Source organism: Phyllostomus hastatus, unplaced genomic scaffold, assembly GCF_019186645.2.
Source record: "Phyllostomus hastatus isolate PE091 unplaced genomic scaffold, TTU_PhHast_1.1 phas_contig_29, whole genome shotgun sequence".
Classification (NCBI taxonomy): Eukaryota; Metazoa; Chordata; class Mammalia; order Chiroptera; family Phyllostomidae; genus Phyllostomus; species Phyllostomus hastatus.
The window spans coordinates 40,252,381-41,405,813 of record NW_025333835.1 but is presented as its reverse complement, the minus strand read 5'-3'; the positions used below and the strand labels follow the sequence as shown (position 1 = coordinate 41,405,813).

Below are 1,153,433 nucleotides of genomic sequence, written 5' to 3'. Positions count from 1 at the left end.
ACAGCTGGTGAGAAAGTAGACGCTTTAGTCTCACAGCAATAAGGAGATGAATTCTGTCAGCAGCTCAAGTGAACTTGCAAGCAAATTCTTCCTTATCTGAGCCCCCTGATGAGATCACAGCCTCTGGTATGGCCGTGTGAGATCCTGAGCAGAGATCTCGGCCAAGCTGCACAAGGACCTCTGACTTACAGAAATGGTAAGACGTGCATCGTCTTAGGCCGCTAAGTTTGTGGTGATTTCTTATGCAGCAATAGATACAGCCTTCACCTTCCTGTCTCCCCACGGGAAGCCCAGTGGGGCTGTGGTTCTACATGGGGAGCCAGAGACCCTTCCGACACAAGCTGAACCGAAGGAGCACGGTATAAAGTTAGAGTGAGCTCGCAGTCTCACGAAGCCCACAGACTGCCACTAGCTGGCTGTGTAGAATGACTTGGTCAAGTCATTTTCATTTGCCAGTTCTCTCATCTTTAATTGGATGGAGTTAGGTGAGAGAGTCTTGAGGTGTTCTTCCAACATTAATAGATTCTTATTTGCAAAATTGACAGACGAGTGAATTTAATGTTTGTTGAGCATCTATGGATATGGCAGGCTAAACACTTCAGCGCATTTAGATTCCAAAAAAATGTGTCCCAGGTATTATTAGGGTCACTTGCAAAGATTAGTAAACCCCAATTCAGAGAAGTTTAATAATGTGCACAAGACCACAGGGCTTGACGGTGGTGGAACCAGACTCATGATCTGATTGCCCTGGATAACGCTGGGCCAGACTCACAGTCTTTTCTCTGGATTATGCTGGGCCAGAGCCCAGAAGAAAAGTCTGTTCAACTATTTGACCAGAAGCCACTGGGAAAACAGAAGAGCCAAGGAACCTTAGGAAGGAACTTGGAGTTGTAACAATTAATCGAAGGCCACGCAAGTGGTAATTCAGTCTGACAGCTAAGACTGGATTCCAAATGATGACTTTGAAAAACTTAAATCATTGGAAAAGTTCACCAGAGGTCATCCTAGGGTGGAGAGAAGGGAGAAATCAGGAATTTAGAGGAACAGCCTCCAATGTACTCTAAACACTGATGGCTCTAAATCCCTTTTTTGTGGCCCACTTATCTCCCCGCAGCTCCAGTCTTATCTCTGCAGCCCTGCTGCATTGGTGGTCCCAGTTTCCAACTCAACACGACCCAGTGCAGTCATTCTGTAGCCAAAGTTCCCTTAATTCTGGCTCCTCTCCTCTGGTTAAATGGTCTAGGATTCACCCATGTGGCTTTCGTCCCCAGCAACAACTTTTACCTGTCCCTTACTTGTTAACAGTCACCTAGACCCATAGAATTTACCTTCCCAATGTCTTGAATCATTGTTCTCCTTACCACCTGAACTGAAATTTTCATCACTTTTCTGCTGGGCTGTTTCAATAGCCTTCTAAATGGTCTCCCTGTTCTCTAAGCCACCTCTCTAACCTTTCTCTACACAAATCCATCTCCCACATCACCTTCAAGGTGAACTTTCCAATATAGAAGTCACTGACATTGACTGCCTTTTCAAGACCCCTCAGCACTGATTGAATCCATTTCAACTTCCTTGTATGGCAGGTAAGACACTTCCTTTCTGGCTTCTGCCTCCTTTTACAACCTCGTTTTCTGCCACCCCTCCCCTTGCCTGCTGAACTCTAGCCTTACCATACCCGCATTGCGCCCCTCTCTCTGCCTGGGTCATTCCCTGCAATGTCCTTCCATGTTTGGTCCACCTCCTCATCATTTCAAGGCTCCAGTCAAGTGTCTCATTCCCTAAGAAGCCTTTTTGTGACTCCTCCCGCAACAGCCATGTCACACATCTCCTGGGTGTCACTCGTGTTGGACCTCGCGGGCTGCCATTCACAAAACAAATCTTGTACATGATCCCTGGAGGTGTGCAAGAGGGTAGAACCCCACGCCATTCTATGTGGTCTCAATCACTCTCCTACTGTGGGTAGGCTGGTACCATTTGCTTCCTCTCTGGACTTCAAGGTGAGCTCTTTGAATGTGAGAGCTGTGCCTTTCTCATGTTTAAATTCCTGATGCCCAACACAGTGCCCATCTATTGTAAGCCCTCAGCCTTTGCTGAATAGCTGACTGAGTAAACAGTCCAATGAAACCTCCCAGTGCCAGCCCAGGAGAAAGGGAAAGGACGAGAACTTAAACTATATATTCACCTTTAGAGTCCAGAAGAAAGAACAGGTTTCTTAGGACAGCTTAAGTTGGGCCCTTCTGGTGATTTGCACTCCAAACAGCAATACCAACTAATTGACTGGCATACCAGTAGCCTGATGGTATTGGTGCAGAAAAAATATGGCAACTTCTTTTCAACGGTTTTTGATATTGTGAAAAACCAGTTTCTCTTCATGAGAAATCTCAGTGGGCCTGATTCCAGCCACATGAAATGCATTTTTTTTTGTCAACTTAGGAGAAACTTGGACATTTCCACACAATCTAAAAACATATCTAAAAAAAGTATGGTGAGAAGTAAATCCGTGTCTGAGTAGCTTTCCAGGGAAACACAGGTAAACAGTTGTAGCTAAAATATCAAAGGCTAAGACTGTAAGGAAACTTCATCTCACTTATGTGTTAAGAAATTAGGGTTCCCATCGCTCTCAGTTTCTTCCACCTGGAGAGCCGAGTGCATGGTTTTATATCGCAATAAAGTCTGAGACTCCCCAGGGTGTCCAGGGAATAGTAAATGCTACTGCCGTGTGCTCTGGTTTAGAGCAGACCTACTGTTTGGGAAGAGATTTATAATTGCACAATATATATATATATAGCCTCTCAGTTTCAGAACCCGAGACTAGACTTCCTTAAGGTCTCAGTTGCCAAAACAGAAACAACTCACTGAACAACTTGCCTCTGGGACATGAAGAATAAAAAGACAATTAAGACATAGCCTTTGTTCTCAAGAAGCTTACCTTAAAAATTGTTCAACTCTTTCCCCCACTATGTTCTGACATAGCTCCACAGCCTCCACCTCTCCAGGAGAGAGCTGGAATCTTTAGCGGTAGGTGTAGTGGGCCAGTCCCAGCCTCACAGGTCACGGTCCATCTGAGAAGTGCACACTGGGATGAGGGTCCTGGAGCCCAGAGTTTATAGGTCCGAAGTATCTCCATGAGGGAAAATATGACATTACGTACTGGGCATAGCCACTGCCCAGTGATTCACAAGTCAGGATTAATTCTCAGAAATCTCCAAGTCCCCTTATATCTCCGTGTCAAAGCTGACAAGGCCAATCCAAACAGTTGACAGATCCCAGTGACATGGCCACTTAATCTAATGTGTTTGGGTCTTCTGGGAGAGATCACACTAATTATGTGATTAAATACAAGCTCAGCTAATGTACAGAGAAGGCCAGTGGCTTGGGCTATGTGGTAGAGAGCACTGTATGTTAAAACAAACATTGTTTCAGCTTTTGAGACCCATCAGACTGCTAATTGGACAAAATTAAACCTGGTGGATAATATTACCTAAGGTGATATTGACAGTTTGGGGTCATACAGCCTGTGGAATGCAAGGGGACTCCAAAGTGGATAGAGGGACAATAGTTCAGAGAGGCGCCATAATCTCCCAATGAAGCGATGATGCCCACACGTTCCATGGGTATAGTGGTGAACGCCAACTATTATCCAGGTCCAATACATGGAAAAGTGTTTAGGACTGGAAGATGAAAAGAGCAGGGTTTTAACTTGGTCCTGGCACTAATTAGCTACAGGAGTTGGAGCAAGTCATTTCAGTTCCCTGGGCCTCAGTTTTTCTTATCCACGGACAAAAGCTTTTGTGCGGATGACCTTCCAGACCTGCCCCAGCTTTCCCTCTGCACTCTTTATTCCTTATCTTTACATCAATAGAGACAAACCGAAAGCCTGGATCTTATTGTTCCAGGCCCATGCAAAGCAGCATGGAAAGGTTAACAGCTTACTGGTATTTAAGGTAAGCCCCGTGAGGGTAAGGCCCATATCTTCGTCATCTTTTTATTCCACATGCGCAGTGCAGTGTGCCAAACCTTCTAGAAGTCTGCAAAAGTCAGCGCCTGGAAGGACAGTCTCTGGTCAGAATGGTGACTGGGAAGTGGCCGCACAGGCTGGGAGGACTACACCTCCCAGGCTCTCTTGCGTCTGGGTGGGGCCCTAGGACAGCTTTTCCCCAACTGAATATGACCTCTAATGATGCACGTCCCTCCCAAGGCAAGCAGGTGTACCTCCTTCACTCTCCCTTAGAAACCTTGTGCTGAAGATGACAGAGTTCCTGGGTTCCTGAATGTCCATGGGCCAGAGCATCCCATTCCTAGCTTGCATCAAATTGCCCCAAAAGTGAGAAACAAACTTCTGTCACGTTAAGCCATTGAAGGTTAGGAGTTGATTTGTTATGACAGCTGTATTTACTTTAATGACTACACAAAGGGTAATAACTGCTTGGAGGCCAAAGCGTGTTAGATTTGCAGGAGATAGGTGAGGGGAGGAGGGAGGGAGGGAGGCAGGGAGGAAGGCAAGGAGGACAGGAGGAAGGGAGGAGAGGGAGGAAGGAGTGGAGGGGAAAGGGAAAGAAAAAGAAAGAGCTGATTTTGCTTTGAAAAGATTTTTGTTTGGAAGACTGAAAGGTCAAGCTTGTATGACTCAGACCATAGAATTTTTGCAATAAGTCTAGAACAATGAAGTACTCAGGACATTATATAAGCACAATATAAGCAGTTTCCTCTGCATTGAAATGACTGGGGTCTGAACCAAGAGAAGTGCTGCATGGGAGAGCCTTAGAATTGGGCTAATGTCCCTGAGTAGCTTGGATGCGGCCCAACTCCACAGTCAAAACTGTGTTGGGGGAAGGGCAAATGGGAGGCCAGAAACACCGCACAGGCTAAGAGGAAATCCATGACTCTCAGGGCTTACGCCTGCCTTCTGAGTGGACGGCTGGAAGACTGGGAACACCTTGTGTTATGCCCTGTGCCAACATGGTGGCCTACCTATTGAGGTGAAGAGGGCCCAGATATACTCCATGACACTTCTCCATCAAGTGTAAGGAAAGACAGTGGAGACAGGGGGAGGGGCATTGGGCTTCAGAAGTCTGGGGTCAGCCTAGGAAGGGACACGTGGACCCTGTGCGTGGGGCTGCAGCAGGTCTGTGGACATGAGCAGCAAACACAGGTGCAGGGCACCAAGGACCAGCCACGCCCAATAGACGTGGCCACCTTCACACAAAGCCCCAGCTGTACGCATGGGCCACTCCAGGATGAGCCGGAATGGGGGGCTCTGAGGGGACGTCCCTTCGGAGGCCCCTGACCTCCCGGGTGAGCAGAAGCTCAGAGCACTAGAGGGCGGTCTTCCGTACAGTAAATTCAAACGAAGACTTCACCTGTAAAAAGTCTAGTCTTCCGTTGAACAGTTCTCGAGAGGCAAGATTTTCTCCTCCATCGAGCAAAGGAAGGCTCATGAAGAGATTTAATTTAGTTATAGAAAAACAAATTTATATCCCTACATGTCCTAATTGCAGGGCATATATTTTATGCCCACTAAATATAGGTAATATCCTTTTAGAAATAACACAGACCTAGTCACAAAGATGAAGTTGCTGCTTTAGTCTAAGTCTGGGAGGAGTGAATTGGAATTTGATTACCTTTTCATAAGGAAAACACTGTACAGAGTTTGAAGGTTGAGAGTCAGTGTGCCCAGGAGGCCGAGGCTGACAGAGGCTCAATAACGTGCCCCAGAAGCAGAATGAACAGGTGGCGTGACCATTATTGGAACCCAGTCGGGCTCCAAGGGCCCTGTTGTCCTCCCTCCCCACCCTGCTGCCCCGCCCAGTGATGCCTGGCTTCCATCTTACTGCAATATAATAGAATTAGAAGCCTTCGCCTGTGGGGCCATAGCCTCCCTCAGCACAGGGGTCTCTCAACACCTGTCCATGGCTCCATATGGAGGGGGGACCTGTCCCCTCCCCAGGGCCACAGCAGACCTCTCCATGGACCCCGGAGCTGTCAGGACCCGTGCTGATATCCACACACTCATTACCTAAGGCCAGAAAAGCCAGACCTGTTAGGGTGACCAGTTGTCCCAAGTTTGCCTGGGACTGAGTAGGGGGTGGGTTGGGGGAGAGACCCTGGAACACAGGACTTTCCATCAAAACCAGAAAACTCCCAGGCAAACACAGTCACATCGGTCACTCTCCCTTTTTCCCACTGAAAAGCCAGGCCGGGGGGAGAGAAGAGCAGAGTCCCTTCTGCCGGGTGGAGCACGGAGGGGCCTTTTCCGTAGACCAGCGCCTCAGAGCTCTTGTGAGTGTAGAGTGTTACATAATACGGAGAAGCTGGGTATGATTCAGCATCGCCACAAGGGGAGGAACATACACATACCTAAATATAATTTACAAGTGGCTCCTCTTGATGGTATGGCACAACCAAATTAGCTCCTCAAAAAAAAAAAAACAAACCAAAAAAAAACCCCACCCACTTTAAAGCACAGCAGATGATCTGTACTTCTGCTCCAAAACACAGCAGTTTGCACTGGTGGCAGAAATGGCTGGGACCAGGAGGACAGAATCGGGATTTAGGTCTGACAGAACTGTACCTGTTACTGTACATTGTCCTGTGTCCCGGGCAGCTTCCAAGAGCCGAGTCCTGGTCCTGCGACCAGGGGCCAACGCTTGGCCTTCACGTGAGAGCACGTGCTCAGGCACACAAGCGCACCTAACGCCCTCCCCCGCCAGGCGAAGATTGAGGATGACTAACACAGGAGGGGGAGTGTGCACGGTTCGTGAAAGAGAGCTTGCATCTGGAGTGGCAGAAGTCTTGACTGCATTGCAGAATGATTGATTCCTCCCGGGGGAAGCAGGCTCACAGAGGGAGGATTGTAACAGTCCACCGTGCTGAGGTTTCAGACACCTAGAGCTGGCAGGGCCGTGGGGCGGGGCGGGGAGCAGGGGGGCAGGCCTCACACGGTGGGTCCACGAAGGCTGCTGTGCTGAGTTTATTTTGGAAGTCTGTTTTGAATTTCCAGCCCTGCCTCTTCAGGACGGTATTTTAAGACACTCCGCCAGTCCGCAAGAGCTCCAAGTAGCTTTTGTTTCTGTACTCACACAGATTGAGAGAGTGACCCAAATTTGGGAGTGTCACAGAGTATCACAAGTGGCCTGAATTCTTGCACCCTCCGTGTGTGTCTGCATTCAGGCCCATTTGGAAGTCCCTCTTGGAACCCTCACAAACGCTTCCTCACCCGCATATCATCAGTAAATACATTATCAGTTCCCGCTCCTGCGGGGTAATTTCCCAAGGTCCCGGGAAGAAGTATTTCAAGGGCCAAAGTCTTCCAGAGGCTTTTGTAGATATGAACACGGCTTAGTGAAAACAATGGTTGTTTTCTTTCTTTGTTCGACGACGGCACAGAGCAGCTTGTGCTCGGATATCTTCCTGTAATTGAAGTCACTCGGGCGTCCTAGCATTGATCTGCCCAAGGCTGTAAGGATAGGAGATCTGCCTTGTAACCTTGGAATGTTTTCATTTTTACTCCTTCGAGTATAGTTTTCTAGCCAAGAACACTTCAAATCATCGTCAGAATTCACTGAAGAAAAGAAGAGGGGAAAAAGTCCTCCCACCCGTTTGTCTTCATCCCCTCGATAAACACACTCGGAGGAAAAGGAGGAGGCATTTCAGGTTATGGGCAGGAACGCAGGTCGTACCAAGGGGGCTGTAAGAGGCTCTTCATTTCAAATGGGCATTTTCTCCTCTCAGTTTCTGCCTCTTTCTCCCTCTCCTTATTCCCAGCTTTCAACCTCCTTAATGATTAATAGATACACCAGAAAGCTTCTTATTCTCTCTTTGGGAATTTTGCTTATAACAAAGAGTAATTTGTGCAAAAAAAAGCAAGTTGCTGAGTGAGGGCAGGCCAGCTCAGGCGCACGTAAAGAAGACGAGCAAAAGGCGTGTGTGTGGTCTGCCAAGCGCAGCAGTTGGTAGGGACAGAAGGCTGCGGGCGGACACCTCCAGGCCCGGGCTGCTGAAACATGCTCACCTGCACCGCATCGGGCTTTGGACTGCCAAGCAAGAGTTTGTCTGGAGTCCCATCTCCACGGTGACTCACCTGCTGACCAAACCCAAACCCAAAGTTCCTCACCCAGACCCTCCATGTGTTCTTTGGGGCACAAGCCCAGAGGGGTTTGGGAATGGAATGTGATTATATAGCACTGGGGGCAGAGAAAGAGAAGCTCAATCAACTGCTGAAGAGAAGCTTGGAGAGAAAAGTAAGAAGAAAAAAATATTGAACCTTCTAGAAACTTCCTCATCAAAGTGTGGTTCATCGACCAGCAGCACGCCCATCTGCTGGGAGCTTATTAGAAATGCATTACCTCAAGCCTCCACCCAGAGCCACTACAAAGGGATCTGTATCTTGCTGAGACTCCTAGTGATTCATATGCACAAGAAAGTTCCAGAAGCGCTTACCTAGGGTAGAACCTGGGAGCTTTCAAAAATCACCAACAGCTATTGCCATTCTCAGTGCTCTGGTGCAGCTGGTGCAGGCTGAAGCACAGCTCTGGTGTTTTGTTTTGTCTTTTAACCCTCCGATGATCTGAATGGGCATCCAGAGCTGAGAACCAATGGTATACAACAGAGCAATGGTTCTCCAGCTGTGGTCTCCCAGGGTGGTCTCCTGCATCACCAGGGGGCTTGTTAGGAATGTAGATTCTGGGGTCCCATCCAGATGTACTGAACCAGAAACTGGGGACATGGGGGCCAGCCATCATTGTTTTAATATGCTCTCCAAGTGTTTGCCCAGAAGCACTGCTACAGAAGGACCCAAAAACTGGAACGAGAGCTGCAAACCCACTCAATTCTACCCAAAATCTCCAGAGACCTCCGTTACCTGTGGTAGGACGTGCAGACTTTGTAAATGACAGGTTCTCCGTGCACTGATGCAACATGCCTTTCTAAACATACCTCCTGGAAATCCTCTTAACACATGCTGCTAAAATAAGTGGATTGGATTCTAGGATCCTTTCTGGCTACAAAATTCAGTCACTCTATGCTTCCAAAGCTATAACTTTAGCCAAGTTCACTGTCTCCTTAACGATGACTACTTAGCTGCTCAACCTTCTTTGTCTACACAGGTGTCTCTTCCCATCTCGCGAGGCCTGCTCACCCTTTAAGGTCCTGTATACATGCTACCGCATCCACTAATTGGTTCCCCTGCTACAATGCACCTCTCTCCCCACATTTCTCCTATCATTTGCTCATTGCATTCACTTCATTGCTTTCTATTAGTCATTTGCCTGATGCGTTGGCTCTAAGCCATATTTACTATTCCTTGAAACGGAGCAGTGTTTTATTCACCCTTAACTACTCCCAGCTTCTAGCGTTGCCCTCTGCACATGGAAAGTAGCACATAAACACTGATTGCACTGAAACAAATGGGTTGAGGGCTCTCAAGAGGATTTGAACTATAAGATGAATCATGACTGGTTTCTCAAATACAGTAGGCAAGCGTAGAATCCCAAAGCAGCCAACAAGAGCACAGCTATCATGAGTCTAATAAAGCTGACTCTGTTCCAAAGATTTACTTTGAAAATAAGTCGAAGGCACATCCTCAATGAAATAGATAAAAAGAAGTTATATAAAATTTTACACTGTTTGGCACATATCATTTAGTAATTACTCTATTGGATGATTGTTTGGATGAATGTTGACAGAAAATTTTCTAGACAAAAGCTCTAGAAAATGAAAAATGTATTCAATTCTACCTCCTCCCTATATATATTAAAGACACCCTTTATTAAAATTTAATTTGGTTTAAGCATCTGCCAGACACAGTACAAACTCTATCTCATAATCTTCACAACATTAAGAGGGAGGTATTTTTAGTTCCCCTCCTCTGGGCAAAGCTCAGGCTCCATGAGGTTAGATGATTTACTCAAGGGCGCCTGGCTAGCTAAGAGGCAGGATGAGGATCACACTCAGACCTCACAGAGTCCAGAACTGTTCTCTCCAGTATATAAAGATGCTTGATGTTTCAAAGATTTCAAAAGACGCGTTCGACCTATGTGACTTGGTGGACTGTGCGCCTAGTTCTCCTTTTATGTTTGTCATCAACCATTTACACCTGCATGGTAAGGTGGCCAACAGAACCTCATTACAGATGGAACATAATGAGCTCTTTTTATGACGAGATCAAGATGGAGAGGAATAAGGAGGATGAGGGTGAGGAAGGGGCAGAGTCGGTGCTCTAAGCCGAGTGTCCTATAGCTGCATCTCGGTGTCTGCCAGTCCTCTAAGAGCAGAGAACGAGGACTTCAATCACGTCTGATGCAACACCTCACCCCACATAGGCATCGGCAACCTACCACCCCCTGCCAAGGGCACAGGGCGGAATGCTTCGCAGTGGTCAGGGGCAGGTGCTGCCATGGGTATGCTAAAGAAGTCTGCAAAACATGTGATGTTGCCCTCTTACCTCCCATTACTCACGGCAACCGCACATCATGCAAAGTGCTCTCGCATGTCCTCGGGCTCCGGAATCTCAGTTTTGGAACATCCCCCTACAGAGTGATCTCCCTTCTTGCCTCTCAGGAGTCTTCACTTCAGAGTGATGCCCCTTCTCCTCGATCTCTCACATCTGGACAGGACGGCCAATTTGTCACTGACTGATAAGGTCATTTTATACTAAGGAGTGAGTGACAGATAGACAATCCCTATTAGGGAAAGGCACCTAGAAAACAACAACAACAAAAAAGACTTATGATCTTTTATGAGTTTTCAAGTGGTTAAACGTGCAGAATTACTTTGAAAGGTGACTTTGCCTATGTTCTGTTTTGTGGGGAGAGGAGGAAAGAATGGAGTTCTCTAGATTCTTTCTTATCTGATCATTGTTCCCCAGGGCGGGACACTATTGGCCGCCATTCTACGAGGCAGGAGACTCTGGATCTGACCTAGTTCTCTGCGATGGGGTAGATGTAAGACTAGGACTTTGATTCTGACTCTCTCGGGCTTATCTGAGAACACAGCTCACCCAGATGTACATTGAGCTCGGAGAGACTGAGGTCCAAGTCAAGCACAGTGTGAGAATGGAGAGGAACCAGGGCGGTTTCGGAAAGAAGAGCTCAGTGTCACGAAGGAGAGATGGAATGGGAGTGCCGGAGTCAACACCGCCACAAACCGAAGTTGTCATGGAAACCCCCGTTAGGAAGCAGGCAGTTGGATTTGGGAAAGTGGATGAAGCCAGACTTGATGGCAGGAAAGAAGGGAAAGGCTGCAGCCCCGGAATGAAATCAGCCGCTGAAGAAGAATGGAGTCATCATTCCACCACTGTGCCTATGAAAGGACACATCACCGCTACAGGATGGAGCATGCCAATCTGCAAGGCCGGTCTGCCCAGCCAGGGGGTCTATGAGCCAACGTGTTAGCATCTTCCTTCTGTGGCACTGCAGTGCTCATGACTCATCCTGCAGAGCAACGTGACAGGTGGGTGGAATCTCTTAAAAGATTTCCAAGAAGATTAAGCAGTGTGTCCATATCTAATATTAAGCAGAGATCCATTCTCTAATATTAAGAGTAGACGCAGCTAAAACTATTGCTTCCATGACTTTTTGCACTAACTATTCCCTTTTGAATATGGATATGAGGGTTTTGCAGGCACACCAAGGATTGATTTCCCCATGTTCTGGCTGAAACAAATTCTGCAATTGTATGATTACATGGACTTATTACATTGGCATTCATAAGGCACATGGATTGGTTTTCCATAAATTACCTCTTAAAGAAGAGCCTGTAGTACTAAATGTACACATGTGGTTACAAAAATTTTCCAGAGAGGAAAAGCAGAGAGCATGCCAGAGAAAAGAAAGAACTCTTTCAGCAACACATAGCAACTACAGAAGGCCGATTCAAAAGCAGAGTACATGTGTCTGTTCTGATACCTGCATCTGGAATAAGAGATTCGCCAGCAGAGCAAATAGCATGCGTGAGAAGAAAGGAAAGCAAATTGCCATGCTGTAACATGTAGGGAAAAAAGGGCAGGTGGCTTCAGAATTTTGAAGGTCTGTTATGAGGACTTCTGACCAGACTAATTGGTCTATGCTTCTATGTCAAATAATACAGTGTCTGCTCATTCTCGCCCTAGCAACTTCCTTTGTCTTTGTGAGTCATACCCTGACTTAAATTTGGTACAGCACAAGCTTGAAGGAAAATGAGGAGGAGAGAAAAGCGCTATACTTCTAGGCAATTGGTATGTTATTAGCTTGAAACTATAACCACGACAGGCTCAACTAAGGGTCATTCTGGGACTTCAAGAGCAGACTGGCAGTAGAAGGGACAAAATCAAAGACAGAATGGGGATGAGGTAGGACCCAGGCCACGGGAACAAACTTGGCTGTATGATTTGTCACCTGGAAATGGGGTAAGAGTTTAATGAGGAACCACCATTGACTGGAGCCTGAAAGCAGATTGGAGCCCAATTGGAGCAGATTGGGCAAATGAGGATGAGGGCAGACGTTTGCAGGCAATGACGAATACCAAAATTGAGTGGTGATGGCCCTTTAGTTCCAGATAGAGTGCCTACCTTGGAGCACAAGTTCAAGAGGTAGAGTAATAAGGGCGCAGACTTCAGTTCCCTTTTGTGATCAGCCGGTAAAGGTCAGGGGAGTACCAGAGTCTTAGCCAAGCGGGATGGGATATACCACAAAGCTGTAATGCTCACAGATGATTCAGCCTGTGCTCCAGGAACTGAAGCAGCTGTGGAATGCTATAGATTCACGCAACCGCAGAGAGGACAGGAAGATGGTATTTTGGTGCGCTCAGAGTTGAGGTTTGGCTCAAACTCACTCGCAAATCCTTGGTTACCTGATCTATGCTAGTCAAGCTTTGATCAGGAAAATAGAAACTACTCCAGATATTTCCAGAAGAAAAGACTTAATGCAGGGAGTCAGAGGCTTAACACAACCTTTGGGAGGCTAGGGAACAAAAACAGTGAAAGCACTATTAGAACGTAGGAAATAGGGAAGTGCAGGCATTGCCAGAAACATTAACCGATGACCTCAGGTGCCTGAGGCAGCGCTAGAGGTGTTCCGCGGAAGGACTCCTGGGGGCCACGGTCAATGTCTCACCTAGGTCCTCAGTGTGAAAGCCACAAACCCACCTATTGTAGCTACAGGAACAGTGTTGAGGCCAACTTCTCTTCTACCTTTCGGTTACACTGGAGATTTTCTGTTTGGCAGCATGGAAATGGGAAACCTTTGGCAAGGCTTCTGGGAAATGTAGTTTCCAGACTTTGCAGCTGATGTGATTCAGGAGGAACATACCACAGAGGCGGGGGTGGGGGTGGGGGGCAGGGGCAGAGATGCTCAGGCACAAGGCCTAAGTGAGAAACACCAGTAATATCCTGCTTGCTCATGGGGATGTGATCCTAAAACGATTCCTTGCAATGGGTCAGATTGATCTGGGCTCTTGGGACAGTTGTGTCTGGGAGGGATTAATGCTGGAAAGCCACGTCCAGAAGACTCTGCAGAGACAGTCAAGTGCCATGAAAGAGCTTAAAGGATGGCTTCATGTGTGCATGGGACCAGGCGGGGAAAGGCAAGCCAAGGAAGAGAAACGTGGCAAGTACAGTGTCATGAGCTGCAGGAGAGACGCGCCCCACACAACGTGTTAGAACTTTCACTGGAATGTGAAGTAGAAATGGGAATGAGAAATTACGATTGACTGAGGGCAGGCGAGTTTGGAGAAAGCTTCTATAGCAACTCAGGTATTCAACTTACAGTCATTGACAGTGTTTGATGAATAAAACATTATCCCAGACAGGGGCAAGAAAATGAAATAACCTGAATTAGGACAATGGTGTTGAAACGGGAAGGTAGAAATCCGAGACCTTGGAAAAGAAGTTGCTAAGACTTGACAAGTCCGTGGAGAGAAGCAGAGGAAAGGGGCCATCCAGGACTGCCTGGGTCATGTCTGGGTGACCTTGTGAGTGGTTCTTCCAACTGAGATACGGAGCACAGACGAAAACTGGGTTTGAGTAGTTCTTTTTTGGGCCTGTTCTGCTGGGTGTCCAGCAACTCATTGAGATGGGGTTAGAGGCCAGATTGGTCTCCCCCACCCCTGGTGGACCAAGAATGTAGGCCTTGCATGCAGATGGAAGTAATAATAACCTGCATATATGGTTTGGGATGTTCTTGGTCCTATTCCCCAACCCAGTTAGATGTCTGCAATGCAAACATTCGCACTTCATGCCTTTGACTTAAAATGAATGCCCTGTAAATGAATGCTTGTGCACCTGTGCGTCTCCAGCAGCACGGGAGCTGGGATTGCAGGTCCATCGCCATGAGCCTGAGATAGGTCTGAGCATTTAAACGTCCCCGTGACCACTGCCCTCAGTCTAAGAGTATGGCCACGGAGGATCAGAAATAGAATAACCTTTCAGTCTTATCCAAGGCAGTGAGAGTCAGAAGTGTAGAGCTCAAAGACAGACCATCCCTGCAATTTCTCCTCTGTCTTTCTAGGTTCCTTCCCTGCTTTAGAATTTTTATTTCTGCCCTGGCTGGCGTAGCTTAGTGGATTGAGCTCGGCTGCGAACCAAAGTGTTGCAGGTTCGATTCCCAGTCAGAGTACATGCCTGGGTTGCAGGCCATGACCCCCAGCAACTGCATATTGATGTTTCTCTCTCTCTCTTTCTCCCTCCCTTCCCTCTCTAAAAATAAATAAATTAAAAAAAGAATTTTTATTTCTTTATTAATAACTCGATTGTTGAAGCCTCAGGAAATTCCAAGCTTATTTGCCCCATCAAAATGAAAGGAACTCATTAGATGGAATCCTGAGTCCATTAAGATGGAATGGTACATCTTCATTAAACTGTGATTTACATTGTAAAACAGAGAAATAAACATGGAAGCACTCTGCTGGAAGGGACACAGATAAAAGAACCTTTTAGGATTATCTGAAGCACAGAGAAGAACAGCGTGAGAACGCCCAGAGAGTGAACAAGCAGGAGAGGGAGAAAGGGACTGACTGAGAAGAAAGCAGGGCTGTGCCCCTGCAGGCCGGTTAAGTGGCGTGACTCAGTTTTCGGTAGACGGCCGAGAACATCCAGTGCTGCGGACAAACGCTGAATTCGGGCAGCGTGGTAGAGCGAGGGCTCCCACTGCGCTGGCCTGACCTGCAGCTCCTGTGAGGTCAGTGTGGGGGTGCTGATTCATGGAGCCCCTGAGGGCCCGTCCTGGCTGGAAGCAACGGGTTCCACAGAGGGTTCCAAGTGAACCGAAACAAGGCTCATGTCCATCCGTTCCAAAAAGTGCAAGAAAACAATCATCTGTCAGGAACCATGTCATACTTTCCATCTAGTTCTGCCCGTTTAAAATCACCATAAAGTGGGGAAAACTGAAAGTAGTGGATCCTTAGTGTTCCTCACAGTTCGAGGGTAGTGTGGGGCCAACAGTCTCGCCCAGTCTCTCAACCAGGCTGGATTTTATGTAGTTTATTTACTTCTATAAACACAAAGAAGGGCCGAGAAAGAGTTTGAAATCACTGGCCTAAAGAAATGGTCTGTCGGAAGGATTAGATGTTGGGTAGAAGCAGCACACCGAAAGGGGCATGAAAAAAGATCAATGGTCATATCCCCCCAAGGAGGGGGTTCTCAGTAATGTGCTCGAGTCAGCACATTCGGACCAGCTCACGAGACGCCGCTGTTCCCGTCTCTTCCCCAGTCTGCACTCAGTGACTTCGTGTTAGTGGCTTGAAATGGGCCATGGTAGGGGTATTTGCACCATATAAATTGGAAAATGCACAAATCGGGGTCTTGTCTTTCTTTTCTTTTTGCCGGAGAGCCAGATAAAATATTTGTCAGCACACTAGTGGGACTTAATCCAAAGATAATTGAGCCGGCACAACAGCCAAAGGCCTGCGAGGCTCTGACCACTGGCCTTCTGGGCACGGTGAAGTTAGGGACCACGTGGAAGTTTACAGAGTCTGGAAGGAGTGCTCTTCTTGAAAAGCACCCCTTTGTCACGTGGTCACAGACGTGGCCGTGGCGAGGGATCTGAGAGTCGCTGTGGGAAGGGTCCTGGCGGAGGCCCTGCTCAGACGTGGAGAACCTCTCTCATTTCACCGAGGACGCCGGATGCAGAAGCGAGTTGAAAGATTCAGAACTCTGGGACTCCAGAGGACCAGTTCCTAGGACATCCCAACAGCTAACCCCTGCTTCTGCTGGACTCCAAACAAAGGAACATAAGCTTTGACCACACATTCCGTAGGCATCAGAGAGAACTTTTCTAGAGCAAGAATCAAGAGGCCCTGGCTCGGAGGGGTGAATGACGTGGCAGAAACTCTTTCTGAGAGGCGCTGGACGGACTCCATCTGTCTGAAATGCCTTCAGCGTCTGCCTGGCTAAAGCAAAATCTGGGAAATCTCTTCTGCCCCCTTCCTGGGCCCTCAGACTTCTCCGGAGAGACGTGCTATGGGCCCTGAACTGGCTCCCAGTCGGGGGAGGAAGAGTAACAGCTGTCCCACACGGCAGAGGCCCTGGGAGAGCAACAGGAGGCCGTTTCATTCCACGCTGAGGAAGAAGCCGATTTGTTTGAATGGGTCTGGGACGAGCCTGCCTGTGTGTGTGTTTAAGACACAGGGGTCAGCCCAGGCGGCCGACACAGCCGGTACTGGGGGGCCCTGGACCGTGCTTCCTATGGGAACCAGTTGCCCGGCAATGGGGTGCCGTTGTCGTCGGGCCACCAAGCACGAGAGTGCAGGCAACAGCGTTTGCCCCTCTTCGGTCCTACGACCCAAGTTCACGGGCATTGTCGTCCCCAGGAAGACTGGGCGCAGGCACATTTTCTCCTGGAAGGCGGCACACTTCCATAATGGCTTACTCTGGAAGGTTCAACTCTGCCTCCTCCAGAAAACACCAACTTAATTATCGAGGAAAGCGCTTGGAGTACGCAAAGGCGGCTGCGGGAGCGGACTCTCAAACTATTTCACCAGTGTGCTGCGGCCATGGACCCATCAGCACAGCTACGGGCCCCGCTGCTGGAATCTCTGGGAAGAGACCCCTTTTCTACCAGCCTTAACCACTTTGATGCTGAGTTGTGGGCAGGACTAGAGAGTCTTGGAACTGAAGTGTGGGTGACGAGGCAGCAGGAGAGCCTCCTGGGAGATCAGGGAAAGGCCAGCCGCCATGGAAATACCGCAATGCACGAACCGCGAGTCAGGCTGCACCTGTGCGTCCTGGTTTGGGAGAGCTGGCCATCCAGGGTCACCTGGGCCAAGGCGGGAAAGCCACTTCTGGTTGTGTTTCCATTTATGTTGTTGGTGAGCAAGGGCCTGGTCTTGTGAGCTTTGAGTGGAAGAATAGGAGTCTAGGATTTATATTTCTGAAACACACGTTAGAGTTCAAGAAGGTTCTTTATTTTTAGATCTGTCTTAACCTATGCCATTTTTAAGGGCACCGTGATGTCACTTCGATGACGTTTATCTGTGTTCCCCAAACTTGCTACGACAGGAGTACCTTTAGTCACAATACGGATTCACGCTCGACGTTCTATGTTTAGCGACTATCTGGGAAGGATCCGAGTCTGCATTTAGCCCTAAGTAACTACAAGTGGGGGGGCGGGGGGAGCAGCAGCAGCCCTTAGGAAGTCTCTGTGGCATGTGGCACTGTGGAGCCGGGGACGCTGAGACATCGGGAAGCTCCAGGTGCGCAGAGCCGCTCTCTGAGCGAGCTGGAAATCCAGAGAGCAGCTGATCAGAGAAACGGAGTTGTGTACTCCAGAGCACTCTCGCCTTCTCCGGGATGGTTTGTCAGGAAACATCCCGGTGTATTTATCTGTCTGCCCAGCCCCATTGAGTGAAAAATGATTGCTCTTTGCTTCTTGTTACCATGCTCGGATGGTACTATGGCAACCAGGCTGCATAAAAGGAAAGGGGGGGGAGGTGGCCGCTGCTTAGCAACTTGAAGATGTTTAAAAGGCAAGTACTCATTTTAACAGCAACAGTTTTAAAAATGTCAGTTTTCAGGAGAGAACAGAGAAGAGCATTGGAGGAGGCAAATGAAATGCCACAGTTAGAGGAATGAGAAAGAGGGAGAGAGAGAGAGAGAGAAACATCTGTGTGACACGTTTTCACAGCTCTTTCATGTATATCCTCACGGAAACCGTGGGAGGTTGGCAGGGTCTCTGTTCACTGATGGGGAAACTGAGGCTCATGGGGGTCAGTGGCATCCGCAGGGTCAGCCAGCCAGTCAGGGGCGAGGCTGGCCCCGATTCCAAGTTCCACATTCTTTATGGCGCCGTGCTTAAAAACAAAATAATCAGAAAATCGGGGGCGGGGCGGAGGGGCAGGGAGGGCAGGGGAGGGGAGGGGAGGGGAGACGGGCGGCCTTGCTCTGACTCAGGAAGGAACTGTCCGAGTGGGAAACGCGGGCCCCAAAATAGATGATCGTGTCGTTTTGACCAGAACATGTAAGCCAAGATGGCTCAAGCCCCTAGCCCCTTCCTCATAAACAAACAGCACATTCCCCAGCTCCCCAGCTCCCCCGGCCATCCACCCCTGGAAGGAAACAAAGTGCCAGACGGCTTAAAAACCAGAGGTCAGACGTGGAGTGGTGGTGGTGGTCAGCCTCATCCAGCGCCTCATTGTCCAGTGGCGGACAATGAGCAGGCGTCGGATGTCAGGCTAGCCAGCACTCTCCGAGGCAGAGCGGGTGTCTGTATGTTGCGCCCTTGCCTTCCCTACCCCAGTAGTGACGTGTCTGAGAGATGTCACTCAAGCCGGATTGAAGGCCCAAGTGAGCACTCACCCATTCGAAGCTAGGGGCAGTTCTGGCTTTGTTTTGGGTGCTCTGTGGGGTGTGTGGCAGAAGTGATGGCTGCTTCCTGACCTTCATTCTTTCACTCATCCATTGCACCAGCATTTATGCAGCGCCTGCTGTGCCCAGGGCACGCTGCACAGGCGCTGTGCTCTTGCGCCCTCTGCTACCTGCAAGGGGAAGGCCCACAATGCCCAGCGCCTCATGCTTCCTGGGCTTGCCCGCCGCCTGGAGGAGGCCACCGTTTCCTTCCCGCTTCATTACCGAGCGCTGGCAAGACCAGTGCAGCTTTGGGTCCCATCGGTCACGACCGAGTCGCGTGCTCACTCTTCCCCACAGTGTCCCCACTTGCTCCTAAGTGCCTGGACACAGGGGCAGCAAGGAACAGCAAACAGACTGCTTTCCCCTGCACCCACAGGTGTTAGTTAACTAACTCCGGGGTTCTAGGTTGTTGGTGTGGCTCCTAACCAGTCAGATGCCTCCTGGCGTTAGTGCTCAAGAGCCACGAGTTTGAAGGGCAGGGGAATTGGGGGGTGGGGGGTGGGGGGTGGGGGGCTGGCCTTACTCAGGAAGCAGTGAACACGAAATGAGTAAACTTTGGGTTCTAGTCCTCATTTTGCCATTGGCTCCCCCAGCCGGCCTTTCACCACCCCTGTCCCCGCTTATACCCCGTGCTCCAGCCACTGAGGGTTTCTCGAGGCCCCAAATGCAGCCCTTCACACTGTCCCCCAATTCACAAAGAGGCGCTCACTTCATGGGGCAGTTCTTCCATCGTGGCCCGCCCGAGGGATAGTTCTGACTGACACCTGTACGGTGTTTTCGAACGTACAAACCACTTTTTTTAAAAAAAAAGTTATTGTACTTTTTTCGTTACCGTTTAGTCCCCTCATACCTCCTCCCTCCCCCACCATCAACCCACGGTTGTCCACAAATCATTTTCAAGGATCCCACTGAATTAAAAACAGAGTAGGTTTAGTTGTTCCGATAGCGGCATCCTCGTTTTATTGATCACGAGCACCAGGAGAAGTAGTTTAGCTCAGGAGAGCTCCTTCAGCTCCTGCCACCCGGTGACTAGCAGGGAGCTAGTCAGGTTTGGGATAAGGTCCAGCTCCAAATCCCCCCTTCTTTAAGGATTTGGAACCCTCCTTCCCCTGCGCCTTACAATAATTAAACCTAAATCTGGCTTTTAAAGCAAAGCAAAACAAATACACGCTCCCTTTCAAACCACTGGCCTTCCAAATATTTGCAGGCAGCCACTGGCCACCCTCCAGGACTTCGCTTCTCATACTCCCAAGTGCACAGAGTCTGCCTGGGGGGTTCGTGAAGGGGCAGCTTCCCGCCCAGCAGTTCTGGGTGGGGGCCTGGGATCCCAGCTCCTAACAAGCCTCGCCTCCCCCCAACTCAGTTGCTCAGAGGAGAAGAAAAAAACTAAGACGATCACTTTCAAAAATCAAGATCAAGACTTGCCATATTCTTTTTTTTTGTTTCCTGATCCCCTGCATTTATAAAAGTGCCTGAGTTAATATCATGCATTTACTAAATGTATTTGGGCAGGGGGACTTCATCCCAGGCCCATCCGTGGTTTAGAAAGAGCCTTCGCTTCTTACACGTTCCTAAACTTACATGAATTACAGTCTTTGCCTGCAAACTGGGAGTGACTGGTATACTGCGTATTAGGTGCCCAGTGCGGAGTCTGGTGCGGGGGAGGTAGCGCGGGAGGTAGATGTTTCATTAATGTACTGATGACTCCCTCCAACCAAACCGAACCAAAGAAAGGAAAAACTAAAAAAGAAAGTCTGGATACAATCTGTTGCGCAAAGACTATTTGCACACTGAAATGAGACAGGAAAGTGCTTCCACTGAACAGACCACGCGGCCTGGAGCAGCTTAAACCCTCCCTGCAAGGGGACCCGAAGGGCTCGCTGTTAGGAACCGCGCTGCGGAGGAGCCCGTGCTTTGCTGCCCCCTGCTGGACGGAACGCCCACCCCGCGCCAGCGTGTCTGGCCACTGGGCTACAGCTCCCAGGGGACCCGTGTCCTCGCCTAGCAGGTTATGCAACACCAGGCTGCAACCGGAGCTCGTTTGAGAAAAGGAAATCACTGAACTGACTTCATGGCGGTTCGGTGAAACCTGTGCTGAGGGCAGGAAAGGAGTGAAAATGGCTTCCCGGCGTAGAAGGCACAGAACGAAGTACATGAACCCTACACAGCTGAGGGGGTCATTCCTGTTTTGTAGACCAGGAGCTGAAGCTCAGGGGAGGTTAGGAGAAGGGAACGTAAGTAGGGAGAGACGCAGCCAGGACTTGAACTGGGGCTTTTCTGACTTCAAGATCCCAGGTTTTCACACCTAGCTCTGCCACCGTGAAGGAGCTTGGGAGCTGGACCAAAGAGTCGTGTTGGGTGTTGATGCTCTTTACTTTCTTTTTAAAAAAAGATTTTATGGCGGTGGTGGTGGGGGCGGGGATAGAGACAACTGTACTTGAACAATTAAAAAACTAAAAATTAAAAAAAATTTTAAGTTGTTTTTTTTGTTTTTGTTTTTGTTTTTAGGGAGGGGAAGGCAGGGAAAGCAGGAGAGAAACACTGATGTGAGAGACACGTTGCCTCTCGAACCCTCAACCCAGGCATGTGTCCTGACCAGGAATCACACCAGCGACCTTTTGCTTTGTGGGAAGACACCCAACCAACTGAGCCACACTGGCCAGGGTGGCGGTGTTTTCAGGATGAGGGGTTGGCTGAGGTGAGCTTGGAGTTCCTTTTCTGCGCCCACATCGAATATAAGTCTTTGTTACTAATTTGCTCTTGTCGCAAAGCAATGGACGGTGGGGTCGTCTCCCGCTGGGGGACCCTGGAGCAAAGCTGCTGGGAGAACACCGCACACCCACACTGCAGTGCCCAGCACGCCAGCCCCGCCCTAGTCTGCCAAGGCCGTGATGGTCTCTAAGCCAGCCTTTGAGCTTTTAAAACCTATGGATGAAATGTACCGAAAAGCCAGCCGTGCCCACCCAAGGAACACAGTTTATGTGGCAGAGAAAGGAATATTACAGACTGAGCAGGTCCATCCCAAGCCCCTAAGAGCCCAGAGGAGAAGAACATTTTTGTATTCCGCGGGGAGAGTTTGGGCGGTCCCACCGAAATGAGACAGGAACAGTGCTTTATTGACATATGATCAACATACAAAATGCTGCCCATGTTTAATGTCCACAACTCGATGTCTTTGGAGGTAAGTGTATACCTGTGAAGCCACCGTCCCAGTCAATGCCGTAAACTTATCCATCACCTCCAAAGATTTCCTCCCGTCCTGTATTTTTGTTTGTTTTGTTTTGTTTTACCATTTACTATTCGTCATTTCCTTCAGGCTCCTTTGCTGTCTGTCTGACTCCATCCTCAGGCGGCTTTAGTCTGGTTCTTTGCTGGTGCGAGGTGGGGTGGACGTTTCCGTCTTGTCTAGTTCAGGTATTGACTTGGAACATTCTTCTAGTTCATTGCAGGCCTCGGCTCATAAAACATGTTACAGGATCTCTTGTTCCACATGGGTTTATGAAGCATCTCTGCCTCGCAGGCAGGATGGTGGGAATTTTCAAAATCCCCAAACACACAAACAGGAAGACACCTGAGAGAGTCTATGATCCCATTATTTCATTTTATGGATGACAATCTGAGCTGTTTGTCCAGATGAGCGCAGTCCCCTGGACGCACTAAAAAGAGATGGACCCAGTAGTGTCTTTTCTGAGACTCGGGATGGTATCTTTCATGCATTTGCAGGAAGGCACTAGCGACGCTGAGTCAACACAGAATGAGGGCAGCCGCTGGAAAGTTAACATTCAACTTGATTACGACATTCACCAGCTAAGAAAGTCAGGTTCAGTGTCAAAAAGTAGTTCAGGGCCTTTTCCAGAGCTCTCCCTCTGAACTTGGAGCCTGGAGGGCTACTGAGGTCTCATGAAGGCCTTAAACCTCACATTATCTCAGAAGGTCCACCTCTGAACTGCTGGCAAAATGCCAATCGGACACCGATCCAACCTCCTTGGTCACAGGCAGCCAAGCTGCAGTCCGAGACAGTATCTGGCAGCGTCTCCGGACTGAGAGCACATGCCAAGCATAACTGAACGTGAGTGTGATAAACAGCGATGGGCCAGTGACAGGCGGCGAGGCTGTCAGGACAAGGTTCCCAGCCGTTCAGGAGTCCTGGGGAGATCCTGGGAGGTCTGGCTGCATGTCCTGAATGCTGCTATCCCAGCCTGGAGAAAACTCTTACTCCTGGTCTCTGAAAAAGCAAAAAAAAATTCATCATTTCATGTTAGCTGGTTGTGTGTTGGTTGGGTGTATTTTTTCGTTCCACCCACTAATTTCCTTATTAACATGGCACTGGTGGGGTTTGTCTTTTATTTCATGCATCCTGAGCTCTAAAGAAACTACATAGCCCTGGCTAGCGTAGCTCAGTGGATTGAGCGCGGGCTGCGAACCAAAGTGTTGTAGGTTCGATTCCCAGTCAGGGTACATGCCTGGGCTGCAGGTCATGACCCCTAGCAACCACACATTGATGTTTCTCTCTCTCTCTCTCTTTCTCCCTCCATTCCCTCTCTAAAAATAAATAAAAATAAAATCTTAAAAAAAAAGAAACCACATAGAAGTTCGCCTGCATGTTGGGAAGTGAGGGGGTGGGGCAGGGGATTCTGGGAGCCCCAGGATGCACTCGGTCCAAATTCCGGGAACATATATATGACTTGCAGTTTTTATTTTCGAGGGGTGGACGGAGTGGGGGAAGAAGAGGAGGAAGGTCTGATACTGACATGTAATGGAGTAGTAAGTAAACGTGTGGATCTTTAAAATAAAGCCTAAGATTTTTAAGGAAATTCCTTGTTTGCAGGTGATTGCTTCCAGCCCTTGACCGCTGACCCCTGGGGGGGCCACATATGAAAAGTGTAAGATTAGACATTTCATTTCGTCTAAAATTTTTTCCTTTGAAATGACTACTCCTACTGCTGCCACTGTTGTCCCTATTCCCGCTATTTACTGCAATTACAGTCCCTGCCACTTTCACTATGACCACTGCTAATAACATTAATAATAGGCACCCCCCTCTTTCTTTCCTTATGATTTTTTTTAACTTGGAGACACCCCAGGACCCTAGGGAGCTAGGACTGCTGCTAAGCTCTGCAGAGCTTTGAAAGTAGGGTGCTTCCTTTGACTTTTCATCTCAAAACTCATCTGGGTCAGAGTGAATAATGGCTAGAAATCACTAATAACACAGGCCGACCGGCCAACACAGTGGCCATCAGCAGGTCCCAGGCTGATGTTCCTGGGACACACTGACGCGGCTGCTGGTGGCCAGCGGCGTGGACAGGGCTCTGCTGCCCCCCGCCTGCTCACGCCGGACCGACGGGAAGGCCGCCACACCTGGAACCCATCTGGGACGCACCGCAGTGAGAGCGACTCAGGGCAGCCAGCAATTGTAGCAGTTTTTCAGTTACAAAAATGAAAGGCTTCTCTCTGGGCTGATGACTCGCAGATGCGGAAGGGCCTTTCCTGCTAGGTGGTGATCACACGCAAGGAGGTCTGTCGTTTTCTCCTCTGGGCTCTGAGATGCCACTGACATCTCAGGAGGAGCTCTTCAGCACGACACCGCAGAATGAAGGAACTTTCGGAAAGTTCAGCTCTTGCTGGTTTTTCCAAAAGGTCTGAGGCTCCGTCTGCTCTTAACTGGAAAAGAATGTTATTCATTCACTCACTCACTCACTCACTTACTCATTCATTCAACGAATATTTACCCCTTGCTGCACACTCTGCCCAGCACTGAGCATACAGTGGTGAACACCCGCACGCATGTCCCCTTAACCCTGGCCATGGCACTTTCCATCTGGACAGGGACACGGACACGCAAGCAGTATGACAAAAGGAATGGAGAGTGACACACGGCACATGAAAGCAGGTTCTGGGCCTGACTTTGGGAGTTGGAAAAGGCTCCCACCAAGTGCAGTATCCACGCCACGAGCTGATGGAAGGAGACAAGCCAGGGGTGGTGGAAGAGGGGAGGCTGCAGGCCACGGCGGCAGGAACAGGAGACCGACCACCGGGAGATGCCGGAGGGTGGAAGATTAGGAAGACGGCCGCAGGGCACGAGACTGAAGTTCTGGTTCAGGGCTGGGTCTGAAATCTGTCATCACTGACACCCCAGCCCAGGAGAGCAAGGCCACCCCCACGCTGGGGTCCATCCTCCTCATCGTTTTCAGCTGGATATATTGGGCCTCCTCTCCAATATCGCTTAACTGAGTTTGGGACTCTCCCGCAGATGCACTGTCAGCTGCTGGGATGGGAGATGGCGTGTGAACAGACGGGAGGCTGGTGGGGCCGGACTCCTGTGGCCACTCTGGGCCCTGCCGTGGTGCGGCCTCGGCCTGGGGGGTCCTCATCCAGGCCAGACCGAGGCGGGGTGCGGGGTGGGGGGACGCTAGCGAGCCCCACTCAGGAAAAGCAGAGCGCCTGAACAGGGCTGCGCAGCTCCCTCTTTGGCTTCCTCAAGTGCACCTCTAGGTCTTTGTCATCTCGGACACTCTTATCACAGTGTGTGCAGGCCGGACGCCGAAACAAGTCAACTATCCAGAAGTTCTTTAAAATGTTATCCAAGGCTTCCCTCCCAAAACAGTTTGGGCCTAAATATTTTTAGGTAAATTCTCAAATCCTTAGTGAGGCAATTCCTATTTTTCATAGACTTTTCTTGGAGAAAGAAAATACTACCCAGTTCATTTTATGAAGCCAGAATTATCTTTTTTTTTAAAGGATTATTTTTGCTTTTAAGGTTTTATTTATTTATTTATTTTTAGAGAGGGAAGGGAGGGAGAAAGAGAGAGAGAGAGAGAAACATCAATGTGCGGTTGCTGGGGGCTGTGGCCTGCAACCCAGGCATGTGCCCTGACTGGGAATCGAACCTGCGACACTTGGGTTCACAGCCCACACGCAATCCACTGAGCTACACCAGCCAGGGCCCAGAATAATCTTTTAAAAACTCCTGAAACATTTTTCTCTCTCAAAATTCCCCGTCCTTTCCTCTCTCTGTTGTTTTTCCCTCCTGTCTTCCTCACCCAAATATAACTATTGACCAAAGTTAAATAACAGATCAAACGTTTCTATAAAAGTCCCACCAAAAATACTAGTAAATTCAAATTTTAAATGTAGTAAAATAATAATTCACCACAAAAATACCATAATGGTTTAAGGTAAGAAAACCAAATGCTACAGCACATTATATTAATAAGCCATATACAAATATGAAAAACAAAAAGATTTCTATACACTAGCAACAGAGTTAGAAAATGAAATGAAGATAATTTAACAAATTAAGACAGCAAAAATATTAAGAATCTTAGAAATCTGACAAAATAAAAATTGGTAAGGAAAAAATTATGAAAATGGAACTGCAGCCTGGGGTCAGTCAAGTCAAGATTAAAAAGACTTCAACTCCTTCCATTTTGGTCTGTGAATTCAATGCCATTCCAACTAAATCACAAACAGGATTTTTTTTTAAGATTTTATTTATTTATTTCCAGAGAGGAAAGGGAGGGAGAAAGAGAGAGAGAAACATCAATGTGTGGTTGCTGGGGGTCATGGCCTGCAACCCAGCATGTACCCTGACTGGGAATCGAACCTGCGACACTTTGGTTCACAGCCCACGCTCAGTCCACTGAGCTATGTCAGCCAGGGTCAAACAGGATTTTTTAAAAAAAATTGAACTTGATCATCTGATTCAAAAATGTATGTGGAAATAAGAGTCGAGAAAAGCCAGGACAACTGAGGAAGAAGAAGAGGCAAGGTTTGCCCTCTCCAGAACAGGACTTACTACAAAGCCGTGATACGAGGACAATGCGGTGTTCGTGTGCGGCAGACACGGTGACCAGCAGGGCGGGGCACTTGCCAAGAGCGCACCCAGCTCCAGTGGGCCCGGAAGCAGCCCAAAGGGAACGGGCCACGGGCCAGCTAATGCACCAGCTCCTGGGAGGAAGGGGCAACTTTTATCTTTTCCCAACGGACATACTTAGAGGAATGATTTTTGCTAATTGGCTCATACAAATGGGATGCCTTTTGCAGTTCAACTGAGGGAGGGCATGCTTCTCCAATTTGCCCAAAGCTGTCACTTTGAAAATTGATCCGTGGAGAAAGAAGGGACATGCCAATGAATGATACTGGGTAACTGGTCATCCATAGGAGAAAATGGAATTGGTTTCCATATCACATACCATTCATAGAAGTCGCTGCAAGGTGGTTTAAGGACTGATAAGTAAAAGGCAAAACTTTAAACCTCCTAGAAGAAAATATAGGTTACTAAGCACTTCAGGAGAGAGTATCATGTCTCAAAATGGGCGAAAAAAGCACAAAATAGAACGAAAACATGAGTAAAATTGATTACATTAGAATTAAGAGATATTGTTTATAAAAAGAATTCTATACAGTAAAAAGATAAATCACTAGTTGGTATACACATACACACACATATATAAACTATATATATAATATATATTTATATACATATAAAATATATTTATATATTTGTAAATATAAATAAATATAAGTATATATATATATAAATAACTGGAGAAAGAATCTGTATCCAGAATATACGAAAACACACATGACTCAATAAGAAAAACCATAAAATGGACAAAAGATTTTGACCAAAGGGGAACCATAAATATCCAATTATGATATGAAAAGATTTCAAGCTTTCTAATAATCATGGAAATGTAAATTAAACCCACGATGGGCAAGTAATCCAATGGGCAAGTAATGAAATGTCTATAATTTCAAGTGTTGGTGAGGATGGTGAGCGGCAGAAGCTCATGGTGCGAACAGCCTGGGAAAGGATTTGGCTTTATCTAGACGTTGGGAGATTCATATCTCCTAAAATCCGGGATTCCCACCTCCCACGGGAGAGGCAGAAATTCTCTTGGACACTTACATCCAGGGGCACATAAAAACAGCTAGAGATGCCTTATCTGTATTAGGTGGCACTAGAAACAACGACAGGCAACAGTAGAATGAATCAATAAATGTAATACATTCCCACACTAGAGCATTAAACAGCAATGAAAATGAATTACACTTACAAATATAGATGAATCTTAAAAATTAGTGTTGACTTAACATACCAAATTGTAAAAAAATACATATATATATATACACACACACAATTTGATTCCATTTATATACAGTCAAACAAAATTAGGCAAACCTAAAGAATAATATCACTTTGATGACAACACTAGACAGAAAAGCAAAATAATTTGGATTTTCTCTTTAACCATTTTTTAAAAATTACTGGAGGTCTTAGGTGAGCATTTATTCATTGTATAGAAAAAACATTTTGCTGGATATTCCCCGGGAGGGTTCTCTAGTGAGAGGCCTTGGAACTTGCACACTTCCATTCCCGAGGGGCCCCTTCCCTGCCCCTCAGCCTGGAGTCCGTACCAAGACCTCTTTAGCCTTCCTGAACGTCCTCTCTCTGGCCACCGCCTGAGGCTTTGGGACGTAGGGACACGCCAGGCGTACTTACTGAGAGGGCGTGAGACCTGGCGAGGGGTGAAGTCCCTCGCTGCACTGACTTGGGGAAGGGAGTGGGAATGGGCCAGGACATCCTCCCAGCCACAGACATGTTGACATACGCAGAGGTCAAGTTCAGGATGACCCAAAATGCCTTCTGAGATCTATACGTTCCCATGACAAGTGAATACATTTAAAATGGGGGGACGGCGCGTTCTCCCACCAGTCCTTTCCATTCCTCTGATCACACAGAGTCTGTTTTGCACATTGAAAGGTGATCGTGTTGCTTTAGAGGCAGGAAGTCTAGGATGCTTAAAGTAACCTTGTTCTGCATCTTAGCGGTTTGAGCCTTCACTCACCACTGATACAAAGTTGCATCAGCACACAATGAAACTCCCATTATATACAAAACTGGAATGCTTTATTCTCCTACATCTTTGGTCTTCATACAGTTTTTGAATGTTTTTAACGTATTTAGATACACTTATTTTTAGTTATTTTAAGCACATCTTAAGGAACTCCTTCAATTAAATTTTTTTTTATCGTTACAGATGTTACAATTAGAGAAATCAGTGCATGGAGATGAACAGTTCTCAAGTGGACACGATTTTGCTCCCCAGGGGATGCTTTGCGGTGTCTAGAGACAATTTTAGGGTCCCAACCACGGACGGGGTGCTGCCGGCTTTTAGTGGGTGGAGGCTTGGGGTGTTGCTATACATCCTGCAAAGCACAGACCAGCTTCTCACAACAAAGAAGATTCCAGCCCCAGATGTCAGGAGGGCTGAGGTCGAGAACCCTCTGGTGGAGGTGAAGTGAAGAGAAAGCCGATTGGTACCCCTGTCTTTTTCTTCACTGTGAACGTTAAAGTCTCCGAGCAGCACGATGCATGGCTGCCTCCTAGACAACAGCCATTTGGTTCCTCGTTGCTGTCGTTACCACGTGGGTCAAGGCTATTTATGCTTCTCAGCAGTTGAAATACCTCGTTATTTACCAATTAGAATGCTCCCCTTGGGAATATTTCCCCTACGGTCCCTCGCACGTTGGCTTGATTTGGTAACTGTATTTAGCTGCATTAACTCCCCCCGAGTCACAGGGCTAAATGTGTCTCGTGTTCTGTCGCTGATGCCAGCTTCTGCAAAGATGGGGTGCGTGGCAACACCAAAGTGACGAGAATTTCACTTTCTCCTTCAACATTTAAATGCTTTGGTTTCTTGAAGAATCTCGTTGTGTTAATTTTGGAGAATGAATGAAAAAAATTCTAATTGAAAATACCCCCAAACCCATGTTCAGGTCAGTTCTCAGACTAAAAGGGAACTAATCAGAGATCACGGCAGCTTCGGAAAGACAGCTGCACTGTCAGTGGCCCCAAAATCAACTTTTCTTTTCTTTTCTTAAAATATTTTATTTATTTATTTTTAGAGAGGGAAGGGAGGGGAGAGAGAGAGAGAGAGAGAGAGAGAGAGAGAGAGAGAGAGAGAGAAACATCAATGTGTGGTTGCCGGGGGTCATGGCCTGCAACCCAAGCATGTGCCTTGACTGGGAATCGAACCTGCGACACTTTGGTTCGCAGCCTGCGCTCAATCCACTGAGCTACACCAGCCAGGGCTTTCAACTCTTTTATTTTCATGAACTCTTCCAGGGGGCCCAACAGGGTAGTCACCCGAGTCCCAGGGAGGCGAAGCCTGCGGATCACGGAAAACGGCGCCAGAAGGACAGCAAGGCGCCGTGTTGCTCAGCGGCTCCATCCATCCTGAGACTCCGGTCATAGCAAATGACGGGCGATCATAGCAAAGTACGTTATAGGAACAAGTCCCCGGGAAGCTTGTGAAGACAAGGCGGATCTCCAGGCTTTGCTTTCGGAACTCAGATCAGTAAGTCCAGGATGGGAGCCCAGAGTATCTCCTCACAGGCACGCCCAGGCGATCCGGAGCGGACTAAGAGGCCCTGGTTCAGGGCAGCAGGCTGTCCTCCACGCCCTCGCCTGCCCTCTCTGTGAGTTATTAAAGGCATTTCTCTTCCCTGCCCGTCCTGGAGAGCAGCGTTTTCGACCTTTTTCATCTCATGGCACACGCAAACTACTTACTGAAATTCTGCAGCATACCAAAAAATATATCGTTTGTCAGTCTGACAAATAGGTAGGATTTTGACTGATTTACAAAGTAATAATAATAATAAGGATAATAATAATTATAGTAATTAACCTACGGTTTTTGTCCCAAAGTGACTTTAAAAAATCAGGTTATATAGTAGGATTTCTGGTATCAAAAAATTAACCAATCAGATGCAAACCCATTATGCAACGTGACCAATAAGATACAACTATCTTATATGGCCTATATATTTATGGTTCAAGACAGGGCGTTCACACCAGATGGCTATTGCTGTGTTAGCTGTTCTCATTTTTTATCTGACAATCTAAGGGAAAAGAGGTGAGTGCCCCTGACTCCATAGTCAGGTATTGCATGTTTTAAAAATTCTTGCTACATACCACTTGAAAATCACCTCTTTAAAGAAGAGATAATGATTGATTTGAGAGAAGTAACCTTGATTAACCACTGCTGTGGAAACGTTTGGCCTCAGTGTGGTCTATTTTGCCAAGGCAAAAATAGGATTAGATGTTCTGTATGAAAATGCTTTATAAATTGCAGAGGAAAAAAAATAGCCTCTTTTCATGCACTCAGCAAATGTTGCCTCTCACATAACAAGGTGCTTAAGTGGCATGACAAAGCAGAGAAAAGCAAACCGGATATCAAGAGGAGGCTGCATTGTTCTCTCCTGGTTAGAGCTTAGGAAACATGGAAGGGTCACGAGACACAGTGATAATGTCCGACAGGATGACAGGGGCCTGCAGACTGGGCAGTCCCTCACATTTGGAAGGTGACTCGGCAGAAATATGTCACTCTGCAGACTTTTTTCAGGAAGACTCACCCATTTGGAATTAGAATCTTCTAGAAGGCTTGGGTGCCTGGCCTGGCCCCTTACTATTTTCCATTCCACTCAGAACCTTGCTATATGCCCGCCCTCTGTCAAGATCCTTCAAGTCTCCAGGATTACTTCCACCGTTTGTGGAAATGAAGACAATGGTAGTTACCTCCTATGGTCGCTGGGAGGATTAAAAGGAATAATGTGTGACAAGAAGCATCTACACAATAAAGCACTTGCTTCTCTCTGCTTTTTTTTTCAGCATCCAAAATATTTCTAACAACAAGGTAGCATCTGGGGTCAGTTCATGTAGCTGGGGCTGGCCAGATGGCCTCTCGTGCGCTTGAACTTCCAGCCCCTGGATCTCACACAGGGCTTGGTGCACCGGTGAGGGGTTCCTGGGGCCTCGCCAAAATGCCTGTGCACCTCGGGACCCTTGTGAGGGCCAGAGAGCAAGACAGTGTCACAGCCCTTGGTGGAGTCCAGGGCCAGTAGGTCCACAGTGAGGATCTTGGCTCCAGCCTTGGGGATGTGGCTCTCTGCGGGGCTGCTCACACAAAGCGCACACACCTTCAGTTTGGGCACCTCCTGGGCACGCACATCTTCAGCTACAGTCCCTGCAACTGCGGTGGTTTTGCCCTCCTCGCCAGGAAGCCTCATCTTCTGCATCATCCCAGAAAGGGACAGGGTGGCCCGTTGGTGCGACTCAGAAACAACCTCTTCAGCGCCGGTTGCTTGCCAGCGGAGTTGGCTCGTCTGGTCAGGAGCCTGTGCAGCGTGGCAAGCAGCCTTGGTGGGTGTCCTGGCCCTCGGGCTCCTCGGCGCTGAACCTTTCGGTCTAAGTTGTGGCGGATGCCTAGTCCCACAATGGTGCCTTCTCTTTCTCCCCTCTGCTCGACACCTATGCCCCATGAGATAGGGCAGTGCCCAAAAAAGGCTGGGATGCCAAGGGGACACCTACAATTCAATTTGTTATTCTATCCCAAAGCAGCCCGCTGTACTGTCCAATGACCAATGGGTGCTGAATCTACATACGTAATGATGAAAGTCTAAATGTTGGCATTATTGTATTCAGTTTATCTGGCCCATACCTGTGAATCTTTCTGCCCTATCCTCCAACACACACGCACACAGGCACACACACACTCACAGATTGAGTGACTGATTCAGTCTGATTTTTCCCGGCACAGGTAGCTCCCCCTCCACAGCAGCAGTGAGCCTCCTTCTGAAGTCTTGCTTGATTGCCATCTGCGACTGTCTTTCAGCTTCACTGAGAGGTCGCTGCACCTAAAACGTGTCCATGGAAACCTGAACAGGGCTGCAGCCATCCGCCGCCACCCCGTCGGTGGATGCCTGTGGCTGCCCTGGAGGCGGCAGGGAGGGCTCCAAGGGGTTGTAAGTCCCACTTTTCTCACCTGAGTGTGCCCTTTATCGGCGAAGGGAAGTTGGAGTGAAGAGTAGCACGAAGCGGCAAACGGGCGGACCAAGGGTGCCACACAAGCCTTGTCTTTGCTGGTGAGTCCCACTGGGAATCAGAACTCCAGGGTTCCTTTGTAGCTACCTCCTGACACAGCTCAACAGGGGCAGGAAAAGCGAGTCTCTGGCTCCTGCACGCACCTCTCTTTTAGACCGTTTGTGGTACTAGCCAGCTTCACTCAGTGTAATCCTCTGCCATCGTTCTAAATCCCCCTTAAAAAGCCAAGCTCACCCGCACAGCATTAACACTGATACTCTTTGAACATATTAGAGGAATGCGCCACAGGCTCTCAAAGACATTCTGAAAATGGAGTACCAGAAAAGTCTGAAAATTAGAATATGTGTGCAGTCTTCAGGCCAATGGGTTTGAAAGGCAACATTTATGTGGAAGGTATATTTGATCTGCTTGCATAAAAGACTCAGTCATGTACATAGAACTATTTCTACAAAAACACATCAACAACTTTGCTTTTTGAGTAGGACCTAGGCACCGAGGACCTGCTCAGGACTGTTTCAGGTGAATTCAGGAACTGAAAAGACACTTCAACACGGCTTCTTTCTTCTGTGAGAGCAAGAACGTTCAGTGTCGGATAGTGTGGGTTACGAACTCGATGTCCAGAGAACAGGCGTGTTCAGTGTTGGATGGCGCCTATTCGGAGTGAAAGGGATTAGAAGAAAGGAAAGCGTGGGCCCCAGACGGGCAAGGGAAGCTTCAAGAAGGAGACTGAGATGGACCTGGCGAGAAGACTTGAGGGGTTGCTGCCAGAGGAACGGGAGAAGACAGCCCCAGAAGCCGTGTGGCGGGCGCTTGGGGACGGGCCCTGGGCTGCCGCGGGCTCGTATAGTGGGGAGAGAGGAATAAGGACAGAGTCTGGTCAAGTGTCAGGGCGCCTCTGCAGGTGGGGGCGGAGCTGAGCATGTGACGCCTTACGGCAGAGGAGATCATTACAGACGTTGGATTGGAGCAGGAGACAGGTCACAAGACAAGACATGTCTTGGGACAATTAAATGAAAAATCACATTGGGGGTTTAGAGCAGAGAGTAGAGGATACTATTTTAATAATCAAGCCATGGGAAGCCTCGATTAGACATATTTTCCTCAGAATTCTGATAACATTTACCTCTGTTATTTATTTGCCTGTGTGTACAACCTGTGTGATGGTCATCTTTTTTCAGCATTTCACGAGATCACACACCTTCTCCACCAGACTACATACAGGGACTATATTACATACTTATACTTTTTCATGCACTTACATGCTCCTAAGATTATCTACCTACAGTTGGAAAACAAGAAAAGCAAGCAAAATGACTTGCATGACTAAATTAGAATTTTTTAAAATCTTGGTAAGAGACAGAAAAGCCAGGGGAGATAGTCAAAGGTATGTCCCAACTTTCTAACCAAGGGGTTAAAATAACGACAGCATGCTTAGAACAGAGTTTGCTGTCGGGAACGTTGATGAGTTAAGCTTTAGCTGCGTCGATGTCCAGTAGGAATACCATGTCAGCTTTTGCAAACCAAGGGTATAGTTGAGAAACCGTCCATGCTTGTGCTTCCACTGACCACTGTTTCTTCTCACGACAGTACCTATTATGACATCATTGATTACCTACCTATTCCCTTCGCATGAATGCTTTATCTTTGCAAATATGGTGGATGCAGGACCCATGTCTACTTTATCTCTGTAGATAAAGTGCTGTTTGATTTTCTCCAACACACTTCAGCACCGTGCACCGCACAGGTAGGTTGTCAATAAACATTTGTTATGTGAATGAGCAGACTGACCACTGTTCATCACGGTGTCTCAGCCTGAGAGGTATTGACAGGTTGTGTTGGACATTTCTCTGCTGGGGGAGCTGTTCTGGGCACTGTGGGATGTTTAGCGTCATCTCTGGTCTCTACAGACTAGATGTCAGTAATATCTTCACGGCCAAGTTGTGACAACTGAAAGTATCTCCAGACATTGTCAAATGTTGTCCCCTCAGGGATGACATCAGCCCTGGTTGGAGAGCCACTGGGTTAGATAGATGCTGGATTGGAGATATCAATTCAAGAGTCATTCGATGCTTAAGTCTCAATAAGAAATGGAACCTAGAAAAGAAATAGCTGGTGGCTAAGAACAAAGCTCTGGGCAACGAGAAGGAAATTAGGGTGGAGAGGGGGCAGCTAGCAAGGGAGTATCCAGACGATTTGCTCATTCCAGGACGCCCTTGCCTGTGTCTAGTACACAGTGTCTGCCAGTACTCTCCAACGGAAACATGCATGCAAGCCACAGATGTCATTTTAAATTCCCTAGTCGTCCTATTTAAAAGAGTTAAAATATAAGCTAATGAAGTTAATTTTAATAGTCTATTTAATTTAATGATCTGTATCCAAAATTTTACCATCTCAACATGTAATCAGTGTATACGACTATCCATGACCTATTTTACTTGTTTTGTATGAAGTCTTTGAGGTCTCACATGTGCTTTACGCTTAGAGCCTGTCTCAGTTTGATGACCCATTTCGAGTGCTCTGTGACCGCCTGAGACTGGGCCCACCCTGTGGGATGGGATCAGACAATTCAGTCAAGTTAAATAAACATTTTCTGGTCCCTTGAACTGACGTTATTATCTTTTTCATAAAGGGAGCTACCCAGGCTGGTGACAGGTCGGGAAGCTTTATAAATGTGCTGCATACTTTGTAAATAGCAGGTGTCGCTCTGTTCGGCATGGAGCTCCGTGAATCCTGGTAAATGCATCGAGTTACATAACCGTCGCAGCCAGAGAGAGAACAGCTCTCTCACCCCTGAAATTCCCTTGTGCTGCTCTTTCGGAGTCAGATTCTCCCCCACCCCTACTTCCAATTTTCTTCTTTCCTTAGGAGTAGGATTCTCTGCTCTTACCAAAAAATAAATGCAAGGAAAAGGAGACGCGAGAAACAAGCACAGCAGGGAAGACACGGCCCTGGTCATGGCGAGCACACCCTTTTCCAAAGCTCACGTGCCAGGAGACCCACATTACCTGAAGTCACACGAGCCCACTCGGAGAGGGGGGCCCTGGGTTTTCTCCCCCCCGTTCATCTGTCATCCCTCTGCAGGTTACAGGAATAGGAAGGCCTCTCCCAGAACACTCCGTGTGACAGATGGCAGAGCTGCACCGGGAGAGACCAGAGAGGAATGCGGGCAGGCACCCCACAGGTGAGGCCTTCCCCTGGCTCAGAGACGGGGGACTCAACCCGGGGCCTGACGCCTGCCAGAGCGAACCTCCACTCCAGTTTCTGGGTTCTCGACTGTCCCTCCCTTTTCATGGCCTCTTTGCTTTACACAGGAGAGACCCTGAGGAAAAAAAAAAAAAACAGCCCTTCTGTGCATGCGCAACTCCTGGCGTGGACAGGCCCAGACCGCGGCTCTCGTCAACGTGTCGACGACCTGGCTAGTGCCCAGCACCACGAGGGCGGGTGTCCTCGGGCCAACTGACAGCGGTGGCTCTGGCTTTGCCGTGCCCCTCAGCACTTGCATTCTGTTCAGCGCCGGGGGAGCAGATGGGAAGAGGCGCATGGAAGCACCTCCCGCACATACATGTCACTCTGGGCGCCCAGGTGGGGAAGGGGAAGGTGGTCCGTGTGCTTGATGTCGTTCCAGGAACACACGCCTCCCGTGCTGTCCTTAGAGTCGAGCTCCAGAAATCGAGCGCTGCGAGTCGTGTGCGCACCCGCGGACACACACAGACACAGCATACCACAGGCGAGCACGGTGCCCTCGGTCCCCATTATCGCTCGTGTGTCTGTGCCATTTGCCATTGTAACGGTGCAGTTCTGGCCCTCAGGGTGTCTGTTCTTGGACATCTCCTTCATGCTCGGCACACTTTATAGATTTCTCCGAATACTTCTTTCTATCATCCACTCTCCCTCACATAAATAAGAAGTTCTGAAAACAAATCAAGAGATGGTGATAACCATAAAGGGCGGCGCTGACCTAAATGCATTGATCGGCCAAGTACTCTGAGTAAAATTATGTTGTAAAGGGGAAGTCATGAGCCATTCTAGCAGAACCAGAAAATCCCTTTCAGCTCGTATGTTAACCTTGTACCACATACCCCCCATCACTTCTCAGCAACACGCAGGCACTGGAGAACCTGGGGGCCGGCGAAAAGGTTGCGTGTCTGCAATGGGTGGCTCTCGACTAGTTTAGCAGAGTCCCTTCAAGTCTACTGTGTCACTCAACACAATCGAGCGTCCTCACCAGCATGCACGTGGAAAGGGGCGCTGTCCCGTGTACACGGGGACTTCCTAGGCGAAGAAGAAAAAGGGGGCAGTGACAGAGGCACAACTGTGTGTTCACAAATTCCCCACTCGTCTCCCTCTTGGGCGTGTGGGAAGGCAACCTGTTCCCAGTCTCCTCTGCTGACGGGACCCCGGCTAAGGAGAGGTGGCCTGGAAGCGTTCCTGCCCCTTCCAGGTCCAACCCCTAAAACCACCCATTGAAACCACCGTACATACTCCCCTAATGGGCAACCAAATACAGGACGCCATAGGAGACTGTGAAGCCACTCAGTGGAAGGAACCTGGGTGTCTGCTTGGGCAGAGCCTCTACCTCCAGTCCTCACTGCAGGGGGCTGTGAGGTGAGTAAGAAATAAGACTTTGAGTCCCTGAGCTTCTGGAGTTGTTGGTGACAGCATTTTTCATTTTCTAATCAATGGTATCACAGGTACTGGCCACCTGACTCCCGACTTTCCTCGCCTCTTGTCTGCAACCCTGTCCAGAGTTCCTACTGTTCAGTTTGCTGCTGTCTGTCATCCAGTTTTCATTTGCCTGGTTGGCTCTCCAGGGGGCAGTCATTAGCAACAGCTTAGGTCCCCAATATCACCAGGGCAACAGAGCAGTCACGTGCTTGTCAGAGAGTGATGGGTGGTGGGCTGGAAAATGTTGAGCATGTTATTATATGCATATATATGTAAGTATGTAAGTCTATTACCAATTTTACTAATGTTAAGAATATATAGCACGTCATTTACAAGTAATAAAACGTACAGTAGCCAATTGATTCTCACAGAATGCTTTCATAGATTTTTGCCAAACTCTTGTATCCACAGGCAACCTAGTATTGCAATTCAATCGTGAATTGGCCAAGTCGTGTCTCGATCTGCTAATTCTCTTCCTAATACATTTACTGTCACCAAATTGGATATCAAGTCTATGGTTAAACCCTTTCTCAGCCTCAAACCAATTCTGTTCATCAAATGAAAGTTTTTTCAATTTCAGTATTACGTATATGGGAAGCTCACTCATTTGTCAATTCCATGAATATTTTTTTGCTGAACTAGATCACAGTTTTTGAATCCCAGAAAAATATTTTTACAAGTTCTCATGCTAGTCTCATGTAATAGCTACACACATGATTCCCTTTTATGTTCAAGCTGTGTTATTAATAGTTGATCAGTTTCTTCAGTCTAGATCGGGGGCTGGCAGACATTTTGGTAAAGGGCCAGATAGTAAATATTTTAGGATTTGTGAGTCAGATGGCCGTTCTCATCCCATCCCAACTCTGCCACTGTACAAAAGCAGCTACAGACAGCACATAAACAAATGGGCATGACAGTTTTCCAGTAAAATTTTACAAAAACAGACCGTTGGCTGAATCTGGCCCACTGGCTGTGTTTGCCAAACTCTGTCTAGGTGATCAATAAAACAATGAACCAAGCCTTGATGTGTCCAATTTGCTAATTTGTTTGGTGTAAATACTGCCACTACAGTCAATTTCAGACTGACGTGTGATGTCATGGAATGCAGAGTTGGGAAGAGACGGGTGTTAGCAGAGCATCATGCGACACTTGGATCACAAAGACACAACAGAAATGCCCTGGCCGGTGTGGTTTGCTTGGCTGGAGTGTTGTCTGGTAACCAAGGGTTTGTGAGTTTGATTCCCTATCGGGACACTTGCCTGGGCTGTGGGTTCGGTCCCCAGTCTGGGTGCATGTGATCTCCAGTCTTGGTGTGTCTGATCCCTTGTCTGAGCACGTGCAAGAGGGAGGCAACTGATCAATGTTTCTCTCTCATGTGGATGTTTTTCTCTCCCTCTTCCTTCCTGTCTTTCTAAAAGCAATGAGAAGATGTCCTCGGGTGAGGATAAACAAATACGGTAGAAATAACTGCAGACCGTAGATAACACTAAAGTGTAGTAAATAATTGGGGATACGGAAGTGACACCTTTGTTTTTAATGCAATGGAATTGTAAGATTATATCATTTAATTTTAATAATGTCTGCATTTAACAACTTGCTCACAAAATTCCTGAAAATGTGTTACATGACACCTAATCCCACAGTTTCCCTTCTCCATGGCTGTTGTATGAGAGTAGCAGAATATGTCTCATGGATTTATTTCCCCCTGGGGCCCCGTTAGAGGCGTTGGAAGGTAAATATTGTCGAATCAGTGATCTTGCTCAAAAGATGACGGTCAACACTCAAGACCCAAGGCACCTATTGGTTCTTACTCAAACGTTCAAAATTATTACAGCTTCACTGTGCACCAAAAACATGTTCAATGTTTCCCTTAAACATAGCCTGACTTCAGGTTTTCCTTACTTAAGGCTGGGTATAAAAGATTGTGATATTATATAACAGATCCTATGCCCAGTCTTTCACCCTTTTAAACTATCTACCTCAAGATGAGAAAGTAAAAAACTCAAATATACACGTACTACAGCAAAAGAGATCCTTACCTAGAATATCTATGCATGGGGCAATATGATTTAATTGAAAAGGACTCTAACTCTAGAACCAGAAGAATGTAGGCTCAAATCCCTGCTTTGAAGCATGCTCATTGTATGATGTAAGGTCCATTTTTTAACCTTTTTAAGTCTTAGTCTCTCATTTTGTAAAATAAACCGAGAGGTTGTTATGAAGCTCAAATGTGAAAAAACTATGTGAAGTACCACAATGTTCAGCTTTTATGAAGCATTCAGTAAATAGCAATTATTATTGTTATTCATGGACACTTTTCTATTTCCCCATTAAGTTTTCTGATCATAAAGTTGATACTTAAAAATACTTATTTAAATGCCAATGGTTATTTATATGTTGAATGGTTCAATATTTGGATTGGCAGCTGTGTACTTCACATGTGGAAAATAATAGAATAATTAATAAATAATAATACAAGAATAGACTCTGTCTCGTGTACTCACAACTGTAAACTTACTTTTGCCCTATCCTGTACACACACACACACACACACACACACACACGTTCAATATGTCCTCTTCATTTTCATTATGCACTGGAAACCAACAATTGTGCCGAATAACCAAAAAATTTCAGATCTACAAGACTGAACTGGCAGTTACCAATGACCCATGTGGTGAACTGAACTTCTTTTGCTTTTCAGCTAGATATAAGAAACCAAAAAATGGCATGCTTCCACTTGAAAATAATCCAGTGGCCTGCCACCTCAACCTTTGTCCAACCTGCTTGGGAAAGCCATCCGCCAGGGCCCAGCTGAAGCGAGGTGCTCCGTTTCAGGTTGGCGTCCCCTTGTCTGTTCTGCCTCCCAGATGCATCATGTCAAAGTTGGCCGTGGTGTTAAAAGTTAGAGCATCTATTGCCTCTGACACTTCCACAGAAGCATCCTAAGCTATTTATGCAGACGTTTGAATCATTTCTAGGAAGATTTCTCTGTTTAACTTCAATAAGCACTAGAGAGGTCTAGCCCAGCAGTGCTGAAGGAACGGGCAGGAGTCTTGGTCTGTCAAGCCTAGCTGTCCTTCCCAGTAATCTTCCCCACCCCACCATCCCCCACCCCGCCCACCCCACCCCCAGTGATCTCCTTATCTCCTGCAGCTTCGTGCTGCTCGTAGGGCCACAGTCAGATTCTGATTCACTGTTGCGTTTTTAATCTTCCCAGATTCCCATAGAAACATCCAACCCTAGAGGAGATCCTTGACTTTTAATGCAATCATCTGATTTTATTATTTCATCACTTAGACACCTACCCTGTGAGCAAAACTCAGTTTTTGACCACTTAAAGAGTTTCTGAATTTTTTGAAACTTCAGAAAGTAATTCTTTATTTTCTAAAGTATTTAAAGGAAGCTCTTAAGTACACATAAAATGGGACCTGATATGTAAAAATTCTAAACACATTATTTGTAAGGACGTATGCTTATTTTACAAAGTTCAATGTCATCATATTAATAGATAAACTTGATACATTTTGTGAAACTATTTTCTTCATCCTACTTTGCACACAGAGTTGAAAAATAACTGCATGCGTATTTGCTATGACTTCTCCTCACAGGCAGAATAAAACAGTCACCAGGCCCAATACTGGTCAACGAGCTACCCAAAGGAAGAAAATAAGTGACTATCTTTCTTTATGTTCCATTTTTTATTTCCTTTTTCGTTCCAAACAATATGTACTTAAACATGGCGTCTGTTTGCTACATTTTGGTAATCAGATACCTTATGACAAGGTATTGTTCTTGAACTATTAGCTGTATTTTGTTTCCTGTATATTTTAATTCCAAGCACACGGCAAGGTCTTTGTGTTTTCTTGCCTAGTGATAGTTTGAAGAACGGAAAACAAAAGCCCTTAACTCTTCCTGCTTTTTGAGAGAGCAGGAAACACAGGACGGAGACCCCTTGGGCTTCCCGGAGGAGACCCATGGGAGGGGCCCCATTTAAGAGAAAATATGTGTGAGGTGAACAGGGGAATAGTCCTTAGCAGTGGGCTTTGGGATACTTCATCAGAAACATCCAGTGTGAGCAAAAACTGGTTTGGTGGTTTGGAGAGAAAAGTGATTTTTTAAAAAGATTTTATTTATTTTTAGAGAGAGGGGAAAGGAAGGAGAGAGAGGGAGACAGAAACATCAGTGTGTGGTTGCCCCTCATACACCCCCTACTGGGGACCCACTACAACCCAGGCATGTGCCCTGACTGGGAATCGAACTGGAGACCCTTTGGTTTGCAGGCCCGTGATCAATCCATTGAGCCATATTAGCCAGGGAAAGAAATGGTATTTGTAACCCCGGAGATCATGAGGATGGAGCAAGTGATCTTTGGGTTGCAGGGGCCACTCGTGACAGCAGCACAGGGGCAGACACAGACAGGGGACTCCTCACAAGCAGTGCTCTCTCTGGACACCTCTCCTAACAGGTGGATGAAACTCTACCGAGGCAGGAAAGTAGATACAGAGAGAGAGAGAGAGAGAGAGAGATAGATAGATAGATAGACAGACAGACTTTTCCCCTTCCTCTTTAAAGATAAAAATATGTGAATGTATTAATATACATTCAATATATACATTTCCAATACAACTTACTTGAGCTGCACAACTGGATGTACATAGGCACCCGAAAGGATAAGGAAACAAAAAAAAATAGTATGTAGGAAAAATCCTGTAGTTCAAAAGAAGGGCAGCATCCGAATTATCAGAGGAAACATTCTCTGTTGAAACAGATTATGCACCCAGCAAAGTCCAGGAGAAAACTTGTTCTTAAAATCTAATTTGTATCTTCAATATGATTTCCCAAGATCTTATATAAACAAAAAAATGAAAAAAAGCACGAACAGGGAAGATGACTTTCAGAGGGAAATTTTTACACTAAAAATGACAAATGCAGCGGCGGCCCCGAAGAACAGAATGAATAGTACACCAAGATATTAGATAAACAGCCTGAGAAATCCTCCTAGGGCAAAAAACAAACAAACAAAACCCACAATTAAGGACTCTAAGTGAACTATAAAAGGTAAAGAAATCCAAGTGATTGATTTTATGTGTGTGTGTGTGTGTGTGTGTGTGTGTGTATAGTAAAACAGGGCTTTTATTCTATTTCCCTACAGAAAAACAGTAACAGAAAATAAATATATTCATATGCATCTCTCTATACGTGGAGGGCAGTGGAGGGGGTGGGGGGAGGGAGGAAGGAGAAAGGAGGGGCTCTGACCAGGGGTGAACTATCAGGTGATCCACGCCAAGTACGTCTTGTCTGTTCTCACGCTACGAGCCCACGATGCATGCAGACCCCTCACATGCATTTCAGGCCTAACAATGGAGAAAATGGGGCTCAGACTAAAGTAAGGCTGGTGAGGGACGACCCATCCAACTTCCACCCTACGGACAAACGCCCCTCACCGTCCCAGCTGGCCACTTTGGGACCAAGAATAGAAAGCTGGGAAGGCATGGGGTGGAGGGAGAGAGGCCAAGTCTCTTCCCAGATGTCTGGGACTCTTCCTTCATTTCTAAATAACTGGTAGTAAGAGTGTCATCAGTACCGTTTAGTCAGGAGAGTGAGCCAGTAAGAATTAAATGACAGACTGTTGGTGATCATTTGAACTAATCCAGAGACTCTGCAATGAAGCAGGCCCCTATGTGGCCTAGAGATCCTCAGAAGCCTTGATAGCCCTTGACCAAGGAAACCCCCACGGCTTCTGAACTGTTGCGTGAGCTGCCCAAACAAGAAGCTGTGCAGTTCCAAGTGCTATCACCTCTGACCATGACCTTGATTTGAGGTCCAAGTGTACAGACTGTTTTTGTCCAGCCCCTGACCTCCCTACCCACCCTGGCCTGATGGCCTGACCAGCAGGCACACCCCTTGGTTTTGGCCTCCGTAGCCATGGTTCTGGGGAGCAACTGTGACCTTCTGTGTGGTGCTCCACCCTCCCCCCAAACCCCATCAAAGTCAATTTTGAACACATGTCACGCCCTATATTTTAAGTTAAATTGTCCCACTGTTATCTTCCAATTTCTACAAAATTTGGTAACAGGTAGAAAAAGGTATTTATAGGGATTTCCCCTATTAAATATATTTTTCCACTAGCATTTTGAAAAAATGAAAACACCCTTAATACAATAAAATTGTGAAGATCTGAGTGATAGCATTGCAGATGGTTACTCTCTGGGTTTTATGAAATGTTATTTAGTAAAGGTAAGGTTGAATACATTAGAAAGCAACTGAGTCACAGAAATCTTATAATCGTTAATAAACTTTTAAGATTATGCTTATACATGCGAATGAACACAAAAACGTCTTACACGTGTGTATGTGAATGACTGTAAGTAGATATATTAATGTGTATGTTTATATATGCAGACACACAGACATGTTAGCTCCTAGAGCTCAAGAGCCTTACAAAATAATCTTGCCTCCTTCACAAAGTCTAAAATAATTTGTTACAGTCTGTGGTCATTTTAAACCTGTTTAGATTTTAATTTTTACATTAATCAGCTGATTTGCCTGGAACGGCAGAGAGGCCGGGGATCACTGGGTATTGGAACCAGAGGAAACTTAAAGGACCCAGTTCAGGCCCCTGTCAGGTAAATGATGAATTTATAATCATAATAAGAGGCGACTAAGGAAATCAAGCCCAATTTTGTTAATAGGTGTATCTTGGGAGTAATTATGTCTGGGCTAGAAGCCAATGTCAAGATCACTCTTCCTCTGAGTGTGGCTTCATGTTCAGTCTTTTTGCTGTGTTCAAAATGCCAAAACCCTACTGGCAAGTGAACCATTTTAGTCAAAATGTCAACATATCATTCATTTAGTCGATCAACACGATACCAAACCATCAAATTAGTCATTTCCCCCTAAACTGAACAGATGTTTTGGTATCTACTGGCATAATCTTCCTACGTGGGATGTTTTTGACTTTCACCTTCAAATGTCCTACACTGCAAAGCATCATCCAAGAATAGGCAAAGCCATGAAAAAGTGAACAATGCCAGGTGAAGATGATTATCTTCAGTGACAAAGAACTCATATCCCAAATATATGAGCCACCTCCACATGTTAGTAAGAAATGCACAGATAACTCAAACAAAACACAAACAAAAGAGCTGAGCAGGCACCTCACAAAAACAGAATATCCAGAAGGCAAATAACCATACAAAAAGTTATTCAACATCATTGGCCATCAGGAAAATGCAAGTTAAAACTAAAACAAGATGCCACTCCACACCTAGCAGATGGGCAATACCATTGAATAAGCTGACATTAACAAGTGTTGGCAAAAAAGTGGCAAAACAACAGGAATTCATGTGTATTTGTGCACAGGGGTACACATTCACACAGTGCTTTTTCGCAGCCCCTATCAAAGCTGAACATAGGCACCCCCTATAGCCCAGCAATTCCACTCCTATATATGCTTACATGTATAAAAAAAGACATTCACAAAAATTTCTATAACAACAATATTCATGATAATCCCAAACTGGAAATAAACTCAAATGTCCCAGAGTAGCAAAATGCAAGGATAAATCTAGTTAGACACAAAATCATTTAATGTACAACAGGGCAATGAAGCTGGACTTGTGATGGTCAGTTCTCTCAGGCTGAAATACGCCCCAGTCTGACACTGACGCGCACAGAGCGATCCTTTGTGGGCATCAGCGCAATTAAGCAGTTGATTGATCATCCTGAAGGACCGAGCTCGGGGAAGGAAGTAGATTGTAAAACGGAACAATAAATATTTAAATACTTGGAACTGCTGTGGGTAGTCAAAAATGAAGTTGAAATTTTGTAAGGGTTGTTTCACATTCCAAATTTTCTACAATTCTTATAGGGCTCTCTGGCCCTATATCTAAATTAATGATAAACCATTTTAAAAAATTAATGGTACTTGATAAAGGGGTAGGGAAGAATATGAAGTTTTTTGGGTTGCTGAGAAATAAACGTGAAATAAGCAGGCAGTGAGGTTGCTGTAGAGACAAGTCCCTGGTTTTAGTAAGTGAAACCCCATAAAGTTCCCTCACTTTTCTGTATCCACCATCATCTTCCTGAGTGATCTTACAATGCCATGCCACTTACATTTTTTTTTAATTTGTAAAATTGTAAGTTCCACCTTCCATGTGGTCTCCAGACATTCCGTATTCAGCAGACAGCCACGGAACCCTTTTCAATGGGGCAGCACTGTCCCAAGCGCGGGTGGCAAGAGTCAATGCGTAAGAAGCGAGTAGACACATTGTGTACATACTGAGTCAGTAGAGGATGATGTTCTAATGGATTGCAAATGGGTGGAAAGGAGGAAGAATATGAATCGGGGAAGATTCTGGGGTTGCCCCCTAAGAAATTAAAAGGATGGTGTTGCAACTTACCAAGATGATAAAGAAGGTGGGAAGGTCTGACTTCCAGGGTGAAAAAAATTCAAGCTCCAACGTGGACTTGTTAGTTAAAAATGCTCATGAGACATCCATTGTGGCCATGTTGAGCAAGCAGGCAGAGACGTGAGACTCAGATTCAGAAAGAGGTCCAGACTGAAGACAGAGACATAGGTGGTCTTTACATCCACGAGAACGGCTGAGATCACCGAGGGGGTGCACATGGACAGAAAGAAGGGCTGTGGCCAGAACCTTGGGAGCCCTCCAAAGCTTAGAGACCTGGGTGTTGAGGAGACACAAAGCAGAGGGAAACAACAGAAAGATACCAGGGAGCCAGCAGGACAACCAAGAGACCGCAGATCCTGGAACTGGAGAGGCAGAACGGTTACGCACAGCTGCAAGCAGGCTGACCGAGCGCTGGAGAAAGGTCTTCCCTCTTGCTTCTACTTTTCACTAGGCTAGGAAGGGTACCTGCTAGGCATGAGGATGGGACAAAGATATAGGCTGTTTGGAGAAAGACAAAGCACAAAGCAGTAATCTAGAGAGTGCCACTAAAGAGAGTTGCAGTACTAAGGCTAATGGTTAGCATCATGCACAGGGAGTGGCATCACATGGCTCTGGGTTTCTCTCCAGCCCCAGCCCCAGCCCCAGCCCCAGGCAGATGCTTGCGGCAGGCCAGGAGAAGGCGGGGAGCCCTATGGACTCAGGGATGGGGCTTTCCCAAATGACCGCGAGAAGGGAGCTGAGGGTGTGTACAAAACATTCCCAGGCGACGGGACCTCAGCTGGGAAAGGAGGAGAACGATACTCTGAGGAGGCAGAGGGGAGCGACAAAGTCTCAGCGTGGGGGGATTGCAAATCCTGTGGGTGGAGTAAGTCTTTGCGCTGAGGTGCATGAGGGAGGGAGCTGGTAAATCGTCAGAGGGGGTGGTCCTGGAGCAGGGTGGCCAAGTTGAGGTCAGGAAGGGGCACGGCACTTAGCCACGCAAAGGTCTAGAGAACACCCGGGGAGCAGAGGGCTAACGGAGGGGAGCGGGCGTGGTCGCTGGAGAAGAGGCAGCCAGAGGGCTGAGACTGCGGAGGGCTGGCAAAGCCATTTGCAATGACTTCTCAAGAACTCCTGCAGGATTGGACGGATGGGCCAAAAGCTGCCATTTCCTCTGAGAGACGAGGGCAAGGTCCTTGTATGCGGAAACTCCGACCAGGTGCGGGACTTGGTGGAGGAATCTGATGCAGAAGTTTCCAACATGAAGAAGGGGACCATCTGAAAGGAGCAGGGAGCGGCCCAGGCCGGCCAGGGCAGAGAGGGGAGACCCCACCAGAGGGGGTTGCTGGGAGGCATCACCCTCGGGCAGGCCACGTTGCTTCTCCTCAGAGCAAGAGACTGAGGACGCGGGACTTTGGCTATGGAGTGGCCTGCTCAGAGGGCATAGTGGGAAGGTGGGGGTCTTTGATGGGGCCGGGCGAGGGGCGTCGTGGGGGTGGGGGTCCAGGTGTTGAAGACACGGCCATATTTGGTCTCCCTAGGGTGCTTGGAGTAAACAGTAGCCCGGGACTCATGAGGCTTAGCCCTGAGCCCCTCCCTGCTCTTTGGTGAGGCTGAGGGACCGGGTGGAGGGGGCAAGCCAGGCTCTGCTTAGCTCCCCTTTGCCCAAGGCAGGCACAGAGGCTCCTGAACCCGGGTGTTGGAGGAGTGCCCACCTCGCAAAGGCAAGCACTGAGTATCCCTGCTTCCACCGGGGGTGAACACAGGCCTGCCGCGTTTTTGAAGTGAGTGCTGAGAGCTGGGAAGCGGGAAGAACAGGAATCAGAACAGGAATCGGCCCCAAACCCTCCTGCATCGTCGCACCACTACGGCCAGTGTTTCCAGGTCGGGTGGGAGTCGATCAGCTCGCAGCACCCCGCCGACCCCATGCGGCCCCTGATTGGAACAGCCATGGGGATGAGACGGGGGGTGGGGATTCCAAACCCCCTTTCCGTGTGTGTGAGCAATCATCAGGCGCCTGGGAAACACAGCCCGGCCCATGGGCGCTCGGTCAAGCGGGGTCCGCTGGCAAATGGAAAGCACCTGCTGCGTTTCTGATTCACCAGAAACCATGCAGAGAATTAATATCCTGCTTACTCGGAAGCAAGGGGGTCCTCATAGCTGGCAAAGAAGAGAGGCAGTCAAGTTCAGGTGGGCCCGTGGCTGCGGCTGCGGAGAGGAAAGCAGGGAGAAGCATTATGGGAAGTGGGGGGTGGAGGGGTGGGGGATGGGAACTCAGCCAAGAATAGAAAAGCTGTAGTGTAAGTGGATAATGGATAGTGGAGATCACGACTGTCCTAAGATGCTCTTCTTCAAAACGAGTCACCTTTTAAGTGATTTAATTTCACCACCGAACTCTTTGCCCATAAGATAAGGGCTCAATTAAGACAGAGGGGGGCGCTGCCTTTGAAGAGAGGAGTGTTTCAGGCTTTTAGATCCCCTGCGGGAGGGAAAAAAAAATCGGGAATCAACCGTTTCTTTGACCTACCGGAATGGTGCTTCCTGTCCTCCGTGTAATTGTCCCCGGGAGAGCCCAGTTTCCCAAATTAGCCTCCAGCCTGGGCCCGACAGCTGAGGCTGCGCAGCCTGAACGCACGGCAGACTCGGAGAACTACCAGAAGGGAATCATCATGGCTCAGCGTCCACAGGGGGCGCGCTTTTGCCCCAGAAAAATCAGAGGGGAATTGGCCAGGGAGACTTCTTGGTTGGCTGGAAATCTTGACTCGGTCTTTAAACCTTAGGTCGTGTTCCCCAGGGTCCTGGCATGTCACCTCTGGAAAGCAAGGTCAATTTTAATGGTGGAAATTAGCATGATGGAGAGAAGATGAGCTTCAAGGTGAAGGGAAGTGGCTGTTTAAATGCGTGTTTACATTCCTCTGACTGACGTTCCTGTTTATTCTGGGGGCGGGGCTGGAAGAACTCCCATTGGTGGGGGGGGGGGGGTTCCGAACGCACTGCTGCGGACCACAGGGCAGACCTTGAGTCCCACTTAAACACTGGATGCATCATTCTCTAGGCCGTTCTGGGCACAGCACTCTTGCTCCCCTGCCCAGGGCCGCCACTGTGGGAGGGTCCCACACAGCCTCTCATTGTGGTGGCTTTCCCTGTGCGCATCCTTGCTAATTGTCCAGCTGAAAAACCGAAAGCAAACTGCACATTAGTGACACCATGTACCACCCATCCAGTTTCTGTAACACCAGCGGAGGGCGATTAGGTACGATGACCGCATATTCCGGGAATCGTCCAGATGCTAGGCAAACAGGCGATTTATTGCCGTGGAAAGCCGGGAAGAGATGACTAAAGAGAGCAGGACCCAGAGGCTCAGTGACTAAATGATTTCCTAACGGTCTGAGTCACAGTGCGTCCTTCCCTACCTGCTGGGATAGCGGAGTAGCGGAGGGGCCCTCTGGACCAGGCAGAGGGGCCGCATGGTTAATCCTAGCTGGGTGACTTTTAAGAGAAGAGGAAAGAGGGCTGAAGGTAAGGGGAGCTACAGATAGTGGGGGGTTCTTTTTTACTGATAGGAATACACAGATTTATACTTGTAGTTTTTTTGGATCATGAAATGCCTCTTTGGAAAATACAAAGTTTGGAACCCTCTTATACTCCAGGTGTGTGTGTGTGTGTGTGTGTGTGTGTGTGTGTGTGTGTGTGTGTAAATACGACAGATTTACATACAATTTCAGGAATTTCCCGTGCTCCTAAGTCTAACCCATGAAGCCCAGTGTAAGAAGTCTTGCCCTGCATAGATTAAAAGGGAAATATTTTATCTAATAACAAAATCCCCTCTCTAAAAGTTTGAAAAAATTTTATTCAGGGGGGATATTCCTCATCAAAACAAATAAGCACTGTATTTTTTTGACTATAAGATGCACCCCCCCCAAATTTGGGAGGGGGAAAGGGGTGCGTCTTATAGTCCAAATGTAGCTTACCTGGCTCAATGGGGGGCGAGGGTGGCCTATGTTATTTATGTTATTAAATATTTTACCACATTTTTTGCTTCAAATTTTTTTCCCTATTTTCCTCCTCTAAAACCTAGGTGCATCTTACAGTCTGAAAAATTCAGTATATACACGTGTGGTGTTGGTTGTTTTTTCTTTTCTCATTAAACTTACATTCTCCAGTTTTTGTCTTCAGTTTTTCTCCCAGGCTTTCCTCGTCAATGTGTTGCCTCCATAATTAAATATGGATAAAACGTAGTCATCTCTTAATAAAATATTGTATTAGCACTGACGATGTATAAGTAAATATGCTAAGAGCCCTGCTAAGTATGCAGAGATGAACAAGCCTGCAGTAAAACAGAGATACTTACAAGAGCAACGCTAATACATATGAAATGTAGCTGCAAAACAGGAGCCCCAGAAGAGCAAAGAGAGGGATGTTAATTTCTGGGTGGCGAAGTCTGGGAAGGTTCCCTGTGTTTGTCCGCCCCAGCACCACCAACAGGACTGACAACAAGAGTAGCAGGGCAGGCGAGGGCAGCATGGGGGACGAGTTTTAACTCTTTCTTTACGCATCTTGGATTCTTTACATAAGACATAAAACAAACACGTTTTACTAATGTGTTTAAAATAAATAAAAATATGGCTTATAACATTTACTTTTAAATTTTTACTTCTAAAAAAAAAGTTCCAATCAAAGTAATAACCCACTGACTCTGTTTAACTAGGCAGAAGGACCTAAAGAAATTAAACTGAGGAGGAGTTAGTCTCTACAACTATGAAAGAGAAGTTTTATGTTTTTTAAATTAAATTAGAATTGAAATAAAAGAATCCTAGTAGGTTAAAATGTCTTGATAAAAGTTTAATTTTATGGAAAATATAAGTTATCAAAGTAACGAGAAAAAATTAGAAAATGTGGGAAAATAATAACTCTTAAAAATAAAAACACATCAAAGAAAACTTCCAAGAAAACTGAGCCATGATGATTTTAGCAGCTAATGTTTTTAAACAGATGATTTCAATGCCATAAAACAGTTGAGAGGAGCAAAAACCCCTAAAGCTACTTTATTGTATTGAAATGAAAGTATGTATATATATATATATATATATATATATATATATACATATATATATATATATATATATATCAAACCCACACATATACACATAGAAAAAGAATGCATCTATCAACTTCCCGGGGAAAAAAAAGTGTGAAACTAGAGAACCAGAGACCTGGAACCATGTTTGGAAGAAAAAGCAAGCTGGGTCAGAAGGGCATAGAAACCAGAGGTAAAAATGACGTGCCCAGAAAAACAACGTGCCGACTAAGACGACACTTTCCCCTGTTGAAACCCTCAGACCCCGTAAACCTGGAAGGGCTCGTGCAATTCATAGAGCAGAGCTGACACTGAGTTCCAACTTGAAAAATACAACAATTTTAATCTTGAGTGCATTGAATGGCATATAATAATAGAAGTGATAGAACAATAAGGAGAAATGGACAAGCCTGCCAATGCAATGGGAAACTTTTCAACTTGAATAACTGATAGACTAGGCTGACCGAGAGAGAGAGAGAGAGAGAGAGGGAGAGGGAGAGGGAGAGGGAGAGGGAGAGGGAGAGAGAGAGAGAAGAAAAGAAAAGAAAAGAAAAGAAAGAGAGAGAGGAAGGAAGGAAGGAAGGAAGGAAGGAAGGAAAGAAAGAAAGAAAGAAAGAAAGAAAGAAAGAAAGAAAGAAAGAAAGAAAGAAAGAAAGAAGAAAAGAAAGAGACAGGAAGGAAGGAAAGGAAGGAAGGAAGGAAGGAAGGAAAGAAGGGAGGGAGGAAAGAAAGATCTAAAAAGATAGGCAGATTCAAACGACACAACCAGTAAGAGCAATCTAATGAATATTGCTCACGTATTTACAGTCGGGACCCAACCAAGGAAACAAAACCATGTTAAGTGTTCCAAACAGGAGTGAGGGGATTTAGTGCAAGAAATCGGTTACACCTGCGACGGAAGAGTTGCGACGACAGATGGGTGTTCTGGGGCCGAGAGATTAGCCGCAGCAGGAAGCCCTCCCCCCCCCCCCCCGCCAAAGCTGGGACCACAGACAATGGACAGCTTTCTCAAACCGTTTTCCCATAATCAGATGAAGAGGGATTTGGGGCCAGGGTTTAGTTTGGTTCTGCTTCTTTTTAAGGGATCCCTCTCCTTGCTCCCAGGGGACGCCGTTCTGGGCCTTCCCTTCATGGCTACTGCCGGACGTCTGAGGTCCAAGGGGCAGCAGTTTAATAGAGAACAAATGGAGGCCCAGCTCTGCCTCTTTACTTTCCCAAAAAGAGAAAAAGAACCGCCGAGATATGTTATATAAGATCCTTCTCGGAAACAAATCTGCAGATGGAAGCAGGAGCGTGCTATGTTCCAACAAACTCCAACACACAAAGCTTAACAGGTGGCCATATCCTGGCCAAGGGGTTGAACTTCAAAGACGCAGGACTTCCTCAGGCATCCAGGCAGCAATGCCGTGCCATCCAAATAGAGGGCGCTGTCGGGCCGGCCCCCAGCTCTCCATAGTGATGTGGGGAGCTGGACGACACTCTTTGCTGTGCTCTGAAGCAAAGAGTGACTGAGGACTTAGCTCCCCAAACAACGTGTCTTTCGAGCACAGCCATCTGCATAATTTGGGGGACCCAATGCAAAATGAAAATGCGGGGCCCTGATCTAGTAAAATATTGAGAATTTCTGGACGGTGGCAGCAGAGCAGTAAACCAAACGTGAGGTCCTCGTCGGTGTGCTGGGCCCCGTGCCGCTCGCTGCACACGCTGTGCGCTAACGAAGCCAACCCCGCTTCCTGGTGTGAAGGAAACACTCAGGCACACTCACGTGCAAAATACAGTGTGAACCCTCTTCAGCAAATCAGTTGATGACGAAAAACCCAGAGATAAAGGGAAACAAAGAACTTCAGAATGAAGACGCTGCACGGGTGGGTGGAGGAAGCATTGAATTTATCTCGATATAAAACAAGTATGAACGGGTTTCCAGAAGGATGGTTATAAAACACGAATAGTTGACAGTAAGAGAAAGAATGGAATTGCTAATGCGCTTGTCTGGCCCTGCAGGTAATTAGTTGATACTATCTAAAGTTACATTATGTATTTAATGAGACATATTGACTTCACACTCTCAATGTCTCATTTAGTATATAGTTCCTTAGTTTTAGAGAGATTTTTTTGTCGGATAATCTTCCATGGAATAAAGAAAAATTTATGTGAAGGTTAAGGGATCATATTTTACTTCAGTTTATTTTTCTTCTATAATATTCAGATAAATTACTTTATTAAAGTATCACCTTTTTTTGAAAAGTATGTGACATTTTATGCAAGCCCAGCTGTTTGTAATTATTCACAGAGGATAGGATCTGAGTATTTTACTCTCATCTTTACTTCTCCCCATAACCAACTAGGAAACCGGATAAAGTGAATGAGGCAACTATGCGTGGATGGTGGACATGTGGTGCAGGACCTTAGTAATCCTGGAGACGAGGGAAACCAATAGGGCGAGCCTCAGCTTTCCTCTTTAGAGAGGCTTTCTGAATAAGGTGCAGGGAGGAGGGCCTGAAAGGGTCCCAGTGGTCTCCTTGAGATGAGACTGCCGCTGGGGAAAGAGGAAGCATCCAGAATTTGGGGGGAGAGCAATGGAGAGGAAAGCTGTACACTGTGGCCCAGAAATTTGTCTTCTCTGTGTGTGATCTGGAGCAGGACTACCCAATCCACGATTAGGTAAAGAGCTGGCGCCAGAATGCATCTCAGGGCATCCCATCCTCCCCGGACACAGTGTTGTTGTGAAATGTCAAGTGGTCCCAAAAGTGTGTTTGTGACAGTGTTGACCTGTTTTGGTCACAGACTCCTTATCTTGCCATGGGCTGGAATACTTTGTGGGTACAAAGCCAATTTGAGGAGCACACTTTAAATAGCACCACTCTAAAGAAACTTGCCCGTATGCACAAAAATACATACAAACAGTCACAGCATGTTACGATAGTGATAAATCAGTCCATCGAGAGAGAATGAGAAGCCCTGGATAGTGTGGCTCAGTGGGTTGAGTGTCGGCCTGTGAACCAATGGGCTCAGGTTTGATTCCCAGTCGGGGCACATGCCTGGCGGCGGGCCAAGTCCCCACTTGGGGGCATGCAAGAGGCAACCACACATTGATTAGGGGCATGCGAGAGGCGGCCGCACTCTTTCTTCCTCCCTTCCCCTCTCCCTATAAATAAATAAATAAATAAACAAATAAAATCTTAAAAAGGAGTGAATGAATAAATAAATTGTAGGATATTGATTTAACAGAATCAATAGTCATATAGTCACTGAAAGTAATATAATGTATATACATACAAGTGGATAGTCTCAAAGTGTGTAATTTCAAATATAAAAGATAAGAATGCTATTGCATTTACATTAAGTAAAAACATAGAAATCAATGCTCTTCTATGCTCCTGGAAGCAAATATGTGCATGTAATTTTTTTTATAGACTAAAAGATATCTACTAACTGGGCTATCTTTGGGGAAGTTGCTACTGGGAAGGAGAAAATTCAGATGGGAAACAGACAGCAAAGAGATTTTGATGTTATCCCTAACACTTTATTATGCTTACATTTAAAAAAATGTGTCAAAAATACTAACAACTTTCAATACTGAGTGGTAGGTTCACGGATACTTGATATATGTTATTTGTACTTTTCTGTTTTTGTTTTTTTTTTTAATTCTCAAGAAAAAACCCAACACAATGGAGCGGCTGTACTTTTAGTAAATTATGACGGCATGTTATCCAGATAACGGCTCCAGTTGTATGGGAAGCTGGAAGCCTGGAACCCCACCATCTGTTAGAGCAATCTCACGTCCGTGGATGCCACAGAAACATCAAAGACCTACGTCTAAACCAGATGACAGAGCACAGACACTTGAGGACGTTTGATGTCTGTAATCATTTGGGCAATAAATCCTGGAAACAAAAATCGGGTTCCATTACAGAGTCGAAGAGGAACAACTAGATTTTCAGGTGAAATTACCAACGATCTTGATTAAAGCTTCATATATGACCTTTCGTTAATTTTTCTGCTGGGTGGCAATAAAGAGATTTTTTAGCCAAAAAAGTCATTACAAGTGCAAGCTGTTCTGAAGAACACTTATGTATATTTCAGTCTGTACGACTGTTCAATGTTTAATCTTAAGTTACTGGGTTAAAGTGTTAAGTTTGGGGGGTAGGGCACAGCAACATTTGGAGAATTGCAGCTTAAGCCCCACCCCCTTCAACTAGAAATGAATTGCGACTCTGATGTCTTTTCATCTTTTGCAGAGAGATGCATTAAAAGGCACTTGCATGACTGTGAGGTTATTTCCTTGCTGAACTTTTCTACCGGAGACCTGCTGAGGACTGACTGTAGTGAAAATTTCTGAAAGTAGGTGCATGCTGTGTAAGAACTTCCCTACGTAAATAATGCCCCAATGAGTAAGTAATTGTGTAATAGTGCAGTCATTTCCTTTCCATTAAAACAATCTTTGCTGTACTTGTGTTCCAGTTCCAGCCATTGGTTTGTCCAGCAAGAAAACCTACAAACTATACGTCACGACGTTGGTCTCTATGGGCTTGTAGGCATTAGAATTTTTAGAAGAAATAAGTGTGGGGCCTTTATTTAGGAATTCAGTTCAACCAGTCTCTTTCGTTTTTACTAAATCAGAGATATTTTGTAAGGCACTGAAAAATATGAAAATGGGGATTATATTTCAGACGTTTAGGTGGCTGTCAAACAGTAAGGAAGACAGATAAATGTAAACTCAAATTTATAGTCCAGTAAGATGCTGCATGATAATAGGACCTTGCCCAATTTTAAGCCCCACAAGGGCAGAGGGCTGGCCCACCGTTTTCTTCCCACAGCTGAATTTTCAGAACTTAGCCTAGTACTTGAAATACTAGATATGTTGAATAAATGTTTAGCTTATTAACAAGTAAAGGTGCTACAGATTTTGAAGTTCTTATAGTAGAAGCCCCCTTTTCCTTGCTACACAGTACCAAGAACAACTGGTTAACCACAGAGTTTAGTCAAAGTGGGTAGTTAAGAGATTATGTACAAACTGAAGCATTTTATTCAAATACGCTACATTTTTTTGGCCCAGCCTCTGAGAAAAGCTCAAATGTTTTTGTGCATCTAACCCCACAGATTGGAAAACCGAGGCCACATTTATAACAAACCTTTGACAATTTCCCCTTTCAGTTTATTTAGTGAGCAGTGAACCCCAAAGACTCTTTTGAACCACCTGAGTTTCCCATTCTTCTACATTTTCCATTGTTTTCCCAAAACTGCACGCTTATTTTGCTCATTTAGTTTTCACTTTTCCTTTTTGCAGTTTTGAAGGCTTACCTTCATAGCGTCTTCTCAAGAGGGCATTCAAGTTAATTTTAAAAGAAATGTATCTTCTGCCCATGCCCATTTTCTTGGTCCGTGTGACCTTTAATCACACTGTGTGGTTGTAACAGCACACACCCCACTGCAAGTGTTTTTGGGGTGACCCTAGGTGAGCACAGGCCGAGACAGTGGGGGCAGCCGGCTGGGGCACTGAAGAACACCCCAGGGAAGGCTGCCCTGGGTGTGTGGTAGGCATCGCCCAGAGCGAGGGGCATGCTGGCTAATACTGAGAGCTGAGAGAGACCCTCTGAAGTCCAGTGAGTTGATGCCATGCCAGGTTTAAGATGTGCCAGGCAGACTAGGAAGAAAGAAACTCCCAGATGAGAGAGTTATTTTCACAAAAATACGAAGGTCTTAAGTGAACTGTTTAGGGGTAATCTGGATTATTGGGAGGAATCCTTGTAAGGGTTCTTTTGAACAAGAAATTGCTTTTACCTAGAGAGATATAACAGGATTATCAACCCCGTCTCTATTAAGTTGTGAACTCAGATAATGCATATAGTCGCTACCTTCATGGATTTATCACCGAACATCCCTTTTTCACAGAGTTAGTGTGTGGCTTCTGGTGGAGATTAAAGGAAGGAAGAGGGAAGGGGGAAGCCTACCTAAATTATTAATTCAAAGCAAACACATTCCACAAGATCGATTGTGACTTCCATGGTACTGTAATCCTGATGCTTTTATCTAGAAGTCTTTCATGTCATTAACATTGGAAGGACAACTTCAGACATCATTTGGTTGGTCCAGATATACTCGTATATGCCCCCCCCCATGCACATACATGCACACACATATGTTCAATCTCTTTCCAAAAATATTATTTTATTTTAAATATGACCATAAAATATAACGCAAGCTCAGAATTTGAGCTTATAAAAAATATAGAGGATCATTATAGTCCAAGACCAACCCTCAATCTCCATGAGGTGCTTTTCCCAGGAAAACAGGGTTTCAAATGAGGGCTCATAAGAGTCACAGGAGTATATTGTCAAATTATTACAAGCTAAACAAGAGTTAAGATCGTTTCTTAGTTGAAAGTTTTTCTTTAACTGAAAGATTATATTTTTGTATTCCAAAGAAAGAAAGTGCATGAGCTGAATAAAAGATTATTGTACATATCGCTAGGTTTTTTAAAAGGTTTTCCCAGCAAATTCTTCTCTTAGAATGCTTAAATGGTCCTGTCAGAACCCTTTCTCATGTTTTAAAACACCTATTTTTTTTTTTGCAGTGGGTTTTAGAAGGTGACTGTGCAGAAATATTTGCTAAAAACCATGGAAACAATCAAACAGAGAACCAGGTCGCAGGAGCAAGCCTCCATCCACTGAGCAGTCGCTGCTGCTTTCAGAGTCCCTGTACCGCAACTGCACTGCATCTGTTTTAGTGCGTTCCTCAATTGTTTTTGGAAAAACACGTATTTCAGCTTATTTAATTTGCATCCAAACAGAACAGGCACATGACCTTAAGAGTTATATTTTCAGCTGGAGGAAAACAGAGACCTTCTGCCCCATCCTTTTTTTTACCCTTTGTTTAAAAATCTTGTGGCCATTTTTTCCCAGGGATTTTTTCCTCATAATGTTATTTTTAAATAACAGTGTTGTGATATTATTATTTCTTTTCTTTTAAAATGCTATTATTTTTTAACATTTTTAGATATCTATGGGTTCTTAACTATGGTAGATAAGAGTTTACTTCTCTACCCCATTTCTCTCCATTTCCCCAAAAATACCTGTATCATAACTCTTCATTTTTAAAGAAATATATGTTCCATATTCTAGAACTTAAGCTTTACCGGGCCAAGAATTTCCATCAGTTTTATTTAATAATGACTCCCAACCATCTGCCATGTAGTGAGAACTCAGTGACCATTTAAACAAATGACTGGGCACATCTGACTGTGCTGAATTACTGCCAGAGTCAAGCAGAAGTTTTGCTTTAGTCCTATATTAACATAGATTTGATTGCTATATATTTAAGTTTATGTAAATGTACATATAATGAATACACGAACACCTATAATATATCTCTATTTTTAGATAGCATTTAAGATTTATTTTACAGACGAATATAATTTTATCTTTCGTCTGTGAAATTTATCATGGAGGGTTTTCTTGGTGGGAACAAGAACAAACAAGAGCTAAGGATTACGAATACCTGGTCGGCTCTGCACTCGGGAACCTCATAAGTCCTTAGGTTTACCGTGTTCTGGGTGAGGAGGGGCGGAGATGCGCGGGAGGGAGGAGATGCGCGGGAGGGTTGACATGCGCGGGAGGGAGGAGATGCGTGGGAGGGCGGAGATGCGCAGGAGGGAGGAGATGCGCAGTAAGGTTGAAGCAGAGTGGAGACACGAGCAGATCCACACTGCGGTCGACGTCAGGTGGCCGTGCTGGGGACGGGCCTACACCAGACCGGAAGACCAGGGGAAGGCCCACTCTATGGAAGTTTCTATAAGCACAAGAGAAGGCGTGGGACCGAGGAATATTTGGAGAACATTCCCCAAGACTTGGTGATTGACTTTAGGATCAGGATGAAGGATCCGAAGGCGTTGAGGTCCCTGGGCAACTGGATGGCTTTTTAGCACCCCTGGTTGAGACAAGAGATACAGGAAGAGGTTGGGGGTGGTGGTGTGATAACGGGTTAAGTTTTACACGTGGTGCTCACGGGACATTCAGGAGGAGACGTTGGGCGCACAGTTAGATAAACGCAAGGTTTGCTGCAGAAGTTCATCTTTAAACATATGGGTAAAAATTGCCATGTATGTACCATATTTTTTGGACTATAAGATGCACTCCCCCCCAAATTTGGGAGGAAAATGGGGGTGCATGTTATAGTCCAAATGTAGCTTTACATTTACATTGGTGAAATATTATGTTATTTACGTTATTAAATATTTTACCACATTTTTTGCTTCAAAATTTTCCCCCCTATTTTCCTCTGTAACCTAGGTGCATCTCATGGTCCAAAAAATACAGTACATACACACAAACTCTCATCCATAGAGACATGTAAGTGTATATTTATAGGTTAAAATGCAGTTTATCTTACATACTATATATAAATAAACTTATCATTAAGAATCATTTAGATAACCTTCTGTGGGAATTGAGTCCACGTTGAAATATCAAAGTCATACATGTAAAATAGAAATAACTATCTATCTGAAGCTTTATCTCTGTGTAGATATTTCACAGATAGAACACCCACATATCGATAGTGTAACATTCCGAACAGTTTTGCATCCTATAACGAAATGCTCCAATTCAGTATTCTGAAACAACTCTTAGATTACACACAAATCCAAAGGATGAGAAGCTCATGCGACAGAGGGGAGGACAGACGGGAGGACGGCTTGACTGACAGCAGAGGCTCAGTGGAATGACACCGGTCGTTGCAATGCGATGACTAAGTGTGGACGGAACTAAGGCTGTGAACCGTGAGCCGGTCCCCAGGGACTCCAGGATTCTGCAGTCCCCACCTGGAGTCAACCTAGGAAGCGAGTTTTGGTGGCACCTTCTCAGTACCAGATAGAGGATCAACGTTACCGTTGCGTTCTCAGGGAAAACAGGGAGGAAACCTGCTCTGAGGAACTTAGATCAGAGTCGCCTTTGCTTTAAAACCTGCTCTCTCTCTCTCTCTATTTTTTTTTTTTTGAGTTTTCCACTTGTCAGCGGCCTGAGATAAGGAAGATTATGTTGCATCCCCACCTTGTGGCTCTCCTATGCAGCATTAGGCATAAAGTGCTACGCCTCACACTGGAAATAGATACTTTTCACTGACTTAACCTAGAATTTGTTATCCAGATCATTCACCTCCTACTGGGACCCTCACCAGGCGCGCACCACCCATACACACACACACACACACACACGTACCGCATACTAACAGCCTTACTGATTGTTGATGCCCTCACCTACCTGTGGCTTTTCCAGTTTGCAGTGGGCTAAGATTCATGCTTTCACCTGATTGCAATTTGAAGTATAAAATCCAAAGAACTACCTTAAATACTTCACTCTTCTCCATAGTTTTTTCCCCATTGTCTCTCCCCACCTCCCTGCAAAAGTTATCTCCCTTTTTTGAAAACTTGATATTTAACCAGTTAAGTGTTGGCCTATTTGAAGTGTTCAGTCTCAGAAACGGAACCTTTGACTCACATGAAATTCCCCTGTGGGTAGCCATATTCATGACTACGACTCCTTAACATTCATGTGTACCAGCAACTGTGCAAACCAGGGAACCCTTGGCCTCAGTCCTGTTGTCCCCGAGATTCACGGCACTGCAGGGGGGTCATGGAAACAGCCTGGGTGTCAGGCACCAGCTGGCAGATGGACGGACCAATCGTAAAGTCTGTAGTCACACGTCTATCACAGTCAGTGATTGACACACTAAATAAAAACGAATGTAGCATCACCTGTTGTTCTTTGAAACATCGGCAGCACTGAGATGCATTTCATTCATGGTGCTCGAGAATGGGCAGATTGTTTTAGAACTATTCATGGCGCCTTCTGAGATCGGCAAGGGCAGAGATTACTGTAGCTAATAAGGCTGGAGTTTTAAAGCAATAGAGCGGTATGCCTTGGGTTGGGTGAGAAGTGGGGAGAGTGAGGACTTGGCAAGGCAAGAATCAGTATGACTTTGTATTTAAAAAAGAAAAAAGGAAATTATTGTTCTGTCACACACACTGTGGGTGAAAAGGTCAAAGGCAGACTTCCTGGATGACGGCTAGTGATCTCTCGGAGGGAGCGAAGATGCTGGGATTTTCACGCTTTTCAAAACGAGCCAAGGATGAAAACCATCATAAAACGCTAATCTACAGAATGGGGAACCCTCTGCATAATTCAGATCCCCCGTTTAAAACCTTCACTACTTTAGATATATATTAGAAAGTGAGCAGGTTCCTGGTCCAAAGAGAATAATTGGACCATAAGTAGGATACTTTATTCATATTTCTAAATTACACAAGAAATTATTGAATGTTTACATTTTTCCTGTGTTATGACACATGTTACTATTTTCAGTTGTACAGCTTATCTATGACCAAAGCTGTTTTAAAAGTTATTTTTTTTATACCCCTGGCTGGCATAGCTCAGTGGATTGAGCACGGGCTGCGAACCAAAGTGTCACAGGTTTGATTCCCAGCCAGGGTACATGCCTGGGTTGCAGGCCATAACTCCCAGCAACCGCACATTGATGTCTCTCTCTCTATCTCCCTCCCTTCCCTCTCTAAAAATAAATAAATAAAATCTTTAAAAATTTTATACTATTTAAAAAAAGTTATTTTTAAAAATATTTTCCATTTTTTTCCCTCCAGGAAGGTAAAAAATTCTTATATAAACACATAACAGCACGCATTGATAAAGAGAAGAGTTGAAGTCCTTTATGCAGGGTGAAGATGAGGCAGGGATGGAGGGTCACGGCTTGGTGATGAGAATGGTCAGGAGTTTCACGGGTCCGCCAGGGCCATTTTGTGGCAACTCCAGAGAAAAGCCCATTTCCAAGTGTTTGCGTTCTGCGGCCATCCCTGAACCTGCCACCAGGGGGCAGACAAGTCTAGTTTTGTGATGGAACTTTCTGCGAGTGAGATTGAGGCTTCCGATGATTTTTTGCAGAAGAGAAAAGGAAGCCAAACAACAACAAGCCCTAGCAATTTATTAAATTTAAAACAAAGGAAAACTAGGCTATGTAGTTTTGCTCAATTCAATTGAAAATACAGACAGCAATACAGTTTTATGGGTATGCCTATGAGCAAAACGCCCTAGTGAAATAGTGCTTGGGGGTGAAGATCCCAGGAATAAGATGAGCTAGACAGAAGAGCCAGACAGCGGTCCCCAACCAACCCCTTCTTTCCCCAGGCTAGACTGACGGGTTTCTTCAGTACAATGCCTCCGCCCCCACTGCCAGGTGCCTGCTTTGCCCTGGTCCCAACCCCAATCAGGTACCGGAAGAGGGTAGGAGAGCTCCCCCCATTACACCCCCCCACCCCCACCCCTGCCATCCATTTGTCTCACGGGCCTTGCATGGTGTTCAGTGTAATGCTTCCTCCTGTCACCATCTTGCCCCAGGCGAGCGGAGGATCTACTGTCAGGCTATCAGTATCAATGGGGAGACAGACACTCTCCCTCTTTTGAATAATTAGCTTTCTTCATGCCAAAGCAGTATTGTTTGTACCCTATGACTTACTGAGATTGTAGTAAAAAACTCTCGCTCTCCATCACCTTCCTCTCCGTAGACACTCAATGTCAGTGCTAAGGGGCAACACTGCCATCTGCTGGTGAAGGGAAACATTTTCATCCACAGCTAATCTCACCTTCCTCCCCACCGCCCAAGTTTACAAAACTCTTTGTAGTCAGGTCAAGACAACGCTGAGCAATGAGGCAGGTCTAATTCCTGACTGGCTAGAATTACTGTATTTTTGCCATGCATAATGCACACGTTTTTGCCCAAATTCTTGAGAGAAAATAAGGATGCACATTATACATGGGTATAGTGATTACATACCATGGGTATGATAATGGGTATAATAATCTCATGTATATTGCGCACAAAAACGTGGGTGTGCATTATACATGGCAAAATACACTTTAAAGTGCTGTGCTGTGTACTTTCACAACTGAGAGTGTGATATTTATATTGGAATCACGGTAGGAGATTCTAACCGAAGTGGGTGAGCAGGGCAGGGAATTGCCTAGAGAACCCACAGTTCTAGGGTTTTTAAAAATTCAAAAATATTACATCACCAGTTGTTTGGGTACTGTGTACAGCAAGTTCCAACCCCCAGTTCTCCAAAGGCACAAAACACCTAACCACCCAGCCTGTGTTACACTCAGCCATAGTGAGGTAGCAGTGTAATCAGGCGTGTGAATTCCAGCCCTCCAGAGCCTCGGTTTGAATCCCGACTCTGCCACTTAACGGTTATCACCCTGAATTTCTCTCTGTGTGACTCAGTTTTCTTACCTATGAAGTAGAAATTAAGGTAATAATACCTTCCTCATAGGGTTGTCATGAGTATTTAATGAGCTAATATGTACAAGAGTTTAGCATGGTTCCTGAATATGGTAATCATTCTGTAAATTTTAAGTGTTATCATTTTATTTAAATAATAAATAGTATTATGAAATGTTTTATATTAATCCTGAATGATTATCTGTGGAAGGGCTGGAGTATTTTATGTGTGTGAGTGTATTATGTATATACATATATGTCACAACAGAATCACCACAACCTTGAAAACCTAGATAAAAAATAAACATCTAGAAAAAATTGGCATAAAAAGAAATAGAAAAGATAAATGGGCTAAAAACCATTTTAAGTATCAATATTGTAATAACAAGCCCAATAACTGTATGTAGGCGCCTCCTACCAAACGTTCACAGAACAGTCTTTATTGTTTTCCACAAACAGAAGTTGTAGTTTCTTTTCTGTTCCATGCAACCATCTTCAAATCTTTACCAGTAACAGCAAACAGTATAACTCACATTGAGGATTATCCCTACTTTCTCTGCAACTGGTCTCTTACAGTCTGACTAACGCACCCATATCTGAGGGCCTCCCTGGTCTATTGGAAGGAGTAAGCCCTTGGCCACACCCTCAGTTAGAGCTCCTGACCAGCCCAGTTAAAGCCGAGAGAGGAAAACACAACTTTCTGCATCTATTAGGTTTTATTCAGGCACAGTTACTGATCTGCAGACAGACATGCTAAGTGGATGCTTAGTAGGAGTGTCTTAAGGAATCCTCATTATTCCAATAGTTACTTACGTATTGTACCAGCTCACCTTAACTTTCACAATGCACAGCAGCGAGAATCACCTGCCAGCCGTGGAACCGTGGGCTGCGTCCTTGCTAATTCACAGATGGATCGATACAGACCATTCATTTTCAAGTGGTCTTTGACATGAAACACACCAGCTAAAACCTGCTTCCAGCTATGGCCCACAAAAGATGTGCACTAGAATACCGTCTAAACCAGGCAACTTTCTTACTGTAGAATGGTCCTTGGCCCTACCTCATCTAGGTATGTAGAATAATGCCGTGCTAGTACTATCCCTTAAAATGCTTTTGCAGTTATAAAATGAGTTTTTTCATTTATTTCACAATCGCTTCTATGGCCAACTGTAGACTAGACAGAGTTTGAGATGCCAGGAGAAACTGATTAAAAAGATAAAGTCCTTGTTCTTATGGAATTTGCATTCCCATGGAAGAAGACGAATAAACAAGTAAAAATAACATAGTTTCCTATAATGAATAACATGAAGTAAAGACACAGTGATGAGAGAGTGATTGGCAGGCCCAAGAGGAAGGGTAGACAGAGAGGGGGGGAAGGCTGCTTTGAGGAGGTAGCATCTGAACCAAAATTAAATGTCGAATAGGTGTGAATCGGGGGAAGTCGAGGCAAAGCATGTTCCAGAAAGAATCAGGCAACAAGCTTAAAATCCCTGAGTTCAAAATGAACGTCTCATGTTCCGGAAGCATCAACAAGACTAGAGTACCTGGAGACAGTGAATGAAGAAAAGGATTAAAGGGAAAAAATACAGAAGGGCACATGAAAGTCCAGTTACATGAGGCCTTGTGAACCAAGGTAAGGATTACTGTGAAATGGTCTAACTTGTTTTCATGGTAATTTATTTAAACTATTTATTTATGGTTATTTATATATATTATTACAAAGAAGAAATGCTTCTTAGATTTATTGCTAGGTTTGAGAGAATCACTGTAGGTCTTTTTTTTTAATTTATTTTTTAGAAAGAGGAGAAGGGAGGAGAGAGGAAGAGAAACACCAGTGTGTGGTTGTCTCTTAAGCACCCCCTACCAGGGACCTGGCTGGCAACCCAGGCTTGTGCCCTGACTGGGAATCGAACCAGTGACTGTTTGGTTCACAGGCCCATGCTCAGTCCACTGAGCTACATCAGCTGGGACTTTTTTAAATTTTTATTTTTTGGCCTTTTTTTTAAGTTAACATTTTTATTTTATTTTTTTATAACTTTTTTTATTGTTGTTCAAGTATAGCTGTCTCCATTTCCCCTCACCTCCCACCCCTGATCCCTAACCAGGACAGGTCCGGGGAGTTGCAGGAACGGATGGTCCAACAGGCATCCGTTTCTCACTGGCACTCGGTGTGCAGCGCACGCTGGTCACTGTAGTCACCTCGGCACGTGGGCTGCTGGGAGTTTTGTTTTGATGTTCGCTTCCAGGATTGGCAGGGCATGGGCAGAGCTACAGAAGCTACACTGTGGTCATGAGTCGGCTCCTAAAACTCTGCTTGAGAATGACACAGGCTCCTTCCTCTCACGATTTACTGGCCGCAGGAACGCAGGGTCACAGCTAACGTCAAGAGATGAGCCGGGGCAATGTCCCTAGGTTGCCAGAAGGCGGTGGAAATAGGGCGCCTGCGCACAGTGAGCTGCTGGTAATAAGTGGAAGGCAGCGGGGTCGCGGTGGTGCTGCCCCCCACTTGAAGGTATTTAGAGACCAGAACGAATTTTAAAGATGGTTCTAAGATTTATTTGCCTTTACTCTGGCTTCAAAACTAGCTAGGGTGGGCGACTTTCATTCATTTCATCTTATACTGACAGTAGAAAATTGAGGACTGATTAACATTTCCAGTGCTTTCTCCTGAGACACAGCTCAGGTCCTTAGGCACGCCCCCCCTCTGCCCCACAGCCTTAGGCATGGGCTCCCAGGCCGTCACCCACGGGTCAGGGGCCAGTCAGAAGACCAGCCTTTTAACAGAGAGAACTGAAGAGAAAGAATAGTGGGCTAAGTAAACAGTGATCAACTCTAGAAAAGAGTAAAAGAGAGCTTCAGGATTTCACAGGAGTAGCAAGCGCAGGTGGCAGTCACCGACGTGAACAGGGAAGGAATTTGGAAACTCTGAGGCATGCGCAGCAGGGCTGGGGGGGCAGGCCCCTGGGCTCGGGGAGGCGGTGGGTGGAAGAACACACTGCCAGCCCCAGAAAGCGGGAAGTCACCGCAGACGACCTGCCTCAGAACCCTGAGGGCCACAGCCAGGGTCGTGAGGTCCGCTGGGACCACCCCTCACCTTGTGAGTGCATCGGGCAGGGGACAAGAAAGCAAAGGAAAAGAATAGTTCTGTAGCGGGTTGACTTGTATCCTCCAAAAAGATTTACTGAAGCCCTAACCCTTGTTCCCTGTGCCTGTGACCTGATTTGGAAAAAGGGCTTTTGCAGATGCAATTAAAGTGTAAGATTAGACAAGATCATACTGGAATGTGGTCCTTAATCCAGTATAACGGGCATCCTTATAAGGAGGGGAGGAGACACACAAGTCAGACACACAAAAGAACATCAGTGAAGACACACACAGAGGGAGAATGGCCATGTGACAACGTGTGAGATTCGGGGGGATGCACCTACAACCACCGCCCCCCTCCCCGCGCTAAAAATAAAAAAGCGAAGGCAGAAACACCAGAAGTGAAAGAGAGGCATAGAAAAGATTCTCCCTTGGAAGCACAGAGGTAACCAATATTGCCATCACCTGGAGTTGAGACTGCCAGGCTCCAGAACTGGGAGAGACTGCGTTTCAGTTGTGCTAAGCCTCCCAGTTTGTGGTACTTGGTTACAACAGTCCTAGGAAACTAACACAAGTCCCTCCCTCCCCCAGCCTTGCTGCCTCCCTGCAGGGCGACCTGTATGCAGGCAAAGGGGACACGGGGTTTGTGGATGCCCCAGTGTACGAGGCCGGATATAAGGGAGGCTGAGTGTGAGGCCGGGAGGTGCCAAGACAATAGCTGGTTCAGGCTGGGAGACCACGGACAGGTCGAAAAGTCTATGATGCTCCGTTTCCCCACATACAAGGCAGAGAGGGGAACACGGCGGGGCCTCGTGGGCTGCTGTGGGCATGAAGGTGAAAGTGCACACAGTTGGCTTCCTGTCGTGTCTGCAGAAAGGAAGCCCCCAAGTAAGACCCCTCCCTCTTCATATCATTAATACCTGTAGCGTGCATTGAACCCAAAGGCAAGATTACTGATTTTCTGGGGGAATTTATGGTATTCTCACCTGCTTTTGGGGGGAAATCACAGCATAACAGAATTTCAACCGTCACGACAATGTGAAGTCCCCACATCTGGAAATGGGGGTGCACCTTTGTGACCTCTGAGAATCCACCCAGCCAGGGGACGGCACATCTGGAATAACTTCCCCAGATATCGACATTAACACGGATCCTTAATCTTTTCAGCATCGTTACCGACAAACTGAACCTGAGAAGAAAAACAAAGCGATGGTTTAAGAAGGAATGTTATATAACAAACACCAGCAATGCCACCATCAAAAACACGGAGCTGCTTTAGCTCCTCCAGAGAGTGCCTCCTGCTGCCTCAGACTCGCCTGGGTTGGAGATATTTATTTATTTATTTATTTATTTATTTATTTATTTATTTTGAGAAATTTATCAGTGATCTGATCACCTTTTTAAAAAAGATTTTATTTACTTATTTTTTAGAGAGGGAAGGGAGGGAGAGGGAGAGAGAGAGAGAGAGAGAGAGAGAGAGAGAGAGAGAAACATCAATGTGCGGTTGCTGGGGGCCATGGCCTGCAACCCAGTCATGTACCCTGACTGGGAATCGAACCTGCGACACTTTGGTTCGCAGCCGCGCTCAATCCACTGAGCTATGCCAGCCAGGGCGGAAATTTTTATTGTCCTCTGACCACACAGCACATTTCCCACTAAACTAAAGGTCAATGATGAATATATTTCACTCTCTTCCATTTACGTCCAGGAGCTGAGTTTTAAAGTAAAAAAAAAAAGTGGAAACAAATTAGGGCTCATTCTCAAAGACAGCAGAAGCACATTTGCTTCAGGAAACAGCTTTAAGAAGGCCACGGAAATATGGATTTATCTCTGTTTTCCTTAAGCAGCTTCATGCTCAGAATTCATAAGAGTTGACCTCAAGCAGAGAGGCAGCCAGAAAATTGGCAGGGGGCAGGGCGGTTCTGTGAAGGTACCGTATATACTACAGGGCGGTGGCTGGGTCCCGATGATGCCTCACCAGATCAGATCCTGTACCTTGGTCCTTTAAGATACCTACCCCCTGCGAACCAAAGCATCGCATGTTCGATTCTCAGTCAGGGCACATGCCTGGGTTGTAGGCCACGGCCCCCAGCAACCACACATTGATGTTTCTCTCTCTCTCTTTCTCCCTCTCTTCCCTCTCTAAAAATAAATAAATAAAATATTTTTTAAAAATACTTACCCCCCTATGATAACAGCTCCGGCTTGTTGAATAGCAAGCACACCCAGACTCCCATACTGGGTGTAGGGAAAACAGTGGTGAAAAGGACACCAACGTATAGTCAAGTGGGACAGGTAAGCCCAGACCAATAACAGCATGTGCCATGGCCCTTGTGCATCTCGCTGAGTTGGGAACTTCCAAAAGCTCTGGCATGCAGGTCCTCATGGGACTGCCTGTCATTCCTTGTCAGCCCCTGGAAGGCCTGTCTGAGGCCCGGCCTGCTCTTGTGGAGCGTGAACATCTGAACCCCAGCACACAGCCCGCGGCTGTGCACTGCAGGGCGGCCGACTTCTGCTGGCTGCCAGGGGCTCTGGCCGCGTCCCTGCCTGAATGTCAAATGTCCACTTGCTCCACATCGCTTAGAAATTCAGCTGAGAAAGTGCTCGGAGACCCTCTGATCTCAAGCCACCTCCTGTGATGCCTGGTTTGCGGGTGCACTCCGCCCGGCCAGAGATGGCTAAGAGCCCCCTGAACAGCCGTCTAACGGTGAGCGTCTACCCACAAGGGGCTGCCGCCGCAGCACCCAGGTCAGCCGCACAAGACTGGTGTCCAGTCAAGGGTGCTGGGGACCCCATGGAACAGACCGCTCCTCAGCACTTACTCATTAAGAGAAAACTCTTTTAAAAAACCAGCCCTGAAAAAAGCCGTTCAGGGAAGAAAGTGTCCCACTTGCTGATACTGAGGGGAGATCTATGGGATTTTAGCGTGACTGCCCCAAGTCCTTAGATCATGGCCTCTGTGTTTCTGCAGCAGTGGGGGAGGCGGAGCTGAAATGAACACAAGGTCGGCATCGGCAGAGTCAGAACTAGGGACAGTCATGTCAAGATCCCGTTATTTTTGGAAGGTGGCACCAAAAGGCAGATGTGACATTTCAGGGATTTGGAAGGCGGCGCCAAAAGGCAGACATGACATTTCAGGGACCAGAGAGTTCCCTCAGATGTTTGACCGAGGACTAGGGGATGGCTCATAGAGTCGTCATATTCTGCTGGAGAACAGCCTCTTCCTCTTTAAATCGTGCTGCTGTGTAGTGTGTTCAAATTGTTCTTCATCATCTGACATATACTTCTAACTCCCCTCCAAAGCCAGAAATGCTATTATTACATTCTGGCTATGCCGGGGACCAATATTGTTGCAAAGGGACTATGCCACAGATCAGTGCTTTCGAGCAAAGGGGCACGATGAAAAAGTCTTTTTTTTTAAAAGATTTTATTTATTTATTATTTAGAGAGGGAAGGGAGGGAGAAAGAGAGAGAGAAACATCAATGTGCGGTTGCTGGGGACCATGGCCTGCAACCCAGGCATGTGCCCTGACTGGGAATCGAACCTGTGACACTTTGGTTTGCAGCCTGCACTCAATCCACTGAGCTACGCCAGCCAGGGCTGAAAAAGTCTTACTGAAATGTGCTAGGACGTGAAATGTGGCAGAACCGGCCCCAGTGGGGGCGGGCTGCTGGCACCTGTGGGACCCGCTCGGAGATTTCCGGGAAGATGCCCACTCCACCAGGTGTCAGCATCTCCAGTCTTGAGTATTCCATGAAGACAGTCATCGGGAGCTTTGCCTTTTAAAGAAACTGACAGACCTGGAGAACTTTCCGAGGGGGAACATGTTAAGAAGGCTTAGTTTTTCTACTTAGGCTATGACCATGGCTTCCATAAAGCTAACACTCGAGTTCTGAGGGCGGGATACTCCCAGAGTATCCTTGAATGAGCTACCATATCGATCTACAACCAAGTCCACTTAATTGTTGTCCATGCTAACTATTGAGTATGGCAGCAGATGGCATGTGTCAAGGTGGAGTTTGGATGGTGGCATTAGACTATGTGGGTTTCATTCTTTGGACCTGCCAGTTTCCTGTAGTTAAGGGACCCGCACAAGTGATTGAGGACCACTGCACCCCGTCACCTCCTGCGTAATGGGACTGACAACAGAACCAGCTCTGCAGGGCGAAGTGTTGTTTGTTGTTAACAGTCTGCAGAGTGGGGAGCTAAAAGAACACATATGTGTTCCCCATATTTCCCCTCGACCGGACCGTGAGCTTATTTCAGGCAGGCATGGAATCTTAGAGACTGTGGCTCCCACTGCCTGGCGTGGTGCTGGGCCCTGGCTAGTAAGGCCTGACTCTGGGGTACTCCTTGATTGTTGGCTTGATGGCCCATCATGGTCTTGCTGCTTTAAACTTGTTCATTTTTTTCTCACACACTTGGAGGTAGACACGGAAGTATTTTCCTCTCTAATTCACTGTTGAGAAAACAGAAGACTTCAGAATCAAATGCCTTGCCGAAGCTCACCCGGTTAAACATATCCAGAGCCAGACTTCGACTCGTGGTGGCTGTTATTTCAGACTCGGTGGCTGCCTTGTGCTGTCACCGGGATAGTTTCTGGCAGGAGGGTTTTCAGAAGGCTCGCCTTTGGTATCTGTGACCTATTGGGGTTGATTGAAGGGAATAAATGTCGTGGTGGGTGCTGGGTGCCTGGGAAGGACTCCCGAGGAGGATTTGACACACACACACACTGAGGATACAGGACTTTCCTACAGGGCTCGGACTCAGCCCCGCCCATGGGACACTCAGCCTCAGGCACAGTGCCTCTGGCACCCTGATGCAGCTGAGGGCAGGTTGCAGAGAGACCGGACAGCAAGAGTAGAGGCAGGTCCAAACTGGCCCCTGTTTGTCCCTGCACGCAGGTGTGGCTGAGGTCAGTGTACAAGGACAAAGAGGGGGACGACGGCTGCAACCGCTTGGACTCCGGAGCCCAGCACCCTTTCCCCTTGCAGGCACAGAGCAGCGCCCCTCCCTGGCTTCCGAGAAAATGGTAGACGGGTGAGGATTTGTTTCCCAAGTTCTCCACAGCGCACAAAGAGAAAAATGTCGCGGGAATGCAGCTCCCCAGACATGTGCGTGCACGTGGTTATTTCTAGGCTCCATGGTCATTTCTAGGGATATGCAGTGAGCTCCTTTTCTGAAATGAAGAAGCGAGGCGTGCTGAGCCATGTGCTGCTACGTCCGAGGAGAACAGACTAGTTGCAAAGTCCTCCTTGTCTCCACTAACGTAATAAGACAAAAGCTTGAATTGTGCATGGAGACAACTTTCAAAAAATGTCGGTTGAAAACAGATAACTTGCAATCTCCGCCTTTGAGGAGGGAAACGATCTCACCGCCATGTTCTCCCTCTCCCCCCACCTGTGTGCGTGTGTGTGGGGGGAGTTCTGTACACAATGTTGCAGAATGACTACATGGCCCCTTTTGGGCAAATTTATGAAGGTCTTCCCAGTTCCCCTTTTGCCTCTCAAGGCATAGTTATCTACGTATTGTCCCCTTGCAGATGACAGGCTCTCCACTGACAGCCACTAATAAATGACACGTGTACAAATGCCATGTCTAAAGAACGTCATCCCTCAAGGCTCTGGGCTGGAGTGACCCAGGACGAATAGGAGGTGGCGTCTCTGCCCCGGAGACTCAGTGAATTGAGAAGCTTATTGTGCGTGGAGTCATTCGGAAATCAAACTCACCGGAAGCCAGATGCAGTCCAGTTCATTCACGGTTTATACAATTATTCTGTGGCAATACATAAAACACCAGAGATAGCAATCACACCTGTGAACTTAACCAAAAAGAATTGTTGATGTCTCTTGTGGTCTACAAACACAAGAAACAAAAGCTTAAATGTTTCTTCTCAACTGATGTTCTGAAATGTTCTTGACTTTGATGACTTTTCCTGAGTCAGTCAAATGAGCAATTTCCTCATTCAAGGCCGGGGCTGACTTCGTGGGTGGGCGCTCTATGTAGCAGCCCAGGGCCCATGCGCAGAAGGATTCCCTCATTTTGGCTTCATGTGCTGCCGTTGCTGTTTGCAAAGTTTTCATAGTGTTATCTCTGAGCGTGTGTTTTGTACGTGAAATACGAGGGGGCGATGCTTATGTGCATGAGCAGAGGGAGTCCCCTGCAACATGCACGCCCACTGCTGTTCCTTGCAGCCCTATTTACAAACAGCATTTGTGACCCTCAGCAAGCAAAGAACGCCGGTGGACCCACGAGGGGTGGCAGTTCAGTGACTGACTGCCAGTGAAAGGCACGTGTTAGGTCTGTGACTGCATAGGGACGCATTGACAGCCCCGACAGACCATGCTGTCTGTTCAAACCAGAACTTGCTTGGACCCAGACAAAGAAAGCAGTGGTGCACTAATAAACACTCATGAGCAAGAAACCCTATCAGATGATTTTTTCACTTCTGTTACTTCCCTGAATAAGCCAACGACGGCCATTGAAAGTGATGACATAGAAAAGGAGAAAAGGTAAGGCAACCGATAGTTCCTTGTCCTCTCAGCCTTCCACGACTCAGCAGTAAGTGGAGGACAGAGAGGGTAGACCACGTGTGCGTGAAAACGTAAAACGAAAGTAGGTGAGTTGGTTCTGTGCAATGCTTCTGCCGTTGAGGCAAAACCAAAGTACGTGTGCCATGTATGAGCTTGGAAACGTGGCTTGCGTCATTTGAGGATGCTTCACATGACTTCAGTGCATTTCAAACTGGGGTTGCACCACGTAAAGATGAATGGTGACCTTGATGTAAACAATTTAAAATGTTAATTTTTCTGTATTTAGAATGGCACTAAATAGCAAATAAGAAAAAACTGCCATGACAAATCGAGCGAGAGACTGAGGATGAAAGGGAAAAGCTTGTATTTTAACACATTTAAAGGCACTTTCTCCTGCTTTTTTAAGCAAGAAGCCCTATTTTTTCATTTTGTAAGGGGCCCTACAAATTACAAAGCTGGGTCTGCTCACAGCTTGGTTTGCTGTGTCCAGGTCCATGGTTCCAAAAGAGACTGCAATCAGTGTCCACCCCAGGGGACAATGTCAGGAGAGAACACTGTCCAGGAGCTGAGCCTTCTAAGGGTGAGCGTTTGGAACCACTGGGTGCGCATGTGGTTCATACGTGTCCTCCCTGAGTTGTCCATTCACTGTAGTTGGTCTGCGCATTGGCTTTTTGGGGAAAAAGTCCCTCCAGCACCTGCTCCCATCTTTACAGCCTCTCACACCCCTGCTCTCTGCTGACACAGGTGTCACTGTGTTCAGAAGGAAAGGAATGGCAACATTTCTCTTTCAAATAAATGCATGACAAAGTAATCAAAGATGGATGTATCTCTTCAAAGAATATCACTTTGGGACTTGGGTAACCTATTTGCCCCTGGTTAAAAAATAAAACAAAACAGGAAACTCAGATATAAGGACTCCAAAGACATCTGTCTGGAAGCTGCAGAGCCAGTGATCAGTACGTTTGGACATGGACCTTGGACATGAACCTTGGACGAGGGGAGGAACTAGTCACATCGAGGGCACCATGTCCCCTCAACTCTCACTGGACAGTTGTAAGAATTTCACAAAAGTCTGGATGCAGTGAAACTCACAGTAGGGATTAAAGCAGGATTTACAATGAAAGCAGGTTTAATTTTTTTCAATTTAAAGAAATATCAACCTGCTATAATCAGGAAGGGAGGGGCGATAAACACCGTGACCATTTTAGCCAACCGTCCTCCATCAGGTACCATGCAGGGAAGGCCAGACTCCCGAGGAGTGTCTAGAAAAAGTCGAGGAAAGAAAGAGCAGCTATCATTAAATTACTTGTGTGTTTGGTTTTTTTCTAAACATGGACACTCAGACAGCTGCTCTGACATTAAACACGACACTGTCTTCGCATCTGAGACGCAGCACGGCCCACTTCAGATGCTCGTCCGCACCGACCCGTTCACACGCAAAGCCTGTCCGTCTCGGAGAGGAGCGTGTCTCGATTAGTATTCATGAGGCCCCGGCTAGCTGGAACCTATTTGGGGTTTCATACTCAAATCAGATTTCAACTCTGATTTTACAGAGGTTAATAGGTTTGTCCAGTGGTCTGTTTTGTCAACAGGGCCCTAGAAAAAAATTAATCTCCCAAGCCGTCCAAAAGGTCAAAAGGAAGACATTGAAAATGCCGTAATAAAGAAATTACAGAGCCTGCGATGCGTTCTTCTGAGGCGTTTGATTTAAGCTCAGAAGCATGACAAAGGAAAGAAGACGGTGTCGCGCAGCGTGGGTGCTGAAAGGGAAGAGTGACACGAGAGACTGGCCGGGGATGCAGACAAATTTCAGCAGCTCATTGTGGCCCGAGGTTCTCTAAAGAGTCTAATGAAAGAGGAGACATTCTAACAGAAGTACGAAGGAAAAGGACCCTCTGGTCACAAAGTCTATTTTAATGTTCGGTGAAGGTAATTCAATCAACATTGGCTGCTGTAGAAAATGTGAACAGCCCTGGCTGGTGTAGCTCAGTGGGTTGAGCACGGGCTGCGATCCAAAGCATCGCAGGTTCAATTCCCAGTCAGGGCACATGCCTGGGTTGTGGGCCGGGTCCCCAGCAACCGCACATTGATGTTTCTGTCTCTCTCTACTTCCCTCCCTTCCCTCTCTAAAAATAAATAAATAAATAAAATATTAAAAAAAAAGAAAATGTGAACAATTGCTACTTCAGCACTGGAGCAGTGGACTCCCTGAACTTCTAAGAGTGATTAATGCTCTGTCCACGTGGTGGGTAAAGGAGGGTAGGGATACAGAAGGTGAGATTAATGCTGGCACAATTTCTTTCTGTTTGCTTCAAACTTAGCCATCCTCTGCTGGTCATTAGTAATGCCCCTGGGGCTCTAACAGCCGCAAGTTGCATTATGGGTATCTCAACAGAGGACAGAGTGTGGATGTAGTTTTACATGGTGAGTGTCTGATTTTGTGCATGTGAGGAGTGGGATTCTTCATGGTCACAAAGGTAAAGATAAAGATAATATTTGTGCGATATGCTGGTGTAGTAAAGTGTCCCTTCAGCTGGCAAGATTTTGGCACTGACCCTTGAATCTGTTTGTCTTCCATAAAACAAGAAAATAGCTTAAAGAACCATGTGATTCTAGTCCAGCATTCTTTTTATATTTCTGAGATGCAAAAAGAAAAGGAGGAAATAAAACCCTAACCACAAAAACAAACACCAGTAGAGGAAACCCTGGACAAATAGCCAAAACATAATATAGTAAATATGCCTTGACCTATAAAGTATATAAGAAATCTGAAAGACTAAATCTTTCAGGTAACAACAACAACCTGGTCCCTTTCTTCAAATAGTTTCCTGGGACATCCTCTTTTCTTAGTAGAAATGCACTGATAAAATATTTAAATGAAATGCCCAACAGGAAAACTAGTGGACAATACGGTGCTAACACATCTGAGTTAACTTTTACTGCACGTTCCTGCTCAGACACTTGTAATGGCCCCCCACTGCCCGTGTAATTAGATACAGACTTCTCACTCAAATCTGTATTGGCTACCTATTACCGCGTAACAAGTGACCACAAACTTAGTGGCTTAAAACAACACACATTTCATACCTCCCAGCTCCTGTGAGCCCAGGGTTGCCAGTCCCAGCATGGCATAGCTGGTCCTGTGCTCAGGGGCTCACCAGGCTGCTGTCAAGCTGTTGGCCATGGTTGGGGTTCCCATCAAAAGCTCAGCGTGGAAGGATCTGCTTCTGATCTCCGCAGGGTGTTGGCAGCAATAGTTTCCCCGTAGGCGACGGGATTCCCGGTTCACGGCAGCTTGCTTTCTCAGCCAGGATTGCAGCGAGGGAATTAGAGTCTCTTCGCTGTATTTTCTCAGGCTACTTTTTTGGACTTACTCATCTCTGCTGCTCTTCTAGATACACTTACACAAGAATTCCAGGAAAACCGGACCTCGACCTATTGCCCGAACACTTCCTTTCATTCTCATCCTCCTTATTTCTGCATAAACTGGTGCCTCTTCCTGAATTCCTTCTTAGAACCATCTAACTTTCTCTAAATCCTCACCAAGGTCCATCTCGAATGTGCGCTGTGTTCCTTGTGGAAATGGAACATTTTGCTGCTATTACCCATGACCATCGTCAACCCTGAAATCTATTTTTGATTCACTTCAAGCAGCATCAGCTGCTGTCCAGAAGGTACGTCCCAAAACATCGCGCTGATCCAGGGACTGAGCCCAGACCCTCGACCAGTTCCTCACTTCGTTACTCCTTCCTTTCCCCTTGACTTTCCAGGCTCCTGATTTGTTTCTGCATCACAGCTCTGCACCACCTCCTCAGCGTCACGTCCAGGTCGTCCGGTTTTTCCAAATGCTTCGTCTGCTCCCAGGCACAGCCGCCCTCACCTGCGTTGAATCGCCCTCCATTCAACCCTCCTCCCCACACTGAAATGCTCGTTTCTCATCATCCGCAGCTGGTCTCTCTATTTAGGGGTTGTTTTAACTTCCGAGTGTGAGAATCACCAAGAAGGCTCATCCCTTTGCAGATTTCTGGGCCTCACTCCCAAAGCGTGATTCCGCACACCCGGTGTGCGCCCCAGGCTTCACCACTGTTTTCTTCAGACACCGCAGGGGTCTCTGGTGAAGCTGACCCTGGACCACACCTGGGAAACGAGGCTGTGCCTGCTCAGCCTCACTTTCTACTTCCAGCCCTTGCTGAGATTTCTCAAGGTGGCTTCCTCCCGCCTGTCTCAGCCTCAGCAGATGAGTTAGCGGAATGGTTGGCAAACTTTCCTCGATGAGCCACCAGGGAGCTTGTAAAAATTCCAATTCCTAACCTCATCCCATGCCAATGAAATCAAATCTTCCTTTGGAGTTAATTATTTTTAACCAAAGCATAAATACATACAGTAAAAGGTGCAGCTTTGGAACACACTGTTCAATGTGTTTTGACAAACACACACACCTCAGTTGCCAGTGCCTTCATCCAGATGCAGGATGTCTGCATCAACCTAGAAACTTTCCTCTTGCTCCTTCTGGTCAACCCTTCCCGCCTCCCAGAAGCAACCATTATTCAAATTTTTATTCTCATTGATTATTTTTTGCCTGATCTTGATGCAATCACGACGGGATCACACAAATTGGGTTTCTGACTTCTCTTGCTCAATACAATGTTTTTTTGAGATTTATCGATGGTTGGTATGATTAGCCTTTAAAATATTTGAAGTATTTACAATATGTAGTTCAGTTTGAGAATGAAATTTATCCAAATCATTTTCAACTTTGTAGAGTGGTTTGACCTGGACAGCTGTAAAAAACACACCAACAAACAAACAATATTTATGCCAACCATCACAGCTTTTAATTGGTCTTTGGTGAGAGCCAGGTGCTATTTTTGAAAGCTCCCCAATTGATTCTAATAACCTGCCAGCATTGAGAACCTCTGGACCAGCCTCGGAGACAATGGAATTCCGTGTCAAGTTCACGCAGGTCTCCCCCGTCCTCCTTTCCTCTCTCACAGGAATGCCTGGCCTTTCTTCCTTCCTTTTGTGCTCCGGACCTAGTAACAGCTACTATTTTGTGAATGTTTACTATAAGTTAATGACTTTCTATATATTATCTTATTTGGGTCTTACAATACTTCTGTTACTCCTGTTTGACAAATGCACAAAATGATGTTTAAACAGAGAAGTTACAAAGCTTGTCAAGGTTGGAGCTGGGATTTGAACACCTGTTTACTATTTGCTGAGTCATGCTACCCAGTTAGTATGTACCCTTGTCCATTAATGATCCCTCCATTTGTCATTCTCCATTGGCATTTTTAAAAATTCCCATTTGTTTCTCATGATGGTTAGGTGTTTCTCTATCGTAAAAAAAAAAAGAACAAATAAAAACTTTTATTTTTTTAAATTTTTTTTATTTTTTTATTTTATTTATTTTTTTTTAGAGAGGGAAGAGAGGGAGGGAGAGAGAGAGAGAGAGGGAGAGAGAGAAATATCAATGTACGGTTGCTGGGGGTTATGGCCTGCAACCCAGGAATGTACCCTGGCTGGGAATCGAACCTGGGACACTTTGGTTCCCAGCCCGTGCTCAATCCACTGAGCTACACCAGCCAGGGCAAAACTTTTCTTTAAACACATCAGCCTTCAAGCTACATTCTTATGTCTTTATTTCCATGACTCCCAACCCCTTGAATTTTCCATTCCGCTTTTCCACCCATTGCACGAATTGGCCCCATTCGCTCTTCCAGGTTACTTTTCGTTCTGCTAAATTCTTGACCACTGCGTCCCCGCGTTTCTTCTCATATACTCAACTGCCTGGATAGAGGCCCGTGGAAGATGGTTTGTCCTCAACGAGTAACGAAATCCTCAAAGAACTTCATATTAATGAAGGTAAAAGGAGGAATTTGATTAATGACTACAGTAATAATTGCCTAACAACAATAGGTAATTGCTATTGCCTAATATGTACCCATATATGGTGCTGCGTAATATCCAAAGAGGATCTCTCTTGAGATGTAGACAATCTTGTCGATTAGGCACGACTCAAGTTTATAAAGCTGTTATGGTTTGTAAAACTAGTAAACAGTTTTAAAACGAGCAAACACTGGATCACATGGTACAGACTACAAGACAGCAAGTATTCAGAAGAGAAAATGGTTTCTGGGCAAAGATATTCATAGAGTAGTTAGCATTGAATTAAGTCTTATAGTATCTTCATGAGTGCTCATGGAGTAGTAAGCACAGTCAGAAAGATGGGACAGGAAGGATGGTCCAAGCAGGGGATCATGCATCAGCAGGACCAAGAACTTGACAATGGCTTTCTCTGCCCTCTGGTGTTTCATGTATATTTCTTTACCACATTTTCATTAGTCTGCAATCTCCATTTCTCCCTGCTTCCATTGGTTACCAGACTTCTCATGAAAAGTCTGTCTGTGCAGACTGGCAATCCCATCCTTAGCTGTGGTATAGGTCTGATTCTGTTCCCCCTCCCCCTTTTCTCCTTTTTAATATTAAAAAAATATTTCAATAAACAATTTACTGTATTTTTCCATTGCCATCTTCCCCACAGCCAGCCCCCACCCTCCCCTCTGCAATCACCACACTGTTGTCCGTGTCCAGGAGTCCTTCTTCTTCTTTGCTCCACCCCTCCACGCCCAGCCCTCCAGAGCTGTCAGCCTGCTCTCTACCTGTGAGTCTGTCTCCATTGTACTTGTTAGTTCAGGTTGCTCATTAGATTCCACATAGGAGTGAAATCACATGGTACTTGTCTTTCTCTGACTGGCTTATTTCACTTAGCATACAATGTTCTCCAGGGCCTTCCATTCTGTTGCAAAGGGCAACATTTTCTACTTTTTTATAGCTGAGCAGTGTTCAATTGTGTAAATGTCTCATAGTTGCTTATTCACTCAACAGTGATGGATACTATAAAAATCCTAGAAGAAAATATAGGCAGTAAAATCTCAGACATTCCTCATAGCAATACTTTTTCTGATATATCTCCTCAGACAAGGGAAACAAACAAACAAAAATAAACAAATGGAACAATGTTAAACAAAAAAGTTTTTGTACGGCAAAGGAAAGCATCAACAAAATAAAAAAAAAAAACCCCACTGAATGGAGGAACTTATTTGCCAATATATCTGATAAGGTGTTAGTAGCCAAAATGTATTAAGAATGTATGAAACTCAACACCAAAAAAACAAATAAGCCAATTTAGAAATGGGGATACTTAGATACTTCTCCAAAGAGGATATACAGATGGCCAATAGACATGAAAAGATCCTCAATGTCACTAATCATCCCGAGCAATACAAATGAAAACCACAATGAGATGCCACCTCACACCTGTCAGGGTGGCCATTATCAATAAATCAGCAAGTGACAGGTGCCGGCAAGGGTGTGGAGAAGGGGGAACACTTTTCCACTGTTGGTGGGAAAGCAGATGGGTGCAACCGCAGAGGAGAGCAATATGGAGTTACCTCAAAAAATTAAAAGTAGCCCTGGCTGGCGTAGTTCAGTGGATTGAGCGCGGCTGTGAACCAAAGCATCGTAGGTTCGATTCCCAGTCAGGGCACATGCCTGGGTTGCAGGCCATGGCCCCCAGCAACTGCACATTGATGTTTCTCTCTCTCTCTCTCTTTCTCCCTGCCTTCCCTCCCTAAAAAATAAATAAATAAATAAATAAAATCTTTAAAAAAAATTAAAAGTGGAACTGCCTTATGACCCAGCAATTCTGCTTCTTGGAATTCACCCCCCAAAATCCCAAGGAACTAATTCAAAAGAATTTAAACACCCCTATGTTCACGGCAGCCTTGTTTACAATAGGCCCGGCTCTATTCACTGCCTGGGTCATTATCCACTGCTGAGAGACCCTGACCACCTCCCAGATTCTCCCGGGCCTGGGTCAAAGGGTGGACCATCTAACTGATCTCTCCCCGGTAGTTCTCTAACTGCCCCCAGAAAAGCTCCCTTTCTGGGGAGTTTTTCCACAACACCAGCTCGTTTTGATAACATTTAAAGGTCATCAAATGATGTTTACACAGAAGCACAGCAGGGGACTCATGTGGGCTCAGCAACATCATACAACACATAGTTTCCTAAGAAACTAAACTTTGGTTTTCTCTTAAGTTTTCACGACCAAGACCCCTTTAATCCGGAACGGACTTCGGAGGCCCGGACAGGGAATGTCCTTTCCGAGCAAGTTGACTTGCTTTCCGAACACTAAGATTCGGGCCTCAAACCTCCAGAACTCTCTGCACTGTGCCGAATGCCTCCCTTCTCCCTGAAGACATAAATATTATAGGAACCTGGAAGGCGTAGCAATAGTTGAATTGGTTGCCTGGTAGAGGATAGGTTTTAAAAATATGCTTTCTTTAAACAGTGCATCTTCACTGAACAACCAATTTTGGAAGACAAGTAAACCATTAAAAAAAATCAAAAGAATTCATCTCAGGAGAATACCAAGACATATCCTATTGTGGCCCAAGTTACAACAAGTCTGACAAGGTCATATACGGTATTTCAAAATACAGATGTTGTTATTATTTAGGTACGGTAAGGCTAACGTAACAGGAGATGATTAGCATTGGAAAGACAGTTTGAAAGGGGAGGGTCATCAAGGAACGTGTGTGAACACGTGGACAAGGCCAAAGGCAGAAAGGGTTGAGGGTGGGAGGTGGGGGTGGAGGGTGGGAGAAAATGGTGGTGGGAAAGTGGAGACGACTGTACTGGAACAACAATTAAAAAAAAGATTAAAGAGAAAAGACAAGATAGTTTGTCATACCCACAGATCCTCAGAGGAGGGGTATGGCACACCCCAGGGGGGTGACACACGGGGGCGCACTAGGGTGGGTCAACAGGTTGCAGGGGAGGGGGCGCTGGGGTGAGCACCGTCACTGTGGCTTCCACGGGAAGGAACAGGCGAGGCAGAGACATAGACATGGTATCCATACCATCAACGGCCGAGAGCGATGAGAAGCGACATCCAGGGGAGAGAGAGAGAAACGGAACGGTCCACGCCGGCACCCATGGTGCGCCCCTCTCTTACTCAGCTCTGAAGAAGGACTAACCCTACTCTGCTTCTTGGCCCCGCCATCCCCAACTCAGGCATGAACAGCGGTTTGGAGAAGGCTACTTGGATCGGCCTTCTTGCGGAGTGTCACAGGGCTTTCTCACAGGGGAGGCTTTAAGAGGTCAGCGCTACCGAACCAGAGTAATTCAGAGTGTCCAGATGATCCTGGGAATAAGCCCCACTTCCTGCTTCCAAGGGGCAACTGTCGCGCGTTGCAGGTGGCGTCCGCGCCGCTCGGATGGCTGTGAGGGTCGGTGCTGGAATTCCGCTCATCGGGTGCAGGTTTTAAAGAAGACAGTGCCTTTCTGAGTCTGGGCCAGGGACCACTTTTAAATGGAAGTTAAATTTCACCTTACGTAAGTCCGACTGAGGGTTACTGAAAGAGAACTCCAAGGCCCTCAATGGGTGAAACGTGAAACATGGTCTAAATGAGTGACATCATTTTCTGACACCAGTTGTTTTAAAGATTACCCGTATCTGCTATGTGTAATGTGCACCCACGCTTTTGGTGCAGACTTTTAGGAAAAACTTTCATTTTAATTTTAATTTTAATTCAGTTATTCATTTATTTATATTGAGATACTGTTTTTCGTATTATAAAGGAATATTAGCATTTATTTTTGAACCTATTATGATACAAGAAGTTTTATGTAACAAATAATTACAAAACACAAGAGTAGATACATGGTATTTCAGGTACTACCCAGGTATAATGTACATGCTTATTTTCCCTCCAAAAATTGGGCAAAAAGTGTGCATGATACACGGCAACATATAGTTAAGTTATATTATTCTATTTATTCAGAGATGTTTAAGTTCTATATTAGCTATATTTAAGATCTACTTTTTATTTTTATGAGAAGATGACTACTTTATAGGTGAGGATTTCGAGTTGCAGTAAGAAGTAATATTTACAGATAAACAATAAAATAGTGTAGTAAAGACAATTAGCTCATACAGATCACCGTGTTGATGGAGCCAGCTTGGAGTGTTGGATCACAGCACCGTGTTTCTGACAAGGCAATGGCTGCTGTGCAGTGGCCACCCCCCCTCCCCCCACCCCCAGCTCAGAGAAGTGGGAGCGGAGGCTGGTGCATTTTGGTTGGAGGCTGGTGCATTTTGGTCTTCCACAGCCCCCTGCCCCAGGGCCTGGTCCTCAGGCTTGTGGCTTGGACCCCTCCAATCTCAGTGTCCTCCTTTGTAAAATGAGGCTGTAAGATTGGATTTTTAAATAAAATTTTAAAAATCGTGGTGAAATACACACCACGTAAAATTGGCCACCTCAACCCTTCTTAAGGGTGCACTGGAGGGGCACCAAGTCCATCCCTGTGGTGCTGCTGCCAGCGCCGCTGCCCAGCCCCAGAACTCCTTCGTCTTGTGCAACAGGCTCTGCACCCAATACACGAACGCTTCCCATTCCCTCTGCTGCCAGCCCCGGCAACCACCGTGCTACTTTCTGTCTCCTAGTCCCACTGCTCTGCGGGTTGCGTGCAGGTAGAGTCACACAGCGTGCGCCCTCTTGTGACCAGCTCATTGCACTTAGCATAACGTTCACCCGTGCTGCAGCGCGAGTCAGCATTTCCTTCCTGAGGCTGGAGAAGAGTCCCCTGTGCGACTCCATCACGTTTGGTTGATCTATGCATCCCCCGGTGGACACTCGGGTTGCTTCCGCGCTTTGCCTACTGTGAGTAATGCTGCGCTGACCATGGGGATACAGGTATCTCTTTGAACTCTTGTTTTCAATGTTGGAGGGTTATACACCCCCAAAGTGGAATTGCTGGGTTATATGGAAATTCTACTTTTAACTTTCTCAGGGATCATCTTGCCGTGTTACTTTCCCAGGACTGGATACTTTGAAATGTCCCTTCCACCTCTAAAACTCTAGGAACCAACACTTGTTTTTAAAGAATTTCTCGAGGTAATTTCCTCCTCGCCTGGAAATCCTGATTACCAAGGGGAAAGGCTCAAATGTCTTTCTCGCGGGAGGCCTTGTCTGGCCTCTCTTTCTCTTATACTTGGGTTACACAGCACTCTTATCTATCGGGGTCAAACCCTAATCACTTTCTAAATTAAGTTTTTTTATTTTTTTCCAAGGGCAACCAGCTCTGTGAGGGCAGAGTTCCTTCCTCACTCTCCTCTGTCTCCTCGACGCCTGGCACGGAGGAAGAAGGAAGCAGTGAGGGTCTGGGGAGCGAATGGGTGGGTGGACTGGAGCAAAAGTAGGGTCAGATCATTCCAAATGACACATTGAGGAGGTAATGAAAAGAAGTACCATTGGAGAATAATTTTTCTCTAAATGCAAAGTATTTCCCAAGAGAGGCTGGGACTCAAATCCTAGTAAGGATGCACATGGTAATTAAAATACCGAATACAGCACCGTCCCAAGCATTAGCTGGAGGAGGATCTTTCTCACTTGGGCCCTGAGGTCCCTGGCTTAACATTCTTGCTCCTGCACGTTGGCACGCTCCAAGGGCACGCTGTTTGTGTCAATGCCCATCAACGTGGCAGAGCCTACAAGGGGGCTCTCTCCATCACGCAATGGAGAAATCTCGCGTTGGATGCTGGGAAGCCCCTTAGCATCCCACTCCCCTGGACTACGTAGCAGAGGTCCAGAGACGGGAAGAGGCTGTTCCCAAGTCATATGGCAAGAGGGCTGCTGCATCCTAGATTGGAGAGGCAGACACACACTCTTCTCTCCCAGTTACGAGCTATTTTTTAAACTGCCTTGCTGAGGGGTGGAGGGCAGACCTGACCGTGGGTACGGTGGGAAGACCCAGGAGCAGGAGTCTCTCATTTAGAGGGCCAGAATTTCGGTTGCTTCCCTCCCCTGCTAAATAAAAGGCCCTGGACGGTGGGCGAGCAGGTGGTATGATTTCTGGACCAGGACGACAGGATTGCAATCCTCCTGGACCAGAAGCCCTCTTGCCCGTCTGTTTTTGCACCTCTGCAAATGCTCCCTTTGGGCAATTTTGCGCCAAACCGCTAGGAAGTGTGTCTAGAGATCGCGGGGAGTGGAAGCTGCGGTCCCTGTGTCGGCCTGAGAAGTGAGCAAGGGAGGACAGGCTCAGTTCCCGGGGCGGGACCAGAGGTCCTGCCGGCTCTCTGGGCTGGGTGGATTGGGAGGGGCAGGGGCGGCGCTAGGGTCTCCGCGAGGACGTCCCACCTCCTGGGAGCAGTCGCGCTCCGACGGCCCCTCGGGGCGCACGGCCGTGGTGCCCTGGGTGTCAGGTGAGCCGGGATGGGGAGCCGGACCCGCGGGAGTGAGGGAGCGGGGCGCGGGGGACCTGCCCTGATGTGGGTGGGAGGATGTGGGCGCTCTGAGCCTGGGGGGAGCACAGCCCCCTGGGCACGTCCCTACTGCAGGGCAGGGGACCGGAACAGGAGTCCCCAACTTCTCTCGTAGGCAGCAGGAGCGCCGAGCATCTTTGCAGGGGGCGGGGAGGGGGTCCTTTGGGGAAAAGAAAGGCGAGAGATTTGTCTCACCGGGACTTGGAGGAGTTCCAGGCTGTCACCTCGTCCCGTGCCATTTTCCACGACGGAGCGTGAGGTCTTTGGTGGCTTTCCGGGGACAAACAGTTCATCTGTCACCCCGATTGATTCTGCCCCGCGGATGCGTTCTGAGCTCACTCTGCATGGTTCAGGGTTTTACCGCGAGCAAAGCCAAAGCGCAGAGACACTGGCCCACAACACCCCGCCCCTGCCCCCACCCCCGCAGCAAGCAAACGGAGAAAACCCTTCTTGTGTCGTCTTGTTTCATTTCTACAGAGTAAGCGAACTAGGTTAGGATCGCCTCTACACCTCCAAAGCTCATGCAACATTTTTTGTGTCTATGCATGCATTTTTAAAGAGAGCTTCGGTAGATTTTATTTGATTCTCCCAAAGATCAAATAGCTAAAATCATAGCCTGGAGCCCCATTAACCTGGCAAGTTTTAGTGGGGTCTTCAGTCTCGGGGTGCCTGCGTTGCAGATTCCTATTTGGAAGCTGGGATTCTGGGAGGCCTGGAGGGGAGGGGTTCTGTCCCTGCTCAGGCAGGACAACAACATCCAGGCACTCTCACAGATTGGTCTGGCGTGAGAACTGGTCTGTTTTCCACTACTAGGAAATCAAGTTAGTGTACAAACATGCAGGTGAGGAAACTAAGATGTATCTTTGTGAACGAAAGGCCCATCCATGTTTCTTCTTGGTACCCCAATGGCACCCCAGCAGTGGAGTTCCCAAGAGCTCTCTGAGGGAAGGTCTGAGAGGTGCAATGTTCCAAGTTTTTAGGTCCCTGGTCCACTGGCAGCTTGGGAGAAGGAGGAGAGAATGGGTGTACTCAGCCCTGATGGGCACCAGGAAAACCCAGGGTGTGTATTGCGGGGTAGGGGCGGGGGAAGCTCCAGGGGGTGGACATTGCTGGTTAAGGAGCTGACCACAAAGCTAAAAGATCGCCTTGAAAAACCACAGTTCATCATGAATCCCACTTTCCCTGTTCCCACCAAGCAGGCAGGAATGCTCTGTAGATGTGAGGCAGTGAATGCTGCTACCTCTTGAGTAGTTGGCAGCTTTTCTGACCCTGCCTTTCTGCATCCACAGAAGTCTGGAATCGGGGTGGGGGGGTGGGGGGGGAGGCTCACAGGCAAGCTGGCATTGGGATGAGGGTCCTCAAGCTATGTGTCCCCAAACCCTGGGTATCCTGTAGGGAGCCTCCAACGATCACAATCTCTTCCCCACCTTAGGGTAAAAAATACAGAGTAAAGTAACAGCATTTTTCCCCCTCTATAAAATTTCCCCAAATCTTCGGTGCTTGCTTTTGTGTGGCATCTCGTGTGGTTCGGAGTTGCACGTCTGGTTACGGCGATGCACGAGAGATCATTATGTGTGGTTTGTAAAGAGTCCGTCAGTTTGGGTGGTCCGAGACCCTCGGTGGGAACAGAGCCAGGATTACACCACGTTCTTCTGCAATGTCCTTTGAGTGTGAATGAGTCCTTTGCGGACCCCTGCCCTCTGGGTGGTGGCGGGGACTCGCGTGAGGCCTGGGGCTAGCGAGGAAAGAAATGGCCTCGTTGTACTTGGCTCGCAGCCCAGAACACTTTCGGTCTGTTCTTCTTAATTCGCACGTATTTTGTAAACTCAAACCTTCCTTTCGGCGAGATTTATGGGGCCCGGGTTAAATTTCTTAGCCCCTCCTCCCCTGACAATTGGTCAGCCGGTTTTACGAAATCCCAAACTGAACTGTTGTTTTTTCGAATAACAAAGTGGTTGTTTCTACCTGCAACCTGGCTTTTCCTGATAGGATTACCGTTTCAAATGGCCCCATAGCACGGCAGGGATTTATTTGGCAATGGCAGAAATTAATTTTGCGCCTTACTTTAAAGGTCATTAGAGAACCAAACTTTCTTTTTTTGAGTAATAGTTGCTGCTTCATTAGCCCTTCAGCCCAAGATACGTTTTGCTAAGGTTACTCATTGTTCTTTTGGGTACTCAGCACCCAGTACTCACTGGGATGGGTCCCTGGGTACAAGGTGACTTCCCATTTCTGTTTTCAAGTTGTTGACAGATAAGCACTGTGCACTCCGGAGCCCCTTTCCCTTGGCCTTGGCCCAGGGGAAAGCTATTCACCATGGTTTCCCGGCCTCGCAGCACCCCTGCAGCTCAGCAGTGCCTGACTCCTACCGTCTCCTTGCTGTGTAGGTGCTGGGTCCCTGAGTAGCATCGCTGCTCCACGCCAGTGAACCTGACGAGGAGAGAAACATTCACTTCTGGTGGGTAACCCCTGCCCCCAGGGAGGGCCGGCCTCTCCTGGGAGGACCCTCCCCGCTGCCCAGTGGCAAGTCACACATCCTGGGCTATCGGTCTTCCCGGTTCATTCAGAGAAAAAGTAATAAATGTGGGAAAGCTTTCTGTGCTGCATGCACCCCAAGCGAGAGCTGGAAGAGCATCTTCAACACCGCACGACAGCGAAGGAATCGACTAACCTGAGATTTGTTAGGCCGGGCCAGGCTGAAATACACTTCTGTACGACGCTGAGGGAAAGCCTGAGAATGCAGATTTCGCTACCAGGTAACAGTGGCAGCGATGGCAGACACGCATACAGCCCTGGCTACGTGCCAGGCCCCCTCGAAAACACTGTGTGCATTGACTCATTTTAGCCTTCTCTTTACCCAAGGAGGGAGGTACCCCTGCTCATGACATTTTCATAGCCCTGGGTCATACTGTTAAAGGTCGGATGCACGGAGCCCCTCTGGGACGAGGGCTACTTCGTCTGTACCGTTGTAGGGCACTTCTTCCCCTCGCACCTGCTCGCTGCGAGCGGCTGCCCAGCGCCGCAGGCAGGCCGCCCCGTTCTCTGTCTGGGCTCGCTACTAACCAGCCATGTGACCCCGAGCAAGTCATTGCCTTCTCTGTGCCCGAGTTTCCTCGTCTGTAAAATGGGCATGATCGGGGCATCCCCTCACCAGGTTGCTGTGAGGATGAAATGAACTTACATACGAAGACACTTCAGGAGTGCTTTGTACACGGGACACACCGTTGTTTTCATTATTAGCTATTTCTTTCCAGCCTCATTGGCCAACGCCCCCTACTAGAGCGGCCGTGCTGAGCTGCTGGAACTCCCCTGGGCCTCCTCAGCTCTCGTACTGCGGCGATTTGCACATGCCGTTTCCTTCACTAGAATGACTTTTCCATCCTGTCGCTCACGTCAGCTTACATGTCCCCTCCTAGAGGACCTTCTGTTAGTGCCCTCTGTCATTCCCCAGGTAGCTTGTTCCCTCCCTTCTTTGTGGTCCCAGTAGCCTTGTCCCATTCATCTATCAAAGGACGTAGTGATTCACAACTACATAACATTCGTTGAGCACTTACTATGTGCCCAGTAGTGTCCAAGTATTTGTATATATATGGACAGTTCCATGAGGTAGAGTTACACTGTGTTACAATTATTTCCACATCCCCCTACCCCGCCCCAGTAGACTGAGACTGTGGCTTGTCCATCTGTGTGTCTGCTGTTCATTCTGTACCACTAGGACCTGGCAGGGTGCCCAGCTAATACACAGTGGGTACTCCATAAACGTGTCAGTGGATGCGTTTTACCAACAGCTATTTACACTCAAATAATAAGCTAATTGTAAGTAATGCTGCTTTTGTATAATCTTCATGCTTTCCTCAGCGCAGAAATTCGCTCTCAATATTTTAGGAAGACGTGATAAGCAAGAAGAAGGAAATATAAATCCCACTCTTCCCAGCCCTGGAGAATCTAAACAACTTACTTAGGGATACACAACCGCTCAGCAGCCACACTGAGAATCAAGGTCAGGCCAGCGGAGGATAGAGCCCAAGCCCTGAAGGCTGCATGATACTGCTGCCCCTCCTCCCTCTCCACTCCCACTCCCCGACACACGCGCGGACAATCGGAATAGAGGAAACTTGAAAAGAAATCGACCATACCTATAATGGTGCAATGCGTGGCATCTACATTAAGAAAATTCCCGCTATTCAGTCCTTTTGGGCCTTTGCACTTCCTGTTCAGGCAGTGTTTGTTTTAGGGTGATCCAGATGAGGAGGAGGTACGGTGGGAGGGGCACCGTTTCTGACTCAGACATGCGTGGGTTGGGGTCCCGGCCATGCCCCTGGAGGTGTTACCAGGGAGAGGTTGCATCACCTCCCTCCATCTCTTAGTCTTCAGTGAAAGGGGCACAATAAGAAATAGTTTTCAGTGTTTTCTCAAGTAGAGGGCAAGTGCCTGCACTTGACTCGTGGGGGGTCTTGTCGTTAAATCCCTCAAGGTGATCCCCAGGACTTGCCCAAAGAGTGACCTTGTCAAAGCGTCTTCCGCAGCTCCACGTGGGACTGTTCCTCCCACTCCTGCATTTTAACTCTCACGGTAACTTAACTTTTGTCTTATTATCATTTGATGTGTTTAATAACTTGCCTCACAGCCATTTCCTTAGAAATTCAATCTCTTCTCTGTAGGACCTGTTTGGAGATGAAAGAGAAAAAAAAATAGCAATTTTCCTTTAAAAGCGGATCATTGTTTTTCTTACTCTGTCGTTAATGTTTTCTGTTTTCTTTTATCAGCCAAGTTACTTCTCAGTCAATTCACATCGCCACCCTGAACTCTCTGGATTTCTTGCAAGATGAAAGGAGACAACCATGAATGAGCCATTAGACAATTTTGCAAATGCGTCTGATTTCCCCAACCATGGCGCTGCTTTTGGAAATTGCACTGACGAGAAAATGCCCCTCAGGAGGCAGTACCTCCCCGCTATTTACAGCATCATCTTCCTGGTGGGCTTCCCCGGGAACGCCGTGGCCATTCCCACGTACATTTTCAAAATGCGGCCCTGGAGGAGCAGCACCGTCATCATGCTGAACCTCGCCTGCACGGACCTGCTCTATCTCACCAGCCTCCCCTTCCTCATCCACTACTACGCCAGTGGCGAGAACTGGATCTTCGGCAAGTTCATGTGCAAGTTCGTCCGCTTCAGTTTCCATCTCAACCTGTACAGCAGCATCCTCTTCCTGACCTGCTTCAGCGTCTTCCGCTACTTTGTGGTCAGTCACCCGATGAGCTGTTTCCACGTGCACAAAACCCGATGGGCCGTGGTGGCCTGTGCTGCGCTGTGGGTCGTCTCCCTGGTGGTGGTCATCCCCATGACCTTCCTGATCACATCGACCACCAGGACCAACAGCTCGGACTGCCTCGACCTCACCAGTTCGGATGACCTCGCCACCCTCAAATGGTACAACCTCATTCTGACCGCAACGGCTTTCTGCCTTCCCCTGGCAATCGTGACTCTGTGCTATACGATGATTTTCTGCGCCCTGACTCGCGGGCCTCACACTCACGGCAGCCTGAAGCAGAAAGCTCGGAGACTGACCATTCTGCTGCTTGTGGTGTTTTATGTATGTTTTTTACCCTTCCACATCTTGAGGGTCATTCGGATTGAATCTCGCCTGCTTTCTATCAGCTGCTCCGTGGAGAATCAGATCCACGAAGCTTACATCGTTTCCAGACCGCTGGCCGCCCTGAACACCTGTGGCAACCTGTTCCTGTACGTGGTGGTCAGCGACAACTTTCAGCAGGCCGTCTGCTCGATGGTGAGATGCAAAGCCAGTAGGGACCAGGAGCCAGCGAAGAAAATCGGTTACTCAAACAACCCTTGACCAAAGAGAAAGGCCCGCCGATGCTCTCCCCGTAATTTCTAGGTAGTCCAGACTATCTCCCTGAATGGAAGTCTCAGGAAATAGTGTGTGTTCAGGTAATTGTGTGTCAAAGCCAGTCCTTTGCCCCCATGTATCGAGAGCCTCCCTGGGGTAGATATATGAGTGGGATACATACATATTAGCCGAGGATTAGAATGGAAAATGGAAACCGTTGGAACTCCAGCCACGCCGGAGAACACACGTCCAGGGTATCTCGGTGAGTGGGCGCCAAGACAGGAGAAATCCAATTTTTCACTCCTGGTTTCATACTTCTTCCTGCTGAGGCCTGTTTGTATTGAACTCCCTGACTGTTCAAGGCATTATTTGTATCTTTTTCAATATTCCTTTTTTTTATTTTTACGTTTCGTATTTTTAAGCCTTTTTTTCAAACTTCACTTGGAGGTTAGGAAACTGTATTTTTCGCTAGGCTTCAGCTCGTTTGGTAGATTAAAGCAAGTCAGTACCATACACTTGGGATCATTCAAAGATGCCAATGCAAAAAGCTAAAACGAATACCTGGAAGACATTTGGGATAGAATATCTTTGTTGCTGTAGATCATTCTCCAAGTTGTAATTGAAGTTATAGAAGTTACCAAGTTGTATTTGTTATGATCCACATGTCCTGGGAAAGGAGAGGACACTTTGGGGGAAGAGAGGTACTTTTAAATATGTGTATATTGGGTATTCAATAAAATCTAACATATATTTGATTTCTCACTGTGGGAAAATATTCCAGGAAACACTACTTCTCTTTACATACCTTTCTCCTGTGTGACTATCATGAAAATATGACTTCTATTACAATAGCAAAAGCTATTTTTGAATTGTGTGTGTGCTTAATTATCGCTAAGTGTAAATATCTGAGAAAATGCCTAGTCGGAACATTTGAAACCGTAGCAAATGTGTTGATATAATTAATAAACTAATTTTAAAATCATTGAATAGGCTGGTAATATTTTTGTGAGAAAATGCAGCTTTGCCATAATTATATTTACATGAAGCTTATGTTCTCCATGCTTAGAGAACAAAAACAATTCTAAGGATCATTTGTAGAACAGAGCCAGAGCAGATGATTGGATCAGAAGACAGATTATCACAGGAAGTCTGGGATTTGCAGGTTCTTCCCGGACAGTTACATCTGACTTAGACCTAAAGGAGGCTGTTCTTCAAGCCCCTCGGCCAGGGGTCCCGGGGAAGAAAGAGGACATCCGATGGTTCTATACTCGAACTCTTCTGGATGACGATGTTCTCTCCACCCATCACCTTCTGAGCCGCCTTCTCTTCTGGGCCTTTCCATAGCAGATGGAGGGGTACTTCACCAGAGAGCCAGACGCGCCCGTCCGCGGGGCTGCACTGCGTGGAGGAGCATTCAACGGTCCATTTGGACCTGAAAACTGGGTAGTTCCCCACTCCCCTCTCCCCAGCACCCAGCCCAGCTCCTGGGCCACCACCAAAGTGTGGTCACGTGAGCCTTCGCACCGCTGCTGTCCTGGTCCCAGCTGAGGGCGTGACCCCTTCCTCTCTCTCTCTCTCTCTTCTTATTCCCAAGATTTCACCCACCCGAGAAAAATCACTTCGGTCTCTTTCACGTCTATCTCAACTTGTCTTTGCAGCTTCTTTTACCCATGTCCTCCTTTCTACCAATTTGCTAGAGCAATAAATCATCTCTCTTTCTGACACTAACTCTTCCACTTGGTCCTTGGTCCTGGGTCTGCTTGCCTAGGGACTTCCCCTGACACTCACTCCCCCTGTCTTGACATTTTTACCATTTCCATTACCCCGGATAACTGACCTCAGCTTGGGAACGTGTACAATTTTCCCTTATCCTCAAAATACCTTCCCTCTGTTCAACTCTCCTGTCGTGTTTTCTTATCTGGCTTGTTCCCTGCAGTTACGGGTCAGGTTCAGGTGACGGTGTGCCCTTCAGGGTTCCGCCGATAGAATATGATCACACACATCCAAGCCAAATTGGATTCAAAGGGCGAGTTTTATTTTTCAAAGTAAAGAGTTCAGGGCTAATTGTGCTGGAGGATGCAGTTTGGAACTGAGGCCGAAAAAGAGATGGATGACACTTCCAAGGCTGGAACGGGGCCCACACGACCTTGCCTCACGCACCCAGTTGCAGGCAGACCGAGTACAAGAACAAAAGGCAGAACTCTGACCGTCTGCCAGAGGGGAAGCAGCCTGTGTCGTCCGCTCTCCGCACAAGGGCTGAAGCTCAAGTTCAAGCTTACTGCATCTGAGGGCGGGGAATCCAGAAAAGCGCATTCTGAACTTTGGAGACACAGTAGCCCCTTCGCTTTGATTTTAACTTAGTATCGTGGCACCTTCCAAAGAGTCACAAAACTAGAGGGAGCGGCACAATGACCTCACGTGCCTCGGTTCACCAGTAATCACCACTGGAGCTGTGAGCTTTCATCCACCCCTGCCCATCTTTCCCCCTTTGAAATATTCAAAACCAGACCTTAGGAAACATAGTGGTTTCACCTGTAAATGCTTCAGCATCGATCTCTTTCAAAGCGCACATGAAACCAAAACAAAATAAATTCTTAATATTATTTAATATTTAATCTATATTTCTATTCCCCTGGTTACCTGAAAAGTGTCTTTTTACAGTTGGTTTTTTTTCAAATCAAGATCCAAATAAAGCCTACACATTCCATGTCTATTGAGTGGCTTGTCATCTATTCGAGTTCTGCCTCCCTGTACTTAACTGCCATTTTTTTTTTTTTAGTAGGGGAATCAAGTTGTATGTGTTGTGGAATTTTCCACATTGTGGGTTTGGCTGTTTGAATTCCATTTTGTTGTTTATGGTGACCCTCCATGCCTTTATTTGCTAGAAATTGGATGATAGAGCTAGAAGTTAGATGAGACGCAAGATTCCTTCCTTCCTTCCTTCCTTCCTTCCTTCCTTCCTTCCTTCCTTCCTTCCTTCCTCCCTCCCTCCCTCCCTCCCTTCTTCCTCCTCTCTATTTTTCAGAAGCTCTAACCCCACCGAGGAGGTGCGTAGTGTCTGACTACCCCCCATTTAGCGGTTGAGCAAGGGGTTTGGGATGCATCAGCCGGATCCTTCTACCAGAGCGTTCTCCGGCTTCCTTTGCCGTCCTAGTTTATCGGTGCGGGGCCCTCACAATGGTGACTCGGACGTTCTAACACTCTCCTGCTCTTGTTAGCTTTGGCTTTTCCGTGCAGATCTCTGACTCATCGACTCCCATTCCCCCTTCCACTCCGAAAAACAGGGCTCCCGCGGATCCGATGGTGCCCCTCCCCCTTCCGGAAGGCAGAGGGGAGGGCGGGGGACACCAGGGAGCTGCCCCTCCACTGCCTCCTCCAGGGGGGTACAGTGTTGGCAGAATTGCCTTTCCACATGGGTCCAAGTTTTGTTCTTGAACTCTTCAGGACTCACAGCTGAGCCTGCGACTGGAATGACCCAGGGGGTGGGACCCAGGCCCCTGGGGGAGAGGCCTCCGGTGGAGCTGGCCTGGCAGCTGCCATCCGCCCCCTCCAGGCCCACCCCGGGGCCTGGGCGTGCCCTCCCGGACAGGTGCGGGCCACGTGCTTTCGCCCTGGAGCCTCTGGGAAACGGCAGTGCAAGACGCGAACAACGACCCGGCCGCGGAGCACGTGCGGCTGGACGTCGCTTCCTGTTCTAATTTTATTCTTAAATTCCATCCGGCAACACCATCGGACACCGTCTACCGGGCGTGATGCCAAATGGTGCAGGGCCAGCCGTGGAACAGGGCCTGGAGGCTGAGGGTCCTTCCCGCCACTGAGCTCCGGGAAGAAACTAAAGTGTAACATGCAGTGATCCGTTTTTTAAATTTTCTTTTCCCTTCAGCACTCCATGTTTTCTGTCCAGCTGTTTTTCGTTAATCCTGCCATATATGTGTGTACAACTTGCTATTAAACCCACTCACTGTGTTCCTAATGTCAGGTGTATTTTTATCGTTTATAGAATGTACATTGGATTGTCTTCATCAGTTCTACCATTTCCGTGAATTTCTGTCTTTTCTTCTATTTTTGTCTTTCTTCCTTCACATTGTTTAGAATTGAGTCATCACAGTTATTTCACAGTCCTTATCTTTCCGCTTCAATATCTGGGTTATGTTTGGGTCTGCTTCTACCGCCTGTGATTTTCTCCATTTTTGCTGCTCATGGGATCCTGTCTCCTTGCAGGCCTGCTGATTGTTTTAAACATTTTATTTACTTTTAGAGAGAGGGGAAGGGGGGAAGAGAGAGAAACATCAAGATGTGAGCGATTGCCTCTCGCAGGCCCCCAAGGGGGACCTGGCCCACAACCCAGGCATGTGCCCTCACTGGGAATCGAACCTGTGACACTTTGGTTCACAGGTCAGCACTCAGTCCACTGAGCCACACCAGGGCGCATGCCTACTAATTTTTTATTAAATGACAAACTGTGTATGAAAGAATCAATAAGGCTTCCCTGAGAGGTTTTTATTTCAGTTGTTTTAGTTTTCTATTTAATTTCACTTCTCTACTAAAATTCTCTCATTCATTGTATTAACCATATTTTTCTTTAGCTCTTTAGAAATACTTACATTGCTGTTTTAACATCTTTGTCTATTAAATCTAGCGTCTTGTTTGTATTACTTTTCTCTAGATGCTATCACAGATTACTACAAATTTTTTTAAATTTATTTTTTAGAGAGGGAAGGGACAAAGAGAGAGAGAGAGAAACATCAATGTGCGGTTGCTGGGGTTCATGGCCTGCAACACAGGAATGTACCCTGAGTGGGAATCGAACCTGCGACACTTTGGTTCGCAGCCTGCGCTCAATCCACTGAGCTACGCCAGCCAGGAGATGACTACAAATTTAATGCCTTAAAATGCCACAGACTTATTTTCTCTGAGAGGCCAGATGTCTGAAAGCAGTTTCACGGCACTGACTTCAAGGAGTGGGCAGACCTCCCCTTCTTCTGGAGGCTCGAGAGAAGCAATTTCCTTGCATTTTCCGGCTTCCATAAGCCACCTTCCGTCTTCAAGGCCGGTGGCACAGCAACTTCAGATCTCTGACCCGAGCTTCTCACTCAAGACCTCTCTCTGCCTGATTCCCCCGTCTTCCTTTTATCAAAGCTCTTGCAATGACTTCAGGCCTGCCCCGATAATCCAGGATAATTCCCTCATGTCAAAATCCATAATTTAATCACATCTGCAAAGTCCCTCTTACTCTGTGATGTAACCTAGTCACGGGTTCTGAGGATCGGGACGAGGACGTTTTCGGAAGGCCAGTGTGCAGCTTCCAACAGCGGTTTCTCAAAGAACATCAGCTAAAGTAACAATAATAATGTAAAGTGCCCCTGAGGCCGTTTTTTAATTGCTCTGCTTTTCTTGGCAATGGGACACATTTTTCTGTTTAGTGTGCCTAATGATTTATTTTATTTTTTTTAACTGAATAATGGATATTGTAAATAAAGCATTGTGGTGACTCTAGATTCTATGATTGCTCTTGAGGATTGTCGACTTTTTCTCTAGTAGACGTCAATTTCTTGCTTACTGTGGAATTGTGTTGATGTGGTTTTACTATTTACTGTTTCTTAAGAACAGATTTGTGAAAAGCCTAGGGTGTTTTCCAAGCTCTTCCAAGGTAACGGGGGACTCAATCACCAAATTCTGTTTCCCCTGTGATCTTATCCAGACTCTAGAAGAGACTCTAGGGCATGCTCTTCACTCCTCAGGCAGTTTCCTGCTGTATCAACAACAAGAGTCAATGGGACGTTCATGAGGTTTTCCTTTCCCAATGTGCTGGGACACCAAAGTCCCCTAGCACTGCTGGCCCACTGGTATCTCTGATGCTGTAACAGCCTCTTTTTGGTGAATCTGCAAACCCAGGAGTCACAGGGAATCTCCGTGGGTTTCTGCCCCTCCTGTCCCCACGGTTCCATCATTGTTGGTCTAAGTTTTAGACGCGTCAGTGACGTCGAACTTGGACCAATGCCTCCTCAACTCGGTGGGACCCCTGTGCTCTGCTTCGACCCCAGGTCCCTGCCCCACGGTCAAGACCCGCCTAGACTGAGAGCTGGGGTCATTGTGGGGCCCACAGTGTTGCTCTGTCTCTTGTCCGGAGCCTGAAAACATCAGATTCGTGTATTTTGTTCAGTCTTGTTTTTGTTAACAGCGTGTCCCACTGTGACCTCTCCCGGCGGAGGGAGCAGATCTCATGGGAAACACTCCCTGCCTTTCCCACTAACGCTTTTACTACTCACCCTTCCTGCTAAAATATGGGAGAAAGCCCTGGCTGGTGTAGCTCAGTGGATTGAGCGTGGGCTGCGAACCAAAGTGTCACAGGTTCGATTCCCAGTCAGGGTACATGCCTGGGTTGCAGGCCATGACCCCCAGCAACCAAATGAGAGAGATGTTTCTCTCTCTCTCTCTCCCCCACTCCCTTCCCTTTCTAAAAACAAATAAATAAATAAATAAAATCTTTAAAAAATACGGGAGAGACTTCAATAAGTGTGGCAGTTTAACCACTCCATCCGTCCCTAAAATGACAATGGGAATAGAACTATGAAGACATTCAAAATGTTGGAAACTAAAGAAGGCCGATGAATGGTGAAATCCAGTGAAAGCTAAGCTGACAATGGAGGAAATCCAGGGGCAAGCTAATGTACGCTGCTGCTTAACCGGAAAATGCTCAGGAATTGGAATGACCAGCTGCCTCCGAAGAGGGTTGAAGTGGGACTGATGATAGGAGGTTTGCTTTCGAGCCTGGATAAGAAACAATCACATCACTAGGCATTCAGTTGTGTCCTGTGCAAACGGAAGACTGCCCCTTTCCCACACCCACCAAATTCTAGGCTTTTCATCCTGGGGCGTTTGAATCAGACGGACCCTTGACTTGAGGACAACAGATAGAATTCAAGGCGGAGTGAAGAGGTACCGGATGGGAACACTTGGCTCTGATAACACTGGCAGCTCATGCGTGCATTTCCTAGCAGAATATTGGCAGACTCTCCTCGAGGGCGATGGAAAATACGGCAATGACAGACACAACTCACACAGCACTCTTTTCTTCTGGGCTTTTCCTCACAAGCCCAGTCAAACTTCAGAGCCCGCCTGCAGAACCGCTGCACGGCGCTGACTTTCCCAAGAGGACAGAATACTCTGCATACCAACAGTGGGTGCCCACTAGGTGTCCTGCCTTTTCAACTTAGCTTACTGGTGTCTTCTTGCTCTCCAGAAAGAGCAGACAGCCACCAACAGCAAGGACATTGAGGAAAGACGATGGTAGGGAAATGAGACTCTAAAACAAACAAGTGGGGGAGAGGATGCTGGGAAACAGAAACACCACAGGGAGCATAAGGAAAATCGTTTTAAAACCTGTAGTTAATACTCCCAGACACATCCTGGAAACAGACCAGGAGGTTCTAAAGGAATGGCCATTCAAGGAGCAAAACCACGAGCTCTTAGATTAAGCAGGGGGTTATTAGAGGGTATATTCCAAACGACCTCCATGAACTGCGTCCAAGTTGAAAAGCACTTTGCACTGGAGAATTAAGAGTAGACTTGGCATCTTCTTTTAATTTATCTTAACTTATATCTAATAGAAACTCTTTGAGGCTGGCAGTACGATACTAGAGTTATTCTTGATTTCAGTACAGACAAGTATTCTTGGGTTTTTGTTTTGCATTTCAGAGGTGTTAGGAAGTAAGGTTTTTTAAAGTTTTTTAAAGTTTTTTTAAAATAGAGACTTTTAAAGAGTTGGTCTATTTCCTTATTTTTATTTTGTCTCTATGATTACATATTATATGACATAATTTTATATGCTTCCATAATAGCATGTAATTAGTTTGTCATGATTCAGAAACATGCCCATTGCCTGAGCCCATTGTTTTTCTTCCTGGAAATGTTTGGTAAATACTACATTAATGTTTCAAAATAATGTTTTTTTGAATTAATAAGGATACCTTCTACAAACACTTAAAAAATAAAATATAGATGCATAAAATATTTTTATTCAATTTAGATCTTTGCTCGTGTTCTGAACACAGGGGCATATGTAGGACTACATATGTAGGACTACAGTATCAGTTTTAACTTCTATTTTGTTAAATAACACCAGCATCTTTTGAGCCTTTACTCTGTGCAGAACACTGTGCTCTACCATAGATGCAGAAACCTTAGTAATAAACAAGTCTATTTTCAAAGATACTACAATATTGTACACCAGCTGCATTATCCATATGTGCTTTTTAGGTTGAATATTTATGTTATGCTGCATTTACTTACCCAAACTCAGTGACATGTTTCTCGATTCTTTTTGCCAGTACAGTTTATCATTACTCCATAATAGTTGTATTCTAAAGAACTCAATCTAAAGGAAGCATTTCAGGAACATACATAAGTGTCTAAATCCCTCTCACAAAGAACCCTAAAATGTATTCCAAATGGCAAACGGACAGATATACCGTATGCTCCTAATTGTACATGGTTAAATGTCCTGCTTACCTGTTTAATCCATTTAGGAGCTGAACAACATGCCAGTATTTGGTATTACATACTTAGTATTATCCCATTTGCAAAGGCAATGCCACAAACATCTGAATCTTACCCCGTGGAAGCCGAGAGAAAAATCTGCACGTGCACCCATACATCCTGCTCCCTGTATCAAATAACAAACGTGCTCCTTCTTGCAAAATGTTTTCTGAGTCCGCCTAAATGTTTCTATTATAATGCTGATTTTTTCCCTTTTAAAATTGGGGGTAAACCAGATATTATTTATAGTAAAGAATTAAAACAAGACCTATGTTCAAGTCCCTGTTCCAATTTTAACCATTTGCAAAAACACTACTTCTGTTCAGCTTTTTCTGCATCTTCCCCCCACTGCCCAGGCCCGGATGGCCTGTCCTACAGCTTCTTTCCACGTCCGTGACCCACGTGGGATACTTTACCCTTTAGAACTTGGATTACTGCCCTTCTGCGTCCTTAGGTTCTGTTTTCCCCAGTGGGGTTGTTGCCTCCTCTGATGCATGGTCCTTTTTATTTTTGCTCAGCTCCTGGCAACATACTGTGAGGTGTGCTAGATAGAACAACAACAAAAATGAGCCTCCTTTAGAATGAGAAATACTTGCTTTTTAATCCCAATTCTTACTTGATCAATTTCTGCATATGAAAAATGCATGCTTAAATTGAGTCTTTGTATTGCCTTTGAAGACAAGGGAAAAAGCTTCTATATTTGCTAACAGGCTAGATTAAATCTACTGCACAGCCTTCCAATAAAAAACAATGAAAATGGTTAAAATAGCCCTGGCTGGTATAGCTCAGTGGATTGAGCACGGACTGAGAACCAAAGGGTCACTGGTTTGATTCCCAGTCAGGGCACATGCCTGGGTTGCAGGCCAGGTCTCCAGTGGGGGCCACATGAGAGGCAACCACACACTGAGGTTTCTCTCCCTCCCTTTCTCCCTCCCTTCTCCTCTCTCTAAAAATAAATAAATAAAATCTTTCAAAAAATTAAAAAAGGAAACAGTTAAACAGAATAGTTCCATAAACACTTACGAAAATGCCCATGGAGTTGATAAGAAACCAAAGACTCCACAAAACAGGAGAAAAATCAACATGAAGGTGGGCGGCAAAAGCAGCAGTTTTCCAAATTGTATCCGCACAATCCTTATGCTTTTGAGCCTAAGTTTCAACATCTATGCGGGGAAGACCGGGATGAACAAATATCTTGATTTAGCCAGAACAAGACTAGGTAATGCCTGGTGCCCTGGGGTAATTATTAACAGCACTCACTTGTATTCTTAAAATTGTCTGGATCGACATATGGTCGTCCTAAGGGTAAGAAGTAGAACATAATGCCTGGGACTCGGGAAGGCAGGGGCTCTGATGGGAGATGCCTGCAAACCCTGCCTGTCAGGGGCTCCGCTCTCCATGCTGGGGTGAATGATAAATACGGCTACAAAGCAGAAGGGAACAGAATATAAAATAGCCTGCATTTACTTTGACGTTCAGCTGAAGGAAAATAAATTTGCCCCTGAGAAATCATAGTCAGCATCAAGCTCTCATGTAAATTTGTTGTTACCTGAATGTTAAAATTGAAGTTCAAGTGGAGAATTGAATTTAAAGTGATTTCCAGATGGATCGCACCACCAGGCAACTGGCGGAAGCATATGCAAAGCCTCTCCAAGGGGACACGACTTTAACCTGGGCCTCCAAGAATTCCTCCTGGCAAAGCTCCCGAGGAAAACGAGAAGCACTTTTAAAAGGAGATCACAAGATACGCCAACAAAAAGGCACAAAGGGCCAAACACATCAGAATTTGAAGACAGACGAATCAGACTGTCAAAGGTTTCACATGTGAAAAAAAGCAGACACTGATTATAAAATAGAACATTTATATTGTTTACAAAATTATGAGTCTTAAAGAAGAGGGATGGTAAGGAGACAATAAAATGATTAAGCACGTCAAAGACACTGAACAGACTTCTAGAAAAAACAAATATAACACACCGAAGTTAACCCCTCTAATGATCTGGTAAAACAAGAGGTTAGACTCAGCAAATAGAGAGTCAATGAATTGGAGAGAGATAAGAAAACCACTATGTGAAAGAAACCCAAAGAAACAAGAAGATAAAAGAGACAAAAGAGATACGGAATCAAGGGTGAGAAGGTGCAACATATATATGAGATGATTTTCAGGAGGAGATTGAAAAAATGAGAATGAGGGGAAAACCCCCAAAAATCATTGGGTTATTAGGCTACAAATGTTTATTGCATTAGTGAAGAAACAAACAAATGGATTATATAAAAGAAAGCTTTCCAGGGAAGAGTGATGAAAATCTGTCATAAACCAAGATTGGCCATTAATCCATTTCTGTTTACCTGAGAGTTATGAAAGATAAATAAATAAGTATTCACTAGTCCAAACAAAGTTATGAAATAAGAGGGGAAAATGAAACAGAAATCGGAATACAGAGGCCATACAATAAGATGAAAGAACAAATACAACTATGTCAGTATCACAATAAATGTGAAAAGACTAAATATTCCAGTGTAAAAAAATAAGACTTTCATATATCTTTTACAGTACTATAACTTATATGCTCTTTTCAAAAGAAATATCTAAAATGTAAAACAACTTACTAACTTGTAAGAAAAATAAAAAATGGAACATACCGATAACAATGCAAGAAATAGAGTTAAAAATTGTCTCAACACAATAGAAGTTTATTACTCCTTTTTAAAAAACAGCTGACGTGCTCCTGGTCAGAGGGTGGCTTTTGTCCAAACAGAGGTTCGGGGACCCAAGTGCATTTCAATGCATGACTCCTCCACTGTCTCGGGCCTCTGAGTCTTCTTCTTTTTTGTTCTGACATCTCTTTTATTTATTTACGTTCCCAAGTCTTCTTCTCAGCCACCCTCTTCGTCACCACTGCTCTCACATTCCGTTAGTCACCACTGATCGCCGTCCTCTGCACATGGTCTGAATGTAGGTTTCCGTTGCCTGGTTGTGTAGGAACTAAAGGTGTGTTGGGTCTCCCACCACCACACAGAGAGGCAGAGCTGATAATCGGTAACTTCAATGTCAGAGCTCCTTCAGAGAAAAAGAAAGGGAAGGAGACAGACGGTTGTTGCAGGAACTGTGGAATCCCATAGGGATTTGTTTCCTGCCCGGGGCGAACTTGCCTTGATGAGACACTTCTTTTCCACCGACCTCCTCTGGCTGGCAGATTCCTCCCGAATCTTTCTCCTCTAAGGCCCAGGTTTCCAGCGTTAGGATAAAAAATTAGTATCCCCCTGGAGGGCTTGTTACAGCAGATTGCTGGGCACCGTCCCCAGAATTTCCGATTCAGTGAGCCTGGAATTTCTGCATTTCTCCCAAGTTCCTGGGAGACGGTGAGACTGCTGGTTGGGGGACGGCACGGAGGGACAACTGGAGCCCTAACGCCCCATCTGGAATGGCCTGCAGGCATACGTCTTCCTTGAGGGGGCTCCGTGGTCACTGCCAACTTCCTGCCACGGCGAGTTCGGAAGCCGAGGGCTGTTTTATGATCACAGACTGTTTAAAGCCAGACTGCAGTTATTTAGCAAGACAATTCCCACGGATACTTAGGAGGCTCTTCAGCTCTTTGCTCGCATGCGATTCCTGGCATGAAGAACCACGTGATTTCTTCCCTAGACACAATTCTCACTCTGGCCCTGTCATTGCCTTCTGGTCCCCACCTCCCGCAGTTGCCTCTGCCAGTGTACCTCGTGCAGGGGCGGGTACCTCGAGGTCATCTCATAAAATAACCCTGGGTTGGAAAGCAGTGACTCCAACGGGGTCTCTGCTATAGGGCCTAATCCCTTCACGGAACTGAGAATTCCTAATGAACCTTGGTTGCTCAAAGGTTCTTCTCATTCTACTGTGTAAATCCTGGGCAGAAACACAGGTTTAAAGTGCAGAAATAGCTGTGCCTCTCCTTGGGACTCTAAATGTCTGGCCTCTCCCCATTCCGTCCCATTGCTTCTCTTAAGCTAGTCATTTGCACCCACCTTTTTCTTTTTGCACCTTGCTATACGCGGTGAGGAAAAACCAACACACATGAATGTTTCTAGCTCCTTCCAAATACTTTCCCAGATCTGCCCACCTACTGCGGGCACCCGGTCTGCTTTCATAAACACAGTAGGTCAACTTGAATGCTACGATGCGCTAAAGCCCTCTGTATTTCTGCCTTTATTTTCCTCCTTCGTTGCTTGCCCCTCACCCACTATGCCAATGCCGTATTTTAGGATTGGTTAAGACAGGCTTCTACTTCAAAATACCAGTCGCCATTATCGGTTAGGGTAATACTAGCCAATGAAACAAAACAGCTTTCAGATTTAGTGGCTGACACAATAGAAATCCTTTTCTTACTCAAGTGACTGCCCAACACAGGGCCTGGTTGGCAGGCTATTTACATGCATGCAGGGATTCAAGCATGCCTGTTCCTTCCATCTGCAGCGTCATAACTCCTAGCATCCTGGAGTTCTTGCATCTTTGCGAAGGAGGAAAGAGAGAAGGTGCACGCTTCTGATGTAAGAGCTACGTCACTCCTACCCGTATTCCATTGTCAAGAACTAGTCACATGACCCCATCTAGGTGCTAAGAAGAGCTAACTTATTGCTGAATGAGCAGTTACTTCTCCAAAAGAGCTGGACTCTGAAAAGCGTAAGGGGTTGATGGACAGTGAGTTCGCTTTCTTGGTCACAAAAAATAAAAAATGATACAGTGATTGCAGCCTATCTTTAAAAATCAGGGAAGAAAAGGGTTTTTAAACAAACCACAAAAGTGTCAACCATAAATCAATGATCGATGATTTCAAGTACATAAAAGATTAAGAGCCTCTATTTATCAAAACACCCCATAAAGGGAGCAAAAAGATAAGTCTCAAACTGTCTTTGATGGCTTTCTGTTGAAGATACTTGCTTTATAAACAGCTGACCTTACATATTCAGAATATGCAAAGAACCCTTACAAGTGCATAAAAAAAGACCATGAAGTGGAAACCATAAGTAGAAATACACACATGGGCATTTCCCAGAGGCAGCAGCATGAACGGCCCACACACACCGATGTGGGCCGCTGCCCTGACTCCTTGGGATCCAGGGACGTGCAAAACTGAACCTCGGTGAGCTGCTGTTCCACGCCCATCGACTGGGAATCACTCAAAGGCTGGATGAGAGGAAGCATCCGGAAGCAGGTGAAACAAAGTGGATTCTCTTACAACGCTGTTAGGAAAGGACTTACCCACTCATTTGCAGAACAGGGGTGGTGAGTACAAGGGCATTTGTTTTCTCGTTATTTAATAATGAACGTCTGTGTATGATCTATTTCACAACATGAACACTTAAAACAATAATCTTCTTAAAAAATAGGATGTCAGAATTACGGGAAGGATGGTCTTGGTGGTGACAGCTTCCCTGCACGGGACACATTGGGTGACAGATTACACTGTTTGCCATCCCGTCTCCCTACTGAGAACCGCTTCTTTCTTCCATCACCGCCTAAGCCGCGGATAAACATTACCTCCTAGACTGACACGAAATGCTAATCTGAACAAATCCACCTCCTCCTGTTGCTCCTCGGAGAACCGGCGGGTAAGGGAGCGACCGCGCGGAGCCACGGGATGTTTTTCATCCCGGAACGCAGTCCCTCTGGAGGAAGCTTGCCTTCTGGTTGTGTCAGAGGGGTTAATTAAGAAAAGTTGGTGTCATTGCCAGTAATTACGGGGGATCAGAATTTACAGGCAGCACGACGAGGGCCTGGCAGCTACGCCGACATAAATCTGCCTCTGACCACGCAGCCGCAGCTGTTCCATCTCAGAGCGTATTTCCCCGATCACCTTGGCCTTCTGAAAGGCCGAGCAGAAGCGCCTGATTCCCCCCAAGTTCCCTGGACTTGCAAGCAGGAAGACGGGCCCGCAAGATGCCATATGGCTCTGCCTAATGGCCTTCAAAGCTGCCACGATCCATTTGCCATCTCTCCGAGGAGTGAATTTTAAGCTTCTCTCCAAGATCCAGAGTTTAAGGACAGAAAGAGGCTCTTCTCTGCTAATGGTCAAACTGAACAAACCAATTCCTACCGTAAACTAGAACATGTCGCCTGAAGGAGGTGCGCTTTCCAGAGAGTTCTGCGTTGGGAGCCCAGGGAAGGAGGCTGGAGAAATGAAAGGGATGTTTGGACCTGTCTGTGTGGATGTGTGGGGAAGGCACGGGGGGGGAGGGGAGACTGGGAAACCACTAGCACAGTGCAATCAGCACCCTTCAGCTCGCTTGGGATGCCCCTTGGGGGACATCCTGCTCCCTAATTGTCCATTAGCTCGCCGCAAATGGCAGAAACGAAATAACCACTAGAGGGCACAGAAAACCTTATTAGAAATGAAAGTGCCTCAGAGAAAACCCGACAGGACCTGGAAAAAATGGAAAGCTGAAATGTGATCTCACCAAAGGCAGCTGGAAAAGGCAAACGACGGGTGTGCTTTTACACACACAATCTCTTTATAAAACGTGATTCTCCTTTCGGAATAGGAACAAAATTGGAAAAAATTCATGTCTTTATTTTTCCTGTTAATGTGAAGCAATGCGTAAACTCCTTTACAATTTAGATTAGCTCACAGATATCAGTGTTTTCTGTGTGTGTGTTTTTTTTAGGAAAATGTTGAGGGAGAACCCACAGGGCACTATTTGTATTGGTATAATTTGCCTATTACCAAACCTTCCTTGCAAGTAAAACATTTTAAAGTATGGACTTTAAAATGTAGTCAGATCATATAAATTCATGGCTTTTGCTTACCACGTTTATCTGAGCATTGCCCTGAAGTTTTTAATCATTTCTTTCAAGATAATACTTTAGACATTGAGAAGGTTTGGAAAAAAAAACTGTAAGCAACACCACTCTTCTCACAGATATTTTCTACTTTGGTAAATATAGTTACTTTTTATAAATACACATTATTTGGGTTAACATACGATGGATTTTTTTGTTTATTGATAATTTTAAAATTTATAACAACTTTGCATGTTTGCAGCTTTAATCTCTAATATGCTACATGTTGATAGGTATTATCCACAGTAGCCAAAGCTCTTTTAAGTGCTCAGTACTTATCAGGGTAAAGTGGTCCTGAGACCAGAGCTTAGAGGTCTCTGCTTCAGGCAGCTGACCCGAACGGCCTTGACCTCCATGCCAAGGACAGACTTGGGCTGCAGTGCGAAGAACACAGGGTTGGAGTCTGCAGACCCGAGGCTCCTCCTGACGCACCGGCTCGCCAGCCCTGTGATGTCAGCTAAGTGGCTTGGCGATCCCGGGCCCCCATCCCTTCGCTTGTAAGGCAGAGCTAACGCTGACTGCTTCTCAGAATGCTGGGAAGCTTGCACGAGTTGCCACAGGTAGTGTGCCTAGCCCAGGGTCTGGACCACAGTAGGTAAGAAATGCATGGTGGTTCCCTGTGTGTATCCACGTGCCTGTACTTCCCTACTATTGCATCATAGTGTCTCTGCAATCTTCATCTGTCTCCCAATATTGCAATAAAGAACACTTCCTTATTTTTCCCCATGCATGCTCTCTCTAAATTTCTCCTTGGGACAAAATGATTTAGTCGCAGTTGTAGCTTACAGGCACAGAGTGCTTGCTCCGTGGGAGGCATGGCTCCGCACTACCTGTGCCGGCCCATTTGATCCCCTAGACAAGCCCAAGGGTTAGGAGCTGTTACTCGTAACTTGGTTTTACACGGGAGTAAACTGAAGCGCAGGTCGCTACTCAGAGCACACGACCAGTAAGTGTTGGAGTCGGACTTGAGCCCAGGTGGCTTCCAGGGTCTGTGGACTTGACTTTTACACATGGGCCAAAGATGCTGGGAAGGTGCTGAGGAACTTTGTACAGGCCCCCACTGGTTCTGTGTGATGTAGTCAGCATACGGCTAACGGCAAACGGACACGATACACTCAGACCTGTTCAGTGGTGTTTCCTCTCTCCTCACCCCACCCTGTCTCTCCATTTCCAAAACAGGCTTTCCGTCGGCTAAGTACAGTCAAACCAACCAACCCACACCCGTTTTTCCAAATGATGGTGCTTTGTGACTGAAGTTACTGACATACAATCAGATAACTGCCTCTGGAGGAGAGACAGAAACAATCGAATATTTTCTTTCCAAATAATTACATTTTAATCAGTTGGTTGGACCGTGTTGCTGCCTGACAGCCTACGCTGACCACCTTTAACATGCCAGGTTTGGAGAGAATGGGACGCTGCTAGTTTTGCTTACATCGGCATGTTTTTTTTATCCGCAGATTCTGGGACCTATTTTAAATAACATAATTACATAAATGTCTGACACATAGTGCATACACACTCAAATAGTAATTTCAAAACATATTGTAATTTTTAGAACAGACGCTACGCAACCTGCAGAAGAATCTGAATAAGCCATTGTTTGCTGCCAGGAGAATACTTCTCTCAGTTTGTTTTTTTTTTCCTCTTTTCTCACCTACGTGTTAAATGACTGCCATTACTTGTGTCATCTCCGGTGCCTAATCAAGTTCATTCAAAGCAGCAAATATTTTTCCACACGAGGACATAACTTTTATTGGTTTCCCCAAGCTTGGTGGAAAAGCTTAGGTCCATAGGATATTAAAGCCGGAAGGGCCCCCAGGGCCGTCTAGTTTATCTGCCTGGCTTTACAGGTGGGCAGATGACTGGTTTATGGCTCACCGTGGGGAAGGGCGGCGGGGGTTTGGAAGGGGGGGAAGGATGATCTTTCCGTTTCTATGTCTTTCTCTAAGTTGCCTTGCCAACTCTGATGACCCCATTTCTTGGGATTTTTTTCCCCTTTGTTCTGTGTTCTTTGATCTCTGTCCCTTTCTCTCAGTCGTGGGGTCAACTAAAATGCGGGTCACATGTCTGCCTCCTGCCTGCCCTAAGGCTCCGCTCCCGCAAGGCCAGCTCGAGGGGCGGACTTTCACTGGGAATAAGTGGGAGCAAGGGCATGGGGGGGTGGCTGGGTCTCACAAGCATATGGTAGGCGGATTTACATTGAACATCACATTCCTCTTTTCAGAAAAGTCTCTGCCAGTTCTGGCAGCTACAGTTCCACCTTCCACCATGTGCTTTTGATCTCTTCAGCCCATGCCCCAAATTCCCTCTCTGTTCTCCCCCAGCTCCACACCGCCGTTTTGGGTCACGGCTCTTTCATCGGTCTGTGTGTTGTTCCAGCTACCCCACCCTTTCAAGGCCTCATTTTCTGTTAGCTACAGCTTCTCAGCGCATCTTCCTAAATAAAACCAGTTCTTTCCCTGCTAGAAACTCCGGGGCCAACAGCAAAATAGTAATTGTTTTTAGCCAATTATATTATAACTGAAATATATTTAAAGAGCACTTCAGAAAACAAGGCGAACATGTTTAGTTCTACCAGGGAAGGGCAGGTGAGGCGATCTGTACTCTGTGAACTGCAGGAAGCTGGCCGGGGAAGAAAAACATGCCCGCCAGGCAGAGCCGTGTGGAGGTGGAGGCGGAACAGGAGGCAAATTGTGAGGGGCAGAGGGGGCCTGATGGAGCTCGGGGCTCCCCTGGGGTGGCAGGGGACGATGGGCAGACAGATAGATGGATGTAGGAGCAGAGATCGAAGGGGCTTTTCTGTCCTGGTCAAGTATTTCCATGGGAACATCAGGTACCCGGACCTTAGGTACCTGGTTCTCCAACCCCTTTGGTAATCTTTTAAAAAAATTTTTTAGAGATTTTATTTATTTATTTTTAGAGAGGGAACAGAGGGAGAAAGAGAGAGAGAGAGAAATATCAATATGTGGTTGCTGGGGGCCACGGCCTGCAACCCAGGCATGTGCCCTGACTGGGAATGGAACCTGCGATGCTTTGGTTCGCAGCCCGTGCTCAATCCACTGAGCTACGCCAGCCAAGGCCCCCTTTGCTCATCTTACTTCCTCTCTACCCAGCCTGCTGCTGCCTCAGTCCAGGCTGCCTTTTTGCCGTTTCTTTCACTGCTACATTGTTGTGAGGTGGAGACATGAGTAAGGAGGTGCTATATTGGGAACAGGAGTGGCTCACTCAGGAAGGAGTAAAAAATATGTGGAGAAATGATAAGAAAGGAGCTGAAGGGACACGCGGGGGCCAAGACTCTTTCCGAGGTTGACTTTGTATCCGCTCAACTCTCTTCTAGACCCCAGCTAACTAGGGAGCTGTCCAAATCTATTTGTTCAACCTCTAGGGGGGAACATTCTCACCGTCAAAACCCTCCTCCCCACCCCCTCTAACAAATTAATGCATAAACAACGTATGGTTCTAGCGAATTTCCAGCATAGCACAAAGCTTATTACAAAAATGAATATCAATAATATTTTATTGATAGAGATCAAAGAAACTAGTAGAGACACTCCACATTTACAAGAATGGGTTGTAATAATATTTAGTTATTCCAGACCCCCCCGTGAGAAAATGGAAATTGTCTCATTATATGGAAACCCATATAATAGTCATTACTAAAATTTGATTTTCTTTGTAGCATACTCCAGTGAAAGGAGAAGCAGAGAAGCTAAGGTCCATAGTTTATGAATGTGGAATCAGGGAAACAATTAGATGTACAAAGAAATTGTAGAGTTTGAAAATTATTTCTGGAATACCTGAATTTTTTTATTAGAAAATCCAAGATGCTCCATAGATTGCCCTAGCCATTGGCCTAACCTGAGTCACCCACAGCGGCCAGGGTCTTGCAGGAGGAAGTCAATGGGCCTTCCCATGGACTTCCCATGGCCATTGACATCGCAAGCTGCCTTTGGAAGCGCTCTCTGCCGCACCTGGCTACACTGGTGTACCGACTGAACGACATCATGTCTGTCCATCTACTAAGCTTGAAAGAAGTGGTAGCTTCCTGCCCTTGATTGGGTGGGGCAAGGGCTCTCCTGCCTCCACTGGGTTTTTATTTTCACAAGTTGCGTTTTGATTCTCCTTGCGTGGCCCGGGGAAGTGGGGCTCTTTCACGGGATCGTGAGAAAAGCATTTCACGGACCCACACACGGAGATGGTAGTATGGCCCCATCTATTCGGGTGGAAACGGAAGGTTGTCCCTGTGTCCCATCTCCATCTGTCCCACCACGGGAAGAGCCCAGCTTTATCTTTATCAAGGCTGAAACTAAGGCCAGTGTCCAGAGTTTCTGTTTCATATGAAAACTTAGAGCTGTGGAGCCTGCAGGTGGCTGCTAAGTAAGTGGCCTCAGTCCCCATTTGGGCAGCTTAGCACTGTTTCCGGCTGTGCTGCTGTGACCGGGCTCCTACCTGGAGCCTGTGCTTGGAGTGCACATGGCTGCTAGACGCACACGGTTGCTATGAAGACAGCACACAAATGAAGGGGAGAGTATGTGTTTGAGAGAGAGGGAGAGAGCTTCTTTGTTAAGCCAGGTTATACTACCTTGAGCTTGACGCGGACCAGTCCCTTTTTCAAGATAACGAATCAACTTCCCAAGCTGCCATGGGCTTCTGATGGGTCTGCCTCCCGACCAATCCCCTCTTTCCCCAGACTCGATGGACAGGCCTCTGTGTTGGCCATTTTGGCTCCTGTTGCACAGGCCTCATAAAAACGGTCTCCCCTGTCCATTCTGGCCTATACTGTGCACATGCTTATGTCCCCCCATCGTCTGGGAGTGGATTGGGAGACTGAAAAGCTGGCCCTTCCTCCCTGTACGGGGGAGGGAGAGTTGTTAACTCCCTCTTCCGAGGCACCGCTGTGATCCCCTGGGGTATGCGGAGCTGTAGCTCCCTGCCTAAGCAAGCAGGGCTATGCTCCCTGGTGGATTATGCTCAACAATGTCTGATTCCCTTTGCTTCCTTCCTCCATGAATAACTAGCTAACTACCGACAGTGACAATGGTGGTTGTAGAGAATCTGGCATCCTAACTTCACAGACGAGGCAAAAGCCTGAGCTATAGAAGGAGTGCCCAAGGCTATAGAAGACATGAGTGAAAGCTGATACTCACTTCAGGTGCTTAGTTCAAAAGCAGCCCTCTTCTCGCACCTTCCTGTGGTCATGCCATCAGCTTTGTCCTGCGGGACTTGTCGGTTAGTTACAGAGCCTTGGAGCCTTTTGCTGGACAGAACATTCTGAATCATCGACGTCTGGGTTTCAGAGGTGAGGCCCATTTGCTATTCGCTCATTAGCTTTCGAAATCCTTTTGAATATGATGGGTCCTCACTTTGCAAATGCAAGCTGAAACCACGCCACATGATTTTAATAATCAACAGGAAAAACTGTGATTGTTCCTTGACTGTTAAATTTTTTTTTGTTGAAATTTGCCCTTTAGAGAATCATTTCCATGATCGTGTATCTTCCCAGTTCTTGAACTCAGGGAAAAATTGCCTTCGCTCCTATTTACTTACCACTGTTAACATATCTAAATGCTGAGTGGCAGCTGGCCACCTCCATATTCACCGGAGTTTTTAATCTTCTTTTAGAGATGGTTTGTTTGACAATGTCATCTCAGACTTTCTTTATAATAAGTCAAGATATTTGCTCACATAAATAGCCCAGGAAGCATACAAAGGGCTTTGGGAAGCGTTCTGGGAAAGGAAATAGATTGAAGTCCAGATTCTCTTCTTAGCACACTTAAGTTCGTTCTCTTTGTTCTTTAAACACGGCTCCAAAAATACTTTATCAGCGCCGTCTCCCCAGATTTGGAGTGCCCTTTCGAAAGGGCTTCGTGCGGGCCCAACCGGGGGCCGCCAGGTGAGCGGCCCCACCTTCAGAGTGTGATGCGTGATGGGGCATCTCGCTCCCTGACACTGCTGGGTCGCGTGGTGCGGAACGTGGGGGGGCGGGGCGGGGGATGAGTATTCAAACGGAATAGCTCGCTATTTGGAAGAACCTCCGTTCCGACAAACTTGGTATGTTGACCATTCTCTCAACCATGTGGAGGAAGGGGGGCTTTGTGCTGCGATGACTTATCTCCTTGATTATTCTGAAGTCCCTCTGTGCAGAGAGCACCTTCGGTCCGAGTGAGGGAGGCTGAGCAGTTGGGAATACAGGGCGAGGGAGGCGGCTGGAGTGCCACAAGGGAGATTAGCCACAGGGGGGCGCTTCACACAAGGGACAATGGGCGTCAAATGGCCTAGGAGTGACTGTGAACTTTGTGCAATCAAATTTTCTCACACTTTGGCACAGATGAAGTTCAGGGCCTGCTGTCCCCGGAGCAAATGTCAGTGTTTCCAATTGCGTCCTCTCCTACAACACTCCTGCAAAGAACGCAGCATAGAAGGAGTCAGATTTTAAATGAAAAGCAGATGGCTTTTTTTTTTTCCAGTAGATTAAGGGGGCACCTTTGTGAGGAGGAGCGGGGCTGGGTCCCTTCCCTAATGAAGTTAGGCTTTGAGCCTCCATTTGTTGGTTTGGGAAATGGTAGTGTGATTATCTTCAGAGAAATGAATTGTTCAAGGAGGCTCTAGACTCGAAAAAGAAAATTTAGAAAAGAAAAAGGGGTCAGCGATACAGCTATTAATAAGCAAATGTCAAACCCAGTTGAACTAAATTAATTCAACAGATGTGAGGAGGGACCCAAAAACCAGAGTTTATTTATTAAAAACTGAGCATTTATTCTTGTGTGTTTAAACTTCAATCATCTTCAAAGTACTCTCCATTTGATAACATACACCTATCAGGACATTTTTTTCCCCATGGCTCAAAACACTTTTGAAGTAGTTGATTTTGATACTTTTTAGTGCTACTGCTGTTTTTTGTTTCACCTCTCCCAGATGGGCGAAAAGTTTCTCTTAGAGGACTCAGGGAACAAAAGAAGTCACTTAGGGTGAGATTGGGTAAATAGGGAGGGTGAAGCATATGGGTCATGCCGTTTTTTGTCAAAAACTACTGAATGCTCAGCACAGTGTGGGAAAGTGTGCTGATAAATCTCCCATCGTGAAATGGGTCAATGCACTGAGTCTTCAAAAAAAAATCACTAATGCCCAACGCAGCCTCTCACAACAACGCCAGCTGGCACACTGATATAGACAGGCTCCTAGAACACTCACCTAGCAGGGGAAGCCTGGACTATAAGGGGCCCGCCCTCCAGACAATAATCCTGGGTTTTTCTTGGGTCCACCGTCGTACTTGATGAGTGAGCACTTGGAGCTAGGCAGGGCTGCCGTGTGTGATTACGCAGTGTGTAGACTGCACAAAAGCTCCTGGTTGCTCATAAAAATCTCCCTATGGGACAGCAGAGGCCTAGAGTCAGAAGAGATGTTCAGCCCTGGAGGTAAAACGGTGAAGCAAATAGACACAGTCCCTGTCCCAGCTGAGCCTCCATTTCAGTGGCGGATGCAGATGCCTGAGGTTCGCTGCGTGACCCAGAGAGGGGCTTCCCGCGGAGGGAAGCTACCGGGATGAGAGCAGGGGGTGAGGAGGTTTAGACAGACCGCAGGCAGCATGCAGGCAATGGAGTGTTTCAAGCGGAGGGAATGAGTTTGGCAAAATCTCAGACGTGCTGCTGAGTCCGGTACTTTCGGGGCTCTGAACGAATTTCGTTTCTGCTGCAGCGTCAGGAGTCAGCGTGGAGAACGGGGCTGGGGACATGGAAAGGCCAGGGCCCGCCTCTGTGGATGGACGGAGTCCAGCCGGCCACTGTAAAGTGGGTGCGGCAGCGAGTACACGTTTTTAAGCAGGAAGTAGGGTGATGGGATCTGCATTTTGAAAAGACTCTAACGCATGCCAGGTCCAGACCGATTTCAGGGGAACCAGACGAGAGGGAGGGTGCCTGAAAGTCTGCGCTGAATACATCCCACATTGTCCTTTGTACTTGGGAGCAATTTAGATAGCTTATTTCAATAACATTTACATAAGTGAAAATGCAATTACTTAGACTGGAAAGTAGAGCAGAATGAATGGTTGAACTATGAATCTAGGTGGTGACAAAAACGCACAGGAAAGGATTATGCCGAGTGACTTTCAAAAACAATAAGTTGGTGGCTTGACCCTCGTGGGCTGTGCCCCAAAGAAGAAAGACATTGTAAAAAAAGTTCTTCAGTGCCCTGGTTGGTGTAGCTCAGGGGATTGAGCGTGGCCTGCGAACCAAAGCATCGCAGGTTCGATTCCCAGTCAGGGTATATGCCTGGGTTGCAGGCCATGACCCCCAGCAACTGCACATTGATGTTTCTCTCTCTCTCTCTATCTCCCTCCCTTCCCTCTTTAAAAAATAAATAAATAAAATCTTTTAAAAAAAAGTTCTTCAGCTGTTTCCAGCAATCATTTTGTTGGAGGAAATGTGAATATAATTATTCTGAGGTTTTTCTGCATGTTTTGTGAACAATATAAAATAAGTAATTATGTGAGTTGTTCAGCAGAGTAGAACGGAGATACAAATATATGATCGTGGAGGTTAAATGGAAACTTTACAGGCCTGCATCTGAACTGTAAGTAGCAGTATAAACCTATGCTGTGTTTTGTATTTAACAAAAGTATATTATTTCCCACTGTGTCCACTGAAAAGTCCAGAGACAATGACCGAGACATCTGCCGTGGTACCACACGTGCCCAGAATACAGTCCGTAAACACGGACAGGAATCAGGTATCTCCTGAGAAATAAACGGTCTTAGGTGTGAGGCAGGGTGTCTGCAGAATGACCTGTAATTCCTCTTCGCACCAGAAGGTTCTAACTGAATTAGCTCCTCCCGGCCAAAGGGGAAGAAATTTGACCATGGACACGTACACTGGGATAAAGCACACTGTGCTGTAGGGATAAAGCACACTCAGTTCGATCGGGCTACTATGCCAGAAACAGCATAGGTTGGGTAGCTCGTAAACAACAGAAATTCTGCACAGCTCTGGAGGCTGGAGGTGAGAAAGCAGGGTGCTGGCGTGGTCGGGCGTGGTGAGGGCCCTCGTCCTTGCATCCGGCAGAAACCAGAGCCAGCAAGCTCTCCGGCGCTTCTCATAAAGGCTCTAACCACGTGAGGGCGGGCCTCCACCCTCATGGCCTCATCGAACCCTAATTAGCTCCCAAAGGGCCCGCTTCCTAATACCATCCCCTCGAGGGGCTGTATCTCAGCATAGGAATTTGGGGAGAACACGATCAGTCTGTAAAACACAGTAAATGTATTTACATCTATGGATTCACAATGATACAAAAACAAACCAATGTACAAGCAAAACAAAACAACAACGAAACCCTGGTGGGTTGGTAGTCCAGGGTGAGAGGGTCTGACCTAGTGGCTGAGGGTCCTCGAAGGCGCTAGACAGCTGAAATCTTAGAGAAATATAAGCCAGCCCCTGGAAACAGAGGCGGACCTGAGATTTCAGCAGCATAGCACGCGTCTCTGGGGTTTCTCTTCCGCAATGCTTAAAGATGCCATTTACACCGAGGGGCTGAGAGAAAGCCCATTATTACTTAAAGTAATAGGGCTGACTCACCAAGGCGATACCACCTTCCCTGTTATAAATGGAACTGCCGCTCTCTTTGGGTTGCTACCAAAAATTTCCTAAGGAACATCCATCACCTAAATGAGATTTTCTAATCGTTTAAGCGCAAGGATTTTCCAGCATTCTAAAGAAATTGATTCCTCTCAGTTTAAATAAGAAAATGTGTCTTTCTTTTTGGATATAAACAGTGACAGCTACGTACGCACTGTATCAAACACAAAACAGAATTCCTTCCATTAAGTGATTTCCAAAGATTGTCATTTCCTTAAGGACCAATTTTAAAAAAAAAGACTAGTACAGATTTTAGTTGACTTGGAAAATCTTAAATGGTGCTAATTTATGCCTCCATTGTCCCCCGCCCCTCCCCCCCAAAAAACACAATGATAGTAAAAATAAGTAAAATCGTGAAGCTCTGCAAGGTAAAATGCTACCATGGAGAAACACAGAGTTTTGAATCCTATGGATTTGGTTAATTAATTGCTTTTACTGTATTTTTAAGTGCAAGAAGAGTGATTTCAACGTGGGGATACCATGTGATGTCACACCACGTGATATCGGTGGAAGGGTAAACCCGTGAAGGGACCCAATTTGCATCCAGAATCCCACGAGACATCTCCCATTAGCCTTTGCTCTTGCTGCTTTAAGAGAGATGGTCACTTGGGACTTATGCAGAGAAAGAATGTCCACTTGCATGCTTAGTGCTCTTAATTAGTGTTTCTTACAAACCGAAAAGGGAGCAACATAAATGTGAAAGTGAGAAAAGGAAATGAAAGCAGCCATACGATGCCATCTCATAGATGCCTAACAGAGTAGGCAAACGTTAAATCCAGCCAAGACGGGGTAAGGATGTGGAGTAACGGGAACCCCGCTCTCGGCGTGCTGGGTTAGAAATCAGCACCTGTATTTGGAAAAGAAGTATACTGGCCTGATCTGGAAAGGCTGAGTATGTTTTCTGGTGGGCTATGAAATGTGTCAAGTACACAAAAGAGTAGGGGAAGTGTAGCAAACACCTGTGCATCCCCTGCCCAGTGTAAGAAGCGCACCCGCAGTGGGCTTTGTTTCTCCCTCTTCACTGTGTTTCTTCTCTTTCCAGACGGAACCACTGTCTTGACTTTGGTGTTTGTCTGTCCAATGCTTATTTCACTATGTGTGGATGTGATGGTACACCAAGTCTTTGAAAAACGAAGTCGGTCTCCCCCCGACTACATGGTTGAGTGATACAAGATTATAGCGTTCAGCTTGTTTGAGTTTCGTGCTTGATCGTTGGCTTTGAGGAAGTGCACAGCCACGCTCGGGAAACCCACGTGACAGCGACCTACGGGCAGCCTCCAGCACTCCGGGTGACAACCGGGGAGAAAGTGAAGCCCTCAGCCCCTCAACCACAGGGAAGGGATTTCTGCCAGCAACCACGTGGGTCTGAAAGCGGAAACCCTGAGAGGAGAAGGCGGTCCTACCTGTCACCGACTTGTCATGGTGGAGAGAACCCAACTCGGCCACGCCCTGCCTGACTCCTGACCCATAGAAATTGCAAAACAGTGTATGAACTTGTGCCCATCACTACGTTTGTGATCACAGTGTTACCCAGCAATAGCAAGTTAACAGTGCCCTTCCACGAACGGTATGTATATGCAAAAGATTCACAATTTTTTTCTCCAATTCTGGGGATTATTCAACATGGTCACAGGTCCATTTACTCCCTTAATTTTTAAGGCTGTCGTGTATCTCAGGGACTAGGGCTCCAAATGTTACTGAACAAGTCACCCTGTAGCAAATATTTTGTTTGTTTTCCTGGACCTTCAAAAGATTCCATTCCGTCACCAGGAAACATAGGAAAAATGCAGAAGTAGCTTTCCATGCCTAGGGGCAGTAAATTATTTTTAAGTAAACTTCTACTTTAGCTTCTGCTTCCCAATCCTTTCTGTCTTTGTATTGGTTCTTCCAGCTGAGGTTTTAGTGAGGGTCACTAACCCTTCGGTTTGTTGAGAACTGAGGGTTTTCTGGAACGCAGGACTCTCGATGCTAAAACCAGAACGGTCCCTGGGAAGGTAATGGGAGGGTTTGTCACCCTGCAACCCCTTCAGACGGGCAGGGAGAGGAACCAATCCCAGCACTTGCAGGTGACCTCCTCCAATCGCAGCCCGCAGTGAAGGAAGGGGGGGGGGGCCTCTGAGTCTGGCTCCCCTGGGCGGCCCTGCCTGCTCGTCTCCCTCCGTCTGGGATTCCCTCGGAGGCCCCCGCCGGAAGTAAACTTTCCAGCGTCCTTATCTAATGCAAGAACGAGAACAAGACTTTGGGTTTTTCCAAACAATAAGCTACCTCTTTTTGTCAGCCGGATAAGCCACTCAACCTAAAAGAACAGTTATCCACGCAGGGCTTGGGTGATCGCCCCATAAAACAGCGGGGCTCTTGTATTATCGCCTAAATAAAGCACCGTCAGGCTGGAACAGATAGGCCGGGGAAAGAGAGTTTCTGAAGAACGGGAGGCTGCCCATGTTCAAGGCTTCGGAAGGTGCCTGGGAGTGGCTGATGGCGGTGTGCGGAGTCAGGATGGCTGGAGGCCTCCTTGTGCCTCTCGATCTTAGCTTTCTCATCTCCGCGGCCTAGTACATAGTAGGTGTTCAATAAACCCAGGCGCCAGCCCTCTCTCTCTTGTAGGAGAGGGAAGTGGGTCATGCTGGCTGGACAGAGGTGGACAGGCATTTCCAGGGGGGCAGACAAGTGCATTCTCACTTGACCCTACCCCAAATAGGACGTGCACTTGGGAAGAGGCACTGAGGGGACCCCCGAGAGAGCACGCACCCCTGCTTCTTGGGCTGAGAAAGGTGAAGACTGAGTTTACTGGGCACACGTTTACTCTCTCCAGAGACAGAGGCACGGACACGTGCTCAGGAGTACATTTGGGGGTTTCAACAGGGAACCACGGTCAAGAGATGCCGTCTTGTGCCTGGGGGGAAGAAGCCTGAAGTTCAGTACTCCATGCTTCGTTGTAGGCATTCAAAGCTATTTGCTCTGCTCAGGAGGAAAAAACAAAAAAAACAAAACAAGACCAACAAAAAAATGAAAAACCGTGTTCACATACTAGAACACTTTACATTCAAGGACCTTTTCGTCTTTTCTTTCTTGGACTCAGAAACCCAATCCACATACCGTTTCCCCAGGAGTGGCGACTGCTGGTGTGGCAGCTGGCAGCTCTGGGCCCCGCACCGCAGTGTCAGGGTGCAGCGGGGCGCTCAGACTCGGAGAAGCTGCTCCCCGAACTCGGCAGCTCAGGACGACGGCGGGCGGACCAACTGAGATAAAACGGGGCCCCAGGCACTGAGCACCCTCGTTTCACTCACTCCTAAATAGAGACGCAGGTGCCCACGTGTTTGCTATTTTTATCTGTGAGTGTCCTGTCGGCAGATGGGCCTTTAAAAACAACACAGAAAAACCAAACGCATCTGTTAGGGAAGAAAACAAAATAATCAATGGAGAGTAAGGCGAGTTCTTAGGCTGTTAAAGATTTTCAGAATCGACAGAAACCCGGAGTCTCGCTTGCTTCTCATGAGACAAGGTTATCAAAAGGAGAGCTAGAATCCGGATGTGGCTTCCGGGCCGTGCGAGCAGGGAAAGGAGCCAGAGGGTTTGGGAGGAGCCCGGGGTGAACTTCCCCGCCCGTGGGGTTTCAGACAGCAAGAAGGAAGGGAGGGCGGTGGCGAGCTATCCCTGTTCCAGCTGACATTTTCTCTTCCCCCCTCCCTCATTCCCCGCCCGCACCCTCTGCCCAGGGGTCTGTTCTCCAGGGGCTTTCTGCACCCTGCAGGCCTATGCTTCACAGGGCCAGCTCGGGAAGAAGCTAGGATTGCATCCCTGAAAATGCCATTCAAGGTTTTTGCAGGAATCATTCTGGTCTCCTTGGTTACTCCAGCCCATCCAGATGATGTGCGCCTCCTTCCCCAGTCCGAGCGCTGAGAGGGGGCAGCTGAGAACTTCAGGCTTCAGGCGACAGGGTGTGGGCTACCCACGTTCAACAGCAACAGCAGCGGAAAGGACACGCTTATACAGAGCTACCCTTTGACATCTGGTTCCTGGATAACCTTCACTTCACAACACGTCTTCCAGTTTTCCATATGTTGTAAGTGGCCGTTGGAACGGGAAGTCGAAGACAGGACAGAGTCCTTTTTGCTTTCTCTTTCACCTCCGTCCCGCGTGTCTGACCCAGGAGAAGAGTCTGACCGCGGCTTCCCTGGGAGAAGGGTCTGACCGCGTCTTCCCCAGGGCACATCCTGCATCAATCTGCTTCTCTCCCCTGCGGATGCCACCACCTGGATGCAAGCTGCCACCCACGTTTCTCAATGATTCTATGAGCCCTTCAGTTGTCTGCCCGCTTCCCTGTGGATATTATCTTTGTTTCACACACAGGGAAACTCAAGCTCAAAGGGGTCCAGTGACTTCATGTATTCATTCATAAGTGTTTCTGAGCACCTCTGACAGGCCGCCAGATGCTGGCCTGGATGACACGGTCGATAAATGGCCGTGTCGGTTGCACGTGACTTAACGCCCATTCTCAGTCTCACACACCACGCTGTTATCAGGAATGTTCCAGAACTTCCCCTCCAGTGTAAGAGACGAATACATACAAAATAATCCCAGTTCATTGTGTATACATATACTGGTATGTAAATATATCACATGCTTCCTCAAAGCAAAAACAGAGTAACTCAGCCTGAGGGCTTTGGGAAGCTTTCTCAAGAAACTAGACTAGGAGCTAAACCTAGGGAAATTTCTCCCAAGGAACTGGGCCTCTTTTCCTTTATGAATCGGTGGCTTCCCTTACGTGAAATGCCTTGCAGGTCGCAGGCTGGACTAACAACTACTCGACTCTGCAGAAGCCTGACCTTATCTGCGAAGTCTTCCTTGCTCTCTCCATCAACAACAATTCCTTTCCTCTGTGTCCCTTTGCTGCCTGGGTTCGCTTTCATTGTGATACCTGTGACCGTTTTGCAACCTGGGGTTTTTACCTGCCAATAACTTTGTCAAATGCTTTCAGAAATAGGGGGTACAGACGATACATCTACACATAGATACTTGGAAAAGACTTTGGGGTATCAGTCAGTTACCAGTGTGGAAAACAAATTGTCACCTCCCTTTGATTTTTCAAGTGAATCACTTAAGACTCATTTGCACTTAGCAGAATAGGGCAAAACATAAATCTGAAACAACCTTTCCCTCTCCTCCAGGAAGTGGTTGTGTTGTGGAGGGCTAAGCCATCCTAGCCCTCAAGGGACTTGGATGTTCATTGTAATGGCTGTTGAGACTCTTCACTCGGCGCTCTTCATCTGGAAGGCGCCTGTGTTCAAGCAAGGTCGAGCTGACAGGTGCTTGCTGCTGGGGCAAACCCGGCTGCACACCGTGGAGGGCCAAGGGCCGCCTCAGTGAGGGTGTTCGGCGGGCTTTATTATAGCGCTGCAGCTTCTGCAAGGTGCTTCTGGGGAGAGCTCAAGGAAGCAGGGCTACACTCTAAACAAGGCACTGTAAGAAAGCAGAGGTAACTCTACGATTGCATATCTTAATGGCTTTTATCTCGAAGCAGAGGAAATGGAGTGAGATTAAAGCTTTAACTGGTAAAGAAGAGGCAATTGTAGCCGAGTGGTGCAGCGGAAGCGGGCTGGGCCCGTAACCCAGAGGTCGATGGATCAAAACCATCCTCTGCTAGGTCTATGTACATTGTTCTCCCTCCCCAATGGATCTGCCCTCATACGAGGTTTCTTCCACAGTTACCATGGGGACCACTGGAGCAGGGAACAAAGAGGGGGCTGTGGGCTTTTGTGATAAACCTTGTGAAATGTTTGATTGTTTAAATTACATGTACGTGATAAGGCTGGAAAAATAAAGCCTTAACCGCCCCCCGTCCAAGAAAAGGAAGAGGAGGCAGTCACTCAGGTTGCCCGGAGAGGGGATGCCTGACCATTTCTGTGGTTTGCACAGTGACCTGTTTTTGACTGTGCTCTGACATGACCACACACTGGCCTCATTGTTATTTTACTTCATCACCGTCCCTGAAGGGGGTGGTCTGTGGGTGGGATTACGCTCATCAGGAGAATGTTGATATCTGGCTGTGCCCTCGGTGACCAGGCTGTTTGCTCTGTCTCCTGGGCTCTTTCTCTGCCATGGGAAGGGAGGCAAGGGCTTCATTATTGGGTGCTAAAGAGGAGAAGATGGGGAGCCCACGGTGAGGAGAGACCCCACCCGAAACTTTCTCCCCAGATGAAAAGGTGGCCCACATTCGGGGCCAGGGCCTGGGCGAGGCCCGTAGCGTGCGTCTCAGGCCTTGTTCACATTTCCAGAACCCCAGCGTCCGCCCTTGCCAGCTCCCTGCCCAGACCCTCCGTACTTAGAGAGGACGGGAACCAGCGGGCTTTCGCGGAGGACAACCGGCTGCCGATGCCGCCAGCCTGTAGTTTACCGCAGACCCTGCCACAGGACGGCGTGGGTTTCGTGTTGACCCCCCCTCCCCCCTCCCAGCTCTGCCCATCAATTCTCTGTTTCTGCCTCTAACGATAATGTCTATTCTGTAGGATTATTGTGAGAGTTGAATGTGTCCATGCATGTAAGTTTTTAGAGCATTGCCAGACACGTTGCTGTCTGTGTTACCCCTCAGCCCACGACCACGCACGCACATTCCCAAAAGCCCTTGGACAGCTGCAGGGTGGCAGGCGGGAGCCCCTCCCACGTCTGGCCTTAGAGGTTAGGGACCGCAGCGGGAGCTCCTGGGTGGGTCGGGATGGTGGGCGGGTCTGTTACTCGGTAGGTGTTGGGAGCACGCAGGGGGCGGAGTCTGAGTCTGGCACCAGGAGTCTGAATTGGTCCTTCCAGTCTCCCAGGACCTACAGGGGGCTGTCTGGAAGGCAGGGGTCACCGAGTCACATGCAGATAAATACCCCCTTGGGCGCCGTGAGCCGGAAGTGCCATTTTCCCAGGCCTCTTTCTCTTACAGGTGCACTTTCACATACAATAGATCTCAAGGAGGCCAGGAAAATGACCACAATTTTCCCATTTTAAGAAGAACTGGCTTCCAATTACAGGGAGGGGCTGTATGGACGTGGCAAATCACAGGATGGGCTCCATCCGAGTGCAGCAAACCCTGGCTTAGGAGCTTTCAATGTCTTCTTCCGTCACCGCGGAATGCGTTACTTGCCCTGCTCCGGAGCTGGGGCTTCTCCCTTCTCCTGGCCGCGAGAGTCGTAGCCCGTGTGCGCGCACGGTGACAAATCAGTCGAGGCAAACATTACAACTGTGGAGTACAAATCCACCTGCGCTCCTTTTGATCCCTTATCACAAGGTTACTTGGCTGTGCCGGCGTAAGCGGATTTGGTTCTTTGTCCTTATCAGTGCACGTCTTACAAGCCGACAGAGCAAAGAGGCGCCTACAAAGTTTGATTTGAGGGGCACCGTGAAGGGCCTCCGCCAAACTCCCCGTTCTCCCCAAAACCCGTCTCCCCCATCGGCCCATTGTTTGATTTCAAATGCTCCCCTTGGCAGGTGTTTGCATTTCAAGGCATGGTGAACATTTAAGGTGGAGAGAAATGGCTGTTGTTGTGTAATTCCAAATCAGTTTGTCTGTGGCGGAGGCACTTGTGTTGTCACGGCAGGTCAAGGCCCAGGGAGATGGGGCTACCGTTTTCCATGCATGCGGAAGGGGGTTAGGGCCCACTCAAAGCTAACAATATACATCCTTCCTTTTAGACCATGGGTCCCCCTGTGGCCGCTACATTCCGCATTGACTCAGTTTCCTGCTTATGATTCTGTCATAAGTGAAGAGCTGCCAACATGAATCATGATGAAAAGAACTTAATTAGCAGCCTGAAGAAAAGTCAGACAATCTAACATCCCATTTCTCAGAATCTATGCTAGCTCCTAGGAGCAAATTCCCAGTTGGGTAGAGTATCTAGATGCTTGGAGATGGCTCTTCTAGGGCTGTGTTGTGAGGACTGTGGGCAAAGAAACTGTAGACCAAGGTCAGCTAGTAATCACAGCTCAACCATCATGGATACAAAGGAATGGAACTAGATACGAGCTGGAAGGATGAAGTTGAGGAGGCATGACTCAAGGTCAAGAGATTCTACTTTGTCCTGAATTCTGAAATGGACTTTAAATTACTTCAGTTTAGATAGTGGGAACTTATAAATGTGCCAGTAAAGTACAACTTTCACTCTAGGTGAAATTGATTGCTTTACTCAAGAGTACACAGTCTGCAGGAGGTCAGCTGGCATTATTTTGAAAAATGACACATTGCGGGGGCAGCGACTACATGTATTTCTGGCAGCCAAATCTCAATCAACTCACACTGTGTTCATTTGTATACTGAACATCAGAAATGGGTTTTTGTTGGTAAAAAATATCGATCTGTTGGCTAGTGTGAAGGCTGTTAGAAATGAGATCTTATTGGTAAAAGTCGAGGTTTCCAAGCTATGTAGATGGACTAAAATATCTTAGAGACACCCTTCCACCCCGCTTTGTCCCTCAAATCTTGCATCGCTGGGGTGTAAAAGTTAGCAAGGCCTGTAATCTGCCTGTGTAGGCATAGTAACTGAAATCCCTGAGAGGTCTCTGGTGAACCCATCAGCTGGGAGGGTTTCTGATGTGTGACTCTAGCTTTGTGGTCCAGAATACGATCTTTGCAATGTTATGTTTGGCTCAAGAGACTCTTCCGTGCAAAGCAGGGCCAGAGACTTAAAAGGACCAAGCGCTGGACCTTCATTGAGGTTACTGAATATTTTGTGCACATCATTTTTGCCCCATTGCTTAATGTTGATTTCCTCAATATCTGCACATGGATTAGCATTCATGACGTATTCTTTTTATAATCTGGTAGTAAGGTTGTGAATGAATAGTCATTTTTGATAGCCACTGTTCTCTACAAAATAAACAGCAAACAAAAACAAAAAAAAACCCCACAAAGAGTTACGCATGGTCCTATGTTCACCTATTCAAAATGTAGTCTGAAATCATTTTCCACAAGGATAATTATACCGCGTGATATGTAAATACTTTCTAAATATAATGCTCTGTGGGAACATTTCTCTAGCAACGGCAAACAGGTGAAGGATAGCAGGTGGGGTAAGAAGCAGCTTCGGCCTCAGAAGTGGAGATGGCATCGGAAGGAAAACAGCACGGGAGAGAGTCGGCAAAACAGACTTTGTGCCTCGTTGTTACCCCCAGTCACCTGTGGCTGGGTTTTCCTCTTGGACCTCATTATTCTCAGCTGTAAACTAGGGAAGAGAAATGTGAAGCTTCCCTCTGGCTCTCAAGTTCTAGGGCTCTCACTTCCAGGCCCCCCAGAGGGCGGAGGCGAACGCACCTCCCCACTTTTTGGTAAGCCACCAGGAAGGTGATTTCCTCCCAACAGGTGGAAGCCTGAGATTCAGGTCGCTGGAGCTGCACTTCCATGAACAAGCCTCCTTTTCAATGCGGTGTTATTGGAGGAAAATGGGAAATTTCAAATATTCACACTTTAGTGGAAATGAATTTAATCGAATTGCTTTCTTTCTGATAATCGTTCCCAGTTCACAAATCAGAATGTTGATGGTTTTTCCCTGAGAGGAGGTGAAAAGGAGAGGAAGTGAGGGGTCGTTTTGACTCAAGGTGCAGAACCGAGGATGGGTGGGCGTGCTGAGGGGAGTCGGTGTGTGGGTGATGGGACAGACAAACCCCCAGGTGTCTGGGAGTGAAAAGGGGAAGCTGGGAAAGGAGGGACCATGAAGTCACATGTGTTGCCTAGCAAATTTGCCTAAGGGCCACCTCTCCCCCCACAGGCCCAGAGCCCTTACAAAAGCCCCTGATGAGCCTTAGACCTCGAGAACAGAAAACGCTCTCCCCAATCCTTCCGCCACCTGCCGCCTTTCCTCCTTCCTTTTCTACCCTTTGCTTTATAAGTCGATTCAAAAGCGAGGTTCCAGCTGGGCCTCAGCCAAGGAAGGGGAGTGTGTGTATCTCTGGTTGCGTTCAGCAGCTCTGACTACATTTGGGAGCGAAGCCCCATCTTCCTCTGGGCACCGCGACGCCCTCTCCGTTGCTTGTGGTACGATGGCAGCATTCCAAGCACATTTCACAGGTCTCGCGCGGAGAGCACGGGGCTGATGTTGCCGCAGGAGCCCAAGTCACGGGAGAATCTGAGAGTCCAGCGAGGGCAGCAGGTGTCTGATGGCCTTAGTGATCATCCAGCCCGTTGCCTCTTTCTTTCGCTGTAAACCACCACCAGCAGCTTTCTGCAAAGGGCGGCTTGAGAAAGAAGTGAGGATTTCTCTGCATGTCTGAGCTTGCTTCTATGTCACCTACTAACATGTTATTCAGCACTCATCGGGTGTAGAATTCTGGATTAGAAAGAATTTGCCACTAGAATTTTGGAGGTGTGCTCCACCACCTGCTAGCTTGGACAAGTAGTGAGGAGAGTCTAGGTCATTCTGACCCCTCGCCCTCTCCTTTTTATCCCTGGAACATTTAGGGATACTTCACTATGCTGAGGTGGTTGAAAATTAGGCAAAGACACCATGGTGGTGGTATCCTTGCTTTAATTATGTTGGACATTCATTTCCTTAATTTCTCATAAACATCAAATTTCATTGACAGTCTCTCCGTTTTCTCAGTTCTTCTCAACTAGAATGCATCTTTACTTCAGTGTTGGATGTCCTAACTTTATTACCTAACTTGCTTACATTTTCTCTTTCATTTTCCAAATATTTCTGTGGTTGGTGTGGTGTTGGTGGTATAGTGGTGAGCATAGCTGCCTTCCAAATATTTCTGTGGTTGTTTTATTTGTTGCTTCACAAAGGCATGTTTTCAATAATTTTTCATGTTATGCTTTTTGTCCTGAAAACACTTACTTTGTAGTTTATTCCTCACTCTTCTGTCTCAGTCCATGCATGTTTCTTCTCAGTAACATCATTTTGTCGTATTATCCTTCAGAAAGGTAAAGACACAAATCAAACAGATACAACCCAGGAGAGTACAGAAATGTCTTAAAACTCTTGAAATAAACAAAATACTCTTCCATTTCAATATCCCCTTTGTGGTCACATGGATTAAGATATTCCTGTGGCTCCAGTGGCACATGTTCAAGGCTTTATTCTAGCTCTAAAATTCTGATTCAACCAGAAGTTCCAGGAATAACCAAGTTGTCACTGAATCCGTAGATGGCCTTGGCCTTGGCTAATGTGGCTCAGTTGGTTGCAACAGCTTCCCATAACTGAAAGGCTGCAGGTTCAATTCCCAGTCAGGGCACATACCTAGGTTGTGGGTTGGGACCCCGTCTGGGCTCATACAACCCAGGTCTGGGTGCATATGGGAGGCAACCAATGGATGCTTCTTTCTTGCACTGATGTTTCTCTCTCTCCCTTCTTCTCTCCCTTCCTCTCTCTCTAAAAAGCAATGAAAAAATGGCCTCATGAGGATTTAAAAAAATGTAAGGAGTATGCAATCATTGTAGCCATATCAGTGGGCAAAACATAAACTAGTGGCTCCTTCAACACATTGCTGCAGACTGTAGAAAAACCAGCACTCCAGAGTGGGAGAGCGTCAAGTCACGGCCTCCCGCTGAGTTCCAGATTTATGAGCCAGGATGCTGCACTCTCAGCGACTCCAGAGAATCAGAAGGGCCACTGGAATCGTCGTCGCAATTGCAAACTGGCTTTCCAGCAGCCCAGGCTTGGAGTTTAATTACATCTACATCCAAGTACCTCTTCACTCTGTCGAGATTGATTTTCACAAGGAAATATACATTTCTCCTGGTTTTTGTTTTCCTTTTGGGTTTTAAGATCTGAAATTCAATAACGACAAGGCTGACAGTGCTAAAGCTTTTTCAGCGACAGGCAGTTCCTTCCCTATTTTAAGGGTATACTCCAGACTGGCGTCTCTCTCCAGGGCCAGAGTCAGGGAGCAGGCCGCAGCACGTCTGGTGGCTCCCTGCTGGGACAGAAAGGGCTCCTGGGGTGGAGGAGACCAGGGGACAGACGGCAAGGACAGCAGGTGGCATGTCGTCTGAGAATTACAGAGTTTCAAAGATGTGCTGCTCCGTCTCTACAGGTATAATAGCGAAGGAAAAGTGACGGAAAAGGCCTACACGGAGTATGAAGGCCCTTTCCGCCCCAGCTGTGCCGCGGGAAGCCTGGTGGCAGCGGGCACACCACGTAGGAGGTGGCGTGACGTGCTTTCTCATCCATTCCTTCCCTTCCCTCCAGAGATGCAAATGTATGCATTCCATCAAGACCAGGTATTTCCGCCCGGATGATAATTCAGATCCCATAACTGGGTTATCACCTTCCTGGGAATTTGTTCTAAGGAAATAGCCTAGGAAAGGAAATATAATTTTACCTGTTCTATGCGGCAAAATTATTTATAATTGTGGAACCAGTGGGCACAATTTTAGCATCACACAGGGGGAACAGTATGTAAACTATGCCATTTCCTTGATAAATTATTAATAATAATAGTTATTAAAGCCATGCAACAGTAAGCAAGGGGATTTACAGTTAAATATTAGCGAGGAAACAAGAACGCAAAATATCACCTATATTATGATCACAAATTTTAAAGTGTATTCATAGACACCAGGGTGAGAAAAATGCAAAAATGCAAAATATTTATCTTGCAGTTCCTGGTGGAAGTGTGGTTGATCTTTCTCCATTTCTTTTTGTCTCACTGTGGCTCACTTGGGGTGGAACGCTGCAAGGCCTGCTGTGGAGAAAAGCAGCTGAGAATCCCGGTCCCCGACACCCCTCCCTCGGTGTGTCTCAGGGTACACTACTTAGATCTAGTATGCTAAGGCATTCCATGTAAACAACGGAAAGCAAAGCAAAACAAAAAGTGAAAAGAGTTTTGACCAAATAAATGTTCAGTTCATGGATCTCAAAAACGTCACTGCAGGGCTCCTTAGAGCCCTCGATATGCTAATGCAGAACTCGACTCTCCCAGAGTAAAAAAAGAAATATGCCGTCTTTTCAAGATGCATCAGGCTACAGAACCAGTCACCCAACCCAACACACACACTCTCTCTCTCACACACACACACACACACACACACACACAGACGTGCTCTGTGTGACCCGCGTCCTGAGGAGCCCGCTGTGGGCGATTTCTGGTCTGACTCGGGCGTGCAGCCACTTTGCTCTGGCAGAAATGGGCAAACCCTTTCCTGGAGTTTCCTCGCATTTTCTGTGAGCACCTTCCCGAACCCTCCAGGCAGAACTAATCCCTGCTTCCACTTTGTTCCCGTTCCACTTCGCCTTTTCTTTTTTCTTTTTCTTTTTTAATTTTAATTCTTGTTCAAGTACAGTTTTCTGCCTTTTACTCCATTCCCAGCCCACCCCTCAGCCCTTCCCACCTCCCTCCCATTTCCACCCCCCTTGTTATTGCCCATGCGTCCTTTATACTCGTTCCTGTAAACCCTTCCCCTTTTCCCCTGAAATTCCCTCCCCTCTCCCCTCTGGTCACTGTCAGCCTGTTCTCTATGTCAGTGTCTTTGGTTATATTTTGCTTGTTTGTTTGTTTTGTTGTTTAGGTTCCTGTTAATAGTGAGGCCATGTGGTATTTGTCTTGCACTGTCTGGCTTGTTTCACTTAGCATAATGCTTTCCAGTTGCATCCATGCTGTTGCAAAGGGTAGGGGCTCCTTCTTTCTCTCTGCTGCATAGAATTCCATTGTGTAAATGTACCACTTTGCCTTTTCTTATGGCACATTGTACTCAGTGGCAATTACTTGGGACCACTCTACAGCTAGAAGAGTGATTTTCAGTCCTTGCTGTGCTTCAGAATCAACTGAGGCCTTGACCTTGGCCTTGACACCCAGGGCTCAGTTCTGTTTGGTCCGGGGGAGACCTCAGCAAGGTCTGGTTAGGACCATAGAGAGAGAGAGCCAGCTCTTCAAGGCCGGAGGAGAGTATTATTTACTTTTTTATTACTAGCGCCCGTCCCATGTTCAATATTAAGTTCTCTGTTTTTCTTCAATGTCACACCTCACTGTTGCTCTCAGGCTTTGAGGGATGAGTACTACAGTGTAATTCTCTGAAGTTCAACAATTCAGGGCCCGAGCTAGTCTAGCCCTCAAGTCATTGTTCAAAAGGCTGATATACCAGAATGTGGATTAGGGAGAGGAAGAGTGATACTCTCCTTTGCTGCCAAAACACCTTAGTAATCAAGATAATACTTTAATGCAATATTTTAAAAAATTGAAATGAAAGAAAAGAAAATCTATGACCAACAAAATATCACTTTAAATAAAGACAGGCTCAGTCACAGTGGTACGTCTAATCACACCAGAGCCTGAGGAGAGGAAGAAGGACAAATCAGCAATACCAATGCTGTCCTTATTTACAAATTTGCCATTATGTTCATTATGGAATTTTGTATTAATTTTCATCGTTTAACATGTTGCACGAAATAGTATTTATCAAAAGCATGACTTATCGGATCACTGAAAAACTCTGTGTCCCCTCCAGTTCTGTGCCGAAGCAAGCACCTCACTCGCTTCGCCCTGGTCTTTCGCCGACGGTGGATGCTCGGAATCGTCTCTGAAGCTGGGCTCCTGAACACACCGCGCCCAGTTAAACTCCAAGGACTGAAGCTAACCAGCAAATCCTTCCAATGCTATAATATAAACCGACACCTATAGACACAGAAATTTTTACAGAGGGAAAAAATTATTTTTTGATAGCACAAGACTGATCTGGAATAGGCTCCCTAGTGGACTAGCCACCTGATACAAATTGCATGCAACCCCAATCTGGGGGTTGTTTGGAGAGGGGCAAAAGGTTGGGAAAGAGGATATTGTAGCATCACAGGAACACACCAAGGATCTGCTACAAGACTGGCACAACTTGGAGACAGTAAAGCAAGGAGCCTTTATGCCGGAATCAATGTCTTGGGCACAGAACTTCGAATGCCTCAGTACAAGGGCACATCTGCCCCGCAGCCAATGGTTGTTTGTGTGGATGAAAGATAACCAGGATTTGCAGGGGCGAATTCTGACCACACAGCCAAAAGTATGATGGAAAACCACTGCTATACATGTTTTCAGGGAGATCATTCCCAAGGGCTGTCAAATATAGAAGGCAACCAAAGGATTTCTGAGACTATGTTATTGTGAAACTCTTTGGAATAAAATGAACTGGGGTGGCCCGGGAGATTTACAGGAATTCCTGAAGTATTCTTCCCCAGTGAAGTTGTATTAGGATGAGGGAGCTTGGGAGGTAGATTTGGTCGCGTTTAGGAAAAAATCCAAAGCCGCTGAGTCAGCCCAGGAGGTCCGAAGCAGACACAGGGAGTGGGAGTCACTGTAGGTGAAATTCAGTGACGGGAGAGTAGCTTCTCCTGACTCAGAAGGAAGAGGTGCAATGCCAACCTCGACTTCTTGCACTGTTCCCTCTCTGCTGGAGCTGTGAGGCCAATAAATAGGATCTTTGTCACTTACTGAGTGGCCCTCTCCTTCTTAGCAATCCAGAGTCTGTATGGAGTAGAAAAAGGTGCAGGAGAATGGGGGCCAATCTGCCTAAGGCTTGCGGACTCACCATGACCCCAGAGCTGGCTGGTTAGGGCTCTAGGTGCAGAGAGAGCATGCAGGGCTCTGATGGCAGGGGGCGGGGGGACAGGATGGGACTGTGGCCAGGCATCCCTCCCCCGGGGCACCCGGAGGACAAAGAGAATCGCCCTGCTCTCAGAGAGACGGAGCCAGCCAGCCGAGAGCTAGAGCTCCGTGCAAGGAGCGCTCTAGGCTCTGGGCCCCGCCCCCCAGTGAAGGTTGGGCACCCAGGTTTCCCTTATGGAAAATCTGCCAGAAGCTCTTGTTGAATATGAAACCAGGACCCCTAAGAAAGAAAACGAGACTAGGAGCTGCCAGAAAAGAGACCTTGTTTGGAGAGTGTGAGGAATTCCTGTAATAGTCATGCTTAAGTGGGCTGCTCGGGGCCTACACAGCATGGCTGATGCATGTGTGTTGTTCGATGTGCCTAAACCATTTTCCCCTAATCAGGGACCAACAGGAGCAATTATTGAGGTTCCCCCAAATAAACAACGTGTTCTTTCCACCATCCCCACCTACCACTTGGGGGTAGAATGTGAGAGGTAGATGCCAGTGCAGGGGGTGCAAAGATTTTGCCAAGAAGTGAACGGAGCAGTAAAGTGAAAACCAAATAATGATTATTGGCATGTCAGCAGGTGGCAGAATTCCCTTCACCTGGGACAAGGATTTGTTTTGTTTTGTTTTGTATCAAGATACCTTGACGGGAGGAGGTTTTGGTCAGAATGAGCGAGCACTCAGGCATGGCCTACACCATCAGGGAAAACTGGAGCACCCCCTGTGCTCTGCCCCGTAGAGGAAGAGGTGACGGGAGTTTTGGGGAGTCACCGTGATGGATGGGGGGGGCCCTGCTGGAGCAGTGAGGTGAGCGGAGATGTGGTCAGGGGGGCTGAAAGCAGACCCAGTGCCTTTGGGGCTTGGGGAGCAAGAGCTGCCAGACGGACACCCTGTCCCCAGTGGGGCTGCCCTATGCTATCTCTCACGGTCTCCGCTGTGCTCCTTTGGGCTCTCACCTACGGCCTCACCCTCGCTCATCCCAGCGCCTAGCTCCTCCGTCAGTTCTCCTGGGACCCAAGTTGCTTTTGCAAGCGCAACAAAATCAGAAAGGGTTAGTAGTCTGTACTCAGGTGCATTGTGGGGGGCACACAAAGAGAAACGAGTAGTCGGAGAATGTTAGCTTCGGGGAAAGCTGAGAAGGAAACTGAAATGAAAAATGGATGCAAAACGTGGAGAAGAAACCAAAGCCCTTGAAACTCCTTGGCCCGCGGCGGGTGGGGGATGGGGACTCGGAATGGGGCCTTCCTCGCGGGAGGGTGACGCTCCAGCCATCTGGTTTCACTACCCCAGTAAAAGGTGACCCCGTGAAGCTGGCTGAGGTGAGGACGTGCAGGTGACTGACACAGAAATGAGAGCTTAAATGCCGTCACGTGTCACCTAATGGCATAATAGAGTTTCCTGTCCCAGAATAATAAAAAGGCACTTGACAAAAGGCTTTCACAGGAGGAAAAAGAACATAATTTCTGAATAGTTAATGCAAAAGTTGCCATAAAATAAAATGATCATTAAATATGTAAATGCTATTTACACGTGCTTATTACTCCAGTAACTCTTCTCTTACAGAATACAAGCTCCGTGCCCTAATTTGCTGCTTGGTCACGGGCTCTACAAATCAAAATCTGGGACAGCTTTTCACCAAGAAGCGTGTTGATGAAATGCACAGAGAAAACCTCCTTTCCCTGTAAAGAGGCGGTCTCTGCTTTGGCCTTGTGGCTCCCGAGCAGGGGAGGAAAGGTGAAGGTGAGCACAGACAACACTGCCAGGTGGGAAAGGGCCGTTTGGATCAAAGATGAGCCCAACTGTCCAGTCTCAAGTAGAGACCAGTGGTCCCCATATTCTCTAATGTAGTATTTTTAATATTTTTTTAAATCCTCACCTGAGGACTTGCTCAGAGGGGAAGGGAAGGAGAGAGTGAGGGAGCGAAACATTGATGAGAGAGAGAGAAAACATGGATCAGTTGCCTTTCATAGGCACCCGGACCTGGACCGAGCCCACAGCCCAGGCATGTGCCCTGACCGGAACCGAACCCATGACCTTTCAGTCTATAGGATGGCATTCCAACCGAATGAGCCACACCAGCCAGGGCCTAATGTAGCATTCAGTAAAATATTAAGAACTTCTTAGAAAAGTTTTCCTTTTATTTTCATCACAAGTGAGCCAAGTTTTTTCTTTCTTCTGAGGGTTGCTTAGCTTAGATAGCATGAAGCTGTATTTGTTTTTCACTCTCATCAAAAGAGTCAAGGCCTGCGACTCAAAGTGCAGTCTGCAGGCAGTCAGCACTAGCGTCATGCAGAGCCTGTTAGAAATGCAGAATCCCAGGCCCCACCCAAAGCTACTGAATCAGAATCTGCATCTTAACCTATTCCTCAAGGTGGGTGGTATGCACATCCCTGGTGGTTCTACGACATTGTCGATTTGGATACACCGGAACTGCAGTTCTCCTGCAGGACCACAAATTCGAGCTGGCCAAAAGAGAAATTTGCATGAGATTGACAGGCGGAAGGGGAGCAGCATCCCTGCTCTCCGAGGGTCCTCCTAGCTGCATTGAGCAACACTGGCATGGCACGCTGCTGGGTTCCAGCTCTCCCACGCCACACCAGCTCTTGTTTCAAACTGCCCTCCTTGCTAATCAGAGGGACTGCAAGTCCCCCTCCAGCTGTGGAGTCCTCAGCCTTCCGCAGAACCCACCAGCATCGCTCCTCCTTCCTGCTCACTTCCAAAATGTCCCCGAAAGCTCCAACTTGTCCATGCACGCCAGCGCTTCAGGGAGTTTCCTTAGTGACTTTTCTCTGATTCTCCAGCTCCACTCACCCGACTGTACTTCCCAGCTTATCCCACAATCGTAGTGGCTCCAGTTCCCATAATAAGCTCCTTATTCCATAGTACTCGTGGTGGTTCTGCTTTGCCCATACAGCCCTTACTAATAATACATTCAAGTTTGGGAAGCACGGGTCTAGGTTGCTCACATGATTAACAGAGAAACATTGCAAGTTACCCATTTCTAGCAAGCCCCCTCCCCCCTTCCTATGGAGGGTTTTCTACATACAGTAGGCACTTTTCAGGAAGCGGTATAGGTAGGTTTGGAGGCTTTATAATTTTTTGCGAGTGCCCCTTTTTTATATTATTGGAACAAGTTAAATAGAGACAGTGGAGCCTGGAAGCCTACTAAAGTGTACATTCTTGAAAGTTTCCCTGGTGCCTTTTTGGGTGATTAGCTGTGAGCATTTTGAGTTCCGTGTTGGCTAGGTCTCAAGAGCAGCCTGAGGTAGTGACAAGGTGGAAAAGTACTGGTTTTGTTTTTCCTTAGTTAACTGAAAAACAATTTTTTTTGGGGGGGTCGTTGGGGGAGGAGTCTATTGAGCTTTAGGTTTCACTGGATCCAGGGACTTCGATGATATCATGAGGGCTGAGTTTGTCCCCATCCCTCTCCTCTCTATCCTCCTTTTGGGCAGGATTTCCCTTCATGGCCGCTGGAGAGAGCTCAGGGCTCTAAGTCCAACAGAGCAGGAAACCTCTGCTTTCTGGTCACCAGGGCACGTGTTCTGGGATCAGCCGGCTGGGTCCTGAAGCTCCGGCCGACCCAACCGCTCGGCGGGAGAAGGGATGCTCTGATGGCCTGGGGCTGGGTCACAGGCCTGGGGCCACCCCAACCACTGCAGTCGGAACCGTCCCCATCCAAAGCAGCCTGCCGTCCTGCGGACGGAGTGGGAGCACGGCAGAAAGTAGTCGTGCAGTACAGGAAAGAAAACCGTTGTCGGAGGCACAAAGAACCACTGCCGCCCTAGCAAAACCAACTCATGGTCCCTCGGATTCTTCCTGTCAATCACTGATTTCTTCTGTACTGGGTTTCTAGGAAACAAATAGAATAGGACATCATGTTTTCTAAATTTTACATTTATTGTGTTCTTTGTTGCCATTTTGGAAAGTGCAGAAGAGCATACAAAAGAGGGAAAGTCACATTAATTTTACCACCAAGAAATAAAAAAAAATCATTGTAATCATTGAGGTGTGTAATTTTTTCCAAGTAATTTACTAAAGAGTATTTTCCATTTAAATACTCTTCTACACTTTGCTTTTCAACAGTTATTTACTTTTCTGCTGTACGTCTGACTATACAAGCAATCCCACAGTGAGAGACCTTTTTATTGTTTCTAAGTTGTGAACACTGTACAAAATACTTGTGTGTAGCCCTGGCCAGATAGTTCAGTTAGTTAGAGCATCTTCCTAATATGCCAAGGTCGTGGGTTCCATCCGCAGTCAGGGCACGTACGAGAATCCACCAGTGAATGTGTCAGTAAGTGAAACAACAAGTCACGTCTCTCTCCCCCTCTCTCCCCCCACCCTTTCCTCCTTTTCTCTCTCTAAAATACACACATACATACATACGTACTTATGCATACATCTTTGTGAACATCTATAACTTCCACAGGTTAAATGCCAAGCAGAGAACTTGTGGGGTTAAAAGACGTGAACGTTTTCCAAACTGTCAACATTCTGTTATTCATACCTGCTTGCTGCTTCCTCAGCAATGATTATTCAAAGCATACTTCATGCTTACCAATTTGATAAGCAATGATAAGCAAAAATAATATTGTCGTTGCCCTTTGTATTATTTCGTGAAGTTAACACACTTGTTTTATGAACGTTGATGCATTTGTGTCTTTGTTGTGAACTGCCTCTTTGGTCACTTGCCTGGTTTAAAAATTGGAGTATTTATCTTTTCTTGTTTTTTTTTGGTGCTTTTTATACTAAGAACATTCATTTTTTAATAATATGTGTTCAAAATACTTTTTCCCAATTTAACATGTACTTTTCTATCTTTTTTAAAGTGGAAATTCAGATGTTTCCAATTTTGTAAACCAAACAACCTTTCCATTTATATAATTTATTTTTAATACCTTTCTTAAAACTGTTTCCTTCACTCCAAAAAAAAAAAAAGAAAAAAAAAACAGAAATAAAAATGGAAATTCCTACGTCTCTTCCAGGCATTCTGTGCTATTAAGTAGATATTTAGTTACTCACTGATGTGACCTACACCACCACACGGCTGTCCCTCCCAGTGTCCTTACCCGAGGTGGAAGTTATTGACAGCCACTTCTGACGTAGGATACCATTATTTCACACCACGTGACCCACGTGAATGTAGGTTTCTTTTCATTTGGACCATTCATTTCCAGTGACACATGTGTCTCTTCAGCTCCCGGAAGTACATGGTGTACCGGCAGCCACTTGCTCGTAGATGTCATTTTCTGCCAGCTGCATCTTATTATTCTGATGACGTGAAATTACTTTGACTTATTATTTGGACTAGTATTTTACCATTTTTTTGTATACGGTGCAGGATAATTTTGTCAAGCTAAACAAGTTCTGTTGAGGTTTTTATTGGAATTCCTTAACCTTTATTCATTAACTTGGGGAAAAAATATTTTGTCCGATGCAGTCGGAGTTTTATATCCCTTTTCTCTTTCTCCAAGGGCCTCATTTCCCAAAGTGAATCTGTTTCAAGCCCCTCGAAACCAGGACAGCCCTTGCACTGCCATCTGGAACCCTCAGGCCCAGGGCTTGTGGCAGAGAAAAGGCTTCTTCATCTATCTTCTTCCTAGGGAGCCCAGGGACCCCTCTGGCACTGATAATGCTTTCCACAAGTGAGTGAGCTCTGACCTTGGGATTCCAGCAGCTGCACCAGAAAGATGGGGTCACCATTAATAACAGGCCCCTCCCATGGTCTTTGCTTCCACCAAAAAGAAGACGGTTTGCAGAATGTTCAGCCTAAAGCATGCTCCTCAAGGAACACTCGCCAGAACCCACAGCGGCAGAACTGGTCATTTTCTTCCACCTCAGAGCGAATTCTTTGAGAGCAGCGGGAAATGAAACGGTATTCACACTATCAATTACCCCAGCTGTTTACCTAATGAACTCAGCTGCAGAGACAGCCATTTTCGAGAGCAGAAAGTATAATAAGGCCACAGTCAGCCTGCAGTAACAAGCACCTTGGCAGACTCCAGGTCTGAATTCATGCGATTACAGTCTACCTGCCAGGAAGATGCCATCCCATTATTGACTCATAATGCCATGTTATTTATTGGGATAATTATGCTTTCCTACTCCTCAGGGACCCAGAATCAGAGAAAGTAAGCAATTTAGTCTTATTCATTCAGCCTGCGAGCAAATTTCAAATTAGCATAGATCTCTCTGAGATCTATTATACTTCATGGGGCACCCTGCGGCCCTGGTCCCACCCCCCCAAAGATTACAGGGGCTTAGAGGGCATTGTACGAATCTGTGGGAAGTTGGTTCTTCTAAGTTCAGTGAAACAAATTTCTATTTTGTCAGAACAGTTTTGCCCGGAACCCTTCCTCACCGCCCCCAAGTGTTATCATCTTGTGCCTGCTCTCCGAACTGCTTTATGATGTTGTGTGATAAAATGAACTTTGAAAATATCACACACGTTCCACATAACTCCACAAAGGCGTCAGTTATTGCTGCTCATGAGGAGACAGAAGCTTAGAGTAGTTAAATGACTTCTCTGGTGGACACAAGTTAATAATTTTCTTTTGACTGAGTGTAATTTACGTAATTACTTATCTAATTTCCCTCCCAGGGTCCCACGTCCTTGAGATCAGACCTCTTCTCGTTAGATCTCGAATGCCCCAGGCTCTGGGAGAGGTTGTGCTATAGAGCGAGTTTAATAATTGTCTGTTGAATAGCAGGGACATGTTGGGCTCGACATCAGTAAAACGATGGGATCCGATCTCAGTTCTAATAATTATCAGCCTTATGCACTTGAGTCTATGTACTTGAGTCTCTGATCTTAATTTTCCACGTCTCTGAAATGAAGGTCGTGATACTAAACTTCTCTTTCAGAGAGGTTTTCTTAAAAAACTGAGTGAGGAAAGGGTTTTGAAAGAAATGATGAAGTATAGATAAAACAAAAGCCATCTTAATAAATACAGGCTAATAGAAATCGAGTAGAGTAGGTTAGAAGAGGCCGTTATGAATCACTGCTCTCCTCCCTCTTAATTTGCAGATCAGAGCTGTTTTCCTGATGTGAGTGTCTACTGAGTTGACCCCAGTGAGCCCTTCCTCCTGGTCGGCTCTGGGTCCTTCTGAGTAGTACAGTAGACAGATCTCAGAATATAGAAGCAACATGTTCAGGCTTAATACCTGTTTTAGTAACACATGGTCAAGTTATTGAAGGCCCGGACTTCAGGTTCTATTTTCTTTTCAATAAAGTCATGGTGGCGACAGTGTTGGCGCTGATGCACGTGGAGGGAAGAGGTTGACTAGATTATCTTTAAACAACACTGCAGCTGCATTCGTCCATGACTCCCTGTGGACCTTTGGAGTCTCACCATTTTCAGGGTCAAAGTAGAGTTTAGAGAGAGTGGGGAATGAGATGGGGTGCTCAGCGGGAGGTGGATGCATAGGCCCACAGGCTCACTGACAACAAATGAGAGTCAGGAATACCGATCCCCCCTCCCACTCCCCCTAAAAGGATGCATTTTGCAGGTGACAGCTGGGAGTAAATCCTGCCCCAGGTTTGGGCCCACTTCCACTGGGGTTGGGGTTACACACCAAACCCATCACTAAGTGCCTTCTAATCAGACGGCTTTCTGCTCAAGGAACCACCGGAGCTTGGGCAGCTGGGCCCTCCTGTCAGGGCTCGAGTCACTGAAATTCCTCATTGCGGGGACAATCCTTGTGGGTGTTTGTCACAGGCATCGGATGAGGACAAACTGCCCACTTCTTTGTCCTGCTCTGATGTAACTCCAATTCTTCCTCTTCCTGGGGTCGGAGGGCGGGGTCCTGGCTCCAACCCTCTCCTCCATTTCCCTAATGAATATCACCCAGAATTTGCAATTTTTCTGTGATCTCTCCCTGCCCCTCTCTCTCTTTGAACTTAACTGCTTACTCAGAGCATGGAATCTGAAATGAAACTGGTTTAGTTAGCAGTGGGCATAGTACACATTTCCTAAAACTCAAGGTCCCATTTTTTCCGTTGTATTTCACATGAGTTTCACGCAATTCACATGGATTGCCACATTTCACCCGAAGAAATAATGAATGTTCCACGTGGAAACAAAATGAATGCTCACAAGGTTTCCCGTGGCAACTTTTCCTCCGTCAACTCCGTTCCTGTACTTTCTCGGGCCTGGTTAGTCACAGACCCTGCTCAGGCCTGATTCATATTCATGGGGAGAGAACACAAGCCTCTTAAGACATCCTTGAATCGAAGGGTGACGGAAGAAAAGTGCCCCAGGAGACGTTTCTACTCTGGAGTACAGCTCAGAGCCACCGCATCGGTGAGAAAGGTGGTGATGAAAGACAAAAACATTTTTTAGTCACGGGTTTTATAAGCTGAGCCTTGGGGATTCGTCCTCGGTGGCGGAAGGATGAGAGTGGCACATAGGCGAACAGCCTGCTGATTAATTTTAATGACCTTTCCTATGAATAAAATAGTTTTATTACTTTGCACCTTTGCTAAGGACGAGGGTCCAGGAAAAGGCAGGCAGGGCAGGAAAAGGTAGTTGGCTTTGACTTCAGTGGTGGAAAATAATTTTATCAAAATGATCACGCTGGGTCATGGTGTGGCCACTATTAAAAACACTGTATATCACTGAGATCCAAACTCAAGAGGGGTCTCAGTACCACCTGGCAACCTCATATTCCCTTTTAGACCGCTGCCGTCCACTGTCCAGAGTGGCCGGTTCAAGTCTTCTCCACTTCTCTCCAAACACCCCGTGTTGCCTCCCCAGTGGGGTCCCCAGAGATGACATAGAGTCCAGTTCCACAGTAAAAGTAACAACCATCACAACTCCACTGACATTTGGCCTATCACGTGCAAATTTACCGTCACCGGTGCCCTATCAGTCAGCTGGGGCTGCCTAACAAAAGGCCACAAAGCGGATGGTGTAACAACAGACACGTAACGCCTCACAGTGCTGGAGGCCAGAAGCCCAAGTTCAAGGGTCAGTTAGTTCTTTCCAGAGGTGCTAGTGAAGGAGCTGTTGCAGGCTTCCCTCCTAGCCCCTGCTGGTTTGTGGCCATCTCGGATGGCTTCTGCTGCATCACCTGATCTCTGCTCTTACCTTCGCACGGTGCTCTCCTGTCCATGTGCATCTGTGTCCGCATTTCCACCATTACAAGGACTCCAGACACACTGGATCAGGAGCCCGCCCTGCTTCAGGATGAACTCAGCTTAACTAATTGCATCCGCAATGACGTATTTCCAAATAATGTCACATTCTGATGTACTGGGGACTAGGACTTTAACATGTGAATTCAACTCGTGGAGGTACACCTCTCTACCCCATGAATGACCTCAGTAACATTGTACTTTTCTTCTTCACTGTGGCCACTCCCTCCAGAGAAGAGGTGGAGTCCAGCCCTTCCTGCCTCCTCAGAAACACGGCTCGATCAGGCACCGCCTCTTCAATAGCTACGGTTGCTTTGCCTGTACCAACTCTTTATCATCAGTATTTGAACAAGTTCACGTCTCCCCATCTCAAGACACAGCCGCAGCCACAATATGCTCCCCACGGACCTGACGTCCCTCGTCAGCCCGGGTCCCGCCCTCTCTTCTCCTTCCCAGCCTCCATTAGCTCTCTCCACTTGCTAGACCCTACTCCCTCAGCGCACTACACTCTGGCTTCCTCCCTCCTGGCCAGTGACTTCCTTGTTGCCAGATGTCACGGCCTTGACAGACTTCATTTCCCCTGACTCTTCATCTTGGCTTAGTACTGGCAACCTACCCTGACTTCTGGAAGTTTTCTCCTACTTCAGCAGCCATGGCTGCCCCCTCTCCTGACACCGTGTTGCCTTGGTTTTCTTCCTTCCCTGCTGGCTGCTACATCACAGCCTCCTTTGCTGGCTCGTCTTTCCCGGTCAATTCCTTAAAATGTCAGCATTTCTCAGAGTCCCATCCTCGATGCTTTACAAATCCTTCTGCAATTCCTCCCAGCCCCAAAGCTCCAATCGCCAGCTGTGAGCTATCACTTCCCAATATAATTTCAACCTAGAATGGCTGTCCTGAGCTCCAGACCTATGTATCTAGTTATCTGCGAGTGTCTTCAGGAAGATGTCCCCAACCATCTCAAATGCAGTTCATCCTGAGGTATTTCTCCATCTGTACCCAATATCTTAGTCAATGATGCTGCAGTTTGACTCAGTGTATAAGTTGTGCTTTCGCACATTCTACATCCAGCCTGTTCTTTGGATCCTCTCCTTATTTGGGGGAATTCTCCAGGTCTGCGTCTGGTAGTAGCTTATTTCAGGCTGTTAGCATCATTCTTCCAGACTGCTGCAGCAGCCTACAAATGGGTCTCTTTGCCTCTGATCTCGCAGTGCTCTGATCCATTCTCCACGCCACAGCCGGCGCGACCTTTCAGAGCATAATACCACTCTCCTGCTAGGAGAGACTTTCGATGGCTCCCCTCGCTCTGCAATTAAAATGCAGATTCCTCAGCATGGAGTGTCGCAGCCTGTCCCGTGCTTGGCTCCTCAGCATCACTGGTCTGGATCTGGATGGAGAGCTGCAAGCACTCTGAAGTGTTTGCAGATACCCGATGTGCTGTGAGTCCTCTCATGCGACAGCCCTTATGCATGTCGCTGCTACGGCATGGGACATCCACTTTTCACTCCCCATCGTCCTTCCGCTGCTTACCACTCACCTGGCGAACTCACCCCTGAAACTGGCTTACAAGGTCCCCTTAAACTTTCTCATGCTAGCATGTGGCTACCAGGTTTTGTAACTTTTTATCACATTATATGAGGGGTAGACTCCCCACCCCCCAGCCTGGACTTTATTAATAAAAAGTTGTGTATTTATTCTTACACGTTTAAACTTCAGTACTCTCCATTTGATGCAATACACCTATCAAGACTTTTTTCCACTGCTCTAAACAGTTACTGAACTCATGGATTTTGATGCCCTTTGGTGCTACTGCTGTTTTTTGTTTCATCTCTTCCACATCAGCCAGACATTTCCCTTTGAGAACTTTTTTTTCACCTGGAGAAACAACAAAAATTATCATGGGGCAAGATCAGGTGAATAGGGAGGTTAGGGCACTGGGGTCATGCTATTTTGGGTCAAAAACTGCTGAATACTCAGTGCATTGTGGGCAGGTGTGCCCATAAATCACCCACTGTAACATGGGCAAACATGTTGAAAGAGTCTTCAAAAATTCACTGAAGCAAAACACAGCCTCTCACAACACCACCGGCTGGTACACTGATGCAGATGGGTGACTAGAACACTCACCAAGTGGGGGAAGCCTGTGCTACAAGGGGCCTGCCCTCCAGAAGGTAATTCTGTTTTTTCTTTTTTTAGTCCTCCTTTGTATATTATACAACATATTAATCTAGTTCTTTAGAACTGGGACTTTGCAGTCTTTGCATTTGGAATAGCCTATCTCTGGCATATAGTGCAGGACCTGGCAGGGAGTAGTTAGACAAATATTTGTTAAATGGAAAGAATTGATCAAGCCTTCAGACATTGTCAGAACGACCACATTGGACTTAGATTGCAGACCAGAGGCAGTGCACTCATCACTTTGAAGCCAAGTGTTTTCAAATGCAGGTGAGTTTTCAAAAAAGAATAAGAACACTTCCCCAAAGCTTAAGTGCATGAGAACATGGTTTTTAATTTTTATGTTTTTGACAGTCTTAAAAAGACCACCTACAGGTTTGTAGTGAATACTCAAGGTCAAGTCTGAAAGAAAATATAAGCTCTTCACTCGTACATGGATTTAAAAAGGTACCCTTACTGTCCAGGCGTTCGAAAGCACTACGGGTTGTTGGGCTCTCTGGGTAATGAATGAGGATGCAGATGACGGCGGGTGGACACTGCTAGGAGAGCCGCATTAAAGGCTTCTGTCACTCTCTGCAAAGGAACGCTCCAGACTCTCCCGGAGGGTTTTGGTGTAGCATGATAAAACAGTGTGAAGGGTGTGACCTTCTAACTCATCTATTTGTAATATTACAAGGTAATACTGAGCCCAAGCCCTAATTAAGGGGTCAAGAGGGGATTGCTTAATTCTATAATCTAATGACAAAATCTGTCAACTCTGCCATCAGAATACATCCCTGATCTAGCTACTTTCCATGACCTTTTCTGCTTCTCCTTTGGGTCTAATCACCATCGTATCTTGCCAGGATTATTTTAAACATTTTCTAATTTCTAACATTTGCCTTTGCACTTTTACTTTGTATTGTTTTAAAATCCTCACCCAAGGATATGTTTACTGAGTTAGAGAGAGAGAAGGAAGAGGGAGAGAGAGAGAGAGAGAGAGAGAGAGAGAGAGAGAGAGGACACAAACACCAGGTGCCTCCCATGTGCTCCCCAGCCAGGGATTGAAACCACAGCCTCCGTATGCTCTGAGCAGGGATCAAATCTGCAACTTTCTGTGTGCGGGATGATGTGCCAAGCAGCGGAGCCACCTGGCCAGGGCTCACTTTGCGTTTTCACCACAATAGTTAAAGGAACCTGCTAAAACAGAAATGGGAACATTTTATTGCTTTGTGTACTTCAGAATAAAAACCAAAGTGTTCATAAGTGAGTTCGAGGAAGTTAATCAGCCTCCCTCACCTCCAGCCGCAACCACTCCATCCTCTTCCCCTGCTGCCGCCCCTTCACGCCGCCCCCCCACCCCGCCCCCACTCCGGCCGGTTAGCCTCCGCAGAAAGTCCGGAAGGACATACGACCCAAAGAGCACATAGGACCGACCTGACCCAGCTGATGCTTGTAGAGGACTACACCTAGCAGCAGCAGAATAAACAATTTTCTTTTTATGCAAGTGTACCCAGAACCTTTACCAAGTTAGGTTATTTCCTATTTTCCACAGGAAATTTAAAAGATTCAACTTACATAAAATATGTTACCTGACTGCAATAGAATTAAATTAAAAATCAGTGACCAAAAAATAGGTGGGAATTCACCAAATATTTGGATACTAAACAACATACTTCTACATAATCCATGGATCAAAGAAAAAAAAATTACATGGAGAATTTGAAATTATTGAGATATTTTGAACTGAGTAGAAATGAAACATGGCATTTCAAGCCTGTGGAACACAGCTTAACCAGGGTTTAGAGAGAAATTTATAGTACAGAACATTAATATTAGAAAGGAAGAAAGATCTCAAATCATGACCTAAGCTTCTACTCTATACTCCAAAAGGAAAAGAACAAATTAAAATCAAGCAAGCAGAAAAAAATAAACATAGAAAGAGAAACTAATAAAATAGAAACTAACTTTAAAAATTAATGAGACCAAAAGCTAGGTCTTGCAGAAGATATAAAAAGCAATTAAGCTCTAGCCAGATTGATCAGAAAAAAATTTTATAAACCCACAAATTACTAATATCAAGAATTAGAGTAGGAGCATCACTACTGATAATGCATTTGCTGAAAGGACAATAGAGAAATAATATAAATAATTTCATGGCAATAAATTCAGCAATTTACATGAGACAAACAAATTCCATGAAAGTCACTACCAAAGTTCATTCAAAAAGGTAACCTAAATAGCTCTGTATCTATTATAGAAATTGAATTTATAATTAACCTTTCTAAAACACACACACACACACACACAACTTAGGGCCAGATGGCTTCACTGGTGAATTCTACTAGGTACTTAATGAGGAAAGAATAGCAGTTCTACAGAAATGCCCCAGAAAATTGAAGAGAGAGAGGACACTTCCAAACTCGTTCTATGACGACAGACTTACCTTGTACAAGACAACTTGTACAAAGCCATTACAAGACAACTACAGACCCAAATTTCTCCAGAGCACAGATGAAGAATTTCTAAATAAAAATTTGGCACATCACGTTCAACATTATAGAAAAGTATAATGCATAACAACCTAGTTGATTTTCTCCTAAGAATGCAAGTTTGATTCAATGTTTGAAAATCAGTGTAATTAACCACATGAATATAATGAAAGAGTCAGAACAACATTTGACAAAATTCAACACATTCATAAAGTTTTTAAAAATTCTGAGAAAACTAAGAAGAGAAAATTTCCTCAGTATTATAAAGGAGATCTATAAAACCCCTACAGCTAACACCATTATTTAAAACCAGTATAAACCTGAGCTAGGGGATGGGAATTCCACAAGTAAATTTCTCTGCAAAAAGAAATGAGTTTTAGGAATTCGTTATATATTCTTGATCCTAATCCTCTGTAGTACTGGCAACAATCTTCTCTCCCTCTGCAGTCTGCATTTCTTCTGTTAGTCTGCATCTTGATCAACCGGAAATCTTCATCGTCAGTAGTGTTACTTCATGTCCCTATGAAGATACAATAGTGTATTTTACACTCCTAGGAAAACACATCTCCCTGAAATGATATACTGGGCAAAAACTGGAAACAACCCAAATGTCTATCAACAATTAATTAGATAAACTAATTGTGGTGTTTTCACACCACTACTACGAAGCAATAATAATGAAATGCTGATACATACGACAACATAAATTAATTCTCAGACACATTATACTGAGTCAGAGAAACCAGGTAGAAAAGATTCATACTGTAGAATCCTATTCACATGAAATTCTAGAAAAATAAAAACAAACCTGAGCTCTAGAAGTCGGAAGGGTGGCAGGGACTGAGATGCACTGACTAGAAAGACCATAAAGGTCCTGTCTGGGGTGATGAAGAGGCTCTACATCCTGACTGGAGTAACAGTTACCCAGATACATGCATTTCTCAAAACTCCTCAGGCTACATTTAAATTCTATACATTTCATTTATTCCTCTATACTTGCAAAATACTTTTGAGAAATGCCTCCTTCTCCCCATCTGTGAGGACATGCAGCAGTGGGACCAAGAACTTCAGACCATGGCATAAAAGGGACATGAGGAGTGAGAATCAGGTTCACAGAAATGAGAGAGATGAGCACCTCATCTAACTACGTAGGGCACGTGAGCATCGTCCCTCTGGTCCATACAAGGGAATGCACACAGCAGGGAAGATGACTTATTATATTGCCCAGTGGAAAACACGGACCTTTTAAAGTTTTGAGAGCCTCTTGTGTAGAGGTTGTACATTTGGTGTCTAAGATAAAAAGGGTTTGTGACCAGGCAGACATTTGCTCCGCTGAGGATTAGACAAGAAATCACATGTCAAGAACTAGTTAAATGAGCCATTGTAGTCTTCAGCCCTTGGGCAAACGAGCAACAGCTGAATGAGCCCCCTCCTCTCCCAGGAGACAACAGTCAAGCAGGATTCAGTGCTCCTTGCGGCTTGCCGTGGTCCTATGGTTGGCCTTCCAGGTGTCCAGCCTTAAGTAAAAACAACAGCTCTGGTCACAGTGTCCACAGTTGTCTGGAGGCTAACGCACTGGCTTTCAGCAAGATCTGACCCAGCACAGAACAAGGTGCTGTGCTATTAACTACTCGGGAATTACAAATCACCTGGGGTAGAACAGACGCGATTTGCAAACCACGGAAAATGGAGTGACCTGTAATTCACATTAAAAACAGAATTAAGAAAAGATGACCTTTGATGACAACCTTTGTCCTGAAGGTCAAAGTTATTGAACCATCATTATTCCAGCTTGACTTCAAGGGCCCTGGGCCTTCTGCAGTCAGGGGTCTCCCAACTTTTCCAGGCAGTGAGAGTCAAACGTGGGAGGGGTAAGAGGGAGAAATGAGCTGAGACGCAGAGCAGAGGGAACCCTCGGGGCCTCCCTGCTGAGAGCAATGGCCTTTCCTGGGGAGACAAGGCAACCAGCCTGCAGGGCCACGCTGCTTCAGTGCAGAAATCAGCGTCTGAAGCTCCTCTCCTACTTGTGGCCATTATTCTTACTTTTGCTGATGCCCAGTGGCATCCTTGCCATCTGGGGTTCTTAGACACCCACAGGAGATAAGTCCCAAACCACTGCCATGTTTTCAAGCAGAAGAGTTACTGCCATAGTCTGTAGACAGAAAGAGCAAAATACATACTACTATTTCTATAATGACATCTTATGAATCAATAACATAATACAAATAGCCTAGGGCAACTGGGCAAACAGCACCAACAGGGATTTTAGAGAAGAAATGCAAATCTCTACATCATGTAGTTCCAGGTGTCACTAGCGAGCAGCTTTAAGCAAAAATTTGCTAAGTTTTCACGTCTCCGGTTGGCGATGATTTGGGAATATATCCGTGAGTGAATGGTGAGACGAGAATGCTGACGCACTGTTAATGGAATGGAACTGTAAATGGCATAACCTTTCAGGGAAGCCACTTGGCAAGATATGCTAACTGACTTAAAATGTTTTACATCCTTCGAATCAGTAATGATTTCCATGACAGGGTCCAGAGGAAGTAATCACACATGTAGACAAGGGTTTCTGTGCAGGGATGCTCATGACAGCAAAAACCGGAAACCACTTAAAGGTCTAACAGAAGAGCAATGGTTAAACAATATCTGGTGCATATTGGAATATCAAATAATGTTCACGAAAAGTACAAGAAAATATTCAAAACGTAATGTTAAGTGCAAAAGTGACATATATGAGCAAAGCTATGAATAGGCTGTCACAGAAGAAGACGCACCAGAGGTATACGAGTCTATGAGAAGATGTCAAAACTCCATAGCAATCAGAAAGATACAGATACAAATAAAAATCAAATACTGATTCACAGGCATCAACATAGCAACAAGTAGAACAGCATAGGACACAAACCATCGTCAAGGCTGCGGACAGATGGGAACTCGAGTACCGCCGTGAAGCGAGGCGAGGGTACTCAGACGGGCTTCCCCAGTGAGAGCTCATGACCCAAAGTTCCCCTCACTCCTGGGCATTTATCACAGAGACACCCTCACACAGGCCCTGTTACAGGAACATGAGAGAGACATGTGTCACAATATTGAGAGTGGCAGCAAGAAGCTAGAGTAACCCAAGTGTTCAACACTGGGGAAAGATTAAGCAAAGCACGGTATAAACACATACTATAAAATGACAACATGTAGATGATGTGTAAATCAGTGCATCTGTAAGATAGTGTTGAGTGGGAAAACGTCAGGACAGAACGAGATTTCACTACAAATGAATATTAAAGAACACGCACGAAACGATGTGACATATTTTTCAAGAACAGGTACACATCTTGAAATCAGTAGGAAAGTACCTTCACCAGAAAGGAGTAATAAAATATTATCATCATCGTATCCAGTATTACAATAGAAAGGGACCTTGTCTAGACTAATGTTCAGTGATAAAATGTTTTCTAACCGAAAGGCATGATCCATGTAATACCTGAGATTTTACAAAGGACAAGAGATGATATTCAACTCATATACCATAGTCTTGACTTTGTGATGTATGCGCAAAAAACACTGGAAGGGAAGAAAAACATGAAAATATTGAAGTTATGATCTTTGAACGATGATTAATTGCCTTCTTTGTATTTGTAGCTCAGTGCCCAAGTCTGATCTGCAATGTGTCTCACTGTTGAGATCTGAAGAAGTTTGAGCGTGGTGGGGTGGGGTGGGGTGGGGTGGTACGGCATGGGGTGAACCAGTTCAGATTTGATTTGGATCCGTGTTCTCATAGAAGAATCCCAGACCTCAGGCTTTGGGCAGCAAGCATCCTCAGAAGACCCAGCCTTTGGACACGGAGCTCAGTTCAGAGAAGAGGGGAGTCACGGTCAGAAGACGAGAAGTCCTCCCCTGTGCTGGAGGCTCCGGAAGAGGATCCGGCTGGGGGTGGGGTGGGCATGCTCTCCACATTCCTGCGAGAAAGCTCTCAGAGCTGTAGGAACGCGCAGGGTGCTTCAGCACCTAGAAGATGGCAGAACTCCAGCTCCTTAGGGAAGGGACCAGGCAGGAGCTTTTGTCTAAGAGCCCAGGGCCCCAACATTCAGTGTTGTCGGCAGCTGACATCATCGAGAGTGGCCAGATGTGGAAGGGGAATGGGTCAAAAGCCGCAGTGAGTGGGTCAAACTAGATTGTGAGCATGAATCCAAGGTCGCCTGGTCCGTCGGGTTTCTAATGCAGTCTAGAAAGGAGTGGGGAGTGCTGGAGGGAATAATCGAAGGAGGAGAAAGAACCTGCGAAATATGAGTTCTTACTATTATTAGGCTTTCAGTTTGCATGAGCTGGAGAACTATGTTACCCATATTCCCCATTTGCTGGGCATTCTACATGTAAAGAAAATGTATTACTGTATAATGAGAAATAATGATAACTTAGAAAATGAAAGTCTCAAGTATAAAGAAAAATACAGAGGCAAGGTATTTCCAAGAAAATTCCCGATAACAAATGGCTCTCCGTCGAGACGTGTTGTCTGCATCCGTTTGCTGTGTCCTAGGCCTTGTGCCAGCGTCTGGGAGGGAGAGAAGGGAGAGGCTTCGCTGCTTCCCACCAGCTCACAGCCTTGTTCCAGAAGAGGGTCCGAAAGGGGTCATTTTGACATAAGATATTTTAATTCTGCAGTTCCAGTTAAGGGACTATTTCTAGGGCTATAGAGGCCACATGTCGTGAAAGACTGCACTACCACACGCTGCCTTTCTAGTTCAGAGGTAGGCTGTGTGTTCTTTTTCTTCTGCAGCTGCAAAGAAAGAGGCCAGCTTTGTCATGGCGGAACCATTGTCTGAGGAGCCTCTTCTTTCCGGCTGGCTTCTCACATCCCCTGGCACCTATTTCCCAGTCCTTCCCCCACCCCACAGGTGTCCCACCCCCTCTCTCCCCGCGACTCAAGTCTAAAGCCAGGTTCAGACTTGGGGAAGGAATGCTGGTTGTCTCTGGCACTTTGCCTCCCCCTTTCTGCCTTGTTTTCATTTCCCTGGTCTTCCTCCTCTCCATCTCCAGGGGGAGTGTGTGTCCTCTCCAAATGCCCCGCAGCCCCATCTGCATACGCCTCCCTGCCTGCCCAGCTTCCCTCCAGAGAGCCCCACGCTCTGCTGTTTCTCTCCTTCCCCCTGAGTACTCCCTCTTGGCCACATCCGCACTGATAAAGCACACTTTTGCTATCACCAACAGAGCATTAGGCCTTCTACGTATTTTACTTATCGGTCTCTTTTCTGGCCCCCCATCCACTCTCTCCCATGCCCCACATACAATGTAAAGCCCCCAACGTTAGTGATCTTTGTCTCATGATGTCTGCAGTAGTTCAGGGTTTAGACGCTTCACCAGCATTTGCTGAAAGGACAAATACATGAAGGAATCGATGGAGGACTGGACTTGAGGGAAATAGCGTGGAGTGAAGGAGACTCCCAAGGAGTCCTTACACAGAGCCTGGGGGATGACTGGTGACTCCGCTCACTCATGCATCAGCTGTTTCCAGAATGTCCACTGACTGTCCGTCACGGCGTGGGGACTCAGTGGTAAACACCACGCCATTCTTGCCCTGGAGGCACACACACACATTCTAGAAGGGCAGACAGGCGAATGGAAACAAAATAGTGCAAAACGCTGTGTAATTGGATAACCGTGAGATAGGAGCACAGAGGAAGGACATCCTGTTGGGTGTCTCTATAAGAGCTTTGAATGCCACACCGATCCAGGATGAAGCCGAACATTGAGGAGTACAAGAATTGGAGGTGTAAGGGTTTGCAGTGTGGGGCTTGGGTAGAGGAAAAAATTGTGTCAAAGCTTGAAAGTGAGAGAAGGTGGCACAGTACAAAGGGACATCACTCACATTGTGTTCTAAGGGGACAGCTCCCCCAGGACACATATTGCCACATATGCAGAAGCAGAGGCGTCAGGGGGTGGGGCCGGATGGCCACAGGATGCCCTGCCTGCCCTTTGTAAACGCTCGGGCAGTGCTGGCTCCGCCATAAGAGAACAGGAGGCTTCACATTGGGAAGAGGAGGAGGAGAGGGCAGCCCTTCCCAAGAAGAGAAGTGTGGCTTAAGCTGCAGAGAGCTTTCTGCCAAGGAGGGGGTGTCCCCGACCATTCTACAGCAGCAGGGCTGCCGCCTGTGGAGGAGAATGGGTAGTCATGCGGGGAGATGACCAGGGCCGTTGTTGCTGGGGTTGACTTGGGGGCTGGGCCGTGCAGGCAGGAGGACTCGTTGAGAGAGTCGAGGGAGTTCCATCATGAGGTGACTCCAGGCGTCAGCAAGGGTGCAGGCGGTGGAAGGAGCAGACACGGGGACCAGGGTGAGTCAAGGCAGGGTGGGGCACTTGGCGACCAATTATATGGGGGAATAGACAGACGGGTGTAGGGAGCATGTCTGCAAGCCTGTACCCCAGACCGTGATGCCGGCGCGGTGGAAATGGTGCAGGAGGCCCGAAGCAGGACCTGCTCAGCTGCAACCGCCCCCAGCAAGCTCCTGTCACACTTCCAAGCCACTCCCCGGGAGCCCACACGACAGTGCGCCGTGCTGCTCGCAACCAGAGGCTCTCGGAGCTCCTGCCCTCAGCATTTTAGCAGAAGGTGAGAAATCTTACACCGGATGCACGAAGCTCTACTTGTGCAGTCGGCCACTGAGGAGCAAAATGAAAACGACATCTCAAAATCTCTCCGGCTCGAAGTGAAACCTCCAAACACGGTGGAACGGAAACCCCACCTGGATGGCTGTGATACAAAAGACAGAACATGGAAAGAGCTGGTGAGGCAGGGAGGGAATGGAACCCCTGTCTTTGCCGGTGGGGATGTGAACCTGTGCAGCCGCCGTGGAAACAGAATCGCCGTAGGACTCAGCAGTTCCACTCGTAGGTCTCTCTACCTGAAGGAACTGAATTCAGGGACGCAAACAGATGCTTGTACGCCCGTGTTCACTGCAGCATAACCATAGTACCCAGAAGGCAGAAAGAACCTGTGCCCATCAACAGGTGTGTGGATAAACCCAATTCAGTAAGGAAATACATACCGTGCAATGCCACTCGGCCTTGAAGAGGAATGAGGAACTCACACGGGCTACCGCATGGGTGACTCTTGAAGACGTCATCCTACATCATCCTCAGTGAGATAAGCCAGGCACAAAAGGACACATATTGTATAATTCCATTTATAGGATTGCATTTGCCTAGGACTGGCAATTTCATAAGACCACAAGCAGGCCAGAGGTCACCAGGGGCTGGGGAGAAGGGAGAATAAGGAGGCATTTCTTAATGTATAGAGTTTTTGTTTGGGAAGGGGAAAAAGCTGTAGAAATAGTAATGATGGTTACACACACTGTGAGTATCATTAATGCCACTAAATTGTACACTTAAAAGCGGCTAAAATGGCAAGTTTTGTGTTATATATCACTGACCAAAATAAAATAAATGGTTAAGTATGTAGACAAACTGCACAGGAAAAGGTATCATTGCAAGGGTGTGTCACAGAGTTAATATAAATAGTGTGTTATTTTTTTTCTGGATTTTTTTTTTGTTTGAGGTAGCACTGAGCTTTTACATTTTGTAATTTGTTGTGATTTCTTTTGCCATTGTGAAGAAATTTTTGTGTTGTTAAAAAAAAAACAAAAAACAGAGCCAATGAGGAATTGATTTAGTTGTTACCCAAAGAATACACTTGAAAACCTGAAGGGCAGCCGTTTGAACCTCCTCTCTTGTGTTTGGTTCTGCAGCGTCACTGGCTGTGCATTCGGGTCATGCCATTTCACAACGAGGAACATGAGCTCGGAGGTGAACAGATTTGCCCTCGAGCCCCTAACAGCAGGCACCTCTGACACAGAAGCCTGTGCACGTGGCCGACGCCACCACTGCCTTGAAAACCGCTCCTTTAGGCCGTAATTCGGCGGGAGAAAGTAAGCACTGCGCATATTCATTCTAAGCCAATGTGTGCAAAACACTGAAGAGTTTAGACGGAAGACAGCGAGCTTTCTGTGGGGAAGAAAGAGCTGCCTCCTGTCCTGGCTTAAGCACCCACAACTCGTGGGTGCTGGAAAAGCCGTGCGGCTGCTCTGGGCCTCAGTGGCAGTGTCTGTCACAGCCAAGTTGATAATATTCACTGAGCGGCCACGAGGCACAAGACCCTGAGTGAGGAACTGAAGGACAAGGAGGGGCCTCTCAACGACACAGATGCCTGGAGCCAGAGGATAGAGCTGCCGATTCTGCCCGGGGAAGTCAAGCCTGGTGAAGTGCGAGAAGGGGACTGGTCGGTGTGTGACTGAGTCACCAGCCTTTGTTTCTTGAGGGCTCGGAGTGAGAGCTTCCAGAAGCAGCCAGTGAAATCGGGGTTTTGCTTAGCTGTCTGGGTGAACCCCCTGCTTCAGTCCCTCTCATTCTCATTGTCTAGGTGGAATGCTCTCAAGAGCCTGTCTCTGCAATACATACAGGGTGTGGGAGAGGGGATGATCTGTCCTCCACCCGCTGCTCGGGGCATGGGCAGCACACACACACTGCGGAAAAGGGGAAATGCTTTGCTTCCAGTTCTCAGTAGTGGCTCAGCACGCAGCTGTTCCACTGTTCCAAAGTGGAACAGCTGAGGATATATATGGTACATCAAAGGTATGAACAAAATCTAGTCTGATCAGTGAGTTAGGGTCCTGGCTGATAGTGATAGGAAATGAGTACGGAGAAAGGAAAGAGGCTGGCGGACGTGTATTCTCACGTGTGTGTATGTCCTCCCACAGCCTCCCCCCCACCGCCCTGGGGCCTCTGCCAGCGCGTGCACTTTCTCCGTTCCGCGCTCCAGGGAGTCTCCACGCTCTTTCTCCGCCCCTTCCCTCACTCCTCGCCCACTCCCAACTTGCTCTCTCTCTTCCTCACCCCACCACTGAAACCTGCTCTCTGTAACTGCCCCCAACCCTCGGAGTCTCAACCTCCACCATTCTCTGGCCTCCTCGCTGTTTCTTGGCTGCCTCAGAAACCTTGCCACTCTCTGGCTTTTTCCCTTTGTGTGCAGTTGGGTTGGTGGAAGTAGGCACAAGGGAACTTTGGATGCTAAGATGGCAGGAGGCTGGAAAGGTCATTTCTAATGATAGGCATTCAGAATGAGAGCCTGTTGTTTTTTTTTCACCCCACATCTTTCTAACCTTTAATTACATCCCAAAGTCTCATTATATTGACTTAATTTGCCTGTTATGAAATCTTGATTTTTTTTTTAAATGACCACTCCAAGGACCACAGATGAAAGATCATCTCATCTTAGATACAAAGGCAAAAAGGATATTTCTGGCAGAAATAACTGAAGGAGCAAAGTGGAACAGCTGAGGATATATATGGTACATCAAAGGTATGAACAAAATCTAGTCTGATCAGTGAGTTAGGGTCCTGGCTGATAGTGATAGGACATGAGTCCCCACAAGTAAATTACGGACACTGTGTGAAAGGTCTTGAGTGTTTCAGTTGGCTCTGGTGGTCTTCATTCTGCAGCAAATGAGAGGTGGCTGTGAAACAGCTCCAGGAAAATGACAATATGTAGGTGCTTTTATTTTGTCTAATTGTGATGGCTGGGTAGAGTGAATGAAAGGGGAGAGGATCTAGGGATAGAACTTTTTCATTTACTTAAACAATATTTACAAATTGCCTACAATATGCCAGGTACTGCGTTAAGTGCTGAAACCAAATGGTGAACAAAATATGCAAAAGAAGGGTTAGAAGACTATAGGGTTGCTGTGGTCTTCCATGGAACAATGAAATGGGGATAGGTAGAAAATGAAGACAATGTTTTAGAAGTACAAGTATCAGGATGTTGAAAACTGGAATATGAGAGAAAGTGGTAATACAGTTGACTTTTACCCAAGGAAAGATACGGAGTCTATGAAGAAGTTTTCTATAGATTTCAGAAAGCTCTGTTGTAGAGCTATTCAGCATGATGATTTTATAGGGCATTCCCGGGGGGCTGTCCAGAAGGCAGATGGAAATGTGCCCGGAGTTTGGGAGACAGACCCGAAAGACAGCAGAATGAATATAGGTTATAATGAAAGCCTTTGGCAGAGATGAACTCATCCAGAGAGAGCAAGTAGGGTGGTGAGAAGAAGAGAAAATGAAACTCTGAATTTCAGAGAAAATATACCATCAAGGTCAAAAGACAAAAAAAATCAGTGGAAGACTGAGAAAGACCAATTGAAGAAGGGGAGGGGCAGAACAGATTAAAGGTTTGGAATTCAAAGGAGGCAAGGGTTGCCGAAAGGGACAGGTAAAGGTAAGTGTGGGAAAAGCTCAAGATGACTCAAGAGAACATCAAGTCATTATGGACATCAGAAGTGCAGCTTCGTTCGAGGAGAAAGGTACCATGGAGAACCTGTTTTTATTAAGGAGCAAAATAAAAGGGAGGTGAGGAAGTACTATAAGGCATTCTCCAAAGATGAGTTTCTTAACTTGAGTCTAGGTACAGCAGAAATACTAGTTTGGGTATTCTGTGACTTCCTTGGTGACACTTATTGAACCAATTTTCTTTATAATTTGTCCTGTGCTTTTCAAGACTAAATGTAACATGCGTAAAAGAATCAAACTTTTTTTCACAGCCAAAGAGATAGTTCAGAGACGTTTTCTTCTCACTCCTCATCAGGCTGGGTGCCTTTGATTCCTTCCCCATTGTTCATAGAAAGGATCTGAGAACTACAGTGACTAAGTTGTATGCTAGCATCTTGGGGCATGGCATGGCCACGCATCTCTCTTCGGTGGCAATACAAGGAGGTGACCTCCGATAAAAGACCTTATTTCAGTGAAGGCTTCTTTGTGGTTAAGATGTCTAGAAGGTTTTGACTGCAAAGCTCTTGAACATCCTGTAGAAAACAGGGTCCCCTTGGATGTGACGACACTAGGATTTCCAAAGCATCAGGAGTCAATCAGCAATCTCTGGATCTGAATAAACTGAGTAAACCTCAGCTGAGAGCTCTTAACTGGACAAGGCCTATAAGAGATTTAAGGGACTCATAACTCAAGTTGCCTTCCATTCACATGATGATGCAGCCTGATGAGGTCACAGGAATACCCAGTGCTCCTCTTTGTTTATGGGAGTTAAGTTGTCTTGTCTTTTCTTCCAGGGCAGTTTTTGGTGAGTTTCCAGGCTAGCTCACACTAATTTACGTGTGCAAGTCTGCCCCCTTCAGGTTTCCTCAGGAGGTACAACATTTAAAATTGTCAGTACCTACAACTGCCTGACCTTTTCAATTGGGACATTTCAGGGACTGGCCCATTGGGGCTAAAAGGTAATTTTGCCAGGAGCAGATGTGGCCTCAAAGGATCAATGTAAATGTTTCAACAGGTAAATAATCAGTGGGAGAGCTTGGGCCAAAACACACTACAAATGTGGAACAAGGCACAAAGGATATCAAAGGTAGAGTAAACTTAAAAGAAAAAAAAGACTACAGAAGTGACGTTTCATAAGACTAAAACCTTGTCAGAAGAGAAGCTTTGAACTAGAATAATCTGAGTTACGATAAACAGCTGTTTTCAAGGGAACTCAAAAGAACAAATGAAAAAATGTGTGAGGGCCTTCATTCATCCTGAACTTCGCACTTCCAGTGCTATAGCATCACATGGCCAGATTTATTATCTGAAAACTACTCAAAAATACTTTTTTTAGGCATTAGGAGTTCCTGGGCTGTTTGCAACACCAGGAGAAAAGAGGAGAAGAAATGGTATAGTGAGTAAGAAAGCGAACATTTAAAAATCTCTCAAAACCCTGAAAATCCCTGAAGAGTCTAGCAACCAAGAGAAAAGAGCAAAATGAGATTTATAGCTGAAATCTTTACTGTGAAAGTTCTATAAAAATAGGTATGTAGAAATAAACATGAATATCCATGGCCACTTGGTTTCTGACAGGAATGGTGCCAAAACAACTCAATGGGGAAAAAAATAGTCTCTTCAACAAATGGTGCTGGGACAACCAAATACCCCTGTGGGAAAGAATGATGCTGGACACTTCATATTATAAACCAAGTCCACTCTAAATGGATCAACAAGCTAAACGGAGGAGCTCTAACTGTAAAACTCTTGGAAGAAAACAGGTATAAATATTCGCGGCCTCGCATTTGGTAATGCATTCTTACATATGGCACCAGGAGCACAAGGAAACAAAAGAAAAATAGATAAATCGGACTTCACCAGATTAAAAACCTTTGCATATCAGAGGACATCAAGAAAGCGAAAGGACAACCTACACAATGGGAGAAAATAGTTGCAAGTAACAAATTTCATAAGGAACTAGGTGGCAGGACACAGGTCAAAAACCCTTATAACTTAACCATAAAAAGATAAAGCACCCAAATAAAGATGGGCAAATGATTTGAATAAACATTTCCCCAAAGAAGCTATCCAAATGGCCAAGAAACACCCGAAAGGATGCTCAACATCATTAATCATTAGGGGAATGCAAATCAAACCACAATGAGATAGCACTTTCTATTCACCAGGCAGGCTGAAATTAAAAAAAAAAATAGCAAGTGTTGGTGAGAGTCAGGCCCCTTGTACATAGTGGGTGGGAATGTGGAATGTTGCGGTTGCTGTGGAAAGCAGTTTAGTGGCTCCTCGGAGAGTTAAACATAGAATTACCATATGACTCACCAGTAGGTATCTATCCCCTAAAATTGGGATACCTGTTTCACTCCTAGGTATCTATCCCCCCAAATTGAAAACAAGTACTCAAACAAATATAGGTATGTGTATGTTCATAGCAGGACTATGCACAATAGCCAAAAGGTGGAAACAGGCCAAATGTTTGTCAATGTATAAATGGACAAATAAATTGTGGTACTTCCGTATAATGGAATGTTATTCAGTCACAGAAAGAATGAGTACTCATACATGTTCCAAGCTCAGAAATGTCATGCTAAGTGAAAATAATCAGGCACAAAAGGTTACATACTACATTATTTCATTCATATGAAATGGAAGAGATGAATCCATAACAACAGAAAGCTTGGTAGTTGCCCAGGGCTTTGGGGAGGGGAGAAGGGGAAGTAACTGTTTAATCTGTACAAGGTTTTCCTTTGGGTGCTGAAAATATTTTGGCACTAGACAGAGGTGGTGGTTGCACCATAAATATACTAAATGTTACTGAACTGTGTGTTTTAAAACAGTTAATTTTGAAAGATTCCAGCCAAGATGGAGGCATAGGTAGATACACTTTGCCTCCTCACACAACCGAAAGAAGGACAACAACAAATTTAAAAACAAAAATAACCAGAACTATCAGAAAATCAAATTGTATGGAAATCTGACAACCGAGGAGTTAAAAAAGAAATATTCATACAGACGGTAGGAGGGGTGGAGACGGGCAGCCGGGTGGACAGAACTCACAGCAAAGTGGAGGCTGGAGGACGGGGGCGAGTGAGGCGGCGGCTGGCAGAGCAGATGGTCCTACATTTGCTTGCAGATAAACCAGGAGGAACAACTGGGGAGCAAGACAGACTGCACAAACCAGGGTTCCGACATAGGGAAATAAAGCCTCAAAACTTCTGATTGAAAACACTTGTAGGGGTTGAGGCAGCAGGAGAAACTCCAGCCTCACAGGAGAGTTCATTGGAGAGACCCACAAGGTCCTAGAATACACACAAGGTGGTTCCCATCTAGGAACCAGCACCAGATGGATCCAATTTGCTTGTGGGTAACGGAGGGAATGACCGAAAGCCGGCCCACAGCTACCAAGAGGCACAGTTCCCTCTCAGGCCCCTCCCACACCTACAGCACCACGAGGCAGCAACCTGGGTTGCCCCACCCCCGTGAATACCTAAGGTTCCACCCCTTTCTATGTAACAGGTATGCCCAGGCAAAAGAATATGGCCCAAATGAAAGAACAGATCAAAGCTCCAGAAAAAACACAACTAAGCAACAAAGATATAGCCAATCTATCAGATGCATAGTTCAAAACACTGGTAATCAGGATGCTCACAGAATTGGTTGAGTATGCTGCAAAATAGAGGAAAAAGTGAAGCCTATGCAAAGTGAAATAAAGGAAAATGTACAGGAAACCAAAAGTGATGGAAAGGAAACCAGGGCTCAAATCAATGGTTTGGACCAGAAGGAACAAATGAACAGTCAGCCAGAACAGAATGAAGAAACAAGAATTCAGAAAGATGAGGAGAGGCTTAGGGACCTCTGGGGCATCTTTAAACATTCCAATATCCAAATCATAGGGATGCCAGAAGGAGAAGAGGAAGAGCGAGAAGTTGAAAACTTATTTGAACAAATAATGAAGGAGAACTTCCCCAATCTGGCCAAGGAAATAGACTTCCAGGAAGCCCAGGAAGCTCAGAGAGTCCCAAAGAAGTTAGACCCAAGGAAGCACACACTAAGGCACATCACCATTACATTAGCCAAGATTAAAGATAAGGAGAGAATATTAAAAGCAGCAAGAGAAAAGGAGACAGTTACCTACAAAGGAGTTCCCATTAGACTGTCAGCTGATTTCTCAAAAGAAACTTTGCAGGCAAGAAGGGGCTAGAAAGACATATTCAAAGTCATGAAAGACAAGGACCTACATCCAAGAATACTCTCTCCAGCAGAGCTATCATTTAGAATTGATGGGCAGATGAACTGCTTCCCAGATAAGGTCAAATTAAAGGAGTTCATCATCACCAAGCTCTTATATGAAATGTTAAAGGGACTTATCTAAGACAAAGAAGATCAAGACTACGAATAGTAAAATGACAACAAATTCACAACTATCAACAACCAAACCTGAAAAAGCAAAACCAAAACCAAAAGTGAACTAAGCAAACAGGAACAGGAACAGGAACAGGAACAGATTCCCAGAAATAGAGATCACAGGGAGGATCACCAGTGGGGAGTGGGAGCGGGGAGAGAGGGGGAAAAAGTACAGAGAATAAGACATATAAACAGTAGGTACAAAATAGGCAGTGGGAGGGTAAGAACAGGATGGGAAATGGAGAAACCCTTGAACTGAGGTGGGGAATGATGGTGGGTGCGGTAGTACAGGGCAGAGGGGAATGAGGGGGAGAATAAAATGGGGGCAATTATAATAACATAATAAAATATATTTAGAAAAAGAAAAAATAAAATAGCTAATTTAATTACATATAAATGTAACCTAATTTTTAAATAGAGCTTGGCCTAAGGAAATCTGTGAAGCCTCTTTTGACATTGCCCCTCCCCCTCCCATCCCCCAGAGGCTGTGATGGGTCAGGAGGAAGTCTCCCTCTCACCTGCAAGTTCACTTGCTCGCTAGTGACCCCTTTCCCCAGACAGGCCCCCAGCTACCACCCTGAACTCCCAATTGCATGGCCCCACAAAACCTCCCCTTGTTTGCCTTTACCTGGGCACTTCACAGTGACAACAGAGAGGCATGGACTCCTCCAGTAAACCAGTAAATGCATTCCTGGGCTAGCGAGGCCCTTTGCAGGGATTCATCAGACGTGTTCTGACCTGCTGCCCCTCGGGGAAGCCTTGCCGTGTCCTTAGATGGAACTCCTCCTGCTCTGTCTAGCTCAGCTTGTTTGTGGTCCTTATGTCTCTGCTGCAGGCTGTCTGTCAAAGCGTGGTGCCCAGCAGAGTGCCTGATATATACAGGGCATATCAAGGCGATGTACCTAGTTTGAAACACCTCTCCTAGGTAATGTGTGTCGCACTCAGCAAAAGGGTTGATTTCTTAGCAACATATCCGTGGGTGTGCTGTGTGTAAGGCTGTTCATGACCGCGAGTTCAATCCTCTCGCCAGATGCCCTCCCGTCAATGCCTATGGCTTTATCTGTCTTTCTGCCATAGAATTGCTGCCCTTCGAAGAGTAAACTTACCATCTCGTTGACTTTTCTTAGGAAAGCCACCCGAGAAGAAACTTTAATCACGTTTGTGATATTGACAAGAAGAGATCAGAAGAAGCTGGAGTCCCTGGTGGCGGGAGGCACGGGGCAGTGTCAGCCGCCAGTCGGTGGGTGCACTGTCACGACACAACTTCAAAACAATAGTGAAATCAACATGGAGCCAGTCATTTTATTATCAGCATGCAGTTGCAGTTCTAAACCGTGTCAATGTTAAAATACTCCTCCCTGCCCAGGCAAATCAAACCATTGGCTTGAATATATGATCCTGTTCATTTAGTATGTCCCTGAGTTGTTCATTGTAAAGCCGTTTGGAATGTAGAAACATAGAATATTAAGATCAAACAGCAGCTTAGTATACCATTTCATAGCATCTTGTTTATACTGCTTTTATTCCCTCTTTCATTAAACACAAATCCGAGAGGCCATGGCTAGAGACCATGTTTACTAAGACGTACCCCTGCCCTTGAGAAGCGTGTAGGTCAGAGGAAGAGTGGTTAATGACTTCCTCAAGGTCACCGGAACGCTGACAGGCCGGGTCAAAGCAGAGTCTGTGATATTTCCAAATGACCTTGCTTTTTAAGGGGTTTACAGAAGTTCGAACCCATGAACCACAGAAATGGCAGGACCTTGGAACCCTCCCGATCTTTGACCAAAAACAAAAGTTTAACATTCCTGTGATTTCTTTATGAAAAATTTGTTCTGGGCTTTGCTCTTCTCCTGGGTATACTGATATTTGCTGGAATTTTGCAAAGGCTTCTCCCATCCTCTGCTATTTAGTGGAGGATTTTTCTTTTTTTTCCAGGAGCACAACTGCATTTTGAAGTTTATGCTCAAAGTTAGGCCTCACAGGGGTCTCCCCAGGGGCCCGCGCTGAGGCAACTCCCCCAGCACCACCTCAAACGACTTTTAATTAAATTGAACCCAGTCAGTCATGACTTACGCTTTGTGCTTCTGCTTGCTCCATCTGAAGTTCTATTTATAAACCATTTAGTCATATGGGCCACTGGATCTGGAATCTAATTAGAGCTGTGCACTACGTATGGTTGCCCCGAACATTTGCATCGCTCTCAGACGAGGCAGGCTAATTAACTGCTTGTGAAGGGTCATTGGTACGTTCCACGCCAGGTCCGTTTGTTGATCCCACTTCCCGATGCCTTCCATTCTATCCCAAGCCACGCACTAGGCCTTGGCAGTTCTCTCTGCTTAATGGCCGAGGCGTGTTGTGTAACCGAGGTAGGCTGGTGACTCTGGAGATGAGTTCTGTGCACGCCCCAGGTCAAGGTGTCAAGCTGCGCCATCCTTCTAGTCTGCCGGCGGTATCAGTATTCAAAGGCTTGGGACCGTTTCTCCTCCCACTTTGGATGGGAGTCAGGAGTTAAATAAAGAAAAAGGGACTAAGAAAAAGAAATCAAATAGAAATTCAACCACTGGAGTCAAGGGCAAGCAAAATTGATTTTAAAGGGCTGGCTTCCAGCCACAGAAACAAAGACGGTCGAGATGAAAACTGCGCTCGAAGCTCCTGGTTAAATTGCAGCGATGTCTGGGGGAGAGATCTATGATGGGAAAGTGGACGAAAATGCTTCCTTTGTAGCATGCCCAGCGTTCTGAAGACGGAGACGGCGACACACTCTTTGAAATTAAAGGAAAAAAATGTGCTCAGGATAGTTCTGTCTGCCTGAAAGGTAAGCAGGAGGCACTCAAATCAGGGCAAATGATAGAGTGGCAGGAAGAAAAGTATAGCTTATATCCTGCAACTCCGCATTGTTCCTTTATTATTTGATTTCTTCAAAGTCTCATAACGTCCAAACGTGGACATTATACCCCCACTTACATAATGGACTGCAAACAATGTATCGAGAGGCAGGCAGCCTTGCCTCGTGGTTAGGGAAGTCAGTTCTAAAGCCAGAAATGCCTGCTTCAAATCTTGGCTTCGCCACTTACTAGCTGAATGTCTTGAGACATATTGCTTGACCTCTCTGAGCCTCAGTTTGTTAATCTGTCAAGTGGGTGACATAATAATAGTATCTAAATCATAGTGCATAAATTAAATGACATGTAAGATGCACAGGATAGTAATTGCATTTAATAAATGGTATATAAAGTACTTGCTATTTATGTTATTACATAGTGGTAATCTTTTCAGCTGTCTCACCCATTTCTCTCTTAATTTTCCTCAAATATCATCAGTACAAAATATTCAAGTGGGAAAAAAGAAATCTTGATCTGGTATATACAAAACTTAATTCCAGGTAAATTGTAGCTATAAATACTAAAGGTTACACAAGAAATCTGCTAGAAGAAACTAAAGAAAAACCTTCAAGACTGTGGTAAGGCAAACAATTTAAGTGGGCCGTAAAAAAGCACTCACCATAAAAAACCACTGAAAAATTAGACTGCTTTAAAATGAACAGTTTCCGTTGAGCAAACACACATATTGCGGGAGAAAAATGTAAGCTTCTGAGTGAGAAAAAATAGTTGCAACGCTACAAAAGACTCATATCCAGAGTATACATATCATTCTTACAACTCAGCAAGAAAATATAAGATGAGACCATGGAAAATTGGACCAAAGGCTTGGAGAGACTTTACGAAAGCAAGACCATAGCCAAAGGCCCAACGTGCAAAGGTGTTCAACGTCATGAGTCACCAGGGAAACGTTAATGTTAACCACATGGCAATTCCTTATCTACCCCACCGTAAGGACTCAAAATTAAAAGAAGCTAAACAAAGTGAGGATGAGGATGGAGAGCCGTGGGAACTCGCCCGCGCTGGAGTGTACATGGGAGCAACTGCTCTGAAAAACTGTTCCGCAATATCGACTAAACTTGAAACTGCATGTACCTATGCCACAGCAATTTTACTTCTAGGTTTTATTCCACAGATATATGGCCCCAAATGCATGTATAAGAATGTTCATATTAGTGTAAAGAACATCCCCAAAGTAGAAGCAATACAAATGCAGTAGGATAAATGATATATACTAAATTATGACAGAGTCCTACAATGAAATACTACACAGCAACGGAAATGAACAAATTAATGTTACACACACAGCAGAGAGAAACCAAAAAAAAAACAAAATAAAATAAAACACAACCACAAAAATAGCACTGAGTATGTGATTCAATTTCCGTGAAGCCTAACATCAGACAAACTGACTGATGGTATTAGGAGCTAGAATGGGGTTATTTTTAGGAAAAAAATGGTTAGTTAGCAGAGGGAGCAGAAGAGGGGGTCTCTGGGAGGTTAGTAATGTTTTCTGTATTGATCTGGTTGACGGTTACAACAATGTACTCTTCTCGTGAAGTTCCACTGAGCTGTACTCTTGTGATTTGTGTACTTTACAAATATATTATTCTTCAATAAGGAAATTTTACCTAAATTATTAAGTCTATGGAAGCTAACCGATGAGTGTACTGAATAACAAATTTAACCCCTTAGGGCTTAACATTTGGTTATAATCTATTCGCATGTAAATTGAGCTAGCCTGTGTGTGTGTGCATTACTAGAATATAAGTTTCATGCAGACAGGGAGAGCTGACTACATAATTCGCTGCTCCTCTGGCCACTTCAAAGCATCTGATATGTAGTAGACACTCATTAAGTGTTTGCTGAATGCACAAATGTCTTGGATTGAATAAATTAAATGTCTTGGAATGAATAAATGTCTTGGATTGGATAAATTAAAGGAAAGTTCATTTAATGTTGTATTTGTGGCCCAGGAAAATGGAATGGGTGTCTTCCCAGAAAATATAAATACTGTGATTGATTTACTGTTATGATTCCCCCCGCAAGTTTTTCTCAAGCGGTGCTCATAATTGGAGAGAGTGATGAATGAGAAACAGTCTGTAGTAGGAACCCGTGTGCAAGGCCATGAAACATAAAGAAAATTAATTTCTGGGCACACCAAGATATCGCAGTATCTATCACTTAACAGAATGCACACACCCCAGTAAAGAAAATGTGAAAGCAATTTCTTCAGTAAAAGAAAATCTATTTTCCTATGGGAACTCTCAAACGGAGTTGAGTGGGTATCTTCACGGGGAGAGGTATTATAATAAATGAGACTTAAAAATAGTTTTGGGAGGAAAGGCACAAGATGATGGTCAACTCCATGAAATACTGGGCACTCAAGTGCAACAGTGCTCCCTTCCCCATGAGGATGCTCAGTGGGTACCCAAAACCACACGAAGTACTGAGCATCACATATACTCTGTTTTCCCCTACACATACATACCTATGGTACAGCTTGATTTATAAATTAAGCACAGTAAGAGATTAATGGCTACAACTAAGAATAGAACAATCATAAAGATACATGGTAATACAGGGTATGTGAATGGTTTTGAGGCCGTGATTAAGTAAAACAACAGTGACTTGAATGTATGCACCACGATACTATGACAGCTGATCTGGTCACCGAAACAGCCACGCAGTGACTCGGGTGGGTAGCACATGCAGCCTGGATACGCCGGCCAGGGATCACTCACATCCTGTGGGACGGGTCAGGACTGCATAAGCTTTTGTCCCCCCGCTCAGAGCGGCATGCGTTTAAAACTGACGGATTGTGTATTTCTGGAATTTCCCCCTCATATTTTTGGACCCTGGTTGACCTTGGGGAACTAAAACCGTGAAGAGTGAAATCTCAGATGAGGGGGGACTCCTGTACCGGGAACAACTGGCTGGTGCCTTCTGCTGGTCCCCATTCCCACCTCAGTCATCCTGCCCTTGCCTGGGTCTCCCCACCCCAGCATTCTCCGCATTCGGCCAGGGAAGACCGTTCTGCAGCACCCTGGCTTCCCTTCCTTGTCTCGGCTATTCTCGGTACACAGGAAGCATGCCTCACCTGCCCTAATAATAGTGTCATGCTCTCGCTCGAAGAAAATCTCTCCCGTTTGAACTCAAAGGTTGTGTGAAACCAATGTGTAATGTGGTGAATTCAAACTTAGGTAAATCAACCTTAGTTTTCCGAATGGATGAACGTGTACAACTGGCACACACGGATTTTAAATCAATGAAGTCTGGGTGCCTACCGGAAACACACAGTCAGCAGTGGGCTTAGTGTCTTTGACGAGGGGATCAGCGAGGCCAGAGTCTGGGTGGGTGTCTACCACTCTTGCTTAGGGAGTGGCCGTGGGCCTCAGTTTCCTTGTTTGTAAAACAGAGATCGAAATTCTTTGTTTGGCATTTTAATGAGTTAGGTGCATGTGCACCTCAGAGTAAAGGCTCAATAGGTAGCAGCAGCAGCATCATCATCATCATCATCATCATCATCACCATTTACAGCCAGACAGACAAATGTAGCTAAGTGTTCAGTCCCAGTGAATCAGCAGTGACTGCTGGTTGTCGTCTGGATGGCAGAGAACTTGAATTTAGTGTATGTCTAGCTGAATTATTTTAGCCGCTTGGCCTGCTGCATTCATCAGCTGGGGAGACCAGCTATTGTGGCTGCCGTTTCTGGCTCCGTCACCGAAGAGCCAAATCACCACCTTGCTTCAATTACAGAATGGAGTTCAACAGCCACAGCCACTCACACCAGCGGTCATTTGCACACGACTCGTCTTGGAAACTGGCTGTGGAGGGAGCAGAATTAGCGAGGCAACAGGGAGGTAGGAAGGCCCCTGGTTTGCCGGTTGAAGTTGAGAGCTGGAAATAATTCTCTCTGATCTATTGCCTGGAGAGTGCCGTGAGCCAGCTGGCCTGAGAAGATAAGAGAATTGTTCTTCTCCGGGCTGGGTGGTGTCTCCACCTAACAAAAAGTTGGGCAAGATGCTTAACAAGCAGCCCTTTCATTGCGTGCCAAAGTCTGCCCGCATCTCATCTGGCTTCCAGTTCTTATCCTTTGCCACACTTTAGAAATTATTTTAGATCCTCCCTGGAGGAAGTAACCACAATTTCTCCAGCCCTTCTCAGACAATTCGTTCTAAGTATAAAGGACTGGAGGTGGAGGTGGGAACAGACATTTAATTAGCCAAATTTAAGAATGGGGGAAAAATGCTTATATTTCATGTGAGCCTTAACCGGATGGCTCAGTTGGTTAGAACATAGTCCCAATACACCAAGGTTGTAGGTTTGATCCCTGGTCAGGGTACACACAAAAATCATCCAAAGAATGTATAAATAAGTGGAATAACAAATGGATGTTCTGTTCTCTCTCCCTCCGCCTTCCTCTCTCTGTCTAAAAATCAATAAGTAAAAAAAAAATTAAAAAGTGCATGGAATCACTTTGGAAATAACAGTAGCCTTGCACAAATGTCACAATGCCCCTCATGCCTTCCTCTGTCTGTTTGTCTGTTTGTCTGCATGCTTGCTCTTGCAGCCAGAGTCTGCCTTCCTAGAACCTAAGGCTGGAAAACTAAAAGGAAGAGAAAAAGCAATTGGTATTTAGCCCTGCATGATGGTAGCACTGGAATGAGATTGAGCATTGTGATGGGTAGTTTTGTATCAACCTGACTAGGCTATGGTGGCCATTTGTTTGGTCCAACACCAATCTAGATGTTGCTGTGAAGGTGTTTTTTAGATATGATTCACATTTAAATCAATAGACGCAACTCTGACACTAATTCAGATATGTGTGTTTTCCAACACCACCCAGCAATTCTCCAGAACTAGTAAGGTGTCCTACAATATAACTCAGTGCCGACACAGTCTACCTGGAGATAGCTTCAGAGTCTATAGATTTAAGGCCTCATGCCCACAAAACCGCCCTCCTTCAGATGCCAATTGCAAGTTCAACTTGTCACCTGTGCTTATGATCAACCGGCTATAAATGAGAGGGGCCCAAACTCTCTCCTTCAATTAAGTTGCTGGAGTAGTTAACATAATTTAGAGACACATTTTACTTGCTGGATCACCAGCTTATTATACAAGGTATTATTCAGGGACAGCCAGATGGAAGAGACGCACAGGACAAGGTATAGGAAAAGTGCACGAAACGTATATGTTCCCTCCAAGCAACTACTCTCCCCATTCTTCATGTGTTCACCAACCCAGAGGCACCCAGGGCCCCATTCTTTTGCATTTTGTGTCATCTTCATTTCATAGACACAAGCGATTGAATCATTGGTCATTAGTAGTTGAATTCGAACTTGAGTCCCTCTCCCCTCCTCAGAGGTCAGGGGGTGGGTCTGAAAGTTCCAACCCTCTGATCACATGGTTGGTTCCTCTGGTCACATGCCCCACCCTTAGGTGACTTAGGGGCATCAAAAGCTCATCTTATCAACATAACAAAAGATTATTACTCTCATCACTTACAGAAATCCCAAGGGTTGACTTCCAGCCAAGATGGAGGCATAGGTAGACGCGCTTTGCTTTCTCGCACAACCAAAAGAAGGACAACAGCAAATTTAAACATAAAAAAAAACACAACCAGAACTGACAGAATACCAACCTATATGGAAGTCTGACAACCAAAGACTTAATGAAGAAACATTCATGCAGACTGGTAGGAGGGGTGGAGAGGACTCACCACAAGGTGGCAGCTGGTGGACTGAGCAAGGTGACAGCTGGTAGAGCAGGCAGTCCCACATTCATGTGCAGATAAACTGGGAGGAACAACTGGGGAGTGAGATAGACCACACAACCCAGGGTCCCAGCAGGGAAATAAAGCCTGAACACCTCTGACTAAAAACACCTGTGGGGGTTGAGGAGCAGGAGAAACTCTCAGCCTCACAGGAGAGTTTGTTGGAGAGACCCACAGGACTTTAGAACTACACAAAACTACCCCCCTGGGAATCAGCACCAAAAGGGCCCAAATTGCTTGTGGGTAATGGAGGAAGTTATTGAAAGGCGGCTGAGTGTCAAGCAGGCGGCATTGTTTCCTCTCAGACCTCTCCCCCATAAACAGCACCACAGTGCAGCGACCTGGGTTGCCCCGCCCCAGTAAATACCTAAGGTTCCACCCCTTACTACATAACAGGCAGCCGAGACAAAAATAAAATTAAAAAGACCCAATGAAAGAACAGATCAAAACTCCAGAAAAAATACAACTAAGCCACAAAGATATAGCCAACCTATCAGATGCACAGTTCAAAACACTGGTATTCAGGATGCTCACAGAATTGGTTGAGTATGTCACAAAATAGATGAAAAAGTAAAGGCTATGGAGAGTGAAATAAAGGAAAATGTACAGGGAACCAAAAGTGATGGGAAGGAAACCAGGACTCAAAACGACAGTATGGACCAGAAGGAAGAAATGAACAGTCAGCCAGAACAGAATGAAGAAACAAGAATTCAAAAAGATGAGGAGAGGCTTAGGAATCTTCGGGACAACTTTAAACATTCTGACATCTGAATCATAGGGGTGCCAGAAGGACAAGAGCAAGAGTGAGAAATGGAAAACTTATTTGAAAACATAATGAAGAACTTCCCCAATCTGGCAAAGGAAATAGACTTCCAGGAAGTCCAAGAAGCTCAGAGTCCCAAAGAAGTTGGACTCAAGGAAGCATATTCCAAGGCACATCATAATTACATTAGTCAAGATTAAAGGAGAGAATCTTAAAAGCAGCAAGAGAAAAGGAGACAGTTACCTACAAAGGAGTTCCCATCAGACTATCAGCTGATTTCTCAAAAGAAAACTTGCAGGCAAGAAGGGGCTGGAAATAAGTATTCAAAGTCATGAAAGGCAAAGACCCCCACCAAGAATACTCACTCTCTCCAGCAAAGCTATCATTTAGAATGGAAGGGCAGATGAACTGCTTCCCAGATAAAGTCAAGTTAAAGGAGTTCATCATCACCAAGCCCTTATTATATGAAATGTTAAAGGTACTTATCTAAGAAAAAAAAGAAGATTAAAAAATACAAACAGTAAAATGACAACAAACTCACAACTATCAACAACCAAACCTAAAAACAAAAACAAACTAAGCAAACAACCAGAACAGGAACAGAATCTCAGAAATGGAGATCACATGGAGGGTTATCAGCAGGGGGCAGGAATGGGGGGGGAAAGGTACAGAGAATAAGAAGCATAAATGGTAGGCAGAAAATAGACAGCGGGAGGTTAAGAATAGTATAGGAAATGTAGAAGCCAAAGAACTTATATGTATGGCCCATGGACTAGAGCTAAAGGAGGGAGCCTCTCATTCTCCTGCCCACGTGGTGGTGAACTGGCCGGTGTGCTTGTGGGCTCTCCTGGGAGTATGCAACCCTGTGGCCCTGGCAGCTGCATGGCCCAGGGCTGTGTGGATGCCACACACAGGCTTCGGGAATGCGCCTCAAATGGACAGCCGCCAGGAATGACATAAGCTACTTGGATGGGAACTTTGACAGCTCAGCAGATGCCTGTGGGCTCCAAAGGACTGCACCATAAATTGGAGCAGGAACTTTGGACGCTGACTTTTTTGTCTCGATCCTGCTGAGGACACAGTTGGACTTTTTCCGTGGCAGAAAGTGGAGGCGACTTTGAGACGGGAGTCTGCCATTCTCCCAGGTTGTGCTGCACAAACTAAAACTTCTTTCCTTTTGCACCAGCATCTGCCTCACAGGTTTGGCTTTTATGGTGGCAGGCAGCTGAGCCGCCTTTTTTTTTTTTTTTTTTGTTTAGTAACATTAGCTTGGCAAATTGCTCAGATTAGTTAGCTAGGCCCTAGTCCCTGAAAAGGCAGGCATGATATTGACTCCTAAAAATGGAATGATATTTTGATACATGCCCTGAGGGTCACAGGCAAGTAAGGGCAGTTTAAAGGAATGAAACAGGAGCTGAAAAGGATGCTTAGAAGGAAGGTGACAAGATACAAGGATGATCGTTTACTATATTTAGTATTGTTGTGAATAATCAGCATTATGACATTGATAAACCCCACCCTGGCCATCTGATCATTAGGAGACAAATCCCAGCTCAAGCGCCTCACATAAGCATCAGTGGCCAGCGAGCCACTACAATGCTGAGGTGAACCCCAGGGTCCTCACTGCTTTCAGCCGCTGCTTAGCTCAGCAAAAGGCCAGATAACCCTGCACCACCGGCAACGCTCAGGTACTTGTTTCCTGCTATGAGATGAGACACCTCAGGGTCTCTCAACTCACCCGGCTCCCTCTCCCCCAGATCTCCCCCCCGCCGCCGGCGAACCTCGGCCCTGCGCTGCAGTAGGTTCTCTGCTTGGCAGCTCGCCTTCTCCTCTCGGCACTCAATCTTTGGCCTCTTAACGTTCGTTTTCCTTTAAAAAAAAAGAATTACCATTGATTTAGCTCCTATTTTCTTGTCCTTACTCACAGCTCTCTGGGCTGCATATTGTTCCATTTTGCAAAGGAGGCAACTGAGTCTGAAACAGCTGGCCCAAAGGTCGGCAGGCAGATGGCAGCCCAGCTTGGCTGAGGGCTGCCGCTCGTGCTGACCCACAAGACATTCCAGAAAGGCTAGACGGGGAAATGCCACCGCCCAGACACATCGGCCTGAGAGGGACTCCGTGTACAATAAGAAGCAAGAGAGGAAGGGAGTTATTTAAAATGAAAAGCAAGGCCTTTTATTCTGTGAATTTAAATGCAGACATGACATTAACAGCGTGATAACGCAGGAATACTAACTCATTGCTCATAATTAGACCTTACACTTCTTTACTCTTTGACAGATGCGAAGAATTTCAAAATATAATTAAACCTTCCAATACCCTTGTGAGGGGCTGGCACCATATTCATTTTACAGATGGATGAACTGAGGCCAACAAAAGGCAAGTCTCTGAAAGTTAACTCATGAATCTGTGAGAGGAAACATTAAAAAACCCACCTCGGCTCCTCCGTGCTTTAGCTCCAACCAGCTCAGAGCAGTGGACTGGAATTCTTAAGGGCAGAATCGAGATTGAATGCGGTATCCCAACCAGGATGGCTCAGTTGGTTGGGTATCATCCTGCACACTGAAAGGTCTCTGGTTCGACTCCAGGTGAGGGCGCATGCTTGGGTTGCGGGTTTGGTCCCTGGCTGGGGTGTGTGCGAGAGGCAACCGATAGATGTTTCTCGCTCACACTGACCTTTCTCTCCTCTCTCTCTCCCTCCTTTCCTCTCTCTATAAAAACAAATAAATAAAAATCTTTAATAAAAAGATTGAATATTGTTAGGAAAATTCCACCCCTACCTCACCACCAAAAATATCGAAAACATACTTGTGAGACAGTAGGGAGAGTCAGTCTACAGATGCTTTAAGCCATTATGTTAGCAGCCGTGGATTTATCCAGGGTTTCTGCTAACTTGCGTCGCCAAAGGATTTGCCACTGGTATTTGTTAATGAGGTGTATTTCCTGGACTCTACCCTGGAGATTCTGACTTGGTGGGTCTGGGGTGGATCCTAGGAATCTGTATTTTGACGGGTTTTTTTGGTAGCTTTTTATAACCAGGCAAGTGTGGGAAACACTGGATTAATCATTCTGTAAGTACATCTGAAGCCTATTATTAATATGTCCAGCACTGTGTTAGGTCCTGTCAGATACACTCTCTGAGTATAAGAAACCTCAAAAGTCCCCTTCTCCCCTTTACTCAATACCAGGGAGAACACAACAAACTTTCTGCTGAAAGCCTGAACTCCTGCCTGGGCTGGGCCCCACAGCGGTCCCAGAGATGAAGAAGCAAGGGGAGACCGACAGTGAAACAAGGTACTGGAATAGCATGAGTTGATAATGCAGCAGAGGGCTGCAGAAGGTATTGCGACGAGGGAGAAAAGGAAGCAAGTGAATGTGGCCGAAACCAAGAGAGGAGAAAACGCACAGCTGGGGGCAAACACATGCACTGGGTTTTGAAGGAGGAATAGGAGTTCGCACATTGGTCGTACCTTCCAGAGAAAACAGAGTACCCCGAGCAACGGAATACAAGCATGTGTGTGTGCGAGTGCACGCCCACACACTCACATACAGTTGTCTGCATGCACATATTTCATTCGTAACCCTTTGGAGGGAGGGCCGGGGAAAGAGCATGATGACAGCACGTGTGTAAAAAGGCGTGCCCTGTTCATGCATTCAACAAATGGGTTTTTGTGCCCGTTGGGTGCCAGGCAGTGTTGTAGGTGCTGGTGATTTATCAGTTACAGACTAATTTTTCTCTAAAATGCCTTTCGTTGTGCTTTTACACCCGAGTGGGAGGAGAAAATCAACAGACAAATAAAATATATGGAATATTAGGTGACAGTCAATGCCAAGGAGAAACAAAAGGTAGGGGCGAGGAACAGAAGGTGCCCGTGGCAGAAGTTGTTCCCGGATGGGGCCTGGCTGAGAAGTGATGTTTCCCCCTGGATCTGAAGGAGGCGAGAGAGGGAGTCAAGTGGGGGAGGAAGGGTCCAGAGGGCAAACCAAATGGAAAGGCCTTGAGCAAGGCATTTGCCTGGTGCCTCTTAAATACAGAGAGTGGGTGACGTGGCTGGAGTGGTGGAGGGGACGGGAGAGAATGATGGGACAGAGATGAGGGGACCATTGATGGGGAAAGGCTGTCCGGGCCGTCTGATGGAATTCTGAGTGAGAAGCAGCACCACCGCGGGAGGGCATGACGGGGTGGTTGTTTAAAGATGTACCATCTGATGGCTGAGCTGAGGACAGCAAGGAGGGGTCAAAGCAGATGGTGTGAAACGAGCGCGGAGCCTGCTGCGGTGACTCATGTGCAAGACGACGGGGGCGTGGGCGTGGGCGGAAGCTGTCAAGGAGGTACACACAGCAGGATTCTTGATGCCTTTTGCGATTTGTTAAAAGGGTGGATCTGGGGCATGAGGGAAAGAAGGAAGTTGAGGATCTGGGGCCTCATTCTAGAAACCCTTGAAATGGCATTTTCGATCCAGCATTGCTAAAATCCTCCTGGTTTTGAGTCGGAGGGCAGGCAGAAGGACATTATAACAAGCCAGGCAAGAAATAAGGAAGGTGGACCGAGACTGGGCCGGGTGCTCCAAAGAAAGACTCGTGGTGAGAGAAGGGTTGGAGGAGCAGGCTGCACATTTGGAGACACGTTAAATGTGGTTGGCGCGAGCGGTGCACAAAGGACCGACAGAGCAGGAGTCAGGTTCATGGTAGGTGGAGGGTGAATCAGGCATCGGTTTGTTGACCTTGACATGTCTGCGTCTCCAGGTGAGCGAGCAGTCACGAAGAGACTACGAGCAATTTAGCTCTGCCACTTAGAAAGGAGGAGGCGGCTAGAAAGTTTCGAAGACAGCTAGCGACGTTGGATATTACATGCTAATTTTAAAATGAGACTTCTAGGTCTTGACAAGAATAATGATCTCTGCAATATATAGTGCTCATAGTTCTACATTTAAGCACCAGGGGAGCTTGGTAAATGCACGGAGGTAAAATAGTCCAGTAGGAATGAGCATGAAACATTGGGGATGCGTGGAGCGGGAGGGTGTGGGGCTCTGAGCCATTCCCTGGCCTCTTCAAATGGCCATGCACTGCAAGCAGACTTTCTTACTTACGAGTTTTGCCCTTGCATAAGTGTAATAAACACATCCACAAAGTGTCTTCGCATTTTTAAAGCATGTCATGTGGCTCCTCACAAAAATCCCCAAGCAGGCCTTCAAGTCCTATTAGGAGCCACAGGGCATTATTTTTTCCCATTGTGCTTACAGGATCCAAAGTGACTAATATTATAAATATTTTCGTGATCAAGGTAGGCCAAAATCAATGTCCCTTTTCCTCTAAGATGTCTGTGGGTTTATACTGGAGGCATATAAATAATATAGTCAAATACATTTTTTAGAAGTTCCTTTGTTTGGGATGTTTGTCTTCTTAATTTATGTACATGACTCATCCTTTGTTTCCCAAATGAATTAGAAGGAACATATAATGGGAATTTGCCATGAGCCTTATAAAATTAAGCAGGAAAAAGGTTATTAATAGACTGCAATTTTGTCCCAGGGAAAATTATGTTAAAAGATCAGGACATGCCCCAGGCTTGTGGGAAGACTCCCCCACTGTCACTCACCACAGGCATTGTTGTTGGTAGGAGGCAAAAATCCCTTCATGTCCACCCGTTCACTTAGCTGCACCAGCTCTGGAGTTCAGATCAGTTCAGAATATCCAAGAATTTTACCTTTGTAAGAGAACTGAAATCTGGACGTTATATCTAAATATTGAGATGTCCATTGCAGTGTAATTAGAAAAAGCCAATCCAATCTAGCCGAGAACAAGGAGGCACCCCAATTTTGGCAGCCCTAAAACAATCATTACCCCCTTTGGGGGAGCTTGTACATCAATTGAACCACGTGATTCTCCTCAAATAGCCCAAAGCAGGACACATGGGCAGAACTGCAGTGTGCTCTGCTGATCTGAGGACTCTGAAGACGAAAATAGGAACCTCAGCTTCAGTTCTGACTTTGTCACCACTGTCCTCAAGCAAAAGAATGTCCCCAGAGTCTATAAGCAATAAGAGCCACTCTCCCGCTCACAGGATTATGGTAAGGGGGATGTGAGAAAGGAAATATAAAATCATTTGAAAAGGAACAGACTCCTTTGATGTTTTCTCAAAAGGGAGACAGAAGATTTTGCTGATAGTATTTGGGAGGCGAGGCAGGGAGGAACCAGCTCAAGAATAAGGGGACGTTTTGTGCACGGATGTATTCAAAGAGCGGCAGGCCTGGCTGGCTGCGGTAGGCATCCTTTAAAAGGGCTTCCGACGGCTCCTGCCTCCTGGCCTTCATGCCCTGGTGTAGTGAGCTCCTCCCCTGGATTGTCGGCTGGATAGCAACTTGCTTCTAACACACAGAACATGGCCCAGAGGACAGGCGGTCATTTCGGAGATTATGTTCGAAAGGACTATGAATGACCTCCATCAGGCTGGCATTTTCTCACCCAACCTGCTCACTCTGATGGAGCCACCTGGCATGTTGTGAGCTGCTTTATAAAGAGGCTCAGAGTCTGAGGAACCAGGGGTGGTGTCCTCGGCCCCATAGCCCAGGAGAAGCTGAGGCCTGAGTCCCAGTGCTGCAAAAACCTGAAGCCCACCTCCTACTACTGTGTGAGTTGGAAGCAGACAGTGCCCCCAGTTGAGACTCAAGAGAAATACAGCCGCAGACTGCAGCCGTGAGAGAGAACAGGCACAGGCACCCAGACCAGCCGCGCCAGATTCCTGACCCAGACTTGGTAAGATAGTAAATGGCTGTTGTCTTAAACTGCTGAGATCTGCGATAATTTTGTACACATGAGACAGAACTGATTAACCTAGCACAACATGGAATGGTTTGGGAGGAAAATAAGTGAAGGGGTTTGCATAACAAACACCAGGCATTATTAAACGTGGGACACTGACATGGAGAAAAGAAGAAATGAATTCTAAGAAACACTGGGGAGAGAACAGAGAAGGAAGTGGGAAAATAAATGAAGATTAAACAAATGAGAATGGGCAGAGTCTGCTTGTTCAGAGCCCGCTGTAGCAAACAGGCGGCCACCATCCCTTGCACTTGGCAGAGACTCAGGGCAGACAGAGGAGTGGGAGAGGGCCATAGGGGGAAAGGGAAGGCTCCTGGTGTGCCCTGATTAGAGGCTGCTGGCCTGGGGAAGAAGGAGGCGGCTAACTAGCAGTCAGGTGTCCTACCCTGTTGGCTAGTGGTGCACATTGGCTCTCTCTGGTTGGTCCTAAGTTGGAAGCTGTCAGTTATTTAAGGAGTCCTGGCCATTGTGGCCTGTTGTTGTAGGGGGTTTTGTTTGGCTTCCTGGGTTGTTGCTAGACACAGCAGTCTGACTTCCTACAAGTCTGCCGCAGAGCAAGCTGGCCTCCCGCGCCGCTTAATGTCAATAATAAGGTGGCTTCCTGGGCTGCCTGCTGCAGACCGTGGATCAGAGCTCTGTTTTTATGTATGGTCTGGCCCTTGTCCATTTGTATAGTTGGTCCCTCAGAAGGAGGAGCAGCTATGAAGAAATGGGGTACCCGAACCAAATCAAGGACATTTCCTGCAATGGACCTACAACACCCCTCCTAGTTACAGAAGGATTAGGAGAAAGGATTAGGAGAACCTGCTGTTTTTTTCCACAGACTCAAAGGTGAATTCAAAATTCACGGTGAACACCCCGAGGGAAGCTTTGGCTATCCCGGGCTTCGGAAATCTGGATCCATAATGAGTCACTGGTCCAATTCAAACCTCTTGAGGCGGTGCTTCTGCCACACCTACTTCTCCTTGCATTGCCGGAATCGGAAGGCAGTCTTGCAAAGCCTTCTTTACAACGTGCTTTATGTAAAGCCTTTCATGTCATCTGCTTTGCTCTCTGTCACGTTCCTCTCCACAGAGCCAGCACGTAAGTGGACCGTCCACACCGCAGCATTCTTTCTAGAAGCAGTCCTGGGAGTCATCATCGTCTCCCTGATTCTGAGCTGGGGCGTAGCTTTTTTTTACTGGACCTCCTCTAATACAGGATTTTTTTTTCCACAGCCAGACTGTGGAGAGGTTTCCCTTTCTTTTTTCTCTGCCTTTTTACCTGCTGCTTAACTAGAAAATTACCTTCCCCGTAGGAAGGTAAACGCTATCTCACCCTGTTGCTGGAATAAAAAATTACCTTGTCACTTGGCTGTGTCGGGCAAAAAAATCTACATCAGACCCACACCCCCCTCTTAACCAGCGGTGACTTTCAGAAGGGGGACCTCGACCCGGCTAATGACAGCAGGGCTTGTAATCTTCCCCGTGCTAATGAGGGTCACATCTCACCTGACTTGTGGGCCTTCTGCAGAGAGAGTTAAAGCTTCTCCTGCTCTAATTAACACGGGCTGATGGAGGCAGAAGCTTGCACCTTTAAAGGTATCCGTCCTGGTGGTCTGAACAGTGCAGAGAAAAATTACTTGCAGGCCCAATGGCAAAGATGGTTAATTAAAATAGCGATGATGCCGGTGAGAGGGATGGCAAACGGAGGTCCCTCATTAATGAGAACGGTCACATTTTCTGCTCCCATGTCCCCTTGCTCATCACGAAATAGCAGAGTGGAACCCCTGGGAGACTCCCGCTCAATGAGCCCCTGCGGGCAATGGGAGCTGCCAACTGCCCTGCGAAGAGAAAATGGAACCACCTAATTTGGGAGGGAAGGCGAGAGGGCGCAGCTTTAATGGAATACGCCGCGGGCACTTCCAGGCCCGCAGCGGATGGCACTCGCTACTAGAAACAGTTCTGGAAAAGGCCGGAGTGTGGGGTGAGGGGGGAGACACCGGCTTTGAAGTCATGGACACCCGTGTTGGGCTCCATCCCGATTCTAGCGGCATAACTCCATCATTCAGAGCCTGTTTCCTCATTGAAAAACACTGAGATAAGGACAATGACCTTATGGAGCCTGTGGAGTCTGAGTCTGACCTCGCTGAGCCTGTCAGAGAGCATGTGTGTCCCTGTAGGAGAGAGGAGAGAGAGGGCAGGCAGAGCACACAAGTGAAACTGGGCCCCTTCCCCTTCCACCCCTTCGTGTCCCAACATACTGGCCCTGGTGGACTTCATCCCTGTCTGCCATCTTTTCCTGAACCTGCCCTTCAGGGCTCCTGGGTGTTTTGTGTTGTTTCTTCTAGGGGCCGGTCCCCTAAGAAGAGGACCCATCGCTTCTCTTTCTTTGTCATCTTACCATCAATTCTCAACAGACCTACGGTTGCCTCTTGTGAGTTATACATCACCCTGTCCTCAGTGCCCTTAACAAGGGAGCATCCTGGGTGGGACCAGGGAGCTGAATACAGAACCCTAGTTCTTGCCCTTGCAGGTTGGGGGACCCTTCTTGGAGCTCCCACCTATCTTCGTGCAGCAGAAGCATCTCACTGTCTCGATTTTGTTCTTTCCAATGACCCTGTGACATTGATAGGCTGGGCAGAGGCTCCCAAAGTTTAATGAACTTGGCTGAAATATCACTTTTAGAAAGAGGCAAAATAAAAATCCAGGTATGCCAAGGAAAAGCTAGAGTATACTTTTCATTCTTCTGGAAATAACTAACGTGGGACTCTGTATCACTCAGGACCAGTTGTGAAAATCTCAGTGGCTTCAAGCAACAAAGGTTTATTTTCCCCCCCAGGCTACGCGTCCATCACAGGCCCGTTGGGGCTCTCATCACTCGGTCACCCCTGTAGTCATCTGCACTCTGAGACCCAGGCTGATGGAGCAGCCGCTCCTTGGAGCGTTGCTAAGTGCGGGGGCAGAGGGAACATCAAGCGTGCTTAAGCACACGCTTGCTCCTAAAGCATTAGCCTGGAAGTGACACATTACATTCCACTTACATTTTATTGACCATGCTTGAGTTCAACAGGGCAGGGGAGTAATGCCCTCGCAGAAGGAGGGCAAGGACATCGCTGAACAGGTACACGGTTTCCCATCCACCCGTAGTAGTTCTTTGTCCCAATCCTCAGTGCTGTAGCAATGAGTGGAGTCTCATAGTGGCCCATCTGCCTACCCCAGATAGTAAATGTAGACACAGATAAAGAATTGCTCGCCCCTTGCTGGAAGCAGAATCAAGGGAAATATACCCACAACAGTGCTACTTTAGAAAAGACAGCTTAGAAGATGATGTTTGAAATTGGCCATCAGTAACACGTTCAAATCCTGGACCCAGCATTAACATATTAGCAACTGCAAAAGCAGCTCTATGGGCTGGACTCTTACTGCAGACAGGAAACCCCTATTCCAGGCCTGAGAGTGTTTCAAAGCCACGTGAAAATGCCTTTGGTCTTCAGCAGGAAGGCACTAAAATGCCCCGCTATTTTTTTTGTTGTTAGTTCACTGAAAAAAGGAGAGAACTGAATGACTGGCTAGGTACTCGCACATGTCCCCTGTAAGAACAGCAGAAGCGCCAGTCCTGAGGTGTTCAGGACGGACAGGACAGTAGGTGGGCGGGGCCTCCAGCGAGGAGCCCGGTAACTGAGTTCTCCCGGGCAGACCACGTGACCTCTCCCTTTGTGCTTGCAGCACCCCCGGCTTCTTCAGCCTATAAGCCTGTCTTGTTTACAAAACACAAACACGTGAGAACCCACAGCTTCTCCTTCCAGTCCACGCAGCCTGTCCATACAGACAAACCTCAGATGCATTTACTTACCAGCTCATGCTTCATGCTTCACCTGCATCCGGGGGGCTTTGAAGCGAGGCCTGCTTTCCACTAAAGGAGAAACAAGACAGCGAGGATTGAAGCCAGACCGGTGACTATGTGTAGGAGTGGAGCAAGGGGACGTTTCCGTGTCCCTGAAAATAGCTCACAAACTGTTCAGCACGGACTTGCCTCCGTAGCTTCTGGGGGCTCAGGCGCAGTGGCGTGCGTTGGCCTCCTTGGGAGTGTCATGCATCTGACGGCGAGGTGGCTCTGCAGGGGAAGCGCCACTTTGAGGGTTGTCCTCCCCTGCCTTGCCGGGGCTACCTGCCCCATATCTGACGGCTCGGGAGAGGCTGGTTTATTACTAGGGTAGGTGTGCAAAAACATCATTGCTTCAGACCACCCACCGACACTAGACACTGCCCTCTCTCCACTCTGGCCCCACCCTCCTTCCTGGCTAACTCTTTCAGGGAGAGAATGAGTCTGATCCATCCCTGTGTTCAGATGGCAGCTGAGAAGACCTTAAGACGGCATCTGATCCAGGGATCTGTGTTCAGTTACATTTACCTAACATTTATTCATGAACTACATATTTCGAATCTGGAAATGGAGAGATGGAGAGAGTCCCAGGTGCAATGCTGACTGGCAGAGCCACCCTTAGGCCCAGGCACCCGGGCGCCCAGGCACCCAGGCGCCCATGCTTAGTGGGCCCGCTCAGGTCCTCCCCAGTCCAGCCCTTTCCTCTGGGGGTGAATTCTGCAGGTCCAGGAGGGGTGTGTCCAGCCGAAGTCTGTGGCTCTTCCTCCTTCTGCTCCATGTTTCAGGTACTCAGCCCCCAGAATACCCTGCCCGCGGAACCCACAACAGCTTCTGAGGCCTGCACAAGCCTCTTCCCAAGGTTCCAAGCTGGCCTGCTGGGGGTCCATCCACAGGGTGACTGTTGAGGGCAGAGCTGACTACAGGTCAGACTTCTGGCCTGAGGTTTCCACCGATTAAAAAAAAAAAACCCTCCAAATGTGGGATGGAACAAGGGGAGGGAGTTGGAGCAGGGGGCTCAGCCAGCCGGGGCCTCTGTTGGAATGACTGCTCCGGGCCCTGAAAAAGTGGGGGTGGCCCTGTAATCTGGGCACTCCAAAAGGCGGAGGTGGAGCTGAGGTTACTGATGGGCAGGTCCCAGGGCTGGAACAGGTGTGGGGTGTTTTTTTTTGTTTGTTTGTTTTTTGGCCAGCAAGGGGTTAATACACCACTACTTATTTCTGATTATTTACGAGAAGATTTGATCATGAAAGGCCAATGCAAGTGTTCAAGAGCCTGATTTTTCTTGTCTATCTAAATTACCATCTCAGGAGGCAAAGCAAACCAATTCACCTGCAGGCTTTCGTCGGAGAAATTCACAGACAGTCCAGGAACGACATGCTAACAAGATAGCGAGTCCTGAAGTAAGAAAACAAACTAAAAAGCCAAATTTAAACTAAAAGATACCGCTTCACGATAAACTCCCCTTTATCCGGGCGCAAGAATCCGAGGATGGCAGTGCCGTGTGAAACAAGTTCTGGTTAACTGAGTGCTGGGGTTACTTGCCCTTACAGAATTGCAATAGAGAAATATTAACATTATACTAATTGTAATTATATCTCCTTTTCTTTGTCACCGACCTCAGTGATTTTGTGAGATGGTCTGTGTTATTATTTCAAGTTGCCAATACCTACTTCAGTTCTCTCCTCCAAAGATGGGCTAAGTAAAAGCAGGAGGGGGTGTCCCCAGTGGCCTGCTCCTTGTTACGAGCGAAGACGGGCACACAGGAGCTGTTATTAGGGAAAATCAGACATCGCCGATTGTCATGGCCTCGTGTGTTTAACTCCTGACTTCATTGTTGTGAGAGCGCTTCAATATCAGATCGGAGTCTTCTCCACTCCTGTCATGCTAGAGGGTGGCGCTCGCCAAAGAATTCTCTTTTAGTAGAGAATTTCCGTCTTCTCTGCTCTCCTTTCTGTTTGGGGAGGGGAGGTGGGGTAGAACAATAAACAGATAGCTACTCAGTCAAAATGGTTATCTTTCTATTTGTGGCCCTCCACCTAAATGATGCCCAGCCCCTGCTGTCCTTTCGCTTCTCCCTTTATTCTCTTACTCAACACCATCCCTACCTACCTGATGATTCACTTAGGCACTTTTTCCCCCCAACCATTTGGGAGAGTTCTGCAGGAATACCGTGTGACTAGAATGGAAGGCAGATTACTGAACAGCAAGGTGGCATCTGAGTGTGTGTGTGTGTGTGTGTGTGTGTGTGTGTGTGTGAGCCTGGTGAGGTGGGGGACATTTGATAGTCTCCCCAAGGGCCATTCTACAGTTACTGAATCCTATGCATCCAATGAACTACCATTAAAACAGCAGAGCAGAGAAGGGACGTGATCAGATCTTTGAAGACGCAGAGTCAGGCCAAGAAAAGATTTTTGGAAGTTAGGAAAACAGTGATTGCATAATAGACCTTGGGCTTTGGGACAAAGCAAAATGGCCTTCAAATCCTAGTTCCAGTGTTTCTCCGTTATGTATCCATTTACTTTCTCTGGTACTCAATTTTCTAGTTAGAAGAAAAAAATCATAATAGCCCATGGTGTTGCTTTGAAGATTAAAATAGGCATAAACAGCTCCTGCTGGCACATGCGATGAGACTGGAGGAAGGTGTAAACCAGGGTGGTGATGACAGGAAGGGCGAGCGCAAGACCGATGTCGGTGACAGCATCCCCAGGGTGGGCTAGAGGGACTGAGGGTGATCAGGTGTCCTACCTTGAGCGACCCAATATGTCGTACAGCTCATGGCTGAATGGAGGTCAGGGCAGCACACAAAGGCACGGCTATTTTTCAGATGAAAAGGTGCAGATAATGAGTTTCATTCTGGACAAGCTGAATTGAGGGAGTGAGTGAAAGACACGGACAGGCTCGTTGGCTTACTAAAAATAGGGGATCCGGAGCGCACTGTCTGTTTGGGATTCATCGGAATGTAGGTCATCGTGGACACAGTGGGATTTGCAAGCTTGCCCAAGAGGACGAGGTGGAATTGTTCTCTCATTCGTTCTTTCACTTGCTGTTTTACTCATCCAAAATATACTGCCCACTGTGTGCCAGGCCCAGCGTCATTACACAATGGTGCACAGGCAGAAGGTGTCCCTGATGTTCAGAATCTCATGTCTAAGGAATAGGGTCACAGAGGGTCATGGGAACCCCTGCCCTTCAGCCCTAGGCAGCCAGGAGCCCAGGCCTGTGTGTGGGCTGCGTGCTGGATACTGAGCTGAGCATGGGTGGAGGTGGGCAGAGCTGGTCTGTGGTTGGAGGTCCTGGCACACGGAGGAAGGATGGCTGTCCAGGCTGAGGGGGCCTGAGAACAGAGCAAAATGCTGATTGGAATATATTGTGTGCCACCCACAAGGAGAAAGGCAGAGCATGCAGGTCTAGATGACTGAGTTTGGAGAGAGTCCCTCAGAGAGAGCTGGGGGCAAGACCAGAGCCTTCTCTTGGGTACCTGTCATTCGGCCCATCGGTGCCAAAGAGATTGCTGAAAACACTGCAGAAGGACCCTATTTTTCTAACTCCAGCATCTAGCATTGTGCTGGTGCGTGGAAAATGCCTAGTCAATGTTTCTCAGTTAAAAAAAATAATAAAAAAATTGGGAAGAAGGTATTAAGAAGAGTTAAATGATCGTCATCCTGGGTTATAGATTTAGAAAGCAGTATCGATTCCATGGAATCTCTCCTGGCCCTCCATGGAATCACAGAAATTAATATGGGCATCAAAAATTTTGGTAATCTGAGTTTTGGGACTATTGAAAATGAATGAAATCCTGCCCCAATGATTTCAAGTAAAATTGGCTATTAACACATACTGTGTCCAACATCGCAGTGTGATGCTAAATGTATTATGCACATTTTTTTAAATTTCAGAATCTCACCGAAGGATGGCTTTCTCTCCTGGAGAGCAAAGAAAATAACAGGATCTGGCTCTTCAGGGGTGACTGAGCTAATACACAGGTTCTGCTTCTACCTTCACATGGGGTGTAGTGGAGGGGGGTTATTAATAGGCCCTGACTTGTCACTGCACGCATGACTACCAACCATCAGCAGTGGCTTCTTAGAACAGTAATATGTATGTTTCTGCTTCACACTTACCTGGCGGGCTTTCTGGCAAAGCTATCGGGAGCGGTGGGCTGCTCTGCAAGGGCCTAGTGACTAACACCTGTGGGCACAGAGCGGCCAGGAGGACGTTGGCACCTGGCCGTGCCCCAGGTGAAGCGAGCGCCGTGAATTCGTGAAGGCACCGCCTTCCCTTTTCAGAAAAGAATTCTTTATATTTATTTTAAAAAATTGTCACCTTGATATTAAGATTGTCAGTGTTCTTACTCAGGAATATTTTTAAGTTATATTCTCAAATTTTAAAACACTCTTGGTGGTTGTACAAAAGACCAATTCAATCCCCTTCCCCTGTTTTAAATGTATGATGATGGGTTTAGTTAGTCATAAATTAAGCTTGAAAACCATTGGATTTCTAGAATCCTGATAAGATGTTCACTCCTTTCATTGTTTTTTTTTTTTCTCACTGAACATACATATTATTCACAGGAACTAATAACATCCTGAAAACTAGGTGTCTCCATGGTTTTCAAACACCAGCTGGAGAGGTCCCAATTTTATCTTTATCTTCCTATCCTCTTTTTTCACGTGAACCCACTGTTTGAATAACTTAAATGATCAGATATGTGAGCATCATCCAGAAGTGTGAGGACTTTGACTTTAAAAGTAATTCAGTATTTCCAGTTTAGGAGGAGGATAAGAGGTTTCCTGGTTTTTATTCTTCTGTCTTCTTTTGATGCAGTTACAATGCCAACTATAATAACAGTATTAATAAGGGCAATAACAATAGGAATCCAAAGTCCCAGATTCTTCCTAAACCAGGGCTGTCACTTCAGGTAACTGAAACAACAGCAAGAAGTATGGGATAAGGAAATCATATAAATACCTGGCTGGCGTAGCTCAGTGGATTGAGCGTGGGCTGCGAACCAAAGTGTCGCAGGTTCGATTCCCAGCCAGGGTACATGCCTGGGTTGCAGGCCACGGCCCCCAGCAACCGCACATTGATGTTTCTCTCTCTCTCTCTCTCTCTCTCTCTCTCTCTCTCTCTCTCTCTCTCTCCCCCTCCCTTCCCTCTCTAAAAGTAAATGAATAAAATCTTTAAAAAAGGAAATCATATAAATATAAATATCTTCAAATCGCACAAAGAAAAAATCAAATGAATATGGCTGCGTCCTCAGCATTGGTTTCTCAGAAATTATAGCCTATCAAAACAGGAACTAGAACAGAGAAGAGGCCTAAGTAATAAAAATCATAAAGCAAAACAACAGAAGAGAGTAATCTGTAAATCATAGCAATTCTCAAACTAAAAGACAAAGACAGACTACACGAGGAAAATTAAGCGGCACGTTAATTGCAAATTACAAGAAGTTAATAATAATGTCAAAATGAAAGATGAATTTAAAGGAGAAAGTATGAAATGATAGAAAAGGAGCCGTCGGATGTTGAAAATGGCAGGAGCTTCATCGATAAAGAACATGGAAACCATAAAGAGTAAAGAACAATCACTGAAACACACAAACTGAAGACTGGGAGGAAATGATGCAAGCACAGTTATAATGGCAGATTTTAGCGTGTCCTGCCTTTGATAAATTAAATATTTTATATTCATGCATATATATGCCTGTACACATGTGTATTATAATTCACATTATGCATATCTTTGTATATGCATTTCACATACATTTATATCAGAGAGATCTCTCATATGCAGGAGTAGGCAAAAGTAGGCTCACAGTTTTAACACAATTAAATAATACAATAATTAATAAATAATAATACAAGAATAAACACTGTTTTGTGCACTCACAGTGGTAGACCTATTTTTGCCTATCCCTGTATATAACTTAATAATATAGTACCTATATTCTTTTTAGGTATCTATGAAATTTTTACAAAACTGAGCACACACAGAGCCCCGAAGAAATCCAAGTGCAGCTTAGGAAATGGAAATTTTGCAGGCAGAATTACCTGAGCACAACATGCGGGGTAAAAATAACAGGAAGAAAATGTGTTTCAAAAATAAAAAGAGGTAATTATAACCAACAGTGAGAAACTGAAATAATCTTTGATGGAACATTGAATAGTAAGATAAACTGTCAATAAAAAGGAAAGGTTAGGCATTAAAAGATAGATACAATTGTTGTTTTTAAATAAAAGATACAAAATTAAGACCAATACAATCCAAGTTTGAAAACAATCAATTAGAAAAAGGAAATTAAGAGGAAATATCCGAGCATAAATGTAAGATTAAAACTTAAAAATTTAGATGTGAAAAGGTAGAGTAAAATATATAAAATATAACGACAGGTAGGAAAATAAAACTATTATTAAAGGGCAGGAACACAAGAGAGAGCTTCATGACAGCGACAAGCAAACAGAAAAATTCCCCCCAAAGTAGAAAAGGAGTGAAAGTTCATTGTGAAAATCTGGAGCCTCAAAATAAAAAGAGTGTGATGATCTGCCAAATAATGAAAAAGCAACAGAAACACAGAACCGAAGGAGGTTTAAAAATTTGAGAGCAGACTTGTTTCTGGGAACTTGACAGACTGAGCTAACACAGATTCTCCTCTCAGCCGCAAACAAGTGGAAATCTCGGACAAAATACGCCAAAATAACTGTTCAGAGCTGAACTCGAAGACAGGAAGGGAAACCTTCGAGCACTGCGACAAAAGAGAAACTTTGCAGAAGGCCGTGGGCGCGAGACCTTGGCCACGTTCTGCCCAGGTCCTTGGAAGGCGGAGCGTGGGTGGGGGCGGGTGGGCCGGAAGTTGATTAGGAACAACCTGTGGATGAGTGAGGGCCCGCAGGAGGGGACAGATGCGGCAAGGGACCTGGGTACTTTGCAGTGAAGTCCTCAGCTGACCCGTCAGGGCGCCCTGGAGTGCAGATATCGCCAGTCTGAAGATCTGGCCTTTACCTCCACAGCAGAGTCATCTGCATGGGCCTGGCCCCAAAGAGTGGCATGGCCCTGCGGGGACAGCCAGTCCTTGGGAGAGACAGCTGAGAGCTGTTAGCCAGCAGCCAGTGCCCACAGCAATTTGGGGGAATGAGACCTTCAGTCCAGGGCCAGAAAAATGGTTCTGGACATTTACATGCACTTTCCTTATATAGATTATTTTCTTTCTTTCCCTTCCTTCCTTCCTTCCTTCCTTCCTTCCTTCCTTTCTTTCTCTTTCTTTCTTCCTTTCTTTCTTTCTCCTTTTTTTTCTCTTTCTTTTCTTCCTTTCTTTCTTTTCTTTCTCCTACATTGCTTCTTTTATTTTTTTAACATATTTTATTGATTATGCTATTACAGTTGTCCCATTTGTTCTCCCCTTTATTCCCCCCTGCTCTACACCCTCCCTCCCTCCGGCCCCCCTCCCCCTTAGTTCATGTCCATGTGGCGTACATATAAGTTCTTTGGCTTCTCCATTTTGATTATATGGATAACTTTCATTTTAACTTTTTCTTACAATTCATTTAGCTGCATCTATGTAATTTTTGACTCTCTGGGATATTTTTTCTTTTGGAGTTGTTAGGAAATTATAATCTAGCAGTCTACTGCCCTCTCTCCAGCAGGCGTACAAACACACATAGATGCTATTCATGTACAAATATATTCACTTCAGTGATAGTTATATTAGTGAGAAAGTTGACAATGGCCAGAATGCTCAAAATATAAGAATGATAAGTTATAAGCACTATTAAAATTATGTTTTCAAAGAATGGGCATTAAGATGTTAATATGCATATTTAAGTCAATAGATTTATTATTCTAATTTACTAAAACATTTGTTATTTAAAATTTTATTCTAATTGATAGTACATAAAAAGATGACAGGAAATAGGTAAAAATAATGTCAGGATTTGACTCTGAAATGTATGGATTTTTCAGTACCTTATATTTTCCAAATTATCTAATATCATGTATTACTTTATAATTATAAAACCAACTGACACTGTTTGTAAAATACAAAAATAGTTATGCTGAGTTAGGCTTAATTAATGTTCAGATTTATATTTGATGTGAAAAGATAGAGTGATAGTGAAACATTACCGCATTGAGGGCAGATTTTTAATATTCTTGATATATTTTTCAATCTTATTTGCAATGCTCCTTTCAAGGAGAATCGAGTGAAAAGGTAATACTTGGCTGTTTCTTAGTCCTTCTCTTAGCTTCTCAGAGGTTTACCTTGGAAGGCGAAAGCTCTCAGAACCTGTGCGGGTACATGCAAGCACGCACCTGTGTTTGCACTGCGCTTCTGCTGTCCTTGGAGCCCTTCCTACGTCTGCCTCAACTGTTCCGAAGCCAAGCTCTCTTTGCGAATGGTTCCCACCAGTGAGAAGGACACGGTCCAACGCCATTTTCCTAAGGCTCCCGATCTCACTAACTCATAAACAAGGGAGGCATCACAAACCTCACCTCTGCAGAATAAGAAAAACCCAATACATCCCATCATTCAAGACATTTTCCATACTGGATGATTGAGTTCGACAAAACTGCTCCTGTGGATTCAATTTCCACAAATCCCTTCAAGTGTTTAAACAACTGGTCTCATTTCGCAAACGTGTCTGACAAGATCGTTGGAGGGGGTGGGGGGACAACTGTTCTCGACATCGCAACCGTTGAGTATGTTGACTTCCTACTTTTTGCTTTCTTCGCTTATGGCATAGGAACTGGTCAGATATTTTTAAACATCTGACAAGCCACACACTTTGAAACTGGGAACGGGCCCATGTTACTTTTCATTACTGCTGGTTTTCTTCTTCCATTTCCTCTCCCCCACTCCTTTCCCCCCTCCCTGTTTTCCTTCCTTTTAGACCGAGCTCCAAATGCCTTTGCTCCAATTCATGGTTTTCTCTCCCAGCACCCTTTCTCGCGTCTTTTCCTCCTCCCTTCATCTCCAGATTGCTTTTCCACATTTCCCAGTGAGTGCCAACGTGCTGGAGTGTGCAGTGAATGGGGAGGGTTCCTGAGAACCGTGATTTCAGAAGCTTATGTGCTTGAAAGCCTGTGAAATCCTCCCTGGCCTCGGAGCTTTTACATTGTTTCAATCTATATTTGCTTTGTCTTTTATGCTTTTAGAGTTTCATATGCAATAACCACATCAGTATCCAAAGCATGGATTTTTTGAGTTTGACAAAGCTGATCCTGAGGATTCAGGTCCCATAAATCCCTTAAAGTGTTTAACAAACCTTTCTCCTTTTGCAAAAATGTCTGACAGAACCACAGGGGGAAAATTGTTCTTGACATCACCACAGTTTAATATGTTAACTTATTCATTAAATTGTGCTTCACATCAATGGAAATCCTCAGTTCTACAAACTATCGTTTTTTTTTAAATAGCAATAAGGATTGATAATGTCACAATACACTCTCCTAATACCCGAGTTCATACATATTGTTGCACAGAAACAAAAGGAAATATCTCTTAGGAGAAATAATTTACTATCTATTGAATATAACTATCTTTACATCTAAAATGGGGCACCAGATAAAAGTTCTGATTTTCCTTTCCAACAGTTTTCATCTTTGATACATTAAATGAAAATTTAATACAATAAGTTTGATACATTAACTGAAAAACAATGCAAGCAAAACGCAGCAAGTACTTCTGGGGGGAATAAAAAAAACAAGGAAAGAAGAGAAAAGCTGATCATATGATTTAAAAAAATAGTGACAAGTTGGTAGGAGACAAAGGTGACAGTGACCAAATCGCACAAAGTCTGCTTCCTCGGAACGTGGTTTTCCCTGTCGAGAACTGAGGTGGTTCAGCACGGCTATCCGGCCCTTTGAGGAGTTAGCACAGTGCCGCAGAATGGACGCACGGAGACGCCGCTTCATGAGCCCAAGGATGACAGCTGTAGTCTTTTCCATAGACCACGTGCAACGCAAGCTCAAGAAACATCTGCGCCCCGCCTCCTCGGGTCCGGAGCTCAGTTAGGTCACCGCGAGTCCTCGCGGGGAAGTCCGGGGGTGTCCGCCTTGCAGGCGTTGCTGGTGTTCGTAGCAAGGCCAGTCCTCCGGAAATCTCAGCACCTCCGCAAGGTCGGTTGGTTCAGTCCAGTGTTGTGAAGACGGGTCCATGTGCACTCCATCCATTCGGCTACAAAACACAGAGGTTTCCGGACCCACCCACTTGCCCAAAAGGGCTGATTCAAAGTTTTAGGGAATCCGTTCAAATTGAGTCCAGGGAAATGTGGTCAGAGAACAACAGGGTTATGTCCAGTAGAGATGGAGGAAGGGGTTTCGAAAAGAAGAAGGCGGGGAGTGTCTTGGAGAAAGAACCTTTGCAGGCGCCCTGGAGATGACACAGCTGCCTGGAGTCCTCAGACTCAGCCCGCCCTGACAGCCAGCCTGGATGGAGGCTTCGAGTGGGACTCCCGCGGCCCGTGAGGGCGCAGCAACTATGGGAAAGGAAAAGCCTTGGAGACACAGCTGTGATCGGATCAGGGGATTCTTAAGTCCCGCCCAGCTTTCTCTTGGAGCCAACTCGCCCTACTCATTCAGCCTTTATTTCAGTCCCCAGAACTGTCCCCATGCACTTGTCCTGTCTCATGAGCCAAAAGAATTACGGTCCCCAGCCTGCCCCTGTTCTTGAGGACAGGAGCTGTACACGAGTCATCCTCTATGTTTCAGTATTTCCTGGCACATATTTCATTCCTCATCTTCCCACCTGTACAACATCTTCTCTATTTTTAGGAGCTCTGCTTTTTTTTTTCTGTGGTTATCCCCACTCCCCCTAACCGGTGCTGCTGCATGATCCCATGTTATAGGACCTTCCTCTCAGCCAGAGGTCATGGTTGGAACGGAATCAGACACACTCTGTGTGACGGTGTTCACTCATGACAGCCGACGGCATTTCCTCTCTCTAGCAAATGTGCAAAGAAACTCATTTAACAATCCTCTCCTCCCCCCCCAAAAAAACCCACTTTAAGAACCAAAGAAAGAAGTGGCTGATAAAATTCTAGGGACCAGGGAAGAGGTAGAGAGGAAGGGAAATTGTTAGAGAAGGGGTTCTACTGATCACCCCTGAAGCTTCACTGTTCAGGCTGCTACTGACTCTTCATATTTATACACTGAGCTTCCCCAAGGAGGTATAAGCACATCCCCTTGGCACCCCCTCGAGTGGTTTTTGGATTGGACGGGGTGAACGTCCAGCAGGAAGCGTGGGAGTGCCTGTGCTTTGCGGCGGCCCCTGAAATATTGCCAATCGTTTGCCGTCTCACCCCTGATCACAGGCTCCCTCACCAGAAGCAGGGCCTGAAGGGCCGACTCTGCCAGTCTCCTTGGCATCACCTAAGTCACGGCAGTTCCGTGAAAAGGGAAGGAGAGATGTAAATCAGTAAGGATTTAGGTCGATATCTTTTCAATTCCCAAACCCGAGGGAGGCTGAGCAGCGGAAAGTAGTAGGAAAGGCTGTGACGTCAAGAGACTGGACTCTGAGCAGCTTTCTTGTTCGTAAACGAGAATCTTTGGGGAGTCTTCCTACATCTCTGAACGTCCATGTCACACTATCTAACGGGTGACGAGTAAGAGGTTCTATCTGACATCTAAGGGTGTAGTGAAAAGCAATGGGATGCTAAGTGTAAAAATGTGTTTAAAAAGCATCAGATACTATATAAAGTTACGAATTTTAATCTTATTCATTGTAAAACATATGACAACATAGCTGACATTGAAAAGCACTTGAAATATTTTTTAAATTCCCTTTTGTGTCAGAAAGTAATAGTTTTATCAGTATTAATTTTTACATTGTGTCTTTAATGATAGGACCTTCACATTGATCAAGGCACATGGCAACCAATAATAAAGACATTTCCTGTTTTTCTTTGCTGCTAAATGTAGCTAATGGCTAGGTGCTAGCCCATAACATGTGACTAAAAGTAATATGTGCAACTTTCGTCCATTGCCTCTCTGCTGTCTTAAATGTAGATGAGATGGCAGGAGCCGAAGCAGTTGTCTTGGGCCATGAGGTGGAAGTTGCACATTAGGATGAAAAAGCAAGAGAGGGTGCTGGCTTCCAGTAATGTCACACACCAGAGTTATCCAATCTGTTTGTCTCTTGAGAGAACAATTCTTCCCTCTTACTGAAATCGCTATCATTTTGAGTTTCTTTGTTAAATCAGCCACATGGGAATGCTATCTAATACACTTATACTTATTTTTTTATGACCTATGCTTACCTCCTTAGGTCTATCTGGTAGACCTTCTCTGCCATATTTATACTACTTCTTTAATGACTTTTGAACAAATCCATGTATTTCAAACCTTTGGCTGAATTATATACGACAGTCACCTCATTTAGATGATAAAAATACATTTTAATAAATTTGAACAGCACACATGATACCCTTCACTGTTGTCTCAAACTCATTGCTAATGTTATTAATTATCAGAAAGGGAATCCAAATAATTCTCAGTGTTTTCTTCAGTTACCAAGAGGAGACTGCCAGTAAATGAGGCAGAATAGACATTATGTATCTCAGTCAATAGTAATAATAATAATAATAATAATAATAATTACTTGAACATACACACACAGGTGCAGAGACACCTCATCCCAATCTGGTTCCTGGGCTGCCCTTGTCCAGGGACGAAAAGGAATACCGACTTGGGAGCTACAGGAGTCAGTAGGAGTGGAAGTCCCTGGGGAATATTGTTTCTCTCTTCTTGGGCTTTGAACACTGACGTGTCTGGAAGCGTTTTGGTTTAGGGATTCAGGCTGACGACTTCCCATGGACCCTTAGGCCCAGATGCCCGCTGTTGGCGTCGCTTCCCTGAGCTTCGCTCAGCATGTAGGTGCGCAGTCAGCTTTCGGAGAACAAACTGCGCCCCTGCCTCATCGTTTCTATCAACACAGGACCCCAGGGACATAACAAGCGTGCTGCTTTAGAGTGAAATGATATGAGGAGAAAGCCCTTGTCGGTCTTTTTAATTTGCTCAGCACCGGCCTCGGGCCGGCCGGAAGAGATGGTTTCTCCTCTGCACATCCTGATATCTGGTCTCCAGTGGAGCACCATGCATCACGCCTGTAGCAGCAAGGCCACAGATAGGCTTTTGATATGAATGCCGAGGTGCCTCAGGAACGGTGTGAAGTTATCAGAGGCTGCCTCCAAGTCTCAGCTACGTACACATTCCCTGCCAAAAATTTAAAGTGAGTTTAAAAGAAACTATCTCAATGCTTTCTAACTTGTTTTGATTTCCTGCATGACCAAGTACTGGATTACCATTCTGGTGCATGCGTGTGTGTGTGTGGATGTGCGTACACGTGTGTGGATGTGGGCACACGTAGGTGCCTGTGTGTGTCACAATAGCAGCCGGGAGGATAATTTGCAGACCTGCCATCCAAGGCAGATATTAGATCCTGACAGCTAATGTGAAGACAGAGAGAGAGAGAGAGCTTCCCATTAAACCAGGGGCAATCTTCCTTCCATCCCTACCTTAGGAGCAAATCACTGGAAAAGGAAACATTAATATTTTGTCAGCCTAATCTCTACCAACTAACAAGCGACACAGGCTCTGGCAGAAGTAAGGCCTGTCTGAGTGTGGTTGGTAGGGTCAAAATACAGGTGTAATAATTTATAGTTTTCATTTGAACATTTCACCTAACATGCCCTACGGTGTGCTTGAGTGTGATATTGTTATGTTCCAAAATTACATGCTTATAATTTTGTAATAGAAGATTTTGTAATAGAGAGGGAGCATTATTTGTGTCAGACCCTGTATGTACTTGGCCCCTTGAACTCACCTTTATGTACAGCTCAAAAGCACAATTGCCTTAAAAATCACCAGTCTCTGAGCTCACTGATAGGTCGGTGATGTGGAAAGGGCTGGACTCACCCAATGCCGGATTGCTCTGGGTCACTGCCAACTTGGTGCTGTCACAGTTGTGCCATCCATAAGGGACAGAGATATACGTTCCCGGGCAATAGCGGCTGGATTCTCGCGTGCTTGGCAGGAAGCTTTTACCCCACGTGGAAACCATGATGGAGCACCTAGAGCTTGCACTTTGCAGTCCCCAGACCTAGCGCGTGATTCACGAGAAACTACTTATTGTCCGTGGGCTTCCCTGTACTCATCTGTGAAATTGGGACTGATAAAATATAACTGGTGGTGAAGAGATTTAAGGTAGGACACGGGCCTCCCGCAGTTCCTGGCAAAAGGGAGGTCCCCAGTAATGCCTTCCCTCGCACGACAGATGACGCCAAGGGCAGGGAGAGACGTCCCTAAGCAACCTCCCCAGATCTCTCCCTGATGGAGGCACCAGGCCCCCCTCGGTGCGGGCAGGCACTCCACAGATGCCGGTGAGTTGATGGACTCTCAACCCCGGAGAGAGTGTTATGGAGGCTGAGACGTGGCTTAGACAAAGCTGGCTTTAACATCAAATGCACTGGATATCAATGAAATAGGCTTTCAATCTGATTTAGGAGTTTCACTCATTTTGCCTTCAGCTCCTTGAGGGGATTGATCAGATCAATCTGCTGTGAAACTTCTCTTACTCACTCTGATCCTCCTCCTACAGGGTAGGCAAGGGCTGTCTATTTCCTCTCCCATTTGTCTCCCCTTGTCATTAAAAAAAAAACCCACTCTGTATTATTGTAGTGGTGACTGGAAAAAGGTGAAAATAAGAAATACTTGGCAATGTGGTGCATTTTTTTTGGTTCGGTTTCATACACTCTTACCAGGGGTGTCCAAACTTTTGGTGTCTCTGGGCCACACCGGAAGATGAAGAGTTGCCTTGGGCCACATGTTAAAGACACAAACACTAACGAAAAAAAATCTCGTATCATTTTAAGTATAAATTTACGATTTTGTGTTGGTCCCCATTCATAGCTATCCTGGGCTGCGTGCAGCCCATGGGCCACAGGTTGGACACCCTGTGAGTGTAGCCAGATTCGCCAGCTGTAGCCACAGTCTAGCAACAGGTGGAGTCCATGGCGGGAGGAGGAAAAGGTTATCAGGCTAGAAATATTCAAGACTTTTGGAGATCGGGTCTTTTTAAACTCCTGGGATAACCATCCCCTTGTCTTCCGTATCTCCTGGCCTAAATCAAAATTATTGTTTATTTAGGGGCCTTTTGTATGCCTCCTAGCTAAGCTCCCATCTTCAGACCCAGTTCCTTTGAAACGTCTCTCCCTCTGTGACAGCAGAATTCAAGCCCGGCAGTTTCATATCAAAGAAGACGACAGCTCCAAAAACACGAAACTCTGAAATGCTCTTTAAAAAAAGAATAAAACTAAGTTCTGTAGCCAGTTTGGAAATGGTAGACATATGTTGATCTTCCCACTCTCTTTCCCCTTAGCATTCATTCCTTACATCGCAAATAAAACTTGGTAACTTGTGATCTCCTTAGGCATTAGTTAATAAGCACATTTTCTCCCAAACGCCCCTACCAATGGGGCCACAGGCACCCCTGTCTTGCCATTCCCTAAAAAGTAGGGGAGAAAACATGGTTCAGGGCTAGGACGCAGGGCTTTGTACGATGTGAGTCTCTAGTGATGGTCAAGGGTGGAAAAATCTCGCTTTGAAAGACTGCAACAAAACACACTACTCTTCTTATGATTTAAACCACATTCGAACAGAGTTCAAAGATGACAGCCAACAGCAAAGTGAGGGCTGGCCGAAAACCTCATCATCAAAGGGTTGAAAGGGACTTCTTGTTCCCTCTCTCTTGAAACAGGCCAATATTTCCATTACAGAGACAGTATGAAACACACCAGTTTCAGCAGAACATCCAAGCCATCATTCGGCTTTTCATGTCTGCCTCTGCGGCTGCCAGTCGCCCGGACTACAACCGGTGCTGCTGCAAGAGGAGATGGCAAGGACTGTTTCCTCGTTGGCGCCTTTCTCCTCGACCTTCCAGCGCAATCGACACCGGATGCATTCTCGCCCCACTTAATACCCCAGACTGGAAAATGTCAGGAGGAAAAGAATAAGCCTCGTCATCTCCTTCTGGGTAATATGAAGACAAAGAGGAAGCATGGGATGCGTCCAGCTCAAGCCGCCCACGGCCAGCTGCCTTCAGAATGGCCCAGCAGTCTCCAAGGCAATGCCACCTAGGAAGGTCAGTGCACCTGATCAGCCTCCCGCCGCGGAGGGAGGAGAGCGCAGGGGGTCACCATCTCACCACCTGGCTGTTGTAGTCCTCAGTGACGGCGCCCTCCGTGTTCCCGTCCTCTTTGGGCCACCGGTGGCCCCTGGACTCCCGCTGCAGCCGGCGCTCCTCCCTCCTCTTCTGCCGCTGCCGCTGGTGCTCGAGCTGCTTGGTGTGGTGGTAGCGCTGCTGGAAGAGATCCTTCGCGTACTCGTAAAGCTGCACGTCCAGGAAATTCAGCTCCTCGATGCGCTGGCGGGCTCCCTCGTTGATCTCCACATTGGAAGCCCGCGTGATGTTGAACTGCGTGAAGGGGGAGATGAACTTGAGGTTGAATGTCCTCTCAAAGAGAAACTGTGTCTTCCGCTGGAATTCTGTGAGCCCGAAGAAGGCCATGTTCTTCAGGTTGTTCTTGGCGCTCTGCAGCAGGATGGCGTTCCTCTCGCTCTCGTTCATGAAAGTCAAGTTGTAGCAGCCCACCAGGCTGAGGTCGGCCAGCATGCGCACCTGGCGGTTGTTAGCCAGGTTGTAGGTGCAGTCCATGAACTCCCGCAAGCTAACCCCAGACCAGTCGTCTCCGGGGTAGCAGGTAGGAAGCTCATCAGGGGTGGGACTTCTCCCGTCACACATGTGGAGGGAGGTTTTCCAGGTAGCCCCTCTCTGGACGTGTTTCCACTCGCTCAGGTATCGGGACACTGGATCGCGCAACATGGTGATGTAATAGAAATTCCTGGAAGAAAGGAAAGGAAGGGTGTCAGTCACTCATTGACCACTGTGACTCGGGGGCGCTAAACCTTTGTCGTGTTTATGTCAGCACTGAGCCGTGGCCTCTTCTGCCCAATGTTCACATGAGAGTGTTTGGCTGGATGTGCACTGATCAGGTGAATGTTCCCATATGTGCCTATTTCCATAAACACGTGTGAACCCGTTTTCAACGTTAAGTTTGCTGGGCTTTTCCTCCCTGCTCCGGTGTGGGGAGGGAGGAGGGCGGGACTAGATCATGCCTCCATTCAGCAGTTATTCTCTGACAAATCACTACCAGCAATTACAATACCTTACATTGAGAAAACAAACACATCACGATATTTGAAAGTCATCACCAATCTAATATTTTATTGGATTCTTACAACAAACTTCTGTAGTAGACGCGACACTATTTGACAGGGAAACATGCAAGGAGCTTGTGGGGCTGGAAAGGGCAAAGCTGGAAGCCACGGCTCTCATTCCTCTCTTTACAGTCCTGTCCTGGGTTACAGGGGAGGCGGGGTAGGGGGAGGATGTGTTGTGCGTGGGGACTAATGTTTACTGAGCAATTATTATATGCTAGGACCTCTGCCAGGTACTTTATGGATACTGGCACAGGTGCTCCTCAACAGAACTTTGTAAAGAAGAGATTTATTTTAAAAATGACTGAGAATATAGAGACTGAGAAAGGTGAAAAATATAGCCCAAGATCCTAGAGAAAGTTAGTACTTGACCTGCAATAGAATCTAGGCTTTCTTTGATTTCAAAGCCCCTGTGCATTTCTATGTACCAGACTGGTATTTTAAAAATAAAAATGCAATAGGTATTCAGTGGATGCTATTAGTTGTCAGGTGCTCTGCTTATCATAATTACAGGTCTTATCTCACCTTATGGCATCTCATGGAACTTTGCAAAGAAACAGCTTTTATAAATGATTAGCTCTAAAATGATCAGGTAAAGATCAAGGCACCTCTGGCTTAAATGGGCAAGAAGAGAGTTAGAGAAGTCAGCGTGTACAGACATAGCAGTAGGCACTAAAGGAAAGCAAATGTGATTCAAAATGAGGAAAATCCCTCCCATAATTCGAGCAGCTGCCAATGGAAAGCGCCACACACCCCACCACGCATCATCAGGAACAACACCCAGCATTTCCTAGGCAGACAAATGTCCTGCAATATTCTGGAAAACAAAAACAAAAACAAAAAACAAAACACCAAGGTTCCCTCGGCCAATCTAAACTGCTTTTTAAGAAAAGTGATACCTATTAAAAGCAACGACAAATATACGGATATTAAGGGTACAATGTTTTTAATGCTATTTTTTAAAGAATTGATGAACTACAATATTTAAAACTATGCATTTACTGTATTCAGTTATTTTGAATGTCTTGCCAAATAGTTTTGAAATGTGCTAAAGAAGCTTCAAAATCTCGAGTAACACTGATTTCCCTTTAAATCCGGAGGAGCAATTTACTGAGACCGCCCGGACAGGCCAGCCTGAGCCCTTGCTTTGGCCAGTTACCATGTTACATTACTCTGTTGTCTTTCCCCATGACAGAATGACAGTTCCATCAGTAGAAGGAAATGTCCTGAAAGGTCAGTAGGGAAATCAGAAAATGACCAACATAGCTTCTGGGCTCCACAAAGAAATATTGGCGATAAAGTTTTGCTCAGGGATGTTATTATGGTTGAATATTATGACATGTCACTATTAATCCTGCTTTTGCCCTATGCTGGGACTTGCTCCCTCTCTAATTCTACAAGCAGAGACTGACTTTTAATTCATAAAACAATTTCATAGCAAATGTAGAGACATAATAATGACTATGATGTAACTCGGGGCGGGGTGAAAGGCAGCAAACAGAAGAACTTAAATCAGAGAGACCTCTGCATTGGGTCAAATAAAACCACACACAGAAAACTTATTATTTCTCTGTTAATTGGGCAAAACAGAAAACACACCAAAAAAGGATTTAAATAATGAAGGTGATGGTAATCTATTGATGTCTCACCCTCCCAGTTGATATGTCTCATATTGGGGCGCATTCCAGAAGTTTGAAAGAGTGGAGTGGTCTGCAGGGTTTCAGGACTGGGGCTCACCATGGTTTGTGACCAGGTTTAACTGGAACCTGCCCCTGGAATCTGGGAAGCTTTGTCTCCCTTGAGAAACCTGGCCATAGAGTTCCTGATGCCTTCATTTCATGGCAAACCGACGTACTCTCAAGGCTGATTAAAGCTGATACAAGCTTAAAATGGTCTTGGCTTCAAATTTAACTTTATTCAGTTCAACATTATATTTAACAATGACTGACTAGAGAGTAGGGCCACATTTACATGAGTAATAGGTCCCAAATGTCCGTAAGTTCTACTAGCCAAATAGGTAAGAGGCCCATTTGTAACTGAAATTGACTCTGACATCAAGACATAAAAATGTACGCGTGGAACATTTGTATGCATGAAGTTCAAAGTTGTCCCATCTCCTAGGTCTGGAATGGAATGACTAATAGCATTTAGGCTTTGCCTTACCAGATATGTTCTCATATCTGTTTTGTGTGTTTCAATCCTACAAAGCAATCAAAATGGAAAAATAGAATAATAATAAAAATAAGATAATAGGGTGGAAGAACAATCAACTAGAAGAAAAATCCCCACAAAATTCGATTCATTACATCATATTTCTCATTTCTACTTCCTACTCCTTTCAGTTGCTTGTCTACTTTCAGACAGAAAAGTGCAAAAACGGTTGATGAAGTAACGTCTACCTCCCGTCCACCCACCCAGCCTTTATCGTGCACAAGCTTGGCTCCAGCATCAGGAAAGCTCCTTCCCACCCCAAAACAACACAAACTCGTTTTCTTCTGCTCCCACAGCCTCCACCTCAGTTTCTCAGGAAAACACCGAATGGGTTCAGGACTACGGAAACCCACGAGTCTCCTTGCTCAGGCCTCACTCGTTCAACAGCACAGTGGGAAGGAGAGGGAGCACAAGCGGCTCCCGAGCAAAGCCTGGTATGGCTACAGCACAGGGGACTTTGTGAACTCTCGTTCCAATCTCCTGAGCTTGGACTGAGCACCGTCTGTTCATAGATACATCCTTGCAGTCAACCCAACCCCCCCCCCCCAAGTTTTAGAAGTATAAATAAATAAACTCTTATGTCCCCCCTTCCTCTATCCATTCACTCATGTGTTAGCTTTCCAAACATTAATTGAGCGCCTTCCCCCAACCCCCACCTGCGTTCCCCCAGCTCCATATTTGCCAAGCATTGGGGCTAGGCACTGGGACCCAGAGATGATGAAGACATTGTCCTCAGAGAGATCTCAGGGACCCAATGGTTTTGGTAAAGTAAAAGAAATTCTAACCACCAACGTAAGGCGATGTTCTGCCAATCTCCCTGGACCAGAACTATCCCTAAGACAGGCAACTCTGTGTCCGTGACAGCAGCCTGACAGCTGGTTTCCCATTTGCCACCTACTTCGTTGAGAGCTTGGGTGAATTTCTGTGCGAATGTCTGTGACACAGTTGCAGCTCTTCGGCATTGTCACTCTTGTGGCCTCAGGGTACTGATGGCAAACACGCAGGTACTGGGGGAGGTTAGGGCACCGGTGCCTTGGTTATTTCAATAATCATTTTAACCAATAATCACCATAGGAACCAGCACGGCTTCCTAAATTCCGAGGACACAGAAGGCGCTCTTCTCCGTGGCTGCTTTAGAAATCACTGTAGCATCTCGCAGTGCTGCAAGGTCATCATGTTTAAAAACTCTAAGTACCGCACCGGGCCCTCACTGCCTTCCCTCAGGCTTTGCCTCTCCCTCTGCTCATCTGCATCCTAATTATCTTCCCGCGCCCAGTGCCAGCATCTCCTCCGTCTTCCCCGACTTTTCCAGCCCCTACGAAGCACTGCGTCACTCGCCGCACTTTTGACTTGCATGGCAAAGCCTTGGCCACACCTGCCCTTCAAGGTCCTTTTGGGTAAATGGACCATGGGCCCGTGTCCCGCAGTATCTCACACTAAGCCCTGCTCACAGCAAATGCTCAATACACAATGCTTTATCAAAGAAATGATAATCATATGAAAGTAATATATTTAGTGACAAAGGTTAATATTGCTTTGGATAAATATCACTTTGTCCTCTCCCCAAAACTAACCCGATATTATTTTTGAATGTCTAAAATGTGTGGACAGAATACAAAGATACATAATCTTCTAATACATCCATCATTTGCTGATGATGGTTGATACACAAAGAGAGATAGTCAATACGGACTTTGGGTAAAAAATTGAATATTTAAAACAATAGGTAACTAGTAACAAAGAGGTAGATTCTTTAAAAGTGTTAAATTTACTAGTTTTCTTCCCCACTGCTTCAAGAACCGGTATTTCTCTAAGCAGTTTATCGTATAAGTGCTCAGTTCTTGAATTGTCAGGTCATTTAATGAAGACATGCTCATGGAAGGTTTGTTACACATGAGGAGCCTCTCTAACAAGTGTGAAGAAAGTACAATAAAATGTCCTTGAGTCTTGTGGGTAGCAGGGTGGTAGATTGGAAAACGGCACGGGTTAGCAGCTTACGGAAGACGGGAGGGCCACAGGACGCTGCAGCACCTGCAGGGAGCAGAGCGGCCTCCTTAGAGCAGGAAGTTCGTGTTTGCATTTCCCAGCAAACGTTTGTGCAATAAATGAGTGCGTGGAGGGAGGGCATAAACTAGAACAGGATGCTGAGGCCACATTGTCATGGGTTCTGAGAACAACTGGGAACTGCTAAAAGAGAAAGTGTGTTGATTTAGAAGGACTCATTTAGCAACAGTATTTAGGGTGGACCAAAGTAGGCCAGGAGAGAGGTGCGGCAGCCACGGTGAGAGACCAGCAGGGAGGAACCCGGGGATGTGGGTGTGGATAAGAAAGTCTCCCTGGAGATTAGAAAGACAGACACTCATCTATCATTGTTCCCTAGCCCTTCCTCACTTTCAGTCTCCTCCAAGCTTCCTTTCCCTCCTCGGTATTTTCTTCTTTCCTGCCATCTAATCCTTCCCTTTCATTTCTGCAGTGGACAAGAGGCAGGTCTAATGTGCTCATCGGAATGGTGGAATAAGAGGTATAAGATGCTGGAATCACTCAGCCTGTGGTGATTTAAAAAAAAAATCACTTTTCTTTTTTATTGCTGAATAATATTCCATTATATATATATAAAATAAGGAAGATGTGATATATATATATATATATATCACATCTTCCTTATTCATTCATCTATTGATGGACACCTAGTTGCATCCATATCTTGTCTATTGCAAATAATGCTGCAATGAGCATAGGGGTATATATATCTTTTCAAATGGGTGTTTTCATTTTCTTTAGATAAATACCCAGAAGCGAAATTGCCGAGTCACATGGTATTCTATTTTGGATTTTTTGAGGAACCTGCATCCTGTTTTCCACAGTGGCTGTGTTAATTTGCAATCCCACCAGTAATAGTGTGTGAACATCCCCTTTCCCCCACATCCTCGCCGATACTTGTTATTTGAAATCTTACCATTTTCGACAACATGAACGGGCCTAGAGTGTATTCTGCTCAGTGAGATAACTCAGCTAAGAGAAAGACAAGTGCATATGATTTTACTTATATGTGGAATCTAAAAAACAAAACAAGCAAGCAAAACAAAACAAAAACTCATATATACAGAGGAAAAGCTGATGGTTGCCAGAGAGGTGCAGGGGGAGGGGGTGGGTGGGAGAGATGAAGGGGAAGCGGAGGTACAAACTCCCAGTTGTAACATAAGTAAGTCATGGGGAAGTGATGTGCAGCACAGGAAATACGGTCAATAATATCGTAACTTTGTGCAGTGACAGATGGTTACCAGGCATGTTGCGTGATCACATCATAAGGTATATAAATGCGGAATTACTATGCTGTATGGCTAAAACTAATAGAATAGTATATGTCAACTATACTTTAATAAAAAATATTCACTTTTATGAGACTATCACTTGCCTACGTAATGAGAACACATCTGAAAGAACCTACAGAATGCTAGGTTCACAGGGGAGGTTTAATAAATATACAGGGGTGGGCAAGAACAGGTTAATAGCAATAATAAGTGATACAATAATTAATAAATAAATAATACAAGAAAGATCGATGGTTGGTGTGCTCACAACTGTACACTTACTGCTACCCACCCCTGGGTTCCTTGCTCTACTAGCTTAACCCTCATAAAATCAAGCAACAGAGTGGCTGTCTCCATATTCCACACCTCGGTGCATCCGCAAAAAGCAGCTCACGCAGAAACTCCTGAAGTCAGTCCTCTGTTATGGCCTCAGCAGGAAGGATTTCCGCCCCCCTGAAACCCCTGCCTCTCATGTTTTATCTTCTTTAAAAAAGGATTAAAATTTTTGAATTACAGCCGAGAAATTTTATATTTTATGACGCGTTCACCACGATCACTCTGGTGGCCGTCTGTCATTAGACATAGTTACCACACTATTGCTAACTGCATTCCTTAAGCTCTACTTTATACCCCCTTGACAGTGTTTATAACTGCCAATTTGTACTTCTTAATACCATTGGCCCCTGTCTCCCCAACCCCCCGCCTCCGTCTGGCAACCATCCATTTGTTCCCTGTAGCTATGAGTTCGCGTCATTCCTTTTTATGGCTGAGTGATATTCCACGGCATGTACCTACGCTCGTGATTTAACTTCAAACCAGTGACCAGGGAATGTCTTAGCCCTTGAACAGGCTTTGGGCCTTACTCCCCTTTCATCCCCCAGAGCCTACGCTACATGCCCTTGTACACCATGGGGTACAAGGCGTTCAGTGTTTGTGAAATGAATCAATACAAACACTTCATTAGCCACTGCTTCAGGAATTCGGATGATGATGTGCCCAGGAAATTGAACTTGCGGGTGCCTTGCCCAACGGCAGTGGCCCAGGCTAAGCATTTCTCTTAGCCCAGACCTTATATGACATATGGGAAATAATCCATGTCTCCTCCTTCGCCTTGCCTCCCCCCCCACCAGACTTTGAAAGGAGTTTTCCCTATGTAACCATGTTTCGCCAGAGCTCAGAGTTGCACAAAGACTGTTGTGAGAGGTTGTAAATTGGACCTGGGGGCACCGAAGGGAGACCTCTGATCCCACCACGGAGCATGCACAGATATAGCCGTGCCTCTTCAACCGGTTTGGAGAGGAGGGGTCGTTTCTAAAAAGTGAAACTTAGCTCCCCCGCCCCCTGCTGGACTGGGTGCTGCAGTCCCTTTCCAAACGCTCCCAGTGGAATTAATTTCTTGCCTCCCTGTGGAGCCACGTACCACCCACTAAGGCCCGCCCATTCTTTGTCATCTCAGCGAAGTATTATCCGCACTACCCTGCACCCGGTAAGGGGGCTGTGGCGGCTAGAGCTTAGCGATCCCCCTGCCCTTTGACACAGTGATGGATGGCCCTTTGTTCAAGCCTTGAAAGCAAACGAAGGAATTTCAAAATGGTGTTTGAAGCAAATGGGAAATCAGGAACTATGATTGCTAAGTATCGTAATAAAGGACTTTGGGAAGGTGACAGTGATGTGTCAGAGCAACGGAGCAATGGGTCCCAAAGATGTCCCGCACGGTGGATAGAAACTGGAGACCTCCTACCTCCCACGGCAGCCACGCACCACCCCCAGCCCCCGCCAAACGCCCTCACCTCCTCCCACACAGTGACTGACAAAGCAGCCAGACCCTTCGGGCTAAGGCATTTGTCTTTTTCTTAGGACCCAGAAATCCGGACTCTCTTCAACGGGTGACAAGAGAAGAGAGGAATGCCCACAGCGCTTCCCTGCACAGGACAGAGGCTCTGCATCCCTTTCCTTACCTGTGTGCCGGTAACTTTAAAGGGAGACTACTCTGGATGTAGCTGGTCTGGCTTTTGGATTTTTCTTGATCATCAATTTCCCCTCCCTTCCCCCATTTAGAAATGCAATACGTTGTCATTATGGAAAATATGAGCAAAGCAGAACAGGAGAAAAAGAAGGAAATAAAATCACCTACATCACTCAGGTATAGCCACTGTTAAATACACACACACACGCACACACACATACATATATTTCTTTTACCCATTGGAGGTCATAAGGTACATGATATTTTAACCTGCATATTAAACTCAAAAAACCAGGGTGAACATTTTTTCCATTTTATTTAAGAGTCTTCGGTAAAAGCATACTATTCCAATTATGGATGTACCATAACTTGTATGACCGATCTCCCAGGTTCGGACGGCGGGGCCAATTCTGTTTGTAGGGCTACACGAGGAACAATAATCGGATGCAGATCCTGAGCCAGACTATTTGTGTGGAGAATAAACAGCGAGCAGTAGAGTTTCCAAGTCAAGAGAATGGCCCCCTTTTCATTTTCGAAATGCCAAAATATAAGCGACCAGAGTCCACATAGGAGAGAGGACAGGGCCACTGCATGATGCCTGACAGCATCAAGCACCAGGGGTCAAGCCACCTCGGAGCCAAGGGAGGGCTGTCAAACAGGCTCCTGGCTCCGCCCCGTCTCGGGCGGGCGGGGACGGCGCCCCGCCCAGGACAGGAGCCTGTGATGAGCGTTCCTGGGCAACAAGCACGGGGTTTGTGACCTGCTGGTCAGGAAGCATCCTTCTGAAAAGATCTGTTTCTCTGACACGTAATGATCAGCAGGAATAGCAAATTAGCGACTAAACATTTGTGGAATGAAATCCCGCTCAGCAGCTCTGCAGCTATATCAAAGCCGACATCCGGAGCAGGAAGACGGAGGCCCCTTGCCCGATTACACCCAGCGAGGGTCCTCAAACCGACAGTCTCCTGAGTGGCGGTGTCCCTGCAGTGTCCAGGGGTCGGCTAACTCGAATTAAGGGAAGTCGCACATGCCACTCAAACCACCAAACAAAAGCTTGAACAAAGAGACTTCTGGAGAATACTGGTCATTTCTCAGTGATGCTCAGTCCACCCTCCATTCCGCAGAAGAAGACTTAGTATTTATCAGTGAGATACAAAATTAAATCCCATCAGGTCGCCCCTTCACAGGGCTGTGAAACCCACAAAGTCTCAGACTCACCAAAACCCATGAGTTTCGGGCGGTTGTCACATTTGCTTTCTCTTTCCCCCCAGTGGCTGCTGCAAGAATACATTTCAGGGAATGCATGTTCCAGGGGCTTGTTTTTGCTATCTTGCTGAGTACAGTTCCTCCCAGAGCAGTTTCAAATGTGCCAGCGAGGGTCCTGCTCTCATGCATTATTCAGCGGCTCCCGTGATTATTTGGTTCAGAGGCGCCCTGCTTGGCGCGGCCTCGCTGGGATTTGGGCGTGAGGACGACGCCAGGCGCTCGGCTCCGCGAAGCTGTGGTTTATGCATGTGGGCATCCAGCTGAAGCCTGGAGCCGCCCCAGAGGGAGATAAGGCCCAATTCGGTCTCGCTGGCAGCTCTAATCCCAGCCCAGCAAAGCAGAACACGAGATAGCACACTCAGATTGTGTTATATCAGGCCGTTCCCGCGCAGCTGGGCTCTCTCTTGAGCTAATTTCCCAGGCGCTGCTGCGGGGGGTGTGAGAACGGCACACAGAAGAGGCGGGAGGCATCTCCATTGAATTGTTTCTGCGCTGGCCAATTGGGAAAGGAATAGAAGAAAATCAGGATATTTAAGAGCAAGGCACGTGCTTTGATATTTAGGTTTCTCTCTGCCAGCTTTGATACAGATTTTCCTAAAATATAATAAACACTGAAAAAAGAAACCAACCCCATCTCTGTCCAGATTTTTCCATTTTCTTCCATAAAGGATTATTCTGTGTTAGGATCTCCCTACGATTCTGCTCTCAGGACTGAGCGATCATTTTCACATATTTAACAAAATACCTAAGTCCCCACTGGACTCCGTCTCTTGGCGGTTCTTGAAGAAAGAGCGCCTCAGAGGTCATCCCGCCCCCTGCCCGTGATGATGAAGGCACAGCCTCACTTAAAATATGGAACATTCGCTGGGAAACAAACATGGATAGCAAGAGGAATAACAGCAACGGCCAGAGCATTTGTTGCCCGAACGCCGTGTCCACCTGCAGCTCTGAGTGCTGGCTGGCTCTGACCACTCCAATCATCTGCACATCCCTCTGAGTGGGCAGGCTGTTTGTTAGATGGCGTCTGTAACTCCACGGAGGATGCCAGTTTTGATAGCGCCTTCAACCCCCTTGGAAGTGTCCGCTGCGGAGGTGCGGTCTGGGAGGATGCTGGCCTGGCCCAGGCGTTCTTGAACTCAGAGCTCCAGAAGCAGAAGCGAGTGTGTCTGGGAAAGCGGTTGGTGTTTCCCTGAGGTCAGGCAGCGAGGGATGAGAGTGAGCAGCACTCTGGGGGGTCAGGGGGATGCAGGGCACCTGGCCCCTGCCAACCTCAGGGGAGTACGGTGCAGATGGTCCCCTAGAGACTCACAGTGTAGGAAGAGTCCTAAAAGCAATTTTCCTGAGCACAGCACACCCGCAACCCTGCCTAAGGAAGGGACACGCTTGAGGAGAGGGTGGGAGAGGCCACGGGGAATTAGTGCAGCTCCGCTCCTTTTCAACCCTCCTGAGGAATCCAGAACCAAAAGCTGTAGGAACCTCAGGACAGCAAAGGGTGGTCAGAGAATTCAGATAAAGCCAAAGCTCATGCGATGCCGTAATTCTCTTTGTGGCTTTAAAACAGGGCTTTTTGTGAACACAGAGCTACAAAGCCTTAGAAATGTGTCCAAAGCAGGTTCCTGGATCCTGAAGTTGGCTGTTCCCTGAAGTTGGCCTTCATTCAGAAAGAGAAGAGTTAGGGAAAATAAAAGTCAAGCTACTCATTTGGACAGAGCACAAGCACGTAATTTCAAACGTGTTGGACACTGCATTTGAAGGTGCAGTGGAAAGAACACAGGTTTGGGAGTTAGGAAGATCTGGGTTTCAATTTCGGGTCCGTCTCTCATTTGGTGTGACCTGGTTAGCCTCTATGACCCCCAGAAGCCTCAGTTTCCTCATCTGCACAGCAGGGTAGAGATGCTTGCCGCAGAGGGTTGTGGGAATTAGCGATGCAGCAGTGACAGTGAAGGGTCCTCAGTGACCGATGCACGGCGGACCCTCAGCGTAAGTTCACGCCCCCCCATTTCCGCAGCTTTCCCTCCTCCCAGAATACCAGAGCCTCAGGAACTCCCCAACTACAGTGCGATTTTAAATATTAAAACAGCTTTGTTAATAATAGAAAACAGCTGATGGTGCTTTTCTATTTGTGTACCAGACTCACAGGGCTCAGAACTCTTTCCTCATCCATTACCGCACTTTATCCTCCTTACAAGACTGTATCAGAGGAGGGATTTTACAGATGAGAGAATCGGCGCTCGGAGATCTAAAAGGATTTTCCCAAGGTCAAACAACTAAAGACTAGCAGAGCTGGGATTTTTTTTTCCCCCTGCTCTGCTACTAACTTGTATACTTATTGGAAAATATTTGTTGATTATGTATTTGATGCCAAATACGATGATAGATTCCTTGGAGATGATGGCAGACAAGACAGGCTGATCTCATGGAGCTGACGCTGCAGTGATGTTTGGACGGCCCCACCGTCTTATTTTGTTCTAACGTAGTTAAGGGTTAGAAAGAAAGCGTGACTTCAGCACATCATCCTAAGTTTGGAGATTTCACTGATTTGCATATTAGTCCCTCCCTTTCTCTTTGAAACCCACCTGTAAAGGGGCACCGCAAAGAACTAGCTGGAAATGCCAGGGCATGAAATACACCTTCAGGTGATATTTACAGTTGGCAGAAAAATCATTCAGAAACAGTGAACACTTGTTTCCTCACAGGCAGTGTTGTAGACTTCCGTCTGGAAGCACACAGTGCCTCGTGGTCTCTGTTTTGGTGAATGCCACTGACGATCCTTCGTTAGGGGCCTGCGAAACGGTGACGTTCCAGTTCAATCATTTCTTCTTCATTTGAATTGTCATGCTTCTCTCATGAGAAACTTCCCGCATCAGCTCTTTGGTACACGGGGGCTCGGTTCCTACAGGCAAGGCAGACTGAGTGCCTGACCCTTTCTATTTCCTGGTTTTCCAAACAAGGGGTTGCTCTCCTAGAATCCACCAAAGAGGCTATTTGTGGACGTTGTTTGTCTTCATATCATTGTCAGCTCATGACTCGAAACATATTTAATGCATTTCAATACATCGCAGGCAGCATCCTTATTGATGCTCAAATGATCTAATTTGGGGCCAGTAGGAGCTTGTTCAGGTAGACATCAAATCCTTTTGATACCTGTTGAATCCCTGTTTGATTCCTTTTGAATCCCTGTGGTTGTTCATGCATATTCTTAAAGAATCTTGCACGTTGCAAAAGTTCCACATTTAAAAAGACCAAGAAAGATGGGGTCAGGACTTGAAATTTTCTACGGCCCCTAAAGAACACAGTGGTGATCCTGGCCAGGTTGGCTGGGTACCAGCGTCCTCTCTCCCTCCCTCCCAGGCCATGGAGCTGGTGTGTGTGCTGATTACACCTGGGCATACAAGGGGACATACACAAGGTACTGCCTTCCACTTTCATCTGTTCTAGCTAGGCCTCAACATCAGTTTTCTTCTATTCTTTTTTAAGTATATTTTATTGATTATGTTATTACAGCTTTCCCAATTTCCCCCCTTTTATCTTCCCTGCCCTGGAGCCCTCAATCCTCCAGCAACCCCCCCCCCCGCCCTTGATTTATGTCTGTGGGTTATACCTATACATTCTTTGACTTCTGTGTTTCCTATACCATTTTTATCCTCTCTGTACCTTTCCCCTCCCCCTGTATCCTGTACCTTTCCCCTCCTCATTCATCCCCTTCTTATTATATGAAATATTAAAGGGACTTATCTAAGGAGTAGAAGATTAAAAACTATGAACGGTAAGATGACAACAAACTCACAACTATCAACAACCGAATCTCCTATTCTTTTTTGTTGCTGTTCTTAAGCTCCTGCACACGATATTTTCTCCCATGCTAAGACCAATAGGAGGGCTAGGGATTCACTGGTGACTGGATTCCAATGTCACACCACAAACTATTTCAGGAGAATGCAAACAGCAACGAAAGTCACACAGAGCCCTAATCAGGTTCTCCCCAAATCCCACTTATTTGTGATAATAGCCCGAGTTCCTCCCAGAAGCCCCGCCCCCCACGCGGGCCCTCCGTGGGATCCAAAGCGCGCTGCTGTGGGCTCTGAAGCCTTGCCACAGTTCTGCCTAATTAATAAAGCAATGACAGAAATTGAGAAAAATATATGTGCGGTAATCTAAATCTCTCTGAAAAAAAAAAAAAACGTAAATCAATTCGTTCTGTCTGAACTTGGCCTTGGGCGCTCCCTTCATCAATTCAAGTGTGGAGCGCAGTCACTTTCAGTCACAAATATTTTTCTTCTGGCATAATTGAAGCATCTGAGAGGTAATAACTTCCAACATTCATTTCTTGGAGATTTGAAAACACTCCAATGAGGATGATTGTTTCCCCACCCTGTCCTCTGCTTTATGGAAATCTGAGAAAATCATCTTTAACATGTTCAAAATAAATGGAGCTCGCGGCTGCTGGAGGTGGCTTTTACCTTCATGGGGTCAAAACATAGATGACGAAGGAGGGGGGGCCTCCCTTAAAAAGCAGAACAATGCAACCTTAATTCCCTTGCTTTGTGAACTTCCTGAAACGTGCCCCTCCAGATCTGTTATTTCTCGATGATAAGAATCTGAGTTTAGTAATCAGAAAAAAACAAACCCAAGTAACCTGTCCTTTAAAAAAATGACACCAGCTACCATCTCCCAGTACTCCATTGAAATGACGTAAAATATGCTGAGAATATAAAATAAAAAATAATTCAAAAATCATAAAACAAGCAACCTGAAAGAGAGGGGAAGAAATAAAAGCAATTAAAAGCTTTGTATCACTTTTCAGTTTGGGTTTATTATAGCCACAAGGGGGCTCTCAAATCTTTCCAAACACTAGGTCAGTGCTGAGAGCTGTTTTTCTAGTAATTAATTTCCGCAAATCAGTATTACCTATATTGCCTATTAATGTACGTTCCAGAGACAAGCTACAGGCTTCAGACACTTTGCACTCAAGTTAAAGAGAGATTTCCTATAAAAATTCTAGGAGCCCTCGGTGATTGTAAGTCAAAACGAAAATGAGTTGCACCTGTGATTTCCTGCGTCTGCTCTAGCATAAAAAATCCCAACACTGCAAATTTCGTCAAAGGTTAAAGCTGAATTTGAAGCACTGTGCATATAATGGAATACATTGACCTCCGATGGATTTTAAAGGCTGCCCGCCTCCTTCTGCCACGTCAGGCACCCCCAAAGCGCCTCGGAGGCTGACCTACAAAAGCTGAAACTTCAGTGCCTCTCCCCTGGGGCCTGGGAAGGTGCTAGAGCCATTAGTCCCGGGGAGTTTCAACTCATGCTGACAGTTTGGTGGCGTGTACAGCCTCCATCACAAAAGACACTGGGAAGGCGAGAGGGGGATCTTCACTCTCTGTTCAAGCCGGAAGATAGGCGCAGAATCCAGTGCAAGCCTTGGGTGGAATGGAAGGTTTCAGCAACAAATGGACTGGAAATGCGGTGTTCTCCGAAGTGTTGAGTGAAGACAGAGCGCCATCCAGCGCCCCTAGCGCGCGGGAAGTAAGGGAACCGGAGTGCTCCAAACACGCTCTGTCCGATCAGTGAAAACACCGAAACTGCCTGTGTGCACACGCAGAGAGCGCCTCCGGCCTTGGACGTGGGGTGGCTGTTGGATGCCCACCGTTTCTCCAGTGGGCAGTGCTCCCTAAGGAAGGTGCCAGCCGGTAACGGCTCTGCCACAGGGCACCCGGTGCGGCCTTCCTCCCTCGGGTGCTTGCGCCCGTAGAACTGCAAACCAGGAGCGGTGGGTGGCAAGGGCGGGGAAGAGGTGCTGATTTGAGCCGCACAGTTGTCCCCCCTGATCCGGGTTCCCCGCATCAGGCTTCACTGTCACTGCTTACTTGAAACTAAGAATTGTCGTAGAGTGAACCCCGGCTCTGGAAGCCCAGTGTCCTACCCCTGACTCAGGCACCCACGCCCGCGCCTGCCCTCCGGAGAAAGGACATGAACAGCTGATCTGCCGCCAGGGGGCGGCATGGAGGGGGAGCCTCGCTGGACCAGTCTTTCTCAATGTAGAATTCACCGGCCCAACTTCTAGTCCTTATTAACCGATTTAAAAAGTGCATTTTCGTCTCACACCGAGAGGTAGTACGGATTGAATTTATGTCCCTCCCCCTCAAAAGATGAAGTCCAACCCCCCTGCCCCGCCCCCATACCTGGGAAGGTAATCTCGTGTCTAATAGGGTCTTTGTAGAGAATCAGTTCAAGTTGAGGTCATTCCCTAATCCGATAGGACTGGTCCTTGTAAAGGGAGAAGCGTGGACAGACACAGACAGTGGGAACAGAGGGGGACAATGTGAAGACACGGAGGGGACAGCTGTCCGCAAGCCAAGGAAGCCTGGGGCCACCAGAGCCAGCACAGCTGCCTGGAGCAGGTGCCCCGCACAACCCTCGGGAGGAACCGCACCGCCCAACGCCTTGTTCTGGACTTCTAGGCTTGAGAGCTGTGAGAACACCTTTCTGTTGTTCAGGCCACCCAGTCGGTGGAACCTTTCCTGCAGAAGCCATGGGGAACTAATAAAAGGGAGATACTTTTCTGAAGAAATAGATGAACATAATGGCAGGGAAAAACCCCACTAGCTACGCACATCGATAAGCCTAGTTCCTACCTGCAACTAGGAATGAACCATTGAGGATGACGAAACATTTGAGAATGACTGAATAAACAGAATAACTGTTTGGAAGAAGTAGGCTATTTAAGAAGCCAAGACAGCTTTTGGAATATTATTATGACTATGCTGAGATATTGTTGCATCTATTAAGCAAGCACGGGATAGTAGGGGAAAGAAAAAGAAGTCCTTAGAAAGTAATTGACACCCATATGCATGTTGGGCCCGGAAAAAAACAATAGATAGGGGAAATGATAGAGTCCAGGAAGCCTTGCAGGTATGATAGGGAGGGGGAAGATGTTTTTGTCGTTTTTTTAAAGATTTATTTATTTTTAGAGAGGGAAGGGAGGGAGAAAGAGAGAGAGAAACATCAATGTGTGGTTGCTGGGGGCCATGGCCTGCAACCCACGCATGTGCCTGGCTGGGAATCAAAACTGCGATGCTTTGGTTCACAGCCTGCGCTCAATCCACTGAGCTATGCCAAGGCGGAAGATGTTTTTAAAAATGAGAAATTAAATTAAGAGGCAAGGAGATGTCATCTATAGGTCTAATAGCTACCTAGAAAAAAAGATCATGATAGAGAGTAAAAAAATACAAAAAACACCAAAAATAAATAATAAAAGTTAAAATAGAATATTCTCAGAGGCTGAAAAACATGACTGTTCCAATTGAAAAGGCCGATGGCATTCAAGAAGTCTGAATGAAATTTTAGAACCCCGAAGATACAGAGACGATCTAAAAATCTTCTGGAGGGGAAGGACCTAAAGAGAGTTTGAGCACATGAAACAAGAGTCACACTGCCAACTGTTTTCTTATCAGAACTGTGAACACTAGAAACATTGGATCAAACTTCAGAACTTTCAAGGGAAAAGGATTTTAAGCAATGGAATTCTCAACCTAGTCAAGTTATTGATCAAATGTAAGGATAAAATAAAAAATGTTGGTGTGCTCAGAAAATTTACCTCCTCGACACTCTGTGGAAAAAGACAATTGCATTTGAGAAAACACCCCAGCATCCGGAAACAGAAATCCATGAGAAAAGAGGTGGGATCCGAGACAATGGTGTTCATGATCTACAAGGGAAAGATTTATGAGGATGAAAACTCACACATCTCCAAGAACGCGTGAGAGAAAGTTCAGCAAACACCAGAATTCATAGGTTGGCTATTTTAGATGAAAGAGGCATAGAATTCTTTCCTTCGTAAGATAGAAGACAAGTAGCAATTCCAGGAAAAACAAAAAGCCGAAAGAGAAAGCCACAAGCGATTGTGAAACCAACGAGGCCCTGGCACTGTTTCATGGGCTATGTAATGGGATGTCTGAAAGGAGACTCCCTTTGACTTCGGTGTGAGCTGGAAGAACCAGTGTGCATACCCTTTTCTGTTTGTTTGTTTTGGTGAGCCCAATCACACCATTCGTGAATATTTACCCGGTCACATGTTGCACATTGTTTATGGGCGTTTTACTTCTCCATGTTCAGAATCAAACAGGAGCACAAGTTCTGAAGCCTCGGTTACATGGGAGGCCAGAACGCAAACATTCACAAAAGCCTGTTTATGGAACGAGGGGAAGGCCAACAGGCGTCAGGGGTGGGGTGAATTGAGGGGGACACAGAAAGAACTACACATGCATTAATGTCCTCCTTGTCTCCAGTGGAGAGTCAAGGCATCTCTGAGTGTCAGAGAAAGAGACAAAGCTGTTACTCATGAAGCCGAAATCTACGTTGAGCTCCTACCTAGCAGGGGCAGAAGCAAGAGCAGCCCACCAGGAAAGAGGCTGTGGTCCAGGGTTGTCTTCCTCCATGGACAGGGGCAGCATCAGCAACAGAGCGCGTGGATGGGGAGATCCTTCTCAAGGAGGACAGGGGCACGCTGGTGCCTTTTAGCATCCTTCCATTCAGCCCAAACTACGTCGCATGGGTCGGATTCCCCTGAAGTTGGATATGGAGGTCACACCATACCCCTTTTCTGTGTTTTTATCATTCTCTTCCCTATTTTTGCCTTTATTCCTTATTGTCAGATTCTAGGATAGCTGTAGGGTACATGCACCTGCACTTGTGCTACTTTCTGGAAGTTGATTGCAAAATTTATCTTGCTACCCAACGAGCCTCGGAAGCAAGGGCTTAATATCTCGTTCCTCCGCCAGGCCAGAAATCTGATTAGAGGGCAGGCAGACCTGATCTCTCAGGTGCTGTAATCAGACAAGAGGAACAGCAGCAAACAGGCCCCTTGATTGCTTGATTCCTAAGAAACTAATGGCAGGAAGCTGATAGCCCCATACTAGACTCCTTCAAGTTCAAATCCACAGGAGTTGTGGAAAATATGAAACCTTCCAGCAAATCCTAAATCAGGGATCAAAGATGTATGTCCACACTTTCTGACAGCACGTAGAGGTGTGTGTGTGTGTGTGTGTGTGTGTGTGTGTGTGTGTGTGTGTGTGTGTTTCACTTTTAAATGCAAAGATAATTCCTCATAGTCAGGAGAAAAGACACCAAGTATGATACGGCGATTTATAAAAAGCAATGTATATTTGGTTGTCACCTAATTTCTGGCCCAGAGTTCCTAAAAACTTGGAATTACCTAAGTGATATGAGCCAAAAGGCGTCTTTTGTTATGTTAATGAAGGAGATTTCAGAAAGCCTCTAGTAATTTCAGGATGGGGGCTGGTTGCCCAGAGACCCAACCAGGCAGGAGGGGGCTGAGACTGTCAGCTCCTCTGCCCCCATAATGCCAGGCCTCGGGAGAAACTGAGACTGAGTTCAATAGCCAATGAGTTATTTAATCAGTCATGCCCGTGTAGTGCAGTGTCCATAAAAATCCGGAACGAAGGGCTTTGGAGAGGAGGCGGCACGGGAAAGGGCGTGGAGCTTCCTTGCTCTCTCTGAGCGGGCCGCTGTCCCCACGTCACGGCGTGTTCACCAGCCCCGTGTCTTCCTGTGCCAGCGGGAGGAACAAGAGGCTGAAAGGTATTTTAAGAGTCAACGTCAGAATCCTTCTCAGGAGAACTGCTTTTGCCTGGTGGCCTCTCTCCATCGGTATGTGTCTTACACAGAAGCTCCATGCTTAGCACGAAGGGGCAGGGGCCAGGTAAAGCAAGACCTCACATGCTTTCTGGAAGAAGCTAACTTGATTCTGGGTTGGGGGGGGGGTAGTGGAAGTGGGAAGGAAAAAGAGGTTTTGAGAAAGAGAAAGGGACTGATGGGTCAAGCATTGTGGTGGAGGCATGTGGGGACCTGCTGGCCGGCAAGAAGTTGCTAGTGACAAAGCGGTTGAAAGATTTGAAGGACAGAGATGACTAACATTAACTTTTAAATAACTCTCTGTGAGATGCTGTCACGGAGCCCTCTTTGCAACCCCAAACCATCAGTAAAGTCTGCTTTGCAAACCCGTCTTGTGTGGGTGGTAGGTTGGGGATATCACGGGAAAGAGGCTGGATACGTTAGCTGGGCCAGCACAGGAATGGAACTGAATTCAGGCTGTCTGAGCCAAGGATGACCTTGAAATGATATGACGTCCTTCACAATTCATAGAAAGTCTGGGGACCGTATGTGCTCCTATCCACCAGGCCCTAATTCCACTCTATCACCTCAGCCACCCCTTGGACCCCAGGCCCCCATCCAAATCATGCACCCTCCGGCCAAGATGCCCCCATTCATCCTCTAAGTGTTCTACACGTATTCTTTCTGATCTACTAGAAATTGAATTTGCTAGTTTGGCTGTGACTTGGGCTTGGGACCCAGATGTGAATGGTTCTTTCATGCTTCCCTCTTCAATTTCAAGCCTTAACATCCTTCATATTTTAAATGAGGCTTTCTTTTGGTGGCAAAAGACTAAATTAAACTGGTAAGTACAAATGCTTATTTATCATATATGTTCAGCTTTCTAATTTGTTTTTAATGAGGTTCTCTATTCATATGTTACTTACTCATCGATCCCTTCGATGCATACTTACACACCTACTATGTCGCAGCCACTGGATATCCTACTCTATGAAGTCATTCTATCTTTTTGCACATCAAAATAAGCGTATTTGCTTCCCAATATAGAAGAGGTTAGATAATCTTAAGCTTTTCTTTGACATCTTTTCACAAATAACCATGCTGTTTATATTTGCATCGAGCTAAGACATTTACTGAACATTTTCCAAAAACTCTTAGATGCTCCAGCCAAGTGGGTAACAAAGAATTGCTATTCTGATTTAAACATGATTTAGGAGCTGGGCCCAATTCATACAAGACATAGAAAGAAAGTCCTTTAAGAATAGGACCGCTGCCTCCTGGTCCTCGGTGCCAGAGCAGCACAGGCCGGGAGCTCCTGGCGGGAAGGGGCTCACCCCTCCCAGCTCACATGCTGAACGGAAATTTCCTTCCCTGCCCTGAGGTAGCTGACAAGAATGGCTTTACGGCTTTTCATTTCTGCTGTTGGTTTTTGCACCAGTCACAAGGTTCATTTTACTTCATTAACAAGAAAAAGATTCACACTCTCTAGGGCCTGCTGCTCCTTCATACAGAACACTGTTTCCTTATCACTTGTCCTAAACAGACCTGGCGCCTTGGGGGGTCCCCAGAGAGCTTGTTTTTGGATGGCCCCTATTATTAGTACTTAGTGTATTGTTTGCCGCACAGAGGCCTATAATTAAGCTGTAGAAACACTTGCATGGTAATTTCTTATTTTTGACTAACACAAGTAATGCAAAAATTACCTAAGCTCTTCAGCATACATTTTCTGTCGTTTTGTTTTGGGGCTCGTGGACAGGCAAAGGCAAAGCAGACTCCCTCACCCCAAAACGCACCCCCAAGCTCGAAGCTGGAAAAGCAAACTCCCCAAACTCAGGGCAAGTCATATTTTCTCTCTGTTTCAACTTAACACCTAATCCATTTTTAACATTGTCTTAAGATGTGCTCGTTAGACAGAATCCAGGCTTTGACACCACTTGCTTGAACAAATTATTTAACCTTTCTAAGCTTTACCTTCCTGGTGTCTAAATGGCGATAAAAATAGTAGCAACCTCAAAGGATTTCCTTGTAAGGATTCAGTGAGACATGTATGGAAAAATCTTAGCACAGAGCTTATCACACAGAAAGCGTTAAATAAAGGTCAGCTATTCTCATCATTCACAAAGTTGGAGGATAATAATAATGATAAATAGCAACCTAAACAAATACCTTTTTTTTAGTAAAGAGGTTTTATTTATTTATTTTTTTAGAGAGGGAAGGGAGGGAGAAAGAGAGAGAGAGAAACATCAATGTGCGGTTGCTGGGGGCCGTGGCCTGCAACCCAGGCTTGTGCCCTGACTGTGAATGGAACCTGAGATGCTTTGGTTTGAAGCCCAAGCTCAATCCACTGAGCTACGCCAGCCAGGGCTACAAATACCTTTTATGAAGCACTTCTGACGGGCACAGCAAGGGAGGAATAGGTGTGCCCCCTCTCTTCCACCTTTGTCTCCCTGCCCTCATTGAGAGTAGAGGAAGGGGTTTCTAATAATATTGGTTAGATTCTGGAACACAACGGAGCCACAACTTCCTGACACACTTTCAAAGAAAGCCACATGGTAGATCACCCCGGACTTGCTTCTGTCACGTTGGGGAACCAGGACACCTCACCTCGGCCAGGTCTATACTACTTTCACCAAGTTGACTTTCACCCAAATTCAACCTTGCAGGGTATCAGATGCATTCTCAACTCTTAGTTAAGAGTGACTTTGGCCCTGGCCTGTGTGGCTCAGTTGGTTGGAGTATCATTCCTGTACGGAAAGGCCATGGGATGATAGGCTGTTTGATTGGCAGGAGGAGCACACGCCCGGCTTACAGGTTTGGTCCCTAGTCTGGGCGCTACAATCCTTGGTCCGGGCGCGTGTGATCCCCAGGCCCGGAGTGACCGGAAGGCAGCCAGTCATGCCCTCTCGCACTGATGTTCCTCTCTCTCCCTTCCCCTCTTCCTAAAAAGCAATGAAACAATGTCCCCAGGTGAGGGGAGAAAAAAAAAAGAGAGGAACTCTGACTTGTATCTGTCAACTATTCCTTGTCAGGAACCGGGGTGTGGCGTTCCAGTGTGCTGTTCACACACCATCACAACAGTCCCGAGACCGCACTCTGAGTCCCCGGCCCCAGGAGCTCTGCCGGGCGCTATGGGAACATAACACTGGGTAAGCTCCCCAGTCCGCAGGGAGGAAGGTGTCATTATCTTCAACTCTCGGAGGACCACGCCGGCTCTGGAGAGGTTATTGCATCCCCTGTCTCAAAGCTAATAAGTCTGAGAGCCAGCAGGTAAATCCAGGCCTGTCCGACCGCAAAGCCAGTGCCTGTAAGTCTTACACAGCTCTGCCTCCTCTGTGCTAGGGATTCTAGTACGTGCCACAAATACCCAGATAATTAAAGCACAGCCCCTCCTTCACAGAGCTTGCCTTTGGGCCTGGGACCTCAGAGTGAGAGCGAAGGCCCTGCAGGTGCAGTCTCCAAACGCACCCTGCACTCCTTCTCACGGTGCACGTCCCTAGCCACCTTGTTCATCTGGGCTGCTCTAACAAACGTTCCATAAACAACAAGAACTTCTTTCTTGCAGTTCTGGAGGCTGCAAGGTCTGAGATCAAGGCGAAGGCAGATTTGGCATCTGGTGAAGCTTATTTTCTGGTTCATAGACAACTGTCTCCTTGCTGTGTCCTCACAGGATAGAAGGAGAGTGAGTGAGAGTTCTCTCTCTCTTTTTAAGGGCACTAATTCCATTCATAAGGACCCCACCCTCATGGCCCGGTCACCTTCCAAAGGCCCATGTCCTCCTACCCTCACAGTGAGGGACAGAATTCCAAACCATGAATTTTGGGGAGGGAGAGAAGCATTCAGTCCATGACACCCCCTCACCCCATACATGCCGGATCCGAATCCCTGTGAGACGAACCTGAGGTTTCTGCATTTGAAAATATGTTGCCAGGTGATCCTTAAAGCAATTAAAAGTTGAAAACTACAAAGTTTTACATTTAAAAGTAAAAGGCAAGACAAGAAGAATAACATTTTCTTAAGAAATCTCCCTAAAATTGTAATCCATAAAGGTGTTCCTTTTGGCAAACATACCTTTCTCAATTCTTAGCCAGAATATTTTCTGGGGTTGCTTAAATCCACCAAACATAATTCTTAGTTAGGAAGAATCATGTTAGCATTGGATTGCAATAAAACTTTTATTACTAGGCTTCACTTTTAAAAAAAGAGGACATTATTACAGAGCTAACAAGAACCATTACTCAAACATGATGAATGTGAAATCAGAGGTCCAAGTCTTTTTTTCCTGGAGTCTCGAATATTAAACCAATAGCTCAAATAGTTAGAGGTGAACCTATAAATTCTCCCCTGATTAGCATGTAATTTGTTTGGGGATTTTTGTGGTGGTGGTTGTTCTTTTTTTTTTAAAGGAGAGTAAAACTCTCCTTTCTTTAAAGGAAGGAGAGTTTTAAGGTAAGTTAAGAAAACTTATCTCCCCACATCCTGTCTGCATCCGGACACAGCCCAGCCGGGCTCCCTTTGCCAATTCCCATGGACCGCCGCTTTCAGATGGATCCTCAAATGAAGTCCTCACATCCAGCCTCTGCTCAAGACCACTAATAGGCTCCTGAAAGAAGCTCCCGCTTCTCACTCCGACATGCAAAATTCTCTGCAGTCCACGCTTTCTTGTCTTGTCAGACTTCTTTTCAAATGCCAATTTTTTTCAAGGCGTTGACCTACTTAAGAGTCTGCATTCTTGTATCTGTGCTTCCTCCTTCGCCTGTCCTCCTACAGCCGCTGAACCCATAGGGATAGGCTGGGTCATCCGCAGTCACCAAACAACCCCGAACTCTCAGTGGCGGAGGACAACACAGGCGCTGGCCTCTTCTCACCTGCAGCAACATCCGGGGAAGGAGGAGCCGTTGTGAATGTTGCTGCTCACCGTGCCAGAGGTGCAGAGAGCTGGGCAAGACTCAGATGGGCAAGGAAATGCTTTGACCTGGACGTGACACGTGTCACTTTGGCTCTCTGCTCACTCATCACAACTAGTCCCATGGTGCCACCCAGCCACGATGGAGTCGGGATGCACAGACTCACTGGTGGCTCAATGGGAAAAAAATACGGATAACAGTGTCCATGATGAGCAAAAGTATTGCTTCAAATCCCAGCATGACTAAAGGCAGGGCTCAAATATCTCCTTGGTGGCTTTTCCCACAGAGCCTCGCTCGAGAACAGCGGTGTCTTCTCCCTCCCTTGGTTTTTGCTCCAGTTTATATGGCACTGTTATATCTCAGCATATTTCAAGTTGTTATTTCACGTGCATATGGCTTGTCTCCCCTGAGACCACAGGCTGTGTCATTTGGAAATCATTCACTTGATCTACCACAATTAAGAACACATAATAGTGTAGGTGTTTAATAGCATATCTAAGCATTGATTACATTTCTCAATTACATTTAAAATATGGCTTCGACCACACTACACTCTCGTTTTGTACCACTGTGCATCGGGGCCTTGAATTCCTTGTTCGTCCAGCCTAATTCTTACAACAGTCATTTCATGTATTATTTCCTTTGGTATTAGTTTTATCCAGCTCTTATATTTTATCAAACGTTTATTGGGTAGACTTTTAATGTTTTACCTATATCCCAAACACATAGGACAGTGCCTGACAAGTAATAAGGACCCCATAAATATCTGTTAGATAATTCACTCTATGTCCAAAATGACCATAAAAGAAAGTATCCACATTTTAGGGATGAAGAAATTGATGGAAGCTTAGGGGCCTCTAGCAAACAATGCAATATAATATCCCTACACAAAATAAAACATCTTTTATTAAAACTATTAAAAGGGTATTGTTTTAATTTGGGGAGGAATTGATATTTTTAAAGCTTTCGAGTTATTATGCTAGCTGGGTTTTTGATGGCAGCCGAGAGACGCCAGGCCCAGGCAACTCAGGCAGACAAGGAACGGTGCGGGGAAGGAGGTAAAGGAGAGTGTGCCGAAACAGCGAACTGAGTAAAGAATAGGTTCAGAAAGGAAGAGCAGGGTCTGAGGGAGGCAAGACCCCACTGCCGTCCTGGGTCAGGGAGTGTGCTGAGGAGCCGCCCCTGGCGTCCTTCCCACTGACCCCCGCCCCACGGCTGTGGGACTCTACACCCTGCCGTAACTCTCTGTCTTCAGCTCTTCTTGCAACTACGAGCCACTTCCGCAAGCATCCACAGGCTGGTACCCGCCTGGTAGAGCCGTCTCACGTGTCTGTATCATAGATGCCCATTTGTGCAAGATGGGGTTCTGCCTCGATCCCATCTTGGTAACCCCCAAATAAGAAGAATAGTAAATGGACCAAACAGCACATTTCCAATACAGTTACATGGGGCTCATCAGACCCCATAAGCCAGATCGGCATTGCTGACCTCAAACGACATTGAATTAGCACTTGTAGCAGACACGAGAATGTGGAAAGTGCTTCCACATAAACGATCCTTTAGGGTAGGTACAACTGCTCTTTTCATTTCCTACTGAGAAAACCAAGGCTTAGGTGGGTTGCTGACCCGAACAACAACACAGAGGAAGTCAGCGAAGATGGAGCTGACCCTTACGGTCATTTTACCACATAATACATTTCAATGTGTATTGAAGTTCAGGGAAGATAAAACATTGATTTATGAAAGACAGAACCAAGTTTTCTTTAGTGAGAACTCTGCTTCACAACTTCTTTCATCTAATGGCACATGCAAAAAAATGATCATTATTGGACATATTTCTGGGGTCAATGAATGAGGCTGCTCACGTGACTCCCACTCCATATAAACCCACACTCTGTCAGGCTCCACAGCAAGCTGAGGGCATCAATAGTTTAGATTGTCCTATGTGGGAAGCTCTGATTTAAAAAAATAGCTATATGGAAACAATTTTAAAAAAGCACTTTCTAACCATTGTTTTGGGGAGAATATCATCAACAGATACAGGCCATGACCAGGGGAAACTTCCCCAACACTAATTTCATGCCTGTTACGGACCAAGACTGGGTTGTACAGGCAGAGAGAGGCAGGTTAACACATTTGAAGAGTTCAGATTCTATAGGAGGGACAAAAAAGTTAACAGAAAATTACTGTGCGGTGTGATGTGGCCGCAAGTCAAAGGACGCTGGCAGCCACCAGGAGCTGGAGGGAGAAAGAACACACTCTCCCCTAAGGCCTCTGGAGGGCGCTCCTCCCCGCTGACGCCTTGATTGAGGTCCAGCGACACTGATTTCAGACTTCCGGTCAGGAGAGCTGCGAGAGAATCCATCTCTGTTGTTTTCAGCGGCCAGGTATGCGGCCACTTGCTGCGGTTTGAGCTAGAGTATTTTATATATTGCCAGTTTGGGAGTGCCGTTGCTCAGAATCTCTGTCTCCGTAGGGCCCCAGGTTAGGATTCCCCACAGTGATGTTCTATGAGATCGGGAGGTGGAAGCGTGGTGGCAGCTGGTACACCGTCGAGGCCATCATCCAGTAGAAGCTAAGGTACGTGCGGAGGCGTAGGTGGTTTCCCTCTGGGCTCCCTCTTGTGTTCTCTGCATCCACATCTCAGTCCTGACGGCTGGCCTGGCTGCCTTACCCTGCCTCCAGACCCACACTAGACCCTGCCCCTGAACTCACGGAGCCACTGAATCATGAGTACTCAGAACCACGCATAGGCTTCTGCACCAGTGACCTCACGCCCCGCCCTGGGGCAGCGGCACACGCCTGACTCGAGATCTCCGAGTGTGTTTCCAGTCCTGCATCCGTACCAGATCTGCTCGGTGATTTTTCCCTTGGCTTCTTTTTTTAAAAGATTTTACTTATTTATTTTTAAAGAAAGGGGGAGGGAGGGAGCAAGAGAGAGAGAGAGAAACATCAACGGGAGAGAAACATCGATGGGTTGCCTCTCGTATGTGCTGTAACTAGGGACCAAACCCGTAACCCAGGCAGGTGCCCCAACCGGGAATGGAACCGCAACCTTTCCGTTTGTGGGATGATGCCCCGTCAACTGAGCCATACCAGTCAAGGCAGTGATTTTCTTCTGATCTTGCAAATCTTCTCTTCAGATCTTTACATTCCACAATGGTGAAAAGTTCTTATTGGTACAGTAAATTTCTTAATAGACATAGTAGTTTCGCTTTTCTGGTTGGGTCTTGACTGATGCACACACGGAAGCTGATCTAAGCCTCAGCCAGCTGGGCCTCAGCCAAACGCACCTGGAAGGGGAGGAAGGCCGTGAGCACAGGCAGGACAGGAGAGCGCTGGGGACGCGGGCTGCAGCGACTGCACGTGCTGGCTGAGAGCACAGAGAGAGATGGGATGGGGTGGGAGACTCCCAGGTTTCTGGCTCGAGGGTGAGGGTGGGGTGGGAGGTACACGTTAGTTTCCTGCGCTGGCCATAACGAGGTGCCACAGAGCGTCTTAAACAACGGAAATGCATCGTGTCGCAATTCTAGAGGTCAGAAGTCTGAGATCAAGATGTCAGCAGCGCCATACTCCCACTGGGGGGGCTCGGGAATGATCTGTCCCAGGCCTGTGCCCCAGCTGCTGGGGGTTTGCTGGCCGTTGACTTGTAGACACATCACTCGTCCAGTTCGCAAGGCATTTTCCCTGTGTGTGTGTCTTGGCGTGATCAACCGGGCTTTATTTCTAACTGATTACCTAACTGTCAATATCTATTGATATTAGTAGATCATATGCTCCGTGATGAGAGGGGCTGGCTCCATTTTGTTTCCATTACACCTCTAATACCTGGCCCTTCTCAATCCAACTTCTAGGGCCACATGAATATACCAGTTAACTGAACTTTGATTATTTGTTACTCCGGGGCTTGGAAACATTGCAGAATTGTTTTATGAGGAACAGTTCGGTTCTGCCCATGGACATTCTGTGGAAGGGTTTACGGTGACCTGTGTGCTTGCGTGTCCTGATTAGCCTCCACATGAAAGAAGGGTAATCAGGCTGGATTTAACATGTGATACAGACATCAGCAGTGCCAGGGTATTTGTTGGGGAGCTTAAACGCTTAATGAAATCTCCGAAGGAGAGTCTGTGGAGCATTCCTTTGAGGCTAAGACCACACATGCCTCTAGATAAACTAAAGTATATCATCAGGCTAAGCCAACGCATTGGAATCCTGCATACCTGGAACAAGGCTGGAGAGCTTCCTACAGGAGATCTTGAACGAACTTCGATTGGATGTAAATAACATTGTACCAACGCTGTAGAATTTCTAATGCTGTCTGACTCAATTAGATTCACCATGACAATTTTTTTGAGGATGTTCATCCCTACATTGCCTTGTGACCCCTTATTGGTGACCCGTGGAACAAGATCAAATTTCATACTCTAGTTCTTATGGAAAGTGTTTATTTTCATCACATTACATCTTCGTTTCTGAGCCTAAAAAATGAGAACAGTGATTGTATCTCCACCACAGAGTTTGAGGCGAGATAAAATGGAGTAACACCTACAAGATGCATACTTAGCACAGTGCTTGGCACATAGTAGGCAGCTGGTAAGTATTGGCAATTTGTCACCATCGTCACTCTCATCATCATCATCATCACCATCACCTCACAGTACCTTCTTCTGCATTTATCATTGGAAAACCCCAACACACATGCCCGACCTCTTCGACCAACTAAAATTACTTTGTGGACAAAATGGCCTCGCGTGCTTCTTAATGTGTCACACTCTTACGCTTCCCTTGAGCCAGTCTTCCCGTTTACATGGTTCTGAGTGCATTTGTGTTTCCGCCTGGAGATGCTCGCTTCCAACCTCTGCAGAACAAGGTGAGTTATGAATGCCTGCACCTGCACCGACGTTCGTTTCCAAAGGGCGAAGACGAATCACAGGGAGGGGGGATGAGAGACCCAAAGGGACAAAACAGGAAAGACCCCCGTGTTCTGAATCTTAGCTTGAGGCCTTGTTTTCTCTAGAAGGCCACCGAAGCTTCCCTTCCTCCAAATTTCTACGCCCTCCCTTTAAAGGGTTTGGGGTGGGTTTTACCACGTTTCGTGCTACTTATTGTTGGAATGAAAGCTCATCTTCTTGTTTGGCACAAATAACTGCGTGGAGGGAAGGCAGGATCTGGGCGGGCAGATCCCAACAGCCGGAGAGGAGGAAGGGCTGCCTGGAGAGGCTGTGGACTACCCGGTAACCCAAATAGCACACGGGGAACTGATAGAAGCAGGGGTTCTAATACTACTTTCCAAGGAAGAAAAAGACGATTTCTCTTTATTCCCCAAAGGGGCTGTGATGAATCTGTGAGGTTACGAAGAGGGAGCAGCCAGCAGCCAGACACAGAGGCCTTGAGAATGTGTGGCTCTGCGTGTACAACCGACACAAGGTCATAAATGCATTCACAAGCCCCAGGCTGTACCCTTGAATGCTCAAGGCATGCCCTGCCTCCCTTTTTATGCCCTGTGGCCTCAGAAGCCACATAAATGAATTTTGGGGCTGCCACCTGCCCCCCCATTTCTCCATAGCGACTGGCTTTTCTCTGCACCAATCACTGTAGCTGTGTAGCTTTCCACCCCCACCATTACCATCCCCACCTCTGGCTTGACACTCACATGGTCCCCCATTTGCATTTGACTCCAAAACCTATGCCTTGGCACAAGAGAAGTGGAAAGCCCACGTGGAATGCTTATGCAAGCCACCGCTCCACGGCTCAGCCTTGAGGTGCATGTGCCCCCATGGAGCCCTGCCCAGGTTCCCAGGATAGCCCAGTAGGGATGTCCGGCCTCCTACTGAACCCCAAGGCGGAGGTGGGTCCTAAATACTCTTCCTTCAGAGGAGCTGCTACCTGCTAAGGGGAGGGCCCATTTCACTGGCCCAGTCTGTCCAGTTCTGCAGGACAGCAGTCGTCCTAGGGATGTCCTTTATGTACATTCTCGCCCACTCCCACCCCCACTCTCCCCATCTAGAGGCTTGTCCCACGTGGCGTCATAAGAGCCCAGCAAAGCAGGCTGGAGAACAAAAACAGAATCACGATGTTCCTTTCTTGCCGTCAAAGACTCCAGTTGCTAGAATTACCCTTGCCCCTGCATACAACTTCCTGCCTACACATGCTTGGTATTTAACTTAAAGCTACAAACAAATAAACAAGTGCTGGCAAGATTTCAAATTTGAATGTAGGCTGTTTGATGGAAAAATATTGAGCTCCAATTTTGGCTTTAATTCGGTCTCCTTTGGCTCTTAAAAGAGAAAAAGAAAACCCAACACATTTTCTTATCAATTTGTGCAAAATCATTCTCACCTGCTCCTCTCGGGACAGTGAGGATTAATGGCTTCTATTTCCTAACGATACCCGTTCTCTCCCTGGTAGTGACTTAGGGATGTGGACCCATTAGCTGCAAATGTGGCTCCAGTGGCCTTAAAGGATTAATATACCTCCCAAACCCCATAACTGACTGGGACAAATCTGGCTGAATGAGTTACTGAGCTAATTACTTAATTGTCAGCTATGAGAAGTCTTGTTATTTTGTACTTTGTTAAATACTGGAGGATTAACAAGTACAGGGAGTAGATGCCAAGAAGGTTTGAAAGAGGTTGGATGATTCAGACACACAATCTTGGCTCTTGTCAACAAACTCTTGTCCAACCCCTACTAGGGGAGTGAGGGGATGACGCCATTCATTACATCCCAAGGGTACTTCCGGCAACCAAAACAGGTGGAAAGAGATGGCAGCCCATCATGGAAAAGTCCCTCCCACGTGAGAATGCCTGTCCCAAAGTAAAATACAGAGTCAGGGTAGTAGAAGGACTGTCAGTTTCTGTGTCATTGAGGAAAAGAGAGACTATATTGTGATGTTCGATTAGCTGGATGTACAGAGTGATGAAATACTTCATAGTGAGGGTTTTTTTAAGATTTTATTTATTTATTTTTAGAGAGGGAAGGGAGGGGGATAGAGAGAGAGAGAGAGAGAGAGAAACATCAATGCGCGGTTGCTGGGGGTCATGGCCTGCAACCCAAGCATGTACCCTGACTGGGAATGGAACCTGCGGCACTTTGGTTCACGGCCCGCGCTCAACCCACTGAACTATGCCAACCAAGGCTATAGTGAGGTTTCATAATGCCACTCACAAATATGGTTTATGTTAGAGCCAGTGAAAAGAGCATGGGGAGAGTATTTGAAAATATGAATGTTCTATAAGTAAGAATGAGGTGAGGCCAACACAGGGCATCTGAGTCGCGGATACTATTAACAAGGGGGAGGTCATTGGAAGATGTTTAAATGGTTAGTTGCGATCAGAGATCATACAGCTCAGACAACACGTTTCTAAGGAGAGAACTTGAAAATTGCGCAAGGTTCTGGAAGATTTGGGACTGTGTTCAATCCCTCAGCCTACCAGTACATTTTGAAAACCTGGAAATCCCACACAGAGCAGCCACAGACCAAATGATACATAATTAAGCATTCCTGGTACCCCAGAAAGTATGTTTTATTTAAGACTCTTGCCAACAAAGTAGATCATTAGAATTTTGGAAAAAAAGGATGTATGAAGAACAGCTGAAAAGTCCTTCTTAACAAAGTGAGGTTTGGATAAAAGGGAAAATGACTTCAAAAGGGAACATACACCAACATAAATGTGTAGTCACAGATACTGTGCCTAATATACCCCTTGAAAGATAAAGTAGACCTTCTCGGTTGTCTGTGCAACAGTTATCTTTTTCATATGGGGTCCAAGCCCTGATTTTCTTCTGGTTCCCAACCCTCTCCCTTTCCCCATGAATCAGGTACACCCTGGAGCATCTAAGCCATTTGAGATGGTCCCTTCGTTGCCAAGGTGGGTAGTTTACAGGCGAGTGGCCAGTTTTGTTCATGAGGTGTGAGAGGATGCTTCCTGGAGGGCTTCTGTAAGTATTCCTTCCTGATAAGTGTCCTAAGTCGGGAGTGTCTCCTTCAGCAATGCCGGGTGGTGTTGCGCTTCAGTGTGCCTCTGTGCCGGCGTCAGCCGTCTTGCAATGATAAGGAGAAACAGCTTGAGATGCACCCAACACAGAGGACAGCAAAGCAGAGAACTGGAAGGAGCTTGGATCCTCATGACTTTCCTGGGCTGCTGATCTTCCTGGGACAGAACTCTGGAGTTCCTTTAAACGGAGATGATACATCTCATTTTCTCCCAGTCGGATGGAGGTCTCTGTTGCTTGCAGCAAAAGGCACTCTGCAACCCCTGCTCCTCCCCAAATGGCCATTTCCTGACCCCAAATTCCAGTTTGCTCTAGAAAGGCTGAATAGAACATTGTCCATTTATTAAGCACACCTGCAAGAGTGAGACGTGGGGTGGGATCCTGACTCTACCACCGACTGTGTGAACTGGGGTGAGTCGCTGAGACTCTCTAAGCTTCAAGCTTCTGTCTATAAAGTGACAATATCCACTGACCTAGAGGGCCCTCATAAGGATCATGTAAGAGAAGGCATGCAAATTGGACTCAGTAAATACTATCTGAAATACAAACACACATACCCTCGGAAAGCAATCCTAACAGATATTTTCAAATAGGAAACAAATTCATGAGGAAATAAACACTATTCAAGCAGCAGGATAAATAAAACTAGAAAGACATACGGTATATTGGACACCATCAGAGTAAGAGACTTAAAGCTTACTTTTTTACATCTGATCTAGGATGAAGTGCAAAAATATTGGTATTTTTCTCAGATCACTTAAAGACCTAGAATCTGAGGGGAGGGTCCCTTGAGAGCCTGGGATCTGAGAGGCACTCAGTTGTAGGGTCCTTGATATTGTCAAGCGAGGATCAAACAACAAGGCTGTGATGAAGTAGCTAGCGAGTGGTACACGTAAGTAGGGTGGGAATAAGTTGAGTATGGTAAACAAGACGCCAAGAGAAGGACGTGTGCATGAAGAGTACAGTGAATAACAGTGTTGAATGCTTCTAGGAGACCAAGTATATAAGAACAAAGATGCCAACCTACGGATGTCAGTAGAGAAATTTGAAACAATGACTCTATATACCTTTTCTATATTACTAGAGCAAGATAGACAGAAATACAGCAGTAACTAGAGAGCCACCAAAGGTGGGTTTTTTTTTTTTTTTTTTGCTTTCTTTTAACGTATCAGCTGCTGCAGCATGTCCATGTGCTGATAGGCCGATGCACTAAAGAGGGAGAAATTGATGGAGCAAAGAGAAGGAAGACAGGCAATCACAAGAGGAAGATCTTGAGAAGGAGAGAGATGGATGAGACATTTTGCCCCAGCAGGAGCTGGGAAACGTTATTCACTATATTATAATAGATAGGCCGTGTGAAGTGTGCAGACAGATGCGGGGCCTTCGGTGAATTTGGTGATGGGAAGACGAGTGAATTTCTATCCCTTGGCTTCCGTCGTGAACAACAGACAACACGACGTAAAAGTTCAAAGACAAAGAGTCTCCCAGAAATGGAAGTCATATATAGCTAACCTTGGTGTATTTTCAAAGTTTTGAGTTTGGGATAAAAGCACAGGATTCTGAGAAAGAATAGATTTTACCTCTAATTAGAAAATACTTTAATTCCTCAGACATTGAATTACTTGGTTGAATAGCTTCTTTGTAATAGATGCAGTATGAATACTTTGGGTCAGGGGAGTCAAGAATTTAACAGAAAAATCAGCTATCTAACCATTGTCTAACTACTTGGTGGCAGTACAATGGAGCAGAAAGGAAATAATTTGGGGTCCCAAGAAGTGAGGTACACTCCCAGCTTTAAAACTCACACACACCACCTAATATTGGGCCAGTACTTTATCTCCTCTGTACTTCAGTTTTCCTACTGACATCTAAAGTTATTACGATAATAACTTGCATCTAACGTATTTGATACAGAATTCAAATTACATTATAATAATGAATAATAATATCCCTGATAGTAATAAAAAGGCTATTATTTATTAGGTGCCTACTATGGAGCAGTAATTCTGAATTTACTATGTATACTGTTATGGGCTGAATTGTGTCCCTTCCTCCCATTCATACGTTGAAGACCTAATGCTCAGTATCTCAGAATGTGTCTATATTTGCAGACAGGGCCTTGATGGAGGTGATTACATTAAAATGAGGTCATTAGCGTGGGCCCTTCTCCAATATGACTAGTCCCTATAAAGAGAGACCCAAGCAGTGCACACACACAGCGAAAAGACCGTGTGAAGACAGAGAGAAGGTGACCATCTGCAAGCCGAGGAGAGAGGCCTCGGAAGAAACTACACCTGCTGACACCTTGACCTTAAAGTTCTAACCTCCAGAAATAGGAGTAATAAGTTTCCGTTGCTTAAGCCACTAGGAAACCAACACATCTTTACATATACATACAGTCTCTTGTCTTTAACTCTACAAATGGGCATCATCATCCTCATGTTACAGTGAGGACACTGACACTTAGGGTAACTGACTTCCTCAAGGTCACACATAACAGGTAAATTCTTACAAACCACATGTTAGTTATAGGATGGCTCTTCAAGGTCATTGTGAAACACTGAAGTCACAGAAACACACATTTTGGAAAAAGCCTTTGATTTGTCCCATCATCATACTCTTAGATTCCTAGATCCCACGTTATGATTCTGTAGCTTTTTGCTGTTATTAATTTCCAGAGTCCCAGCACCACTCTCTCTTCAAGATTTAGTAGAATTTTAAACATCTTTATTATTGCACCTTTTATTGGCCCCTTGTGGCAATTCCATCATTCAAACTCAATTAACCAGATTGTTTACTCTGCCGGCCTTTGTTCCCACGTCAGCTGGGATCACTGGGGGCAGGGGTGGGGGATTGTGCTGTGCTGGCTCCGCGAGGAGGTGCTCAAACCAGGGCTCTGAGCAGACCCCGTAACCGGGACGGCATTGCAGTCAGGTGGCGCCTGTGTCCGTGCAGCCCGGGACCTCGAGGCTTTGCAAACACCTGCGCTCTCTGCTTTCCCCCGAAGCGTTTCACTTCCATTAACAGCGGAGCCTCAGGTCTCCCTGGAGCATCCATGCCTGAGCACTGGGTGACTTCCAGTTGAAGGGTCAATAAATATAATTAAATGGCTCATCCAACTGGATCTCATTCTCTGAGCGTCTTCCCTGGGAGGGCCAACCTTCTTTATCTCATAAATAGATTTTTTTAAACAGGAGGGCTTTGAAAGGTTGTGGATGTCTTCAGCCTATTGATTTGCATAGTTTAGTGTTTGGCAAGTTGCATTTAGTGTTCTTAGCCTCAGAAGAACACACCCTCACGTGCAGAAAGTTAACGGATGGTGTGCGCTGCACTGCTCACCTGCCCAGTGGCCCCCTGCCGAAGAAATGGCCATCGGCTCAGCTCTCCTCCTAGGCAGGTAATGACAGCATGACCCATTAGCAAATCAAAGTGAGAGAAAAACAGTGGTAGCTCATTTCTTGAGCAACTATTAGACGGCCGGCATTTCTTTGTGTACTCTTACAGGCCTTAGCCCCATCTCTTGCAATAACCTGGTCAACGGCCCACGATTACTTCTCTCTCATTATCGGGAAAACCAAAGCTTGGTGAATTGCAGTGATGTACCCACGCTCTCAGGGTGTCTCTCCATCTCCAAGCCTCGTGTCTTCTCACTCTATTAAATTTTCCCTCAGCCAGTCACCACTGACATTCCGAAAACGTAAGTTTTCTCTAAAAAGTTACCTTTGAAACTTCATTAAGTTGAATGGCACTTTCTTACACCAACCGTCTGAGGTGCTCTCCTGCTTTAGAAGTCTGGATGTTCAGTAATCCTTGGGGTGGTTGGTTTATTGCCATATCATTCAAAAGAGATGACAGTATGGTTCATTTTAAAAATTTCTTTTGTGTCTGAGGTTTGGCTGAGATCTGTTTATCGCTGTCTGGTGGGAAAGGAAAATATGATGAGGCTTGAAATGTTCAGATGTGAAGCTCCCCTTTTCCTATTCAAATGAGGGCCAGCAACAAACCAGAAGGCAAGATGACATTTTCAGTGATTGACTGAGACAAACTAAAAGCTGAATAAATGCCGGATACATTAGCTGTCGTGACTGACGCCTAAAATATGTGAATCTCAATGTTTTGGAAAGGAAACAGACAGATTAGAAACAGTTCTTCTCTCCATACTAATGGTAACATCTGGAATTAAGATGATGGTGATTTGGGAAAGTGTTGCCTTTTTTCCTTTCCACCTGCTCCAGGCCGTCAGTGATTTCCCGGGAAACAAAGACTAGGGTCCGCCATGGACCGGGAGTCCCGTTGTCTGGACCGCTGTGCCTCTTCCCCACCCAGCAGCAGTTCCTCTGGAGAGTGGGGCTCCTCGCCTCTCGGTGGAGATGGCAGAGGAGAGCTCGGTCACAGGCTTGTTGCCATGGGAATAAGAGTCAGGAAGAGGGCTGCTCAACAAAAACTGGTCTCCCAACAACACAAAGCCTTTCCCTGTAGTTGTGATTCCCTCCGGGCTCTCCGGAGGCCAGGCTGAAAATACTTTGCAAAAAGTCAGAAACTTCGATGAGGAAGAGCATAACCTTTCAGCACTCTTTTATAGCAACATCCCTATTATAGTTTTTGCATGAAAATATATAGAGAGCAGATATTAATGAATGAGTGACAGAATCATCAAGTTTATATATTTTTTTCTTTTTAAAATTTTTTTAAGATTATTTATTTATTTATTTATTTTAGAGAGCGAAGGAAGGGAAAAAGAGAGAGAAACATCAATGTGAGGTTGCTAGGGACCGTGGCCTGCAACCCAGGCATGTGCCCTGGCTGGGAATCGAACCTGCGACACTTTGGTTCGCAGCCCGAGCTCAATCCACTGAGCTACGCCAGCCAGGGCAAGTTTATATATTTTTGAGAGTTTAACAGTGAAGAGAATGAGATTGGGATTCCAAGAGACCAGTTGCAAATCCTGCTTCTGCCACTTAACCTCTTTCGTCTTTAGTCCCTTCAACTTTATGATGGAAATAATAGTGTTTAACTTGCAGGGTTTCGGGAAGAATTAAGAGCCAAAATGAATATCAAGCCTTTTTCAAGTACTTGGCACAAGGACAACATTAAAATGGGAAGATCTTAATATTGAAGTTGATTACTAATATCATAATATTGTGATGCCAGGACTGGGAAATTACGTCGTCGATCAGTTAAAGAAGTAGGTTTGTAAGACTATGTACTTCCAGAGGCAGTAAATAGGATAGAAAAGAATGAAGGGTTTGAGAGATAATAAAAGGGCTGGTGCTAGAATGACTTTGATAGAAATAGATTTTTTTTTTGGAGGACAGGGTGCTTTAAAAGAGACTAGGCTGAATGCTTTTTAAAACCACGCAGCAGGGGTGTTCAGGTGAAAGTCACAGATGCCAATCAATATGCTTTGCCAAAAATATAAATAAGAAAATTCATCAGCTGGAAGAAGCATCGCGACCATGGGCATGTTGCCTCCATCTGGGAGAAAAATGCTAGAAAGAAACTTAATATTCACGACGGACACATTTTCTTTCTACTGTCAGTCAGCTGGAACCAAAATACACAGCTGGTTTGAAAGCCTATCTCTACTTCATGTTTCATCTGATGACAATTACACATCAAAGCGAGAACTGTGGGCTGAAACAACACTCTTCATCCGAGTTTGTTTTTTCCGAGGCCAGTCCAGTGACCGCAGGCTGCCACTGCGAGTCCTGTCTCCCTTCCTCCCTTATCAGAAGTCGACACCAGAATTCAAGAATAGAAGTCCACTGATCCGCCCCCAAAAAGAAGGTAGGAAAAAAAAACACACTCGGAAGTCAAATATTGATATCTCATTTGCAGGCAAAGCAATTTGTCAAATGAAAGATTTATTCTTGTTTGCAGAACATTGAAGTTATGTGGCAATATCTTCAAATACATCTTTCGGACACTTGGCTGTAAATATTCAGGATATCTAAATGTTAGAAAGAATCTTTATTATTAAAATATGGCCATTTTTTTATAGACTGTAAATTTTTAGAGTCACATCCAATCTTGCCTTGTACAGTTTCCTAGAACTGTAATCTGCGCGAAGGGGTCTTTATCAGTTTCACACATGCACACAACTCACTTGCCTAATTATGAGTGCCCGGCTATACATTTTCATGTAGGTGAGTGTCTAAAATTTTACTGTTTAATCTGTCATCGGGGCTGAAAATAAGAGAACTGACCTAGGAAGGAAGACACTGAAGTGTCCGGTCTCTTCGGAAAGACAAGTCCAGTGGCCCCGGCCACTTGTCAGAGAGGAGAGCGAGCCGGAGAACTACATCGGGAGAAGCGAAAGTCGTCCGGTAAACACACGCCCGTGTCTTCCTCGAGGACCGCGTCCCATCTCCGTGTGTCGCGGTAGTCAATCAAGGAGAAGATATCTGGGTGACGACAACACTGAAATGGAATGCCTTATTATCTTTAAACAGTATTTTACGAGGAAGGCAATTCTCAGAACCATAATAATGTCCTTCGTCCTTCTCAAGGGATAACTTAAAACTAGCATAGGAGTTCCAGAGTATTGTAGTGGAAATAAATCCCTAGCTCTCGGGCCTTTTGAGAAATTGATTGCAGCTTTATACATGTGGCTTGCTACGGAATGGAGCCTCCTGGAAAGACCCCCGGATGATGAAGTGTAGCTGCGATCCCGCGGTACGAGAGATTTAATTAGACATCGAATGCGCAAGGCCTAATGATGGTTGTTTAAATTACCAAGGCGCACACTGCGGCTCTCTGGCCCACACGCCGGAAGGAAGGAAGGAAGCAAGAGGTAAAAATCCCTCATACATAATGGGATGCAGGCAAGTATCCTGTTGTCACCGGCGGGCTCACCGCTCACGAGCTCTTCTTCCCTGATGTCTGGGCTGTTTCACGTTTCACAGATGATTGTTGCTTCGCCTCTGTCTCTCGTCTACCAGGTCCGTTCAACATCTCCTCGATCCATTTAACAACTTGGCTAATTCACCCCAGAATAACGTTTCTGTTTACAGAAGTCTAGTTTCTGTGCGAAGCGTCCGAACCCCTGGAGTATCCAGGGAAGCAACAGTAGGGCAGCTGGAATGAAGAGGTGAGCCTCTCCAAGCACAAACTACCCCCACTCCCCTCTTGTCCTAGCTCGCGCTCCATCTGCATCTGGGGAGGGGGGGGGAGGAGGAGAAAGTGGTGATTAGAACCCTCCTGTGTGCAGCTGTGCTTCTCCCGTTGAAGTGGGAGGGTCAGAGAGTCCACCTCATTACCATGATGGGCGGACTGTGAAGGACTGTGAAGCAAAAAAATAATGTGAGATGAATACTTTCAGCTACAGGTGGGAGCTTCTAGGGTATGTCGGTCGGTGAGACGCAAACTCACTGGCCTCTCAGAGCAAAGCACCTGGCCTCACTTCCCCGCGTCCTTCTAATGCACAAGGCCTGGGCCGCACGCGATGACCAAGAGAAGTGAGCCTTGGTCGTCTCAACAGACTGGTGTGGCGCCAGGAGGGAAGGAGAGCCTGCTGATTAGAGAAGGATTGATGACTGCACACGCTTTCCAGGTACAAACCATCTGGACAGGTGTCTTTTAACTGAGATGAATAAACATATGTTGCCGCCAGAGTCTCGTTATAAGAGGCATGGTAACAGAAAGTCAAAATTTTCAAGTCAAACTGCCAGGCTGCCACAGGGCAAAATCTCCCCGGACAAGCAGAGCTGCGCCAGCCCGGCGAGGGAGAGTTGCTCTGGCTACGCCAGAGATGTGTGTGCCCACGGCAAACCGTCGTCCTCTTTCCTGGAAAAGTGAGCATGGGCAAGAGGTCTCTCTGTCCGGGCCAAAACACAGGCTGTCAAGTTTCTTCTCGGTGGGAAGTCCGTGCTCGCACGGACCAAAGCAACACCCCCAGCTCTGAGTTAATTCCTGAAGTGGAGCATTTCAGAGGCTTCCGTTGGAAATTGGTGGCCAGGGAGCTGGAAAGATCAACAGTTTCATCGGGCGACTACACGGGAGTTGAAGACCATGGTGACAAATGCAGGGAGTGTTCCGTGAAACACCTCCAGACAGCACACACAGCACACGCAAAACGTGGTCTCTCCTGGCAGGCACACGTGGGCCAGGGCTGGGGCCGTCTGAGCCACAGTTCACGTTCCACACTTGGGATGCAAGTGTGTTTCCGTTCTACAGCTCATGCGTGTGAACCTATCACTAAGCTATCACTGAGCATCAGTCTGAGTCTCACTGTGAAACTGTGGGCAAGCTCTTTTCACGAAGGCTAGCTGCTTAGGAAACGGTGCATCACTTGCTTGTACTTGTCGTACAGTGACAGTTCATTTCTCACTCAGGACGAAGGGTGATGTGTGTCTACGTGCACATACACATTATACACACGTAGATAGCCATAGGCCTATTTATGTGCATGTATAATGCAATATATGTTAATATATGTATGGTATAGTTGTATATGTTATTTATGTATAAAAATATATAAAGCCACAGGGAATAGGAACCATATTATTTTGCCTCATAAAACCACTGTGGCTCTTAGCAAAGACTTACGGGAAGGCACCATTAACTCAAAACAGTCATCAGGAACACAACGTCAGAGATCTGAAATCCATGCTATTATGAGAAAATGGCACAAAGTGTGCAACGAAAGCAGGTGAAAGGGAAGGAAAGAGCAAGGGAGGCGTGAGCAGTGTCGTGTTGTCGAGGTAAAGACACTCCTCCCGACCCACCTCGCCGTGCCCACAAAGACTCTTCACCTGAGAATGAGAATGGATGTCGTCTGCCCCGACCACACACATTACCATCCCTTTTCACAGCCAGGCCACTAAACTTCACTCCGTGTGTCAAGGCTGATGGCCTGGTTCGTGTGCCGGTGTTGAGGAGGATTCTGAAGTTGCATGCAGGCTTGGAGTGGTCCAGGATCCTCAACAAATAATGTCTGCTGTGGCCGTACCACAGGGAGGGGCTGATTACCCAATGTATTGTTGTCACTTCGTGCCTAATCGGCACTCAGGAAGTATTTATTTACTGTGGATAGTAAAGAATGGAATATTAGCACGCAAGGTGCCAAAGAGACCACAGGTCAGAACTTAGAGGATAAAAAAGTCGGCACAGCCAAGAGAAGCTTCCTAATGTTGTGATGACCATGCGTGGGGCCAGGGGGGTTCCCGGGGCAGTGGGCACCGCTCTGTGTGGTGCATGACGTTCTGGCCACGGTGCTGTGGCTCTGAAGCTGGTACACAATCATATGGAATGTACGCTGTGATGGACAAATAAAAATATTTAAATGTAGAAAAATAGAAACTCAACAAGGCTCAATACCTTGAAGACATGGGTAACTGCCCGAGGAAGTCATTTCTCAAGCTAAGACAATCACAAATCACGTCACAGAACCTGAGGGCCTGGCACTAGATGTGGCCGTTAAGAGCTAAAGAAAGAAGCTTCCTCAGAGCTGCATCCACTATCACTGGCAGTATCAGGGGGGAAGAGACCTCTAAAACATACTGTTTCATGAATAAAATAACAATTTAAGGAATCAAAGTGTGTGCATTCTCTTGTAATACCAAAGAAAAAAATTTTTAAGGTGAAGGAGTGGTAGATTCAAGGCAAAGTTAGAGGATGATTTATCTGAATTTCGTGAGAGGACTAATTCAGGAGATAGCCAAAGTCACTCCGAATCAAGGTGGGACACCAAAATTACCGGTGAAAATGGCCATCAAGCCATATTATGAAGTCTGCAATACATGGAACCCAGGACTGTGCATTTGATTATGTTCTCAAGGGATTCTGGAACACAGTGTTACAAACGAACAATGTGTTATAGAATGTCTTCCGAAATTCAATTTTGACAGGAAATACTTTGTAGTAAATAAATAAAAATCATGTCTGCATGAATACTTGAAACAGTATACTTAGCATGCAGTAGAAGCTAAACAAATACAGGTTAAATCTGCATCTTAAGTCAGAGTGCCTTAGGTTTCCTTATTTTACATTTCCCCATTTTAACAATTGTTATAAGTATAGCATACAGCATGTGACTTAACATGTAGTCAGAACTCAGTAAATACCGGTTGAAGTTGAATATTGAGTTAGTTTTCAAGACTCTCATTTTAAGTGTCAGCCCTATTGAGTTTGTTCTTGGGACTTCCAGTGTCTATGCCATGTCTCACGGCGAGTGTAAGTGTTGCATATGACACAGAAGATGTGCCTGTGTGTCAGCGTGTGCTCCATAGTCCTATGATGAGTTCGTTTCCAGGTAACAGGGCTATACTGAACCGCCCATTTGAGAAGACAGACGTACTCATCCACGAGTGATCAGCCTGCAGCAGCGTTCATCAGCAAAGCGGGATGTATCCTGTCCCTGCCGCTCAGACCGACAGCTTTCTAAAAAAAGATGAGATGCTCCGAACAGGAACACCTGCCATTGAAAATTCCTAACGAAGCTGATTGTTTGCTTGCATTCTTTTGCTTAGGCCTCCAACCAATATCCATTCTTACTGGTTTTCAGAGCTCATTTTAACTTAATGTGATGTGTTGGTCATAGTTTTAATCACAGCTGCAAAAACATAACACAACCATACAAGTCTTTCCTGAGGTCCCGGCACTGATGAAGATGGATTAAGTGAACCCTGCCCCGTCCTTCGTACTGAATACAGTGAAGCATTTGATAGAATCCACAGAGCAACTACTTGAGGATTCTGAAAGATAAATGATAGTAGGCAGATTGAGGAAGCAACAAATCTCGATACATCACCAAATCAGAGGGGATTTTCCCCACGCTTTTTGCCTCCACTTTCTCCCAGCTTATACTCAAAACAGTCCGTAGTGCCCAGCACAGCATACTGGGTACACACAGAAAAATATCCAACAGGAGCCCTCTTTTCAGCCTCTGAGGAGTGGGAAAGAGGGCTCCAGTGGGCCAGGGAGAGTGAGCGGAAATTTCTTTTTTGTTTTGTTTGCTGCTGCTGCTCTCTCCTGTCCAAGCTTCCAGGTGCACCCATGGCTTAGGAAACAGCAGAGAACTCTGAGCTGGGGAGCCTTTCCTTCTTACCAGGACAGCTGGGGTCCTGCCAGCAGGGAGGAGGGCCTCTGCACTGCACTTATTTTGCTACTTGGTCCCAGGGGCAGATGCAGTTACAGGAAGTGTATGACCGAGGAAACAAACATGCAGTCCTATGTTTCTCCCCAGAGTACCATGAAGGGGTGCTCTTGGGAGCATGGGAGGATAAGGAAGATCCTAGAAAGGAAGGGACAAAGAAAGTGATCCCATAAACTTGTGTAATAAACTCCTGGGCTCGCCACCAAGCTGAAGCAGAAAAAGAGGCATTCCCCATGTTGGAGCTGCGCAGCTCTGATGAACCAGAGCAGTTCAATGCCTTTTGGACCATGCCTTTTGGACCAATCAAACTGCAGAGATTTGGAGCCTTCATTTGCATGAGGATGGACCAATCAGGAACCAGGGGCAGGAACTTCTGTCTATATAAGCCAGCTCCCCTCTGGCCCTGAGAGTGTACTTTCCCTTTCTACTGAAGCCTGGGTTTCCCCTGCTGAGCTGAGACACCTTAAGATGTCTCACGGGAGCAGAGCGGACTGGCACAGAACTGAGCAGACCTGTACAGAGCAGAGCAGACTAGCGGAGAGCAGAGCAGACCTGCCAAGCCTGAGAACTTGCATGGCCTCAGGGCTGCTGCACCACCCCAGGGCTGCATCACAGCCATGCTGCATCACAATTGAGTTGTTTTGCACTGAATAAAGTTTCCTTCTTCACCACCACACCCCAAACTGGGGATTCTTGTTGGCATGGAATTGATGCCATGACCACTGGTTGACACAATGCAATAACAATAAGACAAAGAACTCAGTTTTTAACATGGACAAAATCCTTGAACAGACATTTCAGTAACAAAAATATACAGATAAAAAGAAGCATGTGAAAAGATTCTCTATATTATGATCCATTAAAGAAATGCAAATTAAAACCAAAGGAGATGCCATTACACACCTACTTGAGCAGCTAAAGTAAGTATGTACATGCGTACATACCTGCAGTTATACATACATACAAACACACATACATAAAACATATACGTGATAATGCCAAGACCTGGTAAGGATGGGGATCCACTATAATTTTCATACGCTGCTGGTGAGAATGAAAACTGGCACAGCAACTCTGGGAAGTATTCTGCAGTTTCTTAATAAGCTAAGTAAATATGCATTTTCCACTCCTGCAGGAAGAATGGCCTGACCTAGCCATCCCACTCCTGGGTACTTACCCCAGAGAAATGAAAACTTATGTTCACACAGAAACCTGTACATCAATGTGTTCAGCTGCTCAATCCATAATTATCAAACATTGGAAAGGAGCCAAATGTCCATCAACGAGTAAATAACTGTGGTACACTCTTACAACGGAATATCACCCATTAATAACACGGAACGAACAATCTGTATACACAACAAATTGGATGGATCTCAAGAGAGTCATGCTAAGTGAATAAAAGCCCATTTCAAAGGTTACATATTGTATGATTCCATTCATCACACCCTGGCAAAGCACAGCTCCAGGGATGGGGAACAGATCTGCGGGTGTCAGAGGCTGGGTGGGCGGGAAGCTTTGACCTAAAACCGGCAGCGTGAAGGACCTTTTCCGTGGCTGTGACACTGTTCTGGCCTTGTTGTAGAGACTGTCAGGAGAATTACACATGTGCTAAAAGGCATAGAACTGTGCCTCCTAAAAAGTCAACTTTATTGTATGGAAATGAAAAAGAAATTGTCTTCTTTGATCATGTCAAATTTTCCTAAGTGTGTAGTGTTTGGCCATGCAGTGTGCATATGGTGTGTGTGTGTGTGTGTGTGTGTGTGTGTGTGTGTGTGTGAGTGTGCTGCCTTGGTGTGACTCTAATCCTCTGTGTAACCCCAGTTGGAACATGCCCTAGTGGGGCAAGCCTGAATTTAAATTCTGCAAAAAGTTATCTAATTATTTGCCAATATTTATCCAAGAATAGATGGACAAATAAAACAAATGTGTTGACATGAAGGAACTTACAACCGCGTGAGGGAAGCAAGCAGTAAACACATCCACAGCATCGGAGGACACAGATTGACCACAGGAAGTGTTATCCCGGAAACAAGCAGGGGATGCGCTACAGCAGAATGGGGGTGGGGCTGAGGGTCCATTTGGGAGCTGACGGATGACAATGAACCGTCCACCCTAAGCGCCAGGAAAAGAGGCATTCCCGTTGCAGGATGAGGGAGCGGAAGGGGGCAGAGCTAAGGAAGGGCCTGGTGTGTTCTGAGAACCAAAAAGATGCCCAGGTGGCTGAAGTCGCGTGAAGGGCAGAAATGAAAGAGATGGAGTAGCCAGCCACATGGCAGAGCCTCCTAGGCCAGGGCATAAGGGCTAACTGATTTTAAGAGCAATGAGAAGCCATTGTTTGCTGCTCTTGCTGCTGTTTGTTTGTTTTTTGAAGTAAGGGAGTAGCCTGGTTACATTGGCAATGTGACCTTTGGAAAGTACTTTTTTCTTAAAGATTATATATTATTTATTTTTAGAGAGAGGAGAAGGGAGGGAGAAAGCGAGGGGGAGAAACCTCAGTGTGTGGTTGCCTCTCCTGTCCCTCCTGCTGGGGACCTGGCCTGCCACAAAGGCATATGCCATGACTGGGAATTGAACCAGCGACCCTTTAGTTTGCAGGCTGGTGCTCAATCCACTGAGCCACACCAGCCAGGGCTGGAAAGTACTTTTGACTCTGAATCTGTTTTTGCATAATGTTAAGTGGAGGGTGATACCTGCTGACAGTATTTTTGTGAGAATTATGTATATATTGGTGTCTAGGATTGTGTAGGTTATAGCAGATGCTCAGTGAAATATGGCTTCTTTTCTTCCATGTGCCCTGTACTCTCTGTGTATGCATGTCTCGTTTTCGCTTCTCTGTCTGTGTGAGCCCCTAAGGTCAGTCTCTGTGTCCCGCCATTCCATCTTTTGCTGACTGCGTCTGGCCTTGGAGAGAGAACCTAAGCAAATCCTCGAGCACAAGTGCAGTCAAAGCCTCTGGCTTCTTTGTTCACTTGCGATCCTGGACTGGGAGGCAGGCAGCTCAGATCCTGTCTGGCTGAGCCGTGGGAAAGGGCTGTGTTGGTAGCTCACACCGGCTGGAAGGAGGTTGGACCTGTTTCACGGGTTTCGGCTTTGTAGCACACTACGGCGTGACCGCCACTGATCCCCATTGTTTCTTCATCGGCTAGAGATCAGCTTATGTTGGAGAACTGTTTTGGTTCCAAAAATTCTGTACTTTTATGCCCTGGCTGGCGTAGCTCAGTGGATTGAGCGTGGGCTGCGAACCAAAGTGTCGCAGGTTCGATTCCCAGTCAGGGTACATTCCTGGGTTGCAGGCCATGGCCCCCAGCAACCACACATTGATGTCTCTCTCTCTCTCTCTCTCTCTCTCTCTCTCCCCCCCTCCCTTCTCTCTCTAAAAATAAATAAATAAAATCTTTAAAAAAGAAATTCTGTACTTCTACTTAAGCTCGTGTTCATCGAAGGTGCACCCTTTCTCGCTGGGGCAAGTGAGCACCCATCTCTCTGGAGAATTGCCTCCATCACGGACCACTTTCTGGGAGGCTCTTTCTGGACCCACAGCACTAATGTGCAAAGGAGCTTTTCCAAATACTGCACGGTCTCACAGAAGCATTCAGTCCTCGCTGTCTCTCTATTAGGCAAATTTTACGGTTTCATTGCATGAAGCACTGTTTCTATCACTTCCTTGAGGATAGGATGGACAGAAGGTACGATGAAATCAGAGAATCAGGTGGTCAAGTTCTACTTTTCATGTGTAATCTGAGGCTCCTAATTTAGAGCTTCTTTAGGATAATATGTAACGTCTATAAAATGCATTTTGCACAATGCTTTTGAGACTACTCGTGAGTTGTCTGCAATAGGAATCCATTCTCCACTGACATCCTAAGCAAAGCAAAGTCATTTGATCAATCCACAAGCAAGAATAACATTATCATGCCACATTATCATGCTTCAGTTGCACCCAGTCTTGCAAGGTTGCGTGTGCACGTAAGACTATATTTTAGCTTTGCTCTGTGATCTGGCTCTTTTCCCCTCCCTTGGCAAAAATAAATAGGTTAAACTTTAAAAGTTACAAATCTCAAAAGCTTCTTTCCTGAAGAGCAGGCTGCAATTTCTTCCTTTCTCCTTCCCTTTGCTAACTCCACTTCCCGAAGCACCGACTTGCACCGGTGAAGGTGGTCATATTCATTCTGCAAGGGTTTTCACGACCAGCATTCATCTTTCCCTGGATCCTCAGGACGGGATAAAGCAGATATCGATACAAATAAACATGCAATTTACTCATTTTATCCAAGTTCCTTTCTTCTCAGCAGGAAGTGCATTTCAGCCTCCGTCTCTCATCTCCCAGTAGCGAGGAATTAAATGGCTACAGCTGGAACATCTGGAAACCGTAAAGACACAGGGGGTCTGCCGGGCCTGGCTGTCCTCTCCTCTTTCTAGTGAATTCTCAGGGTGCTGCCAGGAAGCTCACTGGTTAGTGCTGGGGTGCAGCATGGGGAAAGTTCCTGAAGATCAAGGACAGACTGAGTGTGATGGTTTTAAGGCACCTTTTTCTCAGCCCAATCAATAACAGCTTAAAGTGATCTTACGATCCAAAGTTCTTACCCACATCGCTTCCGGGCTCTGTTTAATCACATCTCGTCTTCCTAGTCAAGAGTTCTCCTTGCTAAGAACTGCACTGTTCATCCCCCCACCCCCCGCACACACACACACACACACACACACACACACACACACACACACACACACAATTGCTTTATATTGTCTCAAATTGCCTGACGAAGATTCATGGGCTCCAACCCGTTCATAAACAAGGCTTCAACGCCTAAGCCCCTCAAAGACTCTTCCTTTCACAGGAGAGAAGAAATACCTTCATTTTTCCAGCACCCCATAGTTACTGTCGGGGGGTGGGGGTGACGGGAATCAGTTGCGGGATTTACCATTTCTTAATAGAACAACATAAACCATTTTGATTTTTAAACCCAGACACAGAATGAAGACAAGGTGGAAAACGTCAGCTTACTACTACAGCTGGTATAACACAAACGCACCAGATTAAAAAAATGAAGAATTCAGCCAGCTTTCTGGGCGGCTAGCTGGTGGGGTGTCCATGCTCCCGTGGGACAGAGAAGCTAAGAAAAGCGGAGTCGTGACCCGATATGGGGACGGGTCGGCCAGTTCAGGAGCCCGAGGGCTCACCACAGCTGCTGATTCCTAAGAAAGAAACAGCCTGAACACAGCCCTTGTGCGGTCCGAGTACGGCCCATTCCGGGCTGCACGTCCTGCTTCTTATGTGTTTGTGCCATATTCACGAATCCACCTAAGGTTATTAGCTCCTAGACTCTTTGTTCCTTCCACCAATAATGTTCTCCGCTTTGCCTCCACGTGATCACATGGTTTGAAATAATTTCCTCTGTTTACATGTAATTCATCTGGGGCCTGGTGCCTCTCTCCCTGTTCTCGCCGATGAGAATTTCTAGCTTCTCAGAGTTTATTTTCCCAGCCACAAATAGTGGCTGCTTATTTTCCTTCTCTCCCTTCATAAGAAGGATCCAGGAAAATCCAGTTTGAGGTATTTGGAGGGCTTCTCCTCTCTACTTAAAGTGAGTGATTTTTAAGTGAAATCGGACCAGCCTTGCTCTGTAAAGCTTCCCAGATTCCCAGCCCCCCTTCGTGGGTATGTTCGCCACTTCAGAGCTGGCCAGTTGGCACGGAAGCCCTCGCCGCCACAAGTCCAAGAGCAAGAAAAGACGCCGAAGATGAGTAGGAACAAAGGAAACCCGTTTTCCCTGGCAACGAGATGACGCGTTCACAGCAGCTGTTTGGGAGAGCACGGATGAAACTGGCAACCCTGCTCTCCGGGGTCATTTTACTGCCTTCGGTTCCTCTGTCATCCAGTGGCCCTCTGCGCTTCAACATTAACGTACGGAACCCGAGGAACCAGGGGCAGCGTCCAGGCTAGACTGGCAAATCGATGACGTTCTCTGAAGAAAAGCATCATATTCTGGAAATGAAACCGTGTCGCTGAGACAAAAGCTCGGAAGTTCACAATCAATATGGGTGCTAATATATCACCAACGAATGCCTTATCGTTTTTACTTATTTTCCTAGCAGTTATCTGAGTCATCTACAGCCATTCCTTTTCCTTATGAGAAGTTTGCATTGAGGCGAAGTGGGTATTGGGTAGGAGATAATTATGGGGGGGACATGCTTATGAAAATAAGATGACCTTTTCAGGGTTTTAGTCCTTGACTTTTCCTTCAGGATTTGACAACTGACTCATAATCATGCCGACACACACCAACGATAACGTATTTGTCATTCTACTGTAAGAGGTAAGGGGAAGCAATTTGAGCTAACCACGGTCATCTCTCGAAAACACGATTTGGATTTGTGAGAAATAAAGAAAAAGATTCACGTTTCCCTTAATAATGGGAAAGAGATTATTTTTGAGGCCCAAAGACAACATAAGTTGTTTGGAATCGGGCTTCATCTCATTATTGATACATTCATTTGTTGAACTGCCGCAGAGTTATGATCTGCCCTGGCTTCCTGTTGAGAGTTTTATCTTTCCATTTTTATAGTACATGCTTTTTCAAAACAGCCAACTTCCAGAGCAATTTGTTTAAGAAGATACCGTCCCTGAATATCAAGAGCACTGAGAAAACGTCATGAATACACGATCCAGGTTCTCCCGGAGTCAGGTCTTGTCCCTGGCTCCTCGCCTCTGGTGGCGTTTCGGAGAGGAGGGAGCAAGGCTACGGCATAGAGTTGGGCAGGTGGTTTGCTGCACGAGCGGGGCATCTGGCCAAGGGGTCGGGGGCTGCAGTCGGCCCCCTGCTTGGCTTGCTCAGCCACGGACCCCGCATTGGGCTGCAACCACCTGGAAGGAGTGCCCTGGACTAATTTTCACAGAGGCATTTATGCACTCAGGGCAGCCCTCATTTAACTTGACGGCTAACATTGAATAGGAAACCTCTAAAAGGGTAAGATTAATTTTTGCTCTGTAAAGGGCAGAAAGAGGAGAGTGTCGCTATAAGCCAGATGCAGGAACCGGAAACACGGAAGGAGAATTCCTTATGGTCAGACAAACCTAACTGTCTGCCTAGAGATCAAACGAACTCCTTCTAGACTCAGTTTCCTCGTCAGGAAATTAGGTATCATGATATTTATGTAGCACGGCAAAGTGTATCAGAGAGTAGCTGGTACTTAATAAGCCCGCGGTGCTTGGTGGTAGTTGTTACTGTGGCTACTGCTACCGTTTGCATTGTGCCCTGATTAATATCTCTTCCTTCGCCTTACTCCCTGGTAAGTCTGTCTCTCTGCCAGAATGAGCTCATCCATACATACATGTGGGGCTGGAATATTCAAGGGGCGAGGACACCAACTCAGCTCACTCTATCTTCTGCCCCTTATATGCGTATAAATAAGGAGGCAGAGCCTTAACTTCCTCCAAGAGAAGCTTGTGGAAGAGCTGACTTATTCTGACCCTGGACCAGTGTTCTCAGCCGGCAGGGCTGAGAGAAGTCTGTGAACCCCTACAATTATAGGAAATATGTGAGGGTTCACGAATCCTTGAAATTCTCTGATGAGTGAGTCCCTGGCATTCACTCAGGGCTGAAAATGCCTCCCACCCAAAGGTTAAGAACTGCAGCTCTGGACTAAGGAAAGAAAGAGGACCCGGACTAAGAATGATTAGTTCTCCCTTACTCCAGGAAATGGAGTTCTTATCTGGAATGAATGTGTCAAGAACTGCCTTGTCCAGCGTTTGCCTCCTTTTATCTTTTGCTATAAGACTTGGGCTGTCCAACTAAGGCTGCTGGTTGTTGCTAATGCAGAGCCATCCCTCCTCACCTGAGCTGTGGCAAACACTTGGCGTACTATCAAGAGTATTTACAGTCCCTTTCTCCATGTGCTGCCAGCCTCTCTGCACGAGCCTGTAACCCCTGCTGTCTACCCTCCCTCCCCAGATTCTTAGTCCTCGGCACTTGCTTGCTTTGCCCTTTCGGTGGGTGCATTTCCTTCCCCCTTGCTCTCACTGCGCAGGTCCGGATCAGAGCCCTGCCCTCGGAACGGCACCCCGTGTGCACACTCTGCCGACTCTGCTCTCTGGCCGCCAGCCCCTAGTTCTCTGCCCTCGTCCCCAGCTCCACTCATATGGACAGGATCACTCATGGGCTTGGAAAATGAGTACGCTGTGTAGCAATCCCAGTCCAGTAATTGTCCTTCCATTCTGGGAGTGGATAGTAATAGGTCACTGAGGCCGGTGGTTTATGATTCATTGTGGCTCCTTTCTAGTTCTTCAACCTGAATCACAATCTTGGTGAGCCAGACCGGAAGGATTCCAATGCCCTTGCATTTGTATGACCGATTATCAGTAAGTAAAAGTAAGTAAGTAAGTAAATAAGATCGGAAGTTTGGATAAAGCAGATAGGCCTGCTCGATCCTGGGCAAGCCCGAGTGAGTCATCTCACCTGCGTTCACTGACCTGCCCTCACGTTCACTCCCTCACGGTGTACGGAGCACTCCATCCGCCCAGATTTTTGTCCCTAATCTCTTTTACGTCCTGCATTTCCAACACCTGTCGCACCCACCCTCTCTGGATGTTCTGCTGGCTCCTCATACTCACAACATCCAAACCCTCAATTCGCTGTCTTCCCCCGAAGACCTCCCCACGCGGGTGCACTGTCCACACTACAGTCCGAGTGGTCTTTCCAATAAGCAGCTCTGGGGTGGTCATGGGCTCTCCTCCAAAACTCCCAATGCCATCCCGTTCTCATGGAACAAGTTCCCACCGAGCGGACTCTGTTTCCGTTCCCACAGAAGGCATTCTCATAGAACAAATTCCAGGCTTCTTCAGTTCCCATGGAACAAATTCTAAACTTCTCGAGATGGCATTCAAGGCCATCGTCTTCCTGACGGGGAAGGACCGTACTTTCGCCAACATTGTAGTAACTTGGAGGGATGCTTTTTATTGAATGCTCATTACATGCCCATTCATAAACATGGGAGTATCTGTATAACTTGAATGAATTTCTTAAGATCCCTTAGCTATTGTTCATATAATGCTTCTGGCAACATGCCTGGCTCTAGAAGATGCTTAGTAAATATTTTATTTTCTCATACCTGCGCCATTAGCATAATCTTTCAATATTTCATTCTGACACAGACTCTTTGATATCTCCCTATTTATATTCATTATAAATGTATGTATAGTACAATAACCTGAGTATTTGGTGACCATGGCCCAACAAGCACATGGCTTTTTTGTTCTGGGCTCTATTTTTTTTTTTTTGCCTCTGTCTTACCTAACATGACTCTCTTTGTTCTCGGGGTTTGCTTCGAGTACAGAATAGCACCGGAATCTACCATCTGTGTGTCTGATATACACTGGAAATAGGCATATCACAAACCCTGTTAAAATGAGGGAGAAACCCTTCCCCTCTGGCTGGTGGATCTCCAGACTGGGGATGGACAGGAAGCCAGAGGCAGCTAGTTTAATTGATCAATTCAATACACCTGCCAAGTTTCACTACCGCTCAGGGCTCTGTCCCTTTGATCAGTAGAGTCCGCACCAACTTGGCTGCCAGGTGGGAGCTACTGTCCATATAAAACTCCACTCTGTGCACGAACCCAAATATCTTCCCTTGCTATCCTTTAGCAAAGCTAAAACAACATAGCCCCCCCCAAAAGACTTCCTCGAATATAAAAGAAGAAAAACACAACCACAAAAAAGTATAAGAAGCATTAACTCAGTCATGATATGCCTTATACATTTTTGCGATGTTTCATAGCTAGTATTTCACAGTCACTGTTCATTGTTCATCCTTGGTAGAACTAGACGTTAAGGGGAAGATGCTTCTTTGCAAAAGCGCGCATACACACGCGAGTGCACACACAAACACACACACACACACACACACACATACACACACTATGCTTCCAGTAGTCTTGCTTCAGGTCAACGCCTAATTTATTGAGGGCATTCTTCAGTCAGGTTGCAATTATGAGAATCAACAGCAGTCATGTCAGGGTCCTCTCTCACTGCCTGGAGAGAAGGAAACGCCTGCTGTGTCCTCAGACGCAGCACAAAGGCACAAAGGCGGCAGAACAAAGCTGCCGGAGTCATGGAGGGTTTGGCGCATGGAGGGAGGACACAGTGAATATTTGTTTACTGCAATATTCCTAAAATGTTCATCCGCTCTAATAATCTGGGGCTGGAATCATGAGGTTCCTCCTCCCTTGGCCTCTCGTGCACGTTTGGTCTGTTTATGCTATCCTGCTATGAAGAGTTGAGCGATCACGTCGTTATAACTTTTCTCTAGGTTTCTGAACTCTTGAAACGATGACTCTTGCACTCGATGTATCGTCAACGTCATCGATTCAACAAGGGCCATTGGATGAACCACCTAGTCCAGTGCCAGCCTTCTTTCGGAGACAATGACTGATGAAACGTGTGTCGCCTCATCAAGACTGCTCTTGACAGGGTGACCAGAGCACCCCCGGAGAAGGCCCCGAAGGATGACCCCCATCATGCATCCCAACTCAAGCATGAGAAAAGTGGGGTGCTGTTTCAAACTCTTCTACCGACTTCTGACAGCTGCTGTGCATAATTAATCAACCCTAATTTAATATCTGTCTTTTGAGTGCTACTCACTTTGCCATAGAATTTACTAGTTTTTTTTTTATGATCTCTCCTACTTTATCCCAACCGAGGAAAATCAAAGGCTCTTTATTTTTTACTGTAGTTTTCTATATATGGTGGCAAGCAAATTTTTGCCTCCTAAAGCCATTCTTCATCTGAAATAAATGTAATATACAAATAAGAATCGTTTGGTTCTGTAAGGCAGGCACGTAAGTAAAACACAAAAGTGTTGGTTCTCAAATATATATGTATATATACCTGATAATTAAAAAAATGAGAGCATGCCAACACTAACATTTTACTCCAGAGAAATTATTTGAGAATTGCTAAGTGGCGAAAAGCACAATCAGGACCCATTTTCAATTAGTGAGTTCTTCCGCTGGAGCTCCGGTCTGGCTCCGACAAATAAGTGGGCCGCGTCGGGCAGAGAAGCCAATATTTACAGCCAACGGCTGTGTGCGCACACAGCTCTGGACAATTTATTATTCTGTACAGTAAGTGGCTGACCCATAATTCACGAGCTGAGAGTTAATGAGGATCTCTGTCCCTAATACCCATAAGAAAGATAAGGACTGGTATAATGTGGTTTACCCAGCACTTCTGAGCCTTTCTCGATCAGGAGCGAAAGCCTCTGACAGCGAAACGCAGCGAGAAATACTGCCCTGACCTACAGACTTCCTGCTCTCCCGTCAAACCGTCCGCCAGCACGGCCGTTCAGGGGCACTGCTCTCTGAATCGCTGTTCCCAAATAACTAGATCCTTTTTAACTGCTGGTGTCATTAACTTAATGATAAAATTGTGCAGCTCCAGATAAGAAAGGGAAAGAGTAGGGATAGCAATTTATTTCTTCCTCATAACTTAGCCAGGAGAACTAGAATACTATATATTCTAATCTAATATATGTATTTTGTTCAAAATCGTATGTTTTTATAAAGTGTACACACACACACACACAGCAGGGTGAAAAGAGAAGCAAATTAAACAAGGGGAAAGTGCCCCAAATGCCTAATTGTTTATCAATTTATCTGCTTGTATTGCCAAACTTTAGAAAGTAAGTATATGCTGGGGGTTCCATCAGAGCAGGAGTAAATATTAATAATTACCAATTCAACAGAGGTTGTCAACGGTCTTTGTAAGACAACATGTCGGCAACCCCGTGCTCCTGGTGGGCACAGAATGGATGTCCGCATTAGCGGCCTCTGCTCTGCTTGGGGTTTTAAAGCCGGGATGTTCTCGATGGTCTACCCTAATGGCCCTCTAACTCTCTCTGCTATTTCCTTGAAGGCAGCTGGAATGTCTTGTAAAGAAGATGTGTTACCACTCCACGCTGAAATGAGCCTACCAAATCTCCTGCCTTAAATAAAGCCAGATTGTGTGTGTGCCTGTGTGTGTGTGTGTGTGTGTGTGTGTGTGTGTGTTGTTTTCAGGTGCCTGACTGTAAGGGGTTCTGGACGTGGGCCCTTCAGCAAGGTGCCGTGCCCCTGCAAGTGGTTTTTGAACCAGCAGCCTCAGCAACGCCGGGAGACAGGCCCGCCAGCCAGGACGAGTGGAACAGGGACACAGAGACAGACAGTTAAACAAGCCGTTTGCAGCCATCTTTTAAATCCTATCTTCCCTAGACCCAGGACACTTAAGAGTAAATGGTGTGCACTTCTTCTCCCCAACCAGAAGGTAAATAGCTTAAATCACCCTACTCAGGGAGATAACAGAAATCCAATTAGCGCCTTTGGTACCAACCACACCCAAGGACAGACGGAGTGAAGGGGATGAATCTCGTTTTGGCACCTCAGCAGAACGCTGATGAACGTCTCTTGAGATCCTCCCCAAGACCTCCCGTGAATGCCCAGAGAGCACTCTCTCTCCCTCCCAGGACCACTCCTGTGCCTTTCCCTTCCCGCTCTTCCCCCACAAGCACAATAACCTAAACTCTAAGGGCCCCCGAGAGGCTTGCAACCAGGGGACCAATGGGCAGCAGCAGCCCGTCCAGGGCTACCCTCTACCCCTGTCCCCTAGGCCCCGTTTCCTCTGACTTCTTCGTGCCCCAAGTGGCCCAGCCTCAGCTTTCCTGCTGTTTCTTCTGTCCTAGGTCCTTCCTCATTTCACTGTCCCCAGTTTTAATAAGCATCCTCCAAATATCACCTGGACTCGTGTTGTGAAATCTTTCCTGCACAAAGTCAAGAACCCACACGCCACTGGCCAGCCCCAAGCAAACCTGCTCAGGGCCAGGTGCCCTTTCTGGTAACAACCTCAGCTTGTCGGAGCTGCAAATCCTTCGGTCCCTCCGTGGCCCAGCCACTGATCTGGAATGGAGCTCAGGAGTCTATTTACAAACTCCGCAGGTGATGCATTTGCTCACTAAGGTTTCTGAAGTGTCAATCTAGAGGGTTTTTTTCTCTTTCTTTGACTCAATATTGTGCTGTGGATGAAGTGAGTATAAGCAAGCAGATGTCAGAGACTAAATAACGTGCTTGCTTGCTTGCATTTTAGGTTCTGTATCAATGGCTCATAGTATCAGTGGCATTGTTGTGACTAACTGAAGGAGGGTCACACTGCTTTTAATGAAGGGCATTGCCCATGGGGTCCAAAAAAGTAAAGTGTCTTTCCCCACCTCCTGCACCGTGGCTTATGTGGCAGGAAAGGGTTCATTTTATTCTGAGTTTAATCACACTCCACAGTCCAAGAAACGAGTTTGAGCGTTCATGTTAAATTCTATACCCTCGCACAACCGTGTCGGAGGAGAAACGAAGAAAAAGATAATACAAAAGGGACACAGCCGGAGTTTGTGATCATTTGCTAAGAAAGGCTTATGTATGTCCTCGAATGAACTGCCTGCACAACGCAGGCCCCAAATCCTGGCCGGCAATTACTCTTCTACACAGTCAACGAGCTGAGAGCGTGACGCATTCTCTGCTCTGCATAAACAGTGTTTGCGCCCCTTTCCCTTAATCTGGTGCCTCAAAGGCAGTCCAGAGCAGCGGCTGCCTGCTGAGCAAGGAGTCTACCTTCCGAGCATTAGCGAGGTAAGCAAGGAAAGGAGGGAGTCGGAGCTAGCAATTATAATGACAGCATTCTCCTTCCAGGCCCTTTGAAAAGAGGAAGAGTCTGCAAGGCTCTCCGCTGTGTCTGCCTGAATGAGAAGAAACAAAGCCAGGGTGGCACAGTGCGACCTCAGCGCTGCTTCCCGTTCTGGCCGCACCTCATCCTTCTTAGCAACAATGGGAGAGTAGGCATTGTGGCTTTCCCTGGGGACGGAAGAACAAAGAGATTACCTGATTTAAATACTACATCCTTCCAAGGACGTAGCCTCCTAGAAACTACTTCTCTATGAAGACCTTTCCTCCTTTCTTTCCTTTTGATTCAAACCGGCCTCACCCAGCACCCTGGCTCACCTGCCTCCTCCTCCCTGGCACAGCCACTCCCTTACTCATTAAACCCTTGGGACAATGAGGTCCTCTCCCCCATCAAATAAGCTTAGGAGCAAAGCCTCAAGTATGTAGACCCCAGACACAGAGTTTAGGTCAAACTAGAGACAACAGCTAGGCCTCAGTTACGTTTCAGCTCCAGGCCCAGAAAAGCAGCAAAAGCAGACAGAGCGAGGCCGTGGCTGACGTCAGGACCAGCAGTTCTGATCAGCCCCCACTACCCCGTGCAGACCAATCAGAGATCACGACCCGGACCTAGACCCTTATCCCTTAGTTGCCTTGACTGATGATTTTTGGCCTACAGGGGAGCCACCCTGGAGCCAGGTATTTGAGCCTGTGTCTCCAGGCATGGGCCACTTCCTCAAAACAGATCCCCACTCTCTTTGCTGAAAACTCCTGTTTGTGTCTTTTTGAAAAATACATTTTATTGATTATGCTATTACAGTTGTCCCAAATTGCCCCCCTTTGCCCCCCTCCCCCTGGTACTCCCCATTCCCTGTGGCAATCACCTCCCCCAGCTAGGTTCATGTCCATGTGTCATGTATATAAGTTCCTTGGCTGCTCCATTTCCTATACTGTTCTTAACCTCCCCTTGGCTATTGTGTACCTACCAGTTTGTACTTCTTAATCCCTGCACCTTTTCCTCCATTCTCCCCCATCCCCTTCCCCACTGATAGCCTTCCAAATGATCTCCGTCTGTATGATTCTGTTCCTGGTTCGGTTTGTTTGCTTAGTTTGTTTTTAAGGTTCAGTTGTTGATAGTTGTGAATTTATTGCCATTTTAATGTTCTTGGTTTTAATCTTCTTCTTCTTAAATAAATCACTTTAACATTTCATGTAATAATGGCTTGGTGACGATGAACTCCTTTAACTTGACCTTATCTGGCAAACACTTCATTTGCCTTCCATTCTAAATGATAGCTTTGCTGGATAGAGCAATCTTGGTTGTTGGTCTTTGCTTTTAATCACTTTGAATACTTCTTGCCAGTCCCTTCTTGCCTGCAAAGTTTCTTTTAAGAAATAAGCTGATAGGCTTACAGGAACTACTTTGTAGGTAACTCTCTGGTTTTCTCTTGTTACTTTCAAGTTGTCTCTTCATCTTTAACCTTTGGCATTTTAATTAGGATGTGTCTTGGTGTGGATCTCTTTGTGTCCATCTTATTTGGGAGTCTCTGTGCTTCCTGGACTTATATGTCTATTTCCTTCACCAAATTAGGGAAGTTTTCTTTCATTATTTTTTTCAAATAGGTTTTCAATTTCTTGCTCTTTCTCCTCTTCCAGCACCCCTATGATTTGAATGTTTGTATCTTTGAAGTTGTCCCAGAGGTTTCTTACTCTATCTTCATTTTTTAAGATTCTTGTTTCTTCTCCCTATTTTGGTTGAATGTTTTTTCTTATGTTCCAAATCATTCATTTGATTCTCAGCTTCATCCACTCTGCTGTTGATTCCCTATACACTTTTCTTTATTTCCATTAGTGTAGCCTTCATTTCTGCCTGGGCCTTTTTTATGCTATTCAAGTACCCAGTGAGTTCCTTGAGCATCCTTATAACCAGTGTTTTGAACTCTGAATCTAATAGATTGCTTATCTCCATTTTGTTTAGTTCTTTTTCTAGAGTTTTGTTCCATTCTTTCATTTGGGCCATATTTCTTTGTCACCTCATTTTGGCAGCATCCCTGTGTTTGTTTCTATGTATTAGGTAGAGCTGCCTTGACCCCCCTGTCTTAGCAGTGTGGCCCATTGCAGAAAAGCACACCTGTAAGTTGGATGGGACAAAGCCTTAGGTAATTGCTAGGGTGGGGCCACCCATGTGAATCAGATTGCTGGAGTCTCAAATATGGTTTTACCACTCTGTGGCTGTGTCGGGGAGGGCTCAGAAAAGGGACAATGGCTGCTGCCTAGCCTCTGGAGGTTTGTCCAGGAGGAAGCTGTCCCAGCACTTACCCTGATGCCAGACACTTCAGTTTCTTCCTGTATGCCCCGGGTGCCCTTCCAGCTGCTGCCCTGGTGCTGGAACTCTGAGGGAGTAAGTTTGTATTAAGTCCTAAGTCTGTTGTGGGCCCTTTAAGAGGAGACACCTGAGAATCCCAGTTTCTTTTTCTACCCCAACCCTCACAGGTTCTTATAGCCAGAAGTTATATGGACTTATCTTCCTGGCACTAGATCCCTGGGCTGGGTGGTCTGGTGTGTGACTGGGATTCCTTGCTCCTGAGGTATCCCTCCCAATTTTGGTCCACCACCTATGAGTGTGGGACCACCCACGCCACATCTCCGTGTCTCTGGGTCTCTGTGTCTCTGCCCCACCTATCCGTCTGGATGATTGTGACCTCTTTAATTCCTTGGTTGCTGGACTTCATACAGCTCAATTTTCTGACAATTCTGGGTGATAGTTGTTTTGTAGTTTAGTTGTTGCTGTGGCTGTGTGGAGAGGCAAGCTGAGTTTCTGTACATCTCCATGTTGGCCTGCCGCACCTTTCTTTATAGTAAGATACCAATTGCTTAATACATAAGGACATTTTAGTTAATCCACGCAACAAATATGAAGAGGAGCATTGTAAGCGGAGGTACTCATTACAAAATGGATCAAACTATTGGACTCAGTATGCTAGATGTTTTCAAGTAAACTCATAGCATGAATCTTTAATGCCTCCTCCCTGAATAAATGTTCAGCCTCCCTGAATCCAGTGCTGGGGTGGCATCACATACAAGAACTGAGTCTCGTGCGGGCAGTGGTGGGGAGGATGCCCACATCTCCACCTGCCGCCCAGGCCCACCGCCACGCAGCCACGGCTCGGCCCTCATGGCCAGCAGTTCTGCTTGTGTCTTGCTGGGCTTTGATGCTTTCGTTTGGTAATTAGGACTCAGGACATTTCTATTCTCAGCCAGGCCCAGGGGATGGGTATCTATTCAATAAAGTTGTATAGATGCCTCTCTTTTTCCACTTTTTAGCTCAAGGTACAAAAAAATCATACAATCTCTTGCCTGTTTAATGGTCCGTTTCCGGGCTGGTTGAGATTGGGGCAGTACCTGAGTCTGGCGGCTCTGTGCCGCGGCGCGCATCCCTCCGCGCCCCGTCTAATGTCTTCACCCCGACCCGTTCCACACGCTGCAGGCACCGTTTCTCACCAAACACCGCCCAGACCTCCGGCGGGCAGAATGTTTGTCCAAGTCCTTATTCATCGCAACAGACACACATGCAGCTTCACTTGGGGGTTGCAGTTCATGAGTTTATCGGGCCAGCATGGAAGCAATGTACAAGACACATAACAGGTCACAAAAGGACGATGGTTTTTTTATGCTTTTGCAATTCCTACCCCCACTCCCCAACAAAGCCACAGTTTCATAATTTCTCAATATCACACAGCTTTCCAACCCAGTGGTAATGAGAACAGAGCAGGTGGAGCTTTTGTCAAATAGATTGAGACAAACTTCCTTATCTTAAACTGTAAGGTTGGGGTGCGTGTATGCACGTGTGTATGTACATATGCATGTATGTGTATGTGCGTGAGTCACAGTGCATTGCCTACAGGAGGTACTTGGTATATGTTTGTTGAGTGAATTATTGAAAATATTTGTTGAATATTTGCCATGTAACTAGCTTTGTCCTATAGTAGATATGAAAGAAGAAGACTGGAGGTGGGGTTTTGACATGGGGTTCAGGGTTTCAGGAGCGACAGCATCTCCGTAGTCCCACAGTTCATGGCTGTTTATTAACTATAATTTAGTAACATAGCTCAAAGCCTTTGCCAAAAAGATGTCAAAAAACATGAGGTCATAATTACATTCTGCATCGAAACATACTAAAGTTGCAAATGCTTCAGGTAATTTGCTCATAAATTAGCTCAGTGCAAATGTAAGAGATCTGCTATACATCCCTGGGCTTATAATTAGCAATATTGTATTTTACACTTAAAAACTTAAGAAGGTAGATCTCATGTTAAGTGGTCTTACAATAATAAATAAGAATGAATAAACACACTAAGAAGTGTACGTTATTCCTAACAACAAAAAAGCCAGTTGCCTTTGGAGCTGGAGCTCGTCACACCTTTTCGGTAAGTGTATTAATTCCTTTCAGATCAGCAGGGTTCTAATGGGACAGAGTTAGTATGTAATGTCTTGCATGCAAGCAGAAGAGGTCTCAGATAATCTTGCTGAAGGGCAAACATTCCTAGCTGGGGATGGCCTCGAAGCTATAAATTGTCTCGTGGTGACAAAGGAGGGATTATTTTCATCAGAAAATAAAAAGACAGAAGCCGGCGCAAGGTTGCCTTAGAAATATTTCTCTGTGACACCCCAAAGGAAGCTCATCCTTAGAGAAAATGGCAATTCTTTTGATGGATTACAAAGGGAAAGATTCTCCTTAAAGATGTCAGAGACTTTCCAAGTCCCACCAACAATTAGTGGCAATCATGGGATCAGGCATCTCCAAACTCTACCCCACCTAGGCTCATACAACTTCTGCTTAATGATTTAGTCAGGCAACCCGCCTCGAGGGAACTTCTGCCTGAAGAATGTCAGCTGGGCAGGGGGCGGAGAGACACACGCTAAGAATCTTCCTCGTTAAGAGGTTAAAGTAACCAGTAGAGGAGCACAAGACAATTAGCACATAGAATCATCACCTTGAAAATTTGCCATGTTGAAAGTTTTAAAATCCCCCTTTCTAAGATGATTAACACCATACTGTCACATTTACTTTTCAAAGGGATATGAACAGAAATTGTGCATTCAATGGTTTTTAAAAGCATTTGTTTTAGTTTATAAACTGAGGTTCATAGATGTCTCTTATTGCACCTTTCAGGGAAGAGGTAGGGAAAGAAAGGGAAATTTTAATTTCTGTGATTTTTAACCTCCATTTTTCTTACTCTTTTTTAAACAACCTCAGGGCTACAGAAAAAAAAATGGAGCAGAGGCTAGCTTGTCATTCTGATTGATTGACAATAGGTTCTAGTTTACGTTCAAAGTGTGTACCCGGAAATTTGGAAGGATCTGCCTCACACAAATAAAAATAAGCTGCTACTCTGATTTCATTAATGGTAATAGCATTTATTACCGTGTCATTTCAACATCTCAGATGAAACTTTTATCTCGGAAGAGATGTGTCCTCGTCTCTTTCTGAGTCTTGTTTCATAGTAAAACAGCTGCCAACACTCATAAAAGAAAAAAAAAAGCTCTTGAAAGCTCTGAGGCTATATTTAGTACACAAAGCTTTTGTTGAATGCATTACCATATTCTTTGCTAGCACTCGGTTCCAACATACCAGGTGAACGAATATAAGAGAGCTGCATTTTGCAAGATGGAGAGAGAGAGAGAGAGACATTGAGAGAGAGAAAGACAGAGCCACTGCTCCCAGAATCCAAGACGGGACTGACAAACCCGAGAAAAAAGCCCCTGGAAATAAAACCACAGAATGCCAGGCCCGGAGGGATCTTTCCATCACCGACTGCAATCCCTCCACTCTGGGGATGAGGAGGCAGACGCTGAGGCTGAGAGAGATCATGTGTGGTTACTGAGTGCTTAAAATATGGCCAGTGTACACGAGGGGCTGAATCCTAAATGTTGGATGCTTTAGGTCCCAATTTCCATTTCAATGGGCTCACGGGACTAGCTAGAGGCTGCCCTGCCGGACAGCTCTGAGGTCCTTCCTGCAGCCTTCTCTTCAGCGGGGTTTAAAGACGCAGATAATGGGTCAAAGCTCCAAAGAATGAAAAACACAGAAGCCCTTCACAATGAATAAAGCCCCCAAAGCTTTCTGAGTCCAACCACGAAGATGACAGGTGTTCCAGGGGAAAGAGATCGATAAAAGGAAGACCCACAAAAACCAAGAACACTGGTGAGGACATAAATTCTCGCCCAGGGGCCTGAAAGCATGGGAAAGTAGGAGTGGCGTGAGAGATCAGCCAGGGAACGGACTTGTCCTTCTGGCCTCGCCCCTAGCAAGAGCTCTGCCAGAGCAGAGAGGATGTGAGTGAGGAAAAGCTCATCCAGATGTAGTCAGTGGAACAGGAGCCACTGAGCAAGATGGCAGGGCTGGGAAGACCAGCGTCACCCTGCCCAGCTCCTTTCCTCGCCACGCACAAAATCGACAGGAGAGGATAAGGGTCCAGCAGACGCTAATCAAGGAGATTGGATTTTTATTGCTATGTTCGCAACTTGGAGTGTGACCTTGGAAGGTACACTTAACGGCTATCTCACTTGCTTCCTCTGTTTCGAGAAATGATAATGAGACTCGGTGTCGGGGGCCTGGGGAAGTCTGAAATGAAACTGTAAGATGTAATCACCACTGGTTCCTTTCACCTTCTCCATCGGGCCATACTTCTCCCTCCAGTTAATAAGACCAATCACTTTCAGACCACAGTCTAGTTTCTTGTAATGGGACCATTCTTTGACAACAGTCAGGCTTGATGCTTTTTTTAAGTTTCTTTGAAAATACAACAATTGGAGCTAAAATTAGTGCTGTTCGAGTCCTCAATAAAAAAGGCTTTGGAATATTTAAAAAAGGAACGTGACTAGGAGAGAAAGTCTGTAGACTCTAACGAAGTGATTGTGAGTAAATGCTGAATTAAGGACACCACGAACTATTCTTAATTAAAGTACAAATGAGTGCCATTCTGTAGATATAATCACAAATCATCATCATTTCTTTCATGTATACTACTTTTTTGCATACCATGTTTTCCTTTGAAAACTTCCTCATTTTTGAACTTCAAGGTTACCCAAGAAAAATTATCTTTGAGAAGCATATTGTTGCAATATGGCTTGTACCTTATTTTCTTGCCCAATTTTTTCCCATTTATCTATTTAGGAAACTATATAGTGCTTGCTATATTCTAAGCTATATTTTAACCCAACACTATTCTAAGCACTTGACAAATATTAACTCGTTTAATCAACAGCATTAGGAGGTGAGTATCATTATTACCTGCAATTTCCAGAGGAGCAAAGTGATACAAAAGGAGGTTTAGAACCTTGTCCAAACCATGGAGCTCCTAATGGTAGGGCTGGGGTTTGAACACAGCCAGTCTGGGCTTCTTAATAACCATTAGGCTGTGCAGCCTCATTATAGAGCTATACTTCCATCAAATTGAAAATTAATCTTTGTAAAATTAACTGGCTTGAAAAACTTTTGAATAGGCCCCCCTTTTCCCCAGTGTGGCTTCCCCACACCCTCTATCACCATTCACACGTCATGTCCAAAGAATCTACACGAGCGGCATGCTATCATCTCATATATACGCACCATTTGTCTCAAAAAGAGCTAAGCCAGCACTTAATAATGGCCATATTTGGAGAGCACATTGGTTCTGAATTTTCAAGGACAGAAATGGAGAGAAGGCCATTAAAAGAAAAGGAAGAAGTAGAGGGGACAGAGGAGAGAAAAAAAAAGCTCAGGGGAAGGAATAAGAAAATGTAGGAAAGATGCAATACCTGTCAGCTTTGCAAAGCCCTGTAAAACGTTCAGTTCTCATGAGATAAATTTAGTAAGTGCTAATTACTTAGAGTCAGTGCCTTGAGTGTTTAAAGAACAGGCTTCAAATAAATATACCTTATTCTGCCAAAAAAGAAGTCGTCTTGAATAAGCCCATTGAGACAATGAATAATGTTTCGTTAATTTTATCCACAAGGGCAAGGGCAACCCTGAAGAAGAGAGGACAGGGCTCCCGCTGGAGTCCATACAGACCAGCCTGCAACCGAGGTCAGCCCAGCTGCAGCCATAACCTCGCACGGCTGAGTGAGCGCGACGTGAAAGGTTTAGAATCTGTGTCCAAACAACTCCCAGTACTTAGAATGTTTTTAAAGAACTGCCTCACTCTGATTTGATGGTGCATAGCTAAACATCTACATATTTTACTTGCAAGCTATATGACTGTAATCTCATTGGTTTACATATATGTGTAGTTTATACAAACACTTAATTTTTCCAGTTGTATGAAGATACAATTGACACACATCATCATATAAGTTGGTTGTATAGCATAATGTTTGACTTACATGTATTATAAAATACTGTATTTTTCAAACCATATGATGCACCTTTGCCCCCCAAATTTGGGAGTAATCATGGTTATTAATGTTACTGTTGAGTTCTGTTTACATTTACCCTAGTGAGATATTATGTTATTTATGTTATTAAATATTTTATCACATTTTTTGCTTCCAAAATTTTTTCCTTCTTTTCTCCTCTAAAACCTAGGTGGTCTTACAGTCCAAAAATACGGTAATTATGTAATACATTTAGTTAGCGTCCATTATTTCATATAAATACAATACAAAAGAAAAAGTAAAAAGAGAAACTAAAACCATTTGTTTCCTTGTGGAAAACTGGGATTTACTCTCTGAGCAACTTTTAAATCTGCCATAAAGCAGTGGTAACTCTAGTCACCATGTACGTTACATCCCTCGGACTGATGCACCTTGTAAAGGGAAGTGTGCGCCTTTGGCACCTTCCTCCGCTTTCCCTCCCTGACCTCTGCCTCTCGTAACCAAAGGCTGATCCTTTTCCCGTGAAATGTTTGTTTGTTTGCTCCTTTTTTTAAAGATTCAATATATAAGTGATAGTGAATCCACAGTATATGTAAAAGAACATGTGGTTTGTCAGGGACTTGAAAATCTGTTTACCATTTGAAAACAGACCAATGTAATTCATGATATTTATTGAGTAAAGGAGAAAAATGATATAATAATCTCAACATAAAAAGGAAGAAAATTACCTATATTTAATATATTGAATGGTATATTTAATACCATTCATCATTTTTAAAATTCCCGGAATTACAAAAGTGCTCTGACAACAGAAGGCTTTAAATACAATTTACCACATTAAGAGATAGAAGAAGTAAAGAGTTATGTATCACCTTAATAGGCAAAGAAAAAAATCAATGATAAAACTAATTTACTTCTCTTTCTTCCTTCTCCTCTCTCTAAAATCAATAAATTTAAAAACTGATTTACAAAGAGAAAATATCATTAGTAAGCTAGGAATACAAAGGAACCTCCTTAACCCAATAAAGAGTAGTTCCAAAAAGCTAAATCAAAAACATTCTAAGCAGTAAAATGTTGGAAGTAATCACTTTAAATTAAGAGCCAGAGGAATGTGCCCATGAATCGCTGCTCTGTAAGTTGCACCAGATCTCACTCGGAAACGAAATTTAAAACATGAAAGATGAAGTGGGAAAAACGAAAAATGCCATTTTTCACAGATGTTATAATTAACTACACAGAAAATTCAAAATAATTCACGGAGATATTAAATTAATAAGGGAGTAGAGCAACTCGCTAGAAATAAGATCAATATACTTAGTCTATACACCATCAACAACAATTGAGAAAGTGTATTTTTTTAAAAAAGATAACATTTAAAATAGCAATGTAATTAGATCACATCTAGAAATCTAATAAAAATTGTAGAACATTACGGATACAACTGTATAACTTTATTAAAAGACACTAAAGAAGTCATAATTAAATGAAGAGGTAAGACACGTTCAGGTGTAGGAAGGCTCTCTATCGTAAACAGTACAATTCTCTCCAAACTTATCTAAAGATCCAAACTCCCCTTGATAAGCATTTTGTTAAGGAAACTTAACTGTGATTTTAAAATATATAGAAAAGCAAAATGGCATATATGTAAAATAATTTTTAAAATAGGGTGGATACTGTATATAGTAAATACAATATATCTCTCTCTATCCTTATAGGTCAGCTTTTATGCTTTTAAAGAATACCCAGTACAATTATTGTATGAGTCACTAGTTATATGACTGCCCTCTTGAACATATTAGAATTTCAGACTCCTGTTAAAAATGTAGCCACTTATATCAGTTACCAGGTGTACCTGGGTGTTTTAGTTCCCTAGGGCAGGCAAAACAAATTACCGCAAACTTGGTGGCTTCAAACCACAGACATGTATCATCTCTCAGCGTGGGAGGCCAGACGGCTGCAAGCCCGGGGGCGATGGGTCTGCACTCCTTCTGAGGGCTTCAGGGCAGGACCTGCCCCTCTCCTCCTCCAGCTTCTGGCGGCCATCAGCCCCCCCAGGCTCGTGGCTGCGTGGCCCCAATCCCTGCCTCCATCTCCCTGCGCCCTCTCCTTTGAGTCTCTCTACTTGCCCCCCGGCTTCCTAGTATGAAAACAAAAGGGAGTTTACAGGATACTGGGATAGTCCAGTGTAGGACTATTCCAGTCAGATAGTCCAGGATAACCTCATTACAAAGTCTTTAACTTATTTATGTCTGCAAAGACCTTATTTCCAAAGAAAGCTATAGTCCTAGGTTCCAAGTGGACACATGTTAGGAGAAGAGACACCACAATAGTAGATAATCCACATACGTTTTATTTTAAGTATTATCTAAGAGTCAGAAATAATATCGATAATATACAATGAGGGAAAAAACAGTTGTGTGATTCACTTAATGCAAATGTCGGTAAAATATACATAGATGTCTAAAAAAAGATATGGACCAGATTATGATTCTCTCTTTGTGTGGGGTGAAATAAAGCAACTTCAACTTTAGACTTTTCTTTATTGTTTGATGGCATTCCAATGAACTTACCATATTTTTATCAACAAAATATTTAAACTTTTCACTTTGAAACTAAAATGCTACTAACATTTTTTTTTAGTATATGTTAAAATCTTCACCTATATTTCAACTTAGGTTGACAGAATTCCGAAGGGAGCTAATGATATTTCACAGCGTGCTATGTCATGGCTGGTCTCCTGCCCCTTGGGAAATTTTCCCGTCTTTCGTCTTTGTGGTTAATCGCTTCCTTGCAGCACAAGGCACAGGAGTCAGAGTCGGAGCTGGATCCGATGGCAATGGAGCAATTCTTCTTTTAAAAATCCCTTTTTGTTTGGCTAAAGACATACCAAGCATTTTGAAAGCATCATCTCATTAGCCATGACAGTCCTCTTGCTATAAAAGTGAGAGGAGAGACATGGCGGGTGCCTCTGCCTTCATCTCACTGCCCAAAACAGGGGTGTTGGAGGAGGGCGGGGACTTGTTAAGTCCACCCAGAGAGGAAGGGGGGATCTGGGACTGGATGTAAGGTCATGGCCACCAGGCCTGTGTCACTGGCGGCCGTGGCAGTGCGATAGTGCATGTTTAGTAATCTCTCTTTGTCCCGGGGCTTGTGCAGAACTAGGCAGCATGTACAGAAGCACTTTTCAAAAGGTAGTAGTTGTAGTTGGGCCATGTAACCATCAGTTTGTGACAGCTTTTCACCCACCGCCAGCCTTGTAATGAATGATAACTATTACAAGTTCTCTTTAGTGGTATCAGGGTGACTTAAATATGTAAATAAGAAATTTGACACTTCTGGTAATTTCCACTGTCTGTTAAAAGTGATGACATTATCGGCAAAACACTTGCGAGAGACTTCTGTAGTTACTAAAAAGTCTTTCCACAAAATACCATCTCCTTTGATTTAATTATAAAACAGTAACTGAGAGCCAATTGATTTATTCTCATGCCAGATTAGGGTAACTGATAAAGCAGTTTATGAAATCTGGATTATGATATGTAGCAATATTATGAATAAAATGATAAATTAAATGTAGCAAAAGAAAGCTAAAGGGAATAGGGAAGTAAAATTATAACAGATAAAAGTAGAAATTAACTAGAAAACTAAAACGCAATAGAACTAAGTAAGTAAAATTGTGAACTTTACAAAATTTTGACCAATCTGAGAGAAAGAGGAAAACACAAATATTAGAAAAGTAGCATTACTACAGATACACTGATGATTTAAAAAAATTATAAGACACTACTATGTACAACCTTATGCAAATGCATTTTAATACATACATGAAAGGTACAGTTTTTAATGAAACTGTAATTTATCAAAATTGGCTCACAAAGATTTAAAATTCTTCAGTGGACAAATGACCATAAGTGGAATTAAAACATAGTCAAATCTCTATTGTGAATTCATACTACCAACCCAGGTTTAAAAAGGCAATGAAAAGTCCCTGTCCTATTTAAACTATTCCAGACCTTAGAAGAAGATGAAACATGTTGTTTCATTCTCCAAGGCTCCGATAATACAGACTCCACAACTGGACAAGGAGAGCACTCTGCGCATGCACAATCCAAAAATTAATCTTGCTCATGAATTCAATGCAAGAATCCCAGGAAAATTTAACCACGTAAATCTATCGGTGTACTGGCAAATTAATATGCACTTGCTTTTCTAGTTCTATATACATGTATGTGTAATTATATTTATAATTATATATGTATATGAAGGAACAAGATTATGCGACTATATTTTGCGCTTTTTTCATTTAAAATGTGAAAAAAAAATCTTGACACTATCCTCAATGATAGTATTTTATTAATTTTAGAGTATGCCATTGAAATCACAAGTTTAAGTCACAATAAAGGAATAATTTGTCTGTACTGAGCACAGAGCATATTTGCAGAGATACGAAGGGGAAAAAAAACCCAAACACCTGACAAGTGTTCATTTTACACTCATTTTAATAACTCCCCAAGTAACTGTGGAATCAACTGTTAATTTTCGACTTTAGTGCGAGACAAACACAGCAGAGAGCTCGGCTGGGCAGTGAGAGGTAATTCTAAAAATACGGCGAGCTAACAGTATTTAAATGCCCACGGCCATCTTTCGTGCCATATGGAGGTGCGGAGGGTGTTTGTTTGCAACAGCAGAGGACGGAGGAAGCCGAGGAGAGAGAGAGATAGGCTAAAATCAGAGATGGAGCAAGAAGAATGCCCTATGTCATGTGCGCAGAGGGATTCCCCTTCCGTCTTCCAACGTAAATGAGCAACCAATTGGCTTGTGGCTTAGTCAAAAGGGCTGATGCTTGCCATTAAATGCCTCCTGAATATTCTGTATCTTTCTACTGTCTACCTTGCTCTTGAGAGACTTCCTTAATGGAGGGATTCATGCAACACTCCCGCATCTCCATTTTTTAAAATCACACTGTCCCCAGTGGCCCTGAATCTCCCTCTAGTTCAGGGAGAAGTAGACCCTTGTCATTACTCAGAACTGCCACACTATGAAATGTTATCCTCTCATAATGATGGAGATACACACATTCATTACTAGCTGGATTATGAAAAATCAGCAGTGACAGATTGTATAATATAATTAGGTGTTATAAAGTTTCCAAAAGATTCTTTCTTATTTGGGGTAGTAATGCTGAAAAAAAAGCTGAAATCCAGCGAAGCGTATGGCACACAAGAGAAGAGATCTCGTTAATGATGTTCATCGCACCTATTTTAAAAACAGATGATATTCTTATATATTGATCAGTCTTTATCTAAACCAGACAAAAAAGGAAAACCCTATCACTCCAATCCTGCTGAAAGCTAAATATAATTGATCTTTTTTTTTCTTCCCATTTATTTTAGCCTTATGCTGCATTTTTAGGAAGCATATAGAATTAATGAAATGTGATGAGCAACAGAAATGCCCTCAGATAGCGCTGGGATAACAGAGAGGTAAAGAGCTGGGCCACTGTTAATCATAACAACGTCCCCCTTAAAAGCTGGAATGCATCAGCAGTCTGCTGTTGCCATATTGATTTCACTTAGCCCTTCTGGATGGAATATCAGGGAGATTTTCCAACGCAGAATCAAGACAGATGGTAGGGAGGTTGGGAGGAAAAAATAGTCTCGCAGTATAAATGGAAGTCAAAGCAAAGCTTTTTGAAAAATATTATTATAATTCCTTGACAAACAACTGACATCAAACCAAAAACATCTATTAATACCATGGCGAGAATCATGGCTGAAGAACCTGTTCACTTTTCATGGATGAAGCTAGATTTTGCAGGACTATTGGTACGACTCCCTTACAGGTGGGTTCCTAATATCGCTTTATAAATCAAGTGATATAATGCCATTAATTAAATTAGAGTTTCTTGACCTGAAAATGGAATTTGCAAAATAACATTTGATTGCAGAGCAAGTATTTAAATTATTCTACCCAAAGCGCTGGAAATAACCAGTTTAAATTAGTTAATTCTAGATAGTTACTGCACTCTTCCTTCCCTGGGTATATCTTTTACTCCCTATTCTCTTTTGATCTTTTGATTTCGAGAGGAGCTCAAATCAAAAAATAGAATTTCGAGGTCAAGGGTTTTAATCCAATTCTATCATGCATTAAGTCTTTGAACTTAGACAGGTTACTTAACCTTTGTAAGCCTTCAGTTCCTCAGTGCAAATTGGAACTATATCAAATAATGTTAAAAATTATTACAGAGACTAGATACATAATTATATAAAAGTGCCTGGATTGGTCCTCTTACCCTCCCTTAGTCTTGGAAAGAAAATACACTCTCTTTAAAGAAGAAGTGGAGCTGAATAACATTCAAGTGGAGATGTTTGCATCTTGTATAAGTCTAATATGCATGTCTTGGGTCTATACTGGGGGATTGACTGCCTATTGTGTTTTTTATTCACCAGAGCTGACATTTCACGCCTGTGAGGAAGGACAGTTCAGCCGGAAACTGCTGCTCCAACACATTGCTTGTGCTCTGTCTTTCTGCAGCCGTGGAAAAGCCTGGGGACGAAAGTGAGGCAGCAGGAACAAGGCCAAGCAATAAGCAAGGTCCCAGGAGAAGTTTGCATCTGCGTCATGGGCAGCAGCCAGATGGCAACAAGAGTGATTCCGGAGTCAAAATGGAAAGTTGCAGGGGTGCGTATCAACACCACCTCCAGTGTGGGGCAGGCCAGAGGTCTAACTGAATGCACTGAAATGGGTTCTGAGAAACTGAACATGCGTGAACAGGAACTGGCTCATACTGGACACTCTCTGTCCTCCACGAAGTAGCCTGGCCTTGCCCTCTTCCACCACGCTGAAGCCAGTTCACTTTTCAAGGTTACTTGCATGCCTTTGGTGCCTTTTCAAAACCCAAGTGTCTCCAGCTCAGCCCCGACAGGTAGCTCCCGGAGAGATTTGATTCATTGCTTTCAAATGGATGTGGAGTCCTGGCTGTCTAGCAAGACGAGAGAGAGGTCATTGTTGTAACAACTTGCTTGGGCACTGCCTTAAATCTTAGGTCATTTTGTCCCAACCGCTGTTGTGTGCTTTGTTCCCTTTTTTCCCTTTTGATCTCCTCCGACTTCCTCCTCTGGAGGTCAGTGAGTAGGTGCATTTTGACAAAGGCCAGGAGGAAGTCAGGTATCTTGCAAAGGTCATATGATTGGTGGTGGAGAGAGAAGCAGAGCTCAGATGTCACGGGCGATCCTTTGCACTTAAAAAACAACCTATTCTTGGCGACAATTTTAATAGCACACACAATAAAATACAATTTTAAAAAACCCAGACAAAACAACCTATCTTCTTAGATGTGAATCACATAATTTTCTGGGTACTCACTCTGTTTCCAATAATAAACGTTGGGTTAGTAGTTGTTGCACAAGTAATTGCCATGTAAGACACTTGATCGGTAAGAAATTAGATTCTCCTGTGAAGGCAAGGCAACGCAGAAAACAATCTGATTCACGTGTCACTGTTTTCTCCCTGTTCCTTTAGATTTGAGAATTGTGCACCACAGCACGAGCGAGCGGAAAGCGGTTAAGTGAAATATGCAGGCAACTAAACAGGCAACAGATTGGGTTTTAATGGGAGAATGTGGTCACATTTTCCCCTTTCATCTTGCCGACTTTGACACTTGAGAAAGACCCGCCCTCTGGATTCCAGTGCCTTTGCTTATGCGAAGTTGATACGAAAAAATCGGGTTCGTGGAAAGAAGTCTTCTCAGAACCAAAGGCCAGCTCCTCCCTTCTGACGGAACGTGTCAAACACTTATTCATGTGGTTTTTACCAGATTTGATTTATAGGTGCAACTGCCAATCCTTAACCTCGCCCTCATGCAAGTGCAAATGGGAAGCCTGCTCGTGCAGCCATTAATATCAGTTAGTTTTGTGTGATATCCTAAATAGAAAATCATTTCTTCTCTCAATGTGGGAGTTCTTGAATTGACTCCATTTTCCGCTTTAAAATCTTCTGGTTTCCAAATGTCTCTGTTGTTCCCATAATCAAAAATAGGATTATTTTCTTTACAGTTGTCTAGAAGTTTGGCTTTAAAAACATAAACATTGCTTGCACCCTGATTTGTAAGTTGAATTCATATTTTCCAAGTCCAGTGAAAAGTACACTCTTTACCAAAAGATTTTTTAAAAATCAAAATAAGTTGGCTCCATAGCTCAGGGGTTAGAGCCCTGGTCTTCTAAAAAAATCAAAGTAATATAAAATTTTATTTGTACTGTATTTCCAAGCAATAATGTGGCTTGTGTATTGAAATCTGTGCATTTTCTTAAGGACTCGCTTGTTTTCAATGTTTTACTTCTGGCAATTTCTAGTTGGTACATGTCATGTACAGAAGTATTCTTTAAATGAGTATTCCCAGGTCATGAGAGAATTAACGAGAAGAGTGCTGCATACACAGTGGGGACAGATCAAAACAAGGTTTTCGGTGAAAATTAAAAAAAAAAAAAAGAACACGAAAAGGAGTAACCGTGGCCCTACAGAATGAGTCGCTGAATCCAGAAAGAGAAGAGAGAATCAGAAAGCATGATTTATGGTACCACGGTCCAATAACTCTCGTGTCCAGAGAAAGGAGCTGTAAGGTAAAAAGCATTTCCTGTGATATGCCTCTTCAAGCACCAGATTGATACATCTTCAAAAATGAGTTCCTACCCCCCCCACGGGTATGGCAGCAGAGAGCTGTCCTGAAATCTCCCGACGCACCACACCCTCATTGTCAAACGAACACAGACGAGGCTACAAGCTGTGTTTGGGTTTTAGTTCGCACAGCACAAGGACGAAGAGCTCCCAAGAAACTAGAGAGAAGCATGCCCCCTGTTTTCCCACTTCAGAAAGAATAGAAAGATCAGTTATTCACTAGGCAGCATTTCCACTGTCGTTCCGGGGTCTGACTCACAGTATGGGGTGCTCTCTGACATGCCAGGACTGGGGGGTGTTTAATGGCCGAGTTCTCCAGAGAGAGCTGGGTAGCTGCAGACGCGCGAAGGCAGCCCAAGAGCCTGGAGCCAGTCAATAGCGGGATCGGGGGCCGTTCAATACCCCTGGTATTTTGAAATCACACGTTTTGATTCTCCCAACTTTTCTTCAAACTCACATCTTTGTGTTGCCGCACATATCATTTTATTTAATTTTCATTACGAACTGGCAAATGAAGAATTATCTGATGTGTTTCTATGGATGCACAAGCCAACAGTTAGGGACAGTTAGGGAAGCCAGACTCCTTGTGTAGTTAATAAATGTCAGAGCTAGGTTCAAATCACAGTTTTTCAAACTCCAGAGCTCTTTTTCCTGATATCTAACTGCAAATGGGTCAACTGACCAATGAATGCCTCATTTCCAAGAGGTATGTGGCTAGGGAGAGAAGGATAGAAATAATAGAAACATTCACTTTGTTGATTATATTTATATCGGCTTATTTTTAAAAAATTTGGTTTAGGACCCTTAAAAAAGAAATGATGTTATCTACAGAAATTGCATGGGTTTTACTTAAAATAATTTAAGCAAAAGTAGTCTTTGTTTCCCCTTTTCACTTTTTTTAAAGATTTATTTATTTATTTTTAGAGAGGGAAGGGAGGGAGATAGAGAGAGAGAAACATCAATGTGCAGTTGCTGGAGGCCATGGCCTGCAACCCAGGCATGTGCCGTGGCTGGTAATTGAACCTGCGACACTTTGGTTCACAGCCCGAGCTCAATCCACTGAGCTACGCCAGCCAGGCCCACCTTTTCACTTTTAATGACTTTCTTTTGAGACGCTCCTGATGGATAATAACTCAAAACAAAGAACAGACTGAGACAGCACAACTTACCCACCGGTTGTACTATAAGGAAACATACCGTCACCCCCAGGATTAATAAAATCAGACCTGACTGACTGGCAATGAAACGTGGGAAGGATTGGAAGTTTCTTTGGGGACCTCACACTCATTACTGCAGCCATGTGAGGAAACGTCACTACCACTTGAAACAGTCCCACTTCTCTAGAAAGCACACGAGATAAGGGAAAAGTTAGAGGGCATGCTACGTATTTCCTGACAAGACCCTCTCTGCCCAACCCTGGCCATCGGAACTGGTTTTTATCAAGGAAGTTGCTAGTCCTCAGCATTTCTCCAATTAACATTTTATTGGGTTTGGGACTAGAGCTTCACGGCACTCAACTTCGGGAACTGTAGCGAAAACAGGATGCAATTTCCTCCTGAAACATGATTCATATAGAATGTGTCTTCCTCTATAGCATTTTTAATAAGAAAATGAAATTAATATCTCCATCTTAGTAATGTAACTCTATTTTGTAAAAATTAACTTAGAAATTGGCATTTTCTAGGGGGGGGGAAAAAGACCTCAGAATTTAACACAAGCCTGAATACTCAGCTGAAATATCCCGAAGCTAGAATGGTAGTATCTAATTATGGGTTCCGTTAAAATGTACAGCAGCTGGAAATCTTCCAGCTGTGAGTAACAGAATAATGTGACGGTGACAGTCTCAAATGCATTTATTGTTACCAGCCTCCTGGTAAATCATTTTTCCTCCTTTACTCTCCATCTTCCCCGTTCTAATGTTTTCCCTGTGTCATTTTATGTGTGTCTCTTGTAGAGAGAGTATGCTGAAATTTAGTTTTCTTTTTGTCCAAACTCATGTCTCTGTATTTTAAACAAGAGAGTTCATTCCTGTTATACCTGTCAAGATCATCAATACATTTGGAAGTGTTTCTGTTTTTTAAAAAAGATTTTTTTTTCATTGATTTTTAGACAGAGGGGAAGGGTGGGAGAGAGAGAGGGAGAGAAACATCGATGTGTGGTTGCCTCCCACGTGCCCCCCTACTAGGGACCTGGCCTGCAACCCAGGCATGTGCCCTGACTGGGAATTGAACCGGCGACCCTTTGGTTTGTAGGCCAGCACTCAATCCACTGAGCCACACCAGCCAGGGCTGGAATTATTTCTAATTGCCTTTTTTTTATTGTTCCTATTTGTTCTGATTTTCACTATATTTTTCCTTTTTTTCTGCCATGATTTGGATTTAAATTTTTAAATTCCTCTTCCCCACCCACTGCCACTATTTAGGACGTGACACAATCTATTTCTGTTCTTCAGTAGCCAGGTATATTAACTAAGATTTGTCCAGAGAAAATGAAGCCTTTTGTACTTGTTAACATCATTTTAACTACAGATTCCCTTCAACTTATGAAGGGTCACATCTCAAGAAACCCACATTACATTGAAAGTATCCTAAGTTAAAAATGCATTTAACACACTAATCTACCAAATATCAGAGCTACCCTGCCTTACACGTGCTCAGAAGACATACATTAGCCTACAGTCGGGCAGAATGACCTCACTGCTCAGCATCACGAGAGTATTGCCCTGTCCACTGCTAGCCTGGGAAAAGATCAACATTTGAAGTACACTTTCTACTAAATGACTGTTGCTTTCCTCCATCATAAAGCTGAAAAAATGATAAGCCAAACTATCTTAGGTCAGGAACCATCTGTACTGGCTTGATACATCCTCTTTCTATGGGCTGCTGGTCTATCTTCCAAAGTGACATGGCCCAGTCTTGCTTACGGAGACACGGGACACTGCGAATCTTGTGGAACCCAAGAGTCACATAGAAGGCAAAGCAGCGCAGGAGCCACAGGTGCACGCATCAGGCTCCCGTACTGAGTCTGCGCTGGACTCAGCCAGCCAGCCCCACGTTCACTGCACAGGTCTCTGTCGGGTCGCTCTCATGCATTAATATATTTCTTGATAACAAAGCCAAATTGCTGTATGTGCAAGGAGTTTGCCATCATGGGTTATACTGTATATTCAAAAGGAACAAAGACGTCATCTTCTATTTCTTTTCCATCCTTTCACTCACTTGTTCTGGAACCTTAGCGAGCGTCAGAGTCTCGGGGCAAGTGTGACAGTCATGCGGGGTCCTGGGGATTCGCGTTTCCAGCAAGCGTTTTATCAAATGAAGACAAAGCACAATCATAAAGACGGGCTCGGGCTGTGCCGTCAGTTCTGCCTCACTGCAGTGAACCGTAAATACTCACCTCAGTGAGTTAGATGCCGTATTTTTTGGACTATAAGACCCACACTCCCAAATTTGGGAGGAATAATGGTCGTTCATGCTGCTGTGGAGTTCTGTTTACATTTACATTGGTGAAATATTATGTTATTTATGTTATTAAATATTTTACCACATTTTTTGCTTCAAATTTTTTTTCCTATTTTCCTCCTCTAAAACCGAGGTGTGTCCTATGGTCCGAAAAATACAATAGGTGCCTGAGAACTTGGAGGTGGGTGGGGGGTAGAAGTCTACATTTCTGTGAACCTGTAGTTCAAGTACTAGTTGATGAGGCCTTGATACTGAGGTGAGTAACTGATAAAAGTTACTCAAGAGTAATAATAACCATGGTTACCTTTGATCTGTATATTGGTCCGACACATTTAATCTTATAAAGTTGTACCAAGCACCTGATTCTTTCAAAAGCATCTCTTCCTGAGTAGCTCTCAAAATAGATTAGGACAGGTAAGACAGCAAGAGAGTCTCTGAGATTGGGAAAATGTTGCTCAGTGGCAAGGAAAATAATGCACATTAAGAGAATTTCAAGATTTTAAAAAGGCTGCCTAATGTCGAATGGCAGCCAGTTATACACTCTTCTAAAAGAAGATGTGTTTCTGGTGGCAAATTGTTTTCCAGACAGAAAGTTCCTTTTAAAAGTAATAAAGAATAGATTGTTTTCTTTTGTGGATTTATGGTTCAGTTGAAGGGAACAATGCTTCATGCTAATCAAGTACCTTTGCTTAACAACATCATAACTGCAGCTTCTAACTTTCCACAATTATGCACTAGCTGCTATCTGGCATTTGTTTAATCTAGCGTTATTTCTACCCCACCTTGTTGCCAGACATGTTGAGTTGGTCCATTTTGTGAGCAGCTGTCCATCTCCTGACCTGAGGCTGGCCTCCGTCTTCTCCTTAGCGGAGAAAAGGAGATCTTGTGGCTGTTGCTCCAGAGCTAATTTGACTTTGATCTCAAAAGTCCTGTCTGGACACTGCTTTCCTAGAAGTTCTCTTAAACAGTGGGCCGGGGGAGTGAGAAAGAAAGACCTAGTGATGGACAGTGTCACCAGTGATCCTCCTACTGACACATTCAATTACCAGATGATTAGTGGGTACATGCCCAGGGGCAAAAACTGTTGGGTGACCTTGAAAAGGTATGGAATACAAAGTCTTCCCAGAAGGTATCCAGCCATGTACTATGAAAAATAGAGAATTTATTGAAGAAGATACAAGATACAAGAAACATTGTACAAAGGACAGTGATGCCTCAGTCCCCTTCAAAGTAGGCACCTTGGGACCTCACACAGTTCTCCCAATTGCCATCAGCTGCCCCGTTGTATTTTCCTGAATCTCATCAATGGTGTGGAATCTCTTCCCTTTCAAAGGTGATTTTTGTTTTGGGAAAAGCTGGAAGTCGAGGGGCACCAAATATGGACTATAGTGGGGCTGACTCACCTGGGCTATTTGATGTCTTACCCCAAAAACTGCACAAGACATATGCATATGCACGAATGTGTTGTCATGGTGTAGTTGCCCATCACCAGTTGCCCACAGCTGTGGCCTTCTGAATCATCCAAATAGTTTCCCCAGAATGTTCAAGCTTAATGCAAAATTTGATGCAGATTTGTTGCTCTACTTGCTCAGTCATTTTGAATGTGATGGCCACACAATACACACGCTCACTCAAATGACGTCTACCGCTCCCCACTGACTACTAGTACAGTGAAGTCATCATTGTTCACTCATGCACATTCCAGCCCACTCTCATTGGCTGCCAGGTGGCACTGATGACACGCAAACTGTTCTCATTATATTAACCATGGCTGGACTTTTCTGGACAGGCCTGACAGGACTTTCACCCTCTTGGTTCAAAGTTTGTGACTCCACCCCAATGCACAGTTAAGATCAACACTTTTACCCAATACTTTCAAACTATTTGTAAATGATTTAATGTGATTGTTTTAAATGTGTAACAGCAGAAAATTCAAGGATAAAAAATGTGTAGAATAGCCCTGGCTGGCGTAGCTCAGTGGATTGAGCGCGGGCTGGGAACCAAAGTGTCCCAGGTTTGATTCCCAGCCAGGGTACGTTCCTGGGTTGCAGGCCATAACCCCCAGCAACCGCACATTGATGTTTCTCTCTCTCTCCCTCTCTCTCTCTTTCTCTCTCTCCCTCCCTCCCTCCCTCCCTCCCTTCCCTCTCTAAAAATAAATAAACAAAATAAAATAAAAAGAAAATTATTAAAAAATGTGTAGAATAAAAACATTCTTCCCTTCACCATCTATTCCCCCAGAAATCCAGTTACCCTCTACAGAGAAGCCTTTGTCACCATTCTCTTATGAATCCCTCCAGAATTGTGCTATGCCCATATGCAAAATTTATAACCCTTTGCACAAACATTTATTTAATACTCAATATGTATTAGTCATTGAATACAGTGTCTATATCAATGAGCAAAAGAGTCAGTCAGTATTCCTTGCCTTCAAGGAGCCTGCAGTCTAGTGTGGGGAGACAGGCAATACGTAAGATAGACATGCTAATGTTATAGTCTATTAGAAGACGACAATTACTTTGGAGAAAATTCAAACAGGGGATGTGGGTAGAGAGTCTTGGGAAGGAATAGACATGGCTGACAACATTTAAGGGTGGTCAGAAAAAGCCTCATGAACAAAGTGACACTGGAGCAGACTTGAAGGAGGAGGGATAGCGAGTGGTGTGTCTGTCAGAGACACACATCCAGGAAGGATAAGTTTGGGAGCAGAGTAAGAAATCAGGTTAAGATCCACAGTGGATCAAATCAGGCTGACACGTGTCACTATCATAAACTGAGCGTCTACTCTGCAGAAAATGGAGAGCCATCAGAGGCTTCTGAGCAAGGAGTGACGTGATCTGACATGCATTTTGGCAGGATATCCCAGAGGTTTTCTTGAGAAGAGTCTGAAGGGGAGCGAGGGTTGGGAGAGCAACAAGGAAGCGTGTCGCAATAACACGGTCAGTAGATGATGACTGTGGGCTTGGACTTGGATGATGGTCACCATGCAGGCGGTGAGAAGGGCCTGATTCTGGGTCTGTGCTATTACTTTGAAGGCGAGGTCAACAAGAATATACTAAGGTGTGCATATGGGCTGTGGGAGGAAGCTGGGTATCAAGAGTGACTCTTAAGGGTTTTAGCACAATAACTAAAAGAATAAAAGTGAAATAGGAAGGCTGAAGGAGGAATAGGTTTTTTTTTTGGGGGGGGAAGATGAGAAGTTCTTAGATAGCTGAGGCTTGAAATGTCCAATAAACATCAAACTGGAGATCTTAAGCAGACTGTAAGATATACAAGTATAATATCAGGGAACACATCTAAGTTGGAGATGAGAATTTGAGAGTAAAAAGTAAATAGATGTTATTCAAAGCCGTGAGTTTGAAGGAAGCCCCACATAAGTAAGTGTACATGGGGAAGGAGAGGACGAGATGGAGCCCCAAGTCTCCCCAACAGTCAGGCATGAGAGAGTCAAGGGAGAAAAGGCAAGGAGACTGGGAAGGAGGAGCAATGGGAGGAGGAAAACCAGTGTGAGGTGTGCTGGAAGCTAAAGGAAGAAACACGTTTCAGGAAGGAGGCATGACAGTTGTGTCTAATGCTGCTAAACCATTTATCAAGACCAAGGTCAATGGTGATATCGATGAGGAGAGTTTTAGTGGGACAAAACCAAATTAAAATGGATTTAGGAGTAAGAAGCAAAGAGGGACTGGAGAAAATGAGTATAGTTTAAGTCTCTTGAAGAGTTCTGCTGTAAAACAGAGCCAAGAAAAGGGATAATAACTACAGGGAGAAAATGTGATCCAAAGGAGGCTTGTTTTTTTAATGGGACAAACAAAAATCTTATCTGAATGCTGTGGTCACGATGTAATAAAGAGGGAAAATGTGTGTGTTTACACATATTCATTTTGTTGCACATGATCCACAGTTACACACTAATCTGAACTTTTTTTCCCCCTGTTTAATGACAGTATTCCATCAAGTTTAAGTTCTCACTGACCAGGAGACACACCGTTATTATTTTACTGCTATGAAGGAAAAAAAATATTCTGCCACTTAAACTATGACAGGTTGTTATTTGAAAGACACTCCCTGACTTCAGAGATGTTTAAACGCAAAAAAAAAAGTCTCTTATAAACAGTGACATAGGATCTGCATCTTGGGAATACTGACCATCGCAATAGAGAAAAGTATATTGTGTGAAGGCTGCGGCATGTTCCATTTTGTCAGTGTACCATAGCCAGCTGAGCCAGTTCTTTTTTGATTGTGATTTACTTATTTTAAATTGTTTGATGTTGTAAAAATGCTGCAGTGAGTATCCTTGTGTACACAATCATCTCGACCCTGTCCAGGTGAATCTGGGAGTGGTATTCCTGGAAGTGCAATTGTAATCTTATGGATCTTCCAAGTGGCTGGTGCACAAAGGTTTCTGCCGACCTTCACCCGCGTCTCCCAAACATGCCCACGTCCTAATCCACAAAACCTGTGTCGATATCGCTTTACACGGCAAAGAGACTTTGATGTTAATTCAAGGATCTTAAATGAATTATCCTGGATTGTTCAGGTGGCGCCACCCATGTAATCTCAGGAGTCCTTGTAAGTGAAGGAGGGAGGCAGAAGAAGCAGAGAAAGGGACAGGGAAGAGAAGTCAGAACAGGCAGCAGTCGGAGAGACGCACCCGCCGCCAGCTCTGAAGGTGGGAAGGGGGTCAACAGGCAAAACTAGATCCCTCTAGAACCCAGAAAGGCAAAGGAACAGATACCCCTCTAGAGATAACAGCTTTGTTAGATAACAGAGAACCTTTCCTCCATTTTATAGGACCTGAAACAGTTTGAACAGCATCAGAGTTATTTATTATTTAACATTTCAGGAGAATTATGTTTTGAAATAATCTCTTCTAAAAGCGGATCTGTATAGATTTTCCACATATTATAGGATTCCTTACAAATGATCCCCCTCATCCATATTCTTTATTATGTTTGTATAGAGCTCAACAAAATAGTCTCTTTTGATTCTTTTAATTTCTACTGCACTTGTAGCCCTTGCCTTTTGTTTGTTTGTTTGTTTTGTATTTTGCTTTCTCCTCTTTCTCTGTATGGAAGCTAATAATTTATCTCTTTTTTTCTGTACCAGCTTTTCAATTTACTTATTAATTCTACAATTTTTCTATTTTCCCATTTATTAAAAACCTGTTTTTATCTTTCTTAACTATTTTTTGCTTTTCTTAGCAGGTGAAATTAGTTTTTGTTTATTAGTACATTACTTCACTCTCTGATGACCTTGGTGCACACTTTCAGGTGAGAGCAATAGGTTCCCCCATATCACATTTCCGTCCATCTTTTCCAGGTGCATTTCAATTTGGGTTTTGATTTCCTTATTTTCTTAAGTATTAGTTAAGGGAAATTCTTGAAATGTCCATATAACTATGTTTTTGTTGATTCGAATACAATGATATTGTAAAATTTCTCCTTTTATTGCATTTGATCAAAGGATGCTTTTGTTCTTATTTTGGCTTTGGTGAAATTGCTGAAGTTTTGTTTATGATCAATACATCGATTTTTGCAGATATATTAATTTTCAAATATATAGATTCCATTTTTTAATTGTTATTTGGGATTTCTATAAGTTTAATTATTTTTGTCCATTTGGTTTATTGATGAGTATAATAACTTAAGGTCTCCAATTTTGCCTATATATCTGGTAGCTTTTAAATGAATCTCGACACTGTTCTATTTAATGATTATGCACATCATTAGTGCTTCATTGTGAACGGTACTTCATATCCTTATGAAGTGTGGCTCTTTGTCTACATTTGCCCTGGATTCAAATTCATCCAGGAGCGACGCTGGTCAGAGTCTCACTTCTGTTTGCATCTGTCTGGGGCGTCTCTGCCTGTCCCGTGACCCCCTCCCTTTGCCGGGCCCTGGATTTTATAGACACAGAATGTAGGTAGGTTTGGTGCTGTGTGCCAAAGACTCATTTAATCAAAAGTGGTTTTGGTCCCATCTCAGGTTTGGTAAATTTGCTGAAGTTTTATTTTTGCCCAGTAGACTGAATGTTGCAAATATTTCTAGAGTACCTGAAAAAAAAAGAAGAGGTATAAATGCCAAGAATGAAGAAGATCTTGGCTCTCCATACTGTTTATTTCTCAGAATACAGCATGCTGTGTTCTGATCCAATACGCTTTCTATGTTTCGAACAAGTTTCACATTTCGTGTTTAATATCCATGTCACACATGCTGGTGCCTCTTTTACAATGAACGCTTATAATGTAAGAACGATGGAATGGACAATAGTTACAGATGACTCATGAGGCGGGTTATAGACAGGTTTCCTTCCTGATGACTATCCAGTAGGATTCTCAGCGTTTCTGAACTTGTGTGGTTCCATCCCATGCCCCATCCCACTCCCAACACACAGAACCCATCGGCCTTTTCAGATATTTAAAATAAAGATAATTTGCTTCTAAAGATTGTCTGTGTTCCTCTGTTTTTTTGCCACAGGGGATTTTCATCACACAACTGAGGCTCAAAAAAAAATGTGCAGGTAAATAGGATGTTAGAATATTTTGGCTACTGTTCCCAGCTGTGCCGTCTGCTGCTCCACCGAAAGCCTGACGACTTTACTTTTTGTGTCGACTTAATATCTTATGTTCTTAGTTTGAATGAGCATAAATGTCAACATGCAGAATCCGGAATAGCCCTGCGGCATCTCAACCTTCAGCTTTTGGGGAGAATGCCAGCGGTTATTCTCTAAGATGCTTCTCGACTGCTAATGATTAGCACCTCAAAGCTCCGAGGCCCTTGGGACTCCTCATCTGAAAAAGATGCCCATTAGCAGAAGCTACACTGGTGTGTGTGAAGGAAGGAAAACAAATTTCTCCAGACACCCTGTCCTGGCGAGAGAATCGAACCTGGGTGTGCTTGTCACTTGATCGTTGTCAGCGTTAATGTTGCTTCAGGCGTTGCTCATTTTAAGTTTTGCCTTAGCAAATAATGTTATTAAAAAGATGGCCGTGTGAATGTTGATGGATGGGGAGAAAACAGGCCTGGTTTAAAGCACTCATAATTTATAATCAACTGGGCTTTAACCATATAAAAATGTCATTTAAAATGCTGTACGCATTTAATCTCTTCTGAGGGAGCAACGGCATCTATAGATTTGAATGTAATGTTCATCAAAGGATTCTCCATTTTCATTTCAGTCCCCCCCTCTTTCACAGATAGTTACTCTAATCTATAGAAACTGCATTCTCAAGTACTCAATGATTATTAAGTGTCAGCATCTGGATAATAGAGGTGAGGCCAATGCAGGAGCAATTAGAGTTTTACCATTTCTCACTGCTAGACATCCTTGAGCAGTCTGTTTTAGAAACAGACCGAGGAACAGAGTCCATGACAGAGTTGGGAGAAAAGCAGTCTTCCCTTCTCCCTTGCGGCAACGGTGCAGAGGGCGAACATTTGTGAGTGCCTACTGTGTGCTGGGCAGTGTGCCGGAGACAGCCGGGAATCATGGAAATGACAGACGGCTCCCTGTCTTAGTGGATTTGTGGTCTAAGGGAAGCATCCAGCTCATAAGCAAATAAAGGGGTTGGATTTTATCTCACATCCGTGAGAAGTCCTTGCAAGGTGTAAGCAATGGAGTGGCAGGATCTGATCTGCACGTTGGAAAGGTAAAATCTGGGCGTTCTGCAGGCAGTGAGCTGGCGGAGGGCTGAGTTGAAACAGCTCCGGAAGCATCAAGTCTATGGCAGTGACTCCGGCGCAGGGCACCGAGGTGGTGGTGGGTGGATGGCAGGCGTTCCTGAAAAAGGCGACGGGACTTGCTATTGTTGAGATGGGAGGGTGAAAGCAGAAACCAATCACAGGTCTCTGCTGAGGGTCTGGCTGGAGCGGTGGGGCAGAGGGAACCGTTTCCTGCGATTAGGGAAAGGGGGCGGGGACTGTGTCCAGGGCCCGTTGTTCGCCAAGAGTATTCCCAAGGCTTTACTTCAATGACCTGTAATATATACCCACAAAACCTCGTACGTTAAATATTATCCTCATATCACTGACGAAGCAGCTGAGACGGAAAGCTCGAGGCCATTTATCTAATGAGTAATAAAGTCAGAATTCAACCTTATTCTGGCTTCTGAATTCAGTCTCTTTTTCCTCTTCTGCTACTCTTGATATAGTTCAGGATTTTCAATTTTTTTCATTTTTAATTCTGTGCTTCTCCTATGTCCTATAATAATTGGCATTGGTCTTAATATAAAAATGAATTTATTACAAAATATTGCAAATCCTATTAGCAATTTAGTAGGGTTATAAATACATCTTTAAAAGTACTTAATATTGAGGTTGCTGTAAAATATATATATGTAGTATTCAAACTCCTTTCTTGCTCATCGTCTATATCAGCACCTGGATGAAGATAGTGTCTAAACTATCAAAACAAAGGTAGCATCCTTAAGTATCTAAAAGGACTAAGAAAAGTAGTTAAAAGCTGTTTTAAAACGTCTGTTACAGAAAAGATTTATGTTCTTTTTTGGGGGGTTATGGTTGGCCAGAGCCAAACATAATAAAGCATGTGGCTGACCTGGCTTAATTTGGTTCTATGGGTGTCTACCTGGGGCTTATTATGTGCAAGGCAGTCCTCTAGATTCTGAAACGCGGATCCCAAAATTAAAGTGACCAGGTATGAGCAAGATCTGCAGGACTGGAAAACAGCTGGCAAATACTTCAACAAGAACTAAAACTATGATAAAGGGTAATGTGTTTGCTACAAGAAGATGACCGCAGAAGAGTAATGGAAATGAATGTCAGGTTCAGTTTGTGCTACAATTTCATTAGCGATCTGGAAGAAGATGTACATTAATGAGAGCATCCACATGATACTAAATAGGGAATTGTCAAGTGCACCAGTGAAAACAGAGAGAATATTGTGGCAAAGGCTAATAACAGCAAAAAAGTAAAAGTCAGGCATACAGAAAAGATTTAACTGCATGAAATTCCACATTGAAAACTACCATATTCCACATAAAGAATCAAGATTCAAAACAAGAAAATAAAGCTAATTGGATGAAGCATGTACCAGAGGTGAGAAAACCCAGTAAAATAATACAATCCAAAGAGCAAATGTTATATATAGATAGAAAAATAAAAAGAAGGTTGTAAAACTAATTGCTAACCAAATGGACTAAAAATATTTTGTGTTGCTGTGAATATAGAAAGCCTAAACCATTTTTTAAAGCTTCAGACAAAGAGTGAATCAGAAGTCAAGAATAAAAGAGTTTACTGAATTAAGAATTTTATGCTGTGCAAATTCTACTCCATCTTTTTGTTTGCAGTTCAGGGCACAGAATGGCCCATGCCTTCTCTCGACTCCTGTGATGGCGTCCCTAAGCACCTGAAATGATGCCAGAAGTGCACTACTCTTTGAAGTCAGTAAGGGTTCTGTGCTCATAGCACCTCTGGCGGTTGGGATCCCAGCCCAGTGTGGCATCCCACTTCCCGTCCTAGAGGAGAGCTGTCCTCCACAGCCCCAATGCCACCAGGGGCACTGTCGTTAACCCCCGAACCTAGAAACCTCTCCCCCTCTCCCACTCTCTAGTGTGTGTGCACGTGCCCTCACTCACTCTGTCATATGCTAATTTTATTACCTAAGTTTGTCCTTGGTTTAGACCATGAAAGGAGGCTTCAGACCTTGCTCCTCAAGCACCTTCTGGGCATGCTCACCACAGATGACTCACAGTGCTTGGTAAAGTGTGGGTTACTCACTTAAAGATGGAAACTCACCATTGGGTACTCAGCAAATGCTGGCTCTTTTGCTGTCTCTCTCTTCCACCTAATACCAAACAGAGGGGGTAATTCCCATGACTGCATTCCACATGACAATCCTCCGACAGAAAGGTCAGCACCTCCACTTTCAGAAAGTACTTCTTTCAACAAGTTTCAATAGTAACACTGTGGCTCTCCCTTGAACATGATTATTTTTCATGCATTGGCCCAGAAATGGTTAATTAAAACCATGGACTGTGAGAAGGTGCCAGGGACACTGGGTTCCCAGGTAAAGCTCTTTGATATTTGAGCCCATCCACCTGTGAGAATGGTGGCTAGGAGAAGGTGGGGTCACTGACCCGAGAATACTGAGAATGACTCTCTATTATATTCATGTGTAACACAGTGCAATATCTAGAAAAATACTCAGGCATTCCAGGTGAAGGCAAAGTTAAATATTTAAAAAGACATTTTATTTATAAATATTTAAGGCATTTCCTGTCTAATCTCGGTTCTAGGGTATCTCTCTGTTTCCTCTATATTTTAGGGATGCGGAATGATGCCATGGAAAATACCCCAAACTAGAAGATATGAACCCTGAATTGCGTATGGGTGTGATACAAATGAGGTGAATGAATATGGTATTGGGCTTCTTTAACTCTTTCAATAAAATTTATTGAGCACCAACTGGAAGTAATCTCTCTTCTGAAAGTACATAACACTGAAAGTGTACCTTGCTTGTTTATTTTGTCCTCCTTACTTTATTTTACTATTTTATTCAGCGAATGTTTATTGAGTGGGAACATTTTGCTGGGCTGTGTCCTAACTGGGCACTGTCCTTGCCTTTGAGAAGTTTTTCAATTTTATAATCCGTGGAGGAGACAGACAAGAAAATAGACAGTTAAAATCGGTGAAACTGGAGTGATGAAGAGGATGATCCATGTAAGGGAACTGTTGGAGACCAAGGAGGGAACCACTCTACAAGGTCAGAGGGAACATCAGCTGTCTTCTCACTTGGGGCTGGGAGTTGTGCCTACTCCTACCGACCAAACCAGATAATCCCAAAACCATAGACTATTGGTAAAATACTATTTTCTGGTCCCTCCTAAAAAATTTTAGAGGCAGGGCCTAAATTATCTATTTTCAAATAATTTAATTACATCCAAAATATAAAGTTTAAGAATAATTACAGGAATACAAAAACATCTAGTACTCAAAAATGTTAAAAATTACAATGCCTGGAAGCTACCCCAAAATTATCAGGCACGCAAAGAAGTGAGAAAATACCACTCGTAATAAGGAGAAAAACCAATCAAAACAGATCCAATACTGACCAAGGTATTAGAATTGGCAGATGAGGATACTAAACAGTTACTGTAACTGTATTCAGCATGTTCGAAAACCTAAGCTGAGACATTGAAATATATATAAATGATTCAAAATGAACCTTCAGACTTGCAAACAATAATTTACTGGGTGCAATTACCCATAGATGAAAAAAATATACTGTATGGCATTAATAACAGATTAGAGATTAAGAAGAAAAGGCTAGTAATTTGGAAGATGTAGCAATAGAAACTATCCAAATAAAACATAGATAGCCTTTGTTATTATTATTTTTTATGAAAAGGGTATAGTGATCCACGGAGCAACTTCGAGAGGCCTAACCTATGTGTGATCGTAGTGCCTTAGGGAGAGACAGAGAAGAGGAAACAGAAAACATATTTGAAAACTAATGTCTAAAAATTTAAACACAGATCCAAGAAGCTCAAAAAAATGCCAAACAAAACAAAAAACAAAATGAAGGTCCTACTCCAAAGCATATCATAAATAAATTCCTCAAAACAAGTGATAAAGAAAAAATCTTAAAAGCAGTCAGATAAAAAGAATGAAAAAAAAAAACATGCAGAGGAGGGAAAAAGACAATGACTATAAATTTCTCCTCGGAAACAATGTAAGTAAGAACACAACCGAACAACAACCTTAAAGTACTAAAAGAAAGAAAAATGGGCTGCACTGAAAATACCTTTCAAAAGTAAAGGTAAAATATTCTTTCAGTTGCACTAAAGGTGAAATAATTCTTCACAAGCAGGCCCTCACTCTAAGAAATGTTAGAGGAAGTCTTCCAGGCATAAGGAGAATGACACTAGAGAGCAACATTGATTGACACACAGAAATTAAGAAGGGAAGTTATCTTCATTCCTAGCTGGCATTATTGTCTCTGCAGAACATCCAGTGAGTTTCCCAATGGATCTAGTGGAATCTACACAAAAAGCTACAAAAATAATTGAGTTTGGCATGGTTTCATGATAAAAGATAATATCCAAAAATTCATTACTGTCCATATATTAACAATAAACACTAAGGATTTGAAATTTTAAAACAGTACCATTTACAATAAAATGAAAAAAATATGAAATATTCGGGCATAAATATGACCAAAGAGGTATAAGACCAGTACACTGAAAACTACCAAACATTTATTAAGGAAATTAAGTGGAGAGTTATACCATGTTCATGGATAGAAGAATCAATATTGTTAAGATCTCAATTCCCTCCCAATCGATCTATACATGTAAAATAATTCCAATAAAAATCCCAGCAGGCACAGGCACTTCATAGAAATGTTAGAACTATTCTAAAATTCATATGGAAGTTCAATGGACCTAGAATAACCAGAACAACTTTGGATTTTAAAAGAGTTTGAAAGGCGAACATTACTGAAGTGAAGTCTTACTATAATAATGAAGACAGTGAGATATTGGCATAAAGATAGAAAAATATATTAATAGGACAAAACAAAAAGTCCAGAAATCTCTTTATCTCTCTCATTTCACACACATACCCCCCCCACACACACACATATAAGCAGAAAATTCAGTGGAGAAAGAATTGTCTTATCAACCAACAATGTTAGAACCATTGGATATCACCTCTGCCAAATAAAATAAAAATAAATTGTATTCATACCTTGTACCTGCACAAAAATTAACTTGAATTGGCTCATAATCCTAAATGTAAACCCTTAAACTCAAAAACTAGTAGAGAAACACATAGGAGAAAAATCTCTGTGGCCGTAGTGAGTCATGATTTCACAATTCTAACACCAACATCACAATCCAGAAAAGAAGAAAATGATAAATTTTACTCCAGGTTTTAAAATCATGCTCATCCAGACACTGCTGAGAGAATTAAAAGACAAGCCAAATAATGGGAGCGAGTCTTCACAAACCCCACATCTGACAGGACTTGCATCCAAAATATATAAAGAACTCATAAAACTCAGTCATAAGGACACAATAAAAAATAGGCAAACGATTTGAAAAGATGCTTTACCGAGGAAGATACATGAATAGCCAATAAGCCCATGAAAGGACACTCAACATCATTGGTCATTAGGGAAACTCGAATTAAGAGCACAGGCACCATCCCACAGCCCCCAGCTACTACGCATCCCGGTACCCAAAGCCGGGGTCAGGGCGGGGTAGGTGGAGCTCCCCTGCACTGCTCATCGGGACACCAAGCAGCACCACTGCTTTAGGAGACGCTTTGGCAGTGTCTTCAAGTTCAACCTGTGCCCGCGATATGATGCAAGATGGCCACCCCCAGGAATCGACTCAAGAGAAATCAAGACAAACGTTCATTCAGGGCTGGCGTTAAAATGTTTCCAGCAGCTTTACTCATCATTTCCCTAAACCAGAAACAACCAAACTGTCCACCAGTAGGCGAACAGATACACAATTACGGTTTATCTCTCTGATGATCTGCTACTCAGCGATAAAAAATGAATGAGCTACGGATGCACACACAGTATGAGTGAATCTCAAAATAATAGCACACAGCAAAAGCAGCCAGACAAAAAAAAGAGTATATCTTTTATCATTTCATTTGTCCAACCATTTCCAATATGAGAACTCATCTATAGTCGCAGAGTGACAATCAGCGTGTGCCCGGGTGAGGCTGGGAGGGAGAGCCCAGGGGAGGGATCCCCAAAGCGCACAAGGTGGCTTTGAGGGATGATAGGTATGTTCACCATCTTGATTGTGGTGATGTACACATGGTGCACACACGTGCCAAAGTTGATCAGATTGTACGCTCTGAACATTAATAGTTTATTGTAGAGACACAACCAAAGACGCGCCCCCTTACCCTTGCCCCACTTGCTGCCTCCACATATGTAATCACCATTGAACTTGATAAGTATCTGCTCACTGCCTCTCTCCTCACCTTCTCTACGTTTTTGTGTGCCCATGTGATATATACGACTGTTTGTGTGTGTTAAGTGTACATAAATGTTAGCGTAATGGGCACATTACCTTTTATTGGCTTTAATCTCTCCAGAGTGTCGTGAAGGATATACGAGCTTCCCTTCGGAAGTGGCGCTTACTGCCTTCTAAAAAGATGCCAGTGTAATCCCAAGAGGGGGATAAAGCAAGAAGAGAAAACTTTTTCTGAAATGGGGGGAAAAATAAGACTGAGAGAAGAAGAAAGAAAAGATGTGATGAGGCGCTTGGAAGTGAGGGCGTGGAGAGCCAGCCTAAGAAAGTGTTGCACAAGGAAACATCAAAAGGGTTCTAGAATTACAAACCAGGAACGAAAGGAATTTAAGATGAGACTATTAAAAAGATTTTTAAGAGGCTACAGGAAATAAATGAAAATAGGATGAAACAGAAACATCAGGGAAAACCAAACAGCTGCTCAAAGCAAGAGCCTGTGGAAGGGTCGAGAGAAGGCCCTGCCAAGCAAGGGGGTGGGAGGAACCACCCGCGGCCAGGCCGTGAATGCACCGTGGAACTAGCCAGACACCCAAACTGGAAGATTCAGAACTGCAAAGAGAGTGTATGGGTGACAGGAAAATGTGGGTTCTGCGGATGGCTCAGGAAAACCAACATTTATTAAAAGCTTTATTAGAGACAGGTGCCGCTGGGTCAGACCATCCAAAGTAGCAGGGGCTTTGCAAGATGGATTCTGGCTTCTCTCCTGCATGAAGGAAAGTCAGAAAGGATCAGCGCCGAGCTGGAAGGTCAGCTCCACAGGTGGCAGGAAGGTGCCACCCGCATGTCTGCTTTCATATCCTTGGCTTTGACTTTGTGCCCTGGCCATACCCAGCTTTACAGAAGGCTGGGAAACGTAGTTATCATTCATAGTGGCCACGCAGCAGCCAAACATGCAGGCTCTGCCATTGAGCAACAAGAGGGGAACCGGAAAATGGGTGAACAATTAGCAGTCTTTGCTCCTAAGCTCGTTAGGCCAAGATAAGATTTTATGTGTGTGTATGTGTGTGTATACATGTATGTTCTCATATACATATATATGAGAATATATATATATATGTATGCTCTCAAATAAACCCTATTACATAAATATCATTTCCATTTTAGCAGAGAATAAAATGAGGTATCAAAGGTTCAAGTGAATTACGGAAATTCACAGTAAGGTTAAAATCCAGATGTGTCTGGCTGCAAAGCACATATACTGTTTCACTGTTATGAGTGGGACATTTGAGCTGTGACCCCGGGGAAAGAATCTTGTAAAGAGCATAAATGTGAACGTAAAAAGGAGGCTGAGATGCAAGCAGAATAATTGAAATTGTATAAAAAAAACAGGACAGGGTATTAATGATTTTATGTTGTTTTTTTTTTTAAATAAGAAATTGATGAGCAACGTCCACGGAGCATTTTTGGCTTGTGTTAGCGAAAACCTAGGTTTTTAATGTATATTTTGTATAGGTTCACAATCCCTTACATAGATGCCAAATCCCCAATTTCTGAAAACCAATTTCTCTCTTAAATCATTTATTGGCAAAAATCTAATTTAATCTGATGTGAATTTTTTTATTTTTATTGTTTAACTTATTCTGTGCGACTATTCACAAGTTTCACTGCAGGCGATATTAATGATTTGACTTCAGGGGTAACTGTACAAACCCTGGATGCTGCCTATGATATATATACAATGTTACCTTTAAAAGTCTGAAACTTTTTATTTAAGAAATAAATCTGGCCCTAAGAGTTCAGATAAGATAATGTAGACTATAAAACAATCTTTCTACTATTGAAAACTCAAATAAGGTAATATCTGGGAGAGTACACGGGGGTGACTTGAACATTCATAAATGTGGGATATATGATTATTAGTCCACGGCCATACTGGCTCATTTGCCTTTAGCTCAGGAAATCAATGCCTGAGCTGTGTTTTCTCCCACCTAAAGAATGTGTCTGTAAATTTACCCTGAATATAAATTTCTTAGACATTATTATTAGATAAATATTGTGATTTATGCTAATATTCTAATTAGCTTGGTTCAGTTGGGTTGTAGAAAAATCTTCCGCAGACACAACATTTTATGTGTGGCTAATCCCTGAAGACGCGTGACTGGAACACGAATCACCAGCAGCAGAGGCCAATATGAGGCCATTAAATAGATAAAGATATGAAAAGGCTGTGTCTTGTTCGAAAATAATATGCCTAAGCACCTGGCACTCCGATGATATGCACCAGAAAGATACATAGACGCCTCATTCTTCAACAAGAAGAATTATCATCAGCCTCAGTCTATAGGCAGTCAGCACGAGAGGGTTTTGAAGAACATAAATTTTGCTGTGGAGTCTGGTTGTTCATCCACAGTGTCTAGGTCTCCACACCCTGTGCCATCTTATAAATTGCATGGTTTCCCAACGGTTCCTGCAGGGCTTACCATCACATAGTCTTTCACCGAGCTCGTATACAGCCATGCAGCGAAGACAGCGCAGGAGGGTGTGCTAATGTGACTTGTTCTTTTCACGACGCCCTTGGCCACACGCTCCCAATGGCTCCGTACACAGTTTCCTAAGTGAGCAGCCAGCTTTGAAACACTACAAGGCACATCTGTGTCATCATCTTAGAAGCCAAAGGCCTATCCAGATAGGAGGGCTATAACAAAAGAAGAACATCCTCATTTCTATACTGCTTTTCTTCAGCAGAAGAAATTTCCTTTCCTAGTACATGTTGCCTTTTGACCACTTCAGGATAAGCACAACAGCCATGGATGGTGAATAGCAACAAAAGAGGGTACCCAAGACTTCTTCCCTGATGTTTGTCAGAGCTAGTGAGCTAGGTTAGCTCAACTCAGAATAAAGTAGAACACAGAAGACCACGGACACGTCACTGAAAGGGTCCCTCTTAGTTCACTTTTCCCTCCGAGGCCCACAAACTCCAAGAGGCAAAAGAAGTCTAGTACCAAATCTAAGGATGCCGTGAGGATGGGCTCACGCCGCTCTAGGCTTGATCTCTGTGGGGCACCCTCAAGCCAAGCAGAAGCAGCCTGTAGGGTTAGTCTCTCCTCATTCCCACCCATCGGAGGCCAGTTGCTGTGAGCAACACAGAAGGGAGGGAGAGAACTCTGGTCTTGTGGAGCGCATCATCTCCTGGTCTGAGCTAAAAGGGGAACAAACCAGCTTCCACAGGAGGCAGTACACAGGAGGGACCACTGTGTCTTAGGACCAATACACACTGTAGGAGATGACTTAGGACTTCCTCCAGAAGTCCAGCACCTTCTTTTATCACTGTCTCGAGTGTCCAGGTGACCTAAGGAGGAAGGCAGGAAATGGGAGGAGTGGGGAGGAAACAGGGGATCAGAACCAATCCTTTGGCGCCTGGGCCCCCAGAGACACACACCTCCAATTTGTCAGCACCGTGTCAGCAAGGGTGAGAGAGGGCTTCTTGGCATCCAGGAGGACATGGGCCTGTTTGGGAAGGTGTGAGATCTTCAGCAGGTAGGAGAGAGGGAAGAGACGGAGAGGGCATCACAGAAACCGGGGGCTCAAGGCTCTCAAGAGTGTGTGGGTGTTCCTGCCCCGGGCTTAACGCAAAGACCCTCTCGGACCACTCTGTGGAAGGCAGATTCGCACTTACCCATAACACCATGGACGCTAAATTATTCAATTACATTTTCTTTAGTCTTGCAAGCAAGCGCACCATAAACCTGTGGAGACTGATTCACGGAAAAAGCCAAGTGCAGATTCCATAATGTAAAACAGTAATTATGCTGGCAATTACTCATTTTAAAGTCTAAGCAAGCTGCCTTTAATAAACCACAAACCACATATCACCAATACTCTCCTTTTTATTACAATAAAATAGCACTTTCCAGCTTGTAATTGCTTTATAGACCTAGAAATAGAATGTTGATGAGATTGTTTCCACAGGGTTCAAATATTTATGAAAATCCTAATAATTTTAAAAGTCAAAACACAAACATTAAAAAAAAGCCCATAAAAATGAAACAGTCTCTCTGTTGCTTTTCCCATTTTCTTTAAAACAAGAATAAACATTGCCCTCACATTTTCTGGCTTCTTCAAACAGGAGCTTCTTATTGGCCGTTTCCAAGAAAAGATTTTTGTAGACAAATTGGGATGGTATATGTCAGGGCTATTTCTAAAGGAACAGGATTCTTTATGAAGATGCATGTTGACTAGAGCCCTTTCCTTAAAAGCTTTGTTATTTCAAGAAAGATATTGCAGCTGGAAGGAGAGAAGGGAGTAAAGATGAAAGAGAACAGAGGTGGCGGCTGAGTGAAGTGGAGATTGCAGCAGCCAGGACGCATGCGAGCATGCACGTCCCAAAGGTCTCAGGCGTCTGGGCTGCTATAACCAATCACCACAGACTGGGTGGTTTACAAGCAACGGAAATGGATTTCTCGCAGATCTGGATGTCGACAGTGTGAGATCAGGGTGCCAGCATGGCCAGCTCTGGGGGCGCTCCTCTCCTGGGTCACAGACTGACTGCTGAGTTCTCGTTGTGTCGTCAGACAGAGAAGGAGAGGAAGCTGTCTAGTGACCCGTGTAGGGACTCCAGACTCACTCGTGAAGGCTCCACTCCCATGACCTCATGGGGCCCTAATGACCTCCCAAAGGCCCCACTTCCTGTGACCATCCCGTTGTAGGGCTAGGGTTCCATCATTTAAATTTTGGAGGGGGCACGGTCTGTCCATAACCCCAAATATAGCATTCGTTTATTCTCTCATTGAAGAAATTTTAATTAGGGCCTCTCTGTGCCCAGCATTGGTTTTTGGAAGTTGTATCAGCAGTTATTCTATTCTTCTTTCAAATTCAGTCTCATTATATCTCCCTATGTGAAAAAAGATTAAAGAGGTATCTTATGAAGCTAGGTATATGTCCTAAATTCAAGTTTACAATTTTTATTTTGTGTATTAAATCATCAAGCTATAGAGCAATTTTGAACCCCCAAACTTAAAATGGGTAGTTATAGAAGTCAGCATCCAATTTATTTTTGTTTCCTCCCTTTTTTTGTTGTTGGTAACATAACATGTATTTTAAAAAACTTGACTCCTGCCAAAGAGGAGTCACAGTAGGTAACAGTTCCTCACCAGCGTGAGAGTGTCTTGCACTCTCAAGGTACTCCTCAATTAAGCAGCGGCGGGACAAAAGCTTTGATCTGAGGTCTCCACAAAAAGGATTTCACCTGGCATTTATTTGTAGATTCAAAGAGTCACTGCTAGAGACCTAATGGGGAGAAACTATCTTTGTTGCCCTTGTGGAATTTAAATCTGGCAAGGAAGATAGATATCAGACAAAATTAATTACACAAATTATTATGTAATAGTCACTGTAGTACATGCGACAGAGTGCTGTGTGGCTATGCAGCTAGGATGCTGACCAAGATTAGGGATTTAGGACACCTCAACATGGGGTGACCGGTTGGGCGTGGAAGGCCGGGGAAAGGGAGGTGCCCAAGACTCTTACGTGGAGCCTGAGCCAGGGAACCCCGGGCGAAGTAACTTTGTTAGTCTCACTGTATTTTGCAGAGTGGGGGAGTCATATGTTATGATCTTCTATGTGTTAAAATTTGGATATCACACCTCCGAGTGTATTTTATCATATTTTTAATGCACAGTGACATGATGTATTAAATCACGAAATTTGCCCCACGCATGTAGAATCTCTGAAGTACTTCTCTGGCATCCTCCTCCTACTGCCCACTCGTCACAGTTGTTCTTGGGGACACGTGCCAGGGTTAAGTTCAAGTTCACCACTAGAGCTCGATGCCAGCAAGTTCTATCTCATTTGAGTGTTGATTTCCATACCTGTGAAATGAAGGCAATGAGGCCTACCTCATGGAGTACTAAGGAACAAATAAAATGAAATGTGAAAAGTGCCTGGCTCAGTACTCAGTAACTGGTAGCCATGTCGTATACCACATTACACACCCATTTCCTTTCTCGTTCCTCTTTTATCATTCTGTGAAAAAGAAATGAGCATACACACTTTCCAGGGTTGGTATGAGAATTAAGTAGCATTCTCTATGTGAAAGCATGTTGAAAGTGCTGTACTCTCAGAAAGTATTAGGAAGGAAAAACACCCTGAAAGAAAGCCTGAGAAATATGGTAGTTCGTTCTTACTCAGGACCAGACTCCGTCTGGGAGATAATCTGTCATTCACGGAAGGGCCACTGAGCTTCCCCCGGCCTACCTAGACACTAGGTCTTGGTATGCATTGCTGGACATTTCCTTCATGCAAGTGAACAGCAGAATCCTATGATCTGCCGCACGTGTGTCCCCTTTGCCGGACATTTGGTCCTGTCCAAAACACCCACAGAGATACCTGGTCCATGACAATAGGTCCTTAGTGTTTGGGCCTGCCTGAAACGTCCATGGAGACACTTGGTCCGTGCCAAGATGTCCTTGATCGTGGGCCGTTACCAGTAGGCTACCAAGACAGTAGAGTGATTATTGGCAACAGAACCATGACACAATTATTGAATTAATAAAACATGATAGTACTTTTGATGTCTTAGTCCTACAAATCAAAAGTACAAATGAACCTTACGGGCAATTTGAAGCCTGGGACATTTTCTAAGCGTAGGCGTTTTGGACAGAGCCAAATATCAAGGACCATTTGGCGTGGACTAAATGTGCTCATGGACTTTTCTGACAGGACCATTTGGCACGAACCGGATATGCTCACGGGCATTTTGGACAGGACCAAATACCAAGGACCGCTTGGCACAGATCAAAGGTCTTTGTGGATATTTTTGGCCGGGACCAAATGTCTGCTAGCCGAGTGTGTCCCCACTCCATTAAACTCTACTCTCTCTTGACTACATTGTTTTTCAGATTTATGGATTCAAAAAGTGAGTGTTGTAGATTGCTGACAAATTACTCCTGGATATTGAATGACATCCCAAACACAAAGAACCAGATATTGTCATGCTGCCCACCTTCTGTGTGTTTTCCACCCTGAGCTCCACGCTTTGGACTTTGGATTTGCTGCTGGACCCAAAAGTCAGGCTCTGTTGGAAGACGTAACACCAGGCATTTTTCCATTACAGTCTGGTGTTCTGTATCTTTGTGGTTATCGCTTATTTACTCCTCCACATGGCTTGCTTACCCACACTGGAGGGGTCAGGAGCACTTGCTTTCATGGCCATATTTTTCTTTTCCTTTTCACTTCATTTTACTGTATGCTGCCTTTGGAAAGCCTGAACCACCTGTGTCGTTTCTGGAGCAAGAACAGAAATAAAATGGCATAGAGATTGCACATATTTAAATGGATGTCTAGATGGATGCTGGAGAGATAGATTAGGTAGTAGGTAGACAGATGGATGGAAGGAAGGAAGGAAGGAAAAATGGAAGGAAGGAAGGAAGGAAGGAAGGAAGGAAGGAAGGAAGGAAGGAAGGAAGGAAGGAAGGAAGGAAGGAAATAGAGTTGGGAACAAAATTCTAAAGATGCCCTCACCCCCAAGATTCTCCTACCCTGGTTATTCAATCAAGCTCTAAACTAGGTGTCAATATGAGGGATTTTACAGATATAATGAAAGCCCCAGGTGGGCTTGATCTAATCACAGAAGCTCTCCAAAGCAGAGCGCTTCCTTCAGCGGGTAACAGAAAAGTCATACATCTGAAGGTTGAAGAGGAAGTGGGTCACATGAGCAGAAATGCAGGTGGCCACCAGGAGTGGACAGCAACCCCTAGCTGACAGCCAGCAAGGGCCGCATTCCTAAAACCACTAGGAACAGAATTCTGTTGATCATCTCCATGAACTTGGAAGCAGATTCTTTCTCAGAACCTCTAGACAACAGTCTAGCCCACCCAATACCTTGATTTGGGTCTTGTGAGACCCTCAGCAGAGAATGTAAGTCCACCCAGACTTCTAGTCTACAGAGCTGTGAGCTAGATCTGTGATAACTTGTAATGCAGTAACAAACAGCTCATACATGGAGATAGGCAGACAGGAAGATACCCCTGCAATCAGTCCGGATTAAGTATTAGTTGAAATCACTCAATGGCATGTCGTAGGAAGACCATTGCATGGCAAGTCTAGATCAAGTGTACCCTCTTGGTTATTGCTTGAGACAAAATTTATGTTGCTCACTTGGTTGTTTTGTCTTCCCCAAATATTTCAACCCCAGTTTAACATAATGTCCAAGATTCAAAAGAGAATCACTTTAACATGTCATTGAATAACGCTAGGTCATGCTTTCAGGTGGTTTGTTTGCCCTGGGCTTTTGACGTCAGTAAGGTGATTTCGTTATCTGTCCCGGTTCATCGTGAAATCTTTCCTAATCACATCAGCCCCTCCAGTGGAATGCTTGAAATCTCGAGGCATTTGAACAACTCAAGGAAATAGTCATGGGGGCTAATTCAAGAAATAAAGGCAATTTGTATTTCCAGGAAAAGCATAAAACAATAGGAAAGAAGAAATAAACCCATGATTCACTGCTTGGATCTATTTTAAACCACATTAAATAATCACAATAATATAAGTATTCTTTACTGATTTTGATCTTTTAGAATTAGTGCAGAGCACAGCAGATTGAATTAGGATTATGGAACAGAATGTAGATGTTATCAATCTGATTAATGTAAAAGCACAAAAGAGTGCATCTTAGGGATGGAAGGGGGAAATAGTAAGAGAACCCTCTTAGAAAAAAAGAGGAGAAAGAAGCTATCTACAGTTAATGGGACAAGAAATTAAGATTTAAGTATAACATGTTTCTTAAAACTCGGTACAAGCCAATAGAGGAATTGAACATTTTGATACAACTCTGTTTCAAACTGTGCAGGAAAGGTGGGAAGTAGTGTAAGCGAGTACAACCATTTACTTTCATCATGGGAGACAGATAATGTCTCAATTAGCCGGACTTTCACCTGAACTAGACAGAGAACAGTAACTGCTGGAAGGAACAGCTGAAGGTGGCTAACGATGTTGCCTCTGGGAAGCGAGATGTGGAAATGGAAATGAGTCAGGAAGGAAACTATTCTGTGCTTTTTTAAGTTTTCACATAGGAATATTTCAAGAATTAAAAACATAGATAATAACATAATAAACATCCAAGTACTCTCAGCTTTGTAAAATTCACTAGTATTCCATGTTTGCTCCAGATTTTTTAAAATTAAAAAATGTTAGCATTTTGCCCTGGCTGGTGTAGCTCAGTGGATTGAGCGCGGGCTGCGAACCAAAGTGTCACAGGTTCGATTCCCAATCAGGATACATGCCTGGGTTACAGGCCATGACCCCCAGCAACCGCACATTGATGTTTCTCTCTCTCTGTCTATCTCTCTCCCTTCCCTGTCTAAAAATAAATAAATAAACTCTTTAAAAAATAAAAATAAAAAAATGTTAACATTTTTTAATTTAAAAAAGTGAAATACAATTGAAGAATCCAATGCACCTCTCCCATCCATTATCCACCCTCTCTCCACAAGTTAAAGACAAGCTTGGGTTAGTGTTTCATTTCCTTGAATGTTTTTTCCCTTCATATATATAAATTCATAGCATATGGGGTATTATTTTGCATGTTTCCAAACTTTAACTTACAGATTTTCCATTTTCCACTTCAATATTATTTATTTGATACACGTAGCTCTACTCCATTCAGGATGTTTGTTTGTTTTGTTATCTAGTCTATTTAGCAGAACACTATTTGCATCATATGACTCTTCTGCAATTTATTCATTAATCCTCCCACTAATGAACAGTTAGCCGTTTCCAAATCTTCACCATTATCCACAATTATGGATATCTTTACAAATCGACTTGTGTATTGATACACAGAGGTAAGGGTTGCTCTAGGCTATGTGTGTTGCTGGCAGTATGGGATACACACCTTCAACATTATCACGTCATGCCAAAATTTTACAGCAAAGCAGTGATGCCAGTTAAAATTCCTACCAGCAGCACACAGGTGTTCCTGTTGCTTCCCAATCTTTTCCACTGTGGGCATTCTCAAATGTTGCAATTTTGCATACTAGAATGGGTGAAGTGGCATTGCTTGGCTTCCTTCCACCTTGGCCTCATCGTCAGGAAGGAAAAACATCTTTTCACATTTGTCTGACATTTGGGCTTCCTCCTTTGTGATTATTCTGCTTGTACCCTGTACTCACTTTTCAATTCTGTTGTTTGTTTTTTCTTGGTAATAGGCAGAAATTATCCATATACTCAGGATACTAAACCTTTCTTGTGATATGCATTACAAATATCTTTGTTTAGGTTACCATTCCGTTTAGTTTGTGACATATTTTATAAAGAGATTATACATTTCTAATATAGCCCAATTTATCTCTTTTTGCCTTTCATGTTGATGAGGTTTTGTAGCTTAAGAAATTTCTCCAGCCCTGGCTGGCATGGCTCAGTGGATGGATTGAGTGCTGGCCTGAGAACCAACCAAATGGTCGCCGGTTCAATTCCCAGTCAGGGCATATTCCTGGGTCCCGGGCCAGGTCCCCACTAACGGGTGTTCAAGAGGCAACCACACACTGATGTTTCTCTCCCTCTCTTTCTCTCTCTCTTCCCCTCTCTCTAAAAATAAAGAAATAAAATCTTTTAAAAAAAGAAATCTCTCCCTATCCAGAAGTCATAAAATAGTCTCTGACATTTTCTACTAATTTTTTTAAGCTTTGCATTTTCACATTTAATTCTTGAATCTATGAGGCAGCTATCTGGGGCCCAATGTAAAATAAGAGTCTAATGTTGTCCTTTTGGGTAACCATCTCTCCTGGCACCACTTACTGACTAGCCCATTCTTCCCTTCACTGGTTTAGATGTTACCTCTGTTACGTCAAGTTCTCCAGACACGTGAAGGAGGTGCCCAGGCTATTTGTTCTGTTCCAGAAGCCATTATGTCTCATCATTCAGTCTTCTGAAGTATTTATTTTAACCAATATGTGTATGAACTTAAAAATAATAAATACTAATAAACACAGAAAACCTAATCCTTTTTTTTCACTTTAAAGATAAAGGATTTCCCTTTTCTTTTTGTTTTAACAGTGCTTTCTGTAAAACCATGGTTGGCTGTTTCTATGAAAGCACCACTCGAGACAAATTACTTTTACGAATAGTCACCAAATTGTTGAATGCCCATGCTTGGAAAAAATATATTGCATTTAAAGCATTGGGTAAAGTACTCAGTAGCATAATGTCCTCCCTGGGCATAAAATAAAATTCATACATGGGAGGTGTTCGAGATCTATTTTTGGAGAGGAGTTATAAATGAGTCCTAATGCATCGTTTGGAGCCATTGAGCCTTGCCGGGTAAAAAATGTGTGTTTCAAACATCCCTGAATCTATATTTACAGTCATATGATAAATGGTAATGGCTCCAAAGAGAAACATTAAGATCTAATGGACATTTAAAACAGCACCTCAATATGTATTTATGCAAGGGATCCAAAGAGACTCAAAAGTAGTTTAGTTCTATTTGATCAATGGCGATCAATGGTTTTGAAAGCTGTAGAAGACTTAGAATCTATATTTAAAACTCCTATAGCAAGAAGGCCTATAAGCTGATAGTTATAAATGCTTCTTTGTAGCTTGGGACAGATGTGGAATTTTGAAAATATCCCATCAACATCACATCAAGAAGAGACCAAGAAAATGTAGCACAGAAAAAGATGACATTTCACAACAGTAGAGTTGTGGTACCAAACAGAGAAAGCTGGTGGTGCATCCTTTTTATATCCTCAAATGGATTTCGAGGAGTGATTTTGAAGACAGTTTCTTCTGAAAATAAGATTTGAAGCTTTACTGTGTTTAAAAACCTCATTTGATTTCATTTGTACAGACCGTGATTTCTATTTCTGTTCTCTCCCTTTAGAGTCACTTGCATTTTCGTTGTATTGTTTGAACAAGAGAATCGAGTCGTACCTGCTGAATCCTTTAAAGGCACTGAGGGTGCAGGGAGGGAGGGAATGTCATAGACCTAGAATTTGCATCAGGTTCTTAGAAAGCCTTTACTGGCTAAAGGGTGTCAGGAAACTGTGGGGGCTATTTGGAAGCTATCCAACAATTGCCTATCAACATATGCAATAGTCACCTTGATTGATTTGGATGGTAAGGACTTCTTACTCTGGAAATATGACTATCTGACTTTCCCACTGTATTCAGATGCAGTCTCAGTAGACAGTTTTTTCTCTCCCTCTCTGGCCACACAACGCTGCCTCTCAATCCTCACCCTGGAACAATAGGGATCTCAATGCTTTTGCTCGGGTGAGCCTGATAACTCCTTGAGTTCAGCATATTGAATTCCAATCCAACAGAGTCTATCACCATGAAACTCAAAATTCCATCACTCCAAATCACCCAGGGCTGCCCAATCCATCTGTTCCTGCTTTATTGATGTTCTAAGTTCTTACAAGGCTATCACATCAAGAAGTATGTACAGAGCTACTGGTGTCAAGAAAGATGAATCTGTGTCTCTAAGTGTTCATTAGTGTTCCTGCCCTAAAACTGTGTTTAATTCTTACTACCCATTTACCTCATTTCAAATCAGTTCAATTTAGCCATTTCTCATGAATCTAGGCAGCCCTTACACAATCCCCAATCTACGGGTCAGTGAGTGAGATAAAATCAGGACTGATTCATTCAATGGATAAGAAGGGAAGTCAGACCACTTGTGGCTTATGTTTCTCTGGACAAATATGCCACATTAGGGTAAAGCATCTGTTATTTCAGAAAACTGGAGTTCTACACAATCATCTATTTCACATTCTACTGGGGCGGAGAATCATTAGAGATCCTAACTTCACACATAGGGTGCTAAATGATCTACTCACTCTATTGCAATTATACTTGATGTCATTGTTTATGTAGAACATACCAGAATTTATGAAACAATTCAGATCGACCACAATCTGCATTATAAAATCATAAAAGATAGGGACATAAATGAACTTGGAGCCATAAAGAATAACCCATGGAGAGAGTGTGTCTCAACATATATTTGGAAAAACAAGAAGAGCGTGGAATGAACCACTCAACAAAACATAAATTGAAAATATGTGGGAAAACAGCCTCTGAAAAAGTCTGATGGCTCTGCAGGTGCTTAATTGGTGCTTTGGATGGTGGCTTAATAAGGAGACATCTCTCAAAGTTAAGAGAAAAAAGCATGTATGGAAAGCAGAAACCAGGAGGTTCACAGAAGGACACGAACTGACAAAAGCCAGTGAGAATAAAGACAGGCAATGATGAGGACCGTATTGTCATAATTTTTCATATTCTCTTTTCATACAGAGGCTTACTTAATAAATTTATATATTTCCCACATAGAAAATGATTCATCTCAATGCTAAAATGTTTCTTTCTCATTATTATTTTATTACCACATATTACTTCATTAATAAATTATAGATATAGTTAGGAATTTATGCATCACGCATCATTAGCGCACCGAGTTACTTGACTTTCACCATGTGAAGTATCTGACTGCTGGGGTTCTGGCAGGCCAGGCTCTGAGAAGTTGGGAGAGCGGGTCATTCGGGCTTGGCAGTTAGGAGGTTTAGGTTGAAATGTGGTCACCGTGGCTAGAGGTGGTCAGGCTGAGGCCACTGGCCAGTGCGGGTAAAGGTCTAAGAATGAGAGTATGGAACCCAGGTCACTCACCTCCCTCTGAACCGGACAGCTTACATACAAGGCTAGTTCAGATGTGGGGTGGGCTTCCGACAAAAGGTAAATGTTTGTCTGTGAGGCCAGCAAAAGATCAGTCAAGGGATGGAATCATCGAGAACCTGAGAGCAATCTGTTATTCTGATACCAGTGTGGTTGATCCTGGGTCCAGCTGGCTGAGTCCACCCCTGTTTCACCTTCAAGAACAGGGATGGTTCATCGAGGCATGGTTCCTTGGGGCCAAGGTAGGGTTATTTAGCTTCCATCCAGAATCCTCCCTGAGGCCCTCACCACCGCTAGAAATCCGTTTCTCTGCACACACAGAATTTCCTGAGCCTCCCCAGGCATCTCTCAGCTTGGATTTGTGAGCGGCTGTGGCTCGGGAGGCAGCGTGTGCCAGGAGGTGAGACGGAACACCAGTCCCCCCACAGTGGGGCCAGCCCGCTTCTCTTCACGACAAGAGGAGGGAGGCTGGAGTGAAGGCGGTGTACCTGGTGCTTAGTAGCCATTGAAGAGCCATGCATTGAATAACATAAGAAAAAGTAAGCTGTCTGCCTACATTGTGTAGTCACTTGCAGAGAAAATCCTGATTGTTATTTGCATTCACCCGAGAAAGGTCAAGGCCGGATAGAGCCCCAGTTTTATCAGTCTCGTCTCTGAGACCTGAAGCAGCCAACTCTGGGTGGGCTGTGCTCAGGAAGCGCGGCTGGTGAGTACGGCTTTCAGGGGTGACCCTTCGGGCTGAACTCTGCCGGGTCAGGTCCCCGAGCGAGTGTGACCAGTTCGGGCTGGGACCTGCGCTATGTTTCAATATCTATGTTTATTGTTAAGCAGTGCTGTTTAATACTCTGTCTTCCTTTGGCTGTTCCTTCAGCCACTTTCAAAATCCTGAACTGCACATTTTGTAGGCCAATTTAATTTAGCAGGAAAATTAGAATAAGAGTCATACAATAGACATTAATACCACCAAGTGATTAATGACTACGCAGTAGAATTGTTTCAGCTACCTTGCCTCTCCACATGATTGAGAAGCAGCATAGAGTTGCAGCTCCGGACGAGAACCGTGGACTCAAGTACAAAGACAGCTTTGTCGCTCACCACCCTTTGAGTGAAAAATTATTTTCTTTACACATTCTCCAAGTTACAAAGTGGTCATCAGAATAGGCAAAATAAAGCTTTCTATTTCAGCTGACCACTTCACACAGGTATTAAGAAGAGTATCTTAAAATGCTTCACCTTCAGTAACCTATTGGGCACTTATTGATCGCTCGCCATCTCAGCTCAGGCTGCTACAACAGCGCACCATAGGCTGGGTGGCTTAAATGACAAACATTTATTTCTGCCATTTCTGGAGGCTGCCAGTCTGAGATGCGGGTGCCAGCATGTCAGGTTCCTTTTTTTTTAAAATTTGTTTTATTGTATTTTTAAAAGATTTTATTTATTTACTTTTACAGAGGGGAGGGAGGGAGAAAGAGAGGGAGAGAAACATCAATGTGTGGTTGCCTTTCGTGTGCCCTCTGCTAAGGACCTGGCCTACAACCCAGGCATGTGCCCTGACTGGGAATCAAACCCATGACCCTTTGTTTCACGGGTCAGCACTCAGTCCACTGAGCCACACCAGCCAGGGCAGCATGTCAGGCTCTTAATGAGGACCCTGTTCCTATAATACAGACAGCCACCTACCGTATTTTGCTGTGTATAGTGCACTCTCGTGTACAATGTGCACCCACATTTTTGGCCCAAACTTTCAGGAAAAAAAATCTTTCATTTTAATTTTTTAATTCAATTATTTACTTACTTATATTTAAATACTTGTATTTTGTGTTATAAAGGAATTTTAGCATTTCTTTTTGTACATATTATGGTACAAGAAATTTTATATAACAAATCATTACAAACCACAAGAACAGATACAAGGTATTCCAGGCACTGCCCATGTATAATACACATCCTTATTTTTCCCTGAAAAATTTGGGCAAAACAGTGCGCATTATACATGACAATATACGGTACTTACTGAACCCTTTCGTGAGATCACCCCCCTCCCGCCTCTTCTTAGAAGGGCACCGATCCCAGTCACGGCAGCTCCGCCCTCATGACACAATCCCCTCCCAAAGGGCCTGCCTCCTAACCCCATCCCACTGGAAACCAGGGCTTCGACTTCATGGGTTTGGGGGGAACAGAAACACTTAGTCCATAACACTTGAGAGCACCCACAGACACAAAGACAAGTGAGACAAAACTCCTCCACAGAGACTGCAGTCACGTGCCGTGTGCGTACAGGCACGAGAAGGAGAAAACGTAAAAGGGAAACAGAGACAGAGGAATGGCTGGGAGAGCGATTTTGCTCTCCCATCCTTTCTTCCCTCCCATCAACAGCTAAACAGCAGCTACTTCGCAACAGTGGCTTTTGTGTGCAATGTTTACGCATTTCCCACCAGCACACAGGGAAGCGGCAAACACGAGTTCTGGAGGGACTCCTGGCTGCTGTCTTCTTGAACTCATGACACCAGCACTTAGTGGTTTCTGCAGGATGACTGCAAGGATCGCCAGTCCAGTCCTCCGAGGGGCCGTTTCATTACATTTTCTTACTTTAAAGCCCATCTGGAAGGCTCTTATTCCTTTGCAATTCTTATTGACTGGCACTGCCGTCGGCACAACCTTGCTAATTCCAGTTCTTCGTTTAGATCATTAATGGTCAACAGAGGCCCTGAGAGGGTTCACTATTAGCTTCTTTTCATTCAGAGGACTTGCTTTGAACGCGTTTCCTTTGGTTTTCGCTGTGTGCTCAGCTTGGGTCTCTGGGGGGGAAAAAGGAGTGTGCAATAAACAAACCCCGAATCCTTCCTACATTTTTCCTACAGGTAGGTGAGCTCTGGTGTTGTCAGAGCATCTCTGTAGGAGCTGCACACAGACAGCAAAGGGGAAAATATTCCGTCTGCCCGGTTCCCAGTGCACACATGTAAAAAGCCAGGAGGCGTGGCCAGCAGGAACCACTGCCACCTTCTGAAGCTACGTGGGGGGCTCCATTCTCCAGGGTCCGAGCTGGGGCTCAGGCCTGCCCTGGGTGCATCACCATGTCCTGGGAAGGTTCGAAAATGCAGACTCATGGGCCCCACCCTCCTCCAGAGGAACTGAGAGTGTAGATCTGAAGTAGAATTCAGGAATTCATGTTTTTAAAGCTGCTCAGGTGATTCTCATGCAAACCCGAGTTTGGAAACGGCTGTTGTGGAAAGCTTTCCACATCTTTCCGCTGCTCTGAAGTGGCAAGATTTGGAGTGAGAAGGGAAACTTATTTGTTGGTCTTGTTACTGATCGGAGGTTGGGGGGTCTGGCCCGGAGCAGGTCCGCCAGGGCCAGCTGTATAGTGCGTGGGCTCTTGACATCGAGTAGGAAAGATTTCATCAGACAAGTCCAGGTGACTGTGAGGACACGTTTATTAAAGCTGGGGACAGTGAGGCAGGGAAGGGCTTCACACAGAAGGAGCAACAGGAGAGAGAGCCCAGGCTGGGCTGCCCCAGCTCACTGGGGAGTCAGAGACAGGGAGCCGTGGGGATGGGTTCACGGGGATGAGCCCGGGTGGGACGAGCTGCCAGCTGCCCGCGGCCTTACAGTGCAGGAGACGCGTGCCCGCGGGGGAAGAAGTGGGAAAGGAGAAGGGAGCGGGGAAGCGGCAGGCTGCTCCCCAGAGGGAGCCTCAGGGGGGGTCTCCGGGGAGGGATCCGGTAGAACACGCATTGGTTCCCCAGGAGCGCCCTTTCAGGGTCCTGGTCTCCACCGATCGGTCAGTGACAGGGCGGGGTCTTCAGTCATTGCAGCTGGTCCTGGCGTCACCCACCTGGTGTTGCTGCTTCTCTGGGCCCGGAACTGAAACACCACGGAGGCCTAGATGTCATCTCTAGGGAGGTGACCTTCTGTACCTGGCTATAAACTTCTGGGCCACTGTGTTCAGCTCTCTGTCTCCATTTCCCTGTCCCCTTGCTAAGGAATTTCCCTAGCTCCTTCCTATCCCGTCTCAGTACAGCCAGAACTGCTCAGCCACGTGAGCATGCAGAGCAGGCTAACAATTTGCCACCCCTGTAAACTAATAGTCATTACACAGCGTTCTTTAACAAAACATTTACATGTAGGAGAGGCGCAATATCACACAGCGGATGGCCGCAGGTGGGTTATTGGCAACAGTAGTCAGCCTTACAACTTCATTGTCCTGAAATAGCCAGCCCTGGCCCCAAAATTACAACCTCCCCCCATCCCCCGTACTCCCCAGCAAAACAAAAGCCCTGCAGTGAGCCCACTTTCCTGAAAAGAAATCACTTGACCATTAGTTGTTACCAAAGTCTGCCTCTTGGGCGCCCCAATACCACCAGCCACACCTATCCTACCGGGTACTTTCCCTGGTCAGTATCAATGTTTTCCTGGCAGGTACGTTTCCAGCCATGTTTTGGCTCCTAGAGATTTCCCCCCCACCCCCTTTTGTTTGGAGACCCGGGCTGCGAACAGCTCTGCCTGCCCTTCCGTCCCTTTCCAGATGGAACCCGTGACCCCAAACGCAGCGTCCAAGGCCCACCCACTCGTGCTCTGAGGGTGGGACTTCCTCTGCGCTCCTTAGGGACAAATGCATTTTAAAAAGTGAGGCTCCTCATTTGTAAAGAGTAAAAAAGACAATTTAAGATGATATTTTGTGGCATGGGGAAAGTCACCAACAGATTACTGCACAAGCAAAGATTCCCAAGTTAGCCTGGACCTGGCAAACTCTCAGGCTAAAAGGAGAGAAGTGGCCGGCTCTCCGGGAGGAAAAGAGGACAAGGGCCGGTGAGGAGTGTCTGTCCCTGTCACCTTCCTTTGGGTGGGATACACAAGAGTTTGTTGATGAGACCTACAGCTGGGTGAGAACACCGTTACCTGTCCAGGTGTTCGCTAAATCCAGGGGTTAGATCAAAGTCTGAGAAAGTGCTGCAGCCCCAGAAGCCTGCCTTTCCACCCGCCTGTGAGTTTTCCCGTGCACTGCAGGTAAGAGCCTGCTTTGGGGGAAATAACGATGCACAAAGCAGCTCCCTGAGGATCTCAGTCATGGAGAGGATGACGAGGCGTAAGCTGAAAGCCACCCACACGCCAGTGTCACACATGGGCCCACGGAAGGGCCATCGGCATCTGGGTGTGAGAAGGAAATGTTACAAGGCTCAGATGGCCGCGCGAGTCCCAGTACCTTTTTGCAGAACGCTTACATAACTTCCCGTTTGAGACGCTCTCAGGAGGGGGAATATGCTAAAGCGCGCCGTTTCCCGTAAAAGACATCACCTGGAACAATTTGAGTAAAAGTCACATTGACAGGAGAGTTCATCTGAATCATTATGTTGACTATTTTTACCCTTCTGAAAGTTCTTCTTCTGTCGGTTTACAAGTCCTAAGAAGTTAGTGGGGGAAAGGAGGGATGAACTGGCAAAGCACAGAAGTTTCCGAGAGCAGTGAAACATTTCTGTATGCTATAATAATGATGGCCACATGCCACTCGTCCAAACTCATGGAATAGGCCACATCAAGGGTGACTCCTAACGTAAACTGTGGACTCCGGGTGATGATGTGCCAACGTGGGTTCATCAATAGCAAAGGGGGTACCGCTCTAGGGGGGGTGTTGATAGTGGGGAGGCTGTGTACGTGAAGGCAGGAAGTATAGGAGAAATCTCTGCTTTTGCTCATTTTTGCTATATACCTAAAATAGCTCTAAAAAATAAAGTCATTTTTAAAAATGCTGTAATAGATTTTTTAAAACAAAATTATTTGCTTAAACCACTTCTGAAAAGAAGCCAGATAGCACCCCAGGGGGTCCCAGGACACTCGGACCCTGAATAGCCCCCTTCCCATCCCTGACAGAGATGCCTGTGAAGATCAGCTGCGCATTCAGACAATTAGGAACCTGGGAGAATTTCTCACTCCTCCAGCCTCCTGCCTCAAATCTCCCTGCGGCCCACCTTGTGGCCCAGTTTTCAGAGTTTTCAGCTTGCTTCCTCACACGTGGCTCCCAAGACCCATGGGACTGACCCTTCGGATGGTTTGGACCTGGTTCTCAGCCTGCTTTCAGCCCAGGCCTCAGAGTCCCCAACTCAAGAACAACATCTTAATTTCCATATAGAACTTTAGACATATTGCTTCTACACAGATTCAGCGATCTCAATTTCTGATCTTTGCTCCTGATCAAATTATAACTTATTTAATCTATACTTATCTTGCCACTGGAAGCCTCTACAGCAAACTGACTGGTGTGACCACTGATGTTTGTCCTCGGCACAATGTTAACGGCCGGCTGGTTTGGGGATCGGTCTTTAAAATGATCCAGATTCAGTCCAGATCTTGTATGAAGAACCAAAGGATTGAAAGGCTGGGATTTATTCTGCAGACAAAGGCCAGACACTGCAGGAATGCAGGTGCAGAATGCCATCTGATCTGCATAAGAGGATGAGGCTTACTGCACGCCAATATTATAACCCACGGACCCCTGTTTGCTTTGGGGTGAGTTGCCTGAGATATTTGGGGCTAAATACAAGAGCCTGCTTAGAACTACTTTGAGGGCAGGGTCTAAAACCAGCATGTTTAAGCCAAGTTCTTTTTAGTACAGAAGATACCTAGCATCCTTTAAGTGCCCCAGGAGGGAAGTCAATAATCCCCACAAATTCAACAAACAGAACATAACAGAACCACTGTCAACGAGCAGTGGGTGACACTGATGCCTGCGAATTTGCTGCGTTTTCTTTGTTATCCCCTACTTCAGACACGTGAAAATATTTGCAGCAATTTTATGCTGAGCATAAAGCAAGCGCTCAATCAAGCTAAGTGCCTCTGATGAGAGCACCACATTATTTTCATTCTCCATTTGTAATTAGGATGCACCAGAAAATTGCAGGTTGGTTACTCTTCGCGCAACCTTAACAGGTGCAGATGAGCAGGGCTGCTTGGCGGATTAACACTGGAAGTTCTCGGCGCCGTTTGTTAAATGCAGTTCTTAAGCAAGCCAAGTAAAAGCAGCGATGACGGGCAATGTCAATGTCAACAGATCATTTAGAAAAGTTAGTCTTTAGTGAAAACTATCTCATAGATAGACATGGCCTGTTATTTGGAAGCAGAAACCCTTCCTGGTAACAGAGCGTATGCACAGTGTTAGGATTTGATTTTAATGTTAGTGTAAGCAACACAGAGAGCAAATATTCTAAAACGGGAATACACTGGACCTGGAAGATTCTGTAGTTGAATCATTTTAGTAGACAAAGAAAGATGTCTTAAACTCATTGTGTGGGCAGAAAATAACAATAGTACCTTATGCTTTATTAACTTCTATAGTTTAAAAATACTTTCCAGTATAGCATTCCTCTGCAGGAACGGAGGCTCACGGACTTTAAGGGGCTTGCACACATCATTTACACCCTTCGCCTCTCGCTCCCTTTGCTCCGTGTCTAGCTAATATGTCCTGTGAACTTGAATACTCATTGTAGGAGGATATTTAAAAGCCTCTTTAAGAGATTGAAATCCAATGATCTCTGTTTTACTCCTCATGGACACTTTCCGAAATTAAAAGATTTCAGTGGCCCCCCCAATTTTTTTTCTATATATACAAGCAAATGATTTGTTTTGTAGAATTTCGGGAGAGAAATGGACAGCAGGTTTGAAACAACTCTGCTGATGCCCAAGTTGGCATGAGCAAGGAAGAAGTGGGCTATCCTCATGTTACCCTTGTCATTTCGATATTGGATTTTAAAGGTAAGGTAGGAATATGTCTTATTGGTTAATATGATTGATGTGATTTATCTGCATATCCATTGACAGTATTTTCTTTAAAAAGTACCAACTGAACTCCCTGCAAATGTCCCCAAAGGGCTACTCTGAACACGAAACCACCAGAATAGCTCATCTGAAAGGCCCCCAAACTATGAATACAGACAGGAAAATCCTTATAAATAAACCAGATTTCCTTCTGCACTCTCTTGCTGGGACGGCTGCAGACAGCTTTTGACATAGGGTTCGGGGTACATGCGTTGAATGGTCTCATCTACGTTTACGATTCTTCACTACAGCTAAAATGAAAGAACTAGTGTTGCCTCTCATGGACTTCACCTGGACATTTGGTTCCGCAGCTGTAACAGCCACATGTACCGCTCCTCTCCTCATTCTTCCTCTCTTCACACCTGTCTCCGTGCACCTGCCTGTGAAGTCCACCGGCCACCTCGATCCAGCCTCTGCCCTCGCATCCGTCTTCCACACTACATATTGTTTTCTTCGTCTTCCTTTGCTTCTAGGTAATTCTTACACCTTTCATATATTTCTCACTAAAATTAAACATAATTTGGTCATGGGGGCTCCTTTATATTTCCAAGGGCCCAGAGTTCAGTAGAGTGTTCTGAGTATTAACTTTTGATTGCCTTTCCTTCCTAGCTCTGTGAGCTCTGTGAGATCAGGTTTAATTTTTATGCCCACAAAAATACATATAAAGCAAGTTAAATATGTGTATTTAACCACTTCCAATGGTTATTTAAAATCCAGCCTCTTTTAGCTTTATTCTTAAATACCGTAATTAGGATTTGTCTATACATAATGTAGAATGTAGAATCTCAATGAGCTACCACATTATTCGATTAGTCATTCTCTACATCTTCAGACCGGTAATTAACATTTCACCTGTCTCAAATTGCGCTTGGTGTCTTAGATGAAATGAAAACAAAGTGAAAGGCTGGTTTTAATAATACACCATGCCAGTTGTCGTGATAGAAATGTTGTGACTTTGTGAAGTATAGTACTTCTTTTGTTAGATGGTAATTTTGATTGATAGATCAACCCAACTGTTTAAAATAGCTGATTATTATCCTACGTGTTTCTTCTCCCAAATTCAGCTAAAGTAAAATTGTTCTGCTTATGATGATGATCAAACAACTCTGTAAGTAAACTGTCACCCTTAAATGGTGACCACATCATTCCAGGAAGTGAGTCTCCACTGGGCGCCATGGTTTCTTCTGGCGGACCCAATAGGACCCTGATGTTCTAATGCCCTTGTCTTACAAGACTAAGAAATGTACAGTCATTAAGTCGTTATCTGCTCCAGCGCTTAAACCCCACAGAATAAAAGTGAATCATTCACTCTAGGGGGAATGCTTCATCTAATTTTGGCCAAAAGGAAACAATTTTGCAAATGACCTTTTCCAGATCAACAAGCAGTCCCCTTGGAGCCAGAAGAAATTAAGACATCCTCTTCCTTACAGTAAGTAATTTCTCTTCCCCTCCCACACAGACCCAGAGATGGCAAGACGACAGGCGAGGGACTCAAGCTGTTTCTCTTTGTGTTTAGGACCAACCGATGTACTTGTTTAGGTTTTGTGTGTTAAGATAAAAATCAGCATTCACAGAAATATTGATAACGTACACGATGGGCTGTTCAAATAAAGAGTTTTGGACATAACTACAAACAAATAAGAAATAAATGCTGAGGTCCTGAGCCAGGGAACTATGTCTCTGGGTCACACAAATGAAAAATCGTTTTGGGGCCTAGACGACCAATAAGTTCAATAAGATTCAACAGAAACTACTGTCGCCAAAAAAGGCTGTGCCATCTTAGTCTACCACTCAGTAGAAATAGAGTATTTAAAAGGAGTCATGTAGTAAACCTGTATGATTCAACACTGATTAGGCTACACTTCGTGTTGCTTCTGTGTATTACACTTAAAAAGCATAAAAACAGATCATAACAGTCTCTAGAGAATATCAGAGTCTAATATAAAAACACTCCAAAAATAAATAAACAAACCCATCATTTCATCATCTAAAGGTAACCATCAGCTAGCAGAATTCTCCTATCGAAATAACTTTCCCTCATAGTTTTAGTAGGTTAAAGGCATTGCATCCTTGTCTTCAAACATGCATTGTTGCTGATGAGACCTCTTTCAGAGATTAACTGTATTTTGTTTAAATTTCCTCTCTATCTGGAAACTTCTGGGATATTTTCTTTATTTTTGGTGTTCTAAAATCTCACACTGATGCGTCTGACTGTGGATGTTATCGCATTCAACCCTGACTGGAATTTAATTGGAAAGATCTTGTCTCCCTGTAGCTCTAAATATTTCCTTGCACTATCTCTTGTCTGGTTTCTCCTGCCATATTTTCTCCTCTGTTTTGGTGGAGCTTTTAATTGTCATACATTGATTATTTTTTAATTTTCTCCATTTATTGGGGTGGCATTGTTTCATAAAACCATACAGGTTTCAAGGGTACAACTTTATAGTACATCACCTGCACAGCACATCATGTGCTCACCAGCTCACCACCCAAAGCCAGCTCTCCTACCACCACCGTTTAAACCCCTTTGCCTGCTTCTACCCCCCACCTCCCCTCTTTCCCTCTGCCAATCACCATACTGTTGCCTGTGTCTTTTTTGTCTTTTTTTAAAAGATTCTATTTATTTATTTTTAGAGAGGGAAGGGAGGGAGAAAGAGAGGGAGAGAGAAACATCAATGTGATTGCCTGCAACCCAGACATGTGCCCTGACTGGGAATCAAACCTGCGATACTTTGGTTCGCAGCCCGCGCTCAATCCACTGAGCTACGCCAGCCAGGGCTTTTTTGGTCTTTTTTTGCTTAATCCCTTTACCGTTTTTTACCCAGTCCCCAAGCCCCATCCTTCTGACAGCTGCCAGTCTGTCCTCTGTATCTGTGAGTCTACTTCTATTTTGTTTGTTAATTTATTGTGTTCATTAGATTCTACATACAAGCAAAATCATATATTTGTTTTTATCTGACCACTTTTTTTCTCTTAGCATAATACTCTCCAGATCCATCTATGCTGACACAAATGGTTAAGATTTCCTTCTTTTTTTATGGCCGAGTAGTATTATAATTGTGTAAAACAGTTGTTCTACCCACTCATCGACTGATGGGCACGTGGGCTGCTTCCATGTCCTGGCTACTGCGAATCACGCTGCAAAGAACACAGTGGAGCACGTGTAGTTTCACACTGAGGTCTCGGGTGTCTTTGGTCATAAGGCAGGTCCATTTGTAATGTTTTGAGGAAACTCCATACTATCTTCCACAGATCGATTTTAAATGTTGCTAATATTTTTATCTCCTATTTTCCTACTGTTAGACTTTTACTATTTTTATAATATATTTTCTCCTTTTTCACCCCCCTCACCCACACACACACACTAATGTCTAAGGGTATTTTTTGGGGGGGTCTATTTTTCTTACTCATGGCACCTTGTTCTTGTTTTAATAAGGTATTATCTTCTCAAATCTCCCCCCAAAATAGTAATTATAGTTACTGTAAGTTTTCTTTTGTTTCTTGAATGTTCTGTTGTTTTTCTTCTGGTGCAGTTTTTCCATGGCTGTTTCCTTTTTTTTAAATGTTTTATTCTCCCTCACGGGTGGGCAGATTCTGGTTGGCCTGAAAAATCGCAAGGGAATAGAGGGGCGGCCTGAGCAGCGCGCCTGCGTGCACGGACTTCCCCCGCCCCACACGCCCCGGCTCCGCTCGAGCGGACTGCAGGCTCGCTGTCAGGCTCGGGGCCTCTCCTCCCTGCCGAGGGAGGCGGGCCGCACTCTCGTCAGCCAACACCCGTGCTCGCTGTACCTAGTCTTCCCAGATGTTCGAGGAAAAACTCTCATTTATTTTTTTTCTTCTGCTCTGGTTGGAAGGCTAGTTGCATACTGTTGCATAAGAGCACAGGAAGGAAGAAAGATGTGAAGAGAGACCAGCAGGTCTTCAGTAAAGACCCATTTCTCTGCCTCGCTCCCCAGTCCCACCTCAAAGCACCCTGGGGCTCTGCCAGGCCGCTCAGCAGCGACCATCAGTGCCCCGTCTGCTCTGGCCCCAGCAGGGTACTGCATGTGTTGGGGCTTCCCCCACTCTGACTTGTCTGAGTGCATTCTTCTCTCCATATCTGTCTTTTAATGTGGAGGTTTTCTGTGTCCCTTTATAGGAGCCTAGGCTATAGGTTCCAGTCCTTCAATCAAACCTTAATCTAGCTAGCAGTTGCAGAGGAGTTATTTGTAGATGAGATTAACAATCCCCAATCTGTTGACTGCCTCCCTCCCTTCCTTCCTTCCTTCCCTTCTTTCTTTTCTTCCTTCCTCCCTCCCTTCCCTCCCTCCCCTTCTCCTTCCTCCTCTCCCACACCCTACTCTTCCTTCCTTCCCTTCTTCCTTCCTTCCTTCCTTCCTTCCTTCTTCCTTCCTTCCAACACAGGAGATCATCCTACACTCCAGGACCTAGATAATCTGGGAAGACTTGATTCAATGAGTTGGGAGGCCTTAGGACAGAATTAAGGCTTCCTTGAGAAAGAAGTCCTATTAATAGTGTCTTCAGCCCGTGCCTGAGCTCCAGTTTGTGGCCCTTCCTGACCATCTGGCCTGTGGACTTGGGACCTGCCTAACAGTTGAGTGAGCCCATTCCTTTCAAGAAATCTCCCAATAGATTTCTCTCCGACCATGTCTCTGGTTGGACCCTGAAAAATTTGTTGAACCCCTCCTGTATAATTCTCTTCACTCTTGTAGGTTCATAGCACTGTATTTTAATAAACTGTACTGAAATAAGGAGATAGGAGCATATATTCTCCGTCAACCACTTGGTGCCAGAAGCCCCTGATTATTTAGTTTCCTCATTTCCCATGTTTTGATTATTTAAGAAATCATTAATGTTGCGTTACACATCACTGTGTAGGAACCTCAAACATCTCAATATTATTTTATGCTAAGTTTCTATAAGAGAAATTGCTGGGTCAGCGAGTAAGCACATTGTCCTAGATTGCCAACCTGTCCTCCAGGAGTTTTAGGCCCATCTCTCGTTCCTGCCTGCAATGTGTAAAAGTTGCTATTGTGCTTCCTGAAGGGCCACTGAGCTTAAACACCTTCAGATGAGACTATCCGTTACAAAAGATAGCATCAGAAGGCGGCCTATTTAGAGAAGAACTAGGAAGATGTCGGGGTGCATGAGAACAGTCTTCAGTATTTCGCTTCATTGGAGTAAACTAGGACCAATGAGCATTATCTAATAGGGGTGTCAAACTCATTTTCACCGGGGGCCACATCAGCCTCGCAGTTGCCTTCAGAGGGCTGAATGTAATTATAGGGCTGTACGAATATAACTACTCTTCAACAGTTAAGCGAGAGCTCAGTGCTGCCACCAGGTAGAAACAAGGTGCCAGGCTGGATAAAACAAGGTGGAGGGCTGGATTCAGCCCGCGGGCCTTGTGTTTGCCACCTGTGACCTAAAGGAAGAGAGATTGTTTTCCTGGTCAACATAAGGACAGGTGTTGAAATGGAGACAAATTAAAGATAATAATTAAAAACAACTCAAAAAATATGACAACAGTTTCCGTAGATGAAATGGGTTTTCTCATCAGCAGGCCTGGTTAAGCACATAGCCGATATAGGATCGAGCAAATAGCTGAGATTTTGAACCAAAAGATTTTTAAGGATGAAAACCAGACCTTCTAGGTACCTGTATTTCTGTTCAGACCAAGGTCTGTATGTGTGTGTGTGTGTGTGTGTGTGTGTGTGTGTGTGTGTGTGTATCTCTTATTCTGATGAAGTTGTCTTCCCCCCTAAGATCCAAAACTATGGACAGGGAAAAACGCAGGACTGCCTGCAGGTGATGTGGGGGTCCTTAAGCTGGGTTGCTTTGGGAGTTGCTTTCAGGGTACCAGTGGTTGCTGAGGGCAGCAGAGGAATGCACATTAAGGGTCAAACCGCAGCCGGTGTGACTTTAATTTAAGGACAAGTCTCCGTGACAGGGCTGGAGCCAATTTCCAACTGAAAGGTGTTCCGAGATTGAGGATGTGAATAGGGAAGCAGCCGGTTCTGGCGTTGCCCTCCGTGAGGTCACACGAGCTATGCCTAATTTTCCTTAAGTCTGGCTTAGAACCAATCATCATTTCACCTTGAAAATGAACAGCTGAAACCATGTGGAGTACGCAGGAACTCCAAAGCAGCTCTAAAGAATCTAGGTCATGGCAAAGTGACATAAGCTGACATTAGAGGAGGTTGTTCTGTATTCAATGATGAAGACGGGGATCCATCTTCATAGTTCTACTAAAAACGGGTGAAAGAGAACAATAAGCTGCCTTTCCTACATAAAAGGGAGGTAATGGGTGAAGGGTGAGTTTCGTTTTAGGGAATTAAAGTGAAATTATGAAGTGGATTAGAGATGGGCGTCAACTCTTGGAAGTCACTGTACCTGAGCACAAAACTGAATTTTTTAAATGTGGATTATCATTTGGCCACGAATGGCCCTCTCAAGCTCAACTTCCAACATGAGCTTCGTAAATATAGATCAGCCCTCAAATAGCACATTTGACAAAGCACCAGTCTAACGGCATGTTTCCTCCTACACAGTGATTTTTGAGAGTGGTAATTAGATTTACATAATGCTGCACACAAGGCATCAGAGAAATAAAACACAAAAGAACTAATAGAAGACCAAAATGAGTAAATAAGTGAATGAAAAAATATACTTTTTTTGTTTACTAATTTTACCAATAACAGCCATGCCAGAAAAGGAAGATATGAAAAATTAACATCTGTTGTTCCAGGAACCATGATTAATATTCATGTAGAAATAGTTGTTGCTGAATCCTGCAGTATGGAATCGTAATGCAGTGTAATTATTTTCATCTTCAGAATGTGCACAAGCTCTCTGAAAGCAATCTGGGATTAGAGTTCCCAACATATCCGGGGATCTGAAGCCATCGTCATAGTGGCCAGCATCCTTAAATAAAGACATTATTTCTTTCCTCGGAATATTCATTGTGTGAATGAATCTAAAAATTTCAATCACAGCTGATTAGCGGATGATCAGTATTTAGCATTTTTGATATTAGTCTTTCTGTAAGTCATACTAAACATGCTTTAGTTCAGTTGGGGCAGTTGGAATAGGCGTATACTGTTTTTAGGCTTAGCCTCAAGTTCAAATGCTATTCTTCTCACTTGCAAGTTGTGTGACCTTGACTGTACACTGTTTCGCTTCTGCCATCATTGTTTCTTCTATAGAGTCAAAATATTAATGTCTCCTTAATGGTGATTAATTAGAATAAGATTTAAATGAGATGGCATCAAAAGCAGATCCCCATGTAAGAGGTAATTTATTCAGAGCACGCACCACCCACCAAATTTGCTATTTTTCTTTAAAATCTTCTCTCTGCTGAGTTAATGTTCAAGTTGCTCCAATGGTGTAAGATGGGAATAAAAAAGAAAAGGAAAGGAAAGGAAAGAGGAGAAGGGAAAATAGAATAAATGAAGAAAAAAAGAAGGAAAGAGAGGAAAAGAAAGAAAAATAAAACTAAACCGAGTTGCCTGAGCTGGCTAGCAAACTCAAAAGATGCAAAGCCAATTTTGCCATCTTCCAAAGTCAAAACTTAAATGATAATATGTTTATTTCAATTCCAACCAATGATCCCTTCCTTCTGTCTTTTAACATACCTAGCAGCAGCAAGATACAATGGGGCTCCTTCACTGACCAGCGGCTTGGGAGACCATGGAGTTCCAAAGAGCCGGGGTAGGGGCACCCCTACCGGTCTACCACTTGACAACCTGCTTTGGATCCCTCATCTTCAGTAGCCTGTCACCAGAGCGATCATTTACACATGGCCCTCTGACAGCTTATCAATCACAAGACAGCTGCAAATTAAATATTTTGGCTGAAAACACCCCCTCCTTATGTCAGGACACATTAATTTGAAATAAACATTTTGCTGAGATGCGAAATGAAGCAGACCCATTAAAGGCTACTAATCATGTGTTTTGATTTATTGCTTCTCTGCTGTAGGATTTGTTATTGTGCTATCGCAGGAATAGCTGACCGAGGTGATGGATTCTTCCCTGGGACAGGGAGGGAGCTGAAAATCATACAGGGCCTGCTGTGTACCAAGGACTGTGTTGGGCACTTTACTTTTCATATTGCCCTATAATAACCTATCAGGTAGTCATTTATTCCCAGTTTAGGAATTAAAAAAGGTGAAACCTACCCGAGCTGAGCAGTGAAAATAAAATCAAGAGCCATATTCGGATCATTTTCTTGCATCTCTTCCTGGGCAATTCATTCCACAAGGGACGAGCCCTCCCCACGTGTTTGGAACAGGTTTTCTGATTTTGCCACCCCTGGTAGTTTCCATGTGGAGTAAGGATCTCTGCACAGAGGCACTTTGAAAAGTGATCCAGAAATGCATTTCAACGATTTCCGACATCCTTGATGGCGCTTGAAGGGTGATCTCTGTTCAGGTAAATGGAGGTAAACACTGCATGGTGCCAGAGCCAGCAGGACTTCCTCGGCATTCCGTTCTGGCCCGGGAGATGACTTTCATTTCACACGACGAGCCACGAGGGTGCCCAGGAGCACAGTGCAGATGTGTGTGTTGTATTTATAAGATAGTCCATTATCTGGTTTCAAATACCAAGTCGGAAGGGAGTCAGGCAATAGTGTCTCGGAAAGCTTTTGTTATGAAAACTCAAAATACCAATCTATCAAAGATGACTTGATTGCATTTTGAATAATAAATCCTACACAGTACTCTGTCTGCATATAAATTATAGCCTGAGTAATGAAACCAAAGGCTCTAGTGTTCTTGTACTTTTGCCTAATGTTTAGAGTGCATAGGTTCTTAGTTTCCAGTTTTTATTTAAGGATGATTTTTATTTCGAAGTTGTGCTTGATTGAATTCAAAGATTCCTTCATGCTGTTAAATCTACTATTGTAAGATGGTCTGCGATGAAGCCCCCCTTGTGAGGGCTGAGTCAACTCTCTCAAGTTCATGACACCGCCGTGTTCTGTGCAGAAGGGGGGGTTTCTGCCCTTAGCATCCATCACAGGGTCTCTTCACTGCAACGCAAAACACACGGACCAGACCTAGAGCTTTTCTCCAAATGGGCCAATTTTCCCTGTTTGTACTCACTGGGAATCTGAAAGAGCTAAATTATTGACATCGACAGAAAATCAAAATCAGATGTTGCCTATTATAGTAAAAAGGAGGGGCCTGTGGCCAGCATCATCTGAAGTTAATGTATTTCTCAACAAGTAGCTGCCGACAAACAAACTTCAGGGTGCTGAATAAAGAGAGAATGATCAGGGAAGTGGCCTTCCTCCTCCTAGGAGGGTGGGCCCAAATTTGTACTTTGTTTCCTTCATACTTATAAAGTAGGGGTACTTGCTTTGATATGCCAACCAACCACACAATCACCAAAAAGAAAAAAAAACACAACAGATAATTCTGATGACAAAGCAACCAAGTAACCCAATTTTTTTGGAGATCCTTTCACTAAGTACAAGCTACAACATTGTGCCTGTATTTTTTTTTGAGGGGAGCAAATTCTTTACTGAAAAACAGGTCACAGTGACATAAATAGAGTGATGGTTTTTTGGGGAATAAACACTCCAACAGAATCTTAGTCTCTCTCCACTTCATCGCTAGCTCTTGGCTTCTGCCTTCTTACTGGTCCCTTTGGATGGTGAGGCCTTGGTGGGCATGCCAGGCCTTTTCGGGCCTGTGGGAGCCTCTGTCTTCCTGACCAGTGGTTCAGGTACTGTCTTGGAGGAGCAGCAGCAACCTTGGATTTCGATCCTTCCCCAGCCCCATGGGCAGCAGGTTCTTTAGGGACTTTGTTTGCAGTCTTCTTTTTGGGGAAAGCTGCTCCTTGCCCTTGGTGGCCGTGGGTTTTGAACTCTGAGTCCCACCTTCAGTGTCCCTGTGGGCCTTGGCATCTGCTGGGCTGTTCTTTCCACCTTTAACTTCCCACAGAGCCCACTGGCACGAGAAGGGGCCTTTGAGGTCTTGTTTGGCTGTCAGGGGCCCTTCCTGGCCTTGTCCACTCTTGCCTCTCTGTCCTCGGTCTGGCCACCTTTCTTAGGGGACTCCTCCTTGGTCTCCCCAGATCTTCAGGGAGCTGACATGATAGGCATCTTCCTGAACTGAATTTTGTGTGTGTGTGTGTGTGTGTGTGTGTGTGTGTGTGTGAGCTTGGAAACTAATGTGAAGCTCCCCCTTGGCCTTGGCATTGATAGGCCCAATGAGGAGGCTGAGTTGCATGCCAATGTCCAGGGCCCGCTTCAGCAGGTACTTAAGCCGGATGGCATCTACTGTAGGGTGCTCTCACAGGATGTCAGCCTTGATGGACCCTCAAGCTCAGACTCAGGGGAGCATGAAGACCCTGAGAAATCTGTCTCTGCATAAAGGTTCCCCGGGGCCATATGTAGGGCTCTCTGTTTTTTTATCTTTTTATTCTGCTCTCTGTTTTTCTGCCCTCCCCTTGCCTTAGGCCTAATGCCAACCCAGGAGAGTATCCAGGGAAACTGCTGGGTCTGGACAGAGCTCTCAGGGAGGAATCAGCTAAATGTTCAATATCCCCATGCCCGGCCCATCTGGTATCATGCTTTAACTAAAGCCAGTAGCTTTGGGTTATCCCCTCTTGTGGCTCCTAGCCCAATGCTTGGGGCATTGACAGGGAGTAACACCGCTCTCTCAATTCAGAATTTGCCAACTTATAGGTCTGACTCCTTAAAGGCAGTTTTGTTAAAAAAAATCTGCATCCTGGTTGAGTTGATATCTCCAGACCTGGAGGGACTACCATGTCCTCCCTTCTCTCCATGGTGCTCCAGCTGGACTGATGCAACATTTGGTCTGATGGACCCACAGCATACTGCTAGGTCCCTTCACTAGAGTCACTGTGTCACACTAGCTTCCTTTAGGAGGGAGGATGATGTGGTTGAGAGAGAGAGAGATAATAGAGGCAGTGGGTGTGCTTTAGCAGGCCATCTTCCAGCCTCACCTCCCGTCTTCCTCTTCTCCTAAACCTGAGCACGTCATGCCAGGCCTCAGCAGCTCTCTCCTCCGCAATGTTCTCAGGTGCGTGGGAAGCTTAGGGCTCGGAGGGAGTGGGCCATCGCAGAGGGGAGTGACACAGGGTGAGGGCACGTGTTTATAACATGCCCCCATTTTAAGCCAAGTGAGCGGGGCTTCGGTTTTCTCTGGGCCATGCACACTTTTAATTTACTTGAAAGAAACTCTAATTGTATTTTCACTGCAGTATCTTGTACTTTTTATTTGTGGTTTAAGAAATGTGAAGAGCAAATACACAAACATAATGGCTCACCGTGTTTCCTTCATTCCTCGTTCTGGAGCTCACCACTCTGAAGCTGTTTGGTAATATTACTTAGTGTAATTCACTGTAACATACTCTTTTAAGTAAACTGATTAATTGATGAAACTTAAAAATTGTTAGTGGCAGAAAACCAGCACCAGGCGTTAGGGACGAGGTAGGCTGGACCTCGGTTCAGCAACCTCAGTACTTGAGTTCTGGCTAACAAAGAATTCAGAGCCAAGACTCAAACTCTAAGAGAAAGTTGAGTGAGAAAGTCACAGAGGAAGACGAAGTGGGCTCAGGAAGTGAGTGACAGAGGCAAAGGAAGGGCCCTTGGAGCTTAGGAGAGAGAAAGAGAGAGATGCGCTTTGAGACAGGAAAGAGCAATGTCTACCTGCCGGGACACCCTATGAGGACAGGGGGTGATAATCACTCGCTTGGTGCTGACTACGCATACCAGGCTAACCCTTATAGATGCCACTTTTATTTAACCCCCAAAACAACCCTGTGGAGGCTGTACTTTGATTATCCCCATTTCACAGGAGATGAAACAAGGACTCAGAGAAGGTGAATAGCCTGTCCAGGTCCCACAGCTTGTAAGTGGCAGGACACATTCATGAATCTCCAAAGCATGAATCAATATCCACAGCTCTGCACGTCCTCGTCTCCAGCTTTGTCACAGGAAATACAAGGCCCTAGTGCAGGCATGAAAATACTGGGTGGTCTCTACATGGTGGCTTTTTGGACTGGAATGTTAGGCAAGGCTTCAAGGAGGGCAGGATTTCAGCTGGACTTCGAAGTATAAGTAGGATTCAATAAGGAGGAAGCAGTAGAGAGATGTACCAATTAGGGGTCTTGGGCAAAGCATGCTTATTCCTAAGGTGACCACAGTGGCTAGACAAAGGGTACATGCCAGGGACTAGTGGGGCACTTTGCATGGTGGTGGGCAGCCTGTTTAGTGAATATTATAAGTATATTTCATCCACTAAATAGGTTGCCTTAGGGGAGAAACAGAGTTCATACACAACTGACAGATTTATAAGTTTAAGAAAAACCCATGAACAAAAACACACTTAAGTTCAGAGACTGTGAATTTGACAGCTGATAGCATTAGAGAATAAATCTCTCTATCAGGTGAGCAACCTCTTCTCTATGATTCCTTCAGCAGTACCTTTCCAGACTTGAAAAGGTGGAACAGCAATTAAACACAGAAGGAAGTTACTTCGATCTACTGTCCTTTGCGTCTGGACTAGACTCGTCCTGCCTCTTTATGTCAGCATTGAGGAAGCCACCTACATCACAAATACCAAAACCCACTGCAAAATAAAAAGAAAGTTTATTTACACATAAAAACACAGCATCCAGCCAAATTCCCACTAGCTTAGTACCACCAGCCAGAGGTACGAAAGGTTTTGGTGGGCAAAACTGGAGCCCGACAGTCAATGCCTTTCATGGATGTGTTAGACAAATGATAGGAGTGAGGATGAAAGCAGGGTTTGACTATCTCATTCGTGTCTCAGTCATTCTTAGTGATAAATCGCACTGTGTTAGCCATCATGCCTCACTGGCTTCTGCTTCTTCACTGATTGTCCATGACCCTGCAAAGACAGAGGGGTCTTCATCTTTAACACCTCCCCTGACCTTTTACTACTCTAGTTGCAACCCCAGCAACCAGCACCCCTGCCCTCCTCTGGGATAATATTTGCATATACCCAGCCCACTGTGTGAACTGCCTTGTGGACTGACGTGCGCACCACCAGGTCATTTCAGAGATGGAAGGAGCTTCAGATTTCTCAGAGCTTGGCTGGATGTGAGTTGGAAATATATAATCATTTCTGCCCTTCATTTCCCACAAATCTAAAATACCAGAGTGAGCTCGACTGTGAGCATGTTTAGAGACATTCTGCATATTGTAATCATTCTTCAAATCCACCCCGTCTAGATGTGTTACAAACATAAGTTGCCCAAATTCAAAGTAATTGACTTGCAGCCAACTGTGACCAAATCACAAAAAAAGAACATGCCATGTGTTACAGCACAAAAATCCGCCCCAAACTCAGAAACTTTTAATAGCCTGTTCCGAAACCGCACACATATTCTACCCTGGATAAAACAGTATTCAGTGGAGGTGAAAGGGCGTAAATTTGTCTCCCTGCACAGATTATTTTTACCAGAATGATTTTGTCTATTTGTTATATTGAAATTACTCACAAAATGAACATTTTACCATCATATTTGTAAAAAAACAAATAAAGATTCTTCTGGCTGCTTCGGAATATACTTGGTATTTGCTCAGTGTTTAACAAGAAGGAAAAAAGAGACCCTCAAGTAAAGGAGGCAGTAAGCATGCATAAATTAAATTGCACTTTTATCTCTCATCAATATTAAATACCAAAACCCACATTTTAATATATCTGATCATCATGGGCATTGGACTCCACCAAGGGAAATGGCGTAGAAAGTAACTACGCACAATGGAAGTCAAATAAAATGTGTCTATAGCATATGGCTGTAAATCCCATTTCCCCCCACCAGTGTTACACAGAATTATCTTCTAAATCTGTTTACACAATAAAACAAAAATTAAGTGCCAGCGCTATCATTTTACATATGGACAACGCTTAGAGAGCTGGCACAAACATACGGCGTTTTCACTTTTCTTGACCGTAAGCGTGCTTGCTCCATCAAAGAGCCTTTCCTATTTTATTATTTTGTCGCACAGACCGTGAGCTTCTTGATGGAAGGGGCTGTCTTGTGCCTTCAATGTCTTAGGGATGGAAGTTATTAGATGTACTAAATTAAAACAACAACAGCAATAAAAAAAATGACTATCAATCCCTCTCAGATGTGCCTCACCCAAACACAAAATGGAACATTAAACCCGAGGAGGTTCCGTTACCTTGCCTTCACTACAAAACTACAATAAGTCAAGACATGTGTTTAGATGGCTTTGGTGTCTAAGCAGTATGGACTAAGCACCGTGTCAGCACTATGTACACATGTAATAAGCTGTAATTATCAAAGGGAAATACATGTACTGGTTTGGGCTAAACCACAATCTGAGCTTCACATCAATACAAATACCTTTTCACTCATGACAGTTATTTTCCTGGTTCCAAAGATCATCATTTACTTGCACGGAGTGGCAAAGAGGAAGCTTTACGAGCTGCGTTTGCAAAGAAAACGAGGCCCCAGATTGGAGGGGATGTGCATGGTGATGAGAAAGTGTGATGGTGAGTAACTGCCGCCAAATGCCTTCCTCCTCATATGAAAATTTAATGGCGGCTTACTTTTCCGATGGGAAAGTAATAACTTAGGAGAGTCGAGTTGTACGCTCCAGAAATGAAGTTATTTTCAGTTTAAACATATAACCCCAATATCATATACCTGCAATTTTGCCTGCCACTCTCACTAACCGAGCACCGTAAATGAACATCTTGTTCTTCGAATCACTCTGTGGCCCTTACAATTTGGCAGGGAGTTTGACAGCATGACACAGGAGGCAGGTCACGTTTCTCAGCCCCTCGGAAGTTCTGGGGAATTATTCTGGGTGAACGAGGGAAGACAGGAATAAAGTGCACTGGTTGTCATCTTTCCCATGGTGTATCCGTGTTTAAGAGATGGTATTTTGTCTACTTGAGGTAGAATTCTACTTCTTTCCCCTTTTCACCAAATCAGGGAACAGATACACGGTTAGACGGGTGGATGTAACTCCTACCGTCAGATCATATAGCATGGAAGATCCCAGCTGCACAGTGGATGCCCCAAGTACTACTGACACTCAGCTCATGGTAATGACATTAGCGAATTACTTTCATGTTTATTGTGTGTGTATTACACGACTCAGATCTTTCATGCTGGTGGTATGAAACATACTACATAAATGAATAATTATGTTTTTAGAAACACAAATTCACGCTAATGATGTAAACTTGAGTAAAGCCACAAAATACAATATGGACACTGCCCTTTAATATCCCTATGTCAGATCTTTAAGAATTAACACTCCTTCCAGAAACACAATTAGTCATCTTATTTCCATCTCTTTTTTTACAACAATAAAGGAAGAACGAGGTAATAAGAGATATAAATATCCATATATAAATCCTTTTGACTTAAATAAAATAATCAACTTCTGGTCTACTTAGTGTCAAAATGATTGGTTTGACCTGCAGTATCAGTTTTCACTGGCTTGTTTTAGAATCATGGCAGAATCATAGTTAAATAGTTAATAGAAGGCTGACAGATTCACAGTGCCAGCCCATGCCAAATTTGTCACTTCTTTGGGCTGTGTACTGAGTACTCATTTAGGTACTAATCATATTTTTCACCCAGGTTTTTGCTACGAGCTAGGGAAGCAAATAAAAAATGCTGTACGAATAAGTCTGTGTTATATGTTTACATGGATATATGTATGTATAATACGTACAGGGTGGGCAAAGGTAGGTTTACAGTTGTTCATAAGGAAAGTAATAATAATTAGTAAACAATATAAGACTAAACTCTCTGTGTCACGTAGTCACACACACACACACACACACACACACACAAGCATTCTTCTACTGTGACTGCCACGGCAAGCAGCTCATAAATGCACCTAGTACCTTCTTGCTCGGATGGGTCTTCTGCCAGCACCCAGCTGCCTGTCCCACACCGCCGTGAAGTGCATTGTAATTAGCTGCACATCTCACGTCATGGAGCTGCACTACCAAGTGATGGCAGGTTAGGGCTGTCAGTTCAGGTGTCAAGAGTATGAAAGGGTATTAAGTGCACGGATGACAACCAGACGGGAATACTTCAAATCCAGGAGTCAGTCATTCAGAGTTTCATCTTCTATCAAGCCACAGGCCACCCCTGCGAGAGAATCTATTTCCAGCACCCACTGGCAGGCCCCCCACGCTGACGTGCGCATACTGAGAACTTTGTTCTTGGCCTTGAGCTTTAGGGAGGCCTCCAAAATCATGCACACAAGTCACCCAGGCCGGATTCCGCTTACCTTTCTGACTGCGAGTGAAGTCTCCATTTCAAATGTTTTGGAGGATCAAATATTAATGACAACATTTCACTCAGCTCCTTAAAACAGTTCAAAACCTTGACATCTCCTATTGCCCTACACACGGTGTCTCCGGATATACAATTTGTAGTTGAAAACACACCACCTTTTGAAGCATCCAGGTAGAAACCAGTGAAAAGGAGCATTAGGGAAAAAAATCAAAACACGAAAACGAGCTGAGGAGAAACAATAATTATTTTACCCTGGTTCCGAGAAATTCTATGTAATAGAAAACACAGAACTCCTTACTCTAGGCAAAATAGTTTAGTTATTGGGACAATGAATGTATGTGTGACATTAGCATTTAGCCTGTTCTACCCAAAACTACTTTCTCCAAAGTTACAACTGCTTAATTATTTCTAGGTGAGTAAACATGAATGGATCTGTAGAAAATGACTCCGCTCTCGATGCAACCTCTCAGCTTTCTCAGCACACAAAGGTCATTTCAATTAGAGACGCAGGCAGAAGAATGGGGCACAGATCTGCCTCCTTCTATTAGAAACGAATGCCCGGCTTCCGACCTGCCCGCCCACGTATCGGTGGTTTTCAGATTCTCTGTGGTTGGTGATTCTTACACTGGGAAATGTTTACACACTGAAGGTAACAGTGATGGTGCTCATTATGCTAAACAACTTAGGAATTGTTTTGTTGTTGTTCCTGTGACTGAAGGTTTTCTCCCCTACAAAAAAATATATATGTATGTATATATATATAGGATTCTTTCTTATGCCAGCATTAGTCTAGTAACACTAGTAGAAGTTAAAGTAAGAGAGTATTTCCCTAGGACTGAAGATTGATTCACAACGATACAATGACTTAGCCAAATAAACAAAAATCTGTTGGTACGAACCCTGGCCCACATGGCCCAGTTGGTTGGAGAATCATCCCATAACCAAAAGGTTGTGGTTTTGACCCCCAGTCAGGGCGCTTACAATTCCAGGTCTGTGGGGGCACATGCACCCCCCAAGGCAACCATTGATGCTTCTCTCTCCCCCTTCCTCTTTCTCTCTAAAAAAGCAATGAAAAAAAATGTCCAGGTGAGGATAAAAACATCTGTTGGTATGAATGGCTACCGATCTTGCTTCCACAGTGCTTTGGCTAGCACTTGCTTGGGACAAAGTGATGACATAAGTGAATCACGAATGTATTCAACCAATGATGAAATAACTCCTGCGAGCATGCATGGTCCTACCACGTCTTAACGAACAAGCACTTTCACAGAGATTGCTTTAGAAGACTGTCTCCATGAACAAACATTCTGCCCAGGCACACCAAAGTTTAATTAAAACATCAAAACGTGGCAGAGAAACACAATCTGACAAATAAATGTGAGTATCGCGACATTGCCACTGAGCCTTTCGAATGAGATTGGAGTCCTTCTTTAATTGGCATTTCCCAAGTGAGGCACAGATTAGGCTGATTTAAAGGGAGCAGTTATACACAGCTGGGCTCTGGCTGGACGAACGAGTGTTTGACATTTAAATATCATAAACGATATACAGCGTGCCCCCCTCACTAAGGCACTGCCAGTGTTCAACACGATAAGCAGACACTTTGAACGAACAAGGCTCAGATAATAGCGCCAGGGGAGCAAATAAACCTATGGACCACAAGGCCACATCAAACAAGCCTTCGTGAAATCACTTCCACTCAATGTGGGCAGGGCCTTTTACAAAACAGAAAAAGGCCCCACATAGAATCCCTAAAGGTAATTTAATTTCTTCTTTATAAAAAGAAATGGGAGGATATAAAGTGGCTTCTGAAAGCTTGTCAAGGATCTTTTTTTTAAACAATGCTAATAAGGTGCTTTTCTGGAATTATTTTCATTTAGTGCTAACAAAAGACATGGGAAAAATCCAACAATGAATGCGAGGTTGCATCATGATCAAGACAAAAGAAATAAGCCCATCGCTTATTTTAAAATATCAATACAAGAGCCTCTTTCATTATTGGCCTTTAATGAGGTTTCCGCCATGAATTCACCTGCAGCACTTCAGCCTAATGAACAAAACCCTGCTATTCTGAAGTCTCTTTTGTATCTGGTCTGAAACCCAGGTACTGCGGCTCCAGGGTCTGTGCCCCACCCACTGCATTCGGCTCTCTAGGAGTCAGTCACCGGTGGCCTCGGGAGCCCAGGCATTCTCCTCCATCTGCCCAGTTTACAGCTGGAGTTCCTCTGGTGATACTGCATGTATCAGAGAATCACTGTGTTCCTGGAAATCTTTACACATAATTACACAGGAACAAAAGAGAGACTAAATATAGGAGAGGAATAAAGCACTCAGCTCCGGGAGGCAAAGCTTTACTGAGCGCATAAAAAGAAAATAAATGACGTGGAGTCGTACACATTAAAAAAAAATGTGAGGGTTGCATACATAGCTAAGTTGATGAGAAAAATAAATAAATGATAAAATGGATAATGTAGTAATTAGTAGGTGCGGTGAATAAGGTAAATCAGATCTGAATCCAAGCCACTCTGTATTAGTGTTGGAGTGGCCGATCTTGCGTGTATTTGATTTCAAGTATTATTAGTCTGAAAGCTATAACAATGTATTCTAAATGGAAGTATTATCCAACACCATAGGCCCAAGTCATAAAAAATAGTTCTCTACATTAAAGAACTCGGTATAAAACACTAAATAAATGTTTTGATCAAGTATATTCACTTACATTGGCAAAGAGATTTATGAGTCTAGTACAACGCACATTCTCCAAGAGCAAAGGAGATGTAACCAGGTGCTTACAACCTAGTGTCACGAGATGTAAGAGAATTGAGTGCCAAGGGTTACGGGCACAGAGTTGCGAGTAATATCCTGAAATTAAATCTGTTTTAACAGGAAATACAGCACAGGGAATGAAAGTCATAGGAAACCTTCTCTTTCACTTTAATTTTCCTTGAACAAAAAGTATGATATATCCATGTACAATATATGTAGTAGGGGAGACCCCAAAAACCCAGAACTACCTTCTAGAGAGTGGGCCCTTATAGTACAGGCTTCCCCCGCTAGATGAGTGTTCTAGGAACCCATCTGGATCAGCGCACCAGCTGGCGTTGTTATGAGAGGCTGCGTTCAGCTTCAGTAGATTTTTTTTTTTGGCGGTTATTTCAAAGCATTGGCCCATCATGATGGGTGATTTACGAGCACGCCTGCCCACACCACATCCTGCAGAGTGTTCAGCAGCTTTGGGCCAAAAATGGCACGACCCCCGTTCCCCACTCTCCCTAGTCACCCGAGCTCACCCTGAGTAGTTTTTCTTTTTTTTTAATTTCCCCAGATGCAAAGAGTCCTCAAAGGGAAAAAGGTTTGCCAACATGGAAGAGGTGAAAAAAATGGCAGAAGCACTAAAAAACATCAAAATCAACGCGTTCAAAAACTATTTTGAGCAGCGGAAAAAACATCTCGATAGGTGTATTACATCCAACGGAGAGTACTTTGAAGGTGGCTGAAGTTTAAACATGTAAGAATAAATACACAATTTTTATAAATAAATTCCAGTTTCTGGGTCCCCCCTCACACACACACACACCCCCCTACGTGAAGTTTAAAATGTTGAGAAGTGCTCACGGCCACTAGAGAAAGGCAAGCCCATCACATCTGTTCAGTAGAAAGGTTTTTAATTCACCTGGTGCCACATCCGCCGGCAAAAGGTGGGGGACACGAAGTGAGCCAAAGTGCAATCAACGGAGTTCTGATTCATTTACTTTCCCTTTTAATGGTATGTCTTGCCTTGCATTTTATTTCATCTTGATCGATGGAGAACATATAGCCTTTCAACATGCAAATCAACCCCTAACAACCTGCTTTAATACAGAAAACTCTGACTCTCCAAAGACAACATAAATGTGCTTGTGCTTTACTCCATGTAATGTAATTAAGACCTACCTGATGTGGCAAGCAACTTTTGAGCTGAGAATTTCCCCAGCCACCCACAGAAACGACCTCGGAGGAGGCCTGCTATGGGCCCCGCGATGCAGCACGTGCCAAAAGGCTGACAGAAAGCCAAGTTTTCCCTGCTCACTGTGACCTTGAACCCCCTCCTGTGTCTAGTTCACTCAGAAGATTTTTTTTAAGAAAACCTGCAGATTACCACACCCGACCCAAGAAGAGGTGCCGAAAGAACCAAAAATAACTTTTTGAGGAACAATTTGCAGGCATCTAAATTATCCTCTGACAGAGGACTGACTTTCACAGACGAGAGGGAGCAGAAGCTGTCATTGACGTATCTTGACTTCACAAGACGTCGACTTTTCTTGCCCTTTTCTGAAGAACACGGTCATAAATAATTTAGGAAATTATGACTTAGGCCTCAAAAACATTAAGGTTAACAGCTACACCCTGGGGGTGAGGACTTTAAAAAATTAGTTATCTCTGTCTCTCGGGGGCAGAAGGGGACCCGGAAAGCAATTTATCAGGGAGATGTATTGAGCCTTGGACTGCCTATGATTGATGTGAAGGATTCGTATCTTGGATAATTCAACTTCATTTCATCAGTAAGCAGACATTTGTTTAACGGAGCTGCAGTGGAGTTGAACGTTGCCCTGGGTGTACCAGTGATGGAGTCTGTACTTTGAGAGTTGGCTTTTGGTTCAATCAGCTCTTGCTCCATCGGGCCTGCTATGGCTCGAACAGTGTTCTCCCACCCGAGTTTATGAATGTAACTGCTACCCCCGGGAGCCTAGACGATCACTGTGTTTGGAGAGAGAGTCTTTAAAGACGTCATTCCATTACAGGGAGGTGGGCTCTGATCCAGTATGACTGGCGTCCTAGGAAATTTGGATACAGACACACTCAGAGGGAAGGTGATGTGCAGACACGGGTAGAAAATTTTTATTGAGAATTGGAGAGGAGACGAAAGTCAAAGAGACATCACCAACATTCTTGAAAGCAGCGCCGAAGGACGAGTCTGTAGTATGAGGGAGGGAGGAAGGCGGATGGGGCGGGGCCAAGAAGAACTGAGCGGGTGAGCACTGCTGAGCCACAGCAAGGCTCCCAAGTTGGAGGTGCCGTGTGCGTCTAAAGCTGCTCCCCATCCGGGGGAAGGCGTGTTCATTTCTGCTGAGACCAAACCAGGCTGTGTGGACTCAGTCACAGTGAGTCCGTTTGAGGGCCACACAGGAAAGGCCAGGTGGAGGGAATAAGGGAAAGTCTGTTCTTGCCCACTCACCTCCCGCAAAGCCAGCAGCCTCGCTTGCACCCTCCAGGAGCAAGTCGGAGGGTTTTCCTCTGAGAAAACTGGCCACCCATATTTGAAAATAACACAGAGAAAGTGACACATATAGTCACCCAGCCAAAAAAAAAAAGCCGACTTATTATTGATCACCTTTTAAGTTTTTATTACGTCACTATTAAGTAGGAGTGAGCAAATATTCAGACATTTGAAGAAATCTTCCTACATAACAGGGTGAGGTAAAAACTGAATTTTACTTAAAAAAAAAAGCACTTGGAAAAAAACAAGATGATGCAGAAAGTTTTGAAACAACTAATTACAAAATTCTCAGAGATGAGAAAATATTGTGATCATGCAACAAAAACTGGGTGCTATTGAACAGAATAATACTATGTTAGATATTAAAATTTTAATATTATACATGCGACATATTCATAAAAGGGTTAGAGGACACACAATCCACTGAAGAAGTCTTGCAAGAAATGGAAAGGAAAAAATTCAAGAAACAAAAGAATACAAGAGAAAATATAAGTAAACCAGAGGATTTACCTAGAAGAACCGAGACAAGTCCAAAACTGACAAGCAGGTATTCTTGAAAAAGACAGGTAGAATAGAGGAGGAAAAAAGTTCAAAGAATCAATAGATGATATCCCTGAAAAAAGAACATAAGTTTGTAGATGAAATTGCCCACAAAGTACCTATAAAGCAAAAGACCAACCAAACTAACACCAAAACACAAGAGATAAAATGTTGTTGTTTAAGCCATGCCATCCACGGCACTTTGTTACGGAGCCCTACCAAGCCAACACACGTGAGAACTGCGTCCTAGCGACAATCCCCTGGAAAACATGGAACCAGGGCATACCTGCTGTCGGGCACAGATTCAGCTGAAGGAAATTGCTACTGTCAATCATCAGAAAGAAGGTAAAACCTGGTGCAGGAAATGAACAGTTCTTGAAATATATCAGGGGAGAAGAGCCTTCCTTCTGATTTGAGTTCTGAAGGATTTGGGGAGAGAGCATGAGAGACGAGGGCATTCGGGCCTAGACCCTGAGCTCTGGGCACCCTTGCAGCACTCCTAGTCATGAGTCGAGCTAGCTTCCCCTGAACCCATGTGGAAGCAAGGAGGCAGCTGATTTGGATCAGACTGGGGCAGAGGAGGCCCCCTCTACTCACAGCTCTAAGCTACTTTCTACCGGTACTTCCATTACCTCTGAGTACTCAGTAAACTCCTCCTAACGTCCCCAGTCCACGCCTGTGGCCCCGGGGCTCTGATCCCAGGTCTTAGAAGGCGTGCCCAAGGAACAGCCAGAGTGGAGCCTCGGCGGTGGATGCCCCAGGAGACGGGAAGTACTTATAAAACCTTTGGCTGCACAAAAACACCACGCTTTCCATTTCTGCCACCTGTTCGACGTCTATTTGGCCCAGTAGGCCCCCTCTTCCGAGGACCAACAGATTGCCCAAAGGCCTAAGACAGTATTCGATTCCCTGAAACAAAATTTGATTCAAATATATGAAGTGTTTGATATTTCATTTAATAACTACATTTCTAAACCTTTTCCATCTGCTTCCACCCCCCCTAACTTGCATCCGATCACCACAGACGATTGCTCCCTGGACGGGTCCATACCACTCGTGAGCCAGATCCCATCCCTTCCTTGGTACCCACTTTCTCTCGAGCACCACCCTTCTCTTCTTCTACTGAACTGCTCCCACTAGCGCACATTCTTGCTTTAAAACCTCATGCCTTAAAATACTTCGCTCTTGATCTCTCACATTCCCCTCTGCTATCGCCCTGTTCTCTGTTTCTCTTTATATGAAACTCCCTGAAAAGAATGTCTCATTCACTGGCTCTGCTTTTCATCCGCCATTGTCTCTTGAATCTACTTAAAAGACCTTCATCCCTATCGCACCACCGAAAATGACTCTGCCGAGGTCAACCAGCCCTCCTCTTCCGCGACCTCCAAGCAGCATTAAACACAGCCGGACGCGCCCATCTCCTTACAGCAGTTTCTTTATTTGGTTTCCGGGACACCACACTCCCCTGATTTTCCTTTTTCATCCCTGCGGCCTTGCCTCTTCTGAGCGTTCTTTGCCGGTTCGTCATCCTCTCTCTTCAAATCTCCAAGTGCTCCAGGGCCCGAGGCTTGGTGCATGCGATATTAACTTCACTTTCTGCATCTGCTCCTCAGGTGATCTCATGCTATCCCATGGCGTTGAACGTAATCTGTGAAGTGACAGCTCTCAGATTTAAATCTCCAGCCTCAGTTTGTATCTCCAACTTCACACCAGTGTGTTCTGTGCTACTTTCGCCTCTGTGTCCAGGTCCTCCTCCCTCCCAACCGTAGTTCTCTCCCATTCTCCCCTGTCTTCCGGAACAGCAGCCGCATTGGCTTAGCAACTCTAACAGCTGGGTTGGCAACACACTACGCCTTTTACCTTAGGGCGTAAAGTCTTTATTTTGCACCTCTCTTATTAGAGAACTTTTAATACGCTACCTTAATACTGTCCCTTTCAGAGCAAAATAATGATATAAATGTAAAAAAAATGTAAGTGCTAAAAAGAAGAAAAACGGTGAGTTCTATCCAAATAGCAGAAAGTTGAGCGAAGAAATCACGCATATCCCCTGGTTCCCAACTCTTCAGAAACCGAACGAGACGATGCAGGCTCACACCGCTCCGGGGGAGACCGACAGGGAGGCCAGAGGGAGGGCCTCCTCCGAGTGAGTCCAGATGGGTCCTGGCTAGACTCGGGCCACTGAGGAAGCTAGGTCACACTGTCCCTCCAACCGTTTACAAGACTCGAGTAGGCAACAATCTGTTCTGGAAGATTTTGAGACGTGTCCTCCCTGGAGGGAGGAGGAAGGATGCCGTCACCTCCCGAGGGCCCGTGTAACTCTCAGATGTACAGTGCGTCCTTACATCACCCCCACACGGGTAGTGCCGTGCATTCCCCGACCTGTGAAACCAGTCACCTGGGACCGCTCATCTGGGACCGCTCTTGGCTTAAGCCAGCTCGGTACCTGTACAGGGTTTACACCTAGGGAGGTGTCCCCATGTATGTGTGTGCCAACGCCTTCCAGTGAATTTATGTCATGTGATTTCATTATTTTATCTACTTCACAGTGCCCTTCAAGTTTCCTTTTCAGTCTACCCCAATAACAGGTTTTAGTACATCAGGTGATATTTTGCTTCCTGGAGCATTTAAATTAATTTTCTATTACCAATGCAAATGTGTACTTTCCAATTTACCCACTGCACAATAAAACCTAATTTAAAGCAATTAATGTTCATTAATGGCCCCATCTGCATGTTTATCGCTTTATCCTTAAATACTCGAGACAGGGTATCCGTATTTTACAGCACACTTCTTATCAGCAAGAATTCTTATCCTCAAGGGTAAATGTACAACTGATGTGCCAGGATCTCAAAGCTGTACAAGAAAACTACGTCGCCTTTTTTTTTTTTGTAAGAGCTCGTTGAACAAGGTGGATGTGCATAATACCGAATGTACCTCCCACAGAAAAAGAGGGTCCTCCCTACCCCCCAGAACGGGTGTGGCACAGGCGTGGGGGCGTGACGCTGGCTCTGCAGCCCTCCCGCAGGTTTCTACCGACGGGAGGGAGTGGCCGGAATGTAGGGGCAGCCGCACCAGCAGGCTCTCCTACCTCGGCCCCTGAAGTAGGGCAACGCCTCGCAGGGAACACGCTGTCAGGGAGCATTTCAAGCCTGCACTTGAGCATCCTCCAGGCACCGCTTTGCCGCTTATTATTTGCATTAGTTGTGTGCACTGGAGGACATTGTCTCACTAGTCCAGCATCAGTTTCTCATCCTGCCTGATTAGGTCTGTCTTCGGACTGAACGGTAACGTGACAGAAGACGGACACGTGTCATGAATAAGAGGGTAGGTTCCACCCAGACCGCCTGCCTGGGTTCCAGGCCTGGCTTCGCCTCTCTCCCCACCGTGTGTGAGCGGGTCCGTGGCCTCTCTGTGCCCAGGTTTTTCCATGTGTGAAATGGGTATCATAACTGTTATCTATCTCAAAGGGTTCTCATGAGGATTAAAATGAGTGAATATGTTAAAGAGCCTAAAACAGAGCTCGGCACATTGTATGGATTTGGCGACTGTTAGCAAAAATAAAAAACAATAGGTACTTTGGAGAGAAAGGCTTTTGCCTTTAATAGAAGCCACAGACGCTGCTGCTGAAATGTGGTTTCTGGGCTGGGAGACAAGTAAGACTCCTGGCACGAGGGCGCAGGCAGGCGGCTGGACTCACTGCCCTCCCCTGTCCTAGTGGGAGGCATGGCAACTACTCTTGTGGGGACACGGTAATGACTAAAGCCCAGACAGCCAGATGCACGGGTAGTCCTTGCAAAAAGGAAAGATAGAGACAGAGACAGAAATAGAGGTAGAGAGAGAGAGAATGAGAGGAAGAGAAGAAAAAAGGGAAAATAGTCCATAATATGTTTACACCATTGTAACAAGAACAGCAAATGGGTTTGGATGGGATATTTTTACAGTGTTGCTGATCCAAGATCAACTCATCTGATTTCCCCAGTCTCATAAAAAAAAAACGATTAAATGTTTCCACATGTGTGATTTCAATGAAATTTACATTTATGAGTCATTCTCATTTTGGTGAAAGGCAAAAATGTCTTCGGCCGGCCACTGGAGGGGCAGGTGGGGATGGAGCTGAGGAAGTTGACGCACTAACTGACAGACGTGAGTAAAATTTACGTTCCAACCCACCTCATGGCAAGCAATTATCTCTGAACTAGGATAACTAATGTGCTTTTTATCCTCAAAAGATGACATGCATTATAAAAGTTTCCAGAAGGCAGATTTTCTGTAAAGAAACAACCGCTTCTGTAGTCAACACTTAGTACAAGGGTTTAATTGGATACTGACCCTTTCAGAAGACTGTGTTTCAAGTTCAAGTTAGATAGTAAGAGAAGAGAAAAATCTACCTGAAGTTGTCTGCTACTTTCTGTTATCTATTTCTGTTTAAATATTGCCTTCCAATGCACTTTTACTTTATATTCAATGCCATTTATAGATTTTGGCATTAGCAAAGTGTAAATTACTCTTTGCACAATCCATAATCATACTGCCTTATGAGAATCATAAATAAAGCAAATAGATGTGGGAATTCAGAGTTTATCATGTCTCAAAAGACTGTCTTATCACAAGAAGGACATTTTTGATTCTGATTAAATGATATCCTATGTAATAAAAAATTGGCAAATATATAGGTATAATTCATCACAGAGGACATCACGTAATTAAATTTTATTAATATAAACCTTTAAGACAATTTAAATGCCTGATAGTAGGAATTTCTAATGTTTTGACTCATACATTTATTCTACATAAAAAATAACTAAACTAGATGCCCTGTCCTATCTAAAAGTTACATAACTTGATACAAGAGGAAATACTTATATGAGTGACTTTCATTAACTTATTTTTATGAAGGCATAAATATGACCACCACTTGTCAAAGAAGTAAAATTTCGAAAATTAAGTTATACAGAAAGTCCGGAAGTATGCACCCATAGACGATTACTGGTAAAAGAGACCATAGTTACTATTTAAATCAAATCACTTATGTTAGAAATAAGGAAAGCAGAGTTTGAAAATGTGGCTTTTGGATTCTGGCTGTGGTATCAAATCACAGCAATGGTAAAGAGAAAATGAAAACATCTTCGGCCATTTAAAAATGAACCATAACCTTATTTTAATAAAATCTAATTGAACAGAAATGTTGGAAAGAAAGACATGTCAGAAAAACTCAGCGAAAACTCAGCGTGCATGCGATGGATGTAATGCAATGGACGGACGATGGTTCTGTCAGACCAGGGAAAGGCCAGAGAAAGGAAAGGGAAGGAAAAATAATATTGAGCACCTGCCATAGGGCAAAATCAACAGGAACATAGTTTATTCAAAAGGACTTAGTTCAAAATCGGTCTCACCATTTACTGGTCAGTGTCACTGGGTGAGTCGAGCTTTTGGATGAATCTCTGATCCCACAATTCAAAGCGGAGCTAGCAATACTCAGAGCTACTGTGAGGACTAGACAAGAGCATTTGTGTGAAGTATTAAATTACTCAGCAGTCTAGGAAGACTCTGCCATCCTCTTCGCTCTGCAGTGAGTTCTGTTACTTAACGCTCACGACCACGCCAAGGCCCAAAGTCAGTGCCAGGGCTGGTCTTCAAATTACACCTGCAGATGGCAAAACCCAAACACTTCTCATATTTTCAGCCTCAAGACATCGATACACAATGGTGGGCAAAAGTAGGTTTCCAGTTGTGAGTACGCAAAACACAGTTTATTTTTGCATTATTATTTATTTATTATTGTACCATTTTCCATAGGAACACCATAGGAAACTTTTTCCATAGGAAACTTTTGCCCACCCAGTATTTGATTTCCTGCCGGGCCTTCTTTCTGCCCTCTCCTGCTTTAAATCTCCAAGTGCCTGCCTGTGAAACGCCATTCATTTTAAATACAACTTTCTTCAGGGAACTGTCCCTGAAGCTTCTAATATATATTCTCTTAGTACCCTGCTATGTTTCCTTCAAATATGAAAGATTAAAATGAATTAATCTTCTAAATAGGTTAAACTACTGTCTTTCTACCAGAGTGTACGCTCCCTGAGAGCAAGGGCCATTTCTTTCCTGCTGACCACGATGTCTCCAATCCCTGGTAAGCTGTCTGGAACGGTGTAGGCCTCCCATCAGCATTTGTTGGCACATCGATGAATGCATGAATGCATCAAGAACAAAGAGGAGCTTTAGACTGGCCAATATTTTGGCTGGTTTTGTTGATTAATGACAAAAATGTTGAACAAAAAAGAGAAGCACCTGTTATATGCCAAAATTACAGGAGCATTTGGAGAAATTTAAGATACAGCAGAGAGATTAAGGGAGATGGAGGAGGGTCCCTGAGGATGTCAAAAGACTTGATCCAAGCCACAGAAACAAGAACTGCCCAGGAAGAAAAGGAGGAACAATCCTGACACTGTGGTAGGAAAGAAGATCAGAAGATCATGGTAGATGCAGAAACTCGGAGGGTAGGTGGGGCGCCTACACACATGAGAGTCAGTGATGGGGGGGAGACGGGGTCTCGCAGAGTTTAGGGAGGAGAAAGGGAGCATGGACTGAGTGCGAGACACAGAACTGCCAGCAAACTTCAGTCATTCAGATTATGAATTTTTAATGTTGCCAAGTTACCCAGGCTCAGGTAGTATTTTCTGCAGCACAGTTCAGCAACTAGGGTCTTGAAGACAGATGGTTACATTCAGTATAAAGATGATGATTATGATGATGATGATGATGATGATGATGACGATGATGATGACGATGACAATGAGGACTGCTACAAATACTTTCTCATCATTACTCTGTCAAGCACAGCAGGGCTGTGTCTACAGATTTCTCATTGTGTGCACACACACACACACACACACACACACACAATGGGGCTGTATATTCATTTTTTACAGGTGAGAAACTGAGACTCCTTTTTTTATACAACTTTCTTGAGGTATAATTTACATACCATAACATTTACCCATTGCCCACACACAATTAAATGATCTTTATGAATTTATAGAGTTGGCATCCACCCCCACAAGTCAATTTCAGACCATCCCATCACTCCAAAAATTCCCTTGAGTCTGTTTGCACTCAATCCTGTTTCATCCCCAAACCCAGGCAACCGCAATCTGCTGTATCAATAAATTTGCCTTTTCTGGACATCTCAGATAAATGGAATCAAATAACAGAGATTTTTGTGTGAGTGTGGCTTCTTTCTTTCACTTAGGATAATGTTTTTGTGGTTCACGCTGTAGTGTGTATCAATATTTTGTTCCTTTTTTATTGCTGAATAGCATTTAATTATATGGCTCCACCACATTTTGAAATTCATAGGCATTTGGATTGTTTCCAGTTTGGGGCTATTTTGAATAATGTTGCTGTGAACATTAACGTGTAAGTCTTTGTGAACATACATTTTTACTTTTCTAGTACAAATTCCTAGAAGTAGAATTTGGAATTAAAAGGCTGTAGGGTAAGATTATGTCTGACATTTGAAAAAATGCCAAAATGTTTTCCAAAATAGATGTACCATTGCATGTGCTGACCATAAATGTGTACGTCAAACACGTTCTCTGTGTCTATCGCGATGGTCATGGTTTTCTCTTCTGTATTCTATTAAGATGGTATTTACATTGGTTGATTCTTTTATATAAAAGCAAGTTCGAATTCCTAACATAAATCCCACATGCTCACGGTGTACAGTCCTTTCTATACATTACTGAATTTCTTTGCTAATACTTTGTTAAGGAGTTTGTGTCTCTTGGTATGAGGGATGTTGATCTCTATAGTTTTGTTTCCTTGTAATCTTTTTGTTGGCTTTGGTAGCTGGGTAATCCTGGCCTGAAAAAAAATGAGGTGAAAAGTGTTCCCTCATTATCTATTTTATGAGTTTATAAAAATTGGCACTGCTTCTTTACATATTTTATATAAGGCCAGGCTTTTGTTGTTGAGAAGATTTGAAATTATTAATTAAGTTTTTTTTACTTGTTCTGGTCTTTTCTGATTCTCTGTTTTTTCTTGAATGCATGTTGGTCATTTGTAGGCACAATTTTTCTGCTCTAATCTTTATGTTTTCCTTCCTTCTGCTTACTCTGGATTTAATTTACTTTCTTCGTGCAGTGTCTTGAGGTGGAAGCTTAGGGTGCTAAGAGGAGAAGCTTTCTTCTTTTGTGATATAAGCATTTAGAGTCATCAGCATTGCTGCAGTTGCCTTCCATAATTTTCATCGGTTTTGTTTTTAACTCAAAATAATGTTTAATTTTTGTTTCAGTTCCTTCTTTAACCCATGGCTTATTTGGAAGTGCATGAGCACTCACGTTTTTGGCATAGATTTCATTCTGTTGTGGATCTCTAATTTGGTAGTGGTCAGAAAACATACTCTGCATGATTTCAATTCAAATATATATATTTTTGATAATATACTTTGTCCTGGAGAATATTCCATTCCCAGTCATTGAGTGAAATATGTGAAGTAAGTTAAGTAATAGTGGTTGATAATGTTGTTATCCATCATGCCTTTGATGATTTTCTGTTGCGTGGCTTGTTATATCAGTTATTGCAGTGGAGTATTGAAATCTCCAATTATTTTTTAAATTGTCCATTTCTCCTCGCAATTCTGTTCGTTTTTGCTGTAAGTATTTGGGGTGTCTGTTCTTAGGTGCATATACATTTATAGTTGTTACATCTTTCTATATACATTTATAGTTGCTTCCATATATCTTATATGTACTGACCTTTTTGAATTTATGAAGTATCTTTCTTTGTTTCTAATGATGCTTGTTATATGAAGGTTTATTTTGTTTTCTATTAACATAACTACTCCAGATCCATTAGAGTGACTGTTCCATGGTATATGTTTCCCCAATCTTTTACTCTTAAGTTATTTGTGTTTTTGCACCTAAGTCGCATCTCTTTTAGACAGCATACACACATCAAAAAACACCAAGGAAAATTTGATTTTTTTCCCTCAAGATTTAAATTACAGGGGGTTAGGGAGGGGGTGGGGGATTGAACAAAGAGAGAGAGAGAGAGAGAGCAAGAACTCATGACCAAGGATAACGGTGTGATGATTGTGGGGGAGGCAGAGGAGGGGATGGGGGAAGTGGTGATGGCCAGAGGCTTGACTTGGGTGGTGAACACACCATACAGTGCACAGGTGATGCATTGTAGAGTCATGTACCTGAGACCTATAGTTTTGTGAACCACTGTCACCCTCAAAGTTCAATAAGAAAAAAAAAAGATTTAAACTACAAAGCTAATGAAGATACCAGGTACCCTAAGCAAGCAGTTATAAGAATAGATAATGAGACACAGAACTTTTAACTCCATATTCTTTGGAAATTTTAGATATCTTTACTTTTAGGTAACTTTAATTCATAATTAAATGTTTAACTCTTCTGGAAGAATGTACATAAATGACTTTGAGTTTCTTAGTCCACTTTATCTTTCACTGTAGTTTTGATAACTTCATATACCCTATTAGTTCTAAGGATACAAACACAATTTCAAAATATTTTACTATTTATATTGTATTATTCCTCCACTGAAATTGAAGGAGAAGGCACCTTTTTCTTATTGCTTACAATACTGCCAACCGGGTCAATGGCTGATACACCAACAGAGCAGGTAGTAGACTTTTTCCTCTGAACAATTCCATGACCCACATTTTCCTTTCAGCCAGCTCACGTGGACATTTCATCTTCTCCTGGCACACCAATAACATTTGCTCTTCTCCCAGAGTCTGCTTTCAAAACGCTTGTAAAAATATTGTAATCTCTATGAATCCCAATGCATCTAAATCCAATCAATCACTTTTCAGAAAATGCATGGTTTCCATGTCACTTAGGTTGTTTCCACTGGCTGACATGCATCAAGCAAGACACTGTTGACTAATATGTCCCAGGACTGGAACTAATGCTCTGAATAAATCCCCAGATCTCTGGATCTCAGGAACATAGGACTGAGAGCTATCCAAGGAGCTGAGTGTGACACCTTGGAATGTGCAAAGACATACACATCTTCGTTGATCTAAACCTGAGCAGGCTAAAAGGGTCAAGGTCACTGTGTCTCCTACAGACCATTCTAAAATATGTAAGAGGATCATCCTTCTGCAATGTCATTGCTGAAATTGCTAGTGTCTAAGCAATGAATAATTATCTGACTCTAACCATGGTAAATTTATGGAGTGTTTTATTCTCATTATTTTCCCAGGTGATGACAAGGAGCACAGGGGAAGTTTCTCTTGACATTTTGCAATCATTTATTTGATTAGCCCAATAATTACAGATTTAGGATGGCTCCAGTTCTGGAGATGGGGCTACTACTTCATATTTAAAAGACTACAACAATTTAAAGTTACTAAAAACTGGTGGTCTATTTACTGAATTAGAGGCTTGTCCCAGATAATGTCTGTTTACTAATAAACAGACAAAAAATAATTTTATGCTTGTCAAATAAGTGAAATGATGTTATACTTGTCAAACTTTTGTTTTTTATAAATAAAAAATGTTTTATAACAACTTACAGCTTTCAAAGCACTCCATAATATATTTTATTCTTATTATAATTCTGGAAGATAGGTGTTATTATGTCCAAATTACAGCTGAGACCTATTCTGTATGGTTAATAAGTGGCAGAATTTTGTTTGATATTTGGTTCTTCTGATGTTGTATTAATGCACCTCACATTATATAATTGAGGTTCTTGTCATTAAAAATTTAATTGTCTTGCTATTCTTACAGCATTTCTGTGGAACAAGGCTGCATAATGATTCAGCATATGTAAGAGAAAAATAAATTTAATAATTGAGTTTGCAAGCCATAAGAGAGTAAATAAATTTTAGTGCAACTATAAATTAAATCCTGTCTATCCATTAAAATGAAATTATGTTGAATATTTATTGTCATAAAAATATAACCATAATATACCAAGTAGAAAAGAAATTTACAAAAGATTATGTGTAAACAGCATAGAGTCCAGAAATAGATGCACAAATATACAGTCAATTGGTTTATAACAAAAATGTCATTAAAATTCAGTAGGAAAAGAATTTAAGTGGTTCTGGAGAAATTAAATATGTATATAAGAAAAAATAAACCTTGTCCCATTATTTCAAATCGTATTTTAGAATTAAATGAAATGGTCCCAAAACTAAATGTTAAAAAGTAACACATGTTTCTAGAATAAATGGAATATTCTCATACCATAAGACAGAAAACAATTTCTTAATTAGTACACAAAGCACTATACATCAAAGAAAAATGATAAATTATAGCTCATTAAATTTAAGGAATAATTTATCAAAAGAAACCAGGAAGAGAATGAAAAAAGAATTTGAGGAGAGAAAATATATATAATACATACAACCAACAAAAATCTTACATATAGTATGTCTCAAAAATTTCTACAAAGTAATAAGGAAGAAAGAAGCAAACCTGGTGTTTAATTGGACCAATGATTTAAACAAGCATTGTACAAAAGAGAATATCCAAATGAGAAATTAGTAAAAATCATTATAATGAATCATTAGAGAAATGCAAATTAAAATAACCATGCAATCCCACTACCTCCCCTATAAAAGAGCTAAACCCAAAAGACTGATAGTACCCTTCCTGTCAAGGATGTAGAGTAACTGGAACATTACTGTATTGTTGGAGGAAGACGAAACTGCTGCATTAACTTTGGCGAACTGTTTGCATTATCTACTAAAGCAGCACACACATGAACACTATGATCCAGCTATCACATTCTAGGCGTACACCCAAGAGAAGCAACTGCACATAACTCTGAAGACATATTCAAGGATGTTCACAGAAGCCTTATTCATAATAGCAAGAGATTGAAAACCACCCAAATATTTACCAAAAGATAAACTGTAACAAACAATAGACCAGTAGATAGCATTAAAACTTAACAAATTAATAATAAATAAAAAAGGGAATAAATTTCACAGACATAATGTTGAGGAGCCAGACAGAAAACCAAAGAGTCATATGATATGATTGCATCAAGAATATCTAGAATAAGTATAATAAATCAATGGTAATAGAGGTTTTTAAAAGTTACCTCTGGGGTGAAGGGATCCCATGGAACATTCTAGAATGCCAGACATGGTCTTGATCTGATGTGGGTGACAGTTATATGTAACTGCAAATTCACGTGTTGCTTAAGCTTTAATGTGCTTCCTCATGGCCCATGCCTCTTCCTTGTTTTATTGGGTTAAAGTCTGACTTGAGCTGCCAGCTACGGTGTGCTGCTTTTCCTTCACCATTTACTGGATGGTAGTTTTGAATATTGCATCTGTACTGATGAAAACCAAGTTCTTGAACAGACACTCTTCCACTCTCCTTTCACCTCTTTTTCTCCCTCTACTGTCAGGTGAGCCTCTGACAGACGCCACTGAATCCTTCTGGTGTTAGTTAGCATGACCATAGCCGGCCAGCTCTTTGCACAAAGCTCTTTTTGCAAAAGTCACCAAATGATCTTTAAACCACCAGAACTCACAGCAAAGCATGCTTCAAACTTCCCAAAAGCATTTTGTCTGAAACAATGACAAGGGAATATGCTCTTGGACACACTTGTTCCAGGCTCAGCATCTTAAAAGTAAATGAGTTCTACATAATGTCTTTAGGGTTTTGCTTTTAAAAATTATCCTTGTTGCTTTCATAATTTTGCTTTTCAGTAAATAAAAATAAGAAATGAATGTGTCTTTTCATTCGTGCTGAATAAACACGAGAGCTGGCTGAGGGTTACCTTTCTTCTTGCTTCACCATTGGAGGTGTGCCCCCAAAACACACACACACACACACACACACACACACACGCACGCGTGTGCACACTTACTCTCTCCATCCCTCCCTCAGACACGTGTACAAACTTGTACACACATGCGATGAAAAGAAGTCAGAATAATCCTTCTGGCCATGACACATCTAGGTTTTGAAAAGCTGCATCCAGTGGAGATGTATCCCAAATACGGCTTTAAAGCAATGGTAAGACTGTTTTATGCATAATATACATAAAATCAGTCAGGTGGAAGTTTAAGGTTGAGAGCCTGCCTAAAGTTTGGAGCTCAACAAAAGCAGCCCTCGTTTCTCGGTACAGCCAGCTTGTTTTAGATCCGGAGCAGGACCCCTATGCCATCTCGTCCCTCCTTCTCCTACCTGCGTTCCACTGCGGAGCGCCCAGAGTGAAGCGCTGGCCAAGAGAGAAAGCTCTATTGCAGCATGGTCCTTGAGCCTGGGGCCATGGCCCCAAACACGCCTCCTCCGCACAACCATCCTGCTTTCGCTGCCTCTCTAGTTTCCTGGCCTTTATTTGCAGTTGTAAAATGAGCGTAGGTTTGAAATATGATCAGAATTAGTTCCAACAATGTATTTCTAGTCTATCTTTTTGAAGATGAGCTCACTATCTAATAACTTCTGAACTTGAACTTTTGATTTGTGATAAGAATAAAAGGAGGTTTCCCTTAATAAAAGAAAGGGTCTGTGACATAATTGGGGTATTGTAAAGCATCCCAAGAAACCATGGCTGGAAAGCATTATTGGAGAATAAATTACTAATTGCATTAATGGTCTGCTCTGCTCAACTCAGCATATAACTTTAAACCATTCCTGGCATCTAGGCCCATTATTGTAATTTATTTTCTTGCATTTTAAAATATCAAATGAGTTATTTTTAATAATGCTTTCTTTAAAGGTAGATCAAAGCCAATCTCCATAATTCTCTTAGGTTATGAACAAAGACACAGAAAGATTAGTCTAAATTGGAAGCTCTCGGGGGGATTTTATCTATTGCTATATTTTATACATTATCTAATTTCTTCTTGGCAACCACAGATTTTGAATTATAATTGTGGTAATCATAATAACAATGAAAATGAGTGACATCTTTTACTACTATTAACTATGCTCAGCCCAATCCTTTGTTCTTGAGATGTGAGGTCTCCATTCAGGAGAGGGAGAGACATGGGCAGCCTGATGGAAGGTAGACAGGTAAACAAGGTTAGGAGACACCTCCACACTCTCTATCAGCTGCCCCTCCTTCTTGCACAGCCTTTCCCACACAATGTCCAGGAATGGAGTGCGTACCTGGTCAGTATGGAAGGGACCAGATCTGCAAGTGTCTGGTCCAGTTTCCTGTTATTTTTTGTCGTCCATGCCTGGTTTTCCCCAGAACTAGCAACAGTGCTATATTTCACAGCACACAATCAGCATGTTCTTGAAGAAGCTCATTTACACGTATATCAGAGGGTCTTCAAACAATATGTAATGAGAGGAGTAGTTCTTATATGTGTATTCCTAGAAGACTAACTTATTTTGGGATCGATACACACGAAAACAACCTGAACAAAAATTAGCCATCCTCCCTTTGACACCCCATTCACAGGGTTTCACTAACAATGTAAAATAATGATGTTCCCTATTGCATTCCCCCTCCTGGAGATAAGCAGTTATGGTGTGCATTCCCAGCACTTCAGTAATCTTGTTCCCCACCGCACTAGACCTTGAAGCGCATGCACTGACACATCTACAGTGTCCCCCGATTGAGCCTCCTTAAGGAAAGTGGATGACTCACCCACCATCAAGGGTTCACAGTTTCTCCACCCCCTGTCACTGCCAGTGTGAGACCGAGAAATTCAGTGGGACTGAAGCATAAAGTAAGAAATGAAGACGCTCACTTTGCTCTCCCCTAACAGATATTGGCAGAGAGAAAATAGAAACTTAACAGTGTCCTGAGGGCTCAGGCGATCTTTCCCTCCCACTTATAAACACCTTAAAAATCACAGAAATTGCTGGTGAGCCAGCCAAGACAGCCAAGAAGTTCTTTCTCCAACATTTCATAATGTAAACTCTTAAGGGGAAAAATCGGTACTGCCCTTGTCAAATTAACTAATCACTTCAGACATTTTAACTCCAGGCATTTCTTTAATAACGGTGGTGTTGGGATTGGGCACATCTCAGATGTGTAAAAATGATAAAGATGGGATAGATATTCTTACACTGATGATTAAAAATAAGCCATGAGAGTCTAGTCCTCTCTTTAACTTTTGTGTGTGTGTGTGTGTGTGTGTGTGTGTGTGTGTGTTAGTCAGAATATTTGTTTTTGCAAGGGGTGATTTTAAAAACAAAATTTGCAAAAGATTTGATACGTTGCCTACTATTCAGCCTCTGTTTCTCTGGGAGGGAGTAGAAGTTAAAAATCAAACACACACTGTGGACCAACAGTTGGGTTTTCCAATCCTCCCAGTTCAAGACTAAGATGAAAAATAAATTTTCTCTACCTCAGACAAGATTTTAGAAACACAAGGGCCCAAATGGCACTGACATTAATTTGTTTAAAAGAGCTTCTGTTCTGGTGCAGAGCAGCCAACTCTCCCAGTGGGGTCATCCACTGATGACTATGTTGATGTGATTGGGATTTTGTGACAGCCTCACACCCACCATCACAGATGCTCCTGTCAGTGGCACTTCCAGAAAACAATGAAACAGGAGGTCAAAGATGGCCCAGCAAGGCCTTTGAAAATGTACAATTTTAGAGTAATCATGAGCCCCATCAGTGACAGCAGCAATATTTTTGGAGCCCATACCCCTTACAAAGGTCCTCAATGACTGGAGACATAATTCACATCACAGAATACCAAGCCTCTGTTTGGCTGAATTCAAACTTCTTCTCAAAGAAATATTTTTTTCTAATGTACTGTAAAATCAAGAACAAAAAGCTGAGATGCTTTCAATCCAAAAGTTTGTATATCCACAATTCAATATAAGGTGATGAGGGTTATTTTAACCATCTGTGCCTTTTGTGTGTGCGTGCCAAGTACATAAAAGCAGAGTCATAACCTAAAACATCAAGGAGGAGAAAGCAGGAGATGGGCAGATAGAAAAAAGGGAGAAGGAAGGGAGAGAAGGACAGCAGGAAAAAAGAGAAAAGAAGGCCAGGAAAGGGAGAGAAGAGATGGAATGGAAAGGGAACAATGAAAAGTGTGTTGCTGCATCTCTTCTTAGATCTAGACCCCGGATGGAGGCCGACTGAGCTGATGACCGGAGGGAGGGGATGACCCGTGTCTGAACGAGGGTGAGACATCCGCACGCAGGGAACTCCGCCTGCCACACACGGAAGAATCGGGTCCCAGCATGCGCCTTTTCCTATGTCCCAGAAGGCCTAACCTCCACCTGGAGAGACGGTTGATCCCCGAGATGAAAAGAGAGTTGGAAACTAGTCAGAGGGTTGGCCTGCTGGGCACCGTGTCAGAACATCTGTGACCGAGGGGTGAGGGCAACGACTGGAAAAGTGCCACAGGTCCCCATTGGGAGGTCAGTGGGACGCTCTCGCAGTTCACAGAATGTTTCCTGTGCCAAGGGGCCTGTGCCAACACGACTCACATGTGACTGCTTTCATATGTGCAGCCCATGTCCTGCACTAGACAGCCCTGACTCCATGATGCTTTTGCTTATACTTCCTGTTAGTTAACTAGAGAGCTTTCTTGATATATTTAGCCCAAGGGAAGGTAGTGTGTAATGTTATTAAGCTTCTATTATGTACCAGGGACTGCATACCACATTACATATATATTATGCATATATAATGCACATATTAAGAGGTAGAAATAGAAACAGAGAGACAGAGATATAGATCTATAGATACAGATACCGATGTAGATACGTGTGCACCACAGACGTCCTGGCCTGTTTTGGCTCTTGCTTGGGTCTTCACACTTTGCTTCCCCTCCTTCATCATCCTTGTATTTCCTTCTTCTGGCCCTTTAGTGCTATTGCCTGTTTCCAAGCAAGTTTCCACATGCCTCTTGGACCTAAAGTAAGTTCTACCATCCTGACGTGATAGTAAATACTCACTCTTACACTCTTTCTGCTTCTGGTTGCTTCCGATGGACATATCCCTCATCCCAGCCCCAGACTCTGGATGAAAACGCCAAGTGTGAGCCCCCTGCTCAGAACGTACCCTGTTCCCTGAGCCCCTCGGAGGTGCATCCACCAAAAAAGGACTTGGAAGAGGAAGAACTTTTGTATATACAGTTTGGATGTGGGAAGAAAATAAAAGTCAGGGATGAATTACCTTTCAAGGCAGGTAACTCATTCATAGATATTTATAGAGTTTTCACTATGTGTCAGTCATAGTTCTCCATGCTTGATATAAATCAGGGAATAAAACAGCCAACATTCCTGCTCTCTGCAGCTTGATTTCGGGTGGGAAAGACAAACAATAAACAACAGACATGATCAATGTATAAACGATGTAGCATGTTTGCAGACGTTCAGGGCTATGGGGAAAGTTCACAGGTTATGGGGGAATCGGCATTGAGGGAAGAAGCCGGCAGGTGCTTCACTGAACAGGGCTGTCAGGGGAGGCCTCGTGAGGAGGGGAGAAATGAGCCAAGACCGAAAGAAACAGAGGGACTTAGCCAGCTGATTATCTGGGGTGGGAGGGGGTGCATACCAGGTAGAAGGAATAACAGGGACCATGTCTAGCAAGTCCAATACACAGAAAGAAGGCCAGGATAGGTACTTCCCAGTAAGCAAGAGGAGGTATAACAGGAAATGAGATCACAGTAAATCTGGGGCAACTCTTACAGGATTGTTCAGGCCATCAGAAGAACACTCTCTCTCGTGCTGAGTGAAATAGGAGCCAATGAGGCATTGCGGGGTCGAGGAACAATATGACCTGACTTAGATGTCTAGGGATTACTCTAATTGTGCATTGAGGAAAAGTTATAAAGGAGCAAGGATAGAAACAAGGCGATGCACAAGGAGGCATCTCCATTCACGCAGGTGACACATGACAAGAGCCACACCAGGGTACAGCAATGGAGGTGGTGAGGAGGGAGCAGAATCAGGATGTAATTCAGTGGTAGAACCAATAGGATTTCCTCCTGAAACAATTGGATAGGAAGTGTGAAAGAGAAAAAGGAGTCAACAGCTCCCCTCCCACCCCAAACAGTCAGAAGGATGGACTTGCTATAAACTGAGACAGAGAGGACCGAGGCTGGAGCACATCTGCACAGACAATCAGGAGTGCAGTTCAGCAGGTGTCAAGTTCGAGATGGCTATTAGATATCCAAGTGGGGGTGTTAAGTAGGCAATTAGAATATAAGGGTCTGCAGAGAGGTCTGAGATAGAAATATAAATTAGAAAGTGCTCAGCGTATCAACTGTAGGCAAAGTCACAAGACGGGAGGAGATGATCAAAGGAGCAAGCGTGGATGTGGTGGGGAAGAAGGAGCACCAAGGACACCCTATGAAGGGACCGAGTGGAGGGATCGGTGAGGCACCTGAAAGACGAGGAGACCTGAGTGTGGCAAAAGACGGGTGGCTGCGTAGATTAGCTCCACTTTGTACACGGAGTGTCAGAGGTGTAACTAGGAAATTCAGGTGACAGCTAACGGTGCGCTGGGAAACATTTAACAACCTCCTTGAGGGAAGGGGAGTGTAATTTGTGGTGTTTACCAATTGTTCTGGTGTAAATGCTCCTTTCATAGCCAATTTTGAAGTCATTGCTTTGAGCGGCAGCTGGAAATAAAGAACTGAAGACCAAAACAAAGATGTACTAAATATACTTTGAGAAGTCATCTCTACAGAGGTTATGATTAAGTCATAGGGAAGGATGAAGCCTTCAGATATACTGTGATCAACAGGGGCAAACTAGAGGCAAGATGTGGGTGCCTGTTCAGACATGGGTGGGGCTCAGATTTCCAAGTAAAGAAAACAAGTAAGATGCGAAATTCTGGAATGATTTTCCAAGCTAGGATCATTATGCTACTAGGATCATGTTACAAAGTACCCGTTCTTTCCTTTATTCCTACTCTTTCCCAGATAGGGGAAAGTATATCAGATTCAGATAAGAATTTTTCCTTTTAGGCTCTCAAAGAATGGGCATATCTTTGTCACCACAGTTTGAACTTGTTCAAGACTAATTTTACCCACTTTCAGCTTTCCTAAAATAAAATGTCATCAGGCTACCTACATACTCCAGCATATACACCATTTGGATTTTCCAAATGGTCAATGTCGTTTCCTAGACATGCTCAGAACAATTTCTAAAGTCAGTTGACATTCTGTACAAGGCACTGCACTTAGCAGAAAGACATGTTACACTATTAGGACTAAGAAAAACCATTAAGAAAAGGTGCTACTAGACACCTTGCTTTTTTGTGCATATCTGCTGCCTGCCTTTACTGATGAAGACTAGAACCACATGTGCATGTTTCATTCCTAATTACTTAAATACAAATCATGGTATGGATAACTAGACATGCTACAACAGCCGGCCACACGATATAACTTTTTAAAGCGGTATTCAGCTCTGAGGTATATAGTATGAGTGCCAAGCACGTTTCTAGACATTTTCAGGACAGTTTCAGTATCCTCATAAATGCCTTTCTAATTGTCAAACCCTGTATTCTAATTTTTTTTTCCATGAAAAACAGCAACACTGCTGGCAGATTTGCTTCGGGCTGAATTAAATTTAGATCACACCCCCGGTGTCCGCTGGGTGGTGGAAAGAAATCTCCATGAGGGTAAGAATTCCTCGTGGAAAATGCACCCAAACTTAACCCCCCTGCTCCTCAGGTGTGGGGCGCTCAGCCGTTCTGCCTGGCTTTGGTACTACGTGTTTTCTCAAATTGCCCTAGTTCTTCGTAGCGGCTCTGAATCCAAAGAGTTCTGTGTCCTCAGGACATTTGAATTATGACTTGAAAAGGGAAAAAAAAAGCCAGTGATAGCATTGTTCCCAGATTGAAATTCAAGTTGAAGACAGAGAACCACTTCCAAGAGACAGCTCGCTGCCTCGCGGTTTGGGGCCCTTCTGTAATCTCCCTCAGGGCCCATACGTGAAATGAGGACAATACGGAGACCTGAGCGTTCACATAATTGATCCCCTTTCATCCGCATAAAGGGATGAGAAAGTCTGAAATTATTAACAGTTCAGCGCTTCCGCAGCTCCCACCCACCACGCACTCATCACTCTCGGATTCCTCCTAATTGAATTACTGAGAGCAGACCAAGTGACCTTAGTTGTCCAAGCACTATTTATCACATTTGAGTTTAAATGAATTACGTCATTACATGAAAATATTCTCTTAATTCATTTTCCATCATATAGCAATTATACCCATGGCATCCTAATTTTTCTGTGACTTTGATTTTCAGGAAACAACTATTAAATTCCAACATAGTCAGTGACCTTGTGTGAATGACTCTGTCCCCTCAGCTGACCTTGAGGCCAAAATTATAGACGCATCTATTGGCAAGTTCACCAGCATTGAGCAAAGTATGAAAAGGGTAAGAGCTCTTCACTTCCCAGCGCTGGCATTCATCCTGGAAAGATACATAGAAAGAAAGGGCAGGTTCCAATGACATGCATCCAACAAACTGGAGGCCCTGTCACAGTAAACACCAACTCAGCAGATTATAATCACAGTGTGTAACATGGCTACATCACCTACTTTTTAACCCTCTAAACTAGGGCTTTTATTATTGGCCCTTCTGTGTCTTCCTTTTTCACACTAGAAACCCTAAGTTCTGTGACATCATCTTTCTGAGTCCGTTGAATTTCTTCTTGGCTATTAGTAACAAATCCTTTTTATAACAGCATCCAGTCAAAAGTTCCAGATTCTGAAGAAATTGGAAAGGTCACTTAGTTCCAGGTAGACCATTGTGCAAACTGAACTAGAGGTGAAAAAAAAACTACCAAATAGTTTATAAACTATTTGCAGGTACAACAAACCCCGAACTTCTCTTAGCGGTATGTGTGGCATTCCATCACCTCTGCGCTGGTGAATGAGGTCCAGCTTCTCTTGCCTGAACTGGAGTTGAAACCAACAATCAACATAACCCATCATTCCTGAATATATTTATTTATGAACTAAAAGAACACAGTTCCGTTCAGATTGCATCGTGCCAATAGGGTGTCCACAACTAAGTGATTTCTCTATTCAGTGTGCTGGATTTGTGTCAGATAGTGTGAATCCTAAGTGCATATAATAAAGTCACACACGTTTATAGGGCTTTCACCCCATGTCCAGGTGCTCCCATCTCAATACTACATGAAATAAGTGAGGCAGAGGAGCAACGCGAAATAAACACTGGGGAAGACGCCATGGTGGTGGGGTCAAGGCACAGCTCTCTCCCTCAGGAGTTTCATTAGGCAGGCACTCCGACTCCCTGGGCCTCAACTCCCTAGTTGTAGAGAACTATTTCTGAAATCCTAGAGTTGTCTAGGTTATGTTGCTAAAAGTTAACACCAGCTTCTGTGGCCCTTCTCCTGAAACAAAACAAAGGAAAACACAAAAACTAAAAATGACAACAATGCCACAGCTTGCTTTAGTTTATACCTGAGATGGTGCTAAGTTGTACATTTTTGTAGTCCTGCTTGCTCAAGCACTGTGAGAGCATTTAGCTCCAGCAAGAACCACACCAGTGTTGACCTAGGCTGAATCCTCTGTCGAGACTCTGAAGTTGCACGGGTGTCCAACCTGTGGCATCCCCCGCCACGTGCAGCCCACAATGGCCACGAACGTGGCCCAACCCCAAACCATCAATGTACTTAAAACATTATGAGATTTTTTTTGTGATGGCGTGTCCCAATATACTTAATGTGTGGCCTAAGACACCTCTCCTTTTTCCAGTGTGGCCCAGAGACACCAAAAGGTTGGACATCCCTGCAACCCTATTAAACAGTACATTTCTTAAAAAAGAGAAATCTTACTTTTCTGAATATCTTCGTGGCTTATATCTAGTGTCCACAAAACATACAGTAGAATTTGAATAGTGAGTATTTCTGGTACAGTACTGATTCAGATTATTTCCTCCAACTAAAAACAGTGTTCTTTGAGATGATTGTTTAAATAATTGCCATTTGTGGAAGTATGTTGTTCTGCAAAAAGATCCATAGAAGCAGCTATCTGTAGAGATTTCTTTTCTGAAGCATGGTGTGTCTATTTGCTATACCAACAAATGTGCAAAAGGGTTCAAAAGAACAGTTTTGTTTTCTTAAGAAGATGCTCTTACGACATTTCTGACTTTAAGGTACACTCATAGGATTCTGCTATTGATTTTCACAGCTAATTTTGAGTTTGCTGGTCACACGTTAGGAAGCCAGTCCTCACTACAGCCCAAGAATGTCAATCGGTTTTTCCAAGCTGCTTCTACTCCCTGCACCCCGCACCCTGCGGCAGCACCTAATCATCCCACGTGAGCCCTGGCAAATCTCCATGCCCACAGGCAATGGTAGACTCCAAACTAGACCCACTAATAAGACTAAGATCTCCTGCTCATAGGATATTATTTCAGGGATCTTGAAGGCTTTTCCACTTTAAAAATAAAATTCCAGTTTTCTTGGAATGCTTTAGATTCCTTTAGGAGGATAATAACATGTTTTGATTCAATACATATTTTCCTGTGAGAGGAAACATAGGACCTGAAATCTATAAAATTGATTAATATGAAATAATTGATTCATATCAAATCTCTTCCTGATAACAGGCTTTGATGAGGAATCCAGTGGCCGGTGAAATGGGAAAAATGTGGTAAAGGAGGTGAAACCCACCAAATATGTTGCTTCCTTTTTGCTTCATTATCATTTTTACTATGATAATAATGTTCATCTCATGAGGTTGTTGAACTAACTGATAATGATAAACAAACAGCATTTATTGAGCTGTTCAATAGTGAGAGGTATAGCACCTATAAAGATGCTGATAAAAACAATCAAAAAACCTCTTCTCTATAAAAACAATGAAAACACTCTCACCATGATCAAAATTGACTTTTTTAGAACTCTCAATATTAGATATTGGCTAATGGCTGGCAGCAATTCCTAGACTATTTTTTGAAAGATAAATCTGGTTAAGAAGAACAAGCTTCACAGTGTTCTAACTTGCCCTATTCTCACCCCCACCCCCGGATTCGCAGTAGTTGTAACTGACCGCCACATCACTTTAACACTAGCAGTCTGTTAGTCCTGGGAAGAGGGAGAATGGGGCTGGATTGTTCAGCTCTTTATTCTGGGAGAATTGGTCATTATTTGACCTTTCTAGTAGTTCCCTGGAAGACCCCATTTGCAAAGTTGTCTCTATATGGCAAGACTGGAAGCTTCCCCAGTGTGAAAATGCTTTTTTCTCCAGGGTGTTTACCAAAAAAAAAAAAATCAGAGGTTAAGTGTTTAACATTGCACAATAGGCTAAACAAAATCTTAAAAGAAAAACATGACTAATGGAGTATCCTTAGGAGTCTTTGAAAATCCCCTACATATTCCTGGAAATCTAGAAGCCCATGTGAGTTTGGAGAGCTGTCCATATGGCCAGGACTCTGTGCATGATCAGGAAGACCTAGGAAGGTCTAACCTCTTGCTAAACTTGAGGTTCTGTGCAAGCAGAAAATAAAGGCTCATAAAAAGCAGCCTAGCTGAATGTTGAAGCAGTTCCCTAGTACACACACAGAGCGCCTGGTCAAAACTGGAGAACTTATTAGTTCCCAGCATTTAAGGAAATCTTTGTTGAATCATTAGCTGACCATCAAGATAACCAAGCAGATACTTCAGGGGCTGCATGCAAAGAAGAACACAGAATTTGTTCAGAAAAATCACTAAAAAACATACACACTAGAAACAAACCCAAGTGAGGAGGGAGAATCTGACTTCCAGAGTTGACACATTATATCAGCTAAAATATTCAGTTTTCAACAAAACTATGAGACATGCAAAGAAACAAGAAGGTATGGCCCATGCACATACAGGGGAGAAAAAAAGGCAATCAGTAGAAACTGTCCCTGAGGAAGGCCAAATGTTGAGACTTACAACAAAGATCTTAAGTTAGATATTTTAAATGTGGTCAAAGAAATAACTAAAACCATGTCTAAAGAACTGAATAAAAATGTGAGAATAATGTTTCAACAAATTGAGAATGTTAATAAAAAGACAGAAATTATAAAAAGGAATCAAATAAAAATTCTGGAGATTAAAAGAACAATAAATAAAAGAAAATTTCACTACAAGAGCTCAACTGCAAATTTGAGAAGTCAAAATTAAAAACTAATGAATTTCAAAGTAGGTCAATTGAGATTATCTAGTCTAGGGAACAGAAAGAAAAAATAAATAAAAATCAGCAAAGTCCAAGGGTGTCAAGCAGACCAATATGTGTGTAATGGGAAAGAAGAGTAGAGGGAAGGGAAAGGGGACAGAAAAAACATTTGAAGAAATAGTGGATGAAACTTTCCAAATTTAAAGAAAACCGTCAATCTACATATCCAATGCACTCAATAAACTCCAAGTTAGATAAACTCAAAAATTTCCACAGCTAGAGTATAATCAAATGGCTGAAAGACAAAGACAGAGAATCTTGAATGTACTCTAAAGAGAAGCTACTTATCATACTCAAGAGATGCTAAACAAGAGGAACAGCTGATTTCTCATCAGAAACCCTGGAGTCCAGAAAGCACTGGAGTAACATAACCAAAGTGCTGAAAGAAAAAGACTGTCAACCAAGAATTCTACTTCTAGTAAAACTATCTTAAAAAGTGAAGTAGAAATTAAAATATTCACAGATCAAAACTGGGAGAAATGGTATGCTTGCTTTTCTGCCCTAAAAGAAGTAAAAGGATGCTCGATGGTCATTTGAATCCATGTATCAACATAAAGAACACGGGTAAAGGTAGCTACATGGGTAAATATAAAAGACAGTATAAATTGCTCATAACTCATTTATTTCCCATTTGATTAAAAAAACCTGCATAAAGTAGTACTTATAAATATGTGTCGTTGGGCACAATGTGGATAAAGATATAATTGCTATGATAATAACAACATAACAGAGATCAAGAGATGGAGCTATGTAGGAGCAAAGACCTGCATATTGTTGAAATTACATTGGTGTACATCCAAACTACATTGTAATAAATTAAGATGTTAATTGTTATCCTCAGGGAAATGCCTAAGATAACAACTCAAAGAAAATATAATAGAAGAAATAACAAGGAAATTATAATAGTACCCTAGAAAATATCCATGTAACCCAAAAGAAGACTGTAATAAGGAAGACATAAAGACATATAAAAACCAAATAGCATACTTGTGGCAAGAAATACTTCTGTATCCACAGTGTAAAGCACAAAATATCAGGTACTTAACATATTGTTCCTCCAATGCCTCCAAAATACTTTATCATACCAATCTTGTAAGCTAAATATTTTTTATCTGGCATGAAGGCAGTCTCAGCTGGATCCCTCTGTAATTAATAAAATTCAAATTAACGCACAGTTCTGTAATGCTACAGTAGTTGTAATAATAAGCTCTCGATTCATCAAGCAGCAGCAAATTTTGAGCCCACAATCATTTACCTTGTCAATTTTTTTTTATCTTCTGATTTCTAGGAGGCAACCCAGGAAACCCCTTTCAATCCTTTATTTATATATATTATTGTACTGTATTGCCCACAAACAACATGCTTCTAAAACCTCCTCCTCTTCTTCTTCTTCTTGACAGACTCCTCCAACGTACATGCATATTTAAACTAACCCCCGTAAAGCTGAATACAATTTATCTTCAAACAGTCAAGGAGAAAGGAGAGCAGAAATCTTCAAATGTATATGAATTCATACCTAGCTTCTACTGAATTCCTGCCTTGGTCAACTCATTTAGAACACAATTTTCCAAATTCCATTGTTTTCTGGGATTCATCGGAGGGTAAGAGAGCTCTTTTGTGTCATTAGATTTGTGTCAACTCCATTCTGAGGTTTTAGCCATAGGAACTCTTAGAAAAAAAAAATATGCTGAGCTCCCATTCAGGGCCGGGCTGCTACAATTCTGACATCCCAAAGCACAGATCGCAAGTAAAACCGCCCTCATTGCATTCTAGGCAGGGGAGGGAGAGAGGGACAGGACTAGAATTCCATGTGATGTGCCCAGACCCTACCTCCGGTGGCATGCTGCTGTTTTCTCGGCAGCCAAGGCTGCAGCCATGGCCAAATTGCACACTCGGATCCAAGTTCTCCCCTCAGCTCAGGGTAGGCAACGTCATCCAAAACCAGTAGGTGTGGAGTGTGTATCTGAGAGTGACATTTGGCGATAGAGTCATTTAGTTCCCTTATTGGCCACACACTTACCATGCAGTAAATGCCTTTCCACCGACGTCTGCACAAACATGAGCCTGTTTGCTATTATCAGATGGCAGTGCTAGATGCACAATTTTCTCCCCTTTTAAGGCTTTTTGTGTGTTGCCAGTCAGGAGCACATGTTGCAAATCCCTGGCAAACACAAGTGTACTTTCATCTTGGCTTAAACGTTCGTGGAAGCCAGATGAAAGAAGCAGCTCCCACGGAAAGCCCTGGAATTCATCAGCTGGTCGGTGAGGTAGCCCTCTGCCTCTCTGGCCAGGTTTTGAAGGAATTGTGTTTCTCTAATGTAAGAAGTAAAAGGGTAAAAAAGGGTGAGTGAAAAAAAGAGCTGAAGGTTCACCTCATTGAAGGAGTATGTTCCGGTCCTTCCCTCTGCTCTCCTCCCTCAGGCCAAATTGGTGGTTTCCACAACCCACGGGCACCTCATATACTATGGGGTGGGAGTGGGGTCTCCCACTGTCCACTAGGGGCGCCCTGCAGCAAGGCCACTATAGTGGTTATCTCTGTATTTCTGACAAGCAGCAAAGGGTTTAGTGATGAGGTCAAAAAACATCTGTTATCTACTTACTCTGTGTTAGGCACCTCACCCCCTCCCAGGAATAGGATGGGGTGGGACACTTCTCCCCTTGAGGAACCATGAGACTACTCAAGACACAGATGCATCAGCATAACACTTAAGCACGATGTGAACAGAGATTATGCAGAGTATGACAGGGCACCAAAGAATGCACAGCAGACGGGTGTGGAATCCTGGTGGCAGAACCAAGAAGACTGCTGCAAAAAGATTATGCCCGAACTAGGTCCTGAGAATAAATAGAAATAAAGTCAAGAATTAGCAAAGAGGGGAGAGGTCCCAGGCTGGGCAGGGGCATGGGCAAGAGGGCATTGGAACGGCATGGGTGGGCAGACACCTACAGTGGTTTGCCCTCCAAATGTCAAGAGCCCGGCTGGGAACAGCAGGCCACTGAGGCCTGAGAGGTGGGCACTGTCCAGAGAACCGAGGACTTCTTTAACAATTTTGAGAAAGACAGACTTTGAATCATTTCAACCCCAAGGGAAACAGGCTTCTATCAGTGTTTTAGAAAGCTTAAACTGGGATCTTAATGAAGGGCATGGGTTTTGTTTGGGCAAAAGACTGAAAACGGGGAGCCCAACTGGGAAGCAATTGTAATCATCTTGGCGAAACGCCGCAGGCGCACGTATTAGGGCAGTGTTATTAGCACGGAGAGTAGAGCTCTGTGAGAAGCGCCGGTAAGGGAGAACAAAAGGGACATCGTGCTGGGGTAGAGGCGGGAAGGGGGTATCTTGAGTTACTCATCGGGCCTTGGGATAGATGAGCTTTGAAGTCGGAGATCAAGATGAATTACGTGACTCCTAAATTGATAGGAGTGGCAATAATCCTTGGGAGATGAGATTCCTCCCATGAGGAGCTTGTTAAGCACAGACGCAGCAGCGGAGAGTCTTTGGGGGGAAAAAAACCACCAGGTAGGGTTTGGGCTGAGAGCAGGCACTGCTGAGGGTACTGAGATGGCATTTCAGAGACGAAAGGGGTAGGAGCCATCCTGAAGGCTCAGCAGTGAAGGTTTCCATAGAAACTGTAAACAAAAAATGTCCATCGTGGGATGCCCAACGTGGGATAGAGTTATTATCGAGTAACCCTACAGCTTTGGCAGAAAGGTATAGGAAGGTGTAGGAAGTATTTTTAAAAGATTTTATTTCTTTATTTTTAGAGAGGGAAGGGAGGGAGAAAGAGAGACAGAGAGAGAAACATCAGTGTGTGGTTGCTGGGGGCTGTGGCCTGCAACCCAGGCATGTGCCCTGACTGGGAATCAAACCTGCGACACTTTGGTTCGCAGCCTGAGCTCAATCCACTGAGCTACGCCAGCCAGGGCAGAAAGGAAGTCTTTAAAGACCTTTTCTGTTTAATATCGTTTAAGAGATGTGTGAGTGAATGAATGAATGAATGAGACCACATCTTCAGAGGCTTATCAGATCGTTCGTTGGGTGAAGGTTCAATTTCACAGGTGCCCAGACCTCTATCTAGCCTTATAAGCCCGTGTTCAGTGTCAGTGACACAAAACAGATCATTCTGTCTCAAGCCTTTTCTCACTGGCCTTTCCCCCCCATACCCCTGGCCGTGCATATCAGCGATGATAGATGAGACAAGTACTAAGGAGAAAAGGCAGATGCCAGGGACAGGCTCCCTCCATCACTTGGCACAAAGTAGGACCCAATTGCACCTTCACTTGTGCATTTGGGGGCCCAAGTCAGCAGACCGTGATTGGAAACATCGAGAACGAGGTGCGGTGAGATCAGAACTCGAGTTCTAGCTCTTCGATTGCCCAGATCAGGGCCTCCAGCTAAATCCACTAAAATATCGCTGGGCTTCTATTTCCTCCTTCTTGAACTGCAGAAATAGGCTACCGAACTTCTACATTTTCTACGACTTGAAAGTTTTTCTCGAGTCTTTGGCATCTAACGCCTTGGGAGCATACCCTCAAAAAGTGCTCCACAAAGGCTTCCGCCGCTAATTCAGTCCTTCGAGACCGCAGGTTTTATTCTTAAGCGAACAGGTATGTGCGTGCTATTCGTTCCTCAGCCAAGCTGAGATTGATGCTGCTTTCTGCAGTTGCTCGTCATCTCTGCTCTCCCTGTTGTGTGTGTACGTACGCCTGCGCTTTATATCCCTGCCTTCCTCTCTGGCAGCCTGAGCACCACCAGTCCCTGCCAATGCGCACACCCATGCTGGCTGATCCACGGAATGGTACCTAAATCCACTCCTCCGTATTTTGACTCACGGCAGGGAAGAGGCACAGCGCCAGTCTTGCAGCTTCCAGTGTTAGCAGAGTGACAGGGAAGCAAGATGAAAGGCTCAGAAAAGGAGGAGGAGAGGCTCTGATTACAAGTGTGGTTTGCGGCACAGTGAGAGGAGAAACACCAAACAAATGACCTGGCTGACTTCGCTGGAAACATGCGTGTCTCATTCACACGTTCCCAAATTTCTGCGTCTGCTAATGCCTTGCCTGGTGTACTCGGATGAGGCACCATATGGACAGAGGCAATGTTTTCCTTAATCCTTAGTGTAGTGTACAGCCTGAACTATCAAAGTTCCATCACCAACACTGACAATAAAAAGAAATGGTATTGCTGCTGGAAAATGGATTTGCTTTCCGAATGGAAGCTGCTAAGGGCAGGGATCCTGTTTATGTTACAAACTTCTCAGGGCTCACCAGGCAGTGCCTCAATGGCAAAACGAGACAGCCCATTCTTCCCTCCACTGATACCAAACATTAAAGCCCTTAACAGTTGCCTAAATTCCCAGGGTTTCTAAGGGTTAATGTTTTGGAATTGCTTTGCAAAGGCAGTCTAAAAGATTTGCACTGTGGAAAGCAAACAATGTTTTGGTGCTCAGACATAAAGTTATATTAGCTGATATTCTGGGGTCCCCAAAGAACAACTGTCTCCTTGTTCATGTTCTTGATTTGAAGGAGTTCCCCATGAGGTCCTGTCTGTAGAACAGCCCACTCACTCATACCTCAACGAACCTGAGCTCTTAGGTGTGTTTCCAGATCATGTCCACGGGGCTGAACAGCAGCCTCCCTGCTCCCCTTTGGCATTCGTAGCCCCTTGGTTTTAGTTCAGGGAGACTTTCATGAGTCCCATAGCATTGATTCTGAAGCCTATCCTTGTGGGAAATGGTGAAGAAACATAGGCCATCTCCATGATATTGAACTGAAATTGTCTTTTCAACAAATCTGTGATATTATCTGGAGCTATCTGGAGTAAACCTTTAGTTGATGTTTAAGAAACTTATAACCAAAGTACACTGAAATGAATTGCATGTTAGAAAGTTTGCAGCATGTCTGGGATGTCAGTAATACCTGTGAGATATTACAGACTGGGGCTGGGAACCAGTTCCTAATAATAACAGAATCTTCCCATGGAATGCCTGGTGGGAAGGTCGGTGCCAAGAAAAAGAAAAAATGGAGTAAGTAGCTATTTCCTTTTCCGAACAAATGACGTCATTTACCCTAAGAACTTTATTGTTTACCTCATTAACTTATAATAAAACATTTATTATTGGTATGCCCTTTGATCTAAACAGAACCATGGGCTGCTAAACCTTCTATTTTTAGTAAGAGTGAGGACTCGGTAGATGACAGCCAGGCACAAAGGAGAAGAAAGATCCATAATTCATGTTGGAATGAAACCACTCTGAAATACTGAGAAATGATTGGGAAAAGATGAACGCTTTTGTGTTCGCCAGACCCTGCACTTGAAATTAAAGGAGCCCGACTGAAATATTACCACTGTCTCCCCAGGTCATTTAATTAGCAGCCAGTTTCATAAGCCCTTGTTTCCTCATAGGAAGTTAGCAACCATCTCTGCCTCGTATGCATTTGAACTCTCACCATTAGAGTGTTTCAGCCTTGATTTTACATTTAAGAGCACTGGAAACCATTGATTTCTAATTATCATGGTGAACTGCATGTCTAAAAAAAATGTAAAACTCAATAAAATAAATTTTATTCCTATCCTTATTTCAATGGGCACTACATATTTTTTCTTTAAAAAAAAAGCCCATTATTTAAAGACTTCCTATTTCTGAAAGTATAGCAAGCTAAATTTTCTGGTTCTCTTTGAAAGCTCTCTAAACCATCAAATAAGATCATTTTTAAGACTTTTAAAACTATCTCAGAACTCGTGAGGCAAAAAAGAAAGAAAGAAAGAAAGAAAGAAAGAAAGGAAGGAAGGAAGGAAGGAAGGAAGGAAGGGAAAGAAAGAGAGAAAGAAAGAGAAAGAAAGAAAGCCTCTGATGAATTGAATCCCCCAAATGAAGAACAAGCCAGACCCAAGTCCGCATCACAAAGCCTAGTCCTGAAGGTGCTGGCTGAATCTTTTGTCCTTGATTCTATTTTGACCTCTCGTCAGGGCAGAAGAGGTAAGAGATGGGAGCCAGGGCTTACTCAGAGGGAGGAACTTCATGGGGCCCTACGTACAGCTGAGATCCGAAGTGGACGAGTAAAGGAGAAACCATCCTCACCCTCAGCAAAGCAGCTTAGGGACTTTGCCTGTAATGGCTTGACACTGGGTCGGAGGAAACTAAACCTCCCTGAGAAGTGGTAGTCACAAGGCAATCCCCATAGGGAAAGGGATTGGTGACCCACTTTTATGCTTTCTGTACGTGTTGAAAAACTGCAAGAGTAAGACGTAATTAAAGGTACAGATTGGTAGTAATCCTGTACATCCTCTCCAGAGGAAGTCAACATCAAACTGACGCTCTCACAGTTCTCACAGATAATTCCAAGAAAAACAAGGAAATCACAATAAAAAAAGAGCACAGCCCATGCGAGAAATAGCATACCAACAGTGAGAGATGGCAGAATCAATGACATAGGACCCAGATATTGAATATACAATAATATTTATGATATAAAAGAATTATATTATCATTCTAAGTAATAAAAACTCAAAAACATAAAAAATAAAATATTTTAAAACATTAATTTTTAAAATAATATTTAAAACTTAGTAGGATAAATTAGCAAATTCAACACAGCTAAAGAGAGAATTAGTGAACTGGAAGATAAGTCTGAAATAATCAACCCAGAAAAATATTGTTTTTTAAGTTGAAAAGAAATGGAGGGAATAGGCTGAGAAAGTTTAAAATACATCTAAATGGGGTTTCAGAGGGAATTAATGAATAAAATTGGAGGAAAATATTGAAAAAGATAACAACTAATATTTTCAACAATTTTTGAAAGATACTAAACTCACATCCAAGCTCAGTGATGTCAAAGCAGTCTACATTTAAAAAATCCACACCTAGACATATTGAAAGTCAAAGCACGTACAGGCATACAGCACTTAACATTCTGAGAAAGGTGCTGTTAGGTGATTTCACTGTTGTGCAAATACCAGAGAGAGCACTTACATACCATGTAGTATACTCTACGGACATGGTATAGCCGACTACACAAGTAAGCTGTATGGTACAGCCTATTGCTCCTAGGCTACAGCCGGAATAACATGTTTCTGTACTTAATACTAGAGGAAATTCTAACATAACGGTAAGTATTTATATATCTAAACATGGCTAAACGTAGAACAGGCACAGTAAAGTACAGTATAAAAGATGAAAATGGTGCCCCTGTGCAGGCCACAGACCACGAAGGGAGCTTGCAGGACTGGAAGCTGCCCTAGGCGAGCCGGTGAGTGAGTGGAGAGTGAATGTGGGAGCCCAGGACATCACTGCACAGCGCTGCGGACTCTGCAAACACTGCCCCCCACGCCCTACTGCCCCTGGTTCCTTCCAACATGGTCAGAAATAGGACGTTGAAGCTGTCAGTGCTTCTGCATAAAGAGATGTGGGCTGGGTCAACTGGAAATATTGAGGAAAAACTAGGGAGAAGACATAGATCACCGTGACGGCAACTGTCAGTGGGAGTGGAAGGTGGTCTGAGGATCACTGGGAATAACAAACCAGGAAGGAACACAGGGGACCGGCACAGCTGTGTGATCCTGGCCGTGCTGGAGCAGGGGTCAGTTCAAGGAACACTGTGGCATTCGTACAAAGGGAGGACGTTTAACGTGGAGAGAGTGTGAAACTGAGGACTCAATATGTTGACTTTGAACATTTGGTTTTGGTCCATTGAACCTATCTGGCGGCTTTCTCTGGCATGGAACTGATGGAAGAAATAAATTTATCCATACTCGACATCTCTAGAACCTGAGAATATTTCCCAAGTGCAGAAATAAGGTGGCTCCACATGAACACAGAAAACTTTGACTAAAGTGGCAGGTGGCACTGCTTACTTGCTCAGGTGGCTGCTGGGGACCTGTGTCCTGCATACAGAATCTTAGGTGCTCAGCACTGAATTCACAGCCGTGCACTGGGAGGACCACCGAGCGAGATCTGGGAGGGCTGCAGCGCCCTCTGCACGTGTGACACTGGGGGACAAGCTCCTCTGTGCAGAGACAGGTCAGCGGCTGATGGGCTGGGATGGATTATGCGCCCTCGAAGCAGAGGTGCTGCGAGCGAGAGGGAACCTATGGCCAAGACCCGCAGATACTGTCCCAGCACTGAAGAGAAATTCCTCCTGAACCACACAACCCTTCCATTTCTTACAGGCAATTCAGCTCCATTATACTTGTACGGGACCACTGTTACACAGGCAGTCTGGCGTTGGCCAAAATATTGTGGCACATACCTGTAACCCTGAAAATAAAGAAGAGGCACCTAAAGGAAGCAGAGGAAAAAAGGAAAATCACTTACAAAGAAACTATTATCCTGATGCTTGACTTCCAAACACAGCAATAAACATCAGAAAACAGAGTGTCATATGGAGACAAAGCAACCACCGCCCTAGAATTTCATACCCAATACAACTAACTTTCCAGAACAAGGGCAAAAGAAGGCCATTTTCAGAGAATTAAAACCTATGAGTGTTCCTCATACACAGACTATCCTCAACTAAAACTCTAACGGAGATGCTTCAGGAAGAAAGGAAATTAGTCCAGACAGAAGTCTCAAATGCAAGATGGGATTCTGAGCAAAGATATTAATAAACACGTGATATGGAGAAAAATAAAGTAAAAACAAGTTAGACTGAGAAAATAAAAAGAAGTACCTGGACATTCAACATCTACAATAATAGACACAGACAAAGCCTGCTGAAAGTTAACAGAAAACAGTATTTCTCCAAAGTACACACTAGAACTGCAAAGTGTCAGAGCAGCACTTTCTTTAGGTAACTACTGATTTTTTTTTACTCACTGAGATGCTTTGTTTTATGAAATCATTAACTATCAAAACTCCTTATTTTTAGAAATCATATCAGAAAAAAATAGAACATCCCACTCTTGCCTAGATGATCTAAGTCACTTTGACCCAGAGACACCCTCAATTTGCAATTCAGGCATAGAGCTTTAAACATGGGGTCTCTAGAAACAACATTCTCATCTCTCCTAACTGTAGCTTTAAAGAAACAGGACCTCGGATGCACTTCATAGTCCAAGCTCAATGCTGAACACTCTGCACACAGCTCCGCTTAGCTTTCAGCCTATCTGAACACTACTTTATTTAAATGTAACCTGCACTCCATTATCCCCCCAAAATCCTACAATAGCCTCTGTCTTTTAGTTTGTTTGATGAGAGGCCCCACAGTTCCTCTGGCAAGTGGTCTTTCCCATGGGAACAATGCAATGAACCTGACTTTGCTGAATACAAGCTAGTTTCCGGTGATCTCCAGCTGATTGGGCTGGGACAGGAGACAAGGCCAGAAAAACCAGGTAAACCAAAATATAGAATTCTATTTTTAGCATTTGCATAAAGACAGTTGCGTAGAGAGGCCCAAAAAAGAGGTCCATGATACAAGAGAAGTATTGGGTTGGTTGGGAACTCAGTAGGGAGGGTTTTCGGAGATGATACCTTTTTGGAGAAGGTTGGTCTTGGAGAGAGAGAGGAGGAGGCTCCCTCCTGCTCCAATCAGAACAAGGAACCAGTGGCGCAAACCTCCCCGCTTCGTGCGCAGCTGCACGTACAGTTCCAGACAAAGACACAGTTCCCTGTTCAAGGTAGGCAGCCCACGGGGCTCCCAGAAAATTGAGTGCGGCCTGAAACACGTGCCAGAGAACACTCTGGGTCCCAGCGGCTTCCCGGGCCCAGGGCTGAGCGCCTGGGCTACATTTTCCGCCGTGGACGGCAGCCGTAAATGTCAAGCCCTGATCAGCATAATGCCCTTCCTTCCCCAGCTTAGTTCACAGCCAGCAAAGGGAGCATCAAGGAGGTTTCCTATTTTGGCAAAAAATAAATTGCTGAACTCGGATTAGCATAATAGTAGCAGGATTAACGTTCTATATGGCTTTTATCTCCACCAGGTTCAAGATTACTTAAGCATTTGCGGGAATTAGATTGCTTTGTAATCAAGACAAAACATAGTATTTCAGTGCCTTCCCTGATGGCTAAGAATGGTTATTTTTCAGGTGGGGGAGCTAATGAGAACATGTCTGGTGTAATGTTGCAGTAAAAAATAAATTAAAAAGCAATGCATAATGAAGATGTAGCTCTCTGATAGCCTCAGTTTCAAGAAACCCCTGCTTCCCCTCTTGCCTTCTTCAGTTCCCAGGGCTTTGACCTTGAACAATGAAAGTAACACAAGGCCTGGGGAAGCTATTCAGAGTGTCTAGTGGAAGTAAACACCAAGGAAAATTGCATAAACCAAGCATAACTGCCTTTTTAATAGCTTGAAAATTGTCCTAGGCCTAACTAGTTCATCTTTAGATTCCTATACTTTCCTGGGCTCGACTAGTCCATCTGTAGGCTTTTCTAAGCCTTCTTTCAAATGCTAAGTATGTGGATTTTTCCTGAGGAACCCAGGCTGAATACAAATACCAAAGAGAATGTGTGTGTAGTGGGGGGGGGGTGGTTCTAAATCAAATCAAACATGGGGAGATCGTCTGAAGATACAACTTCCTTTTACAGCAACAGTTTGGGGCGCTTTAAATAACTCAGAGGGGTCATGCGCAGATGCCCCCCTCTGCAATGGATAGCCTCATCAGAAAACTCCCTCAGCCTCACAGAAGACGCAAAGTGCAACCTCCCCTGCCAATCTCTACAGGTGTCAGCTCTGCACGAAGAACATGACAACCAGCTTCTCAGAAAGGGAAGGGACCTGCCAATTCACCTACCTCGTATATTTCCCAGACAGGAAATTCTAAAAGGTTTCAAGCCCGAAAGTTTGGTTGTTTACACTGATCCTGCCACTGATATGTTCTAGGGCTGCCACCTGCCAACTGTGGCCAACCCACCCAAAAAAGAAGCTATAGGGGTACATGTGCCATTACCGTGGAATATGGGATATTAAAATAAAAAATATTCCAGCTCTTTGATTTCCTCTGATTTTGTGGGCAATACAATAACCAGAATGAGATAGCTGAAACCAATAAAATCTGATTTATAGCATTAAAGGCAATCTTTACAGCACTTATGGTACATTACATCTAAAATCCAATTTCACAGGCTGCTGTTTGAAACTTTCTGTTCAATCATAAATACACTACATACAGTGTACCTCGGTGCCATGGAGTTAGATTATATAAATATCTGTATCCCAAGAAGAGATTAAAATTTGGTTACCGTGGTGGCGACTGAGCTTGACAGTCATTTTCCTAACCAACTCTTCGACCAAAAAGATCCAGGCACTTGATAAATGCTGAAAAGGCTAGCACTGCTCTCATTCACCACTTACTACCTCTAACCCTGCACACACACACACACACACACAAAATCAGTGCTCAGATAACTCTTCATTCTGGAATGAAATTAACTGAAAAGAAGTCACAGAGAAATGGGAGAGTTGGCGGGGCTGAATGAAAGACACTTGCATTCATGTTGTGGGGTACACTTGGAAGCCGAGAGCAAAAGCACCTCCTTGCACCTTGCCTGGCGCCCTCAGGATGGAGAGGAGGCACAGGGCTAAGCCTACACAGGCTTATTTCCAAATACTTTGGAAATATAACCTTAAATGTCTACCTTCACACACTTCAGTGGAGAAGACTACATTCTGTTCGATTACTATAATCATTCCAAAGAGAGGGCAAAGAATACAATCTGACTTTCAGAGAACTGTCATTTGAATCTTAAGCAACTTCACACCGGTTTAAAAGGTTTTTGTCTTTACAAAAAAAAAGGCAACTCTCCATACACTTTGCTTGCCATGTGTTAGATGGATGGAAATGGCGAGGCTGGAATCTTTGCCTGACCTGACAAGCAAGTAGACTCTTGCTTTGTGAGAGACTCTGCACCCCTCAGCACTTGGGTTTTGTTTCCTAAATACACTTCCAACTCGTTGTCATCCAGAAAGGTGCGCCGTTCGCTCATTATCTATCTGGCTTATGTGCCATCCTGGTCAGTCATTCCAGAATATGATTCAGGATTAGAATGTAAATGGGAAAAAGGGACAGGAATAGTAAGCAGACTAAACGCCAAGAGAACTAACACGTAGAAAGCCTCTGGCATGTACCAGGCGTTGTCCTATACGCCAGGAGTGTCCGGGTTCTGTGGGGAACCCAGTACAATCTGAGGGTCTTCCCTAAGAAAAAAGAATATAAATTTCAAGTACACAGTTGGGTTGAAAACTTAGTATTTTGTAGGGAGGGACTTAAATGAAGGCCTGACACGTAAGCCTCAGTAGCGACGTGGGGCAAGCATCTCAGGATGTGGTTTTTCATGTCACTCCGCATCCTCACAACAGCCCAGCGAGGTCAGCACCGCTCTTCAGAGGACGCCCCTGAGACCCGGATGGGCTGTCCGGGATGCCTGAGTCAGGAGTCTGTTCATCGCGATGCCAGCTCAAGTTTGTCTGTATTGAAACCCAGGAATTCCACTGAGCTTCTGTTTAACTTAATAGAGGTTTGGTTGTATTACCAGGACTTTCCTGATAAGGAATGGTATTCCTAGTTGTTTTAGATACCAGAGAATTCTCCACATCGAGGGGAGGCCTAACTCGGTCGCTCTGAGACTTGAGCATGAATTAGTATCACTGGGATGGTTTGTGCACCCACAGACTGCTGGGCCCCCACCTCCAGGGTTTCTCATTCGGTAGGTCTGGATGAAGTCTGAGGATTTCCCAGGTGGTGTGGGCGCTGCTCCTGGTCCGGGGCCATACTTTTAGCCACTAGTGTTGACCTAGAGAAAGCGAGTTAAGTCTAGCATTCTGTCCACCCATGGCCTTCCTCAAGTGAAACAACACCCACTGTAGTCTGGGTTCACCTTCAACAGCTCAGTGCAAGTGGGGCTAAACCCTCCCCCTCCTGAAAGCCTCGGGCTGGCTTCCCAGTGACCGGAACCCAAAAGATGCCCAAAGGAAAACCATCGGTGGAGGATTCTGTTGGAAGCCCAAACTGATGCTTAAAATGCAATTCAACCATGATGAATGCAGTGTATTCAAATTAGCCTCATGATAGCACAATTTAAAATTGTTAAATAACTGTGGTTAATGTAAACTTATATAAATACTCTAATGTGTCTGTAAACTCATAGAAAAATAGCATTGATGGATGCAATGAGAAGCCAAGGAAAGAGAATCACCAAGTCAGGGGCGTGGGAGGGAACCAAGAGGCTGAGGGCATGAAATGTCACTGGAAATTCACTTAGTAGGGACTAATCAAGGTATTTAAATGCATTCTACAACAGAGCACAACTTATGTTCTGTATTTAAGTCTGATTCAATATAATAATGATGGGCTTTTATTACAGAATGGCTATTCGGTGATGCCCGTGAAATGATTGTAGACAAATTATCACCATGACATACTACAAAAGTCACATCCATAAATTAGTTTAAGATGCCAGCACTAAGTATATTACAGTTCAGAAGACTTCAGTTCACTTTGAACTCTTATGTTTCTTGAACGTGTTTACAGAAAGAAGAGATGACCTTTTGCCACTAGTATCTCATGCATTATTCTGCAGTCAGCATCCTAAGTATTTGTCCTTTGGTTGGAAGCCTATGAAGGTCTTTGTTTATCCAACAAAGAGTTCCTGATATCTACTAGTCCCAGGGATATATGCATTATGAGACCGAACTAGCCTTCAAAGAATTAGTCAACTACATTATTCTCTCTGCCTACTTTATTTGAGAAAAGGAAATAGAATTAGCCCAACTATCCAATAAGTCATCTTAGAAATAGAAAACAATAACTTGAGCTTTGGGTTCATGAAGATTTTCTGCTGATAGTTCTGTATAGAAATGGATGGTCAGAGGTTCATAGTTTTCTCATGCAGTGATCTTTGTCTTAGAGGACTAATTTCTAATATATATCCCAAATATAGGCCTTGGGTAGGATGTTTTCTGCTTTCAGGAGCAGAGGTTCATAAGCACGTGTGTGCACTGGCATATATATAAGAATTGTTTAGAGCACAGGTGGCGAACACAAGGCCGAGGGCCAAACCCACCCTCTGCCGTGTTTCATCCGGCCCAGCACCTTGTTTCTACCTGCACCAGCACCAAGCTCTCGTTTAACTGTTCAGCAGTAGTTACATTTATACAGTCCTAAAGTTACATTCAGCCCTTCGAAGGCAAATTCTAGTCTGCTGTGGCTCCGGGTGAAAATGAGTTTGACATCCCTGGTTTAAAGAATAGGGATTGGTGGCTGATCATGAGAAGAAATCAGGAGTTTTTACAAATAGAAATACAGATTTTCAGAAAATGCACCACTGATTTTTCTGAGGAACTAGAAATAAAATGTAACCTTTGATTTGAGATAAAAAAAGTTCTGCATTTTTCTAGAAAATGTACCATTAGTGGCAATAAATCTTAGCTCTGACCTCAAGCCAGTTGTCTAGTTTATAGATCAGTACACAAGAAAAGTGAATTCCCAACAATTATCATGGAGGAGAGGTACCTTTACGTGCAAAAGATTCCATAAGAAAATAACTATATGCTCTATAATATCAACATTCAATATCATTCTTCATTTCTAAAATAGCTTCTATAAATTTATTTTTTACTACATATTTCAGAGGCAGGTGGCTTAAAAAATACTATTTAAGAAAAAAAAAGGAGCCCTGATTAGTGTAGTTCGGTGGATTAAGCACAGGCCTGCGAACTAATGGGTCACAGGTTCAATTCCCAGTCAGGGAACAAGCCGGGTTGTGGGCCAGGTCCCCAAAAGGGGGTGCACAAGAAACACCACACATTGATGTTTCTCTCCCTCTCTTTCTCCCCCTTTCCCTTCTCTCTAAGAATAAATAAATAAAATCTTTTTTAAAAAAAAGTGCCAAAGTCAATGTGTATGAAACTAGTTTTTAACACACTTCATATGAAGAGACGGTGTCCATTTGCAGGATGCCTGGTGTGACGTGTCCACGTGCACTTCACAAGTGTCACAAGATCTTAAAACCCTGATGCTTCACCAAAATCTCCTACTACAAGATTTCTCGAATGGTTATGTTTACACTCTTCATTGACTTTCAAGTTCACATGAAGTATCAGAGATTGAACTAGAAGGGACCTTGGAGATAGATGATTTTGTCACTTCCCTTCCGACTCACTTTCAGATATGAATTACTGAGATCCAGAAAAGGCTAGTGATATGTTTGGTGTCTCCATCTGGGTGATAAAAGAGCCAAGATTGATCAGAACCTGAGTCGCATGACTCACTGTCCATCGGTATAGCTCTCACTATGCCACTTGATCAATGACCTTGCATAGTGTCCTGACAACCGCCTTGGAATTCATGCTCTTAACAGCTGTCTGAGTATATTGCATCTGGACATTTGAAAAGGAAGCACAAAAAGAAGGAAGAATGTTTACATGGAACTCTGAACTAGCTATCCTTTGTCCAAGTCATAAACTCTTTAAAGGATAAACCGATTTAAAGTACGTAAACTGAAAACAGCAGGTTTTGTAAATTGTAAAGCATGATGCAAATGTAAGAAATTTTCAAGGTCATAAAACCTAAAATTTCACCATAGGAAAGTTTCTTGAAGAAAAAACTAGATGTCTTGTCAAAGATGTAGGGAATACTACAACATATCTGTGCCAAATTTTATCCACAAATAAGCCAATTGGATGCACTCTAAAGATATATTGAATATATATTGTTAAGAGTAATCTTATTACAAAAATATATCTGAGATAGAAATAAAACTGAAATTAATAAAAAATTTAACTAGCATTTGTAGAAATTTGGCTGCTTTTTAAAACTAGTCCAAAATGTCAATTCTACAAGGAAACAATGAAATAAAACCATAATGCCACATTTTCACTTAATTAAAAGGAAATAACATTTTAAACCTCTCATAAGACAACACATCATTTTATTTACTGTCAACAAATTTTATACATGTGCAATTCTGAGCCTTCAATGGTCTTAGATATAGCAGTTTATAGAATTAATAAGAAAGTGGATTCTCAGAAATTGATAGACTTTATCCCTGTGAAAGACCAACTTGAACAAGCATTCACAACATGGTAAGTTTCCATCATTCATGCTTTTTTCCTTGTCTGGAAAGGCCACCATCACCACGCACAGAGCCCCACATCCAGGTCCCTGCTGTCCTGGGTCAGCCTTGCCAAATATTCACTAGCCTTTTAAGACACCTAACACCCTCTCTTCCACCAAACCTTCCTTGTCACCTCTCTCCTCTTTACCCAACTCTCAAAACACCCACCTCTGGTCCTGCTGGACCCTAGTGATGATTTTTGAAGTTACTCCTTCACTAGTCTATCTCCTGGGCTGTGAACGCTGTAGAAGCAGGAATACCTCCCAGGTCTTTGGACCCACAGTGCCGTGCTTGGCGGGCGCCCTGACCCGTATCAGCCCAGTTTAACAAAGTGAATATTCCTCATCAAATATCTTTCCACTGACTATTTCCCACAGTGCAATTAAAAGGAGGCAATTTTAGAGACAAGCTTTCTTTGATTAATGTGCTTAACTCAGCACATGACCATAAAAATGCAGTCAAGTATTTAATATTTAGTATTTACTGCTGAGTTTACAATAACAGTGTTTTAATAGAAAATGGAGTCATGCAGGCTAATAAAAAAAAGAGACTTTAAGAAATCTTGAGTGATATTCTCAAAAGAAATAATATATGATGTTTGAATGAAAACAAACTTTCTGGGGTTTTTCTTTTCTTTCTGTATTTCCCCTGGTGTCTGAACACAGGAAAGAGCTACTGTGCTGCTCCCTCTAATCGCTGTAGCTGCAGAGTATTTATTTGCTCACTGTGGAGCCAGACCACACACACCCTGTGTTCTGTTCACTGTCAGGCTGCCGGAGAAGCAGCCTGACAGTGAACAGAACACAGAGGGACAGCAAAACTCGGGGACGGCGACCAGTGCTCACTGCCTGCGGTGGCGTCCAATCCCTCCCACGTGCGCTGTGCGATCTTACGTGATCGACTTCTCTGCTGCATGTTCCGGGTCTACAAAACGGGAATAACATTACCTACGTCATGAGGTTGTTCTGAGTTAATGTTTCTGAAGTTCTTGAAAGAGTGCCTAGCTCTTTTTTAAAATCCTCACCCAAGGATTTGTTTGTTGATTTTAGAGAAAGAAGAGGGACAGAGAGAGGGAGGGAGAGAGAAACATGGATGTGAGAGAGAAACATAGATCCGTTGCCTCCCTTACACACCCCAACCGTGATCAAACCCGCAACCTTTTGGTGTACAGAATGTCGCTCCAACCAACTGAGCCACCTGGCCAGGGCTGCTTAGCATTTTTGATACAAATGTTGGCCAAGATTTCAAGGAGCTTAAACTCTACCAAGAAGAGACAGACACAAAACAGCTGTGTAATAGATCGCATGGTAAAAACGGCTACGAAGAAAGCAAGAGGAGCAAGAAACTAGAGGGTGGAGTCATCGTTGTTGTATCGTTCTCTCCCAGAACGATTTCCTGATTGTGCCACTTTTGAGCACCGACCTGAATGCGTGAGGCAGGAGCTCTGTGTTTGGGGGATGAGACTTACCAGATGAAGGACCACCGAGAGAAAGGGCTCTGTCGAGAAAGGCAGCTTGGAGCACTGCAGAGACCACGGGAGACTAACAAGAGCCAATGAAGCCAGGAGAGTGAGGAGGGGGGGTGACCGCAGGCCAGGTCACAATGGGACGAAGGGAGCAGGGCTTTGCAGGTCATAGGGAGGACGGCACCTTCTCACCAGGGTGGGATGAAAAACCACGGAAGGATTTCGAGTGGATGGGTGTGTCGTTGGGTTTTTGTGGGAAGAGGCTGCCTGCAGCTGCCCTGGAGGGAAGAGACTTGGAGGGGTGGGGTCCAGAGGAAAGACAGGAAGATCAGTGGAGAAACAGCAGTGGGACATGACGCGTCTTGGGTGAAGATGGTCGCAGAGGAGAACACAGGCAGTGGCTGGGCTTGGGTTAGTTTGTAGGTGGGTCCCTAGGATTTCCTGAGTGAGGGATGTATGGGGAGACGGGGCCATTCCAAGCCTTGGCAAAGACGGAGCTGCTGTCAATGGAGACGTGCAAACTAAAGGAAAGTGTCATTGGACACAGGGCCGGTACTCCTCCTCAGAAGACCTCAGTGGCCCCTGTGTCCTTTGTGGGGTAAGTCCAGGCGCCTGGGCGCTCTGTCCAAGGTCCTGCCTGCCGACACCACAGTCTTGTCTCTGTCCATTTTTTCCAGCCTCTTTCTGCTCCAGCCAAGCTTGACCCATGGATGGACCCCGAACCAGAACAGTCTGATGACTTTTCATGATGTTTTCTTTCCTGGGAGCACTTCCTCCTCTTGTGTGCCTGATGAAAAGGTTACATCCATCCTTCAGGGACTGACTCAGGATTCCAACTCTCCAAGGAAGCCTTCTCTGATATTTCTTGGCAGAAGGCTTTGGGCTTTGTACTCTTACCACGGGTTGCTTCACTTCACTTAAAAGTATTTTGCACAGCTGTTTGCTGCCCTGTGTCCACGCACAGACCGAAAGCTCTTTGAGGATGGAGATCACACCTTATTTACACCAGTAGGTCCACAGTTCGTAACCCATTGCTTGCAGCAACTAAGCATTTGGAGTTTTGTTGAAGTAAGACAAATACTTGTATCTCTTAAAAGATCTTTTGATATGAAACCAAGTGGTCTCTTTAAATTATGTTACTTTTATAATTTTTTTATTTCATTAAATAAATGCCTGTTTTTAAACTCATGTTCATTTATAAAGTGTTGACAGATAAATTGGAGAAGAAAGGAAAGGAAAGGATTAATGAAAGGGAACATTGGTGTGTGTCTGGTTTTTTGCTTTTGTTTGTAAATCTGACAACATCTCTTTGGCTGATGATGTAGGCAATTCCCATAGGTTAAAAAAATTAATGATATTACAGTATATAGGTCAAGCAATATGTGTTCAGTTTTTCTTTCTTTTAGAAAAATTTCTTTTATTCAGCACAGCTACACACTTCTCTGGGGAACCAGCTATAATGCAAAGATTTGGTTCCTATCTGTCTCTTCCTTTTCAGAAAACTACAAATTATGTGCTTGGAGACATGAGGAAGTAAAACATTGATTGTATAGAACATTTCAGTGGAGTGGAAGATACTCTAATTAACACGATAATCAACAAAGCCCTTTTCATGGGAACAGATTGCATAATTGAACATTCTTTATGGATTTTGTTAAATATACTTTTCTCTCTGAGGGATTTCAAGCTTCTGGTGCTATTTCTCTTTCCTGAACACTAAGGTATACAATTAAGGCAAAAGAATCAAAGGAAGAACCTAACATTAACTTATAAAGTAGCTATCAATTGATTGATTAAATAAGGGAATAATACCAGCCCCTGCCTAGTCTGGGTGCCAGTGGCATAAATCATATTGGGGACATTGTAAATCAGTAATGGCCTGAGAAATCCTCTAGCATTTTTGTTACTTGTACATAAGCCTCACTCTTTGTCCCAATTTTTTTTCTTAAAAATAAATAAATAATTCCACCTGGGGTGGGAAGATCACCAACTTCATTATATGAAATTGTTACCAGTTATTGAGCACAAACTCTTCCAGGCATGGAGCTGAACATGTTATATATAAAACCTTAATTTTCACAATAACCCACAGGGTGGTAGTCCGTCCCCCCCCGCAAATAAACAAATTAAAGCTGGAAGAGATTAAGTGATTTCCCCAAGGCTAGAGAAGTTATTAACTGTAGGAGCTGGGGTTTGAACCCAGGCCATCTGATGCCAGAACCCATGTCCGTGCGCATTCCTCCACGTTGCGACCTATTTCCTGAGGTGCATCTGCCTGCGTGCCCTGCACTGTGCTGTCACTAGGGAAACACTGGCGGAGATCAGCACAGCCAGCAGCCACTGCGCGCATGGTGCTTACCCAAGAGCCACGAGAGAGAAAGGCCAATGGCTCCTACCCAGTGTGCTCGCTGGGACATTCAAGGGGCAGGCTCTGTGGCCCTTCCTAGGCCATTTCCAATCTTCCCACTTCATCAGACACAATGCAAGCATCGTACATTTCAAATGAAAGTATGTTTCAATGGAATTATTTCTATTAAATTCACAGGAAAATTTTCATGAAACACCATGATTTGTTCCTATGTTACATCCCTGCTTTGTCATTGCAGAAAACTCTTCTGTTCTTACGAGCTGGAAAAGACAACTCGATCCGCGAGGACCGACTGACGAATCTGCGGGTGCGAGCTGCGCGGCGGCGGCAGCTGAGGTCTGGCCCCGGCGTCGCCAGCAGACGAAGGTCTCTGCTGTGACATGTGTATTACACGCGTGCCTCAGTTTGTAATGCACTGCTGTCTACAAACACCCATCTATTATCTACGCTCTGTGGCTCACGGGAAACATTTTGCAGCGTCATCCCTCTGAACACGGGTTCCCGAAGATGTCCATGGAGCCTGTTTTGAAACGAAATTTTACAAGGATGTCAGTAATAAAAATGCTCTTAGGGATAACCCGCAGAACAAAAAGCCCTGCTTTAGAATTGGGTGCCATCCAAACAGCCATTTTTACAGTCGTATTTGACCAAAGAGAAGTCCTTGACTTCGGAGAGCGGGCCATTTAAAATATTGACTTGTTTAATGTTTGTGAGTTTCCTTTTGGCTTGGGCTTTAAATGTTAATGGACATTTCTCTGGGGAAAACATCATAATATATCATTTACTTTATGCGTTCGGATGGAATAGTGCCCATTATACTACCCAGTTCGTGACGCAGGGAAAAACTGGGCGTGGGAGAAGATGGTAACAGTGTGTGGGGCCAGAGAGCCTCAGAAAAACATAGTACGTAATAGTCCATAGACAAGCTCTAAGGAGCAAATAAAAAGCTGCGGCTTTAATTTATGCAGTCAAAAAGAAAGAAGGTAGCAGTGAAATGTGATGGGATTAAAATGGGTGCCTCTAAAATGGTTAATTTACTTTAGACCTGATGATTAGTGCATTGTCATATTTTTCAGGATTTGCTCATTATTTCAGAATAATATTAATGTAGGGTAGGCTCCTGTAATCCATAGGAACATTGTTACCAGTTTTTCTTCCTTCCCCTCCACCCCTTATCTTTGAAGGGACTAATATATCTCTACTGATAGGTGAGAGTACCCTCAGGTTCCAGTACCTATGAGTAATGGAGTGGAGGCTTTTAAAAATCTATGGGTAAATTATTTAAAACTGACTGAGCTAGCAAACCACCAGGAGAGAAAATATTTGGTAAATGGTGTAGAAATCCTTTTTTTTTTTAATGTTACAACTCATCAATACTGGAATGTCTTTGAAAGCCCCTTCCCTTTTCTTCGCCACCTCTCACCTCATCCATCAATCCTCCAAATGTCAGCTTGAACCCTCCGGCCAAATCCTCTTCCAGGGACTCGACTTGAGCAAGTGGCACAGCAGGCACTAAAGATGCCATTAAACAGGCATCTGCTCCTGGACACATGAACCTTAATGGCCTGGCAGCATGTAATGCGCCAGGCCCACTTAAGAGAAATAAAAAGAGAGAAGCAAGAAAACAGGAACAAATTTTAAAACGTGCCGGAATGAAACGTTAATGTAAATGCGTGCGCATGCATGCACACGCTGATATGCTCGACTTGTAGATCCGCGGCGCCGAGCACAGAGCGGGAATGCCATCCCGCTCTGACATATGTGCTGACATATGACACATGTGAGTGACATATGTGCTGTGTTATTTTTTAGGAACGAATCCTTATATTCTGTTTGCCTAAATGTTATAATATCATCAATACAATGTCTACCTCTGCAACCTCTGGTCACACAGAGAAAGCGTCTGTTTTTCTTCTTCTCAAATAGGAGCAGACATGCCCATCTTTTATCCCCATCACCCACCCCACACTGTCATCCCAAAGAACCGAAATTCCCTCCCAGTGCCCTGACCTCACTCTTTCCATCTCTAAACTACAGTTGAACTGATTGGAAAGTTGCATTACACCCACCGCCTCTATTTTTTAAAAATATTTTTACCAAGTAGAAAATTGTTTCCACTCAGTAAAAATGATGGATTATCGTATAGTATAAAAAAATTAATGAGCAGATGGAATACCGGCCCATTCGTCATTAAAATATTGCACTGGGTTAATTCAGCAAATAGAAATGGAGAAGAGAGCAGATGGCCATTTATAGTTCTCTCGATTTCTTAAACGACTTCTTTACAGCCAGAACTGCTCCTATATTTTCCTTGAAATGCACAACTCTTACCATATGCACAGTAAGGACGCAGCCATGTGACCTCATAAACTTTTCATGTGATGCGGCAATGATTTTTATGTTTTGGTTAAAGGAATGCTATACATACATTGACAGAATAAATTATTCCTCTATCCCTAATATTCTGGGGACAATTTGAATTCTCTAGACTCAGTAGATCCTGTCGTCATTATCCAGTCTGAAGTAGATTCAAGTAGGCACAGGGGTAAAGTTTCCAAAAAGAAAATGATCTGCTTTGTTATAAACACTGAAGTATGCCAAGGATAGAGAAAATTATTACAGAGTAGGGGGTGTTTCTTTTAGGGCAACACTTGTTTTTCCCATCATATCCTAATTCTGTAAGTTACTGCCTCTTTAAAAAAAATTCTATCTTTGTGTAAAGCGAATGGAACCCTCACAGAAGTAAACTGCATCAAAAATGCTGAAACACTGACAGCATCTCCTACAGCTGAATGTATACATATTCCATGGCCCAGCAATTCCACTCCTACGTACATGCCCAATGGAAATACACACACTTATCCACAGCCATGCAAATGAATATTTATAGAAGCACTATTTGTAAAGATCAAACCAAGAAACAACCCAGATAGAATCAATAAATACAATAGTATAATATAGGTCAGCAATTCTCAACCTTTTTCATGTCCTAGCACACACAAACTAATCACTAAAATTCTGTGGCACACCAAAAAAATCACACATTATATTTTTTGCCAATGGGACAAAAAAAAAGTAAGTATAATTTTGATTCAACACCAGAAGGCTGTTATTGTTGAGTTGGCTGTTGTCATTTTTTTTACTTGACAATCTAAGGGGAAAGAGGTTAGTGCCCCTGACTCAATACTCGGGTAGTGCATGTTTTAGAAATTCTTGTGGCACCCTGGTCAAAAATCACTGATGTAGGCCATGAAAATCCATGAACTACTTACTGCTACAAAAATAACGTGAGTGGCCCTGGCTGGTGTGGCTCAGTGGACTGAGCACTGGCCTGTGAACCAACAAGTCGCTGGTTCGATTCCTAGTCAGGCCACATGCCTGGGTTGCAGGCCAGGTCTCCATAGGGGGCATGTGAGAGGCAACCGCACATTGATGTTTCTCTCCCTCTTTTAAAAAAAAATGAGCGAATGGCACAAACATAAAATCAAGCAAAATAAAGCACACACAAGAGCATGTGCTATATAATTCCATTTATATAAACATCAAAGGTTGACAACAATCACTCTGTGATGACAAAAGTCAGCGCAGTCTTTCTTTTGGGAGGGAAGTGGGGACAGCGACCAGACAGGAAGAGGGCCATGTGCTATTTCCTAATCCAGGTGGTATTTACACGGGTGGACGCCTATTGTAAAAGTGTACTGAGTTACATGCTCATGATCTGTGAACTTCTTAGTAGGTACCATAGACTTTAAAGTTTTCAACAAGTTTCCTTCAGAAGAGAAACACTATGAAAGAAAGGAAAAGTCCTCATCTGAGTACGAAGAACGGCGGAGAAATCATGCCATGTTTATCAGCAAGAACTATATTTTACCACAGTTAACACAAGCGATTTAATACAACGAATATTTTATATATTTTTTCAATGAAATTCTCCAGCAATCACATTGAAAGAAGGGCTTCAATAACTTCCCGCTGATACCTTCACCATGTTATAGAAGACATCGGGGTTTCACCCAAACGTTGGACTTTCTTCCTTCTGCTGAGTACCCTACCTCCCTTTCCTTGTAAAATGCCTTTCCCTAATTTTCCCCTGTGTAGACTGTGCCTGAGGACGGTCTCCTTAGCTCTGCGGGTGAGTCCTGGATGGCTCAAGCCAGATTTCTCTGTGGGACAGTGTTCTCACGGGGGCAGGACTAGTCTTTGTTGTATGGACTGACCTACATACTAGAACACGGTTAGCTTCCCGGGACCTTACATGGAGATGCCTGTAGCCTGGAGGGCCTGGAATTCTCATTCCAGGTATACGGGTGAGAGTTCATAACTAGGCTGCCCTATAAGAGGTCAGAGAGAAGAGGCCAGGCATAACGTCTTGTTCATTGTTATTCCACGTAAGCCTATATCACCCGGGGAATGTTAGCTTTCTGATAAAGGTCATTTGAATAGATTTGGCATGTATTCAATAAATGATTATTGAGCACCTTTATGCGCCAGGCATAGTTCTGGACAGTAAGGCTAGAGTAGTCAACAAAGCAGACCAAATCTTGCACACATTGTTTCTCTTCTAGTGAGAAGAGAGATGATGAGCAAGCAACAAATAGATGCACACAGAGACACTGCAGAGAGTGACAAGTGCTATGAAGTTAGGAAGATGGAACAAGTGACAGAAATAGAGTAAAAGGGGGCTGATTGCTTCAGTGGTTTGGGGTGATCTGTCCCTGGGGACATTTGATGAGACATTTGTAATTCTTACAACTGAGGGTATCCAGTAGGTAGAGGCCAGCCATGCTGCTAAACATCTTAAACAATGCACAGGACAACCCCACAAAGAATGATCTAATCCCAGATGATGAGAGAGAGGGCCAGGTGAGCAAAGTTTTAGAGACAGGGCACCCTGAGCTTATGGAAGAGCAAGTGCAAAAACCTGAGGATGCAAATTAGTTGGGATGGTTTGATGAAAACAAAGAGATGGAGAAGCTGAACGTAGCCAGGGAGAGCAATAATACACTCAAGACAGTTTGGGCAGGTAGTGGTACAATCAAGATAAGGTTGGGCAGGAGGCGTGGACTAGATCGCTTAGGGTCTTAGGAAGTCACGGTAAGGAGTCCGAATGTTACCCTGAGACAAGGGAGTTCCCTAAAAATTCTAAGCAAGAAGATGATAATCAGATTTTAAGAAATCCCTGTCACCGCTCCGTGGACAATGGCTTGTAAAAGGGCAAAAGCGGAAAAGAGGAAGTAGGTAGAAAGACACTGGCAGTGTCTGGAGAGAAATATGCTGATGGCCTGGGTGCTTCTGGGCCTCCAGCAGCCAAATAAAGTGTAGGATGTCACACGAGATTTGGGTTTTAGATAAACCATGAAGCATGTTTATATAACTATGTCCCATGCAATATCTGAGGCATACTTATACAAAGAATTATTGGTTGTTTATCTGAAATTCAAATTTCACTAGGCATTCCTGTATTTTTATTTGCAAAAGCTGGCAACCCTATGCATGCATGAATGGATGAATATCTAGCTGCTTAGGTAAACACAGAATAATATATATTTGCTAAATGAGCCAACTTGCTATATTTCTCAAACTCAAAAATAAAAGGTTCTGCGTGACTGTTTCTGTATGTGGAAGAGGTATATGTTCCAACAGATATTGTCTGTATGGGAGATCAATTAAATACCTAATCAATTTTGACATTTATATCTCCTGCTCATTAGTTTAAAACCTCCACTAGCTCCAGGTGATCCCTCTCCAGTATCTCACTGAAAGTGAGAAAACATGTGATAAATGGGGTCTCATTGCCCCCTAAGCTGTCTTCTAACCCATCAACCAGGAACCCCCAATTCAAAATCTTAGAATAGGCTTCTTCCTTGACTTTTATTTTCATCAGTGAACTAATACAATTTCCAAGTTCTGTCAATCTTTTGCAAACTCTTAAATTAGACCCCTGGTTCCAGTTTCCATGTATCCATTTTTATCTAGATCTGATTCCTGATTATTTTTTTGCAAGATTACCAGGACCCTCTTGCTCACTACTATCATCACATCCCTCTCAGGTTTCAACTTCCAATGCCCCTTAGCATTGTAAAGAATGCAGAGTGGTCATTCTTGGGCTGTAGCAGGCCAGCAGATAGCTGTAATTTGGCTTCCACAGTATAGTTTTAGTGTGTGTTTGATTCACTATTTAAAACTAAAAGCATTTTCTTTAAACCCTGTGTGTCTGGCCGCCTTGGAAAGATGTGAAGATACGGCCACACCGGATCTACATTGACTCACGGCTGCAACAGCACACGTTGAACAAAAACTTTGAGCTCACCTGCTTAGGCGAGTCAGCTGGCATCTGACACCGTGACTGTCAGTGGGTCACCTCAAACGCCTCTCAGCAAGTGCTGCCACTTCTAGAGGCTCTTTTCCTGCCCCACTTTGGTCCAACTTCTCAGGCCAGGCCAACGGCCCTGACAACCTGGTTTGTCCCTGGCCCCCTCAGCTCCGACAGCCGGGAGAGCCGGAATCCACACTTTCTGTTCTTCAATCCAGACTGTGTAAAATTTTGATCTGCTATTTAAAATGGTTTCTGATTGAAAGGCAAATACTATCCCTGGCTGGCATAGCTCAGTGGATTGAGCGCGGGCTGCGAACTAAAGTGTCGCAGGTTCGATTCCCAGTCAGGGCACATGCGTGGGTTGCAGGCCATGACCCCCCAGCAACTGCACATTGATGTTTCTCTCTCTCTCTTTCTCCCTCCCTTCCCTCTCTAAAAATAAATTAAATTAAATTAAAAAAGAAAGGCAAATACTATATAATCCCCCTTACATGTGGAATCTAATGAACAAAATAAACCGATAAACAAAGAGGAAACGGAGGCATGGATACACGGGACGGACTGACAGCTGTCAGACGGGAGTGGGTGGGGGGACAGGATGGAAGAAGACGAAGGGGTTAGCCAACAACACACGTGCTGGTCCCACAGACCCAGACTAGAGCGTGGTGATGGCCAGAGAGAAGTTGGTGATGGGGGGCTGGCAGTGGTGTGGGCTGGGTGGAGCCGGGCAAAGGGGAAGAATGGGGACAGCTGTCATCGTATCAACAATGGAAAGGAAGAAAAAGAAAAGGCTATTAGGCCACAGAGAATGGTTTCTGATCAGTCTCAACAACATCGTTCATTACTCTGGTTTTCTTTCTGGAAGTCACCATGCAGGTATCCTCTGGGTGCTTCTCCGGCACTTGTCGCACTCGCCAGACGGCTGCGGCAGGTCCCCCGGGAGGGGGGGGCAGCCCCCCCTGCTGCTTCCCCCAGCAGTTCGGGGCCTCCCCACGGGGCTGGGAAAGCCGTTGCTGCATGAAACGACTACGCTGCGACCTAATCAGTGTGTGAAGGGAAAAGTGGGCCTGAATTTATTCCTTTCTGGAATGGGATGCGAGTAGCTTTTGAAACTGATCATTCTTCCGAAATCAATGATATTAGAAAACAGAATGTAAGAAATTGAAACTAAGCCTGCTCTTTTAAAGTTTCTGTTTAAAGTCATATCATAAAGCCTCTCTATTAAACTATACTATTTCATTTTATTCCACAAATATATTTGATTTTACGACCAATAAAAACCAAAAATTTCACTCATTTTGCTCTTACTTCTTATGAGATTATTAAAACTCAGAGATCCAATTTTTCCATCGCTTTAAGAAGGCTGATTATTTATTTAAGTAGTAAAGGCTTGAGCTGACGAAATAAAGCATTCTCTGGCTCTGTATGTATCTATTATAAACATAAGGGAATAGATGAGAAGCCTGAATTCTAAGAAAACATTCTGACATATAAAAACCCATGTAAACTGTTTTGTAAACAGCAGCAAGTTTTAAATCACTCATTTAGTCATAAATCTTAAGAAAAAGAATAATATTTCAAGAGGAAGGTCCAAAAGCCAGTATTTTCTCATTCAAAAATCTCTTTTCAGACAATAATTACCTAGAGACATTTTTTTCAAACGTTCAAAGTCAAAAAACAATTAGTAAGATATCCACTCACAGTAGGGATTAGCAAACAATCTGTGTTTTCCTAAATCAGCTCCTCTTGCTGTGTTGTCAGGACCATGAGGCATGACAAATTTTAAATGGGCTCACTGCCGAGAGCTCATCCGTAAGGCACGACCATTTCTCTCTCTCTCTCTCTCTCACACACACACACACACACACACACACACTTCAGAGTAGTGAGTAAAGCAGCCAACACGCCTGGCTTGGCTGCTTCCATTATAAAGTCAGTGAGTAAAGATGAAAATAAGTAACATTATAGATAAATCTTTTAGGAAAGATTCCCATGTTAATATGCTATATGAAATATTGGATTGCATTCTTTATAAACTTACACATAATATGGCTTGGAAGATACTTATTCATAATCAAATAAGAAAAACAGTCAGATTGAATGGTTGGAAGCAGTAAAGAAGAATTTTGGGGAATATTATTTATATAAGGACACTAGTTTCTTGTTAGATTAAATCATAAGATGCCATTCAGTGAATAAAAGTCAAAGAAAATGGGAAACATCACTAGACAGGGAAAATTAATGATCAACAAATATAAGATCGCAGCTCTTACCTTTCCAAGGAAGACTACATTGTTCACTACCCAGCACAAAACCTAGCTGATACCAGAACATTTGCATAGAATCGTATCGTGTCACATAGCACTTGGAAGGGGCTGGAATGAGTCTAAGACCCGTCACTCCAGAAATAGCCCCCACTAGAGAAACCCCGTGCAGTGATGCCTAAGTTCACTCAATCTGCCAGGGACAGAGAAAGGACTAAAGCATGGGCTTTCTGGTTTAGAAAAAATATTTCTTGAATTAGCTGAGCTAATTATTTGCCCCAGTAAAATCTTGTTTGTTGGTTTGTGGGTTTCTGGCTGAGATAAAAGGCTAAGCCAAATATTCTCTCTGTTCTAAGAATGTTTGAGAGGGACTTATAAGGCTCTCTGGTCAGAAATATGAAAACACTACTCCCACCAAGAGTAGACTCGGAGATATTGGGACAGGACAGCCTCAGGCAGGATTAAGAAAGTGGTGCTAGGAGATGCGCACTTTCAACCTTATCATTATGCCCACAGTGAGGTCCCAAGAGGTGAGAGAACTTGCTTGAGTTATATAGCTAATCAGAGGCAGAAATGAAACTAGAACCCAGTATATGCATCTGGTCTTGGGTTCTTTTCTCTGAACCTTGCCCTTGAGTTGTGTCTTCAGAGTGAGGTTTCACTGAAACATGGAAAAGGAATTTTTAAGATCATCTAAATACAAATGCAAATACCATACTACACAGTTTGATATAGGTGTATTTTTAATTACGCAGTGCAGTTGTACAATGAGTTTATTGTTGCTTTCTGCAAGTGGAATGATAGACAGCCATTGCCTTCGCATCTCACTCACATGTCTCTAATGCGCTGGTTCATCACGGGTGAACAGAGACCCAGGAAGCACCAGTAACCGACAGACTTCAGAATCAAAAGTTGTGTCCCGCACCGGCTGAACTTACGCACTAAAAGGCTATTGATGCAGACCTTTTGAGGCAATGGGATATAATGTGGGGGCAAGTGATTGGTAAATAACAATGTTTGCAATTAAATACTTTAATAAAAATACAAATTAATTGTTTTAAAGTAACTACTTAAATACTAACCAATATAAGTACTGTAGGACTTACTTTTTTTCTGTAGGGCTTATTTTAATAACTGAATAGCTCATTTGCAATTAGAAGACAAATTATTTATATGCAAATGGCACCCGAAATCTTTCAAAAATACTTTAGCGCATTAAAAATCTGCTGTTGAATGTTATTTATTCCAAACTTCACGTGGAAAACTGCAGAGAGTAGAGAGGTAAAAGTTAGTATAGCTCTAGTTAAATTATCAAAAAGCATCATAGTCATAGTGCTCTTGCTACTGTAAGAAGGCATAATGGTAGGAATAATACTTCATTTCATTTCCACCCCTCCTGGGAGTCCCTTCCTATTTTCGGACGGGCTCCTTAGCAGAGCTCTGTGCACTGAGGGCACCAAGGGGTGAAGGGACTTGCCCAAGACCTGGCGGCGTGACGTTCCATATGCTCTCCGTGATGGAGCACAATGCTCTGGGGTAGGGGCCGGATCCGCACTGATGTCATTTTCTGCTCCCAGGATATATAATTCTATGGCTTTGTGTATTCCATGCCCCTAAGAGAAAGGTCCACCCTACACATGTGTGCAACATGGACGTGTACTCACGGATTTCAGGGATTCTGGACTTCCCTTCGGTGGATTGTTTTCCGTGTTTCATGGACCAGTACCCGTGTTCTGTACCCTGAATCCTTGTTGATATGTGGCTGGCATACATATTCAAATGGTCTTTGGTCTCTGCTTCCTACAATTCTTTTTCCTAAACACTAGGTTTAGTTTACAGGGCATTGGTCAAACCATTACTGTAGCACTGACGATCATCTGCGGTAATTTTTTGATTAACTGCCTCACCTATTGGACTACACATTCCTCGTGGCCAGGGGCACTGTGCTAGTCCTTATTAGATTGCAGCGATTCTTTGGTCGCCTGCCCCTTAGACTTTTACCCGTAAGATAAAATGTGCTTCCAGTGTCTTGCACACCGTTGGACATAGAGTAGGTGTAAAAACGCTTACTGACTGAACCACAGTGGGAGTAGCTAATGGGTAGGCAGGAACTAATGGGTAATTAGATTCATGTATGTTGAAAACTTCTAAACAGTGTGTTGACCCAAATCCCTGACCTTTCATTTAGGCTGCAAACTTGAGTGCATAAATCTTTGTTCATCCTTTTAATGTGTTATATGCTTAGATTGCAGCCTTGCATTAATTTGGGATACTAATTCCACCAGCACTTTTGATGGAAGCTATAATTTATATCACTGGAAAACCTTTCTGTGGCTATTATTCAAAAGGGTAAGAATACAAATGGCATTAAACATTAACTAGGCAAAGAGGCATGGGTAAATAAACTGTACTGTGTAAAAAGTTAAGGTTGAAATTAAGGCTAAAACATTTCATAATTAAAAATAATGAAACAAACAAGTGTCAGAGGTCATGCGCTAATTAGAAAGGATGAAAACCAAACCAGAAATACACTTATTACACAAAAATATATTATCTTCAGGCCTTGGCTGGGTAGCTCAGTTGGTTAGAGTGTTGTCCTGACATGCCAAGGTGGCAGGTTCAATCCCTGGTCAGGGCACATATAAGTATCGATGAATGAATGAATAAATAAGCCCTCTCCCTGCCTCTTTCTCTCTCTAAAATCAATAAAAATGATTTCAACTCCCTAAAGCATGTATAATAATTAATTAGTTATAATAATAACACTGGAAGTATTGACATTGTATAGTTCTATAAAATGAAGGACAAAATAATCATGCTTCAGTGTCAGGCAATCCCTTCAAGTTAACGATCTTGTTGAAAAAGGATCCTGAGAAGTTTTGGATGGGCAGACGTTAAGGACCACCCAGAAACGGTATTGTTTGTGTTAATGCGCCAGTCTCCTCTCTCTTTAAACACTCCCTTATCCCGACACTAACATAACACAGAGATGGTACTAAGTGGTCAGTCCAGCCCTAAGATGTAATCTTGTGATGCCACACACTTGCTCAGTGACTCTGAGCAAGGTTTGCATTTCTCTGGGCCTAAAATACCCTGTTTCAGTAAAAAGGCTAGAATCATTTACCTTTATTTCCTTTTGATTTGAATATTCAACCATTTCTATTTCTAGAGTTTATTTGATTAATCTGCCCTGCTCTTACGCCTCGCTCAGAGGCCACTGTTGGTGGTCTGGTGAAAACATTTGTGATTTTTAGCCTATTTGATAGCTGCAAAGTCAGTTTATTTAAAAATCGTATTTATTGTGATGCTTCTAGTCTCCAGTAACTATGCAAAAGCATTATTTCACAGAATAGACTATCCAGAGTGTGGATGGGCTCAGGAGTGGGCAAAAGGTACTAAGGACCCAGGTTCTTCCCATCTCTCTGCTCTGCCATTCCGGCTGTCAGTCCCCTATTCTGACTCCCAGCAAGATGGCTATTCTAGCTCAAGGGTACATCGGAGAATATGAAAGAAGACCAGACTCATTCAATCAAATCTCCTGGAAACATATCACCATCTTCCTCCAAGTTAACAGCCGATAGCTCAGCAGAACGTCTTCTCCTTTCTGTCGTATTATCACGGTAGTTTGGCAAGTAGCTATTGAATGCCTGGTAGAAGTCCAATAGGAAGCTAGGAACGGTTAGTGATACATTGAAAAGTACAAAGGAGAAGCCATTCCGTCTTTCACAGCAGGGTCATGACTAATGCAGAAAATGCAGTATCCTGGCTTTAGAACCTTGCAGCAGGGCAGACATAGGCTTTCTAGGAGGCTAACCCAGCCCTAGCTGCATCTCCAGGTATGGTTGGACAGTGTTACCTCATCCTTACTTCTAGAATAGATCAAATTCCCTCCTTCTAAATTTCACAGACTTAAAGATGATTTCTAAATAAATTTGTCATCATAGGCTACATAGACCTTGTCCCTGAGGTGACTAAAGCTCAGCAATGCAGACTGATACATTCCAAAATGCAGTGAACTGCAACCAATAATCACTTGAGATATATAGAAAGTTTCCAACACGATAAACCTAGTAACACCAAAACATAATCATAGCTGCTATAGATGAAAATATATGGCATATGGTTTCTATAATCCATTGCCAAATCCACTGGGTTTCAGATATGGCCTGTTTTTGAGATGGTAAATATTGTATTATACTCTGAAAATGAAGTATGCTGTGAACTAACTGTAACAGCCAGGCACTTGAATCTAAACATTCACAACATCAAATTGTAGTATTTGTTTAAAAAAAAAACAAGGTGGTATGAATACATCACAACATATCGAACAAGGTCTGATCTTGCATTTGCAGTGATTGTGGTAGTAGCACTAAGTGCACACCTTTGGGGACATCTGAGTGACAGTGTCGCTGGGCCGCTGAGCGGGTAGTGGAGCTCCTCCTGGGTCACAGGGTATGCACATTGTTAATTTCCTTAGATGCTGCCAAATTACCTCCCAGAACGGTTGTGCTACATCCTGCCAGCTGCATATGAGAGTTTTTGTTTCATTACATTCGTACAAACACACCATATGATAAGGCATTTTCAGTTTTACCAATCTGGTGGGCGAGAAATGGCATTTCATTTTTGTCTTTATTTGTACTTCCCAGATTCTCAATGACATTAAACTTAAATATTTTCCTGTATGTTCATTAACCATGATAAGCCTTCCTGAAAAATGCCTATTTGTTCTGTTTGCTCATTTTTCTATCAGGATATTTTTAATTTTCTATTGACTTCATAAGTTTTTCACATGTATATCAGTTTTTGTGGGTTAATACCTGTTGTATTCCTTTATGCTCATTTTCTTTTTTCCAGTTTTACTGTGGTACGATTAACAAATAAAATTTGTGTATATATTTAAGCTGTGCAACATGATTTTTAAAGGGGTACAACATGATGATTTGGTATATTTATACATTATGAAATGAGAGTCATAATTAAGTTCATTCACATATTCATCACCTCACATTTTTGCTTTACATGGGAGTGCAGACATATCTTTGCGATACTGATTTCATTTCCTTTGACTTACACCTGAAAGTAGGATTCCTGAATCACATGATAGCTTGATTGTTAATACTTTAAGGAACCTCCATACTGTTCTCCATAGTGGCTGTCCAATTTATATTCCTACCAACAGTGTACAAAGGTTCCTTTTTGTCCACATCACTTGCTGTCACTTGTCTTTTTGACAATAACCACCCTCACAAGTATGCAGTGATATCTTTTGTGATATTGAGGCTTTGGTTTGTGTTCTACTGATGATTACTGATGTTGAGCACCTGTTCAGTTACCTGTTGGCCATCTGTATGTCTTTTCTGGAAAAATGTTCAGGTCCTTTGTCTATTGTTCAGTCAGGTTCCGTGTTTTCTGGCTATGGAGCTGTGATATATTTCCTTAGATATTTTGGAAACTAACCCCTTATCAGATACATGGTTTGTAAATATTCTCTCATTCTCTAGGTTGCCCTTGCACTCTGCTGATTGACTCCCGTGCTATGCAGAAGCTTTTCAGTTTGATGAAGTCCCACCTATTTATTTTTGTTTTTGCTGCCTGTGCTTTTGTTGTCAGATCCAAAACAAACAAAAGAACAAACAAACAAACAAACATTGCCAATGTCCAAAAGCCTTTCCCCTCTGTTTTATTTTAGGAGTTTTATAATTTCAGGTCTTAATCTAAATCTATAATCCATTTTGAGTTAATTTTTGTATACAGTTTAAGATAAGGGTTCAATTTCACATTCTTTTGCATGTGGCTTTCTAGTTTTCCCAACTCCATTGTGAAGAGATGACTCTTTCTCTGTTGTGTATCTTTCTTTCTTTCTATTGTGTATCTACCCTCTCTCCATTGTGCACCATTAACAAAACCCAGCTGACCATATGTGGTTGAGTTTATCTCTGGGCCCTCTATTCTCTTTCATTGGTCTATATGCCTGGTTTTTATATCAGGGACCTACCATTTTAATTACTATAGCATTGTAACCAAGAAATAAAAGGCATACAAATCAGAAATGAAGAAGTTAAATTGACACCATCAATCTTACACATACAAAACCCTAAAGAATCCACTAAAAAACTGGTTAGACCTAATAAACAAATTTAATACAGTTGAGGATACAAAATCAATATATAAAAACCAACTATATTTCTATACATTATCAATCAACTATCTGAAAAAGAAATTAAGAAAATGGTTGTAAGTATGATAGCAACAAAAAGAATTAAATATTTAGGAATAAATTTATCCAAGAAGGTGAAAGAGCTATACAATGACAATTATGAGACTTGGGTGAAAGAAATTGAAGAAGACAAAACTAAATAAAATGATATCTCATGATTGTGGACTGTAAAACTTAGTGTTATTAAAATGTCCGTACTACCCAAGGCCATCTACAGATTCAATACAATCACTATCAAAATAGCATTTTTCAAAGAAATAGGAAAACTGATCCTACATAACTAGCCCTGCATAAACAGAGCATCTTGAAAACAAAGAACAAGGCTGGAGGCGTCACACTTCCTGATTTCCTTTATTCTCACTTGACAAGGGTTCGGAAAGGGAGAGAATATAAATGCATGTGGCCAACCGACTACATCCTGAGCTCTCCATACTTACGGCCCTCTTCACCCATTGCACGCACTGGTTCAGGCACTGTACATGCAGCTGGAATGTCGCCACAGCCTCTGACCTGTCCCTCTTAACACGCCACCCACTAGAACACTTCTAATTTCTTTTCTCACCTAAGAGTCAAGTAGAGAGAAAGCTTTTATTCTGGAAATGCACATGAAGATGGATATTTCCCCATGGGTTTAGTAGGATATTTAGTGACTATGAGTCCCTTAAATAATGTAGGGTTTTTGTTTTTTGTTTGTTCTATTCTTGATAAGTCTGAGCATTATCCCAGAGGTCAATTGGCTACTTACTTAGGTTCCTGACAAATAGCTTGCTTGTGTTAAAATTAGAGATGGAGGTGGGGAAAGATTCAGTATAATGAGTCTGTCATTTCTGTAACTTTAATTAAGAGCTCTTTCTTTTAGATTTGCCCAGATCATTTCATGGGCAAAGCACCCCCACATTAATTTGCATGACCTTGTGCTCTCTTCTTCTTTTGTTTTCATGTGCATGTGTGTGGATTGCTACGGTTTCCAAAAGTCACTCCAGGTCAAAGAGGGAATTTCTTCTGCTTTTGTGACTAAATGATGCTTAAGCAGTATACCAATGAGAAATTCATTACACAAGGTGCTAAGGCAAAGGACCCAATGATCTGTGAAGGAAATAGAACTTCATCTTTGGTATTTAAAAGTACTTGCCAAGACAGATTACAGCAGTTCACCACAAAGGGAAAAAATAGTCTCTAGTAATTTTATAAGACAAAAGAGAAGCAAGTCTGCAGTCTCTTCACTTAAAAACATAAACTGCATGCAGTCTGAATTATTCCCAGAGTCCCTGAATAGGTAGAAGAAAAGTTCTACAAAATGCATCCACCAGAAGTACTGTACTAAATTGCCCAATTACTCACGCTCTATAGAAACTTTCAAAATGCAGTTTACACCCCTTGCTGAACTTGTTAGTTCGTTTTCAACTGCAAGGAACAACCAAGTAGTCTCTTTTTCCAATTGTTGGGCAGTAAAAAACAAGCAAGGTCAGGAACTAGATAGGTACCATCATTTATATCTGAAGAAGCTCCAGCCAATTATATTACCATATTTTGCCATGTATAGTGCATAGTTTTTACCCAAGTTTTTGGGGGAAAAATACGGATGCACGTTATACCTGGGTAGTACCTGAAAGACCTTGTATTTATTCTTGTGTTTTGTAATGATTCGTCACATAAAATTTCTTGTACCATAATATGTTCCAAAACAAATGCTAACATTCCTTTATCATACAAAACACGTCTAAATATAAATGAATAAAAATGCTGTTGCTCTGGAGGTTGATTTCTTTTCAATCTTTTCTTGAAAAAAACTTTTTCAAGGTTGGTTTTTTTTTTCACTCCTTATAACATACGTTAGTGTGACGAGCTCGCTGTGTCGTCAGGAATGGGGTCTCAGACAATGTGGCAGAAACAGCTCAAGCCTTGCCCAGGCCAAAACCACACCTATGTCGTGGGATCCTTTCCATCAAAATCTCTATGTAAGATGACTAGGAGTTCAATTTATTAAAAAATGTTACATTGGGATCGAGGGAAAATATTTTATTGTTTGAATTGCTAACTAGCTTCCCTTGCTGAGGTTCTTCTTTCTGTTTCTTCTAGTTCCATGATTTCTTCATGGTTCCAACTAGACGACACCTGACCTACGACTTCCTGTCTGCATCCCTGATCTCCGAGTTTGCTGCTCTCTGTCTGCTTCCCTGGAACCATGGACAAGGTGCCTCTTGCAGCTTCCAGAGCTCCGAGGTCCCTGAAGGTCTCCACCCCAAGCGCCACCTGCTACCCGGAAGGCCCCTGGCTCCTCAGCTCCGGGAGAAAGACGCCGACCCCAGGCACGCCTTCCTCCTGTCTGCTGCAGGCACACGATGAACACCACTGATTGACCTACCGAAGATAAACGGCTAGGTAGACTTTTGTTTCTGTTATGACCCTGAAAGAGGGGTTCAACTTTCTTGGTCATTTAAAAGTTTTGCTCTGCACTTTAAAAATTTGAATGGTCCAGAATGAAATAATAAAGATCATTTAGGAAAGGGTCGTCAAGGAACATGTATAAAGGACCCGTGGACAACGCCTAAAGGTTGAGAGTGGGAGGTGGGGGTGGGTGGGGGGAAAGTGGTTGCCAGAAAATGGAGAGAACTGTACTTGAATAATTAAAAAAAAGAGAGATGGTGTGGGAAATAAGACTAAAATTAGTGATTTAACAAAGATATCTGATGTTCAGCATCTTATTTTTCTTTTCTTTAAAGATTTTACTAATTTTCATCAGAGAGAGGGGAAAGGAAGGAGAAAGAGAGGAAGAGAAACATCAATGTATGATTGCCTCTCACATGCCCCCACTGGGGACCTGGCCCACGACCCAGGCATGTACCCTGACTGGGAATTGAACCAGCGACCCTTTGGTTTTCAGGCTGGCACTCAATCCACTGAGCCACACCAGCCAGGGCTGCATCTTATTTTTAAAGAGCTGCCATTTATTAAGCTAAGGGCTTGCTGCTAAGGGTTAACTGAATACAAAGAATCTCATTTAACTCTCACAAAGGTGAGATTCTCAGAGGTGATCAAGGAACATGTCCAACATATGGCCACTAAGAAGCGCAGTGCACGTCCTCAAAGCCAAGCAAGCGCACCCAGGAGCCCGCACTCCAACCCCCACACCGACACTTCCGCGAGAATAATGTGTCTGTCCTTCACTGCTCGCTTACAGCCGTTTTCGGCTTGTTTCTAACTAACTATAAGCCTGTGGAGGGCCTGGGCTGAAACTCCGAGAGATCTCAACTCAGCAATGTGCACAGAGGAATCTTGAATACACCGCTTTCTGATTAGGATGATAATAATTAAAAATAAAATTGTATGAATGATCATAGGACATACTGATTAGACCAATTTAATAAAACTTCCATCACCACTCCACTGAAGATACATTTTAGCATCTTGATGATTTAATAGAGGATTGCTATATTGCAATTCCCAGCTGCATAAAAACCTATTCTCCAGCATGATCATTATAATCTCGTGCTTTATTAAACATCTGAAAGAAATGGCATAATGGTCCTTCAAGGACAGCTCCATTAGGAAAAAAAATAGAATAAGCCAGAGCATAATGTGTTTAAAATGCTTTTTAAAAATAGTGTTGTCATTAAAGTGATCAGCACCTGGGTTACTCTCAGTGAAGCAGACTGAGGTCTGCTGATTAAAGAAACAGCTACACCCCTTTTCCTGGCCCATTAGATGACCCAAAGATACAATCTACACAAGCCTTCCTGTGGCCTAGTTTTCATTAAGATGGAAATTTTCCAAAGCCAGTTAGGTAGCGGTGCCATAAACTAGGCTAGGAAACAGACGAATGAAGTGATACACAGCTTTATTGACTAATATACTTTAATTGACCATATATATTCTCACTTACGAATTGGTCAAAATGGCCCCCTAATTCACTTTGACACTAATAGAGCTGCTTTCTAAAGTTAGAACACAACTCGTACGAAGCGCAAGCCCACCACGCTAAATCTTTGCTTGGCCACAATTACATCACACATGCAGAACGAATCTGGACCAGTAGTCGATTAATATGCCCCAATCCCCATCTACCATTACAGGTAGGGCTCTCAAAATTGGAAAAACATTGGAAAAATCTAAAAGTCTGAAATATCAATAATAACATCAATATGACACACATTTCTCTAGTGACGTAAAATTTATGAAGAACCCCTATGTCTGTTTCCATTTTAAAAATCCTCACACCGACACTATTCTGATTCCCATTTTTAAGATGGGGAAACTGAGGCTCAGAACGATGACGTGACTTGCCTGAGGCGACCAAGAGGAAATGGTTACACGGGGATTCCCAGCCAGAGCGGCAAACTGGCCCTGGGCTCCCCTCACTCTGTTCTCTGTTTTAAGCTGAAAGTTCCCCCTTACCTGGCACTGGCCGCAGTGCCCAGACCTGCCGGCACATCATTCCGAGCTTTGTAAATGAGTCTGGAAGTGGTCTGTGAAAAATGAACCCCTCGCGCTCAGCAGGCAATGATAACCATTATCTACCTGCTGTGAGACTTAAGGCAAGTTAGTAAATCTCTCTGAAACTTAACTTTCTCTTCTTAATATCAAAATAGTAACCGACTGGCCTTCGAGAGAAATCAATGAAACAGCACGTCCGAGAAACTCTCGGAGAACTTGGCAAGTGGCGAGCTCTCCAAACTGCCCTGTGTAATACGCGTCTCGGTTTGCGCACTGTCGGAGCGGACGTGATGATTACAGCTGCGAGTGTGGGTTTTTTTTTCTTTTCAAAGGTGGGACTGTTGGAGGTGAAAGAAGTGGAACATGGACTTGATGGCATGCTCATTTATAAAATAAGAAACAAAAGAGCAGTGGGAGGCGACAGAGGCAGGGCGAGAGTAGAGAGGTCAAGGCTGAGGGAAGTCAAAAGAGAAGAATTGAAAGAAAAGTGGTACCTACAGCATATGTGCTTATCAACTTAGGGATGATGGTGGAATGGCCCAAAGCAGACAGAGCATTTATATCCTTATTAAATCCTCCTGATACCCCTATGAGGGAGCTAGTACTGTTGGTGTCCCATTTTACAGAAGAGTAAATTGAGAGACAGATGGGGTAAATATGTAACACAAGATCACACAGCCAGTAGGTGACAGAACTGAGAATCAGATCCTAGCCATCGGACTCAAGGGTCTCTGGTCTTACTCCTGCACCATCCTGCTCCTGGTCGAGCTGGTGCTCAAAGGCCGCAGAGAGGGAGAGTAGGCACTGAAATACTCAACTAGGGCACACTTGCCTTAAAGACAAAGACCACCCGACTGTGCTCAGGTTTACACATACCCAGCCCGGTGCAGCAGGTCACTGAAAGCTTGGGACCAAGAGACTCTAATGCAGACACTGCTCTTTGTGCCCTTGCCAGGACTGTGCAGCGATCACCCAGCATGTGTGGTTGTGGCTCACAGACACCGACTTTCCCCAGAACACCAGCGCAAACGTTGGCCTTGTGGGGCTAGTCCTTTTGCTGGGAGCTCAGGGAGGTCTGTCTGTCCGGGAGAGCTGGCTGCATGCAGGCATTGCCAGGGTTCCATCTGGGTGTGGCATCATTCAGGGTTTTTCTCAGGCTATTCCTCGCCCTCCGTCCTCAGAAGCACTGCCGTTTCAACTTCAGCGTATATCCTTCAGCAGCTGCGTGGAAACCCCTCAGTCCTGGCTCTGCGGACAGAGCTGGTTCAGACTGGGTTGAACCATTGTTAGCTGCATGCCCTTCAACCTTCTTGGCATTTAACTTCCTGGAGTCTATCTCCCAGTGTAAAAATCGGCATAACGCTATTCACCTCCCAGGGAAGATGCAAAGGTGCCGTGGGAGCACACCTACGAAAATATCCGGCAGTCTATAAACATTTGTCGGAGCGGGACATCAGGAGCTCACATTACTCATGAACAGCTGGACTGCCTGTTTCTAGACACTCGCTGCTGGCGAATCTATCTCAGCTTTAAAGATGACCTATAAATCACCCGAATTAAGTAGTTCAAAAAATTGGATGTGACATCACATAGAGGACTATCTCTTTTCAGCTTCCGCAACAACGGCACTTCACTGTGGCCGCCACTGCCGACAGAAACGAATGCAGCCAAAACATCCTGACCATTATTATATATCATTAATGTCACTTTTAGCATTGGAAAACTGCTTTTCTGTCATTTTTATGACTAATGACTCACCCGCACCTGGGACACAGTTACTATGGCTCGTTTTTCTCGTAGAAGTGAATGGTTCAGAATACACAACAGCATTGGTATCAGAATCAGAATAAAGCCACCTTACCTGTACCGCCCAGCCAAGCCTCAATAACCAGGATTAAAATAGGTCCATATCTTCAAAACAAATAATTTTCTCAATTTATCCCAAATGTGTACCCAAGTAGGCATTATTTTTAACAGCCAAGGGTAATTCCAACTGACAAATATAGAGATAATGAGTTTGGGGCAAATCTGACTGAGTGGGGGAACTTCGATATCCATTCATAGGGATGGATACCGAGGACAATGGTAAAATCTAAATGAAATATTGCATATGCCAGAAAGGATAAAAGCGTGAGGTTAAAGCTAAAACAGAAATGGGGACCGTAACTTCAATGACCTAGTTACACACCTAGTTAGTTCAATATCTAGCCTTGAAACCAAAGTCTCTTTCCTCCAAGTCCATCGTTGTTGTTTTCAGAACATTATAAACACGGAGGCGTGGAAACCTGTGCAGTCTTAGTGCTTTATGAACAACCGGGCCCCTCCCACCCTAAGACCGGATGGAGCCTCGCTGTACCTCTCCCTACATTTAGCAGTAGCCCAGGAAGGGCACGTGATCAGATGCTCGGCGATCAAACACTCATTGTCATTGGACTAAGAAGGGTCTACGCCCAAGGGGCCGAGGCACTGAGTCCCCTCAGCCTTGAGACTTTGCTGAAACGTTTCCTTCTCCCTCAGTTCCTGTGCACAGGAGATCAAGCTGCAGTGATCTGTGGTGCGACCTTAAGGTGGCTGGAATTCTGAGCCAGTGAATTATTTAAAGCCGTTTTCTCGCTAAAATACCCAGACTTCGTTGTCTCAGTCTGGCATTTATTGTCACTGACGTCTGTCTGAAGATTTTCAGACAAGGATGTACCGCATCTTTCCTCTGGTTCACTGCATGGCAGTCCACTCGGGACTGCTTTTTAAAAAAAAGTTTTAAGAACCATCTGTTTAAAATGACTTAATTGCTCTTGGTGTATTTTGGACTTGCATACAAATTACAGATCACAAATTTTCTAATAACAAATCACTCATAGAGCTTCAGACAGACCCTAACATGAGACTCAATATAGAAGTGGTGTTCACACATGTCTCCCAGTCACTCGCGCACAGTGGAAGCCACATTTGCTAACGCCAAGGTCACCGGCAGACGAGCTCTGATTACACAGAATACAATGCACCTGTAGAGCTTCCGCGAGGTCTAGTGAACTCTGCAGTAAGGCTACGATTTTCCTCTCATTATGCATCTCCGTCTTGTCTCAGTTTTCTTAAGAAAAATCATATCTGATTTGAACCTTAAAGCATAGAGTTTCTGAAAAGTTCTCAGTCCATTATTATTCCTTTATCAGGAACTATTTGACCCCTGGCTCTGTTTGCACTGATGTCCAGGAGAGCAGGAGAATGAGTGTGATGCTATTTATTTACAAATATCCGCACAACATCTCCCTTCATTCTACAGAATACATTTCACTTTTCAGCAGCCGTGCTCCCTGAAGTCCCACAGCACCTTCTCCTAGCTTGTGGCAGGAAGTAGCTCAGGGGGAGGGAGGGGCTACGATGCTGCTGCGTTAAGTGCTGGGGGGAGGGCATGGGCAGCTAAAGAAACGGGGGCACCTACGCCTAGAAGCTGGTAAGAATGGGCTTTGTTGGGGACTCCTCCTTGACCTCAACCCCACATATAAGAAGACTGGGCCCAGACTCTTCCCCAGAGAAGCCAAAGAAAAATATATGTGTGCAGTGAGCACTGGTTTTATTATAGCAGACAGGGAACTTGTCAGTGACTTTTTTTTAGCTATTTACATTCTGAAAATGAATATTAAGGGATGTATGTGCTTGTTTGGCTATTATATTCTTATTCATCTTGCTTATTGACTTTATTGTTTATATATATATATATCCCATTATAGTTAATTTACCCAAACATGTTTAAGTCACATACATATGTATTTTTTAATGGAGAGTGAGGTATAATACTTTCTCCATGAAACTCTGATCTCTGGGCTTGGTAACACACTTTCCTGGTCTTTATCTCCTTAGAATGGTCCCTTGTCTGTTGTTTTCTATTGTTCCCCATTTCTCTTTTGTCCCTTAAATGAGTATGCACTCCCAGGTCCTGACCTCTGTCCTGTGTTAATCCCCGATATCTCCCCTGAGCTGCGGCGGCACCACCTTGCAATTACCCGCACAGGTTCACATCTATTCCCAGCTAACTGCCTAATCAACCTCCTTGTGTTCCAGCCCCTGCCGGTCGTTACCTAGCCCAGCCAAGTGTGCGGACACACACCTGTGCACACACGCCTGTGCACACACACACCCCCGCACCAACTCCGCCTTCTCACTTCCCCAGTGCTCTTCACTGGGCCGATGGCCTTTGAGTCCATCACATTCCAACCTGTAGCCCTTTTGGATTCTTTTCATCGCTTCACCACAGCGCGACCGTCACCGGCACCCGCGCAGTGCCACACCTGCACGTGATCTCTCCCACGGCCTTCTTCTCTAAGTCTCCATTTAATTCACTCTGCGTGAAACTAAGCGCCTCTTCATCGTACCAGTCTCGTGCACAAAAGAATCTGATAAGACCCCGGAACGACCACAGGAAGCTTCACCGGAATTTAGTGAAATTAATCGGACACCTGAGACGCCGCCAGGTGCAGCCCTACCTGTGCGGGGCTGCCTTCCTTCCTGACGCTTCCTCGCCTTGCTCTCCCAAACGCCCACGAGCTGAGCGTGTGCTTTCCCATCTGCTCGCCTGCTCTCTCCTCGGCCTCCCCCGCTTCGTCCACGCCTGCTGCAATTTTACCCTCCTCCAAGGGGCAGCGCAAACAAGAGAGCCTCAGAGAAGCCGTCGGTGCTTCCTGCAAAGCCCTTTTTCTGCTAATCTGCAGAGGCGCTCTGGACCACAGCTCATACCACATCCCTGACACACAGCCGGGACCGGTCCCGTCTGCACTCTGGTCATACCTCAGCACCAGCGTGTCCACATCTTGAGATGGAGACCGTGCCTGCCTGGCCATGGAGACTCTCAGGGCACCCAGAACATGGCCTGGTCCACAGCAAGGGCTCAGTAAGGACATGTTAAACTCCAAACAATAGGCATCTGAATCCCCAGAAAGAGGAAAGAGGTGCCATAAACCAAGGACAAGAGAGACCCCAGTGGAGAAATGATGGCAGACAAGGAAATAAGCTGTGCACGTAGTTGTCACAGGAACCCCTTCAAGTTCAACTTTGACTTCAGTGAAGTGCAGTGTTTTCGGGGACCCCGTGTCCACACTCGAGGGAGGACCCACTGACAGGGTCCTCCTCTGCCAGCTCCCTGCTCACTCCTGAACCTACCACTGGTCAGCTCAACCCCCTGCTGGACCCCAAGGGCTTTTGCTACAACATCTGTCCTAAATCTTTATGCCGGCCTTGATACCTGGGCTATTTCTTCTTCCACCTAATACTCCAGTTCTGGGAGCCGGATTCCTTTGTTTGATGGTATCGCTATGTCTTCCCTGTCCCCCGAGTTAGGGATTCCAGTTTGTGTTTCCTCACACTGTCCTCACACCTCCTCCAGCATAAACTTCTGCACCTGAACCTGAGCCCAGGGCCCTCTACCTGTTGAAATACCTCTTGACACCAAGTGCCTGCCTCCTGGAAAGCCCCTGCCGAGCTCCCACCGTGCCTTGTCCTGATGCCCGAGTGGTCCTTACTGTGACGTCTCCCCTGTGCTGGCTCTTGCTGGCCTGGATATCCATTTGGACCGCCCCTCTGGCTGAGCTCCCAAAGCAGGCAGCGGACCGCACATCCACAGTGTAGCTAGGACCCAGGTGAGGAGGTCTGGAGTAGGGCCTTGGACCCTTGCCCTCGGACCCTTGCTGTGACCTCCAGTTGACCTGACTGTGACCACAGAGGTGACAAGCTGGCAGGCAGCCAGCTGCAGAGAACCTAGAAACACACAGCAAAACACCATGCCCCTTCCAAGCAGTTGGGATCAGCTGCGGCCTCTCTCTCTGGCCGGATCTGCCCTCAGGAGACCTTGTAAGGCTGTGGCCAGAGAAACACAAAGGAACATCCATCAGGAAAGCGGGGCATTTTTAAGAGGAAAGAGTTTAAAAATATCATCATCCGCTGCTATATTTCTGTAATAGGTACGAAACGTGCATCTAAGCAATAAATACATGCACTTTGAATTGCTCCGGAGCCATTGAAATAAACCAAATTTCATTTTTAATGCATGCAGTAAACTTTTCCCCTAGGATATCAGTTAAAATTGCTCTAACTTAAAAAAAAAACTAACAACTGACTTGTTCTGTATTCCTATAGCTCAGAATAAATAGATCAACTAACTTTAAAGTTGGCAGGTTTACAGTTCTCCCAGAGAAGAGAAATTAAAGCCAAACTGAAGATAAAATATAAGTATTTTTTATTTTTATGAAGTCTTAAAATTACAGAGCTGAACATACAAGGTCAATACAGCGCTGGCAGAGAGCTGAAGTTAGATATTTCTGACATGAGTTTTATTTGGCGAAGTAAGAAAGCGTGATGGAGGGGGTGGAGCTGTGAGCTGCATGGCGGGAGCAACAGGCTGTGTCCCTGGGCTCTGGGCTGTGTCCCTGGGCTCCGGGCTGTGTCCCTGGGCTCCGGGCAAAGGGCTCAGCATGAGTAACCATTTCCAGGACGATCCTCAACCCAACGTACTGGTAAGTCCCTTCCCAAAGATGTGTCAAAACTGCCGACGGCTAGAATCCCCGGGTCCAGACGAATGCGTGGGGACAATTTTTCCATGCAAATTTGTTGAAAGAGTGAATGCATTTTTTATTCCTACTACAGGCCCCTTCAAGGATGCTCACCAAATTTAGCTCCTATTCTGTGCTCAAAAAAACATTTTTTTCCTTGTTCACTAAATATATGAGGGTATCCACGCCCTGAAATTTAAGGTGTCGCTTTCAAAGGCAACATTTTATTTTATCACTTTGAAAGCCTGTCTCTAAAGCACGAGAAAAATATTAATCTTCCTTGTATTTGTCTCTGTGATCACTAGCAACTTATTAACATTTAATTGTCTTGAATTTGCATTTAGTTTCCAGGAAGCTTCAAAGAATTAGTACACTGAGTAAATCCTTGTAAGATATTAGTTTTTTTTATCTCAAAGGATAGTTAATTTAGCTTGTTTACATGACACATTTGCACAGAGTTAAAGGTTAAACTGTAACTTGAAAGTCTAAATATAAGTGACAGTTGATATTAATAATTTTATAATTAGTGAAACTATGATTAGAATTGTCTAAACATCTTGTGCTAGTAAAAGTGTCATATGATTCCAACTCATTCTTCTGGGAGGTGACCTGACTTTTGAATTTTCATTACCCCTAAAATTATCAGCTTCAAAACAGCACTTCTAAAAAGAAATTAGCATACTCTTTTAAATGAGGTTTTCTTTCTGAGCAGCTAGTTGCTCATATAAAATACCAAGTCAACAATGAAATTACTTAAATTAATCATTCCTTCATTCACTCAAGCACAATTACGGTGTGTCTGGTGTGCGTTGTTTACTATAAGTTCTGGGGATGCAAAAAACACTCATAAGATGCTGTCTCTGTTCTTGAGGAGTCTAACAGGGGCGTCGAGTTTTATTGATTGACTTAATCAGCATTGGTAGTTACATATATTGGCATATGCCCAGCATAGGGTTCACCTGGGCGGGAGAAGCCCCATGAGGGTAGGGGCTAGGCTGTGTTGCTAGTAACCTAGCAACTGGGTCTTTTTCACCAGGAGCATTAATAAGCAGGTAGCAATGGGTGACGCTGGTGCTCGTGATGTAGAAAGATAAACGTGAGAACAGAGAGGGATGCCCATGGTGATAAATGAGATAATAAAGAAATACACTCTGTGCTTTATTGCCTAGAAGGAATGTGTAAGTCTGCCTGCAGGGGCCAGAGAAGGCCTCTCCGAGGAGGCCCTGCTGGGCCAGAGCGTTATCACGCCGGCCATGAGAGGGTGTCCCGGGCAGGCGAGAGAACATGCTCGGAACCCACACACCTTTGGGTACAGCTCGCAAGGAAATGTGAAGAGTGCTCTGAGATCATCAGTATTTGTCTTAGATTTTCTCATAAACTGTCACCTAGGCACAGGCAAGTCTTCTGCAAGTTATCTAAGTGAAAAATTATTGGGCTAGAGTTGATTTTTTTAAAGATTTTATTTGTTTACTTTTAGAAAGAGGGGAAGGGAGGGAGAAAGAGAGGGAGAGAAACATCAATGCGTGAGAGATAACACTGATCACTTGCTTCTCGCATGCCCCCAGCTGGGCACCTGGCCCACAACTCAGGCATGTGCCCTGACTGGGAATCGAACCAGTGACCTTGCAGTTAGCAGGCCAGCAATCAATCCATTGAGCCACACCAACCAGGGCTGAAGTTGGTTTTTTGTAATTATTTACTCAAAGGACAGAGGACCTTTCACTATATAATTTACAAAGTTTAATTATGAGTTTTCTTTTCAAATACTAGTATTTTTTAATGCTTCCAGAAAAAAACAGTTAAAAATTTTCTCCATAAATCTGGAACCAAACCAGAGCCACAGCTGTTGCTTGATGTAATGAGGATTTCATATCCTGAGCTTCTATACTCTGCAAAGGCCAGCCTCAAAGACTTCACACACCATGCCGCCATTTTCCCCAGGCTGGTAAACTATCTCAACGGTGGACAATAAACACAAATAAATTCATATATGCATCCAACCAACTGATAAACAGTGGTTCTTAGAGGCTGTAGAGGTATACACCCAGAAATGAGTCCCACTGAGTACCTCAGTCAAGTCCAAGCAAAAAGGCAAGGGACGTCTGCTCATCCTCGAGAGATGAAGGAGAGAAAAGAGCCCTCTTCCTGTGGATAGGATAGTGGGGCTGAGCAATGATGGGCACAAGGCACAGAGCAACTCATACGAGGGCAACCAGGATGCTAGTGTTTCTTACACTCAGCAGAAGGAATGACTAACGCTCTGGCACGTTCAGGTTGAAGAACTGTGATGCTAGAGCAATCATGGTAACTGTCTTCAAATGTCGGAGGGGAAGTGTGATGGTTAATTTTATGTGTCATCTTGACCGGGCCATGGGGTGCCCACACAGGTGGTCAAACACTGTTCTCTAAGGGTGTCTGGGGATGAGGCTAATATTTAAAGCAGTAGACTGAGTAAAGCAGATTGCCCCGATCCAATCAGCCGAAGGTCTGAACAGAACAGAAGACAGACTCTCCTGAGAAGGAGAAGCACTTCGCTTGCCGGCCTACACACAGAACTTCAGCTCCACCTGGATCCGCAGCGCCCCAGCCTTCAGACTGGAGCTGGGTTGTCAGCTCTGCACATTTTGGATTGTCAGGCTCCATAATGACATGAGCCAATTCCTGGTAATAAATCTCTTTCGATGGTTGATAGATAGAGAAATAATTTCCTATCGGTTCTGTTCCTCTGAAAAACCCTAATAGAGAAAGCGGTAAGAAAGGGGACATATCACGAGAAAATATAAGAAGCTGAGAAAGTACCAGACATTTGGGGGTGATAGTAGGTGGGCCAGCTTCCATGAGGAGAGTTCCCATGGGGGCGCTGTGGAGAAGGTGAGGGAACAGTGAAATTGGACCCACGAAATTGAACACAGAGGTGTCTACATCCCTGGAGGTCTTGGAGAAAGAAGGGGGCATAATTAGTGTAATGTTCTAGGAAGACGTGTCTGGATGCAGCTGTATGACCTGTTGGAGGAGGAAGCGTCTAGAGGCCCCAGGTCCAGTCATGCTGACGCAGTATGAACCCAATTCTGAATCGAAAGCACTGGGAAATATTCCAAGTTCAAAGTTAGATTGGCCAGGGTGGGGGCAGGGAGGGGAGCCACACTCGACGTAAAACAAAATCATTGAAGAATATGTAAAAAGACTGGATTTGTTCTTCTCTAAACATGACAATTTTGCCACTTTTTCACTTCTCTGCATTTCTCCTAAATAAAGCCCTACAGTGGAATTGTCAGGACGTCCTTGGGTGCCTCTGTGACAGCTTCATCTTTCTAGCAAATCTCTAGGATAAAAAAAAAAGATTCTCGGGCCTTAAAGCACCCACAGCACGCTAAGTCTTTTAAAGCCAAAAGCAAACTACAGGCCATGCAGCACTAAGACCTAAATCTGGAACTTCCCCCATTGTAGCAGGTACACACAATCCCCCAGATACGCTGGCCAAACCCCAAACAACTCAGGCGACCAATGAAGATGAGGCAAAAACAACCAGGGTGGCAGACAAAACACGAAGACTGTATAAAGAGCAGAATTCATTTAAAAGCCTAAGTTGAATTCTCTCTCCCTCTCTCTCTTCCTCTGTAGGGGAGTGTGGATGCTACCGTCCAGCAGTACCCATCTTGGCTGCAGATGTTCGTCGAAACATGAGAAAAACATACACAGAGACAACCAGGTCCCGTGGGGGAATAGGGACAGAATGGCCACCCCCTCTCTAGTGGGAGAGCGCCATGGCCACCCCCTCTAGTGGGGAGCGCCCCGTCTCCATACCCAAGCAGATTTTTATTGAGAATACAGACTTAGTTTGTGGATTCACAGTCTTGGAGCAAAGATCAAAAGATGTAGGCAACTTTCAAAGGCGGGGACAGAACTCCTGCTGTGATTCTGGGGAAGGTTTGTGGTCTTAACATATGGCTCAAAGGGCTAGTTTTGGTTTCCTGTCTATGCCTTCAAATTCTAATCTAATAACATCCTCCAGCAAACAGATCTCACAGGATCTTGCATATTCTATGTCCCAGGCCTGATCACCCCAGGGGTCTGCCGTTTCTGGTCTGGGCTGCCCCTGTAGGCCTGAGTTAACAGAGAAGACAAAGGCAGCCAGGAGACTTGGATTTCTCACATCCAAGAACAGAGACTCAGGCTTTGACAAAGCCAAAGGGGGCAGGGGTTGATGTCGATCACCCCTTCATTTCCACAGCCCCGTGAATTTTTTCCCTTAGGCCATCCCACGTGATTGCGTCTGTCTTAGATTCATTCTCTTTCTTAGAGAATTGTTACCCATCATTGACTGCCAATCATGCAAAAGGGAAGCCAGGCATTAGAACAGACAGCATTCATGCCAGGGAAATAAAACTTGTCTCCTCAGTGGCTCCTGGTCTGGAGGTCTCTCACTCAGCCTAGGTCACGAGGGGTTTCAGCTCCCTGAGACCAGGCAGGGCTGTCCCCAACAGGGTAGGCCTTTCCCTTTTTGCCAACGAGGGAAACACCAAGGTTCATTTTAAGGAAAACTATTCGATCGTGTCTGACTTTCAAAAACAATACCGAGAAAGTAACAAATATCATATTAATCTAATACTTCTAATTAGACTCTAATAAAGACATTTACTGAGGGTAAAGCTGTGTTTCCATTGCCTTTTAAGCAGTAAAGATATACTAGACTTAGGGAGGGGCTGGATATACCCCAAGAGGAGGAAAGAGATGCCACAATTGCCGGTGGATTTGCTGGGAGCTGACTGTCATACCAAGCGAACGTCCTCTCCAGGATTAATGTCTTCTAGAAAATACGGCGTAGTTACCAAAAGGAGCTCTCCCCGATATCTTCTTGCTTCCTCTCTGCTCCCAGGGCCCTTGTCACAGCCACAAACCTTCACCTAACTTGTTCCCATAAAAAGAGCCAGACTAGCCAGGACAGTGGGACCACGAGACTTTCCCAAGGAAAACTCAGATCACAGCTGGACCTTTTCACTGTCGTGTCCTGTTTTCTCTCTGGCACACAGGGTGGGACCCAGGTCATACTGTCCTCCCATTATTTGTGAAGAAAGGCGCAAGGGCCACAGAGCTAGAACAACTGTGGGTGTCGCTGGCCCTCTGGGAATCTTCCTTCCATGGTCCCAGGCCGGGGCTGAAATGTGTGTGCTAAGGTAAATGCCCACCGTGACTGGGGAGCTGATTTTAAATTGAATCTTCAATATGCAAATGGAAGATTCACCTGGGGCATCATAAGAATGAAATCTCTCCTCCATCCTGTCATGCGCTTACATTACATTAAAGGGAAGAAGAGTAATTTTTAATACACCCCTACAATGGTTTTATGCAAATTCTTCAAGCTAGGCAAATTATTTTTGTGTTCAAATTTCTCAACCCCATAAAAACAGAAGTGAATTTATGCGGCATTTTAAAATGATGTTAGGCACATTCTAAAGCAATTTCATCTCATTTATAAAGAGTGAACATAAAAACAGGACATGGTATAATTAATGGTAAAATAATTTATAGCAACCAACTCCTTCCCCATAAATACTTATGTATTTTTAGTAATCGGGTACAAATTCTCCCCCACCAGGCCCCAATCCTTGCCCATGCCACCAGAGAGAAAATGGTATCTGGGAAATTCACAATATAGAGTTTAAATTCTCTAACACACATACACACACACGCTTCTCAAATGGGTTGCACACTAGAATTTCTAGAGAGGCCTAAAAAATTGTGATATCTGGGTTTCCCCCTTCAGAAGGTCTGCTTTCATTGGTTTTGGGTGGCAGCCTGGAGCACTGAGATTCTTTTAAAGATCTCAGGTATACCTTATTTTGCTGTGCATGACACTCACTTTTTTGCCCAGATTTTTGAGGAAAAATAAGGATGCACATCATACGTGGGTAGTATTAATTCCATATCTATATAACTGTTTTTAATAGTTTTATTTATGCTTATGCCTTGAAAGTGTAACTCTAGAAAGCAATAGTGATATCCCTATGCAAAATAATACCCTGAAATATGATCATTGGCTTTGTTTCTAAATGCAAATAAATAAATAATTGGATTAAAAAGTTAAAATGAAAGATTTTTTTCCCTGAAAGTTTGGGCTAAACACAAGGGTGTGCATTATACACAGCAAAGTACAGTATATACATTCCAGATTGCGACCTACTACACCAAAAATATTTTAAGATTTGGTTAGGCCAAACATGGAATTTAATCACCCCTGTTAAATAAGTCGAAGAGCAAGCTCAGAGGCCATGCTGAAAGGTTGCTCCACTTCCAATTCACCCCGCAACTTATGGTTGATAGCACATTCACCCAATATTTCCGGAGCACCTACTATGTGCCGGGCACTGTGGTGCTCCCTGGAGACACTAGAATAAATAAGACAGGCATGCCCTGCATTCACAGAGTGTAGAGTTCAGCAGATCTTTGTAGGCAGCTCCTCCTACTCCCTGTGTTCCAGCTCCTGCTCTACCTGCTCTTGATATTTACTGACTCTGTCAGGCGGTTCTTGAAGTAGCTATTGGGAATTTTCTACCCAGAACTTCTGTTTTTAAAATTTCTTCCAAATACAGATGAAAACTAGTGAACTCATAGATCTCTATAACAGCAATAAGAACCCAGATAATAAACTGATTTTGAAATGAATTAGCATTTCATAAAATCACCTGAAATATGCATAGCACACATCTGCCGATAGTGGTTTGGTCTGCTGTTGTGAGGTCTATGAGAGAAATAAAAGATCAGCACCAACTACTCCCTGATCTTACAATAACAGTAGGCCGATGTCCATCAGAAGTATTCACTTACACCATTTTTTCTCCTTCCCATGATCACCGACGTGGGTTTGAATAGAATGTGAGATAAACCCGTAACATATTCCCTACACTTTTCAAAACAGTAGTCTTGGCTGCAAAGGGAGTCCTGGACAGTATTAAACAGGCCAGCATCATTTGTAGGATGCCATTTAATTTCTCTTCACGATGATCAGCTGAGAAGTCTGCTCACAATGGTTTGATGAGGTAAATTGAAATAACTGCTCCATTCTCATATGGGAGAACACGAGCCGTGTTATCAAACCCACAGAGCGAGTAAGTAGGGGAAATCTGGGTAATGATAGATTCCCAAGAAAAAACACATTTTAGTCCTTCGTGGAGCCCACCACAACTTTGTCACGGCTCGCACGAGCTGCATAAACAACGCCAGCGAGACCTAGCGGCGCACGGAGATGATCTCAGACAAATCTCTTTATAAATTCACAGGCAAGCCGTGCATTTTCCATTTTTTTTAGTTAACGAAGATCTGTTTGATTTTCTCTAGAATACCAATTTTGAAAGAAGTGTCTTTATTGCTATCATTTCCAAATATGTCTCCTAGTACAAGCTTCATTTCAAAACAATCCATTTGCGAGTTTCTAACAAGGATCATTTTTAAACAGCACAGTGCGTAAGACTTTCTCGAGAGCCCACGGCACTCCGGGTAGCTCTCTGAACCTTCCAGGCCGGCAGGGGACCACTTGTCATGTTCCGTCAGACATCCGCCAGTGAAGGTGGCACCGAGGAGGCAGCACATTATGCATGTACAACACGGTAAACAGGTGCAGGACTCAAAGCTGGAAAATATTCACATTTTGGAATTGTCTATGTTGTGGGTCAAGGAGAAAGACTGACAAAGAATTGTTCTGAGGATCACAATAACTAAAATGATTTAAAGATAACTAACAGTAATTGACATTTTATGGATGTGTTCAAATCCTTACTTAATCGTTTCCACTGACAAAGCGCTCACCACTTTATTAGGTAGCTTGCCCTCCTGTTAGAAGGTTCTAGTAAAAAATTCCTGCCTGTCCACTATAAGTTCTCTTGTACAACACAGTTTCTGTCTATTCATTTTTCCATACGCTGGCCATGTAAATATTCAAAGAAACTTATCATATCGATTACAGGCATTCTCTTCCTGTTTTAAAATCCTCAGTGGCAGAAACAGTTCATAATATTGTTTAGTTTCAGATGCTTTTCAGTTGGATCCAAACTATGTTGAATGCTCTCTGATTTATAATTACCCCTGTCAGGGAGTTCATCTCCAAATTAGACACAACATTCCAGATCGGAGCTCACCAGTGCAGATGTCTGTGAGAATACATCTTCCCGTCTTCCAAACCCTTGACCTTCTGCCGCCATGCCACACTGTGGACACGGGGCAAGTTCATGGTCTGCTGAGGCCCTCTGCGGTCCTTGCTCGCATCAACTGTTGTTAAGTCACGTTGGATCTTTCCAACTCTGAACCCGTGTGGATGAGGTTTAGTTTTTAGTGCTTCATATGTATTCCTGTCCTATTTCCCATCTGTGGTTGAAATACATCATTCCGTCCTATTAAGAAAAATGTTGGTTCTGTCTTCTATTCTCAGACTTGCCCTGTTCAACACTTTTTTAACTAACTCATGTGTAGACATGTTTTAGAATGCATGCGCCATCCTTCATAGTTTGCGTCTTACACAAAACTCAGAAGTATATTTTCTACGTGTAACTGAAGCACAATTCACCCGCATTGGCCTGAAATGGCACTTGGACAGAAGAAGAACAGATCCTGAAACCGATTCCCACCCCACAAAGACTACAGGAGAGGGAATGCCCGGTCAAAGACATCACACGTCTCTCTCCCACAGGTGTGCTGCCCGTGTGCGAACTGCCCTGAGGGCGGAGGGCCCCTTTGGATTCAGAGGCGACTCAGTGGGTGATTACCAAGATGTGGAGAGCTATTGTGTCACACCCTGGTGAGACGTTCTTGAACCAACAACATCTGGGACAGTAGGGTGGCTAAAGTCTCCCGGGATCTTATATTAGATGAAATAAATCAGGCTTTGAGACGCATTGCTGCAAGAGCTGGTTGTCTGGGAAAAGAATGGGGGGAGAGAGAGGTTTCCTGTCTGGGAGTGGGAGTGGCACTCCCTAAAGGGGGCCCAATGATGGCTATGTGAAGAGAGGGACATGACTATGTGAGGACCTTGAAAGCTATAGTGTAGGGTTTTTTTTCTCAGAGCATTAGTCGCTCTCTGACAGTTTATTTGATTTTCTTTAATTGCCCTCTCCTGCCATCAAAATGCAAATCCCCATTTGGGCAGGTGTAAACCAGTGCAGGTCTGGCTGCCTGCCGCTTCAAAAGCCAATACTCATGAGGCAGGTGCTGATGCAAGGGAAAGTGATTTGGTTCAGGTGCCAGGAACCTGAAAGAGTTGGGACTCTTGTCTCAAGGCCCATCTCCTGGGAGGATGAGGGACTCACATCTCAAAACCCATCCCCCCTGTCAGTGGGGGCAGAGGTTTGTACAAGGAGGGAGAGGGGAACAGAACACAGAGATCAGGGGAGGGGGTTGAAAAGCTCTCTACATGCAGATGGGCACAGTCCATTCCGATGAGGCAAGTGAGAGCCCCGTGTGCGTCATCCTGGTTTAGTCATCCTGGATTCACGTCATCCTGGCCCCTTGATTGTAGACCCGCCAGTCTCGTGAGGCTGGGATGCCTGAGGGTCGGAGTCTCTACCTTTTGAAGTTAGTTCTTAGGATTCTTACAGAAACATGCTGTTTATCTACAAGCCGGAGCCTGCAGTTACAGAACCGAGGTCGAAAGAATGGTGGGGCGGGTCAGAATTCCCCGTCACAGAGGGGCCACCACGATCTATTTTCCTCAAGGGTTCTAACACCTGGCACAGCGCACAGAAAGGCCCCCAGTGATCGTGTGTGGCTATAAGGACATGGCAAAAGGCAGACTGACACGGGGCAGAACTTGCAGTGGCAGAGCAAGGACCCACACTGGATCCCTGAGAGAAGAGTCCCTATTAAAGGCCGAAACTCATTAGTCCTTTTCGGGTCACGTGAGCAGACAGAGAAAGAGGAGTAGAGGTGAACGTAGTCACTTCCACATCTGCCTGCCACCTGCTGGAGGCCATGAGAAGGAAGACACAGCAAATAGGCGGATGGAGGTCAGGAGTTGTCAGAAAAGTGACAGGAATGGCATGAGTGCTCCTGAGTGCATTGAGAATGTGAGACCAACCTTCGTTTTCCCAGGTGTGCCAGAAGAGGTTCACCCTTAAAAGAGAGGGGGGCTGTTACTTCACTTCATTATGTATTACCAAAATCGCAAATAAAAATACCAAATGGGATTACAGATTACCGTTAAGGTAACCTGAACCTAACACTTTACCTATAGGCGTTCGATAAATGATGCTCTTACCAGGCCGTACAATTTCTCCCTGCTCACCACAAGTATACTCATATTGGTAGAAAAGCTGCTGGTTATCTTAATGAGATGAAGATATCCTGCGTCTATGGTGTATGGTTTTTCCCTTCATCTGACGGTCCAACAATCCCATCCACAAATGTGAGGAAGTAACGTGGTCAGGTGTTGTTCTTACTGAGCCAGGAACCATCTTGTTCTTGTGTAATTGTTCAAACAGTTTCTTAACTATTTATTCCTGAGGATTTTTGGGCCTGGCATCCTAGAATCAAAAAGCTTTCAGATATGCATCTATAATCCACAGGAGGTAATACATATTTTGATCTAATAATACTCAGAGGAAAAAGTAAAAACAAAAAACTATAAGGAAATGTACACTACGTCAAATTTTACCTCCACAGTCTTAACTTTCAACTGACCTTCAAAAAGCAATTGCTACATTGTGAAACTGCTTCTCAATCAAATGATACCATGCGTTGTGATCTCACTGAGAAAATCATTTCATAAATAATTTAGCAGATGAAGACACGTTACATGGTGGGTCCCTGGGTGACTATTTTGGGCATCACAAACACAAGCCACGGCATAATGGACAAACATTCCCATAGATGTCCTACATTCCCACAGCATCGGTCAACGGGGTGGGGGGCGGGGTACCTCCCACCTGGCCCTGGGCAGATATCATGACACCATCCCATTTTCATAGGCTTCTCTGTAAAGTTAACATTCTCATTCCATTTTGCATTTTTTACAGCACCTGTAATCATAGCTCCCAGGCACTATACATTGTTAATTTATTACAGTCATTTCAATTTTGCTAGTTAACTCTCAGGTCTCCCTGATGTGTTCAGCCCTAAACTCAGCAAGAAGAATGAAAACTCTTCAACACTCAAGCTGGGCTACATTCTCAGGAACGAGGAGACCGGGGTTCTCAAGCCGATTTTTCTACTAATTGGCTCTTTGACTAGAGGAAGTCCTTTCTCATTTCCGGTCCTCAGTAGGTCAGATTTGGACTACATGGCCTCGAAGATCCTCTTTAGCTCTGAGATTTTTCTGGTTTTACGTACCAGCGTTCTCAGGAAAATGTGCCTGACACACAGTCTGAGCATAGATATGGATTCATCTGTTCCTGAGGTCACTCTGACTCTCCACTCTCTCAGTGTATCATCCATCCTGGTCCTCGCCAGCTGACAGGTCCCTGTGGAGAACTCCGTGTCAAATCCAATCCCATAAGGTCCTCAGAAGCAGAAATAAATAGGAATGCCTAGGGCTAATTTAGATGTCCCAAGCTAAGCAAAGAGAAATGGTTCCTTCATAAGATTTATTTTAGAACAAAAAATGGTTTGCAGAGTGAAGGCAAGGGAATGGCATTAACTTACAAGAGCGTGTTAGTTAGCAATTAATGGCATAGCTTAAAATGTCAATTTAAGAGATTATCCTCAGCAAGGAATCCATTAACCAAACTTAAACAATGCTGACAAGGTGCCTTTGGTTGAGGAGGAAGTGGACACACTGGGTTTGATAGAGGGGTGGAGAAGTCATCCCTAAATGTTTCTTGCCCTTCACATACTTATCATTTAGTAGGAAAAAATGAATCAAACATTGACGTGAAGGGAGAAGTCGGGAAAGGCATGTGTGAATGACCATAGCACATGATAAATATTTGGAAAATCTTGAGCAAGTTTCATACCCAAGGGCTATCAAGAACTTAGGGTGGGCACTGAGGAAAGGTGGAATTAGTTGTAAGAGGTGGCTCAGAAGAAAGAAATACGAGACACGCAATGGAAAGTACCGGGGAGGAAATGCAATCAGGTCGAACTGGTCAGAGTCTGCTCTGTGTTAAGGGCAGCGCTCACCACTCGGCAAGAACAAACCTGCTGCAAACTTTGGAACTCTGCCTGGCCATCTCAAATATTAGTTTCAAATGTCATGCTACCATAACGAATTCTTCACGGAAACTGGGTTTGAGCTGGCAGCCACGGCCTACTTGTCGAGTTTGTCGCTGACCTATACCCACCCCTCTGTTCTTGTCACCCTCCAGAAAGACCCTGAGCATAAAGGAATCCAGTCAGTTCTCATCTGGAGAAGGGCTAGGCCCTGGGCTGCAGGGAAATACCGAGCACTTTCGGGGTGGAGGCCACAGGGAGAGGGCTGGAGTGAATGGAGAGTGGGAAACGGGGAATCAGTCCAGTAGTGAAGAATATCATCCAGGAAACCAGGAGAATGAGTGGATGCAGCAAAATACCAAAGGGAGCCAGCGTGGCTCTCTGAACCCGGGAGCAATTACCCGAGGGAACTCAATACGTGTTATGAATCAGCCAATTATCCATCGATTCTAGGCATACATTAAAAGAGAAGGAAAGCAATGAAGAACCACATGAAGATAAATAGACTTTAACATGCGCATTCAAATTGAGTTATGCAAATGTCTCCATTCAGTTGGATTTTGTAGTCACTACAGTTGTGATAGGTACAAATTTGATCTCAGATTAAAATGTATAGAGAAAACTAGAAAAACAGTTAATGCAAGGATGGAACATATACTGGTACAAACCTTTTTTGTTGATAATTTCCCCTTTTCCCAAACTAATCCACCAAAAATAGAAATCATCTACTTTATAACTTTATACCAATCACTCATTATTTTTTTTTCAGATGGCTTAGGCAGCATTCTGTCTTGCAAACCACTCTGCTGAGACATCGTGGGGCCACTCTTATGCCTGTGGTGACACCCAGCTCACAGGGTATTGGAGCAGGTAAAAGGCTGAGATCATACAAAAGACACACACAGAAGGGACCTACCCAAGCAGAACTTGCAGACCAGTTGGAGATGCAGGAGCTCCTTTGATCTAGTCTTAAATTTAAATCTTAAATTTTCTATATACTTTAAATTAAGTATTAGTCATATCAATTTCCACATACTCAAATAGCTCATTACAATAGCTCATCATACTTTAAAACAAAAACTATTTTCCTCTCAAATTGTTAATACATCTATAATGCAAAAGATCTCTCTATAATTAATACATAAGGCAGGAGAGAGTATGACCATGGCCTTTTTTTTCTTCAAAGCGTGATTAGAATTACTTCATAAATTATTCACATGTTCTGCTAGAATAATAAAACAGTATCTCCTTCTGTATAAATCGCATTACTTATTTGGAGCCTGTAGTAAAGTTCCTTTAAAATGTTGTTTCAATAGCACAAAAGACAAGGCACCTCAAGCTATGATTAGCGTTTGGCTCATCCTGCTTTGAACTCCATGCAGTGTGAGCATCACACTTGCATTAGCATCTGCTTCATCTGGACCTGTTACATGTGGAGCATAACCTCCAGGTATGTCAGGCCTTTGGTAGGACTGTGAGGTTGAAGCATACTCTTTATCTCACTCCCCCCACTTTTTCTGGCGCCCCTCTTTCCCCCTCTGGAAGCACCACCACCCACTCACACACTCCACCAAGCTGAACTTGGAGCTCACCACAAGCCTTTGTAATCACAAGCGGACTCTGCCCCACTCTCATGTACAAAACAGATTTCTAACGTCCAACCTACCATCAAAAATGTATCAATCCTCACACAGGTTTATTTATTACTGTCCTGGCTTTTGGATACATATGACTGACCCAGGTTAAGGAGGTTTTTTTTTTCTGTTGCATTATCATTAACATTTAACTATGTGACTAGCACCCTACCAGTCACGAGGGAAGTCAAGGATTCAATGGTGTATGAAACACGCCTCTGGTTCTGAGAGGAGCTTGTAATGGTGTGATCTGTAGGGAAATAACATAAATCAGAATGTACTAGAATGAATGGTTTGAATGAGGGAGCAGCCCAGAAAAATAAATGCCCCAAATGGGCTGAACCTGAAAGTATTAATAGGTATAAGTGAGCATGGGGACTTGTTTTCAACTGTGGTCCATGCTAGAAAGGCTTCCTCAGGTCGTCCAGGCAAGAGAGAAGTGCTTTAGGCTAACTGCCAGAGTACGAGCTTTTCTCAATGGCTTCTCCCACTATACACAGAGCCAAGGGCCTGCTCGATGTCTTTTTATGATTATTTATTTATTTCTATATTTTTTTCCTTTTTATTGAGTTTATAGAGGTGACACTGGTTAACGAAACTACGCAGCTTTCCGACACATCGTTCTACAATACGTCCTCTGTGTAATGTTTTGTGTGGTCACCACCCACGTCCAGTCCCCATCCACCACCATTCCCCCCAGGACCCTCTACACTTGCCCCGTACTTTCCTCCCGGCAATCACCGCGCTGTTGTCCATGTCCATGAGCTTTTCTCTCTTTTGTCCTTTTTTGTTCAATACCCCATTGCTGCCCTCCAGTCCCCACCCCTGAGACAGCTGTCGGCCTGCTCTCTATCTGTGAGTCTGTCATTGTTTTGCTCGTTTGCTCATTTTGTTCATGAGATTCCACATATGGAATGAAATCACATGGTGCTCGCCTTTCCCTGACTGGCTTCTTTCACTTAGCATCATGCTTTCCAGGTCCACTTATGCTGTCGCAAAAGATAAGATTGCCTTCCTTTTTACGGCTGAGTAGTATGCCATTGTGTAAATGTACCACAGCTTTTTTTATCCACTCATCTACTGATGGGCACTTGAGCTGCTTCCACATCTTGGCGATTGGAAATAATGCAGCAGTGAACATACGGGTCCATAGATTCTTTCAAATTAGTGTTTTGGATTTCTTCCCATAAATTCACGAATTTATTAAATTCATTAAATGGGGTCATTTAATGTTTAAATTCAGAGTCATTAAATGTTTAAGGAATAATTGCATTAAACAAGAAGAGGCTAAAAAGGAGGAGCACCAAGTACAGGTAAATGGAAGATTCTCTCGCCCAAAAGAAGGCTTCTTATGATTGGGATCCTTCTGAAACCACACAACTTAGGTAACCTCCAATGGGATGGCCTGTTTCTAGCATAACCATCACTGGAGAAAGTATTAGTCATCCCAGACTCTCTGGGATCCCCTAGGACCACGTTCTGCCTGGCCGTGTCAGACTGTCCTGAAGAGAAGATGGCGAGCACCACCCCGTCCCTCACCTTGCTCGGCCAACAGAAGTCGCATTCCAGGGATCACGTTGCCTCTCCCCTCCCCAAGCACAAACGGAGAAGAGCCCCAATCTCCAGCTGTCTAGAAGGAGAGGGACATCTTCAGTTACGAATACCCTTCATATTTGATCATTCAGGGTCTGCACTGAGTTTTTTTCTGAGCATCCTGGTATGTGTTATGCATGTGGGAAGAGAGCATCTTGTTTTTATGTTGTGTATAATAAATTGCAAGTGTAACAGTGGGAGCTTCCCCAATACTATTTGTAAATGCAGCCAGAGGCTATTAAGCGATTGGTGTATCACAGAAATATAATTAGTAAATAGCAAAATAACATGTTTGTAAACTGCCTTTGGAAACATGTGATTAGACCAAAGACAATGATTTCTGCCAATGCTTCTAAGTGTTTTCAAGAGATACCAGGAAAATGCTTCAACAATTTCATAACAACTTTGAATAATTTCTATATAAATCTGCTAAGAAGGTAGCATATTTAGTTGGCACAAACTCCTTTCGAATGCTTCATGTTGAAATTTTCCATGCAGGGCTACGCTTAAGGTACACCATACTTTTTTTTCAGGAAAATTAAAATGCGCTTGATTATTGACTATAAGTTTTTAAACTGGCATTTGATGAGGTGAAGAAGAGTTATAAATACACTTCCACATGCAGACTGCTCTCAGGCTGTAGAGTTCTTCTCAATTACCAGCACTTACAGTTACTCCAGCGAGTCAATCAGCGTGGAGCGAGGTGACCTCACCTTGCCCTTCTCCCTCGCTTCTCCCTCGTGGGTACTATGAAAGGGAGTTGGCTCCTTCCCCATAACGTGCTGCTCACTGTCCAGCAGCAGAAACTGAGGAGTCCCCTGACCCCTCTGATTCTTCCTCCAAGGGATGCAGGGAGATGCTCACTCGTCCCTCCCTCGCCTTCCCTCTTCTCTCACCTGATTGCTGCAAAACCCTACTTCGCTCACGTCTCACACCCCAGCCTCTCACACCCCGTCCACATTCATGACTCAGGAAAGTCACTTTTATATGTAACTTCCTGGTAAAGAACCTACAATGGGTCTCTGTGTGTGCACAGCAAGCCACAACTTTAACCCCTATACGGCTTTCAAGATTCTCCAAAATGTAGTTCCACCCATACCTAGATAACTTAATCTTGTACTACCCCACCCCCCACCCCATTCAAACCTGCTATTCAAGTTAGGCTAGTCTCCTTAATATTATTCCCCGAGGCCCACTCCTGGGTGCACCTCCAAGGCCCGTATCATTCCCGACTCTGCCACATGGATTGCCTGCTAAGACCTAGACACTTTCCCACTAAGTCAGACTTCTCCATACAAACTTAAGCAGGCCCACACGTGAAATCCCATGCATTTATCTTTGGCTCTGCATTTCCCTGGTATGTTGTTCCTGCATGTGTGCCTTGTGTCTTGTCATCCCAGGCATGGAAATTCCCGCTTTCTTACATTATATATTTCTCTGGCCTCCTCCACAATGCCAAGACTGGTGCTGAGGGAAAACGCATGTAAATAATGATAACCATGATGTGATGATGACTATAACTATAATGGTAAGTACCGTATATTGATTCACTGTTTATGTGGCAAGCTTTATGCTATCTGCTGTGAATAAATTATTGCATTTAAATCTCATAACCACCACATGGGATGGCTGTATTCAATGCACCCTTTAAAACACGAGAAAATGGAGGCATATAAAGGTCAGTTTACTTAGCTAGTCAGTTAAACAAAACTGAACTTCAAAGAGGCAGGTATACACAAATGTTCTTGAGATCTTTAATAATACAGCCAGTGTATCCATCCAGCTTACATTAAAAAATATATGGCTCTTCATCCTGTGATCAAAGCATTCCACTTAGTTTCATGAACATTCATTTACTCATTAATCAAGTCGACTTGATGTGTCCTATCCTAAGTTCTGGGAATAAAAAAATAATAATACAACATGGCCCCTGCCGTCAAACAGTTCACAGTCTCGGCGTTTCACAAAATCACATCCATAGTCTTAGTTCCCATCAGTGGGAGCCTGGGAGAGAAGAGCTAAGATGCTCGACAAGGAGTATTTTTTTTTTCAAATAAAGGCTTTCTTTTAAAGATTTTATTTATTTATTTTTAGAGAGGGAAGGGAGGGAGAAAGAGAGAGAGAGAGAAACATCAATGTGCAGTTGCTGGGGGTTCTGACCTGCAACCCAGGTATGTATCCTGACTGGGAATCGAACCTGCGACACTTTGGTTCGCAGCCTGCACTCAATCCACTGAGCTACGCCAGCTAGGGTGACAAGGAGTATTTTAAAAGCAAACCAGGAGTCATTTGATGGCCTGGATGACCAAGGCCTCCCAGGGCTAAAGAACAAGGAGGAAGGGCAAAGGAACATAAGGAAAAGATGGATTAGGTATGTGATGGGGAGAGCTCCAACAGCACCTTCTGGAAAAGCGAAGACCCAGTCAAGATTCCTAGAAACACAGCCTCGGGACTCCCGGGGCGGCGTGCGAAAGCCCACATGTACCTGTCCGCGGCAGAGGTGTGAATGTGCGCGAAGACCTCAAGGCCAGACCGAACGAGCCTCTGCGTCCCTCCGGTTTGGGGGCCTTGGGGGATTACTTGAACACGGAGCACTCAGTCATCATGTTTGATGGCTTCGGTGGCCTCATTCATCAGGGATGTATAGTTAAATTTAATTTTCCTGCAAGTGGAGGACAGCCATGGCAGCCGGGCTCCTTGTTGCCGCACTGTCCCCGTTGATGCCTTCTGAAGTGGAAATGATAGATGCCACATGTTCTGGCTGTGATTAAATTTGCTTTGACAAAGCAGCATGGAAATCTGATTTTCTATAGACTTCTGCATTTCACCTAGTGCTGAGTAAACAGATACAGGACATAATGCTCATATGGCTGTCAGGCCGACGGCTAATTCATTGCGCCCATCCAATCAGGCTGTCCATTAAATTATTATTTGTCAATAACACGCAGGATCATTTTTGAAACTCGGAGGAATGGGAAGCTTGTTTTTAAGTAAATACACATGGAAGGATCGACAACGTCTGGGGATTTTCCTAGGTCGGCCCAAACAATACATCAGTCTCCGACTCCCCTGAAGAATCAAAGCACCATTTAAGAAGTTTTTAGTTTCACTTCACTTGGCTCCCATTTCCAATGCAAACAACATCATCCAATTACAACAGAGAATGGAGCTACAGACACTGACACGTTAGCTCCCCAGTTTATCTTTAAGGGAGACTGAAGCAGAAAATCACGTTGCGTCTGTGGCCCACATTAGAGCTTTTAGCCTCCTGCCCGCAAGCGCCGTGTGCAGCCCACCTTCTGAAAAAGGCCTCCACTCTGGGGAGTCACAGAGGAGACCCGTGGAGTCTAGTCTGCGGGCAAGAGCGGCAGAGGGTGTGACTATCGATGCTGACTCTTTGTCCCGTCAGCAGTGGGTCCTTTCATACTAGGAAAGGTCAGCCCTGGCTGGCGTAGCTCAGTGGATTGAGCGCGGGCTGTGAACCCAAGTGTCGCAGGTTCGATTCCCAGGCAGGGCACATGCCTGGGTTGCAGGCCACGGCCCCCAGCAACCGCACATTGATGTTTCTCTCTCTCTCTCTTTCTCCCTCCCTTCCCTCTCTAAAAATAAATAAATAAAATCTTTAAAAAAACATTTCCTTTAAAAAAAATACTAGGAAAGGTCCTCTTTGTTATTGCAACGCAACTTTTCCCTGACGGCCCTGCTCACAGACTCAGACCTCCACACGCACTCCCAGTACTTACTTACATTCTGAAGTTTGAGCCAAGCATTTTCTCACCCTCTCCTGAGCCCTTCGTAGCACCTCAGGGCCCCTATCAACACTCTCCTTTTGAACTGACTCCTTGCCAACTGCCCCCATAGTCTTGAAATATCTTTGCTGTAGGGAACTCCCAAACCCCCTACCGTCATTATTACTAAGGAGTTCAGAGTGTGTAACACACTTGCATACTCACACTAGCTGAAAGAACTGGGGCACATTTTTTTAAGCTCTCTGAGCCTATACTTCTCATCGGACAAAGGGTAGCTAGAGCTGTGTCAACGTGCAGCTGCGAGAATTAAGTGGACTAATGTATGTGTGAAAGAAGCCATTCGTTTTCCCTGGTGACCCATCAAATAGGGATGCCCTCTCAGGAGTACTGGAGTACCCGCTATCAGTCTTCTTGTGAGTCTTTGTGGCCTGTCCACAGAAAAAGGATGACTAAAAGCGGGTCACCTGGCTGTTCTTTGGATCGAGCTGGAGTGGGCCCGACCACTACAGGGGTCCCTCACTGTATTGCGGTTCACTTATTGCCGCTTCACTGTATCATGGGATTAAAAAAAAAAATCTAATTCTGTATCACGGAGTGTTCACTATATTTTGGGATTTTGTGGTATACTGTACCCATATAGAATTTTATATGTTGTTAAAATTACGTAGGTTTCAGAGAGTAGAAAGTGTTTAAGAGCATATGAAGTGTTTATAAGAGCGTGGGAAAAGTTAATAAGAGAGTGGGAAGGGTTTATAAAGCCTTAAAATATATATATATATAAATAATAAAATAAATATAACGCTGCTACTTAGCGGATTTTCACCTGTCTCGGGGGTCTCTGGAACGTAACTCCAGTGACAGGTGAGGGAATCACTGTACTGAGGACAGCGCGGGGCTGGGATATCTGGGATGCCCCGTGGTTACCTCTCTGGCTCATGAGCTTTTGGAGGCAGGTATGTTTTATTCAGGGAAGAAGAAGGGATCGCATTTGGGAGAATGCAGTGGTACTCTCCCACCCAGCGTTACCGGTAATAAAACTGATATTTTTCTGATGGTTGTGTGTATTCCTCCAAGGGGAAAGGACTCAGGAGAGAGACAGCATGAATTGTTTGCTACATACATTACCCAAACCATGAGAATGGGCACATAGCAGCTGTTCTTCCACCGTGGCTGCAAAACAAAGGGTTCTGTGGAATGGAACCTCACGGGGTGATCCGATACTGAATCCCCGAACTGGGCAGGAAATGGTGGGTAGTCAAAGCCCAGGCATACACCTTTATTTACTAAAACTCTTAGCTTTGCCTTAGGCAAGCCCTGCTCATTGTTTCTGGGCATCTAGGTTAACACACCTTGGAAATGTCCCCCTTCAAGCCCCTCCTTCTATAGTACCTGACCATCTTTTCAGACCCCTCTTCTTAAAGCCTGCGAGGGAGCGCATAATCTTAACTACCTTTTAATCGGATCCCCGCCTTGCTTCCTCCCACCCTCCTGTGATCTTTCTCATGTTCCCTCCTTAATCTCAAATGCATAAAAGTAACTGCAAACTGTTATCCTTGGAAGTGTTTATCTCCGTCTGTTGATATCTTGCTTCCAGGGGTATCCTCTCTTTGGTTCAAATAAGTTTTTATAAAAATTCTCTGCAGGTTTGAACATTCTTACATCAACATCATTCCCCATGGCTTTAATGGTAAACAAGTAGTTTTAGGAGATACGGAATGGCCATGATGGTTCTTATCTCATTTAGCCCAGGTAGGCAGGTAGGGCAAATAAAACCTTCATTTCACACAGGAGGAGAGGGAGTTTCTTAAGTGTGTCGGGGGTGGGTGCGGGGGCGGGGAGGGGGCTGGCAGGATCCCTACAGCAGTCCCCTGGGTGCTGGAAGTCCACTGGATTCCTCAGTGTAAGTTTTCTTTTCAGCTTCAGAGACATCAGGCCGTTGTGCCACTGGATTGGCCAAAAATTTGGTTTTTCCCACACACTGGCTCTAGCAGTGCTTCATTGTCTTTAACGTCGAAACTATTTTGTTAGATTGTATTGTGACAGCTGTCATAACAGCATGCATTTAAAAAAAAAACTCATTAAAATGGATGAATTTTGTGCATCCATTTTAATATTGAAGATAGAAGAAAATACGCAACATTTTCAGCCTATTATGCTTTATTATTTCAAGAAAGGTAAAAACTCGACTGAAACACAAAACAAGATTTGTGCAGAGTATGGAGAAGGTGGGGTGACTGATCAAACATGTCAAAAGCGGTTTGCAAAGTTTCTTGGTCCTATTGACATTTTGGCCCCATAAGTCTTTGCTGTGGGGCTGTCTCAGGCACTGGAAGATACTGAGCAGCACCGCTGGCCTCTGCCCACGGGAAGTCAATAGTGGGCGAGTAGCCGACATACTCCAAATATCCAGATCAATAAAGTTATTGGTGAGAACGAAAAAATGTATCTTTTATTTTACAGAAAAAAAAAAAAAACTAAACGGACTTTTTGGCCAATCCAACACTTTCCTTACTCAAAAGCATTTTGTTGCCAAGATCACTGACCTCTCAGGAAAGCTGGCATCTCCATACTGTTTGCTGTAAAGAGGGCCCTGGCTCGGCCAGCGACCCTGTCAGAGCTGGAAGGAAGGTCCTCATCTGCAATGGCGCTAACGGATCCCAGTCCGCCATCCGCCCAGTGGACCGCTGACCTGCCCCGGGGGAGCAGTACCCTTAAGAAACAGTCCAGGGCTTAATGTAATCAGTGGGAATTGACGTGCATGTAACTGACACCCAGACAACAATGCTGAGGTGCGCCCAGAACACTGCTATTCTCGAGTGTGAGCTTGTAATGATCCTGCAAGTGGCTACTTGAGAAATCATCAAATCTTCCCCAATATTTCTGAAAGGCAAGGAGGGACACCGATAGGACATGGTTTAATCCGAGGGAAATCCCGTTTTTCCAAATACCAATTTGCCGCCAAGCCAGGAGAATGCCGCTCTCTCAGAGCCTGGCTGTGTGAAGGAGGTGGGGAAAAGGGGTTTGCAGACTTTTACTTTGTTATGAATAAAAACTCAGTTTTTACCAGAAGAAGGACTAGAACAACGATGAGGGCAGAGAGATGGGGCTAGAAACAGATTGGATGTAGTTTCTGACCCGGATCGAATGCTGCTCTGAAGAGGAGACATTAATAAGCAGTGAGGAATGACCGATGAACCAGAAGCATAGGATTCATGGGAAACTTGCTAGAAATGCAGAATCATCACATCTACTAAATCGGACTCTGCATTTCAACAAGACTCCGGGTAATTCTGCATTACACATTAAGATTTGGGGAGCCCTGGTTGGTGATGGTTTTAAAACTAGGGATTGGTAGTATCACGGCTGTGTGTCAAGCCCATCCAGTGGGAGATGTGGGGTGGGGATCGGGAATCCAGAATGTATGGAGGTCAGTTATCAGTAAGGAAAGACCACAGCCAGGACGGACCATTGCGATCCTGCTGTAATAGTACAGACGATGACAAAGACCAAACTGTTGCTGGAAGTAGAATGGAGGAAATAGATGTGAGAGACCTATCAGAAATGAAAGAGTGGCCTTGGAGACGGATTACACAAAGAACATCTGTGCAGAGAAAAAGTTAAGATGAAGGTCTGAGGCTTGCATTTTGGGGTATCTGTCAAAGAAGGGTTTGTTCACCTTGTATTCACTCTCCTGGTGCAGAGAAGGAATACATTTCATCTGCCTTAAATGACGCCATGCTCCAGCTAGGTCAGTGTATATTTTGTATATAAATGAGATCTCGTCACATCCTATGTCTAACTTCTACTGACCACTTATACTTAGAATCCAATCCAAATCCTAACTCTGGATCCGCAGTGCTCAAATTGGCCTCAGGAGCCAATCATTAGCAACAAATAAATCCCTAAAAATTATTGAGGACCACAAAGAGCTTTCTGTATTGGGTTAAATATACTGATGCCTACTGTACTTTAAATTAAAACTGGGAAATATTAAAAATGTTAATTTACTAACTCATATAAATTGCAATAATAAATCTATTTGCAAGTTAACCTAAATAACATATATTTTAAAAAAAAATCTAAATTCCTTCCAAAAAAAATCAGTGAAAAGAATGACAATGTTTTCTTTTTCTCTTTTTTTATAAGTATTTTTTTAAGATTTTATTTATTTATTTTTAGAGAGGGAAGGGAGGGAGAAAGAGAGAGAGAGAAACATCAATGTGCGGTTGCTGGGGGCCGTGGTCTGCAACCCAGGTATGTGGCCTGACTGGGAATCGAACCTGCGACCCTTTGGTTCGCAGCCCACACTCAATCCACTGAGCTATGCCGGCCAGGGCTACAATGTTTTCTATTTTGCAAATCGTCTTTAATATCTGGCTAAATAGAAGACAGCTAGATTATCATATCACTTCTTTATTTGATCTGGGTTTTTTTTAATTTTTTAATTAAATTTTTTTTCAATTGCAGCTTACAGACTCACAGACGTAGAGGACAGGCTCGTGGCTGCCAGAGGGGAGGAGGCAGGCAGACTGGGTGAGAAAGGTGAAGGGTCAGAGAAGCACAGATGGATAGCATCTGACCTGTGTCGATATGTTCTTTTGGTTGAAGGCTATGAGGCTATCTGGCTCAAACATGTGGCTGGAAAGAGAGAAATGTTTTGAGGTCCACTTTCCGATAACTGTGGACATTTTTCTTTAGTTTGCATGCAAACCTGATGAGCGGTAGTGTCCCCGTAGTCAGCTACAATGAGGAATCTGAAGCGCTATCACTGAATGCTTTGTAAGGTACTATGGTAAAATACATTGGTCTGTCCTGCGTTTTAAATGAATCTTCTAATCAGGCATAATCTTTGTTTTATCCATTGGTCATTAGAAGCCACCAATTCATGGAGTTACCCAGAACCTCCAAATGTTGACATGTTTCATTACATAATATTCAAAAACAATCACACTTGTTAATGTAACCCCAAGTCTCATCTATAAAGTCTTCTAAGTATTGGGCACCTGTCATGGAGGTCAATTCAGGTTTTCCAGCAATTCTGTTATTCTCTTGAGAGCTCAAATTTTATCATCAGCAACAAAATGTCATTTGTTTCCCTTGAAATGATAGATGCACCTTCAAAGTGATAGGTTCATTTTTGGAAAAAAATCTCTGCCAAATACCTAGGTCTGAAGAACTATAATTTGGAAGACATTATTTCAAGTAAAAAAAAATGTTCCATTAAAACACTGCCAGTTCAGCTCACCATCATTTGTACCAGTGCTTTTCTTTGGGACAGCCGTCGTATTGGAGTCTGCTCAGAATTACTGAACATATACAGTGCCTCTCATTTCATTACAAAGAATGTTAGACAAGATGTGTAGTCACAGCTCAAGACTGAACGCAATTAGCAATTACTCTGCTATAGCAAGGCCATTCTGAAGTGAACTGGCACGATGGGGACAAGTCCTGAATGGCAATGAAGAACACAGCTTAGGGCTCCTGACTTGATAGGTGCTTGGACTACGGCACTGCTTTTCCATCAGGAGAGCAAATATTAACACAGTAAAATAGACCTGACCTTGCAGGTGTCCCTGAAAGGCCTTGGGACCCCCAGGGGTCTGCGAAGCACACTTTGTGCACAACCCTACCTACTTTTTCAAGGTCTCTCCTGTCACTTGCTGCCCCTGCCGCCAAGACTTCCATGCTACTTTTTAGCACCCAGAGCTTCTTCCCATCTCAGGGCGGCATCCACATTTGCAGGTTCTCCTGCCGGCGATGCTCTGACCTTCGATGTTTACTCATCGTTACTTCGATGGCTGCTCCTTGTCACTTAGCTTCTGTTGAAGTGATATCTCCTCCAAGGTGCTTTTCTGGATCTCTTGTCTCCATGTCTCCCAACAGAGACTCAGGACATTTGCTGCACCCTGGCCCTGTTCTAGTTGGTCTTCTCCCCCATCGCTAACCAGAATTCCATCCTGCGGAACTCCACTTGCTTGCTCATCGGCTGCCCCCGCCGAGAACGGGTAAGGTCTGCTGGAGCTAGGATTTTGTTTATTTGCCGCTGAAGCTCCAGTGCCTGGAAAAGTGTTTGACATTTTGTATACTCAATAAAAACTTGGCTTTATGAATAAATTAATTTACTTTTTAAATAGAATCCCTTAAATGCTGTTACTATGTTATTTTTCAGTGAATAAGGGAGAGTCTTCTGAGTCAGTGCCATTTAATAAAAATATAATGTGAGCCACAGATGTAATTTTAGGTTTCCTAGTCACTACATTAAAAAGAGTAAAAAGAAAAGTGTGAAAATAATGTAATAATCAATTTTATTTAACCCAATATATCTAAAGTATTATGATCTCAGATGCAATCAGTATAAAAGTTATACTATTATATTTTCTTATGTTTCATGAAATCTTTGCAATTGGTGTGCATTTTACATTTATGGAATATTTCCATTCATATTAGTCCTACTTCAAGTACTCAGCAGTCACTTGGGACTAGTGGCCACTGTAATGGAGAGTACAGTCTAAGGAAAGATGGCGGAATTGCCTTCTTTCAATTAGAATGGAATAAAGAAAAATGCATACGCAGTAGTCAAATTCCACATTACCACCTGCTACTAAATAAAGGAAGACCTCAACCGAGTACCATGAGTTCTGCAAAATAGCAGCAAAAAAGAAGACAGACATTGTTGCCATAGTTCCACATTTCTAACCATCCCCATCACAGCCCCTAGAAATGTTACTAGAGAGAGAGGCTGAGTGACCAACTGGCTGAGAATCTCCCCCATTCGGGGAGGACTAGAAGGAGGAGGTGAGCAGGCAGGCCCGCCCTTACGTGTGGCTGCTGGGTCCCAGCAGACGTCCAGGTAATGCTCCACAGCATCACGCTGATGGGGAGTAATTCTCAGTCTCCTCACAGCACGCGGGTGACCTTTCTAAAATGCGATTCTGATCATGGCACTCGCCTGTGTTTAATCCTTCACTCGGGCACCTCATCCTCAGGAGAAATTCCGAGCCTGTCGGCACACCACACAGGCTCACGATGGCTGAGCTCCTGCGTCCCTCCTGCTTTTCATCCACCTTCTTCATCTTCTTCCCCTCCGTATCCCACACGTGCACCGCTATCAGCAAGCTGCCGTTCTCTAAATCAGGGATCTCTGTACCTTTCGCCGAGCCACTCCCTGTGCACAGAATGCATTCTGTCCTCCCATTTCCTGGCTAACTCCGAAAATCCAGCCAATTCAACTCAGCAGCTTACCCAAAACCTTTCCTATTCCCCCAGTTTATGCAATGATGTGTTCCCGTGTTTGTATAGTGTCCTGAGAAACCTCCAGCTTAGTGAACACACGTTAAGATAATTGTGGCTGTACTTGTACATCTTGCTAACTGAAGTACAAAATCATTGAGCTCAGAAACAACATCTTTCATTATTTTGTCACCAGAGCCTAACAAAATTCCTGGTTTATAGTTTACATAATACATGGTTGTAGAACAAGTGAATTACTACGTTTAGACTTGCTGTCATTTACTGGTTCTCATCACACTTATTACTAATAGGTGCATTACAAAATTAATAAGGAGACAAAAACATTCTAACTAGGCAGAGTAATAATTGCAGTTAAAGTTCTTTCAAAGTCACGGGTTACATCTAAAATAATTGATAGCAAAACAGATGGTTAAGGGCCCTGACTTGAGTTCAGCGTGTATGCGTGTGCTGCTGAAACACCAGGAATGTCTTCAAAGCTTCTTGTCAGAACATCTTCAGTAGCTGGTGTTGGCTCTAGAGGTAAGAGCCAACTGTCTTGGCGAAGCCCCAGGGCAACCACAGAGTACAGAGTTTGCTAGTAAACAGGAGGAATGGAGAGTGAGATAAAGAATAAGCTGCATAATTTTAAAAATACTCCAGTCCCCATTCTAGCAGGCTCCAACAATGAGCAGCTCAGAATTCACCTTGAGACAAACCAAAATAAAGACTTTTTTTTCCAGAAATTAAATAATTTGCTTATGGAAAATTAGTGTGGATGGAGGGAGGGGAGGAGGGTCAACTTGCTAGCCTATTTCACACCAAAACATTCTAAATGTAATTGACTGAAAGAAACGTAATTCAGGCAGTGAAAGGCAACTTTCAAAAAAATGAATTATTATCCTTGTAGATATTTAAGAAGATATTGTCACCACAGAATAAGAATAGAATACTATGAGAATCATATGACAAAAGTAAAAAAAAGATTATCTTTTAAAATTATAAGTATGCAATTGTTAAAATAAAAATTCAAATAAAGAATTAGAAATTATTTGTAGGAAGTTTTCTAGAATGGAGACAGAAGCAAAGGAGATTGAGGTTTAGGAGATAGAAGTGAAAAAGTAAAAGAACTCGTGGACATGGACAGCAGCATGGTGATTGGGGGCAGGGCATAAGGGGGCTAAATGGCAATAAAAAATACAATAAAAGAGTGAACATATTTAAGAGAAGGAGATATTCAACCTAGGAAAGTCAACACTGAACCAATAAGAGTTCCAAAAAGAAAGAACAAACAAAATGGAGGAGAGAATATAGTCACATAAATAACAGAAGAAAAATATTAAGACCAGAATGAAAATAAAAAAAAAATTTGGCACCTCAGTGCCTCCTTCAAAATAGTCAAGATGAGCAAAAAAAGTCTAGGTGTGTCCAGAGGAAAATAAAACATGAAGATGATCTACACAGTAACTACTTTTCACCATCAACGCTAGATGCTAAAAGGCAATGGGACAGTGCAAAGCACTGAGGTGACATTCCATTACCCTGGAGTGCCGTGCCTGCCTCAATCACAGCTTAAGTATAATGTGAGGATAAAATACAAACACGCTCAGGCATTCAAAGACTTAAGAAAGCTTCCTTCCTGGCACCCTTTTGTAGGACGTTATGAGAACAGGTGCTCCAACAAGGAGACCTGCTTTGTTCACCTTATTAAAAATTGCAATTCTCAATAAAAAGAAATGACCTATCAAGCCATGATAAAATGTGGATGAACCTTAAATCTCTAATTGAAAGAAGCTAGTCTAAAAAAAATGACATGCTTTATGAGTCCAACAATATCACATTCTAAATAAGGCAGAACTGCAGAGACAGTGAAAAAGATGAAGAGCCCCCATGGGGTTGGGAACAAGGGAGGGAGGGAGAAACAGGTAGAGCATGGGGGATTTTTTTAAGCAGTGAAACTGCTCTGCGGGATGCTGTAATGATAGATACAGGTCATTACATGTTTATCAAAATCCACAAAATGTTCAACAGGAAGCATGAACCTTATCATAAACTATGAGCTTTAGCTGATAATGTACGAGGTCTATCTGGAAAAAGTCCAGCCATTGTTAATATAGTGAGAGCAGTTTGCACAACATCAATGTAACCTGGCAGCCAGGGAGAGTGGACTGGAGTGTGCATGTGTGAACAATGACGACTTCACTGTACTAGTCGGTGGTGGTAGATGTCATTGAGTCAGCATGTGTACTATGGGGCCATCACATTCCAAATGACTGAGTGAGTACAGCAATGAATCTGCATCAGTTTTTTTGTGAAGCTTGAACATTCCTCTGCAGAAACTATTCGGATGATTCAGAAGGATGCAGCTATGGGCAACTGGTGATTGGCAGCTTCATCATGACAACATGCCTACTCACACATCACATGTTGTACAGAGTTTTTCGGGGAAACATCACATCACTCAGGTGTCCCAGCCCCCCTACAGCCCAGATTTGGTGCCCTGCGACTTCTGCCTTTTCCCAAAACTTAAATCACCTTTGAAAGGGAAGAGATTTCAGGCCACTGATAAGATTCAGAAAAATATGACAATAACACAAGATATTATATAGATATCAAAATATAAGATATTGAAAGAGGACAATGGCCATTGGACAATGACCAATATACAATATCTTGTATGTTGATTAGAGACATTCAATAAATGTCTATATTTTTCATATCACATGGCTGGATACCTGGACAGAATTCATATAAATATTCAATTACCAATTGTAACAAATGTGCCACACTGATGCAAAATAATAATAAGGGGACTGGTGGTTGGAAAGGTGGTACATGGGAACTTCAGGCACTTTGTAATAAACCTACTACTGCTCTAACGTATAAAGCCTATTAATTAACAACTGAATTGCAATTGTTCCCCTGCTGGCCCCACTGTTACCCCCTTTACCCTCCTCATCTACATCATTGGGGCTTTTCCCTACAGCACTCATCACCTTCTAACATGTCTACATAATTCATCACCTTCTAACATGTCTACATAATTCATCACCTTCTAACATGTCTACATAATTCATCACCTTCTAACATGTCTGTATAATTTACCTATTTTTACTGTTTATTTTCTGTTTTCATAGCTTCAAGGAAAGCTTCACAAAAACAGGAATTTTTGTCTGTTTTATACAGAAGTGTATCAAAAGTACCTGAAACAGTACTTGGCACATAGCAGATGTTCAAAAAGTACTGCTGAATAAAGATAAGAATACGGTAAAAACAGACCAAAAATAAAAATAAAAACATCCGCATGGGTGCAGCACGTGGTCAGGCTTTGAGAGAATGTCCTGATGTATAAAGTAAATACAGAAAAGCAGACAGATAGATGGACCAACTAGTGTTACTCTTCATGTTAACAATAAGAAAAAGAGTACATAGGAAAAAGCATGCCGGCAAAATAATAATTTAAAGTTAGTAAAAAAAATGTCATAAGAAAATAAAATGTTGCATGCTGTTTGAACGCTTAGTATTATTTTCAAATCAAGAAGGCATTCGATCTCAAAGCCTAAAATATTTTCTCCTAGGTGGTATACACTAGAGGTATCAGCTTCCGTATTTCTAAGAACCATTCACTGTTTGATTCATCAATGCACCATATATGCATAATCATAGCAATCTAGATGTTCATACCCTTTTATAATTTTAGAATTAACTTATAGGTAAAAAACATGTTTAAATTACAGTTTCAGGAGAGGGGTTAAATTTTATAAACCTTGATTGTAAGAACATGATGGTAAAGCTAACAGAATATGGAATAATAAGAGGAAGAGGAGGAGAAAAGTCTAAAAGTGTCTAAAGTCTAAAAGTCTAAAGTCTAAAAGTCTAAAGGTGCCTTCAGCTTTCTTAGTGAGGAATCACGAAGTAGTGCCTGAAGTCAGTGCAACAAGGAATGGAGGTTCAAACATATTATTAAAGTGAGCTGACAGAATTACTAAATATAACAATAAAACAATCGGTTAAGAAAAGTAGAGAGAAGAAAAGCTGGGGGAAATCAAAGAATCCTTCATTTTCATATTGAGGGGTCAAAATATAACATCTGAATTTTCGTAATCAAGATCTAAGTGTATATACTTATAACTTAGCATTACATAGATAACTACCAGCAGAACCAGGAACTTTAGTTTCAGAACAACTTTATGGAGTAAGTGCTATTATTTTGCCTACTTCATATGTAAGGAAGCTGTGGCACACAAAGGTTAAGTAGTTTGCTTAAAGTTTCATGCTAATATCTTAGCTGGGTGGGACATAAACTCATATGGCCTGACTCCAAACTTGTGTTTCTATCCATTACACCCTACTGTCTCTTAAGCTGTAAATGGACAAATAAATGTCACCCCGAGCAAGTTTAAACTTCTCAAGGGCAGAACAATTTGTTACTCCAAAAAAGAAAAAAGAAAAAAAAAGAACTATTTGTTACTCATCTTTATATAATCCTTGATGGCCAGCACACTTCCAGCCATATCATCAGAATCCAATGACTGGTAAGACTGTACCCAGAAATATTTATTAATCTGCTCTTCTGTTCCCCAGAGGGAGGGCTGTCCAGGCAAGAGTTCAGTTTAGACACAGTCATTGAAAGCATAGAGACAAGACCTATCTCACACTAGCCAACCCGTGTCCCATACGTTAGGGAGAGTGTATGGGCCCCTGAGTAAAACCACAGCCCTTATCCAGAAGACAGACTAGCAGACACTACTGATTTCCTGCCAACCAACTAGGAAAATGTTGCAGTTTATGAGACGGAGACTGCCAGTCATTAACCAAGAGATTCAAATGCAACATTAACCACATTTTAGACCCAGAAGATTCTCCAAGTTTTTCTCTGCCCAGTAGGAATACATCTTCTGCCAGTCGGGGAGAATGAACTCCATTGCCTTGTGCTAAGTAAATTGCCTTTAAACAAGTTTTTGTTGTTATTGTTTATTTTTTATCACTTTAGAGAACTTACCAACAAAAAAAAACTGAAATAAAACAGAAGCACATATTTGGATCATAAACTATCTATTCTAAAGTCATTTTCAGCCAAAATGTGAAAATAAATGTTGTCTACAGGCTCATGCATAGAAAGGGTAGGGAAAATGTTCCAGAACATAGATACCTGTCCTTTTGAGAAATAAATGAAATGATTTTAGCATGAATGCTGCTTCATAAAGCAACCTGAAAACTGTAAGATGACTTTGACGGAAAGACAGGCACTAGAAAACGTAGCCCGGTAAACAAGTTCAAAACACTGTCAGACAGTTCCTCTTCACATGACAGTTGTTTTTAACGGGAACACAATACAGATGAATAATTTAATTATTGCTGCCTTTATTCAGATATTCTAATTTCTGCCATGTTAAGTATCTAACTACTCATTCTACTTATACCAAGCAAGTAATACAAAATACTATTTGCAGAATTTATTTTTACCCCCTGAGGGGGAGGAAGAAGAGGTGGTACTGATGTATGTATGATAATATTCTTGTGTGATATTTTTATAGATTCACAGTTGCCATATAAGGCACTAATATACCACATATATTAAATAAATAGCATTGCTTCTCTTAATATCATGCTCTAAGCAACTAAATTAAGTAGGACTATTCCAACTGCTTCTCAAAAGAACAGAATAAGAGTTCATTTGCAGACTTGCCCACTGCCTCATGTAAAACATATTTAATTAATATCTGAATGATCTCAGTTAGTCAGAAAGAAATTCAGAATGTTCCAGTTCTCATTGCTTTTCTTTTAACAAAAAACTGTTTAGAAGATGGTATCTTCATCATGGAAAGGGAAGTATTTTAAGAAAACCCAAAATGACCAAAGAAAAGACAGGCTTCAGTAAAGGCGCATGGGCCACTACAATTATCCAAGCATCTATGTCAAAGAAAATTTAAAATCTTAATGTGGTATATTCAATTATTATTCCTCCCTTTTGGTCTCCATCTGCTACCCTGACCTCCAAAGGAGGCATATATTCATATTTCTCTGCCCCACTCTTGAGTTGGCCATAAGATCTGGTTCGGACAATGCAATATAGGGGTAAGTGATGGTACGCTATTCTGAGCAAGGCCTTACCCTTCTGGTAGCTGCCAATCGCTGCCATAAAGAGAGCACATCTGTGGTGACCCGTGTGTCCCAGAAGGCCGACAACTACATGGCGCTGAGCTGCCTCTCACCATAACTTTAAAGCCAGAGCCGCTAAATCCAGACCTGGTCACAGACCTCTCACAGATCTACCTACGAGGGAAAGAATGCTTCTTGTTGCATGCCACTAGATTTGGGAGTCATTTGTTACACTGCATTAAGGGAGCAACGGCTAAAGTTCACACTTAATAATTTTGAAAACTGTTTAGGCTGTTAATCCACCAAGACTAAAGAAATATAAATACTTTTCAGTGTGTGCACTGAGATTCTTATGCACATGATACTCTGAACCAATAAAGGTTCTTTCATTTTTTTCCCTATGCATAGGAAAAAATCCTGAAAATATACGTCAAATATTTAAAAAGTAATGCAAATTTAAGAACACTTACATTTCATAAAAATATAGCAGGGATGAAAAAGATTTTGCTATTTAATAGATATTTATTGAGCATCTATTAAGTGCTCAACAGATGGAGGAATACAGAGACAAAAAGTAGAGGTTAAGAAAGGAGGGTGGTGTCAGCCACATAAGTATGAGATAGATGTTAAAGCTGTTGCTATCTTTCTCCTCATCATCTAGTCCAACAATACAGTACGGTATAATAACAATGCAATTACTGCTAAATGGACCTCTGTATGCAGTTGAAATAGGAATTTATAGCATAAACAGTGTCTATCTGCTTTAGGGCATCTGGGCAGTCTCCTAAAAAAGGTAGCACTGAAGGTGAAAGTAGGAAGACACTTAAGACTTTGCAAATACAGGTACAGGGAAAAGGCATTCTAGCACATGCAAAGGCATAAAACATCACGTATAGAATGAACAAAGCAGAAGCAACTCTACTAAACGCTAAGCAAGACCATCTGCTCAGACCTACCGTTAGCAAGGATCTCACCAGCTCAGTGACCCAAATGCTGGTCCAATCCCAACAATCTGGACCAAGGGCAGCATACTGATTCAATACACGTAACTGCTTTCTTCAATTCGTGTAAACGACCTGCAAGAAACTTCACCGATCCTATTTCTATTAGAGCTGCATGTTAGTGATTTATTCAAGTTTACTAACATTTGGTATTCACAAACCAACATGTTATTATTTCTCAGGCTAATGTAAACTCCTGGAAAGGAGTTACAGCGAGGAGGAGGCCAGCTGCCACAGCAACTGCAAAGCTTCTTCCTCTGAGGCAAAGGTGCACAGGAAGATAGATTGAATTCACACCAATTTCAGAAAAAAACGCTTTGCTTATAGTGTATAATGCGTGTTGCCTTGAGGTAGCTGAATTTCAATTGCTATGCTAGGTTTTTGATTATAAATTACTGTTAGTTTACCTTTGTCATCGTTAGCACTTTCTCCCGGAATTGCTTGCTACCAGACAACATCACTTGCATAGCCAATAGAATCTTAAATTTAACTTGTCAAAAATGAAACTTTTTGATTAATAATGCCTCCTGGAACAACTAAGTAAATAAAAAAGGTATTTCGCTCAGGGTTACTGTACTGGTCTGCTCGGGCTGCCATAACAGATGGAGGGGCTTAAACGACAGACATTTGTTTCTCACGACTCTGGAGGCTGGAAGTCCAAAGTCAAGGTGCCAGCAGGGTTGATTTCATTCTAAGGCTTGAGGCAATGACCAGTAAATGTTGTGCATCCACGTGACCTCTTCTTTCCGCACATGTGAAGAGAGGTCTCTCTCTCCCTCCTCATACAAAGTCTCCAATCCTACCAGATTATGACCCCACTCTTACAGCCTCATTTAATCTTGATTACTGTCCAAAGGCCCTATCTCCAAATATAGTCACATTGAGGGTTAAAGTGGCAACACATGAACTGGAGGTCAGGGTGGGCACACAATTCAGTCCAAAGCAGTTACCTGTGATAAATTACATCACCGGATACTCCGAGGACCAGGCCAAGAAAAACCCTGAAAATCCTTTCAATTTTTTTATTTCTCACATTGACTTTACCACTAGATGCTGCTGGCTGTACCTTCAGCATAAAACCCGCATTCAGTCAATTCTCCGCTAACCCGCACCCATCAGCCTAGCTCAGGCAGTGTTCTCTGATCTCAAGGTTACAATGATTGCTTCCTGTTTGCCCACCCACCACCTCCATTCCACCCCCGCCCTCCCCAAATCTATCCTCTACAAAGCGACCAAAGAGATCCTTGGCAAAAAAACCCAAATTATATCACATTGCTATCCTACTCAGATCCCCCACTGGCTTTCCACCCACTGAGAATGAATCCCACACCCCCACCACATCCCACAAGGCTCAGGAGCAGACCCCTGACCCCCCTTCCAACAGTATCACCTCCCATCATCCCCTCAGTGGACTCACGAGAACCACCATTCCTGACTCCCCCGCGCACTTCAGGAATATTCCTCTCGGGACCTCTGCACTCACCTGCCCCTCCGCTTGGGAATCATCGCCCACCCCCCCCCACCCCCCCCCACCCCCCGCCCCCGAGAGTCACACGGCTCAGTCTCTCATTCCTCCTTACTCATTTCCGTTCTCTATTCAAAGATGTCCTCCTGAGAGACATTTCCCTCTCAGCACTATTTAAAATACCGGCTTACTTTGCTTTGTTAACATAGTACTTGATAGAATATATTTATGTGTTTATTATCTGTCTACCCCCATTAGAGTGAAAGTTTGACAAGGCGGGGAAGTTCCCCTCCTCTCTCCCTTCCCCTCCTCACTTCCTCCTATTCCTCTTCTTTCTCCTTTTTCTTCTTCCCTCTATATATCCGCTGCCTAGAATAGTACCTAGGTCATGCTATTAATTTATTTATTGAAAAAAATGAATAGGTTATTAGCATTTCTTGGATAGCCTTATAATATGTAATGAAGCATATTGCACCAACATTATTTTAACCTATAAATTTTAATAACTAGATTTTAAGACAGTTATGCAATGTGATGTAAACCATCCAATTCCTCACTCCTAAAGATGCAAACCTAACACTCCATACTTGTTCATACTTTATCACTGTCCTGTTATTTTTCCACTGGAAAGTAGGACCAGACAGCATGGACCACAAATAAAATGTTTGAGAACCATTGTGTTAACTTGCAGTGAGCAAAATTTCAGCAAAAATAATAATGAATTATCCTTGTTAGCTGCACATAAATGTATCCTTATATTAAAATATAGTTTGTGTGAAGTATACAATTACTTTAAGAACTCATCTATATAGTTTGAAGCCCAGACCAAGAAGAAGGATCATCTGAGTGAAGACAAACACCTCTACAGACCTCAGATAAGACACAAATATTCTCCAATTTACATATATAGTCTTGAAAGGGATATTCACGGCTCCTTGGATTGGAGCAATGAGATTTAAAGCCGTGACCACACACATGAAAAGTGGGTGGTGATTCTGCAAATCTCAGCTAGGTACCATGGAAAATCATGGAGCGTTTGCTGAAGGAGAACTCCGGCCAGAAGTGTATTCCTGTTGTTTATCATCCATCTTTTCTTCAGGGAGACCAGGCCATATGAACCAAAGGAAATGAAGCGGATGGACATGCAAAAGCCACATGGCGACACAAAGATACCATGACCAAAACAGTTTGCTCGGGGCCAGAGCAACCTCTTCCCCATCAGAGAATGTTATCCCTAGTGAGACCAAGTGAGAGGAGACTTTAGATTGTTTCATTGTCTACATGTGTTTTCCTTCAGCAAATAATTGTCCCCATTACTGCATAAGACACCATATGAAAGGATCCAGTAGCATTATGATGCATATAATTGGGGAGGAGCAGTAAAGGGACATAGCAAAGGCACCTGGAGGATATACCTTAACACAGACAGCATCCAAGGAGGGCACAGTGGCAAAGTTCAGGTAGTTCTCTGTTGCCTCTGAGATACTATTGACAATATGCTGGTTCTAAAGAAAAGAGATTAAGAAAGATACAAGAGTTCAAAGGATATTTAAACAAGATAAGGAAATAAAAAAGAAGCTGGAAAAGCTCAGAGACGTGAAAGGGAGAGAAACCTTAAAAATTACAAAAATTGGAATTAATACACATTTTAAAAATGAGGATTATGGTGAAAATCATATGAAAAAATAGAAATTAGCAAATATATTTCTATGATTATAGCAATGAGCATACACATGAAAACAAACAAAAAAAAAACCTCCAAATAAGTAGTGTTGGTATTCAGAAAGGAGAGAACAGAAGGAAAAATAGAGGAAAGAGTTCAATGATATAATAGAAAAAAATAGATGTGAATCTTTAGATCTTGTCCCAGAAAAAAGTGCACAGAGAGATCAGGGCCGAAATGTACTGTGGGAAGTCACTGAACTTCAAGGTTAAGAGAAGATATTATATAGATTTCCAATAAAAGCAGGGTGGGGGGGCATTTAAAAGAGGGAAAATACAGTTTGATCTCACATTTATCCAAAGCAATGCACACTACTATGTGATAGTGCAGTAGCCCACAGAATTTCAAGGGAAACTAAAGGCTTTACAATAATTTTAGAATCATCCAATCAGAGTGAAAGATATTCTCAAGCTTATAAGAACAAAGAGAAGACAATTACCATGCAGCTTTGCTTAAAACCACTGAGCAGTATCATCACTGCCTTTGAAGGGGAGGTCTACCCATACTATAGGAAACAAACAAACAAAAACAAGAAGGTAAAGATCAGAAAGACAAGAGAAAGAAAAAAATGATCCTTATTTTTTATGGATGATGGAATTGCCCACACAGAATAACCAACAGAATCAACAAACTATTAAAATTAAAAAGAGGGTTCTGTGAGGTTAACAGATACACGATCAACTCATAAAAACAGTAGCATATTTTTACAACATAAACTACTAGAAAACATAAGTAAAATTTAAGATACCATTAACAACAATAATGAAATTATAAAGTATCTGGAAGTTTGAAAAGAATCCATAGGTCCCATAAATAGAAAAAAAAATAAATCTATTAAAGAACTAAAAGAGGATACAGATGCACTGTATACTCTTGGTGGAGAACACATAATATTAAGAAAAAATACTCTTCCCCTAAGCAATCTAAAATTCAATGCAACTAAAATCAGAATTCCAGCTGAATTTTTGGTAGATTTTAATAAACTCAATCTAAAACTTGTTTTAAAATTTCAATAAAAGCTTCCATAAGAGCCGGTTCAAAACTGCAGAATAAAAACCAAAGACAGAAGACTTGCACTAAGGCTATTGTTAAAAACAAAGTCAGTAGGAAATACAATATGTTACTGGGACAAGAAAAAGAGACGAAGAATCATATACCTATTTTATATGATCAAGTTGGTACCTTAAATCGATTGACAAATAGTAGTCTGCAGAGTGAATAACGTTAGGAAAATAAACTCATTATATGTTGAAAAACAAAACCGCATTCCTATCTATTCAGTGTATATAAAAAAGTGGTTTCAAAGCAAAATGTAAAAATTAAAACAATAAAGTTAAATGATGCAGAGGACTGTCATACCTAGGAATCCAGAAGGTTAAACAGGCCCTGGCATAAAGTAACATTCATGGATTTTATGAAATAAAAATAAGAATTTCTGTTCAACCAAAGACACCACGTGCAAAGTTAACAACAACAAAATATTTTGAAAGATGCCCGCAGTCTAACACTAATAAGGAAATTACATCTACAATCCCCCCACATCAAAATCCAACAAAGAAAAGCAATAAATCCCTGTATAGGCAACTCAGTGGAAGAAGGACCTCAAACGCTAGCAAGTTCAAGTTCATTATTACTTAGAGAAATTCCTATTCCAATAATGTTGAGCATTACTTCAAGCCCTCAGACTGACCAAAACGCAAGTGTCAGCGGTCAGAGGGCTACGGGTCTGAGTCCCTGTGCACGGCCGGTCGAGCTCACACAGCTGAAGTCATTCTGCAGCACCAGCTGGCTAGTTGGACAAATCAGTCCCATGTCCATCTCTGACTCAGCAGCACTGGGCATAAATTCCTCAGAAACTCTCACACAGATGCGTGAGGGACCATATACACGCATATCCATCTCTGCATGGTTAGTAGGACACAACTAAATTTCCATGAATATAGCCCTGAAAATATAAAATGTGGCAAAGATACAGAAAAGATAAGGCAACCATGCACAGGGTGGTCTGATTAATCCCAACGTATGTTGGCTCTCCTGGTATTAATTATTAATAGGGCCCTTTTTAGCCTCAAAAATGTCTCACTTTGGACAATAAATTACATGTAATACTATGCAAAGATAAAAGCACCTAACAAGAGCCCTGCCCCGGTGACTTGGTTGGAACGCTGTCCTGTACACCAAAAGGTTGCAGGTTCGATCCCCGGTCAGTGCATATACCTAGGTTGTGGGTTCGATCTCTGGTGGGGGCATGTATGGGAGGCATGAAGGCAACTGATCCCTAGGTGTCTCTCACACCGATCCCTAGGTTTCTCTCTCTCTGTCTCCCTTCCTCTCTCTTTAAGATCAATAAACATATCCTTGGGTAAGGATTAAAAATTGCACTTAGCTAGATTATTCACACAGAAACATGGATGAAACCTAAAACTATCATGTGGGGCGAAGAAGCGACAAAATCCTTTAGGTCAATGTCACCTATGCAAAATACAAGACTCCATGCTTTACAAGGAAGCAAACTCATATGGACCAACACATGAGCTGCTCATTGAACACACTGGAATGATTGCAATTCACGGGGCAGTGTGAGGCAAGTGAGATTAGGGAGAAAAAAGAATAAATAAAAATAACAACAATAGTAATTTTTTTAAAAGAGAGACTATGTCACATTAACTAAGAAACAGAATTAACCCATTCTATAAAACCGAGGTCCAAAATGACAGAGGTGGCATGAATCAAAGTAAAACAAAACAAAAAAAAATGGAAAACTGGCAATGGAGAAGCTTGAATTGAGCATTCTATTAATTTAAATATCCATTACAATTAGGAAACCATGGGGATATCACCCAGCAAAAGGTAAATGTTATAAACCTTATAATGTAAAATTTAATTATGAAACTAATAAAAATAGTGGGTGGTGGGGTATAAAAGGGTAAAAAGGGTGATAATTTCCTCTCCTTTCATAGCAGAAAATGAATAAGTCTAAATTTCAAGCAAGTAGGTATAATGAGCAGTGTAATTCCAACTTTAACAAAAATAGATTTAAAAAATAAACTTTTTCATTAACTCATCCTTAACTGGATTCTCTCAAGTTCCTATATTCCTTGTGAAGGACTCGTCTGAATTTCAGTTCTTTTACATTATTCAGCTTCTTTTAACTTTACATCAAATTCAACTGAAAAGTTAATATTAAAATAGTATATATGGTATAATACATTCTAACATTATTTTGAGTTTATTTTTATCAATCTCTCTCCCTGTCTGCTTGGGGGCAACATCGAGAATAATAATAATGATTATATCTGAATGGTTATGTTCATTTCCTTAGTCTTGTTTAATTGTTTAAAATTTTTAAATGCTCATAACACCTTACAGAAATAATAAAGCTATTACTAATGAGAGAAAAATAGGAAGTGGTGACAATGGCCAGACCCTTCTTATTAGCTGTTGGGCTAGAAAGTAAGTAGAGAGAGAAGGGAAGAGAATCAAATTCTCTATGTGGAGATTCCCCAGGACCACATATTAATTACCGGAAATTGAAAGAAAACCCGGTATTCAGAGTGAGATCCTGGTTGTAAAACGCTACCTCCTCTTCCAGAGATCAGATCTATCTTGTTAACATCTCAGAAAGGCAGAGTCCAACCGGGGTCCGGCCTCACTCCCCTGTTCATTGCCCGGAAGGCGAAACTGCAAGGCGAAACCGCAAGGCAGGGTGGGCAGAAACGAAGTCAGATTTGTCATTGACAGCCAGCCACTCTCGGTTCTGCTCAGGGCACACCTCATTACATTTTACATTAAAAGGTAAGGCTACCCAAAATAGTGTCCATGACTGATGCACCCAATTGCCACGCAGAATTCTTCAACAGAGGCTGCAGCGTGGCGGTTCCTAATGTCCATAGTTATTTGAGTTAAATGAAGTCTGACACAGGCCCACATGGAAATAGTGGGGAGAAACATATTTTGTCAGTCTATTAAATTTAATTCATTGTGTGTGTTTTCCTTCCTTATCAGCAGTTTAAATTAATTTTCTCATTGTCAACAGGCTGACAGACTCCCACATCCTGGAATCCAAGCACACAGCATTTGCTAGGACGGGCCCTACCCGCAGGTGTGGAGAACAGCATGTTCATTCATTAGGTCTTAGCAAGGCTCTAACAATTATACCAAATAATTTATCCCTGGACGATCAGGTACAGCTGTATCCAACTCCTCCTGTCAATTTCCATGTCGGCAGCAGAAATTGTGATGTTCTCGGGAGAGGAGTGATTGGTTTTCAGTTACACACAGTTGCAGCTGGAAGTCATCTGAAAACCATCATGCCAGCATATGGATAACCTGAGTGGCAGCGTAATAATATTTGCACGTATCTTACAAGTGCTTACTCAGGACTAGGACAATGTAATCAGTTTCACGGGGGACGGCAATAACAGGCCTCTCTCCATCCGCTGATTGTATTGAGCACCGAAATAATGATCTCTGTCTACATGGACGGGCAGCATTCACTAGGAAAATAAGTGATAACTGCAAAGAAAGGTTTCTTATCGTATTGAAGAGATGAGCTAATGGCCGCCAGCTTGGGGAGGCAGCCTTGACGGGAAGCTTCTTCATTCATGTAGAGCACGCAGCGGAAACACATTTGCCATGTTTAAATCAGGAACAGCTCTTGGAATCAGAAGTACTGTTTTTGTTGGGTTTTTTTGTAAAATTAATATTCATTCCAACATCTCTCTGCTTCTTTTTTTCATCTGCAAAATGAGGAAGCTGCTAATTTCATGTTCTTACCCTTTAAGGGTATTTTGAGGACACGCAGAAGAATAATGTAAAAGTGCTTAGAGCTTTTGGGAGAAAAGTTCCCTGTTAAATCAAACTATTACTATTATTATCACTGCCAACTATGCAGCGGTTTCAAATCCTAAATCTAACAGCTTTTTCGGACATCCGTTATTCAAATCTTATTTTTAAAAACCCAGTATTAGTTAGCTCCTTCCTAGAGGTGGGTAAACTGAGACCCAAAAAGAATTAGAGACTTCCTCAAGGTCACACAAGGGCAGAGCAGGTAAAGAAAGAAACGGCGATTCTGTGTGCCACACCCCATAGGCTCAGAAGAACAAGAAACTCCGAACCATTCAATGGTTCAAGAAACTCTGAACCATTCAGAAAGAGCCTGAACCAGCAGCTCCCGAGTTTAAAGAAACAGCCCATTAAAAGCACTCATCCAGTACATATCTTAGAGAAGCCCTTTGCAGAAAGAATGTTCTTAAACCATTTTTCCTGCCATTTCCTTAGTTATAGTTCTTGATATGACATATTTTTTTAGTGTAAACAAGTGAGATGTTCTTCTCTATTTTTTCTCTGTGCTAAGAAAGGATTTTTTCTTTTTTCTTTTTTTAATTTTATTTTAATTGTTGTTGCAGTACAATTTTCTATCTTTTACTCCCATCCCAGCCCACCCACCCAGCCCTCCCCTCCTCCCTCCCATTTCCACCCGCCCCTAGTTTTTATCCATGTGTCCTTTATACTTGTTCCTGCAAACCCTTCCCCTTTCCCCTGAATTTCCCTCCCCTCACGCCTCTGGTCACTGTCAGCCTGTTCTCTATGTCAGTGTCTTTGGTTATATTTTGCTTGTTTCTTTGTTTTGTTGTTTAGGTTCCTGTTAAAGGTGAGATCATATAGTATTTGTCCTTCGCTGCCTGGCTTATTTCACTTAGCATAATGCTTTCCAGTTGCATCCATGCTGTTAATAAAGGATGTTTTCAAACAGACCCCCAAATTTCTTCATTAAATAACTAGAGATCCAACCATGGGAAGTTGTCTTGATCCACAATGTATTTTCAGAAGAGACGACGGCAAGTAACTACCTTCCTGCAAACGAATTTCCCTCAGTCCATTTAAATCCAAATGTCGGCAGAGTGCTTTGCTGATGTTGATGCCCTCTGCATGACAGAGAGGGCTGGAGGGGATTGCATGGCCAAAGGCACGTATCAGCAGGCCAGCCTCACAGCAAACTCGACAACACACAGCTCTATCCTGCAAAACACTCCTAAGTGAGTTACACTTTAGAGAGTTCTTAGAACTATCTGCCAAACACGGAGCTCCACCTAGAAGGACTCACTCCTGGGAGGAGTGTGGGGACGGCAGCCCTACAAAGGGGCCCCCTTCGGGGTCCTGCTTGCTGTTCTTATTAGTGCCTTTCCATTTCCATGAAAGCCCATCTCTTCATGTTTTCTCACATGTTTTTGATGAATTTCAACCGCAGCCTGCTGATCTTTGGGGAATTCTCCAATGTGATCACACAGAATGTAAAGAGGCAATTGCATAGGGATAAATTTGTTTCACATTAAAGATAGTTTCAGTTGCTCTGGAAGATCATTTAGAAAATTTGGAAAACTCTGCCATCAGGTGGGGCCGGCATTACGTACACCTCGTAGGGAGGCTGGCCTCAAACGTTAGTGCGTGAGTGTGTTGTATCGTACAGTACTTTAGTCCGAGTTTGCTCATTTGGGCCAATATTTTCCAAAATTAGCAGGCAGAGAAACTGGACTTTGTCATTTATTATTTTGAATTTTACATTTTGCAGTTTCACTTCGAAATTCTAGTGCTATTTCACTACTGTGGCGTAAGAATTATACAAGAGATTTTTATTCATTTCATACATTTTTGTAAGCTGTTCCATGACTACGGACCTTCTTTGATGTTGTGGTCCGACATCACAGCATGCTCACAGGAAAGACATTAAAAGCAAACAAAATAAAACAAGCCTCGTTTACTGAGGGAAAGGTCGTGTTTAATTAGGTCGGGTGCTCAGGGACTAGGCTGACGCAGTGGAGAGCTAAGGTAACATAGCCAACATGAGGTGTCTGCCGTGCCGTCATGCTGTACCATAGCCACATTCCTCCTCGTTCTCTCTCTCTCTTAACATTTTCTTTCTGGGCCTCCCTATTTCTAACTCTGTCTCTCTCTGTCACTTGATGTCTCCTTTTCCTGTCTACGTCTGAGAAGTGCTGAACTCTGGGGCAACCTTCATTGCTAAGCAATTGCTAACGCCTATTCAGAATCTGCTTCAAATACCTGCAGTTTCCAAGACTCCCCACAGTTCATCAGCAACCACAGTCACCAGCCAACGGAGAGGTGAAATACTGTAGCAGTTACCAGTGGGAGGGTAGCAGTGTTTGAAGTCATGCTGCCTGGGTTCAAATCCCACGCCTGGCACTTATCAGCTATGTCAGCAGTCCCCAACCTTTCTGGCATCAGGGATTGGTTTCATGGAAAACAATTTTTCCATAGACTCAGGAGTTTGGGGTGGGGCGTGTCTTTGTAGCCTGCCACCAGGTGCAGCTTAATTGCCACTTGCCACTCACTGATAGGATTTTGATATGACTCTGCAAGCAGTTGATTTATTATGGCCTCTGCGCAGTCAAAGCCCCCTGCTGATGGTAACCTGTATTTTCCCCAGTGCCAACATCACTGCCTCAGCTCCACCACAGACCACCAGGCATTGCTTTCTCAAAAGGAGCGCGCAACCTAGATCCCTCTCATGCCTTCGCATGCGCAGTTCACAGTAGGGTTCTCAGCCCTGTGAGAGTCTAATGCCGCTGCCGATCGGACAGAAGGCAGAGCTCAGCCAGTAATGAGAGGGCTGGGGAGCGGCTGTAAATACAGATGGAACTTCTTTCACCAGCCCGCTGCTCACCTCCTGTCGCGTGGCCCTGTTCCTAACAGGCCACAGATCGATACCAGTCGTGGCCCTGGGTTGGGGACCCCTGAGCTGTGTGAGCGTGGGTCAAGTTACTTAAGGGTGCCATGTCTTTGTTCATCTTCTGAGGAGCGGGAGTAATAGTAGCAGCTCCTTCATAAGGTTTTGGAATCATTAAATGTATTCATAGATATAAAGTAGTTAGCGCGTGGCATGGTGCAATAATAATAAGCACTCGATGAATGTATTGTTATCCCAACCGCTCTGGCTCTACTACCCCACTGGAGCTGGTTTCTTTGCTGTTCTAGAGCACACCGTGCTCACACAGACGCCCCACACCCAGCACCGACCCCTATCCTACCAGCCAGGATATCTTCCCCCCCCACCCCACCCCCCGCGGCCCGCAGTTACAAATCCTGCACTTCCTGATAGGCTCACATCCACCAGAATTTGGGGGGGGCGGGGGATATGTCAGGTCACAGTGATCCCCCTTCCCTCTTCTGCACCACGCGCACTCTCGTAGCCTTTCTTTGTTAATTAGATCCTCTGCTGTGTGGTCCTCTCCCGGTTTTCCAGGGATTTATATATGTTATCTTCATGGCTCAACCCCGGCACAGGCCCCGCCCTCTGGTAGGTAACACGGAGCAGAGGCTGATCAATGGGAAGTTTCCAACAGGGTTTGTTGATTCACTCCTTCGTGAACTTCCTAAAAGGGTGGAGAAGTTGCTGCGCGTGTAACACGGTAAAAATGAACCTTTCCAAATGTTCTCTTTCTTTTCATTTCATTCAATCTTAGCGTTTAGAAACCGAGCTAGGCCTACAAGGAGGGTTTCCAATCATCACACCAACTATAACCAAAATGAAGGTCACTAAGAGCCCATTTAAGATAAAAAGCTCTTTCTCGAACAACACAGACAGTAGGTAGAGTTACCCACGTGCTGTAGTGATTCAGTTCAGTTACGCCCCAGTTGTAGTCCACTGACCAAACTAGGAACCCCTGCTCCTCCAGGGCGGCTCTCACTAGCCCCACCCTCCTGCAGAGGAGGCTCCGCCATCCACGCCCGGGTCAGCACCAGAGGCTTTGATAGCGTAACGAATGTCAGAATGGCTTTTCCTTGGGGAAATTCACGCTTTGTGCATCCACACTAAGGATGCGAGCACTGGGTTCTCACCGATGTTCAACACAGATGGTTTGGCGAAAAGACTCGAGCAGGATTCCCACCCTCCCATAAGCAAGGTGTGGGGACCATGAGGCCTATCACTTGCACCATGAGGCCCAGGGCCTGGTCCTGTTTCCAGGCATGGTGCTGGAAGACCTCGGGTGGAAAAGGCTACCTGCAGAATCTGCTGTGGAATCCTCACTGGGGAATGTTGGATGTCTTCTGCCAGTGACTGTCTAGCAAGGTCACGGTTGCAGACCCTAAAAGAACAGCACGCTGGGACTTCACATTGACAGGGCAAGCTGTATGCCTGCTTCGTCCCTGCTTGCTAATAAATAGGTTCTTTAAATAATCACTGTAGCCCTGGCAGGGGTGGCTCAGTGGATCGAATGCCAGCCTGCAAACCAAAGGGCTGCTGGTTCGATTCCCAGTGAGGGCATATGCCTGGGTGGCAGGCCAGGTTCCCAGTAGATGGGGCGTACAAGAGGCAACCACACACTGATGTTTCTCTCCCTCTCTCTCTCCCTCCCTTCCCCTCTGTCTAAAATAAATAAATAAAATCTTCAATTAAAAAAAAGAAAGTTACCTTTATAATAAATAAATAAATAAATAAATAAGTAAATAATTGTGAGAATGTTCATTGGTGAGAATATGTCAGGAGGGACCCAGTATTTTGAACCACTTCTCTCCCCTGGTTGAAATTTTGTATCTGGTCCCAGGTAGAGTGTGCAAAACCGCTAAGCAAAGGAAAAGAACGTGATGAGAATGTGCACACACGTGGACAAGGCAGGATATCCCGGCCCTTTACTCACCAGAAAGCTGTGGAAACAAAATCAATCAATCAATCACCTAGTATTTACTGAGTGCCTGCTAGGTGCCCGGAATTGTTAAGCTACAACATACCAGAAATCAGCATTTCGGATATCACCTGAAATAAATCTCCAATCTGGTCGGGAGTCACCAGCTAACTCAATCCTGCAGTCTACACAGTGAGCTTAGCATACCTGAGGGTTGACAGAACATTGTTATTTATTATTCCAGCTTTTCTTGAGAGGGAAAAGTTAGATATCTGTCATACGGAGCCTTAACAAACAGTCAGGATTTATGGTCCAAATATTTGTTTGCAGGTCTAAAGAGAGAAGAAAAATGTAGAACACATTTAAGTAAGAGTATAAGGAGCAACATGACTTATGTCTCATTTTCCTTGAAAGTCTGCTTCACCCACATCACAATATTATGCTAGATTACAAAAGTTTTATGGTACGGACGTGTCAAAGGCCAAGTTCCCAAACTGAATGAAGTCCTAATCCTTTGAATACATGTGGTGGAAATCATTTGATGTTTTATAGGACTTTAGTTTCTGACAATCATCAGGACTTCTTAGCATACTGGAAGTACAATAGAGAAACTAGAAAAACAATGATCCCTGTGCCGTATGATGTGTTATTCCTGCATGCATTGGGCAAAGGAAGCATGGCGGGTGGATGGAAGAACCCAAACTCTCCCGCAGAGCTGAGCTCATATGGGTTCCTGGAGCACTCACTACAGGCCAGGCTTCGCTCGAAATGCTTGGGATATGTTGACCCTCACAGCTGCCCAATGCAGAAGGTCATTAGTGTTGGCCCCCCTTACAGGTAAAAGAACAAAAAACAGAGTGCAGCACAGTTACACAATGTGACCAGGACAGCAGCTGATAAGAGGCAGTCTGTGGAATTTGAATCCAGAGAGAATCTGGCTCCAGAATCCACTCTCTCCACCACAACACCCACTCAGAAGATGCAATGAAAGTTGACATAAAAAGGCATTATACAGTAGTAAGCACTTGATACATTCTACACCATTTTCCCTTATTCAGAAACCAGTGTTATGCCTATGTGCACTCAAAGTACAGACACCCCTCTGTTTCACAAACAGACCACTAGGTTCCAAACAGCAGCAACACAGGCACAAGGCACTAATGACCTAACCGACCACAGCATCCAAACTTGACCTCTCTCTCTCCTTCCCTTTCTCATCGTCCCCTAGAAGACATTTTGTAGTCAGAGGATAAGCGGGCTCTGCTTTTTCTGTCTCTGTCTCCTCTGACAATCGCCCCACTCAAACTTGCACTCTGCTGAAGAAAAATAGACATCGCCTTGACATGTCCTAAGCTATGATGCATTGCACAGCTGGCGGAGCCTACAATTGGTGAGAGCATTTAAATGTGGCCACCAATTTCTCCTTTGCATGCCAACCACAGTTATGTCTTCTGGCTCTAATGCTATTGGACTGTTGTATTTTAATAGATTCCATATTGATTTGGTATAATGTCATTAGATCTATGAATAGAAACTCTCTACCAGGGGTGTCCAACCTTTTGGCATCTCTGGGCCACCCTGGAAGAAGAAGAGCTGTCTTGGGCCACCCATTAAATACACAAGCACTAATGAAAACTGATGAGCTAAAAAAAAGGTTTTAAGTAAATTTATGATTTTGCGTTGGGCCACCTTTATAGCCATTCTAGGCTACATGCAGCTCACAGGCTGAGGATTAGAATACCCCTGCTCCACAACACACGCCACTGAGTACTAACCTATTAAATATGGGGGCTTTTCATGCCATTCCAGGATGGCAGGCAACTGGTTGATGTGTCGTGAAGACACTCATCCTGAGCAATGGCTGTCCCCAAGGGTCCATGTCCTACAACTTGTGGTTGGCCAAAACAAGGTAGCCTGCGGTCACCGCCCCCTCTCATCTGGATGACTGCAACAGTCTCTACCTTTGACCCCCTAGGTCCACTCTCCACACAGCAAACACAGGGATACTTCTAGAACAGACGTCGTTCTGCTCACAGGAGCATACCCAAGAAGATTGAAACCATACATCCATACAAAACCCTGCGCGTGAGTGTTCACAGCAGCATTCTTTGTAACAGCCAAAAGGTGGACACAATCCAAATGCCCACCAACTGAGGAATGGATAAACAAACCATGGCATCTCCATACAAAGAAATATTATTTGGCAATAAAAAGGAATGAAGTCCTACTACATATTACCACATACATGAACCTTGAAAACCTACAACATGGGTGCTAAGTGAAAGAAGTCAGTAACTAAGGACCACATGTTGTATGATTTCATTTGCCATGTTTTGCCATGTATAATGTGCACCCATGCTTTTGGCCCAAACTTTCAGCAAAAAAAATCTTCCATTACAATGTTTTAATTTAAATTTTTATTTATATTTAGAAATGAAACCATTTATCATGTTCCAGGGTATTTATTTTACATATAGATGTTGTTAGTGCTTTTAACACAGTAACATAAATAAAAGAATTAAAAGCATTTATATAGGTACTGAATTAGCACTACCCATGTATAATGCACATCTTTATTTTTCCCTCAAAAATGTGGGCAAAAAGTGTGCATTATACATGGCAAAATATGGTATATGGAACAGGCAAACCATGGTATGTGGAACAGGCAAAATAGGCAAGTCTATGGAGACATTCAACACCAAATGATGTGCTGTGGAGCAGAAAATGCACAACCCAGTTGAGCCCCGACTGGATTCTCATTTTGTCTGGCATCTCATCCGGATGGCTGGTAAACTTGGAAAGGGGTGTGGGAGCAGGCATAGCTCTTTCTTCGTGGTCTCTTCATGAGACTGCTTTGTCAGGAGAAGTCTCCAGCGGTCAGATCTCTGATGTGGCAGCTAGCTTCCGAGAGGAAGAAGACCCGAATGTCATAGTGGCTGCATTTTATTGGCCAAAGCCAGTGAGAAGGCCAGCCCATTGAAGGAGAGGAAATACAGACTCCCCCTCTGGATGAGTAAAGCAAAGGGGAAGGCGTTGGTGGTTCCCGTCTTTGGAAACAGGGTCCCAGAGCTTTCCAGAGTAATTTCTAGGAACATCAGACATTCTCTCTCCACAGTCTTCACTCCATTCCCCAGAAAAAAGCCATCTATCCAAAGTCAAATATGAAATGAACAACAGGGATAAAATGTTGCCATTAAAATCGGGGAGTAGAGCATTTACAAATGGGGTAGAAAGAATTTTAGGTGTAATCTGATTGGAGCATAGCCCTGTCCTTTACTGTGATGAGTGCTTTCATTGGCTCATTGCCCTTTCTCCTCATCCTCTTCCTCTAATGCGATCCCAACAGCAAAGCAGTCCCAGGATCACCTCCCACTTGGGAGTCCCTCTGCCTCTGCCCATTGCCCCTGGGTGTCCCAGTTCACCAAGGAGACTCAGCCAAGGGCATCTCATCTTGGAGCAGGGTGCTCACTCCTGCCGTGGGTCCAGGCCTACTGCTGGAGGAGTGAGAAAAACCATTGCCCTGGTCATGAGGATAGCAAGCATTTGAGAATAAGCCTAAACTTCAGTGAGTTAAATAGAAAGGACACATGCTTTGTTATGTATGTATATTTTCACAAATCCATTATCAGAGGTATACAAGAGGATGTATTCAAGAATACGAAAATTCAAGTCTTAGCCACGCATTTGCACAACTACCAATTTGTGGTCCTACAAAGTCATATCAACTACCCTCCCCCTTCCTCTGGCCGGAGTGATATTAGAGTCTTCACTAAAAACGGCTCTTTAGGTAAAGTGGCGATATGTTCCTTTCGTTAAACTCTTAATAATCTCAGATTGAACAGGACTAAAGAAGTCACTAAGGAAAGCCATCAACAAAACAAAAACAATCTCCCCACTTATTCTGTGGCGATTTTCCTCATCAACTCTTTCCACCTCAGGTAGAAAACCACAAGCTCTCGGTGTTTAAGGTACTGTTAAAATTCTAAGGAGGAAACAGTAAAATAATAGTGTTTTCTCTTAAGGAAGGCTATTAGAAAATGTTGGCAGTAGAGGAACTGCTAACTAACCAAAATAAATACAATAAATAAAATAAAATAAAATAAAATAGGAGGAAATTTTCTTACAAGTGGCAATAGCCCACAAAACAAAACTTCTTATGATAAGCATCTGTATCAGCATTGAAAAAGAGGGGTTTTCTCATTTCCTCAACAAATTCTGCACCAATAAATTCTTGAATTTATTTAACAAGAACTGGTTATTATAAATGAGATGTGGAAAAAACACTGAAATCTCCCTTCAAGTGATTGTGGAAAGACACAGCGTAATATCAGCCAGGAGGAGAGAAAAAGGTGTCAACACAGGATCAGAAGAAAAGCAGCCAGCCAGCCTTTTTGGGGAGGCGGGGGGGGTGGGCAGGGAAGAAGCAGGAACAAGGACATGAGAAATGGGAAAACTGGAGTAAAGTCACCAGACACACCACTGCATGCAGCAAACTCGATTTTTCCTTAGGGCAAAAATATTCCCAATTATTCCTTACAATGCTATATACGTTAAGTGTTAACAGAGGTCTTAAAGAAAGGACTCCCAGCAATACTAGTCATGCCAAAGCAGAGATTATTATTGGGACCAGAAATAATGCAGAGGTCATCCCATTACCTCTATGTGAATACCCCACAAAAATGGGGTTCCACCGATGTATGTGCTAGGGTATGTGCTCAACGCATACTGTCTACTTCTCCTATCCCTCCCCGTGAATGTGTGTATGCGTTTTTGGTGATTCTGAAGCTTGATGCTGCGAAATCTCCAGTGACGCTTGATAAAAATGCTAATTCCTACACCCTGCCTATCTTTAGAGATCACGATGTAGTAAATACATAGCAGTTCCAGGCATTTCTAGTTGCAATAGGCTCCAGGTTATTCTGATACGTCACAAATAATGAGAATCATTGGCATAGTGGAAAGGTTTGAACAGAGATTAAGGACAGTATGTTTGAATCCTGGGTCTGAACTAATGGTTTTTATGCAATGGCCATGAGATCTTAAGTCCCGCAGACATTTAAAAAAATTATAATAGTACTTACTCCTTATATTTGTCTAAAAATGTGACATATAGCTATTCATACATTAATAAATCATATTTCTCACAACTTTCTACTGTTACCTCTCTCTTTTTATCATTCTACCAGTCTGATTTCCAGCACACCATTTGAAGTTAAAAATGCACAGTGATTTAAAAAAAGACAGAGAGAAAATTTATCCTTTTTTGCAGAGCTGTTTGGCAAAGCAAAACCACAACACATTTAAAATTTTGGTATTGAGGAAACTTAATTCAGTTCATAAGTTGGCATATTAACTTTTTCCATCATTATAAAGATTAAGAGGGTGACATTCATTTTTATTTAAACCGATGAGTGCCAGTACGACTCTGAAGAAAAGTCACCCCACACTGCCTGTGCCACATACTGCCAGAGAGGAAGGTGACAACACCGATCTTGACTGTGAATAATAAATGCAATCATGAATAACTTTAAACCCAGTAAAGCATTCTTAAAAACTAAATGATTACCATTACTTGGTATACAGGGTGGGGAAAAAGTAGTTTTGCAGTTGTTCATGTGGAAAGTAATACCAAAATGGATGAATAATAATAATCTCTGCTTCATGTATTCATGACTGTAAATCTACTTTTGTCCTACCCTTATATGAAACAAAGTGCTCTACTAAGTTTTTTGTTTGTTTGGGGGTGTTACTTTTTTGTATAAAGAAAGAGGTGCCAGAGAATTACTTTGGAACCTTGAGGGAAACACTGAGAAATGTGAGTGCAGGAATACCCAGAGTCATCAAGGTCATGTCCCTCAGAATGGTGAATTGCCTGGGACATCGGTAGAAATAGACCTTTAGTGTTTCAAGAACAGAAAGCGAAAAGCTGCCCAATCTCTAGGTACAGGTTTCCAGGGCACTAAGAAAACAGTAGATCTTGGGAAGCCCTGACCTTGGGAAACCAAGTAAAAAGCATCTTCCTCTGAGCACAGCTCTGAGAAATTAAAGTTGTCCTCACTCAAAAGTCAACACTGATGGAGTGCCATTGGCCAGTGAGGAGATGGGAATTAACAGCATCTGTCACAGCAGGGAGCACGATTTTGTCAACAGCCACCCAGCTTGGCAGCTACAAGCAATTGCACCAGCAAACTGCAGAGGATTCAATCTCTCCTCCCTTATAATGGAAATTGAACTCACCTTTCAGCCCCTATTTGGACTGGATAAGCCCTTAGGTTTCATGGAAATTTTAAGAGAAAAAAGGATCCCCAAAAGGGAAACTACTGCACTTCCTTTCAATATATAAGAAGACTCAAATCAATTTTAACTTGTGTCTTAAAGTCATGGAGGAGTTCAAACTCATTATATACCTGCACGATGTATTAGGGTTTCAGGAAAGGCCATTATTCAAAGAAAAATTAAATTTCCCTGTTAGGAATGGTGAGGATGTCTTGGGACTGATCATCCATCTGTAGACACTAGGACTAGAATTCTGAGGGAAGAAGAGAGATGCAGAATGTCCCAAAAGGCTAAGTGCTCAGCTTACTAAAGAGACATCGAAGGCTACACCCCCTCACACAGGACTCGGTCAGGGACAGGGAGGAAGATGCATCGAGGACAGAGTAGAATCCCATAATAGCCCTAAGCCCAGGCTCTCAACAACTGTTCCTTAACAGAACACATTTCAAAATAAGGTAGGATGCTAAGCTCTCCAAAGTTGGCAGGAAGAACTGCGATGCTGTCCAGTCGCTATAGAAAGAGTGCTGCTGCCCAGGGAGCGTGAAAATGTAGCAGCAAAAGCAGCCAGAACAAACCAAGTCCCTGGAGAGTGTGGACCAGCCAACGCCAAGGGCACATCCGTGAAAGAGGGGTTACGATGCAGTGGCAGTGCTCGGTAGAGCGACAATAACGAAAACGAGCTGGCCTACCACGATCCACAGATAAAGAGAGGAAAAGAGAAACCAGGAGTCTCATCCTCTAGAACATAAAGGAATCTTTGAGAAGGATAAATGGGGGGACCTTCCATGGGAGTCATTAAGGTAACTTCCCTCACTAGGGCAGCCAGAATTGGAGCCCCAGTAGGAAACTTTGGGTTGAAACTAGGTCAGCCCACCTCATTCTTACATGAGCTTTACATTTTTCTGTTGGGTATAGACTGAGAAAGGAAGAATTTAATGATATCTCTGTCATGCCTGGGAGGTATGGTGCCTCCTGAGCTGCTGTGAAGATTAGCGTAAATGACCCAGCAAACAGTAGCCTTCATTCCCAAGGCCGCACCTTCACGATATTAGGCAGCCAGGCTGACACAGGTACATATTTGCTAAATATGACTAATCTACTGACAACCAGCTATCCAGCCTCTAAGGATCACACGCTAACAACACGGGAAGCAGAAGAGCTACGCAAGCAGGTCCATTTGTGGTTGTCAGAGAGGGGTGAGATTTTCAGCTCTGGACAAAACACGTGTAAGAGCTTTTCGATTCAGTTAAACTCAATTAATTTTTATGTCCCATGTACAGCTAGCTAGGTTCCGAGTACGTCCAAAGAAGGAAGAGACACGGAAGGAAAAAGTGAGAATGTAACTTGGGTGAATATTGAGTGTTTTATCCAATTACTGGCTAGAAGTTAGAATGAGGGATGCCTCAAAGAAAATGCAAGATGCATTATTTGTTTATATCGATTACCTGGGTAAAGAGAACAGTTGGGGTAGTATTGTGGATGGCTTTATTAATAAACATTAACTATGATTCATGTTGTACCATGAATTAATTCTCTGGGTAGGAAATAATAAGCAAGTGATTTTTTAAAAAGCTACCCAGGAGATCCCTGGGATACGCCTACCAGAGAAGAGTGGCAGGAGCTGAGGGATGTGGAAGGACAGCAAAATGAGCTCAGGCACAATGACCAATCTCACTAAGGGTTTCTTTGGCAAATGACCGAGCCTGGAAGAGGTCACATGTTCATGGGTCAGCTAGCAGGAAATACTTCTCGCAGCAAGGGCATAACTGACCCCCAGAACTGCCCCAGTGGGGCACGCATGCCTTTCAGTGTGCGAGCTAGACATGCAGGCAGGTGCTGGCAGACGACCCATTAATGAAAAGGGTCTCAGTGAGGGGCAGGCAACTGGGAACGCACCCCTTTCACTGTCACGCTTCGCTCTGAGTCTTATAACCATATACCGAGACTGTGCTGAGTATTTCATGCACATTAATACTGTAATTATAAAGGTACTAATAACCCTGCAACAGGACAATCCCCTTTCTCCCTTTGAAAGTCAAGTATCTCTCCACTCTGCCTACTCTTTTATTGGTGGCAGTCTGAAATGTGTCCTCAAGTCCTTCCAACCTGCTGTTGAACACCGAAGCGTTAACCATGGGAAGAAATGCCAGATAGTAGGCATGCACGGCTTGGGGAGCAACTTTCAGCAATAGTCACAACTACTCTTTTAGCTTTTCAAAATGGGTTTAGTTTGCAAAAAAAAATAATAATAATAATAGCATAATTCCCTCAAATAAATGGAATCTCTTTTGAACTTAACTAACTCTCAAGAATAATATTTGCAATGGCATAGGTCTTCTTCAGAACCGGTCCAAGAAGGTAAATTATGTTAAGAACTTAAATATTATATTATATTATATCACATTATATTATATCACATTATATTATATCATATTATACTCCCTCAGCCTAATTATCAGGGAAGTCATTATGGTAAGGACTCAGAATGGCTCCCAAGCTGTCACCAGCCACACACTCATGTCCTAAGTACACAGGAGCACTGAGGGTCCTTATGTAGCTTGGCATAGATGGCTCCTGCAGGCTGTCCAGATGTCTTTCAATATTGATCGCTAGGACAACAAACAGCGCAATATGCTCCAAGACTTCAAGCAGCAGAGCATGACTGCGTTAATACAATAATAGAAACAGCATGAGGTTATCTACGAGCTTGCCCATGACCCTGCAAATGTTGTAAGAAGACCTACATTTAATGGATTACCACTCTGTAGATATTCTGGGGAGATCTATTTATAGACCAGAGGATACAGATGAGCCAATAAAATATGTCTCTGAAGTGACATCATAACCATGAACTGCAATTGTTTGGTCCTTGAAAAGACAGTCTGTCACCATGTCATTTAAATATCCTCAGCATTTTCGGCACTGTAATACATGTATTAATATTTTAAATGCATTCTTAGTCCGGTCAATGCAAAACAGTTAGCTCATAAATCTTTCAGCTTTGTAATACTGTTTAGATTTGAGCCATTTTAATACTTTTAAAATTCTGCCCTGCACGCTTATTTTTATTTACAACCCTTAAAATACATTGCAAATATCTGTTTATGGTGGAACTCCTGGCAGCAGTTCAGAGTCCGGTCCACTCTCTAAGGTTCGGATCAGTGTGGCCACGTTCTAGTCTCTTCTGCAGGTGTCTACCGCACAAACACAGGCCAGGCGCCCTCATTCCGCTGTACACTGTCAACACGTAACAGTTCTAGAGCTAAGATTCTGAGTCTGAACTAATTATGGTTGTTTTCCTATTGAATTAAGCTCAGCTGCTGCTGCATTCAAATGTTTTAAAGATCTAACTCCATGAGGTGGTACCATTAATTTTAATTATTGCCTTTTATAACTGAGAGACCTAATCCTCAGACATTTAATAGATAGGGGTGAGCAAAAGTAGGTTTACAGTAGTAATACAAGTAAATAACACAATAATTAATAGATAATAATATAAGAATAAACTGTTTTGCATACAGGCAACTGTTCATCTACTTTTTCCCACCCCACATGTGTCCCTATATGAGACTACTTAATGCGGCTCTGGGTGTCTTTTTGAACATACACAGGAAGGCGCAGAGTTGAATGTGAGTGGAAGGGCTAAATGGAGCTAATTTGCTCTACATAAGAAAATAGAGTGCAAGTCATTCTTGCCCATAAGAAGGAAGGAGCAGAGGTGAGAAGAGAGAAAGAAGATCGGCTGAGTTACACGGAGGAGGACATGTTCATAATCCTATCACCTACAATGTGATGGTATAAATGTACACTGTCCTCCCAAATCAACAACACTGCAAACACATAGGAAGAATTGGAGTGTGTGTGTGTGTGTGTGTGTGTGTGTGTGTGTGTGCGTGCGCGCGCGCGCACTCGCCTGTGTGATTTAGACAAGCTACCACCAGCACCCGGCACTTGGAAAACTCTTAAAGAATGTTAGCTCTCATCATGGTTCACATTAATATTATTTACCATTCACACTGCTGCTTAACAATAGAGCCACAATAGTACAGCGCACAGAAGCAGCGCCATTACAATGATGGGTTTCGTCTGCAGCCACGTCACCCTGAACAAGCCTGAGCTCGTCTGATAAAATGACGGGTTTCTTTTAGGAAACAAAGAAAAAATACTGAAAAAAAACTTGTCACCGGGAAATACAATCAGCTAGCTACTATAACTAAAAGCAAAATTTAATTCTAAGTCTCACAGTTGGTAATCAAAACTAGAAACACATTATTTTGAGTTTTTACTAATTTGAGAAAATATATGTTTGCATACACAGGAAAAAAAATTCCTGGCACAAAAATCTCACAAGTTTATTGTGTATCTTGGTGAATTAAGAGCCACCTAGTAACATGAAGAGCTATTTACGAACAGTCGTTTGTTCTGTAAGTAGTCATTTTGCTATAAAAAGCCCGGATAAAAGCTGAGATGTAACATTAAATCATAACTTCAAAGGCAGTTCTTTGGGGATGAAAGCTAAATAGAGGCTAGAAATGCTATTTCCTTTTACTTCAATGATATAAAGATGCACCTTAGAGAACCTAAAGCAATGGTTTGGTTAAGACCATTGTTAGATCATTTATTATTTTTCATGAATATTTCTGCGTGTTACATACTTTGCTAATATGCCTTCTCAATCCATAAGGCACACACACTCCCAAGACCACACACAGTGTCTCAGACATGGAGCACCACCATGCATATGTCCTTGAAAATCTTCCTATCTGTTTTCTCCAAGAAGTAAAAATAAAATGCTTTATAAGGATTACAAAATTTTGCCATGAAAGATTAAACCTATCCACATGTACTAAAAGTCACATTGATGTGGAAACATTAGAAGTAACCAATAATATTATTTTTTAAATATATTTTATTGATGATGCTATTACAGTTGTCCCATTTCCCTCCCAAAATTATATGTGTATTCTATTTTTTTAAAAAAACTTACCATGCAGATCGATGATAGTGATTATTCACTATAATCACTACACTATAAAGGATGATTTGATCAACAAAGCTTTCTTGGTCCATATTCTTACTTACCAAGTGCATTTTCCTTACCTTTATAAATAGCGAACTACTTGGTGCAGATGAAGCTAGAGAAAACGAGAAGCTCAGCTTTGAAAACACAAGGCAGCATTGCCAATGGACATTCAATCAGAAGTCACCATGGAAGTCAATGGGGAATGATGAGCCAATACATAGTCCAATGTTCAGGAATCCATCCCTCTCCCTAAAGCATCTTGATGTACAAATACCTACACATGATCTCAATATTGGCATATACTGTATGTCATCAATAATTTAAAGATTTCATCATTGAAGCAAGCTAAGAGGCATTTGTTTCCAAGTTCAGGAACATATTCTCAGCATATTAAAGTACAGCGGTGGAACACATAAATAACTTTTCCCGCTACATATAACTAAAGCACAGAATATAAGCAGCAAAGTTGCCCTTTCTTACCTGGTTGGACAGGACAGAAGCAGCCACGTTTACAGGGTCCATCCGTATCCAAAGAGAGGAAGCCGCAGGAGGAGAAAAAAAAAAAGATACAAAGGATCATTTGGGGTAAAACTCAAGTATGGGTGACAATAAAATGAAACTTTTACAAAGAAAACCATGCATTACCTTGCAGAAAGCATCTGAAGTGTGTGGATTTGGTCAGGTAAGTCACTTTTTCCTGCCAACTAAACTTGAGTTAAGTGGACTCTAGTGAGGTTGATCTCCCACACTAGACACTCTCAGGGGCACACGGCTGTTTCTATTCACTGTCCAATCATACATGGACAAAACCAGTCTCCCGTCTGGAGCAGGACTCAGCAATACAGAAAACCCTAGCAGCCACATGGGACGGGCCTTATGATAATGATGAACATATATTCAGCTGCAGAAAATCTCTAGTTATCTTCAAAATCACATTGAAACGTGATTAGTAGCAAAATGTGAACAGTCTAAATGTGACCCCCGATCTAAGTATTTTCTCCACTTTCTAAAAATAGTGATGTCACCTCTAAAAGATGCTGAAAGCCAATGCTAAGAGCCACGGTGCGCAGACCCCAAACACGGTGCTTGCTCACGGCCCTTTCATACCTAATTCCTGCATGAATATGACAATCCTGGCATATAAACGGGTGGAAACAGAGACCACCCAGGAGTTCTCAATCTGAGACCACCAAAAGGCTCCCCGGACACCCACCCCACTAGCAAGGATTAGTTCCTGTTAAAATTCAACTTTCTTACTCTCACATTTAGAAATGACATTTGAGCACAGAATATTTTCTAAGATTAGTTAGCAGTCACCGGTCAAGCCTCTAAGGCAATGGCTCACAACCCAAAGCCAGTGTCTGCTCAGCATGTGCTCCAGGAAACTCCAAACGCCCCCATGCAACCTGGCCTTCCTACGTAGTACAGCTCTGTCACAGTTCTCAGATGTTCTCATTTTCTTAACCATTTCACTTTATTTTGAGGGGGAGAACAAAATAAATCCACACAAAAGAACTCACACTTCCCTGTAAGGACCAAAATTCAATTCTGATGGGTTCGAGTCTCTTTACAAAAAAACAGCCATAACTAAAGAGGGTCCGACCTGACTTATCCATCGTATCCCTTAGGCAGCTTACATGGACTCTTTCCAGATAACGCCTCAGGTCTTTCCCAGTGATCCCAGTTCCCTGTCCAACTGATGCCAGATGTTCCATTCCCTAACCGGGATATTCTGCCTATTTGTAAAGTCTGACCCAGTGGCATTTTTGCTGCCGAACACCAGCCACTCCAAGGTCCTGGCTTTACAGCTGAGGATGTCATAGATCAGATGCAGGCTATTGTCATTCCGGGCTCCCAGCCCGGACGTTCATCATTCTGTGCCTCTGATCTAGCTGCCCCAAGGTTCCTCCCGCAGAGAGGATTAACAAGGAAGTGCGCATGTTTCTCAAAGGAGTGTGAGAGCTGGAAGGTATCTCAGACAATATGAACCAGGTCCAAACAACTCTGCATGTGTTCTTAACACCAATGCTAATTCCTTCATCTCTCTCCCTCATTTTACTAAAAAACATTTTTTTTTATTTTTCAAGTACACTTGATATTCAGTATCAAATTAGTGTTAGGTGGACAGCATGGTGGTAGTAATCGTCCACTGTGTCCCAGGCACCCTGTCAAGCACTGATGTGTAAAAAAGATACGAGAAGAAAAATCCGCTCTCACGGACGCTCATATCTCGAGTGGGACATATTCGTGAGACAATGGCCCACAAAGATACACGGCGATATAATGTAGTGAGTGATATAACAGCGACACAAAGAACTACACGCTCCACATTTCTCAAATTAAACATATTTCCTAATTCTGAGAAAATACTCCATCCCTCCTTAGCTACAAAGTTGAACATCTCTTTTAAAAATAAAAATCTGGTTGGACCCAACCCTTACTGAAAATGCTTTAGCCACGTGAACATGACCGGCATGGATGGTCTACATAGACCACCTTGAGCGGCCCACATGTACACCCCTCTCCCTCCTCACCCCGAACCACCGCGGCCTTGTCCTCTGAGCTGTGAATGCACTGACCTCCTCCCAGCTCCTCAGAGATGCCAGGTGCTTTCCACCACTGGGCCTTTGCACCTGCCGCTTACTTTTAGTGGAATATTCTTCTTTACAGTTCCAGCTCTCATCTGGGTAACTCCTCCTCGCCCTTTTGGATTTCTGGGATCACTTCTATGACTGCTATACCCTCAAAATCCAGCCAATTCTGTGGTGAAATGCATTCATAGAACCATATGCCTGTCCTTTGGCATTTAGGTCTCGGTTAGCTTTTACACTTTCGTTAGCATGATTATCTCGTTAATGACTAAGTTCCATGAAATGGAGACTCCATTTGCTTCTGCTTACTAATGTTATCTTCAGTGCCTAGTAACCAGCACATAGTAAGTGCTCAATAAACACCGTTTATTATCAAATCTATTGATAGAGTAACAGCCTCTTCTAGTGTATGGCATGCTAAAAGTAATACTACGGAAAAAAATAAACACTTGTTGGGGAACATCAAAGAAGCCAGAAAACTGTAATCTGTATTTAAGGCACAGGCATAACAATTTTTTTCTATTGAACAATTTTCCCTACAGTCTCCTTTGAATATAATTATATCAACAACCAAAAGGAGCAAACCTGTGCGGACTAATCTCACTGTTAAATTTTATGCTTTCCCATAGATTTCAGTTTTTGCCTACTTCCTTACATTTCATGATTGATTGAACTGGATGTGAGGAAAGACCATTACTTGTGGGACTGAAGGAAAGTCATTTTGAAAGCTGCTCAGGATCTAGACAGATTAAGCTGCCTCAGCCCAGGAAATGACCTTAATCAAGTCATTTGATTGTTATGGGCTTCCAGCTGCACAGCCGGCCGAGGAGACCAAATGAAAAGTTCGTCCCCCTAGGACAGACGACGCCCTACCCAAGCTGAGTTTCGTGGAAAATAAAAAGAGGAATAATGTGAATCCTAAGTTAGTGGGAAATAGTGTCCTAGGAGCATCACAGACACTCCGTTTGGTTTGAAGGAGCCAGATTTGAAAGCTAATGATCTCAGCATCCTAACCGGCCTCTCCATCCGTCTCCACCGGGAGGGACTGCCCAGAAAGCAGATTGACAGACCAAACTAATGAGCCTGCCTTTGCCCCTGGAGAAAGGGCCCTGAAGATCGGCGGTGGAGGTAACCAGTAAATATCATCACTGGGGTGGGCACAGACAACTCTCGGGGTTGTTATTCATCCGACTGTTTATACAGCATCCACGCTGCGGGAGAGGCCCTGTGAACCGCATACTCGAGGACAGGAAGGCAGAAAGAGAGAAAAGAGCGTTTTGCTGAAACTTGCAGCAGTCGTAAAGGGTTCTCCCCCATTTGTGTTTTATTTTCGGACTTGATGAGCACAGAGGGGTGAGGTCTGAGAGCGAGGAAGGGAGTGGGACGCGGAGAGAACAAAGACAGGAAGAAAGACTCAACGGTGAGCAAGGGGAGCGCACAGCCAGAGAGGGAGAACTTTTTTAAATAATTCATTTCCCTTCAGAGCTCGTCACCTAGTGAGTTCCAGTCTCCCCAGCACTGGGCACACGCTACTGCATCCGGCCCCTGACACGGACCAGACCTCGACAGCCCCTGCTCCTCCTTTCTCCTGGATCACCTGAGACTCAGAGAGGGCGCCAGTTGCCCGAAGTCCCAGACCCAGCGCTGGCCTGTACGGTGCTTCAGACAGCAGAGTGCATCTTGGGAGGGCAGGCAAAGCAATTCCACGTTTGCAGGCGGGTAGACATACGTGAGCCTGTGTAACTACTGGTACTCTAACCTGCCTGTGGGGAGAGCAGGGCCGCTTCTGGCCAAGGACACACCCTTTGAGTTTCGCTTCCCCACTCCTAACTTACTGTATCAGCAGTCACTGCCGGCCTAGTTGGAGCCACCCTAGAGAAAAGCGGGCTCTGAATCCTCCCTGAATAAACATACCCCCACCACCTCCTTCTCTGCTGCAAGGAAAGGCAAGGGGCACAGCTCTCGTTGTGATTATTTTTGGTAATCAACAGGCACATTTTGTTCGAATCTCATTGTACACCCCAAGCTTTTCTCCACGGCCCTGACAACAATGCGAGATCGTGGGCTCTAGGGTGTCAGAAAGTCCGTCTGACTTTGACTTGACTAGTGTCGAAGGCGTAAGACAGACATGTCCACGATGTATTGGGCAGTGGATTCAGATCCTGAAACTTACTGTGCAGAGGAAATAAATTCTCATTCTCTATTGAAACCCTGAGTCCCGTGTTAAAAATAGAAAAAAAAAAAACCCAGGGGTTTGAGATGGAGAAGGAGTTTTTGCAAGTAATCAATTGTGTTCATGGTGCGGAATAAATCTAAACAGAAGGTGACCGAATCACTTTGTGCCTCTTCAGCACGCTGTCACCTTCGAGCGCGTGCAAACACTTCACAAGCTCCTGGGCACTGTGGGCCCCAGAGTGCACTCCGGCCGTGTTCAGGTGAACCCCTAGTCTGGGTCAGTCCACACTAGGACTGCAGGTTGCTGGTGACTCACGTCCCGAGTTGCGGGGAACTTCCCCATAAACAATTGCTAAAGCGAGGCCCCTGTCGGGTTGGCAGGAGGTGGGCGGGAGGCGGGGTAGGACACAGAGAGGCGGGAAGGGCGAGCTGCAGAAGTGAACATAGGCGTTGTCGTCAGCATCAGCAGCCCAGTGTGTCAAAGCCACCGAGGCCTGCGTGCCTTCCCCCACCTCAGGAATCAGCGCCAAACTTGAACAGCTAATCCGCTGCCGCCACACAGACTCCCTTCTCTCCACCCGCACGCATACGCATCGTTACAGTGCAGAGCTCCTAGCCCTCGTGGTACACAATGCCAGCGCATTCTCGTCCTGGGACAGGCCCCTCTCACTAGTTCAACCAACGAGAGAGCAGCAGAGGAAAGTGGGTCACTTCTGGGCGAAGGCAGTGACGGTTCTAGCACAACTCCAAAGCCTCTCCCGCCGCCGGTGGTTGCCGAGGAGTTCTTTCGTGGAGATGGAGCGAACACAGGGTCGGAGCAACTGGATCACCGAGCCTGATGAATACACCTGGAAGAGTTGCCTAAACCCACAGCGGACTTGGTGCGAGAGAGAAATAAGCTTCTGTGGCACTACGGAGATTTGGGTGCCGAGTTCTTTAACAGTGTCAGTTAGTTTAGCCGACTTACTCGGTCCACTTGCCCATATTGTCATTAAACACCAAGTTCTCTTCCTTCCATCTCATCAACGCTTCTCAGATCCGTCTCATTCTAACCATTCAATCAGGGTATCATCCCCTCCTTCCTGTTAATGAAACAGGTCTCCCCATCGCTGGCCTGGATCCATGATAATCTATTTCCCGTACAGCCAGAGTCATCTTTCTAAAGCACAAACCAGAGACTTTTGTTCCTCGATCTACAATAGTGCAATGGTTCCCTATCGCTCCGAGGAAAAAAGCAAACTCCTTCCCACGACCTTCAAGGCTCTTCACAACTGGACCTCTGGTTACCTCCCTATTTTTGCCTCCGGACATGGTGCTCTCTACACTTCGGTCCTGTGGATGTCTGATCTCCCGGCCCTGCCGAGGTGTGGATTCTCCGTTAGGTCTCCCCAGAGTGCGGCGACTCACCCTGTGACCCACCCTGTGACCCACCCTGTGCTACTTTCTCCAAGCTGATTCCCTAGAAACACTTGCCCTCTCTGTGAGGCTGAACCCAGTGCGCCCCAGCCAGCCGCAGCTCACCCCCAGGTAATGGGCACGTCCCCGCGAAGCAGGATCACCTGTCTCCTTGGCACTCCTCTGCTGGAGCGACAGCTCCTCGACACAGGGACTGCTTCCTAGACATCATCACTCCACCCTGAGGACCTAGCACGCCACAGACCTGTGACAAAGATTTGTCAAATGAGAAATGGAGGAATAAATCAACGTTTCAACCCAAGACATCTCTCTCCGAGCGTCCCTTCTCAGCTTGTGTTATCAGGCAGAGAACACAAGAGAAAGACAAAAAAAGAATTAAAGTCTGATCAACCTGGCCTTAAGTTCTCCCACCACCACCTGGCAACCGTGCGACCCCAGGCACACAGCCTCATCTTTCTTCGCCCCCAAACCCCCACCTGTGAAATGGGAGTAATTGCAGCTCCATTACAGAGCACCAAAAAGTCGGAGCTGTGCGCGTGACCCAGCCACAGAGTGAGGGAGGCGCAAAGCTGATGCTAAATATAAACGGTAGGTATGATATTATTCTTGTTATTATTATTGATCATGTAGAAACTAGCCTGACGGCGGCAATGGAAGTGCACTTACTTGGAAGTGAGATCAGCCTGCATTTCAAGCGGGAACAAAGCGTAAACAATTAGACTGGAAATGAGTCTAGAGAACGACACAGGGGATAATGGACTTCTAGTCGGATCCCCTGCCAGCTTCCTCTGTCCTCCTCATCTTTTATATTTTCCTAAATACATTAATTTTTAAGCTACCCCCCATGTTCCTTTTTTTTTTTTTGGTTCTCAGAACTCCTGCCCCTACGCCCCGCATTCTCCACGCTCCCTTCTCTCGTCATCCTTAAAACTCCTCTCTGCGCGTGTTTCCTCTTCACATCCCTGCCCAGGAAGAAGGCTGCTAATGAACACTAGTACGACTGAGCAATCCATCTTTGCCTAAAATAGTAAGTCCTCATTCCAGGTCTGCAAAAGTGCACATCTGTCACTCATTCATCACACGTTGATTGAGTACCCACCGCTCTACGCCTGCGGCACAGCGCTGGGTGCTATTTTCTATCTAAACAAACCTTAATGAGTTAGCAGCTCTGCCCAAACCTAATTAGAATAAAACTTCTGGGAGGAAAAGCTAGTCCTCTTTCATGTTCAGGCCTTCCTGGTGCCCAGGCAGAGAGAGGGTTTTTTTAGTTTGTTGTTATTGTTAATAAGCCACGGAGCAAATTAGTGGTACGGTATTTATAATGTGTGGCACCTAGGAGACTCACTTTTTAGTGATGAAAGCGAGCCACTCCTTTACCTGAGCCGTAAGGGCGTGAATGCACAGGTGTCCGTTCTGCTGCTCCAAGAAACAGAAACTATCCACCTAAGTGCAGGTGTCTCTTTAACCTCAAAATCTCACAGGTATCAGTGGAGCACCGAGCCTTGTCACATAACAAAGGAATGGCAATTTCTTAATTTTTTTTTTGGTTTAACTTGAGGTTGTTATTGCTAAAGAGGTCTGATGGCCAAACAAAAAACTCAGTTTCTGTCGCTTTCTTGTTCCCCTGTCCCGCCCCTCACACTGCCTCCTGCATGAGCGGAATAAGGCATTCGTCTCGTGGAGAGTGGGCTGGTCGGGAGGTTCAGAGGCTGCCCTTCTGGTCGTGCTCACTGGAGTGTGATGTGTAAAGGACACTGGCCACGGTTCCTCTCCAGGTCCCCATGAAGAAAAGGGGAAGACACGCCGCAGGACCAGTGTTTTACTGAAAGGAGTTCATCAAAACACCACCACCACAACAACACACATAGAAAGTTGACGCATTACCAACCTTTCTCAGTAACTGACATGCAATGTAAACAGCCCTCACTCTCACAGAACCCCTCCTTACAACCATCTCCAACCCTGCGTATGTGTGAAATGCTCTGGATTATTTCTGGGAAGGCGAGGACCATGTCAGGTCAAGGTGTTGTCATCGTAGGGTCCAGTCCACCATCCTTGGACATGAACTCTTCCCCAGAGACTGGTTTCCCATAGTCAACAGCATGAATGTATTTCTCTTTCTACGATTCAAGCTACCATGCCGCAAATGAACTCCATCCTGGTGAGCCCCACTTAGCACCATTCACAAGACCTACTATCACCACAGTCGTAACCGGTCTCAAGGAACGATCCGGTCTCAGTTCTCTGTCTCCTTGGACAACCCACCCGTCAGATTTGTCTAGGGGGTCCTGAGTAGCTGGGGAAGAAAACTGACCTAATGATCTGTGTTCTCAGAGCGTGAAGTCTCCTGCACAGATGAAGGTAATCTCTTCTTACATATCCGTGACAGATTTATTCCTTCCATTTAAGAGCTTGCAGCATCGATGAAGAAGCACCTGTCATCCCTTTCAGCAAAGGGACAGTTGCCTCTTCTTTTCAGATGGCGGTGGTTTCTTCGAGCACTAGTCTACCCGCTGCCCCGGTCTCTCCCGTTTCAGCAGGTGGCGTGATGTTCTTCCAAAGCAGTTTGACTATGAGAGCTGAGAGGCCACATGGATGCTTGTCTGTCTGTTTGTCTGTTTGTCACAGCATGGTTCTTCCTGCCTTTTCTCCTTTTGCCCATTTTTCTAGGAGGATTTTTTTTACTGTATAATCTTTATTATATATTTTTCTATTACCATTTAGTCCCCCTATACCATTCTCTCCCCAGTAATCACCCCACTGCTGTCCATGTCCATAAGTCCTTTTTCCTTTTTGCTTGAACCCTCCACCCCTTAATTTCCCCCTGCCCAGTAGCTGTCACCTGCTCTCCATCTATGAGTCTGGCTCTGTTTTGCCTGCTAGTTCAGTGAGTTCAGTGTATTAGTTCAGTTCGACATGTGAGTGAAATCATACGGTATTTGTCTTTCTCTGGCTGGCTTATTTCACTCAGCATAATGTTCTCCAGGTCCATCCACACCATTGCAAAGGGTAAAATTTTCTTCTTTTTTTATTTTAACAGCCAAATAGAATTCTATTGTGCAAATGTCCCACAGTTGTTTTATCCACTCATGTACTGACACTCAGGCTGCTTCCACATCTAGGTGATGTAAATAGCACTGCAGTGAACACAGGGGTGCACATGTCCTTTCGTGCTAGTGTTTTGGGTCCCTTCAGATATATTCACCGAAGTGGGATTGCTGGAGCAAGAGGCAGATCTCCAGGAGAGTTTCTGGATGAATTTAAGCCAATTACTGTAAGCTCCATTTCAACTTCTAAATTCCTCCTTTTGGAACATAACTGCCGACGTCTTTGCACCTTCCCAGGTTTACCACGAGACAAAGTTACACTGATGTCACCTGATTTTTTTTTCCTGGGACTGCTGTGGATGAGCAAAGTCCCTAAGCAGCTAGCACACAGCGGTACCCAAACACATCCAGAACCATGCAGGAGGGCGCCCCTTTTTCCCATCTTTGTAATGCTGGCTGATGGGCGACGCTGCCATTTTCTCAGGCTACATGCTAGCCAAACAGCTCCGGCTGACGTGGGATGGGTAGGGAGCAGACAGACGTTCCCAGGGAAATGAAAGAAAACTTGTAAAAACTAGCTTGAAGGACACATTACCATTGTTATCAAGAAACTAAATTATTATGTTTGTATTTGCGCCCAAGGCCTCAAGGAAAACGTGCATTCGCGGAACCTATTTTAACAACTGCTATCAACCTCCCGCCCTCCCTGTTCCCCGCGCCCAGAGCTACAGAAGCCCGAGCTGTGCTGTGAGAAGGTTCTGCTGAGACCAGGGAGCAGGCTCGGGAGCCACTCCCCACCTTCTTGGTCCAAAAGTAAACGTGGGGAAGACTGAAGGGTAACAATCGCTCATAGACCTGAACACATCCTACACCCCAAAATGCTCTGGTAACTCTGACATTTGATATCAGTGGCAGAGTCTTCAAATGAACAATGTACATTAAAAGGCGTATTTAGGAACCAATCAGCAGTCTCCAAGGTGAGAAGATAGAGTCCATTTGTAGCCCTGAACCTTGCTTTTTCTGGTTGGGGAAATTCTAACTATTGACTGTGTCCCTATAAAGTGATATGTTTCAATAGCCAATCAATTAACAAAATGTGGGGGGGTGAGTTCTTATCCAAAAACTGCACTGAGCTCCCATTTGATCTTCTACAATTTTAAAAAGATACCCCGTGCCCCTTAGTCTCTTATCTGAAATTGAAAATATGAAGAGCAATCCAATGGTTATTTGAAAGAAGCAACTTAAACAGTTGTAGCTTAAGATAATCATTGTCGTAGGTTACCAGAATTTTCTTTTCATCCCTTTCCCATTAACTGGAACAGAAGCCTCCATGGAGCAAACGCTGCCGAGAGGTCATGATTCTGGGTTTCTGATTTCTCTTCTTTATAACCCAGTTATTCTTGCACTTAGTGCGGTGACCGGAAACATGCAAAGAACTCCAAATAATTAGCCTATTACATTAAATTTATGTTACGGTAGACTGGACATTATTTTTTTTTCTTTGCATCCTCACCAAAACATCAAGGCAGTAACTTTGCGTTAAGCCAAAACTAGCTCCTAAATCCTATCATTAGGTCCACACAGATTTGGCACTAGTGATTTCTCAGGGCCCCACGCTCACTCTTCATCCACGGGACCTGCCTCGAATCCTTTCATCTTTCAAACGTTTCTTATCCACTTGAACCACTCCAGTCTCTAAGCTCACCTGTTCATTCCTTCGTTCCTAGTGCTATTCCCGCCACCCTCCCCTCCTATCCCTTGCATCGGACACTCTCTGTATCAGGAGCGAGCTTCAGTCTCCCCGTTCCGGTGCACATCTCCACACCTAACACAGCCATCACTAACCACCTCCAGTGATTAAAGGCACTGGCACTCTAGCCCTGGCTGGCGTAGCTCAGTGGATTGAGCGTGGGCTGCGTACCAAAGTGTCGCAGGTTCGATTCCCAGTCAGGACACATGCCTGGGTTGCAGGCCATGACCCCCCAGCAACCGCACATGGATGTTTCTCTCTCTCTCTATCTCCCTCCCTTCTCTCTCTAAAAATAAATAAATAAAATAAAAAATAAAAATAAAAAAAGGAACTGGCACTCTCAATACCGTGCTCGACGCAGAGCAGGGACATTAAGATGTGTCCCACAGGGAAAAAAAGGGAAGGAAGGGGGTACATAAAATGAAGAGGATTCATTGACCAGCAAAAATCAATGAAGCAAAAATGGGCCATTTTCCTCTCATTGATTTCCACTGCTCATTGTATGTTGAGAGCCACTGCTGCAGCTTTCCACTCTTTTCGTAGCTCCCACGGAGGCCGTGTGGCCACACGGGAATGCTCGCGGCACTCGGCCAGGCTACCCCCCCCTCCCTTCCGCGGGGTTATAGCAGCCTCCTGGAAAGAAATTCACACGGAGGAGACAGCTGCGGTTTCTCTCTTAAGAGTTAAATGCAGCCAGAGCGTTCTTGAGCGAGGCTGTCCTCGCTGGATGCTGAAGAAATCGCGCCGCAGCCCTGGCTCGCTGGCCTCCTGACTTTGCCTGGCCGGGTTCTCAGCGGTGCTGTCCTGGGGGAAACCAAGCACTACCCCTCGTCCGGACTCCACTTCTCAGTATTCTAGAGAAATCGCATTTCGCAGAAAGCGCCATCCATCATCTGCAGAAGCCAGGAAGTTGAAGCCCCTGCCAAGAGCTGGGGCAGATATTCTGAGTAATTGGATGCTGCCTGGTAACCTCACTGCCGGCTGAGCGGCTGGAGACAGGAGGCAAGGTGACAAGAAACCTTCCCAGAAGAGGGTGCCAGGCACTCTGGATCCCATCTCTGCGGAAATCAGGTGTGTGTCAAACGCCCTACCTATTTTTACCCAGCACATGCATTCTAAAACAAGTCAGCATATCCTTTTTAAAGACGTCGTTTACCACCGTGGGTCATGCAGTCATTTAGGCTCCAGAGAAGCTCAGATAAAGATAAACTCCCTTTGATACATGCCTGGACTATGGAGGAATCAGTGCTGTGCATTCATTGCCCTTTGTGTCGCCAATAAGAAAATGACCCAGTGACAACTAAGTCCCCATCTCCTGATTAGCATTCCATCAGGGGTGCCCAAGGCGCTGCATTTAACCACATCAGTCAATAACAGAGCAAGCGAACTCCTGTGTGATTAAACCCGCCCTTGTTCAGACAGACATCGCATGGCAAGGTGGCGGCCACAAAATATTTACAGGGAAGTGGGAACAGCATGGACTTGACTTTGGGGAGGGACTTTGGGTTTGCACATGTGCGTCCAGGACTAAATATCCAGATGCTCTCAATGAAAGAATAATACCTATGAAATCGAGCCAATGAGGGTAGATAGGTTAAGGTATACCATCGCTTCCTTATAACAATAAAACAGACCTAATGGCAGCTTCCTGGATGAACCCAGGGAAGGAGTTCTTCCACAAGTCACCAACCACCACTTTTCTTTCCTCTCTTTCTCCCTTCCTTCCTTCCACCTCCCTGCCTTTCCGTTCCTCTTCTTTCCTTTCACAAACATTGACTGAATGCTTGTAAGTGGCAGGCACTATGCCAGTTCCTTGAGACACAAGTTGACTAGGGTGTTACCAAACTTCTTGAGGCACATTTAGTTCTGTCTAGAGGAGCTGATAAAGCAATGATATATATCAAAGAGGGGTGTAACACAGTGACAGGGAGAAAAAACAAGATGCTAAAAAGCATAGAGAAGGGGCATTATGAGATGAAATCATAGAGGGCTTCAAGGAGGAGGTATTTCCTTGAACTCAGCATTAAATGTTGAATAGTAGTTAGCTGGATAGAGAAAGTAAGAATAGTCTAAAATAACAGCATGAAAGAAAGTGTGAAGTAATGTGATGGGTTCAACAATGACGGAATTTGGCTTGAGCCAAACTGTACGTCTATGAGGAGAAATGAGTCCTAAGAGATCATCGGCCAGGGGCAATTACAGACCTTAGCAATCTTATACACTGACTCAAAAAGTGTGAACTTTACCTTAAAAATTAAAAATGCCTTGAAATTGTTTTAGCAATTTAAGGTTATGATAGTTGAACTTGCCCTGTCGCCAAATTTAAACAAAAGCATAGGACAGAAGCATCCTATATTTCTGCTCAGGTTTCTGCCTGGGAGGAGAAAGTCACATACACGCCAGGTGGCCCAGGGCAGGGCGCAGGTGGCAGCTGACCTTGCCCTGCACTTCCTGGGAGGCCTCAGAGCCCGTGCACCCAGTGGAGAGCTGTGGACCACACTGAAGCACCACCCCACCGCCTCCACAAATGACACACCCAACGGGCAGACTCAGCAGGCACCAGAGCCCGGCCGATACGCCCTGCTCCATGGAGTCAGGTCCTGCACAGCCAGTCCTCAATGGTGGTCATACTCAGTCCTTGCAGCCAATCAACCTGGGGGTACATTCCTCCCACTGAGGTGCCAACAGCGCTCAAGGCTCAACTGCAACAGAGGGGGGTGCACACAACCCACACTGGTGGGCACAGCCCACCTGGGGTGCCCAGCCCAGGTGAAGAGGTGGACTGCGCCACTGGGCCCTGCAGGACACATACTACCTAAGGCCGTTCTGCTGAAGCTCGGACGACATAGCAGCTCTGCCTAACGCACAGAAACAAACCCAGGGAAGTAGCCAAAATGAAGAGATAAAGAGACAAAGAAGAACCCAGCACTTCCACTTCTGAGTATTTATTAAAAAAAAACACTAAATAAAAAAAAACTACATGCATCCATATGTTCATTACAGCATTATTTATAACAGCCTAGATACAAAAGCAACCAAAGTGTCCATCAATAGATGAGTAGATAAAGAACTGGTGCATCTTCAGCGAATATGACCCAGCCATAAAAAGGAATGCCATCTTGCCATCTGCAATAACACGGATGGACCTAGAGGCTATTGTGCTGAGTGAAGTAAGTCAGACAGAGAAAGACAAGTGCCATATGATTTCACTTATATGTGGAATCTAAAAAACAGATAAATGGCAAGCGAAGTAGAAAGAGACTCAAAGATACAGAGAACACTTTTGATGGTTGACAGACAGGAAGGGAGTTGAAGGGATGGATGAAAGTGGTAAGGAGATCAAGGAGTACAAATTGGTGCTCACGGTATAGTCATGGGGATGTAAAGGTTAGCACAGAGAATGCAGTCTCTATCACTGTAATAACTATGTATGGTGTCAGATGGGTACTAGATTCCTCAGGGTGATCACTTAGTCAGTTATATAATGTCTAATCACTGGGTGTATGCCTAAAATTAATATAATATTGAATGTCAGTTGTCATTGAAAGAATAAAAAATGTTTTAAAAATAGTCGCACCAAAGATCACTACTCACAGATCACCATGACAAATACAATAATAGTGAAGAAGTGAAATAGTGACAGACTTGTCAACCAACATGTGACATAGACATGAAAAGCGCAAATGCTGTTGGAAAAATGTTGCCCATAGACTTTCTCAAACCAGGGTTGCCACAAACATTTGATCTGAAAAAAATAAAAAATACAGTATCCACGAAAAGCAATAACAGGAAGCACAATAGAACCAGGTGTGCCTGCATACCCCATTGTGGAAATAAGAAAAGTGTAAGAACGTGGGAGCTATCCTGGATAAAAATCACTTCTTGTCAGTGAGACATCTAAGTGCTTTGAGAATGCAGATTGCCTAAGAAAATGAGGGAAGGCCGGGAGAGAGACGTTCGATCCATCACCGGATGTGTACGTGAGCACTGAAACGGATGTACGTTAGTAGGACCGCCGCTTCCATGATCTCCCCTCCTCCGTGAGCAGCCCACGGCACCCTCAGAAGCCGCGCTCCCACTTGTCTCCGGTCCCCCAGCACAAAGGAGAGGAGGCATCAACTCAGAGGAGAGAGAGGGAGGCGAGGAAGCTGAGGAAGCTGGTCTGTAGGTGGGGGTGGGGGTGGGGGAGGATGGGGCCAGAGAAAGAAGCAGGCACTCGTAGTGATTTGGCTTCGGAGGGCAAAGTGCATCCAGGATAGATTGTCTTGGTTCCTACAATTGTCTCTTCGCGTTTTAAGTCCCCACAAGGCCTAGTGACATTTCCTGCTTTTTGACCCAGCGTGTAACTCTGACTTACAATAATAAATCCTCCACTAGCTTGGGCTCTAGAAGAGAATTGTTACTTGGAACCGAAAGAAACTGGAGGAAAATAGGTATCTGTTATGTTCCATGATGTAAGCGCGCAGGTTTGGAAGTCCTTTACCAGACTCGGAGGAGTCCAGAAGGTCTCCTGGGACGACCTGGCATTTAGGCTGAAAAGAAGTTGAATCGTTTGCCAGAGAGAGTGTGTGTAACCAGGCCAAATTCCATCTAAGTGTCCAGTAAGAATCTAAGGAATGGCCTCTCAGGGTGCAAAAAAATAAAGATCACTGGCTAATATTGAGAAAAATTCTGTGGGATGATCAAGGCAGCACCAGATGGCAGGGAGTTGAAGAGATGAGAAGGTAGAAACAAGGGAAGACAACATTTGAAAGATGTTAAGAACTGTGACTCAGGGAGGGGCGGGGCTTCGGGTGGAGGGGCGGGGCTTCGGGTGGAGGGGCGGGGCTTCGGGTGGAGGGCGGGGCTTCGGGTGGAAGGGCACGAGGAACACAGAGCGAAGCTGTTTGTGGCCGTGGGTGTCTGAGTGGCTAAGGCTCCAGGTGCCGGACCTGAGGAGGAGGTATCCCCAGCTGACATCCTGAGAAGAGGATATCTCCCGTGGGAAACGATGAGAAGAAGGAAGAGTGCAATGTCAGTGGGAAATAGCGTGTCACGTAGATACAGACACTGTACTCAGAGTGGGCAAGCTTAGTCAAACTAGAGTGTTCTTATTAAAAACCAGCTGCTGGCGGGGGGGGGGGAGTTATTTGGGGAAGGGGAATGCATTGCCATCCTCAAAGGGAATGGCTGAAAACTAATTACCGTTCCTCACTGACTCATCCCCAGTGCCTCACCAACATGATGCTTCTGTGATAGATTCATGTTTCCAAGTGCAGAATGAAAACATACAGGCCAGGTAGCAATGACACAGAGACGGTCCTCTCGGGTGTAGCAGCAACGGGGAAAGTAAGTACGGGGAGATTTTTGACACTGCTCAATGTACCGAGGGGGCTTCCTTTCTGCATCTCTCGTTTCCCAAGAACACAGAGCGCGTACCAAATAAAAGAACATTTACTTGGCTGACTCTGAAGACTCTTCAGTATGTATGTAGAATATCTGATGGGCTTCCCTCATTAACGTTGTGGTTTTAGACACAGGAAAGTGTTAGCATGACAGAGCATAGAAGTGTGCTGAACCAGCCACATCTCCTAGGATCTCAAGTGGAATGCTTTTAAGCCGCTGCCATGAACCTGCCACAACCCATCACCACCACCACTAACCACCTCTTCCCACTCCCATTCCTACCACCACCCCCATCACCAGCACCTCACCAATCCCATCACCACCACTAGCATCACCACTACCACTAACCACCCCCCCATTCCTACCACCACCTCACCAATCCCATCACCACCAGCTAGTCTCCTGGCATGACTTCTGAACCATGAGTTGCTTTACGAATCAGTAATTTCAGATATGGCTCATTCAACTGCAACAAAGTTCTGTGCCACTTTTTCTCCCTAAACAACTTTCTTTCTCTCTCTCTCTGTAAAACAAATATAATAAATACACAAAACAAAGTTCTGTGCCACTTTTTCCTCCCAAAACTCCTTTCTTTCTCTCTCTGTAAAATAAATATAATAAATACACAAATGTGGGCCAGTGGCAAGGGCAGACACAGAGAGTTAGTACTGAGGGCAAGAGGGGAGGAGCAGGCTCTCGAGTCACCGCACTGCAACGCCGGCCTGCAGCAGGATGGGGTTTTGATAGAAACTTACAAAAATAGCATGTGCAGCCAGGGCTTTATTTTTAATGTCCCAGCATTGATCAAAAAAAAAAGGGGGGGGGATTCAACTAAGCCAATGATGGAGAAAACTAATTTCATGGTAAAATAATTCTAAAATGTATTTAAGGTGCACTGGCATGGCCATTTTCAAAGAAATCTGCATTACAAAACATGCATGGGAATTGAAGACCCCATTCAGATCACCTCCAGCTGCTAAAGAAAAACTGTTATTCTTTAGCTCTTTCCCACTGTTTCATGTAAACAATTTTATGAGGGAGAAAAAAAAAGCTTCCTCACCACATCTGCCCTTGTCAAAAGAAAGGCACAGCATGGTGTAAATATTTTGTTTTGTTTCTTCCATTAGCAAATCTCTCTTTCCTAGTAAAAGACATGAATAAACAAGAGGAAAACAGTGGTGCTGAAATTATGTACTAGTTTTCTTGAAGGAGATCAATATGGAAAAGTAATCGAAAATGGCTTTCTTAGGCCTTGCCGAAGAGCTCCGTGAAGGTTTATCTTCCTGTGAACTGTGGCATTTTAAGTTTAATGCCAAAAGATCCAAGATAAATATTTTATTTCTTAAAACCGCCTGAAATGCTAAATTATGGCTTCCCAGGCCTCTGTGAACAGGGCTCCATGGCGGATGCACAGATTTTTCTTGCTGTTTTTGCTGATAACTCCTTCCCTGGCATGTGTGTGTTGGGTGGACTGAAACTTACAGGAAACTATCATTCAAACTCAGCCTGATATTAAGTATCTCTTTTACTTTCAGTTTCCTCATTTTCCTTGCAGAAAATGATGTGATAGCTCACACAGTAGTGTGTGTGTGTGTGTGTGTGTGTGCACGCGCGTGGCCTGTTAAATGAAAATTCAAATGGCCACACAAAAATATTCCATTAAATGGCCACATAACCAAGTAAATGTTCCATCAGTTCAATTTCTGTGCTATTTACATTTATTTTATCTTAAAGACATCCAGTTTCTTAGTTTCCAAGCCTTTCCCATTTATGAGAAAAAATGCCCTCCCAAGATGCCTAGCACACGATGCCATCGATCATTCACGTATTCGATTTGTCGTTTTCTCTTTTTTTTAAGATTTTATTTATTTATTTTCAGAGAGGGAAGGGAGGGAGAAAAAGAGAGAGAGAGAAACATCAATGTGCCATTGCTGGGGGCTGTGGCCTGCAACCCAGGCATGTGCCCTGACTGGGAATCGAACCTGCGACACTTTGGTTTGCAGCCCACATTCAATCCACTGAGCTACACCAGCCAGGGTTCGATTTGTCATTTTCTTAAACGTAAGGCTAGAAGTTCTCAGTCAGGATTGCGTGTAGACATTTAACACGCAAACAGTTGCTGGTAAGTCTGGCATTACGGATATCGACATGATGAAAGACAGTCATGGAAAACACTGTATACACCACCACCACCGGAATGGGGTTTTCCATGAAGGCTGCTCTGAACTCCAGGGTTTCAGCTGGAATCAAGACACTGACTAGTGTTTTCCATCCATACCTAGTCCTGGCACCACCAACCTTGTTCTGTGCTTTATTTCCCAATCTGAACTTGAACTCAGGTGGGTACAAACAGTGGTTCAGAATTGGGTCACCTGGTGTTGAAATTGACTACATCCTTTAGTAGTGTATGACTGTGGACATGTGATCTCAATTTCCTCATTTGCAAAATAGTGCCAAATCATACACGTGTGATATAATTATCATGTAGACTGGGTGAGTTTATATATTCTCATCTAGGAAATGCCAAATTAATTCTGTGGTTGTAATTATCATTTATTATAATAATTATTTTAAATAAATGTTGTGTATATTCAAAGTGCACAACAAAATTTTTGGTGATTATGTGGTAAGGAAACCTGGAATCTTCTCCCGTAGCTAATTTCCAGTACGACATGGACATTATTAACCACAGTCATCCTGCTGTTGGTCAGATCTGTAGACTGAGTCATCCTTTATAACAGCAACTTTGTATCCTTTATAACAGCAACTTTGTATCCTCTGACAGACTTTGCCCCATCTCTCATACCTCCCAGCCCCAGCATCCACCATTGCTCATCCTGCTTCTACGCGTTTCACTGTTTTAGATTCCACTTATCTGTGAGATCGTGCTGTGCTTTTCTTTCTGCATCTGGCTTGTTTCTCCACATAATGTTCTCCAGATGCATCCATGTTGTCCCCAACATCTGGATCTTCCTTTTTAAAGCTGAATAATATTCCACCACATAAACATACCACAGTGTCTTCAACCATGCATTTGCTGATAGACACTGAGCTGTTTCCCCATCTTGGTTATTGTGAATAAAGCCACCATGGCAGCAATAGCTCAGGCAACAAAAGCAGAAATAAGCCTATTGGACTCCATCAAACTAAAAGGCTTCTGCACAACAAAAGAACCAATCAAGAAAATAAAAAGGTAACTTATGGATTGGGATACAATATTTGCAAACCATATATCTGATAAAAGGTTAATCCAGAATATGTAAGGAACTCCTATAGCTTGATAGTAAAAGATCAACCACACAATTTAAAAATGGGCAAAGGATCCGAATAGACATTTTTTTTTTTCCAAAGAAGACCTACAAATGGCCAACACGCATGTGCAAAGGTATTCAACATCACTAGTTATGAGGGAAATGCAAATCAAAACCATGATGTGGTCTCTCTCGCCACATGCCTATCAGGATGGCTATTATTAAAAAGGTAACAGAGAAAGAACCCCCAGCTCTGGTGAGGACATGGAGAACAGGGAACCCTTGTGCACTGTCGGTGGGACTGTCTGTTAGTCCAGCCACTGTGGAAAGCAGTATGAGTGTTCTTCAAAAAACTAAACATAGAATACCACGTGATCCAGCTGTGCCACTTCCGGGCATACGCCCCAAGGAAATGAAATAGGTACCTTGGAGAAATATCTGCATTCCCCAGTGCGTTGCAGCATTCTCCACAATATTAATTATTATGAAACGGCCCTCTGTCCCTTTAGACTGTAGTCTCCTTGAGGAAAAGGAGCAGGCCCTGTATATCTGTGCTGTGTGAACAATACCTTGTACATAGTAGTTGTTCAATAAATTAAACCTGCCTGGCCTCCGGTTTGCATCAGAAACTTGACTGAGGTACAGATAAAAGATGACCAGGACCAGGCGCACGATTACAACAGAAGTGAGGGAATTCCAAAAGGACCTCTGTTTGCGCAGCGTGATCTCGCTTCTCTTTTCCTGTGAGGTGAATTGTGGCGAAACAGGACTGAAGGCAGGCGGAGGCAGGCAGGGGGCAGTGCCAACTACTAGCTCCTGCAGCTTTCCCCCTTCGCGTTGTATGAAATGGCGATGCTTGAGTGATACCTTCCCATTCAAAGGCAAATGGAACACAAAGAGAGCTGTGAAGTGCAATCAGACTTTGAAACTTATCATAAACAACAAAGACGAGATGTGTGCGGGGGATACGTCAAATTCCAGCCTGCAGAGTGATGCAGAAATAGACGTCGATAGATACAGCCAGTAACACACAACGAACCAACTCCCCAAAGACCACCGAATGTCTGCCCAGACTGTGCCCCCTTCTCCACCCAAAGTGAGAAGCAGGAAATGATGTCACATTAAAAGAGAAGGAGCAAAACCCCCAGAGAACTCCAGTCTCATGCTGAGCCCCGATAAGCCCGTCCCCCCATTCGACCTGCCTGTGGGAGTTGGAAAAAACACCCGAAAACAAGCTGGTACAGGTCAAACAGCTGGAACAAAGTGAACCAGCATCAAGTAACACTGCACGGTTTTCTAACTCGTCTTCCTTAACATTTCTTGCTAAGAAGTATACAAAATTCAAATTCTACTTGATGGGGCAGGGGTGGGGGGGGGGCACCACACTTCCACAGCCAGGAAGCTTTCCTGTGACACGCAGGTGCTCCTCCCATCACAGGATTTTTTTCCGGTTTAAAAAGTGGTAACAGACTGTGTGTCATTTCATTTGAGACACTTAAAAAATGCAAAATCCCCCCCCCCCAAATTAAAATGATCTGTCCTGCTAGGGCTCAGAGAGAGTGTTAATATTTTCATTCCTGGTTTCACTTTAAAATTTTTGTTATTGTCAAACTGGCCATAGTGTAGTGAGGCCACAGGACCGTTTGAAAGGAGCGTAACATGGCAAACACCTACGCGAGCACCACCCACATGCAGAAGCAGCAAACATGGCCCAGACCTCCAAAGCTGGCTGTGCCCCGACCCCCGTCGCATCACGGCACCTGCCTCGGCAGCCTCCGCCCGCTCCCTGCGCCGAGCATCTGTTCTCTCAGCCGAGGGCTGCTGCCTTCAATCATATATCAAAAGGTTTTTGTCTGTCTATTTTTTAACTTCGTGGACATGAAATCATGCACCGTATATCACTGGAGACTTGCTTCTTTTCATTCGCCATTATGTCTATTTAAGGTCCGTCCGTGTTTAAGGCGTAAGCGGTGTTTCAGTGATTCCCACTGCTGTGCAGATTCCCACAGGATGCGTAAGCCGCTGTGTATTTCTCCATGCGATTGCTGATGGCCCTTTGGGTTGTTTCTGTATTTTGCTGCTGGGAGTATTTTTATGTGTGTGCCCTGGTCCAAGGAGGCAAATGTTCTCTCGGGCTTCCACACAGCAATGAAGCCAGCGGGCTCACGAGTTATGTGCACATTCAAACGTGCTCGAGTCGTCATACTAATTCTACTCCCAGCAGAGGTGGGTGACAGTCCTTGTCTACAACCTAATAGTTAATGTCACTCAACGTATCAACGTTTTCCAATCTGGCGGTTGTGTGTATTTTACTAGTGATAACTATTGAATTGGAGCCTCTTTTTCTATCAGTTTTGCCATTCAAGTTTCCCTTCCCTTCCCTTCCCTTCCCTTCCCTTTCCCTTCCCTTCCCTTCCCTTCCCTTCCCTTCCCTTCCCTTCCCTTCCCTTCCCTTCCCTCCCCTCCCCCTCCCCTCCCCTCCCCCTCCCTCCCCTCCCTTTTCCTCTCTCTCTCTGTCTCTCTGTCTCCCATCTCCCTCTTGCTCTTGCTCTCCCTCTCCCTCGCCCTCTCTGGGTGTGCATGTGCTCACACACACAAGTGTGCTGTCTTGCCAATATCACAGTAAATATATCCTGTGTGCTGTGGATAACTATGTGTTGTTTCAAACTAACCAAGGGAAATAGGAAGTTTCTCTGGTCATCAATGCCTTTACCATTTACAATAAATGTGCAATAATTAGAAGTAATATCATGGTTAATGGCACCGCTGTTGACATAACTGCCCGAGTGAGAACGAGAAATCATTCTGCTCTGTTCACTTCCCATTACTCGACCTCCCAGGAGGTGCCTCTGTTCAGACGGCTTCTTAGCTACATTGTTAGGTCTACAAAACTAGTTCCTTTCCTTCCATGATAAATGTATGTAACTACATATTTATATCTTCTACTCTTCACAGACATCTAGATCATTTCCCCTTTTTTAACTTTACCAACGGTGATGTTATGACCGTTTCTGTACAACGATGCAAGGATTTCTCTAGGATGTATATTGACAACGGTATTTAAAGTGTGGGAGTGGGTGAGTTTAAAGTTCCAAAGAAACCCCAAAACAAATGAGGGTTCTCTGCTGCTAACACTGCACTCTGTACTTAGGTAGCTTTAGTGGGTGGATAGAGGTTAAAGGTTTTTAATTTTCATTTCATTGTGTTTTAAATTTTCGTTTCACAGCCTATCACAGGTACATCTGTCTTTAATTCTCTCTTCCTTTTTTTCTATTTGCTATTAGATTGTCTTTTCTTTTTTAACTGAATTGAGGAAGTTCTTTAATGTTTTCTGGATACTACTTATTTGCCAGTTGTATCCATTGCCAGTTTGGGGCTTATCTTTTTACCCTGTTTACTATGTCTTTTGCTAAACAATATCTTAATTTTAATACAGTCAATTCAAATCCTTAATAGTTTGAATTTTTGTGTCTTGAGTTATGCTATCTTTGCAGAAAAAAAAACCTTTTTCTAGTTTGTGCTCATAAAAATGTAACACTAGCCCTGGCAGGCTGGCTCAGTTGGTTAGAATGTCATCTCATACACCGAAAGGTTGAGGGTTTGATCCCCAGTCAGGATACAACTGGGATGCAGCTAATCGATGTTCCTCTCCCTCTCTCTCCCCCTTCCTCTCTTTCCAAAATCAATAAGCATGCCCATTACTATGCAGCAGAAAGAAAGAAGGAGCTCCTACCCTTTGCAACAGCATGGATGCAGCTGGAGAGCATGATGCTAAGTGAAATAAGCCAGGCAGTAAAAGACAAATACCATATGATCTCACCTTTAAGTGGAAACTAATCAACAAAACAAACAAGAAAGCAAAACATAACCAAAGACATTGAAATTAAGAACAATCTGACAGTAACCAGAGGGGAGGTGGGAGGAGGTAATGGGGGGAAAGGTTTTAGGAACAACGATAAAGAACACAGGAACAACACCAAGGGGGGTGGAATAAGGGGAAGGAGGGGGGTTTGGCTGGGGGTGGGGGATGGTGGGGGGTAAATGCAGACAACTGCACTTGAACAACAATAACATAATTTTAAAAAATAAAATAAATGAAGGTTTTCTAAAACCAAAAACAAATTTTAAAAAACCGTAATTCTCTATTTTCTTCTAAACTTACAGTTTTCTCTTTCATGTCTAAAATTCTAATCACGTTCATTCATTTACTTTTTGTAAGGAGACAGGTTTAATCTTATCACATGATTAACTAATCCTTTTCCCCGTTATCCTTTACATTTACCGCCACTCTGCAACGATAGTTCCGTGAACAGTTTTCATACGCGCCCGAGTCCGCTGGGGTGCTCTCCATTTTACTCTATGGTCCGCATAACAACTCTGAGCACTGTCTACACTGGAGTATAACATTAAATAAACCTGATTATTTGAAAGAATTTGCATCACCTTGTTCTTCCTTATGGGTGTCCTGGGTATTTCTTACAATTTCCTTTCACAGATAAGTTCTTTAAAAGTTCACCTAGTTATACAAAGACACATGAGCCCATTGAGGGTTTTATTAAGTTGGCATTGAATCTATAAATCAATTTGGGGGAAATTAACATCTTCCTACCTAGGACGGTCATAAAGCTCTCCATTTATTTAGATTGTCTTTAATTTTTAGGAACAAAATCTATACTCTTCTACTTTTGTTCCCTAGCTTTATTTTTCTAACCTCACACATGGTTTAAGTGGGAACACAGGTTTATGAAACTTTTGTAGGTTTACTTCTTATTATTTCTGAGTTGTTATACTAACTACTTGGCATCCTCATACAGAAGTGCAATTCACCTTTATATAATGAGTTTATATCCAGCAACTTGCCAAACTGTCTTATTTACTATAGTAACTTTTTGTGTATAATTTTGAGGTCTCTACATAGATGAGCTTTGAACAATTACAGTTTTGTTTTTCCCTTCCAATTCTGTTTTGGTTTTGGTTTGTTCTTTTTTTTTTTGTCTTATTACATTGGCTAAAACCTCCAGTACAATATTCAATGGAAGTGGAGACAGTGACATTCCTACCTTGCACTTGACCTTTTAAAAGAGCCCTTTCACTATTTCACCATTAGTTGAATGTTCAGTGTAGGTTTTCTGTATAGGTTCCTTTTGCCAGGTTAATAAAGTTTCATTATTTTACTGCTTTGCTCAAAATTATTCTTTTTAAGTCACAAATAGATACTGAAGTTTATCAAAAAATGTTCCTGAATCTATTATTTAAAAAATCCTAGTGTTTAAAAAATTCTTTAATGTGCTTTGTGGGGTATATTACATTAATCAATTTGCTAATATTAAATAAACATTACATTCCTGAGATGACACTCTACACTATCTTTCCTAGATGTGTCTGGATTAAATGTGCTAAATCTTTAATGAGATATTTGCATCTTTGTTCATGAGAAGATTAGCCTATAATTTTTCTTTCTTGTAATGTCCTTGCTTCTTTGCCCAGTTTCTGCATCAAGGTTATCCTTGCTTCATGTAAGTTTGAGATTGTTCCCTCTCCTTTCTTCTCAGAGATCATTTATGTAACATTGGCATCACCTGTTGTTCCTCATCTACCTGAGTGAGCCACTGGGCTGCGGTGTGGAAGTTCAAGGGCTCACAGATTTGGCCAGAGCCCTCCTAGTGAAAACCAACTTTCAAGCTCATCCACCTTGCAGAATTCAAGCTGGAGCTGTAGTTTTGGCCTCTCCAGGCTTGTTCCTTTCATGTGGGCTCAGCAATGCATTTTAAGAGATTTTTTAAAAATATGTTTCACCAGCCCACGGCTATTTCATTCAGGTTGTCTTTCGTACCGTCCAAAATGACATACTGGTGGCGGTCTTCTAACCTTTGATCTGTCTTTCCTACTGAGGCCGCGTCTACTCAAGCCCACCTACGGTCTGCCAGGTCTGCTCCAGCCTGTAGCAGGGGCTCGGGTACTATCTATGAAGTGAACACATGTGTCCAACACCTTTGGTTGTGGTTCTGATCACACCTCATGATCATTTTTACTGACGTGTTTGTCACCGCTGCCAAACTGTCAGCTTTTGAAGACTATGGAGCTGTTTATATCTGTTTTAATGTCTTCTTACCCCAATGTCTAGCACATAAATATACTGGATAAATATACAGATAAATCAATCACAGTAGTTCATTTGAATATATATGTAGGTTAAATTTTACCCTGATGCTTTTTAATCTGCTACCAAATAGGTAATTAATGCAATGCAAGGAACCGAGATATAAATTATTGAATTCTGCAGCAAAGTAAATTTACTGTCACTTAATTGGGTGCATCTCCCATTTTGTAGAGTTGCTTATGTAAATCTCAGATAATTAAAAGCCTACAGTGAGTTGTTCAATAGTACTTATGATGCCTTTTTCGTATCTGCCCCAGGCAGCTGGTTTTTGGCAGTAGACGTCCAGCTCACTCGCGTTATTTGAACATAAGTTAGACGTCTTGACAAGATGCTCTGAACCTCACCATTGACAAAGGGATTTCCGTAGGCCTGTTGTACTAAACAGGCACCCTGCCAGACCTACTTCCTGAACCAAAACCTACCTGCAAATAGAACTTAGTCATATGAGCTGTTTTAATTCGTAAAGCCACTGTTACGTGAAATGTAGCCTCCCGCCGTTTACTATGAAGTAGAGAGACATAGACAATCAACACCCACGCACACGTATTTCTCTGAAGAAAAACAAAAGCATCTGTGATACCTGCCAGCACCCAGGCTCAGAGCATGTATGGACAGACCAGGACAGAACCCTGCCATCTTCACCATCTGAAAACAGCAAGATGTCTCCCAAATCTTAGAGCTCAGTGAAGGCAAACCAACAAGATACATATTCACACGCCATCACGGAGTCTCACAGAAAACATACAAGCCCTGAGAAGGAAAGTGCTCCAGGATAAAGCTTAATCACCAAATTAAAATAACACTTCTATCTGTACAACCAGCAACAATGTAAAGAACACGTAGAAGAATTCCAAACAAATAAATTCCGTTCACAGTTAAACTCCTTTCATCTGTTCAACTTCGTGGTAATTGTCTGAGAAGCTCCAGCCAGCTACCCTGTCCACAGCTGGGTTCTCTTTCTGCTCCCACAGGCTGAAAATGTCACGGCGGCTGGGTTAAAACCACAGGAGAATGGGTCAATCCAGGAGAAAACATCAGCCTTTTACAGGAGTGATATTTGGGCTATTGTGTCATGTATAATATATTGACTCTACCTTGAGCTCAAAGTAAAAGAATCTAATAAAAGTCTTGCCTTTATTAATTACAATATAGTGCATGTAGCTACTCAAAAGTATTTAAAGCAAACCAATTTGCTCATTAATCATCCTCACAGTTACAAAGAGACTCCAGCAAACAACCTTTCAAAACGTTTCTCAGGTCAAACTTCAAACCACTCCTGCAACTTTCAAACACTGAATTTAAAAGGGTGGTTTACAAATAGATGTGCACGCTGCAACCAGTTAATTAAAGCAGACCTTAATTACACCCTTATTCAATTTATCATTTTTTAAGTTGCAAAAGCGAATGTGAGTGCTGATCAATCCTTGCAGTGTGGAAGGCATCATTCTCGGGAAGGTGGACGTTTCAGCCATTTTGTGTCTACAGCTAAGAAAGGGAACTTACTAGGCAATCTTCCCAAGAATTGCTGAAAACACAAGGAACAGTAAAATCACCCTTGTACCCCCCAAACCAGGTAGGGATGAACATATTGCCACACGTCAGCCGTAGAAATCTGAGAGCCCACCTTTATTCCAGAACTGCATGCATCACCCTGATTTCAGAGATATAAAGCGACCTACTTAGAATTGAACCTGTGTGTTCAGATACACTGAGCATTTCTCCTTCATGCTTTGTACTCTATCCCGAACCCAGTGTGCCTTTCACAGTTTGCTGGGCTTTTCCAACGCAATGACCTAGACGATCTTCCTCATCAGCAACTCAAGGGTGATCCTGACCTCCCTATCCTGAGGTCGCTCGTGTCTTTTGGGTTCTGAACAAGATAAAATGAACACCGTTTCCTTCCTTCGCTTGATGACGCCTCCAGGAATGTGTGTCTCTCTTCCTTTTTGATGATAAAATTAATAAAAAGCACATGAGCACGAACTGTGATCTCAGAGGAACACCTATCACCGCATTGCAGCCTCTCCTGTCTGTCAAGTGCAATCCCAAACTGCGAGGGCGTCCCCTGTCCACATGGCCACTTCCCCACGAACCCCTCCGCCTCCCCTCGGTGTGCACTGCCGCCTCCCTTCCTGGGTGGTTGTCATGATGTCCCAGCTCCCTCAGAATGTGTCGAGGAGGAAATGGAAATATGATCTGGGAATTTCAAATCTCAAACTGCAATTCAAACATCTTTTTTTTTTTTTGTCTCAAGAACCTGACACATGTAACAGATTGAGCAGGCCAGTCTCTTAGAACCTACTGCAAAGGTTAGGAAAGAAAGTCAGATCGGAGCCGCGGCATGGTGGGTCTGAAACCAGCTGCTTGCCAGTCCTCTGTCCCTTCCCGACTACTTCCTGCTCCTTTGGGTGAGCCAGACATTCATCTTAGCACTCAGAGAAATTAAAAAAAACAAAACAAGCAGAAAACGTCTTTAAAAAACTTCTCTGGGTATTTTGTTGGAAGATAGAAGTATCATAACTCAGATGTCACACAGCCAATCTATACCATAAGTGTGATTTTGTTGCTACAAGTATGATTTTTTACTATAAGTATGATTATATGAATAAATGCATAAGATAGAAAGGTGAAATCTTGTATTTCTAATACGCAGTGTCATCTTGATTCCAAGTTCTTGGCCAGCAACCCTCGAGCAGAGCAAGGCTCAGGAAATGTGTTTGAATGAATAAAGGTAAGAGCATAGTATGAGAATACATAATACAAAACAGGAGTTATGTTCACCTGGATAGTGAGAAAAGAAGAAAACGCTATTAGCCAAAATGATTCTCGTTTTATCATTCTATTTCCCCAGTTCCTAAAACCATATACAGTACTGCAAGGGGAAAAAAAGGTACCTATTAGAATACAGAAGAGTATGGAATATGGGGTATTGTCCACCAGCTAAGGCCCTCTTAGCAGTTTTATTGTGGAAAAAATTTGAAAATCAAAGAAACATTGGACATAGTGAAAAGGAAGAACATAAAGAAAAACAAATTTTACCATGAAGATGAATACATGCAATTTACGTTGTTACTAAAATACTTGAAGCCTTCTTAGTCCAGAGTATCCAATGATGAGATTTCCAGGCCTAAATTAGCCGAGTCACTTCTCCTTGATACAGAAACAGGCTCCTATTGATCACATTCAGCAGAGGGCAAATGAAGCAGTCTTGTCTGCCCCTTGTACGTGTTTAGCCAGCTCAGAATGTCCCTCAAAGAGGAACAGAAGTGCTTGGAATCAGTGCTGTCCAATCCAATTCTTTTTCCATGGATATCAAAGAGAGTTTGGTAATTAAGAAGCAATTCCATTAAAATGTCTAGCACCTACACGATAATCAACAGAGACCCAAATGATTCTCTGGGTATGAAATACTATTTATGAGTTCACTTTGTACATCATATTTATGTACCGGCCGCATTGTCACCGAGCAAATAACCATTTTCTCTCCCACCTGAGCTGCAAGAAGCTGTAAGCTGAGGGAAATCCACTTTATATTGCTTGAGGTTTGAGATTTTTTTTCAAGAGGTCCAACCTGGGATTATAAAGCTTGTGGTGTTAAGCATTTCTGCAATTTAAGGTAAGTGTTTCTCCTAGGTGTTTTAAAGATAAATGTCAACCTGGCCATAGTCAAATGACAGAAATTTTCCAATAAAAGGATAAATAAGTACCTCACCTTTGGAAATACTTTACAGCAAGGACAAAATAAGGGGAGGGACTCTAACCAGAGTGATCCAGCTCATTGTAATCAACCTCCATGTAGCAAATGAAATTTGAAGTGATATATATCAGCATATTCGCCTATTGTTTTCCGCTTCATTAAAATATTGAAAATACAAGTTCTAGAGATTAAAAATTGTTTTCATACACTAAGGACTTTTATGGTAATAATTCATAAAGATCAATTTATTTCATAGACACGCAATCACTATAAATATGCACCCTGGCTATATTTTCCAAAAAGAAACTTTAGACAACAAGTTCTTAATTTGAGATTGAAAAAATATTAAAATCAGGATTGTGCATAATATCCATGACTTACGGCAAAAATGAGATGTAAATAGAAGTAAAGGTTATAATTTCATATAACTGAAATTATTGGGAAAAGCAGGTAAGACCAAGAAAACGTTGGTTTAAATACCGCATCGCTGGGCAGCAGAAAGGGGGAGGTAACCTTGGGAAAGTTCCTAAATACCATATTTTTCAGACTACAAGACACACTTTTTTTACCACATTTTTTGCTTCAAAATTTTCCCCCTATTTTTCCCCTCTAAAACCTAGGTGCATCTTATGGTGCGGACCCCAGGTGCACCTAGGTTTTAGAGGAGGAAAATAGGGAAAAATTTTGAAACAAAAAATGTGGTAAAAAGTGCATCTTATAGTCCAAAAAATACTTTAGAATACATTAGACAGAAGTAAAACAGTCCTCTAGAAACTTAAAAGCTAAGACTATTAGAGCTAACCAAGGCCTATATAACAGATACTTAATAATAGGTATTTACAGAATGTACAAACAAGATTAAATATTACATAACGTCACTGAACATGCACTTGCTTATCACTTAGGAAAATGCATTTACACATCAATGAGTTATGTAATTGGGGTGGAAGGCTCCTGGACTTTCAAGTCTGGGTATAGCGGGTGACTTGGCCTCATCTGAAAACTGATTACAAATGGATAATGCATATTCTAATTAATCTACTCGTCGTCATTTTCACACCACAGACATGATTCATAGCAAAGGGTCAAAATGCTGATTATACAGCTAGCTCAATCTAGCCTTCTCCCCTTTCACACAACAGTAATTATAACAAAAGGATCAAAACACTGCTTACACAGTCACTTTATCCACGGTATACTTACTGTATGCATTCCCCTACACCCAGATAACTAGACAGAAAATAAATTTGTTCTTTCCAAAAGTTTACTCAGAAAAGCTGAGTTGTTATGATTTCATTTAAGTCTCGAGTCCAACTGAACACACACGTAATAAAAAGCATTCAGAGAAATAGACTCTTTCACAAAAGGTAACACAGCTTCATCACTCGCCAGGAACAATTGAGAGACTATATTTAACTCAAGAGGCCTAGGTTTAGCCATCAGCTTTTAAAAGATATTTTTCTACAGTAATTCCACCGGCCTGGTTACTTCTGCTTTCACAGAAGCACAGGCTGCCTGTTTGCACTATAAAAACCAGCATTAAGGAGTTTTAAACTAACAAAATCCAAGAGATACCTTGACCATGGGTAAATGTTCATGTTGGTTCACAATAAAGACAAAGTTGTACGTGATCTAGCCACTAAAATTTTATTTCCAAACTACATTGAAAGTACTAAAAATAGCCAGCTATTTGCATTTAAGCTCTAGGTACCTAATTTTTTTAAGTTGTTTCATCTATCAAGTGCTGGGGAAACAAATGTGTTGCCTACAGAGTAGATACTCAATACATCTTTGATAGACTGATTGATCATCAATCATTCCCTTGAATGCTGAAAACACGGCTTTCTGGAGCTATTACTTTTTCTGGAGATCCTCTTACCCTGTTCAGATGCCTTGCTTAGTTCATTTTACTTCCTTCTAACTTCATGCCAAATAAATAAATTTCTAAGCAAATAGCAAAAATTTCTAAGCAAAGTGATCTTGGTGAAACCAGCAGTCAAACTAACGGACAAAAATGGAGAGAAGAAGGCTGTGTCCTGGCTCAAACGACAGGGAAAAGGAGGCAACTACACCACACATCCTCCCACACACGATTAAGTCCTTAAACTTCAATTTATTCCAGCCTACCGAAGGCAAGGTGTCCTCCTCTGCTCCGCTGGCAGGAAGGCAGACACCATGTTTTTTTAGGGCTCAATAATATCACTCCTCGGTAGTAACGGAAGTGGCAGAAATGAAACAAATTAGAGGCAAACTAGGTAATTAGCTACTCGATGTGAAGTCTGAAAGTGCTGGCTAGCCTGCTCCCCCTCACCATTGTACTCAAGGCGGGAGGATTCTGCTGTCCTTGGTGACCAACGTCCGACCGGCTGCAGTTCTCTTTTCTAATGCAAATGAGTCTCTCCATCTATTTTTTTCAAAAGCCCTAAATGTTTTAAGTTATAATCAGAAAGCTCTGCTGCTTTAGTAGAGATGCCCATTCGCATGAAGAACATCATCCATAGGCAGATTGGAGTGTTATGATCAATGTAACTTAAAAACATTGATCTGACACTTATTAGGATTATGAATAATCATGGTGCTGCAGTAATTAGGGATAAATGCTAAGTCATTCTCATAAATGACTAAAATTAATGTTAGGCCTACACAGCAGAATCACATTTTTTCACAGCACCACACTTTTCATTACATTATCCCCCAAATCAGTGTCTGCTATCATAGCCAGCAGTTCTCATACCACGTTGAAAAGGCAAAGGTCTCAAACCCTAGCTCCTCATGGATGGTGGGCACTCCCACGCTGCTCCACCAAACACCCCACTATGATTTCCTTAACGGCATAGAGCTGAGGCACCGTCAGTCCCTAACACAAGCCCTAATCTCAAGACCATTGACCTATAGGCCCCATGAAAGCACTTAATCTAACACATTCAACCCCTGACGGCATCTAGGAGCCAAAGAGGTGGCAGAAACACTATACTCAGAAAGCCAAGGGTGAGCTAGCGTGCGGGGGAAGAGCAGAGGTAACAGGAAGGAAGAGAGTCCTTCCCTTTTTCTATGAACATCTCTCAAGATCTTACACATTCCTTCCAATAAGAGCCCGGGAAAGATAGAGGGAAGAAAATTAAGGGGGAGAAACCCAAGAAGGAAAGCATGGTTACCCTTAGGGCACTCTTTTCTATATCAATGTTTTGATCGAGCTTGACTCAACAATAGCCACAAAAATTGTCCAGGAATATTAAAATTTTCCAGACTACTCAGAGGTAGGGGGAAGAAGACGCTTTGTGTGCTAGAGGTCCTTCGATGCAATCCTAACTTCTGGCCATTGATTTCCAGGTATGTGAGAGTGGTTTTTGGTCATTCAAAAGAGCAAAGTAACCAGTGGTCAGTGAGAAGACTTAGGTCTGCACAAAAAGGGTGCTGGAGCCAGTTTTCTCCTACCCCCACCTGCTACTAGAAGAACACTACAGAAACACTACTTGTGGGGAAATGGACTGAGGCAGGCTGGCCATCTTCACTGGGCACTGTGGAGAGATAATTCTCCAAGGTGTTTCTACACATCTTGTATCAGCTCTTCAAGGGCCCTTGTATAGCAAACAGCTGCAGGGCAAAGGTTGGTCCGGTTTACCCACGGCCCATTAAAAAATATGGAGTTTCGTATACTCAGCGGTCCTCAGCTATGCCACAAACTGTCACATCGTCTGCCTGTGCCACCCCTCATCACCCCCATGAACCTTGGGACAGGGGAGGTGGGTGCTGGATGGGGCTGGGGGGAGAGTAGGGAAGAAAGGAGAACCAATGTGACTAGAAAGTTCATGCCACTTGTGCTGAGTAATAAAGCCTTTTGTCTCTGACCCAAGGGTCTCATGTGTTTTGCCAGCATCCACAAAACTGTGACCAGCCTACTTGTCAGCTTGTAAGTAGAGAAAATCTCATCCCTATAAGAGTAAAGTCTTATCCCTGGATGATAAGACTATCCGCCTAGATAGCAGGGTTGAGAGTTGTTACGAATTCTCCAACCGCCCTGGGGGAAGGAATAGGAATGTGTTTTACCCCGTTATAGGTAAATCTGGTGCTAAAAGGAGAATAAATAGCCGGGTAAAAAGACATTTCTCCAAGATCTTAGGACATCCATATCACCCCAAATAATCGAACAATTCTCTTAATTGTGCATTAGCAAAATGTATATTATTTTAAAACAGAAGACCCCTTTTTTGATTCCTGATAGAATTACAATAGTTGGTAATTCAAATATAATTAAGACATTCAGAAAACAAAGACAATCTTCTTGAAAATAATTTTTAAAAGATTTTATTTATTTTTAGAGAGAGGGGAAGGTAAGGAAAAGAAGAGGGAGAGAAGCATCGATGTGAGAGGGGAAACATTGATCGGTTGCCTCTTGTAGGTGCCTCAGCCCGGGATGGAACCCGCAACCCAGGCATGTGCCCTGACCAGGAATGGAACCAGTATCCTTTTGTTTTGAGGGACAATGGTAAAGCAACTGAGCCACATAGGTCAGGACTTAAAAATAATTTTTTAAAAAGAAAACTAATAATGTTCAAAGTTACACGTGTTGTTATCCCATATTAATTTTCAGTCTGCCCACAAAATATTAACATTAGGCTCAATGATTTTCCTGTCATTGGTTTTTTTGCAAATCTTTTGAAGTGTGAAAGGGGAACTTCTATAATTCCCTGGCGTATAGAAAAATGTCTCCTTCAACACTTGAGTTTCTACTGCTTAGCTGTGTCATTTGGTTGGAGCACAAACTCAGTTGCTTTTGTTCCAAAAGGTAGTTATTTACCCTCAAGTTCTGAGCCTTTCGGAATTTCATAGGTTTACTATTGCAATTCTGCTGTTGCTGCTGCTGATGGTTCTCCTTGGTTAATTAACACTATGAAACATTTAATTTTTGCATTACATAAATACCAGTAAAGAGTGAAAAATAAAACTAGATGCAAATTTTATGCTCATTGCAATGCACAAATTAGGCCGTAGAAAAATCCCTGGCTGGATTCAGGGTTCTTCTGTGCCAGCTACAGTCTTGAGAAAAAAATGTGAAATTATTTTTCACCGACTTAACAGAGGTAGAAACAATCACAGGAAAACCACAGTAAACAAGAACAAGTCCATGAGGCTGCTGCACATAAAGCTTTGTACAAATGAAACGCTGTCAAAACATTTCAAAATGTCAGAAATTCATTTAGAAATTTATGTATCTTAAAAAGCAAAGTCATCCTGGTATAAATGTGCTTTTCTGTCAATTTAGTTCCGACCCCTCATTATTGCAAAAATTGCAGTCTTCTCAATTTCTAGAACTGCATCTGTGTGGATTTGCAGACTACGGAGCAATCTCGCAGCGTCCTGTCCCAAGGGTGGCCTGCTTGATCAGAATGTCTGAAGAGGACAGCCTAGGACAAAACTGTACAAAAACAATCAACGCTGCCCAAGACCGTTTCTCCAAACCCTTTCAAGACACACATAAATCATAGATGCATTTGTGTTAGATAATCACTTCTAATAAAGCTGAGCAGAGAATTCCAACTTCAACATTTAGCGAAAAATGGAAAGGGCAGCATCTAAACTAGACTAAGACCGTTGCCTGAAAAGCAAAGATAAGGAATTTGTACATTTTCTAAATCTGATACAAACAGCCCGGCTGGGCACTATGACCGTGTGTGCTGCCCTTTAGACTAGAGAAAAACTAAAACACAAAGAGATACCAAACCATCCTTGCTTGTGTTGGAAATTCAAAATAAAAGCTAATTTGGGCTCTTTTTTAAAAAGGATCCATTATGTTATCTGTGTCAACACCATTGAATGTATTTCTTTAGGTTGTGGGGGAAAGTGGGTAAGGTGACAACATCTACCCCTTCTCACTTCCCTTTTCACATCAGCTGGTTTTTAATGTTAAAGGAAATAATATTCTATGAAACCCAAAGAAACAGCCAGAAATAAAATATCAGAGGCTTAGCTGCAGCCACAGGACACTCAACCTGCTTCCGTAATATTGGCTGGTCTTCCGTCGCAGCAAACGCCGGCTGCTGCTGGGTCCAGGCAGGGCCTGCCCCGGGGGGCTGGAAGGCCCCCTCTTTACGCCGCCTTCACGAGCCTCCCCAGCTTCAGCCGAGGGTTTCGCTGCTGCCCGCGAGCTTGACACCCGCCCAGACTCTTCTGCCAATAACACGATTTTGCCTCTTTAGTGGAAATGCCAAATGCTCTACGACAGGCTGCAAGGGTACTTTCGGCCACAGCTCTTTCACAACGAGCAAGGAAAGTCACTGCCTGTCCCTCGGCAGAGGAAATATCGCTGCAGCGTAATTTCTTATTAATCACAGGCCCCGTTTCTAGAGCCAAGTTAGCCAGAAACCTCCTGGGCAATTTGTATGCTCCACACAATCAGCTCAGCCTCTTACAGGTCTGGTAAATATTTGCGCCGAAGAATGAAAGAGAGATAGCCTGTCTCCGGGGAGTGGAGAAAATACGCAATGGTGTTCCAATCCGGCCGGGAGGAAGAAAGCATCGAGGAAGGCAAGCAGGGGACTCTGTTCAACACAAAATGTGTAAAGATACCTTTACCTCAAAATAAGCAGATCTTCTAATAATTCTATAAAAGTCAACTAGAGTGAGCTATTTCACAAACTTCACTGTTCTGTTGAGATGAACAGACAACTTTTTAAATAAGTCTCAGCACAAATCATAAAAGTTCCTATGGCAAATACCAGTGGAAAAACAAGAAAATAACAATCCATCAAAAGGCTCATAAAACTGATAAAAAGCCCGTCGAACACCCCCCAATAATGATTTTGTTTAAGCCAGCTCCAATTTATTAGGACTACCTCTCAGAGAGCGAGTTTCCAGATGCACTTGAACTACCACTGAGCAAAGCGTGTGTTTGAGGCCAGAGTGAGGCAGGCACCGCATGGACACGCTAGCAGGGTCTGCGGGAGCAGAAAGCGCAGACACAGGGAAAGGACAGGGATAAAAATTACTCGCTCACCTGGGGCTGCTCTGTGAGGTGTTTTGCAAAGCCCAGATCTGCACTTGAGCTCTAGTTCTCATGAGGTCAGTTCGAGTTTTAACAAGCAATACAATGTCATAGGTAACACCTCTTGTAGGTATAGAAATTCTAACTTTCAAATTCTACGACCTCTTTTTATCTAAGAGAAGAACAAAAGAAGCACCCAATGTTGTTCGGTGTCTCTGGACATGTTCCTAAGTGGTAAGTTTATTGTCATAAATAAATAGCCGATATCCTCTTGCTCTAGATTGATACAGTCTTCTGAAGATTTAAACATAGGCAGGTAGAGAGATAGAAAGATATGTCTATAGATAGATACACATAGATATTATACACACATGGGAATATGGTCTTCTGGAGACTTATTTATTTACTTATTTATGATGGAACACAGGCCCACCCTGTAAAGAGGTTTGTTCAGCAGTAGCATTTGTAACAGTGAGCCATCATCCGCAAGGTGGAGCTGAGGAAGGGAGAGGGAAAGCTGAGTCGCAGAAAGCACCCTTTCTCAAAGGAACACTCAAGGAACTGGAACCACACCAGCTGGTCTCAAAGGCCTACTTTTCCTCTCTCCCAGCCTGGTACGATAAACGTGGTAAGGAGCATTAACTGGGGTGGGAAAGGAGAGAGAATCTTTCCCCGACAATGGTTCATACTCAGTATGACCATCTCAAAGGTAGAGGGGGATAAAAAAAAGACATGAAGTTATTTATGTTCAGCAATTGTGTTCATTCCGTGTCAGCTAAGATGGGTCGCATGACATAAAGATGAACAAAACTAATATTCTCAGAGGCTAATGGAGCCAGGCAATTAAATTTAATTGTAATGCAACCTACACTACAGTAGAGCTAAGGGAATACAGAAGAAAGGCAGTCGGATGGGGAAGGCTTGGGGGCGGGCTGGAAGTCTCTCTAGGGAGCCTTCCGGCATTGAGTTGAGTCTAGAAAGTCAAGTGCACGGGGAAGGTAGGAAACCGCAGGAGCATTAGATAGAGGAAGAAGAGACAGGGCAAAAAAAGATGGAGGGAAAAGCTACAGGGGCATGATCCATTCGAAACACAAGCGGTTTAGGGGGAGGAAGAATTTGTTTAGTATTTCTTAGGCACTGTGTGCTGCAGCAAACACTGGAAATATCCAGAAGGAGGCTGTGCTGAGGAGCACGGGGAGAAACAAGGACTGAGAGTAAAGCCGGAGGCGAACTGAGCCAAGCGCAGGGTGCCATCCTGCGCGTTTGGTCTTTAGTGCAGGTGACTGAAAAAACCACTGAGAATTTCCAGCAAGAAGAAAACACAATCGTAGTGCCATTGAAAAGAGTCATTTGGCAGCATATATGGGGATGGTGACAATAGCTGACTACTTAAAGAATAGATAAAATTAAGTGGGTCTATGTTTAAAAAAAATAGAATTTAAGACTGTAGAGCGTATGTTTAATGGGCTGATTTTTAAAAGCAGCCCAGAAGCATTGTGTCAAGAAAGAAAATAGGTTATTTAGTCCTCAAAATTTTAGGCCAGAACTAAAGGTAAAAGGATGTGGGAAGAGGGATGGCTCCTGCTTCCACCAAAGGCCTTTATTGGACCAGGGAGAGATGGATGAGCCGTCTGCCCAGTGACGCAGCTCAACTGCACCTTAGGAAAGAAGAGCACCAACCCCTCAGGCTGTGATACGATGGAAATGAAGAAAACAGGCCCAGGCTGGCGTAGCTCAGTGGATTGAGGGCGGGCTTCAAACCAAAGTGTCGCAGGTTCGACTTCAAGTCAGGGTACATGCCTGGGTTGCAGGCCATGACCCCCAGCAACCGCACATTGATGTTTCTCTCTCTGTCTCTCTCCCTCCCTTCCCTCTCTAAAAATAAATAAATAAAAATCTTTAAAAAATAAGAAATGAAGAAAACACTGCGGAAATAATAGTTGTCCAAGGCTGGCCTTCTGGTAGCTAAGAACTGAGCCACAAAAGGGAAGAACTGGGCAGAAGGAATGGGATGGAGGGAAGCATTGGCTTTGGATAGTAACGAATGGGAAGAACACAGGAAAACTGACAGCCCTGTCATATGTCAGTGAACTTGGCCTTGAGAAACCCATCAGCTGGTAAGTTTGCTGAGTAGGATGCTTTCCTGAGTGTCCTTATCTGGGAAGCAGGGGAGGCCCAGAGTGCAGAATGGGGTGTGAACTACGAAGAGGGGAATGCAAGGCTACCAGATTACTGCGAGGAGACTCAGTGAGGGTCTACCACTACAACCGTCCAGGCGTTGAGGTCTAGAGTTAGGGCATGGACAAGTTGGGGAGTCAGCAGTAGAAGAAAAGAGAACTCGGGGAACACCCAGAAGAAGAGGTGTACAAAATGAGAGGACTTCCAGGTGTCTGGCTGGATAATAAATGGACTCCAGTCTCTCTAACCAAACTGAGGCCCGCAGGAGAAGGACCATGTTCAACTGCTTGCCTTTCTGGACCTCTGTGTCCTTTCCATGACTGTAGCATGTCCCCATGGGCACTCATGTCCATGCCAGCATTGGCCATCCTGCAAATAAGAATTCATCAAGAACATTCCACTTTCCACTAATGAATGCTACCCACACAGCTCTCCAGGACCCACCCACATGGGTGCTCTTTTCCACTCCCAGGGCTGTGTGGGAATTGCAGGAAAAGAGAAACCAGAAACCTCTGGAAGACGCATGATGAAGCCTAGTTCAAGAGTGTTAGGAGTACCAAGTACTGTGTCTTAAGATGGAGGTCACACCACAGATCTTGTCAATCATATTCGCTTCTCATTTTGAGAGGAGAAAAAATACTTCCAATTGTAACCATGCATTACTATTCTCACACACAGAGAATTCTTTTATTATTAAATAGCAGCGATCGTAGAAAAGCATACATATTTGAAGGTATTACCATTGGGTAGGTCAATGCGCAGAGTAAGATACTGCTGATTAAATTCAATCCCCATTCCATGCTCTGAAAAGAAATCCTAAACATAAAAAAATAACTAAATCATTTTGGAACTCATTACTTTATAAGAAGTGTAGGTATTATGATTGATAGCTGACCTGTATGAATCCATAAATAAGACATTTTTATTTAAAAAATTAATGTTATAATTTTTAAATTTTTATTTCTACTAAAATGATGTGAAGGAAAATATACAATGCTGTGTGCTTTCACAAGGCTTATTTTAAGTCCCTACTAAGTGATGTTTTGATGATAATAGATTGAGTTGCTCTTATAGAAGGCATTTGAGGTTTAGCAAAATATAATCTACAAGGTTTCAAACTATTTTTTAAAGATATAAACATTAAATATAAATTCACAGAACTGTTGGGTTGTCATAGATGTTGGCTCCAACACCGATGGCAAGCATCCCTCTGACACACTTTTTGTTCAGCTGATTGTTTTATTTCATAAAAAAACATAATAGCTTTAGTGTTTTCTTCCTCAGTAAACACTGGGTGGTATCTGGTTCAATGCTTTACAGCATAAAATTATGCCAAAGGAAAGCCAGTGTAATGGGGTTGACCTATTATTTTTACCTATTTCTTTTCAATTCTCACAGCCTATTGCAGCGCCAAGCAACTCCAATGCAGGGTAATTCCTTTCTGACTCCGCAGCTGACCCCTGACCACATGGGGGCCAGCCAGTGGATTTGATGTCCTCCTTTTCTTTAAACAAGTTCTCCTTATTTAGATGATGTCTTTATTTAGACAGAGTATGCTTTAAATCGCCTGATCTTGAAGGAATATGTTTTTGAGCTTCAAATGCAGTTTGAAACAGAAAAAAAAAATCTTAAAAAATGCTGTTTCAGCAAATGTCATCCATTCAGCTTATTTATAAGAAACCATCAGATGAGACCTTTGGTTTCACATCACTGTCCCAAGAGATGACACACACATAAATAGCGTAGTAACAGTATGTTTTATATATCATATAATTATACACTTGATCACGTTCAAATCCTTTTATCGCCCATCAAATGGTGAACTAACTCTATTCCTATATAAGAAACCCTGTCATTTAGGATATCATACTGAACCCACAAAGTGCAGTATAAAGTAACACTATGTAAATACCCACTTGTGTTGTTTATATAAAAATTAAAATGCCACGATTTGACCTGAAGAAATTAAGATTAATTAATTAGTTATTAGGCTGTTCTTGATACTCCTTTTTCTTTTTCAGCTCCTAGAAACAAGAGTGAGACTTCACTGTTTCAGTCGATTTTAATTAAGCATGTAATATTCATCAGTGAGAAATCTTCACTGTAATAAAACTTCCTCCGGCTTTTTCCCATGCAGGGCCCTTTCCAGAACAATGGGTGGGTGTTTTGAAATCTACATGCCATGTGACAGCGGCTATCGCTCTGGTCACTGCCAAGAAGCCATAAAGTTTGTGTTGAATTATACAACACTTCCCTTCACACACCCCAGCCCCAAGTCACCCCACTGCCTTAGGTCATTCATTTTTAAATTTTAACTAAAGGACGCATACCCATGATTTAAAAAGCAAGCAGCCCAAAGGATCTCTAATGAAAAGAAGACGTTCCTGCTCTACGCTCGACATTTTCTGTACCTCTGTCCCCTCAGCAGCTCCCTCCAGCTGTGGGTAGAAATCTGTGATATGGGAACAATAACAATGGAGGTGGTTGGCAGTGCAGTGAACATACATGCGTATGTGGGAACCCTGAGAGCAGTGTCAGGACCCGAGTACGCACCACGGAAGTGTGATCTGTGATGACGACCGCAGTCACGGTGGCAGGATGAACCATATCAAGATCTGCAACAGTTACGCTCTGCCCTGTAGCTAGAATTAAGTTGATGCCCACAGGCTCACTCCAGGGACCGAACGCTGGTAAAGAGCACGTTTCTACCACTGTGAGTGAACTGCCTACTCCTCCCCTCACGCAGCATGCATTTACTGAGTATCCACTACAGGCCCGATCTCTTCTGCGTGCTGGGAACAGAGGGGTGAACTAGGCCAACAATGTGCTTCCCAGAATTCTAGTAAGGAAGAACAACGAACAAGTGAGCAGATGGGGAACACAATTTTTTTAAAGATTTTATTCATTTATTTTTTAGATAGGGAAGGGAGGGGGAGAGAGAGAGAGAGAGAGAGAGAGAGAGAGAGAGAAACATCAATGTGTGGTTGCTGGGGTTCATGGCCTGCAACCCAGGCATGTGCCCTGACTGGGAATCAAACCTGTGACACTTTGGTTCGCAACCCACGCTCAATCCACTGAGCTACGCCAGCCAGGGCTTGGGGAACACAATTTTAAATAGAAATCTGTGTTATGGTTCCCCTGTCAGGCCCTATGACTTTGGAAGGAAAATACTCAAAGAATTACTTCTTCTTTTTTTCTTTTGGCAGCCCATGACTGCTCAGAATTAGCCTGCATTTTTTTAGTTTACTTCATTATTGGTATGACGCTTTCCTGTATGTTTTTTCTTACTTTGTTCTTGTCAGAAATATACTTTTCTCACCTTGTCCTTGATGCCATTCAGTTAGTTCATTATTTCTGTTGACTGAAACCTTTCCATTTGTCTTGAAGCCCAATAATCTCCTAACCTGGTGTGAGCTAGTTATTTCAGATTTAAACCATGACTTTCTTGGAATGCTTCCTTTTTTGAGAAATTCAAATGTAATTGTATGCTCTATTTTTAATCGTATTCTTGAATATTTTTCTTGCTGTTAATTGTACTCTTTATTATAATGAATCCATCATTTTCCCAGAATCCTCCCTCCTTATACCCTCTTTTCCCTTCTCCCATCTGGCCTCCTGGGGTGTGCGACAGAAATGTCATCTTGCCATTTTCCTTTACTGTTCCCTTGGATGCGTTCTTTTTTCGAAACCCATAACTTTTCTTGAATTCTCACCCTCTTCTGCCACTATGCATTGTCAAGGAACTTCCTAAGCGTGCACGTCTGAAAATGACTTCCTCCTGGCCTCCTGATTGATAATTTATCAGGATGTAGAATACTTTGCTGAAAGTCTTTCCTTTCAGATTTGAAAGTCAATGTTCCCTTGACTTCTAGGATCCCGTGTGCTGATGAACACTCCGAGAAAAATAGGATTTTTTTTTCTTTTAAGGTCCAAGTTTAATTCTATTAACCTCGATATCATAAAATTTTTAAATGGCATTTTTAGTCTGCTCAAGCCTTCTCTTTTCAAGGTGAAAGTGTGTGACAGTGTTTAACTCGGGGAAATTTTCTTCTATTATGTGAGGTGTGTTCCCATGAAATTCCGCACCCATTAATTCCTGGAATTCCTATTAGTGGCACACTGGAGAGACCGTTCAGATTGCCTCTGTGACCTTCTCTTTCTCTCAGGTGTCCAGCCTTGTCTGCTTGTCCTATATTCTTGCAGATTTCCTAAATTACAATTTTGAAATCTTCTATTATATTTCATAGATCAGTAGTATATATATTTTTTATTTTCACGGGTTCTTTCTTATTCTATGATTATCCACTTTTACAGTATTTTGTTCCTGTTTTCTAGATGTAACACCTCAAATCTCTCTGAGTATACCAATTATAACTTCCTATTTTCCGTGTGTTCGGAACACGGAATCACCTGCTCCTCTAGGGTCAGGTTGTTTGTGTGGGTCTCTCTCTCTCATTTTGAAGATTTTCTTTAGTTATCTTGTGCTTCTTTGCTGTTCATTCACAATAATAATGGGGCCTCTGCGTTCATGGGTGAGCCCTGTCAACTGGAAAATTCTACCTTAGAATGAGCAAGTGAGAAGCCAGCCATTGTATGAATGGCTCCCCGAGACCCACCACGTGTGAAGCTTCACTCTGTGGCACAACAGTTTTCTTGGTTCTCCCCACCCCTCCCCTGAAAATGTGTGTTCAGTTCTATTCTTTCTCTACCTGGCAATAAGCACTGGAGAAAAGGTCGTGTATGTGTGTGTGCACAAGAAGGTTAAATGATCTACTTAATGGTTCCTGTGTTTTAGCTGTCTTCCTCATTCCTGGCCTCTTTTTCTTGTAGTTCCTCAGGCTACACTTTTGCTGGAGTTCTTTAGGTCAGACTTTTACAGCCTCTGCTGCTGATGAGCTAACCATCTTCCATTTGATATCATCTACAAATGCGTGGCACCCCAGTGTCCATCCGTGGCCTCCTGCTCCTTCTCTGCAGGTGTATGTGATGACGCCATTCTTCCTCCTTCGGTGTTACATTAATAAGTCCTCAGACACAAGAGAAGATAAAAGCATGTGCTCAGCCTGCCATCGTAAATCAAGAGCTCTCTTTGTTTCTACATAAGGGAAAATGAACTTCACAGTTAGCCTCAAAGACAAAAAGAAGACACAGAGAGTCAACAGCAGCCTGAAGGATGCTTAACGGTGTTAAGTGGTGCATGTGCATACGTGTGCATACTGATACATCAGCATATCGGCAAATCGGCCCCAGGGCTTTCTAAAACTGTCCCAGTTCCCCATATCCAGAAGAGAGCTCTGTCTATTCTGTTTGTCCGGTTTTGTCTACCCATCTAAAGCAAAAGGGGAGATTGACCGTTAACTACCCAAAATGACCCCGACTGACTGGAATCCTCTTACTTGCAGAATCGTCTAATTGGGTTGTTATAATAGCAGATCTAACTCTGGACAACCACCTCACTCTGCAACCAGGAATCTAATTCAGGGCTAACAGCCACACGGCGCCTACTCTCAGCCAGGCAGCATCCCAAGCATTTGACCTCTTAATCAATCCTCACACAACCCGACAAGTTTAGAACTATTATTATTATTATTATTATTATTATTATTATTACTGGAAGGTATTTTTTAAATATTTTATTTATTTATTTTTAGAGAGAGAGGAAGGAAGGGAGAAAGAGAAGGAGAGAAACATCAATGTGTGGTTGCCTCTCACACGCCCCCTACTGGGGACCCGGCCCACAACCCAGGCATGTGCCCTGACTGGGAATTGAACCGGCAACCCTTTGGTTCGCAGGCCAACACTCAATTCACTGAGCCACACCAGCCAGGGTGGTATTTTATATTTATTTTTATTTTTTATTTAATTTATTGGGGTAACATTGGTTAATGAAATTTTATAGGTTTTGGATATAGTGAGGACTCTTAAAATTCCCAGTTTACAGTTTTCAGGAAACTGAGGCACAGACAGGGTGCATCACTGGCCCATAGCCACAGAGGTGTTAAGGTGAAGGGGAAAGGAAATCAAGTTATTATAAAATGAATAAAGTGTATTAAGACACAAGAACCAGCTTGAACTGAAAACAGACATCAGTCCCTGGACACAGCGGAGTCTATATTAAATGAGTGAACAAGTGGCAAGAAATATAGGTTCAGAGCAGTGAAACTCTCAAAAGATGAATGTTGCTGACATTTGTAAAGAGTAAAAAGTCATGACATCATAACAGAGGGCCCCCCAGTGAGTTCCCTGGGAAAAGTGCTACTCCTCCCTCAGACGGGTCAGAGCTTTCCAATAACATTTGTCTGTGCCGCTTACTGTCAAAGGAATTTATGGCGCATTTACACAAGCATGAAAGAAAAATTAGAAAAGAGACCGGCCCTCATACTTTTGAACATGAGACATGTCCCCAGTAGAGTCCCTGGGAAAACAAAAATGCTCCTTAAACAATTTAAGCACCTTTTTATCAGATGCATTAAAGCATCAATAGCAGGTCTTTTCCCTGGCACCTCATGAACCGGCTGCAGCAAGAAAGACACTGAATGAGGAAAGGCAAAGGTTTAACCTGGCAGAGTGAATCTGCCTTTGCATTCAACCGTTCTCTTCATGTCTGCAAACGGATGTTGATGGTTCCAATCAGCCCCGTTTCGGGTCGGCCGTTTCCACCCCCCGACAGCGATGGAGAATCAGAGTCGTCAAATGCTCTGAAGTGAATTCATTCCTTCTGTGTTCAGACGTAACCTGGCCCCTCCAGCAGGAGGACAGGGCAGAGATCATGGCAAAGGGTGGAAATGAGGAAGAAGGGATAGCACTCTCCTAGCCAGAGAAGATAAAACACGGGAGAGGTTAAATCATGAATTGGAACAGGGGATATTCGGCACCTAGTAAGCAACTTCAGCGAATAACACGAACAACAAGGGCCTGGGGATGGAGAAGAGGAGGTCAGTAGGGACTGGGTGACGAGGGCGGTCTCCAGGGAGGAGGGAGAATCGGTGTCACGCAGGCACTGGGCCTGGCTTGAATACGTGTAAAGAAGCAGCAGGAGGATTTCGAGCTGGTAAACTCAGCGCTCAAAGAGCAGGACTAAGAAGTAAGTAACTATAGAGACAAAGAGGGAATGCCCCACGGGATGGCTTAAGTTGTGTGAGGAATATTCACGACAGGTCTGGTAGCTACTGTGGCCTTGGAGACCTGAGGTCTGTCCCCACAATGAATGCGTGAGGATAACAAAAAGGGTTGAAAGGGAAACACAAAAAACAAAAGGAGACCCTTTTCCCTCCCTTTTCATAGCCTATATTTATTTATCAATAAAGATATTTGAGTGTTTACTTTGGCCACTGGGAGGTATTAGTGTGTTCATGTTGCTAAAATAAAGTACAACAGACTATGTGGTTTATATAACAGGTATCTCCTTTCTCGCCGTTCTGGAGGTCGGAAGTCCAAGGTCAAGCTATCAGCAGTTTCGTTTCTCCCGAGGCCTCTCTCCCGGGCTTGCACACGGCCCCCACCTCACTGCACTCTCACACGGTATTTCCTCGTGTACACGCAATCCCAGGGTGTCTTTGCGTGCGTCTAAACTCCCTCTTTTTGTAAGGACACCAGTCAGATTGAATAAATTATAGGATTCTTGTAAGAAGGCACCAGGTAATCAATTGTCTACTGAAAATTTAGTCCCAGGCATACTTGCCTAGCTTTGGAAAATTACAGCAATATTTAGATGATACTCTGCACTACCTAAAGGGCCACCCTTGCTCAATCAAGGAACAAGAACCCTATGTGCAACCTCGTTATAGGCCTTTTTTTAAAAAATCAGAGCTGAGAATTTTATTGTCATCCAATTACTTTACCTGACAGAAAAATGGAGAACACGGAATCGGTAAAAATATGCGCGTGTTTTCTTAAGGAACAAACAAGTAGCCTGTGGATTTCACTAGTTCGCAGCTTCGTTTTTCTTGCTATTTATTCAACCAAATAGGCCTGCTTGGGATTTAAAGTCAAACGGGAGGAAAAATTGCCATGCACTATTCACTTGTGATTTTCAATATTTTAAAAAGAGCTTAAAGCCCTTTTATTTTATACCAATTGCCAGTAATTGTCTTTATAGTTTCATTGGTATTAATTTCATCCAGCTCATTTAGAATGTCAAGCCACATATGCAACACAGTAATAAAGTTATTATTACCGCATAGAGATATAATTATAAGTAATTTTGGTTCTCTCATTTCTGTCCTCACTTTCTTCTCATGCCGGCCCATTCTCATTTTATAAGCATTAAGATGAGTTTGCTGACCTTTTGCTAAAGCACATTTAGTCTGAAGAACCTGATGAGTTCCTTCTGATGGAAGCCAGTGAAACTTTTATTTTCTAGCTCCATTAGCTTTTCCAGAGCAAGTCTGATTGTAATATCACTGCATTACAAATAAACTTCTGAATTCAGAGAATGCGAATGGTAACAACAGTAAATAATTCAAATACTGCGAAGCCCCTTCTAGCCAATGAACCATAATTCAATACAATGGGTTTTCCCCCTTTATTAACAACATACTAGAGAAGGTATTTAAATGAAAAGAACAAAGGGATTAGGAAAATAAAATTTCTCATTATTTGTTAAAGATGTGATGACATACATCATTAAATATAATACAGTAAAGTATCTCAGTATTAGGTCAGTAATTTAAGATATGAAATAAATGTACTCTATCCCCACTAAGGCAATTTGCATATTCCTATAAGCCTCATTAGCCATAATTTTGAAGGACTTTGTGAATCTATTAATTCTTACATGAGAGCAGACTAGCTGAGCCAAGGTGCAGATAAGGTATCATTTTTGGCAAATATTTGAGTTCCAAATGTAGAGGAGAAAAGAGAAAAATAAACGGAAGGTCCCATATTCCAGCCCACGTGCTGCCCCTTGCTGGCATATGCTCTGGAAATAGGACCTTTCATTTCTTTGTCTACACTCCCTTCTACAGGAAGACGGATTAAACCCTGGCATCTTAAGAGGAGGGGGCGGGGCACAACGTTCGTTAAAAGTGGAGAAATGAAGCAGTACGCATGCGATGCACCTGCAGCACTGACCATGCTTTTGTTCTGGGAAAGGTACAAGTGTAGACCATTGAGCTGTGCACATGAAAACCAAAGAACACGCTGTGCAGTGGAGAGTTCCAGAAGCTGAGGCTTGGAGGAACTAAGTTGGCCTGAAAGAGATGATACGTCATAGGCAAGAGTGGCACCTCCGAACACAGCCTTCTAATTGGAGAAACTGCCGCCATGGTTTGTTCCAGTGCACACTTACTCACACTGTTTGCTCACTCGTCAGCAGAGCTAGAGAACATTCAGATAGTAGAAGATCTTTGAATATAAGCTGCCCTAGTCTTGACAAAGCTCAGACTACAAGTCTAACACTCGGCATTATGTAAAAACAAAACTCATAGATGCTGAGAAATGTCTACACTCACAAACCTGTCCTTTGCTTTTGCAATTTAGAGGAAGGCGACATAAGGAGAGGTGCAGTAACGTAGGACTACAGTTTTCTGGAGCTTGAGCACCTTCCGGGAGGGGAAGCTTCCAACCCCACTTCCGTGAGGAGAAGGTGGGCTTTGAAGGGGCTGGGCATTCCCATTGTCTGTCCATCTCCCTCGGCAGGCACAGTGAGATTTGGAAAGCGGGACAAAGCTGGGAAGAGGGGACCTCCGTCCTCTCTGTTGGCATTGGTTTGTTAGACCTGGGCTGCAAGGCTGTCCCCTCGTACTGGAGGACATAGGCCTGTGTGACACGGAGACAGGCAGGCAGGCAGGGCCCTGGGGTCAAGCAGGCGCATTCGGTAGCTGAGCAGGGAAGCAGCTTCAGCTGGAAGGGCCCAATGGGCCTGTAACCTTTGAGAGGAACCGCGGCCAGCAGGCCATGAGCAGCCCATCAGGGTGGTGCCGTCACTGAGCTTGTGCTACACGGAGGGAGCAGGAACCCAAGGTAGTAAAGAGAGGGCAGGGCCCTGGGAGACTGGCAGAGAGGCCCTGGTGCAGCAGTAGGAGTCCGAGTGCCCACCTGAGCAGACGCCTGGATGGAAACTCTAGCCATGGCGGTGGCGAGGACTGCGGCACCCAGAGAGCTGCTTGCTGTCAGCCCGCTGCCGTGAGCAGAGGGGCTGACAGCGTCTGGTCTGGCATGGGAGGCTCTTGGAGACGCCATCCTGGAAAACCGTCGGGTAATCGGCCGAATCCAGAAGGGACAGCGTTCACCTGCTACGGCTCTACAGGCAAAGGGAGCAGTCCGAATGTCCCCATTCACTGTAGTGGCATCTGTGTTCCCACGCTGGCGAGACCGACCGGAGGGCCGTCCGCCTTACGTTTAAAATAAGTAACTCCTAGGAAGCCAGGAATTAGGGGGATTCTAATTTCATAGACAGCAAATGTAAAGGCTGTGCTTTCCTCAACCTAAAAAAAGTCATGCCCAAAAGGGGAGCCCAGTCGTCTCCCATTCGCAGCTCTGCGAAGACACCAGCTGCGCGTTTGTCTCGGGGAGCCAACACCCAGCGGGCGCGCGACTTCGAAACCGTGGACGCGCAGTGATCCGGGTCAGCGGCGCTGAGACTGCGAATTTCCATGCCTTTCTGTCAAGGGTTAGCTGTTAAGAGGCCTAAATCTACAATAGGAAAATATTTCTGTGAAATCCAGTAACACATAGTGATTAACCATAGCTGAATTTTATAATCTATGATTTGTCCAATAATTCATGCTTTTTTCCCAAATGCAAGCCCCTGCATTATTCTGACAGCAAGAAGAGTTTGGCTAGTCCCTATGATTTTCTGTCCAATCTATATTTGCTTTACCTGGATTCTTAGAAGGTTAGGAGCTTAAGCCCCCAAACTACTTTGTGATAAAAATGTAAAGTTTTAGAGCTGAAAGGATGGGTAATAGCATCTCCCTGGACTTCAAATAACACCACACACATAGCCCCTCAGGTTTAGCAGAGAACACTGAACATACTCTTTATACGTAGCTAAGAAATAAAATTACACAGGTAATAGAGTAACAATCACACTAACAACTATTAAGAGACAAGACCTCTTCTCAATCTGCTGAATTTACATTAGTAGTCTGTTAAAAATTATAGTAGCTCATTTAGTCCTCAAAAATAATGAGGCCAGTAGTGTTACAATAGGGGTCAAGTTCGGGTGGTATTTAATACAGAGGTATCTAGCTCAAAGACCAATGTTCTTTTTATAATTATTATGCTTCTTTCATCTGTAACCTTTCTGGTATTGAACCATTGTTTATATCCAAAAATTTTTTATCCTCTTCTAGTCTAAATCTTATTCATTGCCATTTGAGCATATTTACTTCAAATCTGTTCTTGCGAAGTTTCGGAACAGCTGGTCACTGTCCTTGGTTGCAGAATTCCCTCACGTGGAGTGCTTGGAGATAATTAAATCCCCCATCAGCAATTTCTTCTCATGGCTGAGTAAGCCTTTTCATTGATTCCTTAAAAAGATCTCTGGACCTTTAAATACCTTGCAGCATCCCCGTATCGTGTTGCTTTTACAGCTGGAATCCTGGCACATGATTTTCTTTTAGCTATTTATAACTGCAAGGACCAACCCTTCCCCTGTCTGCACCATGCTCTTTAACCGACTGTCTTCCATTTAATGCTTAAGTGCTTGGTTCTCCCACTGAACATTTTGGTATCATTGAGTTTCCTTATGTTTGCTGTGACTATTTCCTCCAATTCTCCAAGAAGCTACTTCTATTTCTAAGAGGACTGCAGGTCATTTACCATCCTGGTAATCCTTTGCTTCTTCTATTTTAGTGGATATCCGTACTGGAGACACACCTGTTATGGGCTAAATTCTGTGCACCCCCCAAAAAAATATTTACATATTGAAGTCCTAACTCTCCAGTTCTAAGAATGTGACTATCTCTGAAATTACAGTGTTTAAAGACAAACAAGGTTAAATGGCGTCTTTGGGGCAGGCTCTAATCCAGGGATTGTGCCCTTACAAGACGGGGGGCAGGACACAGACACACGTGCACAAATGCGAAGACACGGGAAGTAGACTGCCACCTGTCAGTCAGGGAGAGGGGCCTCGAAGGGTACCAACGCCACCAACAGCTGGGTCTCAGACTTTTAGCTTCTGCAACTGTGAGAAAATAAGTGTCTGTTGTTCAAGCCACCCAGTGTGTGGTGCTTGTTATGGCAGCTGTGGGAAACTCATACAGCTCCCTACATTGTATCTCATTTCATTGACGACATTATTAATTATGTAAAGAACCCCACACATACCAGTATCATGTGTCCCTAATAACAAAAAGGGCCCATCACCCTATCATTGCATCAACTCTATGAATCACAGACATAAGACGATCCTTCACTGTGAAGCATTCTACAAAATAAGGAACTGGTATTCTTCACAGTGTCGAAGCCCTGAAAGGAAGGAAAGACTCACGAATACCCCAGAAAGGAGTGGCAACATGACCAGTAAATGCAATGTGGAATGCTGGATTGGATGTTGGAACAGAGAAAGGATGTTAGTGGAAAACTGGTTCAATCGCCATAAAGTCTCTTCTTCAGCACTGCATGCCAACAGCCCTGGGCTTGAAACAGATATTATTCTTATGCAAAATGCTAGCACTGGGGAAACTTGGGCAAAGGGAATCCCTCGATTCTATCTGTCCAACATTCCATGCAATCCTAAAACTGTTTCAAAATAAAAAGTAAAATAATAATAGCAATATATCACAATATAAATATATTTTTAAATTTTATATTATATCATGTATATTTTATATCATGTATATAATTTTATATCATGTATAAAAGAATACATGATATAAATAGAATAAATGGACCAGTAAATAACCACATATTTAATCACTGATATATCCTCTGACATAAACTCTGTATTAAAGAAAGAAGGAGAGATAGAAATACCTAATATTTATTAAGAGCTCCTGGATGATAGACTCATGCAGTTAATCCTCACAACACGCTATCCAACTGTAAAATGTTCCAGCTCATGAAAGACAAGTTCAAAAATATTTAAGTAACTAATCCAGGTCAGCAAGATACCTGAACTTCAGACCCAAGTCCATGTAAGTCCAAAACACCGTGCTTTTTCTACTGGTAAATAATGTACGTGTCCCCACCAACTGAACGTTCATCCAATCACATATGCTCTAATGCCATGGCCCCCATCGCTGACTGCGCAATGGAATCAATCACCTGGGGAGTTTAAAAACCATCCGAGGCTCAGACCCTCCCCCAGGAAATCCTGCTATAATTATTCTGGGCATCAACTCAATCTCAGGATTTAAGAAATCTCCGCAGTGGATTCAACACGTGGAGAACAACTTTACCAGTTTTTCAATATTACGGTCTTACAGAACAGAACTAAAACCTCCCAACGACAGAGCCATCACATCCATCATTTGTCCAGGAGTAAGCTCATCTAATCAAAATCAATTAAATTCGATTCGTGCAACGTATTTCTCATGGGAACAACAAAAGAAGAGGTTCTTCCACAGACACATGGAGAACGGAGACCAGCTTTAGAAAGGCTGTCATCAGCCAACCGCTTACAGTGCCAAGAATTTACAGGCAGTTGACTTGGGAAATAAATCTCAGAACTCTTCCAATACAGAGAAGAAAGTAGCAATCTTTGGACCACCAGAAGTCAAATGACTTCTTTGGTTGTCAAATGACTGTCTTTGGTTTTAATTTCCTCTGGTCCTTTGAAAATGGCAAAGGGAAACGATCAAGCTATGTAAAACTCTAATTGAAAATAAACATTTTCCTACTTTTGAGTGGAACTGAAGCTGGCAAAACCCGAATAGCTGCAAGGTGAGGAATGAAACTGAAAGCGCTATCAAGAAGGTTGCAATGAGGGTGTTTGAAAGCCATTCTGTTTGCTGAATTGTCAGCCATGCAAGCACTTACAGACAATTACAATCCTAGAAAACAAATAAAAAGTGTATAAGTAGGCACTTTGATACTTCTTCCTAATTATAGGGTTTACGAGCTGGATGCTAAAAACACAAATAGAGGCAACGTGAGCAATAGTAACCCTGAAATGAGGTTATGAAGCTTATTAGCTTTACATAATTACACAGCTGTGACAGGTTGAAGAGACCCCCGCCTGGAGCACGGTGCCTCTCCTTTGCACTGTTGGGTGAAGAGCAAGTGGGCCACCTTCTTTTTTAGCTTTTTTTTTAAAAAGCACAGTTTAGGTTGAATCATATGGAACTGACAATATTTGACCTACAGAAATGGCAGTTCCATATTTGGAGTTACAAGATGAAGATCTCCCTCATCTCCCTTGGGTGTCTCGGGGACACACACTTCTTTTACAGAGCCTTGAAAACACCCATAGCATCAGTCACAGAGCTGTGACTCATGGAAGGTGCTTAGTAGAGGCATATGCAATAAATGAAATCCGCCTACCTACACCTACAAGCTACATTTTCTAATATCTAACTGATTGAAAAGTTTTGGAAACCACTGTTTGTGATATATATTTCAAATAAAATTGTGGTCTGGTAATTGGCCTGGGTACCAAATTTTCCCTCACGTCAACTGAATGTCTAGAGTGGAAAAACAATGATTTTTTACTCTTCCTCCTGATTTGTTTGTTCTGAGCTTTGGAAAGCCAGGAAGGTTAGAAATCTCTGACTGAATTTATGGAAGGAAGGAAGGAAGGAAGGAAGGAAGGAAGGAAGGAAGGGAGGAAGGGAGGGGAAGGAAGGAAGGGAAGGGAGGAAAGGGGGGAGGGAGGAGGGAGGGGAAGACGGCTTGTAATTATTATTTTACATATCCAAGACTTACAAATAAGGGTAATTGGTTTTTCAGTTTTTTAGATATAAAAGGAAATCTAGGAAAACAAGAGCAATGCACAAGAAAGGCATGGACTAATTCTCAGTTACCTTGTATTTTATTAACAATGAAAACCTGTGCATCAGCTCTGACGTCATGCATTTTACCTTCGAAAAGCCAAGGATGCACTTGGTGGATTTTTCTCATGATTTCTCTAGGATGCTGCATTCAAAAGAAGAACTCCCAAGTTCTTTAAGGCTTCGGGCAGCAAACTGCAGGACATAATAAAAGCTCCCACTTATTTAGTGCTTGCCATGTTTGCCATTCTAGTGCTTTAAACCTATTAGCTGTTTAATCCTCAGACCGATCCTAAGAGCTTGGCACAGTGTTTACTCCGTTAGCGGAGGAGTGAGAGGTGTCAATAGGTTATTTGCCCAAAGTCACACACTTCGTAAAAGGCAGAGCCTGGGCACTGGCCCCGGTGGCCTTGCCCCAGAGCAGGTGCTTAGACTCAGAGCTCGCCTGCCTCTCATGGTAGGTAGCTCATGCCAGCCAACCTGCTGTAATGCATCCACGATAACACTCTAGAATTACATAACACAACTGTGTGTTGTTTTGATATGTATAATAGATTACTAGCACCTACCTCAGAGATTGCTCTCTTGATAAAAAAAAAATTAAGAGGCATTAATTTTCCATACAGGCACACATTATACATTTCTTTTATAAAGTTCATCACTTCTGGGTTTATTGCAAATGCACTATGCAAAAAATTATGTATCCAAAAAACCACACAAGAAGGTGTTCGTTATACGTGTACTGTGTTTGTAAATGAAATACTAGCAAAGGACACTGAGTTTATAATTCTTTTAACTTATATGATTGTGTTTGGAAGCTGATTAATTTAAATCATTTACACGTATAATCATTAAACAAGAATTGGTTAAACCCAAGTTCTAGGAAAATAAGAGTGACAATGAATGGAGAAGTCCTTCTTGTCACTGGAACTATTCCATCGTTATGGAATTCTTTCATTGGGTAACGTCCACGGTGGGAAAAAATTATCTCTAATAAGTGTGGTCATTGTCATCGGACTTCCCAACACAGAACCAGCTGGAGAAGAATGGTGCTTTATAGGAAACACGCCCTAGTAACACAAATAGAAATGGTCCCCCAGTAGTTTCGAATCCCGTCTTCATGAAGTGTAAAATTGGGATAACAGGCTTAGCATATTCAATGCACATAAATAATTTGGATTACTGCAGCTGAGACCCAGTTGCCTGTCTGGGGAAGGGAGTTTGGACCCCCACAAGCTGTGTTATCATGCAGTCACCTGGAGCGCTGAGGCAGGCTCCTGATTGGACTCCCTAAGTCCATGCTACTCCCCACCTGGAGTCTATTCTGAACACAGCAGCCAGCAAAACATAAGGTAGATTAGTTACTCTCCCGCAGTGGACATCACAGGAAGAATGAAATATGAAATCCTTCCCAGCGCCGACCAGGTCCAGGCCCCTTCCTGCTCCAGCCACACTGGTCCCGTTGCCAGTCCTCACACCCGCCCCATGGGCTCCTATCCCACAGCCTTCGCGCCTGCTGTTCCCGATGCCTGAAATGCTCTTCCCAGAGAATTTCAAATATCACCTCCTCAGAGACTTTGCCTGTCCACCCTGCCTCAAGGTCACTGTCACCTACCCCAGCACACACCCCAGGCAATTGACCCATTTTATTTCTCACTTGTTTCTCACTGCCTGAGAGCAGGTGCCATTTGTTTGTTTGTTTGTTTGTTTGTTTCCTGTCTTCCCAAAAGAAAATAAATTCACTGAGCAGAGGGACACTTGGAGAAGGGAGGGTTAGGATCCAGAACAGTGCTAGGGATATAAAAGGCATTCTCTGAAAAAAATTTGGAGTCAGTGAATGAATGAACCTGAAAACTGAGTGAGAGTTCATGAATGAATAGTCCTTTTTCACTTACAGTGAAACATTAGGATTAGAATAAAGAAAGGATCCTCATCCTTAAAGAAAAACGTTTGCAGGTTCATGGGTTCTAGCTGAATAACCACTTCCCATAAACCCATAAAACCCTGGGGAAAATCTTTGTATTTTTTCTATTAGCCCTGGAGGGTTTTTGTTTCACTTCCATGCTTACTTCACTCTAGTGCTCTTACGTACTGTTAAATATGTGTGCCCCCTTTAATGTCCACAATAGAAGTGTGTTACTTACGATGTTATTATAGTATTGCAATAATCTAGGTGGTAGGGTTAGATGCTTAAGAAAGCAGGTAAAAAAAAACATGCTTTAAAAGTAAAAGATGAATGGAAGTACTTGTTTTGTATTAGTACCTCGTCCTGGTTTGTTTTGAGTCCCTCCCCTCACATGTTTCCCTGGCTTGCGTGTCATTCCCAGAGTACACGCACACCTCACTTAGGGAGTAGCAGCAGGGGAAGGCGTGCGCTTGCCTGGACGGGCGCTCTAAGAAAGCGAGTGCTCATGCGAGTCCCACGACAGGAAGTGCGCCCAGAGAGGCACCCGACAGCGGCTGTGGCTCCTTCATCCTCCTCCAAACCTCCTGCAATCACTTTCCTCCATGGTTTCTTCCAGATACCACTTTGTTTTTAAAGAGTACATTGACTTATTTTTAGAGAGAGGAGAAGGGAGGGAGAAAGAAAAGGAGGGAAACATCGATGTGAGAGGGAAACATAGATCAGTTGCCTCTTGTGTGGTCCCTGATGGGGGACCCAAGCCACTGAGCCCAGCCGGTCAGGGCCTGACACCACCTTTACCTGTCGGACACGCTGCCCACTCTGCAGTAACGCATACATGCTCTTCCAAGTGCAAGAGACTTACACCAATCCTTAATTTCCTGATAAATGTTAACTTCTATGTCCAAGAACATCACTTAAGGACTCTTAAATCACCGTAAAACCCACATCTTAACATCCAAAAGGATACCCTGGCTTTGAAAAAAAAAAAAAAAAAAGCCCACTGAAGTAGAAAACACGTGACAAAGAACAGGACACTGCAGACCATGCTACGTGTTTCAGAACCCACTCAACCCAGGAGAGCGCCGTGGGCGGGCTCGTTGGCCCAGAGAGTCCGCAGGGCGGTGGGCTGAGGCCGCCTGGCCGGGAGCGCACAGGGTCGCCTGCCACAGCTTCCCTGGCTGAACGGGCGACGGAAGAACATATATTAACAGTGTGCTGTGATTTTGTTTTAATTACAAAAACACATCAAAGATAAATAGCGCTAAAGTGAATCAGTGTTATGCAGGGAAGCATGAAACGTGCAATATATTCAGAAGGAGGTGATAATTATTTCACAAATGAGGAAACAAATTATGTAAAGTTATGAACAACCGAATTAAAAAACGAGCGAAGGCACAAAAACAGTCATTTATCAATAAACATTCAGGTACGTGTGTGCCAGCGGGGGGCGCTCGACCAATACCGTCATTCATGAACCGGGCAGATAAAGATGAGAAGACACTGTTTTGACCTCAAAGAGTTTGTCATCCAGCAAGGAAGACAGGCAAACAAACAATACGTTGACTGTTTTCCTAGAGCTGTTTGCAAACTACCACGGGAACACGGAGGTAGAAGACATGAAATTCTCCGCGGTGAGTCAGGGAGACCTGAACGGAAGATTACGGGGACACAACCTGAAAAGGTGAGTGTGGATCAGCGGTAGGGGGAATCGGGCCGAGAGGGCTTTTCGGGCTGAAGGAACAGCATCTGCGAAGGTAAGAAGCGAAGTGGCACTTTCAGGTGACTGCATGTCACCGAGCATAGCAGCGGTCAGATTATACAAGGCTTTACCCACCATGCAAAGTAGGAGCTCGGTCTTCCTCCTGAGTAAAATGGAAAGTCATTGAAATATTTTAAATAAGGGAATGCTATGATCCTATTTTCAGTCCAACGGCGGCAGAGCACACAGCGGCACCACCTGTGTCCCTTCCCTGAGGATCTGGGACAGACAGACACCTTCAAGTTCTCCACCGAGGAGCGAGGAAGTGGTCAGTAAACGGGTAACTTAATATTTTACAAATCTCTCTTCTCTTTTATCTGTGGCAATAAAACAACCCTAATAAAACGACCCTAATTTTACAACCGGCCTATGCAAAGGGTGTTTTTGTGTAACAATCCATATACTTCAATGGTGATTAATATTAACATTTGTTACTAGCTTTCTTACACAACTCTGACTTCCACCCATAAATAACCTCCAGCGGAGTCCAGTATGGGTCGGGAACTTTCAATAAAATATCACAGAGAATAAATTACATATGGGTCCATCATCTTAAAGTGGAAGAAAAACAAAATTTCAAATGCCTTAAAGGCGGTGACAACAGAGGTTTGGCACGAACTGGGCAAACCTCAGTGCTCACACTTTCCATTTCACTCCCTTGGGGCAGAGCGGGAAGAACTGTTCCACTCCCTCCCCGTGCAGAAGTATTTCCCAGCCCACAGGAAAAGCATGCTTCTCGGCAAAAGGCACAAAACGTCCACCTGCACGGCCTCCCTGGTCTTGGTGCTGAGACCTGCTCGGCCTCCGGGTGCACGGAACATAAGGCGGAGCAGGCAAAGCAAACCCAGCACTATTGTCACGAGACGGTGGTAAATCCAACACCAGTGCATATCTGATCATCGATTACAAGCTGTGTTTAAATATTTAAAATGTGCATTTATTGGTTCAATGATAGCTCTTCTCCAAATATTTACCAACTAGCAAAATAAATAAAATTTTCAAATAAAATTCCTTGTCCACTAGAGGCCAACCAGGTGTACTATTAAAGCGCTTTCTGTAAATCTGTCATGAATCTGATAAAAAGAAAAAAAAAAAAACCCGGGATGGCATAAAGGCTAGGGAGTAAGGAAAAGTAAAATGGACGTACAAAGATCCCTGGGAAAATAGAAATAACACGGGAACCATTCCAAATGCAGAAATTGAATTTCCCCCTCCTTTCAAGATGTATCAGAAATGCAGGCCCTCCTCAGCAATCCCCTGGCCTCTCCCCCAGCCCAGCCCAGCCCAGCCCAGCCCAAATGCAGCTGGGATGAGGGCGAGGCTGCAGGGCAGGGGGATAGATGCCTGCTGTGTGCTGTCTGCCGCTGTCAGCTGGGCGGCTTGAAGCAAAGCCCCAGAAGAAGGGCCACGGAGAAGTCGTCCCCACACAACCTGGGACTGTGAGGTTGTGCCCAAAGTGCAACACAAGATTTTCATGAGTGAGGTAGTGACCCCTCTATTAAGCGGTTGAATCATGTCCCCCCAAAGATGTGTTGAGGATGTGTGATAACCCCTGGTGCCCGTGAATGTGACCTTACAGGAAATAGGGTCTTTGCGGGTGTCATTAAGGTCAGATGAGACCATGGGAGGGGGCCCTCATTCGGCATGGCGGGGGTCATGAGAAGAGTAAGTGCCATGTGGACAGAAACACGTGCGGCAAGGACAAGGGAATGCCAAGGGTGGCTGGCCATCACCGGAAGCTACAAGAGGCAAAGAAGGTTCTTCCCTTCAGGTTTCCAAGGAAGCATGGCCCTGCTGAAACCTTGACTTTGGACACCGAGACTCCAGATCTGAGACGCAATAAACTCCTGGGGGGTTTTTTGTTGTTTTTAAGATTTTATTTATTTATTTTAGAGAGGGAAGGGAGGGAGAAAGAGAGAGAGAGAGAAACATCAATGTGTGGTTGCTGGGGGTCATGACCTGCAACCCAGGCATGTGCCCTGACTGGGAATCGAACCTGCGACATTTTGGTTCGCAGCCCACACTCAATCCACTGAGCTATGCCAGCCAGGGCAACTCCTGCTGTTTTAAGCCACCTCCTTTGTGGTGCTGTGTCAGGACAGGCCCAGAAAACTAAAACACTCTCTTATGCAGATTCATCTACCTCCCTCTCTCTCTTTATCTATCTATCATCCTGAAAATATCGTACCAAGCAGAATTGGAGCTTTTGGAAGTACTATACCACAGAACACAACTATTTTCCGTCTAGGCCCAATCCAATGCAAACTGGCCAAATTAACTACTTTTTTTTAAATTGGCTGTTCCATTTTCTCCCTATGCATTTATGCAGCTCCAGTATTAAGGTTTCCTCTTGCAACAGACACTTGAAGGATGGCTTCACATCAAAATAAAAAAGGAACTCATAGTTAGTAATTTACATTTGTTGACTAATTACATTTTAACTAAAAAGCATTCACACTAAATTGTTGCAAATGAATATTTTTATGATCTTTTTCTTCCCTCTATAATTATGGGATGAAAGGCTTTCCTCCTCAATAAAGGAATTTCAGTCATCCACTTATTCAATTGACACTTGAAGAAGCCTGACTTAAAATCCGTAAAAAAGGCTCCAGACAATTAATCAATCAAGAAGGCATTGATCGGGCCCTGCCTGCCCTGGTGCTGGGCTGTGGGCTTCCAAAAGATGCAGACCTGGGTCAGGTCCGCACCCCCGTGAAAGGACTGCCAATCAACTGGGTAGGGCGTGGTCTACAGGAGGGTGGGGCCCGCGGCACAGTTTGAAGTGCGCCCTGAGTGACGTCACAGCAGAGAAACGCAGCCGGACCCCAAAACACAGAGTGCGGCCGCTGCCTCCTGACGGAGTTCAGACAGCTCGTTTGCTCCTGTTTGCACACACTTTGCTGCTTGCATCTCTCTTCCAGAACCCTGAGGACGTGGTCCGCGCAGGCAGGTGGGCTGATGGGCTCTCTCAGCCCTTCGCCCCTTTCATAGTGCCTACCGGGGTATGGGCAGAGCGAGCACCTCCAGGTCGCTGAGCCAGCCCTGGGGGAGAGGGGTGTAGCTTCCCTCCCTGCTCTGACCCTGACACGGCCCTCCCGGTTTGGGATTACAACTCACCCAGAGCTAATGCCACAGCTCAGAACTCACTGAGAAAACCAGAAGACGCCATTTAACATCCATCTATATATATATACAAATTCTGTGCGTGCAACATCAACCATTCACTAAAATTTATTTGTAGTGTCAAAATCAAGACTCACAACGCTTTTGTGATCATCAGCATCGCGTGCTCGGAGTGGCAAAAATTTTGTGTCCCCCAGCCGGCATTTCCCCAGCTGAGGTTGAACAAGGTAACACTCTGCGTTCTTTCAACTGTCATCCTGCAAACGGGCCTGTTTTTAGTGCTTTATTTAGGGCCGTGTTTTTTCAAAAAACACTGTTGTGCTCTTCTCTGGTAGTTTTGCTCCTGCAAATGGCCCCCGGGAGTGGAGCTCCAGGGCTGCGTGGCGTCCCGCAGTGCGCGCGAGAAGGCCGTGGTGCGCTTCACAGAGAAAAGGTGTGTGTCGGACAGGCCTCCTCTCGGGCCTGAGCTGCAGTGCTTCGTGGGAGCTCAGGGTTAATGGATCCACAATAGATACTAAGTAAGGTGTCTTTAACCCCAGACCAACCAGCTTCTGGATCGATCGGCTAACGAAAACGCTGTGAGCAGAGAGGCCTGCAGGAATCTAAACCCGCGTGTCCCCTAGGACCAATTATTATTCACTAATTCAGTGCTCCCAGCAACTGTATAAAACACAACTGCCACAAATAACAAGAAGAGACTCTCTCCTGCCCTCTTGCTCTCTCTACCTGCACCTGTGGGTGTGTGTCTACAGGTAGACACACACACACACACACACACAAATATGTATGTATGTGAAAATGACTACATGTGCATATACATGTGTATATATTTATATTGCTATACATACAGTATGCTATATGATGTCATTTTTTTTCACTATGCTGGGCCCTGAATACATAGATAGTGGTCAACAAAACAGGTATGACTCCACCTCTCATGGACCTTAAAGTCTAGGAAGGGAGTCAACTATTCATCAGCAGTCCCCTTTGGGCTGCTAAATTGAAAGCTACAGTCTCTAATCAGTTTCATCAGTGGTAAAACTTAATGTGCTGATCTTCACTGTTTGATTCCCGCCCCCTCCCCGCCTCAACAGGCTGTGAAACAGGGCAAGGAAGGGAAGTGTTACAGGAGAATGTGAGCTCGATGGAGCAGAGGTCCATTTTTTTTTTAAATTCTGAACCTCCAGCTGCTAACACAGGTATCTTACACATACTGAGCACTCAATACATGAATAAACTTATTGACGCACTAAACAAACACACCAGCAGTTGGTACCTGTAAGAAAAGGGAGCAGAAACGAAGTGCAAAATGAAACTACAAAACAGATACACTCCTCTGATAATAACTCTCCGAATTCCTGTCCCCTGCTAAGAACTTCTGCATGCGTGCTGCCGGCAAAACAGTTCCCCCGCCTTTGGTGAGGAGCAGGCAGGAAGACCCTCTAAGAGTGGGAATTAGCAAAACAGCTATCATGAAAAAGAAAAACACTTGCCTACTTGACTTTTCTTCGTGCCTACCAAATATACCTTTATGCTCTCCAATCAACCAGCCTGGCCTGTGCAACCAGCAATAAAAATTCATCAAGCACTTCAGGGACAATCAACGCCATCAGTGGAAAAAAATCATCCAGAAGATATTTTTGTTGTTTTTTTAAATTCATAACCCTACAATTCCTGACTACAAAATTCATATCATTCCAGCCATTAATCTTAATATTGGGCTAAATGGGGTATTCCTCCAACCCAGCTACACAAACGATTAAAATATTTAAATGGAAAAATACTTTTTTTTTTCAACTGACTGCAAATACCCATTAACGCACGCATCCCAAGGTATCAATGACGCCAACTGGATGAGACGCGGCAGTTTGGCCACGTGCCATCTTGCCACTAACTAAAAAAAGCTAAGGACCGCTCTGCAAATCTCCTAAATAAAAAAGCAATCTAGTTTCTGGCAAGGAGATCAGCAATGGCCATTTCATATAAATGAATCTGTCATGATTTCATTTGCGCGCAAGCTCGATCATCCAAACTAGCAGAAACAGCCGGCTGTGGCGAGGCTTTCCTTTATCTGTTTTTGATAGGCTGCTTCTCCCTTTCCTGCCCCAAAGGATGACTGCCATTGATGAAAAACTGTGCCGTGAAACGGCAAGAAAATTGTTCCCCATTTTAATAGTCAACGAACTTCCCAAAGAGAAATTGTACCTTTTATTTTGTTAGTGCTTTACAGATTTCCTAACACAAGTTCAAGTACGAATGCGATCTTCCCTTTTATATCTTCATCAAAATAAGGTAAGTGGAGTGTGACAAGCTATAAAGCACACGCTTTGCTTATTGGTATGCCCACCTGTTCCAGATCATTTGCGGGGCTGCCAGTGACAGAAGGAAGTGGCATAAATGAAACGGCTTTTTTTTAAGTAAGATTCTCTAGCAAGATCCACAGGGGACAGCAACCATTATTTTCTAAAGCCAATCAAAGGTCTTCTGTGCCAACAGGCCTATCTCGACAGCGCTGCAAGCTGGTCTTATGTGCCCCCCAACTCCGGCTATTCCAGTCACGTGGCGCCTAAGCTGCTTCATGAGGTAGCATCAGCCAAGACAGAGTTCCTAAATGGTGTGCCCTTCATTCCAAATGAAAGCAGAGCGTTTTATTTTTTTCCCCTTTCCTTGAAAAGGCAATGAAAATTGCTGTTGCTTAGCAAGAAGATAGTGGAAGTGCGTCCCTGGGCTATGAGAGGCTTAAGAGTTGTATTATCCTGTGTCCTTTTCATCAGCTCGACTTGGGTCCTCATCACGATTCCCGAGGTTTCCTGGGAAAGGAGTAAGATGCCTCTCCCCCACTCCCCCTCCTCACCAGCTCCCACCCCATCTGTGCCACACATCATGTTCCCAGACAACTTCCCTCAGGACCTGTAATACTCTGATTAATGATACACTGCGAGAAGATTCAGAATGGTTGAGCGGGTTGTCCTATTCCCCAAAGAACTATCACTGTAAGCTAATATCCTAGCCTGAATTTTTTCACTTATGTGTAAAATGTCCTATTTTTAAAGCTGTGGGTTTTTTTGAGTAATTAATTATTATGACTATGGAGGCTAAGTTAAAAAAACATGTTGACTCAAAAAATGTTTGTTTTAAGGGTGGAGAGTTTCATGTCTCACTCCAACATCACAGCACTCTAAGAAAGGCTCCATCACTTCTCGTAAAATACACCATTTTTTGAACACCTAAGAGTCATTTTTGTGTAAAGTGAAAGCTGACCCATATTTATTTGGCAAGAAGTAGCACTGTGTTGAGAAAGAGTACCAGAACATCAATCGAGGAATTTCAGTTGAAGTTGAAACCACAAAACCAGCTAAAATTTGGGTTTGAATAAACATAACTCCTTGGATCCCATATTTTGCATATACAAGACAAAAGGTCAGAGTAAATGATGATAATATCTCTTTAAAGTCTAAAATTCCATTATTCTAATCAGCTAAGAATTAATATGAATAAAAACAATTTCTTACTTTTTTTAATACCTAGTAAGCCACAATGAACTATACTCATATTTTTCTTTCTGCAGGAGTGATCTATGTAAAATTTTCATTTTATTTCATTTTGTTTGATCAAAGTATAGTTGACATACAATGCTACATTAGTTTTATGTGTACAACACAGCAATTTGACATCTACCTGTATTTTGCCATGTATAATGCTCATGTTTTTGCCCAAATTTTTGAGGGAAAAATAAGGGTGCACATTATACATGGGTAGTGCTAATTCCGTATCTATATAAATGTTTTAATTCTTTTTAAAAAAGATTTTATTTATATGTTTAGAGAGAGGGGAAGGAAGAAAAGGGAAACATCAATGTGTGCTTGTCTCTGGTCCCCTACTGGGGACCTGGCCCACAACCCAGGCAGGTGCCCTGACTGGGAATAGAACCAGTGACCCTTTGGTTTGCAGGCCCATGCTCTATCCACTGAAGTACACCAGCCAGGGCTAAGTGTTTTAATTCTTTTACTTATGCATATGCATTAAAAATGTAACTCTAGAAAGCAATAATGATATCCATATGCAAAATACTCTAGAATACAATAATCAGTTTTGTTTCTAAATATAACTAAATAAATAATTAAAATTAAAAAATTAAAATGAAAGACTTTTTTCCTGAAAGTTTGGGCCAAAAACATGGATGCACAGTATACAAAGCAAAATACTATCTATTCCTTATGCAATGATCACCATGACAAGTCCAGTACCCATCTGGCACCACACGTAGTTATTATGATGTTACTGACTGTCCTCCTATGCTGTGCTTTACATCCCTGTGACTTACTATTTTTATAACTGGAAGTTTATATACCTCTTGATATCCTTTTCACCCAGCCTCTCGACCCCCTCCCCTCTGGCAACCATCCCTCAGTTTGTTCTCTGTATCTATGAGTCTGTTTGTGTTTTATATTGTTGTTTTTTTAATTCCACATATAAGTGACATCATACAATATTTATCTTTCATTGTATGAATATTTCACTTAGCTCTAGGTTCATCTGTGTTGTCACAAATAGCAAGAGTCCATTCTTCTTCATGGCGGAGTAGTATTCCATTATAGATAGATAGATAGATAGATAGATTCCATTTTCTATGTATATTGATATATATATATATCACATCTTCTTTTTCCATTCATTTATCAATGGACATCTAAATGGCTTCCATGTCTTGGCTATACCAATTAATGCTTCAATGAACATGGGGTATATATAACTTTTGAAATTATTGCCTTTGTTTTCTTAGGATAAAAACTCAGAAGAGGAACTGCTAAACCATACAGTAGTTCTGTTTTTAATTTTTTGAGGACCCTCCACATTGTTTTTCACAGTGGCTGCACCAACTGACAATCCCACAACAGTGCACAAATGTCCCCTTTCCCCTACGTTCTCACCAGCAATTATTCTTTGTTGTCTTTTAGGTAATAGACGTCCTGACCAGTGTGCGGTGGTATCTCACCATGGTTTTGATTTGTCTTTCCCTAATGATTAGCGATAATGAGCATCTCTTCATGGATCTGTTTGCCATCTGTATGTCTTCTTTGTAGAAATGTCAGTTCAGGCCCTTTGCCCATTTTTTATTTTGATTTTTTTTATGTTGAGCTGTATGAGCTTATTATATATTTTAGATATTAACTACTTATTGAATATATCATTTGCAAGTACTTTCTCTCATTCAGTAAATTGCCTTTTTGTTTTGTTGGTGATTTCCTTCACTGTGCAAAACTTATTTAGTTTGATATAATGCCATTTGTTTTTTTTGTTACTTTTGCATGAAGAGACATATCCAAAACGATATTGCTATGACCACTGTTAAAGAGTTTACTGCCTGTGTGTTTCTCTACCAGTTTTATGGTTTCAGGTCTTAATTTATGTCCTCAATTCATTTTGAGTTTATTTTTTTATAAGGTGTAAAAAAGTAGCCTTATTTCTTAAAGGTATGACTAAAGAAGTCCTGTAGTCAAGAATTTTAGAACTCTAATAAAATCAGCAAAACTCACTGTATAGGTTTAAAGAGACACTGAAAGTCTCTTTCTTAGCTTTGGCTTTGCCATCCTCTGAAAGAAATTTGGCTATAGCCCCGTTTAATTTACGTAACTCTTTGTTGCTTGTGTTTAACACAGTTGCAAATGGTGAGTGCATTCATAATTGAAACCTCAGCTCTAATAGTCTGTTTTCCGTCTCCTCAAAAACTAGCCATAGGCATAGAGAAATACTACTAGGGATTCTGGCAAGTCAAATGCTAGACAATAGTAGTAATCGGAGTCATTCGCAGGACAACTATATGAAGCATCATTGGGTGGTAAGATTCTAAACTGGTGATGTTTGAAAATCTTAGGAGATGGTTTTAGGCCCCAAACAGAAGTCTTAGCAATTGTGATGTGATATATGTATTCACACCTTCCATATGCACCAAATATTGTATTATTTGCACAACTGTCACCTGTGTAAGCAAACTCAAGAAGGATTGGAGAGGTGCAACAAAACCAAACATGTAGCGAGTACCTAGAGGCTGTTAAAATGATTTAATTTCAGCAAAGATTTCTTCTGAAAATAACTTTGCTGTAACATTCTCTATAAATTCTCAAACGCAAGACTCAATGGACAGTTTTAAAATTCTTACGTGATTTTGCATAAAATAACACATTGGTTTTCTATCTCTTTTACCCCCAATTTCTTCTCTGACCACACTTACTAAGACTGCCCTTCATGCCACAATGGTACTAGCTTATTTTCTGCTCATTCTAAAATAAAATTAGGTGCTTTAATCAGTTGAATTTTACATGGTGTACCCTTTCACTTTATTCCCAGATTATTTTCAGAAGTGTTCAAGGTGCTGTGATTCATAAACTTAAGAAATACTGATTAATCAGTGCATAATATTCATAGAGAGGTGAAACAATATTGAGTCTAAGGCTGGAATGGCATTTTTCAATTAAAAACAATGTCAGCTGATAGTGAGAGTTAAACCAGAAAGCATCATGTCAAAAAGGCCCTTCAAATTAGCGAAGACTCATATAATCTGCTCATGTGTCCACGTGTCTACATTGATGGACATGTTCTCTGTGCCTAAAACAAAGGCAGTACATTTTCACTCTCAGAAAAACACAGAAGTAACGGTAGGGAGGGGGGACAGGGGAGGGAGAGGGAGGGGCGGGGAGAGAGAGGGAAAGAGAGAAAGACAGAGAGAGATTTGGGAAAAGGTGGGAAAAGATTGCATGATAGTTCTCTCTGTATTTCATTCTGTCTACTTTCTTTACTCAATTGTTCATTCAACAAATATTGATTAAACACTACGTCTAAGACTTACATTTACATTCATACATACACATATATTACATATGTAAGGACACGTTCCAAAACAGAAATTTGTGGGTTTTAATGGAACTTATTTTCTATGAACACTCATCGTTTCAAACTGAGCTGGAGATATTTTATTGAATGCCCATCGATTACAGAATGAAAGAGATTCAATTGAAACCATCCAATACTTTTCTCACTTTCTCTGTGGCTTTTGACACTCCCCTGTTGTGGAAATTCCCTTATTTATGGCTTCTATAATAGATTCTCTTGGTTCTCCTCTTAGCTCTCTAGACATCGCCCCTGAGCATTGATTTCTATTCAAGAATCGTCTTAATCCATCTTGTTCTCTAAATGTCAATGTTTTTCGCTGTTACATCAACCACCCTCTTTTCTTCACAAAAACTCCCCAGGACATGCTGCTCTCATTCCCACCTTTGACTTGGCATTTTTATCTCCAATTTAGAGCATCTTCCTGGGCCCCAGAGACATTTCCGTCCCCCGCCGCACCTCTCTCCTTAGAAATACGTCACGCCTGCCCCTGGGCACCGCGGCTCTCCGTTCCCTGATCTGTTTCTCCTTCTACGTTTCCTTTCCACACAAAGGGCACCACCCACCCGCTGTGATCTAACCCTTCAGGTCATCTTAATCTCTCCTGTCACTCACCCTCCCCGCCTGCGTGTTTCATCTGGTCTCGTCGTTCCTGTCATTGCTTACATTTCAAACTCACCTTCGGTCCCTCCGACCGGCACTCTCTCTGCTCCCATCTTTTTTTCTCACCTGGATTTCTGCAATGTCTAACTGTACTGCCTCTAATCAGATTTCCCACCAATTCATCTTCCAGGTTGGTATCGGAGCGGCCTTTCCACAACATAAATCTTAATGTGTCACTCCTGTTCTGTACAACTTTAATTGGTTCTCATATCTTGCGAGATGAAATCTCAGTGCGATGCAGGAATTGGATTTTCACTTTGTTTACTCCTCTGCTGCTGTCCCCCTCTCCCCCCCACCCCACCACCCCGCAATCTCTCTTGGCTTCAGCCCCACCGAAATTCTGACACTTCCAGAATTTGCCATGTTATCTCCCCATCTGAGGATGTGCAGGTATCTTTCTTTGCGTAGACTGTTCTTCTCCCCATTTCAGCCTATTTAAGTCCTAAAATATGCCCCACGAAAACTCTTGGACTCCTGGGTCTGACTTAGAAGCATCCTTGCCTGCAAGCACCTGCTCCCTACCTGGCAGTGCAGCCCGGGAGAGGCAGCTTGCTCACTACTCAGGATAACTACACGATCATCTTCTCTGAGTGTTAGGGGATTTATATTCCATTCTTCTCCAAATAAAACCTGCTGCTGTTCAGTGATTAAATTTTGAAACTGGTTAATATCTTCAACATGTAGATCTTTCTAAAAAGAAACTATTTTTTTCTTGTTCCGGAATAACTCACTATGCATCTGTTTTACCCATGAACTCTAGTTGTCCCTCACTTGGTTGCTTTTTTTGCCAAAATCCCACCAATGGTGGTTTGTGTATTCTCTGATAGTGAGGTTGGAGAACTTTAGCCTGGATATTCGATATCCTCATTCCTAGCTATGAGCGCCAACATTCACATAAAATTGCAAAAGGTGTTGCAAAGTATTTCTCATTACTTTATAGAAAAGAATTGTTGTTTTATTGTCCTATCACTTCTTAATTATAGTAAATTGGGAGAATATGACCTTTATAATAGAACTAAAATTTGACTGCCATGATGAGCATTTCAGTGTATTTGTTCCTAGACTTTCTATTTTTCTCCATTTATTTTAACAAGGTGACATTATTCTCTATGCAGGTGTTATATACTGAACAGAATGTTACAAACCACTTTTTATATCATTAAGTAGTATATTAAATATGACTAACTATATTCTATTGGATAAAGTTGGAATAATCTGGCTAACCATAATTAAAATTACAAACTATAATTTAACACACTTGGCGGTATGCAACAAATACCCCAGCAATATATTAGAGTGTTTTTTCCATAATTTCTCTCTAGGCCAAAAGTTCTTCTTCTTTAAATCATTATCAATTTGATAGATAATATGTAGTAGGAGGTACCTCATTATGGCTTTTTTACTTATGTTATACTTCAATTTTTAATTTTTACTTCATTAAATATTAGTAAGGTTATACATGTTTTTACATACTAACTTGCCTTTCTTTGGAAAATTACTTGCTAATTTCTTCTGCCCACTTTTAATTGGGAAACTTGGATGTTTCATATTATATTATACCATATTTTACTAGGTTATAATAGCATGGATATAATAGCATGAATATCTACTGATAGATATTTTGTGTTTTTCACAGTTTGTCCTTTGCTTTATGATTTTATGCATGGTATCTGTTGATGCTTCTCATTTCTGGAATCTAAAATATTTATGTAGATAAGTCCATCATTATTTTCATTATTTCTGTCACTGCTTTTTTTTACACAGAATGCCTTTCTACATGTGGGTATGAGGATGTATGGTGCTTTTCTCATTTCTAGTTTTTCATTTTTTTTTTACATCTGACTCTGAACTCATTAGGAATTTACATTGAAATACTGTCTGAGGTAGGAGTTGAACCTATTCACCACTAAAATTAACCTCATTTCTACTCATTAATTAAACTTTTATTTTCTTCACTTGTTTTTGAGACCATATTACCACAGACTGTTTTCTTTTGTGCAACAGATCCTTTTAGGCGTTTTCTGTTTCCAGACTCATTTTCAGGTCTTACTGATTTCGTGCCCTTGAATAAGTCCACTCACTTCTTGATGTCGAATTCCATTATCTGCAAACACAGTTACACCGACTTGCAGATCATTTTAAAGATCAGTGATAATTTGTATGAAATGCTTATCACAGTGCATGGGAAATGAGAGGCACTCAAGGAATAGAAGTTCCTATTTATTGTCTTTTTATTGATCTATATTTCATCTCATGCTAGTACGACAATGACAAACACATTCTCAAATTTACCATAAGCTCCGACACATCAGCCATGGGAAAACTCTGACATATTTACTTACCACATAAGCTTAATTATCAACCATCTCCACCCAAAAGTCATAAATTCAACAAATACCTGAGCGCCTACCACGTGCAAAACACTGAATTGGGCGTATAGGGAACAATACAACGTACATGAGAACTAGGGGTGCTGCTCAGCATTTTCCTAGCCCCAGCGCACTTCCCTTATGCACAGCGTAAATTTATGTATGCGATCAAATATTCACTGGCACCTTCTGCGATCAGACACAGTGCTAGGAACTGACTGTGAGCATGGGGCGTTCTCTCCCGGATTCCCCGTGCACATCTGATCCTGCCGATGTCAGATAGGAACAAAGAGCTCCCATCTGGGGAGTTCATTGAGGTAATAATCTCTCTTCAATGTTCGACCCAAATACCTTCTCCTACATGAAGTCTTCCATGATTTCCCCACTAGAGTTCATTACCGTTTACTCAGAATTATCTTTTGTTCTTCTTTATTTCTTTTATAGTAGCTCAAGTGGTGTATTCTTCTGGCTTTTCCAGAGCATCTGTAAAATATTTGATTAGGGGATTTTTGTCTCAATTTATTTGTATTTATTTGTGTGCCTCTGTGTCACTCACCCCTCTGTAGACTCTGTCCCGAAGGTCAGAGCTGTAACTTCTTCATCTTTCTGCACCTAGAAACTCACTACCCATTCAACATCAAGTATGTTCAGTTTCTTTCCTCGTTTAGGATATGATAGTTGAATAAACACATCGCATTGCTTCCCATATTTCAGCGATGCGTGTGTTTCTGCAATGTGCTGTGACTGTGAAACTCCCTCCTGGACAAGGACAATTTCTGTTTCTGCTCCGCGTGTCCCTTAGCAACCGGCACAGTGTCTTGATCACACTAGGTCATCAAAAATCGTATTTATTGATTTAATTAATTAACACTTTACTCAGGGATATGTTTAACAGAGTGAATACAACCTAGCCAGCCAGGTGTTTCAAAATCAATTTTGTTTACAGAACCCCAAAGCACTGATTTATTCACTCAATAAGTAATTTTGGACACATGCAAGCGACTGTGCCAGGCATGGGGTGTGGAAGACAAACATTTGTTCAGTTCCTCCTCTGTGCTCAATACTGGGCACCTCACATGCTCTTTCTTGTTTATCACAGCTCTAAGAGATAAATAGCATTATGATTCCCACTTCATCCATTAAAGAACAGAAAACAATAACAAAGCTTAAGAAGCCTGCCTAAAGACCAAAGCAAAGATACAATCTCAATGTATCCAAGGCCCAGCTAGACTGCCTATAGGTATATGTAAAGATTTATCACTGAAGAGATAAATAGTTTAATTTCTAAGCTTCATAAAGAAGAAACTTTATAAACAGCTCTCTCCTTTTAAGCATAAAATTTCACAAAGAATATTTTAAGTTTCAATATTAACAAATATATCCATTCTAATGTTCCTTGGATTTAATGTGAAAAACTATGAATAATGTAACTTCTTAGAACTCACTACACTGTAGACTGTTAATACAAATATCTGGAAGCTGAAATGGAGAGTAATTATTAGGATTCAGCTGCCATTAAACATAAGAAAACTATATTTCAAAGGTATAGTTATATACCTATCTAATCTACAGAAAACGTTTAATAAATGTTGACCTAATTAGTCGATATGAGAAAAGAACACAGCAGACTTCCTACAACATCCAAGTAAAGAGTATAGACTGTGCCAAATCGAAAACCTATTTGAGAGTGGTAAGTTCTGACAACAAAATATTCTAAATACCAGATATGCACATTTATCTAACTCAAAGATCTCCCCACCCGAAGGCAGAGAGACATGCTATGCCGGAGTGAAGTGTTAGTGTTGCCCTTTTATATTTTACAATTCTTTGACCTGAAAAGAACATTCCAAAGAAAACTGAGAATAAATATAGATCCAGTTCCTCTCTGACGGTTAGATGTGTCTACATTGAGCAGTTCCCTGCTTGGGCAAGGCAAAGCTAAAACATTCTGTTAATTTCAAAGTTCCAATGCAAAATAGATTCACGCAGCACTTTAGTGTGCCAGGTTATAGCTAATGGATAGCGCTGGTATTTTCACAGACATAAAAACAAACCGTTGCAGTAGGCAGTTAGTTAGAACAAAGGAAGGGAGCAAATGGAATCAGCCATTAAGCTGCATTAACTAGGAAGGGGCAGCTTCACAGACACCCCAGGGGACGGGCGTATCCTCTGCCAAAGGTAGTTAGTTAATCCCCAAGCAGGCAGAGAAGACCGGTTTTCCAATATCCCCAGGGAAAAACCAGCCCAGTCACCTGGATTACGGGAGGGGCTGGATAAATGGTAAAGGGGAAAGTCCTTTGCTGGGCTGGGCACGTGTGCAGTAGAAGCCAAGATGTCACAGGGGAGGTAATTGCCTGGGCAGCAGGAGCCGAAATGATGACGACGGGCAGGAGTCTAGCCCAGGACGATCGGGGGAAAGGTGGAACAGGGGCAGGAAACCTTGGAAGGTCCAAAAAAGGGATTGGATAAAGGGAAGCTCCCGCACAGCCCCGGGAAGATCCAGGAAACAGATTGGATTGTCTGAAAGAAAACCTCCTCCCTCAACTCAAGGAAACAGAAGGAAGTTTGTTAACAAAGACCCACCTCAGTAGCACCCCACGCTCTCTCCCTTGAGCAGCCACACAGGTCCGAGTGCAACGCTGACTGCGGCTGGATGGGAACACAGTCTAAGCTAGACTACGGAAGCCTCAGGTGCCAGGCTCACGGTGCCGCAGCTCTGGGTCCCAGCTCTCCTCCCGAGCTCGGTGAGGACAAGTGTGGGCTTGCGGCCAGACGCTGGACTTCTTCTGCAGGGAGATGGAGCTGAGCCTCCTGGTTGTGGGTGGGACATTGGGCCTGGTGTCCCTGGGGGTGCTCCTTTGTTTTTGCTCCTGTGAATCTTTCCACTGTGCTTCAAATCCCTCCTATGCATGTATCCCTGACATGCTTTTCCTGTGATACCATGGGGGAATCCTATTTTCTCCACCAACAAAACTATTATAATTTCACGAAGCTAAGTAAAATGCATAGGAATAGGTTAATGGTTGTATTCGCTAGTATTTGAAAAGAAGGAAATCAGAATCACTGAGCCTAAGAATTAATGGTACCAGGTCTTATATCCTTCAAAGTACTAGTTGAATGTTTTCTTTTTTTGTTTCTCATATTAAAGAGGTCTTAATTATCACGTGTGATACCAGACTGTCTGAATAAAAATATAAAACAGATTAGAAAAGGCTGAAATGGTAATTAAATTGAACTAATCCAAAATCAACACAATAGTTTAATGCCGGTAGTATTCCAGCTCCTTAAATGGTTGTGAAACCTAGCATAAAAGGATTACAGATTTCGAGGAAACTAAATTAATCACAGAGCTGAAAAGTGAGCAGGAAAAAGAAATGTTCCCAGTCTTACTGAACAAACGTGAGGACTGTATTTTCTAGTGTTCTCAGTTTCCGAAATTCAAAGGTTCCCTTGCTTGCTGGAAAAGTAAACTGGTTCAAACTCGGCCCTAAGAGCTTGTGAATTTGCATCTCTTTAAAAACTAACTAAAGACCACTCTAAAGCTACTTGCAAAAAAAAATGTAAACAGTCCTCTGAAGTCAAACTATTCTTCCAAACGTTTCCCTCTCTGGGTGGTCAGGCCTTTCAACAAGAGTGGGCCAGTCATTCCAAAGATTCTGCCTTGCTAGGTTATAGGCAATCTTTTTGCATTAAAAAGGCAATTTTCATCAGCAAAGGATGTAGAAAATGTAGCATCCCTGTGGATGTACCTAGTGTCATAGAAAAGGGGTTTGAAGTATTCTGTCCAAAAAAAAAAAATGTCATTATTAAGAAGTACTCAAGTCTGGTAGCAAGCTCCTCAATCTGGTTTTATTTCATCAGCGGAGAAGCAAGACCTGGTGTCAGATCCAGAAGGCGCAGAAATGAAGAGAGATGGATCCTTCCCTCTAGGAGTTCCCATCAACCGTGGCCAAACAGGCTAACGACATACTTGCACATACAGCAATATCTTCCCATCATCCCCCTCCAAGAAAGCGTTAGCATGCATTAACATTACAAATACTAATCAAGTAAAAATTTACAGAGCTGTCAGTATGAACTACATTTTCAAAGGTTGGTTCAAATAATGATGTATATGGAAGTAAAAAGTAGAAAGAGTCCTAAACTTGGGAAGAAGAAAAATACATAAACAAAATCCAGCTCCTCAGATATATTCTTCCCCTGGCTCTCTCTGAATATGGCATCACATCCGATTGCCCAAACTTCATCCCCCCGGGGACGCCACTGTCCTCTCATTCACTGTGGCTCTTGGCTGCCTTGCTGCTATCTTTTGAAGATTCTGGCCTTTCGTGAGTTTCTTGGTTTGTTGACCCGATTCGGCCCTGGAGAACTCCCCAACTTTTCTGTCCAAACTTTTCTTCCTCTCTCACTGTACAAAATGTCTTCCGTTCCTCTCATGCCACAATTCTCACTTATTCTCAATTTTTTTTCCCCAATCCTCCATCACACTGACAGATGAGCGCTGCAACAAAGGGTTCAGAAATCTATCAGCCCACTCTTTAAAATGTTAAGTAATTTCTCTGACTGTCAAGGAAAGAAGAATATTGAGCTGGGTCTTTTCAGGACAGGCACTGCCTCCTGAGAGCACATTAAGGCTCTTTTGGAAGCTACCTTACATTTTTTTAGGTCACACAGTATAACACTAAATTGTATCCTGGGGGCATATATATAGCACAGAGCGGCTTCCAAAGGAACTCATCTTATTCCTAGGGAATGGTTCCCCCCTCAAAAAATAATGTTATTTAAAATGAAATAATTGAAGGATGACTTCACCAGTCCTTTATATGGAATTAGGGAGGAGAGTGACTGTTGAAAGGTTAGAAATGTTATCATTGCAATCCCTCTCACACGAACAACAGATGCTGAAAGAAATCACTATTCTGCAGAAACAGTTCATTTTAAAATAAATCAATTAGAAGACATTACGGAAGACAAATAAAAACATCGAGATATTTCTCATTTATATTCAAAGCTAAGGATTAGGAGAACAACCCAATTACTCATCCAATCTGCCCATTTAAGCACCTGTCAACTAAAGGGATTAATATGCCTTATGTTTATGGAATTAGGGGCAGCTCTGTCACAGTCTTTGCCTGAGAGCCATTAACAAACACATTTTCCAAGTACGTATTAACAATTCTTAGCTGTCACCACTGGAATGACCCTGATATAAGCTAATGAAAGCGTTCAAATTTCACAGCTCCGTAATTGTGCTTAGAAGGTAACGCCCCCTCCCAAAGAGAATCGCTCCCCCCACCTTCAAAAGAAACAGTTATTGCAAATATGCAATTCATACAAACTAATTATTCCTATATTCTCACAGGAATTATTTTTTTCTCCTTGAAGAGACAAATTAAAACAAGTGTAGCAAGGAAATGATTAAGTCACAACGCGTAAAAGTGGAGAGAGCTCCAGAATGTGGAGTCTGCGTTCCTGGAGGCGCCACATGCCGCATCTGCAAATGGTGAGCGCTCTCAGGTGGTAGCGGCACCTGCCGTGGCTCCAACCTGGGTGTGAAGCCACGGGACAAAGGTATGGGATGCCTGACTGAGCCTGTCCGAGGACAAGTCAGCCACTTGGGCAGTGACTTCCTCCCTTTGACAAGTGTTGTAAGTAAATATGTAGTAAGCGTGCTGTAGGTATACCAATAATTTAATTCACATCACAGAAGAGTCAATAATAAAAACAAACCAATTAAAAATTGACAAAACATTCAAATCGACACTTCGAGAGGGAAGATGTAGGAATGGCCAATAAACACATGAGAAAAAGCTCCTCGTCACCTGTCAACAAGTAGATGAAAATGGCAACTAGAATGAGATTCTCTTCGCTCCCATGAGCCCGGCCGAATTGGCAGACTGAGGTCCATGAGGACGTGGAGCAACTGGAAATCTCATTCCTTGCTGGTGGGAAAGAGAAATGGTAAAACCATCTCGGCAACTTGCTTTTTTTAAAAGCAAGCACGCGCCTAACCTGTATCCGGTGATTCCACTCCTACGTGTTACCAAAGAGAAAAAAACATGTATCCACAAAAAGATCTATATAAAAACAGGCACTGCAAGTTCACTCATAAGAGCTCCCAAACTAGAAGCAGCCCGAATGTTCACCGATAGTAGAATGGATACAGAAGTTGCATGGATACACCGAGACATCTCTCAGCAATGAAAAGGACCGAACTGCTGACGCGCACAGCATCAAGGTAAATGTCAAAAACATGCGGAAAAGTGACAAGACACAAACAAATGCATATTCTATGATGCCATTCATCTGGAGTTCTGTAACAGGCAAAACTAGTCTTCAGTCATGAAAATAAGAGTATTTTTTCCCTCTAGGAGACAGGGCATGAGGAACTTTCCGCAGTGATATAAATGCCCTAATCTTAACTGCATTGTAAATACGTGAGTGTAGATGGCTGGCAAAGACATCCCAACGGTGCACTTAAAATTGTGTGTTTTATTGTGCGTAAATGATGCCTCAATAAACAAATGCAGACCTAAGAATGGTCAGTCACATTAACCTTGACTCCGTCAAACCCCCCAACGATGATAACTAAAATGGATATAGTGTGCACATAGGCCAGCCCTTCCAAGCAGTTTACATACATTATCTCGCTTAATCCACCTAACAGTCTAACGAGGCAAACGCTCGCACCCGCATTGCACAGATGAGCATCTGAGCAGCTGAACAACTGCTCTGAGGCCTTTCGGCTTACACACCCATCCATGTGCCACGGAGACAGTTAATAAGTGCAAATCAATACATATTTATATCAACTTTAAAGAGTCCTAGGTAGTTCAGAGAGTTTGAGTAGAGGAGCTCTTTATTACACAAGGTTACATGGTAAATTAAAACTCACTGAAGAGTGTTTCTGATTCACAAATGGGTATGCTGTGATAATTACAACAACAACAACAACAACAACAACAAAGAAGAAAAACATATGAAACTGAAGAAAGTTAGTTTTTACCAAGATTCGTTGAGTATATTCAGGCACTTTCATCCCGTAGAGGTAGGGCAGGTGAGTGCAGCTCTGGGAGAGTTGTAACTTCACTAAGGGACTTCTAGCGGGGGAGCTGGGGGCCTGATACATTTTGAACGGTGACTTGGATGATGAGAAAACAAAGAATGGTTATTAAGTCTGTACTGACATCCAACTTGGAAGCTGAGAGGGTCTGACAGTTTCAAATGACCCCGGCAAGTTGGAGTTAAAGATAGAATGATGTTTAACAATGACAAAGATAAGTCTTTTCAATTAGGGAAAGAAAAAGAAACATAGAGTACAAAAGAAAAGGAAATTCTTTTGTTAACAGAGTCCTGGTAAAAGGAGAGGGTGCGGCCTCTTCTTTACTCTCCCAGTTCCCAAACCACTGTAATTATTTTGATGTCTTCCCTACACTTGCTTAAAATAATGAAACATTTAACAATGAACATATTTTTAATTAGAGACACTCAGTTTCATATTCAAAGCATTTCATTACAGATAGGTCTGCTTGACAAAAAATTTTTAGATTTTTAGCTCTTTCTACTTTTTAAAAACTGCCTTCATTATCTTGTAAATTAACACTCTGGGTCTGAAAAGCAAGGACTCTGTTACTCAGGGGGAGGAAAAGAAAATGCAGAGAGAGAGGGAGGTGAGAAACATCATTAGGGTGCCTCCCTTACTCACCCTGACTGGGGATCCTGGAGATCAAACCTGCAACCTAGGTACGCGGTTTGTGCCCTGACTGGGGAGGAAACCGCAACCTGGGTGTGTCCCCTGAGCAGGAATCAGAATGGCTGCCTTTGGTGTAAGCCCCAACCAACTGACCCCCACCCCCACTGCCCTGACATCTTGATGGAGTATACTGCAAGGCCATTCTATCCAGACACACACACGCGCACACACACACACACACACACAAACCACAACATAGTTTCCTGCTCCCAAGTTTGTCAGAGAATGATGCTCCTCTCCGAATCCCAAAACCACAAAGCCCTGCGCCCCTGGAGGGATGTTCCTTCAGCCCTCCAGCCTCAGTGTCCCTCCTCTTGTCACTCCCTCCCTCTGGCCTTGTCTCCCCATCAGCGTCCTCTTCCTGACCCGCTCCTGTCACGGGGTCTCTAATTACAGCCATTACCAACCCCCCCTTTCCCATCAGCTGTAATAGGTCCCCATTATCAGCCCTCTAATTGTATCCATTACCCACTTCCTTCCACACTAACCAATTAATTAATTAACCAGTTAACACAGATCGAATTAATACCTATCAAGGTACGTTACTAGACCCTGCGGGGGATAAAAATTGGGATAAGACACTCTTCTCTAAACTCAAGAAATGTGCAATCTATTTAGAGAGTCAGGGGTATGAGTGTGAGTGCGTGAGTGGGTGTGTTGGAGTGTGTGCACATGTCTGTGAGATCTCAGCACCACCAAGTCAAAGGGAGCAGTTCCAGCATGCCGAGGTGAGCGCAAGTGCCCCCCACTGAAGAGGGGGAGGACTCAGGTCTCCCGCCTGGCGGAAGAGCAGAGTTCGAACTTGCAGTGAGTTCTGCGAGCAAGACCCGCAGCTGGACACGGTAAGCCCGCTGCCCTCGAAAACTAAGCCTGAGTCTGGAGTGCAGGCACACGGGCTGAAGCAGTCAGCTGGGCCAGACCACTGCGGAAAGGCCTTAAAGAGCAAGGTGTAGAGTTTTTACTTGTTCCGTGGGCATAAGGAGTCCATGGCTCGGCTACATCTTGCATGCCCAACAGTACACACACAGCAAGCTTATTCATATTGGCTCTCCCATTTCGAAGTCAGAAGCCATCTATCCATAACCCTTGAGAAGAGGGGCAGCAATACTGGTGACGCCAGCCAGGGGCATGGGTGACTCCTGAGCTACCTCCAGGCTGATCAACGAGTCATCGTCTATAATGGGTACAAGTCTGACCCGGGCTAGACACAAAAATATTTTCTTTGTATCAGTACAATGCAGCTTTGGGCACATCCTCACTTCTACAAATAAACAGTGCAAGGAATATTTATGTAAATTCAGGACCCCTTTCAGTACGATCTTATATAAATCTCAGTGAAAAGTTCATAATGCACAGAGGCAAATGTAGTGTGAAGGTGGCTGCATTTTTCCATCTGCAAAATGAAAGGGCCAGAAGAGATTAACTGGAACATCGCTTTGAGTCTAAAGTGCCGGTTTTATCTCTGTAATCTCACTCATGTTTTAAATTTGTCAATAATTAAAAATTATTAACGGTCCTTTAAAAACGTTAAAAAATACCTTTTATTTTGTAATTACAAAATAATTATTTTATTTGTAATTAAAAATTGAATTTAAGATATATCGCAATACTAATGTGGCAAAAATGGGTCAAAGTTAGACAGATATTCAGAAATTGGAGTAGATGTGTGTATTAGTGATCTATCACCATGTAACAAATTAGCACAAATCTGGTAATAAATGGGCTTAACACAACACGTTTATTACCCATCAGTTTCTGGGGGTTTGGGGGCCTGGGAGTCAGGGGACCGGGCACGGCATGCTGGGTCCTCTGCTCAGTGTCCCACAAATGGTGTCAGCCAGGCTGCATCCATTTCTGGAACTTGGAGTCCTCTTCCAAACTCATGGGGCGGTTACCAGCATCTGTTCCTTAGGTCCCAGTCTACTCGCTGGATGGCGTCCGTGGGCTCCTCTCAGCCCCCAGAGGCCATCTGCACGTCCACGGCACAGGGCCTTCTCCACTGGCCTTGCAGAGCGTGTCAGCTCGCTTCTCCAGGGCTAGCGGGAGAATCTGGCACTCCCATCTGCTAAGGCAAAGCCCACTGGAGGCACATCTTACCACTTTTGCCACATTTTACTGGCTAGAAGCAAGTCACAGCTTGCACCCACTACTCAAGGTGGTGGATTATACAAGGTCAGGATTCACTGGGGGTGTCACCTTAGGGCAGGGGTGTCAAACTCATTTTTACCTCGGGCCACATCAGCCTCGAGGTTCCCTTCAAAGGGCTGAAATAATGTTAGGACTGCATACATGTGACTACTCCCTAACTGTTAAGGAGTTGAAATTGCATTTGGCCCTTTGAGGGCAACCTCAAGGCTGATGTGGCCCCTGGTTAAAATGAGTTTGACACCCCTGCCTTAGGGTGTGTTTCCCAAATGTGAAATGCAAAGCACCTGCGCTACTGCACAAACCTAACTTCCTTCTGTCCCAGGTTGTCTTCCATTTCAAATGGATGGTTGGGAACTGGAAGGAGAATGGAAGGATGCTATTGGAAACCTTTCTTATAATAGCAGCTATGGCAATGGCAAGAGTAGAAGGCGCGTGTTCAGCGCGTCTACTTCGTGGGTACTGTGCCCGTTACCACCCTCAACAGTCACAATGGCTCTAGGGGGTTGGCTTATTGCTCTGATCTCCCGGTAAGAAAAGGGAGGCAAAGTCAGGTTCAGCGGCTCACACAAGGTCACAGGGCTAGAAAGAAGGAGACCCAGCTTAAAACACATGCATTCAGCTTCCTATACAAATGCAGATGGGATGCCTCATAGCTTAGTAACTCTAATCACTAAATCACACAGCAGATAATGGTGGGTTTGACCATCCGGTGTCTCGTCTGTAAAACAGGGAGGAGAGTGATATCTGGTCTAGAAATGTCCTAAGGTTGTTGTAAAGATAAAATGATAATAAAATGTGCAAAGCACTTTACCCCAAAGCTGACACCTGGTAAATGCTTAAAAAGTAGCATCCTTGCCGCTCTGTGTAAGCTCTCTATGAACTCTAAAGTGTTATACATATGAAAGTACAGCAAGGATGCTGGGTTTAATATTTTTTTATGTTTTATTTGTTTGTTTTTATTAGCAGGAAATGTTCAGTATTCCTTAGTAATCAGCCCACTACTTTTCTATGATTAAAAGGCCCTCGAGGAATAAAAAGGAATAAATACTCTATCTATCTTTCTGTAAGAGAAGCAATAAAACTCTCTTCTCTGCAAATAACTTGAAAGTAAAAGACTGTTTAACAATTTGTATTGCGGGGGCAAAGAACTGGACTGCTTATACACTTGATAAAAATGTTCAATGTGGCCTTTGTGAAAATGTAAAGTATTAAGAAAGACAAAAAGGGTTAGTCAGAAGAATGAGTGGATCAAAGGAAAAAAAGACAAGATATTCAGAAATATTTAATAATATGGTATTAACAGTACAGGACATTATAAAAGGTAAGTCATCCTTAATAAGTCTACAACATGATTTAAAATTAGATACCTATATTAGAAATCAGCTAGTCTGTTAAGAGGCAGATATTTCTGAGACCAGTGATGATTGCATATTTCTCCTTGAATTCTCTGACTTTTCCTTTACCCTACATTTGTTTTTTTTTCATTTTTAATTGTTCCTAGTCAAGTCCATGTTGACTTACCATAGGGGATACTCACAAACAGGACACCCACTGCCCATGCCCAACGGACAGAGGGACAGAGGCAGGAGGGGCAAAGGCAGTGCTGTGCTGGTAAACGTTTAACAGTGGATCTCCGGTGGAGATTACGTGTGTCGATTTCCATGGTCGGTTTCAAGCTACCGGTAGGATATCACAGATCAGATGACAGGAAAAGGGTGGCTCTGGCACATGATATGTCCCCAGTGGAAAAATCAAAAGGCAGTCTTCAAGAAAACAATAAAATTCAGTTTCATGGAGTATAACCTATTCATCTATATGCCGAGGGCTTGGAATTTCCAAACTGGGCTGAGCAGAATTAATTTGGGAAGACTTCAAAAGGAAGTATAGGATTTTTCAAAAGGAAGGACTGGAAAGAAAGTACTGTAATTATGCACTATATAGATTTTTTTTCTATAAATGTTCTTTCCTAATTAACCACAGAGGTATGTGTCATTCCACCCCCGCCCCCATGTTACCCAGAAGAAATCAGAGATTCAGGCAAATGTCCTTACAGCCAGCAAGTGGCAAATCCTTCCATCTTTTCATCCCTTCCACATCTCTTTCCTACTTTTCCTCCTTTCTTTCTCCTTCCCTTCTTCCCCCCTCCCTCTGTTCCTAACCCTGATGGTCCTCACCTTCTAAATACTTATCTAGTGTTTACTGTGCCCAACGCAGTGTGCCTGAAGTCAAGTCTTAAAGTGAATAAGTAAATATTTTTAAAACGTTGTCTTCAAGGAGTCAACACTAGTGAGACGGGGAGAAGGCAGGGGTCAAGACAAAAAAAAATATATAGTTTTAATGAGATAAATACAATAATAGTGATGTGAACAGAAATACTGGGGTAGAACACATGAGGTGCAGGTGTTCATGAGGTCAAGTCCGTGTTCAAAGTCTGGTCCCTGGATGCTTTTTTGTTAATGCATCGCTAATGGTGGTTTGACCTGCTGGGAGGAGAGAATCACACGGGACACAACAGAGACAGAAAACATATTCCTATTATAACATCAGACTTGGCACTAGAGCACCTATTTAGGATTAAGACTAGCATGTAGTTTGCTATTAAGCATAAATCTGACTTAACTAGTTTGTTTTTTCAATAAAAACATTTGCTCAAGTTCACAGGGAAGCTGTAACGCTAATCAACAACCTCTTGGTTGTTCTCCAGAACTAGGTACTATAAAAATATTTTATACTAGTGTTATCATAAAAATATAATTTATCTTTTAACTCAGATGCTAAAAAAAGAAATAAAATCTCTTCAACACGCTCTGGAGCAAACAAAGATCTTCTAAGTAACAGAAGTGTGTTAGTCAAAAGCTTTCCTTTTGAGAAGCCCACAAACAATAAGGGAACACATGAAGACTTAATAAAAAGATCCTGGTGTGAATAGGGAAAGGCAGTGATATTTTAATGTTTTGGCCACATTCACCATTTAATATTTCCTACAGTTAATAAAATAAAATAATAAAATGTATCCATTAGTTTTCACACAGCATATAAAAATGTTTCTTATATTTATATCACCATTTTCTCACCTTTGTGTATTTTGTATTTAAAAGATCTAAGCTTCACTTTGTACAAAAATGAGTTTGAATTTGCAGTATTCTAATACTATCCAGTGTCATAGTACTGGAAAATGTACCATAAGGCAGGAAAAATTCAAGTAATAGGATAATACCCCAAGCCCTTTATTACAAAGATTATTGGCAAAAGCTACATTCATGCCTTTCTTTATGTTCTTCACAATGAGAATTATACCATTTTATACAAACCATTTTTCTAGCAGATACGCAACATGTCACCTGTATAGTTAATTTATCCAACTTTAGGTGTAACTGTACAAAAATGACATCACACTGATTTAAAACTGCGACTACAGAAAGCAGAAGAGCCCCTACCTTGTCAGGAGATAAAATAAAAGCAGACAGGAGTTAAAATAGCAAGTGAGTCTTTTTTTAATGCTTTTTTTATTTATCGTTGTTCAGTTATAGTTGTCCATTGTTCATCCCCACCCCCACCCACACAGTCAATCCTCCCCATTGTCCATGCCCATGAGTCCTCTATTCGTGTCCTTTGCTTGCCCTTTCCCCTTCTTTCCTCAGTTATCTCCCTCCTCCTTCCCCTCTGGTCACTGTCAGTTTGTTCTTTATTTCCATGTCTCCAGTTCTGTTTTGCTCATTTGTTTGTTTTGTCGACTAGGTTCCACTCATAAATGAGATCACTTGGTATTTGTCTTTCACCACCTGGCTTATTTCACTTAGCATAATGCTTTCCAGCTCCATCCATGCTGTCATGAAGGGTAGGAGCTCCTTCTTTCTTTCTGCTGTGTAGTATTCCGTTGTGTGAATGTCTTAATCTCTTGCTAGAGCCTGAAAAAGTGGCTCTACCCATTTAACCCACCATGAGTTGGAGCCCTAAATACTACTGAACTCCTGATTACCAGGTGTGGCCCTACAGTACTCTCTCAGTCGGCATTAGGACTCCTAGAAGAGCTATGAAGGAGTCCAAGCAGTAAAGGAGCCACGGCTGCCATCAGACATCTGGTTTACCCTGCCTCCCCAGTGCAGACAGCAGAAAAGAGGAAGCTAAGATAGCACAGAGGTTACAATCTGCAAAGACAGGTTGAGAATTTGGAGGGAAAAACATATTTCAGTTTTTTTACACTTGCCTAATCATTTAAAATTGATACCTTATAAAAAAAATTCACAGGACATATGACTAAGACCATTCTTTCCCCACAATTGCTTCCCTCATTGAATGGTTTTCTTGTATCAAAAGCGGGAAGCGATTACCAGCATCTGGGATGCCAATCTACTGCCCTTATCCACTAAGAGGACAACTTGGTCTCTTTAAGTTCTGGCTGGCTCATTTTCCTCACTCCACCCCTAAAATTTTATTTTTAACTCAGAGGCTCATGACTAATATTTTATAAGGGATGACAGGAGATTTTATTCTTACTGTCTCTATATAACCTCATCTTCTTGTCACAGGTTCTGCAGGCTGAACTCTTTTTTCCAAAAAAGTAACTTTGCATATTCACTATCATACTAAAAGTAGCCACACATTTTAAATTCTTAAGTGCTTAGCTCTTCCTTCTTTAAAAAGTGGAATTATCAAGAATTTTACTGGCAAGCAATCAACCTTTTTTAGCCAAAAATGTACTTGTCTATGAGCATTATTTCAAAAGTTATAGCATCAGTATGAAGGTAATGATTATTAAGAAAAAAACTCAGACTCTAAAATTAAAGGGAAGAGATTTAGCATTATTTAAACCATTCACTTCTTACATGTTTATAAATTTTATACTAAATCTTCACAGGCTTAGTAGTTTCTTGGATGATTGCAACAGCCTCCTGTCTGGGATTTTCCTAGGTCAAACCCCTTGGCTACTCTCACCCCTTTACAAGCGATTCTCCACACTGGAAGCTGAGTGACCCTTTACAACCCAAATATGCTTAAGTAACTTCCATGTTTAAAACCTCTGAATGAGTTCCTCATATATTTTAGATATTAGCCCTTAATTGGAAGGACCATTTATTTGCAGGTGTCTTCTCCCATTCAGGTTGGGGGAAGGTAAAGTGGGGAAGGGGATCAAATATATGGTAAGATAAGGAAACTAGACTTCAGGTGGTGAGCACACAATACAGTATATTTATAGTTGTCAAATTATCTTGCACACAAAAACTTGCATTATGTTAATAACCAATGTTACCCTCATAAATGTAATAAACAATAAAAAAGATGTAAACCCCCTGAATGTCCTTCTACTGCTTGTAGGATGATGAACACCACCATCAACATTGTCTTTGAATCTTTCAGGGTTTGCTTCCTTCTATATTTCCAGCCTCTTTCTCTATCAATCTCCCCTGTACTTATTGCTCTTTGGCCATAGCAGTTACTTTAATTTCCTTAAATGTGCCATGTTCCATTCTGCCACAGGACCTTTGTGCAGGCGACACACCCATTTGGTAGATTCAAAATTCTCTCCTATCCCCATTCCAACTTCATGCACCAACTTGGTTTCCACTAATCCTTCAGTTTTCAAATCATGTGTCACTTCATCCCATCGCTTCCTTCAATCCCATCCTCTAGTCAGGGGGTCTTTGTTACAGGCTTTCATAGAATTGGATTCTTCTCCTTCATGTCCTATTTGTTTCATTATCATGGCTAATTGTTAAGAGTCCACCCCTGTTGTGGATTAGCACAGCATCTTCACGTTCTCCTGGCTCATCACTGCATCTCCATCACTGACCATCATGTCTGGTCATGTTCAATAATAATTTATTGAATGGACTGACCCATCAGTCCTTTTTTGTGTGGTTAGACCCAGGTCAAAGTACAAGATAATAGTAGAGCCCCAATGGAAATTTGTAAGGCAAGCAGCCTATTAAGTATGGATTAAAGTAAAGTGTTTGTACCACATACAACTGCTTAATGAAGTACTTTTTCTGTGTGGGTAGTACCTCTTCCTAAGTAGAGAGTGTGAATAAAATGTCAGAAAGTGAGTGATGAAGGGAGAGAAATGGACAAAGTTGGAAAAGCAATTGCTGCAACAGACAGTGAGTGGGTCTGATCAAGTCAAACTATAAATATATTGCAATATATCTTTGCATCTGTGCAACATAGTTCAAATTATAGATCCTCTCACTCTTCACATTTGTGCAATACAGTTCAAACTATAGATCCTTTCACTCTTTCTTTACTCTTTCAACAGTCAGGTGAGATGGGCAGGGTAGGTATTATTAACATGTATTTTCTGAATAATTAAATGATTTTAAGAAATGATGTCTCCAAGAGAGAAAAGGCTAGGGCTTGAATCAGGTCTTCACTGCCCGATTCCCTTCTCTTCCCATATGCTACACTAACTCACAAGGGTGCCTTGTTACTAAATCTCAAAAAATGTAAAATGACTTATTTTCAAAAAGGAATTTTACTCTATTACCTAGAACTGCGGGAATGAAATTCTGTCCCCTCATGAACCATTACACTGAAAGGGGAAGAGAAGCTATAGATGCAAATCATTTACTCATCTGGCCTTCTGCCTAATTTTGAGAATGAATTCTCATTATTCATAGTAGTTGTGTTCTGTAAAGTCAGTGAAAACACTTACACTGCAAGTATTGAATCACTGCTCCTAGGAGACACACAGGGTTAAGTTCCTTTGAGCCTCTGGGCACATCATTTTCATTGACTAATCAATACATAACTTTGTTTTATTTGTGTTTCTGTTTAAAGACACTTCATACACACACACACACACACACACACACACACACACACACAAGATCTTGATTCATTAACATTGACTTCACAGCCAATAGCACTCTATAACTGATGGCTGAACAAAGTTTATTTAATGTGCATTTTCTCCATAAATCACATCACAGCCTTCTTGGACTGAGAGACATGAGATAGTCATTCAGCATGATGTTTGGCGGCCATTTGTTAAATTTTTCAATTACAGTTGACATTTAATATTATTTTATATTAGGTGTACAGCATAGTGGTTAGACAATCATATACTTTACAAGCTGTTCCCCCCAATAAATCAGTAGCCACCTAATATCATACATAGTTATTTCAATGTTATCGACTATATTCCCTATGCTGTACTTTACATCCCTATGCCTATTTTTAACTACCAATTTGTACTTCTTAATCCCTTCACCTTTTTTACCCAGCCTACCCATTCTTCTCTCATCAGGCAACCCTCAGTTTCTTCTCTGTGCCTGAGTCTGTTTCTGTTCATTGGTTCATTTATTTTGTTCATTAGATCCCACATATAAGTGAAATCATATGGTATCTTTCTCTGACTGGCTTATTTCACTTAGCATGATGCCCTCTAGGTCCATCCATGTTATTATTGCAAATGGTAAGATTTTATTCTTCTTTAAGGTTAAGTAATATTCCATCATACATATGTACTGCATCTTCTTTTTCCATTTGTTTATTGATGGGTACTTGGGTTGCTTTCATATTTTTGCCATTGTAAATAACACTACAATGAACATAGGGGTACAAATATCTCTTTGGATTAGTGTTTTGGATTTCTTCAGATATAAATCCAGAGGTAGAATTGCTGGATCATAAGGCAGCTCTATTTTTAGGGGTTTTTTTTAGGATCCCCCATACTGTTTTCCACAGCAGCTGTACCAATTTGCAATAGGGAGCCATTTTAAACAAGCAAATCACCAACAAAATGCACAAAAATGTGAAAATATGGCACTAAGTAGACTCCTAAAAGGACATGTGTTTGTAGCTCGGGAGCTGAAACAAGAAGACAGAGTGTCGCCTTGTTTAACAAGAAGGAAATGTGCACTATGGGCAACTCAAATTTTTTGCCACCGTGCATGTCGTGAATGATCACGAAAGCACTGAAGTATTTATTTAGAGGTTTAAAATAAATTCTAGCAAGTAGGAGAATACAGAATCCACAAATAGGGAAGAACCAACTGCATTTGAGCTCTAGCAAGTAGCAAGTAGGAGAATACAGAATCCACAAATAGAGAAGACCAACTGCATTTGAGCTTCTCAAAGGGCAAGATAATGGGGATACATAGGGAAAAAAATAGGTGTCTGAACTTACACATATTGAGAATAAAGAGTAACAAATAATGCCATTTTTCAAGTGAGCACAGAGGAAGAGGTACACCTTGAAGATGAGAGCATTCAATAGACTCCTTGGTGGGAATGAGGAAGGGGGAAGATTGGAGAGGAAGTCATAAAGATTCCACGAACAGAGATGTGGTATGGCTGGGACTTGAGTATGGGATCAGGTTAGGGGAAAAGGTAGAACGTGGGGTCAAAGAAGTAAGGAATGTTATGAGTAGGTGCAGTGGAGCTAGAACTTGACCCTCTTAGTGAGGGGAACAAAGAGGTTTTAAGCCATGCAGTAATTGAAACTTTAGGAAAACAACTTGGTGATATTAAGGAAGCTGACCAGCACAAGATTAAGGGTAGAGGAAGAGGCTGTTGCAAAGGTCAGCCTAGAGGGGATACAGCTTGAATGAGAGCAGCTGCAGGGAAAGGGTAGAGAGGGGGCCATGTTGGAGTACAATAAATACTTGAGAGAGCCAACAGGGTTAGGTGACAGATTGAGTGGATAGGTGAGAGAAAGCAAAGAGTCTGTTGACGACTGGGAGGATGATCTAAGCATATTGCCTGGTACTTTTAATGATCTACAAATATTTTTATTTATTTATTTATTTATTTATTTATTTATTTATTTATTTATTTATTTATTTTGATAGTGATTTTTATTGTAGTTTTCCATTATCACTTGTCCTTCTCATGATCTCTTCCACTTCCACTTACCCCTCACACCCCCTACTATAGCCATACTGTTGTCTATGTCCATGAGTCCTTTTTATTTTTTGCTTGATCTCTCTACCCCTTCAATCCTCCCCAGAGCTGTCAGCCTGCTCTCTATCTATGAATCTGTCTCTATTTTGCTTTTTAGCTCAGTTTGTTCATTAGGTTTGACATATGAATGAAATCATATGGTACTTGTCTTTCTCTGGCCGGCTTATTTCACTTAGCGTAATGTCCTCCAGGTCCATCCATGCTGTAATAGTTTTAGCATATATGAGCACTTACATGCAGATTTTGAGCACATGGAGAAGATGATTTGATTCACACTTACTGGATGGACTTAAACATCCTATGTGATATTTCAGGTGATACTAAAAGTAGGATAATTTAAATAAAAATCCTTATTCTGTATCACTACTAAAGACATGTTCAAGTTTCACCAAAATTAAAATGGCAATGAAAAATAAATGGTTTCAGCCCTGAGGAGATCGTGTCATCAATGCCCCAAAGAAGAGCAGAAAGCAAGAAATCGCAAGCCAAGTCCAGAAGGAACAGTTTGGTGTTGGTAGCCTCACATTTGCCTCCTTCCTAAGTTGGTTCTCAGCAAGCATAAAATTATTTAAAATGTCATTTTCTCTCCTGTTATGTGGAAAGAGTAATGGTGTAGAAGACAGAAAATGAGAGTTCATATTTTATGATTTTATAAAATGAGAGTTAACATTGACAGAGTTCATTCTGTCAATTTTAAAATCTTGGCCAACTCCCTATAGCTACCTAGTTCTGGGTTTCATCATCTATAAAATAAAGAGTTTCAGCTAGATGGTTTTTAAGATCTCTTACATTTTTAATAGTTTTTGATGCACTGTAATAATTAAAAATATAAACATTATATACTGATATTATATACTCATACATAGTGTTTTTTGGAGAGAAATGGTGAGTTTAAGGGACCTGAATTCACTAATTACCTCACTAGGTAAATGCCTGAATAATTTTTTTTTGTAATGTTAGGCTTCTATATCAATGTGTTCCATAAAGAGAAAAAAACCTATAATATTTCCCCTGGGGCAGGATTTTAAAATAATTAACAATTATTTATATCAATGCGGTATACATGTTTATATCTAATCTATACATTTATTGAATATTTAACAAAGCTCTAAAGTTCCCACAAAGCTTTCCCAGCTATGTTGGGTTAAGGATGAGGGCAATGATGAAAAGTTTCAGAAACTTTCCAAAAAGTCTAGGATGAATGACATTTTCTCCTTTCCCACTGTCAGAAATTTTGGCTATGATTACATTTTTCATGAGCTCTAAGCCGATGGGCCCATTCTAATTTAAAGGTTTGTTTACACAACCTGTTGTGTTAGCAGAGGCTTTTGAAATCATTTTTAGTTCATTATGCCTCATAACCACCAACTCATTTAATAAATACATATTGTCTCATCATACACATGAAGAATATATTTATTAGGCGTAAATATGATGGCAATCCTTCAAAAACTACACAACATGCCCTCCCCATGAATATTGAACTCATTATAATCTACGGATTCACAGCTTCTAGGCCTATGTCCAACTTATTACTCAACTAACTCAACATGGCTATTTTGATTCATTCTGGATATATATAGAATTATTTCACACTTGCTCTGTGATTAAGCACCCTAAATGCAAATGTAACACACACTAATTTGGATGCGACCAAAAGTGCATAATTATATAGCTAGAGCTTTATTTTTTGGTAAAAAGATACACAGAGGAAATGATGGCAGTCAAGACAGACCAGAGGGTAGTTGACAGTTTCAAGGCCATCAGAGTTGGCCAAATGGTTGTTTTATAACTGAATTATTGGTAAATGCACTGCTGGGGGCTCTGGGGCTCTAAGACTCAGAGGCCAAGGCTACACCAGATGGCCAGCAATCGATAGACCTGGCACAATCACCTGCAAATGGCCCCTAATGCACGGAGTTAGAGAAAAGACAGGTTTGATGCACCTCCCTGCTCAAAGCCTCATGTGCAGCTTCTTATGGACCCAAAATACATCACTAAATAAATGACTAAACAAACAAGTAAACAGTGGCACACAAAAGCTCTACTTTTAGTCATTGATTGATTCTGCATGGGGCAGACAATATTTGCAGCCTCGGAGTCACAGGAGTGCTCCGGTTGGCCCATGGCTATAAACATGTCCCTGCCCCCGCCCCCGCCCATATAGAACAATAATGTAAAATGCAAAATTTAAGAAACCTTGATAAAATACCAGCTTCCCCACTGAATTCTGTTTAGCATGGATTTTGGCTCTATTATAATTATCTGCCTTCCAAGTCATCTTTGTGATTTCCAAGAGAAAATGTTTTAACCAACATGCACAGACGGATGATAAATAGCATCATGAGATGAATGATTTCTGTAGAGAAAAGCATGATGGTTCGACCATCTAATCTTATGTGTAGAAAAAGGGTTTAAATGATTAATTTTGCAAATGTGGATTATTTCCTTTGAATTTCATCCATGGTTAATTTAAAACTCGGAATCACAATGCACTCCTATTATCTGTGCACAGTGTTCAGGTTTATACTCAGAAAACACAAACTGACCATGGGCTTAGACAAACATAATAAGGATGACCTAAAAAGATGATTTTTCAAAAGTCACGTAATTTACCCCAAAGCCATACATTAGTGTATTATGTCACAGCTTTGTTCAATGCAGAAGACTGCCAACAATTATCTTTGTCAAAAATTCAAAAGGCTTGCCCCGGCTGGGGTGGTTCATTGGATTGAGTGCCAGTCTGTGAACCACAGGGTCGCGGGTTTGATTCCCAGTCAGGACACATGCCTGGGTTGCGGGCCAGGTCCCCAGCATGGGGCTTGCAAGAGGCAACCACACACTGATGCTTCTCTCCCTCTCTTTGTCCTTCCCTTTCCTACTCTGTAAAAATAAAGAAATAAAATCTTTTTTAAAAAATTCCAAAATCTTGAAAATAAAGTCAAAAGGCTCTGAAATAAAAAAGGCATTACAAAAACTTACTCAACTACCCACTGTTTCCTAAGCACTTGCCTTCAGCCTACCACAGTGCTGAGTACTATAACACAAGAGAAATATGGTGAACATCATATATCTGCCTTAAGGGAACTTACAGTCTTATTAGATAAGAAGACTCACATACCCTTAAAAAAAAACTATAGAATCTTACAAGGCTGAACATTAGTAATCAAAACAGGCTTACAGTTTATAGACCATAGTGCTATAGAAATTCAGGAAAGACGGATCGCTGTAAGCCGAGTTAATCAGACAAGGTTCCTTGGGGGCTGTGGATGGCGGGGCTGCCCTAGAAGAAGAATCTTCTACTTCTTTCATGTACCCAGATCACTTGGCACAGAGCAGGGGTCACATAACAATTTTCTGAGTATAACTGAAGGGAAAATAAGGTTTGCAGTAACAAAATGGAAAGTGAGAGAACATTCGAGCCAAGAGAACCACTTGAAAAAAGAAAAAAAAGTAATAAATCAATATCATCTATATAGTAATTTTGCTAAAATGTTTAACCAGAACATAACTGTGAGGAAACCATCAGATAAATCCAAATAGAGGGGCATCCTACAAACTGTTTGACGTGTACTTTTCAAAAGCATCAGAGTCACAAAAGACAAAACACCATGCAGAAGTGTTCTAGGTCAGAGGATACAGAAGAGACACAACTACCTAATGCAATGTGATTCCTCAATTAGATCCTGGAGAGGGGAAAACAGCGGTGCAGGTAGCCTCCCCTACCCCACCCTGAAGAACTGGAGACACGTGAATATACACTGAACCTTAGGTAATAATATTAAATCAGTGCTGAATTCACGGACATGATAATATTTGGGTAGAGGAATATCCTCATTTTGAAGACATGCCGCTGAAATATTTAGTGGTGATGTATCATGTCTGCAACTTAGTCTCCAATGGTTCGGGGGAAAATAAATCTATAAATAAACATGCACCCACGAAGGTTGAGATAAAGCAAATGTGGCTTTGGTGAGTCTCAGTGAAATAAATAGATGTGGGAAGTTAAATAATGAGTCAGATGGGACCAGATTAGGTGGATGGATGGAACAGAGAAGTGACAAGACCAGGGCTAAGATCCGTGAATAGAAAACGCGTGAACAACTGATGGAGATCTTTGAATTATAAAACGAGGAACTCAGCCTTGACATGGAGAAATGATAGGGGCATAGAATACACAATCGTCTTTGGCTTTAAGTAAAACCACGACTTTACACATCAGACAAATAAACATGACAGCATTTGACAGAGAGCACTAGAAAAAGGAATGATTTGAAGGCCAATTAGAAGAGTATCTCACAATAACCAAAGAAACGCAGTGAAAACTTGGGCTCCACAGAAGCGGAGAAAGGCAAGGGTGAGCAGACACCCAAGAATCAGTAGGAAATACAGGTGTGGATGGATCACTCGCATGGATAATGAATTTGTCCTGGATTGTTTCCCTCACCAGCCTCCCCCAAATCGAAGGCAGACGTCACCGGTGCTCCTGATTGCACTACAATTCGACCACAGCACGACCCCACTCTGGCAGGGATCAGGAATCAAAGCCTCAGCCACAAGTTACATCCAATAAACAGCAAGTTTCCGGAGAACAAGGCCCAGGTCTGTCTGATTCAACATCAATGCCCAGCATTCACACAAGAATCAAAAGGAAAGGAACAAACAGGAGCCAAAGGACAGCAGGAGGTAGGACATGCCCGTGGGATTGCCAGCATGGGGGTTTGGAGGAACGGACACACCTGGGAGGACAGCTCACTCGGAGCGAAGCCATGGTCCTCTGTGTCCTTTCAAGGGCGAGAGTGTGTCTGCAGCATGGAGAAGCCCCAGGTTGCATCAGGAGCTGTCTGCAACCAAAGTTTGCTTCCCAGTTTGTTTTTGGTGTGTCTTTGTTTAAAATACAGTAGCTGTATCTACTCACATAATTAGTTTGCATGATTTCCTGTCAAATCAATGTGTTTTTTCCCACAAATCAATCATGTTGCCTTGTCCCCGAGGCCTTTGGTCAATTTGTGTCACTATAAAGCAACTATTCAGGCTTTTTCTCCTATGGCCTTTTCTTATCTTTTCTACATAATTTATTCCTGGTCATTTCTTTTCTTATTACCTAATTCATTTTTGTTTAAATTTCAATTCCTTTACAGCCAAATCATGTAAGACCTTTTGGTGTATTTAAAACCACTTTAAATAGCCATCTTAGATTCAATGAATCTAAAGCAAGTTCCCAATGCTTTATCTTTTGATTACACAACAGGACTTTAACTTAACTAGAATCTGAGCTTGAGAGTAAGTAGATGGAATCGCCTTGTCCCTCCCCCCTAACCATTGGTTTAGAAAGGTTTAGAAGCCCGAGATCAAATTCACCCTAAGGCAGAGAGGAGCACCTCCAGCTAGGCTTAACCCCAAGTTAGGGGAAGGACATCTCCACTAGTGGCCACGGCCATGACAGCAGACAGGATGGCTGGGCAAAACCAAAAGCTCTGTTGGCAAAGGGATCAACGTTCCCCACAGCTTGGACTTAGGAGAGGAAGAAGTGGCCTTTGGGTTTCAGTAACCACGCCCTCCAGTCTCAGGGTCTTCAGATATAAGATAGGAGGAGTTCCTGAGAAGAAACAAAATTAAACTTACTGCTAGTAAGGTGTGAGCTCAGAGGTATTATCATTCAAATATTGAAATGCATAGAAAATTATCTGTGGTCACAAGCTGAAAGACTAAAGACACCTTACTGCCACAACCAAACACAGGGATCTGCATTAATAGATCCCACTGTGGCTCAGCCAGAGATCCCTTTGAAAATACAACTTCAGGTCTGAAGTAGCCTCCACCTTTCCTGGTTCTTTTGTCCCTCTGGTATCTCAAAGAATTCTCAAGAGTTGTCTCCCATAGGCTCCGAGAGCCTCTGGGGGCTGTCTTGGGGCCACCCCTGCACGGGAATGAGTTACCGTCTTCCCTGCACTGTCTTCCTCACTTGGCATCCAGTGATCTTCCCGCAGCACCACCGTCCACTAACCTTCATCCCCAGGGCAACTGACTGTTCTCAACCACTTTTTGTTCGCCGCTCAAGAAGGGTCACTTGGGAGCTGCCCTTCCCCCTCCATGTTCTCTGAGGTCACACCACAGAGGTGTGTGGTTCCCAAGATTTGTCCCTTTTAGGTTTTACATCAATAGGTGCTCACCCTTTAGGTACAAACTGCCAAGGGCCTGGCAAAGAGTAGGGTCAATCAAAGGCCATGCACCTGTCTTGCCCGGGGCTTCCCTCTGAGCTTCTGCCTCTGTTGACAAGTGCGGCTCATTGTTTCAGAAACTTGTTCTCCCAGGATGATTCTTATCCTCTTCCTTCTAGCCGGGTTCTCTTGAATATCAATCTTGGACACTGAGCATTGTTTTTCTAGATTAGGCCCCTTAGCTCCTTATAAATTAGTTGGTACAAATATGTAAAATATACACCACTCTGTGGGGGGGGTATTGATTCCTCACACTTAGTCTGTAGATTCTGAAAGAACATGCTATTTTACACACAGCCATAGATACAAACATACACAGCAAAAAAAAATAATATATGAATATATTTTTTCACTTTGGTCTGGCTGTTGATTCCTATTAATAAAAGGTACCAAAAAGAAAAAAAAAACTTCTAAATTAATCCTTGATTAAGGAAAGTGGATAAGTAGACAGAAGAAATGTCCTTAATTATATAGTTCTTCATAACTTCGACCTTATTTGTCAGATGCAAATATTGATCGGAGAAGTAAACTGACATGATCCATCAGAAACACTAACTGATGTGTGCTATTTATAAGGTAAATCTGATTATATTCAACCTTTACTAGCAGTGTGTGGTCCTTGGGCTTTAATTACTAAAGTGATATGACTAAATCTGACAGTTCCGTTCGTTACATTACCACAAATCTTACTAAAACTCATTACCGTTCTATATTAACACATAGTCCTTCACTTTAAAAGAAGGAGAATTTCAGTAAGCATTTAAGAGAGACCTTGACTTATACAATAGAGTTTACCAAGATGTTTTTTTCAGAATGGTATAGTCAGAAAACAAGCAACACTTCCTAAATCATATTCAGTAAGTTTATTTAGCAACACTGCATATTTGTGGAGCATCTAGTTAATAAGCCACATTCATTTGAAGTCATGCCTCTTTGGCAGTGGGAGAAACAGAGCTGCGATGAGATGGAAGTGAATTTCTCACTCACAGTGGGTGTGAGACCTAATACGAAGATTCAGTAGTATGTGCTGTGTCATCGGTAAGATCAGGAGGGCCTTGCTGGCCCCCCCGCAGGTTTCCCTCTCCCTTCTGCATCTGCAGAAAAGGTCTTCTAATCAAACAACCCTCTTTACCAAAAAGACCAAGCCCAGTTCTTGCTTCTCCCCAAAGAGAGTTTCAGTTCCCTGCTAGCACCCGCCCCCCGAGATTATTCAAACAAGTCAATCACATCCCCCCACAGAGTCAGGAGATACCCCAACCCTCCTGCCTCCCACAGCCCCTAGCTGTTCATTCTGCCCCTAAGTTCAAGCCCTGTATGACCCCGCATGGTGCACTGTCCTCCCCGTGTTGTAAGTATATGTAACTAAGAAATCATACTTCCTTTCATCTTTCCAGGATCAGGTGTCTTGTGGTCAGACATCCCCATAACCCTGGAGCAAGGCGTCCCTTAACTCACCAACAGGGTGAATAGGAACAGGGTGATCGAAATACGGAGCAAGCACATGGCAGAGAGGTCACCCCCAGACAAGCTTTCTGACTCCAGGACCACGGCTGTCCCTTTCCCCCTGAGCCATCCGCACCACACAAGGACAGCACTTATAAGGAGAAATTTCTATGTGCCACACTCCAGGGGAGCTCATTCCATGCACACTTTCCTTTTAAGCCTCACAACTATCCTGTGAGGTAGCTATTATTATTTTTCCCATATTACAAAGGATGAAACTGAAGCACAAATAGTTGAGTAACCAGCTAGTGGGCAATAGAACTGGGATCCCATAGCCTGCACCTTGAACCCTACGGTCCAAAGCACTATGGGCCTCAGAATGAATGAGTCCTCTGGTAAATGGACTTCTCATCAACAGTCACACCAAATGAAAAGAATTGGAAATGTAAGTTTACAAATGCCAAGTTGGGGTTTCAAAGGTTACTCTGATTTCAGTTCTGCCAGCCACCACTAAGTAAACAACAGTGTCTGTTGAGTGTGCAAATTGAAGGACAGGCTTGCCTCACACATGTGTAAGAAAGAGCAGCACCCGATTCAGATACTGGTATCTTCTATAGTCATCGTTTATATTCAGTCTTTGAAAATAGCTTAGTGTATTTAGGTCCTCTCCTTTTCTGAACACCACTCATTTTCAAGCAGATGTCACTGTGCATATGCCCAGCTCAAGATACCTGTGCTCAGATTTCTTGAATGGAGGTTCTGTGCTCCCAGCTGCCTGCTGAACAAACATCTCAGATTCACACTGAGCACACTTCACTGCATCCATTTCTTTCTCCCCAAATTAGACGATGATCTGCTTGTGAGTAGTGACCAGGTCTTACCTCTTTTTCCAAACTCTAGCTTAGTTTCTCCGTGTTTTTGAAAATGAACAAATACATAAATTTAAAACTAATAAAGCCAAGCAAGGAGCCCCTTCTTTATTAAAATGTCACGGTGTTAGTAGTGACTTTATTTTGCCTAAAACAGTTCTTCAATTAGAGGCTAGATTTCTTTTCCTGAACATTTTGACGAATGCTTTAAACAGAATTTATAGTTTTCATACTGATGAAGTGAAATTGAAGTAGTCCTCTAAAAATAATTCTTTTACAAACGTGTCATCTTGAAAAAACTGTGATAATTTGGAACTAATATTTGTTAGACAATTCATATGTCTTATATGAACACACACACACGCACACACATGCAAATTCAACCAACGAAACAGTTGACGCCCAACACTGTAGCATCTTCTTTGAAGCAGCAAGCTCCTCATTGAAAATCGAGTGTTCCATGGCCACTCATTCGAGGACGTGGAAAAGAAAATTTCTGCCTAAGTAAAAGTTAAACCCAATCTCCCTTGAGGCAGTTTTAATTGCAAGGCTATGGTTTTACAGAAACCACAAACATTATTATTCTTGTATAAACTTGATTTAGAATTTTTTCCTTCTTTGCCCTTGATTCTCTTCTCCAAACAAACAAAAACTGTTCTTTTTTTTTTGTACAAGGCTGTGTACAAAATCCTAGAAATTTTTCCTGCAAGAAACAGTTTGATACAGCACAGACTCATTCTAGGCAATATTTAACCCAGCTCTTGAACACTCAGTTGGTAAGAATCACCTGAGGAGGTTATTAAAGTGTGGACCCTAAATCCCACTACACCACACACCAGAGACTGTAATTCAGTAGGTCTGAAATGCAGCTAAGAAACCTGTATTATTATCAGGAGCTGCCTGATTGGAGGAAATGTATCGACTACACTTGGGAAAATATTGCTTCAGAAAATGTGAAGTCAGTTTGAACGGCAAACTTCAAAATACAATTTCTGCAAGGCTATTAGTGGCGATGTGGGGAATGATGTCAGGGGAAAGTGGCTGCAGTCGAGAAAGTGGTTCAGATGAAGTTTAGGCAGAGTCGAAGAAAAGCCCAGAATGGAAAGAGGATGGTAAGAAAAATATTTGAGAGGTCCAATCACTCAAACTAAATCAACAAGATGTGGGGATTCAATAGTCAGCAGAGTGAGGTGGACAGTGTGGGATGGGAGACCAGGATTCGTGAAACACAACTTACCTTCCAGAATCCAAGCTTTGGAGCAAGACTGGCTGGATGTCACTACATGAGACAGTTTTTGATTATCAGTCAAGTCTGGGGCCTGTGTGGGCCAGAAGGGATACTACTGAGGCATGTAGTATTGGTGTAAAAATCAGAAAAAAAGTCACCACTTTTTAAGTAGATGTACACCCCTGGGAACAGCTTGGCAAGTGGTACACTCCTTCAGGCAAGCCCAAAGGTGCTCCTCTCTGTGATCAAACACAGCCCTGTGTCAGGGCCCACAACTGGGGGCCCATATGAAGGCTGGATGCAAGCCACCCACCCACACCACAGCTTAAAGGCGCTCATGCAAAGCATAATATGCAGTTGGTCCAGAGAGATACTAACAAGTTTCGGGACATGGCCTTGGAAGTGGAAGCTAAAGCAGGAGGGAAGTAAAGAAACAGGAAAGAGCAATACCCAGAAATCATGAGATTAACTGTTGGGTGGCTTGCCCACCACATGCATGGCAAATTTTTCTAGGACTTTCCCCTCAAGGGCCCCTAAAACCTTATGGAAGCCCTCGGCACCTCTCCTACGACTAGGACAGAGATTACTGAAATGAGAATCCGTTTTTGGGGGGCCTTTGCTGTGGGATTCATAGTAGCAACCGCAGATAACTTAGGCTGCAGGATGGAGCACAGACAACAGGAATGATGTGTCATTGCTGCATGTTCAGCACCTAGGACAGCACCTGGTGCATTGTGCCCAGGATGCCTCAAGTGCATTCTTCAGAATACTCTTCACATCATTTGTGCAAACATGATTTGGGGTTCTGAGTTCCTGTTCTAACTTTTCCCAATACTGTAAAATGGCATGAAGAAGACTAACTTTGTAGTGCTGATTCAGGCTATTAATCCCATGAAAACTCAGCATATAAAGTAAAATAGGCTTCCTTTGAAGATTTCTCCATTGTAGAGGAGGGAAAACTCTACCCGACATTTTATTGTATTGTTTTTTCTGTTACCCCAAGATTCACGTTACTCTGTAATAGAACATTCCTCTGATTTTGACTACCTCTGGCCCTGTAACATGTGGTTTTGTATGCCTGTTCTGGATTTTCTCTTCCTTTGCAATGGTGGCACTTTTTTGGTCACTTAATTTCCTTGTTCTTTTTATAACAAATGCTTACATTGTTTTGACTGAAGGTGTGTCCCAAATGGGCACTGCACAGATGTCAGATTAAATGCTAAGTCTGTGTCTTCAAGTATCACTTGGTTCGTTATTTTAAAGATTTTATATCCATAGTAGGTATTGTTGCATCTTTATTTAGAGAAAATATCTCTTCACTGCATTTCTTCTTTCCTTCCCTTATTTATGTAAGAATTCCCATCATTTGTTAGTGCTCCTAATTCTGTGCCTAGGAACTGTCACTAAATACAGCAAAAAACACTTGTGAACTACCACCAATAATTACAGAGGTGTTTCGTTTTGTATTTTAAAATTAAGCTACATTTTCTTGAAAAGAATGACCCCTTCACTTTCAAAAGTCAAATGTTCTAGAAGAAGGAATAAATAAGCATGTATTGAATACATACTATTTTTGAGGAACTGACCATTTTTATGACATCCTTGCAATAATTCTGTGGCATTGGTATTGTTCTCCCTATTTTATAGATAAGGATCTTCATAAAGGTTAAGGAGCCTGCTTAAGATCACAGATAATGGCATACTCGATAAATGCCGCAGATGCTAACAGATCAAGGATTCAATGTCAGGATCTCAGGCTCTTGCCATGGTACCAGACTTGAACACTGTTGAAGGAATGTCATTTTTTTCCCTAACAAAACACTGAGAACATGACATACCTGCGTCATGGGAATGTGACACTGAGAAAGGAATTTATCTTCAGAGTGCCTCCCTCTGCAGCCCGACTCCTTGCCGTGAAGGAGAACGCAATGGCTCCCAAGCATATGTCTACTTACCAAGAGCCTCTGAGAGAGGTTTACAGTAAAACGTAGCATCTGCCATCCATTACCCAAAAGCAATGTTAGATATCAACCCATAGAAAGCACAAAGGGTACTTGTTATGTAACTGTACTTGTGTTCTATAAAAGATAAATACACATGTAACTAAGTTAAGCCATGGAGGCTAGTCTATTTTTTTCTAGTTTAGCACCTTGAATATTATTATCCACCCTTTTTAACTCCATCTGCTCTTATGACTCCATTCACACCACCTACTTGGTCGAAGCCTAATTATATTAATCATTCAGGGTTCCATATGCTTCCGGGGGCATGGTTACCACATTGCCTGACTTGCAAAGCTCAGAGAACAGATTATTAAGGAAATAAAATGCCAGGGACTCAAAATATTGAGGACAAAATACATAAATAAATCCAGAGATAAATATTGGCTGAAATGATCATTGAAATACAGCCTTGAAAACATATACACACAGAGAAGCTTTTATCTTCCCAGGGCCTCCAACACCGCTAATTGGATGCTAGTGTCATGAGCAGTAATATCCACAAAGAAACTCTTCACCAGTAACATCCAAGCTGTTTAATTCCACAAAATATATTTTCCACATCAAGTAAACACCAGCATTCAATTTTTATTCAAGGTCAAGTGTAGTCAGCATATGACAATTTCCTAGAGTTTAGGTGGCAAATGTTAATTGGCTTTTATCTCATGGTGAGAGGTATTAATAAGTAATAAAAACATATAATTGAGGACAAAAATAAGCACCTTGCTATACCAACTGACTCAGGTCACAGGCTTGGAAGAGAATCTTAGACAGTTCATGATAATTTATTCAATCTGCTTTATTAAACAAGAATTTGATCTACTTGAATAGATTACTTCATTTTTTTTGGACATCTATCTACATACTCTTCTAAGCACTAGGATACAGCAGGAACAAGCCAAAGAAGATTTCGACCCTCAGAGAACTTATATGCTAGGATGTGGAGTGGAAGTGGACAGTAAAAAGGAAAGAAAGATCAAGGTCATTGCAAGGAAGCAAGACGATGGCAGATCATGAAAAAGACTATAAAGAAAATTTCGAACAACGTGATGGGAAGCAACTCAAAGTCGAAGGTGAATGGATGAAGCGGAAGGAGGTCGTTACAGAGCGGTCAGGTAGTGGGGACTGAGAAGGTGGCGTTTTTGCAAAGACTTAAAGAAGGAGAACAAACAAAGCAAGGGAGGAGCCAGAGGAATGGTGTGCCACACAGAGGAAGGAGCCAATGCGGAGACCCTGAAGCAGGAAAGAGCTTTCCATGTTAAAGGAAAGGAAAGGGTGCCAGTGGGGCTAGAGCGTCGTGAGCCCGGAGGAGGGTGGCTTGTGGTGAAGGGAAGGAGGTGCGCAGGGGCACCTCTGCCTGGTGTGACTGGAAATACTAAGAAACAGCAAAGATGCGTGCAAGTGCCTTGTAACGTGGTTGATCAATAATATCAATGCACTCTATCTGGGCCAGCTGGTGAGTTGGAAGAAAAAAAATAATACAATTTTAGAATTGGAAGAAAATTGACAGACTCTCCCTCTCACCCCTTTGCTTCAGAGATACTGACCACGAGGCAGCGGCGAAGGGACAGTGGTATCAGTGAGGAGGACCGTCAGAACCCCAGGTTCTCTGACCTCTAGTGACCGTTTCATGACACCCACAGACTTGGGGCTTTTAGCACCGCAGACTCTAATGGCTACAGCCTAGTCTTTGTTCCAGAGCAAACACCCAGGGGCCGGAGAAAGCTGCACAAGCTCATCTCGGAATGCGGGGTTTAAAAAGAACAAGAGAGCAGTACCGCATGCCTACAGGAGGAATGCATGGAAGGGCCTTGTGACTCTCTCTTTCTGAGAACAAAACTACAGCTTTGAACAGAAAGAGACAGAGACGAAGACTCGGCAAGTGCCACGTGAAGGGAAGACTTGATGAAATTAGAAAGAATGTGAAATCCCACCAAGTAAAATAGTGTTAAGCAACAGATGCCAATAGCTAAAGTTGGCAAAGACCTGAAGTTTGCCACAGATAAAAAATAAATATAGAAAAAGCACATTAAACATAACCTTAAAAATTCAGTATTAAAAACTCCAATTATTGTCAATTAGAACAGAGTTTCTTCCTAATGTATTCTAAAGCCCTTCTCAGTATTTTTTTATAGTATAAACAAAAATACCATCGAGAGTAAAACAATAATGTCGCAATTCAAGGACACATGATAGGATACTTAATGAGGAAAAGACTCATAAGGGTTAAGACAGGACATCTTCTGGGAAGGACTTGGGCAGGGCTGGTCAAAACGTTTACTCGCTTGGGGGCAGGAAACCGGACCCAATAACTTTGCGATCAATGCTCCTTCTCACAAAACGAATGCATTTCGTTTTCCATGAATGCACAGCATGATTAACAGGGTCAAAATTTTACAGGAGAGAAGGAAAGCAGATTTAAACCAACATCATGGCAGAATAAAATCACTGCAACTTCGCGGTTGTGATAGTCAGACACAGCAGTGTTTTTAGTGTCAATATCCATGTGCCAGGCGATCCGTGATGGGTACGCCCCAGAGATTCCACCGGGAAAAACCCAGCCACATATTTCAATCAAATTCATGAGAACAGACATGATTGAAATAAGCACAGGATGCTGGAGGAAGATTTTGCTTAACACTCACAGCTTTACATAAAAGAGGCCTCTTACATCTCCTTAAATCACGTATTCGTTAACAACAGGAACCCAAATCCACACGGCCCTGTTTTCAATCAGCGAGGACCGCGCAGTAATGAAACACTGGAAACAGGAGGCTTACTCTTCAGAAAGCATCATAACAATGTTAGAGATTTACATATAATTTAAGCAACAGTTGTTATTTATACTCGTTCTTTTAATAAAAGGAACACGGAGCCAAACTCCTCTTAAAAATACGTTTTTTTAAAAAATGTACATACGGCGCTATTCAACTTATAGTACACTATGCATGGCCCCCAAATGATGGAATATTTGAAGAGCATGTGCTCTAGTTTCAGAAAGGTAGGTGTGTCTCAGGGAGGTTGAATGGCCCTCAAACGATGTGTCCACATCCTAAACATCAGATGCCATAAACTGTGATACTGCCAGGAAAAAGTCTTTGTAGATAGCATCGTTAAGGATCTGGAGATCAGATCTTCTTGGATTATCCAAGTAGACCCCAATCTGATGCCCAGTGTTCTCATCAGAGAGCCGCAGAGGAGCACTACTGAAGGAAGAAGAGACAGCCAGGCTGAGAGCGGAGTCAGAGACTGGAGTGATGCAGCTGAAAGCAAAAGGACACCTGGAGCCACCGGAGCGGGCAGAGGTGAGGACGCATCTCCCCTAGCGACGCCATGCTGGGCACAGCTCTGCCGTCACCTTGGTTCTGGCCTGAGCTCCAGGGCTGTGAGAGAAGACCTTAGCGCGTTTTAGACCACCAGGTTTGAGTTACTTTATGACAGTAACCCTACTAATGTAGCCTTGGTAGTGTCTTTCTGCTCTTTTTTTTTTCTTGACTAGAAAAGCACTAAGGGAACATTACAGAAAGATTTGACCAGAAGATCAAGACAAACCCTCTAGTGCTCCACAATCTAATATAATAGGTATTTCCCTTTTAGCAGAGTCCTGTTGGCTGCTTGTCTATGTAATTACGTTACTGTACTCGCGCTGTTCACATGAGGTTTGGTTGTCCTTTTCTCGCTGGACTTTGCATCATAAGCATTTTCATTATGTCTATAAGGCCTCCCAATAGATTCAAATTTCTGCATGAATTCCACTGAATTGATATGCCATACACCACTTAAATATTTTGCTTAAATTACTTAAATTTGTATAGATCCAGACTGACTCTTACGTATTTTTTAAAAAATTTCATTATTTATTTTTAGAGAAGGAAGGGAGGGAGAGAAAGAGAGAGAAACATCAATGTGCGGTTGCTGGGGTTCAAGGCCTGCAACCCAGGCATGTACCCTGATTGGGAATCGAACCTGCGACACTTTGGTTCGCAGCCCGCACTCAATCCACTGAGCTACACCAGCCAGGGCTTGACTCTTATATTATTAATAAATGACTATCAACTCTGGTCAAACACGAGCCTTACACATGTTTGCTGCCATATATGCAGAGAGATCAGCAGTCAATCAACCAAAAAGAATTTCTTGAGCAATGACTAAGTATCAGGCACTGTTCCAGGTCTTCAGAACACTGTGGCAAAAATGAAGAAAGTATATGGGCTTCTAGTTCATCTAACAGCCAAAAGGTAAACTGATAAGATGTTTCAGAAAGGTGACAACACTGATGAAACTGATCAACACAGAAGAAACAGAACCCTTAGCAAACCAGAAATGGAAAGGGCCGTCTCTAATTTAGCAGAAGCCAGCTCTCAAAGCCTTGCAGCAAACATCATGCGTCATGGTTGAAGTGTTATTTAAGCAAGAAGCATTCCCTTTAAAACCAACAATAAGAAAATGATGATGGTGTCACTGCTTTTGCTTAACATTATGCCAGAGGTCCTAAAAGCACTAAAACACAAGGTAAGAAAACATAGGATTTTTAAAAAAGAGATAAAGCTAGAATAATCTGCAAAAAATATATATGACTACCTCTATAGAACACCCCTCCCAAATACCTACAAAGTTTTAGAATTAATACATTTAGTAAGGTGGCTGGATATAAGATGCTAGGGGACCGAAATACTTTATTTATTTATTTTTAGAGAGAGAGGAAGGGAGGGAGACAAAGAGGGAAAGATATATCATGTGCAGTTGCTTCTCACGCACCTCCTAATAGGCACCTGGCCCGCAATCCAGGCATGTGCCCTGACTGGGAATCGAACTGGTGACCCTTTGCTTTGCAGTCCAGGACGCAATCCATTGAGCCACACCAGCCAGCAACCAAACAATTTCTTAAAGAAGGAACAGAAAGCATAGTAATATTGCTGCAGTAATATTGATGATTTTGATTACGTTGCACTTAGTCATTTCTCAAAACACCATAGAATGATACTTACAACACAGAAAGTTGATATTTCCACATTTATGGCATATAGGAATTAATGCTTAAAATGCATGAAGTATTGTATTACATTGATAAGAAAATTTAAAGAAGAATCATTAGAAAACTGAGTAGAAACCTTGAACTGGCCTCTCATGCAAGTAACACTTCAAATAGCAAACAAACACACGAAAAGGTATTTCTTAATCAGGGAAATGCCAATTAAAACCATCATGAAATACCAATTTAAACATTAGACTGGCACAAATTATAAAGGCTTACCATAGTATGTGTTCATGATATGAATTAGAGTAACATGTAACCCAATGTCCATTGCCAGGAGGATGACAAAAATCAAACTGTGCTGTGGTCACACAAATGGAATACTACATGGCAATGAAAAATGAATGAAACATAGCTATGCACAGCAGGAATGACTCAGAAACAATGTCCAGTGGGAAAAAAAGCAAATTGTGTAAGATGACATAGAGGATAATATCCCAAATGCAGCAAAAGTAAACAACGTATTCTTTAGTAACATACAGGGGTAGGCAAAAGTAGGTTTACAGTTGTAATTCCAATGAATAATACAATCAGTGATAATATAAGAGTAAATTCTGTGTTTCACATACCCACAAGCATAAGCCCTCTTTTGCCCAGTGGTGCATGTAAGGGTGTAATAACAAATATTTAAAAACAGAAATGATGAAAACAAAATTTTGTAACAGGGGTCACCCTTGAGGGAATCAGGAGACATGAAATTTTAGAGGAACACATAAGCAAAGTCAGTGCTCGTGGTAATACTCTTGGTCTTAAGTTGAAAAATTTGGTCGTGGGTTTTCATATTATTGTTATGCTTTATAACTTACATATATGCCACATAAATTTCTCATGTGTTGTAAATACTACACACATTTTTTTTAAAAAAACTAAGAGTAAACAAATGAACTGACAAAATTTAATTGTTCTAAGGGGAAAAAGTTGCAAATAAACAACTGCAAGATATTGCTGCCGTAAGAACTGGGGTTGTTAGCCCCTAGCTGTACATTAGGACCACTTGGGATGGTGGAGATATTTCAAAGGGGCCGTACTTAGACCCCACCTGAGACCCAGTAATCAAAACTTATGGGGCTGGAAACCAGTCCACTCCTTCGTTTTTCTTTCGGGTTTGCCTTCTCCTTTTCCCGGATAATTCGAGTGCGCCACCAAGGTGACAAACCACTGATCCAGACCAACCCTCCTATTTCCTCTTGATCGACTAAGGCCAGAGAGAAGCCTCGCGATATTCGTGGAAACCCGAGGCTTCAAACCACCCCCACTAACTCATCAGTATAATTATACTGCCAAAAAATTTCACCAAACTTCTACTGAAAACAAAGATTTTTTTTTAAGGAGCTAGAAAAAGTACAACGTTTTTTAAAAGATCTCGTTCTGAAAATACCATTGCTCTGGCATTCTAGCTCTCCCTCCACATTTTCTGTAGGCAAGAATTGCATAAAGCTTCATCCTTCCCACCCCCCTCTCTTTCTTGGGTGGGGGGACCCAGCCTGCTTTATGTCCTTTGCTCTACATTGTACTTACTCAAGCGCAGCGAGGCCCTAGAAATCACCCCGAAGAGGTGTCTTAACAGCCTCACTCCCGCACTCATCATCAGTCGTCTTGAGAGACTGCAGCCCAGCCGACACAGCCAAGCGAGGTGCTGACAAATGCGCCCAGCCGGCTACAAGGAGCACAGATAAAAATATAACATTTCAGCACCTTCTTTCTCTAGGCTTTGCCGAGAAAGGCTTCAGCGGTGGCTCGAACGACGGCTCCAAGGTGGGATGTCACGTTACACTCACACGGACCCATCAGAATGCTGTGAACAATACCTAAGACGACTGGGTACGTTGAGGCGTCTGCTTCCTGCTTCACTGTGCAGAAAACTGGGGAAGGAGAGGGGCATCTTTGGATGCCATAACCAAAGATCCTTCCGCCCACTCTCCTGCAGTTGATTTGGGCAGGGGACCAACCCCCAGTCCCTCCATGATTTTGCCTGAAGTACTTTCCTGCTGTTTTATCGTGCTGCAAGAGGGCTAGCCACCCCCGCCCACACACACTAATGGAGGATTTGGTTTTTGCTTGCGGGAAATGGATAATCGTGCTGAAATGCACTGCGTCCACGTCATCTTCCACACTTACGGATGGAATGCACACGCACCCCATTCCCACACCCCTTCCCCCATACCCCTTCCCCCACACGCCAGCTCAAGGAGGCACCATTTTCCTCTTACAAGCTTAATCCTCCTAAGTCCGAACACAGTACATTGTGATGGAGTTTTATGTCTCTCCTAGATCCCAAGGATATTAAGATAAATGTTTTCTTGGGGGCAAAACGGGTCCCTTACATTTTTATGCCAAGAAACAAGAATTGGGGAATTTGTAAGGACTTCCATTGTTGGTAATAATAAACATCAGCACGTGTCTATAGGTTTGGTATGGCCCACCCTTGAACCTTCAGGCAACCCTTCCAACATGATAACTTACTCAAATTCAGTCTCCTTCCCCTTCCCTTGTGAATCTGGACTGTTTGTTCTGAGCTCGAAAATGGAAGAGAAAGAGGAAAACAGATGGACTAACCCCCAACACAAATTCTAAATAACTGATCATTAACCAAGAAGAGAAAATCCATAAATATGACAAAAATAGAATTTTTACTCAGCTTTATTATGTTCCTGTTAGAATGAGGAATCATACTGTAGATCGTGAATTATACTGCATAATTTAAAATAAGGGAGAAAATTATGGCTTTTTAAAAGCCCTGAACATCAGGCCTGCTGGCTCCAGTCGGAATTAATGCTTATGATATGAGAAGTCCTTTTTTCATGGAACACGTCTACTGGCTGGGTTGGAAACATTTCTTCGAATATAGTAAGGCCTAATGTAATAGGTATTTATGGACAATATCCTTTGATACAAGGAAGGCTTCTTTTTATTACTGAGTTCTAAAAATATTGTTATTTATAGGCGGCGGTCTTCAATCCAAACAGGTTGGCCTTATGACCAGAGATCCTTTTATTTTGGAGTAGGTAATAGGTTTCGGCCTCCAAATATAGAAGGTGAATGTCACATAATAAAGGAGAGAAAAACTGAGGGTATATGAGTAAAGTGAAAAAGAAGTTACGGGCCATGCTGGGCTCTGGGGGATGGGTGGGGGTGGGGTGAAGTGGGCTGGGGGCGAGGGAACCATAGGAAATGCTGAGTAAAAACATGAGAAATTTGGGGAGTTTTTGACGTGAAATACTCTCCTTAACTGCATACATTTATGGGGGCTGGGGGAGACTAAACCTCATGAAATGAGTTTTTATTGATTTATCAATACAAATTTAAAAAACCGAGTGCTGCTCAGTGTGGATGTATAGAGTCAGAACATTCACTGGGGGGTGAGTGGGAAGAGAGAGCAATGTACAACTGGTAAAGGGATTAAGTTACAACACACACTGGATCTCAAGGCCAGCCCAGCCGGGCAAACTAGATGTTACCAGCTACTCCCCCTGTTATCAGCTACTCCTCCTGTTACCAGCTACTCCCCCTGTTACCAGCTACTCCTCCTGTTACCAGCTACTCCCCCTGTTACCAGCCACTCCCCCTGTTACCAGCTACTCCCCGTTACCAGCTACTCCTCCATAACTTCAAGGTAACTGACATCTAGACCATTCTGAGTTGTTTGCATAACAATAATAATGGGTAACATGTTTTTGTTCTTAGATTTTGCAAAGAGCTTTAATGTAGCTCATTTATCCCCTTCATTTTCATCATTGTTAACACCTAAGAGGCCGACCAGTCTTAAAGTACAGGAAAAAGAGTCAGTACGAACCGAGAAGCCGGAAATTAGGAGTTTATCTCAGAAAATAAGCATGATAAGGTTGTACCAGCCTCACAGTCAACAACTCTGATTTGTATAAAGTGTGGATTAATATTTAATTAAACATATTAAGACAATGAACAAAATATGCAAACATCATATCTGCAAAAATAAATTTGAACCCTACTATCCTGTAATCAAATAATTTAAAAAGCAAATCCTTTTATCACTTATTTTTCAATAAATATTGTTTTTATAATATCACTATTGTCTGAGAATATTATCTCAGAGTTATACAAAGTTTTACCATACAGAAGTAAGATATTTGTTTTACTTCAGCTTATCTTTTGCAAAAATATTTTTAAATACTGCTCTTAGTCTGTGTTACAAGTACTATCGTTCTTTACGAAACAGGAAAATGCAAATTGTAATTATTCACAGAGCTACAACTCACTTTATAAAGCCATGTTTTTATAAGTAATGGTTTTTGGACCCTCCATACCACAATCACCTGGGGTTCTGATGCCTGGATCGTACCCCTAGAATTCTGACATATTGCTGCTGGGGTACATCCTGGGCATGGGGAATTTGAAATCTCCCTAGGTGATTTTGACATGCACTCAAGATTGAGAACTACTATTCTTGACATTAAAAGAATTTCTGGACATGGGCCCTGGATTCTGTGCTCCCAGATGATTCTTAAAAACAACAAATTAGCCCTGGCTGGTGTAGCTCAGTGGATTGAGCACGGGCTGCGAACCAAAGGGTTGCAGGCTTGATTCCCAGTCAGGGTACATGCCTGGGTTGCAGGCCAGAACCCCCAGAAACCGCACATTGATGTCTCTCTCTCTCTCTATCTCCCTCCCTTCCCTCTCTAAAAATAAATAAATAAATAAAATCTTTAAAAAACAACAACAACAACAACAACAAATTAGCCCTGGCTGGCATAGCTCAGTGGATTGAGCGTGGGCTGCGAACCAAAGGGTTGCAGGTTTGATTCCCAGTCAGGGTACATGCCTGGGTTGCAGGCCATGACCCCCAGCAACTGCACGTTGATGTTTCTCTCTCTCTCTATCTCCCTCCCTTTCCTCTCTAAAAATGGATAAATGGAATCTTTAAAAAAATTATCTGAATATGAAAAAATTGTTATGGATTGAAATATCTGAAAAGGATTTGAAGATATTCAAGTGCATAACAAAATTCAGTGTCCTCCATTCCTTTAATTTTCTCCCTAGCAAAGGAGCAAAACTAATTCAGTAGTAGCTATCATCATTTTAAATATCTCTTTAAAGGGCCTTCGTGTTTCCAGAGAATTTCTTTGTAATTTACCTTTTTTAATATGATAACAATTTTGTGAGATAGTCTTATGATCATCACTTGTAAGTATTAATTTTAGCAAATTTAGGTTCAGCGCTTTACTCTCCCGGAGTGAATTAGCTAGTAACTTACGAAACTGGAGCACCAAAATCCCAATTTCCTCCTGAAATATCTGCTCTTTCCTCCATACACATGATGACCAAATTTTTAATAAGAAAATCTCCATTCCTGGCCTGATAAAAGTGCTAAACTTGAAAATGCACTTCATACTCATGACCTCTCCTTAATCTTTCTATTTTAGACAGTTAGAAGGCATCGTGTGAGAAACAATAACATTACATGCTGAGTGCTATCTGTCACAGTCGACAAAGCGTTTTTACAAATAAGACTCACACAATATAAAAAGAATAGTCTAAGAAGTATGACTTTGAACTCCTTCTTACTAGACCTCTTGTTTATACCCATTACTCCCCAGCACCCAGCACAGATAAGAAAAAGGGGGACGATCCAATCAATACTCGTTCAGTGAGGCTGGACCTAATCCCGGAGTCCTCCCCAACACCACTCGATGCCAATGTGCCAGGCTGGCACGGACTATGTGAAAAGAACACGATGAGAACCCTCATTGCCAGAAAACACGTCCTTTTAGATTAAACCACCCAGGGTCTATGTGTTTAATTTCTCATGTGGGACAAGGATGCTATGTTCTGAAAATGAGTGTGTTAAGGGGAAACATCTGAGAGTCAAGGAAGGGGGAGTCCACCTCCTAGCCCCACCCCCAACTTTATCTAAAATATCTCAACCCACACTTCTGTCATTTGATACAATGACACCCTGATCCAAAAGATGGCCTCCCCGGGTGTCCAACCTGCAACCCTCGGGCCGCATGCAGCCCAAGGTGGCTGTGAATGCGGCCCAATGCTAAATCGAAAATTTATTTAAAACATAATGAGATTTTTTTGTAATTGCGTGCCACAAGGTATTTAACAGGTAGCCCAAAACAACTCTTCTTCTTCCAGTGTGGCCCAGAGACGCCAAAAGGTTGGACACCCTGGTGGGATCTAGTGAAAGAGAGTGCCCAGTCCAAGCCAGCTGGGTCACCTTGGAGGGAAAGGAAGACTGTCTCAAAGAATTTGCAGCGTGTCCCTTTACTTAAGTACTTATAAAATCCAGAAGTGTATCAGTCCTTGGAAATTCTGTATGAGACAATGTCGACCACCTAGGAGGGACATTATGAGTGAATTTTTAAGTCAATTGAGACCATCTATTCCTTCCTCTTGAGTTTAACATAATCCTGTGTTATGGCAAGGGTAAGCGCAGCCATTGACTTAAGATATTTTTCTTTCAATATTTTTCCTTCCACTCTTTCTTATTGTAGTTAAATACAATAAAAATTGCTATTTTAGCCATTTTTAAGTCCAGTGGCACTAAGTATATTCACAAAGTTGTGCGACCAGCACACTATCCACTTCCAGAACGTGTTCATCATCTCCAACGGAAGCTCTGTCTCCATTAAGAATAACCCCCAGCATTTTTTGCTGTGGCAAAGACAGCTAGCTGTCTACCAAAACCCTTCCTTCCCTCCCGTGTTATCCTGTGCCCTTGCAGCTACCAGTGGCCACGCAATCAGTTATGTCTAAGGGAACCAGGTATGCCGCTTCGGGATCAAGTTCCCCTTCTTTAAACTTTTAATTTTGAAATAACTATAGATTTACAGAAAGTTCCCAAAATGGTACAGGTGACTCCATGCCCCCTTCACCCAGCCTCTCTTATGTATTGCACTATATTAGTCCAATGCCATGTTAAAACTTAGACATCTGTGTAATCCATACAATGTATTCTTAGTGACAAGTGTGTATGTGTGTGTTTCTATGCAACTTTATCACATGTAGAGCTTCATGTAATGCTAGTGGAACCACCCTAATCGAGTCACAGAACTGTTCTGTCACCCATGCTATGCCTTTATAGTTTTAACCCCCCTCTCTCATCCCCAGCCCCTGCCAACCACTAATCTGTTTTCACATCTACAATTGTGCTCCTCCAGGAATGTCTTAGAAATAGAATCGTACAATATGTAATCTTTGAGGGCCAGCTTTTTTCACTCAGCATAATGCCTTTGAGGTTCTCAGACTTGTTCCATAGAGCAGTAGTTTGTTGCTTTCTTTTGTTGAGTAGTATCCCATCATATAGATGTGCCTACCACAGCTTGCAACTTCTTATGAAATCTTGGCAGTCAGGCCTTCAAGGTTATCAGTTTAGTTTCTTCCCAAAGCCATAAACTTCTCAACATCCCAAATAAGCCAGCAGCCCGTGATCTGTTTTTAGCACTTGCAGAAATGGGTAACTCATCCTTGGGTTGTTTTCAGACCCTTGGGACTGTCAGATGGGGAAAGGCTAGTTAGATGTTACTTGAAAATGATGTGAATTAGCATCCGAACGCAGACATGGGAAGATGAAACCATCTTAGCTGTCCCTAATAGCTCTTTAAAAGGAATCTTTAACAACTTCTTACATTTTTATTACACATTATTCAGAATAAGAGGGAATTTAAAAAGTCATTTAAAGAGAGCCCAAAACACGTTTCTTACGGTAGGATCAGCACAGCCTCGTGATAAAGCCAGCCATCAGGAGGCTGGGCTGGAACCAGTCGTCCACTGATGAGCCACATCATTTAATTACTGTTGGCTGGGACCTCTTCGTGTGCAATATAAATAAAAGTGTGCCCCTCACTACTCACAGGTGCTCCACATCAAGTAATTACAGTAAAGCACTCTCTAAACTGGGATAATCAACTCCTTCGCTATTAATAGCCTACTTATTCGTATTATCACTATTATGTAACTAATATAGCATTCTTACCCGGTGTTTCCAATAATAGTCTCTTGGTTAAAGCAATGCCCTTTTGCCTCCTTTCGCATTTTTTAAAATTATATAAAAACATCATTAATCAGGGAAGTCTGTCTCCTGAGACTTTCTAAATAACCATGATGTTCCCTACCTCACTTAAAACATCTCTGTAGCTATTCACAACGATGGCTCCCCGCAACGTCAGCCTACCTTGGTTTCAGTAGAATCCTAGCTTGAAAGGATACTAGCAACTCTCTTTCTGGTAGTGAGTGATTGACAGTTTTTCAGTCCCCTCCCCAGCTCCTCCTGCCTGTATGGATATCAGAGGTTTGCCTTGCTTCTCTGCTCCTTGCCCAAAGCTAGCTTGAAGATCTAACCTTCCCCAATGCCCTAGAGCACAGGTGGCAAACAGAGCCCTCCACCTTGTTTTATCCGGCCCAGCACCTTGTTTCTACCCAGCGGCAGCACCGAGCTCCTTGCCCCTAGTCCTAAAGTGACAGTCCTAAAGTTACACTCGGCCCCTTGAAGGCAACCGTGAGGCTGATGTGGCCCCTGGTGAAAATGAGTTTGACACCCCTGCCCTAGAGGGATTCAGCATTAATCCCATTCGTCCTGCACCCCAGCAAAGGAACACTGAGTAAGATGTTTCCTTCCTCCTCCCCATTTTTGTTAGTAGATCTACAGAGCACCCAAAGGGTCCCCACCCTTTAGGCCCGGATGCTATTGGTATCCAGGGTCCTTTGGCTCCCTCCTCCAAAACGCAGTCTATTTTAACCTGAAACATCAGACCTCTCAGAATCTCAAAGTGACGTCTCCTTTATCTTCCCCAGAACGTCCCTCATGGCTTCCCTTCTTGACTTGTGCCAGCACCCGGTCTGTCAACAGAAGATCTAGCTCTTCCTCTCCCAGCATCTGCCTAGGAGCAACCCTGAGCTGGCCGGGCATGCTGTCGATTTTATCTGCAGCCCATCTTTTTGAAGGAAGTCCTCACTTTTGATCTGGGTGACTTTGATTAGGTCACTTCCTAGACTTTCCCTTGGACCTGCAGTCTGGCCCAGGGGTGGGATGGGGTGGCTCTAGTGTGTCCCCGCTCCTCCAGCTCATGCCCACCCCCACTGTGTGGCTAGCTCCTCTTCTGCCCAGTCTTCCCTCGGCCCAGTTTGGAGGAGCTTTACCAACCCCTGCTGGGGACTGCCAATGTACAGAAGTGTTTTGCAACTTATCTTTGGAAGTATAAACCCACTTTCTGATGCTCCATGTTATTAGGTCAAATCTCTTGAAAATTTCCAGTGCTTTTAGCCCTGGCTGGCATAGCTCAGTGGATTGAGCTCGGGATGCGAACCAAAGCATCGCAGGTTCGATTCCCAGTCAGGGCACATGCCTGGGTTGCAGGCCATGAACCCCAGCAACCACACATTGATGTTTCTCTCTCTCTCTCTTTCTCCCTCCCTTCCCTCTCTGAAAATAAATAAATAAAATCTTTAAAAAATTTTTCAGTGCTTTTAATACATTCAGACCAATGGCATGAAGAATTCCAGAATCAGTGTGTCAATGGGAAGACCTGTTAATTTTATTCGCTGAAGGCTTGTTAAAGACAGATTTCTGGCCTGGCTGGTGTGGCTCAGTGGATTTAGCGCCAGACTGCAAAGCAAAGGGTGGCAGGTTTGATTCCCAGTCAGGGTACATGCCTGGGTTGTGGGCCAGGTCCCCAGCTGGGGGGTGGGGTGTGAGAGGCAACCACACATTGATGTTTCTCTCTCTTTCTCCCTTCCTTCCCCTCTCTCTAGATATAAATTAAATATTCAAATAAAAAAAGACAGATTGCTGGGCTCCAGTCCCTGCGAGTCTGATTCCTGTGCATTTCTAACAGGCTTCCCAGGGGATACAGAAGCTGCTGGGCTGAGGACCTCCTTCTGGGAACCAGTTAACGGTTAAAAGGAAAACTTCCATGAGGAACCACGGTTTCCTAAAAAACATATCGATTGATTAATTGGCCTATATAAGTAAATAGCTTTCCACACTCTGACACAGAAATCGATCCAAAAATTTTAAAGGCAAATGAGTTTATGATAAGCCAACCCACACTCTGAGAGTTACCTCTAGAGCACAAACAGTCCCGTCACGTGTGCAAGCAGTCTGAGGAGGGAAGAGTCGCCGTGAGTAAAGCTGCCTCAAACGTGCCTTCCTTCCCATTAGTCAAAACAAAAGGCCCATTCACCTTCCCAGTGAAGACGGACCCAAACGCCCTCCCCACAAACGTGGTGATTCCGCCCCGAAGGCAGAGGTGAAGCGGGCGCCGAGGACCCACTAAAGCACCCATCAGAGAGAGTGCAGGCCACTAATCCATACTTCTTATGTTTCTTTTCATTTTGCAGAATTTCAAACCTAGAGAATATTATATTAGATGCCTGTATACCCTTCCCCTGGATTCATCAATTATTATTTTGCCACATTTGCTTTCTCTCTCTGTATATTTTTCCCTCCGGTTGTATCTTCTAAGACAATATTTCCCTACACAAATACGAAGCCATCATTACACCTAAGAAAACTAACACAAACTCACTTGATGACCCATTGGTCGGTCTATATTCAAACTGCTGCAACTGCCCCCAACACTCCACAGTGTCTTCTGCAGTTTTCTCTCTCTCTCGTTTTTGAAAGCCAGCACCCAAATTTCACGCACAGCATTTGATTATTAGGTCCCTCTAAATCTTTTTAATTTAAATATTCCCTCTGCTTTTTTGTGTGTTTCGTGGTATTAATTTCTTTGTTTAAGTCCAGGCCAGCTGGACTTCCTGGATTTGTCTGAGTGTGTCCTCATGATTAGATGTGGCAAGAGACGTAACTAGGTGACAGCACATCATCAGGAGACATATACTATCAGATCGCTCCACTACTGGTGATACCAAGTCTGATCACATGGATAAGGCGACTTCCACTACAGGTACATGTTTCACTTCCTTACGGATAATCTGCGAGGAGATACTTTGAGACCATGTGTGTATCTTGTTTCTAACCACCTTTCTCCAAAAGGCTGAGTATCCACTGACCCGATCCTTGAATGATCAATCACCTATTGAAGGGAGGGCTGCAACACTGTAATTTTCTGTCTTTCCTTCCATAATCACTAGCGAGCATTCTTCTGTAAGAAAAAGGGGGGAATCTCCCCACATAGACATATATATCACTATAGACTCATGCTTTTACTTTTTATTTAATTTTTATAATCCATTATCATAATTATTCTTTTTTTGACATTCAAACTGTGCAGATTTGGCCAGTGATATCTACTTTATGCCAGTTCTTAGAGGTGGACACATTCTCATTTTGATTCATTTTTATTGTTGTTGTTGAGTTCCTTAAATTTCTCAATGGACTCATTTTAAATGGATTTTGGTATTTTCTAAGAAGAAGTAGGTAAGTTTGTAAATTATTGACCTGAAGATAGGTTGAATCAAAATAGTCTGGTAGTACACTTGAAAATATTGACTTACAATATGGTTGTATATCTAATAGAAAGTTCTTTAATTACATTTTAATGGGGTTTATTTCAGGGTACTTTATTTTAAAAAACTAATAATACTAGTAGTAACTGGTAAAAAAAAAATAAAAATTAACCAGAGCCTCACTACCCCTACATTTTCTTTTCCATTTTGTCACTTTTATGTATTTTACATCATTGTAATAATACATATATTATTTGTCTTCACCTAATAAACAGACACACACTTGAAGATATATGGACTTTCACATCATATATCATAAAGTCAAACTTTTTCACAGACTAAAATTTTCATTATTAATGACTTTTTCTCTTAAAAGTAATATAAACACAGACTAAACATAGGAAGTCGTTAAGTACAAGATAGACTATAATAGAATTACATTGTCCTTCTACTTAAGATCCTGTCTCTCCTTCTTCAAAATCTTCTACTCACAGATTCTTGAGGAAAAAATTCCAGAAATTTCAAATTCACACAAATATATGCAGGTGAATCCTTCGTCGTCGTTGTTGCTAAACAAATGGAATTTATAACAACCAGTGTTCTGCACTCGGCTGCTTCCTCAAACTGAATTGGAGAAAATTTTCACATCAGCTAACGCTCTTTAATGGATATATAACAACTTCCATGTTGGTTGACAGTTTTCATTTCTTTATTTGCTTTTTTTTTTCTGTTTCAAACAATGGTGCAGCAAACAACTGTGCACGTATTTCTACGCACGTGTGAGGGTAGGCATTCAGACTCAATATCAAGTACTGGAATCACTAGGTCAAAAGGTCAGAATATACTTTATTGTAAGAGATATTGTCAGTAGTGCATAAGAATTCCCTTTCTCTATACTCTTAGTGATACTATAAAGCAGCAAAATTTTCATGTGTACCATATGCCGATGTAAAAGGTGAAAATTACATTTAACTTCTTCAATTTGAAACTGAGCATTTTTTATGTTTATATACTCTCTATATTTTTTGTCAATATCATCTCTGATGTTTCATTGAATTATATGTTTTTCCTTTATGATTTGTAAGAACTCTTTATAAATGAGGAAATTTGAGCTGTGTGAGTTGCATCAGGGAAGCAATATCATTTTCCTTAGTTTGTTATTGGTTGATTGCTTATGCTGTATTCTCTATGTATGGTTAGATTGATCACTATTTTGCTATATGACTTTATTTCATCATTTTTCTAGTATGTACACAACTGTTCTGGATTTTCCAGGGGTGAAATCATATCAGCTACAAATAATGATCATTTTGTCTCATATTTTCTTTTTATAGCTATTATTTACTTATAGTTATGATTTTAGAGCCATGATTTTGTAATTGCATTGGCTGAAGTAATAAGTAATAGTGCTCCAAATATTTTATGGCAGAAGACATGATAAACCATTAGTACTTATCAGCTTAATTTCTTCCATTATTCTGAATATTCTTATTAAAGACAGCCACCTTAACCAATGGGTTGAAATGGTTAACATTTTTATAATATCTAATTGCAATAGAAACATTAGAAATTAATTTTTTAATTATACCAAATCAAACATCGCTTTTAAGTTCTTAGTAATATGAGTAAGAAATCTAAGAGATCACAGTCATTGCCAGAGCTCAGTCTCTTTCATTGACTCCCCTTAATCCTACTTGACCTTTAACCAAAAGACAAAATTATCCTTCTAACCCAAGGAAAGTAGAAAGCAGAACTACAGAAATAAATAGAAATGTGCTTCTATTGAAATTGAAAGGAAGCAGCATCTTGACCTTGCTCGGGAAAATTAAATCTCCCCAAATAAAGTTTTCTTTCAATAAATTTCAAAAACAATGCAACTTCAGAAACACTTAAGTTGAAAAACAGTTTCAGGATGACACAGGATAAGGAGAAAGCAATGGGGGATCTTTTTGAGGTCCAGGAAAATAAGAATGCTGCAGGGTAACTGATAAATTGATTTTTAATTGTGTTAGAAGCTGGTATAGCTTCTTTCTCCATCATGCTGCACTAAGAGAATACACTAGCAGGTGTTAAAACACCCTCCAAAGATTTTCAATTTTATTATTATATCTATGTGCATAAAAGGCAAGCCAAAATAACATCGAGGTAAGTAAGAGATTCATTATTACCTAGAGTTGAAGTGTCAATTTCTTCCTTATCTATGTCTAACAGATGAGCATCTAGCACTTTATATAGAAGGCAGAATGAACATGTAAATTTAGAGTTGGAGATCCCACATTTTACAGATTCTAATTCTAGGAACATCTTGCACACAAATGATAATTCTGCCTGAGAAGACCCTCTTCTGCACTTCGCCGACAAATGTTATGCCAAGACTTTCCAAAGTGACTTATCACAATGCCAGATTTATAAACAGGTTTAATCAACACTAGCAGATTCATCTCATACCAAACACCACAGGATTTACAAGATTACAGACCGTGGCGGTAACATGTAAGCTGGCTTTTTCTGTGCTTAACTCGGAACCACAGATGTGATCTGCTCATACCTTTTCAAGACTTAACATCTGTTGTGAGCATGATGAAAAACAATTGACTTGGGAAATTGGACTTATTTCAGTACTAATTTCAGTAGCCTGACTCAATGAAGCTACAGGATGGATATGAATAATGCAAGAATAAGAGGCCTCTTTAATCCAGGCTGGGAGATTTTGACTATTAGGGGCTGCAGATTTGAAGCTGACACGTAAAACACAGCAGACTATTCTCGTCAAATATCCACCTATTCCCTTCAGAAGCACAGTCTAAGATTTATTGCAGCAGCCTAGTCAATGTCTAAGGAGAGCGGGGTAATCTTCACTTTTTGTACCATCTGAACTGGGATTATGTGGTATCCATTAAACTACATATGGTGTTAAATTTTCTATATACCCTATCACAACTCCACCAATTGACATTATTTTCCATACCAACAACATTATTTGGCTTCCATAAGAATAGATTCTCCTTAGTCTCTGCTTGATGGACACATCAAGGTCTTGGCATTAACAATTCAACCCTAATTTCTTTGCAAAATTTTCTCTTCATCCTTTAACTTCTGCTGAACAGAAAGGAACACAGTGGTTTAGTATTTTTGCCTTATGTTGCCATAAGGTCCAACAACATGTATTTTAAAAATAAACTTGCTTGAAAAAAACATGACTGGAGAGCTAAAACTTGCACCAAGCTGCATCATCAGCGCACTTTCAGAGCGGGGTCCATCTTGGTCATCACGGGGTTGAAAGATAACACCCGTGGTTACTTCCTCTCTCAGGAGGTGGTGTAGCATTCTATTTCCATTTCTGAAAATGTTATGCAGCTGTCTTGAGAGAGTTGTTTGGGAAGGGAGATGAGTAAACTTAAGCAAAGAACATTATGTTTCTAGAGCAAACAAAGAAAAAACCACCACAATAACTTCCTTGGAAGTATAATATAGAACACACAAACACACTTGACCCTCACCTAGCTTATTTCAAATTATGGAAAAAGCTGAAAACCTGAGAATGGTGTGTTTCACTTTTTAACTTTAACTTAGCAGACCAATCCCCATTAAAAACTCAGAAAATGTTAACTGAAAATTGAACTAATACTTTAAGATTAACACAAAGTCAGGAGAAAATTAAAATCAAACATTGGATTGGACATGAAATCAAAGCTTTCATTAAAGTTTACAAATTTCTGTTTATGGGAAGCGTGACATTTAGGGTATCAGTAGCTGGTCGAAGACAAAGTGTGCCGGGACATAAACCATCCTGAACTTTTAATTTTGCAAACCCTAGACTTGTTGACTCTCTTTATCTGTTGGTGGTCTGCAGTCAAACATCCCTGACTTTTAGTCATGACATAATCATGAAAAATCTAGCGGCCAAGTGTGACTAAAGACACGATGATGAGTTATATCAAGCTTTTCTTCACTTTTATTCTGCTTTGAGCAAAGAGCAACCTTCCAGAGTGTGGGTGGCCTGAAGCGTCTAGACAGTAGGAGGCTGGTTCTTCCAGTGAGCGCCCGCCACTCTGAAGAGTGCCTTGCGCAATCAGTGCAGACCTGTCCAAAGCTGGGCTGCTCTATCTGTCCCGGATGCCAGCTCTCTGGGTGCCAAAACAGATGCCTGCAGCCCACAAGAAGATACGCCAAGGCCCTCTGGGAGACAGTCTTGTACAACACAACATTCAGAGATTTTTCACTGAACCCACAAGTACGCAGGTTGGTTTCCATAAACTTGACAAATAGTTCTTTGGGGGGGGGGGAATGTTATGAAAGGCATATTGGCCAATTATATCACAGAGTTAAGTTTCATCTGGCATGGCTAGTCATTGATTAGTACAATACTGTTTCAAATGCCAAAGTACTCCGGGGCACGTCCTTTCAGATCCTCTAAACAGGACAACCCGTGGCTCTCCAAAGTCTATGTTTCCTAGTCTATGTGACCAACCAGTGTGTCCAGATTTGGATTAATTGGAACTTCAATAACAGGTCTTCGACCTAACTCATGGATTTTGAATGTTACACCTCCCTAGATGGATTTCTCTTTTCCAGAATCCATATCCCAAGCTCTTGAATTTTCCAGTAGAGTAGTCTTATAATAATGCAGAAAAGCAAGTGTCAGAGGATTTCCACGACCTGTAGATTTTCTGGGACAAGAATCTCCTCCTACATCTTTGCTGACTTCATTGGTTAAAATTCTCTGATTGCATATATTATGGACATTTAAATTTATTTATTTCTCCAACAAATACTTACTGAGTGCTTACTCTGTACCAAAGAATGTTCTAGGTGCTAGAGATACAGAAGAAATCAGAGATTTATGCTCCTTGCCTTAATTGGCATAAAGTCTACTGGAATACCAATAACTAAACACTAGCTCTTCAGTACAAGCGCTCTGGAGTGGAAAGCACAAAGTGGGGGTGCCCAGACTCATCATGGCAGAAGGGGAAAAGTCAAGAAGAGAGTCAGGAAAAATATCTGGAGAGTGACATTCACTTGGGATCTAAAAGATGATCGGGAAAAGATATGTAGCAAAGATACGCAGAGAATAGGAGCAGAATGTTTCCTAATCACAGAACACACGTATGCTCTCTTCCTTGGAGTTCTAAGGCCAGAAGCAACATGGCATCACAGCCCAGCACCTTTTCCTATTGTGTCATTAGCCTCTATGAATGTTAACGGTGGTCCAGTAAGAAGGAAGGAATTGATTATAGATTCCAAATGTTAGTTAATCCTGCAGTATTAAAATTCTAAAATTCCCCCAAATGGCAAAGCTGGAATGTGTATACAGGAATGCTTTCACCAGGTCACTTGTTTCATTGATGAAATTCGGTTTTCTGAACAATGACTCATGATACAATGGTCATTGCATCACACCTAATTCTTAGGTGGAAGAGAGGCAGCAAAAAGCATAATGAGGGATGAAAATGGTTGGGATGAATGGTCAACCATGACATGCTTTGGTTGGACAAAGTCATCCTGTGTTTCATGACAGAATGGAAGTTTGCACACATATGTCCATGGGAACAGTTATAAATCCAGGCTACGGCAGTTCTCTGTTACCATGTAACAAATTACCACAAAACTTAGCAGCTTAAATCAATGCCTACTTATTATTGCACAGCCTCTGTGGATCAGGAATCCAGGCACACCTTACAGGGGTCCCCTGCTTTCAGATCTCTCAGAGGCGACAATGAAAGTATCAAACCTGGGGTCTCATTTGTAGCCTTGGCTTAAGAAGGATCCACTTCAAGCTGACGTAGTTGTTTGCAGGATCGCGTTCCCTGCTGCTTATTGGCTGAAAGCCACCCTCAGCTTCTTGACATGGAGAGCTGTCAACCTGACAACTCGGCTTCATCAAAGCAGAGAAGCAGAGAAGCCAATAGAGGCCACTGTCAAGATGAAAGTCACAATCACTTGTAACCTAATCGTGGACATGACATTCCTTCCATGTTACCATATCCTGTGTGTTAGGAGAAAGTTAGTCCGGGGAGAGAGGCATCCATGCCATGAACGCTGGGGGCTTGACTTACAGAGGGCCATCTGAGAGGCCATCTGCCTTGAAGACTAACTGATGATTCCCCCTTAGCGTGTCACAGGTCAGCATAAATTGTGCTCAAGTTTTATCACATTTCTGACTCTCTGGCAGGACTACACAAACATGGAATTACAGTACCTGTGTTTCTTGGCTTTATTTTTTTAAGTCATATTTAGTATGCTCACAAGCAACAGAGGTATGGTGGCAACAGAGGATTTTATCACAGATAAGAAATCAAATACTGTCTAGCTCAGTGTTTCCATATAAGATACAAATGAACAATACAACATGGTAAACACTGTCCTCTAGTACACGTGAAGGAAACAGAAGGAAATGTACATGGCAAAGGAGGGCAAGGTGGACACAGATTCTACTGGCCAAATAAAATTCTTGCACACCTAGTGGTTTTTAAAATCAATTAGCAACATCACATCCTCATACCGTTTCAATAAATAATACTGAGCACTAAATACACACACACACACACACACACATACACACACACTTGAAAATTAATCTAGTCCCTCAGATAAATATGCTTTAGGGAAAAAAAAAAGCTGTCTAGCCTGATAACAACAAAGCTCCGAAAGAACAACACGAATAGGAATATTTCAGGTAAATTGCCAGAGGCTATATTTTGTTTTCTAAGTAATTGCATTTTTCAAGGATTGATGATAGCCTTACGGAAAAAAAACAAGGCAGGATGAGCTCACTTGAAGGAAGGTTTCTCTGAAGGGTGCCTGATGCAGTAAGAATATCCCTCCAAAACAAAAGATGCAGCAAAATGTCCTTGAGCACCCCTTACTCGGGTGTGTTCCTCAAAGGCTGCCTTAATCTGTATGGGGGGGCGAGGGTATTACTAACCCGGATGTTTCTTCAAGATGAAATCTGAAGATAATTATACTAGAAAATGTGACCGTGTTCAACCGCTTTTGTTCAAACCCGATCCTCGCCCAGTTGAAAAAGAATGTCCTGTTTTGCCCTTATTATTGACATGTGGACAAGCAAATAATGAAGAGAGAAAGCTGAAAAACTGGGTCATCAGTATCCTCACCTATTCACGGGCAAAACGGGCGTTCCCATAATATCTCAATCAGCAGGCTCATCACACTGACTCTCAGGACGGTGTTCCAGATTGTTCACAAGCAATGACCTTCCTGAAACGGAAACATCCAATGTGAAAGTAACAGCAAAAGGAGGAACTGAAACACCAAACCAGCACTTCGTGGAGCTAGACGATGGATCAACAAACACAGACCAAAACGCAACACGAGTATCCAGGTGGGCCCAGCGTAATCACAAGAGGGGCTGAAGAGGAGATCCGGAGAGGCCTGGAAGACAGAGGGACCCATACGCTAGAAGGGAGGGCAGTTTCTAGAAGCTGGGGAAAGCAATCAAATGGATTCTCCCCTTGACCCCTAATTTTTTTTTAAAAAGTGCAGCCTTGTCAACACCTTGGTTGAAGCCCAGTGAGACAAGTGTTGGCGTCTGACCTGACTTACTTCTGTAACAATAATAATCTGTTACAGCAGCCGCAGGAAGCTAATGCAGGAGGGGTGAGGAGCAGCAAGTTAGCATGTCTTTCAGGCAGAAACGGAACAGACTAATGAGTCTGTTTGTCACTGATGATGAAGAGCCAGACACCCCTTCTATCATTATATAATTCCCTTGGGGAGGAGAGAAGTTCCCGTGACCCTTTGGCTCAGTTGACAGGTGTGACAAGGCCCTCGAAGAGGAGAGAGAAGCAGCACAACACAGAGGACACGGAACGCAGAGGTGGCGTCTGAAGACACGACACGTAGCCCTGAATTGCTCAGGGATCCTTTCTGAGATGTATCGGTTATCTCTAAATTAGAGCCACAGATAGAGGCATTTCTTCCTGAATTACACAAAGCCCTACAAGAGTAAGGAGGACAGAAATGCACCCAGATAAATGGTCTGCACTTCACACAGCACGGCTTCTCTGCAGACGGGGTGAGATTCTGAGCTGATAATTAGGCACCATATTAACCATTCGAAAATTTCAGTGCCATGAGCAGAAGAAAATTAAATTAAGTCCGAATTAACATATTAGGTCTGCACTGAGTAAAGACAGATTATTGCTTCGTCTGTCTTATTAAGGAGAAGCTATTTTTCAAAACACAATTGATAGGAAGGCATTAGCAAGTATACATGATAACTGAATCTTTTAAGTTCAGACTAATGGGTGACAGAATGTTCTGTTGGTTACAAGGGCAATGTTTTGGGGGGACCACATGAATGTGTTTGTTTTTCAGTTCCACTCAGTACATACCATTGAGCCAGGCCTATTATTAGATGCTCAGACTTTAAAACTAATAAAAAACAGCCCTTAACCTTCATGGAACTCATAGTCCAGAGGAAGGAGATGTGGTTGGTACACAAATAACTGAAATATAACAAATAATATGCAAAGAAATGCACATTGCCTTTGAGTCTCAATAAGTCCAAATATGGAAAGTAACCACTTGTCCACACATGCCCCAACCTGTGGATCACAAAATTTAAAAAAAAGGGGGGGGGGGCTTGGGCGGGATATAGCCAATAACATTGTGGGAAGTTTGCACAGTGACAGATGGTTACTATACTCAGAGTGGCGATCACATTGTAAGGTATATAAATGTTGAATCACTGTTTTGTACATGGGAAACTAATACAACATAATATTGTATTCCAATGATAATTAAGTTTAAAATGTTTTTAATTTTAAATCAATAAGTTCTAATATTATTGAATCTGATAAAAATCATGAGCCTTTTCTGGGTGGAACACTAATGAGTCTGGTTGTCACTGATGCAGAAGTGTGAAAAACAAACAAACAAACCCTTGGATCGGTTGGTAATTCCCTTGGGATAAAAGGAAGTGCAGTAGGCTAGAGGGGGTAGTAAATACACACACATGGATACATTTAGTTTCAGAGTGTTTGTCTAACCTCCTGTTTTAGAGTAACCTACATCAACTTAAATATGTAAATTATAAGTCACTTCTACATATGGTAATTAAAATATATATCCTAAATAATTACTTTTAGCAAAGTTTACATAGAAATTTGACATGAACAGTACAAGAAATGAACATGCATCCCACAAAGTATGGGAACTTTACTCCTAGCAAGCAAGACATATTCTTGAAGTTTAATTTTTTTGTTTTAAAAAGTCTGTAAGAATTTCTAATTCTGTAATATATCTATTTTTTTAATAAAATTGTTTTAACACTCACCATGTAAGGAGTATTTAACATAGACCCTCAATTTAAAAAAATATTCCAGTAAAGCTGATACCCAAATGGATATATATATATATATATATATATACATATATACATATATACATATATATATGTATGCATGTGTGTGTGGATCTATATATCTCCATTCATATATATATTTAGTCAAGGGCTTTACACCTCCTGGCACATGATCATAGAGCTCCAGGGTCAGAGTATGTCAGTTTGCAAAGCATCACAAAGAACTTGTTAGAATGACTTCTTTGTGGAGAGGAGTTTGTGCATAATGTAATTTATGAAGTATAATCAATTCATATACGGACTGCCTCAGCATTATTGAAAACTACGCACACACGTGACTGAACATACATTTACAAACTGCTGCACGTTAAGACGCGTGGTCCGGAGTTGCCCGCATTGAAGAAAATCGGCCCACCTAATGAAATGAGGCCTTCCCGAGAGCAGCCGAAAGCATGCCTCAGGTTTAAAATACAGTCCCTTTAATTGGACTAAATTTGACATTCACTTTGTCATCTTAATGTATACACTGAAAATGGAGTCATTTAAAAAATAACAGCATTAATATTTTAAGCCACATGTTAAGCATACTAAATATTTTTAAAGCAATGCGTCAGATTTTCTCTTCTCCATTAAAAAGAACATTTTATAGATTAGTACACAGAAAATGAACGCCACTTCCCCCCAATACTATAGAAGTCTACTTGGCAATAAATGGTTGATTTTTCTACATATAACCAGAAAAGGCTGAGTTTCGAAGACTTTATTTATTTGCTAATTTAGTTACTATTATGAGACTAAAACATCCGATATATCTAAAAATAAGCCGGAAACTTAGAAAATCTTAAGAATGAAAATAGTGATAAGTACATAGTCATTCAAAAATATTTACTGAACGTCTTTTCCATACGCACTGTGTTAGGCCATGAGACTAGTTATAAGATGCATCGGGATGCGCAGACACAGTACAGGGCTTGATACGAGAAACCCGCGGTTGGGCCAGCTTTAGCTCAAGCGGTTATTTTGTCATAGTAGACATTAGAGAAACAGACGGAAAGGGGAGAAGGGTTGGCGTGCTCAGAAAACCTCAGACAGGTTCCCGGGACCGAAGCGTGCCCACCTGGTCCTGCACATCTCAGCACCTACTACACTACGGCAGTGTGACTTTCACCGGCATCTGGACCAACGCAGCCAACACTGCACGCTCCCTCCTTGCTGGTCGCTCTGCCACCCACTTCACATCCCCCACCTCGGGTAATCTGCACATCAACACAGTCAGGTGAGGATTATTATCATCCTTATTGTCATCATCATTATCGCTTTCTACTTGAAAAGAAATGCACTAACGTGACATTGTTTTGCACTACCATCCCAAGGCACGTTAATACGTAATGTAAATACACAATGCAAATTACAGAGCTCACATCTGCCCCCAGCTCCACCTATCTCCAAATCCTCTGCCCGGAGTCAACCACCAACGGACCCCAGCAAGTGTCTTTGGGACTGTGGTGTTTTTCTTTGCATAGGTGGAATTGGTCTAGGCAACCAGCTCCACATCCGGGACCTCTGGGTGGCACGCTGTCTACTTCTTAGGTCTGGAGAAGAGTTCTCTATGAATCAGCAACATGTGGCTAAAAGATAAATGATCTATTTCCAGCGTACCTAATATACATTAGTCAATAAGGACTCAATAATGGCAATTTTTACAATAAAAAAATACTGATTCAGAAGAGAAAAGACTGAAAAGCACTGCCCAGAGCTCTGTAATGCATAGGACACATTACACTTCACTGGACAGAAAGGGCCAGGACTCCTGTCCTGGGCACGAGAGCCAGTCCTTAATCAGCACCCTTGTCCACACCAGTCCTGCTCTTCAGAAAGACTCTCTGGACCCTCTGTCTTCCAGAGTTTGTGTTTATGTCCACAAGGAGCACTCTCCCTTTCAACAGTCCTCCAGATCCTCACCGGACTATCCAGGGACCTCTCCTCCAGATCTGAGTAACATTAGTAATTCATTGTTCACACGGAGGAGGAGGAGCCAGGGAAGGACAGAGGGTTGTTTCAGGAAATGAACAATCACAGACTACAATCCACTGGTTTGAGTTTCTCTGGCAATCAAATCCATCAATAACTTAATAAACTCCTGGCCAATCTGATTCCAGCAATTCTTTGCTTCTAGCAACTGCCGCTCACCCTGCCACAGGCTTTCTGTTGAAAGGCTTCTGCTTGGAGGCCCCCAGAGACCACAGCCTTGGGCAAGAAACACCACCCAGAGTGCACTCTTGCCCCTCAGACCCTCCCACCTTGAGGGTCTAAATGCCTAAGGACAGGAATTTTGGAGACCCTGAAAGCCCAGGTTCTTTTCTTTTCTTTTCTTTTCTTTTCTTTTCTTTTCTTTTTTCTTTTCTCTTCTTTTCTTTTTTCTCTTTTCTTTTCTTCTCCTCTCCTCTCCTTTCTTTTCTTCCTTTCTTTCTTTCTTTATTTCTTTCCTGCTTTCTTTCACCCCCATTTCCACTCCTGTTAAACATCCACCTTTGCTTGCTTTAGAAAGAGAATTTGACTCTTTAATCAACCAGCACAGATATCGGACCCTAGACAAAGATGGTATCTTTTTAAAAAACTAATTATTCTCGTGCCTCTTTTTTTTTAAGACATCATCTTCAGCTCAATCTTTTCTCTTTCTTCTACAATTATCACCAAAGGCTTACATGACAGTCAGCATACTCCACGTGCTGAATTTTTCCTACTATTTGTCTAATGCCCTACTCTCAGCAGGCACAACATCAATAATCCAAGGTACAGCACATGGCATGTCAACTGTTTTGAAAACACAGAACCAAAGTCACCAATGTTTGAACCCAGAAACAGAGGGCTACTCACCACCCTGGAGTAGCTAGACCCCAAAAGCAAGAAGCCTTATTTGGAAAGAGAAGTTCGATGTGATGATGTTCCTTTAGGAAATATGACAGATGGAACCCATGTGGGTACCACCACTCCCTTCTGAATCCCACTGGTATAAGTAATACCTGAGAAGCACAAAGTATTTATGCTTCTGAATCCCAGGAATTATAGGCACCAGGCATCTCTGAACTTAGGGAACCATATAGAGAGCCCACAGACCAGGTGACTGCCTATCTCATGCTTCGGCAGAAAACTGGTGGATTACACTGTGGGCAGTGAGAGAGAAGGACTCTGAGCCCAGGTGAGTACTGCCCCCTGACAACCAGGGGCATGCAAACACCTGCAGAGAACACGGAGCAGCCCCCCAGCCCTCTTCCCTCACTAACTCCCAACACACTGCAGATCTATGTCTACCTACCCCGTGAGTGGACAACTGAAAAGGACCCACATATCCTGCAAGTTAAAACTCCCCCAAAACACGGCTCATCCGTCATATTAAAAGTTTTCAATTAGCCTTTCAGGCCTCCCCCCTAGATGGCAATTCCAGCCAAAGAGCACCAGACATCAGAGATTGCCTCAAGGAAAACTGAGGTCCAAAATAATCAGAATAAAAAAGGAACCTAAAGGTTGCAAAGATAATGGAGAATAAACCTTTGAAAAATCTATATAAATATCCTTAGAGGAATTGAAAGAGTATCTCATCTCTAAAACAGAAAAAGGAGGTTATAAAAATATCTGGAAACAAGTGATCCAGTGGTGTGACATCCACAGCCAAAAGGAATTCTTAAAAATTAAAACTGGATAGCACAATTTTTAAAAATTACTTGAAGGGTTAGAGGATAAAGTTGAAGAAATCTTCCAGGAAATAAATCCAAAAATTGGAAAGCAGGGGAGAAAAGATAAGGAAATCAGGTAATCAACCCAGGAATTTCTACTTCCAAAAACAGTTACTCCAGAGAGAAAGAAGAATATGAAGAGGATGAAATCAACAACAAAGATGTTTATTTTTATGGTTCCAGATTCTAGAAGACGAATTCCCAAAATGTGAGAACTCGTAAATGGCCAGCTTTTATGAAAGGATGAAAGCATACGTACTCCAATGCACATGAGGAATGTACATCATCCAGTGCATCATCTAGTGCGCACTCAGGAAATGTCAGAACGCTGGGCACCGTAACACACCAAGTGAGGAGATGCAGGTGCGTTCATACAGGATCAGAAATAAGAACATCCTCAGATATCTCCATGTCAACATTGGAAACTAGAAACAATAAAAACATGTTTTTCAAGCCACAATCAATGGTAAGAGTAGAAGAAAATTGTATATCCCATGAACTCTTTCTCACGATGGTATTAGAGGAAGTATCCTACCAAAATGAAAACATAAACCTAGAAAAATCTAGAAAACAAAGGACTCCAGGTAAGTGGTAGGTCGTGTGGATTGCTGGCACAATGGGAAAGCAAAATCCAGAAGAAATTTTTTTAAAGGAAAAGTAAAACTGGTCAATTATTTCATGTGTTCAGATGTATTGAGAAGAAATTCATACTTCTGTCAGAGTTGAGAATGAAGTAAGGACGGATCATAGAAAACTGATTAAGAGAGAAATGACACAATTATTAATATCGAGAAGAACAAAAGGTTATATAATTACACTATGTTTTTATACTTCTAGGTTGACTTGTAACGGTTTTTATATTACCATCTCAAAGATTGACTCAATATTACAATAATAAAATAACTTCAGGTATCTGTATATGTAAATTCAGAATGGGAATATAAGACTAAAATCTTATCCTTCTTCAATACTAGTATATTAATTTGGTAGGGGTGTGCAAAATAAGAACATATATATATATATAAAATAAGAAATATTTTGGTTCCTGGCAGAGCTCCTAAAAACCTTGTAAAATCCTAAGTGATAAGAATGCTAAGAGCATCTTTTGTTCTAATATTTGGCCTCTGACCTCAGTTCCTGACACAGAGCTACTAAATCCCTCCGAGTTTTCTGGGTGATAGGACCATCTTGTTCTAATGAGCTTCAGGATGCAGAATGGCCACCAAAAAGACCAAGCCATGATTAGAAACTTGGAACTTCCCACGCCACACTTCCTGTTCCAGCTAGGAGAGAGGGTCTGGAGCTTCAGCCACTAACAGGCCATGCTTATGTGTGAGCTCCTGGGCTAGGGACCCTGATGGCTTCTGTCCCGTGGAGTCAGGGTGTCTTCCTACCCTCGAAGTATGTGGATGTGTTCACTAATCCAGAAGCTCTCTGAGCTGCGTGCTTTTGTGATTTTGATCATGAACCCCTGCCTCAGATTTCACTGTTTGCTGGGAAACTTACCCTTACCGGCTTATTGTACAATAAAGGATATGATAAAGGATACAGACGAACAGCCAGAGGACATACACAGTGTCACAGAGGACGTGGGGTCAGGAGTCTCGTGAGTGTGGCAGGAGTAGGAGATTCCAGGAGACACGCGTTTGCCTACATGGGCTGCAGTGACAAATGCCACACACTGGGGGCCTCACACAACACAGACTGGTTTCCTCCCAACTTTGGAGGCTAGAAGTCCAAGATCAAGGTGTCGGCGGGGTTGGTTTCATCATAGGGCCTCTCTCCGTAGCTAGTAAAATGGCTGCCTCCTCCAGGTATCTTCATACGATCTCCGCTCATACAAGTTCATGGCCCAACCTCGTCTCCTTAGAAAGACACCAGCCAGATTGAATGGGGGCCCAGCCTAATGGCTTCGTTTTAACTTAATGACCTCTTTAAAGGCCCTGTCTCCTGATATAGTTGCATTCTGAGGTCCTTGGGGTTTAGGGCTGCAATTTATGGATTTTGAGAGAACATAATTCAAATACAGCGAGAATAAATAAAGTTAAGTGTTTCAATATAAAAATAATTATGGAAATAAAAACAATAACCAAACATGTATCACTACCAATTAGTCAAAACTTTCAGCTTATTACCAGATGCTTGGGGATGCAGTAATTTATGATCTTTAAAACATAAATAACTAAGAAAATGCTGCTAAACTCACCCGAAGTCATGGCGTTTTAAAATGTCAAACACTTTGGTTTATTACTTTCCAAGTACCAGTAATCTAAAGAGAGGCCAAGTCCACAAGACATCATGAGTCTGAAGTGGCTATTCTACCACTCAGACACAAACACACAATGACTATTGTTCTTGGTTTTCTATACTTTTGCGGGGAAACAAGAGTGAATAATGTAAGCCATTAACATCCTATCAAAGAGGACCCTATCAGAGAGGATGGGGGATATAAATCTAAAGAGGAACATTACACAAATCCCCATCCGACTTAGGAAAGTATGCTCCACAGGCAGCGATTTCGTCAACTGGGGCATGTGTACCAGCCGAGACTCCCCCTTCATAGTTGCCTTATTCCAGAAGTTAGAATCACCATGGAAACCTTCACCCCAGCAATAGCTAAAAGAGAGCCGCGGTGGGAGGCACGCAGTCCTATTCACAGTGGAACTGGAGGACCAAAGACAGAAGGGACGCCAAGGGAAGCCAGTGCCACTGGGACAAGCTACCGTCCTGCTCAGTTGGCAGAGCCAGCAGTCATTTGTGTCAAATACGCCCCAGGCTGAGAACTGGCATCCGTTCAAGCCACTGAATGGCAGGTACGGCGTTTACGGTAAATGCGCCATCACTTGGGACAGCTCCTTGTTCAAGGACAGGCCTGGGTGACTTCAGAAACTTTCCAACCCCTTACCAGTGTCTCTGTAATGCCTTACTTACTCTGAATGTAGTTTTGCCGAACCTGATGATTTGGTCCCAAGGCTATCCTACTTGTGGGGATAGCCCTCAATGAGCGCATGATACCTCCTGCACAAAACACCCCCAAATAGCAACAACCTACACCCTCCTGTGTCAACAGGACCCTCCGCTTCCACAGGACAACAAGATGCCCAACAGCCATACAATGACCAATTTACACATGAGTTCTAGGTGACGTTGGGGGGTGTTTTCTGACGCCTTGGAGTTCCTTGAATACTTTGTCCTCCCTTGCCACTCATCAACAGAACTGAGAAGCATCAGTGAGGTATTTGAACAACTATAAAGAACACATACCTACTGCAATATAGGTTTTTAATGTTAAATGCTGTTTGATTCAGTTTTGAGGCTCTGCCAGCTTCCCTTCTTGCCCAGGGAATTAAGCCCACACCCCAACCCCTGCCCTTACATGCTCTCAGATCCCGGGTGCCAACACACCAGGGAATGGGCAACTAGTGACGGGCCCAGTGCCCTGGACCTTGTAGAATTATTCAAATGATCAAGTCCATAGAGAACCCATAAAACCCAGCTAACTCCACCCCATTAGCCATACATAAGCTGCCCCTGCAGCTCCAGTGGGGGGCTGGTACCCTGTCCCTGGGAACAGCCCCCCTGGGCAGCCCTGCCTGGAAGTTTGCTCTTGTTGGGAGCTGTAAGTAACAGAGTTCTGCCTTCATCTAGCCGAGAGTCAGTATGCTGTCCCCTGCCACCAAAAGATTCTTGAAACATTCTAAAGCACTTACCCCAAAATCCACTTCTTACAGAAGTAGCTTATGATTCACTGCGTCCTTCTACCCTGGCCAATTTCTCTTGCAAATCCCAGAACTACTGTTACTCCAAAAGTTTGTCAGCAGCTGGGGGTGGGACAGAGCTTAGGGCTCCCGGCAAAGCCCTCAGTACCCTCCAGCCCTGCAGATCTCTGAAAACAGAGGACAGACCTGGAGCCCAGCCTGTCCCTTTCCCGTGTCACCTTTCCTTTGCTTGTACCTGATCTTTACTGTAAGTCCTCCTTACACCATAGACAGCTCTGTGGAGTTACCACTTCAGGTTAATGATCTGCCAGGAAAGGACACAAGTGCCCTGTGGAAGCCACGCTGAACCCTTTGCCCTGAATTATAAACACGGAATCTGAGCTGAGAGCCTCCTGGGCTCTGAACCTGAGCTCAGCCGTCCTACATGCAGTTGTAGCCCTGAATATTAACCTACGACCCAAAATAAGTACCAGCCATGTGCCTGCATTTTTAGCGCCTTTCCTCAAATAGATGTTGTCAAATTAATGTTTGCCTTCGTGTTCCTGGTAGAACATGTAAATACGCACCACGTAAGTCAGTGCATATTTTGCACAGCACGCAATCCTCAGTACAAACTGTGAAGTGCCTTTTGTTTCATAGCAAGCCCGTAAGTCACATTGGTATTCTCCAAATTCTCACAAATCAAGCAGTTCTTTCTCAAAGGAGATGTCCAAAGAGGGCCTCCAGGACTTCCAAGAAACTAACTCGGTAGAAAGCAGGAGAGAACACCCATGGAAACCGAGAGAACACTTCAGACAGCGCCACCCAGAGGTGGGCTTCCTGGGAGAACGCAGCACATTCCTAAACTTGGTGAGGCTCCGCAAAGACTGTCCAGAGGCAAATTAAACAGATGGTTGGAGTTGTGTAGATCACAACATGAAATAAAAAAGGTGAAGAGACTTCCCCAGGGTCACCGGTTAGTTGGTAGTAAAACTACGGCAAGGACTAAGACCCAAAATTTACAAGGCCAACAAGAGCCATATTTACTGAGACCGCCAGTGTCTTTATGTACAATCCAAAACAGGCACGTATCTTAAATTGCAACAAAATTCAAAACTGCGATATAAAAGTTGGGGAAAAGGAACCTGAAACAGGAAAGTAAGTAACAAATATATCGAATATGTTTAAAATTATGGAACTTCATAAATAGATAAAAATGGATGTATTCAATATTATTACTTGAATAGAGTTTTCTCTTGTCTATGAATCACTTAGTATACAAGGTTCCCTCTAAGTTCATTATCACTATAGAATTTGAAGTCCCTGATCTCTTCTTAGATCTCTTCTTTCTTACAATATCTTCAAACTAAATTGAGTACTTTAAAAATACAGCTTTGTGTATATATTACCATATCTTAAGATGTATAATGAATAGAGGAAGGAAAAGATTTTAACATACAAACCCACTTCTTACTAACATTACAGTTTTTCAATTTAAATAAATTCCACAATGGCTTTGAAACTTTCTCATCCAATTTAAATGATCAAATTTAGCCCCTAAGAAAAATAACCCTCACTTCCAGACTCCATCCATAGTCTCAATAGTTAATATTAAATGTTTAAGAATATGTAAAGAGATTTCCTTCAGAAAATTCTGGAGTATCATTTATATAAATTGCATTTGTAAAGTAGTATTTATCAAAAAATATTTCTTAAAGTCTAGCATTAAATAGTTAAACACAACCTGTCCTTTTATTTGTAAAGTCAGCCTTCTAAATGATATATTTTAAGAAGCACTAAAAGCACAGTTCTTTCTATTCAATGTCTAAGAATATGACCATACTCACTATTATTTTACTAGTGAATAAGTGGTAGATGGAAATGTTCTTTATATAATTAAAATCTAAAGCTCTGGGATTTAAATAAATTATCAGTCCCAAAGTAATATGCCCAAGCTATACACAGTAATAAAATTTTTAAAATGTATTAGTTTCCTAGGGCTGCCGTAACAAAGCACCGCAAACGGGGTGGCTTAAAAACAGAAATGTATTGTCTCGCAGCTCCAGATTCTAGAAAAAGAGTGGGAATGGCCTCAGCCATTCCTTGGCTGGTAGATGTTATCTCCCTATGTCTTCATGTTATCTTCCCTCTGTATGCGTCCCTGGGTCCAAAGGTCCTCTTTCTGTAAGCACAGAATCCCCACTAGATTAGGGCTCATCTTAATAACATCATTTTAACCTGACTGTCTGCAAAATCCTTATTTCCAAATAAGGTCACATTTATAGGTACTGCTGATGAGGACTTCAATACCTCTTTTGTGGGTGGGGGGAGGGGAGACACCATTTCAACCCATAACATGTGCTAACTATGCATCAGGAAATCCCGCGGCATCAGCAATCACTGCCCTTGGAATTCTTTAATTTAAGAAAATTAAGGGAAAGGCTATTTTATGCCCCTATCTTAAATATATTTATGAGGCCTTCAGTCCTACTGGTGAAGCCGTTAGCCACACAATAAAGCTTTTGAAGGCGTCTAAAGTAGGAGCTCCTGCAACTTCTATCAGCCTATTCATGCGAGACAGCTGCCTCTGTCGGCTTTCTCTTGGAGTCTAGCTTTTCTGCCCTCTCCGCTGCAAACCTTTGTTGGCTAGCCTAGAGGCGCGGCGGATTGATAAAGCATCCTTCAGTTTCTCAGTGTGGTTCACTTAAAGGAGACTTGTCACCTCCGTATCGTTTGTGCAAAGAGGTGAGTTATAAAAGAAAAGGCAGCCTCATTTAAATCGTATTCACACGGCAAATATTTATTGAGTCCTTTCTATGCTGGGCATTGCTCTGGGCTCTGAAAGAAACGCACACAAAAAAAAATCCCTGCCCTGATGAAGCTTATATTCTACTGCAGGGGAGAAAATGAAAAATAAGCAAAATAGGATGTAAAGGAGATAGCATGTTAGGTGGTGATAAATGCTATTCAAAAGAAAGAAGGAAAACAGAAAGTGCCAGAAGGCAGCAGCCAGCAACTTCAAATGGTTCTTCAGAGAAGGTGACTCCGAGTCAAGACGCAAAGGAGGCACGGCGGCCACCCCCCTGGAGGGAGGCCCACGCACAGCAAAGGCCCCGAGAAGGTCTGTGTGTCAGGAACCGCCAGGAGGCCCGGGCGAAGGGGCCACGGGCAGATTTAAAGTAGGCATTAAAGAACATTTTTTTCCTTGGTATTCTATTGCAAAAAATAAGAAAAAATGAAAAGAAGACAACACTCTATTTCCTTTTTTAAGTTGAATTTACTACACAGAGTCAAAAAAAAAAAAGCCCACTGATTATTCATCACCAGCAGGAAGGGATGAGAAGGAGTAAGCCTGCGGAGAATCCGGCTTGGACCAAGGAGGTAACTCTGGCTGCATCCCTCGGTCCTCAGGAAGCTTCAGAAACCGCATTGCAATAGCGGAAGGTCCGAGGCAAAGGATGGTCTCATCTGGGCCAGCATCAGTGCCCAGCTGGCCTGCCACCATGGGCCTCGGAACAGAGGAAGCGGGCTCACCGAGGCACCGAAGGCTTTAGACAACAGATGGGCCCAACACGCCGCTCTCTACGGGAAATCGGGGGCCCAGCACCATCGCTCCTCCCTGACTCTTGGATGTTTCCCCGAAACACTCCAGCCAGCTGCTGGGCTGGGCTGGTGGCTACTGACAGCATGAAAAGCAGCTAAAATGCCACCCCGCACAAAAAGGAACAAGACACATTCTAACGTCATGAAAAATTAAAGTGGGAATCAACATTGTGATGAATCTCCACCGGATCTCAAAGACAACAAAACCCACTTTAAACCCTCTGTATCTCTTTGTCACCTGGCTGCAAACATTCACACCCCAGAGCAGACTCTTGCTCCAACCACAGCGCTATGCACAATCGTGAAGAGCGAACCTTAGCAGAATCGAACGTTCTCACATCTCAGTGAAAACGCCAGGGTAGGAGACAATGGAACACGAGGCGCTGTGAAGGTTTGCCATCCCTTCCTCCAACAGCTCCATGTGGGGTCAAGAAACACATGGAAATGTCCTTGGAGCTGTAAATGAGAAGTAAACAATTTCAGGATCTGAAGGGAGAAAAATGTGAGACAAGCACGACGCGGAGCAAACAGCGAGTGAAAGATCAAAGTGTTCACTTAGGCACGAGAATGGCTTTTAAGGACAAAAGGAGAGTTCCACACGAGGCTGCATATTAATTCTCCACCACACAACACCGACACGCTACGTGATGGAATTCTCCGATAGACTTTCTTTTTAAGGAGCCACGGGAGGAGTGTCCTAAAATGCCACTGCCATCGAAGCACTCAGAGCAAACTTCATCAGAGGCCAACACCACAGGCCAACGCCCCAGCTGACGTCCTGGGAGAACAGGGAAAAAGCAATCTGCGGGGCAGCAATCTTGCTTTCCCAGTGTTCAGAGAGCTCCAGCATCCGTGAAGTTCTGACTGCTGGCTAAGAGATAGGGAAAGACTGTTCTCAAGTGTTTTTCCACAGCCAAATCCTAAAACACACCTGCAAAAGGCATAATGGGTTTATAATTACTGGTTCCGGTGGTGACCTTGTAATGTGGGGCCTAAGTATAGACTTTTAGTCTGGCGTGGCTCAACCACAAAAACCCAACTAAAAGCTAAGGACAAGGAGCAACGGGAGCTGTTACATGCATCTGCTGGGAATGGAAAGGGGTGGACGGCTTTGAGGGACAGTCTGACAGTTTCTCAGGAGGTAAAACAGAGTCACCACGGGACCCGGCAACCCCATTCCTGCGTACGCACCCAAGAGCGATAAAACACAGACCCATGCAAACACTGGGCGTTAATAAGGTACATGGCAACGCTACTCATAATTGCCAAAACATGGAAACAACCCAAATGCCCAACCACTGATGAATGGATAAATAAACTGTGGCATATCCACGCAGAGGAATATTATTCCTGTGTCCTCTGTATGGCATTAAAATGAAGAACACCCTGACCACTGTGGCTCAGTTGGTTGAGCGTCATCCCACAAAACAAAAGGTCACCAAGCTAATTCCAGATCTGGTCACGTGCTTGGGTTGCAGGTTCGGTCCCCAGTCGGGGTGTATATACAACCAATCAATGTTTCTCTCTTACACTGATGTTTCTCTCCCTCTCCTTCTCTCTCCCTACTCCTCTCTCTAAAAATAACTAAAAATCTTTCATAAAAAATTTATATATATACAACATGGCTGAAACTTGAAACACTGACAAATTTTAAAAACCAGTTACACAAAGTTACCTATTGTTTATTGCGTTCATATAAAATGTCCAGAATTGGCAAATCCATAGAGACACAAATTGGTGGTTGCCCAGTTGGTGCTGGGGAAGGGTGGAGGGACATGGAAATTGACCTCCAGTGGGCACAAGATTTCTTTCTGGACCGATGAAAAGGTTCTAAAATTAATTGTGGCGATGGCTGCACCACTCTGCGAATAGATGAAAACCCACTGGGTTGTATACTTTAAATGGATAGAATGTACGGTATATGAAATCTATCTCCATTAAGCTCTTCCTTTAAAAAGCTCAGGACAGATATTAAGCCATAATGAACATTTCTCTTTACGGATATCTTTACACCAAAAGTTGTTTTTTCTCTGAATGGCGTCACTAGAATTTGGACTTAACAGGTAACCCACATCTAAGGAGTGACTCTTTTTGATGTAAGAAAGCCTGTCCATTCCTTTCCATGTCGCTTTATATATAACACAGAAAGGTGGGTGAAGAGAAGGGGGGTCGGCCTGTTTGTTCCTGTAAGGAGGAGACATGTCCAGAAGCCAGAAAAGTAGCATCTGTTCCCGTTGGCTGTGTCTAACATGAATCTCTCGTTTAGCTTTCAGCTAAAATGATCATAATTGGAATAAAAGTAACAAACTGGATATGACTTGCAATGTTCTCATCATTGAGGAAAGAAGGGGACGAGTGGTAACTTCGGAGGAGCGGGCTTCTCCCCGGAGGGGCGGTCTTCCCCGTGGTCTTGGGTGCACAAAGCATCCCTCTCCTTGCACAGAACTATGCTCCTTCCCGGAGCCTACAGACCCCTGACAGATAAATAAGCTGTATCTGGAGAAAATCCAAGGAGGCAATGGAGCTGAATACCTTGGAAAACCTTGGGACTTAGAGAAATTATGGGGTCTTTTTTTCTTTATTTGTCTGTGCTTTTTAAGTTCTTTCTTAAAGAGAGACAATCACATGCTGGCAATTACACTCAAAAACCCCCACACACTACACACACACACCGGGGTTGTGTGTGTATGTACGTATACAAGTGTATATATAATCTCATATCTATAGTGGCCCACAAGCACTGGTTTAAGAAAACAAAAGAGCCCTTATCACCAATCTGAGCTCCGAATATGTGTTCAATACAGACTGTAAATATTAACACAATAATGACAATTTTAAATATACAACCAGAAGTGAGCACTCCAGGGTTCTGGAAAAAAGCCAACTGCTGAAGTATGTCTGGCGGCCCGCACAATAGTGTCAACTCTTGTTTTACTTACAAAAGGAAAAAAGGGAACACGGTCTTGTTAGAAAGAAAACCCACTGACTTCATACACGACTTGAAAACAGTCACATTTCTCCTGGGCGTGTGTGCTGCCTATTCAAAGGACCAGCCAGCTAGCTGCTGAAAATGCAGAGGAATGCAAACACCCTCAGCTGAAGGGGACTGCACCTGTGAAAATACACGTAATGGTATGATTAACACAAACAGCCCTTTATAAACAAAGTGGCATTTTCATTTGTTATAGTGGGTGACAGAAGAGTCAAGTAAAAAGAAAAAAATGAATGCATACAAATAGGGAAATTACATTCTGTATTACATAAAGCTTTAATTTCATCACGCGCTTTGACATATTGTGTATAGAAAGATTTGTTGGATTTTACTTTTCATTTTTAATCTCTGAAAGAGAAGCCTATCTAAAAAGCTAAATGTAAATGGTGGTGGTTATTGTTCTGAATGTAAAGAAAGTGTTTAAAAAGCATATTTTTGCACTCTGAGCAATAGATCCCTGGCTATCAGGTTAAATAATGCATTATGTTTATTCTTGTTTACTCTGCAACTATTAATAATAATTGACCATATTTAAACTTTTCTATTTCCACAGAGATGATAATGGTCTGTTTCTTTCCATTTCTTTGCAATGGCTTCGATCATAACCAACCAATATCAGTTGTCAAGATCTTAAAGAAATATGCCTGAGCCTCCCAAGAATAATTAATCTAAATCCTTTGTGCAGACACTGGGTGTAGTATGATATGAGTCACTGATTTTCTCCTCTACAGTTGATACACTCAGCAAGAAGAGACTTTTTGTTTAGTAGCAACTGTACTTTATTTTTTCCCAAGGTCAAATACATTTAGAAAAGATTCGTTCACCCAAAGTTAAATCTAATGCCAGACTTTGGAAATTTAAGTTTCTGATACATTCTGCTTTGTTGATATTTGTTCATTACTGGTGCATTTAATTTATTTTATTTTAATTTTGCTGTCTAATTTATGTATTTATTATACTTTGAAATATAGCATACAAAGAAAATGGCATATGAAAAATGTGTACCTGTAATTATACAGTTTAAAGAAAATAAAATGAAATACTTGCATCTGACCCTCAGGCCAGTAAGTATACCCTATATATCCCAAAATTATTCTTACTACTTTCACATGTAACAGAAAAGTTAGTATCTGGTTTTATACTTTACTTAAATGGACCAACGCTTAATTATACTGTGTTCTGAGAACTGTTTCTTTCATTCCACAATATGTTTTTGGACTTCATCCATACGGAGGAGTACAGCGATTATTCATGATGTTGGTTTATTTTTCACACAAAATCCCTCCTCCAAAGACAAACATACTGATCTGCCTCTTTGGAATAGAATAAGCATTGGATGAAGGGGCATCGCAATGTTGAGTTACATGACTTCAAAGACATGACATAGACAGTTCTCCACTTCTTCCTTCCTCTTTCTCTGCACCCTAGCTTCACATCCCCCCTCCCGGAAAAAAAAAAAGCCATTTCTTATGCAGCTGTTCCAGTTTTTCTTACCTGGGAATGCTAAGAACAAAAAAGGTGCAGCCTAGGATTCAGAATAGAGGTGGAGCCAGCTGAGAAAATGCTAAATGTTTGCTGTATAGGCCTTTCTCCTGCTGAATCGTGCCACCAGAAATAGCCAGCGACAGCTGCATCTTGTCCCCCGGGTTCTTACCTCCTAGTGACCAGAGTGCTTAACGGGGGCCTGCAAGAAAGTCTGAAGCTAGCCTTGAGCTGCAGGAAGAAGGCATGTTCGAGTTAGGGCAGAAGTGAATGCAAGTACTGTCCTCTACAGAGCTGCCCCAGAGATCTGAGTTTAGGGAAATACCCTAAAGTGTGGATCTGAAGAAATGAATGAGGAATCTTTCTAATACTTAGCATCAGAGATCATGAAAATTTGAGGATATTAGGAGAAAAGTTGGGAGAAAGACAGAAGCCAGGAATTTGATATAATGCTGGAGCAACATTTGGGGTAAAGACAAATTAAAAATAAAGGTAAATTATTCCTGATGATGGAATAGGTGAGTGATTTTTAAAGAAAGCATATAAAGTCAAATTTCCTTGCATTTCTGGATACAGATCTCTCCAATATCATAGTCAAGTGTAATATACATAATTATCACCCTAGGTGAGTGAGTTTCCTTGTGGACATTAAGAGAATGAATTCCAGATCGGGGTTAATGTGGAGAGGACGAAACAGCCAGCGTGCTGTGTAAATATGACCCATCCCCAGCTGAGCTGGTTGGAGATGGAGATGAACTTGAGAATCACACCTCTACTCAGTCCTGAAAAGGCCAAAGAGCTCCGGGAGGGTTTTGCCCCTACACCCAATGGGCCACGCCGGTTCAAGTCAAAGCCGTCTGCAATTAAAGCGACAGAGGGTCCTATGGTATTTGTCTTTCACCGCCTGGCTTAACAGGAACCTAAACAACAAAACAAACACACAAGCAAAATGTAACCAAAGACATTGAAATAGGGAACAGGCTGACAGTGTCCAGAGGGGAGAGGGGAGGGAATTTCAGGGGAAAAGGGGAAGAAAGGTTTACAGAAACAAGTATAAAGGACACATGGACAAAAACTAGGGGGAGGAGGGCTGGGTGGGTGGACTGGGATGGGAGTGAAAGATAGAGAATGCTTGAACAACAATTAAAATAAAATAAAATACAACAAAATAAACGACAAAGGAGACTCCAACTGACATCTGGGTGGAGGAGAACAACCCTATTTTAACTTCTTTTTTGTTTCTATCTGAGACATCATAAAATTAGAACAAGGCAAGATTACGAAACACAAAGTACCACTGCTGTGACATAAGGTAGGAAAGTAATAGAAGTTCAGAATTGGAATACATCCGTGAGGAGGAGAATTTTTGAAACCATCACACGGGATGTGAAATTTTTACCAGGCTTGGGAAGAATCTATGACATTTAGGAAGATGGGCAAAAAGAGGTAAGATATTGTTGGGGGAAAGTGGATGAGAATTGCACGAGATAAGGTATATAAATGAAAATTGGCTATGACCGCATGAAATCAGTGCTCAATGGCGGTATAAGTAATATGGGAATCCAGAGGAATAGGGGATTAATTTTGTCTGACAGGAGAGCTCTCTAAAGAGGTAGCTTTAGTGCCTTTAAGAATGATAAGAATTGAAATGGGCAGACAATGGAGGAGAATTTCTGTTCCTCGTAAGATAGCAGATAAAATAAACTTTCTAATGTTGGATAAAATTCTTTTTAAAGAGAAAGCCATTCTCCTGCATGGCTGAGCTTGCAAGGCGGTAAGTAACGGAAATCCTAAGAAGATAATAGAAAGCAAGAACAAGAATCCGAGGTGTTAAGCAGGCTCTCAATCCAGCCACAGCCCTACCCTACCCTAACTCTGTAATGCACCACAATGGAAATTGGAAAATACTTCATGTCAGAACCTGCAAACTCCAACTACATTAGTACTTAGAAAAAAATTCACAACCTGAAATGGCTGTATTAGAAAAAAAAGGCTAAATATTATTGGGCTGAGCATTCAGTTTAAGGTAGAAGCTTAACAGGAAAAACTCCAGAGAAGCTGAAAGGCGAGCCTGGGTCAGACGGTGCACTAAGGAGCTCTGTTTCATTCTCCGGCAAGACAGAGTCTGTGTGCCTTTCAGGAGGGGACAGGTGTTATATCAGTTAGGGATCTTTGCAGATGACAGGAAAAAAAAAAACCCTCAAAATGGATTAAACAAACAAGCAAAAGGAACCCACTGGCGGATGGAAATGAGAAAGCTAACAAGGACTTGTTTAAGGGCCCCCACGGTGTCCCCAGAGCCACTCTGTCTCTCTGTCTGAAAGCCCACCCCCTTCCACGGTCGTTTCCTTGTCAAGTTCCGTGTGGCCAGAGGGTGGCCAGGAGCCAGAGGCCCACCTCCTGCCTGGATGTGCATGGTCCCAGAAACGCCTCCTTGTATCTCGTGTGTCATCTTGGAGTCAGTTACTGTGGACAGGACACGGCACCATGTCCCATTTGGACAGACCAAATGCATCGTGTGCACCTCCGAGTCATGGACCTTAAATAGAGAGAGTGTAGTTTCTCACAGGAAGCCCATTTACTTTTAACAGAATAAGGGGCAGGTGCCTTCCAGCCACAAACCAACAGCCACGCCAGCGTGCTTTCAACCCTCCTTTTCCTGACCCGTCCAGCGGGGCTGGCAAAGGGCGGGGGGAAGTGCCGGCCTCTTTGCCTGGACGCACTTCGTCTCCCATCTTACCCTCTTAAGACTTCTAGAAAGTGTCCTCCCAAATGCCAAGGTTCAAACTTCAGGTGTCTTCGTGACTTAAGAGATGGGTGTGTGTTGCCATTCCACAGTGACAGAGGCTGTGGCAGTTGAGGCCAGAAATTAAAGACCACGTAGGATATCGATATTACTAAGATTCTTTTTTTAAAGGATTTTTTAAATTTATTTTGAGAGAGAAAGGGAGGGAGGAAGAAAGGGAGATACGCACCAGTTGCCTCTCGTACGTGCCCTGACCACGGACCGAACCCGAAACTCGGGCGGGCTTACGCTTGGCAGGACAACAGCCGGTCAATGGAGCCACGAGGGTCGGGGCTCAAGGTCCTTTATTAAACCTCACCAATCTACCTTCCCTGGCAGTTCCCTAACAATGATTTGTCACTGATTACTTGGATTGCTTTCATAAATACAGTACATAAGATGGTGGTATTTGACAACTTAATGGCAAATAATAAAAACTAGTTATCAGGTTCACTCACTGGGATACTTTTTTGTTTATTTATCCTCTTGGCTTCATCAGAGTTATCGGGACCTGAGGTAAAACATTTCTGTATTTCCACTTATAAATCTGACTACATGATCTAGAGAGAGGGCTCTTTGGTTTTTGGTGGAGGGTGGTTACAGGGATCCCCTCAGTTCATACTGGGAAGTGGATGCGCAGCACAAAGAGCATAATATTTGCTGGGAACGCTTTAGCTTTCAGCAAAACAAAATCATATTTATACGTGAACTGTAGCTATATAACAGCAAGGGTAAGCCTCTAAGGGAAAAAGACAGGAAGAACTCAAAAAAGTGTCCCCCGCAACATTGAAGGATATAGAGAGGGTGCAGAATATGGGCATGTGGGTGTTTGCGTGTGTGTGTGTGTGTGTGTGTGTGTGTGTGTAGGAGAGAGAGCCAACCACAAAACTCCTTTCATTGTCTTTGCTAATGGTAGAGACCCTATGGGCACGTCTGACTTCTTTCATCACTGGCTGGTAGAGTTAACTTGTTTTCTCCTGCTCATCTAGACTCCGAATCCTTCCAAATTCTTCTCTGCACCCAGCGTGTGGCGACGTCACTTCAGCCTGCTGCAAACCGAGGCCTGCTAAGCAAAGGTTGGATTCATGGACAATGGAAGCATAATGTCTTCACGACATAATGATAAACACAATGTTGTCTCGATGGTGTTTAAATAATTCTAATGTCTCTGAAGAAGACTGCTCTGCCTGATGGAGGCACATATATTTATGTGTATGTGTGTATGTTTGTGTTTATATTTAAATGTTTGAAGCAAGGTGACCAGCCTGACAACAGGCAAAGATCTTCCGAGAGAAAGACCTTCTGAGTACTGGTCCCCCCGTGCATGTGTGTGCGTGTGTGTGCGTGTGCTAAACACAGGGGGGAGCAAAAGTGCCCTTACCAAGGGGGGTGGGGGGGGGCAAAAGTGTCCTGTGCCCTTGTGGGTACAGGAAAGAGTTTATGGTTATTTATTTATTACTGTATTATTTTTCCATATGAACCACCGTAAACCTACCTTTGCCCCACCCTGTGTGTATATGAGAAGAGGCTACAAACAATGGACATTTATGCCTCACGATTCTGGAGGCTGGAAGTCCAAGGTCAGAGTGCCCACAGGGTTGGGCTCTGATGAAGGCACCCCTTCAGGTTGCAGGTCGCTTACCCTCTATGTCCTTGAATGGTAGGAGGGGTGTGTTTTTTAATACCAATTTAAAGAGCAGGCTTGAACATACAGACTTTAATAATCAAAAGAAAAAAATAAAGTCTTATAAGATCCACCACCCAGGAATAAACACTGCAGGTAATTCAAGGATATCCTTCCTGTCTTTATTCTATACACTTAGAAATATTTTATTTATATGAAGTATAATTATATACAATATACCTGCTATACATAAGTTTAGTAACCTACTTTTCCACTTAATATATTTAGCTATTGATTTTCTCTAATATTTCTCTTGGGTAAATTCTCGTGTTATACTTTAAAATAAGGGCATTCATATGTTTTTAAAACAGTGAATGCAGTGTTAAATAGGAACATATGTTCTTATTTCACTTTATCCAAGTTTAATTCAAATGATAAATCACAGACAGAACATGTGATAACTGACAAAATCTGGACTTTGCCCCAAAACAATGACTCCTTAATTCAGTTTTTTTAATCTTGTTTAAGTCACAGACCTCTTTGAGAATGCAATAAAAGCTTTGATCCTCTTTCTAGGAAAATGCACATGCACGCGACATTTTGCAAACTATTTCAAAAACTCTGTATTTCTATTAAACCTACCTCTGGAACCCCAGTGGACTACAAACGTGATTTAAGTACCCTGGTAAAAAAAAATGTAAAAAAGTGTCTGCTTTTTTTACATTCAGAAACAGGAATTCGATATTAATAAACAAGTTAGCACCAATCTCTGAAAATGTTACATTTACATCTCTGTCGCAGTCTAAAAGGAAGCCCCAGTCATTCTGATCATCCTCGCTGTGGACTACAGAATGCACTCACTGGGTGGCATCCCCCAACAAGACAGTATCTGTTGGGCTCTGTCTACATGCCAGGTTCCGTGTGGAACCAAGCAGTTGCTGAAATAAATGCCCCCTCCCTCAAAAAGGTGTAAGGCAGTAAGAAAAACAAACCCTAAAAGCCAGAATGTGAAAACTGCTAAGTTACAAGTAGACCCAAGTCCTATAGCATCCCAGTACATAGCCCAGAACAATATTAGAATGAAATTTGAGGAAAATAAATGTTTGCAAACTGCCAAGTATATATTTTTTAAATTTAAAAAAATATTGATTTTAGAGAGAGAGGGAAGAAGGCATGGAGAGAGGGAAGGGGAAGGAGAAAGAGAGAGAGACATTAACTTGTTATTCCTCTTATCTATGTATTCATTGGTTGATTCTTGTAATGTGCCCTGAATGGGGATCGAACCTGAAACCTTGGCATATTGGGACAACTGATCTACCCAGCTGGGGCAATAATATCTATTTTTAAAATGCTTCACCTATAATGTACCTGACCAAAATATACTTTCATATCTTGGTTTAATATTTTTTATTCTATGTATATACCATAAAGGTGTATTTGCACCAAGGTGTTGTTCCACTTATTTATACATTTATTGGTTAATTCTTGTAAATGCTCTGACTGGGGATCGAACCCACAACCTTAGTGTATCAGGACCACACTCTAACCACTTGGTGGGGGCAAGTGTATATTTGAGCAGAGAATTCACTTAGAAAATATTTTAAATTGGTTTTTCCACAGTTTGATGACTGTGTAAATATTTTGTTCACATATAGGAGAAACATGCCAAATATAATTTCTCTTTCTTTCCCTCTAGACAAAGGTTAATTTTTCTAATCTTCCCAGGAAATTCCTTGATTTCCTACCAGCACACTCTGTTCAGTCAACATGTGTATGCAATTTCTCTGTTGTAACAGACTATATCATGCAAGCCGCAAGACAGCAAATTGTCGTGGACAGAATCTTCCTTCTCAGAATAGCATGCATATTTATAAAGCTGTGAACTTGAAAAGAACAAGCTTATCTTAACCAAACATGGCTGTCGAGAGGGGTTCTTGCTAGATCCCAGACGTAAGAGTTTCCAGAGAGAAAAGAGTAAGATTGGAATGGAAAGGGAAACAAAAAAAAAAAAAAGAAAATGGCACTTCAGAAATTACCTTCCCAGAGTTGATATGTCTTACACTGCCTTTTCCATAAGTTTGACCCCTGATGCGATGCCTACTAATTAATTACTGACTAGAAGAGGAAACAATGTTGGTTATTTTAATGAACTTTATAGCAATTTTAAAACTATTTACAATTCAGGTGCCTTATTCTGGATATTGGGAGGCCCATATTTTGTTTTCCTAATTTTTCACCTCTACATCATTGTCTTGATACCAGCAACAAATATTTTCTTTCTAATTATAACTATTTGACTAAGAAAAACTGAAATGAATCTCAATTGCTCATCTAGTAGTATAATGAATACCAAATTCAAAGATCATTGCAAATGCTTTCAACATAGCAGTACATAAATAATCGATTGTGCTCCTTCTAATGTAACATCTAATGCTGTTGGTTAAGGAAAATGAAAATTATCTAAGGAATCAATCCTCTAAGAATAACTGTTTTCTTAAAGATTGAAAAGTATAAAGTATGAGACTAACATTTTAATAAATGCTTTTTCTCATCTTACTGATCACCATATTAAAGTAGTAGTTCAATGTCATTACTTCTTAGTATTAATACCCTCAATCCCTTCATCTTATCTCTTTAAGATAAATTAGTTCTTCATTTCTCAACAACTGATGGAAGTGCTGTAAATCCAAAAAGCAGCAATTATGCAAAAACTAAAGTCAAAACAGTTTCTCCTCCCCTCTCTAACAGCTTGTGAGCATAATTAATCAAATCAAGCTTCCCTCTCATCGTGAAGAGCTATAATTTCAAACAGAAAATTACAGCATTCTTGCCATAGTACATATAAAGTAAATTAAGAAAATATGTACATAAAGTAGGAGTCTGTGCTGGCTGACAAATTTTATTTTATTAAATCCCACTCTGTATCATAAATCAATATTCGTATTATATGTACTGCCCATTGAAGAAGCTATCTTACTAGTAATTTCGAATAATTCAAAATACAATAAATTAAAATATTTCTTATGTCAATAAATAAATCAAAAGAACAAAATTAATGGATACCTCATCCTCAGGAGTAATCTCAAATATATCTAAAGTATTATATCAAGAGTATGCCTTGGCAGTATTTTTAACAGACTCAACACATGTAAAAACAAAAAGTAGCATTAAAAATAACTGTCTATAGTGTTCCAAATTAGGATATCACCAACTTCTAGTGAGATATGGCTTTATTCAATTTATCCAGGAAACAAGATTTAATAATTACTCCCATTGTTCGCAGAAATGTGTGGGTTTTGCTCTCTCGGTTTTAAAGATTCACTATGTCTATGCATCTAAATAATTGCCTAATTTTATGAATGCAGAGAAAATACTGAAATAGCAATTTGCTACCCAAGATATGATATTAGAGAGAGCACTCTCTCTCACTGAAGCATATCTTAAAATCCCTCCTCTTTCTTAAAGCCTCTGTAGACTAATTGAATGTAGAAGACTAACAAATTTCATGGCTTACTACCACCCTTTCCTACATAATTATTCCCCTGGGGGTGAAAAATGCTATTAAATCATCTATTTGATAGATGCATTTTTTATTTTAACATTGATTGAATTGCCTGCATCTTCCCTGTATTTATTGGAATCAATGTGTCCTGTCTACTCTGCACCCAACTCAGGCCCAGCTCCAGATAAGGCCCTTTCAAAAGCTGCTTGGTATGAATGATGATGATGAAAATGATGTGTTAAAGTCAAGATTTCTTATCATCTAGAATCCAGTTTTATCGGGAGGTAAATATATTTTCTCTTCAATGTGAAGAGCTTATTTATGTGGGTTAAGCAGTCCCGGACAGACACCCTGGAGCACAACAGTCGCTACCGACTTGCACACCGAAGCAGACGGGGCCTGTGTGCAGAGCGAGCTCGCCGCCTTTCCGAACGGAGAGACTGACCCCAAGAGAGGCGCCCCTCGCCAGCCGCCAGCCGTCAGCCGTCGGCGGGAGCCCGGTGGTGCTCCCGCAGAGGATAAACCGCTGCCTCGCACTTCCGCTCTTAGAGGGACAGTATTTAAGTCATTTCATGCAGATCATTAGAAGCAAAAGCAATTTGGGCTCAATTTCACCACGAGGTAACGGTAAAGCATGAGCTAGATAACAATTCATAACAGAATGAATAATAAATCAATCTTGAATCGATTAGGTATGTCCAAGGTATAGTATGAATATTCTTACGGAATGTATGTAGATTACAGTACAAATCATGAAAGTTTATTTTCGTGGGTAACAATTACTAAGGATATTAGGCTACTATATTAATGATTTACATGGAACTGGTATTAGATTCTACAATTACTTATACATTACTTTATATAAATATAATGATATAAAAGAACATACATTATTTTCATTTTCAGGTATATTAGAAATTCCATATGCAATATGTATATTTACATGATAAAAGCTGTACAGGTCCTAAAGCATAAATTATATAATTCCTGAAATATGGAGTTGTCTAAAATTTGACAAGAATAATGCAAGTTAGAAAACTATAAATGATGTATTTTATGTTATTTGTATTTGAAAGTATAGTGTCTATAAAATATAAAAGTTAAAATATTCATGAAGTATCCTTAAAGCAAAATGTTTTCTAAGGAGATAAATATGGACTTTTCAGAAATATTCATAAGTATATCAGGCAAGTATGAATGATAATATTTGACAACTAAATTTACCATTGTCAATACTGTTCCCATCATTTTTTTTTTCAAATAAAAATGCCACTAGGTTTTTCAGCCATAGTTAGATCCAGATTCACAACGCTCATAATCTACAGATAGGAATTAATTTCAGAGGAATTATTATATACCTCTAATCTCTTGAGATATCAACAAACATAGAAGGAAGAAAATATGAAAAACTCAGAGCAAGAAAATGGTTCGAAAAACAGCCAGTAGTGATACTCATGTGGCTGAGCTTTGAACCTCTCCAGCCCGTAGAGTTTGCTCGGTCCTCTCCCCCAGGCAATCAGGGAGTTTCCAGCATGCTCCAAAGCGTCCCCAGCTCCAGAATGCTCCACCTTGCACCCGTGCACCCTCACCATCCCCACTAACTACGGCAGGTCCCCATTATACGGTCACTTGATTAGACCGTGCTCCTAATGCATAACAATTAAATGCTGCTTAGGTCTCATCATGTCTCTGGTGCGAGGAAAGGCATGTTAAACCAAATAAATGTCTAAATGGAGGATGAGAGAGAAAATATCTAGAAGCAAGGGAAACTCTAGAGCCCTCTGCTTTTTATTCTGGATGAGAAGCAACTCCACCTTCAACATAGTCCACTGAGAGATGTCATTCCGCAATGACTAAGTAGTAATATGAGCATCAATCAAAATGGAGTCTGCATTAGGCAGAAAACATGGGCCGAAGTTGAATATATTAAAAAGTTGCACATTAAAGTTTTCAGAAAAGTCTTCCTAGTCCTATTCACTAAAATCTCAAGCGAATCTGATAAAAATATTTCAAAACAAAGTCAAAAAAATTATGGCCAACATCTGTGCAAAGCTCTACTTCAATTCTTTCACAAATTTATCAAATACTTCACCTTCATTTTTTTTTTCAGATTTCTACAGACGCATGATATTTCCTCAGTTCTCACACAGCTTCCCAGTGCGTATACAACCTGTGAATCTCCCCTTACCCAGAATCCGTTTCTCTCTCCCTTTTTGTTTCTTCCTGTCCCTCATGTCAGGGACTCTGCATGTATCCTTCCTTTCACTGTGGCCGCAGAATGCCTTATGCACTAAATGTTTGCTATCGAAATGAAGGAAGCATTTCCTCTTTGGTTGGAAAGTGGGCTAACCGTTTTGCAAAAAAAGCCACAGTGGCCCCTTTTCCTCCCCATAAAACTGTGTTGGAAATAACAGTGTGCAGGCTGTAAGGTCAGGATACAGGGGAAGGAGATCCGCCCACATCTCTTGAGGCACCCTCTTGTTCTGAACCCCCACGCCGCTCTGGTTCTGCAGTAAGAGTGACAAGTTGGATGGATCTTGCTCTTTTCTGGCCATGAATTTACTAGTCACAAAATTATTACAATAAAGTACAGATCTTCATTTTAGGCATCAAAATTTACCTGAAATAATACTCAACTATATTTTAACAGAATTAGTAGGTATTCTACATAATGCAAATTTCTAACTCAACATTCCTGAGTAGAGGTCAGGAAAAAAGTTTTAATTATCGTCAACATATAACATATCAACTTCAGGTGCACAACATAGTGATTCAACATTTATATACAAGTCATGACCACAATGAGTCTAGTAATCCGTCTGCTACCTTACGCTGCTATTAGGATATCCGTGACTCTGTTCCCCATGCTATACATCACAGCCCTGCGATTTATCCTGTAACTGCGAGTTTGTACCTCTTGCTTCCCTTCACCTGTTTTGCACACCCCTGTACCTCCCTTCCCCTGGCAACCGTAGTCTGTTCTCTGTCTCTGTGAGTCTATTCTCTGTGTTGTGTCTGTAAAGGGCCAGATCATGAATATTTTAGACTTTGTGGCTCATGTGGCCACTATCACAACTACCCAACTCTACCAGGGCAGCATGAATGTAGCCATAAGTGATATGTAGATAACTGGGCGTGGCCACACCTCAACAAAACTTTATTTACAAAATTGTGTAGCAGGCCAGATTATCGCTGGGGGTGTGGTGTGCAAACCACTGTTTCAAAACAAAATTATAGAAACTTGGAACAAGAGCTACCACTATAAATGATGTAGCTCAGCCACTTTTTTATAATCAAATTTGTTCTATAGCAATGACTGTCCTCTGTAAAATATATAAGCAACATTTAATGAAAGAAAATTTCTAAATAAATAGAGAAGAAAGCAAAAGTCGCCTCTAATCTACACACTGAGACAGCCTCTGTCAACATATTGGTGTTTATCTTTCTAGTCATTACATATAAATCTCATATGTATAAATTTCATGTTTTTTTTTCATTTACACATGCAATTTCTTGCAAAGCAAATATCATACTGCATATGCAATTCTGTGGACCATTTATCTATTTAACAACCTTTTATAAGCATTTGCTCACATCCTTAAATAATCTACACGAGTATAATTTTAAAAGGCTACATAATTTTATCATGAGCTGCATAGGCCATAAGTGATTTAATCAGTCCCTAAGTAGCAGATATTTCTTTCCAGTCACTATGCTATTATAAATAACTAGACAATGGAATCTCCTTGTGCATAAATCTCTGTGTGACAATCTGATTGCTTCCCTATGGTAAATTCCTAGAAAGTGGATTGTGAAGTCAACAAGTATGACAAACATTTTTTTTAACTTTATGACTTTGGATACATATTGCCAGATTGCCCTCTTGAACAGATTTATCAGAGCCTGCCTCCATCATCAGCAAACTGCAGTACCCACTGCCATACAGTCCTATCATGCTCTTTCTTTTTTATATACTGGCTCATCTGATTAGCTGAAAATGCTGTCCTATTATAATTCAACATGTATTTCTTCCATTAATGAAAAGACAACATTTTCCCTAACTTTGGAAGATTATTTCTCATTTTGTGAATTTCAGCTCTCACGTGAAACGTGAGATTTCATGTGTTTCACGTGAAACCAGGAGGATACTGAGGTTCAGAAAAGGTAAGTCCTGACTCATGGTCACACAGTTAAAGAGACAGATCGATGACTAGAACTCCAGTTTTGGCTGATAGGCTAAAGCTCTTCACATTGTACAACGCTATCCCCATATCACATAATACAACCCATACACTTGGATCAGTCTGATCAGACTCCTTGTTTCTAGCTCACCTTAATAGTTAGGGTTTAAGGGCAAGGTACCCATAAACGTTATTTTCCCTATGTTCTTTTCTTTAGCCTGAGTGTTTCAGACTAAGATCTAGTGTCAAAGTAAATTTTACAGTGAGTTGTTTTTGTCTTGTTCTGTTTGTGTATTGGGGAAGAATTAAAAGCAAACACTGTGAATAAGAATTATATTTCCAGTGTTGTGTGGATTGCTCTTAGGAACCCATCCTGGTTTGGCCACACCCTGCCTAAGTTAATACCTGTTACTCACTGTAAGATTTAACAACATCCTCTTTCACTCTCAAAAGTTTTCCCCTTAATTAGAGGTGCACTTGAAAACCTCTGCAAAAAACCAAAAAACAAAAAACACTGCACAGAAGAAACAAGTGTCTTTTTCTTCTAGAACATTAGACATTAATGACTTCTTTCTGACGGTGCTCCTGGTATTTTTCAACATCTATGCAAAGTGTGGTCTAATAAACATTCTAAAAAATGTCTCATGAAGTCGTTAGGGTTTGACTACTAATAAAAGTCTTTCAAAGTAATTTAAATGATAGATTTTTATCAGTAGTTTATTTCAGTTTTTGCAGCCTAATAGAGCAAACATGATTATTTTGTGAAAGTTTTGAAGTATAGATGTATTTTTATATAAAACTATAAAGTGACTTAATAAAAAGGCCCCAAGTAAATAATCAATACATATTCATTTTCTCTAAAAAAATTTTTTTTTCATAAAAGGAAGGCCAATCTCTTCTACTGACTTGAAAGTTCTGGAAATTTCATCTCTGTAGGTGAGACATCATATCACAATTCGGAATATTTTAGTTGTCTGGGTTATGTCACCAGCACTTCCTTCAAAATATCAATGTCACGGTGACTTTGTTCTTCAGTGCGAACCTGAGTGTTCCACTCTGCTAAACACGTCATGGGCTCTTGGTGGCCTTCATATTAAAATGCAGTTTCTAGCTGATGCCCCCAGTCCTCTCACAATATGAACTTGCCACCTCTACAGCCTAACCCTTTGACATTCTGTGTAACACAAGCGTTGCACAGTTTTTTATGCCACTGCGCTTTTTCCTACTCTGTCCCATCATCTTGGAATGCCCTTCCCAATCAGTCCCATCTGGTGGCCACATTCTCTAAGCATGGTTACTCTTATGTGTCCTCCTAGATTCGGCTCGGGCGGCGCCATCTGTCGGAAGCCCTCCGTGAACTGGATCAGGTACCGCTCCTTCAAGTCCCTTCTCTACAAAACCCTGAACAATACCTAACACACACTTCCTCAGCTTCTGCCACGCATCAGGCATTATGCTCGATACCAAGGAGCCCAGCAGTGAATAAGACAGGCACAATCCTGCCTATGTGGAGTCCTGCATTCTCAACTTACATTATGTCACCGTATTTTCAGTGTTTGCTTAACTTGGTTACCTTAGCCAATATATTGCAAATCCCGAGTAAACAAAGGCAGCCTCATTTGTCTTTGTATTTCCCAGGGCCTGGATTAAGGCTTGGAATTTAGTGAAGAGTTTAACCTAGCCTCGAGAAACAGCCCAAGAAACACAACAGCAGAACTTCTGGTTTCCCCAGGGTAAAAGAATCAAACCATTTCTCAAACAGGAGGGTGAATTAAATATGTTTAAACTTCTAGCTTGCCTTAACAAAAATTAAGCATTTGAAAATGTTGTTTTCTCTACCACCACAGAGCTTAGAGGTTGAAAAATATTTTGATTTTCCCTTGTCTCCAATAGGTATTACTAATCTTCATTTTTCCCCCTGCAATATGAAATTTCTTCCACTTAATTCCAGGTGTTTGGTAGAAGTGGAAGCTGCCGCCACCACACACACACACACACACACACACACACACACATACTCAGCCTCACTTCTGCTGAGCTGGTAGTTCCTGCCCGAAAATACGCAGAGGACACAGAGGTCTACCAGGATAACCTCATTCCTTATGACAGGACAACTAATATCTATAAAGTTGAAATGGAGTTCAGTAATAAAAAAAATTGCAATTTCTGTAGAACAATTTGGGTGCCGCTTTATCTTGATTTAGGCAGCAGACTATTAGGGATGTCTCTGGATTCACAGAATATGCACAAGAAGAGGGTGAAGCACTCAGCCTTAAAGGACCCTCTGTGTAATGCACCAACACCAGCCCGTGTGTTGGATCCCAGCGCTGCCATGCTTTGTCAGTGAGCCTAAGGAGAGAGCACTTTGTAACGCTGATCTTAGCACCAGCCTTCCAAAACCCTAGGACGGTAGGGCTTCCTGCCCTTCCTACTTTCTATGTTTCCATGTCCTTCCCCACACCATATCCTATGTGTTTTCTGTGTGCACATACAAGGCCATGGTCACATGAGTGCAAATACACTTCTGTTTACCTCACTGGAAATTTTCCACTTCCTCTCTGCTGAAAATCCTGGCACTTCGGCATTTAAGCATACCAAAGAAGAATCCATAATATAACGACTATTTTTAAAGGTATCTCTCTATGTTTAAATCTGGCAAACTTGAGCATGTCAGTAACCGTCCAAACATATCATAATCTAACCAGTGAAAATTATGAAATGAATCACTGCCCCACGAAGGAAACAGCCAAATTAGCAGGTGTCTTTAAGAAATTTTCATTTAAAATTGGGGTAGCTTTGTAAATAATGTTTAATGAAGTGCTTAAGCTTGGAAATAAGTGAATTCCATTCATGTACTCATTCAAAACACATTTTCTTGAGCGTGCACTGAATACAAGATTATGTGGTGGGCATCGTGGGAAATACGAAAAGCTGAATCAGCAATCAATTGTTACCAAGAGTGCCTTCCCTCTGCCCGGGGGAGATTATGAATGCCGGCGGAAGTGAAGACAAAATGTTCCAGGAGTGCAGATGAGGCGTGAGCATCGCACACGGGGGGCAATCAGAAGTGCCTTCATCTGGAACACGGCCTTTGTCTGGATGCTCAAAAATCATACCGGATGAGCAAGAGGAACATGACAGTTAGAAGAAAGAGCATCAGGCGAGGCAGGGAGTAAGCAAAGCAAGACTTAGATAATTAATTCCATTTGCACGGACCACTGAAGGGTGGAAAGCTGTGAGGACTCACTGGCAAAGCAGATTTGGGCCAAATCATGGCGCCCCGTGAACACCAGGCAGAGAGATTCGTTTACTTTAACCTACAGACCCCAAGGGGGAAGGGTAGAAGTTTCTTGAGTGAGGATTCGGAGTTCGGCATTTGATCAGTTCATTTGACAGCAGCAGAGATATTTCCTCCTCGGAGAAGAGTAGAAGAAACAGGAAATAGGTAAAATGTAGAGAAATTTAGAGGCAAAAAGTGGAAAGTCAGAAAGTAACCTCGATTTTTTTAAGATTTTATTTATTTATTTTTAAAGACGGAAGGAAGAGAGAGAGAGAGAGAGAGAGAGAGAGAAACGTCAATGTGCGGTTGTTGGGGGTCATGGCCTTCAACCCAGGCATGTGCCCTGGCTGGGAATAGAACCTGCGATGCTTTGGTTCATGGCCCGCGTTCAATCCACTGAGCTACGCCAGCCAGGGCATAATCTTGATTTTTACAGTACAATAACGTGGCCATTGTAGAGAGCAAGTCGACAGGGATGAGGTTAGGAAACTATGCAGAAAGGGAAGTGTGAATTATAAAGACTTGTGAATTTATTGGGAATATGTTAGAGTAGGAGGAAAGGCTTACAAAGAAACTGTTGTAAACACAGTTGGGAAAAGAGAGGAGACGGTCTACGACCAGCCATTGAAAACCTCTGACTTGAATACAGCAAGCCTCGGAAATCAAGCAGAACACGATGAAACGTGCACTGTAGGAACATAACCCTAGTGGCAGCACTGAGGACAGACAGAAGAAGGGAAAAACCGGGGAGAACACCATCAGTACGTAGATTAACGTATAAACCAGGTGAGAGATGAGAATAGTCAATTAATTGTGTTAATAAACCAAACCATAATCAATTTAGAATATGGACAAGGGTAGATCCAGCAAAATTAGTTAAAGCATTCATTCTAAAACATTTGAAACTACGTAATCGGAAAAGATATTGCATATTATGAAAGAGATACAAGTTGGAAAATAAGTGCCTGAACCTATTCACACAAAATAGGCAAAAAGAAGGGATTTCAGGGTACAGCAAACAGGAACTCATCCATTTGAAGTCATTTTAATGGCTATCTAAGTGGTAAGCTACCTTATTAATTCTGCAGCCAAATGTTGGCATTTTCTAATCACTGGAAATTGTGTGCCAGCTTTTCTCTCCATAGTTTTTCAGCTCACAAAGATGTGTAGACAGCCATCAACTTCTCAGGAGTCTCCACCTTAAGGGTTATGGGGGGTTGGCGGAGGGGGGGGGCGGGAATTAGCTATTCTAAAAACCCACTCTTAAATCTCTAAGTCTAAACTCTCACCAAAGGATTCAAACAGTAAGCAAGGAGACATGGTCATTCCTCTAGCAAATGAGCTGATAATTTCTCTAGGGAAAAACTGATACTTTTAATTTTAATACTATCAATTTCAAAAGGTGTCCCAAGCCCACTGGAGAAAGCCTTTTAAAAATGTAGAGTATAGGCCCTGGCTGGCGTAGCTCAGTGGATTGAGCACAGGCTGCGAACCAGTGTCGTAGGTTCGATTCCCAGTCAGGGTACATGCCTGGGTTGCAGGCCATGGCCCCCAGCAACCGCACATTGATGTTTCTCTCTCTCTCTCTATCTCCCTCCCTTCCCTCTCTAAAAATAAATAAATAAATCTTTTTAAAAAATGTAGAGTATAAGGAGAACTCTGTAGCCTATGGGTTAGTCAGGTCTTAAAAGTTCAGAGCACTTCCATCGCATGGGATTGTCTACCACGATGGAAATGAAATGTTCTCTGCTTGCACTATTCAATACAATAGCCGCTAACCAACCTACAGGGACTGAGCACTTGAAATGTGGCTACCGTGATGAAGAAACTGAACTTTGAATTTCACGTAATCTTTATTGAAATTTAATGACTACTTTGGACTAGGGCTCCTGTGTGGAGGGTTCAGGTCTGGACCAGAGTATGTGCGTGCCCTTGGAAACCCACTGCCAAGGATCTGATAACAGCAGAAAATTCGACTAATGTGTTTCCAGAGAGAGCCAAGCAGGGCTTTTACCAGCAACTCGTTTATGGGAAATCAGAGCCTGTTTTATTTATGCAACCACGGCCATCTTTCAATGACAATGGGTAATCACACCATGATGGTCCCCACTGCAAACTCAAGTCAGCGGCTTTAAAAATGTAGAGTGCAAGGAGACAGCCTTGTTAGTGGACACTAATGCTCCCATTCCATACTCACTAGGCACCAAAGCCGTCTGCAGAACAAAAAGTATGAACGCAATGTTCAATAAGGCCTGGCAGGCTTTTAATAAGACACATGGGAGAACCCTAATCCAGATTTCTGTAGCCAGTTTCTTCATAAAAGGTTAATCAAAGTGCTGGCCAACGTGGGAACATCTGTATCCGGCTCGGCACTATTTTTTTGAAGAGAGCTCAACATCTGCACGGAGGCCTGGGATTGGTCCTTCGGGACACGCCTGAGCCTTAAAATGGAAAGATTTGCAACTGCATCAACTGTTGTTACATTTACATGCCCTCGCTCCCGCAACCACTCCTAAATCACACTGACACCTGGGGTGGGGGCGGGGCGGCAGGGAAGAAAACACTTCTATGTTTTGATGCTGAACATTTTTCTTTGTGAAAAATAAAAAAAAAAAACCTTAAGTGAGCATAAACTATGAAATTCTAAAAATACATAAAGATAGATCTCTGTTAAAAAGCTAAGATACATCTTTGAGAGATCAAATGAATAAGGTTTAAACGTAAGCATTTTCATCCTATTTATTATGTCACCTGCTTAAAAGGTACAAAACAGCGGACTCCAGCCATCTGGCGAGACAGCTGGAGAGTAAAACCTGGCCATCGGTCACCCTCTGCGGTGGCCACCACGACCCTGCTTCTAAACACACGCCATTTATTTACAAAACAATGGATTAGAAATACCCAACATTTTAAAAAACGTATTGGGGTGACACTGGTTGATAAAATTATATAGGTTTCAGGTGCACAATTCTCCAATACTTCATCTGCCTGAATAGACACTTCTCCATATAGCCAATAGACGTGTGAAAAGATGCTCAATGTTACAAATCACCAGAGAGATGCAAATTAAAGCCACAAGGAGATACTACCTCACACCCATCAGAAGGGCTACCATCAATAAATCAGCAAACAACAAGTGCTGGTGAGGGTGTAGAGAAAGAGGAACCCTCATGCACTCTTGCTGGGAATGCAGTTTGGTGCAGCCACTGTGGAAAGTGGGATGGAGTTACCTCGAACAATTAAATGGAACTGACTGACGACCCAGCGATTCCACTTATGGGAATATGTCCAAAGAAACACGAAACACTAATTCTAAAGAATACATGCACCGTTATGCTCATTGCAACATTGGTTACAATAGTGAAGATTTGGAAGAAGCCTTTGTCCATCAGTAGATGAGTGGATAAAAAAGCGGTGGCACATTTACACAATGGAATACCACTTAACTATAAAAAAGGAAATCTTACCCTTTGCCACAGCGTGGATGGACCTGAAGAGCATTACGCTAAGTGAAATAAGCCAGTCAGAGAAAGAGAAGTATCATAAGATCCCACTTATACATGGAATCTAATGACCAAAATAAACTAGCAAACAACACAGAAACAGACTCGTGGAGACGGAGAACAAACAGACTGACAGCTGCCAGGGGAGAGGAGTATTGTCGGGCTGGGTGAGAAATGCGAAGCGATTAAGCAAAAACAAAAAGAAAAACAGACACAGACAACAGCACGGTGGTCAGCAGAGGGAAAGGAGGGTGGGGAGACACAAGAGGGTAAAGAGGGAATAAATGATGATGGAAGGGGGCTTGACTTGGGGCGAACACACACAATACAAAATCCGGTTGTTTTGTCTCTTGCTATGACTCCTTTAAAATAACTCTCCTCCTATTCACACAACTAACAAAGGATCATTTAAATTACAGAGTACAGCAATCCTATTAAGGGCCAGGCAGAATTTCTATCACATGACTTTATTCTGTATGATATTTATATGAATACATGTTTCTCATTCAGACAAAAAGCCCACTTTCATTACCAGTATCTGCATTTTTATTACCTAAAACATACAGTCCACAAATATCAGAGTATTTTTTTACAAATCAGAAAAAATTATCCTACAACTGGTCACGGAATAAATAACCTTCATTAGGCTATTTTATATATGTATATAAGCTTATAATTACACTTTTTTTTTTCACAAACTCTCTTTTGAGTGCTATTGTATATCCACCAATTCCTTCACCTGTGTTTATTGTTCTCTTTAGGTTAACTCCACCGGGATGAGAAAATACCTGGGGTATTTGGGGGGTTTTTTGTCTTTTAATTTAAGGCATTGCTTGTGAACCAAGAAATAATACTGCAGTCACATTGAATTATTACTTTCTATCCGAAATTAGGACTATAATTAGGACATATTGCTGAAATATCAACAGAAGGGGTTCAAGAGACCCATGTAGAAACTGTTCTGAAAACTAAACTAAATGTTGTATTAGTAACCAATAATGATCATAATAGCAGTTCCCTAAATAGCCATTCACATTAGAAGAATATATATAAATAATGTTCTATGTAGAATTCTCCCTGTGTAGACCCCTGCCTACAGACAAGAAGGAATAAATGCCAAAACAGCATTGCCAAATCAATCTAAGCTCGAAAACCCAAGAAAGGTAATGTCATTCCTGTAGGCATTAACGGTCCCATTACTGGCTCCCTAAGCCACAATAGTTCTCGTATCTTGAGCTATAATTTAAAGATACTGCCACCATCATGCAACCTCAAGACTCCTAAAAATGCCAAGTTGAGAAAAGCGCATGAACAACTAATATCCTCTGTCACCCCTTTTCCTTGATCTGGGGACTTTCTGTGGGAGAGGATGTGGTGTCAGTTCCCCGTGCAAACCTAACATCTCACCATCCCCCACTCTGCATCAGGGACCCAGTGGCTTCTGAACAATCTCCGGTTTATTTTCTTCCCAATATTCTCCAGAGGCGATACTAAAATTAACCCTAAACTGTTGAGAGCTGGTTGTGACTTGAATATCTGAGAATCAGGTCTCCGTAGTACTGTTAAGGAAAAAACATTTAATATTCTTTAAACATTGCATTGATAACCACATAGTATAACTCTCAATAAATATCTCCACATAGGTAGACATGTGAGAGGTGTATGTGTACATAAGTACATTTGCATATTATTTGGTGTGAGCTTAGTTACATTATATTTGTACATACATATAAAACTGTCTACCCAGAGGTCAGTTCACCTAAGATCATGATATGAAAACGTGATGGTCTCTACCTAAAGGAGTCCCTGCAAAGTGGCATATACCTACATCTTCAGTGTTAAAATCTACCAGCATTCCTTCTTGCCTTTGCTCTGAGCTTTAAAAATAAGGCATAAAATCACAGATAACCTCTAAGGGCACCAATACAGGAGCGAAGGACCATCAGTAGCCCTGACTTTCAGAAACTGTTATTAGATCTGCTGGGGTTTTTTCCTGAAGAAATATCAAAAAGATTTTATTTCAAAATTTATTTTAATTAATTAATTACATCTTTACTGTTGTTCAACTACAGTTATCCCCATTTTCTCCCCACACCCTCTCCCCTGCCCCACCCACCCCCTCCCACACTCAATCCTCACGGCCCCTGTTATCTTTGTCCAGGTGTCCCTTACACAAGTTCCTTGACACCCCTTCCACTTCTTTCCCCCATTATCCCTCCCCCCACTCCCCTTACTGTCTGTTCTTTACTTCAATGTCTCTGGTTATATTTTGCTTGCTTGTTTTGTTTTGTTGATTAGGTTCCACTTACAGGTGAGATCATATGGTATTTGTCTCTCACCACCTGGCTTAGTTCACTTAGCATAATGCTCTCCAGTTCCATCCATGATGCCGCAAAGGGTAGGAGCTCCTTCCTTCTTTCTGCTGCATAGAATTCCATTGTGTAAATGTACCACAGTTTTCTGATCCACTCATTTACTGATACCCACTTAGGCTGCTTCCAGCATTTAGCTATTGTAAATTGTGCTGCTCTGAACACTGGGGTGCATAGGTTCTTTTGAATTGGGATTTTAGGATTCTTAGGGTATATTAAAATACCAATGACATATTTCACAGATAGAGAACAAATATTTCAAAAATTTATATGGAACCATAAACAACCCTGAACAGCTGCAACAATTTTGAGAAAGAAGAACAAAGTAGGAGGGATCACAACACCTGATATCAAACTACATTACAAGGCCACTGTAATCAAAACAGTCCAGTACTGGCATAAGAACAGACACATAGACCAGTGGAACAGAATAGAGAACCCAGAAATAAACCCATGTCTCTATGGTTAATTAATATTCAAAAAAGGGGGCAGAAGTATAAAACGGAGTAAAAATAGCCTCTTCAACAAATGGTGTTAAGGGATCTGGACAGCCACATGTAAAAAAAGGAAACTCAACCACCAACTTACACCATACACAAAAATAAACTCAAGATGGATAAAAGACTTAAATATAAGTCGCAACACCGTAAAAGTCCTAGAGTAGAATATAGGCAGGAAAATCTCAGGTATTCCACACAGCGATATGTTCACTGATATGTCCACTAGAGCAAGGGACATCGAAAAAAGAACAAACTAATGGGACTTCATCAAATAAAAAAGCTTCTGCACGGCTAAAGAAAACGTCAGCAAAATGAAAAGGAAACCGAACATGTAGGAAAATATATTTACCAATGATACCTCGGACAAGGATTTGATCTCCAAAATATATAAAAAACTTACATGACTCCACTCCAGGAACACAGACAATCCAATTAAAAATTGGGCAAAGGACCTCAACAGACACTTCTCCAAGGAGGACGTGCAGAGGGCCCAGAGACATGAAAGGATGCTCAGCATCACTAGCCATCCGGGAGATGCAAATTCAAACCAAAATGAGATACCACTTCACACCAGTCAGAATAGCCATTGTAACAAACCAACAAACAGCAAATGCTGGTGAGGATGTGGAGAAAAGTAGGAACGCAGACTGGTGCCGCCACTGCGGAAAACAGTATGGAATTTCCTCAAAAAACTAAAAATAGAACCGCCTTTTGCCCCAGCAATTCCACTGCTGGGATTATACCCCAAGAATCCTGAAACACCGATGTAAACAACTTTAGATAAAATCCTCAAATATATTGAATGGTTAAGCTCCTCATCAAATCTAATTGTTAACAATTTTACAAGTCATCCTTGCTCTATTGCAAGGCATTATTGTTTCATAAATATATATTTTACTTTGTATTACTAATACAAATCTTGCTTAGGGGGAGGGGTGTCATACCTTCTTACTCTCTCTACATTCAGTCTTTCCCACAGAGAAACAATAGGGCTCCGTATCACTGAAGGTCATCATCCATTAGTCATACAATAAATCTGTGGCTCGAAAATTAGGACATGATAATACCAAACATAAAAGCAGCAATTCATTTTAGCATAAATTATTTCTTCGAAGAAACATTTTGAGTTAGTTAAAATTTTCATTCTAAATTTTGAAATCATTTGAAATGAAAGCAAACAGAAAAGTGCTTTCCTTTTATAATGAATAATTAGGAAGCAGATTAAAGTTATTCTAATAATCTTGCTTTTATTCACCAAGTTGAATTCTGCATTAGAATGAATTTGCCTCGGGGACAAATATTTCATCTCTCCTGGTTCCAGCCCTATATTGTGCTGGTGTATTGGCAAGCTCAGTAAATACATGCCAATCTACTGACCATTTAACTGAAGTTCTGCACATAGAGTTTTGTCCTTTTAACAGAAATTTAAATAAAATTAAGATTTTAAAATTCCATTTCTTTCTATAGATTTTTTAATGTCCCTAATAATCAAAACCAGCCTGACTTGAATAAAGCACTTTGAATTCAAATGGCTATTTTTAATAACAATCATTTTGAACAGAGAGAGCACCCCCAAATTCATGATGATTCATTCAATTGCTTGGAAAGGATTAAAGATTCTAAATTACCATCCTTTACCACTTACCTGGTTAAATAAAATAACCAGACTATCTTTTTGTAGGTAGAGATGCTAAATGAATATCAAAAAAAGTCAAAATTAACTGTCACGTGAAAGTAATGTAAAGAGAAACATCAATTGGTTGCCTCCCATACGTGCCCTGCCTGGGGATCAAACCCACAATCTAGTTATGTGTCCTGACGGGACTTGAACTCCCAACCTATCAGTGTATGGCATGACACTCGAACAAACTGAGCCACACTGGCCAGGGCCAGGGAAAACATTTTGAGAACCTCTGCTGTATATATAGTATTGGAAGCTTTAAACTTTCTAACTGCTTAAACTTTGAAGGTTCAACCTCAATGTGTGAAAAACAGAGATACCCATCATTCCTCCTAGGCTTACTGTGAGAACTAAATAGAGTGCATACAAAGGATCTGAATGGAGCCTAGCACCTAGTACACATTAAAGAGATGTTGTTATTGCCACTGAGAAAGTACAGAATTAAAGAATAAGAGAGGGAAGGAAGAACTAAGAGCTAAGAAGAAGGAAGACTAACACAACACCTAATGCTTTTGACTATTGCCATTTTATGTTGGCACTATTTAACATATGAAATTCCTGGCAAGAAGGATTAAATTAAGAAGAGTAGCCTGGCTGGTGTGGCTCAGTGGACTGAGCACTGGCCTGCGAGCCACAGGGTCACTGGTTTGATTCCCAATCGGGGCACCTGCCTGGGTTGTGGGCCCAGTCCCCAGTAGGGGCTGTGCGAGAGGCAACCACATTGATGCTTCTCTCCCTCTCTTTCTCCCTCCCTTCCCCTCTCTCTAAAAACAAATAAATAAAATCTTTAATAAAAAAAGGAAAAGAATGGGAGCACTCATGCTTATATGAAGTGGGTATAAAAAATATTATGACTTTCAGTCCCAAGTCTTAAATTCTCTGAAAAAAAAAATAAATAAATGCCCAATGTTTCTCTAAATTCCATATTAGCTATTAATCCATTCTGAAACTCTTGCTGAATTGCTTCCTATATCAGCACAGTTTCCTGTTAATAATGACATATCGAGCTCTATGTGGGAGACACTCTTTAAAGATCTTAAAATATCTCTAAAGAGATAATAATCCTTAAGGGTCTTAAAAGAGCCAAATATTAAAATATTTAAAGGTATTATATAAGATTTTCCTGTATACTTTTATGGGTGAGACTACTTGAAATGAGGTGGCACATTTATCTCATGGATATTCAACATTGGGAGGCACACCTTAATAAAAAAGATTCATTTAGATTTTTAATTAGGAATTGGACAGGGACTTGTAGGGTGTTATATAGAAGCTCATCTGATTTTATGAGGAAACATTGGGAAGTAGGAAATACGAGCACGACTGTTGGAGTTCATTTCTACTAGGTTGTGCCTTAGCAGCAAGATCTCTCTGTGTGTCCCCAAGTCCCCCAGAGAGAGGCTCTGCCCTGCCGCTGCGACCATGGAGCTAGGGGTTCAATTTCTGCCCCAGGTCACCTCTTTCCCTGCTTTACTTGGCGTGGTGACTTCTCCCCATCTCTCTCTCTCTCTCTCTCTCTCTCTCTCTCTCTCTCTCTCTCTCTCTCTCTTCCTCTCTCTCTCTCTCTCTCTCTCTCTCTCTCTCTCTCTCTCTCTCTCTCCATCTCTCTCTCCCTCTCTCTCTCCCCACCCCCCACTCAGGCCTAGTTAAGGGCAGATGTCTGTATCATCCTGAAATGAAGAATTAGTAAGTGAAAGCTGACACACCCAGTGCTGAAACGCCCCATTTTGTGCTCCACTCAGCTCCCCGGGTAATAATGGAAAGCGGATACAAGCATATCTCCCATCAGGAGAGTGGGGGGCCCTTCCCCGGGGGTTATAAACCACCCAACAGAAAAGAGTGAAGGATACTAAGTTCAAGTGTTGTTATTAGCATTTACTTAGCTATCATCAGTGTTAACGCTGGAGCACATTCTACTGGACATCTTTGCTGTTATCTGTATATCATCACGCCTGTAGAGGTATTCTATTCATATGTGTTTTAAAAGATATCATAGTCTGCAGCGATTTGGGGATCTGCCTTTTTACTTCATGCGTTGTGAACATTTTCACCTGCCGTTCAGTGGTGAGTGATATTAGCTTAAATGACTGCATGGGCAAGCCCCACCTGTCCTCCCCACACACATAGGTAGAGATTTCAATCACCCTAAAGAAAGATGATAATGAAGGAAAGAAAGATGTCATTTCTAAATGACAGCGATTTAAGCGTTAAAGGATTAGCGGCTAGACAGTTACAGAAGAAGAGAGAGAGGTTAAAGTTCAAGGCAGATAAGGAGAGAACCGACGGCCGAAGCCACCCAGAAGGCGGCCCACTCTGCTCGTGGAGACTGCCACATACCAGACCACGGCCGCTTCACGCTGCAGGGGGCCAACTTGGCCGCTCCCCGGGAACAGTGAAGCCAGCTGCAAAGAAAACAGCAGTGAGCTGCAGAGAGGGGGGGAGTTAATAACTCGATTAAGCCCTGGATCTATCCACGCCTGAAGCTAGAGTAACAGAAGGATTTGCCAGGCACATGAGCATAGAAATTCCCCCTTCTGGCTTAATTGATTTGAGTTTCTGTTACTTGCAATGAAAAGATGCCTTGTCCTTCCATTAAATTTCAACTCTTCTCCAATCTAGAAAGACTCACAATTCCACAACACACCTATCATTATTTAGAGCAATGGTAAATATCGTATTCAGTAATTCATGGCATTCCTCAGAACACTAGTTTCTCTAAGATAGACAACTGTTAGAACTCCAGGGCCCAATTTTCTCTGTTCTCTAACACGTCACTAAAAGACACGTAATATGTGTGATATTCTCCAGTCTCCCAAAGGCTAAATAGCTCTCCTTCCAGTGGAAGCTGATCATAGTTTCAGAGTCGAACACTGCAAATTCAAAAGTAGGGAAAATAGTACTAAGTAACAACTATTGGGTTGGCCAAAAAGTCTGTTTGGTTTTTCCTTAAAATAAAAGACACATTTTTTCATATTCACCAATAGCTTTATTGATTTGGGTATTCTGAGTATGTCAGCTATCTCCCGCTCTTGGCCTCTAGTGGGTAGAGGCCAGAGGTGCTGCTAAACATCTTCCGATGCCTAAGGCAGCCCCACAGCAAAGGATTATTTGGCCAAAATGTCAATGGTACCAAGAAACTTCGAAAACCACTTTTGACACATTCAATCAGTCACAGCATCTTCTCCATACACTAAATCTTTTTATTGTGTTTCAGTTGTGGTTTTTTGTGTTTTTTTGTTTTTTTAATTTTATTTTAATCATTGTTCAAGTAGTTTTCTCCCTTCAGTTGTGTTTTTACCTTTCTTGAAATAATAAAGCATAATACACCGAAAATGTTGCATATTTTCTTCCATCTTCAATATTAAAATAGCTGCACAAAAATCCACCAATTTTGACAAGGTTTTTAACACACGCTGATATGATCGCTGTCACAATACAATCTAACAAAAGTGTCTCACATGAAGTTAAAGATAACTAAGCACCACTAGAGCCAAAAAAACTAAACGAACAAAAAAAAACTGAATGAACTTTTTGACCAATCCAATACCTATTATTCTCTCTGAAAGTGAAATGACTGCTAAATAGTATATCTTTACAAGGACCAGAAGCGTCAGCTGCCCTTGAATTGTATGGGCGGAGAACACAAGGACGACAAATTACCTACACATCAGGGCGGTAGAGCGTTCAGCTGCCTCACATGGAAGACACGCTCCATGTTCAGCCATGCAGCTTCCCGCGCCTTCCTCGCAGATGGACTGTCTTACGTTGTTAGACCCTTACCCAAGCCAAAGGTTCATAAAGCAATAAAGTGCGACACTAACAAATAAAAACATACATTACGTCCCATAGCCCAAGATATCAAGATATCCATAGCCAACATACATCAACATTGCCTGAAAATCCCAGTTTTCTGAAGAACGATGACCAGCATTCTCTCTATAAGAATTGTAATAGAAGCCCTGGCTGGCGTAGCTCAGTGGATTGAGCGCGGGCTGCGAACCAAAGTGTCACAGGTTCGATTCCCAGTCAGGGTACATGCCTGGGTTGCAGGCCATGACCCCCAGCAACTGCACATTGATGTCTCTCTCTCTCTCTTTTTCTCTCCCTTCCCTCTCTAAAAATAAATAAATAAAATCTTTAAAAAAAACAGAATTGTAATAGAAAAGCACCCAACGAAGCCCCTACCAGGGGAATCTTGGTTTAATATCACCCAAGTGGTTTTTGGACAAGGACATTGCTCTTAGGTCAAAGGGAGCCAGCCCTGTTTTTCTTTCCACAAACACCATCTTCCCACTAAGCTTTGGCAGAAGAAATAAATGTAAAATGTATGTGTTCAGGAAGGCATGGCTGAACTTAGTAAACAAAGCATTGGGTTGGCCAGAAAGTCCATATGTTTTTTTCCATAAAAGACACATTCTTCATTTTTACCAATAACTTAGTTGATCTGTATGTTTTGAGTATGTCAGCTATCTCCTGCATGGTAGAATATTGATTATTCTCAACTAATGCCTCGATTTGATCGCTATCAACCGCAACAGGGCATCGTCCAGAGAGAAATCTCCAGCACGAACCTTCGCAGGCCAGTTTTGGCACATTCAGTCCGTTGCAGAGCCTTCTCCATACGCTGCACAAATCTTTTTTTTGTGTTTCAGTTGTGTTTTTACCTTTCTCGAAATAATAGAGCATAATATGCTGAAGAGGTTGTTCATTTTCTTCCATCTTCAATGTTAAAATGGCTACACAAAAATTCACCAATTTTCATCAGTTTTTTAAAATGCATGCTGACATGACAGCTGTCACAATAGGATCTAACAAAATTGTTTTGAATGAAGTTAAAGACAACTAAGCGCTACTAGAGACACCCTACAGAGGAAAAAAAAAAAAACAAACTGTTTGGCCAGCCCAGTATTTATTTTAAAGGAAGGCACCATCTAGTCGTGGTGAACCATCTGCACCCTGCAACGTCACAGGAGAAACGGTGACACAGGCTGGCGAGATGAACAAGGCCTGGGAGGCTGGCAGAAATGCAGAGCCACAGACACCACTGCGGATGCCCTGCGTCGGAACCCAGACTTGAACAAGTCCCCAAGGTGACATGTGTGCATGGCAAAGTCGAGAAAGCACTGCTCTCATCAGCCGCAAATCACAGAGATCTCTTAGAAACAAAATGTTGTCTGGAAAAAAACAAAAAAGGAAGCAAATCACAGAACATCACATACATCAATGCCCATCTTGAGACACAAAATAAGTGAAACTTGACCGTGTAGTGTCTAGAGATTCAGACTTCTGCGATGGACGGTGTAAGCTGGTCGGTCAGCAACGTAGGACGTTGGGGCAGAAGAGGCACGACAATGAAGAAGGAAAGGACAAGATGCAGCAGAGTCATTTCCCTCACACGTAAAAGAGCGGATTCGCAGGCGCCCGGTGACTATTAGGCTACACGTATTTTGTATACACAAATGTTAACATAAACATTTTCAAAAGGGAGGGAACAAAACCTCAACTAGAATAAAAATAAGGCTTTGCCGTCATAAAATAACAGCGTGTGCACAGGCCGGGTGTATGAAGGAGTGAGAAGGACCTAACATGCCCTTGTAGGGCATTACCAAGCAAGAAGAACAATGATTTCATCCAGATGAGTAATAAAGAAAGCTTTATTAGTTACGGTTTACATTTTTCTTCAAGGAAACAACAGCAACAACGCACTCGCCATCATTAACGTCTTTCTGTAACGCGAGAAGCAAACAGCGAGTCTGGGACCCCAGGTTCCTGGAGCACAGCGAGGAAGAGAGGTTGGAGAGATGCCGAGCCAGGCTATCCATCATGGGCGTTTGGAACCAGGGACAGCTGCAGAGTGAACAGGCTTTTGCCAGCCAACAGTTCTGCCCTCAGGTAGCCAGGCATATGTTGCTTATTTGCAATTTTGCGGTTAAACAATAACACATTTTACAAATTCATGCTCACGAGAGCCCTTTGTGCAAATCCCGAATCCTAACTCTCTACTTGCAAAAAAAGCAACCTGAGCGGGCAAATAAATATGCAGCCTCAGGTTTTCACAATCCTACTTAGAACACAGTTTCATGAACATGCATTCAGGTTGGATGCCTTGTGAGAATAGCACATCTGCAAGTCATGGGATCTCATGGTTTTCATAAAAACCTTACATGAAAATTCATATTTTCTTTAACATACATAGAGCACCCTACCTAATCTTAGCAATGAAAGGGAGAGAAGGAACTAAACAGATATTACACTCCTAGGTGTAGGTTTAATTCCTGACATCACATTGCATGGGAAAAACAGCCTTGGGTACATGGGTTCATTCCGCTAACCCTCCCGAGTTTCTCATTGGTTAACTGACTATATCAAGCTCTTTCCCTGCCCTGTGGTTCGGCAGGCACGAACGTAGCTCCTGTTGAATCCTCACCTACTTCACTATTCCTTGACCTCTTGGATATTGCCCTTCACCTGTCATTAGTTGTTAGTTTGTGCTTCTGCCAAAGCACATCCAACTGAACTTCTTCAGGCCACCTGACCTTGGCTGGACTTCCTGACCACTGACCTTCCCTGTCTCTGGTGGGATACTGACTCTAGAAGCGTCAGCCCGCCCTTCTAAGCCTGTTCAGACCCTCCCACGCCTACGCGTGATTGGCCAAGGGAGAGGACTTAGGACACGCCTTATTCCCAGGCTCATTGTGAAGCCCAAGGCAGACACTTACTATGAGTTTTGAAAAGTTTAAAATACTGAGAAGAATTAGGAGATTAAAGTACTGCAGAGGTTAACCTATCCAAAAAAATCACAAAATTTATTAAAATGAATGATTATCCCAACCATCACAGAATTTTAGAACTTTATATAACTATCGGCACAATTAGAGGTCCTAAGTTCAGCTCTGTCACCAAGCGGACCCACTGGGAGATTCTTATTATAAATCTTCTTAAGCTTTCCTATAGTTTGATTAGATCATGAGAATAATGAACCATTATATGAAATATGATGACCTGATGTTTTATGGGAAAAGTCCAAAAGAACTCACAGCTCAAAATGACCTGGAAGAAAATCCAACATAACTTCCTGATTTTCTGTTTCTGGGAATGTGCCGCTAACTACGATGACTACGTAACTACTACCAGAACCAGAACTAGAATCCAGGTCTTGGCCCAAAAATAATTCCAGTAATCTTATGGTGTCTCTTAAATCCTTCCCAGTGCAGGCAGTTTAAGCACTTCAGACTGGTGATGCGATGCTCTTTTTAAAGACAACAGCACAAAAACATCACAGTGACCCTCCGAATTCGGCTGTAGGGCTCCGGGGACGCCACTGCTGGTCTTTCGCCTCCCGATTGACTCTCTACATCACTCTTACTCCAGTTTTCTTTACTTTCTTCTGTGGGCACTGGCGAAAAGAACACACATTTGCCTTTGCCCCTCATCACTGCAAAGCTCTCAGATTTATGGCAAATTGGCTGGTTTCCTTGACAGAGCTCAAAGCAAACACTACTCTTAAAGATACAAATTCCTGTCGCTACCCTGGAGTATGCAAACAGAACTGTCCTTAAGAGAAGCAGCACTATCAGAAACCAGTTCCTGCCTCTCAGCGCACCTCTCCTGCTGACTTGCGTCTGAAGGTTCTCTTGCAAACATCATTTGTTCTCTAAAGATATGGTTTCTCTGGAAGGTCAGTCACATAGACTTCTCATTCTGTCTCGATACAGCGGTGAGCAAAAGTAGGTTTGTGATAATAAATAATACAATAATTAATAAATGATAAAATGAGAATATACTCTGTGTTTAACAAACTCACGACTGTAAACCAACTTTCACTCCCCCCCCCACCCCTGTATTAGCTGCTGCTTTAGAAAACGACTGTCACATTGAAGTCCCGGAGTGTAAATTTTGCCTAGGCAACAAAGCCTCTCAGAAGACAGACTCTACCAAACCTATCCTCTAGATTACGCTCCAACCAGAAATGCACCCAGCAGGTTTTTTGTGTTGTGTGCTGCGAGACGGACGAAAACATAACTCACTTGATATCGATTACAAAATATATACTCTCCCACAACTCTGATTGCTCAAACAACTTAGTGAAAATTTACTTTTCTATTTCGTCTGTTGTTGAATGGGAGACATCCTGCGTTTGTCATCTCTTCTTTCTCCACTCGGAGTCTCCCGTGTTGAAAGTAATCAATCAATCGGTTTACAATAGAACGGCTGAGGGATGGCAGTTACACGTCGCTTCCCTGATAGAAATAATAAACCTAGAATGGAGAAATGGTAGGCATTTTTTAAATGGACAGAAGAAAAGAAGGCTTTCATTGGCAATTTTTTGGCAAATAGATCATCCAAGACTGGAATACAGGGCCAAGAAGAAAGAGTTCATTTCTTGCAAAAAAAAAAAAAAATCATCACAGCCATTAACCACCAGGTAAGAGACGTGTCAAAAAAGAAAATTCCAGCGACACATCACTTTCGCTGAACTGTCCAGGAGCTGATACTGTGCACGAAACAAGCTCTGTGCTGACAGACGGTGAGAACTTGCCAGCGTGGTGTGCTGCCCAGCTGAGGACTGTGGGCGCTGGGGCAAGAACCCACCAACCCAGAAGCTCTGTCCACGTACAAGTGAAACCAGGAGAGCAAAAACTCACAACATCTTAGGGAGTTATGAGTTCCTGCCATTTTTTATACAGACTGTCCAACTTCCAAAATGTATTGTATCTCCTGTAACGTTAAAATATGAATAATCTTTTCAAAGTGAAATGAAAGTAGCACAAACATACAGTTCTAGGAGCTGACACTGAGAGGCGCCACGCAACGCAATGCAGAGGCAGCCGGGAATCGCCCACCACGGCCGAACGGCGCCCGGCACAGAAGGAAAGAAACGTGCAGACGGAACACCTTTTCATGTGATATCCAGAAGACAGAAGAGCAGGCCTGAGATAAAGAAGGCAAGGCAGGAGAAAGGGGAACAGAGCAGGGAGAAAGCAGACCAGCTGCTAAGGGAAGCAGCCGAATTCACGGGCGCAATGGCTGAGGCTGGGGGCTGCATGTGTCCTCCCCAGCGTCTAGTTCGTCTGGTTCTCAATGGGGCAATTACTTCCTAAAACATGCACCCTTTCCAGCCCTTCCAGCTGAGGTTCAACTCTCCACCTAACGCTTTCAGGGCATTCTCGTGACACCCTGAAACTTACCCTTGGTATCACTTATAATTTGTATAGTTACTTGTTTTCATGTTATAGTCTCCTGCCCCTCCGTAATTATGAGCTCCATAGTGGTCGTGGCCGTATCTGCCTTATTCACTGCAATATCCACAGCACCTACAGTGTGCTATGTGCTCAGTAAATATTAGGATAAATAAATTGAATATAATCCTTAATGTAATTATTTGGACAGGCAGCACAGCATAATTGTTAAAGGCAAAAGCTCTGAACCCTGACTGCCTGAATTTGAATTCTGTTTCTACCATTTGCTACAGGAACTCTGGCAATTTTCTTAACCTCTCTGTGACTTTGTTTTCTCCGTGCAAAATGAGGGTAGTAGCAGGACTTTCCTCACAGCACTGTGGGGATTAAAGACACCAGTATTTGTACAGTGGTAAGAACAGTACACAGTCATATCAATCACTATGTAACTATTACATAGTGACTAGTGATTTTATGTGAATGTACTAAATGATTTTATTTACATTTTATTTACATGTAAAAAAGTGATTTTATGTGAATTATAATAAAACTTATATTGACTTGTATACAATAAGAATTAAATTTGGGGGAGACTAAATGGTAATGGCAAAAATATAATAAAGATTAATTTTTAAGTTAAATTTTTAAATATGTTAACTCTGAATCCAAATTTGGATTTCCCAAGTAAGATAGACTACTACTCCCCAAAACATAGTGTGTTCCAGCCAGTATAATTCTAAAGAACAAAAGCACAATTCCTCCAGAGATTTCAGATAACTTGTTAAAATATATCTTAACATTCCCAAACAACAACTAACATGTAGAAAAAACAGAGAGAGAGGGAAGTCAGCAAAAATGGCAAAGTCCTCTAAAAAAAAATGGCACAAACTATCAAAAACAACTTCCTCTAACTTTGAAAATTAACCAAATGCTTGTAAGAGCCCGGTGAGTGTTTCTTCAAGAGCTGTGTGGCATTTTCACTTGCCATCCCCTGCCCTTCACCTCCCACTCGGGGCGACAATCACAGCCTGGCAGCCAGCAGCAGGCAGCTGAGCCCCCCCAAAGCCACATCCCAGACCACCGTCCCGGGTGACCCAGCCAGTGCCTCCTTGGAAACCCCCACTTAAAGGTCTATTTTCTGTATTTGACCTGACTCAAAGCTTCCCCAGCAAGGAAACGAAATAAATGCCTCCAAATCCTTTTCTCTTAAAGGTGTTCGTCAACAGGAATTACAGGAAATTGTCCACCTTTGTAACTGTCTGCAGTGGTGAACAACGTTTGGGGCAAATAATAGGCTAAAAAGCCTAAAAGGAAAATCTAGGGAACGAGATGTCCACAGAGGCTTTGAAAAGCTCCCACATATTATTCCTGGGGAACTAGCAGGCCGTGCTCGTGTGCAGAGCTGTGCAGACACATGTGCATGTGACAGAGTCTACACCCTGTGCTGCGTGTCACTCACTCTTCGTCTTCCATGGTGCCTGGCACAGTGCTGGAAACTCACCGGGTGCGATGATGCTACTGCTTGATGGTTACAATAAAACAGGCAAATCACCTGAATAACCCCAAATTACATTAACATTTCAATAAATACACTCGGAAAAGCATTGAAAATGTGACTGGTGAGAAATTGGGAAGTCGTAGTTCCTCTCCAATCCCGCTCAAATAATTTAGAAGGCTTTGAATAAGGTTAGATAACCTATTACTTATATCATTGCAGCTATTTTATAAAAAAAAAACACAAAGGTTAGAGTTATAGCTGATTCATTTTATTCACAGCTGGTTAATTATAAGACTTGATCAAAATTAAGCAGTTGATGTGAAACTTTAAAAGAAATTATTGATTCTTCTCTTAAGCAACAGCCAATTAAAACAGTATGGTGCAAGACGGCTCTCCTTCTTGCTATTCTAATTTTAGACTTCTTTCCTCTCCATTTTTTTTAAACAAAGAACATTATAAAAAGACTTCAAATTAGCCTTGGCTTTTCCAATTCAATATCAACCACTTTCTGAGTGCCAATCATTTTGCTGAACTTTCTTTTAAAAAGAGTTTTGCCAGGGGCGCTGCAAGTGAAGGGAGATGATGAGGTGATCCCAGGAAAAGCTTCCTCCCTGCACCGCCTTTTCTCCCCCGGCAACAACCCCAAAGCGCCTTGTCACGTGAGGACAGGACATAAGGATTCCAACACCAGACACTGTTTTTTTGTCACACAAGTACAAATGCCCCCCCCCAAAAGATGTGAATCTTTAATAAAAGAAGCTGAGGATATTAAGATTGTCATAGGCCTTGAATTCCACACATCCTACTGACAGTTTCACTTTGGGGGGAAAATTGAAATACGGAGTTTAGTATATTAGTAGCGGGATTCCAAGACGGCTCTCCTAAGACATGGCGGCCATGTCTTTGAAATATCTCCTACATTAAGTGAGTCTTCAATATTATTTAGGGTAAAAATTAAAAGCACAGAATTAGTTCAGAACTATCAGAATTAGTTGACGGATTGAAGGCTCTTGAATTCTCTATGTAACTCATTTAATTTTCCATTTTCAGGAACTGAGTACTTTTTTCCACAGCTGACCATAGTCCAAACTTTCACTGTATGTTTTTCAATTACTGTGAAAATAGTATTCTAGTATTAAAAGATTAATTCACCCATTAATCTGTTTTCACATTCGCCTTCTCTCCCAGCCTTTATTCATGTTTTTCCATAGCTGCAAGTGTAGTAAAAATATAATTTTATGTTTTTTTCTTCACTTAAAATTAAAATATAATTTGTCAAATATTACCATTATAATTTTAATGAATGCATATGTCCCATTTAATTAATACAATATACTTAATTATCTCTCTATTCCAAGGACATTTGGGAAATCTGTCACCATTTTTAAGACTTTCATTTTTAAAAATTCTTACTGAGTGGTGTAAGAGCTCCAGTCTTTGCATGGGCATTAAAATGGCTATGAAACAAGAAGATAGTACTCACTGAGCACCTATTAGAGACTCCGTATTATACCAGAAGTGATAAGAAATACCCAGAAAGATAACATGACTCCTTAAAAACAATGCATGATCCATGGTCCCAGCTCAATGCATGATCTTGGACCACAGAAGATCAGATAAGACAACAGCAGAGGAGAAAATCCAACCAAGACCCCAGAGGAAAGCTAGATCCTTTCAGCCAGGCAAAAACGGCTTCACTGGGTGGGTTAAACTTGTGTGGGGCTGGAAACACAAAGAGAGAGCATTTGGTTGGGTGGAGACGTGTAGGAAAGACATTCCAGAAAGGGGAAAGGGTTACGTAAATATGTTAAAGCAGGGGCTTTGGCCATGGTAGTGGAAAGTGCCCGGGCGAGACCGGACCAGAAGTGGACATTTCTCCCTTCCCAGTGGTGAGGGTTAACGGGACTCAGGGCCAGGGGACTGGGCGGGTGAGCAAACCCACTCTCTCGTCCAACAGGTGTGTGTGGGAGGGAAGTAGAGACTCACAGGGAACCGCCCCCCCACCAACACCTCCACAGGCCTTTCCCTTCATCATGTGGTTTCCCTAAGTCCCTGTGACACACGGGTGCAGCTCGCAACAGAACTAGAGCAGTCTGTTTTTCAGACATGAAAATATGAAGAATATCTCAACATGGAAAATACACGTAACACACTGTTAAGTAGAACACAAAATATAAACCTGTATATAAACCACTGCACTATAAAATACCAACCTAAATGTAAAATATATAAAAATAAAAGTGTTTAGGTCTTGGACTTTGACTTCACCTAGGACTAGGGGTGAGGGAAGGAGAGGACCCCCCATCCTGGAGAGTTGCCCCCATCCACCTGGATTCTTCCCCAGTTTCCCTTTCCGCTTCCTGTTCTGGAGGACCCACATCTCACCTGGGGTGGGAGAAACGTGGTTTTATGTCATGATGCATTTATCCAAATCCAGCGTTTCTGTCATGCATCTACGGCCAAGCCTCTCCAATGACTACATCTTCCACGCTTGTTTCGTGGTTACCTGTCACCTGCCCTCAGCGGGAGCAGCCTTCCCCCGCGGCCCTGCGGGCTGCAAGGCTCTAGTTATCTGACCCAGGCAGGGCCGTGGGGTGTGAGGAAGTCTCTGGGGAAGAACACGATCCTCCACCCATTAAAATATTACACCGCAGAACTCACAAATACCCCTTTTTCATTCTGTTGGAAATACGCCTAAAAATATGCTCTGCAGTACGAGAGCTAACATATAATCTCATTATCAATTCCAAATTATAAAGCAATGCTCTCCAAACAGATGCCGGCTGGGAGGAAGGCAGTCCTCAATTTCTTCAGGCATCCTCCAGAACCCTCACCCCAGGAGTCCTGCCTCGGTGGGGACAGGGTGGAGATGACTTGTGTAATGAGGAGAGCCCTAGCTGGCCACCACGGACTCACATTTTCACGCGGGGCCGTCCATCTACGTGGATCTGGTAACGAGATGGTATTTGGGGGAAGGCTCACACATAGAGGCTGGAGCTGCTGGTTCTGGAATGAACGTGGGACCACAGGAGACATTACCAGACAATTCAGAACTCTCTGAGCAGGCTGAGGTCCCCAGCGTGGACTCCGGGCTGAGTGTCTACCATCACGCCCTGTTATACAGGTTGACGATGCTGCCCAGCAGCTCTCCCCCACTGTGAATGGGCGTGTTGGCCACGCCTCCCCCCCCCACCCACCCAGGTACCTGGAAGTCATCCCGAAGGTCTCCGCTCACCTACCGATCTGTATCTCCTATGGTACCGGGGCGCCTTCTCCAGCCACCCCACGGCGCCCCCTACTGCATTCCCAGCTGCTTCTCTCTGACGTAAAGAGAACCAGGCTCCACTGGCCTCACTCACCCTGCAGTCTCCAGTCCAGTGTTTCTCAAAATGTAACGCGGCACACCCACGGGTCAGAGTCACTTAACGTATGTCATAGGTTGAACTGTGCCTTCCCGCAGTTCAGACATTGAAGTTCAAGTTTCGTATGTTGAGGTAACCTTGGAGTGTGACATCATTTGAAAATAGTCTCTGTGCAGATAATCCAGTTAAGATGAGGTCATTGGGGTGGACTCTCATCCAATACAACTGTGTCCTTACAGAAAGAGGAAATTTGGAGGCCTGGGCAGTTCGGGACAAAGCAATGTGAACGTCAGGACAGAGACTGGGGTCACACCTACAAGCCAGGGGACACTAGAGGTGGCCAGCAGAGCCCCAGAAACTGGGGAGAGGCCTGGTGCAGGTTCTCCTCACCGGCTCTCACAAGGAGCCGGCCCTGTGATCAGCCTTGATCTCAGATGCCCAGCCACCGCCCTGTGAGACAATAAATTTCTGTTGTTTCCACCCTCCCAGGCTGTGGGATCCTGTCAGGGCAGCCTGGGAAACTAATCCGCAGTGCTTGTTAAAGAGCAGGTTCCTGAGCCCCAGAGCAAACCTAAACCCTGACATTGGATGTGAAACTCTAACACCAGCACAGAATTTTCCAGGAGAAATCAGCTGACCAAGATGATAGAGATTAATTTTCAACAGAAATTTAAATCTGTACCTCCAAGGAAATGTAGTAACTAACTTCTCTACAGCTACTCACACAAGGTACTTTCACGTGCTTTGCTGTCTTGAGTCCTCACAACCATGGTGACGGAAGTTAGATGAATATTTATATTAGTCCCACTTTCTAAATACAGAAACTCAGGTTCAGAACCAATGCTAACTTGCTGGGCATCATACGGCCAGTGGGTACTGAGCTAAAACTCCCAGCGAGGTTTGGGGGTCTCTCAATACATGTTTGCTGGGTGTTGAGGTCGAAGCTAGTCAGTGGGAAAGATTAGGCGATGGATCAGAGACTGGCACTGTGGTGCCACAGGCCTGGCCTGTTCGGAGCAGGGCACCAGGCAGGGTGTGCTCTGGCCCCAGCGTTGTGGCGCAGAAATGGGGCTGGAGGAAGGGATGTGGCAGGACTCCTGCCTCGGTGGGGACAGGGTGGGCTGCTTGGACACCTGGGGCAGCAATTCACTGCCACCTCCTAGTGAAACCGCAGAAATGGTCAAAGCTCCCCTTGCCAGCACCCGAGGGCTGGTAGATGCTACGGAGGCATGATGGCAACAGTGGGCGGATCCAGAAACATTTAGACAAAGCCACTCCTCCCCACACTCACCAGGCTACATTGAGGATGTGCTTAACAGACATGAAGAGACCTGCACACCTAATCTTATGTATGTTTGGTAATTAATCCAGAACTGCTACCACCGCCGAAAAAAAAAAAAGAATGTTAGTGGCATTTATATGACTTAACTTCACAGCTACTGACATTTCAGAAAAGCCATGATTGTCACCTTGAGCCTCACATAAAAGCGAGGGGAAAACAAAGGAATGCAACTCCAGTGAACACAAATTTCAAAGAAGCATGCTTTTAGCCCACATAATAGCTGATGGGTGTGTGGTCTGTTCCTTTTGAACACTGAGTTTTGTCTCTGAATATATAAGCCATTCTTAACAGCATGTAAATAACTGGAGAAAGTACAATGTGGATACTTTTACTTTAGAAACACTGTTCTATTGATTAGAAATTTCAATAGAATTGCAAGGGGGGTGGGGAATGAGTCCATGGAAAAATCTCTGAAAATGAGAGTGAAAATTCACTGTCTGTTGCTGTACAACTCAAATTCCCCAAGTAATTATTGGTAGAGCCCACTGCCATCTAGTTGTATAAACATAAATGAGCCCCAGATAACACCCAAAGCTCAAAGAGTAATGACAAAGGTGGAAGAGATGGTCTACTCAGGCATGAAATTGATTTTATAATAACAAATATCTGTTGCCTTCGATGTGCTAAGTAAATAATTCTGAAGCAGGGGGTAAAGATAATAAAAACAAAATCATTAACTGCTTCCACTAAATCAAATTCCGAAAGGAACCCGTCGTCGTGTTGACCCTGAAGTCTGTTTAATGGCTAATTAAAGCAATTATTTTCATCACGACACGGCCCTTAATCATAGGTACCTTCAGAGTTGGAGGAGAGTTTGGTGGGTAACCTTGTTGGGACTAGGTGTCCTCCTGTAGCCCCCAAATCTGCACCGAGAACACGAGACGGGAGAGGAAGACGTTCGGACATGAACTTAGCGCTGAGGTGTGTCACCAAACCGCAGACGGCACGGTCTGCCCTTTCAAGGGAGGTTCCACATCACGGAAGCCAACTCTCCAGGTTTGGGGGAGGGGGTTATTTTAAAAAGGGTTAAGCTAGCTAATTGCAGACAGTGGCAGTTTATGGTCAGCTTTAAAAAGTCACTTTGAATGTCATTATGTCATTTATGTGCCCACAGCTCAGTCCTGGTGATTAGAACATAACTCCAGGAAGAGCAGGGTTTCTGGTCCAGTGCCCAGGTGGGTCATTTGGCTGCACTAGGCCCCTTGGCTCCACGACTCATTTTTTTAACCCAGGTACTTTCCAACAGGATGCTTTTACCCAAAAGGAAATCACACACAAAAAAGAATGTCGGAAACAACGTTATACATCTTTGCAAATTCCAGTAATAACTCCAGAAAAAGCGCTAAGCAGGTGCATAATTAATCGCCCACATCCATGAACACACATGAGGTGAATGTAACATTGTTTTGCCCTGCAAACACCTCGTTCTCCTGTTCTTCTCCTTATCCCAACGCAGCTCGCAGGGACCCCGCTGTAGCCCTACACGGCACAACCTCCAGGTCTCAGCTGGTTGATTAAGAGGCCGACCCCTTTCCCAAACAGACCCTTGCCTGGGACTCGGCCTGTCCTTGATGATGGCAGCAGTCAGACTTAGAACTGAGAAGCTGCCGGCGGCTCTGCTTTGCCCCTCGGTGGAGGAAACTAGGCTTTAGAGGGAGGCAGCAGGGGCTCCGCACGGAGAGGACCGGAGCCAGAGGCCTGATCCCTGGGCTCCAGGAGTCCCTGAGGTTCAGCTGCAGCTTCACCCGCCCGTGGTGCTATTTTTAACCTTCCTTGAATCCCAAGTGCTGCTGCATTCCTTCGCGTTTACCTCAACGACTAGGAGTTGAGGTTCTGTCACTTGCAATTCAAGTAATACATACACACTCATCGAAACAGGAGAATGTCTTTTTCAGCCCTGGCATGGAATCCACCCCTGGGTCTGGAGAGGAGGTCGTGCCTCCCAGGAGAAAGCTACCCCGACCTCAGCGGTTTAAATAACAAAGGATCAGGGCTGAGGACTGTGTGTGTTCTCCTGTGGTCAGGACGGTTCTGATTCAGGCTCACTGCCTCCGCTCAGTTGTTAACAGAGCCTCCCCTAAGCCTCAGAAGTGATCTGGTTTGAATGAAAAATTACATGGTCACACTCTATTTCTCACCGACGCTACCTATCCATCACGTGAGGCCAAGGCTGATAGAACGGTCACTGTTTGGAACATTGCCAGCCAACACAGTACAGGAAAAAGAGAGTTCCAGTGTCTTAAACTAGCGATTCCATGGTCCAGGCCAGAAGCGTCACCTAGAAGCATCCTGTCTGCTACCTAACAAACCCCGGCCCAGAGCCAGGCACAGCGCCCCCTGTGTATTGCGAGGGGGCCAGCAGGGCCATCCAATCCAGGAAACCAAGAACCCAAAATTATTCGCGAACGGTACTCATGATTTCCAAACTCCAACTCTCTCTTGCTGTGTATCAGCTTTCCTATTTGTAAATCTACAATTCTTACTCATTTTTTCTAATGGGATATTATACGGGTTAGATTAGGTGATGATTCTTTCTTCTAAGTTTGTCTTTCTGACAACCTGCATGATTTCACCTGATATTCATTGGCTGCCTGATTATTATACATAGTGCTAACTCGTGAAAGATCCACAATGAATAAAACATGATCCCTGCCCCCTCCCCAACTTAAAGCACTTTTCAGTATTCTTTAGAGTGTCTTTTAGTTCCGTGTACCAGTAATTTACAAAATGATTCCTTTAAGAACTGCCAGAGTTAATATCCCCAAGGTATGGTTCATTCACCTGGTAAGACCTACTAACAAAAATTTCCATGCAAATTTAATATGTTATTCTTCTAATTTGATTTCAACTGTCTAACACATATTCTTTTGCAATGAAAACTCCAATTTTACTTAAATAAGCATAATATGGAAAATTCTAATACTGTACACAACATTCTCAGTATCCCTTACATAGAATTTCCTTTTTCATTACAGCTCCTAAAACTGTCACCCGCCACCCCAAATTTTTCATCTATTAATACTGGAGCACTCCAAACTTAACTTTCCCTGATGTGACTAAGCCGAAACGACGTCACAAGGTACCTATTCCTGTCCCTCTGAATCCAAACGGGAGTTGGGGAGGAGGAATTCATATATTTTTGCCAGAGATGCAAAAACAGAAAATGTGGACTTAGCACCAGAATGGGAGCACGCAGTGCATTTCCTGCAGAATATTCTATAAGGTCGTGAGTGTGACACTACCCGTGATGTGTATCAGCAGCATCATGGGTGAAATGAGCTTTTATGGACCCGCCCACAGAGCTCACTACTATTTATAAGCAGAAATATGTTTTGAATTCCAAGCACTTAAGCTACACATTAACTTTCCGAATACCATTTCGTAAGTTGGTTTACCCGAATGCTGTAAGTACTAGGTCAGGATAACTGAGTGAAATGTCCTACTAAATAGTGTTTTAAATTCAGTTACCCTTTATCATGGCTGTGTTATATACTTTCAACACCTGGCCATCCATCATTCGACCAGCATGCCCTGAGCACCTCCTCTGTACAAGAACATAGTCTAGCTGCTAGTGATATGTTGGTGAACACGAGAGATACGTTTGTTTATCATCAGCTTGGTGTCACCTCTGGTCCCTTATGCAGATGCCCTGCATAGCAGAGGAGGACCCCGTTCTTCAGAATGCCCTCCCCAGCATGGCACTAGGTCAGAGTCATCCAATGAGAAGTGCCCACAGGGCTTTGGACATCTCCGTTGACAGTTGCAGGCCAGCTTATGCACAAAAGCCTAGTTCTTGTGAATCCCTACGATCAGCAATGGCAGTTCCCATGGATACTGGGACATTAGCTGCGACTCTTCGGGGTGGGTTCCTAGGAGGCAGCTACACCCAACCACCTACCTCCATGACCTTCCAAGGAGGTGTAAGTCTCAAGTTCCTTGGAGGAAAGTCTCCCTGTTTGGAATTCCTAAGTGGCATCTGGTGTCCCAACCCAAAGCAACTGATAGATGACAGCCGGCACAGTTTCGGCCTCAACATGCAGACATGATCGTGGAGAAGACAGACGCTAAATACCTGTTTACACGTGTGATGGTGTGATTGCCAGCGGCGTGCGGGAGCCAGCGCTGAGCTGCCGTCAGAGCTGTTTGCTAAATTTTCAGAATTTTGCTAGTTAGTCATTACATATAGTCAATATTAAAAATTAGCCCTGGCTGGTGTGGCTCAGTAGATTGAGCACCGGCCTGCAAACCAAAGAGTCACGGGGTCAGTTCCCAGTCAGGGCACATGCTTGGGTTGTGGGCCAGGTCCCCAGTGTGGGGTACACAAGAGGCAACCACACACTGAAGTTTCTCTATCTTTCTTTCTCCCTCCCTACCCCTCTCTCTAAAAATAAATAAATAAAATCTTTTAAAAATTAATTTGTGTAAACTGTCAATTAATTATTCTAAAACTACAGTAATTAACACTTTAAATTCATTATTTCCTAATCAATTTACTATTTTCTATGCTTTCGAAGTTACTTAAATCCCTATTTGCATCTTTCTGGTGGACATTCTATACAGTGCTTTGCTATGCTTCCCCACTCACCTCTCTGTTCAGTGGCGTCCCCTTGGGAGCTGTCATCACGGTGCTGGAAGTATGTTCACCACTTTAAAATCAGCAAACACTACCAATCAGTGCACCCCCCGCCCAACACAGCTGGTCGTCTACTACTTGTAATAATTACCAGAAACATAAGGAAACACTAGCGTAGAGCAGGGAGACCCCACCCTAACCAGGGGTTTCAAGGAAACGCCCCCAAGGAAGGGACACCTGAGCGGAACGCCGGTAGTCGGTCAGGGGGAGCGGTGGGGAGCAGCTCCCCGTCAGGGGAAGGAAAAAGCACGTGACTCTGGGAGGGGAGGAAGACCTCGGCCCCGGCAAAGGGCTGGGAATCGGACGGGCCAGGCTACGAAGGGCGGGGGCGTGGCATTTAGCTCCGGTCTGTTTGCATCTCCTTCCTGGGCGGTCACAGGGTTGGCTTTTGCTGGTCTCTCTCTTTTCTGTCACCTTACGGTATTCTTATTTGCACATTTCTCCTTTCTCTCACTCTTTTCTCTCACCGGACAATTCTGTCGGAGGCAGAGCCCCTGTCGTCTTTATCTCCCCCTCACCAGGTGCTCCCCCCCATACCCCCCCTCACATAGTTTGAACGTACTTCTCACTGCACGATTGAATGAATCCTTACAACATGAAGATCAGTTAGCATCAACGGTCAAATCTCCAGAAATGAGGATAGCATTCATAATTCAACTCTTCAATGAAACGAAACAAAAATAATAAATTTCAAGTAAAAAAGAGATGATTTAATGTGCCTAAGCACTAACCATGAGTTAGAAGAATCAAATCTGAATAACTTGAACATATTCGATATTAAAATATCTGTGTATTAATCTGCTAGAGGTGCTATAGCAAAATACCTGAGATGGGGTGGTGGCAGGGGCCGAACAATAGAAATTACTTCTCACAGGTCTGGAGGCTGGAAAGTCTAAGGTCCCAAGGTCCCCGCAAGCTAGGTTTCCGTTCCAGGCCCTTCCCCTGGCTTACAGGCAGCTGCCTTTTCACTGTGTCCATGCGACCTCCGCTCTGCGTGCGCACGGAGAGAGAGAGAGAAATCTCTGGCATACTTTCCTCTTTTATAAGGACACCAGGCCTGTCTGCTGAATCAGGACCTCATCCTCAGGACCATATTAACCTTACTCACTTTCTTCAAGTTCCCACCTATTTCCAGTCCAGCCACAGGGAAGGTCAGGGCTCCAACATGGGAGTCCTGGAGCGGGCGGGGGCGGGGGGACGCACACAATTCAGCCCAGAGCAATATGGTTTAATGTAAAAACATGAAACAGATGGTTGGTTCAAGAATACAAAGAAACCCTTCCCAAAATTACATCGATAATTATGATAGCCATTACCGGACATGGATATTAAGACACTCTCGGTTATACAAAACTGAAATGTGCAAACTTGAAAGGATGTAATTTAGTTACACCACTTATACTATAGGTACCACGTCTTGTCCATTATATAAGACCTGAAATGAAAAATTTAAAGTAATGCACCCTAAACACATAGACACACACGTGCAAGCATGGGCTTGCACACATGCCCGTGCATGCACACACACTTCAGAAACCACCCATGAGCCCCAAAAGCCGGCATTTGAGGAGGCTGACCTCAGCGAGCCTCTCTGCCACTCCACAAGGCAGCAGCAACTCCTGTCGGCACAAACATGTCAGATACGAAAGTGCGCCACGACCACGCTGGCTTTAGAGCCTGGGAACATTCCCGAGTGATTTTGTGACTATTGTACTACTAGCTCAACGTTGAGTGCTATTGTAATTTATAATTGTTCTCTCTCATAACGATGTCCGAAAATGCACTGAATGGTGACGCTCTTCAATGTGCCCCCAAATCAAGATCCATGGAGTGACATTAGATGTGATAAAAAGCTCTGAAAAGGGTCAAGGCTTTACAGTTTACTTATTCATGTGGTGTTTTTATGTGATTTGATATACATACAGAGTATATTTAAAAGTATTATTACACCACCATGGTAGGAGATTTATGAAGTCCACGAACACATTCCCTGTATTTCAATGTATTACTTTAAGAAAATTGTGTTGAATTATGGGAGTTTTGAAAAATGCAAGGTCTTTATGAACCTACTGCTCCCACAAACTGTGACTGCCTTACACGTACAACTGAGAAACACGGACATCCTGTTACAGCAAGACAGGGTAGGGGGAGTCCCTCTCTGTGATGACCTGTTTAAACAATCTATTACAGAACAATTGTGCCCATTTCCTGGAGGTAGCCCCAGGGTCGCAGGGACAGAACTATTTTCACGGGGAATCCTGGCCCCAAAGGGAAGCTGTCCAGCTAGCTCCAGCCGAGCTCCCCTCCTGAAGTCATTTGATATGGGAGACACACCTCCATCCGGAATCATTAATGTGCCATTTTGCTGGGAAGCAAGGGGGTAAGCAAGATGATCTGATGTCCTTTGCAGTCTGATAAATGTAGGTAATTGTTGGCAGCTCAGAACTCGGCTATGTTAGATGTTTATCTTTTCCCGGAGCCTAGCTCCTCTGCTCTAACCAGCTACCCCAGGCACTCCGAGAATTATCTGACAAGCCTTGTTGGGCTCTGGCTCCCTGTACACAATCCCTTCCTCCCCACAAGATTTATCAAAACGCAGCCCAGAGCAACCAGGCTGTGTCCTGGGGTCAAGGGTAGGAGCCCAGCTGTACCTGGTTATCCATCTCAAAGCCTGATTTTTTTCGCCACTCACACCTCATCCCATTCCTTGGGGCTCTTTCACAGCCTACATACCAAGAATCCATCTCACAGCCATTTCTTTCTATCAAGAAGGTTCCCACGTGTTAATTGCAAAAGTAACCCATTCCCCCAGCAGGGAGAGTGTGGGCCATTCCGCACACACGCACACACAGTTACTGGTGTTTCAGCCTCATGCAATTTCTCACCCTCACAGGAACCACCATGCAAATATTATAACACACACAAAAAATCAGTCTCCTATTCTCATTTTTATAAAACGGTTTACATTGGCACGAAGAAAATTAAAAGGTGAAACCTAATAGTTGAGTTCATTATAATACTGAAGGCAACCACGTGGCATTACCCTGGGCAGTGCCTTGACAGCGCCTGGTAGATTTTTAATAACATAAAAGGTATTCATGTAGTCAGAAGAACAGATTTTTCTCCTTCCCCACTGAGAAGAAGCAGAAAAGGAAACACTCAAGTTAAACCAGAGGACATTTACTTAGATTTAAAGATTTGGACATTGTTAGATAGGATTAGGTGAAGAAATCTAAAATAGTCTCTCCTGTTGATGGGTAAGAAGAGAGAATCCTCTGTCTCGGGAATGCTTAGAAAATGTAAGTCGGGACAGCCAGCATGACAATTCCTGGGCACATATTTATTTTGTTCACTTCTGATTTATGAGAGCCTGAGGTATATGTGGCATACAGGCATTTACTGAATGCTCATTCGGTATTTGTCGAATGATCATATGAATGAATACCTAATCAAAATCTAAAGGCAAATATATTATTTATAGGATACTCCTTTTAACCAGTTATTGTAACTATAGAAAGAGAAAGAGAGAGAGAGAGAGAAAGGAAAGTGGGAGAGATCATAGCAATCTCACACGATGTGCCCACAGTTAAACGGGGAGATAGTAACAGACCTGGTTCTCCCAGTCCTTAGGGCTCTCAGTTAGATGGAATCATGGAACTCTGCCCAAAGAAGAAACATTAACAACTTGCATTTTCCCCAGAACATCACATGAATCAGCATACAAGCCCCCATGAGACTCAATAATTGGCAGTAGATTCAGAACGACCAAACTAAAACACCTTGTGTCCGCTGCTAGCCAAAAATTACAGTGCTGGTCTTACATACATGCTTATTATTTAAACATCTAGATGACTCTGTGAGGGCAGAGTTCTTATCTCCATCTTAGAGATGAAGAAAAAGCTTCACAGGAGGTAAGCAAACTGCTTAACATTCCTCAGTTAGCAGACACCTGGAGCTAGGTATTTGGATTCTATTTCAGTTCTCCTTCTACTGTATCTTGAGAAACCATGGAATTCATTGAACAATTAAATGAGGTAAACATCCATCTCATCATCCAAATGAGGACACTTTCTGAGAATGAAAGACTGTGACAACAAGCACAAACTGGCTCTGTTCTGGGCAAAATTGGAGGAAGGATCCCCCAACTCCGGCCCTGTCCCTTGTCCACCTTCCGTCCACCTACAAGTTCACCGTAACCCTAAATGATGCCATCATAAAGCTTGACCGCTTCTTGGATTGGCCTTTGTATAGTTCCATCTATAAATTCCTAAGTAGGAATTTTCACTTTGGCTTACTATAAAAAAAAATAGCTGGAGTGTTTCAAGAGATTCTAAGTGAATCAGAGTCAATAGTACTGCAGAATGTTAATTAAATTGGGATTGCTTACAGAAAAGTCCATTTGTATTCAAATTTTCCAGGAGCACTAAACCCTTTTTCTGTTTAGGGTGCTATCCATGGTGCTTGGCAGGGAAACTAAGAGAAGGATGGAGGTAGGCTGATATTGAGACCCCAATTTCCTACGCAGTACCACAATGTCATTCTACATTTATGCAATGGCTTTCAGCTGGGAATGTGAAAAGAAAGGGTTATTAGCTGGGTAACTCCTCAGTAAATGGTAGAAAATGTCAATTCCGACTTATTATTGCTTAATTAGAACTTTTTACAAGATATTTTCAAATTTCAGCATTTTCAAATGTCAACTTGTAACACTCGCAAATTTTTTTTTAAGCTATGAAACAAAGCCTTATACCTTTGCCTTTCAGAAATAACCCGTGGCGACGCTGGGTTGCTTTCGAGAACTTCAAACCCTCTCATCTCGCTGGAGCTCACTTGCCTGTACTATCCAATCAAGCTGGAAAAGGGGCTTGAATTGGAGGGACACAGATTTGAGCTCAGTCAAACGGTCTACTTTCTGTTTTCAGCCACCCACCATCAGGCTCCACTTTATTCACAGGCATCTTTAAGGAGAGACCAGATTGCTCATCATCGTTCTGCACTGGAAACAGAAGTGGTCTAATTGGCGGTGATCCATGCACTCTGTGAACTGCCCCTCCAGCGTGGACAAGCCAGGGCCAGTCAAAACACTTCCATAGAAAGCGGAGGGTTTTCTGTAGCTAGGGAGAAGTTGGCGGCCTTGTCATAAAGCCTTCACAGCACCCCTCAGAGGAGGCTAGTTACGAATGGGTGTGTGAGCAAGGAGCTCGTTTCCTTCCATAATCTTTATTCCAGAGACCTCACTACCTCACTCCCACACCTCTTCCCACATCCACACGGTCTGTCCAGGGAGCCGTGGTAATATCTGTCTGAATGTGGAAGAAAGATTCTTTATTAGGAGAAACTGCATTATCTGTGATTAAAACAAAAAAAAATTATTTTTTTTTACTGATCCTGGACATTTTGTCATTATTAATGGTTACTAAGATGGGTATTGGAGGGCTCTCTGGAAATATTGCTTTCAGTAAGTCCTATGGTTGAACCAGCAGATACCAAGGGTTTGTGCTCTGTGGGGTAGGCAGTCAATTGATGTTTGACGGTGGGATTCTCTCCAGCCCCATTAAGCAGAAACTGTATTTTTAGTCATAGCCCAAGACCCTCACATGCAGACAGGCTGTTTGGGGGCTAAACACAAAAGAGACAAAGAGGAGGTCATGTGCTATTCCAGTAGACAGGCAAGGGGGTCACCCTTCGTGGCAAACCGATTTGTTTCTATTCAAAAGGCCAACCAGCAAGTTTTCAATGAAATGTCAAAAAAATCTGTGGAGAGGCATTGGTCGATATTTTTTTCTTCTCTCTTACTGTTTTCAGACTGATCTTTCAGCTTCCCCACATTAAAAACTCCTGACCTTTTGAGTTTTACACCAAGTAGGTATACCACCTTCCTCCCCCAAATCCGTGTTGCCATCTCCTGATCTCCTGGTCATCCTCCTTCATTCAGCAGAGATTTTAGGTCCTGATTCATAGTCCTATTCCCCTCCCTGAACCCTGGGGTTATTCTGTTCTCAGTGACTGTAACACCCATCCACTCATGCAGCTTGGCCCACAACCATTTCGTACAATCATCTGTCCTCCGGCACTCTCCAGTAACCACCCACTGTCCACACATCCCTACCACCTCTCTTCTCTTTTATCCTTACCCAGCTTGGATTCCATAGTTGTCCACCATAACGACTCTCTTGAAGAATCCCCCAACTTTGTGTACCTTTCTTCCTTTGTGATTTATTTCTAGAAAAACTCTAACACTATGCATCTGCCATTTACCATCTCCCTGCCAGCACCCAAGCAGCTGAATGTTCCTAGAGAAAAACACACAAGATGAATCTCTGGTTTCATTTTAAATGTATGATCACACACATCAAGTAGCTAGTTAGCTATCCTACTACATTTCCCTAGTAAACTCACTTTCCCATTTCCTGAAATGGCTATTTCATATCATTTGCTCTCTTCAGATCTCTCACACCTTTCCTCCTCTTGCTGGTGACCTTGTTTTTATGTCATTGAGAAGATAGAAGCCATCAGTAGGACATTTATCTGTCTTTTCATTACCAAATCCATAAGCCCACTTTCATTATTCTTCATTCTTAGTACAAGAGGGGAAATAGCCCTCCTCCTCTGATCAAAGCCAATTCTTTTGCTTTTCACAAGATTCTATTCCTGATTTTCTCCCTTCTGCAGGACTTCCTTCTCTAACGTATCCCTTCTCTCTATACCATTGATCCTCTCCTCACTACCAAATCAGTGAATAAAAACAATCCTAAAATCTTTGGCCCTATACCCCTCTCAAACATCTGATCCATTTTGGTCTTCTTCATAGTCACCCCCTTTAAAAAATTGTCTGCATATACTGTCTCTGATGCTTCACCCCCAATCTTGTCTTTAACCCAACACTCAGCTGACAATGCTCTTGTCAAGGTCACACATGACCTTCACATGACCTAATTCAGTGGCCACATCTTTGCTCTTTTTGTGCTCCAACTTCACTCAGCACTGGATGCAGTTGGCCACTCTTTTCCTGAAACATGATCTCAAAACTTGATATTGCCTCCAGCTACTATCTTGACATCGCCAGTTGATTGTCTTATAGGCTTGTCAAGCTTAACATGTCCAAGATGGAACCTTGGATCCCTAATCTCCAAATCTGTTCCTCTTTTCATCTTCTTCATCTCTATAAGGACCACCACCATCTACCCCATTGTTTGAGAAAAACATTGGGAGTCATCCTTAATTCACCCTTTTCACATCTCACATCCAATTTGTCACTAAAATCTATCACTTTAACTTTCTACATATCTCAAAACCTTCTACTTATATTTCTAGCAACATCCGCAGTTGAATGACATAGTCCCTTACTTGGATACTGCCATAACCTCCTAATTCTCTCTGCTCCCAATCTTGCTGCCTTTCACCCATTCTTCAGCCAAAAGTGCCTTTTTTTAAAAGTTAAATTTGATTTTTCTTCTAGATGAACTAGTAACTCCTCACTGGGACCCACAAGGCTCTTTGGTCTACCATTCTAACCTCATATTGTATCTTAACCCCCTTTGCTACTGAGACCTCCTTACTCAGGTCTCAGATTAAGTGCAATTCATTCCAAGAGGCTTTCCTCAACATCCGTATAAAGTGGATCTCTCCATCAATATTCTCTTGCACAGAACCATTATCATTTCCTGTACAACACTTATGATTGCAAATTGGGCATACTTCTGTGTTTATTGTGTGTCTCCTCTGCTAGGCTGGAAGCCCCCAAGGTTGGAGTTGAAACTCCTGTGATCACTGTTTTATGCCATTATGAGAACTGTGCTTGTGCGTAGTAGGTGTGTGCTTTCAGTGGACATGGGTGAAATGAATGAACAGATGAACATCTGCCAGGTGCTCACTTTATCTGGCACCGATGGGGAGAGAAAAGACAAAAATGATCCCAATTATAAAGTGATCACTGTGATACCTGGGTAATCCAGACTAGATGATCAGGATTGGAGGCAGTTTGGTGGGAAGGGGCGGGGATGGAAAATATAACAGCAAGGTTTAGAACTTGAAAAATGACCAAATGATTTTATCTTTGTAGGGATAAGGAAATAGGGCAATGAGATCCGAGGAAAGAAAACTGGGAGCTCAGTGTTCTATATCTTTTGTGGGAGATCTTATATTTAAAAAAATCTCTTCAGGCAAACTGGTTCAAAAATAGAGCTCATGAAACTACTCAGGATAGAATAAAGAACAGGAACCACACAGACATTATAAATGAGAAAGTCTGTGCGGACACCGGGTCCTCAGTATCTGCACATATATTAGTAAGTGCAGGAAGGGATACCATGGAAATGGCTAATTATTTTTATGATGGATGCATATTGATTATCAAAGAATCCCCTTCTTGCTTATCTTATGCCTTAGAGTGTTGATATGAAAGGCATCCCTTCGTCTGGCCGCATAAATGAAATTGATCATTTAACAGCAGTTGGCTTATCATATTGCACTACTTTATGTGCAAGATGCTATTCGTAAGGGCAATTGTGAGGGGCGGCTTAATAAGGCACACACTGTTAGAGAGTACAATTGAACTGTAATCTTAGCAATACAGTTCAATACTTTACTTTTTGCAATGCATTCGTTTGTTTTATTAAAGCCAATTATACATTGGTTTTTGCTCATTTTCACTGTACAAAAGAAATTTGAAATCTTAACAGCCAACTCCTGCAAGCACACAGATAACAATAATGAATGTTATCACATGAAGGGTGCATATATGAGGCAAGACAGACACTAATATAGTATATGGAAATTTGTCAGAAATTAATCATTTCTATTTTAAGCTGTTTTAGGGCACTTGGGGAAGGAAAGCCTTTAAATCAATGAAATGCCTACCTGGTCCATGTGGATGGCTGACCTGATTCCATCTAAATGGAGGACGAGTAAAAGCAATAATCAATGCCCTCTCAAGAGAGTTGGCTTTTTCCTTAACAGCACCATTAACACAATAGACAAGCAGATTGTTGGTTCTTAGATCTCTATATTTAGTCACTTTGGGGATATTTGATGCTTTACTGAGTCGACAGAAAGGAACTCTGAACTTGCCTGCAAGTGCTAACAGAGAACGACATCTTTTGAACAAATTTCGGATCAGGGAATGATGAATATACTGATAATAAAATTATGGTAATGAGTTCATTAGAAAACACTTTTTAAATTTACCAACTATTCATTCATGCAGCACTATCAGTACTAGATATGGAAACTACTTCAGGTTTAGTATTAGGTGTGGAAGATAGATATGGTCCTTGCTGTATAAAGTCGATGGTGTCAAGGTGAGATGAAGCCTTGAATAGGTTGCTCCAGCAACATGCAATCCATGCTGTGATAGAGGAATTAATAGAACCACAGGTGCATCATCTGTGAGGTTCTTACCTAAAATAGAGGTGGGGGAAGTGGTTCCTGGAGGAACCAACCATTAAACTGAGCCTTTCATTTAAGTAGGAGTTAAAAAAAAAAAGGGGGGGTCAGCATGTATTTAGGTCCTGGAGCCTTTGAAAAATGGAAAGAAGTCCAGACTGGCTGGAGCACAGAGGGTTCAGAGAAGGAATGAAACCGAGCTCCAGAGAACAGATTTGGATTGCCTTGTGAGTCATAATGGAGGAGGCTGTGCTTCATCCTAACTGTGGGATGCCACGAAAGGGTTTTGAAGGAGGGTCAGAGCATGATCCCTTCTTATTTTATCTTTTAACCATTCTGGCTGCCGCATGGGGAAGGGGAGGGAAGGGAATAAGACTGGAGGCCGGGAGACGAGTGAGTGAGGATGCTCACAGGACGTTCCCGGCCGGAAAGCAGGGCGACTTTCTTGGGCCAGGGCAGCCAGGGAGAGAGACGAGGGGACACAGTGAGGGGACCTGTTTATGAGTTAGACTGGCCAGCATGCTGGCAGCCTGGTGGTTCTGCATCTCAGGCGTGGGGACGGACCTGATGCGTATTTCAGAGTTGTCGGCACTTACACAGGCTGCGACAGAAGTCATGGGTGCTAGTGAAGGCCTACAGCAGTGGTCTCTGGATTGAGGTCCGCATACTCACGGGCGTCCATAAAAACTCTGAGGTTTATGCGGGCACACGACAATTTGAAGGGAATCTTGTTGCCACGTCCTCCGCTTCTATGCGTTGTCTTCCTAAGATCAATATTCTTCAGAATCCTTCTGTGGTCAGGTTGGTTCTTCTTCCCCATATCTGCTCTCACAGGGTTCTTTGACCATTGACACAAGGAGGGCAGATCTGCCATTTGTCCTTTCTCGCCCAGGGCCTCTGTGGGCCCCACACAAAATCAGGAGCACTTATCAGAGAAAGTGAGTGACCCCAATGGGTGATAAATCCCTTGGTAACTTAGGTATGTTTTTCTTTGCTTCTCTCTCTCTCTTTTTTTTTTTTTTCACAAAATGGAAGGAATGCATAGAGGAACTGTCAGCTGATAGATCATTAAAATAATTTTTGATGCTAGATCACTATTTGATTTTTGGCATAAGTCAGAAGGAGTTTAAAGAGTTGAGTGACATTGCTATAATAAAACTCCTTCCATTTGTATCTACTTATGTAAAAAATGTCCCAGGCACTCACATAAAAAATGAAAAACAGGAATGAACTTGATGCAGAACATTGTCTCATTCTAGCAATGAATGATATTATCCAGGAGCCCATGAAATAATTGAAAAAATCATTTTAACTAATTAATAGTTCCATCTACATTCTGTTTTATATAATTAATAAATATCTGTCAAAATATAAAATGTTACATTATATTGATCAATTTTATCTAATGGTAGTTTAATGAGAGCTCAATCCAGAAGAAAAATGTTATCACTTAGAAATTTATGGTCCTAGGAGATTAAAAAAAATTATGTTTACCAGCATATTTTTTTGTAATACATATGATAAGGTGATCAATAAAAGACTTTCAAGCATAAAACACATTACATTGGGTTGAAATTTTGTTAAAGTAGAACAGAATTACGAGTTCTAAGAGAAAAAGGAACATTGCAACATTTGTTAATGGTACAGAAGAGCTTATCTATATATTTCTTAACTGGATGAAGGTGGGAATGAAATCACTGTGGTGATTTTACACGGTAAATGCTGGATATGTTTAAAAGAATGAAGTCACAGTTATGCTTTTAAATGTTCTTACAGCACTTACAGCATGGATGCAATTCCATTCTCTGCCAGTGATATCCTATCTGAAATTATGTGGTAATGTTAGGGTGTCAACTTAAAAATGGTTTTTCAAAATCATTTTAGTGCGTGTATGAGAACAAAAGTTGGAGGACCACTGGTCTAGGCAGGGGAAGTAGGGTGGGCAGAGAAGAGCATGAAGGTTAGATTCCCTGAAGAACATTTATTCAAGGATCCTTCCCCCTTCACCTATGTAATAAGGAAAGGAAGCGAGAAAAGGCTGGCTAGATGTAAGCGTGGAGGCTTTCTCCGTGGAACTAGACGTTAGGCCTTTTATGAAAGTGCGGGGAGGGTGGGGGAACATACCCAAAGAGAGTATAATATTTGGGTTTTTTTAAAGGTTTTATTTAGCTATTTTTTAGACAGAGGGGAAGGGAGGGATATAGAGAGGGAGAGAAACATCAATGTGTAGTTGCCTCTTACATGCCCCCAATTGGGAACCTGGCCCACAACTCAGGCATGTGCCTTGACTGGGAATCGAACCAGTGACCCTTTGGTTTGCAGGCTGGTACTCAACCCACTTAGCCACACCCGCCAGGGTGAGAGTATAATATTTAAGTTAGCTGTTATGGAGAACAAGAGCATCTACTGATGGGCGAGAAGCCAGTCTCCAGGTTGGCTGACCATGATCCTAGACTGAAATCAAGTTGTTGTGTATGCGATATTCTTCAAATCTGTATTGGTAGAAAATTCTTTTTTTTAATGTTGTTTAAATTTTTACTCTTGTTTATTCTATTACAGTTGTCCCAATTTCCCCTCTTTGCCCTCCTCTGCCAGCCTACCCCCTGATTCCACAATCAACCCTCACCCCGTTGTCAATATCCATGGGTCATTCGTGCATGTTCTTTGACGACTCCCTTCCCCTTCTGCCCACCATCCCCTCCCTCCCCGTCCCCTCTGGCAGCTGTCAGTCTGTCCCATGTTTCCATGGTGTCTGGTTCTGTTTTGCTTGTTAATTTATTTAGTTCAGTAGATTCCTCTTATAGATGAGGAGCATAATATTGTCCAGTTCTGTCCATGTTGTCACAAAAGGTAGGAGTTCGTTCTTTCTTTCTGCTGCACTGTATTCCATTGTGTAAATGTATAACAGTTTTTAATCCAGTCATCTCCTGATGGGCACTTAGGCTGTTTCCAACTCTTGGCTATTGTAAATAGCACTGCTTTGAACATCGGGGCGCATAAGTTCTTTTAAATTGGTATTTTGGGATCTTTAGGGTATATTCCCAGCAATGGAATCACTGGGTCCAAAGGCAGGTCCATTTTTAGGTTTTTTTTTAGGAAACTCTATACTCCATACTGATTTCCACGGTGGCTGCACCGGTCTGCATTCCCGCCAACAGTGCACCAGGGTTCCCTTTTCTCCACGTCCTCGCCAGCACTTGTTGTTTGTTCATTTATTAATGATGGCCATTCTGACAGGTGTGAGGTGATAGCTTATTGTGGTTTTATGAACTATCAGAAAGAGAAACTAAGGAGATAATCCTACTTACTATGGCAACATCAACAACAAAAAATTTAAATACCTAGGAATAAATTCAACCAAGGAGGTAAAAGTCCTATAGTTTGAAAACTACAGAACACTGAAGAAAGAAACCAAAGAGGATACAAATAAATGGAAGCATATACCCTATTCATGGATTGGAAGGATTAACATGGTTAAAATGTCCATACTACCCAAAGCAATCTATAGATTCAATGCAACATCTATTAAAATACCAATGGCATATTTCACAGATCTAAAAAAGAGTTTCAAAAACGTATATGAAATCCAAAAAGACCTGGATAGCCTCAACAATCTTGAGAAAGAAGAACGAAGTTGGAGGGATCACAATACCAGATAGCAAGCTATACTACAAGGCCACTGTCATCAAAACAGCCTAATACTGGCTTAAAAATAGACACACAGACCAGTGGAACGGAATGGAGAGCCCAGGAATAAACCCAAGTCTCAATGGATATTTGACAAAGGGGCAGGAGCATAGAGTGGAGTAAAATAGCCCCTTCAGTAAACGGTGTTGGCAGAATTGCACTTGTACACGTGAAAAAAAAAATGAAACTAGACCAGCCCTGGCTGGTGTAGCTCAGTGGATTGAGCGCGGGCTGGGAACCAAAGTGTCCCAGGTTCGATTCCCAGCCAGGGTACATTCCTGGGTTGCAGGCCATAACCCCCAGCAACCGCACATTGATGTTTCTCTCTCTCTCTCTCTCTCTCTCTCTCTCTCTCTCTCTCTCTCTCTCCCCCTCCCTCCCTTCCCTCTCTAAAAATAAAGTCTTAAAAAAAAATGAAACTAGACCACCAAGTTACACCATACACCAGAATAAACTCAAAATGAACAAAAGACTGAAATATAAGGTGTGATGCTATAAAAGTCCTGGAGGAATGCATAGGCAATAACATGTCAGCTATCCCACATAGTAATATTTTTGCTGATAGATCTCCTAGGGCAAGGGAAATAAAGGAAAAAATAAACAAATGGGACTACGTTAAATTAAAAAACTTCTGCATGGCTAGAGAAACCATCATGAAAACAAAAAGGGAACCAACCACATGGACACACATATTTACCAACGATACTTTGGACAAGGGCTTAATCTCTGAAACACGTAAAGAACTCATATGACTCAACACAAGGAAAACAAACAATCCAACTAAAAAAATGGACAAAGCACCCGAACAGACACTTCTCCAAGGAGGACATACAGATGGCCCATAGACATATGAAAAGATGCTCGACATCATTATCCATCAGAGAGGTGCAAATTAAACCCGCAATGGCAGAAAAATTTTAAAGTCAGTAGATAACACAAACATTAAGAAAAGTACTAGAAATTACATAATATTAAGGGACTGTGGGGACAATTGGAGGCCGAGGTGATAAACCATTGACCCGAGAGTACCTTCAGGAATGGCAGATAGACTCTCAACTTCCTGCTTCCCCACTGAAGACTTTATACACTTACCATGTACATCTCTATGCCGTATCCTATATTGAGTTTGCTTATCAAGTGCACCAGAAGTAAGATAAGGAGTTAGGAAAACGGTGTGTGTGTGTGTCCCTCTGCCTCACCCAAAACTTGGTGTCAACCCAAATATCCAAACCTGCAAGTACACTTCCAGGCCAGTATCCCCTCCGCCCTGAAATTTGAATACTAATATTCCAGCTCCTGCCTGGGACTGGTCTTCCTCCTACCTCCACCTGTCAAAGACCTTGAGATCATTTAAAGACCAGCCCCTGGGTGAAATTCTGATACTCCGTTTGTACTTGTAGTTTATACCAGCCCCATGTATGACAAAAAAACACAAACCACAGGTGTGGAGTCAGATAGGTCATTTTTATTTATCAACTAGCCACATCACAAAAGTAAAAAGAAACAGTTGAAATTAATTTTAATGTTTTATTTAACCTAATATATCCCGAATATATTGTTACTTTGATGTGTGATCAATACAAAAGTTATTACTGAGATATTTTATATCCTTTCTTTTTGTACTAAGTCTTCAAAATTCAGTGGGTGCTTTACACTTGTCGTACGTCTCAGTTTGGACAGGGCATGTATCAGTGCTCAAAGGCACATGTAGCTGGTCGCTACATGAACAATCCCGATGACAAAAACTAGCGCTAAACATTCCATTCTTATTTGCTGATTGTTTCTCCAGTGTTCTTAGTTTGCTTAGCGGACTATGAAATCCTTAAGGGCAAGAATCACGTTTTCCACTTCTTTGATACTTTCGGCGTGCTCAGCAGAACAGTCAGCCATCATTGACACACCTTAACCTACCACATTTGTTGAATTATTTTGAATAATGAAACTCTTTGTAAAACCGCCTTAAAGATACTACTCTGCTGACTAGCCCTTTGGAAACAGGATAGCACTTTTGGGAACAACGAAGCTGTCGGTTTTAAACAATTGATAAGGCCGCTAAGAGCTGCCGCTTATGTAGTTAATTAGACACTCATTTAAACCTGTGAGCTTCCTGGGGCGGGACCGTGCTGTCTTTTCCGTTACAACACAGCTTTTATTTTCAGTGTGAGCATCTTTACATCACAATCCAAGAAGAAAGGTATTAGATACCCTCTTTAAAAAGTTATGATTTTAAGTTTTCCCTGGGGTGCTTGTCAAGTTGGTAAATACCATCACTTACATTTGACTTACCTGAGAATCTAGGTTGAAAATAAATGGGCTTAGCTGTAACGACCGGCCCTTTAGAAACTTCTCGGGGGTTTTTAGAGGGTTGGAGAAGAGGGGTTTGCCTAGGTTCTGACATGCCGTTATCTCCTTCTACGAAGGCTTTATGTCGAGAGTTGTGGCCTTCAGGATAAACAAAGTGAAAAAAGGCCCCTTGAGAATCTTAATTTGTTCAAATTACAATGAATGTAGGGAGATAATAAAGCTGTTGTAAAAAGTTAGTATGTTGTTTAGGTTCCTGTTAAAGGTGAGACCATATGGTACTTGTCTTTCACTGCCTGGCTTATTTCACTTAGCATAATGCTTTCCAGCCGCATCCATGCTGTTGCAAAGGGTAGGAGCTCCTTCTTTCTTTCTGCTGCATAGAATTCCATTGTGTAAATGTACCATAGTTTTCTGATCCATTCATTTACTGATGGGCATCTAGGTTGCTTCCAACACTTGGCCATTGTAAATTGTGCTGCTATGAACATTGGGGTGCATAGGTTGTTTTGGATTGGTGTTTCAGGGTTCTTAGGGTGAAATCCCAGCAGTGGAATTGCTGGGTCAAAAGGCAGATCCATGGGAGTAAAAAATAGAAAATTGTACTGCAACAACAATTAAAATTTAAAAACATAAAAATTAAAAAAAGTTAGTCTGAACGTTAGCACAGTATTTTAACCATTCCTTTGGGGAAATTACATCACCCTTACATGCAGGGCCAGTGAAAAAACCCTGTAAGGGGTAGGAATTTTTTTTTAGCCTCCACTGTTGTGAATGCAAGGATATGAGTTTAGTCACGTAAATTGTGGGGCTTCAGCTCAATGACGTCAGAAAACCCCTTGGGCACATTGAACGGGCAGGCAGGGGCAGGCAGGAAGGCCGTGAGAGAGGGATCCCTTTGTTCTCGTGGCTTTAGGCTAAAATAAAGTTACATCCAAATCGGCTTTGTGTTAGAAATCCTTATAGCGATTGCAGAGTGGAGATCTTTTGCGTGAAAGGGGAGCATTATTTTTTTCTAAAATTTACGACCACCATGTAAAAGCATCAAGAAGGTGTGCTAATTTATTTCTAACCAATGCAATTGCTTTCCTAACAGCTTCATGGGGAATAGAAGACGTCATCGTGGTGAATCAGAAATGCTGAATCCTATCACAATGTAAAGCAGTGTGAGTTGTTATGCAGTCCATCCATTTCGGTATTAATCAAGAGGGGAAAAACCCAACTGTGTTCTTCATCTAGTTCCAGGTAATTCACAGGTGGGGGGAGGTTTATCCAAACCTGATTTAAACCTTTACCAGAAGAAATAGAATTGAAATTCGAAGCCTCTGGTGCTAATTATTAACGTGCATTCTGCTAGGGAGGGAAGCCTACGAGTGGCCCACAACGGAAGTCTGCCAAATATGATACATTCCACACATAGCTAATGAACTGTTGTCAGTTTCCCTCAAGGGAAGTCTGGGTCTATTGCATTTTCCTCTCTGAGGCAGGTGCACCTGTGTTCGAAAATGAAATTTTTGCTACTGCTAGTAACTATTAACTTTCAATGCTATTCACTTGTCTATGCTAAAAAGTCACAGCATGTGCGGAGCATTAACTCTGCTCTCTGAGCAGCAGTGCAATGTTACTTCATAGCCCACCGAGATGAATGAGATCAGCTTCCAGGGGCTGACTCAGAGTGGCCACGTGACACGGAAAACAACCAGGTGATTCTCGGGCTCCTCTTAGCACCGGCCCCTCAGTCATTATGTCTAGTCTAGACCTTACTCCTTTTATACGGTCCAGAGGATTGAATTACTCAGAGAATGCAGGAGGTACGTGGCATTAAGACCACCGCCTTAGAGACTCCAAAAGATGTAGCTTAATTTTTTCCCATTTTGAGCCTTGTGACAATTCAAGATAATAGCCTTCAATTCAGAGCGTCCCCAGTCTGTTCATGGTTTCTGCCTTCTCATAGGTTCCAACTAATTTTGAGGGATCTTGCAGGTACGAAGACATGAAGGTCCACTCCGGTCCTCTCTCCGGACCCTTGTCTCGGCCCCTACAGCTTGGTGCCACCTTCCTTGTTCTGATTGTAAGGGCTTCAGGGTCTAGCTCTCTCTCAGAGCTTCTCCCTCGCCCATCCAGTGCTCCCCATTCTCACTGGGCGGGGCTACACGCCCTGTGCAAATGGGAGTCGTCTCATCTTTGAGCTGGAGAACAGAGTATGTTAAGTCTCTTGTTCATGGGAAGTCTTTGGCTTCTTAGGTGCATAAGTCCAGATTTTGCCTCTTTGGTTCTTCTCCAAAATAGAAATGCCGAAATGTGCACCCGTCTCCCAGACTGCAACACCGTGGGAATGGAGGAGCGTCCGGGACTAACAGGAAATGTAGAGGGAAACATCACATCAGTTACTGTGTGAAAAATATGATTCTCCACAAGAACAAACTGCATATAGTTTCAGAAAAGTGCAAACAGATTAGCATTGCTCAGTCTGAGTGAGAAGGCTACTTAAAATACTAATTATGTGTACCACACATCCACGTGTGGATGAGTGGGGTTTTTTAGGGGTTTTTTTTTTTTTTGGCTTGTGCTCATCATTTAGTTTCTTTCTCTCAGGACAAAACCATATCTGTAGAGACCATCTAGTTCAGTAAATTCTTTTAGCAGTTAGGAGACAGAGACCTGTGCATAATGCGCATGAAGTCACACAGCAAATATAGGATGTGAAACTGGGTCCTTGGATCCAGACATCTGTGCTCATTTTCTTCCCTCCTTGCCTGAGAGATGATGTTATCTTGCAATTGAAGAAAATTAGGTTAGCTATCAGGATGAACTTTGTGATGTTAATTGGCCCGAACATTGAAATATATTATCAAGGACATTCGCAGTGATTATTTTTTTAAAAAATGGTCAGGCAGCCACCTTTTTCCTCTGGCCTGCAGGCAGTCCTGTGGAATCAGGGACAATTCAGTTTATTGAAGCCGATTTCTTTACCCTGCTTTTCAGATGACATGATTTGAAGGCAGATATTTCAAAAAAAGGTTTACAAATATAGATTTGATTGATATATTTACCAGAGAAGCTGGCCTAGTAGGTTCTCTGAATTTACTGTGTTTATTTCCTTCGAGTGTGTGTGTGTGTGTGTGTGTGTGTGTGTGTAGGGAACATCAATCTGCCCTTTCAAGCAAATGTAAAGATTTTTCAAGATGCTTAAAAACAGAAGTGTGAAATTGTCTTCAGATCCCCAGAGAAGATTGGATGGCACAGAACTTCAGCTTCTTCCTCGCGACGGAATGGATTTCTGTTGGGTGAGGATTTATAACTTCATGGGCCAGATAGTGTAAAAGATGTAACAGGCTTCAAAACTAATTTTGCAGTGGGACTATTTCTTGGGACTGGTAATTGATTTTGCTTAGTGTCTACTGAAACCAAACCCGGAGGGCTGTGTAGCATTAAAAACAGGAAAGACTAGCGCAAAGTATTCACGTATTCACATTCTTTGTGTAGTGTGTGTGTGTGTGTGTGTGTGTGTGTGGACATGGCTAGAGATTTAGACAGATTTTCGGAGATACTGTTTTGTATTTCATTAGCCTCTGGCTAGTCGAGACACCTTTGGGGAGCTAATCAGGCATTTTCTTTTCCTAGGGTAATATTTCAGATCTTAGCTTTTAAGAGTATTTTTCCAAAAGACCTTTTCTTTCTTGTGCTGCGCCTGGAGAATCTCTCCAGATCCCAGGTTCTTCTTCTGGTGGCAATGCATCCACTTAACAGGATTTGGGGGAGGGGATGCACTTGTATGAGAGAAGCCCCTTCCTGCCTCTCCCCCTCCCTCCCTATTTCATAATGAACTACTTTGAACCAAAATTAAATCACATGACAGCACAGCTGAGCCTTTTTTTTACCACCAGCTTTGCTGAGATATAATTGACCTAGAACACTGCGTAAGGACAAGGTGTCCAGTGTGAGGATGTGATGATGCGTGGAGGTACTGTAAAATGATTACCAACAATAAGGTTAGTTAACACATCCATCGCCTCTTATGATTGTTGGGGTGTGTGTGTGTGTGTGTGTGTGTGTGTGTGTGTGGTGAGAACATTGAGGAATTACTCTCTTAGAAACTGCCAAGCATGTAATACAGCACCGTTAACCCCAGTCACCGTGCCACACATTAGATCCTTCACCCTTATTCCTCATAGAACTGAAACTTTGTCTACTTTTTCAGCGTCTCCTCATTTCACCCATATGCTTGACCCTGGTAATCACCAGTCCACTCTGTTTCTAGGAATTCAGCTTTTTTTGTAGTGAACTCATACAGTGTTTCTCTTTCTCCGTCGGGCTTATTTTACTTAGTATAATGCCCTCAGCGGTCATTCATGTTGACAACAATGGCAGGATTTGGCTGGATGTCCTGTCTTTTTCATGGCTAAATAATATTTCACCATGTTCTTCATCCATTCGTCTGTAACAGAGGCTATTTCTAATATGGTTCCTATTGTTGAATCTGGGAATCTAAAGTACATACTGCATATTGCAGCTTTGCATTTCAGTAAACCCAGCTAGATTGAGGGAACTTTTATGCAATCTCTTAAGGTTGTAATAATAGAGTTAGTTGTGATTCCAGCTTACCTTCCAGCTAGATTCTCACTCTATGGTATCTCCATAGAATTAACCCCTCAGAGATAGAACGGAAAATTTGGATTTAATTCAGAATTAATATAATATGAGAATATGTGAGATCACCACCTACTTCTCTAGTTTCTTTTCCTTTTTAAAGTATACAGATATATGTAAACTTTCATTACCTAAATATTTGCAGTACAAATTTGTGGACACTGACCCTACACTCACTCTCTGAATCGACATCTCACCATAATCAATACACATGTGTGTCTAATAAACACCTTTCGTTGTTGAGGTCAGGCAAGAGGATGTAGAGAGGGTGGGCTGCGGTCTCCCGTCCTTTGTGCGGGTTGTTTAAAGTGCTGCATTGTCCCTCCTCACCTTCCTTCCCTTTGTTCCTGAGCACTGGGCCTTTCCCGAGTCCCAATCTCCTTCTACCAGGAGCTGGGAGCGCTTCCAACCAGGGCTAATTCAGATAGTGTCCTTACTGTCTCTAATGCGTCATGTCATTGTTTATTCACATTATGGTATACAACCCTTGCTCATGTAAAAGGAAAATACAGTTTTATTTGATATTGTAAGGAAGGATTCCTGGTGTACTACGTATAAACATACCCTCCAAATGCTTTATGATGTCTTAAATAATTAGGTAATTGGTGTTTCAAATGATTTAATTTCTATTATTCAGAAGTCCTGGGTGAATTTGGATTTGCTACAGGCAGGCTTATGAGTATTTTATTGATATTTGGAGAAAATGGAGGGGTATTTGGATGGGTTGGGGACATATAAATTTTCCCAGTTAAAATAATAGAATGAAAGTTTCCCATCACCTGAAAACTGCTATGTAACATATTTTTGTAAAAGAATTGAATTTAGATGAGGCATGCCCACAGTTCTGTTCTGAGCACAACACATGTAAATTCTGTAGCAGCCTATACTAGCAAAATTATCTTGCAATCTTTTATACGACTCATCTTCACAATTGCCGTCTAGTATAATTGATGTGGCTACCTTTTTTATCGATCACTATGCTTATAACCTTTTGTGGATTTCTCGACAATTTGCTCAAATGCTGACTGCATTTCTCCCTCCCGTCTTCTAAAGGGTCATCGTTCTTGGGTCTTCTCTTTCCTCTCTCCCTTGAGGACAACTCTGTTCTCATGTCTCTGCTGAACTGTTCATCTCAAACCCTGTTCTCTTTTTCATCCTTCTGTCTCCCATTTTCCAGTAGCTGCTCTTCTAATGGCCATTGCCAATTCAAATGCAACATAGCAGGGAAGAAAGATGCTGTCTGAACAGCGGGACCCGTAAGTCCCTCTTGGGAGGCAACGGACTTTGCCTAGGAAGATGCCCTGTAAGCTCATTGATGCTGCAAACTGAGGCCCTGAGAAAAAAGCTTGGTGGAAAATAAGGTGAAAAATGGGAGCTGAACCACCCTGAACACAGGATGAACAGAGATTTGAGGTTTGAAGTGAGGGTGGGAAAAGGAGTAGGAGGAGACAGGAAAGAGAAGAAGGGAGAAAGTGGCTGGAAAACTTAGAGTGCTAGAAACAGTTGGGACAGGTTAGTTTGATAGTCACATTTAAGTTGTTTATATTCTTTGCAATATAAATGTTTTCAACTCTTTAGTACCATCTGCTACATACACAACAGCCTTCCATGTATTCACAATAGCCAAAAGGTAGAAACAACCCAATTGTCCATCAACAGATAAATAGATAATAAACAAATGTGGTATATCTATACAATGGAATATTATTCAACCATAAAAATGAATGAAATTCTTATGCGTGCTGTAACAGGATGAGTCTTGATGACATCATGCTAAGTGAAAGAAGCCAGACACAAAAGCACAGGTATTGTCTGGTTCCACTTAAAAAAGTACCTGAAGTAGTCCAGTTCACACAGACTGTAGCAGAGGCCACCAGGAAGTAGGGGGAGGGTGGCATGTGGAGTTATTGTTTAATGTATACAGAGGGGTAAGGGGTTCGGTCTGGGGCGATGGGAAAGTTCCGGAGATTGATGGCGGTGATCACTGCAGAACCGTGTCCATACACTTCATGCCTTTGAAATGTACACTGAAATGGTTAAAACAGTTTTATGTTATAAACACTTTATTATTATAATATATAGTTTTATAACGTGGAGACAGAGGCCGTGTGGCCTGTCTGGGGTCCGACAGTTTGCGCAGGACGAAAGGTGGTCTAGACACCGCAAAGCTGCAGCAGACATTGGGGTACAGAACCAGAGAGCGAGAAAAACTAACCCCCCAAGTGGGGGGTTGAATGAAGGCCTCCCAAAAGACATTTCTGTGTTCTAACACCTGGAACCTGTGAATGTGACCTTATTTGGAAAAAGAATCTTTGAAGATATAATTAAATTAAGGATCTTGAGATGAGATCGCCCTGGATTACACAAGCGGACCCTAAATCCAATGACATGGGTACTTGTAATAGACAGAAGAGACGACCCAGAGGAAAGGACAATGTAAAGATGGAGGCTGAGATTGGACTGGTGCCAAACGCTGCCTAGGCCACTGGAAGGTGGAAGAGGCAAGCAAGAATTCTCTAGAGCAGGGGGTCCCCAGTGTCCACACCATGGACTGGAACCTGTCCAGGCCCGTTAGGAACTGGGCCACACAGCAGGAGTAAATGTGACTGTGATGCACTTGAATCATCCCGAAACCACCCACTGCCCCACCACCCCGAGTCCGTGGAAAAATCGTCTACCACGAAATCAGTCCCTGGTGCCAAAAAAGTTGGGGACTGCTGCTCTAGAGCATTCAGAGGAGTGGGGCCCAGCAAACACCTTGATTTCGAACTTCTAGCCTCCAGAACTGTAGGAGAATAAATTTCTGTTGTTTCAAGCCACCAAGTTTGTGGTAATTTGTTACAGCAGCTCCAGGAGACTAATAATCCTCTCTCCAATTTCTTTTTTAAGATTTTATTTATTTATTTTTAGAGAGGGAAGGGAGGGAGAAAGAGGGAGAAGAGAGAAACATCAATGTGCAGTTGCTGGGGGTCATGGCCTGCAACCCAGGCATGTGCCCTGACTGGGAATCGAACCTGCAATGCTTTGGTTCACAGCTCACACTCAATCCACTGAGCTACGCCAGCCAGGGCCTCTCTCCAATTTCTTCATGCCTTGGAAACTCTTAGTGGTCACTGGACAGCAGCAAGAGTCCCCACTCAGAGAGGACGGCTTCCAGCTGATTTCATCAGTGTGTGAAGATGTCTCTACTGATTTCTAGAACCTCCAGAAAAATAGAGCCATCTTCATCTGGTCTGATTCGTGTGCACCGGAACCTAAAGGAAGTTCAGGTGGTAAAACTCGGGCTCCATGCCAGTGCTCGTCAGAGAATTGCCTGCGGCGTTTGCTGAAATGGTTTCCTGGGTCCTGTCCAAGGCTCCAGGAACCAGGTGCTCCAGGGCTATTCTCCAGGAATCGGTATTTCTACAACCACCTTTCTGTGATCGGCAGGCATGTTAGAGTTTAAGAACGACGGCTCTGGAGGTCAGGTGATGCACTCGATGTCTGAGGGTGGACAAAAGATGCAGTGAGGGTGTGAAGCCAGCTCCTGTTGTCTAGAAAACGTGTGTGCTCTCCACCAAAACCCAGCTCACTCTCCATCTTCCTTTCCACTCCAAATTCCTTTGCAGGACTCAGGGGTACCAATGAATAAGTTGTTTTCTTTCTAGGTATTAAATAGTTAATATTTATGGACTCGTTGGTTCTAGATCAAAATGATGATAGTATTATTGATTGTAGACGTGTCCATTTCCCGGAGATTGGGAGCTCTGTCATGGTGAGGCCACGTTTAATTTATGTTTACATCACTGGTGTCTAAGGCGAGGGCTTCCCATAAAAACGGCATCGCACACTGAAAGGGCCTAACCATTTCTTCTTCATTGTTTTAATTACAAAAGAAACTTGTGCTTATTATTAAAATTTCAAAGATTGCCTAAGTATAGAAAATGAAAAGGACAATTTTTGCCCGTAATTGCAGTATCTGGAATGCATTTTTCCATTTTCCTGGATGTATAGAGATTATAAATATAATTTTTCCACAACAGGGCTCTGTAATATACTTTTTCCTTTTAACAAGTGCACAGAGGACAGCGCTCTTGATTTGTGCCTCCTGATCTACCTTATTTCCAAAATGCCTGACCCCTTTTATAAAGTCAATTTTAGGTAATCTTCACAGTTCCTGCCAGAAGAGCTCAGCGGGAATCAGCCAGAGAAAGTGATGTCATTTCAAGTCTCTGAGGTCTGAAGATGTGGAAAATCGGTAAGGGATCTACCAACTCCAGAGAGAAGCTCAGAAACTGTCTAGTTCAGAGAGACCAAAGGGAGGAGACTTTTTGCCTCAAAGCAAAAAAAAAAAAAAAAATGTGATTTAGAAGAAGGAACTTCAAGTTGTTCCAGGAAAAAGAAGGTTGTATGTGCTGAACACCTGAAGGAAAAAAGCTGACTACCTTGCTTCCTGACCTTGCAGCTGCCTCCATAGTAGTGAAGAGAATGCCAGCGCTCCGTGAGAATGTTGAGTGGGTTTCAGCTGTTTAAACATCAGTCGCGGAAAGAGTGAGTCAAAGTCAATGGTGAACGTTCGGTTAGAAAAGACATTCTATTTTTCTTCCTTTTGCAAATATTCTTAAGCTTGTCAACTCTTCAAAATGTATTCAACAAGCATGTAATATCTCGTGGCTAGCTGGAGCCAGGGGAAGCGGTGAAGACTCAGGGGTAAGGCGACATCCCCCCCCCCCCCGGGGGGACCAAGGTCGGAATTAGGGCTGTGGGGCCTCCTTTGCCACAGACATACTATGAGAGCCAACAGTTTTCACGTGATCCTATTTTACTACAGAATACCTTTCCGAAAACCACCAGGGTGGAAGTTGTTTACAAATAAGTCAGACTGGCAAGTGAATATCAAGGGGTCCGGGAGAGACCACCCCCCAGGAGTGAAAATGTTATAAAATCCCTAATTATGACATCAAGGGTGGAATATGGACCCTAGGTTTTTCTTTTTAAATTTGACAGTGCAGGTATGTTTGTCTAATATACTAAAAACAATATTAAGCAGTAAACACATATAACATGAGTTTATTTTTTTAATGATTATTTGCTAAGATTTTTTTTAAAAATTTAAGATTTATTTAGTCATTTTTAGAGAGGGAAGGAAGGTGAGACAGAGAGAGACAGAGAGAGAGAGAGAGAAAGAGAGAGAGAGAAACATCAGTGTGCGGTGTCTGGGGGCCGTGGCCTGCAACCCAGGCATGTGCCCTGGCTGGGAATCGAACCTGCGATGCTTTGTTTCGCAGCCCGAGCTCAATCCACTGAGCTATGCCAGCAAGGGCAAATTTATTTTTAAAATAATTTTCTACCTAAGGTTTTTGGTATCTCAGCTTACTTGGCATGACTTTAGGAGATGGATGAAATGTATTTTGGCTGCGTGGCGGGCTTTCTGGTTGCAATTTTCAGGAAATTCAGCAGGCAATTTTGATGCTGACCTTAGTGGGGACTTACATACGAAATTTGCTCTGAGATGGTTGAAACTAGTCTTTGTCTTCTCTTGATAAGAAATTTGTAGAAAACTTCATCCAATTCAACAGCTTTAGTGATTTCTGAGTTTCTCTTTGCATCTGAATCACTTACTTTCCTGATGTTCATTCTTAATACACAAATCTACAAATCTCTCCATTTTCTCTACCCCTGAACCTCAAATTGTAGACAATGTTTGACCTTAGTTCTATCATTCTGTGTTTATCATTCGCTCATATTTTTATGTATTTATTTGCTTCCAGAGAGCGAGGAAGAGGGGGAGAAAGAGAGGAAGAGACATCGATGTGCAAGAGATACATCGGCTGGTTGCCTCTCACACACCTCCAACTGGGGATCTGACGCAAAACCGAGGCATGTGCCCTGACTGGGAATTGAACCAGTGACCTTTTGGTTTGCAGGCCAGTGCTCCATCCAGCAAGCCACACCAGCCAGGGCTTCATTTTATGCATATCATTGGATAATTGCTATTTCCTTCACAAATAAACTCACCATGGGCCAACTTACGTCCCATGAGCTTTTAATGTTTTGCTTGTGGCCTGCTTCATGCTAACATGCCTTTCCAAAATTGTATTAGCACCAGTATGAGCATTTCCATTGTTCCGTCTTTCACTCCGTCACATACAAACAAAGAGGAAAAACAGCTGAACACTCAGATACTTGTGCACAGGCTGCTGCACAGACAGTGCCGGTGCCATTGGCCACACCTGCACCTGGTGTGGCATCTGGAGACAGACACACAGCACTGGTGTGAGAGAGGGACTGACGTTTCACTGGGTGAGAAATGAACGTCAAGACCACATGCATCTTGAAGACTCCTGTCATGTGTATATTGAAACATTCTGTCATCTCAAACATGCAGTAGGGACGGGAGCTAAAAATTCCAGGTTACCTCAGCAGTGTCCAAATGATAAATTTGCCCTCTCCGTGGTGACCTCCAAGCCTGTTTTTCTTTCTCTAAAAAGAAGGCACTGATTCCCATCTCACAGTGTTGTCGTGAGGATTAAGTCGGATGTGTACAGGGCTTAGCACAGAGCTGGCTGCCTGTGGTTTTCTGGATCAGTGGAGGGTGCACACCTGGGTGGCAGGAACCGTGTCTCTCATGCCTTGCTGGTGCTTTGTACTGGTTGCTATGTAGTTAAAAAAAAGTGTGTTTTCTTTGTCAGTTTTCCCCTGGTTAGGATGTTTAAGGTGATTTAATAATTGAATTGAATTTCAGAGGAAGCGTTGTGAAGCAGAAGTGGTTAGTTTAGAGATGCTGAGGTGAGCTGTGCGTGCTCATTTGCAGAGAGAATTCTTTCCTGGATGCATTAAGAGTTACAACTAACCCTTGTTTGTCCATGGTAAGGGTTGTTACAATATTGCGTCACCCGAACCACTAGGCTTCTGAGAGCAAAAGCATGCTACGAGTAGTTACTCCCGGACCAGATGGTGAAATCAGGAATTGTCCCAGGCAAACGGGCACCGATGGTCACGCTATTCGTGGCTGACATTCTTCATTTGGGATCTGGTTGGATTTAAAGTGAAGCATTTCTTAAAAGAGCTTGGTGTTTCAGGTGACTGAGTGCTACAACCACATTCGGAATCAGTGGACTTATTCCTGAGGACGGCCTTTCTCGGAAGCATTAGAGAGCTTTCTGGGGGCAGGTGCTTGGTGCCCCTAGACTGCCCTTAATTGAACAGTGGCACCAGTACCTTGAGATTAATGGCTTTATCAGGAGATCAGAGGATTCCTTCTCTTAATCATTCCTGGCCCCAGAAAAGCTTTGACCGACTGTCCGCTGTCTCTTCATAGGAGGGGTTTAATTAGCCTTGCATCTGCACCTGGAATATAAAGTTCTATGGTTCAAAGTCAAAGACTATCCTATGTCCCATGCCGAACATCCTTTCCAGGGTTTCTGTATGGATTACCGAGTTTATCGGAGAGACAGCCTGGCCTGCAGGTGAGAGCAAGGCCTTTCGCTGCCAGATGGTCTGCGTTTGGGTCCTTGCTGTGACCTTGGCAATGCACTTACATTTTCTTTCTCCTCAATCTCTTCATTAATAATATGAGGGTAATAAGAGTACCTTCCCTCATCGCAAGGCTGTGGGGATTAAATGAATTAATACTTGTAAAGTACCTATGACACTGTATGATACTTAGCAGGCATTATATGAATGCTTGTAAGTAAAAAACATAAATATAAAAGTTTGTACACGTAATCAGGTGCCCATGACAACTAAGCTTACCATGCTCATGGGCGTGAACACCGGAGTAAAGGAAAGGACAACTCAAAGTAACAATTGTCAAGAGCACCGGGGCTTTCGAGAGAAGAACAGTAGGAACACATTCCTCGGGAGATTGAAAGATGGAAATCTCTGTGCTAAAAGAGCCAGTATTTTATTGGGATAATGTGCTCAAGAAGCAAATGCACTTTTCCCTTTTATTTTTTGAGTGCCTTTCAATTTTGCAGGGACGCTGCCACAGTCACTGTGGCTATTGTTAGTATTGTCATCGCCGTCACCGATACTGCAATCATTGTCATACAATTATTAAGTTTCCTTTGATTTCGACAATTCACTGTGTCGGCTAAACACAGTGGTTCCGCCTCGGAACTTAAAAGGTTTTGGAATGAGAGGTCTTTCTTGAAGTCTGGATGAGGCCATAGCGGATTTAGTACGTCTGCTGTTGAGTTCTCTGAACCGAACAGGAGAGTGAGAACATTCGTGGAACTGGCAGCACCATGTCTGGGGATGGCTGGCGGCTCCTAACGCCCAGGCGGGACCGTCCGAGCGCCACTGCTGCAGAGGGGCCTGCACAAGGCCGTCTCATCGTCTGGTTCGCAGAGCTCATGTCGGATGTGAAAAAATCAACAACAGAAACTCCAAGTTTAAACATTAGAAAAATACAAAGCTACCGAAGGGCTATAAGCTTTGGAATTGTGTGCAATTGTATTCAAATTCTGCCTCTGGGACTAACTTCATGCACCTCAATAATTTGTTAAGCTCTCAGAGCCCGTCTGTGAAATTGGATGGACAGCCCATCACACAGCCAGAGGAAGGATTAAATGAAGTCATATATGCCAAAGCGGCTGTGCTTACTGGCACTTGGTACAGGCAATTTCCTTTTGCCTACATTCACTCGAGTAACTCTTGATCATAGACACCATGCCTTTTCATTAGTATATCATTGTGTTGGCGCCCAACACAATGTCTGACGTACAGTAGATACTAGATATTTATTCCGTATCGAATGAGCAATGGTTTAACTGAATTCATTCATTCATCATACATTAATTCAATACCCATCCTTTTGTCGGTTACTATTTTGAGAAATAGAGATGGATACGGCATGGTCCCCTCCCCATATGGACTTACAGGACTGATGGAGAGAATGCACATTATAATGAATACGCTGTAGAGTACGGATAAGGCCCACAGATTAGGGAGTGCCTCACTCTAACTGGGGAAGTCTGGGAACACTTCCCCAGAACAGAAAAAAAGAGCTTTTTGAGCTTAGTCCACCGAGCAGATACAGTAAAGGGGAGGGCACTCTGTGTACAGAGAGTTGCATTTATAAGCACTCAGAGGGAGCAGTGCTTGTGTTGCGACCTGCAAGTTTTTTGCTTCTCTGGAAAGCAGAGAGGACGTGTACGTGTGTTTCAGGGTCTGGGGAAAGGGAAGGCCTGGTAGAATCTGAGCTGAAAAGCTAGATGGGGGGTGGGGGTGGGAAACCAAGGCAGGCCCCCGAACTTTACCCTGAAGGTGACGGAGAGCCTGCAGGGAATCCTACCCATCGGCAGACAGCGCCAGCTTTAGAAAGGGCCCCCTGGCTGCCACAGGGAGGCTCAGCCAGGTGACTGCCGTGGGTTTCCAGGTGAGAATGAGGAGGACGTGGGGGCGCACAGAGGCTCTGGGAAGAGCAGTGGGGTGGATTCAAAAGGTCTGAGGCTATGAGAACGATTAGACTTAGGGATGGATTGGATGTAAAATCTAGAGCAGTCTAGTCATGGTTCGCCTTGTACAAGTAGTGATTCTTCTGTATTTTAAGAGTCATGGAAGGTATTTTGTATTTCCTCAACATTTTCTAACTTATTATAAAGATGGTGTTTTAACACTGAAGGCCACTGTGCTGGCACTATCCACCTTTTCATTTTTTTCTAGCTCATGTCTTTACAAATATCTAAGGTTATCATTTAATTTGGGGTTTTCCATCTATCTTCTCCCTTTTCTACCTGCGGTTGTTTAATTGGGGAAAAAAGTAACCATCCATTCATTTCCCTGTCAGACTGTCGCCATAGGCAAAGAGAGAGAACATTTTTCTCAGTTCCCAAAGATGTTTATTATGACCTGAGGTTTAAACTGATGACCGTACTAAACCATGATTCAGATAGGTAGCGGTGTTTTCCATACAACATTGTTTCCTCGGTGGCATCCTCGCTTGGGCGGTGAGTATGTTGTTTCCATCTGAGTTCTATAGATAAACAAAACGAGTCAAAAATCTGAGCCTTTCATTTGCTGCGTCTTTTGTGCTACCACTGAAAGCAAAGGAAAGCCTTCAGTCCTGCTATAATATGGGAATATTCTCCAATGTCCTTGCTTAAATCATTTGGTTGCTATTCTGCTATGATCCTACCTCGAATGGCTTTTAATGTGTTTTTTTTTCTCCCCATTGGGTGAATTCTCTCATAGTTTAGTCTATTTGCCTTTTATTTTAATCCACTTTATAATGGGGGACTCCCTGGGCTTTAGACTAAAAAACAAATGGGATTTATTTATAGGAACAGGATTTCATATGTTTGGGCGCCTTTTAAAAAGATTGTTCCATTTAACAAATCCATTGCTTCCCAATGTCTTTGAGTTGCAGCCTAAAAATTTTATATGCAGTTTCATAAAAATTCATTCGTAAATACAAATAAGTTTTAATGAACTGTTAACAGGGACTGATTCTTGGTGTAGTCATTGGAAGGCTAATTATAAACGTTTGGAAGTAGGACTTTTGAAGGTGTACATTTGTAAGTCATGTTCGGCTTCAGATTGTGGAGCCAAAATAAGACAGAGGAAAGTGCCCAGTGCAAAAGGGGATAGGGAGCTGTGAATAAAAAAATAAGTTGCACACGGCTGTTTTTAAAATGTTAGCAAATATCCCTAATAACAGTTTCCTTTTTCCAGGATTAAATGTTCACGAACACAAGGAAACACAATGCCTCTGAGCTCGGGGTGAGAGGATGCCGCAGTGAAATGAAAGAAAAAACCCAGGAACTGTGTCTCCCTCAGCTGCAGCAGCTGAATGATTTTGCATGAATCACTCGGTCTGTTTAGGTCTAACTTTCTTATCTACAAAGTCCGGAGGTTGAAACAGGTGAACTTCAGGGTCTTTAAAAATGTTACTCTTCAAAGCTTGGAGGTTTGAGGATGGGAAGGTTTGAGGGTAGAAATATATAGAGGCTGTGGATCTATAGGGAAAATGGCCCCTGCTGGGTTTTTTTTTTAATTGAAATATAAAAATAAAGGGTTTTTTTTATCCTAGACCATTCCACTTCCGCCAGGTCTGGTGAATGCGTTAGGGGTTCACAGCAAGCACATGGGTCACTGGAACCGAGAAGGATCAACTATGTTGAGAAGGGTAGACGGGAGTCCAGAATCACTTTCGAAAGTAAACGTCCATGACCATGACCGTGAGGAGAGTTATCCCTTGTGGTGTTTATCTGGACAGAATGAAGGTCATCAATCACAACCGTCCTTCAGAAATCTTTTAAATGTACAATGTCAGCAGTGTCACCACTAGATACCTGCACCCTCAGACACGGAGAAGGGCCGTTGAACTATTTGGCTCTGCTGAAATGTAGGTTGGACAAAAAAACAAGCAGGTGAAAAAATATTTAAAAGAATAAGATCAGTAGAAAGCCAACACAATCTGTTTTTAAAACCCTGTTAGGACAGAGTTTTATCATCTGTCTATCTTTTGTTCTGGTCTGGACTTTTTGGCTAACCAGTCAGACAGAGGTGTTTACGTGTCTGGGTGAGTCAGAAACCATGATGTTTCTGCCCTCTGTCTTCTGTGGCAGAGGCTAGCCTGGGCTTTCTTGGGGAAAAGTCAAGGAACTTATGATCAAACCTAGAATGTAATTGTTCCTTTGTACAATCCATGATTCGGTTCCTAACCCTACTTAATGAAATGAAAAATCGGCATCACAAAATAACAAAAGAAAGACTCTCCGTGAACTGTCCTCGTAAGCAGGGTGGTCGGTGGTACACCCATCCCCCCATCCCGGGTTCACTGTGGCTGTGGTTAGTCCTGCTCACCACCTTCCAGTTGTACCGTGGCATCTCCCAGGGAATGGGAGGCTTCCTTCTTGTCAGCTGCTTCAAGAACTAGAGCTAATGAGAATTGAAGTCCACAGTTAATTCCAAATAGGGCACAGGACATAAAATATTGTTTATTAAAGCACTTGAGTATAGCAAGCTTTTTATTTTTTGTGTGTGTGTGATCTCCCTGCAGTTATTAGTGTTATTAAATACGAGTGCCTAACAGCGATTTTTAACCTGTTTTGTGCCTTGAACCTCTTAGCTGGCCTGTAGAAACCTGTGGATGACTTCTCAGGATAGTGGGGTTTTTTTTTGTTTTTTGTTGTTTTTTTCTTAGGATTTTATTTATTTATTTTTAGAGAGGGAAGGCAGGGAGAAAGAGAGAGAGAGAAACATCAATGTGCGGTTGCTGGGGGCCGTGGCCTGCAACCCAGGCATGTACCCTGACTGGGAATCGAACCTGTGATACTTTGGTTCGCAGCCCGAGCTCAATTCACTGAGCTACGCCAGCCAGGGCTATGATAGTGTTTTTAAGTGCATAAAACATAAGACATAGGATGATGAAAGAAATCATTTATGTTAAAATACTGTTTTCAAAATTGAACAAAAATATGGTATGGGGGCAGATGTTTCCAGTACCATGATAGTAAAGTAAAAATGAATATAATCATTGCAAAACAGCTGTTATAACCTGATGTGTTATATGTATCAAAATACATGTTAATTCTATTGGTAATCCAGTAACAGAATTGACTAATACTGTGATGCTATGTTGCCAACATTCAAGGTTGAAGGAAATAGTACATTTCCACTGGAGGTAGAGGAAATAAAGATGAATTTGTTTTCTATTCCAATTAGGGAACTTGCTGGGGTTCTGCCCCTCGGCCCTTTAAGAGTCCAAGTACCCCGGGTTAAGGCCCATCACCCAGAAGGTTTTCCTGGGCTGCACCCTATAGCTGACTTAACTTCCACAGAGGCTGGAAAATGGATATAAACACCCATGTTAATATAATAAACAGAAGATAAATTGGCCCTGTGATATTTATTTTAATTAGAAAATACTAGATTCTGACAGAAGACACTGATCTGCTTGAGTATATATACCTTTCCAGCCCTTTCGCCTTAAGATACAAGGCCGTGAGTATATTTCAGGTGCAAAATTATTTAAAAACTGTGAACAAACTTTCAGAAAATGAGGATTTTTAATGCCTGTAACATATAGTTTCTAAGTATTGAATGAAACACAAAAGAATTGGTGTAGATTATAGATGGCAGGGACCAAGACTCAGATGGTGATTGCCTAGATAGACAGTTGGCTTACAAAAAACAGATTTCAGCAAGAACCAAGCAGCCACTGAGCCAGGTCCAGGTCTGGGTATTTCATTCCGATTTACAGCGTTGTCTTGATTGGCATATTTCCTGGTGACGGGGGCACGGACAGCTTCTTTGACGTCAGGAACCCACTGAGGGGGCAACCACATGTCTGGGCTCAGGATGGAGCCTGGCCTTCTGAGGCGTGAGAGCTACGCCTGACCCCCGACTTGGGGGCAGGAGCCAGCCTACGTGAGAGACGCTCTTCCATCCCCCCTCCCTGCTGTATGAGAACGCCAGGGTGTTAGTGGCTCTTTCTGGGTGGTCAGTTGGGGTACAGTTAGCTGGGCACCACACCTGGAACACAAACGTTCAGACATTCACATTTTTCCCATAGTGCGCAAACTATTTGTAGAACTGCTTCTTTCCCACTTGACAATGTGTCGTGAAGATGTTCTAACAACATCAAATCTTCTTCTATAACATGACCTTAATAAATGCAATGTATTACATTGGCTAAATTAGCTGAGATATAGTTAAGCAGTATATAATTGTTATATGACTAGGTTGTTTCCAAATTGGGGATATTATGAATAATGCTATAATGAATACCCATGGGCATAAATCTTTGAAGACATCTATAATTATTACTGCTGATAATAAATCTCGTGAAGTATTGAATAGTATGATATGGTCATGGAAATGGATGTTTTTAAGGTTTTTGAGATATATCATTCAATTCTGTCCAAAGAAAGTTTGCAGAAGCAGTGTCTCAGAGTTCCTTTGTACCTTGCCAAGCTTGGAAAAACCATTGTTTCCTTTAGTTCTTTCTTTTTAATAGGTGAAACACAAGGACCCAACAAAAGGGTGTTATTCTTAAGCCATTGTCTATTCCAAGACCTGGGCATGCTGGCATGCCAAGACCTACCTGTTCCAACAAGCAGCAGGCAGCCACATGCCCTGCACACACTTCCTTGAGGTGCCTTTTCTAACCTCCGTCTGCACCTGCATCCTCAGTACTAATTATCTTCCCTGCTGTCCTTATAGCCATGCGGATCCTTTACACGAAATCCCCAAAAGCTCCCTGGATTAAATTTAAATTCCCTCATAATTCTTATTTCCTGTTCACAGATTTGCTCATACCCCATCCCTACCCTCCCAGAACAAAGTCATTACCAGCTCGCTCCCCACTCTCTCCAAATCCCTCCCTCCCATCAAATTACATTTCAGAATTAAAGCTGCCAGGTAAACCCAAACTGCTATCATTGCATCGTTTCTACGGTGCCTCGTTATCTCTCTTGTTGTTTGTCCAATTTCCTTCTGCTTCCCCTTTTCCTCGTAACTGGTTCTATTTTGATGTGTTGGGTGTCTCCCAGTCCTCACCGCTGTCTCTCTTTCCATTCCAGATGTATTCTGTGGGAGCTCTTTACACCGCCGTTTCTTTCTTAGGCATTTCAAACCCTTCATAATAAAATGAATGCCCTGGATTTGTCAAGTTCAAAATTACATTTTCCACTAGATATTGCTTTCCATAGAACAGTAATAGTTATGACACAAAGCTAAAGGAATAAAAAGAACAAAGAGCCAATATTGCAATACTGTTAACATCACACCCATTCTGGTAAACATGACAAGACTTTTGCGTGCGGTGTATAATACAGCTTCAAAAGTAAAGGGCCTTTTTCTGGGTGGGAATTCTATTCTTGATAGCCTGATGGTGGTTCCAGCTGGGATGGAAAGTTAGAACTTCATTCTATTGTAATTGTCTGTTTTCCTATTTCTAAAAGAAATATTTCCACACCACAATTAGAGGGGAAAACATTATCTAAATAAAATCCAATGCTTTCGTAAGGGAAAATGTATCTCAAACAAGCATTAGATTCTTCTGCAATGTCTCGCAAAAAGAATGCTTAACATACCCATCAAAATTCTAGATCAATCCTTCTTTAAAGTTTTCTTGTTTGATACGCATTGAATAAGCAGAACTCCTCTTTGGCCAACCAAGACCACACACAGTGAGAACGGTCCCAGGCCTCAGCACCCCGAAACGTCCACGCTGGGACCGGGTTTGCTGATTCCCTTTCAAACGCTTTTTACCCAACTCTCAGTCAGAATCCCGAGACCAGTCAAGGGCATCTCTACCCTTTCTCCTTGTTATCATCTTATTTATCATCTCAGGATGGCCCCAAGACTCATCCTCCGTAGGTACCAGTCACTTCTCCCACTCCCATCCTGCTTCTCCGCCCTTTCTCCGGGCTCCTCCAGGTTCCCCTCGGCCCCTCTGCCAGTCAGTTCCCCTCCGATCCTCCCCTCGGGGTTTTCTGAAACCACCTCCACTCTCGTCTGCACCCTCCCACTGTGGATTGTCAAACTCATCTCAGAGTGCTCAGATCCTTCCCCGCCCTTTGCAGGTCCTGCTTTTCTAAGGACCCATTTTCCCCTTTGAGCGCTCGCTAATGGAGAGGGGTCATCCTCTCACACCCCATACATACACAAGCACTCTGTTGTAGCATTTTCTCTGCCCTTTCCAAATCATAACTTTTTCACCTACCTGCCTTATCCCATTGTCAATATCTTCTTCATCTCATCATCAGGACCCCATGATCACTTCTACAAACGATGAGGACTTTGGCATTTGTGACACAGCCCAGATATTGCCCCCTAGGCCCCCAAGTAGAGTAAAGCATCACTTCCGGTGCATTCTCCTTGCAAATCATATGCCCCTTTACTGTAGCACGTATCACTCTGTAGTACTAAGAGCCTAAGTGGGCTCTCCCCTTGAGACAGCGAGCCCTAGAAGGCTGTCATTACGTTCTGTTCTATTCTCTCTGTTCTCAGCATGCAACTGTTCTGGACTGAACTGTGCGGCCCGCACTCCCCCCACCCCCACCCCCCCATGAAAATTCATATGTTGAAGCCCTAACCCTCAAATGGGTCTTTGGTTGGGGAGGGGGTGGGTATTAGATTTAGATGATGTCATGAGGGTGGAGCCTTTATGATGGAATTAGTGAACTTCGAAGAAGAGACACTAGAGATCTCCCTCTCTCCCCCCAGCCGCCACCCCACCCCCTGACCATGTCAGGACACTAAGAAGGTGGCTGTCTGCAAGCCACGAAGGGTCCTCACCAGGAACCAAATCTGCCAGTCCCTTGATCTGGGGCTCTCCGGCCTGCAGGCCAGGCCTGCGAGAAATAAATGTCTGTTGCTTAATCCTCTCAGTCTCTGGCATCTCATGATAGCCACGTAAGCCAACGTACATACTATCTCACGGGAGGTAGTATAAGTGAGTATTGAATTGCCAAATGTATTGAACGTCCGTGAAGACTGGCACATGCCACTCCACAGCCAAGTGACGAGCCTCAAAGACAGAGGGGAAAATCAGTGCTTCTCCTGGGGTTTCTAGCACACAGCATGACACACACACCAAGTGAACCTATAACTCATCTTCAATCCATGTACATCTGTGGACACAGGGAAGAGCACAAGCAAACCCTGAAGTGGCTGAGATCTTGGCTCACTCTCACCTCGAGAAACTCAGGCTAAATTCAGAACACATGTTCTCGCAGTTCTTGTCCGAGTTCCACGTCTCTCGGGACCTCTGCCTGCTCACGACTCCCTCCCACTCACACCCACCACGCTCCTCTGCGACAATGGCTTCTGGTTACCTCATCCCTCCCGCTCCCGGGGCCCCCCTGCCTTTGCTGGGGCTGGCTAGAGAACTAGTATCATTTGGGTTTTAGCCTTTGATTACATTCAGTTGTATGATATTGACATCGCTGTATGCGGTTGACTTTGTCTCCATCTGAAGGGCAAGTCCCTTGAAGGTGGGGTCCACACAGCATTTCCTGCGTGTCCGCCCCAGCATTAGTACAGCACTGACATGTGGCACAGAGATTCGTGAAATACATTAGAAAGGGTCGGCAAGCTGGCCCATGGGCCAAAAGCAGCCTGCTGCCTGGTTCCGTATGGCCCAGGAGCTGAGAATATTTTTTACATTTCTAATCAGTTGGAAAATAAAAACATGAAAAGAAGAATAATATTCGTGGCATGTTAAAATTATATGTAATTCACATTTCAACATCCATCAAGTGATATTAGAACACAGCTGTATTTCTGCATGTATGCATCTGCTACGACTGCTTCCATGTCACCACAGCAGGTTGGTGGTGACGAGAGAGACCCCATGGCCCACCTTGAAACCTGAAACCTGTAATATTTGATCTTTATGGGAAAAGTTGGCCGATCTCTGCACTGGAAAGTTGAAGCCATTGAATTAAATTCACTGAGATTATGGACATACTCCCAAAAAATACCTCCTCACTCCCCCCCCAAAAAAAAAACACTTTAACACAAGAGCTAGAAGGGAAAAAATCCTAAGTCTTCTCTTGGCATCCCCAAGTGCAGAACGGCCCACGGCACAGCTGACATTGCGAGCCACGAAGCAGCGTGACTCCGGGAGAGAAGGTCACGTCCCTGCACCGTCGTGCGCTAAAAGTCCGTCTCAGTGCGAGGCAGCGGGCAGTGAAGGCACGCCGCACATCCAGACAGAAATTAATCTAAGACGACGTAAAAAGAGCTTTGTTTCCAGCCATTTAGCGCCATGTTGCGCAGGAGGAATATGAATCATGGATCGGAGACAATGAGGCTTCTCGTCTAATTAATCATCTTTCTGCACTTGTCTCTCACTGCAGGATAGGGATCAGTACAAAAGATGACCCAGAAGCGCTGGAACATCCGCAGCAGCCTTTGCCTCCTTCAAAACCGGGAGTAAACGACAGTGCAAGCCAGCGCTGTCACGGCACAGAGACGCTCGGGCCCAACAATGAGGAATGCAAAACTCGAGACTTCGCGGAAGTTAATAAAGTTCTGCCTCTCCCCGGCTGTAACATCTGTACTTGTCTGGCCGCGGCCAGGTAGGTGCTAACACATTAACTCAATCAGCTTCCTACCTGAAATCTCAGCTTAATTAGGACCATTCATCAAAGTGACACGTGCTTTAGAGGCCAGATCAAATTGATCACCGTTGTGCGGCTGGATCTCTACCAATGCGGCGAGGGCCTATTTTTAGAGCAAAAGATGGGCAAATATTTTTCCCAAAGATCGCAGTAAATGTAGTATGTGGACAGGAAAAATGTATCTGACATGTGAAGAGTATCCACACTTAAAAGGTAAAATTAACATTTTTACTTTTGCATGGAACCTACAAAATCAATGTTTTAGGGCTTATCCTTTCCAAGACATTGGCTTGAAACAGTTCTAACTTAGGTCAACATAGTGACTGATCCTGACAACAAGATTTAACGGGCCAGAGCTCTAAATATAATAAAAATACTAACATAGAACACTAACTAGATAAAGTCACCACGCAGCACCAAAAAGTTAGTGACTCTCTAAAGGTTAATTGAATGTGAATGAGCTCAAGATGAGCTGGCTCCTATCAATAATATCTATTTTTAATTGGTTTTAGAGAGAAAGAGGAAGGGAGAGAGAAAAGAGAAACATCAATTTGTTGTTCCATTTATTTACGCACTCATTGGTTGATTCTTGTACGAGCCCCACCTGGGGATCAAACGCACAACCATGGAGTACTGGAACAATGGAGATACCTGGCCAGGACAGTAATATCTATCTTTAAAATTCTTTGCCTGGCCTTTGCTAGTGTAGCTCAGTGGATTGAGCGCAGGCCTGCAAACCAAAGGGTCGCCAGTTCGATTCCCAGTCGGGTCACATGTCTAGGTTGCAGGTCAGGCCCGAAGTAGGGGATGCATGAGAGGCAACCACACATTGATGTTTCTCTCCCTCTTTCTCCCTCTCTTCCCTTTTCTCTAAAAAAAATAAATAAATAAAATCCTTAAAAAATAAAATGCTTTGCCTATAATATACCTGACAAAATATTTTTTCATATCCTGGTTTAATATTGTTATTCTACGTATATGCCATAAAGGTGCATTCGCACCAAGGCCTATAAGCTAGATCAAGGTCTCCAAGGACATAACTGTGTCCTTACACTTCTTTAAACAGAAAAACATGATGCTGTACATGACAGAAGTTGGAACTACAGGGTGTTGTCCAGTTCAAATGGTATGTTTCAGAAAGGAGTTCACATTATTTGACAAAAATATAAACAACAACAAAAGATAACATCATGTCCTCATTTTTTCATCTAAACCCTGAAGCTGTTTCTCCTCTGAAACAGATATAAATCCAGTCGTTAGTTTTTTTTAAATGCTCTGAATTCTTTAAGTTAGTCCACCAAATTCACTTACCTATTTATTTATTTTTGAATCGTAGCTGACATGCAATATTATATCAGTTTCAGCTGTACAACATAGTGATGAGACATTTGTGTACCTTATGAAATGATGAGCCAATAGGTGCAGTGCCCATCGATCGCCATGCATAGTAATTATGATCTTATTGACTATATTCCCCATGCTGTACTTTACATCCCCATTACTTATTTTATAAATAGAAGTTCATACTTCTTAATTCCTTTCATTTTTTTCACCCACCCCCCACCTCCCTCCCTTCTGACAACCACCAGTTTGTTTCTATGTGTTTGTGAGTTTTTATTTTATTGAATTTATTAAGGTAACATGGGTTAAACCTAAAATTATATAGGTTTCAGGTGTACAATTCTATAATAAGTCACCTGTATATTGTGTTGTGCGTTCACCACCCCAAGTCAAGTCTCCTTCCACCACCATTTATCTCCGCTTTACCCTCTTCTTCCTCCCCCCACCCCCTTCTCCTCTGGCAAGCACCATCATATTACCTGTGTCTGTGCATTTGTCCCTTCCAGAGAAAAAGAAAGGAGGCATTCAACAACGTAACTGCCTAAAGTAAGCCTGTATAGGCAGTGAGAAAAAGAATAAAAAACATGATGCTTATTTCCAGGAAACATGTCCCCCTTGGTGGGGTGGGGGGTGGGGCGGGGGGGACGGATATGACTTTCAGAACTTTGAGGCCTAGTTCTGAATTTGTGGGCTTTAGAAATTATTCGATAAAGCATGAAGAGGTTTCCAAGAGGAGAATTCCCAGATAACTTCTTGTTTTCACCTCCCACCAGGTAACGTGTAGCAGCAGCAGCAGTACTTCTACATGCGCACATCCCCCAGATAATTTAATTAGGCCAGACTCTATCTGATGCACATTTACGTCTCAAACGGCCTTGCATATGGGTGTACCTGTCAGGTATGACCAATTAAGTCTACTGTCTACAAAGGATGCCTGTGATCAAAATCCACATTTTCAGCTCCCAAAATACTTACGACGCTTGAAGGAAATGTTTTATTCTTAGCGACTCCCTCAATTGCCAGCTTACAAGCTGATATATTGCTGTGCAGAAATCCATGCACATTCAGCTTTGGAATAATTCAATTACCCTTTGGAAAAATTAAACGCACTCCCAGTAACAATGCAAACATGCTCCACTTAAACAAACATAAAAGTCTGCCCAACTTATTTAAGAATTGCCTAAAAGAAATCTAACTAATGCAAGACAGAGACGACTTCATTTTTTTTTTTTTAGAGAGAGTGTAAGATTCTTATCAGAGGAACGCCGCAGCAAGATGACTGGAAATAAGGAGCTGACCTTGCAACCCTGGGACAAGCACTAGATGTCTCTAACCCTGTGTCCCCGTACCCTAAAACAAAGACAATGTATGTTCTGCCCAGAATGTAGAACTGCGGACATACACAAAAACGCAAGGATGTTTTGTTCATTTCCACTAGGTACCAAACAGCTGATTTCAAAGTTCTCACGTGAGCCTTTGTTGCAAGCTTCAAGATCTCCCTCCCCCCTGTCCAAACCAGCAGCGCTCAGAGGGCTTGAGACTCCCATTTGCAATCATTAGCAGTAAGAAGCACAGGGGAGCGGAAAGTGCCGTGGAGGCTGATATCCTGACATAGAAACTGGAACATCTTGAAAACCTGCAGGTAACATGTGAAAGGAGTTACATGTGTACCATAGGGATGGGCAGCTTGCTGCGCCTGGGCTGAGTCAAGTTCTTATACATTCAGTTCATTTATACTCTGCAAACAAAGAAGAGGAGAAAAAAGAACGAAAGTGATTGAGAATATTGTGCTTGAGAATAAATAAAGAGCTAGCTTCCATCTGAAAGTAACTGCCGTGGTTTAGAGACAGAGATACTAGAGCTCCTCAGCTAGATGTGCAAGGATAGCTTTTCTCTTTTTTTATCTTTACATGATGGTGACTTTTAGGGTCCGTTACACCATTATTGCCCAAAATTAGAGTGTATGTGTTATTGCAACATTTAAGCAATTTTCTTCCTTCTCCTACCACCCTTCCCCAACTTAGATACAAATAAAGACATAACCTAAAAAAATGAAAACCATAAAGATTTTTTTCCTGCATTCATTCCACAAAGAATAGTCCAGGGATTATTTTTATGTAACTGTGAAATATAGGTTTTCTGTTCTGAAAGCAATTGCTCTGGCCCCATCCATGAACGTCAATACTCAAGCTGGTCCCTGGGATCGGACCCAGACCCATGCGTCAGAAGGACACTACGCATACCTTACCCTGCCAACACCAGTGAGGAAATTCGCTGCATGGGGCCCGTGGGGGTTTGAGCCACCGTGGGACAAATGCATCGTGAAGAGCTTTGGAACAGATTGCAATAAGAACACCTGTGCGTTGCCACCTCGGCAACAGGTCATTGGCTAAACAGCTGCTATTCCATTTCCTACGGCAAAATAAGGGTGACTCATCACCCCATCCCTCTCTGCCTCCCCCCTCCAACCTCACTCACAATTCTTCCCACTCTCGGCCTGATGGGATTGCACAACCAACACACTAACACGAAAAACTCCAACCAAACAAAAAATTACTGTTTTGATTTGACAAAATAAAATAGCCCAGAACAAGCAAGGCTTACAACAATAAGAGGTTTCTTAACATACAAATGCACCCTACAAATCACGCATATGACATGGTTACTTGGTTTTCTAAACTAAAACACAGGGCACTTTCAATTTTGCGGTTTCAAGGTATAACAGACACGTTTCATAAAATTCACATCCCTAAGCCCCACTGAAATCCACATACGCGAGCCACAAAAAGGTCATCCCCCCCCCACACACACACATGCACAAGAAGAGTCCTGTCATTACGCAGCGTGAGCTCAAGCACGCGTCCACACACATGAGAAACTAATTTCTAAAAGGGATGGGGTGGAAACCAAGAGATCAATGGCATGGAGGTCCCAAGTTTTAAACCACCTAATCATTCATCTAAAATTTGCTCACACACACAATAATTCTCTGTAAATAAACGCACTTTAATTATCCCGTCACTGATTCAGCCGTCGGGGCAGTTACTCGCTGTTAGACCTGAATGGTGTGCCGCCGTTTAAATGGTACAGCTCTAAACGTGGAACCCTCTGGAAGCAGGTCAGCGAGCATACATGCCCGTTACCGGGTCTGAGCTCAGTGGGCAACTTTCACTCACATCGGTTAGTTAGAGACGGGTACTAGCCTTCCCTGATCTTGTTAACTCCTTGCTTGCATATTATTAACTTCGCTCGAGCTATTTTGCCTCTGGTTTTCTCCAAGCCGTCCCACGTCCTTTAATTTCCTGTGTTCACAATCTCCAGCCCAGGGAAAATGAAGCGGATGTCGTTTCCAAAGAAACGCCGCTCGTCACCTTTCCACGCAGAATCTGCAGCATCTTCTAAGGCCTGGGAATGATTAAGTCCACTAGAAGGCCTTCCCTCCCTCGCCTCATAGGCTGTGTGCCTTGTTAGGAAAGAAATCAATTTATTCCCTGTTACATCATAAAGTGGCTTGCGGGTAAATCATATTTACTCCAGTATCTCAGGATTGCCTTATGAAGTTTTAAATCAACAACTGAGATGGATGTCTTAGGGTTGCCCACAGGAAAAACAGCCTTGATTTTATCCAGGTGCACTGTCAATTTTGCCATCTGTATTTCAGAATTTGTGTGATTTTAAAGTCAACACGTGACAGTTTGCTGGTCGGCCACCTTGAATCAAGTGTAAAATTTAACATAATTTATCATCCTAATAGAAAATGTAATACTACAACTAAAGTAGGTTGATTTTCTTTCTATTTCCCGGGGAGAATATAACCATTTTCCCAGAAATCCATGCTAAAGAGACAAAAGTCTAATGTAAGAGACTGTCTCATTTATCTTTGGACTTCAGTACCCCAGTACCTGTAATCTGCCAGTTTGTTCACATCTTACAACCCGCCGATAGACAGCCCAACTACCTCGAGTAGCAGAGGGTGTAGTGTCTATGATCCCTTTCCCTCTGATCCGTGAGCTTTTTGGAACCACCTCTGACCTTGCTAGACCCCAGAGGCCACCAGTGTACCCAGGCCACGCCCTTCCACCTGCACCATTTTTTCCTCTTCTGTTTTCTGCCTGCTGCAGGAACTCTATGTAAGGCTTTCACCTGAGTCCATTCTCCCAAATCCCCCCACCATTCATGTGAACTTGTTACACAAATTCTCTGGATAAATATTTTTGGAAGGTACCGTGAGCATCGTTCTTGGTGCCTGCAACACTACAGTATTTTAGACAGCCACAACCTAGTGTGAGTTCCACAGACGAGAAGCAGCCATGAGCAATGAGACAAATGAGTAAGTGACAACTGCAGGGAGTATTGATCACTGAGAAGGAATTGTCATAGTTACCCCACAAGATAGATGATAATTTGATTGTTATTTCCCCCAAAGACTTTCCCCAACTCTAACTGCTTTCCAGTCTATCAAAGGGGAAGGGTGTCATAAACAGTTCCCATCAGCAAAGAAGCACCTGTTTTCCCCCTCAATCAATCAATCAATCAATCAGTCAGTCAATAAGTTTTGTGTTGTGTTTTCTGGCAAAGGGAGGGCAGAAGGAGTATCTGAGGCACGAGGATGGCACAGTCTCTTCTTCACCATCTATTTCCGTCCACCCATTTCAACCCAATGCATGATAATGTTCACGATGGTCAAACGTTAAAATATTGTAAATTCCGTGTATCAGTCAGGATTGCAGCAAGGCATAGAAGGAACACTCGGATCACTGAGACCAAGTCATGGTGGAGATGAGGAAAGGGACTCCTTACAAAGATGAACCCAGGTGCAGGGCGAATAGAGAACGTGCAGGGACTGTGGGGACCCTGAGACCAGTAACAGTGGGGCTGTCATCACCACTGGACCTGAAGGGAAACAGGGACCTGGAGCAAGCGAGGGCGTGTGGAGAGGGCTGCCTGGCAGGCACTGTGAACTTGGGTCAAGGGGCACAGCCAGCCCGACACAACCTTGACCTCACTTTTCTCCTTCCTCCGTCTCCTACTGGCGCTCCCCACGCCCAAACTCAACATTGGGCCCGAGGCAAGAAGTGCTTTGATGTGGTCTGCACACATCAGTTTGCTAGGGGTTGTGAACAGAATATGAAATGCCTAACTGCCCATGGGATGGGAATTTGGACATGGGGCCTTTGAGGGGGTCACATAAGGTCATGAAGGGGGTCCCCCCACTTATAAGAGGAAACACTCCACAGCTGCTCTCCCTGCACACCCACGCACCAGGGAACGGGGATGTGAGCCCACAGCGAGAACGCTGCCCTCTGCAAGCGAGGAGAAGAGCCCTCACCAGACACCAAACCCTGCTGGCCCCTGACCTTGAACTTTCCCACCTCCTTAACTGTGAGAAAACAAATCTCTGCTTTTGATGCCACCCAGTGCACTTTCTCCTGTAACGGAAGGCCGAGCAGACTAAGACAGAAGGGCAGGAAAGGGACCCAGAAGAGGCCAGCAGACAACACCCAGTATGTTCAGGTATGTGTTATAAATTAAAAGTTATTAACGGCATGGTTTGAAGTATCAATTGGTTGATATTTCAAGTACTAATTCAGCCAGGAAAGGTATTATTACTAAATACATTCTATAATGACTTTCTCTTAGCCACCTAAGGATAGAAGTCCTCCTCTTTTTTTTTTTTTTTTTGCCAGCTTGCAAAAACCATTGACAGCCAAGTAAAAACATTGCAAGGAGCTGGCAAAACAAATACTCATTTGTGCTCCAGTATTATTATGGTTTGAAGAATACTTCTTGACATTTAATTTCTTAATGAGATTAATGCTTCCTAGTGGACGGCCCTGATGTCGGGGTCCGCACATGGATCCCACACAGGACGCTTCAACCCGGAGGCACCGAAATGGAAAACTCGTGACATCGTCTGCCCACATTAATTTCAATGATTATGGGATTAAGTTCATAAAGCCGGTGAAACAGCTTAAAAATTTTACATCAGATGGCTCGGCTGCCCAGTATGTAAATTTATAGAAACCCTGGGGCAAACCAAATGTCACAGATTTATTAGGGCATATAAAACTATTATCAGGAAAATAAGTTACAATAAAGTTTCTTTACAGTTTTTTTTTTGAGTGTCCATATGGAGCAGATCATCACACACCACCCCGCTGGCTCTAAGAAGCTGATAGTTCCGACAAAAGGAAAATCATCACCATTTCTAATTAAGGCGCTTTCGGTGGCAGGGAAGAGAAAGGTGACTTTAGATGTCTCTGAGACACTGCCCTGCCTTACGCTCTTAAAAAAACGCGTCTGCCCTTACAACTTCAAAGCCAAGAAAACAAATCAGAAAATGTAAAGCTTTAATGATGCCTTAAAATTGTCTACTTAAAAAGGCCTTTCCAAAGTTATTTTCCCTCCGGATGATCTCTAGCAAAAATCTTTAAAGTGTATCTAACATCACGGTGATGATCTGCAGGGAAAGGATGACAAACACAATTTATGAAGCAGCTACTATACGCCAAAGTCCACGTTGGCTGCTTCACATGTATTCTCTCATCTCCTCTCAACAAAGACTCTGGGAGACAGACATCACTTCCACCCTCTCGGAGAGACATCTGCAGTCTCCTTGTCCATTGCCGATTTCCCAGAGCCGAGAAAAGTGCATGGCACTTGACAGGCACTCCGTAAGTTTCTGACCATGAACGAAGAAATGAACGATGCTACTAGAACTTAACGATGCCACCTACAGCAATGAACGCTTCAGTCTGTCTCCACCATCCATGCTTTCATCAACACACCACGTTGGAAAAATAGAGTTCCAAATACAGTCACGGGAAATAATCCCCACAAAACACTGTTCTTGGAAAACACAACCTGTCTCAGCTACAACGATGTGTTCACGTGATTTGCATGGTGTTCCATGGTTACAACACCTTTACAGGGTGGATAAAACTATACTGGAAGAGAAAAAAATGGACAAGAAAGAAGTGGGGGAAATGCCAAGAATTTAACGGGGTAATTATCTACGGTGGCAGCTTTAGGGAGAAAGTGAAAGAAAACGAGACCATTGGTGAAGCCAAGCAAGCTGTTGGAGTTTGTGTCATTCTAGAAACACGTACGGACATGGAAAGTTCCTCATGGAGGCCAACCATTCAAAGGGAAGGTGTGCAGGAACCTTCAGAGGCCCCGGCTGGTCCCCAGGGCACCTTCATGTGAAAAGATGCAGCCGCGTAAGGGGACAGCAGAAAGAGCCATCGGTGCCTTCATGGGAAAAAGAAAACGGCACACCAGACTCAGCCACAACCAACAGCTCTAGGTTCTTGACTAGAAACATCCACTGAGAAGTACCGAGCGCTGGGGACTGCAGGGGGAACACAAGTGGTGAGGAAGCCCACCTCTGCCAGGAGCAGGCAAAGCCAGGACCAAGGGAGAACTGTGCTCGTGCAGGCTTGGGTCAGCACCAGGGAAGTCCATCTGCGGAGCAGTGGCAGCCGCAAAGAAGACCAGATTGCACGGACAGAATGACTCAGAAGCTCCGTAAACCACAGCCCTCTGACGTCCTTCCGAATTCAATGGCAGGCCGAATTTCTTCCTCGCCATCTCCACACCCAGCCAGTTCCCACCCTGAGCTTTTAAACATATCCTTGGTGCTCGTCTTCTCCCCACAGGACAACAAGTGACTTGGGTGACTGATATTTGGCACCTGGCCTGTGCCCAGAGGAAACGTGAGGTCTCAGCACTGGCCCGGTTAGTAGAGGGAGAAAAGCATTGTACAGCACAGTCATCTTCTGCCACATTGCATGCCTTGGCCCCTCCCCATCTCCCCACCTATCTGCACTCTGCTCTCTGCCCTGCAGACACACCTGCAAGGGGCCCCTCCCCCTGCCTTCCATGTTGGCCTGGCAGGTGGGGTCCTCACTGGACACTAGAGGGAGGGAGGAGAGTGGGGTCTGGGTACTCATTCTCCCAGCTTCCTCCCTGCAGGGTCCCCTGTAGCTGCTGTGCCCTTCCCCTGACAGCCAACGGTCCCCTCAAGGTGGCCTGCTCTACACTGGCCCCTCAGTTCTGGCTTTGGTAGCCACCCCCTGTCGCCTGTCCTGGCCCCTTATCCCTGTGCGGACAGAGACAGGGAAGAGCGTGGCTGCTGCCCATCCTGAGTCCTTAAATTACCTTGCACTTTCTCGCCTGTACCTTTATAATGAGCCATAACTAAATGAGTCATAAATAAAGTCACCTTGAGTTATTTTAATGTGAGAGCAGCGTTGTCTTTATATCTTCCATATTGGGATCTTAACCATTATCGATTTATTCATCCTTTCAGCAAGTATTTATTAAACTACTATGTACCAGGCATTCTATGCTCTGGAAATACAGCAGTAAATAAGATGTATATATGCAATAAATATATATATATACACACACACATACACATACATACATATATATATACACATAGTCATACATAAGCACGCATACATATCGCTTTTCTTCAGTATAGTATATTTGTTAACAGTAGACTCTAAACTATGTGGTTCAAATTCTTGCCCTACTCTTAACTAGCTGTACGATTCTGTGAGAATGTGCCTAACCTCCCTATGCCCAGCTTATCCCTTTATAAAATAAAAATTTGATAGGGAATGCCATCTATTTCCTCAGCTTATTGTGCGGATCCAGTGACATAATACAAATGACACCCCTGGTACTAAGCACCGAGTAAGACCTGCATAAACACAAACCGTTTTTGTTGTCTCCTGGAGCTTCTGCCCCAGTGGGGGAGGGCAGGTGAGTAAAAGTGGGCCTGGCTGAACCATCAAAAGGCAGTCGTGGTCTTCAGTGCAGCATTTCTGTTTTCTCCTCTATTAAAAGACGAAAAGAAACCCTACCTTTGCAGTTGAGGGAAGAATGAAGTCAGGTTGTGCATGTCAAACAGCTAGTACGACATGACACTCAAACATGACTGCTCATTGTCTTCTGTCCCTTCACCCCTCCATTTGGGTCCCTTGCTTCTTAGGGCAGCTGTCCAAACCGGCTCCTCCGGCCGGGCCCCCCAAAAGCTGCTGGCTTCAGCCTCGCTGCCTGAGACCCCAGAAGTGCACCAAGGCTGGGCAGGGGTGGGGGAGCCACCAGAGACAAAGGTGAGGAGGGTTCCAGAAGCACATTCTGGAGAGGGGGGAGAATTAGGGAGAAGACGGGGTGGAGATACAGGGGACTCTGTAGGCACAGGGGCCCTGGGGGGTCAGGCCAGGGCCCAGGGCGGGAGTAGGGAGGGCAGGGGAGACAAGGCAAGCAGTGACAGGAGTTGGACTGTTGGTGCTTCCTGTGTTTCCTTTCCTTCCCCCATGATTTTCCTTTTATTTTTAGTAAAATTCCTTTTGAACATTGCAACCTGTCTTCATGTACGAGGAGAAAATAGGAATTGGCAGACCACTCACACTTTGGCTGGGACAATGTAGGTATCAGAGGTCACCTCTGCGGGGGGAAGGAGGGGACTCAGATGATGGAGGCGGCTTCAAGTCTTCCTGACAGGAGTCGTTTGACAGACCGTGTCCCCAGTCATCACCTCCCTCACCCCTTTCCGCCCCAGGGTGGCAGAGCACTTCTTTACAAAGGAAAGGTAAATACGGTAACACGTCCACTTGTGTGAATAGTTTCTATCCTTCTTTGTATACATGAAGTATTGTAAAAACGAATATAAAACTCTGCCCGTGGAAAAGAATCAGAATTTTCAACAAGTGGAAAGCACACAATAATATTTCTCTGATTATTGCTTATCAGTGAGGAAAAAGAAAAGGAAAGAAACCTGAATGACCAATACTGAGACTCAGTGAATTATGGCGTGCCCCCTTCAGCGGAATATTATGGAGTCTTTCAAAGTAACCTGCTTATAGTGCAGGTTATGAGAAAAAAGTAAAGCAAAAGATTTATGTGCAATACAAACACAATTATGCTAGAATATCAATATTAATTGACCAATACTTGCACAATCATATAATAGTATATATGTAATAGTAGTAAGGTTTATTTTATATTGTTTATGTATGTTAACTCACACAATTCTCCGAACGCAGGTAGGATTAAAAACTATTATTCCCCCGTTTGGTAAATGAGGAAGCCGAGACGTTAAAACACTTGTCAAAGGTGATAGCTAGCAAGTGGCAGCAATGAGATCCGGGCCAGGCAGTTAGCTCCAGACGCGTGCACTTAACTACTCTGTTCCACTCCTTCCCATAAAAAGGCTGATAATAACAGCAGCTACCAATGGTTAAGGGCAATGACCACCTAGGTTAATACCCACAACAACCCTGTGAGTAGCTATTATTAATCCCATTAAAAAGATGGAAACCTCAGCAGAGAGAGGTCAAAATAATTCACCCAAAAACACAAAGCTAGAAACGTGGCGATCTAATCTCACTCCATATAGGGCACGTCCTAATCACGGCACTCTCTGTTAATTCTTCTTTGCGCTATTTTCTTCCTCTGCAATGAGAGGATATTACTTAGACTTTTAAAAGGGACAGAGAAAAAAGCATAGAAGAAAAGCTACTTAGGACAGCAAAATATAAATTTTAACTACAAATTAATATAACACACCTTAGATAAAAAAAATTCAAGCTCTCATTTTATAGCTTCCCTTTAAGTCTTTTTCCATATTCATTTCTTACATTATTATAAAAGAGTACAGGCCATTTTGTATCACCAAGAAGTAAATGTAGCTGGTAACACTTGGAAAAGGCATTTTTTCGTGTGATTGGTGACCCGTTGGATAAACTCACTGCCATCGGCAGCTCACATCTGGGATTCGGTTTCATGGAACGACCATTGATTCTTCTCTCCAAGCTATCCAACTTGTGTCTCACTAGCCATTAACAACCCAGAGTTACTGATCGCTGGGTGAGCCGACAGCCGTGCACAGGCACAGGGCACATCACACAAACAGAGGCCTGCTTCCTCGCAGAAGATGGTTTGCAGGCGGCATTGCGAATTGGATAAAACAGGTCCGTGATATTTTCAAGCAGCTGCTGTAATGCAGACATGTAGAAAGAGAGGGAAAGGGCCTGAAAGCAAGCTGCCTTTCCCACCAGCCTGAGCCCATCCTGAAACCTGGTTTCATGTCCGAACGCCCGCTCCTGCCCAGGCCAGGAAAACGGGGCTGGAGGCGGAACAGGGAGAGGAAAGGGGCGGGGATCAGAAACAACTCATCCAACAAACTACGTGCAGGCTGCAGCCAGATAGCCGCCCGTGCTCAGCTCCATTCTAAGCAATATGTCTCCCTTTTCCTCACAATTCAGTTGTACCGCAATGGTCTGAACCTCCACTTCTGACTTTTGCTCTTAAAGTTGGTCAATGGTAATCTTCATTTACTTTCAAATGATAAACCTCTGTGTTAGACTTCCTTTTTAATATTTTAGAGTTAGAGGTAGGTATCCGTTCCATTCATACGTCTCCTAACTGTGCTACCTGGACAGAGATTCAAGTCACAACAAGACTGCCTGCCCACAGCTCTGGGCTCAGTTACACGGCTGCCACCCTGGGCCCTCAATAATGTGCACCCATCGTGCTTAATAAACTATGCATCAGTGGTTTGGGGGGCGAGGCGGCCCAACCTTACAGGCTAATCCAGTTAATACAGACTTTATAAGCAATAAAAGCATTTTTGTTTTTGTTTTTCATTGCAAGGAGACTGTAAATTTTACTCACCAGAACTCTGAAGGTCTGTGGGAAACAGGCCACTTTGGCAGAACGACTCCGCAAGAAAGAAGAAGTCACAGATGAGGAGGGATTGTGCTTCCCTCCCTCCCACCTGGGGTGGGGTGGAGGACGTGAGCAACTGTTCCTCCATGTAACCCCTCCTTACCAGGGGCCCGCCGACCCCATCCCAAATGAAACTGAGCAAAGGTTCCTAGCTCACGGACACGCTGAGTGTGCGCAGACTTCTTGTGGAAGTGGTCCGTGGGTAGAATCTGGACGCTGGCCCCTGACTGGTGAGACTTACAAACTGATAATACGTGGTTTATAAGGTCATAAATGAAGAGCATCCTCCCCAGAAGACAAACGATGGAAATGAAGGAGCAGAGTGTAAAACTCCAGGACAGATTCTTAATGACCTTGAGTGAGGGAATAATCTCTTCAACAAGAGACTAAAAAAAAATTTTTTGATAAAATAGACTCACCTGATGTAAAATTTACAGTTCAACGAAAGGCACTGTTTTTGTTTTTTTTTTTTAATTTTAAAGGGAATAGAGAAGCAACAGATGAGGGAAATGACCTTTACCATACATGTAACAAAGAACGAAAACCCAAATATAGAGAGAATGTTTACAAGTCAATGAGAAAGATCAGCATTATCATACACTGAATGTCTGCCCCCGCCCCAATTCACATGTTGACACCTTCCTCTCAGCGCGATAATAACCGGGGGTGGGGCCTTTAGGACAAGAGTGAGGCCCTCCTGGGTGGAATCGCTGCCCTTTAAAAGGGAGTCCGGAGAGCCCTCTCATTGTCCCCCCACCATGTAAGGGCACAGAGAGCTGGCACCTGCAACCTGGAAGGGGACCCTCGTTAGAACTCCACTCTGCGGGCACCCTGACCTCAGACTTCCGACCTCCAGAACTGGGAGAAATAAATTGCCATTGTTCCTAAGCCACTCGCGTCTATGGTATGTTGGTTACAGCATCCCAAAGAAGACAACCACCCAACAAGGCAAAGGCTATTTAAAACAAATTCATTGAAGAAAAAACTTAAGTGACCAATGGGCATATGAGAAGATGATTAACCTTATTATTAGGGAAGAGCAAATTAAAAAAAGACAATGAGATGCTACTTTTATGTGCACCGCATTGACAACAAAAATTGAGAGGAAAAAGTCAGACATTACTGCAGCTGATGAGCGTACGGAACAACTAGAACTCTCACACACTGCTGATGCAAGCGTAAGTTAAAGGTACATGTACCCTATGACCCAGCAATTCCACTCCCAGGTAGATGTCCCAGGGAAAATCTTGGTCATGTGTACATGGAAATGCACACCATATCGACTGCCTATATTGGGAAAATTAAAAGGCCCATCAACGAGAGGACGGATAAATAAAATCTGGTGAATTAATACAATTCAAAAATACAGTGCAGTAATGACAAACTCTACCCACATGCATTACTGAGGCCCATCTCTAAAACACAATGTGAAGCTACAGGGCAGAGTGTGAGAGCGTAGCAGGTGTCATGATGGCTTTTTCATCAAGTTTTGTAAACAGACACACCATCATCTCATTTTTGTTCAGATACATACCCACACAAACGTAGTAAAAAGCATAAAAATATGCGGGAAATGATCACAGACACAATAGTGATGGCATGCAGAGGGACAGTCATCGGACTGGGAGGGCCCCCAGGGACCTGTAGTGGTACGTGTCAGGTTTTATTCCTTAAACTCACAGGCATGACACATTCCACAATAAAAACAGAGGGTAGAAGAACTCCACTCACCAAGGCAGGTGCAATGAGTGAAATCAGGACATGGAGGTCTGTGGCGCATATACTCCGTAACATTCGCCCAGTGCCAGAATATCCAAGCTTAACGCTTGGAATCCATTTGCAAAAGTGAATGCATTTTGCTTCGCTCTGAAAATGACTAAATGCACATAACTTAAGCGCATATGTGCTCCATCTACCTACAGAAGTGATTCCAGGAATTTTCCTAAGTTTCTCTTCTTTTGCAGAGAGGAACTGCTCTTTGAGGGATACAGATGCACGCTGAGCCTCACGATTTGCTGACCTCAGAACGCCTGCAGTGAGGCAGGAGTCACTTCCAGACCACAGAGTAGATGACATTCACCCACTCCCCACGGTCATCACCTCACCTGGCTGTCACAGGTAGGAAAAGGGGGCCCCCTCCCCCAAAGCAAGATCAGGCAGAATCTCTGGGTTTGAGCAGAACAAACAGTCAAGAATCTGTCCACAGAAAACTCAAAGGAAAGAGCAAAGAAACACAGGGATGACAAAAAGAGTAGTATGTGTACATCCACAGCAGTGCATCCCAACGCCGAATCCTGCCATTTTTATAACTCACATGGGAAACAGATGAGAAGTACGTGTGCAAGGGAGCTAAATTTTAAGGAAAATTTGTGGCTGCCTTATAAAAACCCCGATGGGCTAAATTAGATTTTTTCCTTTGAAAAGTCAATACGTGGATTTGTAAAGCCCAGAATAAGGCAGTACAAAATAGCATGAGAAATCCCTTGACCTAACTCACAGTTTATACATTAAGTCAAACCAAAAATAAGTTATCAGCTGCTCGATCAGTATAGGAAAATCAATATTTTCCTATCACACCATCTGCTTTAGCAGTGCAAGTTAATAAATTTAGCTGGCGAAATGTTCTTCTCTCTTTGGATTCTGGAGACAGAAAATATATTTTCAATAGTTAACCTAGTCACTTATTGTATAGAGCGATGGAAAATAGAATACTATTATTACTGGAACAAGTGAGTTGGCAGGTCTGGTAACAGAATTCTTCACCACTGAGTAGCAAGCCCATGTTACAGCTATGATTCGGGGCACTTTCCTCCTGCCCCATTCTCCTGCTTTTTAACAATTTGCCCTTTTTGCACCCCCGAAAGGGTATCAGTCAATCAAGAAAATAAAATAACTGAAACTCTAGACCCGTTTTCAAACCTAAATGTATTTTGTTTTTCTCTGAAAATATAAAATCAACTCCATTTCTATAACTTGAACATAAATGAACTAGATCTACAAACAGATACAGAGAATCTGTCTTTCTAATTTTCTTCAATTTCATAGGAGAGCATTGCTACTGAAAGAGACAGACACACACTGAGATTCATCATAGCCTGATATTACATATCTTTTGGAGAAAATAAGTTAAACACGACTTCGACTTTTAAAACATAGACAAACAGCATGAATGGACCTGGGGAGCATTATACTAAGTCAGAGAAAGACAAGGACCCTATGGTTTCACTCATGTGTGGAACCTAGTGAGCAAAAAAATAAATAAATAAAATAAAAACAGACTCATAGATTCAGAGAACAGACTGACAGCTATCAGGGGTGTAGGCGTTGCAGGGCTGGGTAAGAAAGGTGAAAGGATTAAGAAAGAAACTCACAGATACAGACACCAGTATGGTGATTACCAAGGGGAAAGGGGGAGTGGTTGAAAAGGGGGCGGGGATAAATGGTGACGGAAGGAGACTTGACTTGGAGCGCTGAACACAATACACTGTACAGGTGATGCGTTGTATGCAGAACTGTGCACCTGAAACCTACATAATTTTATTAACCAATGTCACCCCAATACATTCAATAAAAAAAAACAAAGTAATACACAAATAATATACAACAGAAACAAGCTTTCATAGGAATTTTCAAAACAGTGAAATATGTATTGGATGCCTACTATATGTCTAGCACACAGACTGACTGTATGTTTTCTTCTATGTGCTGCATTAGACCTGATGCCAGTATTTCAATTATATTCCTCTTTTCTAGCATTTCAAAAAGTCAACAAAAAGCTTTCTTTTCATTTTCACTCTAGATATATTTTCCTGCTAACATGCCTGGCAGCAATTGACTGGTCAGATAAAAGCTCCTTTTGATGTACATGTTTAAGTCAGTAGGGTGTTTCCAAATTGGTAGAATCATCCTAATCAGGAAATAGTCGGATTTGAGAAATTAGCAGAACTTTCTTGCTCTTCGTACATGTCAAGAAAACTATCCACTCTGTAACTTCCCTCCTAGTTGCCTTTTATCTTGTCCTCTGGGGTTGTTGAGAGTTAATATCTATAAAAGGTTTTGTGTTTTCTTGACAAAAAGAGGGTAAGTGAAAGAAAAGCAGCAGTATATCTCTTCAATGCGTAGACATTTAGGTGAGTGCCACGCAACCTGAATGTAAAATTTTAAGTATCCCAGGACCACAATATAAAGATAGCCGACTGTGGTACCATACTTCCACAAGAAAATAGCATTCTGTTTATTACCTTTCTTTCTTGCCTAGAGAAGAAGAAACTAGAGTTTTAGAGTAAGACACTATCTAATAAAATAATAGAAAACAATACATTGAAAGGGACTGGATATTCTCACAGTATAAAAAAAATCTAGATAATTCATAACTCTGTTCTCTGAAAATTCAAGCAGCTAATCCAGTCCTGCAAAGCCAGAAAATGGGATTCCTGTTGTACAATCCTGTTGTACATATATTTACGTAAACATGAAAGGGCAAGCTGAGAATCACAGCCACAGTGAAATCACGGCTGGGGTGGTGGGGGTGGCAGGGCGGGCACACTGGTGACCCCGATTCCAGAGGGACTGGGGACATGAGGCAGGACTGGCTGAGGATTGATAGGGTCAGGCTCCCAGAAGCCCTGGGGTGAGAAGTTTATCTTACCGGCCAAACAATAACCACAAAAATAATAAAGATAAAAATAACAACAATAATGATGATGATGGCATAAATGGGCCATTGAGATGGTGTCATAGAAAAAATACAGGGAGACAATAGTCGTGCTCCCTGACGTTTACTAAGGCTGTGGGGATGTCAGCAGGGGCCTGCGGAATTACCCAGGGACCCAAGCTCATACTTCCGGACATGCTAGAGACGGCCAAGTTGACTCCACTGCAGCCAGCAGTGAGGTGCACTCCCCAGGAAGCCTATATGGAAATTTCTCCCCCTAGGAATCACAAGTTGGGTAAAGGATGTATCCCAGCCAAAGCAGAATTCCCTGAGGCCTTTTATTCATTCATTCATTCGTTCATTCATTCATTCAACAAAATTTACGGAGCACCTAGTGTATTCCACAGCACTGAACAGAACAAACAAGAGCTGTTCTTACCGGGGTACAATCTACTAAGGGGAGACAGACAATTCACAAATAATAGACCTGACGTGTTCAGTGATAATTCAGCAAAGGAAATTAAGAGCAACAATGGGATCAAGTCTGGCAGGAGGTGACGCCACTGTCACTGTATATAGGGCGGTCACAAATGCCTCTCTCAGTTAGAGCCAAGACCCGAATACTGAGGACAGCAGCCCCTGGGGGCAGAGTGCACCCAGGAGCAGTAAACGGCAAGGACAGTGCCCCAAAGCTGGCTCAGGATGGGAGCACTTGAGGATATAAGAGTGTGGGTGGGTGGGTGGGTGGGTGGCGTGGGGAGGGTCAGGGAGGCAGCCGAGGCCACACAACAGCACTATAGACAAATGTTACTTATTTGCAGCAAATTCTCCCAAAAAGCAATCAGCTACTTTTGCTACACCAGACTCACTATTCCTAACTGTATCTATTCATTCTCCTGGCTGCTTGTGCATAACGGATGATGGGTGTGGGGAGTAGTCTAGGGAGAAACAATAACCAAATAATTTTTTTCTCCCAGGCAACCAACCAGCAAATAGTTGGAAAGCCCCAACCACACATGACACAATGGCGTGCTCACACAGCATTGGCTCAGTGGCCCCAGGCCTTGCCTACAAAATCCAGCAAGGGAGGGAGGCAAGAACACCGGCCCATGAGCCAGAGTCCCGGTCCCAGGATGAGCCGTGCCATCGCTAACCTGTGATTTCTGTAAGCTGCTTAACGTCTCCATTTCCAACCCCCCCACTTGTAAAATCAAGGGATTGCATATAGATAATGTCTTTCCATCTACATTACTCTATTGACTTCAACGTTACATCTCTGTTGCGATAGCCAAATCCATACCCAAAACTTCTCTCTCCACAGATGAAAAGCCTATAGTAGTACAGCTGACCCTTGAGCAATGGAGGGCTTAAGGGCACGGACCACCCGGGGAGTCGAAAATCCACGTATAACTTTGGACTCCTCCAAAACTTAACTACTGGTAGCCTGCTCTTGACAGGAAGCCGTACCGATGATGTAAGCAGTCGATTAACACATATGTTATATATTACCTGTATTATTTATTGTATTCTTATAATAGTAAGCTAGAAAAAAAGAGTGCTTCAAGAAAACCATATGGAAGGGTAAATACATTTACAGCACTGTACATACTTGCTGAAAAAAATCCACGTATAAGCGGACTCACAGAGTCCAAGCCCGTGCTGTTCAGGGGTCGGCTGTATGATAGTCCATGGCAAATTAACCTATCAGAAACGATGGTGCTATGTAGTTCCAGAGAATGCATAAACTCGTGACACTACTAAGGGGCTGAGTGAAGCAATAATTTAAAAAACAGTAGTTTCCCTGCCCAAAGAGGGTTCCTGATAATTTTCCTATATAGTCCACAGTTCCAAGAAAATGCTTGTCTGCCTTATTATCTGTGCCATGAACAATTATTCCCAGGCTAAAGAAGTAAACAAAGAACAACAATAATTCTCAGCTCAGCTGACGGTATCAAAGTACGCTATTTACATAAGAGCAAAGAAAAGAACTGACTCCATGTAACACTATCCTTGTGTGTAAAACATCAAATGGAAATTGCACAGCATCCTTCTACACTGGTTCCTCCCAAATTCGACCACATTAAATAAAAAGAAAATACTAATCCACAGGCCTCAACAATTATCAGCCTACTCATCAAAAGGAGAGAAAATATTTTATTCTAAGATACTTGATACTCCTTAGTCTCTGAAGAATCCGTTGAATACTTTAGGAAATTAGGCAGGGTATTAAAATTTGAAATTTACATTTCTAGCAACCCCATTTCTAATCATTCATCTTACAGACGTAATTGCTTCTATACATTCATACCTAGAGACAACGGAGTTCAGTGTAGCATTGCCAGTAATAGCAAAAATCCGGACATAGCCCAGAAGTCCACCAATAGCAAAATGATTCAATAAAGTGTGACATATACATATAACAGAACCTCTGAAGCTATGAAAAGAATGATTTTTTACATGGGAAAATGCCTATGATGTAGTAAATGAAAAATGCAAGTGGAAGACCAATATATTTAGCATGACTGAGTGCTGGAAGGAAATGATAAAGAATAAGTGGAGGGAGTGTTTTAATATTTTATCACTTTGGAATTATTAAAGTAATATATATTTCTGAAATATTCAAAAAATAAAGCCAGAGATGAAACCACAGCAGCGGTTTGGTGCGTGTGTCATCCATTCTTCATTTTTAATGATTTGCCAATCTAGGCACATTTTTAACCCAAATTAAATCTTATAACACATATTAATCTGAAACTTGCTTCTAAGCCTTAATACCACGCTTTTAAAAGAATCACTTAACAGATTATAGTAAGAACATACCCAAATTTCTTCAACTGGCATTCAGCTAGTCTCCTTTGGATGGATATGGATATCTTATTTTTTTTCTTTAAAATCATAGGTAATGTTTTAAGACGTGGGCATGACTATGAACAATACACAGATAGTAATCTTCGAGGTGTGAGATTGCAGGGATGCACAGAGGCTCTGGCTTATTTTGTGTCTTTACAGAGTACCAATAAAAGAGAGGTATTTCATATTTTACACATCTATTTTCAGGTCCTTTAATTACGAGCCCTGCTTTGAATGCAGGAAAGGATGAAAGACTAAATATGTTGCCCATGTTTCTCTCTAAGCTTCATCCAAGATACCTGTCATACAGTATATGGCTTCTAGCAACCATACCCAGTGGACAGTGTATGGTTTCTGGTACCCCTCCATGTCAACAAGTTCGCTCACAAGAAAGCAGTCCCAGTTAAAAGGGGGTGAGAAGCTCTAATGTGGAAATACAGTAAGCAGATGGTAGAAATAAGTTAATTTTAAAACAGACTACATTGAGTCTAAGATAGGTTAACAGAACAGGGTTTATATTAAAAGAAAGGCTCAAGCCCAAAATGCCTGTATAAAAAGAAATGTGGCAGCCACCATGAGTAAGAGACAGTGACATGAATGAATGATAAATGAATGAATTGTGTGAATGCAATGGATGAACATAGGGAGGGCCTTATCACTGACCGGTCTCTCGAATCTTCTCCATGATCTACTGTGAGTTTGCTTCCTAAATTCATCTGGAAAAGCTTATCACTTGCTGCAAACGATCTCTGGAAAGTCAGAGACACAGTAAAAAAGAGCAGAACTGAGATTGACCAGAAACTGTTGCAGGCTCTCTGTCCTGGAGACCTTAGTAATTTCCACAACAGGCAAGTCAATTCTAAATCCCCAGCAAATCAAGTCAAGATGGGACTCTCTCACCTTTGAGAGTGGTTCCCTAAAATTCTGAGAGATGAAAATTCCCTGAGAACTCTTGGGATGGGGGTGATGATGGGAAGAAAGCGACACAGGTCAGAGTTGTCTTAGGGGAACCCTGAAAGGAGTGGCTGCAGTTGGATGGGAGTGGCCGTTCCCTTCAGTATCGTAGGGTTGTAGCAGGGATGCTGGTGAACAGATTGTCATAGCACCGTGGGTTGGAGGGGATGCCATGCAACATCGCTGAGAGCTGAGACGGCAGTGGTGTTGGTGGTGGACAGCTGGGGGAGTAGGGAGCAAGGACTGAGGCATTTGATGACATCCGTGCAGCTGCATCCAGAGGGAGTGAACTGCAGAGGGAACAGGACTGAGAAAGTATCAGAACCTCTGATCAAGAGGTTCAGATGAATGTGAGGAGACCTGAGTGAGGAAAATACACATCCCCTTTATCTCCTCTGATCGTTTCATGGGGCATCACGGCATTAAAAACAAAAAAGAAAAAAACAGAAACAACAGTTCTCTGGTATGATTCATGATAATATGCTTCATTAGTGCCAGATCAATTCATTAAAAAAAAACATTAAAAGGAAAATTTAGGGAGAAAACAGTCTTTTACAGTCACTGCAATGTATCGGGGTGCTCAGCAATGCACAAGTGTTTGCCTCCGAGTGTTTGTTTTAAAACAGATCTAAATTGAGATGTTTGGCTATTCAAAGTCATCATAATTTTAATTTTTACTAGATGTTTCATTTTATTTCACAATATACAAATTCTCAACTTGAAGGTCACAATTCCTTAGGTATAGTAGCACCCAGTATTTGGTGTGTGTGTGTACATATCTACACACATATGTATAAATAATTTTTGTGCATTTACAACACTGAAAAACTTCAATGAACATATAGATGAAAATCTATTTTATATTGAAACCTGAAATGAAACTGCTATTCTTAGTACCTAATACATATTACATACCCACCCTCATCAATTTCAGGAAAAAGCATCCATATAGTTTCCACACGGTGCTTGCTAAATGCCATAAAAGCAAGTGAATCAGAGAGTCCTCGGCTCATTATTTACTATCTTCCCATTCATATCTGAAGCTCACACTCTAAGAATAGTGCTAATGCCAACATATTATATGGTTCACAGAGCCATGTACCTTGAGCACTGGAAGGGATCCTTTGTAACAGGAATTAAAAGTTAATGTAGCATCATTCGTGCAACGGCACCAAAACACAACCTCCATAAAAATGATGGATTTTTCACTTTCTATATCAATTTCCAAATTTTTCTGTTCTGTTAAATTTCTTATGGATTTCACCAGTAAAGAGCAATATTAGTCCCAGAAACCCAGGGTGGAAGATGTCATTACTCCATCCAGCCTCATCTAGGATGGCTTCCCTCATGCAAGGGATTTAGAAATTTGAAATGGAAACTAATTGGAAGGCAAACCTGCTCTCCTCTGGATTTCTGATGATGCCATGTAGCAGGCCAAGCTTCATTGTAGACAGGGAATTGTGCCCTTACACCAGATCCCAAGTAGCTTCATCTATTCAGCTCCCATCCTCAGAAATTCCGAGGCATGCCAGAGCTCACAGTGAAACAGGTGCATCCGTATACAGCCGCCTGAGGAATGCGCATCCAGCCCCATGCACAGCTGGGATGTGCTAATAGATGCTTGGCAGGCTGTCATTTATCAACCAAGTCTCTAATCTCCGAGATAACCAGGCAGAATGCTATGGCCATCTGCCATGAATTCACAGCCATAAGTTTTTTGGCCTGGGCTTTGTCCTGACAGGCTCATGTGTAACACTAGAACATACACCAGAAGGGAATGATGAGATCGGGCTACAGATGAATGAAAGTTACCATCCAAGGCAAAGTTGGGTCATGTTTTGAACAAAAGGTAACTTGTGAAGAATTCCAAATAAGAGGCATCCTGGACAGGACATATGATATACTCTGCCATCATCCATTCAGTGGACATGGCCAGGCACTGTTCTAGGTACTTGAGATGCATCATTGAGCAAAATAAAGACCTTCACCCTCATGCAGCTTGGAGAAGACATACAAAAGCAAGAGAGAGAATAAGTAAAAAATAATTCAGTTATAAAACAGTAAGTAATAGGGGAAATGAAATAGCAGAATAAACAGGATAAGGAGGATTGGGCATGCTGGGGTTTGGGGAAAGGATGGGAAAGACAGAGAGCTGTAAATTTAGGTAGGACAGTCCAGCTGGGCCTCACTGGGATCCTATATCTGAGCATCAACTTAGAGAGGACTTCGGAGAATCAGTCATGTAAACAACCAGGTGGAGGGAGCTGCCAGCGCAAACTCCTAAGGCAGGAGCACGCCAGGCCCGTCGAAAGAGGCCTGAGGGGCTGAGGTCGAGCAGGTAGTGGGAGGCTTAGGAGGCAAGGAGGTCCCAAAGGTAACTGGAGTCCAACCATGTGAGCCTTGAGAAGCAGGGTACGGCTGTTAGACTTCATGAAGAAATGGGCAGCCATCGCAGAGTTGACTCCGTACAGAGTTCCGATGGTTACGTCCACGTGGTGGCTCCACCCCCAAAATACGAAAGACATTTTTGAGGCAGTGAGGAATAAAGCTGAAGTATATTCCAGTTGCATATTCCTTTGCATATTCCAGTACTAATTCGTTATCTTAAGGGAAGTGAATGTCTTAAGCGAGAGTGTAGAACTGAGCATGCTCTATAGTTCCTGAAGATGTTCTATTTGGAGACTTGAAACATAGGGGGGTAATCCATTATCTGTGTCGTTTTTCCACTCCTAGAAGGGCATGGAAGTCCGTATTCTGAGAAAATGTCATTTTAATCTTATTCTCATTCAGCCTGCTAGCAAGCTATTCGGATAACCACATGAAACCAGCATCTGCACAACCCTGGACCCTGACACTGGCTGAAAGGCATCCCTAGGCTTGTCTTACCAAACATGACGGAGATTATCAATGGGCCGTTTCCTGGCAGGCCTACCCCCTACATTTCAGGTCTACTCCAAAAATAAAGCATGGTGTAATTTGCAAGAGCCTCAGCCTAGTCTTAGAACAATGTATAGTCTAGCTTTACAAAATTTTAAATTAAAAATGAAATGATATACACAGAACTGATACAGAAAATTAGAAGCAAAAAAAAATCAATATATGTTTAATGGCTCTCATTTCTTTATAGCTAATACTGAGTTATTAAAATAAATTAATGTTGACTAGGTACTTGGCGACACAACAGCATACTAATTCCCACCCAGTGAGCGCAGATTTAATTTTAAAGATAGTCATTGAGATCCCAAAGAAAATATGTAACTATCAAGAGATCCTGTGTGGTTGTTCCTTTTTAAGTAAAGCAATGTACGACCTACATAAAAAACCTCACCTTCACTTTAATTGTTCAAAAATACTTCAGCCATGTACACAGAGAAGACAATCTCATGTTGCCAAAGTCCTATTTTAACTCAATAAAGCAAATAATTTACGTATTGTTGGTGTCTAGATGTACTTTATCCCTAATAGCCAAAGAAAGTTTTTAATCATCTACTTATAAAACACATTTAGATCACCTGTCCTGTCATGTCAGTAAGCCAGCCCTCCACGCATCCTACAGGTCCACGTGGAGATCGTATTAAGAGGAAGAGAGCCAGCAACATGGCACCCAGGATGGTGCAGAAGCACCGCTCAGAACGTTGCATTTCAGGGCAAGCGAAGCACCTCCCAACCCTGAGAAGCAAGGGCTGTGAGAGGTATGGCAGCCAACCACTGAGGGGGCTGCCGCAGAAGCCGCATCCTTGGGAATAAGCCAGGTTTCCATCTGAGTCAAGGAGATGGGAAAATATTTAGAGATATAGACGGAACAGGGAGAGAGAAGAGTGGAGAGTGGGTTCATGGAGCAACAGTTTGGGCATGAGGACTGATCGGAGAGGTTTGGGTTTGCAGCCACGATCAAAGGAAAATTAGAATGTGAAGCATGAGGAAGCTCAGCCCCGCGGTGTTTGGGAGTAAAGCGCAGCCCCCAGGCCTGAGAGGGCTCCAGGTGGCCCACACTGGATGCCCGGCAGCTCCGCTGCAGAGCTGGGCTTTCCCAGTGTCCACCGCAGTGGTGGCTGGTAGCGATGAGCACATAGAGGCCACAGGGCCCTTCACCCAGACAGCAGGTTGTTTGCCCGCAGAGCTGGTGCTTTCCAAAGCGGGGCCCACGGCTCTCACTCTCGATGGCCTCGTGATTGACAAGGGTCAGACAACGGATGAATGAGCCTCTAACCTAGAGGTGATTCCCATGTCCCGGACCGAGCGGTGGCTGATACAGGAAGCCTGCTGGCCTATCGCCTTTATACCTTGGATTTCGGAGGGCCCAGAGTTCTTCTGTTGGCCCTTCATGCCTGTTTGTACTGTCCTCTTTGTCTTTTCCCTATTTTATATTTTTATAGCTTTCTCCTAGATGCTGTTTTGATTAATGCAGAGTTAACACAGACCTAACTGTGCTTCCTGTATATATATGGTGACAAAAAAAAAAAAAAAAAGACAGAAGTTTCTTTCCTCCATAAAAGTGGTCCCAGGAGGCAGTTCAGATCTGGTATGACAGATTCATGATGTCACTGGGGACCCAGCTCCCCATCACACAGCGTCCACCCTCAAGACCAGCAGTTCCGAGCTGCAGCCCAGGAGGAGGGAAGTCAGACGGAGGGGGCGCCCTCCTGAGTCCGAGCCCTTTAAACAACGTTCTCGGAAGCTTCCACTCCACGCAACGCTCCACTCACTCAAGACTCCCCGGCGGGAACTGTTACCTGGCCACACCTAGCGGCAAGCGAGGCTGAGAAAAGCCATCTGTCTCAGATGGTAACGTGGGTAGCTAAATCCTGAGGTCCTACCACAAAGAAAGAAGGAGAAATGATTCCTTGGCAGAAGCCAGCTGTGTCAGCCACGTCTGTGGAGCTGGGTTTTCCTCGTCGCCCTCTTGAGAAAGGTCCCCAGACATGTCGGGTGCCCGCCCAGGACAGCTCTCGGCTCGCCAGCACCACCATGCTGCGGGGTGCGCATGTCTTCCCAGTGCTCCGAACTGCACGACTACCAAGTCACCAACCAACGCCAACGTGGTCCTCGAGACGCAGCACGTGATTCATCAGCCCCGCAGCCGTGGGACGTTGCCTGTTCTCTCCAGGCTGCTTACATCCGCTGTACCAGGGGACCACAGCTGCCTACCGCATGAGGCCGTTGTGGGGCTCCCGGTCAGCACAGCACACTCCCCCTTCCCATTTGATTTACCTCCCGGGCAGCAGACAGCCAAGGGGACAGTCCACGGGGAGACATTTAAGGAGATGCCCATCAAGTATCCAACAGACACGATACGTGGGTCACAAGCAGGATCGACAAAGCCGAAGGGACAGACCAGCTAAGAAACCAACATGACAAGGACACGGAGACCTGACGAGAGGAAAGAGATGTGAACAGGACGGTGGGAGGCAGGCCCTCCTGGGAGGGTGGCCCCGGCAGTTCCATGGACCCCCGTGGTGGCCGCCTCCGCCCTTTGATAGGGAGTGCGTGGAGGAGGCGTTAACGTGCTGACCCAGCGTGACACTCTGAACTGCATCGCTCTGCACTGGCACGCAGCACACCCGTGCTCGCAGGGATGTATGGGAAGAGCACAGAAGTACGCCTTACATTTTAGGAAAAGGCACACAGGTAAAAAGCAGGTCCGAAGGGGAAAAAAAAATCATTTGGTTCCTCGGATTGATGAACTCAAGCCTACTCTTAAGAGCAAAAAAATTTTTTTTGCTGTAAACTAACATGTATCAAGAACATATTTTACTATGTGGCATGCGCTGCTCAAGAGGTTTTGAGTGTTTCATTTCGTTTAATCTCACGACAACGCTGTGAGAGATACAAGAGTAAATAATATCCCTGATGGGCAAACATGGAAACAGAGGTGCAGAGGGGTTCAATTTAAGGCGTCTGTGCACTTGGAGGGGCTGGGGGTGGAGGTGCGTGACAATTCATGGCCACGGACAATTCGGGCACTGGCTGTACAACAAATGCCCAATGATGTTGACCACCATGGCCAGGAATTGGCCTCCGACCTTCTAACCCTAAAACGCAAGTACAGAGTGATGGTCCAGGGCCACACTGTGCATCGAGCAATAGAGCCACACACAGGAGCTGCTGCCGTTACTCACAACGAGGCCGTAGTCCCTCCCTGACTGAATTTATGCACTCACTTGAAGCGACACGGGGCGGTGAAGACGGATTAAGCATGCCACTGGGACGGCCCGTATGCGCAGGGACATAGGGACGCTCGGGAGAGGATAAACTGTTTCTGCAAAGAGTTTGCTTTTTTTTTTTTAAACCTTCGAAGCTGTACAGTAGTTCCTTTTATCAAGCAAAAGCTCAGAGATGGCATTAAAGATTTTCTCTGTTATTCATTGCTATTTTCAGGAAGCGGAGAAGTCTGCAAAAAAAAATGTGTTCCATCTTTCAATTTGACATCCTCAAATAATATAATTTCCTACGTGGGTCTGTTAATGTTATTTTGGTTTCCCTTTTTAGTTTTGACATTTCCAAAAGCAAATCCTTGAAACTAGCAGATGAATCTTGAACTAGCAAGAGTGAAGGCATCATTTTCCCCCACACACATTGCTCTCTTGAAGGAAGCAATGGTATTAGATCTGAAATCAATAAAATTACATTTTAAAATAACCACTACAAGTAATATTCACATGAATCCCATGAATAGCACATGACCTCTAGATTGAATCAATAACAAAATGTTAATTAAAGTTTGGAAATGGGATCAATTTATCTAATAGGAATGATAGAAAACTTGCAAGAGAGGCTAAAGGGAATACAAAAGAAATGAGGACTATAATAAGATGAATTTTCTGGGTAAAAAGTTAAGTTGAGAATACAGGGACCTCCACATTTTCCTGAGTTTATAATCAACACAATGCATCAAAGGAGGGATGCTAGAAGTTCAGAAACCAGGACTAAATATCTGCAAATGTGTTCTGTCTCAGTTACATCTCACTTTTCGGTTTAGCCCCACGGCAGTCAGGCCTGGGCGGGCAGACAGAGTATCCTTCCCAGAAGCAGATTCTTGTGTCCCCTTCACTTTACAATATTACAGAAAATGGGAGGAACGTGCCAGGGAAACAGCGGCAAGATGTGAAATGCAGCAAATAAGGAGGACCCTTCGGGAACAGCTGGGGAAACGCCCCTCATAGGATTATTGCGCAGATTAATGGAGAATTATATAAGACCCTGAGCACAGTGCCTGCCACATGGTTATTATTACTGAAAAACAACAGAATTATTCCTAAAAAGCACATTTGGAAGCTTCATGGGCTCCTCAAGGAGATCCACTTAATGAAGTAGCAGATTACCAAGTGTATTAATTAGCTCTGTGTCCTGGAAGAGTTTATTCAATTTCCAAAATAATAAGATGGCTACAAAGGGGCTTAATGGAATCCCATAAGAAACTTCACTACCTCTTTTTCTAAATTCCCTGAATGCTTTCACAATGCACACTCCAATATTACCGTAGCAACTACCAGCTCCAAGATACAAGCTAGGCCATTATTGTTTTTAGTCTTTCTCTCCCCCCCACCCTCTCTCTCTCTCTCTCTCTCTCTCTCTCTCTCTCTCTCTCAAATCTGTAACATCTTTTTCGATTTTGAAGAATGTGCCCATAACCAAATGCAATCCTGGGAGCTCAGCACTTCCGTTCATCCTCAGTTCCCCTGTCTCCCATCACCTGCTTCAGAGCACTCTCAGAAAACTTACACCAAAGCTCCCTTCACTTTTTGTTCCCCCTGCCTTTACACTGCCTTAAGAACACCTGCAAGAAACACAGAATCGAGCATCCTTTGGGAGCTTGAAAATGCTGGAAGGGAGTTGAACAGCGAAGCCGTGTTCCTTCTGAGGTCTCGAAGCTTCGAGCTGATGATTCTACTTTAGCACTAAGAACACGGGCATCTTTCCTAGTGACAGGGTGGAGGTGGGAAAACCACTGGGCTTACCTGACCCCACCTGAAACCTAACACGAGATCTCCTCCGGGGCATGACATCCTTGATTTCTCTCACTTGTCTCTAAACAGAAACCTGGGTCCAAAGGCATCAGAAGGACCAAAGGAAACACAAGAGACAGGGCTGGGGTGGGAGGACTGATGGACTCGGTACTTCTGCAGTCCGCTGGAGAGATAAGGAGGCAGCGCAAAAGGTGCAGAGGGGTGCCCAAGACCTTTCTGAAGACCCTTGAATGCCATACTACTTCCAGAAGACCTCAGGAAACTCTTTTCCTCACCCTCGCCACAGACATATTGCCCCATTTTCACTTCTCCCCAACCTTCTGTGTATGCATTCCAACTGAACACATTCCTACAGTAATTTACTCTGCTAACTATGCTATTTGGTCAACATCATAACCCTTGATGAAAATATTCAGATTTCTATCTTAGTACTAATGATAACAATACGAGTATGTGTCAGGCACTTTTCTAACGAATTTCATGATCTCGTTTAATCCTCACAGCAATGCTAAGTAAAATAAGCCAAACAGAAAAAGATAAATACCGTGTGGTATCATTTGTATGTAGAATCTTTTTAAAAAGCCAAATGCATAGAAACAGAGAGTAGAAATGTGGTTTCCAGGGGCTAGGGTGGGAGAAATCGGGAGGGGAGGGGAAAAGGGTATACATTTTCAGTTATAAGATAAAAATTTAAAAGCCCTACCCAGCGACTAGAAAATGTCACAGCGAGATCTGAACACAGGTCTCTGACTCCTGAGCAGGCGCTGGGTGAGTGACTGGACCAAGGCCACACAGTGAGTGGTAAGGTTCAAACTCTGCTGCTCTGACCCCGGGCTCAATATCCTCTCCGCGGCACTAACCACCTTTGTTCCCTGTCTGGAAGGGATGTTCCTTGTTTCCTATCTGTGAGCCCCCTTTTTCTTTCTATGTGCCTAACCTCACTTCTGTTTCAACAAACAACTCATACCCCCGGCTTCATGTAACTCGTCTAGCTTCTGTGGAGCACCTTTGATTTACAAACCACTGGCGGACTCACAGAGGCAAAGACACTCTTTCTTCCCATCTTTGGCCCCTCGAATTATACACATATATTAACTCACTCAATCAACATCTGCTAGTGTTAGGCACTGTGCTAAGCCCTTGGGATACAGAAGTGAATAGGACAGACACAGCTTACCCTCCAATGCGGAACACAGATGAGTAAAATACGGAGTGATGCGAAAATGGGAAGGAACAAGCCAAGAGTAAGTGTGTGTAAGAGGTAAGTAACCCCGACAGAGTTGTCAGGGAAGATTCTGCTAGGACTGGAGGGGGAACTGAAGTCATCCGGGTGTAGGACTAGGGAGGGAAGAGGATGCAGAGGGACCGCATGTACCTAGTCATTGAGGTGAGCGGACTGGGATGCCGAGGGGAAGGACAAGTATGTGGCGCACTAGGACTGAATGCACGTGCAGGGTGGGGTCGGGGTGGGGCACAAGGCAATCGGAAGCACTGAGTATCTTTGACCATGACATTGACTTGACCAAAGTCACCTTTTAGGAGGATTACTCTGGCAGTGAGGTGGAAACCAGGCTGGAAGTGGACAAGTCTAGGAGCAGAAAGACCAGCCGGAAGCCACCTGAATGGTGATAGCATGGGCTAGGGGAGGTGGCAGGGGGGTGGGTAAACAAAGCGGCTCTTGCAAAACAGAAAGGGAAAGTCACAGAGAATGACTGGACGGAGGCATGAAGGAGGAAGAGGAATCAAGGATAATGCCCAGGCTTCTGGCTTAATGGTGGGACCTCATGAATTGCTTCTCACCACAACTGGACATTTACCACAGCCTTCCAATTCCATCATGTGTAGGTCCTGGCCACCTCTGCAACCCCATCTAGCTTGGAGTCCCTTGCCAGACTGGCCTCCTGTAAGCTCCTGCACACCTCAAGCTTGTCCCCTCCTACAGGTGTCCCCACGGGCTGTTCTCCGTACCTGAAGCTGACTTTTCCAGAATCTTCACATCGCCAGCCCTTCCTTGTCCTTCAGGTCCCCAATGAAACGCCACCTCCTCCACAGACCTTACTTGACCACCCTGTCTGCTATTTTATTTTATTTTACTTCTCACTAACTGTACTTAGTTTCTTATGTATTACCTGCCTACTGCTGTTTCCCCACGTCTAAGTGTACATGGTATAAAAGCAAGAAGCTTGTTTTGGTCATTGCTGAATCTCTAACACCTCAAGCAGCACCTGGCACATGGGAAGTACTCAGTAAGTATTTGTTGAATAAATTAATGAATAAGTAAATAAGTCCATGTATAAGTGGGGAGCTCACAGGGAGAGTAGGCTTGAGGGACATGAAGACTTCAATTTGGGTATGAGGCACTACAGGGTTATAGACCAATAAAATATAAGTATTCAACTGGAGAGTTCTTAGTATGCAGCTCAGACAGACTCTGTGCCTGACAATAACTTCAGTCATCACCATACGTGGGGTAACCAAAGCTGTGGGACTGAAGGAGGCGGCTCAGGCAGAGAATAAGAAGGCGGGCAGGGAAGTCAGCACCTAGAACAGCATCTGGCACACAGTCAATTCTTAGTGAGTATGTACTGAACAAATGGACAAATCAATAAGGGGATGTATTATAGTTACTTGCACACACATATGACCCTATAGAATACTATGTGAGTGTCACTTGAACATCGAGTTTGGACCATTCATCTTTTGAACAACTACAGTCTACTACACGGTTCCGTGGATGCCAGGTGGAGGAATTCACAATATGCTATGAATGTATAGCACCTCATTTATTCCCTAACCTGTAGGTGGGTCCGGAGGGTCTGAGTCAATATGGGGAGAACTGCATCATTGCTCACAAATATCCACTCTCTTGTCCTGCCGCTGGCCCACTTCTGTCCTGTGGAATTGTCCCTGTGATTTGCTTCTGCCAATGGCCTGTGAGCAGACAGGACCTATGTCACACCATGACGTGACTTTCAACCCAACTGTGGAGCTGATTCAGCCTCCGGGGTTCACACGCACTACCAGGAGAGGTCCCGGACAGGAGCTGCCCCTTTCAGCCTGTGTTCTAAAATGACAGCACGCGGGGAACAGACCCACAGTCGCCGGCAGCCTGGACGAAGGCCACGGCCCATCCACAACCACACGTAACGTGAGTAAGAAGCCAATTCTGGCTGGTGCCAGCCACTGAGACACGAGAATTACCCCCGCAGCAAATTCTGACAGATTCTCCAACCCACACAAGGTGATGAAAGCCTGTGGGATGCCGGGAAGGGAGCGTGGGCCTCAAAGACAAGGGTCTCATAGACCAAGTCCTCATCGAACACTTGCAGGAAATCGCCCAACAACCCTTCCTACAGACGATGGGATTGTCACCGTACCTAGTAAAATGAGTCACACTAAAACTTAATGGATAAATATCCCATGAATTCATGTTCATTATTAAATGGGGTTTTATTTGAAATTGCCATTATAGACTCTATTATGACCCCCTTGGTCGATTTCTCCGTCTTGCATTCAGCCCCGACTCGCCACCTGTGTTTTGAATATTTTCATCTTCAAGCCTACGGTTCTTAAGCTCCTCCGAAAGGAAACGCAATAAAAGTATAAACATAAAGGAGTCTTAAAATTAAAATAATGATAATTAAATGATCAATTCTCATTTCTTTTACAGCCCTATAATTCCTGCAGATTTAATCAAGCCATGAAATTTTATTTATAGGAAATTCTAGATGAAGAAAAATGAACTGAAATACATTTTTCATTCTTGCTTAATTAAAATGGCTTCCTTGAACAAAACGATATAAATACCCATATTAAGAAGCTTATTGTTGCTGGCTATAGCTACATAATTTTAATGATGTGACAATATGGATCTTACTATTTGTATCAAAAGTTAAATAAAATATGAAATAGTATATTGGGGGAAAGTTTTTAAATTAGCGTATAAGTAATCTAGACTCCTATATCCATGTCTTTTAATGAATCCTTCCAATTATGGACAATAAATATCCGAAATGCAGGCATCTGATAACAATAACAATTACTTACACATAACTGTAATGATAAAGCAAATATACAAAGAAAATGGGTTAACAATTACTTTACAGTGATTCATCATTTATAGTGGAAGAAATATACCATTTTGAGGAGTAATATGCCAGAGGCCATACAAGGCACTTTACGTACACTCCCCTTCATTAACAATATCTAAGTAGGAAACAGCTGTATTATCTCTGATTCCTGATGAGGAAATGAAAAAGATTTAAATGCATGACCAAGGTTTTACTTAATTTTTTAGAAATTTCACTCTGAATTTTTAAACAAGAACAGCATATATATAAATAATAATGAACACTGATATTCAACGTTATCCAACAATCACTATGAACACTGCCCTCGCTAAACTACAGCCCAGCATATGATACCGTGTCAAATTCTCTACGGTGTATTCAGTGAGACAGAGTGTGTGGTGAGCAGCACTGGTGATAAGATTTAAGCCACCACCCAGGGAGGAAGGCCGGCGCTGCATCCATGGCCCAGCACTGTATCCATGGCCCAGTGCTGCGGAGGGAAAGGGACACATCAGAGAACAGGCGCACACCTGCTGCTTCTCCCACACACACTGTAAGTAACTCTGTGTGCAACCAGCAGCTCTCTATAAGTGCAATGATTAGAATTTAAATGGCTAAAGTTGGCAGCGGCCAGGAGAGGATACCAACCTGTGTCTAGAAGAATGTCAATCCATATACAGGTGTCCCTTATCAATGGAGGGAAAGAAATTGTCATGGAAGTCAGCTACCCCGGGGAGCAAGCTCGTTGACAGCAGTTTGACAGATGAAGAAGTAGCCGGCCAAATCAGAAAAGTCAGCATGGCCTTCAGCGGGCTGGCAGACGGAAGAGAACACCAACACGGCACTGATCTACCAATCACAGAGGGTAGCTCCTGGTGCCGCACCCACATCGCAGCTTGCACACTGGTCATAGGAATCACGGAGTCACACTTCAACAAGGAGGGTCCTGTAGCCAACAACCAAGTGCCAGGACCTATTATGTGGCCCCACTGGGAAGCCAGGGGCACTACGGTCACATCACATAAAACTCGGGCTTAAGAGTCAGACGGACCTGGGTGCTGAGCTGGCTACGCCACTTACTAACTGGGCAATTCCCGAGAAAGTGACACTCTGAGGATAAATGAGGGAAACGCTTCACTTTTCTGACAAAGAGGAAATGAGATGGCAACTGTAAGGTGTCTGGCCCATGGCAGATTCTCAGTAAAGACAGTTATTTAGGTTACTAGCCATTTGATCGGCTTGGAAGCGCAGCTCTCAGCAGTATTGTATGTTGGATCTTAAGGATAAAAATGGGGCTCCACAAAAGTTGATGAGAGAGGATGGCGGTCTAGTCTAGAGCCACTGTGGCCAGCACCAAATTCAGGCACGTACAAGAGACAGCAGGACAGCGCCCTAAAGGCATACTGAAGCATGACCTCTGAGAGGTGCTTTTCCCTGCAAAACGCTGACAGGCAGCCACTACCACTGCCACTGAGCCAGAGCACGTGTTAGGACTGGCTCCCTCGTAGCAACGGTCTCGGATGCACGGCGAGAAGAAAGGCTGGACCCCAGTGAATCAGATCTGATCATAGCTAGGGCAGCCCTGTGCCACAAATCAAGAAACTGTTTTCAGAGCAAATAACACGGAAGAAACTGTCCATCACAGTGGTCTCCTCCATCACATCCACCTTTCGGGGCCAGCATCGTCACGGGCGGCCTCACCTGCGAACCTGAAAGACGATGAAATAAAACATGTCCGAGCGGTGCATTGTGAATAAAGGTGGAAAACGCACACTGAGAGTTACGAGTAGTCACACATCGGCCTGAGAAAAAGGAAGAGACGAATACCAGGGCCTGATTAAAGACATATATTTGAAGGAACATTCGGGGGGTGGGGGGGTGGAATGTGGCTTTCCTCAGACAAGTGTTCTACACATTTGTCCAGAGTCAAAAACAATACAAAATAGTGACCCTGATGGACATGATTCACTTGGATTTTCAAATATCTTCAGAGAAGACTTTAAGACCTGGGACTTTTCTACCCACGCACAGGGGTCTTGGTGGGGAGGTGTCCCGACATCACCTGGAATCACACCAAACTCCCAAGACCCGGCCACAGAGCCGCCGGGTGTGTAACAGTGTAAAGTCCAAGTTCCAACGCGGGTGTGTGTGCCACGAGGCTCAGCAGAAGAACAGTCACCAGAGACAGATGGTTGAAGCGACCTTCAGCCATCATCTTCTGTCACAAGTGCAATCTCTTTCCGACCCCCTGCCTCTCGAAGGAGGAGAGCTGACCGGGCCAAGTCGGAGGAAATGCCGACGGCTCCACCTTCCTCAGCTGTGGCCGGTGAAGCACGTAGTCTTCGTCCTCTGCACCATTTACCTCTCTCCTTTCTTTTCCACTCTGTTCCCTGCACCCACAGAAGGCGAGACATCTAGAAAAATACCCAGGCTACTACTTTGCTCATTGTCTGGAGGAAAATATTACAAATATACACATACATAGGCATATGTGTGTACGAGCACATGTATACATGTATATTCACATATATGTACATGTACCTATGCATGTTTGTGCCCGTACTTATATGCAATTACATATATATACACATACTGTATATGAATACATTTACACACAAAGTACACACACATATATGTGCGTACACACATATACATACATATGGTATATGACTTCATTTAGACCTATTCCACTCTTGTTGGCATCTCTGCCTAAGTTGGGGGGAGTGAATGGACTCTCACTGTATACATTTCCAATTGCAAACATCACATGTAAATACCTCACATGACCAAATGCATGTTTAGGAAGAGCAAGCAGAAAGATTCATGGAGTGATTGCAAATGTCTTTATTTTCTCCATCTCCAAATCCAAAACTGGAATTGAACACCTGCTACTAAAAAATTAGGTGGAACACAGGTTTGTGTGTTTCTGTGTATTGCCTAGATGCTTAATCAATTTGTAAGCACCTGCAGCAAACGTATACAGGTAAAACTCACTATGGTTTAAAATTGTAACAGTGAGCATGTATATTGCCATAGCATTTTAGAATGCTCGGAGGGGCCTCTGTCCCTCGGCTGTGGTACCGTGAGTAGGTAGCAGCAGCTGTGTCCAAGACAGAACAACAGGCATGTAACCAAAGGGCCCCGTTTTGGTGGATGTTTTTCATTGTCGTTGTTGAGTCCCAGCTTTACCACTCACTGGCTCTGGAGTATTGGAAAGGAAGCTCCTCTTGCTGTGAAAGACAGAGAATCACATCTACTTCTCCACCAGGTTGCTGTGAGGCATAGGAAAAACACTTCGCAAATGTTAAAGCACTCTACAAAGAAGAACTAGAAAAACACAATCTTTACGACTACTTCACCACGGGTGGTGCTGGTGTCATCACCCCAGCCTCGCAGTAAAGACACTCGGGGAGGTCCTGGGACGAACAGCGTGTGGCAGCCTCCACGCCGGTCCCTCGCTGGCTGCTCCCAGCCCGCCCCTCGGAAAGTACAGCTCCCCGGGCTTCTTAGTAGTTATTGAGATCGTATATTTTAAAATACCTTTGAAGCAAAGGACAAACACGCTTTCTTCAAATTCATGTTTTATGATAGGATGAGCTATGTGACATGTCTAACACATTTAAAGAAATTATTTTTAAAGCATTCAGGTGCGGAAGCTAGGGTGGAAGGCAAGCCATGGATAACCTGTGAGGACAGGGGAGAGTGGCCGTCCGAGTTTGGACCTTTGCAGGAAGGCAGCCTGGGGAAAGGAATGAAGGAAGGACATCTCGTGCAGAGGAAGCACCCAAAAAAGTTGGGAAACGACTTCGTTGGAGACCAGTTAGGAGTTGTCACGTAAGTCCAGGGGAGAGAGGATGGCAGCCTAGTCCAGAGCCATTGTGGCCGGCACTGACAGTGATGGATGGAGCAGACATATATTTCAGGAGCAAAATAAACTAGACTTGAAAAAGGGAACTCACACATTTTGCACTTGAGCACCTGTGTGAATGTTTTGTGAGCAATAATTAGAAAAAGTGAGATGATCTAGTGAGGAGACTATCTCGATATAACAGATGGTATGATAGAAGGTTCTTGAAATGAACTTCTTATTGTGATAAAATGCACATAACAAATTTTTCCATCTTCACCATTTTTAAGCGCACGGTTCAGTGGCATTAAATACACTCACACTGTTGTGTAACTGTCACCATCCTCCATCTCCACAACTCTCCACATCTTGCAAAACTGAAACTCTGCATTCATTAAACCGTAACTTCCCGCCCCTCCTCTTTGCAGACCCCAGCGAATACCACTCCCCTTCCTGTCTCCATGAATCCGACCAGTACACTAGGCACCTCGTGTAAGTAGAACCATCCAGTATGTGTGCCTTTGCGACTGGCTTATTTCACTCAGCGTCATGCCCTCGAGGTTCATCGATGCCGTGGCCTGTGTCAGAATTTCCTCGAGAAGAAGAAAACTGTGCGGTGTGGCCGTGGAAAGAGTGACAGCGTCTGCAGTGCAGTCTCTCGGGGCCTCAGACTGCAAGGAGCAGGGAACAGCTGGGCTCAGCACGGCTGGCCCGTGGGGTTTTTTAATTGAAGGGCTGACGTGTATAACCACTGGGGCTGAGGGGGAGGATTGAAAAGCACCTCCAGGTACCCACAGCCGTTTATTCTAAGACACACTGAGTACAGTGACGATTCCCCAAAGATTTCCCCCCCTGAAGCATTTAAATTTCCCCAGGTCACTGGCATGGGGGTGAGACCCTGTGGAAACCAAAGTATTTCACTTGACTCCCTCCCCAAACACGAAGCTGCACCCAGACAAGAGCAACACTGAAGCAGTACCAACTTCTTTACAAGCCCCCCCACCCCCCCGCCCTCCGCCAAGGGCTTTAATATGGCACTCGGTAATTTCCAAGCTTACATTTCCAATTCTGTCCGTGTCCCAGAAAAAGGAGATTACCAAAATGATTGTTATTATCCCCAACATTTGGTAACAGAAAAACAACAGGGCTGGGTCCCGTCTGCGTCTCCACTGCCGTCTAGAATCCGCTCTCAAACAAACTCTGTCACGGCCGGATTCACCCGGGAGGAGCCCCCTGACCACAGCTCCCCCCGCCCACCCCCACAAAACGGAAGTCTTTAATCTTCCAAATGCTGGATGAAGGAAAAATGGTAGGAGACTTTGAAAGGAAGCTAATAATTTAGGTTTGAATGACTGGCTGGCTATTTTTCTGCTATTTTATTTTCTTTGATTCCTAATCTCACAAAGGACTGGAGTTCAGATGAGAGTCTTGGAAGATAGGAAGGTAAGACTGGGTCATTATTTGGCCACTAAAGCCCTAGCAGGGGGAATGCTGGGGAAGACTTTATTTGCTTACTCTCAACAGCTAGATGACGGGATGCCTGCGGCAGGCAGCAAAGCATTCTCTGCCTCTGTTCACAACAGGTGCCGGAGGAGCAGAAAAGGCCAAGTAAGGATACCAACCAAGTTCTTCACACTTCGCAGCGGCTGGAACAGCCACAATTAAACCAAAATGAAATCAATACGCCCCTTCATTAACATTCTACCTCACAAACGTCAGAATATTGCCCCTGACTATCTAACTGCTGTTTCCCCTCACGGAAGTCTATTTTGAAGCCTCTGTCACACTGACACTGAGCTCCCTGATCACATCAGCGAGCACACTTATTTTAGGAAGGAAGGATTCTTGTCTTACATCATGGCGACATCGGCCGTGTGGCCCAGTGGAGTTTTTAGCCACGGCTGAAACCAGCGCCCCCAGAAGTCAGCCTGAATCGCAGGGTTTGACCTCGTTTTGGCACAAGCGAAGGACTGATGCTCCAGCACAGCCCCAGAAAGAAGGAAGGAAGGAAGCTTTTTCCAAATTTTATCACGGCTCCTGTGTGGTTTCGAGGCAGAGGGGGCCAGCAAGAGATTCTGCAAAGCGGATAGTTCTCAGCCCTGCTCGCAAAGGCCTGGGAGGGGCCGGGGGAGGGCTAGGTGACCTGGGAGCTTCTGGCCACTGAGCTCAAACAAGGCAGAAAAAAAAATCCCTTCTTTCCAGGGGGAAGTATTTGCAAGGAACTTTTCCCAGTCATTGCTCACTAGGATAATTACATTTGACATTTTAGGAGCACGACGCAATAGCTAAAACGTATAAATGTAAATGACTTGCAGTAAGAAATATAAACGGGCACCCAAAGACCAACTGCCCCTCTTCTGAGGAAGTGTGCCCCCAAAGGTTGTCACAGTGGTGAGTTAAAAAAAAAAAAAAGGTCTGTAATAATATATCATGGATTTTGAAGAGGAAGCTTTTTTCAAATTTTATAGAAAATATCTAAATTCAATTATGATGAATAACGCATGTAATAAAATAACATATTTCTCTACTACGTGCAGGATAAAATTTAACACTGAAATCCAATTAGCTACTACCATTCACTAATAGGCAGGCAATAATAGAATATTAATATTATTACCTTAAGCAGAGGACATTTTTAATTAAATACATCAACATCATGGTAAATGAACTCTTCATAGTGCCATACAAAAAAAAAGAAGGGGGTGGAGAGAGAAGAAAGGAAAGAAGGAAGGAAGGAAAGAAGGGAAGAAGGAAGGAAGGGAGGGAGGGAGGAAGGAAATATTATATTTGATACAATGAAACAAGTTGTTGTGGTAAGTTCAAACATCAGACTCATCACCTGATAGATAACAACAAACTATTCAATATCTTGGAGCCTCGGGGTCTCACTCCGCAGTAAAATAGGGACGGAAAAGGCACCTCCCTCGTGGGACTGCTGGGAGAACTAAATCAGTGACTACATGTAAATGCTTTGGCTCAGGACCAGGTATGGGCACCTACTCAATCATTCTGGTTGTTTACACATCAAATGCTTGTCACAAGGCAATTAACCTTCAAGCTTCTCTTGCTATCATTAAGAAGAGCTGAAACTTTTTATCAATACTTATTAACATTTTTTTTTAGAGCGGTGTCCCATTACATCACACATCCGATACCATGCTTATGTATTTCTGTCTTTCTAGAAGAAACCCCTCATGTTTTATGAGTACAAGCTCCACGTTCATTTTCAAAGGCAACAGAAGCCAATGTAATAGAGGCGGAAGTGTTCTGACAGTAATGCTCAACCGCAGAGAGGCGAGGCCAAGTTAGTCCTCACTCTGCTCTTGGAGGAAGCTGACAACTGTGAAGGGAGCCGTCGGGCCACCTGCCGAGGCCGCCGAGGTGTGGCACGAGGCCCCCGGTCCCCTGCTCTGGAGCTCCGCACTAGCACGTGAGCAGGGTTCTGTCCGCTGGCTGGTTTGAGTGTGTGCACGCACATGTGTGTAGTCGCATCCTAGAAACAGCAAACATAGAATGTATAAATAAGGGTTTGGAAGGTGGGAGAAAAGAACACCTAATAAATGAATTCTGTTCCTAACCTAATGGAAGGGACAGACACATAACTATAATCTAAGACAGCCTGTGCTGAGTGCTGTTCAGTGATGTCCAGTAAGAGATGACAATACTGAGAAAGACTGACTTTAGTGTAAGTCCCCTGCACATTGGCCCAAGGAGGGACCCTGAGTCGTCTCTGCAAGACGCTTCACTCCATGAAGGCAGAGCCCTCTGTCCTCTCATTCACCACGGTGTCCCCAGCTCCTAACACGGAGCCGGGGAGACGCAGGTGCTGATAAGTGTGTGATGGATGAATGATGGGAGAAATGACAATTTCAAGATACTGAGCCCGGGGAGTGGAGAGGGCATTACCAGGAACTCCAATGGCAAATACGAAGATGGTGCTGGTTTGCAGCAGGGAGAAAGGGGAGGATACAGAGCTCGGTTACTGATGCCGTGACGTTTTTGCAGACCACGGAATTAACAGTGACTCTCAATAGTACAGCCTTCTTAGGGTGGCGAAAATCTAAACGGCATTCAGACCATCACTAGTATAGTCCAGATTTCTCTTTTAGAAGTTACTTTGTCAGGGCACACACACACTCAGTAGCAAACCCTCGTTTTTCTATTGGAGATTTTACCCATTTAGCCTAACAATCCATCCTATCATTTTATCTCAGGTCAGTTTGTCACTTTCTGATCTGGAAATTTCACTGTTCAAACCTGGTTTTCTTTTAACTTACTAATTTTATTTTGTTAATCCACTAACGTCATCTGCTGAAAGATCCACAGTACTTCCTTTGTGTTAGCCAGCCTCTCTAGTCCTTGGTATTTGGCTTAAAGCCAATATAATTCAGCTTTTAAAATACTCCTTTATGTAAGACCTGGTCACCAACTTTTAGAAACATAAATGAAAGGTCCAGCTTTCATCTTAACTTCATCACACATGTCCTTCATGAGGCGGCAATAGGGTCCTTTCTCCAAGGAGAATCCTAACCGTCCAACGTTAGACTCCTACCTGTAGGAGGATTCTTGGAGCACAGACACCTGAGCAATCCCTGGGCACCTGAGGGGAATGATGCTTGGACACCCAGAGAGTCACTCCCAACCTGGGGATCTCCAGTCGAACGCCTTACCCAGGCGGCTGCGTGATGATCCACAGGCTAAACTACTGAAAGACTTATTTCCGGAACATTCCGCACTCTCAAAGACGCTGACAGCCAGGACACTTAGGCCCCAAAATGAGCCTAAGATCGGCGCTGCAAAGAGTGTAATTCGCCAAGGCAGGTTCCGGTTGCAGAGCGGGCATGGGCGTCCCCAAAGGGAGGCCCTCCCGCCTTTGGCACGTGAACCAGCAGTGCGTGCGCGGTGCATCCGCAGGAGGGTCTGCGGCCGGCAAGTCCTGCCCCTCGACGTGGAGCGCCCGCCAGCCCTCCTTCCAAGAAAGAGGCTTAAAAAAAAATAAACATGCTGGCTACCTATTTTTAACCCAAACTGGTTTGTCCTTCTGTACTCTTTTATGTTTTCCTGTTATGCTTGAGCAGAGTTTGATCTTTATTTCTTTTCATTTTTCAGTTTGTATTTTTCCAAACAAATTTTAACTTTGTATTTCATTTGTTCGAGCATTTCACAGGGAATTTGTCTCCAGGCATGATTCCTTTTTTTTTGCTTTATTGAATTTAGCGGGGTGACATTGGTTCATAAAACCATACAGGTTTCGAGTGTACAATTCTATAACACATCGTCCGCACACTGCGTCGTGGGCTCACCACCCAAAGTCAAGTCTCTTCCTTCCGCGTTTATCCCCCGTTTGTCCTCTTCCATTGCCTCCACCCCCCTTCCCTCTGGCTATCACCATACTGTTGTCTGTGTCTGTTTGCCACATACACACACACGTATACATATATATGTACATATATGTATATATACAAAATATATCTATCTCTATCTATATAGAGATAGATAGATATACAGATAGATACATGTTTTTATTAATCCCTCCACCTTTCTCCACCCACCCCCGCAACTCACTCCCCTCTGACAGCTGTCACTCTGTTCTATGTATCTATGCTCCTGGTTTTTGTTTTGTTTGTTAAATTATTTTGCTCATGAGATTCCACATATAAGGAAGATCGTACGTTATTTGCCTTTCTCTGACTGGCGTATTTCACTTGGCATAATAATTTCCAGGTCCATCCACACTGTCGCAAAAGGTAAGATTTCCTTCCTTTTTTATGGCTGGGTAGGATTGTATCATGCAAATGGACCACGGTTTTTTTATCCACTCACTTACTGCTGGGCACTTGGGCTGTCCCCAGCTCTTATTCTTTTATACTTTTAGTTATGAAAAATCCAAACATACAAAGGTGGAAATATAGTATAATGCACCCCCAGGTACACGGCACCCAGCTTCAAAGGTAATTTGTGACAAATCTTGCTCTCTGTGAACCCAACCTACTTCCCCGTTCTACATGTTGTCTAGAAGTTTCCCAGCATTACAATACTCTTCAGTAAACACTTAGGTATATATCTCTAAAGGACAAGGATTCCCCTTTCAATAAGCACAGCCTCCCAAAATCAACAATTCCATGATATCATCGCCCACGGTTCATACACTTGATTGTCCCATAAAAGATCTTTTCAAAATTACAATTTGCCTATTTGAATCGGTATCCAAACAAGGAACATACATTGTGACTGGTTGATAAGTCTCTTGGTTTCTTATAGCTTCATAGATTTCTCTCCTGTCCTTTTTTTTTCTTCTTTCCTACAGGTTAAATTTGTTGAAGAAATCATGTTATTTGATCTGGAGAGTCTCTCAAAGCCTGGATCTTGCTGACTGCCTCTCCATGACATCACTTAACGTGCTCCTCCATTGTGCACATTTCTTCTTCATTGACAGGTTTATTGGAAGCTTGGTCTAACACTAGTACAAAATTTTTTGTGTGTGAGATGGCTTCAGACCTGGCACGTGCACTTCTATCAGGTGGTACACAATGGTCCAGTTTCTCTCTCTGCAAAGTTAGCAGCCATAAATGGTCACTGCCTAAATCAAACTGTGCATTAGGGTTGCATAAAGATGATATTCTCAGTCTATCATTCCTTCTTCATTAATCTGGAATCCTTCTGGAAGTATAAGCTTCCTGTCATCAAATATTTGATGTCCTGGGGTACTGCTTACATAAGAAATGCAAGATGAATGCTAAATTCTTTTCCTTTACTTATCAGTTTCCACAAAAATTGAGCTCTGTGTCATACAAAAATGATCCCTGAGTTTGAGGGAGGGGGCATTGGTGGGAAGAGCTGTGGGATGAGCAGCCCGTGACTCAGACAGACCGGATACACTCATGCTCACTGCAGTCCTTCTTTCCTATGGCGGGGAGGTGGCGGTCCTGGTTTTGTCCGGCAGGAGCCTGTGCAAGTTGGCTCCCAAGTCCTTCTGTCCTGACCCTAACCGTCCTTAATAGCTTCTTTGCTTTCTAAAAGACAAGATATAAGGAGGACCCCCCCGCAAAAAAAATGGAATTTATTTCTTGAAAATTGTGTATTTATTCTTACGTGTTCAAACTTCAGTCACCTTCCAAGTACTCTCCATTTGAGGCCACACACTCCTCTCCAGGATGTGCCTTCTATGGCTCAGAACAGATTTGGAACTTGTCGATTCTGATGCCTTGTAGTGCTTCTGCCATTTTTTGCTTGTACCTCTTCCACAGCAGCAAAACATCTCCCTTTGAGGACTTTTTTTCATCCAGGGAAACAAAGAAAAAGTCACTCAGGGGAGATATCTCAGGAATAGGGAATGGGGGGCACAGGGATCATGCCATTTTGTGGTCAAAATCTGAACACTCAGCGCACTGTGGGCAGGTGCGCTCGGGAACCACTCATCAGTGAAATGGGCAAACACGTTGGAAGAGTCTTCAAAAATGATTCACTGAGGCCAAATGCAGCCTCTCACAACACCGCCAGCTGGCAAACTGATACAGATGTGTTCCTAGAACACTCACAGAGCGGAGGAAGTCTAGACTACAAGGAGCCCTCCAGCCAGAAGATATTTCTGGTTTTTGGACTCCCCCTTGTATTGTAGGTTTATCTTTTATATTTCTTACTCCTGGCAGGAATCAGCCATTTCTTCAAGTTCTTTCATTTCAGTGAAAGGTGGTACTCAGAGACCACAACCTAGGTGCTAGGAATTGCTACAAGTTGGTCACTCTTTCTGCAGTTTTTTGGTGGAGAGAACTAGTAATACATACATATATGTATTCATACATATATGTATTCATACATACAAATACATATACATGCATACATACAGACTACCTCACAATTTTATAATGATACTTTCTATTCAAATTGAGATGAAAGAGCTTTAAACTTAACTATATTAATCTTGTATCTCTTAACATCCATTCTCCACGCCAAAAATCCCAGTTCCTCAAAAACACCAAAATAATTGCTAGTTTTCTTTATATTCACAAACAACAGTCTCAGAATACTACTGATCTAGAGACTGCCATCAGCAATATATTTGCTGAAAACAGCTTAAGACTTTGTGAGTTATTTTTGCTGTTGGGGCACGTCTCTCTCAGGACTCACAGATCACCGTGTTTTAAAGCACGTGGAATAGTTCATCCCTGTGTCAACCGAGGACACAGTCAGATTCATTGATCATACTTTACTACTGGTTTACGGGAAGGTTTCTTTTACATTTTGATTTTGCATTGTAATTATGTAAAACATATACATGGTTTCAAAGTCAAATTTACAAAAGAGAATGACCTCATTCTTTCTTCCCCAATGCTAGCTGTTTTCTTAACTGCATGGTTTACCCTCCCATTTCTTAAAATATAAGCACATGGATATATATTTATTTTATATCTCCTCTTTCTCAGCTATTAGTAACATACTATACACACTCTCTCTACCTCACCTTTTCTTATTAATCTAACAATATACCTTAGAGGTCACACTTCATTACGAAGATGTTCAGCCTATTCAACCAGTTCCCTATTGAGGGCCACATGAGTTATTTCCAATTTTTTCCTGCACGAGTACGACTATAAACAACATTATTAATCCTTTACATTTTCATACTTCTGCATTTCTTACAAATGGGTAGCCCCTTCATTTTAAAATGTAAACAGAAAAATAAATACCACCCAAAATCTTTAAAATAAAAAAACAAAACACAAGACTACTATAGAGTGGGATAACTGAAATCTGGCTCCAAAGAAAGTGAAAACTAAAATTATTTTAAACTTCATTAGTATCCTGAGAGAGTTCCAAGAGTACATGACAGCCATAAAATAAGAATAAACTGTTTTAAAACTTGTAACAAATGAGAGAACAGGAGTGACGGTAGGCCTGGCCCATGTGGCTCAGTCGGTTGGAGCACCCTCCCACACACCAGAAGGCCGCGGGTTCATTCCCCGTCAGGACACATACCTAGGTCCCGTGTTCGGTCCCCATTTGGGGCACTTCAGTATTTTTCTCTCTCTCTCTCTCTTCCTTCCTCTAGAATCAATAAATATATTTTTAAAATATATTAGAAAATAAAAAAGAGTGACATTAGTGTTTTTTTTTCTAGTCAAATTCAATAAAAGGACTGGAAGATAAAATTTTTAAAACTCTCACAAAGTATAGAATAGTCGAAAAGGTTAAAAATAAGAGAGAAGAGTTAATAGGCTTGGAAAATCAATTCAGCTATGATAACTATCTAATAAGATTTCCAGGGGGGAAAAAGCAAAGGAAAGAAGAGGAGGAATTTTTTTTTTTAATAGACAAAAGCTTCCCGGAGCTGATCACTTTGGACTGAAACTCTACCAGGTGTTGAACAGGACCACAGCCTTCCCCAGCCTTGTGAACTTACACACACCAAACAAATGGGGAATATTTTAAAATCTGCGAAAGAGGTGGGGGAACACCTATTACAAAAGGAAAAGAATGAGACTGGTATGAGAGTACTCACAAACAACATTGGACAATTGAAAACAATGCACTATTACCTACTAAGTTCCACGGGAAAATGAGTGTAAGCCTCTGTATCTCCACCCACCTAAATATAAATAGCATTTGAAAGTAAATATTAAGCCCTGGCTGGCGTAGCTCAGTGGATTGAGGGCGGGCTGCAAACCAAAGTGTTGCAGGTTCGATTCCCAGTCAGGGTACATGCCTGGGTTGCAGGCCACGACCCCCAACAACCACACATTGATGTTTCTCTCTCTCTCTCCCTCCCTTCCCTCTCTAAAAATAAATAAATAAAATCTTAAAAAAAGAAAGTAAATATTAATAAGAGCACAAAATACATTTAGAGCAATGAAGGACACAGACATATATCCCCCATACACGCTTTATGAGAAAATTACAAAAAGGACTTCAGGAAAAAGAGCAGCAAACTAGGAAAAATAGAAGCAAACTAGCCTAGCAATGTCATGAAAAAATTCTAAGACAGCAGGTATGCAAACCCCAAAATAATGTCTTTCAGATGAGAATAGATTCCATTTAATAATACCCACCATTTTCCACTGTAAGATCTAATGTCATGGTGGAGAAGACATATTCATTGTATCGACAAATATAAAGCAATTAGAAATTCCAAGAAAAAAAAATAGAAAGTTGTGCCCTAAAGCCATGTTCTAAATTTGAAGCAAACTGACACTTCAACCTGATTCTGAGAAACTAATTGAGATTTTCCTTAAGAGGAAATATTCTTTGACTGTAATTCCTGGACATTCCCCTTTGAGAAGCAAGAGTTCAGTTCCACAGAAGAAATTGCATTCTTCTCCAAAGGTCAGAACATAATACTTGCTTGGTCATAATATTGCAAGTGTTATTTATTGTCAGTTTTCAACAATTTACGCATATAAATCCTGAAAATGTAAAAGTAACTGAACTAAAAGTAGAAAGAGAGAAAGGAATCTAGAGGTATAAATTTTATACTGAAGTGAGAAACTTCAACTGAAAATCTAAAAGTCATATATATGGGGGAAGGTGATCAAAAGGTGCAAACATCAAATTGTAAGAGAAGTCCTGGGATGTAATTACATCAGGGCAACTGCAGTTAATGATACTGCGTTGTATGTTAGAAAGTTGCTAAGAGAGTACGTCTTAAACGTTCTCAGCATAAGAAAATACAATGTGTAACAATTTGGGGTGATGGATGCTGACCAGATTTACTGTGGTGATCATCTTGCACTATATACATAGATCAATTCATAATGTTGCACACCTGAAACTAATATAACATATGTCAGCTAGATCTCAATTTCAAAACAAAAATTCAATTACAAAATTAAAAATTATGTATATATTATACAGTATTATAAAATTATACATACATATATTATTTTGGAGGAGAGAGGCAAGAATGTGTGAGATCAATTCCTCTTTCATGATGGGAATGCAGTTGATCCTGTCTAAAGTTGATAAATTAGGAAATATACGGGGTCCAGCACAAATAACACCCCTTTTTTATTATAAAATCTTCTATTACAAAATCGTAAGCATGTGATTCTGTAACATGACAATATCACACTCAAGCACAACATAGGACATTACAAGTGAAATGTTCAAATTAACCCTATACGTTATGACACCCAGATTATTACCCCACCAGCCACACTCAAGCAGGCCTTCCTTCTGCCGGACCCTGTATATAATGTTACAAATATATAAATAGAGAAACTGGAAATGATTCCCTCTGGGGAGTACTGAAGCTGGGAGGCCATATACTTTTCATTTAATACCAATCTGCATGATTAGAATTTTTCATATTTAATTAACAGTAAAATAGGGGAATGAATAAGTATAAGTGAACCACAGGTTTCCGTTGACAACACGTTTCCCAGAGAGCAGGGAGGAACTGAAGACTACTGGTACCCGATGACCCGATGAAAGGCGTCCAAGAGCAGAGTTAACAGGCAGTAATCTACTCTGACGGCAACGGCACAACGTGACAGATACAGTTGCCCAGAGCTGCCCCTTTCCCCTTGGCGCGGGCCCAGCAACCCTCTCCTGCTTTCTTTCCCAAGAATCTGGCCATAATAATAAAAATTAAAACTGCATTACTGTTCCTTATATGTTGTCTTTATTAAGGGATCTTTTTTCTGTCCTTAAAGTTCGAGTGGGCTATTTTACTTTTCTTTTACAGAGAGTGAAATTAAGTTGTTCAATTTGGAATCCGGTTCCCCATTGATTTTTCTCTTACCCAGTGGCTGCCAATCAAAATGAAAATGATCTTTTTGCTTGAACTAAATAAACATGAGTGTCCTCCAGACCCCATTTTTTTTTTTCCAACTGGAGAATTTACCTTTTCAAAGAAGCCTGAGACTTTTTTTTTGTCCTCAGAGAAATCATTTTGCTCTATCACTGCAGGCAATGTTTCAGTATTCAGTGATTCCGCCTTATGTTAATAGGTTTTATCTCCTTGATAAGTATGCAAATAAGATCTTTCTGGAGTGGAGTTCTTTATGGGAGGAAGTTCATGTTAGAAATTTCAGCCACTCAGACGTATTAACTCACACACTTTGACAAATGTGTTAATAATGGTATCCTTGAATTAATTAGGACTCTTGGTCGCATTGCACCAGTTCCGTGATAAGAGGGGTCTGAATCCCAGCTGTCTTTAAAACTCAGTTTCTCCCTCTGTAAAATGGGGATATACCACCAATTCCACAGAGCACGTCCTCAAACATCCTATCTAAAACGACAACTCCTTCACTCTCTTTCCCCTTTATCTGAGTTCTTTTGCTTAACATAGCACTTATCTCTATCTGCTGTTACTCTTCCTATCTGTTCTTCTTTGTTTAGTACCTGCCTCCCTTACCAGACTACACATTTCTTGAGGACAGGGCTCCACCTGCTTTGTTCACACCTACATCTGCAGCCCGTAAAACAACGCTCAGTGCCCATCAGTAAAGGTTTCTTGAAGGACTGTCTGAATGAAGAGTGTTGTTGAATGATTAAAATGAGATATTGCATGTAAAATGCTTAGCACTATTAGAACATCAGCATTCCCTAGGTTGTCTTAATAAGCAGAACCAATAAATTTGTTGGGTTTTTTGCCTAGGGGCAATAAGAAAAAAATTACGGAGAAACTAAGGGTTCCATGAATAAATGAATTTGGATGCCTCTGCAGTGTGAGTTACAAACAAACCACATTACCACATGGAGACCAGAAAACAAAATGCGTAATTTGCCAAGAAGTCCTAACCTGTAATGAGATTGGCTGGTGGCCCACTGAGAGAAGACTATTGTCAACGAAAAGATATTCAAATAACCAGAGAGGCCTGAGCAAGCTTCTGGGATGCTGAATCAAAGAGAGGGCAAACGGAACTCTTGGAGGGTATTCCGCCCCATAACCAGCACCCTGGATTGCAGACCATGCCCCCAGGTGAAGGAAGGAAGGAAGAAAAGACAATCTGAGCACACCGGGCCAACTCTAACCTGTGCGACTACTCACCATGCGGGACAGAAGCAAGAGGGAAGGGGTGAGCAGGGATCCGTGGCGGAAGGGGAAGGAGAAAGAGAAGGCTGATGATACCTTTGTGGCAAATTGGGATTTCATGCTCATTGGTACTTTGCCCTCAACTACCTTCTGTAAGGTTTCACATTAGTAAAATAATAGTGGCTTTTGAATTCAACATCTGAGCATTTCCCGTGACACCCGATCCTACACTATGTGTGTGATTCAGTGGTCTTAACCACAAGTCTAAGATCCACATTTCTTCATTAAAAGATATTCATCTAAACTATATGTAGATATATTTAAAGGGCTGCTTCTTACAGTCTGGCTTGACAATAAATCTTTCCCAATCCCTTCTTTTAAAAAATAAAATAGTTTCACTGACCTGTGTGTGTGTGTGCTTGTGTGTGTGCTTGTGTGAGTGTGTGTGATTGAATGCCGTTCCTCCCACCAAGCGTTACCCCTTCCTGTCCGACCCCAAGGCCTTACTTGCTATCAATTGCCCGATTAGTCATTTTGGGGTTTTCCTCCTTTTTCCAGGCTTCTGGAATACAAAAGCATTGCCACCGCTTCCCATGCCTATCAGTTATGTCGTCGAATGGGGTCGAGATTTTTCCCATCTCTCCCCCCTCCCCCAAAGCACTGCGTTCCCCAGCCGGCGCCAGTGAGGCACTTATCAGTCTGTGCCTTAAGTTTTTTCTTACTCATCAGCTTTTCTCCAGTCACTCACTTAAAAAAAAAAAAAAGGCCCACCCTCCCACCATTCCTAACCTTCAAGAGATCTGCAAACGGAAGACAATTCCTTGGCTTCACCTTTGCGGCGGCAGGAACAGCTCCCCATCAGGGTCCCATGGAATGAATTCTTTTTAGGCAACAGGAAGAAAATGTACGTAGGCTGAACTGCACTAATATCAAGTTGCTATTCTCCATTTAAAGTTGTCTCTTCCCCGGGAGGCAGCAACCATGTTCGAATCCTAGCAGCGCCCTTTATTCACTGTATCACCTTCAGAAGGACCCTGACACTTGCTGATTCCCAGTGTCCTCATCTGCACGATGGTGACAATAATACCTTCTTCACCTGACATAAGTGAGTGACAGGAGGAACACAGCACATTCTTGTATTATTTATTCTTGATACTGATCATTATCTGCCAATCAATTAAACTCTTGTTATCAGTGTAGATTATCTGATGGTCCTGAGACAATAAAAGTGGAAAGATACAGATCACAGTGGTTTTACTTTTGCTCTAAGCAAGTTCTAAGTCTTCCTCCGAGCCACGCTGGTGCCCTTCAACAATCGCACAGTCCATAAATCTAACGAGGCAGGCTAATGGAAACAAGCTAAAGGAAAGCGGGCTTGTCTAGACACATACCCCAGCTTCTGAGCCCGGCCCTTCCCACGCTTTGTTCCACACATTTTGAGAGCTCATCGTTAGAAGATCAGCGATCACGTGAGGTTTTAAAAGCACTCCCGGTGGAGTCTGGAGCTGGCGTGGATGATACACTTGCTCAAGGTTCCTTTTCACTTCACGATTGCACACAACTCTACCAAGAGAACTCCTAAAATTCCCACGGTACCAAACAATTTTCCCACAGCAGCGTTACTTAAATTAGGGGTTTGATTTACCTGAAAAAGCCGAGACCGTCGTCATTATAAAGCAGAAGGAGAGAAAAACACTGCCCTGGAAATCAGAAACTCAGAATGGAAACCCCACATCAGAAGATCAGCCGCCGCCTGATCTGAAAAATGTGGGCTGAGCTCCGCACCCTCTTCTGTCTCATTTCAGCTCTGAAATTCCCGTCACAGGGCCACCTAGGACAGCAGGCGGTGAGTGAACACGCGAAAACCGCTGCCTCTTCAGCAGCGGCTTTGCCACTTTCCAGCCTTGCCTACCCCTGAGAAAGGGCTGAGGGTGCAGAACAATAATTAAAGGAAAAAATAACAGAGATGGATTGAGATCAAAAGGTGCTCCCGGCTCTCTCTCTACTCTGTAAGAGTGACTTTGAGCAACTGGTCAAATACGTGCCTTTGTGCAGCAGAAACATTCAGAAAAGGACTTGTGAGTGTCTGGAAGAGAGCGATTCTCCACGTGAATGATGCTGGGGGGGGGGGGTGCTCAGAAAGTCTCCTGACTGCTGGCTGCCATAGTCATTTCTCCGCATTTCCTTCTCACACACCCTAGAGAGTGGTTAATTAGCATCATCACGGGCCCAAAATAAATAGGAGACTAGTCCTCACTGTGTAAAGGCCCAGATTATTTTAATATTCCAAGAGTAACCAAGGCAACCAGAGTTTAAGAAACACAGTATTACTGCCAATAAAACTTTCTAATTTGTTTGATTTTTTTTAGGACAGTTATTCTTTGAAACTCAAAAAAAATAGTGTTAAGTTTTAATGACACTTAGAAAAATTTTCAGGATTAACTTCTGGCTTTATAATCGAAGCCCACACCAATAAAATTTTAATCATCATCCAGTATTTAACACACACGCAGGCACGCGCACACACACACAGTATATTTATATGCATGTATCAGAAATGCCACATCTTGAGCATGCATTTATAAGTAGGCCCAAAGAGAGTTTTTCATAGAAATGTTAAATAATTTCCATAAAATTCCTCACGTACTGCACGTAACATTTAACATTTTAATTAATTACCTATTCAGGAAACACTTGGGTGCTTGCACAATCCAGCGTGATTAACACAGGGATAATGTGAGGACACAGTAAGAATTGTCTAATAAACCCTCCCTCAACATGTTTCCTCTTTCCAGAGCACTGCGGTTCAGCAGCCTGATAGCAATGCTCCAGTCTGTCCTGCACACGGTGTGGCCTCGTCCTGCCCTGCGTGATTTAGGGATGTCTCACGGGAGACCCTCCAGCTAGGAGGGAAGAAAGCGAGAGCACATGGCACTCAGCAGCCCCCAGAAGCTGATTCGAAAATAGACCTGGGTCCCTCCTCCTGAACAAATACTAGAATTGTGATTGTTATGGAGAAATAACTCTAGCAGAGGGGAAAGAAGAAGCTAAAGATGGCCCTTTCCTAATCATCGCTACCATTTATTCGTGCCTACTGTGTGCCAGCACTGTGCACTCTGCAGACTTTATCTGATTCCTTCTCCAAACGCCCCTGCAAGACAGGCATGAAAACACCATTTATCTGACGGGAAACCCGAAGCCCAGAGGTAAGGGGCAGGGAGCTTTTGCAACTACAAAGTCACGCCACTTCAAAGACTGCCCTCACTCCTCTCTTCCAATGGCACTGCGCTGGGACATCTATCATATGTTAATAGAGATTTTTATATTCCTCCTTGATTGACACAAGAGGTTTTGAGAACCTCACCCATCCACTCACCACATCTCCACCCAAGGAACTTGGAAGAGAGAAATTCCTCCACGTGAGGCTGCCCCAGGGAGCCCGGGGGTTGGAGTAAACATCGGGCGGGCAGAGCAGCCTGGCGGGGTGCTGGCCATCAGCGGGCCCCCGTGATAGACAGAGACGACGTGGGCAGACAGCTGCTACAGCTTCCTTCACAACAAGTACTCCATCCTCCAGGCGCCGGTCATCAGCGGTTGCACATTTCTCCTGGGCTGTGTTTCACTTTGCTTCGTGTCGCTTTGTCTATTCAACTTTCCCTCTGGGTGGGTGGGTCAAAAGGTTAATTCCTGTTACGTTCAGTCTTGGTGGAACTCATTACCCTATTTGCCATTACCAAGGCCAAAGTTAGAGCTCACCCTACAAGGTCCTGGCATGTACATGAGCTCACACCTCTCCATTACCCAGAGTATATGGCCTTGACCCTGCCCACCAGATAGTCCTGCCCAGACTTTGACTCTGTAGCCAAACTGAAGGTGCGGTCAGACTTTGTTCCCAGCAGCCACAGCAGTGCCTGGTGGTGACCACGTTTCTGCCCAACAGTAGCCAAGTTCTGATCGTGCTGTCCCTGCCAGAACACGGGGGGACTGCTTTCTCAAGACCTGCTGGGTATGTTTTTAAAAATCTGATTCTTCAGCTCCCATCAGTTCTGTGCATCTTCCCAATTAAAGCAGCCAGCATTGATTTCTGTTGCTTGCAATCAGGCAAGTACACACACACACACACACACACGCACACACACATACGCACGCACGCACACCCTCTACATGGTGGTAGACTGCATCATCATTCTTAAATATCGACAAAGATAGTCTCAACATTCCTCTCAACTTGACTAAACTTTCGAGAGCCTTCTTTCTGACACTAGGCCCCTGGCCCTCCATTTCTTAGAAGTATTTGCTTTAGAAAACTTGTAATTGTACATTCCTTCTCTGCCCCTTTGAGACACAGACCTTTTTAAAAGCCTCTTAATGGTGTTTTAACCCTGGAATGTTTTCTCAAGGACCTGGGAATCAGCACTTTGACACGAGATCCTCAAGGAAGAAGGGGCCCTACCTCCCAGACTTGGTGGAAGGGTAGAGATAGACACTTAAGGTAGGTAGGATCCCTTGCTCCAACTTGTAAAATTACCTCCTGTCATAAAGATATGAAAGTTTACTTCTCCTTTTGGTAAAGCCAATTAGCAAACACAGATGGCCAATGATGCCCACACCCACATCCCAGCTCTAAAGCCCTCCCACCCTTTATCTGGACTTGAGTGCACACTGGGGTCAGGTCTCCTTCTCCCATTGTGATAGCCTGGAATAAAACTTTCCTCGCCTGTTTAACTTTGTCCAGTGTAAATTTTGTTTGGACAATACCCACTGCCCCTCCTAGAAAGAAGACCATATTTCTCATCCCTACTGATGCCACACTTGGCCAATGAACTTGCTCTAGCCAATGAAAAATGAGCTGAAGGGATTTGCCACTTCCAGGCAGTAGCCCTGGCACCTCACCTGGAGGTTGGCCCATCTCCTCTTTCCCAGACAGAGGCTGATCCACCCAAGTTCTCAAGGCAACAGAAGCACAATCACAGCTGACCTGTGTGTGCACATAGCGCATGAGCAAGAGATAACATCTGAGCAGTTGTGAGCCGTGAAGATGCTGGTATTTTTTGTTACTATAGCACAACTAGCCATCTTAACTAGTCGCACGCCCTTTCTGGCATGTGTCATTGCAAAAGGGGAAGTTCTAGAATGAACCGATTGTCTCCTGGAAGCTGGCCCTCTGATATTGCCTCCATGAACTATTCGTGAGCTTCAGAAGTCCTGCTGGACAAAATACCCCAGAGGGGATACAGGGTAAACTATGGGCTTTTAAAAGCAACCTGTACACTGCACCAAATGTGTTATGCTTGTATGAATGAGGGGCCAGCCAAGGTCCCCGAACAATTCCAGATGATGGTTCAAGGAGGCCTTTCCTCAGTGTTATTCAAAATTCTCTGCCATTCAAAACTCAACCCTGAAATAATTTTGAAAAAAATTATGTACTCCCTTTGCCTATTTTTAAATGGCCATCAACATTTTTCATAAGTTTTTGTTAATAAAAGATAGTAATATTAAACATTTTGTGAGACAAAATAAGATGAGGAATGTCTTTAACGGAAATCAATGGTTTATGACATGCTTTGATAAATTAGGTTCTAACTCTCATATTGAAGACTACACTGAATCTGAAAGCCACCACGGGAAGTCTGTATTTGTAGTTTTATCCATTGTATCTTTCAAACTGTATTGGTCCTGGAAAACATGGATGCTTTTTTAAAAAGAATCGGCACCACGAACCTACTTTGCAAGGCCCAGCTGTATCCTTAGCAGAAATATGCCTAAGCTACAGAAAGGCAAGAAACCCACCAGATTTGGTTTCTTTGATTAATCACTGAAAAAGCCCTCCTCTGAACTACCATTTCTCACCATCCCCTCCTTTGGTGCCCCGGAGGTCTCTAATCCTGGGGCAAAGTACTCTGTTAATATTTCACATGGATGAGAAGTTGGCCTTTATATTGTAAAGTGGGGAAACAATGATATGAAAGCAGGCACTTTCCCAGGCAACTTTCAAAAAGAGTAAACGAGGAAGTTGAGAATTTTGAAAGGGGCATGTTACTGCAAATTCTTTTTTTTAAAAGATTTTATTTATTTATTTTTAGAGAGAGAAGGGAGGGAGAAAGAGAGAGAGAGAGAAACATCAATGTGCGGTTGCTGGGGGTTATAGCCTGCAACCCAGGCATGTGCCCTGACTGGGAATCAAACCCGTGACACTTTGGTTCGCAGCCCGCGCTCAATCCACTGAGCTACGCCAGCCAGGGCTGTTACTGCAAATTCTTAAAACCATCCATCCATGCATAAGTACCCTCGGACCACGGGCATGCGCCTGTTTGAGGGATACATTTCATATGCACTTAAAACGCAGTCGGTGTGTTTGTGACAAAGAAGCAGATGGGCAGGCTGATTCCCATTGGTGCTCTCCGGATGCACGGGACACGTTCCAGCAGACACCTAATGCCACCTGCAGGGACTCTTCCCCGAGGGCAGGGCGGGGCCCCAGGGCAGGGCTCCCCACAGCAGCTGCAGCGAAAGCCCAGCGGCCGCTCCTGAGGTCCCACCGAGGACTGAGGACTGCGTTCCCCAGAGTCAAGTCCTGAATCTGAGGGCACCAGCATGGCCATAAAATGTTTTCCCAGCTTTACACATGTTTCAGAACTCGTGAGTAATATAGGTAAACTCTTCTACAAAAAAAATAAAAAATGTCCTGCCAGTAACTACCCTTTTGAATAAAGAACTGCCAACCATGGCAGATTCAGAACTTCTGCTGAGAAGAATTTACCACAATAGAATGATCTACGTGTGTCATGTCATGCAGTAGTAGTTTAATAATGATATATTTGCAAGCTGGAAGGGAAAAAAGGGTTTTTATTAAGTTATAGATACATTAAATATCATTATAAATATCATCACAAATTAATCTTACAGTTTCAATGGCATTTTCTGAAAAGAACACTATAGTTCAACATACCACTTGGGCTGACACCAAGAAAAATACTGTATATTGACCTGGTTTAAAAAAAAAAAAAAACCCTATGTCAGAAAGACTTATAAAGACCAACATTGGTTGAAATGGTTCTGAAAAAAATATTGTGTTTATATGCCCACTGCCAAAGCAGCATGTTACTCCAAGCACAAAAAAACAAGTCTATAAAATCAGTAACTCTCCTCCATTCTCAAGAGCTGGTGAGTACGATGGTTCCAAGCTCGTTAGAAGTTTGTGACTTACTGTTGCGTTGTTTCTAGGCTACATAGCCTATCAGCCATGTTTTCATTGTAATAATTTTAATATTTATTTCCAAGGTCTCTAAACGACTTTTCCAAAAACGTTTATTCTTATTCTGTAAATACTTGTTTTTGTTTTATTTTTGTTTCTAAAATTTATTTTTCAATTATTGTTGACATACAATATTATATTAGTTTCAGGTGTACAGCACTGTGATTACTTACAATACTTTATAATGTGATCACCCTAATAAGCCTAGTGACCCCCAACCCATATGTAGTTATTACAATAATATTGACTATATTCCTTATGCTGTAATCTGCACGCATGTGACTGTTTTTATAACTGGCAGTTTGTACTCTTTAATCCCTTTGCCCTTTCCACCCATGACCCCAACCCCCCTCCCAACTGGCGATCGCCAATTTGTTCTCTGTATTTGAGTTTCTTTCATTTTTTAAATTTATTTTGTTTTTTACATTCTACATATAAGTGAAAACATATCATATTTATCTTTCTCTAACATGTGTCTCTTAGCATAATATCTTCTACATTGATCCACGTTGTCACAAATGGTAAGATTCTGTTCTTTTTTGTGGCTGATTAATGTTCCATTGCTTACATGCACCACGTCTTCTTTATCCAGTCATCTATACATGAACACTTGGGCTGCTTCCATGTCTTGGCTGTTGTAAACAATGCTGCAATTCACGTGGGGGTGCATATGTCTTTCTGAATTAGTGTTTTGTTTTATAAATGGAAAGACACTTACCAACCTGAAGACATTAAATGTTTTCATGTTAAAGTCTTTTTCAGACTATCTTATTATCTCTTCATCTTTGTGTGTCATAAGTAGTCTCTTAATGTGGTCTCTTTCGTGATGGTGACCTTCTTGAAGTCTTTGTAATTCCTCACTGACTTCTTTTACGTGTGAGAATTTTCCTTTGTGCTCTCCTGTGTTTCTGCTGAATCCCGTCTGCTTCCTTCTTTCAGCAGGGGTATACGGCGTCTGGCAGAAGACAGACCTGCTTGAGTCTGGTTGGTAGGGAAACAATGTGGGTGTGATGACTCAGAGTTTAATTTGAACATCTCACCTAACATGTCATGTCATATGGTGTGCCTGTATGTGATATGGTTATGTTACAGAATTACATGCCTATGATTTTTCAATAAAAGACTTTGTAATAAAAAAGGAGCACTATCCGTGCCTGTATATTTGTTGGCTTTGTCATCTTCCCTTTTACAAGTTTCTCTGAGTTTTGTGTAGGAAGGGAAGACGTCAGCATACGCTCTCTTCATCATTCTTGAACTAAATGAATCCCATCACCTGTCCAGGGGGTTTGGGCAATAGCCTCCTCTTCTCACACCCCAGCCTCTCATGCCACACTACAATGAGTACTGTCCTTAAAGGCCCGGCCAAGGACCCGACCGTTGAATCTAGTGTTACTCTTTTTCCTCCACTCCCAAGAGGAAAAGAGAACTCACAGCAGGGATCTTAGCAGACACTGCAAAGGGTAAAACCCTTCAACTTTAGCCCTCTCTCCTTTTCCAACCTCCTACCCCACTGCATCTCTTCACAAACACTCCCTGCCAGCCATCCCAAGTATTCGGAGAATCTCTGCAATCTCTCGCTTCCCTGACTTGGCTGAAGTTCACGTCACTTTCACGCCCCATCATCTTGTCGAGATCCAGATAAAATCCTAACATCGCTTCTGTGAAACCTCCCGTATGTTATGGACATTTCATGACCTGGGCTTCCATGAGATATTATCCATATCCCTATTAGTGCACTTATCTAATTCTTCCTTAAAGCATTAGAATCCCCAACTAGGCCATAACACCTCGAGGGCAAAGGTTATTGATTATTTCTTTCCATATTTCAAGCAGCACCTAATACAACACTCAGCATGTAACAGACACTCAACAATGTCTTTAAAATAAAAGATAACCCTTGTCCCAATGACTAGAAATGCTATTTGGCAAACATACATTCATAAAATTAGACTCAGGGAGTGAGGAGTTAAACTTAAGTATGTAGACTTTCAAACTAGGATGCAGTATCAGAGCTTAGGTTGCAGGAAAAGGAAATTTGCTCTCCTTGAAATTCTGAACCTGTACCAGTCTCAGACACCACCTTCCTTCCTAAAAAGCCCCAAGTGACAGTAGCCCAGGCCTGTGGGTCGTACTCCGTGTCTGAATGCCTTCCGGGGCACTGACCACCTGACAATGCAGCCACCTGTGCACCTGTCCGGGCTCGCATAGATTACAGCCCCCCCCCCCCAAGAGCAGAAGCCAGATACAGAGGCTACAGAGAAGGGACGGAGGAGGGAAAGGGGGGTGGGGGTTGGGACCACTGTAATAGAATAAACAAGAATAGAAAAAAGAAAAGAATAGGGGAAAAAGTAAAAGTGTGTTGACTAAACAGATGCTTCAATATCACTGCCCCCCCCCTTAATTGTCCTCAGAATAGCCTCAAGCTATAAGGGAGCCTGTTACGATGCTCATGTTCCAACAGGTAAACCGGAGTAAATGGAAGTTAAATGAACTCATGCTCACAGGGAGGAGGAGAGACTTGGTAGCAGCATGAGCCTTCCTGAAATGAGTCTCCTCCTTTCCAGACACTGCTCTATAACAGGAAGCATCAGGGTCAGGAACAGAACAAGGGGACAACTCACAACTCCAGACTCTTTACCTAGAGGAAGTACCATATTTTGGGGACTATAACATGCACTGACCCCCAACCAACAAATTTGGGAGGAATAATGCTTGTTAATGCTGCTGCTGAATTCTGTTTACATTTGCATTGGTGAAATATTATGTTATTTACATTATTAAATATGTTACCACATTTTTTGCTTCAAAATTTTTTCCTATTTTCCTCCTCTAAAACCTAGATGTGTCTTATGGTCTGAAAAATACAGCAGTCCTCCCCATGACATAGCAAATAAACCAACCCTTGAGCGGCACCGGGTTGATGACACAGGGTTCTGTGTCATCTACTCACTCAATTCTAAGAGCTTCCAGAACACAACTAATATTATAAACTAAATTGTCATCCCTATACTGATTAGCACAGCATAATCATTTCTAGGTGCCCAGGGCAACCATGTGAATTTAACCCGTTCAGAAGGACCTTAAAAAGCTATAAACATTACCAGAGTTCACGTATGCTCATTTCCACCACATTCAGCATTTTCACTGCACATAACATCCTTCGCTGCAAATGAGATGCTTCTGCTAAAACCTCATGTAGCTATTTAGGAGTCGTCATTATTAGGGTTTATTATGTGCCAAGCATGTTGCTAAGAGCTACGCGAATTATTTCACTTATTCCTCATGTAACTATTATGGGTTAGGTACCATTACTGCATTGTAAAAGTAAGAACTGAGCCCCAAGATATAAAGTCATATGCCCAAGGTCAGGAAGCTAGTAAGAGATGGTGGTGGGAATGGTCCCTAAGTCTTTCAAGTCCCACAGTCTTGGCTCCAGCCCTCTGTGTGCACTGCCCTGCGTCAGTGTCAACTAAAAGGATGTATCTGGTCAAATACCCTCATGAGTTTGACATTATCATCAAGTTAAACTGTATGAAATTGCTTTTGTAGACCAAAAATGGTCAAATGGCTCAACCTAATAAAATGAACTTAAGATGCTAATATCTGTGGCTTTTGGCTCCTTGCCCATGTATTATTTTCTTTTTTATTTTGTGCAGTGAACATATGTAATGACTCCTGAAATTACTGTTATTACAAATTACAGTATAACCGATAAACATAAACTCCAGTCAGTCCCTCAAGTAATTCCCCAATGCTGATCACAGATTGATAATAGGAGAAACACACTGGAAAGAGGTGGCCAGGAATTGTCCCCCTAAGAAAGCCAATTCCAAGGCAGTACACGCTAGCACTATGGGCAAAAACCGGTTTCTGCTGACCGGCAGCGGCTTACTAACATGGTATCTCCATTCCCTTTAAAATGCAAACAAAAAAGACTGAATAATTATAAGAAGAGAGAATAAAATCAAATAAATTCTGGCAAATGCTCCCTTTGGGAAGAGAGCTTAAAAACCAGGAGGGCATTCATGCAGTCCACTCTCCTCCTTTTCTGATCTCTGATCTCCTCCTTTCTTGATCCCCGTGTCTCTCCTTTCGTTCTCAGAGAAAGAAGTGTCCTCCCCCTTCTGTACCTATCCCTCCCACCCCTACTCTTCATCCCAGCCTCTGTCACCGCCTCTGGGAAATCCCTCCATAAATGTTCTCCTCTCTGCACCCTCAATGGCATCCACCGTGCTCATGGCTTTAGCTCTGGGATCAAACTCCAACAGGCCCGGGTTTCCTGGACCCACACACGCGTGGGCCCCTCCCTCAGCCCTTCCCTTCCCTTCTCTCTCTTCTCCTCCCTGCCACAAGGCCTCACCAAGGGGTATGGTCCGCCTATAGGTCCTCACTCCCCACTCACTCATCAGCCCAAAGCAACCTGGCTTTTGCTCTCATGTCTCTGAAATCTTTCTCGGGAATGTCACCAGTGGCCCCTAATTACTCGTCTCATCCGACTTGATGTCTCCCTAGTTCCTATTAGTGTCGTATGCTCCCTCCTCCAGTGATCCCTCTAAGATTCATTAATATTCAACTTGCAATAGCCAGCTTCCTGGGTGTCCCCCTACCCCGGTGACTGCTCCTCTCTCAGCCTTCCTTCTTTCTCCATCTGACCCTCAGGGTTTCCTCCCGCTTGGGTCCTCCCTTCCAAGAGCTCAAACTTTTCTTCATATGTCTCTTGCCCTACTCCACCCCTCTACCCCCAACATACCACAGGATGCTCCACTCTAAAATACTCAAAGCCACATTAGCTTTTCTCTCCTCACACCCACTCCTTTTCGCCCTTAGGTCCATCCACCTCCCGAGCGGAAGCCGCCCCATCATTCTGCAGTCCTTCCCCAAACTGCCTCTACGGCCTCATCTCTTCCCACACTCAGCCACGCCATCACGGGGCACACCACAGTCCTCGCCCTGCATGGCCCGCAGAATCTACCCCTTTACACAAATTGTCTCCTTCACCTGGTATAGCCCTTAACAGGCAGATTTCCGCTCAAGTGCCACGTATGTCATGAAGCTTTCTCTGCTCTTCCCAAGAACATTCATTTCTTCCTCGGGGTTCCCAAAGCATGTTGCATGTGACAGTAATTCACATCACCTACAATGTCGGTAACCATGATAACTTTGAGTATTCTCCTACTTCTTCCTTGTTCCCTCACAGAAGGGGCTGTGTTATATCCCCTTCTCTTCGCCCTGTGACACTGGGCAAGTGCCTAGCTCCTCGGACATCTTCAGAGACGTCTGTTTCGTTGAGCTAAGCCATCTGTCTGGCGTGGTTGATATAAATGCCTAATTAGGAAAGGGCCTATATTAAGTGATTTTTTGAGTCCCTTTGGACACAAATAATTCACAAAGTAAGACACCCAAAGCTTCAAGAGGTAATGCATACAACATTTTTTCTTCGTGAAATAAACGTTAACACAAAATGACCCTTTCCAGTTCGTGTCTACAGAAAATTATCTCCACTGAACAAACAGAACAGCTTCTCTTGAGAACACCAGATTCCAACATCAGACCACTGCTCTCCACCGCTTTCTTAACTCCTGCTTTAAAAGTCCAAAATGACAAATTATCTCACAGGTTCCTGCTGAGACACGTCAGTGCTTTCTGGAATGTCAGTGGTAATGCCTGTTCCTACTCCATTTTGCCTCATATTAAACCAATAGAAATAACTCTTCCTGCCAGCCTACATTTCATTTTATACAATTCTGTGTCTCCTTTCTTATTTTTCAGGAGAAAACTTCTTTGATAAACTTCCTCTAATTTCTGAACCCGGGGTAATGAAAATCTCAATAATTTCATTACCCCACTTGAACAGTAAGTTCCTAGTAAGATGGCAATAAAAATGAATCCTGGAAAACTCATACCCAAAGACTTTTCCAACGGTAACATTTTGTAAATGTTATCGAATCGTTAAGAAGCAAGAGAGTGGGTTCGCTATTAAAGACATTATTACCCAATTTTAATCCTCATCAAAACCTTACAAGGTAAATGTCATTATCACTGCTTAACAGATCAATAACCCTAGATTCAGAGAGGTTCAGTCACTGCTCAAGGTTATCCAGATAATAAATGGTAGCTCCTTGCCATACGCTGGAGTGACCTGAAGTCATTTGCTCAGGAAAAAAATGACCTACGTAAAGGTCACGCCGCCTCTGCTCCCTGACACGTGGTTTCTCGTCAGGCACCGACATTCCCCAACAGAACATCAGCCCAACACTCCGCCTGCATTTACCCCGCACACTGTGCTAAGAGCCTTCACACGTTTTTTCATTTAAGTACTGAATGAGTTATGAGTGGGGCGGTATTATTTATTGCCTTACAGGTAAGGAAATGAGGCTCAGGACCTGAAGTTCAGGAACAAACCCCGAAGTCTCCCAGCGAGTGGAGCTGATTAACAGCGTTCTGAATGCAGAGTCTGCTGTCCCCTCCGGTATCAACAGGGCAACGCTGCCCGAGATCAGGAGGGTCTTGCCTGAGAATATCGCCAGGAACTTGGCACTACCATTTTGAAATTTGGTTTTGACAAGTCATTTTCAGTTCTGTGGTTCTTGTAGGTCTTCTGACACATTTCCTCGTATCACACCACCTAACCAGAGAGTGATGTGCTTTCACTCTCCGGATTTCTTGCAGCCACACCTGCCCTCGCCGATCCACTTTTGGGTTCTCAGCCATCATCTGCACGGAGGGGCGCTGGAGGAAACAGTAGGGTCCAGGGGTGAAGCACCCGTGATGCTATGAAACCAGGCCGTTGGGATCCAATCCCAGGTCTGACCTACGCCAGTCACTTAGCCTCCCTGTGTCTCAGTTTACTCACCTGTGAAATGGGGGTGACAGCCCTGCCTACCTCAACGGGCTACTGCAATTATTTAGTGAGTTAATACCTTTAGGGCATTTAGAACAGTGCCTACTATGCACAAAAGTTGTACAAATATTAAGCAGATAGTTTACAGATTGTTAGATGACTCCAAGTGCTGAGAAGGAGGAAAACATTTGAACGTAGCTGCATGGACGCTGAAGAGGAGGCATGTTTAAAGGAGGGAGAAATCACATGCCTGATCCCTTCAAAGGTCACGACATCAGTCTGCTGGGGCTGATGTAACAAAATACCGCAGACTAGGTTGCTTAAACAACAGAAAGTATTTTCCCACTTTTCTAGAGGCTGGAAGTCCAAGACAAAGGTAGCAGTTGGTGTCTGGGCAGAGCTTTCCTTCTGAGTTGCAGAAAGCCAAAGCCGCCTTCACTGTGTGTGTGCCCAAGGAAAGAGACCGGGGCTGTCCTGTCTGCCCTTATAAGGACACTACCCCCATCAGAGCAGGGCCCCATCCTCATGACCTCACTCAACCTTCATCAGTTCTCCATAACAGAGGCGCCATCTCCGTAACAGATGCTGGGAGTTGAGCTTCAAGTTGTGAATTTGGGGGGAACACAAATATTCACTCCATAACAGTCTCTGAAAAAGCCACCTTTCGATTTGGCCTAAAGGAGATGTTTTTGTGACCCTATGACTTAGTCACCAAACAAGGCAGCATGTTTATGATTCCTCGCTATTTATCAGGGAAGCCTGTTTAGAAGATTAAATGCAATCCTAATTTTCATATAGTTTGATGGAAAAAATAGTATAGTAAGTTACAGACCAAGATAAATGTACAGCACTTAATGTTGCTGGCCATAGAGGATGCAAGGACTTGGTATATACAAGTCATCTTTTTCTGTTATCAGTTTGTCATTATTAAAAGTGACTGCCATTCCTAGCCTTTAAAATTTTTTTCAAGCTTTTTTTAAAGGAAAACTTGCCAGAATAGCATGGACATGAATTTTCATTGTATAAATTATCACAATCAAAATCTGTATTAACCTCTGACATCTTCTTCTTCCCCTACTGCTGAATCTAAGGCTAATTAATACCTATTTAAGCATTCAGCTTTCGCCCTGGAGGCCAAGATAGACTTGTCCACAAGGCAAGAATATATTTGCCCAAGAGTAAATCTCACTGAGGTGAGAATGTCCTTTTTTAAATTTTATAAAACATTTTGCATAAAATATAACTATAGCAAAGAAAATGTGGAGAATGTAGACGGGGAAAAGGTTCAGGATACCATCTATATTAGGTAAGCACTACTATTATTTGGGTTTTCCTTCAAGTAGTCTTTCCATGCATATTTTTATAAAACTTTAATTATGGTGTACAAATAATTTCTGCTGTTTTTCTCAATTAACACTGCTATAAGCATTTTAAAACTTTATATATGCACATATGTACACATATGTATTGACTGCACAATACACAACTGAAAGATTAATTTAACTATTTCTTCCACAGCGGTGGACATTATGATTGCTTCTCATCTTCCTAATTTTAAATAACATTGTGAGGAACATTTTTCTGCACATACCTTTTTCTATCTTTGAATTCTTTTCTTAAATTTCCAAATTCAATATTTACAACACAGGTATAATGATGTCTATGACTCTGGATACATATTCTCAAACTGCCTTTTTAAAAGGGTTGCACCAATATTACCGCCATCGATAATGTTGGCGAGTAACCAGTGGCAGCAGACCTGAGTCTCTCAGCAAAAAGTTTTCCTGGGCAAGAAATAAAAGAGATACTCAGCTGTACTAATTTCTACTTCCCTTATTACAGAGGACATTTTTCTTCTCACAGTTATTTTCCGGTTTTACCTTTCCTTGGTGAGCCATCTACTCATTATCTTTATCTGTGCGTCTACCAGAACCTTCATCTCTGTTCGCTGATTTGTACGAGGCCGTCTTCTGACTCATAAAATTATTTAGCACTAAAAGGAAGAATATTAGAAGGATCCTTGACATTTTACTGATGTTACACTATGGTGAATAAGTTCTATTAGTCACTAATAAATGAAAATTAAAATATCTTGGGAACGCTTCAATTTCTGACAGTATTTGAGGGACAATTTGGAGACTTGAAAAGTCTTTCGTTTCATTGAAACTTACTTGTCATAATTACACTTAGCTTTTGAAATTAAAATAAAAGGTTTTTTTCCCCCAAACATGGCACATCAACCAATTAAAGCCAAATTGTTTTATTCCCCATCCTTCTGCTAACCTTTTAATGCATTCTTGTAACAAGTCAATGAATGCAAATAAAACTAATGACTCTGCCACCCCAAAACTGAGGCTTACACCAACGCTCAAACTATCTGACATTATTTAGTATTAGCATTATTATTAGTCACCTGCGTTCACGAAGAAATCACTAAGTGCCAGATAGCGTGCTAAGTGTTTCAGATGCATTATCTCATTTTATTCGCAAAACAAACCTTCAAAGTGGTATCAGCCACTGCAATGCACAGTTGAGAAATCATGGGCTCATTATGACTGACCACCTGGCCAAGGGCAGCCAGCTAGCAGGTGATGGATGGGAACGGCAGCCCAAGGCCGGTCCCTCACAAGTAAGCACCTGGTCTTACATTCACGCAGCCCTGGCCATAGCAATATTATGCACGAACTAATACTGATTAAAAGAAACTTAAAAAAGGATGTTTTATCAAGGGCAGTTAGTATATTTATTCTGCTTAGAAACTCCCCAAACGACACCTCCATTTAATAAAGGTAGCACCCCTGATTACATTCTTTAGCATTTAGCCTGTGTCATGTACTAAAATTAAAATGGAATTTACATCCTGGTAGTTTTAATAGCAGAAAAAAACATTTATGTAAATATAAATTTCTCAAACTAAATACTTGCTCTTGATACATTTTGCATGCAGAACATTGGGTTCAGCCAGACAAGCACTATGGCCTGGAAGCGGAACCAACTGCTTCATCTTGTAGCTGTCTGCAGAGGAAGGACACCCCACCCGCCGTGTAACAGGGGAAAGGATGGGTGCAGGGACCCCAGCGCAGCTGGCAGGGAGAGGCAGACAGGGGGTTTTCCAGATGCTTTCAGAGGAGGCACGTTTCTATGGACGGGTCGGTTTGGGGCTGCTGGCCTCCCGACCTGAAAGGAAATACACATCACGTGCATGTGTTTTAAACCAACTGCTTCGTGGTACTTGGTTACAGCAGCCCTAGGAAACTAGCACAGTTTTATTTCCATTATATTTACTGAATTACTTTTCTTATTAATGGACAGCCTTAGTGTCTACAAGGCATCTACTTAGAAATAGGTTTAGGCCTGGCTGGTATAGCTCAGTGGATTAAGTGCGGGCTGTGAACCAGGTATCGCAGGTTCGATTCCCAGTCAGGGCACATGCCTGGGTTGCAGGCCACGGCCCCCAGGAACCGCACATTGATGTTTCTCTCTCTCTCTCTTTCTCCCTCCCTTCCTTCTCTAAAAATAAGTAAATAAAATCTTTAAAAAAAGATCATTTCAGGTTGTATATTTAAAAAAACTAAATAAAAATAAAAATAAAATAAATACAATCTTAAAAAAAAGAAATAGGTTTAAGCCATTAAACTTCACACCAAGGAAATGGTGATAGATTTGCTATCCGTGTTTCCACATGTCCTTACGCAAGTCTCCCTTTAAAAAAAAATTTGTGTGTGTGTGTATATAACACACACACACACATATATCCACCCATCCACATTCTGTTTGGTGCATTTAGGTCTTTTATTTAGATGCTAAATAAATTTCAAAAAGAGAATTCAAAAGAGAGGCAGAGAGTGCCTGAGAGGCTGCTCCACGGGCACCGCGCCCAGGGCCGCAGGAGGTCAGGAAGGCAGAGAGCCCTCCCCAGTCACAGGGAGGGCCACCCGGACAGAAATCCAGGCTCATAGCCAATGTGCTGCATTCATGACATAGGGACTATTTTGAAAACTGGTTAAGAACCTTCCTTTTAAGCTTCTAGATAAAGTCTAGAGCTTCACCACAAATCTATTTGTTTTGCTAACTTACTGAAAAAAAAAAACACAATACATTCAAACAAAATTCCACCACTAACAATTTCACCGCTAGTCGAACGAGCTGTCTTCAGATAACTGTTGTCTTCAGATACCGTGTTTGATCCTCCGCAGGACTGACTGAGTCAGCCTCAGACATCTTAAGTGAAAATATATATTCAATGACATGCACAGGCATTATTCAGCTCCTGATGAATAATCTTTGTAGCTCTTCATGGAGGTGTGCCAGGTTCTTCCAATCCCTGTAATTGTCAAATATAAAGTTGTACATTGTATTCTGCTGTGAACATAATAAAAAGCTGTCTCCTCGGGGGAAGTTTAGATAATTTTTTAGTACTGTGCATTCTATTTTCTTTAATTGATTCAAAAAAGATGTTTATTTTTCAAAAATAAGACTAGGGTACTGGCATAGGTTCCTCTCTTGGTCCCCTCCCCTCTGATGCGCTGGAAGCTTAGGGACACACAGATGGCTTTTCTCCCTTGAGAGAGACCAATCATTCTTACTGTGATTACGAGGAGGTGAGCTGTTTTCCCATAGTCTTCTGATGCAAGAAAATGGGGAGACGCACCAGAGTCACACTGTTGTGGTTGTAAAGGCAAAAAAAAAGCTATAAAAAATAAAGGCACTTTTTAAAATGATCATGAACTACTTTCATAAAAAAATGAACTTTTCATTTTGTGTCCTTGGACACAAAGCATAATGAAGCAGACACTGACAGTTCAAGGTGATCTCAATGTCACTGAGAACGGTTTTCCACTGTAACAAAAAGGTGTTATTTTTAGCACATCAGAGCCAGAACCATCAATAATTGGCATTCTAATTTGAACATCATCAGGATCTGATTATTTAAGTGACCTTTGATCAATTCCCTGCCAAGACCACTTTGCTGCCCTGCCCCCAAGCACCGGGCTTCCTACTCCATTTCCCAGAGTATACACTGTATTTATGATGAACGCTAAAGGCTCTGTAAAAACAGCTGAATTCTGCTTTTGGTCTTGGTGCCGATTCTCTGCCTCGAGTCAAGAGGCTGTGTCTTGTCAGTCTTCCTTTCATTTCACGCGTGTCTGGAGGGTCTTTTGTGTGTTTTGGTGCCTCTCACCTACTAGTAATCATGTGTTTCCCGGCTTTATCCTCACAGGCCGCCGTTGACATGCCTTAGTTCTGGTCTAATGCCCCTCTGCAGTCCTTACTCTTTGGGGCATTTGAAACCTGCCGTTCAGGGCAGCTACCTGGGTTTCACCCGTTCTCTTCTTCCTCCTGCCCCCCTTACAAGGGCTGCTTTAAGAAATAATCTTGATAGGGATGGCTGGGGTGAGGAAAATGGAGACAACTGCACTTGAACGACAATAAAAAAATAATTTTTTAATAAAAAAAGAAATAATCTCGTTTGCATGGATCCTTCCACATTATGTGTCCTTTCTTACAATTTATTTAAGCTTACTAAAGCTGACTTGCCCGAAATTTATTTTCTTTACATTGCTGTTTTCACTTTCTTGAAGCTGACACAAAGACTACCAATCTCTAAGTGCATTTTTCTCAATTAATTTAAGTGTTCAGTAAAGAAAGAGCAGGTCGAACGTCAAGAGTAGCTAAATACCAGCACAACCTCACCTTTCTCTCTGCTCTGGCTCTCTCTGCAGGCCCTAATCAGAGGGGTTTCTACCTGATGGCATTCCAGATACACTCTGCTGTCTCTAATCTGTTAACTGTCCTATAATTTGCTCATTAAATAAATAGTTTTGTCCAATATGCACTTAGGGTGATGGTTAGGGGCTAGAGGTCTCACTAATGAAGGTTGAAGACAGCTGAAACCAGAGACAGTTAATGAACTGGTCAAAGGTCAGGTTGGCTACCAATAAGAGATGCTGTGTCATCTGCCAAGCACGGCAAAATGGGAAAAACACACAGCCTTAATTTATTAATGAAAATGGATCTCTTATGAATGACACTCCCTACAGTGATTGATAATTAATCAGTCCTTTAGTATGTGCTCTGTCGAACATTATCAAGAATGGCAAAACATATTTACCCTTTTTTTCCAAGTAAAATATGGGAAAGCACAGAAATTTGAGAAAACAAGAGTTTGACTTTTAAGTGGTCCCTCATAGAGGCAAAGAGCAAATTGATGGTCTTCAGCTGGGTTGGGGGTTGGGGGCTGGGTGGGGGCAGTGAGTGAAAAAGGTGAAGGGATAAAGAAGTACAAAATTATAAAAATAGTCAGAGTGGGGTGTGGGGGTGGAGAGATATAAAAGTGTTAATGGGAAAAATACATTTTTAAAAAATAGTCACAGAGATTTAAAGGACAGCATAGGGAACAGAGTCCATAATAATTTAATAACTATGTGTAGTGTCAGATCGGTACTAGATTTCTTGGGGTGAGCACTTGGCAAGGTACATAAATGTCTAATTACTACATATTGTACACCTGAAACTAATACAATGTTGTACATCTACTGTGATTGAATTCTTTATTTATGTATTTATGTATGTATGTATGTATGTATTTATTTATTAAAAGGCCCCTCAACCATACTTAGTTGATTTGTCATCTCCTCTTGGCTGCTCAACATTTTATCTGGAAAATACAATGAACCTTTTTTTCTTTTTTCTTTTTCTTTTGTTTTTTTTTTTGCTGTTGATAGCTGCTCCACAACCTTTTTGGCAGCTTAGTCTTCCAGCCAATGCCGCTTCCCTCCTGTCTCCTGGTTCCCCTCCACTCCACACGTCAACGCCAGCCGGGGCAAGTGTTTCCTTATGAAAGACACTAAGCTCCGTGTCCTCTGAAGTTTTTGAAATCACTTCAAATAAACTATAACATACTTGAAAAGCAGTGTTTCTAAGATATCGCTGCACAAGGTGACTACAGCTGGGTATGAATCAGTCTATACAATTGCTTTTCTCCCAGGCTGGCATAAGACCCCTGGCAAGCACAGCCAGGCAAGGACGAGAAGAATGATGCATAAACGCCACAACATGATTTATAACTGCATCTTACAGAAATCCAAAAACATATTAGGGAGCATCTCTCAGAAGTTTCTGTCTGATTTCCGTGAACGTTACAGTTTTCTAATCGATTTAAATTTCTCCTTTTTAGAAAGGATTTTCTTTACAGGCAATTTCAGGATCACATCTAATCCAAAAAGTACATGAATTGAGATCCTTTTACACATAACCTGAAAAAAACTGGGGTCTCTAGAGTTATCACCTTGAAATTTCTCTCCTGGTTTTTGTCTCCTAATTCTAGTGAAAAACTTCTATGCATTAAATAAAAGCTAAGAGTGATTATCTATGGTTAGGATCATCAAGTTCATAGAATTATATGAATAATGGATCATCCATTTACGTATTAAAACTCTGGCCACTGGTATTCCTGATAACTACTTTTCATAGTATACTTAGTAATCCTAATACAATCAAATAATAGGTCTCTAATATTGAATATTAGAATATACCAAAAGACAGGTAAAAGTCGTGAATATGCCACATACTAGATTTTAAAATAAATTATTATTAACTCTCATAACAACTCTGTCTGACAAATATTTTATCCTCCATGAACTGATAAAGAAATAAAATCTCATACATTCAACTATCTTGCCCAAGTCATAATGTTAGTAATGGCCAGGCTTGGATTTGACCCCCACTGTGCCTGATCTCAAAGCTCTTCACTAAATCAAACTCTTCATTTTCAGTTAAGTTTAGGGTCCCCCAAGTTAATGAAAGACACACATCCCATAAATTAAAACCAACAGTACACTGAAAACTTGATTTTAGCTAACAGATTTGGTCAAAACATTGTCCCAACATTAGTAAGAAAAATACCGACTCATCGAACTTCCATTTCTTCAGGCAATGCCTCCACCAACCAGCCCCGCCAGGATGCTGGTAAGTGCTAATGTGAGCGGAAGGTAGACAGAAGAGACGGATGAGAAACACAGCGCCTGAATAATCCACAAGGCGGTTCCCGTCTCCCAAACAATCAGGGGCCGACTGAATTAAACGGTTTGTTTAGAGTGAGAAAGGGAAAACAGTTCATTTTCCACTACAAACAGCAATCTCTGGCTTTTTTTTTTTTCAGAAAATTATATCCACTTGAAAAATAAAAAATAATCTCAAATACTTACATCATACTAAGTATTTTTCGGCATCTCTTAAACTTAAATAATTTAGAGATTCAATTCCAACCACTGGCAGTAAACCACTTACAAGTACTTAAGGTTATTTTTGAGACTACCCTGTTAATACATACATATGGAATCATTCGCGTAAAGACGAAGTGGTTGAGGTACACTTATGTATCACTATTTCTACTGCAAGATTTTGTTTTGATCTGTGCAAAGTTTTGGGGAGCTGATGATCTTACTGCACAGTGATATTAGTTTCGTTACACGTTACGCGGCAAGAGTGAGGCATTCAATCGCTACCAATAGAATCTGTGCTCATCCATAGAGACATTTCAAAGGACGTGAAAACCATTTGCAGACTACATTATGTTATGATAGTGGATGATTATAAAAGATGTCAAGTTCTGCTTAAGGAGTTTTATGTGAAGCAGCATTTACATTACAGAAAGATTTGGGGGAGGTAAAAGATGTAAGTCATCAGAATTTCATTTATTTCTAAATACAATAAAGCTCTCAGAAAGCATCAGCACTCTAACTTTGAAATATCTTTTTTGTAAAGACATTTCTGAAATATCCTGCTACTGTGTCTTGATTTTGTAACGCATCCCTGAGAACGAGTTCACTTTAATTAAGTGGGAGGATTTATGAAGAAAAACAGACGACAAGCACAAAGGAAAGATAAAATATTTAATTGCACCAATTGTACTTTCATAATATGCCATTGTTGCTGACATACCATATTTTTCAGACTATAAGATGCACTTTCCACCCTCCCCAAATTTGGGAGGAATAATGGTTGTTAATGCTGCTGTTGAGTTCTGTTTACATTTACATTGGTGGAATATTATGTTATTTATGTTATGAAATATTTTACCACAATTTTTGCTTCAAAATTTTTTTCCCTATTTTCCTCCTCTAAAAACGAGGAGTGCCTTATGGACTGAAAAATAGAGTACATCTGCCACATTTATAAACTCCCTGACCAACAGTATGGCAGCACGTGGCCATGGGTATCAGAATTGCCCATAGCTGAAATTGGCACGCCTTTGTCACAGGTAAATACATATAAATATAAATATATATTGCTATATTTATATATATATACTTTAAAATATATTTTAAAATATTTATATATAAGTATATTTACAAAGTACAATATATACTCTTCTGATTGTGCAGAGAACCATCCGTGTGTTTGGGAATAGTGTATTGCATGTAATATCACCAGTTTACATTTTGGCTGAGTCCCGAAATAACTGCCGTAGGAGTTACTGGCTGGACCCCAAGTTCTTTTCCGTCAGCCTCATTTTACCTGCCCTCATTGGGGAATTTGGATGCAAAATAATATATCATTACTTCTTTGGAAAAAGTGTTTTCCAGAATGACCTATCCAAAAGTGGGAAATAACACTACTAAAAACAAGAGGCAAAACTGGTGATTATTTTCATATATTTTTGGTAGAATACAATCTTTTTAAAATGACCTAAACACTAATCTCAATACAGATTGATAACTATATTGACCTATGATGTGACGTTCTTGCCCTTCCAGCCTACCAATGGGTGAAAATACTCATTTCTCCAAGTTCAAAATAGACACTTGGTTTAAGGCCCAAGTACCGCACCCAAAAAAATGCTCTGAAGTTTATGTGCCTGTTGAACACCACTTGCTCATTTCTGCAGTTTTTACAGCACTGAGCGAAGTCCTGCTAACACATAATAGGCAATTACTATTTTGTTAAGATGAGAAGTAAAGATAAACATAAATGTTCATTCTTGTTTCCCTTATACATGCTGTTAAGTCCTATGCAAAACTCAGGAAGAAACCTTACTCTTTACTATGAGCATTATTTATTTAAAAATGATAATTTGCTTATATCTAACAAATTATTTGAACTTATATATGCTTTTTTGGCTGAATCTTTTGGTATTTCGGGGACAAAAAGCTCTTGCTCCCACCTGACAAGAGTGAACACCGGCTCATCTTTAATTCGTTAAGTGCCATTTTTTTCTCTCTCACATGTGTCAGGCTATAGGATTCATTATAACAGGGATGTAGGGTTACTGGCTTAGCGCTTCTTGTTCTAATCTTTTCTTCATGTGTTCTTCCTTTTGATTTGTGGCCTTCATTACCATGAGGAGCACTTAATGCTCTCCGCTCGGTTCCGGGAGGATAAGCAGTCAGACACTGTAGGAATTATTTTACATACCATAGTTATTAACATGATCACTCAGAGAAATTAGATTAATATCCAAGGCACTCCACTTCCAGGAAAAGGAAACTGCTTCTCATCCAGAATTTTTCCTTTAGCATAAAGAGCGCATCCTAACAATGTGCAGTTAAGAATTCCCAAGGGAGAGTGTCCTCAGCGAAGTAGAAGCGCGTTATAAAGAGTTTGTTGTCTGTGCAGATCATATAGTTCACAGATTTCTTACATTTCTTTTTTAGGACTGTTACATAATGTATTCTGATTATACTAAATTTAAAAAATAAAAAAATTGTAAATGAAATAAAAGCATCCATAATGCCACATATCCAGGAATAATCATTTTAATGTTTCCTTCGTTTTTTGTTCTATTCATGTTAAAGGTATTTTGCGAGTGTCAATTTAAGATTATTCTGTATTTATAATTTCATGTCATTTTTTCACCTAACATTATACCACAGGCACCTCCTCTGGAATTAAATATTCTTCAAAAGCATTATTTTAATTTTAACAGAATATAAATGTACCATAACTTGCTTTAACATCCCTTTACTAAAACTCTACAACGTATGAACTACGGTGACAGAAACCTTATCAGTGGTTGCAGAAGGTGAAGGAAAATAGTTCAGGAGAGAAAAATTTTAAAGGGGCACCAGAAACATTCGAAGAGAACAGATATGTTCATTATCTTGGTTGTGGTGATGGTCTCATGGTAAGCCAACACTATCAAAATTTATCATATTTTATACACTTTAAATATTTGCGATTATTATGTCAACCATGCCTCAATAAAGCTGATAAAATAACTATTAAAAATTCTGCCCTGGCTGGTGTGGCTCAGTGGATTGAGTGCTGGTCTAAGAACCAAAGGGTCTCCGGTTCGATTCCCAGTCAGGTCACATGCCTGGGTTGCAGGCCAGGTATCCAGTAGGGGGCACATAAGAGCAACCACATACTGATGTTTCCCTCTCTTTCTCTTTCCCTTCCTCTAAAAATAAATAAATAAAATATTTTTAAATAAATAAGTAAATAAATAGAAATTCTATTGTTGCACAGTGGTTTAGTTTAAATGTGTAGGTATTATAAATAAAGCGGTACCAAATATAATGTACTGCTTCATTTCAAAGAAGATATAACTTTGTTCATTTAAAGCTTATTTGTAGATTTGATGAAGAGGCATTTGAATTCTTTTATAATTCCCAATATATTTTATTAAAATTTCCTAAAACCTGTCTTACTACAATATTACTACTATACAAGTTTAGAACTAAAAAGTATTTGGGGCAAAATTAGGTACCCTGTTCATTTATTATCCTTAGAGCTCATATTCATTAAAGACTTTCTATGAGCTTGATGCTATATTAGCATTTTATATTATACAGAAATTATCCTCTTATTTCTTTCAGTAAAAAATAGGCAAAATGAAGTAAAAGTACAACAATACTAAGTAATGAGGCCTGGAGGAAGCTTCCGTACAGAGTTCAAAATCTCCAGATATGTTCAGCATTGTTCCTTTAAGTTTCAAGAAACAAAATCTCCAGAAGGGCAAATGGATAACTGTGTATTCATACAATGGAATACAATGACATGCATGATAAACCTCCAAAGCATTAAGGTTAATGAAGAAAGCCAGACACAAACGGATAAATGTATGATTCCATTTATATGAAGCCCAAGAATAGGCAAAATGAATCTAGAGCTACAGAAGTCAGGGAGTGGTTAATCTATGGGGGTGTTCAGTGGGGATGGGGGAGAAATCAATTAAAAAGGGGTGTGAAGGAACTTTCAAGAAATGGCTACACGGGTATATATGTCAAAATTCATCAACAAAACATTTAAGGCTGTGCATTTTATTACACATTTGCTTATCTTTAAATAAAATTTAAAGACCAGGGAAAAGTCATTCCCTAGAAAGCTAAGGATTAGCTCTAAAATGATGCCAATCCAATGCCTGTTTTTTTGCCTGGCACAACCCTAACCTACCTTCAGTGAGTCCGATTGGATCCCAAAACCACCACCACCACCGAGGCGGCACAGAGCCAGCGAGAATGCTGAGGAGCACAGATGTCCTTTTCACTGTGAAAATAATTAAAGTGATACAAGGAAAGTCGCTTCAAATTCAAATACCGTATTTTGAAATAAGCTCATCAGATCATTAAAAATCCACTAGGAGGCCAGAGATAAAAATAAACATAAGATCAAGAAACATAGACCCAGCCCTGGCTGGCGTAGCTCAGTGGATTGAGCGCGGGCTGGGAACCAAAGTGTCCCAGGTTCGATTCCCAGCCAGGGTACATTCCTGGGTTGCAGGCCATAACCCCCAGCAACCGCACATTGATGTTTCTCTCTCTCTCTCTCTATCTCCCTCCCTTCCCTCTCTAAAAATAATTATAAATAAATAAAATCTTTAAAAAAAAAGAGCTGACTTTAAAAAAAAAAAAAAAGAAACATAGACCCTTCTAATCTCTAAAATTAACTTATCTTTCCGGATGGTGCGGCTCAGTGGGTTGAGTGAGGGCCTTCAAATCAAAGGATCGCAGTTCAGGTCCCAGTCAGGGCACATGCCTGGGGTTGCAGATCAGGTCCCCAGTAGGGGGTCACATGAAAGGCAACCACGCAATAATGTTTCTCTCCCTCTCTTTCTCCTTCCCTTCCCCGCTCTCTAAAAACAAATAAACAAAATCTTTTAAATAAATACATACATAAATAAATACATAAAATTAGCCCATCATGGACCACGTTGAAGCAACATGTTGTATGTCTGAGCAGTTTCCACATGCGAATTGTTTTTCTTCCCAGAACACAGCCAGAGCGGGCTCCCTGTAAATCCCGCCCGTTGTATCTGGTTCTGCCCTAGTTAGCAGCCCCCTGTTCCATGGCAGCCCCAGGGATCTCTGCCGACAGCAAGCAAATCTCCTTCAAACCCCTGTGATAATTAGATGAAGCAATTCCCTCAACTGTTCCTCTTCCAACGTGATTTTCAAGTTGACTCGCCTTTCTAGTGTGACAGTCTACTTGCATTGGTCCATACTTTCCATTCATCCATACTTCTATTTGATGTTTAAAGAAAGAAAAGAAAAGGAGGCCTATGGGTGAGAACCTCAGCCCATGCGTACCCCGTAAAGTGGGAATGAAAGGAGGATTCTCACATTCTGGGGTACACACGCAGGATTCTCCCCTAGAATCCTGGTAGGGCAAACCTAACATCCAAAGCAGCCTGAGACAGAAGTGATTTCGGAAGCGTGGCTGTCATCGAGCCTCCCTCCAGAATGGTCTTTTGGCAGTTTCTGCGGCGATGCCAGGCCCCCCCTGCTGATCTCTTGTGTGAGTAACACGGCGCACAGATGAGCAATTTGCTGGCCCCAGTGTCGGTGTCAGACAGAAAGGACGTGGGAATCTCCAGCTCCTAATGAACAATGGGCTCATATGAGATGCAAGGAGAGAAAAACTTACCAATTCTGATATAAAGCAGGTCTCTTCCAGAAAGAGCATCATTACAGCCCGTGGATAAGAAATGTATCATATGCAACTCTGCAGGTATCAATGATACTATTTTTCCTGGAGAATCAACACGGAAGGGAAATAAAGAAATATTCTATTCTACAAACCCAGAGGAGCAACGGCTAGGGGCACTCGGGAGAAAAACATCCAAAGTCTGTGATTCCTGGAAATTTCCTTGCAGTTTTCTTCCCTGGCTAAAGGTTTATGTGTCAGTAACTTTGAAAATAATAATAATAATAATAATAATAATAATAAATTAAAGAAATAAAATGTAAAAGGGAAACAAGAAATAGAGAAATAATATTAAAGGGTTTTGAAGGTCACAATGCAACAAACTACTAAAAGGAAAACCTGTAAAATGGTTGAATCGAAACCTCAGAAATAAAAAAATTATCATATCGCTAAAATATAATTGCATAAAAAAACAATAATCAGACAAAAGAAAAAAATGATCCAAGGTAGAAAATTAAAGGAACATAAATGAAGGTAAAACTGTGCATCAAAAAAAGAGAGGGTGAAAAAATAAGAGGAGTGAAAAAGAATAATTACCAGGTAGAGTATTAAAAGAATGAGAAAAAGCAATTTGAACACTAAAAATACAGAAAACGGCACAACCCCTGGAAGAACACACAGGGGGAAGCCCCTTGGTGTCAGGCTGACAACGATTTCGTGGATCTGACTCCAAAACCACAGGCAACAACAGCAAAAAAACAAGCAGGTCGACATCAAACTAAAAAGCTTCTGCCTGGAAAAGGAAATAATCCAGCAGGGTGAAAAGCAATCTATAGAAATGAGAAAATATTTGCAAACTATATATCTGATAAGGGGTTAATATCCAAAATATATATTAAGGAACTCCTACAACTCAGTAACAAAACAAAACAAAACAAAAAACAAAAAACAAAACACCAATAACCTGATTTTAAAATGGCCTCAGCTCAGAACAGATATTTCTCCAAAGATGATAGACAGGTACAGATGGCCGACAGGTACATGAAAAAAATGCTCAAAGTCACTAGTCACCCGAGAAATAGCAAATCAAAACCACGATGAGGCGTCACTTTATAACTGTCAGGATGGTGGCTTGCGCACGGTTGGGAACGCCACGTTGTGCAGCCAATATGGAAAAGAGTGTGAAGGTTTCTCAAAAAACTAAAAATAGAACATATGGTCCAGCCATCCAACTTCTGGGCATTTGTCCAAAAGAACGGAAGTCGGAGAGATTACCGCTCCTATGCTCACCACAGCACAACATGGGGGAACGACTGAAACGTCCATCTGCGCGCAGACAGGTGAGCGGGGAAAGAAGGCAGCGAGCGTGTCTGAGAGCGTACCATTTGAAAATATAATACCATTCACCTTAAAAAAGAAAGCAGGAGATTCCGCAATGTGCAACAATACGGATAAACCTTAAGGACATTATGCTAACTGAAATAAGACACTCACAGAGAGACAAACATTACGTGATCCCACTTCTACGGGGTATCTAAAATAGTCAAATTCATAAAATCAGGAGTGGAATAGTGTTTTCAGGGACTGGAGGAGGGAAAAGCGGGGAATCGCTAATCAACGGGCACAGTTTCAGTCAAACAAAATAAATAAGCTCTAGTATGATATTGGGCACAAAATTTTAAGAGGGTAAAGCTCATAAGTGTTCTTGCTACAATAATAAAAGATTAATATGATAAAGAAATAAAATATAGTCCTTACAGGTGTGGCTCAGTCGGTTGGGCATCGTCCCACAAAGAAAAGGTTGCCAGTTTGATTCCCAGTCAGGGCACATGCCTGCGTTGTGGGTTCAGTCCCCAGTCAGGGTGCGTACAAGAGGCAACCAATCAATGTTTCTGTCTCACATCCATGTTTCTCTCCCACCCCTCTTCTCTCTCTAAAAATAATAATAAAAAAATTACTAAAAAATAACAAAAGTAAATGGCAAAATGATAATTTTAAAGAGAAAAAATGCCCTAAGCACTAAGTGAACTAAAACTAAGACAAACAATATAAAGGAGAATAAATGGGAACAGTTTAAATGAATAGAATACGTTCTTGATATAGTAAAGATACTATATCAAGAGTACTATATACTATAGTAAAGATACTATATCAAGAACGCTGTTAAGAACTCACGTTGAGTTCAATACAAAGACGGCAGATTCCCGTAGATTTGAGCTTCCAAGACTTACAGTTCCCAGCAAAGGATACCGAGAGGGTTCTGACGGCAAGCAGAGGGCACTGAGCTGCTGAAGCCTAGAAGAATCAGCAACAACAGCGCATTCTCACGGCAGCAGCTCACCCAAGCCCTGATAGCAACTGGCCCTCAAATACCTTGCTTAGGGCTAGGAAGAGGGAAAAGAAGAAATGACCGTAAAAATGCAGTAGCTGACATGGATCAAAGGGCATAGTAGGGTTTTGGGGGTTGGGGGGTGTAACTGGATAAGACTCGGACATTTCTAGTAACTACAGAGAGTGAGGCACCACGGAGGAGGAAGTTGAAACTCTGAGAGCAGCGATAATTGGAAGAGGAAGTTCCAGACTAGATAGCATAGGATAAAGAGCTCAGAGAAGGCTGCAGAGAAATTCATTAAATGTAAATCCTTTTATAAGCAGTTTTCTAATGCAATACTCCAGAGCTCGCTGAAAAGCCCCAGGCTTAACCAACAGGGCCAACCAGGAATGCAGATCTGGGGATAGAGTTGCTTCTGGCATGACTTCAGGACAAAGGAATCGGGGAGAGACAGGTTCACAAGGGCTGGTTAGTTATTTTTCCCCATAGTGCTCATCCCATGTTTCGTAGACCCTAAAACCTTCCCCAGGTAGGGGATCACCCCTCCCCCATTACAGCATATACAATTAATCATTTTCCCAGAAATGACAGTTTGCCTATAGGACAATATAATAGTTTCAATGGTGTCAAACCCTAACCTAGGATAAGGGTCTCATTAACCCTCAGCCAAGGTTCCTTCTGGGTTAATTCAAAGCAGTCGCCAAGGGTCTCCCTACTACTGCCTTTTAAATGGCCCAGGGCTCCAGGCCATCTGAACAGGAGGGCAGCAGGGAGAAAGGGACAGCAGCCAGCTCCCTCTGCACGCACGCTCGCACGCACGGCCTTTCGACCACAGCAAAGCAGTTCTGCAGCCATTCCTTCTAAAACTTAAAAAAAAAAACAAAGAGTCCTTGCCAAATGAAGTTTACAAACTCCTAAGATAAGTTATTCTTTTTACCGAAAAGTTACCGTGCTTCTTCCCCAAACCACACACTCTTCATGTTGGTGGAAATGTCTAAAACTCGATTTTCCCTCCTCAAACGACAGAGCTAGATTAGTCAGTCCAACATGCGAAGCAGGGACTGCTGCTCCAAGCCCGTGTTTGTTACAGCCGTCATAACGAAGCGCCACAGACGGGGGTGCTCACACAACAGCAGCCGACTGTCTCTCTGTTCTGGACACCAGGAGGCTGAGACCCGGGAAGTGGCTGAGCTGGTTCCTCCCGAGGCCTCTCTCCTTGGGTTCTAAAGGGCCGACTTCACGCTCACCCGGTGCGATTTCTGTGTTCGAGTCTCTCTCCGAAGTTCCCCTTTGCGTAAGGACACCAGTCCTGATGAATTCGGGGCCACCATGAAAGGAGCTCCCTTTAACTTGGAAAGGACCCTCTCTCCCAATGAGGTCACACTGAGTCCTAACTAGGGGTTAGGTTAGGATCGCAACACAGGGGCACAATCGTAAGGGGCATAATGCCCGTAACACGCGGCATTGTACGCATGACCATTACTACTACTTGACAGGATCATTCAGACGAATTTCTTCAAGATCGGACGAAATTAGTCCTCGGTCATCCTGGGTTCCAAGCAAACTAACAGAGATACGAATCCCAGGGACCTGAAATGACTTTATGGAAACATCACCACAAGAATCCAAATAGACAACGTTTCAACAGATCAAACTCCATATTATGTCCGGCAAACCACGCTGCAGTGTCCGCCCTCTGTAACTGAGTTATTAGATTATCGGGGTGCCTCCTCTCCTGCCGTTGCATCCTCCTTGAGAATTTAGAGACACTTTTCCTGCAGAAACCGAACCATCGCGGCCTGAATAAAGCGCTCACAATATTGCCTGTAACACCACCAAAATTGTCATTTTTAAGAAACAGCTTTGAAGGAAACATTTCAGAAAGTGAGATGGAGAAATTTCTATTTCCAGAATTATTCTGAGAAACAGCACCAGGAAAAAAAAATACTTTGATAAATCTCTTAGGATGAAGGGAAACATCAATCTCAAGCACACTCAAATGAAAAAATGACTGTTGTTGCCTGGCCAGCTGGCTCAGCTGGTTGGAGCGTTGTCCCCCACACACCAAAAAAAAAAAAAAAAAAAGGTTGCAAGTTCATTCCCTGGTCAGGGCACATACCTCGGATAAGGGTTTACAGGAGGCAACCAATCGATCTGTCTCTTTCTTTCTCTCTCCCTCTCTTCCTCCCTCTCTCTCTAAAATCAATAAAAACATATCCTTCGGTGAGGATTCAAAAACATGACTGTTATTAAGCTCTCTGCATCAAACAAGGAGGGAAATGTGTGTAGCTCTTAACAGAGAGAGGCAATGGGAATGAAGGGAGGGCCAAGGAGAGAAGCAGGGAGGAGAACTTGGGGCCATAGAGGGTCTGCATAGTGTCAGATCGAATCCCCACATGAACCCCCAAATCGCCTGGAAACTAACAGAGGGAAAAGAGGGATGCAGGACCTTGAAAGGAGCTGAGCTTTGCACCCACGAGGGCAGAACCACTCACCACTCTCCCGGAGTGTCGGGGAAGAAGGGAGCTCCTCACTGACTCAGGGTTACAGGGATTAACTTCTCCCATTTAGTCATCACAGGTCGCACTTCAAGGCTACCGCCCTGGGTGCACGGCGGGACAGCACTGCGCAAGGCCGGTGGCGGTCCGAGAGAGAACATCTCTGAGACAATCCAGAAATCCCTGCGCTGCTATATTCTGGGCCACCACGCTGCCACTGCCTCATGAGAGAGAACCTAATACTTAATCAACTCTACTAATTATAAGCACATTCGAAGCTGTTTTTAGAAGAGAGTTCTGATCCTGCCTGTGGGTCTCCCTACAGCCAGAAAGCTTCCGTGTTAACTAGAGAATACAGATAGGCTTTTAAATTTCCACAATAAAATGTTGGCTTTCCTAACAGGGCACAGTGCCTGACATACAGGAAGCACTCAATCAATGCGCATCAGAAGCAATTCAGGAAGGTGCTAGTAAGACAAGTTGCCAGGCCCTGCCACAAACATACCCGCTCACAAACCCAGGGGTAGGCTTAGATAAGTATATTTACGTGTTTCTGCTGCAGTCGGTGTGGGATTGTACTCAGAACCTCCGAGGCTATGTTACCTCTCACTTCCTCCTGCTTCCCCGTGCTCTTACTCGAAAGCCCTGCAAGTCACCAGAACATGACATGTCCAGGTGGCCTGCCTGGGCTTCCCCATCAATCAGCGAGCACACGGGGGTGGGTGAAACCGCAAAGCTGTGTGGGCTCTTCCAAGGAGAGTGTCCAGAACAGGAGCAGAGCTAAGGACATGTGTGACACCACTGTTTGAAAGGCGTCTGCAGGAGGAAGAGAACTTAAGGAAAAGAAAACAGGGGACCAGTCAGAGAGATAAAGGGAGAATCAGGAAAGCATGATAACGGAGAGCTTCAACTAGGAATTAATTAACCATGCCCTGGCATGTCGTCCACAACCCGCTGACTCAAGAGCAGAAACCCAAGGTAATCCGAGGCACCGCCCCAAAGAATCAGCCGTCCTCATTGACACTAGATGCTCAGAGGCTTCTTAGGTCAAAGTCGCTCACTTATACATTCCATTACTGAAAGGAGTAAAACAATATCTACTTTATCTGGGGAGGGATATTTATTTTTATTTTTTTACTTTCTTTGTTTCCATTACCATTTATCCCCTATGCCTTCTGCCTCCATCCACCCCCGCAAAATCACCACACTGTTGTGCCATGCCCACGAATTCTTTCTCTTTTCTTTCTTTTTTGCTCATCCCTCCACGCCCCCCATTCCCGCCCCCCCCCCCAGAGCTGTCAGCCTGCTCTCTATCTGTGAGTCTGTCTTCGTTTTGCTTGTTACTTCAGTTTGTTCATTAGACTCCACATATGAGTGAGATCCTATGGTATTGGTCTTTCTCCGACTGGCTTGTTTCATGTAGCATAGTACTCTCCAGGCCCATCTATGCTGTCACAAGGGGTAAGATTTCCTTCTTTTTACGGCTAAGTAGTATTCCCTTGTGTAAATGCACCACAGCTTTTTTTATCCACTCGTCTAACTGATGGGCACCTGGGCCGCTTCCACATCTTGGCTGTTGTAAATAAAGCTGCAGCGAACAGAGGGACCCATATATGCTTCCAAATTAGCGTTTCGTATTTCTTCAGATAAATTCCCAGGAACAGACTGGCTGGGTCACAAGGCAGTTCCACTGTCAATATTTTGAGGCATCCCCACACTACTCTCCGCAGTGGCTGCACCAGACTGGATCCCCACCAACAGTGCACAAGGGTCTCCTTTCTCTGCGTCCTCGCCAGCGCTTGCTGTTTGTTGATGTATCGATGATAGGCATCCTCATTTCAGTTCCAATCTTTTCAGTTAAGCAAAGAATGAGTGGCGCCACAGCAAGGAAGCAGGTGGGGCCCGTCTGCCAAAGAAGCTCGGCTGAATAATTGTGTCCACCGGGACCTTGAGCGCTTGGAATTGTTTCTCCCTTTCAAGTCCCCCATGGTCCCTTCGTCCGAAAGGACGGTCCTCTTGAGATGGTTAATACCGGCACACCTAACATCACTGTATCTGGCAATTCGGTGGCCTAATGGGCTAGAAACTGCCATCAAGAGAATAATAAGCCCCACTTCTAAAAACTATTAAGGAAAGCTCCTAGACATTTTACCTTTTTTTTTTTAAATATCTGGGATGATTCAGTCCCTATGTGACACATAGGAGAGCTTAAATCCACGATCTTCACGCTTAACCTCACACTACCGGCCAAGCCTCCCAATCAGCCCACGCTTGCATCTACTAATCTCTACGAAAGCTCTGCATCTTTAATTTCCTAAAACAAACAGGTGGTCCTTTTCTATCGTGTTTCCAAGAGGGAGGCACAATAGAAGATTCTTATCTACACTACTTTTGAATTCTCAGCAAACTAGCTTTTCTGGAATAACCTTCAAAAGAACCTTTTCATCATCTAAACCTCTTATCTGCATCCTTCACTCATGAAAATTAAGAGGTAGTTGGGTATAAAGGCATCCTAGCCATAACAGCTCAGCCCTTTTCACGAGACATATCACACCAAAACTCCTCTGACCATAAACCCTAGTTAATTACACCAGATGGCTCTGGCTGGCGTAGCTCAGTGGATTGAGCACGGGTTGCAAACCAGGTATCGCAGGTTCGGTTCCCAGTCAGGGCACATGCCTAGGTTGCAGGCCATAGCCCCCAGCAACCGCACATTGATATCTCTCTCTCTTTCTCTCTCTCCCCTCCCTAAAAATAAATATTTCAAAAAAAAAAGAATATTTCTTTTAAAAAAATTGTGCCAGTTGCCTTCAGGAGAAGAGAATCCACACACACTGTAGTCATACTCGACGCCAGATTTCCTCAGTGATCTTCCTCAATAAGGGAAACTAGCTGAGAAATTTCTTTAGCAGCTTTCTAGCTCTTGGTAAAGGGGACAGAAGGTTTTCTTGAGTTGACAGGAAGCAGTTCCAAATAAACTGACCAATGAAGAGCTTGAGCATCGGCTCCAATTCTCCTCTCCGCAAACGTGCTCTGATCCTTCCACCAAAAGAGTCACCCATTCACAAGCCCGCTGGCGCATTCTATTCGAGCTGAACGCTTTTTCCTCACCAGTGGGTAGTAGGCAAGGAAATCGATTGCACTTGAATAATATGTGCTTGCTCTATTATTTAAGAATACTCAATTTTTCTAAAAGAGACAAGCAAAGCAAATAGAATGCATGGAACTCAAGAAATGTTATGCATAGATAATAAGTAAGCTAATAGCTTAAGAGAAGAGGCAAAATTCATGCATCAAGTAAAGATAATGAATAACTTGCGAAACATGGGCATGATATGTTAAATACAGGTAGGAAGTCAGTAAGAAACCTGTCAGCACGTTGCAGAGGGAGGGGGCGGGTGGAGGTGGAAGAAGGTATGGGGGAGGGGATAAATGGTAATGGAAAAAATGCAATAAAAAAGGATCGAATGAATAGAATGCATGATGGAACAGGCAAGAGCATTACTTTTTGACTGGACGGTTCAGAAAAACCAAGTCTTAAAGTAAAATCACACCACTGTGAGCTGAAAGCTATGCACTTGCCCTTGTGTCTCTCCGGTAGAGCACATTTGTCCCCACACACCTTCCACCTACCTGCTGAGGCCCCTTCCTCAAACCCCAATTTTCATCAGTGTAACCACACCACCTGTTGGGAGGCTAATGCAGCAAAAAAAAAAAAATACACACACACACACACACACAAGACAAATGAACATTGTATAACCCAGAATTCAGGTTGTGGGTTTCCTTTTGCCTACTGTCCTAAATGCAGAAACTTACCCCATCTTTTTCCCCGATTCTCATTATATAGTTTTCATTGACTTAATAAACCATGTGATTGAAGTGTCTTAATTTTCTCCATGAGTCCTTCTGTTTAGTGGACTCGGGTAGTGGATTGGGAGGATGCTATTGCATCTGTGTCATTTCCCATTCAACAATGGGAGGGGGGAAGTATACTAGGTTAAGCATAAAATATACAAGATCTGTCCAGAAAGTATCCAGCTATCTACTATGAAAAAACAGAGACATTTATTAAAGATAGAAGATACAAGAAACATTATACATAGGGCAATGACACCTCAGTCCCCTTCAAAGTGGGCACCTTGGGACCTCACACAGTTCTCCCAGTCGTCATCAGCTGCCCCATCATATTTTCCTGAATCTCAACAGCCTGACATCTCTTCCCTTTCAGAGGTGATTTTAGTTTGGGGAAAAGCCAGAAGGAGCAGAGCACCAAATCTGGGCTGTAGGGGGCTGAGTCACCTGGGTGATTTGATGTTTCCCCAAAATACTCTGTAGGAAACATGAGACATGAGTGGACATGTTGTTGAGATGAAGCTGCCAACCACCAGTTGCTCACAGCTGCAGCCTTCTGAATCACTCAAGTAGTTTCTATAGAGAAACGTTCAAGCTTCACACAAAATGTGATGCAGATTCATTGCTCTACTCGCTCAGTCTTTTTGAATGTGACAGTACACGTGCTCACTCAATGGTGTCTACCGCCCCACTGACCAGTACAGTGAAGTTGTCTGTGTTCACGCATGTGCATTCCAGTCCACTCTCCTTGGCTGCCAGGTTACACCTGTGTCATGCAAACCATTCTCGTTATATTAACAATGGCTGGGCTTTTTCTGGACAGACCGCATTTGTATATAACATACTTAGAGGCTTTGCAAAAGTATGAGATTATGTTAAGAAAAAATTATATACTATAATAATAGACTTAGAAGGACATATCTTTTAATGTTGTCATCTGGTAACTGAAGATAACAGTTAGAGGCTGAATTGGAAAGAAACAAATGCATTTAGCCAAGTCACTGGGCTTTTGAGATCAAACACAAAAGCATACAGGACACTGTACGGGGTCCTGAGATCAAATCCTGGCTTCACCGTTTCCTATCTTTTTGACCTTGGGCAAATTTCCTCTTTGTGCCTCAATTTCCCTATCTACAAATAGGGATAATAGTAGTAATAAAATAAATAATAGTAACCCTACCTGAAAGGATTATTTTAATAATTAAAGGGATTACCAGCATGTAAATTTCTTACAATATCCAGATCACAGAAAGTGGTTTACATTTTTTCATGATTGAAAGAAAAAGAGTGAAAGTTAGAATGAGACCGAAGGGAACAAAGCCCTGGGGGACACGTTTCCGCACAAACATTACTCCTCATTGCCGTGATAACGAGACTCTCATCTCGTGCTAATGCAATTGTAATGGGTAAAAATCACAACATATAAAGCAATAGTAATCAATATGAAGTCACAAGTAATCTTGTGAATTCCTCTTCAAGGCTGGGATGGATTTTAGGAGGGCCTGCACACAGGACATAGAGTGGCTTCATTTGGGGGAAGGCCTTGGGGGGCGAACCAACAGGGGTTCAGAGAGTCCAGCATCTGGGACACCAGGGGGGCCCCAGGCCAGCTGCTCCTCCAAAGAGTGTGACTGCAGCCAATATAAAAATAGCAAAAACAAGTGTCCACAAATCTGCAATGTCCTACCCATAGCCACTGTCAGCAGGAAGAGACCTAGGACCCGAGGAGAAGTGAGCCTGCTCTTTAAATGGCCACCATGAACCAGTCTGGGCCACTAGGAATCGTGGCCATTGCTGCCTCGTTTTCTTTCTCCAAGAAGAAAGATGGTCAGGACGTGTCAACACTCATTATAATTTCATCAAAGCATTAGAATATGCCTTTTCTACAGACATCTCCATTTCATTCTCCCAGGGTGGCCCTCACCGCAAATACTCCTGGCCTCGCTCTGCATTTGCTGTGCTCCTTAACGAGCCTCTAATAAACTATCCTGAAAAGCCCGTAGACCCTACCTGCTCAGATCTATCTCAATTCAGCCAAATTAACTACGTCTGCGTTCCAAGGGTTAGTAAATCAGTGACTCTCCATGGCATACTTTAAAAATCCCCAAGTGAAATGAAGGCATTTTTAAAACCTTGGGGTGACTGGGAATGCACTTACAAATAACTTAAAATATTCTTTGGATAGGTGTGCCAATGAATTTAAATCCTCTGTGAGCAGTTTTAGCAGTGTCTATTTTAGGAGGTGTGAGAATTGGCAAATGAAATTCTTGGTGCCCAACTTTTATTAGTCAGTTTTGCTATCCAGCCCAGGCCAGGTAATTTCATTATAGGCCAATGAATCTCCATTAGCTTCGGAACCTCTTATATCCATCCCAAACCTTAGCAGGTTTCCGGAGGAGACTGACCTGCCTCATCTTAATGCACAACTCTCTAATGCTTTTGTAATACATGTCATTCGGCTATGTCAGCCTCCCATATTTTATACATTCTAACTAATTTGCTCCTGTTAGGCCTCCTGTGTGCCAGAGCTGGTAATGGTTCTGCCAGGCTTAGAAGTGTACATTGAAAAAGGAAATGCTTATAATTTCGGATTTTTTCATGAGGGACCATAGTTGCCTAAATCACAGGAAGACAATACCAAGTAAAATATGCTTTTTTAAAGAAAGATTTTATTTATTTTTATTTATGTATTTATTTTAGAGAGAGAGGAAGGGAGGAGGGAAAGAGAGAAAGAGAAATATCAATATGAGAGAGAAATATCAATCAGTTGCCTCCTGCATAGCCCCCCTCCCCAGCTGGGGACCAAACCCACAACTCAGCTCATGTGCCCTCACTGGGAATCGAACTGGTAACCCTTCGCTTTGTGGGATGGTGCCCAACCAACTGAGCCACACAGGTCAGGACTCAAATATACTTTTCTTCAATAAAAAAATTTAACATTTATGGATTTTTGTCTCCTTATGAAAATTCAAGAAAATATAATTAAGAAAATAAGAATTATTCCAAGTGCTCCCAGCCAGAAAAAAAATAGTTTTAACTCTAAGATGTATAGGAAACAATCTGGAGAAATAGACATATGTACATTTATGTATTTTTTATGTAGGAGTCAGAGCAAACAGGATATTTTTAAAACTGCTTTTTAGTAATTAATACATTGTGAGTATGTTTTCATATCCTTAAGATATTCAAGAATATGCTTTAAATGACTACAAACACTGCATCGTCCTTGGGTTCATTTCCCAGGGCTACCATAACAAAGTACCAAAAACTGGAGTAGCTAAAAACAACTGAAATCTATTCTCACGGCTCTGGAGGCTAGGAATCTGCAATCTAAAACAGCAGTTATTTAATGCTATTTTACTCTTTACAAACAGATTAATTTTTATCCTAGCCAGCATGGCTCAGTTGGTTGGAGTATCATCTCATAAACTGAAAGGCTGCAGGTTCAATCCCCAGTCAGGGCATATGCCTGGGTGGCGGGTTCACTCCCCGGTCGGCTGGGGTTGCGTACAAGAGGCAACCGATTGATGTTTCTCTCACATAGATGTTTCCCTCCCCCGCCCCCACTTCCTCTCCCTCTAAAATCAATAAGCATGTCCTCCAGGGGGTGTAAAAAATTATTTATTATATTTAACAGGTATACAAAGCCCTAGAGACTATGGATTTATTTTATAATTGTGCTGAACTCTTATTACTATAATAATTTTAGCTGATTTCTGGGGGGTTCCTATATACAGAATCACACACACATTTAATATCATAAGTTAGTCATCGAGTCCTTCACATTTTCCCACACGTAGTCCTGCGGCAAGTGCCTCTAATATCATTAATTAGGAAGTAATGATAGAAGGCATTCCAACGTTTTCCCTAAATTCTCCTTATTTCTTCTTTTCCGGGTTAGAAGTAGTCTCTGCTTCTTTCCTGTGGTTTTCATCACCACTTTTGCTTCTGGTATCTGTATTCATTTGCTAGGACTTCCATAACAAAGTCCCACAGACTAGGTGAATTAAACAACAGAAGTGCATTCCTTCGCAATTCAGAAGGCCAGAAGTCTGCGCTCAAGGAGTTGACAAGGTTGGCATCATTCTTAGGCCTCTCTCTTTAGCTTGGGATGGCTCCTCTTCTCCCCAGGTCTTCATATGCCCCTCCCTCCGCCTGTGTCTGTGTCCCAAACTCCTCTCCTTATTAAGGACAACCGTCACGTTCAATTACGGTCCACCCCAATGACATCATTTAAACTCAATTTCCTTTTTCAAGGCCCTGTCTCCAGATACAGTCACATTCTGAGGTGCCAAGGTTAAGACTCCAACAGAGGAATTGGGGGGGACACAATGCTGTCCCTGTTCTTCACAGATGTACCTCTATTTTCGAGATCCATGCAGTCCACTGCATTTTTTTTAAATTCAGTCACCTAGCGGCGCAGTGTACAGAGAATGCACATCTTTACTCCAGGGCCCCAAGCCTACCCTCTGTCGCCTGTCTTATTTGTTGGTATTTCTGCAGCAATTCCCTGTGCTGCAGTCATTCATCATCACTGCATATTTTTATAGATATTATGTCTTTTCTATCTTCTCAAGTGGGTATCATCATTCAGCCTTATCTATTTGTGATTCCTGATATCTGTTTTCTGTCTCCACCAGTGCAAATGCCTGGCCCTGCAAACACATCCTTCCTCTTTGGTGTTAAAACACTTTCCCAGGGAGATCTGGGGTTTTTTGGTTTTTTTTTAAGTTTTCATTTATTGTTTTCAAAGGTTATTTTCCCTTTGTGATACTTACTATAATTTTTGTAATTCTTCTGCTATTATTTTGATATGCTTAAACCACAGGGGGCATCTTACAGTGTTAATTCTTTTAGCAGTTTCCAGGAAGTCCTTGTCTTATGAAATATTCAGGCCAAAAACAGTCTCTTTCATGCTACAGAAATCAGGACTCTTAAGGCTCCATTCAGAATAACTCTCAAAGCACTTAAGGAGGCAAGAGGCAAGGAGAGACAAGGGAAGGGAATTAAATTACTAATACCTACTACATCCTAGAAACTCCATTTCACAATCTCCTTTAATACTCCATCCTGCAAGTTGGATTGAGTTACTTATCTCATTGTACAGATGAGTAAATTGAGGCTCAGAAAATTTTGTGACTTTCTCAAGTTCATATATGGAGTCAACGATAAGGCTCCAGGTCAAAATTAATTTGTAGACTCCAAAATCTATGCCTTTCCCATGACTTCATATAAACTCCCATTGATCCTTAAATATGTTTGCCTAACTTCAAGTTCCCCTGAGCTCCCCTGCATAAGCCAATGATGAGAACACAAGCCAGATGATATCAACCAGATCACAGCGGTTCTGCCACCTGCACCTCTCTAGCCTTCCTCTTTAATCAACGGTTTAAAATAGCGGCGTACAGACACCCACCGGAAAATTATTACAATTTAGCATTTGCTATGATGAGCAAACCAGCAGATATTTGAAAGTTCAGTTCGATAAACACAGATCGAGCACTTCCTACATGCCAGACACCATCCCAACTGCTTGGAGTGCATGGATAAATAAGACACGTGTCATCCACGGAAAAACTTAGGGTTTGGGAATCGAGTGGGGACAGGAAACAACTACACATTAAACATGTTCTGGGGAGTTTTCCACGCGGTCGCTATCCCCTTCTCAAAGCGCCTGCCCCAGACTAGCCGATACTGATTAGGAGACAGCCATTTGCTCATCATCAGGCTTCTACCGCCCTCACACTCCAGCTGGGCAGGTTTCTCCGCCAAAAATTGATAATTAGGCCTATCAAGAACAAGTCAGGTAGCGACCACATAGGAGAGGCCAGTGAAGGAAGAGAGTATGTGGTCTGTCTATGACGGACAACCAGGGTTCATGTCTTCCCGCTGCCCAGTTCCTGAAGTTGACCGGGTTCTCAGGACTCCTCCTGACACCCGCTGTTCTAGTGCCTGACTTCCAGATGCCACTGTGTCCGGCCTGCATCTTAAGTAAACACCACTTTTAGTGAGAGCTAGTTAGATTGATCCCTGCCACTAAGAAGCAGGTGAGTTCCAACTAAGCAAAAATGTGACTATAATATGATAAATGCCGTAACACATACCAACAGGGTTCCATGTCTTCGCCAAGAAACAGCTCCTAAGCCAGCACGAACAGACAACACCTGTGCTGAGTCCTGAAAAACTAGTAAGTTGAACAAAGGCACTGAAGTGGAGAGGGAGATGAGTCTCAAGGTCAAGGAGGGGCAAGCCCTACAGTTGCCTAAATTCTGGCCAATTATTAAGCCAGATCGGCAAAAAGCCACATATCTGGGCAATTCAGTCAAAAAAACATCTATTGATTGCCTGCCATGAATTAGGATGTTATAGAAACGAGTAAAATCAGGCTCCTCGTGGGCAGGGTCCAGTGCCAATGGCTTTGGTCTCTCCACAAAGACTTCTGGGACATCAATGTCTATTTACTCTGCCTTGGGTCATGTTGTTTTGTGAGAAGAACAATGTTTTGTTTCTTGTGGGGGGGGTTACTTCCTTTTATATCTTATTAGATTCAACTGACAATACTGACGTGATGCTTTATATATGCCAGGCACTTTTCCAAGCATTTTACCAATAGTAACGCATGTAACCCTCACAGTTCTATAATGCGGGCCCTATTATTATGCCCATTTTACAAATGAAGCACAAATATGGTGAGTAACTCCCCACAGTTACTATGTAGAAGAACTGGCATATGTCCCCAACAATGTGAGAGCCCACACTGTTAACTACCACCCCATGCTGCTTTTAACAATAATAAAGGAAACAAAAAATTAAAATTACCCACACTTTCACTTTTTTCATTTTATTATGCATTCTTATAGAACTTGGCAATATGGACACAGAGCCCATCACTGGGTAGGTACCATATTGTGTCTAATTGAACAGGGCATCACAAACTCCCAACATGCTGCTCTCCAGGACGGCCGTTTCAATGGGGAAACAGCATCCCATCAATTTATGGTACCTTAGCTTAACCATTCATTCCCCGACCATGCAAACTCCTGGGTGTTCCCCAGTTTTTCATTTCTTTGCCATTAAAATAATGGTGGAACATCTCAGAACATATGGTTTGTTCGTTTCTTTCTTTCTTCTCTTGAATTATTTCCTTAGGATAAATTCCCAAGAGTGAGGCCCCTGGGACAAGCGGCCATGGGCAGTTGTTTAATTCCTGACATACAGTCTGACTGCTTCCCAAAAACCAGCAGTGGGAGGTTGTGAACTCGCAAATGAAGCCATTTCACCACGATTTCATGAGGACCAGATATTATGCCTATATTTTGTAACGTTGACTAGCTTAGTAGGTGTACGTGGCCTGTTACTTTTTAATTTATGTTTTAGTTGCATTGCTTCCAGATGAGGTTAATATTTTCCTAGTTGTTTACTTATTAACTGAGGTTCCTAATGAAAAAAAAATGGTCTGTGCTAAGTTTTGCCCAATTATCCACTGAGAATGTAATAGTTTTTCCTACCATTTTGCCTTTAAGAAAGTCATTAATCCTTCCCCGTCCTACTCGGTGTGTTCTGCCACTGGGGTCCAGAAAGCAAGGTTCTAGGACCCGGCTCGGCAACCCCTGGGCTCAGAGCTGGCTTTCTCCCCGCAGGTGAAGCTCAGGCCTTGAGACAGGTGAGCATGGCTCGAGAAACAGGAGGGCTTGATCTCTGTACATGCCTCTTTACATTTTAAGGGCACACATTTTGTGTAGTTTACCCCTGGAAATGGATTTAAGCTCTGAGAACAAAAGAGATGAGGAACAGCAAGACTCGAGCTCCTCAGGCCTGGAGGGACCCCACCCTGTGGGGACAGTGCCACCAGCCGCAGCCCCAATGCGCCCACCTTCCTAGAAGCTCCACACACAGAAGAGAGCTATTGGAATCCGCTGCATCCGCTCCTGCTCTGTGTGACCTCCTCCCCCTCCCAACAAAGCCCAGTCCTCAGCTAAATAAATCAGGAATTAAGCTAGCGTGTGGCTGTGGTATCCCTGCCCACCCAGACCCACCAAAACTCTGCCCTCCTCCTTCCTTCCCATGGTCATACATCAGATACGTTGCTTGCACTGCACACGGTTCACGTTTTTAATACAGACAAAACTAACAGGCTTCTTATCCCTTCATATTTGGGAAAGGATCACTCTTTCCAAGGAACTCAAACATGCCCAGTTTGATGTCATCCCAAAGCTTATAAGTGACTTTTCATGCCGAACTATTGAATTTAGGTGGAACACAGTTTATTATATGAGACACGGCTCTAAACGAGTTTGCTGTGTTTCTAAATGTTGTTGGGGGACTGGTTATTAAATTAATATTCCTTCCTCTACTCTGGGATAGCTACTATATCATACATTCAACTCATAAACATAACTGTCCCCGTTCCTGGGGCTTTCTCTCCTATTTATGTACACTTCTAGCTACGCATTCACAGATGCAGATTTAACGATCACTTCTAACACGGCTTCTATCTGGGACTAACTCTACCTCATCGTGTGTCTGCTTTCATAATATTTCTGGTATCCTGTCCAGAATTTTTTTGTCCAGAATGTTTTAGAATGATTTAGTCAAGTAAAAGACTAGATTTTTTTATTCTTGAATTTGAAAAATACCTTGATAAAAAAATTTACCACCTTTACAATATTCATTCTCCCATTCAGGAAACATTTCCCTATTTATTCATGATACACACACACACACATGCACGTATCTCCAATGAAAGGCTCTCGTTTTCTCCACCCAGGTCATGGTGAGATCCTCAAAGAAACTAACTCCTGGGTATGTTACGTTTTGTCACTACAGTGAATGAAATGCTTTTCATTACATTCTTTAGACGCTTCATGCTGATATGCCAATATCTCTTTTATAGAGTGGATAGAAATAACAGCCTTTCGAAAAATTTTTCTGTATCTCCTGCAAAACTAGTGTGAGACATTGTTCACGATGCCAACCCCTGTCCCTGAAAGCAAGAAATTCCTTCCAGAGGTCAGAAAAAGGTGTTTTGTTTTGTTCCTGAGACAAATGTAACCCAGTGACAAAAGCTCTCTATGGGTATTTTATTTTCCGTCTTAGCAGTCAAGATACCGAAAGCTCACATTCATGTTTAACTGCACGAATGAGCTGAACTTAGCTGCTCAGCACACTCATTTTTCTGTTCCTTTTAATCTGTTTTGGTTTTACTCATATTTGTAATTGTCCTATTTTAACTCGGTAATCCTCCTTAAATTGTCTTTGGAGGTAGGCAGTTAGCCTAGGAAGGTTATGTACCTTAATATGCACATTCACAAGTAATTAAGCTGCATGATAATTGAATAGCATTGTTCATCTGTTCCTAATTATATATGCTAAAAACGGTGCAATCAACCTTTTTCCTCCAGGACACACTGTAAACCTCCCCCCTTGGTGTCCCACTGACAAGGAGCAATCCCCCAGGTCACCTGGAGTCCTCTTTCAAATTAAAGAAGGAGGTAATCATTTTTCACAAACTTCGGGACTGCCAGGATTTTTAGTAATCAATCATTGACGGTATAACTGAATCACTGGTCAGGGCAGAGCAAACAGCGTGTCCTCAGGACACATCCAAGACGTACAGGGGCGAGCAAGGACTTGGAAGAAGTTCCTTGACAAGGTTACGTCCTGAGCAGTTCTTGAATCACAGCTTCTGAAGTCTTTATCATAATGCCCTGCAGGCAAAATTAGCCACTCTTTATCCTGAGTTCTGATGACCCTTTATCATCGCTCCCTCTCCTCCAAGGAGGCCTCTGCCGCCCCTGCAGGCTGTGCCTTAACCCTTTGCTCTCACTGCACCTCCTTGGACTGGCCGGGAGGGTGTGTCCCTCCTTCCACTCCAATCGTCCATTTTTCAGTTTCTTCCCTGCAAGTTCTGACTCCTCTTTGCACCGCCAGTGCCTACCACAGTACCCAGCACTTCCAATCTACTCACAGGTATCTTAGTCACAAAAATTGTAGTCTCCCATCAAGAAAGTGACCTTTTTTTTAAGGTTTTATTTATTTTTATTTTTAGAGAGGAAAGGGAGGGAGAAAGAGAGAGAAACATCAATATGCAGTTGCTGGAGGCTGTGGCCTGCAACCCAGGCATGTGTACTGGCTGGGAATCGAACCTGCGATGCTTTGGTTCGCAGCCCGAGCTCAATCCACTGAGCTATGCTAGCCAGGGCTAAAAAGTGACGTTTTTTAAAAAATTATCAGGGCCTAAGCCACCTCCACGTCCCCAAACTTGTCGTATTATCAAACACTAAGTATAAGGACTTAATAAACACTGGTTGCTGTGCACATCCACTATTGGCACTTTCCTATTCCAGCTTTTCAGGCCATGTTTGAACCTTCATCCCTAGGTCCTTCCACGGCCCCTCTTGACCTTGCTGATCCCTCAAAGTCACTACCACCAGCATACATTACTGTACTGCCTTCCGTATGATTCAGAACAGAACAAGAGGATACCAGAGTGTGAATAAATGCAAGTAGCTCTCTCAATGTGGAAAGAATCAAGCTTTAGACAAAACACAGGCCAATCGGCCAAAGAAAGAAGCCCCTTGCGCATATAAGCAACACATAACCTTTTGGAAACCACACTAATTATCCCCTAATGCATCCTCCTCCAAGCCCAGCTCATCAAAACCGTGAGTGGTCTGAAACAGTCTAATCCTCCCTATGAATGTGAGTTACCTCCTCAAGAAACCCTTATTTCCCAGAAACCTATCTACTCACATCTTGACATACGATCTGCTGAGTTTGCTTCCAGAGTCTAGGGCCCAGCTCACAGCCAACGGTCAGGTTTTACTTCCTGGGAGGATCTCTCTCTCTCTCTCTCCTGAAAAACCTTGTGTTATCTGTCAACACAGGGACACAGCTGCGCCCCACAAGAGAAGCTTTCAGAGGACAGAATCTTGGACCCTTTGTGACCAAGTCTTAAGGGGTGTCCAACCCGCAGCCCATGGGCCACAGGCGGCCCGTTCACATGCGGCCCAGGGCAGCTGTGAACGTAGCCCAACACAAAATCGTAAATTTACTTAAAGCCTTCTTTTTGCTCATCAGTTTTCATCACTGTTTGTGTATTTAATGTGCGGCCCAAGACAACTCTTCTTCTTCCAGGGTGGGCCAGAGTTGCCAGAAGATTGGACACCCCAGGAATGCTTTCAGGTGGGAACTTTCTACGTATTATTCTCATTTCTGCTTTCAAAAACACAGAGTGCTGCACGAAACTGTTTCTTGATAACTGTCATGAAATGATACCTATATGGCTGGCGGACGTCATAAGCAACTTTCCGTGGAATGCTGCACTCCGACCTCCTCACATGGGAGTTCCTACGCCCAAACAGGACACTGAAAGATGAGGAATTTTTGTCCTTTTCCACGGAGGCACATTTGGGTTCTTCCACCTCTTGTTAACTTCCAACTGCTACTTCTTTTCTTATTTTCCTTTTTGGCTCTCTTCTCTCCCCTTTGTCCCTTTTGGTTCATCACAGTTCTGAAAAACTCAACAGCTTAGAAGCCTGAATTGAGGAATTACGTTCCCACTATCTTCAGGAATACATGTTATTCTTCATAACCCAGGGTGCTATCACCATGTACCTCCTGACCTCCGGCACCGGGCTCCTTACTCTCCCTTCCAAGTCCACATTTACCATCATTCTTGACTTCAACATTTACATGGGTAATCCTTCCAACATCTGGTCCCCACCATTCTTTGATGTTCTCAGCTCCAACTACCACTTCTTCCCTCCCACCAGGCACCCATGCACAAAGACCCTGTAAGTTTCGGCACCCACTCCAGCATCCTGATTTCCAACACGCTGTTCTCTGACCATATCATGTCCTATGGTCCAGCACACTTACAATGGCATCTCCCACAATTCCCCAGCCTCAGCAAGACCTCCGCATTCAACCATAACGCTTGACCCTACCACCTTTCTTATCTGTCACCACCCTTGTATCTTGCTTAGCTCCTAACCAGTCTAAACCACATGTCCTGGCCCTATAAATGCTCCTTTGCAAACAGCCATAACCCCCTTGTTCCTCCCTTACTAAAACTCCAATCCTGGGTGAATCCATCTGTGCACTTACTCCATGCCTGCATCAGGCAGCTTAATGTTGCTGAGGAAAATGACAGAGCCACGCTAACTGGACTGGTAACAAACTTACGATCACAGGTCTCCGAACAAAACTCAGTCCTGCCAGACAGCTTACTTCCCTAGGAACTTTGTTTTCCCAACTTCTGAGATAATTATTCACACCTTCTCTGCTCGCTTCAAATTTCCAACATCCCTCCCTCTCCTCCCCACTCTCAGCTAATGACCTTGCTTCGTACTTCGTAAAGAAGATGCAATCAAATTAGAGCAACCTCATCTTTCAACAATCAATTCTCCAACCTTCCTGCTTCTGTGTTCAAATATTCTGCCTTTGTTTCTGTCAAAGAGGGAAGAAGACAGATGCAATCCTGTGTTCTGTGATCAGATCATCTCTCATCGTCATAAACACATCACTCCTACAATCACTCCTGTTTGCTCTATCATTTCTGTTAGCATGCAGATGTAGCTCGGTCTCTCGCAAGGCTCCAGTCTCCAAGGACTGGGCGGGGGCCGGGGGCGGCGGCTGCCGGCACTGAATGGTCCCCTGCCGAGCTCACTCACATTGCCATCAGCAGGAAGTTTCAAGTCTCTTGGTATGTGGAGGGAGTTTCAAGTTCCTTGGTATGTGGGCCTCTCCATAAGGCTGCTCAGAACACAGCTTCTCCCAGAGTAAGGGATCCAGGAGAGAGAAAAGACAACACCAACACAGAAGCCACAAACCTTTTACAACCTAACCTCAGAAGTGGCAGTTCATCCTTTTGATCAAATTCTATTCATTAGAATCAAGTCGCTGAAGTCAATACCAGGGGTGGGGCGAGGAACGAAGCTTCACCTCTTGAAAAGAAGAGCATCAAAGAATTTATGGACATATTTATGAAGCCATCGCTGTTTAAGTTATTCTACATTTGATACTGAATCAGAAATAATTTCCTCAGTCCAGCATATGTACAAATACACACACATACATATGAACATCCATACATATATATGTAGGCATATATGTTCAGGGCCCCTACGTATGCCCACCCCAATATCACCCTATGTCTTTGGCCAACCCATTGCCTTTATTATGTGCCTTCTTCATTCCCGCAAATATTCACACTCAGCCTTTCTTTTCACATACCTTCTTTGGAACTTTTATACAGAGTTCCGATTACAATACCATGACCCGACTTAACCGTTGTGATGTAACTATTTCCAAGGCATTGTGCCTGTGGTTTGCATAACCATGATCTCACTCCTGAGAGCCAACACAAGTCCTCTCCTCGGTCTGCATCCTCCCCATGCCTGGTGTCGGGCTGCGTCCGACCACGAATGAATCAGTCGATCCAGCCAGCTAGCTAGCAACACAAAGGAATGACTTCCAAGTAAAATTAGGTATTTTTATTGTCAGCCAGTCAATGTTCTCACGACATTATTTAAATTATAACAAATTGGCTGTCTCGTGTTTTGCTTGGTGTTGCAATTCTAACCCTTCCCGCCTCTCCCTCCTCTCCCTGCACCCATGTCCTTCTCTAGCTTGGAACCGTCTGACTTGGAGACTTAGCCCCACTCCCGTCTCTGGAACCAACCCACAGTCCCGACAGTGGATGTGAGAGCACCGACCCTGGAACGAGTCTGAACTGAACCTGACCTTGCACCTGTACTCTAAACACTGGTTTCTGTACTGTTTCAGAACCCACTTTCTACCACTTTTGTGCTCTGACTAGATTCTTTGTCCTATGTCTGAGTTCCGTTCTCGGTAACAGCTTTAAAGATACTCAGGATTTGGTCTAATCATGCACGTGTGTTAAGCCCAGGAGACATGTGAATGACTGTCATTAAGGGAGATTGTTTATACTCACAGACACCTAGACATAGGGTCTATGCTGCCCGGGGAAGCACCGGGCTCATTCAGGAGGCAGAGGACACCAGGGGGAAATGCGGACAAGAACCTTTATTGTGGCTTCCAAGGGAAGGAACAAGTGACTCAGGGTGAGAGATTTTAGGATTGGCCAGTGTGAATAATCACGGTGGGCTCTGGGCCATCCTAAATTGCCTGGGACCTGGCCCTGGGATGACTAGGGCATGGGCAATAGAGGCCTGGAGTAAGAGCGTGAGAAAGCAAGTGGCTGTGGTATGGGCTCTGGATTGGTTGGTTTTCATATGAAAGGCCTGTTCATTCATCCATTCTCTCTAAACAGTAGCTGAGCCGGGGAGGGCCAGTCCCGCCAGGGTCAGCAAGGCCCCAGATGTCAAAGCACAAAATGCAAACACCAGAAAACAAGGTTATTATAGTAGCGCCCATAGGTCTGACCTTGGTTCTGTCTTGCTCCTTCCTGCCTGTGCGCTTACTACCAGCTCACATAGTTTTCAAATACTTGCAGCATCAGCAGAGCCTAGGAATTAAGAGATGTGGTTCTGAAATAAGATACACCTGAGTGAAAATATCTACATGCCCCACCAATGAATAGTTCTGCAACCATGGGCAAGTCCCTTAACATCCCTGAACTTCATTCTCTTCTTTGTGTAATGGAAATGACAACAGCACTTACTCAACGCGGGTGCTTAGGTACATAAGATACTTTGCCAAGAGCAGAGTAAACAGTCAAAAATATATCATCAATAATGACTATTTCTTCCCCCTCTGATTTCACTGAAACTGTGATTGGTAGATAATAGACATTCAAGAAATGTATGTTGCAGCTGACTGAACCAACAAATGAATGAATAAAAAAAATGAAGAATCCCAGTTCTTTAACCAATCACAGAAGTGCCAGGCTTTTAGCAGATGTCAATTAGAATCACTGGACAGGCTAGAACTTGGAAGTTGAGGCCTGGATTTAAAATCTAACTTTACAATTTCACGCCATGTGTCTCTCTAAAACAGCGATACTGTTGGTAGCCTTTCCAACATACATACCGCCTTTCCCTTGCTGGGAGAACTTCTCGTTTGTTCTGCTGTCCACTTGGAACTCAAGAAAGGGTAACCCTATCCCCACTTTCAAGAACGAATCCTGGAAGTCCCATTCCCATTGCCAGTGAGCGTATTCCTCTCAATGTGTGCATTAACTCGTAAGATCTCCATCGCTAATACCAGACTGTTCACTGTTCACACATTGAGAGACTGAACGCTGAAGAGTCCATGCCGCTTGTGTGAGGTCACACAGGAATGAGTGGCAGAGTCAGGGTCTAAGTCCGCAGCTGTGCTGCACAACTTACACTCTTTGCCTCTCTGCTTCGCTGGATCTGGCCAGTGCCACGGAGACAGACTCAGCCAATTCTCGCTGGGCTAGTTACGAGATTTAACGTATCTTATTATTAAGTCGATTTAAATTTGAATTTTTGTTAAATGGAGCTCATGGCATCCTACTTGGATTCTTCGTCGGTAAAATGGGGATACCTCGACATTGCCTTACAGGGTTGCTGTTAAGTTAAAGAGTTCAATAGCCCTGACTGGCGTAGCTCAGTGGATTGAGAGCAGGCTGCGAACCAAAGTATAGCAGGTTCGATTCCCAGTCAGGGTACATGCCTGGGTTGCAGGCCATGACCCCCAGCAACTGCACATTGATGTTTCTCTCTCTCTATCTCCCTCCCTTCCCTCTCTAAAAATAAATAAATAAAATCTTTTTAAAAAAGAGCTCAATACATGATAATGCCCCCTCCCCACTTCTGGATCACCTCCTCCTGACAGTCATCACGCCTGTCACAGTTTTCCATCAGCTTATGGGATGAACTTCATCCGCCCTAGCCCAGGACATGCAGGTCTCTGCGCATGCGAATGTGTACACCCTCCTGGGGGTGACCGGGCACGCCTCCCATAAGAAAGCCAGCTCATTAGTAAGCAAAATTATTCTCTGGTAGATACTGGAAGATATTTCTTTCTAAACTAACTTGATTTTTTTTTGTAATTAACTGCAAAATCAAGTATGTAGTGAATAGCTCAGTGGAGGATCACATCCTAAATTAGCTCACATGAAGAAGAGTTATGTTCTCAGCTTACTTTTAGGACGCATTAACTGATAGCTATAGCATAGAGCTGTCACATAAAAATAATGATAAAGTTCTAAATACAAAACTGAAAATAGCAACTTCAGGATAACTTTCTCAAAAAGGTAAAGCAATGAGAAAACAAACTTTTGTACCTTGATCTATGCCAGATCTTTGGGGAGAAAAAGGTGTTTTGACGGTCTCCAGAAAAGACATGCATTTTGATAAGGCTTTTATGATATATTACATCCTGGTTTTAAAAGAAACTGCTCATTCCTCTAACAAGTTGTTGAGTGGAATGTGTATTTTGCATATTGTCAACTGCATCTTTGTCATTCCCAAGTTTTGAAACCCTCTATAGAACTTATATATGCATTGCATTTCCAAAATCCAACTCTCCTTCCATTTCCACTTTAATACCAAAAGGCTGCTCACAGTCCAGGTGAATTTAAATTGTACGGCACCTGATGCTCTCCAGTTGCCCTCACAGCCACCTCCTTAAACCACACCAGTGTGAAAAGAGCAGAAAGGACAAATATTCTTATCCAAATTGCCCAATAAATTAGTAAATTCATCTGCGGTTACTTTCTTTCACGGGCACTAGTCCAGACACTAAAAATGCAGAAGGAAGCAAACCAGTCACCCTCTTCAGGAAACTTACACTTTGGCAAGAAGTCCACACCATAAATAAGTGAGCAAGTCAATGAGGAAGCCCGGATTCAAACCCTTGTTTGACCACAAGTCTAGAGCTCTCTTTTCAGGGCACCGTTTTGCCTCTCTGGTCCAAATTAGCTGATGCAAACGTTCTCATTGCCATGAATCCTGGCAGGCGTGACGTCGTGGGCTCAGATCTCTTTGGGTTTCCAAAAGGTCTCCGGGTTTTCCCACTCCTCTGAAGTAGTTCAGTGGACAGCTGCCAAAAGAGCATTTAATAACCAATGCATTCAGAGCGCTGTTACAGAGAGAGGTAGGGATGACCATCCTCGGCTCCCCCGATAAAAAAGAATTTGGGATTTCAACATCAACCTGAAACAGGAAACGTACACATAGCTATCTGGAAAAATAACATCCATGTAAAATTTTAAAATATAAATTGAAGCCCTGGCTGGCGTAGCTCAGTGGATTGAGCGCAGGCTGCGAACCAAAGTGTCGCAGGTTTGATTCCCAGTCAGGGTACATGCCTGGGTTGCAGGCCATGACCCCCAGCAAGCGCACATTGATGTTTCTCTCTCTGTCTCTATCTCCCTCCCTTCCCTCTCTAAAAATAAATAAATAAAATCTTTAAAAAATAAATAAAATGTTTAAAAAATAAAATATAAATTGATATCTCCGAGAACCTACTCCTGTAGTTGTCAGCGGTTGTCTGGTGGCACAATGTCTCAGGAAGACAGCATTCCCAACGACTCCCCTCGGCCTGCTTCCCGTCCCACGGCACTCACTGGTAGGCCCACCGGTTCCACGCGTCATTAGTAATTCACGGCTTATTTGGGAAAGTGCAGGGACAGCACTACAGCAGACCTAATACAATGAATATCTTATTAGGAAGAAATTAACAAATGAATTGTTGCCAATCAATAGGTGTTGAAAAGAAAATTACAGTGATAGTAAAGCCTAAATAATTTATACAGGATATCGATTTTTTCATTACATTAATTATTCTTTATAGCACACATAAGGAACTTGGAGAGTAAAACTTTCAGAGCAAAGAAATTTATCTTTGGCAGTGGTGTAGGCTTAAGTCTGAATTTAAAAGGCGGAGAATGGGGCCAAAGCAGTGGACAAATATTTTTAGATTAAAAATGCATCAGAAGCAGAAGCAGGGATACACGGAACAGACTGACGGCTGTTGGAGGGGGTGGAGAGAGGGGGTCAATGAAAGAAGGGTAAGGGATTAGCTAAAGAACATACACGCAGGACCCACAGGCATGGACAGTGTGCGGATTGCCCAAGGGAGGGAGGCTGAGCAGAGGTGGGCAAAGGGGGAAAAAGTGGGGACAACTGTCATAGCATAAACAATAAAATTTTTTTAAATGCCTGCCCTGGCTGGCGTAGCTCAGTGGATTGAGCGCGAGCTGCGAACCAAAGTGCTGCAGGTTCGATTCCCAGTCAGGGCACATGCCTGGGTTGCAGGCCACAGCCCCCAGCAACCACACATTGATGTTTCTCTCTCTCTCTCTCTCTCTCTCTCTTTCTCCCTCCCTTCCCTCTCTAAAAGAAATAAAATAAAATAAAATCTTTAAAAAAATTTTTTAAATGCATCAGAAATTTGACACATCCAGTATATCTAAATTCCTTCATGTTGTCCAATGTTTTATATATACATTTGATATTTATCACTAGAACCATGGATAGAAATGTTTATTCATAGGAACATTAGAAATAAAACTATCTGCTAAAGCACTTGCTTCACTGCACACACAGAAGGCACAATGATAAACTCAAAGAAGCGAGGTGGAAAAGAAGACCTTCTCTGACACCTGTCCCAGGCCCCTGAAGAGAACCGGACCTAAACCCAGCTGAATGGAATACAGGTTCCCGAGAGCTAACAATGTTCACAACCAGCTGAAAACAATTCCGGGGCAATGCTGTCACGGCAAGTAACTTTCACAGAGGCCAGGGCCTGAAGGGGTCCTCGGGTTTACAGACCATTGCCGACCCTAGCTAGCCAGGTCACAACACGGTGTCCTGGGAAACAAAAGAGAGGACTGTGTGCAAAGGGCGTGGGGCGGGGGGGGGGCGCTGTGAAAATGAGGAAGGAAGTTGGGATGTTCTTCATGGGGAATGTTGTTCCCAGCAACTTGAGCCCCTCCACTGGCTGGGAGAAATGAACTTGGCACATCCTCTCCAATCCCAGTAGACGTACTGGGTACACATGATGCCCTGAATATCGTTTTGTCATCAACAAATACCCACGTTGAGTTGTGCTTTGCTCATGGCATTTTGACTCTTGGAATTAAACCACTGACTTGAGAGTCCTTGTATCAAACGCCTTGTGTCAAGTTTATCATATACCAACTATACTTAACTACTTTTCGGTACCTAATGTGAGGAGATTCCAAGTTCATGATGCTTAGCCCAGAGTTGCATGCGTGCATCCTGTCAGGCATCTCCTAGCTTTCCCAAAATAAGTATGGAAATGGTGTTTCAAAAGTCATTTAAAACCAAAGACATTAGAATCGTTCTGAATGTAATACAATTCCTGTTCTTCCTCACCTTTTACCTTCAGAGACTTAAAGCCACATAAATGTTCTTAATGCTCTTGGAAGAAAATAAAGCAACAGAAACCACCTCGGCTCATAAATAAGCTTTTTTGAAAACTACAGCCAGTTTTGCAAACTATTTTGTCATCCCTTAACTATATAACTTCAAACTCATAAAATACTACACACAGATGTAATATAAAATGTGTGCTGTGTGCTATGCATCATATTACAGCTCTAACTACCCACATCTGTCACTATTACCAGCTGACTCTGGGGTACTAATGTGACAAAACACCCAAATTTACTATTACTTTTATTACTCAGCAAAACGTCACCTGCCTGTGGTGACTGCTCCTTAGCTGAGTGTCCTTTGCTGCGTCCACCATGCCTTAGGAGGACACTAACAGTCCATACAAAACACAGGTGGCGCAGGTGCTCAGAGAAAGGGTGTTTGACCTTGGTGTCATTTCTAGAATGAAACAGGACATTCACAAAGTGAATGAGAAGAGATTTCAAACGATTATAAGGCCCTGGACTCGTCATTCTCCATGTCCACCCCGTCTACCCTCGCAACCCCAAATCCATGCTCCATCCTTCTCTGCCTTGCTGAAGGCATGGACTGTAGCAGCCTCCAGGTGGATTCAGCCAATGGAAGACCATGGGGGGAGATGGACAGGGGGCAGGAGAAAGTGGTCAAGCAAGTCCCTCCCCCACCCCTTCCTCTGTGCCTCAGCTCTGTACTTGTGGCAGTAGCTGCCTTCCACAAACAGCTCCTACGGGGAAGCCCTTCCTACCATCCAGACGGTAGCTCCTGTTGAGCTCCAGCAGACAATGGATGCTGACATCACAGTTCTCTCCCTCTGCCACTGACGCCCAGGGCTGTTCACAGTTTCGCCTGCCTAGTTCCTAGTTGCAAGGCACCTCGGGCCCAAGGCAACTTTACCCCATCCATACCTCTGTGACCAGTCCCTCTGCAATACCTTTTTCTGATACAGAAAAAGAATGTGGAAGTAAATAAAAGAACATCAGCAGCATTTAAATACACCGGCACTGCAAGTCACAAAGCCCCCTAGATAGGTGATTACTTCCCATAAATGTTCTAATGAGACACACCGCGCATACAGGATAAATTTCTGACCTCCACTTTCAATATTACCTTCTTTCTGATTCAGTTCTTTCAGAATTTCATTCCTCACCTTGACTACTTTTGTCCTTCTCCTCTCCCTCCTCGGTAGCATCCCTCTAATTTACACTCAGCATTCACTGCCTGTGCTCTCTTCCTGGGCATGTCACCTTGTTCTTTACTGGGTTATGCTGATCTCACCTCGACGTTTCCAGGAACGGGTTACGTCACCGCATGTCCATCTTTAATGTCATGTTTATTCTTCCTTCTAGGTCTATGTCCTCACTTCTGAAGTAAGCCTATAGAATTCTACAAATTCCTCATTAAAGCCCGCAGAACACAGAAGCGATCATCCAGGTTTACAGTGATCCAGCCATAACATTGAATCCGCTGGAAGAAATACTCGGTAAAATCTAATGAGTACATACGGAGGACATCAAGGTGCTTAGCATTTATCCCCTCTGATGTTTATAAAGAAACTAGAGGCCAGGAGCAACGATGAACATATGGTGTTAAATGCAAGGTTCTGACAACAAATGATACAATGCTTAGCAATAAAAACAAGCTAAGATATTAATAATAGCAATGAACTACAAATATTTATGTCCCTACAGGCAACTAATTCAATTTCACTGCAGGATTGCTTCGTTTATGAATTTAATTATATGTATTTAAACATTTTTGTTGCTGTTTCATTCATTTCCCATAAAAGAAAAATAAAACGATATGCTGAAGAAAAGAAGAACCACAAGTTGCCATTCAACAATGTGTATTAAGTGCCCATTGAGTGTCCGTGGTATTTTAAGAATGTACGTTTATCAGGCATGGCTCTAACAGCCTGCAAACTTATTTTTGCATTATTCAGAATGAAAAGTGCCAGATTCAAAAAAAAAGGAGAGTGTAGGTTTATCTATCGTTTTGTTTTTACACAAATCAGCACGAATCTCCACAACAAGTCCAATGAGAAAACACTCACTACCTCGTCTATGAGTCAGGCTCTGTGGCATAGACCATGAGGCAGTGCCGCTCCTCCCACCTTCCAGAGAGGAGGCAGACGTGCGAAGCAGGTCCCTGACTTACTTATTCCAGGTTAAATGACAGCACGTGGTGGAGCCAGATGAACCTCCACCTCGTTTGGCTTCACAGCCCATACGCTCTTAGACATCACCCTAACCAAATTCACAAAGTGGGCATCAGCCCGATTATCAGTAATTTTCAGTGAGTGATAACATTGTCATTGATTTCTTCTAGTTTCTCTCAAGAACATTTTTCCTAACCCGGGGTCTCACCCCATTGCTCTCCAGTATCACAGTCTTGAGCCACAACCATCCTGACCATCTGAGTTTGGCTAGTTGTCGTAATCCAGAGTTTACCGTATTTATCCTTTTTCATCCCCCTCCCCCATATCCTACATCAAAGTTCCCATGCTGGCCATTCATTCAGGCTATCTTTCCCAAAGTGAAAGTGAATGATGACGTTAGCCTTCCCAAGAGGCGGGTCCGTGAATTTCTGATTCGTGACACAATGTCTAACAGGGGAAACCTCCTCAAATGATCCAGCGAGCCCTGGCCTCTACACTTACTTTTACTCTTCTTCGAGAGAACAAGGGGAGTCGATACCTTGTTATTTATGGGAGGCAGCGATGAACCATTTATATCAGAATTAATCATTTGCACCTGAAATTACAGAGTCATGATACAAAACATCTGACAATTTCATCTCTTAAAAAACCACCATCTTGTCAAGTTCTGCTCATAGTCTTACAAGGTCATCTAGAACATACGAATACTGAGCACCTTCTACAGGCACATCTCTGTGCTGGGCACCTGGGTTTTATCGAGCAACTACATTTGCTAGAGGAAGACGTAAATAAATAACATTGTCTAAGCAAAATGTTTAGTAGACTTCCCAACATAGTTAAATTATTGGCTATAATTAAAAGAGTGAAATCAGTCAATTAAAATCAACAGAAAATATATACATGATATCGATAATTGAACTCAAAAACAAGATGAATGATTACTACAGAACATCAATTTGGGTTCCCCATTTAATTGTTGTCATACTAAACCTATTTCTTAGCCCAATAATTAATTTATTTCATGACTCTTAAAATCACATTAGGATTTGCCAGTCTCAATTAAACCTGTTTAATTCATTATCAAGCATAAATAACTTTCAAATGACATAAGCCTCTGATTGTCCTTAGTCAAAATGATATGATAATATTTAGCTTTGGGGAATAATAATTTAAGAGTCTAAGATTAAGCAAATCCACATTGTTGGGGACTAGATTTACCTAGCTTCCAATTATCACGTGCACATTTATATTTCCCTAAAAACAACCGTTTCAAAAAATCTCAAGATAATCAGCGAGGAAAAGGCAGAGAAATAAATCACCTATTACCATTTACCTCCTCCAGCCTTATCTGCACAACTGAAAACAACTGAGAGGGTTTCACTCAGCCTCCTTCCGATGCGTAGCAAATATCGGCCGTTTGAACCAGAAGCAATGCCTGTGATGAACATGTAAGTGCAGGTGGCACGTAGACAGGACAGTCTCCTGTCCCCTTAGATCCCACCGCACCCCAACCTGGTGGTGGAAATCCACCTCCTCTGCAGGTCAGCGTTTCGAATGAGAAGAGACATCAAGGAGGTTCTGCTCGAGAAAGCCGTACAGGCCGTCATGTTCTAGATCGTCTCTGAAACAGAGCTCCGCAGCCTCCTTACACACCCCAGCCTCCTGTCTAAAGAAAAAGCAATAACTGGATGATGTTTCAAAGGGGTTATGGGCTTTTGTGGCAAATTGTCTTCTATTTTCTCATTTCACCTTTTTATACTTATTATTCGGAAGCAGGCGTTCAAGTACACAGGGCCGATTTATTGCTCTTGGCCCTGACTGTGTAAAACAGTTTATACCATCAAGGCTGTGCTTGACCAAAAGTTTCCTTGGTAGAAATATTTATAAATGATTGAGAACTGTGTGGCTCATTTATAATCCTTTTTCTTTGGGGAAGAGGGTTGTTTTGTTTTGTGGGATTTTTTTTTTCCAGCATGGGGCAGGAGAGGAGAAAGATACTTTGCCCTCGGCTTAGATGAGAATGCAGACCTTCACATAAAAAGCCATACAGCCTTGGGCTCGTCCCCTGGAAGGATTCTCTTTTGCATCAAATTAGTAGGTCATACCTAGAGCTTCTGCTGCTGTGGAGCATGTCCCTTCACAGAAGAGAATATTCTTAATATATTCTTATTTAGACAGTTGCACATTGTGTGAAGTTCTTTCTTACTTAGGGTCGACATCCTTACCCCGTCACTTCTCACCCACCCTAGTTCTGTCCTTGGGAGAAACACAAACAAGTCTCCTGCATCCACCACGTCTTCCTCCTTTGAGCATTTGAAGACAACTTTTATATCTCTCTTTATTTTTCCCAACTCCCTATTAAATATTATCCGTGCCTTCAATTAGTCCTCCTATGACATGGTTCCCAGACACTGCAAAGAAACCGGAGCTGTAGTTGGACTTAAGATTTTTCCTAAACAGAATGCAAAGAGGAGACCTGAAGACTCATTCAGTTCTCATTTGCACCCACCTAGAATGGACGCAGTTGGAAGGACTGTCTAGAAGTCTAGAACCCAACGGTCTACCCAGGAGCCGTGTCTGTGCCAACTGCCCTTCTTGGGATTCCCCAGCACGCACCAGTCACGGGGTGAGTCTGTGATACATGGAGGATCAGAGGACCTCACCCCCCGGCCACACTGACTGGCTGAAGGAATAGTCACAAGTTCCAACCTGGCGTCCTGCCCCAAGATTCCGAGCGGGACCTCAGCGAAGACCTGCTTCCCTCTCAGCTTGTGGAGGCCCTAGACAGGAATAGCCGTTTACCCATTTCACAGAATAAGCCAATTGGACAGAATGAGTTCAACATGCAAGAGTGTGGGGGGAAAAGACCCCAAATCTCCCATTCCAGTCATTCTTAAAATCAACTCTGCCCCTGCCTTTCCTGTGGTCTGGTTATTAAGCCACTAATTCCCCTCTGATTAGATTGTGAGTTAGGTTTGCACCATTTGCGGCATAGAGGGTGCCGTCCAACACGATATTCATATGGTCTCCACTACTCCAACAGGACTGACAGAATGCAGGTCATGAAAGGGGAAAGTGGCCACCCCACCTGCAAAAGGTTTGGACGGAATCTCTTTCCAACATCATTTAAGAATGAGAGTGGTACTCACATACGAAAGAAGATTAAGGTCTGTTTCCCTTAGGAACCTGAGCTCATAGGGCTGACACTGTCTGCCCAAAACTGTATTTCTGGAACTATCATAGTGCCTGGCACATAGTAGGCACATGAGGCACTCTCCACTATACTCTTCATAGTACATAGGAGGCAAAACAGTGACTATAACTTACTAAAATGAAGACATAAGTGTTCTGGAACAAACTTATTATTTAACCCCCCTACGATTAGATTCCCCACTCGCTGTATAAATGATGGGACTGGACTATCATCTCCTTAGACCTTTTTTGGTCATGAGACATTATGATTCTGTCCACACTCAGCAATGGTGAAGAAAAGTCTTCTAACCACCTAGGTATACTTAGGGGAACAACATACCACAACGAAGAAATATATAATTGGAGAACAAAGCGAAAGATGAATAATGGGAGGCAATCATCAGTGATATGATTAAAAGCAGTCTTCGGGTATGCCATCTTCCTATCAGCTTTCTATCTTATTCTAAACCATTTCCGTGGCCAAAAATGCCCTCTGTGCTGGATCCAAACCGCCAGCCATCAGGCCTTTCTAAGCTCCTGGGTCTTCCAGGCCGTAGGATGGCTGCTTCAGCTCCCCACGCAGCTCCTTTTAGAGCTGGCTTCCCACTCCTCCCCTGCTCTCACCATGCCAGCGGCGCTCCTGCTCACCAGCAGAAGATGTGCCAAGTACATTGTGCCCCTCCCACCCTCGTTTCTCGTTCTGGCCCCTGCAACGCCTGATGCCCAAATGTCCATAATTTTGGATGATAACATTTATTTGTTTTAAACTTGGGGTTCTGCCTCAACCCAAACAATGATAAAACGTCATCTCTATAAATTACTGTGAAGATGTGCAGTAAGTGGCTCTAAGGAACTGACCTCAGATCCTTCTGTGAAAGAAGGCCTTGATTTGGGAAAATACCCTTATTACAGTTAACAACCAATGCATTACTCTATACCTGCATGTTAAGTATTAAGTCCTTCATAGCAGCATATTATACCACGAATAGGTACTACGCTATGCATTTTACATGCATTTTCTCACTTAGTTCCGTAACACCTCTGCAAGAAAAGTACTCCTAATTGCCTATGCTTTAAAGATAAAGAATCCAGGGCTCAGAAAGAGTAACTTGCCCCTGGTTATACAGCCAGTAAGCACAAGAACCACATCCATCTGCCCCCAGAATCCTTGCTCTGACCCAGTCCATGACTCACCAGGGCGCTGACCCCTGTGAGAAACGGGGACGGGAGGCCCGGGGTTGGGGGTGGGGGGAACACCAAAAGCAAAGAGACCAGAGAGCCCACATCAACATGATGCGCTTCTTTATCTCGCTTTGAGGCAGCCCGATTTGAAGAAGAACCTTGTTCCCATTATGTAGCAATAGATTATCTGCCATTTTGCATTGTGGAAATGTACCCTGCAGTATCCAGGCTAATCTAGTTGGCTGTAGAATGCCGCACGCAGACACTCCAGTGACAGACAACCAGTTCAGTCTTCTGGGTGAGGAAGATGCTACTGAACACCTCTTCAATTCTTTTCTGCACAGCTTTTGAGGCAGGGCACCTCACACAAACCACAACATCGAGAGAAGAAACGTCATTGAGAACACCAGGAAGGGGAGAAACGGGTGAGAAAGAGCGATTATAAAAAGTGCTACCGCCCCCCCCCAAAAAAATACTTCTGCAAAAATTAAAAATTAAAAAAAAAGAAGTAAACAAGTGCAGGGGGGTTATCTGATCACTTGGGAGTCAGGAAGAAATGAATGTTTATGGTCCATTACTAAACAAAGGGAAGCATCTGACTGTGCAACAGAAACCATATGTTCTAATAGCCATGGTGGAATCTTCCTCCACCACAGAGTAGAGACATCTTGAGTATTTCCTTCAGAAGTGAAACATTACTGCTGTAATTTACACGCTGGGTCTACAGCAGCATCATTTCATCATGAAGCAAAAAAATCCCATTATTATTTTCAGATTCCATAATCTCTAATTCCTCCTAGATCCTCACCATTCAACAAGACTTTCACACACATCAGTAGCAAATAATGCTGACACCTACTGAGGAGTCATTAGATAATTTCATATGACAATCGAAGTCTCTAGTTTTGGGGAAATGGAGGCTGGGAGTCAGACTAATGAACTCTTTGGGGTTATTCGGGAATTAATATCTAAAGGTCTAACTCCAGAAAGGACAATTTTGGGTAAAATGTAACAGACATTCCCTCTCACTGAAGCAATAATTCTTGTTTGTTAAGAAGTATGGAAGTAATAATTAACTGAAAACCTGTCTTAAGCTAAAACAGAGAGGCAGAATCTAAAACACTACACAGTAGGAAAAATGTAAAAGCAAAGGGGCCTTAAAATATACTAAGGAAGTTTTAATGCCTTCATTCCAAGTCTAGCCATTTTTTTATTCTAACCAATTTCCATTAAACAGGGAAAGGAGCAGGGAGGAGAGAAAGCATTTGAAAAACTGCCAGAGTAAAAAATCCCATAATGAAATTTTGCTCATTCTTGGAGAAATGAAGTAGAATTAGATGCTTCAGTGGCGGTGAATTCCAGAATCTGGGTAGCTGCCAGTAAATGAAGCTCTTCCATAATGTCAAATGCAAAAAGCTCTCTGATATCCACATACTGAGCTTGGGTTTTTAAATTCCTATCTCCATACACCAAATTGTTTGAAACCTTTGAGATAAAAACTTCAATAAACTAGTGTTCCAAGCTTTTAATATTTCAGCCCCTTGAGCAAGCATGTCAGATTAATCTTCAAATTGCAATGGGCAGAAAGAACATTCAACCAAATTCTTAAGCCTATGCCTCTCTCAAAGGATGTTAATAATGTAAGCAGTTTTACTGGCTATTAAGATGTCAAACTTTCCTAATTCTCAGCAGTATTACTATTTAAGGGGTGGGGGTGGGGGGAGAAAGGTCATGCTATCTTGAAAGGAAGGGATGTTACTTGTTATATCTTTGTGTCCACTTAGCATTCAGCACATTGCCAGGCACACCAGAGGCATTCAACAAACACTTGTGTGACGAGTTGATGGATTGATTGGCCCGGGGGAAAGCAGGCATCTGCTGAGAACAGCAGGAGTCAGAACCCTGGCATTGCTCAGCAGCAAAAAAAAAAAACCACCTCCAGCATTAGGGTTATCAAGGTAGCGCAGGAATTTGAACTTGTATCTTCAAAGTGCCATCAAGAGGATTGGTTCCTGAGCTGGTGAGCCCGCACCCAAAGGCCACGTACAGAGGAATTAGGCTCCTCTCTCCAGCCTCACCTGGCCTGGAAAACTCCCGCGCTGCCTTTCCCTCAGTTTGGGCTTCCACTCACAGAACTTAAGCACGAGATTCTTTTGGCCTGGTTCATCGGACACAGGCCTCTCCTTGCCCTTACAGGCTTTTCCAAGCCTCTGCTCTGAGGGGCGCCACACCGTGCTAGGCACAAGGAAGGACACACAGGGCGGCCCTGGACACCTTTGAAGGTGAGAGGGGGTGGCGGGAAGGGAGGATGAGGGAGGGGCAGGAGAGAGTTCAAGACCAGGGCACTTGTCCGGAGGCTTCCGGTCCCCGCTCCCAAAGCCCCTGCCCCAACCGCGGGAAGACGCCGGGGAAGTACCGAGCCCGCCCAGGCAGAGCCGAAGGGCCAGAGGTCCGGGCTGCTGCGGGGAGAAGGTCGGGGAGGGGGCAGGAAGCCGGAGGCGGCAGGGGACGGTACCTGGTGTGGCTGTGGTTGCGGGGAAAGTCTTTCTTCTCCATGATGGCCGGCACGCAGTTGGTGAGCTCCGTCCAGTCGGCGTGCAGCCCGCAGCTCCAGCCGGTGGAGAAGCGCGAAAAGAGCCACGTCTCCTTCTTGCCCGGCCGGTGGCAGGTGCACTTCTTCTGGCCCGCCTTGCAGCTACAGGGCTGCTCCAGGCGGATGTTCTTCACCAGGTGCCGGCCGAACGTGGTGCCCCCGGTCTTCTGGATGTGCAGGAACACGATCACGTCGCGCCCTTTGATGTTGAAATCCACGAAGCGGGTCAGGTCCTTCAGGGTGAAGTTGAAACGCGGCACGAACCGGGGCAGGGAGCCGTTGTCCGGGGCCTCGGGGTCCGGCTCCTCTTCCTCCTCTGCCTCCCCCTCCTCCTCCGGGTCCCCGGGCTCCTCGTCCTCGTCTTCCGGCGCCACGGCCCCCCGACCCGCCTCGGGCGGTCCCGGGGGTGGCGGGGGCAGCTGCGGCCGCCGCTCCGGGTCCTCGAGCGGCGCCTGTGCCCGGCGGGCGGCACCGGGGGCGGCGGGCTGGCCGGCCTCCCCCGCGCGGGGCGGCTCCCCGAAGTTGGCGCAGGAGCTGGTGCAGGAGGGGGACACGTACTGGTACATGATGACCACGAAGAGGAGAGTGAGCACCGGCGTCAGCAGCCACTTGTTGAACCTTTCATCCATGGTCCCGCTCTCAGGCCGGCAGGCAACGCGGCGGCGGCGGCAGCGGCGCGGACGGGCGCCCGCTCGGAAGTTTCGGGGACTCAGGGGCGCGGCTCCGAGCCCGCCGATCCTCCATGCCCCTGACGCCCAGACGTGCGGCTGGCTGGCGGCCCCGCGGCACTCCGGCGCTGGGGACGGGCAGGGCCGGGCCTCGGGACCGAGCGGGCAGGCGGGCGCCGGCGCGTGCGGTCGAGGCTGCGGCGCGGGGCGCCCTGCGCTCCCGGGAGCTCCCGGCTCGGGCCGCCTCCTGCTCCCGCCGGGGCGCCGGGCGCGCTCTCAGGCCACGCGGGGCATCCCGCCGCCCGCGCTCAGGCGCTGGGTGGAGCGGCTCCGGTCCTGGACCTGCCCCGGGCAGCCGGGCAGCTGCGGCCCCGAGCGCGGGGGCTGCATGAGGCTGGCCAGGGCGCTGGCCAAGGGCGAAGGCGCGGCCCGGCCCCGCCGCCCCGGCCGGCCGCGGGCACCGCGCCCCGCACGCGTGCCGGCTGCCTAGGCGGCGAGGGCGGACAGCGCCCGCCGCAAGTTTGCAGAGGATCCCCCGCAGCGGCCGCGGGCCGGGCGCCCGTGCGGAGCGGCCTCTCCCCGCGAGTCGCACCGCCGCTCCGGGTCGGTCCGCCCAGGCGCGGGCGCGCAGACACACACACACACTCGCACACGCCGGCTGGCACCGCCACAAGCCGCCAGCCGCTGTGACAGGAGCCGTGCTACCCGCAGCGAAAACCTGCCCTAGGTACGGAGCATGCGCCGCAGCCTGCCCCAGCCCCGGGGGAGTTTCCAGGGGAGGAGCCCGCCGCTCCGCCGGGCTCGGGGCGGCAGCCGGCGCTGGGAATCCCTTCTGCCGCGAGCGAGCGGGGCTGGGGCGGAAGGCGCGGGCGGAGCGAGGGGCGGCCGGGAGAGCGCCGCGGGCGGGCGCGCAGCTGAGACCGCGCGGCGGCGGCGGCGGCGGCCGTCTGGGTCTGAAAGTGCAGAGGAACCTGCCGGCCTGAGCGCGGAGGTTACACCTGCGCGCCGCCACCGGGCGGATTCACCGAAACAGGGCTCCGCGAGGGGAGGCCGGTCCCTGGAGAGCCGCAGGGGAAATTGGCCCCAGGCCGCTTTGCATTTCCACCCGAGACGTTCTCCCGGGTGCTCGAGTTTTCCTCCGGTCCTTCCTGAACCACAAACGTGGCGTGTCCAACTCCACAACTTTATTCCAGCAGCATCCACTCACGGAGAGAGACGCCGTTACTCAGTGGGCGCCCACGGCGTGCCAATCAGGCTGCGTGTTCCACGCGCACCTCCTGCCTCCCGGCAGCAGACGGGAGGTCCTCCCCACCGCTGCCGCCCGGCGCTCAGGCAGGCGGAGGAGTTCAGGGGTCACCTCCTGAATTCATCGCACTAGTCCACACATTGAGCTCCTAAAGGTGCAAGGCTCACCCCTTCCCCCCACCCCCGCAACGTGGATGATAAGGCTTTCAAACACCATTACTTCTTGAGCTGAATAAGCTCTTGTTTGCCTGCAGCTGTTTTCCAAAACTTTGTCAACATCTAAATTTTGCATTTACCCGAAGACCAAATCCTTATGTAATAACGATTTCTGTTTTTCAGATAACGGGTGGGCGTACCATCCAATTGGGGTCAATTCTGGTCTTCCTGGACCCCAGCGGAGAGGGGCCGTGTAGTGAAGGTCAAGACAATGCAGTGGGCTCCCCTGGCCCTTACCACCACGTCTCTGCTGGCCACGCTGCCAAGGCCAGTCAACCACACCTGGCGTTCCATACCTTCCTGTCAGCCACGTGCCCACCTGGGCTCCCTGCAGGTTTAGGAGGTCCCTGTCTCTTCCTGGGCCACTGTGGCCATCTCTCCCGTTTGTCAGACTGTCCCCTCCGCAACCACGGCGGAGATCCGGATCTGTTTCCGGGATACTCAGGCTTGCCCATTGAAAGTTACTTTTCTTCTTCCGCACAGGTGGGAGTCATGTCAGCAAAGCTTCCCTGCTCTGCTGCCTCTCCTCTTTTCAACCCTATAAACCACCCCAAACCTGCCCTTGCTGACACGGCAAGGCCCACGTTAGTAAGGAAGGTGCTAGGTAAGATGAATCAGCTTTTTTTTTTTTCATCTTAACTTGATTCTTTTTCTGTCAAAGTTTAAAATCCTATTAATGGCATTCCATGACTCCCCCCAAGCAAGAAATTGAAATAGAACCAAACACCCAAGAGTTATTTTCTGAATGTGTCTAGTTTATGGTGCTCTTATTTTAAAATATACACATTTGCTTGAGCAAAGAAAAAAATTGATCATATTTTTATATTACTTGATTGGAGATGTTTCTTGTTTTCTTTAAAGTGCCTTGAAATCACATGGATAAATATTACCTTTGCCAGCTGCACAAATGTGTAGCCTGAGTGCCGGTGGCAATTTGTGCGGTGAAAGCACCTGCCTGGTCATTGTCTCCTCTGCTCCTCAGAACAACGCTCAGGAGACAGGAGGAGCATAACGTCCCGTTTCAGAGATGAGGAAACTGAACCAAGGAAAGGGAGAGATGAGAGCAGAGCCAGGATTAGAAACCCCTAATATCCCCGAAATTCATTCAAATGGCCATTGAAAAAATCCATTGAACATCAACAACAGAGCCCAGAATTTCCTCCCTCCCCTCTAGAGACCCTGTGCGTCAAGAGGCAGGGAGAGACAATGCAATTGCAATACAACAACAAAATTGCTTTCCTTTTCCCTCCGGCTTCAAGGCAAAGCTGAGCAATCTCTACAGCCTGCGACACTGTGGACCTAGTCAGTGAGTTTCCGGATTAAAGGGAAAGGGGACTGCAATGTAACATGATGATGTCATTGTTAAAAGAAATTATTCAGGGGAATTTTAGAAGAGAACATTATCACAAACAATGTAACAGTGAGGGTGCTAACAAAATGTGTTTCCATAAATAAGTGCACCTATCACTCTCTTCCAAGAACATTATCCCGGGAGATGTCTTTTTTGCTTTCAGAAAAAACAGCTCATGAAGTGCCACCATTTCCTTGAGGGAACCACAGGGAAAACAAGGCAGAGAATCAGGGAACGACACAACTGATTAAGGCATGGACCCGGCTATTCATTTTTAACGATAGGTCACTTCGGTGATGTCAGCCCTGTCCCAGGAGTAGTCTCCCTATCAGGGTCGTGGAACTCGGCGTGAAACTAATCAAAGCTCTTAAATTATGCAATAAACCAGCCTCCTTATCTACCAGGGCAGACCTCCCATTCAGGTGAAAATAAACAGGAATTTTCTGCAATTGAATGCTCTCCAGGTGAAAAGGGAAACATGTTTGCCTTCAGCCTACTCTCGTTACTCCACGATGACACCAGCTGGCGGTTGTGACTGGCTAACAGATTGCAGCTACTACGATTTCCTACACAAATTATTAAAATAATAAAAATAATGTTTTCCAAGAGCTTTCTTCCCCTTCCCTTGCCAGTCTCGCAACGAGCCTAACACTATCTGCGAAGCAATTTGTTCACCTAATTTTATGCCTTAATAAGCTTTACTGCAATTATTTTCTTGCCTGCTTCTACCTCTGACTCAACTTCACTCCTCTTCCCGGCTCGTCTCGAATGTGCTCGAGCCCGTTAACAACACTGCACTCCCCGAGGATTCAAACTTTTGATTAGAACGGTCCCCATTTAATCAAGTTCAATTGGGAGATAAAATTGCATCTCAACGTCTCCCTTTTCCCTTCGGTGCCAGAAACTGCCTCTGAACATGTTGAGCAAACCCTGGAGAGATTAGCAATCCAAACGATCGCGGAGAATAGTTTTGAATTCCCTACATTTGCACACAGGGATATATAGATATGAATGCCCTCCAACACAGATGAAAAACAAAATAGATTATGTAAGTGACTGGCAGCGAGAATCTCTCCTTCAAGAATACAGATTGCTCTTATATACAGGGAAATGACTTTTTTCATCTTTGTAAACAAACTAAAAAAAAAAAGCCCCCACGGTAAGCAGTTTTGCACACAACCAGCAAAGCGGTGGCTTTCTTCTTCCCGAGGAAGTTAAGCACAAGAGTTTGGACAGGCAGGGGCAGCTGAAGAAAGAATAGTGGTGTGCGCTGGACGTGTTCCAGCTCACTACGTGATCGTAACTTTGGAGGGGTCATAACCCCACACACTGCTTTCCTTGATGTTCCAATATATGAAGAGCGTATTCTTTGCTTTATTGTGTAACACTCTTCATTCACCATCGAGAGCTGCCTATGCATGATGAACAGGGACTGTGCTACCTGTACGCATACTAGATTCATTAACTTAATATAGTGTAAGGAGATACCAGAATCTTTTCATACTAAATACTTACCTCTTCAACAAGAGCTTGTCAAGCGTTTATTGTATGCCAGGTGCATTTCTGAGTGCTTTGTTTACAAAGCTAAACAAGACCAATCAGTCCCCTGCCCTCGTGTATCTTACATTCCAACAGTGGGAAAACACATGATGAGTCAGTAAACCGTATTCATTCATTTAATCCAAAGATACAGGTACTGAGCCCCTGTTATGTCATGAGGTATTTTCAGGTACTTGGAATACTTCAGTGAACTATAAACACAATGTTTTTCCCCTCGAGAGTTTCAGTGTCAGCCGGGTAAACCTGGGGGGCCTGGCGGGCCCATGGTAAGAATTCTACTCTGGGAGAAATGGGTCGTCACTAGAGGGTTTGAACAGTTTTAAAAGGATCGTTTTGACTGCTTCTTTGAGAATGCACCGTAAGGAGGCAACCATAGAAGCAGGAAAGCCAGGTGAGGGGCCATTCTGTAACCAAGGGAGAGATTCCAGTGGCGCAGACCAAGACGGGGTGGTGGCAGAGGAGGCGGTGGAAAGTGGTCAGGCACCCGCCTCTCAAGACAGAGCCATCCGCGTGTTTCCCGGTGGGTTGAATGTGGGGGATAAGAGAAGGAGGAGCCGAAGAGGACATCGAGGTCCGAGGCCTAGACAGCTGGAAACATGGAGTTACCGTCAACCGGGATGCCGACGGAGACCGCTCCAAGTGCCATGGGGGTAAATAAGGAGGGTCATGTGCCAAAGAGCCAAGGACAAGGATGGTGAGAAGGAGGCGCTCAGAAAGGACAGCTGTGCAGAGGCAAAGGGGCTGAGCCCTGCGGGAGTGGGAGGAACCGGCCACACCAAACACCCCGGAGAAGAGCTCTCCAAGTAGCAGAGCAAGGGTCGAGGCCTCCGGAGCGGGAAAGGCCTTGGCGGGCTCAAGGTGGGGGGAGGATGTAGGGGAGGGTGTTTGGGCCGGATCTGCCGGAGCCACGAGGATGGAGGCACTGTAGCCACTGGGAGTTTTGAGCAAGGAAAAGGTATGGCCAATGGGTGTGGAAAGCTCACTCGGCTCCGTGAGGGATAGATTAGGGTTAGGAAGAGAGAAAGCAGAGAAACCAACTGGGAGGCTAGTGCAGTTTTCCCGGCAAGACATATAACAGGTGCTTGCAAGAGAGTCATTTATGCTCATGAGTCCACAAATGCGATGTGGACCGACATGACGTCCTTCATTTTCTACCAACAGAATGAAACTTCGCCTCTGAGATTCCATTTCCTGAGGATGGGTAAGAGTGAAAAGTATCCACCTTAACTCAGTCACGTCTCAGTTGGCCTCCGTCTCTTTGGGGTCGATGTTCGAGTCTGTGCCTCCCCTCTCCCTTTCCTCTTTGTCTTTCTCTGGGGTGATCTTCAGCTAAGGGGGGTTATGTAGCATTTCGCACCGGCTGAAGGAGATGTGGTCTGTGGGAGCTTCCACCCGCCCCTCGCCCCCACCCACCCGCAGCCCAGCTGCACAGTGAGGCTCCGCTGGACTCGGGTGTGGGCTTTGATTTCTGCCGGGTCTTCCCTGCCCTGCCGGCGCCTCATCCGTCATGTCCGCGTGATCTGCCTCTTAGTCGACGGGTCTCTGCCCTTTTCGTCTGCCATCCCCTTCGGCTCTTCCGAGGCCTTTTCTGAGGGGCATGTTTGCCACTCAATTAGTGGCTCACCCCTTCAGACCCTGCGCTGGTTTTTGTTGAATGTATTTTGAAATATCTTTGAAATAATCCCTTTAATAATCCCAAGGTAAATGGGATAGAAAATAGAACCTACCTATACACATTATTTTGAAAAAATTAATATAACGCCCTAATGGTGATGTAAAGAAGATATAAAAAGCGCCTTGTCTGGCGTAGCTCAGTGGATTGAGCGTGGGCTGCGAACCAAAGCATCGCAGGTTCGATTCCCAGTCAGGGCACATGCCTGGGTTGCAGGCCACAGCCCCCCAGCAACCGCACATTGATGTTTCTCTCTCTCTCTCCTCTCTCTCTCTCTCTCTCTCTCTCCCCCTCCCTTCCCTCTCTAAAAATGAATAAATAAAATCTTTTAAAAAATACAAAAAAGAAGATATAAAAAGAAAGCAACTAATACTAGAACACTGTGGATTTCCACGTGTGTGTGCTCATACTGGACCACAGTAGACAACCCAGGGTAGTGAAATCCCTGTCTCTGAAGTATCCTTTGAATATAATAGAAGCCATCCCTTTCAAGAGGAGATTGGGAGGGCAGAGGTGTTAGTGGATACTAGAATTAAAAATAATGGTAGGAGCATTGGCCAGGTGGCTGAGTTGGTTGGAACACCGTCCCTTACACTAAAAAAAGGTGTTGTGAGTTTGACCCGTGGTCAGGGCACATGAAGGAGGTGACCCATCAATGTTTCCCTGTCACATCTCTGTCTCATCGATCTCCCTCCCTTCCTCTCTCTCTAAAACCAATAAACATATCCTCAGGTGAGGACTGAAAATAATAATGGTAGGATCAGTAAAAATAGGCCTGACTCACAAATATACATAGGATAAGAAAAAAAGTGGGGGGGGAGGGGACAATATCCTGAAATGAAGCAGAGATGAAAAATTACAGATTTTTGGAGGGAAGAAAACAGGAAACATGATTTTCATAAATGAGCCAGGCTTTCTTTCTAAATGTCAGGTCAAGATACTTCTCTATAATATATCTCAAAAAGCTTTCTGTCTGGAAACCCTACTACACGTCAAGGCTAATCCCACTGATGAAAATAGTAGAATATTTGAAAGTCCCACGGAGGCAAGGCAATTCGATCATTGCAGTCATCAAATAAATGTCCGTGAAAACTCCTCATCTTTCTGAGAAGCCCAAACACCCCCTGGGCGTTGATACCATCCCAGTTGGGAATCTAGTAACTTCCCCCCTTCCCCATCAAAGTAAATCAGTTTGGGGTAGAAAAAAAGGCCAAATCAGTACACATTTTTCTCTTAGTCAGATTTGGGTTCTTGCTAGGTAAAGCCATGTTTTAGAATTATTTTTTTTAAATGATACCTATTTTTGTCTTTAAAAAGTCTGGTTTTGGGCCCTGGCTGGTATAGCTCAGTGGACTGAGCGCGGGCTGTGAACCAAAGTGTCGCAGGTTCGATTCCCAGTCAGGGTACATGCCTGGGTTGCAGGCCACGGCCCCCAGCAACCGCACATTGATGTTTCTCTCTCTCTCTCTCTCTCCTTCTCCCTCCCTTCCCTCTCTAAAAATAAATAAATAAAATCTTTAAGGAAAAAAAGAGAAAGGTTTAAAAAAAAAGTCTGGTTTTGTATTTGAAACCAAGGCTTGCAGACAGTAGTTGCCCGAGGTCATGGAATAGCCAGTAGGTGGCAGTGTTTGGAGTTGAACCAGGCGGTCTGATTCACAGATGGAGAGAAGTGGCTGATTCAAGATAGATGTTAGAAGCCAAATCAGTGGGGCTGACTGAAAGATTGGATGGGGAGGAGTAAACGAGGGACGAATCAGAGATGATTCTGAGGTTTATCATGTGAGCCCCTGGAGGGCTGGCAGTTCTATTTACTGAGCAAGGGCAACGTGGGAGACAAACCAACTGGGAGGCTGGGGAGGCGGGAGGAGTGAATTCTGAGTTCTGCTTTGGAGAAGGGGGATGCAGATACTAATGAGACAGCTCAATGCAGATACCAAATATATAGCTGAATACAGGATCCGGAGCTCAGCTATGACGGGACAGGAGACGAAATTGTGCTGGCTTTAATAAATCGGACCTGGCTGGCGTAGCTCAGTGGATTGAGCGCGGGCTGCGAACCAAACCATCGTAGGTTCGATTCCCAGTCAGGGCACATGCCTGGGTTGCAGGCCACGGCCCCCAGCAACCGCACATTGATGTTTTTCTCTCTCTCTCTTTCTCCCTCTCTTCCCTCTCTAAAAATAAAAATAAATAAAATCTTTTTTAAAAAGTAAAAAAATAAATCGGTAACACATAGCAGTGAGTGCTATAGAAATATTTGTTGAAAAAAAAATCTGTGAGAGACTAAGTAAACCCTTGCTATAGTGCAAGAGAGAAATGAGACGAACAAAAGGAACAGCAGTAGAACCAAAGAGCGGAAATTTGAGATGTAGTCTGGAGGTAGAATCACTAGCTTCTAGGGACCAATAGGAAGGGGTTGGAGAGGAGGACGTTGAAGATGACCCAGAGTATCCTGGGCGAAAGCACCCTGCATGGGGATGCCGTTGATGAGGGAGGGCAAACAGAAAAAGGACTGAAGCAGAAGTCAGTGCAGATCATTATTAGTTCTCTCTGCAAATTAAAATGTTTGCATTTCTCAAATGGGTTTGAGCTTCAGAACATTTAGATTTCATTTGAAGGAAGCAGGCTTTAAAAAGGTACTTCCATTTTTCTGCAGCAAGACAGATAACCTTAGTTTAATTACTAGCTTTGAAAAGAAAAGGCTCAGTAGAAGTCTGTAATAGTCTATATTTTATAAAGACTATTTTCTCTTTTTTTAATGTTTTGTATGACTAATTGTGTTGCAATGCTCCTCTTTCTCTCCATCTGTCTCTCTCTATACACATGTGTATATATACACAGATATGTATTTATATATATAAAACCACTCTCTCTCTAGATGATAGATAGATGGATAATAGATAGATAGATAGATAGATAGATAGATAATCTTGTGGGTAGCAAAAAAGGGGGGTCTCTGTGGAAAGTAACCTCATAGGGTGATTTGATTATAAATTCCTAATTGGGCAGCTTATGGTAGTCCTGCCCCAAGCCTGTAACTTCTTTACTAAAAGGTTTATCTTTGCCTTAAGCAAGCCCCGTCCAATGTTCCTGTGCATCCAGGTTAGCATGCCTGGGAAATGGCTCCTTTCAGAACCCCCGAGAGAGCCTATCATCTTAACGATCCTGTGATCCGATCCCTGAGTTGCTCTCTCCCACCTTCACGTAATCTCCCTCATGTTCCCTCCTTAGTTTCAAATGCGTGAAGGAAGCTGCAAAACTGTTATTCTTTGGAGCATTTGAGAATTTGCTCCCTGGCATATGTTATCAGTTTGGCTCAAGTAAACTCTGATAAAACGCCTGGACAGGTCTGGACATTTCTTACTTGGACAATCTCTGTCTCTGTGTATCCTGAGAAATCAAACATCTACCGCAGGCTCTGAGGGACAGTGCAGGTGGCGGTCCTCTGCTCTGTTAGGATGGCATTTTCCAACAGTGCAGAAACACAGACGATCTGAATGTTCTCTGAGAGCGGACTTCAAGTAGGACTCTTTTCAATACAATTAGCACAGGGGTCTACACTCAATAGACATCTGAATAAGTGTTCTTGGAGCAAGTTAAAAAGTAACCACACTCTCCGTGTGGACTGCCAGATGGGTGCCCACAAACTCAGTTGTATCAGGTACTGTGCCTCCAACCCTCGACACTTCTTGCTCACGTCTCATCTAAGGTGAAGTGAGCGATGACTCCTTTGACGAATCATTCAATTTTGTTCCTACGACTGGTAACATTCGTTTCAGTCTGACCTTTTGCTACCATTTTAACTGCAGTTCCTAGGGTCTGATGAATTGTACTATGCACAGGCCAAATTCTCCAGAAAGTATCCAGCCATGTACTATGAAAAACAGAGACATTTATTGAAGAAGATATCAGATACAAGAAACATTGTACATAAGACAGTGACACCACAGTCCCCTTCCAAGTAGGCACCTTGGGACCTCACATAGTTCTCCCAATTGCCATCAGCTGCCCCATTGTATTTTCCTAAATCTCATTAATGGTCTGAAATCTTTTCCCTTTCAGAGGTGATTTTAGTGTTGGGAAAAGCCAGAAGTCGCAGGGCACCAAATCTGAGCTGTAGCAGGTGATGAGTCACCTGAGTGATCTGAGGTTCCTCAAAAGAACTCTGCATGAGACGTGATGCATGAGCAGGTGCATTTTTGTGAGGAAGCTGCCGATCACCAGCTGCCCATAGCTGCAGCCTTCTGAGTCATCCGAAGAGTTTCCCCAGAGGAATGTTCAAGCTTAATGCAAAATGTGAGCCACATTCATTACTCTACTCACTCAGTCATTTTGAATTCGATGGCCACACAGTGCACAGGCTCACTCAACAGCATCTACCTCCCCCACTGACTAGTACAGTGAAGTTGTCATTGTTCATGCATATGCGTTCCAGTCCACTCTCCTTGGCTGCCAGGTTACATTGATGTCACCCAAACCATTCTTGTTATATTAACAGTGGCTGTATATATATATATATATATATGTGTGTGTATACACACACACACATTTATCAAAAAAGACTGGTCACCTTGTCATGGAAGTATATTAGCTATTGGGCAAAATTATGCTTGTTACCTTCTAATGGTTATTATATAGAATCTTATTATTTCAAAGCTTTTATAATTTACTTCTATTCTTCCCTGAAATCAGGTAGTAAATACTTACTGTCTTCCAAGAATTTTCTTAAGACTTGAGTTCTGCTCATTATTGTCCTATTTTTCTATTTTATTGAGAACGTATATTCTAAATGTAAAAAAAAATTTAATGTAGCTATAAACGTGCTTACCCAAACCCAAGTCAAAGCCTGTTTATAACCTCAGACATGCAAACTCATTTTTATTCCATTAATTAAAGCATTTGTTTTTAAAATCGTGCTGTAACACAGATTTTTTCACCCTATTAATTCTTAACTGTGCTCCAGACACCCAAATTCAATATTCATTTTTGCACAAAAAATATACTGAAACTGTTGCTCTTTCATTTTGAGCGTGGCTGTCTGCTGATCCCTCTTTCCCGTAAATGGCTCTCACCGATTTAATGCTATTCTTCCCAACTATTGTCGGTTAAATGTTGTAGTTATGATTGTATAAGGTAATGATACATCATTTAAGTGTCTGACTCTAAGGTGCTGTCCTAATGTAGCAAATGCAAAAATACCTCCTTCCCCTGAAAACAAGGAAACTGCAACATCTGTCGCAGTTCTGCTCCTCCTTGTGAGTTCTTTGTTGAAAGCACAGCATGGCAGAGCGAGACTAAATGACGACGTCCTGCGCTCAACAGCTTCTCATCCACATCAGGGACCACCCCCCAGGGGGGGTGGGCTGGGGAGGTTTGTCTGCTTACAGAGTTCAAGCCAACCCTAGGCTCTTGACGGGAGCCCTTCCCGGGTATTTTTTACCAGCTCCCGTTCGACAGCTTATCTCTACGTGCTATCTGCCTGGACTCAACTGTCAGCGCCTTTTTCTCTCTCTGCTACACGTGTGGCCAAGACCCGCCCCGCCCCGCCACGGACACCATTCCATTCCCGGTAACCATCTCCGTCAGGGATATTCTTCCACGCCCCCTCCACCTGATGATCCAGCTTGCCCTTCCACACTCGGCTGAAACATCTCTTCCACAGAGTGACTTTAATTCTCTGGCATCTTTCCGCGGCAGGTAAAGTTAAATATGCCCTCTTCTGTTCCACCTCACTGCAATTATGGAACTCTATTACTACATGGTGGATTTAAATTATGTTTGTATGACTGACTCATCAGCGAGATTGTGAACTCCTTGTAGGCAGGCACTATCGGCTGCTGGTATCTGTATTCGTGTAGCCTGAGGTAGGCAGAATTCCGAGGGGCTCCTGGTGACCCTCACCCCTCTGCGATCCCATCCTGCTGCGTGTGGGCAGAAGCTGTGACTGTGCTGTGTTATGGGGCAAAGGGAGGTGATCCTGATTAGACCCGAGCCCTTTAAAAGCAGAAAGCTTTCTCCAGCTGACTGCAAGGAAAGAGGTCAGAAAGGTTCATTCCTGCAGATCTGAAAGAAGTGGCAATAATCGTGCTGTGGACTGCCCATGGGGAACACATGGCTGCAAACGACAGGCGGCCTCAAGGAGCTGAGAGCTGTCCCTGAGCTATAACCAACAGGACCTCAACCACACAGCCTCGAGGAACCAAATTCTGCCCAAACCTAAACGAGTCTGGTTCCTCACCATCCCCAGACAAGCAGTCAGCTGAGCTGATACCTTGATTTCAGCATGGTAAACCCCCTGCACAGACAACCCAGCTGTGAGATGCCTTGACCGATGGCCTACAGAGCTATGACCTACAAACTGTGTTGTTTCAGACTGCTGTGTTTGTGTTGTAATAGAAAAATAATATAGTGGCCCAGTGTCTGGTACATAATAAAGTATTAGCTGGTTAATTGTTTGGGTAGATGCTTTGAATTAATGAATGAGGTTATGGAAGGAAGGAAGGAAGGAAGGAAGGAAGGGAGGGAGGGAGGAAGGGAGGGAGGGAGGAAGGGAGGGAGGAAAGAAGGAAGGAAGGAAGGAAGGGAGGGAGGGAGGGAGGGAAGGAGGAAGGAAAAGAGAAAGGAAGGGAAGGGAAATAAAAGAAAGAGAGGAGGGAAAAATAAATACACTGTTTAGAAAAAGAATTTGTACTGTGGTCCATTCAAGTACAAATGAATTTTGAGAGAATGAATAGATAATTACTTAGAGTGATGGATGGACCTTCCTGAGGTGAACGCAGGTGGCAGCCATATTATGTCAATTTAGATTAGTTTTTTCTGTTCGTGTTTCCTAACTTCCATCCCATTCCCTATTCCCAGGCTCTTCCTGCCGTTTCGCCATCCCTGTTCTGGCCCCAACTTGTCTGACGGAGGAAAAACACAGCCCCACAACGGCCAGCTGGAGGCCGGCCCGGAGGCGCATGCCTAGGCCGTGGTGTTTCCCTGTGAATCCAAACAGCCTCCCACAGTTTCAGCATCACGCGAGGCCTCTCCACGACCACCAGCAAGACAGAAACAAGCCTCCACAGTAAAAGTGTCTGACCGGAGCGCCAAAGTCACTGAGCAACCACAAAACGACCGAACCTCCCCTTGTGCTAGAAAATACGAATAACAATGGCTACTTTTCCAAGGACAGCTCTAGCTCTACTCCATTTCTGCCCGCCCCCTCCCCGCCCCGCACCGCTCCATAAATGAAAAGTATTAAGGTACCCATTCGCCTGACTCTTCTGCTTTCTGAAAGACCCCAGTGCAGACCTCGGCTCCTCCGAATCCTTCTCCAAATCATTCAATGAAACACACCCGAGTCCCACGACCAGCTTCTCCTGACTCACTGTTCGCATGACAGCCCATGGTTCCCCCTTGGTGTTTGTCTTCTCAGCTGCCGTGAGCAATAAACTCACCTTTGTCTCATGGCAGATGTGTTTCTAGTGGTCTCTAGCCCGTAGGCCTCTACGGGGGTGAGGCTATGTCTCTAAGAACTTCTTGGATGCTATGCCTTGGATGCTTAATGACTCCTTATTAGGGCATGTCAAAATCAAAATAGCTGGACCTAAAAGTTTGCCTCAGTCACGTACTTCAAAGTCAAGGGCGGATGAGACTTACCCGTAGATGCAAGCTCTCAGGGGCTGCTCTCCCCTATCCAACAGTGACCAGAGGCAGAAGGCAAGTACCCAGCACAGTGGCAGCTGGGCCCCAAATTAGGACTGCCACTGATATGACCACAAATTACTGTCCAAATCCAGGTCCCTTGTCATTCTCCCTCTCTGAGCTCTCAAAACTCCCAACCCTCCAAAGTCCCAGGACACAAACCATGCATGACCCTGCTGTTGTTTCTGCTCTTGAATGGTAGGAGGGTCAGAAATTCCTCAAACAAACTTCTGAGTACATAAAGTATATAGGTTTGGATTGAGGCCAAGGGCAGTAGCGTAATTGCCCTATTTTTATTTGGGGGAGAAACCCACATTGTAGCTATGGGCTCCACTAAGAATAAAAACACAATAGAATCAGACGAATAAAAATGTGATAAACGGGACTCAAGAAAGGTGGATGATTTGGGCTCAGATCTGATGGACAACCAAAGGTCTGTTCCAGGTAAGCAAACAAGGAAAAAGCCAGTAAGGGGCGGAGGGCGCATTTCTGATTTTTGGTTGCTCTAATCCAGAGATTTTCAACCTTGGATAAACAATAGAATCATGTTGGGAGCTCTTAAAATTAAAAAAAAAAAAATCCTGTTATCCAGGCTGCATCCCAAACCAATTAAGTCAGAATCTGGGCATGCAGAAATTTTTAAAAATCCCCATGTGATTCCAAAGTCAAACCAAGGTTGAGGACCACACTTTAAACAAAAGACTCGAAAATGTTTCCCATTTGGCCCTCCTCCAGGCTGGCCCGTCTCGCATATAAAGGGCCCCGGCTTCTCCAGGTGGGCACTCACGGCCTCGCTGGCTGTTGAATCCTTCCATTAGAATCATGGTGTTGATCTTGTACGTGGGGGAAAAGGCGCTGTGTTCGGGAAATCTAAAGGCTCAGCAGGAAGGGATGGTTCTGTCCCTGAGGGTGTGGGGTCCATGGACACGTGCCTTCCCCCCTTCCCCATGACTGAGGGCTGGTCACAGGGCCCCTGGCCAGAAGGAATGTGTCTTGTTTGGGGAATGGATGGTAGCTCCCTCCTCATCTCCTTTTGGGAGCGGCTTCTTGTCCTGTGACTGCTTCTTAACTTTCTCTTCCTGCACGGACACACTGAGGTGGCGTGGTTTAGAGTCACCCTGTCTCCTTTGCCTGGGACCCCTTACAACGAGCCTCAGGCTGGAGGAAGTGCGGTCTCTCTCCTGACCCCGCCCCGTGGGTGCGCTCCCCTGGAATGCGAGTAGTAAATGGCATGTCCTCATTGGCTAGTCCTCCAGGTGGGTTTCTCGGACGTCACAAACACTTAACGCAGCTCAGCTCCGCAGTTTGGAGCTCCTGCGTTTCAGAGTGGGATGTGGCTTTTGGGATACCCTACTTTTTTTTTTCATCAGGTTGAGAAACTAGAGCCCCAGAGCTCAGCGCCCCCTGGATTGGGGGCTACTCTAAGGCAGAGACTCTGCCTTCCCCTTCTTGGATTAGCTCTTGTACCTAGTTCAGTGGCTGCCACTCCGAAGGTGCTTCTCGAGTAACTGAATAAATAAATGATTTTTAAGCGGCTCATTTTTCTGTACCGCATGCGTCGTTGGGGCTAGGGACTCCAGGTGCTGCACCGTTGCCACAGCTGATCTGAGGCCTGTGGCCGCTCCCTTTCACTCTGCTGCTAGGATGCAGCTCCCCTTCTCTCTCCTCACCCCAAACCCCGCCCCCAACAGCGTCACCTGGGCCCCGAGCATCACGATGCCCCGAATTCGCCAGTGACTCCCCAACTCTCTCCTCAGATGTGCCTGCAAGTAACCAACTGCCTTCCCAATATCTCCATTTGCTGGTTTTGCTGCTCCCTCCAACTCAGCATGTCCATAACCAAGTTCATGATCTTTCCTCTGTGTGTGCCCCATGTCCATGGCAGGTCGCTGGGAGCCAGACACCTGCGAGTCATCCCTGGCACCATTTTCTTTCTCACCCCTGCTATTCAGTCTGTTTTCAAGTCATAGAGCTTTTGCCTCCTAAATTCTTCTCAAAACACTTTTCTTCCCCAAAGCATGATAAACGAAGGTACCATTTATTCACTGCTTTGGTTCATAATTCATCCTAACTGGCCTCCCTGTTTCTGCATCTTTCAATTTATCCTACACCTTGAAGTCATGATATTCATTTCATATATATATATATAATCATATCATTTCCCATGTATAAGAGTTCACTGGCTTCTGTGTTTTTAAGATAATTTAAGACCTCAATCCTGAACACGGCCCTCAAGGCCCTTCTCACGCTCCTCATTCTCTGGGCTGTACTCGCACAGTCTCCTTCTGTTTTCCAGAATGTGCCATGCACAGTGCATCCTGCCTCAGGACCTTTGCACACACCGTTTCCCTCCGCGAATCAGGAAGTTAATTTCTTCGCATCCTTCAGGTCTCAGTTCAAATGTCACTTCTTCGGAGAAGTTCTGATCCATGCCACCAAAATGTTTGACCTTTCTCTGACATAGCTCCTCCTCCCTTTCAGGGCCACGTACCTTCACGCCGTAGCATTTGAGCTGTTTTCAATGTGCATTTATTCATGGGCCACTTGATTAATTTCCCTTGTTTTTGCTAGGCATATTTTGCAAGGGGTAGTAATGATGCTTTTACTCATCATTCGAACTCCATAGGCTAGCAAAGTGCCTGGCCCATGGTGGACACTCAGGACATATTTGCTTCATGAATAAAGCTAGACTTTCTGAATACCCTTGCCCTGCCCATCAACAGAGTTTCACTCCGTCTTGATACACTTGTATTAGGGAGACTGACATTCCCATTTTTGAAAAAAGACAGCTCAATCTGTATTTGGACAAAAAAGTTAATAAAGTCTTTCTGCATTTTAAGGATGCCTCTGTGTCATGTCCTAAAAATCTCCTTTTCTTTTCGATAGCTTCTGGTGTCTGAGATGTGTTGGTTTCTCTTATAAACTCTCCCAAATCCCTCACCCATTCTTCCAGAATTGGCCTAGTACAAACGTCACTGGAGAACCCGACATTAATTTAGTACCGTATCTTCAATAACCTCTAGGGGGCACCAAAAATAATAGCTACTTCAGCAAAGACCTCTAAAGAAATTTGCTCAGTATTCACAAAAATAGCAACAAGGAAGCAAGCTTGTGTAACACCATATGCTATGGAGTTACATTTATAGATGCCTCTTCGCTGTGTGCTGAGACACGGCGTGAGTCTACTCTGCCTGTTGGCTCAGGCTAAAGGCCGCCCCTCCACTCCCTGAGGCTTCCCGAATTCTCTCCCTGCACCATCTATTGCATTACCAGAGAGGAGCGATGTTCAACCTGTTTGCCGCCAGAATTTTAAAAACAGGCAATACCTGACTATTTAGTCAGGGGCACTGACCGCTTTGCCCCTTAGATTGTCAAATGGAAAATGACAACAGCCAACACAACAACAGCCATCCTAGGTGAATAAAGCAAAATTATACCTATTTTTTTGGTCAGAAACATATTTTTGGTGTGTCGCAGACTTTTTGTAATTAGCTTATGTGTGCCATGAGATGAAAAAGGTTGACAATGGCTGCTGCAGACGACAGTGAGCGAGCTTCCCCACGGGCTTTGGGACCGAACTTAAAATGACTGACTGCAAACAGGAACTTTCTTGGTCAGACTTGGAGCTTAGCTCTGAAATTTCATGCAAACACTTTGTTTTATTCCATGAAAATTTCCGGTACGCTTTCATTTTAAAATGTTTTGCCCACAGCACTTTGACTAAAAAAAGGTTATTCCCAAGTGCTATGTCTATCCTGCAGTTTTGTATAACCCTCAACACAACCCTACCATGCTGCTACACATACACCAGTTTACAACAGAGCTGTGAAGGTGCTGTATATATTCATTTTTAAATGTTAAGTGTACCATATATGCAAATGTGTATACGATATATAGGTACACTCTTAAAAATCCACCACCCAAATTAAGAAATAAAATATTGCCTGTATTCCTGAAGCCCCGTGTTATTTGCTCCTAAAAAATCCCTTCTTTCATCTCTTCAAACAGGTATAAAGTTCACTTATTTTTTTTAAGATTTTATTTATTTATTTTTAGACAGAGGGGAAGAGAGGAAGAAAGGGAAAAAACATTAATGTGTGGTTGTCTCTAGTGCACCCCCTAGTGGGGACCTGGCCCACAACCCAGGCATGTGCCCTGACTGGGAATTGAACAAATGACCTTCCGGTTTGGAGGCTGGCACTCAATCCGCTGCGCCACAGCAGCCAGGGCTAAAGTTCACTTAAATGTTCCATTAACGTTCCCTATTTTCTTTGTTTAGACACACGTATATCTCTCGACAACAGATTGCTGTTTTCCGTGGGGTTTTTGTTTTGCTTTGTTTTTTGTTTTTTCGACTTTATGTAAGGGGACACGTCCTGTACATTTTCTTCTGTGGCTTGCTTTTTCACTAATCAATGTGTTTTTGAGACTAATCTATGTTGATGTGTACAGCTATTACTTACTCATTTTCTCTGGGAGCCTATTATTTCTTCCAAGCAGTGCCTCCAATCAAAATCTCTTCCTACTTCCTGCCAGAGGGCACGGGGATGGTGTGCAAACTAGGAGATGTGTACAGCTCTATGGATCCTGTGTTTCCACAAGGGAACTATGGAAACCACTCCTGGTTGTGACCTCAGGTCACTTACATCTTCTGATGCTGTAGTAATCTGCATTTCACAGTTCTCTTAATTTAAGACAGAGATAGATAGCAGTGTAGCTCCCCCCCTTCCATTCACATGAAAATCCTTAGCATGACAGTTTTTCTCTTTCACTTCGATGCAGTTTTATTGTGTCGATGCATTTCCCAAATGGATGAGCTGCTATTACCATTTAGATATTGAAATACAATAGCATCCTCTAAATGATTTCTTGATTATGTTTTCACCTTGCTTGTTTTAGAACTCTGTTGCCTGCTGTGATTTAGTATCAACGTTACCTTTCAACGCTGGGCTATGGGAAGGAAATTGTACCCGCAAAGGAGCTTTAAAAAAAATATAACCCATGAGTTATAACAGAAGATGCAGGTAAAAAAAAAACAACAACAACAACAAAACTCTATTTGGTGAGCCAGACATGCATCGTTCCGGAGAAGTTTGCTGAGCATCTGCTAAGTGCCCTGACCCAGGCTCCAGGTGGGCCACGGGGATGGACAGGGTAGGACCCCTTCACAGGAAGGCCTCACACTCAGCAGTGAGACCACACCGATGGCCGCCATACAAGCCAGTGGGTGACGGGGAACTTCGAGGCACAGCACACAAAATACAGGAATAGAACGAGGAGGAGAATCATTTCCGGCTGGGGAACCAGAGTCAGCTGGGGAACCATTTATAGCTAGGGAAAGATGGCATTTAATTGTTGAAACACCAGTTAGATTTCGATGGTGGAGTGAAACAGAAGTGACCGAGGAGGTTAAGACAGACAGAGTACAAGCCCCAAAGTGTGGAGGTGAGAAGGCAGGAAGTAGAGGAAGCACTGAGTAGTTCCATATGGCTGTAGAAGATCATTTAAAGGGCGGTAAAGGAAGTGATTCCTATTTTTTTAAAATATTTTTTCACATTATTTCTTCTCTGGGTCTTAGAGGGTCTTCCCTAATGCCCAGCCACTTGTGTTGAAGTAACAGATCTGTACGTGTATTCACACACATGCGCACACACACAACACACACAGAGGCAATCTGAGCTTTTCAATCGTTTGGTTGTGAGTAAATACGGGGATTACATCCTGCGTCTCGTAGCAACAAACCCTTCTCACACATCGCCGACTCTCCAGAAGTGCCCCTGAGCTCCAGGTTCCTGCAGACCTCCCCGCCTCAGCCCACCTTCTTCCCATACCTAGGTGTTGCTCCTGAATGTCCCCCTTCCATTTTCTCATGAAGGGCCATCTGGGTTTTAGTTTCTCCAGCTTTTCTTCCCACCCAGCAGCAAAAATCCTAGTAGCTTCAGGGAAAGAAAAAAGGAAAACAAGGAGAAGGAGAGAGGGGATGTGGAGAAGGAGAAGGAAAAGAAAAGGAAGGAAGGAAGGAAAGGAAAGGAAGAGAGAGAAAGAAAAGTAAACAATTTCTACCCTAGAAAGGTGGTAGAGCAAGGATCTAAAAACTTACACTTCAAATATTGTCTCAACAGTCATGAAACTTGATTTAATCTCTGGAATTCAAACAATGTAGATGAAATGGATATCATCACGATCCCCCTATCAAATAGCAGATTGGCATTTTTGACTTCAACACTGGTATCCTACCTTCATTTTTAAAAATCTTCCACTAATTATCTCTACCATCATCCTGGTTTGTTTAAGCTTCATTCCTATCCCTTCATTTTGCTGTCCATTATTTTCTACCACAAACATCGCTCCTTGCTGATTTTCCCCATGGGCGACATAGTCAGGCAGACCGTGTTTTGAATATTCATGGCTAACTTGTGCAATGAGAACATAGAACATGCAAAACAGCTGTCAACAATGCTGCAAAATTCTGTTTCCTGGATTAAGACCATAGGATGCACCTGCAGGTAAATGTTATTACATCCTTTTTTCCTTTGTGTACACCTATTAAGCAAAGAGATATTGTCGTCATCGATTCCCATAAACCGTGTTAATAACCAAGAGCATCAGGTGCATGCAAGTACAAGGTGGTTAAGCACAACCTGCTACTGCCAGAAACAGTCCCCGGGAGCCTCTCCTACCTAATCGCTTACTCTTACAAACACACAAGACAAAAGTCAGTGCAGAACTAATGTAAAACCCAGGGGGGCAGAAAGTAATAGGAAACGCAACTGCTTAAGCTTCCCAGATCTCTGGAGAACATCACTTCTAAACAATTACAGTACGTTTTGTTAGCATCACCTTCTCAGCCAAAAGGCAGAACTGTGTTTGATCAATAAGCAAAAGAGAAAGCAGAAATGGTGACATTAAGATAGTCAAGTCTGCATTACATTTGTTGACTAAGTAGTGGTCTTGTTCCTTTTTCTAAGATTAGCTTACTAAGAATTTACATACCCATTTGAAAATATGGATTTTCCCCAATTCAGACATGGTGTTTTACATAATATCAAATTTTAAGACAGCTTCAATGGGAACCTTATTATTGGCTATCATCATTGTTTTGAAATATGTATCATCCTGCTGCTAGGCCGAAAAATGCGCTTATTGGCAGAAGTCAGCCTATGAAGAACATCAAAGACACCTAGGAAACCTGGAAATCACTCATTAGCAGGCGTCTATAGCTTCTGCGGCTCTGTGTGTATGTATAATCCTAAGAAAAAAAAGGGCCTTAGCTATTTTGGGATCTGAAGAAAATGGGATGTTTATGAAAATTATTGAGCAAAAATCACTTTGCTTGTGAATACATGTTCTCTCCATACGAGAGCCTGGGTGGTACAGCAGAAAAGCGCCTGGCCGAGCCGGAGGCAGGTGGAGCCAGGCTCTGTCCTGAGGGCTGAGGGATGCTGACCGAGTGCGAGTCCGTAAACATCTCTCCGAGGGTGGAGGTAGCGCTCTCCTGCTATCACAGCGGGGGTGAAAGGGTTGTAAGAGCTCACCTTCCAGCAATGTCTGCTCCCCTTTTCCCTCTCTTGCCTCCCCTTGACCGCTTAGCCTGTCCCAAACATTTGCATTTTCTTAGTGAAGAATAAAACAACTCGTCTCTGGAGTGGGACTAATCTCTGCATAATGTCGGAAGGTGCTCCCAGAAGTACCAGAGCTTTTCACGTGAGAACTTGAGTTTGCTCGAGCGCTGGTTTGTTGAGTTGTTTGGAATAGGGGCAAAAGAGAAGGTTTGTAGATGGGATTTTTATTCCACCAGAAGAAAACCAGAGAATCTTTTATCTCCCCTTTTCATCAAACGTAGCTGCAACATGCAATTGTATTTAATTGCTCAGAGAAGGACAAAAAGTGGGCGGCGACCCTGGGTTCCCACGTTTGTTTTGAATCCTCCGTCTAAGGCGTGGGTGGGCTCCGGGGGGTCACAGTCCCTGGAAAGGGCGGATTCTCCGGGGGAAGACGACTGTGCCTTTGGGGTAAACCCTGTAGGACTGCGTCCTGTGAGTTCTTTTAGGCGTAGTGTTCAAAGGCAAATAATGTTTGATCATTGTCCCCTTACATTTTTTATCATTCCATTTCCCCCCATAGATAGCATGAATGTTATTTCCGAAGCATTAGGTTCAGTAAGACACATTCCATTTTTGAACCATTCTTTAACTATCATAAAGATGAGATTATCCTAAATTCTTGTCCCATTCCCTAGGGGGACGTTTCAGGAAAACGCTCATATTAAACTAATGAAGCTTCGGAAGGGACAAGTCCTTCACTGGTCCAACAGATCCCTTAGCGGAGAATAATAGGAAACCTTTGCTACAAATCCTGTTCCAACTTCAGGCTTAAATGTTTATACATATAATCCTCAATCCATTTTTGTGCATTTCAAATGATTAACTTTTCCTTTTCTTGGTCTGACTCATACTATACGAAGTCTTTTATTTATTTTTTTATTACATTTAATTCCAGTAAAATGGCCATAACATAAAATTAATGCAACCTTACACATGTCACTTAACCTCTCCCTCATCTCATATTTTCTCATTATTTGTATTCCACACTCCACCAGTTATGCCCGAAATCTCTACATGGAGGTACGGGTGAATCAGAAATTCAGCTGCTCTTACAATTCTGCAAGCTTTGTAGAGCTGGTCTCTAAAGTTAGAAAGGCCCTCAAATACTTGCCTTGGATAGGTGCACAGGGTGAGGCACAAATAACACCCCTCTTTTTTTACAAAGTCATAAATAAGCAGGTAATTCTGTAGCATAACAATATCACACTCAAGCACAGCATCTGACATTTTAGGTGAAATGCTCAATTTAAAACTGTAAATTAGCCCTGGCTGGTGTAGCTCAGTGGATTGAGCATGGACTGCAAACCAAAGTGTCGCAGGTTCGATTTTCAGTCAAGGTATATGCCTGGGTTGCAGGCTATGACCCCTAGCAACTGCACATTGATGTTTCTCTCTATCTCCCTCCCGTCCCTCTCTAAAAATAAATAAATAAAATCTTTAAAAAAAACCCCTGTAAATTATTGCACCCATATTATTACTCTAACAACCACACTCACGCAGGTGTTACTTCTGCCAGACCTGTATTATCTAAGTATCTAGTGATAACAGGTTATGGCTTAATTAATTCTGCTGGCACTTCTTTCATCACCATAACCAGTGTTACGTGTCCTTCATTTCCAGAGAGCCTGTTGCATACAGCCCACACTGTACCAGTTGATACTAATATTCTGGTTGCAAGGAGCAAAGAGTCAGCTCACTTCATATTCGATGGAAATAAGGAGAACGTAAAGCTCAGCCATATTAGAATCCAGAAGACAACCAGTCCTCATAAGAAAACAGAAAATGCAGCCAAGGTGACTCATCAAGACTGATTTGTTTCCTAGAGCTGCCACAACAAAGTACCACAAAATGAGTGGTTTGAAACATCAGAAATGTACGTGTCAGGGTTCTGCAGGCCAGAAGTCAGGAATCGAGGGGTCTGGAGCCAGTAAGGGAGGATGCTTCCTTGCCTCCTCCCAGCTTCCAGTCATTTGCCGGGAACTCCTGGCATTTCTTAGCTCGCAGCTGCTGCACAGTTGTCACTGCCGCCATCGTCACATGGCGCTCTCCCCTTGTGTATCTGTGTCCTCGTATGGTGCTCTTCTTTCTCCTCTGCTCAGAAAGACTCCAGTGATATTAAATCAGGGCTCATCCTAACAACGTCAGCATATCTTGATTATGTCTTCCAGGATCCTATTTCCAAGTAAGGTCACAGTCGCTAGTACCAAGGCTTGGGACTTCAACACATCTTATTTTTTTTTAATTCTATGTTATGGTTGTGCTATTACAGTTGTCCCAGTTCTTCCCCCTTTCCTCCCTCCAGCCAGCCCCCCTGCCACTTCCTCAGGCAATCCCCCCACTATTGTCCATGCCCATGGGTCATGCACACATGTTCTTTGGCTACTCCGTTTCCTGTGCTGCACTGTACATCCCATGGCCACTCTGTGACTACCAATTTGCACTTCTCAATCCCTTCGCCCCTTTCACCCACGGTCCCTGGCCCCTTCCCATCTGGTGACCATCAAAATGTCCTCCGTGTCTATGACTCTGTTTTTGTTCTGTTTGTTAGATTCAATTGTTGATAAATATGTATTTGTTGCCATGTTATTGCTCACATTTTTATCTTCTTCTTCCTCTTAAAGAAGACCCTTTGACATTTCATATAATGCTGGTTTGGTGATGATGACCTCCTCGAGCTTTTTCTTGTCTAGAAAGGTCTTTGTCCTTCAATTCCAAGTGATAGCTTTGCTGGGTAGAATAATCTTGGTTGTAGATCAGCCCATCTTTCTGAGGGACACAATTCAGCTCCTAACAAACACTGAGCCCAAAGGTTGTTTAGGACCCAATCCGGTCACTCGCACACCTTGCTGCCACCCCAGGGAGTGAGATTTAATGAATCCTGGTGGCCCTATTCTTTATTCACAGGCTTGAGCTGCTTTATTTTCATCTTTTTAAAGAGTCAGTTGTATCTACCAATTACTCAGCTTCTCTGACTCTCGTATTGAAAATAAGTGAAAAAATATGATTATTCTAATAAGTTACCTTTTCTTTCTGGTTGTGCAAAGCCCTCATTGCTAGTCACCACTCAGGTCTCTGACAAGCCTATACATTACCTATCCAGGGTACAAAGAAAGCCTTTAATTATACAGTAAAATTATTAAACTTAGAAATGTATGCCCAATAGTTTACAAATGTAAAATATGAAATGTAAAGAATCCACACATATTCCATAAATCCACCATGCCAGAGAGAGGTATTGTGATATAAATTTAACATACAATGAAGTGATTTATGACTATCTGTATGTTAATGTTGCTTAGGGAATCATAATTTTTAATTACTTGAATTTTACACATTTAAATTTGCATATATATTATTATATCAGTTCAGCTTTAAGGACTATATATATATATACTATGTATACGTGAAACATGGTGATGTGTGTGTGTGCGCAATTATAATTGAACTCAAGGGACCCTCATAATGATTCAATAACAGAGAGAAAAAAATCAAAGCCACAGGCAATAAATCATTTAAATTATATGTGTAATAGCTTGTGGCTGCAGAGTTTTTAATACATATTCATTCATGTGTGCCTTTTCTATTTTGCATTGATTTAAAAGCTGTTTCTTCGATGTTTTATAATTATGACCTCATGTAAATCAACTCAGTTGACAATTTCACAGATTCAGATTAATGGGGAAAGATATAAGATGTTCATTTAAATTACTTAAAAGTAGGTTTTATACGTTCACCCTAGTTATGCTCCCTATAAGCAATTGCATGGACTCAGTAATTAAGTGACTGTAACTTAAATGTTCTGTTTAAAATCATGAAGATGGTAAGTTCTTATACAGACTCAATGTTTTTGAGAAGTACTTAATTCGCGAGGAACTTTTTAGTGTACCAATCTGAAATGCTATAATCAGAGTGTGATTGATTGTTTTTCTCAAAGCATGACTCAAATATCTTGATTGCCTGATAATGTTTTGGGTTTTGTTATTTGTATATTTTTAGGTTTTGTCTTATACATTTGAAAAGTATTGCAGATGATTTTAATAGGGGTATAAGCCTCGATCCTCATTTGGTTAAAAGCTGAATATATACTAGAACTTGGGCATTATGTCGTTCCCAAGTTCTCCGGAAAGTTTGCACCCAGAAATTGCTGTGGTGTATTGAACAGCAACAAATGAAAAATAATGTTACTGCTGGGTTTTGCTTGAGTCTTGTTTTTGCTTGAGACTCCATTTATACATGGCATGAGAGAGCCATCTACAGAAAGTTAAGAAAAGAACTGTCTCCAGCAATAAGAACAGAAAGTCTAAGGATGTCTGTTAAGGGGCACTGTTCTGTGGTAACACATTAAGCAATTCTGTTCTCACACATTGTCACACTGAATTGCAATCTGGAATGGGCTCAGACAGCATCAGGAAGCTCTTGGAGGGACTGAAAGCCACATTGTCATAGTAACACAGGCCAACATTCACACTCATCTAAGGGCCAAATTATCTGATGTCAGCTCACAGAGAGCAGGTTGTTACCAAGTGTCCGGGAGAGCGAAATCAGGAAGCAAGCCATGTAGGCCACACAGGAAGCCCTGAGCCACCTGAATTCCTTAAAGGGAGGGGATTTTGCATTTGTTTGTTTGTTTGTTTTGGTTTGGCTATTTGTTTGTTTGTGTAGTCGGTTGGTTGATTGGTTGGTTGGTTAATTTATCACTGAATCCCCATGGGTTAGCTCAGGGCATGTAGTCCAGGTTCAATAGCTGTTGAATGAGTGGACCCTTGCAGCACCTAGTAGAGACGGCTCCCTAGTATTCCTAAATCTAGAGTGACCTGGACAATTTGTCAGGGTGGGCATGACGGCAATGCCAAATAAATGGAAAGCTACAAACAAACAATCCTCGCTATAGGAATACAACTTCAAGTGCCACGGTTCCTCTTCCAACCAGATTGTTGTCCCTGTGCCTCTTACAAACTTTAGGAGGGCAGGAATAATCAGAACGATGTTATTTAATGTAAATGAGAGTGAACACTTACAAAGGGTTGAGTGCTCGAGGTAGATAGTTGAAACCTGTTGCCTGTTCTACACATTTTTTGTTCAAGAAATTCTGCTTGAGGTAGATAGTGCATTTTTCAATGTTCTTTCCCTGGCTCTGATCCTTGTGCAGCGGTTATGTAAGCTGTTAACATTTGGGAACAACGGGCAGAGACTGAATACACCTCTATTGTTCTGCAACCTTTTTGTAGCCCTGAAAATTGTTCAAAATCAGAAATTGTATTAAAAGTATTATCTGAACACTGTACGTGGGTCAGACAGTGTTCAAGGCCCTGAATACACAGAAGTGAAAAGGACAGAGTACGTGTTCATGGAATGTAGAGATAGGGCCAAGAGGACTTACTCCAGAGTCCAGATGCATAGTCATTACGCGATCGTGCGCTCATAATACCATAGAGAGAGAGAGCATCGAGCATGCCAGTGCAGGAAAATCAGTGTGCAAACAGACTTGGGAAACAGCTGGTATGGATAGGGGCTCCTTTATAAATACCATGAGATGGATTGAGCGTGGGCTGCGAACCAAAATGTCGCAGGTTCGATTCCCAGTCAGGGCACATGCCTGGGTTGCAGGCCATGACCCCCAGCAACCACACAATGATGTTTCTCTCTCTTTCTCTCTCCCTTCCCTCTCTAAAAATAAATAAATAAAATCTTAAAAAATAAATAAATAAATACCATGAGATAGAAATGACACCACAATAATTTTATTTGGATCAAATATCATTTTAAGACTTCTCTTAGTTTACACCATATTTATAACTTTTTAGTCTGAAAATTTTTAATCATGCAAAAGCACTTGCAATATTAGTACAATGAAATACTATAAATCTTACATGTAGAAAAAAACAATTTACCATGTTGCCCAATATACATATGCTTTTTTTGTTGAATCCTTTGAGAAGATGTCATAGACATTTTAAACTTCAGGTATCTCCTAAGGATGTCTGTTCTCCTATAGAACCATAGCTCTCTCATCACGTAGAACAAAATGAGCAACTCTACAATATAACTTAATATCTAGTTTATATTCAAATTGCTTCCCAATTTCCCCCAAAATGTTAACAGCTACTTGTTTTTTCAAAGAAGAATTTAATCAAGGTTTGCACATTGCATTTTGTCGTGTTTCTTGAATCTCTTTTAATCTAAGCCAGCCCCCACCATTTCTCTCTATTTACCTACAAAAATTTGGGCTAGTTTTATTGTAGAATGCCCTCACACCCTGAATTTGTTTGCTTCTTATAATATTTGTTCAACTGCTTTCCTGTATTTCTTATAAACTGGAAGTTAAGTTTAAAGGTTTGAATAGATTCGGGTTTAGCATTTGGGACAAAAATCCTTCAACAGTGATGCTGCGTACCTTTGACCACACCTCATAAGAAGGCACATGCCATCACTCAGTTGAGGCAGTGTTCCCAGGTCTCTCTGTTGTAAACATACACGTTGCCCTTTGTAAGTAACAGCTGAACTTGGGGGTGATGTTTCCACACTATTCAAATACAGCATTTTCCCCAAATCATTTTACCCATTGGTTTTAGCACCTATTCATGAGTCATGTCTCAGTCAAACATTACGCTGGGGATTTCAAATGACGATTTTCGGATGTTTCATCATTCCTGCTACATTTAGTGGCTTACCTTCTCCTACCACCTCCACTCCTGTCCTTTCCTGCCTCTTTCTTTCTTGAGTATCACTGTAGAGCTGATAACTTTTTTATTCAACATACCAAAATTAATTACTGGCATCTTTTATTTCAATTATCTTACATTTGCCTGGTAGGAGCCTCCTCAAGCTTTTCTGCCTGTTTGAATTCCACCTCATCCCTCAAATCCTGTTTCACTCCATCTCATCCAGGAAGCATTTTTTACTGCAAGTAGTAAGTGCCCCCTCCCCCTATTCTGTTCTGTGTTGCTTATATCTCCATTATCATAATTAACTTGTTTTGTATGATAGTTATTTATAGGTTTGTTTCTCCGTTAATCCACGTGGACCTGAGAGAGGAATCCTGTTTATACCTCGCATCCCCAGTGTTCAGCATAGTGCCTGGTGAATGTGTATCATGACCGGTGAAATGAATCAGTTGTTTCTCTTGTCCAGTTTCTTGTTCCTCTTCAAGTTTGACTCTTTTCTTCTATTTCCTCTCACTTCTGTTTTATCGAGGTTGAATTGACCTATAAAATTATATTTATTTAAAGTTGTAGGTCATGGTAATTTACACATACATTATAAAAAGATTCCCCCCATCTCCTTAATTTAATTATCACATCTATTATCTCATGTACTTATCTTTTGTTTGTTTGTTTGGTTTTGGTGAGAACATTTAAGTTGTACTCACTCAACAAAATTATGTAATACAGAAGTATTAAGTATGGTCATCATGTCATAGATTAGATCCTTAGACTTAACTCAATCTTACAGCTGAATGTTTGTGCTCTTCTACCAACTTTTCCCTATTTCCTTAACTCTCAGCTCCTGGCAACCACTTTTCTATTTCTATGAGTTTGACCTTGGCTTGCTTGCTTGCTTCCTTCCTTCCTTCCTTCCTTTCTTTCTCTCAGATTCCACATATACATGATTCCATGTAGTATTTGTCTTTGCCCTCAAGTTCTTCCCATGTTTTTGCAAATGGAAGGATTCCCTCCTCCTCATAACTGAATAATATTTCTCTGTGTGTGTGGTATCATCCATCTTCTTTATCCACTCATCTGCTGCTGGACACTTAGTTTGTCCTTCTACCTTATCTTGATACCGTACTGATTAGAGCTTCAAGGGGCAGAACTCTCTTTCAAGAGGAAGAATAATCTCTTCAGGAGTTTTAAAGATATGATACCTTTCTAAAACAGCCAGTGATGTCCTTACAGAGCTTTTCTATGTAGTCCAGGAACTTCACACTCAAACACTGCACCACTTTCTTACTGGTGCTTCTGTGGCTCTGGGGCAAATGAGCAGGATCAGAACATGGAGGTAATGACGATGTCCTGTTGCTAGTTTTCTGTGACATAGCAGAGACCTTGTCTTCATAACAAGACTTTTTACTAGGGATGATGAAAGAATCCCCAGTTCCAACCAATTACTGAACCAACTAAAGGCCTTTTTTTTTAGTGCTATAATCAATACTAACCAATTTGGAAGAATACATGAACATTCCTGTCCTGCAGAACTGAATTGCCTCACAGTTAGAATTTAGGTAAATAATTTCTAGTGAACACTGGCTGAAATGGCTTTTCAAGGTGGCTCAACACCATTGTTATCACTGACAAAATGTGATGTCTTCTTTACCCCAGAAAACCCCCAATGATGTTCCTCCTCCAGCAATTAATCATGGACCGTTATCACTCTCGGTGCCTTTTTAAACTTAGCCAACAAAAAATAATAGTTAATAGTAGTCTACGGAGGCTGGAAAATTCAGAGTGCTCTTAAATGCCTTATTTTATTTTAATCTTCTTCTTAAAAAGAAATCCGGTTTTGAACCCAGATCCATATATCCAACTAACCATAACTGATGTCTATTTGGATTCCCCACAAGTTCGTCAAACTCAGTATGTGCAAAACTCCTCAATTCCTCTGGCTCAATGAATGTCACCTCTCTTTGCTGTGCCCAAGCCAGAGTCCCCAGGACCATAACTCAAATCAGTACTTCCTCAGTGCGCCCTTCCCCAACACATTCAATCAACAGTGGCTGTGCATATGCCTGCGTCCTAATATCCGAAATCCTCCCCCTGTTCTTGCCACATTGCGCCTCGAACTCAATATGTCCAACACTGAATCGATCTCTTCTCTCCTCGAACCTTCTGCATCTGCCCAGTGAATAGGCCCGAGTCTCGGAAGCTGTCCAATCTAAACCCCTGTACCTCCACCTGCATCCCTCACATCCTGGACGAACCAGACTCACAAGGGTGTTTCTCCTCTTCTAGCCCCACTTTACTGCCTTGTTGGGTCCTCCTCCTCTATTACACGGGAACTACTTCAATCACCTTTTTCCTGGCCTCTGGCTCAAGTTTGTTCTTCATATTGTTGCAGAATAATCTATCACGCGTGTCTGCTAATACACCCGCTACTTTAAATCACTCTCCAAAGCAGCGGAGAATTATTGTCCAAAACCAAATAAAACTAATTTATGGCGTGAGAATTCAGGTTAGGGTCGCTGTGGGGCGAGAGCGGCGGGTAATGGCTGTTAGGGGACAGCAGCAGCTCTGCCGGCGTGCCCTGTTTTTCGAGGCTGGTGCAGGAGACATGAGTGTGATAGATGCGCGAACGTTCGCTGAGCCATCGCAGGTGCGATGCAGGCACTTTCGTACACAGATCTGTCTCTCTTCAGTTAAAAAGTTACTAATCACATAAAAACGTAATTGATTCGCCAGTTATCTGCATGCCAGGATTGAGCAGCAGCTTTCGCTTTTTTCATAAACCTCTTTATCATGTTGAGTTTTGTTCTTAGTCATACTCGGAACCCAGAGTGGTCTGGTCTCCATCGTTAATCACCCGTGACTGGCAGGAAGAAAGTCACATCTCCTTCTCATTTATTACGGACAGTCGGGATCCTCGGATTTGTTTCCTGTCACGGTGGTAATGCACTGCCCCACCGTGAAACAGTCTCTCTTCCAATGGACAACCGTTCGTCCACCCTAGGGGACGATTTCTGTCAGCTCTCTTTTGTCACCACACTTGTTTAGTGCCTGTGTGAGGCAGTTTAGCGAGACAGAGAGACATTTTGGTGTCAGGAGCATCAATATGCTGATGCGGGAACACCAATATGCTGATACAGCCTCAACTCGACACCAGCTGGTATTACTATTCAACTCTCCCGGCCGGGATGAGTTAGAGATAAAAATGAGAGCCAAATGCTTAAATATAGCTCGAGACAAAACAGCAGAGAGGCCAGTAGGCAAAGAGACATTTTCTGGGTCCATGGCAGAAATTATTCTGACATTGTGAATTATAGAATCTCAGAACACAAATTTTAGGTAAAGATACGGCTTGCAGTTCTCAGTAGGATTTAATAAAAATCCACACTAAGGTTCCCACCAGTTTGGGAAATGTATGAATAGAAAACTCTGCTACATGAACACTGAAGTTATAGCAATAAGAAAGTTAAAGATAGTCCCATGCAGCACCTACTAATGGTAAAATATGTAGTGCATTATAATATGAAATATTTATATTATAAATATAGAATACAATACTGTGATTAATTACATATTTGCATTTTTAGTGTCTATTGGGTACTAGGTAAGCACAAGTCATTTTATATACATTGTTTTATTTAATGTAGTTTTACATACAGTTTTGATGATGCATTACAATGAAATAAAAAGTAGTGAGAAGTTCACCTAAGTCCACGCCACTGTTCTTAGAGTTTCTATCTTCTCTACTGCTTTTTGAGTATCCATAAAGTACTCATGTTGGCAGTTTAATGTTCATTATTATAATCACATGTTCAAATATTAACATAATGCACTCAAATACCTAAATCCCAAATCCAGCCCCGCAAGAGCCAACTGTCGGGAAATTTTGCCAAAAATGATTGACTTTCTCCCGCCAAGCGTAAGGCACCCTAGCGCCTAGCCCACCTCTAAGCTGTTTCCAAGAAGTGTGTTCACAGGCACCCACCTGTCTACAGCAGGTTCGGCCCCAGGTGTCCCGGAGGCCGAACGATTCAAAATAAAACATGTCTGGAGCGTGAGAGCAAAGCGCTAGATCAGTGGGTGGCTACACAGTTCGGGAAGAGCAAGCGGGGTGTCTGAACTAAAGGTGTTACTGTGAAGAAAAATGCCTGAAATACAGGGTAAGAAGGACAGAAGCCAAGGACGGATGAAGCAGGGACCTTGTCGAGCAGAACGCCCTGCACCTGCCCCGGGTCCCTTCGTCTTCCAGTGCGGTTGCACCTGGGACAAAGGAATGACCTTTGCCTTTTTAAACATTTTTTATTTATTAATTTTAGAGAGAAACATCTATTTGTTGTTGTACTTATTGATGCATTCATTGACTGATTTGTTGTATGTGCCCTGACCGGGGAGCAAACCCACAACCTCAGCGGATCAGGAACTTCTGTAACCAACTGAGCTACCCGGCCGGAGCAAGCAAGTGACTTTTAAACAGACCAAACAGCTCTTTCAGAAAAGTGCTCTGGCAACTCTAGCTTAGGCTCAGAAATGTGTTCACACTATTAAGAATGAATAGTATCAGATTAGCAATGGAACGGGAGATAAAAAGAGGGAAGAGGAAAAACAAACAGACCCTGGGCCCCAAGTGGAGACAAAAATGAAAATAAATAAAAAGGTCTACCAAGTCCACTAACATGCTGAAACCCTTTGCTTTCTCTCCATGTCTCCGCCCCCTTCAATTTCTCTCTCCATGTGAAACAATACACACAAAAAACTCATTTTCTATTTGATGTGCTACTTAAATCCCCCCTCCCTGTTTTTCTCTTCTTCTCCAGCACTCCTCCTTCCTAATTTTAGAGCTGAAATATACACTGGGAAGCAGATGAGAGGGTCGATGGGAAGAAGGAGTTACTCTGGTCTCCCTTTAGCGAGGCAAGACTGATTAAATTTGAGGTTTTGAAATGAAACAAATTGTTATTTGATTATATGAAGATGAGTTGCTGGGTCAGGAGAATGTTTAAACCAAAATGACACAAATGATGTCAATTTTCTTGGCTTGTGAGACTCAATACAACTAATTTTAGACAGTGATTTTTAGCACTTGCAGCTGCAAACATAACAGATTCAAGATAATAATCAACACTAAATTTTAATATTTTGTTACTTTTCGATTATAATACTTTTAAATAAAGGCCTTTAAAAAAACTTACCGCCGTTTGATCTTCAAAAGCATCTTTAACTAATTAAATGCACATTATGGCACTTTCATTAGGCTAGAAGTCTACTTATGGCAGACAGTCCATTTCCTGATATCGCCTTACAAACTTTCCTCTAGCTGCTAGAATCTCACTCCTTCTAATTTCCAAGCCAACTCATTGCCTCAAAGTGAAACACTGAAAGTGGAAAGGATTCGCGGGTACAGGGAACACACAGCCAGCTGTCTCCACAAATCGCATTGCTCTTGAGTTCCTTACTAACAGATCTCCGTTTTGTTAGGGAAAACAGGGAAAGTGTGCCCAGCTATAAAATTACATTGCCCAGACGCTCATCATGCAAGGGGTGGCCAGGTGGCAGAGAACTAATTGATGAGAGGCAGAGGAAGTCATTTGCTAGGACTTCCAGGAAAGCTTATTAAGCATAGCCGACTCAATCTGCACCCCGGGCAGTAGTTTCTCCGTATACATGTCCTTCGGTGACTTGTTTTTTCACTGACGTTGTGGTTTTGAGATTCATCCATGTTTATCTAGTCTCTATGACTCATTTATCGTCACCCCTGATTAGTATTCTGTTTTACAAATAAACCACCATTTACTTTGTCATTCTATTTCAATGGACGTTTGAGCTGTGCCCAGTGTTCTGTTATTGCCAACTACAATTCTATAAGCTGTCTTGTATAGGTTTCCTGCAAAATTTCTCTAGAACCAGAGGTTGGCTTACTTTGGCCCATGACCCAAATAGGTAGCGTTCATGACTTTAAAAGGGTTCTGATATCCTTTTAATTTTAAAAAGAGCAAAAGGAGAATGCCATTTTATGATGTGTGAAAATAGGAAGTTCAATGTCTGTCTGAATAAAGTTTTGGCGGATAAACCCTCGTCCATGTGCTTGCGTGTGGTCTGTGGCCGAGCTGATGACACGAGGGCACAGCTGCCATCGATGTCATCGGTGCTTCCTTCGAAGTGTGGTCACACCACCTGTTCTGTGAGGCTTTTCTTGAGATGGCCTGCTCCTTTAGGTCCTGCCTGTGTATCGTAAAGTGCCCGTCCTTTATGTCTCGTCAGTAAAACTCACGCTAACTTACTCTGTATGTATTCTGCTACCTTCCCAACCGCAGGGGACAGTCACTTGGATTTGGGACCACGTCTCATGACACACATGGAAACGCTCTACAAATGCTTATTTTTATTGCCGGTAATCATGACATTATCTTTCAGATGTTTCCCTGGGGACTAAAAGAAATTGTGCAGCTTTACAAAGTGCTAGATTTAAACTCGGGAAATAATTTTAATGAGAGAATTCAAGAAAGCTGCTTGTTCATTTGTTTATTTGTTCAGTAAGATTTCATAAGCTTGTGTCATCTTCTTCTGGACTTCCATGGAATTTTATTAACGTGTGTCTGTTATACTTTATTGGTATGCGTTCTTATTTCCTTACTACACTCTAAACCCTTTGAAGACATTAACCATTTTATTCATCTTCGTACTTCCTCAGGGTATGCTACAGTCACCCTCGCAATGATGCCATACAATGTATTTCTAATGAATCAATGAGTTTTCACATAACTACCCTAAACCTCTATCAGGAGATGCAAAAGCAGGCCATGTTTACTTGTCTCCCAGCAACATGTTGCAAGCTTAAGTGTTTTGTTAAAGAAACAAAACAAATGCATGATTATACAATGCTGACCACATATGTAAGTATAGAAGATCGTTGCTAAATAGCAGATTTCAAGTCCTTATAGCATTCTAAATGATGATTTAAAATTATATCTATGAAGCACACTTTAATCAAGAGTGGCAAAGGGCAAAAGGCAAAGAGGTAAAGGCCAAAGAGAGACCCAAGAAAGAAGCAGGCCACGATTTGATAAATACACTCAAAAGTTTTATCAAATGTATCTGGAGTTAGACATTTGTGAGGCATTAGTAATCTATTTTAAATAAAATACACAAACATATTAAAATCAGACTTACTGACACTAAAGTAAGTGATCCATTGCTCACTTGGTCATCATTTTAGTATAATTTTGCCTAGGGTTTTTTACATAAATCTGTAAATTCTACTCAACTGAAATGAAGAAGTATATTTAAGATATTCCAAGTTAAGTTAGAATAGGATCTTTCTTGTAGTAAGGAAAACCTTGAAGCCCTACAGAGTGATAGGTTTAAAAAGCCGTTTCAGCTGTGAGACTTTATTTAGGTGGAGAGAATTAAACTTTTATTGTATTACATGATAATTTGGCAGTAACTTTATCCTTACATAGCATCACTGTTTTCATTAAATAGAGTGCATGCTGAATCTAAAAAAATTTCAAGATGATTTATTCTATTAAACACAATATTCTCATTATAAAGCACTTATTAATCCCTTCTTCCACCTACAATGAAAGCTGCTATCATCATCAACTTTTATTCATATTACCCCGATATAAATAACTTTGAATAACATTTTGCTAAAAAATATACTACAATACCATTGTGTCCTTGAATGACATTCACTGCATAGCCAATCTGTGCTCAGGGGTTGTTGATAATGAACATTAGAATGCTTTGCTGCTCCACTAACTTGGATGACCTTTGCCGAGCTACTCGATTTTTTGCATTTTAATTTTTCTGTCAATACATAGAAATGACATACAAAAGAGACCTTCATGTTGGTTCAAAACCTCTGAAGTTCCTCTGGTGAAATTTGAAACTTGGACCCATACACAGAGGGCAGAGAGAGACCCAAAAAAGAGGCAGGCCACTCCGGATTGGTAGGTGGCAGGTTTAATAAGCAAGAGAATGCATTAGGAGGCTTGCCTTGGGTAGCTAGCTGTAAGACAAGTCAGTCTTTGCACCCACCACCAGAATCTTACAAGTTTGTACACAGAGGCTTTAATGGGGTTCAGTCACATGTACAGTCCAGATGGGCTCAATAATATCACTCTCTCCAAGTGTGGAGAACATGAGTGGAATGTACAGTATATTCCAAGGGCAGGAATGGGGGAAGGAGCCTCCAACTGCCCAGGTCCGGCTCTCAGGTCGACCTTCTGTCACATCCTATCTCAATGACCTCTCTTAAACCTTGAATATCATCCAGTCCTACTCTTTCTTTTGTTCTGCAGATAAGGAAACAAGCCCAGAGACGATCATTCTTCCAAATATTTCAAACTCACATAGATTTTTGGATAATGCTATGTAAGTTGAAATGTATAACAATTATGTATATAAATGACCCAGAATTAATTTAATTCTCTTTAAAAGAGAAATGGAGCATTCCTCACTATTCTGAGCTCCAGTATCCTGGAATATATATTACCATATGTTTTGGTAGTGCTGTTTAATAGTGTATCTGTGGGACTTTTGATAGGGAAATCATTTCTTAAAGATTTGCAAACCCATCAGGTAAATGCTGACATTTAAGATACTCACTGTCAATATTGTATTTCCTTTATCCCTCAATTTCAGTAAAAAAAAATCAGTCCAAAAATAAGTGGAAATGAGGAATTAATTAAAGCAAATAGTTGTGAAGAATTCATAATACATTTTTCTGTTACACTCTGTGGATAGAAATGAAGCTCCTTACTCATCTGCCTGAGCTTTCTGCCTACCTATCCATAAAACAAGGAATCTTCAATATTTAGTGAGCCCCAATGGCATATCCAGTGCTAGGTTCTGCAAGGGATGCTAAAAATAAATAAGGCATGAGCCCTGGGGAATATACTGTCTCTAGTAGGAGAAATAAGTAAGCACTGTCTTCAACTTCTAAAGTGGGAATTCTAAGTGGTATATGACAGTTAAAATAAAGAGCTTATGGGAATTGAAAGCAGGGATAGATCATACCGAGGAGGTGGAGAAGCCAGAAAATGAAGCCTGAACTTATGAAGGTCCACAGCAGGGTCTTCTAAGGACAGGTATACACTGAGGACACGAGAGGACATGTAAGTGAAGTGCAAACGTTTTGGCAACTTCAAGATTCAGATTCCCTATAGGGCAAAGATTCCCTATAGGGCAACAGAAAGGGAAAAAATAGCTCACTACATCACCTAAAGTATTTTTTCCCAGCTGCTGCTTCTTTTTATGATTTTTTAAAAAGATTTTATTTACTTATTTTTTTTAGAGAGGGAAGGGAGGGAGGGAGAGAGAAAGAGAGAGAAAGAGGGGGGGGGAGAGAGAGAGAGAGAGAAACATCAATGTGCGGTTGGGTTGCTGGGGGTCATGGCCTGCAACCCAGGGATGTACCCTGGCTGGGAATCGAACCTGGGACACTTTGGTTCCCAGCTCACGCTCAATCCACGGAGCTATGCCAGCCAGGGCTTATGATGTATTTTAATATTTATTATACATTTACTCTTCTTTGAACAGGAAAAAATCATTCTTGACTAGGAGCTGGAACCTTGAGGCTTCACCTCTACCTGGTTTAAAAAAAAAAACCCTAAATTCTTTGCTTGTTGAATCATTCGTACTGGAAAACCAGCTATCTCTGTCGCTTTATCGTTCAGCCTGATGTAAAATGCATGTGCTTTGAGGCCAGCCAGTCCTTGGTTGAAATCGAGACTTAATCACAGGAGCAGGTTATCAGTTTTCCATGCATTTCACCTGTAATCCTCTGAACCCGCCCTTCTCGTTCTTCTCAAACTTTAATGTGCACAAATATCACCTGGGCATCCTGTTAATCTGGGGATTCAGGTTCAGTAGGTCTGGACTGGGACCTGAGATTCTGTATTTCTAATGAGGTTTACACGTGATGTTAACGCGGACCGCTTTTGAGTACAAAAGCTAGAAGCACGGCCCCGGTCATCAATAATCAGCATCACCTGGGAGTTTATTAGACGTGACATGCAAATTATTGGGCCCAACCACACACTCATTGAATCAGAAACGTGGGGTGAGGCCCAGCACCCTGTGTTTCAACAAGCATCCCAAGTGATGTCACTGGTTTTCCAACGCGATTGCAACACTCCAATCACGGGAGAAAGGGAACTGGGAGTGTTAAATGCTATTGACGCCCAAATCTCAATCCCAGAGATTCCCCTGTAACAGGTGTGGTCTTGGGGTCCGGCTTTCTTAAAGCTCTACCAGATGACTCTAATATACACTAAAATTTGAGAAACCCGCGAGGCCCGTGCTCGAACGTTAATAGGCCTCATTTTCCGCAGGTGTAAGTGTGGATACTATCCATTCTGATGCCTGCCTTCGCTTCCAGATTTTGGTCCCTCCAGCCAGCCTTAGTCGGGCACGATCCCATTCGATCTCGGGGAGACCAATCCGCCCCGGGTCCCACGGCCTCTCTTCCGTCGACGCCGCATCAGCCCCGCTGCTCTCCATCCCGGCACCGCCCGCATCTACGTGGCTCCGGTCTCGGCGGCGGACTCAGCTCCCCGGGGACACTCCGCCGCGGGAGCCGGACGCGCATGCGCCCCGCACCCGCCAGGCCCCGACCGGAGTAACGGACTCGAGCTCCCCCCACCGGAAGTGGGCGACGGCGCGGCGGGAGGAGCCGGCGGTAGCGTGGCGGCTGCGGGCTCTGGGCTCCGGCTCCGGCTGCGGCTCGGCTCGCGCTTCCCTCTCGGCGTCATGGCCAAGGCCGCCGACGTGGTGCGGCTGCTCCTGGGCAACACGGTGCTGTGGCTCTCGCTGCTGCGCTCCGGGCCGGCCTCCGCGTCCAAGGCGGTGACGGCTCACTTGGCCGCGAAGTGGCCCGAGACCCCGCTGCTGCTGGAAGCCAGGTGGGTGCGGGCTGGACCCTCCGCCGAGCCTGGGGCGGGGAGACCCTGGCGACCCCTCGGGGCCGTCCTTGACCCGCTGTTCCCAGTGCCCTGGTGCGGGACCCTCGGAGCATCACTCCCGCCCTGCTACCCGGTGCAATGGACTTGTAATTCCTTTTTCCGCCGCGGTTAGTACGTTGTCCTGTCTGCGGTTTTTAAAACTTCGGGACCTTGGTTGAATGCGTTTGAGTTTTATTAGCGTTTACGAAAGAAAAAATAAAGGAGAAATGGGTGGTGGGTGGAGGGGAGAGGTTAATGCAAGCACTTCAGTTAACGCGGGCAGTTGTTTTTAGGAAACCGTTCTCCAAGCACCTAGGTAGGCTTTCTTTGGCCAAGACCGCTTCCCACGTTTGACTTCCTTCCGAATCCCCTCCATTGGACTGAGTTCGTAAGGTATCATTTACTGAGCAGAAACAAAACTCGTAGCTATTAAATTTTGCTCCTAGTAGTCTAGTAAACAGAATTTGAAAGTTCTTCAGCCAGCAAGAAGTTTTAATGCCAATTGCTTTTGTCATTTCACCCAAGCAACAGCTTATGGTCCTGAAAGAAACTCTGTCACCGCACATTTCATTGCATATGTGAGATACTGAAATAGTTCTTTTTTAACTCAGGTGTAATTGACATACAATCTCATATCACTTTCAGGTGTACAACATAATGATTTGTTATTTGTAAGTCTTGTGAGCGCCACAATAAGTCTAGTTAACGAACACCTGGTACTATCAGTAGTTATTGGGTTTGCCAATAAGTCTGTTATGTTTTTTCTGTAAAATAAGACATTTTTCATTTTCACCAATAACTATTGATTTGGGTATTCTGAGTATGTCAGCTATCTCCCACTCTTGGCCTCTAGTGGGTAGAGGCCGGGGTGCTGCTAAACATCTCCCAATGCATAAGACAGCCCCACAGCAAAGAATTATTTGGCCAAAAAATGTCAGTAATGTCAAGAAACTTCACAAACCACTTTTGACACATTTAATCAGTCACAGCACCTTCTCCATACATTGATTGCACAAATCTTTTTTTGTGTTTCAGTTGTGTCTTTAACCTTTTTTGAAATAATAAAACAATACATCAAAAATGTGTGTGTTCTTCCATCTTCAGTATTACAATAGCTACACAAAGTCACCAATTTCGATAAATTTTTTAAATGCACACTGATATGACAGCTGACGCAATACAATGTAACAAAATTGTTTCAAGAAGTTAAAGACATCTGGCCCTGGCTGGCATAGCTGTGAACCAAAGCATCGCAGGTTCGATTCCCAGTCAGTGCACATACCTGGGTTGCAGGCCACGGCCCCCAGCAACTGCACATGGATGTTTCTCTCCTCTCTCTTTCTCCCTCCCTTCCCTCTCTAAAAATAAATTTAAAAAAGAAGAAGTTAAAGACATCTAAGCACTTCTACAGCCTTTGTACAGAAAAAACTAAATGAACTTGTTGGGCAACCCAATTCCAGTTTAAATTTTTTGAGGAAGCTCCACATTCTTTTTCCATAGTGGCTGCACTAATTTACATTCCCGCTCACCAGCCTTATGCAAGACTTCCCTTCCCTCCACATCCTCACCAGCATTTATGTCTTGTCTGTCTTCTCGATGATCGCCATTGTATAACAGGTGGGAGGTGGCATTGCATTGTGCTTTTGATATGAATTTTCCTGATGATTAGTGAAGTTGAGCACCTTTTCACATCCCTGTTGGCCATCTGTATGTCCTCTTTGGAAAAATGTGTATCAGAGCCTCTATTTTTTAATTGAATTGCTTGGTTTTGTTTTGATGTTGAGTTGTATGAAATCTCTATATATTTTAGCTATTAACCCCTTATCAGATACATGATTTGCAAATAGCTTCTCCCATTCAGTGGGTTGCCATTTCATTTTGTTGATGATTTCCTTTGCTGTGCAGCAGTTTTTCAATTTGATGTGGTCCCACTGGTTTATTTTTGCTTTTGTTGCCTTTGCTTTTACTATCAAAGCCAAAAAAAAAATCCTTGCCAAGACCAGTGTTAGGGAGCTTACCACTAATCTCTGCTACTAAAATGTGAACTTAAGGGGACACGACTATTTCTTCTTATTCATGTGTATTTTGCCAAAGCACTGTGCATGAAAGAAGGTGCCCAGTAAATACACCAGGACCCTGAATACCATCGTTTTGTTCAACACTGTTTTGTTATAAAGTTGATGAGAAAAAATAACTTCATTCCTGGCTGGGGCCACTGTCTGTGTGGAGTTTGCACATTCTCCGGGGACTCTGGTTTCCTTCTACATCCCGAAGGTGTGCGTGTTAGTTGCGCTGGTGTTTCTCCATTGTCCCCATCCGAGGGAGTGTGGGTGGGTGTGAATGTGCCCTGTGACCGAAGGGCCTCCTGCCAGCTTCCAGGAGACCCCTGGCTCCCGCCTGGCTGCCTTGGCTGCCAGGCTAGGCTCTGGCCACCGGGGACCCTGGTGGCCTGGAACTGGAAGAAACAGATTGGAAAATATCTTACTTTTTAAATCCATCTTTCTTAAATGTATGTGTAGCTCACATGTATTTCAATGTTTAATATTAGAAGTGTTTGGAGTCTTTGTTTAGAAGTTTGGTGTCTTTGTTTAGAAGTTTGGTGATGTGTTTGTTACCAGAAATATGTCATTGGAACTTGACTCTCATTTATGGTGATTAAATCGGTTTCATTATATGTCATTTAACTTAAAATTGCAGTTTCCAAGTAAGGGCTCATTGTATTAGTTCATTAGATGTGACAAGAGTACTTCTTACACATACTTGTTTTCCTCAGTGTTCAGTGAGCAGAAGTAGGTGCTCAGTAAAGTTGATTCAGTAGTGTATACTTCACACTGCTGTCAGAATGACCTCTGTGATATACCTGGCCTGTGGAAACCGGCCTGTGCTTAGATAGTTCCAACAGGATGCTCAGTGTTAACCACAGGCACCTGCTTGTCCTGTTGTATATGTTTTTCTCATATTTTTAATTCAGCATAAATATTTGCCTGTTTTGAACATGGCCCTAAGACGGGTACTGTGTCAGAAACAAGGATGAATGAGGTATGTCACCTGCCTAAAGAGATTTATAATTTGCTAGGGATGGTTATAGATAGACTGATGAGGCTAAATTTTTACAATGCGTGTACCATACCTTATATGTCTAAACTGCATTCATTCCACTGGTGTTAGTCTTGGTGAAAATTTTGGGGGAATTCTACTTATAATCACTGTATGTGTGTGTGTGTATATATATATATATTTTTTTTTCTTAGTACAGGGGTATCCAACCTTTTGGTGTCTCTGGGCCACACTGGAAGAAGAAGAGTTGTCTTGGGCCACACATTAGATACATTGTGACACGTAATCATGCACAAAAAAATCTCATAATGTTTTAAGTAAGTTTACGATTTTGTGTAGGGCCGCATTCTTAGCCGCCCTGGGCTGCATCCAGCCAGTGGGTCATGGGTTGGACCTTCCTGCTTTAGTATGCATAAAACTCTCTGTGGTAGAATTATTTGTGGAAACATTTTTATTTGGAAGTCAATATTCCACAAGACAAGTAAACAAATTAGAAATGCCAGGTGTTTTTGTTTTGGTTTGTTTTTTTTTTTCTTTTTAAAATTTTGACCAAAGACAATATCCTTTGGGCAGTGAGGAGCTGATGTAGATGACCCCCAGAGATAGCTAGTTCTCTGAGATTCATGATGAGTTACTGGCGAATTGCCCCTGAAAGTATTGGGTTCACCATAAAAGTCATTTGGCTTTTTCCATAAGACGGCTCTAGTAGCACTTCGTTGTGCTTACCTTCATTTGGAACAATTTTGATAATTGTATTGTGACAGCTGTCACATCAGCGTGCGTTTAAAAAAACTTATCAAAATTGGTGAATATTTGTGTAGCCATTTTAATATTGAAGATGGAAGAGAATAAGCGACATTTTCAGCACATTATGGTTGTTTCAAGAAAGGTAAAAATAGAACTGAAAAACACACACACCGAAAGATGTGGGCCGTGCAGGGAGAAGGTGAAGGTGCTGTGCCCCCCAGAGCGTGTCCGAGGTGGTTTCTGAGCTCCGTGCTGAGATTTCTCACTGGACGGTGCTCCACGGTCGCCCACGGTCGCGCAGACCAGTCGGAGTCCATAGCGATGGAGACGTTCACCGAGAGCTGTCTACGTTCTACCACGTGGGAGACGGCTGACATACACAAAATGTCCAGTGGAGTTATTGCTGAACATGAAACATGTGTCTTTTGTTTTATGGGGGCGGGGGGAACCCATACAGACTTTCTGGCCACCCCAGTAATTCCACAAGTGCCGAGAGCAGTGGCAGGTACCGAGGGAGTAAGTGTCCGTGAGTGTTTTCTTAAGGTGGCTGACCGCCTGGAAGGGTCGGACTTAGACGCGTGAGCTGCGGTGTGTGGCAGAGGGCGTGTCCGTGCGGGGCCGCGGCGTGCGAGCCTGCCCGCAGCTCTTCGGTCCGGTCGGTGCGGGGTCGGGCTCCTGTGCTTAAGGCTTTCGCCATCCCTGCCCTTTTCAGGTCGCGTCCTGTTGAGTGTTCCAGTTGTTTCGTCTGCTTTTAAGGCTGTTTTGGTTTTTGCCATTGTAGCTTGGGCACCATTAGTAAGAGTTATTTTGAATTTACTGCTTTAAATTTCTGTGCTTGTCATGTTTATGTTGATGGATTAATCCATTTTTTTTTCACATCCTTAGTAAGCACTCAGACTCCCAAGAATTAGTTATTCTGCATGTGACTTTGATGTGTTAAATACTTTCCATTTATATTAAGTATTAGTTTAAGTTTACCAAGGCGAGAGAGAGAGAAGGTGGGCAGTAATGAAGAATCCGCACCATCTGTCTGGCGGCTGTCTCCTTTTCTAGTTTAAATAGTTAAATCAAGTTGTTTCAGGTGTCCGGTGCTTTGCTCCGTGTGGGGCTAAACAACCTTTCACTTATTTCATCATTTCCAAGAGGTGGTATGGCTTTGGCCATGTTGTCTTACCTGCTCTCTGTACAAAAGTGAAAGGTTCTTAGGGCTCCAAGGCCAAATACCTAATGCAGAACACCAACTTCCTATTGATTTTTTATTAATGTATTGTCTGTTTTAAATAATGAAAAGATTGTCGACATAAATAGCTAATTAAATATTTGTAACTTTAAAAGTGTTCATAAAGCCAAATTTTGTGAAAAAGTCTTATTTTCATTCCTTTTCTTACTTTTTCCCTAAACACGTTTTTCATTACTTTTAAATTATGCCTCTTAGTGCTATTTCACATGGAGAAAATAAATTATCCTTATTTTAGTTGTAGCTAATAATGAGGAAAAGCCAAAAGTAATTGCTTATGCTGTCCGTTCTGGTCGTGATTATAAACTTGTAGTTGAGAATGACATGTCAGGTCAGAATCATCAGTTTGTTCTCTCTCTGCATTGTGGTAAATGGAAACTACAAACTTGACATTAATTTTTGAAGGTTTTTGTTTTTTACCATAAGTTATCATTATTTTCTAAAGTACTGTTTATAGTACCTAAACCATTTTTTATTTTCATTTATTAACTGAGTACTTTTATTTTTTAATAGTGAATTTTTGGCAGAAGAAAGTAATGAAAAATTTTGGCAGTTTTTGGACACTGTAAAAGAATTAGCAATTTATAAGCAAACAGGTACGTGATGTGCATATTTTAACTGGTAAGATTTGTATTTATGTGTACACATTGGATCTGATTAATCGCAAAGATTATGTGTAAATGCTTAATGGGATTAATAAATCTGAATATTAAATTTGAAAAGGTGTTTTAGTGAAAATTGTTTTGAGTTTTCATTTCCAAAAATGTGAGGCTTTAATACTGTATTATAGGAAAACTCATATAATTAGCAGTGTTTGCATATTGCATTATAATAAAAAAGAAATAGAAATTGTTTAATTATGGCTTTCTTTTTACCTCCATTTCTTTGAAATACTATTAGTTTTTCATCTAGTAATATTGATTTTTGGGGGGGCCAAAATATTCTTAAGCTCTCCAAGAGACATTTAATACTATGTGTCAAAAATCAGGGAACCCGCCCTGGCCGGTGCGACCCAGTTGGTTGAAGCATCATCATCCCATACACCGAAAGGTCGTGGGTTCGATTTCTGGTCGGCGCACGTAGCTGGGCTGCGGGTTCAGTCCTTAGGGAGCATGTGGGAGGCAACCAGTGGCTCATTCTCTCTCACATCAGTGTTTCTCTCTCTTCTCCCCCTTCCTCCCTCTCTAAAAACCAATAAATACATATTTTTTAAAAATTATCAGGGAACTATGTACTTTCATTTCACTAGAAAATGGAGCTAGTCATTCCTACTTTCTACATGAATATGAAAGTACATATCTACATACACACATACATGTATCTGTAGAATGAACAAGTGTTGACGTGTTTCTTAGGGATGGTCAGTAGATTTAAGGAACTGAATTTAGGTTTTAGCAGCAGAGGCTAAAGGTTACTTACTGTTATAAAGAATGGTTATTTTCCTGCCCCTACAAAAAAATAGAATGAATGATATTAACATGGAATCCCTCAACAGGGAATATTTTTTAGCCTGTTAGACGTAGAGAAAGTGTCTTACTACGGTAATTAGTTTATGACTTTGTTCCCGAGTAAACCGGAGATAAACAGCGGTTTTGAATGTTGAGTGTCCGTTTACTCGAGGCTTGTCTGGCTGCCGTGGTGGTGAAGTCCAACAGTTTCCTGATTTCACGAGGTGGGTTTTCGAAAAACAGTCACGCCTTTAATGGTATTTTAAACTAAAACATTTCCAAAAGCAAGTAATTTGCTTTTTCAAAAAAAAATTTACTTCATTGTTTAATAATCATTTGAGTTGTAAGAGAAGCTACGCACTGCCCTAGATACTGGGAATAAAAGGATGAATAAACATGCGGCGTGTCATCGGGACCTCCATAGTGTCCCAGCGCAGGAGACAGCAGGGCGGCGGAGTGTGCTGTTGGGTGATGGGGCTCTAACAGGGGTACGTGGCAGCACGTAATGGAAGGTGCCCAGCCGGCGGGTCAGAGACACGGGACAGCCTCTGCCACGGCGAATGCAGGGGGTGCGCGTGGGTGGCAGGGCTGCGCCAGGCGGTGCAGCGGGGAGGAGGGGAGGAGAAGGAGCAGCGGTGGAACGCACAGAGGAACTGGCACCGACCGCTCCAAGTCTGTTTTCAGATCGTCGGGAGATTGTTGGCTTTGTGTTTGTCCTGGTGATTTTAGTTTTGCTAACCGAGGTTAAAAACAGGTCAGGTTTTCAGGACAGGGAGAAATCCAACACCTCCTTTCCTGGCCCTCACCTAAAATCCTCAGTATATCTGTCCCAAATCCGTTGTTCTCTCTATATGCTTTATGCCTTTTTGAGGGCCATTTTCTCATTAAACAACCGTGAAAATTACTCTTGTAAATGTTGAACTGTCATTTCAAGTTGCTGTGATATATTAGCGTGTTTTTATCCCTAAACGAAACGATGCACCTGGGCAACCTGGTGGCAGATCATTAAAACGTTGGAATATCATCAGCTCGGGAATGAACACCCAAGTTCTCCTTCCCGCTCACACTGTGGGAGGGGTGTGTCGGGGCTGAGCCCTACGCAGGTCGTGTGAAACAGGAATTGCTGACGTTGGCCACCCAATTCTGCTGAGCTCGTTTACGATGCTGAGAGGCCAGGGCACGTGCCACGTTATTGCTGACCTTGTCAGGTGCGGGAAAGAATGGTAATATCGGGAATTAAATATGTTGACAATGATTAGATTCTACAGAATTTGTTTTCCTGGAGAAACATTTTAAATTCTTGGTTACTTGTAAATTTCTAGGTTGTTGAATGTTCATGAAACCCTCTAAATATTCTTAAGAATAATTCTGGTGATATAACTTAAAGAAGTTGTAAAAGTTGAACATTTTAACGCTTTGAGTTTAGGTGCTAGTTTCATGTCATTTAGTGAGAACACTACATTATGTGCCAGCAAATTAAAATCTTTCAGTCATTGAATTGCCTGGTTTTTTGAACATTTTATGTAGCTCTGCCACCGAGTTTTGTATTTGTTTATGCCTCAAGATTCAAGAGGCATGGTTGACCTCACCTGTGTAGTTGCGTGTGGTGAGTGGGAAATGTCAATGAAGGCTTACCTAACTCTGAAGTCCCTCTTTATTTTTACTTCTTCCAGTGTTCAGCATATAAGAATCCCATTGTCAAAGTCCTTGAAGATTTTAATGGTTTCTTACACTAAAGTTGCTTTTCTATTTATGGAAAAGATTTTCAGAAAATGTTGTGGTATTCTTAACTCAGTTACTTGTAACTGAGAACCAGGTTTGGAGTAGGAAGATGATTGCAGTTTGGATGTATCATGTTTGAAATGCTTGTGGAATATCCAAGGGAAACTATCCAGTAAGCTGATGTATGAGTGGGGGACTTAGGCTGCACAGCTAAAACAGGCGTAGGCTAAAGAGTGGGATTTGGGAGTTATGAGGGTAGTTGAAAGTTCTAGGGAGAAGGTATAGCGTGAGAAAACTGTGGGTCCCCAGGGCAGAACCCTGAAAAACACCAGTGCTGAAGGGATAACCAGCGGAAGAAGAGTCAATATTCTAAAGAGTACCCGTGGAGGCAGGTGAAAACCTCACAGGTGCGATGTCCTGAAAGCCAGAAGACTCTTAAGTGGTAAATGATAGATGTTATCCAATCCTGCAGGCAGAACAAGTAATACAAATATGAAGCTTTTAGCAACAGAGAAATTATCAGTGACATCGACAGAGCCATTTCCCTGGGATAGCAGTCAAAGCTGCAGTAGGTTGAGGTGTGAGTAGAGGTTGAGAATGTAGGAATAAACATTAAGTCTTTCAAGATTGACTGTGAAGTCAGATGAATCAGTAGCTGACTGTGGAGGCAGCTGCTGCCTTTTTATTTTTATTTTTTAAGATGAGAGTGATGTGTGTATGTTGCCAGTTGGCAAAACTCAAGTAAAAGGTGAAGTTGCAGATAAAGGAAGAGTATTGAAAGGGCAGCATCATTATCAACAGGGTAGCTGGTGAGCATGGATTTAGTTATTTTAAAACATCCTCTGAAAAAGTCCGATGCATCCATCTCGTAATTGAGATGAACTTGCAGGTGAAGCCTAAATTACAGACGTTTCCTTTCTCTCCGAATCCTACATCTGTCCCTGTGTCCGAGGCCCCCTTAACAGTGACCTTGACCAAATGTGATGTCTGTCAGGCACCACTCACATTTCTTCTTGTGGATTCTCCTCTGTTTTCATTAGTGACCGACCCCCTGTTGACTGATGTAGTCTTATTTCAGTTATGCTATTCCTTAATTACAGTTTATATTCAGTGCTTTGTATTCGAGTGTACAGCACAGTGGTCAGACAGTCATGCACTTTATAAAGTGTCCCCTGATATTTTCAGTACCCACCTGGCACCATACATAGTTATTGCAGGATCAATTGTTAACATATAATCTCTTCTCTGGTTTATTTTGTGTTGCTTTTACTGTTGAAGGTGAGTCTAAACGCCCATTATTTATTTTCATTTCTGGGTGGACGTGCACCGTAAGTGCCAGAGGAATCATTTATGACTTGTTTACAAAGGCAGGAGTGAAGGAGCATACCTGTTCCCCTGTGATGACTCTGTAACGTCACTGGGTTCTCTCTCTGTGGGGCACCCCCACGCCTCCCCCGCCCCCTCTCCCCAGGCGTGTCCTGCTCACCTCTCTCTCTCTCCAGGCTCTGAGGGCCCTTCTTCCTGCTGCAACTTCTTTCCCGGGCATTTCTTCTGTGGCTCACTTCTCCTACCTCTGTCACCTTCTAAATGCAGTTTTTCTTTTTTTATTGACTTTATTGGGATGACATTGGTTAAAAAAGTTATATAGGTTTCAGGTGTATAATTCTGTAATACATCATCTGTATTTTGTGTTATGTACTTTCCATTTCTAGCACCATTGATCCCCACTTCATTCTCCTCTTCCTCCCCTCCCCCACCCCTGCCCTCTGACAGCTGTCCGTCTGTCCTCTGTCTGAGTCTCCTTCCGTTTTATTTATTTTGTTCATTAGAGTCCACATAGGAGTGAGTTTTGCTTGTAAAAAAAATTACTGGATTAGCAAAGTATTATTGCCCGGAATGAGGAGACCTGTTCAGTTCTTGAATATTAATTCTAGAAATGTATTGAATGCTTATTTTGTATGCCAGGAATAAAAAGTTACAGTCGAAAGTCTAGAAAAGATTTCTGTTTTCATAGATTATAGCTTCACGGGAAGGACATCATTAAGCAAATAACTATACAATTAATTTTCAGTTACACTTCTGGAAAGCGAACCAGAGATGGTGTAGAGTCCTTTCAGAGCATATTACAGGGTCTAGACCTGGGAAGTCGGGGAAAACCCTGTCCAAAACAAGTGACATTTAAGCTGAGGTTTGCCGAATAGGAGTTACCCAGACCTGCACCCCCTACCCTCCTGCGTGTCATGCCGGAGGAGTGGTGTGTGAAGCCCTGGAGTTGCTAGCCGCTGCCTCCTCTGGAGGGTGTCTGTTGTTTCTGCACGGGCGGTAACGACACGGCGAGTGAACCCATCGCCACCATCTGATCTTGTTCACAAAGAATCTCTGTCTTCGTCTTTGTATTCTTCAGTAGACATGAGTTTCTACTACTTGATGTGCTGGCTCCAGTGATATCCTTTTGCTCCCAGCCAATATGTATGAGGAATCACTGAGCTTGCTTTACTCCCCACTTAGTTTTCCCTTTGCCGCACTGTTGGTGGGCGGTGTGTCGTTCTGCACTGCCAGAGCACACCGCACTTACGTAGGCTTCCGGAGGGCGTAACTCCTTCATCGGGCTTGTCTCTGCAGGTAAGTGTGTTCAGAGCCCACCATCAGGCTTTCTGCTGTCATGTCTCCAGGTACTTCTTGGTCAAGTACAGGCTGCTCTCTAGTTGGTGCCTCATAAATATCTCTTGGGAATAACGGCCTGGAGTTCTTCACATACATAAGTATTTGTGTGAATTTTATACTTCTATTTTTAACTTTAGAGTCTTGAGTTTTACCAAAAAATGTTGCAGTGCTGATTATTGAGTTTTTATTCTTATATTCACTACTTTTAATTCTGCAGAGTTTTCTTGGATTATAGTTTTCTTGTTTTTTGTTTTATTCATTAGGACTTAGTCCCTTGATTTTCTGCTTTAGGGTTACAATTATACGTATTTAGATATCCTTTGCCTGAGTGCTATATCTGTCATTTACTCTTAATTTTTTTTCATTTTCTCCTTTTTTAAAAATTTCTGTTTATCTTCCCATGTCACCTGCTTATTCTGTTTCTCTTACTCTGTTTTCTGTGATACCTTTTACACTTCTGTTAATTCTACTTTAGCCTATGTTTTCTAGTGTTTTTTTTCTTGTTCTTTCAGACTGTCCAGCTCTTAGGGACTGTCCAGGCTCTAGAGCGCTCTTCTGAGCCTTAGCGCCCCTTGCTGGCAGTCGAGTGGTACTGCGGTGTCCGACGCTGGTGACAGTGCAGGCAGTGATTACACCCAGGACCGTGCAGGGAAAAGGGCAAAAGCAGTTTTCTCCCCCCTTGTCCCAGTGTGCCACCAGACCCTCTTCAAGTCCAGGCTGCCTTTCTCTCCTGTCCTCTCGCATTCGGGTGTCTCTGTCCCCCAGGGGTCTCCGAGAGTTGTGATTGAAGTTGTAGGGCTCACGCTTTGTGTCTCCGTGATCTTTGGCGCGGGCTTAGAGGGAATCTGCATTTCAGGCTAGTCTGTCCCAGACAAGGAGACGTTTCTCTTATTCCTTAAGGACTGGTTCAAAGTCTGTCTCCTAAAGTGGTCTGGACACTCCAGTTACTCACGGCTATGTGTGCTAAATACCAGTAGAATGTGTTTATACATGTAATTTAAAATTCATTAACAGTCATACTAAGTTTTTTTGTGCTACTCTTAATCTCTTACATGGAAAGCAGGGCCTGTGTCTCGTCCTTGTGTCGTAACCCCACGGCCTCGGAGTGCGTGGGGCCGATGTGTGAGCTGCTCCCAAACAGATTCGAGTGGCAGGGTTGTGTTCCCCTGGACTTCCGTTGTGTCCTTGGGCTTCACTGGAGGATCTGTACGAAGTGGACAGAAATCTTGGTTTCCATTTCTCTCTGACACCACCCAAAACCAGGCTTAAGATACGAATATATGATACTAAGTTAGCATTACTGTTCGAGAGTGTGCTAATGTGTTGAATGCAAAACACTAACGTTCTTTTCTTTTGAACTGTTTTTCATAGAGTCAGATTATTCTTATTACAACTTAATCCTGAAGAAAGCTGGACAGTTCTTAGACAATTTACATATCAATCTCTTAAAGTTTGCTCTCTCTATAAGAGCGTACTCACCAACTATTCGGATGTTTCAGCAGGTAGGTAAAATTCCCAAGCTGTGTGTGGCAGAGAAGCGTGCTGGCCTTGCACATGAACCTGTCCTCAGTCAATGAGTGTCTTCTGTTCAGAAGGCTCTGCAGGCTCACGGTGTCTGCGTCCACTGCTCATCCTTGTATATTATCATTGGTGTCAGTTATTATAATATAATTGATGTTATGTAATTTTACAGTTATTTGGGATGAGGACATTATGAGAACAAATCGCCAGTAAAATTTCCTAGAATGACAACTTTAACTTGATGAAACTTTTCAACAACTTCGAAGCACGTATTTCTACTACGAAGTTTGATTTTGTTAAAATGTTTTATTCTGCCTGCGTAACGATATTTAATTACAGCAATAACTTAATAGTAGTTGACGAGTTATCATAATCAAAGCAATGTGTGAATTTTTTAATCATATTGTAATTATCAACTACTGTAGCTAAATATAATCTTTGAAATCTTAGATTGCCGCTGATGAGCCACCACCAGACGGGTGTGATGCCTTTGTGGTTATCCATAGGAAACACACCTGTAAAACTAATGAGGTCAAAAAGCTGCTGAAGAAGGCTGCGTCAAGGTAAATTAATGATAGCCCGGGGTGAAAGAAGTGGTTAATAACACGTGTTCCCGGAGTGGAGTCGTGTGAGTTCTTTATATATTTTGGAGATCAGCAATAAAGTAATTTAAAAAAAATAAAATACAAATCAGAAAAAAATACTACTTTGCAAAAAAGAAGTGTTGTGGATCAAAATAACAGCAGTTTTTTATAATACAGAAGTTTAATATTCCAAGACATATATTAAAGTATATGCTCTATATTCAAAAACTAAATGTATGAGCTGGGAGTCTAAGTCCCTTTCTAAAATATGTAAGTACCTTCAGTATTTTGTCTTGATTAGTTTTGGATTTTAGAGTATAAATTATACCAAAATACCATAAAATATGAGATATGCTTTATATAAACAATAACCATATAAAACTGTGGATTTATCTGGACTGTATATCTTTAGCTGTAAACGGAATCTGTACCTTGGGAACAAAAAATTAAAAACAACATAGTTTTTTTTCGTTTGTTTTTTTTTTACTTCCAAGTATTGCATACAAACAAGTATGGGGAGTCACATGTGTCACATTCTCGTGGGCCTGTTCTCACCCCCACGGGAGGGGAGGGCCACGGGAACTGGTGCAGACATGCTGGTGCCCGTCGGCTGTGTGCTGTGTTAGCGGAGCCCTTTGTTTCTGACCAGAAGTCTCCTGCCAGCATCCATGAAACAGTAATGCAAACTCGTTAGCTTGCAAGTTAGGATGTAATCAATTCCCAGCCTGACGGAAGCCATGTATATTAAGCATTAGATTTTTTTCTGTGAACCTTAGACACACAATCCTTGTTTTATACTAAACTATCAGTCTTGGTTGGTGGTAGTAGTTTTTTCTTATTTGAACAAATATTTATGACTCTACATATGTATTTATAGTAATATAAATATTTTATTTTTCCCTCTCTGTAGATAGGTTTCTCGTTGCTACAATTTTTTCAGTTTTCTTTTTTTTCCAGTTTTTACAGGTTAAATTTTTATGTTTTTTAAAGAAATGGCTGATAGAATTTATTATTTTGTTGCTGTTTTTCTAATCTGTTACCTTTTGTATTCATATTTGCTGCTTTTGCCTTTGGTTGGCCTAAACACTTGGCTTGTTTTCCTTTTTTTTATCATAACACATGTAGGACATCAAAGTGGTATTCTTAATGTTCCATTTCCTGAAAGAGGCCCTTTGCAGTAGTTGGATCTCCTTGTTGGAGGCAGGGGGAGAAAGTCATTGGAACCAAGGGTGGAGCTGGTGGCTGTCACTCCCCCTCCCTCCCCCCCCCCAACCCCGACGCGTAAATCACGTTAGTAAGTCTGCCAGGTTTGGGGGCGGACTCATGCCCTGGATCTTTGAGCCCTGGAGCAGGGAGTAGGGAAGAGATGAGCAATCCCTCTACCTTTCTCTTTGGCTAATACGTTGTGTTTCAAGTAGTAAGGTATTATGTGTTAGTGATAAGTCTGACCGTCAGTTATGATTCTAAGTTAAACTACATAGATTGTAGAGTAGTGGAGGTTTTTTGCTGGCAGCGTGTGCTATAAGGTTTGTTAGTTTTCAGCTTCCTTGAAGAGTTTTTGTCTTTTTTCTGTGCCTTTGAAAATATTATTGGAAATTTGGTAATGGACTGTGAGGGACCCCTCTCCAAATGCCGCTTCCAATCAGGACACCCTTTTTTTGTGTGTGACTGGAAACTTTCTGCACAAAATGGAAAGCTGTATTTTTAAAGAAACAAATTACATGTGGTTATTATACAATAATTCAAATACTTGAGAAAAATGCAAAGTAGAAAGGGAAAGTGACCTATAATTCTGTTAACAATTTAGTATATATATTTTTTAACCAACATGAGATTGTACTTTGAAGTACAGTCCTAGAACCTTCTCTCACTCAATTATATATCCTTACACATAAATGAGTGTAAATGTTGGTGCTCTGTGGTTATGTTTTACACTTCATTTCCAACATTTTTACCACCTTTTAATTTGTATTCTTTCCCTTTATCATTTTAGCCAGTTCAGTAAATGAAAATTTCTATTTTTTCCGCTTGTAATTTTTTCTTTATTGCATTTTTTCCATTACCATTTAGTTCCCTTATACTCCCTTCCCCCCAGCAATCACCACACTGCTGTCTGTCCCCATGAGTCCTTTTTAAAAGTATCATATTCATCTATTAGTGCAGAATTTGTTCCTTTAGTTTTTAGATGCATCTTACATTAACTTACATTGAAAGGATATATTCCCAATGTACTGTTTAAACATAAAAATTAGAATAATGTGCTCTGGCCTGGTGGCTCAGTTGAATGGAGCATCATCCCACACACCAGAAAGATTGTGGGTTCAGTCCCCAGTCAGGGCACAAACCTACATTGCAGGTTTAATTCCTGGTCCAGAAGTATTAGAGAGGCAACCAATTGATGTTTCTCACTTCTACTGATGTTTCTCTCTCTCACCCCTCTCCTCTCTTTCTTAAAAATCAACAAAAACACCCTGGCTGGTGTGGCTCAATGCATTGAAGGGTTGCCAGTTCGATTCCCTGTCAGGGCACATGCTGGCATTGCCGGCCAGGTCCCTGGTTGGAGGTGTGCAAGAGGCAACCAACTGATGTTTCCCTCACACGTTGATGTTTCTCTCCCTCCCTTCCCCTCTTTCTGAAAATAAAGTAAAATCTTTTAAAAATCAATAAAAACATATCCTTGGATGAGGATTTAAACAAATAGAATCATGCAACATGTACATGAAACAAACATAAAGTTCTCTTCACTGCAGGCTTCTGGGACTTCTCCCCAGAAACACCCAGTGCTCTCGAGCTCCTGCATGTCCTCTGGAGACAGGCAAAGTGTTGTCACAGAGCAGTTCAAGGATCTGATTGGCTGATTCAGTGATTCGTGGATCTGGCAGCATCCTCTCCAGTAAACAGAAAGGTGCTCCAAGGAGCTGTACAACATGGGTTTTCATAGGCAGAGAGGCTGGGACGGCAGTTATTTCCGGCAAGGTTACCTTCTCATCGGGAATGCCTGGGTCTCATCGGGCAGATTATCCCGCTAGTGTGGACCAGGAAATTTGGGACCGATTGATTTAAAATTCCACTCTTAGGCTGAAACTGCCATTAGAGTAGTTATTAAGTCTTGGCTCAGCAAAAGCCAACTCATTTTGAGTGTTGTTTCTTTTTAATAGTTTATACAAATCATAACTACATGGATACATACCCCTACGTTTATCATTAGTGGTTGGTAGCCACCCAATGTTTAGTTCCTTCCTTTTTTCCCTTGACAGTATTCTTGGTTGATACTTTAGATTAAGTGGAAGTTTGCAAGAGTGAGAGGAAAACACGATTATTTCTTGAGCACCAAGCCTGTGCTTTATGCTCTGCCAGATGATGTGCAGGCGTTTTGGTGAATCCATAGGATGTTCCTAGGAGGGAGCTGAGACTCCTCCTCTGGGACCGGTGAGGAAGTGGGCCCAAAAGCGAGGAGATCTCCTACGTGCCCCAGGTCACAGAGTTAAGTACGTCATTAAGCTAGGACTTGAAACCAGTTATGCTTGATTTGAAAACCTACAATCTTTTCACTAGCGCACTGTAGCGTTGTTACTCATGCCCTCTTTCCCTCCCACCTTGACTCGCTGTGGCTTTTAAAGATGGTGAATGACTGAAAGATTGTAGAGTTCTGAATTCATTAAATAAAAGGTTATTTCTTAACACCTTTGTTATTAAATTCATTGTTTTTTTGTTGTTCTTTCTGCCTGTATAGATTGTGAAAGGGTGCGGGGCTTAGGAATTCCGCAGACATGAGTAGAAATTCTGGCAGCCTGTTTGAACTTCTCCCGGATACTTAGAAACCTTAGAAGTATCAGTGAATGACAGCAGCTGTCTAAAGGACTTGTTCTGTGTGAAGACTCCAGCACAGTGCCTAACAAATAAGATGTCAAAGCCTGTTTATGATGGTAGATCCAGGCCATAGAAATTCTTTGTGTTTCTAAATCGTACTTGAGGATTTAATGAATTGTTATTTATACAGTGTGGGGCAAAAGTAGGTTTACAATTGTTCATATGCAAAATAATACAGTAATAAATAACAATACAAGAATAAAAGGTTGTGTACTCACAATTTTAAACCTGCTTTTGCCCCACCGTGTATTAAGTACTGACAATCTTTGTATAATATAGGAATGCCTTTGTTTTTTAACTTAATTGGGACTCATTTTCAGGAAATGTGAGCTATAATAATAAAAAATTGTATCATAATTGAAGAAAATATAAATTTTATTTCATTGAAAAATATGTTTCCATTATGTTTAGTGTTTAAAGACAGTGAACCTTGTTGAAAAATAAAGTATTTCTAATATTTGATTTTAGGTTAATCAGATTTTTTCCCCCGTCATTTAGAAGTTAGGTGCACTAAGTCATCACAGGACATTTAAATTCATCTTCTGTGGAAGAGTGTGTGTGTATGTATATTCCTGTAAGTTCTTGGATGGTAATAAATTTTAAAGTGTCATGATATATTTCTTGTATGCTGTTTACTTTCAGTTATTTTAAAAGCTTGTGGTCTTTATGTTTGTTTGTTTTTCCTTTTAGGCCTAGACCTTATCTTTTTGAAAGGGATCATAAGTTTCCTACAGACAAAGAGAACTTACCGGTGGTTATTCTGTATGCAGAAATGGGAACCAGGTCATTTGGTAAATTTCACACAGTATTGTCTGAAAAAGCTCAAAATGGGGAAATTCTGTATGTTCTTCGTCATTATATTCAGGTACATGTTTGTTTTATTTGTTATTTTGGGTATAAAAATGCATTTTATGGTAATTTTCTTGTTAGATTTTACATAGTGATTTTCATCAGGAATGTTATTTAAAGATTTTTAAAAAACTGTTAACATAAGAAATATTAAAACCTGTAGACAATTTTCGTGAGTTTACTTGAGCCCAACTGAGGACAATTGCCAGGAAGCAAAACCTCAGCAGATGGAGGAGATGCTCAGGAAGATGGCAGATGGGTGGGTTTTCATTTCTCAGTTACAGATTTTAAAACATGTATTCTGAATACTCACCTTTTCTTCTGTACTTTGCAAATACCTTCTAGTGTATTTCTGGTCATCTTATATACATATATATTAAAAAGTTATTTACAGAACAAATACTAATTTGATGGTGTAAAGTTTATCCAGCTTTTCTTTAATGGCTTACCCTCATGTTGTCAGAAAGACATTCTCTTAGATTTTTTTTTTTGAGAGAATTAAAATGCTGTTCTTTGTTTTGATCCTTGATCTATCAGCAGTGTATTTGAATACCATATTTTTCTGTGTATAATGCACACTTTTTACCCACATGTTTTAGGGAAAAATAAGGGTACACACTATACACTGGAATTAGTACTGAAATGTGGGTGCACATTATACACAGTAAAATATGGTATCTTGTGAGATAGAAAATTTTAGGTTTTCCATATGAAAATGATAAGTCCTCCCATAATCAATTGAACAGTTAAATCTTTATTCTAAGCCATCAGATGCCAAGTTTCTATATAGGCATATTTGGTTTTAGACTGTTTCAATAATATATATTTGTTCTCAAATATAACATTTTAATTGCAATAGCTTTTAATCCTAAAGCAATGAGAAAGAAGGACAAAGCTGAAGACACGATACTTTTTGACTTTATATTATAAAGCTATAGTAATCAAAACAGTATGGTGTCAGCATAACAATGGACACATTGATCAGTGGAACAGAATAGTGAGCTTAGAAATAACCCATTCATAGATGATAAACTAATATTTGAGAAAGGAGCCAGGAACACTCAGTGAAGAAATAGTCTCGTCCATAAACAGTGTGGGCAAAACTGGAATGCCACATGCCAAAAATGATACTGGACCCTGTCTTACAAACCAGTCACAAAAATTAACTTGAGATAAATTAAAGACTTAAAATCTGAACCCATAGGACTCCTTAGAAAAATAGGGAGAAGGCTCCTGACATTGCTATTAGCAATGACTTTCTGGATTTGACACCAAAAGCAAAGGCAATAAAAGCAAAAATAAACAAGGGGACTCTATCAAACTAAAGATCCTCTTCGAGCAAAGAAAACCGACAAAATGGAAAGGCAACCTTTGGAATGGAAAAAGATATTTGCAAATCATATCTCTGGAAAGCGATTAATACCCAAAATATCTAAAGAACTCATACAACTCAATAACAAAACACACAAAAACCCCAGTCCAATTAGAAAATGGGCAAAGGACCTGAATAGACATTTTTCTAAAGTAAACATTCAGATGGCAACAGGTATGTGAAAAGGTGCTCAACATCACTAATCACGGGGAAAATGTAAACCAAAACCACAGAGAGACACCATAAGACAGCTGTTAGAATGGCTGCTATCAGAAAAGTAAAACTAGAGATAAATGTTGGTGAAGATGTGGAGAAAAGGGAACCCTTGAGCCCTGTTGGGAATGGAGATTGGTGTTGCCAGTATGGAACAGTATGACAGTTCTCCAAAAAAATTAAAAACAGAACTGTCATGTGATCCAGCAGTTCTGCTTGTGCGTTTATTTCACAAGGAAGTGAAGTCACTGTCTGGAAAGACGTTTGCACCCTTGAGTTCACCGCAGTGTTCCTTAAAATAGCCAAGATATGGGAACAACCTGTTTGTTTATCAATGGATGAATGGATAACAACATTTAGTGTGGGTGTGTGTGAAGTTCTTCCTTGGAAGAGAATGAAATCTTGCCATTTGCAACCTGAATGGACCCCGAGGGCATCGTGCCAGTGACATAAATCAGAGAAAGACAAGTCCTGTCCTCACTTATATGTGGAACCTAAAAAATAACAACGCAAGAAATGGATGAAATATTGATGGCGTGAAGGTAGTGGGGTAGCAGTTCTGGGTGAAGGTGGTCGCAGGTGCAGACTTCAGTTCTAAGATAAGCAAGTTCTGGGGACGTGATGTACAGCAAGGGGACTCTGGTTAACCACATTGTATTATGTAGTGGAAGGTTGCTAGAGAGTAGATCTTATAAGTTCTCATCACAAGAAGAAAAGCTACGTGAGGTATGGACATTAACTTTGTGATTATTTTCATAATATACATATATACCAAACGATTATGTTGTGTACCTTATTCATACAGTGTTATATGTCAAGTATATCATAATAGGGATGGAAGTTGGAGGTTGAAGTGTAGATGTTTTTAAAACATGCCCCCAAGTGATTTTAATATGGCCCCAGAGAGTATACCCATCTGTTGAGAACCAGTCCCTGGTCATTCTTTGGGCCATGCGACTGTTTAATACAGTGCAGTGAAATCGTACCAGCCAACTCTCTGGGCCCTTTGTAACATCAAATTATAGCCTTACATGTGTACACTCAAAATATTTATATTGTAAATCCAATCAGCATGTAAGTCTAATAAAAATAGACTTATTTATGCTACTCTTTGAACACCTGCCTTTTTTGGGGGGGAAAGAAGAAAACTACAATTCAAGTTTTACAGTAACACGTTTTCAAATGGAGTAAGTAAATATGAATTTAATAAACATTTATCTTTATTACTGAGGAGCTAATAATATTTCAGAACTGACCATGGAAATTGGTTATGTGAAATTGCATTTCTTTTATGAGCTGTAACAAATGTGTGGACTTAGAGCTTTGATTTGCTTAGCCACCAACTGATTGTCTTGTGTGTGAATAGTCAAAATGCATTTTTAAATTGAGCTGTATGAAATTGAAAAGGCTTTAAATGATTTTCAACTTCATCAGCTTACTGTCATCATAAACCTCATTTTCTCATGCTATCTTTCATTATAGCATATGCCCGAAAAATTAGCAAATTAAATTTTAGTGTGGGCAGCAATGTTAAATACTTGTCTGCATATCTAGAACTAATTATTATATCATCTTATTTGGAAATAGAATAGTCCAGGAATAGTCACTTTGGTAACACATTTATTTTTAAGACTGGGGAAAAAGTTTAGGGAGGAAAGAAGAGAATAAAAAGAGTAATATGTTTTTAAGGGTCTTCTTCCCTCCAAGTTCTGCTTTTTCCTCTGTCATGATCAGGGTCACAGATTTCACCCGTGCAAACTTGAATGAAGCAAAGACTCACAGCATTTTCAAGGGAATTTGCTGAGCACTAGGTCAGACTGACTTCCTCACCTGTGAAAGAATAGGCCAAGTTATGGTGATTGTAGCACGCCTGGTAGGAATTTCAGTATGGAAGCTAGAAAGGAGCGCAGACATATTCACCCAGCTTGCTGGCCTTTTCACCTAGCGTAGCACTTAATCCTCTCCGGGTCCATCATGCTGTTGCAACAGGTAAGATCGCTTACCTTTTGGAAGAAATGTGGTGACTTCTCTTCCTTGATAGGGTTATCTCTAGAAGTACATTTTATATTTGTTCTTTGTAGAAGGGGGAAATGAGGTCAAAAGTTGGGTCATAAACACTTCAGACAGTTCAGTTTTAGCACAGACACTGATCTGTGGCATTTCACATATTTCACTCATTGAGAAACATGGAAAAAAGTGAAGTCAGGTTTGTCAGGCACTGGGTGGTGGTGTCTCCTTTGCCTCTACTTTCCAGTATTTGCTTTTGGCAACGCTCCAGTTGCCCTACGTCCAGACAGCTAGCCAATGAGCGCCCTTCGCTGGCTTAGCAAGTTGCGTGTGGTCCCCAAAAGCCGTACAATTCTGTTGAAACTTCATTGTATTGGGTCCTGTGTTAATGAACCCATGGGAGAGATGGGAAAGTTACCAGGGTATGGCAGGAAAAGATTAGATGTTTTCAATATAAAGGAGCAATTGAAACAGTCATGATGAGGTTTTTAGGAAGTGAGCAGGTGGACATCAGCCAAATTCTGGTTCCTTGATGGACTGCCTAGAGAGAGTATAAGTACCCCCCGGTAACTGTCAGTGATGTAAAAGTTACATTACTAGTGATTCACCCTGATGTCCTAACACACAGTTACAGTGAATTGCAAAGAAGATATTTGAGAAAATATTTTCTCTCTTTTAAAAAAAATCAATGTGTTTGAACAGAAACCAGCATCACGGAAAATGTACTTATCTGGCTACGGTGTGGAGCTGGCAATTAAGAGTACAGAATACAAAACACTGGATGATACCCCAGTGAAAGGTAAGTTTTCTTTCCGTGTTTGAGTAGAATGAAAATTTAGAGGCTTATATATATTTGTTTCTTTAAAAATATCACGCCTGAAATTCTACCTGTGTTAATATGAGTCTGCAGATGGGGTAAACATGTTTTTCCTGACTTTGGAATTTAATTGTAAACTGAAAGAAATACATTTACTATTGCAGTCAACCTCAGTCTCAAACGTGTCCCATCTGGAACAATTGGGTTCTCGACCCAGTTGTTCAGGGGACAAAGTCCGGGTTGTCCAACAGAAATTTGGTTCCAGACCTGACAGCCTGCTCGTGCTGCCACCTGTGTGGTCCGTCACACGTCTCTCGGGCGACAAAGGAGAGAATGCAGGAGTGTGAGTGTGATTCGGTTTCTGAACAAACCGCTTCTCGAACAGCCTTCCACAATAAAGTTCGAGAACCAAAGTTCCGCTGTATTGTGCTCTCATAAACTTATTTAAAAGTTGGAAATAGCATCTTATGTTGCATATACCTAATGGTTGACCAACCATTTTGTAGCAGCATATTTAAAAATGATACTATAAGTTACACTGAGGCAATGGATGAAGCTGTTTATGGCTCCAGGCGTCTGGCCCTGGCGCTCGGGCTGGCCCGATGAGCCCAGCACAACCCCCCCTCGGGGTGGGGGGTCTCAGGGACCAGTATCTCAGTAAGCCTGAACTTCCTTGGTAACTCACCGCCTTAGGAAGGTTTCTCTGAAGTATTTATTTATAATGGAGTTAGGATGATGGTGAGTTTCTTTTTTTCTTTTTTGGAGTGGGATGAGAGAGGTCTGTGAATTGTTCATTTTGATGAAGTAGATCGGTTACTTTTGTGATCTCCAAACCAATCTGCCTGTCATCTGGGTACCAAACGCATTCTCTACATGAAGAACCCTGGAGACCAGAACTAAAGAAGTTTCATAAACTTGTGAAAAGCTTTTATTACTTGGTTTCTCAGAAATTTGTTTATATCTGATTCTTTGTTAAGAGTTTTAAATTCACTCATTCATATGCTCTCAGATGTGGCTTCTGCTTCACCTTCACTCTCCCACTCAGGACCTGGTCCTGAAGGCCCTGCCCTGATTACAGACTCAGCTCTGGCCGCTCCCGCTGAGTGTGGGTCAGATCAAGACCGTATCGCTGTGATTTAAATTCCGAAGAGGTACTGGAGAAGTATAGTAGAAACGATACTCAGACTTTATGTATTTTCTAGGACAGACCACATGTTAGGGCACAAAACAAGTCTCAGTAAATTTAAGAAGATTGAAATCATCTCAAGCATCTTCTCTGACCATAATCGTGTGAAACTAGAAATTAATCAAAAGGGGGAAAAACTGGAGAACACACACATACACGGGGGCTGAATAGCATGTTACTAAACAATGAATGGGTTAACGATGCGATTAAAGAAGAAATCCAAAGATGCCTGGAGACAGATGAAAACTCGGACACCGCAGCCCAGGACCCGTGGGACACGGGGAGCGCGGCCCTGAGAGGGAGTCCGCAGCACTGCAGGCCCGCCGCGGGCAACAAGAGAATTCCCAAATAAACATAAACAGTCTAGCTTTACACGTAAAGCTACTGGGGGAAAGAAAAAAACAAACAAACCCAAACTGAGTCAAAAACTAGGGATGTGAGTAGAAATGAATGAAAGGGTCCAGTAAATCAGTACAATATACCAGTCAGACCAAGAGCTGTTTCTTTGAAGAGATAGACGAGATTGACAAACCTTTGACCAGACTCAAGAAAAAAAGAGGATCCAAATAAATAAAATCAGAAATGAAAGAGGAGAAGTAACAACTGATACCAAAGAAATACAAAGGATTGTCAGAAATATTACAACCAACTACATACCAACAAGTTGGACAATCTGGACAAAATGGATAAATTTCTAGAAACAATTTTCTAGGAACTGAATTAGGAAGAATTAGAGAATCTGAATAGATCGATTACTACTAATAAAATTGAAGCAGTGATCAAAAAAACTTGCAACAAACAAAAGTCCCGGACTGGGTGGCTTCACAGATGAATTTTACCAAACTTTCAAAGAACTAACACCTCAAAATATTTCAAAAAATTCAAGAGGAGGTAACACTTTCAGGCTCACTTTACAAGCCCTCCATTATTCTAATTCCAAAACCAAATAAAGACATTACAAAGAGAAACAATTTGGGCCAATAGCCTCGGTGGACATAGATGCTAAAACCCTCAGTAAGATACATTAGCTCACCGGATACAGCAGTACATCAAAAAGACTATACCATGATCACGTGGGATTTATTCTGGGGAAGCAGGGTTGATAGAAAATCCACAAATAAATATGATACGTCACATAAACAAGATAAAGGATAAAAATCACTGAGTTACATGAGTAAATGCAGAAAACGGATTTGAAAAAATCTATCACTCATTTATGATTTAAAAAAAACTCTCAGCTAAGTGGGAATGGAAGGAGTGTACCTCAACGTAATAGAGGATGTACGTGACACACCCACAGCCAACATCACGTTCAAAAGTAATAGCATTGCTCTTAAGACGGGGAACGAGACAGGGACGTCTGCTTCCACAGCTCTTATTCAACCTAGTACCACAAGTCCTCATCCTGGCAATTAGACAATAAGAAATAACAGGCATCCAAATTGGAAAAGGAGAAATAAAGTTATCACTATTTGCAGTTCACATGGTACTATGTATAGGGAACCCTAAAGATTCCACCAGAAAAACTACTAGAACTGATAAATGAATTCAGTAAAGTAGCAGGATACAAAATCAATATCCAGAAATCAGTTGAATTTTCATACATCAGTAATGAACTATCAGAAAGGGAAACTTAAGAAAACAATCCTATTTATAATTACATCAGAAATAATAAAATATCTGGGAATAAATTTAACCAAGAATATAAAAGCACTGTACTTGGAAAATTATAAGACACTGAAGAAAGAAATTGAAGGTGATACAAATAAGTGGAAGCATGTCTATGGATAGGAAGAAGTAACATCATTGAAAAATCCTTACTACCCAAAACAATCTGTAGACTCAGTGCAATTTCTATCATGATACCAATGGCATGTTTCACAGAATTAGAACAAATATTCCAAGAATTTATATGGAACCAGAAAAGACCTGGAATAAACAGTGATCTTGAGAAAGAAGGACAAAGTTGGAGATACCACAATATCTGATACCCGACTATCCTGTAAGGTCACAGAAAGCACAACAGCATGGTACTGGCATGAAAACAGACGTATAGGTCAGTGGAACAGAACACAGAGGCCAGAGATAAACCCACACTTTTATGGCCTATTAATATTTGACAAAGGAGACAACATAAAATGGGGTAAAGACAGCATACTCAATCATTGGTTTGGGGAAAATTGGACAGATATATGGAAAAAAAGAAACTAGATGATATTTCACCATACACAGGAATAAAGTCAACATGGATTATAGACTCAAAACCATAAAAATTACAGGTGAAAACATAGTAAAACCTCTTATTTCTTGTAGCAGTATTTTTTCTAATAGGTCTCCTCAGGCAGGGGGAAGAAAAGGAAAAAGAAACAAATGGGACTACATTAAACTAAAAAAATTTTGCACAGCAAAGGAAATCAAGAAAATGAAAAGATAACCCACTGAATGGGAGAACATATTAGTCAATGATATATCTGATAAGGAGTTAATATCCAAAATTTATGAAGAACTTACACAGTTCAACACACAAAAAAAGCAAACAACACAATTAAAAATGGGCAAAGCGGCCTGACCAGTGTGGCTCAGCGGGTTGGGTGTCATCTTGCAAACAGTTCGCCGATTGGATTCCCAGTCAGGGCACATTCCTGGGTTGTGGGTTTGGTCCCTGTGAGAAGCAACCAATCGATGTTTCTCTTTCCCCACCCCTCCCCACTCCCCCAATTCCCCTCTCTCTAAATAAATTAATAAAATCTTTTTTTAATAAATAAAAAATGGGCAAAGGACTTGACTAGATACTTCTTAAAAGAGGACATGCAGAGGGTCAGTAGACATATGAACGGATGCTCAGTGTCACTACTCATCAGGGAGATGCAAGTAAAACCACAGTGAGGTATCACCTCACGCCCGTCAGAGTGGCCGGCATCAGTAAGTCAACAAACAACAAGCGCTGGTGAGGACGTGGGGAAGGGGAGCCCTCGTGCACTGTGGGTGGGAATGCAGACTGGGGCAGCCCCTGTGCAGAGCAGTGTGGAGTTATCCCAAAAAGTTAAAAGTGGGCCCTCCCTGGGTGCCTCGGTGGGAGCGTCATCCTGTGCGCCAGAAGGTTGCAAATTTGATTCCTAGTCAGGGTCAACATACCTAGGTTGCAGGTTCGATCCCTGGTCGGGGCACATGTGGCAAGTCACCCAGCCAGTGTTTCTCTCACATCGATGGTTCTCCCCCTTCCTCTCTAAAATCAGTTTTAAAAATATGTCCTCAGGTGAGGCTTAAAAGCAATTAAAAATGGAACTGCCTTATGACCCAGCAGTTCTGCTTCTGGGAATAGATGTGAAGAACCCCAAAGCAGTGATGTGAAAGAACATAAGCACCCCCACATTCACTGCAGCGTCACTTACAATGGCCGAGATGTGGAGGCAGCCCGAGCGCCCATCAGTAGACGAGCGGACGAAAAAGCTGCGGGACGTTTACACAAGGGAACACTACTCAGTTGTAAAAATGAAGGAAATCTTAACTTTGCAACAGCATGGAAGGACCTGTAAAGTATTATGTATTATGCTAAGTGAAATAAGCAAGTCAGGAAAGACAAATACCATGTGATCTCACTTATATGTGGAATCTAATGAGCAAAATAAACCGACAAACAAAATAGGAACAGACTCATAGATACAGCGAACAGACTGACAGCTGTCGGGGGGAGGGGTGTCGGGGGCCTGGGTGAAAGGATTAAGCAAACACACAGACACAGCCAACAGTGCGGTGACAGCCAGAGGGGAAGGGCGGAGGGTGGAGTGGGGGTGTGCAGGGAGGGTAAATGGGGATGAAAAGAGACTTGCTTGGGGCAGTAAGTGCTCAGTGCCGTGTGCAGATGAGGTGGTGGTGGGTTGTACACCTGAAACCTGTGTGGTTTTATGAACCAGCGTCACCGCAGTAAATTCAGTTTTTTAAAAAACCTCATAGACACACTGTGTGGTGATTAATAGAGGGGAAGGGGGAGGGGAGGGAGGAGAGGATGAAGGAGGAATAAATGCAGCTGGAAGGAGACGACTTTGGGTGGTGAGCACACAGCACAGTATACAGATGACGTGTGCTACAGTTGTACGCTTGAATTTTTTAATTGTATGAACCAATGTCACCCCAATAAAGTCAATAGAAAATAAAAGAAATCAAAATTAAAAGGAGTGCACACTCAGGAATGCAGGCATGTGCTTATACGTATATCATTAAGCTGATCATGAAGGAAAGACAAGGTGAAACAAATGGAATTTAATTCATTTTTGGTTCTTCTAATACTTGATCACATATTCCTTTCCCAGTCTGAACATTTTTTTTTCTTTTTCTTTTTTCCCCAAAATATAGCTGTGGCTAATGCTACTGTTGAAGATGAAATTGAAACAAACGAAGTTCAAGGATTTCTCTTTGGGAAACTAAAGTAAATATGAAATGAAATAAAGTTATATTATTATACTGTTAAGTTTGTTTTTAAAGGAACATACTGTGTTGGCATATTTTAAATATATACATGTAATTTTATGGATTACAAAAATGCACAGTTAATGCAAAAAAAGCACAAAATTGAAGGGTAATCTCTAACTCAGCTGTGTATGATGAGAAAATAGGAATTGAAAATGATCAAAGTTATTTCTGACAAAAAAACTAAGTCAAAACTTTGTGGAATCTTTTATAGATATAATACTTTACAAAAATCATGGTTAATATTTAGCATGAAAATATAAAAACTTCTCAAAAGAAGAGAAAATAGTTTCCCTAAATGTCTGTGGCACAGATTTTTGCATTTAAAACCTTTAACATCTGGTCTTGGTTTCATGCCCACATGTGACTAACCTCTGAGAAATTAAAGGTGTGCTCCCTTTTTTCCCGCCTCACTAACCGAAGACGAGGGAAGGATGGTGAGTGGTCTCTGAGTACTCGTGCATGGGGATCGCTGTAGTTTTGTGTGTGCTTTCTCTTATTTGTAAGAAGGGAAAGTCATGGTGCCATTATAAGGCCAAAGTTAATTAAAAGGACTGTTTTTCACTAGTATTTTTAGTTCTTGTTTAGTATCGCAAGTGTTTATAAAGGATACTTCCTGTATGTGTGGTGAGTAGGTAACTGTGTAGAGCAAGGGAACATTTTTGGAGACTCTGGTGGTTTATGCAGAAGACCGAGTTACAGTTCTAAACCGTATTGGCCAAGTGGTGTTTTTTAAACAGAACTCTTTATGGGAATAAATTGTGCATCCTCCAAAAAGCCTTTGGATATTAGTTTTTGTGGGGGTTTTTTCCAAAGTTGTTTTTTTTATATTATTATTATTATTTTTAAAGATTTTATTTATTTATTTTTAGAGAGGGAAGGGAGGGAGAAAGAGAGAGAGAAACATCAATGTGCGGTTGCTGGGGGCTGTGGCCTGCAACCCAGGCATGTGCCCTGACTGGGAATCGAACCTGCGAAGCTTTGGTTTGCAGCCTGTGCTCAATCCACTGAGCTACACCAGCCAGGGCTTGACATTAGTTTTTTTAAAAGAGGAAATACTCACAGTCAATTCTTACACCATTCCTCATTAGGCAAGCCCCCCGACCCCTTAAAAAACCATTGCTTTAAGTTATCACCTATGAATAATATATTTTTGCCTGAATTACATAAATAATTTTAGCATTGAAATGTAAGATTATGATTAAATATGGAAAACAATAGCTCTCATAAACTTAATATTATTCCATAACTTAAAATTTTGAGAGACGACGGGTTAATGTAATTTGTAGTGAGCTTTCCTGAAGTTTTGTTGCGTTTTCATCATGAGCTCTGTCGCCGTCAGCCTCACTGCTTCCGTGAAGTGCGGTCCCTGTTATCATTGGATTGCAGATACTGAGCCTATGGTGTATTTATTTATTGTTCTCTGTAACATTCATGCATTTCGGTAAATATATTTTTTCACTTTTTATCATCTTCATTTCTCTTTACTGTTGAAAATACATATTTTATAACCTGTAATGGTAGCTAACGTTTTAAGAATTCTATTTAAATCTGAAATGGCACTATGTCTTGATTTCATGAGAGATAGAAGATTATACTTTATACATATAGTAAAATGTCATTCTACATTATTATTTGGCACTCTCTACAGGATACCTAGATATGTTTAATGTTAGGCAAAATTATCTTATGCTATTGATTCATTTCAAACATGAAACTTTTCAGAAATAGAGTAGACTCTGAGATTGTATGGAAAGCATTAGTGTCTTTCCTTATAAAATAGTATTTATTTTGAATTATAAAGCAATACTTATAATTTATAAAAGGTTAAAATAAAAACTACACAGCATAAAAACTAATAATCTGCCCTCACCCTTGATCTCTTACTACCCTTATAATAATGTTGCCACGTTAACAATTGAGGGAGACTACATCCCTCCAGGTTTGGTTTGGTTTGGTTTATTTATTGAAAAAAGTAGACCTATATCTTTCTCCTTATTTAAGTTCTGCATCTGTAGTGGCATCATGATTTATCCTGTTAATGACGAACAATTAGTTTGTATCTAATTAAGAAGAGTTTGTTTCAAAAACACACCGCTCATATGATTCGTAGTAGGTGATGATAATTAACATTAGTCAATATTCCAACACAGAGAAAGGTATTCAGATCTTAGAGCGAATCTGACAGCATTCCAGAGGTACCTGATTGAGAGCAGCAAGGAAATGACGCCTCTGAAAGTCTGGGAGCTACAGGGTGAGTATCCGGTCTGCTTTAACACCGCAGTGTTCTGTTCCCCTCCCCCTGTCTCTGCCTGCCTCCCTCCCTCCCTCCCTCCCTCCCTTCCTTCCTGGGTTTGTAAATGCCTTTAGTAGCAGTAGAATGATCAGAAATGTAACATAAAGGGTCTCACTTGTTATCCTACTGTTAATTCACTCACTCATCAGTATTTGTGGAGCTCCTACTTGTGTATGAGACACTTTCTTTTGGTGAGAAGGTGAAGGCTCTGCTCTGCTTCTAGCACACGGAGACGGACTGCAGGAAGCCACACACACGTTTTTCTTTCCCTAGAACTGTTGTTGCAGGTAAAATAATGCTAAGTTTAGGGTTTTGTTTTTATTGTAGTATAAAAGTAGAACAACACTGAAAGGGAAAGTGAATGTTCCATATTTACCGAGATAAACACATTAGGTCCTCCTGAACGTTCTTTTCAGAATTGGCTCTTCAAACTCTTTTTCCTTCCTTCGGTTATTCTTTGTGTCAGAGCCTTTTCTTGCCTGTTTATTTAGCCTAAATATAGACAAAAATGGCTTTGCATTAGCATTTCTTTTCATGTATCTCATTCTGAAGTTGTTATACTGTAATTTGGGGAAAACAAGTATTACGTATTAAATGATAATTACTGATTGATGAAAGTATAAAGTTTATCTTAATTGGAAATAAGTGCTATGTTTCCATTTAAAATTTTTTAAAAATGCTTAATATGAGTGTATTAACATGTCTATGGAAGATTATATAGCCAGAAGGGTTAAATAAATTACATGAAAATGTTTATAAAGGTATGACATTATGCTAGATTTTTTAATGATATTTTTTTCTTTCCAGATCTAAGTTTTCAAGCAGCTTCTCAAATAATGGCTGCTCCAGTTTATGATGCCTTAAAGTTAATGAAAGACATTTCCCAGAACTTCCCCATAAAAGCCAGGTATAATAAAGTTTATTAGTTTGATTATAGCCAGGATTCTTTCCATTAAATACATTTTATGAAATAGGTGATTTCACTTAACGTAACGATATCAGTTAATTCCAGTACACACAGTGCTTACGACATGGGGCCTTTCTTCATTGTGCATGTTGGTTTTCCACTGGAGCAGAACACTGGCCTCTGCGCACATGTATCCATGCTTCAGAACAGAGCTCTTGAATTAGAGGCAAGTGGAAAGGAAAAAATAATTCATTAAAATATAAACAGGGAGACGTGATAATCCAAGGAAAAACCTTTTTAAGCAATAACTAAAAATGTAATTTATTTTCTGTTTAACATAAAGAATGATGAAAAGCATTATTTTAAATAGATCTATACCAAAGGTATAGCCCAGTCTTCTTTCCCTTTTAAATTCCCAATAATTAGTAATTTCTTAATTGTATGGGATGCCACGTGGAATACTGTTTGCCAACAGAATATCTAATTGAACTGCTTCCAGAAATACTCATGTTACGTGTAATACATCTCTCAGTTCAATAGATAAAACATTGATATGAGAGAGAAAGTACCCAATACATACAATGTATTGTAAGGGTTGACAGAATCACAAGACTCTGATGCACTTGTGTTTCGATTAGGAATGACAAAATGTAAAATTATAGGCAACCAGTGAAACATAAAATAAGCTGGCGTCCATTGAAGGCAGGCAGCCAGTGGCAAGGGCGGCGGTAGCATCTCATTGAGAGGGGTTGGCGAGCCCCCTCCTGTTTACGGCTTCTCTTCCTGGGCCCTGGGTGGGGCTGGTGGGCCTCTGCTTGTCTCAGACACTGTCTTGTGCATTTATCCACAGTGCGATGTACTGGGTTTTATCTGGATACTTTTTACCTTGGTAAGATGGATAAATAGTGCATAGTTGGCCACAAGATACAGAAAACCTTTTCATGGCACCCTGAAAGTACATTTGTCACTTTATTATGAATATATTGATATGACTTTAAAATTTAAACAGTCAAGAATTTGAGACGTCAGTACATTATGAAACATGAAATGTGCATGTTAATAATAAATACTACATTCAGCTATGTTGCTCTTTACAGCAGCTTTTGAAATTACTTGATCAAATACAAATGAGTAAAACTATTTTGGTTTTAAGAAGATAGTTGATCGGCTCTTTGATGGTGGGTCAGCCCACCGCTGACGGGCTCAGGTGCAGAAGGCTTCCTTCATGGCTGGTCATCAGAGAGCACTGGGCGGACTGTGCCAGCACCGCTTCATGGCTACACTGTGAGCCTGAGCGTATCCTTGAAGCACTTGGCGAACAGTCAGTAAATGCTGGTTTAAATGAAATATTTGCTAAATGAATGAAAAATTTGCATTATCTAATTTATCTGAAATTCTGTCAAATTTTGGGAGATAATGTGCCCTTAACTGTGTGTGTTTTGTTTTTTTCTATCCTCACCTGAGGAAAGGAGGGAGGAAGGAGGTGATAAACATCGATATGAGAGAGAAACATCAATCGGTTGCCTTCCATACACACCCTGATTGGGGGCCAAACCTGCAACCCAGACGTATGCCCTGACCAGGAATCGAACCCATGACCTTTCAGTCCATGGGACAATGCTCTAACCAACTGAGCCACATCAGCCAAGGCACTGTGGGTCATTTCCACATATACCTTTCTACCTGAGTTTTACTTAAAGCACAACTTTGCATTTACAATATTTTAATTTTTATATCATTTTATTCTATGCATTAAGTTGACAGATATATAGCTAAGTATTCTTAGGAGTTAAGTCAAATAAGACTGAATTTTAAAAAATTATAAGGCAGTTATAAACTCTTCAAGATCGAATATGTGAAGTCAGGATTGTCAGTATCTTATAATTTATGTTCTCTGAGGAAGATCCCAGGTTAAAATTGCCTGTTTGCATGGACACATGTGATGGCATTGATGATTTTGTGCAGAATTTCTCTGGGAAAAAACAACACAAAATAGCATTTTTCATCAAGTTTTTTTGAGAAGTGCGTGCCTAGGAGTAAGCAGGGCTTGACAGTACTCAGTGCACATGGCCAGTGCCCAGGAGCTCCCGGCAGTCCCTGCCTGCACCCCTCAGCCCGGCGCCCTCGTCAGGCGGCAGCCCGGGCACCCCCTCTCCCTGGGCCTCGGCGCCCCTTCTCCCTGGGCCGCAGGGCCCCTTCTCCCTGGGCCGTGGGGCTGTGTCACGGAGCCTTCAGGGTTGTGAATTTCCCGCACAAACCATTCAGTTACCTTGAACTACAGATTAGTCCTGAACATAGAGGAGGAGCGAGTTACACCAATATTTATTTTCCCAGGACTCTGACCAAAGTTGCTGTAAATCAACATATGAAGAAGGAAATACAGAAAAATCAACAGGTTTGTTCGAATTCCTTCTTAAAAGAATTTACTGTACTCCTATCACTGTTTCAGACTTTGGGTCTTCAGTTTTCATACAAAAAAGAAAGTGTTTGTATTTTTGACTATTAAAACAGTTCCAGTTTTTCCATTGTTGTGCCGTCTACGTCCAGTGTGCGATTCTAGCCAAGCTTTCCTGCCCTGTGTCTCTCTCACCTCCTCGCTCAGCCCGGGCTCCAAGCCCTGTGCTCGTGTGGTACGGCTTTCTTCACAGGACAAAGAAGGAAGGCTGTGAATTATTAATTCCTGTTTCTCACGATTAGTTTTGCTTAACAACTTGAGGACCAAGTCAGGTTTAGACCATCGGAACATTACTAGAATCCTACAGCATGCAGGACAGAAGTGACTGGGAGTTGGGTGAGATTCTGCCTAATGGTTTCTTACATGACCTGAAGACCCCAATGACCCTAACTGCGTTAATACTCGGGAGGTGCTAGAACAGGGCCTCGCTTTATGGCACAGGACTCGTTTGGTTTTAAGTAATACAATACCAGATGCCCAGGGCCGCCAAAAGTGCTTCGTTTTTCTCACGTAAAAAGTCCTAAATGGGTGTCCCCAGGCATGATTTTCTCCTTTGATGGTTGCCAAATTGCCGCCACAGCTCCAGGCTTCTGATAGGAATGCAACGCAGGAGGAGGCAGGAAGATGGTATCAACCACGCGCATCCCACTAACGCCTTCGATCATGATCATGGGTGTTTACCCTGGTGAGGAAATCTTGACTTTAATCAGTAAGCTACATGGTCACAACCCTATTTCTATTTCATCATCCCGTTGGGCCTGCTCTTTCAGGGCAGGCTGATGAAAGATAAGGATGATGATGATGGCTTTCATGTCCTTAATCTTGGGAAAGTGTGTTTGGACCAGAAGTTCGTGTTACCTCCTACCGCCTGGGGGTGTGGGCAGTAACTGAACGAACTGGAGTGCCCGCCCTGGAAAGAGGGCGGTGACCGGGAGGTCAGAGAGTCTTGGGAAGCCCCTTGCAGTGTCACTGAGCACGTGCACAGTGGGCACGTGCACACCCCGCAGGTGTGTCGCCAGTACATCTCACACACAGCAGGAGTACAGTTTATGCAAAGCATGTAAATGAAAGGTAACCACACAAAAAAGAAATAATAATGGACTTTGAACATGTAGAAAGATGATCTGTCTTCACTCACAGTAAAAGTAATACAGAGGCACCAGATTTATAATAGTCAAAGTTCAGTGGTGAATTCTGTTAGCAAGCTTATCTGTGTGTGTGTGTGTGTGTGTGTGTGTGTGTGTGTGTGTGTGTGTGAGAGAGAGAGAGAGTGTGAAAGGCAACACAAGATGCGTTTGTGTAGGTATCAGTATCTGCAGAGAGGGACACCAGAGGATGAACAAAACAACTGGGGGGATGTGTGGAGCAGTCACCTCTATGGGCCGTGAGAGGGGCTGGGGGTCCGGGCAGGAGAAGGCCCTGGAATGAGCATGAGGATCCTTTGCGCAGGGGTTTATGTAGTTGCAACCTGGGACTCAGCAAAGGTTATTCAGAAACTCGGACTATGCCGAAGTTGGACAAGTGAACTTGGGTTTGGTTTACTCGGGAGACAATAGCTTTAACTCCAAAGTACAGCAGATTTCCCTTGGAAGTGAACAGTTCTTATTTTGCTCAGATCAGCCAGAAGCTGCTTTTGGTGTTCTTAAACCAGTGGGTGTGTCTTACTGTTTACTGTTACAGTATGTTCCATGCCATTTTCTTGTTGGGAAGGGAAAAAATGGGAATATGGTCAAGTAGTCTGGTAACTTCTTAATTTTGCTTCAGCAGTGTGTGAAACATGGTTTTAATTACATAGTTACATAAGAAATAGGTGAGATACTTAAATGTAAATGCTAAATAAAGGTTTAGACTGATCCAAAAAGAAGTTCACATCTTTCCTAATTATGTCAACTGATTACTTAGAATACATGAGAATTTCACAGTTCTAGAAAAATTCCCTTCATCAGAATAACCTCTCTGAAAGTTCCCCTGTAACACGCTCCTTTAGAATCTATCTTGTCCACATCCTGGAAGAAAAATTTCCCCTATATTTAGATTTATATCTGACTTGACTTCAGATTTTAAATTCAGAAGGCATCTAGTTTCAGTTTAGGGACCTCCAGACCCGTTTGTAAACCCCAGTTACTGTTCTGACCTCGGCCAGTCAGCCGAGGAAACATTCAGCTCCAGGTAGTGGCCCCGTCCCACTGGTTGTTACAGGGATGTCACAATACATTGTTTTCTTTTTTTTTTTCTTTGAATGAAGTCATATGTCTCTGTAGGGATTTCTATTTGTTTCTGCTCAAAGGCTAAGATCACTCCCAACTTAATTCCACAGTAAATAAAAGGTCTGTGCGTGTTTTTTGGACCATAAAAGTAGTGAGAAGTCTAGCCCCCAGTGCCTATGAAGGTAAAGCAGAGGCGACGGATTGTTGTGGAAGACTAGCTGTTCCTTCCAGCCAGGGCCAGAGTGGCAGGCTCCTGCGCGGATTCTGCCGGCACTTTGTCCCCTGGGTCACCTCTCCCCGGCAGGGGGCCGGTCCCGAGCCTGCGCACCAGGCTGTGTCTCCCCCTCTCCCCTGCCGGCTGAGCCCAAGTTTCTTCCTGGCCTTGGGAGACTAGCCCTTGAGAACCCAGGCTTTCGGGACCTGGAATTGTTCGCGTCCTTGGACTTGTACTTCTGCCACTTCTCTGCCCTTAGGAGAAACCTTTCCCTTTAAAAGCTAAGCATTCATGTAGAGAACATTCTTCATACTGGAATGTAGCAGTTTGCGTGTTTCCTTTGAGAAGGAGGATTTCGGGATGTCGGGTTCACCACAGGCCTGCAGACTGACTTCTTACCCTTGATTTGAGAAAGGCTGCAGCCTGAATCTTACCCTCAGGGTGATTTACCGGGGTTAAGGCCCCCTCTCTGGGGGAAGGAGGAAGAACTGGTCAGTGTCAGTCTCCAATAGACTGACCGTGTTTCAGCGGTTAAGTTCAGTTTATTACCCCTTTCGAGCATCTTTGTTCAAAGCGCTGTGCTTGGCTTACAAGTCCCTGAGGGAGTTAGCCCCTCAGGGGCCACCGTGTGCCTGAGGGGCTTCCCGCTGACGACTGAGTGCCCCGGACCAAGGGAGGCGCTGGCAGAGCTTGAGACGGAGCTGAAGGCAAACCAACGTCTTACCTTTGAACCTGGGGGTGTTGGGCTTTCATCTCTTGCCAGTGTCCTGTGTAATCCAGTGGAAATATTGTCTGCCATGTTACAAACTGAGTTCCTCTTTTCCTCCCGTGTATGTGCCTCACCTGTCATGGTGAATGGTAAACACACAGAAACACTTACCTCTGCCAGGTTTTCTCTGAATTTCCTCAAGTTGGTTTCTTCATCTGCCTTTCTGGAATACGTAATTTATACAGATCTCTGTTAGGTCACTTATGCAACCGCTTTAAAATGCATTGTTTAAAAATTTTTTTTCCTAAGCTAATTTGCCTACACTGATAATAGTAATAAGAAAGGCTTTATTTGTGAGTACTATAAATCTGACTAGACACAGGTATGTGATATATTTAAACTTTATAACAAACCAATGAGACAGATATCAGTACTCTGTTGTACAGATGAGAAAACTGAGACTTGGAGAAGCTCAGTGAATTTACCCAGACTTCACCACTGGTAAGTAGCAGGACTAAGGTTCACAGTAGACTGACTCCCTTGTCACGGTCCTAACGACCATGCTGTGCTGGGGAGGACAGCGCCTTTCCTACTGTTACTTGCTGTCCCGGTGCCTGCAGTTGTTTCCAGCACACAGTCGGCGCTCGAGCAATAGTTACTGAGTGAGAAGACAGGGAACATCAAAACACTGCTCTAACGGGAACCTTTATGAATTTAGAGTGATCTCCAAATAGTTACACATCTACCAAAGGTCTGAGTCCCGGAATGGAAGAATAGCAGTGTGCCAGCTGTCGAATTCTCAGTGCGCGAGTGTGGCCACACACACTTTAATATCACATATTGCAAAATCAAAATATGTAGGTATTTGTGTCTCTAACCTGTCCCCAGATGCCCATCACTAGATCAGCGTGGGCACACTGCTGCCCACCTGTAAGTCACATCTGGCCTACCACTGGTGTTTACAGGTAAGAGTCTTACTGGAATATCGTTGTGCCCGTGTGCTTATGTTTCTGGTTGTCTCGTGCTGCAAGGGCAGAGTCGAGTGGTTGCAGCAGAGATGACATGGCTGGCAAAGCCTGAAATGTAGACCATCTGACTCTATGAAATGCTGCAGACTCCTGACACAGGTTGCTGTGGTTATGTGACTTGGTCAACTGTTGTTCTGCTCCATTTCAAGGATCTTCTCGACAGATTTGAAATCCACCCAGGTGACGCCTGTCTGTACATCAATGGCCTTCGTGTGGACGTGGATGCCCATGATCCTTTTAGGTAAGTGTTGCATTATTGATACACACTAACTGTGGCCTGTATGAAAGGAAATAGCGCCCTGAATTGAGTATTTGTCAGAATTCAAATAACCACTTGAAAGGAAAAGCAAACACATTTTTGATCGGATAAAAGGTTTCTGTCGTGTTTGTAGAATGCTCTGGTAGGTGTCTCAGAGCGTCAGCACTGGGAGAGACCCCGGGGGCGTTTTCCAGGTGGGGACGCTGAGGTTTGGGAGCCTCAGACCTGTGCTGAGCCCGCTGTCAGGAGCTGCCCTTCACTGAACAGAGGAGGAGGCAGATCCTTCGGTGGGAAAGTGTCCCGGCAGCCAGGGCGCTCTGCCCCCCAGAGAGGGACGGGAAGGATGTGAGAGGGTTCTTCAGAAGAAAGAAATTAACCAGAAGAGTTTAAAGTACTCGCCTCTGTTCAAAAGGAAATTTGAATTACAGAATTCAGGGTGCTATCTTTTTCCATATGTAAAAAATTTTTCCAAAAATGCTCTGGAGCAGAATTAGTCTTTCATTCCCGCCACTGGTTCATAAATCAGTCACGGGCTGGGAAAAGAAAAATCAGTTGAATTTATTTTATTTTTAAAGACGAGCATAAAAGTACTTTAAAAATTGATATTTGTAGGATAAAGTGAATTTTGTAACATAGTACTCTATTTCAGACATTCATTGTGAATTCAGTTAAATATATTTTATTGATGTTAAATTTTTCGTTGTATTTTTGTGCCAGTTTGGAAATATGTAGGAAAACCCAGGGAAGACTGAGACGCAGGGTAGGGAGTTCGAATGGGGCTTCTCTCTCTATTTCGTTGATCCTCGGACCTCAGATTGGGGGAATGGCAGCTGTTGGCCCCTGGCCTGTGGACTTCAGAGGGACGGAAGTTATATTTGTGCTCAGGAACAGTGAGGACGGGTTTGGAAAAGCAGAGAAATGACAGGCAGATTGTGGGGAGTTTCTGTGTTGATGTAAGGGGAGATTTCCATAGCAGAGACGTGGTGCCGTGTAATGTAGAGAGGCTGTAGGTTGTTTGAGAAATACAACCCCCATGGCTCCTCCACCCGGTACTTAGTGTGCTGCGGGGAACGTGGTTCATGTTCGCTCCTCATCGAAGCGATCACTCGTAGCTGCTGTAATTCCCTTAGAGGAAAACAAGATGTGTGAGGGTAGTTACACTTCTGACATTTTTAGTACCAAACAATCAAAGAGGTTCTCAGACAAAGATCAGAACATGTAGGTAAAATGTGAAGAACCTGCTGACTGGAAGGAAATGATGCGGGAGCGTGGAGGGGAAGAAAGTGTCGTGTCACTGAAGTTCTGCCTGGATCTGGACAGAGGTGTCCACGTGGGGGCAATGAGCGAAGTTGGGAGGCGGAGTACTTTGCACGTCTTTCCTGCCTCCTGCCTCTGGTTTCGTTTCTGGGTTGTGGGAGCTGGTACTGCACCCCGTGGCCCAGCCCCTCCTCCTCTGCTCCTGGAAACAGTGGAAGGAGCCGAAGCCTCATGGGTCAGGTCAGCACTGGTCCGGTCAAGGCTGTGCCCACGCCCTCCGCTCCCCGCCAGCCCCCAGGGAGGCCGAGACCGCAGGAGGCCGGGCAGTGAACAGGGAGGAGGGCGGTTCGGCCAGGTCAGCTGAGGATTCCCACCAGCGGGGCCTCATCTGGCTGCTGTAGAGCCAGGAGCACATCTTTATCTTTGAGCGGTCCCCTCAGCAGTTAGTGAGCCGACGGAAGCTGGTACCGCGTGGTGGCACCCGCTCTGACAGCCAGCCTGTCCGTGCTCAAGTCGTGTCGCCGCAGACAACCACAGAGAAAGGACCAGCAGTAAAGGGGGCTTGACAGCCCCTGTTGCGAACATCCGCCTGCATCTGAAGGAAGTCGTCTGCCAGAGAGTTCTTTTGACCTCCTGGTAAATGTGTATTTTTAATGCAGGCGACATTAAAATTCAGTATTATAAAATCAACTCAGCATTAAAATTTACTTTAGTAAGTCTTGGAGTGCCTACTTTTCTGCAGAAACCACTTGCTACTCGGGGAGTAGTGGTGAACAAGATGGAAGTCTGGCGGAAGTGAAATTGACAGCTAGTGGAGTAACTGACGTTAAACAGTTACAGCGTGAGAGTTTTATAGAAGGTAGCCTGCGGCGATCTGGGAGCTTATACGTTATTAGTTCTCATGGGACGTGGGGACAGTGGAGTTCGGATTTCTCCATGGAAGCGACAGGTAAGGTAAGAGGTGAAGGATGAGTCGGGCAGGTGGCAGAGCCGAGGTGCGGCACGCATGGCGCCCTGGAGAGAGGAGAATCGGGTGTGGCCACGCTGGGGCGTGAAGAGGAGGCGGCAGAAACTGAGGCCACCGGGGTGGGCGAGGGTCAGAGTCAGCCAGGCTAGAGTCTGGGCCGCGTATCTCAAGGGCAGCGGAAGCCAGCGAAGCGTTCCCAGCAAACTAAAGAAAGTAACTGCATATTTGAAAGAGAAGCATGAGAATTATTTAGGAGTCCAGAAATAGAAGGAATTTTATTGATAAATAAACCTAGCACATTTAAAGAACTGTTCTGGGTTTTTTTTTTTTAAGTCAGTTTGCAAAATTCTTGCTTTAGGAAGAGCAAGGAAGAAACTAATGCCGGCTGAGGGCAGCTGTGTGCCCAGCAGTCACTCACTTTGGCACGAGCACCCTGCGAAGTGACTGTGACTGCTCTCTGTGCCCAGACGGGGAGCGAGGACTTGGAGAGACCTCGCGCAGAGACAGGGACGCACAGCGAGTGGCAGCAGCGTTCGAGATCTCGTGCGTTTTCCAGTGCGCCCTGTAGCTGTCTAGTTTCTCTGTGAGGGGTGTGTTTCCCTTTGAAACTGCTTCGAAATAACCAAGATGGTAGCTCCAAAGCCATGGAGAATATTTAAATTCAATTGCATAAAAAGTGATCAATGAGCATCATAAAGTTGTAATCCAAAATTTTTATTTTATAAGTGAGAAAATTTAGACTTTTAAGGGGTTAAGAAATCTCTAATTTTTAGATGTGCATCTCTATAGCTCTCCCTGGAAACTATATTCTAAAATCCATATATTGCTTTATTCTGATTCCATTCATTTCTGAAAGGGGAAGGCAATAGGGTTATTTATTGATGTTATTTTTATTAGAAATACTTTCTATCATGTTTGGGCTAACAAATTGTATATATAATTACAAATATTAATATGTATTCTAAACAGATGTGAACTTTCATGCTTTAACAGGGTTTTCTCTGTGCTAATTTTACAGTTTAGGTCATGTTTATCTTGTTTTTGCAGTAGATTTATCAAAAGAGTGACTTATTTTTTTTCCCCTTCATTTTTGGCTTGCTCAGGGGTGAGCATATTCTTGCTTCTTTGGTGAGGAATACAGTCAGTATACCGTGTTCCTCGTTGTCTTTTAGATGAGATTTTGTTAATCACTAAACAAAAAAAACAAAGAACCCTCAGTGTAACTTTAACCTGGATAACTAACTAGAACTCCTTGCCTAATTTGTTAATGAGTTTAATAGTTATATGTTTTCCTGCTATTAATAAAAATACCAGTGAAACTTGTTTCTGATGCTTTGAAAAAGTTACAAACTTTAAAGGATGTTTTTAAGTGTTGGCAAATCAAAATAAAACTTGTCTCTTCCCTTCGAACGTGAAGTGTGTTGGACACGCTGAGGCTGGAAGGGAAGCGGATGCACGGGCTTCGGAGACTCGGGGTCGGCAGAGAGGACATGAGCAAGTTTTTAAAGCTGAATTCACGCGTTCGGGACAGTAACTATGTGTTGGACATTCGGCACTCTTCAATAATGGTAAGTATTTGTGCAATTCCTTGTTTCAAAACCTTTAGTGGCTTTAAGACTTAACATAAAACCAAATATCGTCAGGCTTTACAATAAACGTAAGCAATGTGAAAGGCCGTGTAGCAGAACTCAGAAGAAAAAGTGAAAATACTGAAAATAGTTGCCCCTCTCTCTCCTGCACCTGCATTCACCCTCCCAGTGTTCTCTGCGTTTCCTCACAAGGACACCCACCCGAGAGTCCAGTCTCCCCCCCAGATGTAAAGGTAAAAACACCACCAGCGAGAGCAACGGAGCTACCCCGGGAGCAGCAGCGATGACAAAACCCCGGGCAGTTAGCGTCAGAGGGCTGTAGGATTGCCACCGGAATACAGTGGAGATCTCGCCTGGCCCGATGGCAGCGCCCGCCTGGACTCTGGTCTGTGGGACACAGTCCGAGGAAGAGTCGGAGACCTGGTCACACCTTCTCCCTTGGCTAAAGCTCAGACGCCTGCGTGTGGCCTGTGAGGCTGTGAATGGTTTGCTCCTTCCTTTCGTTTCTTAGACCATGAACCGTTCTTCCCACCACTGTCCCTTATCCTGTGCCTGGAAAGCAGATGTCCCTCCCTCTGTCCAGTGAACTCTTCCTTTTTCAGACTCCGTCTCCAAGCAGTGCTTCCTGGGAGAAGCTTTCCACAACCACCCCAGATGACGTTTTAACACACACGTTGTGTCAGGGAGTCCCCAAGAGCACCACCAAGTCTGGTGGTTTGCTAAAAGGATTCAGAAAGCCTAGAAATCGTTATACTCATGGTTGTGACTTTTTAGAGCAGAAGAGTACAAAGTAGTATCAGCAGAGGGAGAGAAGGCACGAGGGAGCTGGGTACCAGCTTCCAGGAATCTGCTCCTAGTGAACTTGCACAGGACATTCTTAATTCAGTGTGTGACGGTACATGCAAAGTGCTACCTGCTGGGGACGTCTGCTCGAGCCTGGAGCCCAGGGTTTGGGAAAGGAGTGGGTTGTGCAGGCCATGCAACTGGTCTCAGTCCTAACACTCCAGCCGCTCACAGGAAACGCAGGCGTTGATCATAAATCTCATTGCTTGTGTGAGCACTTCATACAGCCTGCTGCAACGTGCAGCAAGGCCCCAAGCAGGCAGAAAACTCCTAGTCAGAACATTCCAGAGCTCAGTTCCCAGGAGCCAACCTGGAGAACCTCTGTCACAAAAACAGGCCCTTCTTGGACGTATGCAAGGTGTGAGCAACCCAGGCCTGCGGAATCATCTCTCTCTCCTCTCTTTCACACACACGCACGCACGCTCAGACTCACATATATGTATATATGTATATATACACGTATTTATTATACCATAGAACTACAATCTGTATCCTTAGCAGAGTTATAATTTTTCATTTCTTCTGTGGATCTTTGATGTCTGTTTTTCCTAGACTATATAAACTTCTCGAAGGTAGGAATTTTATTATTTTTTTTCTCACCAATAGATCCCTGACTCAATAAATGTAGATACTCAATAAATGTAAATGTTGATATTCTTCGAATGCCTACATAAATATTTGTCTCAAACAAATATAAAAACATAAGTTTTTAATGAAACTCTGGGATAAGTCTAATTACAATCAATATAAGAATGTTCAAATCACCATTATGATTTAATGTTATAGAAATAACTATTAGAAATTAGAAAAAATATTGCATAACATAAGATTACATAATTAAAACTCCCCAAGGAAAGCCTAATAGAATTAATGAGACTTTAATAAAAATGGGTTTGAAGTGACAGTAAGCAGATAAAAGCTTTTTTTTTTTTTCCCCAAAAACCATTTGGAAGACAAAATGATTTATAATATAAAATTTTAAATTCCTAATAATACCTTAATAGCTACTGTGTAATAAAATAACCTTAGTAACAATAGAGATGGCGCCCTGCATCAGGAGCCAGGAGGGCAGGGGGACAGGACCCGCGGAAGGACTGCTCACGGACGCCGCACCCTCGGCCGTCGTGGCCGCGGGGCTCACAGCGCCCACATGCCTGGCTCCGGACACTGCCGTGTGGGAAATGGTGGGGAATGGGGAACAGCTCCTGCCCGGAGGGGTGGTCATTGCCGCAAGTAGAAACGAGTCATGTGTCGAACAGAGATGTTGGAAATCATGTATCCACATGATCGACTATCATTCAGATGATGAAATTGTTTTAAGTACGTTAACGGTTAAAATTATGTTAAAATTATGTTTACAAATATGTTTTAATAATCGGAGACCGTGATTGTGTCCTCCTGTTAAATAAAAAATTCGGACATGTGAGGTCACCATGTGAAAAGGCAGACACAAGATCAGAAACAGATACATCAAAATGTTATTAATGGATGATGTGATTTAATGGGCAGTTTTGGATTTTTTTCATAATTCTCTGTAAATGGCACATTTTTAGCTGTGCATATGTATTACACAGGGGTGGGCAGAAGTAGGTTTACAGTTATAAGACAAATAATACAATAATTGGTACGTAATACAGAAAATAAACTTTGCTTTATGTACTTAAAACTGTAAACCTACCTTCGCCCACACCTTTATGATCAGGAAAAAAGGTTTACAGAGAAAAACTAGAACCTTGAATGTCTTGCTGACTATTTGGTGTAAAGACGGGAGGGTTTGGCTCTGCGGGACCTCAGTTACTGCGGTTGTGTCTGTGCTGCCCGCACTGCCTCCCCTGACGGATGCAGCCCACCGTCGGAGGGCTGCGGAGTGACAGCGGCGCCATGAGCCTCGAGGTCCTCGGACTCGGGGGGAATCACATGAGTAATTAACCAGTCACTATTCGTGTTTCCTAGAGCACTAAGCGACTTGTTATCAGTGACGTTTATTGTGGCTGTTTTTCCTGTTCTTCCGGGGCTGTCCAACCTGTGGCCCACGGGCTGAATGCATCCCAGGATGCCTATGAATGCAGCCCAGCACAAAATCGTAAACGTACTTAAAACAGTATGTGATTTTTTTTTGTGATTACGTGTCACGGTGTATTTAACGTGTGGCCCAAGACAACTCTTCTTCCAGTGTGGCCCAGAGATGCCAAAAGTTTGGAAACCCCTGCTAGACCATATGCTTTCATTGGCTGGATTCTGCTTTTACTTGGGTATCTTGAAGCTTGATAATAGTCTTTTCTAAAAATACTTTATCAGAAAAAGAAATGTCCATGTTAGTAATCTTAACTGCGTTATGCCTTTTATTTTAAGCATTTGTGCTCTTTAAGCTTTGTAGGAAAATGCCGAGAGGGTGGGTCACACTGAGAAAAGGAGGGGCATACTTTCCAAGGCTGTTCCGGACATAAGAAATCGGTCAGTAAAGAGACTTCCGAGCCGCACGTGCAAGGTAACATGCTGGCCCCTCCGGCAGGCAGCGGAGCACAGCCACCCCACAGGGGGCGGAGCGGCCCGGCCCGGCCCCTGCCGAGCCCCATTTCCCTGGGCCCCAGTGCCCCATGCTGCCACCGCTGGGGGCCCCCGGTCTCGGGCCCTTGGACACCTGCAGGGGGCAGTCTTCTCCAGGGAGTTTCTGCCTCAGAGTGTCACAGAGTGATTGTTGACAGAAGTAAAAGATAAAAACACAAGATAGGCACTTTTACTCACTTTAAGGATGAAACTCCGCGGCATTGGGTACATCCACAGTGCTGCACGGCAGTCACCATGACCCATTTCCAGAGCTCTTACACTTTATTTTGAGTCGCCTTACTTTTTTCCCGTGTACTTTAGTTAAGTATATATTCTATAACTTTTAAAAGGCATTTAATTTTCTTATGTCCAAGCCTTTAAATTTTGAGAGGGATGACGGAGGGCTTTGTTGCCCCCTGTACTGCCGATAAGTATGTATCTCTCTTCAGTGGTTTGTGGAGAGTAATTTTAATACAATTTTATTTTTTAACATAAAAAACATGAGTAAAATGGAGCCAGCAATTTGGGGGGAAGGCTTCATGTAAAGGGCCGTGTTAATACAAAGTCGTTGCCTGTGATGCGTTCCTTAACTGAAGCATGTTCTGCTGACTTCCTGTATTTAACCAGTCTAACGTAGAGCATTCTGTGTGTATTTGCACTTGTCCTTGGACGGAGTGAGGTCTGCCTCTGCAGATGATTTGAGTGTTGGTATGGCTGTGACAGACTTCTGCATTCTTTTCTAGTGGATCAACGACTTAGAAAATGATGGTTTCTATGCCGCCTGGCCCGAAAGCTGCCAGGAACTTCTGAAACCAGTGTTCTCCGGAAAAATACCTTCCATAAGGCGTAATTTTCATAATTTGGTGAGTTTCCTGTTTTGACACTTTGCATACATTTTTAATAAAGGTATCAGCATTCTTTTCAGACTCCCCTGCTCCTGGTAAACAGGCATCTGAGGACTGAGGGAAGGAGTGTTTGCCCGATGCACCTGCTCAAAGTCGGGGTCCAGAGCCCGCGGGGTCCCTGACCCACCTCTGGTCCCGGGGCCTGCCTGCACTTCCGTGACGCCAGTGCGGAGTCCACGGGCCGCTCTTCCATTTCCTTCCCTCCGTGCGATCAGGATTTCGTGCATTTCATGGAAAAACACATGAATACCATTTTATCACCTTAGAATATAAAGTCATTATTACAACATAAACAACCTTATAGAACTTTAAGTTATGGAGAAACACCTAGGGCTTTTTTTTTTGTATAGAAGTTGAATATTTTATTTCCTACATCAACCTAGAGTGATCAGTTATATTAATGCTTTTAGAGGGGGTTCAAAATTGTATTACTATTTCCTCTGTTAAAAAACTTAGAAAACCCAATGAACATTTTTTTTTAAGATTTTATTTCTTTTTAGAGAGGGAAGGGAGGGAGAAAGAGAGAGAAACATCAATGTGCGGTTGCTGGGGGTCATGGCCTGCAACCCAGGCATGTACCCTGACTGGGAATCGAACCTGCGACACTTTGGTTCACAGCCCGTGCTCAATCCACTGAGCTACGCCAGCCAGGGCAGAAAACCCAATGAACATTTAGAGCAAGATATTTCACTTTTGTAAAAAATAATTATTTTATGGCGTGCCTCAAAAGGAAAATGAGTCATGTGTTAGTAAGTTCTGTGTGTGACTGTATTGGATGTGTAGCCTCTAGAGATCCTTCCCTACCGTCGACCAGTAAAACCAGCAGACGGAGGCACCGTGTCGACATGCATGTTAAAATTCCCTAGAATTGCTAGAAATTTCTTTTTAAAAACCTTGAGTTTTATACTTTCAGCTGTAGAAATTAGACTAAACTTGAATTTTATGAAAATTCTAAAGTGCTAAAATAATGATTATAGACTGTCTACTTTTTTTTTAGGTTCTGTTTATTGATCCTGCTCAAGAATATACCTTGGATTTTATAAAACTTGCCGAAAATTTATATTACCATCGCATTCCCCTTAGGTACGGTAACCATCAGTTTGTAACACATTGTCCACTGGGGGCGACTCAGCGATGTCCGTGGTGTGCTGCAGAGTACCAGTGTGGACTGCAAAGCAGTGCTTTCTCTCTGGTGCCCCACACAGCACAGCCGTGTGCTGTGAAGTACCGTGTAACCTTATAGACTCGGTCCATGGAGGCTGCTCAGTAATCTTGTTTATCTTCCCGAGAGTGAGTGATCTGATCACTTTGAGCACTTCAAGATGAATCCATTTCCCTGTGGGTGTGTGAAGAGTACCCTTCTCTCCTCCCTCCCGAAAAACACGGTCATTTGATAATGTTACCACCAGAGAGTAGACATCTTGCAGGAATCTATCAGATATGAAGATTTTGGTGAATAGGAATTACAAATCAAACCTTTTTAAGTAATGGTATTTCCCATTCCCCCTTTACTAACACATTCTCTCCATTGAGATGTTACAGTCTAACGACGCTTTTAAATCGTGGTTTCTTGTGGTTTGAGGACTAGTTGTGACATTCCTTACTGATCTTCTCCTTCCAGAATTGGTTTCGTGTTCGTTGTTAATACCGCTGATCAAGCCGATGGGACGAGCGATGCCGGAGTCGCTCTCTGGCGCGCTTTCACCTGCATCGCGGAGGAGCAGGGCGCATCACAGGCGTTCGTGTCCGTCGCACGCGTGAGTTTATGCACCGGGCGCAGTTTATTCAGAATGCATAGTGGGTTTCTTGCATCACTATAATTATCATTACCGTTATTATTTTTCAAAGTTTATAAAAACTATCGTGGGGATTAAATGCAGATGATGGATTTGATTCTTGCAGCTCTCAACTGACGTGCATATAATATTGTCCCTAACTTAAAAATTAGGCATCTGGGGCTCTACAAAAATACGTGAACTTACTTAGGCTTACCCCGCCAATAAAGGAATTGAAGTTGTATGTAAAAGTTCAGAGAAAATGATGAGTCAGGGAAGAATTCTTGAACAAATTTTGAGTAAAACCATGAATAGAAAAAAGTAAAGTATTCTATAAATGACAAAGTAGAATATTCTAAATGTTACAGTGTATAGATACTTTCTGGAGAATGCCCAAGGAGAAGGAGATCACTTTATGACAGTAAATTGGGGTGGAAATGGTCATAAGACAGAAACTGAGTCTGACTGAGAAAGTCGGTGGGGGGCGAGGGGGGTGGTCAGAAATTAGTTCAGAACCTGATGAAGGAAGAGTAAGAGGCAGGAAGATTATTTCTTAGTTGAGGTTTTGAAACTGTTACAGCCCATCATGAAAAAATATAAATGTATTTAAATTATTATTAAGAAAGTCAGGTTATAGCTTAAAAAATAACTGTTATTCATCTTTAAGTTCATTGGTCTTGAGTGTGTCAGCCATTGTACACAGGATTGGTTTCTCTGCAGACCGAGGAGGAAATTACCAAAGCACCGTCGATTTTCTACCCTTTTCTGCAGCTCGCTGGAGAACCACTCACTTCCTCATTAACTCACGATCCTGGGGCATTGAAACTGCCTGCCCCGCGGTGACCGGAGATAATTTGTCCTGCAGTATAGCGCCCTGGAGTACTTGTCAATATTGTGCCCCAGTCAGTTCGTTTTACTGATTGATCTTAAGAGTTTATAAGGGGCTTAGTCAGATTGACATATCTTTTATTTATAATAAAGTCCAACTACATTATTATAAAAGGATCAATGTGCTATTCAAAGCTAAGAAACTTGAAGACCTTTCAAAATTACCTTTACCTAAGTTATCTTAATTATTTCTGTTGAATCACTGTTCTGTAGGCATTTTGTATCGGATGTTAATTTGCATGATGGCATACTTTTAAATCACTCGCCTTTTGGATCATCTACTGTGGTGTTAGCACAATACTGTAACCTCTTTGAAAACCGAATTTCCCATGAAACCACTGGGTTCAGGAGAAAGCAGCATAAAATTCAGCATTAAGTATGTTCCAGCCTGTACGTTGTGCCGAACAGCCAGAGGGAGTAGGGGGGCGGGGGATAAACGAGGAGGGACTGCTCAGAGAAGGCGTCAGTCAGAACCCCCTGCGGCCCGAAGTGTGGCGGCGGGCACTTTCACTCCCCTGGGCGTGCACTGTGTCCTTTAGATTGACTAATTCAGAATTCTGGACTTTTAGTAAGATGCATGAATTAATAAAAGTTTTAATACTGTTTCATTACTTTTAATGAGCAAATTATTTTATCTAAATTAAATAATTTGAAAAATACAGTATCAGGAGAGGGGAAATATAATAGGAGGTCAAAATCATAATGAAAGTATGTGAAGATTAGTGAAATACTGCGAGAAGTTTGGTAGACTAAGTGCAGTATTTGTGATAAAACAATAGGACTTAACAGCTCAGCTCTCCAGTGGCTGTGCAAACTTAGAAACAATTTAATTTTTTGTCCCTACCTTGCAAGTTTAAGATTAAAAAAAGTTACATACTTAATGAATAGTTGATGAAAATGTATATTTGAGAACGTACAAAGTTTCTCCAAGACTTGGCCGTGATGGAGAAACTGTCAAGGCACTAGCCAGCCAACAGTAAGCAGTTATAACACTGGACGAAATATATGTATGAAATTAGTCTGTTTTCAAGCACTCGGCAAGGACTATGATACTCGCAAAAAGGTGAAGTAAAGATACTTATGGACCAAGACTGAGAAAATTCCCCGCTGCTCCAGAGGCGTGCTGAAGGAAACCCGTCAGGGCGAAAGGAAGTGACGCCAGGTGGCAGCTTGGGCGCGCAGGGAGAGATGAGCTGATGAAATGCAGGCGCCGGGGCACACACGGAGGCTGGATCCGTCTCGTCTCCTTGAGCCACAGAAGATTGAACAAAGCATGAATTCTAATGTAGACAGAGGTAACACGTGTGATGATACTACATACGTACAAAGGAGCAGAGGATGATATGCATCTGTTTTGAAACTGTAATTCTGTATATTTACAATATTAAGTTAGGACTGATAAAAGTAGATTGTGATAAGTTCCTATGTATGTTGCAATTCCTAGAGTAACCACAAAGAAAATACATTAAAAATGTAGTTGAAAAGTCGAAAGAAGAACTGAATGACGCACTAAGAAATACCAGTTGAGCACAGAAGAGAGCAGGCAGTAAAGGGAGAGCAGTGAGCAAAAGGCACCTGGGACACGTAGGAAGCGAATAGCAAACTGATACATGCTCACCCCCTGCATCGATAATTACAGCAAGTACGCGTGAATGAAACGTAAGCAAGCGTATCAGAAGAAGGGATATGAAAACATGCAAAGTTATACACAAGCTAAATATTCAGTAATCTAGAAGAAAATTCTGAGAAACATATAACCTACCAAGATGGAATCAGGGAGAAATAGAAAATCTGAAGACCAGTTACTAGTACAGAGATTAAAATGGTAATCAAAAATTGCAACTAAGAAAAGTTATAAGGACCCGATGGCTTCACTGGTGAATTCTACCAAACATTTAAATAAGAATTAGTACGAAATGTCAGACTTTTCCAACAAATAAGAGGGGACACTTCCAAACTCATTTTACAAGGCCAGCACTACCCTGCTATCAAAACCACAGAAAGACACTGCAAGGTGGAAAGTTACGGGCCAGTATCCCTGATGAACACAGATGAAAAATTCTCAACATAGTAATAGTGAACTGAATTCAAAGTCCTTTAAAAGGACCATACACCACGGTCAAGTAGGATTTATCTCTGGGATGCGAGGGTGATTCAGCATATACAAATCAATAAATGTGATAAATCATACTAGCAAAATGAAGGGTAAAATCACATAATCATTTCAGTAGATGGAGAAAAAGGAGTTGACAAAATTCAGCATCTTTTTATGATAGCTCTCAACAAACTGGGTAGGGAAGGGATGCACCTCAACTTAATGAAAGCCGTGTGTGACACGCCCACAGCTAACGTCATACTCAGTGGTAACAAGATGAAAGCCTTCCCTCTGAGACCAGGAATAGGACAACGAGGCCCCCTCTCACGTCTCTGATTCAGCGTAGTGCTCGGAGACCCAGCCAGAGAACTTGGCAGTAACAATAAATACAAGACATCTGTGTCAGAAAGAAAGAAGTAAAGTTGTCTGTCTGCACGTGACGTGATCTCATATATGGAAAACCCAAACAGTCTGTTAGAACTAATAAACAAGTTCAGTCAAGTATCAGGGTGCAAAAATCAGCTGCACTTCGATACACTAACAACCACTGGAAAGAGAAATTAAGTATACAGTCCCATTTACAGTAGCATCAAAAAAGAATACAAAAGTTAGGAATGAGTTTAACCCAGGAGGTGAAAGATCTTTTTACTGAAAATTATAAAGCATCGATGAAAGAAATTGGAGACAAATAGTTGGAAAGGTGGGAAAGAAAGTCGGAAAGGTATTCCCTGTTCATGGATTGGAGAGTTGATTGTTAAACTGTCCATACTACCCAAAGCAATCTACGGATTTAATGCAATCTCTATTAAAACTTCAGTAGCATTTTTCACAGAAATAGATAAACCTAAGATTCATACGGAACCACAAAAGTCTGTGAACAGCCAAAGCAGTCTTGTGAAAGAAAAACAAAGTTGGAAGCATTGCACTGCCTGATTTTAATCAATATTACAAAATTATAGTAATCAGAACAGTGTGGCACTGCCATAAAAACAGACACACAGATGACTGGAACCGGAAATCAAGAACCCAGAAATAAACCCATGTGTAGGTGGTCGCTAAATTTTTGGAGTGTAAACTGTTGGAGCCACTGTGGAAAATAGCCTGGTGGTTCCTCAAGTTAAAATAGGATGACAGTATGACCCAGTCATGCCACCTCTGGGTGTGTGTGCAAAGAGAGAGAGAGCAGCATCTCGAAGGGATTACTGTGCTCCCGTGTTCACTGCAGCGTTATTTACAATAGCCGAGGCGTGGAAATAACCTTAGTGGCCATCAACAGATGAACGGATATAGAACACACACACACCAGGATATTAGTCAACCTTTAAGAAGGAAATCCTGCCATTTGCAACAACATGGATGAACTTGAGGACATTATGCTGAGTGAAATATATTGCAGAGAAAGATTAATACTGTTTGATATCACTTACATGTGGAATCGAAAGAAGCCGAACTCCTGCAAACAGAGCAGGAAGGTGGCTGCCCGAGGACGAGGGACATGCGGCGCTGGCAGAGGGCGCAGACTTCTCGGGTGGAGAGGCGTGCCCTCCGGGGGTCTGACGGGCAGCGTGGGCCCCAGCTGGCAACGCTGTGTCGTCTCGTTGACTTTTACTGAGAGAGGAGTCTGAGTGTGCCCACCAAAAAAGCAAACTGAGTAAGCTGATGGCTGTGTTAATTAACTTGATGTTGGGAAAACCCTTTCACAGGATTTTATCACATCATCGTGTTGTATTAAATATAATGTGACTTAATATGTCAGTTATACCTCGGTAAAACTTAAAAAAAATAGAATGTATATGGAAGAGCGAAGACCTGTAATTGCTGTGAACCCTGGAGGAAGAATGAAGTGGCATGACTGGCCATTCCGGACAACATCGATGAATAGTTCTGTGAAGAGTGTGGGTCAAGGGAAGGATTCACAGACCGACGTCGGGAACGGGTGGGGCTACAGAACCGACATGCAGACGTGAGGTTGCAGTGAGTCCGAATGGACTTTCAGCGGCTGGGGGTGGGACAACAGGTCATCACAGCACGGCATGAGAGCTCAGACCTTACCTGGACATCATTTCAGGTAGCTCAAAGGTCTGGTGTGGAAAACAAAGCATTAAAACTTTCAGAAGAAATTAGGACCCAAAAGGAGGAAGGGTTTCCTGGATAGACTTAGGAAGTTGTGAGCCTGAAAGAAAATATTAGTAAATTGAGCTACATACAAGTGAAAACAAAAGAAAACTGTACTTGAACAACAATTAAAATTTTTAAAAAAAGATATCGTAAAGAAGGGAAAATAAGTCCCAAGCAAAAGAAGTATTTACTATTTGTATAATCAATGAAAGATTTATATCTCACTATATAAAGATTTCCTACAAATCAAAAATTATAAACAATCTCAGAAAAAAATACATAGATTTTTTTAAAATACAAGAAGATACATCAATGATAAATTTAAAATTTATTAAAATTAAAGAGGTAAGTAAATATTTACTATAACTACTGGTAAGTAAGCAAGATAATTTTTTCAGAAATAAGAAAAATGGAAAGGAAGACTTCCCTGAAATATTGTTTTATACGCTACAGTTTGGCTGTACTTAGGATCGTTGGCATTTACGTTGAGCATGTAGACCAGTGGGAATCCCTTCACCCTGTTACACTGCCTGGGGAGTTTGAATCGGCACGCCCACACTGAACACCACCTGGTAGTGCTTCAAAATCTGAAGTTAAATTTGCATACTCTTTACACACACACACACACATACACGCCCCCAAGAGAAACTCTTGTACCTGTGCCATCTGAGGCCATCCTTAGCAGAATCCAGAGTACAACATGCAGGGGTGTGTGGGGGGGTGTGTGTGTGCATGCACGCACAGGCACACATCAGTAGTAAAACAGATGGGTCAAGTTTGGTCTGGTCACATAAATGGAAAATGATATGCAACAGCACGTCTGGATCGGCACAGTGGCACGGAGGGCTAACGTAGTACCATGAACTTTAAAGCTCAAAAACAAACAAAGCTGGGTGTCATAGTGCATGGGAGTGCATTCGGGTGAAACTCGAGTACCTGAAAGGCGAGGGCACGGCAGACACACGCCCGATGACGCCTGCATCAGGGAGCAGAGGGAGAGGGGAGCGGGAGGGAAGGGTGCTGGGCCAGCGCTGGCGGTGTTCCGGGCCCCCGGCCCTGTGCCCCGGGTCCCGAGGCCTGTTCGTGGGGGCTCTCCCTTTTGTTCTTTACGCCTCATGTTCTGTGCATTCATTTTTGCTCACCAAGTTACCTAGCAGTTGTTAAAATTTAAGAATAAAAAAGAAGATTGAGTTTTTATGTATCTAAGTAGCTTATGCAAGACATTCTGGCTACCTCACGAATATCTAATATTTTAAAATAACTGATTAGTATAATGACTAATCTCAAAGGTTTTCCATATATAATTTTTGCTTCATTCAGAAATCTACTGTTTTACTGTAAAGCCTGGGCTTTTCACTATTTTTTAGTTATTAGAATCATATGTTCCGCTTTGCTACACGGAGAAAACGCCCATCTATCGAGAAGCTCATAAAACCGAATTGCGATCTGATTACTGACTTGTGCTTCCTGAGGGGATAGGGTACAAAGTTAACAGCGATAAAAGGAAAACAAAGAAGAATGCCAGTTTTCATTACGAGGACTAACGTGGGGATTCTGTCAGCCACAGTGTGAGGATTTTCTCTGGCAATATTGATTTAAGGGAATTGGGACTAAAAAGAATATTCTTAATTGATTCTATCAAAATGCTACCTAATGGTGTTTGTACTTGTTTCTCCTGCTTGGAAGTTTCTTTCCCCAGAATGTCTTTTTATAAAAAAAAAAAATTTCATTGACTTTATTGAGGTGACAGAGGCTAATAAAATTATACAGGTTTCAAGTACAGTTTTCCAGTCCTCATGCATCCTCCGTGTGTTGTGTTGTGTGTTCCCCAGAACGCCTTAATGTTCGCTCGGGTCTGCCTCCTCTCTCGATGCAAAGCTGTGCTTTCCCCTGTGCCCGGAACAGTGCCCGGGTCCTCGCAGAGGACCCGTAATGGAGGGACACCTGAAACAGAGGAGTGATAATGAAGGAGTGACAGCTGCATTACACAAGCGTGTCCAGAACGTTCGAGGCTGGGGGGGGGGGGGGGAGGGAGGTTCAGAGTAAGTGTAGGCAAGGTGTTCACTGAAGAGCAAGCAGAAATGAAAGCGAAGTATTTCTGAAGTAGTCATTTAAATGCTTTATACATATCTTTTTAAATAAGGTGGCCATTATTTTATTAATAAGCAGTGATTAAATTAGAGTATAACATAAATTTGTTATGGTATTTTTGAAAGCTGTAGAATTTCACAAAACCATTTTTATTAGACAATATATTGTATACTTAAAATGATTAATTTGTATGGAGGTGTATGTATTGTGCTTAGGACTTTTTGTTTTTTATCTCCTATACTAATTTATAAATATTTGTCTGCTTGCTAAGGGAAAGAAAATAATGTTAAGGTCAAAATTAATTATAATCTTTATTTCTTCAGATGTACCAAAAAGTAAAGAATCCAAATATACTCACTGTGGACAATGTGAAGAGTGTTCTCCAAAATAAATTTCCTCATGCTAATATTTTGGATATTTTGGGAATTTATTCTAGATACGATGATAAAAGAAAGGTAATTTGGAATGCAAATTTTCAAAAATATGATCCAAGACCCTTTTATTGTAATCTTATGAATTAGCCTGATCTAATTAACTCATGATTTGGATATTAGTCCCCCAAAAAGAAGGGAACTTTTAGGCCTGTGAATGACACATGTTTTATGCAGTGTTTATGTTTCCACAGGAGACTCTTTGAGAAGCCCCCACAGCCCACACAGCCGGAGCCCAAAGGGCAGTGGTCGCAGTGTGACTGAAAAGCCAGTGCGGCTGCCGTTACTGGGTTTTGGTTTGAGTTACATCAGAATAGTTTTCCAAATGGTTACTTTTGAAATGAGGAAGGTGCCATTGATATTTTGCCCCATTGCTATATTTTCGTACAATTAGAAAACAAACCTGAAAGGCAACTTGGCCTGAGCTTTCTTTAAGGGCCAAGTTACACAGAGGCACCTCTTTTGGTGAAGTCGTTTGTGGCACTGGGGACCATTGAGGAGAAAAGCTACTTTTCTGCAAGGACTCTAGTGATTCTGAGTCATGGAGGGGCAGGCACAGACACTTCCTGTGCTGACCGTGTCGGCCCGTGGGGTTGAAGCGCGGCGAGGTTTCGTCTCGGGGACCCTGTGCCCAGGGTGGACGCAGAGGGGGCACCAGCCCGGCTTCAGTGTCGGCACGTCCAGGGGGTTCGTCGTAGGGTCCTGCGGGTTTTCCCTACATGCACACAATGTCTTCATTTTTCTTTTCTTCTTTTTACTGGACATGGTTTTTTTACTCCTTACTGCTAAGTGGTTTATCCTAATACTGGTGGCACGAGTTCAGTAAATGCTTATTAAACAAATGAGCACAGGCAGAAACAAATCTCCAATCCTGGTGAATGAGAGTTTTTAAAAAGTATGCATCACTCTTTATGTCAAGGGTCAGCAAGCTACAGCCTGTAGGCCGGCTCTCGCCCTCCCACAGCCCGTCTTCACGGTTTCGGGGGGACACGGCCTTGTTCACTGTCCACGCGTTCTGTTTCTCCACTCGTGCACTGGAGCACCAGAGCTGAGTCGCTGCGACCCTGACCCGATAGTTCGCAAAGCCAGAAACTCAGGTCATCTGGCCGTACGCAGAAAGGTCCCCAACTCTGGCTCTGCTTTCCCTTAAATGACATTTGGGAAGGGTGGATAAAATTAGCAAAATTAACGTTTTCTCCTCTGGCATATAAAAATGTCCCAGTGTTCCTCCTCTTTCTTATGTAGTTCTTTCTCAGAGGACCACATTCTGTTTAACTCTGACATTTTTTTAACTGAATAGGCCGGAGCAAGCTTTTATAAGACGACTGGCCTGGGTCCTTTGCCTCAAGCTCTTTACAATGGTGAACCCTTCAAATATGAGGCGTGGGATATTCAGGAGCTAGAGTCCGCTCTCCTTCAGAAAATGATGGATATGACCGTGTATTTACAAAAGGAAGTTTTTATGGTAGGTAAGCGTTTATGAGAAAATATATGATGAATGATATTTATCAATGACTTTTTAAATTAAGAGAACTTTTAATAGCAAAAGTTAATTTTGTAAAAATTTACATCCTAATCATTTTCAGTAGTGAATTTTTAAAGTAATAATTAATCAGCTTTATTTGTGCATAATTACACCTAAAATTGCTTAATTGGAAAGAAAATTCAAAGTTTTACATGAAAATTTACTATGAGAATTCTAAAATTATTTATTGATTTATTTTAGATTAAGTAGTCTTAAAATATCTCTGTATAATTTTAAAACATATGTATATAAATTGTCTATGTTAACTAAATAGTAATTTGTGTTATTTCAGGGCACATTAAATGATCAAACAAATGCAGTTGATTTCCTTATGGATAAAAATAATGTTGTACCCCGTATAAATCATTTGATTTTGTACACTGAATGGCAGCACCTTAATTTAATATCTACATCAGGTAAAATAATAATCCATATACTTTTCTACAAAGACTTATTGAATTATGAGTTCTTTATTCATTCATTATCATTTAATATGTAAATTTCCAGTAACTGCAGATGTTGAAGATTTCTCCACTTTCTCGTTCTTGGATTCACAAGACAAGAGTGCCGTCATTGCCGAGAACATGTATTATTTAACCCAAGAAGGTAGTAAGCATATTTTATTTTCCTGAATTTATTCCTAAAATAGTAAAAACTTGTAATTTTAGTAAGGTGTTTGCATAATGTATTTTTATATGTTGATAATTTGACTAGAGACCTGGTTTTCAATACAAGGGCTTGTAACTTGTTAGGATATAAGGATTGTGCTGGGAAGATGATGCCTTCTATCCTGAATAATTTTAAATGCAGAGGGTTTATCTTAGGTTTGTTTTTGTTTTTTTGCCTTATTTTAAAGCAAGCTATACCATTTTCACCTTTTCTGAAAGTGACAGAACCCTTTCCAGACTGTGTAAACTGATACCTTGCGATGCATGAATAAAAGTGTAACGCCCAGGTCTGAGCAGAGCAGTCCTGAGCTCGCACCGAACAACGTGTGGATGGATGTTGTGCTTGGGTTGGGGGCAAACCAAAGGGGGGGACAGGATAGGAACGTGACTGGAATAAGAATTCAGCCTAGACTGGGAAGTCTGCAGTGGGGCCCAGAGTCTTTCAGGGTACAGCGATTTATTCAGGTAGATGAAGGTAATTCGAGTTTGGTTTTTTGGTTTTGCCTTGTTTTGTTTAACCTGCTTTGCTGCAAGGGGAAACAAGAGGCACTCCACAGGAGAAGGCTGCCCGTGACCTTCCAGCCCTGGGGGCGCGCTGTGGGTGGGGGGCACGCTGCGGGTGGGGGGCACGGTGCAGCGGGAGTGGACTTTCACGTCGGAGAGGGTTGTGCGTACAGGCCACACAGCCAGCCTGGAGGAGGCTGTGAGGCGAAAGGCCCCAGCATCACTTTCTAACTGATCCTTGATTTTATGTTCAGAAAATGGTCTTTTTACACACAATCCAACAAACAATAAAATGTGAAATAAAAGGTCCATTTTTTGGTAGGTCAATGTCTCGAATATATAAAAGGAAGGGATGAGGAGACAGAAATAGGGAATAAAAGATGCAATAAGCATTTATGAGGTTCTGGGCTATGTTTCAGAAGTTACTTCTGGGTGTCAGAATAAGTTAGCCTGTAATAATGTCCTCGGGTAAGTCCCTTGCAGGTTAAAGGAAGACTTTATTAACTGACAAAGTCCTAAGTTTCTCTTATTTGCATTTATGTAAATGTGAAAAGAAAGAAGAAACTGAGAAATCACTTAGGACTGTTGAAGTGTTTCTGGGTTTACAGGCTGTTATGGGGAGAGGTCTGGCAGGAGAAGGTGTCAGGGCCCCTCCCCTTGTTCTGTGGAAAAACTGTGCTGCCTGGTAGAGCAGATTTTCTGTGCTTGCTTTAAGTGGGTCTTGTGATCTAAAGCAGTGATTTTCCTAGAGGCTTTAACGATGACCAGACGAGCATTATTTCAGATGTTATATGCTGAGGCTGGGAGAAATAAATGCATTCAACTGTGGTGTCAGAATTAAAAACTGTTTGTTTCTGTGGCTTTCCATTCCTTCGGAAACAGGGCTGTGCTGATGCGGGCAGCACGAGATGACCGAATGAGACCCAGTCAGGAACAGACCTTTTCAATTAAGTGAAACATAAGCCAATATTGCTATTCTTTGTAGCCACTAATAAATATGCTTTATTGTATATGGTTTTAGATAGATGAGGGTATAAATGTCAATTTTTAATTTTTAATTTTTAATTTTTCACAAGTGCGGCTAGAAGGCAGCTTTGCCTGCCAGCACTGGCTGCAGCGGTGACGAGCATAGCGCCGTTGCCTCTACACACGGAGGTCACCCGCAGACGTGCCCCCTGGGGGCCACCCTCTGCCCCTGGTGTCTGGGTTGATGTGGAGCTCATATCAGGAGTCACGTTTCTAGTGTTCTTATTAGTATGTCACTGTGTGTGTATATTAGTAATGTCTGCTTATTTTCAGAAAGATTAATTTTAATATTATTTATATTTTGTGAACTGGATATGTCCTCTGCTTTTAGTTTGATTAAACTCTTTGAAACTTTCAGATGAAAATGCGATTTCCTCAGTTACTCTCTGGATTGTGGCTGATTTCGACAAGCCATCTGGGAGAAAACTGCTCTTGAATGCATTACAGCACATGGTGAGTAGGTCAGCCCAGGTAAAGGCACCTAAGAAACCTGAACCAAAATATTTTATGGAGCTGTTTTGTATTAGCTAAGTGTAAATTTATTGCTGCATAGCAAATTACCCTATAGCTTAGTGGCTTAAGACAGCGAACAGTTATTTTCTCGGTTTCTGGGGTTTGAGAATTCCGGACTGACGTAGCTGGGTGGGAGTGGCTTGGGGTCTCCCCGAGACGCAGTCACATCTGCGCCGCTGGCCTCGGGGGGCTGGACTGGAGCCGGAGGACCAGCCTCTGAGATGGCTCACGTGTGCGGCTGTTGGCGGGGGCCTCAGTTTCTCACTGGCTGTGAACACAGTGTGTCATGCTGATGCCACACAGGCCTCTTCTTAGTGTTGCTTAAGTGTCCTCATGAAATGACAGCAGGCCGTCCCCAGAATGGGTGATAAAGAGTTACAGACAGAAGCCACAAACCACAAAGTCTTTTACGGTCCGGCCTCAGAAGTCACCCACTGTACTTCCACAGTATCCTGTTTGCTACGCAGATCACTCCTGTTCAGTGTGAGAGGAAACTCTAAGGTGTGAGTACTAGGAGGCGGGGGTCATTGGCGGCCGTCTGGGAGCCCTGCTGCCACACTAAGAACAATGAATACACTTAAAATGAAAGATAGTGACATCCTCTAGGAGAATTTTCGTGTCGTATTAGACAGTCTATGTAATGACCTGGTGGTGGTGAACTCCTTTAGCTTCATCTTGTCTGGGAAGCACTTTACCTGCCCTTCCTTTCCAAATGGCAGCTTTGCTGGATAGAGTGACCGAGGCTGTTGGTCCTTGCTTCTCATCACTGGGAGTGCTTCTTGCCAGTCCCTTCTTTTGGGAACTCTACTGACAGTCGCTGTACATTTAAAGCACGGAGTGGTGACGGCCAAATCTCCGCTTCGTAAGTGTGTGTGGCTTTGTTTCCTCTTTCAAATAGGAATCAAACTCCCCGGGAATATTATGCTTTGTGCATGTCCTCTTGCCTGATGGTGTTACCTGATGCTTTTAGGGTCTGTCGATGAGGCTTGCCTATCTCAGTTACATTTGGTTGCAAAAGAGAGATTATCCTTTATTTATTAGCTGGTCTTCTGAAATAAGAGGATTTTCCCTTATCAACTGAGGATAATTATTCCTAAAATTCCAGATGAAATTCTTTATTTTTATATTTAGTTCACTAATTTTTTAGAGAAGAGATACAGTCTAGCAGTCACCTCTGTTGATGGAAAATACACATTTTTTGTCTTTTATTTTCAGTTATCATTTGGTTCATGGCTTTTTTTAGTCTTCCATCAGTTACATGCTTTATTCTTTAAATGCTCACAGTGCCCCACGTTGGCCAGTGGACCCTTCAGGCTGGCTTCTGTGTCCTTGTCTGCGCGCTTCCCTGCTTCCTGACAAGCAAGATGTCTCCTGCTCACCTCACATTCTCCCTGTCTCAGATCCGCCCCCTGCCCTCTGCCCTCTGCCCTGTCCGTGGGAGGTGGTGGGGAGAGAGCCAGGCCTGGGCCCCGGGAGCGGTGCTGTCCCGGGGCTGGCGTGGCTCGCAGGCCCTCTCGTAGCCAGAGCGCAGCCCGAGCGGTCTGCACCGTTCCCGTGTGGAAGAGCACTTTCCGCACGACGACTCACCTAGAGCACGTGTTCCAAGTATGTAAAGCACAACACGACGGATCTCCAGTGAGAAACAGAAGAAACCACGGCTCATAGTTTGAGATTTTAATACACCTCTGTCCTAACACGTAGGACAGGCACACAGAAAGTCAGTGGGGGTGTGTAGAAAGAAGATTTGAGGGACAGCATCATCAAACTTGACCTGGTGGACCACAACACAAAAGTGTGGAGTCCGTAGTGTGTGCTCTTGGAAAATGTGACATTTAAAAAACGTGTGTAGATGCTGGGCTACAAAGCAACTCTCATAAAATTTTCAGGGGCCAAAATTATATAAAGTGTATTCTCTGACTACAGTGTAATTAGAAATCAATAAGAAAAAACTAGAACATCTATGTATATTTGAAAATTAAGAAATATTTTTGTGTAACCTGTTGGTACAAAACTGCATATTTGTTGGTACTTTTGAAATGAATGAAAATTTGAATGATGTTTAAACTTGACAGTTAAAACCAAAACTGTATTTGTGTGTGTTTGAAAGAGTCATCATAAAATCAGTTATCGAAACAGAAATCTTAAAATTTAAAAACAGCTACTTAAATGTCTATCAAAGAAAGTAAAGGAAAAGTTAAAATTAAAAACAAAAAGTAATGAAATAGAAGACATATAGTAAAGGTCCACAAGGCCAAAAGCTGGTTCTTTGAAAAGATTACTAGAATGGATGAAACACCTGGTAAAACTGTCCAGGAAAAGCAGAGAAGCAGACCGACACAGCCAGCACCCCGACTGAAAGAGGGTGGGTCACCCCAGATCCTGTGGGCACAGCAGTGGTAGAAGGTGATGTTTTTAGTTACTGACAGAATGAAACCTGTAATTGAAAAAAAAGTTCAAAACAAAAAAGTCCAGACCCATGTGATCTTACTAGTACCGAGCTATACACACCAGTCTCACACAAAATTTGTTCCAGAGAATAGTCAAATAAGCAGTACATCCCACCTTACTTTACAAGATCAGCATTACTTCTAACCAAATGTCTAAAAAGCATTCTAAAGATTGGAAAGCTGTAGGCTGATCTTATTTATGAACATAGATGCAAAATTCCTAAACTCATGTAGAACAGGATGAACAAAAACCAAGAAGGAAGAATTTAAATTGTCATGTTTCTAAATTGTTTATATGGAAAATACAAGTAAATTGACACATAAATTATTAGAATTCTTTAGTTTAACTAGGTTGCTGAATAAACACATCAGTATATAAGAATTAATTTTAAGAGTTGCAACAAACAAGAAATGCATTTTAAATGAATTGAATATCACTTAATATAGCAAAATTTTCAAGTGCTAGAAATAAATGTTACAAAATAAATTTTAAGACATATTGAGAGAAAATTCAGAAGTTCTACATGAGTGGAGAGAGAAACCATAATTATGAATGGAAAGACTCAATATTATGAAGATACCAGTTCTCCCAGGATTGATGTTATAACTCCAGAGCAATTCCAGCATGAATCTCAGCACTTTTTATGGAAATCATCAAGTTTATTCTCAAATTTATGATGCAAAGCACCAAGAATAGCTAGATTACTCTTAGAGAAGAGGAAGGAAGGAGAATTGCTCTGTTGGATACAAAGATCTCTTATAAAACTACAAAATGGAAGACAGTTTCACAGGGGAGAACAAGAGAGCAACGGAAAATGCATAGCAGAGCCAGACGCAAACCCGGGCATGTGTCATGGTTGGTGGCCTCGAAGTAGGGACGATTTCTAAAACGAAACACGGAGCCCAGTGGTCGGAATAAGAACACCAGCACACTGAGCTACATTAAAATTAAGGACTATTTTTTGTTAGAAGGCACCATCAAGGGAATAAAAAGGCAGACCACAGCATGGCAGGAGTTACCTGCGTACATATAAAAATAAAACGCTTATGTCTTAGAACTCAAACTCACGTAAGTCAGTAAGAAAAAGATAATTATCCCCAAGAAAATAATGGCAGAGATTGAATCGGCAAATCCGTAAAGAGGGCAGTGAACATGTTAAATAAGAATATTTAATATCATCAGTAATGAGGAAAAATGAATTAACCTTACACGTTTACCCGAACGATTTAAAACGGAAAGTCAGTGTAACAAAGTCACAAAGTTCCTGTGTTACTGGCGGGGGTGAAAACCAGTCCAACTATTGTGAAAAACGTCAGTGTCTTCCGAAGTTGGAGCTGTGCGTGTTCTGCTTGTAGAGCACCAACCCGAAAACAACTCAAACGCCTAGCTCCAGTGAGTGCAGTGGATGAAAGAGGGTAGGTTCACACCGTGGAATTCTGTGCAGCACCAAAAAATAAACAACTGCGCCTACACAAAACAGCGTTGATGAATCTCAGCCATCACGTGGAGTGGAAGAAGAGCACAAAAGAATGTGTATTGCATGATTACTTTTATTCGAGGTGCAAAACGGAGGAAACGTTTAGAGAGGCAAGCTTCAGTGGTAAAGGATAAAGAAAAGCAAGGACATTATTAGCATAAGCGACAAGACAGTGGCTGTCATGAGATGCGGGGGTGTGGGCATTGGCAGGGGGCCAGAGCCGCCTTTCACTGCGCTCTGTTTCCTCACCTGGGGTGATTTGCTAAGCTCTGCATTTTTGTGATGTATTTTGTTATTTCACAGACACACACAAGAAGCAGTTCAACGAAGGACTGCATTATAAAGTAATCCTTATGCAAAGAGGTGAAGCAGTGGGAGTTAGTGAAATGACGGTTTTTAGGCCGTGTCAGTGAGAGGCCACATGTAGTCACAGAGAATCTGACAGTAAGAGGCGCTGTGTGGCAGGGCGTAGGCTTGAGTGGAAAGGAAGCAGTTCAGCTATAAAGAGGCATGTAAAATACAGCTCTTCTTCACCACCTATCAATGTGTTTTGCAGAAAACAAGTTTTCATAGCCGGCTGGGCATTATTTATAATCCTACATCAAAAATAAACGAAGAAAGCACAGCTATTTCTAGAGGAATTTTGGCAGCTTTTCTCACACAGAAAAACAGCTTTTTGAGAAACTTTCTCAGGAAACTGGCAAGAGAAGAAACTGCTACAGCCGTTTACTCTGGAGATAAAATTAAAGCATTCCTTATGGAGGTCAGTAGCTGTTTGTTTGAAATAATCAGTGTGTATTGAATACTTCAGAAGTGTAAGTCCACGTGCTTGGAGATGTCACGTTACTGGAAAACAGTATAATCATTTGGGGATAATAAATATTCCTCTAAATGGGAAAAGATAGATGTTAAATGATATGATTTTGCATAGAGGCATTTAACAAATCAGATTTCTTATATTTCAACCACTTCATGAGTGAGGAGCCACATCCTTCGGGTTGATGTTATTCTAGTTAGGCTGTGCCCTTCAGGGTTGGGAGGGTTAAAGGGTTTTGTAAGTAGTCCTCAGGTGTCTCACCCAAGGAGTCCAGTATGAGGGGTCTGGCCGGAGCTCTGAGTGCAGCGAGAAACCGAGGGGGAAGGAAGTCTGCAGAAGAACGCAGCGGGTTCAGGAACACGGCAGCTCTGAAGACCCGACGCAGAGACAGTGGCCGGACTTGAGGTTCGGGCAGAAGGTCCTTACGACCAAAACAGAGAGAGGCGGGAGCACGGGGGCCTGCGGGGCACGAACACGGCCCTGGGCTTCAGGCACTTGTAGGCCGCAGTAGGGGATTCAGACTTTTCCTGAGTGTAACGGAGGAGGGGAATGACCTTTAAAAAGATGGCTCTGGACACCGTGTGAAGCTTCCATAGTAGGTAGACGAGAATGGAGACAGGGTGAACAATTAGAATGCTGCTGCAGCAATCTAGGCAAGACATGATGGTGGCTTGGACTAGATAGCAGTGGTGGAGATGGTGAGATGGTGGGTAATTAATATTGTGTTATGGTCAGTAGGGTTAGTTGATCGACTGTATGTGACATGTGAAGATAACAGGCTAGGGTTTTGGCTCAAACAGTTAGATTTCATGATGGTTTCTTTTGAGGGGGGGAGGGCGGGAAAGTCTAGGTGAAGAGAAGATTTGGACAACAGAGGGACCAAGGGCTAAGTTTTGCGCATGTTGAGTTGGAGATGCCTGTTGGAACATTCAAGTGGAGATTTCGAGCTCACGAATGAATGAGTATAATTTGAGGGTCGTCAACATTATGTATAATTTCAAGCTAAGAAGCTGGAGGAGAAGTCTCAGTTAAGTGAGGGTGTGGCGGAGAGCAGAGAGGTGGCCGGCTAAGCCCTGGAATGTTCCCCAATGTGGAGGAGCTCAGGAGGAGGAGGGTCCTGCAGAGGAAGAGCCAGTGCATTGGGTTAGGAGGGCGCGGCGTCCTGGCAGCCAGGTGGAGGGTGTATTTCAGGGAGGGAGTGAACGCCTGAAATTCCTGTGGAATAAGCAGCAAACCGTTGTATATCTGCCTGTAAAGAGATGTCAAAATATTGTAACTGACTGAAGAAAGATGCCCGTTTTCAAAATGTGGTTTCAGAAGAAAATACTATTTTGTCATAATGTGATATTTAAATTTTATACTAATGTACCAAAGTGGGCTTTATTAATAGAAATTTAATAGATTCACTGCTCTTTTATTTATTCATTATTTTTGTGCTTTAGGGGATGGATAAGAATTCTTTTGAGAAAAAATACAATACCATGGGAGTGAGTGTTTTTCGGACTCACCAGCTGTTCTGTCGAGATGTCCTTCACTTGCATCCCGGAGAAATGGGGATTGTCAGCAATGGAAAAGTAAGTAGGAGAAACAGGAGCTCCCTTTTCTCAGTGACACTGTGATACAGGGTCGCACACGTTTTTCTGTCACAACACACCGGCCCTCAGACTGGCCTCGGCATGCGTGAAATGCGCGGAGAGGTTTCGGTTGCGGCGCGGTACCTGCCACTTCACCCTCCCTGCCCCCCCGCAGACGAGAACGCTGACGCGGGTGAGGGAGGACGTTCTCGCGGGGCACCGTTCGCTCTGTCCTAATGTAAGTGTCAGACCGAGCAGCCTAGTGCACGCGGCGGCCTTGTGATTGAGAACCGCTGGGCAGCAGGTGCAGGACGTGCATCGGGACATCTTGTTCCTCTCGTAGCTTGCCCTACAGTTGCTGAATAAGAGTACGATGCTTTCGTATGCAGTGTAGAGCACTGTTTATTAAAATAACCTTTAAAAATCTATAGGAAAAGTCACTTACCCCCACCATCCTACTAAATTTTATTAAAAGTTTATTGTTTTAACTTCTGACCCGTTTTTCACCCTACTGGGTTATTTCTTGGTTTCTAAAATACATAGTTGTAATTTTACATATATAACTTTGTATCACACTCTTTTCTCAGTGTATCACAAACATTTTTCTGATTAGGGAGTCTTTATACACAAAATTAGTGGATAATAGCTATTTATTAATATATTTTGAATATGATAGTCTGGTTTTATTTCTGAGGAATTAAATTTTAAATAATTGAATCTGGTGCTTAGATTTATTAAGAAGTAAACTAATGTAATGCTTTGACACTGGTCTGCTTGAGCTATCAAATTATATATTCCTAAGCTCTTGGTTTTTTGTTTTCTACATTTTTATGAGCTCTGTTCACCTGAGTGTTTGATTCCCGTATTACTGTTCCCTTAAAATTATGCTTATTTATCCGGTCTTATCTGAATGCATGAAGAACATGGTCAGGAGGAATAGGAGACCCGTGTCCCCGCCCTTCCACATGGTAAACAGCACCTGCTGCGTTGTAATGGTTTCTGAGCTAATCGCATCAGCTCCTAAAGGCAGTTAGACTGGGGTCCGTCTGTGTACACTGCTGTTTTACAAACTGGTGACAATGGTTGCCATTTATTATTACAATAATAAAAGTACAGGGTGGGGCAAAAGTAGGTTTACAGTTGTGAGTACATGAAACAGTTTATTCTTTTATTATTTATTATTGTATTTTTCATACAAACAAGTGTAAACCTACTTTTGCCCTACGCTGTACTAGTGACTTTTGATAGTGAGTTATGTGGAAGCCCAGAAACGACATTGCTTTTTCTCTCTAGCAGTTACTTAGGGAGGAAATGAAGCTTTTTGGAAGTTTTCGAGTGTAATGGCTGCCTTTGGTTTTGTCAGTCATCTTAAGAAGTAGAGAGGGAATAGTGACACCTGCTATGTCTAGTACCCTGCCCTTTGACTGCGCCTTATGGAACACTTACCCCGTGTTTTCTTTGCCACTGTTTAACATATTTCAGATATTAATATCAATGTTAATGATACATATTAGTTGTAGTTATATTCAACTTATTTCCCATAGAACTATGATTCCCTCTCTCTTTCTGAAGTTGACAACATATGAAAATAGTAATTTCTCACCTGCCCTGGACCAAACATTTTTCTAGGTTCTGGGAGTATAGCAGTGAACAAACACGTTTTCGTGGTGTTTACACTGTGGTGGACAGAGACAGATGACAAATAGCATCCTCACCGATAAGGTATCGTTTGGACGGAGAACCAAAGGAGGCGAGGGAGGAGGCCACGTGTGGACGCGGAATGCTCTAAGTAGAGGCGGCAGTGAGCACAGGGCCTTGGGAGGAGGTCGTGCCCCTGTGTTTTAGGAACGGCAGGCACGTTGGGAGCAGCAGTCAGGAGAGGAGCTCGGAGAAGCTGCTGGGGACCAGGTCAGAGCGGCTTTATAGGGTTTAAGGACGCCTCCTTTACTCTGAATGGCTTGTGGAGTTCGTAGGCCTGCACCGGGCTTGGCACGACCTGACCTGTGTTTACTGTGGGTCTCTAGTGGCTGTTCCATTGAGCGTGAACCACAGGGGTCAGGAAGTCTGATGGGAGATGCCACAGTGGTCCAAGCGAGAGGTGATAACGGCTTGCCCCAGAATGGCTGGAGTGGAAGTAGTCAAAAGGGGAGGTGGGATGTATTTTGGAGGAAGGGTGAACAGGCACTGCTGACAGTTTGGTTCACAGCAGGTGAGAAATCACGAGGAGAACGGAGTTGCCATGCATTCTGGTGGGAAAGACTGCAGCAGGAGAAAGGGAAGGTGGAGAATTCAGTTCTGACACGTTAGCAGTTCCTTGCTCCTTTCTGGACCTCCACGTAGGCTTGTTGAGTCCGCAGTCGAACATACGACCTGAATTCAGGGGAGAGGTTGGGGGTAGAGATAGTACTACATTAACTGACCTTTCATGTTGATTATTCTGTTATTGTACAACTTTGATTTGAATAGAAAAGTCCAGTATATCCAAAAGTAAGTTCAGTGGTTTGTGAACTTGAACATAACACTTGGCCTGTGGCTCCGCCCCAGCCATGCTCTGGAGCCCAGTGATCACCACGGTTCTGGGAGGTGGTGGTGGTCGCTGGGGGTCCGACAGCTTCCTGCATGAGACAGTTCTGACATTTTAGAGTTGGTCTTCCTTCTGAACCTGGCCGGGTGTTTACGTTGGGATTGGAACATATTCAGAGTTACAATTAGGAATGATCAAAATTGGGACCAATGGGACTTTTTAAAAATTTTAATATTTTAATTTTTCAATTACAGTTGACGTTCATTTTCTATTAGTTCCAGGTGTACAGCATAGTGGTTAGACGTTTATGTAACTTATGAAGCGATCTCCACAATTAGGCGCGTACTCCCCCGACACCGCACGTGTCACGAAATCATTAACGGAGTCCCTGTGCTCTGCTTCACGGGCCAGTGACTCTGCGTCACTGCCAGTTTGTACCGATTAATCTCTTCACCTTTGTCACCCGGCCTCCCAAACCCCCCCTTATCTGGCAACCAACGATGATGCTTTCCTACTGCATGCTCAAGAACTAGAAACTTGTGTTTTAGTATCAACTAAAGCCCTAAATAATGCTGTTGCTGTAATTATAACAAATGAATTTTTATCACACTACATATTTGCAAATTGCTGAAAGACAGGGGTAGTAGAGAGTATGGAAGCAGGCAAGGCCTTTTTTCCCTAAGCTGGGCAAGTCTGGATTCAAAATCCAGCTGCACCATTAACCATATTGCCCCTCTGAGACTTGGTTCCTTCATTTGTACAGTGGGAATCACAATAGCATGACTTAACAGAGTCGTCCGATTAAATACACTTTTGTACGTAAAGTGCATAGAACAGCCCTAGACACTCTGTGAATTTTCAGGAACGGTTAACTCCTGTGTTCTCTTCAAATACCTGAAGACTGTCACGGGCACAGTGCGCGCGTTTGTAGGTCGACTCGTGTTACACTTGGTGGGCGTCAGTGCAAGGTCAAGGCCAGCTGGCCAAACTTCCACAAGTGGAGAGAGATTTTTAGCTCAGTATGTGGATGAACACTCTAACAGAGTTTTCTAAAAATTTTAATAAGCTGTCAAAGGAGGTAATGCATTTCTGGTACAGCAGTTATTCTGTATAACTGAAAAATCACATTTCTAAAATGTTGTAAAGATGATTTAAGCACCAGTTAGGTTTTACTGTGCCAGTATATGATTTTCAAGTTTAATGTTCCTTTTTCCAAGATGGACATGATATGACTTTATGCTATTCAAGCTACTTTGTTTCACAGATAACACCTTCAACTTTAAGTAAAACTAAGACACAGAAGAATCAAGTTTCTCCCAGCCATTTGATGCTGGACTTATGTAGGTGAAATATAGTCAGTCCTCTGGTGAATTTAATCAGTCAAAATAGCCATCTTGTTAATTCCTTAGGAAAACAATTTGAGGTTTCATTTCCTCATTCTGAGCTACTGACACACCTGCCCGAGTCACTGGGGGTGGCTTAGACAAACTTGCAGCTCTTTCCCAGGCCTCTCCTGTTCATCGTCCAGAAAACACGACATTGAAAGTGCTTTCCAAGTTACCTTAAAAGTGATATCAAATCTTAAGGTGATGAAATGTTTATATGTGGACTTTTAGTTTTATAGTGCCCATTTGTTTTTAAGAGTCGTGTTTTGTTTGTGGTGAAACGTGATGCTCCTATGACATGAGTAAATAAGAATTCGAGAACTGTATTCATTAATTTTGAAAAATTGTTAGCTGCAAAAGCACATGAAGGGGGGAGTGAGAAAATCTGCAGCTGTGTCATTCTGGCCTTTTTACTAAGAAAGAATAGATTCCGCTTGACCTGTTTTCTGGTTGTCATTAGGTACAGTTGTTTAATGCCTAGGACTAGTGCAGCCTGCCTCCGTGTACATCAGGTCTGTGTTTGTAACAGCGTGGTGACTGCCTGCATTGGCCTCCTCAGAAAATGCAACTGGCAGTCGCGCTGGTAGGAGCTGTGATGGAGTAGCCATCCTGAGACGTTAGGTACATGGCAATTTGCCAGCTTCCCCGCTGCACCGCTGGAGTAAAGCTAACCTGCACAACCTCACTGAGCTCCAAACCTTTCATGCAACGCACAGGGCATCCATCAGATGAAGGCCAGTGGGTGTCATTAAGTGATCATGTGATTTGTCTCGTAGTTTTGCTGTCTTACTCCTTGCTTATAGATTCATGTCACTGCAGTTTATAGATGAATGGAAAATAAAATTGAAACTAAAAGATTTAAAACATGCAGGCAATTGCTTTCTTCATTTACTTGAGAATGAAAAGCCTTAGGTTTTTGGAAGCATTATGTCTCAAAGTAAACCTTTCAAATGGAGATAATTTTGTACTTCTTGTTGCTTCGATTTTGGTATTTATGCAAATGTTATTTGTGATATGAAAGTGAGAAAATATTTTTTTCTCCTTTTTATCCCAGTGGATTTAGTAGATGGTGGGATTAATAGCCACCATCTGTTTAGTCTGTAATTGATTTTTGAGAAAATATTTCGTGAAATAAAAGGTATCTTCTAGAAGAGACACAATAATAATTGCTTTTATTTTAAGTTTTTAGGACCTTTAGATGAAAATTTCTGTGCAGAAGATTTCTCCTTGTTGGAAAAGATAACATTTACTAATTTAGCAGAGAACATTAAAGACATTGTTGAAAATATGGCAATCAACTCAAAGAAGTAAGTGTTTAAAATCATAAGAGCAATTCATTTCTGGGTTTGGTATTTTCCATATCGTTTTTTTAAGATTAGAAAATGTATCAGATGCGTGCACAAGTTAAGATATAATAGAAGACAGAGAAATTTTAAAGATATAATAAAAGACATGCATTTAGTCATTGTCAGCAGAGAACAGATGTTAATATTTTGTTTCATTTGCCGTGGATCTCACTGTTCGTTTCCCCCACCCATCCCACTCTCCTCACTTCCCGAGAGGTAACCATCTCCCTAAAGGTTGTGTCTGTGGCACCTGTATTTATGTTTTCACTTTTGCTTTGTAGGTAAATATGCATTTTCGGCTTTTATTGTGTCGGATTCCTTAACTTTAGAGGAATGCTACTATACTGAAGACTTCTTTGCTGTCTACTTCAGTAGCTTTATTCCATTTATTAAATACATATGTTATTAGTATGTAGCTATACATACATACATATTTATCATGTAAATAAGGTATAGATATGTAACTGATATATACAGTGTATAATTTATGTATAAGTATATATGTGAATATGTAGATAGACACACTTATGTGATGTTTTTTAAGGGTTCTTCAGTGAAGCTTTAATTTTTTTTCATGAAATCTTGTACCCTTTAAAAATTTTTAAATGTATTTTTGTTCACTTTTTATTGTAGTTTTCCCCTTGTCCCCCATATCCTCATCCCCCTCCACCCAGACCCTCCCTCCGCAATTGCCACAGTGTTGTGGGTGTCCATGGTTCTTTTTCTCTTTTGCTCCATCTCTTTACCCCTAACACCCCCCAGAGCCATCAGCCTTCTCTCTCTACCTGTGAGTGTGCCTCTTTTTCGCTTGTTAGTTCAGTTCGTTCATTAGATTACAAATATGAGTGAAATCGTGTGGTATTTGTCTTCCTCTGACTGGCTTACCCCACTTAGTGTAATGCTTGCCAGGTCCATTCAGACTGTCACAAAGGGTAAACTTTCCTCCTTTTTTAAGGCCCAGTAGTATTCCATTGAGTAAATGCACCATAGCTGTTTTACCCACTCATCTACTGATGGTCAATTGGGCAGATTCCAAATCTTGGCGATTGTTAATAATACTGCAGTGAACATAGGGGTGCATATATTCTTTCAAATCAGTGTTCTGGGTTACTGTGGATAAATTCCCAGAAGTGGAATTGCTGTGTCAAAAGGCAGTTCCATTCTTAATTTTTTGAGGTAACTCCACACTGCTCTCCACAGTGGCTACAGCAGTCTGCATTCCCACCAACAGTGCACAAGGGTTCCCTTTTCTCCACGTTCTCGCCAGCACTTGTTGTTTGTTGATCTGTTGATGACGACCATTCTGACAGGTGTGGGGTAATATCTCATTGTGGCTTTAATTTGCATCTCTCTGATGATTAGTAACATTGAACATCTTGTCATATGTCTGTTGGCCATCTGTATGTCCTCTTTGGAGAAGTGTCTATTCAGATCCTTTGCCCATTTTTTATTTGGATTGTTTGTGGGGTTTGGTTTTGTTGCTTTTTTTTGGTGTTGAATTTATGAGTTCTTTATAAATGTTAGATATTAACCCCCTATCAAATGTGCTGGCAAGTATGTTCTCCCATTCAGTGGGTTGTTGTTGTTTTTGTTTTTGTTTTCATTTCGTTGATGGTTTCCTTTGCTGTGCAATCTCTCTTTCGTTTAATGTATACAATTTATTTATTTTTTCTTTTGTTTCCCTTGCCTGGAGAGAGATATCAGAAAAAGTATTGCTGCAAGCAAGGACTGAGATTTTACTGCATATGTTTCCTTCTTGGGTTTTTATGGTTTTGAGTCCAATATTTAAGTCTTTAATGTATTTTGAATTTGTTCTTGTGTGTGGCATAAAAAGGTAGTCTAGTTTCATTTTTCTTCATGTACCTGTCCAATTTTCACAAAACCATTTTTTATATAGACTGTCTTTACCCCACTGTATTTTTTTTTTGCCTCCTCTGTCAAGTATTAATCGACTGTAAAGGTGTGGGTTTAGATCTGGGTGCTCTATTCTGTCCCATTGCCCTCTGTACCTGTTTTTGTGCCAGTACCAAGCTGTTTTGATTACTATGGACTTGTAGTATAGTCTGGTATTAGGTAACATGATTCATCCAACTTTGTTCTTCTTTATCAAGATCACTATTGGTATTCAGGATCTTTTGGGGTTCCATATAAATTTTTGGAATATTTTTTCTAGTTCAGGAATTGAATTCAATCTATAGATTGCTTTGGGTAATATGGATATTTTAATGATGTGAATTCTTCTTATCCATGAACATGGTATCCACTTATTTGTATCTTTTTCAGTTTCTTTCTTCAGTGTTGTGTAATTTTCCAAGCAGAGATCTTTTACATCCTGGGTTAAATTCCCAGGTATTTTATTCCTTTTGAAGCAATTATGAATGGGATTTTCTTCATTTCCTTTTATGACAGTTTATTATTGGCACATAAAAATGCAGCTTATTTCTGGATATTAATTTTGTATCCTGCTACTTTACTGAATTCATTTATCATTTCTTGGTGAAATCTTTAGGGTTCTCTATGCACAGTATCATGTGATGTGCATATAATGACAGTTTATTACTGCTTTCTTTCCCATCTGGATGCCTTTTATTTCTTCTTCTTGCCTGATGGCTGCGGCTGGGACTTCCAGTACCATGTTGTACGAGAGTGGTGGAAGTGGACATCCCTGACTCCAGTTCTTGCACGTTTAATATGATGGCTGGTAGTGGGTTTGTCATTTATGACCTTCATTATGTTTAGGTATGTTCCCTGTATTCCCACTTAGCTGAGAGTTTTTATCATAAATGGATGTTGGATTCTGTCAAATGCTTTTTCTGCATCTGTTGGTATGACCATGTAGTTTTTATCCTTTATTTTGTTTATGCAATCCATCATTATTATTGATTTACATATATTGTACCAAACCTGAACCCCCAAATAAATTCTGCCTGATCATGGTGTGTGATCTTTCTGATGTATTGCTATGTTCAGTTTGCTAATATTTTGTTGAGGATCTTAGCATCTCTATTCATCGGGGATATTGGTGTATAATTTTCTTTCTGTGCAGTGTCTTTATCTGGTTTTGGAATTAGGAAAATGCTGTCCTCATAAAATGAGCTTGGGAGTCTTCCCTCCTCTTGAATTTTTTGGAATAGTTTGACAAGTTAGTTCTTTTTGGAATGTTTGGTAAAATTCACCTGTGAAACCATCTGGTCCAGGGCTTTTGTTTGCTGGGAGTTTTTTGTTTGTTTGTTTTATTAGTGCTTCTGTTTCACTAGGTATAATCTGTCTATATAGATTCTCTGATTCTTCCTGATTTCATTTGGAAGATTATATATTTCTAGGAGCTTATCCATTTAGTCCAGATTTTCTAATTATTTGGCATATGGTTGTTGGTAATATTTTCTTATGATTCTTTGTATTGCTTTGGTGTTAGTAGTTACTTCTCCTTTCATTTGTGATTGCATTTATTTGGGTCATCTTTTTTTCTTGATGAATCTGGTTAAAGGTTTGTCAGTCTTGTTTATCTTTTCAGAGAGCCAGCTCTTGGATTCATTGATCATTTATATCAGTTTTTTAGACTTTATTTCATATATTCCTGCTCAGATCTTTAGTCTTTTACTCAATTTGGGTTTCACTTGTTCTGTTTCTAGTACCTTTAAGTGTTCAGTTGTTTATTTGAGAATTTTTTTGTTTCCTGATATAGGCCTGTAATGCTGTGAATTTCCCTCTTAGGTCTGCTTTCCTGGTGTCCCACAGATTTTGGGCTGTTGTGTTCTCATTTACATTTGTTTCAAGGTATCTTTTGTTTTTGTTTTTTTCCTTGATCTAATTGTTCACCCATTCATTGTTTAATAACATGTTATTTAGCTTCTGTGTCTGTGTATTTTTTTTAATTTTCTCCCTGTGATTGATTTCTAGTTTTATAGCATTATGGTCAGAGAAAATGCTTGATATGATTTCAGTCCTCTTAAATTTATTGAGACGTATTTTGTATCCTAACATGTGGTCTGTCCTAGAAAATGTTCCATGTGTGCTTGAAAGGAATTTCTGTTCTGAGGCTTTGAGGTAAATGCTGTGAAGATACCAATTAACTCCATTTGATCTATGTGCCCTTTAAGACTGCCATCTCCTTGTTGATTTTCTGTCTGGAAGATCTAGCCATTGAAGTCAATGGGATGTTAAAATCTGCTATGACTGTATTTCTGGCATTCTCTCCCTTTGTGTCTGTCAGTGTTTGTTTACATATTCAGTTGCTCCTCTGTTGGGTGCACGAATGTTTACTAGGGTTGCATCCTCTTTGTTGTCCCCTTTATTGTTATGTAGTGTCCTCCGTTGTCTCTTACTATATAGCCTTGGTTTTAAAGTCTGCTTTCTTATATACAAGTGTTGCTATCTAGCTTTCTTTCCTTTTGCATGAAATATCTTTTTCCATCCCTTTACTTTTAGTGTGTGTGCCTCTTTCATTCTGAGGTGGGTCTCTTGAAGACAGCATATACACGGGCCTTGCTTTCTTATCCATTCAGCTACCCTCTGTCTTTTGATTAGAACAATGAACCATTTGCATTTAAGGTGATTATTATAGATACGTGTTTGTTACCATTTTTTTTTTTAGCTATGTTCCTCTCTCTTCCTCCTCCCTCTCCTCTTTCCTTTAACATTTGTTGTAACACAGGTTTGGCGGTCACAAACTCCTTTAGCTGTTTCTTGTCTGGGAAGCTCTTTATTTCTGCTTTAATTTTAAATTATAGCCTTGCTGGATAAAGTAGCCTTGATTGTCAGTTCTTGCTTTTTATTACATTGAATGAATTTTGCCAATCCTTTCTGGCCTGAAGTGTTTCTGTTGAGAAATCAGATGACAGTCTTATGAGAGCTCCCTCGTAGATAACTGTCTGCTTTCTCTTGTGGCTTTTTCTTTGTTTTATCTGTCATTTACCAAAGTGTTTGTTAAACACTACCGCTAGGATTGTGAATTTACAACTTAATTTTGTATTCTTGTCAAATTTTGTTTTACAAATTTTGAGCTGCTACGTATTGTTGTTACATACACCCTGATTCAGAATTATCTTTCTAGTGAATTATTCCTTTTATCCTTATATGAATTACTCCTTTTCTAATAATGATTTTGTCTTAAAGTCCTTAGAGTCTGATATTTAAGCTATGTCAACATTCTTGTGGGATAGTATTTTTCTGTTATATTTTTTTATTTTCATTGATCCATGTATCTTAAAGCAAATATGTATGTATTGGAGGCTGTTATCTTTCCAGAACTAAAGATCTCATTTTTACTCTTGATTATAGTATTCTGATCCAGATGAAACTGATGTCCTTACTTTATCCTTTAGGATATGATTTAAATATATATATATATTCATTTAGGAAATAATGATAAAAGGAGATTTAAAATGTCTGTAAAGTACTCGTAAGGGCTTTTCTGCAGTGAAGAGTTAATATCCATAGTTATTTTCAAGTGCAATAAAACAAAATAAAGCTTTAAAAAGCAAAAACATTATTTTACAATTAAATAATGTAGGACTAGGATATGTTGAAAAATTTATAATTCATTAATTTTATGTTGAATGTTATAAAAATGTTAAAATTTTAGACCTAATTTTTTAACTCTTGTGTGGTTAAAAAATAGTTTCAGGAAGCTCTTCTAGCCACTATAAAGCTTCATTTCAAACCAAAACCACCACAAAAAAAATCAATAACATTAACTATAACAGCACCCTCTCTAATTGTGTTAAATTGTTACATGCCCTGAAATAATGCTAAACAAGGTGTGTTTTAATTAGAATAAATTCATGTTCACTTAAATCTGAACATACATTAAAGGTATGCATTTTTATTATCATGCTTTTTAAGAGTTATTTAATGAGCCGGGCAGAGCTCTGAGTCCTCGGAGCCATTATCCCGAGGGGCACATCGAGTCCGTTTCTCCAGTGGAGCGGGCGCACCTTGTTCTGTTCTGAGAGGCGTCCCCAGCTCTGCAGCAGGAGGGGCCGAGTTCCTAGTGCCCTTTCTCCTTGTTAGTCTGTAGTCCTTCCCAAAAAGAAAAATTGACCTGCGTAGCTGAAAATTTGGCAGAGAATTCAAGGAAAGGTGGTCTGGGGCCTCAGAGATGTTCTTTTCTCATCTTCCGCTCCTCTCGGCACTTAGGCGGTCAGCCCAGTGTGAGAGCCCGGGGAGCATGTTTGACGGTTAGCGTTCCCTCCATTGTGCCCGCGGCTTCACGCAGTAGGGCTTATGTGGCTAGCGAGTACCTTTAGAGAGTTTAGGGATATCAGTTATGATTTGGGTTAATTAATTTACTTAATATATGTTCATTACGTGGCCATTAAATGCAGTGCTCTGTGAAAAATATGGTAGGTATTATGGATAGAAACCTACTTTTAACCGAAAATCCCGCATTTCAGGAACTTGCATGCTAGTAAAAGATGATGCAGTAGAGAGAGATGGACAAGATTCCTGACCAGTCTATTTTTTTTGTTTTTTTTACTGAAGTCGTCTGTAAACTTCAGTAAGCACATTCTATCCCAACATAATAGGTGTTTATTTTGTGCATTCTTAGTTTTCAAACTAATTAACATAAAAATCTGGGCTTTTTAACTATATCAAAAATTCTTTGACAGTGAATGCCTGTGGTTTTTGTTCTTTCTGCCCTTCTTTCTTCGCTGCGTGGGCTCCAGCGCTCAGACGCCTACCAGCACCCCCCACACCCTGACTTGAGTTCAGTGGTGCACCCACGTTGCCATGGACTCTGTTGAAAACACTGCTTAAGTGCTCAAAGGTCACATCAATGATGAGGAGGCACAGGGTGACTTTAAAAGCAAGTCTCTTACTTTAAACTGACAGTTCTACTTGGAAGTTTGGAAGAAAAATGATTTATATGGAGTTTGCCCTTTGGACATGTTTTAACTTAAATTCCTCTTTCTTGGGGCCTTAATTGTGACACAAAGGAGGTACGTTTCTCCTCCCAGAACGCTCACCCATTGTTTGCCTTGTTCCTCCAGCAAGAGCGACCTTGTCATGAGAGTTGATGCCCTTGTTTCCTCTTTGCCGCTACGTGCATCTCGTCATGATGTCACGTTCTTACAAGAGCATCACAGGTAAGGATGTAACGGGGCTGTGCTCTTCTGTCACTGACGCCTGTACACTTACTGTGCTTCCCCTTCGTGGTCGTCGTGAGCAGAATTAAAGAAATTAGACGTTCCATGTTAGAGAATAAATGTATCTGACAAGATGAGGGAAAGAAATTCCTGTTGATTAGATATAAGGTATATATGGGATTTCAAATGAGTTACACCAAGTATGATTTGTTTTACCTTGGATGCTCAGGGTCATTTGCAGCAGCATCTTTGTATTCTCGGTCGGTACAGAACTCTGATTAGTAAAATGTGGACGCGCACAGCAGCACGTCCCAGAGTGTGTTCTGTGGGACACGGCTCCGAGATGCTGACGGAGATTTTCTGAGGAAGAATCTGTTCTGTGGTCAAGTTATCTTAGAGAACATGGGGATGGGGGGGGCGGTATTTTCAGTGTTCATCCACACATTTATGGTTATGAGATGTAGTTAATGAACAAGTTCATTTTTGGTTCATTCAGTGGTTGGGTGACTTATTTAACCATGGAACACTCTTTTGTTAAACATCTACTATTTTATAAAAATTAGGTTTCTGAAGACAGCTATCAGAGAAATACTGTTTTAGAATATTAAACTAGTTTATAATTTCACTTTGAAATTATAAATTAAGTTTATCAGCACCACTGACACATATAAAGTAATCTGTGTCCCCAGAAGGAGACCTTATTCTATGGTTTTTAATTAAAGACCACTTAGAATTTGGAAAAAAAGTCAGTTAGACATTATATAACTAAGCTATAGACATGTTTCATTTTATGATTTGTTAACCATCACTACTCTTATAAAACTTAAGTCAAGATACATGATTTGATCATAAACAGAAAACAGTGACACTTGTCAGTTTTCTGACCTTGTGGTAGACGTCATCTGTGTTGCTTGTGTTTGTTTATTCACCAACAGAAGATAAAACACGCTTCAGCTCTAGAAAGCCTGTCTTTTCAGGTGTCTCCACCCATGCACAGGAGGGTTCTCGGGGAAAGTTACCTTCTAAAGAGACATTATCTGGCACTGTGGGGAGTGAAGTTTTATTTTTCAGATAGCTGAGATTCAGTACTTCCAGGTATTTTTAACACATCCAATGGAATTCTTTTTACAGAATTTTTGATTTCTTGAATACTGTGTTCTGAAATAATTCAGTACAAATCATTAAAACTATCATTGTAAATGTTAGTCCTTGTGCTGTTCCCATTGTGTTATCTTATGCTCGGGAATGTTTGTGTGTTTGGAAATACCTGCTCTCATGTTAAGTGTTCGAAACGTTTGCTCGTTTCCAGGGTGGCGGTGGTGGAGACTTGCTTTCTCCGTCTGGCTGTCTCATTCCCTCAGTGTCCTGCTGCTTTTAAGCCCCCCGCCTTATTTTACGTGGAGGGGCGGATATGGGGCGACTCCGAGATGGTGGTGTGCAGTCCCCCAGTTTTTACCTGGGAACTGGGATTCTGACTTACACAGCCTCACAGAATTGGCAGTAATTTGAGGGGAAAAAACTTAAAGTAGCAGTAAACAGATGCTTACTTTATCCATAATGTCTTATAAAACATGCAGAAAGTGACCAGTAAATTTGTAAAACTTTCACCAAGGTAACTAGAGGGATTAACCATCATAGATGATCTCTTTACTTGAAAACATTTGGTTTGTAGCCCTTAATATCTGGCAGCAATTACCCAGCAAGAGCTGTTGTCTAGCTCTGCCATTCCTGTTTTAACATAATTAAATCATATCAACTGTGTATAAAATAAAATGTCTTTCATTTCCCTATGTTGGAAGGACCCTTATTTGAAGTGATTTTTACATTACCTTTTATTGCTAAGAAATTTAATATTTCACCTACCTCCCATTGGCTTTTTCTGTGCTTTTAATTACTTTCTTCTCACACTTACCTGTCACGACTGGTTCGTATTTTAACTTAGATCAGTGACAGTCTGGGCAGAAAGGACAGAGAGGGGGAGACGAGGAGCGCGTGCCGGGGTGAAAGTGAAGGGCGGCAGACCGAGCGTGGGGGTGCCCCGAGGTGTTCTGCTGTGACATGCTGGGGTTTTTAAGTACGAAACTTAATGAAAGCCCCGAACAGTCAATGCCATCATTCTCCAATCTGAGAGAGTATGTTCAACAAGACTGAAGCATCTTGGTTTCTTTTTTTATGTCATGTGATCGGGAGAATTTAGGGACTTAAACTGACCAGTTTTCACGATAATAGTGTTGTTCTTGGAGGAGTTTTTTGAACTCACTCATTCATAAAAAGCCTGCTTTTATTTTCTCCGATTCTTTGCAGTTTTCCAATTTATTGAACACAAACATGAGAATTTTAAATTTGTATTTTCTTCAGTGAAACAACCAGGGATTTTTTTAATCTCATGACACAAAAAGCAATTTATAATCACGTATACCACTGAGATTAATTGGTAATGGAGTAAATTTAATGGACCCTCTTTGACCTTACTTATTTTTGTTTTCCCAGCGTTCTGAAGACGGACCCTCAGGAAGCTGACGTGTTCTTCGATGTCGTGGCTGTCGCCGACCCGCTGACGAGAGAGGCGCAGATGATGGCGCAGTTACTGATCGTAAGGCCACGCTCCCGCTCTGTGTTTCGCAGGCGTGCACCACGCCGCACCGCACCCTGGACTGTGGTTCCCCTACAGCTGTCCCAGGTCCCCCCCATTGCACTCCCCGGCCCCGCCCTCCCTCCGACGGTCCATCCCCACCCTGTCGTCCATGTCCCTCGGTCACTTACACTTGTTCTTCAGCATACAGTACATTTTGAAATTTACAACCGATCTTTTCAAGCCTGTTTTCAACTGTCATTAAATGTTTGTGCTCTTGATTCCCAATTCCATACATTTTAAGTAGATAGTCATATTTAAATGTGTAAAATGAGATGGTAGAGCTGGGTAGGGGTGTTATGGCAGCACCAAGGGTAGGTGTCGGTGCCGTGGACTTCATTGTTGGACCCCGCCCCCAGTTCCTGCGTTGAAGCCCTAGCCCCCAGTGTGACGGTATTTTGAAGTAGGGCCCAACGAGGCACTGAGGTTGAATGAGGTCTCACAGGCCGGGCCCGGATTAAAAGGACGGATAGCCCCGTGAGGAGATCTCTCTCTCTCCCATTGCTGCACGAAGATGAGGCCCTGTGAGCATCATGCCACAGGGCAGCGGCCTGGGGCCAGGAAGAGAGCCCTCGCCACAAACCAGATCGGCCAGCGCCTTGCTCAAAATAAGTGTCTGGTGCTGAAGCCGGCTGCCCAGGCTGCTTCCCGTCTTCAGGTGTGAACACTGGCCTCCAGAGAGCCGATGCCTGAGCTTAATTAGTCGGAGCTTAAGTATAATGAGTGCCATTAGCCAAACAGGTGAAGCCGAGGGAAGAGGAACCGCGAAGGTCGTGTTCGCAGTGGGTTCAGCCACCCTGACCAAGGCCTGTGTGACAGCACCTTCCAGACTGAACTCTGTCTGTCTCGCCTCACAGTGCGAGTGTAGGCCGGCGGGAGGTGCCAGGGCAGCCTCTGCCTGGTGGTCTGCCATCTCCCTGAACAGCTTCTCTGATAGTCTGAGGTCCAGTTCCTGACATCGCCTCTGTGTTCCTGCCAGCAGGAGGGGAGAGCAGGGCACTGCCCCAAAGCTGGCCACGTCCCCCCACCCCCAGTCCCTTCTCACTGGCCAGGGTGTAGGCAGGCACCCCGACACCCCGCTCTGCAGGCAGGGCGGGGACTCTGCGCACCCGAAAATTCTCTCACCAGGGAAGTAGGGGATAAGGAATGCTGGGAGACCGCTAGTGGACTCTGGAGGGACATCATGTGGTTTATCGTTGAGCAGCTTCAAGGTTCAAATTGTGAATCAGCTTTCAGAAGTTAAGTTTGAATAAGCTAGTTACATTAGCAGGCTATGTGTTTTTTCTAGGGATGTTCAAAAGTGTGGGGGACTCCTGTGTGAAATTACTCAGTGCTTTTTTTATTAAAGAGACATTGAAAACTCTCAGAAGTAGAAACTCTTTGTCCTTCGGCAGTGGCTTCACTTTTGGAAGTGGGCAGACGCAGCCAGACCCTGAGTCTGGCGGGAGATGTCAGTGGTCAGGCCGGGTCTCCCCGTGCGCCGTCTGTGGGAGTCCCGATGCAGCTGCCCCCGCAGTGAGGTCGCCCTGCCCGGCCGGCGCTCATTCTGCGCCCTGTGTCTGCTGCTGCTTCTTCCTCTACCTTCATCCTTTGTTTTCTGTTACCTTTCAGATGGTCACTGACTTGCTCCCTACATGGAGGTGGGGACTAATATATCAAAATCAATAATTGCCCTACTTTTTTTAAACGTCCCTTTTCTTTTTTATTAAACTTATTAAGAGGCACTGGTTAATGGTTCTTATGCTCCAGGGAAATGAAAAGAGAGTACTTCATAATCTGTGTGTAGCCAAGAAATTCCTGCATCCCTTACAATGTAGTTGGAACAACAAAGGCCCAAGAACACCCTCTCCATTGTTGTGAGGCCACCACTTCGTATTTGCAGGCCAAGATATTGATAATTATTTTACTTATTTTTTAATGCTAAGGAAATTTAGGTGCCGTGAAAGAAAGTCACTGTAGGAGAAAGGTAGGCAGCGTAACCTCTGGGCAAGGAAGGGGACGGTTTGCATTCAGACCTGACCTCTGCCCCGACTCACCGGGTGGTCCTGGGCCGCAACCGCAGCGGCCTCCGGAGGGGTTCCGCGGATTGGACTGAGATGACGAGTAGGCAGCGTTGCGCGGTGCCTGGTGCACCCAGCAAATGCTCAGTACGTGTTAGTTGTTAAAGCTACTTAATGCCAAACATGGGAATGTTTTTCTAACAGGTGCTTGGAAAGATTGTCAACATGAAGCTGAAGCTGTTCCTGAACTGCAGGGGCGAGCTCTCGGAGGCCCCTTTAAAGAGGTGAGTCTCAGTGCACGTGGTTTCCTTGTGGAGGGCTCGCAGACAGTGGGGCGGGAAGAGGGCCGTCATCGCCGGGCCTGTGTTTCTTCTCCCTTGCAAGGTGGTTCGCTGCAACAGGTCAGAAGCCAGGCGTAATTTGCTGACTTTAAATGGTGTAACACTAAAGCAACCTACCCAGCAAAATTGATCACCTAATTTAAGCAGAATGCACCATCTAATTGCAGAGTTATGTTTATCCGTGGGCATTTTTGAAAGTACGATTTAGGAATGCCTATTTAGAAATAAATAAGAAATAACAAGTGGGACACAGATTGAATTACACCATTTTTGGTTTTTCTATATTTTCAATACTTCAGAATTAAATTATCAAAATGATCATTTTATTATATCATATCATATAATTGGGGATATTGGAGATTAGAATAATTTTTAATGATACAAAAAGGTTTATTGTTACCACAAATATTTCTTAATACTGTTGAGTAAAAATTCTGTACTCATGGAGCTAATAGGTCTCTGAATTAGTGGCTAAAATAAGATGAAAGCATTTGTTGATATTTGGAGAGACGTGATGAAATTTGAAATACACAAGATAAATGAGAAGTATGAAAATTGAATGAGCTCGTTCACATGAGTACAGATCATCCGCGTAGGAGGACTATACAGGCTTTGGCTACGCAGTGAAGAGTCGGAATGTCAAATGTAAGTCAGTGCAGCGCGTTCGGAGGGGAAGAACTTGACTCCTCTAAGGTGAAATAACACCTAAGGCACTTGATGGATGCTTTGAGTGGTTATTATGCTACACAGGATAAAAACTGTAAACTGTTTTCAAGTGTGAATTAAACAGTCTTAAGCACTCAGTAACATATATCGCGCAACCTGGTGTGACATTCCCAGCCCTTTACTTTTACAGTAGTGTCTCCTCCTCCTCGGAGGTGATGGAGCTTACGGGCAGGGATTCCCTGGGCTGCCGCCTCCATGGCCCGCGCCTCCCCGGCCTCCCCAGCCTCCCCGTGTGTTTGGGGAAGACTGCACTGTCTCCCTTGTGTAACAGCCCCCCCCCCTCTGTTTTGACCCCATGCTCTCCCATTCGTTCTGGATCCTTGCTTTATCGCATAGTCCCTTTGTTCTGTACCTTTAATCTCCCTACCAGCCTTTTTCAGTCCAAAGAGTTACTTGGGTTTTAAAAAGGAAAGAAACGGCTCCCTTAACTTTCTCTCCAGCAGAGCCCTGACTTGCCCTTCTCTTCTGCACCCTTTCTCCTTGTCGTGTCTTTGCGGAGTGGCCATGGCCCTCCTTACCTCTCATTCACCAGGCCTCCCACTGCGGCTTGGCTTCGGCTTCTGCTCTGCTGCCAGGTTGACCTAGTGACCACAAAGAAATTGCTGTTTGCATCATCCGTGGGATACTTTTTCCTTGACGACACTTCACTGCATCCGACAGGGCCAAGGACTTGTTTTGTGCCTCTGCTTCACGGCCGCTCTGCCCTGTGCCTCCTCCTAGCCTTCTTCTTTGTGACTCCACCTTCCTGCGGTGAACGGTCGGACTTGGCTGCCGGCGGTCACCACCTGCTGGGATTCCCGCTCTGTACACTCCCTTGAGTGTGGACCTCCATGGATGATTTGCTTCCAATAAGCAGGGCACGGCCCCAGTGATGGGACGTGTCTTCTGCAGTCAGATTATCAAAGACTGTGGCTTTTGTCTTGCTGGCGTTCTCTCTGTCGTTCTTGTGTGCTGCTCTGAGGAAGCGTGTGGGGGCGACCTTGTGGCGAGGAACCGACAGTGGTCCCCAGCCAGCTGCAAGTGGAGAATCTGCGGAAGCCCGGAGTGGTTCTTCCCCCTTCGGGCCTGGAGACCACCGTAGTCTCCAAACCGGAGACCTCGCTGTTCTTAGTAATACAAGTCATGGTGGTTTTGTGCAGTGTGGGGGGTAACACATTAAACCGCAGGTCTGTCAATAAGCAGCTGCTTTCCCCTTAATCCTGAGCTGTTTTTAATTGAACGGTTAGAATTGGTATGAGAATTTCAGCTTGACTTTTCCTTGCTTTCTGGTCATTTCTCTTCACATTATTTATGGTACTAAAAGCTAATCAAATGGCTGAAAAACAGACTGTGGTCAAACTTGAAGAAGTACCAGTGAGTGAATACCGATCATAAACTTCGATTAGAACCTGCACAAGTCAGTGTCTTCAAGTTGGTTAGTTAAGGACTAATTGACCAGGGGTTGTGTGTATGTACACATACAGTCTTAGATGATAATGTAACAAAATAATAATTGTCTGCCATTCACAAGCGCTGTCTCTTCTGCAATGCAGTGTAGTGTTTTTAGTATTTTTAACTGAAGACTTTTTTGTCATTTATAAACCATTTTTAGTTTTGAAAATATTTAGGTTAGAAGAATTCTCAGTTTGGATGAAAGTACTTTTTTGTTTGTTTTATCAACAGTTTTTACCGATTTGTCCTGGAACCAGAACTGACGTCGGTGGCCAACGGCATCATTGCACCAGGAGCAAAATTCTCAGACATCCCTGAGTCACCCCTTCTCACCCTCAACGTGATCACTCCCGAGGGCTGGCTGGTCGAAACAGTGCGCAGCAACTGTGACCTTGACAACATTCACCTGAAGGACGTAAGTTGTCCTGTAACGCTGTGCAGAGTGGTGTCACGTGACACCAGCCACTAGAACCTCAGCAAGTGTGAGTGCCCACAGAGTGGCTGCTCACCAGGCGGCTTTTCTGTATGACTCTACGTCCTGACCCGCTCTCTCCTGTGATTTCTGAGTTGCCCCGACCTCCAGATTCAGCTGCTCCACTGTTCTGGGTTTCTAGATGTCCGCACCTTTTTTGGTGCTTCAGACCCTGGGTCACAGATGCTGTTGTGAGATGAACAACGTGGAGATGGAAGCATGGCTGCCCAGGACAGCCCACACTGTGCACCTGTTGGGCCTCCAGGTTTTGTTTTTAACTCAGAAAGAGCCGTTTCATCCGAACCCCTTCTTGGCCCCCCAGCTCCTAGCGGAGAGGGCAGTCCTAAGGAGACCAGGGTGAAAAGCAGGAAGAGAGTTCCCTCCCACCCTGAAGGCGGGGAGTGGTGCTTTGCATTGTCTCCAGCGGGACCCTTGTCCAGGAAGGGACCAGACGCCTCCTCTTCCCTTCCTGGTGTCAGTTAGTGCACAGCACGAAAAAGTGAGGGGACTTTGAAAACGCACCTAGTCTTTCAAACATCCCACTCAAAATGGGAAAGGGATTTAGATACCACACCACTCAGAACCATCTCAGGAGTGAGCACCTACAGAACAGGCATCCGGAAACTGGGAGAAAATCTCTCCTTCTCACTGGCCTTATCTCGCCTGGCTCTGCACGACCTCCGGCCGCATCCAGCAGCGCCTGCAGAAGCAGCCTCTGCCCGACCTGGGCACAGGCGTTTCACCTCTAATGACTTGCTGACCGCGGCTCATCAGGTTTACTTCCCAGGGTTCTCGTAAGTTGTTACCCTTGGCCTCAGGCTTTTACTTTTAGGCGAGTTTCTTCTGACCCGCTTGTGAGTAGATTCTGTAGGATCCTAAGTGGCTTCCCTGATAGTTTCAGAACAGGAGAATGTTGTAGAGGTACCCCCACCTTGACCCACCCAGAGAATAACCTAAAACTCAGTCACAACAGTCATCTGAAAGCAGTCCTTTAAACCTAGGGAAAGAATAGGAGGACCAAAAAGTAATAAAATCCACAAGGGAAAATTGAGAAATTAACTTGGCAAGAATTAAAAAAAAAAAAAACTTTTTTCATGAGTTTTATCTCTTAAAGGAGCCTCTTGGATTCTTCACTAAGGGAGTTCAGTAATACACGTCAATAAGGTAACTTTAAATATTCTAACCAAAAGGGTAGAGAGTTCGTGTGGTAAAATTAATGCAGCTTAGAAAAGATTTTAAATTGAGTTGGTTGGTAAAAAAAAATTCAGCAGCTATTAAACAATTACTGAAGATTAAACATTTTTATTGTGAGTAGCAAATATAACAGGGTCTTTATAGAAGCTCTAAGTGAACAGTAGCTTTATTCATTTTAGAAGACCAAAGTAGAGAAGTCATTTCCTCTACCTCCATAGGTTGTATGAATGAACAGAAGGAATTACATGTTCGAGCAGCTGTAGAAGGTGACTGCCTGCCTCTGAGGCGGTCCCACCTGGTGTGCTGCACGCACGTGGGCTGCTACCTGCAGCTCTCCTGGGAGAGCGCTAACTATGAGTCAAGGAAAGACATTTGCTAGAGTAGGAGAAGGAGGTGGAGGTAAGGGACGAAAGTGCACCATCGCAAAGAGGAACCAATGACTTTTGTCACTGACTGCACACTCAGCCACACAGGTACTCCTTGCTACATCTAAACCCCAACATAAATGCCTAAAAAGAGCTTGATCTAGAAAAATTCTTTCTTACCAGGACTTTGGTCAAATAGTTAAATAAAAATAGGCCCTGGCTGGTGTAACTTAGTGGATTGAGCACGGGCTGTGAACCAACAGGTCGCTGGTTCGATTCCCAGTCAGGGCACGAGCCTGGGTTTTGGGCCAGGTCCCCAGCAGGGGGAGCAGGAGAGGCAACCACACACTGACGTTTCTCTGCCTCTTTCTCCTTCCCTTCCCTTCTTTCTAAAAATAAATAAATAAAATATTTTTAAAAATAGTTAAATAAAAATCTAAAGGAGTTGTAAACATCAAAAAGGATACCTAGCTATGAAATTTGTCATAATAGGAACTAATTTAACTTAAAGTAATTTAACTTGCATCACCTTTATGAAATTATTAGAAAACTCAAGATATTCACTAAAAAACCTCTTTGAAAAACCAATTGGCTATTTTTGGTGTTATGCTTTGAGTAAATCAGCAGAATTGATGTCTGTTATGGACAAGAGAAAAATCTCATATTGATATATTATAAAATGAAGATATTGTTAGTCACAGACTGATTGAATATATTTGGACTTTATCCAGTCAGGGGTGTCCAATCTTTTGGCATCTCTGGGCCACAGTGGAAGAAGAAGAGTTGTCTTGGGCCGCACATTAAATGCACAAACACCAAAGAAAACCGGTGAGCAAAAAAGAAAGGTTCGAAGTAAATGTATAATGTTGTGTTGGGCCACAGTCACAGCCATCCCAGGCCGCATGTGGCCCATGCGACGCAGATTGGACACCCAATTCATGAAAAATAGTTAAGCTTTACTTCCTAATCACTTTGTCCTTGTCTGTAAAATGAAAGAGTTAAAGTAGGCGATCTCCCCAGTATTCCCATGCCCTGAGGCTATCTCATGAACATCTGTCCATCCAGGCTACGTGCTGTGAGGACTGTGGACATAGATTGATGAAGTATGAGGCCTGTCCAGAAAGTATCCAGCCACACCATGAAAAATAGAGACATTTACTAAAGAAGATAGAAGATACAAGACACATTGTACACAAGACAATGACACCTCAGTCCCCTTAAAGTAGGCACCTTGGAACCTTCCACAGTTCTCCTAGTCACCATCAGCTGACCCATCATATTTTTCTGAATTTCATCAATAGTCTGAAACCTCTTCCCTTTCAAAGGTGATTTCAGTTTGGGGAAAAGCCAGAAGTCATGAGCTCCAAACCTGGGATGAAGGAGGTGCTTAATCACTTGGGTGATTGGATGTTTCTCAGAAAAACTCTGCATGAGACATGATGCATGAGTGGGCGTGTTGTTCTGATGAAGCTACCAATCACTGCGTTTGCCCATGGCTGCAGCCTTCTGAATCATCTGAATAACGTCTGTGGAGGAATGTTCAAGCTTAACGTAAAATTTGATGCAGATTCATTGCTCTACTCGCTCAGTCACTTTGAATGCAATGACCACACAGTACACATGCTCACTCAATGGCATCTACTGCCCCCACTGACTAGTACAGTGAAGTCATCATTGTTCATGCATATGCATTCCAGTCCACTCTTCTCGGCTGCTGGGTTACATCTGTGTCACAAAAACTATTCTCATTGTATTAACAATGGTTAGATTTTTTCCTGACAGACCTCCTATATGAAGGTCATCACTTAGAATAGTAAAGTTTTTGAAACAAAGAAGTTATTTATTTCTTTTCTTAAAAATAGTAAAATTAAAGCCCTGGCTGGCGTAGCTTAGTGGATTGAGTGAGGGCTGCGAACCAAAGTGTTGCAGGTTCGATTCCCAGTCAGGGCACATGCCTGGGTTGCAGGCCATGACCCCCAGCAACCACACATTGATGTTTCTCTCTATCTCCCTCCCTTCCCTCTCTAAAAATAAATAAATAAAATGTTTAAAAAAGTAAACAATTAAAAATAGTAAAATTATAAGAGCTGGTCTCAAAGAAATGTACACAAGAACTGTAATTTTTTTCTAAGGTAATTATAATCAAAGGAAAACCAATATGATAGAGAATGTTTTCAAATACTCTGTGTCCTAATATACTAAACAGTACTATTGAAAACCTCATGTAGTGAAATAAAATTAGATTTATCACTGTCTTACTGGCTGAACAAAATTTCTAAACTATGCAAAAATCAGTTACCATTTGATTCATTGTCATGTTTGGTTATGTTTTTCATTAGAAGTGTAGAAAAAGCTTTAGTCCTAAAATACTTATTGTAACATTTACAATAGAGGAAAACCTGGAAGTGTTTGGAATGATCATCACTTAAAGGATGTTTTTAGAGACTGACATTTTCCTAGAAAACTAGATTTAGTGAAAAAACAGGTTACACTTTCTTAGGAAAAACTTGATGAAAAAAACACAAATTAGTGCATTGTTGTGTTGATGCCTATTTAATCTGCAGGTGATTTCTGTTTGTCCTCTTTCCTACTTTCTAATATGTGCTGGATTTTCTTTAATGAGCACATGTTATTCTGAGTGTAAAGCAATTACACGTTAATATTTTTAAATCACAAGAAAGGCAGTAGATGGTGGTAAGTTGGCTGTCTTGCTGTGTGTCGAGAGGGAGCTCTCAGACCACAGCGGTGAAGGCCAGTCTTTGAGGAGTTTTCCTTCTAAATCTGTCTTGCAGCGATCTTGGACTGCTACAGCTTCATCACATCTTTTCTTCTTGAGAGACTGGTGTGTGTATCATGAGGTTGTTGGTAGAGCTGATGGCATGGGAAAGGGAAAAAGTGGGTCATGAGCCTTAGTCTTCAAGAAACTGATCCAGCTGTTCAGTTCCCTCTGGTAAAAGGAAGACATGAAGTAGCCCACCCGAAATCCGTGGGCTGACATTAAAGTCATCTCATTTAGTTATTACAGTATCTGTATTGTGGGCGTTACTAAGGACACACGTCCTCCACAGATGGAGACAGCGGTTGTAGCAGAATACGAACTAGAACACCTGCTCCTTGAGGGACACTGCTTTGACATCGTGATGGAACAGCCGCCTCGGGGTCTGCAGTTCACGCTCGGCACCAAAAGTCAGCCCGTCGCCGTTGATACAATAGTGATGGCCAACCTTGTAAGTGTCATAAATACTTAATAGATGGTATTACAACTGGATGTTTAATCTGAAATTCTCTAAGTTTTTCTAATGGGAAGAGAAAGGAAATTTTATCCTGCTCTTGCTGAACAGGTCCTGAAATACAAAACTGAAATCTTGAATAAGGTAGTTAAATAAAACAAAAATGAAGGGAATCTTATTTTCAGAATGTGCTTTTATAGCTTGTTGAAAAATCCTCTTCCTTGGGATTCATTTGTAGAATTCATTCTTCCCACAGTCAGGGAACACTTCCTTGGATGATTCGTGTATAGTCTTGCTTAAACAACTGAATGTGTGTTTAGTCATACGACTATGACCATGTATTTCTTGTCTTAAAAGGGATATTTTCAATTAAAAGCAAACCCAGGTGTTTGGATACTGAAATTACGCCATGGAAAATCTGAAGATATTTATCAAATAGTTGGGTGAGTTATATGAACCACTTTTAAATTTTTATGTGTAAATAAATATTAGGTGTGATAAATAACCAAGATCATCAAAATAACTAAACTGTTCACAAGTATAATCACTATAAAACAAAAACTACATATAAAATTGTGGCATCTGTTCCAAAATTTTTTGTTTTGTTTTATTCCAAAAATATAAAAGATATGCCTAATGTATATATCTTGTTCTTTATTGTCTCTATATACCTTTGGATGCGTTGGCATAATTAATATATTTATAATTTAATGATAGTGTAATGCATGTTATATGACAAAGCCATTATCCATGGATTATATTCAGTTCTTCATTTTTATAGATAAGAATTGCTTTTTTTCATAGTAACTCACCTGCTCATCAATGAGCTTAGTATGTAGCAGGGATTAATCATACTTGTTGTATAGGAGCCAGAATACAGTACTTCATGTTTTAGGGCATGTCGTCTGATTTTTATCAATATTCTTTTTTTTCTTAGCAAGCACTTCAAAACGTAAAAACCATTTTTAGCTCAGAGCCATACAAAGCCACGTCACCAGTCTGACCTCATTGGCCAGCTATAGCTTTTCGACCCCTCATAGAGACTTTTTGCATCCCTCAGTAAATGTGCTTTTCATTTATTTAAACAAATATAGGGTTGGGCAAAAGTAGACTTATAGGTGTGAGCATGCAGGGGCTAATAAAGCTGTTGTAATCATCATGACCTGCATGTCTTTCTCCACACGAACCACTGGAAACCTCCTTTTGCCCACCCTGTATTTATGGAGCACTATTACCGTAACAACAAAGGTAATATGGAGGTAGAGCTTATTGTACCTTTTTACACTTTTCTTCCTCTTTTCTTTACACTGTGTCCAGCACGTAGTGTCATTCAACAACTATGCTTACTAACTCATGCGCGCAAGGCCTGGAGTGCTTAACTCTGCGATAGGAGTGGGGGTGGACAGAGAGTGTTGGCATGAGGGGTGAGAGGGCACCCCCAGAGAGCCTGGGAGGAGGACGGCAACTCTCTGCGGCTCACAACACAGACGGAACATTCCCGGGACAAGGGGGGGTGCGGGGTGCTCATCGCAGTCTCTGAGGGACGTACGTAGTTTAGAAGGAGAGTTTTTCAGACTGTAGAAAGATGATACAGCACGCATGCAATGATACGTCGGGCAGGATCCGAAACAATACTTCATTCAACATTTCTGTTGCAAAAGCTGTGAATGTTTACGTTAAAAGGATATGTACTGACTATAAAAGAAAACAGAAACAAGCCACAGACTGGGAGAAAAATCTTTGCAAAGCATATGTCCAACGAAGAATTTGGATAGAGAACATGTAAAGAACTATCGAAATTGAACAGTAAGAGAACATCCTGGTAAGAAAATGCACAGAAGAGTTGAAGGGACACTTCACCAAAGGACACGTGTGGGGGGCAGACGAGCAGAGGAAAAGGGGGCGCAGCATCACTGGTCCTGGGGAGAACGCCTGCTAAGCCCACAGTGAGAGACGCCGCCCCTCCCCTGTTGGGACGGCTGACACGAAGACAACCGGCACCGCCCAGTGTGGGTGAGGGCGCGGCCGCAGAACTGGCGCCGCTGTTGGCGGGAACGCGGAGTGCAGGGCGGCTGCAGTAGATCCGTCGGGCCGGACCCTGAAAGTTTAGGTGCGCTCTTAACCCGTATGATTCAGGCGTTGGCTCATAGGTATTTACCCCAAATAAAAAGAAAGAGGTGTTTATACAAAGACTTGCACATTCATGTCCGTAGCAGCTTTATTTGTGGTTGCCGGGCCCTGGACGTAAGCCAGAAGCTGACAAGGGAAGGGACAACCAGACCGCGGTCCGCCCGCACAGTGGGACCCACTCCTCAGCCACAGAAAGGACGCAGCGCTGGCAGCCGCGGACCGTCTGCCCCTTCTCTGTGCTGGCGGCCAGGAACCTGGGACACAAACAGACTCAAAGTTACTCTCCCCTAGGAAAAAATCTTCAGAGTCCTATTAAAATTAGACAGATGCTTCTCAGATTTTTTTAAATTAAAGTTATAGAAAATGTCAGATACTTCACACATAGGTATGGCTTTCAATGCGCTAAATTATGCTTGACTTTTCACTTGAAACCTTCAGAAAAACCAATGTCCAGTTACTATTTGTACATAGCTTTACTTTGGTACCTTTGAAATTGAACTCTTCCTCTGCATTTTCTGCAGGGTACGGGAGAGCTTTCAGACTCTTCCCGTTCTTTCAGCTCCTTGAGCTCGCCCCTTGGTGGGGTGGCTTTGCACGCTCTCCGGCCCTGGCCGTGGTCGTAGCTCAGTTTGTGGGGTGCTTCTGCGGGCTCTTTGGAGGTCTCTATCGCTGCACCTCACTTTCCCCTGACACCGATCCCCGTGGGTGCGTCTCTGTTCCCCCGGCTCCCCGGTCAACCTCCTCGTCTCGGGCATCTACGTCACACCCACAGCCTGTGTTTGCTGCCGTCTCTGCATGTCTCCGGGTTGCCGTGTTGGCAGGATGCATGAGTGCCCCGTGGTAGTAAATAACAAAACGTAATCTCCGCCCTCCTTGGCAGACTGAGAGTCTCCGTCACTACCGCCTCTGCCACTTGGTGGCCAGGGCGGAGGCCACTCAGCCAGGCTGAGCCGCAGCGTTGCGCCTCCTGGCCCCGCCCTGGTCTCAGCGCCTGTGGGCTCCGCGGCTGAAGTGGCGGATGCCCTTGAGTCAAGTTCGGGACTGGAAGCTCTTGAAAGTTTTTAAGGAATTTGGCGTTTCTGCTACATGAGTTGGCACGCTTCTGTTTTCTACTGGTGATTGCTGGGCAGGGCTGTGCCTTCTCCTTTGGCTTAGCCTCCTCAGCGGGGGCATTGGGAGCAAGGGGAGGCCAGAGGCCTGTGCTAGTCAGCGTCGTGCTGGAATGTCCGGGGGTTGGTTTGGAAGAAATGTTCAGGTACATAAATCTGGCTGAACCTAAAGTATCTACCAATTTGACATCTGATTGCTTTCCCTCTGTGATAAAATTCAGCGTTATTGTAAATGTTTCTTACAGTAGCATGTTTCAATACATAGTGAATATAGTATTCAAAATATTATTTTTGAGCAAAGCTGTCATATTTGACTTGTTCCATTTTGAAAATTAGACAATGAAATACGTCATGTGTAATATAAAATAGGAACATCAAGTGATGTAGGTGGGTATTGTAGACATTTCCTGTCTGGTGAGTTTAACAGCACACTTCAAATTTGAGCATTTGGGGATGGCTGGTAGATATTGAAAAATTATTGTGCAGTGCAGAATTCCTGTGATTATGATAGTTAAAACAACTTGAAGTCTAAAAATGTTTTATATTTTCATTATTGCAAATATCACAGAGATATGAAATACTTAAATTTTATGATAATCTGGGTATAAACAGAAAAGATAAGCAATAATTTGAGGTTCCTGAGTGATCAGACAATATTGAATACAGAGTTACTTTTATATAATTTTAATTTGTACTAAGTTAAAATTGATTGGATAGTTTTGAAAATTGTAGCCTATTATAGCACATATTAATTGACGATAGAAATATAAAATATTGAATATGTATATACACAAGTGATATACTTACATTTATTGCAAAATACATTTATTCTTTTATGTTGTGTGTCTTCGTGAACTGATTATAGGTACTCACACCTTTTTTCCTCTCAGGCACGAAGGGACTGACTCGCAGTCGGACCTGGGCGATGTCATCGTTGTGCTGAGCAGCTTCCGAAGCAAAACACTGGAAATCCAAGTATGTGAGGCAGAGCTGTCTGAGGCTCTGTTGTTAATACTAAAGTTTGTCTCGTTTTCAGTTGATTGATTAATTTTTATTTTACAACTGATTTTATTATTTTTGTACCCGAAATGTCATGTTGGAACTCTGGCAATGAAAGAAAGCAGAGGATTAAGTTCATGAAGGAAAAGCAAAGAGCTTGAAGCTAGAAGAAAAAGAACAGTTTTTTAAGTTACGATATGTCTGTCCACTGTATCTGTAGCCAGATAATGTTACAAATTAGGAATATGGGTTGAAAAACTAACCCCAAAAAGAAAAATTGTTTCTTTCAAGAGAGAGAGAAATGAGTTTTTCGTGATAGCAGGTTTGGTTCCTTTGGACCAACCCACCTACTTAACACAAGTAAAAATGTTGAGTAAAATAGATTTTAAAAATCTCGAGAGCAGTGAGGAGCTGACAGTAGTAAAATAATAAGGAAAATAAGGAGATACAAAACTAAAAGGGGAAATGAGAGCCTCGGTGAAGTAAGCGAGCACAGAGCTTCTCTGGTCCCCAGAAAGCCACCGTCGTCCTGAGAACATTTGTCCCCCCTGGGGCACGCGAACTCTCATTTTGGTTTGATTTGCCAAAATTTGAAAACCAAGTAAAGTTGTTTTCTGAAGTGTGAAGATTTAGGGACATTATTTTTTGCCTTTCTTCTCGAAGTCACTTGCCTGCCAGCGCAGTGAAGATGAAGACTGGGAAAGAGGAGGACAAGTATTTCAGGAGACGGTGACATTCGTGTGAAAATTATAGAAGGCCCCGAAATAAACAGGCGGTTAGTTGTTGAGCTCCAAGAAAAATGTCTTCAGAAAGATAGTACTTCTAGACACCCAACATGAATAATACACTGGAAAATAGTGGGTGTGTGGTAAGCAGAAATACTGCTACCTCATCACTGGAAGAAAATGAATACAGTAAAATTCCTGAAAAAGTATTTCCCTGCTGGTGGAAGATAAAGAAGCACAACCCATTGGAACTGGCCGTTCTCTCCCAAGGGACACAGTGGCCACATTGCTGTCACTTCACAGAAGCATGAGTGACGTTGTCACAATAAGCACTATCTGCTGATTTTCAAGATGCAGATGAAACATAGAAAAGTGGAAAAGATATATTTTCTGGGCTAAACGAAAATATTATCCATACGTACAATGATAAAGGTGTTTAGCCCCTGGAAGTAGGGAGGTGGAGGGAAGCGGTAGAGATATTAGTATACTTATAAAAAGGGTATGGAAGAGGAACTGTTGAAGTTGTTGGAATAGAAAATAGAGATTTAAATATTACTTTAAAAAAAAAAGTACTTTGTAGAAGAACTAATGATAAAGGTATTACTACCAAAACTTCCAGACAAAAAGAAGAGGAGGAAGAGTGATTGATATAAGGGAGCTGCTCATATCATTATGAAGAACGAATAGTGTCTAAACTGCTTAATATTGGTAAATCAGCAAGTACAAAAAGCACATTATTGAGCACTCTATGGAGCTAACCGCCACAGGAACCGAAATCGAGGGTGTGGACTGACGGTTGAGCCCAGGGTGGCGGCAACGCACCAGGAGGTTCTCAGGCTTCAGTGACCGCAGCCGCCTTAGGCTCGCAGGGCCCACCTGCCCCGTGGTAACTCACCTTCTGACCGTGCGGCATTGTGTCTAAAGCTTCAGCATCCTAAAATTTTTCTTTTCCATGCTACCCAGGTGAAAAAAAAGCCAGACAAAATTAAGGAAGACATCCTTACTGATCAAGGTGAAAAAAAAGGAATGTGGGACTCCATTAAAAGGTAATTACTAATGACTGTTCTAACGCATGACCGTAGGTCCATCAGGAGTCCAGTGTGTGGGAACCCTGCAGATGGGAAACATTTAAGGGACGCACAGATCCCCTCCTCTGGGAACAATAGTGTAGATACATGAGTTTTGATAGGAAATCAGGGGAGAAAGGGGCTCTGTCCAGTTTGGAGGAAACCCAGAAAAGACTCCTTGCAGAAGATGTCTTCTAAACAACAGACAGGTTTTCAAAAGAAGCTGGGGATGGAGTGCAGGCACCAGTTACATGAAGACGGCGTAAGTTGCTCAAGGAAGAGAAAGCAGCGTGGGGAGCTGGTGCAGTGAGGACAGCAGGGAATCTGTGCATTACGTGGGGACCTGTGTTAGTAGTCAATCAAAAATGTAGTCTGTGGACCCAGTTATCTGTAGCGTCCAGGAGTAGAGCTGGCTTTGGGGGGCACTCAGGCGAGGCGGTGTGGGAACTCGCTTCATCCCTGAGTTCTGTCACCTGTGCCCACCTTCACTCTCGGGTGGGCTTTTGCAGGAAAGGTGGGCCTTCTCCGGGGGCGAGAGACCGCCCCTTTCCCAACAGTACCAGTGAGGGCTCCAAGGCTGACTCGTTGGTCCAGCTGCAGTCACGTGTCCCAGACTGAACTGACCACTGAGACCGACCGACCGACCGACCGCACTGGGGTCCCATGCCTGGCTCTAGAGTCAGTGAGAAGGCCTGTCCCGCCTGAACCCCCGGAGTGAGGGTGCAGGAGGGAAGCCTTCCCCTCGCCACACCAGCTTATGGTTCCTCGAGCGTGAGGGACGTTGAACCAGCAAAAACAAAAGCTGCTGTAGATCCACGTTGCAGAGAATTTTGAAAGTCCATGTTAGAGATTTAAACTTAATTTGATTGTGGTGGAGAATCATTGATTACACGGTCAAGGCTAAGAAATAGAAACTTTAGGCCAAATAGATTCCACAGCCTAAGCAGACTTTGTTACATGGTCCAAAGCACTCCCGTCATTCGGGTTCTGCCCAGTTCAGGCCTCTTTTCCCATTAGACCCCTTGGCTGGGGACAGGAGTCCTGGCGTTGTGACAGTGTGCATGCGCTGCAGTAGTCACTGCTGGAGACGGCCCAAGGCCACCCACTTGGAGGTGGTTTGAAGAGCAGGTATGTTTGACGGGACCGTGAGACAGGATCTGGGCGTTTCTAGAGTGTCAGTCCACGAGCTCCCGTTCCGGCCAGAAGGGGGCTGAGAACACACCTCCACTGCAGCACCGCGACCCGCTGCGCAGGAAGGAGGCCAGAGCAGAACAGGGCTTCCTTGTGGACATGGCCGCTCCTCCACATTTATAAGGATTGTGTACATTATAATGCTGTCACTTTTTTCGTCTTAGTTTTATCTTAACTTAGTGATTTTTCCCATATTGAATCAACTTGTGTTTTATCTGTTTAAGAGATAACTATAAAAAGGATCTGGAAAATGCTTCTGTTACAACAATTTGTACTTGACAAAATATATTCCATGAAAATTATGAATTGTTTAGTTTTCCAAATTTTACAAACTGTAGTCATTTTAAATATCTGTGCTTATGAAAATGAGACTTTTAATTAAACATTCTAAATGGGTGGGAAAAATTATACCTAGTGAACACCTTAAGTATGAGACATTCAGTCACCTCTGTGTGTGAGACGGGGCATATGAAAGGCGGGTCTGGTCTGAACAGTGGTGAAGAGGACAGCTGGGCGCAGAAGCGGCCAGTGACCGGGCGTGGCCCCGGGTGCCCGCGTGGTGCTCCTGGAGGTGCCCACAGCACAGCGGCCCTGTAGCCTGCGCCGAGGGGCCACTGTCACTGGCCAGAGGAGCTCCACCTTGTAGGCCCCTCGTATGACGTGTTATCCTGGGGCAGGCGTGTCGCCAGCACTCAAGGGCCTCCCCGTGACCACACAGGAAGACACCCTCTGGGGGGTGGTCTCACACTTGTCCGTTCTGTTCCTTCCCCCGCACTGTCGGCCTGTACAGACTCTCCACATGTCGTCGCCCTGTGGCCGGGGCATGCTGTCCCTCACTCTTTGTTCTCGAACAACACTGGTAACGCAAAACAATTCAGAGGTGTTCCTTTGTTAACCTAGAGACAATATAATTGCATTCTGTGTTTTAAATGTTTAAAAGTCATAAAAACTTTGTTAGTGTCACATGACTTAGTATTAAGTCATTTTTAGAATGTGTTTCAGTGTGAAAACTTTACTTTGAAAGATATTCCTATTTTTATTGCTTATCAAATTAGTGTGTAAGTATATAAAGTTTGCAGATGTGTATTTAGAAACTGTCAATCACTACTTTTTTATTCCAAGTTTCACAAGAAGTCTGCATAAAGAAAAAGACGAAACAGAAAGAGATGTTCTGAATATTTTCTCAGTTGCTTCTGGCCATTTATATGAACGCTTTTTAAGGTAGGTATACTTTTTATCTAACTTTGAAAAGTAAATACATTTACGTGATTGAAAAAGAACTTTTCAAAGTCTCAAAAGTTTGAACTTTTCAAAGTCAAAGAATAAAATGTGCATTGAAACAGAGCTCCCGCCTCCCTTCTCCATGGGGACCAGTGCTATGTAATACAAACATTCACGTCCTGCCCAGGGTGTGTGTAGGCAGGCAAATACGTTTTATTTTCTTTTTACCCAAATAGTAACAATGTATATATTGTTCTACACCTGGCTTTTTTTAAACCTAAATTTTGAAGGAGGTATTATTTTTTTAATGTACTGAGATTTCATGAATTTGACTGATTTGGAATACTGATGTTATTTCAGACTACAAAATGGACATTTTATAACAACATTAATAAAAAGTATATATTGTAAATTTCCCTTTTCCAATGAAGAAATGCCTTGTTGTATTTTAAGCAAAGAAAGGCGCGGCAGTGAGAGGTGGAAAGCATATTTACAAAGGGCTGTTTTTTTAACAGCTCTTTATACAGAAGGATCCCAGAAAATGCCTCAGAAATGTTTGCCCATGTGTTTAAATCGAAGACGGAACTTCAGGTGTGTGTGTGCCTTCTGCAGCCCCAAGTCTAGAATAGCGAAGCTAGTGCCCACGCAGGGACTGGGTCAGTGGAGGCAGATCATTCAGGCCTCCAGTGTTTCCTTCCACACGGTGCTGGTGGCACGGCAGAAGAGCCCGCATTAGACTGTGGTTCAGCTCCTCAGGGCCACTTCAGACGAGCATCTTCCTTTGTCAGCCAGAGTAGGCAAAAGCAGCCGGTTCCATCTTCATCAAGTTCAGTAGCATGTGTGCGCAGATGCTTCTGTCTTACGATTGACGCCCCAATGAGCCCTTCGTAAGTGGAATATGTCATAATTCAGAACTGCATTTAATAACCTGAGAATGTCCTAGCTTAGCCTCGCCGGCCTCACACGTGCTCCGAACACCCACGTCATCCCACACGCAGTCAGACAGGGTCACCTCCTGCCACTGCCCAGCTCCCTGCAGACACTCAAACCACGTGTCGCTAGCCCAAGGGAAGACCAGAATTCAAAGTCTGGAGCAGAGTTTCTGCTGAACGCTTTGACACATCGTGATGTTGAAATTCCTAAGTCTAACCATCACAGGTCAGGAACCCTCCATAGACGTAAATTTTTATATATCATATATACTGGATGAGCAGCCATAATATTCGAAGGTCTGTTTCTTCATTACACATCGTGCCCAGCTTCTCATGATACCTCTCCATGTTTAAAAGCCTTACGGAAAGCAGGATGAGCCACCACTGTTAACCTGGCAGCTTTAATGTTCTCTCACACAGAATCATGATGCTTTCTGTCTTGCGTAACACCCGGACACCCGTGAAGTTCTGGTTCCTAAAAAACTACCTCTCGCCAACTTTTAAAGTAAGTGCATCCATCTCTGTATTAGACAGTGGTTGATGTTTGAGTAGTAAACTCTTTCTATCATTGTAAAGTTCTTAGAACTTTTCAGACTGGGTCAAAAAGTATGTTTGCTCACATTACTACTGTTTTTAATTTTCTTTTTTTAACCCTCCCCCCCCCCAAGTACATGCTTATTGATTCGAGAGGGAGAGGAAGGAGGGAGAGAGAGAGCGAGAGAAACATCGACGGGAGAGAGGAACATCTGTGGGTCGCCTCTCGTACACACGTGCACCAGGGGGCCGGCCCCCCAGCCTGGGTATGTGCCTTGACCGGAAGTCAAACCTGCAGCCTTTCGGTTTACAGGGCGACCCTCCAACCAACTGGGTCACACCCCCAGGGCAAATTACTGTTTGTAATCAATTTTTAAGTCTAGCTTAACAAAGATTCTATGCAGTTTTTATTTAAGGAAGTATTTAAAAGGACAGCAGGAGATAGCTTATTTTTAAGTAAACTCAAAATTAGAAAGATGGGTGGTTTTTCATGATAGTGAATAATTAAATGAAATTTGGCAATGCAAAATATGTACAGGTTGTCAATAAAAAGAACTAGGTTCTGCCCTGGCTGGTGTGGCTCAGTGGATTGAGTGCCGGCCTGTAAACCAAAGGGTCGCCAGTTCGATTCCCAGTCAGGACACATGCCTGGATTGCAGACCAGGTCCCCAGTAGGGGGCGCTTGAGAGGCAACCACACATTGATGTTTCTGTCCCTCTCTTTCCCCCTCCCTTCCCCTCTATCTAAAAATAAATAAAATCTTTTAAAAAATAAAAATAATTAGATTCTTTTTACAAAGATAGGGTAGGAACAGTATCAAGAAACTGTGAGCACTGTGCTGTAGAAAACAATGCGATAGTATGAAGATAAAGCAGCTCTCTGCCGTGACAGTTTGGGCACTGTGCTTAGAAGTGTGAGGCACCTTATATTAGGAGTTTTCGGGTGGCCAGCATCTGTTACACTTTACTCACCCCCACAATTCTGCTGCAAAGTCCTTCCTGTTGTCACTGCAAAGTGATCAGATTCCATGAAAGTTAGGGTCTCATTTAACAATTCAAAGAAGTCCTCTTTTTCTAGACCCAAACCAGTGGTAAGAACAAATGAAAACAGCCAACCATGTTTTTATTCCTTAATGCTGCCCAGCACAGTGCTAACTGCCTTCAGCCTTCAGGTGTGTTCGTAACGTCCTGTTGCCGGGAGACCCTGGCCCAGCAGCGACACAGCTGGCCCACGCCGTCGGGCAGCATCCAGGAGCACCCCTCTGTCCAGTGAGTGTCCAGCGGGACTCACAGAACCCAGAAAAGCAATCACAGTCACAGGCTCCGTTTACTGCGGCAAAGGGAGCCAGAGCAAAGTCAGCGAAGCAAAGAGACGCATAGGACAAGGTCCGAGGGAGGCCAGGCCCCCAGGGCTTCCGGCTGTCCTCGCCCCGTGGAGTCAGGCGGACAGAGCTCATTTGTCCCAGAAAAAAAAAATGCGCGAGAATTCCTATGGAGAACTGCCGCTAGAAGCTCATTCAGACTTTGGTTTCCAGAGTTGTTATTGGGGTTGGCCACGGAGCCCCACCTCAGCCTCCAGCTCCCCTAGAGGTCGAGCTGATACCTGGGGGCCTGAGGTCCCCACTGGAGTTGTTAATGACCCCTCTGTTCTCCGTATGAGCCGCTGCAGACCGGCTCTTGCGCCTCCGTGTGTAGAAACTGTGAGACGCGCAGCTCTTGCAAGATCCGGGGGCGTCTCCCTGTTATATGTAGTCGGTGTCCTCAAGTCTGTCGTGAGCTGGGAAAATGCAGGGACGTTTAGCTTAGTTAATGAGCTTGCTAATTAATATAATATGCCTATTTTTAATGTCATTTAATTATACAGTTTAATGTGTGCTTGTCTCTTTATATTTGCCAGCATTTTCATATTTCTCATTAATGCGTACAGCTTGTAGAAGCAGTATTTAGACATTTACCAATTTGTTTGTAACAACTTTATAGTAAACTCTACCTTCCAATATGATAATGTGTTTCTCTAAAACAAAACCTGCTTTTCCTCCCTTGAACGTTGTCTTCGGTGTGCGCATGTGTGTTTTCAGGAGGTGATCCCTCACATGGCCCGCGAGTACGGGTTCCAGTACGAGCTGGTCCAGTACCGGTGGCCCCGCTGGCTGCATCGGCAGACGGAGAAGCAGAGGATTATTTGGGGTTACAAAATCCTTTTCCTCGACGTCCTTTTCCCTCTAGCAGTGGACAAAATCATTTTTGTTGATGCCGACCAGGTAATAAGATTAGCTTTTGTTTTTATTAGTACTTACACTTTTTTACACCTCTGTCTGAGTATAGGGACTCACTCAATTTGTGTTGCTGGTATTTATCATCATCTTTTTGCCGTGCTACATGAACATGTGATACATGGTTGTGATACAAAAGCAAAGCATCATTTTTAGAGAACTGTCAGAATTCCAGGAAAATCAAAGGTTTTTACAAGAAGTACCATTTGTTATTTAGGACATGGCAGTTTTCTCTCTGAAGTAGTTTTTTTTTTAATTTTGGTATTAAAAATAAAAATAGTTACGTTAATCATAATAAAAGTTATATATCCTGTGAACATGAGCTGATATTTGCATAAAAGGAGCCATTCCTGGAAGAGTTAGCAGTTACCATGCAACCTGCTTCTCAGCCTTCCTTCCCTTCAGCAGCATTCTCTGGCGTTGAGTCAGAAACCAAGCCCTCGTTATTCTGTCACTTGTGGGGAAAAGGCATCCCAGATTTGGCCCGAAAACCATGTGGGTCTCAGCTTTCAAAATTTGTATGTTTAGAAATTGGGATGACTTTTCCCCATTACTCCTTGCATCCCTTTGTAATCATTAATGGCAAAAAGTGTTTTCATGAACTACTCTGGTTTAAATGTCTTAAAACAAGTGTTATGTAAATATCAATGTTATATAAGCTATATATATGATTAGTATTTATATTTAGGACAAAAGTATATTTTCAAATTCAGCATTAGGTTTTACTTATATTTGTAAACTCTGTTTTTATATTATTGTTCAAAATGATAAATGTGAATCATTATCATGAAAAACTAAGAAAGCAGGTAAATGTGGGTGGTGAGCTAAGCATTTCCAAACATACTGTGTGACAAAATTTATTTCTCCTACCTGCCCGCAATATATACAGTGATACTATTCCAGCAGGCTGGCGTCTGTTAAAAAATGAAGCTTGAAAATGTTATGCATTAAAGCCATTGAAGATGATCAGGAGATTTTTCTTTATGATTCAAACTAACATTTGCCAATATACAGTAGAGATTTATCATAAAAATGATTTTGAGTTATTAATCCACATCCTAAGATACTTAGAGCTATGCACTTGTCTAATATTTAGGTCCTTCCCAAAATACATTTTGTTTTAAGTATTCAGTATATTGGTGAAAACGATGTAATAAGCTGTTATCATTAGTGAGTGAGACCCCCGTCACGTAGCCTGGGCATGTAGATGCCGGGCCCCTTTTCATCCGTGAGAACGAGAGGAAGAAACGGAGACCTGCGTGACCTGGCAGACCCGTGAGGAAGTGCAGGGCCCGTGCTTCTGCAGCGCGGCCGGGGCTTGAGCGTCGCACAGGAGGGGCTCGCGTTGTTCTACAGCCCTCACCAGAAACGCCCTGTCTTAATTATGCAGATTGTGAGGCACGACCTGAAGGAGCTCCGCGACTTGGATCTGGATGGAGCTCCTTACGGGTACACCCCGTTCTGTGACAGCCGCACCGACATGGACGGGTATCGCTTCTGGAAGAAGGGCTATTGGGCCTCCCATCTTTTAAGAAGGAAATACCATATCAGGTAAGAACATGTGCACTCCTGCCTTTCAGAAAATAAATAATGTACCGGGTCACCAGTACTCCGCTCTCTTGGAAATTATACAATCCTGGCGACCAGTTCCCTTGTGCCGGTCCATGCCGGTCGCTCCGGCGAGATTTAACGCGCATTGACTCAGCGCCTCTGCGACAACCTTTCGAGACGCTGCGGTTATCCCGTTTGTGGGTGTGGAAGCAGAGCACGCAGCCCTTACCTGGGCTCACGTGACTAAGTCGAGCTAAACCCGAGTGACGGGGCTCACGTGACACGCTCCCGGCCACCACAGAGGATTCAGGTCGGCCTGCGAGGGGACGGCATGGAGATGCTGTCCCAGTGTGTGACTGCTTCCTAGGGCCATGCGTTTCGTGGGATCTGGGAAAGATCCGAGGGCACTCTGAAAGGGCGTGGGTCCCGCCCGGGTTAACAAACTTGGAGGCCCTTGGAAACAGCATCGGGGCTGGGAGCGAGGTAATGAAAGGCTTCATGACCAGCCGCAGGGTTCCCTGAAGTCCCTGTGGTCACACCAGGCAGCCGCGGGGAAGGGAAGTCTGTGCCTCTGTGCACTGCGCAGCCCCCCAGGAATGCTCGCTCTTGCAGCGCCCTGTACGTGGTGGACCTGCAGCGGTTCCGGAGGCTCGCGGCGGGGGACAGGCTGCGAGGCCAGTACCAGGCCCTCAGCCAGGACCCAGACAGCCTTTCCAACCTGGACCAGGTGAGCGGGGCGGCCGTGGGCTGGGCGCCGGTCCCCGGGGAGGTGCTGCGCCCGGTCTCTGCGGGCGAGCGTCACGTTGTCATGGTTTCAGCCTCTTGTCTCCATGGAACCCCCCTCGGATATCTAGGCTCAGATATGATTTTTTCACTTCAAGCTCAACCTTTCAAAAAGTAATAGTGTTCTGTCTTCACTTCTCCACCCCAAAACCTCTCCTCCCCACTGCCTGCCCTACCTCACCTGCCCCGTCCTTTTCTTACTCATCTCCGTTGTCGCTTACACGTGTCTCTCCGAGCTGCACCCCGGCCGACCCCTCCTGCGGCCCATCGGCTACTGCCCGGCATCTGTCTTACCCCGTGGGTCCCTTTTCCTTCGTGTCCCGCTAGAGTGGTTAACATGAAAAAGATTGCACCACGTGCTAACGAGGATGTGCCGTGGCTGGAAGTCACATGCACTGCTGACAAGAAGGTAAAATGGGACAGCCGTTTCGGCAAAGAGTTTGGTGATTCCTCATAAATTCACATTTACACCTACCGTGTGCCCAGGCTTTCACTTCGAGGCATTTACCCAGGAGAAATAAAAACACGTGTCCACACAGAGACTTGTGCATGGACACACACATGTGTAAGGTCCCCCTTGGGATTCGTGTCCGGGAGGCTAAAATGACAGCAGTTAGCGCGGTGGGTGTGTGTGTGCGTGTCCGCGTTCTGCAAGACATGTTTAGTTGCACAGGTGAGTGCAGAGGTTTGCATTTAACCAGGACTGCAGTTTTGCCAGGTGGGTGCAGCTGAGTGAGACGAGGCTAAGACAGTCGAGAGGCCTTTGGGGAGGTCAACTGAAATGACTAAGCATGGACACTGGCTGTGTGAGGAGGGGAGCCCGGACGTGAAGGGGTGAGGGACAGCGAAGCAGGCGGGATCCGCTGGCTGGGGTCTGCGCGGTGGCCGGAGGGCACTGCTGTCTGAGCGCTGGCTGGGGTGAGCCGGAATCAAGAGGTGGTCATCAGAGTGGGACCGCGAATTGGAATCACAGAGGACTCGACTGGGACACGACCTTGGGAGAAGGTGGCTGAGCTCAGATGACAGCCGGGGATTTAAGGAAGGGATTCCAAAGAAAAAGGCTTCAGAAGGAACAGAGAAGCTTCTTTATTATTATTTAGTAGACATTCAGTTTTTACAGCAGACTTAGGTTTAAGGAGAAAAAATGAGCGGTAAGTACAAAGAATACCCATATTTATGGGCTGTCATTCTATTTCATTGGTCTCTTTGTTCTTTTGCCAGTACCACATTTTCTTAATTACTATAGATTTCCACAATAAGATTGGAAATTCAGTAGTGTAAGTCATCTGTCATTTGACTTCGTTCTTCAGTATTGTGTTGGCTATTCTGGATTTTTTTTTTTTTTTGCTTTTCTATATAAACTTAAAAATCAGTTGGTCAACATCCACAAAATAATTTGCCTGGGACTTTTATTGTGATTGCATTGAATCTATAGATGAAGTTGGGAAGAATTGACATTTTATCAATATTGAGTCTTCCCATTCATGAACATGGACTATCTCTCCATTTATTTAGATCTTCCCAAATTTCATTCATTATAATTTTGTCGTTTTCTTTTTTTATTTTTTAAAGATATTTTATTTATTTATTCTTGGAGATAGCAGAAGTGAGGGGAAAAAGAGATAGAGAGAAACATCGATGTGTGGTTGCCTCTCATACCCCCCTACTGGGGACCTGGCCCCAACCCAGGCATGTGCCCTGCCTGGGAATCAAACTGTTGACCCTTCAGTTTGCAGGCCAGCGCTCAATCCACTGAGCCACACCAGCCAGGGCAACAATTATGTAGTAGTTTGTTTTCTTCATGCCAAGGAGCATATTTTATTAGATTTTTACCTAGGTTTGCTTACTTGTTTGTTACTAATGTAAAGGTATTGTGTCTTTAATTTCAAACTCAGTGGTTTGTTGCTGGTAGTAATTGACTTCTAAATATTAACCTTGTACCCTAAAACCTTGCTGTAATTATTTAGTTCCAGGAATGTTTTTTATTGATTCTTGAGGGCTTTCTGCATAAATAATCCTGTCATCTATGAACAGTTGTTTTGCTACTTTTCCAACTTGTATACCTTTTATTTCCTTTTCTTATGGCATTAGCTAGTACTTCCAGTATTGATGTTTTGATAGGAGTACTGAGAGAAGAACCTTAAAATTACGAGTCTTGCAGCTTAGGTGGGACAGCTAACACAGGCACCCCTTGCGCCCTGTGGGCATAGGAGGAAGCCCGCCCTTTGCTCTGGAACGTAAACCAGCATCCTCTGGGGAGAGCAAGGGGAGGGCCGCACACCCCCGGGCCTGTGAGCAACAGTCTCCGGAAAAGGCATCTCTGAGCCTCTCCAGAGATCACTGTCTTTAACTTACTGGGCTCATTTGCCATTTAAACATCTTGTATCTCAGATGCCAGCAGTCTTTGCTTAGAAAGCCCTGGGCCTGCAGAGATGCGCACATGTTCACGGCACAGCATTTTCCAGCAGGGAAATGAGAGGTCTCCTCAGAGTCTGGAGAGTGTGGTGGTCACGGACACACGCAGTCACTGCAGGCAGTGTGAGCGAGGAAGCCAGGCAGGTGGAGGTCGTCTGGGGAGTGGAAAGTCGTGGTTTCCTAGGCCCCCTCCGTCAGCCCTGATGCCAGGGCCAAGTCCAGGGCGGGCGTGGACTTAGTTCCAGTGCATGGGTTCATTCATGACACAAGATGATTGGGGCAAGGTAGGTATTTTACACAACTCAACACCAAAAAAACAAACAACCTAGTTAAAAAATAGGCAAAGGACCTGAATAGACACTTCTCCAAAGAGGACATACAGATGGCCAATAGACATATGAAAAGATGTTCAATGTCACTAATCATCAGAGAGATGCAGATTAAAACCACAATGAGATACCACCTCACACCAGTCAGAATGGCCGTCGTGTCCAAATCAACAAACAACAGGTGCTGGAGAGGATGCAGAGAAAGGGGAAGTCTTTGCACTGTTGGTGGGAATGCAGACTGGTGCAGCCCCTGTGGAGAGCAGTGTGGAGAGTCCTCAAACGGATTAAAAATGGATTTGCCTTTTGACCCAGCAACCCCTCTGCTGGGAATATATATATGAAGGAACTCAAAACACTAATTGGAAGGAACAGAAGCAGCCCAAGTGTCCATCAGTAGATGAGTGGATAAAACAACTATGGGATATTTATACAATAGAATGCTACTCAGCCATAAAAAAGGAAAAAATTACCCTTTGGGCCAGTATGACTAGACCTGGAGAACATTATGCTAAGTGAAATAAGCTAGTCAGAGAAAGACAAGTACCATATGATTTCACTCCTATGTGGAACCTGGTGAACAAACCGAACTAACAAGGAAAGTAGAGACTCAGAACAGGATGACAGCGGACGGGGAGGAGGGAGGTTAGAGGTGGAGGGATGGAGCAAAAAGGGAAAGGACTCATGGACACGGACAGCAGTGTGGTGATTGTGGGGGAGGGGACTGTGAGGGGACTAAATGGTGATGGGAAAAAATACAATGAATTTTAAAAAGTATTCAAAGCTTCAGTTAGATGTCTCAGGTTTGCGTGTTTTTAGGGTTTATAATCTAAATGTCATCTTCAACTTCTGCCCTGACTCTCATCCCTATACCTCTTTGTTTAAATCACTTCTTTTCTGTAGGATCTTCCCAATAACATGATTTACCAAGTTGCCATTAAGTCTCTGCCTCAAGACTGGCTGTGGTGCGAGACCTGGTGTGACGACGAGTCCAAACAAAGAGCCAAGACCATCGACCTGGTGAGTGTCTGTGGTGGTCTTCCCAGTGACAGGTCTGCGTGGGCGTGGGCAGGCCGTCTCCTCGGCAGAGACACACAGTGAGGGAACCTGCTAGTGAGCGAGCTTCTGGGGGGAAGCTTAAGGGAATGCAGAAAAGCCGCTCACCACTAGATGGCAGTAGCACCCCACCACCCCAGATGAGACTGAGGTCTGTCCCCAGACCTGGCAGGAGCTCCCCCAGGGGCCTGACAGCCCCGATCAAGCAGCCCGGGTAGGGATGATTGTGGGGACAGAATTGTAGCACGCACACACAATATAAGGAAAACGCGGCAGTTTCATTTTAATCATTTCTGACACAAAAAGAGGGAAAATAGTTCCATTATCTTCACATTATAGAACATATTGCCTACAAAGTTAATTTCTGCAAAGCAAATCCCATTTCCCACTACTTGGGGAGTATGTCACTGTAGGAAGGACGTTCGCAGCGGAATGATCCGAAAAGACCTGGTGAGGAGAGTGTGAAGACAGCAGGCGGGTGGCTCGGGATTACAGCTTTCCCAGAAGGCAGTGAGGAGGGCGTCAAATTTCAGCAGCAGCCACCAGAAACGGTCGCGTGGAAGCGAGCCTCAGGGTGCACTTTCTGCTCGTGCTGGGTGCTGGGTGGCCTCCGGAGGGTCATGCTCTCCCTCCGTCAAGGGCACCTCCGTCCCTCACTTCGCTCGGGCGGCCGGCCGAGATTCAGCCCATCGGTGCGTCTCGGCGGCTGAACCGTCATGTGCACCCAGCATCAGACCCTCCTCAGCCATCTTCTGTACTTTCTGCCTTTGAGCCTTTGTTTAATCTCCCACAAAACTCTGTAGTAGGGCCAGTTGCAAAGCAGTTTAAATTGATCACATGCTAGTGGAGCCTTGGAGAGGATCTTGTTTCGATGCCCACCCTTGTAGGTGTAGAAGCTAAGATCCACCCCCGCACCCACGCACACACGGTTACACGGCAAGTTCAGGGCTTCCTCTGCCCGTCAGTGGGGCCGCGAGGACGGAGGTGTGTGACTGTGCGGATGTCCCAGCTGTGAGTTGTGACGAGGTCCAGTCAGCTGATTTCCTTAATATAATCACAGTTGCTCATTAGAGCAGAGGCCTGGGAAAGGGGAGTGCATGCCTTTGCTAAAGAAGCTGAAGACATTTCCAAAGGCAGACAAGTGGGGTTTGTCTGTGGAAAATGTAAAGTGTATTAAACCAGATAGATTAGTCCAAGGAAAAGGCAAGAAAATATTTATTAATATAGTCTGCTATGTTCTTTGTCCAAACGGCCATGTATTTAGATCTCTCGTAAAACATTTTACAGGAGTGTTTGACAAACTTCCTATGAAACACAAGATGGTCTTTGAAGAGTTTTTGTTTAAACTTCCAATTGAGGTCTTTGCATTGGATATTTCTCGTTTCCGTAAACTGGGATTTGTCGCTGCCCTTGATCTTGTCCCTGCAGAGCCGATGCCAGTATTTCAGGCACCTGGGACTTAGGACTCGGCTCTTTCTAAAACTTATGTGTTTGCTCTAGTGACCCAGCAGCGTCCTCGAGAATCTCCTCTGTTTCTGGAGATTGGCTTCTTATTATAACAAAACTTTATTTAAACTTCCAGTGCAACAATCCCAAAACAAAAGAGCCCAAACTGAAAGCGGCAGCCAGGATCGTCCCGGAGTGGGTGGAGTACGACGCCGAGATCCGCCGACTGCTGGACCGCCTGGAAACCGGGAAGCACGCACGTGAGTCTGCGCTCTGCATGGGGGGGTGGGGGGGACACGCACTGCGTTAGACACGACATCAGAGCAGATGACAAACCTAACTCCTCAGTAAAGCCGTCCAGCGAGGAGGTCAGAGTTTCACTAAGGACGTCTGAAACATTAAGAGTATTTTCTACGTCTGTTGAGACGCTCATTGGATTTTCACCCTTATTTTCTGAACGTGCTGTGCAGTGTTTTGCAGCCATTGGGCCCTCCCCCCCTCCTTGGAGCAAGTCCCATGTGATCATGGCTTGTGGTCCTTTCAGTGTAGCGCTGGACCCGGTTTGCTAATGTTTTGTTGAGGATTTTTGCATCTGTGTTCATCAGGGATATTGGCCTATAATTTCCTTCTATGGCATTATGGTCGGTTTTGGTGTCAAGGTCATGCTGGCCTTGTAAAGTCTATTTGGAAGTGTTCCCTTCTCTCCTGTTTTCTGGAAGTGTTTGAAAGGGATTGGTGTTCATTCTTACTTAAAATGTGTGGTGGAGTGGACCAGTGAAGCCATCTGTTCCTGGATGTTTCTTTGTTGGGAGGTTTTTATTACTGATTCAGTCTCCTTACTGGTTACTGATTGGTCTGTTCTGATTTTCTGTTTCTTCAGACTCATTATCGGTAGGTCGTGTGCTTCTAGGAATGTGTCCATTTCTTTCGGGTTGTCCAGTTTGTTGGCACAGAGTTCACAGCAGTCGCTCGTGGTCCTTTGCATCTCTGTGGTTACATCGTCTTTTTGTATCCCTTCATCTTCACTCTGTGTCCTGGGGAAATTTTACTTCATCTTCAGCCCTTCTTTCCATCTTTATTTTTGAGAGGGGCAGTCTCACATCTTAACTCCCAGCAGACCTTTTCCCTGCTTGCATCCTTCGAGGTTCAGTTTGTTCTCGTGTTACGGCTGCACTGACTTCTCAGAAATCTTGGGAAAGTGTTCATTAGAATTATTTTAAGCATCTCTTCAGTTTTCGTGGTTATCTTCCTTTTCGTTGGGTGAGCTGCTTTGTGTGGTCATCTCGGTCCTTGCTCCTTTTGCGTACAGTCTTCCTCAAGTTTTTACATATCTAAGACTGAAAGGCTGGACTGGTTAGAAGAGACAGCTGGCACATGTCTCCCGGCTGTGGTGGAACCGTGTCTGTGTCCCCAGGAGAGACTGAGTCCAGTGGAGGATTCGTCAGGAGCTCCAGGTCTGTCAGCGGGTTAAAGGGCTGGCAGGGTCCCCCCCCCCCCCCACAGAAGTGTGGGCGTGGCCTAGACCAAAGCCCACCCCACATGGCACCCTCCCCGGACGCCACAGGAGGGCGCTGTCCTCCAGAGCACCGCTGCCCATTCAAAAATATCCGTACGTCTGTCCGCCTCTCTCTCCCCCACCCCCCAGTAGATTTTTCCACTTATTTTCTAGAACAGTCCTACTTTTTCTGTCGGGACAAACAGGCTGTCAGATCTTCGCTGGTGCGCAGCAGAGCGGGAGGAGGGGCTGGCGGGCGCGGGTTTCCCAGCCCAGGCCCTTGGTTCGCGGCCTCTGCACCCGGCTCCTCCGCGCAGCTCCGCTCCGCGTTCCTGTGCTCAGCTGTAGGTTCTCTCTTCCGTTCTTAGAAATGCATTGAGGGCTCTGCTCCAATGACATCTCCTAACGATCCCCCACTCTTGTTGCTATTTCCTTCTGTGTTTCTGTATCAGCTTCAAAGTGGAATTTAGTGAAGAGAGACGCATTGTTTGCCATCTCGAATTGTGGCACAGGATGCCTTGTTTTCTTTTAATTTCTACCTGAAAATACCACTTTGAATTCTCAGTGTTCTCAAACCAGTAGCATGTGACCTGTCAGTGATGCGGAAGGAGGAGAACCCACTCTTGTCCCTTGAGAGTCTCCAGCGTCCCTTCTGCTCTTCGCTGCCCGTCACACCAGTGAGAGGGTGCTTTGTGCTTGGCGAGTGGTGTGTGCACATTTTCAAGGCCTTCGTTGCCAGGCAGGGGGCTGGGCCTGGAGATAGCACAGATGAATGAGGTGTGGTCCTTGTCCTCACGGACTCTGGGAGCTCACCTCTAGGAGGGGACAAAGGCAAGGAGTTATGGTGCAGTACAGCCCAGTAGATGCCATGACGCACAAAGGCTGTTCTAATGTCGCACAAAGAAGCAAATAGGCACTAAACTAACAGAAAGGACCCTCAGTCAGCAGCCGTGCCTTTTCTATATCCCATCCATCGGTAAGATGTGAGTGCACTGGATTTGAAAGGTTTCTCAAGGACTAAAGGAACTTTCCTCCCCTACAGTTTTGGCACATGATGAACTCTAGCCTTGGCCCTTATGCCAGAGAAAATGAAAGTACGATGAGGAGGCTGCCACCTGCTGGGAAAGTGTGGAACTGCTGCTAAGACTTTTGGAAGTTTCATTAAGGATCAGTGACATATTCTTCAATTTAAAAAAGTTATTTAAAAATACATGTACTTGATGTATTAAGTTTAAGTTATACAAGAAATGGCCACTGAGTATTTACAAGTAGATTATTCCTTTTTCCTGATTGCCTAAAACACCGTGTTGTCACAAGTTCAAGGGCTGCTTGGCCAGGGAGCCCTGTGAACCCCGTCTGACCTGCGGGGTGTACCGGCCCGTCCACGTCCGTGTGTCCCGGCGCTGCGTGCACTTGTGTGCTCCTACTCACCAAACGCACTTCAGGTTGGAGAGCGTGCCGGCTTTTCTTTTGAAAAAGGGAAAAGGACTCATGGTTGTCTCTGAATGGTAAAAATAAATGAAGCCCATTTACACCTTAATTGCGGCTGTAATCGGAAGGCATCGTGGCATTATAATGTTATTTCACCTTAACTCATCTGATGTTTTAATCTCATACTGAATCTGTATTTTCAATGTTTCTAATTTTTCCTTTATCAAATGATATCTGTGGGCTTATGGGGCATATATTCCTTTTTAAAAAAAAATGAACTGGCTACTTTTATAGAAACTGAGTGCAGAAGGTGAACCGTGTCCTCCTGCTGTGTGTAAATAACTGACGAGTAGGACCAGTCAGTGTTTAAAACCCACGTGACCGTTGCGGAGCCACGGCATCCAGGGACTGGAAGAGACTTCGCTGTCAGTGGGTCCTGTCCCCGGAGGACGCTGCTGTAATGGGGCTGAGGTGAGCGTGAGGGCTCCCGGGTGGTGCTGCTGGGGCGTGAGGTTTGGGGAGCACGCAGCAGTGGCCCCAGCCCGTGTGCCTGCCCCCTCACGAGGCTCTGTCGCATGGGGCCTCGGGCCATGGTGGGCCCTCAGGGCGACGGAGCACTGTCTGCCCGCCCGCAGTGGCAGGCTGCGCAGTGGCAGGCTGGCCCGTCTTTGGGCAGCTCCGCAGTCAGGTCCCCGTGAGCCAGTGGCCGTGCTCCCTGGAGCTCGTCTGGGCATGTCCGCTCCTCCGAGGGACAGCACAGACCAGAGTCCTTGCCGTAAGGACTCTGTTCCCAGCAGCTCCGTTCACGGGCGCGAAGACCCAAGCCCTCCCCCTGCCCTGCTCACACCTGCGTTACTTGTTCGTGTGTCTGTGATGAAATGGGGTGCTCAGGTGTGGCCTGCCCCGATGGAGGGAGGTTGCTGCTGTGGTTCCCAGGGACCCTGAAGGGTGCTGTCAAAGGCGGCGGCGGCAGCTGGGCCTGAGGGGACCGTCTCCTCCGTGCTGTCTGGCTCACTCCCCTTTGGAGCCAGGTGCAGCCAGGTGCAGCACCTGGGCGGGATGAGAGGTCAGAGGCTGGGGGCACCCCACCTGAGGGGTCTGGTGGTGGTTTGGGCAGAAGCCCCCCACCTCACAGCAGGACAGTGCTTTGCTTTCTTTATGGCACCAGCCTCCGCTCCACTCTGTGCGACTCCCGTGGGGGTGGGGGCGGGGGCGGGGGCATCGGCCAGCCCGGGCACCTGACACCCGTGCTCAGTACCACCACGCGGCCCCAGACTCTGTATTTCACAGTGAAACCGAAACTGCAGAGGGACGTGGAGTCTTGACGGCCCCTTCCCGGCTGCTGCCCTGCGGCTGGAATGGCAGCATTTGCGTGTCTCACACTTGGCTGGGAGCTCGTATCTGAAAATCTAGGTTTATGAATGTTTTATGGGGAGCCTCCTCCCGTGTTCAGCCGGCAGCCAGTGTGCCCGTGGCAGGTGTTTTCGTTGTCTCCAGACCACGGCCAGTTGCTCACACATCGCACAGATGTGCTCAGGAGTTTGCCGTCTTCGAGCCTTGTGGGAAAGGTCTGCATACGCATCCTAGCCGTCCCCCATTTAAGATGTGCAGAGTAGACCGGGGGGAGTGACTGTTGGTGGGTCAAAATCTGACTGAGACGGGCAGCACTGTGTCCCCACCCCCCTTTGAGGACTCAAACTGAAACGTGCGAACTACAGTGTAAAAGGGACCAAGTCTTCAGACAAGGCCAATGTAAGGATGGGGCTTGAACTGTGCTGAAGCCGAAGACCCGCCCACTGTGGCGCCCCGCAGACCACAGACCGAGGACTTCGGGAGGCGAGCGATGGGGCGGGGCCATCTCTGCGTCTGGCGCTGCGACCGCCCTTCAGCCCCGCCACCTCAGTCCCAGCGTACGCAGAGTACGTAAGTACGTACGTACGTGTCAGAAGGCACCGCACTAGAAAACGGACTTCCCCGGAAGTCTACAAAGGAAGGCAGAAAGGTACTGATTTTGACCATAAATATTTTTATTAAATGTGAAAATACAAGGGCATAAAAATAGTGCCCGTATGTATAGACATGTCTGAGACCCATTTTAATTTTGTGTCTTTTATTATTAAAACACTATAAATGGAGAAGGATGAAGGTACTCAGTCCCGCCTCATTCAAAACCAGCTACGCAGCCTTCCCGGAGCAGTCGTGTCTGACCTTCTGGAGTATCTCCGGTGTGACGCTCTGACGCTCTCCGCGCGCTGCTTCCTACGCAGGCGGGGGGCGGCGCCGCGCATGACCGTGACAACGGAACCGGTCCCGACACCCAGCCACGCAGTGGCCAACTTCACTCTTAAGTCATTCAGCAAATGAGGTCATCCATAAAAAACCTCGTCCCCACCTCTATTAACACTATTTGCAATTAAAGAGTAAACTGCTACTTGAAAAGGAATGATCGGACTTAGACTAGAGATATTACGGGTTGACAAGTGAGCACTGCCTTCTTCCTTCCTTCCTTCCTTCCTTGGAAAACCCGGGACAGTAACCACATTCGGAGAAGCCGCACGGGTCTCCAGGTTGCACGGCTGCCTGCGGTCGGAGACGACCTGCTGCAGGCCCGTGCGCCCCGGCGGCGGCGCCGCCTGCACCTGGAGCGTCTGGCGCGTCTGTTTTCACAGCAGCTCTCACGTGCCACTGCTGACCAAGTCCACGCCTTTCCGAGTGAGATCTCCCCTTTTCTGCCATGGATAGAAAACGGTGCCCATTTCGAATTGTGAGCCTCCTGGCCTTTCTTCCTGCACGGTTATCAGTTATTTTACTCTCTAAAAATCTGTGGGTAGTTTACATTCCATTATCAGAATCCCAGAAGAGTTTCCATGCTGGCATTTAAAAGAAACTTTTAATACTGACTCAAGAGAAAGACATTTTAAAACTAGTATTATGTTATGTCCAATTCACATCAGTAAACTGTTAAAAGTAGTTTTCAAGTTTTCATCTATCTGTGGTAAGAAAGTACAAACTTTCAGAAGTGGGCAATGAATTAATTTCTTCTGCCTTATTGGAACTGCCTCACACCTCCAGGCTGAGGAGTCTAATCTTGCTGCCGTGGAAATGCCCACTGCGTGCCACCCCGAGGTGCTTCCCTTCCGGAGCTCGCCACAGGGCGCGGTTTGAGAAGGGACCGAGGTGCAGGTAAGGAAGGGCCGCAGGGCAGGGCAGGGCAGGGCCGTGCCCCTCCGTACTCACTTTTCCAGAAAGAGCTGGAAAGGGCGCAGGTACCGATCTCCAAAGAGGGCCTGGAGCGTGGGAGGGGGGAGTCGCCCCAGGCTCGCTCTGCCACCTGCTTCCCTCTCACTCTACCTCCTCGCCCTTCACACACTCCCGCCCGTTTTCCTCCATTGCCATGACGGACACGTGAGGTGGCCGCCTCGCCACTCAGGTGACCCCGTCAGACCGCTGCTGCCCATCACAGCTGGAAGTGGAAGGTGGTGGTGTTCTTCAATAATCAGCAAAACAAGACTCCATGGAATTTCTCTGGGTGCCATTGGCATTTGGCATCAGAGCTTGTACTGTCTCCTCACTGAAAACACAAGTCACTGCACACTTCAGGTCAGATGCCTGAACTGAACCCGCGGTAAGACTCTGAGCAGGAGCCACGGCCGTCACCCGCGGAGAAGCAGCCGGGTGAACAGCCCCCGGAGCGGCGGCCGGCGGGCAGCAGGGCGGCGGTACCCGGACACTCCCCTGCATTGGCCCCCGGCGGCACCTGTCCGCCCTGTCCTCCGAGTGGACGGGCGAGGGGTCCGGTGCTCCCTCTGTCCCGGTCGTGTGCAGAGCATCTGTTTTGAAATAGACAGTGGCCGTGCTACATCTCAAAGAGGTCACAGCTGGCAACACAGACAAAAGCAGCAGATTGAAAAAAAAATCTGATACAACTAATGAAGTCATGAAATCACTAACCATGGATTTCCTAAGTCTTCACATTAACTTGACTTCTGAAACATTAAAATGAAATGAGAGCTGCAAGCTGTTCACTAGTTTTTGAAATGCACTCGTAAGTTTATTGGTAAGGTACAGGCTTCTAAATAGATGCAAAAGCACTTCTGCATCTCACCCAACTCAACCACGTGGTTCTGCCTCCGTTTGAAAAGGTTTTCCACGTGTTTCAGGACGACTGGAGAAGAAAGTAATTTGTGCTTGGCCGTTGTGGACAGTACTGGTCAGGATGCCTCCCAACAGTGAAGTGAATGCTGGGTTTCGTAAAAACAACGTACTGGACTCATACTGCTTGAAATGCTTCAACATGCTCTGAGGCAAACAAAAACCTTTCTAGAATAAAGGTACTAATCCTTATCTAAAGTAATTCTCTTAGAATTTAAATGCAGTATCAGTAGTTCCATAAATATTTAATGTTCTTGATTAAAATACTCATTTTTAAGGAAAAAATTACTGAATATACAAAGATGGAATAATTTCTTAAAAGGTACAAAGGTATCCCAAGGAGAGACGCCATCTTGCCGGGGGAGGTGGCCGGGCCACCGGGGCTGTAAACCTGTGCTGTTTCGGGTGGCAGCCTGCAGAGGCAGCAAGGGGCGTCTCCCCCATCCATGTCCCGGGGCTCGGCCAGGACGGGGAGGAGCTGCCCACTGCAGGTAGGAACAGTGAGAGAGAGGGCACCTGCCCTGTGCACCAAGCAGCCGCACCTGTCGGAGACGGTCCTGTTCTGGGGAGTTCCACTGAACTCACAGTGTCAGCTGTTGAAGTATTTCCCTCTGCACCTCTGCAAAATTACTTGAAATAAAACCACTGCTACATTAGCTGAACCTTTTTTGCATGTAACTTAATTTGTTGTTTCATATCAAACGGAGACAGGTCTTACAGTTAATTCTGTTTCAGTGGTGGTTAGGGTTCTCTCGAGAGCCTGCCAACACCCACCCACAGTCTCACCCTGGCCACCTCGACCGCCGCGTGCGCACTGCACCCCTCCGGCCTTCATGCCAGGAGGGAGACGCCGGTGCACGGGGTGAAAGCAGGCTCCGTAATTTAACACGTTTGCAAGTGACCGGACTGACCAAAATTGAAGCAAAATCAACCCAAGGATCATACAGCTCAAAACATGAACATTCTCTTTAAGAACACTGAAATAAGACCCATTCTCACAAAGACACAGCTCCGCCTCCTACGCATCGGCAGGACTTGCCACACGAGGCTGGGAGACCGCAGCTCCGGCGCCCTCCGGCGGGGCACACAGGCTGCGAGAGCCCGGCCCCCGCGCGCGCGGGCAGGTGGCCCTGCGGGACACGCCGCGCCGCCCTGCCCGGAACACCCGTCAGCCTCGAGCCTGAAGTAGGTAAGAACTGATTTTTCTTATTAAAACAATTCTTTGGTCACGGACAAAGATTTGAATTTTTTTTTCATTAGGATCCTAGAATAATATTTATCTTTTTAATCTTTAAAAAAAGGAAGAAGAGCAAAAGAACAGCTGGCTTAATTGAAATGGAATTTAAATCGAAAAGGTCCGCCTGAGCTGAAGGGGTTGAAGCCTTGCCACGAGTTCCAGCTTCTGTGGAAGGGGTTGCCGCCGCCTCCTTGCTGGCTCTCTGCGTCCAGGGGGTCTTCTCCGTCGTCAAACTTCTTCCTCATTTCTGTAAGAGGAACAGCCAGGTCAGCCCCAGGGGTGAGTGACCGAGGGGCGGGGATGGCGGGCCGCTCGCCGCTCAGTGATGAGAACCGGTGAGCCAGGAGCTGAGCGCTCGGGTCTCCTACTGTGTGTCCCCTCCCCCCGCCCCGCCGTCAGCAGTCTGGTCTCAGGACAGTGGACGAGGGAAACACCAGTCACGAAGAAGGGCGGAGGGCAGGGGTGGACAATGGTCCCACGGAAATTGAGGCCACCTACATCTTCTCTCCAAAAACAACAAGTAACTGGGGGAGGAGACCTCCCACAGTCTCTCGTGCTGGCCCAGCAGCCCTGGCACCTTCCAGCAACCCAGAGGGAAGTCAGCTGGGCTCAGCCCCATCAGGCCTCGGCTTTCCAGTGCCCCGCTGTCGGGTCTGGGTAGACCAGGGCTCCTCAGACTGGGGGGGTGGGGCGGGGGCGGGAGGCTGCCTCCTGGCTGGGTCTGTCCGTGGGAGGAAAGGCCCCAGTAAGCCGGAGCCCAGCGCCACCGGCCAGTGTGACGACGGAGACCCGCAAGCAGCAGAAGAGTCAGCTAACAACCTCCTCAGAGATGGGAAAAGGCTGTTTTCGTCCTTCAAAGAATGGGCTAAGGAAAAGGAACCCAGAACAAAGCAACTCTCGGCAATTAAAAACGCGTTGCTTTTCTTGAGGCAGGCCTTTGTAACAGCCAGCCCCTGTCCCTGGTGGCTCCCTGCGGCCCCTGCGTTCAGCTCCATGGACACCCAGCTGCCCGCTGTGAGTGCCCACGGCGCCGGGCAGACCCTCCTCTGCTGCGCGGAAGGACAGACAGCACGTACGTACCCTACTGTGCTCAGTAAGTGCGCCTCTGCCTCCCGTACTGGACTCTAAGTTACTTGAGAGCAAGAGGGCCATTTCAACTGCACAGCACAGTAGGTGTGCAGAAAAATTTGTCCAATGGGCATGAACTTCCTTCTATTTCATTGAATTTATTTGTGCTGCTCCCACTAATGTGGAAAGACACAAAAAGCAGTAGGTATTAGCTTAATATTACCTTCTTCCTGGAAATATCAGTGTTGTTAAATATTCCCTAAATTCTTAGCTGCCTCACTCTCATCTTCCAGGCCCCTTCCCCGTGTGGTGAGAGAGCACCTGCTGCGCCCAGGGAACGCCCGATGGAGGTGAGATGCCCGGGAGCCCCGGGCAGGCGGCTCCCGTCCCAGCCCAGTGTCTGGCTCCCTAATCAAGATCCTGGAAGTTTGCATCTATGAAGCTGCAAGGAACCCGAGAGACCCCCTCACTGTGGTGCTTTCACAGCGCAGGTGGGAAAAGAACAGGGAAATGTCAAACGCAGGCCTTTCGGTGCCGCACTGCACACCTGAGGGCCCCTGAGTCGGACCAGGGCAGACGGAAACGGGACTGCTGAGACTGCAGGGCCCAGAGCAGCCCGCAGCCCCTGCCTGCCGCCCACTCTGAGGCTGCCTGCACCACGGGCCAAGGGGAGAGGGGCTCAGTCCCCAGCCGCCAATTTGGCCACTTGGAGGGAAGAGGCGGCGCTAAAGGGGGGCAGTACCTGGATCGGAGAGCACCTCTTTAGCAGCCGCAATGTCAATGAATTTCTTCTCAGCTTTTTTCTTTTCTTCTTCATTCTGGAAATTATCTGGGTGCCACTGCATTGCTAGTTTTCTGTATGCTTTAATGATTTCTTGTTTCTTGGCATTTCTAAGGGGTGTTAAAATTAATAACCATTAGTTAAAAGAATCAGTCACCCAACACTTCTGGATTAGCTTATTAATACAAACAAGTCCTTAGAAGACAGGTGTTTGTTCAGGGAAGGCGGTCTTTGTAACAGCACGTGGGGAGTGTACTGAGTATCTCTTAGCACCTGATTCGTGAGATGCCACTGTATCCATAGGCCTGGAGAAGTCCTTATTTTCCCCATCCTCCCCACCCCCCCCCCCTTAAGAAACCCAGGCCTAGCACCTAGTCACGCTGCAGTGTCAGAGCTCGGCCACCGACCACTGGTTCTCCACTATCACATCCCCGGCTCTGCCACAGAAAACGGGAACATACTCCAAATCACGTGAAGACGTTAGACTGTTAGGGTTACTCTAAGACTGAAAGTATCTAAGGAAAGAAAATGAATCCGAGAGAGAGATGAGGAACAATGACTAGCTTCAAAACAGTTGATTAAAAATAACAATGCAAATTTTAATTACCTTTTTACTCCCAAGATTTTATAATAATCTCTTTTCTGGGACTGCTTCAACAGTCTTTGTGCTTTCTCCAGGCCTTCCCGAATCTGCTGGTCATTCTCATTGTGCTCCTGAGCAGTTTCGTAGTCCTGGATAGCTGTCAAAATATGTTTAAGACAATGCTGTAAAAAGGAATTATAATTTATAACCTTCACTTACCCTGCAAAGGAACACTGACGTCACCATCCCCAACCCCTTCGCTCTTCTGCTGTTCCTGCCAGGAGCCTGAGAAGGAACACCGTAACTGAGGCTGAATGTAGCGGCTTACTGCTCCCAGTCAGTAACATCCACTGCTGTCTGTTTACTTACCCTCCACATTACCTTCCCCACACCTTCTGGCCTTGCAGGTGTTTTAACAGCAGCACTTTATACAAAGCACTCTCAACATCATTCAGACTAAAGTGACTGTTACACAGGAGACAGAACAATGGCAAAGGAAATCTGGGCGGGCAGCTGCGGGTCCCGAGCACAGGAGAACCCGAGGCTGGGGGGCGGGGGGGGGCGCGAGGGGGGCCGCTTGCCCTCAGAAGCACTGATTCGCCCACGGGTGTCAGCACACACGTCCGCTGGTTTCCTGTGTCAGTCAGACCAGAAAACCGTGTACCCCTGACGGGTCTGGGGAGTCTGGTGACAGTGCCACTGTGTCCTCTGTTTCAGATGCAGGCGGCATCTGGGCACTCCGTGTGGTGCAGGGGAGAGGGCACACAGTGGGCCTGACTGACGCCGTCACCCTCATGAAGGTACGCTGGCCAGGGCGGCCCCTGGCAGGCCCCCGGGGAGCTGGGCGCCCGACATCCCCTGATCAGACGGGCTCACCACGCTGAAACTTCGAGTAAACCATGTGGTTTATGCTAAATGCCGTCTCTCCTCGGGAATCCGGAGGTGGGACGTGAGGCAAAAGGCACCTGCTCCCCAGCCCCCAGGAACAGCGGGGCCCTGGGTCTCGGGCAGGCATCCCTGGTGGAGAACGCCTCACACTCGCTGCAGAGTCAGCGTGTTCCATGTGACTTCAGAGACACACACTTGCCATCTTTGCCCCATGAGCCTGGTCCCTCTGCCGACCTTACTTGGTGCTCAGTCACCAGAGTAAATCTCGGCCCTGAGCCCCCAAATCTGGGGCTGGGCCTGGGAAGCCCCGACACAAGCTCCCCTGGGGCGTGCTCCCTAGGCAGACTCCCCAGACAGCAGACCGCTGGTCTCGACCTCCGTTGTTACGGAATGCCATTGGTGTGGGCACGCGCTCGTCCTGGCAACAGCTAGTCCTAGCAGGGGTTAACCCCAGGCCAGGTTAAAATAAGATACAAGAATATGATCGACAAATTTATAAGTCTGCACCACACAGAAAAAGCAACACTACCTCTCGCCCCTCAGGGCAGCTGCTTTAAGCTTTTATCCTAATTCTTGCCTCAATGCGTTGATATTGAATGTTAATATGAGATATTAACTATTACTGTCACCAGTCCACAGTAACACCCTAAAATGTCCTTCCAATTCAGTACACAAATCCATCATAAACAGTAGTGAGGTTTCACTGCAAGCAATACCCACAGTGTTTGATACCACAACCTAGTGAGGAAATGCCTTTTCGAGGAGTTTAACACAAGGGGAATGCTGTTTGCTGCTTCTGCAAACTCGGCATTAAAACACGCCTGCCTTCTGCAGTGTCCGCAGTCCCTCCCCCAAAACAGTCTCCCATGGCCTGTCTGGTATTAAAACTTAAGGCAGATTATAGGTTGTTTCCTAAATTCACATGATTATAGGCAGGCAATTAATCAGAAACTTTGTATGGATGATGTAAGACAGATCATTTTAAATTATATTTCAGATTCTACTTGCCAAGAGAATCTTCAAAAAAAAACACTAAATGCCACTCAGTTACGTTTACCCCGTACCACAATGAGCAGCTGTGAAAAGCAGAACGAGCCAGAAATACTGAAGTCCCAAGTGACAAGCATGTTACAGTACATACTAGCCAATTCCCTTTCTAATCTCCAAGTCTAAAAACCCTCCCTCCCAAGTTCTTTTTCCCTACTCCCCTCGCTCAGTTCTTAAGGAGCAAAGCAAACCACCAGACCAGGAGCCCAGACCGTGAGCACAGGCGTCTGCCTGCCCTCCAGACCCCTGTCCCACCAAAACGGCAAGAACAAAGAAATAGTAACATAACCATGGCAGCACTGAAACCAGCAGACCGGAGGTTTTGGTAGGTTTCTGGAAGACAGAAAACAAATGGGATCATAGTACTAAGGAATAAACCTAAGTAGAAAGAACCACAGTCCAAATGCACACTGGAAGAGGCCCTAGCAAATTTGGAGGCTGCTCTGTTTGGCCAAGGACTCTGTCTTGTGAACAAGAGCGGCTTTACGGCACTCGTCAGGACGGTCCCTTAGATGAGTCAAGGGTGGCTGGGCGGGCTCTTCCCTGTCATGTGCAGCAGCTACAGCATTAACCCTTCCTGGGGCCCAAGGACCAGCCTCGGCAGAGCGGAGGACGTGCATCTGGAGGGTCCCTTGCGGCGGCTGGGACGGGAAGAGAGGCAGAACCAGCCCACAGGCCCTCCAGACAGACCTCCGCGACAGACCTGGAACACACTGGGGAAAGCAGGTCCACCCACGCCGAGGTGCCCGAAGGACTGCGGCTGGTAAGTAAAGCAGAACGAGTTAAGCCCTGCTCACTTGGCAGCTGGACAAGACGGCCAAGCCGGGCAGAGGAAGGCTTCCTGTGGCTAGGCTCTCCACCCCCCCCACCCCCCGTAAAGTCTGCAGGGAGTCCCCAGTACAGAGAAGCATAGTTGCAAATGGCCCCTCGCTCATTTCACCAATCCATTAGCAAATCCCAAGTCAGCTGCTCTCCAACAGAATGTAACTACTTCTCGCCATTTCCAGTTACCGGCATAATGAAGCGCATCATGAACGCACCTGAAGGCTATCATAGCTTCACAGCAGCTCTCTGCAGCTCCTAGCCCCCCACGCCCCTGAAAGTCTGTTCTCCGTGCAGGGACGCTGGAGAGCCTGTTCAAGATCGAGTCATACCTCCAGTGTAAACAGGCCCGTGGAACGCCCACTTTCTCATCCTGGATATCGTGCAAAATGAGATAAACGGGTGCGGGGGAGAGCTGCACTTTCAGCAAAACAATTCCAAGGAACTGCAGGAGGGCTGCTAAGACCAGCTGCGAATCCAAAAGGAGAGGGGGAAGCAAACAGTGAGAAAGGCCCAACGGCAAGAGATCCCAGAACATGCCAACGAAGCGCGTTCTGTGCGCGTGGGCGCACCCTGAAGGGACAGCCGGCACCCTCCGCCTATCAGGAGGACCTTGGAATCGAGAGCAGCTGCAGTGGGGAGACAGCAGAGGCCCCCCGGGGGGAAGACGGGTAAAGGAGGGGCCACGATGAGCGAGCACAGCAGACAGCCCTGGGCAGCCCATCTCGGGGAACTCAGCAACCACGGGCTCTCGGAAGGTGAGGGGCTCACCCTGCCGGGCCAAAGAGACACCCCTTTCGTTGTAGCAAAGGAAGTGGGCAGAGGGGCAGCAGGACTGGCAGCAGACGACCTCCCGGGCACGGTTTGGTTTGGAGGAGCAGAGAGGGCAGGGCTATACGGAAGAAAGGCCATTCTGGCAGGAGGCAGAATGTCTGTGGAGACAGTGAAGCAGAGAGCATTGCGACGGTTAACTGCAGAGGCCACCGTGTGCCCAGCCCGCCCCCCACACCCCCCAGGGGACGAGGAAAGGCTCCTGCACGTCTTTCTGTGAGGAGGAGTACTTTTACACGGTGCAGCATCAATTCAGAGATACGTAATTTTTAAAGTAAAACAACACAAGCACCAAAACTTACCTGATGAACATGCATCAGAACAGCCGGAGAATATGTGACCATTCCGAGCAAACATTATGGTACGAATATCCACAGTTTAACTCAGTCGCCCCATTGAGGGTAATCACTAAGCAGAACAAGCACTCAGCAAAGAGAGTGAGATGAGACATGGAGGCGTTGAAATGGTGAGTGGTCCCAACTCCAGAAAAATAAGCACAACGCAGTAAAAACTCTCATTGCCCTGGCCATTATGGCTCGGGTGGAGCATCGTCCCATAACCGAAAGGTTACAGGTTCAATTCCCGGTCAGGGCACATGCCTAGGCTGTGGGTTCGAGCCCTGGTCTAGCACACACAGTCCCGTCTGGGAGTGTTCAGTCCCCGGTCCTGGTGCGCAGAGTCGCTGGTCTGGATGTACTTGGGAGGCAACCAATCGATGCTTGTCTCTCCCACTTCCTCTCCAAAAGCGATGAAAAAGTATCCTTGAGAAAGGGTTAAAAATGAAACAAACTCATAGGAGTGAAGATGAAATGAGAAGACACACGGTGAGAAGAATATGGGAAAAAATGAGGACCCAACAAGATGAAATGGCAAGAGCGTTTAAAAAGACCAGAGGGAAACAACGGTCACTACAGCTGGCCGGCAGAGGGAGTGCAGCCTACACATAACCGTGTCATGGAAGCAGAAAACCGAGAGAATAGAGCAATCCAGATTAAATTGAAGAAAACTTCGCTAAAAAGATAAATGTATTCAAAAGGTCCAGCAGGTGCCCGGGCGAACAGGGTGGGAACGGCCAGCAGGGAGACGTGCCCAGGCGTGCGTGACACGGGCGAAGGAAAGGGCCCCTCGGGCGGGCGGCCCGAAACCAAACTGCTGGCCCGAGCTTCCACAGCAATGTCCAGGGCCCAGAGAGGATGGAGTGCGAAGTAAGAGACACAGACAGTCCGTGAACCAAGGGCTGTTTTATCTGGCCAAGCCGTCCTCCAAGAACAAAGGTGCAAGAGCTTTGAACAGAGAAGAAATCAGGGGAAAGTGTTCCCAGGAGCCCCGCAAGCGAACTCCTACGGAGGGACCTGCCGAGAGCAGTCTGGAGACGCCACGGCCAAGGAGACGGCGCGCGCCGAGCGTGTTTATGCGGAAGGCAAAGCAAAACGCGGAGTTCACTGCCGGCGGAGAACGGATGCCCACGAGGAAGAAGGGCTGCGCTAACAGACACTGGGGCATGAAGCAGTCCACCGGTTCTCCCCCAGTTGCAGCAGGAAGCATCGCCCACCAGGAGTCCAAGGCAAACACCGGGCAGAGCTGCATGAGCGAGCTCTGAGTGGCAGAGGAGAAGGAAAGGAGGGAGGGACACGCCAGCATCCTTCCCTGCAGGGAACCGGTAGGTGCTGCCCAAAGGAAGAGGCCTAACTTAGCAGAACTATAAAAACAACCAAGAAGGAAAATAGGAGCTTTCTTATATATCAAAGTAGTACACAAAGTAGTGGGGCAGGCCCAACAGCAAATTTTCTCAGCAGAACAATGCCAGAATTCAGACCACACACCTCTGTCATGTCGATAAATGTAAATATATTTAACTCACCTATTTAAAATCCTTAAAACTCATGCAGTCAGCCATTTTAGGTAGAGGAAGGAGGAGGAAGAGGAGGGCAGAGGAGGAGAAAAGAAACCAGTAATAAATTACAAAAGAATGAAAGTGGTAAAAATATTTTTTGATCACAATGCTAGAACACTAGAAATTAATGTCAAAAATAAAAGGAGTTTCATACCTAAAAATGCTTTAATTCACCAGCAACTCTTACAGAAGAAATATAAATAAAACCTTTATTCCACAGGCTGGCCCTTCACCCATAAAAGGCACCGCCTGGCTCCTGTCCTCAGAATTCTGGACATTACTCATAACACTAGAGTGACAGCTGCATCAAACAGAGTTAACGCAGCAGCTAGCTACCCCATACGATCCTGTTTGTACAGAAAAGTACAGAAAAGTTAATGCAAGTTCCAAACCACTACCCTGAAAATGAGCATAAAGGAAGCCGTTTACCTAAAAGTGTACTAGCAACCCTGAACCAAGTATTTTCTAAGCATCATCTTATTTGTCACAATTCTATGAGATATGTGCTTTTTTAAAATTAGAACCCATTACGTTTGCTTTTAAACTACAAAAATATTTTAATGTACTTGACATTGCACTGTCAAGACTCATAACTGGTTCATGTATAACACTGGGTGTGAATCGTTCCTATCAAACTGAGTCATTTAACTCAAGGTATGTTTGTGTGGGTGCCTTTTATGAAATAGTTTAAGATCTCTTGGGTTTTAATATGAACCTTGTTCAAAATACATTTTGTATTTAACTTTATAAAATAATATGTTTATAAAATAATATATACTATGTGGGGTACATATTTATGCATAAACATAAATATTACACGTGACTACATTTTCTAGAATAGCAGCAGCAGTGTCACCAAACTGAAGAAAACTCCACATACAGGTGCTCCTTCTCTTACAATGGGGTCACACCCCAGTAAACCCACTGTGGACTGAAAGTGTCAGAAGCCAGATATGCATCTCCTACCCTAGCCTACTGAACACCGCAGCCTGGCCTGGCCTCCCCTGGACGTGCTCAGGACACACATTCATCAGCTGCACGCGGGCACCGTCAGCATCTGTTCTCACTCCGATCGCACAGACAGGGAAAGCGAAGCATAACGGGCGAGGGTGATTGAGACCACACAGCAGAAATGAGTGGCATACTCCAAAGACGACATGCAAATGGCCAACAAGTATGTGAACAGATGCTCAGCATCAGCTTTAGGAAAATGCAAATCAAAACCACAATAAGGTATCACTTCACACTCTTAAGAATGGCTTCTATCAAAAAAAAAGAAGAAAACGGAAAACTCCACCTCCACATGTTGGCAAGGATGGGAAATACTGGAACCCTTTCAGTACTGCTGGTGGGAATCATTACAAAAAGTCAGTGTAGTGGCTCCTGGGAAACTACAAAGCCAGAAGTGCGGCGTGGTGCAGCAATCCCACTCCCACATATGTACCCGGGAGAATTTAAAGGACAGCCTTGCATAGGCAGGTATTTGTACACTCGTGTTCAGGGTAGCGTTATTCGTGACAGACAAAAGATGGAAGTATGTCCATCAGAGAATTGTATACACACAGACAAATCATACACATACAGTGGAACACTGTTCAGCCTTAAAAAGGAAGGAGTCCCGACACGTCCTACAGCATGGATGAACCTTGAGGACATCACACTGAGTGAAATAAGCCAGCCACAAAAAGAAATTCCGTGTCACTCCCCTTCTAAGACCTGTGTAGAATAGTCACTTCACAGACACAGAAGGCGAAGTGCAGGCTGCCAGGGCCTGGGAGGGGGCAAGGCAAACGTTCACTGGGAATGGAGTTTGGTAGGCGTGGAGTTCGGTTTTTCCAGACGAAAGCCCTGGAGCCTGGATGCACAGCGATGTGAATATACTTAACACTACTGACCGGTACCCTTAAACATCAATACAATGAATTTCACGTGTATTTTACCACAATTAAAAATAAAAATAAATGGCAAAGCTAGCCTCAAATCAGGGCTAATTCTAAATTCCATACTCTTTTCACTGTGACCTCATTCCTTGGCGACATTCATTCACTCAGCAACTATGTGAGTGCCTGCCTACGAGCCAGACACAGGGCCAGAGATGTATCAGTTAGTAACACAGACACAGGTCCCGCGTAGCTTGAGTTCCAGCCAACATAACTGCTATATCAGGAGGACACTTGAATCACCCTGTGTTCAAGGGAACTCTGCCAACTGTCCAATATTGCTTCAGGGCCAGTGTGCTCCTCCCAGAAACTACTAGAAGGACTCACAGGGCCGAAGAGCCGCCTCAGCGGCACCCTCGCACAACCATCTCTTGCTCTCTGCTTGCCTCCGGAGGAGTGGAATCCCCCACTGTCTTCCCCAACGATCCTACTATACGCCCCAAACTAATAAATCACCATGTTCCATGACGCACTAATCTAAGCATATTTTTTCTTTATTCATTATACACCTACTATCATTTCACATTGCTGATTTTTAAAAAGGTAAAAGGAGCTAACAATATGGAAAGCCTTTAGAGTTTAACTAAGGATCTCCACATTATTATTTAGCTGAATTGAGTATGATTATTACTCACATTTACTAAACCTCTGATTCAAACCCAGACAAGTCAAAGAATACCTTTCGGTTTCAACGATGCAGGCTTCCTCTCTAGTCCCCAAATTTAAAGACCTACCAACCCATTCTCACTCCAGGACGATGCTTAATTTCCATACTTGTGACTCAACCATTTTACTCTTGTAAAACTATTCATTCAGAAATAGTCCTAGTGTATAATCTAAGCCCTCCTCTCAAATACAAAGAAACTCCTATTTAAAAGAAATCTTTAAAGGAAAAAGACATTTTCAAAGACATCTATTCTATTAAGTTAATTTAAGCATCTTTTTTTCAAGAATTAAGCTCTGAAGTTTTCCTTAAAAAAGTCAGTGTGACATTCACAAAGGCATTGTTCCAATTACATTCGGCAGCCCACGAGATTTAACCTTATTTTAACAGCCACGTTTTGTGTTTTGCGGCGTCTCTGAGTCCCCAGCCAGAGCCGAGGGCCCGCGCACACACACAGGCGACGACGGAGCTCCTGACGGAGCGCCCCCACAGCTTAGAGAGGGTGCGTCGGGAGCATGTCCGTCTCCCCGAGCACGCACCGCAGCTGGAGGGTGGAAAGGACCGTGGTGCCAGCGGCTGCTCCGCGCAGAGGGCCTGCTCTACTGCGGCGTTCTCATGGCCAGTGACGCCTGTCGTGCTGACTGCACGCGCTTCAAGCCTCAGTCAGACACTTCAGAGACGACACCGTAGAAATGCCCCCCGAAGAGCAATGACCAGAGTTACTGTCACTCCCCGGCAACCAGTTAGGAGCAAGATTCTTGTCAAATTGTGAAAAGCAGGAAAAAAGTGAATGATCAGTTTGCCTTAGGAAAAAAAACCTACCATGAACCTTTCATAATTAAAAGTGTAGTTATCTCCTTTTTAAAATGTTTTATTATGTTATAGATGCATTTTTACTGCATTTAAAATTTTATCCATGATTACTCTTAAATGCCTATTTTTGCATGGCATTCAAATATAATACATATTATTTTAATGGCCATACTCTTTTATTAAATAAATATTCAGCACCTCATTGAAAAAACAAAAAAGAGTACCACAGATTAAGTTTCGCAAGAAAAATACTGTTTTCAATTTAAAATGATGTACCTAATTTGAAATGAAAACTTTGCAATAAGGGCAGTAAGGCTTGCTTCTTTTAAAAACTAGCACACTTACATGCTTATAGCATGTTGTCACATGAAAAAGTCTAGCTCTCAGAACATGTATATTACTGTATATGCCTTAGTTATCTTGCAAAAATAGGGCACTGCCATTCAAGGTCCTTACAACAACATCTAACAGAAAACTCTTTCTGTGACTTCAACTTGAATAGCGTAGGATAAGCAGCTACCCTAATGTTATTAAATAGGTTAGGAGTCACAGATCATTTTCTATTTAGAAATATATGACATAAATATATATGCAGTATGTGTAATGTATACTATATATGCGTATGTGTGTTCTAATATATAGAATAAAGAGTATGTATAGAAAAAGTCTGAAAGATAAATTCAAAATTAACTGATTACAACAGGATGAGATAATATCTATAATTTAAATTTTCTATTGTTACTCATCTTTTCACGCTTGTCTAAAAGAAACACTGAAAGTTTTAAGTGTCACTGAACTGGTTTCAACAAAACTTTCTCCTTAGATGGTATATACCTTTCAAGTTCTACGAAGGAAGAATAACTTTGAAGTTCCTGCCGGTTTTTCTAAAATTATCAGCAGGTCCTGGTATCTGGTAAACCCGTTCTGAACAACAGGATCTCAACCGTGTGCTCATTTTCACGCACATCAGCACGCAGACGCCGAGAAGCCGACTGCGTGCGGACTGACCTTCATCATACATCTCCTCGATGAGGTAGGCCTCCGCGCGGTCCTTCAGGGCGTTCCCGTTGTCGGGCTCCGCCTGCAGAACCTCCGAGCACACCCGAATGGCCTCCACAGGCTTCGCGTCCTGGAAGCAGACGTGGGGAAGCGGTTTCTGGTCTCTGTGCCACGTGCTAAGTCTTTACGTTTCCAGCAAGAATGGAAATGATTTCTGGGAAGGGGTCACCCGTTACCTTCGAGAAGCAGTGGCAGATCCTTTCTTTTGAGCGAACTGTGTATTCTGGAACTCCAGGCTCCAGCTTCATGACGGATTCGTATTTGCTGGCCGCGTCTGTGTATCTGTAAGAGGAATAAATCAGGGTGAGCGACAAATTCTACTTCCAGAGCCGGAGGGAAATCCCTCTGTTCGTTGCTTTATGTTGCTTAAGCAGTTTACCTGAATGAGCATGTGCTTCCAAATGCTGCTTTTACCTTACTACAGCAGCAAGAAACATACCGTCTGCAATTAAGAGTTAGGAGACAAAACACATGACCACCGAAAAGGAGAAATCAGAGCATACCTGTGAGTATCAAACCACCTGATGATTCCTTTACAGAAAAATGCTCGTGATTTTGACACTGAGCAGAACTCATTCAAGTCTGACTTCCACGGAGCACGTTCAGCAGAGCAGAAATAAAGTTTCACGTTCTGGTCACTCTAACTTCCATGAAATAACGGAGCCCATCACATACATGCTATTTTATATAATGAATGGTAGTGTTCACCACTAAGTACAATGTACTTCCTTGCAGAAGGAACGTGTTTAAATTCTTATCTATAGAAGCTTTTAGGAACAACAAAAAAGCTATTTCAGCATTTTAAAAACGATTGCAAAGTAATAGCCGTGTTAGACACTAAGTTACTTCCCTCAGTAACACCAAACTAAAAGGCAGCATTTAAACTGAAGACTGCAATACTCTGGGAACAGTATGCTACGTTATCTGATGTATGTTCCACGAAGGTGGAACAACTGCAGGAAACTGCACAGAGTATGTGAGACCTTGCTTTACTTCTTGCAACCGCATGTGATACGACAATTAGCTCAAATTAAAGTTCAACTAGAAAAATACTGGATTAAAAAAAGGCTCACTTCTGGGAAGGTGGGATAAATGTACTTTCCCCAACTTGTCTATCTAGGCACAAACAAATATCCTAGACATTAAATACTTTCTAAAAAGCGGGAAGACTCGGAAAGGGCAAGAGGGCAGACCAGCCAGAGCCCCGGACCCGCGGGAAACCGGGGCGGTGAGCTCCCTGGTTCGCTTCTGCCTCCTGTGCCCCAGACTCAGCGCGGAGGGAGCCAGCGACCCAGAGTCGCCCGTGGGCACAAACACACACACGTGCACACAACCCCAAACAAACAAAAAGCAGAAGCCTGCTGTCCCAAGCCAAAAGACATGGAAAGAGCAGCTTATTAGCAAGACAGAAACTTTATTTTGAATCCTCGACCGAGGACAAGCTTACTGATTTCAGAGAGGGCAGGGAGGGAGAGAGAGAGGGAAGGACACACTGAAGTGGAAAACACCGATCGGGTGCCTCCCAGCCGACCCGGGACAGAACCCACAACACCTTTCCGTCTGCAGGGTGACGTTCTCCAGCTGAGCCTGACCGGCCACAGCAGGACAGAAAGCCTTGGACAATGATGGCTCAACGCCAGCCAGACTCAGGAGGAAACTATGGCCCCGCGCCAACCACCGTGCGGGCCCACCCCCAGAGCCCGGACTCCGCCCCTGGTTAGGCCACAGTGACCATGTGGCCATGGGGAGCCAGGGCCTCCCCGCCCCCACCCCTCCCACCCCGCCAGCTGGAAACGAGCCCCCGAACTCTCGCCTGCACCTGGCGGCACCAGGGAGCCTCTGGCACCTGGAGCACTGCTGAAGGCCGAGGGGGACACTTGTACCCCCACCTGCCCCATGCCATTTTGCTGGAGCAATGTCCAAAAAACCCCCTTTTAGATTTTCATATAAAAACATTCTTATAAAATGAAAATGGCCAGGGTTCCATTAAAACCCACTCATCGTATCAGGAACAGATCTCAAACGGAGTGAGGCGAATTCCAGCACCGAGAGGGCAGACATGTCACGACACCTGATGACAACTTTACAGCGGCCGAGAGAAAAGCAGCAATGACAAACACGCTAAAAGCGAACAAACAAAAATGCCTCAACAAAGACACAAACTCTCAAAAAGGAAACAGAAGACACAGAAGAACAACCAAACGGAATTTTCAGAACTGAAAAACAGGAAAACCAAAATCAACAAGCTCCCTGCTTGTGCTCAGCCCCTGGCTGAAGGACTCAGGAAGCAATCCGTGCACTGCAACCAGGACCAAACCGTGACAGAGAAGATAAACTGACAAAAATGAGCGAGCCCAGGAACCTGTGGGGCTGAAACAAAGATTCAACATTTGTGTCAGTCAGGGTCTAAGCAGCAAAGGACAGAGAGCAAAGGGCTGGAAAAGGACTCCGAAATCTATTAGCTGGGAACCTCCCAAGTTTGGCAAGATATAAACCTACATATTCTAGAAACTAAGTAACTCCCAAAAGGATAAACATAAGGAAATGCACACGGAGACACATCATAATTAAACTTACAAATGCTAAAGACAAGGAAAACAATTCCTGTAAGTAGTCAGAGGAAAATGATACCTATTTTTAGGAGGAAAAAACAGTTAAAATGACAGTGGATTTCTCTGTAGGAATCACAGAGGCCAGAAAGAGGTACCTATTTTCCAGGTACTACAACAAAAGAACTGTTAGCTCAGAACCCCACACAGTGGCGGGATCTCTGTACACTCTTAGCGTCTCTCTCGCTCTACAGACCACACCCCCTTTTACTAATCAATCAGTGTGCATGTCTGTCTCCCTCACGACACTGGAAGCTTCTGAAAACCCAAAACTACAGTCACATGCATGCACTTCTGCAACCCCAGCGCACAGCCGGTACCTGATAAAGGAGATGCTCAATGCGCATTTGGTGAACTAGGAATAAACCTGGTAAGAAGACTATGCGGTTACTATCACCTATACTCTGGCTGACTTTTACAAAGTACAGTTGTGGTCGTTCTGTTAAGTGCTATCCACGATACGCCATCCTCCATTGCTAAGGAGCAGAAGAGCAGGCAGCCGATGAGGGAAGGCTCGATGGCCTAGACAAGCGTGCTCTTACCTGCCCTCTCTGATGAGCTCTTCAGCTGACTCGATCAGCTTATTGAGTTTCTTCACTTGTTTGTAGTGCGCAAAACACCTCTTATGATCCTGGTCAAGTTTAAGACACTCACGAACTTCACTGCTCATGCATTTAAAGAGGAAAATATTCCAAGTCAAAAAAAAAATCAATGAGTACTCTTCCATATTAAATACAGAAAACACAATAAAAAGTATATTTTTTGTCTGTAACGATTAAAACATACGGGCTTAATAATTTACCATATATTTTTATATTTGGTATTATACCAGGCCCACACTTACTAGTTCAAATTAAAATGATTTAAGTAGTTATACATTAAATGCTTCATGTCGCTTCTACAAATATGATACCCACCTTTATTTTAATACACATAATTCATGAAAATAAACTGTGGAAGTAGAATAACTTAAAATGTATAAATAGACGATAGGATATAAACATAAAATATATAGATAATAAAAAAACAAAAACAGTCTTAACCATGATTTTATTACTTTAAAATTAAAAAGAAACGGGATGATTATCTCAGTGCCACAGTAAAAAGGTGAGGAGACGGGTGTCACTAGAACTGACCTGAGTGACAGCTCGTGGTCTCCCAGTTGATAGTACAGGGTGCTGATTTTATAAAAAGCCTCGGTATTGTCATTCTTCAGTTTTGACGCAGCTTTTAAGTCACTTATCGCTTTCCTAGGTTCCCCTTCTTTTATGAAACACTCGGCTCGAAGCTCCCGCAGCTCGGCATCCCAAACACAGACCTTGGGAAACAACAGAACGAGACTTTAAGAAAGAGACAGTAAATTATGCACGTTTATACTTGCATCTCACATATTTTACCTGCTTATTTATCAACATAAAATATCCTCAATTAGTGTGGTAACTTCTATATGGTCAATAGCATTTAAAAAGATATGATAGATGTGCAAAAATAATTAGATGTAATAAAATAATTTCTCCAAGAATACTATAAATTCTTAAGGGGGAAGGGATATATATTCCAACAAAACCCTTTCCTACCCCCTTCAATTACATAACTGTAAAACTGTAAAAATAAGGGCACATGGCATTTACTGTCAGAAGGCTGTTCTCGGTGAAGCATCTTTGAGTTTGAAGAGAATATTCTGTAATCAGATTTTTGTACTTAGTCAACAATTCTAATTTCTACTGTCAAAAAATAAAATCTTGGTTCTAAATTTGCAAAGTATTTTTACTCTACTAATAACTAAATAAAATTCTCTTTTGTAAAAGTCATCTCCTTGAAATTAAACCCTCCTATCACAAAAAGAAAAAAGAGGAAAACAGTGTGACAAGGTTGAGGCTTCATCATCTCTGTTTCATTGAAAAGTTTACAATGTTTAGTAAGTACACAGGTATTCCTCAAAACGTAAGCCAAGAGGCTCACCAATGAGGCTGTTCTGGAGTCATATCAACTTCTCGCGTATATTAAGAGATCAAAATCAACACTGGACATTAAGTTAAATATGATGAACAATAAGCTAGGTCAAAATGAATAGTCTAAATGCTGGAAGATAAAAATTATAACTCTTATTTTTCCTTGAAACATTTACAAAATAATTTAGTAAAACGTGAATTCCACTGGGTCTCATAATAATTTCCTCTGAAAATTATCGAAGTGCCCATTCTACATACACCACGAGTTTGCTGCCAAGGTTAAATGAAACTGTATGTCAGAGCGCTATGAGAATGATGAATAAACTGAATTACGACTGCTTTCACTGGAAGGGCAGTCGACTCCCTTCCGAAGCCACCCGTCACTAAGTCCTTGGAGGCGAGGAGACCGCAGCCCGCTGCCCCAGCCCAGAACCGGCTGGGCCCGGCACTCCTCACCTGCCTTCCCCACTCCACACGTCCCACACTCTCACCACGCCTCTGTCCTCCCAGACGTTAGTTTTCCTTCTTCTTAACCAGCTTTCACCTTCTACCCCATTGTTGAACCTCTAGAGTTTTCTACACCCGCACCCCAAAATAATGTAAAGTCAAACAGAACTAAAGCAAGCAATGTGTAAAACTACGTAACTCCCATCCCACAGCACACTTATTCCATTTACTGAAAACCTCAGGTCCAAATTTTGTCCCATATAAACACCATCTTTCACTTCAGAGCTATATACACTAGGACCGGTCTGATGTTCAGCTGTCTAGGATTCCTGTGGTACATGACATATTGAAGTGTACAGTCATGCCTTACAGTAAAAAGCAGTACACGTTAAGCTTGTCAGCTGCAATATCAAATAAACTCACCTCTAAAATCTTATCAAGGAAGGTTATAGCAGCAATATAATCCGAGTTTTCAAAAGCATCAAGGGCATGTGCGCGCAAACGCTGCATCTCATCAGATTTTATAAGTTGGGATTGGGCTTCCTTTTCTTCATTTTCACTTGGATTAGATTTGAGCTATAAGAATAATAAATTAAACAGGGTTTTCAATCTCTTAGGTCTAACACCCGTAGTATACACAGCGATCTGACCAATCCCAATACTCAGGTTCACTGGGAGAAAAGGGTGGCGACACAGGCAACACTGGCTTGTCCGCTGACGCGCTCCTGCTGCCGCCTCAGCAGGAAGCAGCAGCAGGGGCACCTCCCACCAGCGTGGTGCGCAGGAGCGAGCGGCGCAGCTGCAGCCGAAGACCCAGCCCCACACTGACGGGAAAGGGACCGTGTTTAGGGATGTGAAAGAGTGGAGAAGAAGAAGTAAGGAGGACACACCTTTCTCACTTTCTCACGTGCAACTAGAGAAAATAACTTGAGCTTTATGTATTTTGCCTTCTAGTTAAATTTCTAAGTATTTTAAGTACAAAATAATTTTTTACCAAAATAATTAAAAGCACAGGAAAAATGAAAAAGAAGGTTTTCTTAGAGGTTATAAGACAGAAAAAGATTTGATGTCGGAGGGGCTACAATGTGATAAGGAAGAATTTACAGGGTAAAATAAGAGAGTAATACCATTATTTTAAAGACTTACGATATGGTTTTAACAGATGTATACTTTGTCTTTTTTAATAACATTATCTAGGTATAATTTATACACCAAAGATGCACTCATTTTGAGCGTGCGATTCTGTGATTTTTAACAAACTTACGCAGCCATCACCACAGTCTGACAGTCTCTGTCACCGCAGCGAGACCCTGCTGCGCCTGCTCACAGCCCACCCCCGCCCCGGCCTCCCGCACCGTGCCTCCCAACAGTGCCCCCTCCAGGTGGAAAACCTTAAGCGTAATGGCTCAGAAAATTGAGTGCCTACATTAAAAAACTACTTTTTTTTTAACTTTTTTCTTTAAGATTACAGTTTATATGTAATAATTCCTGAAATCTAATATTCTTATTAAGATGGGAATTGTAGTTGATGGGTTTCAACTTTGGGTACGGTACAGACAATAGATTTTTTTCTAGAAATATCTCTCTTTCAATGGACCAGTCACACTGCTTCCCCTTTAAGTGGATTCGTGCTTCTAAAACACCCCATGTCCAGCTGGCAGGAGACGGCACTCCAAAGGAAACACCTTCACATTACCACCACTTGGCAGGGGCTCTACAGGTCCCCATTTGTTTTCAGGACACTCTGGGTATCCCATTTGTCCGTGTGACCCCTGGCTTTTGAAGGAACAGGCGACTCCAAGCAGTCCCAGGTAGGTGGGAAGAACCTGGTCACCTCGGCTTGCTCGCGGGGTGGCTGTCCCTGCGTGACTGACTTGCCCCGCGGAAGGCAGTTGCGTTAGGGCCATGGAATGCTTGTCTGTGACTGTCTCATCATCCTTGGGCTGGTCTTGAGTACTTCTGGCAGCTCGCAGTGGAAGGAGTGCAAACGTCTGTGGGCTGCACTCTGCTTTCCGTGCAAGGGGAAGTCTACCAGTAACTTGTTTTCTGCATGTACACTAGCGCCCCCTTTTGGACAGAGTGCTGCAGTGAGTTAGGGACTGCCTCTTGGGATGGAATGTGCATCTTCCTCTGAAAGGTGAGCCGTTGGTCTCTGCCACGTGGTGGTTCTTCATGTTGGAGGGTGAGGGAGGGGACCGCCCTCAGTCTTGAGGTCGAGGATGGCGGCTTGGCCTCACTCCACGCTCAGACAATGGGAATAGGAAAGTGGGGTGAGTGCAAGTCACCTAGGCCTCTCTGGGACTGGGAGGCAGCCAGGGAGGGAGGGAAGGGGTCTCTCTAAGGAGGTAAGAAAGGAATCTGTGAAACAAGCTAAGGACTGACGTACGACCCTGGGGAGCCTCAAAGAGGGTTATGTGAGATGAAGATTTCCGCCCTCACTACGAGGCCGCAGACTCCTCCCAGCTGCCCTCTTACATTCCGGGGCGTTCGTTCACACGTGGAGGCGGGACCTGCTGGTGTTTCCCTCCATCCTTGTTCCGTGTTCCTTGACCTCCCTTCTCTTCTTTACTGTTTTACATTTCTGACCCTTCCAGCCAAACCCCTAACCATGACAATAGTTTACTTCTTGTTTCTTACCATTTGCTGGGCTTTCAGATCAAAACCCTAATAGCCATGGGATGAGGGCTGGGGGAGAGAGGCAAGCCATTCGCTCATCTGCTCTAAATAAACCCCTGTTTCTGAGACCTCAAATGAAAACAGTGGATTGGTAGTTGTAGAGGGAAGACTTCTAAGATCGCCCAAATGATCCCCACCTCCTGGAATTCATGCCTTTGTGTGATCCCCTCCCCTTGGGTCTGGGAAGAAACTGTAACTCCTTTTAACAAACAGAATGTGACAGAGGTGAAAGGACGTCACTTCCTCAACTAGGTACACAACACCGTAACTTCCGTCTTGAGAGATCGGTATCTCCCCTCCTTCCCTTCCTCTCTCTCTCTGTGCCAGCCTTTGCCTTCTCACTTGTCCGCTCTACGGACTCAACCTGCCAGGCAGTGAGATGCTTCATGGAGAGGCCCACGTAAGAGGGAACCAAAGGGAGCCTCTGGCCAACAGCTCAAGGAAAAAACCTGAGGCCTCAGTCTAACAGCTCGAGAGGAGCTAAATCCGGCCAGCACCCAGGTGAGTTTGCAAGCAGTTCCTCCCCCGCCCAGCCTCCAGACTGCACTGCAGCCCTGTCTGACACCTTGACTGTGGCCTGTGGGAGATCTGGAGTGAAGGGTCCAGCTACACCTGCCCAGTTCCTGACCCCACGAACTGTAAGATCATAAATGCATGTTGCTGTAAGCTGCTAACTTTGGGCAATTTGTTACGCAGCAATAGATAACTAGTAAAATAGTTTTACCGTCTCTCAATGGCTAGGTTGTGAATATTTCCAAAGAGAGTTCATGTTATTAATACGTTAAAATAAAGTCTAAATGGAAAAAAACTAAGCCCGAATCCTGACTTTAACACTTATTATCTGTATATTATGGGCATTGTCTTGACCAACCAAAAAGGGGATAATACCACCTACACCCTGAGGAGTGGAGACGAGCTCAGCTGGCATCTCCAGCTTCTCACAGAAGACAAAACAGAGAATGTGCACTACACACACTGAGTTAGGGTTATGTATGTATTCCACAGACTGCACCTATCATCTACTAAAATGGTTCTTTGATGTCAGCCACTAAATATTAATTCACAAACTGTGACTCTTACATACACTAATCAAGTGATTTTTCCCCTTTTAGCTATAAAATTATTATTAAATATCTTCCACCTTCGATGATGTGGCTGAGCGGATTGAGTGCCAGCCTGTGAACCAAAAGGTCACAGGTTCGATTCCCAGTCAGGGCACATGCCTGGGTTGCGGGCCAGGTCCCCAGCCGGGGGCATGAAAGAGGCAACCAAACGATATATCTCTTACACATCAGTATTTCTCTCCCTCCCTTTCTCCCTCCCTCCCCTCTCTCTAAAACTGAATAAAAAATCTTTTTAAAAAAATGAATGTCTTCTTATAAAATACAAATCTAGTATGTTCACTCAAAATAACATGTTCACAGAACCAAATATAAATTGAACTTACCACTTTTTTAAAATCATCTTCTGCTTCATCAAGTTTTCCTTGTTTCAATAATAAGTGACCTCTCTGTAATCTTGCCTAGAAAAAAAAAAAGGATGTTCTGAGAACAATGCATTTCTAAATTTTCTTTAAACACACAGAATAAAATTATGCTAATACAGTATTAATGAAATCTTTATTTCCAATGCGTATTTGACTTGGCACTCTAAGAAAACTTCCTGGAATCAATGAATATGTATAGTTTTTGATAAAGTATATTTCCTTAAGAGTACTTTTTAATACACCCAAAAAACTTGAAAACATGTCCACACAAAATCTTGTGCATGAATGTTCAGACAAGAGCCAAAAAGCGGAAATAACCCAGATTCCATCAACTCAGAAACCAGTGAGCACACGTGACGTGTCCAGGCAGTGGGATCACTGTCCAGCCGTAAAACGGAATTAAGTGCTGGCACGTGCTGCAGCACGAACCTGGAAAACACTATGCTAAGTGAAAAAACACAAAAGGCCACATGTTTTATGGTGTCACTTACGTGAAATATACAAAACCCACAGAGACAGAAAAATAAGTGGCTGCCAGGGGCTAGAGAAGATACGGGAAGGACTGTTAACAAGTGCAGGGTTTCTTTTTGAGTAAAACATGTGCTGGAACTGGACAGTGGTGATGCTTGCAGGCCCGAGAATATATGGATGGTGACCAACTTAAGACGGCTCAACTTAGAATTTTTTGGCTCTGCAATGGTGCAAAAGTGATACGCATTATTAGAGACCACACTTTGACTTCTGAATTTTGATCTTTTCCCGGGACAGCAATACGTGGTGCAGTACTCCCCCGTGATGCTGAGTTGGAGCAGCAGGGAGCCAGAGCGCCCGGTCAGCCAACACCCGAGAGGGGAACCACCGACACTCTGCAGTATGTGGACCTGCCCGTGCTTTTCGGACACTGTGTTTAGTGTTCTGCGTCCCATCGTGTCCCCAAAATGCCCATCCGTGACCCGTGTGCATCAGTGGTGAGTAACCATATAACCATTCTGTTTTTCATGTTCCTTATTCAATAAAATGCATGAGAGGGATCAAGACCTGAAACCATAAAACTCCTGAAAGAAAACACAGGCAGTAAACTCTTTGACATCGCTCATAGCAAGAATTTTTTGGATCCGGCTCCTTGAGCAAGGGAAACAAAAGAAAACAAACAAACAGAACTACATTGAACTTAAAAGGTTCTGCACATCAAAGGAAACCATCATCAAAATATAAAACAACCTACTGAGTGGGAGATATGCTAAGAGATTTATATCCAAAATATGTAAGGAACTCAAACAACTTCTCCAAACAGGACATACAGATGGTCAACCACATGAGGAGATGCTCACCATCATCAATCATCAGGAAACACAAATTAAAGCCCCGATGAGGTGTCACCTGACACCTGTCAGAATGGCCATCATCCATAAATCCATGAACAAGTGTCAGTGAGGATGGGAAAAAAAGGAAACCCTCGTGCACTGTTGGTGGGATGGTGAAATGGCACAGCCATTATGGAAAACAACATAAATACAACTACCATATGACCCAGCAATCCCACTTTTAGTGTTTAAAGAAATCCAAAACACTATTTTGAAAACATATATGCACCCCTACATTCATTGCATCGTTATTCACAATGGCCAAGATATGGAAGCAGTGTAAGCGTCCACTGATGGGTGAACAGACAAAGAAGACTTGGTACTCATTTACAGCTGCACTGGAGTATCCCTCCGCCATGAAAAAGAATGAAATACTGCCATCTGTGACAACATGAGTGGGCCTAGAGGGTACCATGTTAAGTGGAAAAAGTCAGAAAAAGACAAATACCATTTGATTTCACTGACAGGGGAAATCTAAAAAAATAAAATAAACAAAATAAACTCGTAGATACAGAGAACAGTTCATGGCTCCCTAATGGGAGGGTGTTCAGGGGAAAGGGTGAAAAAGGTGAAAGGGACTGAGAAGTGGAAACGGCCAGTTGCCAAATCAGGGGGACGTGAAGGACAGCACAGGGAACCAGAGTAAATCGTAGGGAACGGAGTGAGTGATACTGTAACCACCAAGGAGGGTGTCAGACGGGCACTAGACTCATCGGGGTGCACCCTCTGTAAGGTGCACAAACGTCCCATCACTGTGTTGTGCACTTGAAACTAACATAATATTGTACGTCAACTGTAATTGAAACGTTTAAAAAATATTAAGAGAAACCACATAGATATTCCACTACAACTTATATATTCCTTTTATGATACAGAAAATTTCCCTAGTCCTCTGTTAAGTGCATCAATACACATAAAAAGCATTACTAAAGCTACTTCAACCAGCTAAGAGCTACTATAACACTAGGATAATGAGTTACTTAACCTTTGTCAAAGGCTGTGCTTAGCTGTATAAATAAAGAAAATTAGATACCTGGGAATTCCATCTTGAAATAATATAATATTTCAAACCAAACATTCACCCATATCTAATTAGTTATCTCAAATTCTTTTTGGAATATGGCAGGGTATAATCAATAAATGAGTTACCAAATTAATTTTGAAATCATCTAACTGGTCCTGTTATCTTAAGCCATTACACTGACCCACCAACCCTCCACTTCCGAGGCCTGCATGTTGGTTTCAGGAGAGGCTCCTGTCTAAGCCGGCACTGTATCCTCACCACCAACCACCGCCTAGCTGCGTTACCCCCTCTTCTTTCTTGTTCCGGCTCCAGACTAACTGTTGTCAGTTACAAACTGTTGTTAGTTACTGGACAGCCAGCCTTTTCACTTAACAGCCACTTACTCAACTTATTTATCAGCCTCACTTCTTGCCCTACACTCCAACCTCCACACGGAGGTCTTTCTAAATGACAGATGAGTATCACCCTGAAGATTCTAAAAATTATCTAGTGCACCCACTGTTCCTCTTTCATACGGACCTTTCAGGCCAAGGACTTTGGAGGTCTCTAGTTGCCCTGTCCACCACACCACAGTGGCTGGCGTTCACAGCCTCCAGCTATGCCCAGCGTGCCAGTCAGCACCGTGAGAAACAAATGACCTCTTCAAAGCTCCCTCAAACTCCCCTTTAAAGAAAGCTTAGTGCCCTTACCGCAGTGAAGTCCACCTTCAGTTCGATCACTTTAGTCAGGTCAGGGAGTGCGGCCTTCGACTTGCCCATGGCCAGAAAGACCGTGGCCCTCCGGTAGTACGCGACATAGTTATCGGGGTCACCGTCTGCAAATTAAGATAATAAATATTAGCTCTCTGTAGTTTATTTTAAAAACCTAATCACCTGAATAATCAGAGTTTGCTACTCTATTAAGGAAGGCTAATTAAGAAAAGAATTTCTTCCTCAACCGTCAGTCGTGTTGCTGAACAAGATCACCGCAAATGAATCCAGACCAGGCGTCAGCCAACGGCGGCCTCGAGCCAAATCCAATCCACAGACTTCAAGTAAAGAATGTTTTTTTTACATTTTTAAAGATTTGTCAAAAATGGAAAAATATAAAACAGAGCCTAAAATGTTTATTATCTGGCCCTTCAGAGAGAAAGTTCACCACCTCTGGTCTGAAATACTAACTATACTTATGTCATAACTTTTTATTGAAATGTTCTTAAGTGAAATACTGACTGAAAATGTGTATTATACACCTTTTCACAGGATTTTAGAAAATTACAGACTTCCAGTAAATTGACATATTGAATGTGCAGTCTCTGCTCCCTTACAAACTCCAACAAGAATTATACCTGAGGAAATGCAGGTATAAGCCTTAGACCAAGAAGAAGACTGAAGTGCAAGCGAGTCTAAAGAGCAAGGATGGAGAGGTCAAAAATATCTGACAAAGGAGAGCAGATGGATGAGAAAGATGTTGGAGCTAATTCTACTCTGCTCGGCACCTACGAAGTGGGGAAGGAGTAAATTCAACTAGAATCAAACCTCATGCCGCTAAACAATCCTTCCAAAAAGCAACTTTGAAATATGTAGATACCAAGAATGTTAAAAATGATCTTGACCAAATGTAGCCATGCATCTTTAAAAAATATATCTATGCACACAGATGTCCATCACTATAAAAGTTACCACTGAAAGTTCTACCCCTGAAAGTCCTATCATCTGAAAAACACGGCCGTGTGGAAACGTACATGGCAGCACAGTGTACTGAGCAAACCGATGCGCTCGGCCACCTGGCACCTTGACACATGATCCAACAATTAGTGTTGAAGGAAACAGGTTTTTATTAACAGGGTTCCAACCCACGGGGGGCGAGGGCACTCCTGCTCAGAGCCTTGTTCTCCGACAAAGCCCAGCACTTCCCTGGCTCTCCAAATGGCTATAAACCAGAACCACGCCCAGAAGTTCCCCATTTCTTTATCTGTTCTTAAGCCGGCTGTGCAAACCGGTCCCCATCCCCTCTGGAAGGTGCACTTATAGGTTTCAGCTGCCATCCTCCCACAGCAGCTCTCTCCTTCAGGAGGTGGGGTGCAGTGTTCTCAGCCTCCGTGCAGTGGCTCAGGGAAACACGTGCCGTGTTACACTGGGTCGTGGGGGAGTCCAGGGAGGCACACGTCCCAAGAGAGTGGCTTCTCCGTACGTCCTGTAATTCAGCGTTCCTGGTCACAGTTCAGATCCAAACATCCCTCACAAGTCCGTGCTGGGTTAGGCAGGTCCCGGCACAGCTCCATCAGCTCTGCCACAGCCTTCTCTTTCTTACTCCAGACCTCCTGGTGGGTTCTCACTCCAAACCGCATGGATTTCCCTTACACACCACACCTGGTAGCCAGACCCCGCCCTACACCCTTTCTGACCATGTGGCCTTCCTCCTCCTCCTCCTCCTCTCAGCCCGCCCTCATTTTAAATGCTTGGCCTGCGACTTCCTCTGTTACCTCACATCCAGCCCGTCCTATGATGTGCCATTTTTTCCACTTGCCCCATTTCTTTTGCCTTCTTTTGGCTGCCATCTTTAGTGAGGGCAAGAGTTCCCAGTGACACAGGGGCATCCGCCTCCTCTGGCGCTGTCACAAGTCACGCCTTTCACCCCTGGCACAGACCTCTCTATGCAAGAAAGGTACACCTATCAACTTGCCATTGTTATGCACAGTGTCTTAAGTGCTGATAATCATCCACTTCCCCCTTCCCCCAACCAAGGGTGGGTGGGGGTTTTCTCCTATTTTCAGGGGGTCGCCACTCTGCACTTCATTACAACAGTATACAGTTATTCAAAATTACGGTTTTCAGTTGTTAATGGCACTGAAAATTACCTGAAGTACTGCTGGGGGAAGGCGGGACAGGAGAGGAAACCATACATGCAAGAAGATACACAAATGACCAATAAGCACACGAAAAGATGTTTAACATTGCTAATCACTAGATTATGCAAATCGAAGACACACTGAGATACCAACTCACATTTATTAGGAGGAAAGAAGGAACTAAGGAAGGAATGAGAAGGCAGGGAAGGAGGGAGGGAAGGAGGAAATCATTGTGCTGAGGATGTGCACAAACGGCAGCTGGTGTGCACTACTGGGAGGACTGTAATATGGTGCAGCTGCCGTAGGGAGTTCCTCAAAACTTACACACACAATTACCATATGAACCGCCAATTCCACTTCGTGGTATGTACCCAACAGAAGTGAAAGTGAAGTTTAAATGGACATTTATATGGTCACGTTCACAGAAGCATTATTCACAATGGCCCAAAGATGGGAAACTAATGTAGCATACACCTACAATGAAATATTATTATTTAGCCTTTCAACACAGATGAGCCTTGAGGGCATTATTATCCTAAGGACAAATGTTGTATGAATTCTGCTTCTAGGAGGTCCCTAGAGTAGTCAGTTTTATAGAAACAGAAATTAAGAGTGGTGGGTGCCAGGGGAACATATATTTCAAAATGTTTCACAAAGAACATGGAGTACTTTTACATTCATTAATTTAAAAAAAAAGAAAGAAAAGTTCTCCATGACTTAATTTATCTGAAGCAAAGAATAAAAGATACTTGGAGTAACATGACTTAAGGCCTGGTGTTTACCTCACATGCCATCATCATCTTCACACGCCCAAATCCTACTCAGTCCTTGAGGCTTAGCTCAAACGACTGCCTTGATTACAAGTGTGAGCAGATGGGACACCAGCCTTGCCCAGGTACAGTTTGTTTTCAGTCCAGCTCCCAGCTCACCCAACTCTACCCCTTCATTCATTCAGACTTTAACTGGGCACTACCAGGTATTAAAATAAAAAATAATGGCAGTAATAGTAGAATAGTACCTATCCTTAAGAAGTTCACAATCTTTTGAACTGGAATGTGACCTTTGGAAAGTCACTAGAACACTCTGTTTCTTTCCTTCTGCCTAAATGGGAGTAGTAGTGTCCATCTCATTTCACAAGGAACGCTCAAATGTCATGAGAAAATAGCGCATGTTAAGTGACATATAAATGTGAACATGAATTTTGTTTTTTGATTTAGCACAACTACGTAAGAATGATACTGGTTTTCTTACCAAGCACACGGAGAAACGTACCATTTCAGGCATGCCCACTTTAGACAGTCATTCATGCAGATACACCTAAGCCACTGCAGATACACCCAATTGCAGATACACCCTACAATTCCGGTCAGACCCATGGAGCACAAGACGGTGCTGTGGGAATGAGAGGCGGGGCCACCGTCACACCTGCACTGCATTGTCTCTAATGATAATCTCTAAACAAAACTGCTGTCCGACTGCAGCACTTTGAAATGAATGCAACTGTTTCACAACACGATTTGAAAAGCAATAGTCAACACTCTTCCTGAAGTCAAAATGTTTCCAGCACATCAAGAATATTTCCAGATCAGTTCTAAATCTTAAAACCCCCGCCAAAAAATACGTATTTGCCAGATACAAAAAAATTTCAAACCCAACCACTGACAGATCTGTACTACAGGGTAGAAACAATTACTTGTGTCACTATGCAGTTTTAATACATAAGCCTTTTATTGTGTAAAAATGTGATCTTAAAACACTATGCCCAAGTAACATTCAAAACACACCAAGTAATTTTTCAAAAATAAAAATGGAAGAAAGGGTGTCACAACCATAAATTATGTCTGCAACATTATAATAAAAAAATGACTCGTTGATACTATGCTGCCAGCCAACAAATTCTATCAGAAACTTTGACAGCAATTTCTGACCACAGATGAAGTTATAGAAATAAAGTACACCACAAACTTTAGATGTTGGGAGGTAGCATCCATTTCATGGATGAGTAAACATTTAATAAAGAAGTTAATGAACTTCGTATGCAGTCGGCGTAAAGCAGTGCACCAGGACACGGACGATGCTTCGCCACCCGAGACCAGGGGCGTGCGCTGGGCAGCAGCTGGCTCTGTGGCCTGCCGCAGTCAGTGCGCACCTGTCGGCCAGGGGCTCTCACCGGCGCGCTGGGTTACCTGAGCGGCCAGTGTGGCCGTAGGAAACTGGATGTTCGGTAAACAAGACACCTGAAATGGAGGATCTACACTTCTTTTCTGGTGAGTACACATCTCCTGACAGATCAATGGCCCGCGACACCACACCACCGATCACTATCTGCTCACCACAGACTGCCATCCTCTACGATCTGAGCCGGACTTCCTACAGTCAGTGAGAACAAGCAGGGCTTACACACACTGAGGTGGCGAACGTCTCGGACCACCCACGCCTCCTCCAGAAACCGCGAGGTGCGTGCCGTCTGAGAGTCGCTGCTGCTCCGGCTGTGAACGCACAGTGTGCACTTCTGCCCTCCACTCAACTTCACAGAGAAGTGACTTGACTTCAGCTTTGTCAGTTCACATCTCCCCATGAAGACGGTGATAACTTACTGGGTATTTTGGGGAAGAGCCAGCTCAAGGATGTCTGTATGGCAGTAAAGCTAAAGAAAAAACAGGCCGCCATTTTAAACTACTTTAACAATACGTGCCATAGCCCGTAAAGTTTCTGCTAAATGTGGGATTAGAGAAAGAAAGTGATCAAGTAGAAAACAGGTAGAAAACATGTAAGTTTCTGCAAATATTCTTATGGTAGTGGGGCAGAACCAGTGCTTTTCGTAAGACTCGCTTTATCTGAGACAAAAACTGAATCTGTTTCGTCCCCAAGCCGCCGCGCTGAAGGCAGTTCCTATCACCAGGAAAGTAACTATCCTACCGATGATCTCAGTCATCAGGAAAAGTAAATTGCATTTAGTGAAATCTTTTCAGAGGGAGGAAAATTATGTAATACATTGAAAAAAGCTTTCTGGCTAAATGGTCTTGAATTATTCCTGGTATTTTTAATAGTACATCTCAGTTACCTGGAAAATCCTCTCATGCTAAATAAATATGCACTCCAGTGTTCTGCATTTATTTTACTAATCTATTTCATTCAGAATCCTGCAGATATTTTTAAATGTTTAAAGTTGCTCAAAAAATCGCTATGAATTAGAAGTCACTAAGGTGGGGCCACTCAGCGTTTTGCTTCCAAGATACAAACCTACTGCAGCGTGAAACTGTGATAGCGCATCAGCCAGCTGTCCAGCCGCGAGTAACTTCTTGCCCAATTCAAGGTGTTTCTCAACATCTGCATTCACTCCACATTCAGCACCTGAAAACGAATTTTGGAAAAATTAATTTTCCATGGACCAGGATTTAATTCTCAAGAATAAATTATTAAAGCTGTAATTATCTGTCTCACACATTTATCAGATGGGAAAAGTCACAGGAGCTGAAAAGCAAATGAAAGAAAGCAGCAACAGCAGATTTTATAGAGTATCAGCAACCCCAAAATACACCGTTATCAACCTAGTCGATGAAAAGAATGTAAACAGTCTACAAAATATAAGGGAAATTGTATAACAAACACAGCATCAGTAAAAGTATGTTGAACAACAAAATTAGAACTGCTTTGTGAAACCAGACTCTCCCTCTAATGAGGATCACCGAGACCACTGTAACAAATATGCAAGTACTTGCTGCGCATGCACAAAGCACCAAGCACTGTTCTAAGTGGCTGGGATACGTGCATGAGACAGACAACACCTGTGCCCCTCACAGTGCCTGACGTTATGGGAGGGGACAGACATGGGGAATAAGGAAATCACCTACCAGGTCGGGGGAAAGGACTATGGAAAGGGCAGACCCCTGTGACAGACGGGGTCAGGAGTGCTGCGGCTCTCAGGATTAAATAAGGTGGTGAAGGGTGGGCTTCACTGAGAAGCTGACATTTGAGCAAAGATTTAATTGGAGGAAGTGAGGAACTCAACATGCCGATATCCGGGGAAGAAGCCTTCCGAGAGGAACCAGCTGGTGTGCGGGCCCTATGTCAGGAGCACACAGGGTCATGTTCCAGAAACAGCAGGGAGGCCGGAGTGGCTACCACACAGCTAACGGGGCGCAGGGCAGTGGGGGCGGGGGTTGTATCACAGGAAGCCAAAGCAGAGGCCTGACTGTGGACAGAGTCAGTTTCACAGGGGTGAATGGGGAGCTGCTGAGGAACTCTCAGTGGAGAACACGATGGATCGGACTAACCGAGCCAACCACCAAGGCACACCGCCCTCGCCACATGCCCGGGGGTGCCTCCCTCAGCAACCCGGCAGCCGTGGCCAGACACACCTCCCGGCGAGGCGCAGTGCCCTCCAGGCTCCATACCCACCACACCCGTACCTGAGAGGGTTCTTTCCTGCTTCCCCAGCTACCGTGGACCAGCTCTTGCCTTAGCAGCTCCGCAGACTTTCCTGCCCACAGACTTAGGCTGCAGCTGTACCTTCTCCAGTGAGGTCTGAGCCCCAGCCAGGTGCCGGGATGCTAACACAGCCAGCCAGCCGGAGCGTGGGCAGCCGGCGGCAGGGTGAGCCTGGGCCCAGCTTGTCACTTCACAGGAGTGGGCCATGTGGAGGCTGCTTAGAGATTCAGGGGCACCTGGTGGACTCCAACCAGCGCCCCTGGACATGCAGGTGCTATGTCCAGGGTCAGGAGGGGGACTGAGGGCTGCGGCATCTCCAGGCCTCCTGCCGATGGGTCCCACAGCCAGCCCTCTCAATGCCCCTGAGACCGCAGACAGTCCAGGAGCACCGGGGAGCCTCCCCCACTGGCCAAGAGGGTGCAGGGGGAGGCTCTTACACTGAGCGCACCAAAGCTAGAACGATAATTGGATAGGAAAATAAGAGCCCTATCCCTGTAAGAACTGGAGGGGTTGAGCAGGAAGGGGAGGTGGTCTTTGAGATGGGAGTCCACCATTCTCCCAGGTCCCGGCACCTGAACAAGACCCTTTCCTTTTGCACCAGCCCGTCTCACCAGTTGGGCTTTCATTGCATCAGACAGCCGAACCTGCGTTTTGGTTACAGGAGGTCCCCCTTCCAAGCTGGCCCTTCCTTGGGAACTCTTTCAAGCGTAGAATGTCCTTTAGAGTTCCCTTTACATCTTTACAGTTACTCTCCTAGCACCACTTAACAATTCTTTATATTAAACTTCCCTCTTTTTAAATTACCATGTGGCCTCTGTCTCCTGAGAAGACCGAGACTTATACATAACTGATACTGAGAGTGGTTCCAGGAGACAGACCCACAAGGATGGGCTATGACAACTGCTCATGCCCTTGAGCTTGAGTGCAGCGCTGAGCTCCTTGACAATGAGGAACAAGACGTTAGTAACCCATGGCAGGTACTGGAGTCAAAATTAATCAAGATACCATTCGTGGTCCGCAGTAAGCAAGTGCTAACAGGGACGTGCGTTGCACACCCAAGAGGCCTTAAGCTCTACCAGACCATAGAGAACCGGGATGCGGGGTAGGCTCTTCTCAGTCCACTAGAACACTTACACAGAAAAAAATAACAAGCTCAGGCCCAACTCTCAGATCAGCTCTCTTGGAGTTTCCATGGCAGCTCTAAAACAATCTCTTATTTTTTTGTGGCCACAGAGCTAATTTAGCTGAAAATAAAACACAAAGTCCACTTTTGAGGGTAGTTAAAACAATAGTTGAATTCACAGTATCACCAAGCTTCTCCTCTGAAATTTAGGACATGCGTTAAGTAAACAATGGGATCCTCAAACCTACAAAGCAGACATTTAGTTAGACCCAGATGAAGCTAACCGACTTAACCCCTCGAGTTCTCTGAGCCTGCCGTACCAGCAGAAAGTGGCTTGCCCTCCTACATCAGGGGAGACTAGCCTTCCACAGCTTAAAATTCCCAGGACAACCTTACAACGGGCAAATACCGTGAAAGGGGACATTCCTTTTCATTAAAACGTGCCCTAACCACTCCTGATGTCACCAGACAGGCATACACTAGGACGAAAGGAAAGAGATTCCACACCAAAAGAACTGCAAGACGTTGGTGATGAACAGAAACCCATGGAACATGTGTGGAAATGGATTCCAAAGGTGTTAGACCAAGGAGGGTGAAGTTAATAGCACATCTGCTCTGATTCGCTGACAGGTGCCCACTTACTACAGCAGAAGCCAGCACACTGTCCCTTCAAATAGAAGCTTACTGGAACACAGCCATGCCCTTTCATCCCACATCGTCTATGGCTCTCATGCTACAATGGCAAAGTGGAGTGATTTGGACAAAAATCCTATGATCTGCAAAACCTAAAGTATTTCCTATCTGATCCTTCACAGAAAAGGTGTCCTAAGTACAATATTTCCTGTGTCTTGTATCTTCTTCAATAAATGTCTCTGTATTTCATGCTACAGGGCTCGATACCTTCTGGACAGACTTCATATACTAGGGGACCACCCACAACCTTCTCGGAGCTGTGTGGTCACTCTTCTTTGTGGGACAGGTTCGAATATGGCCGATGCCACCACCGAGATGGGCTTTCTGATTTCAGTGGGGATGATGGAACCCTGGAGCAGCTGAGCTGAAGTAGCAGCACTTCACCACCACAGTCTGGGTGAGCACAGCAGCCGTAAACAACATCAGCTATAGCAGAGAATCTTAATAATCAGGGATAAAATGACTGTCTTTGAGGATGTCAATCAAATCCCTTCCCTCCAATACCAGTGCCTATGCAACAGTCCCATGAACCAAGTGGCCATGGCGGCAGGGGCAGAGAATAGGAATGGGCTCAAAAACAGACCACTCCTCACTGATGTGGTTCAGTACCTAACCTGACAACACTACCAAAAAACAAACCTGAGTTCTCAGTACAGCACCATAAGGAGAAAAGGGGGCAGAGGACAAGCCATCCACCTGGCAGCAGATTGATATCCTGGTTCTCTTTCATAATGGATCACCTTCATGTATTCAGCATATGGACTTGCCTATGACACTTCAGCCAGCACCACCACTGACAGACTCTCAGAATGCATCATTCACCATGATGGCATTCCGCACAGCTTTGTATCTAATCAAGAAACACATCTGTGCATTTCACAGCAAAGACAGTGCAGCAATTTGCTCACACCCGTAGAATTAACGGGTCTTACAACACACTGCTTGACCCAGAAGCAGCATGCCCATTTGAAAAGTAGAACGGCAGCGCTAGTTGGGAGACAAAAACCTACATGACTCCTTTGCAAGCTACAGGGTATGCCTTCAGGGGCAAAGCATCAGATGGTGGGCTCGCATCTCCCCCACAGCCGGAACACGTGGGTCCAGGAATCAGGAAGCACCAGTGGGAGTGGCTCCTCTCGTTATCACACCTCATAATCCACTTGCAAAATGTTTGCTTCAGGGCCTGGCAAGCTGAGCTCTGCTGTTGTGGAGTTCTCATTCCCGAGAGGGTAAATGCTTCCACGAGGAAGTACACGAGGGTGCCAATGAACTGGAAAATGAGAATGCCACCTCACCATGCTGTACTCATGTTGGCGCTAAACCAACAGGCCAAAAATAAAATTTTATTTTTAAAAAGTCAACTACGAAGGACCTTTCTTGCTGCTACACAGTGGTGGTGGCCACATCTGGAACCCAGGAGTGTCCCTACGGTCTTAAGTACTTCCAATATCAAAGGGTAAAGAAAAACTACAGCAACCTAAAAAAAAAAAAATAGAACAGTTGACCACCTAGGAATAAAGGTTCGGGCCACACCACCAGGTAAAGAAGCCAGAGTAGCTGAGGGCAGAAGTAGGGGACAGGTGCCTGAAGGAGGAAACCATAAGTACCAATGACGACCTCATTTCCAGACACAAAGATTGTATGTAGTAGCTTTGTGTATCTTCGCTGCTTATTGTACACTTAATGTTCATTTGTAAACACAGTCAGTCCTCAAAACCCACAGATTCTGTCTTTATGAATTTTCCCAACAATAAAATGTATTTGCAACCCCTAAAATTCATGTGTGACCCCCAAGATACTACTCAGGGTACCCTGGCAGGCAGTCATTCACAGGCACGGCACGTGCGGGATGGGGAGGGGCTTCAGCCCCTTGAGGTACAAATGCCCAGACGCAGTCAAGCAAGGCAGCGCGTCGCCTTCCTCTTGCAGCTCTCGCATTACAAACATGTGGCCTTTCCACGGTGCAGGAGGGTCGTGTTTTTCAGAGTTTTGTGCTTTCTGTTGGGGAGCTCGCCGTTTGAGACGGTGCTCAAGCACGGTGCTGTCTAGTATTCCTACGGGGAAAAGGCGGTGATGTACCCTTTCACAGAAAGTATGTGAGTCAGAAAAGCTTCGTTCAAACACGAACGAGAAAGCTGCTGGCCGTGACTCCAATGTTAATAAATCAACAATATATATTAAATGAGATGCTGTCAAACAGGAACACACATAAAACGAGGTTATGTTCTGATCTGTTGACAAAAATGCAGTGACCACAGGCTTGCCGGATGCTAACCCCGTGATTCCCTCTAGAAGCAACGGTTCGGTATCTGCTAATTCAGTGTAGCAATGACTCACGAAACATAACTACCACGAATAACTGTAGAGAGTCCACTGCACTGACCATACTGTCTCCAACTCGCATTCCTATTTTACATACAATTGTTGAAATTAATTTTATACTTCAGTCTGTGCATAACTGAATACTGAGTGGGACAGTGAGAGCAGTCACTGAAATAGCCAGTAATGGACGTGGTGACTTAGAACTGGGTGTCCTCTACTGCGGTAGAGGTGAGAACTTCCTCATTTATAAGAATAGCTGTGTCTTGCTAGGTAGAAAATACTCAAAGTTGTCTTGTTGTCCTGGAGTTCCAGTGTGTGCAGAGGGGTACACGTGGAAAGCCAGTAGCCAAAGCACCTCTTTTTTACAATGAACATGATGTCAAACTATTGAGGAGGCTAAAGGGACATTGTAGGGAAAAGAAATCAGAACAGCAGTCACTTGGGAAAGCGGGAGAAAGGGCAGGCCGGGAAAGGGCAGGAGAGAACTTTCTGGGACTGCTGATGATGTTCCAGTCTTTGCAGAGGTATGGGCAGTTATCTAGCTCACCAAGAGCATTCTTGAAATATGGACATTTATGCCCAAAACAGTTGTTTATGATATGCATGTTAAAGTATTTAGGGGCATGTGTACCAATGTTATTTTAAAATGTATTTTTTAGAAAGAATAATGGATGGATAAAGACATATCCAGATGGATATGCTCTGAAAATGTGGCTTATTTTCTTCCATCTTCAATACAAAATGGCTACACAAAAATTCACCAATTTTGATTCTTTTTAAAGCACGCTGAAATGACAGCTGTCACAATACAGTCTAACAAAACTGTTTTGAGTGAAGTTAAAGACAACTAAGCACTATTAGAGCCATCTTATAGGAAAAATCAAATGAACTTCTTGGCCAACCCGATACCAGTCTAAGTGCTCTTTGCCACATCTCTCTGCACTTGCTGTTTCACGAGGAGGCCTTCCCCACTTGCCCAGCTGGAAAATTTCTACTTCATCAGGATTCCGTCCTCACACGCTGACTCCCTTGGAAGCCTTCCCGAACTACTTCAGTGAGATGGCAGGGAAAAGGCGGTGCTGTGTTCCCACTACACTTTGCGTCCCCATGCTCACAAGTACGTGACTTCACTTGGCAGTACCACTGCCTCAATATACTGACCTTCACGGTTTGCGTGCCTCTCAGAACGCCCAGCCCCTCGACCCCTCAACTCTCAGGACCAAAACAAACCAAAGAACCTCTTCTCTTCTTTACGTCACCCAGTTCAGTATCTTGAACAAAGTGCACCAATATTTATTGAATGAAACTACTTTCATTCTTATTTAAACATATTGTAATTCATCAGAATTATAGATTCTAAGATACGTAATAATTATCAAATCAAACTGATACACAAAGACACTAATCTGCAAAAAAAATTATTTGTAAATTGTGGCTATTTTTGCAATGTCTCAACTCTATTTTGAACCGTGGATAATGTTTATTCCTTTGCCACGTCCTGGGAGACAGTGACAATGAGAGCTGTCTCCTATTTTCCGAGACAAGGCAACCAAACACCATGCCATTTTCTGATCAGCATTAAATAATAGGTTTCTGCCTAGATGAACACAGTCATAGGTCAGCCAAAAAAGACGGAGTAGTTAAGTCTTTCACTGAAGTCAGTACTACAGCCTGTCATTTTTAAAGAGCAAACAATGAAGAATTTTAAGTTGATGGGTTAAAAGTATGATGTGGTGAGAGTCACAGCACTGGAAGAATCCGACTGAAAAGGGCAAGAACTTGTGGTCGAAGACAGTGCGTTTCAAGCCAAGGCCAGGTGACAGAGGTGGGAGCACGCCCGGGGATGCGTGTTCAGGTTGGAGCGTTTAAAATGTGAGGAATGTAGAAGATCAAGCAAGAGGGTAAGATGGCAAAAACAGACAAAAACAGCGGAATCTGGAATCTGGCCACAGAAAAACAGAGCAGAAAGGTCATTATCTTAGCAGTTCCACAGCTAAGTGTGGACCAAAACAGTTGCAATAAAAACACACTAAGCTGGGAGGAAATTCAAGAATCCTTTCCAATCACCCTGACCTAAAAAGAGGTTTAGTCTACAAAGCCAAACTGAAGGGAAGAAAAGGCTGAGTAGTTAGGTACATCGGAATAATGGTGTCTGAACAATGTACTAAAATCTTCCTAGGTAAACTAGGAAAGTAAAATCTATTGTAACCACGGTTGCTCAGTTTCAGTGGGCATTATCTCTCTTTGCTTCAATTAACTGTGAAGGCATAAATATTGTAATGGGGTTCCTTGCTGAAGGAATTTCAACTTGGGCAATGCATTTGGAAGAGTCCATGGAAATATAGCTCAAATAGTCAATTTTACTCATCCATTTAAAAATTATTTATTGCCCATCTACTTCATGCCTACAAGTTTCAGTTACAAACACAAGACCTCTTTCCATCAAAACTGTATTCTAGATCAGGGGTGTCAAACTCCTTCTAACCGGGGGCCACATCAGCCTCAAGGTTGCCTTCAAAGAGCCGAATGTAATTTTAGGACTGTGTAAATGGAACTATTCCTTAACTAGGGGCAAGGAGGTCAGCCCTGCCCCGGTAGAAACAAGGTGCTGGGCCAGATAAAACAACGTGGAGGGCCTTGTGTTTGCCACCCGTGTTCTAGAGGGTACAAACAAGAAAAATAAATTAGATAATTCAGACAGCTTTAAGTTTTATGAAGAAAACGCAAAAAGGTGGAGAGTATTAACTAAAGAAGAGAATGATTCTTGCAGTGTGTCAAGGCGGGCTTCTTTGAAACATAAATGCTCATTTGAAGATCTCGGAAAAGCTTTCCAGGCTATAGGAATAGCAAGAATAAAGAGCCTTAGTCAGAAATGAGCTTGATATGTGAAAGTAAAAGAAATTGATGTGGTAGGAGCCTAGTGATAGAGATTAAGATAAAAGAGGCAGAAATAAACAGGACTCAGATATGTAAGGCTTTGTTGTGTTAGGGGAGAAACGTATTGCTGCAAGAGCAGAAGATCAGGGAATAGAGATCACCAACAACTCTTTAAACTTCTGTTGTCCAGAGAAGCAAGGAGACAGTTCAGCAGCTGAAGGGACACGTGACATCAAAGAACAGTTCAGGATGGACACAGTACAGCACGTGGGAGTGCTAACGTAAATGATCCCACCCAGAGGACGCAAGTGAGGACACAGGGGAGAAACAGTAACTGTAGGAGCAACAGTTTTAGAAGATGAGAAGCAATGAAATCCGGGGAAATGAAATCCTCAATGAAATCAGCATAGAAACTGGATTTTGCCAAGAAGAGAGATGCTTTATCCATTTTAATGTAAGTAGCTACAGATACAGGCAGGCTAGTGAACTTTCTCAATCAAGACAAGGTCTAAAAGAATGGGGTGAAAGAAGTGAGGAATAGGGGAGTTTAAAGTGGAGATTCAAGCGAAGAGGAAAAGGTATGAAATATTGATATTCCAGATGAACATACAAAGAAACTGTAGGAATGTTGGCAGCATTTAGTGTACATTTGAAATTGAGATTATATGCTTAAAATGAGACCAGTCAGCGAACTTATCTCCGTTTTTCTCCACACATGTTCAGCTCTGAAGTACAACAAACAAGTTGGTGGCCAAGTTGGATGTAATCAGTGTTAAATGTTGCCACGTGATTAAAAAAAGAGATACAGAGGCAAGGAAATTAAAAGGTGTTTATCAAGGAAAAGCTGCACTACACATATACACTGAGAAAGGAGAGGACATGGATGCTTCACAAAGCATGTCTTATACCCACCCAGTAGTCTGTGACCTCAACAACAAAAACCGTGAGTTCTGTGCTGTGCATACCTCACCAGAGAGCACCTCAGTTCTAGCAGTCTTTTGGTGGAATCCTGAGGCTTCTCTCTATACAGTTATCACGTCATCTGCAAACAAAGACAGCTTTGCTTCTCCCTTTCCAACTTGGATGCCTCTAATCTACTCTTCATGTCTGATTGCTGTGGCGAGGACTTCCAGTACTACGGTGAATGAGAGCGGTGAAAGCTGACATCCCTGCCACGTTCCTGATCTCAAGGGAAGCACTTGGAGTGTTTGTGCACTGAGTACGACACTGGCTGTGAGCTTGTCATACATGGCCTTTACTATGTTGAGGTATGTTCCCTCTATTCCCACTTTGCTGAGAGTTTTTATCATAAATGGGTGCTGGATTTTATCAAACGATTTTTCTGAATCTATTGATATGATCACGTGGTTTTTGTGGTGTATCATGTTTATTGATTTGTGGATGTCATACCAACCTTGATTTCCATAATAAATCCCACTTGATCATGGTGTATGGCCTTTTTAACGTATTGCTGAATACTGTTTGCTAATATTGTTAAGGATTTTAGCATCTAAATGTTCATCATTATAGGATATTGGCCTATAATTTTTTCTTTGTAGTGTCTTTATCTGGCTTCACAATTAAGATAATGCTGGACTCATGAGTTTGGGATTCTTCCCTACTCTTGAATTTTTTGGAATAGTTTGAGAAGGATAGATAGGTATTAGTTCTTCTTTGAATGATTGGTGGTAGCATTTGCCTGTGAAGCCATCTGGTCCAGAACTTTTCATTGTTGGGAGTTTTTTTGATTACTACTTCCATTTCATTAGCTGTAACTGGTCTATTCAGATTGTCTGATTCTTTGTGATTCAGTTTTGGGAGACTAAGAGGGTGCCTGTGTCTCCAGCAGGCTGCATCTGTCCTTGACAGACAGAAACCCCTGCTGATTTTCACAGCCAGATGTTCTGTGGGCACTTCTTTCCGGCTCTGGTGCTCTGGGCTGAGGAGCCCAACTTGGGGTTTAGGCCCCACACTTCCTGGGGGGACCACCCTGCAGTTTCCTGAGATTCCTCCTCCGGAATCTCAGCCTCCGCCCCTGATAGGACAGCCAGCTCTTTTCATGTCTCCACTCTTCCTACCAGTCTCCATTTGGTTTCTTCTGTAAATCCCTGGTTATAAACCTTCTCTCCAGCTAGTCTTCAGTTGGGTACTCAGGATGAGTGTGCTTTAACTTAGTTATAATTCCAGTTTGATCCTGGGAGGAGGTGAACGTAGCTTCCACCTACTCCGCTGCCACCCTGAAATCTATACTTACACACTGTAAATGGTTCTTTTCATCATGGCCAATACATGGCTTAGTCAGGTCGGTTCGGTGAAATAAAGAAAAACTGGGTTCAGGTAGCATGTTGAGGAAGAAAAAGGGAGAAAAGGACGTTTGGTCCCTAGGCAGTGTTCCTACTCAAGTCACCAAATAGAACAACCCATTAGCAAACCATTAGCAAAGAATTAAAATAGCTTCCTTATCTGTAACATGAGAATACCACAGTAGATTCTGCTCAAGTTTTCTTTCTGCTCTAAAAATTCTATCCCTAATCTAGTGCTTTGGACTTCCCCTTTTCAAAGGTCTTTTGAAAGAGGGTGCTAAAAGTTTCAATTTGTAAAAAATTACATATTTTTTCTCCAGGTTACGACTAACCAAAAAAGCGTAGGGGGAGGAAACCAAGATGAATATTTTTAAATCAGAATAAACTCAGTCAACTAAGCTAATTAGTGATGACACTCTGCATCCTATGCAACTCTTTGTTTCACATTCACTCTTCTTACACCCATTCTCCCTTATTTCCCCCCTCCAAGCCTCAGTCAGAGGAGTGGAATCATGCAGATCTGAATGTCTCCAAAGGACTCGGAGGTTACTGACCCCTGACACAGAATTTCATATTTGGGAAAAACAGGAGCTAAAAGTTTGCTAATCTAAGTCTGAGGTTCTTAACTTTAGGGTCCCATCGCCAAACTTGGTGTCTAGTACACAGCAGACACCTAACTTAACTCCTCTTATATAACTTATTATACCAGTTATTCTCATCAGTGATTTTTTTTTTAAATGCAGAATTTTGGCACACCTAGACCTACTGAATCAGAAACTCTGGGAGTGGGGACCTGAACTCTGTTTTTAAAAGCCACCCAGGGTGAGAACCTCAGGCACACTCAAGGTTGAGATCCGCTGTATCAAATATCCTGGGAAATCACCTTCTTGTTCATTACTGCTGGCAGTAAACAAGCAAAAAAATCTGATTTTTCTCAGCTGTCACTACTTACAAATAATGGGGCCCACATGATGCTGTCCACCATTAACTTCTATCTCCAGCCTGTACACAGAAAAACTTTAGAGTCAAATAACTTGAATTCAACTTAAGGATTCTGGAGTTAACAGCTATGTGACTTACGCATGTTCATTAAACTCGGATCCTCAGTTTCTTCATCTGTAAAGTGGGAATGATGTCACATAGCTCCATAAATCAAAGAGATCGCTTACAGAAAGGTGGCTGGCACACAGCAGACCTTCAATAAATTTAAGATCCTTTTCCTTTCTTCCCTACCACCTGTACCAAGTCCTGCTACTTTATAAAGGCAGTACTCTGGCACTTGTTTGACAAATGTCACTCACCAATGCCTCCTATACAGAAAAACACTCCACTGAGGTTTTTTCTTATGGAAAATATCACAGGATGGAAATGAAGTGTTAGCGCATCTTACAGAATCATATACAGAACAGTAATTCTAAAAAGGTAATCCAAACGCTAGTGGGAAAAGCAAATCATACAAAAGTGTGCACCTTTTGCAACTTAAAATGACTGGCATTAAACAGAATGTAGACAACTTTCTCTTAAGTGGTCAAAATAAATCATAAATGGTAACGACATAAATGCTACATTTGAGGAAGATGGGGGTTAGCAGTAGGTAGAGAATGCAAGAGAACTGGACCACATGACCCATATTAATGCGGTCCTGGCATTCAAATTCAAATTCCGTGGGTTTTCTGGGGCAGCCTCAATGTCAAGTTCTCTGTCCCAATGTTGTCCTGATACATGGTCTGATTTTTGGTTCAAAGAAATATATAGTCACTGGGAGAGCCAAAATAATAAAAATAAGAAAACCACTGCCATGCACGAAACCTAAACACTGGGAAGTATTCCTTTTTTTTTTTTAAGTTTAGAAGGGTATTTTACCAGAAACAACTCCCAGCTTCAGCTCCTCACTCCGTCTTGTCTAATATTGATTGTCTCATATTAAAATGTTTCGTTTTACCTCCTTAACTACTAGCCCTTTGCATGAGAATGAAAATAGATCAGTGTCTTTATCTGGTATGTCATTATACTCCACTATTTCTCACAGTAACCAAGCTAGGAGCATTAGTTCCTTTGGCGCTTTCAGCTTTAATTCTTACTCGGCTGATATCTAGTAGGGAGGGGACAGCCCTCTATTTTTGCTATTCTGTTACAGTAGCAAACAATCCAACCTGTGTGCCTTAAGCGAAATGCAAATGTTCTTATCTTCTTAAGGGGACTTTTCCCCCCACCTCCACCCCCACTCCAGAAAACTCGTAAAAGGAAAGCCAGCCTAAACTGAACGACATCGCGCCAGGAGTTGTAAAACCACAAACTTTGTGCCTTGCCCTCCGGGAGCATCACTCCCCCTCCGGGGGCATCATTCCAGCACCCGCTCCTAAACGCACCAACCTGACAACATCTCTACAAGACACAGTATGATAATGGGATGGAAAACTCACTTTTAACAGTCAACACTGTCCCTGTCACTCAGCGGGACATACTTCTCCCACCACCCGCACAACTCCAGAGCGAAAGAAGCCTCCACTTTGGCTGCCTCTACCGCCTCCTCCCAGCACCACTGACCGACGGTGTCCCCAGTCGCCAAGCCAGGGTCCCAAGCGAGGCCGAACACGACTGCTGCTCAAGTCGCCCGTGTCCCGGGACGCCCCAGAAGTCGCCGGCCCGTTCCCTACTCTCCCCTTCGGAGCGGCTCCACACGCCAAGTCCCCTTTTCTGGCACCGCGCCCGGCGGTCCGGCACTTCTTCCCCAAACAAACCCGGAACCGGGGACCGGCCCACCCCGGGGCGGGCTCAGGCCCATGCGGAGCCGCGCAGTCCCGGCTCTCGCCCACTGCCCGGGCCACCCGGAGACTCGCGCTCGGGCGCTGGCGGGGAAGTGACAGGGGACCTGACCCCGGAGCCCACTCCTCTCTCCGGGGCAGAGCAGGACTTACCTTCGTACTGCAAGTCCACCAGGACGAGCAAGAAGGGGAACACCGAGCCCAGGCGGCTGATCACACAGCTAGGGGCCACCATGTCCGAGGGCGCAGAACGGCGAGAAAAACAAGAGAGCGGGCCCACCAGCCCCCGCCGGCGCTCACACCGCAGATGCGCCCGCCGAAGTCAGCGCTCGCTCAGGCCTCCGCGGCAGCTGGCGCCCACCGGAGGAAGGCAGCGGTGGGCGGGGCCCGGGCCAGGCTACGCCCAGGCGCCGCCACCGTCCAGTCGCCTTCTTCTCGGGCGCCCTTCCACTGGGCTCGTCAGGATCGTGGTTCGCGCTGATAGGCTGCGGGGCCCATCGCCCCGCCCCGCCTCTGATAGGATAACGTGGAAGCACGGGACGAGACTGCATCCGGCCCGCAGCGGAGCTGTCAGGAACCTTCAAACCGCCCGGAGCAGGCGGCGGGAGGGAGGCGGCCGAGAGGCTGGGCGGCGAACTCGGAGTGCGCATGCGCGGGCTTCGAGCCCCTTTGGGGTTGGTCTCCGCGTGCTAGGTTAGCAGGAGCAGGACGTCGGCGGGCCAGGTTTTGGAGAGGAAGGTAAAGCCGCAGTGTCCGTGATGAGAAGGTGGAGGGGAGCTTTGAAGCCTCTGAAATTGAGGTCTCAGAATGGACGGTTAAACACGAGGAAGCACAGGGCCTGCTGCTTGCCGCAGAGGCAGCAAATGTAGACTGAACTGAAAAGCTTGCGATAAGGTCAGGAGAACAAGAGTGAGCTGAGAGAGGCCGAAGTAGTTCAGGGACAACCAGAGACAAGTACACCAGTGACCCAAGGCACTAAGTGAGAAAGGCTTGGAAGTTTGGGAACCCTCCCCAACCCCCATGCCGACCTTCCGGTGGACCAACGTGCCCACAAAAGATGGCAGAATCCTGGAAGAGTCCGTGAAGAAGAAACTAGGGAGGCGCAGCAGCTGAGAGAGTGAGGGGCTCTTGAGAGTGTGTCCCATGACAGCCATAAAACAAAAGTCACCTGTTAGAAGGAATTTTTGTGTCTTGAGCTCATCCGAAGAGCATCAACAAAAGAGATAAGAACTGGAAGGAGCTAAAGTTCAAGTTACTTAATTTGGCATTGTTTGTTCACAGCCACTTCCTCTGGCATCTCCAACACACCCAGTAGACACCAGTGGTTTTTTACACGGGGTAAGACAATGAAGCTTTTCTGTGTCACAAATACAGACCTGACCAGTGAGTAGGTTGTATTTACAACCTTGGTCCTACTTCACACTTGAGAAGAACTCCCGAACTAGAAATATCAGGTGGGCCGAAAAAATCAAATTTAGTTTTTCCCATAAAAGGCACATTTTCATTTTCACCAATAACTTCATTGATTTGGCTATTTTGAGTGTGATGTGGCATAACATTGATTGTCCTCAATGTCTCAGTTTGATCTCTATCAACTTCAGCTGGTCTACCCACTGAGCCATCTCCAGCACAAAACTTAGCAAGGCACTATTGACACATTCAGTACATCTCAGCACCTTGTCCATACACTGCACAAATCTTTTCTTGTGTTCCAGTTGCATTTTTACCTTTCTTGAAATAAGAAAGCATAAATGACTATACAAAAATTCACCAAGTGTGATAAGTTCTTTTTAAAACGCTTGCTGGTATAACAGCTGTCACAATACAACCTAACAAAATTGTTTCAAGTGAAGTTAAAGACAACTAAGCATTACTGAAGACATCTTAACAGGAAACAAAACAAATGAACTTTTTGGCCAACCCTATAGCATAGTGGATTTGTGATTTCCTGACGCTACGGGAAGGAAAGTAAAAGCAGAAAGCCTTCTATTCTAAAGGGAACTGGTGCAAAGGAAATGGTTTTGAGGGGGAAAAACACAACAACCCAAGTCCCTGATTAGTTGTGGTGGAAAGCAGTATAATATAATGTGAAATGCAGAGGATTCACATCCAAGAAATGTAATCCCATACTACGGCTCTTATCTAAATTACCTGAAAGAGTCAGGCCAGTTTCCCAACCCACCAGATTGCTCATGACCCAGTCCGGCCAGTTCTCCAACCCGCCGGACTGCTCGTGACTCAGTTATCTGTACTCAGTCGATAGCCTGAGGCTTCATCAAAACACCCACCTCGCACAGTAGACATCTGGCGCTAGCCACAATGGCTGGTGGTCAGACGGACCCTCCTGTACCGGGGAACAGCCTGGCCCTTTACCTGACCCACTGTCCCAGCTCACATCCTGAAACCCTGAAACCCAGGAGAACAAGACACTAATCCCTCCCCATCCCCCCAACAAGCCGTGTAGCCACTTTTTCTTTTAAAAACCCCACTCTTGCCTTCTCCCAGGGCTGCAGTCGGTCCAGACTCAGCCTGCCTGTAAGCGCAGCGTCAAATAAAGGCACCTGGATCCGATCGCCTGGTTTCCCACGCATTTCTAACATTACCTTTATCTGTAAAGTGGGTCTGATCCTGATTGCCTCTGAGATTTGTTTTGACGTATCATGAAGTATAAAGGTTCTTGTAAATTATAAAGTGTTATACAAATGGTACTCTTCCTTGTAACAGAACAATGGAAGAAGTTTCGGGAATTCCTTGGGGTTTTATTTATTTGGTTTGCCCTTTCCCCTTTGACATCACGGGTGATGTTAAATGACAAAACAGCAGATGAGTTTAATGTCCACAGGTAATATTAATGACACGCACCACAGGTGAGGTTAATAACAAAAACAGCAGATGACTTTAATGTCCACGAGAAGGCAGTGATGACATCATCCAAAATGATGTACTGTGGTAAAGATAGCCAACAAAATACTGATTCTAGGGAGGATAGAGTTTTGTAAATAAATAAAACTAGACCACGAATCATCCCCAGAATCCTGCCTGTGGTTCTGGTCTCAACAATAAAAGCAAAGCTAAAGAACTCCTAAGAACAGAAAGCAGGCTATTCAAAGGGAGTTCTAAACTGATTCTTGTAAGAACAGGAAGTCGTCAGAGGGTTTTAAGCAGAAGTCTGGCATTATTGGATTCAGATTTAAAAGAGGTCACTCTGGCTGCTGTGTGAGGAATACATTGTAGAGGGGTCAGCAGCGTGCTCAGGTAGGAGGCAGGTGCATGGAGAGAAGCAAACAAATGGCACGTGTTTCAGTGCTAATAAATGGGATAGAGGGGAGTAGGACCAAGTGAGCAATCAGGTTACCGTCATTCAGTTAATTACTCTTTAATCACTATGCAAAGGTATAGCCCAAAGTATATTTTCTAGATTTGATTTATTTATTTTTAGAGAGAGGGGAAGGGAGAGAGGAAGAGAAACATAGATGTGTGAGAGATACATCAGTTGGTTGCCTCTTGTTCTCCTCCAACCAGAGACCCGACCCAAAACTCAGGCATGCACCCTGACTGGGAATCCAGCCGGCAATCTCTCAGTTCAGAGGCTGGTGCTCAATCCACTGAGCCACACCAGCCAGGGCTAGCCTAGAATTTTTTTGATAGCTGTTTAGGCTCTGGAAAAAACAACTAGCAAGCGGACATAAAATGTAAAAGGTTCACCTTTGTCTGGGTTGGGGGTCCATGTCGTGGAGGACTGGGGATTTGAGAGGATGGAGGGGCCCAGAGCAGCGACCACCATGGCAGAGCCAGTTGGGAGTGGGGGTCCGACAGAGGCCAGCGGCTGCACGGAATGGTGGCAGTCACCTTGCCAGTGCAGTGTGCACGGACCAGACTCCAAGCTAGGAGAGCACGGAATCAGTCAGGAAGAGGGAACACTCAGCTAGGCTTACAGCCCCTTCATTGGGATAAAGACCCAGGATAAAGGCCGTGAGGGGAGCCCCCACCCCCACCAAGAAGGGACTTCACGTGCCACATGCAGGCAGAGCCATCTCCACCCTCAGTGCCAGAGGCTGGCCCTTCGCAGGTTGCAGTCAGGGAGCTTGCTCACCAGGGTGGCCAGCTTGTGGGCTACAGCCCAGGAGGAGGGGCCACATCCCCTGGGGTCTACCCGGTAACCACATCTTTTCCTCTCCAGCTGGTGCCTCTAACCCTCACAGGGCCCTGAAATGGTCGCTTACTGAGGGTTCCTGGGAACCGAAGAAGGTCTCTGGGCTGGGGGCCAGGAAGGGACGACCCCCTGAAGAACCATGTACTGTGGGGTATTAGGCCCAGAGGGGCTGGGGCTGGGGCTGGGGCTGGGTGTGTCCAGCCAGCATTGCTGCCATCACAGCCTATGTGTTAGAGAACACACCTCACCTTGGACTTCAAGGGTCCAGAGTGCCCCCTGGGCCCCATCAAATGCTTCCTGTAATACTTAGCACACCAGATACTAGGATTCTCCAGATCCAGGGGGACAGAGGCCCCTGGGAAAGTCCCCAGGGTGAGTTCCTCCAAGCCAGCTGCACACACTTGACATTGATTTGCATAGTCTTACGCGAATAGCGGGTAAGAGCCCAGTGGCTGGGGTGAGCCACGGGGACAGCCCCTGGCCCAGGGAGTCCCCTGGCACTGCCAGTGGGCTCAGTCCTGAGCACATACCCTCTGGCCCTGGGCCTCCAGGCCCCTGCCCCACCAAGGCTGCTTCCTGCCAGAGAAGCCCTGGATGTCAGCTCTGAGGAAGAGGGGCCAGCCCCTCAGAGGTGCCGGAGAACCCTGGGTCACCCTTCTGCTGCCCACAGTTCTGATGTCAAAGCCACAGCCTCTGGGGCCACCTGCTCCCTGGCCCAAGGAGCCCGTGCTGGACCCAACAGACAGCAGCCCTAGGGGGCAGCGACTGAAAGGTGCCCGTGGCCTGAAGCTGAGCTTCCTTCAAAGCCTCTGCAAGCGCCCAGACCTGCTGAGCCCTACCAGTGCCTGCCCTGTTCCTACCCTCGCCCTCAGCTGTACCCTGATGGGCAACTTGGAAGAATCATTGCTTTGAGGATGTTTTGTACTATCTGGCCCCACTGAGGGCTTTGCCGGAGAAACTGGAGCTAGTGGGTCCTACTGCCCTCAGCACGCTACACTGCCTGTCACCGTCACCTTCTTTGATGTTTCTGAGCAAAATGCCCTGGCCCCCTTCCTGGGCATCATGGACCTAAACCCCCTGAGGGGGAAGGGTTACCGTGCACCCAAGGTGGGACATCATACAGGCGACCTTATTTATCCCCGACCATACTGTGACGAAGGTGTTCCTTGTGGTCTTTGATTTCTCAGGCATGCCTGCTGCCCGCATTACCCTTTTGCGTCATCGCCTCTTTTCGGTGCCTGTGGGTGAGGAGGGAAATGCTAGCCCCACCCACCGCCTCCTCTGCCATTTGCTGCACCTCGGGTCCCGGAGGTCCTGCTCGGGCTCCTTGAGTCTGAGTGGAGACATCTGCCTGCTCCCCACCGGAGCCTGGACTGGACTCAGATCCCCTACAAACTACAGGCCCCCCACAAATCCATGTCATTCCAGGACCTTTGTCCTGATTGCCAGTGCCACGTGGAGCAAGGGCCAGCCCATTCTGCTCCATCCCGGACAGAGCAAACACGCGGAGAGGGGGCTAGAGACCCTTCAGGCTTGAACTAAGGCCCTCACCATACCCAAGCCCAAATTGATTGTTGGGATAATTAAAGCTTCTGATCCTCAGCACAGTCTGCCCTACTCTGGGTTCTCCATGGGCCTGCCCCCTCCTCTGGAATTCCCAGGCCATCTAGACAGTGGGGAGGAGCCAAAGCCTCCCCGAGGTTGTCCCAAGTTCCCAGGCAAGTCGTGCCAATGTCGCCTCCCTGTCCTGAGCAGGGGCCACTTATTATTTATTTTTAATTTGTAATTTACTCAGGTTGTATTGCCTTGGTAACCGCTCAGACCTGACGATTGGCATTGCTCCTCCTCCTTGTCCGCTCAGGTGTTGCTCCGACCGAAACCACGTTTTACAGACACTTCATATGCATTCCCATCTGAAGATGCAGCCTCGGGAAAGGAGCTGCTTTTCCTTCAGCTGGCGGCGGAGAGGCTATCCCAGAAGGACTGAGTCACTAGCCACACATGCGACTTCTCTTGTCCCTCCCTATTTTCTGCCCTTCCCCTACCCTCTGAGCCCTCTCTGAAAGCAGGTTATACATATGTTTGTGTGTGTGTGTGTGTACAAGCTGTGTGTGTAGTATGTGTGTGAGAAAGCATGAATGCATATACACACACACGGAGGTTAACCACCCCTCCGCTAGAGCTCCAGTTATGACAGTTTGCTAATCTAATTATCGAAATGTCATTTAAAAAGAAATGTTTTTACACATGTCACTTGTTTTTCCTAACTTTTAACGGTCTGACACTTACATGTTACAAGGATATTCTCTGCGCAGTCCCCTGGATTGAGGATGCTGCGGAAACTGCAGCACCCCTTCTGCACCACGAGGAGGCGGACTCGTCCAAGGCTGTTGCAGAGAGCAGGAGGCAGCTGGGTTGCCTAATAACTTCATGGAGCTGCCATACACACCCACACTGCCTCCTTCTGGCCTTCCTTTAAACGAGGCAAATTTATTGATGTATGCTATGAAAAAGTTACAAAGCTAGGACAAGATATCTTCTTAGACCCTTCATCCAGTCCCCAATTTGCTGCATTGCTATATTTGCTTTATCATTCTCTCTCTCTCATTTACTTGGAAGTTGCAGGCATGATGCCCGGTACCCCTAAATACTTCAGTGTGTATTTCCTAAAAACAAAATATTCTCTTACAATACCATGGTACAACTACCAAATTTGGGAAAATAATATTGATACAATACTCAATACTCTTGCTATCAAATTTTATTAAAATTTTGCCATTTCCCTTAATAGTGTCCTTCATAGAAAGGGAAAATCCTAGATCATGAGTTGTCACATTTCTTAAATTCCCCTAATTTGAAAGAATACCTCGGTCTTCCCTTGTCTTTGCTTACTGTGGCAATTTTGATGCGTACTGGCCAGCTCTTTGGGAGAGTGTCTCTTCATTTGGGGGTTTAAATCACATTGCATTTTTTTTGTATTTGATCTTCCATAAAAAAGTGAACATTTTCATTTTCTTAATGAACCTAAAAGGATGTTTGAACACACTGGAATACATCGACTTCCCAGATCCTTGCCATTCGACAAGCAGAGAATGTCTTTTTCAGGCACTCTTTCCATGCCCTAACAGCAGCTCAGGAGATTTTGTCTTGGCCCAAGCTATCCCGGGCCTTTCCCCAGGCGGTTTGTTTTGTGTTGATCAGATCACCTTCCGCTCTTCCGTTGGCTTGTTACTGTCACCTCTAGGGCTGATCTCCAAGTGCAGCCTGATACGCCCGTCCATCTAGACTCAGCTGCAGACAAATCTTTCACCCAATTAAGTCAGTTAAAAAAAACAACAACACACTGAATTCATTATAGAGGTTCTTTCCTTGGAAACTGAAGGGCAAAGCAAAATATTTACACCCAGAAGAAAGAAAATGCCCAGACTGAACTGTTTGGAGCAGTCTCTTTATTCTCGTGTAACTGAAGTCTAGCTGTAGGTCGCTTTGGATACCGGAAGGTACTCATGAAACAACTGCAGCCTGCTCTCTTTGCCTTAGTGCGGTGATCTTCAACCTTTTCCAGCTCATGGCATGCATAAACGAATTCCTGAAATTCTGCAGCACACCAAAAAATCTATATTTTTGGCGACCCCACAATAACATAGGTATCATTTTGATTCATTCACACCAGTGGTTATTGTTGTGTTGGCTGCTGTCATTTTATTTTTTATCTGACGATCTAAGGGAAAAGAGGTCAGTGCCCTTGACTAAATAGTCTGGTATTGCGTGTTTTAAAAGGTTCTTGCAGCACACCTGTTAAAAATCACTGCCTTCATGTTATCTGGGTGAGTTAAATAAGCAATTATCACACACACACACTCACACACACACACACTCCCACTCCCACTCCCACCTCAAAGGGCATTAGCTTTACCTACATCATAGTGCCTGAACTGTCTATCGAGAAATCTTTGCCATCCCACTTTAGAGGATTTTTAGAATGATCTTGGATTCTCTTTCAAATTTAAGCATTTTAAAATTAGGCCGAATGATTTCAAGTGAGAATGAAAGCATGGAATTCAACATAAATCCTTAGTGAGGTACTGCTACATTGGACAAATTGAGCTAAATGAAATGTGGCATGAAGCTGACACAGTCGGGGCCAAGCACAAGCAACCTGTGTCATCCAGCAAAAATTCGGTAGTCACTTTTAAAATTTATTCTTTTTTTTAAAGATTTTATTTATTTATTATTTTTAGAGAGGGAAGGGAGGGAGAAAGAGAGAGAGAGAAACATCAATGTGCCGTTGCTGGGGGCTGTGGCCTGCAACTCAGGCATGTACCTGCCTGCGACACTTTGGTTTGCAGCCCGAGCTCAATCCACTGAGCTACTCCAGCCAGGGCTTAAAAAAAGATTTTATTTTATTTTCATAGAGAAGAAGGGAGGGAGAAGACCTGGGAGAGAAACATACACGTGTGAGAGATACATCAGTAGGTTGTCTCTCCCACACCCCCAACCCAGGCACGTGCCCTGACTGGGAATGGGACCTAAGACTCTCCCGTATGCAATCCACTGTGCCACACCAGCCAAGTCATGTGGTTACTCTTTTTTAAATTGAAGAATAATTTTTGCTACAGCAAACACTACGATTTTGCAAGAGATGCATTTAAGTGTCTCAATCTGATTCAACCTCATGGTCGTCAAAATGCAAACTTTCTGGATTGCTCATTATTTTAAAATACCGAATTTTGCCCCATTGTCCACGGGTTCCAATTCTAGGTAAAAAAAAAAAAAAATGGTCACACTACTTTTGACCCACGACCTCCTTCTCCCCGCACCGTGGAACTTTCTACTGACACAGATCCATGACAACCGAAAGAGAGGCCGAAACCTAAGTGGGCTGAAACCCTTGTGGGCTTCACTTGCAAAGTGCCTAATCCGTTTGCCACATCACTCAAATGCAGGGCTGCATTAGACAGCTTCTTCAAGGTCCCTTGCATTTTCAGATTTCTGTGATTAAAAAAGAGTCTCGGTAGTGAATTTACCTAAAGCCCCTACGTGAAATTAGCTAGCTGAAGGCCAGGCCACCCGCAGGGTTAGAGTGAATCAGGTTTCTCTTCTTGGGGAGAGGATCCTACACCAGTAAGAGAGGCCCCAGCACCACGTGTCTGCACCAACCGCCGGATTGGAGGAGCGCATTTTAGCGCTGCAGTCTAGATGTGCAAGGTCCCGCCCAGCTGCCAGAGGAGCTGGGACGCCGAGAGAAGAAGCCAGAAAGGGATCGCGGAGGGGAGGGGGGCGGGAGGGGGGTGGGGGATCCAGAGGAGCCAGCGGCCTGGAGTCTGGGAGGGCCCGGAGGAGCGCCAGGCGGCCCGCCTCGCCACAACTTGCCCAGCTCAGACAGGCTCCATCCTGCATCTTGGAAGGAGCTGCCTCGCGTCTTCCCGCTTGGCTGCTCCGGGCCTCCTCCGGCCTGCCTGCACTAGCAGAGCGCCTGGGGTCTGGGGTCCCCAGCGACGCCCCCATCCGCCTGCAGCGCCCGGCGTCCGCCCAGGAGCGCGCAGCTGGGGTGAGCCAAGGCCTGGGATGCGCCAGGCGCCCGTGGGCATCTTGGTGCCCGCGAGGCTGGGCCCTCCTCCCGCTTCCCCTGGCTGTGAGCGGAGGCTCTGCAGACCCCGCTGGCGTGGCTGCCGCAGCCCCTACTCCTATTTGCCTCCAAAGAGGCGGCGCCTCTGGCGCCCGCGTCCTCCGGCCTTTGTCTTAGCGGGTTCGGGAGCCGGCCCGCGGTGCGCCAGGCTGGCGTCCCTGCCTGGGGATGGGGGACGGAGGGAACGGGAAGGCGTGCCCCCTTCTTTACTGTTCCGGCCATCTTGCGAGTGAGATTCGATCATGGGGCGACAGTGGCCAGCCCTGTGGCGCCCGGGGCCAGAGTGATGGCGGAGAACAGAGATGGGTGTCTCGGGCCTGCCTGCCCCTTCCCCGGACTGCAGTGGGGGCGTGCGGACAGTCCTCCTACATTCAGCTCCAAGGCGATGGTCCCAGAACATGGGTGAATCTCCCTCTGACAGGCCAGAGGCACAGAAAATAAGGAGGGATACGGGCTGGGAGCTGACATTTACTTTAAACGCCTAATTCATTTACCCACGCGTCCGTTCAGCAAATTATTAAGGCCTCTGCCTGTCTGTCCCATGCTAGGTGCTGCGGATATCACGGTGAGCAAGAGAGAGCCGGGCCCTTGTTCCCGCTGATCCCGCAGCCCAGTGGATGGAGCCCACAGTTCACAGAACTGCCAGGTCGGTATACTGACATAACTTGTTCTAAGAGGTCAGGCAGCAAGTGCACGGAAGACTCAAATTTTAAACCTAGATCTTTAAGGCTTTTATGCCCGCTGCAGTGAATCCATAACAGCTCTTCGCCCCACAAAGTTCCATTAAACGTTATGTGGGTGTATGGTTCCTAGGAAGTCATATGCAGTGCATGCTGGTTTCCTGGATGCTTTTACGTAGGCTTATTTCTAGTTACATTGCCTGGAAAGTGGTAAAAATATTTGATGTTACAGCTTTGCCACTGGTTTTTATTCTGAACTGTATTTTTCTTTCTTCTGTTCTTTGGCTGTTAGGAAAGACAAAAGTTTTCCTGATGGTTGGTCCAAGCTGAGGCTCCCCGGTGGATTGAGGAATGTCTGGCTTTTCCTCACCTCATTGACCTCGGTGGTAGCCACGGGCCGCCTTCAGAAGACCCCAAGAATGAGAGGCCGGAGGTCTATAAGTTGCTGCTAGAAATTTGTTAGCCTCTCCAAAAAAAAAAAACCCCAAAACAAAAAAACCAGAATGCAGCTGCCACACAAGTTTGTAAGGTAGATACCAGGGCCCTATAAAACTTGATGGTAAAGCTGATAGTTAAAATCCCCTCCGTGTAATTTTTGTTGTTTTACTTTCACATTTTGAAAATACATCTTTTTGGAAAGACAAAATATTAAATATTTGTGGGAGTGTTTTGGTTTGTACTTCTATCAGAAGTACACAGTTAACTCAGGCGACCAGCCAACCCACAGAGGAAGAGTCCATTTAAAAAACTACTTTTCATCTAAGAAATTTAGAAAGCCTGCCATCAAATAGAATTAACTACATTATGAATTTAATTTTGAAAACTTTATTGAGATACCATATACAAAACACACCCTTAATTTTCAGTGTGCTATTTGAAAAATTTTGTCAAATGTATATGCTCAGAGAATCAACAAAACGATCAAAATGTAGAATGCTTTATTATACCCCAGAGTGTCTTTGTGCCTTTTGACAGCCAGTCAGCTTCTGTCCCCTGTAATTTTACATAGTTTCGTTGCTTAATGTTTTCTGAGTTGTGTGTAAAAAAAAAAATGAGAATGAATAGTTATTTCTGATCTCAAAACCTAAGGCAAGAGTAGTAGTGAATACCCAGAAGATGGCAACTAGGACCGAAAGGTCCCAGGGGTGTGGATTCCCGAGCTTTAGGGACCTGGCTCTTCCTGCCCGAAGGCCAGGGAGGGTGGTGTCCCGGGAGGCAGGCACTCACGGGGTAACCTCTTGGGGGGGGTGGTGACGGGTGTGTCTACTCAGACTCGTCCAAGAGGTCTTCTCTGGTTCCACAGGGCCCTGGGTGCGCGCTGACCACGCGGGGGGGCCGGCGAGCCTGTTGCTCCCCGTTACCACGGGCCCGTTGCTCGCAGTACGGGCGTCTGGGGACGCTGCCATAGCAACGGCTTGAACGCCCAGAGTGGAGGCCGCTGCGGCTGCCGCTGGCTGCCGCCGCCTCCTGGGACCTTGCCTTTGCCTGCTGCCGAGGGGTGGGGCGGCAGCTGTTCGGGAGGCAGCCCCGGCCCCGCAGAGGAGACCGTGCTCCCTCCGATGCCGGCAGAGGTGGCCGATTTGCTTCCAAGCATGGTAAGAGACTCCAAAGCCTGGGATACCCGCCTGCCTATGCCGGGTTAGTGGCGGCGAGAGGGGCACGGGACTCACAGCTCCCCCGCCACCCCTGCCTTGTCTCCTCCCCACAGCCCTTCCATAAGCAGGTCTACTACCCCCTCGCCAACGGTCTCGAGGGTCCCGACGCCCCCGCAGGGGCCACGGCTGGGGCGGCTGCCATGGCCTGCTTCCCGCCCGGCGCGGCTGCGGGCCCCCTGCCGTTCTTCCAGTTCCGGCCGCGGCTGGAGAGCGTGGATTGGCGGCGGCTGAGCGCCATCGACGTGGACAAGGTAGCGGGCGCTGTGGACGTGCTCACGCTGCAGGAGAACATCATGAACATCACCTTCTGCAAGCTGGAGGACGAGAAGTGCCCGCACTGCCAGTCGGGGGTGGACCCGGTGCTGCTGAAGCTCATCCGCCTGGCACAGCTCTCCATAGAGTACCTGATGCACTCGCAGGAATTCCTCACCACGCAGCTGCACAACGTGGAGGAGCGGCTGCGCCTGAGCCTGGCCAACTGCGAGCAGAGCAAGGAGCTGCTCACCAAGCAGGCTGGGGAGATCAAGTTCCTCAAGGAGGAGTGTAAGCGCAGGAAGAAGATGATCTCCACCCAGCAGATGATGATGGAGGCCAAAGCCAGCTATTACCAGGTGGGCGGCTGTGTTGTGATGGCAATTCCTAACCCCCAAATGACCTCAGTTCCCACTGGGATACTGAGAGCGCTTTATGTCACTGTTTTGTTTTTAAGATTTGTACTGTCAGTAAGAAGAAACAGCATGCTTAAATTAACCAAAACAGTAACTTGAACCAACAGATGACATGGTTCGTTACCTTCTGTAGACTACCCTAGGATTAATGATTAAACAAGTAATGTTGTCTGCAGTGCTTTATTTAAATCCTGTAAGTACTGGTTGTTAGAGAAGCTGTTTCCTTCTCATCGTGTAATGAAAAAGAAACAGTGTACAAATTCCTATGCAGATGGGCCCCCACACGATGGGGAATGATTACATTTGTGGATTTTTTTTTGTTTCTTAGATTTCATAATCTTTACAAATTTACAGAAAAGTGGCAAGGACAGTGCAAAAAACTTCCATATACCCTTCAACCAGAGTCACCAGTTATTAACATTTGCCATATTTTTTTTTGTTTCTTTTGAGACATATTATGGAGCCAGTTGGCAGTCATTTGCAGATTCCTAAATATTTCAATGTGTATATTTCCTAAGAAAAACAATCACTCATATAACAACAGTATTTTAAAAACTGAAAAAAAAATGTTGCTTTTCTGTTGTTAATCGCCAGCCATTATGAGTTGGAATTGAACCCAAGATAAATAATGTCACTTTTCTTTTTTTAAAGATTATGTATTTATTTATTTTTAGGGAGGGAAGGGGGGGAGAGAGAGAGAGAGAGAGAGAGAGAGGGAGAGAGAGAGAGAGAAACATCAATGTGCGGTTGCTGGGGGTTATGGCCTGCAACCCAGGAATGTACCCTGGCTGGGAATCGAACCTGGGACACTTTGGTTCCCAGCCCGCGCTCAATCCACTGAGCTACGCCAGCCAGGGCTAATAATGTCACTTTTCAATGTAACAGAAATTACCGCATATATCTTTTCTAACCAGTTAAGCAGAGGAAGCACAGAAGATTTCAACAATGTCTGATAAAGATGTTGAAATAAGCACGGACTGGCAGGGTTGACTTAACACCCTTACGTTCTAGTCATTTGACTAAAATATGGCTTAAAACGGGGGTGTCCAACCCGCAGGGCCGTGTGTGGCCCAGGATGGCTATGAATGCCACCCAACACAAAATCGTGAATTTACTTAAAACATAACTTAGTTTTATACTAAGTTTTACTACCTACATGTGCACATTTTCCACATTAGTGATCACAAACTTCGTATCTGCTCGATTATTTTAAAAGATTGTCGAAAGGGCTGCTGCATAATTAGGGTTATTATGGGAGGACTTTTTTGCTTATCTGTGGTGGCAGATTTCATGAAAATTATGCACAGACCTTTTTGTTGTTGTTCATCAGTTTTTGTTGGTGTTTGTGTATTTAATGTGCGGCCCAAGTCAACTCTTCTTCTTTCATTGTGGCCCAGAGATGCCAAAAGGTTGGACACCCCTGGCTTAACAGGTCTCAGTGGATGTAGGTAACAGTGAATACAGAGGACTGGGTTTATGGCACCGAAAACAGTGGGGTTAACAGCGCTCAGGACCGACCTAGCAGGAGTGCCGAGAGAAGCGCATTCAAAGAAGTGGGCAGTTGGGAAAGAATACTGTGAGAAAGGCTTCGTGTTTTAGCTTTGGGTACACAACCCTGAGGTATAATTGTCAAATGGGACTTGATGTTGTTCATTGCGCATTTGTTTCAGAAGTGCTATTTAAAGTCTAAATATGTACAAATAGTGCTGAGATGGCTCTTTATAAATGAATACAGTGAGTGTATTTAAACATTTAAAAAAGTAATCTAGTGAACAGTTAAAACCTATAACATATGTACAAATTTAAAGTTTAATTTATAAACACTTTTTCATCTTTTGGCTACCATAGAAAGGGCGGTTGGTGAATCAAGATTTTCACATGTGGATGATGTAAAACACAGGTGGCAAACACAAGGCCCACCGGCCCCCTTGTTTTATCTGCTCCGGCACCTTGTTTCTATCCAGTGGCAACACCAAGCTCCTTGCCCCTAGTTAAGGAGTAGTTACATTTATCCAGTCCTAAAATTACATTCGGCCCTTTAAAAACAACCATGAGGCCGATGTGACCCCCGGTGAAATGAGTTTGACACCCTTGAATTGTATAAGGATAAAGAGGTAATGATTCAATTGTATGAAATGAGTGACACCTGCCTACTCTAGGCCACTCAGCAGACTCTGAGTAACAGCGGGGTGTGCAGGTGCGACAGAGAAGGGGTGGGAGGGACCAGACCACCTTCCCCAATACCGTAAGGCACTCTGCCCTCTCCTAAGTGGTATGACATGGTCTCTTCATGGAGTCTTTGAGCAGCGTGGGCGCTTAGGGTGACAACTTCAGAGTAAACTGCCTGTTTTTGAATCCTGGCTGTTCCACTCTGCAAGTCATTTAACTTCTAAACCTCAGTCTCCTCCTCAGGAAAATGAGAATATTACTAGTAGCTACCTTTCCAGGTTGTTCTGAGAATCCCATCAGATATTACATGTCAAGCATGAGGAAGGTTCAGTAAATAGCATCTGACACGTGGATGTTGATTTCTGCACCGGCGTCCCAGTGGTGAGCTGGCACTGCCTCTGATCTCTCTGCAAACCCTCAGACCTCTTTCAGGAGTTCCTCGTACAGTAGGGGTACAGAAAAGAAGGCCCAGAGTCACATTGCTAACGCTGTGGGAATCAGTGATTCCGGGAGAGGGGTAGTCAAAGGCTGCTGCTAAGAATAGTTGGCGCACAGGACTGAGACTCATCCTAAGAAGGCCTTTCGTTTTCGTAGCTGGAGGACTCAGATTCCTCTCCATGCTCCAGCAACACAGGCCGATTTTGGAATCTGTCAGCTACTTTCTGTTACTGTTTCCAGTGAGTCAGCCCCGTGGAGTTGGAGATGAGCATTGAGCAACAGAGAAGGCATGCATTTTGCAGTCAAGGAAACGTAGGCTAAAATATGCAACTGATAGTACTGTAACTTAATTTTCCTGAGCTTTGATTTCTTTGTAAAGTGGCGGCTGTGGAAATTTAAAAAGAGAACAATGGGAGAGCACCTAGCTCCCAGTAGGTGCACAGGGGCATGTTGGTTTTTGTGGATAGCCTTTATTAAGTGGCACATTCCCCTCTCCCCTGGAGTTTTTACTCTCAAACCATGCACTCTGAGCTCCATCAATTTGTCAGTGACAAATTAGGTTTGCTTACCCCACACTGGTGCCTGTGCCTGTGGGGGGTTTGCTGGTGAGTCTCTGCCGTGCTACGTGGTGACCCCCACTCGCCCCAAGCTTGGGGCAGTGGTTTGCCCGGCGTCCTCCCCTCTCTTACAGATCCGAGGAGAGTTGATTTTTCAGTCTGTTCAGCTTTTGACTCGTCATTAGGACGCAGTGGTGATTTTCAAGCTCCCTACATGCCGATCCAGAAACTGCAAATCTCTCAGATTTGTTTTGGTGTTTTTTGTCATCATACAGAAGTTTTTTTCCATTAAAAAAATTTTTTTTAAAGATTTTATTTATTTATTTTTAGAGAGGGAAGGGGGGGAGAGAGAGAGGGAGAGAGGGAGAGAGAGAGAAACATCAATGTGCGGTTGCTGGGGGTTCTGGCCTGCAACCCAGGAATGTACTCTGGCTGGGTATCGAACCTGCGATACTGTTTTTTTCCATTTTGATGTAGTCCAAATGTCAGTCTTTTCTGTTTTTGGAATAGGAACCCCTTCTTGCCCTGAGCTCGTAACTCTTCTGTATTATTCAATTAGTTAAAACAGTTTTTTTTATTTTTAGAAATTAGACATTGCAGCTAGGGTTTCTCATTGTTTTCTTTCCCCGGGGGCTGGGCATAGCCCTCGAGCTCACACACACACCTGAGTCGGTGTGGGCGGCCCCTGGGGTATTGGGAGGCAGCCAGGCAGGCACATGCGCAGAGAAGGCCACAGAGATTCTGTAAAGATTCTCTGAAATGCGGTGCCCAGAAATACGTCATAACATTAGTTTTCTGGGATGCTGGAACCTGAAGTTCCGATGCAGTGATACTAAGAGGAAGGCAGTGCATGAACGGAAGAACATGTCAATCGCACAATGGAGGTGACACAGCGAAATCCAAATGGAGAGAAATTCTGCAGGACGAATGTTCAGTTTCTTCAGCCAGAGGGTTGCAAGGGAACAAGAGAGAGGGAGGGACAAGCTATAGACTACAAGAGAATTAAGGGGCATAACAATCAATTGCAAAATTTGGCTTTATTTAGATCCTGACCCAAAACAAAATGTAATTTTTTTCTAAGACAATGTGTGAAATATTGGTGTGGGGGGGGGAGAAACCAAATGGTTGGATATTTGTTGCTACTAAGGAATTAATATTCACACTTTGAAAGGTGGAATAACAATATTATGATTGTGTTCAAGTTCTTTTAGCCATAAATTCTGAAATATTGACCAGTGAAATATATACTCTCCAAGATTTCCTTCAGAGTAATCCAGGGGTGAGGATATAAGTGGAATGAGTTGAGTTTTTGTTTACATTTTGAATCAGTGTTTAAGTGGAAAAGGGAGCTTTGGTGGAATTGGTGTTTTTTTTTCCTAGTAAATTCGTTTTAGGAGGCTAACTATTTCTAAGCATCTGCTTAACCATTTGTTAATGCCGGGCTCCGGGGACAAAGCTCTGAGTAAGACAGACAAACGTCAGTGACCTCAGGAACCCGAGGGGTTGGGCGGGAGACCGCAGGCAGGCGAAGTGAATACACGTGACGATGTGATTGCTGACTGGTGAGAGGCGCCATGGTGAAAACCAGACGATTGGCTGGGACAGTGACTGGCTGAAAGGTCCTCCTCGAAGACCTGGTTGAGGACAGGCCGCCATCACTCCCCAGTGTGGAAAATGCCTTATCTGCCCGCCATCCTGAACGTCAAGAAGGAGTCAGTCTGAGGAAGGGCTGGGGGGGTGGGGGTTCAGGCAGGGGACCCTCTAGAGAGGCAGAAGGAAGACAGGCATTGCTGGAGTGTCCCGACACGTTGGTGGGCACCGCCAGGCTCCTGGGAACAGCACCGAGGGCTCCGGAAAGCACCCTGTGATGGGCCGCTTGAACTGCTGCGGGGTGGTTCCCACCGCCTGGTGCTCAGTGTGGGAAGAACGCCCCTGTGTTCTGTGTCTTCTTGGCCACGCTCCCCGAATCCCTTGCTGGGATGGTGTCTTGGGGGGAGAGCCTGCAGGACATGGTGCTTCGGGCGCGTGATTTTTACGTGGAAGCGGAGGGGGGGACGCTCATCACGGGCACTCTGACCCTCCGCTCTCTCCTTCCAGTGCCACTTCTGCGACAAGGCCTTCATGAACCAGGCCTTCCTGCAGAGCCACGTGCAGCGCCGCCACCCCGAAGACTCGCACCTCGGTAAGTCGGCCCGAGCCCAGCGTTGCTGAGCTGCTTTCCTTCTGGTAACTTGTTCCTTTTTTTTCCAAGGGAGACATGGTCCCGTGCATTTCTCAGTCCTTTTAAAAGAAAATCTCGCTGTCCTTGTCCATTTATGAGCCCCTCCTATGTGCCGGGCGCTGCTCTAGGGGCCAGGGGTACAGCCCCAAGGGAAACGGGTTAAGTCCTGCATTCTGATGGCTCTTTCCTTTGTATAGGAGGGGCAGAGGAAACACAGTTAAATGAATGATTCTTTTCAAGTGGTTAGGAGAACAGGGTGGAGAGTGACTGCAGGTCATCAGCCAAGCTTCCCTGAGGAGGGGATATTTGATCAGAACCAGAATGACGAGGAGGCCCCGTCTGGGGAAAATCAGAGACATGAGTATCCCAGGCAAGGGCTGTGCAGGGCGCGAGGGTGAGGTGGGGCAGGACAGTGTGTTTGAGGACCAGAGGGTAGGTCGGTGGAGTGGAGGCAGCAGGGCAGTGATGCGTGGTGACGTTGGAGAGGAGGGAGCCAGGTCCCGTGGGGCTTTGAGCACCCTGGGCAGGAATGTGGGTGTTCTTGTAGGTGTGACGGGAAGCCTCTGGAGGTTCTGGGGGGCGGGACACCATCTAATTTGTACCTGAGAATGAGCCCTGCACCTGCTGGTGGAGAATAGACTGGAGGGGCCAGGGCGGGAGCAGGTAGAAGAGTGAAGAGCCTGCAAGAGCAGCCCAGGTGCGAGATGGCAGCGGGAGCAGGAGGGTACCAGGGAAGACGGGAGAAGTGAAGACGGAGAGAGTGCGTTCCAGACACAGAGCCCACGGGGATGGGGCTCAGCGTGAGAGGAGAGGATGAGGCCGGGACGGTCCTGGGTTTTCGAGTGTATGGTTGGGCGAACGGCAGTGGCGTTTACCAAGACGGGAAACCCAGGGGCACGGAGCAGGTTCAGGGAGGAAGGAGAATGGAGGGGTTGTGTTGGTCATGGGCGAACTTAAGTCACACATACAACTGCCGTGCACGTGGACGGGCTGGAGGTCTGGAGGTCTGGAGGTGGAGGCCCAGGCTAGGGATAACACACCTGGGAGTCATTAGCAGAGCAGCTGGATGAGGTCAGCCAGACGGAGAAGAGCGCTAAGGGCCCGCTCCAGGGCGCTCCCAACACTCGGAGCTGGAGCTCGGGAGGAGCGGCTGGGTTAGAAACAGCCTGGAGGCAGGAGGGAACCTGTGGCGTGTGTTGTCATGGACACCAAGGGAAATCAGGGTGTCAGAAAGGAGACAGTGGTTGGTTCTGTCGAATGTTCCTGAGACACAGAGTGAGACGAAGGCTGAGGACTGGCTGTAGGTGACCCTGACACAGCAGCTTCGGTGGACTGGTGGGGACAGAAGCCTGATTGGAGTGAGCTGAGCGGGGAAGCAGGCGGGGAAGTGGTCGTGTCGATGACAGACTTATACTTCAACAGTTTTCTGGGAAGGAGAGCAGAGACAGGAGGCATGAGCCGGGGGGCAGTGGGGGGGCGGTCAAGGGCAATGTCTGTCTTGTTTGCTGTGGGAGATCCTCAGATGGGTTTGGGTACTGATGTGGGTTAACCAGTGTGTAGAGGGAGGAACTAGAGAAGTAGGAGAGGGAAAGGGTTCTGTAGCTGATCAAGGAACCAGGTCTCCTAGTACTTAAATGTTCTCAGAAGGAAAGAATGCAAGGTCTGTTCCTCCATGAGGAGATCAAAGCATTCTGCAGACCGCTGCAGTACACCGCAGAAATTCTCCTTGTGGTCTTGCGTAGTTTGAGTGTCTGGACACGTGTACTTCTAGCTTGCGCCTCAGCGCCTGCTGTCCCCTCCCTTTTGGGCCAATCTGTTGCCGTTTCTGCCCATTTCGGGTAAACAGATTTATTTAGGAAACAGCTAAGCTTTGTGTAAACCACTCGAACAGCATAATATTCCATTTATAGGCCATGGACTACAGATACAACTTAGCAATATAGTGGAGAAATTGGAAAGATGAAGTATTGTAATGAACCTATCATTCTTCAGTGTGAAACTGACTTTCTCTCTCTTCTGTTTCAGTTTCCTATCCTCTCTCATACTCGTTTCAGAGAGCCCTTCACCCTCTGAAATGAGTATTATTTCTTCAGACCATCTCTGAGATTCTGACTTTCCGCTTTGGTTTCCATACCTTTCATGTCTACACTCACAGACACATGTATATCCATTCAGTCATGTGTACATCTGCATGTAAGTACATGTACATAACTACTCCTCCCTTCGCCGGTTGCTTCCTCCTACAGCTTTGCACTCCCGCGTTTCGCCCTGTCGGCAGGCTGACCCCCCACCCCGAGTTTGCATTCCGGGGGCCGGCCTCTGCTGGCCTTAGCACGGATGGGGTCCCCGGGGGGGCTCGCTGAGAGCGCAGGGATGGCGACCACAGAGGTTTCAACACCATGGTATCTGAAGTAGGAGCCATCGCGTCCCCACCTTGAAGAAGGGCCCAGGATTACTCCTTGCCACCATTGTCGCTCCCCGAATGGGCTCTCACACCGCCTCTGTGGAGTAATCCGACCTCAAAACCGTAGCTGAAAGAATCTGCCGAAAATAATTCAGTGCCCAGCCATACCATGGGCTTCGGCGTAAACACTTAAGGGGCAAAACTTGGCTCACGTGGCATAAAAAACATGTATTACCCCAAGTACGAGCCGTCTCCTCTGTCTGACCGGTCGAGCTCCACCCCGTGGGTTTTCAGGTAGGTTTCAGAAGCACGGGTTTCACGGCATGTGACACAGCGTTTCCGTTGCCCCAGAGTACAAGAAAAAGGAGCAGACCGACTCGCTGCAGAAGGAGGTGGACATGCTGAAGGAGCAGCTGCAGCTCACCAAGTCCCAGCTGGAGGCCTCCCAGCACGCCCACGCTCTGCGAGTGGCGGAGGTAGGGCGCGGGATCATCGTGGAGTAGCCACGGTGGTTGGGAAGGACAGTGGTTGGGAAGGATGGGCGTGTTCGTGAGGATTCCCCAGGGAGGCCGTCCAGTCCTGGGCTTTTCTTTGCTGGGAGGTTGTTGATTACCGATTGGACTTCCTTACTCCCTGACTGGTCTCTTCAGATTTCCTATTTCTTTGTGATTCGGTCTTGCTAGGTATGTTTCTGGGAAATTCATTCATTTCCTTTATTTATTTATTTATTTTTGATTCATTTCTTTTATATTGTCCAATATGTTGGCATGACTGTTCCTAGTAGTCTGTTAGCGATCCTTTTGTAACTCTGCGGTATCAGTTGTAATGTTTCCTCTTTCATTTATCATTTTATTTGAATTTTCTCTCTTTCTCGGTCAGTCTACTTAAAGGTTTCTCAGTTTTGTTTATCTTTTCAAAAAATCAACTCTCAGTTTTGTTCATCTTCTCTGTTATTTTCCTGTTCTGTATTTTACTGATTTCTGCTCTAATCTTTCTTATTTCCATCCCTCTGCTAACTTTGGGCTTCGGTTCTTCTTGCAGCTATTTGAGGTGTCACGTTAGCTTGTCTCTCTGTGATTTCTTTCTTCACAAAGGCGTTCAGAAAAGCTGTTACGCTTTCTTAGAACTGCTTTTGCTGCGTCCCACACGTTAGCCTGTTGTGTTGCCATTTCTGTTTGTCTCCAGATATTTTTTCATCCCGTTTTGATTTCTTCTTTGATTCACTGGTCATTCAGGAGTGTGTTGTTTACTTTCCACGTATTTGTGAATTTTCCGGTTGTCCTCCTGTGAACTTATTATTGCTAGTTTCATAGTATTGTGGTCTGAAAAGATGCTGGGTGTAAGATACAGTCATGCCCGGTGACCTAACACATGGTCTGTCCCGGAGAATGTCCCGTGTGTCCCCTGCCGTTGACAGGATGCCCTGTGCGTGTCTGTGGGTTCGTTTGAGCTACAGCAGGGATTTTCAACAGGTGTGCCGCAGGAGTTTTGGAAACATGCAGCACCTGACCGACTGTGTAATCGGAGCGCTGACCTGTTGTCCCTTAGATTGTCAAACAGAAAAATTGACAACTGCCAGCACTGCAGTAACCATCCAGTGTGAATGAATGATAATTATACCTATTACTTGGTCAGATCGGCAAAAAATATATTTTTGGGTGTGCCACAGAATTTTCAGACTTAGTTCATGTGTGCCAGAGATGAAAAAGGTTGAAAATTGCCGATCGATAGTGCCGTTCAAATCGTGTTTTTCTTCATTGATTTTCTGTCTGGATGATCTATCTGTCCAGTATTGAGAGTAGGGTATTCAAGTCCCCTGTTATTGTATTGCTCTTTATTTCTCCTTTCTGTCCTGTTAATAAGTTGCTTTATATATTTAGGTGCTGCAATGTTGGCTGTATAAATATTTATAATTCTTGTAGCTTTGTCATGAATTGAACCCTTTACTGTTCTAGAATGACTCTGTTTGTCTCTTGAAATCTTTCTTTCTTAACCTAGGCATTTATAACTCTAAATTCCCCTCTGGGCCCTGATTGGCTGCTTCTCTTTTTTGGTGTGTTGTATTTTAATTTTCATTTATCTCCAGGTATTTTCTAATCACCCTAGTGAGTTTTCATTTGACCCATTAGAGGAAGAATATGTTCTTCGAGCATCGTGTATTTTTATTTTCCACTTTCCCTTCTGTGAGTGATTTCTGGCTTTACTCCATTGTGGCTTGAAGAACAGGCTTTGTGTGATTTCAGTCTTTTAAAATTCATTGAGAATCACTGTCTGGTCTAACACATGGTCTCTCCTGCTGAACCTCCGGTGTGCATTTAACAAGGTTCTATAGTCAGCTGATGCCCAAATTGATATGTTGTCAAGAAAGACTGAATAGACTCTTTCTTTTAAAGTATGTTTACTGTTCCCGCATTTTGCATGTCTACTCAACAAGTTCACAGGTCACAGAACTCTCTGGACACATTGGGCCTCTGCATTTGTATTTTAAGGATTTAGGATGCGTGTTGCCTTTGGTTCATAAAGATTGTTGTGCGCGGACCTGCCATCATACGAAGTGTTGTGGGGAGCCTTTTGGAGACATGCAGTGCTAGCTGACCCATTGGAGGCGAAGCTACGCCCACTGATGTAACATTTTACCTATTTGCCTCATATCAGAACTTTTGAAGCCATGTTTTAAAATGATTTCAGGAGTATGAATTGCAGAAAACAAAAGAGGAAGAACTTCTGAAGTTGTTTCATAGGTGGAAAGAAGAAGAAAAGGAGAAGTTGGTAGACGAAATGGAAAAGTTCAAGGAAATGTTTAAGAAGGAGTTTAAGGAATTGACCTCCAAGAATATGGCACTAGAATATGTAAGTATTTTTTTTTAAGATTTTATTTATTTATTTTTAGAGAGGGAGGGAGAGAGAGAGAGACAGAGAAACTTCAATGTGCGGTTGCTGGGGGTTATGGCCTGCAACCCAGGCATGTACCCTGGCTGGGAATCGAACCTGGGACACTTTGATTCCCAGCCTGAGCTCAATCCACTGAGCTACGCCAGCCAGGGCTAGAATATGTAAATATTAAACTGAGGGTTCCTCATTGCACTGGCAGAGCCATTGCCTGGAAAGGTGGCATTAGAATGGCAGCACAGCCACTTGATGCACAAGTCCCTTTATCGTGCCCTGGCCCAGACACGGCCCCTCCCTGTGCGTCTGGAGGTCTCTTGAAGCATGCAGAAGACATACAGCAAATCAGAAAAGTTATTTTCTTTGAGAGCGGGAGCTTTGTCCCCAAACCCTAGTGCAGAACACTTGGTACGTTTGGTTGGTTGATAGAAGAGGGTCCCTCTCTCATTAGCTGGTTAGGTTTAAAAAATCTGAAACCATAGACTCTTCCCTGAGTTCAGGGACTTTCCAGGAAAGGCTGACACAGATCACCAGTGTGGGAGGGAGAGGAAGCTGACCCAGAAAGACAGAGGCTGGGCCGACTGCTGAGGAAGGCGGGTCTAGAGCAGACGGGATTTGGCCAAAGGGGCCCCCTGTTTCCCGTGGGAGCAGCCTTGCCGCGCTCAGCCCTGGTTGCATGCATGGATGAGAAGGACACACGCCTCGCTCGGCTGGGACCTTCGTCTTCTGCGAGCGCCTTCTTCAGTCACAGTGGCCACTGTCACTTAGCTAACAACTACCTGAGCCTGCTGGGCAGCTCGGTGCCACCTCACCCTTAGGCAAAAGTAATGCAGGAGGTCAGGGATGATCCTGGAGCTCCCTCTAGGGGCCAACAGGTTTTATAAACTAAAACAGGGGTGTTTGGGGAATACTGCTAAGATCCTTCGCTAAAATGCCTTGAACTCTCACATAAGGGCGAGCAAACTATGACCTGGGAACTGAATCCAGCACGCCCCTGTTTTTTGTATGGTGCATGAGCTAGCAAAGGTCTTTCCGTTGTTCAGTGGTTGAAAAAAGTCCAGAGAAGACTGTGTCATGCCACAGGAAAATGATACGAAGTTCACATTTCAGTGTGTACAAGTCAGGTTTTTCAGAACACAGCCACACTCTTTTCTTTACACCTTGTCCACGGTGCTTTTGTGCTGGACCCATAGAGTTGAGGGATTGTGACCAAGATCCTATCCATGTCCCCAGACCAAGAAAGTTTGCTCTCTGGCTCTTCAGAGGGAAAGTTTGACAGCTCCTGTCATATCCGTATGGGCCCAGGGTTAACAACTGGCGAAGGTGAAATGGATGTTTCATCTTTCCTGTAAGTTGTCATTTGCCGAAAAAAAAGGTGGGGGCAACACCATTGGGTGGCTCATTGTGTCTTTTCTGTAGGGATCCCTTCAGGCACCTTCCTGTGGGTTCAGTTTCCCCCGTCTTACCTTTCCCTGGCCCTGTTCCTCCTGAGCACCAGAAGCCCTAGGCGGCAGTGGTTTCCCTCCCACAGTGCCCCCCCCCCACCCGGGGTCCTCTGCTGCACCCACCTGTGGCTCCTTCACAAAGTGGGTGCCACGTGGCCCCCAGGATCTGGGTGCTGACCAGTTTAAGACTGACTTCCTACATCTTCCCCATGAAGGTCACATTTTTTTTTTCTTGTCATGATCTGCCAGGTACTGTTCTTTCTCCTGAGATTCCTTCCATGGTCCTGCTCCCTGCCCCTAGAATAATCATGGAATAGGACTTCTTTCCACAGCTTTGCCATTCTTAACTTCTAAAAAAAGAAAAAACCTTTATTGAGAAATAGTTCACATACCATACAGTTCATCCGCTTAAAGTATGCAATTCCGCGGTTTGTAGTATGTTCACAGACTTCGGCAACCATCCTCACGGTCATTTTAGGACATTTCCTTACCCCTGGAGAACCCCTGTACCCCTCAGCACTCAGCCACACAGCCCCCTTTGCCCCTGGCCACTGGCGACCATGGAGGTGCTCCCTGTCTCTGTGGACCCGCCTGTGCTGGGCACTGAGTCACACAGCATGTGATCCTTTGTGGGTGACATCTTTCACTTAGTGTCATGTTTTCAAGATTAATTTGTGTTGTAGTATTTATCAGTATTTTATTCTTATTTGTATTGCCGAATGACGTTCCATGGTATGGGTGTACCATATTTATTTGTGCATTCTTCAGTGGATGGAATTTGTGGTGTTTGCCCTTTTGGGCTATCGGCAGGTGGTAAAATTACCATTAAAAATAGACTTTTTTTTTTTAGAGTAGTTCAGGTTTACAGAAACACTGAGCAGATAGCATGGAAAGTTCTGTACAAGCCCCCCTCTCCTGCTCTATACACGGTTCCCCATATCCCGACATCTTAAATTGGTGGATTTGTTACAATTAATGAAGGGGTATTGATACATTTGTGTTCATTAAAGTCTGTACTTCCCCCCGATTTCTTTAGTCATTGCCTAAGCCCCTTTTTGCTCCAAAGTCTTATCTAGGATGTCACGTCACATTCAGTTGTCCCATCCCCTCAGGCTCCTCCTCTCTGACAGATTTGCTTTTGGTGCCCTGGGCAAGGTTGATTGTAGGCTGCCCCTCTGTTGGAGCCGATTCGGTGTTCTTCTCACGGTCAGACCGGGCCCGGGCCCACGGGTTTTGGGGAAGAAGACCTCAGAGTTCAAGTGCAATTTTCATCACAGGATACCAAGGGCGCACGCCACTTACCTGATTTACGGTTGTGGGTGTTGTCCTTCGCCGCCTGGCTGGGATTCCATTTGCCGGGCGTCTGCACTGAGAAGCAGCCTCCCCCTAGTCTATACTGCCCTCCTGAAGAGAAGTTGCCCCGTGCAGCCCCAACGTAAAGGGCGGGGACCCGTGCTCGGCCACTCCTTTGTTTTTGAAGCTAACGTGCAGTAGCACCTTCGGGGCTCGCTGCCAGTGCCTTTGGGACTGACACACAATGTCAAGGGTGACATTGAAATGCTCTGCCCCTAATGGATTCACGGGTGTGGTCCTGGATGAGGCTGGCCTCGTCGCTGAATCAGCAGCACCCGGTTCCTCTGCTCCTGGCAACTGTTCCGCGCCCATCAAAAACATTAAGACCCATTGTTCCAGATTAGAAAGTCAGCTTTCCTTGTGCGTGTTCCTTGGTTGGAAATACACACAAAAAAGAAAATCTCTGGAAAAAAGAAAGAAGAGAAGCACACTGAGCATCCAGTAGCATAGTCAGATTTAAAACATGGAGACTCTCCCCAATTTTATTCCCTGTTTAAATCTCACAAAAGCATAAGCGTTTGTGCCAGTGATTTTTGCGTTCCCTTTCACAGCAACTGTCAGAAATCCAGAAGTCCAACCTGCAGATCAAGTCCAACCTAGGCACGCTGAAAGATGCACAGGAGTTTAAAGAAGAACGTCCTCAGTGTCCCCAGGACTTCCAGAACGTGATGCAGTTTCTCGACAGTCAGGTACGCGAAAGTGGGCGGTGGCTGCGCCGGAGGCCTACTTTTTCTTAATGTGGTGACTTACAGCATCTTTCCTTTCAGTGACCATAGGGTGGCTGGTCCTTTTTTCTGTCCCCCAACACATGCGTAGTTCACAACGGGTGTTCATTAGCTCCTTGTTGATCGGCTAATGGATGTGGCCACAGAGCAGTTGGCAAAATTGCTTCATTTTTCCCTAAGATAATACCTACTCGAGTTGGTTAGCATTACCTCAGTATTTATTTCCCATACTTCACATGTATGTCTCAGTGTCGGAAAGCCTGGGAAGGCATATCGAAGCACTAATTTTATTTTTATTTGAGCTTAAATATACAACTGCATTGGTGAACTGATGATCTTTTTTTAAATATATTTTATTGAGTATGCTATTACAGTTTTCCCATTTCACCCCCTTCACTCCCCTCCGCCCTGCACACGCCGGCCCACCCACATTCCCCCCCTTCTGTTCATGTCCATGATCTTTTGCATTTATCAAACAAAATCACAGGCATTTGGAAGTGAATGTCTGTTATCAGCACAATCTTCACACTGGTTCTTTGTGTCATGCTCATTTGGGGGAGCATTGTTTGATATCTGGAAGCAAATAGAGATTAAAGGTATGAATTTGGGATTTTTTTTAAAAAGCAGTCATACGTCATTTCAAAAAGCAAGTGCGTCATTGCAATACAGACAGCTGCCACTGTTGCCTCGTTGCCCCTCACGCCCCCCCCACCCCCACACCTGCCTTCCGCCTTACAGCCAGGCCGGCCGCGAGTGTCCCTGTCCTGTCTGCGGTTTCTCAACGGCCCCCCGTTTTTCACTGAACACAAACTACTCTTGTTTTACTGTTTCCCAGGAAAGCAAGTGGTCCGCTCGAGTTCAAGCTCTTCATCAAGAACACAAGAAGGAGAAGGGTCAGGTAAGACGAAGGAAATGCCCCTGTGTTCATGCAGCATTATTCACGACAGCCGAGGCACGGAAGCAGCCTAGGTGTCCATCAATGGGCACGTGGGTAAAGATGCGAGGTCCATTCGGCAGTGGAATATCGCTCAGCCATAAAAAATGAAATTTTGCCATTTGAGACTGCATGGATGGACCTACAGTGCATTGTGCTAAAGTGACATAAGTCAGACAGAGAAAGACAAGTACCATATTATTTCACTTACATGTGAAATCTGAAAAAACAAAATAAACAAAGTAAACAAATAGAGAAACTCATAGATACAGAGAACAAAATGATGATTGCTAGGTGGAAGGGGTGCTGGGAGGGCTGGGTGAACAAGGCGAAGGGATTGAGAAGCACAAATCACTATATTGTATACCTGAAACTAATATAATTTTGTATGTCAGCTGTATCTGGGAAGAAAAAAAAAACAGAAAAAGAAACCAATGGCCTATATAAGTGGGTCATTTTTGCAAAAAGTATTGGCTTTTCTTTATAATTAAGCTAGTATTTTTCACTTAATAAAATTTGTTGAGAAGTGGATAGCAAAAATTAAAATTACTTACAATTTCAATACCAAAGATAACTACTACTATTGCTTTGTTATAATTTCTTTCAGTCTTTTTTTCTATGCAATAAATGTTGGATTTCTATAAGTTAGAAACCCATACATACAATCTTATAAATTTTGAAGTATGCTTTGTATCTATAACTTTATATATGTGTCACTTAATACATCCTATGTTTTAAAATAGTCTTCAAAATCATGCTTTTTAATGATTGCATGATGATCTGTAGATGTCTCATAAGTTATATAATCATTTCTTTCATTGTTGAATAACATGTTTCTAGTTTTTTTTCACACAGTGACAATCTAATTTTTAAATAAAGGAAAGGATTGTTCACATTAAAATTATTTTTATGAAAACAATATTTAATTACAACACTGATTCCCTTTCAGCTGAGTACATCAGAAATTTAAGCATCGAAGTGATTTTACACTCGTGCAAAACATCTAAAGTAGATTTATTTGAGGTTCTTTTCTTTAGGAAAAATTATTTATTTTTTCACTTTAAATTGTATGAATTTTGTAGCCCTTTGGATCCCTTGTGTCTTGCTCTGTTCAGGCTGCTGTGACAACACACCATAGACTGCGTGGCTTAAACATGTGTATTTAGTTCTCACTGTTCTCGAGGCTGGGATTCTGGGTGTTGGCCAGTTCAGTCCTTGGTGAGAGCCCTGTTGCAGTGGCCACCATGTCCTCACGTGGTTGGGGGGGACGGGGGAAGGGGGGGAGGGGGAGGGAGAGCAAGCTCAGAAGCTCAGGCCTTTTCATACATGGGCACTAACTCCATCGCCGGGACCCTGCTTCTTCTAAATCTAATGACCTTCCAAAGGCCCCATCTCCTGATATGTCCATCCACATGGGGGGTTAGGGTTTCTACACGAATTTGGGGGGTAGCACAGACATCAAGTCCGTAAGGCCAAGGGGAAGGGGTTAGTCAGGACCTGTGCCCCGGGGGTGCACCCTTGAGCCGTGTTGGATTCCTGCCTCCCACGCCCTCCTCCGGCCTTGCTTTAGGCCGCACCCGTGACGGCTCCTTCTGCAATAAGTAGGTCGTCCCCTCCCTTCGTTATTCTCAATGCTTCACGAGTGTTGTTCTGATCACTGTTTTACATCCCTTTTTGCTTCTTTGTTGACTTGTTTAGTTTTGACGTCTCCAGCCAGATCACTCACCCTGGGAGGGAGGGGCTCCATCTACTTAGTTTGCCACTGTGGTCTCCCGTGTTCCAGTGTGCCTACAATGGACTTGCAACCCATTGACTGCTGAATAAATGTGGAAGGTTGCTCAGTGTCGGGAAAGGGGGCCATGCAGCCGTGTGTCTGTGGGCGGGGAGATGCTGGTGGCAGGGCCCAGGAGAGCAGGGCAAGGGGGTTGTCTGTCGGTGTGAGTCTGGTGTTTGACCCCAGGCCCTCTTTGCCTGGGGGCCCTGCTTGTCTGCCTTGCTGCTGTGCTCACCTGTCAGGTGTTGGGCACTTAGGCAGGCGGAGGGCGCTGGGCAGTGACAACCTGGAGTGGTTGCTTGTCTGGAAGGGCATTCTAGCTGTCCTTTGGGATGCTCGAAGGTAAGGATTGTTCCTGAGGAGGGTTGCACTTCAGAATGACCTGACACTCTTTTCCAAAGTACACTTGTGCCTCTACAGGGTGAGATTCTCGGTCAGTAGGTAAGTCTGGGACACGCATATTTTGCAGGGTCGGGGAGGGGAAGGGATCACACTAAAAACAAGCCTAGATAGTTCTGTTTTGGATCCGAGGTTTGAACCACTCACCACGCTTAGATAAATTTGAGGTCCTACTCCCATTGTTGAAGGCATCTTAAAGCTTTGCTATTAGGGACAGAATTGAGGCTTTCTTATCAACGGGGGTGGGTGAGTTTTAACCCTCGCTTTCTCGAAGCTCCTTGGGTTCCAGGCAGCTGTGGGCATTTCAGTGGCCTTCTGGCAGAACGGAACGTAAGTCACAGAGTTTCACACTTGCCACTGCGAGTCCTGGGAGAGAGAAGGAGCAGCTGTTAGTGGTTCGGAGGAAGGAGGAAAGGCCTTCCCAGGTCTGAGTGAGGCGCTCCAGCTCCCAGCTCGGGGGTGTGGGTGTTCGTGCTGCCGCCAGGCTACGCTGCTCCCTTGCCTGCTGGTTTTGTTTGCTCCGAAGCGGCTCACTTCTTCCTTCGTTTCTCTTAAACCCTCACAGAGGGGTGAACGCAATCAGCTTTAGTAATCTCTGCCCGAGCCCTGACTATTAATTATTCCACATGATTGGTGCCTACTGTTCCTACAATGCACATATTGTGTTTCTCTGTTTAAGGGAAGTGGCGCTTGCCAACTTTTTATTGCTTTACCTAGGTTCTTGGCAGTCCTGTTTTTTTTTTTAAATAACATTGGGAGGAGTTCAAAGGGAGTCACAGATAAACCATGGTATACCCTTTTGACCCAACTTAAGACTCTCTGGAGCTTGGGAAGTTGTAGAAGGGTCGCATAAGGAAAGGAGGGGTGGGGTGATGTGGATGGATGGGAGAAAGAGCGAAGACTGGAGATGGTAGGAGGTCGTAACAGGTGGGCTCGAGACCCACGCACTTTCTGGAATGGGACCTGGCTACCCCTTGCTTGGATGACCACATTCCTCTCTCAGTGAACTTTCTCTGCACCTTTGTGGTTAGGTCTCAGTGCTGATATTAGGCAGGTGCCATCCCTTAGTTTTTCCTGTGTCCTGTTTCTTTCGGGGGCCCGGAATGACTCCCCATATTGCTGATCCTAAACTTGCACTCAGCATCCTGGACATCTTGACTGGCTTCTACTCCTGTTTCCCAGCTCAGTGTTTCCCACAATGCTTTGGGGGGGCACTCTTCCAGTGGTGTGTAACAACGCAGCGAAGATTCTTGACAGTGTCCTCCTCAGGGGAGAGTCCTAGCATCCACTGGGACATGACAGGGGATTTTTAGTCCTCGCTCAGGAAACCTTTGTGGCTTGGTTCAACCCAATGTCTGTACCAGCTCACACAAGCGCTTCCGTGGGGGCAACCCCGCCACAGTGTATTGATTGAGAGCGTTAACTTTTTGTTGTTGCTATTGCTTGTTTTTTAATGTGATTGGGGTTTTTTAAGAGCAGCTTTAGGTTTGCAGCAAACCTGAGCAGAAAGTACAGAGAGTTTCTAAACACTCACTGCCCATGTGCCCTGAGAGCACAGCCTCCCCTGCTCACTGTCAACATTCTGTACCAGAGCAGTGCACTGGCTACAGTCGGTGAGCATGCGCCAATCCACACGTCACTGTCATCTGAAGTCCAGAGTTCACTGGAGGGCCAGCTCTGGTGTTCTGCATCTGATGAGCGTGGACAGATGCCATGTGCCCACTGTGAGAGCACCACACAGAGTGGTTTTACTGCCCTAAACGTCCTCTGCGCCCTGCCTGCGTCCTGTCCATCCCTCCCGGCCCCCCAACCCCTGACCTTCTGGCTGTTGCTGTACTTTTCCCTTGTGCAGAATGCCGCATGGGTGGGACCTTACAGGATGGAGCCTTTTTGGATGGGCGTCTTTCACTCAGTCACATGCATTTAAGGCTCCTCCAAGTCTTTCCCTGGCTGGATAGCTCATCTCTTTTTAATTTGGAATACCATTCTACTGTCTGGGCGGGCCACGGTTTGTTTATCCATTCATCTAGTAAAGGGCATTTTGGATGCTTCCAAATGATGGCAATGACGAATAAAGCTGCCCCATCCAGGGTCCGGCACAGATCACGCCCCTTTTTAACTACAAAGTCATAAGCATGTAATTCTGTAGCATAACAATATCATACTCAAGCACAGCATCTGACATTTTAGGGGACATGTTCACATTAACACTATAAATTATTACCCTCCCAACCACACTCAGGCCGGCTTTACTTCTGCCGGACCCTGTATATCTGTGTGCAGGTTTCTATGTGGACATAAGTTTTCATCTCCTTTGGGTAAACACCAAGGAGCGTGATTGTTGGATTGTGTAGCAAGAGCATGTGTCATTTTGTAAGAAACCGCCAAACTATCTTGCAAAGTGGCCATACCACCTCGCCGTCCCCCCTAACATCGAATGAGCTCCTGCTGCCCCACATCCTCCCAGAGTTTGGTCTTGTCCACGGCCTGGACGGTAGCCATTCTGACAGGTGCACTGCTGTTCCTTTTTGATTTGGTGGTTTACTTCTTAAAGCCCTGGGGGCTGCTTGATTGCACGCGAGTATTATTTACTAATGTCTTCCATGATGTGGGGCCTGGTACCCGGTGATGAGAGGGTCTACTCCGTGACCTGCTGTGCACAGGCGACATAAGGCCCACAAGGGAGGCGGGGCACAGACATGGAGACCGCAGAAGACAATTTGCAGGGTGGTTTGCAGACCGGTGCCTTTCTGAATCTTTCTTCCAGCTCCTGTCGCATATAGAGAAGCTGCGAACCTTAGTGATAGACAATCTAAATGCCAATAACGTTTTCTACAAGAAAAAGATCGAAGAGCAAGAGCAGACACTCCAGGAACGGAATGAACTGATTATCAGCCAGAGACAGCAGGTATTTTGGGCTGTAAATTGGTGCTGTTTTTCTTTAAGCAGTGCGGTTTATCGAAGAAACATGCTTTTAGTTTAGAACGTTTGTAAGTTGGACAAGACAGAGAAAATGGAATCTTTTTTCCCTATCGTTTATAAAGTAAATTCAGTCAAATTGTTTTTAAAAGGTATTTTAAAATACTGTAGAGCAGAGTTACTCAATTAGAATTCAGAACAAATTTGAAGATTGATAAGAATTTTTTTTAAAGATTCTATTTATTTATCTTTAGAGAGAGGGGAAAGGGAGGGAGAAAGAGAGGGAGAGAAACATCCATGTGTGGTTGCCTCTTGCGCACCTCCCAACTGGGGACCTGGCCCACCACCCAGGCATGTGCCTTGACTGGGAACAGAACCGGCAACCCTTTGGTTCGAAGGCCAGCACTCAATCCGCTGAGCTACACCAGCCAGGGCAATAAGATTTCTTTTACTAATTGGTCTGAGAAGCAGCCGAATCCATATGCTGCTTTCATAAAACCTTTCTCCTTGTCTTTGAAGTCCATGTGCCCCCTGTGTCTCTGGAGGGTTTTGTGAGACAGTTCATTTCCTAAGTCCAGTGTCTGTCCATTACCCATTGCGTCCCTATGCGATTTCAAACATGGATCGCTAGAAGACTGTTTCTCTTTGCAGATTAAAGAGTTTACCAGTAAACCATTAAACAGTGTCATTGAACCCAAAGGTAAGCGGACCGGGAGCCCCGTGCTGGAGGCGGGGCAGGCCTCTGGAACTGTTCGCTGGGCGTCGGGAGAATGTGGGATTGTGCATTGTGGGCGCTAAGCTGGCATTCCTCTGCTGGCTTCAGGCTGGGAGATCTGTCATCACAGTCCAGAAAGCTGAACGAATGTTCAATACCTGAACTATTTTTCAAGGGTCTTCTCGATGTTTTAGAGAACACTGTTGTTCTGAGTAGTCATTTACCCCTGTGCTCGTGGGCAGTGGATGGACCGAAAGGGCCTGGAGGCAGGCTGGGCTCAACCCCCACCTCTGGCCCTCTGTAGCTTGGTGAGGCTGTGCCTCAGTTTCCTCCGCTCTCAAGTTGGAAAATTGATAACAACTACACCTGAGGCTTCTTACAGGGGTTACTCGGGAGAGAGCGTGCGAAAAGCACACCTGTTAAACATTCATGGGCGTTGGCTATTGTTATTGATATTAAACTCAATTATTTTATTTTTTAAATCTTTTTATCTTCCTGTTGAATTTTGGGGGGGTGACACTATTTAACAAAATGTTTGTACAGGTTTCAGGCGCACAGTTCTACAATGTGTCATCTGCACTGTGTTGTGTGTTCGCCACCCCAAATCGAGTCCCTGTTCATCGCCTTTTATCCCCCAACTGTTTTAAAGTGCCATAGGGGCTTGCTCCTTACTCTCAGTCGCAGCTGTTTGGGGTTAAATGTTAGTTCTCAGCATAGTGAGGGCAGACGCCGCCTACTAACTAGCAGGGGAGGCATCCATTTGTCTATCAGTCGGGAGGTAGTCGAGAGAGGACACTGGCAGCCAGGACGAGGCCTCACAGTAAAACTGAAAGCTTGCCTTCCGCCCTGGTCTCCACCCACGTGATCCCAGCCTCATTCCCTGCGCGGCTTGGGCTGTGAAGGCATCTGTGTCCACCTGGTATTACCTGGCTGGGGAATGGCGGGGGCGTACGAGCGTGGTGTCTCTCTGGTCCAGCAGCCTCAGGGAACGCGGAGTCACACACTCATCTCCTTCTTGTTTGGAGACGACGGTTTGGGGAGGACTGTGGTTCCCTGTAACTTCTCTCTGAGGATGAGAATTCAGATGGTGAGGAACACCTGTGTAGTTGCTTAGATAGCATAAATATTTAACTGCAAATTATTTGTAGGAAAAGTTAGCCTTATAAGGATTTCTTAAACACTTTTACTCAATTGGGTGAGTCACCATATGTTGATAAAGTTCATTTGTCGTTTTGTGGGGGGAAGAGTTTAGAATAAGTGCTGGCAAGATATAACCCATAGCTTTTCAGTTTTGTTATTAATTCATTTTTTTGTTATTTCAGGGAATTCTTTAACATGGCAGACTTTTGAACCTAAGCCAGCTGCCTCAGCAGTGTCTCGTAAGTTTCTATGATAAGCTCAGAGCTTTAAAAAACATTTTGTTAAGTGCTGAACCAATATATCACCCCTTATTTTCAGAGACTTTGCTGTGAAAACCAGTGTGTTTGGAGATGACATAGTGATCTATCTGGAGTCCTGGCTCTCGCCTAGTTCTGACACCCTAGACTGTAAATGCCCGTGTGTCTCAGCAGTGACCTAGGTTAGCCGTCCCCGTTACTTTGCAGTTTGTCTAAAAGAGGGGCGACTACGTGTTCGTCGGCCTCCCTCCAGCCTGTCCTTTTGGGTTTCCCGAGGTAGCCCACCGTGTGGGGATGTGACTGGGCAGTGGCCACCCCGTGGTGGCCTCCCCAAGACTCTCGGGGTCGCAGGCTTTGAACCAACCGACGTTCCCTGTGTCCCTCCCTGGAGTTCAGCTCCGCACGGCTGTCTCCCAGAGCCGTCAGGATTTGGTCATCGTCCCAAAGGACATCGTCTGTACTGTTCAGAGTCTGACAGGTGGTTTTCTGAATTGGAGATATTTTTGTTTCCCTTCAGGAACATGGTAAGGGGGGAGCAAGTCAGGGAGCAGTGGTCCTGGGCAAGGGAGGACTTGCCTGTGAACGGGGGTCTGATTATGACGGGAGGGTCCGGGGCTGCGTAAGGAGGAAAGAACAGGGATGAAGGTGACTGCGAACTTGGCACCACCAACCCGAAAATGCTAATGGTTTTAAACCACCCAGTCATCAGAGATGCGTCTCGAGGACTCTTGCTGTTGCTTTTGGAGTGTGCCGCGCTTGAGAGGAGCCGGAGAGGGGGCGGTGGTTTCAATGGGGAGAGTAGGGCTGAGGGGAGAGCAGCAGCTGGACTCCATCTTATGAAATGAGGAAAATAACACGTTGAAATACATCTTCTCTGAAGAGGAGGATGAAAGGGCCAGAGACACTCAGTTATTATTGTGTATACTTTTTTTTAATTACTAATAGAGGGGTCTTTTTTTTTTTAAAGATTTTATTTATTTATTTTTAGAGAGGGAAGGGAGGGAGATAGAGACAGAGAGAGAAACATCAATGTGCGGTTGCTGGGGTCCGTGGCCTGCAACCCAGGCATGTGCCCTGACTGGGAATCGAACTTGCGACACTTTGGTTCGCAGCCCGTGCTCAATCCACTGAGCTACGCCAGCCAGGGCTTCTTGTGCATACTTTTCATTCTACTTGGCATAATAGTGGAACAGTAGTGTGTTCCAATAAAGTTTTATTTATAAACACAGGTGGTGGGTTGGTATGTCCCATAGACTTCAGTTTTCCAAACTCAGTAACTTCTGGTTAAAATGAACCAACCTGAAGTCATCAACACCCCAAAGAGGCATAGTTTGGGGTGGCAGACTCTGCTCCCCTTCACGCAACTCTGTGGATATCCTAAAACCTGCTGAATTGTCTAATTTAAAGGGGTGAATTATATTTCAATAAAACTATTATTTGAAAAATGGTTTAGATTCATTTGAAACATTTGTGCCCTATGGTCTGTTTATACCTTGACTGATTTGAGTCGTATGTGGTTATCATCACCTTCGGAGACTTACGCTTTAATCATGGACTTTTTTTTTTATGCTGTTTCAGTGACTGCCCCAGCCCCACCGGCTCTGGAGGCTAAGTCGAGTCTCACAGCGGCACATGGTACGTTTCAGCAAAGTCTCGGCGTTTTATGTGCAGTTTCCACCCTGAGTTAGATCACTTATTAACTGAAAGTGCTTTTCTGTGGGGGTAATTGTGCAAGACAAACATTTTAGTGAGTGTAAAACAGTTAATAAAACTTAACCTCTCTACTTAATATCATAAACTGAATATAGCCACGGAAGCCGTGAAGTATAAAATACGCTGGACTCAGAAGCAGAAATTTCACCTTGGAGTAGTACTTCCATTATCTATGGTTTTCGGTGGAAAGGCGAGTGGCAGATCCTGGGTGAGAGGGTGACTTTCTCGCCCAGCCAACCAGCACATGCCACAGGGCATCTGTGACTGTTTTTATAACTTTTAGTGCAGCAGCAAGGCAGCTTTTTGAACAAACAGTTTCTGTGACTGGCTGGGGAAAAAAAAAATCTAAAAAAGACATGTGATAGAAACCAAAGAAAAAAAAAAAGGAGGAGCCGCTGGATGAAATCAGAGGATTCAGCTGTTGGCCCGGGCCACTGGGGCGGTCACTGTGATTACGTGATCCAGCAGATAGGGGACTGTTTGTAGCCACATTTTCCTTTTGTGCGGTGAGGTACTGAGAGTTTGTACAGTATGGTTTTAAACAAATTATTGTCCTGTGGTCTCGCTGTAGATCCCAAAGGAGTCAGGACTGAGGGAAGCCCACCTCCTTCTGGTTTTACCCAGCAACTCCTCCATTCTGCATTTGTTTTCAGCCTTTTAATTAAACTGAAATCCACAATCAGTCGAGTCGAACTTTCTGGCTTCATAAATACCGTGGTCTGTAGACGATGGCCTTTGGAATTCTTTCCACTGACTGCGTGACCTGTGAGGTGTGTGTTGCCCTTTAGTTTTGTTCCCTGAGATCATGTCAGGTGGACCTGTTCCCTGGAGCGCGGGCTCACGGGATGTGGGGCAGATTCCCCGCACACCGGATGCTGTTGTTTACACGTGTGTAGGACGTGTGGGGTTTTTTTCCCTTTGGACCAGTTAACAGATCAAATGTGTGTCGGACTTACAGAAGTTTACCTTACTGTTGAAATAAAAAATGGTTTTCTCTGGCATTATTCTCTATTGCTATTGTTTTAGATCAGGCTCCTAAAATGTCTCTGTTGCCTCCTTTCCTGAAGTTGACTTTTAGAAAGCAGTCGCTGGCCACTTCTCCTTTGTACTTCAGCAGTGTCTGCTTTCTGTTGCTCCTTTTTCCACTTTGGTATAGTTGGCTCTTTGTAGAGCATTATATTCGGACCACATGTTCTCTGTGTTATATTTTTGGTGCCTGCTAAAGGACACACACAGTCTGTATGCCAGGCTACCTGGGGTTCGTTCAAGGGTCCTGTCAGACCTGTTGGTTCTAAAGTGATGCGTTCCATCTGGACCCCGCCCTGACTGGGCCAGGGCCGCATGAATCTACCGTGGCTTCCTGCTGGTGTCTGCTGCGATGGAAATGCTAGTTTTAAATGCCAGCCCTACCTGGCACGCGGTTTGCAATCCTTGGATTGGGACCAAAGGTGATTTCTGAGTATCTCCGTGGGCAGGAGCAGGGAGGAGGCTCAGCTGGGGCTCACTAACCTACCTGCAGCCCCACCTGTGTCAGGGGTGCAGGGAGGAGGGCTAGCCATGTATTGCATAACGTTAATTAGCCCTGGTACCTCTGTCTTTCCTTTTGTTCCGTCTCAAAGCTCCACGAGGTCCTGGAGCGTAAAGATTGTTTTGGTGGCTCATGGTCTTAGGTTGGGTCCCTTGAGACACAGACTCCGAGGCGGAGATCTGCAGGTGGGAGGGTCAGCCGGCAGTGCTGTCGGACAAGACCAGTGAGAGAACAGCAGGACCGAGAGGCAGGCCTGCAGCGGGGCCCTCAGCAGATCTTATGGGGGGTGGGGGACGGGCAAGGGGTGGTGGAGCTTTAGAGCTGGGATGCGCACTTCCAAATCTGCCGGGATTGCATGACAGGTAGCAGGTGTGGGTTGCCCCAGGAAGACAGAGTGTGTGTGTGTGGGGGTGGGGTGGGGGTGCTGCCCCCTTTGGCTGAAACCAAGCAGAAAGAGAAGCAGAAGACAGCAGGAAAGCACTAGATGTTAACTTCCGGTGCAGATGAATGATTTGGCTGAGCACAGAGTAGGCCGGCAGAAGAGATTTGGAGGAAATGAGGTTGGTTGAGACGGCTCGAGGCAACCGCTGAGTTGACCACATCTGTCCGGGCCTGTTCCTGTGGCATTGTGGAGCCCCACCCCAGGAAAAGTCCGAATTTTGACAGTTTTTCCCAACTCGAGAGACCTGAGTCATGGAATTATTCCAGTAACATAATGATAGTAAATGTATAATGAGGATTTTTGAGATTGTATAGAACTTTCACCCCGTAACCTTATTTTTGTTGTTCTCATGAAGTACAATAAAATAATACACCGTGTGAGATAAAAAACCTAAAATTGTCCTAAAATTTCTACTTTCAGCAGTTCAAACTAGTACAATAGTCTGTTTGTGTGTCTTTAAACCTGGATGTCCTGCAGTCGTGGTGCGTGGATGGACTTCATCCTTAGCAGATAGTGTTCCTATCTCAAATTAAAGTGGACTCCTACTTACTAAGAGTCTGTGTCCCGAAAGTTTATGTGAAAGCAGTTTAAAATGCATTTCTCCCATATAGCCAATGCTAAATATGTTGGCTAAGGGCACTGGCCAAGCTACAAGAGCCTATTTATATATACCTAAACATTATATACATATATATATACCTGTTATATGTGTGTGTATTTGTTAATGCCTAAAGTAGGCTACCAGAAATACCCGTGAATAAATTCAAAGCCAGACTTTTAATGTGGGAGCTGTTTTTAATCTGCACGAATGACATGCAAACCCCGTGCCTGGCAACCTGCCGAGCCCTCGCTCATTATTGGCCATTATTATCCTCACCTCGCACGGGGTCTGGGGTCTGCGGGCAGAATGAAGTAACCTCTGCCCTGCGGGTGCAGGTGCGGAGCTCCCCGGGGAGGTGCCCCGAGTCAGTCTCCAAGCCGAAGATGAGTGAACCGTGCGCCCCCCCTGGACGAGACTCCCTGGTTACATTTCATTCCAGGCCTGATGCCTGACTGCCGTGTTAGACCTTCGGCCACAGCCTGACCTTCCCTGGAAGGGACCTACTCTCTATTGACAGAGTGGGGTTGGGCTTTACCCAGGCTGCCTGTGGGCTTCCTGCGTCTGCACAGTGACCTTTGTCTTCCCCGCCACTGTCCTGGGGTGGGATTGGGACAAGGCCACCTTCATCTGTCATTTGTCTTCAGCCTTGCCCTGGTGCCTCTTGGAGCAGAACTAGGTCTTGAACATGGTTTGGGGACAGGGAAGTACTGAGGAGTGGGTCTTAGTCCTCGTACTGTCCCTCGGGCTCCTGGCCCTAGGGACACCTGTTTTTGCCCTTTACCAGCCTGGCCCTGCCCCCTGAAGACTCTGGTGCTCGTGAGAAGTGGGAATCCCAGGGCTCGGGAAGTTTTTTATGGTTTGTATCTTTGGGAATGGAATGTTTTCCTTAATTTTCTATTTAATCACCCAGTCCAGTAGTGTCCTCGTGCATTAAAAGAATCCTGTCAGGCACGAGGTGGATGAATGCAAAGCCTTCATTTAATTATTTAAAAATATAATACCCTGAGAGTGGAATCGATGGAAAATATGGAGAAAGAGCTGACGCCATGAAAAAGAGTAGCTTTCACTGACTGCCTCAGGATATGGTTTCCCAGGAAATTCTCGCTCTCTCAGGCATGCTTAGCGTACTGCGGAACTACGGCTTTCAACGCGGTTTGAAAGGAAACTAATTTCACTTTGCTGTTGTCCTGTCTGTGCTGTCCTTATGTTTCCTCGTCAGTAGAACAGGCATTCTCGTCGCACATACTGGAGCCAATAGAAGAACTTTCAGAGGAGGAAAAAGGTAACAGAGGGCTTGCTCAGGGCTCGTCCCTGCACAGGTGGGCTATCTAGGTGCTAAAACCCAAGCCTGAAAAATGCAACCCGGGGTTCTTACCACACTGTGTCAAAATGAGGGAGGATGTTGAGGTTTGGATCCTATTTTCAATCTGTGTGCAGTGCATGGTCACCCTGCCTCTGTAACGTGCTGTTAGATTTCCCCCTGCTTTCTTTGTGTTCTTGGCTCCCTGTGCCAGGGAACTTGAGAAAAAAATTTAAGCCTTTATATCAGTACAGATATTTTCTGATCGGATGACAAGTTGACACGTATTGGGCACCAGATGCTACAAAAATATTCGTGTCACTGGTTATTTCTCATATCCTGGATCTGTGACACGAACTCATGGGTGATGCGTTCACTTCAAACGTTGTTTTTAATAGAAAGGAAAGCATAATATTTAAGCTCTGAATGTGGAATATTTATGTGCAGAATAATGTTTTGGGTGGAATTTGGGAGCTGTTATGGGTTTGGGGAGATGCTTAAAATGTTGCTGCTTACTCAGTTTATTCGGCTGTTCTCAAAATTATTTTCTAGAAATTAATGTTTGAAGCTTATGAAAGTCATTGTATATTATTAAGATACTTTCTAATGCTAGACTTGTAGTTTTTAAAATTATATTTGAATCAGTTTATCATCATCTTCCCCTTAGTAATAATAAGGCTTTATCATCTATCACTTCTTTAGAAGAAGCAAACTCTTAATATTTATAAGGGCACTGATTTTGTCACCTTTGTTAGGATGAGAAGTAAAATGATATATTCTAATACATGAAGTCTTAATATTTATTATAACTTCCCTGTTCTAGAAGACACTTTTTAAAATTTTTTCAGGAGGCTACAAATCGAGAAGTGACTAGATCAGGGACATCCGTAACTATATGTTGTGTATTTTCATTTTAGTTTCAAGTAACAGGCTTTCTCTTGCTTACGTATCATTTATTGGGGCCTGGAACACAGAATATCTTATTGTCTGGAGAATTCATGAGGCGTGTCAGGAGGTTCATCAAAGAGGTCCAGACTGGAGCCTTGGGTCATATAGTTCACATCCATTGAAAAAAACCTGAGTCAGCTGGGTTCCAAAAGGGATCGTGATTGGTCCACCGTCACCACGTGGGCGCCAGGTTCCACCCGCAGCATCATCCTGCCCGTGTTTCTTTTAAGAGTTCTTCTACCCGGAACACCTGGGGCGTGAGGTGGGGGTCACCGACCACAAACGCCATCGTAGACTGTTGCCACATTTGGAGACTCAGAGAGGGAAAGGAAATCTTTGCCACCCTCCTTGGGTTCAGGCGCAGCTCTCGTGGGAGGAAGTACTGAGGGCCATGAAAAGCACCCCAGGGTCCAAAGGCAGCGTGACAGAGACGGCGACCACGTCCTGGCGGGGCCTTTGCAGACCCCGCCCGCCCGCAGCCAGGTTAACTGCCACCAGTACATCCCGCAGCCTGGGCTCACGTTTTGCAGATAATGCCTGTGCAGCCAGTCCCTCCGGCAGGGGTTTGCAAAGCACGGCTGTCACCAAGAAGCAGCTCCTCGGGGAGACCCTTCCTGCATCCCTCCCTGCGGACGGTTGTGGAGAGGCGTCCTTGATCTGGCTGTGTGTACGGTGTTCGAGTGTGAGGGCCAGGAGCGGGTGTTGGAGGCCATTTGATTACTCAGAAACTTGCAGCGGGGATGAGGAGCTTGCCCCAAGTCACTGAGTTTGATTCATGACGAGGCTGGAGTTAAGTCCGGGTTTTCTGCTTCCCATAGTTGCACACAGAGAACACAGTGATGGAGCTGGTCCAGGCTGTGCGGGACCAGCCGGCGGCCTGAGGGGTCTCTCTCTGGTTTCGGTGTCCTCCTGTGAAAAGTCAGGAGGTTCGTTGCTACCTGACAAAGTCCGTTCCAGCTCAGAAATTCTGCTTTCGGGTGTTACTGTTTGCTTTGTGCTGCAATTATTTGCTTCCCACAAATGCTGTGTTGTGCCGCGGATAGAACTGATCACGTGTAGGCTGTTGTGCCTTGGCAGTTGGCTTTCATAAGCTTTCCCCTTTGCCATGAGAGGAAGTGGCGATGTCTAGAAAGTTGTCTTCTGTTCATGTTGGTGGGCAGTACGTGCTTTAACTAAAATCTTTCACAATTTTTGGTTTTCAAATGATTAACTCCATCTTTACTTGAAAACTTGATCGTTCTTCTTCTTCTTTTTCCTGTCCACTCTGCATCCTTCCGTCAGCCAGCTACAGCTTTGTAAGAGTCTTTCCAACCAAGGGCCTTCGAATGATTCATAAAGGGCTTTCCAAAGCCACTGCCAACATAGAAAGGGAGTTGGAGAACAGAAGCAAATGTTTAATCCGTGGTCATTGGGGAAACTAAGTCACCAAAAGGAGCTTGTCCTGGTTGAAGGTGAACCCGGATCAATCAACAGTGAATTCAGTGACTGTTACCAAAGACCTTATAACTCTTCTAAGATACGACTGTTCCACGCAACCCTGGACCTTGCATGTCTCCTTCTGTCCCTCTCGGCACACGGGGCCTGCATCTTTTCTTCGGGCTGTGCTGCTGCGCGATCTCGGCAGAACCAGGACAGGGCGTGTCTGTACGTCAGCGGTAGCACTGTGACTCCCAGACTGTCTCTTGGTTCCTCTTTCTGTTTTTAGCTCTGGATAGTTGTAGACGTGGTGGCCAGTTAACAGCCAAAGTCAGCGACACAGCCGTGGCTGTGACCGAGCCCTCCAGATTGTGATGTACGGTCGGTTTCTGTGATGTACGGTTGGTTGTGTATGGGCAGTACCTTTTCGGGGTGGTTTCAGGACACTGGAGAACAGAGGCTGGAAAGACGGCAGCCTAAGTGCCGAGAGTATAATGTTTAAGATGACTTCTGACCTTTAATCATATGTAATCAAAGAAAATTTTATCATTTTGGTTTAGCAACCCACAAGTAGTGAAGTATAGAAAAGCATCATCATGCAGGATATTTCCTCTTTCTTAATGTACAAATAGTAATTTGACTAATTCCGCTGTCAGCAAAACCGGTTGCTGATGAACAGACATAGTCTCCGCTACTGGAATTGAACTAGCATTTAGAAAACTTCTTAACCAAAGGCATTTATTTGGCTTAGGGTCTGCAAATCCAGATGCCCGATACCTACACATCCCTCCTGCTGAGGTGGCTGAGGCCGCGGGGAAGGGGAAGGGGTGTCTACAGCCCCAGACTCAGGCTGTGGCATCCGGTGCCACCCTGACTCGGTGAAATGCCCCTGCTCAGAGATTAGAAGGCTGGACTCCAAAACGAGAGACACTGCTGTGTCTCCCAGGTCAGCCTCTGGGCCTTCACGAGGGTTCGCAACTGCCCTGCGTCAGGTCCCTTTCATTAAGCTTCCCGCTTCCTTGGACGTCAGGCGCTGCTTCAAGGTTGCGTGATGACACCCTTTCTCGGGACTTGCTTGAACTAGGTGTGTTTGAGTGAGGGAATAAAAGAGGAATGGGCAAGGAAAAGCTAGAAGAACCTGGCCTGTTATTTTTTTCTTTCTTTTTAATGAAGGGTTGTTTTAAACAAAGTGTGCTTTGCCTAAGACTTCTGTTAACCTCTTTTTCATTTTGGTAAATATTTTAAGAAGGATATTTTCACATTTTGAAATTTTATATAAACTTCTACTAAATTTACTTTATAAATACTTATTTAAAATAAATTGAGCTTTTTCTTCATAAAACGTTACATAAATTCTAACTGAATGTAGGAGAAATGAATTATCCAGGAGCAATAAAATAATTGTTTCAGAATAAAACATTAAACTTCTAAATAAGGTTTTTTTTCATTGTGCTTCTTTAGACACGCACTTCTTGCATTATTTATCTAGCTACAATTTGGTTAAGTGATTAAGAAAGAGTCTCTAAAGACATTTGCAGTGTTGCACCTGACTTAACAACATTTTAAAAGCTGCAGTACTTAAGCATCGTATACATGCTGAATGACTAAAATATCCCCAAACCGAAAAGATTACAGATGCTCACTTGCTGCTTAAAAGTTGCATATTATCATTTTCTACTTAGAGGTTTAATGCATTTGTTTGTCTTTTAACACGTTTTTCAAAACCTCATTTCAGGAAGGGAGAATGAACAGAAGTTAAATAACCACAAGAACCACTTCAAGAAGGCTTTGAAGAATAACCCTTCTCTCACCAAGAAAATAAGAACAATCTTGGAGGAGAGTTTGGTGCGAAAATTGGAAACCTTAGGGATTAATGCGGTAAGTTCATTCAGTTTTGGAATATTCGCTGGTTTGGTTTGGTTTGGTTTGGTTTTCTAAATAAGAGAGAATCAGGGACGAGAAGGAGGTATGTGAGTTCTGTCCACGTTAGGAGGCTGGAGGTTAGTGCACCACCGTTCTGACAGCCTCATGGATGTTAAACCATTTACACATAGAAATGCATCTCTGAGGTGAGGGACGACATCACCTCCCCTTCACAGAGGGGTGAAGGAACTTGCTTCGGGTCACAGCTGGTAATGAAGGGGCCAGGCTGGCACCTGGACAGCAGTGGTGCTGCTGGCGTCCTGCTGTGAACTCCAAACTGTTGTCTTCTATGGTGATGGCACTTCAGCAGTCCTTGTTAAATGAACGGATGAGTGAATTCTACTTCAAGGTTTTTGCCAGGTTGAATAGTTCCAGTACATGTGATAGATAGATAGATAGATAGATAGAGATATACATATTCTTTGCTTTCTACCTTTTTATTGACATGCATAAAATGCATGAATCTTAAGGAAGCAACTTGAATTTGTATACCTACATGTATGTATTTGTATATGTGTGTGTGCATACATGTTTGTGTGCAAAAGTACAGAGGTGGACGAAGATAGGTTTACAGTTGTTACAATGGGAAATAATACAATAATTAATCAATAATGGTACAAGAATAAACTCTGGTTTGCATACTCACAATTGTAAACCTGCTTTTGTCCACACGTGCATGTGTGTGCAGGCATGTGCACATGTATAGTGGGTTGTGCATGTGTGTTTATGCGTATGAATGTTTTGGTGTTTGCGTAAATAGGTCTGTGTATATGCACATCTATATGTATGTGTGTGTAGCTATATGTCTATATAGGTGTGTGTGTTCACATATGTATTCCTGTGTGCATATGCATGTACACATACATGTGTATAAGGATTTGTCAAAGTGTGTGTGTATGGGTGTGTGTGTGATCTGTAACTATAACCCAGATCAAGAGATCGATCATTTTCAATACTCCAGAAGCCACTCTTTTGCCTTTGCGTAGTGACTATCATCCCTTATTCTTCAACAAGAAATAATGGCTATTCGGACTTAATTTTACTTGTCCTTGAACTTCCTATGAGTGAAATCACACGTCATGTAGCATTTTGTGGATGGGTTCTTCTGCTTACGATTTTGTGTGTAAGATTCATATCATTTAGCAGTGATTTGTAGTGTTGTAGTTTATTGACTGAATATGTACATTTTATTTACTCTCCTGTTGACAGACATTTAGATTTCTGGTTTGAGCCTCTTTTGAACCATAATATTCTTACACATAGCTTTTGGCGGACACGGGCATTCCTTTCACTGGATACCTATGCGGGAATGAAACTTCGGGGTCTAAGAGTATGCATGGTTGATTCGAATAGGTATAACCAAATAGTCCTTCAAGTTTTTCTTATGTTTGCACCAGTTTACACTATTCCTATCCGTGTGTGAGAGTTTCAGTTGCTTCGCATTAGTGTTGCCACTCTTTTCAGGTGGATTTTGACCACCCTCAGGGCAGTGGAACCCAATCACGTTCGTGAATGTCAGTAATTCCCACGTGAATTGCTTTGTGGTTTCCATGTTGGCTGTTTGCATGTGGTTTGGGGGTTTTATGTTTTATTTGGGACATTTCCTTTTATCCCAAGATTATAAAAACATGTATTGCCTTCTTTTTCTGTCAGGGCTTTAACAAGTTTGGAAGCAATTAAGTTTGGAAGCAATGAGTTGGAGATCTAATATTATTTCCAGTTGGGTCAGTTGTCCCCAAATCATTTGTTGAGTAATCCACTCTTCTCCCATTTATTTGAAATGGCCCTTTTATCATATATGGAATTCCTATATGCATTTGGAATTTTTTTTTGGACTTTCATCTGTTTTATCCCGCCTTTTTGTATTCCTTCGCCAACAGCATACTGATTTAATGGCAGTAGCTTTGTTCTGTATTTTAATATCTGCTATAGGCCACGCCTCATTCATTAGTCTTCTTAGTTCAAAAGGTTCTTGGCACTTCCATATTTTGTTTTCCAGTGAACTTTAGAAACAGCTTCTGCAGTTCCACAATAAGCCCTATTGGGATTCCGATGGGAATGGCCCTAAATTCTGTGCACTACTTAGGAGGGGCTGGCGTCAGGTCGGTACTGGGTATTTCCACTCAGCGGCAGGGCGTAGGATGATAGGCGAGGAACAGCTGTTCGTGCCGACCGGTGGTAGGTCCATGAGGATCGAGTGTGGGACGTGCAGTGAAGGGGAGGAAGAGGGGATGGAATGACCGAGGTCAGAGAAGGTTTCTCTGTTCTCCCTGGAGGCGGCGCTGGATCTGATGATAGTTCCTATGGGGCACCTGGGTGGGGGGCGGGGCCGCTTCCTGTGGCCGGAAGCCGGGAGGAGGGGGAAGTGTTGGGGAGATGGGATGCGGGAGCACGTGGGACACTGCTCCTGATGAGCGGCCTTTTAACGAGTCTTTCTGTCATTGAATCCAGATGAATGTTCTCAAATTACCTTTTTAATTATGCTATTTTCATAATCGGAAACCTCAGACGGCCTTCTTTTACTTATGGTATAATCTTGAAGCTCTGCACGCTGGCGTTCAGTCCCCTTTTCTGCTCTTCGCCCATTCCCTACCGGCATCAGTCCCTGGACGTGCCTCGACTACCTCTGCCTTGATCCCTGCCTTTCCTGCCCCTATTCCAGGCCCTTCCCACCGGAATACTCCTCTGTTTTGCTGTGACTCCACCCATCCTTCAGGGCACAGCCTGGTCCTCCCCTCTAGCCGCCTCTGGCCACTGGCGCCTCTGACAGCCTCTCTTTGTGGAACTCCTGTCTCCCTTGTGGGCTCACCTCACACCTTTCATTGCTGGTCAGTCAGTCACACATGCATTCTGTGTGCATCCACAGCTGAGTCCTGCCAACCAGCCACAGACAACACACGCCTCGTGTGCCCACTGCACCGTGAGCTCCTTTTGGGGCCCACACACTATGTTATATGTTGGGGCATCTTCCACCTTACATGTGGCAGAAAGCATGAAAGGTTGGCACAGTGAATGCTGACAAATGCACATGAAATGAAGAACATCCCAGGATCATTGACTGAATCAGCATTTTATTCCTTCAGGATACACGCGGTATTTCCAGCGACCAATTGCACAGAGTGCTCAGAACCATGGAATCAAAAAGACGTGACCTGGAGAGACAGATACCTAACTTCCAGCAAATCCGAGAAACCCTTGAGCATCAGGTCAGCTGTAAAGTCGATGAGAGGGCGTCACTGTCTTCGGGTAAGCCTGTCACAGCCGCCGTCCCATCTGCAGATGGGAGTGAAATCCACCCACCTTTTCATGGTTTTAAATGGTTCCCAAACTCTGGCACTGAATTTGACGCTTTATTACTGTCCGAACCATTAAGGGTTGTCGGGTTTTTAATTTTGTTTTTACATTAAAAACCCCCCGTGGTGTGGGCTCCAGACCCTAGAGTCGGGCTGGCTGGTTTCCGCGCCGGCACAGCCAGTGTTGTAGTCTTTCTCCTGCGTTTTCCTGCAACGAAGACTCATGAGAGACACACTCTTCCAGACAGGAACTCTGCTTCTCACCTGGACACCTTTTCAACGGGAGAAGCGTCCAAAGCAATACAGTTCCCTCCCAAAAGCAGACAGTTGGTTAAACAAAGACCCGTTTTCACGGAGAGAACGTCTGTGCCAAAGTGAGTATGTTCCACTGCTAGAATGTTTTGATTTACTGTGTATCTTGGTCAGCTCAGGAGGTCCTAATAAAACATCACGGACCAGGCAGTTTACACAACAAAAACTCATTTTCTCGCACTTCTGGAGGCTGGACGCCCAAGGTCAGGGTGCCAGCCGGGTCATTAAGAGGTTTCTTCTGAGGCTGGCGGACTGCCGCCCCCTGGCTGCCCTGGCCTGGGGTCGGGGGTGGTGAGATCTGGACTCTCTTTGTCTTCTTGCAAGGACGCTAATCCCCGCATGGGGCCCCACCCTCGTGACCTCAAATAAACCTGATTCCCTCCCAGGGGCCCCATCTCTAGATGCCATCCCTTTGGAGGGGTAGGGCCTCAACACGTGACTTTAGGGGGACACAGACGTGGAGCCCACAGCAGTGGTTTTAGCTCCACGGAGAGTCGCAGCCGCCGCGTCCGCCCGCCTCTCCCTGGTGCGTGGAGACTGGCCGTTGCTCGTCCCCTCTAATGTGCATCAGACGCACAAATCACCAATTCCATGGAATTTGTATTGAATTACATTACTGACTCGTGCTGCTTGGAAGTAGTTCTCTGTTGTTGGTTTTTTTTTTTAGAATTAAGAAAAATGTCATGGAAGATCATTTTCCCAGGAAGTCTTCAAGTATTACGTGAGTACTTGGGGTGGGGAGCGGAGAGGTCATTTAAAAAACTCTTTTCACTGACCATTCCGTTCATCGTAAACGAGCGTGCTCGTTACGGTCAGCCGAAGCCCTGACTGTCCACTGTCATCATTTATGTGTTACTCCTCTGGGGCGTTTCCTTGTTTCTTCATTAGTTTTTGCATGATTTAATAGCGCTTGTCGCATGGCGGCCTCCATGGAGACGTGGGATCACCTGGAGTCGCTTCCACGATCCCCCTCGGTGTCCAGTTGATTCCAGCGAGCTCAATAGATGAAAGGGATTATGATGACTTTTATCGGCTGGGTCCGTGCCGGTGTGGTCAGGGGTACTTTAGCATTCTGAGGCTCTCTCAGGACACAGACTCCTGCCTCAGTCACTCACCGACTCTGTGCCATCGATTCAATGGCTCACCAGTCTGAGGGCTCAGTTTTCTTATCTGTAAGATGGGCTGGTGCTGCCTTTTGCACAGCATAGTTTGATGATTTAACAAGAGCATAGGAAAGGGGCTCGGCCTCAGTGTTTGGCACTCAGTACATTATAGGTATTAGTGTTACTGGTGATGAGTAAAACTAATGTCATCATTAAAGTTCATCATTATCGACTTATTTCAGACATATTGGTACTCTGAATCTCTTCATTGAGGCCTTATGTGTGCATATATATAGTAGAGACAGTAGAAATATAAGACGGTAGAGACGATCTAAGTAATGATTCACCCTTCAAACGCACTTTTCGTGTACACAACGTCACGGAAGAGCTTTATTTCACGGGACTTGGTATAACCGAGCAGTGTCTGAAATCCGTGTGCTCGGTGAGTCCTTTTTAAACGGGTGAACACTGCTCTGAACTTGTATTTCACCTTTAAATGGGGTGACAATTCTTGTGACACTATTACAAATAAGATTGTAACAGCACTTTTTAAGATGCAGTGTAAAGATAAGTTATAAATAATGACACTATTTTAAAACGTGGAGTAGTTTATTGCTGAAACTATTTTTTCCCCACTGAGAAATAGTTTTCTTGGCCGAGTGAAAACTGAGAATGTTAAGAACACACAAGTTAGGGTTTGGAGGAGAGCTGCCGCCCTTGCGTCCATGTTGGTAAAGACGCCGCACGGTGGCAGGTCCGGGTTTGACAGGAGCCTTCGGCCTTTTGCACAAATGCTGGGCCTTGCCGCCACCTCGCCCCGGTGGCCACAGTGGCATTAGTTATGCGCCTTGGGAATTACCTGAGAAAGTTCTGACCCCGTGAAGAGGCATATCGCTTGTAAATCCTGAGACTGAAGAACACCGCTCCCTGTTTGGGTTTCGCTTTGTTTAGGACGCCCCCCTTTAGCTCCGAGGAGGAGCTGGATGCTGGCGACCTCATCCAGGCCTACACGTCCCCAGACTTACCTCTTGTGCAGCCACCCAAGAACAGCAAGAGTGCCTTCGCAAGGAAAATTGTCAAAAGCGACACTGACTGGACCGAAGGAAGTGAAATCGAGGACTCTGATATTTCTCCCAAGCCCACGGGTGAGCTGTTGCCACTGAGAGTCCTTTGGGAAATGGTGCACAGGGCAGTGGTTCCCGACCAGGGGCACCACGCACTGGCAGGCTGGGCTGGATGGGCGCGGAGGGGAGGACGGAGGAGAGGACAGGGCTTCTGCAAAGCTGCCGCTGCCCAGGAAAATGGGCGGGGCTTAGTGACACATTGATGTTCAGTGGAAGGAGAGGAGGGAGTCGGGAATGCCCAGGTGTGTTAGTTTCCTGGGGCTGCTGCAGCTTCCACGAGAGAAATGTCTCGTCTCAGAATTCCAGAGGCCGGAAGGCCAAGGGGGGCAGAGTCGGTTCCTTCTGGAGGCCACAGGGTCCTGTCCTGTGTCTCTGTTCTTGGCTTGCGGATGGCCATCTTCTATGTGTCATTACATCAACTTCCCTCAGTGAGTGCATCCGTGTCCTGCTGACCTGTTTTTTGTAAGGGCACCGGTCATACTGGGCTGGGGCTCACCCTCCCTAATGACCTCAGGTTAACTCGGCTACCTCTCTGAAGGCCCTGCCTCTGCAGAAGGCCACACTCTGAGATACCGGGGCTAGAGCGTCAACATCCGCGTTTGGAGGGACACAAATCAGCCCATAACACTGGGTGACTGAGAAGGGCTCTTCTAGTACATTCTGCCGCCTTTTCGAGGGGGGGCTGTTCAGAAGGGGCGTCAGGGCCAAGTCTGAGTGCTGTTCACCTGCTGAAGGCAGGGGTGCCTCAGGCTCACTCTTTACAAAGAAATTCTTAAAGTAATTTTTTAAAGTATATTTTAACCATATCAGCTGTTAATTAGTTTATTGTATTACATATACTTTATATGTATGTATATTTGTATAATTGTGTGAACTATTAACTAATTCACTTAAAATAGTTAATGTTGTTTTTTTAAAATACCCAGGTGAGTATTCCTTTCATTCAGGTTACCTCACTGAAATGAAGGTTTCTGATCAGCACTTGAATGAGACCATCCCCCTTTGATTTAAAATGAAAATTTTACTACTTCTAGTCTAGAGGATCATTATATTTTTAAAAGAATCATAAGTAGTTTAATGTAACATTTTTAACCCTCAAAGCACATCAGTTGACTTTATTTTAATAGTCCATAGTTATTTGCAAAGCTGAGAGTCTTCCAGAGTTGCTTGTTGGGTTACTTTGGGACTGAAGATAGATACCAGTTTTTAAAAATGTTTCCTATTTTCTTTTGCTCCTATAGGAACCTCCATTAAGACATTAACTGAAAAAGTTGAAAAGACAGTCTCAAACCAGAGAAATGTGAGCAAGCCAGTTGGTGGGATTAATGTTGCTGAGGTGTTCATCAAAAGAGAATTCAGAGAAGAACTAAAGGTGAAAGCACTTTTACTTGCTCAACATCCACGGGAAGTTCATCTTTTAATGAATGCATCTTAATGTTATTTTTCGTCCTGTAGAGGTTGGGATTTTTACCTCTGCTCGTTTTCAGTATCCCCTTCCCCGCCTCCCCCAGGCCATCAAAGGTAGTGGAGTGATAACATGTCACACGCTTGCTTCCCAGGCTTCCCAGCTCTCAGAATCCTGTCCCATGCATTATATCGGATGCTTGCAGATCTTAGGTGATTTGCACACTGAAACTTGTTTTCTTTTTTATTCTTGTTTATTCTATTACAGTTGTCCCCCCTTACCCTCCTCCGTCCAGCCCCCCACCCCATAGTCCATCCCCACCCCGTTGCCCATGTCCATGGGTCATTCATGCATGTTCTTTGGCTACCCCCTTCCCTTTCTTCCCACCGTTTCCCCCACCCCCTTTCCTCTGGCAGCTGTTCCCTGTTTCCATGTCTCTCATTCTGCTTCGTTCACCAGGGGGTTTTCTCCATTAGGTTCCTCTTATAAGTGAGATCATGTGGTATTTGTCTTTCACTGACTGGCTTATTTCACTTAGCGTAATGCTCTCCAGTTCCATCCACGCCGTCACAAAGGGTAGGAATTCCTTCTTTCTTTCTGCTGTGTAGTATTCCATTGTGTAGACGAACCAGTTTTTTAACCTACTCATCTACAAATGGGCACTTAGGCTGTTTCCACCACCCAGCTATTGTAAAGAACGCTGCTGTGAACATCGGTGTGAACGAGTTCTTTTGAACTGGTGTCTCGGGATTCCTGGGGTATATTCCCACCTGGAAACCTGTGACTGCCCAGACCCCGGGGCCTCTACATCTGAGTCCGGGACTTTTCTGCTCCCGTGGTGTGACCTGGGAATAAAACAGGGACTCTTCAACCCTGCTTGGCAGTCAGTGGGAAAATCCTTCCGAAAGGTGTGTGAGCCGAGCAGGGGGCAGAGCCCGAGCCCCCCGGCCGGAGCAGAGGAGAGGCCCTCAGGCATCCTGAGCTGGTCGGCACCCAGGACACCGCAAGTGCTTCTGTGGATGCAGGTCTCCCTGCGCATTTCCCGGCACAGCTCCCGTGATTGACGGAGGCCTCCAGCAGGGGTCTTTTCTCTTGATTGTTCACTTAGATTGGTTCTTTCCCTGCTCATCTGTGGAATCTGGCGCATTCTGTCCAACTGTGTTTACTTAGTTACTACATTTGTGTTACGCAAGCCAAATATAACACAAAGCCACATGTTTCAAGGCCGAGCTCACGGGTCTACCTTGGAAAGGGTGTGGTAGGGTCTTACCTGTCTCACAGGTAAGAGCTCGAGAGACGGCCTAGCTCCTGTGTTAAGGAGCATCCCAACTTCACTTCTAAAATGTAGTGTTTCTGGAGTTTTCTAAATTCATGATTGGCAGAGCAGGAAACATGGCAAGAGATAAAAAGAGGGGCTCCCCTTTGTTTTCAAAACACGGGTTTCTAACTCCACTTCCTCGCGCCCCAGAAGTGACCAGCGGAGGGATCCTCAGGTGCCCAGCCTCCGCTCACTCAGTGTCGGCGGAGCTCGGTCGGGCGGACAGGGGCGTGGAGGGGCTCCACCGGCGCCCCGTCCTTAACAAGCCTTGCTCTCCGCCCCTTTCTCTCAGTGCTCAGATGTGGACGAGGACGACTGGGACATATCATCCTTAATGGAGGACAAGTCCCTGGGGAAGAAAGACGGGAAGGAGCAAAAGGAGCCTCTGCCCGTGAAGAAGGAATCCCATTCCACTCAAGTGCCAACTGCCTGGGGTGCTCCTGTCCTTCCCGGGCCAAAGGGAGAAGGTTCGTTGCTTTGGTGTCGCGCAGAGGCTCGGTCCCCTCTCCAGTTACCTGTGTTTTGTCTTTATACATACCTAACTAAACGATGCTGGTTGATGCATCGTCAAGGCCAGGCCGAAGCACTCTGTCCGCATAACAAAGGCCTTGGTGCTTTGTGTTATTTTAATAAGGACTGAATGTATACAACTTAACTGGTTTGTGTACGTTTGTTAGTTATTTTTATTTAATTTCAGGCCTAATCTGTAGTATTTAAATTTTATATTATTTTTTAAAGATTTTATTTATTTTTAGAGAGAGGGGAAAAGAGGAAGAATGAGAGGGAGAAGAACGTGATGGGTGAGAAAAACAGTGATCGGTTCCCTCTCTCCTGCCCCGAAGTCGGGGCCTAGCCCCCAACCCAGGCATGCACCCTGAATGGGAATTGAACCAGCAACCTTTTGGTCCACAGGCGAGCACTCAATCCGCTGAGCCACGACAGCCAGGGCTAAATTTTATGTTAGTTTTCAAAATGCCCATGTAAACATATATATATATATATACTCTTTATGCAGGTGCCCTATAGAAATTAAAATTTCTGATCATATACTTGAATGAGACCTTTCATTTGGCATAGTCTTGCTGAATTATTCTGGTTATGTATTAAGTATTTTTATTTTTTCTGAAGGAAGATTTCTCTTGTGACATTATAGCCAGTGGGATAAGTGGCAAGTGATGACACTTGTCCCTGGATAAGTCCTGGAGTCTGCATGAGTCCAGTGATTTAACTCTCGATGGAGTCGATATTTGAAATTAGAAAATATAGCCCTGGCTGGTGTAGCTCAGTGGACTGAGCTCGGGCTGCGAACCAAAGTGTTGCAGGTTCGATTCCCAGTCAGGGCACATGCCTGGGTTGCAGGCCATGGCCCCCAGCAACCGCACATTGTTTCTCTCTCTCTCTCTCTTTCTCCCTCCCTTCCCTCTCTAAAAATAAATAAATAAATAAATAAATAAATAAATAAATAAAATCTTAAAAAAAAAAGAAAATATAATTTATATTCTTCACCAAAGTAACTGCCGCGCGCAGTGAGAGTCCCGTCGGACAGAAGGGCCCCTCCATCGGCACGGCATCTGCTGAGCACCTCCCTGCCCGAGGGTCGGGGTCCTACACTGACCACGACTCCTGGACTGACCAGCTTTAGGCGTTAGCTCTTCATGTCCTGCTAAGACAGACGAAGATTTGGCCCATTTTCTCCGCTCAGTACACCTCTCCCGCCCTCTCGCCAGTATTTTTGTAGCCATGTTTGCAATTTTGAGTTAATGCATGTTCACGTCAACCGTTGCTCTGGCCGTTTGCAGCCGTGTCTCTCGCCCACCCCACTCTGTGAAATGAACCATCGCTGCCTCTGCCCTTGACCTCGCCCTTTCCCTCCGCCTCTGTGTCAGCTGCGCCTTTGGTTTCACACCGTCAGCTCGTAACGTCGACCTCCGTTCTGGAGGTGTCATTAGGTGACCAGAGGTGCTGTGTCTGAATATTGATCCTAATAGTTGCAAAACCAAGCCTGTGTTTGCAGTAGAGTGACTCTTAAGTTCACAGGGCAGAGAGGCCTGTCTGAATCCATTTCCTTTCTCTTCTCCCAATGCCATGGCCTCAAAGTACACACACACACACACACACACACACACACACACACACATCTATCTAAAATTGAACTCAAGTGGAATTTGTGGCACCATACTATTTCAAATGGCCCGAGACAATTTTTAAGTTCATTTACCCTAGAAAACCTATTTTTACCATTTAATCCCTAGTTGGGTTGTTAGCTTTGTTCTTTTTGCTTTACCACCTACTCACTCCGAGTCCATGACAGCAACGGCAAAAACGAGTCCAGAGCGGTGTCGCCCTCCCGGCCCTGTGCTGAGCGCAGGGAGGGAGAGATGCTGAGCACCCACGAGGGTCCTGGAGAGCACCCGAGGGGCTCGGCCGTTCCACGGTCACGCTGCATCGTAGCCTCCCGCACAGCTGTGGGAGCTGGGGGCCGGCGGACACACCTGCACGACACATTGAGTGGTAGACTGGCAGTAGGAAGGTACGATGTTTACAGGCTGGACAATGTGCTCATTTAATCACTGGGGCCTCCTCCTCCTCCTCCCCTCTCTCCCCCGCTGCACAGGACTTCAGGACGAACAAAGCACACTGAAGAGCAGCTTAGTGACTGTGACCGACTGGAGTGACTCTTCCGATGTGTAACGAACCCCACACGCCAGAAGATCCAGGTGCCAAGACTATTTCAGTGTCACAGAATGCCCATAACTCGCCAACACCGAACAACTGCTCCTGCCTCACAGCGTTTCCCACGATAACTAGGAAGCCGATTCAAAGAACAAGGATCTCTTTAATGGCACCTGGTACCGTCCCCCCAAAAAACAAATTCTCAACAGAATTTTGAAGAATATAAAGGTGTTTAAAATGTCTGCTTCTTAAAAATAGCATGTCATTAAAGTCATAAAAAGTTTTTTCTTTAAAACAGTCCTGTAGTGTTTCAGTGTATTTTTTCCAACAAATTTTTAAGTGAAAAATTTTAATTACAGCATATTTTGGGTTTGAGTTAAAGCTTTACATCTTTCTTATGTATGTTATTTCACTGGAAGTGGTTTATCATAAGATTCTATTGGTATCTTTAAAACGATTAGTAGAGTCAGTGAAATCTTAAGGGTAGATTGGTTATTTTTCATATAGAAGTTTAGAACTATAAAATATAGCTAGGCCCATGATAAATACATTTTCCAGAAGTACCTTCACCATATGCAGCTTTGAGCCATCGTAAGCATGTTGTTACTAAACAATTATTTTAGAAAAGTACCATTTCTGCACCATAACCTTTACCTTGGATGTTTTATGATAAAATGTAGCTATTTTTAAGATGGATTTGAGAATTAGTTCTTCCACCTGCTCAAACCAGGCTTTGTTGATCAATAAACCTTTCCTTGCTCCAAACTCTGATCTACTGAGTGTTGGTCTTTGTTTTGAAGCATCGATCACAGGAACCTTGGGCCTGTAACAGATGGTGAGCCAGCCAGGAGCTAGTGCTCTCGGTGGATCGGCCCCCACTCTCCCTGCATTATGCCATCCCCTCTCCCCACCCCCTCCCACACGTCACATTTGGAGTAAGGAAACATCTTCGGATTTCAGTCAGCTGTCTTGGAGATATAAGCAACCTCCCCCCCTTTTTCTGTTAGAGAGCAGTTTGATAAATTATACCTTTGGAAGCAATATTGAAACATTTATATTTTTCTTCCTATCTAATCCCTCGAGAAGCTTGGAGACTGTGAATGAGTATTATTATTTTCATGGAAATATGGCTGTATTCATGAAATCCGATAGGAATCTGTTTTCTTTGTAATAGGACACAAATGGGAGACCCTTGATAAGGCTTTGACCGGACTGCCCACTACCCAGCTGACTCACTTCCGGAGCTCAATCCTACATCTGTAACTTCCTGAGTAAACTTTTGCTTGTATTTGAAAAAGAAAAGAAAGTAAGATGCATAACACACATGTTCCTTTCCTTGTATTTCCACTGAGCACCGCCGGCCGGTGTGACTTCCCCTTTTAAGTCCTTCACGCTTCAGGAGATGTGATTTCCACCCACACCGTGATTAGCGTTGGGAGGAGTCTCGCTCATAGGTAACACAGGTGCCCACTCTTAGCCAAAGCTGGGAACTACCTATTTTGCCCCCGACTGCCCCAGTTCAAAGTCCACGTTCTGTCCCTCGCTGTGGCAGGTTATTTAGACTCTGCTTTCCTTTCCTCCATGCTCAGTGCAGGATTCTAACAGTACCGGACCCGAGCGGGCAGCCGTGAGGACGAAGTGAGTGAGGGCATGGAAAGTGTTCAGAATGGTGCCAAGCATGTGGCAAAGGGCTGGTTTTAGGAATAAATCACAGCTTTGTTCAAAAACCAACGGAGTGACCCACGTACTTGAAAAGCGGTCTCTCCGTTACCCAGTTCATTCTGCACACGGGACCCCGGGGACATCAGGACTCGGCCTGTCGGTCCTGGGAGAGGCAGGTGCCACACAGGCTCCGGAACGTCCTCTGTTGGCTTCGGAGTCAGCCATGGCCCGCGTTTCTAGCTCAGCTCCTGCTGCTACTCCACCCCAGAACTTGCTTTCTGTATCAGACATGCCTAAGCAGTTCATGGTGGACGAGCCGGGTAATGGGCCATAACGTCTTGGCCCCAGTAGCCTTCTTTGAACAGTCGTTGTGAGTTCCAGTGATGGCTGACAGGTGCGAGAAGCTAGAAGTCACTACCTGTGGCCAGGAGCACACCCAAGCAACCCAGACATCTTTTGAGGAACAGTCTCAGATCACCCCAAGCTGTCCCCGAGACACCACTTCTTACACGCTTTCCGTTAAATCTATGAAGAAAGACAAGCAAGGGGGCAACGACTTCAACATATGAATAAGTAAAGCTACTTTACAAAATACTCCTTGACCCCTTGCCGTGCTAAATAACGCACACTACACATGTATAAAATGTATACAAATCCTGGAAATAACCTCTTTATTTTTTTTTTATAGAAAGCCACAACAGAAAATGATTAGTATATAACTGTCAGAACATTTACATCCACACAAATCAACAAACTGCAAATTCGTGTTTTAAAAATAGTTTGAGTGTTAATTCTAGGGGGGCCCTGATGGGATCTCGTTCTGGGACTGGTCCACCTCTGTAACAAACTCCAGACAGGCTGCCGCGGCGCTCGCATCATCAGACGTACGCGTTCTTGTCAAACTGTTTGGAAGGGTTGGAGGTTTTAACCTCTCCTCCCCCGTGATGCTTGGTCCGTGAAGACACGACCGACGTGGGCCCGTTGTACGCGTATCCCATCCTGGAAGGCAAAACACAGCTCAGCGCTACATGCAGCGCAGCGCAGACAAAGATGGGAAGAAACCACCTCCCCCTTTCTCTGTCCCAGCTGAGGTGGGGTCCCCCTGATTACATTCAGTCTGCTGTCTCCCCAAGAAATATCTCAACGTCATTTCTGAACCACTGGTGTGATGAAGAACCTCTGCAGGAGAAACTCACGGCATTTTTGCCTGTTCGGTGGTTCTCCTGCAAAACTATTATTTAAAGCTCATCTTCCTGGAACCTAGAGGACTACAGTGACCTCCATCAGTGATTTCTATGTGGAAATTATGAGGAGGCCAAAGTGAAGAATGCCCAATAGTCAGATCCGTATTTCTATTTCCAGAAATAGCTTTGGGATGTAAGAGTGATGAGTTTTTTTTCTTAAAAAATGAACCATAATGAACTATATTCTATTCCATATAGTATTTGCTGTGTTTAATATTAGATTTATTGTATATTCCTCACCTTTCCCAATTCTGGGTATTTGAAGTTTCTAAGAATTATGAAGTATAATTTGCCTCACATGGAGTAATTCAGAACAGTACTGTACTTTTTAATGGGTCATTTTTTTCGTACCTGGGTGTTTTGTTGCTCTCATATATTGAAAAGCAAAATATGACACCACCAATTATGCAGAGTGAGGCTCCCGACCATCCAATGAACAGAGCGGCTCCTAATTCATACCTGTGAGGAAGTATTACACACGCGTTATAGCTGACTTACAAGGGGGAGGGGGAGGGGTAAACTCTAGGGAACACTACTGGCCAACATTTACTGAATGCTCACTATCATTTTTTGCTCTTAGAGATTGGGCCGGAAGTAATAACACCTTGTATCCATATAAGGCTTTAAACTTCTCTCACAGTATTTTTCCAGCCATCACTCGATTACATTTCCCCAACATCCGAAGAGGAGAATGAAGACATTCCCGCAGGCAGAGCAGAAGTGACGCAGGCCAGGGGAGCCCGGGCTGGTTCAATTCATTAAACACTTATTAAACACCTGCTGTGTACAGCTTATACGCAAGGTGCTGAAGCAGGGCAGACAGGCCACCCCCAAACATGTCACTTTGGCCTAAGGATTATTTTTAGCTGAAGGCAATTGAGAAGAAGCAGCAGATACAAGAAAAGCTCTCTGCTCTCCCCTATTTGCCTAAAAGCAGGAGATAATATACAAAGGTGTCTCCTCCTCCCCTCTCTACCCAGGAAGGGTAGAAGTTAATCACCAGAAGATCCCTGTAACAAACTTTACTAACTAGCATCTGCCGTAAGTTCCCCAGCATATCTGCCTTCCCATAATTGGCCACCCTAGAAACTCAAAGTCCTTTTTCTTCGTCTTGGCACTTCTCTACAAATGTATTGTCCGGTTAAGATTCTGCATAAGCCCAAATTCTAACCACCCCTTTGAGTTACTCATCACTGAGGATGCCCATGTGCATGTGTGATGCACATGTTACTAAGCTTCTGTTTATTTTTCTCTTGTTAATGTCTTTTGTCAGTTTCATTTACTGGGACCCAGTGGAGAACATAGGAGATTAGGGATGAGAAGTTTTCCCTCCTCTACAGCACCCATAAAAGGTCAGTGATAGATACAGCATCATCTTGCTTATCACTACAACCCAGTGGGAGATGAATAAAAAATAACTGTCATCCAGTGATAGATTGCTATTAAGCATCTCCTCATGATGGCCCATGTCTGCTGCTGACTAGAATAGACGCAGAGATGAACAAGACAGCCCCTGCTTTGGGGAGGTCACCAGACACAGGTGCACGTAATGCCACTGAGAACAAAGGTGGAAATCACAGGTGGAGGGGGTGCTCCAGGAAACCCTCTTGGGGGAGGGGCATTCACCAGAGAAAGAAAGAAAAAGACTGAGAAAAGGAGACCCCAATCTCAGGGGCTGTTTCCTCCTGTCTGCCTGTCCTATTCGTGACGAGTAGTGTTGTTTTAATAAAGAAGAGGTTGGCGAACTTCTTGTAGCCCTAGACTGGCACTGCCAGGGAAAAAACCATTGCCTGCCATTCCCCACTGAAGGGCACTTTTCACTGTAGAAGGAAGTCACAGTAGGAAGGGTCTTATCACACAGAAGAGCTGAGGAAGGAAAACAAGTTTTTCTTGTAAATGACATAGGGTAAAAAGTGACATACCAAGGTTGGCTCCCTGCCCAGCCCGGCCCCCTGACCAGATGCAGGGCGAGGGATCGGTATCAAGGTTGCACCATGGTGTTGGTGGCAGCTGGCCTGTGCCTGTCCTGGGCTTTGCCTCATCTCTTTCTCCATGCCGCACCACTCTGCAGGCTGGGCAGGGCTTCGGGTGCGATCTGAGTGCCCAGCAGCGGTGGGCAGGGTAACGGCATGGCGCTGGCCACCCGCGTGGGAAAGGAGGAGGCATCACTTATGGAAGACTGGGGACTTCCTGCCTCCTCTCAGATCTGACTATGCAGGCAATTCCAAGGCCTGCACTGGCAATTGGGAGGGACTGATGCACCCAATACACGCTGCCCTGGGGTCCCTCCTTTTCTCACCCTTGTGCTGCTTTTCCTGGGGAAGGAAGGCGAGAGCTGAAGCAAGGAACAGCTGTGAAGCACCTCATCCTGCACTGGAGCCCCGAGGAGGCTCTGGGAACCGAAAACTTCAACCATCAGAGGCAAAGGCAGACACGAAAGGGGGTGTGAGTAGAGCAAAACTTCTTCAGTCGGCACCAAGTACACAGCCCAAAGAGGACTGAAGAGAGACAGACCCGCGCGGGTGAAAAAGAAGCCAGCCGGCCTGATCGAGAGTGTTGAAGGGGCGGTTCTATCCAAGATGGCTTCATTAAATACGTTACACATCTAAAAAGGATGTCCTGGATTTCCACACCGGCCCTGCTCTTATGCTGTTTGAACAAGCTTGTGCAAACAAGCAGAGCACCGAGCTGCTACAAGTCCCGCAGTGAACCGGCAGTGAACCGGCGACAGATCCCCCCGCTCTCTTCCCTTCACTGCAAAGGCAACTACAGGAGTGAGCACCTGGAAATTTCTGCTTGCAGTATCATATGACTGCAATGTAACGATGCTTTCTGTTTTTCTCTATCCCCATCCCCGCTCCCCGAGAGTTTAGGCTGATTTCTCTTCTTGAAACTTCATTTGAATAACCCTTGGGAAAAAAACAGTCTGAGATTTCCCTTCAACTATTTAGCTTTCTAAAATAGGAGGCCAGTAATACCAGGTACCATGGCTGATGAAAAACAAGTCTCTGAGTAGCACCAGTGATCAGTTAGAAGCGAGGGCGACAGAAATCGTACACCACGGCGCAGCTCTGGGAATTCCAAAGAGCGCACACACGTGTACACAGCGTTGTTGCAGACCAGAGGATAAATCGCCCAGGCAGCTCGAATGTTGGCAATCGTGTCTTGAAGCATCTCGAAACATTCTGAAGGGACGTAAGAACCATGAGTTTGGCTTACATTAAAACAGGTTTGCTTATTTCTGTTTTAAATAAGCCACTAAGTATAGACTCTACTCAAAGGGAAAGATCATTTTCATTTGAATTCTTTGTGATTTTTGTCGAAGACAAATATTTACTCCATAGTACTGCCAGTTTAGAGTTGAAGTCCTTAAGAGACTCCACGTCCATACCAATAATTGTTAATAATTCCAGCATATGGGCTTTTGTGACTTGGTTCTTTTTTCTTTCAGAGACTTTCTCTTCTTCACTCTGCAGAAAGACAGTGTAGCAGACTTGCTCAATAGTTACTTGAGTTCACACCTATCAGTGTACTTGATCTGGCAAAAGTGGACTTCCACTGCGGAAAGACAGGGTTGAGAGAGTGTGTGTAAATACGTTGTTACACCCTCTGGGATTTGTCTTGGACTACATCGCCTCCTTCCCACTGATTGGGAAACTTCGTGTCTGCCTGGAAGTCCCTCCTCATTTCTGGTAATGCTTGAGAAGCTGACTTCACACCTGTGAAGACTGTCCAAATTTCAGGCCGTCTGCTGCAGGTCTTTCTTCTGTTAACAATTTCCTCCTGGCCCCAGACCAGCTTTCCCACTCATTCCGTGGCCTCTTTAACCAGCTGTTACAATTGCTGGTTAAATGCCAAAATGCCTTCGTTATTCTGAAAGGCTGTAAATCTGCTTAACCCCAGACAGATCCAGGAGTGTCAGGTTGAGGAGGGAACTTCGTTTTTGGAGCATTTCTCAGGTATTCTGCTCAGTTGATAGAACTAATCAAAAGCCGCCCGTATGACTTTAGTTCACGTATGTAACTGAATGCAAATTTAGTAAATGAGTAACAGGGGGAAATGGACTGGCATACAGAGACCTTAAAACACAGATTACTCACTTAAAATTTTCCCAAAAAAGAACCATAAAGATCAAAGGCATTAAAATGTCCTCTGAACTATTGGATGAAGTTATTCTCAGCCGCCTGGCTGTGCCTGGGGCTCTGGGCTGTCGTCCATGTCTCTCATTCCACATTGAAAGAACAAGAACTACTACCTGCCTTAGGGGCCTTAATGTTAAAGCTTCGCTTACTTCATCTCCTATTTCAGCCCTGTTACCTCCACGGTCATCCCGAGGGAACGGGTTGAGGAACACCTGTCACTTATTCTCACCTCCTGTTTTTCTCTTCCTTGCACCCGAACCCCTGTGACCACCTGATCTGCCGTCCATGGGGAGCTGGTGAGCCTACCCTGGTTGCTACCATAGAAACAAGCAGCTAAGCCTTGTGCTAATCGTGTGTTTCGGTGTGGCTGAGACACACATAGCTCCTTTCTCGAGGATCTTACAGTCTAGCGGGAACAGTCAGACATTAAGCAAATAATGATAGCAAAGTGTGATGAAATGTAACAATGGAATCAGAAGAGCATTTTTTTTTTGCAAAGTAAACATCACCTGTTCTCCCAAACCCAGGTAGACGTAGTTCAGGTAAACAAACACCCACAGGGACAAAAGCCACTGTTACTGTCAGCTCCCAGTCTTAGGATGTGTTTGTGTGCCAAGATTTTTTTTTTTGCACCTATTGTTCTATTCCATCTTGACTGCAATTCAGTGGGTTTTCCCAATGAGGAAGCTGAAGCTCAGGGAGATTAAATAACTTGCCCCGTGCCTGAGCTGAGTCAAGGGTAGAACCAGGATTCAAATCCCATAACCAGGATCCCAACGCTGAGTTCTTAGCCCTCAGCCCTTGTCCTCAGCTGAGGACGAGATTTCGTTAATATATAAGAAAACATATAATCAATGCACCGTGTTTGCAGTTGTCGTTTCAGAAAGCTGTGTGTTTTCCCTCTCCCTGCTCAGAACACTCTCAGTGGCTCAAGAGCTCAAGGGTATGGAATTTTTTCTAAATTCCCTCAGGCTGTCTTTTCACCCAGCACCAAAATAACAAAACAAAACAAACAAACAAAAACCCCTGAGCTCAGTAATTAAAATCAGGACCAGCTGGGCTTGAAAAAGAGAAAATCAGCTCCTCTAAAAACAAAACAGAATCTAGTCAGTGAAAGAAAAACGCCTCATCCTCTGGGGGTGCCCGGAGAAGTGACGGGACCTGGCTGAAAGTCACTGAACTGGGAGCCAGCCTTGTGACATTTAGGGTCGTGTTTTCTCACACATATTGTTCGACTCCTCGTTTTAATCAAGGGTGGTAGGGGCCAACATAAATAGGCCAATTACGTTAAAACAACTACATGTGTCCCAAAAATTAAAATTTAGAAAGTACACCTATATATTGTCAAGGTTAACATTTTCAAGTTGAAGTGCATTGGGTTGCCTTCTTTTAAAGATTACCCTCCAGCCCTGGCCAGCTGGCTCAGCTGGTTGGAGCATAGTCCTGTACCCCGTAAGGGTGTGGGTTCGATTCCCTAAGATCACAGCGGGGCCGGGGCCGGGGCCAAGGTCTCTGGGCAGAGGTCTGGCTCTACAACCTGCCTCTTAACTTTTCTGCCTCCGTCCCTCTGTGTGGGAAGTGCTCAGTAGGTATCTCTACAAAAGATCAAATTCTTGCCAATTATTCATGGGAACTTAAGAAGCCATCCACAGTATGACTTAACATAATATTAGCCAAGGTAATGAATTATAATTTCAAAGGAACACCTCAGGTCCCCAAAATTGCATAGTTCGATTCAAAAAACGAACCTGTTGTTCAGCAACATCCATGCCATTGACCTCCTCCATTCATGCGGATAATTGGGGGTTTCCTGGGCCCGAATTTTAAGAGAGAAATGATGTGCTGAGTCATAGTACTCAGAGTAGGCACAATAACTGGTTTATGTGCACAGTTTCGAGTCTAGGTGGGCTGACAATGCCAAGGGGGCTGTGCTTGGAGACGGGGAATCCCGAAGGCAAGCAACGCCATCCTCAGACACCCGAGGACAAGGCCAGCGCCGGGGGGCACAGGTCCAGAGCCTCCGCGTGTGAGGAGGGGTACGTGCACCTGCTCCCACTGAGGGGAAAATGCACGGCTGGACTCGCGGTAAACAAGAACCCGGGTCGATGCAAAGCGCATCAGCATTTAACCCAGAATCCTCAACAGCCCACCTGAACACATGCTAGAGCCCACCCAGGTGTTGGGGAAGGTGCATAGAGAGTGGGTTCTTACTCGAAGGGTCTCAAGAGCATCATTCCATCTGGCAATTTCAATTTGCTGTATGTCTCCAACTCAGTGCTTCTCAGTGGTTAGAAATAAGGAGAAGGAACTACACGAGCCTTGTTTCTTTAACATGGCTTCCTGCTAGGCCTCGTTCAAGGCTGCCTTCGACTTGAGAGGCAAGCATTTTACAATTATCCTTTCCACTCGGTCTCCAATATTTCAATGTACTTTTCCCTATAGCTACCCTTAATACACTGTACAAGCTAATAAGCTGCTACATTAATGGACCCTGCTGAAGGGTCAGCACCCTTTAAAATAACAGCTAGCATTTACTGAGTGCTGACTACGTGCCAGGCACAGTTCTCAACAGCTGAAATGTACTATCTCATTTAATCCTCCCAATAACCTCACAGCACCTATTACTCCCCTTTAAAGATGAGGAACCCAGACCACAGAGCAGACAAGTAACTTCTTCAAGATACACAACTGACAAGCGGCAGAGCTGAGATTTACTCCCAGGTAGCCTGGATCCGGGGTCCTTACTCCTTTAAATTTTTTTTAAGTTTTCAATACATTTACACGCACAGGTCCAATTTCACAAATCCAATACACGTGCAACCAGAACTAGTGTCCCCGAGCCCTGCTGTGCGCCTGCCAGTCTCTGCTCCCCTGCCTCCGGCTTCCAATGGCTCGGGTTAGTTGTGCCTGTTCTTGTACGTCAGAGAACCACGCTCCATGTCCTCCTTTGCATCTGGCTCTTTCACTCAACTCTGATTCTGAAATTTATCCAGATGGCTGTAGATGGTTCATTCCCATGTCTGAATAGTGTCCCATTGCGTGAATGTACCCCCATTTGTTTATTTCCTCTACTGTTGATAGGCATTTGGGTAGGCTATTATAAACAGTGCTGCTATAAACATCGCACGTGTATTGGTCAAAATACAGATGCCTTTCTGTTGGGTGTACCCCTAGGGATGGGGTTCTGGGGTCACGTGTCCAGGTCAGGCAGATGCTGCCATGCAGGCTGACGATGTGACTGTGCCAGTTTATGCCCCCGACTGGCGGTGCATGAGAGTTCTACTTGTTCCATGGCCTCGCCAACATTCCTCTACCACAATAATTTTTAAGGTTTATTGCTCCAAAAACTAAGGTTGTCAATTCAGCTAACATTTCTTGGGAGCCACGTGTCAAGTTCTCTTCTAAGGGGTAGGAACATCAGGTTCCTCACTATTTCTTTTTCTTTTTTTAAATTTGTCTTTAGAGAGAGGGGAAGGGAGGGAGAAAGAGAGGGAGAGAAACATCAGCTGGCTACCTCTCGTATGTGCCCCAACCAGGAACCGAACCTGCAGCCCAGGCATGTGCCCTGGCCGGGAATTGAACCAGCGACCTTTTGCTTTGCAGAATGACGCCCAACCAACATGAGCCACGCCAGCCAGGGCAGGGTTCTCACCCTTAAACAGTATGCTATGCTGCCTCCTCTTCCCACTCAACCAAAATCTCTGCAAGCATGCTCAAGGCTTCCAGCTCCAGGAGAGAGGCAGACAGACAGTCCTACAGCACTGCTGACTGACCGTCCTTGCTGTAACTGTCACAGAGCACGGACTAGCTGCGAGAGATTCCAACAGTCAGCAAGATGTGGCCTCTGCTTTGAGGTGCTCCTGGACTGGTTTGGGAGATGCAGCACTAAGAAAGTGCTAACCTCTCAGTAGGATTCTACAGAAGCACGAGGTGCAGTGGGGGCAGCCAGGACAGCCCTTCGCCCAGAATGCAAGCTGCGCAGGAGGAGCAGGGGTTAGCCAGCACGTGAAAAGGAGAGGGAAAAGGCTGGGCGGCAGGGGGGTAAAAGCTCAGTGACTAAAAAACACGGCACATTGGCAGGGATGGGGGCTTCGTGTACTGGGCAGTAAAAACCAAACACAATTGCCAAACACTTGATTGCTAAGTCGATTTTTAAGTCATGCTAGCATTTAAAAATTTTTTTTAAAGATTTTATTTATTTTTAGAGAGGAAAGGGAGGGAGAGAGAGAGAGAGAGAGAGAGAGAGAGAGAGAGAGAGAGAGAGAGAGAGAGAGAGAGACATCAATGTGCGGTTGCTGGGGGCCATGGCCTGCAACCCAGGCATGTGCCCTGACTGGGAATCGAACCTGCGATGCTTTGGTTTGCAGCCTGTGCTCAATCCACTGAGCTATCCCAGCCAGTCATGCTAGCATTTTTAAGTCAAAGTATCAGATCCTTGGTCTGATCTGACCTTTGTTCCCACCAAACGCAGTCACAGGATCGCACCCTGTCAATATTCAACAATGGAGTTGTTTTGTTCACATGGCACTTCTATTGACTCCCTTATCCAAGAATCTAGGAGCTGTTTACCAATATTAACTCATTCTCCAAATAACCACATGGATGGAGTAAGCTTAAATAAACAAACACCCACAATTCATCAAATTATAATACGGATAGAAGGAAGAAGTTAAATATCTTGGCAAGGCCACCTAGTGAGATCAATATTCCTTTCCACATCACCAAGGAAATGTAATGGATAAATGTACTCCATGAATTGTCCATTGTTCATTTAACTTGACAGTAACAGGAATGAGAGAATGTACTAGGAAGTAGACATCTGTTCATTGCTAACTAGGAAGCAGCCGTGATAGTGAAAAGATTTTACCTGAGTGAAGCTTAAATCCTAAAGTAGAAACTGATTATATGCCCGGAATGAAGAAACTAGAGATAAATACCTCCACTGTTTAAAAAACTCTGAAAATAGAAGAGCCTGCAGATAAGACCAAGGTGAGAAAATCAGAGCCAAAACTTTACTGGTAAATGTCGCAGACTAGAAGAGAATACATCTAAGATCCCCAGGACCACCTGTGTCCTCAATTAGGGCAACTGATTCAGGGCTCCACCTTTGCATAGTTTGAAATCAAGTTTCTTCATGTTAATCAAATCTTACTTGAAACAGTTTATTTAAGAAAACCATGCAAGACATTCAGGAAGTTAGTGGTTGGGACCAGGCAAAGGTGGAAATAATGTAATTAAATTTCAGCACCCTGTAGGATGAATCACTAAGAGGTGTCTATTACCATAAGATTGCAGGAAGGTAGTTTTTTGGGGGGAGAGGCAATAAATTTGGTGGGTTTGTTATAAAAACAAGGGAGCTGGTCTGAAACAGCCCAAGTGGAAGAATGGAGAAACAGTTTGTAAGGCTCTGCCGGAGCCCACCCTGGAGTCATAAAACATAACCATCACTTCAATGAAAGCAAGGACGCAAAGCAAAAGGAAAAGATGGGGAAATAGCAGAACACAACCAGAACCAGATGAAATGAATCTTGAAAGGCTGCAATTCTGCCCAATGATCGCAGCCTGGAAGAAAACCCTTCCCACGAGCGGCAGGAGAGGGTTTCAGAGTAAATAGCCGCTGAAAGCTAAGCGGGATGCTGTGTGCAACGCCACTGCCACAGCCTTCTGTCCGGCCACACCCCAAAGCCACTCATTCTTTTCTCAGCCAAGTGCCTGCTGAATGTCTTGCACATAGTAGGAATGTGGTGGGAACTTTTCAATGACATTAGCTGTGTTTTTCTAACTTAGGCAACCAACGTGGGCCTTCTGGAAGTATGTCCTGGAAATCTACAACGAAGGTTCAATTAGTTTAGCACAGCTTTCTTCAGAAAGACAACAGCAGCAGCTCGCCAAGAACCACACTAGGTTCTGTGGCCTGAACTGTTTTCCAGCACATTTTAGGGTTTGTGTATGGGAGAGCAGGTGTATGCTCGCCGGAAATTTAAACTAGGGCATGTGGAGAGCAGCTCTCTCTCACTGCCCTTCCTAGGCACTGCTCCACACCCAAACCCCCACCACACACACGCGCCTTCTAAGGCTGGAGGGGAGGATGTTACTGGGCAGCAGCTACGTTAGGAAGGTTAATGAGTGCTGTCTATGTACATCCTCTTTGAGACTTCCTCAGTCTTGTGAGACCACAGAAGCCTTTCCCGCTGATTCTGGAAGGACTAGTACAACTGATAAGAATTGATTGCACTGAGCAGGCAGCGTGCTAGGCACATTAGGCAGCGATGACAGACGTGTTTTCTGACTTCCAGGAACTTTCATGCAGGTCAGCGAAGACACCAAAGAAAGTCAAAACCTTCTTGCGGCAGTGACCTCAGATTCCTGTGCACCTCGGGCTGGCTCTGCCTCCAGCCTGGGCTCTCCAGCACACACCGAGTGCCTGTACCAACTAAATCAGATCGCTGCATTCTAGCAAACGCCAGCAAAGGAACTACTATCCCTAGAGTAAGCCCAGTGCAACTCTTGCTTTAAAAGATTGTATTTTAAGACCTATAACATCCGTTTATGTTAAGAGATAATTTGCAGCTTACTGATCTCAATTCTCTTTTCCTTTTTTAATGAGAAAATATTTTAGTCAGTTTTTTAAAATATATTTTATTGATTATGCTGTTACAGTAGTCCCATTCCCTCCCCCCTTTATTCCCCTCTGCCCTGCATATCCCTCACATCTGCATTCCCCCCTTTAGTTCATGTCCATGGGTCGTACATATAAGTTGGCTTCTACACTTTCTTTACTATTCTTAACCTCCCCCTGTCTATTTTCTACCTACCATTTTTGTTACTTATTCTCTGTACCTTTTCCCCCCATCCTCCTCCCATTCCCCACTGATAACCCTCCATGTGATCTCCATTTCTGTGATTCTGTTCATGTTGTAGTTGTTCAGTCAGTTTGTTTTTGTTTTTGTTTTTTTTAGGTTCGGCTGTTAACAGCTGTGAGTTTGTTGTTTTTTTACTGTTCCTATCTTTGATGTTCTTTTTCTTAGATAACTCCCTTTAACATTTCATATAATAAGGGCTTGGTGATGATGGACTCCTTTAACTTGACCTTATCTGGGAAGCACTTCATCTGCCCTTCCATTCTAAATGATAACTTTTCTGGATAGAGTAATCTTGGATGTAGGTCCTTGCCTTTCATGACTTGGAATACTTCTTTCCAGCCCCTTCTTGCCTATAAGGTTTCTTTTGAGAAATCAGCTGACAGTCTTATGGGAACTCCTTTGTAGGTAACTCCTTTTCTCTTGCTGCTTTCAAGATTCTCTCCTTCTCTTTCATCTTGGCTAATGTAATTACAATGTGCCTTGGTGTGTTCCTCTTTAGGTCCAACTTCTTTGGGACTCTCTGAGCAACCTGGACTCCCTGAAAGTCTATTTCCTTTGCCAGATTGGAGAAGTTCTCCTTCATTATTTTTTCAAATAAATTTTCAATTTCTTGGTCTTCCTCTTCTCCTTCTGGCATCCCTATGATTCAGATGTTGGAATGTTTAAAGATGTCCTGGAGGTTCCTAAGCCTCTCCTCATTTTTTCGAATTAATGTTTCTCCATTCTGTTCTGGTTAATGTTTCTTTCTTCCTTCTGCTCCAAACCCTTGATTTGAATCCTGGTTTCTTGCCCTTCACTGTTGGTTCCCTGTACATTTTTCTTTATTTCACCTAATGCAACGTTCATTGCTGCCTGGGTCTTTTTTATGCTGTTGCAGTGCCCAAAGAGTTCCTGGAACATCCTGATTACTAGTGTTTTGAACTGTGCATCTGATAGGCTGGCTATCTTTTTGTCGCGTAGTTGTATTTTGTCTGGAATTTTGACCTGTTCTTTCATTTGGGCCATTTTTTTTGTCTCTGCTCACCTGTTATGTAGTGAGGGGCAGAGCCTTAGGTATTCCCCAGGGTGGGGCAACCTGTGTGCTGAATTGTGACACTGTATGTGGGGGAGGGGTCTGAGAGGGAACAGTACTGCTTGCTCTGCTCTCTGCCGGTTTTCAGTCACTTCTGCTGCCACCCACAAGCAAATTGGGCCCTTCTGGCTGATTCCAAGGTGGGTGGTTTGTGTACGTTCTAGGACCCTGTGGGTCTCTCCAGTGAACTCTCCTGTGAGGCTGGGAGTTTCTCCTGCCACTGTTACAACCCTCACAGGTGTTTTCAGTCAGAGGTTTGAGGCTTTATTTCCCTGCTGGAGCCCTGGGTTGTGGGTCTGTCTCGCTCCCCAGTTGTTCCTCCCAGTTAATCTGCACACAGATGTGGGACCACCCAGTCTGCCACCTGCCACCTTGCTGGCCCTGGTCCTTCAGCCACTGCAATGAGCCCTCTCCACCAGGCTGCCCATCTCTGCCCCTCCTGCTGGTCTGGGTGGGTGTTTCTTCCTTAACTCCTTGGTTGTCGGACATCTATACAGTTTGATTTTCTGTCAGTTCTGGTCGTTTTTTTGTTTTTAAATTTGTTGTTGTCCTTTTGGTTGTGGGAGGAGGCACAGTGTGTCTACCTATTCCTCCATCTTGGCCAGGAGTCCTAATTTTCATCTTCTCTCTGAGAGGTGTTGATTGCAGAAAAGAGATGAAGTCAGGTTAGTTGATTTGTTGGTTTGTAGAGAAGTCTGTGAATTCCTCTCGATGTCACATGTCATTGTTATGTCTCTAGTCTATCACTGCAGGTAAGTAGGAGCTGGTCATATTTACAGTTCTCAGGCCTCGACAATTCCTTGATCGAAGTGGATTTTATGTGAGTCATGGAGGGCCTTTCTTTGTACAAGACACCACTGGGCTTCCAGAGGGGAGAGAGAGAAAAAGTCCCAGTCTCAAAGAGCTAACATGTTTTCAGTGAGCAGGATTTTTTTTTCCCTAAACAAAAGTCAGCTTTGGCTGGTGTGGCTCAGTGGATTGGGTACCATCCTGCAAACTGAAAGGTCGCTGGTTCAATTCCCATTCAGGGCACATGCCTGGGTTGGGGACATGGAGAGGAAACTGATCAATGTTTCTCTCACACATTGGTGTTTTTCTCCCTCTCTTTCTCCTTCCCTTCCCCCGCTCTAAAAATAAATAAAATATTTAAAAATAAAGAAAATGGAAGTCTATATTCCCTATAAGGTTTTGGTATGAAGGACCTGTTACTTGTAAACACCACCAATCTTTAAATCATGTTGTTTTTCATAATTCCTAGCTCTTGTGTTTTTAATTATATTAAGGTCAACTGGCAAATTGTACACGTTATATTGTAAGTCACCAGATAAAAAGCTTAATAAAGGCATTTATAAAGATAAGCCACATCTTAAATACAACATGCAATTAGAAAAGCAATCTTGCCCTGGCTGGCGTAGCTCAGTGGATTGAGTGCGGGCTGCGAACCAAAGTGTCGCAGGTTCAATTCCCAGTCAGGGCACATGTCTGGGTTGCAGGCCATGACCCCCAGCAATCGCACATTGATGTTTCTCTCTCTCTCTATCTCCCTCCCTTCCCTCTCTAAAAATAAATAAATAAAAATCTTTAAAAAAGCGATCTTAATAATAGCCAATACAATAAAGTAATGGCTCATACAAAGTGCTAGATTTTGTCTAATTGGTTCTGAGCATTTATATATGTATATATATATATATACCCTCTCTTAACTCTCACAGCAAGTCTATATGAGGGGCACTGGTATTACCCTGATTTTCCAGAAGAGAATACAGACACACAGGGTGCGCGTGAGTAGGCACAGAAAGGAATGCTGGGAGGCTGGGTGGAAATGGGAGAGTTCCATGCAGCGCCAACAATGTGGAAAAGGACAACTTTTCAGAGCCCATCATTACTGAACTGAGTTTAACTGAAGTCTGAGAGGTGAAGAAGAAATTCCAATGTATCAAACTGAGTGAGATGACTGAGCAGACAGCAAGCACAGAATAAAACCACACAAAGGACAAGGTGAAGTTACGGCGCATCCACGAATTAGCCCTGACTGTATGAGGAGACGTGAAAACTATTTTTCAAGATTCTGACATTCTTCATCATTGTCTGGAAAATAAAAACAACGATGTAGGAAAAATAATCTAGAAGAGTTAGCAATGGCTGTAATAAAATAAACCAAGAGAAATATAGTTTTGTTGTAGATTTATGATCGCAAACCCTGAAATAAAAATGCATCATTTAAATGAAAAATACTTCATTTAAATATCAGTAAAATATTTCTAATCCCCAGGAGCACAGTCTCATGTCTGGTGTCATGTGCATCTGTCCAAATCTCATGATCAAAAATTAGTTGAGAGAAAATTTACACCTCAGAACCCATTTTCCTAACATAGACAGGGGAGCAAAAATTATATTGGGGTCTAAAATGGTTGTTTTTGTTTCCCACTTAATAAAATTTCAGAATAAAAACTATCTTTAACTGTACAAAATAAACTCTCTTGATGAAAAATACATGGGCCATACTGTAACAAAACTTACACAACAGTACAATATTATAAATCACATATTTTATAGCCAGCATTCTGGAGTTTGGCTGCCTGGTTGGAATCATAGCGCTATTAGCTAGCCTTCTAGTTTAGTCTCAGTTCCCTTGGACACATTGCTTGAATGCCTTCCTCAATTTAAAAAAAGGGAAACCTAAGAGAACCTACTTCATAAGGCTGCTGTAAGAATGAAATAAGGAATACCTGCAATGTTCTGCCTGGCACATGGTAGGGACTCAATGCGTTCACTGTTATTTTCTTTATATGTCATCATATAAGCATTTCACTATATAAGCATTTACTCTTTCTGCATAAACTATACAAAAGAGAGACCTAGAAAATCAATTTTTTGAAGATTTCAAAATCCACTGAAAAAAAGGAAGGTAGACCTGACCAGCCATTTTAGTGATTACTTCTTAAAAATTCTTTAGCGTTTGACCTGAAGATGGAAAGAGACGTACCAGCCTAGCTGACAGCAATATTCATGCATACAGATGTGGCTTTCCACAAAGGTGCCTGGGTATATTCTCATGAAAGACAAACTGTGGACGTCTGGTCAAGATGGAAGCATAGGCAGACATGACCTGCCTCTTCACCCAACCACATCAAAATTACAACTAAAATATTGAACAACCATCACTCAGAACTGTCAGAAATCAAGTTGAATGGAAGTCTGACTACTATAGAATTAAAAAAATCACATCCATCAAGACTAGTAGGAGGGGTGCAAATGTGGAACCGTCTGGTCCCTGACCCATGTGTGGTGGATAAAAATTCAGGAGGGATGTCTTGGGAGTGAGGAGTCCCAGCCCTACAGTAGCTCCCCCAGAACCCAGGGTTCCAGTGCCAGGAAGATAAGTCCCCATAACTTCTGGCTGCAAAAACCAGCAGGGATTGAAGCACTGGGAGAAACTGCTGGAGTGCCAAGCAGTTCCTCTTAAAGAACCCACACAGGGACTCATCTGCTCAGACTCACTCCCTCTGAGTTCCAGCACCGGGGTAGCAGCTTGAAAGGCACCAGTGGTGTACAGGGAGAAACTGAAGTGTTGGCACCAAGGTGAGCAGAAGCCATTGTCCCTTTTCTATATACTCCCCTCACAGAGTTAGTAAGCTGGTGCCACGTCTGAGACTATTTGACCTGCCTGGGTTAACCCCAGAGACTCTGCCCCACTCAGTTTATAGGCCAACCCAAATTGCTTTTCCATATGAATGGTCTTGGCTTGTGCTTCACAACCTCCTAAATCCCATCAAACAAGCAATAGCTGGCCTCAGTGAGTCCCAGACCTGGCACTAGCAGTAGCCAGACTAGATTCACAGCTTGGCTTATCCTGGGAATCTCCAAGCCCAGCACAAGTAGCAGGCATCTCAGTTTGCTTTATAGCTCAGACAGGATGGCCCCTGGCAAAACACAGGTGGGGGCTGACCTTGGCCAGAGCCACCTGGGAAACCCCAGGGCCAGCACACCCAGTAAATAGCTACAGACTACGTAGGAGCCAGCAACCAAGGCTCAACTACAAAAGGAGGGTGTAGTCAGCCCACATGAAGAGTGCATCTCGAGTACCCAGCTTGTGTGATAAGGGAGGCTATGTCACTGGACCCTATAGGACACCTACTACATTAGACCACATTGCCAAGACAGGAAGTCAAAGCAGGTCTACCTAACACATAGAAACAAACACAGGGAGGCTGCCAAAATGAGAAGATAAAGAAACATGGCCCCAATGAAAGCACAGATCAAAACTCCAGAAAAAGAGGTAAACAAAATGGAGATAAGCAATCCATCAGATGCAGAGTTCCAAACACTGGTTATAAGGATGCTCAAGGAACTTAGTGAGGTCTTCACCAGCATAAAAAAGATCCAGTCAGAAACAAAGGATACGCTAATTAAAATAAGGAACAATTTACAGGGAAATAATAGTAGAGTGGATAAATCCGAGTATCAAATCAATGATTTTGAACATAAGAAAGCAAAAAACACCATGCAGAATAAGAAGAAAAAAGAATCCCCCCAAAATGAGGTTAGTATAAACAGCCTCTGGGACCACTTCAAGAGACCCAACATGCACATCATAGAAGTGCCAGAAGGAGAAGAGAAAGAACAAGAAATTGTAAATCTAGTTGAAAAAATAATGAAAGAAAAATTCCCTAATTTGGTGAAGGAAATAGACATACAAGCCCAGGAAGCACAGAGAGTCCAGAACAAGAAGGATGCAAAGAGGCCCATTCCAAGACACATCATAATGCCAAAGGTTAAAGATAAAGAGAGAATTTTAAAGGCAGTAAGAGAAAAGAAGTCAGTTACCTACAGGGGAGTTCCCATTAGACTGTCAGATGATTTCTCAAAAGAAACTTCACAGGCCAGAAGGGACTGGCAAGGAATATTCAAAGTCACGAAATCAGAGACCTACAGGCAAAATTGCCCTACCCAGCAAAGTTATCATTTAGAATCTAAGGGCAGACAAAGAACTTTTGAGACAAGAAAAAACTAAAGGCATTCATCATCACTAAACCATTATTATACGAAATGTTAAAGGCATTTACTTAAGAAAAAGAAGATCAAGTCTATGAACAATGAAATGACAAAAAACACACATCTACCAACAATTGAATTTGAAAAACAAATTAAGTAAACAAGAAGAACAGAGACGGAATCATGGATACAGAGAGTGTTTTGATGGTTGCCAAATGCGAGGAGGGTGTGGAGGAATGGGTGAAGAGGTGAGGGGATTAAGAAGTACAAATAGGTAGTTACAGAATAGCCATGGGAATGTAAAGTACAACACAGGAAATGGAGTAGCCAAAGAACTAATTCATATGACCCATGGACGTGAACAATGGTGGAGGGACTGCCTGAGGGAGTGGGGGGTGCTCAGTGGAGGGGAACAAAGGGGGGGAAACTGGGACAACTGTAATAGCATAATCAATAAAATGCAATAAAAAAAGAAAGAGAAAATGTTTAAGATAGTATTATTTCTAATTTAGTATCCTTGGGGTTTTCCCAATGCAAAGAAACAAGTCTAGGGAAACTATAAAAAGCAACAGCCCATAGTTAAAATGACAACAACCAACAGACTGATCTGTAAATGCCAGAGCATTCACCTGCAACTGGGACCGGTCACATCCGAGTGTCCATGCCACTCCTAGAACATTTAAAACAGCAGTGACAACAACAACAACAAAAAAACCCTCGCATCACGCACAGGTTTTTTCATAAAAGTTCATTAGGTGGCACTCGTTAAGGCCATAGTTATTAACAGAGCAAATGTAAAAGGCTAATTAAAAATGAGAAACAATATTTCATGTAAATATCATTAGAGTGTTTCTAATCTTCAAGAGCCCTGTTTCCTTTCGGTTTTCATCTCCATGTTTGAGATGGAAACTGGGCCAGACGTTAGCATCTGGCAAATACCATGGTGGACGGACACAATCAAGGCCAGCTGTTAATGTGCTGCGGTCACACCCCATCATTTGCTCCTCCCCATTTTACACCTCTGTTCCACCTTTCCTCCACTTAGCTTCAGTGTTATGGTGTCTGGCGGATGAAGGTGAGATTTCTAAATCCTACACCTTGAGCTCTTTAGAGACAAGACACCATGTAACCCTAGTTCAGTAATTAAATGCAACGTTTGCCAACGTAGCACAGAAAACCTTCACTCCTGAATCACGTCACCAAATACCATCTACCTGTTTCTCACTTCCTTTTCATAAGCCATGTAGGACACTTATGTACCTTCATTTAGAAAGTGATTTTATATACATTTCCTGCGAGCTAGAAACATACAGAATGAGGAAAGCACTTACTTTTGATCGATATAGAGAGGATCGAAGAATTCCGTCGTGATTTTGTTTGCGTACAGAGAGCAACCGGTCATTGAGCACAGCCCTAGGAAAATACCAGAGGGAAAAAAAGCACCGTGGTCGGTCAGTGTTATTTCATTCACACGGTGAAGGCACCTCATTTGGAAGAAAGCTGCTACTTACCTGACAGGACGAACACAATCCCAGCCAAACACGCGATCTTAGCTTTGGCTTTCTCCGAGCCTCCGACTTTGGTGCACTTCATCCCAAACAGCGCGATGATGGAACCGAAGAAGCCCAGGCTGACGGCGGCGATCATCAGGCCTCGGCACGCCTGGATGTAACCTGCAATGAGAGGAGGTCATTCACGGGAACACAAAACTGGCGGCTGTCCGGGGAGAAACCCTCTCGTCACACGGTCCTTCTGAGTGGCAGTTCTGTTTTCCAAAAAATACAGATACGAGACCACGATTGTTACACCAGGTGGTAAGACACACGCAAGGAAGGAAAGCAAGTTAGTCTGTAGGGAGTGCCTGTTCTACGTTACACGCTTTTAAGTTTGGCATGCGCATCATCTTCAGATTAGCTCTGAGTGTTATTGTTCACATGTGATTCGGAAACTGAGGCTCAAAGAGTTCAGATGCTGCGGCCGGGATGAGTTAGTGAGAGGCAGCAATGGATTCCATACAGATGTGACTACAAAATCCATGTCGCACCGGCTTTCCCTGTGAGAAACACCATGTGCCACTCTCTCAACCCTCTTACTCCTTTGTACACTGGAACTTTTAAACGGATGTTTCCGTGGTTTTGACATTATACAATTTGTCATTGGGCATCAAGACCTACCAAAGGGTATTATCTTCCAATAGTAGTGAAGGCTTATAAATGGGATGAACTGAAATACCATCATGGACCATGAGGAGTCTAAATGAGGAAGTACTTTAATGATGTATTGTTCTCAGGGCACATACAATAAAATTTTGTTTAAAAAAAACATTGGCTATTCACTAGAAGAATGGTTTATCATGATTACATTAACTGATTACACGTAAACGGATGCCTTCAAAGTAACCGTAAATGCTCATTCTGTGGGTTTGTTTGATCGTTTTCCCAACACCAGTCATCTCCTTAGTCACACATTTGTATTTGCACAGTGAGGGTTACGGTAACCTGCCGTCTGGCTGTCGTCCAGACACTAATGAGTTTTACATTAATAAGACTTAAACTAATAAACTTTCCACATTTGGACATTTTCAATTCAGCCTGAAACAAGGCCCTGTTTCAATCCGAAACAGTGATGGCCCATACTAGGTGTAAGTCTATAATTGTTCAGCACACGAACACACATATACGCCAGGTTTACATTTGGAAATAAACTTGATAATCTGAAAAAAACTTGTTAATGCCAAGATACTGAGAGTCCTTTATTATTAGTCCTCAGGCAAAAGCTACAATAAACAAAAATTATAAGACCACGATAATTCTAAATTGAGAAAACAATGCTGGCCGGTGGCCTCCAGTCCATGTTTCTTTAGGAAAGAACAACATTTTAAGTTTTAATCCTATTCCTAGGATCTATTTTAAAGAAGATGCTCTATTTAATGCAACAAATGTAGGCGCCCACAGAAATTCAGGCTGGAATGACAATAATCTACTTTATAGCATGGATGATTCCCAAACAGGAAACAATTTCACTGATGGTGGGGCAATCAAAAAGAGCAACAGAAACTTATTTTTAGCAAAACAGGCAAAAGGGGGGCCTATTTTGGTAGCAATAACCGTGCTACAGGGCTCCCTGGCTGTCTGCAGCCAGGCACTGGCCCGGCTCTCCTTCAGACTTCAACCCTGGAGTCCTCCTGCCAGAGCCCAGGCAGCAGGCGGGAGCACGCACAGGGAGAGGACGCTTGTGGGTTCCCTGCCAGATAAGAGAGGGTCCACCAGAACCACGGCTGCCTCACTAGGCACCAGAGCTGCTGGGACAGCGTGTGGGCTCATTACGTCTTGCACTTTATTTCAATGTCTGGCTTTGAGGGGTTTCAGCCGACTCCAACTGCCGTCACTAACAGATGAAATTGTGTGTGTGTGTGTGTGTGTGTGTGTGTGTGTGTGATGCAGCCGCTGTACTGCAGGTGTAAGAAAAAAGCTGGTCTAGAAAACTTTACCACGCGCCTTACTTTGCATCGACTTTAATCACCCTATAGGCTTTATGAACAGAACATGCAGGAGTCTGGCAAAGGACAAAGTCCTACAGGACCAACCATATAGACCTCAGAATGCATTTTCCCAGATAGGAAACAGTGGTTGGGGTCCCAGGTTGATGAATTCAGTCCTTCATGTGACTGGGAAAATGACCACCATCTTTAAACTTTATTTAGCCACTCCTCTTCAACAGTTTTTCTGAGTTTCTCACTCAGTCCCCCCACCTCGGCCCTGGGCGGCACAGCAGGATGGGTCCCTTGGCTCGAGTCCGGGAGTAGAGAGCAAGGGTCTGTTGTGGTCGGGCTCTTCCTCAGTGCCACTCAGAACCCCGATCTGAGGGCCAGGTACCTCTCTCTCTCTGGCATGAAAAGAGTACAATAAATAAAAGGCTAATTTGTCACAGGCATAGAAGAAGGTTCTTCCCCAGTACAGCCATTGGCTAGATTTTTCTGAAACAGGGAGCGAGGACCAGGGATCAGGTTTCCTCAGGCTAAGCTCCCCTGCCAGCTACACTGTCATCCAGTTGTTGGAGAGACTGGGGTTTGTAAATTGGGGATTCCTAGTTCTCAACACACCCACAGACTCAGGCCTCAGGTGACTTCCAGCAAACTCCGAGTTTATCTGTTGCAAGGCGGACTTCCACAGCCTTGCTTGTGAGCAGTCCTTGGGGCAAAACTTAGAAGCAAAACCATCAAGAGAAGGGGCGGTAAAAACTAGTCAAGGAGGCCATTATTTTTGACAGGTCTAATTTACTGACACTGTTAATAGCTAATTAACACATTAAAGTGCTGAGGCATGCACATATTTACTTAGAAGTTCTCTGAAGTATAATTTATAGTTACCATTCTCCTGGAAGAAATGGCAAACATTCCCACTAACAAAAATAGATGGCACCTGCTAAAACGACCTGGGTGAACATTAGTCTCAGGTGAAGTTCAAGTGGTGTTTTGAAAGGGGCATGGCTTAGCAATAAATAAGTCACTAGCTCATTCAACTGTGAAATTTGCAATTAGTAAAATACAGCGACTTGAATGAATTCCGTCGGAGGAAACCTTCAAGGTGTCCCTGAGAAGCTGTTTTCCAAATGATGGGTACCTCATTTTCCATTTCAAACTAGCAAAAATGAAAATAGCCACTTGGTGGAGACAATTTCCCAGTAGCACAAGTGCTGGCATTGAAGGGAGAGACGGGAGTGTGCTCTCATGCTGGTAGCTTTGTGTACTTTTTGCAAACACATTGAGAGAAGATCAGTATGGAGGGAGGCATGAACTTTGAATTTCAGCTCTGGTCCTTCTCTTCACCCACTGTGTGCCCTTGATCGCATTAGCTAACCTCTCCGAGCCTCTGTCTTCCCATCTGTAAAACGGGGGTAACAGCTTTTACTTCACAGGGTGAATCAAATGAACAAAGTCGTCTGGAGAGAGGTGAGAAACTCATGGAAGCTTCCCTTCCGTAACACTAAGATTGGTTGTCAACAGAAATGACAGTTGAGGCCCTAAGATGGCATAGCATTAACTCTAGACACTTAGCTTTTCTCAGCCTCACTTTCCTTACAGGGAAACCTGGGGTGACCGTGGTACCCCTTGATGATGAGGAATCACAGCCTTGACCTCACACAGGAAATTAAGAATAACGACCCCATCATCTGCTTCTAAGTGGCCTGCTTTACGATCAGAGACCAGACAAGAGACCCACGAGTTTTCTCTCTCCCTGCTTGGCTTTTCTCCTCAGTCTAGACCTTATGCCTGGTTTAAGGAGAGGGTTTGACTGCTCAGGCTGGGGGCCAGCACGGCCTGTGGGAATGCAGCCTTCTCCCATCACTGCCAAGGCAAGGTCTCGAAGTCCATGGGCGCGGTGCATGCGGTCAGCAGGACCTGCCTCAGGAGCGGCATCCGACAGACACAGCTGCCCTGGGGACATATGGCAGGGAGAGGGCAAGCAGAGGGGCCCAAGTTGAGAAGTTCCACTTGTAGATGAGGGGATCAACTCCTCTCTGTATGAAAATGTAGACTTGTCACATAATGTTGTTCTGGGAGATACAGAACAGTCGGTGTGTCGCTTTGGGGTAGGTAGTGCCTTCCTAAGCCACCTAAGGCAGAGCAAACAGGAAGAGTTCAATAAATCTGGTTCCAGTACACACTGCAAAGGTTTATATGAGGAAAGTCCTCATAAACTGAAAAGACAGACAATGGGCCAAGATTGCAACATATATAATAAATCAAAGATTGACATCCAAGTTTTTTTAAAAAGGCTTTTAAACCAAGAGGAAACAACAGAATCATGGACATAAGATATGGACAAGCAACACAAAAGAGAGAAAAAAAGATCACTATGTGATAAGATGGTCAGAATCAGTGGTAACCAGGAAAATGCCAGTAAAAATGATAATATGTCACCCACAGTACTAGCGGTAAGAATGTGGAGAAATAGGTATTCTCAGACACTGTTGGTAGAATGTAACTGGCAGTATAAACTGAATATTAAAATGAATATTCTACTTCCCTGACAATACAATTTCCCAGCATCTACTCTGTAACAACACACATACACACAAAGAGGTAAATACTACGATTTTCAGTAAAGCACTAACAAGAATGAAAAGCTGGAAAGGGTCCAAGATCCAGCAATGGGTACGTGGTTCCATAAACCAGTTTGTCCGCACTAATGAATTCTATGCAGCCATTACTTCTGTTAAGTACAAACTGGGAAAGATACGCTATTGATTTTAGAATGCTGCAAAAAAGTAGGTAGGGTGATGTCACTGGCATTTTTACAAGTCATTGTCTAGGCACCCGAGCACACTTGGAAGGTTATTTTGCAAGCTGAGTGGTATATGAATGATACTCCCCCTCTCTTTGCTCCATTCGCAACTCCCTCTGGAGCTTAACAGTTCAGGGCAATGCCCCCCTCCCTCCCGCCCGCAAGCTTTCATACCGTGTCTTCTCTCGCCTCAGGTGTGTAAGGTACAAAACCTCACCATTCTGCCCATAATCATGCCCAGGGAGCACGTCCTCGTCTCTCTTCTCTCTTGCTGGGAGCACACCTATCTGGCACACTATCTCAGGTGACAATACAGTTACAACAGAAGAATGTGCTTAGAACAGTAACTGCGGATGCCCTACTCCTGAATGTAAACCACAGACGCACAGAAACCAGAGTCAGGTGGTTGAAAGCATCTACCTGGATGCGGGCTCTGTGGAGCACAGGACATTCAACAGTCATTCCAGGGGATCCACAGTGGTGTCCCAGCTACTTACTTGACACCCAGGCCTCGGACCCGGGTGTCATCCATCTAAAACTAGACACGTAGATCCTCACACGCAGGTCCCATCAAATACCACGTTGAGCAACAGTTTGCTTTTCGTGGCAAGCACCATCTTAGGGGAATTAAATCTTGTCTTTTTATTTGCTCAGCTATGCAAATAAAAACTTCAGGCAATAAAAGAAAAAGAAAACGCCTCAAATCTGGGAATAATGTAGACGACTCTCCTGAAGTTTCTGCCTCGCTCTATCCAAGCCCAGAGCTGCAGGATCACGGAAGAAGGGCCCAGCACCTGAGGAGTCATCGGGCCCACGCTGACATCCACTGTTCTCTCGAAACTCAGAGTCTGTTTCCTCTGTGAACATCTATCTACCTGCTGTTATAACCCCATGCAAAACAAAGCCTAATTAACAAAAAGCAGCGTCGAGAAGCAGTTGACAAAACCACACCACAAGGGAGACCCGGGGAGGCACGTACAGAGAACTTCTCAGTCTCAAGAAGAACGCACAAGAACTTCTACCCGCTCCGGCACACCCAAGCGCTGTTTATTTTCCTAAAATTTGGAGGAAGCCCGGGCTGACATGACTGTAGAATTTTAGGGGGGGGGGCAGGGTGGGGAGGGATACCCCCTGTAATGTGATTCCTTTTCTCCGGCCCACTTTTAAAAGAATCGATGAGAAGTCTAAGGGGAATTTCGGCAAACCCATTTCTCTGTGGCAAGTCGATGGCACTGTTTTAATCAGAATCCAGCCCTTCTGGGAAGTAGATGGAGAAGACAAGGCCCCGCCGCGTGACTCGGTGTCCTACCCATCCTCCAGAGATGGGGGACCCACAACCGTGGCCTCGACTCTCAGGACAGCAAAGCTGCTTGCCTCCACCCCCGACACTCGAGAGCCTCCCACCCCATCCAGGCCTGTCTGTGCGCCGCCCCCACCGCCGCCTCCCCGCCCCCAACCACCCCGGGATCCTGGGCTCCAACAGGCGCCCACGCAGGACAGACGTCCGGGGGGAACGGCAGGCGATGGATCGGGGCCTCTCGCCAGCTCCCTTGGATCTAGGGGAAAAGGGGGACCCGGCCTCAGAGGAGGGTGGCCCCGGGGTCCCACCCGGGGTCATGAAGCTCAGCGGGCGCCCCCGCCGGCTGGCCTGACAGGAGTGAGGGCCGGGGGCGGGGGCCGAGGGGATGCAGACCGTCCAGCGCCAGCATGGAGGGGAAGTCCTTGCAGTTGGAGACGCCCGTGGAGTCGGTAACGCACGTCTTCCACAGGTTGGCCCAAAAGGTGGCGGTGGTGATGACCGTGCCGTCGTTGGTGGACACCTTCCAGTAGTCGGTGGGCACGGTGGAAGACACCAGTAACCAGCCCGAGATAGAGACCACGAAGGCGATGATCTCCAAGGCCGTGCTCGCCATGCCGCCCGCTGCAGCCGGCGCTCCCTATCCCACTCGGTGCGGGACCCCAAGCGCCGGGTCCGCGGCTCCGCCTCCATCCCCGCCGCCCCGCCCCGCCCCGCCCCGCCCCGCCTGAGACCTTGCGCTAGGGGGAGCGCACCCCAATGCAGACGCGCCCTGGAGGCACAGAGGGTTTCGCAGGCGCTTTTCGGGACACTGCCTAGGTTTTCTCCAGCCAGGTGTCCTGTCGCGCGAGGTCGGGACAAAAGCAGGTCTGCGCTCCCTCTCCGTGCCTCGCCCCCACATCTCCGGGGCTCAGGGGCCGCGGAGGAGGGCTCCGCTCTTGGACAGACTGGTAGCCGGATAAGGACAACCTGTTGCGTCTCGCCTGCCCACTCCCCTGCCCAAGACCTACCCGTGGCAAATAGCTTGGCTTGCAGAGAGTACCTTGTAAAAGCAGAGCCGGAAAAGCCTCTTGTGTGCCCTGAAAGCGCACGACCTGGTCTCGCAGCCTTGGGCTTGCTGAGCTCGAAAGGTTTTCGTGTCAAGAAAGAGGCCTTGCTTTAGAATTCTTCCGTTCTTTTTGGCCCCGTGGTGTACGGAAAGACCCTGCTTGGCACAGATCTAAAGTCAAGATCGTTCCATATGGAGACCACGGGCTCCATCGGAGACGTCACCGCACCTGGAGCCCGAATGCTCCAGCCACGATCCTGGCCTGCTGAGGCCAATGCACTGCTCGGCGCACGGGATGTGCGTTTGAATCCTTGTCCCTGCCGGGCCTTTCCGGCTCCCGGGTCTGAGTCTGTTCAAAGAATTGATGGATCTATCACAATGGAAAGTGCTCTGTGTCTCGTTTTTTCCACCTTTCACGCCCGATGGAAGAGTTTAACTCATTCCGCCACTGTCTCGAGGTACACACAAAGGTCAGGGGGGACTTTCCGCTCCTGAGGTCACACATCTGGGCACAAATGAGAGCACAAAGACTCTGGCTTGGCTGCGAGGTTATTGTTTTATCTGTTTAAAGTTCCGGCGGCTCTCGGTATGAGTTTTCAGGATTCTCTTCTTGCCAAAAGTAACCAAAGGTCCACAGTCAGTAAATGAGTCTGCTACAGTAAAGCTAGTTGCTAACCCTCTGTTTCACAACCTTTGTGCGGGAACACTTTGGTTCTTTGTGATGGCTTTCTCAATTCCCCTTTGTCACTTTTTTTTTTTTTAACCAAACGGATACAAATGAAATGTGAGGTGATTAGATGCTTACGGAGGAGAAAGGAGGTTGGACTACAGAAGCACGGAAACTTAGACTTGAAAGTTGCATGGAAAACGGTTGGGACAGGCTCATACGAAACACAATTGCCTTTTGTGTTTATAGGGGTGATGTCCAGTGTCCAGTGCACGCTCTAACCATCAGAGCCACGGGTGCAGCACATGGCAAAGTATGTGTGAGGGTTTGGTTTGGTGTTGAGAGCCTTGTAGAGAGTTTTTTCTTTATATCGAACCCAAACCTATCTCTCCTTAACTTCCACCCAGATGCCGTAACCTCGCACTGAGGCAACACAGGGTAAGTCCTACTCTTTGGCTGGCCAGCAGCCCTTGGGAGAAGCGTGTGCGTGTGCTTGCCTTGTGTAAGTGGGAATAAGGGCGGAGGCGGTTTTCCGGGAGGGAGACAAACATGGTGACACTGCTGTGCTGCTCTGGTCCCATGTTGGGTTCACCAGTGGGTCACACTGGCAAACAGTTTGTGAATCACCTATCTAACCTCATCCTTATCTTCCCTGCTGTTCAAAACAGTCACTTTGAGTGTGGCCTACAAAGTGTCCTCGGCTCGTTTGTAGGATCTGCCTTTTCAAAGTGCTTTTATCATCTGGTTTCTTCTCCACAGTCATCTCCATGCCATATTTCTTTCTGAACGATCTACCTGTTTTTTTCTGATGCATTTTCTTAATCAGAAAGCACAAAATGTCACAAACCACAACATTCCCTGTGGAGTTTCCAAAATTAAAAACTTCACAAATTATAGTTTTGTTCTTTATTTCCTGGCCTTGTTTGACTGTCTTTTTGTTTGCTTGTGCTTTCCTTCTGGTACTCCCTGAAATTGTTGATTTTGTTTCTTTAACAGATAAAACACAGCCCTGACTGGTGTGGCTCAGTGGATTGAGTGCGGGACTGCAAACCAAAGGGTCGCCAGTTCGATTCCCAGTCAGGGCACATGCCTGGGTTGAGGGTCAGGTCCCCAGTAGGGGGAGCTCGAGAGGCAACCACACATTGCTATTTCTCTCCCTCCCTTCCTGTCTCTCTAAAAGTAAATAAATAAAATCGTTTAAAAAACCAACAGATTTATAGAAATGAAAAGATAAACACTTACTTTTGACACAAGCAAAAAGTGTAGTGTTTTGACCTTGAAGACATGTCAGTTTCTAATTTATTGACAGGTTGGCTATAAATTCCATTGTTTAGAACCAAAGTCACGTTGCTTGTTAAAAGAATGAATATGAAGAACAGTTTAGTGTCTCAGACCAGTTCTCAAAAGTTATTGAACAGAAAATGTAGCCCTATCTACTGTGTTTTAAAAAAAGTCTATAGCCCTGGCTGGTGTAGCTCAGTGGACTGAGCGCGGGCTGGGAACCAAAGTGTCCCAGGTTCGATTCCCAGCCAGGGTGCATTCCTGGGTTGCAGGCCATAACCCCCAGCAACCGCACATTGATGTTTCTCTCTCTCTCTCTATCTCCCTCCCTTCCCTCTCTAAAAATAAATAAATAAAATCTTTAAAAAAGTCTATAAACCCAGATCACCATTGCAACATAGCTTCCAGAGGAAACAAATTCTGAATTCTAACTAGGATCTCTAAGAAAGCACAACACCTCCACCCCCACCTCCCCACTCCTTGCTATGTCACCGTCACCAGATCAAACACTTTAAGCCAGAATCTCCAGGGGTAGCTCGCGTAGTGACCTTTCCAAAGCTTCTAATTTACAGCCAGGTTGGGAACCATGGCCCTAATTGTTCGAGATACACATTTAAGTGTATAACCTGTTAATTTAGTAAAGCAGATCATGTGTATTATAGAGAAAAAGGATATTGGTCTCTTAGTTGAAAACTTTAAAAAACGAGATATTCTTTTGCTGTAGAGATGGTAATGCACAGTTTCAACTTAAAAGGAGTTAAAAATATCACAAGCAACCCATAAATTAAGACATGGTTGGCAGTACTATCAGTTCCTTTGCCAGCTCAAACAGACCAGGGTCGTTATGCCTATGGACTTGATTAATTTTCTGCTCTCACCCTTTGTTCCTTCCATGAGGCTGGCCAACCCTAAACCCTTTTTCTCCCCTGGCGTGTACTGCATATTTACTATAAAGGGTTGTTATTTCAGACTCGACAAGTACCTGACCAAAGGATGAAAATTATTAACTCTCTTTAATACCTAAAGAACATTATGTAATGAATCAACCATTTATTTTAGAATGTCTTCTACCGTAAGCTCTTCAAAACCAGTTTAGTCAGAAGAAACCTAAAATTAGTACAGACTACCACACAATTTAATGTAAGAATGTCCGGAAAATGAAATGGACCAAATAAAGATTTTTTTTTAAGTAATGGATAAATGGCCCATTTCACTTTAAGAGTATAGAGTCCCAAATAACCTTTGCAGTTAATCTGCAAACCCATTCACAGAGTACCTTTCAGCCAATAAATGCTTCCTTATTTTCTTTAGGAGTCAGTTCACTGAAAGTTTTATTTAACTTTTCATAGCAAACTATTCTTAATTTAAATATAAAACTGAATGCAGCTAGACAGTTACTTCTCCAAATTAGTCAGAGTAACACCTGAATTCACAATAATTTGTTCCTTATAAAAATAGCTGTAGATTATTTTCGTATATGAAAACTACTAATTTACCCATAAATGGATCATTTTGACATGAATACATTTCAAGTCCTGATGTAAATGATGAGCCTTTCCTGGAGACCCAAGCCATTGAGATTAACGCTGGGAGTTATTTCTTTGGCATTATTACGTTTATTAAAGAAAAATAGAGGAATCCCCCCACCGGTTGCTACATGGGAGGGAAACCAGTTTTATCAACTGAGCTGGAGATTTGCATACATTCTTTACTTGAGATTCAACTCACCTGCAAAACAACACAGGTGTGCCTTTCCACAGCTCAAGGATTGTCTAAGCACCAAGTTTGGTTTCAGTATGCATTAGTTCCTTCCTAGATGCCAGCGAGGTGGCGTGCACGTCCGTCTAATCAGGCGGGAAGACACTGAGTCCTCATGAATGCAGCATTAACTAAAAAAAAACAACCGCCCAGGAGCCAAATGTCGTCACACCGTGTTAAAGAAGGCTTTCATGCCGAGACTAAGATTGTAAAAAGCATATCTATGTTCTTTCTCCCTCCATTTTCCCTAACACTCTTAGTTTATCTAAATACTCTACACTAATCCTATGATATTTGTAATCTACTTAGCATGAAAGCCACAGAGTGATAGGAGTAGGTCTGAGAATGAACACCCATACTTATTGCATCACTGATCATATATATGTCTGTGTGTATATATACACACACACATATATATACGTATGTCTGTATGTGTATTTTTTGCAAACTATAAGAAACCAAACAGTGCCGTACATCTTGTGGATTTGTTTTTATGCGTTCATTTAAAACACACTCATTCTCAGTTTTGGAGTATCTTAGGATCGCCTGCTTCCTTTTGAGCCCCTGAGCAGGCAAGGTTTGGGCCCCAGCAGCTCAGAGCTGTCTTGGTGAATGCCCTTCCAGCCTGGAATCACTCTCCCTCTGGGATGCTGGAACCTGCGGGGACTTGCAGGTGGGTTTTTGTATTTTCCTGAACAAAAAGCATCTTATGAATGTTAATTCAACCTACTCACCCAGGTTGGACAAGGTATAAATGTACGTTTTGGGCAACTTGTTTTATTGATCCGAGTTGCAGCTTCCTCATTTGTAAAATGAAGGAGTTATTTTGGATGTTCTTCAAGAACACTTTGAACTCTACAAGTCTCCGAGTCTATGATTCCTAATGAGCTCGGCCAATCACGGGCCAAAGTCAACAAGGAGAGGGGAGGCAGTTTCCTTTTGGTGTTCTGGCCGCTTTCTTTTCTGCCCACTTCCTGACATTACTTGCTTAGCCATAGTTAAAGGGGGTGTGGTGATGGGGGAGGGAAGTACGTAAGGATAACATCTTTAAAATCTCTATTAGTAGTGTTATTATCAATTCTTATTTTGATCAGAAATGTTAACAGCTCAGCAGTTCAATTCACTTAGGGCGACGTGGACGACAGAGGAAGGTGAGGGAACTGATAAGACAATTAAAATTGTAGCTCTGTATGGCCTCTGGCAGGTCGCCTAGTTGGTCAACATATGTTCAGCTATAAAACAGGAAGAAATAATAGCGTCTTTCGAGGTTATTGTGGAAGATGAGAGATGATGTATCCAAAGGACCTGGAAAATGGTGTATATTCAATTTTAAAAACTGGCATTATTCAGTTCACGCCTGCTCTTTTATTTCCCTGCCCCTCTTTAAAACGATAAAATCACATTTTCCATAAAAATGGTATTCATCAGAGTTGGACTGACAGGCAATAGGTGAAAGAGAATGGACTCCATTGCAAGTCTTAAAGTGAAAAAGCGGAAAGTGTTTGGAGAGCGCCAACAATGAAGGGGTAGGTGCTGAGGGCAGAGGGTGAGAAGCAAGGAAGTAGGAGTGAGAGATCAGTCCAGGGAAAAGAAAGTGTGTGTGTGTGTGTGTGTGTGTGTGCGTGCGTGTGAGTGAAGGAGGGTGTCCAAAGGGGAGCGTGGCAAAAGTGAAAAATATAGCTAGACTACAGTTAAGTAAAAGGGGGTGGACAAGTACAAAACAGAATAAGGGTAACAGAAATGCCAGGAGGAAGAAAGGGATTTTTATAAGAAGAGAAATGGGAGGGTGCAGGGACCAAGTAAGCAGGGGAGGGGGGGGAGGGGAGGGGGAGGTGGTGCTGAGGGAAGGAGCTGGGTGGGCCCAGAGGAAAAGCAAGATCGTTTTCCCAGGCCTCCCCTTTCTACACTGCTGTGGGCAAAGGGTGGGAAAGAGCACTCTCCAGCGCCCGTTAGAGATGAAGAGACACTCCCCACCCCGGGTCCTCAGAATAGAACTAGTGAGAGGCTCACTTATTTATAAATACTCAGGAGTCCCAAGTTTACCATTTGGCTCACTTCATGGGAAAAATCATTGGAAGTTTCAAATGAATTCTTTAGGGGTCAAAAATGCAAGGTCTCCCAAAAACATATCTATAAGCAAATGATTCTGCAATTTTTTCCGAAATGTAGACTTTCTTCCATTTTTATCTAGTCACAATGTATATGGGGAACTTTTAGTTAACAGTTGCTATTCTAAGAATGTATCTCATTTAATAATAACCTTACAAAGTAGATAGCATATTCATTCCCATTGCACAGATCCTCACCTGTACAACCAGACCACAGAGAGCGAAAAGAACCTGCTCTGGGAGGTGGTGGGGGTGGGGTTTCAGCTGAGACAGTTTAGTTCTAGAGTGTCCACTGCTTTGTAGGAAATTGCTTCCCACCAAGACAGCTCTGTAATTGTGTAGAGTGTTCAGTTAATATCCACTGAGTACATGAACACATACAAAAAACAAGTTGAAGCAATTCTAGAAAATTTGTATTTATCTTTATAATGCAGAAGAGTGGCTTTTATAATCAGATTTGAACACGGTACCTAATTTCCTTATTTAATTTCATTCTTCCGCTAGATCTTCTAATAGGTGGATTGAAGTTCATTACTATGCTGTTTAACAATGTCCTGGGCAAGGCTGATTTATTATGTCACAGTTTGCATCTAGATCATTCATCTTAAAATATGTGTGTATAGATGTATGTATGTATAGATATGTACACACATATACACACACAATATACACAGTTCATTAGAGTAATTAGTTAACCCTGTCTTTTTCATACCTTGAGTCCTATACTATGAGGTCTGTCCAGGAAAAGTCCAGCAATTGTTATTATAATGAGAATGGTTTGCAGGAATCTATGTAACCCGGCAGCCAAGGATAGTTGATTGCAATGTACGTGCATGAACAATGACAACTTCACTATACTAGTCAATGGGAGTGGTAGAGTGAGTGAGTGTATATACTGTGTGGACATCACATTCAAAATGACTGAGTGAGTAGAGCAGTGAATCTGCATCAAATTTTACATTAAGATTGAATATTCCTCTGCAGAAACTATTCAGGTGATTCAGACGGCCACAGCTATGGGCAACTGATGATTGGTAGCTTCATGATGACAACATGCTTGCTCATGCATCATGTCTCCTACAGAGTTTTTTGGAGAAACATCACATCACCCAGGTGACTCAGCCCCACTACAGTCCAGATTTGGTGCCCTGTGACTTCTGGCTTTTCCCCAAACTAAAATCACCTTTGAAAGGGAAGAGATTTCAGACCATCGATGAGATTCAGGGATATACGGTGGGGCAGCTGATGGCGATTTCAATGAAGAATTTTGCAGGGTGTTTTGAACAGTGGAAGAGATGCTGGGAGAACTGTGTGAGGTCTCAAGGTGCCTACTTTCTTGTATCTTGTACCTTCTTCAGTAAATGCCTCTACTTTGCTCAGTGCATGGCTGAATATTTTCTGGACAGACCATCATATACTCCGAGCCAGTTCAAAAATAATGAGCGCCCACCATTCATTCTACCTTATTATCCTGAACTAGGGGCGGGTGTTCTGTAGTGTGTGTTATTTCCTGTGCTAGATCTGTCTTATATTTGTTTTCTTTTTTTTCTGGTGAAGTTTGATCCATTTTAGCTGACAAAATGTATGCTGCAAGGAAACAAAGAAAAAGCACCCTGTCCAGATGTGCGAGTGCGAGGTGCCCCTGGTCCTGCCCAGTTGTGTCTGGAACGGCTGCACTCGGTGGCACATCCGTGGCACGTCCGTGGCACATCCATGGCGGTGCACGGCAGTTCTTCTACCCGCGTGTTCTCACAGTTTCGTGTTTTATCTGACTAAATAAGTGTTGTCTTATGACTCTACAGTTCAAGCTTGTCCATCTCCAAAGTTCACATTATATTTAAATGATATCCCAGTCACCCATGGGTCAAAGACACTCAGAAACATGTTTTTAAAGATAAAAAATACAAATACTCGGAAGTTCCAGATATTACTGTAGCCAAAGTTAGAAGACAGGTCATGCTCTGAACATTTTGGGGTCTGTTTCAGTGTGCTGCTCTCCACCCGCCTCCTCTTACCTGACTGCAGAACACACACACAGCGGGCAAAGGAATACCGGCTGCGAGATGCGAGTAAAAAGGGAAACAAGAGGGCCATGTGATAGAGGATGTTCTGTTTAATTGATAAAGCATTGATTGGAGTGAAGGTGAGGGTGGGAGATGCTGAAGGGGATTTTTTTAAAAGATTATTTATTTATTTATTTATTTTTAGAGAGGGAAGGGAAGCGGGGAGAGAGAGAGAGAGAGAGAGAGGGAGGGAGGGAGGGAGGGAGGGAGAGGGAGAGAAACATCAATGTGCGGTTGCTGGGGGCTGTGGCCTGCAATCCAGGCATGTGCCCTGACTGGGAATCGAACCTGCGATGCCTGGTTCACAGCCCACGCTCAATCCACTGAGCTACGCCAGCCAGGGCTGAAGGGGATCTTTAATACAAGTTCATGTGTATGTGTGGAGTGATGGGAGAGGCAGGACCACTGACCAACTTCTGCTTCGTCGGGTTGCTTTAGCCATCCAGATAGATAGATAGATAGATAGATAGATAGATAGATAGACATCTGATGAGAGATCTGTCTATAGCTATACATATCTGAGCACTGGAGATTGAATGCATCTAACTAGCAATAATTAGTGCTGCCATTCTTGTGTGTTTGGGGGATGAAGAAAAGGCAGCATACGAATAAAGCATTAAGGTCACATCAGCATGACCAATTTCTTCTTTGCTTTTTTCCTTTAAAGCTAAATTGTTTGAGTGTTGGAAAAGAAACTCGTAACCAGAATGTCCTCATCACCAATTGCTAGGTGTGCCAGAAATGCCAGTTTTCCTGCCCCCTGATGTTTGCCTCCTTTTCTTCTACCACAGCCCTAAAGGCAACCAGCTGTCATGGAACTTGCTGGGGGTGCCTTCAAGGAAGTGATTGAGGAAACAGAGATGATCAGAGGCCATTGACCATCACTGAAACCTGGGAAGAATGCCTGATTATTATGGGAACTGTGGCCTGAAAAAAACTACAGCCAGGCAGCTGGTTTGATTTCTGGGGATTCAAAGAGATTGGGGAAGCCAAGGTAACAGGATGGAATTTATTGCCGTGAGATGCTCAAAAAGCCTGTTTAGTTCACCCACTTTTCCCTCTCATTTCAAGAACAGCACTAATCATTCACTGAAACGATTCAAAATGCATTTATTGGGTGCCTTTTATGCTGCAGGCCTGCTTATGCACGTTGTAGACATGGGAAACAAAGCAGACAAGATCTCTCCCCTAACACTGCTTCCATTCTACTGGAGGAGACAGGAATAAGGTAAGGAAAACATTTAGTGTATCAGTTGGCATACACTGAGGAGGAGAAGAGTGTAAGCCCACGAGGAAGGGGATGTTATAGGAAGCGTGGGGGAATGAACTTCAGCTGGATCACACCAGAGGAGCCTTCCCTCTGGGTAAAGACCGAAGCAAATGCGCGAGGTGGCCATGCGGACAGTTTCTGGCAGAGCAGTCCCCAATGGGGGAATATTTCCCACTTGTCTGCGCCGCAGTGGAGAAGCCCGTGTGATGGCAGCAAAGGGGATGAGGGGGAGAGCGGTGGGAGGTGAGGACAGAGCAGCCATCGGGTCCCTAACTGTGTGGGTCTGGTATGTTTCCACGAATGTGTGTGCCTGTGCGTCTTTGTGTGTGTCCGTGTATTTATGTGTCTGTGTATATATCTGAGTGTGTATATGAGTGTATCCGTTCATGTGTTCATGTGTCTCATGTGTCTCATGTGCCCATGTGTCTATATGTGCTGGTGTGTGTAGCTGCCTGTGTGTCTGTCTGTGTGCCCATACTAAAATATGTGTGCCCATATACATGAAAAGTCACGTGTGTTTATGAATGAGTATGGCAGGGGACTGGTCTATGTAAGTGTGGGTAGCTCATGGAGGGCTCTGTATGTCCCAGTAGTGACCTTGGCTTTTATTCTGAGTGCAGTGGGAAGACATTGGCGGTTTTGGGGAAGAGAAGCGACATCCGACCGAGGTTTTAGGAGCACTCTGAGAATAGCTTGAAGGGAGTCAGTGCAGATGCAAGGACACCACTGAGAGGCTAGTGCAATAATCCATCCAAGTAATGATGGCGTTTTTGGTCGGGCTGGTGGAAGTGGGGTGGCAAGAAACGGGCACGTCTGCATTTGGGATCCGTTGCCAGAACAGAGCTGACAAGATCTGCTGATGCCTGGTTGAGGTGTAGGAGTGAATGAGAGAAGTCAGGAAGAGAGGAGGTTTTGGCCGCAGCCACTGGAAGACTGGAGTTCTTGGCTTTCCGAGATGAGGAAAGGTCTAGGGGTGACTATTAGGTTTGGTTTTAGACACGTTGAGTTTGGGCACCCAGGAGAAGAAACCAAATAGGGAGTTGAGTCTACAAGTTGCAGGAGTTCAGGGCAGATTTCAGGCTAAGATGTACACTTTGGAGTCACCTGTGAGTTGATGCCGTTTAAACCACGAAAACAGTCAGGTCGTCTTGGGCTTAGCGTAGATAAAAAAGAGACTGTCTAGAAGACAAAGAGGAACCAACAAAAGACACTGAGAAGGTCCAGTCATGTAGGTCAAAGACAAACCAGGGAGAGAATTCTGGAAGCCATGCGAAGAGACTTAGTCTAAGGAGCGAGACATGGGGGGAGTAATGGTGTCACGTGCTGCTGAAGAGACAAGCTGAATAAAGACTGGAGAAAGATGGCCACGGGGGTTCTAGAGATCCTTGAGGGGAGCTGTGCTGGGGAGAGGGTGGGGCAAACGCCAGGTGGGAGGCAGTCCTATGGAGGAGGGGAGGAGGCACGGAGACAGGAAGGGTAAACAGGTCTTTCAAGACTGGAGAGGAAGGGTGTGGGGGCTGGAAAGAAAGCGGGATCCTGAGGGCTTTTCTTTTTTAAATGTTTATCTTTTAAGATGAGAGACAGAACCACATTTTAGGGCCTCCTGCTGGCCTGTTAGGTGCTTATGTGTCAGCTCAGGAAAGGGGTCCTTTTCCCTGTGTGGCTAAGATCTTGCACCAGGACACACAGCGTGGACAGCAGCGTGGGGGTGCAGGGGCCCATGCCATATGCAGCCACGCCCCAGAATTCTTTCCTCATTGCTCTCTTCCCCACTGTGTCATCAGGTGGTTCAATTCTTTTCTAGAAAAGGATTTTATTTATTTACTTTTAGAGAGAGGGGAAGGGAGGGAGAAAGAGAGGGAGAGAAACATCAGTCTGCTGCCTCTTATAGGCCCCCAACTGGGGACCTGGCCCATAATCCACCCATGTGCTCTGACTGGGAATCGAACCTGTGACCTTTTGGTTTACAGGCCAGTGCTCAATGCACTGAGCCAGACCAGCCAGGATGTGGTTAAATTCTATCAGGAAACAGTTCAGGTGCAACTTCTCCATCTACATTTATGTCTATTGACTTTATGCCGAAATGTACATCTCAGTTTAATGCTGCTTAACAATGATACGGCACACGTTCTAGAGTTCTAGAATACTGCGGTCAGGAAGCACTCTAAAAATTATTTAACTCATCATTTTACAGAGGAGGAAATTGGAATCCACAAATGACTTCTTAATGTATACTAAGTTATAGCTTATTTACTGGAGTATTGTATCAATTGGAATAATGTTTTGTGCATGTTATTCTTCCAAAGTGTGTGAATTTGAAAAATTATTGGAGTTGAGTGCTGAAGAAAAATCTGGCTTTTTAAAAGCAAGGTTTGCACATTTAAAAGTTGAAAACCATCATATTTCATGCAGGTTCCCCTCAATGATGTACTTGTGCCAATGCAATATTCACAAGTATATTTTTAGGAGGCCTTTTGTTTTAGGTTCGTTCAGCGTCATCTGCGTGAATGGCTTTGGAACAGTAACATGGATAAGGAGGAACTAACAACTGTTTGCTGACAATAGGGTAGAGGGAGCTCAGGCACACCTGTTTCTGTGGGTCAAAGCAATTGCTGTTTCTATGTTTGATTTAGGGTTTCCGGGAAGAATTAATAAAAAGACCTAAAAAAACACACGTTGATGTCAGGTTCTGCCTGTGATGATTGTAACCGCCACACCTCTAGGATTTGGACATAAATCATTCTGACAAGTAACTTTGCCCTCAGTCAACTACTCCCCCATCACACAACTCAATCACACATGTAATCCTATGGAGTTAAGCAATGTTTTGTTTTCCAGTCCAAACATGATATGAAGATTATAGTGTAACTTTTTGACATGATGTATGAGGTAGCCAATAAAATTGGGTTAAGCAATAAAATTGGGTTAAGCAACCTGAATGATTTTCTGTTCATTTCTAGAGTTCATATACGGCAGAGGAGAAATCGAACAATGAAATTTCGTTATTCAATGTTAATTTCCAAATGTGAAAGGATGACATAAATTAAAGCAGGGATGTTACAAAACTGAGTATATTATGGACATTTGATAATACTTGTTGGGTTTAATTTTACTGATCAAAAAGGATAAGTGACAAAATATTGAATGGAATGTTGACCATAAACTCTCAAAAATCCATCTGTAAATGTTTAATTTGTAGTTACTCTTCCAAGTAAGTAATCTTCTTAAATGAAGAAAAGTCATATCCTTTCACATTATAATTTTGAAACAAATATGGGACCTTATTTCATACTTCAAATGATCAAATTAATCCTCAGGTAATTGTTTTTTTTTTTTGTCTTTGAAAACCCACTGTATACACAGACATAAATATTTATCACTAGAGAAGTTTTCTCCAGACGGTTTGCAATCACACAATATGAATTCAGGAAAGTGCAATATGTTTGATCATTTGTTCATTTTGCATGGTTTGTAAACAGAGCTGACTACTCGCATACCTCATTTTATTGCGCTTCATGGTAGTTGCGTTTTTAAGTACTTGAAGGCCAGACCCTCCACCAGCAAAGACGGTTTGATTCACTTTATGGCCGTGGTCAGGAACCAGCCCTGCGATATTTCTGAGGCATGCATGCCTATACCTATAACCTGCCAGGATCAGCTATGCGGAAAATTTGATCACAGATGAGGGTCACGGTTGCTCGTATCCTGTTTCCTGGCATCTAGTGCCAGCACTGTCGCTACTTTGTGAACTTAAAATTACTTGGGCCCATTTTTCCCATCTAAACAGTGAAAGCTGAGGAGGGTCCATACCATTCTGTCTGGCCCTAACAATAGAGAGAGGAAGAAACAATGCAGCAGGAGAATATTGTAGCCTTCTCGCCTTCTACCAGTGCCGACAAAGGGAAAACGAGAAGGAAGGGGAAGGCAAAGGAAAAGCGAAGCAGCGGTCAAGAGCAGGTCGACACACAGAGCCGAAGTGTTAAGAGTGTGATGGAGTCTGTGTGCTCGGAGGGGACCCACAGGAGGGCCGGAATCATCGAGAAATCTCTCTTACCCCTCCGGTCCTCAGTTCCGTTCATCCTTACTTCCACTGTCCACTCCCTCCTGGTTTCGTTCACTTATTCTACTTTGCCTCTTTCCACTGGAAGCAAAGAATAGCCAGCTCAGCCTGGTCCTTCCAAATCCCTCCCCGGCCCCAGCGTTTGTTAGAAAGGCGAGACAGAGAGAATTTCGGTTCCATGGGCGTCCAGCCTGATTCCCTGAGATCTATGCGAGGGCATGGGTGCCTGTGTTTATTTTCATGGCTGGAATTAAGCAACTGGGAGAAGGTCCCCCCGCAGGTTCACGGCGGAGCCAGATTTGGCGTGCACAGCTGCTGCTTTCTCAGTGGGCCTCGGGCCACGGCGCCACGTGGCTGTTCCCCACGCTGCTCCAAATCACACACTTGTCAACTGCAAGGAGCTCTCTGTGCCCACTGTTGTGAACACGTTTTATTAAACAGAGCACGTCCAAAAAAGCCTATATGCCCGGACCTTGAAATGTTAAAAATACTACATAGCTCTTTCAGTTCTAAACAAAAAATTGTCATGGGGGGTAAACTGCTGCTATTGTCAGTGTCAGTGAAAAGAAGTGATATTCCAACAAACATGAGGCTTTCACTCCATTATGCAAGATCTTAAGTTAGAGGTTTGGTCCTATTTTTACAGGTAACAAAGGGAGCCAACTTTAAGAGTTAATATCCTTTCTCAGTCGGAGCCATTAGCCAGCACCTAATTTTTGTTTTATTTTTTTTCCTGATTATTTTCAAAAGATATCTTTATGCCATTTGGTTTTTTTTTTAATCTAATTCAGACTAACAACTAAAAAGTAGTGTTTTGTAATTTAATATATGTCCTGCTCGATTTCAGTGGTAAAAAGAAGTTCTTAGAAGTAAATGTTTGTTACAGGATCAACATTATTCTTTGAAAGCAGGATGAGAACCAAAAGAATTATAATCGTGTGAGCTCAAAATCACGACTATCTTCTTAGTTCCATAGCTTTCCTCAAAACAAACCAAACCAAACACACACACACACACACACACACACACACACACACACACACGGAATGTGCTATTGTTCTCATGACAATATTCTGGAAAGGTGGTAAATATAGCTTCAATAAGTCATTTTGTAATTAGCTTTTATTACCCATTTTCCTTTTCATACTATTAATGCTCTTAAATAATGCAACAACTTTCTTCTAGCTGTACATTTCTAACTAGATCATTTCTTTTACTTTTATTATAAAACCAAGTTTATTTTCTAAACAAATTGATTTCAGAATCTGAGTTTTACACCCCTGAATGTGGCAAACTTTTTAAAGTCATATATCAAATGGCGAATGGTCATTTCAGAGGAAATATATTGAAAAAAATGTTCTATTTCCCAGTGTTTCAACATAGATACCAAGTCTGTGAAAACAGATCGAAAATTCAACCCTATCCCCAGCCTCCTCAGTCTTTCTCCTGTGTTGTAAGACAAACTTGTGTCTTTGACTCCTATGTACCCTCTGCTGTCACATAGCTGTCCTTAAACGTATTTGGTGGCTGATTGACCAGGTCTCTATTGACGGGGAGCAATAGGAAGTTTCACAAATGTAACAAAGTTTGACATCATTTACTAAGTTGAGCACTTAAAAACTGCCTTCTTGGTGGAGTCTGCAGAAACAGAATCGGAGGGGTTCAGGAGTGTCACTGTGTGGGCTACAGAAGAACAAGGTCATGGGCTATGGCAGGGGCAGAGGAAGAGAAGGAGTCATGGGCCCCCCAAATCCAGGAAAGAAAATGTGGTCCAGACTGTGCCCTAGAGAAGATGAGATAACATCTTACAGGTAGGAAAGGAGGAAGCTGGACAAGAGGCAGCATGAGAAGGTCAAGGTGAACATGTACACTGACCTTGCAGCTGGATGGGGTGCATGGCGAAGGAAGCTTTACCATGGCACAAGCAGATGTCAGTGTGATGAAAATCAAATCGCACAGTATATGACCCTAAACATAGGGTAGGCACGAGCACTTCTCTGAAATTCTTACAAAGAATTCGGCAATGGATTGTAGATGGGTCATTAAAAGGAAACGGAAAATAACACTTAGTTATTGCGGTCATGGCAGGTCCCCATCAAAAAAGAATGCAGATTTTGGCCAACTCGTTTCAGGCCGGGGCATTCAGAGGGACTGTGCATTTAGCTCTTGCCGTCACTTAGTGTTATTTTTGCGTTGCAGCTGGAGGATGTGACTAATCAATCAGCAAACACAGTTCCAGTGATCTGCGGTTGGTTTTGTTTAGGGGGGCTGGAAGCCAAACAAAATGGTGTTGTTTCCCCTGGATCCGTGTTTGTTGTTACTGCCCCCACCCCCCGCAGCCAATTACCCGGCAATTAGGCATGAGACAGAAGCTGGCATTTGGCATGCAAGCCAGCCGCAGAAGCAAGAATAAGCCAATAAATGCATTGCACCTGCAAGTTTGGAAGAGCCATTTGTGGAGTGAGGTTGAGGTTGTGCCTGAATCTGTGCATTTGAGGCACAGAATTCATTTAAACAGATTATTTTGTCCACTAAGGGATCCCTCTATTACATCGCTATCACTGAAAAAGTGACTCCTTTGCACTCTCCTTCCACTTCCATCCCTTGCATGTAGGAAGCCCACCAGCCCTTCAGCACACCTTTGGCACATCGGCTGCCAAAGAAAACGTGTGCAAATCATGGGAAGACTTAACCTAAAGAAATAGCTGAGACTGGAGTTCACGTCATTCCCCCCCATTCACCACTCATCCTGCTTCTTGTACGTGAGGAGAGCCATACATCCTGAGCATTTGAAATACGAACGGTTTCCTCTATGGCAAAACAAAATAAACAAATGGTTAACTATTAACCACGCCCACAGAAGGTCTAATCTACATGACTTCCCTAGTCATTCTTTACACCATGGTAGAAGGGACATACACTCTAAAATGAGAAGACTGTAAATAAACTGTTTTTTTTAATTCCATTTAATGTTTAATTTTTAAATGTCTATCTTAATTTGGTTTGGCTCCACAGAATAGAAAAGTGTTAGCTTTGACCCATTTTTTAATTTTTGCTTTAGCAATAGTCTGTGTCTTTCCTGAAACTGCCCCAAAGGAGCAAAGGGCTCTTAATCAGCACGCATACAATAGGACTTTATTCCTATGCACGTACCACTGGAGTAATATTTCTGCATCAAGTTGCAGCAGCTGTGAACTTGAAATATTACTAGGGGCAAGTGGAGTTTGTGAAATGCCGAATCGATCCATATTTCATGAGAAATCTGCGCCCTCTTTTGGATAAACATTGCTAGAACATTTATATATGAACTTGAAAACGCAGTCCACGGCCTCCAAATAAGCACAGGTTTGTTTTAAAGACCGTGGGGGAGGGGGAGCAAGTACAGATGGAAGAGACCATACCAGACGGGTCCACAGGGCTGCGAGGCAACGACGCGGACGCTGTAAGACAAAAACGGCCACGAGAAGGGCCCAGCGTGAGGAATCCACAGTTTTCTCTGGAACACAATGTTAACAGATGAAGCACTGTTCCTCAGGGCCAGTCTCCTCTAGCAAACAGTGGTAAGCACTTTCCTTCCTCCTCAGCCTGGACGTTTTGTACAAGTCGAGGCAAGTGATGCCCTGGGTGGTCTTCCTGCCCGGGTGAGGCAGAGCTCAAGGATTGCAAGGAATGGCTTCTTGCAGATTTAGGAAAATACACAAATATACTTAAGGATATCTTGGGGGATATTTTGAACGTCTTGTAAACTTACTTTGCAACCAAACATCTTGAAAGAGTTGTCTGTTGTCACAATCTCCCTTTCCACCATCCCATTCATTTCTCTGCGCGCGGCAGGCCGGGGATCGACCTTTCTCCCTCCGCGGACCGACGCCAGGCAGAGGCGGTACGTGGCTTCCTGTCCTCGGACTCACTGGGCGTTTCCCGTTGCGCATCTTGTTTGACCTCTCTGTACCTTCGGGCACAGTTGCCCAGTGCCTCCTTTGTGAAATACTCTCTGCCCTTGACTTCCCTGCCCCCAGTTCTCACCTATTTCTCTGCCCGTTGCCGCCTTCTTGTCTAGCTCCTCGTTTCAGGCTGGAACCCCCCGCATTCTGTGTTAGGCGCTTGCTGCTGTTCACGCGACACTCCTTCCCTGGCCCCAGAGTGGGGTTCCCCGGCCCAGTCCTTTGCTTTCTTACCCTTACTGGACTTCTCCTTTTCTTGATGGCTCAGCGATTCTGCAAACTCACTTATGTCTAAAATCAAACCTCTCATCTTCGCCTCAGTTTCCCTCTGATTTCCACTCCCCGACCTTTTTCCTTCTGTAATCTCGGCACCGATCTGTCGGCCCCCTTAGTCCCCCGAGGGAGTCATGAGGGCACCGGTGACTCTCATGGGACCTCTCACTCCCCTCTGTGTTCCACATCGCCCCACCTGGCTGGTGCTGCTGCCGAACTGTCCCCTGAGTCATTCCACCACTATGTCTCCAGCACTAGCCTGTATTCAGGCCTTTGACCCCCGCTCCACCACCTGTCCCAGTGGCCTCCTGCCTGGTCTCCCTGCCTCCAGTCCAACCCCTGCTGGACCAGGCACCCTATGACTTCCCAGGTGTGATTTTCCTAAAAGATAAATCTCATTGTGTCTCTCTCTCTTTTTTTTTCAAGCCCTTTACTGGTTCTCCATCCCTACAGTGTGAAATCCATGTATTTAATCACAGCATACGAAACACTCCAGGATCTGCTGCCCTCTCCTGCCACACCCAACTTTGGATACTCTGCTGGGATTATAGCCAAAACACTTCCCAGTGTGCCTCTGCCTAGAATGCTTTTCTTTCTTTCTTTTTTTGTAAGCTTATAATTTTTTTAAAGATTTATTTTTAGGGAGAGGGGAAGGAAGGGAGAAAGAGACAGTAAGTGGTTGCCTCTCCCGTGCCTGCTACTGGGGACCTGGCCCACAACCCAGGCACATGCCCTGACTGGGAGTCAAACCAGCGACCCTTTGGTTTGCAGACCCGCACTCAATCCACTGAGCCACACCAGCCAGGGCCCAGAATGCTGTGCTTAATCAGCCTGGAGAATTCTTTTTCACTCACCTTTTTCTTATCCTCTCCCAAGGAAGGAGTATGTGTGGGGGAGAGAGAGAGAGAGATTGAGATTGTTTGCCCACTTGCATGCTCCCCAACGGGGGACAAACCCACAGCCAGAGTATGTGCCCTGACCAGGAATCGAACCTTCAACCTTTTGGCCTACAGGACGACGTGCCAGCCATCTGAGCTGCACCGGCCAGGGCTCCTTCCACTTTTACGCAGAACTTTTTCCTCCGCCAGCAGGCCAGGAGTTCCTCTCCCATTCCCCCTGGTGGCCTCCTTCTTGTTGCATCTACTACATGGAATTGGAGTTTATATCTATCTTTCTGCTGGAGTGCGAGCTACTTGAGAGTAAGCACAGATTCTTATTGATTCTCGCGGTAGTTATAATCATACTGGGTACATTTATGGAATGCCAGGAGACAAAACACTGAGGTTTGGACATACTGAGTGGACTGGCCAAAGCCTTATGCTCAGTTAGCGACAGAGTTGTGATTGAATCCTGGGGCTTGCATGGTGCAAAACCTGTGCTCCTTTAAAAAAGATACACTAGCACTTTGAGATTTCCTGGTAATATTGCTACTACTACTACTAATTGTTGTAACTATTATTGTGAATCAAGCATTGTACTAAATGCTTTCTGTATTGCTTTATGTTGATGCTGAGCATGTCTTTGTGTGCATATTTCTCATTCAAATACTTCTTTTGTGAAGTGTCAGTGAAGATCTTTCGCTCATTTTCTGTTGTTGTTTTCTCTGTTAGTGTAGGAATTTTTAGTATCGTCTAGATAGCAGTCCTTTGTCAGAGGTGTGTTTACTGAATGTTCACTGTCATTGTATGGCTTGTGTAGTTTTTAAAGTTGTCTTTTGATGAGCAGAAATTTTTACTTTTGATGATGTCTATGTATATACTAGATCTAATATATATATACTTTTCTCTGTCTCTCTGATGGTTGTTACTTTCTCTGACCTACTGGAAACACCTTTGCCTGCCCTCAGGGCATGCAAATACAGGGCCTCCTGTATTTTCCCCTAGAACTTCATGGTTTTCTAAACTTCTCTGTTTAGGCCTGGGATTGCCTCTAATTAATGTTGCTGTGTTTGATGGGAGTCGGTGCCAAGGTTCATTTTTCCGTCTGACTCTCTAGTTATATCGGCACCATTTTGGAAAATTCCCTTTGGGGCCTTAGTTGAAAATCAGATGCGTGTATAAGTGTAGGCGAAATTATCTATCTTTTGCAAAATATAAATACTGAGCCATTGACATCTAGACGTTTTTCTCTTAAAGCTCCTCTCTTTATTTCACCTTCGCACACCAGAATCTGGGTAAGAATTTCATTCAGAGGATATAATGACTTCTACTGGCCTGTTAGAAAAATCAAAACCCTGTCACTTTGAAGTCTGAGTCAGCTTTTCTTTCAGGGATTTCACATTCACGTCCATAATCAAATATATTGGAATCCTTATTTGAAGAAAAGAGGCCTTAAAAATGCAAAAATGCAAAATAAAGAACTATGTTACTGCAAGTATATCTTACCTTAAAGCTCACCATATTTTATTATTTAATAAGATGATCAGTTTCCTCTTATTAGAACATCATGTATTTGAATAGCAAGGGGTGTTTTTATGAATTTAGTTTAGAAACTTATATAACTGACTTTGACTTCCTTCCTTTATTTTTTATTTGTAAAGAAAGAAAAGTATGAAAGAAAATAAACTATATATGGGGACAGACTTTAAATAGACTTATTTTGACAATAATTTCAATATATATACAAATATTTAATCATAATGTTGTGTATCTAAAACTAATATAATGTTATATGTCAATTATGCCTCAATAAAAAAAGGAAAAAAATAATTCTGCCTTGGCTGGCATAGCTCAGTGGATTGAGAGTGGGCTGTGAACCAAAGCATCGCAGGTTCGATTCCCAGTCAGGGCACATGCCTGGGTTGCAGGGTACGGCCCCCAGCAACCGCACAAGTAGTCCTTTCTCTCTCTCTCTCTTTCTCCCTCCCTTCCCTCTCTAAAAATAAATAAATAAAATCTTAAAAAATGTTTAAAAAGGTCAAAAATTAAAAAATAATAATAATAATTCTTAGATTGTTCCGATTATAATAGTGTTTTGTAAAGACCAGAGAGCGTCAGGGAAATACCTTAGTGAATACACATGAATAAAACAGTAAAAAATGAGACGTGAGACAGCTGATCAAATCGAGGTGGTTTCACTGGACATCTGTGTATCAGGTATTTCTCTTTGTGGAAAAGCGTGTAACAGTGCATGGACTTTCTCCTTTATGTGCTCTGGAGTTTGTGCTCTCCCCACGAGTGGAGACAGAAACACACGGCTCCTTCAGGGGAGAGAGCCCCGCGGCCATCAGCCTTTCTTGGCAGCCTCCGCGAAGCTGGGCTGCCCAGGTAGATGTACCTGCCCTTTCTTCCTTCCGGTAATTCAATCGCCTCTTTCCTTCCGGTAGAGACGGCCTCACCACTTACAGCCTGCCATGAACCTTTGTCTCATGCCATTCACAAATGTGGTTTCAACACAAAGAATTTTAACATCCTTCACATCCCAAGATAAACAGCAGCTCTGCAAATGTCATAGGGCTTTCATTTAACAGGAAATGGACTGAAATAACTCACGGGCGGCATACACTTGCCAGCGCTGTCTCTCCCCTCCCTCCAGGTGTCAAGAACAAACAAACATCAGTGCTAGGAAATGTGAACCCCATAATACACTTCCTAGTTGGTGGTGGTGGGCATTAAATATTATATGAGTGTGGCCTGATGGTTTATTGAACAAAATATATACATTCCTAACACCTTTTCACATTTTAAGTATAACAAACTCAGTGTTTTTTAATAATGAAAGTGACTTTCCGTAACAATTACATTGGGTGTGACTCCAGGAAAATTTACAAGGTTTTCCTCACCATCATTACTTTACAAATCACCAAATGATCAGATCTAGTAAGCTAGTTGCAAGGGAGAGCTGTGTCTCGCTAAACCAAGGAATAGCAGTGTTAAACCCCAAACTGGTTGAAACAAAAGAATAGCAAAGTCAAAGTCCTAATTGTACCTATTATGTCTATATGAGCCCTGGGTAGGACTAGGGATTTTTTGCTCACTTCATGCGAAGAACTAAGGAGAAAAAACAAAGACGATCAGTGTCCTACAAAAGACTTTTGGGGAATGGAAAAGGACTACTTGTGCATGAATGCTGCCTCATGAAGCCAAAAATAATGAGTTACAGGAAAGTCAGGTGACTGAGTTATTCCAGCCCGGAGGCAGGCTCACCTGGGAAGCTAAGAATGCTAGTGCGGAGGGCTGGAGTTCCCAGTGCCCTTCTTCTTATTAACATATTAATAAGCCTAATGGTTCTTAACAATTCCTTTCGAGCCCTGTTTTCTACTTACAGGGGCACATTCTTTTGAAAGAAGCGTGTTTACTCACTTCAATGAGTTGGAAGTCTCACTTGCCAAAGAAATATTTCATGAGATTGGATGAAAACATTCCCAGTCATGGGAAAAGAAAGCGCCCCTAACTCACTCATTGATGAAATAAATTCATGAGCAAAGCCAGAAGAGACTTTAATAGTATTTGTTGAATTTACTTCTATTTTGAGGACTTTGTTTTTCAATTTAGAAATGTATAGATAATAGCATATGTCCTTCTGATCGTATCTACACAACAATATTGGGAAAAAGCTCAGTGTGGGCGGTAATATCGCACTGATCTAACCAGTTCTACATTAAAGAAACAAATGCCAAAAACAAAAAAAAAACCTTTGTTTCCAGCTTTGTTTTCAAAAGAAACAAAGTGTCCCCACTTAAGCCATCAATCAGTCATGCATGTAGACACCTGTTCTAATTTTCTGTAGATAATTCATGCTGTGTTCAAGCTCCAGAGATCCGTTGGTGTGGTGTCTCACTGACCTGGCTAATTCCTCTCTTTAACTTCGTTTTATTGACATATCGAATACCCTTTATTTGTTCTTGCCAACTACCCATTTAATAAAATGGCCCTTTTAATGCAGCCACATATCATTGGCTGGCTTTGCTCTGGTGTGGCACTTCTTTCCGTGGCCACGAGCCCCACACCTGGCCGGTGAGGACCTGGGGGGGACAGGCTCTCTCAATTGGTTAGCTGCACTTAGCTCAGCTGTCAGTCCTTTGGGAAAAAAAAAATCATTGTGTTTATTTTTATTTGATCTCACTTGTCACGGATGCCTGATTTGAATTTCAGTTTTGGCAGATGGTTGGATCCCTCATTGATCTCTGGGTGTCCTTTAGCTGGTGTCCTTTTTTGTTGTACTGTATGTGGAAACTAAGAAACATTTGACATCAAATAGGTGATTCATTCGCACGTGGTGGCCGTACACAGAAAAAGTCACACAGTGGAAATAAAAAGGTGTCAAGCAAAGTATGGAAGTAAGTACTTCATGTAGCCCCCAAACACACATTCGGATCATAACACCCAATCATGGTGGTGAATTCTCCAGGTTGCCACTGGCAGCACGCATCCAGTGCAACCGGAGCAGTTAATGATCGAAACTTCCTCCTGCAAATGCCACGTCCCTCTCAGAGTGAGTGGCTGTAGCTGGCAGAGGGTGAAAATGTGCGTTGCCTTTGGATATACAGAATTGAAAGTGCCTGGTCACAGAGGGGTACACCCTGACCACAGACTCCACAGACATTGTTTTAAGATCAGAACTTCAAAGAGAGAAGGTAGACTTCTGGGTGAAAGGACAGACATTGGTTTCCTTCTGATAATCCACTAAAAAAGGGAGTAATCAGATTTAAAAAAAAAACTATTACATAAAACCAGCAAGAGTAAAGAGGGGGCAAATAAAACAGGCACATAAAATGTTGGACTCTGGAAATAAGGCTCACAACGGTGAGCAGCCGGACAGGACTGAGAAGACTGAGTCCTAGATTGGCAGCGAGGACAGCCAAGAAGCCACCCGGAGGACACTGTAGAGCTAACGCAGTGGGAAGGCCCTGGGCATCTTTGGAAGAAAGAGACAAAAGAGGAGCTAAAACCAGGGGAGCAGTTGAAAGGTGATTTAGAAGAAGTCTGCACCTCAGATTTTGCCCTCGATTCTGTTCAGTGGGGCAGATGTAAAGGTGTTATGGGGTAGTGTAGGTGCACAAAACCAGGTGCGAGTTGTCTGGCCAATTGTCACTAAGTTATTCTGCAGTCAGCAACACCCCTAGAATCTCCGAGGCTTTCAACAGTAAAGGTTTACTTCTTGTCCACGTATGTCACTTTGGATCAGCAGACAACCCACAGAATCAGAGAAAACATTTTTTAAAGGTTCTTTTTTTTAAGATTTTATTTATTTATTTTTAGAGAGGGAAGGGAGGGAGAAAGAGAGAGAGAGAGAGAGAAACATCAATGTGTGGTTGCTGGGGGCCGTGGCCTACAACCCAGGCATGTGCCCTGACTGGGAATCGAACCTGCGATGCTTTGGTTCACAGCCTGTGCTCAATCCACTGAGCTACGCCAGACAGGGCTGAGAAAACATTTTCAAATCTGATAAAGGTCTAGTACCCAGAATATAAGAAGCTCTTACAACTCAACCATAAAAGGACAAATAACCCAATTTAGAAATGTGCAAGGATTTCAATAGACATTTCTCCAAAGAAGAGATATAAATGACCAATAAATGCATTCAATGCTGCTCAACATCATTAATCATCAGGAAAATGCAAATCAAACCCACAATGAGACACTGTTTTATATTCACTGAAGATGGCTTTAATAAATAATGGAAAATAACAAGTGTTGACAAGGACGTGGAGGAATTAGAAACCTGTCCATTGCTGGTTAGAATGTAAACTGATGCAACCACTGTGAAAAACAGTCTGGCAGTTCCCCAAAAAGTTAAACATGGAATTACGTTATGACCCAGTAGTTCCTCTCTTAGGAGCATACCCAAGAGAACTGAACATGTATTCACACAAAAACCTGTACACAAATGCTCTTTTATTTTTTGCCACTCAGTAGGCCATTCATTGAACAAGCAGTGTTGCCAGACAGATGAAGATGCCTTCAGGGAAGCACTTGAGTACAGATTCCAGTCTCGCAGACACGAACTCTTCCCCCTGTACTCTGCTCATTATGGACTTCACAAGAGTTAGTCAACTGCCGTACCACTGGAGGTGGAAGGCTCTGGGAGACAGCTCCTTCAACAATAGCCAGTGGAAAGTGGCTTACTGGTGGCTGGTAGACAAACTTTATTACATCAAGTGAATGGACAGTGGCTTCCCTTAACCATGGGCCTGTGAGAAAACCGAGAAGGAGAATGTGTTTACGGCCTGTAGCACGTCCCTGGTTTCTGGCTCTCCTTCATGGGCACGCAGTTACACGACGTGTCCTAGTCCCGTAGCATCTGGGCGAGTGAAGGTGCTCGGAGGGTGGCTCATGAGGTACAGGGGGGAGTGATGCATTTGACTTTCAGTCTGGGCTTCGAACGTGCTTCCTGACCTCCCACACTCTCAATTTTCTCTGCCATCTAGAAGCGAAGAATGATGTGACAGGAGAGTCCCAAGATGAAAGAAGCCCAGATCTCTGTGCGATTGTTGGGCAGAAAGCTACTCATAAGCATGGCACCTGCACCGGACTTTGCACGATTAAAAGTAAACCTTAGCCCTGGCTGGCGTAGCTCAGTGGATTGAGTGTGGGCTGTGAACAAAAGCATCTCAGGTTCGATTCCCAGTCAGGGTACATGCCTGGGTTGCAGGCCATGACCCCCAGCAACCGCACACTGATGTTTCTCTCTCTCTCTCTGTCTCTATCTCCCTCCCTTCCCTCTCTAAAAATAAATGAAATCTTAAAAAAAGACTATTAAAAAAAAGTAAACCTTAATTTCATTAAGTTACTGAGAGTTTGTTGTACTTGCTACTGCAGCATAACCTAGCCATCCCTAACTAATACAAAAGGCCCTGATGCCTGTTGTGGAGTAAATGAGCAGGTGGGGGAAAGGTTACAGATGCTCCTTAGCAGCCTTATTCATAATAGCCAAGTGGTAGACACAACCTAAATTTCCACTGACTGATGAATGGATCAAATTCATTTTGAAATTAGGAAGAAGTGGAGTTATTCTTATTTACACATTTCATATAGAAAATCCAAAAGACTCTACAGAGAAGTTATTAATGAGAATTTAACAAGGTTGTTGATTCCAAAGTTAACATAAAAAATTAATTGAATTTCTATGTAAATATGGCCAATAGTTTAAAAATGAATCTTTCCATTAAAAAAATAGAATTAGAGAATCAAATAACTAGAAACAAATTTTAAGAGAGATGTTCAAGATCTTTATACAGGGAGTCTTAAAATATTATTAAAGTCTCATAACATTATTATGAAATTCAAGAAGATTACAATAAAACAATATATCATCAGTCCTGGTCTGACTTTATGTAGAACCTATGTCAAGAACACAAATGGAAGTCTGCATTTCATATGTCTAAACACTGAAAAGTTGTAAACATAGCCAACAAAATATAATCTACTTTCCTACCTTGACCAATGTATCTTCATAACAACCTGGAAGTCGGGTTTGAATTTTGAAATTTGGGCTCTGCAGAATTCTGTGCCTGAGCGTAACCCCAGGCTCACATCCTGTGTGCTTCCCCTGGTGCCCACCTTTCTCCCCTGACCCCCGGCCCAGCTCCACCTCACACTGTACCCAGAGGGGACTTTCATGTGCGTCTGTGGACACACCAACCTGCCCGTCCAAGCTCCATCCACAGCACCTGTGTTCCTTGACTACCGCTTTACCTTCCTTTAACCAGTCCTCCAGCCTAAGGGTGTGCACTGGTACACTGGATTCTCTGCCTTGGGGAGACAGGCCCAGGGAAGAGACCTGGGCAGGTCCTGGAAGTGCATGTGAGGCCATTGGACAAGCCATTACTGAATCCTGATACCCAGATTTTGGCGAGAAGGAGGGAGTGGCGGCTGGGAGTGGCACATCCTGTTGGCCCGTTGAATGCTCCACTCCATGGGAAGGGGGTGCCATCCACATGGGACCTGAAACTGTGGTCCAGGGTAGAGGCCCCACTGACTTGAGTCTGAAGATTGTATTTATTTATATGTCATACTCATTAACTGGAAGACTCAATATCGTAAAGGTGGCAATTCTTTCTAACTGGCATATCATTCAATGCGATCCCCAATAAATCCTAACAGGTTGTTTATGGAACCTGACAAGTCAATTGTAGAACTTACATGGTAATGCAACAGTTCAAAATAGCCGAGATACCCTTAAAGAAGAACAAATTGTCTACTAGGTTTAAAGACTTATTACAAATCTGTAAGATTTAACACAGGGTGGTACTAGACAAATAGTCCAATGGAAAAGAATGCAGAGCCCAGAAGGAGTCCTGATAATAGACACATGGAGAGAGAGAGAGAGAGGGAGAGAGAGAGAGAGAGAGAGAGATTTTTAAACAGCAAATCTTTCAATAAATGCTTAATGCTGTTGGGGCGACTGGACATCCATATGGAAAAAAATGAAATAGCTCTCTACAGCATAAGGTATACAAAAACCAGTTCCAAGTGGATGGTGCACTTTACGTGAATGGCAGAACAATCCAGAATGTGGGAATATTCTACTTGACAAATGCCTTCATCTCTTCAACAAATAAATGCCATTAAAAAACGCAAGGGAAATGATTACAACTTCAAAAATATGTAAGAGAATTATCAACCAAGTACACGCTGTGGACTTGAGTAGATTCTGTTATGTGCGAAAATTGCATCATGATGCTATTATAATAAACTAACTTAAAAAATACTAAAATAAAACAGTAGCACAATTCTGTGTGCTTGTATTGAATTGCAAGCCAAAACTAGGTCAAAATAATCCCAAAAGACCTCACCTGTAGCTTTTCCCACTACCCAGGAGCCTGAGGCCGACCTGTGGCCCCCAGCTCCTTCCTTCGTAGAGGAAGGCATCTTACAAAAGTAGAGGAAGTCTGTGGCTGATAGTTCTGGAGGAATTAGTCTTCTCATGTTTGAGCTAAATGCTCCTATAGCTTGGGAAGTGTCAAGGTCTGAAGATGACCATGGAAATTAAAGGACATTTTTGGAGATGTAGCTGTCACAGGAATGGAACTTCCTACACTGGGCAAAGTGACAAAAATTGGCTGAAGCTTTCACACCCACTGGATTTGAACAGCTCCACGTGGACCCCAACCACTGAGTGGCTGAGCGTTCAGTGCTGCTGGCGCATAGAGAAACACGGTGGCCCTGGGAGAGAGCATGACCACGTGGCTGCCTCGATGCCTGTCAGCCAGGGTGGCAAAGAAATGTGTGTTGGTGGACCACCTGATCAGACAACCATGCTTCTTGGCCTCAAAAAAAAAATGTTTGCTTTGGTAAAGTATTCTCGTTTCTGGATAGAATCATAGAGAGGCCAGCTTGTGTTGCTGGGGGCAATGCACTGGACCTGGCCCACCGATCCTTCTCCTCACTGGCAGGACCAGGTGCACCTCTCCCCTTACCGAGCAGAGAAGGGCCATCGCTAGCAGGGGGCTGGAGCTCGAGACGCGGGCGTTCGCAGGCACAGGGCGGAAGGAGGAGGCAGAACTTCCCCCTGGAGACAGAGGCAGTGGGTGGGACGTGAGAGCTGCAGTTTCAGAAAAAGGATGGGAAGGGAGAGAGACGCACCCATGGGGGACACCTTCCCTTCTGGAAGCCTGAGTCTTCAAGGAGGACGTGCCACCCTGCGTTTTCCTCGCTCTTTGGAAAGCTGCCTGACTCTTCCGGAGAAGACGTCATCGTTCCTGTTGAGTCTGAAAAGGGGTGGTAGGTACAGCAGGAGGGACTTGGGAGAAGGACAGAGGCCACCCTTTTGTCATTTTATCATCTCGCAGGGTCCGCCTCACTGTGCAGACACCTGCTTTGCCCAGTTGTGGATTGAACCCGCTGTGGCTGTCATCTAACAAATAGAGGAGAGCTTTTCCATTGTACTTGTTCTCCTGCTGCCAGCAGCCCTCTCGGCTTCTCTGGGGAAGCCAAAAACATCCTTCAGGTAAGCCACAAATATATTTTTAGCCTGGGTTTAGAAACAGAATCTATTTTCAAAGAGCACAGCATTTACGCTCATGAGAGCTAATGACTACACATGGAAGGAGGTGAGTCCGTCAACAACCAAGACCTCGCAGGGTGGGAAGTTCCTTGCCTATGACTCCCTGTAGGAGCACAGCGAGTGAACCGTGTGGCTGTAACGGCGCCTACATTTTCACACGCGTGTGTTCTGCTACATGTCCAGAAAAACAGAATCAGAAGACCTGCTGATTTTAGATTTTTTGTGCCTTGAAATTAGTAGAAAATTTCCCTCTAATAATATTCAGTGGTGATTTCCATGAATGAACGAGTGAATGCTTTTAAAGAGTGTGTAAAGGTCACACGGTATTTTGGGGAACGTGATTAGTGTCGCTTGCAGAGGATTTGTGGGAGAATTAAATATGGAGGCGGCAGAGAGAAGAGAATGTTCCCTCTTTCCTGTCTATAAAAATGCCCGAATACAGTCTTCCCTGTCTTAACCGAAAGACTCATGGTTTTACTCCTCGATTCTGTTCCCCTTTCTGACAACACCCAGCAGGTGAGGCCCTGAGCGTAGGCCTTGCTAAGAACAGACTGCTCTGGCATATTTTAAAAACGGTTCCTTCCCCCTCTCCTTGCTGGGAACACGAGGGTTTTATTTTCCCCAATGTTACTACTACGGGAACTTGGTCAGGTTCCTGGAAGTAAATCTCGCGGTGTGCTGGGGCCCGTGTTATGACTGGGTCCCCCTGACGTCCGTCTCTCAGCTTGTCCACACTTCGAGTGACAGCTGCAGTTTTCCCACCAGGACACTGGTTCCCAAGGCGGTCTCCACTCAGGGGTTGGCTGCCACTCCCACAGCCCAGGACTCTCTGTCTGTGCTCTTCAGACTGGGAGGGCACAGAATTTGCCTGGTGGCTTCCCGTCGCCTATGGATCCAAGATGAGTTGTTGATGTTTCGGTCTGGTCGGGTTTTTACTTGCTAGTAGGACAGAGCGGCGACTTCTAAGCTCCTTACATGAAAACCAGAAACCAGAACCCCCATCTCTAGCAATTTCTCTCTCCTTTACTTCCTAGACTCCAGTAACTATCTTTGCTTACTTGATCGGTTTTCTCGACACTGTCTCCAGTTCATGCTGTTTCCTAATTTCCAAATCCAGGATATATTTGAAGATATGCATTTTTTTGTAATCCCATGTAGCAACCATAGCCGCTCCTTTTTTTTTTATAGCAGCCTTTCCTTTAGCCTTATATAAATCTTTCAGAATCTCATGTCTGTGTTTGTATGACTACCTCTTAACCCCTGACACAGGCTACTTCCTAGGGTTTAGCTTGGGCCCTCTGTTTTTCTTCCTTTTTATATTCTCTTCTTTGCGGACTGCCCCGTGGCCTCTATGCAAATCTACACACTCAGTCCTGACTTCCGTCCCAAGACTGACATCTTTAGCTGCATATTGCCTGTCTCCAGTGGAGAAATATGCAAAACACAGGCCCCAAACAAACTCCATCTGTGAGTCCATTTCTTCTGACCTGGACAGAAGTATTTCAGCATGTTCATTCCCACCGCAGGGCACGGCCCATGAGAAGCCAGTATGCTTGGGTGAGCCCAGGGAACCCGTTGTGACTCTGAGTTTCACCTCCCACCCTTTGAGTCATCCATGATGGTGTCCAGACTCCAGAAACAGGGCCTCTTTGGCGAGAGACCCCTCTCACTGAGCAGAATGCACTGGCAGAGTCTGTGTCCCCTTCGCTGGAAACGTGCTCCTTGGCTGCTCCAGGCCGGGAACATCAGGGGCAAACTTCTAGGGAAAGAGCGACCGGCCGATCCACAGGTTCCCGGAACTGCCCCCTGGGGCGTCTCAGACGTGTGAGAGGAGGGACATTCCCAAGGGCTAGACTTCCTGGTGTCAGGCAGGTGGGAGAACAGAAAGAACATTGAGATTTGGAGTATGGCTGTGATTATGACCTCATGTGTACTCCTAGATTAATGATTTTTGAAGCTCTTTTTTTTTCTAGTTGAATTGCAGACAATATTCCCAAGTTAGGAACCGAAGAGTTGAGCTCGACTCTCCCTTTTTCCTTGACTGTGAAACCCAACGATTAGCCTGTAAATTTATAACATGTGCAGAAGTAAAATACTGTAGCACAAAGGATTAGGGGGGTGGTAAATGGAGCACTATGATAAAGTTCTTACATGAGGTGAAAAAGTTTGAAGTAGACGGTGATAGGAGTGCATGTGTAATCCCTAGAACAACTTTTTTTTTTAAATGGAGAGGAATAGCTGAAAAGTCAATAAAGGTCATAGAATGGAATACAAAAATTTATTCACCAAAAAAGAAAACAGAAAAAGAAAAGAAAAAAAGAAAAGAGCAACAACAAAAGCCCTGATAGAATAGAAAAAAAATCCCAGGAATGTGTAGACTTAAACCCAATTATACCAGTGCTTATTTTAATGTAAGTGAACCAAACATTTCAATGAAGGGCAGAGAGTATTTGAATGGATTTTTTAAAAATCAAGATCTAATTATATGCTATTTATAAGAAATGTACTTTATAAATACGCAGACAGTTTGAGAGTATAAATAGGGAAAAGATATTCATGCAGCACTGACATAAAGACATCTAGGACAGCTCTGTCGATATCAGACAAGACTTTAAGACCATGGGGATTACTAGAGGTGATCAGAGTCATTTCATGAGGATAAGAGATGAATCCATCCAGAAGACGGGGTAAATCTGCCCTTGATAGTATCTCCCTCCCAGGCCGCCTCCGCTCTGTTTTGTCTTAGCCCTTCGCTCAGTTCAGGACCCCTGATTTCTTGGCAGAGCGGTGTTTCTCTCCCACTCCAACCCATCCTAGCCACAGGTTCGTTTTTAAAACATTAAATAGGATCACTCCTCGCGTGGCAAACCCGTGATGGTTCCCAGTCGTGAGCTGGATGAGTTCGGATGCCGTCCTTAGCTTGTTACAGCATTTCTTTCCCAGGCTTGCCCCAGCCCACCCTCCAGCTCCGCCGCCCATTCATCATCACTCATCCTTCCCCACACCCGCAGCGATAACTCCCGCTGCAGAATGGACAACGCCTCTCTCTATGCAAACTTCCTCCGCTTGCCAGAGGTACCCTCCTCTTCCTTCCTCCACACAGTAACCAAGCATCCTTTCCTAATCGGCTACAAGCTGGAAATGAACTGGTCCCTCCCTATATTCCTGCCACTCCTCCCTCCCTGACTATACAGCAGCCACACTGGCCTGGGGGACACCACAGCAGGCCCCATGCTAGGGTCTTGGCATTTACTGTTCCTTCTTCAGGGCATGCTCTCCTCCTTGATCACTGCATGGCGACTCCTTTGAGCCATGCCGGGCCTCAGATCTAGGGGCTGCTCCCTCCAGGGTCCTCCCCTAACCCCTCATTCTTAAACAGCACCCACTCCCTCCCTCCCCGATGTTTAGCACAGTGCCTGGCACACAGTAGGCAGTCAAAAACAGTGAATGACTGCTAGGTAGATAAGGGGACACTTGGTGCAGGGGATCTTTTCACTAATGTGAAATTCCTTTCCTAGGCGTTAGACCTGCCTCGTCAGTGCCTTCCAATATGCATATGCAATGAGATGGCTCCAGCTGTGGATGCCATTTGCTGCCCCTTGGCCAGTTACCCCGCCCTGACTTTCACGCCTCCTGTACACGGGCCGCCTCCACCAGCAGAAGGCAGGGCTGGCCAGGTCTACATCAGCATCGCTCTGTGCCCGTCTGACCGCAGGGCTGAAGCCTCAATCACTCAGATCCCCACGGAGGCACAGAAAGGTGCTTAGTAATCGCTGCTGGTCGTGACTTGGGAAGCCCTTCTCAGCATGACAGCACGTATTCTCACAGACCCTTTAAAATGTGTCTCCTGGGCCACCGACGGATGGATGGATAAACGAAATGCCGTACGTGCAATGGAATATTACTCAGCCTTAAACAGGAAGGAGCCTGGGATGCCTGCTACAGCACGGGCGAACCGTGAGCACGTTATGCAAAAGTAAAACAAGCCAGCCTCAAAAACACAAATGCTGTACAATTCCACTTACATGAGGCGCCTAGAGTTAGTCAGATGCGTTGAGATGGAAAGTTGGTGGCATTTCCAAGGGCTGGGGGAAGGCGAATGGGCAGCTGTAGGGCTGAGGCCAGAGTTTCAGTGTTGTGAGCGGAAAACAGCCCTGCAGGTCGGTGGGGCAGCCGTGCCAAGGCACTAATCACCGCGGAACTGTGCACGTAAAAATGGGGAACGTGGTAAATCTTATGTGCTTTTTTACCGCAGTTAGAAAAAAACACACAAAAACTGGTAAAGGTGGTAAATTTTATGGTATTTTAACACAATTAATTTTTTAGGGAAAAATGGATTCACTCCTACACATATTGTATATGTACTTGGACTGGCAGCTTAAAGTCTGTTCAGAACGTGTTCTACTCGAGGAATATCTGAAGTAAGGATCTGGAGTTCGGCACTGCGGACTGGGGTGGAGGGCAGTATGCTCATGATGCTGGGAGATGAGAGCTGGGTGGTGAGTTCCACAGAAATGCTTGCCCCAGACCCTGGCTTTGACCTTTGAGATCGTGTCTCAGGAAGAGCCTCACTCCGTAACTCCGAGAGCTTTAAGGGTCTCTAACAAAGAAGCTGTGTTTTGATTTGATTATATCCAGAAGTTAATGGCTTGCAATTTTTTTTCTCTTGATCAGCTTTTTAAACTCAACTTGTATTCCCTTTCTCTCTTCATGTGGTTTTTTAATGTTCTCAAGTTCAATATCATTTCAATGAAAAGTTCAACATCATGTTCATTTTCTTAAGACTTCCTTCCTCTTCTCTGATTTTCTCCCAGAATTTCCCCCATCTAGTATTCATTCAGCATCCTGCTTTCTTTTGAGAGAAAAATGTTTGGCTACTTACACTTTGGCTGCAAAAATGCTGACCGGGTTTTAAATACTTGGATTTCTCGGCTGGCACTAATCCCTCGCCTGGTTACATGAAGGGACCCCGTGCACCCGTGGAGTCCCAAGGGAGTTTGCGTTCTAAGATTTTTGGGTGAGGTAGATATGGACGTGTAGTGACTATGCATGTTTAAAGAGGATGTGAATGGTGGTATTATTTACCTCGAGCATTAATGTGTCCGCTTGGAGCACAGGGTGACAGGCAGACCCGCTGCCCTCACTGTGGGACTGGCTGTCCTTTACAGAATCACGCTCTGATTCCCGCGCGGTCTGTGATGGTTGGCACAGCCCCTGGGCACCGAGGTCAGTGGCCCCCTTTCCCTCAAACCCAGCCGCATGATGTCAGACTCCCAGCACATGTTTGTGACATCTGTCTCCCTCGGGGCCGCACTGCCCTTGAGGAGCTTGCAGCCTAAGATAGAGGCGTAACCCTGACCCAATGGTAAGATTCAGTATTCACCCTAACCAGGAATTAACAGGTGTTATTCATTATCAGTATGTTCATCGATGCAATAAATTGTTCCATTATACAATTCATTGTCATTTAGCCGACTTTTTTCGAGGGCTTACGCTGTGTTGCACGCTCTTGCTGTGTATCGGCTCGTTTCATCTCTACGACAACCCCCTGAAGGGTTGATAACAACCATCTTACCACCTCCCTGTTTCATCGGACGCGGACACTGGGGCGAGAAGGGATGCAGACACTAGCGCAGACTCCCACGGAGGAGAAGTGGACCAGGGCCGGGCTGGGCGGGTCTGCGCACCGGGTCAGGCCGTCGGACTGCAGAGCCTGAAGTGCTGCGTGTGTCCCAAGGTCGTGTCCCCACGACTCACTACCGACCAGGCCACGAGACAAGGCCGCTATGCACGGGAGGCTTTTGTCCCCTCAAAGCCCAGTACGTTGGAGCCCTAGCCTCCAGTGTGATGTACTCGGAGATGGGACCTTCGGGAGGGACTTAGGGTGAGGTGAGACTCGCCCCCTCTCTCCGCCAGGTAAAGACACAGCACGGAAGTGGTGTCTACCAGCCACGCGGTGGGCCCTGGTCAAGAACCACAACAGCCAGCAGCTGGACTGTGGACTCCTCGGCGTCCAGAAATGTGGTAAGTAAGTGTCTGCTGTCTATGCCGCTGGTCTGTGGGATCTGTTACAATAGCCCAGGTGAACTAAGACAGGGGAGGGTGTTCTCTAGTGAAATCCATTGGGAAAATGCATTACACTGGCACCCTATCCTAAAGGACTCGCAGTGTCTATCAGGAAATCAAAGTCTCTGAAAAGTCCTGCAGTAGAGACGGCTGTTTCCATCGGTTAAGTGCTTGCTTCTCAATTTCACTATGAAGCATCCTCACTCACGAATACTTCACAGAACTGACATGGAAGGTGCTGCCGGGAGTGAACACAGGGCCTCAAGTGTGACTGCTCACTCCTGTTCCAGGGGGGATGTGACTGCCCCGCGCGGTCAGCAGCTTCTGCGCTGGGAGGTGTGGCAGGAGGTGCTGAGAGCGGGGAGCAAGGCAGGCAGGCCCCAGCACTGGCAGAGCGGGGGCTGCGCCCAACAGGACGGTGAGCGGCCCTGCAGGAGAAGGAAGAACCCAGAGGTTCCAGGATGTCTGGGGAGACCGGGGGGAAGATCTACTTCCTGTGAGGAAGCCGTTCGTGGGGTACAGCTGGTGGGAACCAACTTCCAAGAGCGAAGTTTAGGGCCTGCCTTGGATGGAGGGTTTGATTTTAAAACCAGAAGGGATGTTTCAGGATGGTGTTCCTTTGAATACAGGAAGAGAGAATAGCAAAGGACTCTCGGAATTATTGTCATCAGCTGGACAGAGCCCTATACACTGCTCAACGGAAATTTAATACAGGCCAGTGTCCTAAAGCATCTTAATTTCTTTGTAGAGAAAGACAAAATGAGAGCTGAATTAAAAGACCCAGCTGAGCAAGAGAGCAAGAAAATCGTACTCCGGTACGATTGGGGCCCAGCCTTAAAGGTTCCGTCCAAACCCCACGCCCTGATTCCATGCTCTGCAGAACGTGCCCGAGGGGGGTTGGGAAGGAAACTTTGCTTCAGGTGAGGGCGCAGGTACTGCAGTCAGACAGCACCTGCGAGATGGCGGCTTCACACACAGATCCACTGTGCAAACAGAGTCCATTTGCTTTACTGCTTAAGCCAAAGCATATAAAGACATAAGTGGCCTCGACCATTAAGACTGGAGATGTTGACACGGAAGAGGTAAACCTCAAAACAGAGCGATGAGCTGTTCACGCTCCTTATTGAAAACAAGGCGCCATTTGTTTGAAATTAACAGTTTTCCTCGGAACTGGAATGTACTGAGGTTTTATGCATCTTGCACAGAGAAAACGGGCTATTTTTCAACCTGTGTGTTCATGGGTTCACCTGCAATTGCGAGCTGCCTACAAAGGATGTTTTGTCTTGTGTAAATGCCAAGTGGAGGTAGCAGAGGTCATGATTATCAGCGCCATCTACTGGTCAAATGTAGCATGAGCACATGTATTGGGCACATGATGCAGCTACTGCGAGGTCAGGGGAAGCGAGTACAAGGACAGATTAGACGGGAATTCTGTATTTAAGAATGACAGTGCCTCTGACTTTATGAGCCAATCAGAAATTCAAATGCTGAAAGGGTATTGGATGCTATTAAAGAATTATTGCTACTTATTGTTTATTATTTGTGTGTTGGGGGGGGGGTGATGTTGGACATCCTTATCTGGTAAAGATTCGATCTCAGGCCAAATCCAGTCCCCTTATTTCTTCCCGTGTGGTCTGCGAAGCTCAGAACAGTTTGGACGATGGTTGAAACATTCCAAATAAGAATATTTGGTGTCACAGGGAAATTATATGAAATTGCAGTTTCTGTGCCGTAACTAAGGGTTTATGGGATGCAGCCACGCTCAGTCACTGACGTGTCGTCCGGGGCTGCTCTCCTGTGACACGAGCAGGGCTAAGGAGTTGTGGGGAGGCCATATGGCCGGCAATGCCTACAAATTTGTTCCCTGGCCTTTTGCAGAATAACTTGGCCGGTGCTGCTTTTGAGCTTCGCTGTTCTAAGTGTGGCCGGGGGACCTGCAGCGCTGGCCGTTAGGCATGCAGTGTCGCAGTCTCTGCTCCAGACCTGCTGGCTCGGGACCCTTCTACCCTGGCAGCTCCTACTGACATTGCGGTTGGAGAAGCACTGGGGTAGAGGTCCCTGCTTGGGTCAGCCTGTGGTTGTGCCCTCCCCACAGAGCAAGCAGCCAGCAAGAGGGGAGGGGTCTACCTAGAGCCCCTCTCTAGGCCCTGCTTGAGTGCCTAGAACCCTACAATTCCATGCCTGCAGCACCAAGGCCAGCCCCCTTTGTGGGGTCCACCTGCTAGCCCTACCTGTGGTCAAGGTGCAGCTGTTTGCTGGGTGGGAAGAGAGTGGCCTGAGCTTAGACTTGAAGGCTGGGGCCTCTTGCTTAAGTGGCAGACCCTCTGACCCTCCCTGATTCCTCAGGGCACAGGGAGGGTCAGAGGCAAAGGCGGGAAGATGGGGAGGGGCAGGGTGGGGCAGGGTGGGGCAGGGTGGGGTGGGGGGCTGGGCAGCTTCCTGTGAGAGTCACCTTTCGGAACCCCAGAGTCCAGGAATCCTAGCCTGCCAGGGAGTTACAAAGGTATATTTGATAGTTGCTTAGCTTGACTTATAACTTTTAAACATTTAAACATATAGCATGAGCCTTAATTTATACTTTTGACGGAGGGCCCACAAATGTTAACGGTGGGCCTGTCGAATGCTTCCCAAAGTGTGTTCCAAGGACCACCTGCATCAAAATTCTTATGAGTTGTTTATTAAAAATGCAAATTCTGCCCTGACCAGTGTGGCTCAGTCGGTTGGGCATCGTTCTGCATAGGTCACTGGTTTGACCCCTGATCAGGGCACATGCTTGAGGTGTGGGTTCAGTTCCCCAATAGGGCGTGTGTGAGAGGCAACCGATCAATGTTTCCCTCTCACATCCATGTTTCTCTCCCTCTCTTTCTCCCTCCCCTCCCCTCTCTCCAAAAACAAGTACATATAATCTTCAAAATGCAAATTCCCAGGCCCCGCTTGTAGTTCTATAAATCAAAATCTTTGAGGATGGAGCCTAGGAATCTGCATGCTAAACAGTCTCCTGGGAGAAAGGGAGGAAGCCAGAACAGAGGGAGGTGCTGACCTCAATTTTAAGATGCTCCCTGCCTCTCGCATTCGCAGTCCTCACGATGTGGCCTGGACCCACCTGTGGGAGTTGACGGCAGGGAGAAGCTTCCTACAGAATGTGGCAAGGGTGTCCCCTGCCACATGTGGGGCTCTCGGGGGGGGGGGGCTGGAGAAGGAAGTATGGGACTGAGCGCATGATAGGGAGCAAAGGAGTTGGGGTCCACTGGAGGGACACGATTGGGGATTCATGCTGAACCCTCTGCAAATCACTGGGCAGGTGAGACCTCCCGGGTCCCCCAGCGGACATGGGAGGAGCTGGGACAGGCTGCGCTGTCCCACTGGCCTGGTCTCAGATTCGGCATCTGTCTCTTAAGAGTTGTATGGCCTTGAGCAAGTTACTTAAGCTTTGTAGGTTTGTCTCCTTGTCTGTACGATGGGGACCCCAACACCTCCTAGGCTTGTATTAGGATTAGACGTGATAGGTAAAAAAAACACATGCTTGGCACACAGAGCTGAATACTGCATGGCTGCTGTTCATTCTGAAGCGCGTTACCTATTCCTCTGCTCTTCCTGATGCCTGATACCATAGGCTCTTGCCACCGTTAGGTAAAACACGTTTCCTCAAGCCCCAAGTACAGGAAGCTACTTAGGCTCCAGTTACATAGCGCCTTGCGCCAGATCACGGCTCGGCCAGTGACCTTGAACTCTCTGTGAAGGAGCAACTTCCCAAGTCGCTGCCTAGCAGCTCAGGGTGTGTGATTCCAAGGATGCCCCACCCATCAAGATCCGACCTCTGGTCTCCCTCTCCTCCCAGTTATTTTTGCTGGCCTCTGTGAAACCTCCGGTGACCCCTGTGCCATACTGAAAACCACCACTAGGGGGAAGCAGACTCCAAGCGTCCGTAGGAGGGGAGGGGAAAGGCTGAAAAACGCCAAGCCAGGCAGGCCACGCTGCGGGGCAAGAGGGGTGGCAAGCTCTAGCCTCCCCTCCAAGGCCCACCCCACCCTCTGTACACATAAATGCACACCCCGGCCCTGCACTTGCATCACAGGATCGCTGTTTACGCTGTTTCTTCACAGAGGCCCACTCCATTGTGTCTTAAATATGGCAAAGGCCAGTGGTTTGCAAACATAGCTGCACATTGGCATCACCTGGGGAGCTCTGTCTACTCCCAGTGCCCAAACCTGGTCTCATTTACCATCGCTGGGGCGGGGAGGCAGCAGCACTGTCTAAAACACTACACAGGTGATCCCACCTTGCAGCCAAATTGGAGGACCACGTGTAGATAAAAGATCTCATTTCTTCCCAAATGGCCACTGGCCTTCGTTGCCAGTTGCCTCCTCCAAGAAGCCTCCCTAACTAATCACACTTTCTCTTCCAAACGTCCGTGGGTCTGTTATAGTTGGTGCCAGTGCTTTTGTATTTGGATGCGCATAAGGGTCCCCTGGGAATATCGTTACTATGCCGATTCAAGACTTAGTAGGCCCAGGTGGGGCTGAGATTCTGCATTTCTGCGAACCTCCCAGGTGGTGCTTCTCTGCTGGTGCACGGACCACATCTAGCAGGACCGATGGGACAGCCGCCTCTGTTTCTGTGCATGCGCCTTTGTGACGGTTCTAGCCATTCCGTGTTGCTTTTCTGCCTTCCCTGCTACAATGGGGCGGGGAAGAGGGGCGGGTTTCCAAGGCTCTGCACCCTGCCTCTCATCCCACTCCCACGTGGGTCCCCACGACACTGCCCGTTCTGCGAACCCACAGAAAAGGTCTTCATGACCGTTGAATGGAGAAATGAACACGCATGGTGAGCAAAGCTCTGAACTTGGAGTTTGAGACCTGGCTCTGCCTCCTGTAAGCTGTCAGAATGTAACCGAGTGATTTGAGCTTTCTGAGACTCAGTTGCCTCACCGGGTTAATTTATTTCATGATCTCACTGTGAAGACCAAAGGAAGTAATCGTGTTAGAGCTCCTGCGCATCGACATAGTAGCGCCTTCCTTTCTCGCCCTCTTAGCTGTCACCGCTGCTCAGGGCTCCAGCCTTGCCCTTCACACACTTCCTGGGGTGTCCGACCTGTTCCCGAGGCCCCCCGTCTCCATCCCCAACCCAGACATCCCCCTCGAGGTCCATGTACCTAACCAAGTGCCTACAGTACCTCTCCACCTTGTCTGCCCACCCTTGGGCTATATTTAACACATCACAAATCGAGTCTATATTTCTCTTCACCTCCCCAAACGCCTCTTTCTCTCATATATCCCATCGCCACCAACCTCTAGTAGGAGAGTAGCAGCGCAAGGAGTGGGCAGAGGTGATCTCAGGTGAGTGGTGGCAGTGTGGCATAAGCGGAAAGAAATTTGGGTTGAGCCCAGAAGACCACCCAGCACCCTCAGGGCGGTGACCATCGATCATAAGTCAAACCACAGAAGGGTTGTGACATTCCAGTTCCCAGTGCACACACACACACACACACAAATAAATAAATAAATAAATACATAAAACCCACAGGGCTTTGATCTGCGCACGTGGGCTTGGGACTGTGGGAGCACAAGAGGCCAGCTAGCCAACCCAGGGGGGTTTAGCCGAGATCCCACCCACAGACACAGAGCCGGAGAGCGCGAGGTAGGAAAACAGCCACCTCCGGAGCCTCAGCCTGGGCACCCGGCCCCTCAGGCAACGAGCACAGTCTCACCGGAGGCCGTGAGAGGCTGTGCGATGCTCTGGCAGGAGAGCACCCAAACTCCTTCAAGCCCTGCTGGCTACTTTCCTGGGGTAGGAGAGGGGTAGAGACACCCAAGGGTGACAGTAGTCAGTCACCAGGGGCAGCAGAGATGGTGGCCCGGGTTCTGGTACTCTCTTCCTCGGTGGATGGCTGGAGGATCTGCAGGGCCCATGGAGACTCCTCTCCTCCCGGCCTTTAGTAACTCAGAAGGGAGCCGGGCCAGCAGGTCTGGTTGTTCCTGTGACAGGCTACACCGTGTCTCCCACCCCCACATTTGCCTGTGACTTTCCAATCCCCAGCACAGCAGAAAGGGACCTCGAGTCACTGCAGATGTGATTAGTTAAGATGAGGTCACCAGGGTGACTGTGGTCCTCATGGAAAGGGGAAAAAGGTGGATTTGGGGAGGAAGTCCTGTGAGGATGAAGGCAGTGAACTCGGGGCTGGGTCTACAAGCCAAGGGACGCCAGAGATTGTCACCAAACCACCAGAAACTGGGGCACAGGCACGGAGCAGATTGTCCTCCAGTTCTCGGAAGGAACCGACGCTGCCCACACCTCGATCTCGAACTTCTGGGCAGCAGAGCTGCGAGAGAATGCATTTCCATTGTTGAGGCTGCTCATTCTGCGGTACCGTTACAGCAGCCCTGGGAAGGAGAGGCTGGTCCTGCCACTGAACCGTTGCCCGTGGGCCTCCCGCCTCCCTGAACACGGGGCTCCTTCCCCCGGTCTCGCACCTGCCCCGCTCCCTGCAGGACGCAGAAGCTAGCCCCTTCTCACCTGCCCCAGACTCGGGTGGCCATTCCTTCCCTCTGCACCCACCAAAAGCTCTTCCACCCTCCATTAGAACCCCGTGGTAGTGCATCGCGTTATCATACTCTCGTTTTATTTCTGTTGCCTCCACTAGAGGGCGAGCCCCCTGACGACAGGGACCTGCGTCCTGCCGAGCACAACAGCCTGGCACAGAGCAGGCCCTTCAGCAGTCCTTGGGGGGTGAGTTCATCACCGACTCCCAAAGCGAGGTCCTCGGACCGACGGCAACAGCTGCAGCATCGCCTGCGGACATGCGCAGACGCACGTTTCTGTCCCGTCCCCAGACCCGCTGAGTCAGAAACTCCGGCCCGATTCCTGCCTTTCTCTCTCGCTCTGTCTCGACGACGTCACTCTCCAAACTCTGCCCCAACACGTCTTAGCCTCCTTCATTCTGTGAAGTCACCAAACTCTCCTCTGTTCCGGACCTTTCAACCGGTCTTTCCGTTGCCTAGAAACTCCCCTGCTTTCTTCTATAAACTAATGCTCATTTATTCCTTCTTCAGGTTGAAAGTGAAATACTACTTTGACCAGCAAGAGTTCTCCTCCTCCTCCTCCTCCTTGAGATTCCAACCCGACCCTTGTCTGTCTCCACACTCGTCCAGCTGGCTGAGCCTGACCCTTTCTCACCCCCTTTAGCCTGGAGGAGCGGCCCCTGTCTCCCAGCGCGACACACAGACCGGGGCTGGCGTATGTGCTGGGTGGCTTTGAAAGTGCACAGGCATTAGGTGGATAACCTAACCAAAAACTTCCGAATTTGTCTACTTTTTTTTTATCCTTTGACTAAGCATTTAGCTGCTAATAAACCTTGGGTGGGAGGGGGCATTAGAAGAAGAGGCACGTGTGTATGCGTGATTTAAACAGAACACGGTTGGAGAGAGGAGGAGGAAAAGAACTTCACCGTCGGGGGCGCGTGGCCAACAGGCGGTTGCTGCGACTCCGCCTAAGCCTGTCCCTTTGCTCTGGGAAGGGCTGTTGTCTCTGACACACTGAATCTCCGTGGGCGAGGTTGCAGATAGAGACGGAGCTTGGAAGGAAACCAGCGGGGAAGCACATGTTGTAGCTCCATAAACGGTTGCTGCTCTCTAATGCAAACAAGCCACTTCCATTGGGACAGCACATAAACCCTAGAATAAAAAGATCTTTCATCCACTCTCAGGATTGGAAGGGACCCTGGACGAAGTCCCATCCTGTGACTTCTGCCGGGATCCCCTCTGCACGTTTCCAACGGGAACTCACCAGCCCTCGGTTCCCGGCTTCCCCAACGTACAAGGCAGCCGGTTCCGTGTGTGGAGAATTCTAGTGGTTGGGAAATTCCCAGCCGCTCGGTGCCTCATAGGTGGTGGTGGTTTATTGAATTAGATAAACGAACCCAGAAAACATTTACAATCAGGACAGCAGACATTATTTGAAAGTAACGTCGTGCTATTCTTTTGGTAAAAGATTGTGGAACATTGTCTTAAATGTTAGAAATGGAGTCTATAGTTCTCACAGTGTACCAGATACACATTCTGTTCCAGCTTTATTATTTTTTTTACTGGACAAATAAAAAAAGGAGACAATGAATTCTTTCTAGGGATATAATCAGGGCCGATTACCAAATATTAACCAAATGACTGAGCAAATCCTCATAAACATTTATTGAGCATCTCAGGTCTTGAGAGGGAACTCTCAGGTGGGACTCCCATGCCCACTGCAGACGTGACCAGCCCCGGCAGCACTCACGCGGGACCACCAGGGGGCGGGGCACCGTGGGAGCCGAGGGCAAGGGCAGATCCTTCCCCAGCTCTGCCCCTGCTGCGAGCTACCCGTGTGATGTTACTGGAAGGAGACTGGCTCGTGCAGTGACCTACGGTCCACTCTCCTCTCCTTTCTTAGTTTGCATTCCTTGCTCTTTTCAGGAAATGACATGACCTCGAGTGAAGAAATGTAGCTAAAATACCCCAGCACCTGCATTCCTGGCCATTCCACAGGTCTTTGATTTCTGCCCCTCAGAATGGAGTTGTTGAGTAGAAGGAAGGACAGGCACTCCTCAAAGCCTTCATTTAGGCTAAAAGTCACTTGATTGTTTCACTTCCCTATCGATTACCATTCACTCTCATCCCCAAATTATTTGGCGTTTGTTGTTTTATGGTCGGATCTCCAGATTTCAACCTCAACGTTCTTCTCACTCTTCCACACTGTGACCCATTATCTTTAGCAGGTTATTTTTTTTTAAAATATTAATGGCTTGTGAAGCCCAGAGTTCCCTAGGAGGTCTGAATTATTCCAGGGGGGAAAAAAGGAACTTTAAAGTAAAACAGCTTCAGGTTCCCAACCCAAATTCCTGAAAAGGAATCTGCTATTTAAATCAGAGCTAACTGTTCCCACCACAAAAGCCTAAAACACCTCCACTCTGCTTCTGAGAGATTCAGAGCCGCAAAACCTGTTCTTTCTCGCACAGTTTATACACAGCATTTAAAATCTATTAGTAAACTGAGCCCTTTTTCCTCCACGTCTTTGTTACACACTTGGTTACACGCTTTCCAACCTTTCCATATAACCCATAATATACATGGAAACCGTTTACCCAAACCTCGGGTTTCTTGTGAGTTGAGGGAAGAAACAAAGGGCAGGGCCGGAGAAGGGAGGAGAGATGTTAATTAAATGATCACAACTGAAGGGAAAAGTTGTAAAAGCTGTTGAAAGAGCAAGGGAGTTTCCAGACTGCCTTCAAGGTGGCATGCCAGGTTGTGAGCCTTTGCTGGCCCGTTTTGCCCTATAGAGGCAAACGCCTATTGTCTTTCATGGCGTATGTTACAAGTCTGCTAAGGTGGAAGTGAATTTGTAGAGAACCACGAGCAGACGAGTGGTGGTTCCCGTTCACAGTGGCACAGACAATCCCTGCTCGTGGCAGTAGATCAGCATGTCAGAGTGTCGGGGAAAGAACATAAACACCAGTTATAACGTCTGCCTGATTCCATCATGAATTTATCATAACAAAAATAAACTCGTGGATTAATGATGGCAATTTTATATTTGTATGAGAGTCAATGCTTTTACCTTTCTTAAAATGACCGTTTAATACTAACTGGCTGAGTTATTTTCTGATTATAATCCTTATAGTTGCTTCCTTTTATTTTGTTCATTCATCCCGTAAATGCATGTAAATTTATTAACACCACAATTGATTGTTTCAGTCATTCTCTAAATATCCTTCAGAAGCAATAACTTTCATAAAGCCAAAGGCTTTGGTATCAAAGGAAACCAGGATATACCAGAACGAGTATATCAGTAGCACAAAAGACTGGGTACGGTTCTGTTATACACGCCCCTTTGCAGAGGTGGTTGGGAGCCACTCAGAAGATGGAAAAGAGGGGGGTGCATCAGGGCCTGGTGGTTGCTGGGCAGAGAAATCGTCCTGTAGGACAGAACGCACTGTTTGACGTATTAAGTGCTCAGAAATAAAGACGGAAAAAAATGATGGTCAAGAACCACTTTTTTCTAAAGAGCCGTTGTGTGTTAGCTAGAAAAAAAAAAAGACAGAAATTGAAAAGGATCTGGAAGCAACTGGCAACAGGGGAAAGATAAGTAACTTGTAAATATTCTGGGAGGCTGCAATTCAAAGCTTTTAGCAGTTAGGTTCCTGCAATGTATTTATCTGACTGGAAAGAGAAAGACAATCCCAATCTACGGTTTGGGGATAGAAAAGAGAAGTACCTAATTTATGCCTGTTCCGTTAATCAGCGATAGTAAGCTGCTTTTGAGGCCTGAGGCTCTTGCGATCTGTTTGTTTGGCTGGGGGTGCTCCTGACACCATTTGAGTGTCACTGCTCTTTGAAAGGGCAGCCCCCAAAGACGGCCCCCTGCTCTCTATCATAGCCCATGCAGCTTTCTCCCTCAGTAAATCTGCCTAAGGAAGCTTTCGTGTTTGCACCCTGGACTAATTAATCATCATATCTTTAGGTAGTTTTTGAAGTCACCGATACATATTTAATGATACGGCATTAATCACAGCAGTTAGCCAGAACTGAAGCAAGTTCGAACTTTGCCCCCGTGTGGACACATCACCCTTTGCCAGTGACCCACAGTGCCCGACAAAGCCTTTCTCTGCAAGAAGCCCCTGTTTGGGCCACATCCGGCCAGTGCTGTCTCTTCTTTGTGCCATTTATGGTTTACTTTCAATGCACAGCTGCGGAAGTTGTCTGAATTGAATTTTCATTCTCTGACCAAAGTTTTCTTCCATGTTCAAGGTTATTCAAGCAACAAATCTAGCCCCTAAACAAAAATAGTAGGCCCTCTAACTTGGTATTGTGACGTTCTATCGTTGAGCACCTAACTAAGTGCAAACACAGCAGCCCCAAGACGGACCCACGGTTTACACAGCCTTGCACGTTGTTCAAGATGGTGAATATTTCCCCAGCCCTAGCACTGAGTGAACCACTTCACAGGTATCATCCTCCTAAAATCTCAGGGTATTAAACCCTAATTTTAGAGATTAAATGCAACAGAGCCATCTTGAGACTACAGGTTAAATAACCTGTTTACGATCACACAGCTAGTGTAGGTCTAAGTCTAGAGCGTGCGCCCTAACCCTTCTGTCAGTCAAAGCCTCCTCTGTTATGGTACCAAAACAAAAACAAAAACAAAAATAAAACACCACACTTCATCAGCCACTTAGCTGGTCTCTATGCCAGCAGCAGAGGAGGGACCCACATACTTTCTCCCCTTTAAGGGTTTACACCATGTGCTCCGCTTAGATAGATCTTGGATACGTTCTTCATGCTGCCCTTGTGCGTGATTAAGGCAGATTCTAGGAGACCTTCTTTTCCCAGTAGGTGCAAGAAAAGATTTTTTTCCAGCAGCGACCCCCGAGGGCCATCCGTCCTCTAGCTGTAGCGTCTTTCTTCGTCGTTGTCTGTCGTCTCCTTGTGTTGAGAGAGCTTTTGGAGCAGGGCTTCTCAGTCTGGGGTCCATGGACTTGCGTTTGCCCAGCGCGTTTCCCTGCAGCTACTGGGGTGATCCTGGGTTTTTGTTTTCATTCTATTGACCTGACTTACGACATTCATTGATTTTCCCATGTCAAACCAACCTGGCATCCCTGAGATGAATCCTATTTGGTCACAGTGTGTAAATCTTTTTTTTTTTAAATTGACGTTACTGATGTTTTTATTGTGGTAAAATATATATCACATAAAATGTGCCATTATAATTATTTCAAATGTATATTTATTTTTAAACAGATTTGAGAGAGGGAGGGAGGGAGGGAGGGGGAGAGAGGGTTTTTATAGGCTGGGAGTTTCTGGGGAGGATCTCACTGGAATTTGCATCACTTTTCCAGGGGCGCCCAGTCTGGGGTGTGGTCTCCACTGATTGGCCAGCACCAGGGGGTCACTGGTCAGTGCAGCTGGTCCTGGCATCCACAACCCGGTTTTGCTGCTTGCCCGGACCTGCAACTGAAATACACCTGAGGCCTAGAGGTCACCTCTAGGGAGGAAAGATCAGGAGGGTCTATACCACAGGACCCGGAGCAGAAAGGCCACCCTGGGGGCAAGGTCCAGGCCAGTTTCGCCAGTTGCTAAGCAGCCAGGGCTCTGTGCACCCGGGTGACCTCCTGTATCTGGCTGTGCATTCCTTGGCCAATTTGTGCAGCTGTCCCAGTTTCCTAGCTTCTCACTGTCCTGCCTCACCTCCACTCCTCACCCCTACTCCCATCCATGCTGAATTATTTGGAAGCAAGTCTCAACTATCAAGATTATTTTAGCCATAAATATTTCAGTGTATATATATATATACACATATCTCAAAAATAAGGACTTTTAAAAGCATACCCCCATAATCATGGCACCCAAGAACTTAACCGTGTTTATATACCCTGTCAGTATCCAGGCAGCTCTCTGTGATCGTCTCACAGGTTTCCTACAGTTGTTTGGCTCCGATCCAGAACCACGTGAGTCCTCTACATTGCATTTGGCTGATAAGCCCCTTAAATCTCTTTTCATCTATAGGTTCCCACTGTCCCTTTTTTTTATGCAGCTTGTTGAAGAACAATGATTCCTGTAGACCTGCAGACGGTCCCATCGTCTGGTTTCCCTGATCAAACCCCCGCGGGGGAGGCAGCTCCTCTAGGCTGGAGGTTAGATCCGGAGGCGAACTCGGTCGCATGAAGGTTCAGTTTCGTTGTTGCTGCAGGAATGCCGCACGGGGGTGCTACACGCTGGCAGCGCACCGCACCAGGGGGTGCCCGAGTCCGGCTGTCTTCTTTGCTGCGTTAGAGTCATGGGAGGGCTCGCCGCAGCCTGGTTCATGCGCTGTAAAATCCCCATCTCTGTTTCACCCAGTCCTTCAGCGGCCCCCAAAAACCACTTGCCTTGATTCAAGATTTCGTTAGAGGTTACGAAATAGTGATATTCCCATTGCATTATTTCTTCTGCATGTATTAGCTCAAATTTTTTCTGAAAGAAGAAATTTACTCCATAAAGTATATGGTTACTCTTCAATAACAACTTCAGTGCAGTGCTGCAGAAGAGGGGATTGAACAATTGTTTTGCCTTTCTCCTTATTTCCCAGTTGTCAGAATGAGCTGGATTCCTAGCCCCCTTCAAAGAGATGTGTGTGTATGTTATCATTACATGAAGTCATAGACTTTTAGCATTTTTAGTGTGTTTCAGTACTTTGCGGTTATACTTCTGTTGCTGACATAATCTCTGGCCTATGGGTTCTTCTGCTTGGTTCTTAACACCTTTTGGGTGGGACCTTGTGGTCTTTGATAGAGTCTCTACTTGCTGGTATAACAAGACATTCCAGGCTCATCTCCAACCTTGAATCAGCCCTTTCTCCAAGGAGCTCTGCTCCTGTTAGTGGGAAACGTCACTTAGAAAACGCAATCTGGGTGCTAAGGAAGCTCACTGCTATGGTTAGTCAAGGTATCTAGGCCTTTTCAACAGACATAGCTAGAAAGAATTTTTTTAAACAGAAAATACATATGTATTCTTAGTAATATTTCTAATTCAAACTTAAGACACAAGTTTCTATTTAACCTCTTTGACTCACTATTTATATCTCTTTTTTTTCTTGCACTGAAATCTTGGTTCCTAACAAAAATATACTTAATTTCCTTTGCTATGAAATATATTATTATATCATAATAACTGTATTTTACCATCAGAAAATATCATAATTGTAATGAAAAAACATGCTGATAATTTCAGTAATTTACTGAAAACCATCTGAGATTTCACTGTAGTTTTGGGATCATTTAGCGTTTTTCTTTGTTTTCTTGTCATACACCCCACCAGAACCACACAGTCCAACTCCTGTGGTTTAATAAATAGAAGCATTTAAAACGTCCACAGATAGAGAGCAGGATGACAGCTGTGTGGGGTGGGGGGCGGGGGCGGGGGTAACGGGAGCAGACAGAAAGGAAGAGAACTCAGGGGCAAGGACAACAGGGTGGTGACTGTGAGGGGCGAGGGGGTATGAGGGGACTAAGTGGTAATGGAAAACAGTACAGTAAAAATAAATAGATAGATAGATACCTGGCTGGCATAGCTCAGTGGATTGAGCGCGGGCTGCGAACCAAAGTGTTGCAGGTTCGATTCCCAGCCAGGGTACATTCCTGGGTTGCAGGCCATGACCCCAGCAACCGCACATTGATGTTTCTCTCTCTTTCTCCCTCCCTTCCCTCTCCAAAAATAAATAAATAAAATCTTAAAAAAATAAACAGATAGATAGATAGACAAATAAATAAATAAATAAATAATGAAAAAGCCCAGTTCAGCTGCACCCCAGGGGGGTTTAGCCAGCTTTGAAGACAGAAACGATTCCTGCTGGAGGGTTTATGATGGGAGTGCTGCAGCCGCCCGATGGTGAACTCAGGTTCCTGCTAACTCAGGGAAGGATGTATACGTAGTTGGATCCCTGATAATCACTTTAATGTCATCATCCATATTTAGTAGGGGTTAGACCCTTGCTAATGATCGATTGCCCCACTGGCTGAGGGCAAATCTCATTCATGCGGCTTCCGTCTGCAGGAGGAAAGTGTGGCGCCCTAGAGCCGTAGATTAATGACCTTCAACCCGTGAGCCACAAGACTTTTTAAAACCTGCAGTGCCTGGCTGTTTAGTCATGGGCACTGACCTCTTTTCCCTGAGATTGTCCAATAAAAAAAACTGACACAAGAGCCACCCAGTGTGAATGCCCTGTTTCTCACCATAAATACACAGGTCATCTTATATATGGACAACGGGGTGGTGGTTGTGAGGGGCGAGGGGGTTATAAGGGGACTAAATGGTCATGGAAAACAGTACAATAAAAACACATACATACATACATATTTAAAACATTGAAAAGTCCAGTTTTAATTTTTTAACCAATCAGGTTAAAAAATTAACCTGCATCTTATTGCTCACGTTGCATAATAGATTGCGTCTCATCGGTTAATTCTTGTTTATAATCCTTATATACAAGTAAAGGCACCTGATTTTTTTTAAAAAGGGTAGGTAACTACTATTATTTTGGAAATTAATCAAAGTTAGTAAAATCATTTATAAATGTAAATTAATCATACCAACAACAAATATAACACATATACATTTTTCCTGGGGTGTCGCAGAGTGTTAGTAATTCGCTTCCCTGCGCCGTGAGAGGAAAGGTTGGAAATGCCTGGCAGAGAGGTGGTTAGAGAGCGGCCGAACCTTACAGGTGGCCTGGTTTAATCAACTCAGTCATAATCGCCCCAGTGCTCCAATTCCTCACTTCTTACAATGAAGCCCTTTGCCCCCTGACTTTGTAGTTCCCCTCCCACCAAAATGAGTTCATGTCCCTACCCCGTGACTCTGAGTGCAGCTCTATGAATGACTTGCTCTGGCCAATGGGATGTCAGAACAGAGGCTCCAAGCAGAGGCTTGCAAAGCCGCTGTGTGATGAGGCTTGGTCAGCTCCATGGCTGCCGTGAAAAGAATACGCCGGTGCTTGCTGCTGGTTTGAAGGGGTGGGCAGGCACAGCACAGTCCAGTCATACTAGCCAGTCCCACCTGAGAGCGGCCAGCCCCCATCACATCCCCAGATGAAGAGTGAGATCCCTACCTGAGATCAGCAGACACACCCCCCTCAGCCCAACCCAGGTTGGCCAAACCTCCTAAGTGTGAGGAGTGACCATGGGCGGTTGCTGCTGCCCGTGAGGACCTCTGCCTGTGACACGGCAGTTTTTCTGACAGTGGCCGACTTACATGCCAACCCATTTCCATCAGACGCTTGCAAGATGGGAGATCTCTGTGGATAGCCCCACTGACCAGCTGGTTCAGTTTGGGAGTTTGAGCCTCCCATGGGGCCATTTACAGGGGAAAGGGTGAGAGACCATAACCACAAATCTGAGCTGCCTTTTCTGTCTGGAAGGAATCCTGATTTGCAAGCCATTCAAATGCTAGGTTAGGGGCTTCCCCGGGGAAACCCGAGGACTGAAACGTGATATTTAAGTAACTGGGGGGGGAACCCAGGTCATTTCCAGCTGCAGAGTGTCTGAAGCTGGCATAGGAGACTAGAGCATGGAACAAACAGTCCCACTGTAGGAAATCCCCTGTTTCAGCATGCGATTCACCAAGTGCAAGGTCAAACAGACTACCAAGACTCTCCTGCCAGGTATCAAGAACGTGCAAAGCACAGAGCGCCAGGAGCCTTCACTGTGGTTTTTCATGAGCTCCACACCTGGCTGTGTAAGCAAAGGGGATCCATTTCCCCCCAAGCCTAACCCTGCCGTAGAGAAGATGGTTGTGTCACTGGAGGCAGATATTACAGGTCTGTGGGCCTGTAGGGTTCACTCTAACTCAACAGACATTGCTTGAGTACCTATTTCTGCTGGAAACGAGTGATCTCCGAGGTGTGAGGGGGACTGGGAATCAGATCTGCCCTCACACTCCAGGTTGAAGGCACAGTCCCCCTCAAGAAACAGGCAAACGCATGCATGACAACAATAGAGGTGGACACACGGCAGGTAGAACAGAATGATACTGGAAGACAGAGGAGTGGTTGTGGGATCATGACAACACACACACACACACACACACACACACGGCTGAAGGAGGGAGTGGTTTTGTGGGGGAACGTGATGGAACTTTGGTTTGGTGTGCATTCTATTTACAGTGTGGTAGGATCTCCACATGTCCTACATGTACCTGTAGAAGCCCCATCTTTCTCCCAGGCCCTCTTGTGCTGCAAATTGTCTTCTAATTGGAATACCCTTTGAAGAATAGAAACAATAACTTGGTTTTCTTAGATCTGCCCCCGCAAACCAAGCAAAATGCTCTGCATATAGAAGACATTTAATAAATATTTGTTAGATGGATGGATAGATGGGATGGGTGGGTGGACGGATGCATGACCAAATGTGCTTGGCAGTGGTTTTACCTCTGCTTCTCGGAGTTCCTTAGAACAAAGACTTAAAGGAGAGCAGAGATTGGAAAGGGGTTGCAAGATCTGTGGGGGAAACAAGCAGATATAACTGACATGAAAGAAGGGGCAGAACCTAAACATAAGTTGCCTTTTGGAAAGCCAGGAAAGAGAGTAGAGATGGTTCCATAGTCTGCTTGGTGTGCAGATAGCAAATGTGGTTTTACACTTCAAGGATAAATGCAATTAAAGTTTAACTCCCAATGACGCGCAGGGTTATTGCTCTTAATGCCACATTAAGTCAAAGCCCCTTCCGGCCTGTTTGTGCTTGTCTCTGACTGTTTGGCCTCGAGCAGTTATTTTTATTGCGTTAGATAGCATTTGTTTTCCTTATCCAACCAGAGACTTTCTGCTAAGTCATCCTGAAGTCGAACTTGATTGCACAACACGCTGTTTTGTAATTAAATTAAAATCGTAGGATGTTTTGGATTAGAGGAATCTTCCCTCAGCCAGATCCGAGGTTAGAAAGAGACTGTGACCCGTCTGGAATAGGGTTCCCTCATCCAAAACATCCGGAACATTTCGCCGGGTTAATCTGCAACTTACTGGGAGATTTTGGGTCCAACTTTCTAAAGATTTTCTGTCTGTTTCCATTTCTCTTTTCAAATCAGGTCAATATGGATTTATTCAGCTCTCTTATTGAAAATAGTATGAAAAGTATTACTGAGTCCAAAGAATAAAGAAAACGGCAGATAAAATGCAAGGGAAGGAAGAAAAGTAATGAGCAAATAAACAAGTTCATTCATGAATAAAGAATTTATTCATGAATAAATAAATTCATTCATCCAACAAATGAATTTACAGAGACCTTATTTGTAGCACGCACTTAGCTAGGTAAGTGCTATGCCACAGAGAGAAAATTATAAGTAAGCCACTGCTTCTGTTCTCCAGAAGTTTAGAAGTTTACTTTTTTTCAATTAAAAATTTGCCACTGGACAATTTAAATTTAATTTATATTGGTGTTGTAATCCAATCAAAAACTTCACGAAGAACTAACCATGAACCATTTTCTTGCATCCTTAAAAAGTTACTGAACATTCTGTGGGGGGAAAGCCTAACAAACATCGCGTTGCCCCACTGGATGGTATACGTGTGTTTTGGCTGGATTGAATCCCGTGGCCCCTGGCCAGTAGGCTACAGGAAGAGAATTTTAAAATATATTTTCCCATCAGGGGCTGTAGGCAATAAGCCCTGGTACAATACACCAGCTCCACTTTTTTGTCTGAGCATTTCCAGGAGCTTTAGAAGGAATTATCTTCAGCAAAAAAACACATTGTCAGGTAGGGCAAATGTTGCTGCAGCTCTGAAACATATTGAGGAAACTTCCATGGATCCCTCTGTGCCCCAGTCTTGGCCCCTTGCTGGCCAGCCTGCCGTTCTTCATTCTCCGATGATACGAAGCGTGGGGGCCGCAGAAGCGCCATGCTGGAGCGTGGCCAGGAAGGGTAAGGAGGTGAGGTGGGTGAGCATGCTCGCAGAAGGGATGGTCATCACACGCACGGCATCTGAGGGCTGGTCCCACTGCCCCGGGGTCTTAGTCTGTTGTGTTATGGAGTCCCCCACACACTGAGTGGCTTGTACACAACAGACATTTGTTTCTTACTGTTCTGGACACTCGGGGTCTGGGATCAGGGGGCCGGCAGGACCGGGTTCCGGGGAGGAGCCTCTTCGGGCTGCAGAGTTCCCGCTGTGCCCCCACACGGTGGAGAGAGAGCAAGAGCGCTCTCCGGGGTGTGTCCGATAAAGGCATGAATCAGCTCCCAACGGCCCCGCCTCCAGCAGATGGAGTTTATAGAGGCTACTGTACATTTTATTACTCTTGGTAAATTATGTGCTGTGAATTCTTTAATCAGTGAAATTTATTATAAGTGTACTTACATGTGTACACATACACCTGTACATGTATGCACTCCTGTCTGTCTCTTTATATTTAGACACACGCTTTTCTGAGCACTGGTTGTTTGAAGCATGAGGCGGGCAGTGATGAATGCTGGAACGGAGGAGGCTGCCTGGGGTGATGAAGGCGATTCCCTAGGACACGGGCCAGCTGACCCAGGCTTCAGGGAGGGGGCGAGAACCAGTGGAGGCAGGAGAAATCGAGATACCCATTTCCTCGGAGGTCTGTGGCTTTGCTTGTCCCATTGGTCCCCAGGAGGAGAAAGGGGGTGCATTTCTAATAACAACGAGACCACTGCCTGCCCAGGGCTGTCCCTGTGGCCTCTTCCCTGGGAACCGAAATGGACACAGGCTCTGGGAACCACAGGGAAGATGTATAAGAAGCCGGGATGAGCTCAGGAACCATGGAAGGCTCCGGAAATGGGTGTGTTCAACTTCGGTGGCTCCAGGCTCTGGGCAGCATAGAGCAAACTGCAGTGAGAATGGCCAGGTCCCACCGGCAGAAGATCAGCTGGCAGGGATCTCTGCAAAGGAACATTTTTCTCTCACTGGACTTGCAGGCTTGGATCCAAACTTTATTATGAAGGGGAAATAGAATTGGGTCCCAAAATATTTGCTGTGTTTAAAAAGTCACATACCCACCCTGGCTGGCGTAGCTCAGTGGATTGAGCACGGGCTGCGAACCAAAGTGTCACAGGTTTGATTCCCAGTCAGGGCACATGCCTGGGTTGCAGGCCACAGCCCCCAGCAACCGCACATTGATGTTTCTCTCTCTCTCTCTTTCTCCTCCCTTCCCTCTCTAAAAATAAATGAATGAGATCTTTAAAAAAAATGAGTATGCTCTCTTATTTAAAAAAAGTCACATACCATGTATGGAGTGGGACAGCATTTTTGCCCTTGTATCTATTTCCGTGTACAAATTTTCATGGAAGCCCAATGTTCTGAAAGGAACTAGGACCCTGAAAACGTTCCGGCACACACACTTCCTTTGCACCCTTACACACACACACACACACACACACGCACACACGTGCGTGCACGTGCGCGCCATCCATCTAGTACCATCTCCAAGGGGCCTCCAAGATGAGGCCAAAGTAGAGAAAGGCCAGCATTCCCCTTCCCGCCCTGCCATCGGCCCCATGAGAAGTTGGGGAGTGGGGAGCGGTTGCTGCTGTGTGACCCCATCTCAGCACTGGCCCTCTGTAAACGGCTGGAGAGGGGTGTGCAATCCCGGACCAGTGTGACCCCAACATTATATGTGTCCTGACTTGGATGTCCCATAGTATTTTGAAGGAAACATCTTACCCATAGGCAAATTAAAATTGTCACCAGGCTTGGGACCCTTGGGACAAGTCCCTCTGTAGGGAGGGAGGGAGGGAGAGGGAAAGGAGGGAGGGTGGAAGCAGGGATGTCAGAGGCCAGGGGTGTCTGACCTTGAACAAGAAATGCTGGTGCAGGACTCTCAGTGGGAAGAGCTTATGCACAGCCATAGCATTGGGGTAGCTATGCCTGGGGGCCTTTTCTAGAAGCTGCGTTTGCATGGAGAACATACTGTCGCTCTCCTCATGTGTTTATTCAGAGCAAAGGCTGATGGAGCTTGAGGGTGGAGGGGGGCTGGTGGGGGACTTGAGCCAAGCCTTGGTCCTGTCGGAAAGAGCCTTCATTTCCCCTTGAAGGTAACGGCGGGGGAGAGGGGAGAGACCACCACTCGGGAGCTCAGAGACGGAGGGCAAGGGCTCACAGAAAAGCCTGACGTTTCTGCCTGCATTCCCCTTGAACTGTGCAGTGCACAGCGTAATTTTTGCACATGGGGAAAAAGGAGATAAGGGGTATGAGGCATACAAGGGGTTAAAGAGTTTAAAAAATGCTTGTTGACGAAGGGCAGAATCGAGACTTACAAACAGGAAAAAAAGACCTCTCAATTAAGTTCCTCATAAAAGGCGATTACAGATCCTTGAGGAAGCTGAGGAAGTATGGTCAAGGTGCGGGCCATGTGTGGTCAGGGAACGGGGGACAAGGAGCAGATCCTGGCAGGATAAAATTCAGGAAGGAAATCCTCTATTGCTAGAAAATGATTTCCACTCCCCATGGCAACCTTTGGAGTTAAAATAAAGTGAGACACTCGAAAGAACCACCGTTGCCGAAGCAATCATCCTCAGACCTGTGTGGTAATTTAGATGACCCACGTGGTCCCGGGCTACCTTACGAGGGCTGTGGTTTGTCATCGAGTCTGGTTTCGTGGGTGGCACTTTGCGTCTGCCTCGTACTTTTTGCGGACACTTGCACCCTCCCAGAAACGGCCCCAAGTCCAGCCACCCTTCAGAACCCAGGGGACGAGGGGCTGGAGAGGTCGTTTTTTTTCTGCTGACTCTGGTCACGCGTGGCTGGGTGAGTTATGGACAGGACCACGGCCATACCCATGTCTCAAGAGTCCTTCATGAGCAAGCGAAGGACTCAGCCCAGAACCACTCAGGAGAAAAAAGTCCTCAGAATACGAGTTTGTTTGAATAATCAGAACAATCAGAGCCTTTTTTTTTTTAAATCACGTTCTGATTTCTCAGCTGCACTGTTTAAATGCAGGCTCTTCTCCACGGCCCAAAGGAGTGTATGAGGTTAACGTCTGAGTGATGAGACCTGATGTCATCTCAGAATGAAGGCAAACAAAACCAGGGAGGAGGCCAAGAAAATGTGTCCCATTTCCAAGGCTACATCTCAGAAATCGCCATCGGCAAGCTTGGGAGCACACTCCAGACAACTAACTTCTAGAGCAGGTCACTCAAGAGATGGTTTTCGAGCTCTTAGCAAAGAAAGAAGCTCCCGAGGCCAGCCAGCACAACTCCCTGTGAGGAGCAAGAAAGGCTGCCTTGGACTCCTTCTTTTCCGGCGAGTTTCCTGGGGTGCTTTGCCATGTCTCCCCTGCTCTGCTTTCGGCCAGGACAGGGCGACAGGGGCCTGACAACCTGGACAGACTCAGTGATGGCGCCCAGGACGGCGACCCTGCAAAAGGCGTCCATGTCCTGCGGTCCTGTTCTCACTCCTGTTTATTCAACCCAACAAATAATCCACTAGGTCCACGTACACCCGTAGGGCATGGCTTTCATGCAGGGCACTCTTTCGGGCAGGGGGTAGAACAAATCTCCCAAACCCTGTCTTCAAGGAGCTTGCAGTCCAGCGGTGGGAGCGGACAAGAGCACGACTAAGCACCACACCAGCCAGAGTGACAGAATCACAATGAGAAGAGCACCGAGTGCCGTGGAGGACGGAGGAAGACAAAGGTTCCTTCCTTTCAGGGAGAAGGTTCAACAGGCTCCACGTGGCATCTGAGGTGGCGTTTGGAGGAAGAGCAGAGATAGGAATGGTGAAGACAGGCACTCGCCCCCAACGGTGTGAGCAGAAGCGCACACTGGAGAAAAAGTTAAGCCCCTGATCCAGGGTGACAGAAGCAGCGGGCCTGAGAATCAATGTTGCGACAGTTAGGGTGCATTCCTGTAGCTGGAAATGAGCCACGGGGAGTCCTCGATGGGCAGGGTGTCAAGTTATGGGTTCCGCAGTCACCCAGTGTGGCATTTAAATCTTACCAGGGCCACCCCCGTAGCCATGCAGCTGAGCAAGTTATGGAACTTCTCCAAGTTCCAGAGGCCTCAGAACGGTGGAATGGGCACGGTTATAACGCCTGACTCAGAGGGTCACTCTGCAGACCCAATGGGCCTGTGGCAGCTGGAACTGCCACAGAGTAGGTGCTCTCTAGGGGCCGCTGAATAAAGCCCAGAGTTAAACTGGAGGAAGCTTTGCCTTTGCAAGTGTTACCTGGCAGTGCTGGGTGCCCTTGATTAGCAAGCCAAAGGGCAGAAAAACGTCCTTCTGATATTTGATCCCGATCTAGGTCAGCTGGGGGGGGGGGGGCCTGGAGGCTGAGTCGCAGACCACGCAGACCCCCTGGCAAGGGGAGTGGGAGGGTGGGGTGGGCGGGTGCGATGGGGTTTGGCGATGGACCAGGGGCAGGGACCAGAACTTGGGAAAAGCAAGGAAGAGAGGTGCATGCTGGCCTACTTCTGGATTTGGGAGTCTGGGAGCGCAGGTGGGGGAGGGGATGTCTTCACTGCTCTAGGGAGAATTTCACAGACACTGCGGGGTACATCACACCAAAGGGGATTCTCAACCACTAAAGCAGAGGGGCTCAGTTTAGGGGGGACATTTTCAGGAGTCTCACAGATCAGGCTGAAATCCCCAGAGAGAACGGGTTCAAGGTTTGCTGGCAGAAGTAAGTGACATCCCCTGGCTGGCATGAGTTAGGGAGAAAATAGCTTTCCACCTCCCCCCGTGCACCTTGCTGAAAGTCTGCATTTTCTGTTCTAGAGAAAACCAGTGTCCCGGCAGGGGGGCCAGTCTGGCTGTTACACATGGACTGTATTTTGTGCACAAAAATCAAAAACACTGACCCGAAGAAACTCAGTTAAAGGCAGGACTTGTCTTCTTGTATCCCCCAAACCCCATCCCTCAGCTCAGTGCCTGGGTTTAGAAAGAGTCATTCTTTCCCCAGGCAAGGGTCAGAGGTCACACCCTAGGGTTTTCGTAGGCGCCTTTAAAATATCAGAGATGGAGAAGTGCATACTTATTATATGAATTTAACACATATTAATATATTTTAAAGATAAGGTGACATTAATATCGCACATAAAGTATAACAGTACTTTAACTCGTGGTCCCTTCTCAGCTGTGCCAGCTCCAGGTCAGGGCCACAGAGTGTCCCGAAGTGCCCAACACAGGGTCCACCATTGCTAAAGGTGTTGAAGTCAACATGCAAATCTGGAGTTTCGATCTTTAAATATTTCTCTTTGTCCTTACACGTTCACAGAATCTCACATCTCTCGAACTGAAGTGCCTTGAGCTATCACCTAGCCTGTCTTGCCGGCCAGTGCAGGAGTCACTTCTCCCACCTCGTCAGTGGGGGGTCGTCAGCCTGCCTCCCCGGGCCCCTTCTAGCCCGTTCTCGTGAGACCGCCTGGTCCATCGCTGGGCAACTCGAGTAGAACCTTCTTATTCGCAGCACCCCCAAATCAGAGTCCCTAGCAACACGTGTCACTGTTCCTACTTGTCTCCTTTCCTCGTGTCCTGTCCCTGCCTCCGTTTTCCTTTCCTGTTTCCCAGCTGAAATAGTTTCCCATGTGGAGTTATTTCCAGATCTCTCATCCGCCTGGTTATCGGTCCTCTTCTAGAATCGACGAATGTGGCTTAGGCCCACATCCCTTAAAACGTGGCCCCCAAGACTAGCACTCTGCAATTTGACTACGGAGTGTGGCAGGGGCGAGGGGCTGCTCTTACCCTCCTGGTTCTGCTATTCTCATGCTATTCATGGCGCTTAAGGTTGCACTCTTAATCCTTAGAGCTGCTACATTTTCCTGTTGGTTTTTTATCAAACATCCAAAAAGCACAATTAAAAAAAAATAACTTAAACTCAATCAAACGATACCCTCTCGCTCTATATAATTGATTTTTTTTTAAAGGCACCTGTTAAGTTTAGAATCTGCTTGAAATTTTGGTACATGCTGGGAAATACTGTATGGGGTGGGGGGGGGACTGGAACTTATTTGGGACCTGCTCTTCACCCAGTTTCCTCTTTCACTGGCCACTGCGTCTCCTGGTGGGCGTCCTCGGAGGCATCCTTGATGCCTCTCACCCCTCACGTGTCGCCGTGTTCCTAAGTCTTATCCGTTTCCTGTCTAAGTGCGTTCCTGTCTGTCCCCACCGCTCCCCTCTTGATTCGGGTTCTACTGTGAAACACCGCAGGTCTTCCCACAGGACGAGTCCCATCGGGCGTTCTCTGCTCCCAGTGTTTCCATAGCTTCCCAGCTCCAAGCGAAAGTCCACGTGTATCGCCTAGAGGGCTTAAGGCCCCCATGCAACTCCCCTCGCTCTGCAGCCCGAGCCCGGCTTTGAACATCCCCGCATACATTTCCAGCTTCTGTCTTCTCAGCCTGCTTGTGCTTCCCGGATGCGCTTGGCTCCCTTCCGCTTCGAGACCCTTGCTGGGGGGCCAGGCATCGCGCTGCACGCTCTGTGCTAGGTGACTCCACCCTCACCACCACCCTCTGAAGTGGATAATATCATTGTCACTCTGTGGCGGGGTGGGGGGAGGTCTTTGATTAAGCATGTTGCCCAGAGTCAACCCATTAGCAAGCTGTGCAGCTGGAGGGGACTCCTGGCTGGAAGTGCCCGCCCTGTCCTTTTCCTTGGCAAACGTCTACCCCCTTTCAAGGTGGAGCCAGCACCCGTTCTTCTGGGAAGCCCGCTGGTCCAAGGAACCCAACCAGCAGACAGTGCTTACCCTTCCGGGCTGACCGCTGGCCGGCCGGCCGGCTGTCCTCCTCCGGGAGCACACCCACGGGCACAGGTGCACGGCCCCTCCTCGCTGGGTCCCCAGAACCTGCATTCTCTGCACACAGACAACTCGATGGGCTCCTCCTGCCCAGAGTCTACGCGTCATTGAGTGTTTCAGTAAACACATACAATTATGGCATGTTTTTTTTTGTGGGGACAAGAACATACGGATGTTCCTTAGGCTGATGTTGGGGGTGATAAATGCTAAAGAGAAACCTTGAGTTTTTCTCTATGCTTTTAAGTAACTGTGTGTACATTTGGAACACAGCAAGAGATAGATCTAAGATTAAAATGAATTTCAGGCTTATTGGTTGAAATTCAGATGTGTCGATGGCGGGGCGTGAGAGGGTTAAATGACAAGGGAAAATACAATAAAATTTTAAAAAATTAATTAAAAAATAAGTTAAGTCTCAGAAAGCAGAGTCAGAATCTTAGCAAACAGCAGCCTCTCCTGCAGTTAAAGGCAAATGCCTTCCGAAGAGGTAGAGATGTCGTGCGTGTATTATTTTTGAAGCCACTAAATTATTAAAGGTAATTTTCCCTCATCGACTCCACAGTTTTCATTTATTCATTACTGTTGTTTGAGATTTATTTACGGCTGTTATTTAATCACGAACTAACACACACGTTTCCACTAGCAAGAAATCCAAAATTGTGACATCAGGTGGCTCCTAGCTATTCCCTGTATGTTGAGCATCCATAGAAAACCCGTTTTTCTCTAGCAAATGCCGTTCCTTTTCACCCCCGACCTGCATGGTATAGAGTGACTGATAAGGGACTGGGGGCAGGGGTGAAGCTGGGAGGGGAGGAGAGAAGGCTCATCCTATACTGCAGCCAGCACCGTTTGCCTGCCAGCTTCCAGAATAGCATTTGGCTTCATCCCACCGAAATCCTGCCACTTTCCCTTGGGCCGTATGGTCAGTCAAGGTCATTTAAACTGATCTCCACCCAGATGCAGTAAGACTCTAAATGGTCAGTAACACAGGAAGCCAGCCAGAAGGACTCATCTCCTGAGCAACTGCAGTATCTCAGAGGAGCCTTTTGCAGCCATAATTTGGTGCACTTCTCCCACCAGGTGGCAAAGCATTGTGATGCTCTTGGGTTAAACTCCAGGTTGAAAGGTACTTTAAGGAACTCTTGGAGTCCAGCTCCCTCAATTCATGGAAGAGGGAAATTTATGGATGAGGCACAGAGGGTTTCCTTGCCAAAGTCAAGGTCTTAGGGCTAGGTAAAGAAAAGAGTCAGACCCTGAAGCTCCACCGGCTGAACTGCAATCCAGCGATCTTCCCTTTTGTCGCCCCACGTCCTGAATCACTCCTCGGCTCCTGACACTCCAGCCTTCCTCCAGGAATACAATTTTGTCCTCATGATGCGCTACTTGTCTCACTCATTATTTTGTTCATTCAGCCATTTTTTTTCCAAATAGATATCCAGAGCTCACTCTGAGTCAAGAGCACGAGGAGAATATAACAGCTCAGGCTGTTATGTTCCTCAGAGGGACCCCAGGTTAGTTTTAAATTCTACTGGGAGCGATGCCTTCTGGATCCAGCTTTCCCCACCAGAAATCACTGCTTCTGTCCCCACGAGGAACGCTTTACTTTCATGCCTATGAAAACGTGCCTATTAACGTTGACACGAGAGGGGAAGAAACAAACAACAACAACTACAACAACAACAACAAAACAAGAGACGCGGCTCTTAAAGAGAAAACCACAGACCCCAAAGGGAGTCACTTCTGCGGAAGCCCATGGCACCGAACCTGGACTTTCTACCTGACCTGCCTGCACTTTCAGCCTGCTCCCGGAATGTGGCATTAACTGCTCTGTCTAAATTCACTGGTCGGTACCAATGACGTGATCTGTCAGGTGGGCCTCTCCGTCCTTCCCAAGAGAAAGTAAGGCAGTCGGCCTGAGGAGACCACCCCCCGCTGCCGCCCCGAGCGCCCCCAAAAGGTAACATCGCCTGAGATAACCCTTTCTTTTCTTTTGCTGATAATTTTATTGCCCCACCCAGTTTCTGCCCATAAAAACTTCCCATATGGTACAGCTTTTCGGGGCTTCCCATTACTTGCTAGATGTGCTGCTACCCGATTCATGAACTTGTAAAGGCAAGTATATTTCAAATTTCCTCAACTAAAGTTTTGTTCTTTGATTAAGCCTTTCTGAAAATATACTTGTTTTTAGAGAGAGAAAAGGAAGGGACAAAGAGAGGGAGAGAAATATCCATGCACAAACATTGATCTGTTGCTTCTCGCACGCCCCCAGCCTGGGACCTGGCCAGCAACCCAGGCGTGTGCCCTGACTGGGAATCCAACTAGTGTCCTTGTGCTTTGCAGGATGATGCCCAACCCACTGAGCCATACCAGTCAGGGCAGAATTGCTGTTCTTTAGTACAGCCTGCAGTGATATTGCATTTACAGACGGTGAAGGGCTTTTGAAGTTGAGTCGAGAAGTTTCTGGGCTGCAGGGAGGATGTAATTACAGGGGTCCTGTGGCGTTTTCCCCAAACTGGTTTCACGGAACTGTTGTTGGAGGGGCCTGCGTTCTCCGCAGTAACTCTGAGTGCTCCTTGTCTAAAGAGGTGCTGGCTTACATCGTGTCGTCAAAGAGCGCAGTCCCTATTTACCTAAATGAGTCCCTAAAAAAACATGGTTATTAATGGGACATCTAGGGAGGCTGGGGCGGGGGGGAAGTGTGACTCTGGCAATGAAGTTATGTAACCAGCAAAGGAAAAAAAAAACACAACCCTAGTAGCTTACAAAGACTTTCTGTTTTTCTTTCTTAGAGAAGGCTTCACGTGGCCCAAGGCTAAGAAGAGTCGTCTCAAATTGACAATGCAGGATTAGGTTACTTTAAAATGTGATGTAACCACTTGCGCTCCTTGTTGGCCTCGGAGTTCTTTTCTGAACTTTGAATCGTTGTGATGTTTGGGAGCCTGTTGGCACAAAAAGCTGCCCCAGCGGCCCCGTCGGTGTGTGGTCCGGTAGGCAGGGGGGAGACACAGCCAGCCTCGTCAGCCGCGCTCCACGTGAATGAGAAGTCCAAGTGCATGAGCCCCCGTTTCCCGTGGAAGCGTGACACAGTGATCCTGATGGGAAACACGGGTTTCTGCACGAACTGGATCTTTCATAAAGATTCCAATTCAGGACGGAGAGAGTGGAGAGATTATGTCAACGTAAATTTTGCATATTCTAATCGAAGCTTTGGACTAGATTTTTCAATGTAACTCTGTGAGCAGGCTATCCTGCAGGTATCGAATGCATTATTTTTACTGTCAAGAAGCAAAATTGGGGTGATTAACATTTTAAGAGTGGAAGATTATTTGGACCACCACGCACGCTACGCAGCAACAACATTTCTAAATCTGTGGCTTCTAAGATATTTGGAGAAGTAGCTGTTGGAATCATACTGAAGTCTACCATGTTCTTTAGCCCACCTTGGAGCTGAGGTTGAATGCCTGTTTTTCACAATGCCTGGGTTTTGTTAAGGAGTATAAAATGGAGGGTAATAAGGCCAAGACATTTTCTTTTTAAAGATGAACCCAGCGGAAGGCAAAGAAAAACACTTACCCACGCGACAGCTCTTTCTCCGCTGCCCAGGGTGGGAAGGGGCCGAGGGGTGGAGCCACAGAGAAGGAGTGAGAGACGGTGTTGTTCTTCTCGTCACTTCGTGAATGCTGTCATTTCGTGAGGGAAAACAGGATCTCCAGAACACCCTTACTCTCCTTTTAAAATTGTCCCTTGGACCAATTTTGAAACGTCCCAAAGTCAGTTGAGCATTTAAGGCCGAGGAGAGACACAACACTGATTCCTAAAATAAGTGCTTAGGAAAGTCCGCACGATTTGACATCCGACCTGGTACGTACCAGGCTTGAACATTCCCGTTGACTGCCATTAGCAATCTCCTGGCTTTAGCTAAGTGCTTAATTAATTAACTTCTCTGTATCCTTTGGCACACATTGTAGACTAGTGACCTGAAGCCTTGACACAAAAGTCCCATAAAATATTATGCTTTAGTAACTTCCTAGTTAAAATGTTATTCCATTTTCTTTGCAGGGGCCAAGGTACAATTTTGCCATTTGATTGTGAAAAGTCTAGATTTTGTAAAGTACCAGGGATGATTTTTAACATGATACACCCAGAACTTGTGGCCAATTTGTAAACATATCAAATACACAGGAAGCAGAGGCAGCTAATGATTCTTATAACAACATAAAAGCAAACCATTGATTCCCTGGAGGCGGACCGAACTATGAGAGTGGCTTTTTTTTTTAAGTTTCCTCTTCAAGACTCAGACACTCGTAATAGAATTTCTGATGTGCATAACCATGAATGCTTGCCTACGTATTTTAAAAACAAAGCCAAGTAACAAAAAGGAAAAGTTCATGGGCCTTGTCCTTCACTGAGCTACTTTTAAAATTCTTCTTGTTCTGCTATTTTATCTCTAAATACGACAAGATGGAAACCTTTCTGAAAACAGAAGTCCTTTTTCACCCCACACTGCCTTATCATTGTATTCTTCTAGCACTCTGAATATACAGCAATATGTACATGTGTGTGTGTATTTCATGTTCAGATGGCCCAGGAAAGCATAGGATAACATGATTTATTCCTCCATGACGCAAGGCACAAGGCAAATTGAAGCTATCCTTTAAAACGAGCCAGTTCACTTCCGCCCTTTCCGATGAGTCTATCATCTGCATGAGATATTTCTAAAAGATCCACAACGTTATTAAAATACCGGATTTAGTTCTTTCAGCCAACATTCGCACACCCCATCCATCCTGGGCAAATCACGGCACTTGAATGAAACACTCAGTCATCAGAGCGCTAACTTCGACCCCAGGCAAAGCCACGACGCGCGCATTTACCTTCTACTTTGAAGATAGTGAAGTGCGGGCGGCAGTGGAAGGAGCCCAGCGCGTTGCCCGCGCAGTTCATCCACAGGCCCTGGTAAACCCAAGTGGCGGTTATCACGGACGATGCTCGAGTGGTTACCTTCCACTCGTTGGACGCGGTGGCAGCGACCAGAGCTCCGAACCCGCCGACACCGAACACCAGAGCGGAGATCTGAGCCCGGTCCATGGCGCTCCGCCTTCGCAGGGACATCGTCCGGGCAGCACAGGTCGGTGGTCTGGGCGCGCGGTGGCCAAGTAACCCTTGGGCCGGTGTTGCAGCCGGTCAGTGCAGGCAGGTCAGCGTGGGTCATGCTCGGGTGGCCAGAGGGAGCCCCAGCATTTAGGAGAAAGTCTGATTTGCCGATGACATTTCGAAGATAGGCGCAGGAAGACCTCCCTAGTGTCCTACAGGGATATTTTACTAAAATTTTGTGGCTGGATTTTAAAGATTTTCATTTCCACAGATTTTTTTCCCCCCTGGAACCATAGTTAATGCTTAATTTTCTGTTAACCTGAAGCTTTGCTAACCAGGCGACTACCAGATATTACAAAGTGCAAATTATACAGTAACGCGAAGGCTTTTTTGACCAATTGCTCTACTCGTGCTCGCTGCTGATTCTATATGAATGGAATCGCTGTGTGTATTCCGTCGCCTCTGTTTTCCGCACAGTATTTCGTTTGTAAGATCTACCTCTGTTCAGGAACATAGCTGCTGTTCATTGTATGCCACAGCTGTGTGTACCATTTTATTAAGTGACTATCCTCCAACTTACCCCTTTTCCTGGAGAGGGACATTTATATTGCCCCCCCTGCCCCGCCCATAGCAACGGGAACAGCTACAAACATTCCCATAAATTTCTCCTTGTGCACTTGTGCGAGCATTTCTCCAAGGTGTGTCCGGGAAACAGAATTGCTGGGGTGGAGGAAACACCTCCAGCTTCATGGGCCCTTCTGAACGGCTTTACCGAGCCGTGTGGCAGCCGCCTCCCACTCTCAGTGTTGGAGTGGGGGTCCTCCTCTCCTTGCTTCATAGTCCGTGGTACCGTGGTGTCGGCAGAATCTCCGTGTCTATCGGCCACTCCGACGGATGTAAAGGCAGCCCACTGTGACCATTAATTTGTATTTTTCTGATTGTTACTGGGGTTGAGCAGCTTTTCATGTGTTTATTGGCTTGTTGTGTTTTCGCTTGCAAAGACTTTTGTAGCTTTTGCTCATTTTACCCATGGAGTTATTTGACTTTTTATCATTTACATTAGTCATCCACATATTCTGGATAGTAATCTTTTGTTGATGATATAAGTTGCAAGTATTTCCCCCTAGTCTGTGGCCTGTCTTTATGTGGCCTTTTGATAAAGTGTCTCAATTGGTGTTAACACAGTCCAATTTATCAAGCGTTTACTAAACGATTTGTGCCTTTGTGATCTAGATGAAGAAATCTTCTCTCAGGCAAAATAAACACATTGCCCTTTACTCTATTTCAAAGTTTTAGCTTACGTTCTAAATTATCCAGAATTACGTTGTGTGTTTTATGATTTGGTATCATTTTATTTTTATAATGTGGATGCCCTTTAAAAAAATCCTTACCAAACAGTCCCTGGACTCCCTACTAACCAGCAGTGATATTTCTGTCGCACCAGGTATCAGTATCTTCATGGGTCTGGTTTTGGATTCTCTGCTCTGTTCCACCCACCTGCGTGTCTGTTCCCAAGACAGTACAGATTGCTTAATTACTCTAATCCTATAAATATATCTTGAGATCTTGTTGATGCCTCTTACCACGCTCTTCTTTTTTCAAGAATGTCTGGGAAATTTTTTTAAAGCTATTTGCTGTTCCTTGTATGTTTAGAGTAAGCTTATCAAGTTACACACAAACATATTTCTAACAAACATATCAATGTTTGTTGGAATTGTATCTATTGATTGATTTGAGGAAAATGAACAACTTTATAAAGTTAAGTCTTCTTGCTCATGAACATTGTATATCTCCTCATTTATTTAACCATTTTTAATGTTTTCCACTTAAGTCATATACTTTAATCCAGGAAGGTCTTGTTACATTTTTTTACTAGATACTTTTTCAAAAAAAATTATTTATTCTTTCTTTTTTTTATGGGGGAAAGGGAGAGAGAAAGAGAGGGAGAGAAACATCGATGTGCAAGAGAAACATTGATCAGTTGCCTCTTGCATGCCCCCAGTCACCAGAGACCTGGCCCACAACTCAGGCAGGTGCCCTGACCTGCAATTGAACTGGCCACCTTTTGGTTTGTAGGACAACACTCAACCGACCGAGCCACACCAGTTAGGGCAGATTTACTCTTAAAGATAAGGCTCATTCTAACATCTATTTTATCTAACATATCATTTTTCCCATTTTTCTCAGATATATGTGTATATATATTTGTTTTTTGGTTAAATTTTTGAGTTAAAATTTTTCACATTCCAATTTTCTACTCTATTAAATTGGAAGTTATAAATTATTTGTATTGTTTAATGGTTACTGCAGAAATATTAATTATATATATATGAAGTTAATCATTATCTTTATTCTCCTAAATAATGCAAGAAACTTAAGGAGTTTTAACATTAATAACTCTTCTTCTGGTCTGTGTTATTACTTTATTTCTGTGTTGTTTGCTTTTTTTAGCCCCGTAGATTAGATTTTAGCTCCACAAATACCTCCACACATTATTATTACTGTACCCCAATCACTGTTTACCATATTTTGCCATGTAAATGTGCACTTTTTATCCGAATTTTTGGGGAAGTTTATAAAGCTGTGCGGTGTACATAGGTGGTACTAATTTGTTCCTGGTATATAAAATTTCTTGTACCTTGTATCTGTTCTTGTGTTTTGTAATCATTTGTTACACAAAGTTTCTTGTACCATTGTATGTTCAAAAAATACATGCTAAGATTCTTTTATCTAAATAAAAATAAATTAATTAATTAACTAAAAAAATAAAACAAAGATTTTTTTCCCTGAAAGTTTGTGCCAAAAACGTGGGTGTGCATTATGCATAGCAAAATATGGTACTTTTGTCCCCTCGCTTCTGCATTTTGCTTCTCAACCCTTCCTTGTGAGGTGATTGTCTTCTTAAAGTCTGTCTTAGAGAAGTTTCTCTAGTGAGGAGCTGACAGTAGTCATGTTTGCTTTCGTGCAGACACTGTGTTCACTCTGTGCTTGCTTCCGGTGGGTAATTTTGGTGAGCGTGCAGCTGTGAGGAGACCATGGTTGTGATTCAACGCTCTGAAGATGTAACTTCGTTTCACCTGGCTTCCTCTGCTGCCGCGGAGAAATCAAGAGTCGGAGCTGTCTTTTCTTTGCAGGTTAAGTCTGTGTTTTCTCTCTGGCTAGCGTAAAGATTCCTTTTGTCTTTGATTTGGCAGTCTCACTGTGATTTTCTCACTGTGGGACTTTTTTTTAACTCTTCTTTGGGATTTACTGAAGTTCTTAAAACCGATGATTCATAGCTTTCATCACTTTTGGGACACTGTGAGTCCCTTCCCTCCCAGATACCACCTCTGGGCTCGTATCCTCTCTTGATCTCCTGTAGCTCGGGTGAGATCAGTTTTTCAGCATCCTCTGGGTCAGCCTCTCTTTAATGTATTGTTTCTCTGTCTCTACTGCATTCTGGGAGTTTTTTGAGCTGATAGTCTAATTGATTAACTTTCCCTC

At 44.0% G+C, this 1,153,433-nt stretch overlaps 7 protein-coding genes and 1 pseudogene across 18 annotated transcripts; 4 read left to right on the top strand and 4 right to left on the bottom strand.

Moving 5' to 3' along the window:
- Window positions 1–31,528: 31,528 nt before the first annotated feature.
- LOC123818783 (60S ribosomal protein L18-like) lies at window positions 31,529–36,539 on the bottom strand. Its single transcript, XM_045839044.1, is given in 3 exon segments — window positions 31,529–31,914; window positions 31,917–32,129; window positions 36,425–36,539. Coding segments are annotated over 3 exon segments (714 nt in total).
- Window positions 36,540–83,390: 46,851 nt separating this feature from the next.
- OXGR1 (oxoglutarate receptor 1) lies at window positions 83,391–91,888 on the top strand. 6 transcript variants are annotated; one of them, XM_045839188.1, is made up of 4 exons: window positions 83,391–83,467; window positions 87,459–87,529; window positions 87,639–87,827; window positions 89,838–91,888. In XM_045839188.1, exon 4 carries the CDS (start codon window positions 89,913–89,915, stop codon window positions 90,924–90,926), a length of 1,014 nt encoding a protein of 337 aa, XP_045695144.1. In that variant the 5' UTR covers window positions 83,391–83,467; window positions 87,459–87,529; window positions 87,639–87,827; window positions 89,838–89,912; the 3' UTR covers window positions 90,927–91,888. The 6 variants fall into 6 exon arrangements, with proteins under 6 accessions (XP_045695144.1, XP_045695141.1, XP_045695146.1 ...); XM_045839186.1 differs by lacking the exon at window positions 83,391–83,467 and adding exons at window positions 84,973–85,011; window positions 89,546–89,643 and having other exon boundaries at window positions 87,459–87,827; XM_045839185.1 differs by having other exon boundaries at window positions 83,412–83,500; window positions 87,459–87,827.
- Window positions 91,889–189,350: 97,462 nt separating this feature from the next.
- Window positions 189,351–799,497, bottom strand: HS6ST3 (heparan sulfate 6-O-sulfotransferase 3). 3 transcript variants are annotated; one of them, XR_006785717.1, is made up of 3 exons: window positions 798,679–799,497; window positions 193,951–196,934; window positions 189,351–191,406 (listed from the first exon to the last, which is right to left on the bottom strand). XR_006785717.1 is itself a non-coding variant. In XM_045839209.1 (2 exons), the coding sequence occupies exons 1-2, from the start codon at window positions 799,383–799,385 to the stop codon at window positions 196,226–196,228; spliced, it is 1,416 nt and encodes a 471-aa protein (XP_045695165.1). In that variant the 5' UTR covers window positions 799,386–799,497; the 3' UTR covers window positions 189,351–196,225. The 3 variants fall into 3 exon arrangements, 1 of the variants encoding a protein (XP_045695165.1); XR_006785718.1 differs by having other exon boundaries at window positions 189,351–190,514; XM_045839209.1 differs by having other exon boundaries at window positions 189,351–196,934.
- Window positions 799,498–838,085: 38,588 nt separating this feature from the next.
- Window positions 838,086–952,053, top strand: UGGT2 (UDP-glucose glycoprotein glucosyltransferase 2). The gene is made up of 39 exons (XM_045839041.1): window positions 838,086–838,321; window positions 843,915–843,997; window positions 850,607–850,737; window positions 851,207–851,319; window positions 855,901–856,075; window positions 860,354–860,450; window positions 866,008–866,080; window positions 868,275–868,375; window positions 869,225–869,324; window positions 871,659–871,719; window positions 876,087–876,178; window positions 879,838–879,988; window positions 884,143–884,262; window positions 885,302–885,387; window positions 885,926–886,061; window positions 893,595–893,726; window positions 895,003–895,167; window positions 895,520–895,643; window positions 895,735–895,833; window positions 897,784–897,878; window positions 902,420–902,626; window positions 904,123–904,254; window positions 909,346–909,470; window positions 916,502–916,597; window positions 919,088–919,190; window positions 921,434–921,513; window positions 923,959–924,142; window positions 928,827–928,985; window positions 929,346–929,431; window positions 933,118–933,202; window positions 934,915–934,997; window positions 937,332–937,430; window positions 938,783–938,867; window positions 940,974–941,156; window positions 942,559–942,719; window positions 943,332–943,446; window positions 947,147–947,263; window positions 948,882–949,005; window positions 951,283–952,053. The coding sequence occupies exons 1-39, from the start codon at window positions 838,170–838,172 to the stop codon at window positions 951,303–951,305; spliced, it is 4,533 nt and encodes a 1,510-aa protein (XP_045694997.1). The 5' UTR covers window positions 838,086–838,169; the 3' UTR covers window positions 951,306–952,053.
- Window positions 952,054–955,697: 3,644 nt separating this feature from the next.
- On the bottom strand, window positions 955,698–1,000,742 carry DNAJC3 (DnaJ heat shock protein family (Hsp40) member C3). The gene is made up of 12 exons (XM_045838952.1): window positions 1,000,506–1,000,742; window positions 987,082–987,192; window positions 981,698–981,822; window positions 978,582–978,656; window positions 974,882–975,034; window positions 973,196–973,377; window positions 972,602–972,721; window positions 969,627–969,732; window positions 969,400–969,520; window positions 959,517–959,649; window positions 958,871–959,019; window positions 955,698–957,307 (listed from the first exon to the last, which is right to left on the bottom strand). The coding sequence occupies exons 1-12, from the start codon at window positions 1,000,585–1,000,587 to the stop codon at window positions 957,150–957,152; spliced, it is 1,515 nt and encodes a 504-aa protein (XP_045694908.1). The 5' UTR covers window positions 1,000,588–1,000,742; the 3' UTR covers window positions 955,698–957,149.
- Window positions 1,000,743–1,004,370: 3,628 nt separating this feature from the next.
- LOC123818728 lies at window positions 1,004,371–1,006,047 on the top strand (annotated as a pseudogene).
- Window positions 1,006,048–1,009,793: 3,746 nt separating this feature from the next.
- On the top strand, window positions 1,009,794–1,057,343 carry DZIP1 (DAZ interacting zinc finger protein 1). Of its 4 annotated transcripts, none has more exons than XM_045839219.1 (23): window positions 1,009,794–1,010,056; window positions 1,010,683–1,010,780; window positions 1,011,107–1,011,247; window positions 1,012,118–1,012,409; window positions 1,012,523–1,013,080; window positions 1,018,399–1,018,483; window positions 1,021,278–1,021,402; window positions 1,023,615–1,023,776; window positions 1,027,162–1,027,299; window positions 1,028,171–1,028,233; window positions 1,033,210–1,033,350; window positions 1,034,013–1,034,061; window positions 1,035,399–1,035,455; window positions 1,037,052–1,037,108; window positions 1,040,980–1,041,039; window positions 1,045,157–1,045,299; window positions 1,048,428–1,048,590; window positions 1,048,882–1,049,011; window positions 1,049,617–1,049,670; window positions 1,051,004–1,051,197; window positions 1,052,418–1,052,548; window positions 1,054,192–1,054,366; window positions 1,056,514–1,057,343. In XM_045839219.1, the coding sequence occupies exons 4-23, from the start codon at window positions 1,012,374–1,012,376 to the stop codon at window positions 1,056,588–1,056,590; spliced, it is 2,598 nt and encodes an 865-aa protein (XP_045695175.1). In that variant the 5' UTR covers window positions 1,009,794–1,010,056; window positions 1,010,683–1,010,780; window positions 1,011,107–1,011,247; window positions 1,012,118–1,012,373; the 3' UTR covers window positions 1,056,591–1,057,343. The 4 variants fall into 4 exon arrangements, with proteins under 4 accessions (XP_045695175.1, XP_045695174.1, XP_045695176.1 ...); XM_045839218.1 differs by having other exon boundaries at window positions 1,011,107–1,011,343; XM_045839220.1 differs by lacking the exon at window positions 1,011,107–1,011,247.
- Window positions 1,057,344–1,058,873: 1,530 nt separating this feature from the next.
- Window positions 1,058,874–1,150,190, bottom strand: CLDN10 (claudin 10). Of its 2 annotated transcripts, none has more exons than XM_045839131.1 (5): window positions 1,149,731–1,150,190; window positions 1,078,062–1,078,223; window positions 1,077,882–1,077,963; window positions 1,059,830–1,059,937; window positions 1,058,874–1,059,233 (listed from the first exon to the last, which is right to left on the bottom strand). In XM_045839131.1, the coding sequence occupies exons 1-5, from the start codon at window positions 1,149,966–1,149,968 to the stop codon at window positions 1,059,113–1,059,115; spliced, it is 711 nt and encodes a 236-aa protein (XP_045695087.1). In that variant the 5' UTR covers window positions 1,149,969–1,150,190; the 3' UTR covers window positions 1,058,874–1,059,112. The 2 variants fall into 2 exon arrangements, with proteins under 2 accessions (XP_045695087.1, XP_045695089.1); XM_045839133.1 differs by lacking the exon at window positions 1,149,731–1,150,190 and adding an exon at window positions 1,084,531–1,084,814.
- Between the last annotated feature and the right edge of the window lie 3,243 nt (window positions 1,150,191–1,153,433).

What these genes read in the sequence shown, in the direction of transcription:
- HS6ST3 (XM_045839209.1), bottom strand. Translation starts at nt 799,385, where the DNA reads ATGGATGAAAGGTTCAACAAGTGGCTGCTGACGCCGGTGCTCACTCTC. An exon ending in CGCAACCACAGCCACACCAG is followed by an intron (nt 196,935 to 798,678) that starts GTACCGTCCCCT and finishes CCTTTCTTCCAG; the next exon opens with GAATTTCTATTACATCACCA.
- DNAJC3 (XM_045838952.1), bottom strand. Translation starts at nt 1,000,587, where the DNA reads ATGGTGGCCCCTAGCTGTGTGATCAGCCGCCTGGGCTCGGTGTTCCCC. An exon ending in AAGATGATTTTAAAAAAGTG is followed by an intron (nt 975,035 to 978,581) that starts GTAAGTTCAATT and finishes TTATTCTTATAG; the next exon opens with CTCAAATCTAATCCAAGTGA. An exon ending in AAAATCTTGGGAGTAAAAAG is followed by an intron (nt 959,020 to 959,516) that starts GTAATTAAAATT and finishes AACACCCCTTAG; the next exon opens with AAATGCCAAGAAACAAGAAA.
- OXGR1 (XM_045839188.1), top strand. Translation starts at nt 89,913, where the DNA reads ATGAATGAGCCATTAGACAATTTTGCAAATGCGTCTGATTTCCCCAAC.
- UGGT2 (XM_045839041.1), top strand. Translation starts at nt 838,170, where the DNA reads ATGGCCAAGGCCGCCGACGTGGTGCGGCTGCTCCTGGGCAACACGGTG. An exon ending in TGAATGCATTACAGCACATG is followed by an intron (nt 897,879 to 902,419) that starts GTGAGTAGGTCA and finishes TGTGTTTTGCAG; the next exon opens with AAAACAAGTTTTCATAGCCG. An exon ending in GAGCCAAGACCATCGACCTG is followed by an intron (nt 947,264 to 948,881) that starts GTGAGTGTCTGT and finishes TTAAACTTCCAG; the next exon opens with TGCAACAATCCCAAAACAAA.
- CLDN10 (XM_045839131.1), bottom strand. Translation starts at nt 1,149,968, where the DNA reads ATGTCCCTGCGAAGGCGGAGCGCCATGGACCGGGCTCAGATCTCCGCT. An exon ending in CCTCTCTATATCGATCAAAA is followed by an intron (nt 1,059,938 to 1,077,881) that starts GTAAGTGCTTTC and finishes ACTTCCTCACAG; the next exon opens with GTATGAATTAGGAGCCGCTC. An exon ending in GAGAGCAACAAAACACCCAG is followed by an intron (nt 1,059,234 to 1,059,829) that starts GTACGAAAAAAA and finishes TTTGCCTTCCAG; the next exon opens with GATGGGATACGCGTACAACG.
- DZIP1 (XM_045839220.1), top strand. Translation starts at nt 1,012,374, where the DNA reads ATGCCGGCAGAGGTGGCCGATTTGCTTCCAAGCATG. An exon ending in CCCCGAAGACTCGCACCTCG is followed by an intron (nt 1,018,484 to 1,021,277) that starts GTAAGTCGGCCC and finishes CCGTTGCCCCAG; the next exon opens with AGTACAAGAAAAAGGAGCAG. An exon ending in CAGTGTCATTGAACCCAAAG is followed by an intron (nt 1,034,062 to 1,035,398) that starts GTAAGCGGACCG and finishes TTGTTATTTCAG; the next exon opens with GGAATTCTTTAACATGGCAG.